At 44.3% G+C, this 1123782-nt stretch overlaps 4 protein-coding genes, 4 long non-coding RNA genes and 1 pseudogene across 29 annotated transcripts; 6 read left to right on the forward strand and 3 right to left on the reverse strand.

Annotated features, from left to right (window-relative positions):
* Positions 1-1757: 1757 nt before the first annotated feature.
* On the forward strand, positions 1758-13870 carry FBXO40 (F-box protein 40). Of its 3 annotated transcripts, none has more exons than XM_079960258.1 (4): positions 1758-1884; positions 8274-8303; positions 9911-11803; positions 13452-13870. In XM_079960258.1, the coding sequence occupies exons 1-4, from the start codon at positions 1876-1878 to the stop codon at positions 13671-13673; spliced, it is 2154 nt and encodes a 717-aa protein (XP_079816384.1). In that variant the 5' UTR covers positions 1758-1875; the 3' UTR covers positions 13674-13870. The 3 variants fall into 3 exon arrangements, with proteins under 3 accessions (XP_079816384.1, XP_079816385.1, XP_079816386.1); XM_079960260.1 differs by lacking the exon at positions 1758-1884 and adding an exon at positions 1908-1929; XM_079960259.1 differs by lacking the exon at positions 8274-8303 and having other exon boundaries at positions 1770-1884.
* Positions 13871-16195: 2325 nt separating this feature from the next.
* On the reverse strand, positions 16196-41571 carry STYK1 (serine/threonine/tyrosine kinase 1). Of its 7 annotated transcripts, none has more exons than XM_079960313.1 (10): positions 41460-41571; positions 29953-30063; positions 28880-29023; positions 27415-27684; positions 25833-26014; positions 24460-24543; positions 23199-23410; positions 22023-22063; positions 21430-21526; positions 16196-16821 (listed from the first exon to the last, which is right to left on the reverse strand). In XM_079960313.1, the coding sequence occupies exons 2-10, from the start codon at positions 30017-30019 to the stop codon at positions 16617-16619; spliced, it is 1302 nt and encodes a 433-aa protein (XP_079816439.1). In that variant the 5' UTR covers positions 30020-30063; positions 41460-41571; the 3' UTR covers positions 16196-16616. The 7 variants fall into 7 exon arrangements, with proteins under 7 accessions (XP_079816439.1, XP_079816438.1, XP_079816442.1 ...); XM_079960312.1 differs by lacking the exon at positions 41460-41571 and adding an exon at positions 39396-39795; XM_079960316.1 differs by lacking the exon at positions 41460-41571 and adding an exon at positions 38408-38559 and having other exon boundaries at positions 28880-28925.
* On the forward strand, positions 36761-46781 carry SYCE3 (synaptonemal complex central element protein 3). 4 transcript variants are annotated; one of them, XM_079960373.1, is made up of 3 exons: positions 36761-36991; positions 44787-44895; positions 46516-46781. In XM_079960373.1, the coding sequence occupies exons 1-3, from the start codon at positions 36800-36802 to the stop codon at positions 46683-46685; spliced, it is 471 nt and encodes a 156-aa protein (XP_079816499.1). In that variant the 5' UTR covers positions 36761-36799; the 3' UTR covers positions 46686-46781. The 4 variants fall into 4 exon arrangements, with proteins under 4 accessions (XP_079816499.1, XP_079816502.1, XP_079816501.1 ...); XM_079960376.1 differs by lacking the exon at positions 36761-36991 and adding an exon at positions 40988-41105; XM_079960375.1 differs by lacking the exon at positions 36761-36991 and adding an exon at positions 40990-41135.
* A 10576-nt stretch (positions 46782-57357) lies between these two features.
* Positions 57358-620943, reverse strand: ADGRL3 (adhesion G protein-coupled receptor L3). 10 transcript variants are annotated; one of them, XM_079960216.1, is made up of 27 exons: positions 620826-620943; positions 482532-482597; positions 413635-413855; positions 392937-393150; positions 318301-318410; positions 285585-285599; positions 281575-282375; positions 257318-257398; positions 225184-225486; positions 224026-224129; positions 216805-216990; positions 207912-207950; positions 205832-206015; positions 204904-205026; positions 195453-195661; positions 194097-194273; positions 187073-187282; positions 185062-185282; positions 178096-178162; positions 176707-176798; positions 157879-157905; positions 150529-150697; positions 139183-139308; positions 130045-130141; positions 109934-110062; positions 94463-94480; positions 85807-89493 (listed from the first exon to the last, which is right to left on the reverse strand). In XM_079960216.1, the coding sequence occupies exons 3-27, from the start codon at positions 413690-413692 to the stop codon at positions 88694-88696; spliced, it is 4560 nt and encodes a 1519-aa protein (XP_079816342.1). In that variant the 5' UTR covers positions 413693-413855; positions 482532-482597; positions 620826-620943; the 3' UTR covers positions 85807-88693. The 10 variants fall into 10 exon arrangements, with proteins under 10 accessions (XP_079816348.1, XP_079816351.1, XP_079816342.1 ...); XM_079960222.1 differs by lacking the exons at positions 85807-89493; positions 94463-94480; positions 109934-110062 and adding exons at positions 57358-57748; positions 66020-66106 and having other exon boundaries at positions 620826-620940; XM_079960223.1 differs by lacking the exon at positions 109934-110062 and having other exon boundaries at positions 89294-89493; positions 94429-94480; positions 620826-620939.
* LOC307206910 lies at positions 89485-94933 on the forward strand. Its single transcript, XR_013834526.1, has 3 exons — positions 89485-89534; positions 92126-92217; positions 94477-94933. It is a non-coding gene; the product is annotated as an uncharacterized lncRNA (long non-coding RNA).
* Positions 454846-733035, forward strand: LOC307206907. Its single transcript, XR_013834523.1, has 3 exons — positions 454846-454893; positions 558775-558897; positions 732874-733035. It is a non-coding gene; the product is annotated as an uncharacterized lncRNA (long non-coding RNA).
* LOC307206922 (NEDD4-binding protein 3 homolog pseudogene) lies at positions 565733-569853 on the forward strand (annotated as a pseudogene). The gene is made up of 2 exons: positions 565733-565778; positions 567989-569853. The product of its transcript is annotated as an NEDD4-binding protein 3 homolog pseudogene (transcript).
* LOC307206082 lies at positions 642533-644977 on the reverse strand. The gene is made up of 3 exons (XR_013834265.1): positions 644814-644977; positions 644074-644232; positions 642533-642880 (listed from the first exon to the last, which is right to left on the reverse strand). It is a non-coding gene; the product is annotated as an uncharacterized lncRNA (long non-coding RNA).
* A 21848-nt stretch (positions 733036-754883) lies between the features above and the next one.
* On the forward strand, positions 754884-921382 carry LOC307206914. The gene is made up of 2 exons (XR_013834532.1): positions 754884-755106; positions 921226-921382. It is a non-coding gene; the product is annotated as an uncharacterized lncRNA (long non-coding RNA).
* Positions 921383-1123782: the final 202400 nt, after the last annotated feature.

A 1123782-nucleotide genomic window follows, 5' to 3' on the forward strand; every position in this document is an offset into this window, starting at 1 on the left:
CTGTAGCTTTGCTTCTTGCAATGAGGGAACTGCCAGAAGGCCCTTGGAGCTGGACCTCAGTGTCCGGGCAGAACGATGGGGGTGGAGACGCTCCTTCAGGTATACTGGGCCTTTGAGGCCATTTAGGGCTTTCAAAGTCAGCACCAAGACTTTGAATTGTGCTCAGAAACCTACTGGGAGCCAATGCTCTCAAGACTGGTGTTATGTGGTCTCGGCAGTCGCTCCCAGTCACCAGTCTAGCTGCCACATTCTGGATTAGTTGTAGTTTCCGAGTCACCTTCAAAGGTAGCCCCACATAGAGCGCATTGCAGTAGTCCAAGCGGGAGATAAGAGCATGTACCACTCTGGGGAGACAGTCCGCAGGCAGGTAGGGTCTCATCCTGCGTACCAGATGGAACTGATAAACAGCTGCCCTGGACACAGAGTTAACCTGCGCCTCCATGGACAGCTGTGAGTCCAAAATGACTCCCAGGCTGTGGCCCTGGAATTTCTTCCTGCTCACGGAAGCACATTAAAATCTTTATGTTACATACTCGGAGGCTGATAATGTTTTGCCATGAGTGTATTGCTCACACTGGCTTAATTCAGACAACTCTAATTAACTAATTACATTATTAGTAACACACATATCAGCTGAAAGTCTTCAAGGTGGCAACAAAACAAAACAACATTACAAAATAATACTTGCTCTCTCCTACAATACTTGTTCAGTGCTAATTATAATTTGCCACCATGACCCTTCAGTCGGCAAATTACTTTTACTCCAAACTAGACTTGGAAACATCCTCCCACAATAGTTCTGAATTCTGGTTAGCGTTTCCCATTTTGGATCCCATAGCAAACTATGGACATGTCAAAGACATGGAGAAAGAAGTTGCAGTTCATTGTCAGGCTATGACTGAAGGTTTATCTTAATTGCACCACTCTTTGCTGCTAACCACACAAGTTGTCTTTTAACGTTGCAGAGATTGTGGAAGTCATCAGTATTTTTTCATTTTCAGTGCAGAAAACTAATATCCCGCATCAGATACAGAGATACTCATTAGCTTTAATTAAAAAAAAGGGGGGGGATAAATAAAGTCAGAGTATTTCATATAGGTGGGACGCGGGTGGCGCTGTGGGTTAAACCACAGAGCCTAGGACTTGCCGATCAGAAGGTCGGCGGTTCAAATCCCCATGACGGGGTGAGCTCCTGTTGCTCGGTCCCTGCTCCTGCCACCTAGCAGTTCGAAAGCACGTCAAAGTGCAAGTAGATAAATAGGTACCGCTCCGGCGGGAAGGCACACGGCGTTTCCGTGTGCTGCTCTGGTTCACCAGAAGCGGCTTAGTCCTGCTGACCACATGACCTGGAAGCTGTATGCCGGCTCCTTCGGCCAATAAAGCGAGATGAGCGTGCAACCCCAGAGTCGGTCACGACTGGACCTAATGGTCAGGGGTCCCTTTACCTTTACCTATTTCATATAGGCAGCATGAGGAGGAAGATGCTGAAGGGATGTAAAACTTATTTCCTCAGTAAGAAAGAAGGCTTCATTGCGAAGCATATGCCATGCAGAGGATGTTATTGTACTGAGATGTGAATCAGCTGTTCTGCTCAAGCTCTGTTAAACAGCGCAGCATCGATGACAGTTAAAATAAATATTGTGGAAGGGCAACATTCTGTAAATTGAACCATGCTGCCGAGTGCACCAGTTTTATTTTTAACAGCTGAGGCCACTTGTGTGCATTTCAGGGGTTTTTTTTTAACCTCCCCTGCCTCCTCAGATTTCCTCCTCCTCCATTCTGCTGCTCCCACCCATCTCTGCTCCACCTCACTTCAACTCAGCTTGAAAAACCCAAGAGACCATTTATTTGGGGTACAGGAAAAAAAGAGACTGCATGCTGAGGGTAAGGCTTTAAAATGAAAACCTGTTTTGGAATCAAAGCTGAAAGGTGAATGCTATATTATCATGCCAGAGTTAGGAATGAAAAACATTAACATGTATAATAAGGGGGGGGGGGCGTGTGTCGCAGCCAGTTATGCAAAGTATTTAAAGTACTGATAAATGTTAGACTCTCATCTTGACATTCTTCCATCAGCTCTGTTAAACTGGGAATGCTAGAGCGGTGCTGAGCTCTGTGAGCTCCAGTTTCCCCATGTTTGCGCAGCCTGTGTGCAGGATTGCAGCTTTAGTCTTTATTGCTTCTTTGCATTCCGAAAGACAGTGGGATTAATCGGAGGCTGTCACCTTCAATGCCAGGGCTCATCCTTGCAAAATATGAACTGATAATGGAGGAGGAGGTTCTGAGCAGGTGCAGAGTTCATTTTCCTTTCTACTTAAATAACCACAGGTTGCTCTCATGCGCATCTACAACTGGAGGACGGGCTTCTAGGTTACAGAGTAGTTTCAGAAAGCTAGCACTAAAGAGCTCGGCTATTAATATCCTAAATTCGTGATCAAGGTCAGTTCCAAAAAACAAGCCTGTATCCCTTTTGAGAGGACTAGTCTCTGAAATCAGTTACAGCAGGACAGATCTGAAACTTCAGAATTAGCTGAGGTTTATAGCCATCTAATCAAGAGAGTGGCTCTAATCAGGAATTTTCAGCAGGTTCTGTGAAGCAGAAGGCAGGGGAAGAGCTCTGAGATGTTAAAAAAAAAAATTAGGAGATGGAAGAACGAACGATAGCACAGAGCTGACAGTATTATCACAAATATTGCAAACAACTGCCACGTGGTTTTGACATGAAAACCCTTATAAAAAGTAATTGATACTCCCCAAAGCAGTAGCTCTCAAGCTCTTTCCCCCCAGGAATAGCCAATATTCTTGTAACCTCTTATTTTCTTCAAAGATCTATTTATCTATAGTTTGTCTATAGCTAACTCTCAGAACAGGAAACAACATTGAAAGCTTTAAAAACATTTTTATGCTTCCCTTCACTTAAAAAATGTCCAGGGCAGTTTACAATAGCTCATTAAACACAACAAAGCACCAATAATCAATATAAATTGTCCACAGCAGTGACTTTTTTTCTGTGATGGCTTTGAACACATCTCAGAGTAATCAATACTATTCCGCTGTGTTCTGCTGAAATGAGCAGGAAGGGTCGGCCTTCCAGCCAAGGGTGATTAGTTGTGTTGTGGCTTTTTATTTTTATTTTGTAAACTGGCGCCCTGCCCTCCCTCCCAGAGCAGCCCAGGGCAGCAAATGTCAAAATGTTAAAACAGTACGATTAAAAAATGACAACAGATTTAACACATTAAAAAAACTAATTAGAACATCTAAAAGCAGACTCATAACCTCATAAGTACTGTATTAATTTCACTGTGGCCATTACCAGTATCTATCAACCATCAGACGCCTGCGTAAACAGGAATGTTTTGAAATTTCTCTTAAAAGTCGATAATGTAGGAGACAGGCACACCTTATCAGGGATCTGGTTTCACAAACAGGAACCCACCACTGAGAAGGCCCTGTCACAGATCAACGCCAACCATAGAATCATAGAATCATAGAGTTGGAAGAGACCACAAGGGCCATTGAGTCCAACCCCCTGCCAAGCAGGAAACACCATCAGAGCACTCCTGACATATGGTTGTCAAGCCTCTGCTTAAAGACCTCCAAAGAAGGAGACTCCACCACACTCCTTGGCAGCAAATTCCACTGTCAAACAGCTCTTACTGTCAGGAAGTTCTTCCTAATGTTTAGGTGGAATCTTCTTTCTTGTAGTTTGGAGCTATTGCTCCGTGTCCGCTTCTCTGGAGCAGCAGAAAACAACCTTTCTCCGTCCTCTATGTGACATCCTTTTATATATTTGAACATGGCTATCATATCACCCCTTAACCTCCTCTTCTCCAGGCTAAACATGCCCAGCTCCCTTAGCCGTTCCTCATAAGGCATCGTTTCCAGGCCTTTGACCATTTTGGTTGCCCTCCTCTGGACACGTTCCAGTTTGTCCGTGTCCTCCTTGAACTGTGGTGCCCAGAACTGGACACAGTACTCCAGGTGAGGTCTGACCAGAGCAGAATACAGTGGCACGATTACTTCCCTTGATAGTGCAGGCAGCTTCCAGACACAACAGTGGTGGCGCAAGATAGTTGATATGGGGGGAGCTGCTGCTTTGGGTACCTGGGTCCCAATCCATTTAGGCTGCCCCACCTACCAACTTAACAGCTACATTCTGCACAAGCTGTAACCTCTGGGTCATCTTCAAGGGCAGCCCCATGTAGAGAACTTTGCAGTAGTCTAAGCAGGAGGCCACCGTAGCAAGGACCTAGAGACCAAGCTATCCCAGTATAGGAAAGGCCAGTAACAGGTTGGAATCCAGTACTCCCAGATGACAAGCCTGCTCTTTCAGGGGAAATGTACAGGCCGTGCAGCCATTTTCCAGACACCCACGAACAGTATAAGCCCCCAGTCGGCCTTTTCCTCCTTCCAGACACTGGTCTAACATCTTCACAGTCTCTCCTGATTCAGATGGTATGAAGAGACAGAGTTATGTGTCTTCAGCATACTGATGGATTATGGTCCAAATTCCTGGATAACAGCTCCGAACAGACTCCCATAGATGTTAAATGGCATAGGAGATAGGAGGCGCTCTTGCCAGACCCCACAGCTCAAAAGCTTCAGGGCCGAGCAACCATCTCCTCCTCCTCCTCTTTCCTGGGGACAACCCTGCAAGTAAGAGTGGAACCACTGTACTACACTGCCTCCAAGTCCTATTCCTTCAGGTCATTATGAAAGGACACCATGGTCAATGGTGTAAAGTCTTTTGGGGCTGATAACTCCTGATCTTCCAATTTACCTGCTGGTTCCAATGTGAAGCTCAACCAGTGGTTTCCAGGTGTGTGTGTGGGGGGGGGTACTGCCCCCTGGGAGTGGTAGGATTACCTAGGGGGCGCACTAAGACACAAGGAGGTAGCAGGAAGGCACTGGAAGTGTAAATGATGATCAGACTTTGAAGAGCTGGTACGCCACTGGATCAAATCCACCAGTTTCACTGAATTAATTAAACTAAATACTTTTAGTTGGATTTTGAATAAATGTGGCAATTAATTGTTACTCTTTTGAATTCTCTTGTGTTATTATCTTCCTTAATGGGTTGCACTAACCATTTTTCTGAATACAGTGGTGCCCCGCAAGACGAATGCCTCGCAAGACGAAAAACTCGCTAGACGAAAGGGTTTTCCGTTTTTCGAGGTGCTTCGCAAGACAAATTTCCCTATGGGCTTGCTTCGCAAGACAAAAACGTCTTGCGGGTTTGCTTCCTTTTTCTTAAAGCCGTTAATACCCGGGGAATCCGCGCTCCGCAAGACGAAAGAATCGCAAGACGAAGCAACTCGCGGAACGAATTAATTTCGTCTTGCGAGGCACCACTGTAATGCTTTTTATAGGGTGGAGTTCACTGGGGATGAGATTACAGGACCAAGCAGACGGTGGCCCACTAAATTAGGGAACTAGTGAGCTAAACCCAGTGCTCCCCGCCCCCCATTATAAGAAAAAACTACTCCCTTTTCCTTATGGGGTATTCCAGAGCCCATATAGAGTCCTTAAGTGGGTTCTCCATCGGTAGGAGAAAACAGAGGCCAACTGTTGAGAAGCAAAGCGGCTAGTAAGCCTGATCTTTATTCAAGGAACTGTTGCAACAGGGTCCCCACTCACCACACGCACGAGGGAGGAGAACCCTGAACAATGGTGCGCAGGCCCTTATATAGACTTTTGAAATGGCCCACTCTGTAGCCCAAGACCACCTCCCAAAACATCATAAATACATCACAGAAGGAGGCGGTCTACAGCAGAAATCCTGTCTGCCAGGATACCTGATAATGGTTGCTGATTGCATTACCTGGGCAGTCTGGCCATTCTTTTGTGATGGCTAATACTTCAGTTCCTTTGTCCAGGTCACAGGCTCACCCTGTTGTTGTTATTTAGTTGTGTCCGACTCTTCGTGACCCCATGGTCCACCCTATTCATACACAAATTCAGCCTTAAGACAGGATTTGCAAGCAAAAAGACCAAGGGAAGGCTTTCCCCATTTGCCTCTCTTATTGCAGAGGAATATTTGAGGTCATTGGGAGAGTCAAAATAGCTTCAGGATTGCTCTCCCGTGGTATTTCAGACACGTGGTTCATATATTTAGATATGTGTGCCTTTATGAATATTTATTCTATATTTGAGACCTTAAAATTCTTATAAGGTAAAGGTAAAGGTACCCCTGCCCGTACGGGCCAGTCTTGACAGACTCTGGGGTTGTGCGCCCATCTCACTTAAGAGGCCGGGGGCCAGCGCTGTCCGGAGACACTTCCGGGTCACGTGGCCAGCGTGACATCGCTGCTCTGGCGAGCCAGAGCCGCACACGGAAACGCCGTTTACCTTCCCGCTGGTAAGCGGTCCCTATTTATCTACTTGCACCCGGGGGTGCTTTCGAACTGCTAGGTTGGCAGGCGCTGGGACCGAGCAGCGGGAGCGCACCCCGCCGCAGGGATTCGAACCGCCGACCTTTCGATCGGCAAGCCCTAGGCGCTGAGGCTTTAACCCACAGCGCCACCTGCGTCCCAAAAAAATTCTTATAACACCCCAGAAAAAAGGTGCTTGAATGCACTTTGCTCAGAAGAACTACCCCGGATCTCTTCAAGCTCCTCAGAGGCTTGTTGAGGCTGCTCAGCTGAGATGCAGAGAGGCTTCTGCACCTCAGCTGAGCAGCTGAATGGTGTGGGGACTTGCTCAGCTGAGGGGCAGCTTTCCCGTGTGTTGGCTGTTAGCCAGGAGGCTGAAGAGCCTCAGCAAAGCCTGGCTGCACTGCCTGCTCACGAGGAGACCTTTTCCAGAACCCGTGGAGGATGTCCCTTCAGGTTCTGCGGAGGGTCTTCTTGTGAGATGGAGGTGCAGCGGGGCTTTTGCTGAGGCCGGTCAAGTCTCTCCCCACACCTCCAGGGCCCACCTCAGAAGTGCTAGAATGCCATTGTGGTGCCTTCTGGCTGGAAGAAGCTCTGGCTAAACCATAGGTTAGCATGAGCCCTAGCAAGCCTCTTGCATTTCCTTTCCATCTCCATCACCTGCCCCCTAAGAAACTGGCTTGTTTCAGTCATGCTAAAGAACTTTAAAAATGGCCCTTCCGTTGAATGATGGATTGCCCCATGTAGGGCATTCAGACTGCGCAATGTTTGCTCCTTATTTGGGTTATCTGCCTTTTGCTCCAACCCTTGTAATGTTCAAGTGCTCCCGATACATGCATAGTTTTTGTGCTATGTAACTGCGCTGACATTCTGCAAGTCATGGCTGCAGCTATTTTTAGAGATTATGTGCATCCAAAATACTCCCAAGAATCAGAGCAACAGAAGTCTGGCTGTGACAGACAAACAGACGAATGCTTTTAATGTTGTACATCGGGAAGGCTGTGGCTGCGTATTTGCACTAAAAGTTCTGCAGAAGGGAGATCTTGCTTTCTGAACAATAGCTGTACAATGCTGAAGAACTGTCAGCTGAGATCAACTCAGTGGTACATCTTTTCCACCACTGCAGTTTACAAGTAACAGATGCTAGCAGAGAGGGTGCGAGGAAGCTCAGTGTGGACAATGGAATATCAAGCAATTTTCTTCACACTTGTTACTTTCTGGGTTGTTGATGACCAGTGGCACTGAAGTAATGGTGCATATTGTTATAAGAAAAATTCCTATAATTCCCTTATGGGGTATCTAGATCCCGTAAAGAGTCCCTCAGGAGATCTTTATCAGTTGGAGAGAAAGCAGAGGCCAACCAGAGTATATTGAAAGCAAAGCGGCTAGTAAGCCTGATCTTTACTAAAGGAAATAAACTGTTTCAACAGGGTCCCCACTCACCACACGCAGGAGGGAGGAGAACCCTGAACAATGGTGCACAAGCCCTTAGTCAGTGATGGCCAAACTTGGCCCTCCAGCTGTTTTGGACTACAATTCCCATCATCCCTAACTACTGGTCCTGTTATCTAGGGATGATGGGAGTTGTAGTCCAAAAACCTGACTTGCGATAAATGTCCTCCAGACCATTTGACAAAACGATACAGGAGAACAAGCAACCTGCGACAGTTTGGGTCAGTCATTTGCAGTTGTGTAATGAAATGGGCACCTGCATCTGCAATGAATTACATGGGAGGTAAAAAAGCAGTCTAGTGACAACATTTCCCCCAATGATGGGACATTCCTACACCATTATCGGTTCGGTATTCTGCTTTGGAATGGAATGGTTGAACTGCAAGGCTGTGCAGTACTTAGATCACAACTATTTGATACTTTCGTGAAGCCTTTTCGTTTTTCTTGCAGGGATACCAAAGGCAGCCAACTGCAGCTATGGTAAGAGAAGAGATTGTTTTGTCGTGCAATGCATTCAATGAACTGGTCTCTCTAGTTCAATTCCATTCTTACAGCTCACCATTAATTGTTCTAGGCCAAGGGTGCTAACTTTTTTTTTTTTGCCCAAGAGACACATTCCTCCTTGGTTGCTGTAGTCCGTTTTTGGGAGGAGAAAAGGCTTAAGAAGTGAAGCCTACGTAAATCCAGAGTGGAGCCCCTAAGGCAGTTGGATGGTGTCTTGTATGCCGCCTTCCAGCAAACCCGTCAGCCAAGCTGGTGCCAAATGTATTGCTTGCTGATGTGGTTTAGAAGCTGGTCTTGTTGTCAAGGTCGCCCAGGATCTCCATCCACACTGCCCCAGCTTGCACCCCAGAGAGGTCACCCCGCTGCTGCTGACGCAGTAGAAACAACACAGGAGGCAGCAATTACAGGTTACTGGTCTCTGCAACCACACCAGGCATTGTGATTCTATTTTAGTTTTAACAATTTGTGTTTGTATGTGAACTGCCCTGAGATCTTTTGATGAAGGGTGGTATATAAATCTTAATAATAATACAGTCATACCTCATGTTACGTTTGCTTCATGATACGTTTTTTCAGGTTGTGTCCCGCGGCGACCCAGAAGTACTGGAAAGGGTTACTTCCAGGTTTCGCCGCTCTTCGCCGCTCGCGCATGCGCAGACGTACAAAATGACGACACGCGCATGTGCAGAAGCGGCAAATCGCAACCCACGTGTGCGCAGACGCGCCGTTGTGGGTTGCGTTCTGCTCATGTTGCGAACGGGCCTCCGGAACGGATCCCGTTCATAACCAGAGGTACCACTGTACAGTCGTACCTTGGTTTTCGAACAGCTTAGTTCTCAAACATTTTGGCTCCCGAATGCTGCAAACTCGGAAGTGAGTGTTCCAATTTGTGAATGTTCTTTGGAACCCGAACATCCAATGTGGCTTCTGCGGCTTCTGATTGGCTGCAGAAGCTTCCTGCAGCCAATCAGAAGCCGCATCTTGGTTTTCCAACATTTTTGGAAGTCGAGCAGACTTCTGGAACAGATTCCATCTGAGAACCAACGTACGACCGTAATAATAAATGCAGAGCTCTTTAAGCCACAAACATGGACCATGTCCCAGCTTTCATCAATGCTTTGGTGAGCTACTTCTTCTTCTTCTTCTTTTTTAAAAGCTTCAATATATTAGGACTAGGTTGCCTAAAGGTAAAGGGACCCCTGACTGGTCCAGTCGTGGCCGACTCTGGGGTTGCGGCGCTCATCTCGCTTTATTGGCTGAGGGAGCTGGCGTACAGCTTCTGAGTCATGTGGCCAGCATGACTAAGCCGCTTCTGGCGAACCAGAGCAGCGCACGGAAACGCCGTTTACCTTCCCGCCGGAGTGGTACCTATTTATCTACTTGCACTTTGACGTGCTTTCGAACTGCTAGGTTGGCAGGAACAGGGACTGAGCAACGGGAGCTCACCTCATTGCAGGGATTCGAACCGCCGACCTTCTGATCCGCAAGCCCTAGGCTCTGTGGTTTAACCCACAGCGCCACCCGCATCCCTTGGTGAGCTACTTCTCTTTGTCTTCTCTTTCTGTCTCCTCTCGTGTCTGCAGGGCAGGAAGCAACGAGCTTCCTCTGGACTCCACAAGCACTGTGAGAAGTGTTTCAACAGGCACTGCCAAGCTCCAGTCGAGCCCACAGTCTCTTGCGTGGTGATCAGCTGCCGGTCTCACTGCGGAGCTGCTTTCCATATGTGTAAAGAGGACGAGCACCAACTCCTGTGTCCGCTAGAGCAAGTCTCGTGCCTCAACTCTGTTTATGGCTGCCCTTTCACCATGGCCCGCTTCAAAGTGGCCAAACACCTCAGAGTCTGCCCCGCCAGTATCGTCTCCTGTTCGATGGATTGGAATCGTTGGCCAAACATGGATTCTGAGGCTGTTCTGCACCAGAACATTATGAAAGAGGAGCCCAGCGAAGCGTGCTTAGATGTGGCCCTCGCCTTGAGAGATCAGAAAGCTCTTTTCAAGACACTCAGAATGGCTGAGTTTTTCCCAGAATGCACGGAGGCCTGTCCCATAGATGACGAAGGAACTGATGGTGCTGAGTCCTACCTAGGAGAAGGAGCTGGCCCGTCCAAAGCAACGATGGCTGAGGCAGCTGGGCTCAGCCAGGAAGAGCGTGAGAACCTTGCAAAGGACAAAGAAGGGGTCGATTTAGTCGGTTACAAAACCTGGGAAAACATCTTCAGTAAAGAATTCAAAGCGTGCACAGTAACAGGCCAACTGGCTGAAAACAAGGAAAGTGGAAGGGACAGTAAGCCTCTGAAAACAGGACCAACTTCTAGTGGCAATGAGAAAGGAAAACTGCCAGAAGAAGGTAGCAGTGTGGGAGACAGTGAGAAAAACCAAGCCCCTCCTGAAGTGAATTTAGCAGCTGAAAAGACAGGTTTGGCTCCTTGGCAAGATGGAGTTTTGGAGAGGTTAAAAAAAGAGGTTCCTATAGGGGATTACAATATGTATCTCGTGCACCATGGAAGGATGCTAATTCATTTTGGTCAGATGGCTGCTTGCACTCCCAGAGAGAAAGACTTTGTATATGGAAACCTGGAGGTTCAGGAAGTGAAGACTGTAACCACCTTCAGAGTGCCAGTCAGCTATTGTGGCAAAAGAGCTCGCCTTGGGGACGTCGTGGCGCACAGGAAGCCAACTAAGAGCGTATCCGTGGATACTTCAGAGTTAGGAGTAAGTCTGGAGGCTCTTCCTAAATCCGATGCAATCAAAACTACACTGCTGTGTGCCTTGGAGAAGGAACTGAAAGGGCACGAGATCTCCGAATCAAAGAGCATCGATGCTCTCTTCATAGATTTTGGGACGCAAACGTACAACTTTGCTACGGAGCCTTTCGCTTCCACGGCCGTTCTAGCAGACACAGTAGATGCCGAAGACCTGCCGAGTCTCCACATGCAGCTCAGCAGCGAGAGTGTAACCCAAAGGCACAACAAAAGCAACTCTGCTTTCACGTTCTCCTGCAGCCACGTTTTCAGGAGAGACGAGTTTCCTTCGCATTTCAAGAATGTCCACGCCGACATCCAGTCCTGCTTGAATGGATGGTTCCAGCGTCGTTGCCCACTCGCCTACCTGGGGTGCACTTTTGTTCAATATCCCTGGCGCCCGGCTGGGCAAAGCTCAAGGGTCATCTATAGCCAGTGCCTCAAGACATTTGCCCTTAAGCCAGAGGTTGACCCCGTGCTCTTGGAAGCAAAGAAATTTAACTTGAGCAGAAATCGCAGGGGGAAAGAAATGGATGTTCTGAGCAGCCTTCCCCTGGAGATCCTGAAGTACATCGCTGAGTTTTTGGATAGCTACAGCTTGTCTCAGTTGGCTCAGGTGTCGGTGCAGATGAGGGACATCTGTGCTACTCTGCTGCATGAGAGAGGAATGGTCCTTCTGTCGTGGGAAAAGAAGAGATATTCTCACGGGGGCACTTCTTGGAGAGTCCGCAAAAAGGCAAGTGATGGGGGCATTTGGAAGGGTATGGTGGCATCATCCAAACATTTACATTGGTCTCTGGATTTTGGGTTGTGAGCATCATGGGTTTCTACTACTATAAAAAACATTTTAGCAATTTTTAGTTAGGCTTTGTTTACACTGGCTAAAGCACTGCGACAAGCAAGGGTTGCAAGATATCAGGGTCTGTCCTAATGTTTTAAAGTTTTAACCTTCACAGAATCACAGAATTGTAGGGACCACAAAGGTCATCTGGTCCAACCCCCTGCCCAACATGGGGCTCAAATCCATGATTCTGAGATTAAGAGATAGCTTTGTATTGGAATGTTCCCTGAATATGGAAAGCAAGCATGTTCTTAGTTCTCCAAGAAAACTAAGCCTTGATTCGAAATAGGAGTCTGCCAAGCACATTGTTTCAGCACGGTAGTGGAAATAGTATGGTCTAACAGAACCTCTGATTTCTGTCGCTTCAGACTCTCTCTCCCCTTCCCACACACAGACAGCAGGGAGAATTGTACCCTTAATCAAAGTGGGATGATAAATACAGTATGAGTTTGAGTTTTAAATGAAGGTGTCAATTTAACAGGGACTCCGCAAACTAGATCTAGGCCTATAGCTATATCCATACCTATATCCAATATATATAGGCCTATACAGTGGTACCTCGGGTTACAGACGCTTCAGGTTACAGACACTTCAGGTTACAGACTCCGCTAACCCAGAAATAGTACCTCGGGTTAAGAACTTTGCTTCAGGATGAGAACAGAAATTGTGTGGCGGCAGTGGGAGGCCCCATTAGCTAAAGTGGTACCTCAGGTTAAACACAGTTTCAGGTTAAGAACTGACCTCCAGAACGAATTAAGTGAAAAAGACCAGTTGCTAATAGGTTAGGAAGTTAATAAATTAAATAGACCAAATAATTTATTCTATATAAATTGAATAAATTGTTAATGCACATTCATTCCTAAAGGATAATACTCCATGCTGAAAGTTTGAAAATGTTTGTTAGGATCCATATCTTAAGAAGAATTCAATTAATTTTCCCTCCTCCTCTCCCCTTTGACTGCATTAGATAGATATTTATAGCAAAGTGCTTGGGGGACAAAATGGACTGGAGAGAAGGGGGGGGGAGGTCTAATAAGCCAGACCCACAGGATCTTGGGGACCCCTGTGCCCTTGACTCTGCTGCTAAAAGCTGCTAGGTGCACATGGAGTATAAGCTGCTAGGCCATGGACAGCACTTTTGCTGCCTGTTTACCATTTCTGCCACACTGCGTTGCTTCACCCCCTTCTCTCTTTCCAGGCCAAGTGGCAGAGATGGAGCAGAGCAGCAGTTTTAAACAGGAGTGCCTGTTTGTTTTAAACAGGGGGGCAGCAGGAAGAGGGCAGAAGGGTTGGAACATCCCACTGGTGCACTTGTGGGCAGGTGGTGGCAGTGAGTGAGTGGGCAAGTGGTGGACTGGCTGGTCTGGAGTTCTACCAGTAGGTTCAATGATGGGCTACAAGCCTGAAACATTTGGGCAAAATCTTGATGCCCTCTTATGCTTGCACCTAGCTTCTTGTAATGGGAAGAGTTGTTTGCAAGATCTTGCACAATTGCGAGACTGATTTTTCAGTGCCTAAATTCCTTGCTTATGCCTCTTGATAGATCTGGAAATTTAGCAGCCTGTTCTCCACAGTTAATAGCTGGCAATTCAGTGACATCCCTTCGATGGCTGCACATTTAAAGACCTGCCCTTTTTATGAGGTGGAGAGAAAGGAGGACCCGGTTTTGCTGCCTAGACTGTTTTCACCTGAAGAACAGAAGCAAGCCACTTTGGTCTCCACAGTCAAACACAGCCTAAAGAAACTTCAGAGAAGACCGAATTGATTTTGAGAGAGAGATTCTTTTGGATCTGGAAGAACTGTATCAGAACTTTAGCTGTTCTCTCTGAAATAGATTTCATATTCTTTATTAGTATGTCAACCGGGGAAAAAAATCTTAGCTGTATGCTTTCAGGATAGAATGAAACAGAGGGTGCAATCCAGAATCTTTCAAATAAATGGGAACTTTACTCCTGACTTCAACAGAGTGGTGATTTTTAAAAGAACTCAAGATATTTTCATTTCAACCAGCTTTTTATTCATTGTTGTGTCTTGCCGAAATCTTACTGCTTGTTTTAAAGGGTAGAAGGTGGATTTTAACCTAATGGTTTTGAATGCTCCCTTACAAGGGCAAATGCCATGAAAGATGTCTTTAAAATGTTTTAATGAATGAATGAAAAATAGAATTGCACCCAAAGTCTTAAGGACTGTGACCAGCAGCATGGACAACAGTGATGAATAATACCTATACATATTTGTTGCACTGCCTCCAACCACATTTCACGGTGGCGCGAAGGAAGAAAAGTCCTGCTATCCTTTGGTTCAAAATGTATTGGGAATGGAACCTTGAATTAAAAACGAAGAGTAAGTAAAATGAAAAGTTTATTTAAGGTTTTCACGTTGTCATTTCTTCAGTCACATTTATGGGTTCTGTTCCCTTACAAAGTTTAGAATCTGAAAAGATTTTTGGCAGGAGCCCTCAAAATCCGTGTTCAAATTAGTTCCATAAAGGTCCACCACAGCAGGGTACATCAGGAATCGTCAGAGCAAGAGCAGCATGGAAGAGACCGGCAGTGGGGAAGGAAAGTAGGTTGCCTATGATTGTATAGAAGACCAGGTGAACACCTGCAGTTACAGCTAAGCCACCTGACTTTCTTCTTCTGGTCCTAGGCAACATGGGAAGTGCCACCTTAGTGCCAGAGGTGTGGCAGGTGGCGTTTAGGCAACCGCTGAGCTCAGGACAGCCTGGGAATGGAGATGCATCCTTAAAAAATAAACCAGTCCTTCACCTTCAGGGACACCACATTCAGACTTAGCAATTCTGAGTCAAGCAAGGAGTCCATGTTAATTTTCCCCAGCCATGATGGGCAAGGGTCAAAGGAGTATGTGTTTTGCACACTCCCTGCAAGTGGTTTAACCACATTCTCAGGCCACGATAACTGAAATGGATTCCATAAATCAGGGGTGGCTGAGCCAGAGGCCGTATCCGGCCTCCTAAGCAATTTCTAGTGGTGCAAGGCGTGCAACTTGATTTCATTTTTTTAAGCAAGAAACTGACCAGCAGGTGGCACTGTTGAGCCATACTATCACGCTGGTGGGAGCCCGTAATTTCCATGTTTTCAGTTGAATGGCATGGCACATCGACAGCATTAAAAAGAAATATTCTCCTCATGTCCCTGTCCTTATTCTCCCCATCCCCACTGACAAGTACTTATTAATTTGCAGAGTACCATGTTCAACCAGATACCCAGATTCAGCCAGATAATTCTGCTCATTATTGCTAGCCCTTCACAAGTAATTTTGGCAGGTGTTTCCTAGCTTAGGCTTATTGTGATGTAAATTCATCTTGTGCTTTCCCCCACCCTCAACTGTCTTATAATGCAGTCTGAGTTATACTGCCACAAGCATGGAGGCTCTCTCTGTGTGATAATTTTGCAGAGAATAGATATTTGGATGTGTCGCCTCTCTGTGCAGCACATTCTCTCTCTTTCACATGCTTCACTTGTAGTTTGAGCTACAGAGCAGTTTACTCTCAGGTTCATTTTGCGCCACAAACTGAATAGGTGCACCTGTAGCTGAAAGCTCTCCCACGACATGCATGCACACACATACAAAATGTTTAGAACGCTTTTTCAAACAACCTCCTTTTAATTCTTTGTTTTTGTCTAATAAAGCATGAACCATTCTAAGTGACTGTGCATATCTTCAGTGCGCGCTGTGGCAAAGCCCTTGGTCTTCTTCACATCACCTGCTGTCGTCTGGCTTGAGAGGAGCATCAGTCCCTCTCCCAGGTGACACACTCTCTCGTGGGAAGGCCTGAATGCCACAACTGCCACAGGATAACAAATGGACTTGCAGCCAGCCTTCCCCTACGTAATGTCCTCCAGAAATTTTGGACTACAACTTCCATTAGTTCCAGCCAGCTCAAAACATTTGTCGGTAGGCAGCGGCGGAGCACGCCAATTGGGTGTCTGGGGCGGCATGCGTGCCCTGCGCCCAGGGGTAGGGCCAGCCGCCCGCAGAGTGGGGCAAGCCGGGGCAGGACGCTCCACGGGGCATCCGAGGATTCTGCCTGCCTCCTTCCACTCAGCTGCCCTACAGCTGAGGGGGAGGTGACAGGAGGACTGTTCTGGGGTAGCGCGGAGCCTGCAGGCACCCAAGCCACTGCGTCACAGCCAGCAGAGATGCACAGCTTGGGCGTGCTGCAGGCCCCGCGGTGAGTGTCGCCCACTATTTTGTCACCCCCCTCAGTGGTGACACTCGGGGTGACTGGCCCCCCCACCCCCTTCCTCCACCCCTGTAGGTAGAGATCAAACCCCTTTAAGCTCATAGGGCCAGCAGATTAACACCAGAAGACAAAGCCACCAATCAGCTATGCCCTTTTGGGCTTTCCTGGTCAGCCACACAGGCTACCTTCACCTGGTGTAGCCGGCCAGTCGAAGCCGTTTCCTGGGGAACTATCAATTCTTCATCTACTACTAAAGTTACAGTTCTATGAACAGTTGTACGGGTCACCCATTGAAGTCAGTTGGACTTGCTTACAATAAAATGCGCACAATATCATGATGCACACCTCTTCCGTTACAGCAAGGCTTCTTAACATCCAGCTTCATTTTCTCCTTCATTTTTCCATGCTGAACTGAAATGATGCCATTTCCTTTCTTGATGAGTCTTCAGAAGCTACCATTTCGCAGAGTCTGCCTTCTGTACATTATGAAAAGGCACCTTTTTAGAACACGGTGTAATCTGTGGCGAGATCTCTCAAGTCAATCCCAGCTACAGCGGCATACAGCTCAGGCACCACCAGCTCCGGAATTTGCAGAACAGCCTGGTCATTGCTGGTCTTGATTCCTGTTTGCAGCCTCCTGATCAGCTCAGTGGGGGAAGGGCGATCTGTTGGAGTCCAGCGCCAGCAGGCCACCATAATGCTATACCTGTCAAAGAAAGCGTAGTGGTTCATCTCACGGATTTGACCTGTGCATCTCTCTTTATGCATCTTGCAGAATGAGGTGGCAGAGTCAGCAGACAGTTTCTGGTCTGTAACATTTTGGATTGTAAGAGGGATTGTGGAGGGCTGCATATTTTATAGCAGTCATAGCTGGTGGCGCTGTAGTCTAAACCACTGAGCCTCTGGGGCTTGCCGATCAGAAAGTCGGTGGTTTGCATCCCCGCGATGGGGTGAGCTCCCGTTGCTCGCTCCCTGCTCCTGCCAACCTAGCAGTTTGAAAGCAGCCCAGTACGAGTAGATAAATACGTACCGCTGTGGCGGGAAAGTAAATGGTGTTCCCATGTGCTCTGGTTAACCATCATGGTGTTCCATTGCGCCAGAAGAGGTTTAGTCATGCTGGCCACATGACCTGGAAAGCTGTCTGTGGACAACGGTATCTCCCTTGGCCTGAAAGCGAGATGAGCGCCACAACCCCATAGTTGCCTTTGACTGGACGTAACCATCCAGGGATCCTTTACCCTTTTTTACCTATTTTATAGCAGTGGGTAAACCTTAGTCTTATAGGGACGCGGGTGGCGCTGTGGGTAAAAGCTTCAGCGCCTAGGACTTGCCGATCGGCGGTTCGAATCCCCATGGCGGGGTGAGCTCCCGTCGTTCGGTCCCAGCGTCTGCCAACCTAGCAGTTCGAAAGCACCCCCGGGTGCAAGTAGATAAATAGGGACCGCTTACTAGCGGGAAGGTAAACAGCGTTCCGTGTGCTGCGCTGACTCGCCAGATGCAGCTTGTCACGCTGGCTACGTGACCCGGAAGTGTCTGCGGACAGCGCTGGCTCCCGGCCTATAGAGTGAAATGAGCGCACAACCCTAGAGTCTGGCAAGACTGGCCCGTACAGGCAGGGGTACCTTTACCTTTTTAAACCTTAGTCTTGGATGGAGGGGAGGTTGTAGTCTCTGCCCGCCCCTCCAAAATTAAGGTATGTCATTTACCCTTTTTTACCTATTTTATTCCAGGGAGGAATTGCTCCTGTCCATATGCCCAGGTGGGCTACAGCATCCCTCAAAGCAGAGATCCCCGCAGGGGTCTCCCTATTGATGTGGGCCATAGGACTCCCCTGCTGCTGGGCTGACCCCGATTCACTTCCGGCAGGCGGGTTGGAAGCCAATGGTTGTGCTCAATGCCTATGACAAACCTCTTACACCTGTAAACAGTTGTGGCCTTATTTGCCCCAATTAAGCTGTGCTGTGTCTATTCTTCCTAGCCAGTCGAGGGGCACTAAAGGTAAAAGTAAAGGGACCCCAGACTGTTAGGTCCAGTCGTGACCGACTCTGGGGTTGCGGCACTCATCTCGCTTTACTGGCCGAGGGAGCCAGCGTACAGCTTCCGGGTCATGTGGCCAGCATGACTAAGCTGCTTCTGGCAAACCAGAGCAGCGCACAGAAACGCTGTTTACCTTCCCACCGGAGCGGTACCTATTTATCTACTTGCACTTTGACGTGCTTTTGAACTGCTAGGTTGGCAGGAGCAGGGACTGAGCAATGGGAGCTCACCCCGTCGCAGGGATTCGAACCCCTGACCTTCTGATCAGCAAGTCCTAGGCTCTGTGGTTTAACAGCGCCACCCGCGTCCCTTGAGGGGTGGTAAGGGCACCTGAATATGCAATGCTATCCCTGTCAAAGAAAGGGCAGTGGTTCATCTCACAGTGCAATGCATATTTAGGCATCATGTATCACAAGGTGGCAGAGTGAAAGGCAGCTTTTGGTCTGTACGGTTTTGGATTGTAGGTGGATACAGTGGTGCCTTGCAAGACGAAAAGAATCCGTTCCGCGATTCTCTTCGTCTTGCGGTTTTTTCGTCTTGCGAAGCAACCCTATTAGCGGCTTAGCGGCTTAGCGCTATTAGTGGCTTAGCGGCTATTAGCGGCTTAGCGGCTATTAGCGGCTTAGAAAAAGGGAGAAAAAAGTGAAAAAAATCGCAAGACTCGCAAGACGTTTTCGTCTTGCGAAGCAAGCCCATAGGGAAATTCATCTTGCGAAGCGCCTCGAAAAACGGAAAACCCTTTCGTCTAGTGAGTTTTTTGTCTTGTGAGGCATTCGTCTTGCGGGGCACCACTGTAGCTACATATTTTCGAAACTCCCAGGGTTATATCACAATCATGTCCCTCCAGTCATAGAAAGTTTTTTATTTTATTTTAGGGGACCCTTTGCAATAACATGAAAACCACCTCTCCTTTCTGGTCTTGGATGCCTCCCCTGGAACAAATAGCCTTTTGTGAGCCAAGGGACACACCTAGAGACAGCCCCCTATGGGAAGAAAACTAGCGTATCTCCCTTATATGCTAGTTTACCACGTGTAGAAAGAAATAACAAAGGATCTTACAGCACCTTAAAGACTAACAAATGTATTATGGGATAAGCTTTTATATTCACTAGAATCCATTTCATGCAGGGAGTTTTCGATGTGAGGAAATATTCAAAATGATCTTGCACGCCATTCTGAAGTGCATAATACGTTCTTCTACTCCATCTCATTCTGTATACTGTGTAGCTTGGCTCCCTTGGGAGCCTTCTGTAACAAACTGTGACATGTTTATAATAAAATATAGCGTAAGGAACATAGGCACTTGCAGGCAGAAAACCATGCATAAAGTGCTCTAGACAATTGCTTTTGCCTCATGTTTACTGTTGTTTTGCCTTGTGAAATTAGTTTTCAGGAAGCCTTTTATTTGAGAGGTATATGACCCAAAGTAACAGGCAGAATGTAGACTTCAGGGCCAAATCACACAGCCCGTTATTCATCCCCCCCCCTAAAAAAAAGGTGTGCTAAAACTAACTACATTTATTTTAAGGGGGGGGGCAGTTGAGAGCCTTGCACCTATTTCCTGCCACCAAAAAACCCTACATTGCTATTTGTATCCAAAGGAGCTATTTTTTTGGTGGGGGGGGTGATGGGACCCTACCTCTGACTAGGGCAAATAGCAGCCACGGAGGAGGAGATCTTCAGCAAATAACTGGGGTGGTCCTCTAATCTGGATTGGGAGCATGTTCTGGATCAGTTGTGGATAACCTTTGGCCTTCTGGATGTTGCTGAACTACAACTCCCATCAGCCACAGCAAGCAGGGTCAGGGATGATGGATGCTGGAGTTCAGCAACATTTGGAAGGCCAAAGTTTCCCCCCATCTCTTCTAGACTGTGGGCGCAAGCCTGCTTCCACTTCAAAATAAGAGCGGCTAGTTTCAGGAACACAATTTTTAAAACGGCAAATGTTTGACCTTACTCTCACAGGGCAAAATACTGTGAGAATTTGTTTTATATCATAAATATGCAGAAATTTCTTTAAATCAAATTTACTGGAACATCTCTGTGTTCACTCACATGCTTCAGCAGATGGGTGATTTAGTAGCACCCAATCACTGCTCTTCTGCATTAAGATGGAAGTTGAGTGGCAACTTGACTTCCAGACTTCAGACAAGGTGAGAAGTCCCTCTTTCCTCAGCCCCAAGTGTGTGAGCGCAGAATATGGACTACTGCATGTGGGGAAAAGGATCAGCATTCTATTTCCCCTCACTACACTTATCCCAACTGCCCCCCTTCTAGAATTTTTTGGGGAGGCGGGTATCAAAGCAAAGATATTTGGCAAGGGAGGGGTTAAACTGAGGAGAGGAAAACACACCTGCTTTTGCTGCCCATCCACACTTCTTCTTGTCCCCATGTCTAGAAAGCACAGCTCTGAGCACTTGTCTGCTTGCCCCACACTTTCTAGGAATGGGTCTGAGCAGTTTTGCCCTTGCTCTGTCGCTGTCCCCTGGAAAACCTGCTCTTTAGTGATAAACCAGAGCAAACGCCAATCTGGAGAAAATCCTATTGACGTTTGCACTGATTCAGCAGTAAAGATTGAGTTTCCTTGGGGGGGAAAGCAGCAGGGCAAATCTGGATGAGCCCTATAGTGATGAAAGTACTGTATTTTTTGCTTTATAAAACTCACTTTTTCCCTCCTAAAAAGTAAGGGGAAATGTGTGCGCGTCTTATGGAGCGAATGCAGGCTGCACAGCTATCCCAGAAGCCAGAACAGCAAGAGGGATTGTTGCTTTCACTGCACAGCGATCCCTCTTGCTGTTCTGGCTTCTGAGATTCAGAATATTTTTTTCCTTGTTTTCCTCCTCCAAAAACTAGGTGCGTCTTGTGTGGTCTGGTGCGTCTTATAGAGCGAAAAATACAGTAAGTCCCACTACATTCATTGGGGCTTATCCTCATGCAACTCAGTAGGATTTACTTCCAGGTGAGCCTTCATAGGCTTGGTCTGTTTCCCGACATATGGAGCTAAGGGATGCAACCCTCCTGATTTAGTCACATGTAAACCACTGCTGTATCCTTTTGTTCATTAAGGAGCCACGAAGTCGCCGACAGGCTTGTCTTGGGATGGGGGCATGAAGGTTCAACATTTTTCAAATGCTGGCTCAGGTGCAAAGGTGCTTCTTGCAGATAGCAGGAAGGAAACAGAATGATCTGTGGTGGGTCGATCCTTTAGGAAACGAGGTAATAATTTAGAATAAAAGGCACAGCCTGCATTATAAGATGGGAAGCGGAGAAATCTTACATGGCTGGCTGACAGCTGGAAGGCCTCTTCATAGTGTGCTGCCTCTGAAGGTGTTGCAAGATATCAGAAGGGGGAACCTCTGGAAACGGTGGCGCTCCTGGGTGGCAAAACAAAATGAAAACCCACGAGAGTTTTTACACTAATTAAATGAAAACATTCATTTAAATCCAGATGAGACATGAGATGGGCTCTCATATGTGTTTTTTGCTTTTGTTGGAAGCAGCTAAGACGAAATGCAAATTGAAGTAAGGTTTCGTGTGGGGTGTTTTAATTTGACCATGCTTGACACAGAATCATACGGTTGGAAGGGGCCACGAGGGCTATCTACTCCAATCCCCTGCAATGCAGGAATCTTTTGACCAAGGTCAACCTCAAGGTCAACCTCAAGGTTAACCTCATGACCCTGAGGTTAAGAGCATCATGCTCTGCCAACCGAGCTATCCACTTCCAAAGCCTGCTTAAACTAAAAACTCAGTTGCAGCTTTGACCAGAGGATCTTCCACTCTTATCTAGCACAATTACTCAAACACATTTTTTAAAGTAAACATGATTAGGATTGCAGCCTCTTCTCAGGATTGCTTTCCTCTACTTACCTAATGTGATCATCTCATATAGTAAGATTCCAAAGGACCATCTGCCATAAAACAAAACGACAAAAGCAAAAGAGAAAAAAGAAAAGGGTTAACAGAAGCGGTCACTTCATACCTTCCACTGAGAGCTGTAGGGAAAGTACCTTAAGGCTAGTCTGGGCCCTAACAAATTCAAGGAGCCAGCAACTTCAGCAAGCACCAGGGGAATCCTGATGGGTGTACATTGGAAAAGTTCAACTCTTTGCAAGCTAGGACGAGCTGTTGCTGAACCACAGCGATAGTCAGTGTGAGACCCTGACATCCTGAGTGATGAGGACCTGATGATATGGGTAACGAAAATATCATACCTAATAAAATCCTAAAGAGAACAACAGCAGCAGCACAGAGGATGTGGCATCACAACATTATTGGATTGTTCTGCTGGAGTGTGTCAAAGTGACTTGTGTCAAGCTGCACCTACGTAAGTGATGGAAAAGGTTTAAAAACTCTATTCCAGTCACTGATCAATGTAAGAGGACATTTGGAATTTAATTTGTTCAATCATTCGTACACTTATTCGTTCACTCAAACACCTTCTCACCTTCAGACGCTCTCACTTTTGGCTGAAGATAACAGCATCCTTAAACTATGGCGCTGGTTGGATAATGGAACTTTATTCCAAAATGCTAAGAAGTTTATAAAGCCATTTTGCAAACTAGGTGAACAGAAACGAGCCAAATGTTCAATTCAATTAGCATAGGAAGTACCGAGGATTCTTATTCTAATTAATCTGATTGATTGCTTTCTCAGTACACTCGTAATATTAAGCTTATGCCATTTTCAATCTGTGTTACATTAGTGTATTGCATTTTCCTTTATGTTACTATGTCTTTCTTCAAAGTTCATGATATTAATTTAATTATGAAGAAAATAGTATTCTCTGAAGGAAGCAATGTGTATCAATAAAACAACTGATTTGTTTCAGCCTTGAATCTCCGAAGGCGGGGGCTGTGTATCAAAAAGAACTGACCAAACTAAGAGCCAACAGTGCAGTTGAGTAACCCAATATTATAGCTTGGGCTGAAGCAGTCAAATTACCAGCTGGAAATACGCCTACATCTGTTGAAAAACAGGCAGGCGTACTCTGGCAGGCCTTTGACCAACCAGCCTAGCTTATGAGATATCTGAATGGACGCGTACATGTCTGACTTGATGTTGGGTGGTTTCTTCTTCATCAGTCGCTCTGGAGCCTGCCACTTGAGTGGAACGGATTGTGCGATGGAGCTCGGACCACAGGAGTGGCCTCTGTATGCCAGTCCCAGTCTGCAGAGCTTCACAGTAAATGCATTGCCAATTAGGACATTCCTGGCTGCCACATCACCATGAAATAGTTTCTTCCCCTGAAGAAAATCCTGGAAAATTTAGAAATGATATGTTGTCAGCTGCTACATTGAGAGCACCTCTCCCTGTTTTAACATGAAGTATGCATCAACACTTACATCTAGATTTGGCAAGTCCTATCAGATATTCAGCACACACAATCAAATTAGGTTCTACAACAGGAAATCAGTTATCTTGAGGTGGGGAGAAGGTTTGGTTAGTATTTTCCTAGTTTCATACAGTATTTATCTCTTGTAAGGCTGTGTTTTCCTAGCTGTAGGCATGAAATTGTTTCATACAGTATTTATACTTTGCAATGCAGCAGCACCCAGAGGTTTTCTTCCAGTTGTGTTAGGAATATAGGAATCTCCTTGGACCAATGGTCCATCTGCTCAGCACTGTCTCCTCCTGTCAGTGCCTCTTCATGAGACAGGAATGCGTCTTTCTCAGCTCTTCCCAGACATGCCAGGTATTGAACCTAGAAACTTTGCACGCAGATCATGTGCTCTGTCACGAATCTTCAAAGACTTTAGTAGACATTTTATTTTATTAAGTTTATAATTTTCATTTATTACAAATAAACATGTCTTCTTTTTTTTGATTATTTAATATTTATTTATACAACAAGAAAAAAACACACAAAAAACACAAATAAACATTTCAACAACAACAAAAATAAACAATTCTCACATATCAAACCCTGACTTCCCTTCCCCTCTTCTAGCAGTTCCGTGAATTTACCCTCTTTTTCTTTTCTCCTGCATATCCCAATTAACTATTTATTTTTTTCCTCATCTATTTCATATATGTTTTAGAAACTGCAAGTCTTTACAATAATACTGCTAATGTCTTAATTTGTTTACAATTTATTTGCAAATATTCAATAAACGAGTTCCATTCCTTAATAAAAAGTTTGTCGTCTTGATTTCTTATTCTTCCGGTAACTTTAGCCAATGCATAGTCCATTTAGTAGACATTTTATGTCTCTTGTGAACCAAACAAATTACCTAGAGTGGGTGTTACTCTCATGCTCTGAAGGAAGCCAGTTGTGGGTGGGGCTGAGCTTAATTAATAAACTTACCAGAGCCGACGCAATTTGTTGTCCAATTTTATAGACCTGTTTCTCTGTAAGATCAAGCGGCAATCCGTCCATGGTCACCACATCCTAGCAAGACGGAAACAGGTGGTTTGATATACACTCGCCACATCCCCAGTGAGATGGGAGGGACAATGCTACCAGATTGTTTCCTTTGGAAAAGGGGCAGTCGTGTCTTTCACGTCAGAAGGCAGGCCTGAGAGAGCAGCAGGGAAGATGGCTGACCCTAAACTGGAGATGGACTAGGAGGGCACCCAGGGAAAAGGGAGCAATGGCCTTGCATAGGCAGACCTGTGTCTCCACTGGTAGCCACACATGAAAACAGGTGGGTGTCTAAAGTTCTAAGTACAACCTACAACAGGGGTCAGAAAGGTTTACCTCACCTGGGCCGGTTCACTCCAGTGGAGATCCCTCTGTGGGCTGGATTGTGCGTGTGCTTGGCGCCATGATTTCTGGCGTCTGCGCAGACGCAATTTCCAGTGTCTGCTCATGCACAGATGCGATTTTCAGCGCCGCAGAAGCAAGTCCCTGCGCTGTGCTGGTTTAGTGCAGTGCGCGGGGACTCGCCGAGTGGGTGGCTTGGTTTGGGGGCAGCTCGTGGGCCAGTTAAACGACCCTCATGGGCCGCTTGTGGCCCAAGGGCCTTAGGTTGCCTACCCCTGACCTACAACTCCAAACTGTTTCTGTACTCCTCCTCCTTAATCAGAAAGTGTCACATCCCCCAAATTGCTATAGTTATTGCACCCCCAGCTATAATGTTCCCAGATCCTCAGCAAAACTGTAGCTTTAAAATATACAATTTTTTTGCACCCATCCACTCCAGGTATTGGTTGCATAGATTTTAGCTCAATTGTTTACTGTACTACTACATATCTATTCCCATGGTCCTTATAGTTAGGACATAGTTCCTTATTATTGTTAGTTGCATCACAGTTTCTGAACGGTGAGAACTTTTAGGGTTCCAGAATGTACCATGGGGTGCTTTCCTTGGACTGAATATAACTGTGATGCCACACTTACTTACACATCTATAGAGGTTAAGCTCAGGATGAAAAGTTCACAGCATTAGATCTCCAGTGGATCCTGTTCTCCCATTAAAGTTCCTAAGTACTCACAGAGAGCAAGTCATATCTCCTGTGTGTTTTATAGATTCACCTGTCTATTGTTCTCTTTTAAACATATACACACACTTTGGTGATATCATTTCCAGCCAGGGAGGGGGAGAAGAAAGACATGCCCATTTCCAGAAGACTCTCTGGTCATGAACTGCTATGGCAACAATTCACCTGTATGTACTATATTACAATATATTGGAGACCAATCAGATCTAGCTAGCCACAGCCTTTCTTAAGACTTACCCTGCGGCAGGTCCAAAGGAAGTTCAAAAGATTTCCGTTGGAAGCATCCTCCAATATCATGTAAAGCGGCATCCGATGCACACAACACCCTATTAACTTAACAATGTTTTCGTGATTGCCAAGAAACTGATAAAACTTAATCCTTTCCATGAAATCTTTAATCTCATGGGAGCTGGCAGACTCTGAAAGGGAAGTTAAAAATGAGTGAGAGAAGCTGGTATGACTTTCTTAATCAGGGGTCAGCAAACCTTTTCAGCAGGGGGGCAGTCCACTGTCCCTCAAACCCTGGGTAGGGGTGGACTATATTTTGGAAAAAAATAAATGAACGAATTCCTATGCCCCACAAATAATCCAGAGATGCATTTTAAATAAAAGGATACATTCTGATCAAAAACATGCTGATTCCCGGACCGTCTGCAGACCGGATTTAGAAGGTGATTGGGCCGGATCCGGCCCCTGGGCCTTAGTTTGCCTACACATGCTCTTAATGATTCTCCTTTGGGAAGCTAAGAAGGAAGAAAGGAAGGCCTACTCTGGTTCAGAGAGGCCCCAGAATGTTCTGATGTTCTGCCAGAATTGAGTTGTTTTAGCAGATGTTAACACTTAAAATCTCTCAGGCATTTTGACCAGAGCAGCGCTATTACCTCAAGCTCCACTGAGAAGCAGAAAACAGATGGATTCTCATTTTCTTCTTGCTTCTAAATTCCACACACACACACACACACACACACACACACACACACACACACCCCTAGCTAGGTCTCATACCCAAAAGAGTAAAAACCATTTTTTGTGCTAGAAGTGAAGAGAAAACTCTTCAGAGGCTCTAGCACTGGTCTCTGAGCCTGGATGGAAAAGGAAACGGCTTGCAAGAGCAAGACACACACACACACACACACACACACACACACACACACACACAGCCTTTGCAGAACAGCATAGCTAAACACCACATCAAGTATATTAAACCCTCTGCAGGGGTAGCCAACTCCCAAGAGACTGCGATCTACTTTCAGAATTAAAATCTGGCAGTGATCTACCCCCGTTTTTTTAGGGGTTCAGCTCAAACTTATTGAGTTTTTTTGGGAGGAGAGCCCTATTTTGGGGGGGTTAAGGTGCAGGCTTCTTGGGGGGGGGGGGAGGAAGGCAAGGGAAGTTGGGGTTAAGTCACAAAAACATAGCTATGGATGAAAACAGCCACACAGAGGGAGCTCCATCTTCCCTTCCTGAGTTCAAACAACAATGGAGGGCGGGATGAGGGAGCAGGGCTACCAATGCAGAGGAAAGGGAGTCAGAGATTGACCGCGATCTACCAAAACATTGCAGGGATCTACCAGTAGATCGCGATCGACCTGTTGGACATCCCTGCAGAGGGTTTTGCAGTGTTCTATGCAGCTGCAGCTGCAGGACTGAACAGAAGGTATGGATTCTACACTATCAAAGCACCAATGTTACTTCTTTGTCTAGAGTAGACAGGTCTTGCCAGTTCAGCGCAAAGCTCCCACAATAAGACAGAGGCACACAAATAAATGAAAAGTTAAAATTTCCAGGCCTGTATGAAGCTGGATGGCATTTGCATTACCTTTCAAGGCCTTCAATAAGACTGGCTGAGTTTTCCCAGGGTTGCTGGTCTTCAGCTCTGCTCTGTAGATTCCCCCAAAGCTGCCATTTCTTATAAGCTCCAGTGACTCCCAGGATATTTTCTCATGTGGAATCTCCAGCTCCTTGAAGGTTAAGGCTGCAGTTTTAAGCAAGGAACTCCTGGTTGTCTCATTTAATTGGATGGTAGTATGTTCTGATATGCTGACCGTTTTCCCTGGGCTTTTCTTCTTTTTTGATACTGGGACATGACCTGTAGGCAAATGTAAAACTTGTGGTGAAACACAGAGTAGGCATTTCCCACTTGCCACCCCTTACATTTTAGTTTTAGCCATGTACTCTCTAACCCTCTGTTCTGGGAAATATCTTAAAACAGGATTTCAAAAAGACAGATGTTCTTGCAACACAAATAGCCAATATAAAACATTGGCTCTTTTTATTTATCAATAGAAAATCATTGTTTAAAGAATCATGGAACTTTGAAGTGTCAGGCATAGCTCTAATGGCTTTAGCCCAAACGTAGAAGAGTTTTCCTGCACAGCGAAGAAGCTAGTTGAGGTGGAAATGACTAGTCAGCTAGACTCAGAATAACTATTTACAGGATTTATTAAAAGGAAAAGAAACCAGCAGAGTTTCTGCATACAAAACAAAGTAAAATAAATCCTTTCTCTCTCTCTCTCTCTCTCTCTCTCTTAACCATACACAGCACTCCTACTCCTAACACACCTAACCCAAACTGTGCTAGCATTCCTAGATAACAGAGTTGAGTGCTGGTCGTTAACCAATTGGAGTAAGTAGTTTCTAGGTCAAGCAGACCTTGGCTTTCTGCCAAGAGTAAATTGACACTGCCTTGAGTTAATTGTGTGAAGCCAGAATCTGTAAGTTTTCATGAGAATCAATTAACAGAAACTGAACAAAGAATGCCCCAAAATAATGCATGGCATGCGGCAATGGAACTACCACCACACCCCCAGCTGGTGATTCAGATGCATTCTAGATCAGGCTTCTTCAACCTCGGCGCTCCAGATGTTTTGAGACTGCAATTCCCATCACCTCTGACCACTGGTCCTGCTAGCTAGGGATCATGGGAGTTGTAGGCCAAAAACATCTGGAGGGCCGAGGTTCAGGAAGCCTGGTCTAGATTAACATCATGGTGGAAGAGAGCTATGGAAGCTATGTTGAGGCAGCACCGCAACATGAACAGGACTCTAAGTATGAAGGTGGCATGTTCTCAGATCTGTAGGGGTGTGTCAGGTCTTAGGGTATGACTTGAAAATTCAAGACCTTAGTCACCTCAAGGTCTTCAGAGAAAGTACTGTATAGTTGTTTCTGAGCAACTGGTAATCAGAGGAGCACAGCACACGATCCTGGAAGTGGCATATAGGCATTATGACTATCCCTCCAAGTTTCTTTTCCTGCCACCGGGCAATTTTGACAGCTATCCTTACCTTCTTCTCTGGACTCTGGAGAATCCTGCTGCTTTGCCTTCATGCTCTGGTAATGGAGCCAAAGGATGACACTTAAGATAATGACAAATACCCCTATCAAGAGGACTGGTACAATGATTACTTCAGTCTGATTCTCTCGTACAACTGTCAATGGAAATAGCAAATGATAATAAAGTTATAATAGCTAGTGTTCATCTGGCTCATCACAAGCAGGTGTGCAGTGCAAGAGTTATTCAAGCTGTTCTCTCGCTCTCTGCAACAAAAGCATCTCTCACAAGGACAGAAATGACAGGCCAAACGATCTATCAAGTTAAGATTATTCTGGCTTCTCAGACTGCAGCATAGTCACGATAACTTGTGAACATCTTGACCTTGAACATGTTAAAAACAAAACGCTTACTTGCTGTAAGAACCTATGCCTAAAGATAATTTTAAGCTCAAAAGCTTGCGATCTTTTAGAAATGGTGGAAGGGCCATTAAATAAAATGACGTTTAATTTATTCCATATTCCATTTTCTGGAAGCCACATGCCCTGACTCCCCAGGGTCCCAATCCACCAGAACTGCTTTTGGGTTTACTGACTTTAGACTTCAGTACATAATTAGTGGGAAACCACAAAATTATAGTACTTCTTTGTTATCCATAGCCATTTATGATTTTTGACCTGTGGAAAGGGCCAGGGAGCGTCTTTCTGCTGCTCTTCTCTGCCTTGAAGGTAGCTATTATTATTGGTTTGCCAAGGGCATTGCTTATGAATATATTGCTTAAAATAAACAAATTACAGTTACACATTCTACTTGGTTGTACGTATTGAGCTTAGCTGAAACAGTTAAGGGAAGACACAATGCAGGCTAGCGCATAAGATGAGAACCCGTAAGAACGTTAAGAAGAGCCCGGCTGGATCACATCAAAGGCCCATCTTGCAAGATCGTTTTGATTAAGGAAGGCTGATAGAATTGTCCAACTAAGCCAGAAAACATTTTCTATAAACTATTGATTTGCTTCAGCTCAGCATGTGCGATCTTCCCAGATGTAGAGTGCACTAAAAGAGAGAAAGTCGTTTTCATTCTTACCACACAGTTCATCATTCTTCTGACAGTCCAGCAGTGTGCGTGAGAGCCTCCTTATTTCTCCTGCCATGTTTGGTCAAATTTGGCCTGCTCTTCATCAGTTGTTGGAGTCCACTACACAGATATAAAGGGTTAAGCAAAAAATGAAAACAAATATATTTTCCTGGTGCAAAGTTTTTGAAATTCCAGCAGTGGACATAGGAAAAATACAGATTTCATTGGCATATACAAAAAAGAGAGAGTACTATGAATTTAGAAATAAAAATTCAAGTTCATTCACATGAGCACTTAAGAAATTGAGTAACAGTACTGTCTAGACTTGAGAGTCCCATGGACTGCAAGAAGATCAAACCTATCCATTTTGAAGGAAATCAGCCCTGAGTGCTCACTGGAAGGACAGATCCTGAAGCTGAGGCTCCAAGACTTTGGCCACCTCATGAGAAGAGAAGACTCCCTGGAAAAGACCCTGATGTTGGGAAAGATGGAGGGCACAAGGAGAAGGGGACGGCAGAGGACGAGATGGTTGGACAGTGTTCTTGAAGCTACCAGCATGAGTTTGACCAAACTGGGGGAGGCAGTGGAAGACAGGAGTGCCTGGCGTGCTCTGGTCCAGGGGGTCATGAAGAGTCGGACATGACTAAACGACTAAACAACAACAACTATCCAGACTAAATAATTTTATAATACAATTATATAGAAACTTATCAAACAATAGCAACTTGCAGTGCCTAATTAGTACAGCCTACAAAAAGCTAGTTGCTCTACTTCAATGACCATTTTGAATAAGGACCTAAATTCAGTTGAAATTTGGTTAGACACAGCAAATGTTCCAGACCAGGGCTAGGGTACATTTGGCCCTCCAGATATTGCTGAAGTACAACTTCCATCACCCCAAGCAAACATGGCCAATGGCCAGGGGTAATGGGAGTTTGAAGGGTTTGAAAACAATTCTGTTACTAGGAATTATCCTTAGCTGTCTTAATGTGCAATGTAAGACCCTTGTGTATGGATCTGTGCTATGCTCTATATGGATCAGCTGTCATTTTGTAATAGTGGTATCTTTCATTTTAGCATGATCGCAAAAATGGAAAGACGGAGGAATTGCAGCTGTTTTACTTTTTCATGTTAGTGGTATTTGCTGCCCCCCTCCTCAAAACCTCAACAAGTCTGAGCTGCCCCCTTTTAAAAAAGCTCTACAGCTTTGAGTTGCCCCTTCCAAATTGGGGGCACTGGGTGAATTTTTGCACCCCAGTGCTGCATATGCTAAAGATGGCCATGCTATGCCCTGAATCATTTATATATTACCTCCCTGATAATAGAGATTTTTTGGTTTTGAAATCTTTTATTATATTTATTTTCAATTACATTTTCATACTCATCGACATGATGAAAATACTAACACTCTGGTATACATGCAATACTCCTACTCTCATTTCAGTAATCATTACCTGGCCTCATTTAACACATTGACACTCATTTAACACTTAAGGCTTTACAATAGTCTGTCTTACACTGGCCTCTGAAACTAACCTGACCATAATAATTTCCCCTTTTGAAAAAATGTTTAATAGAATGTTTAATCTCACAATGGGACTGTTTTTGCTTACAGAACAATGGGTAAGTAGAAAGTAGAAAACCTACATTTTTGGGGAGTGGTTCCTATGTCAGTAAACAGCCAAAGTCAGATAAGGGAAGTCAATAAAGTATCATTCCAAAGCTTTTGAAGTCACCCTGTGAACAAACAAGCTAAATAAATCTGCCACATCACAAAGTCACACCCACCCCACCACATGAGACCACACATGCAGTTGTATGCTTGAACAGCTATGTGTAGGCAGTGCACATGTGTACAAAAATGAGGCATGTAGAAGGGTGAAACATGCGAATAAGGAAATAGATGTTATCTGCATGGCACAAAAGTAATTCTTAAAACATTTACCCTTGCAAGGTGGGGAGTTTTCAGACTGCAAAATGTCTTGTGACAGAAGCAAAACAAACACAAGATGCAAAGACTTAATTGTTGACTATGAAAGCAGTATCTTTCACATTTGTCTGTTCTTGGGGGGCAGAACACAAGAGGAGCATTCTTGGAACAGATCAGAAGTCCACATGCAACAGGGCACAAAAACATCAGCCTCCCTCCCTGCTCATCTCCTTCCATGCCACTGAAAAATGCCACCCCCAAGTAGCCAATGAGAGCCACCTGTCGTAAATGTTCCTAATTACATTTATCACAAGTTATCTAGGCCCAGAGCTGATAGTGAACCCCATGAATTATTTGTGGGAGTAAAAAAAAGTTGGGCTGACCTTGCTGGAAAATCGAAAATTGTAGTTGACTTGACAGTCTCTCCTTGCCTATGAAACCCCCTTCTGCCTTCACCAATGGCTTGGCTAGATGGGCAGCTGTGTGCTTTCAGGAGCCACCAGCCTGAAGGTGCTGTGAGTGCTTTCAGGCCATGGAGTCCAACTCTTCCTGTTCATTTCCAGGCTGGCAAGGAGTGTATACTACTAGTCACTGCTGCCAGCAGCAACCAACACTACGGATCTGGCAGGAGGAAAGGTCAGTGTCTGAATATGTTGCCAGTTTGGTCCTGCACTTGGAAGACACAGCTCCCAAACAGTCCTAAGCCTTCCCCCCAACTTTGGGGCAGGGTGGTGGTGGGGATCGCTGCCCACTGCTGAAGCTTCCAAGTTGGGAGGAAGTCTGGATGTTTGTCAAGCTCATCAAATGAAAACTCTATACAGTTGTCACAAGAGAATTTGTTACTATTAGTGGCAGTAGTTGTAGTAGTGGACGCGGGTGGCGCTGTGGTCTAAACCACTAAGCCTCTTGGGCTTGCCGATTAAAAGGTTGGTGGTTCCAATCCCTGTGACGGGGTGAGCTCCCGTTGCTCTGTCTCAGCTTCTGCCAACCTAGCAGTTTGAAAGCACACCAGAACCAGTAGATAAATAGGTACCACTGTGGTGGGAAGGTAAACAGCATTTCAATGCACTCTGGCACTCGTCATGGTGTCCCGTTGTGCCAGAGGCGGTTTAGTCATGCTCACCACATAACCCTGAAAGCTGTCTGTGGACAAACGCCGACTCCCTTGGCCTGAAAGTGAGATGAGCGCCGCAACCCCATAGTTGCCTTTGACTGGACTTAACCATCCAGAGGTCCTTTACCATATATATATATATATATATATATATATATATATATATATATATATATACAAGGATCACAGTTGTTGTTGTTGTTTAGTCGTGTCCGCCTCTTCGTGACCCCCCTGGACCAGAGCACGCCAGGCACTCCTGTCTTCCACTGCCACCCGCAGTTTGGTCAAACTCATGCTGGTAGCTTCGAGAACAGCGTCCAGCCATCTCGTCCTCTGTCGCCCCCTTCTCCTTGTGCCCTCCATCTTTCCCAACATCAGGGTCTTTTCCAGGGAGTCTTCTCTTCTCATGAGGTGGCCAATGTATTGGAGCCTCAGCTTCACGATCTGTCCTTCCAGTGAGCACTCAGGGCTGATTTCCTTCAGAATGGAGAGGCTTGATCTTCTTGCAGTCCATGGGACTCTCAAGAGTCTCCTCCAGCACCATAATTCAAAAGCATCAATTCCTCGGCGATCAGCCTTCTTTATGGTCCAGCTCTCACTTCCATACATCACTACTGGGAAAACCATGGCTTGAACTATACGGACCTTTATTGGCAAGGTGATGTCTCTGCTTTTTAAGACGCTGACTAGGTTTGCCATCGCCTTTCTCCCAAGGAGCAGACGTCTTTTAATTTCGTGGCTGCTGTCACCATCTGCAGTGATCATGCAGCCCAGGAAAGTAAAATCTCTCACTGCCTCCATTTCTTCCCCTTCTATTTGCCAGGAGGTGATGGGCCCAGTGGCCATGATCTTCAGTTTTTTAATGTTGAGCTTCAGACCATATTTTGCGCTCTCCTCTTTCATCCTCAATAAAAGGTTCTTTAATTCCTCCTCACTTTCTGCCATCAAGGCTGTGTTATCTGCATATCTGAGGACCCAATCATCTTTAGGCTGTTTGAGGTTTCTCCCTTCTTTTGTGTTTGTTTGTTTGTTTGTTTTGAGGTGAGAGTTCTTGGGGGGGGGGGAGACTCATGTGTGCCCAATCCCAGTCGCATCAAATCCTTATTTTTCCTCACTGCTGTCCATGGGCAACTAACTCTTTATTCAGCTCCCAGGGAATTTAAAAATAACTTCTCAGTGTTTACCAGGTTGTGACCTAGATTGTTTTTCTTCCTGCCCTTTTATCTGCAGATCTGCATATCTCTGTTCTCCCCTTCCAACCATTCCATTCTATTTCTCCTTCCACCCAAGTGGTAAGGTCTCTCCCCCCCTACACACACATCTCAGTTCTGTGCCACTGAATTATTATTAGGTCATTGGAGAAATAAACATTCCTAAAGTCCTCCCATTTGTGAATACCGTGAGTAGGGCCATGTAACACTTTTGAGGTGTTATAATCTGACGAACATCTTTGAAACAGGAACTTATCCAGAACCCTGCCTGTTGTTAGCTACTTAGAGCAGGGGTGTTGTTGTTTAGTCGTTTAGTTGTGTCCGCCTCTTCATGCCCCCATGCACCAGAGCACGCCAGGCACTCCTGTCTTCCACTGCCTCCCTCATGCTGGTAGCTTCGAGAACACTGTCCCACCATCTCGCCCTCTGTCATCCCCTTCTCCTTGTGCCCTCCATCTTTCCCAACATCAGGGTCTTTTCCAGGGAGTCTTCTCTTCTCATGAGGTGGCCAAAGTATTGGAGCCTCCGCGTCAGGATCTGTCCTTCCAGTGAGGACTCAGGGCTGATTTCCTTCAGAATGGAGAGGTTTGATCTTCTTGCAGTCCATGGGACTCTCAAGAGTCTCCTCCAGCACCAGAATTCAAAAGCATCAATTCCTCGGCGATCAGCCTTCTTGATGGTCCAGCTCTCACTTCCATACATCACTACTGGGAAAACCAGAGCTTTTACTAAAGGATGACTAAAAACCATTAAAAAACAACTAAACATTAATGAATTACAACTGTTGTTTCGGTTTATCGACTTTAAAAGCTCCTTCACAAGGACTTGGGTGGTCCTGTTTTTTGTTTTTACTTATATTATTGAGTAACTTTGGTTAAGTACTATGTAAACTGAGGGTGCTATATAAACAACAAATGATCTATAAAAAAAATGAACTTCAAAAACATGTAGACTGGACTGAGTTTGTTGTGCCCCTGATACCCTGCAGGCCCTTAGCACATTTCCAGACCCAATTCTAAAGGTCCTACTATTCCCCCCCCCTCCTTATTTAAAGTCAGTGAGATTGCACAATCCACATATTCATCAGAAGAGTCTTTTTGTTTCACACAACAGTACAAAAATAACTTCAGCACTATTTTTACAAGCATTTTTTAAAAAGTCAAATTTTAGCGCATCTTTTCTGAAGAAGCATTCAAAGTGGGTTCGCAACAACAACATCGAGTTCATGACAAAGAGTAATGTAGTTTTTTTTTAAAAAAGGACAGATCCTAGGATGACTGAAGCAAACCATATTGCCTAGAATGGCCCAGCTGTACCAGAATAATCTAAGATAAGCAGACACAAGCCATGCTTCTGCAATGAGGGCAGAAAAAATCAGATAAAAACACATGAAGTAAAAAGAAACATCACTGCAAATGATGTAGATAAAGGCAAATGCTGAACTACAAGCCTGATGTTAAGCTCTTTGTGCATCACAGACAAACACAACAGCCACCTGTGAACTGCATGGTGACAAAAGCAGAGTTCATTGTCTCCATGCTACATTGTTCCTAATATAGGAGTTACCATCTGCTTCTCCACCAAATATTTGTGCATGCAAGCTGTACTGTATACTTTTGACGATTTCATATGTCTAGTTTAAAGATATATAAAATACATTATTCTTTATCAATAATCTAATGCCATTTCAACATAGAAAACATATAATAAGACTAAACATTACTCTGACACTCCAAAATGATGCAAACGAAAACATTTTAAACAGGAAAAATAATGACTTTCGCCATGTTTCCAAGTTATTCGGTATAAAATAAACAAACGGTATTCACAATCTAATCTGTAATCTGTCCATGGTTAACATTTGCATGCACACGTGCGCACACACACACCTTCCCAAATGGTAAAAGAGATGAATTTATTGACAATTAAGAAGAATCTGTGATTGCATAAATGCATTAAAGAGAGCTGTGAACATTAATACCGAAAAACGGAAGAAATTTCTAATCCTTAAAAAGTGGGATGTATAAACCTACCCATAAAGTAATCAAAGTAATGGTTTACAGTTCTATATTCAGAATAGTTTCAACGATTAAAGTAAATATTACCAAAAAAATCTTCTAAAGGGAAGTTTTAGAAAGTTATGCAATAGAATCAGAAGCATTCATCAAAAGACCTGTAGTCAATCCAGTTTACTAGTTTATTATTAATTAAAACTTCCACCATTTGCAAAGTGATCTGTTATATCTCAGGCCAGTTTCTGCTAACCTAATTATCAGCATATGTGATATAATAAAACAGTTATATAAAGGAAAGCAATTTAGTGCTGATTTAGAGGTGATGTTTTCAAAAAAGCCCTTACCAAGGTAGGAGTTGCACTTCGCAATAAGATATCTGAAAAGCTCTTATCTATGCACTGGCCAGGGTGCGTGCAACATTTGCACATCAATATTCTATTGCCCAAGTAGTCACAGCAACACTTCCTCATATTTTTATCTAGATACTATATAAACATTCTCCATTCACCAATGTCCCCTGAGCATGAACAGTGGATAGGACAAGGCTGAGCTGATCTCTTGGCTGAACTGCTATATATGTGCTTGAATGTTTGTTTTAAACGATGAAGGCTTGGATCTAGCCCAGAAGGACACTGACTACACCTTTAGCAAACTTACCTGTGGAGACAAGAACTTTTCCATTCTGAATGCTCTAATGCTTTTGTTTGAACATGCCCATCTATTGTGGATTAGGAGAAAATGTAACGCGGTTTCAAGAGCAGACCTTTACTCACAGCAGGTGAGTGAAAGCCCTTCCTTCTCACCTTTTCATAAACAGTACCAGTTTGAAAAGTTGCCTACTCTAGGCTGCAACTCCAGGGCACAACCACATATGTTTCTGTAGATGATGACAGCAGCAATTACTGTATTCTAAATCAACTGGGAAGAAAGCTAGCAGGTTAAGCACTAGGAATAATTCCCTAGATTATCTAAGCAGTTTGGCAATGGAAGAAGCTGCCCAATGAAGTGTTCCAATTTCCTTCAAGGGTTTCATGTAAAACCTGCTCAACATGCCTCCCTTATTTACTCCCTTTGAGGCTAATTCACTTTGCAACCACCGCTTGAAGCTATTCTTTCTCGGATACCAATACTAACACTTCAAATAATAGTCTGCAAGATTGAGAAAACAGAAACCACACAGCAAAACTTTGAAGGTATTACAAAGCTTGTCAGAATTCATCAACATCTTGAAAACTGGAACAAATTATTGATTATGTGTCATTAACCTGGCAACTACTCCTTTCCCCCGTCCCACCAATGCAGGATTTTCTGATATCTCTAACCTGCTGCCTCATAGCCTGTCCAAGGCTATGATTACTGAGTTATGTTTCAAGTTTTCTGCTGGTGATACATGCCATTCTGACTCATTACTCTTCATTACTCATTCATTTCTTTTGAACTCTGTCCTCGAATGGGATCATGCTATTTTATTTGTATCATAGGTTATGCATTGGTTAAGCCAGTATTTCAGGTTCCTGCCAACACACACAACTAGGAAAAAAGTATATTGCTCCGACAGAGCAGTCTCTCTTATTCTGGGGGAGTCAGAAGTTTCTCAATTACAAAAGATAAGCCTGGCAGAAACATGGGATGATAGCAAAGGCTGCTTGATCTTTTCTAGTCTCCCAGGATACAACTGCACTCTGCAAAGAAAACATGGGCTCCCCAGGTCCATGTTTCCTTTGGAATCTTAATATAGGGGAGGCATTTGCAAAAGAGAATCCGAAGGTAGAGTTACTTAAATCTGCTTATTCTGCCTGAGAATTCTTCCTGTCATATGTCCTGATCATTTTTTATTTTTTATTTAATAAACAGAGATAGCAAAAAATCTGGTTCTGGGTGAAACCAATTGGTGCAGAGTGCAGTGAAATGGAATTTACAAACAAGAATTGGTCCCTCATGCCTACTGCTTCCCTTTCATTTTGTGACATTCTGGTTTAGAATCATGTTCAAATACTTGACATAAATCCACAATCTACCCCCACCAGCCCAAAGAACGTTTTATACCAAATTTATTCTTTCTGATGAGAAAAGGTCTCATTGGAGAGGCTGAGCACAAACGATGGTTAGAGGCAGCCCAGCCTTCCTCCGAAGCAACACTCCATCCCAGAACCTCCTTCACACATCTCTGATAAAGTTTCTCAGTCCTTACCACAAATCCTATTCTTCTTATATTTGGAATCCTAAGGGCTCCCTACACAACGTTGTCAGTCGGCACATCCCTTCTTCATTCATCACCGCAGAGCAAGATCCCAGAACAAAGAGTCTTTCTCGATCCTGACTTAAAGATTCTTGTTCCACCGCAATGCTAGAAGTCATTTCCTCAGCCACATCGATTAGCAAATCATACCCTTATGAACAGGTTATGCAGGTGTGCAGCAACATATTTGTTCAGCTACGTAGTTACGAGGAGGCAGTGGCTGCTTTGCAGCAGGAAATGGTCTCTCTGCTGTATGTAGCACGCAGAGTCTTTCACTGTCAATAACCAAGTGAGAAATTTCCCAGTCAACAATGTGGAAGACAGACTTCACTCACACATTACTTTAAGCCAACAAGCTTACAATGTAAAAGACATGCCACAGAAGGGATGAGGAGGGAAGTCAAAAACCAGGCAGCTCAGGCAGCAGTTATCAAAGCTTCAAATTGTTAGGAATCTGTGGTGTAAGACACCCTGAATTCTGGATTAAGTTAGTGTTAGAACTGAATTAAAGTTGGAAAGTTAGAACCAGGAAATAAGCAGACTCCCGCGTTTTTACAATAGACGCAAGTGGTATGATGGACTCACGGACAAGCCTCTGTTTCCAACTTTTCGGGTGTGAGGAATTCTACTTTTTGAAATACAGCAACCCTACTCCCTCTCTCCCTCAGGGGATAAAAGCCAAGGGTTTAGTCTAGTGGGTTGGAGTTTAGAATGGCAGTTAGGAGTTAAGGAACAGTTACTAAGCAGTGGGCTGGAGAGAAAGTAAAAAAAGCAGAATGTCTGTTTTGAATCCAATGCTGTGGCTATGGGAGAGGCCAGTACCTCTTGGAAAGTAATGCTGGAGAGCCCTCCATTGGATTGCATATATGTGTAAATAAACCACGTTATCATAAAGACACCACGGATTCCACTGTGCCTCATTATTCCAAAAGGAAACAGATACCCTGCTAAGCGTGCTTAGTATCCCTTGATTCTCACACTGCTGCGGAGACTGGGTTGGCGTGTAACAATATTATTAAAGTTGATGAACGTGAGGAACAGAAACAGTTGACGGAGAGGAGGCGCTCGAAGGGCTGGGGTGGCCTTGCTTCCTAGGTTTCTTCCTCTGCTGCAGATTGATGGAATGGTTGTCCCCAGATTACATCTGATGGAGGAGCGTTCCTTCTCATGGAAAGCAATCTAACTCTTTCAGCTACTGTGCAACACAAAGCCACACACCCGTTTCAAAATTAAAAAAAGAGTTGCAAATGACCTGTGAATCTGCTGCCCCCTGAAGTCCCCAGGGTGCTGCCATGAGTGCCTGCTGGGCTAGTTGCTTGCCTCTCCCCCAAATTACTATTTTGTTGTTGTTGTTGTTGTTTAGTCGCTTACTCATGTCCGCCTCTTCTTGACCCCCTGGACCAGAGTATGCCAGTCACTCCTGTCTTCTACTGCCTCCCACAGCTTGGTCAAACTCATGCTGGTAGCTTCGAGAACACTGCCCAACCATCTCGTCCTCTGTCGTCCCCTTCTCCTTGTGCCCTCCATCTTTCCCAACGTCTGGGTCTTTTCCAGGGAGTCTTCTCTTCTCATCAGGTGGCCAAAGTCTTGGAGCCTCAGCTTCAGGATGGTCCTTCCAGTGAGCACTCAGGGCTGATTTCCTTCAGAATGGATCGGTTTGATCTTCTTGCAGTCCATGGGACTCTCAAGAGTCTCCTCAAAAGCATCCATTCTTCGGCGATCAGCCTTCTTTATGGTCCAGCTCTCACTTCCATACATCACTACTGGGAAAACCAGAGCTTTTACTAGACGGACCTTTGTTGGCAAGGTGATGTCTCTGCTTTTTAAGATGCTGTCTAGGTTTGTCATTGCTTTTCTCCCAAGAAGCAGGCGTCTTTTAATTTCATGACTGCTGTCACCATCTGCAGTGATCATGGAGCCCAAGAAAGTAAAATCTCTCACTGCCTCCATTTCTTCCCCTTCTATTTGCCAGGATGTGATGGGACCAGTGGCCATGATCTTCGTTTTTTGGATGTTGAGCTTCAGACCATATTTTGCGCTCTCCTCTTTCACCCTCATTAAGAGGTTCTTTAATTCCTCCTCACTTTCTGCCATCAAGGTTGTGTCATATGCATATCTGAAGTTGTTATATATATATATATATATACACACACACATACAGTGGTGCCCCGCAAGACGAATGCCTCGCAAGACGGAAAACTCGCTAGACGAAAGAGTTTTCCGTTTTGGAGGTGCTTCGCAAAACGAATTTCCTATTGGCTTGCTTTGCAAGACAAAAATGTCTTGCGAGTTCCTGCGGTTTTTTTCCCCTTTCCCCCCCTTTTTCTAAGCCGCTAAGCCGCTAAAAGCCGCTAAAAGCCGCTAAACCGCTAATAGTGCTAATCCGCTAATCCGCTAACGGGCTTGCTTTGCAAGACGAAAAAACCGCTAGACGAAGAAAATCGCGGAACGGATTCTTTTCGTCTTGCGAGGCACCACTGTATATATATATATATATATATTTAAAAGAGCATATTAAAAGGCCTCCGGCTGCCCGCAGCCCCTTGCTAGGCCTTGACCGCCCCCGCCCACCTCCATTCTAAGTGGGCAGCGCTAGGCCTTGGGATTGGCTGGGAGGGAGAAGAAGGGCCAGTGGCGGCTGAGCTGTGCCCAGGTTTGTGTAGCTGCCTGCGGAAGGGGGAAGGTAGGAAAGTGGGGGGATGCGGCCTTTGGGGTCGGATGAAGGGAGAGAGGAAAACGGGGCTGCTTGGGGCCAGGGCTTTGGGGAAAGAGAGAGGGCCGTCGAAAGAAGGATGGGGAGAAAGGAAAGGGCCTTCACCTATTGCGAAGCAGGGGGAAATAGGATGGCTTACGAATTTCCATCTCCCATGATGCTGGGGCTGCGCCAAAGCCCCCTTTCCCCTATTTATTAATTGATCAATTAATTCCATTTTTATACTGCCCTTTTCCTGAAGATCCCAGGCCGGTGGGCAACAGAAAAAGAGAATACAAAATGAACAATAAAAACAAAGCAAATACGCCCCCCCCCTCCACAGCTTGGTCAGTTAGCCCAAGGCCTGGATGAAGAGAAACTGACATAGATGTTTGTGAAGGCCCCAGGCGAGCCTCCCTGGGGAGAGCAGCCCACAAATTGTTCATTTGGTATTCTCTTTTTGTCCTTTTCTGTTGCCCACCGGCCTGGGATCTTCGGGAAAAGGGCGGTATAAAAATGTAATTAATTGATCAATGAATAGGGGCAAGGGGGCTTTGGTGGCGAAGCGCATCCCCAGCATCATGGGAGATGGAAACAGGGGGCCACCACAGAAAAGGCCGGGTCTTGTGTTGCTGCCCTCTGGGGATGGAGGCCTGGCTAAATGTGAGGGGACATAAAATATAAGACGCTTCCGAGGCTTCCCTCTCCACTTCCCTGGTAAACCAGGCGCTGTGAGATTTGGGTGGTATATCAATTTTATTTTTCATTTTAATCATGATAATAAGGTATGCTGAGGAGGGAAAGCGCTAGCACAGGGCCAAGGTCTGGCTGCTCCTGACCAGGCCCAGCTGCGCCCCACAATCTATTTCCTCTACAAGAAGCACTTGGAGGTGTTTTTTGCTTTTTGGAATCAAGTGGTGTATAATTTTTAATGGAAATAAAGTATCAAAGGGGGGTGGGTGGGTTTGGAAACTAAGAGACAATGACAATAGAGACTTTAAAAAAAGATTGGGAACCGTTTATGCTGTATTTACAGAAACGCCGTAAAGAATTGGACTCATTAGTAGGGTTTGAGTAAATACTTGCAACTAAGAAAAGAAAGGTAAAGGTTAAGAAACAACAACTTGGAAATTAAGCAGAAGTAGCAAATATTCAAAGAACCGGAAGGGGAAGTTGAGAGAAGTCATAAGGGGGGGGGGATATTTGGATTCTTTAATTATTTTTCTTTTATATGATAAATGTATGGAATATTAAGTGGAATATTAAATTGTAAAGCTAATATACCTCCATCTCCCCTGGCTAGTCTTTCAATAATAATAATTACCATTATCTGAATTTATATCATCATCATCAAGTATATTTGTATGCCACTTGCCCACAGAATCGTGCTCAAAGTGGAGTACAACATGCCAGATGAACAGCATGAAATATGACAATTCAAAAATAATAGGATGAACACTTAAAAATAATCAGCATCGCTGTACCAATTCAGAAGTGTAATTATGGCATGGGATGAAGGGCAGGAGTGCAGAAAGGGGCTTAGGGAGAGAACGGATGGTAGTTTTGCCAGATGCAATACTGACAGTACAAAACTGAAGACAACGAAAATTGGCTGTTGGGAAGCACTTTTTAGAGTGTTCAAAGGACTCCACAATTTTCCCAGTCCTTAAAAAACACACCCTGTAGGGCAAGTATATTTATCCCTGTATTATAGATGCAGGAGATGAAGTGGAAAGTGACATATCCAAAGTCACCTAGCGAGTTCAGAGCTGAAGTTCAAGCCATGGACTCCTTGAATGATCGCTCAGTTTCTGAAACCTATGCTCTCCAACTGAGATACAAGACACAGCTATATTTATTATTTTATTTCAAATATTCATATCTTGCCCTTTCACAATATTAAACATGTTAAGTTGTGGGTGAACATATCAGACGACACAGCGATTCTTCAAACAGCTCTTGTTTATTCAGAGGCCAGAACAGAACTGAACCAAAGGGTTCAGTCAGCCTGCTTATATAGAGCTCCACTACAACGTAACTGTAACAACTTTCTAAAACTATCCAATCACTGAACGTCACTTTCGATCCCTTATTTGCATAACTATCTACAGTATGGCCCATGGTGAGAACTTCAGTACATAACAAAAAAAAAAATCAATCCTATGGTTTTAAAGATGGGATCATTCAGGTTTTTGGTAGAGTATTGTGAATGCGTTCGGTAATATGGTTCCCTCTCTGGTCATCTACCCTGGAACTGTTTCCAAAAGGAAAGTTTTCTCTAGAACCCGCTGTTCTTGCAAAGATCCCTTATGAAGTCCGTACATTAGAGCTTTTATGAGGAACCTTTTGAATCTACCATGAAACTTTCAGCTTTTCAGCTTTTGTTTTGGATGGCCATAATTCCCTGGCCCTAATCCAACAATGGCTTTCTGCCACCTTTCTCTCTCTGCCTGATGCAGGCACTATTTATGGCAAGATTTCATAGTATAAAACAAAAACAGTTTGATATCTGGAGTTTCTGAAGTGAAGCATTTAAATTATTGTCAGCATCATCTTCTTCAAAATGATTTAGCGTCTCTCTTTTTCAGCCCTGATAGATGAATTTATTGTTTAAACTAGGGTACGTAACTGGTATTGTAGCCAAAAATTCAAGTATGCACTTAAAATTTATTCTCTTTGGCACTTGGGGGCTACTTACTAGGGCTTGTTTGTTTGCTTGTGACTAATATACTTATTTGATTTTATTCTACATTTACTGTGGTAATTGAGGTTTTCTTTTCCCGTGTGCCCACTATTGCACAGCTGTCAAGAGGTATAATTTTGCAATCTGAAGTGTTAGAAGTTAAATTATTTCAATCTTTACTTTGACACATAAGAAGTGCTCTGATTTTCAGAAGTACTGAATTAATCATTTAAGTTCATTTTCTCTAAACATACTTGCAGCTCCCCCCCCGCAAGTATTCAATATTTTATATCCATTTATCCAAAATTCATTGGGGTGTTTTGCAGTCTTGGGGGGGGGGCAGGTGAAAATTACAATTTTCCGATCTTGGTCCAGTTGTATAAAGTGTTTACTCAGTCACAACAACAATGGGAAGGATCCTGCAGGCTTGTTGTACACATTACTGTACTCTGGCTTCTGCAGGGGGGTGGAACTTTTGGGCCCAATCCATAGATCAGCTCTATTTAGTTCCTCCTCACCTTCAACTCTTTTGATGTGCAATGTTCATTATAAGAACTTGTCACTTTTAAGAACAAAAGATGAGCTCATCTGGTCTAGTCTGAGACCCCTGGGTATAGAGTGGTATATAAATAATAATAATAATAATAATAATAATAATAATAATAATGGCATCCTGTTATCAAACACTGAGAACTGGTGCGTGAGTTTGCTTGTTTTCCTACTCCCTGTTGAAGCCTGTGGGCTGGGACTGTCTACTTACTGTTCTTACTGGCCTTAACCTACAGAAAGCTGCTCTGGGACACTTTGCCTGAAGATCAGGGTAGAAATGCTTAAAATAATACAAAACGTGCTCTTCTATACCATGCAGTTATTAAAAGAGTGTAAGAACATTCTGTGTGCTTTAAACTTCGGTTTCACAAAGTTGTACTGCTACTCATCGCTTCCTTCTTCCCTGCTAGATGGCCAAATGTGAACCCTGTGAAAGAAATTACGACAACATGGTAAAAATGCTTGAGGATCTGAACAGGGATTTAGAGAAGCTCCTGGAAGACATGGAAAAACTATCAGGTGTGGTACTATTCCTGCAGAGGATTTACGTGTTGCTAATTATATCCCCCTGAGCCACCAAGGGAGAAATTATTTTGCAGATTACAATGCTCCTCCAGGATCCATTAAATCTGATGTGAGGGTCTGATGCTCATCCACATCTAACTAATCAATACATGCAATTAAGAGCTGAATAAGTTCTGTAGTGTCAGGACAGGAACATGCTAAACTGCTTGGGCATATATCCATAGAAACTGTAGGTTACTTATACAGTTGTTACTGTATAAGTACTATTCATTAGAAAAATTGCTAATTTAAGCACCTTTAAGTATGCTCTCTATTTCTTTCCACAAAGCATTGATTTTTCAGGTCTCACAGAACAGACAATAACAAAACTCCAACGTAACAATTATCCCTTTCAAGGTGCTACCATTCTTTTGAATGTTGAGTTCCTAACTATAAGAATAACCAATGGACAGAATTTCTTGTTTTTATAGTATCCTGTCAAATATGACAAGAAAGATATTCCTGGTAGAATATAATGAATTAGAGCTAAATTACACATTGATTTTTGTGAACATAGATTTGACCTGCAGGGAGAGCAGCAGTGTGAGGGTGGGTTTCAAACATGGAACTGGGTGGAAAGAGGATTTAAATCTTACTCTTCTCTTCTCTCAGGTTACTTTCTAAAGAGGTTTTTCAGTTCAAGGACAGGTTGTCAAACTACTATAGACTTCAAATGGATTCTTTTTTAAAAAAACAACACACCCCTGGAATCTTTGTAGAGAGGATTGCAATGGCACAAAGAAAGTCAAATACTGATCGAGCCTCTTGGATAATTAAACAATGCCTCAGAACTTAATCTAGGTTTTGATGTGAGACAATATTTGCAGGAGTTCTATTACAGATTCATTCAAACATTTCCACTAATTAGTACATACTTAAAAAAAACCAAAAAACCTATTCTCAGCCAGATTGGATAAAAACGGCAAGCTAGCTGTCATAAATAGCATTAGGTTGTTCTGCCACCATGGTCTAGTTAACTTGAAAAATAACATTTAAATTACTGAATGTGCCCTATAACAGCGATTCTCAAACTTGGCTGAGATGGGTTGGGGTGATGAAAAGTGTGTGTTGTGGGGGGTGAAGATCATAATGCAAATAGAGCCATCCTCCTGCCATCTGGGAGGATCTTCATTAATCTATATTTTTTTGTGGGCAGGGGGAAGGACAGCTGCTCCACTTTTGCTATCATTGCAGTCTGATTTGGGAAAACTCGCTGATTTGTTTTAATAATTCCCTGTGCACATTTTGGTGGGTGGGGGGGAGAGATATTCTATTGCTTTTCTAATGCAAGTGTTGGATGAGTGGCCCCACCCCACAGATCTGTACACCCAGAAGCAGGATTTCACTCTTCCCTGAGGGTCAATGATGTTGCGGAAAGCTGTCAATGAGTAAACTAGTTAGTTATTGCAGCGAGTGCAGCACTGGTTTGAAACTTAAAGTGTATTTGAAGAGGTATTTAGTCTCAGAGCTGGCAACTCTTCTGTTTTGTTATCAGTTTCATCTTTTTTTCCTCATCCATCCCACTGCAACAAATCTCATCAAATTAGTGACTCTGCATTTTGCACTCTGTCCCAGTGCAGGCTACATGGATGGCTTATGATATGGTGGTGATGCGTGCTAACCCAGACTTGGCCAACTCTATGAGACGACTGGAAGATGCTTTTCTCACCTGTAAGGAAGAAATGGAGAAGAACTGGCAAGAAATGTTGAAGGAAACTAAGGGTGCTGAACAAAAACAAGAATGAGTGGCTTCTAAACTCCCGGTGGAAATACAAGCCTTGGAAGAGTTGATCTTGACCAATCACTTGGTTCAGTGGTTATTTTAAAATTCATTTTAAAGATATATGTCTGGTGTGTTTCTGTATCAAATTTTCCATATGAGTGAAAACATATTGGTGCTTTCATTTGTCCATTCACATATATTTCCACCACTGTATCAACCACTGAAAGTATGGTCTACTCTCAGTTTGGTTTGTTATATTGTCCTATAAAATTAATGCCCCCGGGAGTGAGGGAGAAGAGAAGCCGCAACAGCTTGGGGGAGGGAGATTGATGGCTTGATCTTATACATATTAACACAAAAGCAAGACCTCTGAGTTCACAGAAATCACTCCCAATCACATGTGCACGTGATTGATGCCATAATTTACAAATGAGGAAGAAAGTGGGAATAGCTTCTACTTAACCACCAGATGGCACTCATGCACAAATAAGATCAGCTCTAGGAAAGCAAGTCCCAGATTTCTGCTAATGAACAGGTTTTATTTCCTGAAAATATTTGTTTTTAGGGGTATAGCCAAACAAACAGGGGAAATAGGTAGGAATTCCCCAAAGGACAATATTCTAGAGCTCTCCAAATGAAATATCTTTCTAATGCAGCATTTGGAGATGAATGGTGATGGCATGTGCCTGTTATTAAACTAATAGAAGCCAGCTCTCTTTTAATAGTATCCAATAATGAAGAGAGCTTAAGAGTTGTATGTAAGCATTAAGGCTGCTGTTGTATACTTCTTATGTGCATCTCTCCCAAGCACATGCCCCACCTGTAACGGTCTTGTAAAAACACTCATTCATATTGCAAAGGCTGCTTCTCTCCCCCTTTTTCTTGCATGAACAAGTATGACATGTTAACATAAACAGCATTAGAGGCTCAAAGGCATTTTATACCTCAGCATGTGAAAGGCCATAAGGGATCTAGTGAACTTGCTAAGTTTGGAATTGAACATAGGTACTCCCATGGTGGCTAAGTTTGGAATTGAACATAGGTACTCCCATGTCCAACCCTAACTACTAAGTAGACAAAATGAGATAATGTTTGCTGCTTTAATCACTCAGGGGTACATATAATAGGCAGTTCTCTCTCTTCGTGAAGCTTTAAGGTTATGTGTTTGGAATACGTTAGACAGCCATGTGAGGTAACAAGTTTGGAAGAGGGAATATTTAATTTATCTGGCTGGGAATGGGAGGGATGTTAAGAGGAAAAACTGAGCAGGGAAAAGTTTAATTTCTTTGGTCAAAACTACCCCATCCCAAAGCTGTTTTATTTTTAAAAGAATGGTATTGACATTCCATTACACACATATGCATGTAATGTATTGCTGCGTCATTGCACATGGATGGCTGAGGTAGGAGAAAAAGCAAATGAGAACTGCTCAGAACATAAAGGGTTAGAATTATTTTCTAAGCTTTAATACATATTCATATCCAATTTTACATACCATTTAACCATCAGTATGTACCATAGTTCCTATAAGAATATATATATATTTAGCTTAATACTAAAAGCCCATTTTCTTTTCTTAGGAAAAAATCTCAAAGCATATGCAGTTGCAATTTCCATACCCACAAACCAAAACGTACGTTGGAAAGCTTGAGGGTTATTGTGATCAATTTTTCAAAACTTCCCAATTTCTTACCCTATCATACGGTATTCTGAATAAGTGGCAAAATACTGTTCATAAATTTATTTTTTAATGAAACCCCTTAATTGCTTTTACCATCTTACAGAAAAATATAAGTGTGATGGAATAGTCCACATTTATTCAAATATAATTAGGCAATCGAAATCAGGTGGCTAATTTGTATTATTTAGAAAACAGATAAGACATGGATTGACATTGAATTGGCAGACACTGAAGTATCATTAAGAGTCCGGCCTTTTCTTAAACTCATTCCCCAAAGCATTACAAATAATATGAAATCTCTTTATACAGTGTGCTTGTTATGACATGTAAATATCAGCAAACACATTTGTTTGCCCTGTATTCCCTATATTCCTCTTTAATACCAACTATATTTCACCCAGCGTTTTCTAATGAGGATTTGCAGAAATAATGGGAGAGTGGGGAGTCCAGATGACTTCATAGGCTATAACATCTATTTCAAAATGACAGACTGATTTCTGATGCCTGGGTGCAGTTTCAGCTTGAAGGGGTTAAAACCAATCAGCTACCATTTCACCTAATAAATCATTTTATCATGGACTGCAACATTATGAAGCAGGTGACTAGAATATGTATGACCGAGAAGAAGTGACATTGGAGTCCGCAGCAGAATCTAAAGGCTTAGCCTGCGAGATAAAAGGAATTTTATTAACACTATCAACAGGTACATTAATGGACAGTTTATGCCTCCCCTTTTCAAACTGAAAACCAATGGTTAGAAATTAGACATAATTTCATCTGGTATACTGCACATCTCTGTGGCAAGTTAAGCTTGACAATTGCATCCCTGTAGAGAGACCGTGTGATATTTTGCCAGAAGGCCTTGGGTACACAGCCTTCTTGACCATTCTGTGTGGCCTTGAGAAAATAATTTTCTCTCAACCAGTGGTGTAGCTAATGGGGTGCACAGGGGGCGGATCGCCCTGGGTGGCACTTTGAGAGCGACACACCGTAGCCCAAGGTGGCGCGCAAGCCCAGGAACCCTGAGACACCAGTGTGCCGCTTGCAAAAGCAGCATGGGGCTGGGTTTGCAGTGCACCTGAGCTGCTGTGTCCCTTCCAGCCCTCCTCCTGCGATTGAGAAGGATGTAAAAGGCCGTCCCCACGAATGGCTTTGGGCTTGCAGGGTGCCTGAGCCTCCATGTCCCTCCAGCTTGTCAACCTTGCGAAGGCAGCCCATCTAGGAGAAGGGAAACTCTGACTCCAAACTGTTGCTGACTTGCGGGATAGCTTCAGGAGAAGAAAAGGCTAAGGAGTAACCCTTCACAAATCCATTGTGGAGCCCCTAGACAGTTGGAGCAATTAGCCTGGAAACCTATGACCCCACTGTGGAAGGACTTGTGGATCCAGAATTGGCCTCTACAGCATAGCTGTCAACTGTCCCTTATTTGGCGGGAAAGTCCCTTATCCCAGCGCCGTGTCCCGCTGCTGTCCCTTATTGATGATGTCCCTTAAATTTCCCGGGTTTCAAAGGAAGCAGCTCCTCTCCCTCCCTCCCTGCCGGCCAGGGAGAAGGGAGGCTCCAGCTGTGTTGCTTGGCTGCGTTGCTCACCCAATAAGGAGTCTAAGAACGACTGGGTGGGTGGAGCTTGCATGCCTTGTGCCGATCAAATCGGCCGTGTTGCCTGGGGACTCGCCTTTGCTCAGCGCTTCCTAGCGGAGAGGTGACGGTGGTTTTCCTTGCTGCATCCCCTTTGCCGGTTGCTGCGCTGTGGGAACCACCGCTTGAGGCTTCGTTTGGCTGCTGGCTGGGCTTTCTGCCTTTGGCTCGGAGGGGTTCAGAAGTTGAACATACCTGTGTTTGGAAAATCCCTTATTTTGGCTGCTGATCCCTTATTTCCGAGGCTGCTGGTCCCTTATTTTCAAATCTGTAAGTTGACAGCTATGCTCCACAGTCACTTACGGACCGTGTTCATAGAAGACAATCTTACTGAGCTATGAGTGATTGCCAAAGGAGGAGGAGGACCAATTATTGCAATTATCCTTCCAGCAATTCTTGCAGCCAGACATATTGCTGTGCTTTCCTTTGGACCACAGAGACCAAGAGGGGGTTCTTGTTGTCTGGGCAGGTCAGGACCTCCACAGGGCACTGCCCAGTTTTGTGCTGCATGGAGGTCACTTCAGTGCTGCCAACACAGTGTGTGGACTTTATCCCAGGAGGCGCACCCCATGGTCTCTTGAGACAAATGGATGCCAGCAACAATAAATCTTCCTCCACCATGTTTCTTCCACTGCACCAAAGAACCCATGTCTCTTCACATCACATTTGCCACACTCTTATGCTCAACCCATAACCTTATGATGCACCCTGAAGTACCATGCTCTCTTATCACTTTCTGAAACTGCTTATCCATGACCCCTTCAGCCCAAGTTCTACTATGTATACCGCACTGTGTCACAGGTCCCCTGAGCATAGGTATGGGCATCACATTTCACTAGGTTGTGTGCCCAGGGAATGCCATGGTGGAGTTAGTGCTCTACTACAGCCGATAAAAGATAATAGTGTGTCCCTGGTCACACCCAGCACACCTATGCATCTGAGTAACCCATACACACATACCTGCAGTGAGCTTTACTTAGGTTTCTGCCCTCTGAGATTTGCATATTGGCATTTAAGAATGAAAACATGCCCTTCATGCTTCATATTGCTGCAGGGATATATAGCCCAGGTGTACTTGCAGCAGATATGGTTGCCTCACAGTGATCTTAAAGACATTCTCTCTCAACCCACCCTACTTCAAAAAGAGGATAAAACGAAAGGAGATAATAGGACAAATACTTGTAATATCACGCTGAGCTTCTTGTTGTCATAAATATGAATACCCTTCACTGGTATGTTTTGATGTCCCTGTGGAGTGTTCTAATGCCGTCTATTCTCCCGTCGTTTATCTATTAATGAGAAAAGTCTGATGACTGAAATTCTAAAGTCTCGGGTAATATTATTTTTTGTGGCCAAGGGGTTTTGAGTGTCCTTTCTTCCACCCCACAAATCACCTCTCCCGTGGTCTGAACTCTGCAGCATTCCTGGGTGTCCATGTTTCCTGAATATCCCATGACACTCTCAACTTGCCTTTACTGTAAGTGGCAGAAGAAGTCAAGCTGTTCATTGTTATTTTGTTTGAAAAGTGGTCTCCTTACTTTTAAAGAAATCAGCACAGAATTTTTTTTGAAGGTGAAATGAAGAACTTCCCTTAAAAACAAAGCCAGCAAGTGCACTAATCCCAGGGATTCTCCCCGAATTCCTGTGCTTCAATTAAAAATCCATAGGAAGATGTCACAGGACAATGTCTCTCATGTCCTGTGTTCCCCCCTCCTCCAGCTCAGGAACATCATCAGCCAGAGAGCCAAAGGCGCTGGAAACATGTTTAATGGACAGAAAACCACACGTGCCACTCACAGCCAAGTAGCTAAGCTCCACCCTAATGAAAAGATAAAGAAATTCTAAAAGCGAGGCAGAAAAATAGAAGCCTCTTTTCTTGGGAAATGCAAGTTCCCAGTTTCAGCAGAGCAGAAACCAACCATCATAGCCAATTAATATGATGTTTCCAAGCACAATTCAAAGTGTTGGTGCTGACCTTTAAAGCCCTAAACGGCCTCGGTCCAGTATACCTGAAGGAGCGTCTCCACCCCCATCATTCTGCCCGGACGCTGAGGTCCAGCGCCGAGGGCCTTCTGGCGGTTCCCTCATTGCAAGAAGCAAAGCTACAGGGAACCAGGCAGAGGGCCTTCTCGGTAGTGGCGCCCACCCTGTGGAACGCCCTTCCAGCAGATGTCAAAGCGATAAACAACTACCTGACATTCAGAAGACATCTTAAGGCAGCCCTGTTCAGGGAAGTTTTTAACGTGTGATTTTACTGTATTTTTGGTTTTTATGGAAGCCGCCCATAGTGGCTGGGAAGGCCCAGCCAGATGGGCGGGATATAAATAATAAATTATTATTATTATTATTATTATTATTATTATTATTATTATAAAGCAGCTGCAAACATTGTTTCATCTCCTAAGATTATTAATATTTTTGAAGTGATCTGCAAGTTGCAGTTAGATTACGCTAAAAAAAAAAAAAATCCTTTGTCAAATGTTTGCACTGAGTCTATGTGTGTGTCATTCTTCTGCAAAGGGAATGTGGCTTCTTCATTTCAAGTGTTATTATTTGATAGCCACAATGTGAAAGTGTTGTTTGTTACAAAAGAAACAAAAACACCGAAACTTTGTAATTGTTACAGTGATAAGCAAACATCATTAATTGAACATTATAGATGAGTCCTTGGTGAAATAAGAACACTTTATCAATTAAGAATTGTTTCCTCAAATAATTATTTCCCATGTTCAAATAGTCAGAGTGATTTCATCTTTAATTGGCTTTTCATTTAAAGGATGAGCATTGCATGGATGGGAAATGATTTCAGGGCTGTCTTATGTAAATTACCTGCACAGAATAACTATCCACGAGGTTACTAGGAGAAAACCATCCCTGCCAGAGTCCTTGTGACACTGGATGAAAATTTCCCGCATCATTAGCATCCAGTGGGAGAGGAGGTTGGATAGGCTAATAGAAAATGTTATTTAATTGCTATTATCTAATTCTGGTCCTGCTGAGGTTAGCGGTAGCACCTCCTTTAATTTCCAAGGAGCATCAATTCCACTCTGATTGGATTCACAATGTATGCGCCTATGCATTTTACTCAAAGGTAAATCTCACAAATTTCAAGGTGGTTTACTGTCAGATAAATGTGCATAGGGTTGCAGTCGCAAACTGCTAACTTGCTTGTGTTTGTGTTGCCATGCACATATACACAAAGTCAAAGGGTAATTTCAGGCCATTTCTGTTTTGGTAATCTACCCTATGACATCCTGCATCTGAAAGACAACGGTGGGGTAGTGATCTGTACAGATATCTTTTCTATGAAAGGCATCCAGGAACAGATCTTGTGAGAAAGCCTATAGGAACATAATAAGCTGTCTTCTACTGAATCAGACCACTGGTCCATTTGCTCACTATTGTCTACTACAGTATTGTTTGCAGATTCTGGGAACTGAACCTGGGACCTTGTCCGCACTCCTACGCTGTGCAATCACCCCACCTTCCTCGAATATGGACATAATGTTCATTTCTATATACACAGCCACAAACAAAGAGGATAGGATGAGCCATCTCAGGAACGGAACACCAAGAAGAACACCTGAAAAAATCTTAAAATGACCTGTGTGAGATAGGAGCACATAATGATGGATGAAAAATACCAGTGCCATAGTCAGCTACACATACTTCTGTTGGCATCCATCTGTCTCAATGGAGTATGTCTCCAGGAGTGACTAGGTGCAAGGCTGGGTAGTGTGTGTGGAGCTCCTGGGCCGCCCACATAACAAGACCACCCTCTCGGCCATGCAGCCAAAACAAGAACAACATCTGTTTGGGCCAGCCAGTGCTAGAGTGCGTCCAGGTGCCTCACTTACTCCTTTCCCCCAGGTAGATTATAGTCACTCATGATCTATGTGGGCATAAATAATGAAGTTTATGGAAAAAATAAATGGCCCAGTTGTTACTCAGTCTAAAAGACATATATGTGGGCATTTTGGGGGAGTTCTTTTGGGGCCTTGTGGATGTTGTTTATTCAAATCGATTGCTTTGTCAGAGCTTACTAGTAGGTCAGACCATTATTAAACCATTAATTGGTTTGGGAATTATATCAGATTGCTTGAAGTTGCTTTAAATCTTATCATACGTCAGTTGCTTGAAGTTACTTTATTTCAAACAGTCCATCTTATGTGCTTTGTTTCCCTCTCTACAAGCTTTCCTAATGCCATCCCATAATATCATTAAGCTTTGTAAAATAACAAGCCGAGGGATTCCTTCCAGTCACAATCTTCAGCCTGTGGCTTTTGCTGGAGAAGCTTTATTTCCTCTTCCGCTGGGTTGCTGTTGAGCAAATTTGAAGCTTGATTGGGGAACCCAACGAGTGCTGGAGCAAGGGCCAAGATTTGGCATGATACACCCTGGCATCCAATGGACCCCAAAATTAACACATTGAGCAGAAAGGATGTAAATAAATACACCTATTTTGGAAACTCCCAATCCCACGGAACTAAACCGAGTCTCTTTATTTAAAGATGGCCTCATTTTTAACCTCTGTGATTTCCCAACATATAGCAGAGCAGCTTTGGTTTGCCCCAAAAGTTATGAAGTCTGATTATACAGTGGTGGAAAGACTAAGTAGCCAGCGTGGAAGTGGAGGCCAGGAATGATCACCCAGTCCAAAGGTGCTTAGAAGCACTGTTCCCAGTGCCACTTCCAAACAACTTTTCCTGTACAAGGCATCACAGCTTCCCTTCCCCCTTTCCCAAAGGAGGTTCCAAAAGGGTTGCCTTCTGCCTATATAATACAGGATTGTCCTGTGTTTCCATGTAAAATGTACTTTGTCCTGTGTTTCTGCACTCCTCTCTCCAGGGGAGACAACTTGAGTAAAATATGGTGGGGGGCAGGTAAGCCCCACCACTCATAATCAATCAAATGATGGGGCATACCCACACCATTTGAATGTCAATGCCCATCAACTTGGGTGGTGGTGGCCGCCCCCTTAATTTTTTATTGGGGGGCCAAAGGGACCATGGCTCCTAGGAGCTGGCTCCTATGTGCCCCCTCTCACTGCCAAATTAGGGATCCTCTCCAAAAGTATGTGTGTGAAAGGTCATATATTTAAGCTCTGGGTGGCAAAGCACAGAAAGGTTTACAAATTTTGTGTGTGTGTGTGAGAGAGAGAGAGAGAGAGAGAGAGAGAGAGAATTTCCAGAGGCTGCAATAGATTGTAATGGATTGCTTTGAAGTCATTTCAACACCAGATTGGGGTGGGCATAGCTGTCAACCATCCCTTATTTGGTGGGAAACTCCCTTATCCCAGCGCCGTGTCCCGCTGATGTCCCTTAAATTTCCCGGGTTTCAAAGGAAGCAGCTCCTCTCCCTCCCTCTCTGCTGGCCAGGGAGGAGGGAGGCTCCAACTGTGTTGCTTGGCTGCGTTGCTCACCCCATAAGGAGTCTGAGAACGACTGGGGGGGGGGTGGAGCTTGCATGCCTTGTGCCGATCAAATCAGCCGCGTTGCCTGGGGACTCACCTTTGCTCAGCGCTTCCCAGCGGAGAGGTGACGGTGGTTTTCCTTGCTGCATCCCCTTTGCCGGGTTGCTGCGCTGTGGGAACCACCGCTTGAGGCTTAATCTGTCTGCTGGCTGGGCTTTCTGCCTTTGGCTCGGAGGGGCTCAGAAGTTGAACATACCTGTGCCCCTTGGAAAATCCCTTATTTTGGCTGCTGATCCCTTATTTTTGAGGCTGCTGGTCCCTTATTTTCAAATCTGTAAGTTGACAGCAATGGGGGGGGGGGTTTCACCCACCCCGCCCTGTCCTGTATTTTGCCAGAACAAATGTGGCAACCCTGCCCTGTAGTTGCTGTTGGATCCTTTCCCAGTCCTTTCTCTCACTTGCTTTTATGAGCAGCCCACGCATCTGCTTTGGCCCTCACCTCTCTCCTTACTTGGTTGCGTTTTGCATTGTTTGGGGTTTGAGAACCCAATGCCTAAACACAGAACGTTTCTCCCATTTCTCCAGCCCTCCCAACTGTTGTGTTCAATGCAAACTAAACACCGGTTTCACAGCACTTCAGATCAGCTCAAACATGGCTCATTTAAGTTAAGCTAATTCATCAACCCCCTTCTGCTTCTGGCATGCTCTTCAAAGCAGTTATGGCATAAATCTTGGTGGAATGTGCACATCTTCCCCTTCAGCACATGGTTTGTGCTCACGGTTTTATATACATGACCTTGCTTCCAATCCTCTTTGCACCTGAAAAAGTTTGTGGGTTGACATGGTGCTTGGCTTGTAGTTGGTGCATAGACCACAATTCCTCCTGAAATCCTGCAACTTTTTATAACCCTACTGTTCAGGGGTGGGTGTGTTGTGCCTCTTGTCTGCTATAGGGCAAAAGAGCCACTCCAGATGGCAAGAATGCAGTCACATTAGATAAGAATGCATCACAGAAAAACGAATAAAGTGGATTGATGTGTGGGCAGTGCAGTATAACTCAATCACATGTTGCAAAACATGCCCACAAAAAGCATGCATCTGGAAGTGAAGCATTTCTTCTGTGGGAACAGCTCTTGTTTGGGGATGAAACATGTGGCACCTGCCAAAAACTGCTGCCCCGTATCCCTCTATAAGGATGAACAACTTTCCCCAAAGCATTCTCCATGTTAACACAGAATGGATCTGAGCTGTTCCATCCCCAAATTGGGGGGAGAGATAATTTTCCTTCTTCTTCCTCTTGCTTCGGACATAGGTAAAGAAACCTTTTAAAGATTATTTTAACCTCCCTTGCAAGCCTGAGCTCGATCTGAGCTTCAGCCGGCCTCGCCTTCACCCTGAGAAGAGTGCTGCATCATGACGTGGCAGCATTCCTTGCAGCTTTGCAAAGGGGAACAAGATTACTGCCTCCACTAATCATGTTCCTGCTGCTATCCACTTGGGAATTAAGGGGAAAGGGGGGTCATTTGGGGGGGGGGATATTGATGGGTGTGGGTGTGTGCAGGTGAGAGCCAGCCACCTCAAACTCAAATTTTATTCCTGGCCAGGGAGAACTTGGGGCATTTGTTATGTCTCCTTCTCTTCAGTAAGACTCCCAATGTCCATTCCCAGATCCAAGCCTGGAGATGTCCACTGGCACCCCTATCCTGGAACCTGCACCACAAGGAGGGCTATTTCCACACTCTGTATCCCATACTCTCTGTATCAGAGAGTGGAAAAATCTGCTGGACCTGGCACCAATGTCCATTTGCATGGGGACATCTCATTCGGCATGTGGCAAAAATCAAAGAATCACTTCCACATCCCGTCTGCCACGCAGAGCAATGTGCAGAAGAGTACAAGGGCTTGAAAAATTCTCGTACATCTCAGTTGCACTGTGAAGCTATAAATGAACCCGAACCTTCGTAACAGAAAATATTCACACTTTAATGTATAAATAAAAGGAAAGAATCCCAAGGTACCTTGCCTATGTTACACTTTTCAAATTGCACATACACACATGTGTTAACTATGTCCTTTCAGAGATGATTTTACACATCTAGTCGGTTTAATGCATGGCCAGTTAGAGGCAGCAGTGTGTGTGTGTGTGTGTGTGTGTGTGTGTACGCACATGGGTGTGTGCGAAACAGAGAGAACGAGAACACATGCACACAATGCACACATGTGCACACACACACACGCATGCGGAGCACAAGATCCACCCAGGGATTTCACAAATCTTTCTGATATCAGATGATGCTGTCTTCCATCAGAATTCTTCGAAAGACTGGTTCGTGTCTTACTGCAGTTCCGTGATCTAATAAAAAAAAACACAAGATGAATTGCATAATCAAGTAAATGTACGTGCATTTTTATGTTATGTAAAAGAGACAAAGCATGAAAACCAAAACAGAAAAATATAGTCCAATAGCTGCATTCAAATTAGGTTCAAAAACTCAAACTGAAAAGAGTTCTCTTGATGGTTGTAAGCTTCTGGAGAATCTCTATTCTTCCTCTTCCCTGAGGGTGACACGAAGTGGCCCCTTGCTTGATATGACAGAGGAGAGAACAAGGCTGACTCACTCTGTGCATGGAATTGTTGGACCACCCTGCAGGTTTCTGAAAAGAGAATTATTTCCCAGCTCTGTACTGTAGATGCTTTCTAACCTAGAGATGTTGTGGGTTTGAATGTGGGAACTCAAGCAAACAAAAGATGCGTTTTACCACCAGACAACTCAATTTAGTGCTACAACCAGTGCTTTCCCCCCTAAAAAATGTTTAGGGGGTACTCTCATTTTGACTCAATAAAATCACCATTTTATAGTTCAAATTGGGGAAAATAAATACAGCAAATGGACAAAAGTACAAAGATTCACAAAATGTTTAGGGGTATGCGTACCCCTGCATCTCCCCAGGAAAAAAGCACTGGCTCTAACCATCTTTCTTTCTACTTTGGCACATCCAGACTAGCAGTCATCACGCTTCATTTTAGTTCCCCCTCCTGCTGGTGCAATGGCACCAATTTGCCATTAAAAAGAACGAAAGGCTCCAGTGATAAGAGACTGAGCAAAACCATGATTGGGAAGTGGAAGAGTGAGAGATTTCTGTCCAGACCACACTCAGAAACACAAGACACAATGCTGAAAGATCACCAGGTTGCAGCATGTATTGTACTTAGGTTAATAGGAATTTGGATTTTCTACTGAAGTTGAGATTTAACGTTTGGGGTTAAAAAGAAGAAGAAATTAGTCTCTGTCAGAGCTGCCCCTAGGTCCCAGCTCACAGAGGACCAACGCCCAATCGTCGTTATGTACAAAAGTCTTTATTGAAGTTCAACTTCCATTCCAAAGCCGCAGCGCGCAGCCCTACGTCTTAAACCCTAGACCGGCGAAGTCCCGTCTGAATCTCCTCCCCTCTGGCACCAGTTTAAGATCCTAGCCCTGCTCCATCTTTTCCGTTGTTCTCTCCTCCTCTGGGTCCTCCTGCCCGCCGGGGCTTTCCCCTTTCTGGACTCTTCCGACGCTGAGTCGGCTGACTCCTCCCCCTGTCTCCGGCGGGCTTTAGGACCCGGTTCCCAATCCTCATTCTCTGCTGTCCCGCGCTCCTGTACATTTGAACTTGCCTCTCGCGCCAACCCAGTGACCTTCCTCCTGACCGTCACACTGCTTCTGTCACTGCTTCCCTCTTCCGGGATACTGCCCGGATCTGACCTCCCCTCCGTTGTCTGGCTCTCCGATGGAGGCGTGGCCAGCCCTGACTTATCTTCACTCCCTGGTGTGGAATCCTCTGCCCTCGATACCTGGGACTCTTCCCCCCCACTATGCTCTGGTGGGGAAGCTGGTCCTGATTTCCAACTGCTACTCTGGGAGTCCCTGCTGGCCCCTTGCTCCTGGAGTGTCCCCCTTGGGAATCCCCTTGCCCTGGCCACTGGCGCCCCCTTCTGTGAATCTTCCGATTCGCTGGAGAGGCTCATGGAATCTCTCGGGCCACTGTCATCTTCTCCTACGCTGCCCTCAGATTCTTCCCCTTCGCTCTCCATCTCCCCTCTTCCCTGTGCTTCTGCTCCTGAACCCCTGACAGTCTCGGATAGTGAAGAATCCATTACAAAACTCTATTCATTTAGCAGTTAGATGCAACACACTTGGAGGCTTGCAACAGGAGCTGCTTTTTTGACAAATGCAAGCTGGGAGCAAGGAGCCACACCAATGTACCAACGGCACAGCGCCTGTAACTGGTGCAGGGGAATAAAGCAAGTGAAACAATTTACTAAGCACCTGACCAGGCAGTCACTTGTAAGCAGGAGTAAAACCTTTGCTCTTTTTTGCTGTCACCGTGGCTGGCTTTGTGACAGCTTTACAAAATGAAGAGAAAAGAGACGTGCCTAACTGTGAAGGTTTTATGTCTGTGTTTCTCTAAGAGCAGCGCAGCCCTGCCACAATTTCAAGAACAGAATGGAATGAAATAATAAACACTGAGAGCTGAAAGGTAAGAGACGCAAAAGGCTCAAGAGTTACATGTTGGCTAAAAGGCACAAGAAGCAGCTGAGGGAATGAAGAGAAAAGACCAGTGATTTTAGCAGGGGGAAACACAGAACCAATTGCTGTCTTCAATTTCAGGAATAGACTCAATTAAAGTAGAACGAAAGCCCTGGAACCAGTACTCAGGCAGTGAATAACAAAGCAACAGATTATATATTTGTTTGGAATAACAGTAATAATACTGAGTATTGGTTGCTGTCATGAATGGAGGATGTGTACACCATCATTAAACACAGCCATATTTCCATTCAGCTCTGAGTCCTTTCAGCTCTACTGCCCCTTGGTGGTCATTTTAGTCGGAGAAACATGTACCGTATTTTTTGCTCTATAAGACTCACTTTTTCCCTCCCAAAAAGTAAGGGGAAATGTGTGTGCGTCTTATGGAGCGAATACAGGCTGTGCAGCTATCCTAGAAGCCAGAACAGCAAGAGGGATCGCTGCGCAGCGATCCCTCTTGCTGTTCTGGCTTCTGAGATTCAGAATATTATTTTTTATTATCTCTTGTTTTCCTCCTCCAAAAACTAGGTGCATCTTACGGTCTGGTGCGTCTTATAGAGCGAAAAATATGGTAGTCCATCATAATATAATAATTTATAATTTAGGGTTAGGGTTAGGGTTAGGGTTAGGGTTAGGGTTAGGGTTAGAGGTCTGAACATACAAATCCCTGATCATAAGATAGGTTTCTCGTAGTTACTTTTAAAATAAACTACTGTGGAGGGAAGCCAACATGGTGCCCTGCAGATGACGTTAGACTTCAGCTTCCATCAGCCTCAATGAGCATGGCCAACAAGATACTCTTAAGGCCAGACGTGCTCTATGTGGGTCTGCCTTTGAGTCTTGTCCAGGAAGCTCCAGCTAGTGCAAAATGCTGCGGCTAGGATGTGAGGGCGATCTGGCTGCGACATCTGTCACCCCATTGATCGCCAGGGTTGATTCGGCTGATCTGGCTGGCTAGGCGGGTGTCCCTTTCCTCCCTCACCGCTCCATGTGTGTCCCTCCCGAAGCTGTGCGCTTGGTGGAAGAGGACGACCATCCCAGATAGAAGGAGTGTACCGTTCTTCGGTCAAGGGTATACGATAGCTGCGCTCCCCTGCTAGAACCTCCAAACAAGCTCAAGGTCCATTTGTAGGAGAACGTAGGGTAGTCAAGCTTCCAAGACTCCAGACACATCCAAGTAAGGCGCTGCATGTGGCAGTTTGCCATTCTTTAAAAAAAATAAAAATGCTGCGGCTAGACTGGTGATGGGAACAAACTACCACAAAAACATGGCACCTGTTAAGTTGTGGGTGAACATATCAGACGACACAGCGATTCTTCAAACAGCTCTTGTTTATTTACAGGCCAGAACAGAACTGAAATGAACTGAACTGAAGGGTTCAGCCAGCCTGCTTATATAGAACTCCACTACAACGCAACAGTAACCACTTTCTGTAACTATCCAATCACTGAACGTCGCTTTCAACCCCTTATTTGCATATGTGGACCTGAGTGAAAACTATCTACCGTATCCCCCTGCTGGCCCAGGTTGAGAACTTCAGGACATAACAGCACCTGTGTTAAGAGGCCTGCACTGGTTTCCTGTCTGCTACAAGGCCAGCTTTGAGGTTCTTGTACTAGTGTAGAAAGCACTGAAGAATTTAGGCCCAGGATACTTTAAGGACTGCCTTACCCCACATGCCCCACGTAATCACTGAGACCATTGGAGGGGAGTACTATTAGTAGTTCCCTTTGGGCCAGAAGCATGGATCATGTCAATGAGGAGTAATGCCTTAGGCGTTGTGGGCCCAACTCTATGGAACTCTCCCCTACCCCACAAGAAGTTTGATAGGCATCGTCCCTACTGAATTTCGGATGCCTTATCAAAACTGTTTTATTTCAGGAGGCCCTTGAATCTTGAATGCTTCTCAGGTACTCTTTAAAAAAAGAAAGGATGTCTAGGTTTAATTGATGCTTGGCCAGAAACCAGGAAGACCAAAACTTGAAGAAGGAATGGGGGAAATTTATAAGTTACCTTGGAGACCATTGTAAACAGTTAAAATCATTAGTGGGATTGGAATAACACTTGTAATGTAACGAGAACTATGGATACAATGGAAATATAAAAATTTGGATTATTATAAAAAGATGCAGAAGAAAAGGTTTAACAATAGGACCCATGGAGGGGGAGCTGGGAAGTCCAAATGTTCGTCGGAATCTTGGTTTCCTTTTGGAATGTGTTGTGGTATGATTGTAAACTTTATTATGTAAAACCAAATAAATAAATTTGTGGAAAAATAATAATTTATGCTTGAAGTTTTGCATATTGTGCATTTTATTGATGTAAGAAACTTTGAGTTCTACATGCTGAAAAGCAGGATATAGATGTTTCAAACAAACAAACAAACCAAAACAAAACAACAAACAAAGGTGATGAATAAGAACTAGACGGTGCCATATTAGTTACCCCGGCACAGGGGTCAATTTTTATTCGGATTACATCATGCTAGGAGGGGAGTATTAACCCTTCCCTCCCCATCCATGATCTTGACAGTGGGAACGAACGGGAGCTTCCACCCCCTAAGTCTCATAACCCAATGTAGGGGGTATTTATCAGGATCATGGCTTTGGGTGGATGGATTAAACATACCCTTCCTGAATGCTGACGTAAAATCTGATCCAGTTTTCACTGTCACTTTTAGCACCATGTTTTGCTTGACTCTTATACTGCCAAACCTTGAAAGTGCTTTGGTCTGTATGGGTCTTTGGCTTGTATTTCCGTCTAGTGTTTCTACCCTTGTAGAAGGCAGTTTTTCTCACTCAGCTGGCAATCGGCTACAGCAAATTGATTTGTACAACCAACGGCTGGGATTTCCCCCTGGCAGCGGGTAACACACATCAGCATTTGCTGCCTACAGTGGCGATGCCATGGGTCCCTGCCCCTCCCTTCCCAATACTCTTTTGCAAAGTGGATGTAAAATATGGTGCACCTCCCACTGGCAGACACTGCTTCCCCACTCCCCACGCTGCACTCAGATCGTCTGTGGGTTAACAATACGGTAGGCAATTCACCAAAGCCGAGTTGTGATGTTGCCACTGCTGCTGCACACCGCAGCAGCAAAATAAAGTGTTAACATCCCCCACCTCACCCACCAAACGAAGATGTTCCTGTGCTATTTCTATTCAGTGTAAGCCAACCCCTCTCTCTCTACAGATGATGACGTTCATTGTGCAGCTCCCTTACTTATGCATCTGTTAAGTTGTGGGTGGACATATCAGACGACACAGCGATTCTTCAAACAGGTCTTGTTTATTCACAGGCCAGAACAGAACTGAACTGAAGGGTTCAGCCAGTCTGCTTATATAGAGCTCCACTAGAATGCAACAGTAACCACTTTCTGTAACTATCCAATCACTGAACATCGCTTTCAACCCCTTATTTGCATATGTGGACCTGAGTGAAAACTATCTACCGTATCCCCCTGCTGGCCCAGGGTGAGAACTTCAGTACATAACAGAATCCAAATTCACTTCCGCCTGTCCTCGCCACCCCACACCCCATTGCTCACTCCAGCCCTGGTATGACTATTTCGGACCACAAAGAAGACACTGTTGGGCAGGCCCACAACATGTGCATCAAAGTGCCATTCATTTTTGGCATAAACCTCGTTTCCTTTTCAAATTGATTCTGGGGACAAGTCCCCAGAATATGAGTTTCTTCTGTATTCATCTCCAACTGAGACAAAGTGTGGATGTTTCAATATGCTGCTTTCTGCTGACCCTGAATCAGTGGGCTCTTCATTTCCTTATTCCAGACGTCCCTTATTGTCCAAAATGTTGGTTAATATTATTCTACTAACATTAGTTTGACCAAACTGTGAGAGGCAGTGGAAAACAGGAGTGCCTGGCGTGCTCTGGTCCAGGGGGTCATGAAGAGTTGGACACTGCACAACAGCAACAAATTATTCTGTGATGGGAATGTTGTTGGGCTGGGCACCCCAAAGTTACTTCAGAGGCTAACAGGAGACTTGGACACTCTACGGTGGGCTGTGTCTAAACCTCTGAGCCTCTTGGGCTTGCCGATCGAAAGGTCGGCGGTTCGAATCCCCATGACAGGGTAAGATCCCATTGCTCTGTCCCAGCTCCTGCCAACCTAGCAGTTCGAAAGCATGCCTGTGCAAATAGATAAATAGGTACCACTGCGGCGGGAAGGTAAACAGCGTTTCGTTGCACCAGAAGCGGTTTAGTCAACCTGGCCACATGACCCAGAAAGCTGTCTATGGACAAACACTGGCTCCCTCGGCCTGACAGTGAGATGAGTGCCGCAACCCCATAGTCTCCTTTGACTGGACTTAACTGTCCAGGGGTCCTTTACCTTTTTACAGTGGGCATAGATTGTTGTTGTTGTTAACATTTCTTAGTTGCTTTCTACAAAAATGTCTCAAAGCTACTTCACAATCTAAAATACATTGCCCGACTGTGAGTCGTGAAGGCCCTTTCCACCTGGCCTGGGGGGCAGGGCCCACGCTCAGCAGCCCCACTGAAGAGGCGCCTGGTGAGACCAGAACGACACCGCTCAGCCTGACAACAAACCCAAACTATTGGATTCTTTTGCCCCATCTTTTTGTGCCTGCCAAACAGCAGTGCCACACTTATGATAATATGTTATTCTCTTGATAATTAGGCTGTTTTAAATGTGCATTTTACATTTGACTTCACTTAGGAATTTATTTATTTTTCTTAAATGTTTAAGAATTTTTTTGGTTAACTTTGTGTTAAATATGTATTCTGTAGTTGACCTCCTTTGTAATGTTTTATTTTGAAATCTTTAAGATAATATTTTAGTTTTCTGTTAATTATGTTGCGTTGACCGTATACTCTACATTTGGCTTCCTTCAGATTGCATTATTGATGTTTTAATATGCTGTAAACCGCTTTGAGATTTAAAAAATATATATAAAGCGGTATAGGTAAAGGTAAAGGTACCCCTCCCTGTACGGGCCAGTCGTGTCCGACTCTAGGGTTGTGCGCCCATCTCACTTAAGAGGCCGGGGGCCAGCGCTGTCCAGAGACACTTCCGGGTCACGTGGCCAGCGTGACGAAGCTGGCGAGCCGGCACCAGCGCAGCACACGGAAACGCCGTTTACCTTCCCACTATAAAGCAATATCTATTTATCTACTTGCACTTAAGGGTGCTTTCGAACTGCTAGGTGGGCAGAAGCTGGGACCGAAAGACGGGAGCTCACCCTGCCACGGGGAATCGAACCGCCGACCATGCAGTCGGCAAGTCCTAGGCACTGAGGTTTTACCCACAGCGCCACCCGCGGTATAGAAATGAAATAAAAAAATAAAAATAAAAATAGATAAAAATTCAGTTAAAAATTAGACCCCCCCTTTATTGCTAGATCTGAGGGCATGTGAAGTGAAAGGCTATGGAGCCTTCAGATCCATTCCTTCCCTGGTCCTGCGCAGCTTATACATTAAATGACACATGCCCTTTTCAACCCTACTGGTAGGGTCTTGGCTGTGGAGGTGCGCTGTGATGGTGAAGAAGGACCACCTGCCATCAGATCTCCCTCTCTGAGGTTGGCGTTTTCTCTTGCTCTCTCCTAACGCCTAGAGAAGGAGCTCCAACATGCCTATGGCCCTGGGATGCCCCACCAGGTACGAAAGGATTGCACAATCAGTGAAGCCTAATGGCCTCTTGGAGGTGGGAAATTCTCCAATTCACATCTCGTGAAGTCTCTCTTCATTACGTACCGGAAGGTGGATTGTTCCTAAGGATGTCACCTCAGGGGCCGCGGTTTTTAAAGCTTTTTTAAGCACATGGTTTCAGTCATCGGGACAGCGCAGGCAAATGACATTCCAAAGAATGGCATTAACTAGAAACTGAATTTCGTTTGTGCTTATAAAAAAAAGGTTCATGGTAATTCATGGTATAATGATAGAGGGGGAATTTCCAAGGACTGGAGTTAAAAGGAGCAGGTTGACTAGACAATATCTGAGAGCCCACTGTATTCAGGGAAAGGCTAAATGAATGTCTATGGGTAAGAGGTGTACGTCATACACAGTACCTTGAGTTCCATGTTGTGGAGTGTACCCAGAAGTATTCTCAAAATTGACCGATGGGGTGAGTGGCATATACACATTGATTTTCAGATCTAGAAAGGTATAGTGCAAGAGGAAGACAGGAACATGTAAAGATAACTGATGAATAAATGGTGATTTAAAAAAACTGATTATCATTAATGCATTTTTTTTAAAAAAAATCTGTACCAAAAGCAATCTTAGATCAGGTTTTGATTTTAAGACAATCTCCACAACTAATGATTTCCTGGCAACTTCACCACCGACTATATCAAGTGTGTTTCAGCGAATCCATCGGGCTCTGTTAGCCCCCTGCTATCCAAACCACCAATCTTAAAACACTATTGAGCCAATTACGTACATGGGTCAATTGCCAATGACGAAAACAGAAAAAATCAAACGATTTTCTCATTTTGCTGCAATGTTCATGACTCCTACCTCTCACAGGTCAAACTGTCTTATCAACATAGAACAAACTAGAGTTGCAATTATAAAAATGCCTTAATTCCTAAATCTGAAGACTGTGTGGCTGATACATCCACATCATCTGAGATATCCATTCAGACTAGACAGTTTTGTTCTGCCCAAGTGAATGTCTAGATGGACCTGTAACTCCCAAATAATTCTGGTTCTCCCCTAAGCAAATAAAGGCTGTTGTTGACGCCCTGGAATCTCATTTATACCCCAGATGCGCAGGGTATAAATAAATAAATAAATAAATAAATAATTGCATAGATGTTATTAAGTACAAATCAAACTTCTAATATAGGAAACTAATGATAAAAACTTGATTAAAAAAATACAACCTATCTTTTTTAAAACAACAACAAAACAACAACTCATATTTAGGCCTATAACCAACCTATTTTAGCTGCTTGATGGTTGCTACTCAAATCTTTCAGAATCATCGAAACCTCACTCGCTAAGGTGTGACAAGAAGGTCTACATGCTTAGATTGTGCAGAAGGAATATTCTGCTGATGTCTCATAGGACATTCAGCAAGGAAGACAGCCCTTTGGGGAAAGGCATATCCGGACTTCAAAGGTTTGGCTTGCATATGGACTTCAAAGAAGATTTGAACTCTAGCAAACCATATACCCAATTTAATGAACGACTTCTGTTGCCTCAAGGCCAGGCCCAATGTTCTGAAAATTATGTGACAAGCCTTTTGTGTGATCTCAATAGGCAGAAAAATAAATAGTTCCAGTATTATTATTTTTTTAATGTTTCTTCTATTCACGACAGTACACACACACAAACACACACACACACACACACACACACACACACACACACACTCTCCACCATTCTCTGTTGACATTCTGAGATCCGTTTGGCCTCCATGCAATTCTTCTTTTCTTTCATTTGCCAAGAAGAGAAGGTGAGAGAGGAGGTGGTGAGAATGTAAATGTTTCAAATACGATCATTCTACACAGTTGCTAACAGAAAAATAAGTGAGAACAGGGGTTGCCGGGGGTGAGATGAGCTCCCATGTGCAGACTGTTAAGGGGTGGCGTGGCGAGGAAAAACAAGGTGAAATGACTGTGAAGGGAGTTTGCCACACTAGCTTCTCATCATGAATATGTTGTCTGAAACAAATGCACTATCACATACTCATAGCTATTGCCTTTAAAAAAATCATATCAGAAAACACATCCCAAAAAGTGCATTTTTTTTCCTTTTTTAGATTTGGAAGATGATTCTACAATATCAAAGTTGCACAGCTTACATATTCAGGTAGGTAGCCGTGTTGGTCTGATGCAGTTGAAATAAATTTAAAAATAAAATTAATTGTCCAGCAGCACATTAGAGACCAACTAAGTTTGTTCTGGAACCCGGGTGGCACTGTGGGCTAAACCACAGAGCGTAGGACTTGCCGATCAGAAGGTCGGCGGTTCGAATCCCCGCAACGGGGTGAGCACCCTTTGTTCGGTCCCTGCTCCTGCCAACCTAGCAGTTCGAAAGCACGTCAAAGTGCAAGTAGATAAATAGGTACCGCTCTGTCGGGAAGGTAAACGGCGTTTCCATGCACTGCTCTGGTTCGCCAGAAGCGGCTTAGTCCTGCTGGCCACATGACCCGGAAGCTGTACGCCGGCTCCCTCAGCCAGTAAAGCAAGATGAGCGCCGCAACCCCAGAGTCGTCCGCAACTGGACCTAATGGTCAGGGGTCCCTTTACCTTTACCTAAGTTTGTTCTGGGTATAATCTTTCATGTGCATGCAAACTTAGTTGGTCTCTAAGGGACGCGAGTGGCACTGTGGGTAAAACCTCAGCACCTAGGACTTGCCGATCAGAAGGTTGGCGGTTCAAATCCCTGCGACGGGGTGAGCTCCTGTCGTTCGGTCCCATCTCCTGCCCACCTAGCAGTTCGAAAGCACCCTTAAGTGCAAGTAGATAAATAGGTACCGCTTTCTAGTGGGAAGGTAAACGGCGTTTCCGTGCGCTGCGCTGGTGCTGGCTTGCCAGAGCAGCTTCGTCACGCTGGCCACGTGACCCGGAAGTGTCTTCAGACAGCGCTGCCCCCCGGCCTCTTAAGTGAGATGAGCGCGCAACCCCAGAGTCAGTCACGACTGGCCCGTACAGGCAGGGGTACCTTTAACTTTAAGGTGCTACTGGACAATTTTTTAAGCTTATATATTGTTTGATCAAACCCTTAAGGAGGTAAGCGCTGATATCTGCTGCATCAGAATGAACCCACTCTGTTCTGATTGTTCATGGTTATGAGATGCAATATCCTTTTCACATGTACTACTTGCAAATCAGGTGTGCACACACACACACACACGCACAAACACACCCATTCGGTCTCTGTACATTTGTGGGTTTGCGGAGTTTTGTTTTTGCTTATATGCGGAACTTTGCATTCAATACCACTTTCTTAGTTTCATCTCAGTTTCCCATTCTGTCAGGGCCTTTCCGAATTTTATTCCTGTCTTCTGAGGTGTCAAGCTGACCTAGTTTTGTGCCATCCACACTTCAATCAGAATTACCTCCACCACTTCACTGAAGCAACTGATGAAAATCTTAGTTAGTATCAGGTGCAGGACAGGATTGAGGAGCCCCCAGAGTACGGTTTCCCAATCAGCTGTGAACCCCCCTATCCCACATATATTCTATCCCACATTCAATTAGTTTGCTAGCCGAAATGTCATATGCTTTCTTGAAGTCAAGATACATTGCACCCAAAGCATTTCCACAATCCACTAAGCTAGAAACCCGATTAAAAAAAAAAAAAAAAAGAGAGATGTAAAATTAATCTTGCTTGTTTTATTCTTCATAAATTCATGCTGGCCTACAAACTGATTCTGTTTTTTTTTTTAAAAAAAATAATCTAGCCTAGTATCTTCCCCACCATCAAAGTTAAACTCAGTCTGTATTTTGCCTAATTTCATCCCTCTCCCCTTTTGAAAACTGGGGCAGTATGTTCCTGCTTCCAGTTTTGTTGGCCGTTTACTTGCTCCCCACAATTAAACATAAGAACAAATAAAGAATTCTGCTGCTTCAGCCAAAAGGCAGATACTACACCAAGGCTGGTGTTCTCCCTATTTCCAAGGATGCCACAACACAGAAGTACCTCCTCTGGTTTAACTGAATTGGGATCTTTGTATTGTAGTCACATGGCTAAGATTAGCTTTGGATCCACAGTGTTCTGGTTCTGGTCTGTTTTGACCTTCTGCCTGCTTTCCCTTTTCTTTTTGTGTTGAATAAACTTTGACCATTTGACCACTGAAGTTGTGTGTGATTGCCAACCTCACGTTGAGAATCTCCAGGTTCTTAGATGCTCGGAACTCATACTACTAAACGTGTGCAACTAGAGTTGCTCTTCTGAGAACTGGGAGACACTCAGGGAGTGTGGGCTGCCTTGACACTCTGAATACCATATTTTTTGCTCTATAAGACTCACTTTTTCCCTCCTAAAAAGTAAGGGGAAATGTGTCTGCGTCTTATGGAGCGAATGCAGGCTGCGCAGCTATCCCAGAAGCCAGAACAGCAAGAGGGATTGCTGCTTTCACTGCGCAGCGATCCCTCTTGTTGTTCTGGCTTCCGAGATTCAGAATATTTTTTTCCTTGTTTTCCTCCTCCAAAAACTAGGTGCGTCTTATGGTCTGGTGCGTCTTATAGAGCGAAAAATACGGCAACTCATAAGCGAACTGTCTGAGAAACACAGGATGCATTGGTCTCAGAGTTCTTGGGTTTTAGGAAGTTTAGGCACAGCTGTAGCTACGGGGGCAGGGGCTAGCCAGGGTTTTTTTTGCCCTGGGTGAAGTCTCCAGAGGAGCACCATTGATGCTCCCAGATTGTGTGTGTGTGTGTGTGCACGCAAATCAATAAAGGGGGTGCCAAACTGGATCTTTGAGCCTGGTGAAATAAGCCTGTTGTGATGGCTGGGAATCTGATTCAGAGACTGAACTGGAGGAATCCCAGCCTGCACAGGAGACCCCGCCTCCAGGGCCAGCTGAGCCGAGGCAGGGGCTTGAACCTGAAGGGCCCTCACCTGTGCCGGATCCCCAAGAGCAGACACCAGCTGAATCCGCTCTGGGTCCGGAGGTGATTGAGGACCCATTGCCTGCAGGTGCTCCTCTCCCAGCCCTGTCAGGGGAAGGTGAGGCTACCTCTGGGTCCAGTAACCCTCCAGCCTCTCCTGAGCTGCAGAGGCTCAGGGCAGAGAGGCGGAGGGAACTAAGTTCTCTCAGGAGGAGTGCTCGCCTTAAGACCAGGAGAGGCGAGTCACCTGTGGGCCGGGATCGCCCCTGGCCTCAGAGAAGATAAAGGCCAGTCAGCCCAGTCCCAGGTTGCGGGAGCAACATCATTGGTGACCTGTTTCTGCCAGCACCCTGACCTGCTCTTCCGGAGTTCCTGACCACTCCGGCTCCTTGCCTTGGACCCCGCTTCACCCTTGACGGACAGCCTCCATACCCTCAACCCAGGACCGGACTCAGACCACACCGCACGGTAACCCCCCCCCCGGGACCAGCACACCTAGTTTCGCTCCTGGTTTAGGGGGGCTCTGCCAGGGAAATGAGCAAGCTGCTTTGATCTTGGACTACGATAAGGCATCTGGAACCTAGCCCTGCTTTCCCCAGCAATTTGTGAGTAGGTTGAAGGGAGGGGTGCTGGGTACACTGACCTTTTTAAAAGCAATTGCACGGGTGGATCCCAGATCCCCTTCCATCTGGGCTGCAAGAGAAAGGGGGAGGGTGGCGGCAGCCAGTACCAGAGATTAAGACCACTGGCGACACTGCAGGGTTGTTGGTTTGCAGTTGGGCAAGGAAAGGGGTGTGGGAAAGCTCTTTGGAGTGTTCCCCATTTCATCACAACACCCATCATTATAATGGCCGTGGCACAGAACGTGACTGTCAGTGGCACCTGTCAGCTTTGGACCCTGAATGTTCTGGCTCCACTGCAGTGTAGCATCTCAAAAATGGGAACACTTATTTTTGAAATACCAGCAAGACTACCGCCCCACACACATACCCACACAGCAATGCCTTGCCTTCTTGTGAACCTTCTGCTTCCCACACCTGAGCAAGCCATGACCTTGAATGGATGATGATGATCATTGATGATGGTGGAAAGTGGTGATCATTGACATCCTAAGCCATTTAATGTTCCTGGTGCCTGGTGAGCACCACGGAAAGGCATGTGGAGTGTTTGTTGCCAAGCAAACTGGGAGTTGGAGGCGGACTGGCGGAGAGCTTTTCAATAAGAGATTTGAAGCCTGAGGTTGATGCAAAAACTGCAGGGAACCAGCAGATATTCTTACAGTCATGTGTCAGAGAGATGAGCTTTTAGAAATGGCGTTTTCAATCTGCTGGAGAAGGGAGATATCTTAAGCTCTGCTGTAATAATTTGAGTGCATTGCTTACCATCCTCTCCCTAGGGTATGGAGCAAAGGATCCTTCCTCTTCTTTTTGACATCCTTTTAAATATTTGAAAATGTTCAACCTGTTTTCTCCTTTCCCCAGGCTGAATGATTCCAGCTTTTCTGCCTGGCTTCTAAGCCCTTTTCAGTCATCCTGAATTCCTTTAGGTGAATGCTGTACAAATAAAGGCTTAATTGGACTGGGGTTTTAATTTCTGAATCGTGCAATTATGATATAACCTTGAACGTGGCCTGGCCTTTTGTGGCGCATAACTGCATTGTTGGTGTCTGTTCAGCTTGTTAACAGCTGCGGGTTTCTATATCTTCTATCACCTAACCAGTTTTATTCCTGACTCTGTTCTGAACCCTATATTCTGCACATCCCAGTCCAGTACTGATCCTTTTATAACCATGCTTTCCAGCTATTGCAGTGTTCACTTCTAGTGTATCTTTCTGAAAATTTAGCACGGTGATGCCATAGGCAGGGCCAGCCCAAGACATTTTGGCCCCTGAGGCAAACACAAAGTGGCACACCGCTCCACAAGGGAAGAGGGGGTGAGTGAAGATGCACATCAGGAGCAAGGGGGGGGGGAATAAAGATCTGTAAATTCTGCTGCCTGAGGCTGTTGCTTCACCTTGCCTCATAGATGGGCCAGCACTGCCTATAGGTGACTAATGCAAACAGAACTTTGGAGTTCAGTTACAGTTGAGGGGAAGGTAAATTAGATTTGTAAAGATTTTGTTTCTCTGGCTAAAATGCAAACTGGCTTGTAAAGGTTGAAAATGAAAAATAAAATTATATATTTAAAAATATACAGTATATTCCACACCACTCTCCTTGTTTACCAAATCAGTTAATTTTCAGAAAGGAAGTTGGTTATGGCATGATTAGTGGCAGTCAGCATGTTTTTCTAAGTCAATTTTCCTCTAGTCTAAGTCCTCATGTATTTGTTGACTATTTGCAGTTTAGTTGCGCTGCAGAAAGCTTGCTGGGGAGACCATGCATTACAAGGAACTCAAAAATAACTTTATCAAGGTTTTAATAACAAAAACTCCTTTTAGACCAAATATACCAACAAGCATGACCCAACCACCAACCCATCCCCCAGAGGACAGAGAGCTAGGTGCTGCTCTTTATATACTATACCCAATTACTGACACAGCTTAATTAACACAACTTAGCAGCACCTGGTATATTGTTTCACAGCTGTAAAACTGGGTCTTGTTATTTGCTCTGGCCCTCAAAGACATACACATCTTGTGGAACAATAATGAACCTTCACATTTAAAGAGAGCATTCAACAGTATTAGCACTTTGTTCTAGTACCTTTTCAACTATAGAAATCAAGTAGCAGGACCACAGCTTTCTGAGTTTTCCTCCTTTCCATTTTGGAACATGTACCTGTGAATCTGAAATAGTATTTTTGTGCAAGGTAATAGATGGTTCTGAATTGATCCTATCTAATTCTTTCAGGATCCTTTGATGAATCCAGTTAGGAAGATTTGAATTCAGATTGTCCAAGAATCAGAGTTGGAAGATGATTCTTGCTTTCATCTGTGACCTTGCCAACCTTGCCAATAAAGAGTCCTTCGATATGCCTGCTTTTGTGTTGAACTGCAAGCTGGTAAGGTTTTTGGGTTTTTTGCTCCCTTTTGATATAATGGTGTCTTAGAAAGATTTTCAAGCTGCGCAAATTCCCTGTCAGACACCACAGACTGAAGGGGAAGTGCGCTTATTGTACAGTTTAAAGGGTTTTTGTATAATTATACCATATATATTCCAGCAAGTTGTGCTTACAGCAAGCAATCTACCAACCAATGAAAATGCAGCCGCAGAGGCAAATTAACTTCTCTCAGCCAGTAACGTGCTTGAGGGCTTGAATACATTTCCTTAGGAATGTGGTGCTATCTGCCTTCCCAGGGATACTAGATTAAATGGGCAAGACTAATTAGTCAAAATGGACTAATTAATCAAAACATACTTTCAAGCAGTATTCCGTCTTCCAATACTGTATATATTACGCTATTGTTTAATTGCATATTTATTTTTTGATTAATATGTTTGGAGCGTTCAATACAGTACTACTTTCATATTTTGGGTCTTGTTTTTTATTTCATTTCACAAGATTTATATACTACTTGATTGTAATGAAACCTCAGAGCAGTTTGTGTGTTTTTGTACGTATATATATACAACCCCCACCCTCTTCCTCCCTCCTCTAACTGCCCTAGGTGAGAATCATGCATCCATACTGGCAAGGAACAGGGTTTTGGGTACCCTTCCCTCCTTCACATACAAAAGTGTCCAAACCTTTTTGCCCTGGCTTTTGATATTTGAGGTGTATATTTTTAGGATCCACCTTGTTTATGCAATTCTAGGTTGTTATAATATGTTGTTGAAATGCTGTGCTTTAATGTTCTAACATGCCCTGTGAGCTTAGGTAATCAATGTATTATTATTATTATTATTATTATTATTATTATTATATGATGTTTTTTTCGGGGGGGCACAGGGGTGCGCATGCCCCTAAACATTTTGTGAATCTAAGTTTGGCCTCATTGAGGGGAAGTAGTTCAATATGAGTAGGAAAAGGACAGGACCCCCAAACTTTTTAAATTAAAAAAGCACTGGATAAATCCATCAGCTCTCCTTTCCTTTTTTAAAAAATCATTTTTATTCGATTTAACAGATATAAATTTATAATAAAACCGAATACGCAGTGCTTTTTTCTGGGGGGGGGGGACACAGGGGGACGCATGCCCCTCAACATTTTATGAATCTAGGTTTGGCCTCATGGAGGGGCGGTATTTCAATATGAGTAGGAAAAGGACAGGACCCCCAAACATTTTTCAAGAAAAAAAAGCACTGGATAAATCCATCAGCTCTCCTTTCCTTTTTTAAAAATCATTTTTATTGAATTTTACAGATAAAAATGTATAACAAAACCAAATATGCAGTGCTTTTTTCTGGGGGGACACAGGGGGACGCATGCCCCTCAACATTTTGTGAATCTAAGTTTGGCCTCATTGAGAGGCAGTATTTCAATATGAGTAGGAAAAGGAGAGTACCTCTAAACATTCTTTTTAAGGAAAAAAGCACTGATTACTACTACTACTACTGCAGATATGAAAACTCTTGTATATCTGTATATATCTATATATACAGTGGTACCTCAGGTTACATACGCTTCAGGTTACAGACTCCGCTAACCCAGAAATATTACCTCGGGTTAAGAACTTTGCTTCAGGATGAGAACAGAAACCTTGCTCCGGTGGCACGGTGGCAGCGGGAGGCCCCATTAGCTAAAGTGGTGCTTCAGGTTAAGAACAGTTTCAGGTTAAGAACGGACCTACGGAACGTATTAAGTACTTAACCTGAGGTACCACTGTATACAAATACACCAAGTATATTTGTATCTTTTACTTGTTTTGCTGAGGCAGGAAGGCTGGCATTCAGCATCCTTTGGGATATACCCTCCTGTTAAGGCAGGTGGCAGGACCAAATAATAATTGACTCCATCCTGGGAGGGATTCCCAGAAGGACTCAGACAGGCCCTGCCTAGCAACCAGGAGGTTGTCTCTCAGCAGAGCATCTGTAGCAGCAAGCTGCAGTGGTGAAAAGGCCTCTGTGTGCCTCTTCACATTTGCTTTTCCGATTATTTCAGTTGGACTTCTCCCTCTTTACCTCGAAAGCCTGCCAGGGAAAGGCATATGGACCTTCTCAACTCACTCCGTGTGGAATGGGGGAGTCCAGGCCATGACTTTTGGTACTCTGTGGGGCCACACCTGGCTTGGAAAGTCAGCTGCCTCAAGATGCACGTTGCTGGGAGAGATGCAAAAGGCGCCTGGAAGGATGGTTTGAATCCTGCTCCACCTCCCCAAAGTGGCCCTTTCCCTCAGGACCAGCTTGCCTCGCCCCACACTGCCTTCCTTGCACTGGTGCCTTCTCCACCATGGAGGAGAGCGAAGACTTGCCAGGCTCTTGCCTTCCCTGCTGTGCCTTTGCCCCCTGGCCTGGGCAGGTGAGGGAGGGCCTTGGACCAACCACATGCGCTCCTCCTTGCCTCAGCTGTGCTTGGGGGAAGAAGAGTGGCAGCAGCAATGGCGCCCACTGAAGAGGACAGCCCCACCATCAACAGACACCGTGAGTCGGAGGTAGAACTTGCATGAGATGGCAGGGAAGTGGGAAAGGCAGGAGTTGCTCACGGCTCCCCTGTCATTTTCTCCCTTCCACTGGAGACAGCAGTGGCGTAGCGTGGGGGGTGCAGGGGGGGCCGGCCGCACCGGGCGCAACATCTGGGGGTTAGGGGGTGCAAATCCATGGGTTAGGGGGCGCAAATCCACAGGTTAGGGGGCGCAAATTACTTGCCTTGCCCCGGGTGCTGACAACCCACGCTACGCCACTGGGAGACACACCTTGGCTTAGGGGCTGGTTGCTAAGTATAGTGATTTAATGTACTGAAATTGGGGAAGCTTAAACCACATTACGGTGTGTTTCGTTCTGCAGTGTTCCCCAGTAACTCTTGTGCGATTGGTTAATATTGGTCACAGGGGAGGTATTTTTGGGTGACATTCTCCATTTTGTTTGGTGTGAGAAACTTGACGGCGATGGCGCTATCTCCATGAACACTGAAGAAGCAGCAGCACTGGATAACACTCTCTCTCTCTCTCTCTCTCTCTCTCTCTCTCTCTCTCGCCAAATGCAATAGAGGAGAGGCATGCTAATGTTTCTGTGTGAATGTATGTGACAGAAAAGATGTACAGAAGTTGATGTTCTCCCAAAGAAGCAGTAAGGAGAAATCAGCTGGAAGGAAAAAGTGGAAACCTCTCAGAGGGACCTGCATGGCTTGGCTGGGTTATGTGCATAAATAATGCTGAGTGCAAGTACAGTGGCACCTCGGGTTACAGACGCTTCAGGTTACAGACTCCACTAACCCAGAAATAGTGCTTCAGGTTAAGAACTTTGCTTCAGGATGAGAACAGAAATTGCTTGGCGGTGGCAGCAGGAGGCCCCATTAGCTAAAGTGGTGCTTCAGGTTAAGAACAGTTTCAGGTTAAGAACGGACCTCCGGAACGAATTAAGTACTTAACCCGAGGTACCACTGTACTAAAAGAGGGAAAGGCACAGTTTGCTTGAATGTTGAGGGAAGAAGCTCTAATCTTCTACCAGGAAAAACTCAGCCCATGCTTGGATGTGAATGTAAATACTTTGCATATATTCTTCTTTAGCTATATGTTCTGCTAGTAAAAGCTTTAGAATACAGTGGTACCTTGGTTTTCGAACACAATCCATTCTGGAAGTCCATTTGACTTCCGAAAAGTTCAAAAACTGAAACATTTACTTCTGGAAGCATTTACTTATGGAAAACTCAATACAGAAGCCGTGTGGCACGTTCGACTTCCAAAAAGTGTTCCAAAACTGAAGCAGTTACTACCAGGTTTCTGTGTTCAAAAACCGAAACATTCGACTTCCGAGACGTTCAAAAACCAAGGCACCACTTTACTTTAATTTTTCGCTCTATAAGACGCACCAGACCACAAGACGCACCTAGTTTTTGGTGGAGGAAAACAAGAAAAAAAATATTCTGAATCTCAGAAGCCAGAACAGCAAGAGGGATCGCTGCGCAGTGAAAGCATCAATCCCTCTTGCTGTTCTGGCTTCTGGGATAGCTGCGCAGCCTGCATTCGCTCCATAAGACGCACACACATTTCCCCTTACTTTTTGGGAGGGAAAAAGTGAGTCTTATAGAGCAAAAAATACGGTATTTGGACATTGTTTTGATTTCAAGAAAGGAGTCAGTACTGCACATGGCTTCGTAGCTGCAATTTAGCTACTCTGCCAACACGGGTGTCTCAAGGGATGTGAAAAGCTATGCCTGCCGGCTCCTGTGGGGAGAGGGGGTGTCACTCAGTTCAATGATCACACCCACTCTCCCCACAGAAGAAGCCCTATGAGGAGTGCCACGCAAGTGACTTGGGCATAGGGACCATGACAGGGGCCCTGGAGAAATAAAAAGCCACAGGCGGCAGCCTCGTTCCTCCAGCAGCAGCAGCAGATCTTCTAATCCTCAAGGAGAGATTGCTCAGTAGCATCCATCTCCTCCACCCAGGCCTTCTCTTCTGCGCCAGGCATGTGGGGGGTGCTTGAGAAGCAGCACAGTTATTCTGCACCTGCCTCTTGGACATTTAAGTCCGAGAGGGCAACCAGGCAGCTGCACAGAACATAGCCCACCCCTCAGTTCCCACCAACCCCAGCTAGCATGGCTAACAGACCCTCCAAGTTCCCCTATTTTCCAGGGACAGTCCCGGATTTACAGAAGCCATCCTGGTTTCTGATTTGATCCTGGATTGTCCCGCTTTTCCTTAGAACGTCCCTATTTTCATCAGGGAAATGTTGGAAGGTATGGAGTTAATCCGACCCCCCAGTCAAGGAGATAATTAACTATACAACCTTTATAAGACATCTGAAGGTAGATCTGTAGAGTGGTACCTTGGGTTACATACGCTTCAGGTTACAGACTCCGCTAACCCAGAAATAGTGCTTCAGGTTAAGAACTTTGCTTCAGGGTGAGAACAGAAATCGTGCAGCGGGAGGCCCCATTAGTGGTGCTTCAGGTTAAGAACAGTTTCAGGTTAAGAATGGACCTCCGGAACGAATGAAGTACTTAACCTGAGGTACCACTGTATAGGGAAGGTTTTTATGTTTAATGTTTTATTGTGTTTTTATAAACCCAGTCAGATGGGTGGGGTAATAATAATAATAATAATAATAATAATAATAGAATATGATGTCCCTATTTTCTTTAGGGAAATGGTGGAGGCTATGGGCTAATGGTTAGGGGTACTGGGAGTTGTAGTCCAACGTGGTTCATACCACTCTCTTCCTCTGGCATCCATGCCAAACACTCTGCATACCTTCCCATGTTGTGCTGTGAGCAACATGGACAAAGACAAGCTAGGCCTGAACAAAACTGCTGGCACATGGGCTCCTTCCCCACAGAGGTAATTTACGCAGCCCCCAATGGCCTTCCTCCCTGGTTGAATCAGATCTGACCAATATGGAGGCAGCCAAACCCTCAAGACAGGATGAAGAACAGGAGGGTGCCTACCTCTGTCAGTGGGGTGTAGGGTTACCAGTGCTGGACGAGGACCTAGGAGACCATTTTCAAATCCGTACTCAGCAACCAAGTTCACTGGTTGGATCAGTCACTATATTTAAGCATAATATACATCACAGGGTTGTTGTGAGGATAAAATGGGGAGGGGGAGAACCCATACACACCACCTTGAGCTCCTTGGAGGAAAAGTGGGGTATTGTTTACTGTGTGGCACCCCCCCCAAAAAAAAAAACTACGGTTGATTCAGTTTGAATCCTGCAACTTTCAGATGATAGGGGGTGGGGTGAGGAACAAGAAACTCTGTCCTCTCTACTGACTGGGACCAAGACAGTGTGTTCCTCCGATTTCTGCTAGGCTTCTTTCATTCCCCTTCCAAAATCCTTCAGTAGGATCTTGAAATGTCTGGCCCCACCTGAAGTAATGCAGCATGTTTGTTTAGCAACTGATAATCCTTGCCAGAGGCCATCATGGATTATCTCAAGACGCCACTGATGGATCAGGCTGTTGCAGATCCTCTGGGGCAAGGAATCCTGTACAGGTGGGATCTTTCCAACAACTGCAAGAAGTCTGAAACATCCTCAGCATCTCCCTGTATTTTAGCAATGGGATCTGTATTTGCATGAACAATGCACCTTTGGATAGAGGAGCTGGCATCCTGGGATTGTCTATTGTGGTGGAGTCTCCTTCTTTGGAGGTCTTTAAGCAGAGGCTTGACAACCATATGTCAGGAGTGCTCTGATGGTGTTTCCTGCTTGGCAGGGGGTTGGACTCGATGGCCCTTGTGGTCTCTTCCAACTCTATGATTCTATGATTCTATCTTCAAGGCCTTTATATGCCTGCAGATAATACAAGCAGATGTTCAGATCTCATTAGCCTTATTCAGCCATTCTGCCACCTCCTCTAATTATCCTTGTGTGTGGGGGGGGGGGGGAAGAGTGGAGGTGAGTCTGGTAATCCCTGCCTCCTCAAGTATGGCTCTGTTACTGCAGCCCCCCTACTCCTCCACCTGTTGGGGGGCTGAACCTTTGCATTAGGGAGACTGTCTCACTTGTGTAGGATCCCTACATAATGGCTTTAAAAGAGGACTGGATCATCATTGGCTACTAACTATGATGATTGATTGATTTATACCCCACCCATCTGGCTGGGTTTCCCCAGCCACTCTGGACAGCTCCCAACAGAATACTAAACTCACGATAAAATAATCAAACATTAAAAATTTCCCTAAACAGGGCTGCCTTCAGATGTCTTCTAAAAGTCAGATACGTAGTTGTTTATTTCCTTGACATCTGGTGGGAGCGCGTTCTACAGGGCGGGCGCCACCACTGAGAAGGCCCTCTGCCTGGTTCCCTGTAACCTCACTTCTGGCAGGGAGGGAACCGCCAGAAGGCCCTCGGCGCTGGACCTCACCCTTTTGGCATGTTCTTCTTTGCCTGGTGTTCTCATCTGCATTATGGGCTTCTCTTTTCTCCCTAGTCTGAACTTGGGAACTGTGGGAGGCCCTCCCTGGGATGAGTCAACCATTAGCAAGCCTGGCCTCCTGCCTTGATGGATGTCCTTCAGGAAACTGGTGTGCCCTCTTCCCTTTCCAGGGAACAAGAATTTACAGTGAGCAAAATTTCTCCATTTTCCCAAACAAAATTTATTCCCGAATGTGCTTCTTTTCCTCTCTACACCAGCAATTTAAGCAGATTTTTAAAATCTCTATGCTGACTGTACGTGATATCCACTCAAACTGCAATAACTTGTCATGCACTGGCTTCTGAAGAACACTGATTGTGAACTGACCGTGTTTCTTTTTAAATATATCTTTACAATATGCAATAATATGTTTTCACAAAGGATTAGATTGGACAGATAACTGTGATTCTGAAAGAGTGTGTTTGTTTAGCGTCTGTGTGAAGTTCCAGGGCGGCTTCCTCAATGAAAACCCTCCCATAGCTGCTCTTTGTCCTGTAGGTATATGCAGTCACATTGCAGGCAAAGCAGAAGGTGGCAACGCATAGCAATTTGATTTAAACAAAGCCAAAATGGTCAGTGCTCTTCTTGCAGGAGAAAATAATATAATAAAAAGGGGGTCAATTGCAGATAAATGCAATAATTTCAACATTTCTGAATTCAGCAAAACTGATTTCTCTAGAGCAACTACTCTTGGGAAAGTGGGTGATTCAGGACAAATGTGTTAAACTGGTAGGCTGCCAGGTCTTACAAGACAAAAAGAATCTATATGAAAACTGGAAATGTAGAGAAAATTGAAATGTCCCTTAAGTGTCCCCCCTGCACCCCCAGATCATGACAGAAAATATTCTGAAACCAGTGACTACTGCCTAAGTCCTCTCTCTCTCTCTCTCTCTCTCTCTCTCTCTCTCTCTCTCTCTCTCACACACACACACACACACACACACACACACACACACACACACACTACTTGTCTTTGAAATGGCCTCCATTCCCACCCCAAAGCTGTGCTTTGGCTCCCAGTACGTTTCTGAGCACAATTCAGAGTGTTGGTGCTGACCTTTGAAGCCCTAAATGACCTCGGTCCTGTATACCTGAAGGAGCGTCTCCACCCCCATCGTTCTGCCCGGACACTGAGGTCCAGCTCCGAGGGCCTTCTGGTGGTTCCCTCCCTGCGAGAAGTGAAGTTACAGGGAACCAGGCACAGGGCCTTCTCGGTAGTGGCGCCTGCCCTGAGTAACGCCCTCCCATCAGATGCCAAGGAAATAAACAAATATCTGACTTTTAGAAGACACCTGAAGGCAGCCCTCTTTAGGGAAGTTTTTAATGTTTGATGTTTTATTGTGCTTTTAATATTCTGTTGGGAGCTGCCCAGAGTGGCTGGGGATACCCAGCCAGATGGACGGTATATCTATATATATCTATATATCTATATATCTATATATCTATATATCTATATCATTCTGCTTCCCGTCCCCTTCCCCTAAGTACCAAGTCCATGACCAGCTGCACAATATTCTCGGTAGCTAGGCCTACAGGCCTCTGGGCAGTCTGGACCTCTTTGGTTATTTAAATGTATTTATTGCCCACTCATCACCAATAGGTCCAAGGGTGGGTTACAAAATGGGGGCAGGGGAAAACCAGTGTCATAAATAAACAGAATCAAAACAAATCCAAGTTTTTAAAAGCACGCATAATATAACATTATTAAAAGAAGGGTAAACAATGAATCGGAATTCCCAGAAGCTTGGTTTAAGAAAATGCACCTTCGCACGCCTTCTAACCATACTGAGTGTTTGTGCAAGGCACATATCTAAAGCCTGGGTGCCGTGACAAAAAAGGCCAAAGAGATAGAGAACTGCTGCTTGGCTGTGCTGGATTTGCACTCACAGCACCATCCTGAGAGCACTGGCTGAACTAAGCAGAGGAGCCAGCATGTTGTAGCACATGTTAGTCAGTGGGGAGGCATGGGGGTCTTGGTCACCACGCGACTCTGTCCTGCCTTTAGGTCTCATCCTGTTTCTTTCCAGAGGCTAATGACTGTGCACTTCTGTTGCTGCTCAGCTCTGCCTTCTCTCCTGGAGGAGGAGGAGGAAGAGGAGGAAGAAGAGGCAGGATGGTCCTTGGCAGTGAATTCAGCCCTTTGCTAATGATTTCAGGGCATTGGCAATGGTAGGAGTCTTGCCTTTCCCAAAGAATAAACCTTGCTTACAGCTTGCACTTTGATGCGGGACAAACCACAACCCTAGAAAGACGCAGTAAGCTAAACCATGGCTAGCTCACAACCATGGCTAGCTCGCAGCAGCAGATGGAAATATGGTGTTCCTTCTGGGAACCCACACACATATTCCCACTAAGCCATGTTTTGGCTGAGAGGTACATGCAAACTTGGTTCTAATGATATAAGGAGCATAGATAGAACCATCTTATTGTCTGGGCATGTAACTTCATGGCTATTTGTAAACTGGCTCTGGGGATGGAGTTTTTTAATTCTTCCATGGTGAGATCACCAACATTCTCAAGCTTAGCATGTCTAAGTCTGGTCAGTGCCCAGCAACTACATGCAATGCCCCTTGTGTTCCATGAAGGAAGGTAAAGGTAAAGGGACCCCTGACCATTAGGTCCAGTTGTGACCGACTCTAGGGTTGCAGCGCTCATCTCGCTTTATTGGCCGAGGGAGCCGGTGTACAGCTTCCGGGTCATGTGGCCAGCATGACTAAGCTGCTTCTGGTGAACCAGAGCAGCGCACGGAAACACCGTTTACCTTCCCGCTGGAGCGGTACCTATTTATCTACTTGCACTGGCGTGCTTTTGAACTGCTAGTTTGGCAGGAGCAGGGACCGAGCAACGGGAGCTCACCCTGTCGCGGGGATTCGAACCGCCGACCTTCTGATCGGCAAGCCCTAGGCTCTGTGGTTTAACCCACAGCACCACCCATGTCCCATGAAGGAAGGTAGGCAGGATATAAATGGAAGAAAATGAATAGTAAAATAAAAATTGCAAGTTGGAAGGGACTGTTGCAGGGAGGCAGTGGCTTCCGACAGCCCTGCAGTGTAGCGCATTTTGTTGCAGAACCAAGAACTTACTATCAGATGGCCAAGTTTCCAGCGAGTTCTGTGTCACGTTAAATTCAATGTCCTTAATTCATGCTTCAAACACCTGGCTAGCAAGTATCATAAAGCAATGTGTGTTGTGGGTGTCTATTTTATGAATCTGCAAAGGATTTCACAGCAGTTTAAAACAACAATTTTAAAACAGAATTTAAAATATCAAGATTTTAGTCCTCAAGCAAAGGCAGTTTGTCTTTAAGGCTTGGGAGATAATAAACAGACATCACTGAAGAATCAAGGGGGCTTGGATTCTGCTTAGAGTCCTAGAGTTTAGCACAGGCTTCCTCAGCCTTGGCCCTCCAGATGTTCTGAGACTACAATTCCCATCATCCCTGACTACTGGTCCTGCTAGCTAGGGATCCTGGGAGTTGTAGGCCAAAACATCTGGAGGGCTGAGGTTGAGGAAGCCTGGTTTAGCATAATATACAGAAGTATCTTGAAGCTCTGAAAGAAGCAGCGTCCTTCTCTGCCACTCTACACTAAGCTACATTTGCAGCTGGCAACTGGAGCTGTCTCAGGGGAGCTTCCTTATCTGAAATAACTATATAGGCAGAACCTTCTTGCTGAACACAGTACCAGTCAGTTCGTAACTACTGCGTCAGTGGATCATAGCCTTTTCATGCAGTCCCACTGAACATGTGGTGTGTGGGTACAGTGCTGGATTAATCGTAAAGCAAAAAAAGCGCCGGGACGCGGGTGGCGCTGTGGGTTAAGACTTGCTGATCGGAAGGTCGGCGGTTCGAATCCCTGCAACGGGGTGAGCTCCCGTTGCTCAGTCCCTGCTCCTGCCCACCTAGCAGTTCAAAAGCACCGCAAAGTGCAAGTACATAAATAGGGACCGCTCTCCGGCATGAAGGCAAACGGCGTTTCCGTGTGCTGCTCTGGTTCGCCAGAAGCGGCTTCGTCATGCTGGCCACATGACCCAGAAGCTGTCTGTGGACAAGCGCCGGCTCCCGGCCTATAGAGCGAGATGAGCGCACAACCCCAGAGTCGGTCACGACTGGACCTAACGGTCAGGGGTACCTTTACCTTTACCTTTTAAAAAAAGCGCATGTGCTTAGGGCATCAAGGGAAGGGGTGGGGGCAGTCTCCATTACCGCATCTTTAACCTTAATGGTCACAAATTGCTCAGCTGAGTGTTCATTTTCTCAGTTGAAGTATATTAAGAATCCTAACAGAACAACTATGCATCAAGTCAGGCTGGATGCCTTATCTCTGCTAAGTATAGAAGCAGATGTGTTATGTAAGATTAGTTTGAATGATCTGATCAAAGGCCTTTCAATTAGAAAATGTGGGAGAATTTTTTTCAAATGTAAATAAAGAGGAAGTATACAAAAATAAACATCATTTCCCCTCTTACCGTAGGTTTTGTTGCATTTTGAAAAATAAAATTTAATTTTACAGTTTTATTATTGTTTATATTTTGAATTGGGTATTACTGAATTAGATTATATTAGTGTTCCCCTAGGCACTAAAATCTTTTAAGTGCTTAGGACCTCTAAAAGGTCTTAATCCGTGTGGGTAGGTGGGGAGGCTCCAGCCCTGACTTACACACATTCTGCTAAATGCTTAAAACAGGACCCAAAATGTGTACAGCAGTTGTGTGTGCATAGGGACTTTCCATGCTAGAGCAAAGGGAACGCATGAAGGGCTCATGTTTGCCAGGAAACCTGGAGAAAGGCTTCTTGGATGTACAACGAGGCAACATGCAGGGACATCTCCCTGTAGTTTGGGCCCCTCCTCTATTGACACACTGAGATAATAAACAGCAGTCAAATAATAGCTCTGTGCAAATGACAACCAAGGGGACAGGGGCTAGAGAGCAGGAGGTGCAGGTGGCTATGCGCCCCAACTCTCCAGGTTCTGGTGGGTTTCTTTGCACCAGGCGAGGTTGGGAGATGAGGCCCACAAGTGCAGCCCCACTCCTATTCATGCCACGGTGGCCATCTGCACAGGGCTAAAGAAATGGATATGGAAAAACATGAGCGTCTTTTCTGTTCTCATGAGCGTTCACTTAATTGTTCACTGAATTCAGAGACGTTCCTAGAAGCATTTGCAGGCATTGTTGTCACAAAAGGTGGCCTTTTATATTAACCAGAAATCATCTCCTAAACCACTCAGCCTTGTTTCAGTTTGTTGATTTATTCTAAACGTTTTCCTACTTAACCCACTGGAACAGCGATTTAATTCCTCTCTCTCAATAAATAAACTTCAAGTACAACTGGGTGGATTTTTTTTATTTATTTTGCAAAATCCTGCAAGCAAGTATCAACAAAAGAGCACTTAGGTTGGGGCGTGGAATGCCAGAGGGGTTCTGTCAACATCTCTCCAGAGGATACAACTCAGCACTGCTATTTCATCTCCTCCTGAAATGTAGAGGGCCTTTTCCCAGCGCTCAAGCAATTGAGACTAGTGCCTCCTTTCCAGATAACACAATTAACAAATGCCAAGCACTAAAACATAAAAACACAAAGGATCTTGGAGAGGCTTCGCAGGGCTTTCCTTTTGTCTTGGACACAATACAGGATCAAGCTAGAAGTGTTCATGAATGCAATCAATGTGCACTTTTTGCTGTACATAGAACAGCCAAGGGGGAGCCTCAGCAACCGTGGGTGGGGAATGGGGAGTTTAACTCTCTTTTTCCTGTCTCACCATCCTGACAGAAATTTCCTCTCTGATGTGTCTGTCTGCCTGCATTTTAACAGGAGCCACTGGGAGCTCCCCTGGAAATGCAAACAGCTGCTTCAGAGAAGAGGATTTTTTGTTGGGCTCCTGGCATAAATAGGGAGGCTGTGATCCCACACTCCCGTTTCGCACTGTAAACTCACTGAGTTTCCGTGGCTGAGCTTTTATCCCATGTTCACAGGACTGTTACGCATGTGTGTCCTGTTCTTTGTTACGAGCTCCTACTGTTTGATGTGCTGTTTCTCAAACCAGCTTCACCCTGAGTGGTCTCTAGCCAAGGTGCCAACACTTTTGCCCAGGATAAAGACATCCCCACTCAGTCCGCATTCCCTGGTGTGAACACCAACAGAAAGGAAATAAAGCCAGGCTCATGTGAACAGCTAAGAAAGAAAGAAAAAGCTGTGGGAAAATAACTTCAAGGTAATGTGAACCCACTCAGTTAATTTCTCCCACAATACACACTCCTGAGGTTGCTTAGAATCGCCCTTGGATGCTGTTTACATACATATAGGTAATTAAATGCATGTTAATTGCATTTATGAAATTAAAGCCACGTCTAGTTTGGCCCACATCGTTATGGATATCATCAAAAGCTACATACAGGATGGACCATGTATAAAAAAGTATGGTGAAAAATATAGTCTGAAGTCCTCTTAATTTGAAATGCTACTGCAAAAGCAAACAATAACAGAAGCCTCCAGTATAAAACAAGATACTTCCCACGCCTGCCTCATTGTTCTAGTATTTTGGCTTAGTTTCCCCCCAGATCCTCTCTGCATAATTCTGTGCTGAATAATCCTTTTATTTGCATAGCTACCTTCAGCTCCAAAAGAGCTGAACTCCTTTTGCTGAAGATGGAAAGAGGGAGATAAATTAGGAGAGACTGATTGTACAGGACATATATACAGTGCCTTCTAAATCGTAATCAGTTGTTTATTGGTTGGCAAACAAATTTCACTATTACAACAAATATTAGTAATGAGGTCATTCAACTTGGCGACCATACAAAATGCATCATAAATAAAAAAAAGTAGAATCTGTGCTGCTAATTTACCCCCTGGGAAGGCCTACGTTACTTTATATCTTGTCAAATAAATACATTTCCTGTTAGGAAGGGTTTTTATTTAAAACCACTTAAAAATAGGGTTTTATGTTTTCTTTTTTTAATATTTGCTATGAATCAGTCTTTTTTTTTTTTTTTTTTTGCTTTTCACCACTGCAGTACCAGTTCCTAATTTGGGGGCTAGACTTTGGCTCCTGCAGAGGCATTGCGGTCGCATGCAGAAGCCCCATTATTTCTCTGATAATATCCAGACTCCTAGGAAGATACCCTCTGAAGGTCTGTTGCCACAAATGCAGCATCTCAATCGATTGTGCACTGTAAACATAAAGTTTTCCAATTTGAAAAAGGTCTTGTTGGCAAATTTATAGACTGAATAATGAAATAAAGTGTTGGAAAATATATATAATATTTATATATATATTCATATATCTCAGACTACTGAAGTGTGGGTGTGACTGAACCGAGAGATAAAAAGATCTTTATAAAGTGAATTACTTTATTTTACCCAGTGAATTCTTTTTAATGGAAAAATGGCCAAAAAAGGATATATGAAAAATCTTGCTCCTACTGGTAGACAAACTTGCAAGACCAGCACAACAGAAAAAAGTTTTGTTTTGTTTTTCCACTACATTAACAGGGACGCAAGTTCTGGCGGAACAAAAAGCAGACTATATGTGCGATGCTTAGTATCTGTACATTACATAGGAATTGTTCCATTTTTTTTTCTGCCATTAGAATTATCATCAGTTAATACAGCAAAACATAAAAATATGCCGTGTAGCATACAATTACAGACTCCCTTTCTATTTCATTAGGTTTTGTTTGCCCCACAGCTAAGTGAGCTGCGGTGAAATCAAGTGGTGAGAGACCAAAAAACTATTATGTGATACAGATTCAGAATAAACAGTTTTGCTATTTTTGCTTCTGTTTTGTGCAGCACTCCAATCTAGATGCATCGTTGCTAGTTGCTTCAAATGGCCTTTTGTAAATCAGGTCCTTGGTGATAAGAGACAGAGAGCACCCAAAGATGCTTAAACAAACACAGTATAATTTGAGAAGGCCACACAGTGGACCATTTCCTGGTGCATCCCTTTAATTAGCATACTGAAGTCTTTCTTGGGTGGGGCAACAGGGGCCGGGCTGGGGGGCTGGGGTGAGAGAATCACAGCAGTTAGCATTCTTCCTGGGTGGGCCTACAAATTCCATTAAAAAGGTATGAGAATTGTTTGTTCTTTAGAAGAGCATGAAGTAGGAGGACACACAATATTACCACCGCTTTGATTTAACTCCAAACAGTAATCCAGGTGTGGGACGGGGGGGGTAGGAGGGGGGGCATTTGTTTTGTTAAAATGTTTGCTTAATGTTCTATAGACTAGTGACCAAGTGAGCCGGTCCTTTGGAGGTTTCTTCTGACGGGGTCCCATCCTTGTTTGGAGGGACTATAAATCCATCACTGCTGCCTCGCCCCAACTGGTAATAAGTGTGTAGCTGCTGGACATGGTTTCTGGAGCCCAGGTTTGGCATGCTTTTGTAGTAAACGTCGTCCGCATCACCACTTTTGGCTGGCGGGGGGTCGGTCTGAGTGCTGGTGGTGACGCTTTCTGCGGCGGGCATGCCGGCCAGAGCAGGCATACTAGTATAAAGAGAGTCCCTTTTGGGGGACTGGAGATCTTCTGTGTGCTCATTGGTTAGCAAAGGGAAAAAACTCTCGCTGTTGTCTTGCGGAATCCGTCGCCGGCTGTAATGGTGAGGCTGGTGGTTCTCTGCAGAGTAAACCCTCGGGGGTAGCAATGGCGCATCGGATTCCTCGTGGATGAGTTCCAAGCCCAGGGCCTCTTCTTGGTTGAAGGAGGTGGCGTCGTCGAGAACGATGGCATCGTCCTCACTCCCGCTGCCTAGGTTGTTGACGAATTTGTTCACCAGATTCCTGTTCTGTTCGTTAGAGCACTCAAGGTTGTTCAGGTAGGAAGGTATATAATTGGAAGTGAGTTCTTTCAGGATCTTCTTCTCTAAGGCAGTCTCATTGTGGTTATAGCTACGGTCAATTATTTGCACACAGTTGCTCAGGTACTCGCTGCTGGCAATGCTGTAGCTATTGCCGTGGTTACCATTCAGTGGTAGAGTATCCATGACACTTGTATCCCTGGCATTGTTCAGAAGCCCCTCTGAAAAATATCACACAAGAAAGGTTGACTTGTACCAAAAGGTATATATGCATGGGGGTCTTTGTTCTAAATGCCTAGCCACCTAAGGAGCAATGCTATACTATTTCGCTACATCATACAATAACCGTGCAAAAAGGAGAGAGAGGGAGAGAAGGAAAGAAAGAGGAAAGGAAAAGGAATACATAAATTGTGGTGTTTGGGGGCAAGGAAAACAGTTTGGATTAAGTCAGGTGTGGCATCTCCTTGCTTGACGCAAAATTACTTTTGAGAAAATTATTGATTTAGTACGGAAATGTAGAGCCTGAGAAAGTGCTTTTTGGAGCGAGGGTGTAAACATAAAATACAAATCACCAGGATAAAATTCAGTTTCTCATGCTCAGCAACCCTACTGGGGTTAACTGAGTTGCCCAGGTGAGGAATGGTCGCTGCTCAGTGCTGGAGTTTCTGCTTTCCTGATGAAGCTCTCAGCTCTCCGCCCCTCTAGATACAGCTGGGACATAGCCCAGTCTGAAATTCTGCAGAGATGCTGTCAGTCAGCGTAGGTAGTATTGTAGACAGACCAATGACCTGCCTTGGTATTACAGCTTCCTAGGTTTCTATCAATTACCAATTTAACTTTGTCTCTAGTTTGTTTGTTTCTGCATATAATAAATTATTTTGAATGGGAACTTTTATACCCTTGAAAAATATCTGCAAGCTGTGGCAGAACTAATGTGTTGCAAGATGACTGCTATCTAATTGCTTGTTGTCGCTGTTCGAGTTAAATCCAAGATTTAAGATATACAATTGCATCACAAGTTTATTGTATTGCTTTAAGAGTGAAGGTTGACAAGTCACCAAGGAACCTGATAAGATCTCTTACTGCTGTTGATTTATTTATTTCCTGAAATTATACCCAACCCTTTCTCCCCAAAGCAGCCACATGCAGATGGGAGGATCAGTCTTGGGGAGTGATTTTAAATCATTTCTTCCACATGCATTTCCTGTGTTAAACCACTCTCAGTTTCCCCTGGAGGGCAATAAATCAAGGGGAGGGGAATGAATTTGAGAACACAGCCCAGAGTAAGGTTTAAAGAAGCCTGCTCCCATGGCCACCTCCCCAGGCTTAAAATACAATACCTGTGAGAGATCTGGTCACAAATCTCTTGGCATTTCAGCTACTTTGGCCCTAAAAAGTAGTACAGTGGTGCCTCGCAAGACGAAAATAATCCGTTTCGCGAGTCTCTTCGTCTTGCGGTTTTTTCGTCTTGCGAAGCATCCCTATTAGCGGATTAGCGCTATTAGCGGCTTAGCGGCTAAGTGGCTATTAGCAGCTTAGCGGCTTAGAAAAAGGGGGGGGGGAACTCGCAAGACTCGCAAGACGTTTTCGTCTTGCGAAGCAAGCCCATAGGGAAATTCGTCTTGCGAAGCGCCTTGAAAAACAGAAAACCCTTTCGTCTAGCGGGTTTTTCGTCTTGCGAGGCGTTCGTCTTGCGGGGCACCACTGTATTGCTATTAATATTTTTTTTAAAATCCTTCCCAGCAGAAACTATTGCCACAAATCAGATACATAACAATCGTAACTAGTCCAAAATAAAAATAATGATGCGTCACACAGTTGCCTGTTTATTCAGAAGAAAGCCCCGCTGTTTTCAATGGGTCATTTTTGCAAGTGTGTCTAGCTAGGACTGTAGCCAGTTAGAAAGTGGGAGCTATTTCCAAGTAAACAGGCCCAGGATCGAGCTGTGGGGTTGCAATCCTTAGTGCAGATAGAAGAAAGCAGGTCCCATCAAACTCAGTGAGATTTCTTTATTTTTCTCTTTAAATAACCATGCCTGGGATTGTGCTGCTTGCAAATGAACAAGTCCCTGGCATCTCAAGATTGCAAAAAGAGGACTCTTGGGCCTCTTGTAATGCAACAAGGCTGCATTAGTAGACCTTGCTATTCCACTCCCTGTTAATTCTAATCTTGATGTTTCTGTTCGATAGATATTAACTGCAACTATCATTTCATTGTAATACTGAAAACAGCTCGTTGAATTTGATATATTTTGTAATAAATTCTTTTTCAGTTTTGTGGTGCTGCATTTTTACGTTTATTATAAGCTGCTCTGGGCATAATCCACCATGGAAAAGTGGCATATAAATAAATTGAATGAAACTGAACATTTGTTATGCAAGGTGCTGGTTTTTTTTTAAAGATTCAGCACGCACTTTACAATATTAATTCTTAAAATGGCCTGGAATTAATGAGCTTGCATAACCAAACTTCATAATCAATTGTGAATGATATATTGAAAGCTGCCTTGAAAGGGTCTGACCCTAAAACACTTCCTATGCATACATATTAAGGCTACAGTCCTATAATTACTTACCTGAGATAAAGTCCCATTGATTCAGCAAGTCTTATGTCGTAATAAACATGGACAGGACCAACCCTGTTAGTCACTTTAAACTGGTTGCGACTGCTATATATAGAATTGTGTTTAATAGCTGCATTTGTGAATGTGTCATTTTATTTTTGCTGCAACTTCTTGAAGCAACACAATAAAACTGTGATGGTTTAATATCTTATTTTGGAAGATTTAATGCTGACTTCTGTTGGGTTTTGCATTTAATGTATTCTTTTTGGTGCTTGTTTCACTACTGGTAGGTCTGTATAATAAAGGTGTTCTAAGGCTTCATCAGAATCTACATGCAATAACTTAGACATACCCACTGCCGAGGAATAAGAAACCTTTGTTGGTAAGGTTAGTTGTACAAATTTCTAATACATATCATGTATTGGTACAATTATACATTTTTCATACTTGGACTGTAATGAAAACTGGGCCTGATTGCCCCCCCGAGTACCAAAATAGTTTGAGGGAAGTTCTTCTACAGGCAACTCAGGGAGCTAATTCTGTGGGGGGAAATCCAAATCTCAAACTGTCCTCTTGATGCAAAGTTGTAGGAGCTCAGGGAATCTGAGCATTTTCCTTTGTCAATCTGCCTTTAAGCTTTGCTATTCAGGTGGGCGTTAAGGTGAAAGAACAACGGGAGGAGAGCAGTGCGAATGAGCCTTCAAAGTATTTTACAAACCGGGCTGGGTTGCAATAACTGCTTTAAGCCTCATGTGCGGAAAATGCTCTTAAGACACATGCCAATGGCAGCTTTTTGCTTACAATTTCATGCTGCAGCACATGGCTGTCGATGTGGCAAGAGGCCCCAGGGGAAAGAAGGAATCTCTTCCACCCAACTTTGGCAATATAAAGGCTGCCATTTCCCCTTCTCTTTTGCCTTACCTATGAGTTCCAATTAGTGCTTGGGAGAGATGGGTATAGTTCATATTTTTTCAAAGGGAGACGGGCTGTTGCTTCGTTGCTCCAGCATGTTCTGCTGCAACCTGGGACTTTTCAACTGAGCACAAAGTAAGGTACCGTATTTTTTGCTCTATAAGACTCACTTTTCCCCTCCTAAAAAGTAAGGGGAAATGTGTGTGCGTCTTATGGAGTGAATGCAGGCTGCGCAGCTATCCCAGAAGCCAGAACAGCAAGAGGGATCGCTGCTTTCACTGCGCAGCGATCCCTCTTGTTGTTCTGGGTTCTGAGATTCAGAATATTTTTTTTTCTTGTTTTCCTCCTCCAAAAACTAGGTGCGTCTTGTGGTCTGGTGCGTCTTATAGAGCGGAAAATACGGTAAATAGCCTACAAAAGCTTCCTCCTTAAGGAGGTAACATCCTGCAATCAGGACTTTACACCACACCCTACGGCTGTGCATATGCAAGATCCTCCATCCCTTCTTTTCCTCTATTAACATTAAGCACGAGGAAGAGTTATTTAAAGCTAAAAAAAAAAACCACCTAGCCCACTGCTTTGTAAACTTCAATTGGTCCTGTTCAAGGCATTGGACTGAGGCAGCCTGCACAACTTAAGAGACAGTCGGGTCGGAAGTGTCGAAAGAGCATTTGCACTGGAGCCATATGGGTGAGATGCTCTAGGGGAGACAATAAGTCAGACATCAGATGCTGGTGATCCACCTGGGCTTCCTTAATTAATATTGTAATCCTTTTGACACAAAACATGAGACAGGATTAATGCTTCCACATTGCTCTTCCTGTTAGTTCAGCTGCTTTTGCCAGAGACGGCAGACAAAGCTGAACCAACATTGCCGGATTAGAAAAGCAATTTGTTGACAATTTATTGGCCATTCATATCAGCAAGAAAAACCTTTTTATACACTGTTAGTGTACCTTCTGAAAATACTGAATTCAGTCTGCATCTGTGAGGCAGAACTGCCAGGATGTGTGCTTAGGATTGCAGTTTGGCATTTCTCTGAATTGAAATTTCTCCAAAAGGTCATTTTTATTTTGATACTTAGGTATTTACCAGATGTACATCAAATCTGTGTTTCAGACAGAGAGAAAAGAACAACTCATGGGTAAAAATAGAACAACCATCACAGATGAAGAATGGAGCCATTTATTTTCACAGTATAAATCTCTATCCATCACCGACAGTATTTGAGGGGCAAAACAAGAGGTGGTTGCAAATTCTCGAGAGTGGTCACAGCTCTGCATTAAGACATTGTTCCTTTCTTCTGCTAAGAAGAAAGAATTATTAGCTGCAATATTGTTTTTTTAAAGGAAAATAAATCAATTTTCAATTGCTTTGCATTGAAAATGTTCAGCTCTCATTAAAGATGCCATAGCAACATGAGAAAACAGAATGACTTTGCAGACAAAAAGTGTTTTTAACACAAAAGAAATTTCATTCTCACACACAATTACACAAAACTTAAACACACTGGATGAAAGATAAAATGAAAAAATAGACACAACAGAAGCATCTAATTTCTATCAATATTTATAGAATATGGCTTATTATTCTTGATTTCTGCATTGTGAGAGATGAACTGTTTTAAATATCTACATCATTGATATATGATGCATTAAAAAGTGAACTAAAAAAAAATTACATTTGATATGCAATGTTTAGCTTTACTCCCATACTTGTCTCTCTGTAGGGCTCTAAACGACAGCATGAAGAAAAGGAAAGAAAAAACAACAAGTAAGCTTACAGCGACAATAGGAGGAATGTGGTTCAAAAGCAAATTGATGATATGCAGGAAAAGTGTTAACAGAAAGCATTTCAACTTTTGAAGCAAATGACGTTACATTGCATGGATTAGATATACCTGCTTGACGTATTAGTCACAACATGTTTTATTTACAGTGATAGATGTTTTGGTTTTATAAACCCCGTCCTCAAGATTTCAAAAGCAGAATCAAATCTGAAAATCACCATGCACTAGTTATGCCAGTAAATATCCAAGGCTATTTCCTGAGTTTTCAAACAAGCGCTTTTACTTACTGTCAATTATGGCACCTATGGCTTGCTGGCATGCTAAACTGCTTGCCTACTTGTCTATGTGAGCACCGCATTACTCTTGTAAACTTTTCCTTTTCATTCACAGCATTCAAAGTACTAACATTTCAAAAGAGTTATCAAGCTTTTTTAGGCCCCAGTACAGAGCCCACTGCAACCAGAACACGTCTTGAGCTGGTGGGGAATTTTCTGTGAAAACTACAGTTAGTATGTGAATATGAATATTTTTGATGAATACAAAATGGACCCTTCAGAAATGTTCAAGCTTCAAGACAATTTTATCGCCAACGTTTTTCCTGGGGGACTCCACACTCTTAGACCTCTGCTCTACTTACCCAACCAAATCCATATTCAGTCCAGAGTGAGCCAGGCTTTGCTTCAGCTCAGCCTAGAACCATTAAGAGTCCCATGGCTTTCTGAATGCTGCACTTCTAAGGGAACAAGGGTGAGGCTAAAGTATGATTCTCCCTTCAGCTGCTTAATTCAGATAGGAAATGCCCGTCCTTCCAGAACAGCAACTTCTAAGGCCCATTTCACAAGTTCAACTTGCAATGCAGTACTTGCCTGGAAGCGGACTGAGCGGTACCAATCCACATGGGAATTTCCTTGTGCAAAGCTGCTGCTTCTCATTCGTGCCAGAATCACCATGTTAACATCTTCATGTATGTGGAAGGCCAAAACATTAGGGAGATTTACTAGCTTTGATGGAGCAGGGAGATTGAAATTTAGGTCCAAGTTTAATTGCGTTAGCATCTGTCAGTGCAGGTTCCAGGTTTGGGAAGGCCCTAGCGTAAGATGGCGGGCCCCTGCGAGTAAGCCCATCTCCTTCTCACCAACAGGAGGGCCATCTTGGCCCCGCGATTGTGGGTGCCCGGGGCCATGAAAGCCATGCAGCATGCCTGGCCCTGCCATCAAAATTTGTGAATGCCTGGCCCCTTGATGGGGAATTTTGTGGGGGCTCGGGCATCCAGGGAACCGGCACCTATGCTCACCAACATCCCTTCTGCCCATTCTGGGTCCAATTTCTACAACTGCTGTGAAGCGCAGTGCAGGATGCGGTGAGAATGCTGCTCTGTCCCCACACTCTGTGCCCCACACTTAGATGGGGCACGCATCCCAAGAAGGAGAGAAATCACCTGGCCCTGGAGGCACTAAGGGTGGACAGCGGACCCCCAGCTTTGGCAGGTGCACAGCAATGTCTGCTTCTGGTACTGCCCTGATCCCTAAATACATATGCCAGAGAGCGCATTTGGAAACTCCCACCATCCTTGAACATTGGTCATGATGGTTGGGGCTGATGGGATTGCGAATTCAACAACAACTTGAAGGCCACAATGCTGTCACAAGCAATTATATCTATACGACATGGCTGGATTATTCCAAAACGGTTTCCCATGTGGAATAGCATTTGCAGGGTTTTATTTTCAAATGACGCAAATGAAAAGGACAACTGAGAGAGAGGGCCTGTTCCACCATGAGGCTTGCTATTGTTCCAGAAAAGGAGTACCTGCCCTCCTTCTGCTTGGGAAAGCTATTCTAAAGGGCAGGTAGGAATGAAGTTACTTATTATTGATATATGTTAAACTGCCCCAGAAAATAAGATCTCTGTACTGCATGTAGTATAGCAGCTGGGTGCCATCTTATGAACACTTCTAGGTCCAGAGATAAACTCTGCAGAGTCTTTCAGGTGGATGTAGTTGGTTTGAAAAACATTAGGAAGACAAGTCTGGATTTCTGGCCACTTAGCATCACTAGTGACATGTGTTTCCAATGTACCTCTTGGCTCAGATCCTAAGTAGCGAAGGTGTAGGAGACTTGTGCAAGGAGACCGTCAACCTCCTGCATCCCCCCACCAGCTGCTTCTTGAGGATGTACTTCTGCCTGATTTGGGAAATCTCCTCTTACTCCAGCTGCTCCTCCCCTCCCCATCTCCCAACCCTCCAGGGAGGCTCTTTTTAAAATAAAGCGGGGGTGGGGGTATCATAACCAGGTATCATAATGAATGGAAAACTCCCCATGCATGAATTTACTTCTGCTCATTAGGATACAAGCCATTAATATAGCCTCAAATCATTGTATTTTAGTTTTTAAGTCTAGTTCTCACATGTAGAAAACACAATGGACAAACACACACATACAGAATCATGTCACTTTTTAATATATTTCAGGTATCAAAAAAAAAGATAGAAGAGGATTGCCTGAGGCAAAAGGAATAGAATTTTTGCAGTGCAATGAAGATGAGGGGATGAAACTGATCTCTACAAATGTTTAAATGCCCAGAGTGCTGGAACTTGCAAGTAATGGGAAGAATCACCAGTAAGTTATTTATTTTTGCAGACATATTTACCTTGCTTTTTCAAACAAGTTCCCAGGGCAGCTGCTTTTATCTGACAGGATAGGGTTGACAAAACAACTAAAGACACTGGCAAGTACTGAATTTGTGTACCTCTTTAGCAGTGATTGTTAAAAGACGTACCCATGGAGACAACTCTCAAAAGAATGTCTCTGCCAGAAACATAAGACAACTGCTCATGCTGGAGGGGTGAAGACTCCCAGCCACTTGTTCAGGCACAAATATCACTTCATCAAAGGCAGGTAATGGGAATAGAAGCTAGTTGAAAGCTTCATTCACATCGTATTTTTGAAGGCCACATTTAATGGAACATATGTTAAATACCAGCTATACTGAATTTCAAATATCTATATGTTTGACGGCTCAGTTCTTCAAATATCAAGTGTACCAAAGTCATATGCATAATGTGTGCATTATGTGTTTGTCATTGAACCGCATTACAACACAAACTGTACACATAAGTATTTACCGTATTTTTTGCTCTATAAGACTCACTTTTCCCCTCCTAAAAAGTAAGGGGAAATGTGTGTGCGTCTTATGGAGCGAATGCAGGCTGCGCAGCTATCCCAGAAGCCAGAACAGCAAGAGGGATTGCTGGTTTCACTGCGCAGCGATCCCTCTTGCTGTTCTGCCTTCTGAGATTCAGAATATTTTTTTTCTTGTTTTCCTCCTCCAAAAACTAGGTGGGTCTTGTGGTTTGGTGCATCTTATGGAGCGAAAAATATGGTAACTGAAGTATGAGAATGCAGCAAACACAATCCAAAGAGTTAAGGACCCCATTGCACGGTGCTGTGGCATTATGTGGCTTGAATGAAATGGAGAGAAAAATTATAAGGAGGTGAAGGTCTCGCGCTCACCATCTTTCAGATTATGGCAGAGAAGGTATTGCCACACTGTGCTGTTGTGAACCAAGTGACTAACCCTGCAGTCCTATGTCTCCTGGGAGCCAAAGTAAACATTGGCTCTCTCTTTGGGAGGGCAGAGAGGGAGACTCAGGGCCAGATTCTCCCTCCCCATTGCTGTGGCAACCTCTGCAGTCCTGGCCCCACAACCATCAGAGATCTGACCTGAGCAGAGCCATGAACATGACCCATCGCCTTTCCAGTCACCCAACAAGCCCTCCAGCCAGGGAATAAAACTATACTAGCCCTGGAAGGGGGGGGGGGATGGAAAAATGAAACATTTTTAAAAGGATGGAGGAGTGCAAAAGCACTCTGCTGCCGTGACTCTATATATTAGTTTTGTTTAGTCGTGTCCGACTCTTCATGACCCCATGTACCAGAGCACGCCTATATATATATATATATATATATATATATATGCGCGCGTGTGTGTGTGTGTATTCTAAAGAGTTCTTAGTAAGGCAAATGGAGATCTCAGCGCCAAGCCAATATATATTTTCCTGCTGAGGAAAGATTGTATAAAAAGCCTGCAAAAATGCACGACTGTTGAACTCAGCAGTAGGAAGTGTTGATTTAACTTGAAAGACAGTTTCTTTGACAACAATGATCTACAGCGAGCACTATCAGAAGGGATGGTGTTATTTTCTGTTGGTTTTCTTTAGAGAGCTGTTCATTTTCTCTCCAAAGCAATTTTATGGAAAAGAAAAAGAAAAAAAACTGAACGTGGCAAAATGAGGAAAGCGATAGTGAGCTTGATGAGGAGCCGCCAACATGTATGGTTTGTCTGAAAGAAAGTAGCTTAAAATAATTGAGTCCTAGCACAATGGAAAGAAATGCACGCCGCTTCATATAATAAGTGCTCTAGCTGGTCCTACATTCTGCAAGGGTAAGGGCTCCTCCAGACTTCCTTTCGTGCCACACTTTAAAGCACTGTGTCCGAGTGCTGTGGGGGGGGGGGGCTGGAGCTTTCCCCACAAAAACCTGCTCTTTACCACTGAATTGGAGCAAATTCTAACCCATGGGAAATCAGAACTGCGCTTTAAAGTGTGGACCTGTGTCTAGAAAGCATGGGGCAAAAGTGTGGATGACCCCTAAGTCATAGATAACCTGCTATAATAGCCCATGATCTTTTTTGTGGCACAGCGATAATCTGTTGCAAAACATCTTAGAAAGAAGAAATTGTAAGATCTCTCTCCCAGGTAGACTCAAGTAGGCCTGATCACCTTTGATGCTTTTGCTGCTGGGCAAGGGACTTTGCCAGGTATTAGTGGTAGATTCTCCACGAAGCCTAAGAAATTTGAAACTATTTTGCCTTGGTCCCAAATCAATCAAGTCTGGGTAACCTTGCCAGAAATCACTTCCATTAACTACTCTACTGTTGTCAGAGAAGAAAATTCCGCTACCGCTTTGTATATTTCCTAGCATCTTGGCTTCAAAAGCATTCTGCTGCTTCCCCAGGAAAACCAGCTGTTTACGGCTGAATTAGACCAAACGTCAATTGGGTTTTATGCAGGCAGAATGGAAAAGGGAAAAGGGATGGCGAGGGAACAGGAGAAGTCAACTTTGGGGATGTGTTCTTAAAGCCACAAAGTTCTTATAAGGACTAGCTGAGATGGAAACACTTCAGGGAGGAGTCAAAAGGCTTTCAGAGGAGGCAGTGGAGTTGCCCAACTCCGTTTTCCAGCAGAGCCAATATACTACCTGACATTTTGCTGCATTTTCTAAAAAATGAGAGAGAGGAACCTGAAAAAATTCTGATCTCATTTCCATTGGTTCCTTGAAGATCTTATGCAAAGACTCTGTTACCTAGACTAAATTATTTAAATGCTACACACACTTTGCTCCGTTTGGGATTTTGGCTACAGTGTTAGACCCGGGCAGTTCCCAGCAGTGAGAATTGTTCCCCACCTTAACACAGGAACTAAATCCCCCCCCCCCCCGCCTCTCATTTATGCTCTTGCAAGGACTTACTACTCACTGAACACAGGGAAACAGATTGCAGAGATGTTCAGAGACTGGTCACGAGGTGCTAAGACTGCACAGATCCATATGCCATGAATTACGATGGCTGAGATGAAAGATATAGTATGGGAATTCACATCGGCTTGGAAAGTGTCTTGGATGAGAGTAACTTATAACCTTTCATAATACAATATGCATAAACAAATTGGATGATAAATTAAATGTGTTCAGGGTTTTGGAAAACCCTTTGGCTTGTTTCACAGAATCATAGAATTGTAAGGAACTCCAACTTTCTGCAATGCAAGAATCCACAGCTGCCCCTGGGTGGGCTCGAACCACCAACCTTCTGGTTAACAGCCAGATGCTTAAAAGCTTAAAGCAGACTCAGAGGCAATAGCTGGACCACCTTACATTGGGTTGCAACTTTTCCCACCCTCATGAGGTTTCTTCAGAATTTCAACTGAAAAATTCTCATGGAAATGGAACAGACTTAAGTCTCCAACTGAGCCAATGCAGCCACCCTTAGGTGACTGTTTTCCTTGCCATCTTTCTAGTTGCGCTGCTAATCTCTTCTTTCAAGGGCTGCCAATCTTTAGGCATTTGGCAACTGTGTCCTGTCCTGTACAGCTATGACCCCTTTTACTACTTACAAGCTAGCAAGGAAGGCCCAGCAGTTATACTATATGCCTGCAGGAATGAATTTCATCCTCTCCACCTTCATTGCTCTGCAAAAGTTCTACTCCTTCTGCCTCAGTCATCTAATAATTAGTTATACCTGAAATAAAAATACACATACTTTAAAATATGACAGAGTTATGAAACGAAACCCTTCTCTTGAAATAAATATCCAGACTTTTGCCTGCCTTGACTAGGAAAGACATGCAGGAAGAACCTAACTTTTCACATTTTTAGTGTGAAAGGCAGAATGGTTTAAAATCCTCACAATCAGGAACCCTGTTGAAAAAAATCTTTTTAAAGCAAGAAGGAATACTGAGAATTTTCAGAAAGAATGGAAGGTATTAATGTTTCTTGATTAAGACAAACAAAAATCTGATGCATTATGTATGATCACCCCATCCACCCCAATGATTACATTGGAATGCAGTTTCAGAACAACCAGAACCGTTATGTACAAGACCTTTCTAATTCTTGCTTTGTTTGTTTTAAGCACATAATGGAGCTTGTCCTTTATTTCAGGCTATTTTGAAAATCCACACAAAGGACATGTTTCATTTCCCCATTGATGTGTATTGAACCAAAGTTCCCTGTTGCTCTATGGGCCCAGGCACAGTGAGCTCAGATTTCAGGGGCGTGAAGGTAGCAATAATGACAGGACAATACTCTGGGATTGAAATGGCCACAACTTTTATTGATTTCAGATGTAAGTAGGCTTTGGAATATAGGCATCAGGCATGTATCCTAATTCAGCCTAGCTTGGTTGCTGGCTGATTGCTCCATTAGCGTTGATCCTGGTTTAAAGGTACAGTTATACCTTGGTTTGAATGCGCTTCAGGTTGAGTGCATTTGAGTTGCGCTCCGTGGCAACCTGGAAGTAATGGAGCGTGTTACTTCCAGGTTTCGCTGCCTGCACATGCGCAGACACCCAAAATGACGTCACGTGCATGCGCAGAAGCAGCGAAAAGCGACGCACGTATGCGCAGACGTGCCATTGCTAGTTACCGGTACATTTGCTTCTGGATGTGAACGGGGCTCCGGAACGAATCCCGTTCATATCCAGAGGTACCACTGTATTCTCTTCTGATGCAGTTCAAATGGGGGCGATCCCACCATAAAAGTTGGAGTTTTATGGTCCGTTAGCCCCCATCTGGGCCTTTGGACAAAACTTTCCTCCTGGATCTTTTTACTGGGATACCCTGAACCTTTGTTTCAATTTTGACTAAAGATCCAACCCAATGTCTTTTCTGCTAAAAGTTGTGACAATTGCTATGAGGTAGGCAAAAGGCCTAATGTTTCTGCAGAAAAATGCCTCCCTGGCCCAGAATATGGTGACCAAATAATTCTACAGCAAGGTCGCGCAAGCACTGTCAACATAACTTCGGAGAATGCGAAGACATACAGGGTGGGTAGCTGGGACAACTGTTGCCAACTGCGCTGCCCACTTGCAGCGCAGCCGTAATATATGACCTGGAGGCGGATCTGCATGGAGACAGGCTCCTCCAGGTCCACCTGTAAATCAATGCCTCCTAGATCGGCCCTGGCTGGCTCCTTTCAGTTCAAAATTTGCGTGGGAAGTCCCTGAAATCTCTGCAACCAGCTGAAGCAGAAGGTGCTGCCAGGGGTTGCGCAGCAGAGAATTCCCTCTGCCGCTGCCAGAGATACAATAAGCAGCCTTTTTGGTCTTAATGTTTTCCTCACAATGGTCAGAACACTTTTCTCCACAGTTTTAGGGCTTCCATTTTGGTTTTACTTATTTCATTATTTAGATTTAGAGTCCATGATGCCCTGAGAGCTTTCCCTGTTTCTTTCTTAATTTCCAAGTGCCTCCTTCTCTATGGATGTGTAAAAAGCTAATGCACTATCCAAGCCTTTCGTGGCAGGAGTGTGACCTGGCCTCCTCTTCTTCCTCTTTGCAGCATCTCTGTACGGGAGAGAGGCTTTCTCCTTCCTGCTAGGAGCACTTCTTCTGGTCAGGGGAATTTCCCTCGGCTGGGTCACTGTTCTAAAACCAAATGCTTCAGGTAGACTCTAAGGTAGGTAAAGGTAAAGGGACCCCTGACCATTAGGTCCAGTTGTGGCCGACTCTGGGGTTGTGGCGCTCATCTCGCTTTATTGGCCGAGGGAGCCGGCGTACAGCTCATGTGGTCATGTGGCCAGCAGGACTAAGCCGCTTCTGGCGAACCAGAGCAGCGCACGGAAACGCTGTTTACCTTCCCGCCAGAGCGTTACCTATTTATCTACTTGCACTTTGACATGCTTTCGAACTGCTAGGTTGGCAGAAGCAGGGACTGAGCAATGGGAGCTCATCCCGTCGCGGGGATTCAAACCGCTGACCTTCTGACTGGCAAGTCCTAGGCTCTGTGGTTTAACCCACAGCGCCACGTCCCAACAAAATATAAAGTATAAATTCTAGGTGTGGAATTTAACATCTCGCTACTGCTAACATTCTTTCTGCGCAAGCTTATCAGCTTGCCAGACAGAACCAACCCCCATCCCTTCTGTGCTGTTCTGGGGCTTCTTCCAAACCACCTGCCACACAAGCCAGGGGCAGGAGAGGGGGGGGGAGGCCCCTCCTGAAAGTGGAAGCCCAAAGTCTGAAACCTGAAGATCAAACTTCAGGATTCGCAAGTCATGTAAATTTGAAACACAGGGTATATCATCCACAAATTTGTAATAAAAAACAAAACACATATTATACAGAGGACTGTAAGACTGAGCCACCTCCCTAGGACAAGACATCCTGCATCAGAAGTACCCCAGAATGTGCAAGCTTGTCTTAAAATATCTCCAAGGAGCTCCCACTATGTCCTCTAGCAGTTTGATCTATTGTCCACCTGCTGTTAACAGTTCAGAAATTTTTCCTGAAGTTCAACTTAAGACTTCCTATCTGGACTTTCAAAGCTTTACTTCCAGATTTGATGAAGTGAACATGCATGAGGGCCGACCAAAGTTGTTGACCTTTTTTAGGGTTTAAGTTGTTGACCTTTTTTAGGATTGATGCTTCTTTTTGGATTCCCCCCCCCCCCAAAGTTGTTGACTTTTTTTAAGGTTTAAGTTGTTGACCTCTTAGAATTTTACCCCAGGCTATAAACTGCCACAGGGGCCGGATTAAACCCCCGGGCTGGACTTTGAACATGCCTGCAGTAGAGAGTGTGAAAGAAGTGTTGCCTCGGCTTTTCTAAGCATTTTTTCATTTTGCTAAGACCAATGTGAAGGAGGAAGGGTCATTCTAACCCCACACCCTGACAGACTCGGGGAGACTGGCAAGGGTAGCCAGCCAGGTTGCATCCCTGACAAGGGGAAGCCCGAGGGCCAAGCTAGACACAGAACTGGAAATCATGTCAAAATGGCTTTTAAAAATGTTACAGCGCTAGTGGTGGGTTCATTAGGACTGCGGTGCATAGGGAGAGGAGGGTAAAAAACACACACTTGGATTTCTATGACAGTTTTGGAAGCTTTTCTTATAAAGGGGAGGGGTAGAATCCCCTAACTGAGCAACCTATTGTAAGGCTTAAACACCCTTCCCTCCCCAGCTGCAGGCATGACAAATATCACCACCACCACATTCCTGCACTGATATTAAGGCAAAGGTCAAGGGACCCCTGACCATTCATCCCACTTGATTTGCTGAGCAGTGTTCTGGGCTTGAGGCCACCACGAAACAAAGTTCATTCATTAATGCTGAACGATCCCGTTTCAGAGACCCGCTGAGGGAAGATGTGATATTCTTGGTCTTAGAGGCTCTAGCAGAGTCACTTCCAAACAATAACTTGGGAGGTAAAAGGTAAAGGGACCCCTGACCATTAGGTCCAGTCGTGGCCGACTCTGGGGTTGCAGCGCTCATTTTGCTTTATTGGCCAAGGGAGCCTGCGTACAGCTTCCGGGTCATGTGGCCAGCATGACTAAGCCGCTTCTGGTGAACCAGAGCAGCGCACGGAAACGCCGTTTACCTTCCCGCCAGAGTTGTACCTATTTATCTACTTGCACTTTGATGTGCTTTTGAACTGCTAGGTGGGCAGGAGCAGGGACCGAGCAACAGGAGCTCATCCCGTCGTGGGGATTCGAACCGCTGACCTTCTGATCAGCAAGTCCTAGGCTCTGTGGTTTAACCCACAGCGCCACCCACGTCCCTATAGCCACATGGAATAAATCAAAGCAAAACAAACAAATCCCGCCCATGAAAAGGGGAAAGAAAGAAACACACCAGCTCAATAACCAATTGGGAGAAGCAGGGAACATTCCTTCCTGGCCTCCCATACAGAGCAATGATGCTTCTCTGCCCCAAAGGGAATGGCAAAGGAAAAGGACAAAGGACACTGCTTTCCTGCCAAGTCCAGCTAGTTGCCAGGGTGGGAAACAGACTATGGAAAGCTTTGTTCCCATTTGCAGGCATCCCCCCACTTGCTCGCGGTCAATACTAAATAATAATAATTTTTTATTTGTATCCCACCCTTCCCGGTTCTGAAAACCGGGCTCAGGGCGGCTAACAACAAAATTAAAGCACTTGATTGTAATACAACATAGAAGCAGCAGAAAATACAATATAAAAACATGAATAACAATAAAATTCAGAGTTCAAAAATCAATTTGGGGGAAATCCATCCAATAAGCGTTAGATAGTCACCAGGGCTAGCTGGCTGAATTGGTCCTCCTTGGGCCAGCGAGGAGACCAGGGGAGAATTAGCTGTGGGGTCTCAGAGCGGGTAATCTTCATATAAGGTTTGGAAGAGAAGGGAAATAAAAGATCAGGCTGAATTCAAATTAAAGGCCAGGCAGAATAGCTCTGTCTTACAGGCCTGACGGAAGGAGGTTAAATCCTGAAGGGCCCTGGTCTCATGGGACAGAGCATTCCACCAGGCCGGAGCCATCAACTTGCATGTGACTGTGTATACGTGTGGTGCCAGGAAATAAACCATTTTTACGCTGCTCAGCCTCCCCGCCTAACAGCTGACACATGGGGTTAGTGCTGCTGCAGCAGATTTCTAGCGCATTCCCCAGCTGGCCCCAGAGCTTCAATTCCAGTTGTGCATATTCTTGGTACAGTATTTTTGATCTGGACTGCAGAAAGGGTGTTTAAATGAGCTTAAAGAAGCCAAAATTCCCCTGCTACTTTTCCTGAACATCTGTGCCTGCTGGATTCCACAGGAGATTTCACTACCAATGCTGTAATTTCCAAGTTTTGGAAATAATGCTCCTACTCGGGCACGGAAAAACGACACTCTTTTGGTACAAAATGTATCCTGTTGACCAGTGTCTCCCATTATATCCTCTCAAATTCTTCTCCCAAGGGTTGTAGTTTAATCGCTTATTTAAATAATGGCAGCAAAACATTTTAATTCTTCTTGCCCACCACGATAAAGCTTTTACATTTCCCAACACTGAGCTTTGTTCTGCTGCTAACTGTCCAGCTCTTCCTCTTGAAAACAATGGAGGCTTTCGCTTATCTCCACACTGTGTACACAGAGTTGCCCAGAGCTTGTAGTACCGGATTACCTTAACATCTCAGAGCACCATTGTATGGAATCTGTCACATTCTTTTTTCTAATCTTATAACATTTAAAGTATGCTTTTTAAAAGTAAATGCATACAGATATCTTGATGGCTTTTTCTAGTCCACAATTCTTTCTTTTTTTCTTATAAGAATAAAATTGTGGCATAAATTCTATTGTTGAAAAAGCACACACACTCTCTCTCTCTGTGTGATGCCTCTGTTTGCTAAACTAGGTAGGTAAAGGGATCCCTGACATTAGGTCCAGTTGTGACCAACTCTGGGGTTGCAGCGCTCATCTCTCTTTACTGGCTGAGGGAGCCGGCGTACAGCTTTTGGGTCACGTGGCCAGCAGGACTAAGCCACACACTAAAGCATGACAGCTGCTTTGTGAGTAATTCACAAAGCCAAAAAGAAAAGATGGCTCGTGGGATAATGGGTGAAGAATTTTAGCTGTGTTTTGTCAGGCTGCAGGTCAGGTTAGTATAGGCCAGGTTTCAGTGATGTCTAATAAGTATAATGGCTCTCTACTCTTACCTCACTATCAGATAACATTTTATACATGATAACAAACGGACAAAATCCTCGACTCTGTTCATGGTAACACAGTAAAGCATACTGAGGCAAGCTATCAAATGCCAATGGTTAGTATAGAATTCCATTACATGAAATGTATTTGCATATGAAATAGGTGGATGTGAAACAACGTGATATAAAATAAGCAATTGCTTCATTCAAAAAGCATACAGTTCTCATCACTGATTAAAATGGAACAAACAGTAACACTGTTCACTTCGTTCCCAGGGGACTGTGTGCTGTTTTTATTTACAATTTGGGTTCCAGTTAAAAACAGAGAGTATGGCCAATGAGATCAATGGAGCATGGTGCAAATCAATGTAGAGGAATCTCTGGCATAGATACTGATATTTGAAATGAAAGATCTTGTCAAAGTGCTGGAGCCAGGCTAAGTTGAATGCAGGTCCCTATGAAGTCAATGGGATGAGATAGTCAAGACTTGAGCTCTGCTGTGAAATCTGTGTAACTAACTTACCGTATTTTTTACTCTATAAGACTCACTTTTTCCCTCCTAAAAAGTAAGGGGGAAATGTGTGTGCGTCTTATGGAGCGAATGCAGGCTGCACAGCTATCCCAGAAGCCAGAACAGCAAGAGGGATTGCTGCTTTCGCAGGGGAAAGAAGGAATCTCTTCCACCCAACTTTGGCAATATAAAGGCTGCCATTTCCCCTTCTCTTTTGCCTTACCTATGAGTTCCAATTAGTCCTTGGGAGAGATGGGTATAGTTCATATTTTTTCAAAGGGAGACGGGCTGTTGCTTTGTTGCTCCAGCATGTTCTGCTGCAACCTGGGACTTTTCAACTGAGCACAAAGTAAGGTACCGTATTTTTTGCTCTATAAGACTCACTTTTCCCCTCCTAAAAAGTAAGGGGAAATGTGTGTGCGTCTTATGGAGTGAATGCAGGCTGCACAGCTATCCCAGAAGCCAGAACAGCAAGAGGGATCGCTGCTTTTGCTGCACAGCGATCCCTCTTGTTGTTCTGGCTTCTGAGATTCAGAATATTTTTTTTTCTTGTTTTCCTCCTCCAAAAACTAGGTGCGTCTTGTGGTCTGGTGCATCTTATAGAGCGGAAAATACGGTAGCTTGGTTCTCACTATAATATAATATAAAGTAATTTTAAAAATTGTATCTTGCTGTCAGGGGTTCAGGAGCAGAGGCACAGGGAGGAGAGGAGATGGAGAGCGAGGGGAGGAATCCGAGGGGAGCATAGGAGAAGAGGACAGTGGACCGAGGGATTCCACGAGCCTCTCCAGCGAATCGGAAGATTCACAGAAGGGGGCGCCAGTGGCCAGGGGTAGGGGGTTCCCAAGGGGAACCCCCCAGGAGCAAGGGGGGGAGCAGAGACTCCCAGAGCAGTAGTTGGAAATCAGGACCAGCTTTCCCACCAGAGCAGAGTGGGGGGGGAAGAGTCCCAAGGATCGGGGCCAGTGCTTTCCCCACCAGGGAGAGAAGATAAGGCAGGGCTGACCACACCTCCATCGGGGAGTCAGACAACGGAGGAGAGGTCAGATCCGGCCAGTATTCCGGAAGAGGGAAGCAGTGACAGAAGCAGTGTAACCGTCAGGAGGAAGGTCACTGGGTTGGCACGAGAGGCAAGTTCAAATGTACAGGAGCGCGGGACAGCAGAGAGTGAGGATTGGGAACCGGGTCCTAAAGCCCGCCGGAGGGAGGGGGAGGAGCTAAGCGACTCAGCGTCGGAAGAGTCCAGAAAGGGCAATGCCCCAGCGGGCAGGAGGACCCAGAGGAGGAGAGAGCAGCGTAAAAGGTGGAGCCGGGCTAGGATCTTAAACTGGTGTCAGAGGGGAGGAGACTCAGACGGTACTTCGCCGGTCTAGGCTTTAAGACGTAGAGCTGCGCGCTACGGCTTGGAAATGGAAACTGAACCTCAATAAAGATTTTGTACATAACTACAGCCTAGCGTTGGTCCTCTGTGAGCTGGGACCTAGAGGCAGCTCTGACACTTGCCATAGCTACCAGAGAACATTTGTGCATCAGAAATGAAATTTTATTTCTTCCAGTTTTATGGGGGATACAGAATTATCAATATTATTATCCAGTATAGAAAGTTACTTTTTGAGACTAAAAGGTAAATTTTGACATGATTAATGCTTCATATTAAGAAAAAAATTCTTTCACTGTTTATAATGGGCAAGTACCAGAGCAGTTTATGTGCTACATTAGCATTTTAATGTAACTAAATGCATTGCTTATATGAATAAAAAGTGCTATATGAAAAAATTGCAAAAGAAGTAGAATATCAAATAACATTTCATCTCTAGGAATGAAATGCTAATAAGACCATTCAGCATTTCATAATAGAAGTCTGTATTATTCAAAGAGGTGCTGTTTACACTTGTATTATCTTTGTGTAAAGAGACTGTCATGGCCAAAATCTCAGATAGCCATGTCAGACAAACTTCTCTGGCTTTACTGGTAAGATCTTTGTATTCTTATGCCAACTTCTTTGATTGCAGAATTCTACTTGACCCATCTGGAATGATACGCTGTGACTTCAGTCCTACTAAAGATGACTGCACTTAAGTCCTATTTAAACCAGCAGAACAATTTTGTTGTGACCACAGTAAGTCTCACTTATTTCAATGCGGATTAAACCAACTAAGTAGTTGGCCTGGGGCTTTTATTACTACTGCTAAATAACTAACTGCTGCTACTGCTGTTGTTTTTAAACAGCAGTTGGGGGTATAATCTTTCCTGGCCCAATCCTGCTCTGAATTTCAAAACTCAACAATAGCTTTGGCGTTTTTTAGCATTAAAAGGCTATTTTGATATCACTTACCTTGGACAGCGCTCCTGTTTCTCAAATGAATGTTTGACAAACAGATATACAAGAGATAAATGGATACAAGTGACCAAACACAACACTGAAAATATTAAAACAAAAGGTCATACACATCTGAATAGATCTGACTGATGGGTGTCTTTCAAAATTAATTTAGATCCGTTCAAGAAAAAAGCCTGGGAAAAATGGAAAAATGTTCTGAAATGGGTAGGGAAATAATTATTTGTGCTCAAAAATAAAGGGGAGGAAAGAAAAAGAAAGAAAGAAAAAATGTGCCTATAAAAGCCACATAAAATGGGACTCTCACTAGAAAAATGAGAGAAACTCCACCACACCTGGTGTGTTGTACATGCTGATAGAAGGGTTGTTATAGACGGCCGATTCCCCGAGCAATGTGTTATAAGGGTTGTTAGTGCCATGAGGACGAAGGAGAGCATTGGTTATAAGATGGTTAGCCATGGCTCCTGGAGCAGCCCAATAGGAAGACAGAGAAAAAAAAGCAAAAAAAGGTCAATCAGGCAAATATGATTAAAAAAAGAAAACATTCAGACTGACAACAATTTCAACAGTCCCGATTAAAAGCAGCCAGCTACTTCAACTGGGAAGCTAAATGCCACCAAAGCACAGATGTCACTGAGAATGCAAACAGAAAAGGATGGGCGGGATGCTAAACCAATCATTCAGGATGTCCCCAACCAACTGCTTAGAGTGTAAATGGAAGAGACACTCAGCATGTTTGCCACATAAAAAAAAGATGATGATCACTCTAAAGGAAAAGCCAAACAAATATAATGAGCGTAACTTAAAATAAAATGGCACATTTAACACCCACTGGAGTGAGTCATGGGTTTCCTCCAGATTTTGGGCTCCGCTGCTACACTCCCAATACAGACTGCTCTTTATTCACTTTTGGAACAGTTTACTGACGACGCAACATATAATGTGTTTATATATAATGTGATATGATTCATATTTACTTCTATGGGGGGGGGGGGTCAGCCCTGGGACAGGCTGTACCCTTAGAAAGCACTTTGTAATGACAGACAATGTAAAATTAAGATGTATACAATACTGGGAGTCAATACTCAGATATTATGGTATCCCCTTCCCATTTATAGTTCCTCGTTTTTTACAAGCACAACCTTCAAACTGGTAAGTGGCCAAATCAATGTTCATTTTCCATACAAGAATGTTAGGTCGGGGTGAGGGGATCTAGACCCTTGACATAAAGTCCACTAGTACGGAAGTTCTTTATAGTGTAATTCATAAAGACCAAGAATAGCAAAATAAATACGATAAGTCTATACAAACTAGTGTTAAAAGAAGATTGATACGAACAAGGGAAGTGCAGAAATAAGGATCCTTCTGAAAGCAGCCACAGGTCCCATAGGGATGGTAAAAAATTCTGGGGAGGATTTCCAGACAGAGATGGAGAGAATATAGTTTCTCAAGTACTTCATTTTTTTCTATGTCTTGGCAGCAAGGAGTGATATAAAAAGACTAGGAAAGAATTGCTGAAAAACTGTGATAATGAAAGAGGACTATTTTTTTTTGTGTTGGTACCCACACAGGGACATTTGCAACAATTACCTAAAGACACAGTCCAACCACCAACTACTGTGATCTGGTAGAGCTTTTATTCATTCTGATGGGGCTTGCATAGGATAATGCCCAGTTAGATTCTGCCCTAAGACAGAAACCCAAAACATTTCAGAGAGAAAAAAGAGAAAGAAAGAAAGAAAGAAAGAAAGAAAGAAAGAAAGAGAGAGAGGAGTGGGCGTACAATCAGATGGGGCTTGCTAAGGGTCAGCGCTCCATGGGGAAAAGGGCCTTGCGACACAACAGGCCCACTGAGCTCAGTGATAGTTTCTAAAGCATGCATATTATTGTACCAGCTAGGAGCTGCAGAAAAGCGATTTCTGCCTGATGACATCCTTATGTTGTTAACACAAATTGGTGCATAACTGATAGGATTAGATACTGTTGATACCAAACTACACAGCTGGCTCCCATGTGAGACTTAATGCAAATTGAAAAGGAAAAGGAAAAAGGAAACCATACATCCATATATGTACTGTATCTTGTTTAATCTCTCCAGCTAATCTACGCTGTTGTGTTAATTTTTCTGCTACAGCTGTTTGCCATACCTTGTGATACGTGAGCCACAATTAATAGCTGTACTATAAAATCTTTTTGAACAACCTGTTCGTTGTTCTCTAAAAATAATAACACCAAGAGAGGCTCTTGCTGAATTGCCTGTTGAACAATGTCGCCAATGGTAGTCAAAATAATATTCCATTTTTTTAAAAAATATACCACATTCCCACCACAGGTGAATCAATGACCTCTGTGCCTATCATTACCTTGAGCGCAACAGAGACATTCCCACTCAACAGGAGTAAGACGCATGTGTGTATCAACTTTAACATGACCTCCCAGGTTGTTGCAGAAATAGTTTTCAGGTGAAGCTGAACTACATAGGAGTTCCACTCAGTCTCTGTTAATTTTGTCTCTAGATCCACTTCCCAAGCTAGCTTTAGTCATCTGCCATTTTCAAGAGAATTTTAGCTGCACCCTTGTTCCTTTAGAGAATCTGCCTTGTTCGCCTTCTTGTAGAGAGTAAGAGAATTGGGGCAGATCCTCTGGTCATACCTCACCTGGAGTACTGTGTCCAGTTCTGGGCACCACAGTTCAAGAAGGACACGGACAAACTGGAACGTGTCCAGAGGAGGGCAACCATAATGGTCAAAGGCCTGGAAACTATGCCTTATGAGGAACGGCTAAGGGAGCTGGGCATGTTTAGCCCGGAGAAGAGGAGGTTAAGGGGTGATATGATAGCCATGTTCAAATATATAAAAGGATGTCACATAGAGGAGGGAGAAAGGTTGTTTTCTGCTGCTCCAGAGAAGCGGACACGGAGCAATGGTTCCAAACTACAAGAAAGAAGATTCCACCTAAACATTAGGAAGTACTTCCTGACAGTAAGAGCTGTTTGACAGTGGAATTTGCTGCCAAGGAGTGTGGTGGAGTCTCCTTCTTTGGAGGTCTTTAAGCAGAGGCTTGACAACCATATGTCAGGAGTGCTCTGATGGTGTTTCCTGCTTGGCAGGGGGTTGGACTCGATGGCCCTTGTGGTCTCTTCCAACTCTATGATTCTATGATTCTATGATTCTATGAGATCCTCCTTTCTCAAAGGAGTCATGACAAAAACCCGGCTTGAGTTCTTTAAAACCAGCTAACTTTTAAGCTAGGGAAGAGCAGCTCCAGTTTTTCCTCAGTAAGATTCTGTACTTTCCAATTTCCTCTACTTTTCTAGTATCTAAATTGTGTATATTTATCACAAGTCTACAAAGTGAGGATGCTCCAAAAATGATAGGAGCGGTTGTGGTTTTGGCTTCATTTTCTCTATACTAACTGGTTGAAAAGTAACAAAAAGCAAATCCGTAACTCTCAAGGAAGAGTTTAGCAAGGAGTGTTGGGCTATAAAATGAAAAATAAAATAAAATAAAAAACATCCTGTCAATCAGTGCTGGGCCTAAGAATTCCCCTAGTGGTTTATATGCTTAGCAGACAAGGTTCAAAGAGCTGTAATGTGGAATATGCCAAGAGAAAGCGCAAGAGCTGCAAGTCAGTCACCCTTCTTACCATCCAAGTTACAACTGCTTATTTATTTTATGTCCCGCTTCATCCCCAACACTCTGAACAACTTTGCACAATACAGTGGTGCCTCGCAAGACGCAAAGAATCCGTTCCGCGAGTCTCTTCATCTAGCGGTTTTTTCGTCTTGCGAAGCAAGCCCATTAGCGGCTTAGCGGATTAACGCTATTAGCGGCTTAGCGGCTATTAGCGGCTTAGAAAAAGGGAGAAAAAAGCAAGCCCATAGGGAAATTCGCCTTGCAAAGCGCCTCAAAAACGGAAAAACCTTTCGTCCAGCGGGTTTTTCGTCTTGCGAGGCATTCGTCTTGCGGGGCACCACTGTACTTTAAAAGTTACACTAAAAAGGGGGGAAATGTAGATTGTTCTGCCTGACTAGCAAAACCGCTCATGCAGGCTGCGATTGAGACGAAACAGATGGCAGTTGAACTTGCTATGTGTGTTCACATTTGGACGTGAACTGGGCCAGTGTCTGGGGCCAGGTCCCCCTTTGCTGTCTCTCTGATCGTGGTGGCAGAGTTATTGCTGGGAAGGAGGGATTAGAATGGGAAGCCATAGCACACAGGTAGGCAATGCGGGGATCTGCAAATGATGTAAGCCTACAATTGTCATTAGCCATGCTGGCAGGAGATGATGGAAGATGGAGTCAAACAAAACATGGAGAGACCATGTTGGCTACCCCTGTGCTATGGCAGTTTTGGGATCCTAGGTTTACAGCCAAAGATTTGTCAGGGTATTACGAATCAACACGCCTTCTCCAACCCCAATGTTTGTGTCTCTTTCACTCTCCTCTTATTACGCAAGACCTACCTGACAAATCCCCTTCTCTCTAGGCTCCTCTCCTCCCTCATACCAGCTTCCATCTTAGTCCAGTCCTTCTCCTTCCATAGACCTTTCTTCCTCCCCTGACCCTATCTAGAAGCAGAATGGTTTAACGACTGAGAGTCATAACTGGCTACCCCATAGTCATGGCCAGAGTCTTCATCATCACTGAAACCCCTGGAATAAAGAGCGAAAGACCAACTTTGAAGTCAAATAGGATGGCCACAATTCTATCAACGATGATTAAGGGTCTGCAGTTGGATGAGGAAACCTGAAGAACTCTAATGCACATTTGCATATCACACAAAAAGATTAGGAGGCACAATGATTTGAGACAGCTACAGAAAATAGGGACTGGCTGTGTGTCATTGACTCATTGGGGACGTCAAACCACCTGACATTGCAACAAGAAAGAAGGAGATCCCACACAGGTAAGTGTTTGAGGTTGACTTTATTGGTTTGCCCATTACCTCACTGGATTGCCTAGTGGTTAATGCAAGTAGCAAACAGGTCAGGGCAAAGAGTCTATATGGCTCCCTGAATGTCACTTCCTCATAGCTCTTTTTCTGTGGGTTCCATTTCGTGCTTTTCTGCCCACTCCTGGTGTTCCCCGCTTTTCCACGGCTTTTGTCTTCTGATGTCCCAGCTTTGATGTAGAAGTGGAGTGAGTGGACAAGCTCTACCAGGCGCTGTGCGGAGCATGAATAACTCCTCTGGGAAAAGCTCTTGAACTGAAGATACATGGACAAGAGTTGAAGTCAGGCTGTGTTTCCGTAGATGCAACTTCCCTAGCTGCGACCACCGCCTCTGTGGGCAACGGGGGAACCCCAGCTGACAAAGCGCCTCAGTCCGAGTGACAAACCGTCAAGGTTCATATGCGAGTTAGGCACGCAAGGCACACGCAAGCACACACATACACACACACAGGCACACAGCTCGCCCTTCCTCAGATGATCTGTGCAGATCACCTAGGAAAAGGTTATCACCTTCTCTCCACTCAGGAGGGGTGAGACTGGCATTCCCATTGTGTTTTCTCTTTTATCATTATGTATAATTTGCTAGTTTGGTCATAGGTGTGGGGTCCCATAACTTAACTCATTTACGTACATTGCTGAAAATTGCTCATATTTGCAAGCAAGATTTTGGTTGTAGTGACCTTTTTAAATGTTTGTGCTTTTGAATGAACAGTGTAATTCAGGAGAAAGCAATGGATCTAGTGGAAGAGACTATTCTGTGATCTTTCCTAATAATATATGAATTATTTTCCAGAGCACTTTTTTTTATTTTACCTATGGGACATTCCCACTATATATCAAAAGTTCCTCCTCTGCTCCTTCAACATTTCCAAGAGAATAATAATTATTAAACTTCTTTATTAATACTAGGGTCTTATACCACCTTGCTGTTACTTCAAAGCCTTTTCCCTCTAATTGCTGATTTATATTCTTTATTTTCCCAGATCTTCCTAGATATATTATCTGCTATACTTTGGATGTAGCTGACAATCAAGTGTTTTACTTGCTTTGGTTCAGACCAGTATTTTAAAAGTGACTTATACATTGAAAATAAAAAGTCATTCTTAATAATTATAAATATTTTTTAAAGCTGATTCTTCTCTTATGGTGCAATCCTATACACATTTACCTGGGAGTAAGCACCACTGAACTCAGTGGGGGTTACTTCTGCATAGACATAACTAGGATTGCACACTTAGTTGCACATTAGAGCTTAGATGTTCAATGAGTAATGCATTTGAACATAGTCAAACCATGGAAGACTCAAACCTCGTAATTTCCTTTTAATCTGGAATAAGAATGTTATGCATCAAAATATCTTTATACTGGAAAAAGTCTTTCTGAACTTTTTAAAAAATAATTTTTATTTTTTATTTTGCAAATACAAACCAAAAGAAGAACAATGCAAGGAAGAAAACAATTGATCAACAACATATTTCTAGGGGTCACTACACAGCGACTCACATTTGGTACAATTCCATATCCTAAGCTTATAAATTAGACTATCACTTATTACTGTACTTTTGAAGGAACCGAGCCATATGGATTAATATGCCTAGATTGAAACATGATTTAAAATAATCTATCACTGATCTAAGCAGTGAGATAGTTCAACCTAGATACAGCTTGTACTGCCCCTATAGTCTTAAACTTGGTATTTTACTTTTGCATCCTTTGTGGATAGTCAGTGGAGGTGGAACCAGTTAATTGGAGTTTACACATCTTCTGCCATCATGTCCATAAGAAATGCCTAAAATCTCTTGACTACAAAGTTAATGTCAGTTTGCCTGAAATGACTGATTTAACAGCACCTCTGAAGCTAAATGTAACTTGACATGTCAAAGGAAGTTTATCAGAAATACCACCAAGGGAAAGGAAATCTCACCTTCCTACAGAGTGGCTTCGTAACGAATTGTATATAGTGGCTGAGAAGGTCAAGTATTCTGGCTGAATGTTTGGCGGTGCTATTGGAACACCAAGGACTCTTCTACTGTCACAGTCCTACATCCACCGAAAAGCTTCAACCTTTGCTTGCTTTACACATCCCATTCCATTCGGTCTCTTGCAAGATGCCCCTCAGAGAAATAAACTCTTACTGATTCTAGCAAACTAAGGCCATACAGAGACAACAGACAAAGTTGTAACTATTCCCTAAAACGCACGTTACGAGGATGACATGCTTACAGCTCCAGTTCCTGCAGCTCTAAAAAGATGGGGCAATACAATGGCACCTCCATTCAGGATTAACTGTATGGAGTAAAAAGGATGCCATAAAGTGCTTCCAAGACATTCTGTTGTGGGCAACCTTCTGGGGGCGGCGTATCATTGGGGGGGTGGGGGGTGGGAGGCATAAAAGGGGCAAAAGCAAAAATGGATGTGATTCTTCCTTTTGTACAGTAGGCTATATTCCAGTCATGCAGAAATCAGAAGTTTCTACATTCCACACACCCCTCCTCCTCCATTCTCCATCTAAGCAACGAACAGGCATTGTTACACTTCAATGGCATTCCAGCTAGGCGTTTAGCAGGACTGGAGAGCGATCTGTGGCCTGGGGGAAATCCCAAGGTTTGGAAAGAGAGGCCTGGTTCCCTGAGCTACATGTTCTTGAGACTTCTATATGGTGGCCAGGCTGCTCTGGAGGATGATATATCTGAAGCCAAAGAAAATAAATGTTCAGTGCTAAATGCTAAGTGTTGCACAGGAACTCCTCTATGGAAGAAACACAGAAGCATTGGGCAAGGCTAACCTCTACGCTCAAGCTGAAACGTAAAAGGATTGGGTGTGCTTATTCCACAAGGCAGGTCACTGTCTTTATGAACTGATGTTGAATGAGGCCAACTTTCATGGCTGATAAAATAAGGCTGGTCTTAAAAGATCCCGGTCCCCACCCCCCGCCCTAAGGAACTCCTTTCCAACACCAAGTCATAATGAAATTGTTGCTGCTGGCATCAAATAGGACAACGGATGTTAAACCTGAGGCAAACACAAGATTGGTGTTACTTGTTACTGAGAGCAAATTCAACACATTTGTGTCTGTGATATAGACACTAATTTTCTTCAGCCCGTGTTGTTTCATCTTTTCTCATATTTGGGGGTAAAAGCTCCTGGATGATGTTGTTGAGAACATCAGAGCAACGGGTTACATGCCTATCAATGAACCTATTGAAAGGTTCAGCAACAGAACTGTAACTCAGCCGCAGATTGATTGGGTGAGACACCACAGCCTACATCTCAAATCACACTAAATGATCATGTTGTGAGGTCTTCAGAAAGAACGGCCACTTATTTGGGGGGAAGGTGAACTTGTGGGCAACCCCCCACCCCATTATCTGAGTGTGCAGAATACACAATGCTAAAGAAACCAACCCCATTCACACAGCACTGCACTGCTCATTTTCCAAAAAAGGAAAACCGGAAGAGTTGCCAAACCCAAGGGTGCAGCTCTTTATTTTCCTTTAAGGCTTGTTCACTATCAAATCACAATATGGAGAAATGCCCATTGTGCTACTCCAGCAGGGCCAGCTTGGGATGCTTTGCCACTTAAGAAAAACAGAAAATGCGCCCCCTGCCTTGTCCTTCTCTGCTGTCTCTCCCATAACCCACTGCTGCCAAAGTGGGGAGATGGGTGATAAGAGTCATGGTTCTAGGGGAGGAAGGAGCCTTGCAGGAAACACAGTTCTGGAATAGGAGGGTAGATTAATTCATAATATTCAGTAGTCAAAGAATTTAACCAATCCACGGCAAACTAAGGAAGGTGCCAATAGTTCACAGCCCAACAGAGTTAAAACTCTTTACACTTAACTCTTTTGTTGGCTTGTGGTCAGTGGAGTGAAGCATATGGAACTGAGCACAGGATCGCAGCACAAATTATCAATGGGTATTATGAATTGAGTCTATACACTGTCTTTCATTGAAAGAAACACAACCAAGGCTTTTCACAAACAAATGAAACAAGTTATAGCCCTACAACCGATAAAACCAAGTTAAAACATCAACATTGTAGGCAGAAACACCTGGAATTGGTATTAATAGTCAGAGAAATGCCTGGGGTAAACAGATACATTTTCAATTGTTGGTGGAAACAACCATATGCAGGGAGATTGTTCCTCATGGTAGGGGCCATCACAGAGAAAGCCCTTCTCTGCACCATGGTAAGATGTCTACAAGTTGTGGCAGGGTTAATAGGGCTTCTTCCACAGATGGAAGCGACCAAGGTGGTCTGTATTGGGAATGCCTGGTTAGGAGCTTTTCGGAACCTTATCAACCAGGAGTAAAACCTTGAACTTGGATCAGTAGCTAAATGGTGCCCAGTGCAACTCATTCAGAAGAGTTGCATTGAGCAACCTGGTTCCTGCATTCTGCAGCAAGCTGCAGTTTCCAAACAAACCTCAAGGGCAGCTCCACATAAAGTCTTTTATAGTAATCCACTATTGAGGTTACCAGTGCATGAATCACAAAGCTATCCCTGTCCAGGAATGAACTGAAGCGGGCAATCCCTGCTGGTGATGTTGCTTGGGCCTGCAGTGACAGTGACAAACCCAGGAGCATCCCTCAGACTATAGACCTCTTCCTTCAGAGGAAGTGTAACCACTACCAGAGTAGATTAACACCCCAAGCTTCAGATCCAAGAACTGATCACTCACAGGGGCTGTTGTCTTTTCAGATTCAACTTCAGTTTATTGGCCTCCATCCATCCTACCAGTACATCCAGTCTCTGTTTTGGACCTGACAGACACTCCAGACACAGAGCAGCAAATTAATGACACCTTGCCCTAAATCTACTGATGACTGCTCCCAAAGGCTTTATATAGATGTCAAAGGAAAAGGACCCCTGGACGATTAGGTCCAGTCAAAGGCGACTATGGGGTTGCAGCGCTCATCTTGTTTTGAGGCCGAGGGAACCGGCGTTTGTTCACAGACAGCTCTCCGGGTCATGTGGCCAGGTTGACTAAACCGCTTCTGGCGCAACGGAACACCATGATGGAAAAAAGAGCGCATGGAAACGCTATTTACCTTCCTGCTGCAGCAGTGCCTATTTATCTACTTGCACTGGCGTGCTTTCAAACTGCTAGGTTGGCAGCAGCTGGGACTGAGCAACGGGAGCTCACCCCGTCATGGGGATTCGAACCGCTGACTTTCTGATTGGCAAGCCCAAGAGGCTCAGCGCCACCCACATTAAATGGCATTTGTCATGGTGCCGAGCACCCTGTGTTTACCCAATGCTACTTTCTGGCACAAACCCGGCAGGTCGATTTACACACCGCTTTTCCTTCTTTTTTTGCGGGAGGAGTGAACATAACGTCTTACAGTCGTGAAATGCCACTGCTTCTGCTACCCTCAGAGGACAACCCCATATTTTTCTTCCACTCCCGAGTGGAGTGAGACAGATAAGGTTTCAGAATATCTGGTATTGTTTACAGAACAAGAAGCCTGGCTTCCTCCACTGGTGACAAGTTGCTTTTAATAAGATTTCTAGAGTGATGCTTTCAACTCACCCAAGTACTGTTTACCTTATTTCTTGGACTGGAGTGCCCTCTAGAGTCTTTAAGAACCTCCTGCAGTCCTCTCTGATTGCTCTTTTCATTGCAATCTTTCCGGGTTCCTGAGACCGTATACCCTTGTCTCCAGAGAGGGGCCCTAGCATATCACTGGGCTTACCCTGCCAGATACTTCTAGCCAGATATTTTGCCCTGTCTTTCTTCCTTTTCTGTTTTCTCTTTCTGCTGCTTTTGCTATTTCTGTGATTTACACAGCAGCTGGGAGATTGTGGAGAAACCAGGTTGCTGGGGATTTGTGCATCCTGTTCGGTGGTGTTTATATCCATTTGGGCTGAGTGTGGCATGGCTCTGATTCCCATCCATGCCCAACTCGCTACAGAAGGAGGAGCTGAGCAGTGACCCATGAGCGAACCCTCTGCGAAGGAGCATGTCAAAACGGGTGTGATAAAAGCCATAAACTTCTCATTGGCAATTTTCATACAGCATGAAAGACAACCAAGGGTTTCTTGAGTAAACTAGAATTGGTGGTGCAGCCTTGAAAGGGCTGCAGAAATTGCTGTCTGGGAATCTTCTATAGGAGGACGGTTTGCTCCCACTATACTCTCTTGGTATATTTCCAAATAAAGAAAACACTACAAAAACAGCACAACAGTCCTGCGCTCTCTTCTGTAAAGGAAACCCTATAATACTGGGAAGCGAGGGGCTTGTAACAATACCATAATTAAAACAAATCCATTTAAAATCTAAAAATCTCAACACAGCTAGCCTAATTAGCATATTTCTTTTATATATTTAAAAGCTATCGTTCTGGAACATGTCCTTCACTTTAATTGGATCACGTCCCAGTAAAATGACATTTATCAGTGTGAATGCCCTCCTAAATAAATATTTTTTCCAGCTTTTGTGGAAGCCCCCAGCAAGCTAATCACTGGAATGTTCAGAGAGACGGCACCACCACAGAGAAAACCCTTTCGGCGTCACCCTGGCTGTATCAAATGTCATGGGATACATCAGCATCGAGATGTAGAGAGAAATTAAAGTCCAACCCCTAATTAAGCCTTACAAAAACAACACTCATTTAAACAGAAAAAGCATGTAAATGAACGGCTCCCCATGTTTTTAGGTAGAAGCAGAGTGACCAAATGTAAATTTTGATACTGAAGTTGGAAAATATGCCTTCATCAGTGGATCATTTTAAAGTCTGCCTAGAAATAACACCCACACCCCTACCTGCCTCCAGGTATCCCTGCTAAGTTAGCTCTGCTGTATATTGTTTCAGCAGCACAAACAACAGCTTGATTATATTTGGAGAGAAGACGAGGTGGTGGGAGACCTCATTCTGAAACCACTCAGGTTTCACTTGGGATGGAAATCATGGTATTAGGTTATGAATTTTAATTTCCTTTCAGACTCAGATTCCCACTGTTTGAATTTGAGATTAATTTGCTCGACTCATTATGAGAGAACGTACATGAAACTGAAATTAAACTGATTATATATAAATACAGTTGCCATAACACTCTATTCCTTTTTCCTGTTTAAGTTTCAGATTATGTCTTTGCAGATCACATAAAATACTTTAAATATTTATACATTCAAGGTTGCTATTGCCAATTTCCAATTGCAGGCGAGCCTGATCAGGATTGGGGCTACAGCGAGACAGTTATAGCTTTTTTAAAAACAACAACAACACACTTTTCTCTCGTGAGAGAATCAGAATTAATTAAAATGCTATTGGTGGAGATATTTCAGTTTAGATACGAAGAAGAGAAGAAGGTTTAGAGTTTGTGCTTCCTTCAGACGAAATGGGTGTTCATATCATCACCACTTAAGTCAGGATAAGCCTGAAGTTGTAATTTTTCTGCAGTGTGCTTCATATCGCTTCCCAGACCCCCAGCTGTTCACATCAACATATCTTAATTAGTATCAGACCAGTTTCTGTTTGTGTGCACACCAACTGGTGTAATCTGTAACCTTGACAGATTAGAGAACTGGTCCCAAACAAACAAAATGAATTTTAACAGGGAGAAATGTAAAGTATTGCACTTGGGCAAAAAAAATGAGAGGCACAAATACAAGATGGGTGACACCTGGCTTGAGAGCAGTACATGTGAAAAGGATCTAGGAGTCTTGGTTGACCACAAACTTGACATGAGCCAACAGTGTGACGCGGCAGCTAAAAAAGCCAATGCAATTCTGGGCGGCATCAATAGGAGTATAGCATCTAGACCAAGGGAAGTAATAGTGCCACTGTATTCTGCTCTGGTCAGACCTCACCTGGAGTACTGTGTCCAGTTCTGGGCACCACAGTTCAAGAAGGACACTGACAAACTGGAACGTGTCCAGAGGAGGGCAACCAAAATGGTCAAAGGCCTGGAAACGATGCCTTATGAGGAACGGCTAAGGGAGCTGGGCATGTTTAGCCCGGAGAAGAGGAGGTTAAGGGGTGATATGATAGCCATGTTCAAATATATAAAAGGATGTCACATAGAGGAGGGAGAAAGGTTGTTTTCTGCTGCTCCAGAGAAGCGGACACGGAGCCATGGCTCCAAACTACAAGAAAGAAGATTCCACCTAAACATTAGGAAGAACTTCCTGACAGTAAGAGCTGTTTGACAGTGGAATTTGCTGCCAAGGAGTGTGGTGGAGTCTCCTTCTTTGGAGGTCTTTAAGCAGAGGCTTGACAACCATATGTCAGGAGTGCTCTGATGGTGTTTCCTGCTTGGCAGGGGGTTGGACTCGATGGCCCTTGTGGTCTCTTCCAACTCTATGATTCTATGATTCTATGATTCTAAGGGGAGTGCATAGGGCAGGAATCTCTTCACCCCATGCAAAGGTGTTCACATCTTGACTGGAGACACCTTGGATCGGCTTAAGGACCGATCAGTGTGAAGCTGAGTTGAGAAACAACTGCATCAAACTGGATGTTTTAGCTGAGTTTCCTGCATCGCAGGGGGTTGGACTAGATGACCCAGGGGGTCCCTTCCAACTCTACAATTCTATGAAACTGTAGTATTTCCAAACCAAGGGTACATGTGCATTTTTGATGAATAAAATCCAAGCACCGGAATCACACAGTAAGAGCACAGTGAAATGTGTGGACACAGTCAAATACCTTTCCTAACCTGTTCGGTTCTGAAGGAAAAATTACCGAAAGCATGGGGGATTTATATATAAAAAATGTCTGTCTCGTTTTTAAAAAGGCCACAGCTCATGTAAAGGGAGATTTAAATATTAATTAAATATTAGGGGTTGAGAGTTTTCAGAAAAGCTTGGGTCCGATCCCATTAGCATTCTCTCTCCTCGCCCCCCTGTACTTTTACTTCACCGTGATTTTCATCTCATACATTCCCCAACCTGTTGCAGCCTCGCTACTTCTTTAAGGTAAAGGTAAAGGGACCCCTGACCATTAGCTCCAGTCGTGGCTGACTCTGGGGTTGCGGCGCTCATCTCGCTTTACTGGCCGAAGGAGCCGGCGTACAGCTTCTGGGTCATGTGGCCAGCATGAAAAAGCCACTTCTGGCGAACCAGTGCAGCGCATGGAAACGCCATTTACCTTCCCGCCGGAGTGGTACCTATTTATCTACTTGCACTTTGACGTGCTTTCGAACTGCTAGGTTGGCAGGAGCTGGAACCGAACGACGGGAGCTCACCCCGCCACGGGGATTCGAACCGCCGACCTTCTGATCGGCAAGTCCTAGGCTCTGTGGTTTAACTCACAGCGTGTTATTGCTCCTGCACTGTCGATTTCCAGATGAACCAGCCACCTACTGTTTTATTGCTGTTTTCCGTGCGAGTGGCTTTGACCTTGCTGGACAGCATTTCTATTGTTTTTTAGGCTACTTCTCAGTGCACACCTTTGTAGGTCCACACCCATGTGCTTCGACTGAAAGCCAGTTCCCCAAACCTTCACTTTCCAGGCAAGGACGGGCATGACTATGATATGCCCAACTTAATGCCCTTCTCTCAGGAGAACAGTTCCCCAGCCCAGCCCAGGCCCTTACTGAGCACAAAAAGGCTGCGCCGCTCACCATGGATCTTCGGGCTCAGAGCATTATTGTGTATTGTTTCTTTCGTGTGATTTCCCCACCACCCCCAGCCAGTGAAGGCTTTCTTTCTCTCTCCCCTTCCATGCAAGTAAAAAGGAGAATAATAATATTTTTTTATTTATACCCCACCCTCCCCAGCCAAGACCGGGCTCAGGGTGGCTAACAACCAATAAAAAAAACAAGTTGATTAAAATACAAATTTTAAAAAGATTAAAATACAACATTAAAACATTAGGATGCAGCCTCTTCACAGGAGGAGAAAGGAAAAAGGAAAGAGGGGGAGGGGATCAAGTTGATTCCAAGCCAAAGGCCAGGTGGAACAACTCTGTCTTACAGGCCCTGCGGAAAGAGATCAGATCCTGCAGGGCCCTGGTCTCATGAGGCAGAGCGTTCCATCAAGTTGGGGCCAGAGTTGAAAAGGCCCTGGCTCTGGTTGAAGCCAATCTAACTTCCTTAGAGCCCAGGACCACTAGGGTGTTGCTATTTATGGACCTTAAGGTCCTCCGTGGGGCATACCAGGAGAGGCGGTCCCATAGGTACGAGGGTCCTAGGCCGAAGAGGCCTGAAAGGTCAGAACCAGCACCTTAAACCTGATCCTGTACTCCACCGGGAGCCAGTGCAACTGGAAAAGCACTGGGTGAATATGCTCCCATGGCAGGGACCCCATGAGGAGCCTCGCTGCAGCATTCTGCACCTGCTGGAGTTTCTGGGACAGCTTCAAGGGCAGCCCCGCGTAGAGCGAATTACAGTAGTCAAGCCTGGAGATGACCGTCGCAAAGAATCACTGTGGCCAGGTTGGAGAATGATCTATTTATTAATTCACATTGGGGGTGGGGAGACTGGCTAAATATCCCAAAAAATGCTAGTGGTGGGAGAAGCCCATCTTTACCAGGGACCGTTGGGGAGAACAGGGTTCCTGCTGGTGGGGGAACAGATTCCACTAAAGAGTATTTCTTTTAGATCCAGCCTCTTAATGGAGGGATTGCACCATTAACTTGTATTAACTTGTCTGCGGAGATGGGAAGGTGTGTATGCATGCGTGTATTTGAATAAAAAAAATGAGAAAGTCTATGCCGTACACATGACTAAAGACCCTCCCACTTTTTATTGCGGTTCACAGTGGCATGTCACATGGAATGCTGTGATAAACAAGGGAGATACAGCAATGTATTCTATACAGTGTGTGCCACGAACAGCAGTTGCTTTTGTGAAAACTACCGGTACAGTTGTACCTTAGAAGTTGAATGGAAAATGTTGCGCAAGTCCGTTTGACTTCCAAAACTTTTGGAAACCAAAGTGTGGCTTCTGATTGGCTGCGGGAAGCTCCTGCAGCCAATCGGAAGCCCCGTGAGATGTTTGGCTTCCAAAAATAGTTTGCAAACCGGAACAGTCACTTCCGGGTTTGCGGCGTCGGGAGCTGATTTGTTCGTCAACTAAGCTGTTCGAAAACCAAGGTACGACTGTACAGGGATACCTCACCAGTGAAAGAGGCGGGGGGATTGCATAAGTTAAAAGTGCCCAGCAGCCAAAGTCCTCGAGATCAATGCTTTGCTATTTGGTTTAATTTTATTTCATATACAAAGTGGCTCAGGAGCAACAGGGACGACAGGGGAATGTGAACGTCTGGATTTAGTACAGCTCAAGTTTGCTTCCCAACTTCTTTTTTTTGGAAATAAAAACTAATTGTAATTGTTTTGATTTGGTAAGAAGCCGAGAATAAAGTTTAAGCTATTGACGGACGCGAAAGAGAGAGGAGGCTTCGCCCTGCCAGACCTGAAATTATATTATGAAGCATCTTGTCTCTGCTGGTTGAAGGAATGGATGAAATTAGAAAATACTGAACTATTAGACCTAGAAGGATTTGATAACAGATTTGGGTGGCACGCTTATTTATGGTATGACAAAAAGCGAGTACATAAAGGTTTTGAAAACCACATCATAAGAAAATCTCTGATAGAGGTTTGGGAAAAGTATAAAAACTTGTTGGAAGCCAAAACTCTGTATTGGTTATCACCATTAGAGGCGTTGAGTGTGAAAAAAATCAATATGAAAGGGGGATGGACAACTTATCAGAACCTAATAACAAAAATTGAAGGCAAATGGAGTTTGAAGCTGTTTGAGGTAGTTAAGGAATATGTTAATGATTGGCTGCATTATTTTCAAATCAATGAAATGTTTAAAAAAGATTTAAGATTAAGAGGCTTTGAGGATAAAGAGTCGAAATTTCAGAAAGAAATAATAAATTGTGATTTTAAAGTTCTGGCTAAAATGTACAAGATATTACTAGAGTGGCACACAAAGGACGAAGAGATAAAATCGGTTATGATTGACTGGGCCAAAGATTTTGGATATAATATACAAATGGTGGATTGGGAAAAATTATGGAAAGAAGGTTTAAGATTCACTGCATGTACAACAATAAAAGAAAATGTGATGAAAATGATGTATCGATGGTATGTAACACCAGTGAAGTTAGCAAGGATGTATAAAGGATGTAACAAATGTTGGAAATGTAAAGAAAAAGAGGGTACATTCTATCATATGTGGTGGGAGTGTAAGAAAGTAAAAAGCTTTTGGGAAATGATATATAATGAATTGAAGAAAATGTTTAAGTACACTTTTGTTAAGAAACCAGAAGCGTTTTTACTTGGTATTACAGGGAATGAGATTAATAAGAAAGAAAAGAAGTTATTTTTATATGCAGTGACTGCAGCAAGAATACTGATGGCTCAGAAATGGAAGCAGGAGGAGTTGCCTACACTAGATGAATGGAGAATGAAGATGACGGACTATGCAGAACTCGATAGACTGACTGGAAGGATCCGAAATCGACGAGATCAGAGATTTATAGAAGATTGGGAAAAGTTTACAGAACATATGCATAAATTAAGTGATAATCAAATAACGTTTGTAAGCTTTAATGAAGCTCTGTAAGAAGAAATGTTAGAATATGAGTAAGATTAAGAAATTATAAAAACAATTGAAGAAAGGCTTTAGAAATGTGTAAGAAATTAAGAAGGGAAGGAGTATCAGGCAAGTTGAGGGAAGTCAAAAAGAGAATGGATATAAAAAAGATGTACGATTTGTATAAATTTTGTATTGGAAAAATTGAATAAAAATAATTTATAAATAAAAAAAGAAATATAGAGAGTGGAAAAAAAAGTAATTGTTTTGATTTGGACCGTGGACTCCTATGCAAATACTAGAGACCACACATCCTTTTCCTCTTGGCATGTTTTATTATTGATTTAATAGATTACATAGCTGCATACTGCATTTCCTTATTAGCAGTTGTGACAACCTATCTTCTGTTTCTTTTTCTGCAGTCTGTCGTTATAAAACTGAATAAAAATACGTGAAAAACAAACACAAATGAAAGTAGACAGCACCTTGGCAAGGGAGGTAGGAGTGTGTTGGGGGGGGGGTACTGCCTCTGTCCTCTCCCCTCCTGAGCACAAAGCTCCTCAGGCTGCCACAAACCGGCCTGATCAGTTTCATTTTGTTCTCGTTTTGTTTATGGTCACTAACTTGTGCTGTGTTATGAAGGAGCGTCTCCACCCCCATCGTTCTGCCCGGACGCTGAGGTCCAGCGCCGAGGGCCTTCTGGCGGTTCCCTCATTGCGAGAAGCAAAGCTACAGGGAACCAGGCAGAGGGCCTTCTCGGTAGTGGCGCCCGACCTGTGGAACGCCCTCCCACCCAATGTCAAAGAGAACAACAACTACCAGACTTTTAGAAGACATCTGAAGGCAGCCCTGTTTAGGGAAGCTTTTAATGTTTGATGTATTGCAGTGTTTTAATTTTTTTTATTTTATTTTTTTGGAAGCCGCCCAGAGTGGCTGGGGAAGCCCAGCCAGATGGGCGGGGTATAAATATATTATTATTATTATTATTATTATTATTATTATTATTATTATTATTTGGTATTTGATATTTTAATTGCTGGGAGCTACCACAAGCATCACCAACCGGAGACTGGTTTCTCTTAGTGTTAAATGTGCTTAAGGTTGGTGGAGGAAGAGTGGTTGCTCTTCAGAAGGTGTGTGTGATCCTCTCACCTGTGGTCATGTTTCATCCACAGTAGCCTTAAATCATATATATTTCTCTTCACCTTAATTTGACAGTGGATATGTTTAGGAACCAGCACATAAGGGTCGCCAAAGCATTGCCTTGAAAGGGACTAACACACATTTTCCAATATGATGCCCAGAAAAAAAACAACACCACATTTTAGGGTTCCCCCTGAAATTATAGAAAGAGAGTGGTTGCCAGATCACAACCTCAAGATTCCACCTAAGCCCTGGTTTCTCTGAGAAGCAGAGAGGGCTCTCCTGTGCCCCCTTTTCCTACTCCTCAAGTGTTGCAGAGCAAAACTTTGAGTTTTGCCTATTTGCTCCATAAGATTGGAAGGGATGAGTGTGAGGGGGCAGAGGAGGAACAATGTAGAGAAGCTGCCTCTTGATATTTTTTGTTGTTGCTCCAGAGCTGTTAACAGACGGGATCTTCGAGCATCAATATGGAGCTAGTAGGCAACTGCCTTTGCTAAACATTTCATGCTTGTGTTGACAAAGGTGATAAAACTATTCCAAAGACGTGCATTTCTTATAACACTATTCAGCTGCTGCCTAATTTCTAAGCTTGGAAATTCAAATTCACTCAGCTCGTAATGCTCATTTCAAAGATGAGGCTGGATTATGGTGCCAAAAACTCCTATCTGGTTCAAATTTTAATCCAACACAAAGAACACTATCAATCCTCTCTCCAAAAACCTTCATCTCTCCAGGTTAAGTGATGACGCCCTCATTTGCACACCCAAAAAGCAGGGAGTGAGAAGGATGGCTAATATGAGAGATTCAACTTCATCATTCCTGAGGGCATCAGGAAAATGGCAGCTGACGGCTGGTGGATGCTGGGAGAAGAGCTGGACAGCAGTGGTGAATTTTGCCCTCACCTGGTTTTGACCCCCCCCCATGACAAGAGCTTTTAGATGGTTGTGCTGATTTGCCACCACTCAAAACCCTTCCCTGTCCCACTTACCATCTTTGTGGCTCCATCAGCAGTTGACCAGGACCGCCGGGAAAGTAGGTTTCCCAGCATCACTGACAGGTGTCAGTAGCACTGGGAAAACATCATTTCCCAGGGCTCCTGGCACCTCGCATGCAGCCGGGGAAGCCTGTGGTATGCCAGAAAAGAGTGAGGGGAGAAAGCCCTCCTATCTTTCCTTTATTCCACCATTGCAGCTGCTACAGCAGCAGGGAAGGAATCAGGAGGACAGATCACTGAGAATGAGTGTTGCCAGATCATCAGGGATGTGGTAGGATGTGTATTGGGCCTGAATAGATCAACTTGTTTCCCTAGATTTCTGAACTCAATTTTGAGCCTGGTTCTCCTCCTCACATTCTAAGCAGAGAATTTCCCACAGTCCTCTGGAGAGCTGAGAGGCATCCATTTTGGACACAGAGGATGATGGTCTGGGCACACATTATGCAGATGGTTTTCACCTTTACAAAGCCTTCCAAATTGCTTTTTACCTGGGATAACAGCACTTAGCAGACTATATCACTCCATAATTGCCCATTTCATTGCTACCAGTGAAGCTTGACAACCTCCATTTCTTGGCACCAGAAGTTGACTATGGAAATATTCTGCCTCACTCCCCGCCTTCCCCCCAAATCCCTGCTGCAACCGCAGCAATATTTGTGAAAACACATGCTAAAAATGAATAAGCATTTTTAAAAAATCATTTTCGCTTAATGAAAAGCAGTGCATAAAGCACTTTTTAAAATTCTCCATGGACATAATTTAATCCAAAGGAACGAGGTGCAGCACATTTCAAGGTCGACAAAGCATTGCCGTTTAGATTCCTTAGTAATTACAAAGGTCATACGTATCTGATAAGTCCATAATTACCTCTGTTAAGTGACGCTGAACTGTTTATATCACCAGTGATGAAGGATGACTCCGACTGCTTTCGGACAGTGTCATTCCACATCCTGCGAATGCGACTCTGGAGAAGGGCAAAAGGAAGGGGCAGAAAGTGAATCTCAAGCAGAGCATCTACAGCAGGCTTTGCCAACCTGCCGCTTCCCAGATGGTTTTGAGTACAACTCCCATTCACCTGTATATACATGCAGGTCCCGCTATCTAGACACTTCTTGTATGAAAATTCACTTATCCAAACATGAGTACCCAAACCTTGCTATACACATCACAGAGTCAGATATCCAAATAGCTGGACATGTGTGCAGTACTGTAAACAAATAAGCAGTCTTAAACAAGCCTTTCTTTCTTTTTTTTGCTGGTTTGCAGCATCTTGTTTCGCCACAAACCATGGTGGGAGGGAGGGAGGGGAGAGATCAGACAAGTAAGAGCATTTCCCCCTTTTTTGTTTGCTTCTTGCAAGATTTCAGAGGGCTTCCCCATCATTTTGTGGTCAAAATTAGGTGCTTGGGAACACATTAGAATTTTCCCCATAGGAAACAATGGAAATGGTTGACTCTTTATGCAAACTCTTGACTAAGAGACGATTTTCTGAGAGTGCGTTGTGTTCAGATAGTGAGAACTGCGTGCAGTAGTCAGTCACCCCTTGCATACAGCAGAACATGAATCTGCTTTGTCCAGAATCCTGATTCCAACTAGAAGCTCACAAAGAGGCCTGAAACAATAGATCTTCTACAGTGGTGCCTCGCAAGACGAAAAGAATCCGTTCCACGAGTCTCTTCGTCTAGCGGTTTTTTCGTCTTGCGAAGCAAGCCCATTGACGGCTTAGCGGCTTAGCGCTATTAGCGCTATTAGCGGCTTTTAGCGGCTTATCGGCTTAGCGGATAAGCAGATAAGCGGCTTAGTGGCTTAGAAAAAGGGGGAAAAAAGAAAAAAAACCCCGCAGGAACTCGCAAGACATTTTCGTCTTGCGAAGCAAGCCCATAGGAAATTCGTTTTGCGAAGCGCCTCCAAAACGGAAAACTCTTTCGTCTAGCGAGTTTTCCGTCTTGCGAGGCATTCACCTTGCGGGGCATCACTGTATTTTAAAAGCCTTTAAATGCAGACTATTTAAAAAGGTAAAGGTACCCCTGCCCGTATGGGCCAGTCTTGACAGACTCTGGGGTTGTGCGCCCATCTCACTTAAGAGGCCAGGGGCCAGCGCTGTCCGGAGACACTTCCGGGTCACGTGGCCAGCGTGACATCGCTGCGCTGGCGAGCCAGAGCCGCACACGGAAACGCCGTTTACCTTCCCGCTGGTAAGCGGTCCCTATTTATCTACTTGCACCCGGAGGTGCTTTCGAACTGCTAGGTTGGCAGGCGCTGGGACCGAGCAGTGGGAGCGCACCCCGCCGCAGGGATTCGAACCGCCGACCTTTCGATCGGCAAGTCCTAGGCGCTGAGGCTTTAACCCACAGCGCCACCTGCGTCCGTGCAGACTATTTACTAAAGCGCAAATCACTGATAATGGGACTGGATCAAAAGCTGAAAGGGATGTGCCCAGAAAGTTCTGTGAGTCCGACTTCCAAAACATTCGGAAACCAAAGTTTGTGAGTTCTGGGCACAACCAAAGCACGGCTTCTGATTGGCTGCAGGAAGCTCCTGCAGCCAATTGGAAGCTGCAGAAGCCCTGTCAGATGTTCGGCTTCCAAAAAGAGTTCACAAACCAGAACAGTCACTTCCGGGTTTCGATAATTTGGGAGCCAAAACATCCAGGAATGAAGCTGTTCAAAAACCAAGGTACAACTGCATTTGCTTCTAAGGGTAGCCAAGATGCCTGAAATGTACCGTTCCCTACATACAGGAGTACAGCCAGTGTTCCTGTCATGCAACTGGAGAACAGTGACTCAACTGTAAGATTCAATACATTGAAACTTCTTGTCTGCCTCAAGCACTCAGAAATACATGCCTCTCAATATGGAGGTGCCGTGTGAAATTTCATGGGAACTCCTCCCTTAAAAAAAAAAGAGTAATGGCTAAAAGAATACTGAGCCAAGTTAAGCAAAGGCATATAAGCCCAGGGTGTTTGGTGGGACTAGAGATGGGAAGGCCTGGAAAACCCCCGGAAAAAATGGGGAAAAAAGAAAAGTTTGATATAGTTTGAATATTCCACACACTTTCCCCCTAAGTTTTACGGGGGTGGGAGAACGGCTTTGGGAAAAAACAGAAAAGAACCCTGGTTTTTCTCTAGGTGGGACACATTATACATTTGAACAGCTATGTGAAGTGGACTCATTCAGAATGGCGCTGCTTTGCAACCTCATGTTTAAGAACTCACGGATGGTGCAAAGCAGATCTCTTGCTATTGGCAGGGAGAAATGCAATCTAAGCACCTCATGAGTACAAATTTGCTTAGAATCTAGGATAAATTTGGAAAGAGAAGTAGTCAAGTTAAATCATTAACAGCAGCTTTAATATTTTGCGGGAATTTTAAACTCGGTGGAGAACTGGGTTCCTTTATAATGTGAACAATATGTGCTATCTTTTTGGGTATATCAAAACCAGGGCCATGAAAATCTGATTATATAACGATAACACCCCTATGATGAATGAGCAGCCATCACCATACGTCAACCCGTCACTAAAGTCGTATTCAGAAATTAACTGATCAGGGTTAACAATTTAGATAAAAATCTTGTTCCTAGAATATATCAGATTTTATGGAGTTTTCATGAAGAAATGAATCAAAGGTAAAGTGTTATGATTGTCTGCAAGGCAGCATTTTATGAAATTACTCATTTTGATATTTGGAAATAGTTTTAGAATTACTGTGAAAAACCTTGTTATGTTGTAGACCATGAGAGAATTGTTTTTTAAGTGCATGACTAGAAGGTAGAGTAATAAACTATACAATGTAGCCATAAAATATATAAGATTACAGGAACATAAAACCTCATTCTGGAAATGTAAAAAGGAATAAGATAATTTTGTGGCATGTGATGCTCTGTATCTAGAAATGCCAGCAGAAGATTAATGTGGTAACTGCAAAGACGACTGAGCACGTTACATCTTTCTTTGGACTTCTTAATATTTTTACTTTCACTAAGCACATACTCCGTTTATTATTAACCGAATGTTTCAGTTTTCGAACGCCAAAAACCCAGAAGTAATTGCTTCCATTTTTGAACGCGCCTCAGAAGTCAAACAGCTTTTCAATTTTCTCAATTGAATTTTCTGACCGCCCATTGCGCCTCGGTTGTTAAATGTTTCGGTCTTTGGGAAAGGATTATATTAGACAACTGAGATTCCACTGTATATGATTCCTTCAGCCTGAAATGCCTGTGCAAAATTTCGGACAGTCATAGATATTCCCACATTTGCTGAGTGGGAAAATAAATCGCATGCCATCTCTTCTAAACTTTTTTTAATAAGAGGATAAAAGAGAGAGGCAATTCTGTAACATACTTGTTCACAATTGAGCTATTTTTATTATTGACAGAATACATCTCACATATCTACAAACATAAGTTTTTTGGAGTAACTTCACAGCTTCTTAAATATGATAATTGTATGATTTGAACAATGTTATTTTATTTAAAATTTTGCATACAAAAGGTGTAAGTTCAGAATGCTACATATGGGCTGGTTCCTTTCTGGCAAGATCCAGGAACTGCTAACAGACTTTGGGTCTAGCTTGGAATCCAAACCCAACAGCAAGATCACACCTTCCTTTCCCCCCTCAACATGCAGCTAAAATTCCTAAGTGTCTGATGCTTCTATATTCATGACCATGGGTAGGCAAACTAAGGCTCGGGGGCCGGATCCGGCCCAATCGCCTTCTAAATCCGGCCTGCGGATGGTCCAGGAATCAGCGTGTTTTTACATGAGTAGAATGTGTCCTTTGATTTAAAATGCATTTCTGGGTTATTTGTGGGGCATAGGAATTGGTTCTTTTCTTTTTCTTTTCTAGTCCGGCCCCCCACAAGGTTTGAGGGACAATGGACCGGCCCCCTGCTGAAAAAGTTTGCTGACCCCTGCTTTAATCAATGGGTCAATGAAAAGACAACACTTGCAACTTATGAACAGATTGCTTGTAGACTTTGTTTGGACGAATCTAGTGAAATCTGGAATGTGTTTATAAAGAATGCAGTACGTTATGAATAACTACATTTGCTTTAGGGGTATAACACCATTTATTTCTATAGAACAATGAAGGGAAAGGTACTGATTTTACCTACTGTATTATTTTTGCACCTTTATTTCTCACACTTCCCCACCCTTTTCTTTTATTACTTATATCCTTATAAATAAAAATTGATCTAATAAAGTATCAATTAAAATTATATTTCACTTTTCTATTTAAAATTTATCTAAGCCAGCTCACAATGCACAATTCCAAGATACCAACAACCTGACTGAAGGACCCCCCCCTTCCCTGCAGAGGCAGATTTCGGGGAGTGTGACCAGTCCAACTGGGCGCGGAGCCTCGAGGGCACTGCAACTATTAGGTAGAATGGAAAGTCAGAGGCCAGGGTGGTGCCAAAGTTTGGCAATGCACGGGGTGCTGCTGAAATTTGAGACCCCAAGATCCACAACTGTATATGCCCCACACGGGACCTGGGTGGCACTGTGGGTTAAACCACAGAGCCTAGGGCTTGCCGATCAGAAGGTCGGCAGTTTGAATCCCCGTGACGGGGTGAGCTCCCGTTGCTCGGTCCCTGCTCCTGCCAACCTAGCAGTTTGAAAGCACATCAAAGTACAAGTAGATAAATAGGTACCGCTCTGGCGGGAAGGTAAACGGTGTTTCCGTGCGCTGCTCTGGTTTGCCAGAAGCGGCTTAGTCCTGCTGGCCACATGACCCGCAAGCTGTATGCCAGCTCCCTCAGCCAATAAAGCGAGATGAGCACCGCAACCCCAGAGTCGGCCACGACTGGACCTAATGGTCAGGGGTCCCTTTACCCTTTACCTTTATATGCCCCATACGCCCTTCGAAAGGGCGATTATTGTGGAACTTCCTTCTGGATCATCTTTGCCATGATGGACCTTCATTACTATCTTTTAAGTGCCTTGAAAAACCTGCTTCTCACAAACATTTGATGCCATTTGAATGTTTTGATGGCTTGTGCGTTTGTTCCCCTGTAGAAGCGACTCACCACAGCTGTTTTGGTTTATCTAAGGCATTTTAGAACTGTCTTTTGGGCCCAGCTTCTTTGAATTTGTTCTGAGGTTTTGAGCTTGGGATAAGTGATTGTGCTGTGACAGCCACTCCAGACACCAGAAGAAACATTTCTCAGCTGACATATTTGGGTATGAATTAAGCATGTTGCCTCCATTACACAGATGCAGATCACAACAGCCTTACTAAGAATTTAATGGTTACTCCCTGTGTGTTTTAGTTCAAAGCTAAATTGGTGAGGTGTCAGATATAATTACATCTATTAGCAGCACAGACTGAATTTGTGTTTCCTTTCTATTGATTAAGTTGTAAGCTGCAGTGTTTTATATGAACTGCCCTTCATAAATCTGTTTCTGTGCATTACTGCATAAAAAGCTAAACCTGGCACTAGGAGCAGATAATGGAGTCTGTTCTCAGTAACTCAGAGTAAACAAGCTAAGGTCAGAGTTTTCAAAGAAGGGTATGTAACCCCCAGAGTGTTGCCAAAACATTAGATGGAGGTGGACAGGTTTCAGTTCAAGCATCAGGCTGACTGATTAAATATAGGTGCAAAAGCCGCCTGAGGGCAAAAATCCACTGCAGCGCCTGAAAATAGGATTTAACTCCACCAATAGGAAGAGGAAAATGGAAGACTCTCCAACATTTCAGAGATCAAAATAGGGGCAGTTCTGTATATTGCTACCATCTCCACATCCCAAAGACTGGCCAGTGCCTTATGACATTGTCTGTTTTTATATTTTACTTACGTTTATTGTGATTTCGTATTTGCTGCACACCACTTATATGCCTTCCATATGTTAGCAATATTTAAGCAGTATTTTTTAAAATAAATTTTATAAATACTTAAAAATAATTTTGTAAGTTAGATTTTATATTACACGGACCAAAGACAAATACATGCTGTCTGAATTCAAATAAAGAACTATACGATCAGGGGTAAAGTAAGAATAACATTGAATGAAATGTACAAATATATGCAAATCTACAAGTTGTTGCAAATTTCTCCACATTCACATTATGGGGTATAAGAGACCAGAAAGGTTGATCATTCATGGGCAACCTAAAATTCCACATTGCACATTGGTTCTGCTTGTCCTCTTAAGGTGCACAAATAATTAATGATTTTCTCAGAAATTGCAATAAAGAAAGGGTTTTTTTTTTGGGTACCAGTTCTCTAAAGTGATTGATGAAGCATCTTTCCAGCCCAATGAAATAACCAGGCATGCTGCTACCAATGAAACTATTAAAAGTTTTCCAAAAACTCAGCACTTGCTCCCTCAAATAGAGATAATAAACCTAACTTAGGAACCCAAAACCACACCGTGCCCTGTGATGGCATTAATCTCTACAACTACCTGTTCCCAGAAGATTTCTTACATTTCCATCAACATAGCATTACCGCTACCCTGAATGTGGACCAGTCAAACTGGTGTACAGTAATACCAATGTCATGCCACATTTGACTCAAGTGATCTGACTCCCATTTTCCCCTCATATATGTTTCTTCCGTCACATCTTGCGTGCCTTCCTCCTTCTCAGACTGCCCTGACTCTTCCTCCTCCTCCTGTCCTGGCTCCTGCCTTGGCAGGGGGTTGGACTCGATGGCCCTTGTGGTCTCTTCCAACTCTATGATTCTATGATTCTAGGTAGCACCAAACCCCATCCATCGCTGATCCACTCTCCTGAGTCACTCCCCTGGTCTCCTGCCTCTACCCCATACTCTTCAGCCTCTACCCCATACTATCCTGCCAATCCCTGACACCTCAGGTCCTAAATCCTTTCCCATTTCATAGACCGAATTGAGGCCAATAATTTTGAGTTCTTATTCCCAAATTCACAACACTTTTGGTTCAAATATCTTCCAGTTTCTAAGGCTTCAAGAGACCCCTGTTTACCTTCAAAGACTCTATGGACCCTATAGGATCTGGAAGATTTATGTCTTCTCTCTAACTTCTTACTGTAATCAGATACGTAGCGGAAGGAAATCTTTCTCAGTTGGATAGATTCACTAGTTGCCAGCCCCTGAAGCACCAACTTCATGGCACTGCAGACTAATGAGCACTTTCAGCCTTAAGATCTAAATATTCTGCCAGTCTACCATGGTGGATTTGCACAGTGCTCTGATGGGTTCATAGGTCTGAATTAAAATACCAAATAGGAGAACTGCACACTGGGCCATGAATCTGAAACGATATCTAGACCAGCACATTGGACAGAGATCTTTCGGAAGCCTATGGTAGCTTGGCAAATTCCATGTAACAAGAGCTTTCAATCAATAGGTAGTCTGCTCTTAAGACAGATCAATTACAAAAAGAACAATATGTGAAACCAAATTCGATAGCATGTAATCCCTGCCACACACCCTTAAATTTGTAGGTGTGTAAAAGGTCTGCAAGTCTTCTTTATCTTTAGTAAACTCCTTCTCGCCCCTCTCACCTATGATCCAGTTCCTCCCAAGTAATCTCTACCAATCAAAAGTTCATCTTCTTTAAATGCTTCTGAAATTTACAATGTGTTTGAGCACTGCCCATCCTTGAATAGGGCTGAGTAGAATAATGCTCTTCAAAGTAGCCATGGTTCAGGGTAAATTTTATAAATAAATAAAAGATCACAGCCTGAATTTCTCTACTATGGTCCAAACATTTCTGAAGGCTCTTTTCTACCCATTGTTTGATGTATTCATAGCCTGACCTACACTCAGTTAAAAGTAAAGTGGGTGTTTAAAGATACTAGAAAAACCTAATGGTCCTCTATGTTCCCAAGCATTAAAAAATGAATGAAGTATGTGATTTGGCATGCTGTACATTAGAGTGAATGTGCATGGATTGACTTAAATATGCGCTAAAAAAAGAGATGCGCCTGCCCTCACTCAATATATTTTACTTTTAAAAAAGAGTGGGGCAGAAAATGCTAACGAAATTTCAGGTTGCATATAACATGTGGACATAGATTTCCCAGGCTCAAGTACCAGAAAATAAGATCTGCTCATGATAAACACAGAGGGTCAGTTAGAGTTAGGATTTGTTGGAGCACTTATAACAGGAGTGGGGGCTGGGCCCCGGGAAAGGAGGATTAATAAACTATGTATTTCATCAAATGCATATATTGCTTCACAACAATGCTCTCAACCCTGGCCTGACCTGAGGACTTTGACAGATATACATGGATAAAGCAGATTCGATTTCCAAAACACATACCCTCCAACTTTTCTCCAATGAAAATAGGGACACCCCATTCCATAATGATAATTTTACTATTTATGCCCCACACATCTTACTGGGTTGCCCCAGTCACTCTGGGCAGCTTCCAACATATATAATAAAACATAACATAATAAAACATAACATAATAAAACATTAAACCTTAAAAAAACCCTTCCCTATATAAGATTGCTTTCAGACGGCTGGGGGAGGGGGATAACTCCATACCCTCCAACATTTATCCAATGAAAATAGGGACATCCTAAGGAAAAGTAGGAAATTCCAGGATCAAATCAGAAATTGGGACAGTTTCTCTAAAATCAGGGATGTCCCTGGAAAATAGGGACACTTGGAGGGTGTGAAAACAGTGCCAAAATGTTTTATAGAAACAGTTCTCTAGATCATCGCATCATCATCAGGTCATATTTTTCAACTCACCTGAAAGTGACAGTCAATTGTGTAGGAAGGTGGTGATGAGAAGATTTGATGTGATGATGACATGGCTTGGGGGAAGTAATTCCACACATTATGGGTGGTAGAGATGCCATCTTCAGTGGAGAATATCACATTCAACTCAAATAATCTCCCTCAAGCAATAAAAGTGCAACCACAACCTGGCGGTGTCATAACCATAAGCAGAGCTAGGTTCTCAGATACTGGATGGAGGTATAATGATTATGCCTCAGCACTAAACTATATTGGCATGACAACAAACTCTCCAGACCCGCCATCAAGCCAAAGGAAACTATTTACCTGTGAGCCTGTGGAATATCGTCCTGGTGTCCGTGACCCAGATGTTTTTCCTGAGCCAATGGAGCTCTCTGTACTTTTCCCGCTACAGCAATGCGTACGCAGGCATTTCCCATATTCTTTACGAACCTAAGCAATCAAATGGCAATATACATGAGAAGGAAACCCCATTTTTCAGCTTCAAAAATTGATTTTGCATGCGCACATGAAGAGAAATGCATTAAAGTAGCCATTGCTTCTGTATACCTATGACATCTGGCAATTTTACATTTTAACACACACTGAGGACCTGAGGGATTTGTTTTTGAGATGTTCACCAACAACGTCAAACTAAAGTACTGAAATGCAAGATAAATGGGTAATTACATTTATGCCTGAAAATCAGTATTACTTAAATTACATGTGAACTGGCACTTAGGTAATTTCTTTTGCTTTCTGGCATGGGTATATAAAAAAGAAAAGTCTATATTACACATACAAAGAGAAAGGAAAACTTTTTTTCAATTTTCTTTTGCCTTCCTGTGAGAATATATGACCTCTGCACCTGTGAGTATTTGCCATGGATGGCATTTCATTTTGGGCCACCACTTCTCCCAAGTTATATTTTCTCACAGAAATGAAGAATTTTAGACAACACAGCTGATTAAGAGCCATTGGTATTGACAGGCTTATCAACAGGCTTATGTTTGAAATTGATAAGCATGGGCCTCAAAAGTGAAAAAGTACGAAGAAAAGCCATGAAATGAATGAATAATACTGAATGACTAAAGGTTTTCCCCGACCAGCATTATTTTGTGCAATCAGCTACAGAGAAGTCTCATGCTTCACCATCACTATTCTTATTCAAATATTCACATCCTGCCTCTCAAGTTACAAATTCTTCCAAACTGGCTAAATAAAAACATCAGCATTTAGTCACCAGAAACCTTCTCATAGCTGGTTGTAGACGGCCCTGTTATACTCTCCCCCTGGCAGGGGCAGACTTATTTCGTGTGAGGGCAAAATAAATATGGCGCCCCCCCCAAATGGAACTTCTCATTTATGGATCATCTCAATTTTGTGAGCTCTGTGCAGGGAAACCACCTTCACCGCCCTGTATCTGGCACTGCCTCTGGCTCCCACGACTGGACTATATGTATTATTGTGTATGTTTTATATGGTGAAGCTGTGGTAATTTACCCACTGACATTGGTTATCATTCAAATTGCTGATTTCTTTTGTCTACATTGTGATCCTACAATGTGGATGCTAGTTGAGCGCTGGAAGGATCCTGCATCTTACTATAATCAAATTAAGTGTCTTTACACCCCAAGAATCCAACTGTAACAATGGCTACAAGCACAAGGAGCTGCTAAGAGGCACACAGCTGTAACAAGAATATATTGATAATGAGAGGAAGTTTGCCATAAAGTGTGCATTTCAGAAAGGCTTGGAAAGAATAACGTAGCACAAAAGTAATAATCACTGCATGGGAGAATGCTCTAAGTCAGGAGTTGTCAACCTGGTCCCTACAGCCCACTAGTGGGTGTTCCAGGATTTTGTGAGGATAACCTGAGCTTACAGGGTTAAAACAGCTCAGAGTGTACGCACTGCCCACTGTTGGGAGGGGGGAGATTCTACGTCATGTCCGAGAGTCTCCAGTCTTTGTTCTTTTTCTCTACTTTCGCTTTTGAGGAGAGAGGACGTGTTTTCACGATGCTGTTCGCTGTGATAGATAATGGATAGTCTGCTGTAAATAAACTGCTTCTAGCTGCTAATATCCTGAGTGGACTTTATTTTAGCACACTGAAGAAAGCTCTGAAGAAGTTTTTGCAGCTTTCTCTTGCTGCTGCGTAAACTCTGCGTTTTTTATGCTCAGAGCCTTTGGAATGTGGCCTTTGAAGTCCAGCAGAGCTGTGCAGCCGAAGTGGGCTGGACACCAGGGCTTATCTGAGCAATAAATCTACTATCTAAGAGGTTATGGACGGTAATTGCAATTAGAGGAAGCTGCTTTGATGTCCGGTGGAGAGCCTGTTTGGAATGCTGTGTGCTTACAAAGGCAGTAAAAAGTGAGACGCTGCTGTTTTTGCTGCCGGAAGAAAAAAGACCTGCTCTGCCTGGGAGAAAGCAGGGAGGCTGGCTGCAAGCTGTGTGCTGCAAAGGGACGCCAGAAGCCTATCCTCGGAGCCGGTTTAGTACGCGTGAGTACTCCACAGCCCCAAGGGGGGACCGGGGGAGGAGATGGCAGAACTCCAGGAGAGTTTCAATGTCCCCTTTGAGAGATTAAATCAGCAAAATTGGGAGGTCTGGTCAAGAAGAGTAAGGGGGTGGTTTTTGGCCACAGGGCTCTGGAGCATAGCCCAGAAGGAGCCGGCCCCACCCATGCCACTTGCTTCTGAAGATGAGGCTGCTTTGCTGGAGGATAGACAGCAGAGAATGCAAAGGGAGCTCTGCATGTTGAAAGCCAGCGTAGATGTTTCGCTGTTGCCCCACTTGGAGGGCGTTGAGTCGGCTCAGGCCGCTTGGCAGTTGCTGAGGAGTCTGTGTGCAAGCTCAGCAAGAGACCAGGGCCTTAAGAAAGCCGAGAACAGGGAGGAAGCGGAGAGCCCAGAGGGGGCTGCTGGCCATGTTCCTGAAGTTACAGCTGGGAGTAGCTGCTTTGTCTCCGAGGGGCCGTGTGATGTTGAGGCCTACAACCAGAGTGCTGGGGAGCATGCAGGCCCAGGCTGTGCACCCAAAGGTGGGGGTGCTGGGAACAAAGGAATGGCTGAAGAGGGAGCTGTGAGAGCTGTTGCTACGCGTCGCCGCTGTTATCGCTGTGGCTCCCCCTCCCATCTGGTGAGAGACTGTCCAGTCGAGGCACAGGAACAGCCGAAGGCCGTCTCCCGTAGCAACCAGATAAAGAGCTCTTCTTCAAAGCGTGGGAAAGGCAAGCCGAAGGCAGCTGGCAGAGACACTGAATGTAAACATTTGGCAGCCTCTATGGCTGCTGTCAAGAGTTGTCAACAGGATGCTGTGCTGACTTTTGTTATAGACAGTGGAGCTTCGCATCACTTAGTGCCATCTGCAGGATTCCTGGAGAACTGCACCTCTGTAACTTCTGGAAAGACTGTGTGTTTAGCAGATGGGACTAAACACCCACTCACGCAGACTGGCTCACTGTTTTGTTCTTTCTTACAGGATTCAATCCAGGCTTTTGTTGTTCCAGGACTGTCTTGCGCGTTGCTGTCTGTCAGCGCCCTTCTTGCTGAAAACTACAAAGTGTGTTTTGAAAACAATAAGTGTTCTATTTCTAAGAATGGACGGCACCTAGTCAGTGTTGAATGTAAAGACAGGTTGTTTGTGATAAATGCTTCTTTTGCAGGTACAGGTGACACGGAGGTGGCTCAAGCACAGTGTGCCAACGTTCCAGTTCATGATGCGTGTGCTCACTTATGGCACCGACGCATGGCTCACGTGTCCTGGGGGTCAGTGAAGAAGATCCCAGAGTGTACGCAAGGGTGCAAAATGAAACCTTGTGCTAAGTTTCTAGATTGCAGAGCGTGCAAGTCTGCAAAGGTAAAAACGTGCACATACCCAAGGTCTGAAAGGGTGACCACTAGGGCTTTTCAGTTAATTCATGCAGATTTGTCAGGTCCCATGTCTGTGACCAGTATGGGCGGAGCCAAATATGCGCTGGTTCTGATTGATGACCATACTCGGAACTCTTGGACCTTCACGATCCAACACAAAAGTGAGGCTGCACCGCTAATCAAAGACTGGATTGCGGCTGTGGAACTGCAGTTTTCCACATGGGTGCAAAGCTTTCAGAGCGATCGCGGTGGGGAGTTCACCGGGTCTGCACTGCAAAGTTTCTTCCGCAAAAAGGGGATTCAACACAGATTGTCCTCTCCGCACTCTCCCCAACAGAATGGGATTGCGGAAAGACGGAACAGGACTCTAGGGGAGATGTCCGCAGCTCTTTTGTTTGATGCTGGGCTCCCACAGCGCTTTTGGGGGGAGGCTTGGCGAACGGCCAACTTTGTTCTGAACAGGTCGTTCAATTCAGTGGTAGGTGACACCCCGTACTTCTTGTTGCACGGAAAGCAACCGAAACTGCATTACTTTCGTGTTTTTGGTTGTGAGGCGTGGGTCCTCATACCAAAGGCCAAACGCAAGAAAGGTGAACCCAGGTCCCAAAAGATGATTTTCTGTGGGTATGAGCCAGGGACCAAGGGGTGGAGGTTTGCTTATCCGTCAGGGGATCAGTCCAGGATTCTGCTCAGCAACAGTGCTGAATTCTGTGAGCAGAGTGGTTGGGCTAGGATACATGGGAACCCTGACATCCTGTCAGAGAGTCTGTTTGACTCTGCCGATGAAGGTGAGGAAGAGGTTGAACCTGCAGCCGAGGCTCAGAGTTCAGACCCAGTGCAGGCAGAAGGGAGAACTCCCAAGGCTGTGAAGATTGAGCAACGCAGTGCTCCATCTTCCCCCACAGGTTCGGCTGAGAAGTCCAGAAGGCGCAGTAAGTCAGAGGGGGAGCTCTCTGATGCCCAGGACGTTCTGGCTGGCCCCAGTGGGTCAGAGGGGGTTCCTGAAGTGGTGCTGCGCCGTTCTGCTCGGACGACCAAGGGGAAGCCTCCCGAAAGGTTTGCTGTCACTAGCGTGTGGGTCGGAATGGCACAGTGTGAACCCGAGAGTTTTGAAGATGTTCAGAAACTGCCTCAGGAAGAAGCCAGGAAATGGCATGAGGCGATGCAGAAGGAGATGAACTCAATGGAGTCTTTAGGTGTGTTCTCCCTCACGAAGTTGCCGATGGGCGAAAAAGCCGTGGGTAGCCGCTGGGTTTACCGTCTTAAGCCTACAGCGACAGGAGAACCGCAGTATAAGGCCAGATTAGTGGCGAGAGGATTCACGCAGCGCAGGGGGTTGCATTACACGGAAACGTATGCTCCCACCTGTAGGAGTGAATCTCTACGTTTGCTTTTGGCCATAGCTGCACAAAGAGGGTTGCTGGTGCATCATTTTGATGTGGACGTTGCTTACTTGAACTCAGACCTCCAGGAGGATTTGTACATGCTTCCTCCTCCAGGGGTTGAGGGAAATGAGCGAGGTACTGTGTGGAAACTTCACAAGTCAATTTACGGCCTGAAACAGTCGGCCAGGAATTGGAACTTGTGCCTGAATGAAGCTTTGAAGAAGCTAGGTTTCAGGAAGAGTCTTGCTGACAGTTGCTTGTTCCTTAGAGGATCAGGAGACTCACAGGAACTGGTGTTATTTTTTGTTGATGACATCATCCATATTGGAAAGACAGACAAACAGGTGCAGAAGTTTGCCAAAGAGCTTGGGAAGCGGTTTCAGCTCAAGAACCTGGGTGCAGTAAAGATCTACCTAGGCGTGCAGATAGCGAGAACTGAGGATGGTAGCTTCTTGCTCAGTCAGAAAGGCAAGATTGAACAGTTGCTTGAGAAGTTCAGAATGTCCAATTGTGCAGGAGTTCGGACACCCATGGAGACGAACTTCGTGAAAGATAGCCAGCAAGCAGAAAGTGCCGAGTTTGAGAATGCTGAGCTCTTTCAGTCAGCTCTAGGTAGTCTGTTGTATCTGTCCCAATGGAGCAGACCAGACATTGCCTTTGCTACCAATCTGCTAAGTAGGGAAGCGTCAAAGCCCAGTGTGAGTGCTTGGCTCGGTATCAAGCGGGTACTGCGCTACCTGCAGCATACCAAAGACTTCTGTCTTAAGCTGCCAGCTGAAGGTGAGGCGAAGCTCACATGCTATGCGGACAGTGACTGGGCGAATTCGCAGGACCGCAAGTCTGTGTCTGGGTTGGTGGTAAAGTTTGGGAAGTCACTAGTTGGGTGGAAGTCCCGGAAGCAAAGTCTCATTGCGCTGTCTTCTACTGAGGCTGAATTCAGTGCATTGTCAGATTTGTGCCGGGAACTAGAGTTCTATAGATGCTTGGTGCAAGAGATCTATGGAGATTGTAGCTTGCCCATCACGGTTTGGGAAGACAATCAACCTTGTTTGAAATTGGCTGAATCTGCGCAATTTAAGGCCAGAACCAAGCATCTGGACATACGTTTCCAAAATGTGTGTCAGAGTGTTCAGTCAGGTTTGATTCGGCTGAAGTATTGTGCCAGTCACAGTAACCTGGCTGATGGATTCACCAAACCTTTAAGCTTCCAGCGTCATGGGGAGTTTTGTGGTGGTTTGGAGTTGGGGGTAAGTTCTGTACTTACTCCCCCCACAGTGGTGCAGCGCGAGAGGGGGTGTGAGGATAACCTGAGCTTACAGGGTTAAAACAGCTCAGAGTGTACGCACTGCCCACTGTTGGGAGGGGGGAGATTCTACGTCATGTCCGAGAGTCTCCAGTCTTTGTTCTTTTTCTCTACTTTCGCTTTTGAGGAGAGAGGACGTGTTTTCACGATGCTGTTCGCTGTGATAGATAATGGATAGTCTGCTGTAAATAAACTGCTTCTAGCTGCTAATATCCTGAGTGGACTTTATTTTAGCACACTGAAGAAAGCTCTGAAGAAGTTTTTGCAGCTTTCTCTTGCTGCTGCGTAAACTCTGCATTTTTTTGCTCAGAGCCTTTGGAATGTGGCCTTTGAAGTCCAGCAGAGCTGCGTGGCCGAAGTGGGCTGGACACCAGGGCTTATCTGAGCAATAAATCTACTATCTAAGATGGGCGGTAAGGAAATTTACCATCAAGAAAGATGCATTAGTGGGTGGTAGGTATAAAAAGGTTGACTACCAACAAAGGTCCATATAGTTAAAGCTCTGGTTTTCCCAGTAGTGATGTATGGAAGTGAGAGCTGGACCATAAAGAAGGCTGATCGTCGAAGAATTGATGCTTTTGAATTCTGGTGCTGGAGGAGACTCTTGAGAGTCCCATGGACTGCAGGAAGATCAAACTTATCCATTCTTAAGGAAATCACCCCTGAGTGCTCACTGGAAGGACAGATCCTGAAGCTGAGGCTCCAAGACTTTGGCCACCTCATGAGAAGAGAAGACTCCCTGGAAAAGACCCTGATTTTGGGAAAGATGGAGGGCACAAGGAGAAGGGGACGACAGAGGATGAGATGGCGGGACAGTGTTCTGGAAGCTACAAACATGAGTTTGATCAAGCTGCGGGAGGCAGTGGAAGACAGGAATGCCTGGCGTGCTCTGGTCCAGGGGGTCACAAAGAGTTGGACACGACTAAACAACATCATCATCCAACCATTGGGCAGGGATGGCCTGTCCTGTTTTGCTGCCTGAGGCTTACCGGGGTTGCATGGCTGCAGGTTCTGGGTTAAGGCAAGGGATCGCAAGAGGTCCGCTTCCCCTTGCTTCTCTGGCAGCAGCAGTAGTAGCAGGCCATGGGAGAAGCCAGGAGAAGTGGCCGGGGTGGCAAGATCTCACCGGAACCCATTGCTGCCCTTTGGGATTCGGCTGCCCAAGATGGCTGCCTCAGTCTGCCATTGGGAGTTGGAAACTTGGGATGATCTCTCGCAAATCATCCAGCAATCTACCAATCTATCTACTGATAAATCCCAATCTAGCTTCTACCCACCCCGGCCTACAAAAACCTCACAGTGTTGCTTTGAGGTAGTGGACCCCCACTGCAGGTTGCGCCAAAGCTGAGAGAGCAGTTTACAAGAACTGCACATTATTATCCGTTGCTTTTATCTCCTCGTTGCAGGTTAGGCTGAGAATAACTGTGAGGTGGTGTTGGTTGAAGGGTTGTTGAGAGAGAGCAAGAGAGAGAGAGAGACTGCAGAAAGGTTTTAGCAGCCCTGCATTGTTATATTTCAGGCTAGCGGTGGCTAAATTGTCCCCCTGGACACCCTTCCAGGTCAAATCAAGCACTCAATTGCACACAGAAGCCTCATGCTCCATTGACTTGAAAACCAACCGGTTGCCCTTTTAAAATGTTCAAAAGCTAAAAAAGGAAGCTTTTCCCCACAGGAAGTAAGACCCAAATTAGAGCAGGGACTCCTGCCTTTGATGCTAACTTTTCTTCAGTCCCCTCAGGTTCAGGTAAGCATCTGCATGTCAGGGATAGATGGCAATATTTTATAGCAGGGCCCTGCTTTCTTGTTTCTTTAATTCAGCAGGTTTGGGGATATTTTTCTTTCAATAAACTTTAAAGCGTGCATCATAACAAATGCCCGTGAAGCATATAATAAATTTAATATGAAATTTACTTCTTTCCAAAAGTAACAGTGCAGAAATATTTTTTAAAAGGGGGTGGAGGACGTCTCTTAAGAACAAAATCAGTGAGGACACTGTTCTCAAGTTTCCAGTCACTATGCTCCTTGATTTGCTGTGCTCCAGTGAAAACCCGTGGAAAAGTACCATGAGGTAACATGGGCTTTTTTCTGTTCAGGAGACACAGGAGAAATGTTTAATGGAAAGGAAAACATGCATGAATGTCAGCCAACCAAGGAAGATTAAGGCCAGCTTAACTCCACATCCACCAATATTCTGAAAAACTCTACAGCAACATGTGCGTGAGGCACGAAAACCAGAACTCTCTTTTGTAGGGGCATAAATGTTCTGAGAAATGGGAGGAAAGGTTTCAGCACAGCACTGTAATAAACCAATTATAACCATCAAGAGGAAAATGGGATGATTATCGCTACTTCTCTGTAATTTTGTTTAGCCCAAAGAGCACGCTTGGTGTTCGCATGGATTACTAGGACGTATTATTATCAGCAGGATTTGTAATGTACTATCCTATGACACATTTTTAAAATGTGGAGAAATATAGAAGAGGAGTTAGCAGAAAGTAGGTGCAGGGCTGGGAAAAGGGATAAGAATGAGTTCATGAGTGTAAGGCATCAAGTGGAGCTCCCAGATTATTCCTATGGTTCAACAATTTCATACGTTACTTGGGAGGAAATTTGCAAAGGGAGTATCATAGAATTGTGCAGCTGGTAGGGACCACGAGGTTCATCTAGGCCAACCCCCTGAAATGTAGGACTATTTTGCCCAACGTGGAATTAGAACCCACAACCCTAAGATTAAGACTCTCATGCTCTACCAACTGAGCTATCCCAGACAAAGAACTAATGGTGAGCATTAAGAAGAGTAAGTGAGACTTGCGAAAACAATGTTGTACCCATGTTCTTTTCCACTCCCCTTCCTTCCAGCTTTATGCGCCCAACAGTCAGCCGGTGTTCTGTATCCACTGTTCATGCTCAGCTCTCATTGAGCTGGGGGGTTGTTTTTGTACTTCTGCAAACCTTGGCCTTCCCTAAGCCTGCTCATTCCTCCTGCCTGCATGAGAATGGTGTCGTTGTGGCGACATTAAGTACCATCACTTGGAGAATTAGTTTGCTGTAAGTATGTAGGCTTAGCTGAGACAGTATAGGTTGCATTTCAAGATGACATTTCAGAAAGTACAATATAGATGTAAATTGATGAACTGAAGTCCTATGCATATTATCAGCCAAATCAAAGAGAACCTGTGCATTTTGCTGCCTGGAAAGGAGTATAAAATATATCTCCTCTCACCCCCCACAATGCTACAGTCAATAATTTAAAAAGTCTTGTTGTAATAGACACCGATTCCTACTTTTTAGAGTTGGCTCCTGGTTTTTCTTAAGAGTTAAGCCAACAAACCAGCAAGTAGGTTCCCTTTGGCCCCATTTCTTTCTCTAATCGTGCTCCTGTTTCCCCCACCGGCTCCACATAGTTTGGCAGCTGGAGAAGGGGGACCTGACAGCTCAAGAGTCAAGAGGAGCACTTGCGGGGCCTAGAGAGTCCGGTGGCAGAACCAAAACAACCACAATGCTCAGCTGCTGTCTGCATTTACAAGTCTCTCACCACTGCTTAATGCCATCTATATATGATACCCTGCAACTATAGACCAATGCAATCCAGAAAATAATGGTATTACATATATATATATATATATATATATATATATATATATATATTTTGGGGGGGAGAGAAATATGTGCAGAACAGATACCTCAGGAAAGTTTGCTAAGCCGCATAAGATATGCATTATATGATCAAAAAACTGAGCACACAGAAGAACTTCTAGAAAATATTTGCCCATTTTAATAATGAGGAACATAAACTCAATTTTCTTATTATCTTAAGAGTCTAAGAGATTATATCATATACATCCTTTCCTCTTTCTTTATTCCACATGTGGAAATGAACCGGGGGATGCTAATACCCTATCCAGCTTGTAAACTTCCCAGGTGCATATTGTTTTTAAATATATATTTTTTATCCTGAGCATTGGTTAAGGAGCTGAGGGGCTGTATATTTTATTCTCCTGGTTCACAACAAACCTGTAAAGAGGCGGCTAAGCTATGCCACACAGTGATCTTCATGACCAAAGAGGGATTTGAAATGAGGTCGCCACTGTCTGACACACTTTACATTCCTGCGCACTGCCTTTCATGTGGCCGACTACTGTTGGAAACAGAATGTTAGAATGGATGGGGAGTAGTTTATAGCCTGTCTTTTTTCCTGCCAAGGAAACAAAGTTGACGTACATGTCGTCTCCCGTCCTGGCACTGACAACACACAGACCTGCTTAGCTTCAGCAAGGTAGTGAACTCATGTGTAGGGTCTGCAACAAATGAATTCATCTAGCACCTTTAGATAACACCCCTTGAAAAATGGTGGATTGCTACCATATCAGTGTCATTGAAAACAGGCCAGGTTAACTGGAGTTCCAAAACCCAGGAAAAAATTCAGAGGGCATACCGTAAATTTGCAGGGTATCCCTAATTTCCATATATACCTTATATCAGGGTTTGCCTGGGGCTGACAGAGCTTGTAGGCCAACATCTGGAGAGCATCACATTGGCTGTCCCTGGCTCATATCAACACTCTGTATCCAGCAGTAAAAGGTAAAGGACCCCTGGATGGCAAAGTCCAGTCAAAGACGACTATGGGGTTGTGGCGCTCATCTCACCTTCAGGCCGAGGGAGCCAGCATTTGTCCACAGACAGCTTTCCAGATCATGTGGCCAGCAGGACTAAACTGCTTCTGGCGTGATGGAAGTCAGAGCGCATGGAAACGCCGTTTACCTTCCTGCCGCAGTGGTACCTATTTATCTACTTGCACTTTGATGTGCTTTCGCACTGCTAGGTTGGCAGGAGCTGGGACAGAGCAACAGGAGCTCACCCCGTCGCGGGGATTCGAACCGCCGACCTTCTGATCAGCAAGCCCAAGAGGCTCAGTGAAACAACAGCGCCTCCCAGCAGTACCCTCTTGCTTTCACTGCTGGTTCAGACACATTTGGCCTCACCTCTAATGTGAACCGGCCCAAACCACGGCAACACAAAATGCAAGGCACGGTCAGCCAACATTTGCTGTGGTTGCTAGGCAATGAAATAGCCCCATCACTTCTCTTCACCGTAGAATAATTGCCCTTACCTTTTTCTGGAGGACACAATGGAAAATGAATATAAACATTCCCTGCAGAGAATTGAAAATGGTGAAGAGGTATGCCATGATGACGGTGCTTTCATTAATATACATAAGTCCAAAGGCCCAGGTCAGTCCTAATAGGCAGAGCAGAGCTATTGCACCTATAACCCACGACCTGTGGAGAGAGAGAGAAAGAAAAGAGAAAGACAGAAAGGAAAAGTGTCTTTGATTCATAGAGAAAACAGCACGATGCACAGAATAAGCATTTCATGCTATTCCTTGCAGAGAAGGAAAACATTGCACACATATTTGCGAATGCACTTTTTTAATTCAATGCACTTTATTATTATAATTTTTTTTGGGGGGTGGAATACACAGATGAAAATGTCATGAGCATGAAAACGCTTCTTTTAACACACATTTTTGGGCAGCAGCAAATGTTTGTAGCAAATGTTCTGGGGCAGCAGCAGCAGCAGCCGTGTAAATGTAATGAAATATGCAGATGCTACATGGTAAGAGGAAAATGCAAAATATTTTGAATTGGCCTCCGTTCCTTCCACGCCTGTTGGCTCAGCTCACAATCTTCCAAAATCTCCTATGAAAGCCCCATTGAGAAGAATGGGAGCAAATCAAGAGCACAATGGCACTCTTGCATGGCTTCCCTTCCACTCAAACTGCCCTCAGGATTATGCTGTAGGCTATTTGTCATGATATTGCACATTATCTGCAGTTTGCTCGATTTCTCAGTCCTTTGTAAGTGATCTTAATGTGGGGTATCCAAGTAAAGTTTACCTAGAGTAGAGCTATTGATATCAATGGCCCTAACTCAGCCATGTTCATTTATTTGAATGGATCTACTTTGAGTATAACTTAGCTGAATACCACCCATTGCCTCTACCTTCCCCCTTCCCAAAAGTTATGGGGAGCATTGGGGCAGCAGCAGTAGAACAAGTGTTTTTCAAGCGCCCACACATTTGAAGGCACCCCAAACCCGTTTCTTGTAGCAGTTTCAAAATCTTACGTTTGCTCCCTGTCAGGGCAAGGAGAAGTTTTAAATTTTGCCTGGCTAAGCTAGAGAAATCTCAGGAATGTTTCTATAGTACTGGAGGATGAAGAATATGCATGATCCCAAAGGGGGGGGGGCGAGAAAATATTACATACAAGTCAGGTGGCTATGCCTAAGAAAAATTTGAAATTAATAAGGAATAAACTAGATGTTAGACACAGATGCATTTAAGATTACCTTAATCCCTTCTTTTGAAATTTTGAAATCAAATCAGCCAATCAATGCCAGAGAAAATGGTGATGATATTGAGAACAATCACCAGAGAAAGCGGTGATTGTTCTGGGATTGTGAGAGGAAAAAATGGCAGGCTGACAAAGGGTTAAGCAGTCTCCTTTCGCTGCCAATTCCTTTCCTTGCCATTTCTCTGCTTGTCCCTCCAGAAGTAAGTAGCTACTTCTAGTTTTAAAATGGACATTGAGTGGGGTGACCTTATATGGATCTGCATGTAATGTCTATTTTGGCCAGTGCGCAGATAAGGACCCCTAAAGCTTCTTGAGTACACATTAGGTAATCCCAATAAGCATGCAAAGTGTTTCTCCCCATAGAAGCAGAAATGGGGCTTCCAGGGGGTGGATTCTAAGACGAGATTAAGATGATCTTAATAGCAGCTAACAACAAATCATGCCAGATCAGTCTAAATATCTGGCTCAGTTGGCGGGGGATTTTGCTGAACTTAATACGTTTTGAAGCAAAGTTTTTGATCTTTTCCCACATGGTAGTCTCCTAAGGAACCTTCAGAACTGCAGACAAGATGTGATTACGATAAATTAAGTACTCACATGTGTAAAAAATTTGCACTAATTGAGGAACAATTAATGGATCAACAACAGATTAGATAGCGGTCTTATGTGGTTTTATATACAACCATCAGAAGACGGTGCTGTTCAGAATCTGCAGTGCAGTTGGAAAAGTTTCAAAGGAAACCAGCTGGACTGACTGCAAAACTATTCAAAGCGTTTTGTAGAGTATAGGACAAAATGAGAGAAAGAGGAAGAATCTGGTACAAGGACCTGCACCAACAGAATGGTAATTAAAAACTAGAGTTAAAATTATTATGTGGGTTGAAAATTATTATTACTCTGAGACATATGATCAAAATAGAAAGAGGTCATTAGAAATGAGACATTCAAGGAATACTTTTCCTGGAATACTAATGGGAAATAAAGGAGCTTAATGGCTGGAAAAAATTGGAAGTATACCTTTGGGTTATTTTAAATATTCTGGTGCCTTCTTTGTTTTCAATGGGTCAAGAGCCCCCACCCCAACCTCTAAACTTGAGGGGTTATTAGGATGGCGATTGTGTGGGACTGACTACAGTAAATCTCCTTATAGGAAGACAAATTCCCTGTTCAGACAGTGTGGCAATGCGTGTGTTTCATGCCTGCTGGCCTGGTCTCAATCTCCTATTAGATGTGATGTCTGCAAAGTGGTCTAAAAGCAGGATCTGTACACCTGATCCATATTCTGGGAGGAAATGGAGCTATGTTTGTAGCCCATTGAGCAGACCACTTGCAGAAAATAGTGTAAGAGAGCCATGAAGGGGCAGAACCAATGGGGACAATTCCAAGCCCTCTCTACTGTCTGGACACCTGGCACAAGGTTTAGTTGCCTCTTGAGCCCCTGCTTCTTGGGCTGTTTTCTTCCTGCTGTAGTAAGCTTGGCTTATTCGCTCAAGTCAACTTTACTATATTGCATAGTAGATCACACTTTTCTGTGGCATACTGGAATGCATATGTTGCGCTAGATACGGATGGTCTACAGATGGTCCTGTTTTTCAGTGTGTGCCTGTGTGCCTGTGCCCATGTGCGTACACACACACACACACACTGGAGAAAGAGCAGTAAGAATTAGATGTGATGACCTTTTGGTCATCGTTGGTTCTACGATTAATCAATGACTGATACAGTTGTCAAGCGGGGGATAAGCTGGCTGCTGGCATTTCAATTGATTCTGATATATTAGAAAGCTGAAATTAATTTTATAGGATAAAGGCAGATGCTACACACAATAAATGAAAAAGAGAAAAAGAAAAAGGAATGAACAAGTATAAGAACAGCCTGCTAGGCATTTTCATTGTAGATAACAATTTAGGAGGGGGGTATGGGTAACAAACAACACAAGTTAACAATATGTTGCTGTGAAACTACAGGCTAATGTCATTGAGGAGTATAACATACTAGTAGGATATTAGGACCACTTTGATCAACACCGACACTGGGAAGAATTGTTGCATCAGCTTGCCAAATGGCCTGACCTGCAAATGTCCTCCCCCCTGTGCAGTTCTGGGGGTTCTCCTGACCCTCCAGACTGGTTTGGTGGAGAATGGTGGTGGTGGTGGAGATCCACTGGACTAGTGGGTTTCTGCTAGTGCACTGAGCGAGTTGAATCCAACCCACTACCTCATTTGGAATACTGCAGAGAGGGCCACAGTGACAGACTGGAAGAAAAATTCGGAACTGATCTATGATTACACTAAAAATCCAGATGATTAATGATACAAAGGACTGGATCACGTTTAACTAAGGAAAAGAAAAAAGGATCCGCTGGTTCATAATATCAATCATAACTGGAACATTCATTTAATTACTCTGCCATAATGCAGACATTGGGCTACAACTAGAAGCTGTAGCGAACTGGTACAAATCATCTCAATTTTTCAATAAATTCAGTAGGTGGTCATATGGAAGTTACTTTCCCTAAGCCTCGACTCTGCATCTAACATACAGGGACAATCCTTTCGTAACGATTGTTAGGATGATGTCTATGAAGCACTTTATACTGTACTACATAATTGCTAAGCTGTCAGGGGTCCCTTTACCTTTACCTTTAATAACGCAATGCCTATTGCTTCTTAAACTACTGGGTTAATATGTCTTAGCAACCCTCGCTTTTACTGAGTTGAAATGTTAAACACTGCAATTGTTTCTTGAAATGATCTGCTTCCTGATTATTTATTTATTTATCTATTTATTTATTTATTCATGAGGTTACATGTATTCTGAAGGGGGGGGGTTGTTTATTTAGGCAGTTTAAAAGGAAATCAATATAATTCATGTAGCAAACCAGGACAGCCATGCTGTATAATTTCTTCACAATATTGCAAATATGTACATTGTTTTGAAGTTTCATGTACACATTAGTAATGCTCAGTTCCCCCCCCCCAAAGATAGCCAACGAATAAAATATTACCACAGAGTGGCATATTTAATTGGTTGTTTTTATTTTGATTTGTTGTTGTTGTTACAGCAGCCGCAATCCAACAAAGCATGCCAGATTGCATCACTACCTGCTTTTCATTCAGTTTCACCTCAGTATTCGCTGACCTTAGAAGAATCACAAAACCATTTTCCTTTCAGCATCCTTTGAATTTTAAGAGGTTTTTTTAGTGTAAAGAAAAGCAGTGAGAGCTGCTGTATGTAGTGAGCACAATGCCCAGTTTCTGGGTGTGGATTTGTAGCATATGAAGTACTCAATCACGGCCCAATTTTTTTTTTTTTATTACACTGTGCTTTCCTATGACTCTTCAGTTTGGAGGAGCTGTAAATGTGTGTATACAGACCTCAGGGCTATGCTAGTTTTTGTAGGGTTGCCACATTTCAAAAAGAGTTTTTGAGCTATTTTTTTTAATGAAAATCGCCAAAATCTATACTACCAACATGGGCTGCCATATTTTCTTAGACATTTCCATGATTTCCACCCTGTTTAAGGGGGCTAAACACTGGCTACGTTCAGAAAATTCCAGACGTATGGCAACCCTATCATTGGTGCAACATTAGTTCTGTATGTAATTGCATGTTCATTAAAGGTAAAGGGGCCCCTGACCATTAGGTCCAGTCGTGGCCGACTCTGGGGTTGCGACACTCATCTCGCTTTATTGGCCGAGGGAGCCGGTGTACAGCTTCCAGGTCTTGTGGCCAGCATGACTAAGCCGCTTCTGGCGAACCAGAGCAGCGCACGGAAACGCCGTTTACCTTCCCGCTGGAGCGGTACCTATTTATCTACTTGCACTTTGATGTGCTTTCGAACTGCTAGGTTGGCAGGAGCAGGGACTGAGCAGTGGGAGCTCACCCCGTCATGGGGATTCGAACCGCCAACCTTCTGATCGGCAAGTCCTAGGCTCTGTGGTTTAACCCACAGCGCCACCTGCATCCCTATGCATGTTTATTACCAGGATATAATTAAGCTGTAACGAAGCTCCTGGCTGGGAGGTTCAGGAAGGTCCACCCTGAGCTGAACACAAATTACGATGACGAAAGCATAGAGGCGACTTCCGAATGCAGTATTCTGGCTACGTCTGAGAAATTCCGGACGTATGGCAATCCTAGTTTTTGCATTAACTGAAATGTTGGTTAGAGCTCGCTGGAGCCATAAAATGTTCAGGTGAAATTGAACCTGCCACTGAAGCAAATTGGAAAGCACTAGAGCATAGACATTGGAGTTTCCTTAAACACATGCGGTACTTGAAACTGTTCACACCAGCACTGGGGTTTTTTTTAACACCAACACCTGAACTACAAAAAGCTAACAATGCGGAAGAAGAAGCTTTATGCAGTGGAAGTAAATGGGGAAATGGCAGCTGTTTGTAGACCAGATGCTACATTATGGTCAAAAAAAGTATTCTATAAATATAGAGTCTCCAGACTAAAGATTGGTTGTTTGCATGGGGTTCTCTTGCATTTACCGTATTTTTCGCTCTATAGGACGCACTTTTTCCCCTCCAAAAATTAAGGGGAAATGTGTGTGCGTCCTATGGAGCGAATGCAGGCTCCTTGGCTTCAGCGATAGCAACGCGAAGCCTCCGAAGCGCAGAGGGAGTGCTCCCTCCACGCTCCAGAGGCTTCGCGCCGATTTCTCTGAAGCTAGGAGAGTCTTGCTCTCCTGGCTTCAGCAAAAGGAACCCGAAGCCTGCGGAGTGCAGTGGGAACTCGCGCTGTGCTCCGAAGGCTTCAGGGATAGCAAGACTCTCCCGGCTTCAGCAGAGAGGGAGAGCTGTGCAGCAACCCTTCAGCCAAGCGGGAGGAGAAATGGAAGGGGCTCCGTTTCTCCTGCTGCTTCGCTGAAGGGGCGCTGAGCAGAGAGGGGGAGATTTTTTCCCCTTGTTCTTCCCCCTAAAACAAGGTGCGTCCTATGGTCGGGTGCGTCCTATATAGCGGAAAATACGGTAACTTTCCCACACAATACAATAGTGAGGGCAGCTCTTCATGCACAATGGCATGGTTGTGGAGTTTGGCTTTACCACAGTCCCCAGGAATGTAGAGATTGGGGTGGAAGTCATCAAGAATCAATCAAAAATAATATTTTACCTTCATTCTATAGAGCCTTTTCATAATCTAGGTATGCCACGCACACACACAAAGCCACGACTTCATGTAGAAATTAAAAGCTTGGGTTTGTATCATGGAACTATACAATGAGTTAATCGCTGCTGGTTTAACTCTGAACAAAAATATTTGGGTTCATGCAGAAATTGTACAAATTGTTTTGGGGTTTTTTTTGCTGTCAAAAAGAGACTTGCAAGAAAGTGAAGCCAGCCGAAAATAAATTGTATTCCCCACTCTTGTAAAAGATCGAAAGAATGACAGAGGTGAGAATGAGACAAAATAAATGAACACAAAGGACTCTTCACCAGAAGAACAAACTGAAAGTCCACTGCAAAACAGAGGGACTTGCATTAGTTGTGCTACTGATTCAGTGTTTTTTCTTGCAGGATATATGGTACAGTATTATCCAAGGCCCATAATTGATGCTTTGTTGTTTCCGTTAACTTTAAACAATTCTGTACAGACTTATGTTATTCAAAGGGCTATTTTTGAAGACAGAAGCAAAATATTCAAACATTGCCATGCAGTCATTGACTGAATGGAACCGAAAACTAAAGAAGAATTTTCTATGTATTGTCCAGAATTGCCAATTCAGGACAGATATTGGGTGAAATAAATAATGTTAGCATTCCTTTGAACATTTACTCCTCAATTGCATTTAACCATTCAAAGGTAAAATGATCACGTCAATGACTTGCAGAGATGTGCATTATGACCCAGCAGGGAGCAGTGTGGGGGTATCCAAAGTCTGTACTACAGCAGATCACAAGAAAGTCCAGGTGACAGCCAATCAAGGAACACGAAGCATAGAAACTGTAGGCCTTACGGTTTTCCTGCACAGTTTGCTCTTCTGCCTCCCTCAAATGTGAATGACAGAAGCTGTAATGACTTTTAAAATACTGATCTGACAGCCAGTTCATGGGACCACACTGATAAATGGAATTTATCAGTCATTCAGGTCATTCTTACTTGATGAAGGGTCTGTTATCCTCAAAGCTGAAGAATGCATAGACATAAAGACAAGAACGTCAACATTAGAATATAATGACAAAAAGATACCATGTAGGTAAGCAATCAGACAAGCTGATCCCCGGCTAACAAGATCTACACTTGGGCCTGGTTTTCAATGAGGTGGTAAACCAATTAGGGGGTGCATGTGGAGGTTCACAATTGAATGGTCAAATATACAAAAATAAACATTAAAAAATCCATCCATGTAGAAAACTAAAACTTAACCTGGCTCTCTCCCTGATGTGCAAAAAGATTTATGTGCATAGAAAACTTTCGCAAGGAAACCTTCCATCTGAGGATGGGTGGAGAGGCCAGACACAGGTTTACCATCTCAGTGAGAAGTAGTCCTGTATGGGACATCTTAGACACCTGAAAGACGAGAGACAGTGATCTTCCTTGTGGGCAGAGCCACCCTTATGTTCTACAGCTGCTTGACCATATTCTCGCTTGGCTTACAAAACTGATATTAAGATCTGCTGCCTTTGAATAACATTACTATTCAAGTTTGAATAAAGACAATACAGCAGGCTTTGCGTATGATGACAAGCTTCCCTGCACCTTAGGCATTATTTACCCAGTATATAAGGATACATTCCTTAATGTTTTATTGTCAGTTTTTGGCAATAACAATTTCCTCCTTACATGAGTCAGACTCCATTATCTTTTATAGGTAATGGCGTTAGAATCTTCTCAAGCCCTCTACTGCTCTCTGCTGACAGTTGGCCTATTTAAATGCCATTTAAAAATATACATATATTTGGTTGCCTACCAAACTGAAGGAGTAGCTAAACATGCAGATGAAAAATAGCCTCCATTGTCTCTCATTAAAAATACATTTCTGCAGTTCTTGGTTACAAGCAATCTAAATCTATCCCCTGGCAGATGTATTTTCTGTTGTGACGAATCGCTGATTTTCATGCAGAGAAATTCACAGTCACTCCAGAAAAGAAGACATAAGAATAGTGAAGCAACTCTCAAATTCTTATTTTAAAGGGTAACATGAATGTTCTACTTATGCCTTGTGGCATCTAGATGCTAGTGGGATAATACTATGACTCAAAACCAGAGTTTTCTTCACCTATCTTTACCTAGGAACCCGCAAACCACATTACAAGTACAGTAACTGCGGACAATTCTAAAGGCTGACTTGCTTGGCCTTTGCATTCTGCTGAACTGGTCAGAAGGATTTATTTATTCATTCAAATATTTATATCCTGTCCTTCTAATGCATTCACATGGCTGAAGAGTGAATCACAGCAAACTTACAACACCACAGTCCATAATAAAACAGCAATATGAAAACCAAACACTATAAAAACAGGAAAAAGTCACTGTGGGTTTTTAAAAAAATCCTCTGAACAGGGATAAACTCATGTAATTTCATTTGGCTAATTTTCCCTAGCAACTAAAAGGCAGTGGAGGTTAGGGGAGTGAGATAGCAAGAGAGAGAAAGTCCATTGTTCAGCAGCACTCTCTTTGAACATTCTCTTAACTTATCACAACTAACTCTGCTAGGAAGACATCTATCACCTAGGATGCTCCTCTGTCAGGAATGACCAACTTGGGCATGTATGCAGGGGCTGATAAAATAAAACCAATTAAAAAAGGCTCTCTCCTCAGCTTTGAAGACACCATCCCTCTAGCCTGGCAAACTAGTCTCTCTCTTATTCCCCTGTGAGGGCCAATGAAAACACAATCTATCTGGGAGAGGCATAAGCCTTCTAGGGCTTATGCAACTGATGAGACCAAGGGTGGTCAAGGTGGCAGACTCAACTGTCGTAGAGTACAACACCCATCAGACATTGTCAGCACAGCCAAAGGTCAGGAATTATGGGAGCTGAAGAGAACCATGTTGGCTATCCCTGAACTAGATTGACATTTTATGGAAAGATACAGATAGCGAGGTGCACCTTACAGTACCTAAGTCAAGGGAGGGGAAGGCTATTCTGTTATAGCAGAGTCGGGGAACCTGCGTCCCCCTCTTTATGTCAGAGGACTAAAAGTCCCATTAATCCTGACCATGGCTATGGTGGCTGAGGATGATGGGAGATGGAGTCCAAATATTGGGGGGGGGGGGGCACGCACAGACTCCTCACCCGTTCTGTAGAATCTGTCTTGCTGAATATTGAAGCTCAAGGGCATTGAAATGACTTGCCCAGACAAGTGTGATGCTACTGGTCTAAGAGGCCCTCAATTCATCTGTTTGCCCCATATCCACAGAATGAGGAGCAATTACAAGAGCATATTCAAATGGGATGTCCCAAAAGGGACCTGCTCCAGAGGGTACAATTAACGCCAAAGGGTGGAAATTGCAGGTTTTGGCTAAAAACTTGGAGAAGCGTCTTATTGGTAAGAGCTGTTTAGTAGTTGTGCAGACTGCCTTGAGTAGGTGGTGCACTCCTTTGGAGGAAGTATTTCAGCAGCCATATGTCAGGAAGGCTGAAGTTGCAGATCCTGCATTCCAGACCCTGAACTGTGCAGGAAGTTGGACTAGGCGACCTCCAAGTAAATTTACATCAATAAAATTAAGATTATTTGTCACTGCATGAGAGATCTGTAGCAGTAATGAGGAATCATTTTTTGTAATGGCATCTCAATCATTTCAACTGCAGATTTCAGTCCTTTTTTTTTTTTGGCCATATTTCTGTTTTCTATTATATTCTAACCTTATATTGGTATGATCCAGATTTCCACCCAGGCAGGACTTCCTGGCAGAATACTAAATACATTATTCCTGAAAGCAATTCCCATGCTTAATGGCTCCGTAGCAAGACCTTGAGTATTTAATACATTTCAGGGCACATCACAAATCAATAACCATTGATCAGGTGTGAGCTTGGCTTTTTATATACACGTGGAACAATTCTGACAAAAGAAAATTAGGGTTTAGCACTGCGATTCAACACGAACATAACCCTCATAAAACAGGAGCTACACAAATCAGAGAATAACCTACAAAAGGCGGAGAATGAAGTCACATAAAACAGAAGCAATCAAACAATCATGCTCAAGTCTACTCAGACAGGAAAAAACAGAATTTGCATATAGGCTTAGCTCCCACACCCACAGTTTGTTGTTTTTAAAAAACAACCTGGAGTTGGGGAACAATATAACCGGAGAAGAACACACACACACACACACACACACACACACACACACACACACAGAGGTTTGGCTTCTACCAGCCAAACGATAAATATGATGGTGTAAGTAGGGATTCCCCGCTGACATCTTTTGCAGTTAAAGTAAGCTAAGTGAGCAGGTGTCTCCCAAAATTCCCTTGATGCGCTGGGCACCAATTTCAAGGTTCTGTTTCACATGACACTTGACACATAAATGAGAGAGCATGGTGCCAAATCTCATGTGTTTAAGGACAAAAAAAGTCAAGGGACAGACAGTTATTGCTGCCAGTTTGGAATTAAACTACAAAGCTATTGATTTCTACCTTTTGTGCGTAACTGCAGAATGCAGATCCAGGTACATGAAAACGGCCCCAAAGAAAAGGTTCGCTTATTTACATCCATTCTACAGTTGTGTATGAATCTTAAAATCAGAGGCAGAATCGGCTCCCCCGCCCCACTGGGGAACTGTATGGCAGGCAGGCAGAGGGCTCTGGCAATGATGGGAAATGGAACTCTGAATGTCTTTTCCCACTGGGTGTAATGGGACATGCAGCTTCCCCAAGATGGGAAAGATGCTGAGAGCATAATTTCTTCTTGGAGGAGATGCCCACTGTGTCTTTCCCATTATTGCTGAGGTCTCCTCACTAGCTACCCACTCTCCCAAGGTGCAAATTTCTTTTTCTGGGGGGAGGGAGAGGTGGTAGTACAGTGGTACCTCTGGTTACGTACTTAATTCATTCCGGAGGAGGTCCATTCTTAACCCGAAGCTGTTCTTAACCTGAAGCACCACTTTAGCTAATGGGGCCTCTTGCTGCTGCCGCACCACGCGACTTCTGCTCTCATCCTGAAGTTCTTAACCCGAGGTACTATTTCTGGGTTGGCGTAGTCTGTAACCCGAGGTCCAACTGTAGACTCAAAGGGGCTAGCATTTCGCCTTTCAGACCTTAAAACGGAATTCTCAAAAGCATTCCTGCAAAGGGCTCTAATGTTCAGCTTCAATGCTTGAGGGCCACAAATGATTTTGGGGGCAAACCCTGGTACCCATTCATTGACTGATTGATTCATAGCCTGCCCTTCCTCCCAAAGGAGGCTATAAAAACACTTTTTAATTCCAATACAGATGCAGACTGGGAAAGAGCTCAACTTTAAAGGTTTGTGCTCTTCCACTGCATGTCTTGCATGCTGTTGTAAAACTATCTTACAGGTGCCCACAGCAAGAGCATCATGTTTTGGAAGCCCAGTGTCCTAAGATGTTATTGCAGAGATCCAGAACAGAGGGTTCCCAGGGCTCTGGAGGATCATACAATGGGACGCAGGATGTAGAACTGAGCAACTGAGGGGTGGTGCCTGGCAGATCAGTTGGTGGAGCCTGGTATGGCAGTGACATAGCCTAGTGATGCTTGGTTAGGAGAAGAGGTTAGGGCTAGTCATTTTACGTGCCTGATAGATACAAGCGAAAACTCTAATCAAGCCAAGCAGAAAATAGCCAGCCCCCTTGACTCTTGTGTTTCACCCTGAGTGTCCCACTGCTTTCTCCTCAGGTAGGAAGAGCCGCTCTTTAGCACTCGATCAAAGCAAACTGCATTTGGGGTTTCCCCCCAGACTGATATTTGCTCTGATCTCTTGCTAAAGAGTGGGCTTTCCCTGGGAAAGGAGCGGGGAAGGGGAAAACCGCTTGGACCCGTGCTTTCTGTGCACGGCATAAGCAGAAGCATGGAGGAGCCTTGAGATGAAGAATACGACAGCAATCCTGTGCACATTTATTTAGGAGAGTGCCCTACTGAACACAAGGCCTTAGGTCTGAACAAACATGCAAAGGGGTGCCTAAATTTATGTCAGACCTCTAAAATACAGAAACTGTATTTTCTGCTTCGGTTTCTTTCCTGAGTGCTCTGTATAGCCAATATTTTAGCTAGAGAAAAGGAAACTGAAGGGGGAGGTATGGGTAGTTGTAGAAAGAGAACAAATGTTTACCATTTCTACTGAGGACAGAATTAGCCACAATTTAACCCTAATACAACCCATGGACTTATATAGGATAAGTGAGATTTACTCCCAAGGAAACCTGCATGGGATTATGAACTTTCTCTGAATTGCTTATGTTCTGGGCTGATTAGGACTTTGCAACGGAGTTTAAATCATTCATTACAAGGCATTTATTTTTTTTGGGGGGGGGGGACTAGACATGGGGGGGGGCTGTGAGAACTGTTCATCAACAAAATGAAGTTTTCTTCAAGGTGATGAAGCGCCTTCCCTGAAGGGGTTAAAGGAAAAGTTGAGGAATCTTCGGGTTAAGGGAATTCATTTTTAGCAGTGAGGGGCCAAGAAGACCCCAGGAACACCTTTGTTGCTCACAATTCTGTGACCCTCATACTGAGGCAAGCGATTCAAGAAAGAAAATGATTACCAAAACAGAGCAAAATATAATTAAGACCTCCACACTGGAAAGAGGCCTTACGAGTGATTAAATCATCTACCTGATATATTAGGCTAAGATTAATGCATCAAAAAGGGACGCAGGTGGCGCTGTGGGTTAAAGCCTCAGCGCCTAGGGCTTGCCGATCGAAAGGTCGGCGGTTTGAATCCCTGCGGCGGGGTGCGCTCCCGCTGCTCGGTCCCAGCGCCTGCCAACCTAGCAGTTCGAAAGCACCTCCGGGTGCAAGTAGATAAATAGGGACCGCTTACCAGCGAGAAGGTAAACGGCGTTTCCGTGTGCGGCTCTGGCTCGCCAGAGCAGCGATGTCACGCTGGCCACGTGACCCGGAAGTGTCTCCGGACAGCGCTGGCCCTGGCCTCTTAAGTGAGATGGGCGCACAACCCCAGAGTCTGTCAAGACTGGCCCGTACGGGCAGGGGTACCTTTACCTTTTTAATGCATCAAAAAACCAGTTCGTATTCAAAGCCTGAGTCCCTCCCAGGATGCCAATGGTTGGAGGTATAAACTGTTGCCAGCAATTCTCACTCTCCTCCTCTGTAGCTGCCCACTGATAGCTCCCTTCTGAAAAGAAGCTAAGATATGAATCAATGTGATGCTAGATAAGTCATTTAAGATGCTCTGGTCGGGCACATGGCCTTTACTGGAACTTGATAGACAGACGGGGAGAATGATTTGCTATGGCCAAGCTGGCCTCTAAGCATATAATCCCGCAAAACTGAAAAACCGAAAGGATATTTTCTACAAAAAGATCTTTTAGATTACATTATAAATGGAAGAAAAGTTTCAGAGAATTTCCTTGAGCTAGACATGGAATGAAATGAACCAATGTCTAAGGGTCTGAATACACGGCGGTTATGCAAGACGGCTTGTGCTTTTTGTCTGTATTCCTTTTAATGACTTATTTACTTGCATATGCGCTTGTTGGTTTAGATTTCCTCTTATAACCGTTTTCTTTCAGTACTCTTTTCTATTTTTCTGCTATGAGAATCTATATAACATAACTGTTCATTCTGCTGTGGGTGGGACGGGTGAGGGGTGTTCAGGAGCGACAGGGTGTTGTTAAAATTCTGAGATAACCCATTAAACAATAACAAAATAAACATTTTCCTTTGGGAGCTGCTCTTGTTGTGGACTTTTAGATTAAAAACATATAATTCCCGAAATGCATACTGGGGACTGTAAAGTGTGAATGCGGCAAATGGATTTTTTAAAAACAGAAATGCATCTTGGATAGTAAATAAATGTATAAATTACACTTGGCAACAATCCAGGGGTAGAATACAATGCTAAGCTAAGGCGATTGTTCTTTCAGTGCAAGCATTTTGGCTTGCTAGATGGAACAATCTCTCCTCTTCTTCTCTTGCCCCGTTCTGTTCTAAGGATTACTCTGACCTCTGCTGAACAAATTTTGGGAGGACAGGAGGGGCATGGGAAGGAAAGAGAGAAAAAGCCATTTGCACAAGCAGAAGTTCTTGTGAAGGCTCCCACTGACTGGACTCCTTGGTTGAATCCTGCCCTAGGTTTGCTCCTGTGTAATGTGTGAAAATGGATCACAGCCAAGAAGTTAATTTGGCTTTTATATGCCTGTTCTTCAGCAAGGCTGTTGACCTCAGCTCCTACTGATCACAGGGGCAAAAGGATATTATGAGAATAACCCCGCACTTTCCCAGAACTTTTCAAGAATAAATGAAAAATAAACCATGTCATAAGGCATTTTCACATGTTTGAAATCGATGTTTATATTTTACCTGAAGGAAAGGAGCTATCAGCAGCTAGGCTCACACGAACCAAATGTAATTAATGCTGAACGTTATGGCTGTAAGTGAAGGCAGATGCAGAGGAGGACTCTTCAACAGATGCCCTTCTCTCTTTCCCCCAGTGACACACTGCATCCCACCAGCTGAACCATAGCCTGCGCATTTTGTTCATTTATTAATGCCCATTCTGCCATAACTGGAAGGATCAGAGTGAGTATTTACACAGCCACACACAAAATTAATAAAGAACAATTCAACTAACAATGCATATGCAATTGCCTCCAACTGAATTTCTCCCCAGATTTTTCGGGCTTCCAAATTCTGGTGTGGCTAAAGATAACATTATATAAGTGATACAGCATTGTAACAAAGCCAACTTGTGGCATAAAACGATGCAGGTGTTCTGTGGGTTGGAAGTTGAACTTGCAGTGAAGAGCATTTCCACTCAGCAGCAGGAGGGAGTGTTACTGCTGGGAAATGTCTCCCTCTTCAAACCCCTCTCCATCGATGAAATGCTGCCCAAGTGTGGGCCTTAAGCAGGATCAAGCCGAGGGGAGATTCTGGCTCAGCATTTTGCCACAGTTTTTAGTTCATATCCGCCTTTGGTCACTAGTGATGCACATCAGCATGTATGCGCAAGGTTTAAATCAAAGCAGGGGGAGGAATCCTAAGGCAATAATACATTCACATTGATTACTTTCAGCACTGATTTAATCAATGCCACACTGATTAATTAATGATCAAATGTGTTGCAAAACTGCAGCAAACTAGGCAGCAAATTCATCATTTTTAGAAATTTTGCAAGTTAAACTGGAAGGCAGGCAGACTGGACCACGGGACAGAGTGAACCTACAGGAGGAACTGCTCATCCTTAAATTCAATGGCTAAAAATGACATTTTAGACTGCAAGTGAAGGCTGATGACTTCTATATCACTCTCACACACAAAAACTAGCATGTCAGGGAGAAATGATGCCATCAGCGTATACATCATACGGTGGTTTTGCTTGTCTTGCTTAGCTGTAACAATGGTTCCCAAAGATGTTTTTGTGTGGGCTTTAGGGAGATCCCAAAAGTGGAAGAGGCTGTCTCTCCCCCCCCCCCCCGCCACTTGCTCTGTAACATCTGGTATTCAGAGGTATTCTAACCATGAAAGGTTCCATCCTGCTCTCCTGGCTAATAACCATTGATAGCCTTTATCCTCCATGAATTTGATTAATCTCATTTGAAAGCCATTGAAGCCAATGACCATCGCATCTCGTGGGAACTGAATTTCTGTCACACGGTTGCTCCTTTGCTGAAGTGTACAGCTTCATCACTCAAATGCCGAGAGCGGAGGTTGAATCAATGTGCAGCACATTTGCAGAAGTGTATTGTATTTTAATAATTGTTAGAGCCTTGAAGGGTCTTTGCCACAAAAGGTGGGATTATAAATACTCTTAATGAATAAATGAAAGAATACAGTATGCACAGTTACTGATTTGCTCAAGTGCACTAGAAGTCTTCTTCTTCCAAGCACCCGGAGTAGATAGATGTACTGTTGGGTGTCCAGAAAAATTACTGCATATAAATGTGTTCGAACCACCAGATAATGTCAGCCAGCATTGTCCTGGGCTTCAGCTGCACTCAGAGCTGGGCAATTCTGCAAGCCAGGACAGGCTCTAGGATTCCCATAGTCTCACACGGATGGTATATATGCCTATGGGAACAGGCATCTCAGGTAAGAGGGCAGCCCTATTCTCAAGCGGGATGCCATGCTGAAGATGGTTCATCATCAGGATGTCAAGTATGTCAGGACACAATATAGATGAAAATCCCCATGGGAAGTGAGGCAGACTTGAAAAGTCATTCTTGTCCAGCACTGCAGCAAATCTGAAAAGTCGCAAAGCGAGGTATGAAGCGCTGAACTCCACAAGGCAGATCTTCCTGTTTCTAACTACATCGCTAGCATCTCTCGTTACATCTTGTATGCCATGATGTTGAATACATGCCAGTGAGTCAGTTGGAGCAAGCCAAGATGAAGAAGTGCCAATCATCTCTGAATCCTCTGCGGTGTACAGTACAGTAAGCACTTATTAATTCCCTAGAGGCCTTGCTATAGTAAGTTTGCCTCAGGTCCTTGGCATGCGGATCCAAGCCTCACAGATGTTCATTCCACTTGATTTGCTGAGCAGTGTTCTGGGCTTCAGGCCACCACGAAGCAAAATTCATTCATTAAAGCTGAACGCTCCCTTTTCAGAGACCCGCTGAGGGAAGTTGTGATATTCTTGGTCTTAGAGGCTCTAGCAGAGTCACTTCCAAACAATAACTTGGGAGGTAAAAGGACCCCTGACCATTAGGTCCAGTCGTGGCCGACTCTGGGGTTGCAGTGCTCATCTCGCTTTACTGGCCGAGGGAGCCGGCGTACAGCTTCCGGTCATGTGGCCAGCCATGACTAAGCCACTTCTGGCGAACCAGAGCAGCGCACGGAAACGCTGTTTACCTTCCCGCCAGAGCGGTACCTATTTATCTACTTGCACTTTGACGTGCTTTCGAACTGCTAGGTGGGCAGGAGCAGGGACCGAGCAATGGGAGCTCACCCCGTCGCAGGGATTCAAACCACCGACCTTCTGATCGGCAAGTCCTAGGCTCTGTGGTTTAACCCACAGCACCACCTGCATCCCTTAACTTGGGAGGTAATTGTCCACAATAATCAGAGCAGCTCAGGACAATTACCTCCCACAGAAGTCATTGAGGGTGGGTACACAGAAGATTCCTATGCCATCATGACTTTGAAGGAAGTGGCTCACCTAACTGCTGGTTCTTATTGGGAGCTGGAGTGTTGATGCTTCAGTGCTATTCAGGAGGACCTTGCTAAGTGTTGACCCCATGTAAGAGATGTGGGACATCAACCTGGTGGTTCGGGGCAATGATCATTTAAAGAGTCAGACATAGATAGCAGTTCTACTTGGTTGACATCTTTGCAGGTCTCACTGATGACATTTCCATGGGTAAATGGCTTGCCCCGGATAGCGGAAAATATCAGAAGAACCAACCACCCTTCCCTGATGTCAAGGCAGAATACCACATTCCCTGTGGTATCTTCACATCTTATGGCAGCAAATTCTACAGTTTGGAAGACACAAGATCTACCCACCCGGGAAGAATGGCAGATGAAGTTGATGGACTACATGGAATTGGCGGAAATGACTGGCAGAATCTGAGACCAGGGAGAAGAGTCGGTGGAAGAAGACTGGGAAAAGTTTAAAGACTATTTGCGGAAATACTGTAAAATTAATGAATGTTAGAAAAATGTTGGAATGAAGTTATATGGCTTTAGCAGAAATGTTATAAGGAATTAAGGACAAATAGATTAATAGAGCATTAAAGGAAAAATAAGGTTAGAATGTGCTAAGATAATTATAGGATAGAAAACAGAGGAAGATGGAAAGGAATTGCTGAAAGAATTAATAGAAGTGGAATACAAAAAGGGAGGTGTGAGGAGGTCGCGGAAATAAGGGAATGAAAGATAAGATATTGAAACTATTTGATGTGTTTTAAATTGTGTTTGTTTTGTTTTGTTAGTTTAATGTTAGTGTTTGTTTTTTGTATTGTATTGTGTTGTATTGTATGGTTTTCATTCTTTGTAGTGTTTAAACTGTTGGAAAAGGTAATAAATATTTAAAAAAACAAAAAACAAATTCTACAGTTTAACTATGTGCTGTGTGGAGAAGTAATTCTTTTTGTCTGCCCTGAATCTCCTGAAAGGCAGTTTCAATGAATGGCCCAAAGTCCTAGTATTATAAAGAGTTTTTGTCCACACCATACTTAATTCTATAAACTTCTGCTACGTCCCCCTGCCCCCTGGACATTTTAGTTTTAGGATATTTGCTCCAGCCCCTTGATAATTTTTGTTAAGTTGTGGGTGAACATATCAGACGACACAGCGATTCTTCAAACAGCTCTTGCTTATTCAGAGGCCAGAACAGAACTGAACTGAAGGGCTCAGCCAGCCTGCTTATATAGAGCTCCAGTACAACGTTACTGTAGCAACTTTCTAAAACTATCCAATCACTGAACATCACTTTCAATCCTTCATTTGCATAAAAACTATCCAATCACTGAACGTCACTTTCGATCCTTCATTTGCATAACTATCTACAGTATCCCCCTGCTGGCCTAGGGTGAGAACTTCAGTACATAACAATTTTGTTTGTCATTTTCTGCCTCTTCTTGCTCCTCTATAAGATATTTTTTGTTATGTGGTGACCACAACTGTAGGATTCCAACTATAGGATTCCAAGCGTAGAATTCTATAGGGGAATTGTGACACAGACGGTTCTGGTTTTGATCTCTTCCCTAATGATCGCTAGCATGGGATTCGCCTTTTCACAGCTGCTACACAGTTAGCCGATAACCAATGAAAACGTTCGCTATGAACCAATATCTCTTTCCACCGCAGGTTGAGATCCCCACAGTGTACAGGTGCCGTTAGTGTTGTTGTTTTTGCCTCAAGATCTATCACTTTACCGTTTACTACATTTGCCTGATTGTTGTCCATTTACCCAGCTTCGAGAGATCCTCTTGGAGCTCTTCACTGTTCCCTTGGGTTTTCATCCTCTTGAATAATTTTATATGATCAGCACACTTGGCCACCTTCCTGCTCACCCCCAACCTCTTGTAAAGAAGTTAAGCACAAGTCAACATACAAATCCTTGGAGGACTTTCCTCCATTGTGAGAGCTGTCCATTTAGTCTTACTCTGCTTCTTTAACTAGTACTATCCCTTAAGAGGACTAGTGAAGCTTCTCCTGCCTCCATAAAGCCATTCGTCCATAGGAACTGCAAGACTGAGCTCCTGCTCTTCATACTTTCTCACAGTTGTTGCTCCCTTGGCACCTGACAATTTGCCTTCTTGGACTATGCTGCTTCATTCTGGCCCCTCTGCTCACTTGCTGCCACTTCTGAAACCTCACATTTACCTGTCTTAATTATGCTGTTGGTTGCTGGTCAACCAGTTGATAGTTTGCACCTATCTCACTTAGGGGCTCCGATACTGTTCCCCCTGGGAACCCTCTATTCCTAGTGAACCTCGATCCACAGTGTGGACTCAGGAGTCTCTGCTACTTCCAGTACTCTATTCACTCCAGCATAGTGTCTCAAATGTACCATCTTTAGAGAACTGAATGGGACTTCCTTCCTTCCTTCCTTCCTTCCTTCCTTCCTTCCTTCTTTATTTCTTTATTTCTTTATTTCTTTATTTCTTTATTTCTTTATTTCCTTCATTTCTGGGCTAAAAGCTCTGGCATGGCTGTAATAATATAAATTATTAGATCATTTACCAACTGTATAATAAACAGTTTTAATAAATAACACTTGAACACACCATTTTATGTTATTAATAGCAGGCTCTGCAATGCGTTTTTTGCCTATTTACATTAAACAGTACAGAATGGAAATTCAAATGCAGAATGGCATTGTTGGTGGCTGATTATTCAATCATGCTGGAGAATGAGCAAATGAATGAATGCCTGGTGGCATGACTAATGCTACTAGATCCTATAATAATGTTGTTTGAGTGGGTAAGGAAAAGCTGGCCTCTGTGTCTTTTGCTCAGCTTAGTCCTTGGTTATGTTTCTCTATTAGTTGCTGGTGAGTAGAAGGTTTTTTAGATTAGTGGGGGGCAACCACCCAAGGTCCGAGAGGGAAGTAGCATTGTTCAGAATAATTGGAGGTACTTTGGAACAATTTTGGCTGAGACCTGTAGGTGACAAGTGATATTCTGTTATGTTCTCTCCTAGGTTTGCCCTGTAGTAGGATATAAATGAGTGACACCTGTTAATCTGTTTCTTTATTTGGTTAGGCGGGTATGCTAGTCTAAAAATGCCTGAAGTAAATCCTGTTTAAGCAGCTATAGCAAACACAGCTGTATCACTGGGCTAGCTATAATCCATGTGTGGTGAGCTCTGGATGATATCTGGATTGAAAGTGAAACTGCTACATTGACATTCCTGTTGAGAAACACACAATACTCATGGCCTGTTGAAGAATTATGCATATTGACCAGGAAATGTGCATAATTCCCTCTTCGTGGACAGATTATGTGCACATTCTCCATGATGTGTGGCGAATGTGCACAATAATTCAGATGAACTGTTCAACTCATATTACCTTAAAATTCACACACATTGGCCCTGTGGGCTCTAGGCCTTTCAAGCTTTTGTCACAATAAATTCTAGTCTTTTGAGTGCAACACGACCTTTTTGGATTTCATTATGTTACCATTATGGTGCAGAATGACACCAAAGTGGTAACAACCACATTGCTAAAAACAGAATCGCACCTATGACTTCTCAGATCACAGTGGAAAGGGTCAGGATGACTCTTCTTTCAATGAATCTTAGAAGATCAGTAATCTAAATCATGCCTGAAAAGCTATGCGTAGTAATTGCTGCCAATCTAGCAGTGATAAAATGTGCTAGAATAAATCATTTCCCCCCAGTTCTTGGCCTAACCTTTAAACATTTTGATATACTGGAAGAACAATTACATTTTGAATGGAAAAGATCTACTTGGTATTACTTGGTGCGCACATGCATTCCATATCGTTTTCTTAACTCCTTGTTGTTAAGACCCAGAGTGTCCTGCTCTGGACCTGCAGAGGAACCCCTGGGACGAGGCAGCAAGGAAGGTCAGTTGTCACAACGTTGTGGAAAGTTCCTAATGAGCAACTTGCTTTGACAAGGATTGAAAGTGAACTGAGGTACTTTGAGTACCTGCCTTTAATCCACCTCTCCTAGGCTCTGCCTGTTTGGGGATAACTAGGGTCTAGGGACACGGGTGGCGCTGTGGGTTAAACCACAGAGCCTAGGACTTGCCGATCAGAAGGTCGGCAGTTCGAATCCCCGCAATGACGGGGTGAGCTCCTGTTGCTTGGTCCCTGCTCCTGCCAACCTAGCAGTTCGAAAGCACGTCAAAGTGCAAGTAGATAAATAGGTACCGCTCCGGAGGGAAGGTAAACGGTGTTTCCATGCGCTGCTCTGGTTCGCCAGAAGCGGCTTAGTCCTGCTGGCCACATGACCCGGAAGCTGTACGCCGGCTCCCTTGGCCAGTAAAGCGAGATGAGCGCCGCAACTCCAGAGTCGGCCATGACTGGACCTAATGGTCAGGGGTCCCTTTACCTTTAGGGTCTCTTTAAATGCCAACCCTCTGCACTTAAAATTGGCTGGTGCTCCCTGACCTGGTGCACTCCCTTCACTGTTGGACTGGCGAGGTACTATGGAAGGCACTCAGTTTCCTGAGCTCAGGGAAGATGCCCAGGAGAGTCCTTGCATTGGGGCACTGACATCTGCTTCAGTGGGCTCCTGCCTGCCAGCCTCGAGCTCCGTGGTCCCCTGATCAACAGCAGCAACCTCATTGCCAGGACTCTGGTTTGGCTCTCTTGCAGGTGAAACTATGGTATAAATGAGTGTCCAGGTCTCTTCTGGATCCTGGGGTCACAACACAGAGACTTCAAAGGCTCATCCACGTCCTGTTCATTTGGCCTGGTTTCAGTTGGAATCACACACCAATGTAGAATATGTGCTTGCTAGCACGGCCACTTGGGAACTAGGGCCATGCTCATCCTGACTTGTCAAAGCCAGTTGAGAGAAGCAGTGCCCATTATTGCCATATCTACAGCTGTTTGGCACCTGCGCAACAATATGGATCCTGAGTGTGGGTTTTTCTGTTAGCTACCCTTTCCTCTACTTTCAGTCCTCGTTTTGAATTCAGAGAAGTTTGTTGAATGATGTATAGTTGGATGGGAGCCATTTCAAAGACCTCTGCTAGTCCTTTTCACTTGGGCTTGGCATCAAGACTGTACTTGTGGCCTTAGTTGATAACCTCCATTTTAGGGATGAATAGAGGCGACTGCACTCACTGACCCTTTTCTGAAGTTGTTGATATGGGAGTTCATCAGGTGGTCCAGGTTCTACTCATTTCTGGAAGGAACAATGGCAAAAAGGTTTCTCTTCATCTTCCCAGAGCCTTCTCTGTGATATTCCACAAGGTCAACCCTGTTCTGCTCTACCTCAGTGGTACAACACATGCTTCACGTGTAAAGAGTTCCAGAATCTTCTGTCACAAAAAAATCAGGCGGCACAGAAAGGAAATAACTTTGCCAAAGACCTTGAAGAACTGCTGCTATTTGATGTTGACCAGAGAGTACCCAATCTGTCCTCTACAAGCTTCCTTCAGGTGGTCCGTGACGTCTCTGTGGATTTGTGGTTGAAGATGGGAGACGGCACATCTATCACATCAGATTTACAGATTCATTTTTCACTGTGTTTTATTGCTTCTTTTCTTTATTTCATTTTCTTATTTTATTGCTTCTTTTATTTCTTATATTATATTACAATCTGAATTCTACGGTGGGGAATTCACTGTCTCACTAAGGCAATTGTTCCTTCAAGGCAAGCATGTGCTGTTCGGGGGGGAGGGAGATTTCTCCTCCCTCAATTCTGGCAAATGAAAGGGGCGCACAGGGAAGTAGGGAGGGGAAGCCCCATTGCACAAAGGGAAATCCTTGTAGGGGGCTTCCATTGATAAAATTCGTTAGCTGAATCCTGCCCTGTTGAATTCAAATTGCAATACAATAATATACAATGTAAGAGGAAAGAAACAAGTAAAATAACATTAAAAAACACACAGCATCTAGACCAGTGCATTGCAATTGATACAACAGGCAGAAAAATCACTAAGCCGAAACCCTAAACAGTTTTTAAGGGGACCGTGTTTGGAAACCACTATGATAGATAGTAGTGGAGGAAAATGTTTGGAAACCACCATGACAGATAGTACTTAGATGGACCAATGAGCACACTCCCTCTAAGGCAGCTTCATTTGTTAGTTCAATCTGTTTATAAGGACACTGGGTGAGATTCCCACGGAGCTATGCTCCCTGCTCACTAGTATGGGGCGGACTTGGAGCAACACGCCTCTATTTCACTCAAACTAGGTTCCGTTTCTGAGTATACCTGTTTTATAGTCATGGAGGGGACTGTGTGACATGAGCCACCTGAAGGTGAATCCTGAGAAGTTGGAAATAATGATGGTTTGGCAGCCCCTCCTGCTCAATGAGGTTTGCAGCCTTGGGATGTTCTTGGAAGTTAAGGTCACAATGGAGGTGATAGTTTTCTTTCCTACACTCCATGAAAGCGGAGGTGGCAGTCTTCTATTAATTGGTGACTAGCTGCCCATCTTTTACTTTGTCTGAAGCTAAACTACCAAGAGGAGGACCCACAACAAAACGTTGCAGTCCGAAGGCAGCACAGTACATTCCATTTCCTCTTCCACCCAGAAGCTGTCTTTAAAAAGGACAAGGAACAAAACATGGAAAAGGAAGAAACTGAGGGGGGAGGACGACATGCTAGCACTCATTTCAAAAACCTTTACAGACAGTCACATAGAAGAGACTTATTATCTGTTGTCCCAGTGGAAGGAATTAGATCTTAAGCTACAAAAACAAAGATTTCTTTAGGAAGAAAAGCTACTGAACTACTACTAAGCTACTGAACTAAGGGGGGGGGGCACACTTGTTGGAGGTTTTCAAATAGAAGATTTTTTGCACTTCAACAAGAGATTGGACTAAACAGTCCACTAGCTTCCACTGAACTCCACTACAGGCCTACTTTGGCCCATTCCCAGTCTTCGGAAAGTAGTGTAAGGGTTTGTTTGTTTGTTTGTTTTTAATGTCAGGTCCATAGTAAGTAAAATATTCTGCTGCTTTGGTTATTTTCTTGAACTTTTACATATGTTGCACTGATTTTTTTTTTAAAGTGTACTAGTAATGGAAGTTTGGGGGACACAAGGTATTCTGGTTAAATACCAAAAGTGGATTTCAAAAGATAGTATTGTTTTTGGTAGAAGGAACTCAAATTGCTAATAGGGCAGGTTAAAGGTTTTCACTAACATTCAATTACACCCAATAAGAGATAAGAATTACATTTTTAAGATCTAGGTTAAATAAAGAAAAAAAGGCAATATTGGTGGGCTTTTCCTTTCTGGTTGTGCGTAGAATACAGAAAAATCAAACAATGATTTTTCCGCAAACAAGGGAAGGGTTTTAAAAGTGAGTTAGATTTAGATGAAGTAGAAGCAGTCATTGTGAACGAGGGAGGAAGACATTCGGCACAAGAAAAAGAGTAATTAATGATCAAAATTTGTACCAAAAAGTTTCCCAATCTTAAGCTGCTAGATGCTAATGGAGGGAATCATTGACATTTAATTATATGATCTCAGCTGATGCTATGGATGTAAAAGGATAAATTTTAGCAGAGTTTTATCAACCCATGCTTTCTGATTTGGAGGGTGAGCACTATCCATATGGTCCACCAAGTCAGATGTGACAGCAAACTATTGCTACTACTAAACAGGAAAGTGGGACAGAAGCTGAGATAAAGATGAATAAAGAAGAGAGAAGAAGAGAAGGTAGAGGGAAGTTCACAGCTCATTCTCTGTCCTCCAAATCATAGTTTGGATAATTGGTCTGAATTGAACCAGACTAATTATCACTATCTGGCTTCCATTCCTCAATGTCTATGGTTTTGAATTTAAGCCACGACAACAGAAACAGCTAACCTATAGAGACAATAACTTCTCCATCTGATTTAAAAGTAGTTAAGTCCTAGAGAAGAGGTCCCATTGGCAGTCAAAATAACATATGGCGTACTTTGCTCTCTGGTTGGACTTTGTTATCAGTAAAAAAACATCAGGAAGTAGTCTACTAGGACATTCAAAGTTCCCTCTGATACAAGTTACAGAACCATTTGCACCCAATAAGTCACTATCCTGGAACACTAAGCACAATGAAATAATTAAACAACCTACAACTGTATCCATTTCCTTCCTATTATTTACTTCTACTTTCAGTGTGAATTACAGGTATACTTTTTATTGCAGAAGAATACATCTTTGTCTTAACGATTGAGGGCTGCTGTTTGTTTTTTAAACAGCTGTCTTTGGGCATTGGGCATTTTAAAAAAGTATCACTGCACCTTGCTAAACATTCCTAGATGCCTTTCAGATGTAGAAGCAGCTGCTTTTGCATTAGACGTTGCGTGGGAGTGCGACATTCATGTCTTTCACACAGAATTACACTGCCAAAACTAGACAACCCTGCACTATAGCTACATAAGTTACCTTCATGGGAAAGGAACTCTCACGTGGTTGCTACTATGCCTTAATGGCATTGTACAATAGTGCAAAAATGTTGGATCACAAGAAAATCAACACTTTGAGTTAGATCCAGGCTATATAAGTTTCACCGAACTCCCACTGAAGACAATGGGACTCAAGTCCAGACTGACTTGTCTCATCGATTTCAGTGTGGGTCTTGATTTCAATCAACTTTTTCCGGATCCAGCCTAGTATTTTCTTGCTGGCATTATCCTAGAATAATTATGTGTTGTTTACATAACACAGTTGAGAACACAACGAGTGAAAATTCACTTACTTGATATTGTCGAGACACCCAGATTCAGGTTTCAATATGGCTGTATGATGAAACATTTTATAAAGAGCAATCCCAAGGAAGATTACATTAAGCTGAAATTAAAAATAAGAAGCAAGTTATGAGAAAAAGAAGGGGATTAACCCAAGGCTCTAGTTTTCTCTACGGCGGTAAAGCTATGATTGGACTGCACTAGTTCACACAGCAAGTGGAGACTCACATTACTGTATATTCCTCCACACAAAAGTAAAAATTCTTACAGATAAAGCACTAGATGTCAAAGAGAAGACTCTAGACTAGCTACCTCTCTGACATCCTAGTTTTCTTCGTGGGATGATTTTTTTTTTTTTATGTAGGACTGTACCAACATGTGTGCGCCCACCTGCAAGCTTAAGTGGTACAGCCCAGACACTGATTTATGACATTACTGAGAGCTGGGCCTTAGTCTTTTATTTGCATTCTTCATAGCAGAAGAAGCGGATTAAGAAATTAGTTTGTAGGGTCAGCCCAAGTAGACAGTTTTCAAAGGTGACTTGTGGAAAAGGGGCACTGGAAGCCCACAGGGCAACACAAAGACACCACGTTAGACAGACTGATCTTAACAAGTTCTTTTACAGGGAAAAAAGCAGATGCTTAAAATCTGACACGTTGCTTTTCCGGATCTCTATAGTGTGTTATTCAGTCCTTGCTCTTCAGTCACAGTGGTGACACTGCTGTGCAGGACTTTTGGAAATGTGCAAACACAAAGGCAGAACAGAATAATAGGATGCACAGGAAGGGAAGCAATTGCTAAAAATCCATGCTGCGATGACTAGACAAAGCAAATCCTGTTATACTCTGTAAAGATACAAAAATCCTCAACCGATGTACCCATAGGACTATTTCTTGAAGGTGCAGGATCAAAGACGCACACAACCAAGATAGCAACCAGAAGACAACAGTTAAACACTGTTTCTGTATATGTCTCTAAGACCCAAGCAAAAAAACCCATCTTGGCTCTGTTGAACCTTTAGCAGAATAAGGAACAGATGTGGGTTCAGTCTCTCATGTATGCCCTTTTATTTGCACAGGTTCACAAGAACACTCCTTAAGTGGGCAAATATTAGGGCTGGACCACCTTGGTTTGGCCCACCTGGGGGCAATCCAGGGATGTCGAAGGGCAAGTAGAAGGGGGGGGGGGGAGCAGCAGGCAGCCTCCGCAAAGAGCACCGCAGGACTGATTGAAAAAGGACTTCGAAACAGCCCCACACTGCACCTTGGTTGCACAAGCTTTTCTCCAATGTGTGTGCAGCCTCACAGACCAGGATTCAACTACCAGGCGACACCAGGCACTGTCTGCTAAGTATGCGATAAAAACATGCGCTGAAAATCATGCTAATCAGGAATTCTTACCATAATTATCAAGGTTGCAGGTCCTATAAAGCTCCAGATGAAATATGTGTCAAGTCGAAGCCAACATCTGTAATGGAAATGCAGGAAAATATGGCATGTAACAGGGCATCTAAGTAGCATATATCAAAAGTGAGTAAGTGACAGAGAGGAATGGGAGCAGTGTAACGTTCCACTAGGAGGCAGGAAATATCACATTGCTTGTTCATTTAAAACTTGAATTATATGCCTGGTTTCTGACAGTGCTATTGATGGAGTAAGATAATTACCTCTGGAGGAAGCAGGAGAAAATAGCACAGATTCTACTTACTAAGACCTTCCGTTTCTGTCATAGAAAATCTTTATAAAAGCCCTAAAACAGCCATTAAATCTAGCTGCAAGCTATTCACTGCTGCTCAGCCAGACTGTCAGCTTCCATAGTAGGTGAAGATCTGAACGATTTAGTGAAAAGGGAAATAAATTTAGGATTAGAAGGTCTGAAGCTTAATTAGATTCAGGAGTTTTCTGTTTTCATGAATATTTCTAGAAATGCAACTGACCTTTAGAATCAAGCTAGGTGATTCATGATCTGAACTAAATTATTAATAGCTTCATTTTATCTGATTTAATATCCCCTAATGGTTAATGATTTGGGGAAATTACATTTCCATTCTGAGTTTTCCCAATGACAAAATGGGCATAAGGTAACAAGACAGTTGAACATAAATCTATCCTTATGATCTTCTGTTTTTGGTAGTTTAATGTATCAAGAGCTGCACGCTCACAAGAGATTGAACACCTGCTATGCAAAGAAATATGAGAATACAGTCATTTTCAAATATGCAGATTTTCTTTGAAATAAAATTCTAGATGGAGGCAGAGGACCTTCTGAACTGATGAGGGTAAACAATCTAAAGTTGAATCCAGACAAGGCAGAAGTACTGTTGCTCAGAGATCCAACAGACCAAGAGACAGCAGTCAATCTCTTTTGGATAGGGTTGCATTTCCCCTTAGGTACCAGGTACACAGTTGGAGAGTGTTTCTGGATTCAGCGCTGATCCAGAAAGCTTAGATAGTGGTGATGACCAAAAGAAGCCAGAACAGGTTCCCAAAATGGCACACCCTGAGTCAACTCTTTTAGATAAGATCAGATAAAGTTTATTCTTGTTCATACCTGATGAAAAAAATATAGTCTCCAATTCTCTCTCTCTCTCTCTCTCTCTCTCTCTCTCTCTCTCTCTCTCTCTCTCTCATTTCTGGGGTTGCCATTACTTTAAACAGAGGCTTTCTACCCTTAACATCATTATGATGGGATATATTTAAGTGGTGAAATTTGATATGAGTTTTTCTTGGGAGTGAAGCTCCAGTGCTTCTGCTACATTTCAGAAATGGTGGGTTGATAATAAAAATCTCCACAGCTGATAATGCTTCGATGTATTGCAAGATGAGTTTCCTTTCCCATTTTTTTCTTTCTGTGCTCAGAATGCAAAATGAAACTATCATGAGTTTATATTCTGAGTTTTGCACTGGTGTGGTCTACATACATCGGCCGAAGAGAAGCTCAAAACTGGCAAAACTGGTGTTGGGAGTCGCTTGCTTTAACCCTTTCATACTTTAAACCTTGCAGACTGCTGCAACTGACTTATAAAACATGAAACACAATTTACCAAAGAGTATCTTGCCCAACGAGCAATCAATCTGACTTTTCAAAAAGTCGGGAATGCCGTAAGGGCATACAGCATGTAAATGTGACCTTTGAAGCAACTCAGGAAACTGATCATTGAGGGTAATATTTCATACTGTTATTTTTTTTAAAAGGCATCTACGGCTCTGGTTCACTTGGAGCTGGGGAGGACTTGGACAAAATTGAAAGAGAGCCATGCCACAATAAGAGGTTCTCCTCTTGGGTGGCAGCTGTCACTCATCTGCCAGACAAACCCACCTAACAAGAGCTGTCTTTTCTGGTCCCCGCATTACAGCTTCCATGAGACTTTGCAAGGACGGACATGCAGGAAAGGAAGAACTGTGGTTGTTTCGTACAATGAACTCTGTCACAGGTTTGCATATTATAATGTTACCATGCAAGCAGAACTATGGCAGCTGCAAACATTGGCCTATTCTTCCTGGGCATTTATACATTGCTGTTTTAGCTACTGATGCAGCTGTTTCAGCATCCTGTTCTATGGTTATTTTTGTTTGTGGAAGAGTAGGAAGCTTAGCATTTTCAATTAACACAACAGTCTGCCAAACACAAAGCTTGCATTAATGTGGTGTCGTATGTATATTTCATGCGCAAGCCATTTTGCGATTAGGCCCCTGTTTAAATGAATAGCAAAGATTTTTGCATTATTTCCTTCCTCTCCTTAGAATTAGTTAGCATTCTTTGCTGCCTGACAGAGTTTCCATGTAACTTGGAAACCTGTATATATTCTTCTTCCAATAAAAGGTATCAACTTACCTATTCTGCATTTCACGCTGAAGATTATACTTCATTATTAAACTTGCATTACAGATTTGCATAGCAAAACACCAGTCCTTTTATTAAGGGTCAAACTAGACAATACGTGGGAGATGTGTGAACAGTGTCCAAATGGATTCACTCATTTATTACTGAAATGCAGCAAACTGTATCAGAGGCTGCAGTCGGGAATGAAGGAGATTTCCCCATTCCTTCCTGCTCAAAACTGCCTCTCCAGCCATCAGAGGAAAAAATATCAGAACCCTAACTATGTCTCCCCCTGCTAGGGGCAATTTCATCAGGGTGATTTTGAGCAGAAAACGGGCAGCAGCTCCCTCCCCCTGCCTTTCCTTCATTAAAACTAGCAGCCTCCAATGGCTGATTTTTCCACTTTAAAAAAGTTGGCAGACCATGAACAAGTATCACCCATGTTGTCAGCTTTGCCCTTGAGGTGTCCCATGTAATTTTTAACTCCCATGGACAGAAAATTAAGAAAAGCACACTTAAAAAGATTTTTTAAAAAACCATTAGCATGGTGGAGGTGGATGTTGGAGGAACCAGACACAGAGAAAGGGGTAATTTATCTCATGGGCACAAATCATCCTATGGATGAGAGAAACACAACAGGTGTCAGGTCCGCCAAGTCAACTCCTATGGTGAGGGTCCATTGCTGACTATACAAGAGATTAAGGCATGTCAGCTCAAAGTCAGTGAAATACTTTCTATCTGCAATGTCAACACGCTGTATGTATATACCAAGCCTGGAACTGTTCTACTAAAGCCTTATCTTCTGCAGCAGTAAACTATTTGGATCTTAAACTGCCTCTGTGTGGTGACTAGAACTGGGGACAATGTCTGCTACTTGAGTATCTCACCCCAGATTTTCAACAGGTTATGGGCCCAGCTCCCCAGCTATCACAGGTAGGAAGGCAGAGGACAGTAAACCTGGATGGACACCAATCAGGCTGGAGTTGAAGCAGTAAATCAGAGGCAGATTATGGGGAGTGTGACTGGTTTAGATGCACTGGGCACAGAGCCTTGGGGATGGCATTGAATTTTGGCATTGCACAGGGTGCTGCTGAAATCTGAGACCCAGGTCAGCCACTGAGTAAATTTTTCTTGACAGATTCCAGGGAAGCAGACAGTGGTGAGTGCATGTGAAGTGTCTGCAGACCTCACGGGACCATTTTCTCCCAGTCTGGGTGGAGCTAAGTACTGTCTTGTAACAGCTGATGGCTCTCTGACTTTTAGAAGACATCTGAAGGCAGCCCTTCAATATCATTGTCTGATATTTTACAATTTTTTATGTATGCTGTAAGCCGTCCAGAGTGGCTGGCAAAACCCAGCCAGACAGGTGAGGTATAAATAACAAAATTATTATTATTATTACTGGTTCTTATTCATATTTCTGCTTTAACACAAAGGTGAAACATTTGAAAAGTTCAAAAAATGAGTTACTTGGGCAAATATGAAATTTGACAAGCCAGTTATGGCACTCAAAAGTAACAGAGGTGTGGAATTCCATTCTTCAGATTTTAAAACATTCTTGGAAAAGAAAGGTTGACTAACCCCTACTCTCCTGAAGAAAATGGGGTGGCAGAAAGAAAATACAGGATTTTTCAGGAGATGTTGCAAACCATGCTAACAGATGCAGTCTATCTGCAACTTTCTGGCAACTGCTCATTATGTGCAAAACTGCTTATACACATCTGACACTCTGGAAACTTCCTTTGAGTTATTTCATGAAACCAAACCTAATGCAAAGCTTCTCAGAATGATTGGAAGTGCAGCCTTGGTAAACACACCAAAGGCAACACACTGCAAAAATAGCCCCAGAGCTCAAAAATGGGATTTGACATTATGTTTGTTCAGGGGTCAGACTATATAACTTTGAAGTTCTTTTGTGATTCTAGAAACCGTGTGTGTGTGTGTGTGTGTGCGCGCGCGCGCTCAGCTCTTCAGGTATGCTAAATCTGGAATATTAATTAATTTTCAGGACATTCATTTCCCCCTCAACATCTAAACAATTTGAGGAAGTATATTCTATTCAGCTGTTACGTCTTAACATATTTACAAATATCTCCATAAACATTTCTAAACAAATTTTAGAATTGGTTTGAATACTACATTTAAAGCACATTAACTTAATTAAATTGGTTTTCCCCCTTATCAAATATTTCACTTCAACTACTTTTGGCAATTAGAGCTATTTATAAGGCAGATAAATTAAGATGCCTTGCTTTACACTTTTGTTTATTAGGTATGTCATGTAATTGTTCAGTATCAAAAGATATAGCAATTACAGATTTCTTACAGAGAAATCCAAACACACTGTTTTTTATTCGGGTGGTGTTGTCTTTCCACCAGCTCCCCAGCCATCCAGTTGTCTACTGCCTTCTGTGGAATGATACCAACATTAGGCAGATGTGGCGCTCCCTCTTCCCCTCATCCAGTATGTGCCCAGGATTCCCACTTGTAGCAGCCAGGAAAAAGCCCCCCAATTTCAGTGAGTAAAAACCAGGACACTCCAAAAACACGATTTTTCAATTGACTTGCTTAAGACCCAGGACAAAGCTCCATCTTTCAAAAATTCCCCCTGGAAGTCAACTCCGCCTTTGAAATCCCGGTAATGTCCGCACTTCCAAATGGTGCTTTCTAGGGAGTGGGAAGAGGACAGGGGTGAAGTAGCCTGTGATCCAGTGGATCCTGATGCCATCACATGACAGCTCTGGGCCTGATCACTGGACCAGATTGAGGCACAGAGATCTCCCTGACATCCCTTTCCTTATTACCTTGAAGTTCTTGTTTTCTAAATAACAAAAGCAGTTTAATTTGTTGCAAATCTGCACCTTTCCTGACGCAGCTTCTACAATCTTCCCCCCGCCCCAAGCATATGCTAATCATGTTCCATGGGACCACGCTCTCTCCTTTGCTTTTTATTTTTGTCACAACCACAATGACAACTGGGGATCCATTCAATCACGCTTGCTCTTTCCAAGTAATAACAGCTATAACAATTTGCTCTATTTCCTGCCTGAAAAGAAACCACACCTTAAGGTATCCCTGGTGTGTATTAAATGCATCCAATAAACAATCATTAGATGCCACTGGACCATAAAATTTGAAGAGCTCCGACTTATCGCGCTGTTTGTGAATGTGCAATAGAGTGCTCAAAATGGCTGTACGGCTTCCCACTCGGGAAGTGGCAAATCTGACTATATATGGAAGTTTAATGTGTATGTTCAAAATGGAGCGTGTGCTCTCTTTTATTAGATTCCAGTAACCGTGTTGCTCATATGAGACTTTCTCCCCCACCAAAAATAAATAGTATATTTGGTCATTATTTCAGACTTAAGTGAGATAAAACAATGAAAGAGGCTGTTTTAAAGACTACACAAAAACCAGGAAATTGAGCGGCATCAGAGAACTCATTTGAGAAAAACAAAAATATCATTATAGGCCTGGTTACCTGTTATACGCAAATGTGTGAAAAACATATCCCTTGTTCTTCCTAGAGAGATGCAGCTTTGAGAGGGGGAGTGGTTAAGTGATGGTGGAAAGGTATTCAACCCTTCCCTTGCTTCCAGCTTTTCTAGATTAAGTCCCTAGTTTTTTCCTCTGCTACAGGGTTATTTTATATTTTCATATCCTTACATTTAAATCTCACCTCTCTTCCATTATGGAAACCCCAGGCCAGACACAGACTTCCTTTATTTCAGCAAGAGTTCTGACCAAACTCTGCAGTCCCATTTCTCTTTTAATTGGCTTTAAATATCGTGGATAATTTAATGGCCATTTCGAAACAATCTTATTTTGGAGGTAGACTTAATAAAAGTGCAGTTGTTGATCGGGCATCTTCCGTATAGGAAGTGCTTCTATTGTTGGAAGTGCTAGCTCCAGAAAGAAGTTTTTTTCTGGTGTGTGCTTGAGAGCCACAACACCCTCAGGTGTCCACCTAACACTCGTTGAAACAGGATGTGCAAATTAAGAATTTCTTTTACAGTGTATATGACTTTCTTATGTGCCCCGTGAAAAGTGAGAATGGCAGCACAACACAGATTAGAACCCTGCAAAATTAATTCAATTCTGCCACCATTAAAAAACCCCAAAACAATAATGCACATTTCTTTTCCTAAAACGTGCTCAGCACAAAAGTCCGTAGTTTGGCAGGCTCTCTCCACTCTGGATGGGATAGTATGCCTGCAAATTTTATCTATTTCTGTCAAAAGGAAAAAAATACATAGAATTTTTTTTCAATTTCCCAATGGTGAATTCTGTGTGCGGGGGGCAGCAGGGAATGAATCAGATCTAGATGTACCCCAAAGGTGAATTGGGGAGCCTATAAAGAACCTTGGAATGAGGCAGACTATTTTTCAAACCCCCAGATCAGGGTCCAGACCAAATATTCTGGCCAGTGCACACACCTACTGTGAACAGGCTTTCTATTGCCTATTTATTTCTTGAACTCTGACAAATCCATGCTCACTAGTATTGGTTTTTCAGACTCCCCCAAACCACAAAATGAAACTCACACTTTTCCTGTGCCGTAACTTCTGTAGTCTACGGCCGCTGAAACAGCCACAATTAGAGCGGGCATGCCATAGCCAACCAAGTAGAAGTATTTTCTCCGTGAATGTTCACTCTCGAAAACCTCCACCAACATGATGTAGAGCTGTACTCCCTCCAGAAACATCCACGTGAAAGCCGAAAGGAAGAAAAAGTGCAAGAGGGCAGCAAACACAGCACAGGCTATCTGGGAGAGTAAAAAGACAAAGCAAAAAAATAAATTACTTGTAATCTGAATCTGACATTGATCCTGCGTGGAATGGCAAAAAAGGCAAATTCTACGTTGCTGGTCAATGCTCAAACCCAAAGAAGGGGGCAGAGGGGCCCTAACATTTTGTGATTGCCCCTATATCTGCTGTTTTTAGAAGTCTACAGGGAAAGGCATGATATGATGGGACTAACCCTAATTACTAGTTACTAGCTTGACTTTACACTTGGTTCAAACAGTACTGAATTAAAATGTTCTCCAAGTAAGCCTTAACAGCTAACATACCACTATCCTTGGATTATGATTCTCAAATGCTGAAAATGGTATATATATGCTTATCCATTCTTGGATCACTATACATTTTTGCATAGTTGATTATATAGCAGTGTTGGTTCATTAGCAAAACCAACAAACCACAGTTAATAGTATTATTTGGACCAACTAAAATGTCACAAAGTTCTAAACAAGCTTCAAGTTCTTCAGAACTCTTCTTCGGACTAGATGTAAAACAACAGGGGTTTGTGGGATGGAGGAGAGAAAAAGCTGAGCTTGATAGATTGGTGCTCAAATGTCTGTTGTTTTTATTAATATGGATTCAAGGAGGTGTTAGCTGCAATTCTATGCACACTTACTTCAGAGAAAGCCCCATTGTATGTGTTGTGACTTGCATCTGTGTAGGCCTGCATAGGATTCCACTGTTAATCAGATTAGACTGCTATGTGAAAATAAAGTGCAACTATTTCTTCCGATGACTTGGAAACTTTTAATGCAGCCTAAAATCGTATTAGCATTTTCCTTTCCTGCAGTTCCAACACACTTGCTGACTCAAGTTCAGATTGCAGTAGACACAATCCAGATATAGTTTTTATGTATAATTACAATCCCAAGATCCTTTTCATGTGTGTTAGCAAAGCTGGAGTTTAATTTTATGAAGGTGGGGGACTAGAAACTAATATGGGAAATGTTTCCTTGTGGTTCAGAAGTTAAGTGTTCTCCCAAAATTAAGTTACAGATAGGTAGCCGTGTTGGTCTGCCATAGTCAAAACAAATAAAAAAATTCCTTCCAGTAGCACCTTAAAGACCAACTAAGTTAGTTCTTGGTATGAGCTTTCGTGTGCATGCATGTATCTGAAGAAGTGTGCATGCACACGAAAGCTCATACCAAGAACTAACTTAGTTGGTCTTTAAGGTGCTACTGGAAGGAATTTTTTTATTTGTTTTCCCAAAATTAAGTTCCATATACAGGCAGCAGAGGATAATCGTCTTCCTGTTTTAAAATCTGTTACCTGGACAACTAAGATTGCTTATACTTTGAGCACCTTTTAATTGGTCTTAATAAAGGTATTATGCTGGTGTCGCTTTTAGACACCCCCCTGACCCTCCACCAAGAGACCAACTATGCTTTTGGAGAACACCAAATTTAGTTGTCCAGGAGAGGAATCTTAAAACTGGAGGAAGATTCTATTTATTTATTTTATCAGCAGTTCTCCCTGTGTTGACATCACAGCAAGCATTTTTTCCCTTCTCTCTCCTTTCCTTGTTTTCCTTAATATTCAGCTTGAATTAAAGCACTAGGAAGCTTGTTCATGACCTAATAAAGTCCTAATAAAGGTGGGTTTTGGATATTCGGAAAACTTGGGACACTCCATTTTATTATCACGATCAGTAGCATTTGATTCAGCTTCACGGTGGATAAATCAGTGGCGCTTTATTGCTTGGCCAAAGGCAAAGAATAGGCTTCGCTACTGCATTTCTAATTGGATAGTTACCGGCTGATCGGCCCTGTTGATCCCAATGAGAAAGAGAAGCTCTGCCACAAACAGACTGAGGCACAGGTTTTTATGGATGGTGTTTCTGTCACTCTGGAGCCCACGGAAGAAGCAGAAAGTAAAGATGCAGATCAGAAGGCAGACGAGGGACAGGAGAATGCCAATCCAAGTAATGACATCCAGGAGGAGGTCGTGGACTGCACCCCCATGCTGCAAGGCATAGCAGAAAGACAATTAGTCACCAACTGGTACCCAAGTCTGAGAAAACTTGGCGCATCTGAAACTGTTTGACCTTATCTCCATTTGCATGCCAAATCTGTCATATGAGGGACTAATTAAGAAAGCAGTACATTAACACATGCACACTCCGTCTCTTCACTGTCTGTCTGTCTTGTTTGCAAAAGCAGCCCCCCCCCAAAGTTCATTAGCAGACTTTTCTGATCTCGCATACCTGAGAACATGACACACTTCAGGTATTACAGATTAGTGGTGTTAGCAACCTGGTGTTGATCTGTATTTGTGAAATATGTAGTGAAAACAATTACTGTATTTCTCAGACCTCTATGATAGCAATCATTTTAGAAAGGAGAGGAACATTGATTCAGCAGAAAAATACCATCAACCTCCACCACTAAAATCAATAAGTACCAGAGAAATTGAAAACTGACATTTTTAGCTCCATCAGGATTGCAAAAACCACTTTAAAAATATTTTCAAAAAGTCCTGGAGACCCAGATTAACTATAGAATTAACACAGGGAAAGACTGGCAACTTTGCCCGCTTTGCATACTTTTAATCTTTAACTTAATTGTCAGACTTTTTTTTTTTAACAATTCATTTCCATCTAACCTCACTGTTCACATTTCTCTCTAGACCCATCTGCATGTGTCCTGCCAACTGAAGATGATCCTTTAATGCATCTGAAAAAATTGGCTGTAGTCCAAGAAAGCTTATGTCATAATAAATCTGTTAGACTTTAAAGCACTGCAAGAACCCTTTGTTGTTTTTTGCTGCAACAAACAGGCATTTTTGTGTAAAAGATTTTCTATCAATTTGGATATTTTTGTTCTTCTATGTAAGCTGCAACAAACACCTCCCTCCAGAACTACAATAATAGGTTGCTCATATAGATATTCTACAGGACATTTATTTTAGACAGACACAGATCCAAAAATGGCATGCCTCAAATTATAAAATGTAGGGTGCAATCTATAGTTCAGATCCATTGGCACTGGGGCTTTAGGAGCTGGCATAAGTCCTGGCAGATGTGGAGATATGGCACTGGCTGAAGAATTTATGAACAGCCTTGTAGGCCAGTCTGTGTGAGGGTAGTTGAAGTCATCAATTACTACAATAGTTCCTCTATCGGATGTTCATTGTATATGCTACATTCCACATCACCTTTTTAGCTAATGTAATGGCTTGATCTCCCAAATTACCAAGTAGGTGATGGTTCTCTCTGAAGACCTTCCAACGTTTGGTGTTTCGAGACGCAGAATGTGGTGCCACACCCAACCAGGGTGTCAAAGAGAAGCTATCCTGCTGCTCAATGATTCATTCAAGCTTTATTAACACCTTTTTGTCAATTCTGACATTCCTGACAGTGGGCAATGCCTTTTGAGGGATCCAATATGGTGGTTCCCTGCCATGGATGGAAGTCAAGAGGCTGCCAATCAAAAGTGCTGCTGCCTGCTCAGCTGAGGATGTCAGGGGATTGTGAATGGTAGCAATGGGAGGGAGGCAGCATGCTTAGCTTACACATGGCTCTGCCACTGGTATACCTAGCTCTACCCTTTGTTGTTTAGTCGTTTAGTCATGTCCGACTCTTCGTGACCCCCTGGACCAGAGCACGCCAGGGACTTCTGTCTTCCCCTGCCTCCCGCAGTTTGGTCAAACTCATGCAGGTAGCTTTGAGAAGACTGTCCCACCATCTTGTCCTCTGTCGTCCCCTTCTCCTTGCGCCCTCCATCTTTCCCAGCATCAGGGTCTTTTCCAGGGAGTCTTCTCTTCTCATGAGGTGGCCAAAGTATTGGAGTCTCAGCTTCAGGATCTGTCCTTCCAGTGAGCACTCAGGGCTGATTTCCTTAAGAATGGAGAGGTTTGATCTTCCTGCAGTCCATGGGACTCTCAAGAGTACCAGAATTCAAAAGCATCAATTCTTCGGCGCTGTGGGTTAAAGCCTCAGCGCCTAGGACTTGCCGATCGAAAGGTCGGTGGTTCGAATCCCTGCGGCGGGGTGCGCTCCCGCTGCTCGGTCCCAGCGCCTGCCAACCTAGCAGTTCGAAAGCACCTCCGGGTGCAAGTAGATAAATAGGGACCGCTTACCAGCGGGAAGGTAAACGGCGTTTCCGTGTGCGGCTCTGGCTCGCCAGAGCAGCGATGTCACGCTGGCCACGTGACCCGGAAGTGTCTCCGGACAGCGCTGGCCCCTGGCCTCTTAAGTGAGATGGGCGCACAACCCCAGAGTCTGTCAAGACTGGCCCGTACGGGCAGGGGTACCTTTACCTTTACCTTTAATGCATGCTGCAGGCTAAGGCAGTTGCAGCTGATTTGAATCCCATATATTTACTCATCAGTAATTAAACTTCAGTCAGGAGAAAATGATTACAAGAGGGATATTTTTTTTTTAAAAAAATGAAAAGAATATAGCTTTGAAAAGCAAAACGTTATTAAAGTACTTCAGCACTGAATCCTACTTTTTTTTTTGTCGCTGACACACACACACATTTGTATGTCAGTCATACAACCATGCACCAATGGGGAATCTGAAGTTTACAACCCTCCCCCTCTTTCTTTTTTCCTTTCTCCTCCTGTGATGAGGCTGCATTTTAATGTTTCAATGTTTTAATGGTGTATTTTAATCTTGTTTTTAAGTTGTATTCATTCAACTTGCTTTTATTATTGCTTGTTAGCCGCCCTGAGCCTGGCCTTGGCTGGGGAGGGCGGGGTATAAATAAAATGTATTATTATTATTATTATTATTATTATTATTATTATTATTTTGTATATTTGTCATGGACCAGCCTATGGAGCTATAACATATGATTCAATAGGGGAGAAGGTAGGTCTTAACTACTTTATCAAGAAATTGCACAGCAGTTTGGTAGTAGCACATGGGTTACAAAACCATATGCCCAAAGGCGGCTTCCTGTTGCAGAAACACAGGGTGGACAGGTCTGAGAAATGCAATTTTTACTCTTTCACAGTAAAAGCGAATCTTTTCAGAAGCAATAGGGACATGAGTCTTCATTTTAAGTGAGCTGCAGTTACCAGAAGTTTGAAAGCCTGTATTAGACTCTTGTCCATTTCCGCTGTATCCCATCCTGGCCTCCTTAACAGCATGTAGCCTCTTTACATATTAGGCTAGGGATGGCATGAACCTGTGGCTCTCCAGATGTTCAACAACTCACACTAATTCCCAGCTAGCAAAGCCATTGGCCAGGTATGATGGGAGAGAGCATTCAACAGCTGGACGGCCTCAAGTTCACCATCTCTGTGTGTGATTTTCCTTTAGCTGCTTCCTCCTTCTCTACTTAACCTTTCATTAAGGCTCCTGTATTTCATTTTCCTGTGTATATTAATTCCCTCCCTTCAATCGCCTTCATAGTTTCCCTGCCACCTACAACCTTTTTCTTGCTGACTTGCCTTACACAAGGTCTGCTCTTCATGGAGGTCTGTCTGATGATTTGATAACCAAACTGACAATGATACCTTCCTTCACAGAAACCGCACTGTGCACTTTCTGTAGCTGATGATTTCGTACCCTGGGAAGGTAGGTGAACTAGAGACTTCAAACCGCCGGAACAAGACACTTTAGTGTATTAGAATACAGATGTTGAAACGCCCTCCAAACAGAATTCTGAACATTTGATTCTGGTTCTTCCTCAGAAAGCAATATTGCACTGTGCAAAATATGAGCAAGCCAGGGCTGAACTGATATTACCCTTGCTGGTACCTTTCCCGGGAAAATCAGAGGCTCACTATGTCAGGTTCCTATTGGAAGACCAGACAAACGCTAGAACATTAGCAGTGGCAAAGTTTTTATCGGTGGTTGCAAGAACCAATGATCCCTATATTCTGAACAAAATGCTTGTTTAACCTGGAGGTAGGCTGTATGAATTGTGTATTGCTTTGTAACGATTTGTTGGGTCTCTGGACCGTAATAAAAGTTTGATTGATATTTCTGTACGGCTGAAGAAGAACCTCCTTCTCTTTCTGTTCACTTCTGTCCTTGATCAGTTACATACTTTTTGGTAGCCATCTCAATAAGTTTTCATCGGCACCAGGGAAACAGAATAATATAACAAAATAAGAAAGATGAAGGATTCTGCAATGTTGCAATATTTCATAAGATGCACATTCTTTTATAAAGGTGGCTTAGCATATGTAGAACACATAGAATACTGCTGGCACTTCATTAGTGGTGGTAGTAGCAGCAGCATATGAGAAAGGAGGCAAGTGCAGAGCAACCCCCGATGATTTTTCTCATAAATTCAAGTGATTCAGTCTTAGTCCTAATTTAATAGCTGACACGTCATTAAAGCCTTTCTTGACTCAGAGAAATTTTCGGAAGAGTAAATCTAAAGAGAATGCCAGAGACTACTAAGAGGAGTGCTTCTTCTGCATTTCACGGCCTTCGGGGGCCATTATTTACACACATTGTGTGTGTATCCTGCCCTTGACAATGGTCTGGAGACTGCAGCTAGCGCAAAATGCTGCAGCCGGAGTGTTAATGGATCTGACAGCATACAATCATATTACACATTGCCCTGGTTGCTGAGTAATCACCAGGTCCAATTCCAGGTTCCAGTCTTGACATATAAAATCCTCAGAACCATTCACTTCACCCTGTATTGCCCAGTCCAACCTCAAGGTAAATTAGGGCTATCTTGTTAATTGAACCATCTTTGAGTGTGGTTCACGGTTCTGTAGCTAACAGGAGGGCCTTCTCAGCAATGTTGCCTCCGGTCTGAAACATCCTGTCCCCAAGATTGAGCTAGCTTCCCCCACTCCACAGAGACATGAGACATCACGTTGCATTTTGGGAGGAGTCAGGGGTGGAGCCGACCATGGTGGCTGGCAGAGCCTTCTCTCTCACCCTTGGCCTCTGTTGGGAAACTGTGTACGCGCAGCTACTCACACAGAGTCAATTAAGGTTTGGCAGACAGCCAGAAGGCAATCTGAAGGAGTAAGACTGCCTGGTGATAACAGAGGCATGAAGACAGCTTCCTGATTGGTCAAGCTCTTTCACGGGAGTGATAATTAATGGCTCACTAACTAGAATGTGTTAGTTCAGGAGTTCAGTGTTCAGAGTTCTGTGTCAGTGTAGGAGTTGTGAGTCGTGTGTGAGAGAGCTAGCTAAAGATCCGTGGTCTGTTCCTGTATATAATCTACTGTATATAATAAACACCTAACTACAAGTTCCTGGTTCCTGCTTCATCTATCCTGTCTGCAGCCAAGTCGCCAATTGCTTCCGTGGATTCTGCGTGTACTCTGCTAGGTCTGGCTAAGGTCCTGCAACAAGTCGGAAAGTTGTGAAACACCAAATAGGTTTTGCCAATAGCCTCTGCCATGGGCTAGTCGGCAGCGGCGTTCTCTCTGCTTCCCAATGGGAAGCCTCCCTCAGGGCTGGCCGGTGCAGGGAGCCCCACTGTTTGGGGTCAAGGAGAGGACGGGAGATGGAGGCAGGTGCCAAGGGGTGGCAGCAACAATGGTCATCGCACCCTCTTCCGAAGCTGCCTTCTCATGGCTCCATCAGTCGCCCGCCTCAGCTGTGAGCAGAGAATGGGGGGGGGCGACACCTGTGACGCGCCAACAGAGAGCAACCACCTCCTTTACCCCAATGGCCAGCCAACTAATAGCTATTCTGCACCTACTTGCATGCAAGGCCCCACCTCAAAATGCAAAAGTGCAAATAGGATTTCAGCCAGACTGTTCATTAAAACATTATTCTAAAAAAGCGCAGTTAAACCGTCTGTGTGTATAAAAGGTTTTAAACAGCACTTGAATTTTAACTCAGAAATAAGCAGGCAACCAGTGGAACTGGCACAGTATTGTTGCAATATGATCAGTATATTTGTTCCCCCACAAGCACCCTGATGGCTGTGGTCTATGCCATTCGAAGTTTCCAATTGGAACTATAATCTAGCCCATATTCAATTAGCTTATTAACTCAGTTTTGCCAAATGTGATGCTGTAATCTAGATAAATTACAACCACAGCATTATTCAAGCCACTAAACTAGTAACCCAGATAAAAAAAAACACACAGCAAAACGGGTTAGGCAGGATTTATTCTTGACAAGAATATGCTGGTTTCTACTAATTCTGCTGCTGCATTGTTATCAATATGTATAGAACCTGATCCCTTTAGTGTATGTTCCAGTATCTTCCCTGGTATCAGTCTATAGTTTTGAAGATTCTCCCTTTCCCTGTTTTTGAAGACTGCCATCTTACCTATTATCTAGGAATTCTCAAAAGGTGATACACAAAGTTTCTGAGAGTATATCTGCACATTTAGCATGCTAGGATGCCGTTCACCTGGCTCTGAAGAACTCACTAGGGATAGTCATGCATTTCCTGACTAACTGCTTATCAATCCTGAACTGCAATCCTGACTCCTCATCAGTAACACAATTTATGCAATGTTAGTCGAGTTTCCTTTGGGAAGAGAACAGAGGCACATTAGAAGTTCAATAGTTTCCGCCTTCTCTTTGTCATTTTGCCATCCTTAGGGAGCTGTGGATCTATTGCTTTCTTCCTTTTCTTTGAACATACCTTAAAATACACTTTTTTTGTTGCTCTTGGCACTCCAGCTTCAGCTCATTCTGAGCTTTATCTTTCCTGACACTGCTTTTTCCCATCGGGCCATTAGCACAATTCCCACTGGACCGTTCTGTGGCAAATGGGAACATCACCAAGTCTCACCAAGACCCCATGTCGCATGGAAGAATGTCACTGCAGCAAAGCATCCTAAATGATTCTGGCAACTGTAGCCACGAGAACTAGATCAAGTATCTTCCTACCTTCACTTCCACATGGGCCATCAGGACAGCAAAGTTGGTCAGGTGGTTACAGCAGCAGGTTGTGTGCGTCTTGTTTGTTGTCAAAAGCCGACATCCTTGAGTTGACCAGTATCCTGTCATTGTGCGTTTCGAATAGCTCCAGAAAGAACAGTTAGGGTTGAAATTTTCCTCTGACTGCTATCGGGAAGAAAGAAATACATGCAATAGAAATGATGACACTTTAAACATAATTCCTTTCTCCCAGCTGCAATCAGCAGAGGTTGGTGAGTTAAAAATTCTACCTGTGCACGTTTTAGAAAGTTTGCTGTCTTTTTCACTTTAGCTAAATGGGGTCTTATTTATTTGTTCCTTATTTATTTTGGTCATAAAACTATAATGAGTACTTCGGAACTAACCTACTATATTTCAACTGAAGAACAAAGGAATTACTCTATGAGAGTTAAAACAGTGATAAGTAAAGGGACCCCTGACCATTAGGTCCAGTTGTGGCTGACTCTGGGGTTGCGGCGCTCATCTCGCTTTATTGGCCAAGGGAACCGGCATACAGCTTCTGGGTCATGTGGCCAGCAGGACTAAGCTGCTTCTGGCGAACCAGAGCAGCACACGGAAACGCCGTTTACCTTCCCGCCAGAGCGATACCTATTTATCTACTTGCACTTCGTGCTTTCAAACTGCTAGGTTGGCAGGAGCAGGGACCGAGCAACGGGAGCTCACCCTGTCGCGGGGATTCGAACCACTAGGCTCTGTGGTTTAACCCACAGCGTGATAGTCTTTGGTAAATGGACAATTGCCAGTCTCCCTCACAGCCAAGATAAAATAATACTAGGATTGTTACTAGCCCCTTGGCAGGAAAGCTACATATCGAATAAATGAGTCTCATTTTTAAATAAGCATTATGAAATAGTTAAATTAACAATCAAACAATGAGGTTTCTAATTAGTAGATAAACATTTTTCTATATGATGAGCATGAGGTCTTTCTTCATTTAAAAATGTAATAGACAATAAATATCTAAAGCTCTACCATCCACGACTATTCTACCACCAACTGCCTTTTGTTATATATCCTGATTAGTTTTTATATGCTGATATTGTTGATTGTGGTCTTTAAAAATGTAACTTACTCTTTTCTTTTTAATAAGCCACCCTGGAAGGTTTCATATCCTGAAATACAGGATATAAATGAAAAGGGAATAAAAGCAAACATCAAAATATAATTTGAGCCACAGTGCTTTGACTAAAAAGAAATGATGTATGTGAGGAAAATCTCAAAATGTTTTCTGGCATGTTTTTAGGAGAAAGGGAAAAACAAGCAGACTCAAATATGTGATCTTCTGGAAGGCAAATAGCTCCTTACCTTGATGTGTCTGACAGTGAACACAACAGGATCAGCCAGATAAACCTTATTGCTGAATTCTTTATTTATTGCTGCTGTAATAATGGGAGAATTCACGATGACAGAGTGATTGGTAGACAAGGCTTCCATCCCCAGTTTCATGCTGGCATTTTCTGTGGACAGGTAGGGGCCCAGGTTGTTGTATAGGACAAAAGCCACTCTGATTTCACCTGGAAGGAGAAAACGGCATAATGGGGAGATTAAGCTAGCTCCCCTCCCACCCATAACCTTTTGCTCTGAGTTTGCTCATCTTGCAGTGAACACATCACAACGAATATGCTGTATTCTATCCACGTTTCTCATAGGAAAAGATTTTTACTGCTGCTCCCAACGTTTTCCAAAAGCAAATATGAATTTTCATGGACACAACAGCCGTGGTAATGGCCTGATCACTTTTAAGTTACTTTTCACAGACGCTGGTGGCTAGGAGAGGTTCTTCAGAAGCTGAGCAGAGGAAGTTACAATAACATCACAGAAAGAGCTATGGCAGAGGTGCTGGGGAAACCTACACATTTTGTGGCAGTGCTTCTTCCACTAAGTGCAAAGTTGCAGGAGGGTTCGGCTTGCCATTAACTAATAACAAACCTAGTCCTGCTAGGACTAGGCATTCGAATTCTTCAACAGGACGAAAAGGAAAAAATAAATACCTGTATCTATTAATGCTATCAAAAAATATGTTTCCTGTACATTCTGATCAAAATGCCTGTTCCAGCATATTACAAACACAATTCAATTAACCAGCTAATTTCTATACATGTTAAGCAGGAACCTTCTCCATTTACAGACCACTTCAATTCTTACTATTATAATTAAGATTAATTATAATTCCCTAGTGTTCTGTCGATACTTTACATGTTTTTAATGAAGCAAACAAAAACGTACTGGAGGCATAAATATTAAACATTCAATTTCTGTTAACTCTTTAAACACCCTTCTAATTTTTTGTACACTCTCCAGACAGGCACACATAATAGAATGCAGTCTCATAATCCCCAGAAAATGTACTTTTTCACCTGAGTAAGTTGTATCTTGTAGTGAAATAGTAGATATAGAATAATTTGATTAGTAAATGTTCTATATGTCTACTAGTATCTCCACATAAGAAATTTATTCCATTTTCTCTTAAACCTATATTTTTGATCCCCCTTCTATCCACATGTTCCTTTAACAGTGCTGTAGACAGAGATCTAGAGTGATCACAGTGTCAGACTAACACCTGGGAGACCAGGGTTCAAATTCCCACTCAGCCGTGAAGTTCACTGGGTGACTTTGGGCCACTCACTGCTTCTCAGCCTAACCTACCTCTCAAGGTTTCTTGTGGGAATCAATTGAGGAGGAGAACCAGGCACCCCACCTTGTGCTCCTTGGGAAAAGGGTGGGATAGGAATGCAATAAACAAACAAATATTGGCCTTTAACGAATATAACCTTGATAACATTGAGGGAATGAATTCCTAATTGCCTTATCTGTGTAAGAAAGGGTATTAATTGAAGATAATAAAGTGGTAAGAGCCTAATACTGTCAACCATAGGTTGACAGATCACACAACAGTCATACCTTGGTTGTTGAACGCCTTGGTACTTGGACGTTTTGGCTCCGGTTTGCGAACATTCTTTGGAAGCCAAACATCCAATGCAGCTTCCAATTGAGTGCAGGAAGTTCCTGCAGCCAATCAGAAGTTGTGCTTTGGTTTTCGAACCGTTTTGGGAGTCAAACGGACTCCCGGAACAGATTAAGTTCAACAACCAAAGTACGACTGTATTGTAAAGGTAAAGGTAAAGGTACCCCTGCCCGTACGGGCCAGTCTTGACAGAGTCTGGGGTTGTGCGCCCATCTCACTTAAGAGGCCAGGGGCCAGCGCTGTCCGGAGACACTTCCGGGTCACGTGGCCAGCGTGACATCGCTGCTCTGGCGAGCCAGAGCCGCACATGGAAACGCCGTTTACCTTCCCGCTGGTAAGCGGTCCCTATTTATCTACTTGCACCCGGAGGTGCTTTCGAACTGCTAGGTTGGCAGGCGCTGGGACCGAGCAGCGGGAGCGCACCCCGCCGCAGGGATTCGAACCGCCGACCTTTCGATCGGCAAGCCCTAGGCGCTGAGGCTTTAACCCACAGCGCCACCTGCGTCCCACGACTGTATTGTATCTCCCCATTAAAAAACAAATCTATTCTTTTTTGTGTGCCAAAATTCTAGACTTGCTGCTGAAGATCATAAATAGTGTAACATTAGTTCTATATGTAATTACATGTTTATTACCAGGATGTAATTAAGTTTAAACCAAGTTCCTGGCTGGGAGGTTCAAGGAGCTTCACCCGGAGCTGCACACCAGTTACGAAGAAGAAAGCATTGAGGCTAAAGTGAAGATCGAGCTTAATGCAAATATATTCTGAAAAGCAAGCTGCTGTAGAAGGAAGAGGAAGAGAGCAATTCTACAAGGAACTCCAGGAATTGCAGCAGAGGGCTCGTCCACACTAGTCCCGTGCTTCGAAGCATGGGTCCAAGAGGTTTTCCATCTGCCCTGTTGCTTTCCCTAGGAATACCAGCTATTTACCACTGAATCAGAGCAAACGTAAAGGTAAAGGTAAAGGGACCCCTGACCATTAGGTCCAGTCGTGACCGACTCTGGGGTTGCGGCGCTCATCTCGCTTTATTGGCCAAGGGAGCCAGCGTTTGTCCTCAGACAGCTTCCGGGTCATGTGGCCAGCATGACTAAGCCACTTCTGGCGAACCAGATTAGCGCACGGAAACGCCGTTTACCTTTCCGCCGGAGCGGTACCTATTTATCTACTTGCACTTTGACGTGCTTTTGAACTGCTAGGTTGGCAGGAGCAGGGACCGAGCAGCGGGAGCTCACCCCATTGTGGGGATTCGAACCGCCGACCTTCTGATCGGCAAGCCCTAGGCTCTGTGGTTTAACCCACAGTGCCACCCGCGTCTGTAAATCTGCAGAAAACCCAACTGACATTTGTTCTGATTCAGTGGCAAACAAGTGATTTTCCTGGTGGGAAACCGAAGGACGAGCCCCAAGAGACGGGAGGACTATGCCACCTTCTGCGACTCCAGAAGAACAAGCGCCAGAGCTCTTTAGTTCTTGCTAAAATGTCCTACGCCCAGGAAAAAGCCAAAGAGGCATGGAAGTGGACTGGCTTCAGAAGGAAGGGCAGGAGCCATCATAACCAGGATATCCCAGAGACAGTGGGAACCTGTGTCGCTGACAGAATTTCTAGGCCCCAAAGTGTATATGAGAAAACAATAAGCCTCCAGTTTCCCAAGTGTGCAGAATTGACACTAGATCCCAAGGCCAAGGAAAGGGCAGCTGTCACTCGTACATAATTGATATGGCTATACATGCCACACTTGTTCTACATACAAACCAGTCAGCCAGAAACGTGAGGAGCTTAAGCAAAGAGAGATAAATGAGTTAAATGGCACCAATCAATTCTTTAACTTTTCAAAAAAGCCTCTGCAGGGAGGAAGGAGAGGTAGCCCATTCTACAGGTGTGCGCCAGTGATGCTTGGGCACTGAGCAGTATACCTAAATATATAGCTCTCTTTTTCCATATAGTATGATGCAAGAAAGAAATTCCAAAACAGATAATCTGTATTTAAACCCAGCAACTCAGGATTTTGCTTCATTAAGCTTATAAACCATAGTCTTTTGTATGTAATATTCAGCCCTTCATTGTCACTGTGAGAACAACACAATCTGTACAAAACTAAAGCCTTTTCTTCAGTCCAAAGTTCAATTTCTTTTACTCTATTATCATCCTTTACATTCGTTGCTATGCTGTCATCAATTAGGCCAAAGAGGTAGGTTTTAGGCAAGTCACTTTTATTCAGCCTCCGTGTGAAATATGTGGATAATAATACCCATAATAATACAGGGTTGCCATAAGGATTAAAGCAAAATGGTGTGTGTTGCAAGTGCTGGACATGTGAAAGGTGAACATAATGCATTGTTCTTCTTGTCATAATTGTTGATTTTTATTATTTATATATTTATTTGAGGTCTCCAAATCCCTCAGGGCCTTTTCAGATGTTCCATCCTGACATTGCACTCCAAAATCTCCAAATAACGCCCAAGAAGGTTGGGGTGATTGGGGTGGTGTGCTAAGATGAACCTGCAATTTCACAGCTGAAAAACTCACACCTGCCCACTGGAACTCCCAAGTTTTCATTAAAAAAGGCACTTAAGGAGAAGTAGCGATAGACTGCCCAGTGAAAAACACTGTAAGATTACTGACCAGGCCTCTGAGATAACTCATTTGCATCTAGAAGAAGCAAGGACACAAAGAAGCTGAGTCCCCCAAAACAGTATGGACAGTTCAGAAATGGAGAAACAAAGGAATAATAAAAAGCAGAATAAAAAAGGAGCCTGAACAAAACTACCAGAGGTACAAATATCAATATCCTAGAGGAATAGGAAGAATATAATATAATCCAAAAAGATATAAAGCATCAGCACCCGAAGAAACAAAACTACTGGTTAGGGATGGATGGATGACTATATTTCTGATCTGTGTCAGTTTCATGAGTTCATTCCTGTTTGCACAGTATAATTTATAATATATTTTCACATCATGAAAGAACATGGTATCCTGGAAAGAGCTCAGGTCACAAACAGGCAGGCTAAGCCTGTTATTTCGGAGGCATAGAAGGTAAACAACTATTACCCATGAATGGGGGGAAAAAATACTATTTCCTGGGCTCATGTTAAGTTTAAAACTGTTAGGCATGATAGGCTAGCCTTCCTTTCTACAGCCACCCCACATTCATCCTGTCTTGAGCACAAAGCACCAACATGAAGTAAGAAATGCTGAGACACAGAAGAATATAGGGATTAGGATTAGGGCAAGCATCATTATGAGCTTCATTTGACAGCCGTGTGAGGAATAAACCTATTCAACGGAACAAACTTGACTTGTTCATTTGAAGTCCATTCAATTTTACCAATGGAAGCAACGGTTTAGAGGCATGGAATAAAGTTTTTTTTTTTTTAAAAAATTGGTATGTGTTTTGACATTTTTAAAAAATATAAGTGAACCCGTACACCACATTGGTAGATTTTTTTTTTTTTTAAATCAAGCAGTTTATACATTTTCTAAATAAACAAATTTCTGAGTGAAACCTACGTAGGTCACAGTTTTTTTTTCTCATGCCAGGGGGTGCCCTTTGGCAAAACATGCCAGCAACGCTGCTGATGGACAGAAGCAAGGCCTGCACCTTCTTCCGGGTGATTTTGCACCTGACATTATTACGAAGTGGGGTGGGAAGAAGCAGAACTGCAGCCACTTCCGCACTAAGAAAAATAGCACCATAAACACTGTTCGCTGCACCTTGGGCCAGTCAATCAAAGCAGGATCTTCAACAAACTGGTCATGGTTGATGGACCATGTAAAGACATGACCTTCTTGCCCACAGCTAGAAAATGAACGTGAAGATTCTTTACATACAAAAGGTCCAGGTTTCCCCTTTAAAAAATGTCAGATCTCATAGCTAAGAAATCCCACTCTGCCTGACACCCTGGAGAGATGCTACCAGGCAGAGTGGATGGGATTCGGCTAGATCAGGGGTCTGCAACCCGCGGCTCCGGAGCCGCATGTGGCTCTTTTACACCTTTGCCGCGGCTTCGGGCGGATACTAGCGAGGGAGGAGGCGCATTGTGTGCCCCGACACTCCCCACTGTGGCGGGCGCTGTACTGGCTGTGACGGCGCATGAGGGCGGTGCGTGCGTTAGTCATGCACCGCCCCGACGTCACCTTCCCGCCCGCATGCTTTAAATGTCACAATGGTTTTGCGGTTCCCAGGTTTTTTTTCTTCGGAAACGGGTCCAAGTGGCTCATTTTGTCTTAAAGGTTGCAGACCCCTGGGCTAGATGGACCAATGGTTTTGACTTTCTAATGCAGCCCAATATATGCAGTTAACTGGTTGGAGCAAAACATTTATTGTTTTATTATTTTACACAACACTTACATGTCAAGATGGCTTCTAAGTGGTTTACAACTACAAAAACCAGTGCATGATTAAAACACACAAGTTCCATCAGCGTACTAAAACATCCTTAATTGAAATATATAATAAAACAAGAAGAATGACAATTAAAACAGCTTAGGAAAAATGCCCAAATCACACCCTAGTTAAAACTATAAAATCAGGACTTCCGGGTTAGCGCGATCTGGTTAATGGCGGATTCCCTCCGAGCTCCGGAGGGAATCGGCTCCGCTGGAGAAGGGTTCTACCGCGACGGCGACGCGGGGACCCTCAGAAACCGCAGGCGCTGAAGCCTGCGGACTTGGTGACTCGGCGGGCACCTTAAGCGCCCCCCCGACCCACGAAGAGCCTTTTTAAAGGCTGCGGAGAGGGTACGGGGAGCGGCGTGGTGCTGTGAGTGGACCGCTACTGCAGTGGAGCGTAGCCGCGAGCCATGGCCGGAGACCGCTGACTTTCTTCCCTGAAATTCGGACTTTAATTCGGACTTTAACCCATGAGTAGAATGGAATTTGGACTTTAAAATTTTTACCTTTGAATTCGGCACAATCGGGGGATGTGCTAAAGGGAAGTCCGCACCCCCCTGCTTACAGAAGATTTAAAGCAAGGATCGGAGAACTAAGGTGGAGAGTTTTTTCTTTTCGGTGTTTTTTAAAAGATAATATTTTCATGAGTTTGACAGAAGAAGATTTGTGCTGGAGAGTAAGAGTGGAATTTTAGAAGCTTTTGCTTAACCCCCCCCCCCTCAGACCCGGGAGTGTCCTGTATGTGAGCTGGAGAAAAAGGAACAGGAGTTTGACAGCTGTCAAAGGAGCTGTCAAACGGGCAGTGAAAGTTAAAAATCTTATTATTTAACACTTCTCTGGACTAAATTTGTTACATTTGAATTAAAGAGGTTGGGAACAAAGTAGTGAAATAACAAAGTAACGGACTGTTGGGAAAGGACTATTAAGTAACCAGAATCCCCCTAGGGGAAACATTGAAACACTACAATGGCTGCAGATGGAAAATTACAGGCAGAGATAGAAAGAATGTTCTTTCTCGTGGGAATTTTGCAGGAGCAGACTACGGCTATGAGTAAACAACTTATAACCTTGAACTCTAAAATAAGTGACTCTGCTGAATGCACAATGGACTTGACCGGAAAAAAATCTGCAGCTGAATTAGAAGAGATAACTTTGGAACAGGAGGAGAGGGAACAAGGAGTGGAGTATGTACAGATGGAGAGTACCAACCAGAAGCCTACATTGCTAGAATATAAAGAAGAAGACTTTTGGATTACAAATCTGCGAAAGATGCGAGAGAGGAGGGAGGAAGCCCCCGGAACACTTGGAATACTTGAATTTAAAAGAAACAAGAAATATGATTGGGGCTTCCTCTTTGAGAATGGAAGATCAGTTGACCTTTCGCAGCAGCTGTTACCAAGTATTTTGGATGGAAGAAAATCTGATGAGACTGAGCTAGAACTCTTTCGAGACCCGATGACCAACAAAGAGGGCTACCAACAAAATCGGCAGAGAGAGACTGACAGAGACTTGAAGGCCTCAGATGTGAGGAATCCAGGCTAAAAACTGTTTTTGTGGACATTCATTTGGGAAGGGACAGAAACCGGGGTGGGGGGGGGGGAGAAAGAATTTTAAAAATGTTTATGACCTTTGTGTTTGATTATTATGACCTATTTTTAAGATATAAGGGAAATTCGTGGAAGGAATTTGGGTCGACCTTAGAAAAGGATTTAATATTTATAAGAAAATTGGATAAGTAAAATTTGGCCAAGTAATATGAATCAAGTATTTTTTTTTTTTAAAAAAATATACTTATATAACAACAATATGTTAAGGATGAGAGATATGAGCTTGCTGAGTTAATTAAATTAAATTAGGATGTATGAAGGAGGGGTGGGGGGAGGTCAAGAACTGGGGTTAGGAAAGTAAGGACATGAAACCTTATATGTGTTGTTTTTGTTTGTGTGTGTCTGTGTTTATAAAATGTGAAAATCCAATAAAAATTTTATATAAAAAAAAACAAAACTATAAAATCAGAAGCCTCAACAGCATTGGGACAGAAGTGTGCTTTGTGGCACCTCGCAAGAGGTAGATATGTTGTCCCCAATCCTATTTTCTGGCAATGGTCATGCAGGTAGTAGCATTGCCACCAGAGAACAGTGCCTCCAACTCCCAAACCACTGAGATGGTCCACAATGATACCACAGCCAGTGGTACCCAAAGCCACTGTAAGATCCATCAGCAGTAGTAGAGTTTCACTCTCCCTGTCTCTCCTTTGAAGGGGGACATCTGTCAGGACAACCAGGGCCCATAGAAGAAGAGAAGAAGAGTTTGGATTTGATATCCCGCTTGATCACTCCCCTTCAGGAGTCTCAAAGCAGCTAACAATCTCCTTTCCCTTCCTCCCCCACAACAAATACCCTGTGAGGTGAGTGGGGCTGATAGACTTCAAAGAAGTGTGACTGGCCCAAGGTCACCCAGCAGCTGTATGTGGAGGAGCAGGGAATCGAACCCGGTTCACCAGATTACGAGTCCACCGCTCTTCACCACTACACCACATAGCATGCCTGAACTCAGATTGGAATGGGTTCAGATAATCCGTTCCAACAGTGTCAGCAGCTGAACCACCCCCCCCCTTTTGAGCACTTTACCCCCCAAGTTACAAGACTGGGCAGTTGCTGTCAAACACCTCAGAGTCCAGGTAGGGCTTTTTCAGAAGTGGGCCTGCCACTACCTCCTTCAAAATAGTTGGGGATTTATCAGATTCAGTAAGTCCCTCACCCTAACAAGGGGGTGCAGCAGGAGCTCAAATTTTACCGAATACTCGTCTGACCATGACAAAGGGATCAATGCAATCCTTCAGTATACACCCCCACCACCACCAAGGGTGCATCCTGCCTGGTGTGTTGGTCCACCAATAACCTGGGACAGCCCTGGGGTTCTTCATCTTAAGAATACCTCCAACAACTCAGCCAAGGAGGCCACTGGGCAACAGGGTGGATGGAAAGCCAACAGCATCTTCACTCTGACCCAACCCTTGAAAACTCACTCCAAGGAAAGGGGTTTTCTGGCAAGCTGAATGGATCATAGCAACTCCTCCGCCCCAGCCTTCTGACCTCGGTTGGTGTTGCACCAGGGTAGCAGAGCTGAGTCAAATCTACTACTCCCTGTTCACATACCCACAGTTATACAGACCAGTTCAGCTCCCTCGTCCATAATCCAATCATAGATGAGGGTGGTCTTATTATACACTGACCAGACATTGAACAACAGCACCACCAGGTTAGCCGTCTCAGTTCCCTGCCAGGTAGGAAGATTCAAGGGGACAGAATGAAGCCACTGTCCCCTTCTAAAGAAGGTGAAACCATGAAGAACAAAATAAGATAGAAAAGCAAACAATTGTGAGGTGCTGAACTTACCATTCCGGCCATTCTGTTTCAGTGTGTTTGCTGAGAGCTGGATGGCACTTCCATAGCCTGTATTCTGTGGAAACGTCAGGTCTTCTAAGTTTCCATCTGTGCTTAGCCTTGCAACTTCCAACTCTGTTGGTATGAAAGAAGTGAAAAATGAAATGCATGCAAAACATTCCAAAGGATATAACTGGTTAGAAATTCAGGCGACAATCAATATATATAATATTGTCCCCACACCCCCAGATAAAAACGTGAGACCCTGTAAATGGATTCTAGTATGGGCCACATCTTCCACACCAAATTCACTGCTATGCAGAGTTGATCCCCTCTACGTTAGCTGATGAGAAGAGAGAGAGATCCTGCTTAGACCAGGTGGGTGAGCGAGCCTTGTTTCTCCCCTCCCTGTCAAGTCATTTACCAACCCCATGCTCAAAGCTTCCTAAAGTGTTGAACGTGGGGCTGACAACATCCCTCCCGATGTGGTTCCCAAGTAGAACCCCCCTCCACTAGGGATTTTGAAAGATAAGCTGTGTCAGTTGCCTACCAGGTGACATCATAATGATGCCACATGACTGACAGATAGGTGGCCCCTGTCCATCTGTCAGATGGGGCCAGGCTGATCCTGATAAAGTTCTTCAGTCCTTGAAATTCCTCTACACATTTAATCCAAGCCACCAGACTGTGCCTAGAAAAATTAATTCTGCCAAAATTTAGAATGCAACACTACTTCCTTGACCTACTATTTTGGCCATGCTTTACTGATGCTCTATAGACTGCAAGTCTCACATAAATTGTTCATGGGCTGTTAAGTGTGAAAACTAAGTAACTCTTGCACAAACTACTTTATTATCACTTGTTCTTAGGAAGCCAGTGCCAATGCAAGTGAGTGGATGAAACCAAAACAAGTTTCACCCCAATTATTTCTGCTACTCACGAATGTTTTCTGTGTTCTCCCTCACAATATCAGTCTTGAGAAGGTTGTCAGCCAGTACAAAGGCACTTTCTTCCACGGTGTCCAATAACATGGTCGCTGCACGAAGCTGATCACTTGCAGGCAGGTCCCTCCATGCATTTAAAGCTTGCGGCTGCAAGAGGTTATTGACTGTTTCAACCATGGCCTGTGAAGAAGAGGAATAAGATTGATTTCCTGCGAGAGCCCCAACCACTCATTATAGAACTCAATACACCCCGTTTCACTGCCCATCCTTCTCAACTTAATCAATGTTTCTGGCTCTGTGTACGAGATGGACAACTCTCATATCTCCCTACCCATTCCCTCCACACATTTTCCAGATTTGGGATCCAGTCTTTGCCCTGAACCCATTTTTGCAAGCCTCCATTTTCTGCAGTGCCTTGCCTTGCTGACGTCTTCACAGCTCTCTAGTCGACTGAGGTGACAGCCTTGTTCCTAATTGTTCTTTATATATAGAAAAAACCTAACCAGAAAATTTCCTTTAAGTGGCAATATTGGTTTTTAACAGGGACCTAAAAAGAAGCATTGAATCAATGACAGTGACAGAAAGCTCTGTGGACCTGAATTAGGTAATTACTGTCTGCAGCTAAGAAACTGCACTTAGCAAAGAGGCAATCACTCTCTTGCTTAGAAGACTCAGGCCTTGTAAATGACTCAGCTTTACTTGTCACACAACAATTCATGCCTACAGAAGTTCCTCAGTTCTTTTCTGCGGGCTTATACAAGTGGCTTGTTCTTTAGGAGATCAACGTGTATCTGCGAGTCTTTGTTGACAGGGGATACACACTTCTTCCCTGTGAGTCCCTTCACAAGCAGATTGTGAAGGAATGGGAAATGAGAAGTAATATATGTTCACCAATACATTCTGCAGCAAAATAAATATATGAACTGCAACCCATGCACAGCTGAGATCTGAAGTGGCACTATCTCTTGACAAAGGGGATCTTGGGAGTTGTGCTTGCTATCTTGCTTTATTGTGGCCATGAAATAAGTAAAAGCTGCTTGACAGCGCAGCGGACCACCTCAGTGGCAGTTTGTACCGACTGGTCATTTCTCACTAGTCTTGGCTGGCAGGGAGGAGTCCATGAGCAATAAAAATGGACACATGCTCTTATGTGAAAATTAAATGCTTAGGAATAAACAATGGTATGTTTCTTTGTCTGTGTGACTGCAGGCCTCGAAATGACATTCCTGCTGACCCAAATGAAAAGCAGATTTTCTTTGCTGTAAATATACATTAAACTCAAAACTGCTGAACTTCAACAATGGGCCACCAATCCACAAAAACCTTTCTGTGAATCCAACTGAGAGGCTGTGACTAAACTAACTTAAAGTCACCCAGTGAGCTTCCTGGCTGAGTGGAGATTTGAACCCAGGTCCTACCGGACACTCTAACCACTACACCACACTGGCTCTCATAGTGGCCTTGGAAAAGGAGACCGTTTTTAGCTTCTTGACGCTGAGGTCCAGCGCCAAGGGCCTTCTGGCGGCTCTCTCAGTGCGAGAAGTGAGGTTACAGGGAACCAGACAGAGGGCCTTCTCGGTGGAAATAGAGAGCTGGGCATGTATCAGAGAGTTGGGATTAGGTGTTGAATCTCCAGGCATGTTGAATCCATGGCAAATTTAATACAAGTCTGAACACATGATACAGTGATATTTTGTCAGCCTGATATGCTGTATTCACTCAAGCTCTCACCCATGGAAAAAACCCTCTGTGTCAAATATTTCTGTGAAGCTGTAAGCTCATAACTCACCAAAAACACAACACCCACAACCTGCTTAAATGATCTGCTGCAGCTGTGATTTCCTGGAGCTCTACAAATGGGATTTTTCTGCACTTGGTATCAGTTCTCTATTTGTCTTACCATTCCTTCCTTCAGTTGTTTCCCCTCATTATTTACTTTTCTTCTTAGGAATAAAAAAATGTCTATTTCCTCCATTACAAATTCTATGTGGTTTTGGTGTCCACTGATGGTGCTGTAATAATAAGGAACACAAAGCCAAACTATGATATACACAGAGGGGAGGAATGTGAAAGTACCTGGACGTAGGCTCTGCAGGACCGCTCCCGTTTCTGAAGCTGTATCCATAAAGATGGTTGTTATAAACACAGAATAAAAAAGTTAGTGACAGGAGAAAGCAAAATTATATAAAACATCTACTGCAAAACTCGTTTGTCTTACAACTTGTTTCCAAAAAAGCACACTAAGCTAGGCAGTAGCAGTATTTCAATATCACTGAGGACAGGTTAGCTGCTTAATTGTTATTTATAAGAAAAGTACTAAGATAAGCAGTAAACAAAGAATCACAGAATTGTAGAGTAGGGGCCATGAGAGATAATATTTTCAATCAAAACTCTTTTTAAAAGAATTCCTTCATCCAATGACCAACTCAAGCTTATTTTGAAGCCTTCCCTGAAATTGCTCCTTGTATCTGGTCGTAGTTTTGAGATGTCCACCTCTGAGCACTACAGATAAAGGCTTCTGGATATGAAAAAATGTTTCCTCTGGGCTGCTTATGAAGTACTACTACCATATGAATTGGGGCCCCAAGAGACCTCATCGCCACACCAAAATAACCATCATTTTGCTGACTCAGATGTCATTTGCAGGATCATGTGAACTGTATTTCATTGAACATTGGTGCCCTGATCTAGAGAATGATATTCATTCATCAGGACTCCCAAATAACCAATTTACTTTCAATGGGACAAAAGTTTGGATGTGCCCATGGATGTGCAATTCTTCCAGATATTTACCGTATTTTTCGCCCCATAGGATGCACCGGCCCATAGGACGCACCAAGTTTTTTTGGGGGGAAATAAAGAAAAAAAATTATTTCCCCCCCAGGCGCTTGTGGGGCTGGCAGCGGGGAGAAGCGCTCTTCTCCCCACCGCCCGCCTGCAGACCACATCGGGAGACAGCGGGATGGCGGCGTTCCGCCTCCCCGCTGTCCCCCGACCTTGTGGGGCTGGCGCTGCGGCTCTCCTGAAGCCTGGAGGGCGAGAGGGGTCGGTGCGCACCGACCCCTCTCACTCTCCAGGCTTCAGCGAAAGCCTGCATTCGCCCCATAGGACGCACACACATTTCCCCTTCATTTTTGGAGGGGGAAAAGTGCGTCCTATAGGGCGAAAAATACGGTATATACCACCTAATGTAAAAACAACCTCTAAGCGATTTACAAAACCACATTCTGCCGGGCATCCAATTTACCCCTGCCACTCCTGATTTCGTTCTCTGGATTTGTGTGAAAAGCCATTACATTCTGGAGAATTATGCAAGGAAAAAGAGCAAGTGAATGACTCAGAATGTAAGCTGACTCAGAATTCAACACTCTTTAGCACAGCCTTCAGTTGTTTTGGATTACAAGCCCTACCCTGAAATCTGATCTAGTGTCTCAATGCCAAAGCCTACCGAATGCAGCAGGGTCCGCTGAATATTGGGAGAGGTTTGGGTGGGAACAGGAAAGTCATCTTCCACCCAACCCTTCAGTGAGAATTTCTCTGAATCCAACTCACATTTTATTCAATTCCCAAATCATATTCAAGAACTAATCTTTACCCCTTCTGCTTTAATCAACAATGTGCTGAACGCCGCAACAGAACCCACAATTTACGCAGATTATATTGTTTTTTTTAAACAAGCTGAGAAAACAAACTTATTTTAGATGATTTAACTTATAAGGCAGGAATCTGAATTAAAGGGTTTAATTATGCAAGCTATCAGAAAGTTAGAAAATCTGCCTAACAGAACACAATCTGGGGAAATATATGACAGATTGAAGGTGAATGAAGAACAGCAAAAGTATTTGGAAACATATAAAATATATAAACAGCTTGACTTCTCAAAATAAATATTTGTTTGACAAGATAGGTAAATCATTGGCCACTATCTATATGATGAGCAAAAGAAAAAAATAATAAAGGAATATAATGAGTTTGTTGTTAAATCATAAGCAATGTTATAAGAATGTGAAAATTAGTTTAAAAAGCTTTCCGCAATTACATTTCTTTAACAAGAGAGAATAAAGTAATTTTAAAAGGTGTTAATAGTTCAAAGCTAATGAGAGGGGACAGGGAATTCACTGATGTGAAAAATAAGGCTACAGGTTGAGGAGGCTTTTCTGCAGTTTTATTCCAACTGTTTAAAAATAAAAATACCATCTCCACAGTGTCTGTTATAAATTAATGTTAATCCCTGATAATCTTCCAACCTGTCTGGAAGAAGCAAGTATGACTGTTATTCCTTGAACCAGACAGCAGCTTGGAACGTACCTGATCAACGGTGCTGAAACAAAACTAGGTCCCCAATTTAGAGCCAGCAAATTTGGTGGCTCATTTCAGCAATGCAGGTGAGGAACATGTGACCCTCCTATCAGCCTCTGCCAGCAAAGCGAATGGACATCAACTCCATGCTGGGAGTTGATGTCCAACAACATCTGGAAGGCCACAGGTTCTCCATCTTTGAAGCAGCAGCATTCTGTGAGCCATGTGGAAAAAAATATGGTGGCCGACTATGTCATGGCGAATCATTCCAACAAAGCAATTTTTAATTTTTTTTGCAGGGGGCCATTTTCTGTGCTGAGTTGAACCACTTGACTTTCACCCCTACACCCCAACAAGTATATAATTTTTCTAAGTACTGTCTATCATCTATCTATATCTATCTATCTATCTATCTATCTATCTATCTATCTATCTATCTATATCTATCATCTATCTATCTATCATCTATATCATCTATCATCATCCATCTTTTTTGAAATGTAGGTGTTTGTTTTTTAAAATCTCATTAAAATAAAACAACAAGATAAATTAAGTAGCATGAATAGCCAATACAATATTTTACTTAAAATGATATACCAAATGGCTGCCACCAAGAGCCAGTAAAGGCCCCACTAAACGGGTACAATTTCAGCATATGCTGAAACTGCCTCACCGTCAATGTAAGCCCCTTTTCTTTGGGGAAAAGATTATTCCAAAGAATGGCTCCACAAGAAAAATAGTCCTCTGCCAGGTCACTGAAAGATGAGTTTCTGCAAAGTGTGGCCACAACCAAGAGGGCCTAAGAAGATTACTTTAGTGACTGAGCAGGTCTGAACAGGAGAAGGTGTTCCCTTCAAATTGTTTTGTGCCAGAGTGTCTTGCCAAACATTTAGCCTACTCAAATAAGCTATTCCTCCACCCTCAAACTGATCTATAATACACTGGCAAGCTTCAAAGTAGTCCACCGCACCATTTTCGAACTATATACAGTAGGACCTACTCTCCCACCTCAAATTCTCGTTATAATGGAGGGATGTGATTCAGCTGACTCACCCTTAACATGGGGCCACTATAGCAGGACTTCTTAGAGTTACCTGGATTTTAAAATTGCTCATAAAAAGCTGTCTAATGAGCTGCTTTACCAGACGGCAGTAAGTACAACTGCCATGTTCTCTTTATGTCTCGCTGTCTTGAGGTGAAACGAGAAGCTGCCAGCACCGTTGCCACCACCAAAGCCTTGCTTACTGAGGTCGGGCAACTGGTTCTTCTGACAAGATTTCATAGAACTTTTGTGAGTTGGTGATCTGTGGGGGAACCACCCTGCAAGATTCTGCCACCTGAGGCAGCTGCTTCAGCTCACCTCATGGGCTGGCCGGCCCTGTATATTTGACTGCAAATACGAGGGAATACTGCTTTGCTTTTGGGTGGTACTAGGGTGCTGTATATTGTCTCCCTGCTTATTTAACTTATATGCAGAATTCATCATGCGAAAAGCTGGGCTGGATGAATCCCAAGATGGAATTAAGATTGCCGGAAGAAATATCAACAACCTCAGATATGCATATGACACAGCCTTGATGGCAGAAAGTGAGGAGGAATTAAAGAACCTCTTAATGAGGGTGAAAGAGGAGAGCGCAAAATATGGTTTGAAGCTCAACATAAAAAAAACAAAGATCATGGCCACTGGGCCCATCACCTCCTGGCAAATAGAAGGGGAAGAAATGGAGGCGCTGAGAGATTTTACTTTCTTGGGCTCCATGATCACTGCAGATGGTGACAGCAGCCACGACATTAAAAGACGCCTGGTCCTCGGGAGAAAGGCGATGACAAACCGAGACAGCGTCTTAAAAAGCAGAGACATTACCTTGCCAACAAAGGTCCGTATAGTTAAAGCTATGGTTTTCCCAGTAGTGATGTATGGAAGTGAGAGCTGGACCATCAAGAAGGCTGATCGCCGAAGAATTGATGCTTTTGAATTCTGGTACTCTTGAGAGTCCCATGGACTGCAGGAAGATCAAACCTCTCCATTCTTAAGGAAATCAGCCCTGAGTGCTCACTGGAAGGACAGATCCTGAAGCTGAGGCTCCAAGACTTTGGCCACCTGATGAGAAGAGAAGACTCCCTGGAAAAGACCCTGGTGTTGGGAAAGATGGAGGGCACAAGGAGAAGGGGACGACAGAGGACGAGGTGGTGGGACAGTGTTCTTAAAGCTACCAGCATGAGTTTGACCAAACTGCAGGAGGCAGTGGAAGACAGGAGTGCCTGGCGTGCTCTGGTCCAGGGGGTCACGAAGAGTCGGACCTGACTAAACGACTGAACATCATCAACAACAACAACAACAACAACAACAACAACAACAACAACAACAGGGTGATGGTGGGACTGTGCTGCTTTTCACTCATCAGTGGCCAGATGAGGTGGTGGAGTCACATTATCCACAAAGGTTTAATCTTTGCCCACTGAACTCTACCAGCTTTGAAGTGTGTTTGTGACGCTGGGCACCAGGAGTAGTCAGTGGTTTCTACAGGCTACATTTCTGCCTAATAAGAATCACTGGCTGAGATGACATTGGAGTTAGTGCTGAAGTCTCTCACAATGATGGCTCTGTGAGATATGCACATCCAGACAGACATTGCTGGGTCTGAGTCAGGCCCAGACATAACTGCAAAATCTTTGCGTTCAGTGTGATGAGGAGACCATGGTTGTAACGATGTCCGAGCTGCAAGCTATGGATTGTTTCCTGCTCACGTATTGACAGGGGAAATGTCTCGAACCACATGCTCATCTCTGCCTTTCCTGGCTAATAAAAATTTGTAAGGAGAGGCTGCTTTCCAGTTATCATGCCGTTCACAATTATTATTAATTTAGGTGCTCTATAACATTTTAAATGATGACAGGGAAGCTGTCTATGCCTCTTAAGGAGGCTGTTATCCATTCGCTCCCCAGGGGATCTTTGAGTGTTGATAACCCAGTAAATCACGGTCCAGTATCTGAGCTCCCGTTTCCAAGCAACATAATTGAGCATAGGGTTGCTTAGCAACTCCAGGCATACCTAGATGATAAAAACATTCTTAATCTTTTTTTAGCTTGGCTTTTGCTTAGGCTCTGAGAACAAAACTGTTTTAGTGGTCTTATTAGACGGTCCCCGTATGCAGATCAACAAGAGAAACTGCACCATCTCCAGAACTTTGGAGGCAATAGGTTATTGGGTACTGTTAAAGCAGTGGCACAAACCAGTGGCCATGCAAGAAGCTGACCCACAATGACTTTGCCAAGGACTGGCAGCCAATTAAATGTCTTAGGACTGAACTACAAAAGCAGCAGAAGGAGGTAACAGAATGGACTGTACCACTTCAGAATACAATGGGTCTGTGCATGTGTCATGTTTTTAAATGTTTCCCTACATGAAATAGCTCACCGCAAACAGAAAAAAGCACCTTAGCAAGAAAACGGCTGGGCTATAACCTTTCTCCCTCGTGTGCCATAAAGAACACAGGGCCATTAAAAATCCTCCACTTGCAGTATGAAGTGATAAAGTCTGTTATTCCACCTTGATATTCAACCTCTGCAGTGACAGGGGTGAGTAACCGTTGTCCCTACATACATTGGATTCCAACAACATTAGCAGAGCCACTGGTTTAGACCTCATCCCAGTCAATTAATCAAATGCATTTCAATTGACAAATGATTATTAATTACAATTAAGCTATCAGAAATTAATTAGATATACAAAACTGGCATATGGATAAGGAAAAAGGTATTTTTTCTTCTGATTTATAATGACCCAATTATAATTCTGCAACAGAACGAAGAGATTTCCTTCCGCATAAAACAGAAGGAGGAATGTCTCTTTTGTTTTTGTTTTTACTTTTCAAAGTGCCTTGGGATTCACTTGAATGGAAAGCAGGATATAAAACAATAAATGAAACAAATCATTCTAAAATGGGACCTGTCACCGTTATTTTTTTCTAACTATTTGTATCAAAGATAAATGGAAAACCTAATGCTCAAGGAATCTTTTTTAATGATAAAATTTTTAAATTGATCCATCTTGTTTATTGGTAGCACAATTCTATACATATCTATGCAGCAGTAAGTCCCACTGAGTTCAAAGATTATTTTTTTTTAAAAAAAAGGCAAATGGGTTAATACTTTAGGTACATAGATTTTTAAATACATTTTATTAAATAAATAAATCCAACTGCTTGTCTGATTATGCAACTGATTTCCATTTGCACAGTGAGACTTTTCCTTCCTCCCAATTCCACTGCAGCCCCACACCTGCACCCCTCCCTCCAAAAAAATATGTAGTCCGGGAAGTCCCGCAACCCTCCAGATCAGATTTGGGGTGTGCATGAAGGGCCTGCAGTGGGGAGGAAGGGAAATCTATTTTCGTGGCACTGGAGATCGCCCACCGTGGCTAAACCTCCACTGCAACCTTGTGGGTCACTCTCAAAGGAAGCCACGCTTGTGAGTCTTTCCCTCCATTGCTATTCCATATTGTGTATGGAAGAGGCGTAACACTATGTCCCCAACTTTCCCACTTATCCAAGAGAACAATAGTCTTGGTTCTAAATTGTTCCAAGTTAGGGTGGCTAAAGAAAATTAAGAAAAGCAAACTAAAGCAATCCAGAAAAGATTATGGTGATCAAAGCAGATCTTGGGTTGCCTGGAAATTAGCTCTTCTTCTTTTTATTACATTTTTTCAACCTGTGGTGGACACAGACAGGGTGCTTTTGATCAATTTCATTGGTGACCTTTCTTTTATCACTTTATCTTTTATTACTCCTTTACGAGCTGGCAACCCATAACTCATTATGATTAATTATTTTTTAAAAAAACTATATTCCACCTAGTTTCCCAAAGGAATAGGAGAAGAAATCAGGGCCCAAAAGAATGCTGTCCGAGGCAGTTGCTTCATTTTCCCTTTTGAGTGAGTTGGCGCTGTTCACCACCAACAGACAGAGAACATCAAGGTCAACAGAACTGCATATACCGTATATTTCGCGCTGTATAGGACGCACCCAACCATAGGACGCACCTTGTTTTAGGGGCTCCATTTCTCCTGCCGCTTCACTGAAGGGGCGCTGCGAAGAGAGGAGAATTTTTCCCCCTTGTTCTCCCCCTCTAAAACAAGGTGTGTTCAGTGCGTTCAACGCACGTTCAGTAGCCTTCAGTGAAGGCAACCTGAAGCCTCCAGAGCGCGTTGGGAGGTCCTGGTGCACTCCGGAGGCTTCGAGTTCCTTTCGACCTGCTCTTTGGGGCTGGCAGGGGGAAGCCCGGCATCCCCCCACCACCAGCCAGCCCCAAAGAGCAGGTTGGGGAGAAGCGGAAAGGCTGTACGCAGCCTTGCCGCTGCCCCCCCGAGCTTGTGGGGCTGGCGGTGGGGGGAAGCGCGGCTTTCCCCCACAGCCAGCCTCAAAGAGCAGGTCGGGGCTGGCAGGGGAAGCCTGGGTCCGCCCCCTCAGCCCCATGGACCACACATTCGCTCCATAAGACGCAGACATTTCCCCTTAGATTTTAAGAGGGGAAAAGTGCGTCTTATGGAACAAAAAATACGGTATGGGGAATACTAAAGTCCTGGCTGTTCCCCCATCTATCTGCTGTTGTTTCCTCTTCTCTCCTTCACCACTGTTAATTTCTCCGCTCTTCCCAGTCCCAAAATTTAGGAAAAATTAGCTGAGATTTCAGTCGCCTTCAACTCCCTCTGCATATTCCTGTCAGAGCCTTCAGAATTCTCAACAGGAAAATTCTTACTAATCTGGAAGAGGGGAAATGGATGGGGAAAGGCCTATTCCCTATATGTTTGATTTTTATCTCCTCCAGCAATGCCTACTGGTGCAGGAGATACTCAGACGGCCACTATAGTTCTGGGAGCCCTGCCAACACGGCTCTCTCAAGTTACTCTAGTATATACATCGCCAGGGAAGTATTATTCTGCTACCCGCTCCTACTATCTGCTGGGACAAAGCTACAAAGAGCTGTCTGCATTCTAATGTTATCTGAAGCCCGAATTGTTCTTGGAATAAACAAATATTTCGCAGGGAGTCAAAAGATGATCTGTTTTGATCGCAGCAAAATGGAAGAGTCATGAAATCCCATCTATACAAGATTGGATCCAAAAGCTGACAGAATATGCCGAATTAGATGGTTTATCAGAAAAAATAAAGAATAAATCAAAACAGGAATTTGTTTCAAAATGGGAGGTTTTCAAAGAATATCTGAAAAAGAAATATAGTAGTTTAAATTCTGTTGCAGCATTCGAGGAACTTCAGTAATAGTTGCAAGGTAGATATAAGAAATTAGATTTATTGAGAATAAGTTTAATTATGATAAAAGTGTGTACTGGCAATAAGTAATATGAATTTGAAATATGGAATAGACGGGAGGTTGGGTCTTTAGTGTTAAGACCAAGAGATGTTTTATTGTTTGCTAAGAAAATTATGTGTCTATGGTTATTTTTGTAATTTTTGAGTAATTTGGTATTTGTGGTTTTTTTTTCTTTATTCTTGTATAAATAAAAAACTTTATTTAAAAAAATAATGATCTGTTAAGTTAGCAGAGTGTGGAGGTTCACAGCTCCCGTGACAGATGCAAGAAGACTTCTCACAGCAAAAAGCAGACGAGAAATACAAAGACGGTGGTGGCTTCACTGGCTGTTATGACTTACCTTATTTAAGCTACGCGCAGCACTGTCTTTTCCGCCTGGCGTCAAGTTTCTCAGCTGCACGTCCAGCAAACCCACCAACTGATCCATGGCGCGAACGGAGTAGGTGATGTCTCCGGCGTTCAGGTGGCTTTTCGTTTGTTCGGCAAGTTCTCTAGCGACGTTGGCAGCTGTCTCTCCCGATTTCAACTACGGTTCAAAGAATGCGAGAAAGCGTTGAGATATTTCACAGCCTCGGCTAAAAACTGAGTTTGGGCTTTTGTATCAGGGAGGTTCGGGATCAGCTTCACAACAGCAACATTTGCCAAGAGCTTTCATGCGTTTGAAGTGCTTCACGTACATTATCGGGTTGTAATCTTGACAACAGCCCTGTAAAGTCAGCCAGTATTATCACCTCCCCATTTAGCACATTCATGCATGTGCGCTTAGAGGTTTAAGGCCACCTACTGAGTTCAGGACAGAAACAAGATTCAAACCAAGGACTTCCTGATTCACAGCTCAGTTGTATTTATGGAAAAAAGCGTCATAACAGGCTTTAGTTGTATATGCAAATGTTCCTCATTAATGCTCTGCATCAGTGCTTTCTAAAACTTGGTCCTCCACTTGCTGTTGTTGTTGTTTTTTGGACTACAACTCCCATCACTCCCAGGTAGCAAAACCAGTAGTCAGGGATGATGGGAGTTGTAGGCCAACAACACCTGGAGAGCCAAGTTTAGAAAGCACTGCTCTATTTCAATGTCTTAAATTATAAAATCAATTCTGAAAAATTCTAAATCTTCTACAACCCGAAGATGTCATCCTCCACTCAGTTAGCTGCTTTTCTTGGGACTATCATGAATTAAACTACAACTAAAACTACAACACAAGCTTACTCAGCCTCCCTTAAAGCAAAATCATATACATACCTATTCAGAAGTAAGTCCCATTTAATTCTGGGAGATTTACTACTAGGTAAGTATATATAGAATTAAAGCCTTATTACCTCTTTATGCATAAAAACCCTCCCTCTTTAGTCATTTTGAGAATGTATTTTTATCTTTTTGGATGATGCTTTTTGTGTTTGTTCTTTTTCGTTGCCAAGGCTGAAGATGATCAACAGGCAGGAACTGCCTTTTAATTTCTCCATTAAAGGAGGATGCCTTTGATTAAAGAAGGACGCCTGTTGAGATTCATAAATCAGCACTAGCAGTGAAACTTCACAGTACTGGATTGACGCACAATATAGTGGCAGTTCTTCTTTATTTTCCTTCTCTCGGTACTAGCCTGATGTGCAATTACAAAACTGAATGGATGGTTTTGAGCATTAGTGCTTAGAACCACCTTATGGGGCGAAATATCTATATCAGAGGATCTCAGACTGAAATCTGCTGAGAGTCTGAGGGTCCTGCTCCTGCGTCTCTCCACCAGGCCTAGGGCAGGGTCTGACAGACTACAAAAAGACTGCTTTAAACTGCTTTTTAATGTGTGTGGGTTTTTTTAATTTTAAAAAATTGTTTTAAACCCGTTTTATGTGGGGTTATTTTTTGGGGGGGGGTAGGGGTAAGTAACCACAGCTCTAAACACCAGATTTTTTTAAGGACATCTGTTTTGTGAAAACAGTGACTCTCTCTGGATACTATTCTTAATTATTTGTGAAAGAAATTTTCGTTTTGAAATAGATGCAGGGGCTGATATCACAGGACTGATCTACACAGCTGCAAATAAAATGTTTTAAATGTGTTGCAAAGTGCAATATATAAATGTGACACTAGGTGTCAACAGTGAGCTAGGCAAAATTCAACGTGTTTTTTGAAACTTTTTTTAAAAAAAACAATTTTCACAGCGTTTTTTATATGTTGTATAGATCCCACCACAGTTATTTCAGAGAAGACCTGCACAGGACTTCAGAACCCCCAGATTAGCAAAAGGCAGAAATCATTTTACATAGCCCATGGGGTATTCTTGATTGTTTTGGATGCTTTACCACAGAAACAAGCTACAAAGATGAGCAGTTTGTATTCACACAATTGTGTAGCTGCCACAATAGAAAAACACATTTGAGTAGATTTTTTTTAAAAGCTTAATGGGAAAATATGTACTTCAAACACCTAGAAGAGTCATTTTCAAACTGGATGACTCAATAAGCCTTTGGCACATATCCCTGACAAACCAGAGCACTAAAGTGACAACACAACCTTTGTGAGTTTCTCTTTTCAGCACTGCCATTTGGGATCACAAGTACACCCAAAACCTTTCAAAGAAAGGACTTATTAAGAGTTCTAAAAGGATTCATTGATGAAACCTTAATACATCACTGGAAGATCAAGACCAGAAGTTGGCCATCAACTTGAATCAAATCCATGAATCCAGTCTCAAGCTAAACAAGGATAAATGCTTTTTTGTTTTGTTTTTTGCCAAGATGAAATAAAGTTTTTTTGGCAGATAATCACACAACATGAGACAAAGCCATGCCCAGAGAAAACAAATTGGTATCTTCTTATGTAAATGCCATCCCAGTGCCAAGAGCACTGATTAAGCCCATTCCCTTCTTCCCTTCAACACTCTCAAACTAGGTTAATATTTCCAAGACATCTCCACAGAGTCAAAACCACTACACCTACTACTGAAATACCATGCTCTAATTTGGGGGTCCAGATTTGAAGTCTGCTTTTAAGAGGATTTATATGATAATCAGCAGACTTCACTAAGAGAACCACCTTATTTACTAGGAATGTGCATTCCACCTCACCCCAAATTTGAGGAAGAAAATAACCAACAGACCCCTGCTACTGTCCCGGGACAAAATAAAACACTCAGATCATGTTCTGTTCAGACTGAACACAGACTTCTTGAAAGAAACCAACAACTCAGATTTGTAAACATAAATACAAGTCAACCCAGTGTATGGCCACCATTTTGGCTCTTGCTCCATTTGGTATATTTTGGAGTTCCAGTAAAAACAAATTAGATCACACAACGCTGAACTTTCCATCCATATTCTAAGCAGTTATTTGTTGATGGCTCATCCCTCCATTCCTAATTTATGAAACCATGTGTTACATCAGCCACCACTAAAATTCATAAGCGAGGGACTGATTGTTTGACGCAGTATCGGGCAGCTTCACAAAAACTACAAAACTCTTGTTTTAATTTGGCAATTCATTAAGAAGGGCTAAAAATGTGTCTTGAGCTATGCCAAAGCCATTTCCCGTCCCCGGGGAGTTGACGTTGCGGGCTGGGAGCATGCCCTCCCCATGCGCATGGGGTGGGATAGCCCCTGCGCCATTGGTTGGTCCTCGGCCACGTCAACCCAAGGCTGTCCAATCCGGACGACCCGGGGGCATGGCACGGGCTATTTAAACTGCCCTCGGCCAAGGACATGTTCCTTTTCTCCCTGCTCAGTCCATTCTCCCGCCCCCCACTCCCTTAGGTTCGGCTCTTTATCTCCTGACCTTGCTATGGACTTCGGTTGGTCGCCTGTTTTTTAACAGGGGCCTGGTAGGAATTTTTTCCACTTGGCAAATTGGCATCGGCCATTTGGTTTTTCGCCTACCTAGTAGCAATTCGTCACAACTTTGTAAGGTTTGGCGGTAAGGCATTAGGTTGAAGGTGAGGGGAGGTAACAGCCATCACCCATCCCTCCTATTTCAAGGGTATTCCATTAAAGGAATCCTAGGGGTGTGGTCCCGTCCAAAGCCCCAGATAGGGGGCTAGGGCCATGGCACGACCCCTAGCGGTGATCCTGAGGGAGTTCCTAGTTGATGTGCACCAGCAGGGCTCTCCCTTCTGGTGGTTAACCCTTCCAAGTCTCCTGCAGACGGGCAGTTGTCAGATATAGTCGTGTGGTTTCCAATGCCTAAGCCAATACCACTCACATTCTGTAACCAATATAGTTGTGGCCTTTTTCGCCCATTAACCTAAAACACTGTTTCATGTGTCTTTATTCCACTTTCTGGGAGGGTTTGGGACCTTGTCACGCAATTCTGAATGCAGGCAGCGGCTCACATGATGAAATGGATTTATAAAACACTTCTGTAACCACACAAAACTAGAAGCATTCCAAGCTAGCCTTCTCCCCAACATTCTAGTTTTCTAAGTGTAGGAAGGTGTGTATTCATGGGTAGTTGAGGCAGGAGTCGTGCACCTGACTTCTTGACACCAAGCATGCCTGCCACTTAGACGGGAAAGCTGTGTGGCAGGGAAGGGTCAGTGCAGTGCGAGGGCAGCAGCAGGAACGTCAGATTGCCTCTGCTGCTGCACCCGGGCTGACGCTGAGCTCGTCACAGATCCCTCATAGCTCCACAACTCAAGGGAAAGAGAGAAAGGAAATGCAAAACAAAACAAAACCCTATTCTGATTGAGACTGAGAGGTGTGGAAACAGGAAATGAAAAAGCACTGGTGCTTTTTTTGAAAGTATGTCAAGATAGTGCTATCGACATACACTCCCCGCAATCTCCATCACATCTAAATTCATGCCAAATAGGAAGACATTTAAAGCAATATTTTTTAAAAAAATCCTAGAAGATAATAACTGCTGCCCCTACCATATACTAAGGGAGGGAGATTAAATATTATTTGAGCCTATCACGAACTGCATACGGAGATAGCCTCCATTTCCAGTGATTTATCATCTTCTCAATTGGGTCATAATGAATGTATGAGTAAGATGGTCGAAATGGAAGTTACTGGATAGGAAGATGGGGCAAAGCTAAAACTTTTTCATTCAAATATTAAAGGGTATCTTTCATGAAAAGCCAACCCAGAGTCCAAAAACTTTAATAATTCAAATAGATCTGGAGTATAATGCATCAGGATTTATAGGAAATTATGTGACCCCCCCTATTAATCTGATACCCTTGAATCAGGTTTCTGAACAAGAGATATGAAGTGCATTTTGCCATTTGGACGGCTGAAAAGGCATCAGTTTTCAGCTTAAAATGCGGCATACTACTTTGGCAGTCTGATGCACTGCGGTAGAAAATTCAAAGAGCCTCTGACCGAATAAATGCTTCTCTCCCAAGTGATCATATAGCTTTGTCAGCTCTCACCCTTTGTGCTGGAGACTCATCGGCAGAAAATGTCCAGAGAACTATTGGTATGCCCTTTCCTGGACTGGGAGGGAGGCCCGATAGGCCTGGAGAAGCCGTTAATTAGGAATACTGTACACAGCGCAGCAACGAACCATAAACTGAATTAAAGACTAAGTGTGTGCAAAGTAAGCACAGTGGCCATTCACAACTGGAGATCACAATCAAGGTGTTGTTTTTTTTAAAGCAGATTTTCAGACTGCACAAATCCCCCATCATACATACCACACTAATTAAAAGAAAAGAAAAATACGAACACAAATCATGCTTTGCTTCTTGCTTACACCCTGTATCAGTGGTCACTAGTTCTTATCGATTATATAGTGACAGTTCAGTTATGAATCTGTCTTAGCTCAGTAACAACCAGGCAGAAAAGAAAAGAGAAAAGAAAAGAAAGGAAGAAGGAATTTTAAAGGATGCAATGAAGCATTATCTATCCAATAAGGAAGGTACAGAACATGCGGTTTTGTCTAAAAAGAAGGCATTTTTAATATGGTTTGAGAAGTTTGTTGTAATGATGGAAACTGAGCATATTCTACTCACAAATTTGTTGTAATGATGGAAACTGAGCATATTCTACTCACATATTATTTGTGTAATACTGTCCCTGACACTGCCTGTCATTTAAGTGTTTAATAAACGGATACACCTAAATGTGTCCCACCTCCCCTTTTTTCAAACTGTACATTATCAGCTTTCCAACTGCACATCCCCCACCCCCTGCAATTTCACATCTTGTGTCCAACAGCACACTAAAAAAGAACTTTTTCACAAACATCCTAGGATTTGCTAGGTAGGTGTTAATTAGCATAGTAAATCTAGGATGATTGTGAACTTTTCGCATTTTGCAGCCACTTGCCTCCACTGCTATACATATGCACCTGTCAGCTGAAGTTAACACTCCACGAATCTGAAGAAGAGAATTCTAGTCCATGAATGCTTATGCCATAATAAATGTGTGCCAAGGCTTTCTCCCACAGCCAGAACTCCGTTCCGGCGTCTCTCAGGTGGGCGCCATTGCCATTAAAAGAGAACAAGGAAGGCGTTCATGGCGAGTTCCAGCAATTCTTTTTCTACAAAAAAAATGTTACGCCATACAACTTTTCTTGTTTTTTTTGTTACTCATTTAGAAAGTGAGAATACTGTGATGACGTATTACAAAGAAAGGGATTCCATACTTGTTTGAAAAGCAGCTAAAATAATTTTAGAAATGGGGAAAAATACCTCATATTCAGGAAGTGATATGACCTTGATACAGATGAGCAAGGTAAGTCATTTTATATGGTACAACCAAGTATTATAAAATATAGCTTAGATCCAGCATCAACAGTTTCTTCTTTTTAAAAAAGAAAGTCCACAATCAATTAAAAGTTTATTTTTGTGTGTTTGTTGCTACTGATTTTATATTAGACTAATTTTTATATTAGTCTGACTCTCTTAATTTTAAACTGCTTTGGAAATTATTTCCTTTCCGTTCAGATAACTTCCAAAGCTGAATAAAAAGCACCTTAAAACTGACATAGAAATTCAAATATCTTACAAACATAAATGCCTCAGATAAAGATGCACAAAGTTAAAAGCATTCATGTAGTAAACAAATGATCGATACTGACGGGGAATATTGATAACACTGTGTGCTGAAATGCCTCCATCTTGGCAGCGGAAATGTTGGAGGGGCAGAGAACCACCCCTTACATTGTCACAGCATTCTGAGCCTGATGTCATGTCAATTCAGGTGATTGACAGTTGGGTGGCCCACAGGGGAAATGGCCACTTCTAGATCCAGCCCCCTGGTTGGATCAATTATCCTACCACTGATGCACACAATAAGGCATCAGTTCTAATAGGGTCTTCTTGAGAAGATGTAAAAATTCTAATATTTTGAAGACTCCCTTCCCCTGCTATTTTGAAACCTACTTTGTGACTAGCTCTCTTTTTTCACTTGGGTCTGACATCGTATGCTCACTGCTCCCCTTTCTATAGCCAAGTCTCCTGATTTCTTGCATTTCTTGTACTTTAGATCCGGGAGATGCTACGCAATGCTATGATTTTTGGTTCAGTCGCAGCAGAACCATATTTTTATATAAACGCAACACAGCAGGAATGGGAGCATAAGATATGAACACAAGGACATGCTAGATAAAAGCAAAACCTTACCTTCTGTGTGATATGGTTGACCCAAAGTGAAGAGCAGTTGCTAAGATCTGGCCCTTGAGGATCCCAGATCCCACCAGGAGCAAGGCACAGGAATGTTGAAACACCTAGAATGACAAAGATATGATGAGACACCATACATTTTACCTGCCCCTTGAAGTACTGATCAGTCAGTTGTTTCAAAAGAATTTTTTTCCAATGTAAAGATTAATTTCTGGGTGGTAAAAGTCTTCTAATGCATGAAGTAGTCTGTGCAGTGAGTTTGCCCAAATCCTGAACTGAAATAGTCCACTTTACAGAGTTTTGGGGCTTATTTGAGCAGAAGTGGGATCTCTGGATCACCCTAAAATGAAGAATGGGCCGCCAAAGCAATCAGGGTGCTTCAGAGATTCAGATATGGAAAAATAAGTGTTTGCAAAAACTGGACAGCTGTGAGTCTAAAATGACTCCCAGGCTGCGCACCTGGTCCTTCAGGGGCACAGTGACCCCATTCAGGACCAGGGAGTCCTCCACACCCGCCCGCCCCCTGTCCCCCAAAAACAGTACTTCTGTCTTGTCAGGATTCAACCTCAATCTGTTAGCTGCCATCCATCCCCCAACCGCCTCCAGACACTCACACAGGACCTTCACTGCCTTCACTGGTTCTGATTTGAAAGAGAGGTAGTGCTGGGTATCATCTGCATACTGATGAACATCCAGCCCAAACCCCCTGATCTCTCCCAGCGGCTTCATATAGATATTAAAAAGCATGGGGGAGAGGACGGAACCCTGAGGCACCCCACAAGTGAGAGCCCAGGGGTCTGAACACTCACCCCCCACCACCACTTTCTGGACACGGCCCAGGAGGAAGGAGCGGAACCACTGTATGACAGTGCCCCCAGCTCCCAGCCCCTCAAGACGGTCCAGAAGGATGTTATGGTCGATGGTGTCAAAGGCCGCTGAGAGATCCAGCAGAAGGACAGGTGGGAAGGCCAGGTGTTTTTCCCCCAGAAGTATACAATGGACCGTTCTGCCCCTGTTGCCATTTATAATACCACATTCTCAACAACAGTTTGCGGAAAGCCAAGGAACACAGGCAAAGGACGAACAGGACACTGATTAAACAAAACTTGGACGGCTGGCTTAGCATGGCAGAGAAGTAACTTTGTTTTATGAGCTCACCTACGGTGCCCCTGGGGCACGGCTGCTTGGCCACTTGTCCTTGCCGGGTCTTGAACCATGTGATCTCACGGGCTTCCACCGTCTCGCAGCTCTCTGCCCCTATTGCAGGCAGCTGGGAAGCCGCAGGCGGCAGGTGTGTCGTCATTTCATTGGGGGCCTCCAAACCCGGGGAAGGTGTCGTTGTGCTCTTGTTCCTCCTGCCCAAAGCTGCCGCAGTGGTGGTCCGTGCAGTGCTGCTGGTAGTCAGTCGGGGAGTGGTGCTTGTGGTAGTCCCACCCAAACCTGTGGCTCCAGCCGTTGATGCTGCCAACGAAAAGCAAAAACAAGTTAAGAGGGAGGGAATGACAGCTTCTTAGGGATCTAACAACCTCTTGTTAAAAGTGCTTCTATATGGAGACTATGTGTAACATGTGAAGTAAGCCCAGGGCCTATGTCTAGTTTGAAGTCCATATTGCGATATCGGTTTCATATTTTTTGACCTGGAAATATATTGCGAATTGTGTGTGTGTGTATGCTATGCAAAAATTTGTTGTTGTTTAGTTGTTTAGTCGTTTAGTTGTGTCCGACTCTTCGTGACCCCCTGGACCAGAGCACACCAGGCACTCCTGTCTTCCACTGCCTCCCGCAGTTTGGTCAAACTCATGCTGGTCATGTTTGGTCATGTTTGGTCAAACTCATGCTAAAGTGATCCCTTCATGGATCACTGACTTGCTGAGGAAAAGGGGCTTGAATAACTCAGAGAAGCTATGAGCTATGCCGTGCAGGGCCACCCAAGATGGACAGGTCATAGTGGAGAGTTTTGACCAAATGTGATCCACCTGGAGCAGGAACTGGCAAGCCACTCCAGTATCCCTGCCGAGAAAACTCCATGGACAAAGACAACATGCAAAAATTACTATGTGGGGAAAACTGTGAAGCCAGACAATGCTTCTCTTGATTCCTGCAGCCCTTGTTAACTTTTCTAGCTCAGCTCTTCCCTACCTCATGCAAGGAGCAGTGAATCACAAGAGCAGGCGCCGGCAAAAATCATGTTGTGGGGAAAAATGAGAAGCCAGCCTTATTTCAGATATTGTGATCTATTGCTATAACGTGATGTTTAGCTAGTGATATATCGCAATGATGTAAACCAGATACTGCCCATTCCTACTTGTCTTGGCAGAGATTCAGTGAATGCTGGCGTACTCACACAGAATACTTCCCCTACACTTGTGAAGGACAGAACCACTCAAGTGACATTTGTGCCCCCTTTCTTGCCTCGTAGCAAATCCTAGGGACCTTCCAGTCAGAACAAATGGCCTGTTCCTTATCATGAGCAACAAGCAGAACTTCCAGGGGGATCTGAAGAGAAGCCGGAGTTATGTTCCTTATTCCATGCATATGAACTTCAGCAGACACCATCTACTGCAGTAGTTCTCAACCTGTGGGTCCCCAGATGTTGTTGGACTACAACTCCCATCATCCCTGAGCTTTGGCCTTGTTAGCTAGGGGTGATGGGAGTTGTGGTCCAACAACATCTGGGGACCCACAGGTTGAGAAAGGCTGATCTACTGGCACGCACCACTTCATTTTGCATTTGGAGACACACGATCCACACTTTAGGGTGGAAAATCCTGCAGCATTTATAGCAGTGGAGAGAATCTGTAGTCCTCCAGATGTTCCCAGACTACAGCTCACATCATCCCTGACAATTTGCCATGTTGACTGAGGCTGATGGAGGGCTGTAGGCTCTCCACCTCTGCCATGATCGGAACCTTTCCCTGCTGTTGAGACTCACTGTCTTGTCAGATGTTGCTCAGGGCAGTGTTGCCATCACCTTCCCTATAGATTTTAAATACGAAGTTGGACAGGCATCTGTTGCCACTTTATATAAGGTATCCTGATTTAGACAAGGGGGGTTGTTGGGTTCAGATCAATGGAATTCAACTACATTGATCAATATGCCAATCTAGGGAGCAACACAGTGGGAACGAGCGAGCCCCTGCTACAACCACCATAAAATGATTACCAGAGCCTTAAGGAATGTACAAAATCTGTGCGGGATAGTAGATTAGTTTCATTAAAGAAAAAAAAATGGCTTGAAGCATAACTCAAAAATCAATTTTATGAAGACCACAAGATACATGATCATACTAACGGCACGTGCTTTAAATTTCACTTACTCATTTATGTGATTTAAAACCAGCTTAATTGGTTAGTTAGAAAAGAACAAGGCATCTGATTCATTTACATATAAATGGTTTTTCACTCTGGCTGCAACTATGATTAAATGCCAACCTGAGCAAACTTATTTGACATTCTATACAGTACAGAATACAAATCTGTCAGCCAGGTCAAAAGCAAACAGTTAAATTCAGGATAGAGCAGCCTGGGCAGTTCCGGATACTACATGGGACATTTCATTATCCTTACAATATTATCACAATTTTACCATGCTTAGCTATATTAATGGTTTGGATCTAAAGTTAAATCATTAACATAACTAAGCATGGCAAATTAGTAAATACGTTTATTAAAACAGATTCAGGGGGACTTTTTAAAACAATTTAAAGACTTAAGTAAAATGTTACTTATATAACTTCTGTTTCAGAAAATTATTTTGTGATTTTGATGGAGCTAAACGGTTTTAATAAAAAGCATTTCTAGGATTTTCAGCAGAACACTCTGATTCAATTTCTTACCATTCCTTCCTACAATGGGATATATATTCAGAGATAAACTCAGCAACCAAAAGCACCAACCTAATCAAATGACCAACATGCTGATTCAATATTTCAAAGTGAAAAAAAGAATATTTGTGCATTGGGGATTGTGCACAGAAAATTGGCTGTCACATAAAATTTAGTTATATTCACCAGTCTCCTAAAAATGTGTCTGTGCCACTCCAAAAGATAGCATGCCCTCTTACGTTGGGCAGTTTGTTTTCCCTTTTCTTCTTTCTTGGTAATTCTAAGAAATGCTTTTGTGTTGCAACAACATTTGCAAAACCTCTCTGCAATTTAAACGATACTGGAAGTGTAGAAAGGATGTGGTCACATAAATCTGCTATGAAGCAGGCCTCTATATTCATTTGTATATCAGACTGTAAGCTTTCATCAGGATTGGTTAAAGCCAGCCATCACCACCCTGGTGCTCTCCAGATGTTCTGGACTGCCACTACCAACAGCACCAGGTGGTTTAGGTCATAATCCACTCTCCTTGTATAGGCACCGAGGAAACAAGGAACTCCTCCATCCACCTTCTGAAGATGCCATTTCATAGAACTGTAGAGTTGGAAGGACCTCAGAGTCCCTAGTCCAACTCCCTGCAGGAATCTCAGCTAAAGCATCCATCACAGATGGAGAACCAACCTCTGCTTAAAAACCTCCAAGGAAGGAGAGCTCACCACCTCCCGAGCTCTTACTGTCAAAAAGTTTTTCCTAATGTTTAGTCGGAATCTTCTTTCTTATAACCTGAAGCCATTGGTTCGAGCCCTTCCCTCAAGAGTAGGAGAAAACAAGCTTGTTCCTTCTCCAATGTGACAGTCCTTGAGATATTTGAAGATGGCTGTCATATCTCCTCTCAGTCTCCAGGCTGAATATACAGTGGTGCCTCGCAAGACGAAATTAATTCGTTCCGCAAGTTGCTTCGTCTTGCGATTTTTTCATCTTGTGGAGTGCGGATTCCCCGGGTATTAACGGTTTTACGAAAAAGGAAGCAAACCCGCAAGACGTTTTCATCTTGCGAAGCAAGCCCATAGGGAAATTCGTCTTGCGAAGCACCTCGAAAAACGGAAAACCCTTTCGTCGAGCGAGTTTTTCGTCTTGCGAGGCGTTCGTCTTGCGGGGCACCACTGTACCCAGCTCCTTCAACCATTCCTCATAAGTCTTGGCTTCCAGACCCTTGATCATCTTGGCTGCCCTCCTCTGCACATATTCTAGCTTGTCAATATCCTTCCTAAATTGTGGTGCCCAGAACTGGACACAATATTCCTGTATTTCCTGGCTTCTACTCTTTCCCACAGCATGATAAACAACCCACGCAAAGTCCAAGCGTATCCTAGGAGCTGCAAGGCCACTCATGTGACTGGCCACAAGAATCACAAAATCTCTGCCAACAGCTGTTTGTTTGTCCTACCTTGCAGACAAAGAGGATTTGGTTAGGAACTGCTTAAAGAGAAAACAATATTCCTTGCAGTATTATGCAGCAATACTTTTCTAAAGCATTAGAGTAATTATACACATAAGATCTGGGATGACAAGGAATAAGCGATCCAAGATATTACTCTTTCTGATACCACTATCAGTACCTGCCCACTCAACCACTTAGATGTGTGGAATTGGAACTTTTGCAAGTACTGCATAATGTTTGCTTTGCACTTTCAAGAAATTGACCTTTCAGTGTGGCAGAACATATGCTCTGGAACTCCCTGTGCATTGACATTAGGCAGGAACCTTCACTGTGTTGTTTTCAGTGCCTTTTTTGTTGCAGCAAGGCATGTAATTTGGACATGCTGTTTTAGTAAGTAAAAATGTTTCCAAATTGCAGTTTTTTATTTTATATATGCACATGTTTTATGCAATTTGATTTTAATGTTTGTTTTTATTAGCATTTTTAATTAATATTGTAAACCACTTAAAGGCATTTTATTCTAGTAAGCAATATAAACATTAAACAACCCAAGTAGTTGAGTGCCAAAACGGAGCACTAAGGAATGAGAGAGAGGTATATGCACTCTTGGGGAAAACCAGATGTTTAATCCCTGACTGTTTAGGTTGGAATTTGCAATGTTAAAAATGAATCATGAACGGCAGGTCTGAACATTTCTACCCCTTTCTTTGATGAACGTTGCAGTTCAGAAGGGCAGTTGTAAACCTTAGAAGATTAAAGCTTACTGTGTGAACAAAGGTCAGTATGGTTAAAGCTATGGTTTTCCCAGTAGTGATGTATGGAAGTGAGAGCTGGACCATAAAGAAGGCTGATCACCGAAGAATTGATGCTTTTGAATTATGGTGCTGGAGGAGACTCTTGAGAGTCCCATGGACTGCAAGAAGATCAAACCTCTCCATTCTTAAGGAAATCAGCCCTGAGTGCTCACTGGAAGGACAGATCCTGAAGCTGAGGCTCCAACACTTTGGCCACCTCATGAGAAGAGAAGACTCCCTGGAAAAGACCCTGATGTTGGGAAAGATGGAGGGCACAAGGAGAAGGGGACGATGGAGGACGAGATGGTGGGACAGTGTTCTCGAAGCTACCAGCATGAGTTTGACCAAACTGCGGGAAGCAGTGGAAGACAAAAGTGCCTGGCATTCTCTGGTCCAGGGGGTCATGAAGAGGCGGACACGACTAAACGACTAAACAACAACAAAAACCACCCTGAGATCTATGGATGAAAGGTGGTATACAAATATAATAAATAATAATAATAATTATTAGAAATACAAATGTTTCTTTACAGCTGAAGGAGCCTTTCTTAAGCAAATGCTCAATGAGTTTTAGAAGAATATAGTGAGGAGTTAGTTTTTAGTTTAATTGGCTTACAATTACTTCGTGAAACCAGATTTTGCCCTTCCTTTTTAACAGACACCTTTACTCAGTTTTTTAAAAACTGAAATGTTTTCTTTCTCTCTCTCTCTATCTTCCTGATGCTAAAGTAAACTAAGGATTTTGGCTGCCAAAAATCTGGTTTCACAATGCAATTGTTAGCCTTTGCTCTTAGTCTAGAGTTTCTGCTAGCTCAGATTAACAAAGATAATTGGTTTCTCACCAGATGGCAACCCTCCTTGAATGACTAGCTGCTTCCTGAATCTCTAAATCTTGGGGATGTTCACATGTTAGATTCAACATGTGTTTAGTCTGTGTACGTGCGTGCATAAGGTTGCTCTCTGTATCATATCATATATGGTTATTTACACATAACTCCTGTTTAGACAATCATCATAGGGCTTAGATAAACATTCAAGGAGAAGAGAGCATGCACAGGGACCATTCCCATCACCCTATGCATAATCAAAGGTGACTGTTTCTGCTCCTGCTGTACTCCTATAGGCTTGAGAATTTTGGATCTTTGATTTCCCCGGGCTCCAAAATGTCCAAAAGGAAAATCATGAGTTACCCACTTTAGTTAATTGCCTTCCACAAGTTGGGAGGCAGTGGAAACAATGTTGGAACAGGGGGATTTAGTGTTCTCTTCCCTCCATCCCATCATGTGCTTACCTTTCCGTATTTGTAACACCTATAGTCTAACGCAGGGTTTCCCAAACCTGTTTTTGGACTACAACTCCCATCATCCCTAGCAAGCAGGACTAGTGGTCAGGGACGATAGGAACTGTAGTCTAAAAACAGCTGGAGACCCAAGCTTGGGAAACCCTGGTCTAACATCACAGGTTGTAAGATGGAAATTTTCATATTTGGCGTAGAATGAGTTAGCAATTACGCACATTTGCCTATAAAAGCAACCCTTTTTTTTGGTCTTTGCAAGTGGCTTACTCGCATGACACAACATTCTGGCAATGAAGGTAGCCTATTTGCTTCAAGGTCCACCTGCAGCTTTACTTCAAACCCCAGGTGAGTTTCCAGATGCTTTTGCTATTTGGATTTAGATATTTGAGAATGATCTGTTTGTTGTAAATGATGAAACGGTCTCTCAAGGAAGAAAAGATGCACGAAACATCCACTAAAGTGGAATGTACGTCTGTTCTGATTGCATGGAGGAGTTTTGTGTATGTACCAAAAGTTCATGTGGTAGCTAAGCATGCACATATTTTGCCCCCGTGAAGAGAAATCAGGGAAGTCAAAACAACAGCCTTTCAGTTTCTGATGGGCCCAACTGTCCTACACAACTCTGGAAATATGGCAGATGAGATTATGAGAACACCATTTACTGAGGAAACAAACATGTATTGCACAAAAGAGCACTTGGTGTTAAAATCTAGTCACACGCTTGGTAAAAGTCTCAATCATTTCAATCCAGCCAAGGTAAGTCTGAGAAGAACCCAAAGCCTGGCTGCAGAAGGCAAAGCTCAAGTTGCAAGTCCTCTGCGGAAATCTCCAACAAAAATACAAAGATTTGCGGCAGGAAAGCGAGCGAAAAACTATAGAGCAAGCAAATTCAAAGCACGGCAAAACCCATGTTTGCATTCTGCCTCTGCACTTGCAACCTACACGAGATGTCCGGCAAAGTTAGTGCAATTACTGCTAAAAGTCTGGCTCCTTTGCCAAGGTTTGAAGCACTAGGAACTCCAGCAGTGCCAAAGTGTCTAATCCTGCCTAAAGCCACCAACCCAGTGGCCACAATCACGTCTTGTGACAGCAAATTCCATATTAATTTTGCATTGGTTGGCAGTATTTTCTGGAGTATGTCTTGAGTCTACTGCCAACCAATTTCACTGAGTGACCCAAATTCTAGTGATATGTGAAAGGCAAAAAGAATGGTAGCAGTCCATTACTGTGTCTATATATCCCAAAGCAAGGGAATTTTAGTCAGGGCTGGGGTGGGCGTGGGGGGTAAACTCCACTTGCTTCCTGCTGCTTTCTCACTCCTGGTTAGTCCCTGAGGCTGCTACTTACCATCGAAAACATATATAAAATTACATTAAATCAATTATTTACCATCAAGTTTAGTCCCGAGACCATTAACGTACTTTTTGCTCTATAAGACTCACTTTTCCCCTCCTAAAAAGTAAGGGGAAATGTGTGTGCGTCTTATGGAGCGAATGCAGGCTGTGCAGCTATCCCAGAAGCCAGAACAGCAAAAGGGATTGCTGCTTTCACTGCTTTTCACCTTTTGATGTTCTGGCTTCTGAGATTCAGAATATTTTTTTTCTTGTTTTCCTCCTCTAAAAACTAGGTGCGTCTTGTGGTCTGGTGCATCTTATAGAGCGAGTGCCTGCCCTGTTTCTGGCTCCAAACCATGGCAGCTTAATCTCCAAGAGCTATGCTCAGAATTTCAATGTGCCAATGGAAAGCAGATGACTATTTCTACATTCTTATGTGACTGGAGAAACAGATGTCCATTCAGGTTGCATTGAAATCTGTTCTGTTAATGGTCGCTCTAAGCTTAAGTTAAATTTAAGCATATACAAGACAGGAGCAGAACTCACAGTTCTGATGTAACACAAGATGATCTGTCGGATGATCAGAGAAAGATGCTTCTTATAGTTAATATGGAATTTCATTACTTTGATGCAACAAATCATTTTTGAGTGCTAGGTTGAGTTTTAGTCTTCAAGCAGACACTCTTGTACACAGAGAAAGTTCTCAACAGAGCAGCAGGCACGACTTCACACAGGAAATCTCAGCAAAAAGGAGGCTTAGGGTAGTTAACTGAGCACACCAGATAATATTAAAGGGGCTAGTGGAGATGGGAATTTTACTTATGTTTTACTTAAAATGAGTTTTACCTAAAAGGTGATTGTAGGTTCAAGTTCCCATTATATCATTACAGAAGAGATCAGGAAAAAATTCTAACTACAGTTTTACCTCGGGTTACATACGCTTCAGGTTACAGACTCCGCTAACCCAGAAATAGTATCTCGGGTTAAGAACTTTGCTTCAGGATGAGAACAGAAATTGTGCAGTGGCGGCGCAGCAGCAGCAGGAGGCCCCATTAGCTAAAGTGGTGCTTCAGGTTAAGAACAGTTTCAGGTTAAGAACGGACCTCCGGAACGAATTAAGTTCTTAACCCAAGGTACCACTGTATTAGAGAAATAAAGGTAAAGGTAAAGGGACCCCTGACTGTTAGGTCCAGTCGTGACCAACTCTGGGGTTGCGGCGCTCATCTCGCTTTCCTGGCCAAGGGAGCCGGCGTACAGCTTCCGGGTCATGTGGCCAGCGTGACTAAGCCGCTTCTGGCAAACCAGAGCAGCGCATGGAAACGCCGTTTACCTTCCAATACTGCAATAGCCTTCCCAGAAGCAAAATGGAAAAACTCTTTACTATTGAAAAGCAACTCGTTGAGTTTCCAAAGGGATGTTATGAGATGATGAAATGTTTTTAAATGGTGCTTCAATCATGGCCTATTGAGAAATGATTTTATTCTCTGCCCCCACGCCCACTCCTTACTCTGAAATAAAAGAAAAGGGAATTGGATATAAACAGGTATCACTTCTGAAAAGAGGATTAAGGACATTTCCTCTAGGGGAGGTCAGGTGGACAGGCTGTGTTCTCTCACCAATTGCTCCTTTACAGGCTTGGAAGGGGTTTTCCTACAGCCTTGTATCTGGAAATGCATAAAGTGCATAAGGATTTTCCTTCACTAGATGAAAAAGAGAGTCATGTAAGCTCAGAAATTTTGTTCCTAACAGGAACCTGCTAGCTGCCTCTGGAAACCTCACAAGCAGTGCATAAAACAATGGTCTCTCCTATCATTTCTCACAAACCATAGTTATTGATCGTGGCTAGTAACTATTGATAGAATTATTTGCCATGAATTTGTCTAATTCTTTCTAAACCCCAACAAGTATATTAACTGCTCTATGGCTTGCTTCTAAGGCCTCTCTAGTAAAAGCTGTATAAAACAATCCCATGGCATCCCAAACTTCTGGGGAACGTCAGTGTCTTTGTTGCCATCGCGCATCCCTTTTCAAAGGAGCAGATGATAGCAGCCTTGCACAGCAGAATGATGTCAGACAAAGTTTTCCCTAGGTGCAAACTGGGAACAACAATGACAAACATAATTAGGGCTCTGCTAAAACGCCTTCCCAGTGATTTGCTGGTGATTGCTCAGAGCTGTTGCTTATGGAGCAGAATGCGACCAATTCTGGTCCTGTTGTAGGACGAGAACCCTGGCTGCCTTGTGGGACATCTTCGGGAGAAGAAAAGGCTAAGGAGTAAACCCTACACAAATCCAGACTGGAGCCCCTAAGGCAGTTGGACGACGCCTTGTATGCCTCCTTCGGGCAACTTCTGCAGCCAAGCTGGTGCCAAAACTATTGATCTGTTTTTCTTTAGACCGCATCAGAGAGGCCCAGAGGGGGGTCTTGTCTTCTGCGCAGCCCAGGATCTCCAGACACACTGCCCACGGGAAGTCACTTTGGTGCTGCTGATGCAGCAAAAGCAATGCAGGAGGCAGTAGTTGCAAGTTGACAGTCTCTGCAGCCACAGCAGGCGCTGTGACTATCCAGTGGTTTGACTTTGCCCCCGGAGGTGCACTCCATTGTCTCTTGAGACAGATGGATGCCAACAACAACATGCGGGAGGAGAGCATAGCTAATGAAATGGCCATGGCTCAGTAGTAGGACACATGCAAAAATGCCCACCCTGGCATCTCCAAGCAGGGCTGGGAAATAGGACTGTCTTAAACCACTGCCAGTCAAAATGGACAACATTGAGCTAAATGGACCACTGGTATAAAGCAGAAGTTTTCAGCCTTTTTGAGTCCACGGCGCTCCCTTGACCAACTACATTCTTTCTGGGGCACCCCTGTGGGCCTCAGGAGCTCAGTTATGTCACCCCTTGCCTGCAGAGCTGGCAGCCTCTCACCCTTTTTCCTTCAGCCTCCTCTCATCTCCCCTCTCCTTGTTAGTCCTCTAAGCAGCCACTGCTGCTGCCCCTGGTGCCTCCTCACACTGCCCTGCAGAGGCCTGGGACTTGTCTGCCCATTCCCAACAGCAAGGGCTGGTGGACTGGCTGGCTGGGCTCGCTTGCTTGCTTACTCCAAGGCTATCTCAGCTCCTTGGTGCTGGAGGAGACTCTTGAGAGTCCCATGGACTGCAAGAAGATCAAACCGATCCATTCTGAAGGAAATCAGCCCTGAGTGCTCACTGGAAGGACCATCCTGAAGCTGAGGCTCCAAGACTTTGGCCACCTCATGAGAAGAGAAGACTCCCTGGAAAAGACCCTGGTGTTGGGAAAGATGGAGGGCACAAGGAGAAGGGGACGACAGAGGACGAGATGGTGGGACAGTGTTCTCGAAGCTACCAGCATGAGGGAGGCAGTGGAAGACAGGAGGGCCTGGTGTGCTCTGGTCCAGGGGCTCCTGGCAATCCAGCACCCCTTGGCCAGCCCCAGAGGCATCATTCGCCTGCAGAGCTTGAAGCCAGGGCTGCTGCAGCAAACAGCTGTGCAAGCCTTTGGGAGGCAGAGACGCAAGAGGGCATCAGAGGAGGGAGGGAAGGAAAGAGGGACAGAGGCCAGTGTTGCCCATGGCACCCTTGGGCATCATTCAAGGCACCCTAGGGTGCCACGGCACACTGGTTGAAAACCACTGGTATAAAATGTCTTCCTGTGTTCCTATCACCTAAATTTATTTCTTATCTGTACAACACAAGATGACAGCAGCTTCTGCTGATGTCTCTGCACACTCTGTTTGGATAGATAATGGCAGCTTAGTTTAGCTGCCCAAAGCGTAAGCCGACGGGACTGATATTTTGAGTATTTTGCAATCATTTGTTTAATTAGCCGAGGCTCCTTGGGGAGAGGTTCATGAAATGGCATACTACCAAAGTCTGATGCAAAACCCTTTTTGCTTATACGACGGAGACTCGGAATAAAGAGTTTTAAGAAGCTCCAGTGAATTGAGCTCCTATTTAATTATCAGTTAATTATTTTAATAATCCGCCGAAGAACAAAAGATAAATCCATTGAAGAAGATGCTGGTGAACAAGGGGCGCTCACCTGAGGTTTGTATCCTATTTGAACTCCTTTTTTGGAGGTTCTGAAAAAGGAGACTCCTTCTAGAGGTCTGCAAGCAGAGCAGAGGAGAGGGGCATACAGCTCCCCCATCACATTAGCAGATGAGCTTGATAACTTGTTCAGGTGTATAACCGAATGTCAGAGAAACTCAGGGCTGGCCTGAGACAGTTGGGCACCAGAGGCGAACCACAAAATGGCATCCCACTGCCAGAGGAGAAGGGAGGGAGTGAGGACTGATGTCAGGAACAAGAGGGAAATAAATATCTACATTAGGACCCTGCTGTCTGATGCAGTCGCCTCACCTTATCACATGGGTGGGCTGGCTCTGGAGAAAGTACCCTTTCATACAATTAAAACAACAAAGTAGGTTGCCTTCTCTAGGGTGGCCAGTTAGGCATCACCGGAAAAAGAGGAGGAACGAGCACACAAATTTGCAAAAAGTAAGAACAAACAAACAAATCCAGTTTCTCACTCATATGTATACATACACATCTGGAAAGACTATGGCAAAAAGACTCCTGTAACTGCATGATTAGCCTGCTATCTAGGTGCTAACCAAACTGGGCCTTCAACTAGAGGACACCTTCAGATGGAGAGCTATCCCTTGTAGAGAAGAGCACAAGGCCATTCTAGTCCTCTTCCTAGATTTGTACAAGGTCAAAAATGGCTGCTATCTTTCACAGAAGTTAGTCCAGATCCACACTATATTAGCCCACAGTCTTCTCTCACCTTCTACAATGCTACAATGCATGGAGAGATCACACAGAATCATAGAATTGTAGACTTTGAATGGACCCCAGAGGTTCATCTAAGCCATACCCCAGCAAAGCAGGAATCTCAACTGCTCCCCCAAATCAAGTCAATAAATAAAAATACTTAACTGACCAACTGCGTTACATATAACTTGGTTCTGCCTCCCCCCCCCCCCCCCATAAAGCCTGGCTACACCAATGGAACATGCAGTCCCCTCATTCAATTTAAAACCATACTGGAACCTGCTTATCTTTGCAAATGTGCTAGCAGTCAGTGGGGGGGACCTTGTGTGATGCCAAAAGTCAATGCCCCCCCCCAGCCTCTCATGCTCCATTCTAAGGCATAGTTGCGGCATCCCCTGTGCCCAGGAACAGCTAATAGCTGCATTCTGGTTCATTTGCATTTACCATATAGATTCAACTAACTACATGCTGGTCTAAACTGAATGACACCATCTTCTTGTCCTGTAATAAATCTCTTTGCTGTGGGTTTTGGTTAAAGTCCCCTATGCACATTTGGGTTTACTTGTGTGATCTACTATACACATGTACATGTGGACACATGGTTGTCCTTGAAACAACAGCCAGTGGATAATTTATGAACAGAAGCCCTGACAGACCAATCCTCTCTCCTGCAAACTAAATGAGGCCAATGAGATGGCATTTGTCTACAAAATATTAGTCTCGGTCTCCAATCCTGTAATCCAACTGTGGGCTCTAAAGGCCCCATGTTTTGAACCAGCTGGTGAAGGTTAAAGCTTACTCTGCTACCAATGAGCTCTCTGCAGGTCAAGTTTCCGTGTCCTATGCTTCAGGAAAGGGGTCAGCAAGCTTTTTCAGAAGGGGGCCAGTCCACTGTCCCTCAGACCTTGTGGGGGGCCGGACTATAATTTTTTTTGGAGGGGAGAATGAACGAATTCCTATGCCCCACAAATAACCCAGAGATGCATTTTAAATAAAAGCACACATTCTACTCATGTAAAAACACGCTGATTCCTGGACCGTCCGTGGGCTGGATTTAGAAGGCGAATGGGCCGGATCCAGCCCTCGGGCCTTAGTTTGCCTACCCATGCTTTAGGAGTTAAAATTCCAAAGAAATTGCAAGCTTTCCACAACACTTTCCTATTTATATGCAAACATGACTAAAAAAAATGCGCACTTCGCATTAGTGTTTACTTTTAACAACAACACAAACGAAACACTGCTATTTGCTTCTGCCATCAGTTTCTGGAATCATTTGCATATTCCTTCCATTTATTTGCACAAGGAGCTGGAAGCTACTCCATGTAAATACACTCACATGTCTTTTAGGGAATGTTGACACTAGACGGAAACGGCACAGAAAGAAAGTGCAAAGCATTTTAGTCACACACTGCTGCCCCGAAGCTAAATATTCTTTAGAAATTAAGTGGAAAGGAGATAATATGAAAAAAGGCAAAGTAGCTGATGTTATAAAGAGATAATCAGTGGAAAGGGGGAACAAATGGGAGTATGCCAATAAAACGGGAGTGTTATCTAGAGACAGATTGTAGGAAGGGTGGGCTTCAGATGTCCGGTTCATTGCTTTGTGCTCCCTAGCTGGCAAAGCTTTTCTCATTTTTCTGGAGTTTTTTTTGTATTCACACTTCATGCTATCTGATTCAGACAATAATGCGGCTGTGGTGAATGCTTCTGAAGTTAAATATCTGAACGTAATAAGAGGCCTGCAAGATCAGACAAAAAGTGAATCCAGTCCAGCATCCTATTCTCACAGTGTTCGCCCAGAGATGCCCCTGCGGTACCCAGAAGCAGAACAATGGGGCACCAGCACTCTCCCCAGGAACTGGCATTCAAAGGTGACTCTAATACTGGAGCATGCTTCTTGGGAGAAAAGCGAAGACAAACCTTGACAGCATCATCTTAAAAAGCAGAGACATCACCTTGCCAACAAAGGTCCGTATAGTTAAAGCCATGGTTTTCCCAGTAGTGATGTGTGGAAGTGAGAGCTGGACCATCAAGAAGGCTGATCGCCAAAGAATTGATGCTTTTGAATTATGGTGCTGGAGGAGACTCTTGAGAGTCCCATGGACTGCAAGAAGATCAAACCTCTCCATTCTGAAGGAAATCGGCCCTGAGTGCTCAGTGGAAGGACAGATCGTGAAGCTGAGGCTCCAAGACTTTGGCCACCTCATGAGAAGAGAAGACTCCCTGGAAAAGACACAAGGAGAAGGGGACGACAGAGGACGAGATGGTTGGACAGTGTTCTCCAAGCTATGAACATGAGTTTGACCAAACTGCAGGAGGCAGTGGAAGACAGGAGTGCCTGGCGTTCTCTGGTCCAGGGGGTCACGAAGAGGCGGACACGACTAAACAACTAAACAACAACAACAAATTCCAAATCATGGAAAGTGCCTCAGGGCCAGCACCTCCTCCAACTAGAGCCAGCTGGTTCTCATCAGGAGCAAGATGGCTGATCAGCAGCAGCTGGAGTCACTTTGCCTTCTGCTTCTTCAGGCTGCTGATCTGCAGGTGAAGCCAATTTCTGGCCCATGACAACCATCTCCAATTGTTCAGGTACCATAAAAATCAAAAACGGGTCTAGAAATGTACTGGAGACCAGGGACCAAGTGCTGGCATAATAGGTGAGCAACGCCCAGTCCATCAGAAATCACACAGTTCTCAACCAGCTGGACTGACAGATTTGACTACCTGTTTGTAACACCCCACTGCGCCTCATTGCACAGGTCCGTATGCAGAATCTGCTTCTGCTTGTGAATATATCACTGTGACTATGACCTCGGTGATTGTGTAGCTTCAGCGACTGATTAATTAACTATTCCTTCTATTCATCTTTTGGATTCTGGGCCTCTAAGGAAATACTGAAGGATTAACTTCAGAGATTTTCTGTACAACCTTGATTAAGCCGAGAGTCTTATGTTTCAGTCAGTGGAGTTCTTAAGAATAGTAAAACTTGTCATAAAGTCACAAGCAACTCTGCATTCCCCTCTTGACTGACAATTAGAAGTCACTGGGGATGAGTATTTACTAATTTATGTCTGGCAGGGACTTCAGAATTGGCTTTCAAATAGCTATAACGGTTATTTTTTATTCTCCTGTCCAATAAATCAATACCACTTTTCATGGATGAGGCATCTACTACTCCTGTCAGTTGCTAATGGCATCACTAATCACTATTTTTTTTGCCACATTTACCAGTAGGTGTCTGATAAGACACAGGGGCTGTGAAATAAAATACTAATTATCAAAATGATCGCAATGACAGCTGATACATTAATAGTAGCTTATGTGTAGTTATTTCAGAAGAACAACGGAGCAGTCCAATGCATATCTACGCAGTAATAGGTCTCGTTGAGTTAAATGGGACATACTCTCATTAGGGCTTGCAACGTTGAAAGAAAATATCATCTCACAGTTTAAGCCAAAGCAATTTCTAAACTCGCAGGACAGCTAAGGTTCTTATTCCTCTTAGTAATATATATCTTTTTAAATCAGAGGTCTACTTGGAAAAGCTTCACTGCACTGTTTTAGGTCACTAATGGATATGGTAGGCCAAGGGTTCCCAAGCTGTGGTCTGTGGATTTGTGGTTGAAGATGGGAGATGGCACAACAAATACCCGTATTGATTTCCAATTGTACTTTTATTTCTTCTTCTATTTTTTATATTGTATTTTGCTGTATTGCAATCTAAATTCTATGGAATTCGAATTGTAATACAATAAAAAATGCAATATATAATAAATAAATGAATATATAAGAAATAAAAGAAGCGATAAAAATACAATGGAAAATCACACCACATTACAATTGATATTTCAGGCAGAAAAATCCTTCGGTGGTTTTCAAGCGGTTCATGGCAAGTTGGGGTTTGGAACCAATGTGAGGCCACGGATAATTATGAAGGTACTGAAAATAGTTTTATTGATTCTGTCTGATTTGTGCTGTTGTTAATTTTCACTTGATTTACATGTCCCCCCCCCCCATTTCTGAGTCGTTGATAAAAATGTTCCAAAAATTCTTTGGTCATTCCAACCAATTAACTCATCCAATGCAGGGATGAGGAACTTGTGGTCTTCCCATTTTTGTTGCTCCATCTCCCATGATTTCTGACTGTTGGCCATGCCTGCTGGGACTGGTGGAGTCCAACAACCTCTGAAGGGACACAGGTTCCTCACCTCTGACCTAGAGATTTGACACATATATAGATTAATATGCCTTTCTGCCATCATGGAAAGAACTGATAGCAAGTTAGCAAAATTGTACCATTCAAACGGAGAAAGTATAAGATCAGAGCATTAATACCCTATCTGTTGTGTGTGTGAAGTTTTCCTCTGGGGTGGGCAGGGGGAGTATAAATTATCTACTTGACATGTTGTTACATATGATTATATCCAACATAATGCAGTTATAATGGCAGGCATTTGCACATTGCCCATCTACCAGGTGCAATCATGACAGGCCACACAAATCATCTGGAGTAAATGTGAAAATGGACCACTCTTCTGATTAAGGACTACCACACGTTTATTAATTTAACAGCTTGTCTTCAGCTTTGTCCATCTGCTCATTCAAATGTTTGTTGGCTCTACATTTACTTTAGGAGAACTGTATCCAAACTGATTTATACAATGCCTGGTTTCGAGCGTGTAGAACCATCACCTGGCTGCCAGACCAGAACGGACCAGGGAGCACATTTTCATGTGGCATTATTTTGTTGCTGCTTTTCCGGAAACTAGCAATTACCTGTACTACATAAGAAAATTAGAAGTTCTACTTGTGATAACCTCAGCTGGAAATAGTAGAATCATAGAATCCTAGAGTTGGAAGAGACCACAAGGGCCATCGAGTCCAACCCCCTGCCAAGCAGGAAACACCATCAGAGCACTCCTGACATATGGTTGTCAAGCCTCTGCTTAAAGACCTCCAAAGAAGGAGACTCCACCACACTCCTTGGCAGCAAATTCCACTGTCAAACAGCTCTTACTGTCAGGAAGTTCTTCCTAATGTTTAGGTGGAATCTTCTTTCTTGTAGTTTGGAGCCATTGCTCCAAAAAGGTGCATTGATTTATTTAAAGTTAAAATATTCCACAACCACTTCAGTCTTCCCAACCAAAGAGAACAAACAGGACTTCCTTCCTTAAACAAGTGAAAGCATATCTTTCAAAGCGGCAGGTGCAAAACACTTCATTGGTGTAACTGTAAAAGCAAAGACTGCCACCATTACTATGACTCAATGTGATGCATGAACTCAGCCAATGTTTCAGAATTAAATGAGCCACCAGAAGCTGCCTATAGATATGTATGAAATACAAGCAAAAGTGAAGTATACAAAGGGTGAATTTATTATTTCAGCAACATAAGGGAAAAAGGAGAGTTAGAGTAGAAAGCATTACAGTTATAAAAGGAATATATATAGAGAGAGGTGACAAAGAAAACCTGTGTAAACTAGGTGCATATATACATGTCTTGGATGATCAATATATACTGATGAAACTGAGGAAGTGCTTTTGTACATTTGTTTGTTTTAAATAATACATTTTTGGAGGGAGGAGTAATAAAGCAGCCTGTTATTACAATATGTCCCATCTACTTACATATAACACTCAAGTTGGCAAATCATTTGAAACAAAGACAATAGACAAGTTATGCCATCTGTCTGGATTGGTAACAGAAACATTACTTCCTTTAATGAGGGCATTTTAAATTAATTTCTTCATTGTTATTTCTTGAATAATACTATACATAAGATGGATCCATTCTGAAGGAAATCAGCCCTGAGTGCTCACTGGAAGGACAGATCATGAAGCTGAGGCTCCAAGACTTTGGCCACCTCATGAGAAGAGAAGACTCCCTGGAAAAGACCCTGATGTTGGGAAAGATGGAGGGCACAAGGAGAAGGGGGCGACAGAGGACGAGATGGTGGGACAGTGTTCTCAAAGCTACCAGCATGAGGGAGACAGTGGAAGACAGAAGTGCCTGGTGTGCTCTGGTCCAGGGGGGTCACAAAGAGGCGGACACGACTAAACGACTAAACAACAACACCAGCATGAATGTGCACGTAGGTTAGGAGGGGGGAAAACCAAGCAAAACCAAAAATCCAGGTACCTCTTATTATGCCACAGGCTTGTTTCTCAAAATCCCAGGGTGGCTCATCTGGCTCTTCAGAGTGACTCTTTTCAGTGCAGAGGGCTCTCCTGTTGAGCAAAGAGCCCTTTCTCCATAGCTGCCCACTATCATCCTTGTGAATACCAAGTATTCAGGACCAGAGGCCAGAGATACAGCCCCATGATTATCTATTACATTTGTATACCGCTCACATTGACTTCTATGGGAGGAGAATTTCTTATACCAGTCTGGGGCCAGTGTCATTACAGGGTTTAGGCACTACCAGCCCTACATCTGCACTACAACCCATTTTCAGAGGACTTGGGCTGGTGGAGCTTTTCCTCACGGGGGGGGGGGGGGGACGGACTTTTGGCAGTGTTCTGGGGAGGGGAGGCAACACCAGCATCGCTCTCATCCTGCCGATTTACTTTCGTCTCCACTGGCTGCATGATACTAACATTACTTTCTAAAGTCGTGGCAGAAGATTAAGCCCTAAAGGTTGCATGCTAATGCTTTGTAGTGTTTCAGTGCCTTGTGAAATCAAAAGCGAAACAGGAACTAATTGTTACCCATAAACTCAAAGGATATATAGATTTGAACAAATCAAGACTCTCCCCTTGCCCTGTTTCAGTCCATAAAGGGAAAACATATTTTCTTCCAACTTCTTTATTAGGACACGAATTGATGGGCTGATTGTTTATTAAACAAGGCAAGATTTTGTTATGCAACTGCTGGAACCTATTTTGGCAAGAATAAAGCTCAGAGAATCCAGTCTGCAAGAAGAGATTAGTAGAACTCAGTACTGCATATCCATTAAGAATTGCCAGGAAAGTTCTCTGGGCTTGAGTTCAGAAATGCTTTCTTTCTTTCTTGCAAGTGATGGTGGGTCCTCCAGTTGCAGTGTGCGGGGAAAGGACAGCAGGGCTCACGGATCCATCTCCTAGTTGCAATAGGTAGCAGTCCATGAAGGAGCAAAGCCTGATAACAGATTGCAAGGGCTATGAAGGCAAGGCATTCCTTTGACAAAGGAAAACAGGCCAGAATTCCATGATCATCAGCATAACAACTTTACAAGTGGTGTTTTTAAGCATCGGCTTACCTAGGTGTTGGCTAGGTTGGTGCCTGCCAGGGCGCAGGCCCAGGGAACACAAAAACCATGCCTCTCCACTGTGGCTTGGAGTGGCTAGGAGCCTGCCTGCTCATTCACACGCTCTGGGCGCATAGCTGTCAACTTACAGATTTGAAAATAAGGGACCAGCAGCCTCGAAAATAAGGGATCAGCAGCCAAAATAAGGGATTTTCCAAGCACAGTATGTTCAACTTCTGAGCCCCTCCGAGCCAAAGGCAGAAAGCCCAGCCAGCAGCCAAGCGAAGCCTCAAGCAGTGGTTCCCATAGCGCAGCAACCCGGCAAAGGGGATGCAGCAAGGAAAACCACCGTCACCTCTCCGCTAGGAAGCGCTGAGCAAAGGCGAGTCCCCAGGCAACGCGGCCGATTTGATCGGCACAAGGCATGCAAGCTCCACCCCCCAGTCATTCTTAGACTCCTTATTGGGTGAGCAACGCAGCCAAGCAACACAGTTGGAGCCTCCCTCCTCCCTGGCCGGCAGGGAGGGAGGGAGGGAGGGAGAGGAGCTGCTTCCTTTGAAACCCGGGAAATATAAGGGAAATCATCAATAAGAGACAGCAGTGGGACACAGCACTGGGATAAGGGACTTTCCCGCCAAATAAGGGACGGTTGACAGCTATGTCTGGGCAGCAAGGTGAGGCGTGCAGGCTCCTCTGGCCTCCTCAGTGAAGGAATCTAGTTGCTGACGCGGGCAGTTGCAGCAGCCCTGCAGGGTCCCCTCCCCAGTCAGCTGGTGATGTGAGGGGAGCGCCCGGCAAGGTATTGAGAGAGCCAGGAGAGTTGCAGGAGGAGGAAAAAGGAAAGGAGGAGGAAGAAGAAGGGAAAGCAACAAGTGCAGGGAGGGAGGCAGATAGACAGACCAACAGAGGAGGTGATGGAGGAGGGGAGGCGGAGCACAGCAGACCCACCCAGATGGCTGCAGAGGAAGTCACTGGTGGAGCAGAAAAGGTGATGAAATGCAAACTTTTTGAGTTTCTGGTCCATGGTCTCTCAGCCAAAATAGCTCCTTGCCAAGGGCAAAGGGAACGGAGATACTCCTCTGTTTTTAAGGCATTAACGGAGACCTAGTATAGCGGGTGGTGCTGTGGGTTAAACCACAGAGCCTAGGACTTGCCGATCAGAAGGTCGTCGGTTCGAATCCCCGCAACGGGGTGAACTCCCGTTGCTCGGTCCCAGCTCCTGCCAACCTAGCAGCTTGAAAACACGTCAAAGTGCAAGTAGATAAATAGGTACCACTCCGACAGGAAGGTAAACGGCATTTGCCAGAAGCGGCATAGTCATGCTGGCCACATGACCTGGAAGCTGTACGCCGGCTCCCTCGGCCAATAAAGCGAGATGAGCGCCGCAACCCCAGAGTTGGTCACGACTGGACCTAATGGTCAGGGGTCCACTTTACCTTTATGCAGCTTCTTAATAGCTTTCAATACTATTAACCATGGTAACGTTGAGGGTGAGACATGGGTGGAACTGTGGTCTAAACCACTGAGCCTAGGACTTGCTGATCAGAAGGTCGGCGGTTCGAATCCCCGCGGCGGGGTGAGCTCCCGTTGCTCAGTCCCTGCTCCTGCCAACCTAGCAGTTCAAAAGCACGTCAAAGTGCAAGTAGATAAATAGGTAGCACTCTGGAGGGAAGGTAAACGGCGTTTCCGTGCGCTGCTCTGGTTCGCCAGAAGCGGCTTAGTCATACTGGCCACATGACCCGGAAGCTGTACACCAGCTCCCTCGGCCAATAAAGCGAGATGAGCACCGCAACCCCAGAGTCGGCCACGACTGGACCTAATGGTCAGGGGTCCCTTTACCTTTACATAGTACAGTGGTACCTCAGGTTAAGTACTTAATTCGTTCTGGAGGTCCGTTCTTAACCTGAAACTGTTCTTAACCTGAAGCACCACTTTAGCTAATGGGGCCTCCTGCTGCCGCTGCACCGCCGGAGCCCAATTTCTGTTCTCATCCTGAAGCAAAGTTCTTAACCTAAAGCACTATTTCTGGGTTAGCAGAGTCTGTAACCTGAAGCGTATGTAACTTGAGGTGTATGTAACCCGAGGTACCACTGTACTCACATTGAGGTATTGAGGTATTCAACTATATCTCCTCCTCCTTATGGTTTTTTTTTTGTTACACAGTAAACAGATAAACAAGGAGCAGTACAACTACTGTCTCCCCATTTAATTCATAGTCTTTTTCACAGTTCTTAATTTACATTTGGTGAGAGACACTTCTGTCACAGATACTTTCTGTTAAACTGAGTGCACTATAACACACACACACACAGACACTTTTATGTGTGCAGTCAGATAAGTAGAATTATGTAAACCAAAACATGGCATTGATTACAAGGCCGGAACGCATGTTACAAAGCAGACATCAAATTTTTCAAAAACAATTATTGAATATTGCTCAGGTGAAGCATATAAGGACAAAGGAGCATCAAAACTATAAAAAGAAAAAGAACTGTGAAGTGGAATGCACCAAAAATGACCAGAGCAAGACAACATCTCAAATTTCATTCCTACTTCAGGATAAACAGCAAACAATTAAACATAACAATTGGGATACCTTAAGTGAGTGACTAAGTTTCGTAACTCAAGAAAAAATAATAATAAGCAAATCTTTGCAATCTAGGTTAATATGTATTCCTAGTCCAAGAGTTGCGATCTTCAACTGTACCTTAATGCTGAAGTAAAATGCAGACAGCAGAGAACAGTTCCCTCAGTCCTTGATCATGAAAAAATACACAGTAGCAAGAATTTAAAAAACCTGTAAGAACGGCATTCTACATAGGCTTAGGGGACCTTTTATCACAACCAGTTTGGTGCTTTTTGGCACACCCTATCTTCTTCTTTTTTTTTATAATAATATTTATTAAATTTTGTATAACCAATAAAAAACATACATAATAACATAATATTTTCCATTATCCACATTTCATTCTCAACTTTGGACTTCCTCACATCTCTTGTTCCTGCTTTCTAAACATAAATTTTACCAGCAAATTATTAACTTGATGTAATTCATATAATATAATTTTTCCAATATTTAATGTCTCAAATTTTGGGGTTTAACATACTCTTATTGAAGCTTAATCATAAAATATTACTTATCCCAAATTTATCTTTTCATCTTCCAATTGAATTTAAATTTATATTCTTTATAACTAGTTTGTTGAAGCCATGTTTTTACTAATCTTACATCTTTCTTAACAGTCATACAATTTACAATGTTTTTGTAAATAGTCCTTGAATTTCTTCCAGTCTTCCTCCACCAGTTCTTCTCCCAGGTCTCGGATTCTGCCCGTCATCTCCGCCAGTTCCATATAGTCTATCAGTTGCATCTGCCATTCTTCCAGTGTGGGTAGTTCTTGAGTTTTCCAGCTTTTAGCGGGCACACCCTATCTTCTAAGGGATGCGGGTGGCGCTGTGGGTTAAACCACAGAGCCTAGGGCTTGCCGATCAGAAGGTCGGCGGTTCAAATCCCAGCGACGGGGTGAGCTCCCGTTGCTTGGTCCCTGCTTCTGCCAACCTAGCAGTTCAAAAGCACGTCAAAGTGCAAGTAGATAAATAGGTACCACTGCGGCGGGAAGGTAAACGGCGTTTCCGTGCGCTGCTCTGGTTCGCCAGAAGCGGCTTAGTCATGCTGGCCACATGACCCGGAAGCTGTACGCTGGCTCCCTTGGCCAGTAAAGTGAGATGAGCGCCGCAACCCCAGAGTCGGCCACGACTGGACCTAATGGTCAGGGGTCCCTTTACCCCCTTTTCCATGTACCTTATCTTCCATAAGTCTACCCCACCCCCCAGAAAAGCATGATGTTCAACAAATGATGTTGGACCCAAACTCCTCAACCAGCCTGACCAATAGTCAGGGATGATCACAGTGGCGTACCATGGGTTGTCAGTACCCAGGGCTGCACAGAGAGGTGGTGGGATGGAGGGAAACGGACAGAGCATGCATGCGCATTCAACTGCCTAGCAGTGTCCACGTCACCCGGAACATCGCGACTGCAGAGATAAGGAAAGAGTCATTCCATTGTCTGCAGAGGTCACTTCCTGGTTTGCATGCAGAAGCCATTTTCAGGGGAGCCCAGTGACAGAATCACACAGCTGTATTGAGGCAGCACTGGGCGTTGAAATTTTGCGTCCCTAAATTTTGCTCCAGGGGCAATTGCTCCTGTGCCCTGCCACGCTCCGCCACTGGACAATGGGAGTTGTAGTCCAACAAGAGCTACATTAAAGATGCCAGAGAAGTAAAACAGAATAAAAAGTTAACAGATGGTTTTTCTGATTCTAAAGCACACTCGTCTGAGGCCTCACATACTCGATCATAACTCTTTTAATCTCCTGGTAACGTTCAGAATTCAAATAGCAAAAGGGTAGAACTTGCGAGAATTGTCATTTTGATTACCCAGTTCAGTAAGGCATCATCTACACTGACGTTTAAGAAACAGCAAGGGATGTTCTTGACAGTTACAATCCCCAAAGATCTTACACATTCCTCCAGACACATAAGCAGCCCTGGGAAATATTATCCTACGTGTTTAAAGAAGAACAAACAAACTTTCCAAGGCCTGAAGAAGGAGATGATTACTTTACAGGTTTGGTCAGGATCCTCAAGGATATGCTGTAGAACATCGGGTAATTTTGCAGGAGTAAATCTCCCTTCTCTCTCTTCCTTCATTCAGCAACCGCACCATCCCCAACTTTGATCCAAAGAGTCTCTCAGGCCCCATAATTAAATGAAGATAGTGCCAGCTCAAAAAAAGCATTTAAACAGCCTTGTAATGGATGACCGTTTTCAGAATTTGTTATTTCACAGCTAGCATTCCTATATAAAACCGTTACATAAACGCAGTTCTTAATTTCGTTTTTCAACCTAACCCAATGGATTTGAGGTAATCTGTCGGTCATTTCTGAAGCTACTGAATAGATGCCATTTCACTCCAGTAGAGCTCCACACCAAGAATAATCTCCCCCACACTCTGTAGAATCGTGAATTTCTCTTCCCTCGTGGGAGAGAGACGTGCATTTGGAGATAGCTCAGATATAGTGCAGGAGACCAATTCTGCTTGATCCACCATTAACCCTTCTATCAATCTCTATGGACACCCAGGATCAAGGCTTTCTCAAAGAGGTCAAATTGTTACTGATAGTGGTGGGTAACATGGAAATCACCCCAAGCTGGAAAACCTCTTTACCCCTTGATTCAATTTTCTGTGAAACAGGAAGTTTTCTCTTCCTATCCTTACTCCCCATTTGTTCTCTCATTAAATGACAGCATGTTCCACCAATATAAAAAAAGAACTGTTCCTGTTGGGGGATTTACACGTAACTGCTGCTTAAAAAAAGGGGGGGGGAAGTTTGTGAAGATTCACTACAACTGATGTTTACCTGCATTATTTATGCCTGCAATGCATCTTCCGTGTCTTTCTGTGCAATGATGCTAGCACGTAAGCTGTGTGTAAACTCCACTAGTTTACTAGCACATTAGTGTCATCATACATTACAAGGTAATTACTTCAAGCCACTGCTCCGTACGGAAACCTAGTGAATCCTGTAAATCACTTAAGAAAGCCGGATGCTGAATCAGCACTCACAATTAATGTTGACTCTATTTCAGTACTTCCCATTAATTAAGAATATTTAAAAAGATTAGTTGCACTTATTAGTTGCGCTATTAAACACCAGTTTAAACCTATTTCTAGTCAAGCAAACATACCATTGACACTATTTTATGGGATTGCTAGTGCTTATTCGTAAACATATTAATTCTACAGGAAGCTGAGACAAGCTTTCTTTGGCATGCGGGAAATGGTTGCCATTGGGAGCCAGAGACAGAAAAGACACAAACGTTTGTTTGTTTTATTCTGCTACAAGGCCACCGTCCAACTTGTTGCTTCTTTTGCTTCTCAGCTTCCCTTGCACAGCCTCAGTTTGGAGGTGCAATGACATACCGTATTTTTCCATGTATAAGACTAGGTTTCCCCCCTAAAAAAAATAATGTCAAAAATTAGGGGGTGTCTTATACACTGGGCCATCTCCACCCATTTTCTTAAATCTGAGTCCCCCAAAATAGGGGGTATCTTATACATGGGGGTGTCTTATAGACGGGAAAATACGGTTCCCACCACTTTGACAACGGCTTGCATTGAGATGGCCAACTCAATGGTTTTGTGAAAATCAATAACCTCCATTGTTTTAGTAAGGGATACAGCGCTGGTTACATCTGAAGGGTGCTCTTTTTTTCTACTTGCCTTCCACAATGAGAGGGTCTGGAAATGATTAAGAGGTCACTGGAAAAATGGCTGGACACCTTGCACCCTCTTATGTACTTTCTAACGGAACTGGCTAATCTTGCCCTGTGTTGAAATTGTGTTTTTTCCCACTGTTCATTTTTACAGGCAGATTAAAAGGGATTGATGCTAAAGCTAAGGGCTTTGTAACGGCACCAGCAGAGGCAAATTAACATACAGGAGTCTTTGAAGTTTTATTTCCCCTAGAGATAATCCTTATGTTTTGAAATCATGACATTATATTGGTGATATTTTCTCATTTGGGATGGTGATACTACTAGGTTAAATTCTTTCTTTCTTTTTAACTGACAGTCTCAGAGACTCCAGTATCAGATTTGAAATACATTTCAGTGAAACAAATTGAAATTATCTGCACATTAAGAGCGTTAGTAAGACAGGAAAATTACAGAACTGTGACAAAGAAAACCTACAGATTATAACACTTTCCTGAATTTTCAAAGTTCACAACTTAGGCTTATAAAGAGAAAAATATTGTAGGTTGATTTTTGAGAATACATAGGAATTGTGCGGAGGGGTCACACACAAAGAAGACAGAAATGGAGACTATTCAAATTATATCACCCTTAAAACACTCCAAAAAGCCCAAATAAACGTCTGCTCCAAATAAAGCACAGGTGGGTGACACAACAGAATGACAGCTCACAAAGATAAGGACTGAGGAAGCCTGACATAGTGGTGAGTAGTGGACGAACCGCAAATATAACTGACGCCCAAGTGGTAGGCGAACAGGTGGACCTGCAGAGGGTTCATGCCCCCAAAGTCCAATACCACGCAGGAAATTGTAATCTTCTGGAGATGGTTAAAGAGTGTTACTAAGTGGAAGACCTGAGAAGCACTTCTGCAACGATCTTCTGCAAAGGGGTACGAAGTGATCGTTCAGCATTAGACCTGTTAGCCTTGGGTATCATCTGTAAACAAGACCTCAAGGTTCTCTCATCACGGGGTATTATTGGAGGCATCTATACACACAAATTAGGGACGCGGGTGGCGCTGTGGGTTAAACCACAGAGCCTAGGACTTGCCGATCAGAAGGTTGGCGGTTCGAATCCCCGTGACTGGGTGAGCTCCCGTTGCTCAGTCCCTGCTCCTGCCAACCTAGCAGTTCGAAAGCACGTCAAAGTGCAAGTAGATAAATAGGTACTGCTCCGGCGGGAAGGTAAACGGCGTTTCCGTGCGCTGCTCTGGTTCGCCAGAAGCAGCTTAGTCATGCTGGCCACATGACCCGGAAGCTGTACGCCGGCTCCCTCGACCAATAAGGTGAGATGAGCGCCGCAACCCCAGAGTCAGTCACGACTGGACCTAATGGTCAGGGGTCCTTTACCTTTTTATACACACAAATTATTCAATAAAACCAAGCCTCCTCTGGCGCTGGAAGGTGAGCATCCAGGAAACTGCCCAGGTAAGTACGGGAACCTACTAGAAAAATCCATACGTCTGCACATATACAGATGCAATTTCTGAGGGGCGTTATTTTTTATTTAAAAAAAATAAAATTCTTTTGTGGGAATATATCAGCTTTTCAGGAGAATCCCATTTTTGCCTACAAAATGAACAACATACCGTATGTCATATTCAGTAATACTAGTTTAAATGGTAGAAGGAAAACAGTAATTTTGCCAAGAGTAGGGCAGCCCCTGAGATACAGAATAGATTATACCATTGTACATCCTTTTTTTAAATACTTAATGCAAGTTGTGACTCCCGTGCAAGGCCATGTTGCTTCTTGCCTCATCATTCCCAGTCTGGCTGAAATTGCAGAGTGCATTTGTTGAGTTCTCAACAAAGTTAAAGTTCTCTGCAAATCAAACTTAGGCCAAATCCAATATATCATTTTGAAGGCCATGACTGAATTTATCATGGCAAGCTGCCAGAAGGTTAATTTAGCTTTACCCTACCCCCAAAAGACAAGCCTTTTGGTGTGTGTGTGTGTGTGTGAGAGAGAGAGAGAGAGAGAGTGAGTTTTTTGGAAGAGGGAGACCCCCCAACAGGGTTCAAGTCCCACATTTGTCAAAAGATTCGTGCATTGCAGGTGGGCCCTTCCAACTCAATTCTATGATTGAAAAACTGTACCAGACAAGAAATCCGTGGGCTGGCTTATGCAAACCAGTTAAGAGCAAAGCCATTCACAGACAAAGCTACTGATTGCTGGTGATTATAGAGCATCAAGGAAGGGTCTCAGGTCTGCAGAAAACAAGGTGCTGCCAAGGTGACAGGGAGGGGTGTCAGGTGATAGGAAAAAGTGTCATCGTGCAGAAGGCTTGGGTTTTTGGAGAGGTGCACTGGGAAGAAGGATGACAAAGGCCAGACCTCCATGAGCTGCTGGACAGGCTAGAACTCTGTGCCCCCCGCAGATGTCAGTCCAGTGGTACCTCTGGTTGCGAACAGGATCCGTTCCGGAGCCCCGTTCGCAACATGAGCAGAACGGAACCCGCGTCTGCGGGTCGCAATCCGCCGCTTCTGTGCATGCATGTGACATCATTTTGAGCATCTGCGCAAGCGCGAGTGGCGAAACCTGGAAGTAACCCTTTCCGGTACTTCCGGGTTGCCACGGGACGCAACCTGAAAAGACTTAACCTGAAGCAAACATAACAAGAGGTATGACTGTACAGTGGCACCTCGGGTTAAGAACTTAATTCGTTCTGGAGGTCCGTTCTTAACCTGAAACTGTTCTTAACCTGAAGCACCACGTTAGCTAATGGGGCCTCCTGCTGCCGCCGCACCACCGGAGCACAATTTCTGTTCTCATCCTGAAGCAAAGCTCTTAACCCGAGGTACTATTTCTTGGTTAGCGGAGTCTGTAACCTGAAGCGTCTGTAACCTGAAGTGTCTTTAACCTGAGGTTCCACCATACTATCTTGGCTCTGGCTGGAGGAGGCTGCACTGCATGACCGGGAGCTGTGACTGACTGCTGCTTTGGAACAAAGCTTGCTGAAGCTATGACGGAGGCAATGAGAGTCTTTCTTGGGGTACAGTGGTATCTCTGGTTATGCACTTAATTCGTTCCGGAGGTCTGTTCTTAACCTGAAACCGTTCTTAACCTGAGACACCACTTTAGCTAATGGGGCTTCCCGCCATCGTGCGATTTCTGTTGCGTGTCGAGGTCCCCAGGTCCACCCCAATAACTCACACATGACACAGAAATTTTTGTTTAAGATTTTTGGCATAATTTTGACCACAACTTTATTAAAATACAAATTTGTGAGTGGTTGCGTAGGCATTGGTTGCGACTATCTGCCCCCACCATGTGGGACAGACTGACATTCCGCACGATGCGAAAGTCAGAATGGGGGAATACACTTGGGGGTTACGCGGAGCAGGGAACCTGCCCTCACCCCAAATGCAACCAGGAGCTCATTGCTATGGCCCGAGCCCCCTTGACAGAGTGGACAAGCAATAGTTAGCTCCCAATTCCTTTAACGGAATCCCTTGCAGCAGCAGCATTAGAGGGGCAGGCACAGCCAATCCATGCCCCTCAACCAACCAAACCATAAACCAATGCCTAACCGCGAACCTTACAAGTTATGACGATTTGCTACGCAGTAGGCAAAAACCAAATGGCCCCAGCCAATCAGCCAGATGGACAAAATTCCTACCAGGCCCCCGCTCCAAAGCAGACGACCCCATGACAGGATAATAGCGCTAATCCGCTAAGCCGTCAATGGGCTTGCTTCGCAAGACGAAAAAACCGCTAGACGAAGAGAATCGCGGAACGGATTCTTTTCATCTTGCGAGGCACCACTGTATATATCCCTGAAGAATTGCTTAAACTCATTCTCCCCCCCCCCCAAACCAGTAGCTGCGTTACAAATAAGTAATTTCCAGAAGCAAATCGTGTGACTGCATCAATGGAACAATTGATCCCTGGTCTGAAACAGGTTGAACTTTAGTAAGTGTTCCAGCTGAGATCTCTGCAAGGCTTTAGGGCCACCTATTGCTTGTTTGTTTACTTGCTATTTATTTTAAATATATATATTTGTATTCTCGCTGTATCATAAAAATATATCACAGTGGTTTACAACAATATAAAAACATAGAACTTTCTTCCCCTGCTCCAAGGAGCCTTGAGCACAGAGGCAGTAGGTGGTGGAAGCTCAAAAGATCCTCTACCAAATCCAAATACCTTCTGAGATCCAAAATAAATCCTCTGCTTGAAGCATATTAGCTACATTGGCACTAATATGGGGTCCTAGTACGTTTCCAAGCACAATTCAGGGTTGGTGCTGACCTTTAAAGCCCTAAACGGCCTCAGCCGAGTATTCCTGAAGGAACATCTCCACCCCCATCGTTCTGCCCGGACACTGAGGTCCAGCTCCGAGGGCCTTCTGGCGGTTCCCTCACTGTGAGAAGTGAAGTTACAGGGAACAAGGCAGAGGGCCTTCTCGGTAGTGGCCCCCACCCTGTGGAACGCCCTCCCAGCAGATGTCAAGGAAATAAACAACTATCTGACTTTTAGAAGACACCTGAAGGCAGCCCTGTTTAGGGAAGTTTTTAATGTTTGATGTTTTGTCATTTTTTTAATATTCTGTTGGGAGCCCCCCAGAGTGGCTAGGGAAACCCACCCAGATGAGCAGGGTAGTAGTAGTAGTAGTAGTAATAATAATAATAATAATAATAATAATAATAATAACCATCATCTCATCCACCTGCTTCCTGCAATATTTAAGACATTCTCACCACCCATTTTCTCCTCTAGTTGCAACACAGTTAGTCCAAAGAGCAACCCAGTAATAGATGTTTGGTGATCCTGGCTGCGAATCCGTTTCAAAACTTGGCATTAAAATGAGGTCAATCTAAAGAGACACAAGGCAATCAAGCAGACTGCTTCACAACTGGATACAAAGATATAGAACTCTCTGGCGTTCCCTGGGGGGCTGACAATTCAAGGCTTACTAATTATGCTTATAAACCAATGGCAAAAGCCTAAAACCATACCTATCAACATGTTGATCCTGTGACTTGCCTGGTGACAAAAGGCAAGATTAATCATTCCACATGAATCCAAGAGTCACAGGGAGACCACCAATTAATCACTGCCAAAAGTAGCATTTAAGTCCCCTGTAAACAACAAATGAAACTGCAGCCTCCAGAAGAATTCCTACCAGCTGCTCAAAACATGCATTTATTTTTGTCATTTATATGCCATCCAATTAACCAGGTCCTCTTGGTGGTTCACACAGTCAAAACCAATAAAATAGGAATGGAATCAAAACGAAAATCAATCAGCACAAAAACTGTACCAGTGCAAATAAAGTCCATATCACCTTATACAGACCAGGAAAAATAAGAACCACCCCTTTGTGGAATACAAACATTTACACATAATAAGGAGCCTTGTACAGTGGAGATTTGAACACCTCATAAGTGAGGTCAATAATGCCAGTGATAACAGATCCCAAACAAGCCCCAAAATAATAACCGGATTCTTGACTGAAGGGGGAGACTGAGGCTAAGATTTAGCAAAGTTCATTTTGCCTGTATTTTTCTCTTCGCCTTCTTCCAAGTATCTCAAATATGAAAAGCTTCCCACGATTTACAACCTCCTTACTCTTTCCTTTGTTTCTCACTACTTTAACGGAGGTGTTTTTTTAAAAAAGGTGTATTGTCATTTAAAAAACAAAAGCAAAACAGACTTGTGGAGGTGGAGAGGCTGTCGCTGCCTTTATTCATCTCGACTTCTTCTGCCACTTCCTGATTTTGAATGAAAGGGAGAGGAACTGCAACCAAGAATCACCGTATTTTTCGCTCCATAAGACGCACACACATTTCCCCTTACTTTTTAGGAGGGGAAAAAGTGAGTCTTATAGAGCAAAAAATACGGTACATTTACCCCCCTTGGAGTACAAGCTGGAACAGGAAGTGGGTGCCATTCATGTTCCCATTGTTGCCACTTCTTTAGCAGTGCCTTGCGATGAATGGGGCACTTCACATCTCTCCTGACTCCAAGCAAACCAACAAAGAATGCGCTATATACCAGATATATTCTGTTTATATTTTTGGAGGTTTTTCTTTCAGAGCTTTCCCCAAGTGGGATATAGATCTGGCGGACTGGTTCCAAATAACGCTGCAACTCAGAGAAGGTGACGGATGCATGCAAGGCAACGAATGAGCCTGGTCTGCTTCAAACCTGTTAAATTGCAACCCACCTGGGACAGAATACCCTTCATGGGGTCAGTAATGTAGCTAAACTGTGCTGAGTCCATGAATGCTTTCACCCAAGAATTATTACACTGCTAACTCACCCTTAAACGATTGCCTCTCGAGATCCGAGTCCAGGTGAATTGGAGGAACCAGGTAGGAAACTTGGCCGTGGTGTACCTGCCCTGTGGAAAAACAAAATGGATGAACGTCTAGTATTTCAATGTGAGCTGTTGGTAGAGCTTAATAAACCAGAGGAAGACTATAGCACACCAGAGGAATAATATAAGGCATCCATCTATTTTAACAGGTCTGGATAAACTGAATATCCCTGAAAAGGGACTTTCAGAAACACACAAAATGTCTTAATCAAGTAATTTAGGTAAACAAATAAAATACAAATGGAATAAGCAGAGCCTGCAACTTGCATTTCAACTAAAAGTAACAACAAAAGGGGAAAATTCCTCAACTAAAGTTGGAAAATGATACAGTTAAAACTTCGGGGAAGAAGTCGGTAGAATCCTTAAAATATTAGTCTATATTACAGAAATCAAATAACCTCAATAAAGGAGTAAAATTGAAGTTTATATCTGAAATAAATATTCCAAAATTAACTGAGGGAGATCAGGAACTATTGAATGTGCCCACCTCTAACAGTGAAATACTATACTGTAAGTCATTAAGGCTTTGAATGAGAATATGGTGCCAGGCTGTGAAAGTTTATCATCAATCTATAAAATCTTTCATGATTTCCTACAGACCTATATCACTGCTGAACAATGACTAGAAGATATTCACTGGCATTTCGGCAAAAAGATTAAATGGTATAAATACATACAACAAGATCAAAGAGGGATTTTATGGAAGGGAAATATTAGGGGCATAACGAAAACACAACATACCGTAGACTAAATTTTTTTCATTTTTTATGTGTTTTGTGATTTAGCATATATTATCTGTAGGTTCATTAGTTTGTCATATTCTTTTGTGATTTTGTGTGTTAAATTGGCTTAACACCAAACCAGTTATTGTGTACGCTACTACTATGTAAATTCCAATTTTCGGTGTTTTACGATTCCTATTTTGGAAATACGATGTTTGTTTTCCTTGTTAAAAAATTAATATAGAATATTAATTTAATAGAAAAAAAAAGACAGGAAGACACAGGTCTGCCCACTATCAGCTATGTTATCAATCTTGGTTTAAGAAACCCTTGCAATTAATATAAGTGTTAAGGAAACAAAAAGGGATACTTTTATTTTTTAAAAATGTCAAACATATTAAACAAGATACAGATAATGTTGTTCTGGCATTAACCAAACCAGTTATCATTAGAATTAAACAAAAGAAAAAACACCAATGAACTATCTGGGAACAAGCGGAACAACAACAACAAAAAAAGGCAGATTTATATGTATGCATCCCCAAGTCTCAGCAGCTGATGACCTTTCACCAAACCGGCCATTTTAGTTAGATAAGCCTTTGACTGATAGGCTGACTTATAAATATGTTGCAACAGGTTTAAAGTGATTGCTTATATTGATTGTGTTGGTGTTTTACCAACATTATTTTTACGCTACACAGCATTATAGAATTGGAAGTGACCTTCCACCAGCACAGACATTTTTATTTAGGCACTGGAAGGGAACTCAAGGCAATCTTGTTCAATTCTCTTGGGATGGGGGGAACTTCTGTGTGCAGAGCATGGAGGCTATTGGCTTGTGAATCTGGTGAGACTTTTCTGCTGCAGTCACACATGCAAAATGCTGCTTGGGGAAACACAACGAAGTGTTTATTATAGGAAGTCTATAACCTGGGTACCGGGACATGGGTGGCGCTGTGGGTTAAACCACAGAGCCTAGGACTTGCCGATCAGAAGGTCGGCGGTTGGAATCCCCGCGACAGAATGAGTTCCCATAGCTCGGTCCCAGCTCCTGCCAACCTAGCAGTTCAAATGCACACCAAAGTGCAAGTAGATCAATAGGTACCACTCCGGCGGGAAGGTAAACGGCGTTTCCGTGCGCTGCTCTGGTTCGCCAGAAGCGGCTTAGTCATGCTGGCCACATGATGCGGAAGCTGTACACTGGCTCCCTCGGCCAGTAAAGCGAGATGAGCGCCGCAACCCCAGAGTCGGCCACGACTGGACCTAATGGTCAGGGGTCCCTTTACCTTTACCTTTTTATGACCTGGGTGGGATAGATACTTTTTAGAGTTCTAAAGTACAGCGAGGTGCACAAAACAAAGGCGGCCATGCTTGCCCGCTTGGAGAGATCAATCCAAGACGATTTCGTAATTCGAGATCCCACAGGGAAGTGTGAGAGGGAGGAGGAATTTAGAGAGGATGCAGCCCGAGAATATCGGTCTCAAGATCAAGGGACAGGTCAGCACAGAGGCTCAGAGGCAGTGTAGGAACCTGGAGGCTCCCTTACTGTGTTTCAACCCCATGCGAACTTTTCTTTGAAAGCTGAGCTGCACCTCGACTTCCAGCAAACCCCTCCCATTGCAGGAAATCCACTCCTGATAGGTGGCCAGCCAACCTCTCCTTTAAAAACTCCTAACAAAGGAATGTCCCAGTTACAGATAGGTAGCCGTGTTGGTCTGCCATAGTCAAAACAAAAAATTCCTTCCAGTAACACCTTAAAGACCAACTAAGTTAGTTCTAGGTATGAGCTTTCGTGTGCATGCACACTTCTTCAGATACACTGAAACAGAAGTCACTAGACCCTTCTATATAGTGAGAAGGTGGAATGTCCACCTTCTATATAGGTGGGTGGAATGTCCACCCTTCTATAGTGAGAAGGAATGTCCATCACTTTAAGACAGGGGTCAGCAAGGCTTAACTTGCCTGGGCCAGCAGACGCAATTTCCGGCATCTGCGCATGCGCAGACACGATTTCCGGAGCCATGGAAGTGAGCCCACACTACGCCGGGACTCACCAACGGGCGGCTCAGTTTGGGAGCAGCTTGTGGTCCGGTAAAACGACCCCCCTGGGCCGCTTGTGACCCCTGGGCCTTAGGTTGCTGAGCCTGGCTTTAGGAGGTTTCTCTGTCCTCAAACAGTGACAGTCAACACTCAAGGCTGTCTGTTGCTTAGATGAGTAAAAGGTAAAGGTAAAGGTACCCCTGCCCGTATGGGCCAGTCTTGACAGACTCTGGGGTTGTGCGCCCATCTCACTTAAGAGGCCAGGGGCCAGCGCTGTCCGGAGACACTTCCGGGTCACGTGGCCAGCGTGACATCGCTGCTCTGGCGAGCCAGAGCCGCACACGGAAACGCCGTTTACCTTCCCGCTGGTAAGCGGTCCCTATTTATCTACTTGCACCAGGAGGTGCTTTCGAACTGCTAGGTTGGCAGGCGCTGGGACCGAGCAGCGGGAGCGCACCCCGCCGCAGGGATTCGAACCGCCGACCTTTCGATCGGCAAGCCCTAGGCGCTGAGGCTTTAACCCACAGCGCCACCTCCGTCCCTTGCGCTTAGATGAGTAGCAGATAGAATAGCTAAACAGTTTTTTATTAGGAGGGGCCCTTCTCCTAGGACCCTTCACCATCTTACAAGTGCACTGAAATATAATTACCAGCAATGCCAATACCACTCTCATCCCTGTTGCGTCAGAAGCAACCGTAATCTCCCACTGTTTAACCTCCTTTACAGGAAGATTCCTCTAGCAATATAGGAAGGCTTGGGTGCTTAATAAGGCATGTGTAGGTGCATACATGTTCGTGTCCGCATGTCTGGTTGCAGTGTATGAGCACGTGGTTGTGGAGCATGCGCATCTCTGCATATGTATAGCTGCAGGGTGCACAGAGGCAGTTGCATGGGAAGGTGGTAGCCGTGATCATTTCCCCCCCGTATGTGATGACATGGACCGGCTGGAGTGTTGGGGGGCTCCAGCTGGGGAACCCCCAAGGGAAAGTGGCTCAGAGCCAGGGGATTGGTGGTGGGACAATGATGAGTGGTCAGGGAGAGAAGAGGGAGCAGGCTGGGAAGATGACGGGTCAGACGCTGACGATATAACATGGCTTAGTCAGCTGGGAGAGTCTGTGGCAGAGATCAGGCCCAAAGTGGAAGCTGGAGTGGAGAGGCAGAGGCAGGATGATGATGATGATACCGCCCTATACCTGGAGGTCTCAGGGTGGTTCACAGAACAAAATCAAAATATAAAACCACAATATACATAATCAAAATAAAAACAACCCAATAACCCCCCCTCCCCAAGAACCACATTTTGCAAGGGCATAGGATGTCAATCAAATCAAGCAAAGACCTGGTTAAAAAGGAACTATTATTCTTCATTATTTCTTGTGAAGAAGCCAGGGGGTCTCCCCCTCCTGCTGCCACCAGCTCTCCTTCCCTCTGGTCTCCCAGAACCAGAAGAGGTATGAAGAGGGAGAAGCAAAGCAGGCATGCATGGCAACTGAGTCTCAGATTGCTTGGGAAGGACCCAGGAGAGGAGGAGACTTAGGGAACTGTGGGGCGGCGGGGACCTTCAGTCCCCATGACTGCCTCATAGGGGCAAGATCTACCAGGACAAGTAGATGTGCTCACTAGACCCAGCCTCTTGAGTTTGCCTTGGATAAAGAGTTAACTTCACTGATGCCGTGTGATTTATTGCTGACCTGCTCCTGACATGTGTCCACAGGCCCAGAAAGGTTAGTGACCCCTCATCTAACCACAGCACCACACTGAAATATTCCACAAGTAAGGGAATAGGCCTTGCACATAGTTTCCACCAGGTGGCTCCCTCTGCAAGCACTGGGATACTGGCAAAATTCTCACTTCAAAATTTAAACTGGGCATGCGACTCCTGAGTCTGAAAAATATGTCTGCTTCCTTGCAGAAGCAATATTGGCATGCTTTTGCCTCTGTTTTATTTTAAAATTAATAATATACATGTATCTACCATGAGACCAATTAATGACAGTACGATAAAAAACATGAGAGTAGTGGATAATTGATAGATGGTAAACCTTGTTGCAATAAGCAGTTATTTTCAAGGCTCAGAACCACGGCAAAGTTTCTTATTTTGTTAAATACATAATTTCAGTTCCCCAGTGTGCTAGAGAAAGAGCTGTAGGCAGAAACTTATTTGCATTAAAAATATGCAGTTATCACTCACCGGTTTTCCATAACAATTTACACTGCTGTTAATCTCTTCTATACAGGTTAAGTTAACGATACGTAGATTGTGGTAACAGTTAGAGTAACCTTCCTATTCCAAATAATATTTGTGCTATAATAAAAACGAGTTACTTCCTCTTGTGAGGCATATTGGAAGTAATTAATATTGTTCCCCACTGAAATGTGTTGTTGTTGCTCTAAGCTGTTTCCCAGTGAGCAGCATCTCGAGTGCGGACCTGCTGTCGTTGTAGCTGCGATTTAAAAAAAAACGACTTTCAGAAATGTCCCACATACACCCGCTTTTGTGGGGTATAATGCATTCATAATGCACTGAAAAATAATGTCTGCAAGAAATCTGCTATAATGTGTTCCTTGGCACTGCGGTTGCTTTTGAAATTAGCAGCACCAGGTAGGGAATGCATTAATTATTTCACTACCTTGACAGAAAAATCAACCAAAAGCTCAGGAATTCAAATTCCAGCTTTGTTTGTACACTTATTTTGGCTCACCCTCTGTCTCAAGAGACAATGGAGTGTGTCTCCGGGGGTGAAGTCAAACCACTGTGTTAGCAAAGTGACCTCCTTGGGGCACAAGGCTGGGCAGTGCATAAGGAGGTCCTGGGTTGCCCAGATGACAAGACCTCCGTCTCGGCCTCACTGATGTGACCCAAAAGTAGAGCAATATTTGGCACCATCTTGGCTGCAGGAGTTGCCGGAAGGAGGTGTATAGGATGCTATCCAACCGCCTTAGGAACTCCACTCCAGATTTGCGTAGGGTTACTCCTTGGCCTATTCTTCTCCTGAAGATATCCCACAAGGCAGCGGAGGTTTAGGATCAGAGTTTTCCTTCTCCTAGATGGGCTACTTTCCCAGGTTGACGAGCCCCATCTGCCCCTACCTTTCCTCTAAGGCACGTGCAGAAACCACCTCCTTGACTATTGCACTCACTATTGGTCTCATCTACTCAGTCCGCTGGGTCCCATCTTTGCATGCAGGGGAAGTCCCTAACTCACCGAGGGTTCAAGACCCATTGCCTACCTTCACCTGGTTTAGCTGGCCGGTCAAAGCTGTTTCCCAGGATGTGGCTGCGGTTGCAGGCTGACAGCTTCTAGGAGCCACAGGCAAGAACTGAGCTCAGGGTGGGGACCAAAGGTGAACAAACTACTCCAGAAGGTGCAAGACATGTCCCTCACCAGAGGTACTACCCCTCCCCTAACACCCCATACTGTGACTCACGTTATCATGATCCTGTAAGCCAGCCTTTCTCAACCTGTGGGTCCCCAGATGTTGTTGAACTACAACTCCCATCACCCCTAGCTAGCAAGGCCAGAGCTCAGGGATGATGGGAGTTGTAGTCCAACAACATCTGGGGACCCACAGGTAGAGAACCGCTGCGTGTAAACTATCAATTTAGAACTTTTGAATAAACCTTGTTGCGTGTCGAGGTCCCCAGGTCCACCCCAATAACTCACACATCACACAGAAATTTTTGTTTAAGATTTTTGGCATAATTTTGGCCACTTTATTAAAATACAAATTTGTGAGTGGTTGCGTAGGCATTGGTTGTGACTATCTGCCCCCACCATGGGGGACAGACTGACATTCTGCACGATGCGAAAGTCAGAATGGGGGAATACACTTGGGGGTTACGCGGAGCAGGGAACCTGCCCTCACCCCAAATGCAACCAGGAGCTCATTGCTATGGCCCGAGCCCCCTTGACAGAGTGGACAAGCAATAGTTAGCTCCCAATTCCTTTAACGGAAAACCCTTGCAGCAGCAGCATTAGAGGGGCAGGCACAGCCAATCCATGCCCCTCAACCAACCAAACCATAAACCAATGCCTAACCGCAAACCTTACAAGTTGTGACGATTTGCTACGCAGTAGGCAAAAACCAAATGGCCCCAGCCAATCAGCCAGATGGACAAAATTCCTACCAGGCCCCCGCTCCAAAGCAGATGACCCCATGACAGGCATAGCAAGGTCAAAGTGAACAACCCTATTCTAGGGAGGGAGGGACGGGCAATCCAATGCACGGGCGAAAAGAGGAAGCCCTAGCCTCGTGCAAGGAGTCTCACTATTTCTGGCTGTCAATCAATAAATGGCAACAATAACTTCTTCCCAACAACAAGGGAAGCCCCAATCGCATCAGTGGCCAACGATCAATTAGCCCGCCCCCCCACTTTGGAGTGTTCTGGCGGCCCCCACCGCAACACGTGCTCTCCATGAAGGAGAACACGCTTTCTCACATGTTCTTTACACACACAAACCACTTTAAATTCTTCTCTCTTCCTGTTTTTTTGCACATCCCAGCAGGCTACAGGCAAATCTAAAGAGGAAACAGGAAGCAGCTGTGTGAAAGATAAGGGGGTGAGAGCCCCGAAAAGCCTATAGCGCATTTGTTAAGAAACCAAGTGTGATTGACACATGAACCATCTGTTTCAAATTTTAGACATAAATATAAGGTTTGAGGGCATTAGGCGTTTAGGGGTCACCCAAAGAGCTGCCGTAGGGAGCTTGCTTCTCCCTCCCAGACATCAAGGATAATTGGTTCTAGTTTCCAACTGATCTGGGCCAAAAGAGCTGAACGGAGGGGCACTCTGATCCCATCTATGGGCCAGAGGACTAAGGGCCAGTGGTAGGTTGCACCCCCTGCCTCCCAGGAAGAGAGTCACAGCAAGGAGAAGATGAGCCTGGCCTCATCATTGTCCAGAGAAGGAGTAGCTGCAGGTCATTTGCTTCCACCCTCGTCTCTGCTAGAAAGAACATTCAGTTGCCCCATGACTGCAGAACTGAAGGGAAGCCTGCCTTGGCCCCATCCACTCAGCTGGGGAACAAAGGATGGTGGAGTTCTCTTCGTTACGGATGGAGTTTTGCATGGTTGGTTTTGTATCATTGCAGCCACATTGATCATCATTTGATCAATAGGCGGGATGTAAAAGAAGAAAGAAAGAAAGAAAGAAAGAAAGAAAGAAAGAAAGAGATGAATGTCACCTGGAACTTCTCGCAAACATTTCCTAAATAATACCACTGAATATTCCATTTCAGGTCTGGATGTATTTCTGAGACCTGAACAAATCTGGTCAAAGCTGGAGAATGTCTATTGTGTTTTTTCTCTCCTAAGAAGATTCTATTATCATCAGTTACTACTATTTTGGTCTATGGCCTAGAGGGTCTAAAAATGGGGTGGCTGTTACCATCTGGGATATCTCTTTTTTAATAGACTACATCCCTAGTCCTCTTCATGGATCACTGCCTTGTCGTGGTGAAGGGGCTTGAATAGCTCCAAGAAGTTATGAGTTTTTCCGTGCAGGGCCATCCAAGATGGACAGGTCATAGCTAAGAGTTTAGACTAAATGTGATCCACCTGGAGAAGGAACTGGCAAACCACTCCAGTATTTTGCCAAGAAAACTCCAAGAAAACTTTTATGGACATAAAAAAGGAGAAACTTGAGAGTTTCCAAGGCATGCTCTGGTTCATGGGGTCACAGAGAGTCGAACACAGCTAAGACGACTAAACAACAACAAAAAACAAGAACATCCCTAGTAAAAATACCCATCACTGGCTATCAGCAAAAAGCAGCTTTCACTGAAAATACACCTGAATTGTGCAAAGAAAAGCCAAAAATATGTAGGACCCAGTTTGGGGCTATACATTTCACACCTTTGCCCAATTTAAATCGAAGAAGGCTCAAGCTGACCAAAGAAGATACATAATCAGGCAGGGGGTTGGACTCGATGGCCCTTGTGGTCTCTTCCAACTCTATGATTCTTTGATTCTATGCTTCTAATCTATTGAGATAATTTCTGAGACCATCACTGAAAAGATGCACAATAGACGCTGCAAAAGCTGTAGAAGGTCTGTAAACTGTGCTCCAACTTTTAAGCAGTTTTGATGTGAGTGGGACTCTCACATGCAAATCATTCACCCAGCCCTGAAATGCTGCCCTTTCTAAACTGGGGTTATATTTCTGATGAAGCTATGGACATATCAAATCAAATCCCTTTATTGGCATCACAATATAAAACATTTCAGGTCACTGGGATAATTAAAAGGACAAGGGTGACGCTGTCGAGGTCATGAGGTCACACTGGGATTGTGTGCACTTAGATATTCTGCTTCGCCCTGTCTGTTTCCCGAAAGGATGGTTTGTTGGGAACCCTTCCGGGTAAAACTGTGGCTAAAAAGGAAGCTATTAAAACAGTGATATCTTTGTCCCGATCTGCTATAGACCTATTTCTTGCCAATGTAAGAATAATGTTTGGCCATCCAGAATAAGAAAAGGGTAAGTTGAGCTAATGTGGGACGCAGGTGGCGCTGTGGGTTAAAGCCTCAGCGCCTAGGGCTTGCCGATCGAAAGGTCGGCGGTTCGAATCCCTGCGGCGGGGTGCGCTCCCGCTGCTCGGTCCCAGCGCCTGCCAACCTAGCAGTTCGAAAGCACCTCCGGGTGCAAGTAGATAAATAGGGACCGCTTACCAGCGGGAAGGTAAACGGCGTTTCCGTGTGCGGCTCTGGCTCTGGCCAGAGCAGCGATGTCACGCTGGCCACGTGACCCGGAAGTGTCTCCGGACAGCGCTGGCCCCTGGCCTCTTAAGTGAGATGGGCGCACAACCCCAGAGTCTGTCAAGACTGGCCCGTACGGGCAGGGGTACCTTTACCTTTACCTTTTAAGTTGAGCTATGTCCTTTTAGTCGCAAACAGAATGAGAAGTCTTTTGTTTCTGGTATTTACTTTAAGAGGCATTTTAGTTCTCTAACAGGCGTTTTAGTTTTGAAACAAGAAGATTAACTAACTCTCAAATCAATGACAGAAAAGCAGAGGACCTGAGAGGTTTTCCTCCAACTCCTCGGCAGGTGAACAGCCGTATGCCTCTAATGCAAAACTTGCCTTTATCTCTTTCACATCCCATTCTGACTTTAATCATGACGCTCTTGCAGGCGGCACTGCAGTGCCATCGAGGAACAAGTGATATAATCCCCAAATGGATATCTCATCTTCTCATTCTGGTTTCCTTTTCTCTCTCTTCATCTCCTTTCTGTAAGTGAGACACCCCCGTGTGAGCACGATGGGGGCTGCACAGTTGACTTACTCAGGAAATAGAGGCTGTAATTGTGTATCAAAGATCACTGATGGGATTCTCCCCCCCAAGCACAAACGGGGGGTGGGAAGAAGGGTGAAGGGGAGATGAGGGGAAACTGAAACAAATACTTCATTTGGGGGTAGGAACGATCCTAAGAAGATCAAGCAACAAGAATAGCATGGGCACAATTATTCCCTCTAATTCTAAGGGTAGTATTGCAAAGATTCTGTCAATTAAAATGTCCTGCTGTTATAGCTTAGTCTGTGGACCCTAAGGGTGTGTGATTCACTCGTGATTTCTGGATAAATTGCTTCAACCCACACCAATATATAGGCACCATAGAAATATAAACAATCTCACTCATTAGCCAGGAAGATGTTGATGACAATTACCCACCCTTCACGCCAAGGTCTCCTAAATATCCTTGCACCAGTGGTTTAGACTATCGTGCCAATGTAGTGTCACTAAAATACCAGCAGTACAGATTAAAGACTGGGTTGAGTTCTGGAACATGTTGGAGCAAAGGTTTACTTGAAATGCTATGCTCATCTATCTCATCCCCAACAACGATGTCACACTGAAGGAACTTTGATGGTGCGGTTCATAAATCTAATAATAAATGTCTACCCCCTGCTTGATACTGGAAATCCAGAGTAAGACACACAGATCTCTGGTGTCATGGAAGCGGAGTAATGGTGGGAAGAACCAGCTGGGGAAACCCCAAGGCAAGAAGGCTCAGAGTCCGGGGAGTGGTGGTGGGACATCAGTGGGTGGTCACAGAGAGAAGGAGAAGACTGGGGAAAGGAGGTGCTGAAAGCTGAAGGGGTAACAAGGCTTAGTGAGCTGGGAGAGTCTGTGGCAGAGAGAAGGCCAGAATCGGATGCAGAAGCTGAAGCAGGAGAGGAGGGAGGCCAAGAAGCAGAGATAAGTCCAGCTGGTGAAGAGTCGAGGGTGTTTCCCACTCTTGCTGCAACAAGCTCCCCTCCCCTGCTGACTCCCAGAACCAGGAGAGGGAAGAAATGGGCAGAGCAAAGACAAGTTGCACACAGGTACAGTCTCTGATTGCTGGCAAGAAGCCCTGGAGAAGAAACGTAGGTGGCTGTAGGGAGGTGGGGCAACTGATTTCATAGGACTTACAGGGCTGCTGTGCTCTGTAAAGTCTGTAAAGATTGTGTTTCGCTAATAAAGAGTTAACTCCAGCTTTGAACTGTGTGATTTACTGACCGGCTTGCTCTGTGACATCTGGCAATTGAGAGTCTCTCCCACTCCTCATTGCTGAAGTGCTATTACTAGTAAGAAATGTCTCCTAATGCTCAACTAGAATCCATGAGCCTTTTAAATCTAATTGTGCCTTCTAGGGCAGCAAAAGCCTTAGCAGTCTTCAAATATCTTAAGGGCTGTCACACAGAGGGCAATTACACCCCTTCAGTTTCCTATACTCCATCATAAAGGTAGCAACTCTTTCCGTCAGAACTTTTTCTCAATAACCTTTACCATCTTCATGGTCACTCTCTGGATCCGTTACAATTTGTCTACATCCTTCTTCAAGTGTGGCGCCCAGAACTAGGCAGTATTCCAGATGAGGTCTGACTAGTAGAGAATTAAATGGAATTACATCCTGTGACTTCAGAATTATGTCTCTATTAATTGAGCTTAAAATCTCATTAGCCTTTTTTGCAGCTGCATCCCACTGCTGACTCATGTTTAGCTTGTGATGGACTATAATTCTGAGATCCTTTGCACTCACTAAGCCAAGTATTCCCTCACCTCTATTTGAATTTTTGTCCTTCTCTCTTTCTTAGCTTCAGCAGGACAGCTGTGCTTTTCAAGAGTTAATTACAAAAAATTAGTGCAGCAGGTACACTGCTCAGCATAGAGACAGTCATCTCTAGATACATGTACCTTACTAAACATATATGCTTTATGTTAAGTTGTGGGTGAACATATCAGACGACACAGCGATTCTTCAAACAGCTCTTGTTTATTCACAGGCCAGAACAGAACTGAACTGAAGGGTTCAGCCAGCCTGCTTATATAGAGCTCCACTACAACGTAACTGTAACAACTTTCTAAAACTATCCAATCACTGAACGTCACTTTCGACCCCTTATTTGCATAACTATCTACAGTATCCCCCTGCTGGCCCAGGGTGAGAATTTCAGTACATAACACTTTAGTTACCAGGTGTCTTCCTCTGTAATGAGTGGCCTATGTTGTTCTCATTTCCCCTTTGCCTTCGAAGTTTACTTAATTTCATTCCCATCACAGAACTCTAATCACTTTGGAATATTTGTGTGTCTCTCTCTTTTCTTGCTAACGTGCAACTAGTTCCAATTCAGCAACGAATCTGATGGTAATTGTTATGCTGTTCGCAGTGTTCCTTCTTTTGAGATCATTAATGGAGAAGTTAAACAGCATTGATTTTTGCAGCTTTGTTTACAGCCTTCCAATTACATTTCAGCCTATATGACTTGCTAATACACAGACCAGCTTGCAAAAGTAGCGTGAGACTGATGATTTTATGGGGGCCATATTCTCACTAACAATTTCATTCAATAATGTTTAGCTCCACACCAAAGTGATTACTCTTTATCCCCCCCCCCCATAAGGAAGTTCTTTGGTGGAGATTAAGTTGAAATCCTTGGCAGAGTTTAAGTAAACACAGTATTAAGCTTCACGGGCTGCTTGAGACAACCTGGCAGCCGAGGTGGCCAATTCCTAGACCTGAGTATTGATCCTGGAGCAAAGGTAGATTACTCTTGTGCAAAATTTCTTTTGTCTGCACCTCTCTCTAAACAAGGGGCATTATCCCAGAGTTGAAGGATTAGCAGACTCTCTTCATGAGCATCTATACTTTTAATTATTATTAAATAAATCCTCTTTAAGACTGAACTTAATGTATGAAGCTCTTTAAATAACAAATCAGACCACTGATCAATCTAGCTCTTCATTACCTATTCTGACTGGCAATGACTCTCATGAAAGCAAAAGCAAGCAAGCAAACAATGCAAATCTTTAAAAGGGAACTGAAATGTACTAAAATGCCCAATATATTTCAGTGAAGATCTTGAGGAGAACAGCAACATATAAACAAACGCAATTCAGATAATATGCATAGACACTAATTATAATTAGCAACCCACATGAAAATCATGCATGTAACATACCTTATTAAAACAAACCCTAAAACCTCAACTAATCATATTACAAATCAACATCAATCACATCTTCATACTTGTTTTTCACTACATGACCGACATGTCTCATTACAAAATGATTAACTCTATCATTAGGGATGGTTGAGTACTGTAATCTGTCTTAAAAATATTTATATATGGAATTTGGGGGTTCTGACCCAAACATATCAGACTGCCTCCTGCATCTAGCATTGTTGATTTTTTTTTTTAAAAAACCCCACTTAGAATTATATATTGTAGAGCTGGAAGTGACCCTAGGGGTCATTTAGTCCAACACCCCCCCCTTCAATGCAGGAATTGCATCTATAAAATCCTTGAAGTCTGTTTGGTCCACCACCTTCTGAGGCCCTACATTTCACTGGTTGATTATGTGCAAAATTATATGCAGGAATATTTATTTTATATGTATAATATACATATAAAAGAGTCAAGCCCCTGGCAGCACTATATTTCTGCAGCATAATTTCATAAGTATTAATACATAACTATGAGCCTAGGGCTTGCCGATCAGAAGGTCGGCGGTTCAAATCCCCGCGACGGGGTGAGCTCCCGTTGCTTGGTCCCGGCTCCTGCCAACCTAGCAGTTCAAAAGCAAAAGTGCAAGTAGATAAATAGGTACCACTCCAGACGGAAGGTGAACAGTGTTTCCGTGTGCTGTTCTGGTTTCACCTGAAGCGGCTTAGTCCTGCTGGCCACATGACCTGGAAGCTGTACGCCGGCTCCCTCTGCCAATAAAGTGAGATGAGCGCCGCAACCCCAGAGTCGGCCACAACTGGACCTAACGGTCAGGGGTCCCTTTACCTTTATATTTAAGCAGTCAGGGTCGTTGTTGTATTACATGCTGGCTACTTTAGGAAACCTGGTGTTTAATATTTTGTGCATTCTAATGTGTGCAACCATATAATATGTGAGACTATCATTCCTGACAGCACATCTAGCAGCAAACTCTGCCACTTTGTGCATACAATTAATTGAGCTTTGGGGCAAATATGCATCTTAAGATAAACAGCACTGCCATAGGTTATTGCATGGCTCCACAGTATGCCAACATCTTCATGGATGACTTAAAAATAGTGCTTTCTCTGCTCTTGTCTCAAAAAGTCCCTGCTCTGCCTGATGTATATTGAACGCACATTTATCATCTAGATTCACAAGATCACACTGGAAAAATACCCTGGGATATAAATGATACTTTCATACTGGAAACAAAGGACTCGTGACTTTCCCCCCGGTGGGATTTGAGTGTTATTTTTTATGGTTATTGCTATGTTTGTTTTATATGAAACCAGTAAGACACATATTATATAAAAGAAATCTACTAACCACTACACATACTGACATGCCTTTGGCTTCCACCCAGAATGTAACGCGAAACCCGTGGCCTGAAGCCAACGCTTAAGACACAAGCGTTATCTGCTCTGACTCTTTGGGCCGACTCACAACATCATCAGGATTTGCGCCAGGCATTTTCCAGACTACAATACGAAGTGGAAAAAGCAAATCTACAAGGCCAGACTGGTACCTAGGAATAATCTGCTACAGGACAGACCCAGAAGAGAAAGCAAATGAATGTCGCTTGTCATCCATCACGGCCAGATAAAACCACTCTTCAAAGCATCTTCCATTATCTGCAGCTCATCTTGGACAACGATGCTTTGCTCAAATACGCCTCGGGCAGAAGGCCTGCACTTGTTTGCAGACAGCACCCTCCCTGCCCAAACAGCTGCTTGCCGTCAAGAGCAAACCACATCACAGCCACAGGGACCAGATCCTGCAGCTAATCCGATGCCAACTTTGTTGGCATATTGTTATGAGTTTGCAGGGTCAGATACCCCGAGTCCCTTCCAGTTCCTAGCTATGCCCTATTTGTTGGGGTCGAATGTGTAAGAGCAAGACTGCCAAACCAAGTCTTAATGATTTTGGCTGGCTAGTTATGCACCAAGATTAACATGAGAAGATGCTCTGTGTCAGATCGGTGGGCCTTTCCTCACTCCCCTTCCTCATTTTTGCACCTAGTCCCACCCACCACTGATACACAGAGAGAGAGAGAGAGCGCGCGCGAAAGAGAGAGAGAGCGCCAGCAGATAGATTTCCCTTCAGAGACTGGGAGCACTGTTTCAGAAAGCTGAAATCAGAAGTCAGAGGGCCAGAGTGCATTCAGTCTCTTGGAACAGAAGCTGAACTCTGAGAGGATGGGCAACAGCTGTACTACTAGGAATTGACTTGAACAGGGAAATAATCAAGATTAGGTTGAGCCAAACATGTTACGGTGCTGTTTTTATTTGCTATTGCGGCTGTTTTTTAAAATTATATTTAATTCATTTTGAAAATCTTTGCAATAATTATTGAAATTGCTGCCCCACGAATACCTTTAGGAAAAGCTAAATTGGTTTAGGAAGAAACATTGGAGGGCTTGGGTGGAATTCAAGTGTAGCACTATGGAAAGTGTTTCATCAGTACAGTGGTACCTCGGGTTAAGGACTTTGTTCTGGAGGTCCGTTCTTAACCTGAAACTGTTCTTAACCTGAAGCACCACTTTAGCTAATGGGGCCTCCTGCTGCCGCTGCACCATCGCTGTGCGATTTCTGTTCTCATCCTGAAGCAAAGTTCTTAACCCAGGGTACTATTTCTGGGTTAGCGGAGTCTGTAACCTGAAGCGTCTTTAACCTGAGGTACCACTGTACAAGCATTTCAGTTTGCCGGGTGGAATGACCCCCCCTCCTGCCTCTCTCACATACCCTGCACACTGCTCTGGGGTTCCTCCTGACTTTTCCAAAGCCCATGGGGGGTGGGGTAAAAAGGGGATGAAGTCCCATTATGCTAGCAGGAGTCTTTGGTTGTATCCGGCCCCTCATGCACACCCTCCAACATTTATCTGATGAAAACAGGGACATCCTATTCCTCCTCCTCCTCCTCCTCCTCCTCCTCATCATCATCATCATCACTATTATTATACCTAACCCATCTGACAGGGTTGCCCCAGCCACTCTGGGTGGCTTCCAATATACCGTATTTTTTGCTCTATAAGACGCACCAGACCACAAGACGCACATAGTTTTTGGAGGAGGAAAACAAGAAAAAAAATATTCTGAATCTCAGAAGCCAGAACAGCAAGAGGGATCGCTGCGCAGTGAAAGCAGCAATCCCTCTTGCTGTTCTGGCTTCTGGGATAGCTGCGCAGCCTGCATTCTCTCCATAAGACGCACACACATTTCCCCTTACTTTTTAGGAGGGGAAAAGTGAGTCTTATTGGGCCCAAAATACGGTATATAAAAACATAATAAAACATTAAACATTTTTTTTTTAATAACCTTCCCTATGCAGGGCTAGACAGCATCTTAAAAAGCAGAGACATCACCTTGCCAACAAAGGTCCGTATAGTTCAAGCTATGGTTTTCCCAGTAGTGATGTATGGAAGTGAGAGCTGGACCATAAAGAAGGCTGATCGCCGAAGAATGGATGCTTTTGAGGAGACTCTTGAGAGTCCCATGGACTGCAAGAAGAGCAAACCTTTCCATTCTGAAGGAAATCAGCCCTGAGTGCTCACTGGAAGGACAGATCCTGAAGCTGAGGCTCCAAGACTTTGGCCACCTCATGAGAAGAGAAGACTGCTTGGAAAAGACCCTGATGCTGGGAAAGATGGAGGGCACAAGGAGAAGGGGATGCCAGAGGATGAGATGGTGGGACAGTGTTCTTGAAGTGACCAGCATGAGGGAGGCAGTGGAAGAAAGGAGGGCCTGGCGTGATCTGGTCCAGGGGGTCACGAAGAGGCGGACATGACTAAACGACTAAACAACAACAACATGCAGGGCTGCCTTCAGATGTCTTCTAAAGCGTGTCTAGTTACTTATCTCCTTGGTTCGGGGGTCGCATAACTCCATACCCTCCAACATTTCTCCCTTGAAAATAGGAACGTCCTAAGGATAAACGGGACAATCCTGGATCAAATCAGAAACTGGAATGGTTTTCGTAAATCCGGGACTGTCCCTGGAAAATAGGGAGACTTTGAGGGTCTGCTCATGCCTAATTGTCTTGCTATACAGAGAGTTGGCTGGACCAATCAATTGAGTCCAGAGATTAAAGAATTCTTCAATGAAAGCTGTCAGGGCATGAAGACAGCCTCTTAGAGACAGCAGTGAGGACCACGGTAGGGTGGGTTCGTGATCTGCTTGTCTTTCATCCTCTTCGCCTTTCATTGTGAAGACCATCACCCATGCTCTCACACCCCTTTTCACACATAACTAAGGCAACAGCCTGTCTCAACCCTGACAAATGAGCCATTTGGGAAATCGTGATAAATGAACTGCTGGACTTGAGAGATGAATGCAGAATGCTTATTTAAAACTTCCTTGTTTGGGGATTTTCAAAGTCTGCTCTGCTTGGGAGTAGATACTATCCCCTTCATGGTATTTTGCCCACATATTAAGGATATATGGGTAACGCGCAACCTATGCGCATTTAACTTGTTCGTTCAGTTTTATGTGCTTGGAAATGCAATAAAAAGGGGGAGGAAAGGGGGCAGAAATCTGGGGTGGGGAACTTTGGCAATCCCAACGGCCACTGAACTCAATGCGCTTGGACTATATGTGATTTTGGTTTTGGGCACTATTCCTGGAATGTGGCCCCAGTGTGAGAGTTGCCTGAACAAATTCAATGTGCTTTTTGCTTTACTGAATTCTAACTTTTTGTTTGTCCCCATGTTTAAATCCAATTTCTGATGGTGCAAAAATGCTAAGCAACAGCTATTTCTTTCTTTTTAATGTCTGTTTCCCCAATTCCACCCTCAAGCTTCCTGATCCCCCACAAAGCACTCTGATGTCCTCAGATACGACAAGAACATTGGTGCTGAATATATTTTCATAGGTTAACTTTCCAATTTAATCCACTTTTAAATCTTCAGTTAATGAATTAAATTACTTTATGACACCGGTGGCGCTGTGGGTTAAAGCCTCAGCGCCTAGGACTTGCCGATCGAAAGGTCGGCGGTTTGAATCCCTGCGGCGGGGTGCGCTCCCGCTGCTCGGTCCCAGCGCCTGCCAACCTAGCAGTTCAAAAGCACCTCCGGGTGCAAGTAGATAAATAGGGACCGCTTACCAGCGGGAAGGTAAACGGCGTTTCCGTGTGCGGCTCTGGCTCTGGCTCTGGCCAGAGCAGCGATGTCACGCTGGCCACGTGACCCGGAAGTGTCTCCGGACAGCGCTGGCCCCCGGCCTCTTAAGTGAGATGGGCGCACAACCCCAGAGTCTGTCAAGACTGGCCCGTACGGGCAGGGGTACCTTTACCTTTACCTTTAATATTGATTCATGCCTTCAGCCTACGTATTTATCTTCATCACCAAGCCCCCAACAATCATTCCCATTAAGCAAAGATAATTTAAGAGATAACATTAAAATGCAAGATATTATTGCAATTTTGCTGTTACCCAGTAAAAATGAAGTAATTTGCTTTAATGCAGCACTTTTTACCATGCTAGTGAAAGGCAGTCAATAAACATAGGCCTATTGTTTCAGGGAGTTGTCTCTGCAAATCATCTTACATCCTTAGCAAAGGATGACAAGAGCACATCTCAAGAGGTGCTGTTGCTCAGTCCTAGAATGCTTTTATCCCAAATATTAAAGATGGAGTGCTCTGACTTCTCTTCATTCCCTTCCTGCCCTTTTATATGGGATTGGGATCTTCCTACCTCATAAAAAAGTGGCGAATGAAATGTTTTTCTGGCCTTTCCCCCTAAGTTGTAGATTTTCTGTGTGTAGTGTATCCAGTGGAAAAGACAGTACTAGCACCCCAAAATGTTGTTGTTATTATTATTTTTAAAAATCTGTTTATTTTCATATAAAGATGTTGAACATAGTGGAAGAGACAAGGACCCAGGCAGATGATGGGATTAGGAGTGCAGGGGGTATCTGCTGGCAAAATTGGGCTGTCCCCCCCCCCTTCCCCAATACAAAATATCACCTACATCTTCATACGATTTGGGCCGGCAAAGAGGGCCATTTTCTCCCACCAACAAACATGAACATGCAAACTACAGTTGTACCTCGGATCTCAAACGCCTTGGCTTCCAGCTCTTGAATGATCAAAACCTGGAAGCGAATGTTCCGGTTTTTGAACGATTTTTGGAAGCCAAACGTCCAACAGGGCTTTCATGGCTTCCGATTAGCTGCAGGAGCTTCCTGCAGCCAATCAGAAGCCGTGCTTTGGTTTTCAAACGTTTTGGAAGTCGAACAGACTTCCGGAACGGATTCTGTTCGACTTCCAAGGTACGACCGTATAGATTTAGAGACACATTAAAGCTTTCAAAAATGTCATTCGACACACAAAATGGACCCAATATTTCTATCTTAATGTAATACTTCAATAATTCCAACTTCCACAAAAGACCTCAAAGCCACACAAAGCCACTCATTTTCCCTCTGTTTCTTCACGTCATATACAAATGCATTGCAAGAGCGTGTGAATCACAGCCAGGTATTTTGGGATCCCTGAAATGACACTCAAGGCGTTTCTTTTAAAAAAAAAACCTATGTTATGAACAAAACAAATGGAATACTTTATAGTGTCCTGACAGATGTCTTTTCTTTTCCTACTGCTGCCAGCAACACGCCTCCTTTATTTGTCAATCCACAATTCCACCTTCTCCGTTAAATTTATTTTCAGTACCCACCTCTTTCAATATCATTTTAGCTCGTGTCAAGTCTCACTTTTCCTATTTCTCTGCTGCCAGCTGATTATCTCTTAACTCTTCCCGAAATGCCTTTACTTTTATCGCTTAAGGCCAGCGCAGGGAATATGTGAGTCTAGTTCAGACCTCTGGCACTGATCCATTCAAGCCTTTATCCTTCTGCTAGCCTTCCCCTTCCACACAGCTGATTGGGAAGGTCAAATCCCATCCCTGCCACAGGGTGCTGAGCAGCAGAATGAAAACATTCCCACCTCCTGTGCTGTGATCAGGAACAAAACAGTCCACCTTCACCTGACCTGGCAAGTTTTATCGTCATCACAGTACACAATGGATGTGTTTCTTCGTTTATTTCCTTTATACTCCAACTTTTCCCCCTCCAAGGTGGCCTACGTGGTCCTCCTCCTTATTTCATCTCCACAACAACCCTGTGATGTAGGTCAGGCTGAGAGAACACAGTGACTAGCCCAAGGTCACCCAGGGAACTTCAGGGCCAAGTGGGGATTTGAACCTTGCTCCCCCAGGTCCCAGTCCAACACTTTTAACCACTATGTCACGCTGCCTCTCTCGTCTCCCTGTGTACAATGATGGGGATGAAAATCAGGCCATCCCTGCTCCTCAGATGATTAGTGTGGATCTGAGAAACAGGGAAAGTTCACCTGTGGATCTTCATTGGGTTCTGCTGGGATACAGTCATCAAAAGATACAGTCATTGCAGATACAGGTACAGTAATCAAAAGAGACACCTGGAAACGTCTGAACTGGGAAGAAAGGATTAAGTCTCCCTTTCCAGGGTGTGAGGATTAGGAAGAAAACTGCCAACGGAAGTCCGTTCTTAAACCAAAGCATTCTTAAACCAAGGTGTGCTTTCCCATAACAGCGGGGGACTCAATTCACAAATGGAACACGCTCAACAGGAAGCGAAACATGTTCTGCTTCCAAGGCAAAGTTCACAAACCAAAGCACCTACTTCTGGGTTTGCAGCGTTCTTAATCCAAGTGGTTCATAAACTAAGCTGTTCTTAAACCAAGGCACCACTGTATATGTCTGAGTGGGTGAGATTGTGTGCCAAGGCTGTGCAATCGTGTGAAAGTGGTGTGAAATGCATGCATATATTTCTGGTTGCCTCTTGACTGCGTGTTAACGCTGCAGTACAATTGCTGATGAGGAAATGAGGCCTTGTCAGCAGAGAATACCTGGACTCCGAAATGTCTGCAGTGGGTGCTGATCTGCTAGTGGGCCGAGTTCAAGATCTTACTATTAGGCTAAAGGTAAAGGTACCCCTGCCCGTACGGGCCAGTCTTGACAGACTCTAGGCTTGTGCGCTCATCTCACTCTATAGGCCGGGAGCCAGCGCTGTCCGCAGACACTTCTGGGTCACGTGGCCAGCGTGACAAGCTGCATCTGGCGAGCCAGCGCAGCACACGGAACGCCGTTTACCTTCCCGCTATAAAGCGGTCCCTATTTATCTACTTGCACCCGGGGGTGCGTTCGAACTGCTAGGTTGGCAGGCGCTGGGACCGAACGACGGGAGCGCACCCCGTGGCGGGGATTCGAACCGCCGACCATGCGATCGGCAAGTCCTAGGCGCTGAGGTTTTACCCACAGCGCCACCCGTGTCCCACTATTAGGCTATACAGCCCTTAACAACTTGGGGCCAGTTTACCTACGAGATTGCTTTAACCCATATGCACACACCCAACTGCTTTGATTGGTGGAATGGGCGCTTCTACAGGGGCCACGTGAAACCCACGACACATCTGTAAGACTCGGGCATTTACTGTGGCAGCACCAATACTTTGGAACTCCCTGCGTATTGATACCAGGCAGGGGTTTTCACTGTATTCTTTTTGGGGCCTGCTGAAGACATTCTTATTTAGACAAACCAACCCAGATGTGGGTTAAAGCACAGAGCCTAGGGCTTGCCGATCAGAAGGTTGGCAGTTCGAATTCCCATTGCTTGGTCCCTGCTGCTGCCAACCTAGCAGTTCGAAAGCACGTCAAAGTGCAAGTAGATAAATAGGTAACGCTCCGGCGGGAAGGTAAACGGCGTTTCCGTGCGCTGCTCTGGTGTGCCAGAAGCGGCTTAGTCATGCTGACGACATGACCCAGAAGTTGTACGCCGGCTCCCTCAGCCAATAAAGCAAGATGAGCACCACAACCCCAGAGTCGGCCACGACTGGACCTAATGGTCAGGGGTCCCTTTGCCTTTTACCCAGATGTTTAGAAAGTTTGCGTTGGTTTTAATTTACTTTTGTGTATTCCATTGTGGTTGTAACTTTCTGTGTGTTTTAAATTATGTTTGTAGTTTTTTTTAGTGATACTTTTATTATTTTATCTTTTTTGTAAAATGCTTTGAGGGTTTTATCAATAATCAAACCAGTATATAAATTTTATGAAATAAATATGTAAATAAAGGTGTTTAATTAATGTGTTTGTGAGTGAGCTGAAAGAGGTGAATTGGGTGTGTTTTTGGGGGTTGAGTGATATGCATCCTCCGCTAGCTGCCCCAAAGGAAGGCGGTTTGGAGCAGGGAGCTTTACTTTAAAAACAGTGAACTGTTCGAAACACCATGTGAAGGTATTTATTTTGAAATCTGTGTCTATACATATAGATAAATAAGCACTTGAACATTTTATCCGTCTTCTTTTTTTAGCAATGCGTTCAGCCCCCCTGTGTTTAACTGCGGCATGAAACCCGTTTAAAAAGCAAAAACGAGAGAAAGGTTCTGCAAGGAAGGAACGAAAATCTGGAGTGCCTTTCTGTAAAAGAAAATATGATTTATTTTTCGTCTGACCTGGTGAAAACAGATCCCTACTGGAATCTTGAGACCCTGTGAGGATTTCACCAAATTACAAACCTGCATCCCTAAAACGTTTCCCAAATCAGAAATCAAACCATGTTACTTTCACTTGCTTCTTTAAAAAAGAGCTTCACTACCATCTCCAGTAGCAAAGATAAGCTTGGGGAAAGGGAGCAGCATGGAAGACTGGTACAGAATGAGCCCCTTTTTGAATTAGGCCCAAATTTCAGAGGGGTCTGAATATGACTTGAAAACTGAATATTGAATCTTTTCGGTTTGTAGATTTGAGGCCATCACTGGTTAGATATGCATGCTTGTGAGGGGTAATGTTATGTACTGAAGTTCTCACCCTGGGCCAGCAGGGGGATACGGTAGATAGTTTTCACTCAGGTCCACATATGCAAATAAGGGATTGAAAGTGGCGTTCAGTGATTGGATAGTTACAGAAAATGGTTACTGTTGCGTTCTAGTGGAGCTCTGTATAAGCAGGCTGGCTGAACCCTTCAGTTCAGTTCTGTTCTGGCCTGTGAATAAACAAGAGCTGTTTGGAGAATCCCTGTGTTGTCTGATATGTTCACCAAGAACTTAACAGGTGCCATGCACCTGCAACCCCATGGGGATGGGGGCAGAACTGCAGCAGAAAATTGGCAATGAGGGAAAGGGATAAAGAACGGCAGTGGCTTTTCTCTTAACAAAAGCAGAGGTGTGTGACGAGGCATTTTCCCCGATTCTCAAAGTCTGTAAGTGCAAGACAATCCAGTACAGACACTAGAGTTATTTGTGCAAGCAAGCAAGCAACAACAAACCAGTGTTTTTTTTTAATTAAAAAAATAGTGTTCTTCTGGCATGGATAAAAATCACATATTCATTTCAGCGCAACCTGCTACAGTACCAAGTGAGATCAGCCGTCTATCATCTAACATAGTACTAACAGCCCCAGTGATGAGAAATCTTCAGGGTCTCAAATTGGAATATTTTCTATGCCTACTGTCTATAAGATCTTTCAAATTATAAATTGTTGTGTTCCATTTGGAACTGATTTTTATGTCCGATAATTGTGATGATTTCATCTGTTTTTATAATTGTATTTTTAATTGCTTTGACCTGCCCTGGGACCTTATGGTTAGGGGCAGCTAAGACATCTTATAAACAAAAGAAAAACAGTACCCCTTTCCACACACACACACACACACACACACACACACGCAAATCAAAACTAGAGAGGTCAGGAATCAAATCCGAACCCGTGCGCAGGTGAAGTATGTTATGGGCAGTTCTAATCACAATGTGAAAATACGCATTTCCCATCTCAGGAATAAGGACCTCAGGGAGGTGGAGGCAATTTAAATTGGGAAAACAGTTTGGTTCCATTCCAAATCGGTCCTTTTGTTAAGGAAAAGGCAGCGCAGCTTAGCCCCAAGCCATAGCCCAACATGGCTGTAAAGTCATAGGAGGCAAAACCCAAAAACTTAACAAAGAAGCCTTACCTGTTCTGCTGTCCATGGGTCCAAAATCCAAAGAGTACTTAACCACATGGTAGTTGTTCCATACGTAAAGAAGGTTGTCCCTTGGATTATAATCCACCGCAGCAATGTACTGGTAGGAGTTCGGGAAAGGAACATCCACAACACTTTCTTTGCTTTGTTCGGTGTTGTAAATATAGTCTATTTTATTACCTGTTGCTTCGTTATCATCATCTTCATACACCGATTTCACCACATACAAAATGCCACAGATCATGAACGCATTGGAAGCCGACCTCTTGTCGTAAGACGTATCCCATGTCCCTTCGATCCTCAAGGTATAAGGGTTCAGCTGACTAATGACTATTTTGCCGTTGTTTTGCTCAGTTGCATAGATCACCCAAAGACCATTCTCATCCACGGCCAAGTCTATGTCGGACTTTCCTCCCCATCTGTAAGGGGACGTGTCGTGGTAGTTGGCGTTCGCAATGATGGCTTCCCCACTTTTAATTCTTGTCCGTAGGTCAAATTTGACAATGTTCCTGGTTCGTTCCTTGTTGAAAAATAAAGCCCCGTCATACACCACAAACCCCGTGCCGTCCACCCTGTGCGGCAACTTGTACGTTGTAGTTGGTCTTCCAGCAATGAAATCATCCTTCGAAGAATACTCCGTTAGTGTGTCAGTTCTGTAAGGGGTCCATGGCATGTAGTAAATTTTGTCCGAAGCCTGCAAAGGATCCTTACACCAGGCTCCTGACTGGTGATCGGATTCAAATAAATGTTCACTCTGATATACTCCTTTTAGTAGTCCAGGACAAAGAAAAACTGAAGGGAGGGAAAAAGTTAAAAACAAAGCAGGTTACTAAATGTGCTGGCCTTCTCTAGCATGCACTTAGAAGTTCACAGCTCAAGAACAAAGGGGAAGCTCAAAAGAAATTCAGACTTTCCTAAACTCTGATATGAATATGAGAGTGGCTTTTCATGCTAAAAAGAGGATACAGGAAGTCCCCAAGAACTATTCTCCATTCCTCTTTTTTAAAAAGTCCCTTGGCAAACGTGCCTCCTTTGAAATTATATACCGTATTTTTTGCTCTATAAGACTCACTTTTTCCCTCCTAAAAAGTAAGGGGAAATGTGTGTGCGTCTTATGGAGAGAATGCAGGCTGCACAGCTATCCCAGAAGCCAGAACAGCAAGAGGGATTGCTGCTTTCACTGCGCAGCGATCCCTCTAGCTGTTCTGGCTTCTGAGATTCAGAATATTTTTTTCCCTGTTTTCCTCCTCCAAAAACTAGGTGCATCTTGTGGTCTGGTGCATCTTATAGAGCGATAAATGTGGTAATTAACAGATATTATTGCACGGCAAAGTAAAAATTCTGTAGCAACTAAAAAAACAAAACTAACCCCCCCCCCAACAACTCTAAAAGCATACAAAAGGGAAACAAGCCTCTTACAGGTCAATGCTTTAAATAATGAAAAAGGTTTGGGAAGCTGCTACCTAAACAGAATGCAGCCACAGAAGTAAAGAAATAGCATTTAATGAATATGCCAAGAGGAAGAGAGAAAGGATAAGGAAAAAGCTCAATGGAGGAAGGCTGGGATCAAGATTTAAATCCATAGGGAAAGTCCTCTGAAATACAGGAGAATTAAAGCCTTAAGTAAATGAAGATCGACCAGCTGAAATAATCCACTCCACAGACTTCAGAATAATTTCACATCCCCGTAACCCCTAACCAAACGTGGTTTGAGACACCAGGCGGCCAGTTCTCAATTGCCATTTCTCAATGATCGCATCTGAAAGAACTCGATCTGAAAGAAGTCTGACACTTTGGAATTCCCATAGATATAAGGCATGTGCCTTCACTGGATTATTTTTGGCACCTGCTGAAGACATTTCTGCCAAGTCGTTTAGAAAGTTGATGCGATTTTTAATTTGTTTCCATCTATTGTGGTTTTAATTTTTTGTACGTTTTAAATGATGGTTGTAAACTTCTCTTAGTGATATGCTTATTGTTTTTATCTTTTTTTGTAAACCACTTTGAGGTTTCTTCCACGATCAAGCAGTATAGAGATTTTATGAAATAAATAAATACATAAATTGCTTTAAACTAATAAAAACAAAAAATCCTGATTATTATAGATTTTTTCCCCCTTTGTTTTCACTTTTTCATACTCAACGTTTTTAATAGGCCTATTCCTGGGTAGGTTCTATTCAGTTTCAGGCTCCTGCACCCATATCCCTAGTTTGATGGGAAATAAGGCAGGAAAACAGCTGTCCTACAGGCAGCTGCTCACACCTGATCAAACTGGCGGTGGAGTTAAATGTATCTTTGCATTTAAAGTGCAAATAGCATTAGCTGAAGGGGCTGATAATTAATGGTGTCCCAATACGCATGGACAGAGAAATGAACCTTTTCTCTCTGCTTCATTTCCAATGGGAAATACAGGATACAACTTGTTAATTGATTCAATACACAGTTTTACATAGCTATACGGACTTATGTCATAGTCTGCAGTTCCCATTACAAATGACTTGAGAATTTCAGCACCAAGGCTAATCCAAAAATTGATGTGTGTTTGTGTGTGAGAGTGTGCTCACCCATGACTGTGATTCATTTCTAGTTATTGATCCAAAATTAAAGGTGTCCTAAGTCCTAATTTCTGTAATGCCACCTTTGCAAAGGAGCTCTTTCTTGCACAGAGTCAACTGGAAGCCCCAAATTATTGGCCATAATTCATTTAGTGGGCTCCTTCCCACAGAAACCAGGATGGGATTTCCCAGCGGGAAGGAGGGTCCCAGCTCATCAGAATAAAACTGCAAGGGCAAACATCAATTTAGCAACACATTTCCACCGACATTGGTGCTGTTAGCCAGAAATCAGATTGGTAAATTGCACAGAGCAATTTTATGCAGGTCCTCTGCAGCCATTCAATCTGACGACTGAATGCATGCCATCTTTGACTGTCATGGGACAACATGCGTACACGCATATGTACATGGGATACATTTACCACCAAGAAATCGAGGGTTTGGGTCACCTGCATACATCTCTGTGCAAAATGGACATGGAATGTACACTCCTTGGCACGATCCTGATCCTTCATATGTACAATGGATTCAACATCTGCCTCATGCACAATGCATATGCAATTTAGCTGTTGACCTTTTGAACAGAAGCCACCTATAAAAACTGCATAGCACTTTATCCTGTTAAACACTTGACAAATATAAAACTGCTGTAACATAACAAAGGGGAATAAACCTTCCGAGGATCTGTAAATTACCCTTGATGCCTTGGTGATATACTGAAAGCAAGTTGCATGCAAGTACGGCAGGAGGGAAAATAGCTGCATCCTTCTAAATTACAGTGGTGTCCCGCAAGACGAATGCCTCGCAAGACGGAAAACCCGCTAGACGAAAGGGTTTTCCGTTTTGGAGGTGCTTCGCAAAACAAATTTCCTATGGGCTTGCTTCGCAAGACGAAAATGTCTTGTGAGTTCCTGCAGTTTTTTTCCCCCTTCCCCCCCTTTTTCTAAGCCGCTAAGCCGCTTATCCGCTAAGCCGATAAGCCGCTAAAAGCCGCTAAAAGTCGCTAAAAGCCGCTAATAGCGCTAATCCGCTAAGCCGTCAATGGGCTTGCTTCGCAAGACGAAAAAACCGCTAGACGAAGAGATTCGTGGAACGGATTCTTTTCGTCTTGTGAGGCACCACTGTATTTTATACTGCTCCGTAAAAGGTGCAGAAGGAAAGGAGAATAGATTTTCATTTATGAAACAATCCTTCAAGGGGTGGGGTGGAAAGAAGCATGGTGCCAGTAAACATTTCCAGGAAAGAGGCGACATGTTAGGTGAAATTGCTTAGCAGCAGAACCCCCCCCCCCCCCCCCAAAAAAAAATTAACCAATAGATTAAAATGGCAAAAATTAATGATGAAAGGATTTCAAGTAAAGCATTAGACTGTTAAATATTTTATCCCGTAATTGCTTAGAATGGGTATGTGTATATATAGAAAAACATGTGAAAGGTATTTAATTACCTTTTTGTTCCACTTCTATTGTAGAGAAAGAAGAAAAGCAGGAAAGGAGAAAAAGAGAACAGATTAATGGTATTGTATTGGCGAGACACTTTTGCTCTTGCACTGAACTATTTAGCCTTCATTTTGCTTACTGCTACATTCTGCATTCATTAGTTTGTAAGGCCTTAAAAAATACAAATCAAACCCTTATAGGTTTATTACAATCTTATTCTTTTTTTTTAAAAAAAGCATGCACCATTGTATCCATAACCCATTAACGTCAGTGCAAGGTTTTCATTGATTCTGTCGGATTAAAGACTAGGATTCCATTGAACACAGGAATGACAGGAAATTCTTGAATATACAGCCTCTTCATAATTGGCTGGTCCCCAGTGTATCAGTACTGCCAAAGAATTATATGTTCCAACTTCTGAAGAAGATGTTGACATAGACTGAAATCATCTTTGTTTTTTAAAAAACAGAACAAATCCGAAATAAATGTACATAACAGCAGTTATTCCCATTAGATCAAATAACATATGTCATCTCCTCACCAAAAAAGAGAAAAAAAACCTTACCTAATGCCACAGGGTAATTGATTAGCCAATGATGTAATTAGATCCACATAAATCAATGTATGATTAAACAATAGTTCCAAAGGAAAAGACATGCTTTGTGTATTGAATAATTACTTCCTTTTTTTACCTGGACTCATTTCCTGCTCTCAAGGATGCAGTTAGGAATTTGTCAAGTATTAGAAATACAGATTTGGATGAACTAAGAACTGATTCTGAAATGACGAAAGAGCGCAGGGCTAATCTAAAATCGCTTGACTGATTTCAACACTTTTAGAACCATGCCTTAACTGATACCAAAAGGCCTTTCGTGAAATGTCCAGAGAAGCAAATTTCCAATCTGTTGCAGTGGGACATTCTGTGCGCGTGTCCTTCCTAACGCCAATGCTTGCTGGCCTAGGGGTTGTTCTGTTCCCACCGGGGCTTCTACACAACACACGGAGTTAGGTACAATCTGATTGAATTCATAACTACTTCTACATTTTGCTTAGCATGGCTTTAAGGAATACATGAATGCGATGTCTGAAGTGGGGCCCACACCTTCCAACAGCTGACAGACGAAAACAGGGACACTCTTGTCAAGGGGTTGGCATCAGCAGTTGACATCGCTGGTAAGGCATTGCACATTGTTATGCAAACACAACGAAGTGAGAATCCACACAGAATGGGCTTGTGCAACTCTCTGCCTACAGTTCTTGCAGCAAGGCAGGCACCTGATATTTATCAAAATGACATTAAGTAGTTCTGGGACCCATTGCAAGGCTAGCTCAGCCTGATTCAAAAACAAAAAAGGAGAGTGGGGGTCACTGCAGAGAGATCCAAACCTCACTCACCCCACACATTTCTCTACAGATGTCTTTGTCTGACAATAATAATAATAATAATAATAATAATAATAATAATAATGATTTTATTATTTATATGCCGCCCATCTGACTGAGTTGCCCCCGCCACTCTGGGCAGCTCCTAAAAATTTTTAAAAACACAAGAAAAGATAAGAAAGAACCTGACTCACTAGGGTCTCCATACGTCTGGAATTTAATTGGCGAAAACAGCTCAACCACATTTGCGTCCTGAATTTTACTTCTAGAAATATGGCAACCCTATGACCCACCTCCTAAAAAAGCAGAGTGAAGTTCAACCTCTGAATCAGTCTCTGTTCCTAGGGGACCATTCTCCCAGGTCTCAGAAGCTGCCCATTTGTAGATGGAAATCAGAGAATTCCTGTAGTCACCCCTCCATCTTTGATTCTGAGTCTGGGATGCTGAAGTCTATCATGTTCAGCTTCTTAAAATCCTTTTCAAATCTCAGCACGCTTTGGAAGTCCAATAACCCCCTTTTCAGTTCATGTATGGCCTTTTCTTGGATTAATGTGCATTAGGAGGGCACCACCCATGAATAAAACAATAATGTGGTGTATTCCTCACAGCTTTACTCCTTTTACCTTCTGGTCTGCATGGATGGCTTGAACTAAAGTCTCAATTATCACCACAAGCAGCAGTGGTGACACTGGGCGGATTGACTTGGGAGTCGTGGCCATTCATGTGCTGTAGACTGGAATATACCTGAGTTTTAGGGAAACCCTCCCCCACCCCAATTCCGTTTAACCCCACCAAATATCTTAAGAGCATGTGGAGATAAAGGTATGGCTGGCTGTTTGCTTTTATTGCTAAGATGGACTGCATTCAGGAACCTGTGAACCAAATCAGCCACTTGATGACTGGGGATAAACCCTGCTTGGTCCATGCTTGGATAAAAATCAATTTCACCTCTTCACCATTACAGCAGAGTGGAGCTGGGTGTTTTAGCAAAGAAACAGGATGACCCCATCCAGCTTGAGCAGAATTATGAGTCTTTTCAGTTATCTCCTCTTTTATATTGGAGCTCTCAACGATTCCAGAGTGCTGAAAGACTTCATCGTCGCCCTTGTACCCTACTCCGAGCCAACGTGCCCAGATGATCTTGACAACCACCTTTTAAATAGCTCTTGTGCTCTTCAGGGTTCCACTTGCAGCCTACCCATGTTTACATCAGAAGAAAGATGTGGCAATGACCAGCTGTAGCTGCCTCTGCCTGTGTATTAGCCTCATGCTGTAATTAAGTTTCTATTATGCCCTTGTTATTTGTTGTTTGCAAGCCGCTTTGGCACTCATTTGAATGGAAACGTTATAGAAATACAATAAATCAAATCAAATCAATCAATCATCTTACACAACTGCCTCCATTAAAAATAACCTGAGTGGAGAAGAGCTTTTGAATTACATTGCGAATGACAGGTTATGCCCTCCATTTTATTTCATTTTGAGTAATTACTATTTATTTGATGGTCACAATAACATGTCCTTTGGTTTCCTTGACCTTGAAAAACATGGACTCCATATTAATTCACTGATGTACTATTTTTCAGGGATTGACAACCTGAACTCATGGGTGGCCCAGAAACTGAGAGGTGGAGGGAGGGAGAGAGCGAGATCAACAAATGGGAACAGCAGAACATAACTGATGGTCCATGATAGTTGGGTAAAATACTCTGTATGTGCTCAGAAGTTAATTGCACTGTGTGTGAGCTGTGAGGGGGTGTTGGGAAACTGTGTGCGTGCAGCTACTCACTCAGAGTCAATTAAAGTTTGGCAGACAGCCAGAAGGCAATCTGAAGGAGTAAGTCTGCCTGGTGATAACAGAGGCATGGAGACGGCTCCCTGACTGGTCAAACTCTCACAAGGGAGTGATAATTAATGGCCTACTAACTGGTAGTCCGTGAGTTCAGTGGTTCAGTGTGTCAGTGTAGGAGTTGTGAGTCGTGTCAGAGAGAGCTAGCATAAGAACTGTGTTCTGTTCCTGTATATGTTGTTGTTTAATCGTGTCTGCCTCTTGGTGACCCCCTGGACCAGAGCACGCCAGGCACTCCTGTCTTCCACTGCCTCCCGCAGTTTGGTCAACGTTCCTGTATATAGTCCACTGTATATAATAAACACCTAACTACAAGTTCCTGGTTCCTGCTTTGTCTATCCTGTCTGCAGCCAAGTTGCCAATTGCTTCTGTGGATTCTGCGTTTACTCTGCTAGGTCTGGCTAAGGTCCTGCAACAAGTCGGAAAGTTGTGAAACACCAAATAGGTTTTGCCAATAAGCCTAAGGTAGATAGGGATGGTTATCTCTCTAATGTTGTGTTATGCCACGCTCCCTCCATGGCAGTCATTTCGTGACTGGTGGCCACGGCACTCTCTCAAAATTTGAAATGTGTCTGCTAGTCCAAAAAGGTTGGCAACCCCTGCTATAATTTATTACATGTAGAATTTTGAAAATAGCATCATATGACCCTTGTTGCAAAGATGACTTCCGGGATTCTCTCTTTGGAAAGTCTACTTTGTGAGGACAGTTTTCTTTCTAAAGATTGTCTCTCAGTAGGCACTTACCATAAAATCATTATTTATAACAACTTACTGGGAATGTCTGGCTGAGTACTTGAGCAAACCAGCCTGACAGGCCTTCCAGAGTTATTGTACAGATTAATAGAACAGAACAGCCCCATGTACGCTGTCCTAAGCTCCTTGAAGGATGGGGAGGATAAAAATGCAATAAATAAGAGAACGTAAGCAGTGGCCCTTCCTAAAGTCTTTACTGGGTCTGGTGTTATTTAGTTCATCCATGAAAGAAAGCCCTGCATTGATTTTTCATACAAGTCTTCAATATAAAATGACTCCTTTCTGCTTTCTTTACTGTATTAATATCATTCAGAAATGACACATCCCAAGACTTAAAATGCATCTTAGGGTCATTTTGGACTTTTCTCCTTGGGGGGAAATTAGAATTCAGCCATATGCTGTAGCTTTGCTTTTCCTGCTGCGCTGTAATTCATCACCCGTCAAGTTCTTCAGTCCACAAGAGGTCAGAAGCAAATCAAAAGCACGACTGTGCTATCTTGTACGGGTGTCCCTAGAGCCCATTTTCCTCCCTATGATTAATACAGTTCATATTTAATCTCCACAAGAAAAACATTTGATCCTTCAGATGACACAGATTGCCTCTGCAGCTGCCAGAACCAAATGAAGGGAAATATCATTCAAATGTATTTATGATCCTCATTACCTCAAATCTATTGGTAGCAGTGCAGGGCCGAAGCCAATCCTACGCTTGTTGGCTCAGAAGAAAATCCCATTGTTCAATGAGGCTTACTCCAAAGCAAATCCCAAATGGACTGCAGTCTTAATGGTTTAAATACAAGCAATGATTGTTAATACCCAATGCTTTTTGTTGAGGCAGTAATTTAAAAGCAGTTATGCCTCACTACAGCAGAAGCATCCGGAATGTGTATATCACACATTGCAACAGCCTCCACACCTTCCAGCTATTCCTGTAAAGTTGATATTTTTCGATACCTGTCTATGGTAAATCATTCTCCTCGTTTTTGCTTTTAGGGAGATTCCCTAGGAAAATTAATCTCTGCATGGGGACAGCTGATTCTTGATTTTAGCACACAGGCAGGCCACTTACATGGGCACAAAACCCGAGTGAACAGCTTCCTTTCCAGACCTCCTCTGCAACTGTGTACCCAAATAGTAAATACTGCTAAATGTTTTTTGAATTGTTGTAATTCTGTATTAATTATAGCCAGATCTGATTAAAGACATTTATGTTTGCTTTTTGCCTGGACGAAACTGCTCTGGCCAGCTTTTTAACATAGCCTTCTTAATGCTGGTTATGGACTATAACACGAAAGTTTTGATTTGACATAGTCTCCTTCAGAGACAAGCGTAGGACACAGGATATTGTAGTAAAAGGGACTACAGAATACAGTAACAGAGGGAAAGGGAAGCCTTCAGCAACGGGGAATGGGGTGTTCAGAGTAAGACAATACAGTCATACCTTGGTTTCCGAACAGCTTAGTTATCGAATGTTTTGGCTCCCGAACACCTCAAACCTGGAAGTGACTGTTCTGGTTTGCGAACTATTTTTGGAAGCTGAACATCTGATGGGGCTTTCATGGCTTCTGATTGGCTGCAGGAACTTCTGGCAGCCAATCAGAAGCTGCGCTATGGTTTCCAAACGTTTTGGAAGTCGAGAGGACTTCTGGAACAGATTCCGTTCAACTTCCAAGGTACGACTGTATCCGTTGGTGGCAGAATAACAGTTCACAGGACAGTGTTTTCTGAATTTCCAATGAAGATTAGCAGCTGAGATAGGGGTGTTTAAACAATCTGCTATATAAAATTATAGAAAGGGAAGACTCCCGGTGTGATCACAATGACTGCACTAGAGATAAGTGAACTTTCCTTTGAATAACTTGGAATTTCCCCCGCCTCGGCTCAGATTAGGAATCAAGGTGGATAAAAGCCAACAGATGAATCTGTCCATCATTTTGGCAAACTGCAGCCGTCCAAGATAGAAATTTTGACAGGTAAATATTCCATTTTCTTCCCGACAGCATAAGGAAAACTGCAAGTGGATTTCTCAAGATAATAATTGCTATACAAGAAATAGTAGCTACTATTGTGCTGTTAAGTCAACAGGCCCAAGAACATTATTTAATTTTAATACATTAAACAAGACTGCAGGGCCTGATGGCTCAACAGTCGAATTCCATTACGTTTACCGTTACAATAATAACACCAGTTTGGAAGGGACTGTTTGTTTATATTATATTTATATTATAAATATTGCTTCTTGGACTGAAACAAAGAAAACCTAGATATTAAAGCCCCAAACCCAGTAAGAAATTGTGTAGTCCTAAAAATCAATTTCACTGTTAATGCCAGCGGTAAGATTCTAGCTACAGTGGTGGCTAACAGGCTGAAGATGATTGAAAAAGATTAAGTAAGGGCAAACAGTTAAAGGATACTATCGAGAAGGCAATTAATATAACAGATAATTATAATAACAGCTTGATTCCTTCTATTTTGTTGATACTGGGTCTCAAAATAAATTTGGAGATGGAAATGTGTCATTGGCTTGGGCATCCTAAATGATATTTAAAACACCTTCTGACAACCCCGTATATTCCAGTATAGGTCAACAGCACCATCTAGTGTGTCTCACACTCTGAATGCCTGCAGAGAACTCCTAAATAGACAAATATCCTGGGTTTTTATTGCCAGTCCGCATATCTGGTTTAAACCCTACTTAGTCTGCACCAGCTAGTTGTTTTAAAGTGGAAGTTCAGAACCATTAAGAAGGTGGAACCTGCCACTAATTAAAGTAGTAAAGGTAAAGGTAAAGGTACCCCTGCCCGTACGGGCCAGTCTTGACAGACTCTGGGGTTGTGCGCCCATCTCACTTAAGAGGCCAAGGGCCAGCGTTGTCTGGAGACACTTCCGGGTCACGTGGCCAGCGTGACATCGCTGCTCTGGCGAGCCAGAGCCACACACGGAAACGCCGTTTACCTTCCCGTTGGTAAGCGGTCCCTATTTATCTACTTGCACCCGGAGGTGCTTTCGAACTGCTAGGTTGGCAGGCGCTGGGACCGAGCAGCGGGAGCGCACCCCGCCGCAGGGATTCGAACCGCCGACCTTTCGATTGGCAAGCCCTAGGCGCTGAGGCTTTAACCCACAGCGCCACCTGCATCCCCAAAATTAAAGTAGTAGTAGTAGTTATTTAGCGCCATCAGAGATGGAGTTTGGTCTCAAATTCTCACAAATCTGTAGGGCATGATTTCAGTTCCATTGCCTCCTTGCGAAATTCCAATTCAGGTGGCCATAGATAGATAGATAGATAGATAGATAGATAGATAGATATCAACCCATACGAAGTATCAAGGAGGTATATAGCAATATATAAAAGTACAATAAAAACATTGCAAAAAATTAATACAATGAATTGTCAAAGATGTTCTGTAAGGAATTATGAATTGTAGTGTATAAAATTAATCAAATGCAACTGGAAATGCTGGGAATTAATAATGACAAACCGTTAAACATAGAAATAAAAATATATTACGCAGGCAAACCAGGAGAATAATAGTATTAATCATTTGGGAATTTTGTCATCACAGAATCTTATGGTTAATACACACAATGCGATGATTGTGGGGGGCGAACTATCACAAGGAAAATTGTAGTGGTTTGATGAAATGGTAACAAGCTGAATATTCACCCTAAAATAATATTTTTTGTTTTGATCTTTGCATTAGCAATTCCATCAGAAAATATTAAGAGTTTGCGACCTAATATTAATGCGCACAAGGGGCAATGGAAGAAATTTGGGAAGGGTGAGGAAATAAAAAAGATTTGTCAGAACACTGTTATAAATTTACATGCTATTAGAGTGAGATCATTAATTACCGAAAGATTTGTAAGAAGGTTCTAGAGTTAATTTAATAAACCCATTAATAAATGATACCTTAAGTTCTTTGTACTGTCAGTTTTTTTAATGTGTGTGTGTATTAAAGAACTGAAAAAGTGCTGGCAACTTTAAAAATGCACCTCTCATTTGAGGTGTGCTTTTATGATACTCTAAAATTCATATACAAAGCTAGCTGGTGAAAAGACCAGTGCTCAGTGTGTCTTGCAATATCTTTCGCTAATAACCAGTCAGCCAGCACTGCAGGAGATTTGACATGAGGAATGTTTTATGCACCACTTCCCACTATATTTCTTTGCCAAGTATATGAGCCTTGGCTCTTCACATGTGTTATAATACCAACAACATTTGCACTAGCCAGAGCCCTGCGTTCGTTTGTCAGCTCTGGTGCAAAATGCATCGCTTGCCTAAGGCCAAAGATGGAGGAGAATTTCATTTGGCCCACATTTTCTAAGCAAACTAACCTAATGTACACGTCCTGGCATTATACGCAGGTCGGAACACAATTATCCTTCAGATTCCACACTTATCCAATTTTTGTGATACAGTTCTCAGCTTGACATGCACGCAAAAATGTACATTTTAGAATAAAGTATTTTAGAAATGAGTACATTGAATATGTATTTGGGAATGTAGCTTGTAATAAAATATTATTGAAACGTGTAATTTGTGATAAAATGCAAACTGAAGTATATACAGTGGTATCTCTGTTTTCGAACGTCTCCATTGACGAATGTTTCGGTTTTTGAATGCCGTAAACCCAGAAATAAATGCTTCAGTTTTGGAACTTGCCTCGGAAGTCGAACATGCCACGCTGCTTCCGTATTGAGGCTTCCATACTGAGTTTTTGGTTTTTGAACGTTTCAGAACTCAGATGGCATTCCAGAACAGATTCTGTTCGAAAACTGAGGTACCACTGTATTTAGTTACAGATTTAAGCAGAAGTGTTTGGGGTGGTGTTATCCTGACACCAGTATCGCTGCCACTTTTCTGGATGGGGTGGGGAGAGAGGCCAAGGTGCTGGTGAGGGTCGGGTCGTGGTTGTCAGGAGGGTAGCACTGCTGGAGGTAAGCATTTTGAGTTCAGTTGAAAGAGAGTTGAGGGTTAGAATCGTGGAGTTGAAAGGGACCCTGAGCGTCATCCAGTCAAACCCTCCACAATGCAGGGATGTCAAGAGGGTCCCCCATCCAATTTGAAACCATGCTGGACCTGCTTAGCTTTGCAGTTTTATTGTTGCACCTCCAGGGTTGGTTAGTTAGTTAGTTTGATTTATTACGGCCATTGGCCCATATCGAAAACAATACATCAAAATTTATCCATAAACAATACAATTTAAACAGTTCCAAGTTAAAACACCCATATAAAACCAATTTTACTTCAATTAAGTGAGAGCTGGACCATAAAGAAGGCTGATCGCCGAAGAATTGATGCTTTTGAATTATGGTGCTGGAGGAGACTCTTGAGAGTCCCATGGACTGCAAGAAGATCAAACCTCTCCATTCTGAAGGAAATCAGCCCTGAGTGCTCACTGGAAGGACAGATTGTGAAGCTGAGGCTCCAGTACTTTGGCCACCTCATGAGAAGAGAAGACTCCCTGGAGAAGACCCTGATGTTGGGAAAGATGGAGGGCACAAGGAGAAGGGGACGACAGAGGACGAGATGGTTGGATAGTGTTTTCGAGGTTACCAGCATGAGTCTGACCAAGCTGCGGGGGGCAGTGGAGGACAGGAGTGCCTGGTGTTCTCTGGTCCATGGGGTCACGAAGAGTCGGACACGACTAAACGACTAAACAACAACAACAAAATACACAATAAGCTCCCTCTATGTAAACCGAAATTCAAATCCCTCAGATTTTGGGAGATATGCGTCTTAGTTCTGGCACTTATTGATGGTTCTTAAGTTTAGCTAAGCTGTCAGAGTCATACAGTGATCCATTTCTCCTCTTTTGAAATAAGACATTAATCAGGTATCTAGCGACTGCAAGGGATCTACTTGTGTCTTCGTCGTTTAATATGTATATTATTTGGGCTTCCTGCGGTCTGTCAGCAATTCTCAATATGGGGCCAGAAACTTGGACCGTGAAGCCGAATGTAATGGACAACAGAAGATTATATGATATAACGATTCTATAGGTCCACTTTTACAGTCACAGAGGAGTGAGATCTGTCCGTTGGAGAGTCTGTTACCCAACACATTTGATGGGAAAACATTGAATCTAGCCTTTATAAAGGCATACCTGTGCATCACCACAGATAAGGTTGTGTTTGGTTGGGAGTGGGTGGTAAAAGGTGTGAGAAATACATAATATAATAATTATTCATCCTGGGTGCGAAGCTGGGGTGGATAGTTTAAAATAGGATCAGTATTATATTAGCCACTGTTACCTTATTTAATAAAAAAAAAGGACCCTGGTCAGTTAAGTCCAGTCAAAGGCGTTGGGATGGGGTTGTGGCACTCATCTCGCTTTCAGGCCAAGAAAGTCCGTATTTGTCCACAGACAGCTTTCCGGGTCATGTGGCCAGCATGACTAAACCGCTTCTGGCGCAACGAAACACAGTGACGGAAACCAGAGTGCACGGAAACGCCGTTTACCTTCCTGCCTCAGCGGTACCTATTTATCTACTTGCACTGGTGTGCTTTCAAATTGCTAGGTTGGCAGGAGCTGGGACAGAACAACAGGAGTTCACCCCGTTGCGGGGATTCGAACCACTGACCTTCTGACTGGCAAGCCCAAGAGTCTCAGAGGTTTAGACTACAGCACCACCCACATAATTACTTTATTTATGTAATAAAGTAACACATTAAGATAAAGAAAAGACTGAACCCATATGCTTATGTACACCAAGTAATCATAAAACGCTTGTTTCTTGTTTCTTGTTTCATAAATTAATTGAATTATACCATATACCTATTCTTTAGCTATGCTAGGGGTGGAGTACTCAGATAAATATTATCTGTGGTGGCAGCGGGGATAAAGGGGGATTACTGAAATACCCAGCAAAAACCCAGCTCAGAACTGTACGTCTTGTGAGGAGGTGCCCTAGGGGAGTGTGCCAGAGCATCTCAGGGCAGGGCATAATGACTGCAGATCTAGATGCTCTGCTTTAATATGATAGATTATCTTTCCTTGTACAGCTATAGGTAGTTATCTGTCATGGATTCTGAGGGGAGGGTACCTGAAAACTATCCATCATCCCTAGCAAACTGAACACAGAGAGTCAAGAACTCTGGAGTCATCAAATGAGCATTTATTGACGGCCACTAGTCAGGGTCCTTTAAAGGCTGAAACATCTTTCTTTCCCCGCACTTCAGCGGAAGGATCTTTCTCTTTCCGTCACGCTTGTGCACCTGACAGCCAGGTAAGCTTTTGACAGCATGTTGCTATGCTTGATCTGTCTGCCAGGTCTGTTATCACAGCAGCAAATATGCTTTCCAAGTAGCCCTGTAAATACGCAGCTATGGTAAACAACTCTGGGCCATCTGAGTCAAGTCAGGGCAAATTTGGCGATCATCAGCCCCTGATATGAGATCTTTGCTTCAAACCTGGATGTCCTGTTCTGATATGATGCTTGATGAGTATATGAGCTAGGATGACTAAGATACTGAAGTGTTATGGGTGCCTTAAGTGAAAAAGTATAGTATAATTAAAGGCTCCAGGAAACTGGACCCCACTGAAGAGTAGGGCAAAGGTGGCTGTCCAATAATAAGCTCTTCCAAACGCCTGCTTTTCATAATGAAGCTTTCAATGAAAGCCAGCTTGAACACAAATGAATAAAATCAAGAGCTGCAAACATGACTACACTGAGGCTTTGGACTGGTAGTTTTTTTGTAACATACGCAGATTCACCTGCTGTGACACAAGACATATAAAGCAAAGATTGGACATGAGTTGAGCAAATATAGAATTACTGTATTTTTCGCTCTATAACATGCATCTGACCATAACACGCACGTAGTTTTTAGAGGAGGAAAACAAGAAAAAAATATTCTGAACGAAACAGTGGGTGCATGATTTTTATGGTTCATGCTGTGGCCACAGACATGTGATCTGATGGTGAGTTTGGGGTAGCCCAATGCAAAAATCCTGAGGATCCATGTGGATCCGTGCTTTGTAACCACGTTTTAAGTGGGGAGGGAAGGAAAAGCACTCAAGGGACAAGGAGCACGCGTGGAGAAGGAGCTTTTCGGCAAGCTGAGCGGGGAGGAGGGAGGGAAAGAGCACTGTTGCTTTAAAGGTATACTTAAGGTACTTGCCCTGTGCCTGGGTTTTTTTCCATTTAACAGTTTGCAGCCTTTTCCTTCCGCTCCTTGTTTTGAGGCAGAATAGATCTGAGCAAGTGAGGAGGACTTGGATTGCAGGGGATTCACCATTAGCTGTGTAAAAGCGCTCCTCCTTGTAGCCTGAGTGATAAGCAGCCACCAGCAGCAATAGAATGGAGCACAAAAAAGTGGTAGGGGCACTAGGACCCAGACAATGCTCGAATCTCTCCTGCCTGAAAACAAGCTGCTCCCTCCCAGCGGATCAGCTGAGACGCAGGGATTTGCGAAGTTTTCCCCTCTCCCTCATCCCCAGCCTTTTTTTTTTTAACTTCCTGGTTTTCACTGCGTGGCTCAGAGCTCGAGGTTGGTTTTATTTTGCTGCTGGTTGCTTAAATTTTATCTTTCCTGCCGTCCCTCTGCAGCCTCATTGCTCTGTTTAGAGAGCGCACGGACCTTTGCTAGCGTCTGTCCCTCCTCCCGTGTAAGCGGCTGCTGCCCGCTTTGCTGCCATGGCTCTCCTTCCCTCCCTCCGCTCCAGGTCGCTTTAAAGCAAGCAAAGCGAGAGCCTCCTAGAGTGTGTAAGCGGCTCCCGCTTTGCTTGACTGATGGCAGCCATGGCTCCGATCCGTGCATTCGCTCCTTAACACGCACAGGCATTTTCCCTTACTTTCTAGGAGCAAAAAAGTGCATGTTTTGGAGCGAAAACTACGGTATATGTATGCAGCTCTCAGGTCCTTTGTGTGGATGAAGTCTCTACTAAATTTTCTGGCCTATATGGGCTACACACTTCCGCTTGCAAGCTCTTTGCCTCTGTAAGTCTATTCCTGCAAAGGCTGATCAGGAAATGGGAAGGCAAGGAACAGCTGGCGTTTCCACTTTTTTATAATGAAGGCAAAATCACCTACAACGGTAGGCTCCAGCAGTAGCGTAGCCAGCCTGGGGGGTGCACGGGGAGGCATGGGGGTCTGTACTGCGTCACGGTGGCTGCTGTGCGTTGGGGGTTGGGATTCTGGGTGGCAGGGGAACTTGAGGGCAGCACAGCAGTTGCTGGGTGTTAAGTTCTTGGTGAACATATCGGATGACACAACGATTCTTCAAACAGCTCTTGTTTATTCACAGGCCAGAACAGAACTGAACTGAAGGGTTCAGCCAGCCTGCTTATATAGAGCTCCACTACTACGCAACAGTAACCATTTTCTGTAACTATCCAATCACTGAACATTACTTTCAATCCCTTATTTGCATATGTGGACCTGAGTGAAAACTATCTACAGTATCCCCCTGCTGGCCCAGGGTGAGAATTTCAGTACATAACACTGGGTGTTTCGGGTGTTGCAGAGGGTGCAGGGACTTCCTGTCCCTGAAATGGGTGGCTGCCCTAAAAAAAAGCTCAGCAACTTTGGTCCGCCCAGGCGCCAGCGGGGGTTGCTGCGCCGCTGGCCCCTCAACCTCTAGGTCTGAACTTCTGAAGGTTTCTTTCCAGGGCTACGTCCTTCTTGACCACAGTTTTCAAACTCATTGCCCCCCGCCAAACAAACAAGGAGAGGGAATGAGATTTAGAGTTTCCCAGCCCCCAATGGTAAAGTCTGCCATTGCAAATATAATTCGTGCTTATATTTCTTAAATTTGGCAGGCTTCATCCTTTCAGAAGCAGTGACCTTACCTACAATTTGCATCTGATTCTGGCAGAAAATAAAAGCCAGAGATCGTTTTTTCCTTTGTTTTAAGAATAAATTTTAAAGTTCTCCTGTATGAAAACACCTGCATGAATCTTCTTGAAATTTGGCAGGCTTCATCAACTTTAAAGTGGCTCCTTTGCTTGCAAATTCCATCCACTTACATTAAAAGGATAAAACGTTATAGCAATTTTAAGAAACTTCATTATTCGGGGGCCAGCAAGAGCTTTGGATTTAGCAGATTAGATTCCGTCCTCCTGAATGATGGGGAGTGGATCCAATACTTTTTATGCTTTGAATACTGCAGGTACACAAGAGCAGAAGACCTCAAAAGTGGGGTCATTCCTTCTTTTCATTGCCACACAAACCCTGGGATTTGGCCCATGCCAAAATACAAGAAGTGATCCAAGGTCATAAAGTCAGCTTTTTGGCTGAGTGAGGATTTGAAGTGGCGCCTCCTCACTCCTGAACAGGGAAATTTGGTCCTCTGCGGCACCATGGCTCTTAATTGAATAAAGCAACATTGACACCGTGAGTCAGTTTAGCATGCTCTAAAATTGATTTTTAATTTAAGCATTTCCCAATAACGGCCCACCTAATTTTTTTAATCCAGCTGAGGGGACTTTGTCCATCATTGCTGGAGACTGTGGTTCTTCGGGTGATTCAACCTAAGCACCCTGGGTTATTCAAAAAAGCAATAAGGCCTCCCCTGTAAATGGTTGTCTTCTGTGCTGCCATCATAAGTAGCAGGAGGTCATGCGGCTCTTAAAAGCCACAGCCTCCTTCAGCAATTACAGCACAATTTTCCTGTTAAAATGTTGTCATCAACAATGACTTCGCAGCCCAATGAAGCATCTCTGATTAGATTTTCAGTGCTGTTACACATCAAGCCATTTCTTACAGTACAGTTTCCATACTAAGTACCAATTTTGCTATTCAGCATTTTTAACAACCGTGTTCTGCGGGGAAGATAGAACAAAGCTGTCAGCGGCGTGTCTGCTTCCAAATCTAGGCTGGAGGTTTTTTTTTACTGAGGGAGGCAGGAAGAGGCTCGCAAGATTGCTAAGCTTCTTGAAGATGGTGCTTAACAACAATTATTTCCAACAAGTACACTGGCTAACAAACTGAGCTAAAATATCGCTTGCAGTCTACATATAGGTTTTGCTATAATACTAGGGGACAAAGATGAAGGTATATCCCATATGTATTATTTGCAAGCCAAGAACAAAACTCTAATTACTGCTTGTGGTTTGTTTGGGGGAAAACAAAGCAGAACTATTGGTTTGCACGTAATGTGAAGCCTGCCTCCGCTTCATTCCCTGTCCCCTACAAGCTGAGGACGAGCTGAAGTAGGGTTTCCCAAACTTGGGTCTCCAGCTGTTTTTGGACTACAACTCCCATCATCCCTAGCTAGCAGGACCAATGGTTAGCGATGATGGGACTTGTAGTCCTAAAACTTGACATCCAAGTTTGGGAAATCCTGGGTTGGAGTGGGGGAAGGAGCGAAGGGCACTGCTCATTCACCATAAACTGTAGTTTGCTCATAGACATCCAATGAAACTGAACGTTAGAAGATTAAAAGGACCCCTGACCACTAGGTCCAGTCGTGACCAACTCTGGGGTTGCGGTGCTCATCTCGCTTTACTGGCCGAGGGAGCCGGCGTACAGCTTCTGGGTCATGTGGCCAGCATGACTAAGCCGCTTCTGGCGAACCAGAGCAGCACACGGAAACACCATTTACCTTCCCGCCGGAGTGGTACCTATTTATCTACTCGCACTTGACGTGCTTTTGAACTGCTAGGTTGGCAGGAGCAGGGACCGAGCAATGGGAGCTCACCCCGTCATTGCGGGGATTCGAACCGCCGACCTTCTGATCGGCAAGTCCTAGGCTCTGTGGTTTAACCCACAGCGCCACCCGCGTCCCTTGTTAGAAGATTAAAGACAAATAAAAGAAAGTACTTTTTCACATAGTGCATCATCAAATTATGGAAGTCACTCCCTAGGAGGCAGTGATGAGACCAATTTGGATGGCTGCCAAAGAGGATAATAATAATAATAATAATAATAATAATAATAATAATAATAATAATAATTTATTATTTGTACCCCGCCCATCTGGCTGGGTTTTCCCAGCCACTCTGGGCAGCTTCCAACAAAGTATTAAAATACAATAGCTTCCCTAAACAGGGCTGCCTTCAGATGTCTTCTAAAAGTCTAGTAGTTGTTCTCTTTGACACCTGGTGGGAGGGCGTTCCACAGGGCGGGCGCCACCACCGAGAAGGCCCTCTGCCTGGTTCCCTGTAGCTTTGCTTCTCGCAGCAAGGGAACCACCAGAAGGCCCTCGGCACAGGACCTCAGTGTCTGGGTAGAACGATGGGGGTGGAGACGCTCCTTCAGGTATACAGGACCGAGACCGTTTAGGGCTTTAAAGGTCAGCACCAACACAAATTCATGGACAAAAGGGATGTCAAAGGCTATGCTCTATGCCTACAGTTTGAAGGAGCAATACTTCCAAATACCAGTTGCTGGGAGCCACAGGAAATGTGCTCTTATGTTCATGTTTAGCCTGCTGCTTTTCTCACAGGTATCTGGTGGGTCCCTCCAAGAACAGGATGCTGGACTCCATGGGCCATTGGCCTGATCCAGCAGGCTACTGTTATGTGCTTATGCTTTAAACTATGATTTAAAGTGATATCCAATCTGGGTCAGCAGCTGGCTGCAGCAAGATCACATTTTCTCTTAATTCACATATGAATTTGATACAAGTTGTTCATTTTGAAGTTATATTTTATTATGACTTTTTGTATTTGATGAGATTATTATAAGGTGTATGTTCTTCACTGAATATTTTGTTGCCGCAAACCACCTTGTGTATAGTAAGAAAGAAAGGCGGTATACGAATTAAAAGTGGAATGGAATGAAATTAATATGCTCTCTGACCAAACAGATTTTTATTCATGATGTCATGAGATAACTTTTTAATGCAATGCACAGCTCCACTTAATGCTGTAACAAACATAGATCATCAGGTAATAAAGGGCACCCCTACCATTTGCTGCAGCTGAAGACGTTTAGAGACCTGTGCTTTTAATTTTACATTCACTGCTAATTTTTCTAAACAGCCACACAAACCATCTGTTAGCCATTCTTAAATGATGAGATTCAGGCTGTGTTTCATTGTGAAAAGTCATTTTACACAAATTTGAATGTGTACTTAACGATGTATTGTAAAGTATTCCTTAGAGAATTTCTTCCTCCGTGATGACAAAATATATCAATTTTTGAGTGCACTGCTTTACGGCATTGTTTTATCAGATTGTTTTATCTCTAAGCAAGCGGTGCTCTAATTGTGTGTGGGCAGCCTCATGCGCTTGTTAGAAGGTGAAATTATAAGGGAAGGGGTTGCGGAGCTCAATGGCAGACCCCATACTTTGCATGCTTCAGTCCAGAGTTCAATACCACCTATCACGAGCAACAGCGCTAGAAAAATCCGACCTCCTGGGACTTACAAGAAATGCCTCCAGAAGCTCAGGGTAATTGGCTTTGATAAGGTCACTCAGACTGAGCCAGTGTGGTGTAGTGGTTAAGAGCGGTGGACTCGTAATCTGGTGAACTGGGTTCGCTTCCCCGCTCCTCCACCTGCAGCAGCTGGGTGACCTTGGGCCAGTCACACTTCTCTGAAGTCTCTCAGCCTCACTCACCTCACAGAGTGTTTGTTGTGGGGGAGGAAGGGAAAGGAGAATGTTAGCCGCTTTGAGACTCCTTCGGGTAGTGATAAAGCGGGATATCAAATCCAAACTCCTCCTCCTCCTCCTCCTCCTCCTCCTCCTCCTCCTCCTCTTCTGCTTCTTCTTCTTTGGACCTATTTGAGACTATGTTATACAGGCGATGACCATTTTGCATGCGTTTGATTGGAACGTGACCAATGCGCACACCATTTTCGGCCCCAGAAGGGCACAGGGGCAGAACGGGTCAGAAGGCAACTGCCGTGCATATGGGGAGTTGCCTACATCTCAATAAGTGAATGTTTGTTTTGTGTGTTCTTTATTTTTAGTGAATATGATAGAGGGATTAAATGCGTCCAGTCAAAGCAGGAAAAACTGGGGTACACAGTACTGGGCCTCAGCAAACAATACTGCCCAATGCAAATACATTTGGGAGATTGCAGGCACACGTACGTCACCACTCTGGGCTCCCAGATGACCAGTTTATTGAGCATTCATCCTGAATCACTTGCACAGAATTCAGGGAGGTGCAGTCTTTGTTAATTCTGATTTGCTTATAAAACAATGAACTTTCATCCCAGTTTGCTTGCATGGTATTTAAAAGGCTTCCTGTTAATTATCCATCCATCCCATACCTTTGTTGTTGTTATTTAGTCGTTTAGTCGTGTCCGCCTCTTCGTGACCCCCTGGACCAGAGCACACCAGGCCCTCCTGTCTTCCACTGCCTCCCACAGCTTGGTCAAACTCATGCTGGTAGCTTCGAGAACACTGTCCCACCATCTCATCCTCTGTCGTCCCCTTCTCCTTGTGCCCTCCATCTTTCCCAACATCAGGGTCTTTTCCAGGGAGTCTTCTCTTCTCATGAGGTGGCCAAAGTATTGGAGCCTCAGCTTCATGATCTGCCCTTCCAGGGAGCACTCAGGGCTGATTTCCTTCAGAATGGAATCCCATACTTTGCAGTGCATTTCTCCATCAGTTCCCTAACCACAAAGAGTCTGGGTTTTTTTAAGATGGATTTGTTGCACCAGGTCAACAGAGCACTTTATTCACTTTAATAGTGCAACCCTAAATTTGTGGTATGCGTTTGAATCTCTCCTGAAAAATAAGGAGAGCCTGGAGGTGACCTTACTCAGTTAGCACTTGGACAGTCTACAATGGCCTTGCCTCTATGACAAATGATTAGTTCAGAAACCCTGGAAAACCCCCGGAAAATCCCCATCCCGAACGGTATAATAGACCTCAGCAAGGACCCCTGAATTCATCAAACGAAGCTTCTCTACGAAAGACAAAGAGACTTTAAACCCCAGAATCCCTTCAAATCCCATAAAAGTGAAGATGTAAAGGTCAGTGGATGAGTACATGAGGCGTGTATCTGGAAAGGTTTATGTACAAGACAAAACTCAAAGGGGCAATGTTTATCAGTCTTGACAATCAAGTTACAGCTCTGAACAATTTATTTCACAGTGACTTGCTGAAGTCAATGGCATTGTTCTGCCTGCAAGTGATGCGATGATCTAGCCTCACCAAATCCATCAACGATCTAGACAGTAATTCTAGAGGACTTCTTCAAAAAGAGGGTTGTTCTCTGACAGCACTACAAAATAGGGGACTGTCCTATATACAGGGTGAGTCCTTTAAAAGAGGACAGAGTACACATGTTCCACGGGCCTCTTTTAAAAGACCCACCCTGTATATGAATGCATGGCCACCCAACTTTACATCAAGAAGACCCAGAGGAAAAGGACTACAGCTTGGTAGTAGAGCATTGCTGTGTATGCAGAAGGTCCGAAATTCAATCCCCAGCCTCTCAAGGTAGCATTGGGAGAGAACCCTGTCTGAAATCATGTATAGTCTCTGCCAGTCAGTGTAGAAAATATGGAGACAAATGAACCAACGGATGGATGTGGTATAAGGCAGGCAGCTTCCTATGTTCTTACTGCCAGTCCTCTGCCTCTGCCTCATTTTGGGGCCTTACGCTGGTGGTTATGGCTGGCAAATATATAAATAGTAAGACGGATGCGGGTGGTGCTGTGGGTTAAACCACAGAGCCTAGGACTTGCCGATCAGAAGGTCGGTGGTTCGAATCCCCGTGACGGGGTGAGCTCCCGTTGCTCGGTCCCTGCTCCTGCCAACCTAGCAGTTTGAAAGCACATCAAAGTGCAAGTAGATAAATAGGTACTGCTCCGGCGGGAAGGTAAACGGCGTTTCCGGGACCATCGGCTGGGTGAGGACTGCAGGGCCTGCTCCCTTCCAGGGCCTTTTCCAGCTGGCCCAGGGGGCGTGGCCCAGGCACTTATTTGGAACAAACTTTTTGGGAAGGGTGGGAAGTGTTCTGCCATTCTTCCCTGTTCCAGGTGGTTAATGTGCTTTAAAATGTCCTCAAGCAGTCGGTGGCAATTTAAATTTAAATTTAAATTCCCCCCCCCCCTTTTTTCCATTGTTGGGGGTGGGTGGGATGGATATTTAGTTGGGGATGAATTTTAGTATAATTGTTCTGTTTCTTTTTGTTGTTGTTGTTTTATTGGTTCTGTATAGTTTGTGTTTTGTTTTTAAGGGGCGGGATCAGGGCTGCCTGGGAGTGGGGCCCCAGCCAACACGATGGCTGGGACAAGTTCCACAGGGGGGGAAGCACTGGGACATCCGATCTCGGTGATCATGGGCAGGAGGCGGAGTTACGCTAAGACCAGACCATGTCATTACCGAGGAGGCAGGTTTAGTCATTGTTTGAAGACTATCCCTGCCTCCGGGTCTGGCCTTGACCAGATGGATACTGGAATCAACAGGGGAAACCTACATGACCTGAAGGTGTTGCTGTGTAATGCCAGGTCAATGATGAATAAAACCACTGCCATCCACGACCTGATTGTGGATGGAGGATTTGACCTGGCATGTGTGACAGAGACCTGGTTGGAGGAAGCAGATGGGACTGTCCTTGCCGCTGCTTGCCCACCAGGTTTCTCTTACGCACAGCAACCCAGGTCATGTGGGCGGGGAGGGGGGGTTGCAGTGATTTTTAGGAAGTCACTAGCTTGCACCAGGCGTCCTACTGGGAAGATCCAGTTTTCTGAGTGCATGTTCTGGAAGTTGGGCAATAGGGGCAGTACAGGATTCCTTTTGGTGTACCGACCTCCCCGCTGCACCAAGGACTCCCTGTCTGAGCTGCTTCAGGTCGTGGCGGATTTTCTCCTGGAGACGCCTAGTTTGGTTGTCCTAGGAGATTTTAACATCCATGCCGACACGACCTTACAAGGGGCTGCTCGGGACTTCGTGGAAAGCATGGCCTCCATGGGGCTGTCCCTGAATAAGTTTGGCCCAACTCATAGTCATGGACATGCCTTAGACCTGATGTTCACCTCTAGTGACGTGGGTGATCTGACACTAAGTAAAAGTGAAACAAAAGAAGTGCCATGGTCAGATCACTTCCTGGTGCAACTGGACTTCTCCGCGACCCTTCCCCTCTGCAGGGAGGTGGGACCAATTCGGATGGTCCGCACCCGCCACTTAATGGATCCAAATGGTTTCCAGAGAGTGGTAGGGGATGCTTTATCCCATGTTGATGGCCTTTCAGCTGATTCCCTGGTGGCCCGCTGGAATGCGGAGTTAACCAGGGCTATCGACTGTCTGGCTCCGAAGCGCCCTCTCCGATTGCATGGAGCCCGGACAGCTCCGTGGTTTTCTTCGGAGCTGAGGGCGATGAAACAATCGCTGAGACGGCTAGAGCGTCGGTGGCAAAAAACTCACTCCGAATCTGACCGGACACAGGTTAGAGCTCAACGTTGAGCCTACCAAGTGGCGATAGCGACGGCGAAGAAGACTTTCTTCACCACCTCTATTGCATCTGCAGAAAATAGTAGCAGGAGACTCTTTCAGGTGGTTCGTAATTTAACGGAACCACCTTTACCACCGGGGCCTTGTAAAGACCCCAAGATCTCCTGCAACGATTTTGCAAAGTTTTTTGCAGATAAAATCACTCATATTCGGAAGGAGCTAGACACCACCGTGGGAGCAGTGCCGGGGCGGGAGAGTGCTAGAGCTCTGTCTGGTCAAGTTGCATGGAATCAATTTCAATCCGTTACCCCCGAGGATGTGGACAGGCTGCTTGGACGCGTGAAACCAACCACCTGTCTCCTGGATCCTTGCCCATCCTGGCTAATAAAAGCAAGCCAGGAAGGGCTGGGCGATGGGCTCTGTGGGGTGGTGAATGCTTCCCTCTGTGAGGGAATATTCCCAGATCCGCTGAAAGAAGCGGTCATTAAACCGCTTCTTAAAAAACCATCTTTAGACCCGGCCAGTATGGCCAACTATCGCCCAGTCTCAAATCTTCCTTTCTTGGGCAAGGTGATTGAGCGTGTGGTTGCTGAACAACTCTAGGCACGCCTGGAGGATGCGGACCATTTGGATCCCTTCCAATCGGGATTCAGGCCTCATCATGGGACTGAAACTGCCTTGGTTGCGCTGGTTGATGATCTCCGGCGAGCTAGGGACAAAGGTGAGAGTTGTTTCCTAGTTCTGCTGGATCTCTCAGCGGCCTTTGATACAATCGACCATAACATCCTTCTGGACCATCTAGAGGGGCTGGGAGCTGGGGGCACTGTTATACAGTGGTTTCGCTCCTTCCTCCTGGGCCGTGTTCAGAAAGAAGTGGTGGGGGATGAGTGTTCAGCCCCTGGGCCCTCACTTGTGGGGTGCCTCAAGGTTCCGTCCTCTCCCCCATGCTTTTTAACATCTATATGAAGCCGCTGGGAGAGATCATCAGGGGGTTTGGACTGGGTGTCCATCAATATGCAGATGATACCCAGCTCTACCTCTCTTTCAAATCAGAACCAGTGAAGGCGGTGAAGGTCCTGTGTGAGTGCCTGGAGGCGGTTGGAGGATGGATGGCGGCTAATGGATTGAGGTTGAATCCTGACAAGACAGAAGTACTGTTTTTGGGGGACAGGGGACGGGCTGGTGTGGAGGACTCCCTGGTCCTGAATGGGGTAAATGTGCCCCTGAAGGACCAGGTGCGCAGCCTGGGAGTCATTTTGGACTCACAGCTGTCCATGGAGGCGCACGTCAATTCTGTATCCAGGGCAGCTGCCTACCAACTCCACCTGGTACGCAGGCTGAGACCCTACCTGCCTGCGGACTGTCTCGCCAGAGTGGTGCATGCTCTAGTTATCTCCCGCTTGGACTACTGCAATGCGCTCTACGTGGGGCTACCTTTGAAGGTGACTCGGAAACTACAACTAATCCAGAATGCGGCAGCTAGACTGGTGACTGGGGGCGGCCGCCGAGACCACATAACACCGGTCTTGAAAGACCTACATTGGCTCCCAGTACGTTTCCAAGCACAATTCAAAGTGCTGGTGTTGACCTTTAAAGCCCTAAACGGCCTCGGCCCAGTATACCTGAAGGAGTGTCTCCACCCCCATCGTTCTGCCCGGACGCTGAGGTCCAGTGCTGAGGGCCTTCTGGCGGTTCCCTCATTGCGAGAAGCAAAGCTACAGGGAACCAGGCAGAGGGCCTTCTCGGTCGTGGCGCCTGCTCTGTGGAACGCCCTCCCATCAGATGTCAAAGCAATAAATAACTACCTGACATTCAGAAGACATCTTAAGGCAGCCCTGTTCAGGGAAGTTTTTAATCTGTGATATTTTAGTGTATTTTTGGTTTTTATGGAAGCTGCCCAGAGTGGCTGGGGAGACCCAGCCAGATGAGCGGGGTACAAATAATAAATAATAATAATAATAATAATAATAATAATAATAATAATAATAATTATTATTATTATTATTATTATTCCGTGAGCTGCTCTGATTTGCCAGAAACGGCTTAGTCATGCTGGCCACATGACCCGGAAGCTGTACACTGGTTCTCTCGGCCAGTAAAGCGAGATGAGTGCCACAGCCCCAGAGTCGACCACGACTGGAACTCATGGTCAGGGGTCCCTTTACCTTTAATGTTTCGCCCAACTACACATCAGCAGAGCCTGGAGGGGAGATAGCTTCACCTGCTACTAACCCCCCCTAGCAGCATGGATCCAGCATAGTCCAGACTGCACTCTGAAACAGCTTTCTCTTTAGAAGAGGCAAATTTATAGTGAAACAAGCACATCTGTGGTCAAATTTTCAAAAACAGAAGAGGTTAGTTCTTAGAAATAGACAAAGCAAAGCCTCAAACTGTTCAACGCATGCACGCGCAAACACAGATTTGAAGATGGCTATCATATCTCCTCTCAGTCTCCTCTTTTCCAAGGACTATCACATGGAAGAGGGAATAAGCTTGTTTCCTCGTGCTCTGGAAGGTAGGACTCGAACCCGTGGCTTCAAGTTACAAGAAAGGAGATTCCAACTAAACATCAGGAAGAACTTTCTGACAGTACGAGCTGTTCAACAGTGAAACAGTCTCCTTCAGGAAGTTGTTGAGTCTCTTTCCTTGGGTATTTTTAAGCAGAGGTTGGATGGCCATCTGTCATGGATGGGGTTGGACTAGATGGCCCCTGGGACCCTTCCAACTCTACAATTCTATGATTCTTAATATTATTAATAATGGGGAATATTATTATTCACCAGAGTGGCTAGGGAAACCCAGCCAGATGGGTGGGGTATAAATAATAAATTATTATTATTATTAATAATAATAATTTATATACCGTCCTATACCTGGAGGTCTCAGGGTGGTTCACAATTCTCCTTGTTGACACTTCTTACAAGCCTCCATGGCAAGAACAGTCCATTTACTCCTACTCTCTGTTTCCTGTTCTTTAGCCAATTGTTGATTTCATAAAAGGGCCTCGCCCCATTTTCCATGACTACAAGGTTTATTTGGGAGTTAAGGAGCAACTCTGTCAAAAGCATTTTTGAAAGTCCAACTACTGTGCTTCAAACATAGTGCATAAAACTGTTGTGATTCCTGTTAACATTGGCAGAGGTTGCACGGCCCCTTCTGATGCACCATAGTTGGGGCTATTGCTGAACTGCGACTCCCATCATCTCTGGGCCTTGGCAATGCCAGCTGGGCATAATGGGAGTTGTGGTTCAGGAACATCTGGAGGGCCAAAGGTAATAATAATAATAATAATAATTTATTATTTGTACCCCGCCCATCTGGCTGGGTTTCCCCAGCCACTCTGTGATAAATTGTAAGGGTCTAGGAAAGGGCTTTGAATGTTTGCAAGGAAGCTATTAGATTGCCAGGGAATATACTTCCCTTGCGCTGCACAGAGAGCCTTGCAGGTTTCCAGTAATTTAGAGGGACCAGTAGACCCACACGCTCACGTGACTGGCAGCAAACAGCAAGGCTGTGTGTGTGTTTTCAGGGACAAAGAATCTTTTCAAAATAACACATTCTTGAGAAAGGATTCTGAGTAATCTGCTCTGGGAGTTCTGCTGGATCATATTCTCTGTCACTGGAGATTTTTTTTTTTAATGAAATACACGCTGCAATTTGCATATCTCAATAAATTATCTTTTGGAGGGTATCAGTTTAGCGTCTTAGCCTCTCATCATTTTCTCCCAGCCGCCTTTGCCATTCTGTGAGCAACCAGCATTGTGTTTCCTCAGGGGGAAGCTGATCCTGGAAGGAGAAATCCCGAGGGACGAAACTGAAGCAAAACCAAAATGATGTTTAATTTAACAGTTTGAAGGGAGGAGGGTGTGAAACTCGTGAATGGACAGCGTTGTGCCATAGCTGGTTGCAAACCTTATTAATGTGTTTCCGCCACAGCGCGAAGGGAGAAGCATTGCAAGAAAGGGAGGCACTTGGAAAAAACAATTTTCCAAAAACAATGTCTGGCACCCAAAATAATTAAGAACTGTATCTCTGGGGGGAATTGTTCTTACTGTTTTTTCAGGTTGGTTTTTTTTTACTCTTTCCATTTCCCTTCAAAAACTTTAATAATAAGAAGAGGTGGCTGCGGTTTGCTTTGCAGTACCCAATTTCTCTTAAAAGCGGTGCTGTTCAATTACCTGTCTGTTTGCTGGCTCGGAAGTCCAGCGAAAGGAAAAGCAAGCTTCCATTTAATGCCTTTAAATGTTCTTCTGCCCACGAGTATGCAGCAATAAAGCTTTATTGAATTCTGATTCCCTGTTACCCTGAACATCATTCACTTTTATTGATATGCAAGCCCATCCACGCTCCTGTCAGCAACAGAAATAATTTCACGTAACAAAACTGCCTTTTCTTTTGGCACTATGGCAGCAAGCAAAAGTAAAACCAGCAATGTTGATATGCAAAAGACTTATGCAGACCAGTTCACTCCTTCCCACACACTGGGGGGAACCCAGCTGTGATACCCCTGGAGGCAAAGAGGATGCAAATAAATTCACCAGCCAGCCTGAGAGGAAATAAACTGCAAAACAAGCAAGATGCCAATACCAGGGTCAGGATCTGGAGTCAGGGGCAGGTAAGCAATAAAACACCTGGTGTCAGCGAAGTTAATTCTTCTGGTGTACTGTACTTACAATTGTTCAAACCCCCGCAGTATCAGAATATGCTACAGCATTCTGTAAGCCGGAAAGCGATATGAGCCCCGCAACCCCATAGTCACCTTTGACTGGACTTCAACATCCAGGGGTCCTTTACCTTACAGCTGTGGGTTAAACCACAGAGCCTAGGGCTTGCCGATCGGAAGGTCGGCGGTTTGAATCCCCGTGACGGGGTGAGCTCCCGTTGCTCGGTCCCTGCTCCTGCCAACCTGGCAGTTCGAAAGCACCTCAAAGTGCAAATAGATGAATAGGTACCGCTCTGGCGGGAAGGTAAACAGCATTTCCTGCACTGCTCTGGTTTCACCAGAAGCGGCTTAGTCCTGCTGGCCACATGGCCTGGAAGCTGCACACCGGCTCCCTCAGCCAGTAAAGCGAGATGAGTGTCGCAACCCCAGAGTCGGCCATGACTGGACCTAATGGTCAGGGGTCCTTTTACATTTATGTACAGCATTCTAGCATTAGAAAAGGTGGCAAATCTCTTCTTTGGTCCTATGAACACTGAATTCAGCATGAGGTCAACTGTGCAAATGCAGGCAATATTCACTGGGAATGTTATCTTCTCACTCTAGAACAGGAGTGTTCAACTTTTTCAGACCTGCGACATTTCCTCCTGAATAAACAAAGGTTCACTTTCAAGAGTTGGTGGAGGGGACTGGCTACAAAGCAGGGATAGGAGAAGTCCCTGCTTCCAATCTGACCACTTATCAGATTCTGGCACACGCTTTTTGCTCTCAGCTTCCGCCCTGCATGCCTCCCAGCTCATGTGCAATACAGGGATAATGATGCCAATTCATGTTTAAGGATTAATCCCATAATGTACATGAAGCACTTTAAGCACCTAAACACACTACTGTTATTATCGTTATCATTATTATTGTTTCCTTTCCGACGAATGTTTCCTGTCACATCATGCCCGTGACTTTTCTCGTCTGGAGGCGATTGTCTGTGTGGATCACTGCCTGATGGGATTATCTGGGATTTATACAGCTGCTTATGAAAGGTTGGATAACCTTGCAGCCCTACCAGTGCTAATTAAAGCTGATTAAGTGTCAACACTATTCTAATCACGACATGGAAGACAGAAGGGACAGGGACTCTGCCTAGAGGGTTTATTGTCGAAGTCTTACAGGAACAAGCTGAAGTGCTGAAGCCATCTTGGGATGATGAACGAGCACAGCGACTATTCATGAGGACACCTTACAAACTTGTGGCAAGATTGATGTTCCCTTCCTCCTGGCTCATTCCCTCTACGCAACGGTACGAGTGAAGCAATGAGTTTTGATTTCACATCGCTCCATGAAATGCCAGAGTCATGCTAGCCTAATGCTCGGGGATGGGGGATAATTTCAGAGCAGAGAAATCCAGGCCTTGAAGAGAAAAGATGAGGGAGCAATGAGAAAAGTGCAAGCCCAGTACAAGAAAGTATGGGAAGGATGCTCTGGGAGTTTTTTTTTATTTTTATTTTTCAAAAATGCTTTCTATGTACAGTAAGCCCCCGACTTCAAACTCTAGCATCTGTAGTTGGAGGGCCTTCAATGGCAAGGCTGAAAAAGAGCTCCCCATCAGATTGCAGGTGGGCCCTGGCATGATAAATGCTCCTCCATAGCATCACAAAGAGAAACAGAAACAACACAACCAACTGCCATGCCTAGGAGAAGATCCAGGGTGATCTTTATGATTACTTGACAGTTATTTTGGCTTAAGAATTTTTTGCAATGCATTCACTGACCAACCCAAATACTGTTATTGCTGTGCCTTAGCTGGAAAATGTAAACACCTTCCTCTGAATGGTAAAAATAGAAATATCATGCCCATACAGTGGTACCTCGGGTTACATACGCTTCAGGTTACATACGCTTCAGGTTACAGACTCTGCTAACCCAGAAATAGTGCTTCAGGTTAATAACTTTGCTTCAGGATGAGAACACAAATCGTGGTCCAGCGGCGCGGCAGCAGGAGGCCCCATTAGTTAAAGTGGTGCTTCAGGTTAAGAACAGTTTCAGGTTAAGTACGGACCTCCGGAATGAATTAAGTACTTAACCCGAGGTACCACCGTATAAAAAGGTAAAGGGACCCCTGACCATTAGGTCCAGTCGTGGCCGACTCTGGGGTTGCAACACTCATCTCGCTTTACTGGCTGAGGGAGCCGGCGTACAGCTTCCAGGTCATGTGGCCAGCATGACTAAGCCGCTTCTGGCGAACCAGAGCAGCGCATGGAAACGCTGTTTACCTTCCCGCCAGAGCAGTACCGATTTATCTACTTGCACTTTGGTGTGCTTTCGAACTGCTAAGTTGGCAGGAGCAGGGACTGAGCAACGGGAGCTCACCCCGTCATTGCGGGGATTCGAACTTCCGACCTTCTGATCGGCAAGCCTTAGGCTCTGTGGTTTAACCCACATAGGACCAATTTCCTCGGAATAAACATGGAGCTTAAACCTGACAGCAACCTATAATGTCTCTCCAGAAGGAGCTGGTTTCACAGGGTGCAAAACCACTCCGGATATTATCTATGCATTAAGGCGCTCCTGATTCCCCTACTCTGCTGCTTCTAAGATAGCCTCCATTCATTCTCCTATGGATTGAAACTGAAGGGGAGAAGTGGTATTTGCTATTGATGCGGCCTATTCTGTTTCCTTCCTAATGCTCATTAGCTTTCTGCCCCCACTCCCAGAAAAGCCATTGCTTTAAATTCAGCACAGAGAACAAGTCAGGTCTCTGTCTTCCTTGCCCCAGCTTAGAGGACACTGTCCCAGGTCTACTGTTCTCTCACTCTCACCAAGGACATCATTTCCAGATAGCAGTTTTTGTCGCAACAAGTCATCTGTACTTTCCAGTCATGCAAAGAGATTCTTAAAATACTTGGCCAGAGCCTTTAACTTTATAACAAGACTGGTTCGACTCCTTCAGCAGTCTCCCCACCAAATCTCATTTTGCATATATAAAATCACAGAGGGAACCCTAAAGATAACCCCCTCACTAATCCTATAACAATATATTTTGAAAACCCCTTAGTGATGGTGCCTGTTTCTGCTCTCTCAGCCGTAGTGGAAGTTTGCAGGCTGTAGGACTGAGGGCGGAAAGGATTTGGGTCAGGGAAGTATATTCTGATTTCCATTTCCTTAATTAATTGATAAAATACCAAGTTGAACAAAACAAAGGTGCCCACTTTCACTTTTTATTTGGTTTTTAAAATGGCTTCTGGAATGAGGGAAGGGGGTTGAAACTAATCTAACATTTTGTGGTAACGACTCTGGGCTTATCCCATATGCTGAAAATCCTAGGCTAAGCACATGCTCAGAGGCAACCTTCTCATGGATATGATCTTTATGATTACTTAACAGTTATTTTGGCTTAAGAATTCTATGCAATGCATTCACTGACCGAACCAAATACTGTTATTGTTGTGCCTTAGCTGTAAAATGTAAACACCATCCTCTGAATGGTAAAAATACAATTATAATGCGTTATCATATGCATTTGACAGGCCTCATTTCGTGCTTATAGCACAGTTGACTATGGATTGCACTTGTCCACTGCTGCCCAGCTGCCCATGTCTTTGGACTGCCAGACGCCACTCCTAGCCCCTACCTACTGAAGTACAAGTGTCCCTATATTCATGTTTGAAATGTTGGAAAGCCCCAGCCTGGTGGAATGCTCTCCCACAAGAGACCAGGGCCCGGAGGGATTTGACATCTTTCCGCAGGGCCTGCAAGACAGAGCTGTTCCACCAGGCCTTTGGGCAGGATGCAGTTTGACGTACTTTCCTTTGTATAAAACAAGCCCAAAGGAGGCCCCCAATTCGCTCACAGGTCCTTGTTATGATCAGTGGAAACAGTTGGTCCTGGCAATTATTAACCAATTCCAACCTGATAATTGCCACATGCCCAGATTTTAACTTGTCTGAATTAATTTTAAGATGTATTTTAATTAATTGATGTCTGTTTTTATGCATATTGTGTTGTTTTTATGACGTTAGCTGCTCTGAGGCTCTGGGGGAGGGCAGGATACAAATACAGTGGTGCCTCGCAAGACGAAATTAATTCGTTCCCCAAGTTTTTTCTTCTTGCAAGTTTTTCGTCTTGCGATGCACGGTTTCCCATAGGAATGCATTGGAAATCAATCAATGCGTTCCTATGGAAACCGCCTTCAGACCAGGTCCGGGGACAGTCTGTCCCCCGACCTCTTCTGAAGGCTGGGGGGGGGACAACAAGGGCTTTTCTTCCCACCGCCAGCCTTCAGAAGGCTGTTCTGAAGGCTGGCAGTGGGAAGAAAAGCCCTTCTCCCCACCTCCCACCCCGCAAGCTCCGGGGACAGGAGGGCTTCGCTGCTGACCGCCAGCATTTTAAAAGCCCCCGGGACAGCGGAGGTCTTCTGAAGGCAGACGGTGGGCAAAAGTCTTTTCTCCCCCCCGCCTGCCTTCAAAAGCCGTCTGGGATAGTGGAGAAACGCACTGCGCTTCTCCACTATCCCGGGAAGGCAGGCGGGGGGGAGCAAAGACTTTTGCCCCCCGCCGGCCTTCAGAAGAGGTCCAGGCCCTCTTCTGAAGGCCGGAGGGGGGGGCGAAAGGCTTTGCTCCCCACCGCCAGCATTTAAAATAGGTCCCCGGAGATTTCCCTATGGGCTTTCTTCTTGCGAAGCAAGCCCATAGGGAAATTTGTCTTGCGGAACGACTCAAAAACGGAAAACTCTTTCGTCTTGCGAGTTTTTCATTTTGCGAGGCGTTCGTCTTGCGAGGCACCACTGTAAAATAATAATAATAATAATAATAATAATAATAATAATGCCAGTTCTCACACACTTCTTTATGGAAATCCCAGATGTGATGGGGCACATGCGCCTCCCTTCATACGTTTAATGTCTGCAATTGATCCCTACACACAAAGGGTGATGGAAGGACTTAAAATACTTAAAACTGAAAAGCAGCACAAAAATGACAAATACACAAATGCATGTAGGGCGACTAGACATTCTGCATCCTGACATACACACAGTTGGAGCTGCTCAGTGTTCAGATATCTCTCTTTTATGCGGTAGGCTCAAAATTCACACAGGTTGTGATTTGAGGCGCCTGTGGTTGTTTTTACAATCAAATAGCATCTATGTTTCAGGAAATAAACAAATGTGGTTCAGCCTCTGGCATCCCTGATCAAAAAGGATCTCGGGTCCAAAAGTCACCTAAGACCCTAATGTGTCACTTCCAGGCAGAGAAGATAACACGTGGTCTGTCACTAATGAACTCATGTGTGTGTACTCTCTCTGCACAGGGGAACCATCCGAAAGGCAGCTCTCCAATTCATCCTTGCAGTGCTAACTGTAGAGAGAAGCCCCTGGTAAAGTAAATTATTACTTGCTACAACACTCTTTCTTTTTTTCCTTTTTTTAGTGTTATTGTTTTTTTTCAGCAGGAGTGTAAAAAGCTTTGCCTACTTTTTTGAAAATCAAACAGTGTGATACTTTTTTTTTAAACAACTTGACATTGTTCTAGTCCAGCGATATTCCAATACACAGATACAGCAATGCCTCCGAAGCTGAATTTTAGCGCTGAAAAGAGCTTGAAGAAATGCCATTGGTGTAGAAAGGTACATTTCAGTAAGAAAACGGACATGGCCTGTTTTCTCATCGACACACTTTCCATTTCTGTTCCAAAAATGCAAGGAGGTGCTCTACTTAAGCATAATTATGAAAAGTCAATAATACAAACCACCACCGTCGGGTAACATGCACCTACAATGTTCATACTGCTTAGCATTTATATAACATTTTGTGGGCGGGGAGGGGGTATTAAAAATACTTTTCATAAGAATTTGAAAAAAGCCATGGTGAATCAGACCAAATACTTATCTAGGACAGCGTCTCATTCCCCACAGTGGGAATGATATGATATGTTTTATGGGAAGAACACAAACGAAAAGCATAAAGGAAGTTTACTGTTTACTTATTATTATTGTCATTGTTTAAGGTAAAGGTAAAGGTACCCCTGCCCGTATGGGCCAGTCTTGACAGACTCTGGGGTTGTGCGCCCATCTCACTTAAGAGGCCAGGGGCCAGCGCTGTCCGGAGACACTTCCGGGTCACGTGGCCAGCGTGACATCGCTGCTCTGGCGAGCCAGAGCCGCACACGGAAACGCCGTTTACCTTCCCGCTGGTAAGCGGTCCCTATTTATCTACTTGCACCCGGAGGTGCTTTCGAACTGCTAGGTTGGCAGGCGCTGGGACCGAGCAGCGGGAGCGCACCCCGCCGCAGGGATTCGAAACGCCGACCTTTCGATCGGCAAGCCCTAGGCGCTGAGGCTTTAACCCACAGCGCCACCTGCGTCCCATTGTTTACTTCCTCCCAAAAACTGCTTTGAACCCTGGAGGTTAAATATAGCCTCTTTAGCAATAGCTTTGGGCAAATGAACCCAACATGGACATGTTTAATGGCGTCTTAAACCTATCTAAGCCATTGCCATTACCACATCTTGCGACATGAGATCTTATCAATGAAAACCACCATAGTATTATTTCAGAAATGGAGGTGTGTAAGGCAGAGTGGGAGCGGTTTTCCTCGGGCCAGCTATTGGCAAAAGCAGGATTCAGACTAGGAAGTTCCTTACCCAGTGGAAATAGGTAAAATAGCACACCGATTCTCCTACAGGACGACAAAGTGATTTTACAATCCCTTGGGGGAAACAACTGTACAGTCAAAAATTCTCATTCTTGCACAGAAAGAAAAATAATGATAAGAACGTAGTATACATACTGTAAGGGACACATTCATATTGCACTTCTAGATATTTGTATGTTCCTGGACAAGGGTCAGGAAACACATCTGGACCTGCCACCACAGCACACTGCGTCCGGTTGCTGCACCTGAAAGAGAAAGGAGCAAAGTAAGAGCAGAAACGCAATGGAAGGAAATATTTATATTGTGGATCCAAATTTAAATAAACATCCAATGTGCTGCAATTATGATTATGATTATTGGTGGAGTGGAGAACCTCAAGTCCAGGAGATGAATGCAGTCTTTCAGGGCTCCCTAGACCACTTCTCTTTCCTAAGCTTCTTTATCCAGACCACACCCCTCACTGGCTCTGCTCCAGTGGCTGGAGGACACCAGACTTGGACAATACCTCTTGCTTGGATGGATGTGTGAGCGGGCGGGTGTGTGTGGGGGACTCCCTGGTCCTGGGTGGGATAACTGTGCCCCTGAAGGACCAGGTGCGCAGCCTGGGAGTCATTTTGGACTCACAGCTGTCCATGGAGGCGCAGGTAAATTCTGTGTCCAGGGCAGCTGCATACCAGCTCCATCTGGGACGCAGGCTGAGACCCTATCTGCCCGCAGACTATATCACCGGAGTGGCGCATGCTCTAGTTATCTCCCGCTTGGACTACTGCAATGCGCTCTACATGGGGCTACCTTTGAAGGTGACCCGGAAACTGCAATTAATCCAGAATGCGGCAGCTAGACTGGTGACTGGGAGTGGCCGCCTGGACCACATAACATCAGTCCTGAGAGATCTGCATTGGCTCCCAGTACGTTTCCGAGCACAATTCAAAGTGTTGGTGCTGACCTTGAAAGCCCTAAACAGCCTTGGTCCAGTATACCTGAAGGAGCGTCTCCACCCCCATCGTTCAGCCGGGACACTGAGGTCCAGCTCCGAGGGCCTTCTGGTGGTTCCCTCATCATGAGAAGTGAGGTTACAGGGAACCAGACAGAGGGCCTTCTGGAAGACTCACACCTGTTTTGCACCACTCACTTTTGACCTCTCATATGACCAGCCACTGGTATGGTGCAGGATGTGACCCTTGGGCTGAAAAAGCCACTAAACTATTGTCACAAAAACCCATGCTTCTGCCTTGAACACCTCCAGTGGCCTTAGGAAAGTCATCACCTCTCACATTCATTACAGGAGTGTTTCCCAAACACTAGACAACATTAGACCAGTGGACTGTTGACCTGCCTCAATAGAGGGCAGCCTCAAGTGGGACTTTGGGAAGGAAAAGGTTAATGTATCCAGTGGTACCTAAGGACACTGCTTTACTAGTTTCCCAGACACACAGTTTGCTAGTAAATTATAGGTAAATGATTAGAAAATAATTGCACACTCCTCTGGAAGGTGAGAGTCGTTTCTGCAAAAGGTCATGCCTCCCAATGCTTAGTTTAGCTCCTTCCCTCATTTTTTAAAATATATATTTTAGGATGATGTAAATCTAAATGTTTTTGAAGAAGACTGCAATCCGGAAAGACTGAGATGGAGGTTGTTTCTGCACTTTGGGACGTGCATGTGTGGCTTGCTGTTTTCCTGGGTGCATTTCTGCACCTCCATCCACACATGAACACTTGTGATTTTATGCCTCCCAAATCGATCTTTCCATCCACACTAGTTGGTGGAATATATTCACAGTGTGTGTTGTCCCCAGTTAGTACTTCCCCTTAGTAACACTTTAAGTTCTGGAAACCTGAGGTTCATTGTGAGCATGTGTGCAGGTATTTTTTTAAAAAAGTTTTTATTTTATTTTTTAATACAGTGGTACCTCAGGTTAAGTACTTAACCTGAAACTGTTCTTAACCTGAAGCACCACTTTAGCTAATGGGGCTTCCTGCTGCCGCCATGCTGCCAAAGCACGATTTCTGTTCTCATCCTGAAGCAAAGTTTTTAACCTGAGGTAATATTTCTGGGTTAGCAGCGTCTGTAACCTGAAGCGTCTGTAACCTGAAGCTTATGTAACCCGAGGTACCACTGTACAAGTTTTGCAATGCACTGGATTTACACAAAGTGAGCCATAAAATAATTTTTAAAGATGTGTGCGACATTCCAAGCCAGGAAAGCTGATGTCCCTTTTGAGCTGGGGTCAGTAAACTTTTTCCCTCAGATCTTGTGGGGGGCTGGACTATATTTTTGGGGGGGGAAATGAACCAATGTCCCACAAATAACCCAGAGATGCATTTTAAATGAAAGGACACATTCTACTCATGTAAAAACATGCTGATTCCCAGACTGTCCGCGGGCCAAATTTAGAAGGCGATTGGGCCGGATCTGGCCCCCGGGCCTTAGTTTGCCTACCCATGCTTTTGAGTGTATCAGCAGCTATTTGTTACCTTCCTGAGTGTGTTTATTTTTTAACTGAAACACAAGTTTTCTGATATACCAGATTTACACAAAAGGGCAGGCAACAGACATATATGTTGCTCCAACCAGGCGAGGATTCTTAATTGCTCCTGTGGAACACTGTTGCACCTTTTATGTTAATAAAACCCAGCCACACCATGCGCTACCACACATCCACAGTCAGGTAGCACACATTTCATATTGGATTTTCTTCCCATATCAGAATATCCCCATGGATCAGGAATATCTGAATTTAGTGGTGGTGGGGGAAGTGTGGCTAACACTTGGATGAGCGGGATGTTGTATGGATGCACACACACACACACACACACACACACACAAAATGGCGACACAAGCAGCTTGAAATCCTCATTAACCTTCAGTGCAGCTGAGCCCTGAGAAAGATAGAAAGTCAAGTTTGATCTCTACAGCTATCTTGGGGTGCTGGTATTGGCCCTGGAGATTATATGGGGTCAATGGCTTATGGCTGGAATGGTTAATGTGTTAAACCTGCAAATGCGCATAAATGTTAAGAAACAGCATAACCACCCACTGCCTCCTTCCAAGCACATGGAAGTGCCATGCCCCTTGCTGCTCAAAATGCAGTAAAAGTAGTAATACGTTCATTTATGTCATGCGTGGAACTTATACCAGGAACATCTGCATAATGCCAAGAGCGTGCAAAAAAACTGGAATGGCATTCTGCATAATATATGCACACTGAAGACTAGAGAATCTGGCTCAAAAAAATCAAAATCCAACAAGACAAGTAGAGCTGTGAAGACTTTTCTCAAGTGGAATGTAAAAATATCAATCTGCTGTCAAAACTGTAGCTGGCTGATTGTTTTAATGAGAGCAGGATTTATAGGCTGGTGAACAGAAATATTCTTCAGCTTCGTCACTGAAAAGCAATCCACCCCAAAAGCTGTAGGAAGCCAGAGATATAATTAAAACCTGTCAATAAACCAACTGCATTCAGCATGTGGCAGGACTTTCCTGTACAAGCATTGCAGAATCCAGATAATTGCTTCACAGCGTAGGCCAGAAAGCCATTAATTTCATATTCAGAAAGATCCATAAATACAATAAATAACAGAGCTTTCCTAATGAAGAAAATAGCAGATTATTTGGATTTCCATCTTTGATTACATCTTTAACCCTCGGGTCCATGAAAAGAAAAATGTAACAGTTCTGTTTAAGGAATTCCTTCTTCTTAAGCATTAACATTGAAGCATATCTACTATTAGACAGCACATCAGTGAAAGCAAACATGGTGAATAAACTGAAATTATTATATTGTAGTTTGTGACGTTCTCTGTTTAGGCCAGGGATCACCAGCTGTTTTGGACCAGTGGGCACATGATGAATTTTGAGAGTGCGCTGTGGGTATCAGTCACAAAATGGCTGCCATGGTGGAGGGGCATGGCAAAACACAAAATGGCTGTCATGGAGGGCATGACATAACACAGCACTAGCAGACCCTCCAAGTGTCCCTATTTTCCAGGGACAGTCCCGGATTTACAGAAGCCGTCCTGGTTTCTGATTTGATCCTGGAATGTCCCGCTTTTGTTCCAATTTTCATTGGAGAAATTTGGCGGATATGGTAGGACATCCTTATTTTCATCAGAGGGTATGGAGTTATGTGACTCCTGAGCCAAGGAGATAAGTTGCTAGACAACCTTTAGAAGGCATCTGAAGGCAACGCTGTATAGGAAAGCTTTTTATTGTTTAACATTGTTTGATGTTTTTATATGTTGGAAGCTGCCTAAAGTGGTGGGGTATAATAATAATAATAATAATAATAATAATAATAATAATAATGGAATGTTGTTGTTTAGTCGTTTAGTCGTGTCCAACTCTTCGTGACCCCCATGGACCAGAGCACATCAGGCGCTCCTGTCTTCCACTGCCTCCCGCAGTTTGGTCAAACTCATGTCCGTAGCTTTGAGAACACTGTCCCACCATCTCGTCGTCCATCGTCCCCTTCTCCTTGTGCCCTCCATCTTTCCCAACATCAAGGTCTTTTCCAAGGAGTCTTCTCTTCTCATGAGGTGGCCAAAGTATTGGAGTCTCGGCTTCAGGATCTTTCCTTCCAGTGATCCCTCAGGGTTGATTTCCTTCAGAATGGAGAGGTTGGATATTCTTGCAGTCCATGGGACTCTCAAGAATCTCCTCCAGCTCCATAACTCAAAAGCAGCAATTCTTTGGTGATCAGCCTTCTTTATGGTCCAGCTCTCACTTCCATACATCACTACTGGGAAAACCATAGCTTGAACTATGCGGACCTTTGTTGGCAAGGTGATGTCTCTGCTTTTTAAGATGCTGTCTAGGTTAATAATGTAATAGGATGTCCTTATTTTCATCAGAGAAATGTTGGAAGGTGTGCATTAGAGAGAGCACAGTCATGGTGATACTTTCCCCATAATTGTATTTCCATGGCAGAGGAGGCTTAACTGGCTGCTGCACAGACTTTCTGCAGTGAATTCTCTTTGAGTGCCTTGTTTTTAAACCCCTGCACAGCAGGAGACATGCCTAACCTTTTTTTACAAAGTTTTTTACACATGTTTTTGGGATGAGGGGAGATTATTTATATCCACTGGCAATTATTGTGTACAGTGGTACCTCGTGTTACATACTTAATCCGTTCCCGAGGTCCGTTCGTAACAGGAAACTGCTCGTAACATGAGGAGTGCTTTTGCTAATGGTGCCTCCCGCTGCAATTTCCGCTTGCATCCCGGGGCAAAGGTCGCAATAAGGGGCATCTACTTCTGGGTTAGCGGAGTGCGTAACCCACAGCATTCGTAAGGGGGGGGGCAGTACGTAACATGAGGTACCACTGCTGTAGTATTTGCAGAAAATAATGTCTAGGGACCTGATCTCAGATGAGACCACTAGCAGCTGCTGAGTGAAAAGGAAGAGCAAATTACAGAGAGTCAAAAAACTAGAAAACAAGGCAGAAGCAGGAAAAGTGTGCTAAAAAGGAAAGGAAAACAGCAGTGCTTTAGGACCCCATGAATGCCAATACCTTGGTGTCCAAACAACTAACTTATCAAGCTGTACAGCTCTGACTCATCAGCTAAAACATAGGCAGGGAGCAGCCAGGCTGCTTTATTTCACAGGAATTTATTAGAAGGGTACCTGCACATTTTGCTTCATAACTTCCTTTCTAGGAAGTCTGGATGAAATGAAAGCTTAGAGTCTGGAGCCCCGATGAAGTCCTTGATGGGTGCATTGGTGACCCCTGGTTTAGGCCACCATGAAGGGGCTGTAAGGTAGACCAGTGGTCATAAATTGGTTACATCAATGTCATTTATGCTGTTAACTCCTCCTCAGCCTACCGTCACTCTAATCCAGCTATGAAGATCCATGTGTACAGGCAGACTTCTGCCTAGAATTTTCTGGTTTAGGGATTTAGGACACAGATCTAATGGCCAATTTATCAGGCACCCAATAACATGAGCTCTCTGGACAATGTACAAAATAAAAACAAATTAAAAATCACAGTTATTAACAGAATAATAGAATAGATTATAACATCACGACAAATCAGTTTAAAATGGAGATTAAGATATTGAAACACTATAGCAATGATGAATTAGAATAGAAAGCAAAAAATAAAATAAAATCAGAGAGCTAAATATTCAGTAGTGCGTGTATTCAAATGTCACGCTTAAATGCACTGTTTAAAGGTTACTAGACATGGATTGGTGACTGTGTACTTTCCCATTTCAGTGATGTGTTGAAGATGATATAAAACCTCTCTGTCTTTTGTGATTTGATATGATCAGTGATGTCATTCATACTTTAAAAACTAGCTACCTTTAGAGAACGTTTCTATTGCCAACAGAAGACAACAGCAATCGTATAAGGAGTTAGGAGCAAGTCAGTGCTGCCTGTTATATGGACTTAATCCAGTCCCCGGAGGCTGTTGCCATTGAACAGGTTCCCCTTTCTCTCCCAGGAGGAAATGCTTTCAGGAAAATTGCCTACTCTCCGGGTGTGCAAGGGAGCTGAGACATCACGTGCCAAAGGTTGCTCATACCAATCCATGTTCCAGCGGCAGGGAAAGGCTCAGATAGATGGGCCCTTGTGAGCGCATCTTGCATTTCCTTACTACTAGAAGCCAGTGATTCTCCAAGGGTGTGGTGCACCACACTAGTGAGTCGGGAGAGGATGGCAAGTGTGTGGGGAAGATTCAAGGACAATCAAACGAATATTTCAACATTTCAGTGTAGTATAGTACAGTGGTGCCTCGCAAGACGAAATTAATCCGTTCCGCGAGTCTCTTCGTCTAGCGGTTTTTCCGTCTTGCGAAGCAAGCCCATTGACGGTTTAGCGGATTAGCGCTATTAGCGGCTTAGCGGCTTTTAGCGGCTTATCGGCTTAGCGGATCAGCTGATAAGCGGCTTAGCGGCTTAGAAAAAGGGGGGGAAAGGGAAAAAAACCCCGCAAGACATTCTCGTCTTGCGAAGCAAGCCCATAGGGAAATTCGTTTTGCGAAACACCTCCAAAACGGAAAACCCTTTCGTCTAGCGGGTTTTCCGTCTTGCAAGGCGTTCGTCTTGCGGGGCACCACTGTATACAGGAGTGACCATTTTAGGGGCATCCAATTGATGTGTGATTGCCAATTCAAGCGTCTTTTTGGACCCAGAAGAGGGAGCAATGGGGGCTGGACTGGGTGGAATGGGGCAGGGCACACTTATCTGCACCCCACTGATGTGCTTGGGGACTGGGAACGAAACCACCACACAAAATAGTGGTTGTCTGTAGTATACCATCAAAATATTATATATATTATAAAACATATACACACACACATGCCTTCCTTGAACAGCACTAGCTATTATTCTACCGTTCTCCACAACATATTTTTGTGAACAGGGATTTTCAACTCTGACAAATAAGAAAGATCAGAAAAGAGAAAGGCTTCTTTGTGCTGATGAGGAGATGAGCGTTTGTCTCAAATTAGACCTAACATAAATGAATTACTCTGGTTGCATAGCGATCCCCCCAATGCTGACTCTTTCCTCCCCCCCCCCACTGCGAGCCTTCTGAGTCTACTATTCTATCTGTGGTTGGAAACTCAGGAGGAAGGGGAGTCAAACTAACCCACTCTTGTTCTATGACTGCATTCCCTCATCTATAGAGTCAGATTTTCCCCAGGCGTCCAACTCAGCCACGCCCCTGACACTGAGCCAGAGCCCGAACCCCTGTGTATGCACCAGTCATGTATAAGACGACCCCAATTGTTAGTAAAAAACATAGTCTTATACACGGAAAAATACGGTACGGGCTGCAGAGCCATGGGATGGCTCCCAACTGCTATGTTCCGCATGGTTATTTGGATCCTTGCATTCGCTTTCCCCATGTTAACAATCTTAAAGCATACAGAGACTTAGCTCAACTGTACTTTGGCTTAATTTTAAATTTTCATGGGTACTTTTGTGCATATCCTTTCCCCTATAATTTTGTTGTTGTTAACTGGTTATTCCACATCATGGTTCAATGTGCTTACAGACCTGCTTACTATTGCACATGGTGGCAGACTATTTTTCATTGTTTCTTACTCTAAGTGCTGGCTGAATGGTGGGGGGCGCAAAGGTCTTGGGGGTGACCAGTCCTAGAGTTATCTCTCCCCTCACTGGGCTTGCTTCAGTGGGCTTCCTGTCTGAATTTTGCATTTGTTCTTGGATTCGAAATGGGTATTTCCACATTTGTTTCGATCTGTCTAGCAGTAGATTAAAAACAACATTATAATCTTTGTAAGTATTAATGTATGCAGCGCTAGCTTCTAAATACAGCGTTTGACTTGGAAAATGAGGAAAAGATGCTTTGCATACAAAAAAGCTCTAAGCTTCTGGGGGGAAAGGAATTTTTGCAATTTAGACAGTAAGGTTTGTACTGTGTATGATTTAAAGGTGAAAGGTTTTGAATACCATTACCAATCCTCTTTTGTTATCTGTCTCTTAATCTCCAGCTGCCTTTCAGCATCTCAGTAAACTAAATGGAGTTTGCTTTGCAATTAATGCCCAGAAATCACAGGATTTTAGCAGATAATCCAGTGATTTACACAGAGCTCAATCACTCAGCAACTGCTGTTGGTGAGATGGTTTGTTTGGTCTGGAAATAAAGGCTCCCTGCTACCTCTTCTGAAACCAGGCAGCAGCATCCCTTGCAATGTTGTTTGCATTGTGCGTCAGCTTCTATACGTAAATGTCCTTAATCTGACTCAAATTAAATGCAAGGAGCTCAGAGCAATCAGGAAGGAAAGTGAAACCAGTGGAAACATTACAAAAAGCATCTTTCCTACCCATAATATTCTAATGGTTCATGTGGTGTGGATGATACAAGGATTGCTTTTGGTAATTATTTTAAAAAACTGTATTTTTACCACCTGAATATGGAACTTTATTCTCTAGGGTACACTTCCCTCCAACCACTAGGTGTTGTTGTTATTTTGGTAAAGCTACCTAATCTGACTTCTCTTACAAAAGTAATATCTGACTTTGCTAATGTAAACATGTAAGAATGGCAAAGTTTCTCATTACTGTCACTCTCTGCTGAATTATATATACAGTGGTACCTCGGAAGTCGAACGGAATCCGTTCCAGAAGTCCGTTCGCCTTCCAAAACGTTTGGAAACCAAGGTGCGGCTTCCGATTGGCTGCAGGAAGCTCCTGCAGCCAATCAAAAGCCATGCTGGACATTCGGGTTCCAAAGAACGTTTGCAAACCAGAACACTCACCTGATTTGTTCGACAACAAAGGTATTCAGTTTCCAAGGTTCCACTGTATTTTAAAAGGGGGCGTCAACCAATATTTGATTTTTCGATCCCATCATCTCTAGGTGGAACCTGAAACCTGCATAGCTCCTAGGAGAGCCTATCTATTAAGTTTGTTAACTCTTTTCACACTCCAATTTAAGACTGAAACCAATGAAGACGTTGGGGCTTTAACACCAACCTATCCTTGCTTGGCTTAACCTCTAGCCTGAAGAGTTCTGCAAAACTCAAAGCTTGCTTAATGTTTTGTAACGATTTCGTTCATATGAGCAAGCACCTGTACATTCAACGTTGGCTCCGTTTACATGAAGGAACACTTTGAGGGCAGAAAAGACGAAAGCTGCTTGCAATACATACAGCATTCCAACAAAACCATCAACTATGGAACAAATTCGGATGAGCTTTGGGCCCATGCATGTCTGCAAAGAAATCAGAAGCTTTTGATTCCAGTTTTGCCTAACTATGGTTCAATGCTATGCAGAAACCCAGACAAACTATGGTTAGCCTTAATTACAGTTTATTGAAACAACCCAACTTCAAATTGTGATTTATGAAGCTGGCTTTGTGCAATAAACCACAGTGGAAGTTAACCAATTCAGGGTTCAGACAAAATGCTAAACTGCCATTAAGCAAAAACTGGAAGCCAAACAGCTGAATTTTCTCAGATGTTGAGATATCAAAGGAACAGCTGCTGATTGTTTCACATTAAAGCTGCTTTGGGGCGAGGACACTTGTTCTCCAATGACCTGTACAGTGGTACCTTGCAAGACGAATGCCTCGTAAGACAAAAAACTCGCAAGACGAAAGAGTTTTTCGTTTTTTGAGTTGCTTCGCAAGACGAATTTCCCTATGGGCTTGCTTTGCAAGACGAAAACGTCTTGCAAGTTTGTTTCCTTTTTCGTAAAACCGTTAATACCCAGGAAATCCGTGCTTTGCAAGACGAAAAATTCACAAGACGAAGAAACTTGCATAACGAATTAATTTCGTCTTGCGAGGCACCACTGTACATATATCCCTTCAGCCACAATAAAGATGTACAACCCCACTCTACAGATATTGCTATGCCACTGGAAAGTTAAGGGTTGTTGCCTATGACAATTTGAATAGTATCATTACTGTCCTCCATTTTAAGGCACAGAGACATGGGCTAATGTTTTTCTTACCTCCCACAATGGTACATCTGCATGCGTGTATATATAATGCTTGCATGTTTATTTGTTGACCAGCTGTTGTTCATCACTCATTCCCAGTGCAAAGAACTGTCAGCATGGCTTGCTATTCCACTGGATCCTAGACTCTTGCTCATCACAGTTCCTTATTCAAAGTACCAGCTGGCTGGTTTCAGGAACAGCAGCCTATTGCCAATTGTATCTGTAAGCAAGGCTTTTCTTCAGCCAGAACCTCCTGGAACTCAGTTCCGGCACCTCTCAGGTGGGCGCCATTGCCATTGTAAGAGAACAAGGAAGGTGTTCATGGTGAGTTTTGGTACCTCTTTTTCCTGGAAAAATAGCACTGTCCATAAATCTCTTAACTCCCAAATCCATGGAACCAACTATCAGGACTATGTTTTATTTGAACAGGACATTCCAATTTCTCTTGAATTTTGTATTCAGGAAATCTACTGAAAAAATTATACCTTTTCCCCACTCAGGAAATTTCAGTAACTGAGCATAATGGAACAGTCACAGTTGAGGACACAGATGAGACTTTTTCTATCCCTGTGCATTCAGGAAATGCAGCCAGGAATCCAACAGAGACATACAGGTACGATAGATTTAAGGTCATTCAAATTTTGTTCTTATTTTTATTATGAATTTTGTATTTTGTATTGTAATTTTATGTTGTCAATCACCCTGAGATCTATAGATGAAGGGTGGTATACAAATTTAATTAATAATAATAATAATAATTAGGAGGGGTAGCATATATTGCTGGGGTACAACTTCCACCTTCCCAATGACCATGCTGGCTGGGAGCTGGAGCACAACACATCTGGAGGGCATCACAATGGTTTCTCCTGGTCAGCAAATTGCATTTTATGTAGGTTGCCTATTCTCTGCAAATAAAACATCAAATTTATTTATTTATTTATTTATACATACCCCACCCATCTGGCTGGGTTTTCCCAGCCACTCTGGGCAGCTCCCAACAGAATATTAAAACAGAATGAAACATCAAACATTAAAAACTTCCCTAAACAAGGCCGCCTTCAGATGTCCTCTAAAAGTCAGATAGTTGTTTATTTCCTTGACGTCTGATGGGAGGTGTTCCACAGGACAACCCTATTTTCATCGGAGAAATGTTGGAGAGTATGGTAGGGCATCCCTCTTTTAATCGGAGGGTATGGAGTTATGTGACCCCAAGCCATGGAGATAAGAAAAAACGCAATCTTTAGAAGACATCTGAAAGCAGCCCTGCATAGGGGATTTTTTTTAATGTTTGATGTTTCATTAAGTTTGAATATATGTTGGAAGGTGCCCAGAGTGCTGGGACAACCCAGACAGATGGGCAGGGTATAAATTGTTGTTGAATAGGATGTCCATATTTCCATCAGAGAAATATTGGAGGGTATGACTTAGCAGTTACTTGTGGTCACAATCCGTCTGTCCTTGGGGTGCTTTTTTCTTGCACACATTGGGTTTCCTCTGGAGCCTACTGCGGAGTTAATCAGAAAGGGGCTTTTTGCGCTGGGCATGCAGAAGGTGGCAGAGGGGCTTGCCAGAGAGGGGAGCAACGTTCACTGCTGGTGAGCAAGGGAGTGAATTTATGGGACTTTGCTCGAGAGGCTTCTCAAGCCACAGCAATTCCTCCTCCTTTGGTTGCATTCATGGCCAAATGTGCCCAGTCTAGAGGTAAGTAGGTCGCCCATTATCGGCAGCACAATGCCATGTGAACTGGACTCCTTGTACTGCGATAATGAATGTGTTGCTCACAGCTGGACAACCCAAGCTTCTGTTGCTGGAGGACCAAAGAATGTAACATTCTGCTAGCTGATCCATCTTATATTGAGCCCTATGACAGCTAAAGCACTTCCTAACGAGCCCAGTCCCTGTCACAAAGGAGCACTCTGCATTTATCTATGTCAGGAGACTGGCCTTGCATACCAATGTGAGCAAGGGCAGGCAGGGGAGGTTGCACAGGGCTAGAATCAATGAAGACTTTAGGCCTAAATTCGGAGGTTTTCAGCCAGAAGTGATAGCTTCAGTGTTAATGCATGGCTAAGCATGCAAAGGGCTCAAGCAGCACGCCTCACTATAAGAAGCGAAAGTGAAAGCTCGGGCTTCACTTCCCCTTCGCTCTTAATTTGAAGAGACAGCTCTTCACTTTGAACATCAGGATATGGAAATATCTTCCAGAAGAAGGAAATAGCGAGTTCTTTCATTAATACACAAATGGTCCATTAAACATTGGCCACAGTTTTTTGAGAAGCTGTGCCACAATTAAAATGACTATGACCTCCCCTCCCTTCTTTTAATAGAAGTGGATAGAAATTGCAGGCATCATAGCCATCCAGAGTGGATGAAGCCTGTCAAATTCTAGGCAAATATATTCAGGGGTTTTTTTGTGTGCTAGACACTTGTAAAAATACTACACCTCCCCAAAATCGAACCATCTAGATTCTAGAATGTTATTAGTTTTGGACAGAGCTAGATGAAATTTGCAGGCAACAGTCTCCCTTTAGAGGCCATGAATCTTCAGTTTCTGCTATTGCCCCTGGCAGCCTCCAATGTCCTTCCCTGTGCCATATGTGAAGCATCACCCATCAATTGCTTTAGATGGCTTGTAAAGAGAAATATTTTTGTCCAGGCTTTCCTGGAACCATCAGACTGGACCCTGTTATTACTAGATTGTGATGATTACCAGGATGATATTCAACCATGATTTATTTAAAGCAAACCCACTAAAATTAATGAACATAGCTAAATTAGGTGCATTAATTTCAAGAGGTCTACTCAAAGTAAACTTTAGTTGAATACTGCCCATAGAATTTATTTTTGTAGACCACTTTGAAATTTTAAATATTAAGCAGTTTAGATATGCTTTTAAACAAACAAACAAACAAACAAACACCTGCCACAATTCAAAAGGATCGTTTCAATGTTCTTCTTACAAGGGCTGCTGTTAAGAGTTTCTTAATCTGCTCCATACACCCACCAGTCACTACTGGATTATTATTATTTTTTAAAAAATGAGTATAATTTTCCCTATCTCTCTGATACAGTGAACATAAATCACAACCATAGTAGCTTTTCCAATGCAAAGAAAACCTGCCAAATTACAGGCAGAGAGGTCTAGGGATATTTGTGCTGAATACCTCTAAAATGTGTTTCCAAAAGGAACTGTCCATAACTAAAAATATATTTAAAAATGGAGAGTTGGGTGATCCACCACAGAACAAAACCCTGCAAAAGTTCAGAATAAAAGCTGCAGTGCTCTTTCTGCAAGGAGTGATAATGCAGTTGTGTGGGGAGAGGATCACTTGATCTCCCTTAGTGTTTTGTGACCAATTGTTCAGAAAACTACAGATATAAAAGACGTGCCCTTGAGTGGGTAACCTTGAAAACTGCAAACAGTAGGGCCGGGGGCTTTTGTGCAAGTTGGTTTTGGGGTGGGAAGAACTGTTTTCTTGGTAAAATAATTCCCTTTGATTACAAGCTTGACCTGTCAATCACAACTCTCCCTCCGTGCTTTTCCCCTCCTCTCACGCCAGCACCCTCTTTAAGCTTAGAGATAGAGGTTTTGCTCTTGGAAAACTGCTGCCTCCTCAAAGTTTTGAAGAATGCTGTCAAAACCATTCTTTTTTGTTAGAAGATAATCCAGCTAGCCACAGTGGAGCTCTCCTTTTGCATCCTTTCAACACTTTGGCGTTTGCCATTCCTTTTCCCCAGCACCCCACCCGGCCATTATGGTAAGCTTAGAGATATTACTTTCGATTTTGAGCAGATGCTTGTTTGAAGCACTTTGTTGATGTCTGAATCACTGAGGTGCCAAAAAGCACTTCGGGGGCCCTTGCTTTGGCTTGTGCCATCTTATGAAGATTCCTGAGGGTTATCAGAGGTCTGACTGACTCTTGGGTTGTTTATCAAAAGATAAAACTGTTCATCCGATTCCAAGCTGTACAACTACTGCACTGACTTATTGTCACCAACAGTGCTTTTTTCCAGGGGATAATCAAGGGATACGCAATACCAGCACCTCTTTTTTGTTCTTGTTAAGAAGTGTGGCACTGTAACAACTTCATGGTGAGTCACAACATCTATTTTTCCAGAAACAAAGCACGGGTCACCAAGATACACATATATACATATCCCAATGTTATTTAACCTCTGTACGAAGTGGCAGATTTGGGTCTCGGGAGTCATCAATACGCTGACGACATCATGGTCTATTTTTTCTGAGATTCTATTATTCTTACCGTCTGAACCAGAGGAAGTACTAAGCCAGTCCCGGGTACAGTAATGGACCAAATAGGGGCCGACAAAATGAAGCTGAATTCTGACAAGACAGAGGTGGTTGGTTGGTGCTTGTTACAATCTTATTTTCAGGAATTGGTTGCATGGCAAATGTGCCTTGAAGAAGTAGGCTAACACTCAGGGGCTGGGGATACTAAGAGATGCAGAACTGTCACTTGAGGCCAAGGTGGCTTCAGCGACAAGGAGTGCCTATTTCTAGCTCTGGCAGGTGCTCCAGCTATTTCCATTCCTGGACTGGGATAGCCTTGCCACAGTCCGGAAACCTTAGCTACTGCAGAAAGCAGCTGTTGGGATATTGACAGGTGCGTCTGCATAATGTCAAACGACACTTATTTTGTGGAGCACGCGCTAGCTGCTTATCTGTTGCCTGGCAGAATTTAACGTGTTGTTATTGATTGAAACCTTTAAGGCTAACCCCACACTTTTTGAGGCGTGCCAACTCTGCATGCCTGTAGCAGGTGTAGCCACAATCTCTCACAAGCATTTTCTTGCATGCACACATAGCACCCCCTCAACTGATGCATGAAGATCAACTGGGGGGGGGGCTATTTTCCAGCACTGTGTCTACTTTACTTTTTCCCCTTTTGCTAATGCTGTCAAAAAGGGACGCGGGTGGTGCTGTGGGTTAAACCACAGAGCCTAGGGCTTGCCAATCGGAAGGTTGGTGGTTCGAATCCCCACGACGAGGTGAGCTCCTGTTGCTCGGTCCCTGCTCCTGCCAACCTAGCAGTTTGAAAGCACGTCCAAGTGCAAGCAGATAAATCGGTACCGCTCTGGCGGGAAGGTAAATGGCGTTTCCGTGCGCTCCTCTGGTTCGCCAGAAGCGGCTTAGTCATGCTGGCCACATGACCCAGAAGCTGTACGCCGGCTCCCTCGGGCAATAAAGCGAGATGAGCACCACAACCCCAGAGTTGGCCACGACTGGACCTAATGGTCAGGGATCCCTTTACCTTTACTTAATGCTTTCAAAATTGGTGCAGGCTTGCCACCCTGATTTAAGGCCTACATTGAAAGCAACATAGGTATATGTGGGAGAAGATCTCTTCATATTATCCATCCTTGGCTCTAAGGTTGACAGAGGAAGCCCTTCTTAATATCCCATCATTGCCCGTTGCCTGTAAGATAGCGATGGAGATGGAGGGACGGAGATTCTCTGCGATGGTGCCCTGGCTGTGGAACTCTCTTTTGGAGGTGTGGAATGCCCCAATTCTCATGAGAGTCCAGTGACAGGTTAAAAACATTTACGTTCTTCTAGGCATATGCTGATAGAAATTAAGGCTACTCAAAGTTTTAGGAGAAGTCAAATCACTGCTGTTGTTTACAGTAGCTTTATAATTGATTGGTTTTTTTATAGTATGTTGTTTTGTAATCTGCTCTGCAATTTGTAATAAAGAGTGGACTAAAGCTTTCATTAATAAATAAAATAAAATAAGCACAGGCAGGGAATTAGGTCAATGCTGATCAACCTACGGACTCTAGCTGAGCTACAAGAAAAAAAAGCAGGAATTCAAACAGCAGAAAGCAAACAGGTGACATTATATATACCTCATTCCCACATCAAACTAAATGACAAGGAAAGATCCAGCTTTCAGCATGCAAAGAGACTTGATATTTTGTACGCCAGCCTGAAACCACTGTAGCTTGCCTTCCAGCAAGAACCAGAGGCAATTGAAGCTGACAACACTGTTGACATCAGTGACTATATGTCTTCTTAAATTGGGGCCATCTACAATTATGATGGAATCTGAACGTTCTTCTTTCTTCTTTGCAGCCATTTATGTTTTGTGATGTGACACTAACAAGGAATATTCTATATGCAATATTCCCAAAGTGTTGAAAAACAAAATAAAAAGGTGCCCTTTATTTCTAACCATGGGGTGTGTGTGTGTGTGTGTGTGTGTGCATTGGTTATAAAATTGTATGCTGTCTCACAAGAAAGAGGCAACATGGTCCTCTTTCCTGATCACCCCAGAAGACATGCATTTGGAGGTTTTGTTGATATTCAAATTTATTTAAATTGAAAAGCCAAGGGATTAATTGGATGGCACCTCAAGGCAGTTGATCTCCTGGTCCTTATCTGTGTGAACAAAAAATATACCTTAAACTAACAAGTGACACCCCTGCACATTTACATTATTCGTTTATTAATCCAGAGTCAACACCTCTGTTATCTACAGAGCTCTGAAGTACCAGGCCTGGATAAATATTGCATCTGGAGAAGCACCTTCCCCCATGTATTCCTCTCTACTTATTACCCATGCTATTTGCATCCCATCCCATCCCACCCCCCTGCCCAAGTCTCTGTGAGCAAAGGAAACCGCAAAGGTCTCTCTTTGCCCAGTATCTTCCACAAGAGGCAGCATCTCCCCAAGAGTTTCAGACAAAGTTTATTTCCCAGCATACCAGCTGAACAATTTCCCCCTTGCTTTTTTTATCTATTCGGAAAATGTTAAACCCAAATAAAAACTATAAATAAATAAAAAGGCAAAGAATGTGCTCTAATACCAAACTTCAGTTCTCAAAGCAGTTTAAGCAAAATGCTGAGGCAATTAAAATGTAATAAAAACATAAAATATTGTGTACAAGAAGGGGGGAAAGTCAACAAAGTGGTTCAGCAGTTCATGTGCAAAAGGAGATAAACGACACGGAAAACCAGAGCTCTTTCAGAAGGCCAACTCACTCCACAGCTATGGGGCCACCACAAACTAAGCCCTGCTTCTAGCTGATGACAGACTAGCACTCATCTTGGATAGAATCCTTTATGTCTCAATTTTCTATCGATATGTTCATGCCAAGTGATATTATAAACATCTGACAAAAGCTTTCCCCGCTCTTATGACTCAGAATGATTGCCTTTGAGTAAATCTGTACATCTCATCTTTTTCCAGATGGCAAAGTTTTTCTGCTAAGGATAAGGGAGGAATTTGCTAGCTTGGTTTCTGAAGCAGATTCACCAGATTTACAACACTCAGACCAAAATGCAGATTGGGGGTTGGTCTACTTTGGAATCTGCAACTTGCTAGATTCCCTGAGGAGATAGCCTGAGGGCCGCCTCTCTCCTTTATCAGTTTTAGCTGATAATACTGACAATGCCAGCCACCTGGAATTGCAGGGCCACACAGAGCTTCTGCCACAACAAGCGTCAAAAGGAACTCCCTGGAACGAATGGGACCTTAAAATCATAGAATTGTAGAGTTGGAAGGGACCATGAAAATAATCTAGTCCAACACCCTGCAATACAGTAATCTTTTTTTACCCAATGTGGGGCTCAAACACATGAACCTGAAACTAAGAGTCTCATGCTCTACTGACTGAGCTATCCTGATGACATTCTACTGGTCTAATGCACCCATGATTTTTGTTTTCTGCATCACTTTCCAGTCTTCTTAGACATTTCCTCCCCTGCGCAGTTAAAACGAAAGAGAAAGCAACCCTTGGACCTCCTTGCAAGTATTGATGGTGGTAGCAGTTGGCCAGGTGAGGTTGGGCAATGGACCAGGAAGTCAGAAGTCTCCACCAATCCAGGCTTTATCCTGCCATTGTGCTGTGCTGCCATCACCACTCACTGACTACTCTCCTCTTCACACAACCCCGGACCAGAGGCGTGTTGAAATAAGAGTAGCCAAAACACAGTCAAGAAGCTTAAATCACCCTTCTTTGGAAATTAAACCAATGCCCAGATGTTAACATCCAAAAACTTTACTTGCAGAAACTTATAGTGACAGATCCCCTTCATGGATCACTGCCTTGCCGTGGCGAAGGGGCTTGAATAACTCAGAGAAGCTATGAACTATGCCGAGCAGGGCACCCAAGATGAACAGGTCATAGTGGAGAGTTTTGACCAAACGTGATCCACCTGGAGGAGGAACCGGTAAGCCACTCCAGTATCCCTGCCAAGAAAACTCCATGGACAAAGACAACAGGTATATAAAAGTTATGACGCTAAAAGATGAGCCCCTCACGTCGGAAGGTGTCCAACATGCTACTGAGGACCCTGATGTTGGGAAAGATGGAGGGCACAAGGAGAAGGGGACGACAGAGGACGAGATGGCTGGACAGTGTTCTTGAAGCTACCAGCATGAGTTTGAACAAACTGCGGGAGGCAGTGGAAGACAGGAGTGCCTGGCGTGCTCTGGTCCAGGGGGTCACAAAGGGTCGGACACGACTAAACGACTAAACAACAACATAGTGACAGATGCTTCTCCAAGCATAGGCTTACAGTCTCTTCTACCTTCCAAACAACCCACTTTTCCTCTCTTTCCTGAGCTCAGCAGTCTGTAGGCCATGCCTTGCAGCTTCTATGAGAGATTTCCACTTTTCCCTTCTCCTCCAGCTTTGTTCTCTTTCTTTCAAGCAGAGAAGAAGCACTGCGACGCTCTATTCAACTTAGCAGTGTTCACAGTGGATTCTGAAACACACTCATCTTGCTTCACATAAAATGGAGTCTCTCCTTCCCCAGATACCTCCCACGTGACCAATGTTAACCAATCACATGAGAACTACTAGGGAACTCTCTAGAATTCAGTTACCAACCAATCAAATTTAAACACATAGTAACACCTACAAGTATTTACCATTTCGGCAAAGTAAATTACTATACTTAACAATGTGCTGGGCAGGAAGGCATATTGTGAGCCACCTCGGAAGCATTCACCAGAGTTGTTGTTGTTGTGTTGTTTTACCAAACTGTGTGTACTTTGAGTGAAATGCATCAAAGCTGCTATAGACATACAGCAATGACGCTTAAACATTTATCAGGTGCCATAAAGAGCAGGAGTGGACGTTTGTTGAGATTGCATCTATGGAATACTCCTACTACCAGAACCGGAGACCTTTATTACTGCAGCATTTTATTACAGAGAAGGTTAAAGAAAACATGTGACTCCAGAAGACAGCAATTAAAAGAGCAGTCAACACCCTGGGCTCACTGAGCTTCAGTGTTGATTAATTAGGATCAAAGTGGCAACATGAACCCAGCAGTCTCTAGGGGAAAAGACCACTTAGCTTTCCAAAAATCAGCGATTGCGTTTTAACACTTGAGTATCAGCTAAGCAGATGTGAAAGCAGGAAATCTATTATTTGGCGCTGTCCTACATTGGCTATACCACTTTATTGCAGATAGGCTGGATTTAATTAGCCTTTATTACTTATAAATATGCTAAAGCAACAAACACTCCTCTTGACTACAGGGAGCTGCATTATTACAACTGTAGGACAAAGTGGGAAATATTTTAATAACTTCAAACTTTGAACAGATCCCATCAGGCTTTGATGCAGGAATGATTAAAATAATGCAACATATCTGTTCATGATATGAAGTGAGTCCCTGAACCTAGGCAACACAATTTTAAATTCAGAGCAGCTCATTTGGTGGGGGGGGGGGGAGAGATGCAATTGTTTACATAATTATTAGAGGTTCAAGATGCTCACCTATAAGCAGTGATGTTGTGGTTGAGGACATGGAACTTTATACAATAAAACCAGAAAGAAAACTGATTCCTCCCCTATGGGTGACCCCAGGCCAGGCTAGGTCTATTCACATACTCTGAGGTCCATGACTATCCTGCATTAGGTCGCAATTTAGAATGTCCCTCAGCCCATTACACAGTGGTGGACAGTTGATGCAATAACAACATTTCACTGTTTCTGAGTCCTGGGAGCACGATGCCCCCAGGCCACACGAGAACTCTCTGTGCAATTTTGTAAATGGATTTTAAAATGCATTTCAATTTCAGAACCTATAGTGAAGAGGAATGAATCCATTCCTGGTAGTGTAAAGGCTGAAAGTGCTTACCTACCAGTGAATCCCAGTTATCTTGCTGTGAAAGTGGGGGGGGGGCACTTTACCTATGGAGTGATGATACAGTGTTGGTGCTGACCTTTAAAGTCCTAAACAGCCTTGGCCCAGTAGACCTGAAGGAGCATCTCCACCCCCATCGTTCAGCTGGACACTGAGGTCCAGCTCTGAGGGCCTTCTGGTGGTTCCCTCACTGTGAGATGAGAAGCTACAGGGAACCAGGCAGAGGACCTTCTCGATGGTGGCTCCCGCCCTGTGGAACGCCCTCCCATAAGATGTCAAGGAAATAAACAACTTTCTGACTTTTAGAAGATATCTGAAGGCAGCCCTGTTTAGGGAAGTTTTTAATGTTTGATTTTGATTGTGGTTTTAATATACTGTTGGGAGCCTCCCAGAGTGACTGGGGAAACCCAGTCAGATGGGTGGGGTATAAATAAATCACCATCATCATTAACATAGGAAGCTGCTTTATGCTGACTCGGAGCTTTGGTCTATCTAGTTCAGTATCACCTACACTGGCTGGCAGCATTTCTCCAGGATTTCAGGCAGGAGTCCCTCCCAGGACGTGGATCTGGGGCCTTCTGCTTGCACATGAAATTAAGTTCTATACACTAACCACGCCCAATTACATATTTCTACCTGCCTTTTAACCAAAGAATTATATTCTCTTTCTGAAATTTCAGAACCCCATCCACTCTTCCTCTGCTTTGCCATGTCAATATCCTCAGTCTAGCTTCTACTTCCACTGATGGAAAGATACTCAGTGGAATATTCTCCTAGTCCATCTCCTGCACATTCTGTACTGTACTTAGCATTCCTGACTAAGAAGGACATTTCATTACTTTTCTGTGCTGAACAGCTCTTGTAGAAGGATGTTTTCTTGATATTTAAGTGAATCTTCCTCCCTGCGGAGTTTTAGGGATGAGTACATTTCCCCCCAGTCTGTTCTTTTGTTGTTTAATAGATTCACACTGCTCTGTCTTTTACTCCTCTGATTTCTAGATTAATTAGGCGAATTTCTACAATTAATTCCAGAATTGGAGCATGTGCAATTGGCTACAGAATTCAGTTCATCTGCATGTGGTTTCCTTCTGTCATCAATGCATACATCTGTGTATGTACATGCACACACAGAAAAAATACCACTGCCAAAAATCAAAGTTTTGTGATCAACCGCATTACTATTATTGTTGCGCCCTGCTTCACTGATGAAGAATACTGACATAACCTTACATAAATCACATCAATACTTCCTGTGATGTTTATCAATGCAGGTAAAGGTAAAGGGACCCCTGACCGTTAGGTCCAGTCGTGACCGACTCTGGGGTTGTGGCGCTCATCTCGCTTTACTGGCTGAGGGAACCGGCGTACAGCTTCCGGGTCATGTGGCCAGCAGGACTAAGCCGCTTCTGGTGAACCAGAGCAGCGCACGGAAACGCCGTTTATCTTCCCGCCGGAGTGGTACCTATTTATCTACTTGCACATGCTTTCGAACTGCTAGGTTGGCAGGAGCAGGGACCAAGCAACGGGAGCTCACTCTGTCGCGGGGATTCGAACCGCCGACGTTCTGATCAGCAAGCCCTAGGCTCTGTGGTTTAACCCACAGCGCCACCCACGTCCCTTCTATACTAAACACCAATACTTCTAAACATCAATACTTCCTGTGATGTTTATCAATGCACATGTGAATTAAAAAGTAGTTCTGCCATAAACATAACATATACAGGTTGCTTTTTTTCTGCAGTGTGTACGTGTGCATTTGTAGTAGGTGTGCAAGGGAACACATGGATGAATTGAATGAACTGACTCTGAAGCAGCTGAGAAATCTCAACAGTTAGTATAAAACCTGGAAGTGGAAAAAAAAGGAACAACAGGGGGGCTCATAATGCATTTCTACTTTGGAAACAATAGTAATCCTGTAAAGAAAACTGGGTGTGAATAATTTCAGAAGCATCTGTGATTTTATACCATGGATTGTGATGCTTTTGAAACTTGGAAGTTCCTCGATTCCTAAGTCAAATATAGTAGGTTCATAATTCTCAAATGTATTATGAGTGCTGCCTTCAATCCAACAAACCTTGACATTTTCGTATTTCAAATGGAGCACTGTTAGCATCACTAAGCAGCTAAATTTCATACGCTTTGTGCATGCTTAGCTGCTTGTTCATGCAAGCCCTTATTTTCTGAAGTCCCATTTGAAATGTACATTTGCAGAATGATTTTACTTTAACTTTTTGTTGTTGTTGTTTAGTCGTTTAGCCGTGTCCGCCTCTTTGTGACGCCCTGGACCAGAGCACACCAGGCCCTCCTATCTTCCGCTGCCTCCTACAGTTTAGTCAAACTCATGTTTGTAGCTTTGAGAACACCGTCCCACCATCTCGTCCTCTGTTGTCCCCTTCTCCTTGTGCCTTCCATCTTTCCCAACATCAGGGTCTTTTCCAGGGAGTCTTCTCTTCTCATGAGGTGGCCAAAGTACTGGAGCCTCAGCTTCAGGATCTGTCCTTCCAGTGAGCACTCAGGGCTGATTTCCTTCAGAATGGAGAGGTTTGATCTTCTTGCAGTCCATGGGACTCTCAAGAGTCTCCTCCAGCACCAGAATTCAAAAGCATCAATTATTCGGCAATCAGCCTTCTTTGTGGTCCAGCTCTCACTTCAACTTTTTAGCTATAGGCATTAACAGAGAAGGGGGTATTTTGTGTTCTCATTATGTATTTTTATGTTGTGAACCACCGCGTGATCTTCAGATGAAGGATGGTATACAAATTTAATAAATAATATTAATAATGATGCATGAGGTAAAGAAGAACACTGCATTAGACATGGCATAGTCCCAAGATGTGCTTTGGTGACACGCATTAAAAATGGGAAAACTTTAAATAAAAGAGAACTTTCCTTGGTTATCAGTAAATCACTGATCATGGCTTCCAGGCAGGTTCTCTGTAGATAATCTATTCTTGCTCTCAGCGTTTGGGGGATCTGAAAACTCACATCTTTTTTAAAAATCATAAACAACATTTTTAAAAAATAAAAAAAACAACCATTATTCAAAAGTTACAATACAGCTTCGCACATCTGAGAGGAGCTGGCGTAGTTACACTGCATGAACCAGTACTTCAACGTGGGGGCCGTAACATGTAGCTATTGCAATTTTATGTGATCACAGCAACTCAAAACAAGTGCTATTATAGGTGCAAAAATCATGCTGCTTCTGCTTATAGCCCACACACGGAGATCTTTATTCATGCAAACAGTGCCTCTGTGCAACTTTCGGCTGAGAAACAGAGGTGCCCCCCCCCCACAGGTTCCTTCATTCAGTGATCACAAGGTGGGGAATCAATGTATGAATCAGTCGTATCTACTCTAGCCCTGAGATATCAATGATTTTATTATTATTATTATTATTATTATTATTATTATTTTACTGTACTACTGGACTGTTCACTATCTTAGCTCTCTATGTAGTTGTTTCTATGTATATTTGCAATCCTGGTCCCCCGAGCGAGTGCCAGCTGTGATGCTCAGGTCTATGGGGCAAGGCAGAGCTGTCTGTTTCCTTCTGAAGTATTCCCAGAAGTCTAATTATAGGGATATGGTTGCGTCAGCTGGAGAGAAAAGTATTCTCCTGACATTCCACCCTGAGCCTCTCTGCAGGAAAGAGCGAAAAGCAGGTCGGAGCCCCCAGTGTGGGAATATTTGGCAAACGTCCCAAGCATGACTTTGTTTTTGTCGATTCTGCACACAGAGCTGCATAAACAACACGAAGCACAAGTATGATGGCGCTCACAAGCGGGGGCTGCAACATAATGTTGCAGCGTGGAGTGCGCCTGTTCAGGGTTGCAGATGCTCCATGCTGCCCATGGTTTCATTCTACCACCTGACCCGACTCTGGCGGCAGAAGTGTTTCCAGCCTGACACAGTTGTCATTTAGGCTGTTTTGAAGGTGTGAGGTTATTTATTTTCTTTTCTAAAAATAAAATTGTACAGGGTTTCGCAAACTCTGCTGATATGTCCTATTGTACATGGAGTCTCTGTTTTGACTTAGAAAACTGAGACGGCTGTTAGTTTAATGTAAAACAAACTCATTTAAAGGAGATATACAAGACACTTTTTGTTTTCTCTCTCTCTCTCTCTCTCCGTTTTCCCTTTTAATTTAAACCAGGCTTCCTCAACCTCAGCCCTCCAGATGTTTTGAGACTACAATTCCCATCATCCCTGACCACTGGTCCTGCTAGCTAGGGATCATGGGAGTTGTAGGCCAAAAACATCTGGAGGGCCGAGGTTGAGAAAGCCTGATTTAAACAAAACAGAACCATTTGACATCACTCATAATGTAACATTATTTTCAGTTCATGTAGACTTCTTAAGATGCTCCATGAAACAACGAACACTCATTATGGTGTTGGAGAGACCTCAGAGGTCATTCTGCCTGACCCCTGCTGGGTTAAGCATTCCTGATAGGTAGCCATCCATCCAGCCTCTGCTAACAAAGGCGAGCCCACCTTTTTCTTGTAGTTTAAACCCACAGGCTTGGGTCGTACATTCTGGAAAGACCAGAAAATGAATTTGGTCTATTATTTATTTAACAGCACTTCAAATATCTGATTATAAGTTGTTGTTGTTTTTAAATACAGTCTATGATTCTATGATTCTATGCTCTGATGGTGTTTCCTGCTTGGCAGGGGGTTGGACTCGATGGCCCTTGTGGTCTCTTCCAACTCTATGATTCTATGATTCAGTCTAAACATCCAACCTACTTCAACTTTTCTTTGTAGGACTTGGGTCTCCAAGACCCCTCAAGCTTCTTCGGTTGCCCTCTTCTGCCCAAAACTTAATCCACAGTGTCCCAAACTGGACACAGAACTTGAGGTAAGGTTTGAGCAAAGCAGAATAGAGTTGGCAACATTATTTCTTGCAATATACCTATACAGGTATGATGCAACGAACCCTATACAGCTGAAGCAGCCTAAGATTGCATTAGCCTTTTGGTTGCTGCCACATCACACTGCTGATTCGTGTTTAGCTTGGCATCAACTAAATCCCCCGTCTAAGTGAGAAAGTTTACATCTGTTTCTGTTTTAATTCATTTTGTTAGTTTTGGCCCAGTTCTCCATCCTGTCAAGATAGTATTGAATCCCACTTCCATTTTTGAAAATATTAGTGACCCCACTCAGTTTATGTTTGATGAGCCTCTGCTTGACTCTTTAAGTCACCTGACCCAAGTCACTTATAAAGATGTTAAAGCAACACAAGAACCAGGACAGAACCGTGTGGATTCCACTTCCCACTTCTCTCCAGGTTGACAAAAAGCTACTGATTTGCCATCTCAATTCACCTTAACAGCAACATCACCAGCCCCACATTTTATTAGCTTGTCAACCATGATAAATAAAGTCTTGTTGAAAGAAGATATATGATGTCTGCAAGCTAGGAGATGTCTGGTAGCTGTCTATCCAGCTAGTAAAATTATCAAAATATTAGATAGGGTAAATGCCGTTTCTGAAGATGTAGATTTGTTGCAGCAGAAGAACCATATATCCAATGACAATAACGAACATATTTTCTTACTGCGACTTTTGCTGTAACCCTTTCAAAGATTGCATACTAAAACCAACAGTTTGAGACTACGTAAAATGGAGATTGATTAGCGATTGCTATCGACAAATGCCCAGGCTTTGATACCCCGGTACAGCGGTTGCTAAATCTTTTGGTCCCATGGGTGCATATGCAAACAGTAGACACTGTTGTGGGCACCACACCTGTCCATATTGCAACCTATTTTATTGGCTGCGACAGAAAGCCTCTTTGAAACCTAATTTCAGCATGAGGAGTTCATTGAAATGTTGAACGGGAAAAGGCATTCCTGCCCGACTCTTTTTCTTGCTGTTATGTTGTTGTGGTTTTTTTTTTTATAGCTGTTTACTTAATCTGACTATTCAGTATTTGTGTCCTGGGTTTTTACTAGTGATATCATCAAAGTTTGTAATTACCTGGTTTGGAATACCGATCTGTCAGGCTCCTAATGCATGGCTGTATTATGAATTATGCACAGTTTTCCCCAGATATCATTTTGGCTTGGAATGATAAATGAGATTCTGTGCATGGCCAGTCAGCAGGCCACGCTCTCAAAGCCAGTTGCTTTGTAAGTGCATACACACGAGTTCTTTTCACCCACGGCAGGAGAAATTTACCCAATCCACCTTTTCTCCACCTGATCAGTTCACTCTGCTCTGACCCCATCATTTTGTTGAATAAGAACAGTAGCACTCACAAGTCTCACACTAGGCCTCTGCCAGTAATTAATCACACAAGGGTGACATCAGTTTTTGCCGCCATGCATGGAGCAGTAACACAAACTACAATTCCGGGGGGGGGGGGGGAGACAATAATGTGAGTGTAGTGTACCAGAATGCATGGGCCAACTTTGGCCTCTACCACCAGCCAGGTGATTGCTTGGGTCACTGGCTTCATGAAGCCCCTGGGGTAAACATTATGGTAAGGGGGAAACCAAATTTTTCATTGTGCCTTCCAGATTGTAAGCTCGCACGCAGGGACTTATCTTTCAACATATGTACAGTGCTTAAGAGAATTTCAGGTGCTGCAAAAAGGCATGAAAAGAGTGGGGGGGAAATGGCTAGCAATCCCAGGAGCCTTTGCGACTGCAATCTCACAAGCCTTTGCACCAACCTTTGAGGCCTGTGGAGAGTTGAGAGTTGAGAAAGGAGGTTTGGAGGGAGTGATTGTGTTGGAGTTTGGTAGATTTTTGGCAGAGTTTGGCAGAGCGCTTTTCTGAACTCTCTGGCACACTCAAACATATGAATGATATCATTGCGCAGTTATGACCCCCTCCATGGAAGACAGCCTGAAGATGGTGTGGTTGCAGACAGTGTACAGCCATACAAGGAGATGGTTGACCAGCTGAAGAGACAACAGGGCCAGCTGCCCATCACCATGTTCCTTGGCAAGATACCATAAGGACCACCATCAGCAGCAAGGGAATCTGACCCACAACCAGGCACTTTGGGGTCCTGGTCTACTGCACTTGTCATTGTTTCCACATCGTCCTCCAGCGATGAGGAAGACATTGAGAGGCTGCCACCACTGCCACCATTCATGCCAGTCTGGTAAGTGCTGTTGGTTTTGAAAAGGAGTTTTCAAGGGTTGCCAGGGGGTTAGAGGGTGTTTACAGGCTTTGTAGATGGTATCCCCCACTATACGTGATTTCATGTACAGTGGTACCTCGGGTGAAGTACTTAATTCATTCCGGAGGTCCGTTCTTAACCTGAAACTGTTCTTAACCTGAAGCACCACTTTAGTTAATGGGGCCTCCTGCTGCTGCCATGCCACCGGAGCACGATTTCTGCTCTCATCCTGAAGCAAAGTTCTTGACCCGAGGTACTATTTCTGGGTTAGCGGAGTCTGTAACCTGAAGCGTCTGTAACCTGAGGTACCACTGTATATGAGCAGTATCCGGGAACGCAACCCACATGTAAGTGGAGAGATGACTGTATTAGATCAACTCATTATTAACGGCATGGTTTCAGTCTTCTACTACAGTTGGCCAAAGCGCAAAATTGTGGGGAACTGAACAATAATGATACCACAAGGGAACTCTCAGCGCCCAATGCAGGATTATTGAGTATCCTAGCGAAACATTTCCCCTACTGCTTTCACTTCTAAGCCACTTTCCCCTACTGAATTCAATGGGTCATATTCAACTATGTTTTACTTAGAGTTGACCTTTGGGAATTGATGAACCCAACCTAGCCATGTTCATTAATTTCAATGCGTCTACTCTGACTAAAACTTAGTTGAATATGCACAGGATTTCACTACAAATCACCTAAATAATACAGATGTCAGAGGCTATAATTAAGAAATAGCTAGTCCTAATCTTTTCAGGGAAACACTGAAATCCAGGGCCCACTACCCCTTAACTCGCATTCACCTTAAGGAAAGCTATGCATAATCTAAACGTGACCTTTTAAAAAGGGGAAATTAGCAATGTAGGTGAAGCAACGTCTCCCGTAAAGAAAAGAAATAAAAGGGGACCACGACCTGCAGCTGACTCTGAAATCCCTAAAAAAACTCATCCAGAAACTCATCCATGAAAGCATCTCCATAGGCACTAAATTATTATAATATTCCTTTTCTTGATATAGTTAATATTCTGCTGAATAAGATTTCTTGAATTTTATTTAACTGACTGCACCATGCTATTTCTTTCAGATGACGTACAAATAGTTTGGTCTACCCATGGGGCTTATCTTTTTTGTAACTCGGATAGGATCCAGGGAACTATTGCTTATAAAGGAGCCCTTTATTTGGCCTCGTTTAGGTCTAAATTCAAACAGTTCCCCCTTGAAAGCGGCGCTGGGATTAGGGGACCATAAGCCACCAGTGTCCTCTCCCTAAAAGCTCATACAAAGCTTAGGTCATCAAATTCAATCTCAGTGTGGTCCCCTTTGCTACCAGAGGGGGGGGGAGTTCTAATAAACTTAATTTCCCTTAGGCCAAATTGTAAATCAATAATCTGTTTAATTATTACTGTCCAAATTTTCTACTTTGTCTTAATTATTCCTCTTTGCAGAGTGGATAGAGAAGGTGAGAGCCTTTCCTAATGTGCTGCTATCATTTTGCACTCCGAAAATTCCATTCACTATAAAATGAAAAACAATTTGTTCTATCGGTATGCAATTTGGCACAGGGAATCTACCTAGGGAAGGTTACACTCTGGCCAGATATCAGGGGCAAGAGAAATCTGCTGAAAAAACATTTGATTTCAGCAGTTCTTAAAGTTTGCTTTAAATGAGTTTGCTTTCACAATGTTTGAAGCCAGGGCTAAAAACCGCACACAGCATTGTCCACCAAGTGCTTAGCCCCCATAGCTCCCACCAAACACACACGGCTGATGCTAGTACCACTTAAATGAATGTTTTTTTCAGGGTCTGAAGCTGATGTCAGGGCTGGTGATATCAGTGGCTGAGATCTCCTTTGCCCCCAAATGCTGTCAATCAACATACTGCTCCTTTGCAATGTTACTTGGAGGACATTTGGAGGAGAGAGTATGAATATCAGTGTAACGTTGTTGTTGTTAAATTTTTTTAGTCATTTTATCTTGCCCAAGGCAACACAAAGTATGGAAGTATGGAAGAGAGAACTGGACCATAAAGAAGGCTGATCGCCGAAGAATTGATGCTTTGGAATTCTGGTGCTGGAGGAGACTTCTGAGAGTCCCATGGACTGCAAGAAGATCAAACCTATCCATTCTGAAGGAAATCAGTCCTGAGTGCTCACTGGAAGGACAGATCCTGAAGCTGAGGCTCCAAGACTTTGGCCACCTCATGAGAAGAGAAGACTCCCTGGAAAAGACCCTGAGGTTGGGAAAGATGGAGGGCACAAGGAGAAGGGGACGACAGAGGACGAGATGGCTGGACAGTGTTCTCGAAGCTACCAACATGAGTTTGACCAAACTGCAGGAGGCAGTGGAAGACAGGAGTGCCTGCTGTGTTCTGGTCCAGGGGGTCATGAAGAGTCGGACACGACTGAATGACTAAATTACAACAACAAGGCAACACAAAGCAGCTTACAACCAAACTATTTTCCCTCTTAGGTTCAGGCCCTCAAGAATTGCACTGGGCCACTGCCTGTCCCTGCCCCCTTCATAGAATCATAGAATTGTGGAGCTGGAAGGGACCCAAAGGATCGTGTAGTCCAACCCACTGCATTGCAGGAATTGCAACTAGATCATCCAGGATATTCAACCTCTGCTTAAAAACCTCCAAGGAAGGAGAGCCCATCACCTTTCAAGGAAGTCTGTTCCACTGTTGAACTTTCTCTCACTGTCAGAAAGTTCTTCCTGATGTTTAGTTGGAAACTTGAATATATTGGTTTGGGTCCTAGCCTCTGGAGCAGGGGAAAGCTTTCTCCATCCAACATGTGACAGCCCTTTAGATATTTGAAGATGGCTAAGATCATGGCCACATGGTCCCAGCACCTCCTGGCAAACAGAGGGGAAGAAATGGAGGCAGTGAGAGATTTTACTTTCTTGGGTTCCATGATCACTGCAGATGGTGACAGCAGTCACGAAATTAAAAGACGCCTGCTTCTTGGGAGAAGGGCAATGACAGGCCTAGACAGCGTCTTAAAAAGCAGAGACATCACCTTGCCAACAAAGGTCTGTGTAGTTCAAGCTATGGGTTTCCCAGTAGTGATGTATGGAAGTGAGAGCTGGACCATAAAGAAGGCTGATCGCCGAAGAATTGATGCTTTTGAATTATGGTGCTGGAGGAGACTCTTGAGAGTCCAATGGACTGCAAGATGAGCAAACCTCTCCATTCTGAAGGAAATCAGCCCTGAGTGCTCACTGGAAGGACAGATCCTGAAGCTGAGGCTCCAAGACTTTGGCCACCTCATGAGAAGAGAAGACTCCCTGGAAAGGACCCTGATGTTGGGAAAGATGGAGGGCACAAGGAGAAGGGGACAACAGAGGACGAGATGGTTGGACAGTGTTCTCGAAGCTACCAGCATGAGTTTGACCAAACTGTAGGAGGCAGTGGAAGACAGGAGGGCCTGGTGTGCTCTGGTCCAGGGGGTCACAGAGTCGGACACGACTAAATGACTAAACAACAACAAAAAATCATATGTTGTCTCAGTTTCTTATTTACCAGGCTAAACATACCCAATACCCTCAACCATTCCTCATAAGGCTTGGTTTCTAGAACTTGCTGTCCACCTTCCCTGAGAGACAGGAGGGGTGGGGGCAGATACATCAAAATAAAGGTCCAAGTGACCCCAATATGGGAGACTCCAGAGGAGGTGTACTACTCATATTGTATGGAAGTGAAAGTGAGTGCTGCAACTTAACAACACCCATGCCTTTTGGTGCATAAATGAATCTGTGATGGTATAAGACTAGGATCTGTTCTTCATCAGCAATAGAAATATAGTTTCCCTTTCAGCTTTTTAATGCTAAGTAGCATAAAGATAAAAACTTTAACTGTAAGCTGTGTTAGAGCCAGAGAGATAAAGTAACAGAGACACCTGAAATTGAAATTCAGTATCAGTGAACAGCAGTCAGTGATGGAAGATCACAACGATCTGAAAAACCATGGAAATGCAAAGCAATGTATTGTAAAAGTTATAATAATACTGCACTAATTGAGGAAGCAAAACGAAGAGAAAATAAGGACATTTTATATTTAAGGAATGTGTAAAAGAGATATACAGCTATAATTAAGAGAATTATCAACCCAGTGTAGAAACTTCTGTTTATTCTAATTCAGTGGCAAGTAAAGCCATAGACCAAATGTTGTTTTTTAATGTTTAAAAATATTTCCCGTTTAAAATGGCAGGGGGAGAGTACACATATAAAACAAATGGCAAAAAACAGATTATATTCCATTCAAAAATATCCATAATGCAAATTGCAATCAATTTATTTGCAAGATTCATTATTTGACAAGAATCATATATTGTATGAATGCTATCAATCAAGTTTTCCATTTCTGCCAAGTGCAAAGATTTTAGTAACTATTCCTGGACTGGCTAATAATGAGCCCCCACCCACCCAACCCCCAGGCAAATCTATAGTATTCCAGCTGTTAATAATAAAAGACTTAAACATTCTCAGTGTATTCAATTTCAGCTTCAAAAGAAGATTATAACCCTGCCTCATTATCTCTTTTGACTTTCCCTTCATATGCGAATGAGATTGTACTGTATTTCCTTCACTCATAAATACAAGAATCCTTTATAGATAACAACCTGAGTTCCATTTTGAATCCCTGCCTTCTAAATTTAGAATTGCCAGGACCATTTCCCAATGATCTTTAATTTTTGACTTTGATTGTCCAAATAAGACACACACACACACACACACACACACACTTTCACCAAGAGTCACAAACACTGTTTCACAGGCTCTCAGTTTCCTAAGCTGTGGAACTTATTCTGCTTAAGAAATTCTCTCATCCAAAGTTTCTGAATCCATCCAACCTCTGGTTTTTCAAAGTATCTTTCCATCCTGGTTACAAGCCTACCTTCAACACCATAATCCCGAGAATGAAATTGATTCAATTCCCAGCTTGTAAAATTTCTGAAGTGGCCATCTTGATTAAAATTACCATTCCTTATTACGGAAACTAAAAAGGTGACAAGCCATGGCTGAGGTTCCTCTTGTATTTATCCTATATCTTTAAAAGCTGCTGTGACATTAGCTCCCAATCAGTTACATTACCTTTACATGGTTTATGAATCCAGAGTAGCACATCAACACAGACTGAAATCTATAATGTCTCAATTTAAGTTTCTCTTTGAAGTATCCGTAAGGACAGTGACCCAACTGAGCTGCTTCAAATTTTGCTATTAGGTCTGGGAAAACCTGACCTCCCATTTCCACTAGATTATACTCCAGTTTGTCTACTCGTGTAAATTGATCAAAGATCTTTTGCAAGCCATTCAGCTCTCAGCAATCTGGTACCAGTGTCAAAGATACAAACAGAAAGAAACATTTGGAAATAGCCAACATTTTCACTGTTGAAATCTAGACAAGTCAGGAGGGATTTAGCTTCCTCCCAATCTATTAATGTCCTCTTGGTGTGTTTTTTATATAAAAAAAAGATAAATTGACCTTAGCAAGTTTATTAGGATCTGTTAAGAATTTAATATCCAAATATCTGATTAGTTTATTAGTAGCCATTAGCCCGCACCTTAGGGCTATATGCAGTATATCTTGAATAGGCATGTAAGTGATTAAAGATTCTGACTGATTTAATTGCCGTAACCAGAAATAGAGCTATAATATTCTACAACCTCAAAAAGTTAGAAAAGAGGAATTTAATGATGCAGACTTGCTTTGCATGCAAAATGTCACAGGTTCAACCCCTGTATCTCCAGGTCAAGGCTGGGAATGTCCCCTGCATGAAACCCGGTAGAGCAAGTACCCAAAAATGGATTGTGGTCACTTTTCAGGAAGGGGTGTGTGGCGTTTGCCCTCCTAGGTGGGTCATAAGGAAAGGGTTAAATGAGTGTGATGTGATTGGCCAGTGTGAACCCAAGGGGAGGAGTTAAGAGTTAGAGTTGGTGTTGTTTGGAAGTCAGTTGAGAGTTGGGAGTTGGAGAAGGAAGAGGGAGGATACGTCTGTGGGTTGGATGAGTTGTGTGGTGAGAAAGTGAGAGGAACTGTTAGGTGGAGTTAGATAGATAGTTGGGATAATCAATTTGAGGTTGTTAGGAACGTAAAGGTCAGTAAAGAAACTAAGATTTAGAAACTACCAAGAAAAATTAACTGAAACCATAAACTTGTTCATGCCTATAAAATAAACTTGATTATTTGTTAATGTCTGGACTCCGTGTGTCCCCAAGAGAAACGGGTTGGTGGCAACGGGAAAGCAATCACAGTGGTGGCACAGGGTCAATAGACTGTCAAACGTCTGGGGACCCTGTGTGATCGCCACAGGGGGGAGAACAGATGAGGCAGCAGGTCAACCAGTGGAGCCAATCCAGAGCTCCTGTTGGTGTACCAATCTGCACCACCCTCACCACTGCCTTGCCCACCCCCTTCTCATTCCCAGCCAGCAGCAGTGGTGCACCTGCCCAGAAGTTAGCATCATCGTTCAGCCCCACCTAAATGAACCAATGGTAGTTCAAAGTAGAGCGGCTAAATGAGTACTAACCCTCCCCAATTAAGTTCATCAGATGATAACCTTCACTGATGTCAGACGACAGCTACTGTCTTCAGTGTTTAACAAAATCTGCTATCATTGCTGCTAATGAATGAGTCCGTTGATGGCTTTTATTCTGTTTTCGTGAATTAGAGAGTTGGAAGGGACCCCGAGAGTCATCTAGTCCAACCCCCTGCAACACATGGTCTCCCATTCAATTTGAAACCATACCGGCCTCTGCTTAGCTTTGCAAATGTGCTAGCAGTTTTATTGCTGCACCGCTAGGAAGTTTTAAATGCTCCTTTTGGTGTGTGTTTTTTTAAAGAAGAGAGAAATACCGTATTTTTCCCTCTATAACACGCAGATTTTTTCTCCTAAAAAGGAAGGGGAAATGTCTGTGCGTCTTATAGAGCGAATGTGTGGTCCCTGGAGCCGAAAAATCAGGCAAAAATCAAATCGCAGCGCTTCACGGAGAAGGGAAATCTGAAAAGAGGAAGCGGCTGCTTTCCTGCATTCTGCCTCAGGGTCTTACTGCCCACCCTCCTCTGTTTCCTTGCTGTGTTTGCTCAAACGGAACAAAGAGCAGGGAAAGCCCCTCCCCTCCAGGCAGGCAGAGGGGAATTCCTCTCTGTGCTCCGGTGGTGCTGGGGGAGAGGGAGAGAGAGGGGGGAAGGGAGAGAGAGGGGGGGAGGGAGAGAGAGAGGGGGGAGGGAGAGAGAGAGGGGAAGGGAGAGAGAGGAGGGGAGGGAGAGAGAGAGGGGGGAGGGAGAGAGAGAGGGGGAGGGAGGGAGGGAGGGAGGGAGGGAGGGAGAGAGAGAGAGAGAGAGAGAGAGAGATATGGCTGGCTTGGGTGGGGGGAAACATTTGCCTTTCTTTCCTCCCTCCCGTTAAATCCCTCTCCTGCATTCTTAGCCAGCTGCTTCTCTGCACACCCCTCTCATGTCCCTTCTTTGTTTTTCCTTCACTCCCCACTTAAAATGTGGCTACAAAGCATAGATCCACATGGATCCTCAGGATCTTTGCATTGGGTCACCCCAAATTCACCATCAGATCACATAGCATGTCCATGGCTACAGCCTGCACCAAAAAAATCACGCACCCACTGTTGCCTGGGGCTGCAATGGTGCAAAAATGTGGTTACAAAGCATGGATCCACAGGGATTCTCAGGATCTTTGCATTGGGTCACCCCAAATTCACCATCAGATCACATAGCATGTCCATGGCTACAGCCTGCACCAAAAAAATCACGCACCCACTATTGCCTGGGGCTGCAATGGTGCAAAAATGTGGTTACAAAGCATGGATCCACAGGGATTCTCAGGATCTTTGCACTGGGTCACCCCAAATTCACCATCAGATCACATAGCATGTCCATGGCTACAGCCTGCACCAAAAAAATCACGCACCCACTGTTGCCTGGGGCTGCAATGGTGCAAAAATGTGGTTACAAAGCATGGATCCACAGGGATTCTCAGGATCTTTGCATTGGGTCACCCCAAATTCACCATCAGATCACATAGCATGTCCATGGCTACAGCCTGCACCAAAAAAATCACACACCCACTGTTGCCTGGGGCTGCAATGGTGCAAAAATGTGGTTACAAAGCATGGATCCACAGGAATTCTCAAGATTTTTGCATTGGGTCACCCCAAATTCACCATCAGATCACATGTCTGTGGCCACAGCATGAAGCCCAAAAATGATACATCCACTGTTTCATTCAGAATGTTTTTTCCCTTGTTTTCCTCCTCTAAAAACGATGTGCGTGTTATGGTCAGGTGCGTGTTATAGAGCGAAAAATACGGTACTTTGCTTATTCATTGCTACCTTGCAAGAGAGGAATATTTTAATTAGTGCTAGCCCAAAAGTTTTTAAAAATAAAACCCTGAACCAGTCTGAACCAGGTAGGGTTCTGGGACGGAAGAGGGTTCAAAATCACCCACCCCTTTTTGAATGTCTCCAGTCTGTGTTTTTGGGGTGTCAGTGGTAGCTGCAAGGATTTACAGCCAACAGCACCCCTCTAAACACACACAAATCAATTACACACCCTCGAACAGCTCTTACTGTCAGGAAGTTCTTCCTAATGTTTAGGTGGAATCTTTTTTCTTGTAGTTTGGAACCATTGCTCCGTGTCCGTTTCTCTGGAGCAGCAGAAAACAACCTTTCTCCCTCCTCTATGTGACATCCTTTTATATATTTCAACATGGCTATCATATCACCCCTTAACCTCTTCTTCTCTGGGCTAAACATGCCCAGCTCCCTTAGCCGTTCCTCATAAGGCATCGTTTCCAGGCCTTTGACCATTTTGGTTGCCCTCCTCTGGACACGTTCCAGTTTGTCAGTGTCCTTCTTGAACTGTGGTGCCCAGAACTGGACACAGTACTCCAGGTGAGGTCTGACCAGAGCAGAATACAGTGGCACTGTTACTTCCCTTGATCTAGATGCTATACTCCTACTGATGCAGCCCAGAAATGCATTGGCTTTTTTAGCTGCCGCGTCACACTGTTGGCTCATGTCAAGTTTGTGGTCAACCAAGACTCCTAGATCCTTTTCACATGTACTGCTCTCAAGCCAGGTGTCACCCATCTTGTATTTGTGCCTCTCATTTTTTTTGCCCAAGTGCAATACTTTACATTTCTCCCTATTAAAATTCATCTTGTTTGTTTTGGCCCAGTTCTCTAATCTGTCAAGGTCGTTTTGAAGTGTGATCCTGTCCTCTGGGGTATTAGCCACCCCTCCCAGTTTGGTGTCATCTGCAAATTTGATCAGGATGCCCTTGAGTCCATCATCCAAGTCGTTGATAAAGACCGGGCCCAAGACAGAACCCTGTGGCACCCCACTAGTCACTCTTCTCCAGGATGAAGAGGAACCATTGATGAGCACCTTTTGGGTTCGGTCAGTCAGCCAGTTACAAATCCACTGAGTGGTAGCATAGTCAAGACCGCATTTTACCAGCTTCTTTACAAGAATATCATGGGGCACCTTGTCAAATGCCTTGCTGAAATCAAGGTAGGCTACATCCACTGCGTTCCCTTCATCTACCAGGCTTGTAATTCTGTCAAAAAAACGAGATCAGGTTCGTCTGACATGACTTATTTTGTATCCATATGCATGGCTCTCCCATGTTAACTCCTTGGTCTTGATGGAGTTCTCGTTGATTGTGCTTGCTTGTGGTAGCAAACCAAAGTTATAATTTCCATGGAACAAAATGATAACTCCATGTTGATGGTGAAATGTGGGGGACTATTTCAGTTCAGCATTCATATTAATCAACGAATAGAAAAGATTACAGCTTCTCATTTTACAGACAAATACTTTCTCTCTTCTACTTCCTATTCATCCCTAAGGCTTCACAACTGTTGTAACAGACAAAGCATGAAGTGCTTCTCGCTGTTTCCTTTTGCACTCTGAGTTGCCACAGTCAAAAGTGTAAAAAAATGCGTAACGCAGGAGCAGCCAGTTTGGGAGGGTGGCAGTATCTAGCTTGGAGAGAGGAAGAAGGATGTGTTTTGATGCTTGACTCCCAAACGCCACCACCTCAGTGCAGCTGGCTTCATAGGTAAAGGTAAAGGGACCCCTGACCATTAGGTCCAGTCATGGCCGACTCTGGGGTTGCGGCGCTCATCTCGCTTTACTGGCCGAGGGAGGCGGCGTACAACTTCCGGGTCATAATAATAATAATAATAATAAATTTTATTTATATCCCGCCCTCCCCAGCCAAAGCCGGGCTCAGGGTGGCTAACAACAATTAAAACAGTGTGACATTATAAAACATTATAAAAATGAATTAAAATCAAAATTGATGGCAACCATAAACTAAAACTTTGTAAAGATTGCCAGAGGAGGGGGTCAGGCTGCGCCCTGACCAAATGCCAGGTGGAACAGCTCTGTCTTGCAGGCCCTGCGGAAAGATGTCAAGTCCTGCAGGGCCCTTGTCTCTTGTTACAGAGCGTTCCACCAGGTTGGAGCCGCAGCCGAAAAAGCCCTGGCTCTAGTTGAGGCCAGCCTAACCTCTCTGAGGCCTGGGACCCTCAAGGTGTTTTTATTTGAAGATCGTAAGTTCCTCTGTGGGGCATACCAGGAGAGGCGGTCCCGTAGGTACGAGGGCCCTAGGCCGTATAGGGCTTTGAAGGTTAAAACCAGCACCTTAAACCTGATCCTGTACTCCACCGGGAGCCAGTGCAGCTGGTATAGCACCGGATGAATGTGATCTCTAAGCGAGGACCCCGTAAGGAGTCTCGCTGCGGCATTCTGCACCCGCTGGAGTTTCTGGGTCAGTCTCAAGGGCAGCCCCACGTAGAGCGAGTTACAATAATCCAGTCTGGAGGTGACCGTCGCGTGGATCACAGTGGCTAGGTCAGGGCGAGAGAGGTAAGGAGCCAACTGCTTAGCTTGGCGGAGATGAAAAAATGCTGCCTTTGTTGTAGCTGCAATCTGCGCCTCCATGGAGAGGGAGGTATCGAAGATTACACCCAAACTCTTAACGGACGGTGCTGGCACTAATTGCACCCCCGCAAGAGATGGGAGTTGCCCCCTCAGTCCCATGTCGTCCCGTCCCAGCCAGAGGACCTCTGTCTTCGAAGGATTTAACTTCAGCCGGCTCCCACGTAACCATCCAGCCACAGCCTCCAAGCATCTGATCAGTGTGTCTGGGGCCGAGTCCGGGTGGCCGTCCATCAACAAATAGAGTTGGGTGTCATCAGCATACTGATGGCAGCCCAGCCCAAAACTCCGGACAAGCTGGGCGAGGGGGCGCATAAAGATGTTAAAAAGCATCGGGGAGAGTATTGCACCCTGAGGCACACCACACACCAAGGAGTGGCGGGATGACAATTCCCCCCCAAGCGCCACCCTCTGTCCCCGACCAGAGAGAAACGAGCGCAGCCATTGAAGGACTGTGCCCTGGATCCCCACGTCGGCAAGGCGGTGGTCCAGGAGTTCGTGATCGACCATGTCGAAGGCTGCTGACAGGTCTAGAAGAATCAGCAGCCCCGACCCGCCTCGATCCAGCTGCCTGCGGAGATCATCTGTTAGGGCGACCAGAGCCGTCTCGGTCCCATGACCAGCGCGGAAGCCGGACTGGAATGGATCCAGAGCTGATGTTTCATCCAGAAACCTACCAAGCTGTTCAGCAACCGCTCTCTCAATCACCTTACCCAGGAATGGAAGATTCGAAACCGGGCGGTAATTGGATAGATCTAAGGGATCTAATGATGTTTTCTTTAAGAGCGGGCGCACCACTGCCTCCTTCAGTTCCCCGGGAATGTCCCAGTGCCAAGGGACAGATTGATGATATCCCCCAGGGGGGCCCGCACCTCTTCTGGACACGCTCTAATCAGCCAGGACGGGCACGGGTCGAGAGGACAGGTGGTGGGCTTTCCAGCTCGGAGGAATCTGTCTACATCAGCTGGGGATATCCAGTCAAAGTGGTCCAATATTGAACCCGAGGACAGTCGAGGGGCCTCCAGTTCCTTTATTGTATCCAAATTGGCAGGGAGGTCATGGCGGAGCAACAAGACCTTCTCCGCAAAAAAGCTCGCAAATGCCTCACAGCTGTGTGTCAAATTGTTATTTAAATTTGGCTGTCCTTCGAGGGACGTTAAAGACCGAATTATACTAAATAATTGTGCCGGGCGAGAGCTAGCGGATGCAATGGAGGCCGAGAAGTAGGACTTTTTAGCGGCCTTCACTGCCATCTCATAGGTTTTCATAAAAACCCTATAAGATGTTCTTGAGGCTCCGTCACGGGCACCCCGCCATACTCGCTCTAGCCGTCTGAGGTCCCGCTTCATTTTCCGGAGCTCCTCGGTAAACCAGGGAGCCCGGTTTCTGCGGGGTCGCAGAGGGCGCTTAGGTGCGATCTCATTGATGGCTGCCAGGAGCTGGGTATTCCAGGCCTCAACAAGCTCAGTCAATGAGTCGCCAGGGGGAGAAAGGTCCCGCAAGGCTTGACGGAATCTATCAGGGTCCATCAGCCTCTGCGGGCGAGCCCAAATTGGCTCGCCACCCAAGCAGGGTGGGGGTGGAACGTCAATCCTGGCTTTCAGAGCATAGTGATCAGACCATGGCACCTTCATCGAAGGAAACATGATCACATCTATACCGACGCCAAAGATCAAATCCAGCGTGTGGCCTGCTTGATGTGTGGGGCCCGAAACAAACTGGGAGAGCCCTAGTGTCGCCATGGAAGACACCAGGTCCAGAGCCTGTGAGGAGGGAGTGGCATCAGCATGGATGTTGAAGTCCCCCAATACCAATAGGTTAGGGAACTCCAAGGCCCAGCCGGCCACCGCCTCCAGCAGGCCTGACAGGGTGGCTGCTGGTGCGCTAGGTGGCCGGTACACCAGCCAGACAGCCAAGCTCACCTCGGAGCCCCACACTAGGCCAACACATTCAATGCCGGGGATCGATGGCGATGGTAGAGCCCTGAAAGAACAATCTTCCCGGATTAATAACGCCACCCCTCCCCCCCGGCCCACAGTCCGCGACTGGTGAAGGACGGAGAAACCCGGGGGCGCCATCTCTCGTAGGGTAACAGTATCCCCTTCGCGCACCCAGGTCTCAGTCACACATGCCAGGTCAACCCCCTGCGAGGTGAAGAAATCTCGCAGGGTGGCGGTTTTGTTGCCTATAGACCTGGCATTGCACAACACCAGTGACGGAGGTGAGTAATCCTTGCTCACCCTACCCTCGTCTCTCGGGATGGGGCGCAGATTGGAAGGGGTACGAGCATATCCGTATCTCGATCCCCTTCACCTATGACATCTGCCCCCACCGCCATACCTCCCTCGCCCCTCCACAGTAGGAATCCCAAGCCTCATACTTGCCTCCATTTACAGAATATAAAAGCAAACAAACAAAAACAATTACAAAAACAAAACCAATCCCCACCCCACTCCCCAACCACCCCACCCCAACCCACAATAAATCAAACAAAATAAAAGTACATGGATAAAAACCACCGCTTATGGTGGTACAACAAAGCAAAAAATAAAAACAGTTTAAAACATATAAAAACACTTCCAACAACCGCTGCAGCAGCACCAGTGTCCCCGAGGCTGCGTCGGTGGTGAGCGTGGGCCCCGCCCCCTGGCCTGGTGGAGAGTGGGCCTGCAGGGGGAAGAGCCCTCCCCACAAACGCATGGCAAAGCGGCAGCAGCGATGTCCCGAGGCCTCCGTGGAGCCTTATATGCTGAGGTGGAGTCTGGGGCCCGCCCCCAGGCCCAAGGTGGAGAATGGGCTTGCAGGGGGAGCGGTCCTCCCCAAGACTCACCGGCAAAGCGGCAGCAGCAGTGTCCCGGGCCTCCTTGGAGTCCTTCACGCTGAGGTGGAGTATGGGCCCGTCCCCAAGCCCAAGATGGAGAATGGGCTAGCAGGGGGAAGAGCCCTCCCCACCAACGCACGGCAAAGCGGCAGCATGACTAAGTCGCTTCTGGAGAACCAGAGCAGTGCACGGAAACACCGTTTACCTTCCTGTCGGAGCAGTACCTACTGATCTACTTGCACTGTGATGTGCTTTCGAACTGCTAGGTTGGCAGGAGCTGGGCTGAGCAACGGGAGCTCACTCCGTCGCGGGGATTCAAACTGCCGACCTTCTGATCGGCAAGTCCTAGGCTCTGTGGTTTAACCCACAGCGCCACCCGCGTCCCTACTTCATACTGGGTGGCAAAGAGTGTGTGAGGGGGGTGCTGAGGAGGAAGTTATCATTTTGTTCCATGGAAATTATAACTTTGGTTTGCTACCACAAGCAAGCACAATCAACGAGAACTCCATCAAGACCCAGGAGTTAACATGGGAGAGCCATGCATATGGATACAAAGCAGTGGCCTTTAGGCTCCTGAACACTGATGCGTGCACAGAATCTTGCTCTCCATAACTGAGCCACAAAATAACTTCCAGGGAAATGGCACCCGATTTGTGCATTTATGAGCCACACAGCTTCCTATACTAAACCAGATAGTTTCTGAACTTTGGTGTCACTAATAAAAGTTGGAGGAAGCAGCGCTTTCTGCAGGCCCGGCTCCTGCGCACGTGTGTCGTTCGGCTTCCTCTACTGAAATGAATGGGCACATCCTGGGCACAGGAATTCTGTGAGCGTATCAAAGTGTGCGCTGAACTTTAGATCAGAGCAAACGTGTACTTCTTTCAACGAATTTATAGCGCGTTCCATTTTCCGTTTGAAAAGAGTTACAGCATGTGTCAAGCACATACTACTGGGGGTGGGAAATTTCAACAGTTCTTCAATAAGGCTTTAAAAAGTCAGAAAGCTTCCTGATGCAAAGGCAGCTGTGACTGATAAGGGGGACAATGGACAAAACCCATTGACTTAATTAACTTAGTGACCTAGAAACTATAATGGGCAGCAATTTCAGGCAACAGAACAGAGAAACACTCATTAGAGATTCCATTCCCCTGAAAAGATTCACAAATCTGACTTCCGCACGCAAAGAGGCTATTCAGAGACTTGGACACTCTATTGAAGTCTTTATGTTCCTGACTGCCAAGAGTCAAACAGAAGTACAAAAGCCCATATAAATAAGGCTCTCACTTTTTCTCCTTTTTTGTTCCTTCCTCTTTTTCGTTTTGCTCTGTTTTAGGAAATTTCGTTCACAATTCCCCACATATAATAAGTTTTTATTTATTAAAATGTTAACTTTCTTGGATGAGTGTTGTTCATAAAAATAATTTGATACAGGAAAGTTTAAATCGCATTAAGGTGTTTATCTACAAACACCTAGAACACTATCTAACCCGAGTTAAACACTAAAAGGCTGTGCTCGGGCTCAGTGCTAAACCATAGTTTAGCATTATATAAATGAGCTCCCCGCTCCCTTCTCTTTCCCCAGTGTGGCTCCAAGACGGAAGTTAGAAGCTTTTGCTTCCATTGTCAGCTAACATTGTCATGATGTGCAAAACCAGACAAAATGTGATAGTCTTAACTATGGTTTAAGAAACAAGTCAAGTGAAAACCACGGTTTCTGACCCTAGTTTGTTTCCCCAAACCTGGGACAGACAACATGGTGCCCTCTAAATATCACTGGACTACAACTCCCACCAGCCCTAGATGGCCAGGGATAATAAGAACTGTAGTCCATCATGTTGGCTACCATTGCCCTAAACCAAAGTTAAGACTAACCACAGTTGCAGATTAGCACCGAACAATAAATAGTGGCAGTTGAAAACCGAAGTGAAAGGTTCTAATCTCTTCCTTTATTTATTATTATTATTATTTACTGAATTTGGTAGTCACTTTATCTTTCCCAGGGCAACCCAAAGTGACTTACAAAAATGCCACATAGACAGTTGTACTGGAGGAAGAGAGAAGGAAGCACATAAGTGTGAGCCTTGAGAATGTAACGCTAAACCATAGTTTAACTTTGCATTCTATCCAAACACAGTCATTGTCTTCTTGCTTTCCACAGAAGAGTTGAGGGTGTGCTTGCAATGCCCTCCTCTTAAATCAACAGGATTTGGAAAGCAGAAATATGCTTCTTTTGAAAATGCTCTCTTAAATTAGTGACGTCTATTTTAATCAGTGCAAGTATACATGACAGGGAATACTGCTGAAGTGTGCAGTCATCTGAAAAAAGAATAGAGTTCAAAATGAAATTGAACTGCATTAAAATAATTACATGCAGATACAACTATATGAATATAGGCATGCTATAAAGTGTTGGTCTCAAAAGTCTGTATTTCTGGGAGATGGGCATTGTAAAAAGCATCTAAATACCAGTTCTAGATTTGAAAAGTGTTGGGTTTTGTGTTTTTTTTTTTTAAAAAAAAATCCTTCCCTTCCTCAAAGGTTCAGGGTGCAAAACAAGATTCCTTGAGCGGAATTCAACATTGCACCCTTTCCATTGTTTTACCTGCTCAAACATGGCAGCTTGCCAGATGGAATTATTCCCCCTTTCCAGTGCTTTTTTTAGAGAGTACAGTGAAGAAGAAGAAGAGTTTGGATTTGATATCCCGCCTTTCACTCCCCTTCAGGAGTCTCAAAGCGGCTCACATTCTCCTTTCCCTTCCTCCCCCACAACAAACACTCTGTGAGGTGAGTGGGGCTGAGAGACTTCAGAGAAGTGTGACTGGCCCAAGGTCACCCAGCAGCTGCAGGTGGAGGAGCGGAGACTCGAACCCGGTTCTCCAGATTACGAGACTACCGCTCTTAACCACTACACCACACTGGCTCCGGTTCCAGGAGTCCGTTCGACTGCCGAAACCATTCGGAAACCAAGATGCGGCTTCCAATTGGCGCCGCGTTGGAAGTTTGACTAAGTTCTTCATTGCAGTGGTACCAGCTTTTTGGAACACACTGTTCTTTGAAGGTAGACAGGCTCCAATACTATCCCCATTTCACCAGTTGTTCAAAGCTCTATTATTTCTTCAAGCTATTGTAGACTGATGAGTTGACCCGAGGACAACAACTGATTTCCCTTTGGAGTACTATCTCTTCTTTTATTTCTTGTGGGTTCCCTCCACTCCATTGAACAGCCCTATGACATTTGTTAATGTTTAGCTGTCCATAGATAATTCTGACCAAATAAAAATTCTTAATATAGTAATAATAAAAGTGACCAGAGCAGCAATGACCGCTAGGGGAAGTGCAGAAAGAAGAAACGCCATTGTACACTTGCATCAGCGCAACCAGACGCCTTCATCTGCCGCAGCTGCAACAAAACATGTCTCTCCTGTATTGGTTTCTACAGCCACAGCAGGCGATGTAACTCTCCAATGGTTTGACTTTACCCATGAAGGTGTACTCTTCCAATGTCTCCTAAGACAGACATATGCCATGAAGGTACTGAGAGGAGAAAGTGGCAAGTCTAGCAGCTACAGCAACCACCATCTTCTCCCAACGAAATGCATTCTGTATGCTGCCATGCCTTACCAACAAAGGTCCGTATAGTTAAAGCCATGGTTTTCCGAGTAGTGATGTATGGAAGTGAGAGCTGGACCATAAAGAAGGCTGATCACCGAAGAATTGATGCTTTTGAATTCTGGTGCTGGAGGAGACTCTTGAGAGTCCCATGGACTGCAAGAAGATCCAACCTCTCCATTCTGAAGGAAATCAGCCCTGAGTGCTCACTGGAAGGACAGATCCTGAAGCTGAGGCTCCAAGACTTTGGCCACCTCATGAGAAGAGAAGACTCCGTGGAAAAGACCCTGATGTTGGGAAAGATGGAGGGCACAAGGAGAAGGGGATGACAGAGGACGGGATGGTTGGACAGTGTTCTCAAAGCTACCAGCATGAGTTTGACCAAACTGCGGGAGGCAGTGGAAGATAGGAGTGCCTGCTGTGCTCTGGTCCAGGGGGTCACGAAGAGTCAGACACGACTAAACGACTAAACAACAAATGCTACCATGATTCTAAGATCCATAGCACATGGGCAAACAAACCATGTACTGTGAAACTGTGCTTAGTTCTTACATGTGGTTATAAGAAGACAACAATAATCTAAAAATGAATTTTCCATGATTTTCATTATTTGCATCATGAAATAATTACCTTGCTTGGGGAGACTGTGCGTCTACAAAAGGAATGTGGATTTAGAAATAGAAAGCTGTACTGGATTATCTCTTAAATATGAGAAAATGTTTATTTATGGAGATTCACAATAGCGTCTTGCCCGTGGGCAGAGTAGAATTAATTAATTAAATGCAAATTGTTGGTGCATCCGTATTGTTCCATGCAACATCTTGCAAGAAAGCAAAATATATTACAGTGTTAAAATCTGTTTTAAAACTTTCATCTGCAAATGGAAAGCAGAGCTTTATTGAACCCATAGATTACATTTATCGCCGCTGAATTTGGCACAATGTTAAAACTACAAAGCCAAGTGCAATTCATTAGTTTCAGGAACCTCTCTGAAAATGTCTCTCGCACATTGGCTGTGTCAATGTGTTGGATGTGGCTTTATTGGGAAGGAAAACAAATGCTTTTGTTTAGAAACTGCTTTTACATTTTTTCAATCAGAAAACAGTAAAAATGGCCCATTGCTTGTTTTAAAAATTTCAGCATCAGTGAAAACAGTCATTTATCTCCACCTTTTAATATTTAAGTCATTGACCATCAAGACAAGAAGCACAGAGCGATACAGGAAACAGATCGTTATGCTGGTAAATCTTTTTCCTCTGGCTGTGTTCACAGAGGACAGCTCAGAAGTGATTGGTTTGCCTCCATATATTTAGCAGTGAATTTTCCAACTAGTTTAGTCATTCCCTTCTCCCACCCCATATTAAATATAGCTATGCTGGTCTCTGTTCTGCCATCCCTTGATAATCTTCTGATTGTGAGCTACAAAAAAATATATATACCACTGGGCTTTCTTAGAAATGTAGCATGGATTTCATATTTTGGAGCATGGATTTCGCATTTTGAAGCTCAGCAACGCTCCAATTTATTTTTATAAATGTTTTTTTTTTTAAATGATATTTATTACTTTTAAAACTTACAAATAGAAGAAAAAGAAGAAAAAGAAAGAAGAGACAAAAGAAACAATACAATATAGGCAATACAAAACACAACCTAAACACCATAAACTATACAAAACAAAACAAAAACAATTTGAAAAAAACACACATCATACCTTTACCATAATCTATCTTTCATTCCCTTGTTTCATTGACCTCCTCTCACCTCCCTCCTTGTATTCCACTTCTATACGTTATCTCAGCAAATCCTTTATCTTAAAATATTTTTAATCTTATGTAATGGGATAAAGGGGCTACTCGTGCGTAAGCGTTTAAGCCCTCAAGGCTTTGCAATCAGTTCTAAACTCTCCCAGTCCGCGGAGCCATGGGTGCATGGCTACCTCAATCGCTGGCAGAATCCGTCAGTGGGCGCTTCCGGAATTTACGCCAATATAAGAGTTCCTTAACGGAAACTCTCCTTCTGGATTCTCTGCGTGACAGTTTCCTGCGCGGAGTAGGCGTCCCCAGTGGAGGTCCTGAGACCTTCCCGCTGTTCTCACTGGAAGTATCTTGGAGCCATTCCTCCGACTGAGTTTCTGCAGGAACTCTCCCTCTCCCCCTGCTGGTTCCTTCCTCAGCATCCGAGGGTCTCCTAGCCTCCCGGAGCCCTTCCACCACCTGACTCTCCGATGGCAGTTCCCTGACATCTTATTCCCCATTAAATCTAATATACCTATTTACACTTAACCTCTTAAAACATTTCCACTAAGGCCAAAAAAAAAAAAAAATCCATTCCAAGATTTTTCTATCCCTCATTAAATTTTACAAAATTTCCCTATATAGACTTTAAATTTTCCAATCTTCTTCACTGTCTCCTCTTCCTGGTCTCGGCCTCTGCCAGTCCTTTCCATCAATTCCATATAGTCCATCAACCTGGAGATCTTAGGTCCGAGGCTCTTAACTCTTCTCCACATCCCTTCTGCCAAGAGAGCAGATCTCGGGGAAGCTCCGACCCAACAGCACTTTTATTCCATCTCAACAGGTCAACCAGATTTTCCATAGTTAAAACTAGGATCCATAAAATATTTCAAATCTTGTTTCAAGGTTCCTCCAAATCCAAAGGCCCCCAAAGCTCCAATCCCCCCCGACCCAAATCCATGTCCCAAATGTCAATTGATCCCTGCATAAGGGGATCTCTCCAACCTTCCCCCTCCAGTCCAGGCCAGGCTCCAATCCTGAAAATCTGACCTCTTCCAATTTCAACCACAAAGGGCCCCGACCTGTAATCCTTGACCTGCCTCTGTGAGGTTAAGGTTCCCCCTTGTATTACTTTAAGTTCAACAACAGCAACTTTCTCCTTCTCCTTTTCAATGCCCTGTTGGAATAGATTCCTGTGCCAGATCCTGAGTTATTTCTGTGTTGGTATTCACTTTTAGTCCCGAAATGTCAATTTTAGTAGCCATAGCATCTATCTTCTTGTGAAGCTGTTTCAGCAAATGATCTATCCTGCAAAATGCAGACACTATTATCTCATCTGCCGACATTTTAGTCCAAGGTCAGTCTCTAGTTCTCACAATTCTTATCGTACAGCTGGATTCCTCAGCTCGACTCTTGTAACAGTTTCAGCTCCACTCTTGTAACAGTTTCAAAAACTCCCTCTAGAGGGGAGCAATCTCCACTTGTATCAATCCTTTCCGACACAATTCCAAAAGTAAAATAGTTTCAGTTTTCAGTTACTTTTTCAATTGCTTTTTCTTCCTTTTAAAACGCAGAAGCGGACAGTGAAAGCAATATATTTCTCTTATTAACTGACTGTTTTTCGCTGTCAATGAACTCTTCCAAACGTCAATCTGCTGGCAGCCCGTTCCCAGGGGTTCAGAGCAGTGATAATTTAGTTTTTATCACTCTCTCCTGCAGGATGCACAGTCCACAATTTCCCCCCTCTTCCCCTGCTTCCAAGGGGGGTTTAATGGTTTCAATCGATGGAAATTTAATCCTTTACATGAGGCTTTCCAAGACCTTAGCTTGCAACCTCTTTGCTTCAGTCTATTTACAAAAAGGGAAGGCGGACTTCCTGTTTTGAACCTTCCCTGCTCGTTGTCAAATTAAGGTATTTAAAAATCCAATTTTCCGTTCTACTCACGGGTTGTTGTTTAAAGTCCAATTGTCCACAGGAAAAAAGTCAGCGCTCTCCAACAATAGCAATGTGGCTTCACTCCGTGAAAGAAGCAGTCGATTCAAAGCACTGCGCCACTCACCCCACGTCGCTCCGGATCCCCAAAACAGGGTTTCCCCGCGAGTAGGGGAGGTGCGAATGGTGCCAGCCGAATCCCAAGTTCACAGGCTTCTTCCGCCTGTGATTTCTATGGGTCTCCGCCTTCGCCGTGGCGGTCAGACCCTACTTTTCAAGGAGTAAGTTCCTCCCGATCGGAGGAGCTCCGCCATTGCCGGAGGCGCCAACCCGGAAGTCCTTTATTTTTATAAATGTCGTAACAGCAATTGTTCCACTTGCAAAAATGCGAAAGGCCATTATACTGCTTATAACACAATGCCTGAGCCTCTCCCCTCCTTTTCGATTTCTTATCTTTTTATTGAAGACATGCTTTCAGCTCTCATCTTGGTGCTCGAAAAGCCATATAACAAAGATGTCTGCTAGAATCTCCACCAATCTTCTAGCTATGGCTGAGCAGAGAACATTCTCATCCAATTTGCTGCCCAGTTCGCAGGCAGAGAATAGGCAGGGGCATTTTAGCAAATTGACAGAGATGGTGAAATGGGGCTGGGATTACTGGTGGTGGCAACAGCAGTGAGTGTGTCATCACATAATGTTGTTATAGATGGCTTCGTATGTGAGTGTGTGTGTGTGTCTGTCTGTCTGTCTGTCTGTCTGTCTGTCTGTCTGTCAATAAGTGTGTTCATTGCAGCTGCTACCTTAAGTCTCTGAAGCTGCAACAACAAGGATCAAACTTCAATGTCATTTTTGGCCCCTTCCCACCCAATAATCTCAAATTGAAAGTTCTCAGATTACAACTTTTACTTCCGCCTTCTCTACAACAGATGGACACATTTCCATTGGAAGGAATGTCCTGACACTTTTATTATGTAGTTACAGAATCTAACGAAACTATTAACTAGGAAAATGTTATTCACGTGTGAGGAGGGAGGGTTGTGCGCAGTGCATTTGTGTGCAGAGGGCAGGGGGTGCTTTTGAAAGTTCCTTCCTTGAATACTCATCCTCTCCCCAACCCAAGACCTTGGCGTTCCAAATTTTATAGCCCTGGCTGAAGAGTAATACTGCTTGTCTGTTTCTAACCTGGACTGTAGCCAACTAGGTTCTAATCAGAGTAGACTCATGGAAATCAATGGATGTTAAGCTATGTACATTCATTTCAATGGGTGTGCTCAGAATGTAACTGCTGTGGGATAACAACCCTTTGCAAGTGTGTACGTGTACTTGCCATTTCACTGGGGGAGTAATAAATTTCTGGAAAGGCGGTCTGCTTTGTTATTGAGAAGATGTCTGACTGATGTTGTAGGCTCTAGGCCTCAATTGCTTTTTTATTAAAATAAACAGTTAAGTTTCATTAGTAAATAGCAGCGTCTGTTCCTGCTGGAAGCCTGAGGACACCTCTGGCTCTTCACCACAGCACTAAACACGGGTGCACATGTGCAGTTTGCTCTTGCCATATCTTCCATTCATTAGCAGCAATATGCTCCTTTCAGATATACAAGTTTGCATGATTAACTCTACACATTAAAACATCATTTCGAAAATCCTATTTTTTGTGTGCATGACTACAGCAATATTCCTTAATTGATCATGCTCCTCCCTTCTGTTCCTTGAGTGGCTTTACACAGGAGGTGAGTTGCAAACATGCACACAGATACTCCCCTCAATTCCTTTTCCCCATGTCCCTTCAAGCCAATTTTCCCACTCCAGATTTCTCTCTCTCTCTCCCTCCAGTGAAGTACCTCCATAAGATGCACCTGACCATAAGACGCACCTAGTTTTTAGAGGGGGAACACAAGAAAAAAAAAATTCTTTAAAGGGAGCGCTGAGCAGAGCCTGTATGCATCCCAGGCTCTGCTCAGGACTTTCATGAGCCGCGCGGAGCGTGTGTGCGGCGCTTGCAGGCTTTTCCCCAAGGAGGGAGAACGGCAGCCCATCACTGACGGGCTGCCCTTCTCCCTCCTCGGGGAAAAGCCCCCAAGAGCCGCACACACGCTCCGCGCGGCTCTTTAAAGAGAGTGTGGCTCTTGGGGGCTTTTCCCCGAGGAGGTGGGGGAAGGGACAGAGGGCAGCCACTCTGTCCCTTCCCTCACCTCCCACAAAAGCCAGGGATAGCCGCAAAGCCTCATCAGGGCAGCGAGATGAAGGCTTTGAGGGGCTAAGCCAGAAGCTAGAACAGCAAGAGGGAACAGAGCACTCCCTCTCGCTGTTCTGGCTTAGCCGTGCAGCCTGCACACACATTTCCCCTTACTTTTTAGGAGGGAAAAACTACGTTTTATAGAGCAAAAAATACGGTAATCTCAACAGCACGCGTTGCAGAGGGAAATGAGGGGCAGATGGGGCTCACCAACCAGGGAAAGTAGGGCAAGGAGAGGACAGGGAGAGCAAGCCCCGTGGTGCAGGCAGAAGTCTTTGCGCTAATGGAACAACCCATATAAGTTCACATTCCACTTTTCTCCATTAAAATTTGCTCAAGGCGATTCACAGTCAGGTATAAGAAGTCGGACTGTGCAAAAGCCTTGACTCTGAAGCCAACAGACCTGCTTTGCAAATATTTGGTCCACTTTGCAAACCAAAGCGAAGTCAAAGGCAATGTAGTGTAGTCCAGAGGTTGTGGGAGTGCCTTGGAGATTCAGAATGGCATTTTTACTTTTTCATCTGGGCAAAAGGTAATATGTTGAATCCCCCACCAGCACCTACAAGCTCTCCATAAAACGAAAACGCAGGAAAGGGGTGGGGGCAGCAGGGGCAGAGGAGCAGGGTGCTTTCTCTAGCTGACACTTCAACAGTCAGGAAATGACCATCAGGGAATTTTTGCATCTTACTTCCAATCACAATGCTTTTATGGGGATACAGAACAGTGATCACCAAAACATTTTCTCTTGAGGGCTTCATCCTCTGAGAGGGGATATTTCATCTGGAAGCAATCAGAGAATGGCTTGCATAAGTCAGTTAGAGCATCTGCACCAGAGAATCCTTAAGCTCACTTTACCCCTTCTTCACAGGGAGAAAGAGAGAGAGGAGGAGTTTGTTTGCCTGGTTTTATAGATGAGGGACACTGAGCTCAGGAAATTCAATACATTTAATCTGGCTTAACTCTAAAACCGATGGTGTTGATATCATTCTATTAAGTTTTATCATTGAAGAACTATAGCCAAGCACCTACGATAAAAGCTTTCATAGAAGAGGGGTAGATTGTGGCAGCATTTCATTTGTGCCAGGAACTTTTCAGGTAAGGTAAAGGACCCCGGACGGTTAAGTCCAGTCAAAGGCGACTATGGGGTTGTGGTGCTCATCTCGCTTTCAGGCCAAGGGAGCCGGCGTTTGTCCACAGACAGCTTTCCGAGTCATGTGACCAACATGACTAAACTGCTTCTGGCACAACAGAACACCATGACTGAAGCCAGAGAGCACGAAAATGCCGTTTCCCTTCCAGCCAGAGTGGTACCTATTTATCTACTTGCACTGGCGTGCTTTTGAACTGCTAGGTTGTCAGGAGCTGGGACCGAGCAACGGGAGCTCAGTCCATCGTGGGGATTCGAACCACCGACCTTCCGATCGGCAAGCCCAAGAGGCTCAGTGGTTTAGAGCACAGCGCCACCCGCATGGCACTTTTCCAGTGCTAGAGGTCAACTCTGGAATGCTTGCAAGAATAACAAAGATTATGTTGCCCCAGCTGCAACAAAACATGTCTCGCTCGTATGGGTCTCCACAGCCACAGCAGGCTCTGTAACTTTCCAGTGGTTTGACTTCACCCTCAAAGGAGCACTCTTCCATTGTCTCCTAAAACAGATGGATGCCAACCAAGTTGCCCACCCCGCAATTTAGGATCATTGTATGAAAACAGCAGCTGAGATGTACAACATCCTACATATGGAGTGAGTCATCCTGTCCCTGGCTGCTAGAGCTACTCTAGGGATGGCACACAAAAAGCCAATGCAATTCTGGGCTGCATCAATAGGAGTATTGCATCTAGATCAAGGGAAGTAATAGTGCCACTGTATTCTGCTCTGGTCAGACCTCACCTGGAGTACTCTGTCCAGTTCTGGGCACCACAGTTCAAGAAGGACACTGACAAACTGGAACGTGTCCAGAGGAGGGCAACCAAAATGGTCAAAGGCCTGGAAACGATGCCTTATGAGGAGCGGCTAGGGGAGCTGGGCATGTTTAGCCTGGAGAAGAGGAGGTTAAGGGGTGATATGATAGCCATGTTCAAATATATAAAAGGATGTCACATAGAGAAGGGAGAAAGGTTGTTTTCTGCTGCTCCAGAGAAGCGGACACGGAGCAATGGCTCCAAACTACAAGAAAGAAGATTCCACCTAAACATTAGGAAGAACTTCCTGACAGTAAGAGCTGTTTGACAGTGGAATTTGCTGCCAAGGAGTGTGGTGGAGTCTCCTTCTTTGGAGGTCTTTAAGCAGAGGCTTGGCAACCATATGTCAGGAGTGCTCTGATGGTGTTTCCTGCTTGGCAGGGGGTTGGACTCGATGGCCCTTGTGGTCTCTTCCAACTCTATGATTCTATGATTCCTCACACACATACTAGAGTGAACACTCAAATGGACACAAGGCCAGTTCTTCACACAAAACACACACACATCCAGCCCACCACTGCATCCAGAACCAGCTCAGGACTTGCACGCCTACACTTGACTCAGGTGTTAACAGAGAAATAGAGCTGAGTGTTATCAGCATACTGAAGGCATCATCCTGATGATCACTCCCAATGGCTTCATGGTGCAGATGCTAAATAGCATAGGGGACAAAACAGTGCCCTGTGACATTCCCCAGCATAACTGCCAGAGGTATGACACAAGATGACCCATTGCGATCATAAAGTCAGCAGCTCGAATCCCGTGATGGAGTGAGCTCCTGTTGTTCTGTCCCAGCTCCTGCCAACCTAGCAGTTCGAGAGCACACCAGTGCGAGTAGATAAATAGGTACCACTACGGCGGCCAAGGTAAATGGTGTTTCCGTGAGCTCTGGTTTCCATCATGGTGTTCAATTGCGCCAGAAACTGTTTAGTCATGCTGGCCACATGACCCAGAAAGCTGTCTGTGGACAAACGCCAGCTCCCTCAGCCTGAAAGTGAGATGAGCACCGCAATCCCAGTAGCCTTTGACTGGACTTAACTGTCCAGGGGTCCTTTACCTTTTACTCCTGCAGGTCAGAGTGGAACCACCGACAAAGAGTGTCTCCAACCCATAGAGCTGATCCAGGAAGGTACTTGCAGATCAAGCAAGTTTAACAGGGTCACACTCTTCCTGTCCCTATCCTGATAAAGGTCATTCATCAATGTAACTAAAGACTGGTTTTTATCCCAAAGCCAGTTCAGAACAGAGAGTGGTAAGATAATTGGTTTTATCCAAGCGTGCCTGCAGGTGAGCTGCCACTATTCTCTCTCACATAAGTTCCTTCCACGGAAAGAGGGTATTTGTGATCAAACAAATTGTCACATGCCACTGGACCCCCCTTTTTTTGCAAGAGTCGAGAAAAAACAAGATATGGAGCTGCCTTCTAAGTGTACATATTGTTGTTGTTTAGTCGTGTCCAACTCTTCGTGACCCCATGGACCAGAGCACGCCAGGCACTCCGGTCTTCCACTGTCTCCCGCAGTTTGATCAAACTCATGCTGGTAGCTTCGAGAACACTGTCCCACCATCTCGTCCTCTGTCGTCCCCTTCTCCTTGTGCCCTCCATCTTTCCCAACATCAGGGTCTTTTCCAGGGAGTCTTCTCTTCTCATGAGGTGGCCAAAGTCTTGGAGCCTCAGCTTCAGGATCTGTCCTTCCAGTGAGCTCTCAGGGCTGATTTCCTTCAGAATGGAGAGGTTTGATCTTCTTGCAGTCCATGGGACCCTCCAGAGTCTCCTCCAGCACCAGAATTCAAAAGCATCCATTCTTTGGCGATCAGCCTTCTTTATGGTCCAGCTCTCACTTCCATACATCACTACTGGGAAAACCAGAGCTTGAACTATATCTAGAATGGCCCTAAGAGAAAGGGGACTCAAGTCACAGAAGAAGCAGGCAGTAGACTAAGAAGCAGGGAATTGGGAAAGAGTGGGTAAAGGAAGAAAAGAGAGAGGTGAGGTTGGAAAGCTGGAGAGGCACAGGCTGGTTGGCAAAGAGGCAAAAAGGTAAGGATGGGCCACTGGAAAATATTGACTCGAAATCCCTAGCTAAATCTTTGGCAGCAAGTCTGCAGTCAATTTACATTACAACTAATTTAGAGCTTATTTAAAGTGCTATTAACTCTTCTTTCCTGCTGTTTGATGGGAAGACCCCCCCCCCCCATCTTTAATGCTCCTGCTACATTTCAGCAGGCCCAGGGTTTTGTTTGGGTTGGAAGGCACTTCGTTGTTAAAAAAAAAATGATATGAAAGCATGTGAAAAGATTATAGGAGAATCAAAGAGAAGTACAGCAAAGATTTTCTGCTTTGTTCTTTCTGAATTTGACCTTTCCTCCTGCATAAAGCAATACAAGTCCATACTCTACCATCCAGATTTTAACAATGTGTATTAAAAAACAACAACATATTGTAGAATATGTATGGAACAGTGACTGTTACACACTCTGTACATACTATTTTTAAAACATCTGTTGAGCTGGGTGGTAAGCACTGATTTTGTCTTTACTAGTGAGGTTTACATAGCATGGTAATATCTGCTGCCATGTTTCAGAACTGAATCTTGCTACCTTACTAATGTGGATCGAATTAGGAAAAGTGTGGCATTGGTGCTGTAACTCTGAAATGCACAATAAAACAAACAGCTTCTAGATGTGAAAATGTGCATTCCGATTTGTAAGGAAACATTTCAAGTCTATGGGTTTCTGCATGTGCCCACACACACACAGGGCATTACAAGAAAAACAATGAGCTCTTTCCATGCCTGAAAGGATACAACAGCATTATTAAACTAACGCATGGCTAGATCACCAATGGAAGGCTGAAGCGGTCTGCAAAAAAAAAAAAATTGTAGGTCATCAGGACGAGAAAGGAAAGCATATTTGGAGTGCAGCGGGAAAGCCCTGAGTGGAAACAAGCACTTCTTACCTTATCTCAAGAGAAAAGGGGGAGGAGGAACTAGTACACAAACAAACAAACAAACAAACAAACAAACAAACAAACAAACAGGCCATTCCTTCCAAATTGTCTATGCTAGTGAGAACAAAAGGGCAACTCTGCATTTATTAAGATTATTTCAGAACACTGCTGTTAATATTTATTTTGCCAAATTAATCTACATGCACCTAATCTGGAATATCTAATTATATTTGAGTTGTACATGTTGGCATCAGTTTGAGTCCTCCTGTATTAATATAGCACTAGCAAGTGCACAACACTTTACAGAGCAGCAAACAAGCAGAAATAAGACTAGGGAGTTGACAATCTCCTTAGCAGTCTCTGCTGTAAAGCCTGAAAAGCAGGAAATTGAAGCGAAAATGACAAGTCACTGGCAATGATATTTTCAGCAGCCATCAAAGCGAACAGTCTCCTTCATGGGCATGATCAAAACAAGACTGATACATGTTGTCAAGCCTGGCATATTTTATGCAAGATTTTCAAAGGTGGAGAAACAGAGCATTCCCTATCAGCATTGTGCTACTTGTCACAAGATTTTTCACCCTGTAACATCAAAGTACAGTTACAATTTCCTCCTGTGATATCCATCCAGTTCTCTTGCAGCGCTAAGTATTTCAGATTCCCCCACCCCTGCTGATCCACAGTAAGCGTTAGTCACCTTGGACAAATGTTGCTTAGCATACAGAAATGCTCAATAGATCCCACGCTAGGGTCAAAAAACCTGGTAACCTCCAATTAAAGGGCATGGATATCTGTCAGCCAGGCACTTGTGTTTTCAGCTGATTCCTTTCATGACAAACTCCCTGGCCTAATCTGGCTTGAATGCTGCTTTTGCTGGTTGACCAGAGAGCCAAGCCTGTCTGCTGTTTGTTCTCAAGCAGAAGATGAGTTTTCTGCCTAGATAAGAGATTTCTCCTCCCCCTCGCTCCCTGAATACAGCCACAAAATCCTTCAGAATGGAAATCTCACCGAGGCACCAGCTGTGCTCCTGCAGTTTCAGAACAGTTGCTGTGGAGACTGCTGCTGCATCCTAATTAGAGGAGAAAATACCTGCTTCATTCTTATCTATGGCATCCCCCCAAAAAGCACTTTTATCCCTTCCTTACTGGGATGTACCTATCCGTTTGCCTACCTACTTTGTTTACAAGGGGCATTACAATGAGGCATACCCACAGATTTGGCATCCATTCTTCCACAAATGATCAGCAAAAGTATTTATATAAACAGAAAGCCTAGTTTTTAAAACTACACTGAATTTGGGTGGTTCAACTGAAAACAGGTTGTGGGAAATGGAAAATAAGGGGGATTGTAAAACAACCCAAAAGGCAATTTATATGAGAAAGGGATAGAGGTGTCGGATGGAGACTTGTTGACAACTGCTTAAAGTGTTCAACTATTTGAGTACATAATAATGAGTGGTAGGTTGTTTTAAACAGTGATATAATGTAAGAACAGACTGAAAGAGTGGCAATTCTTCCAGGTTAGTCTAGAGCCATGCCACACCTAAGAAAAGGTAAAGGGACCCCTGACCATTAGGTCCAGTCGTGGCCAACTCTGGGGTTGCGGCGCTCATCTCGCTTTATTGGCCGAGGGAGCCGGCGTACAGCTTCCGGGTCATGTGGCCAGCAGCACTAAGCCGCTTCTGGCGAACCACAGCAGCACACGGAAACACCATTTACCTTCCCGCCGGAGTGGTACCTATTGATCTACTTGCACTTGACGTGCTTTTGAACTGCTAGGTTGGCAGGAGCAGGGACCGAGCAACAGGAGCTCACCCCGTTGTGGGGATTCGAACCGCTGACCTTCTGATCAACAAGCCCTAGGCTCTGTGGTTTAACCCACAGCGCCACCCATGTCTCTATGCCCCACCCAAGCATCTCTAAAATCCTGGTGTGTCCCCCCCCCGCCCCCGGTGACATATAATTCTTATTATTCAAAAAGTGAACTCCTATTCACATGGAGGAAGCCTAAAAGGCCATTCACTGTTAATAACTCATTCTCAAATTGCCCCCCTTAAAAATCAAATTGCTCCCCCTGTGGGGTGTGTGCCCCACGTTGGGAACCACGGGTCTAGAGCAAAGTATGGATTCCTGAGGCCAATGGATGTCCGACATGGAGTTGTGCAGCCTAACCTATTGCACAGTGTTAGGGAACTGACATCAGAGCGAAAAGCGGAGGCAGGGCTCCAGAGCGATGCCGGAGAGGGAACCAGTCGGGGGAAAGGAATTCAGCGTGGCACCAATAGAGAGGAGATGGAGGAATCGGTGTCAGGGCTCCAAGACCCTTCAACCGAAACCAGCGGAGAGAGCGCTGGCACGCCCTTGCCATCCCCTTACTTGCGCAGACGCGTTCCGCGCAGGGAACATAGGCGGAGACTTGGGGTCAAGCAGCTTTTATGCTGGAAGAGATTCAAGAAACGCCCACTGGCAGATTCTGCAAGTGACTAACAGGTCACGGAGGGCGAGCTCTAACCCTGAACATGTTTGAGCAAACCACCTAATCGAAGTGGAGGCAGTTTACGCACGAGTAACCACACAATACCATTACACACAGGGTGGTGTTTTTTGGATAAAACAGCGGAAGGAATGAGAAACCACTGATGTGAACTTGAGTACTTTGGTGGACAAGTGAGCTATACATGGAAAAATAAATAAATAAGATAGCCTGTAGCTGAGCTGCCACTATTCTCACTTTAAGTCTCTTCCACAAATGAAATCAGCACCATCTCTTTCTGATTATTGGGAGCCCCAAGCGCACCTAATGTTTGGTTTCTATACAGTCTGGAGCCAACCTTGAATCATAGAACTGTAGAGTTGGAAGGGGACGCAAGGATCATCTAGTCCAATCCGCTGCAATGCAAGAATCCTGGCCACAACCAGTGCCGGATTTACGTATAAGCTAAACAAGCTATAGCTTCGGGCCCCACTCTCTTGGGGGGCCCAAAAAATTAAAGGGGAAAAAACTGGATGTACATTTCCAAAATATAAGATAAAAAACAAATAAAATAAAACCTACATACAGCAAAAGTGGCAAACGGCTCTAGATGCCTATTAGGTCCATAAATTACCATATATTCAACACAAAAAACAGCAACAATTTGTTGTTGACAAAGGATAGGTGGGCATATAAAGGGCCCCATTACCTTCAGTAGCTTAGGGCTCATCAAACCTAAATCCAGCCCTGCCCACAACCATCCCTGGGGGGGTTCAAACCACCAACCTTCTGGTTAACGAAAACACTGACTCATTGCACCACGAAGTAGGTGGAAAGTGTTGAACTTCTAGAATGAAGTGACCCAGTTAGGCCATTGTTGTAGCTCTAACAGTGGCAAGCTTCTGTTACTTCACAGGTTCTAAGGCTGAGTTATATCATCAAACATCACCCAGCTCCTAATCATCTTGAATTTCTAAGCCCAGCACTACCACTGCCTAGATTGTCAAGCCTTTTCCCAAAGGAGATGCTATAGTACTAACTTGATTCTTACCCACCAGTTTTAGGATACATGGAGGCTGCTGATAAGGTTGTTAAGACAGCAGACTCATAGGATTCTGCAAAAACTACAAAACACCTTGTAACAACACAGAACCAGACTGGAGTTATCACTGTCAAATGGCAAAGAGGGTGGTGTGGAATGCATTATGCCATAAGGGCCCTTATGTACCAAATGGAATTGGAAATAAGATCCACAAAACTGTAAATATACTTGCAATGTACTTCCAAGAACAAATATATAGAAATAGGACAATGAGAAATAATACTGTGGTGTTTTCTAACTTTGCCACGCATGCTTTCTATATTATTATTATTATTATTATTATTATTATTATTATTATTATTATTATTATTTAGCTCTGGTTATGAAACAGAGCTCCATTTAAGGTGTGGATAGGGTCAGTAATTGCTTCAGCAACCCACCAGGCACAAACAGAAATTCATGGTGCATTTTATACCATCTTGCAATCTGTAGAGGCCTAACGCTACTGGTTGCTGTCTAGAACTGCAAATATTAAAAAGTCAATTAATAACCTGCACTTTCATATTTTTTGATGTTTCAATATTATTATTAAATGTGAATAAACTCTGTTTCTTTCATTGCATTAAGAATCAGTCTCATTGCTTTGTTTCCCAGCGGCAAAGGAACAATTTTACTACAAAGGAACATCAAAGTCTCCTCACAAAAAAGTAATTAATCAAAGTCATTGACGTAATAACCTAATCCCACTTGATCCTAGAAAGAAATGTCCAGCAATTTGCTGTAAGCTGATGTAATTGGTGTCCTTCGGTCCTTTTATGCGAGGAAACCTAATGACAGCATTATTACAAGATCTTACAAGATTCTATAAAAGGGCACAGGGTTCAAACAAAAGACAGTCCAACCAGAAAGTCTTCAGTGTACCTAATAAACTGCACTTGAGTAGGAAATTGAATCTGATCGTCTGCTAAGAGACAGATTAGGTTTATCTGTAGAAAAATGTGACATTCTGAACAATGTAATCAACAAACCAAGGCAAGACGGTTTGAGTATATACAGCAACCCTGGCCTGACTCCATTGGCTGCCAATTCGTTTCCAGGCCCAATTCAAAGAGCTGGTTTTGACCTATAAAACCGTAAACGAAAATGAAAAGAAAGAAAGATGTTAATTGATTAAGTAAATTTTATGAGAAATTTGTTTTGGAAAACTGTTACAATGATATACATTGAAACTCAGCCAGGGGGATTAGAGGAAGTCACTTAACAATGTTATTAAGAGTGGAATAATTGGAGTTAGGATTTATGTTTATTTGTTTATAAATTCTGGGAAATCACTAAAAAAATTTTGGGGAAAAAATAGAAAAATAAAACCTTAAACGGCACAGGACCCCAAAGACCGCCTCTCCTCATATGAACTGACTCGGACCCTGCAATAATTATCTGAGACCCTTCCTCCTTTTACAAGCGCAGCAGGGGACCCAATCCACACACAGTGTACTGGGCCCAGAAAATCCTGTTGACACACCTGCCTCTGATATCACTTAGGCTGAGCAATGTTAACTTGCCCAAGACCACCTAAAACATTTCATTGCCTAGAAGGGATTTGAACCCATCTCTTCCCGCTCTTTCCCCTCCAGCAATTCACTGGCAAGTGTGGTTGATATAAAGACTTCTGGTTACTGCTGGCTGTAGTGACACCATTGCAATATAAAAAAAAATTAATTGATTTTAATTCAATTCTAATCTGTCTTCTTGCTAACAATTACAACTGAAGATGAATGTCGTGTTGCTGATGACAATATCCCTGTATTCTTTCAAATAAGCGTTCATGTCCAGAAACTCGGTAGTCTGTAATGGTCTTTGAAAACGTTTCCCATATCAGAATATAAGTGCAAGAATTTAATTTGACTTCTAATTATTTATTGTAATAAAGCTGTTACATGAATTTCGGTTGTGCTTTGAATAGTTTCTCTCTCTCTCTCTTTCTACCTGTCATGAAATAGGTGACTACAAAAATTAAGAGATGAGCCCAAAGTTTCCCCCTCCCCCGACCCATCTGCCTTTTGCTGAGTGAAGAAAATTATATACAGGGGGGGGCGGGAATATATTTTCTTGAAACTGAATTGAGCAGCTTCTTCCTTTGGGAAACAGCAAATACTTCCAGCATGCTCAGAATTCAAATGAGATCCTGAAAAGGTCCATTTCCTCACTGCATGTTATCAACATACCACACATTTGAGAATCTCACAGTTCTTGCCCAACCTGAGGAAGCCCCCCAGGACCGGATTAAGAGTTAACTGTGGGCCAAACAGCTTATATAATCAGGAGTCCCCGTGCTGACACGAAGGAAATTAAATTAATGGAGATGCTATTCAAACACACACATGGAAAAGTGGAACTGAAATAACTTAATATGATTAAAACTTGAATTAATTTGTGCAAGCATGAGAGTTCTTGCCTTCGCGAAAAACAGTTTGGATCGGCAGACATTTTGTGCAAGATTATGTATTCATTCACGTTTGGCAGCTGCGCTCTGCTTCACGAACTGGTTTTTAGCTAATTGCTCCTTGTTTTGGGGGGCAAACCAATCGATTATTTTTAGTGAACTTTAAAAAATTAGAAATAAATCAAACCTTAAAAATTAATCAATGCTGATAAAAAATAAGAAGGAACTGTGTGAAATCTATATGATAAATAAATCTATAGATATGTTTAGGGGTGCTTCTGTAAATCAGCGGGCCGCAGTCGAGCAGCTCCCGCCTGCCGCTCTAGTGGTTCGGTGCTGGCTAGCGCTATGCAGGGATGCAGAGAGAGAGGTTCGAGGGGGAATAAAAAGAGGGGGGAGGACCCTTTAGGAAGACTAACTGGCTAAGCTGTTAGGAATACTGTTGTTGTTGTTGTTTAGTCGTTTAGTCGTGTCCGCCTCTTCGTGACCCCCTGGACCAGAGCACGCCAGGCACTCCTGTCTTCCACTGCCTCCCGCAGTTTGGTCAAACTCATGCTGGTAGCTTCGAGAACACTGTCCCACCATCTCGTCCTCTGTCGTTCCCTTCTCCTTGTGCCCTCCATCTTTCCCAACATCAGGGTCTTTTCCAGGGAGTCTTCTCTTCTCATGAGGTGGCCAAAGTCTTGGAGCCTCAGCTTCAGGATCTGTCCTTCCAGTGAGCACTCAGGGCTGATTTTCTTAAGAATGGAGAGGTTGGATCTTCTCAACACCTAGTTGTCTACAGAATGACACCAACACTTGCACCTACTATCCTGAATAGAACGGAGAAGTAGTTCCATTAAAATTTCATCTCCCAGCTTCATAGATCTGGACACATTTCTTCCACACATGGTGCCACCACTAAATCACTAAATATAAATTCCTCCTACTAAAACCTCACTGGATTCCTACCTATTCTGAGTCTTGAAGGCCAATTACAGCATCTCACCTGTGATGATCTCCTTTTTCTGAGCCTCAGCCTTTTTACCTTTTGTCCAGAATGAAAGGGTCAGATCCATTGCCCACTGCTGTTAGGCACAACATCACTCAACCCACTTTTTAAAGATTTCCAGCTACATGCTAAACTGTAGTCTGATGAAAGCCTTGGGCAAAATTCAGTAAAACTGAAAATCCAGACTAAAATAAAGTTAAGTCCATTGCAGACAACCTTGACTGAGGCGAAACTTCATCTATATCCATTTCTCACAAATAGGGTAATATGAGAGCTAAACTGCCTATTCTTTTGGTTCTATTTTCATGTCGTAGTCCCCTGATCTAAGCCCCTATCATCTCCACTGATGCCCACTTTGCTTCCGCATCAGGTTTTCTCCCTATTCCGTTCCTCTTCAACAGATCCCATTAAATCAGGGCGCACATACTGGACATTAGGGCACAATGACAACGGGCAGCCAAACAGACCTGTCTAATTGCTGATGTCATGCAAAGAAAATGCAGTTCCCTTCGAGTGAAGGTGAAGCTTAATGTTCTGGTTACATATGAGCACTGAGGGATCACGGAATGAGCACTTTTCACAGCATTCTCATCCCCCCCCCTCAAAAAAAGAAACGGCAAAAGAGGTCTCTCTTTGCATCCTGCATATTTTGGCTCAGCCCCAAGAAATATACAATGTTACTGGCAAGGCCCACCTAGCTCTTGTGCGTCCTTTCCAATTTGCCAGGAGAATGGATTTACAATTCTAAAACCATCTGCTGCTCTCTTGATCATCACACTGCACCACAGCGGAAAGCAGGATGATTACAAAACGCTCACGAGATATTGCTCTTAAATCCGAGCGTGGAATACAAGATTGCGGAGGCAGCTGCATGCAGCAAGCAATTTGCACGAGGCCTCCCACCACGGGGGTCTGGGGCTTTTCATCAAACCAGCACAAACTGTGTGGGGTGGAAGTGGGGGGGGGTGAGGAATGACAGCCATACAGCGAGAATCACTGAGATAATGTGGGGCGTTCATGACACAAACAGCTTGTTACTTTATCCCTCTTCATACATTTGAAAGAATGTGTATGGACATTATTATTATTATTATTATTATTATTATTATTATTATTATACTGCCCTACACCCGGAGGCCTCAGGGCGGTTCACAGAACAAAATCGAATTATAAAACCACAAAATATATAACGAAAATTAAAACCCAATAACGCCCCCCCCAAACCCCCCACATTTTAAAAGGGCATAGAATGTCAATCAAATCAACCAAAGGCCTGGCTAAAATGCAACGTTTTTGCCTGGCGCTTAAAGGTGAATAATGAAGGCACCAGGTGAACTTCCCCGGGGAGAACATTCTACAGACGGGGAGCCACTGCAGTGAAGGCCCTGTTCTCGTGCTGCCACCCTCCAGACCTCTTCAGGAAGAGGCACACAAAGAAGGGCCTCAGAAGATGATCTCAGGGTCTGGGTAGGGGCACATGGAGGTTTGTAGTAGCGGGGAGTGGGCTCGCATGGGCTGGCCCCATACCTGTAATGCACGTACATATATTTTATTCACTTTTATTTGATAATATTTACACACTGCTTGTTAAAAAGAACCAAACAAACTGAAAGTGGTTTCCAAAGACAAGGCATGTAAGCTGCGCCCTGACCTCTGCACACCCTCCAACATTTATCTGATGAAAATACAAATGTCCTATTCAACAACAACAAATTATTATGTGTATTCAACTGTGGCCCCAGCCACTCTGGGTGGCTTCCAACGTACATTAAAATGTAATAAAACATTAACTTGCTATACAGGGCTGCCTTTAAATGGCTCAGGGGTCGGATAACTGAGACCTGCAGCTATAGGGCGGTACAGTGGTACCTCGGGATGCAAACAGGATCCGTTCCAGAGCACCGTTCGCATCCTGAATAGAACGTAAGACGTAACGGTGCATCTGTGCGTGCGCAGGTCGCGTTTTGCCGCTTCCGTGCATGACTTCATTTTGAGCGTCTGTGCGTGCGGCGAAACCCAGAAATAACACGCTCCGTTACTTCCAGGTTGCCGCGGAGCGCAACCTGAAAGCACTCAACCTGAAGCACATTCAACCCGAGGTATGACTATATATACAAATTTAGTAAATAATAGTAGTGATATTAACTCTATACCCTCCAACATTTCTCTGATGAAAATAGGGATGTCCTAACGAAAAGTGAGGGACACGGGTGGTGCTGTGGGTTAAACCACAGAGCCTAGGGCTTGCCGATCAGAAGGTCAGCAGTTCGAATCCCTGCGACGGGGTGAGCTCCTGTTACTCAGTCCCTGCTCCTGCCAACCTAGCAGTTTGAAAGCACTTTAAAGTGCAAGTATATAAATAGGTACCGCTCCGGCGGGAGGGTAAACGGCGTTTCCGTGTGCTGCTCTGGTTCGCCAGAAGTCGCTTAGTCCTGCTGGCCACATGACCCGGAAGCTGTACGCTGGATCCCTCGGCTAATAAAGCGAGATGAGCGCCGCAACCCCAGAGTCGGCCACGACTGGACTTAATGGTCATGGGTCCCTTTACCTTTACCTAAGGAAAAGTGGGAGATTCTGGGATCAAATTCTGTAAATCTGGAACTGCCGCTGGAAGATAGGGACACTTGGAGGGTCTGCCTCTGTGTACTCGCCTTCAGACCTTCTTCCTCAACAAAAGTCACAAAGAAGTGAGGCAGCTTTTGAGTTAATCAGAAATCTTAATAACACTGAATATTAAGGAATGGGAGAGGGGGGTGAAGATGAAAAAGCCAGGTCTGCAGACTGCAATTGTTTTAAAGTAGAATGTGTTGTGCAGTTTACTCAGATTCGAGTTTGCTTGTTGCAAGAAAGGTGTTTAGTCTTCCTTTGAAAATATAAACATGAGCAGCTACTTGGCTCTGCCTCTAGCAGTAAATGAACACTGGGTTCCCCTGTGAGCAGAAATAAAGAAAAGCACAGTCTTTTTTCTGTTAATGCTACAGATTAATTTCAGGTAGTGCAAAAGTCAATTGAAGGCAAATTAGGTAGCTTAATCCAGTGGTTGGAATGCATGTTCATTCCCCTATAGGCAAAGTCCCATAATTACGTGGTAGACTGTAACCTTCCTACAGTTCTATGATCACTTTCTTGCACGGCTGCGTTCGGTACTTTCCAAAACAGACCACCCAAGATTTATTTGCACCAAGCACAGCCTAAACTATTAAGTCTCCCGATCCATTTTAAGACTATTATAATTTGCAGGTTTTGGCTTTTCCATCTTTAGAATCCCCTCACCGCCAATTTTTTTAAAATTTTATTTGCAGAACATTCAGCTTGATGAACCTGAAGGCTTACTTCTAGTTGGCCCTAATAAAAGTATTGCCCAACTATTGCTACGGGATTATCTCTTGGCACTGTCTCAGAGAGCTTCTGTGAATCGGGGAGGGAAAGACTGGGATATGGTTGCTGCATGGTGCCTTGAACAATTTAGAGGCATTGTGAGGTTTTGTTGTTGTTGTTTAGTCGTTTAGTCGTGTCCTCCTCTTTGTGACCCCCGGGCCAGAGCACGCCCGGTACTCCTGTCTTCCACTGCCTCCCGCAGTTTGGTCAAACTCATGCTGGTAGCTTCGAGAACACTGTCCCACCATCTCGTCCTCTGTCATCCCCTTCTCCTTGTGCCCTCCATCTTTCCCAACATCAGGGTCTTTTCCACGGAGTCTTCTCTTCTCATGAGGTGGCCAAAGTCTTGGAGCCTCAGCTTCAGGATCTGTCCTTCCAGTGAGCACTCAGGGCTGATTTCCTTCAGAATGGATAGGTATGATCTTCTTGCAGTCCATGGGACTCTCAAGAGTCTCCTCCAGCACCAGAATTCAAAAGCATATTCTTCGGCGATCAGCCTTCTTTATGATCCAGCTTTCACTTCCATACATCACTACTGGGAAAACCATAGCTTTTACTATACGGACCTTTGTTGGCAAGGTGATGTCTCTACTTTTCAAGATGCTGTCTAGGTGTGAGGTTAAAAAGTATAAAATTAATACATCCCAATTATCCGCGTAAATAAGACTTTAAATTGTAGGCACATTCACAGGTAAGATAAAAATGTTCACCAGCAGAAAGTCATTTACCAACACATCCCGTGACATACTTGTTTGCAGAATCACGGTGCTGCTGGTCTGGCCAGTTATACACCTCTAAGAAATTATTATTCTGTCTGAGCAAAGGGGCTAATTGCAATGCTGACCTGGATGGTAAATGGCTCTCACTTAGCTACTCTCGGTTAGAGCCAAGAAAGTATTCCACCCCTCACCCCACCTTTGCCAGGCTACTTTTCTGAAGAGTCCCCAGCTCTGGTTTTCGGCACATTTTGGCCTTTACCCGGCACTTAAAAGAAACACTTGCTCTGGGCTCTTGTACCCACCCATGTCAGGCTGATTAAAGAAATGCAACACACTTCTCTCAGGCGGCAGAACAAAGTGTCAGTGATAACTCTTTCTCATCTGAAGTGTTCCTCCACAGGTATTAATTAACCGTCACTGTGTTCAACACGCCTCAGATGCACCGCGGAAACAATGACAGGAGCAGCTTTGGCGCTTCTTCCGCACAGAGGGAAGGTGCCGTGAACTCACACAATGATGGGGGTCAGGGGTTTGGGATTTTGTTCCTTAATCTGAGAAACTGCTTAATCAGATACTGCAAAACAGAAGCCAGCTGCAGGGGGAATGTGTGGGGTTTGCAGAATCGCCTCTGAGTAATGGAGAGGGAGGGGAAAAGGTCTTCAGAAAAGCTCCAGATTAGTGGGGGGGGGGCCTTTCTTGCAAACAACACGTTTCAGCATCGTTCTGTGTGAAACTGCTGGGGGGGGGGGGTGGTACACCAAGGACTGAGTTGCAGTGTCATCACAATTCTATCTCTTTTTCTATCTTTTGGTCTCAGGGAGGCAGCTGAAATCCTAAGACAATACGTGGAGTAAGTTCTGGAATAAAAGGTAAAGGTAAAGGGACCCCTAACGATTAGGTCCAGTCATGACCGACTCTGCGGTTGTGGCACTCATCTCGCTTTATTGGCTGAGGGAGCCGGCGTCCAGCTTCCGGGTCATGTGGACAGCAGGACTAAGCTGCTTCTGGCGAACCAGAGCAGCACACGGAAACGCCGCTTACCTTCCCGCTGGAGCGGTACCTATTTATCTACTTGCACTTTGACGTGCTTTTGAACTGCTAGGTTGGCAGGAGCAGGGACCGAGCAACAGGAGCTCACCCCGTCGCGGGGATTCGAACCGCTGACCTTCTCATCGGCAAGTCCTAGGCTCTGTGGTTTAACCCACAGCGCCACCCGCGTCCCTAGGTTCTGGAATAGATGTGGGCAAATAAACAGAGCTTAAATCAAGGTAGAGGTGCTGTAAGGTGCGAAATCCTTGGCTCTGGAAGGAGATTTACCACTGGGTCAATATGGGGTGGCACCCCCCCTTGAAAGACCAAATATTCAGTTTCAGAATTCTCCTGGACTCAGCACTAGGGGGGACGCTGGTGGCGCTGTGGGTAAAAGCCTCAGCGCCTAGGGCTTGCCGATCGAAAGGTCGGCGGTTCGAATCCCCGCGGCAGGGTGCGCTCCCACTGCTCGGTCCCAGCGCCTGCCAACCTAGCAGTTCGAAAGCACCCCCGGGTGCAAGTAGATAAATAGGGACCACTTACTGGTGGGAAGGTAAACGGCGTTTCCGTGTGCTGCGCTGGCTCGCCAGATGCAGCTTTGTCACGCTGGCCACGTGACCCGGAAGTGTCTCCGGACAGCGCTGGCCCCCGGCCTCTTGAGTGAGATGGGCGCACAACCCCAGAGTCTGTCAAGACTGGCCCGTACGGGCAGGGGTACCTTTACCTTTACCTTACAGCACTAGGGAAGCCCTCGTGGCATTGGTAGTCAGGAGTACACTTGATCAGCTTGGGCTGGCAGGGCCAGCCTACCTATGAAGTGACGTGAAACAGTTGCCTCAGGCGGAAGGCTTCCTTTGGGCACACACCACCATGCAGAACAGGCAACAGAGGAGGCAGCCGTTGCGGCAAAGCTGGTGGTATTTTCAGTTTTGCCTGAAGTGGAAAAACATCCTAGGGCAGCCCCGTTGGATGGTATATGTTATGTACTGAGCCTGGGCCAGCAGGGGGATACTGTAGATAGTTTCCACTCAGGTCCACATATGCAAATAAGGGATCAAAAGTGACGTTCAGTGATTGGATAGTTACAGAAAATGGTTACTGTTGCATTGTAGTGGAGCTCTATATAAGCAGGCTGGCTGAACCCTTCAGTTCAGTTCTGTTCTGGCCTGTGAATAAACAAGAGCTGTTTGAAGAATAGCTGTATCGTCTGATATGTTCACCCACAACTTAACAGTATATAGTGGTACCTCAGGTTACAGACTCCGCTAACCCAGAAATAGTGCTTCAGGTTAAGAACTTTGCTTCGGGATGAGAACAGAAACAGTGATACCTCTGGTTACGTACTTAATTCGTTCCAGGGGTCTGTTCTTAATCTGAAACTGTTCTTAACCTGAAGCACCACTTTAGCTAATGGGGCCTCCCGCTGCTGCCGCGCCACCGCCGTGCGATTTCTGTTCTCATCCTGAAGCAAAGTTCTTAACCAGAGGTACTATTTCTGGGTTAGCGGAGTCTGTATCCTGAAGCATCTGTAACCTGAAGCGTATGTAACCTGAGGTACCACTGTAGTCACTGCTGTCTATGTCTTAATGGTTTTTATTTGTGTTTGTGTATGTGTTTGTGAATCCGATGGGTTTAGATTTTATATTATTTTATTTCCCATTTTTGCAATTTTTATTGCTGGAAGCCACCTTGGATGGGCACTGTCCCAAAATATGTGCTAGAAATATTTTAATAAAAGTAAGTGCAATCAAGTTTATGTGTAATCAAACTGGGACAATCATTCAGTCCTTTGATTCCCTTAAACCACATTACAACAAAATGGTGGCAATACACACACACACACACATATGTGCACATGCACAACACACACACATTTTTTAAAATAATCACTAAAACAATCCGACATAATTACTGATTTGAAATTTCATCATACAAATACCACTGAAAAAGCAAGGTTACTTTCAGTATTAGCTAACAAGAATTCAATTTTTGCCAATTTGGCCATTAAAAGATGCCTGAGGAGTTGCTCCAAATATTTCCATCTGACCTCCTTGTAAGCAGAGAAGCAAATAATGATAAACATCTTCAACTATACACTCCCCACTAACGGATTATAAGGAGTATTTGTAAAACTGTCCAACACCGCCAAAGGCGTTTAGTGAAACTATAAGTGGGTCATAACTAATGAAAAACTTGGTAAGATCTGTTGGATAACTTGGGATGCATTCATCCCTGAAAAGGGCAGATCCGGCCAGGGTTGCACGTGTTTTGCGTCCTTCAAATGTGTGCTAGTATAAAGCGAGGAGACTTGAACAAGGGACTTAAGACAACAGAACCTAGGCATAATAGGGTGTTTTTAATGATGTTATTTGTATAATTGAAAAAGACTGAACGATGGGGTGGAGACGCTCCTTCAGGTCTCTCAACTAAAGCACCCATGACAGATAGCCATCCAACCTCTGCTTTAAAATCTCCTAGGAAGGAGAGCCCACCATCTCCTGAGGGAGTCTGTTCCACTGTCCAATAGCTCTTACCATCAGAAAGGTCTTCTTGATGTTTAGTCAGAATCTCTTTTCTTGTAACTTGAAGCCATTGGTACCCTCCAGAGCAGGAGAAAACAAGCTTGCTCTATCCTCCATGTGAAAGCCCTTTCAACATTGGACGATGGCGATCATATCTCCTCCGAGTCTCCTTTTATCTATCCTATCATGAAGTTCAGTCTCAAGCCTGACAGGCGACTCAATAACAGCATCTGGAAACTTCAGTGGGTACAAATTGCCATCAAAAGTTGGAGGGAGCTTGTGACTGCTCCACACATCAAGGCCAATGATTTGTTTCCAAACATTCGAAGAAGTTCAGGGCTAGAATGCTTTTAAGAGCTGCTTTCCCCTAGACCATTTTGCCCATCCCTAGAGTCAACTGCAGAGGCCCTTCTGTGTTTCCCATTAAGCAGACATTGGTGAGGACAAGTGACAGGGCTTTCCGCGTGGCAGCTCCAAGACTGTGGAGCTCCCTGTTCTGGGGTTTCACCACCAGGTAAAGCTTCTCCATTGAGGTATGGATTTGGTTTTCAAGTCTAATATCAATTTATTATGGCTTTGGTCACCACTGATTCCACGCCAAGAAATCAGACTCGATAAAACTCAATCAGTGTTTTGGAGTGATGCCAACATTAAATGTAACATCTTGCAAGGCGTTAACACATGATACTACAATAAAATGAAGCTTATTACTGTATTGTTTCACACACTCTATTTTCTCGTCAACCAATAGTGAGGCCCAATCCTGAAAGCCTAAACCCCAAACCGTGCATAAACCGGGAAGAACTATGGTCGTTCAAAGATTGTTCACGCACATGTGTTCATCGATTAGCACCTGCAGGTGAATCAGATGGCGATTTCCATGCCCCCCACACTATTAGAAACCAGGCACCCATTGACAAAATATGCATATCATTTCAGGGCCAGTTTATCATTGATGCTTGCTCCATGCAAGAAAACATACTGGGACAATTGTCACATGGAGACACCATTTGTATAAATTAATGCGGCCTTTGCCAAGTTGGGGCCCTCCAGATGTTTTGAACTGCAATGCACATCAGCACCCAAGCAGCATGGGTGCCTGGGGGCTGCTGGGAGTTGCAGTCTGGGAGTTGCCGGCGTTTGTCCACAGACAAGCTTTCTGGGTCATGTGGCCAACTTGACTAAACCACTTCTGGAGCAACAGGACACTGTGATGGAAACCAGAGCGCATGGACACGCCGTTTACCTTTCTGCCGTAGCGGTACCTATTTATCTACTTGCACTGGTGTGTTTTTGAACTGCTAGGTTGGCAGGAGCTGGGAAAGAGCAACGCTCACCCCATCACGGGGATTCGAACCACCGACCTTCTGATTGGCAAACCCAAGAGACTTAGTTGTTTAGACTATAGCGCTATAGGCACCCAATCCCAAAGTTCTTGGTTCCCTAGATATACTGGGTTTTCAAAGTACCCTTTGTTGACTTAACCATGGTCACACAGAAGCTCTGCTCAGGCATTAGAAAAATCTAAACACATCACAGGTGCGAAGCTGCACAGGTCCATGTGCGCTTACACAAATCCCCTCCTTCAACCCAGGCTTGTTTTTATTATCATTTGTTTCCCAAAGAACTTGATGTTCCCAGATAAGCCAAAGACATTTTTTTTGAAATGCACAAATCCTGCATTCCAGCTAAGTGATTAACAAATGACAGATAAATAATCCCACAGCTGAAATGTCCACAGAAAGCAACTTTGTATACAGTACAAAAATTTCAGATGTAAACCACAAGGCCAAAGACTCTCTGGTTACAGCATGCCATCATTTCCCATTATAATAAATCTCGCAGAGGCTCAGCTATAAAATGATTATTCTGGGATGAAGGTTAGCCTAGTATTTAAATGGTCCCACCACTGAAATTAATGGGGATTACAAATAAACCGATGAAAAGTGCATCTTGTTTTGGTTTTTACCACAAATGTAAACAACCAGAAATTTAGAAATAAAACAATGTCAGTCTTTTAAAGTTCCACTTCCTTTGCAAACAAAAATTAGTCAAGATTCTGCAAACATTTAACAGACGAATCATATCAATGTCACTTTTGAATAATCAGCCGTATTCAAGAATCACATTTTCATGTTTGCATTCTACCATGCACTATGTGTTTGCTTGTGTGTCTGTATGTACTGAGTTTATATTTTACATACAATTAAGTTTGTTCAAGTTGGGAGGAGCTAGGAATTTTGGAATTGCATAAAGGATACCCAGTGTTAGAAACACAGATATATAAACTAGTCACCAAATGGCACCTTAAGCCTAGGTTGCAGTTGTCACAATGTGGGCACCATTTTTTCCAATGAAATGTATTAATTATTATTAACTTCATTTCTATACTGCTATATATGTATATATATATATATATATATATATATATACACACACACACACACACACACACACACTTAAAAAGTGCCTAGCGTGCTCTGGTCCACGGGGTTATGAAGAGTCGGACACGACTAAATGACAACAACAAATACTTAAAAAATCAAAGGAGTTTACAAGACATTGAAACATCAAATAAAACAATCAAGAATAAAACAAATTTCAAGTTTGAAGGAAAATGTTTCAGACCCTTCATATTGCTTTCCCCATATTTTTTACTACTTAATTTATATACTTGCCCCACAGCAGAAGTTCTCTAAGAAGCCAGTGTGGTCTAGTGGTCAGAGTATCAGGCTAGGACCTGGGAGTTGAGGGTTCAAATCCCCACTCAGTCATGAAGCTCACTGGGTGACCTTGGGCCAGTCATAGCTTCTTGCCCTATCTCACAGTTGTAGGGATTAACTAAGAAGGGGGACGAGCCATGTACGTCTTGGAGAAAAAGGTGGGAGATAAATAAGCTATTCTGCTTACCTGATAAGAAAACTGGAGGGGCCAGCCAGATGGAGATGTCAGTTGTCCACCTGGCATCCAGAGATCTCCATGTGGTTGCAGTTTGACCCACACCAGTTGCAAAATGTGCATGGTGCCTGAGGGATTTCTAACACTGAGGATACAAATCTAAGGAAGGTTTAGCAAGATGTAAGTGCATTGATCTCACGTCCTGATCTAAGATGGGTTGCACCAGCAGAATGATATGGGTATAGGTTTTGGTTCCGGTTTTTTTTAATTATTATTTTAAAAAAAGAGGAAAGGAGAAGGGAAGAGAGGAAGATGAGCCAGGTGTGGTTGTTGAAAATAGTAGGTCCTCTGTTGGTGGGGAGAAATTGTCACAGTGCTAAAGGTAAGTTATGAATCTGGATATTCTTAGTTTGAATTTGGACCCTGGCATGAACTCACTTGGTGACCTTAAGGCTCCAGCCTTTCTCAACCTGTGGGTCCCCAGATGTTGTTGAACTACAACTCCCATCAGAGTTCAGGGATGATGGGAATTGTAGTCCAACAACATCTGGGGACCCACAGGTTGACAACCGCTGCATCCACCTGATCTTAAGAGGACGGTTGTAACAATTGCTGAGAGAATGTGAACACAAAAAGCTGTAGAAATATGAAGGGTTATTTAGGGGTCCCAGTTTGGAGAACACTGAAAGGCTACAGGTGTGGTGGACCAGGTGTCAAGAATCATAGAATCTTAAGAATTGGAAGGGACCCCAAGGATCATGGAGTTTGGATTTGATATCCCGCTTTATCACTACCTGAAGGAGTCTCAAAGTGGCTAACATTCTCCTTTCCCTTCCTCCCCCACAACAAACACTCTGTGAGGTGAGTGGGGCTGAGAGACTTCAGAGAAGTGTGACTAGCCCAAGGTCACCCAGCAGCTGCAGGTGGAGGAGCGGAGACGCGAACCCGGTTCCCCAGATTACGAGTCCACCGCTCTTAACCACTACACCACACTGGTTCCCTAATGCATTCAAGACACACCTGAAGTTAATGAGCAGTAATTCACAATTTCCTGACCAGGCTATTGTCATAGGAAGCCTCAGCCAAAGTTTAGGGGCAAGACTGTGTGCTGGAGGGAGAGGGAAAGCACGGAGGTAAGCAGAGTAAGGGAAATTGATGTGTTCAAGAAACCAGGGCGGAGGGTTTAATATCAAATAGGGGTTCAAAGTAATGGCCGCAGGGTTGCTGTGCAACAAATATTTGGCCTCTGGAAGCAGCCATTTCGCGGAATGATTTGAGTCTCTCCAAGACAGACATTTCAAGAGCCTATACAGCCTCATACAAACACAGAAGTTCATAAATAGCAAGCAAGATTAAGACAAAATCCCATCGCGCAAGAATGTCAAACACCTACCTTTGAGTCATAATCTTATAGGCATCTGGCAGATAACAGCGGATATTCTCCATCTGAGCAGGATCAGAGTCGCAGATTTTATCATCCGTCCTGCCATAGTTGGCACTTTCAATCATGATAACATCTGTTCCTGGACAGCGCAGTTCAATTGGGTAGCTTTCACAGGAGAGTTCCCTTCGGACCACTGCCATCGGAACAGGGGCACGGCTGAAAGCTGTAGACAGGAGAAAAACCTCTATGTTTAGCATGCAGAGTCAGGGATTTTGTTTCATAACATGGACTTATGTAGAGTTTTGTGGGAAAAGTTTTAAACGTGCAGCGTCATTTTTCTAAACTGCTTGCAGAACTGGAAATCTCTCCCCCCCCACCTCCCCAGTGGATTTTAAACACACACAGTGCTAATAGTGTTGACGTGAAACCCCAAAGTTGTTTAAAATGTATGTAATTTTTTAAATATATTTTTTGCAAACCAGACCCACTCTAAACACCACGAGAACTGTGAGGTCAGCTGCCCTGTGGGGTTTGAAATGCCGCCCTTTTCAGATTTTTAAAAATGAAATGCACTTAACTTACTAAGTTACAGTGGTACCTCGGGTTAAGTACTTAATTCGTTCCGGAGGTCCGTTCTTAACCTGAAACTGTTCTTAACCCGAAGCACCACTTTAGCTAATGGGGCCTCCTGCTGCCTCCGTGCCACCGGAGCACGATTTCTGTTCTCATCCTGAAGCAAAGTTCTTAACCTGAAGCACTATTTCTGGGTTAGCAGAGTGTGTAACCTGAAGCGTATGTAACCACTGTATTAAGGATCCAATTTTCTCCCTCTTAAAATGAATGGTTTGTGAAGCTACCAAACTCCTAAGATAAATGGGGTCTGTTCTATCCCAAGTCAGTCCTTAAAACAGGATATGGAAAACATTTAACACTCTGCCGACACCAAGAGCACTGGAGTATACACCCCTTTTTGTTATAGCAGTACCTGCAGTAGTGATAATAATAAACTGTCACATTCCTCTGAAAAAACAAACAAAGCAAAAGCAAAACATTGCAAATGACTGCAGGCATCCCTAGAAAGTTAATGCTGCTCCAAACTGGTTTGGCCTGAAACAGCAGTTACAACTTTTTTCTAGTGCAAACTTACAACACCCTTTTCTTATTTGAAATATTCTTCTGGGTGAGGTATATTGGACCACTCTCCTTCCATTACTTCCTATGAGTCCAGTATTTCACTTCAGCCTTTTTTGTGTTTATTTTCTATTCTTCTACGAGTCCTGTATTTGACCTGTGGATCTCTTCTGTTTGCTCACCTGGGCTTCCCGATAGCATAGATATCAACTTACAGATTTGAAAATAAGGGACCAGCAGCCTTGAAAATAAGGGTTCAGCAGCCAAAATAAGGGATTTTCAGGGCACACGTATGTTCAACTTCTGAGCCCCTCCCAGCCAAAGGCAGAAAGCCCAGCCAGCAGCCAAACGAAGCCTCAAGCGGTGGTTCCCACAGCGCAGCAACCCGGCAAAGGGGATGCAGCAAGGAATACCACCGTCACCTCTCCGCTGGGAAGCGCTGAGCAAAGGCGAGTCCCCAGGCAAGGCGGCCGATTTGATTGGCACAAGGCATGCAAGCTCCACCACCCCCCCAGTCGTTCTTAGACTCCTTATTGGGTGAGCAACGCAGCCAAGCAACACAGTTGGAGCCTCCCTCCTCCCTGGCCGGCAGGGAGGGAGGGAGAGGAGCTGCTTCCTCTGAAACCCGGGAAATTTAAGGGAAATCATCAATAAGGGTCAGCAGTGGACACAGCACTGGAATAAGGGACTTTCCCACCAAACAAGAGAAACTTGGGTCTGGTGCAGATGTAATGTTTGTTTCCTGCCAATCATAGATTGAAAACTGGGACCTTTGGGAATTAATGTTTCTCCCATTCCCACAGGACTGATTTGCTAACCCTCTTCACTTCCCAGAATTAGGATTCCTCACAACCATGATCTACAGATCCTCCCCAAACTAGGACGTCAATGTCTAGTTTACAAAAGAAATATGGTTTGTTGAAGCAACTGTGTACAGTGGTGTGCAAAACTATGGTAAACACCAGGAAGGCAATGGAGGGAGAAAAATATCTCTCACAAACAGAGGTGGCAGATGGCAGAATGATCCTGGATTTTAGCCACAATAGCAACAATTTTGTGTAGTCTTACTGCTGAGCAAGAGGAAAAGAGAACTTTGCAACTGATACTGTAGAGAGGAGAACACATTATCTTCATAATACAAACCTCTGTGTGTTATTTATTGGGGTGGGGACAACCACAGATTGACCTCTTTTGTGTAGCATTGGGAAGAAACCTGATCTTGTTTTACATCTACTTTGAGCCTTTCCAACTTAACATTTTATTTGCGTCCGAATCAGATCTGTTAGAATCTGTTAAGTTTTGCTTGTTCCCCACTGACTATAACAGGGAATCTAAAAACGGCTATAACTTTAATTTTCACAGAAGCGGGTGCTTTCTTTTCGGGCAAAAGGGATCCTCTAAGGTGGCTGAAGCCTGCCAAAATGCAGACATTTTGTGCAGAGGAGTTTATTTTTCAAAAGAAAATGAAAAAAAAAAAAAAACCCTTATAACCATTTTTTCTCTCTGCTAGAATTGGATGCAATTTGCAGCCATGGTTGACCTCTTTGAGGGAATGATTCTGGCCAAATGGAACAGATGCTCTTCCACACCTGACCATTCTGAAGTGTTTAAGATATAAATCACTTAAGATATAAATCACAAAACTTTCCTAGTGTTTTGTGGGCAGTCAGTCTGAAAACTGGTGACATGAAGGAGGTGCCCCCTGGGTAAGTGGGTAATACTAGGCTGGCACTGTGAAACACAGCTGGCAGTTTACTTAAGGGACCAGCAGGCCTAGTTGAGTGGAAAAAAGTTCCAGACCTACAGGAGCAAGGAAAACTTTAAAACATCCTTTCAGCAAAACTTAAAAGAAAGCTACAATCCAGATGGTACTTAATGTAAATGCCATCTCCAACTCCTCAAAAGATTCCCTCAATGGTGTCTCCAAGATTTTTTACATATCACTTGGGAAGACAGGCAAACTAATGCCAGTGTACTGGAAGAAGCAAAGATCACCCGTGTTGAAGCAATGATTCTTCAACAGCAACTTCGTTGGACTGGTCACGTTGTGCGGATGCCTGATGATCGTCTTCCAAAGCAACTATTCTATTCCAAACTTAAAAATGGAAAGTGTAATGCTGATGGTCAGCAAAAGAGGTTTAAAGACTCTCTCAAGGCAAATCTTTAAAAAAATGTAGTATAAACACTGACAATTGGGAAACACCGGCCTGTGAATGCTGCAATTGAAGAACAGCCTTTACCAAAGGTGTCATGGACTTTGAAGATGCTCAAACTCAGGACGAAAGGGTGAAACACGCTAAGAAGAAGGCACGTTTGGCAAACCCTCACCATGATCAACTCCTGTCCACACATCCACTGTGGAAGGATGTGTGGATCCAGAATTGGCCTCCACAGTCACTTAAGAACTCACTGTTAAGACCATGTTCATGGAAGACAATCTTACTTAGCTATGAGCGATCACCAAAAAGAAGAAGAAGAATGCATGCTAAATAAGATGTATATAGACTACACTAAAATAGATGCTGGAAACGTCCCAGTCCAAGGGTTGATGTGCTACATGTGTTCTGGTTATGTGCTCAGGCAGCAGTAGCAGGGCTATTGCTGGCTGCGAGATACGCCTGGAGAACAGCAGCCTATTGGCAGGGCCTGGTTTGGCAAGCTAGCTCCACCTATGAAGAAGATCTTTGCACAGTTGGAGCTGGTTTCCACGGGAGGGAGCACCTATCTATCTGAAGGCAGTGGGCCCACCCTGCTGGGGCAGCCCTAAGGTGTGATGAGGGTGAGTTGCCTCCTTCTGGGCAACTGGTTGTGAATGGGGTTGCGCGTAGGTGAGTTTGAGTGCCAACAGATCAGGGTAGTTGAAATCTCCCATGACTACTGTATGTCATTTCAGAATGTTTGGTAAAATGCTCTAGGCAAGGCTCCATCCAAGTCTTCAGTCTAGCTTGGATGTCTATAGCAGACTCTCACAGTAAAGTCACGCACACCAGACTGGCTGGATGCAGAAGAGTCTTGGGGGGTTCCAGCTGGGGAACCCCCAAGGGAAGAAGGCTCAGAACCAAGGGATTGGCTTTGTGGGGAGTTCAAGATGGAGACTCCTAGGGACCAAGGCTCAAGCTTCAGCAACGGTTTTATAGAACATCCGGCTGGAGAGACGGTGACAATACAGGCTTGTGGAGCAGTGGTGATGTCCAGGACTGGCTCTGAGGGGCATGCATTTTGCCACACCAATGCTTCCTCGAAATGGAAGTCCTTGTGCCCTGAAGATGGAGAGTAGGATCCCAGAGCCATTACACCACAGAAGCAACGAAAAGGCTTTTGCTATTAGCTGAGGTCCCACTGGAGTCTGTGGCTTGCTACGTCCTGATCTATTTCTGGCTCTGCGAAAGGATCAACATTTTTTAAAAAAATCAAAAGTTGCCAACTGTAGTTAACACACTGAATAATGTACACTTTTTCTTTAGACCAAAGACTAATGTGTTCCTGTGTGCATGACCTCACAGAGCCATTCATGTTACATTAATTATTAGATGCTCTTTACACATTCCACTGTAGACGCCTACACTGTAAGAGACGACAGAGGCAAAGCTTACAAAAACATGCTGAAAGTGTTAGAGTATATACTTATGAAGATGAAAGCATGTTGGTCCTGTCCCCTTGCCTTTTATTTCAAAGATCTGCCACATCTGACTACAAGGGCAATAATAACAGGTTAAAATGGGGAGGGGAGTTGTGTGGACCTAAACAAGTGTTGTTTTTTTAAATTGAAACCAGCAAATAAGAAAACAGAATGACCTTCTCTGATGCTTTCCAATGATAATCTAAACAGGTGTGTCATCTGCAAGGGTTGTGAGTATAGATTTCTTTTACGGCCATTGTTATATGCAATTTAAATTATAACAATTAATAAATAATAATACCAGGTTGCGTCATGCAAGATACTTTCCCCAGATTAAATTAAAATTGAAAGGCTGAGAAATGCTAGGCAATATTGAGAGATTTAGGGTCAAGAGAGTCTAAATGAATAAATTAATACATAATCACTGGTGACACACACAAATTAATTCTGATTCTGCTTCAGTCCCACAACTATATCCAGTTGGCATAGTCTACCAGGTTCTGTGACAAGCCGCCAACATCAAAAGCCATGCTATAAAGCTTTGGAGTGGCATTAGAGAACCCTTGGACGCCTTATTGTACATTAGTGCAGCAATGAATAGACTAGCTGAATTGCCAGCAGAGCTCTTTGGTGACCACCTCCACTCCCCCTTCCAAATGGAATACTGTGTCCACTCACCCAGATAACTCTTATGGGTTGCCAGAGACGTGGCAAAATGAACCATTACACTGATATCTGTTGTTTTGGCTGGGTTCTAGAAGCTCTGGTTATATGCCAGCTGTTCTGGCAATCTGGATTATTCTTCAGGGCAGCCAATGGCCATCTGTGTTTTGTGACAACCATCCAAGGATGGCTTGAAATGGTAGCGGGTGTTTATCAGCATGTGCGTATTTGGAGGAGTTAAGAGACACTGTTGTCGTTATCAACTCATTGATCCCTAACATACATTGACTGCCCCGTTCTGGCACTGTTCCTGCACCTACAGATCTCTAGATAGTAACCATGAACACTTGAAGAGCCACATTCCTTCTTTCAAGACCATTTGAGCAGGAAAAGGTGTGTAATTACACAATGCTGTATAATTGCTCTTCTTCTTATGGACTGTGTGCCATGGGCTTTCTGGGACGCCTCATGAATAGAGGAAGGCTGAGTGGATAACCGGGATTTACTGGCACACATAACTTTGTGAACCCATCTTACTAGGATCATGGTGGACTTTTCTGAGCTCCTGGAGAATAATGCCTTTGTGTGACTTGGGCTGGTGTGCACACCCCCAGTTCCATTTTTTAAAAATTTATTTGTAATTTCCCAACAATACAGCTACTCACAGGCTGATAATAAGCAATACGTTAACCATTGACTTCCCTTCCACCCTTCCATGGTTTCACTGACTACCAATTGCTGCTGTGTATTATAATCAATCCATAGCTTCTTTTTCTCATTTTATTCTCAATATCCGTTTACTGCTGAATTTACTTGAAACCTACTAGCGATTTAACCTGTTTACAATAATTCTTCATATAATCTACAAACATTTTCCAATCTTCTTTAAAGGCTGTTTCGTCTTGGTCTCTAATTCTACTGGTTAGACTTGCTAATTCTGCATACTTTCGACTGACACTCCTCTTTCATGGGAACTGCCCCCTCCCACCATTTTTAGCATATAGAATTTGGGCTGCATGAGTACCATACAAAAACAAACTCCTTCGATTCTTTAGTACAGTGGTTTTCAACCAGTGTGCTGTGGCACCCTGGGGTGCCTTGAATGATGGCCAGGGGTGCCACGGGCAACATTGGCCTCTGTCCCCCTTTCCTTCCCTCCCTCCTCTGATGCCCTCTTGCATTTCTGCCTCCCAAAGGCTTGCACAGCTGTTTGTTGCAGCAGCCCTGGCTTCAAGCTCCGCAGGCAAATGGTGCCTTTCTTTGGGGCTCAGAGACCAAGGACAGCAGCAGTCTCTTCAGCGGGGAGAGCCTGTGGCAGACAGCAGCCCAGAATCAGATGAGGATGTTGAAGCTGGAGAGTACTATGAGGGAGGCCAAGAGGCAGAGATGAGTCAAGATGGTGAAGAGTCACGGGTGTCTCCCCCTCCTGCTGTGACAAGCTCCACTCCCAGAACCATAAGAGACAGAAAAATGGAACAGGAAAGGTTGGCTGCTCGGAGGCCCAGTCTCCAACTGCTAGGGAAAAACCCTGTAGAGGAGAGAACTTCAGACAGCTGTGGGAGGTGGGTACTTCCAGTCTTGGCAAATGATCCATGGGGCAAGACCTACCAGGGATGAGCTGCTGTGCTCATTAGGCCTGGCAGCCCACCAAGTCTGCGCAGATCGTGCTCCTGCTAATTAAGAATTAATTCCAACTTGAATGGTGCAATTACTTCTGGATTGCCCCAGACATAGCTTTCCTGATTTCCGCTTTATACATGAATGGGGCAGGCACGACTGAACAAATATGGATGCCGATCTCACAACGAGCAAGAACACACAGGTTTGTGCTTCTCATCCCAAGCCTCACATGGCAGTTCTTTTACTGTTTATACAAAGGGATTGGGGGTTCCTCTTATTTGGTACACAAGGATAAATTCCATACACAAAGAGTAACCTATGAATTGGTCCTAAATCAATGGCTAAAGCAGCTTTAATTTGAAAGTATTCTCAACTGATAAAAAAACCAGTTGAGTTTCACTTCAGGAAGAAGCTGGAGGGTAACAAATGTGCTCTAAAATGAAAATTATATTCCTCTACTGTTTCCTTGGGGAAAGATTTCTCAGCAAGGTTTTATGAGAGCACTTCAAGCACACACAAAGGGCCAAGGATAAGAGAAACCCACGTATGAAGGAAGACCATTATTTCAACTTGTTCAGAACAGCTGGAAAGATGGGACTGGTGCATTTACTTACACACCTTTCACTGCTCCCAAATGCCAACGCAATGTTCCTAAATATTCCACAAATTCATAAATTATACATAAATTCCATATACTAAAACTTATATCGGCTTTTCAAACAACTAGAGCACTGTTAAGTGGTCTTTGAATTTTTCCTTTCCCTGCCTGATACCTGCAATAGAACACATTGGAACATACCTGTAGGTTGAGATTTTTAATTGCATGGAACTAAGTCAAATGCTCTTAAGAGCATTATGGGTTTGGGTTCATTATTCCTAAGCAGTAAAGCAAATTTGTTGAAATATAAAATGTGTTTAAATATAAAACCATTGGCTTGTTTCACACAATCATCTGTTTGCCTCATCCCTCCCTCCCACAGGAAGGGAAAGGGCAGCCAGGGTAATTTCACAATCGCCATATATTTCCAGTGATGACAAAGCTTAGGTATAACCATAAAGAAACAATATACTTCTATTCCTCTGTTTATCCAAATCATCTCAAACTTTTCTAGAACAATCAAAGAAGGTGAAATGCATGCTTTGAGGGTGAATTACAAATATTTGAGCAGGTTGCACATTTTCTCCCTTTCAGTTATTTAAGGATAACGAATAGTTTGAATCATATTATATGAAAGCAAGGCAGGCGAACTCTCTGCCATGATTGCCAAAAAGTGATCTATCACTGGAATTACTACGAGGTGGGTTAAGCAACAAGTAGTATGTTATTTGTGTTCTGTCTTCAAAGTGGTTTACAAAAGGAATAAAACAATAAAATAATCAGTTTTAAAAAAAAACCCAGTTAAAAACATTCAAAACATTCAAAAATAATTCAAATGAACAATAAGCTAAAAAGCAGATTAAAACACATGACACTTCAGTTCAGTTCGATTTATTGTGGCAAGCAGCCATTACACATGTCAACATTCTAATTTTAGGTAAAGATAAAGGGACCCCTGACCGTTAGGTCCAGTCGTGACCGACTCTGTGGTTGCGACGCTCATCTCGCTTTATTGGCCGAGGGAGCAGGCGTACAGCTTCCGGGTCATGTGGCCAGTATGACTAAGCCGCTTCTGGCGAACCAGAGCAGCGCACGGAAACGCCGTTTACCTTCCTGCAGGAGCAGTACCTGTTGATCTACTTGCACTTTGACATGCTTTCGAACTGCTAGGTGGGCAGGAGAAGGGACCGAGCAACGGGAGCTCACCCCATCACGGGGATTCGAACCGCCGACCTTCCGATCGGCAAGCCCTAGGCTCTGTGGTTTAACCCTCAGCGCCACCCGCGTCCCGCTTTCTAATTTTAGTCTTGCCTAAATAAAAACGATTTTAGCAGGCCTGATGTCAATAAGCAGTGAGTTCCAAAATGCTGGTGCTGCCACAGTAAAAGATCAATTTATTACAAATGCAGAACGGGTATTATGTGGCACCTGCAAACTGAAACAGTCAGGTGGACTTATATGGGGCAAGGCAATCTTGCAGGTAAACTGGTGCCAAGCTGCTAAGGGCTTTATATATTAATAGTAACACCATGAACTTTGCCTGGTAGCAAACTCGCAAGCACCACAGGTCTCCGAGTAGAGGTGTTATATGTTGATAGGGTCTCTCTCCTCTTAGCAATCATGCTGCAGCAGTCTGCACCAACTCCACCTTTAGGATCAAAGCACAAGGGAAGACCCACACAGAGCTCATTGCAGTACAGTGGTGCCTCGCAAGACGAAATTAATCTGTTCCGTGAGGCTCTTCGTATAGCGGCTTTTTCGTCTTGCGAAGCAAGCCCATTGACAGCTTAGCGGATTAGCGCTATTAGCGGTTTAGCGGCTTTTAGCGGATCAGCTGATAAGCGGCTTAGGGCTTAGGAAAAGGGGGGGAGGGAAAAACCCCCACAGGAACTCGCAAGACATTTTCCTCTTGCGAAGCAAGCCCACAAGGAAATTCGTTTTGCGAAGCGCCTCCAAAACGGAAAACCCTTTCGTCTAGCGGGTTTTCCGTCTTGCGAGGCATTCGTCTTGTGGGGCACCACTGTAATCTAGTCTTGGAGTAACCTTATTTCTGAGTTGACATGTATAGGATTGTACTGTCCAATGCTTATACAGTGGTACCTCTGGTTGCAAACGGGATCCATTCCAGAGGCCCATTCTGGAACCTGAAAACAACGCAACCTGGAGAGGCACGTCTGCACACGCGTGGGTTGCGATCCGCTGCTTCTGCGCATGTGTGTGACATCATTTTGCACACCTGCGCATGCGGCAAAACCCGGAAGTAGTCCTTTCCGGTACTTCCAGGTCGCCGTGGGACGTAGCCTGAAAGAACGTAACATGAAGCGGACGTAACATGAGGTATGACTGTACTGTACAGTGTTTAAGAATGTTGGATGGTGACCTGAAAGACAAGGGTTCAAATCCTCACTCAGCCATGACAGTAACTGCCTCTCAGCCTAACCTACCTCACAGGATAGTTGATGTTAGGGTTAAATGAGATGAGGGAGAACCACGTGACCACTTTGAGCTCCTTGGAGGAAAATGGTGGATATAAATGCAAATAAGAATAGGAATTATTAATAAATATAATACATAGCAAGTCTTTGTGGAAAGAGGAAGCTCCTATGGAAACACAAGGATCGTTTTTTGCTGGAAGAAAGTGGGGATGGGAAGACTGACGCATGAACACAAGTAAATTTCAAATCAATGAGATTTTTTTATTTAAATGCCCAGAACAGAAGTTAATCAATACTTGCCTATATCAACTAATTTAGGATATGGAGGTAACCCTATCTGGGTAAAAGGGAAGCAGACTGTTTTATATACCACATCTTCCTGTTCTTAAGAAAGAAATAGAACATTTAGATGTCATCTGAGATGTCCCCTTCCATCTCACCAGGAAGCAGAACCAAGGAATTTCAAGGAAAATAACAGCCAACAAGAACAGTAACTTGCCAACATTGCTGGCACACGCAGAGAGAGAAAAGATCAGAAGCAAAAAAATCAGAAGAGGAGCGGAAAAGAAGATTATTCCAAGAAAGCCTATCGGCCTCTTCACAAATGCTTATCACCCAGAAGGACAAACCGCTCCCACAAAACAAAAGAGGTGGGAGAACAGCCTGCATTCCGACTCGGCTCCTCATTAAACTGCTCTGATAGATCCCAAAGGGTACCTGAACGCCCTCCTTCCTCCTTTGGAGAACACAGGATTTATTTCCCTTAATACGTAGAAATTTCAAAAGTATGAACCAAGTTGCTTCCTGATGGAACTCGCAGAGAGAAAAACAAGCCCTAAATGCCACCATGGCAGCTGCCCGATCTCAAGGCATGTGCTGTGACGCCAAGGGGGTCCTTGTATATCAAGCCAATTATCTCCTGCAGCCACCAGGAGAAAGTGTTGATGGCATTTTTTTGACAAAGAACTAAGTGGGAAAGGAATAAACAAAGCCTCCGACTTTCTAGTAAGAAAGATCTAGTTTGTGCTCTTGAGACCTATGAAATGATGGATTTTTGGTTTAATGCACTTTGTCAGAGTGGAAAGCAGATTGGAGAACAGCACTCCCAACCATTTTTGGAAAAATTATGGCCAGTATCTTAACTTTCTGTTTGGGAGCAAGGTTCTTGAACATGTGGTGGCTTCAGTTCCAGGTTCTTCTGGATTAAGGGGGAGGTGGGTTTATTGCTTTGTTCTGTTTTTCTTCTTGCTTTTAGTATGTATTTTGTGGTTTTATCTTGTATTTTTATGCTGTGAACGGCCCTGAGATCTACGGATGAAGGGCAGTATGCAAATTTAATAAGTAAAATGAATCGAATCGAATAGAATAGAATAGAATAGACAAAAACAGATGTATTAATCCGGAATTCTTTCAACCTGCCTTGGAGGATTACTTAAACCAGGAATTGGACATGGGGAACATATCCCTGCTGGTTCAGTGAATTTGACCTCTCATTGTCTTCCAATACTATTCACCACTTTGTCAGGAAGCAACTTGAGAACATAGTATTATGGTGGCTCCAATACTCCCAGAAGGATCAGTTTCAGAAGGCGGTGTCGGGGGACTCCTGTTTGCCATGAACCTATGCTATCCCTCAGAGTTCTCTCTCATCCCCCCCCCTCACCCCAATGCTATTCAACATCTATTTAACTGCTGGGGGAGCTCATCTGGAGTTTTGTAGTTAGTTCAGTGTCCCCCCCAAATGATGACAACCAACTCTGTTTCTTCTTTCAATGCTTTTTTCAGTGGAGCTGTGAAGGTCCTGAACCATTATTTGGAATTGGTAATGAATTAGGTGTGAGCAAACAAATTAATTCAGACAGCACAGAGGTGTTCACAGTCAGTACAGTGGTACCTCGGGTTAAGAACTTAATTCGTTCCGGAGGTTCATTCTTAACCTGAAACTGTTCTTAACCTGAGGTACCACTTTAGCTAATGGGGCCTCCCGCTGCTGCCGTCGTGCGATTTCTGTTCTCATCCTGAAGCAAAGTTCTTAACCAGAGGTACTAATTCTGGGTTAGCAGAGTCTGTAACCTGAAGCGTCTGTAACCTGAAGTGTCTGTAACCCGAGGTACCACTGCTTTGAGCTGAACCAGTATTTTGATGCTGTAGTATCTCCCTTGAAACTATAGAGGTGCCTGGAAAAATTCTGTGCTCCCATTTCATTATCTCCTCCTAAAATTGTAGTAAATGATATTGTAATAGCCTTGTAGAATCCAGAATAGCCAACAATGTCCTGTCCGGTTAGGATCTACTGGTGAATCACTTAAGTCCTGGTGAACCACTCAACTTCTGGGCCTGAACTAACACTGCCTACCTCTGGGCAGAAAAGACTATAAAGGACTTTCTGTTCCAGTTGAGCCTTGCTTGAGCAACAGAGTCTTCCTGAACTTCACTATATTATTGCATGCTTGGTTATTATTTGGTCCTGACTACTAACTTGTTCCTTGACCCTTACAAAAACAAGAGAGGAAAAACAACTGTTTATCCTGTGACCTATAAATAATGTAAGCAAACAAATGTCCTTAAAAGTCCTTGAGAATTGAGGAAGCCCTTTTATTCCAGACAGATGAATACAGTACATGCCTGGAGGCATCTGCCACAAGAGACCATGTAGAGAGAACACTGTATATTTTTAAATCTCCTACTATAGTAGGGGAGGACAGGAGAAGGCAGAGTGCGGGCCTTCAGTTGACCACTGGTCAAAATCTGCTTGATCTTCTAGTGCTGAGCTTCTTGCAATGAATGTTTGACTAAGTGGATTTTGGTCTGATTTTACAAGTCACTTCTTATGTCCTTATGCATAAGTGAATATTCTGGATACATGAACACAGGCTAGTTTATGCCTTGGCTGTTCAGAGATCCTGAATGGACTCCCAAGATGTTGGATGACAAGGGAGATGGGGGACAACAAAAGAAACAAGGAAAGAGGCCTTGTCAGTGAGGCCATCTAATGTGAAGCCCAATGTGAAAGCTAGATGATACAATGGTGGCAGAAGTTCCACCAGCATCATGAGACCATTTTTCTAATAGTAAGAATGTCAGCATTGGACTTGAGGCAGCTGTAAGGTGAAAAGCTCTTTGCAGTCTGGATTGATTTTAGGGCTATGACAATCTGAGCTTAAGTAGGGTTGTGGCAGCCATCACCAGGAGTTACGTCACTCCTATAAGGACCAATGTCATTTACGAAGCCGTATGTGATAAAATACTCCAACATGCAACAACCTCTCTACCCAGGGTAAAAACAGCATTATCTCATTTATATTGCATTGTAGTTAGAGTACTGCATCTGCCCGCCCCGAAGTGATTGCACCATGAAATGTTAGTCTGGTGTGGAAAGGCTTTTCAGGAGTTCATTTCCAAATCTAACATAGCGAGTAGATTCTCTGATATCAAAGAACCCTTTTGGGCTCTTTCACCTCCAGTTGAATGAATAGGGTTTAAAGCCTTTGTTATAAAGCCCTAGGGGACTGTGATTGACTTACACAATTGCTAGCAAGGAATGGAAATCTCAGATACAGACTGTATTTGAATACTAATCTAACAAATAAGTTGGAAGATGGGAAGAAGAAAAACCAAGAATGCATTTGAGATTTTGAAATTTCCATGTGGTCAAGATTATTCCAAATTACGTTTCAGAAACAATATGACCTAGCTGTTTTGATCTATGGAAACTGATTCAATTACGGAATTAGATTGCTTTGTGCAAGTGTTCTGGCATTATGGATTCTGTATACAGAGATGTGTCATGACAAACTGGGTGTTTTGCCAAAAGCACTGCACAGAAAGGCCTAAAAAACCCTAATATAATAAATGATTTCACATACCACTGATGACATTCTTGAATTACAACATTGTAAATCCATCCATGCTACAAAATAATGACATGCCTCTCTATGCAGCAGAGAAAGTATTAAAAAATTAGAACAAATTGGTTGGCCGGGATATCCATGTCAAATTCCAAGGGCGATTTTTGTGACTTCCAATTAGAGAAGGCTGGAACATACAACAGTATATCAAAATGTTGAATTCTACATCTCCATTTTAGCCCAAATTCTTATGTGGTATGAAACTGTAACAAGCTCCATTTCCTTGTACATAGAGTAACAAGTCACAGAATAGCAAGAGAAAAATCAAGCCTTCAGCTTTGCCAGCAATGCGCCAATTACTAGATGACATCTCTGAATGCCCCCCCCCCCCCGGTAATGGTATCTTAGTGCAAATTCCAGTAACTATTTGTAAGCTACTGTTATGAACACATCTCCATATATTTTTTTCTGACAAACAAAACGTTACAGTTCTTAATAATGGAATTTCAGAATAAATCTTTTTCACAGTTATGTGCATTGTCTTTCACTCGGCTCTTAAAACGCTGCATTATTCCACTGTCCACTTATCCGTCCTTTAGCATATTAACAGCTGGAGCCTATGCATATTTATTTACAAGGAAGTGGCATTATGTTCAATTCCAGGCAAGAGAGCGTATCATAGCAATTTAAAAGCGCAGTCCTGAGCATTTAGAAGCAAGTCTGATTGTAATGAACTGGACTCGCTTCCAGGTAAGCATAGTTTGAATCAAACCATAAATCTCCCTTTCAGTGTGAATCCTGTCAATCTGATATAAAATGTTCCTGGACTAACATGCAAATACATGTAAATATAAGCACTAAGATCGAACTGAGTGACAGTATCAGGCTAAATTTACACTGGGTGAAGTGTTTTAGGATTTGGGATCTTAGATACGTCGCCATTGAGAATTCCTATCTGGCAGTGCAGGTATGGAGTGGGAGAAGGTAACGGCAGCGTATTTTAGCTGTCTATTGCAGGCATAGGCAACCTCAGCCCTCCAGATGTTTTGGGACTACAATTCCCATCATCCCTGACCACTGGTCCTGATAGCTAGGGGTCATGGGAGTTGTAGTCCCAAAACATCTGGAGGGCCGAGTTTGCCTTTGCCTGGTCTACTGAGTTCAGAAAGAGTGTTTTTAAATTGCACTACCTCTCATTATCATATCATTATGCTAGCATAGGGAATGGAAGAAGAATTTGGGTGAGTTTAGAATAAGTCTATTTATTACTCCCCTAAAATGTCATCGGTGCTGCCCCCTTTTGCCTCTTCTGCTAGCATGTCTGAGAAATGGTTATGAAAGTTCTCCTATGCACTTCTCCTAACTGCAATCCATGATCTAGTACAGAATCTTCTTTTGTTTGTCCCCGTGCTAATTTCAATTTGTTGGTTAGCTTTTCTAGTAGGGCTGTTTCCCATACAGTGCTACCAGCCATGGCGGAGCTCAGTGGATGGAGAAGCCAGCCAAGTCTCAGGGGGGTACCTGCCTGGAGGCAGAGACCATATACAAAGTCCAGCCCAGTCCCATGGTCAAGAATATCTCAGTTCACGTAGTCAGATGATCCAGGGTCAAGAAAGGCAATGAGAAGCAAGAAGCAGCAAGGTCTGGTCAGGAACAACGAATGGTGTTTCCAGCAGCTGACTTAGGCTGGAAGCCCTGCTTAAGAAAGCTGGAGCCAGATGGTTCTCATCAGCAGCAGGTGGAGTCACTTCACCTTCTGCTCCTTCAGGCTGCTGCTCAGCAGGTGAAACCAACTCCTGGCCCATGACATACAGTTTGGTACCAGTGGTCCATGTTCACTCTTGACCGTGAGTGAGAGAGCTCCCTGGGAGAGCTCTTTCGACAAGGAAGGGCACTTTGCAGGAAACAGTGTAGTCTCAGAACACACGTAGGAAGAATGCACCACAGATACTTGCTTTCTCCAGGCATTCTTGGACTACAACCTCTAATATTATGAAGTGCAGTACAGCCATACCTTGGGTTGGAGTAGCTTTGGGAAGAATATTTTAAGGTTGTGCTCCGCGGTGACCCAGAAGTAATGGAGCACGTAACTTCCGGGTTTCGCCACTCGTGCATGCGCAGACGCTCAAAATGACGTCACGCGCATGTGCGGAAGTGGTGAATCATGACCCATGCATGCACAGATGTGGGTTACGTTCGCTTCAGGATGCGAACGGGGCTCCGGAACGGATCCCGTTTGCATCCAGAGGTACCACTGTATACAAACTTAATAAATAAAATGAAAGTTATGCTTTTATCTATTTATTTGGCACCATCAAAGGGGTGGATCTGCGTTCAGTTCAGATGCATGCTCTCGGGCTTTAGTAGGCAATGAGGACTAAGTGTTTATATTATTGAGCACAGCACCTATTTACATGGGCTAATCATATGCAAGGCTAGGACTTTAGGTGTCCTCCTGAAAGAAGCTCAACGACTTAGGGTTGCCCTTCCAAAAAAGGTGGGGGTTCCTGCACCCCTTTTTCTAGAAAAAAGCACTGGGCACAGCAGATGAATATCACTGAAGAGCATTTACACCAAAGTATGCAGTGTTTTTAGTATGCACTGAATGTTACACATATGAAAAAGTACAAAACATCAGTTCAAAACTGTTCAGTGCAGATATCCAAAACAGTGTTAACTGTTTTGCCTAGGAAATATGATGTTCAGAGCAGGCACGCAGCGAAAACTAGAGCAGAATTAGTCTAACGATATGGGGAAAAAATACAACTTTGTTTACTGCTAAATCACTGTTTCACTAATCAGTTCAAAATGCAAATGCAGGCTATTTCCATCCGTATCTGATAAATCAAAACAGGCTTTTCAGAACCATCACTCCCCCCACCCCAAATACAAATCATTTGTCAAATTAGCAATCTGCAGATGAAAAGCATTTGGAAGGTAAATATGAAAAACTCCTCGATTGAAACAACACCATGATAGGATTTGCACCCACTATTGTGTGTTATTTTCATATTAATTCAGAAGGTAATCTAAGTGCCATATTGATATTCCTCATGAATAAGCAAGTATTGAATTAAAAAAACATTGGCTCAATGTGAAAATGAAACCAGTGTGTTCTCCTCTCTAAAGGACAGCTGTCCCAAGCCGGCTGATATCAAGGTATTTTGGACCACGATGAGCAGTTGTCAGAGATGAGAGACGCTGTGATCCCAAATATGTGGAAGGCACCAGGTTGAGAAAGGCTGCTGTAGGATTTCATTAAGTGGGAATTATCACATGACTTTGTTTGCATCCTGCTAGCTACAATATCTGAAATTCATCTGACGATGGATGGGGGTAAGTGGAAAGAGGATGGAAGCAGTGGAATAAGAGAATGGTGATAACACACCTTCCACAGCCTCTCTTCTGACAAGGTAGTTAGGCATTATATATAGGGACAAGGGTGGCACTGTGGTCTAAGCCACTGTGCGTCTTGGGCTTGCCGATCAGGTTGGCGGTTCGAATCCCCGCAACGGGGTGAGCTCCCGTTGCTCTGTCCCAGCTCCTTCCAACCTAGCAGTTCGAAAGCACGCCAGTGCAAGTAGATAAATAGGTATCACTGCGGCGGAAAGGTAAATGACATTTCTGTGCAATCTGGCTTCCGTCACAGTGTGCCGTTGCACCAGCTCTATTTTTTCCAACCTACCCTCGAAGTTAAATAACATAATTCTTAACAAAACATGGAAGATATTCATTGTGTGTGTGTGTAAAAGTGTGTGTAAAAGTGTAAATTCTGAAGTGTTTCTCTGCAACCAGAAGAGTCCAAGATTTATTTTAGAATAATTTAAATCATGGCTCTCCAGATAGCATGAAGACCATATTAATGATGTAAACAAGCCATTAGGGAGGGGAAGAGGTCATGGGTCAGAGGTAAGAGTCCAAGTTTTAGATGCAGTCAACCCTAGGTTGAATTCCAGGCACTTCCTCTTAGAAGAGGTCAGCTGGTTGGGCTGGGACAGATCTTGGAAAGCTGCAGCTACTCAGAGTAGACAACTCTAGGCTGGATGGACCAATGGCCAGCTTTGTGCATTCACATTCTCCTCATGCTCTTCATTCTCCACTCCATCCCTACATGTTTAAAACTTATTTGAATTCCAGTGTGACAGTTGTCAAAGCACATCAACCGTTTTCCTTAAAAAAGAAAAAGAAAACTTTCTAATGCCTAACATTCAGCGTTCTTTCTATCATTATCATTGTATATCATGTTCATTTATGGGCAACTGCAACAACTAAAGGGTTCTCTTAGGATGGAAATATTCCTTTTCCATCCCATCGATCCACAGTCCTTGTTTCTATGCAGAGAGATCTGCAATTTGTTTCAGTGCAAGTGGAATTCAATTAAATATGAATTCTAAGTACTTCGGCACGAAAGCTCACTGTCTCTGAGACATCCCTTGGTTATGTGAATTAAATATTCCTTTGGCTTCTGAAAAATGAACAATTTGTTTTTGAGCCAAATTAAATAAAACAACTAAACATCATTAATGTCCCTGGTCCCTGGAATCTCTCAATTTTTATAACATATACTAGGATTTCTAATTAATCTTCGATGAAAAATGAAAAATGACAAGATTATATTCTGTTTTATTCAATTGTATCCTGTATTTCCTTTAACAAATATCCAAGGTGGCTCGCAGCACAGTCAAAATATTTAAACCCAATCAATAAGAACTATATAAACTGATCTAAAGGAGAAAAGACAGCTGATAATTTTAAAAACAAACGAGCGAACAAACAAAGAAACGAACAGGGGGAATTAAATCCCACCAGCAACTCAGCAGGAAAAATGTCTGCCAGAAAGGAGATGTTTTCACATGCCAACAGAAGTAAAACAGAGAGGGTGAAACAGGCATGAGAGGAGAGTACTAAACTAAAGGAGAGTACTAAACTAAAGCTTTGGAGTGGCCATGGAGGAGACAATGCTTTATGTCCTCTCTGGGCACAACTCATGCTGGTGGGGGCGTGAAGAGATCTTACTAATTGGGCAGGTTCATGTAGGAGAAGAAAGTCCTTCAAGTATCCTGGTTCCTAAGACAGTTAAGGGCTTTAGAAGCACAGGACAAACAGCATTTGCCCAGATATGTATCCAAAGCCAGTGAAGTTGTCTTAAAAAGGAAGACATGTGATTCCCAGCTAAAGCCAACAGGCCACGTTCTGGACCAATATTTCCAGACACATTTCCAAGCCAGGCTCACACAAAGTTGTGGGGATGATTAGGGAGGAAAGTGCATTGTAATAATCCAGCTCTGGTGTTAAGGATGGCATGTGGAGTCACCAGAGCCAGATTTGACTTCTCCAGGAATGCCCACAACTGCAACATGAGAATCCAGGATACAGCCTGCAAACCAGAGTATTCAAGGGGACTGCTATGCCCTTTCCAAATCAGGCTGAGCTCCCTATTCCCAGATCAACCTTTCTAGCGTCCAGGAGCACATCTGTCTTGTCTAGATAATGCTTTCATTTGTTTTCCCTCACACAGTCCATTACTTGACCTCAAGGACTCATTTAGTATCACAACCAACTAATTGGTGAAATAGAGGTGAGGAGCATTCTTATGTGGATGGAACTATACTCCAAATTCCTGGACAACAGGTCCCAGAGGTTTCATGTAGCTACTGCGTGACTTGAGAAACAAAATATTTGGGAACCCAGCAAGCCAAAGAGAGTTCTCCAGTACCATTGGCTAGAACTCCTCCCCCAGGAAGTGATGGAACCAGCACAAAGCGATGACACCAAGTCTTATCCTGGCTAGGTTATATTGAAGGATGTCAATAGCACAGACAGCTGCTGAGAGGTTTAGCAGAACCAAAAGGGACTCACTTGCCTTAATCACTTTCTAGCAGAGATAACAGTTATTAGCCATGCAGGAAGGGGAACCTCAAACCTCACACCCTCTGATCAAGAGAAAACCAATACTTAATGTTCATCGTGCTTTATGTTGACAGATAAAAGGGCTCTTAGTCCCCAAACCATTCCAGTATTTTCTCCCACTATTTATGGTAAGGGCCCTCTGGAAATTTGACTACTGAAGAGGGAAAGAGGGAAACACTTTCTTTGGCAGCCAAGTTCTTCTTCCCAGTCTTGCTTCTCAACCAAATCATTAGTCTCAGCTAGATGCTGCCAGCTGGGAACATTGCTAGGTAATGACAGAGGTAGTGGCAATTCTAGATCTTTGGTTAAGTATACGTATGCATCCTATCATGCAGATGCGGGCATAGCGCTGAGCCTGGGATGTTGAGGAGCTCTCCAGCCTCTGGGCTTTTGCAGAAAGGTGCCTGCAGCACCGCCACACCTCCACTGCCATTGCTTGCAAAAGGCCACAAAACAAACATCTCCTCTGCTCTCCCCAAGCTCTTTCTGAACTGCCGTTGGAAAAGGAAAGCATTTCATCTGTTTACACTCTTTGTGGGATCTTTGGGCAAGGCATGTGGGGGGCACTCACCAGACAATGGGTGGGAAATTGCCACTGACAAGTGGACTTAATTGAACCCTGCATTTGTCACAGTGTGGAGTGCTGGCTTTCTAAAAAAATAGTCTGCCTGAATCAAACATTCTACATTTCTGAACCGAAGCAGCATAACCAATGCAATATCTATCTATCTATCTATCTATCTATCTATTTATCTATCTTTAAAGAAGCTACAAATCAACAGGTAACACTTCTGAAATTTCATCTGTTCCGCAGCAGAGTTCAACTTCCACAGGCCGGGCGGAGGGGGTTGGGGAGGACTGAATAAGCCCTTCATGAACTTACCGTGGATGACTGTGGATGCCAAGAGCATTGTGAGGAACAGCAGCTGTGGCGGCCACATGACTGTGGACCAAACTTAAGGGTAATTCAGCAGCGAAAGTTTCCAAAAGAATGAATCAATATTTCTCTCTGCTGGTAATCCTCCAGGTGATAGTTCGCTTTAATCCGAACGGGGTGGCTACCCTCTAAACCAACACCCTCACCCAGTGTCCAAAATTCAAGACCTAAAAAGAAAAAGAAAAAGGGGGAAACAGTTAAGAAACTGGGTGTTTCTAAGCACCACAATCGCTGTGCATTTGGCAAACAGTTGCACCAAGTAATACTTTACAACAAGCCTTTGCTCATGTCTCCATTTGATAATTAGAACTAGAAATATGTCAGGATGAAGCAGACATTCTATTGAAAATTTAAGCATAGGATTAATGTGAATCTGTGGGATGCACAGATTCCGTGCAGGCATCAAGAAATTATATCTGGAAAGCAAGACTAAAGAGAAGAAGACACAAATTAGCAGTGTGGAACAATGCTTTGTTATTTCTTCCACAAGTTTATGAGGTCTAATTACAGGCTTATCAGGTCCTTGAACCACAGTCCTGAACAGATGTAAATGCATAATAAACAAAATAGCAGAGTAAACTTTCCCAAGGCATGAGACTTTCCCTGCTTCACTTCCCAATCCAAAAGGGTAATAAGTAAAAAAATAAAATAAAAGTCTTATCATTTACATAGCGCTTTCTGAACGTGCGTAATCATTTGCCTTGCAATCCTCAGAGTAGGTAAATTATTTTTTTAAAAAAATTATTATATTGCAGAAGACAACCTGATGTTGAGAGAGACAGCGGCTGTGGCACAGATTTATTTTATTTATCAGCTTTCATGTGAAGGAGCAAGCACAGACTGAGACAAAAGTTGATTTCCTGAGGGGGCTCTGGAGCCCCTAACAAAGTACTTCTGCTGTCTTCTTTGCTGCCCCCCTCCCCTGTCCAGGGACTCACTCATTTTGCATTATACGGTTGCAATAAGTTTATGATGTGGCTGGAATCAAAAAGGGGGTGGGGGGTAGGGTAGCCTAACAAACCCAAGTGGTTTGCAGTGAGTAAATCCTTAAGGACTCCTGTCCTGGCCTGGCTGTCAGTGGGCTTCAAGAAATGGAATCAAATGGAAAGGATATAACTGCGGCTACGTCTAAAATACTGTTTGTGGCTCTGCATTCAAAGATGCCCTTAAGAAGCTGGAGAGAGTTGTGATATGCCTTCCAAACTTATCGATTTTAGAAAGTTTCGTCTGACAAATTTGCCCAGACTGACTGTAGACGCTAACAACAACAACAAGAGTTACTGACAACTGAGCTGAACTGCTTTTCAACCAACCCACAGGGATATTATGGCCATAAAACCTATTCCCCGTCCCCTCCAGCACCAGTCACTCCTGAAGGCTCATGCACCAGATTGCAGCGAGTGAGTAAGGTAATGTCTATTGGTAAAACCTATTTGGTGTTTCGCAACTTTCTGACTAGTTGCAGGACCTTAGCCAGACCTAGCAGAGTAAATGCAGAATCCACGGAAGCAATTGGCGACTTGGCTGCTGTGATGGCCTGGGAATCCGATTCAGAGGCTGAACCGGAGGAATCCCAGCCTGCACAGGAGTCCCCGCCTCCAGGGCCAGCTGAGCCGGGGCGGGGCAGGGCCTTGATCCTGAAGCGCCTGCACCTGTGCCGGATCCTCAGGAGCAGGAACCAGCTGAATCCGCTCTGGGTCTGGAGGCGATTGAGGACGCATTGCCCACAGGTGCTCCTCTCCCAGCTCTGTCAGGGGAAGGTGAGTCTCACCCTGGGCCCAGTAACTCTCCAGCCTCTCCTGAGCTGCAGAGGCTCAGGGCAGAGAGGCGGAGGGAACTGGTTTCTTCCAGGAGGAGTGCTCGCCTTAAGGCCAGGAGAGGCGGGTCACCTGTGGACCGGGATCGCCCCTGGCCTCAGAGGAGATAAAGGCCAGTCAGCCCGGTCCCAGGTTGCGGGAGCAACGTTGTTGAAGAGCTGTTTCGTCCAGCATCCAACCCTGTTCTCCCAGAGTTCCTGTCCTTGCCCGGCTCCTCGCTGTGGACCCCGCTTCGCCCATGGAGGACTGTCTGCCGACCCTCAACTCAGGTCCTGGACCTCACCCCACGGTAACCTCCCCCCCGGACCAGCACAGCTGCAGACAGGATAGACGAAGCAGGAAGCAGGAACTTGTAGTTAGGTGTTTATTATATACAGTGGACTATATACAGGAACAGAACACTATGTTAGCTCTCTCTGACACGACTCACAACTCCTACACTGATACAGAACTCTGAACCTCTGAACTCTGAACTAACACATTCCTGTCAGTAGAGAGCTTGACCAATCAGGGAGCAATCTCCATGCCTCTGTTATCACCAGGCAGACTTACTCCTTCAGGTCTGCCAAACCTTAATTGACTCTGTGTGAGTAGCTGCACGTACACAGATTCCCAGCAGTGTCCCATCCAAATCTTGCTATACCAACAGCAGACACTCCAAATGTCCTTATTTTCCAGGGGCAGTCTGGGTTTACAGAAGCCGTCCTGGTTTCTGATTTGATCCCAGAACTGTAGTTTGTTAAAGTTGTGGGGATTTGTAGCTCTGTGGTGTAAACTGCAGTTTCCATGATTATTTGGGGAGAGGTGTGCTTTAAATGTATGGTGTGTACACAGCCTAAGTGGGGATGAGGCAGAGGGAGAAGGGCTAAACTCCTTCAGCCCTGATGTTAATGCCCACACTGTGGTTAGAGGTTAGCTGAATAGTTCAAACTCACCCTTGTTGTTGTATCTGCATCCTGTCTTTGTACCAAATGTGCAAATGCGACTTAGTTTTTTTAAAAAGAAAATACAAACTTTGCAGCTTTTACAAATACTCCGTGCTTGCAATAAAGCAGGTTAAAGAAGCAACTTGAAAGAATATCAAGGTGTGTCAGTAATTGATTGTATATATATAAAAAAATGTTCATATGTAAAAAATATCCCCCCCCCCATGATAATAGGCTAACTGATAAATAAATAAATATCCTGCTGGGAAGCAATTTCAGCAGGAATGTTCTCCACATGAAAAGCAAGTTTAATTGTCTTTCAGAACTGTAAGTCGTAATAAATTTCTGTTAATGTTTAGGAGCAAATTTGGTTTAATGATCATTGCTATTTTTGGCTGCAGGGTGACATGAAGTTTAAGTGTAAAACAGATTAATGTTTTACACTAGGGTGGTTTTCTTGCAGACTCTCCTTCAGTTAACCTTTTCACACCTCAGAAACCATTTAATATAATTTTACTTCTAATAGGCCAGAGGCAAACAGAAGCATATTTGCCACTGCTGAATGAGAATTTCTTTTCAGGTACAAAAATGTTTTATATGTGCCCATAGGCTTCAAAAAAACCCCCACAACCTAGGAGGTGGTCAATGAATTAATAAAGGATTTTTCGGTAGATGTGGAGACCAAGAGATCCCTCTGCATACAGACACACCCGTGAACTGGGAGAAGGATCGTGGCCAGCAAGCAAACAAGCTTTGTTGAGCCGAGTCTGAGCCACTTCAAAAGTACACAAGGAACAACACTCTTTAAACCTCCCCCAATTAAAATGTTCTGGCAACATCTGGGGAAAGCTGGAATCTCTTATCTAAATGGAACACTGAATCCTTAGGAAATGTATTTTTGTTAAAATTCGGGTGTGGGGGGGGGAATGTATACTTGGAACAAGAGTTTTATAATGAAGAATAAAGTTTCTCCTGAAAATTGGTTCTGTGTTACTTCAAAACCCACTATGAAGTGTCAAGCTGTGCACCATCCCCTCCAGGCTGGAGGTTGATCTAAAAAGAAGCAGGAACAGAGACTTTCTGTGGTGGAGGTAGGGAACTAACAGAAAGGCTCCTTCACCCACTGCTGATGAATAATGCAGGCTCAGAAAGCAGCTGTAATAGCTCCACAGAATTAAATGTCATAATATAAATAAAACAAGTAAAAGACGGTTTAGCATATTAAATGCTCGGCTCCTCAAAATAAAGCCCGGTGTGGAATGCACATGCACACGCAAAAAGCCGTTCCCCCGATTTAAACTTGCTAATGATCCAAGGCATGCTACAATTAAAGCTAAGTGCATTTCCTTTAAATTTGGCAACAACCATGCATTATTATTTCCCCCCAGAAAGGTAAGTTTATCCTAAATAATTCTACGGTTTCAGCCACTGAATTACATGGTGGCTAAAACGCATGCTGTGAAGAGACACGCCAGCTCCCTTCAAGAGTTCAGGGCTTGCCTGGTACAGAGGGATCACAGGGGCAGACTATAACCTTTGGCCCTCCAGATGTTTTGGCCTACAACTCCCATGATCCCTAGCTAACAGGACCAGTGGTCAGGGATGATGGGAATTGTAGTCCAAAACATCTGGAGGGCCAAAGGTTGGGGATGCCCACTCTACCAAGTGCATTCACATTCCTCAGCACACAGGAACATTGTAGACCCATGAAGGAACGCATGTAGGGCAGGATGACACCAGCTTCCATGCTGAATTCCTAGATACATCCACTGGGTGGGTGAGAACGCTAATGATATCTGAAGGGGGTTAGTACGCCAAGACAGCTGGGAGTCTTAGCAGAGAAAGGGCACTCATCTGCTTTGCATAAAAGAAAAGCCCTGTTTGGGGGCCTAAAACTACCCTTCAACTGAGGATCACAGAGCGCTTTGCAATGTAAAAAACACGAAAGTGCATACCATAGTCAGCATCTATTGATACCAGTTAGTATCTGTTGAATTTTCCACAGGTTGGGACTTTCATGGTGGATACTAATGACAGTACTGCTTTTTTGTGTTTTTATGCTGTAAAGCACTCTGTGATCCTCAGTTGAAGGGTGGTTATATAAATTTAATAAATAATAATTCAAGAAATAATATTACAAACCTTATTATGGTCAGACCAGCATGAGATACAAGCATGAGATCAAATACAAACCCACGAATAAAATAAAGCATATAAGACTTAAAGAAGAGAGGGATAAAAGCAAATAGTTAAAAGTGGTTATAACTCACCTAAACTTAAAGCAGGTAGAGACAAAAGACAAGGGGTTAAAAGGGAGCGACTATAAGGGAGGGAAGGGACGCGAGTGGCGCTGTGGGTTAAACCACTGAGCCTAGGACTTGCCGATCAGAAGGTCATCAGTTCGAATCCCCACGACGGGGTGAGCTCCTGTTGCTCGGTCCATGCTCCTGTCAACCTAGCAGCTCGAAAGCACGTCAAAGTGCAAGTAGATAAATAGGTACCGCTCCGGCGGGAAGGTAAACGGCGTTTCCGTGCGCTGCTCTGATTCACCAGAAGCGACTTAGTCATGCTGGCCACATGACCCGGAAGCTGTACGCCGGCTCCCTCGGCCAATAAAGCAAGATGAGCGCCGCAACCCCAGAGTCGGCCACGACTGGACCTAATGGCCAGGGGTCCCTTGACCTTTATAAGGGAGGGAATGTGAAGCAGCAGAGGTCTTGCATTGTGGGCCTTCAGTTTAGGCCTGGTTTATGCCCATCATATGGGACGCAGGTGGCGCTGTGGGTTAAAGCCTCAGCGCCTAGGGCTTGCCGATCGAAAGGTCGGCGGTTCGAATCCCTGCGGCGGGGTGCGCTCCCGCTGCTCGGTCCCAGCGCCTGCCAACCTAGCAGTTTGAAAGCACCTCCGGGTGCAAGTAGGGACCGCAAGTAGGGACCGGGTGCAAGTAGGGACCGCTTACCAGCGGGAAGGTAAACGGCGTTTCCGTGTGTGGCTCTGGCTCGCCAGAGCAGCGATGTCACGCTGGCCACGTGACCCGGAAGTGTCTCCGGACAGCGCTGGCCCCTGGCCTCTTAAGTGAGATGGGCGCACAACCCCAGAGTCTGTCAAGACTGGCCCGTACGGGCAGGGGTACCTTTACCTTTACCTTTATGCCCATCATGGAAGCGCAAAACCTAGCAACTAAGTAAAATGATAATAGAGCTGGGATAGCTCAGTTAGTAGAGCACCTCTTAATCTCAGGGTTGTGGGTTTGAGCCCCACGCTGGGCAAAAGATTCCTGCAATGCAGGGGTTGGACTGGATGACCTTTGTGGTCCCTTCCAACTCTACAATTCTGATTCTAATGCCTCTCACCCACATGGCTCTTCTTTGCTGGGATCGCTCTGCTCTACATTTAAAGTACTTGATACAATAAATTCATGGAAAGCAAATGGGGAATAGTGTATAAACAATAAAAAAGAGGGAGAAATCCACAAGCAGCTAAGCACATAAAATATTCACTTTTAAACAGACAGGGAAATAACCTGAAGGTAGTCAGTAAAAAAACAGGCACACAACTCAAGTTATAATAGTCAAATAAAGAGAAGAAAACAGAATGACATAAAGGAGTATAGGGAAAAAAATCTTTGAAACCATGTTGTCAAAAAATGTAGCATGCTTCCATGGCTTCTTGTGGAGATAATAAGATTCTTTGTAAAAAGCTGGATCAAGGAAGTTGAGGAAAATAAAGGTAGCTTATCAACAGCAATGAAAAGGATAACTTTCAAAGAGGGGAGGGAAAATGTCAGAGCAAACGCAAAGAAGAATCTTGTAAATTGTGGCACTTTAAAGACTAACACATTTATTACGGCATAAACTTTTGCAGAGTACAGTACACTTCATCAGCCGCACAAAGTGTTATTATGCTGAGTTGCAGATGTGTGTGTGTATTTTTATTTTTATTTTTTATATAAATATATATAATTCAGCTTCCAGCACTCAGCTCCCTTCTCTTGAGGGTTTTCAAGCAAAGTGCCTGGTTGAAGTTCAAGGCAGCTATTCGGGACAAGCGGCAAAGTGCTTACCCATCTCTATTAAGAATGCATGTGGAATACCACAAATATTGGCACTTTAAAAAGAAACGCTGAAGTCCCACCATTTATACTAGGATGGATTATTATACGGTGGAAAACTCAAATTAAGATGAAGTGAAACAAATTATCAGAAATAAGGCTGGCAGGGAGTTGCAAGAAACACCGTTGCTCAGGGATCTGCCCTGGCTGCTGATTTATTAAAGGGCCAAACTCTAGTTGTTACTATTAGTATATAAAGCCTGTAACAACTTGGGACGAGTTGACCTGTGAGATCAACGTAAATTGGCAGAGTCAGCCACTACTGTAGATGTCACACAAAATCACAGAATTGGAGAGCTGGAAGGGACCCGAGGATCATCTAGTCCTGTATGGGGATCGAATCTGCAGGGCCAGATTTAGGTCTGATGAGGCCCTAAGCGACTGAAGGTAATGGGGCCCTTTGTATGTCCAGCTGTCCTTTGTCAACAACAAATTGTAGCTGTTTTTTGTGTTGAATATATTGCTAAGGGACGCGGGTGGCGCTGTGGGTTAAACCACAGAGCTTAGGACTTGCCGATCGGAAGGTCGGCAGTTCGAATCCCCACAACGGGGTGAGCTCCCGTTGCTCGGTCCCTGCTCCTGCCAACCTAGCAGTGCGAAAGCACATCAAAGTGCAAGTAGATAAATAGGTACCGCTCTGGCGGGAAGGTAAATGGCGTTTCTGTGCGCTGCTCTGGTTCGCCAGAAGCGGCTTAGTCATGCTGGCCACATGACCTGGAAGATGTATGCCGGCTCCCTCGGCCAGTAAAGCGAGATGAGCGCCACAACCCCAGAGTCGGTCACAACTGGACCTAATGGTCAGGGGTCCCTTTACCTTTTATATTTGCATAGTGTTCTCGAAGCTACCAGTATGAGTTTGACCAAACTGCGAGAGGCAGTGGAAGACGGGAGTGCCTGGCGTGCTCTGGTCCAGGGGGTCACCAAGAGTTGGACACGACTAAACGACTAAACAACAACAACAACAACAATTTATGGACCTAATAGGTATCTAAAGCCATTTGCGCATGTTGCCCTGCAACAAGTCCATGCAGAATGCAGGCACCCTGTATATAGAAATGAGCAAACCAGTGATATTTTAGGGAGCAGGCTAGCAGGCGGGGCCCATTACTTACATCATAGGAGCCAAAACAACACAAAACACGGTTGCTGTATATAGGTTTTATTTGTTTTTAATTTTATATTTTGGAAATGTACATCCAGTTTTTTTCCCTTTAAATTTTTAGGAGGCCCCCAAGAGAGTGGGGCCCTAAGCTATAGCTTGTTTAGCTTATACGTAGATCTGGCACTGCCTGCAACATTGGCATTATCAGCTCTAAGCAACTGAACTATCCAGGCAGCAGCATAATGCCCAACCCACATTTGTAAGAGCTTGATCGTTTAGTGTAGGAGCACCCACACTTTGGAACTCGCTGCACATTGATATCAAGCAGGAACCTTCTCGGTGGTGGCGCCTGCCCTGTGGAACGCCCTCCCAGCAGATGTCAAGGAACTGAACACAGTGTTTTGTGTTGTGAAGGCTCCTATGATGTGAGTAATGGGCCCCACCTGCTAGCCTGCTCCCTAAAAGATCACTGGTTTGCTCCTTTCTATATATAGGGTGCCTGCATTCTGCATGGACTGGTTGAATAGCAACAAGTGCAAATGGCTTGAGATACCCATGAGGTCCATAAATTGCCATATAGCATATATTCAACACAAAAACCAGCGACAATTTGTTGTTGACAAAGGACAGCTGGACATAGAAAGGGCCCCATTGCCTTCAGTAGCTTAGGGCCTCATCAAATCTAAATCTAACTTTTAGAAGACATCTGAAGGCAGCCCTGTTTTGGGAAGTTTTTAATGTTTGATGTTTTATCGTGTTTTTAATATTCTGTTGGGAGGCGCCCAGAGTGGCTGGGGAAACCCAGCCAGGTGGGCGGAGTATAAATAAATTACTACTACTACTACTTGTATTCTTTTCAATGTCTGCTAAAAGCATATTTGCTTAGGCAAACCTGCCCAGATGTTTAGAAAGTTGATGTGGGTTTTAACCTGTTTTCAGTCTATATATTATTATTCATTTTATTAAATGTGTGCATACTGCCCTCCATGCGAAGATCTCGGGGCAGTTCACAGCATTAACTTTTCAAATGTCTTAAAATTATTATTGCTATTTTTTTTCCTAAGTGATTTTATTGTTCTGCCTTTTTTTGTAAACGGCTTTGAGGTTATGGTTTTTTTCTTCTTCAATCAAGCAGCGTATAAATTTAGCGTAATAAATATTGGTTTGTTGGTTTGTTTGTAGTTTGCTCTCGTTGGAACTGGTCCAATGGAGGGCTTTGGATCCCGCGGGTCCACATCTTCTCCCAAGACAAACCCACCCACAGCTGGAATGTCTCCTTTCTGCCCATTCCAGCTGTGGAGGGGAACTGGGTGTCCATCTTTCTTTCTTTCTTTCTTTCTTTCTTTCTTTCTTTCTAATATTGTTCTTTATTGATTAAAAAAACTGCAAATCTATACAAACGTTGTATACTATCTCTTAACTGATAACAAACGGAAAATATATAAAATAGAAAATTTATAAAGAAAGAAAAAAGAAGAAATAGAAAAGTAACAAGCATAGATAAGAAGCAAATAAATCAAAAAAAGAAAAGAGAAAAATTATTTACATAATAAAAGGACTCATCGCCACAAGCCTTCCCATCCTCCTCATTATACTGTTTGATATAACATTCTTTTTTTACACAGGTTTACATTGTATATCATTTCTTTCTGCTTTGTGTACATTCCTTTGATCTTTTTCTTTGCAAATGCACTCGATTTCTGCTAATGTGGAGTTATTTGTACAATAAAGTTTTACATAATTCTTAAATAGTATCCATTCTCTAGTTGTTTTTTGTTTCGATATTCCTCTGACTGATCCCGTCAGTTTTGCTAATTGTAGATATTCTAACATGAGTATCTGCCAATCTCTGGGAGCGTTTCATTCTTCCAGTTCCGTGCTATAAGGGTTCTAGCTGCTGTTATACCATAAATAAACAATGATCCGGTATCTTATTTAATTTCTGTGTCCATCTTTCTACAGCATCATAGACCCTGGCTCCTTCCCTCTGTGAAGGAAGACATCTTTCAGAAAGGGGGGAAAGCAATAACCCCTGGAATACCTTCATGGCGACTACTGGATGGCAGCCGAAAGTATGTAACAATAACACAAATCCTAAGGAGAAAAAAAATGGGTGGGATGCGGGTGGCGCTGTGAGTTAAACCACAGAGCCTAGGACTTGCCAATCAGAAGGTTGGCGGTTCGAATCCCCGTGGCGGGGTGAGCTCCCGTTGCTCGGTCCCTGCTCCTGCCAACCTAGCAGTTCGAAAGCACGTCAAAGTGCAAGTAGATAAATAGGTACCGCTCCGGCGGGAAGGTAAATGGCGTTTCCGTGCGCTGCTCTGGTTCGCCAGAAGCGGCTTAGTCCTGCTGGCCACATGACCCGGAAGCTGTACGCCGGCTTCCTCAGCCAATAAAGCGAGATGAGCGCCGCAACCCCAGAGTCGGTCACGACTGGACCTAATGGTCAGGGGCCCCTTTATCTTTACCTTTAAGAAAAATTATTCTTGGTATTTCCTGTTGAGAAAAGTGTTCCTACCCCTTGAAGGGACTCCTATTACTATGCCGGCGTAGTTCTTCAAGAATAGTATAAGAAGCATCATAAAATGTCTAGAGGGGTGAAAGGCAAACATTAATTAACTTTTTTTTCCCTTTAGTGCTTTCTGGGAGGAATTAATTGGTAGGGCAATCAGGACAGACGTACTTTTAAACCAAAAGCTTTTTGGGTCACTGCAGTACCTTTTTCACAGCAAGTTCATTCATGCCTCGGAAGTCAGATGCCTTGCGAGATGAATGTTTTGGCTCCCGAAAGCCGCAAACCCGGAAGTGAGCGTTCCGGTTTGCGAATGTTCTTTGGAACTCGAATGTCCGTCGCAGTTTCCGATTGACTGCAGGAGTTTCCCACAGCCAATCGGAAGTCACGTCTTGGTTCCCGAAGGTTTTGGAAATTGAACAGACTTCCGGAACGGATTCCGTTTGACTTCCAAGGTACAACTGTACGTCTTGTGGAAGGGTTAACTTCCTCACTCCTGATCCACACTTTAGGGGGCACAATGCACTTTGTTTTATTTGCTTTAGTTTTAGGAGGACTGGGAAGGGATCTCTCATGTGAGGATACAATCCGTTTCCACGATCTTTCTCTAACTGCTAATTCCCACATTATATTTGAGCTTTTGCACGATGTAAAAGCCGCTTCCGGAACCAGAGTGGATTATAGCGCATGTTTTGCACACATTTCCATATTGTTTGCAAATAGATTTATTCCGGAAGCTCATAACATGGAAATGGGTACTAAACTTGCACTCTGTTCCACTGTGGTTCCAGAAATGGCTCTTACATCCCATGAAAAGCTCAAGGACAAGGCAGAACCTAAGAGCTGGGGGGAAGTCATGAACATGGAATAAACTGCAACGTGAATGCACCATTAGTTCTGATAAGCTAGCAGGCTTGAATGTTTTTTGGCCTTCGCTGGGTGCTTTCATTTTTGGATGAGTTTTAATTTTGAAGCAGTTGGTTGATTTTGGCTATTTAGCCCTTTTCTAACAATTTAATTTTTATTTTATTTTTGCAGCAGTGGGGTAGGAGAACTGCAAACTACAAGCCCTTTTTATTTTTCAGGTAATATGCAAATAATGGGGTCCGGAAATGCATGGGACACAATTATTTCCACATCCCTGTGCCCTGTGAGGATAATTCAGAGTGCAAAATCTATGCAAATATCTTCTGTTGTTGTTCTTTAGACGTTTAGTTGTGTCCGACTCTTCGTGACCCCATGGACCAGAGCACGCCAGGCCCTCCTGTCTTCTAGAGGCACGTAACTACTTGTCCAGTACAAACAAAAGGAAATATTATGTATTCACATTAAAATTAGGAATAATACAATACAATCAATGATAATATAATTGTTAAATATTAATAATTATGAGTAACAAATAACTAATAAACTTGATCACGGCTACTTAAAGGACAAGCAGAAGGTAGAAAACACGGCAGTCAATTTCTGACGCAGCTGGCATCTCCCAATACAACAATGTCTTCTTTGAAAATCTGGTAATCTGTTCTAGGAAGACATTTTCCAAGTCCTCTGCCTGGTTTGGCGGTCTGTAACAAATTCCCACAGTGACATCCCTATTACTTCCCTCTCCTTTTATTTTTTGCCCAAATGCTCGCAGCAGACCTTCCTTCCATGCTCAGATTCATGGATTTCCTCACATCCTTTGTATTGATAGCAGTCGGTGGGACATCACAATGGTGATTACCTGGCAGAACACTGCCAAAAGGAAGAGGGGCAAGGCAGTAGATAGCTCAACATAGTGGGGGCACAGCAGCAGGACCTGCCCCACGCAAAACTCTCTGCTGCCCCACACCTCTCAGTTGTTGTTGTTTAGTTGTTTAGTTGTGTCCGACTCTTCGTGACCCCCTGGACCAGAGCACGCCAGGCACTCCTGTCTTCCACTGCCTCCCGCAGTTCGGTCAAACTCATGCTGGTAGCTTCGAGAACACTGTCTAACCATCTCGTCCTCTGTCGTCCCCTTCTCCTTGTGCCCTCCATCTTTCCCAACATCAGGGTCTTTTCCAGGGAGTCTTCTCTTCTCATCAGGTGGCCAAAGTCTTGGAGCCTCAGCTTCAGGATCCGTCCTTCCAGTGAGCACTCAGGGCTCATTTCCTTCAGAATGGAGAGATTGGATCTTCTTGCAGTCCATGGGACTCTCAAGAGTCTCCTCCAGCACCAGAATTCAAAAGCATCCATTCTTCGGCGATCGGCCTTCTTTATGGTCCAGCTCTCACTTCCATACATCACTACTGGGAAAACCATAGCTTGAACTATATGGACCTTTGTTGGCAAGGTGATGTCTCTGCTTTTTAAGATGCTGTCTAGGTTTGTCATTGCTTTCCTCCCAAGAAGCAGGCGTCTTATAATTTCGTGGCTGCTGTCACCATCTGCAGTGATCATGGAGCCCAAGAAGGTAAAATCTCTACACCTCCCAGTAACCAGCAGCAAAACATGCCACTAATCTATCTGATGTGATGTATTGGATTAGGATATTTTGCTTTTCATTTATTAACCAAGGACAAGTGTTCGAAACTCCCATTGTTCTAGACACATTTTGCAACAGGGAATTTCATTAATACAAGCAGTTTTTGAGCTCTGGGCGCAGTACTGCGCTTAAGATTTTAGATTAAAACTGCAGAGTGGAAGGAAAGGAGGACCTTTTTCTGCCTCCCCACTTCCAGCCACTCTCTGAAGACTGGAGATGAGACCCTCTTAAGAATATTAGGGGGGTGGGCAGGGGAAGAACTAGACTATGTGAAAAATGAACAAAATATTTTAGCTGCAGTTCATTCATTTTCAGCTTCGTATTCTTGTTATAAAAAAGTGCGCCTAGACATTCCGTTGTGGTGCCTATAACCTTGGTTTAAGGTGCTATTTAGCTCCTAGATTTCAATTCTCAGTTTTTAACACTGCCAATGACAAGTTCTCAGTGAATGTTAAAGTTGTGCATAACCGAATGTTCCTCCACCTTGCATTTAAAAAAACCTAAACTGCTTTGAGGTTGTTGTCTTTTTGTTTATGGTGAAGCGGGATATAAACATCAGGAAATGAAAGGAAGTTAATAAACTACACATGAAGGAGAAGAATCCTAACCTCCTTCCTGCCATGCCAGTTTTTGGCTTCCGAAATGTTCGACAACCGAGGTGCAGCTTCCCATTGGTTGCAAGAGCTTCCTGCACTCAGCAGAAGTTACGTCGGACGTTTGGCTTCTGAAAAATGTTCCGAAAACCGGAGCATTTACTTCCAGGTTTTTGGCGTTCGGGAGCCAAAACGTTCCAAAAAGGAGCCGTTCGGGAACCAAGGTTTGACTGTACATAGATTTTTCGCACATAGGAGAATTTGCTCATGTGAGCCAGGGAAGCCAAGCTGCCTGGTCAGCCACTATAGCTTTATATATACAGTGGTACCTCAGGTTTGGTACTTCATTCGTTCCAGAGGTCCGTTCTTAACCTGAAACTGTTCTTAACCTGAAGCACCACTTTAGCTAATGGGGCCTCCTGCTGCCACCACGCCACCAGAGCACAATTTCTGTTCTCACCCTAAGGAAAGTTCTTAACCTGAAGCACTATTTCTGGGTTAGTGGAGTCTGTAACCTGAAGCATATGTAACCTGAAGCGTATGTAACCCGAGGTACCACTGTACAGCCGTACCTCTACTTACGTATCCCTCTGGATACAGAATCTTTGGGTTACGGCCACAGCAAACCCCAAAGTGTATACATCTGGATTTCGCTGCGCACACATGTGCAGAAGCGCCCTGGACCCCAGGAACAATTTAAGTCTGTATCCGGAGGGTCCACTGTAATGCTATTCCCTTCCCTTCTTGTTTGGTCTGCTCCTTTCAAAAATTTTCACCCTTCAATCTCTGCATTTCAATTATAAGTCCCATTCAATCACATTTGCCTTCCTGGAAAAATATTTTGAGTGGACCCAGTTTATTTCCCATACTCCATGCATTGGTATAGAGCACCCTGACCCAACCTGCTGCCTGCTACCCAGCGGTATCTTTAGACCAACTAGAAATGCAAATGATATGTTAGATAATTTGCAAAATGTATACCCCCCCCCCAGCTCTGACACTATTGGTAGCTGGCTTCACAAGCCTGTGAAAAGCTCTATTCCTTGCAGATGCTGATTTAAAATGTCTTCTCTCTGAAGCTGAAGATGTTAAGGAATAAAACAGACGAGTTGATAATTAGCTGCTCTCAAGCATTTCATTTCTGTAGGTAATAAATATCTACGTTTTAATGCTCTGTCAGCAGATAATGATGAAATGTTCGCCCTAACTGACCAACAGTAAAAAGTGAATTTTTCTTTAAGCCTGGAATTACTTTTTCTTTTTTTACAGTACTCTTAATGGAGCCCAATAAAACATCAACATGTTTCATCGTTATCTAGATTCAATAAACCCTCTACCCATTTAATTAAGATAACATTACAAGCTATATGTTTCAGGTTGAAATACAGGGCAAGGTTAACATCTATCTGCCCTAATTATTTTCGGAAAGATACTGAACTTCATAAAACATTAAAAAAAACCGTGTTTTGGAAATGGTAAGAAGCCTATGAACTTCAGTATAATTAAGTTCAGTTGTAGTTCTTTTGAACATTTGCCAGTGACTAACCTCCATGTGTCAGTATCAACTAACATGGTGCACATCTGCATGTAGAATGAACAAAGTCTTGTGGCATTTTCAAAACTGATGAATTCATTACGGCAAAGGTTTCATGGACTACACTTCAGTCTGTAAGTTACTATTTAACCGTCTTAACGGAGCCAAAAACAGGGCTCAAGCCACCAGCCACACCACAACCAGTGTTCGAAACTCCCATTGTTCTAAGCGCGTTTTGCGACAAGGAATTTCTTTAGTGCAAGCAGTTTCTGAGCTCTGCAGGCAGTATTGCACCTAAGATTTCAGATTAAAACTGCAGAGTGGAAGCTACTCTCTGGAAGAATATTAAGGGGATGGGACCAAGGGAAGGACTAGACCATGTGAAAAATGAAAATATTTTAGCTGCAGTTCATTCCTTTTCAGCTTTGTATCCTTGTTATTGAAAAAGCGTGCCTAGACATTCTGTCGTTATGCCCATAACCTGGGTTTAAGATGCCATTGAGCTCCTAGCTTTCATATATCAGTTTCTAACACTGCTCACAAAATATCCACCCCAACTTACACCTGACCCTCTGAAATAGGACTATTAAAAAAGTTAATAATCAATTGCATGTTCTCCACAGTGATAGCTATCAGAAAGAGATACACAGAACAGATAAAACTAATTATTTACATGTGTAAGGCACTCCATCTCAAGGGTTTTATATTAAAGATATTGAAAATAATATTTAATATTAAAGAGACTTCAGTTTTATAGTAGTATAAGGAACTTGCATGGACTAGAACAGGCACCCCCAAACTTGGCCCTCCAGATGTTTTGGGATTACAATTCCCATCATCAATGACCACTGGTCCTGTTAGCTAGGGATGGTGGGAGTTGTAGACCCAAAACATCTGAAGGGCCGAGTTTGGGGGTGCCTGGACTAGAAACACCATGTCAGCTCCCCTTCGGGTTTTGAGCCACTCCATTCAACCACCACCCAGCAAAGGTTAGCGTTCTGTCCCAACTGAGCCCAACCTTACTGGACTGTTTTTCTAGAGAGTTCCCTGACTTTGCACTACTGCAAACCTGCAAACCTTAGGATGCTCCCAGGCCTGCTGCCGCTTCCCTCTTGACTGCATAAGGACCAGCTTTGCTATTTGCACTTTTAAGGCCTTTTCTTTGCTGTCTGTGAGGGATGCGGGTGGCACTGTGGGTTAAACCACAGAGCCTAGGACTTGCTGGTCGGCGGTTCGAATCCCCGTGACGGGGTGAGCTCCCGTTGCTCGGTCCCTGCTCCTGCCAACCTAGCAGTTCGAAAACATGTCAAAGTGCAAGTAGATAAATAGGTACCGCTCCAGCGGGAAGGTAAATGGTGTTTCCGTGCGCTGCTCTGGTTCGCCAGAAGCGGCTGAGTCATGCTGGCCACATGACCCGGAAGCTGTACGCCGGCTCCCTCGGCCATTAATGCGAGATGAGCACCGCAACCCCAGAGTCAGTCACGACTGGACCTAATGGTCAGGGGTCTCTTTACCTTTACTTTACCTTTGCTGTCTGAGCAGTCCAGGAGCTCCATACATACTGCCCAGGCTTGTGCCCTGGAGAGATCACTTCGGTACCGCTAATACAACAAAAACAACATGGGATGCAGCAGTTATGAGTTAGCAGTCTCTGCTGCCACAGCAGGTGCTGTGATTCTCCAGGGGTTTGACTTCACCCCCAGAGGCACATTCCACCCCCCAAACCCCCCCCCCCCCCCAGATGACTGACAAGCGAAAACTTTTAGATATGCACAACCTCTGCCCGGCCAACTGAGCGCTCCCAAAGCCCTTGCATCGATTCCACTTCTCAGCCATCATCAAGTAAAATTCCTTCGGGCACGACAGATTCCAAGCATTTTATGACAGGAAAATGAATGACTCCTCAAAGCACTGGGCAGTCAAATGAATAAGAAGGGCTACAATGAATGGGGGGAAAAGAATATAGCTGTGGCCTCAATCTACTTTTGCTGCAGTGCTCTGAAGTATATTTGGAGACATTTCAGATGAGATAAGGGAAAGAGAGCTAGATACATTGTGGGGGGGGGGACGCAACATTTCCGCCAGTGCCCATTACTGGAGATTGATTTTATAAGCCTCACGGTGCAGGGTGGTTTAACCCCCCCCCGAACCTCTCAGCTATTTCTTCAATGAATGATTTCTACCACAAGGATTTAGTTCATTAAAGCCCCCCAAGAAGTACTTTAAAACATGCAGCAGAACCATCTGGATTGCTCGGGGCTCAGCTCCTGTTGCACTGATTAAATTTTGTCGGCACCTGCTATCTACTTAAAGTAATAATAATTCAAAATTAAGATGAAAATATCAAGAGTTGCCAGCATAAGGATAGACTCAAACACCTGACAGAAAGTCTTGGCTGAAACCACCTAAAGGACAAGTCCTTTTCCTAAATAGGACATTCCTACTTTCCCTTCTTGTTTTGTGAGGGAAACTTAAAAGAAATGCCCTAAAAATTGGCAGTGCTGTTTTTCTAGAAAAAGAGGTGCCAAAACGCACAAGGAACATCTCCCTTGTTCTCTTCCGTGAGTTTCATGGCTTAGAGGAGATTTGTACCTAGACTGCGATCCTATACCCACTTTCATGTAAGTAAGCCCACTCAAAATCATATATATATATATATATATATATATATATATATATATATATGATTTTAACATATAAATTATAAAATGTACCACAAAACTTATTCAATCTTTTTAGACTTCCATCAGCACCTTTGATGATCCACCCTTTTAACGACTTCTTATGCATTTCTTAACTTTATATTGCCTTTATATCTCTTAACAAATCATCCTTCCCCTTCTCCATTTTTGCAATACTTCCAATAATACTCCTCACAAAACTTCTTGCAAACCTACAAACGTTGTCTGATCTAGTAAGCCCACTCAAAATCAATGGGACATACGTCTGAAAAGAAATGTACAGGGTTGTGCCGAAGAACTCTCACCAACTACCCTTGTAGACCACAATGACTTTAATGCCCTCAGCCAGGTCATGAGGTGGGAAAATGAGAAAGGGGGCACTTTGCTTCAGTCTCAAATTGTACAGCATCCTGGCAAACGGAAACCTGCAGCCAGCTAATGCTGTAATTTATGATTTGTTCACATTAACTATTCAGTGTTACAAATCAAACTCTCCATGTTCTAATATCCTGTAGTAATGAATCACAGCTTTCAAACAATAACATTCTATTTGCAGTCATCTGCAATGTTTTTTAACTGACTAAATCTCTTGGATGTAAATGAATGAATATATATATATATATATATATATATATATATATATATATATATATATATTCAACCTACACATTATGTCTGAACAATCTTCTAAAGGGAGCCTTTAGCTAAATAAAATCAACATAAATGCAACACCTAAAAATGATCTGAAACAGACCAAGCAGCAGTTGCGGAAATAAAATTCTACCTCTGCTAGTTATCTCTCTGCAGTTTTCCTACATAGAGTTCAGAGTAGCCTTTTAAGAGAATTTTGCCCAAGGCCACCCAATGAGCTACATGAATTAGCAGCGATTTGAAGCCAAGACTCCCACTTCCAGGTTCACAGTCCTGGGCATCTTATACAATCTGAGGAGCAGATTTTTGTCTTTCATGTCATGTCAGATATAGGGCCACTTCCAGACTCTTGCCATTTTTGGGGCTCTCCGATTAAAGTTAATTAGACTCTCATGCGCAACAAACCTTGGAGTTTTGAAATACGGAAAGTATAACACTTGCTGGAGGCAGCATTGTATAATCTCTGCACAAACAAATCAGGAGGAAGGCTAAGTAGCCAACATCACTTAACCTCCCCACAAACTTTTTGGGGACATATCAGGATGAATACTCCATAAACAGGAAGTGAACACAGAAATTTCCAAAATTGGGGGGCGGACCACCATCTGTGAGATCAAAGAGCAACCTCGTATGAAAAGCTGGAAGCAGGAGACATTGAGGATGTGAAGGTGTGCTCTGTTTCTGTACTCACCACCATCCATCTCTACAACCAAACCTGAGTTAATACCCATTGCTGCCAGATTCTAATTGGAAGCACTAAAGTTCCAACCACTTTTTGAAGCTCAGTGATGCAGTAGGAATCCATGTTGCAATTGTCACACAATTATTTCTGTACAAACTACAATCCAGTCCTGGACAAAAGTAAATGGATCACCATATGCATAGAGATTCCAGACCAAACCTTCATCCATAAATATTACCAGCCCCCATTCATTACCTACACAAAGAGTTACCATTTGATGATGGCTGGGGAGGAAAGCCATACGACCAGACAACCACGTGCCTAGAATAGGTCTACCCTCTGCATAGCTGTCAAGTGTCCCTTATTTGAAGGGACAGTCCCTTATTCCAGCACCATGTCCCACTGCTCTCCCTTATTGATGGATGTCCCTTAAATGATGTCCCTTAAATTTCAAAGGAAGCAGCTCCTCTCCCTCCCTCCCTGCTGGCCAGGGAGGAGGGAGGCTCCAACTGTGTTGCTTGGCTGTGTTGCTCACCCAATAAGAAGTCTAAGAACGACTGGGGGGTGGAGCTTGCATGCCTTGTGTGTGGCTAGTTAATGCAAGCTGAGGAGGTTTTTGAATGCTGGACGCCATTTTGTTGCACGTGCTGCTGCAAACTTTGCAGTGCAAAGCCAGGCCGGGGAGCCATCTTAAGTTGAGGCTGCATAGGCCTTGTGGTGCATGTGATTCAGATTCTATTCAGTTGAACCTCTGGTTACAAAGTTGGTTGGACAGTGTTCTCGAAGCTACCAGCATGAGTTTGACCAGACTGCAGGAGGACAGGAAGACTGGAGTGCCTGGAACAGGTGAGGCTGCAGGTCCCTTATTTTGGCTGCTGGTCCCTTATTTTCAAGGCTGCTGGTCCCTTATTTTCAAGGCTGCTGGTCCCTTATTTTCAAATCTGTAAGCTGGCAGCTATGACCCTCTGGTGTCTGCTGAATGACCGCAGCCCTCCAACGAAAGCCCCTACACATGAGCAGCAGCTCATCCACACAGGTTCTGCTTCAGACATCCATCTTCTAATGTGTGGACATCAGGGTTGGGCTAGATCAGGCATGTGGTACCAGGAGCAGAGCCAATGGTGCCGCCCCAGTCACTACATGAATAGTGTTACTGGTGTATCAAAATCAGCCTTTCTCCATGTTATTGGACTACAACTCCCATCATCCCTAGCTAGCAGGACCAGTGGTCAGGGATTATGGGAGTTGTATCCCAACACAGTAGGTGGCACTATGGGTTAAACCACAGAGCCTAGGACTTGCCGATCAGAAGGTTGGCAGTTCGATTCCCCGCGACAGTGAGCTCCCGCTGCTCAGTCCCTGCTCCTGCCAACCTAGCAGTTCGAAAGCACGTCAAAGTGCAAGTAGATAAATAGGTACCACTCCGGCAGGAAGGTAAATGGCACTTCCATGAGCTGCTCTGGTTCGCCAGAAGCGGCTTAGTCCTGCTGGCCACATGACCCGGAAGCTGTACGCTGGCTCCCTTGGCCAGTAAAGCGAGATGAGCGCCGCAACCCCAGAGTCGGTCACAACTGGACCTAATGGTAGGGGTCCCTTTACCTTTTTTATCCCAACATCTGGGGACGCAAGGTTGAAAAAGGCTGATCTAGATCTTAGCACATTATCTATTCTGCAGTGCCACAAATATACAGAACAGTTTATAAATTAACAAACAAAACAGAGCATCTACATCCCCAAGGAGACTATAATATATTCCAACAATGCTAGAACAAGAGAGAGAGAAGTGCTAACAAAGGATGAAAATAAGCAAGTGATGCTACTTATATTTAGGCATCCTTATACTCTTAAATTCATACACTAGGGAGTAAGTCCTACTGAACCCCCTGAACTCAGAAGTAAACATGCTTAGAACTGCACTATTATGCTAGAAAGGTGAAGTTAACAAACTTAACTTTATTTAAAAAAACACAGGATAAAGGTTTAAGCCAAAGACGAGACTGAAGTGATGGGTTTTGTGGTGGGCTCTGGTGAATGTGAGGAAGGTGGCCCCATGCTGGTATGTTATAAAAGAGCTTGCAGGTGTAAGGGAGAGCAAGAGAGAATGGTGGAAATAGGTTATGAGAGCAAGACATATTCAGCTGACACGAGAGAACAGAGATGAAGAAACAAAGGCCATGGATGGGAAAGGTAATGGAAATAAGGGCAGAAAGGCCAAAGGAGCTTTCAAGGGAAGGATGAGGTTTGTGCTGGGTTTGTAATGGATTACAATATTTGGGAATACTGAAAGATGGTCGTTTTAAATTCTTTTTGGAAGGGTTTTAGCAATGGTTGTGGGACTTTGGTCAAGGCATGAAAGCCCTAGGCTTGCAGCTAGGGCATTGTGTCTCAATTAGTGGTATATTCATCCTTATTGGGGTGGTTTAGGGATGAACTTGAGTTTAAACATTGTTTAAAATGACATTTTGGTTCGGGTCAGCTAACACTCTGACACCTGAAGCTGATATAAAAAGCCCAAGAGAGGGAGCTTAAGGGGTTGTAAAGTAATGAACTTTGATAACCAGGAATCTTACTTGCGAAATCAAAAAGGGAGCCCTAGAAGGTCACATCTAGAATTTTCGGCACTGTAAGGGGATTGATGTGTGCTTTCTCCCTGAGAACATCTGCTGTTTAGTCAATAAAACCTGGAGTCAGAGAATAACAGGTACCCATTCCTCTTAAGGGCATCTTCTCAAATCTTTCCGTCACATAAATAAGAGTGACTGCCAAGTCTACTGGCCACAAATCTAATAAGTAAATTCTTTTTTAAAACTTTGTCTTCTTTATTGGTTTTGTAAAGGATATCAAATACACTTCTTAATGGCACACTGAATGATTTCTTTGTTCACCTAAGTAATTTAAGTTCCTGAGCACCTTCCAAAACATTTCTCCCTGACCTATAAATCAGAAACATACAAATTTTATATCATATTCTTCAGCTCTCAGATAAACATTGCAAAAATCCTCCCTTCACTACAGAGTGAGAATAAGTAACACATCCCTGAGCCTAAAGAAAATGGGGGAACCAACCGAGGCACATTCAAAATCTTATGGGATCTTTTAAAAAGGGAACTGCACAGTAGGAATAATTAGAGAGGTAAATTATTTTAGCAACATTGTCCTGGAAAGAAATGAGTAGACCATTGTGTGACAATTGAAGTCCAGAGGGAAGAAGACTGCAGTAATCAAGGTTTGTTGTTGTTGAGTCATTTAGTCGTGTCCACCTCTTCGTGACCCCCTGGACCAGAGCACGACAGGCACTCCTGTCTTCCACTGCCCCCCAAACTCATGCTGGTAGCTTCAAGAACACTGTCCAACCATCTTGTCCTCTGTCGTCTCCTTCTCCTTGTGCCCTCCATCTTTCCCAACATCAGGGTCTTTTCCAGGGAGTCTTCTCTTCTCATGAGGTGGCCAAAGTCTTGGAGCCTCAGCTTCAGGATCTGTCCTTCCAGTGAGCACTCAGGGCTGATTTCCTTCAGAATGGATAGGTTTGATCTTCTTGCAGTCCATGGGACTCTCAAGAGTCTCCTCCAGCACCAGAATTCAAAAGCATCAATTCAAGGTAGGAGAAGATAAACGATGGACCAGATTTTAGCCAGTTGGAAGAAAACAGCATAAAGAGGCAACAGGTCAGAAATCAGGAGCAATATTCCACCGAGTACTTGGGAAAACTTCAGAAATGTGTGATGAATGTTAAGCCTGAGACTATGCTGTTTTATTTTGATGTAAGCCACTTTGTGTTCAACTGGGCTTATCCATAAATAAGTGTATATAAGCCTTCCTGACCCACCATACTACATTCACAGCATAAGAGCAGCAAAGTTCCTTCCCACATCACGAACCAAACACCATGTGGGAGGAAAGCTTGAGCGTATATTAGCATCACGTATCTCTCCATTAACATTGCTAAGTCAGTTGCAACTAATTTAGAAAAGGAAGCCGACCAGGACATATTAATATCTGGTTGGAACGTTAGTATCGTTAGTGGGGTAGGAGAAGCAATGTGCCCCTTTGTTTTCAGAAAGCACATGGGTAGATAAGTCTTAAAAGTCCAAGGACCCAAATTTTCATGGCCCTCTAGTGCATGGGTTGGCAAACTATGCCTCAGGGGCTGAATCTGGCCCAATCACCTTCTCAATCCGGCCAGCGGATGGTCCTGGAATCAGCGTGTTTTTACATGAGTAGAATGTGTGCTTTTATTTAAAATGCTTCTCTGGGTTATTTGTGGAGCATAGGAATTTGTTCATTTTTTTTCCCTTTCCAAAATATAGTCCAGCCCCCCACAAGGTCTGAGGGACAGTGGACCGGCCCCCTGCTGAAAAAGTTTGCTGACCCCTGCTCTAGTGGCTATGGTGACTCGTTTACCAGAAAATAATGTATTTAGTGTTAACTCTGTGCAGAATCAAGTAGTTAATGCTAAATACATTACTAGTGGTAAATGAGCCACAATAATCGTTAGAGGCCATGAATAGTACCCGTGTACAGTGGTACCTCAGGTTAGACACTTCAGGTTACAGACGCTTCAGGTTACAGACTCCGCTAACCCAGAAATAGTACCTCGGGTTAAGAACTCTGCTTCAGGATAAGAACAGAAATCGCACGACGGTGGTGCAGCAGGGGGAGGCCCCATTAGCTAAAGTGGTACCTCAGGTTAAGAACGGACCTCTGGAACGGATTAAGTTCTTAACCAGATGTACCACTGTACTGGTTGCCAGGTGTGAAATATATTGGCATTATTTTCAGCTCTCCTGCCCCACTGCAGAGAGCATTTGACTTCTTTTTAAGGATGTTGCAAAGTGGAATCCCCTCCCCATCCCCCAAAATCAAAAAATCACAAGAATCTAAAACACACGCAGATTGCTAACCAGTTGTGAAACTGTACTAATGCTCCCTTATACCCAGAAGGGCCTTTAATTTAAAGCATATAAAACACTGAGTGAGGCACAGGTAAAGGGACCCCTGACCATTAGGTCTAGTCGTGGCCGACTCTGGGGTTGCAGCGCTCATCTCGCTTTATTGGCCGAGGGAGCCGGTGTCCAGCTTCCAGGTCATGTGGCCAGCAGGACTAAGCCGCTTCTGGTGAACCAGAGCAGTGCACGGAAATGCCGTTTACCTTCCCGCCGGAGTGGTACCTATCTATCTACTTGCACTTTGACATGCTTTCGAACTGCTAGGTTGGCAGGAGCAGGGACCGAGCAACGGGAGCTCACCCCGTCGGGGGGATTCAAACCGCCGACCTTCTGATCAGCAAGTCCTAGGCTCTGGGGTTTAACTCACAGCGCCACCCGTGTCCCTAAGGCACATGTACTTGAGAGCAACATTAAGAATTGGGGGGAAATGTTTAAATCAACAACCCAGGAAGTGGGGTGATGGAATATCGTATCCCTAGAGCAGTGTTTCCCAACCTTGTGCCTCCAGCTGTTTTTGAACTACAACTCCCATCATCCCTGACTAGCAAGACCAGTGGCAAGGGATGATGGGAATTGTAGTCCAAAAACAGCTGGAGGCACAAGGTTGGGAAACACTGCCCTAGAGGGATTCTATGGATGCTGCTGCTGCAAAGGATGAAGGTGAGGATGACGGCAGTGGCAATGATTTTAGTCCATAAAGCTTCCAAAAAATGTAAGCATGGTCTTCCATATGCTATTGTTGATGCCATAAAAACGGCAAGGTTAGGAGAGACAAAAAAATCCCATTTTGGAATGTCTATGTCATCTACACTATACACAAAATCTTCTAACAGCAAATCACTCTAGTGTAGGTGGTTTGACAGCAGCAGACTGGCAAGAAAAATACCCGAGACAAAGTGCTTATCAGGGCAAATAGCAGCACAATCTTTACTATGAAGCCACTATTGATTGCAGCCTGCATATCGCATTATATAAGCATCTCTTACTTTGCATTCCACAGTACACTTGCAAGCTGCTCACTCTAGTCTGCAAAATGAGAACCAATTTAGAACTGTACACCAGCGCCTTCAAGAGCAGAATGTCAAGACTATATATTTTTAATTGAGGCAGCTTCTGAGGAATCTTGTGAGTGCAGGGTTCCTTGCCTGAGCTGAACAAAAATAAGGACAACAGCAGCAACATTAGCCTGGGGAAAGACTAGGGATGTCGTGAGAGGAACCAGAAAGGGGCACTGGAGAACGCAAACGCCACTAGCTGTGAAGAAGAGGGCCAGACTGCTAATTCTGACTTGCAAGCACCCACAACTGCTGCCGTCCTTCCTCTGCACATCACAGAGACAGAAAATCTACCCAAGACAGTATAGAAGGAGAGGTGGCAGTGATGGAGGTGGCAAAGGATGCTTTGCCCACCCATTCCCACATGGGAGGAGGCTGTGACAACACATCCCAGCTAGGGATACCTGATAAATCGCCATATCTTTGAAGACCAGTACAGTGGTCTTCAGGGACGCGGGTGGCGCTGTGGGTTAAACCACAGAGCCTAGGACTTGCCGGAGGTTCGAATCCCCGCGATGGGTTGAGCTCCCGTTGCTCAGTCCCTGCTCCTGCCAACCTAGCAGTTTGAAAACACGTCAAAGTGCAAGTAGATAAATAGGTACCACTCCGGCGGGAAGGTAAATGGTGTTTCCGTGCGCTGCTCTGGTTCGCCAGAAGCGGCTTAGTCATGCTGGCCACGTGACCCGGAAGCTGTCTGCAGACAAACGCTGGCTCCCTCGGCCAATGAAGCGAGATGAGCACCACAACCCCAGAGTCGGCCACGACAGGACCTAATGGTCAGGAGTCCCTTGACCTATTACTTCCCTTGACTGGGGACACTGGACTGCAGCCTAGCTGATGCAGCCTAGAATAGCACCAGCTTTTTTTGCTGGTGAATCCATTCTTGACCCATGTTAAGCTTGTGATCTACTAAGATCCCTATATCCTTTTCACAGGTACTGCTAGTGAGCCAGGCGTCCCCCATCCTATATTTGTGCATCTGGTTCTTCCTGCCTAAATGCAGAACCTGACATTTGTCCCTATTGAAATTCATTTTGTTAGCTTGTGCCCAGTTCTCCGCGCTGGAGACCTAATGGTCAGGGGTCCCTTTACCTTTTACAGTGGTACCTCGGGTAACAGACACTTCAGGTGACAGACTCTGCTAACCCGGAAGTATTACCACGGGTTAAGAACTTTACCTTGGGATGAGAACAGAAATCGCACAACGGCAGCAAGAGGCAACATTAGCTAAAGTGGTGTCTCAGGTTAAGAACGGTGTCAGGTTAAGAACGGACCTCCAGAACTAAGTTCGTAACCAGCGGTAGCATGGTATTGAAATAAGTTCCTGTAAAGTGTTTCAACAAGGCAATATACAGGTGAACAAAAGGTGCAGACTTGACTGCTTCCCAGGAGGCAGCTGAGCTGGACCAGCTACTTTACAGATAATTTGCAGATAATTTGCAAGCGCATGTCTCCTGCTTTGTTTGCTCTCTGCCTCCTTCCTCCTAACCACAATCCAGACAATCAAAGATGCAGCAGCAAAGTAAACAAAGAAGGAAAAGGAAGAACCGGAAAGCATTTATTTCTTTCCTCACACTCACCCCCACCAGTGGAAAAAAAGGGGGAAGAGTTATTATTTTTATTCTCTGGTGGTGTTTATGTTGTTGGTTTCCCCTAAATAGCTCTCCTCCATATTAAAAAGGAAAGGTTTTTTAAAATTTCATTTAAAGGAGACTATATTTTTGCTTCCTTGCCCTCCCTCCCTCCGATAAAAAGAGAGAGATTGGTGGGATGAGGGCTTTGTATGGGGGGTGAGGCTTCTGTGGGGGGCGGGAATGGAGGGGAGAAGATTTAGCTGGCTGCCTTATGCTGAAATGAGAGGTTGGGTACAATGTGAGAACAATGGGGGGGGGGTTGTGGGTAAGCAATGCAAGCAAATGCTTATCTACTCACAAGCAAGCCTTACTGAATTCAATGAAGCTTACTCCCAGGAAAGGAGAAGTAAGTTTAATTTAACTCAAGGGGGCTTATGCATGCACAGTTTCCACTTAGACCTCTGAGTGGGGTAAATCACTTAAACTACTCTTAAATTAGCTGAAAATATATTCAATGTATTATATAGAAGTTTGGGGACGCAGGTGGCGCTGTGGGTTAAAGCCTCAGCGCCTAGGACTTGCCGATCGAAAGGTCGGCGGTTCGAATCCCTGCGGCGGGGTGCGCTCCCGCTGCTCGGTCCCAGCACCTGCCAACCTAGCAGTTCGAAAGCACCTCCGGGTGCAAGTAGATAAATAGGGACCGCTTACCAGCGGGAAGGTAAACGGCGTTTCCGTGTGCGGCTCTGGCTCTGGCTCTGGCCAGAGCAGCGATGTCACGCTGGCCACGTGACCCGGAAGTGTCTCCGGACAGCGCTGGCCCCCGGCCTCTTAAGTGAGATGGGCGCACAACCCCAGAGTCTGTCAAGACTGGCCCGTACGGGCAGGGGTACCTTTACCTTTACCTATTATATAGACGTTTATTTAGTATTTTTCATCTACTACTAAATCTACTACTTCCTTACATTTTAAGGCCCTCCACCATCACGGGGAGCCTTGTCAAGGCCCTCGGCTGCTGTGGGGAAGTGGCGCACTCTCTGCTGCCACGGGGAGGCACGGCAAAGCCCTCTGCTGCTGCGGGGAAGCAAGCATGGCGCACTCTCCACCACCATGGGGAACCACAGTGGGACCTCTGCTGCCATGGGGAGGCCCAGCAAGGTCCTCCACCAATGCATCTATAGCTATATCTAAATCTATATACCAAGATATTGTGATGTGTAAAATCCGTCTAGTAAAAGCTCTGGTTTTCCCAGTAGTGATGTATGGAAGTGAGAGCTGGACCATAAAGAAGGCTGATCGCCAAAGAATTGATGCTTTTGAATCATGATGCTGGAAGAGAATCCCATGGACTGCAGGAAGATCAAACCTCTCCATTCTGAAGGACATCAGCCCAGAGTGCTCACTGGAAGGACAGATCGTGAAGCTGAGGCTCCAAGACTTTGGCCACCTCATGAGAAGAGAAGACTCCCCGGAAAAGACCCTGATGTTGGGAAAGATGGAGGGCCCAAGGAGAAGGGGACGACAGAGGACAAGGTGGTGGTTCAGTGTTCTCGAAGCTACCAGCATGAGTTTGACCAAACTGTGGGAGGCAGTGGGAGACAGGAATGCCTGGCGTGCTCTGGTCCAGGGGGTCACAAAGAGGCGGACACGACTGAACGACTAAACAACAACAACATTCTGATGTGTAGCTGTTGTTATAACGTGAAGTTGAAAACCAGATGTCACCCAGCCCTAATCCCAGCATGCTCATAAGGGCAATGATACTATTAGTTAGCACATTTTTAAGGTAGCTGGTGGGTCTCAAACCTTAGTGAGTTAGAGATTTCCCTTTAATGCAAATACATGCTCTGAAGGATTGAGCGGATGAGACCAGGAGTGGGTCCAACGATGATGAAGGCAGTTTCTGCACATGCTGCAGATGGGGCAGGTGGGGATTGTCAGTCTGGGAAAGTAGCCCATCTAGGAGAAGGAAAATTCTAATTCATGGGTAAGCAAACTAAGTCCCAGGGGCCAGATCTGGCCCAATCACCTTCTAAATCCGGCCCGCGAATGGTCCGGGAATCATTCTACATAAGTAGAATGTGTCCTTTTATTTAAAATGCTTCTCTGGGTTATTTGTGGGGCATAGGAATTTGTTCATTTCCCCCCCTTCAAAATATAGTCCGGCCCCCCACAAGGTCTGAGGGACAGTGGACCGGCCCCCTGCTGAAAAAGTCTGCTGACCCCTGCTCTAATCCTAAACCTCTGCTGCCTTGTGGGATATCTTCGGGAGAAGTAGAGGCTAAGGAGGCTAAGAACCCTACACAAATCCAGAGTGGAGTCCCTAAAATGCTTGTAGATGGTGCCTTGTATGTCTCCTTCCAGTGACTCCTACGGCCACATTGGTACCAAACATATTGCTGTGCTTTCTTTTGGACCACTCAGCAAGGTCAAGAGGGGGGGGGGATCTTGTCGTCTGGGCAGCCCAAGACCCCCATACACACTGCCCAGGCTTGCGCCCTGGGGAGCTTACTTCAGCGCTACTAACGCAGCGGTTTGACTTCACCCCCAAAGGCATACTCCATTGTCTCTTGAGACAGACAGACGCCGACAACATTTAAGGATCATACCAAGTTAACCTTGCCTTGCTCAATTTCTGCAATCATTATTATGGAATCATTTAAAAACAGTAATGATGAATTGAGCTGAGCAACACATTTCATTCTCCAAGTATGCCTTGCAAAGGATTTGTACAGGCAGAGGAAAGGCTGAAGGGAAGCAATGCGGCGTGAGCCAATTACCTGGTCTCCATGACAACTGAGGGATGATATCAGAGGACCGCCAGTTCTTGTCAGGGGTCAGAAACATTTCCTCCTAGTCACATGAGTTATGGAAGTCAGAAGGGGTCAGAGAGGGAAGCAGAAAGTGGGCACTGGTTCACAGGACAACATTTAAGGGCTGGAGGATTGAAGGAGAAGAAGAAAAGGAAAAAACCTAGCGCTCTTTTATCTCCTTCTTACTCTCCGGCCCATAGGCCCATAGCAATCCCTCTGAGGATGCAATTTACTTTACTTTGATCATTTGGATCCAGCTTTATCTTATCAAAGATAACTCACAGGGACAGAACAATAAATAAAACATTAAAACAAGCACAATATAAAACACAATAAAAAAAACCCCAAGATTAACGCAGAAGTAGGAAAACAAAAACAGGATAAAAAATAATGAAATCCCTTCCTGACAGGAGATAAATTATAATTCAGTGTCCACAACTAGTATAGCAGCAATTAACAGATCTGGCAACCAGAATAACAAGAGATAGGTCCAAATAGAGCTAAATCCACAGAGCTCAAGGGAGTTCTGAAAGGGTACAGTTTGGGCCCAGTGGACATCTATGGGGGAAACATTCCACTCAATTCAATGGGGCTGCTGCCCACATAACTAGGTGCCAGGACAGCAGCCTAGAAGTAATGCTAATCACTTATGGATGTCAAATATTAAAAAAGCAGTTAGTTCTCAATTTATTTTTTTAAAAATACACACATGAGAAACAACTTATTTTCCCCAAATCCAAACATTCTGCTTCTCATCTGCAACACTTGAGCGGTCTGATTCAAAGAAATAAATTGAAGTGTGGGTAGATTAAAAGCCCCGAAGTCAGATCTCTTTGATGTCAATGGAAATGCCTGATGTTCACCAATAGCAGCTTCAAATTTATTCATAGCTTACAAGAGGGGAGAAACAATCCAGAGACTGAGCCGTAATTAGAATGCAGTAGCTAATAGACTTTGGCAGGGAAAAATGTAACTTGCCAATCTTTCTGCAGAACACCGGAAGAACACCGAATAAATAAACCTGTGAACTGAATATTATGCTTATTTTTGAGGCAAACCATTCCCGCTAGAAAAGAAAGCTCGAAATCCCTCTATCCAAAACTGAATGCATATGTCAAGCCGAAAGATAAGCAATTCATCTTCTATACATTGATCCTATTTAAGATCTGCATATATCATCTTTGCCAATAATTGCGTACGGAGCATGCAACAAACACACTGTTGTGCTACCTAGGACTTTGCTTCCCTCTCTTCTGGCACCCTTTTTGTTGTCCCCCCACTCTACAAATACAGCACAGCCTCACATACCTCGCTTAGCCTCAGAGAGCAGCAGAGTGTGGGGACTGCACCCTCCATAACACACTTCCTATTCCATGGGTGGGAACATCAGTGGGGAACAGTGTTAGAAACTCAGATATATAGGCTAGGCAGATAACGGCTCCTTAAATCAGGGTTACAGTTGACAAAACATAATGCCCAGTTGCCATTTGGGGACCAAACTGCTGGAAAGTCGTATTTTTCAATACGACTTTTCAGTTCCGGGAATTCATTTTGATTGTGTGGATAAAATATAATGGATAGAATTCTACAGGATACGTTGCTTGTTGTTGTTGTTTAGTCGTTTAGTCGTGTCTGCCTCTTCGTGACCCCCTGGACCAGAGCACGCCAGGCCCTCCTGTCTTCCACTGCCTCCTGCAGTTTGGTCAAATTCATATTTGTAGCTTCGAGAACACTGTCCAACCATCTCGTCCTCTGTCGTCCCCTTCACCTTGTGCCCTCCATCTTTCCCAACACCAGGGTCTTTTCCAGTGAGTCTTCTCTTCTCATGAGGTGGCCAAAGTCTTGGAGCCTCAGCTTCAGGATGGTCCTTCCAGTGAGCACTCAGGGCTGATTTCCTTCAGAATGGATAGGTTTGATCTTCTTGCAGTCCATGGGACTCTCAAGAGTCTCCTCCAGCACCAGAATTCAAAAGCATCCATTCTTCAGCGAGCAGCCTTCTTTGTGGTCCAGCTCTCACTTCCATACATCACTACTGGGAAAACCATAGCTTGAACTATACGGACCTTTGTTGGCAAGGTGATGTCTCTGCTTTTTAAGGTGCTGTCTAGGTTTGTCATTGCTGATACGTTGCTAGTGTGTGAAAATAGGCAAGATCCAACGATCCCCAGGCATTCACCTCCAGATGGTGGAAATGTTAGGTACCATCCTGGCATCTTCACTTGGTGGCAAGCGGCTGATTGGCAGGTGCAAAATGCACCCGGCACCTGGCGAATTTCAGACACTGGTGGGACTCTCATGGCTGGCCTCAAAGGGTGGTCAAGGCATAGCAATTGACAATGGGGACTTCCACAGTAGGGAACTAGGTGTGGAGTTGCCCTATTCATCTACTCTCTTTTTAAGAATCATCTGCACAATGCCATCATCCCATCACTTTCATCTTGTAGTTTCTCCTGTATTTTGTCAGAAAATGGTAGGGTTTTGTTTTGTTTCTGGAAGAGTGGCAACCACCACAAAGGCTATAAAGACAGCCTAACCTACCTCACAGGATTGTTGTGGGACTTATACAAGATAGGCGAGAACCATACACACCACCTTGAGTTCCTTGGTGAACAGGTGGGATAATAAATGTGATAATAAATAAGTGTGTTGAACTTCAAATGGCTGCACAGGTGAACTGCACCTTCTTCATCCACAGCAGCCATGTCACACTGACTGGTATGGGCCGAACATAGAAGGATATCAATATAGGGGTTGGACTAGATGGCCCTCAGGGTCCCTTTCAACTCTACAAGTCTGTGATTCAATGAAAATTGCAATACTCCCAACAGTGTGGAATGTCCATTGCAATCCCACTTGCAGTTTACAATGGAAGAGCAATGACTAGGTTGCACTAGGAGTCACCCATCTGGAGGAAGCCATTCACTTGCGATGGGCAGACCAGATTTGAAACAGTCTCCACACCAGGGTCAGCACTAGATAAATTCTACCTGTATAGCTACAATTTAAGTATAGCGTCCAGCCCTGATAATTGCTGCAAAGCAGAAAGTTCAGCTTTCGTCTTCTGCTTTTTAAATTACAGCTATATGGAAAGTCATGATTTATTCATTGCCAGATGCACTCAAACATGTGTTGTACTTACGGCTGCACTTAGTTTCACACAGCATACTTTTAATTTTAACATTTTATAAGCATCTCTCTCTCTCTTTGCACAGAAGAAAAGTGAACAGGAAGTATAAATGCAGGGGAATAAAAAGTAGACTCCGATCTCTGATAGCAAATGTGTTGAAACAAACTTTTAACATATGGCTTACTTGCACAACAAATGGCACTTAGCTTCTTTATACAATTAATATAAAATCGTTTCTCATTTGTTGCATGGTATCCGTGGGACGCGGGTGGTGCTGTGGATGAACCACAGAGCCTAGGACTTGCCAATCAGAAGGTCGGCAGTTCGAATCCCCGCGGCGGGGTGAGCTCCCGTTGCTTGGTCCCTGCTCCTGCCAACCTAGCAGTTCGAAAGCACGTCAAAGTGCAAGTAGATCAATAGGTACCACTCCGGCGGGAAGGTAAACGGCGTTTCCATGTGCTGCTCTGGTTCGCCAGAAGCGGCTTAGTCTTGCTCGCCACATGACCAGGAAGCTGTATGCCAGCTCCCTCGGCCAATAAAGCGATATGAGCGCTGCAACCCCAGAGTCAGTCACGACTGGACCTAATGGTCAGGGGTCCCTTTACCTTTACCTTTATCCAGAGTAAAAAAGAAAAGAAAAGAGAAAATTGCTGTCCTAATTTTTATAGGACAGTTTTCTCACCCATGAAAATATGGAAGGAATTTTTGATTTCAAGGTTGGGCAAAGTTTCTAAAAAATAAATAAATAGGGAGGAGAAGGCTGTCTTCTTACCTTAATTTAATGTTTCAAGATCAGTGAGAGTCCCTTATTCTCTTCCTCAGGCACTGATGCTCTCTGAAGCTTCCAGAGCTCCCCCAACCCATATCCCATCCAGTTGTGCTTAAAAAAGACCTTTATGACTCTCCATAGACTCCTAGCTACACAGGTTCCTGGAGCGCTCAGGAAAACCACAACACACAGCATTATTTCTGTGGACACTCCAGGAAATATTGCAAGGCTTAGAAGCTATGGAGAGCTGTAAGGCTCTCTTTTTAAGTACCCCAAAAACAAAAATTGAGGGGAAAGGGAGAAAAACGGTAGGGTCGGTATTCCAAGCGGAATGTCTGCTGCTGCTGCCAGGTGACATTTGAGTTACTCAGTCACTGCCCTAAACTCAACTGCTAGAAAAAGTTCACTTAGAGGGAACTTGAAAAGCACCACTATCGCTTGCTCACAAAGACCCAGTGTGCATCCAGGTCTGGAAGCTACCGTATTTGTCTCTCTGGAAGACGCACCAGACCACAAGATGAACCCTTCAGTTCAGTTCAGTTCTGTTCTGGCCTGTGAATAAACAAGAGCTGTTTGAAGAATCGCTGTGTCGTCTGATATGTTCACCCACAACTTAACAGATAATATTGTCATTTATCTGTTTTAGACCCCTAAGTAGTAGCAGTTGTGAGGACATTGTCTTGTTCGCTTCTGCGTAGTTCCTTCCTTATTTCAGATATCGTGATATAGCACTATATCACGATGTTTAGCTGGTGATATATCGTGATATTGAAAACCAGTTATCGCCCAGTCCTAATGCCTATATGCTGACTATTCATGATGAGGAACTTCCAGAGCATGAAAGAAACCATCACTCATCCATTGCTTAGGAGCAGAAGCTCAGAGACTCTTTCGTATTTTGCCTGTGGTGGATGATAAATATGAGACAGCTTTAAATGCTTTAAGGAATTTTTCTGTGCCTAGAGTTAATATTGTGGAAGAACATTATAAATTTCACCGGCAGGGACAGACGGAAGGGGAAGCTGCAGACCAATATATTGCTGCTTTAAGGGAAATTGCTGTTACTTGTAATTTGGGGGGCATGGCAGCAGAAATGATTCAGGATTGGTTGATGCCCTCGCAGAATGCTTCTTGAGAGAACCTGATATTACCTTACAGAAAGCTATAATGATTGCCAGTCAGATAGAAATTTCAGTGGCAGAGGCAAAGCTAATGGGTCAAGAGCTGGCAAAAGGCTATGTTCTCTTTGCAATTGCAGATAGCAACAAGGTATTTGGAAGAATTTTATGATTGTGCGAACAAAAGCCAGCAGGCTCCAAAGACAGGCACTGGCAACATGCTAAGAGTGTGGCTCAGCTCACTGAATTGTGGTCTCCTTTGGGAGGAAGGCCGAGATATAATTTTACTACAACTTAACCCCCTTGCTAGGGACGCAGGTGGCGCTGTGGGTTAAACCACAGAGCCTAGGACTTGCTGATCAGAAGGTCGGCGGTTCGAATCCCAGCGACAGAATGAGCTCCTGTTGCTCGGTCCCTGCTCCTGCCAACCTAGCAGTTTGAAAGCATGTCAAAGTGCGTGAGCTTAGTCCTGCTGGCCACATGACCCAGAAGCTGTATGCCGGCTCCCTCGGCCAATAAAGCGAGATGAGCGCCGCAACCCCAAAGTCGGCCACGACTGGACCTAATGGTCAGGGGTCCCTTTACCTTTACCTAACCCCCTTGCTGGGGTATTTTTAAGTAGCAAATGTGAGCAAGACCAAAAGGATAAATACCATCAGCACAAAATCATACAAGTTTAACAGGGCATAAACATCCTAGTTTTAGCTGTTAAAATTGCCACTCTGATGTTTCAGGACAATCACAGAAGCAAGGGGCGATGGGCAGGTGTTAGCAGATGGCACGGCTTCCCTGTGTTATTCCACAATCCTCCTGTTCTATGAGCACTGCTGTCATTAAAGGCAGGCTACTGGGTTACATTGCCAACAGTCCAAATTAAGCTTTATTTTTTAAAAAAATTAAGCTGTTTTTATCTTTCTTTCTGATTGCAAATTCAGTACCCTCACCCATGCCAACGTAAACTCAGACAATAGATGGCTACTAATGAACAAGAAGTGTTAGCATGCTTAGGAGAATACAGTGGTACCTCGGGTTACATACGCTTCAGGTTACAGACTCCGCTAACCCAGAAATAGTGCTTCAGGTTAAGAACTTTGCTTCAGGATGAGAACAGAAATCGTGCAGCGGCGGCGCAGCGGCAGCAGGAGGCCCCATTAGCTAAAGTGGTCTTCAGGTTAAGAACAATTTCAGGTTAAGAACGGACCTCTGGAACAAATTAAGTTCTTAACCTGAGGTACCACTGTACTGAGATTGGTGGAACTACTATATACCATAAAAGTGCATAACCACTTGAAAATAACCTAATAAGACAGGCATCCCCAAACTCAGCCCTCCAGTTGTTTTGGGACTACAACTCCCATCATCCCTAGCTAAGAGGACCAGTGGTGAGGGATGATAGGAATTGTAGTCCCAAAACATCTGGAGGGCCAAGTTTGGAGATGCCAGGGTTAAGCATACTGAATGGGCACCATAAGCCATGAAATATGACTGTTAATTAGTGGTGGTGGGCAGGGCCGGATTGAGGTTTGATGAGGCCCTAAGCGACTGAAGGTAATGGGGCCCTTTGTATGTACAGCTGTCCTTTGTCAACAACAAATTGTCGCTTTTTTGCGTTGAATATATGCTATATGGTAATTTATGATACACAACACAAAACACTGTTGCTGTATGTAGGTTTTATTTCGTTTTTTATCTTATATTTTGGAAATATAAGGTTTTTTTTCCTTTAATTTTTTTGGGGGCCCCCAAGAGAGTGGGGCCCTAAGCTATGGCTTGTTTAGCTTATACATAAATCCAGGGCTGGTGTTGGGAAACCCACAAGGTAAAACCAAAGGGAGAGGGAAAGTTATCAGCTTATAATATTCTACAGAAGGAAAGATTGTCTGGCACCTTAATTTTCTGTTTTCAGTTTCAAAGCTAAAGACCATTCAACCGTCTTGCACATCTTTCTTTCAGGCAATTTACCAACCCTGCATTATTTGTTTATGATGTCGCATCTGAACTCTTTTTTTTTTTTCCATTAAAAAAAAGGTCATGGAAATTTTCCAGTAGACTGGGCTGCAGATAATTTGTATAAGAAACATGCAAATAAAAATTTAAACTGCTTTTGCATGGTCCATTTTGTTAACATTAGTCTTTTGTTCTACAGTTCATCTCTTCACTGAATACTATGCAGGATTCTTTTAAACTGGATTGAATAATTATTTTAATCTAGTCTCCGCAAAATACCTGAAAAGATTAAGTTAGGTGCCATTGATCAACGCATTTTCAAAATTTAGAAGTGTGCACACAATAAAGTATATAGTATAATGTGTCATTATGTCCTCTTGATTCACTTGATATGGAAACTGAAATGCAAGCGTAATTCAATAAAAGCCAGGGATACAGAGAAACAACAAAACCTGCATGGGCAAGAAGACTGAAATTATCTGCTCAGTATGTATCCATTTACCCCCTTGCTTTGAATTACAAATACAATTGTCTGCCTGTTTCATCACTGGGGCTTCCAGCAAGTGAAGAGGGCCTTAATGTTCTCTTGAAAGATAATTTAATGCTAGTGGAGTGGGAAACACTGTAAAACAAAACTACTGGGTTGAGAAAAACAGTATTATAAAACAAAACTACTGAGTTGAAATTGATTCCAAGAAACAGCCTTCCTTGCCCTTTTATTTATCCTTGCCTTTGTGGCAGTGGTTCGAACCACACCAGCTTTTCCGGCTCACCAAAACACAACAGGGGTTAATATCCAGTAAATGGCAGACATCTTGCTCGATTCAGCATTTGTTGTTGTTTAGTTGTGTCCGCCTCTTCGTGACCCCCTGGACCAGAGCACACCAGGCACTCCTGTCTTCCACTGCCTCCCGCAGTTTGGTCAAGCTTCGAGAACACTGTCCCACCATCTCGTCCTCTGTCTTCCCCTTCTCCTTGTGCCCTCCATCTTTCCCAACATCAGGGTCTTTTCCAGGGAGTCTTCTCTTCTCATGAGGTGGCCAAAGTCTTGGAGCCTCAGCTTCAGGATCTGTCCTTCCAGTGAGCACTCAGGGCTGATTTCCTTAAGAATGGAGAGATTGGATCTTCTTGCAGTCCATGGGACTCGCAAGAGTCTCCTCCAGCACCAGAATTCAAAAGCATAAATTCTTCGGCGATTCGGCATATAGCAGCCTAATAGAAACCTCCTCAAATTACCTTCTAACCACCCAATCAAGAAAACTCTTAACAAGATAGCATGACAGGAAGATGAGCTTTGATGTGGGAGTCATGGGGGATTTTCTATTTTCAACTTCTATTTCCTATTTTCATCCTGCATACCTGCATCTGCCACATCAGACCTGGCCTTTCAGGTTGATCCCAGTGAGAAACTTGCCGGCTTTAATGCGAGGCGGAGAGAAGCCCATGTCACTTCAGATGAAATGATAGCAAATTACTCTGGAATCGTTTGGGCCAGGGGTCATGGTGCGCTCCTGCACCTCCGATGAAGCCCATAAGAGATCTCATTAAATAATCCCTCAGAAATCCACAGTGCTTGAGAGACTGTTTGTTCTTCTGTTTGGTTCCTGTGATGGTGATTGTTTGGGTGGAAGCAGGGAATGGAAAACTGTGGAACTGGGCAATGTAGAGGCTGGAACCCTGAACAGAAGAATCCCACACTGCAACATTTTGTCGAAGGATCCTACTTATTTGCACTGATTTTGAAATACAGTGTTTTTAGTAAAATGGTTTTCTTTGTGTTGGTGTGGAGGAGGAGGAAGAAGAAGAGAATGGCCATTTTCTCTGTACTGAAAAATCATAAAATGGGTATCTTCAACATTTTTTTTTTTTGCTTGTGTGTTTTGCGATGAGAGATTAGGGAATGGTGCATATGTCGTGAACCAAGTTTTGTTGTGAATAGTGAAATTTAAATATATATACAGTGGTACCTTAGAACTCGAACGTAATCTGTTCTGGAAGACCGTTCGACTTCCGAAACGTTCAAGTTCCGAGGCGCAGCTTCCGATTGGCCGACAGCTAGGTTTTTGCACAGTGAAAGCTGTGTTGGACGTTCGTGTTCAGAGGAACGTTCAAAAACTGGAGCACTTAGTTCTGGGTTTTCGGCGTTCACGACTGAAATGTTCGAGAACGGAGCCGTTCGAATTCCGAGGTACCACTGTATATATAAATGGGCTTTATGGTTTATGTGTACTACATTTGCAATGCAAAATTTTAAAAAATTAACAATTCACTGCACACATTTTAAGCAAGATTAGCAGCATATATACTACATACCTTCCCAACCCTCAACATAGGGACAATTAGAACTTCAAAAATGGGAGTACAGTCGTACCTTGGTTTTCAAATTTAATCTGTTCCAGGAGTCCGTTCGACTCCTGAAACGGTTCAAGAAGCAAAGCGCAGGATATTCCTGCAGCCAACTAGAAGCCGTGCCGGACGTTTGGCTTCCAAAAAATGTTTGAAAACTGGAACAATCACTTCTGGTTTCCGATCGTTCGAGAGCCAAACATTCAAGTTTAAAGGCATTTGGCTTCTGAGGTACGATTGTACAGTTTCTCAGTGACAGAAAAGAAACACCCTCAAAAGCTGCAAAACAGGAACAGAATGCAATTTTAAAATATGCATTATTTGCACATAGCACAAGCCAACAATACCAAAAAAAGTTAAGAGGAATAAATTCATCTAAATGCTAAAAATATAATCTAAAATGCTTGGGGAAACAACAAGGATTTAACTGGGCATCGAAGTAGTTCCTGTGGGAGGGCATTCTACACCAGGGTGCCACCACAGGGAAGACCCTCTCTCTTGTTCATAGACGATGCACTTCTCGTAAAGACGGAACATCAAGAAGGGGCTTCTCTGATGATCCTAGTACACTGGCAAGCTATTATTTATTTCATAAATTTATATGCCATTTGACTGTAGAAGAACCTCAAAGTTGGGTATATCGTAACATGTTTCCTGAAATTGCTAATCAAATCACCTCTAGAATAACTACAGGCAGCTGATGTCTATTCCTAGCCCTGAATACAGAAGGGAAGGGATAAGGTTCCCAGAATATATGCCTTCAAACTTTTATTTTTTTAAAATACAAAGGTAGTTCTGCAGCATCAGGTGCACTGGAATCCCATGGGGACTTGGGTATTTGCCCAAGATACTGTGTGCTGGTGCAATCTCAGTTTCTGTTGTCTACTCTTCAAAGCATCAGTGCAGGCACTAAGACTGCCATAAAGCACATATGAGTATTATTATTAATTGCCTCGTGTGCGCAAACCATCCCTTTCCAATTAAAAGCCCTCCCATAAATATAGATTTCATTGCTACCTCTGTATGGTAAATAAATTCTATTGGTCAGTAAAACTCCAAAAGAAATTGCCTTTAAAAATTACTTTTAATTTCCAGCTATTTCTTTCTAATTAAAACAGATGTTTTTCTATACAAAGCTACAGCTTGTAACATAATTTAAGAGTGTCTGAATGCACAGATGTCAAACCAATAGTTAAGCTAACCTCCTGCCATAATTCTCTTAAGTACTCTCTGGAAGCAGTAGCCCTATTAATATTAAAGAAAATTTATAAAAGCTAAAAGCTATACATGGTTATTTTATTTCTTTGCACTTTATAAATTCTAATGATGAGCTTGGTAGCTGTCATCAGATCGGAGGGACTGCATCACAGAAAAATGGCACAACTTGGCAAATCTTAACCCAAATCTTAAGAGGGAGTCGTAAAAAGTGCATAATAATGCAAGACACGTCCTACTGGATCAGAACAAAAGTCTGCATCTAGCCCTGCATCCTGTTGCCCACAGTAGCCCATAATATGCCTCTGGGAAACCTATAAGCAGGGCATGACCACAAGTGGTCCTCGGCCAGTGTTGACCCTCAACTGTGCAGTACAGTCGTATCTTGGATCCCAAATGCCCTGCGACTTGAACATTTTGGTTCCCAAACGCCGCAAACCCTGAAGTGAGTATTCTGGTTTGCGAATGTTCTTTGGAACCTTATTATTATTATTATTATTATTATTATTATTATTATTATTATTAATTTATACCCTGTCCATCTGGCTGGGTTTCCCCAGCCACTCTGGGTGGCTTCCAGCAAAATATTAAAATTCATCAGATATCCACCCAAATATCCACGGCTTCCACAGCTTCCGATTGAGTGCAGGAAGCTCCTGCAGCCAATAGGAAGCTGCGCTTTGGTCTTCAAACATTTTTGGAAGTTGAATGGACTTCCGGAACGGAAAACTAAGGTACGACTGTATTTGGAGGCATTGACATTGAATGAATCTTTAATTGTGTCAGCCATCAGCCTTACCAATAAAAGAACAATACGATATACAAAGAATAGAAATAAAAAGTCAATTATATAAAATACATTTTAGGGTTTTGAATCAATAGCCAAATAATGGATCTTATTCTGATTGCCCCAGCTAAAAACCTTGCAACTTTTGCTGTCACCTGCTCATCTCGGTCTGCCAAGAGAAAGGACAATGTGGCAGTGGTTGGGCAACCCAGAATGGACAATAAAAGAGGGGCCATAATCTCATTCCTCAAGTCTTTATAAAGAGGGCAAATACAGTGGTGCCCCGCAAGATGAATGCCTCGCAAGACAAAAAGTTCGCTAGACGAAAGAGTTTTCCGTCTTTTGAGGTGCTTCGCAAGACGAATTTCCCTATGGGCTTGCTTCGCAAGACGAAACGTCTTGCGAGTTCTTGCGAGTTTTTTTCCTTCCCCCCCTTTTTCTAAGCTGCTAAGCCGCTAATAGCCGCTAAGCCGCTAATAGCGCTAATCCGCTAATAGCCGTGCTTCGCAAGACGAAAAAACCGCAAGACGAAGAGACTCGCGGAACGAATTAATTTCGTCTTGCGAGGCACCACTGTATGATAGTATTTGGAGGCCTGACACATCTAATCTAGGAGTGTAAACCCACAACTATCATGGCTAGCAGCTAGAGCTGGGCGGTGTATTGATAAATTGTCTGAAACCAGCATGGCGATGCCAGTTTCAGACAATTTGAGCTGGCAATACATCATGCCAGCTCAAATTGCCTGAAGACGGCAAAAGGGCAGTCAGGCAGGAGCCTGAGAAGGTTACAAGTCTAATAATAATAGTTACACATATTAGTAATGATGATCACATATGAGTGACTCCCTCTGGCTTCCTAAGCACAATATTTCTGGCTATGGGTGTGGGCATGAAGGAGAATCATGTACATTATTATTATTATTAAAATTTGTTTACTGCCCAATACACGCAAGTTTACACTGAGAGTCATCGCACTCAAACACCTAGTGGGCTAGAATCTGAGAGTAGGGATGCCTAGTTGAGCACAGTTATAGGAGTCGGCAAGGAAAAGGCGGGGAGGGAGGGTTAGAATCATAGAATCATAGAGTTGGAAGAGACCACAAGGGCCATCGAGTCCAACCCCCTGCCAAGCAGGAAACACCATCAGAGCACTCCTGACATATGGTTGTCAAGCCTCTGCTTAAAGACCTCCAAAGAAGGAGACTCCACCACACTCCTTGGCAGCAAATTCCACTGTCAAACAGCTCTTACTGTCAGGAAGTTCTTCCTAATGTTTAGGTGGAATCTTCTTTCTTGTAGTTTGGAGCCATTGCTCCGTGTCTGCTTCTCTGGAGCAGCAGAAAACAACCTTTCTCCCTCCTCTATGTGACATCCTTTTATATATTTGAACATGGCTATCATATCACCCCTTAACCTCCTCTTCTCCAGGCTAAACATGCCCAGCTCCCTTAGCCGTTCCTCATAAGGCATCGTTTCCAGGCCTTTGACCATTTTGGTTGCCCTCCTCTGGACACGTTCCAGTTTGTCCGTGTCCTTCTTGAACTGTGGTGCCCAGAACAGGACACAGTACTCCAGGTGAGGTCTGACCAGAGCAGAATACAGTGGCACTATTACTTCCCTTGATCTAGATGCAATACTCCTATTGATGCAGCCCAGAATTGCATTGGCTTTTTTAGCTGCCGTGTCACACTGATGAAAGGACTCTCTTTGCTTGTCTTTCATGGAGCAGGAAATGAGGCCAGGCTGCCTTTCCAAGGCACATTTGAAGAAGCTGCTTTGTAACAGGCCCTTTGTGTATCCTGCACTTCAATGAATATAAGTGTCGACAGCAGGGGGAGGAACCTCAAGGAACTGAGAAACGGAGAGAAAACGTAAAAGTGAGGGGAAATGGGCTTCCAAATGTCAGCGGCAAATGTTAGCTATAAGCATGTGAAGTATTCCGTTTAATGCTACCATTTTAAAAATGAGGAAATGTGTCTGCATCTAACCCCATGAACTACATGAAATGCCCTCAGCTATATTTTCCCAAGAGCTCACAATGCACAAACTGGGCGGAAAGTAGCTGTTTTCAGGTTGCTTCTTGCTTCCTTATTTTGGACGACGCAAGAGCAGAGAGATGGATGTTCCAAGTTACTTTCCCCCCTGACATACTCCTACCTTGGCATCTGTACAAATGTAAGGATGAGGCCTTGGAAAGCATTCATGGAAAGGCCCCTCACTGCCGACGTTTGCACAGTATGCGTGAACATCAAGTGGGTGCAACGTCAGTGGTAGGGCTACTCAGTTCAACCTGAGAGTGATGAATACCTAAATGTTGTTATTTAGTCGTTTAGTCGTGTCCTACTCTTCTTGACCCCCTGGACCAGAGCACGCCAGGCCCTCCTGTCTTCCACTGCCTCCTGCAGTTTGGTCAAACTCATATTTGTAGCTTCGAGAACACTGTCCCACCATCTTGTCCTCTATCGTCTCCTTCTCCTTGTGCCCTCCATCTTTCCCAACATCAGGGTCTTTTCCAGGGAGTCTTCTCTTCTCATGAGGTGGCCAAAGTCTTGGAGCCTCAGCTTCAGGATCTGTCCTTCCAGTGAGCACTCAGGGCTGATTTCCTTAAGAATGGAGAGGTTGGATCTTCTTGCAGTCCATGGGACCCTCCAGAGTCTCCTCCAGCACCACAATTCAAAAGCATCCATTCTTTGGCGATCAGCCTTCTTTATGGTCCAGCTCTCACTTCCATACATCACTACTGGGAAAACCATACCTAAATACCTAAATAGGTCTAGTAATATTTGACAATGTTGGGCCCTGACTCTGCGAAAATCTTCAGTTGATTTTGCACTTCTTGGTAACGTCTCAAAATGTTGCCAGCTGCAATGAACAGCTGGTTATTTTTCCTCTTAAAATGTAACTCCAAAATCTGTAAAGTGGTACCTCAGGTTACGAACCTACCGTCTTTTTCCATCTATAAGAGGCCCCCATGTATAAGACGACCCCTATTTTGGGGGGCCACAATTTAAGAAAACGGGGGGAGATGGCTCCTGTGTGTAAGACACCCCCAAATTTTGGGCATTATTTTTCAGGAAAAAACCCTAGTCTTATACACGGAAAAATATGGTAATTTGTTCTGGAGGTCCATTCTTAAGCTGAAACTTCTTATCCTGAGGTGTGCTTTCGCTAATGGGGCCTGGTACGTGGTTTCCGTTCGCATCCTGGGGCAAAGTTTGCAACCAGGAACAGCTACTTTTGGGTTAGCGGAGCTCGTAACCTGAAGCGTTCATAACCAAAGGTACCACTGTATCTTAAAACATTCTTTAGGGTCACTTCATAATTTGAGCACACGTCCATTTGAAACGTTTATAATGAGTCTTAAATATGCCCAGTTATTAATCCTTCAGTATAAACACCTTGAAAAATAATTACACGCTCTGTCAGAACTCTGTAATATATTTTCAGATCTAGCTATAAAATAGCCACCTGAACTGTTTCCTCTTAACCTCCACCTCCTCTCAAAATTACCTTGAAAGGTTTATTAAAGGACATTAGTGCCTGCAAAATCCATCAACTGGTGCCTTGCTCAGTCAAGTGATGTCTGTTTAATTCAAATCAGCAGCTGCAAGCCACAGCATCTTACACAGCAGCCAAATTTGGGATTTTATCCCCCCCCCCATTTGCCACCAACAGTTTCTGCCCCACTTTTTATAGCATTAATATTCAAAGTGAAATACAAATAATATAACATGAAAGCATCCGTCTATAAGGAACTGACGGCAGATTTAACGCAGGGGAAATCACACATGGTATAGTAATAGAAACAGAACCGTAGAAATGAAACGAACAATTCGGGGAAATAGAAGCCCACTAAATACGTGGGTGGCGCTGTGGGTTGAACCACAGAGCCTAGGACTTGCCGATCAGAAGGTCGGCGGTTCGAATCCCCACGACGGGGTGAGCTCCTGTTGCTCAGTCCCTGCTCCTGCCAACCTAGCAGTTCGAAAGCACGTCAATGTGCAAGTAGATAAATAGGTACCACTCCGGCGGGAAGGTAAACGGCGTTTCCGTGCACTGCTCTGGCTCGCCAGAAGCAGCTTAGTCATGCTGGCCACATGACCCAGAAGCTGTACGCCGGCTCCCTCGGCCAATAAAGCGAGATGAGCGCCGCAACCCCAGAGTCGGCCACGACTGGACCTAAAGGTCAGGGCTCCCTTTACCTAAATATTAAAACCATATTTATATAGATTAACAAAGCTCATCTAAAACATGGAAAGTGAGGACATTCCTCAAGTTTGGAAGTACCATCAGGAGAGCACTGAGCCTCAGGCATGTGCATCATATCTCTGACAGTGACACGATTCAAAGCAGCAGGTAAATATTACGGGATGGCCAGATTCACAGAAGAGGATTCAGTTCCTGAAGTGCCTGGTCATAGGTCATTAAGGGCTGAAGTAATAAAATTCAGGAACTCCCGAGATGCCTCTGCCTTAGAACATTCTGGGTAACGGAAATGGCAAATTTTATCTGATGTTTAGCTGGCTGGGGAGGCCTAGTGCAGCCCTCAAGGGTGAAAGAAGGTCTATAGGTATGGCTGCTTAGGCTTACAGCATTAGAAGATCTCGTTGATATCACGAGGCTATAAAGTACTTTGATTTTGAAACTGCTTTCATAAATAATACATATTACGTTTTAATGGATTTTCACCAAATATATGCACTGATCCCTTTGAATATAAATGTGCAATAACAGTTTTGATTTCCCAATAATCAGGGGTAGTTCCCTATGGGGGAAAAAAATCCCTAATGTGTGGGAAATAGTTCATTTTTGCAGCTGACCTAACTAAAATTCCAAGGTTAAAAAAATGAAGGCAATAGACCTCTAAATTAGCACTCTAAATCTGATTAGCAGACAGTATTTCAGAAGTACAATTTAACTGCCAAATTACCTTTGAGTTACTCCCAATCCAATTATCCCTAAATGGCATTATTTCTAGGGCTCAACCACTGCATCCCTCCGACTTCATAGCCCTGTGCATGGGTTGCAAAATAAAACCTTTCTCGGTTATTCTTTGGGGAGGCCTGGCAAATAGAAGAATTCACAGTCTGGGGCACCTTCAAGACTATGAGACAGCCAAAGTTCACCACACCAATGTCATTTGTCCTTAAAACGGAATGCACTATCTGCCACAACTGATGTGTCTCTTTCCATGTGTATTGCCTAGACAATTGTCTCCCTTGCGCCTCAGCAAGCCCGCCATTCTCTCCACCTTCCTTCATAGCCATGCTTTCTGCTCTTATTCATATAGTCGTGTATCCAAATCTGATTGAACTGGCTTAATGACAACGCCCCATAGGACCAGAAGCACTGCCCTCATTCTGAACTGGCTTAGTGATTTCATCACACAGCTTAATCTGGTACTGTCATGAAGTCAATCTGAATTTAGGGCAGAAAACATTTCCCTCACTCTGGATGGAGAAAACGCAGTCACTATATGATCTTTGGTTGGGAGTCCACTCCCAGCTCATCGGGGAAAAGCAACAAATGCTTGGGTTTCTTTTGTTTTTTGTTTAAAGAAGTGAATAACTGTTTTGCCTTTCATTAAAATAGCATATTAAAGAACATTTGGAACGAACTTAATTTCTGCTGACTTGTGATATATACCCGGAACCCTGTTCTTTCAATGCAATGCCGTATTCCAGCTTAAGGTTTTCCAGTGCAAGAAAAGCATCAGACACTCAACCCTGGAAGAATAGCACTTTTACCACCTTTCAGTGGTTATTCTAACAGGCCAAACCGTTACACAGAGATGCTGTGTGTATTTATTTATTTAAAACATATTTATACCACTCATCATCATAGCAGATTTCAGGGCAGTGTGTGGCATAAAATAAATGTAACTCCCTGCCCCCCAAAAAGAACCCCACAACAAAGCAGCAGATAGAACCATAAAACAGATTAAAAGTTGCTCAGTGGGATTTTTTAAAAAAGCCCTCGTGAGCATGTCTGGTTAATAACAGTCCCCCCCCCCCCCGGCATCACACAGAGCATAAATTATAGCAGAGTTGGCACCAAGCAGACTTATTTAGGGAAGGCATTGCAACTGGGGCGTAGAGACGGAGGAGGATTTAAAGCAACTTGACCTCGTTCATATCTCGTGGACACATATCAGAATGTAATTATGCTTTGTGTTCGTCTCTCCTTTGTATAGTGGTACCTCTGGTTATGAACTTAATTCGTTCTGGAGGTCCGTTCTTAAGCTGAAACCGTTCTTAACCTGAAGTACCACTTTAGCTAATGGGGCCTCCTGCTGCCGTGCGATTTCTGTTCTCATCCTGAAGCAAAGTTCTTAACCCGAGGTACTACTTCCGGGTTAGCGGAATCTGTCACCTGAAGTGTTTGTAACCTGAGGTGCCACCGTATTTTGAAACCAAGAAGTAGCAAAATGCGCAAAAGAAAGGTGCGCTTTAGGATGAAATAAATTTAGAAAAGTGTACATTGAGGAACACCCCCCGTTACTTAAATATGTATTTTGTGGCTATCTCTATCTCTGATAAAGATATATGATAAAGGACCCCTGGACGGTTAAGTCCAGTCAAAGGCAACTATGGGGTTGCGGCGCTCATCTGGCTTTCAGGCTGAGGGAGCCGGCATTTGTCCGCAGATAGCTTTCCGGGTCAAATGGCCAGCAAGACTAAACCGCTTCTGGTGCAACAGGACACAGTGATGGAAACCAGAGTGCACGGAAATTTTACCTTCCTGCCAAAGTGGTACTTATTTATCTACTTGCACTGGCATGCTTTCAAACTGCTAGGTTGGCAGGAGCAGGGACCGAGCAACGGGAGCTCACCCCATTGTGGGGATTGCCAACCTTCCGATCGGCAAGCCCAAGAGGCTCAGTGGTTTAGACCACAGCACAGCCTGCATATGTATTTAAGTATGTATTCACATACACATTTTTGTACTACTAGCAGTAATAATCTGCAGATGGTGACAGCAGTCACAAAATTAAAAGACGCCTGCTCCTTGGGAGAAAGGCGATGGCAAACCTAGACAGCATCTTAAAAGGCAGAGACATCACCTTACCAACAAAGGTCCGTATAGTTAAAGCCATGGTTTTCCCGGTAGTGTGTATGGAAGTGAGAGCTGGACCATAAAGAAGGCTGATCGCTGAAGAATTGATGCTTTTGAATTCTGGTGCTGGAGGAGACTCTTGAGAGTCCCATGGACTGCAAGAAGATCCAACCTCTCCATTCTGAAGGAAATCAGCCCTGAGTGCTCACTGGAAGGACAGATCCTGAAGCTGAGGCTCCAAGACTTTGGCCTCCTCATGAGAAGAGAAGACTCCCTGGAAAAGACCCTGATGTTGGGAAAGATGGAGGGCACAAGGAGAAGGAGACGATAGAGGACGAGATGGTTGGACAGTGTTCTCGAAGCTACAAATATGAGTTTGACCAAACTGCGGGAGGCAGTGGAATACAGGAGTGCCTGGCATGCTCTGGTCCAGGGGGTCACGAAGAGTCGGACACGACTAAACGACTAAACAACAACAAGCAGTAATAATATGAGATGGGAGAAACCTGTGAAAGTAACAGCGATCAGAAATAAACAGACTCAGCTATCACTACCAAGCAAGTCTTCTCCTTTGTAAGATAGCTTTTGTACCTCTGATGGAAGAGATGCATGTCAATATACTTCAAAGCAGGAGACCCTTAAAAGCAGCTTCACTCCACTGGCTTCTCAACTAAGCCTTAGTGCAGAGAGCTGTGCTAGTTTTACCCTGCTGAAGATACGGTGCTGCAGCACTTTCAAGGAACAGCATCTTTCTTTTCTGCTGACCTCCATCGTCAGCTTTAACAACTCTCAAAGAATAAAAGAAACTTGTGTCTCGATTTAGCAGCACCTGGTAATGCCATGCACACATTCCTGTTTGTATTTAATTGGCAAGCAATGCTAATGAACCAGCAGCAAGTTCGCCAGCATCTGGTTGAAGAACTTTAAATCCACGTTTAAAAAGAAGTGTGATTTTTGTAAAGGCTTGAACATTTTTGGAGGGCTAGGAAAAAAGGAATTCTGATGCATACTGATAAAAACTCTAAGCAAATGTGAGTTTCGTTTGTTTGATTTTGTAACCCACTGCATGTGAAGCCTTGGCAATTAAGCCAACATAAAGAATAATAAATTTAAGTGGAGGACTCATAACAGACTGAGGGCTGCTTAAGCCCTTCTGTTCTACCTTTCTCTTCAAAAACTGCTTCTGTCCCTCAGGGGTGGGGGAGACTGGGTAGGGGGAAAGTTAAGTAGGAAATTTCCAGGAAGGAAAAGTATTAAGCAGCCCCTCCCTCCTCCTTGCCACACACCCTTCTAGTCCATGGACTAGACACCTGCAAACAAAACATTTTAAATGTGACACTAGATGGCGAGAGTGAGCTATGCCAAATTCAATGTATTTTTCAAAATGTTTTCAGAAAAAGCATTTTCACAGCGTTTTCAATATGTGTGTAGATTCCACCCATATCATATCTTCCAATGGTCCTCAATTAACACACACACACCAAACAACAGCAATTTAACCCAAATGTCAGGCAACTGTTCTCATGTCGTTTAATTTTCATATTAATTGGACTTTAGATTAGACTTGCCATATTTAAAAAAGTGAAAATTCGGACACAAAAGTTATTGAGCTCCTTCCTTCGTACCTGGGGGGGGGGGCGGGCTAAGTTGTTGATCTTTATCTGTTAAATCTCTAAATAAATGAATGTTTGTAAGCAATTTTTTAGGAAAATTCCCCAAAAGAAATACTACATTTCCAATATGGCAGGGCCATTTTCAATGGGCGAATCCCGGCTATGTCTGGGAAATTGTGGGCGTATGGCAGCCCTGCTTTAGAGGGAATTCACAGACATGGAATAGTCGGGCAGTTGTTGCTGTGGCATTCCTATCTTTGTTTACTTTATTTTATCCCTATTTTGCATTTCCTAGCTACATGATATCCCTAGGTTACATTCTCTCTAAGCCTCAAGTTATATACTACATGAAGTACTTTGTGGAGTATTTTTACAAATCTGCCATGCAGATGGCTCAACACTGGGAGGAAAACTGAATTCATGTGACCCATATGCATGGGGTAAATAGCAATATAATTGGCTGGGTGATTGGATTCAGACACAGGGCTAAACTCACTCTCCAGTTTAAACTCACAAAAGTCAAGCAGCAGTATGGTGTTAGGAATATAGGTTGTTAGACCCTTTTATGCCATTTAGTCCACTTGCAGATAGTACTACCGTATTTTTCCATGTATAAGACGAACTGTGATGGCCTGAGACTCAGACTCGGAGGCTGAACCTGAGGAATCCCAGCCTGCACAGGAGTCCCCGCCTCCAGAACCAGCTGAGCCGGGGCTGGGGCTTGAGTCTGAAGGGTCCTCACCTGTGCTGGATCCTCAGGTGCAGGCACCAGCTGAGTCTGCTCTGGCTCCTGAGGTGATGGAGGACCCATTGCCTGCAGGTGCTCCACTCTCAGCCCCATCAGAGGAAGAGGAGGTTGCCTCTGGGTCCGGGAACCCTCCAGCCTCTCCTGAGCTGCAGAGGCTCAGAGCAGAGAGGCGGAGGGAACTATGTTCCCGCAGGAGGAGTGCCCGACTCCAGGCCAGGAGAGGCGAGTCACCAGAGGATCGGGGCCACCCTATGCCTCTGGGCAGATAAAAGCCAGCCAGTCTCAGTCCCAAGTTGCGGGAGCAACGTTGTTGGTAGCCTGTTCCTGCCTGCACCCTGTCCTGCTCTTCTGCCAGAGTTCCTGACCTCACCCGACTCCTTGTCTTGGACCCCGCTTCAGCCTTGACGGACAGCCTCTATACCACACCCTCGACCTTGGACTGGCCTCGGACCATGCCGCACGGTTAACCCTCGGGACCAGCAAACAAACTTTTTTCTGAATTTTTTTGTGATAAATTGAGGGTCGTCTTATACATGGGTTTATATGCTAAGTAAGCGAGGGCTGGTGCTGTGGTGGTAGCAGGGAAATGTCAGAGAGGAGGCTGCTTACCTGCTTTTCCCGGCTTAGGAAGAGCATTAGATGAGTGCCAGGATGCGGTGTATTACAGCACCAGTTCCATCAGCCAGAGCGGGGGATCGTCGAAAAGCTGCTCAACAGCTCAGTGAACTTACAAAAGCAGCTCGAGAACTATAGAGGGCTCCCAAAAATAGGGATCGTCTTATACAGGTGAAACTCAAAAAATTAGAATACCGTGGAAAAGTTCATTTATTTCAGTAATTCAACTTAAAAGGTGAAACTAATATATGAGATAGACTCATGACATACAAAGTGAGATATGTCAAGCCTTTATTTGTTATAATTGTGACGATTATGGGGTACAGCTGATAAAAACCCCAAATTAACAATCCTATAAAATTAGAATATTGTGAAAAGGTGCAGTAGCTATTCAATCCATAACACCCTCAATGGGTTCCTGAGCCTTTAAATGGTCTCTCTGGTTCAGTAAGAAGCACAATCCTGGGGAAGGCTGCTGACCTGACAGTTGTGCCGAAAGCCATCATTGAGACCCTCCATAAGGAGAGAAAGCTTCAAAAGGTAATTGCAGAAGAAGTTGGATGTTCCCAAAGTGCTGTATCGAAGCACATTAATGGAAAGTTATGCGGAAGGGGAAAGTGTGGAAGAAAAAGGTGCACAAGCAGCAGGGATGACCACAGCCTGGAGAGGATTGTCAGGAAAAGGCCTTTCAAACATGTTGGGGACTTTCACAAGGAGTGGACTGAGGCTGGAGTTAGTGCATCAAGAGCTACCACACACAGACAGATCCTGGAGATGGCCTTCAAATGTCGTATTCCTCTTGTCAAGCCGCTCCTGAACAAGAAAGGACATCAGAAGCATCTTGCCTGGGCTAAAGGGAAAAAAAGAACTGGGCTGTTGCTCAGTGGTTCCAAGTCCTCTTTTCTGATGAGAGCAACTTTTGCATCTCATTTGGAAACCAAGGACCCAGAGTCTGAGGAAGAATGGGGAGGCACACAATGCCAGATGCTTGAAGTCCAGTGTGAAGTGTTGATTTGGGGAGCCATGTCATCAGCTGGTGTTGGTCCACTGTGCTTCATTAAGTCCAGGGTCAACGCAGCCATCTACCAAGAGATTTTGGAGCACTTCATGCTTCCTTCCGCAGACGAGCTTTATGGGGATGCTGATTTCATTTTCCAGAAGGACTTTGTCACCTGCCCACAGTGCCAAAAGTACCAAAACCTGGTTCAATGCCCATGGGATTACTGTGCTTGATTGGCCAGGAAACTTGCCTGACCTGAACCCCATAGAGAATCTATGGGGCATTGCCAAGAGAAAGATGAGAGACATGAGACCGAGCAATGCAGAAGAGCTGAAGGCTGCTATTGAAGCATCCTGGTCTTCCATAACACCTCAGCAGTGCCACAAGCTGATAGCATCCATGCCGTGCCAAATTGAAGCAGTAATTGATGCAAAAGGGGCCCAAACCAAGTACTGAGTACATGTGCATGCTTCTACTTCTCAGAGGTCCAATATTGCTCTATTTGTAATAATAATAATAATAATAATAATAATAATTTATTATTTATATCCCGCCCATCTGGCTGGGCCTTCCCAGCCACTCTGGGCGGCTTCCATAAAAACCAAAAATACAGTAAAATCACATGTTAAAAACTTCCCTGAACAGGGCTGCCTTAAGATGTCTTCTGAACGTCAGGTAGTTGTTTATCGCTTTGACATCTGCTGGAAGGGCGTTCCACAGGGTGGGTGCCACTACCGAGAAGGCCCTCTGCCTGGTTCCCTGTAGCTTTGCTTCTTGCAATGAGGGAACCGCCAGAAGGCCCTCGGCGCTGGACCTCAGCGTCCGGGCAGAATGATGGGGGTGGAGACGCTCCTTCAGGTATACTGGACCGAGGCCATTTAGGGCTTTAAAGGTCAGCACCAACACTTTGAATTGTGCTCGGAAACATACTGGGAGCCAATGTAGGTCTTTCAAGACCGGTGTTATATGGTCTTGGCGGCCGCCCCCAGTCACCAGTCTAGCTGCCGCATTCTGGATTAGTTGTAGTTTCCGAGTCACCTTCAAAGGTAGCCCCACGTAGAGTGCATTGCAGTAGTCCAAGCGGGAGATAACCAGAGCATGCACCACTCTGGTGAGACAGTCCACAGGCAGATAGGGTCTCAGCCTACGTACCAGATGGAGCTGGTAAACAGCTGCCCTGGACACAGATTTGACCTGTGCCTCCATGGACAGCTGTGAGTCCAAAATGACTCCCAGGCTGCGCACCTGGTCCTTCAGGGGCACAGTTACCCCATTCAGGACCAGGGAATCCTCCACACCTGCCCGCCTCCTGTCCCCCAGAAACAGTACTTCTGTCTTGTCAGGATTCAACCTCAATCTGTTAGCCGCCATCCATCCTCCAACCGCCTCCAGACACTCACACAGGACCTTCACTGCCCTCACTGGTTCTGATTTAAAAGAGAGGTAGAGCTGGGTATCATCTGCATACTGATGAACACCCAGCCCAAACCTCCTGATGATCTCTCCCAGCGGCTGCATGTAGATGTTGAAAAGCATGGGGGAGAGGACAGAACCCTGAGGCACCCCACAAATGAGAGCCCAGGGGTCTGAACACTCATCCCCCACACCACTTTCTGAACACGGCCCAGGAGGAAGGAGCGGAACCACTGTAGGACAGTGCCCCCAGCTCCCAGCCCCTCAAGACGGTCCAGAAGGATGTTATGGTCGATGGTATCAAACGCCGCTGAGAGATCCAGCAGAACTAGGAAACAGCTCTCACCTTTGTCCCTAGCCCGCCGGAGATCATCAACCAGTGCGACCAAGGCAGTTTCAGTCCCATGATGAGGCCTGAATCCCGACTGAAAGTGATCCAAATGGTCCGCTTCTTCCAGGCGTGCCTGGAGTTGTTCGGCAACCGCTCGCTCTATCACCTTGCCCAAGAATGGAAGATTTGAGACTGGGCGATAGTTGGCCATTGTGGCCGCATCTAAAGATGGTTTTTTAAGAAGCAGTTTAATAACTGCCTCTTTCAGCGGGTCTGGGAAGGCTCCCTCACGGAGGGAAGCATTCACCACCCTACAAAGCCCATCGCCCAGTCCTTCCCGGCTAGCTTTTATAAGCCAGGATGGGCAAGGATCCAGGAGACAGGTGGTTGGTTTCACTCGTCCAAGCAGCCTGTCCACATCCTCGGAGGTAACAGATTGGAATTGATCCCACTCAACTTGACTAGACAGAACTCTAGCACTCTCCCACCCTGGCCCTGCTCCCACGGTGGAGTCTACTTCTTCCCGAATCTGAGCGATTTTATCTGCAAAAAGCTTTGCAAAATCATTGCAGGAGAACATGTGGCCCGTACTGGGCCCCGATGTTACAGGTGGTTCCGCTAAATTGTGAACCACCTGAAAAAGTCTCCTGCTGCTGTTTTCTGCAGATGCAATAGAGGCGGTGAAGAAATTATTCTTCGTCGTCGCTATCGCCACTTGGTAGGCTCGACGTTGAGCTCTAACCTGTGTCCGATCAGATTCGGAATGAGTTATCCGCCACCGGCGCTCTAGCCGTCTCAAAGATTGTTTCATTGCCCTCAGATCCATGGAAAACCACGGGGCTCTCCGGGCTCCATGCAATCGGAGAGGGCGCTTCGGAGCCAAACAGTCAATAGCCCTGGTTAACTCCGCATTCCAGCGGGCCACCAGGGAATCAGCTGAAAGGCCATCAACATGGGATAAAGCATCCCCTACCACTCTCTGGAAACCATTTGGATCCATTAAGTGGCGGGGGCGGACCATCCGAATTGGTCCCACCTCCCTGCAGAGGGGATGGGTCGCAGAGAAGTCCAGTTGCACCAGGAAGTGATCTGACCATGGCACTTCTTTTGTTTCACTTTTACTTAGTGTCAGATCACCAACATCCATAGAGGTAAACACCAGGTCCAAGGCATGTCCGCAGCTATGGGTTGGGCCAGACTTATTCAGGGACAGCCCCATGGAGGCCATGCTTTCCACGAAGTCCCGAGCTGCCCCTTGTAAGGTCGTGTCGGCATGGATGTTAAAATCCCCTAGGACGACCAAGCTAGGTGTCTCCAGGAGAACATCCGCCACGACCTGAAGCAGCTCAGGCAGGGAATCCTTGGTGCAGCGGGGAGGTCGGTACACCAAAAGGAATCCTGTACTGCCCCTATTGCCCAACTTCCAGAACATGCACTCAGAAAACTGGGTCTTCCCAATAGGACGCCTGGTGCAAACTAATGACTTTCTAAAAATCACTGCAACCCCCCCCTCCCCGCCCACATGACCTGGGTTGCTGTGCGTAAGAGAAACCTGGTGGACAAGCAGCGGCAAGGACAGGCCCATCTGCTTCATCCAACCAAGTCTCTGTTACACATGCCAGGTCAAGTCCTCCATCCATGATCAAGTCATGGATGGCAGTGGTCTTATGAATCATTGACCTGGCATTGCACAGCAGCACCTTCAGGTCATGTGGGTATCCCTTGCTGATTCTAGTATCCATCCGGTCAGGACCAGACCCGGAGGCAGGAATAGTCCTCAGACAACGACTAAACCTGCCTCCTCTGTAATGACATGGTCTGGTCTTAGCGTAACTCCTCCTCCTACCCGTGATCACTGAGATCGGTATTGTAGTCCTTGTTTTGCTGATTTGATTTAATATTCTAATTTTCTGAGATTGTTAATTTGGGGTTTTCATCAGCTGTGTGCCATAATATCATAATTATAACAAATAAAGGCTTGACATATCTTGCTTTGCATGTCATAAGTCTATCTCATATATTAGTTTCATCTTTTAAGTTGAATTACTGAAATAAATGAACTTTTCCATGATATTCTAATTTTCTGAGTTTCACCTGTACATGTGGTCGTGTTATACATGGAAAAATTCGTACTTTCTTTCTAGCCCTCTTGCAATGAACAGACTACACACTGTTAAGTAAGTTTAAAATGCTTTACTTACAAAACACTCCAAAGGTCAGATTCATGTATATACCCACACAGCAACATGGAGAACACAGGCAGAATACTTTTGGGTAAAAAATACTGAAAGATAGTTTCAAACACATGCTGTAAGCTTGGAGCAAAGCTTAGATACATCTTCCTTGGTCAGTTACATGGCACAGAAAGAGACAGAAACAATAAGAGAAGCAGTTTCACTTCCTCCCTAACAAGAGGTGAGGGTGTGTGACCTAGCTAAGTCTATGAATCTAACTCTGTGCTCTTAACCCCTTCACACACTAACTAGCACTCATGCATAGTTTTGTTTAACTGCAATCTCTCTCCTCCCCCCCCCCACCAAACATGAAATGTGCACTCCATCTGGTACTCATTTGCCGGGTCCCTGGACTCATACAATCTCTGTATCACAATTTTTAAAGGGGAAAAAAAGAATCTTGCTCATTTCTAAGCTGAAACCACAGATCAGATATATGAGCAAGCCTTTTGCCCACAGATACAACCCTTTTACTCCTCCTTATCCACTGCAAGCAATCAAAGCGGGAAGTGTCCAATTAAATTCCCTGTTTCATCCAAACTGGGGAAGTGTGGTTATAAGCTTCAGAACAAGCCAACCATGATGCAAAATGGGTTTGATATTCTGGCTTGTCCAAAAGCTAATAACCTCCATTTCCTAGGTCAGATGAAACAGAAAACAGTGGTTAATTAGAGGCTTCCTTATAGCACTGAGGAAGGAGCAAAGGAGCTGTGTGCACAGGCAGAAGGTTTGCACATATTTTGGCATATTAAGCCATGATATAGTCTTCCACGCATGCATTTTAACAAATGTATAACACTTAATTTTTTTCCTTTTTACAATTCATGAAACATTATGTAGACAAATTCCAATTATGATCTTAACTTTAAAAACAATGCTTTTAAGTGGAACAGAAAAGTAATTAGTTACAGATAGGTAGCCGTGTTGGTCTGCCATAGTCAAAACAAAATAAAAAAATTCCTTCTAGTAGCAAAAAAAATCCTTGGCAGCTATCTGCCAATCACCCAATCCCACCACCCTTCTGAGTAATACCCCTCCCCACCTTCTCACTATATAGAAGGGTCTGGTGACTTCTGTTTCAGTGTATCTGAAGAAGTGTGCATGCACACGAAAGCTCATACCAAGAACTAACTTAGTTGGTCTTTAAGGTGCTACTGGAAGGAATTTTTTTAGAAAAGTAATTAATAGTCAAATGCCCAGTCATAGGTTCTGAAGGTAAGCTTGCTAATTAAACACATTTTGCAAAGCATTACTAATGAATGCCTGGATTATTGTATTTTTTCTTATTATTCAGTTTCCGCAATGCCACACATTGGTGACCTGGCAACCATGTCTGAAATATACAGAAGATGAGCCAGGGCCACACCAAGCCCATCACTGATGTCTACTTTGGAGTAAATATTTCACAGCACTTGAAGCAGTGCAGGATGGCTGGTCTACCCACCATTTCGTTTCCTGTATTGCCTGTGTTGTAATACCACTCTGGAGCATTGTGGGAAATAAAATGGTGGCAAGATCCAGCCATTCATTGCTGCTTCGGTAGCTGCTTCTGCTATCTGCCATCACTCCCAGGTAAGCTCATCACAGCCCATCAACACATTGCCCTCTCAGAACACAGAGCCAGCTCAGAGATAAAGAACTGATGGTACACTGCCCAATATTCTTGAAAAGGCAGTCCAGAGTGTGGAAGCAACTGAAAAAGAAATGAAAATCTAAGTGCGAAAGTAAGTTACCTTTAGGGCACCGTGATAATAGCAAATCTAGAGCTGAGCCAAGTAATTTGTGTAGGCCATCATCATCATCATCATCATCATTATCATCATTATTGGTGTTAGGGGAGGGGTACCTCTGGTGGTACCTACCTCTGGTGGTCCTTCTGGAGGTACTTTGTCCACCTTTGGTCCCCACCCTACACTCAGCTCTCACCTGTGGCTCCTAAAAGCTGTCAGCATGCAACAGCGGCCACATCCCAGAAGCAGCTTCGACTGGCCAGCTAAACCAGGTGAGGGTAGCCGATGAGTCTTAAGCCCTCTGAGAGGTAGGGACTTCCCCTGAATGTGAAGGCAGGATCTGGCCGATTGAGCAGATGAGACCGATAGTGGGTCCAACGGTCAAGAAGGCAGTTTCTGCATGTGCTGTGGAGAGAAATGAGGGGCAGATAGGGCTTGTCAACCTGGGAAGGCAGGCCATCTAGGAGAAGGAAAACACTGGTCCTAAACCTCCACTGTGTTGCAGGATATCTTTGGGAGAAGAAAAGACTGAGGAGTAAACCCTCTTCAAATCCAGAGGAGAGTGCCTAAGGCAGATGGATGGCCCTGTGTACACCAGCAACTCCTGCAACCAAGCTGGAGCCAAATATTGCTCTGCTTTCCTTTGGACCATAGCAGAGAGGCTGAGAGTGAGGGTCTTGTTGTCCTCCATACACAGTGCCCAGGCTTGCACCCTGGGGAGGTCACCTTGGTGGTTTGACTTCACCCTCACAGGTGCACTCCATTGTCTCTTGAGACAGACGGGTAGTTATTATTCTTAACTCCAAGTATCTTAACTCAGCATTGGGTTTGTACTTCATATGGGAAGCAAACCACCAGGTGTGGTCTTTCATTCGCATACAAGGCTTCTAAAATTGCCCCCTTCCAAAGTCCCATCATGCCTCCAAAATGCTTTCCCAAGGTTGCAGACCCCTCTGAAAGTGAACCCTAATGGAGACAAGGCACTGCTGACCGAAGAAAACATTGGCTCGCTCCTGCAAGTATGCTTGACAAACATGCAAGGGTAGGGGACGGATCCCAGACTTTATGAACAAGGGCGTCTTAAAGTTATTTTTATAATTGGGATGCCATCTCTTGCACCACCAATGACCTGATCTTTGGATTGTTATTACAGTGCGCATTGAGACAATTAATCTTCTTGTCAAATGAATGAGAAAACTGTAGCGATGCTAAGGGATTCCGACTGCATCCCTGAATGTCCCAAATTCCTCCCCTGTGAAAAATCCAATCGCAATGCCGGAGCCTTACAAGAAAAGTAATCTCGCTGACCTCAGAAGGATTACTAACAAGTTTTTTTCGTGTGGATTGCAGACGTGGTTGATGCTATTTATAGTAACAATTGGAAACCCAACTCCAGCTAAGGAGGAAATTAAGTCATGCCGCCATGCCTCAATTAGGAGCGGGCTTGGCAAGGTATCCCAATACACTTGGTGAATATTTTATGCATCAGGAAAACGGAATAGAATTTATCATCGAAACTCAACATTTCTCAGAGTAACCCTAGAAGATGCTGTACCACCAAGCAGGATTCTGCACAGCTCCTGCGGAGAGTGATTCACATTCTGGAAACACAAACGTGGACTCGTTTTACCCGGCTGAGAAACAATCGCTTTAATGGATTATTTTGTCGGAAATTTCTCTCAATATCTTTGCTTAGGAATGTTTATGTACAGTTTCGGGGGATATATTTACATTTCTACCATATGTCTATTGATATCCTGCAGCTGCCTCTGTAATTTACATTTAAACGCTAAACTTTGCCACACATAATCATTTCACTATTCCAGTAATTGCATGGTTCTAAATCCCTCAAGTATCTTAAATAAATGTTAAAATTAGATTTGGGGGGGGGGGTTCACCCTCCCAAGTTATACGAGCAGCAAAGGACTTGTAAATGTTCATCATTGTATACATATATAAATAATTATTGATTTGGTATTGACCCGAGTTATCATCTGCTATAATGCTGGGTATGGATTGAGCAGGATTCGTTTCGCTTAAGCCATATGTATGAGTTGCTTGCGCTGGCTCAAAGGGGAGGGGTGGATGTGGGGAGAGGAGCCCCCGCCATCTTTGTTATGTTGTGGGCTCTCATTTTGCTTCCCCAAACCCTTCAGGATACAAGAGCCCCACAAACGAACATCGCATGCTTGCCATATTTTATGGCTCCAGATAAAGGCTACCCAAAATCACTTGTGTACAAATCAAAGCCAAGATGTGACGGAGACATCCGTGCACAAACTACAGGGATTCCATTTCAGCTCTTCCATTCGTGCTAATTTCCTCTTTATTAAAATTCAAGCCTTTTGGAGCCTAGAAGCAAAATTGTCATATGTAGGCCGGGATAATGCTTTTGCTGTCAAAGAAGTCTGCATGAAACTCAAGCACGTGCAGTTCCAGAAGATTTGCACGGCTCGAGAGCCACCGACGAGCTGAGAGCAACCTGCAAAAAGGCAACCTGCCTGCTGTGGTATTCAAAAGCAAAACCAAACCAAAACCCCAACACTAGCTTACTTGCAAAGGAGACAGAAGCCTTTGCTTACTAGCTCCATAAAGCCAGAGGAGTTTTTTTCAAGCATCTCACCAGCTAGGTTCCTTTGTCAGGCATAAACCTGTTTTAATGTATTTTTAATCTCTTGTTGGAAGCTGCCCAGAGCGGCTGGGGAAACCCAGCCAGATGGGTGGGGTATAAGTAATAAATTATTATTATTATTATTATTATTATTATTATTATTATTATTATTATTTACTCTGATCTACTCTTAGACCATAAATTGAGGCCTCCATCCAGCGTTTCCTTTGCTTGTGTTTGGAGCAGAGGTCCCTGAAGAAGTTTCAGGAAGCTGAAACAGAGCCAAACCACTGTTTGAGGTACCAACACTGCACCCCATCTTATTTAATGAAAAATGTAAAACTTGTAAATAATTTATTTGTGTGCTGCTATTGGCCTGGACTTGATTGGACACAAGCATCACACCTACTGTGTTCTTCTGAAATTCTGCTCCACATTTTGATATCATCAAACCTCCAGTCAGCTGGAATTTGGGAGGGGGCTTTTCACTCATGCAAACCCACCAGACTGTGGAGCCCCATGACTGGCTCTCTCTTTGTTGACTTTTTAGCATTTTGTTCCTTTTCATCAAGTCTTTGCGCTGATTTGGGTTATTTTCCCAGCTTTCTAGGAGTCATGCTTTAGCTGACTTCGTTGTTTTTTAAGAAAACTGTTTCATTTTCTATTTATTTGACGCAGCTTTCCGTTCAGCACAAACAAGCAAACAAAGAAACAAAGGTTCTGAGGGTGATTTATAAATATCAGTAATAAGACAAGACACAACACAAAAGGAAAAGGGACTGGGAGGGATGTGGGGGGAAGCAAACTCAGGCACTAATTTTTAGTTTGAGGAGAGGAGGAACCAAAAGTTGCAGTCCTCTCAGCTCAGCTGATATCAAAGCCTGCAGTTCCATCTCTTCCATGTTTTCACTTGCAATTCCGGGCTACTTTGGGGCCAAAAGGCAAGGTGGAAATGATTTCATGAATGAATGAATGAATGAATCAGGGCAGATGGGAGATGTTGCAAACTCCAGTTTTGTTTAAATCTTCCAAAAGAGTAGTTTTCATTTACGTTTTTCACAATGACTCTTTCTGGAATCAAAGTACGAAATCAAATATTTTTGATGACAGTTTTTTAACATAGTCCTTTTATATGGTGGAGTTTTTATATATTGTTTTGATTTGTTTCATTGTAATTTAAAATTGCTCTAAGCCACCCTGAGAACATGCTGAAGGACAAGATATGAACCAATCCAACAAAATAGCCAAATGTGGCTCTACTTTTCATTTAACGCCAGTACCAGCCATCTTGGTTTTTGAAACTGAAATCACTAACGAAATCAAGCACACAATTTGTGAAGCTCTCGGAATACACAAGCCGCATATGCAACATGTGCAAAACATGGTTTCTCCCTCCCTCCAGCTTTGCGTTTACAAAAGAGCTATAAATAATAATTGACTTTAAAAATTAATTTTCCCAGTCACATCAGTGGAAGAATCACTTCTCACCGGGGATTCCATAAGCAAGCAACTTATAAGGTCCTCCACTAATAGAGTTAGTTGTAATGTAAACACTTATGGCATTAGACAAGCCTTTCTGATTTGCATTTCATGCTGATCCTACCATGCCCCAGTCAAAGCGCCACAAGATTCATGTTCATTAAAATAAACAAAATTCCGTAAACAAATGCTTTGGCTAAATGGTGCCTTCAGTACACTGAGAACAAGAATGCAATTAGCTGGAGTGTTTACGAAATTTTAATCCAGGGGACTGGGCTCTCAAATTGCTGTTTACATTTGTTTAGCTGCTTCCATTGCCAAGAATAAGTAATTTTGTAAAGCTTGGAGGCGTCACATACAGCAGAGCCGCTAAGCGTTCTGCAGAACATCTGAATAAGCCCAAACAGCTCACTTTCCTCTCAGATGTCACAGGTTGGCACCGTTCTCTCTACCGCATGCTTTCCGCATTATACGCATTCAAATCCATCCACAATGGACTCAAAATATAATAGGGCATGATCCTGAAAACATGATTTTTCAACTTTGTTTTACTCAGCCAGAGGCCCCTCCTATTTGCACAGGAACAGCACACATTTAATAGAAAATGTGGAACGTTTCTAAACAGTGTTTTGAAAAGGAGCAAAATAGAAACAGAAGTTTGAAATACAATTTGAAGGGAATTCTTCAAATATACAGTGGTACCTTGAGTTACAAACGCTTTGGGTTACAGGCTCCGCTAACCAGGAAGTAGTACCTCGGGTTAAGAACTTTACCCTCAGGGTGGGAACAGAAATTGCGCACTGGCGGCGTGGCGGCAGTGGGAGGCCCCATTAGCTAAAGTGGTGCTTCAGGTTAAGAAGTTTCAGGTTAAGAACGGACCCCCAGAACGAATTAAGTTTGTAACCAGAGGTACCACTGTTCTTCTATTTTGCCCTTATCCAGTTTATCCTCTCTGTGATACACTGCCGTCCAGTTTATCATGCTCACGATTATGCAGTCAAGCATGAAAACAAAGTGTTTCTTTAGCACCACACTTTCATCACAACCCTCCTTTATTCCATGCTAGGGAAGCTACGATTCACAATCTCTGCACGTTGAATCAACCCAGAAACCCAGGAACCTCCTTGGTTGGAAGGAGGCCCCTGTGCTCCCTTCCCTGCCAAAATTCCAGAGCCGATCACAGCATCTGGGGCGGCCTCTGCAATGCATTCTTGGCATGCTCAAACAGACCAAGCATGGCTGATCTCTCTGCGCATGCCAGAAACCCTGTGAGACAGCAAGGGAGCATTGTTTTTACGGATCTCATGCAGTATTGCTGGGCTTTGTGCTTAGGAGAGACAGTGTGGTGTAGTGGTTAAGAGCGGTGGACTCGTAATCTGGTGAACCGGGTTCGATTCCCCACTCCTCCACATGCAGCTGCTGGGTGACCTTGGGCCAGTCACACTTCTTTGAAGTCTCTCAGCCCCACTCACCTGACAGAGTGTTTGTTGTGGGGGGGGGGGGAAGGGAAAGGAGAATGTGAGCCGCTTTGAGACTCCTTCGGGTAGTGATAAAGTGGGATATCAAATCCAAACTCTTCTCTTCAAACTCCCTAGGATGCTTGTCCCAGTGATGTCCCTGGTGTGTCTTAGAACCCTGCATCCCATTCCTCCAACCTTCAGTGTCTAAACAAGTCAGATTTTTACCACCTCTTTTTATGCTTGAGACCACAAACAAGCAGGGTGGTAATCTAGTGTGGTCCAAGGATGTTCCTAGGCTTTGATAGGCTCCCTTTCTACATGGGATTATATTTGCCTGTAGTAGAATTATTCATCTGCAGCTTATTAGTTCTGCAGTGTTCATAGACACACAACAGACATCTCTGTTTTCACCAGATGGTTGTCATCAAGCTTCCTAGAGGCCAAATGTCAAGAATCCAACTGCACTGCTTCCTCTAAAAAGAAAAAAATGAGCTACCGCATATCATTATATTCAAAGTAATGATTATGAAAAGCAATTCAATTCTTAGATTTTTCAATGTAAACTATTATCAAAAGTCTAAAACAAACCCTCCGTTAATGAGCGAGATTTCCTAGAAGATGCAGGAATTCTGTAACTATTTCAATTATTTAACTGTCTGCATCAAAATCTATATGGCGCGGAAGACCGTGTGTGACAGCAGCACTTAGAGAATATAAAAACCCTACAAGTTTTCAGAAATATTAACTATCATGTCAAGCTTAATATAGCTTAGAGTGAGATTTAAACCCTTTAGAAGTATCAACAGCTCCTACCTCTAGATTATTAAATATGAGAGCAAGAGAAGGGAATTGGATTATAATAACATGAAGCTATTTGAGATGATAGCTTTGGGAATGTGTTATTTTCACTGCAGGCCAAATGAAAGACGCAATGCTAAAGATGAATGAAATATGAATTATTCCAACTGGAAGTGGAATTTAACTTGCAAAATATTCTTGAAGGACAATTGAGACAAGTGCTGCAACTAAGACACACAATTCAACAGGGCATACTTTGAGGGAACATGAGGGTTAATTAACGAGTTAAACGAAATAAAGTAATTTGTGCTATTGAAACGCAAAGGATGGCTGGAACCTCTCTATACCTGCAACGGTGGAAATAAACAACTGGCAGAATATAAAGCATGAATGTGATGGATTATCTTCCTCCCCAACCCCGCCCTCAAGGAGCAGAAGCTCAGGTACTGGAGAGGGAGAGGTAAGTGGAATGCTCACTCATGCTTGAAAGAGATTTTCTAAACCCAAAATGGGTGTCTGGTGCTCTTCTAAGCACAGTATTGGCCACAACTTCCAGAGCTTCAAACTGAGATCTAATACCAAAGGATTTCATTTGTTTATTCATGGCATTTATAGACCACTTAAATCATAATTAGCAGTTCTAAGCTGTGTGCATAAAAATAAACCATGCAGAGAAAAATAAAATAAAATTCTATCATAAACCTGAACACAAAATCCCCCAAAACCTACCAGAACAAGAAAGTATTTTCCATATGCCTGAAGTTCAGCAAGGAGTTTGTATGTTTAATCTCCGTTGGCAGGGAATGCTACAGGCTTGGGCCCATGCTACGAAATGCATGGCTTCTTGTAGATATGAGACATCCGTCTGAGCCGGGGGGACCACCAACAGAGACCCCCCCTCCCCCCGGGATCTCAGTGTCGCTAAGAGCCTTGTAAGTTGATGCAAGAACCTAGAACCTGGTCTCGTAGCATATGGGCAGCCAGGACAAGCTTTTGAGCACCAGAGGGGTGTGCTGGCAATTATAATCTGTCTCTATTAACACTCTAGCTGCGGCATTCTGCACCAACTGGAAGTGCCAGACCAAGCACCCTGTCAGCGGGATCCAGTACAGCTCCAAATATGTGTGGTTCTTTCATTCCCATTTTAAAGCTACACTTCAGATACGCAGTAGTCAAAGGTGACCCAGATCACTCTACCAGCTCAACTCTTCATGGCCTTCCAAGTTCATATAGGATGCCCCATAGGGACAATGCTGCCATGCTCCACTCACAGTATGTCTTGATTTATGGAACAGGAAGGTGGAGGACATATAGAGAGATTTGGCCTCAGTAAGAATGTGCTGTGTCTGATGCTGAGTTACCTGCAAGCAGGTATGGAAGGGCGCTGGATTTGCAACAAAGAATCTACCCCACTTCTGTCCTAGGTTGGGACCATAGGTAATGGTCTGCCTCCATTGCTCTTTTTATTAGGATGTTGTTGTTGTTGTTGAGGGGGAGAAGGGGGAGATGCAGTAGTACTAGCAGAAGTAACATCACCACCACCCATCCTTCATCTAAAGAGGTCAGGATGTGTCCTTATTCCTCCTGCTCTCTTTATCCTTACAACTCTAAGCTAGCTGGAACCACAAAGCTGCTGTTCAGTGAGCTTCAGGGTTTTCATGGTGCTTTTCATGGCTTCAGTTTTATACGGCTCTTAAACCATCTCCTGGATTCCAAAGGATGGAGAGGAAGTTCATAAACATGTCAACCTGAGCAAATGGAATTCATAGTCACAAGCTGTGGTGGCCACTACATTGCACAGTTTTAAAAGAGGATTAGACAGATTCATGAAGGGCAGAGGTGTCAATCACGGGATATTAGGCATGCTGCTGAAATGGCACCGTGGTTAGAGTATTGGACTAGGACCTGAGAAACCAGGGTTTGAATTCCCACTTGGTCATGAAGCTCGCTGGGTGACTTTGGGCCAGCCATGGCCTCTCAGACTAAAAACACCTCATAGGGTTGTTGTGGGGATTGAATGACGAGGGGGAGAACCCTTTATGCCACCTTGAGCTCCTTGGATGATACAGGGGGGTATCAATGTAATAATAATACAATAAAATAAATGGTATGGGGCGCTGCACTTCTGAATACGGATTGCCAGGGGTCAAACAACAGGAGGCGGCTGTTGACTTTATGGCTTGAGGCCTTGCCAGAGGCATCTGGATGGTCCAGCACAGCTCCTCTTAAAAGGTAAAGGGACCCCTGACCATTAGGTCCAGTCGTGGCCGACTCTGGGGTTGTGGAGCTCATCTCACTTCTGTCCAGAAGTTAGGCCCAGGAGCATGTTGCATAACCACAGGGATAAGGTTCCATCCCTGGCTCCTCTGGGTCAGGCTGGGAAAAACTACCAATCTGTAGATGGACAATGGCTGGACACCGAGGAATGTGAGGCCAACCTTATCTGCTTTTTTGATAGATCTACTAGTCAGGTTGATCACGGGAATGCCATGAACATAGTATAACTTTGTTCTTCGAAGAAGCATCTGGCAAGATGGTGCTGGGGGACTTCTCCTTTCATCCCTTTTGCCTCTGGGATGCCCTAGGGTCTTGTTCTGTTTAACATCTACCTGAAACTGCTGAGTGACATAATCCAGAGGTTTGCCCTGAAATGTCTTCAGTATGCAGAAGACACTCATTTCCTGTCCCACAGAGGCTGCTAAAATTCTGAACAGGTGCCTGGAACTGGAATTGTGTTGATTGAAAGTCAACAAGCTTAATCCAGTTTGGAGAGAAATGCTGTAAGTGGATGAGAGAACTGGGGAGGACCAGGTGTCCAGAGGTGCTTTATACCACCTTAGGTTGCTGCACAATCTGTGACCTTGTCTGGAGATGTACTACAGTGGTACCTTGGGTTAAGAACTTAATTTGTTCTGGAGGTCCTTTCTTATCCTGAAACTGTTTTTAACCTGAGGTACCACTTTAGCTAATGGGGCCTCCCGCCGCTGCGCGATTTCTGTTCTCATCCTGAAGCAAAGTTCTTAAACCGAGGTACTATTTCTGGGTTAGCGGAGTCTGTACCCTGAAGCATCTGTAACCCGAGGTACCACTGTAGTGACATCCAGGCTAGGCAAATATAACACACTCTAAAGTGGTACAAAAAGTGACTCTCTCTCTCTCTCTCTCTCTCTCTCTCACCTGCATCTGGTGACAAGTGCATGTCTGGGCCCAACTCAAAGTCCTGGTGATTACCTTTGAGACCCAGCACAGATCGGTGCAAGGTTCCCTGAAGAACCACCTGCATCCATATCAACCTTAAAATCTGATTCTGAAATCCTGCTGAGTTGCCCACATCCTAAGATGTGGTTTGGCAGCAGTGAGTGTGTAAATAATAATACTAATAATAAGAAAATTTTATTTGTACCCCGCCCTCCCAGTCCGGAGCCAGGCTGAGGGCAGCTAACATCATAAAACTAACACAGTATACAAAGAACATAAGAACAGGCAGTCAATTAATTAAAATACATCTTAAAATTAGTTCAGAGCACATTAAAATCTGGACAGATGGCAGTCCACGGGTAAAATTGAGGTGTCTTCATTGATACTAAGCTGAATACAAACCAGCAGTGTGATGAGGCTGCTCAGAAGAAAGCTAGCCCTGTGTGTGCCCTGACTGCTTGTCCTTCCCAATTCTCCCTGAGATTCCTATTCCAGGACTTTGGCACCTCCCTCTCTCCTCATCTCCTTCCGACTCATTGTCTTCCCCTGCCTCTCCTGGAATAGTCACCTCTGCATCCAGAAACCAGCCACAGCACTTACCTCTCTGCTCTCATTTCCTGAATCATACAGATGGCTCAGCCAGTACAAGCGTGAGACCCCTAGATCTCAGGGTGGTGGGTTCAAGCCCCACGTTGGACGAAAGATTCCTGCCTTGCAGGGGGATGGACTAGGTGACTTCCAACTCTGCAGTTCTATGATTCTATGGCCAGCTCTATCACTTGCAGTTGTATCTGTCCATGGAGTTTTCTTGGACTGAAAGAAGATCAAACGTATCCATTCTTAAGGAAACCAGCCCTGAGTGCTCACTGGAAGGGCAGATCATGAAGCTGAGGCTCCAAGACTTTGGCCACCTCATGAGAAGAGAAGACTCCCTGGAAAAGACCCTGATGTTGGGAAAGATGGAGGGCACAAGAAGAAGGGGACGACAGAGGACGAGATGGTGGGACAGTGTTCTCGAAGAGACCAGCATGAAGGAGGCAGTGGAAGACAGGAGGGCCTGGCGTGCTCTGGTCCAGGGGGTCACCAAGAGGCGGACATGACTAAATGACTAAACAACAACAGGCTCATCACAGCTATCTGCCAATCACCCAATCCCACCACCCTTCTGAGTAATACCCCTCCCCACCTTCTCACTATAAAGAAGGGTCTGGTGACTTCTGTTTCAGTGTATCTGAAGAAGTGTGCATGCACACGAAAGCTCACACCAAGAACTAACTTAGTTGGTCTTTAAGGTGCTACTGAAAGGAATTTTTTAATTTTGTTTTAACAACAACAAAATCACTTGCAGTCACCCAAAGGTCTCCTGCTCTCTGAAAAAGCGCCACCTATTTCCCTTTGGCTGACCATGATGCCTGGAACTGCCTCCAGGAGTGCCTCTGTGCAACCACGTCTCTTATGACCTTGAAGACCCTCCCCAAAACTCACCTTTTCTGGGAAGCCTTTGAGTCATCGCCCCCTAAGTCCCTCTTGTAACTTTGCCAAAGTGCTGTTTGTATATAGTACAAAAATGCAGACTTTTCCAGGTATCTCCCAATGTGTAAGCAAAAAGCATTGAAAAGAATTATGGTTGGATCTACAAGATGAAAACTATAAAATCAGTATAGGTAGCGCGATACGATTAAGTTCACGGCTTTCCAAAACTATTTCGCAGCCGTTAAATCCAGATAGAATAAATGCTGTAATTACCTGAATTTGTTCTTCAGCTGCTAAAAATCCATATATCTTTTCTGCAGATTACCGAATTCAGCATTTCTGAGGAGGAAAGAGAGAAGAAATAATTATGCTTACACGCGCTAGTCTCCAAGAAATTATCACAAAGTATAGAGCAGTCTTTTCATGCTTGTCTGCAAAACAGCTGGGCCAACTGTATCATGTGCAATCATACTATATGCAAAGGTTTAATACGAACAATTGAGGCATGACAATGGGAGTTTTGTGAGCATTCGCTTTCTTACTGGGTTCGAGCGGGATGGAAAATGCATTCTTGGGTGCTGCTCTCTGTTGTGAACAGTCCCTTTGCGAGGGTGGAAGTGTTCATTGATGGGTCAAAGCAGCCCAGTACAGACCAAGAGCAGTGGCGGACCTTGGGATCTTAAATTCTAGCAGTGTCCTGCACAATGCCAAAATCTGGCTCACACACAAACCTCTCACCTTCTATTCTTCATCACAGTTGTGTCACTGGTCTACTGACCTTAGTATCACAAGATTGTCATGAGAGCACTTGGACTAAAATTGTCAACCCAAAGCTTTACTTTATCACCACAACAGTTACTAACACTGAGCTTCAGTAAAGCAAATAATTTAATTAGACAGCGCCCATATGATATCGAGCGACAGAATAACTTGGCCACAATAAGGAAATTTTGTCCATGGTATGATTATTTTCCACCTAGTCATTTTGATGCTTTGGCACCCTATTTGCAAAATTTAACCATTCCAAAATACAGATGTGCTTTCACTCTGGCAAGATTGAATATACTGCCTTCGGCAGTACTTGAGGGTCGATTTCAAAAAATTCCACTGGGAAAACGGTTATGTCCCTGTGGAGATGGCAGTATTGAGTCAGTGGCTCATGTGCTTCTGGTCTGCACTCTTTCTGAAGATTTGAGGAGTGATGTGCTTATCCCTCTATTATTGTCCATTCTGGGTCGCTCAACCATTGCTACTGTGCCCTTTCTTTGAGCAGATCAAGATGATCAGGTGACAACAAAAACTGCAAGGTTTCAGCAAGGGCAATTGGAATAATATACTGTATTTTTTGCTCTATAAGACTCACTTTTTCCTTCCTAAAAAGTAAGGGGAAATGTGTGTGTGTCTTATGGAGCGAATGCAGGCTGCGCAGCTATCCCAGAAGCCAGAACAGCAAGAGGGATTGCTGCTTTCACTGCGCAGCGATCCCTCTTGCTGTTCTGGCTTCTGAGATTCAGAATATTTTTTTTCTTGTTTTCCTCCTCCAAAAACTAGGTGTGTCTTGTGGTCTGGTGCGTCTTATAGAGCGAAAAATACTTTATGTTATTTGATCACTGATGAAAACCACCCCCCTATGTATTTTCTATAGTTGTTTTTACCCCTGTCTTCAGTACATTCTGTTGTGTATTGAGTCAAAGGATTTTATATCTGTATTATTATTGTCTGTATTTGCATTAGGGTAAAGTAACTGCCTTTTGGTTCCAGAGGGTACAGCTACTATTGGTTCATTTAAGCTGCTGTATTTGGATCCTCTGTCTTATTGGTTTCCTCCAAAAGGCAGGACTGTGATTGCCTGATATTGTTCCCTCCAAAATGTATCCTTTCTAGCTAGTTCCCTGTCCCTATAAATGTAGCTCTCCCCTCCTCAGGCCCCGGTCTTGTTGCTTTAATAAAGAAGTGTTACTAGAGAACTGTCTCCAGCATATTATGTCAGGAGAGCTGAAATCACAAACCCCACGTCACAACAACTGGCGACGAGGGTGGGATCCGGAATGCTGAGGAGCGGTTAAACGCAGCCCTGCCTCAGAGTCCGGATTGTAGCTAAGAACAAGACTCACTGGCCAGCTGAGAAGACGACCCTGCCCACAGGACAATGGAGAGTCCAAGGGTATTGGAGCCCTTCCAGCCATCAGAGCCCCACACGTGGGAAGACTATTTTATTTTATTGCTATGGCTAGTGGCTGATGCAAATAAAGATTCTTTCAACCTCAACCAACCTAGTTGTGGGACCCTCTCCAGCTCCCCCAGGGCTCCACCCCCAGTGCGCTCCCCTTAACCCGCCTCTGCTAAAAGGCTTGCACACATATATGAACCAGGCCAGAGCGCCATATTTGTGGTATTTTCAATTTTTTAGTCCCAGTGGACTAAATCTTGACTCACTAGCTCCCCATTTTCATTCAGAATTTTACAAGATTCTGTTCCATATCCAGAGCGCATTTCAGAAAGGCAGGAGGAAGAACTGCACGGAGGTGCATAACGAAAGCTTTTAGCCTTTGTGAAAATTTTCAGATCATAAAATATTAAAAGCACCAGCAACTTAACCTCCAGCAAGAGTTACAAACAACTGCCTGCATCTCAGGATATGGATTATATCAACTGACCATTATAAAAACATTAGCGTCTACCATTATGGTCATGTATCACAGTAGCGTACATGATGCCACATAACTGTCTAAAATGGTATATTGCGGCAGCACAATAAAAAGGCTTGACATTTAGCAGCACAGAGGCAGAGGATTTTTGCAGAGCTCCGTGCAACTACTTGCGGGGTGGCGGGGAAGGAGGCAGAGGGAGAGAGACCGGTTGATTGGGTATGTGCGTCTGAAGAAAGCAGCTATGCTCCCAATCTAGGCTTTGCATGGTGTTAAAAGGTAAAGGTACCCCTGCCCGTACGGGCCAGTCTTGACAGACTCTGGGGTTGTGCGCCCATCTCACTTAAGAGGCCAGGGGCCAGCGCTGTCCAGAGACACTTCCGGGTCACGTGGCCAGCGTGACATCGCTGCTCTGGCCAGAGCCAGAGCCAGAGCCGCACACGGAAACGCCGTTTACCTTCCCGCTGGTAAGCGGTCCCTATTTATCTACTTGCACCCGGAGGTGCTTTCGAACTGCTAGGTTGGCAGGCGCTGGGACCGAGCAGCGGGAGCGCACCCCGCCGCAGGGATTCGAACCGCCGACCTTTCGATCGGCAAGCCCTAGGCGCTGAGGCTTTAACCCACAGCGCCACCTGCGTCCCTTGCATGGTGTTAGCTGATAATGAATCAGGGGTAGATGCATTGCCTGTCCTCCTTTCAACACTTCTGTGTTACAAGAAAACAACAGCTCATTTCCCTAACCCTAGAATTACTTGGAACTCTTCCAATGCCACTTTGCCCTCAGCGATTCGTGCTCTACTTCCATCTCTTCCTTCCTAAAAGGCTTAACTGCTTTCAGATTTGCTTTGTGGATGTACAAAGAGCTTAAAAGCTTGTTCTGACAGCAAGCCCTTTGGGTTCATCTCAAAACAAATTTACTTCTGTCAGAGGCAATGTAAAATATATTTTGCTGTAATTTAAAATAAATTTGTTAAGGAAATTTTTTTTGGAGCAAATTTCTCCTCGGGTCCACAGAGCAAATTGCATTTTATTGAAAAGAATCCGAACTGCAATTTTGCAAAACAGAGACATTTGCGCTGGGAGATTTATTTTTTAAAAGAACTCTGCTGTATATGCCACAGCCTTGCAGTAAGCACAAATCTACTTGTGTAAGACAACTTGGTCTCTGATTCCTGTTGAATGGCATTCCTTGTAATTGTCCACGGAGCTTCTCTTGGCTCTGTTTCTTTTGTTTTGCACTATCCTGGAAATCCAGGAGTATCTCAAAATTCGAGCAGGGATAATTCACTTCCATTGCCAAGGAGCACAGGTGCTGAAAGCCAAATTGGCCAATGGGGGCAGCAATCTTTTCACACCCCAAGAGAGTCCCTTGGGGTGACATTACCTTATGATGAAGCATAGATCCCATGGGGCATTCTGTCCCAAATTGAAAGAAAACATCACTGGGAAACTGAGGATAGCCAAGACGCTGCTTTTAGTTGCATGGGGGGGGTTGGTCTTAAAAGGGGGCATGGATAGCCTTGTCTTCATGGTAAGCTCATCCTAAATAAAAATGCCTTTGATTGTGCCTGCCCTCTGAAGGACACAATATTCTTGCCCATGTTCATAATTGCAAAAATTGCTCCCTATAATTTTTGGAGCAGTGTTGTGAGGCTAGCAGAGAGAGAAACTAAAAGAAAAACTAAATGCAAAATTCATTTTAAAAGGGGGGAGCGGAAGGATGGGGAGATTGGATTTGATATCCCGCTTTATCACCCCCCTTAAGGAATCTCCAAGCAGCTAACATTCTCCTTTCCCTTCCTCCCCCACAACAAACACTCTGTGAGGTGAGTGGGGCTGAGAGACTTCAGAGAAGTGTGACTGGCCCAAGGTCACCCAGCAGCTGCATGTGGAGGAGCGGGGAAGCGAACCTGGGTCCCCAGATTACGAATCTACCGCTCATAACCACTACACCACACTGGCTATGAGGTCGAAAATATTCCCTAAAACCCTTTTTGTGCCTTTGTGCTGCGTGGGATTGGGATTGTAGCAAATTGAGGTTCATTTGGCAGCTGGCATGATGATGTGTTTTTTTCCTGATGGTGCACCCCACTGCCCACTTTTTCCTGGAGCAATGTGATATCAAGATGGGGGGGGGGGAGAATCTACCTCTCCCTGGAACTTCCCAAACTGGTGAGTGAGGGTGGGGAAGGAAGGAAGGAAGGAAGGAAGGAAGGAAGGAAGGAAGGAAGGAAGGGATTGGCTCAGTGCCATGCTGCCCATCACCCAGGTGGAGGTGGGTGCAGGAGCTTCCTTCAGCCCATATAGAGATGTGGGTTTTTTTAAAAAAAAAGAATTACGGCAAGAAAAAATGATGGACTATGCAGAACTGGCAAAACTGACATACAAGCTACAGAACAAGGATAACTGTGACTTTAAAGATGAATAGGAACCCTTTACAAAGTATTTGAAGACGCAACAAAGTGAACTGGACTCCTTGGCTGGCTTTGAATAAACATTCACAAACTTTTTATTGATAATAATCAGCTAAATAGTTTGAGGATCTCTACAACTGTGTAACATGCAGAAAACAGCATTTTCAGAGAAATCAAAGACTGGAACTGAGGGAAGTGTGGGGGGGTGAGTTTTGTGTGGGAGGGGGGAGGGATGAAAAATTGGGGGGGGGAATAAGGATGATATGTTTCTGGATAATATGTTTTGTTTTAATTTTGAATAAAAAAAGTTTTTTAAAAAATAAATACATAAATAAAAGAAAAGAAAAGAAAAGAAAGAAAAGATTGGGGATCTCCCACCACAAAGTTATATTGCCACCTGCTAGCCTTGTGGCACTTCCTTTGCCCCCAATATGGGATAATAATTTTATTTTATTTTTTAAAGGTGTGAGAGAAAGAAGGACGGCCGCCAGACTTCACTGTCATCCAGCCATGTGCTGCGGTGGGCAACTTCCTTGCTTTTTCCAGTAACAGGGCTTTCCTTCCTGTCAACCCAGGAGGAAGGGACATGGGCCAGCCTTGCAATTTCATTGCCGGGGGGGGGGGGTGTTGCTTTGTCTGTTGCCTGCCAAGTGCTGGTGGCAGAGACTTGCTTGCTTGTCCCTAAAGGGACTTCCCTGGATTTGGGGTGAGGGTGCCGCCCAGCGTGGTGTGTTTGTTAACACCACGTTTACACGAGAGGCAGCGCTTGCTTGCTGCCCATTCCAAAGATCTAATTTGTCAGAGAGATGGCTGGATAAATCTGCTATGTAAGCACATGAAGGTGGGGAGGGCAGAGTGTGTTTGTGTGTGTGTGTGTGTGTGTGTGTGTAAGAGAGAAAGGAGGGGAGAGGAAATCAGGTATGCATCATTTCCCCCTTCCTACTAGATAACAACAATGATGCTTGTGGTATCAGTTGACTTCTAAAAGCAAGCATGAGGTTGGATCTGGCCAGGGTTATGGTATGGAGAGGCACTGCACTGTCAGACATAGAATTTAAGAGACGACATAATTCTGGGCATGTTGGAAAGATAAAGGAGGTAAGTTTAATCCAGTCTGATAGTCTTCGAAGCTTCACGTCTTAACCTTTCTTCTTTGTCGCAACACAGACATTTCTAACCTCGGTAGAATTTATTCTTGTGGTTATCTTCAGATGTGTGCATTTTCTATTTATCACTGAGTTATACGTTTCTCGGGTTATAAATATATAGACTCACAGGGCCTGAACTGGCAGTGGCTAACCGGGAAGGAAACCTCGGGGTCATAGCAGATAGCTCAAGGAAGATGTCAAGCCAGTGTGCAGCAGCTGTGAAAAAGGCGAATTCCACACTAGGAATCGTTAGGGAAGGAACTGAGAAGGAACAAAGCGGCTAATATCAGAATGCCATTATATGAATCTATGAGCCTCACGTCAAAATGGGACACCATGGAGCCGAAAAGGGCAGTGAGAATGATCAAGGGGGTGGAGCAACTCCCCGGTGTGGAAAGGTTAAGACATTTGCAGCCTTTTAGTTTAGATTAAAGGTGAGTAACAGGAGACGTAACAGAGGTGTATAAAATTAAAATTCTGCATGGTGTGGAACAAGCGGAATAGATAAAACCTTCTCTCCCTCTCTCATAACAGTAGAATTTAGGGACACCCGACGAAATGGAACATCAGAAGAAGGGAAGAAGAAGAGTTTGGATTTGATATCCTGCTTTATCACTACCCGAAGGAGTCTCAAAGCAGCTAACATTCTCCTTTCCCTTCCTCCCCCACAACAAACACTCTGTAGGGTGAGTGGGGCTGAGAGACTTCAGAGAAGTGTGACTGGCCCAAGGTCACCCAGCAGCTGCATGTGGAGGAGCGGGGAAGCAAACCCGGTTCACCAGATTACGAGTCCACCGCTCTTAACCACTACACCACACTGGCTCTCAGAAGATTCAGATAAAAGAAAAGTACTCCTTCACAGAGCACAGGTTAAATTATGGAACTTGCTCCCAAGGGAAGTAGAGACGGCCACCAACTTGGGAGGGTTTTAAAAGAAGATTAAATTAATGGAGGACAAGGCTACCAACACCACTAGCAATGGTGGTTATGTTCTATCTCCACTACCAGAGGAAATACGTTTCTGAATTCCAGTTGCTGGAACAGAAGAAGAGAAGAGATCAGGTCCTGTCTTGGGGCCAATAATAATAATAATAATAATAATAATAATAATAATAACAACAACAACAATAAATTTATACCTCGCCCATCTGGCTGGGTTTCTCCAGCCACTCTGGGTGGCTCCCAATAAAATATTAAAAACACAATAAAACATCAAACATCTAAAGCTGGGAACTGCCAGAAGGCCCTCAGAGCTGGACCTCAGGCTGAACAATGGGGGTGGAGAAATCTGGCTGGCCACTATGAGAACAGAATGCTGGCCTGGATGGACCACTGCCCTAATTCAGCAAGTTCTTCTTATGTTCTAGTATCAGCTAAATAAAATGGTTGTTTGTTTGTTTGTTTGTTTGTTTGTTTGTTTTATATTGATCTTTCTATCTTGAAGATGAAGCAAGCGTGGTGGTAAAAGGACTAATGGATGAGTTGGGGTGGGTGTAGTAGGCTAGTCTACTTATAACAGCCCTCTCTACACTACACCACACTACACCACACACTACACACACCACACTCTACACTACATCCCACACTACACCAGTGTGGTGTAGTGGTTAAGAGTGATAGACTCGTAATCTGGGGAACCAGGTTCACGTCTCCGCTCCTCCACCTGCAGCTGCTGGGTGACCTTGGGCCAGTCACACTTCTCTGAAGTCTCTCAGCCCCACTCACCTCACAGAGTGTTTGTTGTGGGGGAGGAAGGGAAAGGAGATTTTTAGCCGCTTTGAGACTCCTCAGGGTAGTGATAAAGCGGGATATCAAATCCAAACTCTTCCTCTTCTTCTTCTTCTTCTTCTCTCAGTATGTGGGATCAGAAGCAAGTTCTTCCTGGGAGCAGACAAGATAACCTCGGCAGTCCAAGGGTATTTTAGAGGTAGAGGAGGTAGCATAGTGGAAAGGAGCTGATGGGGTGGCCTAAGAGGTGGGAATTGGTGAACTAAACCAGAGTCATAGCTAGAGGGGGGCTAGCCAGGCTTTTTGCCCCAGGAGAAGCCTCCAGAGGGGCCACATTAAGGCTTCCAACCTGTGTTTGTGTGTATGCATGGTTTTGGTTGTTGTTGTGTTGTTGTTGTTGTTTTCCAAACTGGGTCTTTCATCCGGGTGAAATAAAGCCTAGTTTTGCCCCTGACTTAATTCCCTCCTCTCTTACAGACCTCAACTGGAGTACTGTGTCTAGTTCTGCGCACTCCAGTTTAAGAAGCATATAAACAAACTGGAGTACGTCTGGAGACCCAAGTCCTATGAGGAAAGGCTGAAGGAGCTGTGTGCGTGTAACATAGAGAAGAGATGCCCATGGGACAATACGTTGCTCATCTTCAAATATCTAAAGTGCTGTTACATAGATGGTGGAGCAAATCTGTTTTCTATTGTTCCAGGTAGTAGGTCCTGAACTAACAGCTTCAAATTATATGGGGGGCGGGGAAGAGTTTGGATTAATCATGAGAAAGAACTTCATACCTGAAGGTATGAAGAGTTTGTATACCAATCGGGGGGCCATATTCAACCAAGTGGTCCTGATGTGGGAAACCTATATGATTTTATGTTGTGTACTGCCCTGAGATCTACAGTTATAGGGTGCTATACAAATAAATAGGGACGCGGGTGGCGCTGTGGGTTAAACCAGAGCCTAGGGCTTGCCGATCAGAAGGTCGGCGGTTCGAATCCCCGCAACAGGGTGAGCTCCCATTGTTCAGTCCCTGCTCCTGCCAACCTAGCAGTTCGAAAGCACATCAAAGTGCAAGTAGATAAATAGGTACCACTCTGGTGGGAAGGTAAACGGCGTTTCCATGCACTGCTCTGGTTTGCCAGAAGCGGCTTAGTCATGCTGGCCACATGACCCGGAAGCTGTACGCCGGCTCCCTCGGCCAGTAAAGTGAGATGAGCGCCGCAACCCCAGAGTCGGCCACAACTGGACCTAACGGTCAGGGGTACCTATAGGTACCGCTCCGGTGGGAAGGTAAACGGTGTTTTCATGCGCTGCTCTGATTCACCAGAAGCGGCTTAGTCATGCTGGCCACATGACCTTGAAGCTGTACGCCGGCTCCCTCGGCCAGTAAAGCGAGATGAGCGCCGCAACCTCAGAGTCGGCCACGACTGGACCCAATGGTCAGGGGTCCCTTTACCTTTTTATACAATACAATACATAAAATAAGCTACACAAGGACTTTTGCTAGCTCCAAAGGGCTTCCTTGCACTCTCCCTTTTCCGTGCCCCCGCCAACTGGATTGGTGTGGGTGGGCTAGGGGAACCCCCAGAGTAGGACATATGGGGAGGAGAGGGCAGATCATTCCATCAGGCAAACAGAAATGCTTGCACTACACTGAATTCCTCCTGGGATCCTATGGAGGAGTTTGACATCGGCAGGGAGTTAAGACTCCATGACCTTCAACGAGATCCTTTCTAACTCCATGATCCTATTGTCTCCCAGTTACCACTTGTGTATCTTCTGCAGCTCAGAAAATATCCCTTTCTGTGCTGCTGTTGTTGAGAGGATCACGATTCCTCCTCTGATGGTTCTTTTCTAGTTTTGTATATTAGCACATCAGTGAAGGCAGACCATGTGGAATAAACCTTTGCCTACATATTTCTCTGTGAGGCTAGGAATTCTGACGCCGCTTCTAGCCATTCAAATAATAAGTAACTTAAACAGAAGCAACCCAAGTAATGAAGATGATTGGGATGTGGTCCAGATGCAGCTACCTTATTTGCTTAGACACCATTTATTACTGTTACATTTTATTACGGAGTAGTAAAAATTTATAAGGCAACATCCTCTGTTGTTTCCCCACTGGGATAAATGATACAAATGTACTATTAAATCTCAATGCCTTCTGCCAGCATGCCAAGCTCCATTCCATTTCTGTTTTCATAACGTGTCAACAACTTGCTATTTTTGCTCAGCGGAGCCTTTTCTGTATTTAAGATATTTAAATCTTCTGCAAAAACAGGAAGCTCCAAAGGCTTACAACCCTTATATCTCCTTCCTCTGACGTTTAACGGCATGGTGGTTTATACAAAGAAATTTGAGGTTGCATTTTCTTGCTTTTCCTGTAATGAATTACAGGTGAAGGGGCCTTGATTCTCACTGGGACCATTGCATAGCCAAAACTTCCCTCCCCAGCTGCAATCTGGATAAAATGTGTTCCTCCAAAGAGCTATGAAATTGCACCACCTGAGCAAGGAATGACACAGGGAGCACAATAATCATAGAATCATAGAATCATAGAGTTGGAAGAGACCACAAGGGCCATCGAGTCCAACCCCCTGCCAAGCAGGAAACACCATCAGAGCACTCCTGACATCTGGTTGTCAAGCCTCTGCTTAAAGACCTCCAAAGAAGGAGACTCCACCACACTCCTTGGCAGCAAATTCCACTGTCGAACAGCTCTTACTGTCAGGAAGTTCTTCCTAATGTTGAGGTGGAATCTTCTTTCTTGTAGTTTGGATCCATTGCTCCGTGTCCGCTTCTCTGGAGCAGCAGAAAACAACCTTTCTCCCTCCTCTATGTGACATCCTTTTATATATTTGAACATGGCTATCATATCACCCCTTAACCTCCTCTTCTCCAGGCTAAACATGCCCAGCTCCCTTAGCCGTTCCTCATAAGGCATCGTTTCCAGGCCTTTGACCATTTTGGTTGCCCTCCTCTGGACACGTTCCAGTTTGTCAGTGTCCTTCTTGAACTGTGGTGCCCAGAACTGGACAGAGTACTCCAGGTGAGGTCTGACCAGAGCAGAATACAGTGGCACTATTACTTCCCTTGATCTAGATGCAATACTCCTATTGATGCAGCCCAGAATTGCATTGGCTTTTTTAGCTGCCGCGTCACACTGTTGGCTCATGTCAAGTTTGTGGTCAACCAAGACTCCTAGATCCTTTTCACATGTACTGCTCTCAAGCCAGTTGTCCCCCATCTTGTATTTGTGCCTCTCATTTTTTTTGCCCAAGTGCAATACTTTACATTTATCCCTGTTAAAATTCATCTTGTTTGTTTTGGCCCTGCGCCAAATAAATAGGCAGCATCTGGAACATATAGATCCTGAACCTGCAAGGACAACAAGAGTAGCCGGCAAGGTGAGTCATGGGTTTGGGGTCACCCTACTGGCAGTGGTATTGCTGCTGCTGCTGCTTACCAGACTGGTCCAAGGGCAAGGCAGGGTTTAGGGCTATGTGGGTGCACTGGCAGAGCCAATCCAGTGCTTCTGACAGTGTGCTCATGCAACTCTGGCCTTGCCAGCACCCTGCCCAATCCTCTTCCAAAAGCAGCTGTCAGGAAGGCAGCTCCAAAACCTTGGCTCCACTATTCTGGCTGTTCATGGTGCAGAATACAAAAACAAAATAAATAAAAAACCCACAACAAACCAGAGGACAGTCTTCTATTCAATGGGCTGTCAGAGGGCAACCCTCATTTTTAAGTAAGGTAAAGGGACCCCTGACCATTAGGTCCAGTCGTGGCCGACTCTGGGGTTTCGGCGCTCATCTCGCTTTATTGACCAAGGGAGCCGGCGTACAGCTTCTGGGCCAGCATGACTAAGCCGCTTCTGGCAAACCAGAGCAGCGTACGGAAACGTCGTTTACCTTCCCGACGGAGTGGTACCTATTTATCTACTTGCACTGGTGTGCTTTCAAACTGCTAGGTTGGCAGGAGCAGGGACCAAGCAACGGGAGCTCACCCCGGAGCGGGGATTTGAACCGTCGACCTTCTGATCGGCAAGTCCTAGGCTCTGTGGTTTAACCCACAGCACCACCCGCGTCCCTCATTTTTAAGTAGTACTTCTCTATTTGAAGGGCGGTCTGGTCCAAAGCCTGTTTACAGAGAGAATTTAGAGAGTTGCCCATCAATAATTAGGACCTCATCAGCAGGCTGAGCAGGACTAAAGGCTACCTTGTCAACGTTTTCTCCACCTTGATGAGATGTATTATTTCTGCTCTATGATAGCTATTGTTTCCAATTGTGTATCAATACATATAAATTAGCACATGCAAACCTTGTACAAATCTGAGTCCTCTTTTTCCTTCTTTTCAGCGACGCGTAAGTAGCCATGCTGAATCCCAGTTCTCTTTCATGGCCAGACATGGGCTTTCTAAGGAAGCTTTCTAAGGAGCATGGGCTTTCATGCTCTTACATCTAACTCAGAATCATAGAATCATGAAATTGTCGAGTTGGAAGGGACCCTGAGGATCATCTAGTCCAACCCCCTGCAGTGCAAGCATCCTGACCACAGCCGTCCCAGGGTTGGGCTGGAACCAGCAACCTTCTGGATGCACTGACCCATTGTGCTGCTACAAGACTTCCTTTCACCAATTAATATCGGTAGAGTTCAAAAAACCCAAACTACAACTTCCTTACCCTGTACGTCTAAGCTTTTGCGTCACATACTTTTCTGGGCAACCTAAGTATTTTGGAGTTAAGCTGCTAGGGACATGCTTAAAATGACAGCAAGCAAGGCTGAAGTCCTACGTAACACGATGGCCGGTATCCCCTTCCACTGAAAGGGGCGTGAGAGAGTAGGGGCAGCATGGTTTTCTAGATTCATTTCAGTCAGGCTTCAGGAGTGGATTTAGAACATGAAACTGCCTTGAGTTGAACTTTGCTGAGACAGAGAGAACCGGGAAGAGTGACCTTGTTGGTCCTCTTTGTGCGAAGGAGCTTTTGCTCAGTGGTAGGGAATCTGGTTTGAATGCAAATGGTACTCTGTTCAATGGCTGGCATCTCCAGACAGGGCTAGAAGTGTCCCCCATCTGGCTCCCTAGAGAGTTGCAGCGGTCTATGCAGCTTCTTTAACGTGGGTGGCACTGTGGGTTAATCCACAGAACCTAGGACTTGCCGATCAGAAGGTTGGTGGTTCGAATCCCTGCGACGGGGTGAGCTCCCGTTGCTCGGTCCCTGCTCCTGCCAACCTAGCAGTTCAAAAGCACGTCAAAGTGCAAGTAGATAAATAGGTACCACTCCGGTGGGAAGGTAAACGGCGTTTCCGTGCGCTGCTCTGGTTCGCCAGAAGCGGCTTAGTCATGCTGGCCACATGACTCGGAAGCTATACGCCGGCTCTCTTGGCCAATAAAGTGAGATGAGCGCCGCAACCCCAGAGTCGTCTGCAACTGGACCTAATGGTCAAGGGTCCCTTTACCCTTTTTAAAAAAACCTTCTGGGTTGGTTCCCCAAGCTGGGCAAGGGGTGCACTGCTTGGCAGTTCTTCTTGGAGGGCGGATTCCTGAAGGTGGCACTGGGTGTCCACTCTTGTGCTTTGAGATTACACTGGGTACAAGAGATCAATGGGATGACATGAGACCATATAGGTACATGAAATCACATGCGTATTATTACGCCCAGCTTTGTCTCCCTCTTTCCACTATGTGTAGGTGGGGCTCTGAGTATCATGAATCAATGTGTGGGCATGGTAACGGACTGGGTGAGAGAGAGCACACTGAGGCTCGGTCCAGATTTATGGGGTGAACAACATGAAAGATATGCAGAACCAATTATACAAGAAGCATAAGACCACAGCATACTTATGGGCCCAAATAGACTAATATAAGTAATGGGGAAAGGGTTTTCCTTTGCTTGCTAAATTGGGAGCAGTGAAAAAGGGCTGGCACCATAGGCCGCAGACAGATTAAAAACAATGCAGGTGTATAATTAGGCATTACCTTACCACACTTTTTACTAAAGGGCTTTAAATTTTAAAAGAATTAAGCTGAATCAAACAAAGGCACCTCAATGAATCGAACCAATAAACAAGAGAGATGCACATTCTTCTGGTTAGCTAAGCTAGCCAGCTGGCTTTAGCTTTTTCTTTCTTGCAAAGGCATTCAGGCTTGCAAATGGAATATCTCGGAGTGATGTGAACTGATTTCACTTTACAGGTGAAGCCAGGAAGTGAAATTGCCCCTACAGGGACACAGAAAGGAGAGGAGAAGGGGAGAGACTTGTGCTGTAAAGGTGTGGAATTGCAGGCTGAATTTTTTTTTTTAAAAAAAAAGATTACTGTTTTATCAGAGGGTTTAAATGCTTTGGGTGGAGCTGCTCAGTCACTGGTAAACCATATACATATATTGCTGTACTGAAAGGTCTCACAGCTGAAATAATTCCTATATCCCCAAATCAACCAAATCTTGATCTATACGCCTCAAAGCTAATTGGAATTTGGAAAGAACTGTCACCTGTTAAATATTTTATTTATTTATTTATTTATTCAATTAGATATATTATTATATATTCAATTAGATATATTATAGATTTATTCAAAAAGATAGATATAGGAGAAATGTGCAAGCCATTCCACTTTTAAAGGGCACAAAACATTTCCATCATTTTCTCTCCTTCAGAATGTCACCTGGGAGATCTGTTACACAACTGCAGCAGACTAGCACTCTAGGCACACCTGAGCTCCTTTTCCTCTCCAAACTGCATATGCAAGGCAGCGACTGCACCAGTATTTCAATCTTCTCTGGCTGGAGATTCAGTTTGTTCATTCACATCCAGTCCATCACTGCCCCTAGCTGTCAGAATTTCCATAACCTCCCAAGGGTTAAATGCAAAAGAGCAGCAGATGTAGATGTCGCCTGCATAATAACAATCCGCCCCAAATCTCCAGGCGGCCTCACCCAGTGGTTTAGCGAGACCAGGTGCTGAGATCCTCACTTCTACAAAGTTGTAAAGGTGCAGGAGGCCTGAACTTCTGTGCGTCTGGCTACCCTGCAGGCAGAGCCGCTCCATTTCAGGCAGCTGAAGCGCAAGAGGAAGTGCCCCCACCCCACCCCACTGTTCCACCGCAGCCACAACACCCCTCTCACCAAGGAGGAGTGCTCTGGCATGCCACATGGCTGCTTGTCCTGCAGAACACTACTCCACGCATGAGCTCAGCAAGAGGAGGGTTGTTCCAACGTGAAGAAGACAAGTCGCAATGCCTTTGGGCACACCTCCTCTTACACAGAGTTTGGGAAGAAGGTGTGTGCGTTCTGACAAGTGGCAGAAATCAGGGGGTGGGCGTGGTGGCACCAGGGGGCGGCACATTCCTGTTTTGACCCCGACTACAGGGCACCCTGTTATGTACTGAAGTTCTCACCCTGGGCCAGCAGGGGGATACTGTAGATAGTTTTCATTCAGGTCCACATATGCAAATAAGGGATTGAAAGTGAGGTTCAGTGATTGGATAGTGTCAGGGGTTCAGGAGCAGAAGCACAGGGAAGAGGGGAGATGGAGAGCGAAGGGGAAGAATCTGAGGGCAGCGTAGGAGAAGATGACAGTGGCCCGACAGATTCCATGAGCCTCTCCAGTGAATCGGAAGATTCACAGAAGGGGGCGCCGGTGGCCAGGGCAAGGGGGGTCCCAAGGGGGACACCCCAGAAGCAAGGGGCCAGCGGGGACTCCCAGAGCAGCAGTTGGAAATCAGGACCAGCTTCCCCACCAGAGCATAGTGGGGGGGAAGAGTCACAGGTATCGGGAGTGGCGTCTCCCCCAGCAGGGAGAGGAGAGGAATCAGGGCTGACCACGCCTCCATCGGAGAGTCAGGCAACGGAGGGGAGGTCAGATCCGGCCAGTATCCCGGAAGAGGGAAGCAGTGACAGAAGTAGTGTAACGGTCAGGAGGAAGGTCACTGGGTTGGCGCGAGAGGCAAGTTCAAATGTACAGGAGCGCGGGACAGCAGAGAATGAGGATTGGGAACCAGGTCCTAAAGCCCGCCGGAGGCAGGGGGAGGAGTTAAGTGACTCAGCGTCAGAAGAGTCCAGAAAGGGCAATGCCCCAGCGGGCAGGAGGACCCAGAGGAGGAGAGAGCAGCGGAAAAGGTGGAGCAGGGCTAGGATCTTAAACTGGTGTCAGAGGGGAGGAGATTCAGACGGGACTTCGCCGGTCTAGGGTTTAAGACGTAGAGCTACGCGCTGCGGCTTTGAAATGGAAGGTAAAAAGGTAAAGGTACCCCTGCCCGTACGGGCCAGTCTTGACAGACTCTGGGGTTGTGCGCCCATCTCACTTAAGAGGCCAGGGGCCAGCGCTGTCCGGAGACACTTCCGGGTCACGTGGCCAGCGTGACATCGCTGCTCTGGCGAGCCAGAGCCGCACACGGAAACGCCGTTTACCTTCCCGCTGGTAAGCGGTCCCTATTTATCTACTTGCACCTGGAGGTGCTTTCGAACTGCTAGGTTGGCAGGCGCTGGGACCGAGCAGCGGGAGCGCACCCCGCCGCAGGGATTCGAACCGCCGACCTTTCGATCGGCAAGTCCTAGGCGCTGAGGCTTTAACCCACAGCGCCACCTGCGTCCCATTTTTGAAATGGAAACTGAACCTCAATAAAGACTTTTGTACATAACGACAGCCTGGCGTTGGTCCTCTGTGAGCTGGGACCTAGGGGCAGCTCTGACAGATAGTTACAGAAAATGGTTACTGTTGCGTTGTACTGGAGCTCTATATAAGCAGGCTGGCTGAACCCTTCAGTTCAGTTCTGTTCTGGCCTGTGAATAAACAAGAGCTGTTTGAAGAATCGCTGTGTCGTCTGATATGTCCACCCACAACTTAACACACCCAAAAGAGAATTTCCTTCTAGCCTAATTGCAGCGTGGACATTGCATCTCTAGTTGTGAGACACACACACACTCAAAAACACCCTCTGGGCTGCAATCCGGGTTGAAAGACTGCAGCAGAGGGAAGGAGGGGACCCTGCAGGTCAGATGGGGAGGCCCCCTGGGGTCAAATGTGGCCATGGTCCAGTGGTTCCCCACCCATGCCACAAGCCAGCAGCCACAGGGCAACGCAACAGCCTTCCAGAGTCGCCTTCTGGGATATATTCCAAGACAAACTGACCCCAATTCATCCTTTTCCTGATCAAGCCAGCAGGAGGGGAATAGCGGCTAGTCCTTTCCCCCTCTTTCCCCATAAACCTCCAAGCTGTTCACTTGTCCCTCACATCCACAAGCTTCCTGCCTGCCTCCCATTCGCAAGTGTCTCTTCTTCTTCTTCTTCTTCTTCTTCTTCTTCTTCCTCTTCCTCTTCCTCTTCCTCTTCCTCTTCCTCTTCCTCTTCTTCTTGCCCTCCATCAGCACTTTGTCACCTGACGTGCAGGAACATTTGTGGAACGTGCTCTTTCCCACAAGGTTGCTGCGGATGGGATCAGTCCTACATTTTACAATCTACCTGTGCCTGCAGTGAAGGGTTGACCAGAACCCCAGGTACTGGGACGTGGGGAGAGAGTGACTCCCCATGGCTACCACAGTCACCAAAGCAAAACATCCAAGTAGGTGGGTGTTAAGTTGTGGGTGAACATATCAGACGACACAGCGATTCTTCAAACAGCTCTTGTTTATTCACAGGCCAGAACAGAACTGAACTGAAGGGTTCAGCCAGCCTGCTTATATAGAGCTCCACTACAACGTAACTGTAACAATTTTCTAAAACTATCCAATTACTGGATGTCACTTTCGATCCCTTATTTGCATATGTGGACCTGAACTATCTACAGTATCCCCCTGCTGGCCCAGGGTGAGAACTTCAGTACTGTCAGGGAACTGCCATCAGAGCTAGAGGCGGAGGGAAGGCTCCAGAGCGATGCCGGAGAGGGTCCCAGCAGGGGGAGAGGCAGCCCAGCTGCTGGGGAAGGAAATCAACGTAACACCAGGAGAGAAGGGGGGCAGATGGGGGAATCGGAGAAAAGGCTCCAGGACTCTTCAACGGAGACTAGTGGGGAGAGCACGGGTACTCCGCTGTCCACACCCTCCCTGCGCAGAAGACTTCCGCGCAGGGAGAGGAGGAGGAGACTTGGCGTCAAAGAACTTTTTTGCTGGAAGAAGTTTAAGAAACGCCCACTGACGGATTCTGCCAGCGACTGAGACAGCCACGAAGTGAAGGGCTGTCCAGACAGAAAGGGTTCAACCAGGCAACCAAGCCAAGAGTGGCGGCAACTTACGCATGAGCAACTCCCTAGAACCATTACAAGTACATAACAGTGGGGGAGAAGGGAGCTTGGAGGGAAGGTGAGGAGTTCAATATGGAAGGTTTTAAAATCTGAAACAGAGAAGAACTGTAGGTTCTAATAGTCTTCTCATACCCGAGGTGAGCCGTAAAATATCACAAGGATTACGTTTTTGAAAAAGGAAAAGCACCTTTGGGTGACGTCACTCATCTTAACCAATTTGAAGCTTCAGGGGAAAGATATAAAAAGCCCCCACTGTCAGATTGTTCAAGTAACATAACCAAGGACCACACATGCAACAAACTCTAGCTTGTTTGGCGAGGCCTTTTAGGACTTTATGCTACTTACTGGATTGATTGATTGCCTGCTCCGCTTTTAAATTACCGAATTGATTTGTCATTGTTTTTATTGATCTTGTTTTACTGTAAGCCACTCCGGGGGAGCTTGCTGGTTGAAGAACAGCGTACGAATACTTAAAATGTTGACACCCCGGTGAACTTCCACACTCAGGCGCAGTATACCACAGTGCAAGATGTTAGTGAGCAACAACCATCTCCACGCTGCTGCCGTGAGCTCACAGCGACATCTGGTTCGTTGTTGCTGGGAAAGGGAATGCTGGATTAGAGAGAGCCCTTTGGTTTCATCCAGCAAGGCAATTCCTATGTGTTCGCACCTTTTCTAATACCTTCAGAGGTTAAAGGTGGCATTTGATGAGAGCAGCCATGCAGTGTGACTCAGGTACAACAAGTACATTAGGTCTGCTCCGTAATCCAATTTGCAGGGAGTGTGGGCCAATTATCGCTCCCCTCAAACCAAGTCTAGCAGCCTGTAGTCAACAGCCTCAAATTCTAAGGTTCCATTTTTTCTCTCTCTCTTTGCTCTCGACTAGTGGAGACAGCTGCTGCCCGGGTCCTGGCTTGCCGCTAAGCTTCTTGAAGCAAATCCCTCTCCCTTTCTGACTCTTCTCATTCATTTCCTTTTGGAGCTAGATGCTTGCCGGGGGCGCCATTAAAAAAGTTCCCCTGGCCTAAAACCTCTAACATGAGCTTATTTTGCTTCCTTCAGAGATACCCTCCGCAAGTGACAGTTGTTGCTGCGCTTTGCCCAGATTTCGCCATTTGCAGCAGTGAGCCTGACAGCTCTTAGTGTTCAGTGACAGCAGCCACTGAATAATTAAGGCACCTCTCAGAATCAACAGAAATGTTTTCCAAACAATTCCAGAGCAACCTAAAGCCTAAAAATAAAGCAGAACAAGGCTAGGAACTGTACTGAACAGATGATAAAACAAAAACCTTTATTTTTCGTAAGAAAGTTGTGGTGGGGGAATGTAATAAATAACAGCAATAACAATGATTATAATATCATTTGTTTGTTTAAACGATTTAAATATTGCTCTTTCCATGGGATTTACAACAGCAACAGCATATATTTGTATCCAGTGGCGTAGCGTGGGTTGTCAGCATCCGGGGCAAGGCAAGTAATTTGCGCCCCCTAACCCGAGTGAGCCAGGTAGGGGCAGAGAGCTGCGAGTGCGAGCGCCCCCCCCCCAGATGTTGCGCCCGGTGCGGCCAACCCCCCCCCTGCACCCCACGCTTTGCCACTGTTTGTATCCTACCCTTCTGGCGGCAACAACAACAACAGCAACAACAACCACCTATATCTGTATCTCACCCAGCTGGCTGGGTTGCCCCAGCCACTCTGAGTGGCTTCCAACATATATAAAAACATAACAAAACATAAAATATTAAAAAGCTCCCCCATACAGTACAGGGCTGCCTTCAGATGTCTCCAAAAAGCTATATAGTTACTCATTTATTGATAAATTCAGTAAGTAATAATACTAATAGCAGCATTTATAGAGCACATTTTCATGATGAGCAGGTTGTCCTCACCTGCTCACTGATTTCCCCCAGAAACTGCCCACTTCAGTCTTACAAGGGAACCCTGGATTTTCCTTGAAAAATGTAGTTACACCCTTAAGTGTCTGCGCTTCCTTTATTCAAACCAGCAGCTGTAGTTTGCAGGCAATACCGGTAAGCCAACTTAAGAGAAGCCTCTCTTGCTTTTGGTCTCAGAAGACCAGGCAAAGGTCTTTTAGTAGCTCTCAGTGGTTTACATTCTGGGTCAGAAAAGGATGCTCCACATATTACCTGTTACCACTGGGCTGGAGACATTCCTACTCAGATCACAAAAGTTCACAGAATTCTCATTGTTTCAGTAGCAGCATTTGAGCCTCTGCTGGGCATTTCTGGTGATGGGTCTGCTCCAGAAATGGCCATTTGTGTAAAATGTGGCTGCCAGTATATTGACAAGGAAAGCTCTCGGGGACCACGTAACACCAATCCTGAAAAAGCAACGTAAGTTGATGGTTTCATATTGACCTAAAGTAAAGGTACACAGGTGGCGCTGTGGGTTAAAGCCTCAGCGCCTAGGACTTGCCGATTGAAAGGTCGGCGGTTCGAATCCCTGCGGCGGGGTGCGCTCCCGCTGCTCGGTCCCAGCGCCTGCCAACCTAGCAGTTCGAAAGCACCTCCGGGTGCAAGTAGATAAATAGGGACCGCTTACCAGCGGGAAGGTAAACGGCGTTTCCGTGTGTGGCTCTGGCTCGCCAGATGCAGCTTTGTCACGCTGGCCACGTGACCCGGAAGTGTCTCCGGACAGCGCTGGCCCCTGGCCTCTTGAGTGAGATGGGCGCACAACCCCAGAGTCTGTCAAGACTGGCCCGTACGGGCAGGGGTACCTTTACCTTTACCTTTTTAAAGGGACCCCTGACCATTAGGTCCAGTTGTGGCTGACTCTGGGGTTGCAGCACTCATCTCACTTTACTGGCCGGTGTACAGCTTCCAGGTCATGTGGCCAGCATGACTAAGCCACTTCTGGCAAACCAGAGCAGCGCACAGAAACACGTTTACCTTCCCACCGGAGTGGTACCTATTTATCTACTTGCACTTTGACGTGCTTTCGAACTGCTAGCTTGGCAGGAGCAGGGACCAAGCAATGGGAGCTCACCCCATCACGGGGATTCGAACCGCCGACCTTTTTATCAGCAAGCCCTAGGCTCTGTGGTTTAACCCACAGCGCCACCCACGTCCCATATTGACCTACAAAGCCCTAAATGCTTTGGGGCTCAGGTATTTCATAGAATCATAGAGTTGTAGAGTTGAAAGGTACCAGGAGGATCATCTCATCCAACCCCCTGCAATGCAGAAATCTTTTGCCCAACCTGGGGCTCAAACCCATGACCCTGAGATTAAGAGTCTCATGCTCTACCAACTGAGCTATCCTAGGAAGAACTGCCTCACTCTTTATCAGTATTCATTTGACCTTTGAGCTGGGGGCCAGACCCATCTCAAAAGCAGAAGGACACCAGGAGACAACATGAGATTGGACCTTCTCCGTGGCGGCATCCATATTTTGGATTGCCCTCCTCAAAGAGACGAGCATTCTGGTCCCAGAAGAGACTCACTCAGGCATTTATGAGTGGTTAGTTGCCTATGCAGTGAGGATGTAATGATAACAGAAGAACAAGTCTTGTTGAATTGGATCCAGCATGGCTTCAGCAACAGGTAAGTCTTGCTAACCTATTAAGAGTTATTTGCAAGGTGCCTTGAATTTTATATAATCATAGAAAGTGCCCACGTAAATAAAAACAAATCAACAATAATATTCTGACACTGTAGAATTTCCTCTCATTTCCCTTTTCTGAAATTATTTTCTCCCTCAAACATGCATTCTCCTCCCAGATCCCATGGAATTAGTTTCACCTCTACTGACCCTCCCTCAGTTCTTCCCAGAAACTATTTACTCCTGATTTTCCCCAGCCTTCTTTAAGTCACACCAGCCTGACCTGATACAATGAAATGCCTCAGTTCTCCTGGATGTTTTCTATTCAGCAGCCACTAACTATGATAGGCTAGCTTGCATATTACCCTCCTTCTCCACAGGTCATCATCAGTTCCAATATTACCTGTAAGGCCAACTCGGTTTAAACTTTAAATTCAGTTAATGTATGTGCCATAGTAAGCTGTGTCCAAAGTAACTCACAATATCATCTTTTTATTATTATCAAATGACATACAGATATTTTTTTTCCAGGAGGGCTCACCTGGAATTTTTTTCTCCAGGAGGGCTCACCTGGCAAACTTGTTACATATCTTTAGGCACCAGGCAAAAACATTCCTCTTCTCCTTTTGGCCTTATAAACGGTGTGTGTGTGGGTTTGTTGTTTTTGCTTGTTACTATGTGTGATGGGGGGACGCGGGTGGCGCTGTGGGTTAAAGCCTCAGCGCCTAGGGCTTGCCGATCGGAAGGTCGGCGGTTTGAATCCCTGCGGCAGGGTGCGCTCCCGCTGCTCGGTCCCAGCGCCTGCCAACCTAGCAGTTCGAAAGCACTCCCGGGTGCAAGTAGATAAATAGGGACCGCTTACTGGCGGGAAGGTAAACGGCGTTTCCGTGTGCTGCGCTGGCTCGCCAGATGCAGCTTTGTCACGCTGGCCACGTGACCCGGAAGTGTCTCCGGACAGCGCTGGCCCCCGGCCTCTTGAGTGAGATGGGCGCACCAACCCCAGAGTCTGTCAAGACTGGCCCGTACGGGCAGGGGTACCTTTACCTTTACCTATGTGTGATGGGATGATGAGCTGCTTGTGCGTAAAAGCTTAGTCCCTCAGGGTTTGCTCAGCTTAGCAAAACTCTGTCTTTAGCGGAGCCCTTAAGCATGGCTCCCTCAGTCACTGGCAGAATCCGACAGTGGGCGTTTGCGGAATCTCTTCCAACATAAAAGCTCCTTAACGGAAACGCGTCTTCTGGACTCTCAGCGTGACAGTTTCCGGCGAGGTGTGGGTGTCCCTATAGGAGGTCCTGAAACCTCCTCACTGTTTTCGCTGGAAGTGTCCCAGAGCCCTTCTTCCGACTCCCTTTCCCTCGGAGCTCCTTCTCTCCCCCTGCTGGTTCCTTCCTCTGCTGTTAAGTCTCTCCTAACCTCCCTGAGCCCTTCCACCACCTGCTCTGATGGCAGTTCCCTGACACTATGCTATGTATGTTTGTGTTTTTGTGTTGTATACCACCCTGTAACACTTGGATGAAGGGTGTTGCAGCAAAATGCTGAGAGTAACTTCTGAGTTTTGAATGTTAAGTCTCCAGGCACATAGCAGAAACTGGGTGATTTAACACACTGTTCTGGTATTCTAGAGACATGAGGACAACCAACCATTCGGACGAGGAAATATTTTCATCACTTGATTCAACAGTATAACACACTAGGTACTAGAACACTGAATGAAACCTAATGGATAACTATTCGCACAACATGTGAATACTTTAGCATGTGTACGCATCTCACAACATCAGTACAAAGATGCATGGAGATGTCACAGCTAGTTGCAAACACATACTGGAAACAGTGACTTATGGAGCAATACAACAATGGGTAATAGAGATATTCAGTTCTTTTTAAAATAAAAATCTTCTGTTCTTGTATTCTTTAGAGGCATATAAAACCACACTGTAACACCTTAAAAAAAAAGAAAAAAAACATGTCAAAATTTCCGCTTCCTTAATTTTCTCCAAAAAAAGCAACCACTCAAAGAAATACAAAATGCTGTTTCCTGGCAGCGCACTGCCAGTCAGGAGACGTCTTATTTGCCTTGCTAGGGCTAATTTAACCCAATACAGGTGTGTGCTTGTCTTCGCAGTTGGAAAATAGTGCAGGTGCATAATTAGGCACCAGCAGAAACCCAGAGTTATTGAGACTCTCAATCCCAAGTATACAAACAATCACCTGTTGTGGGGTGCGAGTCAACTTAAGCCAAGGTATGTGCTCTTTGTTCTATTTGCAAAGAGTCCTATACTCATTGCGCAGTCACTTGCTGAGTAAAGCAAAAGAAGTCAAGTAGTTCTGGGGCCTGTACAGAGTGCCAACTGAACAGACCACACTGGTAATAAGCCACAGCTGGTGGGGATAGGCTGAATGGCCTAAGTTTTGTTTGTGTCTATTTTTCACATGATCATCGCAAAGAGCTTCCTATCCCGTCTATGTGTGGAGGGGTGGTTTGTTTGTTTTGGTTTTTTACAGATGTGGGGGAAGGAGGAATCAACATTAAGTCCTCTAAAAAGAAAATAAAGGAGAATGAGAACTTACGCAATATTAATTCTATTGAAATTTTTAGAACTCAGAAGACTCCAGCCCTTTTGTGTAAAAGAAAAGCAGCCTTAAATCAATAAAAACCAGCACTTTGCCTCTTCTCAATTTAGCTCTGTCTGGGTGAACAGATAATCCCAAACAGCAAATATCTGAGGTGTCTGAATTTCAGACAGAGCTCTGGGCCCATTTCGTTCAGGTACAAACCTCAAGCCCCCCCCCCCACTTCTGCCATAGAGCATCTCTCACTATGGAGCAAGTTGAATCATCACACAGTATTGACTGGCGATCTATTTTCAGCCTGCAGTGCTATGCAGGACATATCAGGCACAGCAAAACCAAGATGCAGCAAGAATGTAATAAGGTGCCCAATTATAGCAAACAAAGAAGCACAGATGAAGGCAGAGCGTGCACACACACTGCCCCCTCACACACAGTTGCTTAAGGGAAACGCATGCATGGGTCGTGGTATCGCAGTGCTCCAACTAACCCACCCAACTTCGCCTGTGCAGAAGCCACCATCAGTTACCATTAAGAAAGCCGGCTCACAGCTTGGACAAGTTTGCGTTAACTCTTACAAACACACTTCTTTTCTGTACTGAAGAATGAGGGAAATCAGCAAAGAGAATAAAATCTGGATTAAGTCTTTGAATTACTACAGAAAATGTTGGGAGGTCGACCCATATCTTACAAAATATTCCTAGTATTACTTTTGAAAACTTAGGCCAAACACAGGCAGCAAAAGACAACGTTTTAGAGTAAAATGGCAAATTACAAAAGTAACAAGTTCTTGTGACAGGGCTGCCTTGTTGATGCAAATGTGAAATGGTTGCTGCTTTAATAATAATAATAATAATAATAATTTATTATTTGTACCCCGCCCATCTGGCTGGGTTTCCCCAGCCACTCTGGGCGGCTTCCATAAAAACCAAAAATACACTAAAATATCACAGATTAAAAACTTCCCTGAACAGGGCTGCTTTAACTAAAAGGAGTAACTATGATAACATCAGTTCCCTTACTGGAAGGTGCTTCCAAAGGAATGCAGAAAATTATGAACATATACCAGCAAAGAGCTTTATTAAGACTACTGTGAAATGTCTACAGCAGGGGTTGTCAACCTTTTTATACCTACCGTCCACTAATGCAACTTTCTTGATGGTAAAATTTCCTTACTGCCCACCAGTGCCCCATGGAAGGAGGATTCAGCTTGTGCCGTAGAACCCCCTAACGCCCACCTGGAATCCTGAAACGCCCAGTGGTGGGCTATAGGGAAAAGGGGGACAATCCCTGGTCTAGAATATGATGTCTTCCTGAGGAATAATCAATGTGGCTTCTACAAATGGAAATCTTATCTCACCAAGCTTTTAGAATTCTTTCAGGCGTCAATATATGGGGGCATGATTACTGATTAGAGGTTCAGCGTTTTTAATAAGGCCTTTGCCAAAATTACAGAAGATTAGCCAATCACATTGCAACAAGAGCAATACCTATGGCTCCTTGTTAATTGCAGCATGATTTACACAGGTGAGTAGCCTTCCTAAACAAAGCCTCCAGGCAACGCTTCAGCACAGCAATTTTGAAAGGGGCTTTTATGTGAGTCGGTGCTTCTTCAATACAAGCCTGCCAAAGTTTCTGTGATTTTGGTGGCTCCACAGAGCCATCTTTTAAGATGGCTACAAAAACACACACCAATTCAGCAGTGACCCATCGACCTAATTAGGTCCACTTTGCTTTCAGAGGACATCAGGAGCTCTGAATAATTTTTTCCCTGTGTTCAAACAAAACATCTAGCAGCCAGACCCAAGCCCTGGTGGCACAGGTTGTCTCTTGGTTGCCTCACCCAGAATACATCACTCCAAAGAAGGTCACACTCTTTTTTTTTGACCCTGTACAGAATGTAGAAGGGGAGAGTTGGCTGCCACTCTGAGGTGGTGCAGAGTCTTGTTCTAACCTAGGTAGCAAATGTTTCCATCCCTTGTTCTGACCTCAAATAAATTAGACAGCAAATGACTTCGGTGGAAATGTTTCAATACTCCATAGTACTACTCTGATAAGTGATCGTGCCCCGTTCCCCGCTGCAGGAAACAGTTAATCCTCTACAAATTAAACAATTTCCTCTTAATTTGTATGTGTTTTGCCTTTTCCTAATTGTGCACATTTTAAATACTGTTTTACCTGCTGGTATTTCAAGTGCCACTTAAGGTAATGTTAACATACTTTACAGCAAGCAAGAAGTAATGGAATGTACTTCTTAACAGAAATATTGCTGAATATTGCATTTCCTGGCTGGGAAATACAAACTTCAGTGGCTTGTAACAATTGCGTCACTGCAAGGTGAGTATTGCAACTCCAACCGTCTTCTAGATTGAACCGTCTTCATCTGAGCTGAAGAACAATTTAAGGACTCCTCCCTCCCACTTGATTCCCCCTTCCCTCACCGTATATTTGAGTTCACAACACATACAGTAATTAACACTGCACATAATTAACATGCATTTTTATCGACATTCTACAAAATACTTTGTGACTCTCAGACTGGAAACCTTGACTCCTTGAAGAGCCTTTGGGAATATGATTTTGGCATGGAGAATGATTAAGCAGATTGGTGCAATATTTGGGCTAAAAAGCCACTTGACCCCGCCCAAGTCAGAAAAAACACATTTTAAAATGGTACATAGGTGCTAATTGGATCATGTATCATTGATGGGGCTTTGGGTATACTGAGATGGTGGACCATATGTGGTGGACCTGCACAACTGTTAATACATTTCAGACTGCAGTATTTCAGGAAATAAATATGTTCACAAAACAGTCAATTCAATGCATGCGATAATTGGCGTTATTAACAATTTTAAAGGATGAACAGAAGGATCTTCTGTACAAAGAACTGATCGTGTTTCTACTGGTTAAGATCATAGAATTGTAATGTTGGAAGGGACCACGAGAGTCATCTAGTTTAACCCCCTGAAATGCAGGAACCTTTTTGCCTAACGTGGGGCTTGAACCCACAACTCTGAGAATTAAAGAGTCTTGCGCTCTACCGACTGAGCTATCTGGTCGTAGCTCGTCTACTGATTGCACACACTTGGAATGTTTTGGATAATTTGCAGTTGCCTGCTTGGAGACAAAAGGTCTCATGGAAATGGCTGTCATGGAAACACTGACTAAACAGCTGGAAACACTGAATGGAGAACAACTAGAAAACAACTTTGTAGAATTATGCCACGCTTTTATAGCATACATATAAAAAACCAATTCCAACACTCCAGCAAAGCATGTCCAATTGTGGTGAGTTATATTTGACTGACCTCTGTACCTTAAGGTTACCAGATTTTTTTTCAATGAATCCGGGGACACTTTTCAACTTCCTACTAAACAGATGGATTTTGTCAGGAGACTAATTTATAAATCCAGGGACTGTCCCTGGGAAACGGGGATGTCTGGCAACCTTACTGTACCTCGTTCTTATGAGGGGAGAGGGATTATGTTTTTGGGATGGAGAATTAAAAACATTTATTTTAAAAATTCATATATTTAGTTTTGTTAAAGTCAAATAAACATGTTGATGATATAATCCTACATATGTCTACTCAACAGGATTTATTCCCAGGTAAGTATGTATAGGAGTGCAGCCTCCATTATGTTGTTGTTGTTGTTTAGTCGTTTAGTTGTGTCCGCTTCTTCGTGACCCCATGGACCAGAGCACGCCAGGCACTCCTGTCTTCCACTGCCTCCCGCAGTTTGGTCAGACTCATGCTGGTAGCTTTGAGAACACTATTCAACCATCTCGTCCTCATGGATCACTGTCTTGCCGTGGCGAAGGGGCTTGAATAACTCAGAGAAGCTATGAGCTATGCCATGCAGGGCCACCCAAGATGGACAGGTCAAAGTGGAGAGTTTTGACCAAACGTGATCCACCTGGAGCAGGAACTGGCAAGCCACTCCAGTATCCCTGCCAAGAAAACTCCATGGACAAAGACAACAGGCATATAAAAGCCTCCATAATACCTCCATCAATTTAAGGCAGTGGAAAATGTTCCAATTCATTTTCTTCCAGAAAGCCCCCATCACTGAGACTAGGTGGTAATTGTAATTGCAATCCTCCTGGTCCAAGGAGGACTACTTCAAGAGTAATCACACAATCACCCCCTTCAAGGCAGACTGCCCTGCATCATAAAACAGGCAAAAACTGCCTCTTGGGTCCAGCTAGCCAACTTGTTCCTGTTAGATGGCGTTGGCTAAGAAGGGCCTTAATTCAGTAGGCGTTTCCATGCTCAATCTCGAACTTAGACTAGCGCAATAAAAAGTGTTGCTCTGTACTGAAATAGTGGTTCCCCCTTCCGTGCTCACCAGAAACTATTCTGATAGCTGCCCTTGTTGAAGATGTGCAGCTGTATGGCAATTTGAGGGCTTTCGAAATGAATAAACAAGGAATCAACCTTGCAGTAGGCATAGTCTTGTCAATTCTCATTTATTCACTTGGTACTTGGCATACTTTTTTTCTGCCGTAAGAAGCTGTAAAGATGTATGCAGCTTGGGGTGACAGTCAACTAAGTTTTACTCACAGTACAGAAATTAAAATTAATGAATATAACAATAATAATAATAATAGTTTTTATTTATACTCCGCCCTCCCCAGCCAAGGCTGGGCTCAGGGCGGCTAACAAGCAATAATAAAAACAAGTTGAATGAATACAACTTGAAAACAAGATTAAAATACAACATTAAAATATTGACACATTAAAATATTAAAATGCAGCCTCATCACAGGAGGAGAAAGGAAAAAGAAAGAGGGGGAGGGAATCAAATTGGCTCCAAGCTAAAGGCCAGGCGGAACAACTCTGTCTTACAGGCCCTGCAGAAAGAAATCAGATCTTGCAGGGCCCTGGTCTCATGAGGCAGAGTGTTCCACCAAGTCGGGGCCAGTGTTGAAAAGGCCCTGGCTCTGGTTGAAGCCAATCTAACTTCCTTAGGCCCCGGGACCTCCAGGGTGTTGCTATTTATGGACCTTGAGGCTCTCCGTGGGGCAGACCAGTAGAGGCGGTCCCGTAGGTACAAGGGTCCAAGGCCATGAAGGGCTTTAAAGGTCAAAAGCAGCACCTTAAATCTGACCCTGTACTCCACCGGGAGCCAGTGCAGCTGGAAAAACATGACTTAAGTTGGGTATGTTCATTTCAACAGGTCTACTCTGAGTGCAGCTTAGTTGAATAGGTTGGCATCCATCTGTTTTGGGAGACAATGGAAAGGTGTGCCTTTGGGGGTGAAGTCAAACTGCTGGAAGGTTACAGCGCCTGCTGTGGCTGTAAAGACCAATATGGGGGAGACATGTTTTGTTGCAGCCGAGGCAGATGAAGGTGTCCAGTTGTGCTGCTGCAGATGCACCATGGTGTTTCTGCTCTCTGTGCTCCTCCCAGTGGTCAATTCCTCCTCTGGTCATTGCTGTGGATACACAACCTGGCTGCCTGTCTTCAAGCACTGAGGTCACCTGCAATAAATCCCCACAGGGCTGGGTTGATGTTGCCAGTCTTTATGTCACATCTTTGTGGTACAGAGTTGATCTGCTAACATGCCTGGTCCCCATAGAGCACGTCCTTAAGGATCCTGACATCTTTCATTCAGCGGACATGACCAAACCAGCATAGGCATCGCTGCAACAGAAATGTGAACATGCAAGGAAGGTGGACTTAGAAGAGCACATCTTTGACGCTCTGTCCTGCACAGACCTCAGTTTCTTTCTTACTGGACTTGTGAGCATGGAAGTACAGAACTCATGACATATATATGAAAAAAAAACACCATGCATAAATGTAATGGCATATGGGGTGCCCTTCTGGTGTGTTTTGACAATAACAGATGCTGGGAACCCAGCAATCCAGCTCCTTGCCCAGCAGACAGACAAGACCCTCACATCCCCTCCTCCTCACCTCTCATTCTACCTTGTTCCTTCCTATTTATCTGGCTGCAAACTAAGGACGAGATTTTAAACCAATCTGCATGGGCCCCATAATGTAACAAAAACACACAAAAATGATTCGAGGCTTATTTTCTTACCAACTCAAAGGCATAATCTTCCTCTCTTTCAAAACGCTGGCTGTTGTTCTAATTTCAGTTATCCTTTCTGTTCTTATTAATTGTTATAGATATTGGATGGGGGTGAGGGAGATTGATCATTGAAGGGGGATGAATGGCAAGGGTTGGGCAAATGAAGACCAACTTGCATCCCACCCATCACATTATCAATATCCTCGGGCCACAATAAATGAAATTCATGCACCAAAACATCACTAGATGGTGTTATAAACTCATCCATAAACTGAACTGCAGAACTAGCCACATGCAGCACCATCGCAAAAAGATATTTAAGAGACTCAGGAGCAAGGAAGGAGTTATAAGACCTTCCTACAATGGGGTTGTGCCAGAGGGCAAAGAGGCCAAGGTAGGAAGAGAGCTTTCCTCCCTCTGTTTTCCCATCTCATTCTGTTTTTTCCACTATGGGGTAGGAGAAGGAGAATAACTCCTCCTGCATCAATACTACTATGCCAGGAGAAAATACTGTTATCTTCTCCTCCCCCAGAAACTGCTATGGGGAGGGGAAATGCTGTGTGTGTCTGTGTGTGTCTGTGCCTGCATGCCTGCCTCTCCGTGTATGCATACACACATGATTGTGTGTTGGCTTGCTTTGGCCGTGCCCACCTCTGATATGTGGAGATAATGGAGAGGCCAACCATCAGAGGCCCTTGGGCTACGCCTGCAGTGGAGAATGGTCACTAAAATCTTAAACCTCATCAGGAAGGCAAAGGAAGACAGAGGATCCAGCCCAGAACACCAAGCTAAGAATGTGACTCACATTTCACGATTGTCATGGTGCCCATGTAGGACAGAGTTGAGCCTCAGCATGAATGTTGAGGACCCCCAAAACAACAAGCCTGGGGGATTCACAACAACAAACTGAGATAACCTCTGGCAAGGAGACTTGGACAGAAGGGCAGAATCCTTAATCTGTCCAGTAAGTGTTACACAAACATGAGTTTGACCAAACTGCGGGAGGCAGTGGAAAACAGAAGTGCCTGGCGTGCTCTGGTCCATGGGGTCACAAAGAGTCGGATACGACTAATCGACTAAACAACAACAACAAAGTGTTACACAAATGCTTACAAGTGGAGCGCACCAGGCCATGAGCCTTGGAGGCAGCCCAGTATAGCAGGGGTGAGCAACCTCATGCTTGAGGGGCCAAATGCAGTCATCTGGATCTTTGTATTTGGCCCTCAGAGTTCTTCTGTCAGGAGTGGTGCCTAAGTCAATTCTTTATTCAAAAAAACAAGACTGCTCAGGAGGGACAGGCCTAGAGAGCCTATCAATTCTTGCCAGTAGAACTTGCCCAGATGAGGCAGAGTTGCAAGGACTGGAGGTCCGCGCCTTCCCACAGTTCCTAACTCTCCTTCTCCCCCAGTTTCCTTCTCAAGCAATCCGAGGCTGTTGCCTTGCCTTGCCTTTGCTCCACCCTCTTCATTCCTCTTTGTGTTCTGGGAGCCCAGGGGAGGGGAGCTGGTCACAGCAGGAGGGGGAACAGCTTGGCTTCCTCACCAACCTGACTCATCACTGCCTCTTTCCCCCTCTCCTTTCCATTCTCCACTTCTGCCTCTGATTCTGGACTGCTCTCTGTCACAGTCTTTTCTTGCTCACTAAGCCCTGTTATCTCTTCCACTTCTGAAACCTCCTCCTCCCAGTCTGCTCCCTCTTCTCCCTCTGACCACTCATCGCCATCCCACCTCCAATCCCCTGTCTCTGAGCCTTTTTCCGGTGGGGGTTCCCACTCCTCTGCATCCAGACAATCCATGATATCTCCCCAGGCCACTCCCCAATCATCTCAGGCTACATACACCCTGGGTGCTTTTTTCTAACTAAAGTGTGCCCATGTACTCCAATAATGCTTGCCCGGATGAAGGATAAAGAGGGGTTTGCGTGTGAGAGAGTAGAAACTAGCCTTCTGGAAGGACAGATCGTGAAGCTGAGACTCCAAGACTTTGGCCACCTCATGAGAACAGAAGACTCCCTGGAAAAGATCCTGATGTTGGGAAAGATGGAGGGCACAAGGAGAAGGGGACGAAAGAGGACGAGATGGTTGGACAGTGTTCTCGAAGTGACCAGCATGAGTTTGACTGAACTGTGGGAGGCAGTGGAAGACAGGAGTGCCTGGCGTGCTCTGGTCCAGGGGGTCACAAAGTGTCGGACACGACTAAACGACTGAACAACAACAACAACAACAAAGGTAACATTTGCATTGGTTACTCTGCCCACTTTTGCCTCTGTCCCTGCCCACCCTGGTATGTGGCCCTCAAAATGTTTCTCAGAAGGAAATGTGACCCTCGGGCTGGATAATGTCCCCCCCCCACACACCCTGTAGACTGGAGCATGTCCTCCTTTTCAAAAGTCTATGCTGGTGCCGCCCTTAAGAATCCAGATGGCCACAGCTGAGAAAGAGCCACTCCTCTTAGCTCATCTCAATAATGCTGGCCAGGTATTTAGCGGTCCAGTACAACCACCACAGAACCAGAAGAAGACAGTCAAGAATCTGTCATTGAGATGTTTTACAACAACAATGCCACTAGATCTAAAAAGTATATCATGGCCCATTGACCATGAGGAAATACCACCAATTTGACCACAACTGATACTATACCTGGTGCATAAGCTACAATTAAGTCTGGACGTTTACTCATTTTAGGACTAGCCTTGTTTTACTTCTGGCTCTCTGCCCTAAAAGGGACCCATGAGCTCTGACTAGACAGCTCTGAATAACTGCTGACTTTGGTATTTGCAAAGGTAGAAAAGCATTGCTGCTTCCTCCCACTATGCTTAAGATGCAATCAGGTCTTTTTGTATCAGACAGACTAACCTCATTACGTTTCTGAATGCTTCATCCAAGCTATCATAAGGAACTTACAAGCTGCAGGCTGGGGTGCCCAGTCTTCTCAGCAACATCTTCCTTCCATCCCTGCTTCCCCCATTTTACTGAACTTCCCATCTTTTGCTTATCTAGTCCAACCTGTTGAACTGAAAACCCTACACATTTATGATTTAACGAAAGCAATGTTTTACTACCCCTTTGTGGGGGTTTTAATGAACCGATGTGCCTTTTCGTCTATGGCGAATAGGTGCTTTCGAAATTGCAGATTTTCGGAATTCCGTGCTCGTTTACAGATTCCGTTCTTGGTATGAAATTCTTGTTCGGAGACTTAAAAGCTTGGCCCTGTTTATTCGGGCTCTTTCCCTCCCGTTTTCAGAGACAACGGCAGTTGTCAAAACGCGCAAGCAAGATGCAGTGAGACTTTGCTTCGGTGCCTGCGGTGGCCAGATGTCACCAAGCCCCAGCTACTGTGCGTCATCCAGACAGTCCACACACAATTAGGCTGCCCTGTGATCTTCTCAGTCCTTGGCTTTGCCCATGCTGCTAAAGCATATTGTCCTAGCTGCATCCTCTCTTTGTGAATACTAAAACCAAGGTAGCATCTGGTAGTTCAGCCTTTTGTTCTCACAGCCAGTATCTCCCTGTCTGCATTTAGCAATAGATTCCAGGGATCCCTAACCTTCCTCTGGCTTCTAGCAGACTTGTAGATTCCTGCACCCCGCTATTTCACATCTATCACATATGTTTCAGTTCAGTCTGTGCCTTTGCAGTTATTAATATATTCAGATAAGAAGCATACATCAAATGAAGTAAGATGTGACAACTCTGGACTAGAAGCAGGAATGATTTCAGTTTTTCAGAAGCCCTAGGCATGCAAATAACGGGACTCCTGATTCAGCATAGGAAGTACTAAAGAGGAAATCGTGGCTGTAAGATTTCAATGCAATGGAGTATAAGAGGCAATTTTTATATTCCATTGACAGGTGCTACCAGAAGTACTACTTCAATACACTTTAAATATACAAATTCCAATACTTCCCCCTCCACACACATATATGCACACACACAACTGAAACAGTATTATCTTTCTTTTGCTTTCCCCTTCTGTGATAATCATCATCTGCACTAGATAATCCGCTTACATAGATACTATCTATGAGCCAAGATTTCTAGGCATGACAAGTGGGTGCTCCAGGCTTTCTGTGCCATGCAGTGGAAAACAAAACAAAAAAACACAATTTGGAAGATGTAATCCTTGTAAGACCGAAAACTCAATGCCCCAAACTCCATCTATTACCTTCCATGTCACAGTAACAAATTCTGCAAAAATTGAAAGCTGAATTCTGTGGCTGGTATAAATTGCAGAAAACGAGCAAATGAACACTCACGGTTTGCATAAATTGTTCTGCTTCTGCTTGCCATAGGAAAGGGAAATATAAATAAGGCACTGAAGGCCTGTCACCAACCACCAGTAATATATCAAGACAACAACAACAAGCAAGCAAGCAAGAAAGAAACTAATTTCTGGCTCTTCAAAAACGAACCATTTTATGATCACATCAGTCTTGGCATGTATGTGGGAACTGCACAGAAATGTAGCAAATTTACTGGACCTTCTTGCATTTTGTAGGATTGGCCTCGCTGTTAATTCTCTCTCCCGTTGCATTTACATGTAGGCCAACCAAGCATTCCTTAGGCATCTGAGAAAGCAGTATTTAGACCACAAAGTTTGCCATAAAAGAGATTTGAGATAACCACAAGATTCCTATGGTTTAGGCATTGCCCACGTGCTCGCAGGTATATCTATACAATCATACAAGCAAAAAGTCCCCCTCCCCTTCTTCCAAAGAAAGCTATGGGACAGCATCCAAATAACTGGTTGAGATTGAATTCCGACAAGACAGATGTACTGTTTTGGGGGGACAGGAGGCGGGCAGGTGTGGAGGATTCCCTGGTCCTGAATGGGATAAATGTGCCCCTGGAGGACCAGGTGTGTAGCCTGGGAGTCATTCTGGACTCACAGCTCTCCATGGAGGCGCAGGTCAGTTCTATATCCAGGGCAGTTGTCTACCAGCTCCATCTGGTACGCAGGATGAGACCCTCCCTGCCCGCAGACTGTCTCGCCAGAGTGGTGCATGCTCTGGTTATCTCCTGCTTAGACTACTACAATGCACTCTACATGGGGCTACCTTTGAAGGTGACCCGGAAACTACAACTAATCTAGAACGCGGCAGCTAGACTGGTGACTGGGAGCGGCCACCAAGACCATATAACACCGGTCTTGAAAGACCTACATTGGCTCCCAGTACAATTCTGAGCACAATTCAAAGTGTTGGTGCTGACCTTTAAAGCCCTAAACGGCCTCAGTCCTGCATACCTGAAGGAGCGTCTCCACCCCCATCGTTCTACCCGGACACTGAGGTCCAGCACCGAGGGCCTTCTGGCGGTTCCCTCGCTGCAAGAAGCCAAGTTACAGGGAACTAGGCAGAGGGCCTTCTCGGTAGTGGCGCCCTCCCTGTGGAATGCCCTCCCACCAGATGTCAAAGAGAACAACAACTACCAGACTTTTAGAAGACATCTGAAGGCAGCCCTGTTTAGGGAAGCTTTTAATGTTTGATGTATTACAGTATTTTAATATATTTTTTGGAAGCCGCCCAGAGTGGCTGGGGAAGCCCAGCCAGATGGGCGGGGTATAAATAATAAATTATTATTATTATTATTATTATTATTATTATTATTATTATTATTATTCCTGAACATTGGAGGCAAGGCCAGCATGTCAAATGAGAACAACAGGTTCTCGTCTCCATACAATAGGCTAGATGCTGTGGGTGGAGGCAGTTTCACCCCTGATTTGGCCTGCGATTTCTCCTGCACTGTGAAACACTTCACCCAGCAAAGGCATGCTCTGGCTGCTTTGCAATACAGTTGTACTTTGGTTAACAAACGACCTGTGAGTCGAACGTTTTGGCTCCCGGACACCGCAAACCCGGAAGTGAGTGTTTTGTGGTTTGCAAAGGTTCTTTTGGAACCCAAACATCCGGCACCAATCTTCCGGCAGCCAATCGGAAGCTGCACCTTGGCTTCCGAATGTTTTGGAAGTCGAACGGACCGCTGGAACAGATTCCATTCTGCTTCCAAGGTATCACTGTATAGCAAAAAAAAAATATGGGGTGGGGGAAAAGAGTTTCACAATCACAGGCATTTCATCTACTAGTATATATTTTGTAAAGTTGTCTGTCCATCTGTCTGTCCATCTGTTCTTTATGCAGTCAGAGACCTCTTTGAGAGATCATCACCAAATCTGGCATGACAGCTCCAGAGATGAATGAGCAGGTTTTGATCTACGCTCGGATACAGTTAGATGTCATTTTGAATCAAGATGCTGGATGAAACAGTATATAGAGGTAGCTCTAATTAAATCTGGGTTTCCTTTGGATTCTACAAAATGAATTAAAATACTTTATGACTCACTCGCATCTAGAGTTAAAGTGAATGGTATTAGGTTTGTTACTTTCCCACTGTCTAGAGGAACTAGACAGAGCAGAGATGCCCACTATCACTTTTGCTTTTTAAAATTTGCCTAGAACATCTCGTTTGTGGTATTAGACAACCTAACAAGATCTCTGGAGCAGTTCACAATTCAGCTGAATCTAAATTGGTTTTATTTGCAGATGACATTATTTTGTTTATTTCTAAACCTCAGACTATGTGGATGCATTTGGTAAAATATCAAGATATTCTATTAATTGATGGAAATAGGTGAAAAATTCATCACCCATCCATTTAAGGTATATCAATTCCGTATTTGTTCCAAATCTATTGAATATTTAGGTATTTTAATACCAAGAGATATAACTGAGCTAGTAACAGTTGGTATAAATACAACAATAAAATAGTTTGGTTTTTTTTACATAGATGGGAATCATTAAACCTTACCCTTTGGGGAAGGGGGAATGCTCTCAAAATGAGCATTATTCCCAGATTTATATTATGAGAGGACTTCCAGATTTTATATCCTGAACATATTTCCAAAAGATAAAATTCTTTGTTTAGGAAATGTCTTTGGGGTTCAGTGACTTCAAGAATACCCTTGCAAAAAATGGAGTTACAAATTAGTGAAGGTGGATTTGGTATCCCAAATTTTGAATTATATCATCATGCATATTTATTGTTAAGCATAAAAATTTGGAAACCTACCTCCAGTGTTAACTTTCTGACTTGGGCAACTTTAGAATGTACACATATAACACCTTTGGACAATATTAGGATCAAGATACTTGAAAACTCAGGAGAGATCTTGAAACAATTAAGTCAGTTAGAAAGATATGGAATATAATGTTTAATAAAAATAAATGTGATCCATTCTCACATGCCAAACTGATTTTGTGGGGAAATCAAATTCTTAAAATTGGGGGAAATGTGGCAATATGGAAATATTGGATGGAAGAAGACCTATTTGACTCTGGGCCAACTGATAGATGAGGAAGACGAATTCTATATGTATACTCTTCTAAGAGATAAATATCATCAATCAGATGCAGCCCAGTGGCTATATTTACAGCTACAACATTTTTCTAACATCCTTATTTGGAGTGGCACTTTTTCAGCTTCTAAAACACCAAACTATTGGAACAACTGGATAAATATTTTGAATCTAAAACCCAATAATCACCTTCTATAGATATTTTTTACTACAAATTTTGATATGCAAACTTTAATAAATGACTAGAATGAAGAACTGGATCTAAGACCTAAGACTGTGAAAAAATGCTTTAGCTTCTGTAGCAATGTTACATTATTATATTATATTATATTATATTATATTATATTATATTATATTATATTATATTATATTATTATACAACAGAAAATAATATTTAGAATTTATTGGATTCCATTACATTTGGATAAAAAGGGACAGTCTAATCTAGCTTTTTGTTGGAGATGTAATAAGGGTACTGTCTCTTTGAATCATATGTTCTTACACTGTCCTATACTCACTAAGTTTTGGAAGAAAGTATTGAACCATTTAAATATGACTGTGCAGAAGAAGTTAGTTTTCGGAGGAAAGTATTATTTTGAATTACGGTCATACCTCGGGTTAAAGTCACTTCAGGTTGAGTGTTTTCAGCTTGCGTTCCACGGCGACTCGGAAGTAACGGAACGGGTTACTTCCGGGTTTCGCCGCTTGCGCAGACGCTCAAAATGATTTCACACGCATGCGCAGAAGCGACGAATCGTGACCCGCGCAGGCGCAGGTTGCGTTCTGTTCAAGATGTGAACGGGGCTCCAGAACGGATCCCGTTCGCATCCAGAGGTACCACTGTATATACCTATTGTATGGAAACTGACAACTGGACAACAGAAATGGATTCTACGTGCCCTAACAGTGGCCAAGAGACTGGTATTGATGAACTGGAAGAATAAAGATAAGGTCCCCTTTAATCAATAGATCGACAACATGACAATGCTTGCAACATATGAGCAGACTGCTTTAGATGCAGACATTTCTGGATAAATATATTGACATTTTGAACGAGTTTATATAGAATATAGTAGGTTAATAATCATATATGTATTAGGACAATAATATTACTCAAATATCTATACAATAATGTATTGAAGTATAACTGATTACACTTAGTGTATTGTATTATATTATATATTTCTTATTGTAATTTTTTTTTAAAAAAAGATGCTGGACCGAAGCTTTCCAAACTGCATGGATTTGGACACCCCTGAAGATAACCCAATTTGTCATTTATTTTACTGAGATGCAGGAGCTGGGTTCAGCCTATTCCTTCTCTAAATTCTACCTGAATTGCCATAACTAGTTTCTGCAACCAAGTTTAGCACAACCACAGATACAGCAGAACTTTGCTGATGGCTGGGTAATCCGCAATATCAAAAGCAACACGATGGCCAGAAACAATTACAGTGTGAAAAACTTTATGGAATAATTTGAAACATCAAAACTAACAAACTGAAGTACACTGTTCCAGAGTATTCTTCATTCTCATGTATATTATATCTATTTGAAAAAAGAATGGTTAATGAAGAAATTACCTATCTTTCTACTTACAAGTGTTGAACTAATTGGCTGATGAAGAATTCAACGAAACAGTAGTTGCTATCCGGAAACACTGTTCAGCAGAGTTCAGAGTTGGACATCAGAATTGGACATTTGCTGATTATACAAAGCTTCACAGCTTGCTGTCCGCCGGGTAAAGTCTGGCACCGTGATTCATTTAAGGACTTTCAGAGACTTTCAGAAGCTTCAGTTTGTTAGTTTTGATGTTTTGAATTATTCCATAAAGTTTCCCACATTGTAATTGTTTCTGGCCATCGTGTTGCTTTTGATATTTCTGACTCATATTTTGCAACACGATGGCTGGGTAATGACAGGCCAGGTGGACACATCCATAGATTGAACTTCAGGGGCACTGTTCTATTACCACTTTCAGGTAGGGCTCGTAGTCAGGAAATGGCAGTGGGAATTCAGAACAACCCTAGTTAGAACAACTTCCTTTTCTTCCCAGGCTTTTCTTTCCAGACCAAATAATAATAATAAAGCAGAGACATCACCTTGCCAACAAAGGTCCGCATAGTTCAAGCTATGGTTTTCCCAGTAGCAATGTATGGAAGTGAGAGCTAGACCATAAAGAAGGCTGATCGCTAAAGAATCGATGCTTTTGAATTCTGGTGCTGGAGGAGACTCTTGAGAGTCCCATGGACTGGAAGAAGATCAAACCTCTCCATTCTGAAGGAAATCAGCCCTGAGTGCTCACTGGAAGGACAGATCCTGAAGCTGAGGCTCCAAGACTTTGGCCACCTCAGGAAAAGAGAAGACTGTATGGAAAAGACCCTGATGTTGGGAAAGATGGAGGGCACAAGGAGAAGGGGACGGCAGAGGATGAGATGGTGGTTCAGTGTTCTCGAAGCTACCAGCATGAGTTTGACCAAACTGTGGGAGGCAGTGGAAGACAGGAGTGCCTGGTGTGCTCTGGTCCTTGGGGTCACAACGAGTCGGACACAACTAAATGACTAAACAACAACAACAATGCTTTTGGAGAAGGGTGGGGAATCCATCGCCTATACACCGTTATAGATCTTCTAAAACACCTTTAGTTCCCAACCAAGGCAAAAAACAACAACAGGATTTGTATATCTAAAATTCAACTACCAAGTCCTTTTGCCAATATGAAATACGCTGCAGTAACTTTGGGCATTTCTGCAGGAAATGTTTCCCACATGTTTCCCATTGATCAAAGTCGGTGTCAAGCCTTTTAGGAATTGCATCTCTCTCTCCCCCCCCCCCTTCTTGTAAGACAAGGACTGATTGCATGGAAGTCAGTTCTGATGAGGGAACATGCGCCTCCTCCCTCCCTTATTTGCATTCTGACACACTGTAATGGCAGACTTGAGTGGATAAGGAGTCAAAGCACAGTTGTGCGTCCCACTGGGAGCTCTTTAGAAGATGATGACTGCACAAAGCTATAAACATTTCCACGTCACTCATTCTGAACATGTTCACTTTTCTCAAGCCCATGGGGATAAAGACTACAGAACAGCTAATACTGCAGAAATCGGGGGCGGGGGGATTGGGGCCATATGACATCAGAAATATATACCCCTAAAATAGTTATGATTTAAAATAACACTACATATATGAATCTGCTTTTTAAAAAACCCATTATTGTAGAATTGTAAGGGACTATAATGCTTACCTAGTCTAATGCCCTGCAATGCAGTAATCTTTTTGCAAAACTTTATTTGTCTTTTGGTACCTGGTACGCAAGCTGAGACCCTACTTGCCCGCAGACTGTCTTGCCAGAGTGGTGCATGCTCTAGTTATCTTCCGCTTGGACTACTGCAATGCGCTCTACATGGGGTTACCTTTGAAGGTGACTCGGAAACTGCGATTAGACGGGTGACTGGGAGTGGCCGCCAAGACCACATAACACCTGTTCTGAAAGACCTACATTGGCTCCCAGTACGTTTCCGAGCACAATTCAAAGTGTTGGTGCTGACCTTTAAAGCCCTAAACGGCCTCGGTCCTGTATACCTGAAGGAGCGTCTCCATCCCCATTATCCAGCTCGGACACTGAGGTCCAGCTCTGAGGGCCTTCTGGCGGTTCCCTCGCTGCGAGAAGTGAGGTTACAGGGAACCAGGCAGAGGGCCTTCTCGGTAGTGGTGCCTGCCCTGTGGAACACCCTCCCAGCAGATGTCAAGGCAATAAAAAACTATTTTACTTTTGAAAGACAACTGAAGGCAGCCCTATTTAGGGAAGTTTTTAATGTCTGATGCTGCATTGTTTTTAATATTCAGTTGGAAGCCGCCCAGAGTGGCTGGGGAAACCCAGTCAGATGGGCGGGGTATAAATAATAAATAATAAATAATAAATTATTATTATTATTATTATTATTATTATGCACATGCAAGGCAGATAGGAATTATATTGTGGAATAAATATAGAACCTGTCTGTTTCTAGCATCTCTGTATCAAGCATATGTATGGGAGAAGGTTCATCAATACTGACATCTTGAATAACCCAGAGAAATTCTAAGATGTCACCCCAATGGTGCTATTAACAAAGCAGAGCTCTCAGCACCCTCAGACTCTGAAATGAGCAAGAGATCCCGTTTAAGAATATGGAAAAATCTTACTCTCCAAATATCCCTAATTACCTGGGATTGTCATAGTTATCAGTCAACTATCTTGGGAAATGAACTCAGGCAGATCGCTGTTAATAAATAACCTTCCTCACCATTGATGCCAACACCCTGGAGGAGTTTGTCTAACTTTTGAAATGCATATTTGGACAACAGGTGAATCAGGAAGGTCCCCACTTGCTGAAAATCACTTACTCCTGGCTGCTGTTCACTACTCTTTTGTGTTTATTGCAGCAGTGTGAGGAAATGGCAGCATGAAAACCGGTTTGGGGCTCCAATCTAGTTTGGGACTACATTCTGGATCAGGGCCCCAGAGCTGCTACTCTCCTAAACAGGTGCGGCCAAGAGTAACATCAGATGCAGTTTGGTAGCAAGAGGCATTCAGAAGTTCCACTGAAGCAGCCACAAAGCAAGAATGCACTGAGAAGAGGCCTCCTTTGCCCTTGGAATCTGCCTGCTAAGAATGAAAAGGGGGTGGCATGTAAATTAAGGGTGTTTAAGCCTATCATTTAGGGACGCGGGTGGCGCTGTGGGTTAAACCACAGAGCCTAGGGCTTGCCGATCAGAAGGTTGGCGGTTCGAATACCCACAATGGGATGAGCTCCCGTTGCTCAGTCCCTGCTCCTGCCAACCTAGCAGTTCGAAAGCATGTCAAAGTGCAAGTAGATAAATAGGTACCACTCCGGCAGGAAGGTAAATGGCATTTCCGTGTGCTACTCTGGTTCGCCAGAAGCGGCTTAGTCATGCTGGCCACATGACCCGGAAGCTGTACGCCGGCTCCCTCGGCCAATAAAGTGAGATGAGTTCCGCAACCTCAGAGTCGTCCACGACTGGACCTAACGGTCAGGGGTCCCTTTACCTTTACCTTTACCTTTAAGCCTATCATCTGCTTAAGACAAAATACCCCTCTCTTCTGCCTGAGTATTACTGCATTCCAGCAAGCACAAAAGTAGTTTTGTGCCACCATGCAAGTTTACTTGGTGGAATTCCTTTCCCTTCTCTTCTCCCACTGCCAAAATGAGTTGTCATCAATACAGGGGCAAGCATTTTCTCAATTCCTTCCCCACCCCATGCTACTGTTGGAGGCATCACTTCATAACATTCCCTCCAGCAACAGATTTTAAGAACAGCAGCAACAACAACACCCCACTTCTATTCCTCGACGATGTTTGCATGTGTGTGTTTGCAAGACTAAAGACCTGTAACATGAAACAGGTCTATTTTTCTTTGGGGGGAAAAGCACACACAAAAACACACACTAAAGACTGAAAATAATTTGGCTTCTCTCGCTCTCTTTCTCTCTGGCTTGGGAAGCACGTGCAATAAAACTGCCACCTGCTGCATAGAATTTGTTGCCTTAACGGTGGTTTTCAAAGAATATTTGTTCCAGCTCATACCGATATCAGACGTCCTTGGAAAATGAAATCAGTAACAGGAACCCATCATCCCAGGTGATGGTGTACTGCATACCATGCAAAAATGACCAAAAGTGAACAATTATAATGGAACTTTAAAACCATTCTTCTATCCATATTCCAAGGATATGGAAGCTTTCCCTAATTTTCCTATTTAGAGCTTCACCTCTCCTGCTCCTGGCATTCACGTAATTTTTAAATATTCAGAGACCCTTTTCCAAGCAGGGATGTTTATCTGTGTTTCAGGCATGATCATGTTTAAGTTAGGGTTGCCATATTTCAAACAGTGAAAATCCAGACAGAAAAGTTGTTAAGCCATTTCTTCTTTGTAAAGAGTTTTTTAATTTTAGTTTTTGGTTTTGTCCAAAGTTGTTGAGTGTTTTTAGCACATTTGTTTGGGCACATTCGCCAGGACACTGCTTCCAACAACAGTATTCTGTCCAGGAAATTCCAGAGGTACGGCAACCCTAGTTTAGTAAACAGGTGCTCTCTCCCCAGAAGAGAGTTAGGGAGCATGAGGGGAAGTCCCATTGTGAGAGGAGAAGTCCTCATGCACAAATGGGAGGCTTATTTAGTTGGACCAAGGGATGCGGGTGGCGTTATGGTCTAAACCACTGAGCCTCTTGGTCTTGCGAATCAGAAGGTCGGCGGTTCGAATCCCCGCAATGACGGGGTGAGCTCCCGTTGCTCTGTCCCAGCTCCTGCCAACCTAGTAGTTTGAAAGCACGTCAAAGTGCAAGTAGATAAATAGGTACCACTCCAGTGGGAAGGTAAACAGCGATTCCGTGCGCTGCTCTGGTTCGCCAGAAGCGGCTTAGTCCTGCTGGCCACATGACCCGGAAGCTGTACGCCGGCTCCCTCGGCCAATAAAGCGAGATGAGCGCCGCAACCCCAGAGTCGTCTGCGACTGGACTTAACGGTCAGGGGTACCTTTACCTTTGCACCTATTTAGCTGGACGCAATCCTTAAAGTGTGTGTGGGTGTGTGATTTTGTAACACTTAAAGGAAGCTTTAGGGCAGGTTATCTTCAATCTTTCAAATCCAGGGCCCCCTTCTAACTCAAACATGCATTTGGGAACCCATTTATTAACTTTTTTACCACACATTTACATGGCAGTAGTGCTCCTGCTGTGAACCACATTGGACCAGGCTGCAACCCACCAGTGCAGGGGTTTGAACCTTTTTATCAGGGCCACACTTTCAGAAAAAAAATTTGCTTCTGCAACAATAATATTTCTTTTTTTACGGATAAGAAAAACATTGGAAAACTAAAAGAAACATCTCCCAGCAGTGCTTGATTTATCACATACAGCACAAATACTATATAATATGATCAGTGCTTTTTTCCTGGGGGTACTCAAGGGTTTGCAATACTAGCACATTTTTTTTCTAGAGGAAAAGCACTGAATATGATCATGGGAAACCCAGAAAGTGTAAAGCAATGCAGCTACATAAGACCACGAATCATTCACAAAAGATAACTACAAACAAGCCTCTTACATATAGAAGAATATATAGAAACTCCGTGAGTGGCGTGAGCTTGCTTTTGCCAGGTAATTCTCATTAACGTTAGATCTAATTTGAAATGTAAAAACGCTCATCTCTTCATCAGCACAAATCTTTCGTAATTGTCAAGAGTTTAAAATCCCTGCTCAAAGCAATATCTCGCGGAGAACTGTAGAAGAATAGCCAATGCTCTTTGTTCTCATTTTGGAAAGATATCTAGCCATACTCTGAAAATTAATAATAATAATAATAATAATAGTAGTAATAGTAATAGTAAGAATTCAATACTAGGCTATACCATAGCACATTGAAATGTTTCTTTGATTGTCTTTGGGTATTACCACAACACTTGCCATTCTCTCCTGCCATGCCAGTGTGGTCTGCAAGACATTTTGGGAACCAGTTAACCTTCCAGTTGAAGACCAGCGCTTTAGGGAACTGGAGTGGAAACAACCCACCTTCCCCATCAGAACTCCTGCTGTTTTAACATGTTTTTCACTGGCCTGAACCTGATATCATAGCAGGAACACCTGAGAAATGGGAGGGGGGGTCTGAATTCCAAGGAGAGCTTATTTGATTTGCACCTTCCAGACCAGGGGCAGGCAACCTAAGGCCCGGGGGCCTGATGTGGCCCAATCACCTTCTAAATTTGGCCCGCGGACGGTCCCGGAATCAGCATGTTTTTACATGAGCAGAATGTGTCCTTTTATTTAAAATGCATCTCTGGGTTATTTGTGGGGCATAGGAATTCGTTCATTCCCCGCCCCAAAATATAATCCGGCCCCCCACAAGGTCTGAGGAACAGTGGACCGGCTCCCTGCTGAAAAAGTTTGCTGACCCCTGCTCATGGCAATATTTAACCTGGGATGGACTGGTGTAACTCCTAGCATTTATTTTATATATATATATATATATATATATATATATATATATATATATATATCACACTTATTTATGGATAATAAATATCTATAAAAAGTGATCATTAGCTTTTTAGTTTCAAATACAACTGCTCCAGTATTTCGGGTGTCTCAGAAGCTGAGAAGGCTCTGGCCAAGAGATGCTGATATTGATGAACTGGAAGAAGGAAAATAAGATTCCCTTTAATCCATGGGTAGGAAAACTAAGTCCCAGGGACTGGATCCGGCCCAACTGCCTTCTAAATCCGGCCCACGGACAGTCTGGGAATCAGCATGTTTTTGTTGTTGTTTAGTCATTTAGTCGTGTCCGCCTCTTCGTGACCCCCTGGACCCGAGCACGCCAGGCACTCCTGTCTTCCACTGCCTCCCGCAGTTCGGTCAAACTCATGCTGGTAGCTTCGAGAACACTGTCCCACCATCTCGTCCTCTGTCGTCCCCTTCTCCTTGGGCCCTCCATCTTTCCTAACATCAGGGTCTTTTCCAGGGAGTCTTCTCTTCTCATGTGGTGGCCAAAGTATTGGAGCCTCAGCTTCAGGATCTGTCCTTCCAGTGAGCACTCAGGGCTGATTTCCTTCAGAATGGAGAGGTTTGATCTCCTTGCAGTCCATGGGACTCTCAAGAGTCTCCTCCAGCACCAGAATTCAAAAGCATCAATTCTTCGGCAATCAGCCTTCTTTATGGTCCAGCTCTCACTTCCATACATCAGTGTCAAAACAAAATAAAAAAATTCCTTCCAGTAGCACCTTAAAGACCAACTAAGTTAGTTCTAGGTATGAGCTTTCGTGTGCATGCACACTTCTTCAGATGCACACGAAAGCTCATACCTAGAACTAACTTAGTTAGTCTTTAAGGTGCTACTGGAAGGAATTTTTTTATTTTGTTTTGACTATGGCAGACCAACACGGCTACCTATCTGTAACTGATACATCAGTGTGTTTTTACATGAGTAGAATGTGTCCTTTTATTTAAAATGAATCTGTGTATTATTTATGGGGCACAGGAATTCGTTCATTTATTTATTTATTTTCAAAATATAGTCCGCCCCCCCCCCACATGGTATGAGGGGCGGTGGACCAGCCTACAGCTGAAAAAGGTTTCTGGCCCCATTCCAGACTAAGGTGTAGATCAGGCTTTGCTGTCCTACAGGATTTTGTTATTCTGTTATTCCTCTCCCCCTTACTAGCCACCTGGAGTGGTTAGAAAGCCTGGCTCCTGCTGCGTGCCTGATAATGGGGCCAGGAGTGTTCATTATAACGGCCCCCCGAGAGTGATTGGATGTGATGACAAGCTGTCACCCTCAGGGAGATTGTATGGTGGGGAGGGGGACACATGGCAGCCCCCACTTTCCCCAAGAGTGATGGCACATCATCACATCGCTCTCTGGGGGATTTGCAGTCCCATTATTTCATGTGTGGGAGGAGTTGCGATTTCCAACTGCTGTAGGCTAGAAAAAATGAAAATGAGGTGCCGGCCCTAGGAACGTTTCGTAAACACATCTTCATTTTATTTCATTATTAGTAAATTCGTAACATTTGAGGGGGGGCGGTTCCTGCATGTCCACAGCCTTATTTTTTATTATTATTTTTGATTTGATTTGATTTGATATTATTTAATTTAATTTGATAGTGTTTATTGTATAAATTGATGCTTTTGAATTCTGGTGGTGGAGGAGAACCTTGAGAGTCCCATGGACTGCAAGAAGATCCAACCTCTCCATTCTGAAGGAAATCAGCCCTGAGTGTTCACTGGAAGGACAGATCCTGAAGCTGAGGCTCCAAGACTTTGGCCACCTCATGAGAAGAGAAGACTTCCTGGAAAAGAACCTGATGTTGGGAAAGATGGAGGGCACAAGGAGAAGGGGACGACAGAGGACGAGATGGTGGGACAGTGTTCTCGAAGCTACCAGCATGCGGGAGGCAGTGGAAGACAGGAGTGCCTGGCGTGCTCTGGTCCAGGGGGTCACGAAGAGTCAGACACAACTAAATGACTAAACATTGTATAAACCATTAGAAGTAAATTTACACAGCTATTAATTGCAGATAGCAACATCAAGTCTTGGCACTGCCATACTGTGTCACACAGTTTAAGTTAGTATAGCAAGGCATGTTTCCATTTAAAGTCATGCAGGGATGGGGTTTGTTGCATTCCACATTTTTCCTTCAATTCTTCTACTTTTTAAATATATGCAATTTCATTGCATCTTCTTCTGACATTCCTTTCAAGGAACTGCAGGCTTCGGGGACTTTGAAATGGATGAAAAGCGATGAAAGGGATATGAGGACCAGATTGAGACCACTCTGCTCATCTGCATACCCAAAGCCAGCCTTGGGGGGGGGGGAGTTCTTAAAGCATCATCACATAGCGAAGTAAGATGGAGCGAGAGGTGAGTTTTGCTCCTGTGGACCTCAGATTCCTTTTAGTGTTGAAGAATAACTTTGCAGCAAAACTACCTGGTAGTGCTGAATAAATGCATACAGAATTGTGGCGGTGGCCCAAAGGGCCACAATAAATGTGATAATGTGAACCCCTATAAGAAACTGGCGATTTTGCAAGATGACAGAAGGACAGCTAGTTAAAACATAAGTTGATACACGGTACAAATGGCTACACGTAACACAGTTTCCCAACATGCATACTAACACAATGTAACCGAAAACAGAAAGCGCTGGGAATCAGAGCTGAATCGACAAAATTGCTAACGCTTATTGTGCCTGTGTATTAAACATGAAATGAGGTGTTGATGTACATGATTGGTGAAAATTAAAATCCTTTCTTGGAAATGTTATAAATGCCACTGCCCTGACCCTTGGGCAGGGTTGCAGTTTTGCGAAAAGATTTGACTGTAACCTATTGCTTTGCAATAAACAACAATGGACTCCTAACTCCTCTTTGTCTCTGAGTTTTATTGGTGTAAACTCAGAAGATAAGCCATTTTTGGCTTACAACAGAATCACAGAAGCATAGATAGCTGGAGGAGACCCCAAGGATTGTCTAGTCCAAACCCCTGCAATGCAATAATAATAACAATAAATAATTTATTATTTATACCCCGCCCATTTGGCTGGGTTTCCCCAGCCATTTTGGGCGACTTCCTTCCAACAAAATACTGAAAACACAATAAAACATCAAACATTAAAAACTTGCCAAAACAGGGCTGCCTTCAGATGTCTTCTAAAAGTCAGATAGTTGTTTATTTCCTTGACATCTGGTGGGAGGGCGTTCCACAGGGCGGGCGCCACTACCGAGAAGGCCCTCTGTCTGGTTCCCTGTAACTTTGCTTCTTGCAGTGAAGGAACCGCCCGAAGGCCCTCAGAGCTGGACTTCAGTGTTGGGGCTGAACGATGGGGATATGCTGGAGATGAAGCCCTTACAGAGTTTGCCCTTCCAATGCAGGAGTGGCAGCAGTAGTGGGCCATTTCGCCTCAGCTTTTGAAACGCCTTGGGCCGCCCCTGGTGCCCGATGAAGGTTTGGGGGCAGAAATTAAAAAAAAGAGAAGTTTCATAGGACAGCTACAAATTGCCTTCTTTTATTGGGGAAGGGGCGTGCTTAAGGAGACTAAAGGTAAAGGGACCCCTGACCATTAGGTCCAGTGGTGGCTGACTCTGGGGTTGCGGCACTCATCTCGCTCTATAGGCCGAGGGAGCAAGCGTACAACTTCCGGGTCATGTGGCCAGCATGACTAAGCCGCTTCTGGCGAACCAGAGCAGCGCACGGAAACGCCGTTTACCTTCCCGCCAGAGTGGTACCTATTTATCTACTTGCACTTTGACGTGCTTTTGAAATGCTAGGTTGTCAGGAACAGGGACCGAGCAACGGGAGCTCACCCCGTTGCGGGGATTCGAACCGCCGACCTTCCGATCGGCAAGTCCTAAGCTCTGTGGTTTAATCCACAGCGCCACGAGCATTCCTTTTAAGGAGAGTATTGGGACACAAAAATGTGGGATTCCCTTCTGCTTCTAGAGTCCTTCTCTTCATCATTACAGCCCCCACTCCCCGGCCTCCCTAGGAAATCAGACAGTCAAGTGTTGTTAGCTCATTTTGTACCCCCGAGTCATGAGAGGAGTGGAATGCAAGCCAAGAGCTCTCCTTTCCTTTCAAAAGCAAGGGTGGGGAAAGAAGGGGGGGGAGGCAAAGTGACAGCAAACAGGCTTCAGAAGAATATCAGGAGTGGATTTGTGGCAGAGTAAGAAAGGGATGCAGAGGTATATGGTAAAGGGACCCCAGACCGTTAGGTCCAGTCGTTGCCGACTCTGGTGTTGCTTATTGGCCAAGGGAGCCGCCATACAGCTTCTGGGTCATGTGGCCAGCATGACTAAGCCGCTTCTGGTGAGCCAGAGCAGCGCACGGAAACGCCGTTTACCTTCCTGCCGGAGCGGTACCTATTTATCTACTTGCACTTTGACGTGCTTTCGAACTGCTAGGTTGGCAGGAGCAGGGACCGAGCAACGGGAGCTCACCCTGTCGCAGGGATTCGAACCACCAACCTTCTGATCGGCAAGTCCTAGGTTCTGTGGATTAACCCACAGCGCCACCCGTGTCCACAGAGGTATAAGGAGAGAAGGAAACAAGTGCTTTCTGTGTGGGAGAGTGCGAGAGCACAAATGTGTGAGAAAGAAAATGAGCGGATGATATTTTTATGTAAATGAGGTGTGTGCGTTGCATTCGCCCGGGCAACATCTGGCATGTGAGCCTCGGAAGGATCCCCACAAAGGAAATCAGGCAAAAAAGGGATCTCTACTCCTGGTTTAGTCTAAGGACAAACCCACATTTAAAGCACATGGCTCCTCCCAGAATCCAGGGAGCTGCAGTTTGTTGAGGGTGCTGGGAATTGTAGTTTCGTGAGGCGGCAAACTGCTGTTACCAGGAATCTTTGGGGGAAGCCATGTGCCTTTAAATGTGTACTAAATATGTCCAGTGTGAGTGTGACCTGAATTCTCTTCCTTGTCATTTGAACCCACAAATGGTAAGAGGCTGAATTTGGGAGCACAGAAAAATTGACCTGGGTGAGTGCCTTAATCCACTCTTTTTTTCTCCTCTCTGAACTGAGCCTCCTGCTTCCCACACATAGGACAGAGGTACAGGGAAGCCCCACAGGTAAGCAAAAGAAAGGCCACCTGGGTACAACACCTGCCCTTTGAAATGCACCCTCGGTAAATATCAGGCAGGTGTCTACAATACTGGCATTTGAGGGCTGCTGTTCACCCAGATGTTCCCTGAGGGGGGATTCAGTTAAGATGAATAATAATTTAATTTATTGATTTGCTGTTTCTAATTTGTATTTATGTTTAAGCTGTAGTGTTTTTTGTTTTGTTTTTTTTTAAAAAAATGTTTGGCACTATAAAAACATTTGCAAATAACAAATGCAAAAATAAAAATGTGGCAGAAGGGGAAAGAATTAAGTATTCCCTTCTACCTGCCATTTCTCCACTGTAAATTGTAGCCTTAGAGGATGCTATCAATTTTTTAAAAAATTAAAAAATGGGGAAAATATACATACAGTAGACCCTCGGGCTACGTTACTGTTGAGTAACGTAAAGTTCGGGTTGGGAAAGTGGCAAACCCGGAAGTATTTTTCCAGCTTTGGTCGCTTGTGCATGCGCAGCACTTCTCTGTGCACCGCGCGCATGCACAGAAGCACTCTATCGCACAGCGTGCATGCACACAAGCAGCATTTCTGGATACAGATTTTTCAGGGTGTGCACTGACTCCTGGAACAAATTAAATTTGTATCCAGAGGGTCCACTGTACAGATGACTGCCATATAGTTTGGCCTAGAACAGGGGTCAGCAACCTTTTTCAGCGGTGGGCCGGTCCACCGTCCCTCAGGTGGGCCGGACTATATTTTGGGTGGTGGTGGTGGTGAACGAATTCCTATGCCCCACAAATAACCCAGAGATGCATTTTAAATAAAAGCACAAATTCTACTAATGTAAAAACACCAAGCAGGACCCACAAAAACAGGCTGATTCCCGGACTGTCCGTGGGCCGGATTGAGAAGGTGATTGAGCTGCATCCGGCCCCCGGGTCTTAGGCTGCCTATCCCTGGCCTAGAATAAGAACAGTATTGCAACCTAGCACAATCCTAGCCCAATGTTACACATTTCCTCCCGTTTCCCTTCTAATTTCTTCCACCGTAAACTAATCATTCTTTTTCTTTCAGCTTTGAAATCAAGCAACTTAATCTAAGGTTTAATTACACTTCAAATAATTTATGCTGCCACATGAGGTAAAAACACTTGCTATGCAACATATTATATGCAGATATCCTTTTTTAAAAATGAGAACACAAATTCCCTAATCTGCTCCTTGAGAATGACTGCATCTGCACTTGATCCTATATAAGCAATTTAAATGGGCAGGTGTGTCCCCCCCCCCATCACTAAACAAAGTTGCATGTCCATTGTAGCTTTTGCACAACTACATTACACCTGCCAGAGACTGCCTAATGCAGCAAATCACAAATCATTCTCCCAGTACACTGTGGTTTATTAAGATCTTGTAAACGGAGGCACATTGTTATTTTGAAATGGGGAAATTGTTAGGGTATCTCTCCATCATTAGCATTCTGAAATTTGTTATGCACCCTGTCTGGACTAAGTCTGGGAAGAGTGAGGTTAACCGCCTCCCCCCCCCCTTACCCTTGAATCTTATTGTGTCACATGGAGCAAACCACTCTCTCAGCCTAACCTACAGTACGTCACTGAATCATATTATGGTTAAAATGCTATCCTGTATTCCTTAGAGCAGTGGTTTTCAACCAGGGTGCCATGGCACCCTGGGGTGCCTTGAATGATGGCCAGGGGTGCCACGGGCAACACTGGCCTCTGTCCCCCTTTCCTTCCCTCCTTCCTCAGATGCCCTCTTGCGTCTCTGCCTCCTCAAGGCTTGCACAGCTGTTTATTGCAGCAGCCCTGGCTCTGGGGCTGGCCAGGGGGTGCTGGGTTGCCAGGAGCTGAGGTAGCCTCAGAGTAAGCAAGCAAGCAAGCGGGCGAGGGAGCCCAGCCAGCCAGTCCGCCAGCCCTTGCTGTTGGGAATGGGCAGAAAAGTTCCAGGCCCCTGTGGGCCCCTGTGGGCAGTGTGAGAGGGCACCTCTCTTTGGGGCAGAGGGGGCAGCTCAGAGACCAGGGGCAGCAGCAGTAGCTGCGCAGAGGACTCCCAAGGAGAGGGGAGATGAGAGGAGGCTGAAGGAACACATCACAAGGGTGTTCAGAAAAGGGTGAGAGGCTGCTAGCAGAAAGAATGTAGTTGGCCAAGGGAGCCGTGGACTCAAAAAGTGTGTGTGTGTGTGTGTGTGTGTGTGTGTGTAGGTGGTAGACTCTCCTGCACTGGATGTTAGGTGGTCATCTGTCTTGGCTGCTTTAGTAGAGATTCCTGCATATCAAGGGGTTGGACTAGATGACTCTCATTCCAACTCTGCAATTCTATGATTCCATGAAATAATAAGCATACTATGCAAATTAGGGCATCTGGATTAGGAGAATTGGAATATGGCAACTTCATGTGCCGCTCTTTTACCTGTTCTCCAGGGCTAACAGAATAGAAATAGGCAAGAGAAACTATACAACTTTAGATGTACTAGTTACTGGATACAGAACATGGGTTGCGATTGTACAGCCTTGATCGTAACTCTGACCTTGTTAAGATATTGCTCTTTATTGGACTCGGAGAGCAGATTATAACAAGCAGAAGCAGGTTGTGTTTACAACAGATGAAACCGCATGCTTGATTCCATAAAAAGGAACCATATGTATTCTATGCTTCCACTTTAATGAGTCCTGGCTGTGGCCTGAGGCTTCAGTTTTTCAAGTAGACCACAAGGAGCAGATGGGAGGACCTCAAGCATACATCTGCTTTGCTCACCTTTTTAAATAGCTTCATCTATTAAGTTTAAGAAACTCCCTGATTCACTTTTGTCTGCTGGATAAATACTTGGCCTGCTTTTGTGGAAGCTAATGCCCTTATGGCTTCGCTTAAATCTATTACTATATTAACAGGAGCAGATCTCCTTAGAAGAGGGAATTTAGCAGGTTAAAATGTGTAGGTGAACATGATGCTCAGCAGAAAGACAACTCATTCCAGATAACAGTAACCGTTCTCGATTCCTGCGTGAGCCACAATTAAAAATCCACGCAATACAATCACTTCCTCAAAAATTAATTAGCCCTGGAAAGGATTTAAGTTTGGTAATAACGGGGGGGGGGGGGGGGAATACCCACAACAGACATTCCAAAAGCCAGGAATGTTCAAAATGCATTGCACACCATGCAGACCAGCTCACACAGTTAATGTTAATTAATCTGGAGATTGCTTTCTGCAGCAACACCTGATTACTCCAGTCTTGTAATTTGCAATTCAGCTGGGCATCAGTGGAGACTGAGAAGTCTTATCAGCAGTCGGATGGAATGCAAAGAGTATTTTGATGAATTGCATAGCCATTACTTTCAGCATAATTTTAATATCAGCAAATACAGCTTTTTTGGTACTCTTCTGTATGCCTACTGCGATCAAAATCAATTTATTGCAGAAGAATGCTCCATTCTCATGCTGCTGCGAGTTTTTTTATTAGAGGCGAAGGCTCAGCACATCAGCAAAAGGTCTGGTAAAAACAGGATCAAGGCAAATCCTCAGTTTTCCCAAAAAGGCTTGCCCTTTCAGTGAGGTGGAACCGTTTGTCAAAAAAACAGGCAACCTACAGGGAGAATCTAAAACACTTCTGAGGCCATTCCAAGGGAGGTGGCAGATTACCAGCCTCTGAGCCAGCAAGTCCTTAGACAGGCCCTCTGGGGGTTTTGCTGCCTCTTCTAAAATAAGCCTTTAGGCTTTGTTATGAAGGCTTAGAAGACACAAGAGTCAGGAAGAAAGATGGGAACTTTGTTGTCTCTCTTAAACAAGAACAGAGCAAAGGAAATGCCTGACTCCACCCAGATTAAGTGCCACCTTTTGGGGTTCATATGGGACGTGGGTGGTGCTGTGGTCTGAACCACAGAGCCTAGGACTTGCCGATCAGAAGGTCAGCGGTTCGAATCCCTGCGACGGGGTGAGTTCCCGTTGCTCGGTCCCTGCTCCTGCCAACCTAGCAGTTCGAAAGCACATCAAAGTGCAAGTAGATAAATAGGTACCGCGCCGGCGGGAAGGTAAATGGCGTTTCCGTGCGCTGCTCTAGTTCGCCAGAAGCGGCTTAGTCCTGCTGGCCACATGACCCGGAAGCTGTACGCCGGCTCCCTCGGCCAATAAAGCGAGATGAGTGCCACAACCCCAGAGTCAGTCACGACTGGACCTAATGGACCTTTACCTTTGGACTGGACCTTTACCTTTGGGGTCCATAAGCACCTTTGCAAACTAGAGAAAGTGTTGTGGGCATCACACACACACACACAAGCTCCTGACCCAACCAATTTTATTGGCAACAACAGAGTGCTTCTTTCAAGTCTAATCTCAGCAGAAGGCAAGAAGGCAGGTAACCCTGTGTGTGCCAGCAAAAGGGCCCTGTGGGGACATGTTTGCCTGAAAGTGTCATGTTGGTGCCTAGACCATATACAGTGGTACCTTGGGTTACATACGCTTCAGGTTACAGACTCTGCTAACCCAGCAATAGTACCTCGGGTTAAGAACTTTGCTTCAGGATGAGAACAGAAATCGCATGGCAGCAGCAGGAGGCCCCATTATCTAAAGTGGTGCGTCAGGTTAAGAACAGTTTCAGGTTAAGAACGGACCTCTGGAACGAATTAAGTACTTAACCCGAGGTACCACTGTAATGACAATAACCGCACAGGATGCATGTGGAAACTAACTCTGCAATTCTTTCAGACAGGGCTGTGGGGCATTTTACTGCAATTCTCCTTATTCCTATTTCTCCCTGCATTATCGAGTCTGAATTAACTAGTTTCCCAAGTGGAACAAATGCATTAGAAATTCTACATTTTCCTTCTTATTTTTAAATCCACAGAATTTTTTATACAGCCTTGTGTTTGTGCAGTTTAGCATGGCTTTCAGTCTGTCCGTCCCCTTCCAATGTGTCTATTCAGCCATCCACATTACAGATATGCTCCAACGCACTGGAAAAATGAGGCAAGGGAGTCATCTTGATTTGACTGTATGTAAGGTTGCCTCCAGATTGCTATAATTTGTAGTTTTTATCAGTGCTTCCAACTGATAACTGGAAGCACATGTGCACATCAGGAGAACTATGCACAAAATTTAATATTGATACATTTGCATGCCCATTCGCATACAATTTTCAAGTGGTGAAACATGTGGGTGGAGCTTATAGGAAAAGCACTCTATATTTCTTCTCTTAATTCTAACCCAGAGTTTTCCAAACTTTTCATGTTGATGACATGCTTTTTAAACATGCATCATTTTGCAACACAGAAATTCAGTTTTACTAGCAAACCAACACCTACACACTGCAGCCGACACACTAACGTGTCACAACACACAGTTTGGAAAGTTCTGCTCTAACCCATTCCCCTGGGATTTTGCCACTTTCTCAGATATCCTCAGAAGGTTAAAACCTGGCAATACACGTGTGTTCATGGATCTGCCCCCGCCCCAAACGAAGGTGATGTTCACCCTATGAAAAAAATAAATTTGCAAATGAATGGTTTTGGCTCAGGCTGCTATGATGCATTTCTGCTCAGTTTCTAGCCAGAGGCAGGAAAGGATGTATGTAAGTTACAAACTGTATAGCCTTACTATGTCTAGCTAAATTGCATTTTTAATCCTTACTTAGAATAACGAGATGAACACTGGGACAGGCACTGAAGGCCACTGGATAATCCATGTTTGCCTGGATTAGTCAAGTACCCTGCAGATCACACCAGTGATAACTTGGACTGGTGCCACTCTAAACAAGATCAGGTGATTTAGAACCCATAAATCCAGGATAGGGAGAATTTCGCTGCAATCTCCTATTGTTATCTTTCAGGCAGCACATCTAAAACCAGAACGTACTCGGACCCAAGGCGATTGACCAGAAAATAAATGTTCCAAGGCCAAGACTTCTGTGACTTATTGTTTGGCTGAATGGAAAGAGTATGAATGATGCAATAGAGCAGACTATGTATAATGGTTCGTGTTGTGTGAGAGGGAGCATGTTCACCTGTAGGCCCTCAGCACCTGTAACTACTCCTGTGAACCGCCCTGAGACCCCCAGGTATAGGGTGATATATAAATTCAATGAATAATAAATAATGCTCCACACCCTGGCTTGAAGGGGAAAAGGTAGGCTTCACTGCACCTCTGACTCAACTCTGTCTCAGAAGCAGACTCCACTGAAACAGAGAGAAGTGGACCCCATAATTCCCTTTAAACAGCCAAGAAGAAATAGAATTGAAACAGGATCTAAAAGTGCAACAATGACTAATGTTAACAAACACATTTACGTGTTTCCCCCTTAAACTGCCATTCATTTAATTTTTTAATCCCCACTAAAATCCAAATCGAAAAGGGATACAATTAGAATATGGTAAGATTAAAAACAACAACCCCTGAAGATGATTAAAACAGGAGAGGAATCCTACAGCCCAACTCCTGCAAACTATTATCATTCACAGTGGCAGCCTAGTTAGCAAAAGCCTTTCTAAAAGTTTGTGTTTGTGTCAAATCATTTTGGGGACTGCAGTCAAGACACTGGAGGCATTTTACACTGCAAATGATTACTCCTCAAAGAAGAACTTCTCTCATATGGCCCAGTCTGCTTCTGAATAGCTCTCTAAATGCATTATATCGTGGTGTTGCATGATGAATGGAAAGCAAGGTGAACTGCTGGCCGCCCATAGAATTGCATGTCTCCTCGGCCATCTGTGGGGGCCTTCGGTGTGGGCCTCTGAGGAGGGGAAGCCTTCCTGCATCTTCTTATGACCGTGCTCAATCCACAGACATGGGGTGGAGAAGCATGTGCCCCTGCTTTCCATGCAACACATGAATAGAACTAATGGTTCACTTCTGACATCAGCTCAAACTGTGGTTCAGCATGCTGCCTGAATTGGCATAATCATTGCATCAACCTGCTTCCAGAGGGTGCCGTATCCTGGAGACAGGAGTAAGCGGAGATTGCAGCTTTTCTGCTGCACATTTGGAGAAGCAAGAAGTGGGAAGCAAACCCAGTCAGGCACAGAAACCCAAAATATTGGGTTGGATTGTTGCATTATTCTCAGCTAAACTGGGCCCACGCTGCAACCCACACATGTTATCAGAAATGTGACGGTGTGCAGCCCCTCTCTGAACACCCTGTTGAGTCCTACAACCACACACCCACACCCACACCCCTGCTAACTTCCCTCCCTCTCTATCTATCTGGCTTGCTGTTCCAGTAGCAGCAGCGGCAGAATTCCCAAAGGGAAGGAAGGTTCCCTCCCTCTTCTCAAAAATGTCACGCTGCTATGACTGCAAGCCAAGCCCCTGGAGCACTGCACCTTTATAAACTGAAGGGAATAAGTACACTAGTCCTTGTTGTTTAGTCGTGTCCGACTCTTTGTGACCCCCTGGACCAGAGCACGCCGGGCACTCCTGTCTTCCACTGCCTCCTGCAGTTTGGTCAAACTCATGTTCGTAGCTTCGAGAACACGGTCCAACCATCTCGTCCTCTGTCGTCCCCTTCTCCTTGTGCCCTCCATCTACACTAGTCCTTAGGGTGGGAGCAAAGATAGCGAGGTGCCAGAAGTGGAAGAGACAGCTCAAGCGGAAGAGACAGGGAAGGAATTGCAGTATTCCACAACAGAAAGAGTAGTGAGGAAGGAAAGTGGGTGCAAGGGGGTTGAGGGAGGAATTTGAAATCTCCTCTGGGTCAGATTTTATTTATCTCAAAGAGTAAACACCCTGTCTTCTGATCAAGACAGTTAACAACATAATATAAAAATACGTCTTTTGGTGATGGGGCAACCAAGAGAGTTGCCGGGGGGGGGGGGCATTATGTTCAGGCTGCTGCTGTCCTTACATGGCATACAACAACCCAGAAAAATTATGCACACCCCACCCGGAAGTGTATTTCCAGGCAGCTCTGAGGTAGACATAATTGTCCCTAGAGGATGAGGCTTCTCCTCCTACTCAGGACTCTCTGCATGGTTTGTTTCTATGGATCATGGCATCTGTGATGTCTGCATGAGTTTAATATAAAATATACCCCTCACAAACTGTCTGTGACCCTGGTACAAGCTCCTATCTCAGACATGGCCTGGAAAGAACAATTAACACCCTGACTCCTAATAGCTGCAGAAAAGATCAGCATACTAATCTTTGTATTTGCCAGCAGACTTAATTATCACCCTCCCATAAGCAGGAACACAGGCAATGAATGTATGATTCAGGAACCGTAGAGACAAGTCTTCCCAAAATTAAGGTTGCGTCCTCTTCACTTCGAACTTCTCTTAGAAAGCACAAACGACTTTTGTTATTCACTCACCGAGGAAGGCCTCTCTCCCCTCTCCGTAGAAGTTAATTAAAATAAAAGAACACTTAAACCCCAGATTTCCAATGGTTGGCAAGCAACTGGAGACCCATTTTGCTCCTCAAGGATCTCAGGGATCAACCCTACAATTCACTGGACCACAGAGTGAGTGTTGTTGCCCTGCTGACATAGGATATTGAAGGTAAAGGTACCCCTGACCATTAGGTCCAGTCGTGGCAGACTCTGGGGTTGCGGCGCTCATCTCGCTTTACTGGCTGAAGGAGCCGGTGTACAGCTTCTGGGTCATGTGGCCAGCATGACTAAGCAGCTTCTGGGAAACCAGAGCAGCGCACGGAAACGCCGTTTACCTTCCCGCCAAAGCGGTACCTATTTATCTACTTGCACTCTGATGTGCTTTCGAACTGCTAGGTTGGCAGGAGCAGGGACCGAGCAACGGGATTCGAACCGCCGACCTTCTGATCGGCAAGCCCTAGGCTCTGTGGTTTAACCCACAGCACCACCCGCGTCCCAGGATATTGAAAGAGAGAGCTTAATTCTCACAGAAGGCACAGACGTCCAATCCCTGACTTTGTGCTTTGCTTGCTCCAATATCAGGTATGGCCCACGCACCCTTCTTTTAGTGTGGGTACTGTAGCACATCTCTATCTTCACTTTTTTTAGTCTTTGGCTAATTAGGGACTCTTTTACTTTTTAGAATCAAGGTGTGTGGATGCACTTAATGATTACAGACCCTCCAACATTTATCTGATGAAAATAGGAACGTCCTAAGGAAAAGAGGGGCATTCTGGGATCAAATCAGAAACTGGGACAGCTTCTTTAAATCCGGAACTGTCCCAGGAAAATAGAGACACTTGTTTATTTGCTGCCCAGATATCTGCAACCTCGCTGTCTAAAGGTGTAATAAACCCACCTTTTTCTACTTCCTGGTGTAACAAGTTCTTTACACAAGGGTTAAAGGGATACATACATTTTTAATGACCACGTTTGGCTCCACCAGAAGGTTCAGTTCCTCTCAGGCCTGTAGGTTGTGTCGATGCCAATACAACAGATTGCAATGTGATCCCTACTGCATAGGCTGGGTGGTTATGGGGGTAGTGCCCAAGAGAATTTCTCCAGTTTGCAAGCGTGACCATGGCACCAAAGAGGTTGATGACCCATGTGCCGGGTGGAAAGCCACGCAAAAGCCTCTCCCAAGCTATCTGGTGTTTTTGCTGCTGCTGCTGCTGCTGATCTAACATTCAGAAAAACCTGTAATACTGCAACTCGTGCCTCATACTTGCCAAAAATTTGTATTTCTGAGTCAGGAAATAAAGAAATCAGTGACATCACTAGTGGAAACCATAGCTTAGCATGGTGTCTGAATTTAGCCAATGTAACAGCTGCCTCTCTGGATGAGCAGATGATAATGAGCTGAAACAAAACTTGGAAATGTTGGCCATCTTTGTGAATATAGGTTATTTTTTCAACAATCCATCTCTGTGTACTTCCCTTTCCTCATCTATTTCAGCAGGTCTGTCCTCACCTCCCATATATTTTTATGGTCAGGATTTGAATGCAATTTAGCCTAGCTTGATGACAACATCTGGAGCGTTGGCAACCGTACAGGAGAAGGGTCTCTTTGACAAGTATTTTAGTCATGTCTGATGCCAGGTTTTGTATTTATGGTCCAAATACATTTCAAGCTCTGGTCTCAAATACACACATCATCTCATATTCACTGATGTGCTCAGTTTGGCCGTACAATAGCAGAACTATGGATAACAAATCCTACATGTCATTGACAAAAGAGATGGTATGGTTTGTACACAGGAATCATTTTCTTTTTATCAAAAATATGCAGCAAAGCAGCAACTTGATTATATATCTCCTCACATGATCTAAGGAACATTGTTGTGATTTTCAAAATCTTACTGAGCACAAGTAAGATTTTGCCTTCAGGTTTGGTTTTTTTTAACAAACAAACAAACAAACAAATAAACAAACAGTGTCCTTGCATCAACCTAAAAGAGTTGTCAAATTCAAAAGGAGCTCTTCATTCTTGTGTACAATGAAAATTTCTGCTCTGAATACAGCCTGAAGTACAACGTGAATGCCATTCTTCATGCCAGTAACTTGCGCTCAACGTAAACCACATTAGCATCCTGTGATCCCTCGGAAGCAACTACATTTTCGCCACTGGCTCCCACTGCTTCCCCCCTTACTTGTGTGCCAATAGGTGATGGAGTCAAGTAATGCACCCCTGCGCCATGGGTCCTGGAATATGAATTGCAGCATTTTACATAGGCCTAGTCTGGCCATCATGTCAAGAAGGGGGTGCTGAGCTCAGAGCTACCGTTAAATATCAGAATGTAGTACAATGGTACCTCGGGATGCGAATGGGATCCGTTCCGGAACCCCATTAACATCCCGAATGAAATGCAAGACGCGATGGCACGTCTGTGCGTGCGCGGGTTGCGTTTCACCACTTCTGCGCATGCGCCAAAGTCATTTTGAGCATCTGCGCATGCGCGAGCAGCGAAACCCGGAAGTAACGCGCTCCGTTACTTCCAGGTTGCCGTGGAGCACAACTCGAACGCACTCAAACCGAAGCGCATTCAACTCAAGGTATGACTGTATCTCTGAAGCCCATGCTCACTACTGTTGTGTTATAGACTAATAAGAAAATAGATCTTTTTCTTTGGAAAGGGGGAAACCACCCACCTGAAGCTAGAAAGCTCTGTATAAAATCTAGCGTTCCTGTCTGAAAACACGGAACTTCAAAACAGCAGACTGAATGACTCCAGCAACGTTCTTCCCTCCTACCAGCCTCAGAAGATTTAGAGCGGCTGACATGGAGACTTATTCCTGCTCCCAAGCAGGATCCAATTACTTAAAGTAGCTTTGCAGAAAATGCCTGCACCTTAATGGAAACGATTTCTGGATAGCATGTGTTTGCTGGAATAATACAGACTTAGCAGCAGAGGTGATTTAAGTCTTGCTAAGAAAAACATTCCTCATTCAGATTAAAGCCAGGCTAGAAAGGTAAAGATTTCATGGCGAAGCGGTATCTATCTAAGCCATCTCATAACATAGACTAGATGATGTTTCAAGCAGCCATCTTCATGTTCCTATTCGGTTCACGCACAACACACGCTTCTGTCAACAATCAGATACCAACAGTTAGCTGGTTGCCAGCTATTAAGGCCCAGGGAACTGCTGCCTGGCATCTGCCCAGTGCCAGCAAGGGAAGCTCTGCTCCCATCGTGAGCTGAGGGAGATCCAGCTGCTCAGCCCCACTGGGGATTCTGATGCGACACCAAGGAAGGTCAAGAAGAAAGGCAGGAAATGTTGCCTGCATTAAACCTGGTTCCATGTGGACACCATGTGATTTCTGTTCCTGGACTTGATTTGTGTGTGCTCTGAGTCTGTCTGACAGTTCTAAAACTGGATGGAAGTACTCTAAATTAAAGCAGTTCGAGTAGAGGTGTTCAGAGCAGCCTCTGGCCTTGGATCTTCAGCACAATATGGCCTAAGGAGGTGGGCAGGCTTATTTCAGAGGTCTGGCTGGCCTACCATGCGTTCTCTTGATTCCAATAAAAACTAGTGAGGTGGATATCTCAGGAGTGGGACTGAGGGGTCTCCATATGGCCCTTGGAAGTCTCCTCAGGAGTGTTAGAAACTCATATATATAAGCTAGGTGCCAAATGGCTCCTTAAACCAAGGTTAGTTGCCAAAATGGAATGTCTAGTTGCCATTTTGAGACAAGTCAGCTCCAAAGTTTTATTTTCCAAATGGTGGACTGGCTGTGATTATCAGTTAAACATCTGGCTAGTTCAGATGACAAACTTGAGCTAGGTTAAGAACTTCTGAGAACTGAAAGGTCTTGATCCGAGGACAGTCCACATATATATTGCCCAGTCAGTTTAAGATGCACCTGGATGAAACAGATTATCCCTAATTTAGCACCTGTTTTTCCGCGTCACACTAAGCTGTATCTTTTCCTTCAGGCCTATGGAGATAGCCGACTTAAAGGGCTGATAGCTTCTGCTCTGGAATTGCTGTTTTATCGTATTTATTGCTGTATCTTCGCTGTGCTGTATTTTAATCAGCTGTTTGTGCACTGCCCTGGAAACATTCGGGTTGAAGGGCAGGTTATTAATACAATGAAGAGTAAGAACTAATATCACTATCAGCATCATGGGGAAGGCCAGCCAACTGTATTTAAGAATGCAGGGAAAGCATTCAAATTTATTTATTTAGAAGGCAAGGGCAATAATCTCTACTGGCTTCAAACGGCTCTGCATGTAGGAATGGAATTCAGACCTACTTTGCTCACCCTCTTAAAAAGAAGAGTGTCTGAAGACTTTTGTGGTCAATATATGCTTAAGGGACCTGTCCCCCCAATACCTTTAGCCCTATTATTCTGCCCTGTAGATAACCTTTCATTGCACCTGCACCAAGCCTTAACTAGAACCTTCATGGTGTGGTCCAATGCACTGCCTACCTCCTAGTTACAACTTTTAAGCTACAACGGCTGCTTCCTTTTGTGTCTAAAATGTATGACAGTATCATGATACCATGGATTATTCTGAAACTCTGAGCCACTGCTGGAGTCACGAATTTCAATGGGCTCTTTTAACACCTCTACAAATATTGCCCCATGTTGTACTTAAAGCACAGGGGGAAATTGCAGTTGGGTAGCCAGGTTAGCCTGTCGCAGTGAAAAACAACACCGAGTGTCTTGTGGCACATTAAAATTGAACAAATTCATCTGACAAAGTGGGATTTGGCCCATGAAAGCACTATATATTCAGCACCACCAAGGAACCTCCAGCATGTTGATTCAGATTTGGAGTAATCCCAGCATCTGAATGTAAACTGAAACAGGCGAACTGACTATACTTCAAAAGATTCTAACATTTCCAGTGTGGATTATAGCAAGAATACATTCATTAATCTAATATACAGTACAAACTAGCAATCAGAGCAATGACTCCATGGCACTTATCTTTCAACAACTTTGTCAACAATGCTGCAGCATTTTAAGAGTGATTGAATTCTGATACCTCCCCCTGAAAGGTTCAGGCTGCAATTTTTAAGCCAGACATTATTTAATCTTCGCTTCCCATGACAATAGCTCCTTTAAAAGCAGCATTATCTTAGATTAATAACAGAAGTGCTGTTCCCAATGGGCAAAGCATCATCTCTTCTGCATATGCTGGTCTCCATTTCATCGGTTACAGATGAAACGCTCTTCGGGGTTTCTGCAAACTCTAAAGAATGGCAATATTTCCACTAACCCAGAATGCTCCCAGCAGGAATATTATACTAAATTGCTTACTTCTTCAAAAGCTCTTCTGTTTTTCTTTTGTGGCAATGATTTTTACGACACTGGTCCTGAGTCAAGTTAGCGTTAACAGGCTGGTATATTGCATTTAAATGGAAATATCAATATGGTGAAGCGGATTGTGCCACATTTAAGATCATTATGTGGGTTCATAGTCTTCATAGTCCCTCTAGGAGGCAACAACCACCTAGATACAACACAAGAGCAACTTTATTTGCTGTTAAAAAATACCCCACTCCCTAACCAGCTGACCAGGAATGATATAGCATAATTATGCAGGCATTAAAACAGCCAAGCAGCAAAGACCATAAACAGAAATAATAACAGCAATAATATACACGGTGTTCCTTCTAAGGATCTTCAGTTCCTCGTTTCTTACATATACAGTAGTTGTACCTTGGTTCTTGAACAGAACAGTGTCCTGCATCCAATCGGAAGCCGCGCCACATGGTCAGCTTCCGAAAACCGTTCGAAAACCAGAACACTCACTTCTGAGTTCTGATCGGGAGCCAATTTGTTCGGAAGCCAATGCATTTGAGATCCAAGGTACGACTGTGTAATATATAGGTGTCCTTCTCAAGCTTGGATTTTAATCCAAGCCAAAACAATGAATTCGTTCCTCTCTCTGGTCAACTTGGCGGCTGCTTCAGTATCAGCAGAGCAGCAGGGGGAGGTCTCTCTCCTGCTTGCCAGACACATGAAATGCTTCTAGAACAGCACACCTGTCAGAGTCCCCCAAAATACTAGAGGTAGAAGGACAGGTCCTGAAGCTGAGGCTCCAAGACTTTGGCCTCCTCATGAGAAGAGAAGACTCCCTGGAAAAGACCCTGATGTTGGGAAAGATGGAGGGCACAAGGAGAAGGGGATGACAGAGGGCGAGATGGCTGGAAAGTGTTCTCAAAGCTACCAGCATGAGTTTGACCAAACTGCGGGAGGCAGTGGAAGACAGGAGTGCCCGGCGTGCTCTGGTCCAGGGGGTCATGAAGAGGCAGACACGACTAAACGACTAAACAACAACAACAACAAAAGGGGGGGAGCAAGAGTGTGGCTTAAATGTTTACTGCTGTAAACTGCTGTGGATACTACTGGAACCACCAGAAAAGTGGGGGGGGGGACTAGTAGTTAGGCTGGCAATTACAAGTAAATGTAGAAATCTTGGCAAGGGGGTTGATTCTCCTGAGAATTCTCTACCATTCCTCATAATTGCTATATTCAACTCAAATTGTGCCTGGCAGGCTTCCCACATTTCAAGAGACAGTTTACAGAATCGTAGAGTCAGAAATGACCTCATCTAGTCCAATCCCTTACAATGCAGGAATCTAGATTTTGCCCCAGCCTGACAACTGATTCAAAAGCGAAGAGGCTGGGGTTACTTCCCCCCACCCCACAAGGGAAGTAATAGTGCCACTGTATTCTGCTCTGGTCAGACCTCACCTGGAGTACTGTGTCCAGTTCTGGGCACCACAGTTCAAGAAGGACACTGACAAACTGGAACGTGTCCAGAGGAGGGCAACCAAAATGGTCAAAGGCCTGGAAACGATGCCTTATGAGGAACGGCTAAGGGAGCTGGGCATGTTTAGCCTGGAGAAGAGGAGGTTAAGGGGTGATATGATAGCCATGTTCAAATATATAAAAGGATGTCACATAGAGGAGGGAGAAAGGTTGTTTTCTGCTGCTCCAGAGAAGCGGACACGGAGCAATGGCTCCAAACTACAAGAAAGAAGATTCCACCTAAACATTAGGAAGAACTTCCTGACAGTAAGAGCTGTTCGACAGTGGAATTTGCTGCCAAGCAGGTAGAGAAACGTTTTTCTTCCTCTTGCAAAATACTAGAACTTGTGGACATCATTGGAAGATTCAGAACAGATAAAATAAATGACTTCTTCACGCAGCACATAGGAAAAGCTATGGAACTCACTTCCCAAGGCCCATAATTAATCTAAAGAAAAGTGGGACTTTTTAACCACACTGATAAAATGTGACATAGACGATGTCAGGGACTCAGCGGGAGCGCAGGGAGGAGAGGAGATGGAAAGCGAGGGGGAGCAATCCGAGGGCAGCGTAGGAGAATATGACAGCAGCCCGATAGATTCCATGAGCCTCTCCAGCGAATCGGAAGATTCACAGAAGGGGGCGCCGATGGGCAGGGCAAGGGGCGACCCAAGGGGGACACCCCAGAAGCAAGGGGCCAGCGGGGAATCCCAGAGCAGCAGTTGCAAATCAGGACCAGCTTCCCCACCAGAGCGTAGTGGGGGGGAGGAGTCCCAGGTGTCAGAACCCACATATGCACCACCAGCGAGAGAAGATGAGTCAGGGTGGACCACGCCTCCATCGGAGAGCGAGTTAACGGTTAAGAGGAAAGTTGCAGGCTGGGCGCGCGCGCCAAGTTCAAAGGTACAGGCGAGCGGCACAGAAGGTAGCCCGGATAGGGAACCAGGTCCTAAAGCCCGCCGGAAGGAGGGGCAAGAATCGTCAGGGTCAGCGTCAGAGGAGTCCAGGAAGGATGAGACCCTAGCGGGCAGGAGGGCCCAGAGGAGAAAGGAATTTAGGAAGAGGTGGAGCAAAGCGAGAGTCTTAAACTGGTGTGGAGGGGGAGGAGACTCAGACAGGACTTCGCCGGTCTAAGGTCGGGACGTAGAGCTGCACGCTGCGGCTTTAAAATGGAGACTGAATCTCAATAAAGACTTTTGTACATAACTACAGCCTAGCGTTGGTCCTCTGTGAGCTGGGACCTGGAGGCAGCTCTGACAGTAAGTCCTGTCTCATATTTCAAAGAACCTCGCAACGTGAGAGGACGCAGCGAGGGGCGAAGATTGGTGCTTCGCGAGCTCACAAAAGCAGCACAAGATGACTACAGAAGAACGACTGGCAGCTTTGCAAGAAGCAGTGGTACAACTTAACGCAGAAATACGAGCGGCAAGGAGGAGAGAAGAGGAATCAGATGCTGTCTGCAAGGATCTGCAAAACAGGTTGGAAGTGTTGACTAAACAGGGGCCACCGGCAGCCAAATCAGAAGGGATCGGGCTCGGGAAGAGAGGGGGGAGCCTGGTGTCGCATTTCGATGGGAGTCTGCAGCAATATCCTAACTTCAGAGCTGTCGTAGTTTTTGCGCTAAAGTTGCTGGAGAAGGACTTTAGAGATGAGCAGGAGAAAGTAGGCTTCATACTAACGCATCTCCATGGAGAAGCTAAAGCGTGGTTGCACAATCTGTGGAGAGATAATGATCCAGCCCTCCAAAACGCAAAAGCCTTCATTAAGGCGATGGACGATTGTTTTTTATCGGAGATAGATGTCGATGTCGCTAGAAAAGAGATTCACGGTCTGAAACAAGGCAGAGCCACTGTAAGGCAATATCATTCCCGCTTTTTTGCATTGGTCAACGCGCTGGGATGGGAAAAGGACTCAGCGTCCGTCAGGGACCTGTTCTGGGAGGGGCTCAACGGGGCTGTGAAAGACGAAATCGCAAGGGGGGAGAGGCCACGGAGCACTCAAGAAGTGGTCCAGAAGGCGCTGACGATTGGTGTGCGGCTGGAAGAACGTCCCTGGAGCAAAGATGAAGGGCGTTGGGGACGCACGCCAGCAAGGGCACCTCCTTTCTTTCCCAGAGACTCAGCGCGCGCTCAATCCACGCCTCCACTGGGAGGGGGAGAGGAGCCGATGGAGATAGGTGGTGCCAAGGCTCAGTCAGCGACCAGAGCCCTCACACCAGGAGCAGCCAAGGTGAAGCCTCCTAGAGGGAACAGGAAGTGTTACATCTGCGAAAGTGCTCAGCATATGGCAAAAGAGTGCCCCCAGAGGCTCCACAAGCACAATGCAGCCTCAGCAAAAGTAACAGAAGCAGCTCAGCAGAGGGAGCCGCAGCAGGGAAACGACGAAGTCTGGCTGGAAGCAGAGCCGCTGGGGCCCAGCCAGACGAGTCAGTGAAGCAGTCCCCAGGAATCTTACAGCCCACAGACCCCCTCCCGCCCAAACCAGTGGTGCAGCTCACCGCAACACTCCAGCTTCCCAATGGGCTCACCATGGAAGTGCCTATTACCATTGACTCTGGTAGCAATGCAGACTTTATGGGGGTGGATTTCATCAAGCAACATAGCATAGCGCTCCTGCCTGCCACGATGCCCCTGAAAGTAGTGACAGTCGATGGAAGAGAATTGCTGGGGGGAGAGGTGGTACAGCAAACGCCGCCAATGGTGATGCGCATTGGAAATCACCGCGAAGTCATCAGCTTCAACGTCACCCAACTGTCAGACACGCCCATAGTGTTGGGCATGAGCTGGTTGGACAGGCACAGCCCGGCATTGGCATGGTACCAGCGTAAATTGACCTTCTGCTCCTCCTACTGCGCAGAACATTGCATCATGACTAACCAGGAGGACGAGGGGCAAGAGGATGACCCACAGCTACAACTGGGCATGCTGCAAGCGGTACCCGACAAGTACAAGGCGTTTTTGGAGGTCTTCTGCGAGAAGGAAGCGGACAAGCTGCCTCCCCACAGACCCTACGACTGCAAGATTGACCTCCTGCCGGGGGCAACGCTGCCGACCGGAAAACTGTACTCCATGTCTGAAGACGAACTGCAAGAGCTCAGGGAGTTCATAGATCACAATTTGAAGCGGGGATTCATCCGAGAATCCAAAGCAGTGGGGGGCAGTCCTGTGTTCTTTGTGAAGAAAAAAGACACGCCCCAGAAGAGGCTTGTAGTTGATTTCAGAATTTTAAATTCGAAAACCAAGCCCACGGCTTTCCCGATGCCCAAGATCGACGACTTGCTCGCGACGGTGAGGAAGGGACGCATCTTCACCAAGCTGGATCTACGAGGGGCGTACAATCTTATACGCATGCGGGAGGGCGACGAGTGGAAGACGGCCATGTTCACGCCCTTGGGCACCTATGAGTATAGGGTTATGCCCTTCGGTTTACAAAATGGCTCCCACTGCTTCCAAGCCTTCATGCATCATGTGTTAGCGGGGCTCCTCTACAAGAAGTGCGTCTGCTTCCTGGACGACATTCTGATCTTCTCGGAATCGCAGGAGGCTCACGAGAGAGATGTCAAGGAAGTCCTGCAAAGACTACGGGAGCACAGGCTTTACGCCAAGCTGGAGAAATGCCAGTTCGACATGACGGAGGTGGATTTCCTGGGCTACAAGCTGTCCGACAAGGGAATCGCCATGGACAGCGCCAAGGTACGATCAGTACTGGACTGGAAGAGCCCGCGCAATCGGAAGGAGGTCCAGAGGTTTGTCGGCTTTGCTAACTTTTATCGCAAGTTCATCAAGGGTTTCGCTATGCAGACGGCGGCCATCACGGACACCCTCAGCTCCAAGAAGAAGAAGTTCATCTGGACGGAGCAGGCGGAGCAGTCCTTTCAGAAACTCAAGCGTCTTTTCGCTTCCGAGGAACAACTGCTGCATGTGAACCCCAGCAAGCCCATGAGGGTGGAGACGGATGCCTCCGACAGAGCCGTGGGAGCAGTCCTGTTGCAGCGAGACCCGCAAGGGGATTGGAGGCCGTGTGCTTTCTACTCCAGGAAACTCAGCAAGTCGGAGCAGAACTACACCATCTGGGACAGAGAGTTGCTGGCCATTCATGCAGCATTCAAGGCGTGGCGGCACTTCCTCATCGGAGCCAAACACACGGTGCAAGTTCGCACGGACCATAAGAACCTGGAGTACTGGCGCACAGCGCGGTTCCTGAACCAGAGACACATCCGCTGGGCGGAGTTCTTTGCGGATTTCGACTTCAGGATAGAATATATCCCCGGAGACAACAACGTCATGGCTGATGCGCTATCCAGGAAGCCGCAGTATCTGGAGGAAGCAGCACCGGTAGCGGCCAAACACATTTTCGCACCCAAGGCGTGGGCATGCGCTTCTGCCACAGTAGACCTGGAAGCGATACGGCGCGAGCTGCGAACAGATTCCTTCGCGCGCTCCAAGATGGAGGAGGTGCGCAGCGGCACGGCAAAGGACGACGAGTTCCAGATACGCGACGGACTGCTCCTCCGCAAGGGGGCCATCTACGTACCGGGAGATGAACTCCGCGCGACAGTACTGCAACAGCTACACGACACACCCAGCGCCGGACATTTCGGCAAGGAAAAGACGGTGGAATTAGTAGCCAGAGACTTTTGGTGGCCCAAGATGCGGGGAGAAGTCGCGGAATACGTCACGAGGTGCGACACCTGCCAAAGGGCCAAGCCAGTACACAGACCGCCGGCGGGACTGTTAGAACCGCTACAGACCCCGTCCGAACCGTGGGAGAGGGTAGCCTTGGACTTTGTCACTGACCTGCCCAGCTCGAGGGGCAAAACAGCAGTACTCGTGGTAGTCGACATGTTCACCAAGATGGCGCACTTCATTCCTTGCGCGAAGGTGGCCACAGCGGAACAGACAGCCAAGCTGTTCATAGACCACGTGTTCAAGGTACACGGCCTGCCACGGTCTATCCTGTCCGACAGGGGGCGCCAGTTCATCTCGAGTTTCTGGCGGAAGCTGATGGGGATCCTGAACGTCAAGGTCAACCTAGCGTCGGCAAGACACCCACAGACCAACGGACAAGCGGAGAGGGTCAACGCCGTCATGCAGCAGTACCTGAGATGTTACGCCAACCAGCAGCCCTCGACCTGGGTGGACTATCTGCCCCTGGCCGAGTTTGCCTACAACAACACACAACACGTGTCCACGGGGGTGACACCGTTTTTTGCCAACCACGGGCGACATCCCAGGACCTTCCCGGGCTTAGAAAAAGAGGGGGAGGGGGAGCCACAGGGAGCAGAGGCATTGGCAGAGGAGTTACAGGAGGTCCATGAACAGCTCCGTAGACAGTTAGACCTAGCAAAACACGTATACAAGATGCAAGCAGACAAACACAGAAGAGTGGGGGAGGACATACGGGTAGGGGACTGGGTCTGGTTAGCGGCCCAGGCAGTGCCGGCCAGATCCTTAGCTAAGAAGAAGCTAGGACACAAGCAGTTGGGCCCTTACCTAGTCGAGGCACAGATCAACCCAGTGGCTTTCCGTTTGACACTACCGGAGGGTTCCAGAATGCACCCGGTCTTTCATAGATCGGTGCTAACGCCCTACAAGGCACCTCACAGGTTTCAGGAGCCAGGAACAGCTCCCAGTCCGCTTAGAGAGGCACCCATGACAGGGGGGTTGCCGAGGGCGGGGCCACTCAACGAGGTGACGGAGATTTTGGACTCGAGATGGGGGGAAGAGGGAGTCGAATATCTCATCGCAAGGGAAGGTGCCCCGGCCAGCGCCAACAGCTGGGTGCCGTACTATGCGGTGGAGGAGCACTACCTCAAAGACGAGTTCCACGCACTCTTCCCACACAGGCCCATGCCGGAGGATTATTTTGACGAATATCTTTTCACCCCCACACTCTCAGCCAGTACGTTTCAGGGGTTCTCCTCGACTGAGGAGACGGTTCCAGAGACTACCTCGCCGGAGGGGTCGGTCTCAGACTTGGGTGCGGAGCGCTCTTATTGGTGGGACACTCAACCCGAGGAGGAGTGGCGCAGGAGACTGCTCAGAGGGCCCTGGCACGCAGACTACCCAGAGGAAATGGGGGAACAAGGGGGCATGGACGGGTTGGGGGAGGATCCTGGTTTCGAGCACGCCGGCAACGAGATGGAAGCGGAGGAGAGCGACGTCGATGTACCCGTCACGGACTGGCAGCATGCCAGGGGGGAAGACCGGTATCCGGCATGCACCCCCATAGCATTGGAGCACCCGGAACCCACGCCAGAAGAGGGGGAGGGGGGAAGGGGGGGCTTCGAGGGGGGGATGGATGTCAGGGACTCAGCGGGAGCGCAGGGAGGAGAGGAGATGGAAAGCGAGGGGGAGCAATCCGAGGGCAGCGTAGGAGAATATGACAGCAGCCCGATAGATTCCATGAGCCTCTCCAGCGAATCGGAAGATTCACAGAAGGGGGCGCCGATGGGCAGGGCAAGGGGCGACCCAAGGGGGACACCCCAGAAGCAAGGGGCCAGCGGGGAATCCCAGAGCAGCAGTTGCAAATCAGGACCAGCTTCCCCACCAGAGCGTAGTGGGGGGGAGGAGTCCCAGGTGTCAGAACCCACATATGCACCACCAGCGAGAGAAGATGAGTCAGGGTGGACCACGCCTCCATCGGAGAGCGAGTTAACGGTTAAGAGGAAAGTTGCAGGCTGGGCGCGCGCGCCAAGTTCAAAGGTACAGGCGAGCGGCACAGAAGGTAGCCCGGATAGGGAACCAGGTCCTAAAGCCTGCCGGAAGGAGGGGCAAGAATCGTCAGGGTCAGCGTCAGAGGAGTCCAGGAAGGATGAGACCCTAGCGGGCAGGAGGGCCCAGAGGAGAAAGGAATTTAGGAAGAGGTGGAGCAAAGCGAGAGTCTTAAACTGGTGTGGAGGGGGAGGAGACTCAGACAGGACTTCGCCGGTCTAAGGTCGGGACGTAGAGCTGCACGCTGCGGCTTTAAAATGGAGACTGAATCTCAATAAAGACTTTTGTACATAACTACAGCCTAGCGTTGGTCCTCTGTGAGCTGGGACCTGGAGGCAGCTCTGACAGACGAGATCACTGGTTGTATTTCTGTCAAAGCCTAGACAGCATGCAATCAATTAAGGCTTCTTTTCTTTCATGAAAACAAGTTACACAAAACAGATGCAGAAGGGGGGGGAATGCAGCATCTGATATTTTAAAGTGGAAAAACTTGGGGAACTTGACGCAATCGCTACTATTGGCCCACTTTGCAGAACAGGAGATACAAGTGAATTTGCATGGCCTCTTTCTGCGCTTCTAGAGCAATGTTAATATTATTATTATTATTATTATTATTATTATTATTATTATTATTATTATTATTTTATTATTTATACCCCGCCCATCTGACTGGTCTTCCCCAGCCACTCTGGGCGGCTTCCAGAAAAAATATTAAGATACTGTAATACATCAAACATTAAAAGCTTCCCTAAACAGGGCTGCCTTCGGATGTCTTTTAAAGATAAGATAGCTGCTTATTTCCTTGACATCTGACAGGAGGGCGTTCCACAGGGTGGGCGCCACTACCGAGAAGGCCCTCTGCCTGGTTCCCTGTAACTTGGTTCCCCACGCAGAGCGCACTGCAGTAGTCCAAGTGAGAGATAACCAGAGCATGCACCACTCTCCCACCAGATGTCAAAGAGAAAAATAACTACCAAACTTTTAGAAGACATCTAAAGGCAGCCCTGTTTAGGGAAGCTTTTAATGTTTAATAGGTTATTGTATTTTAGTGTTTTGTTGGAAGCCGCCCAGAGTGGCTGGGGAAGCCCAGCCAGATGGGCGGGGTATAAATAAATTATTATTACTATTATTACTATTATTATTATTATTATTATTATTACACTGTGCTGAAAGTGCACTGCGCCACAAATGGACAACAGAAGAAGAAGAAGAAGAAGAAGAAGAAGAAGAAGAAGAAGAAGAAGAAGAAGAAGAAGAAGAAATTACTGTGTGACGTGCAAGAAGAAGAAGAAATTACTGTATGACGTGCAAGGCTAGCCTGAAAAAGTTGGATGAACTTTAAGATGAGAACTAAAATGTGAATGGAGCTGAAAATCTATACACTCTCTGGTCTCACACTTGAAACTGTGCAGCACAAGATTCAAATAATTCTATTAAGGTAATCAAGAAAAAGGCTGAACTGTAAGATAGCATTCCAACCTTCAGCAAAGTGAAGTGCAGACAACACAGTGCTGACAAAGCATTATATTAGCAGAGCGACAGATATCTCACCTACCAGCATTTTATAGATAATTGTTTTTATTGTTTCATATTCCCTTTTTTATTAAAGGCTAAGCCACAAGCAGGACAGGTAAGCAATTGCCCAATACTTACTGTATTTTTCCATGTATAAGACTGTATTTCCCCCCAATTTTTTTAAGTTTAAAATTGGGGGTTGTCTGATACACGGAATGTTGCAATTAAATATATAAATAAATTTATTTCTTAATATTGGGCTCAAAAAATTGGGGTCATCTTATACATGGGGGCGTCTTATACGCTGAAAAATACGGCATTTGTTTACCTGTGTAGGTGGAGATTCCATTTAGCTGCCGTAGCTAATTGCCGCTGACAGACCTATTCTCCGTGATATTGTCTAATCTACTTTTAAAGCCATCTAACTCATTGGCTATTACCGCATCTTGCGGCAGCAAATTCTGGAAGTTAATTAAATGCCCTGTGAAGTAGTACTTTCTCTGCCTCTTGTGAATCAGTTTCAGCACCTATCTCTATTATTACACAGAAGCCAATAATGAAACCATTGTGTTGAGCCGGAGTATCACGACAACTGGCACCCTTATGGTGTACATACCACATGCTTTGTCCATGGAATTTTGTTGGCAGGGATACTGGAGTGGCTTGCCGGTTCCTCCTCCAGAAGGTCCGTATAGTTAAAGCTATGGTTTTCCCAGTAGTGATGTATGGAAGTGAGAGCTGGACCATCAAGAAGGCTGATCGCCAAAGAATTGATGCTTTATGGTGCTGGAGGAGACTCTTGAGAGTCCCATGGACTGCAAGAAGATCAAACCTCTCCATTCTGAAGAAAATCAGCCCTGAGTGCTCACTGGAAGGACAGATCCTGAAGCTAAGGCTCCAATACTTTGGCCACCTCATGAGAAGAGAAGACTCCATGGGAAAGACCCGGATGTTGGGAAAGATGGGGGGCACAAGGAGAAGGGGGCGACAGAGGACGAGATGGTGGGACAGTGTTCTCGAAGCTACCAGCATGAGTTTGACCAAACTGCGGGAAGCAGTGGAAGACAGGAGTACCGGGCGTGCTCTGGTCCAGGGGGTCATGAAAAGGCGGACACGACTAAATGACTAAACAACAACAACAATAAACCACATGCTGATCTCTCTGAGTACAAACAGTGGACTTGAATCTTGACAAGGTGATCCTGAGCAGCACAGTGCAAATGAGATGCTGGCCAGGGATGGCTGAACCAAGCCAAAGGTAACAGTGCCTATATTGTTTTCCTGCAAGGACTAAATGTCACACCTAGAAAAGGGGAAACTGATGCTGGAATAAAGTAATCGCATAAAATATGATGTTTTAAATGTGCATTTTATATTCGACTTCACTTAGAAATGGTTTTGGTTTTTTTGAAATGTTTAATATTTTTTGTTAACTTTGTGTTAAATATGTATTCTGTAGTTGGCCTCCTTTGTAATGTTTTATTTTTGAAATCTTTAAGATAACGTTTTAGTTTTCTGTTAATTATGTTGCTTTGACTGTATACTCTATAGCTGACTTTCTTCAGAAATGTTTCATTCTGGATTGTTTTGTTGATGTTTTAATATGCTGTAAACCACTTTCAGATTTTCCTTAAAAATATAAAGCGGTATAGAAATAAAATAAATAATAATAATAACCCACAAAAGATTTCAGTAGGAAAAGTCTGGGGGAAATCTCCTCTTGGATGACATAGAAAACATGGTGTGGAATATAAAACATTGGGAGGACTTCATGTGAAACTTGGGACGAGTCAGTGGAAGCCATGTGGGTAGTATTTGTATGGTTATATCATGGCCTTTGGCTGGTACAATAAAGCTTACTTACTAAGGAGAATATTCTTTGAATTTATTTCAGTGGAAGCCATGGCCACCAGCCACCAGCCACCCTCTCCAACTCCCCTCTCATGAGCCATTACATCCATAGAATCAACTACAGTGGTGCCCCGCAAGACGAACGCCTCGGAAGACGAAAAACTCGCTAGACAAAGGAGTTTTTCGTTTTCTTAGCCGCTTCGCAAGACGCATCTCCCTATGGGCTTGCTTCGCAAAACGAAGCTTGCCCCACAAGCTCCGGGGATAGCAGGGAAGCGCAGCGCGTCTTCCCCGCTGTCCCTGGACCTCTTTTGAAGGAAGGGGCGGCGGGGAGAAGATCGCTTCTCCCCGTTGCCTGCCCCGCAATCTCCGGGGACAGAGGGGAAGCCATCTTCTCCCCGCCGCCCCTTGCTTTAAACAGGTCCGGGGACAGAGGGGAAGGCGCGCGCCTTCCCCTCTGTCCCTGGACAGTCTCGATAGGATCGCATTGATTGATTTTCAATGCATTCCTATGGGAAACCGTGCTTCGCAAGACGAAAAACTCGCAAGAAGAAAAAACTTGCGGAACGAATTAATTTCGTCTTGCGAGGCACCACTGTATAGGTTTTTCAATGTACCAAAGCCAATGGAAATGCCCCAAAAGCTGTATAAATGAACTTTTGAAATTATACAGCAAGGTCAATTACTTCTTGTTTCAGGGATTTTCATGGTATTTCGCTTGTTTTGTGTAAGCCATCTTTATGACGAGCATCAAAACGCATTTGGAAGAAAAGAAAATGGCAGCCACAGCTTGCTGGCCCTCTGTGGTTGGCAGGGATTGGGGAGGCAGTGCTGAATGGAGATGTGACCCATGCACACACAAACAAAATGCCCCGGCCCCACCAACTTCCACTTGCAATGGCAGAGGCAGGGCTGCCATCATTAAGTCAACACTACTGGCTAGCCCAAGGCCACCCAGCAACCGCAGGTGGAGGAGCAGAGACACGAACCCGGTTCACCGGATTACGAGTCCACCGCGCTAACCACTACACCACACTGGCTCACCAGTGAGTGGAGCTCCAGACTGTGCCACCAGCTCCCCAGTGTCACAGCAGCTAAAATATGTCACCTGTGATGTCGACACATGGAAGAATTGGGATCCTGATTAATACTGTGGAAATAAGAAGTTTGGCATGCTACCCCACTCATCTCACAGCTCCAATCAGCAGCGCCTAGATTGCATAGGAAAGCAAACAGCCCACTGGCTGCAGAAGCGGGAGTGGTGACAACTTCTATTAAGCACTGCTGCCCCCATCCTGGGCAAGCGCGGTGCCTTCTGGGGAGACCACCAGAGTCTATTTATTCAACGGCTCTCGAAACCTGGAGCTGGACTTGTTTCTCAGTTGCAGACAAACACTAATAATCAGGACTGTCAACCAATTAAAGGATTTACAAATTGATTAACCATCTGTCTTAACTGACCGAGTCTAAACACATTTGCGTGTTGCCCAAATCTAAGTGCAGGTGCCTTTCTGAGGAACTGAAGGAAGTGTAACATAACGTGCGGTTGATTGCTTTCCATAAATTCCAGTGCTTTGCTGTTGCTTATTACCCGTTATAGTTAACAATTCACCCAAATAAGAGAAGTCCAACTGATAAAACTTTGTCTTCACTGAATAAAGGTTTTTTTAATCTACCAACGGAACCAAATAAAGCTCAATCATAAGTCCTACTTGGCATTTCTCTAGTGGTTTGAAAGTGTTCTTGGTGCGTCAGATATTCCATCTCATTCTTTAATACAGCTTTGTAAGGTAGGCCACTGAGCCCAGAGTGGAGTGGGCTGTACAGCATGTGGTATATCTACTAAATTCAAAACAGGAACAAAATATGGACCAATGTCTTCCCAGCTCACAATCTCAACCTGGTTCTTCATTTATTTTAGATACATTTACCCCACTTTTCCAGCCAAAACCTTATTATGGGCAAAGTATAAAAAAATCAATACTCAACCACAACAGATAAAAAACAACAACAAAAGCCCATTTTTAAAATTTCTTAAATCCTGCAGAGTAAAGGCTTCGAACAATAGGTCTGCTAGCATCAAAAGAGCCATCGTTTTCACTTTGAAAGGTAACAAAAAAGAGCATTTTATTCAGGGATATTATTTTCAATCCAGATGTGTATTGTAAGGTTTTCCTTCTCCAAGACGGCCCATGGTTTTGAAGATCTTTGCCTCTTGATGACAATTATCCTGCACACACTTATTTCCACTCAAGTCCAAATGAAATTAATGGGACTCACCAATAAATGTCTTCAGGACTAGGAAATAAATGTTTATTCGGCTTAGAATACTGAGTAGGAAAGGTCAATGAAACTCACAGAACTTCATTCAACGAGTGATAAAATACCACCAAGGAAATGTTTTGGGTTACCCACAGTTGTATAAAATATATATATTTTTTCATCATAAGAAAGGATGTGTTACTAGTTTCATATGTGAAGTACTTATTACACCCACACATGGTATAATGAAACTATAATGTAATCAGCATGAACTCCCCGATGAACAATTAGGATAGGAAAATTTGCTGTACATTTGTCGAGCTAAAGGAAAAGAGGAAGCAATTACCTTCAAATATCTGACTAAAGAACTGTGGGTACATTTGCTGCTTTCTAAGACAAGATCACCCCCTCCATGTTAAGTAAAACAGAACAATGACAGGTGAAACACTTCAAAAACGGAACTTCTTGGTAACAGAAAAATATATGCAACTGTGAAAATTCTACCCTCATGAGTCTCCCCCTCCTCTCCTATCCCAGCACCCAACTCTGCTTCCCAATTTTAGTTGCCTGCAGACCAGTTTAACCGTCAAGAATGATGAAAAAGAGAAAAGCCAATACGGACAAGAAAGATTTATTATCAAGGTACTTTCCAGAATTCCCATCAGGAAAACATACTGGCGATAAATCTTTCTTGTAACCACTGCTTTAGAGTTTTCATCATTCTGTGGTCTACTTCTAGTTAGGCCTATTAGGACTAATTCGTACAGGCATCTACTATCCACTATCATAACTTTATTTGGTAGACCAGCGTGCTGGGTGCCGTGAAGCACACCAACATGGCATCATCTCAACCAAGAGGGGCTTAACAAATTCACAAGACGAGACACCGCTTAAGAGAGTTTTGTGGTTAAGCAGTCCCTAAATGAAATGAAATGAAATGAAGTACATCACCTCCTGGCAAATAGAAGGGGAAGAAATGGAGGCAGTGAGAGATTTCACTTTCTTGGGCTCCATGATCACTGCAGATGGTGACAGCAGTCACGAAATTAAAAGACGCCTGCTCCTTGGGAGAAAGGCAATGACAAACCTAGACAGCATCTTAAAAAGCAGAGACATCACCTTGCCAACAAAGGTCCGTATAGTTCAAGCTCTGGTTTTCCCAGTAGTGATGTATGGAAGTGAGAGCTGGACCATAAAGAAGGCCGATCGCCGAGGAATGGATGCTTTTGAATTCTTGTGCTGGAAGAGACTCTTGAGAGTCCCATGGACTGCAAGAAGATCAAACCTCTCCATTCTGAAGGAAATCAGCCCTGAGTGCTCACTGGAAGGACAGATCCTGAAGCTGAGGCTCCAAGACTTTGGCCACCTCATGAGAAGAGAAGACTCTCTGGAAAAGACCCTGATGTTGGGAAAGATGGAGGGCACAAGGAGAAGGGGACGACAGAGGACGAGATGGTTGGATAGTGTTCTCGAAGCTACAAACATGAATTTGACCAAACTGCGGGAGGCAGTGGAAGACAGGAGTGCTTGGTGTGCTCAGGTCCAGGGGGTCATGAAAAGTCATACACGACTAAACAACTAAACAACAACAACAACAACAACAACAACAGCCTAGCAGCCATACTCCTAATTCCCTTTCTTCTCTTAGTCAAGGGGCAACACTGTGCAGTTCTGCCTTAAGGGCCCTGCTGGGAGGCTGTTCATCATAGCATTTTAGAGTTGGAAGGGACCATGAAAGTAAACGATGCAGGATATTTTTGCCCAACATGGGGGCGGAATGTACAGCCGTGAGATTAAGAATCTCATGTTTTTACCGACTGAGCTATCCCGAACTTTCATAAAAAGACAACAACAACAACAACAACAACAACAACAACAACAAGAACAATACTTAGTAGTAGTAGTAGTAGTAGTAGTAGATGTAGTATTGTCCTTCACCAGTGGGTCCCAGGGTGAGTAACAACAATTTAAAGTTCAGAATTTAAAAAGTTAAACAAATAAGAGTCACATGAACAGGGAGGATCCTGAAAACACACATCTTAGGTGTCAAAAGCCAGGCTGAAATTCATATGGTACATAGCAAATTTGTCAGATGCACCTCTGGGAAAAAGGATTTCCACAATTTAACGGTTGCCACAGAGTTTGCCCTTTTTAGGCCCACCACCATCCTGAGCTTCTGAGGATGGTAAAGCTACCAAGAGGGCCCTTTCTGCTGATCTTAACACCTGAGAAAGGGTCTGTACAAAAGGAGGTGGTATCTCAGATTTGGGGCCTAACTGATTTACGGTTTTAAACACCAATGCTATCACCTTGAATTAGGCTCAGAAACCTTCTGGAAATCCATGCTGTTTCAGAACAAGGAATATATGCATTCTAAAGGCAGCCCCGGCCAGTAATTTGGCTACTGCATAAGTGCTGTGGCCAAGTCAACGCCGTCCAAAAAGAGGGTATCACTGGCACACCAGCTGAAGCTAGATATAGGCAATCCCACACACCAAGGTTACTTGGGCCTCCAGAAATAATCCAGTATTACTCCTAAGCTACACACTTGCTGCTTCCAGGGGAGTGCAACCCCATACACAACGGCCTGCCTTTCCACCTCCTAGACTTGAGGACTTAAACCACCTAAGACCTAAGTTTCAATTTGTTGAGCGACATCCGGGCCACCACTACCTCTAAACATCTATCTAGCATCTCAGCTGCCTCCTCTGATTCAGACAGAACACAAGAAATATAGCTGGGTAGCATCTGTAGTTGCCAGCGTTGAAGCTAAAATCGGTAATCAAACATATGATCCCTCTTCATATGACCCAACGTTAAGTACAATCAACATACTCCTGCCCGGCTCCTGCTGTACATGCATTCGTTTGCATGTTTTCAACAGACCTGTACTTATACAAGAGAAGTTGTTTGCAGATGACACAGCCTTGAGAGCACACTCGTGAGGAAGCTCTGCAGAGACTCATCAACTGTTTTGCCCTGCATGGAATTCAGTTTCAACATCAACCGGACGAACACCAATATCCTGGGTCAAGCTGTCACCAGCACTCCACACATCAGCATTGGCGACCACACACTTGAGGTGGTAGACAATTCTGTCGACCTGGGCTCCACCACAGAAGTATTGGCAAGACAGCTGCAGTAGTGGCTCGCATCTCCAAAAGAGTATGGGAGAATGTGATGCTAACAACCAATATCAAGATGGTCTACCAGGCTTGTGTGTTGAGCATGCTACTTTAGGGAAGTGAGTTGTGGGCAGTTTACAGGAGCTCCTCAATGCCTTCCATATGTGCTGCGTCCGGAAGATTTTGGGCATCACATGGCAGGACAGAGTCTCAGGCAAATATGTGCTCTCCCAAGCCCACACACATGGCATGTCCACACTCCTGTCTCAACAACGTCTATGCTGGCTTGGTCATGACCAGAGAATGGAAGATGGCAGGATCCTACGAGGAGTGGGCTTCAGGCACCGGGCCTGTTGGCAGACCAAATATATGCATTACAAAGATGTCTGCAAACGTGAAGAAGAAGAAGAAGAAGAAGAGGAGGAGGAGGAGGAGGAGGAGGAGGAGGAGGAGTTGTTGTTGTTGTTTGAGGAGGAGTTTGGATTTGATATCCCGCTTTATCACTACCCTAAGGAGTCTCAAAGCGGCTAACAATCTCCTTTCCCGTCCTCCTCCACAACAAACACTCTGTGAGGTGAGTGAGGCTGAGACTTCAGAGAAGTGTGACTGGCCCCAAGTCACCCAGCAGCTGCATGTGGAGGAGCGGGGAAGCGAACCCGGTTCACCAGATTACGAGTCCACCGCTCTTAACCACTACACCACACTGGCTCTCAAAGACACAAAGGCTGGCAACATTAACCCCGCAGTGTGGGAATCCCTTGCAGATGACTGCAGTGCCTGGAGACAGGCAGTCAGGTCGTTTATCCACATCAGTAACCAGAGAAGGGAGAACCACTAGGAGGACTGCAGACAGAAGAAACGACACGGTGCACCACCACCGGCAGCAAAACAGGACACCTTCATCTGCCCCACCTGCAATAAAAGATGTCTCTCCTGCATCGGTCTCTACAGCCACAGCAGGTGCTGTAACTCTCCCAAAGGTTAGACTTTTGCCCTGAAGGAGAACTCTTCCATTGCGTCCAGAGGCAGACAGATGCCAGCAACCAGGTGCCTATACAAACCACATGCAGTTTATGGGGGAGTGTCCTTTGCAGGATATCCTACTGCAGGTAAGGTAAAGGGACCCCTGACCATCAGGTCCAGTCGTGGCCGACTCTGGAGTTGCGGCGCTCATCTCACTTTACTGGCCGAGGGAGCCGGCGTACAGCTTCCGGGTCATGTGGCCAGCATGACTAAGCCGCTTCTGGCAAACCAGTGCAGCACACGGAAACGCTGTTTACCTTCCCGCTGGAGTGGTACCTATTTATCTACTTGCACTTTGACGTGCTTTTGAACTGCTAAGTGGGCAGGAGCAGGGACCGAGCAACGGGAGCTCACCCCGTCATTGCGGGGATTCGAACCACCGACCTTCTGATCGTCAAGCCCTAGGCTCTGTGGTTTAACCCACAGCGCCAGCCGCATCCCTATCCGCAGGTAGAAGACTGTTAAAAGCATATACTAGAAATGTGCCAGATAACCAGGAAAATTGGGGGAATTTAAGTTGCACCACAAAGCATCCCAAGCTGAATCGGGGTCCCCCCAGAAGCCTTGCGTTGCTCCCGTCACTCTGCCTACTTTTCCATCTACTGGATTTCTACATGTTTGCAAGAAGTTGGTTTCCTCCAAGTGCTTTGTCCAGAATGCTGCCTGCAGAGCACTGAAGAGCCCTGGGTTTTATTTTATTTTAATTGAAGCAGAGGAGCAGAGAATAGTCTTTCAAGTTAAAAGCTTCATTTATCTTTTTCACAAAATCACCTGCTGCTCTGCTTCGATATCTGCAGAGCGTGAGTGCCCAGCAGAAAGATTACTGGAGACATAAAAGACCTAGGTAGATTATTTAATCAGTTGAGGCATACTGCAGCCTTCATATGGAGAATGAGAACAAGATCTTACCAAAAACAATGGAACCATGGATAACTGCACTGTAGTTGTTTACAACGGGTAGTGCCTTAGCAAACAGGGATGAAATGTTTAAGGATAAGGTTCTTATGGGATATAGCTCATGCAGTAACATGGGATATGGCGACGTCCCAATTATGGAACTCCCTCTTCCTGGAGGTAGGAACTGCATCAATGCTGTTGGCATTTCAGTGTTAGATAAAGACCTAGCATTTTGCCAAGGCTGTTGTGGATTTTAGTCTGTGTTGTTTAGTCATTTAGTCATGTCCGACTCTTCGTGACCCCCTGGACCAGAGCAGGCCAGGCACTTCTGTCTTCCACTGCCTCCTGCAGTTTAGTCTACTTCTGCAATAAACCATGGGACATTCCATAGGTTTTTTTTTACCTGGTTGAAATGTGGTGAGACGGGTTCACCTCCTTTCACTTTTATTGGAATTGTGTTGTAACCTGCCTTGGAACTGTACGATCAAAGGGTGGCCAAAAGCAACTTAATTTATAAATAAACTCAAAGGCAATGCAAGGGAAACTACAAGTGACGGTATAGTCCAAAACCTTTAGCATGTGTGCCAAGTACCAAAGACAGCTAACGGTGTAGAATCCACCTTGCATGTATGGTAAGTACTAGTATTGAATCAGCAAGATATGATGGCAAGCAGTGTCTACCTACTCATAGTTGATTACTAGAATCACTACTCCAAGGTGAAGCAACTACAACGTGCACTTATGAGCCCTGTAGGAAATCACGCCAAGGCTAATGTCAGGGAACTGCCATCGGAGCCAGAGGCGGAGGGAAGGCTCCAGAGCGATGCCGGAGAGGGTCCCAGCAGGGAGAGAGGCAGCCCAGCTGCTGGGGAAGGAAATCAGCGTAACACCAGTGGTGAATGGGGGCAGATGGGGGAATCGGAGAGAAGGCTCCAGGACTCTTCACCGGAGACCAGTGGGGAGAGCACGGGTACTCCGCTGCTCACACCCTCCCTGCGCAGAAGACTTCCGCGCAGGGAGCGTAGGAGGAGACTTGGCATCAAAGAACTTCTTTGCTGGAAGAAGTTTAAGAAATGCCCACTGACGGATTCTGCCAGCGACTGAGACAGCCACGCGTGCAAGGCTGTCCAGAGAGAAAGGGTTCAACCAGGCAACCTAGCCAGGAGTGGCGGCAACTTACGCACGAGCAACCCCCTTAGAACCATTACAGCTAATTTGCCAGACACAGCATTTTTTTGTGAATTAATCAGACAATGGGCCTCAGCCAGCCGTTTACAGACACCATAACACACAGTCGTTATAGTTGACTTGGTGGCCAAATAATTCATTTCTGGTCAACAACCAGAAGAAACTACACTTGCCCTTTATTCTAGCCTTTTCTTTTCAACTACCAGCATTTTGTGCCCATGAATCTTAATGCTGCCTTGCCTCCATCTTCATCTGACTAATTAATAGCCCCGTCAGTTGCCAGACTGGGCTCTTCTGGAGGAAGGTGTAGCGTATAAATAAATGTATTAATAGTTGTGGTAGTAGAAGCAGTCGTAGCAGTAGTAGTAGTCGGCATTGTCATCGTCATCATCATCAAAGACTTCAGTAGAAAAAGTCTGGTGAAAATCTCCTCTTGGATGACATAGAAAACATGGTGTGGAATTTAAAATATTGGGAGGACTTCCTGTGAAAATTGGGACAAGTCAGTGAAAGACATGTGGATAGTGTTTGAATGGTTCTGTCATGGCCTTTGGGTAGTACAATAAAGCTGACTGCAGTGGAAGCCATGGCCACCAGCCACCCTCTCCAACTCCCCTCTCAGGAGCCATTACATCCATAGAATCAATGTCCAACTATAGGTTTTGCAATGGTAATGCCCCAAAAGCGGTATAAATGAACTTCTGAAATTATACAGCAAGGTAACAATATAATTATATATAATCCCAAGTTGGAAAAACTGCAAATGGGTTATTTTTAATTAACACACACAAAACAATGTGTTGAAAGAATATCATATTTTTCAGTGTATAAAATGCCCCCCAAATTAAGAAATCAGGCCAGAGCCCAAACCGAACCCAAGCCCAGGTCAGAGCTTGGGCGCCCACACCAGAGCCAGAGCCGGAACTCCTGAGCATTCACCAACCATGTATAAGACGCCCCACAATATTTCACTAAAAAAATTTATATATGGAAAAATACGGTATGTTGTTAGCAGCTAAACAAGAGTGCTAAGAATGAATATATAAATGGATGGAAAGACAGGGACTATGGAGCCGACCAAGGGGCTGCAGGAGGAGGAGGAGGAGGTCGCAGAATGGAGTCCAGCCCAGTCTAGCTGGGGATCAGGCTGCAGGCAGCCATCATGTGCTGAGATTCCGCTTGTGTTTAAAACTCCATAGCAACAGAACAGGCCTCTCATGTGACTGGTAACCCCTGCCATTGTCTTTTGATCCTTTCACTCTGGATTCTGAGCCGGACAACGACGGCAGCATGGGCAACGTGGGCAGCCGAGTAGAGAAACGGGATTTCTTGCCGACTTCTCCAGGAGGTCTGCATGGCATGCGTCAGCCACAGGGCTGCTCCGGAAAGGAACGTCACAGTGTGGAGTTTTTGGCTACTTCCATTGGGGCAAGTGGGACACCCGGGTCGAGAAGAAGCACCAGTCATCTGGAGGTGGCTTTAAAAGGGACTATGAGAGTGACCAGGAGAACCAGTCCCCCGAGCGGTATTTCCAGGACCATCAACAGGCAGCTGATTTCTCCAAGAGCTCATTGCCTGAACGTGGACGCTTCGACAAGTGTCGGAACAGATCCTCTGCCTTCAAGGTGGTATCATGGAAAAGCCTGTTGTGCATGCCAAGGCGGTCATCAGTCAAAGGCCAGAAGCTGTCCAAGAGCAACAGGAGCCTGGCCCAGAACAGCACCAGCAGCTCCTCACAACGCAGCCCTCTCCGCAGTCACCTGCTGCACACCACCAGCCTGGACGAGAGCACAAACTCTATCCAAAGCTTCCCCACCGACACTCCCATGTTTCAAACCTGCTCCAACCCAGCTCAACGCTTCCGCAGGCCACAACAACCACACTGGCGACTCCTTAGACAGGGCTTCTCAGGGGCCATGGGACCCCTTGGCTGTAGACAAAACACCTCTGTCTTGCAAGAGCCGGAGCCCTCTGCAGAGCTCTGGGAAACCACACCCTCTGAATGAACCCACAGACTCCTTGAAAGATGTGGTGAAGCAGCTCGAGGACCGGCTGGCTGAGAAGGGCCTGGAGAGAAATCTGAGTGAGAATGATGATCCCTTCACTCAGATATTTGAGGACAAATGGAGTTTGTGGATGGATGAGCTGAAGCAGGAGGTTCAGCTGCAGCTCTACAAAGCTTAGCAGCTAGAGAAACGGCTGCTAGAAGAGCTGGACCTTCAGCAGAGGCAGTGCGAGGAGCTGAGGCTGCAGCACCAACAGGCAGAGCGCCTGAGTCCCATTTTGGAGGAGACCCAGTGGGACGTCTGTCAGAAGACTGCAGGGATTTCAGTGCTCAAGCAGCAGTTCCCAGATGCCCAGAAACAGGGTGAAATCTTCAGCTTGAAAACACAGCTGTGGGAAGTCCAAACAGAGATGCAAGCCGAGGACTCGCAAGTGGCACAGTTGGGGGACTCTTCCCAAACATTGCCAGAGCGTGGCTCCCCTGTTCCTCCACGGGACTCTCCCATGCAAGCATGCCAGGGCGTTTTGGCTTGTGAAACAGATGGCTCTAAAAGTAGGGGGATGCAGGGGGGGGGGGAGTGCAGAGGGCACTGAATGGCTAAGGGGAGAATTGCTGCGCGAAAGACGCCAGGCCCAGCGGCAAGAGGCAAGCTTTGAGCAGGAGCGGAAAACCTGGGAAGAGGAGAAGAAAATAGTCCTGCGCTATCAGCGGGAGATGCAGGCCAGGTATGTGGAGATGTACTCCCGCAACCAGGCACTGGAGAGGCAGCTAAGTCAGTTCCAGCAGTTCCAAGGTGAGCCCAGATGTATCAGCTCAGAGCAACCTTCGATTGAAAGAGTTGATTCCTCAAAGATCTGAACAGTATGCAAGGGGCTATGTCCTGGAATTCCAAAGAGGAGAGGTACCACACAGCAGCATGGACCTGAGGGTTTTGCTAGAAGAAGTGGTTAAACTAAAGGTCTGGTTAACCTCGTCCATAGAGGATTTTGAAGACTGCTGCCGTCCATGGAATGCAATCCCAGCATTGCACCTCGCATTTTCCGTCTATCCATAGTTGCCCTTTCTTTTTTGGCTTGTTGCTACTTTTCATAATTTTGTTTATTCCACCACTGTATTAGTGTGTAAATTTCCATTCTTTTAACTTTGTTTGCCACCCATTCATAAAACAACACTGTTCTTTTTATATAATTATCTGATATATTATTCTTTCCTATGTACAAATATTTGAAATTTATTAATAAAATATTGGGACACAATCTGCCTGATTGAAGATAATTGTAGTAGAAAAGGTTCTAACACACAAACTCATTAACTGAATTTAGATCAACGTACCAGCTGCTGTGCTGTTGCTGTTATATTGCATCTTCAAAGAATGCAACATTTCAGTTATAGGGTCAAAAGTCTACTGTAGGTCCATTTATTCAGCCAGAAGACAAGACTTGCTGGCTTTTCATTTGACGAGTTGGATGCGATCACTTTTAATATAGAATAACTTGTCAGGACTTCTGCTGATGTGACTATAGTATATTCTTCCAGGAATATTCATTCAATCTGAAAGGAAATTTGGCCTTTCAGGTCTCCTCTCCCCCCAAACATGTTTTCATTAAATCTTATTACAGATAAGTGACATGCATTCTTACTACAAGTAATTGTCTTCTGCAAAGTGCAATTTACATATCAATTCTTAAATACTTACCCATTCTTATTAGACTAAGCAATTAGAAGTTCATAAATATGCTCACCAAGGTGAGCATCTGGGAAGCCTGACAAGTCCCATGCCCCACGTTTCAGCTCTAAGATATGATGGGCTGGGGATCATACCTGACTTCACAGTGCGCTTTGGAGATATTCCAAGGACCTCTGCTAAGAAATACTGGAATTGGCCCTTTCCCACAGCGGAAGCCAGCCAAAGACTACCAAAGCCACCCCCACGTTGCAGAAATCAACCAGTGGATAACACAACGTTAGCCTGCCTATGGAACGGCATTCATGCATGAAGAAATATATAGAGGTGGTAAACAGCCACACCATCCCAATATTACAGTACAAAATATTTTGAGCAAAGAATTTAAGAATTTCATCAAAATATCTTCTGAAAAACTGCACGAGAATGGCCTGGAGTAGTGATAAATGCTTTTTGTTGCGCTACTACTGACTAGTATGCAATCATTATGCAAATCAGGTATATTTCCATATATTTTCTTACTTTCCTAATTTATTCTGCTGCTGCTAGTCACAGGGAGGAGTAACGTGCCAAATCACATCACTGAACTGAAGTTCTCGCCATTGAAAACGCTGCTCCATCCCCACTTCTGGCTTCTGATATTTTACCAGGAATTGTAAACACTTTCAAGCTTATGCTGATAGCTAAAAGGGCTAGAAACTTCTCCAGGAGGTCTGCATGGCATGCGTCAGCCACAGGGCTGCTCCGGAAAGGAACGTCACAGTGTGGAGTTTTTGGCTACTTCCATTGGGGCAAGTGGGACACCCGGGTCGAGAAGAAGCACCAGTCATCTGGAGGTGGCTTTAAAAGGGACTATGAGAGTGACCAGGAGAACCAGTCCCCCGAGCGGTATTTTCAGGACCATCAACAGGCAGCTGATTTCTCCAAGAGCTCATTGCCTGAACGTGGACGCTTCGACAAGTGTCGGAACAGATCCTCTGCCTTCAAGGTGGTATCATGGAAAAGCCTGTTGTGCATGCCAAGGCGGTCATCAGTCAAAGGCCAGAAGCTGTCCAAGAGCAACAGGAGCCTGGCCCAGAACAGCACCAGCAGCTCCTCACAACGCAGCCCTCTCCGCAGTCACCTGCTGCACACCACCAGCCTGGACGAGAGCACAAACTCTATCCAAAGCTTCCCCACCGACACTCCCATGTTTCAAACCTGCTCCAACCCAGCTCAACGCTTCCGCAGGCCACAACAACCACACTGGCGACTCCTTAGACAGGGCTTCTCAGGGGCCATGGGACCCCTTGGCTGTAGACAAAACACCTCTGTCTTGCAAGAGCCGGAGCCCTCTGCAGAGCTCTGGGAAACCACACCCTCTGAATGAACCCACAGACTCCTTGAAAGATGTGGTGAAGCAGCTCGAGGACCAGCGGGTCAGTGTAACAACTGTTAAGAAAGAATGCCTGAATCTCCTTAACTCCCCTTTTTCCCTTATGCACCATGTCCTTTAGATGCAAGCCTGAAGGAAGGGAATCTACGAGTTTTTGTAAGCTGCTCTGGAAGCCTTGACTAAAAGAGTGGGTTTAAAATGCTTAAAATAAATAGATTACAGTAGACGTGGCAAATGCTATAACACTACTTATACCATATTAATAATGCTACACAGTGTTTTCAGATCTATAATTATCCTAAAAGTTGATCTCCTGGTTACCATGGTACACTACTTATAGAAAAGACAAGCACAAAACAGGGGAAGCATCAACGGCAGACAACTCCTGCTGCAAGTGTCCCAGGCATTTGGTGAGAATCTCCGCTAAAAATGTAGTTCTGCAGAAATGTTTCTTCCAAAACACATTTGGCCTGGAATAAATTTTATTCCAAGCACCTTTTCTTTCTTTCTTAAGCCAGCATTTTACTTCTACACTCTTAAGTATTTTGATTTTGTTTTTCTAACATATGTCATTTCAAGATGTGTACATCCCACCAGAAGTGTCAAATCGAGAACAGCCTTCACCAAAGGTGTCCTGGGCTCTGAAGACACTCAAACTCAGGATGCAAGGGAGAAACATGCGAAGAGGAAGGCATGCTTGGTAAATCCACACTGTGATCAACTCCCGCCCGGAAACCAATGTCCCCACTGTGGAAGGACGTGTGGATCCAGAACTGGCCTCCACAGTCACAGACTCATTGTTAAAACCGTGTTTATGGAAGACAATCTTACTTGGCTACGAGTGATCGCCAAAGAAGAAGACCTATTAAAGTATTAAATTTTCTATGCATTCATAAGTCAAAATGTTCAGTTCATCACCAATTAATGCTTGCATTTATTCAATGTGAGTATGTGTCGCACTACTGAGCAGCAATCACCTGTCCACACACTCTTACAGTAAAAGGGTAGGTGGTTTTTTTTGGACAAATGGCATGTCTTATATGCAGAACTGAATAATACCACAACCACCCTCTCTCTGACACAGCCCATACCTCCCCCATCCTAGCATCATGTATGTTTCGAACACAGTTCCTATTCTGCCTTACTATCAAAGGAGTAATACCATTGGATACAACTCAGGATTTTTTTCTTTTAATACAGTGGACCCTCCAGATACAAACTTAATTCGTTCCAGGGGTCTGTCCACAACCCGAAAAGTCCGTAAGTAGAGGCACCGCTTCTGCGCATGTGTGAGCTGCGAAAACCCAGAAGTATACTTCCAGGTTTGCCACGTTTGTATCCCAAAAATACGCAGGTGCACGTAACAAGAGATTTTCTTAAATAAACAAGACTAACGGTGCAATCCTACACATGTCTACTCAGAGGTGCAGCTAAGTGGTTACAGGTTTGCTGCCTAAGTTATTTAACAGGTCAACATGTTATAATTGTTCAGATTTAAACTGTTATGAAATTATATGCCTGAACACAGAATGCATATGAGTGCAGTAATGAATGTCACTTCCAATTGATGATGATGGTTTGCACCCTGTTCTCTTTTTTAAAAAAATAATATTTATTAAAAAAAAATTGGTTACAAAAAGAAAAAGTAAAAACACCATATCAAACAAGAACAAAACAACGCATCACAGTAAGAAAAAAAAAGAAGAGGAAGAAGGAAAAAAAAAAACCACAGCTAATCTTCCCATAACTTGTCTTTCATTTGCTTGTTTCCTTGACCTCCTCACACCTCCCTTTTTTGTATTCTAGTTCAGTTAACTATTTCAGCAAATCCTTTCCATCTTTTCCACTTTTTGTTCTGTAATTTATCTTAATATAATGTAACTTTACTTTCCCTCCTTTCACCAATTAAAAATCTATTTTTTCCTAAACCCTTATAACATTTCTGCTAAAACCACATAACTTCATTCCAACATCCTTCTAACATTCATTAATTTTACAATGTTTCTGTAGATAGTATTTAAATTTCTTCCAATCTTCCTCCACCGACTCTTCTCCCTGGTCTTGGATTCTGCCAGTCATTTCCGCCAGTTCCATGTGTTTGCTGTTCTCTTCCCTGACAAGATATCCTTTACTGGTAAGTTGCAACAGCCACTGTGACATATTCTGAGGTGGACAGCGCATTCATAGCCAAGCATTTATGCATGTTTGTCAAGTCCTTTGCTTTCGAGTGCCACTGCTGATAACCCTGTCCACAAGTCAATGACTGCAGCGTTGCTATTTCTCTCAGAACTCGTCTGACAGGAGCTACTTCTACAAACTGCTAATGCATTTTCAAGAAAGAAATGGAAAGTTGTTCCAACTGAAAAGGTGCTTCGGCTTTCCCCCTTTGGTGCCTAGTTGATAGCACTGTCCATCTTCAACTGACATGATCAATACCACAATACCTCTTGTACTAGTTCTGCTCCAATCAACATCTGATATATGAAGTCTTACTGTATCACCAACATTACCTGGAGAATCTGGCCGTTTATGAAGAGGTGCCATTCATGAAGAGATTCCACCTTGCTCAGTTTTCTTCTTTTTAATCCACCTGTTACATGCAACACCGCATCCTTCTCCTCCTCCTTTATCGGGTTCATCACAAATCGTATTCACTAACTGGTTGCTCTCCGTAAACACCTGCAGATATTCTGACATTCCTTTGGACAAGCGTAGCATTTTGTTTGGGTTGTAACTACAACTTCCTTGTCGTTTTCCAAGTTATTCTTACATTCTCAACTTCACCCTATGTCCAACCACTGTTTTTATTGTATCTCCTTCTGTTTCAGTTTCATCCAAAACTTCACAAGGTATCTGGTGTCCAAGCGAATTTTCACCCCTGTTCCAAACATATAGGCATGTTTGATCTTTTTAAAATTAAGCAAAGTTAATGAACTGCACAAGTTCTATTAGGATGATACTAAGCATCACACAGTATCTTAAAAAGCAGAGACATCACATTGCCAACAAAGGTCCGTATAGTAAAAGCTATGGTTTTCCCAGTAGTGATGTATGGAAGTGAGAGCTGGACCATAAAGAAGGCTGATCGCCGAAGAATGGATGCTTTTGAATTCTGGTGCTGGAGGAGACTCTTGAGAGTCCCATGGACTGCAAGAAGATCAAACCTCTCCATTCTGAAGGAAATCAGCCCTGAGTGCTCACCGGAAGGACAGATCCTGAAGCTGAGGCTCCAAAACTTTGGCCACCTCATGAGAAGAGAAGACTCTCTGGAAAAGACCCTGATGTTGAGAAAGATGGAGGGCCCAAGGAGAAGGGGACGACAGAGGATGAGATGGTGGGACAGTGTTCTTGAAGTGACCAGCATGAGGGAGGCAGTGGAAGACAGGAGTGCCTGGCGTGCTCTGGTCCAGGGGGTCACGAAGAGCCGGACACGACTAAATGACTAAACAACAACAACAAAGCATCACGCACTACAGTTAGATATAACACAAACCACTGGGCATCATGTCACTGGATGCCCACACAGCTTTTGACCACTTAGATTGAACCTTGGCAACTGCTTTTTAAAATTGTATTGTATTGTATTGTATTGTTATTACAGTTTGTAGTCAAGACCATTATACATCAAACTCCCAGTATCTGTTTTACATAGCTTATTCAAGCACTCTCTCGCCCTCTCCCCATATAACCCAACTACAATGAAGGTTTGAGGTAAATGGATATGACTACTGTGGCTTTGAGACTTATAGGATGCCCCCTGTCCCCCTCACTTTTGGTTGCTTCTCTAGAATCTTTGGCATACATCATCCATAAAAATAGACACCAGGCATAATGGTAAACAAGCAGGAACATAAAGATTTTTTTACCTGCAGTTGACATAGCAATACTGACAACAGATGCTCTGAAGACCATTCCTGCCCTAGTCAATGAGATAGAAGGCTCTGGAAAGACTGTAGTTTAAAAATTACAGCAACTGTGGTATTTTACGTGTAAATATCCCACCAGGGCAACAGAGACAATAACAGAGTAAATATGTCTTTCCACTGTACAACAAAACAGTTTGTTAACTGGGGGTAACGATTCCCAAAAATCTAAAGGAACTATTGCAGCTGAATCTTTGCATCACATGTATACTTTGTAAAAAGGAACTAAATAGATGGAAATCGCAAACTTTGGATAAGGTTGAATAAATTTTTCTACAATTATCCTTCTCCCCAAAATCATTCCCCCCCCCCTTTTAAATCCTACCAACTAAAATACTTTAAATTGGCAAAAATGTTTTCTAAATATATACATTTTCACGTGAGGCCTGGTTTCAGGCCCATGGCCCATTGGCAGACCAACTCTGTGTTACAAAGATATCTGCAAACGTGGCACGAAGACTGCAATCCCTTGCAGATGACTACAGAGCCCGGAGACAGTCAGGTGGTATATCCACAGCAGGGAGCAGAGGAAGAAGGACTGCTGGGAGGAGCGCAGAGAGAAGAAATGCCATGAGGCATCTATAGCAGCACAACCAGATGCCTTCTTCTGCCCCAGCTGCAACAAAACATGTCTCTCCCATATTGGTCTCTACAGCCACAGCAGGTGCTGTAACTCTCCAACAATCTGACTTCACCCCTGAAGGAACACTCCTCCATTGTCTCCCAAGGCAGGCAGATGCCAACCAACCAAGTGTGAGGGCTCAACTCCCAGGCATGATACACTACAAACATGCCAAGCAGCCAGGTTGGTGAGAACAACAACAACAAAAACAACTTCTTATTTATACCCCACCCATCTGGCTGGGCTTCCCCAGCCACTCTGGGCGGCTTCCAAAAAAATATTAAAATACTGTAATACATCAAACATTAAAAGCTTCCCTAAACAGGGCTGCCTTCAGATGTCTTCTAAAAGTCTTTTGACATACTATGAAGTTTTCCAGCTACATAATATAATATCCTGTGTACCTGATGATATTAATAGCCCATAGCTAAACATGGAAATTGCTAAAATAGACAAGTCAAAACGTGAAATTCTTGTGTTAGGCCAGCAATAATTCCGTATGATAATCATTAAGCAAAGGCTACTCTTCCGGTCTGAAAGAAATGGAGATAGAAACTCATGAAAGATATGTCTCCATTGCTTCCACTGGGATTAAACTTCTACTGTTGGAACAAGCTGGTTCAGTTTAACGACTGGTCTAGCAGAGGGTTTCACAGTTCATGAGACTTTTTTGAATACTGGCAACCCCTATCTATAGAGAAATGAGTCAATAAATTGCAAGGCCTGCACATCAATTGGCTCAAACTTCACTAAGCACATAATTTCATTACGGAAACATCAATAAATAAATCTGTGCAAAGGGACTTAACTGGTTTTGAGCACTTAATTTTGGAATATGAACACAGTACAAAAGTATTAGTTTCAAAGATATGCTCTTTATTGAACGATAAAACAACAAACTCGTTCTCCTCATTAGAGGGAGTTTGGGAACAAGACATAGATCAAGTCATTTCAGATGAGGCACAGTCAAGTATCTGGAACTAGTCATACCCACTTCTGAAATGGCCAGGGAGTGTTCTTTAAAATGGATTTATCTGCTTTTAGTTTAGTTTATTTGCCCTTGCATTTAGTGCACACATCTGGCTCTAAAGCATACAACTGTTGGAGGGGATTTGAGGTACAGCAGTCTTACGCAAACATGTGTTGGAACCGTCCTGTAGTGTTTTCTTACTGGTCTGTGATTTTCAAAGAAACAGCAAGCGTCACAAAACAGAACATACATCTATCTCTGCGTTCAACACTTCTCGCTAAAATGAAGATACAACATACAAGTCTTTAATTATTATTTTTTTGCCGTTGGCAGTTAGATTGGAGAGTGTCAAAAACTGCTAACTGGCAGATTCTACTTTAGCCTTTGGTACATGGTGACATAGACTATAGAACATCGTTATGGCACGAAAATTGAATTTCACCATAAAACCTGGCAAAGGAGAAGAGAAACTCAACTAAAGGAGTTCTTTGCAGTCTGGCATCCATTAAGTGAAAGCAAATAAACAGAGCTAAGTATGTCGCAATCCTTTTTTCAGCTCTGGGATAAACCATGATTTTCTATGGAAGACAATCCAACAATTTGAGCTTTCTTCTGTGTAGTCATAAGCATGTCATACATGTTTTTTTCGTTTCAGGCTATATTCACCAAGTGGTCATTGGGAGGGGGTGGGACAGGGGGAGGGTTGTTCCATATTTGGGGCTTATTTTTTTTTTGATCCAGTGGGTGTGCAAATGTTTTAAAAATAAAAATAAAATTCACCACCAAAGACAGGAGTTCCTACTCTTATGTGGGTCTAACTTCCTATTCTGTGTTTAAAGTTTTTGAACATTTAGAAGTACAAATGTTTGACATGCAAGTCAACAGAAGTCGAATTTAACAGAGGGAGGAGGGAAGAAGGGAACCCAGGAGCCTCTGGGACACACCATTGTGGCCATAAAGGTAAGGTAAAGGGACCCCTGACCATTAGGTCCAGTCATGGCTGACTCTGGGGTTGCGGCGCTCATCTCACTTTACTGGCCGAGGGAGCCAGCGTACAGCTTCCGGGTCATGTGGCCAGCATGGCTAAGCCGCTTCTGGTGAACCAGAGCAGCGCATGGAAGCGCCGTTTACCTTCCCGCCAGAGCGGTACCTATTTATCTACTTGCACTTTGACGTGCTTTCATACTGCTAGGTTGACAGGAGCAGGGAGTTAGCAACGGGAGCTCACCCCGTCGCAGGGATTCGAACCGCCGACCTTCTGATCAGCAAATCCTAGGCTCTGTGGTTTAACCCACAGCACCACCTGCGTCCCTCATTGTGGCCATATGTGCGCCCACCGGGCACGATGTTGGCAATCCAATGCACAGATAGAAACACATATACATAGTCCTTCATTTATATTTATTTAACTAGCTGACATCCCAGCATGCTCCTTAAAATTGCTTGCAGAATGCTAACTTCATCCTGCTTAATAAGACCCAAAACCAGTCATTTTTAAGTGAGGGAGAAAGAAAGCTCCAACAATATAACCATTATAATTTTGTAATGCATAAGTAATACTACCTACGCCAGAGACTGAGCAGCTCAATGGGGGGGGGGGTGAATGCAGAATGCTACCAAATGTAAGAGAATCTTAAATCATTAATGAAACTAAGCTTTTAATATATGCAAATTAAATTATATATGCATCTTTCCTCAGACTAAATTTAATGTGCGTGCTTCATTCACAATTCAGTCTAAGGAAGAAACTGACAACTTGCATTTTTTATTACTCTAGACCACAAAATGATAATTTATGTTCTCTTTTAATAATATAAAACCTGGTAGCTAAGCCAGAACACTGGATACTGCTTTCTGGCACATGGCTTCAAAGAAAGGAAGGCCCTGCCAGATCACGTTACTGAAGCTGCAGTCCCAACTAGGCAAAAATATGTTTTTGTTTTGTTTTTAATGTCATGCCAAATTTGACTATTTGCCTGTTTCAATGCAGTGGCATGATCCAGCCAAACTCAAGCACTTTCAAAACCTAGCCAGTTTAAGGAGGGTGAAATCCAAGAGATTTTAATGGGAGAGTTGCGCACTAAACTCAGTGAGGTTGAGGTTGAATCCTGACAAGACAGAAGTACTGTTTTGGGGGGACAGGAGGCGGGCAGGTGTGGAGGATTCCCTGGTCCTGAATGGGGTAACTGTGCCCCTGAAGGACCAGGTGCGCAGCCTGGGAATCATTCTGGACTCACAGCTGTCCATGGAGGCGCAGGTCAATTCTGCGTCCAGGGCAGCTGTCTACCAGCTCCATCTGCTACGCAGGATGAGATCCTATCTGCCGGCAGACTGTCTCGCCAGAGTGGTGCATGCTCTGGTTATCTCCCGCTTGGACTACTGCAATGTGCTCTACGTGGGGCTGCCTTTGAAGGTGACCTGGAAACTACAACTAATCCAGAATGCGGCAGCTAGACTGGTGACTGGGAGCGGCCGCCGAGACCACATAACACCGGTCCTGAGAGATCTGCATTGGCTCCTAGTACGTTCCCGAGCACAATTCAATGTGTTGGTGCTGACCTTTAGAGCCTTAAACGGCTTTGGGCCTGCATACCTGAAGGAGCATCTCCACCCCCATCATTCTACCCGGACACTGAGGTCCAGCTCCGAGGGCCTTCTGGCGGTTCCCTCACTGCAAGAAGCGAGGCAGAGGGCCTTCTCCCGCCCTGTGGAACACCCTCCCACCAGATGTCAAGGAAATAAACAACTATCTGACTTTTAGAAGACATCTGAAGGCAGCCCTACATCAGGATATTTTTTTTTTTATGTCTAACGTTTTACAATTTTTTATGTACTGGAAGCCGCCCAAAGTGGCTGGAGAAACCCAGCCAGAGAGGTGGTGTATAAATAATAATAATATTATTATTAATTACTGTGTCACTGGAGGCAAGGAAGAATTGCCCCTGGGCAAGCAAGTTACCCCCCATTCTCCCTTTTACTCTTGGAAAACTTTCAGGCTCTTTAAGGTCAGGTGAGAGAAGACATGCAGGATTCAGAATATTCTGACGTTCCTCAAGCATGCTCATCCCTTGGTGAAAGCTTCTTTTTAATTTGGTGCCTGTGCGGAAGGGTGTTGCGCGTCGAGCTCCCCCAGGTCACCCCAATAACTCACACTTCACACATCAATTTCTGTTTAAGGTTTTTGGCATGAATTTGGCCGCAACTTTATTTAAATATACACATATGAGTGGTTGCTTAGGCATTGGTTACGACTATCTGTCCTTGCCCCAGGGACAGAACTGACCTCCGGATTCCAGTGGAAGCCCGTCAGGGAGAACCATAACGGGGGGAAATGAAGCTGGGCATCAGTCCCCCATCTCTCACCCTCATGCCCCCTGGGGCTTGCACAGCCCAAGTCCGATGCCAGGGACAAGGACAAAAAGAATGGCAAGCCCCTGGATTCCTTTAACGGAATTCCCTTTCCGCACCACCACTTAGCCCTCCACCAACCAATTTGAACCAATGCCCAACCGCCAACCTTACAAGTTGTGACTATTTGCTACGCAGTAGGCAAAAAGCAAATGGCACCAGGCAATCAGCCAAATGGACCAAATTCCTACCAGGCCCCTGCCCCAAAGGCAGATGACCCCAGGGCAGGCATAGCAAGGTCAGAGGACAACGAACCCCCCCCTTTTCAGGGAGGGTGGGCGGGTAATCCGGTGCACGCAGCCCAAGAGAAGGCCCCAGGCTGCGAGCCCTGTATTGAAGACCTCTGACACCCCCCCCCACACACACTTTAGCAACATAAAGCAACATAACATCCTCCCCAGGAACACTCCTTGCCGAATCACAGCATGTGGCCAATTTGCCCAACAGTGGGGTGGCTTTTTTGGCCGCCACCGCAACACATGCTCTCTATTATGGAGAACACGCTTTACAGTGGTGCCTCGCAAGACGAAATTAATCCGTTCCGCGATTCTCTTCATCTAGCGGTTTTTTCGTCTTGCGAAGCAAGCCCATTGACGGCTTAGCAGATTAGCGCTATTAGCGGTCTAGTGGCTTTTAGCGATCAGCTGAGAGGCGGCTTATCAGCGGAACAGCTGATAAGCGGCTTAGCGGCTTAGGAAAGGGGGGGAGCGGAAAAAACCCGCGGGAACTCGCAAGATTTTTTCGTCTTGCGAAGCAACCCCATAGAGAAATTCGTTTAACGAAGCGCCTCCAAAACGGAAAACCCTTTCGTCTAGCGGGTTTTCCATCTTGCGAGGCGTTCGTCTTGCGGGGCACCACTGTATAGGCAAGGATAGGAGCTTGGACTTGATACCTGAGCAATACTAAGACTCCAACTGGATCCCACTTGAGTTATGGAGGCAGCCACACCCAGAGAAGGGAGGAGTCTCCATTAGAGATCAGGCGTGTCTCTGGAGAAGAAAGGCCACACACACACACATGCTACAGGTGTGAAGTGTCTCTCCCTGATCACAAACCAAACATCCGAGAAACACCACCTAGGTATCTGCAAGTGCTTCCAAAGTCAATGAGGGGAGAGACTCCATCAAGCAAGGCCTCCTTCCACCTGCCTTGACCCACCCTCTAGTCTCTGCTTCTCAATTTGTATTGCATTGTTTTATGTACTGTGGCTTGCCGTTGTTTTATTGATCATAGTTTGTAAATTATTGATTGTAACTGTTGAGTGGATATCTGTTTAACTTCTATATGTTGTTATTATTATTTAATACTATTCTAAAGATTGTTGAATGTTACTTTTTTGATGTAGGTTGCCTATTTTAAAGTTATGTTTTATTATCACATTTTTGTATTGCATTAGATTGTTATAAGATGTACAGTGGTACCTCTGGTTAAGAATTTAATTTGTTCTGGAGGTCTGTTCTTAACCTGAAACTGTTCTTAACCTGAGGTACCACTTTAGCTAATGGGACCTCCTGCTGCCGCTGTGCGATTTCTGTTCTCATCCTGAAGCAAAGTTTTGAACCCGAGGTACTATTTCTGGGTTAGCGGAGTCTGTAACCTGAAACGTCTGTAACCCGAGGTACCACTGTACATTTTTTGTTTCTTCAGCTTGTAAACCGCCTTGAGTATTGTAAGATAGAAAGACGGTATACAAATTTAAAAACTGCTTTTAAAAATGAGAGAAAGACACTTTCCCCCCAGAATTCAGGAGAAGGGTTGAGGCTCTTCCTGAAATCACACTAAACCTTGGAGACACACAAAAAACTTTCCATCATTCAAGCTAGCACGACACACAGTGCTGCCGGGCTCCATGTGCAAATGCGATCTGCAGCTGGCAGCCGTCTCAGGCCTTGCACAGCTGGTACTCACCTAGGCTGGCTATTAGACTTTCTGGATAGGAAGGGATATAAAGTCTCAGCTTTTCTTAGTCCAGCTGAGCATTGCTTAAGGAAGATGATCTCTGGCATATTCCTGTATCCTTCATTACCCTTAAGCCCTGACTTCCAGCTTGTTCTTTGATCTTGCTTCCCAATGTCTCCTTTGGGGGTCCTGCCTTCTACTATTGAAACTGGTTATTTGAATCTGTTTTGTTTTATTATTTATTACATTTCTTTAGCCACCAATCAATAAATATCCCTTATATGGCTTACAAGCAAAACACATAGTGTGTGTGTGTGTGTGTGTGAGAGAGAGAGAGAGAGAGAGAGAGAGAATTGTGCTCGCCGCCTAAAAAGAGTCCATCTTTTTAAACACAATTACAAGGTAAATAAGAACGTACCTTGAAGGTCAAGTGGAGCCATAAGTAATCTGACTTGGAGAGAGCCCAAATATAGGGAACAAGGCAGGGGGAGGAATAAGTAATTAACTGTTTTGGCTGTAGGGCATAACAAACACTGTCATATACAGGTTTTAAAAAGCTATGTCAACAAGTTACATAATAGTCTGTGCAGTGTCATTTTTTTTTAATGGCATTGCAAAAGAAAAACACAAATATTTATACTTCTGGAAACCTGCAACATGATGACTATCCACCCAGAGAATGCAAAACCACCCAAAGCAGCAAAACAGGGGTACCACTCTCTTAACATCCTATTACTTACATCCTTTGCCCTAGGTCCCTCTAGTCCTTATTCGCCACACAAACAAAGCCTAAGGACCAAATTACACGGTACATTAGATATGTGGTTTAGTTCTCTGTGTGTGTGCGTTTCTTTTTCCCATGCCCCCACTTTTTAAATTACTGTTTTAAAAAACTCTCAACACAATTAAAAACCAGAGCATTAAAAGCCACCCTGAAATATTAAATTGCATTAAATATCTTAGCTGGCCACCTATATAAAGCAGAGGTGGTGTCAACCTGACCTCTCCAGGTTGTATGGGTAGGCTGTCTTATAATGAAGTGTTGCCACCTATTCTCTGTCCCACCAACTGCTCCTCTCTGGTGGCATAACATAGCACAGGGCCTCTAAAGACCATCACAAGTGACAGCAGGAGGATGATGTTCTTCAAATACCCTGGCCCCAGGTCATCTAAGGCTATGAGAACTAGCATCTTGATTGGGCTGGGAACAAATTTGAAGCCAGTGCAATGTAAATATGACTGGTATAATACGGACAGAAAAGCATAAGCTATTCTGGTTGCAGCACTTTGTACCAGCTGTGGTTTCAAGGGCAGATCCACAACTTTTAGAAGACATCTGAAGGCAGCCCTGTATCGGGAAGTTTTTAATACTTGATGTTTTATTATGATTTTTTATATGCTGGAAGCCGCCCAGATTGGCTGGGGAAACCTGGCCAGATGGGCAGGGTTTAAATAATAAAAGTGTTGTTGTTGTTGTTGCATTGATCTAACCATACTTTGACTGAGAGTGCAATCCTCTAATACTTACATGGGGGTAATGCAATGCTGTATACTTCTATAAAACCAATTAAGTGGATCTTCAACAACTTCAGCGTCACACATATCTGGGCATAAAAAGGAAACACTCCAGAACTACAAAGGTATTTGTTTCAACTAAAGGAAAAGTTCTTAGCTCCAGCTATGAATATTATAATCACATCTATGATTCACTATCATCTGGAACGAAAAAAATATGCATTTTAAAATTAGCTTAAGAAGTCAGTTAAGGTTGGATAAACAGAATTCTCAATCTATTTTTTAAGTTCATGTTTAACAATTGTGACATAGGAACTAGGAGAGTAGAGTTAGAAGGAACTATTTAATTGGAACTACACATTTCTGGAATGGTATAGCTCTTTTTAAAAAGTTAGAATATGTTTGCTCTTGAAAATTCATTTTTGGAAACCTTCAATCATCCATGAGTATTAATTTAAAGTAATAGTTATGAAGGTATAGTTACTAATCTAAACTACGTAGCAATATGACAGTTTCAAAGCAACAATATTGCTAAATCCCCTGATTCACCCAAAACCTCAGTCTAAAAGGTTTGTTTTGAATAATTACCAGTTCATCCTCCATAATGTCTCCATTCACAGGTTTTACTTCTAATTTTGTTGCTGGGATTTCTAATATGTCATTCTTAAATTTAAATGTTGGTGTTTTTGTATAACTGCCTTGGAAGTTCCTGCGGGAAGTTGGGAGATAAATTTAAAAAGAGTATTTCACCTCTTATGTAAAATTTGGAGGTATATTCTTCCAAAATCTTCAGATACGGAAAGCTTGAAATCTGAGCTGAAAGGGACCTCAAAGGCCATACAGTGATACCTTGGTTCTCAAATGCCTTGTTACTCAAACAACTTGGAACCCGGACATTGCAAACCCGGAAGTAAGTGTTCCACTTTGCGAACTTTTTTCAGAAGCCGAACGTGCTCCGTTTTGAGTGTTACTCTTCCAATTTGAGTGCCTCACTTCCGTTTTAGGTGTTATGCTGAGGTCTGTTTTTGCTATTTATTTTGCGTTCTTGCAGCTTTTTTGTTTTGCTTTTCTGACTGTGTGGAACCCAGTTCAGGTACTGATTGATTGTGTGACTGCAGTACATTGTTTATCGCTTTCACTGCATGGATCAATGGTCTCCTTTTGGAACGGACTTTTTCAGAATGGATTAATTTTGAGAACCAAGGTACCACTGTATAGTCAAAGTCCCTGGCAATCCACAAAATCCACTACTACAGCATTTCTGATAAGTGGCCAACCACCTTTGCTCAATAACCTCTAACAAAGGAGTGTGAACAACCTTTCGAGACAGTCTGTTCTACTATCAAGCATTTTGAACGATCACGAAAATCGTTACTTAGTCTAAATTGTACTGTATTCTGCTCTGGTCAGACCTCACCTGGAGAACTGTGTCCAGTTCTGGGCACCACAGTTCAAGAAGGACACTGACAAACTGGAACGTGTCCAGAGGAGGGCAACCAAAATGGTCAAAGGCCTGGAAACGATGCCTTATGAAGAACGGCTAAGGGAGCTGGGCATGTTTAGCCTGGAGAAGAGGAGGTTAAGGGGTGATACGATAGCCATGTTCAAATATATAAAAGGGTGTCACATAGAGGAGGGAGAAAGGTTGTTTTCTGCTGCTCCAGAGAAGCGGACACGGAGCAATGGTTCCAAACTACAAGAAAGAAGATTCCACCTAAACATTAGGAAGAACTTCCTGACAGTAAGAGCTGTTCGACAGTGGAATTTGCTGCCAAGGTGTGTGGTGGAGTCTCCTTCTTTGGAGGTCTTTAAGCAGAGGCTTGACAACCATATGTCAGGAGTGCTCTGATGGTGTTTCCTGCTTGGCAGGGGGTTGGACTCGATGGCCCTTGTGGTCTCTTCCAACTCTATGATTCTATGAAATCTTATTGTTTTCTTAGGATCTGAACCAATTGGCTTTGATCCATCTATGTGAAAGCCCTTCAAATATTTGAAGACAGTGATCACATTGCCACTTCCTTCAATACTTCTTCATAGAACTTGGTCTCCAATAAGCCACTGTTAAAACCGCGGTTTGCCTACCTGTTTAGGGATTTGAAATATGGTCTGGGTTCTAAACATCAGCATTTTCACTTTTATTCATTGCTATTGTCCCAGCAACATACATATTTCTTTATAAAAAAACCAACCCAAAAACAAATTAAAAGCATAAGCAACAAAACTATAATTACTTCATCTATGAGCAGAAACTACGAGAGCCTAACAGAAGGATGTATTTGATCATTTCTATCTTTATATCCCAAACTATAAACAAATCAAGACCATGGATTAACAGATTTCACTAATATTTCTCAAGATAAATAAGCATATTTATTTCTATTTTCCATAATACTTCTTCATAAATATTAGTGTATTGCAAAACCATAATTATTATTTGGCTGTAAAACAGGTCTTTAATCAGTAAATTTATGCCATTTTACTTTGTCTTCCTTCTCAATTTGTCAGCTTGGCCAAAACTGCAAGATCCTGAATTTTATCAATCCATTATCTGATTTTCAGTAATGTTTGTAATCTCCAGAATTTGGCAAAAAGCATTCTGGCTGCAGCAACCATGTAAGAACCAGTTCTTTATCTTCTGGCCTAATAAAATTGTTTCACACAGTTTAGTTAAACCTAAAAATTTTGTGGCCATTGCTACAGCAAACTGTGGTGAGTAGGCATAATGATGTCTGAAAATATATTAAAGATCACTGCAAAATTCAATTAATTGTTATTGTTATAATTTGGCTATTATTGGGGGTATATTGGAAAACTATTTTTTTTAAAATAAATATGTCTGAAAATTCAACCACCGTTTGAATTTGAGGCATCAGTTAAACAGCCAGTTAAACAGTTATTTGCAGATGCACTGGGGGCGGATAGTAGGAAAACTAAGTGGTCAGATGAAAAAGAAGGCAGGATTCCTGGCATTTTAATAGTTGTGCAGAAGAGGCAATTTAATTCCCACATATATTGTTGCCCGAACAGAGATCGACAACACAGAGCAGCAATGCCCAGCAGCATAAAGGAAAATTATATTGATCTCTCCGACTCTCCCATTTGCTCCAATCATAGAAAGGCTTGCTGGAAACAGCAGACAAAATCCAAAGAAAAGGGTTCATTCATAGATGGAGAGATCCATGGAAGACATCTAGCAGGCTTCCTACATAATGAAAGCCACTTTATTTCTCTCAAGGCCTCTGCTAAGCACTTGTTAAAATTTAAATGGGAGTACTGTACAAACTGGAGGAATGATAGCCGCTAACATTGGGCCTACAGTCTTTTAATCTTTGTAACAGATATAAAAAGATGTTACTTAATCTTTTGCACCCATCTATGCTGATGATTCAAAGTTTTGAGACAAAATCACTGACTGCTAATTTATCCAATGCATAAATATCTCAACGCAGCAGCAAGATGAATTTGCAGGTTCCGGCACTGCTATGAAATGATAAAGCAGTTATTCGGGCTCTGAAAACTGCATACTACAACCACAGATCTACATTCAAATGTTGATTATTGATTTATATGGCCCTATATATGTGTGTGGCATTTGTACGGAGCCCCCGGTCGTCTCACGGACTATTGACCCGTACACCACTAATCCGCTGTCACCAACCAGGTCCTCCCCGGTAAAATCACTTCAGCCTCAGTCAGGTTCTCAATTAATAAAGAAGATTGGAATTGGTGCTTTTGAATTCTGGTGCTGGAGGAGACTCTTGAGGGTCCCATGGACTGCAAGAAGATCAAACCTCTCCATTCTGAAGGAAATCAGCCCTGAGTGCTCACTGGAAGGACAGATCCTGAAGCTGAGGCTCCAAGACTCTGGCCACCTCATGAGAAGAGAAGACTCCCTGGAAAAGACCCTGATGTTGGGAAAGATGGAGGGCACAAGGAGAAGGGGACGACAGAAGACGAGATGGTGGGACAGTGTTCTCGAAGCTACCAGCATGAGTTTGACCCGACTGCGGGAGGCAGTGGAAGACAGGAGTGCCTGGCATGTTCTGGTCCAGGGGATCACAAAAAGTCGGACACGACTAAACGACTAAACAACAACATTTTATTTCAGACACAAACAAACTTTTACGGCATTCCAAATATTGTTGCTCTTTACTTTCTTAGCCTTATTTTCCTCTCTCTATCTCTTCTACCTCCCCTCACTCAAGAACCCACTGCCCTAACTGTCTCTCTGTTTCCAACTGCCTGCCAACTGCTTCTCCAACTGCCTTTCCCAACCAGCCAACCCACTAAAACCAACCAACTACCCACCAGCAACTCTAACAAACCTCGGGCTAAGCCCTTTTATACACATGTAGGCCCCGCCTCCAGCTTTCCTATTGGTCTACATTTTTAACCCTTTCTTTTCCCCCTGTACAGACAGGCTCTAAACGAATGGGCAAACGCCACAATATGAAATACATTTTTTTTCTTTCATTGAAATAACTTATTTCATATTACTTCAGAGTAGAGATGGGGGGGAGGGTTCTACATTAAAATGTGAGCCGAACTGAACCTCCACAACGTGCTCTTCCTGGAGAAATATGTGACCCAAAATGCAACTATCTGATGTAATTTGCACCTCTCTGGATTTTGCAATGCAGTTCTCCAACAAAAAATGTGCAGAAAGATGTGTATATCAGAGGGAAGCAAAAATAAAAATGCAAAAATTAGTGACATTAATTTTAATACAAGCTTTCGCTGAATTTATACCTAAAAGGCAGCTTCAGGCAAGCAGTGCTCCAAGCAGTGCTCCCTGACAAGTGTACCTGCATCATAAACATGTTTGTCATATTCCTCTTTTACATCTGTTCATGCGTACACCTAAATGCCCTTGGTGATCAGCACCATTTATCAATCTGTCAGAAGATCATGTGTTCCACAATACAGGCATTCATGCTTTCCACAAAAAAAGGGAACGAGGACAGCATCTCAATGGCTAGTTTGGAAGACAACTGCTGCACCCATTCATACACAAACAAATAGCTCAGTCGGTTAGAGCATGGCGCTGGTAACGCCAAGCATTATTCCTGCGTTGCAGGGGGTTGGACTAGATGATCCTCAGGGTCCCTTTCAACTCTACAATGTTATGAGTCTATGAAGTTGTGGCCTTTAGGTCCATGCCTTCCTCCTCCAAGGAGTTCAGAGCATTTCTCTTCATTTTCTTCCCTGGTTGAGTGTCAATCTCTGACAGTGGACCTTTTCAGAATTTCTATGTCACCTGAACATACACATGAATGCATGTCACACTTTTGTGCAAGTTGCTTTTGCCGGCCTTTTTGAAGCCGGGGAGTAATTTATTAATTTATTTTATAACAAATCAATTTTCACCACGGCTTTCCTGACATCCCTCTTGGCAGAGGCACCTTTATGCGCCCAGTGTATAAAGCAACATCAATGCGCAGTGTACTCCGCTCTTACAAAGAACAAAAAATTAAGTGCAGCAGCTTAGACCTGTAGCCTGAGGCATAAGCAAAGTAATTCTTTTTTCCTTTCTACTGCAATACACGGGTGGCTAATTCTCTTTCACATGAGTCTCTCTTGCACAGCCATGCCCTCATGTTATATCTTTATCAAGACTCCTTTTACGCATGGAAAAGCTGAAGAGAAATCTCCCTGTAATCTAGTGTTCCAGAAATGTCTTTGCCGAGTTATTCCTGAAAGGTATTTGTTCAGATTTACGCTAGCCCAGATTATTCCCCTCACTTTTCTGGGAGTGCTCAAGCCATCCCTGAAGCAGGGAGGGGAAAATATCAGTGACTTTTGGGCCAGGGTGGGGAAATTTTCAGAACCCTTTTTGAGGGGGTATCTTTAAAGAAGAGGTGGCTCTTGCAACAATCGGGTCGGAGAGCCTACAACAATTTAGAATTGTGATAAAATATATTATTAACAATAAATAATACACAAAATGCATAGCAAATAAAATGCACAACATTATTATTTTTATTTAAAAGCAACAACTGCAGTGATCAGGCAGGTAAAAATGACTTTAGCAGGAAAAAAGACTTCTGAAATAAAAATGCCTTTCCCAGCTGGTGGTAGAGAACCAGAGAGAGGAGAGGGGCCTTCTATACTTCATCTATGTCTTGCCAATAACAGGTCGAACAGAGATGAACTCACTCACTCGCAAGCCTCCTGTCCGAAACAGTAAATGTAGTTCCACACTACAGATACCTAAAATTTGGGACAGAGCTAGCTCAGTCAGTAACCTTGAGATGCTTAATCACAGGGTTGTGGGTTTGAGCCCCATGTTAGGCAAAAGATCCCTGCTCTGCAGAGAGTTGGATTAGATGACTCTCGTGGTCCCTTCCTACAATTCTATGACTCTAAGCAGAGACATCACCTTGCCAACAAAGGTCCATATAGTTCAAGCTATGGTTTTCCCAGTAGTGATGTATGGAAGTGAGAGCTGGACCATCAAGAAGGCTGATCGGCGAAGGATTGATGCTTTTGGATTCTGGTGCTGGAGGAGACACTTGAGAGTCCCATAGACTGCAAGAAGATCAAACCTCTCCATTCTGAAGGAAATCACTGGAAGGACAGATCCTTAAGCTGAGGCTCCAGTACTTTGGCCACCTCATGAGACGAGATGACTCCCTGGAAAAGACCCTGATGCTGGGAAAGATGGAGGGCACAAGGAGAAGGGGATGACAGAAGACGAGATGGTTGGACAGTGTTCTCGAAGCTACCAGCATGAGTTTGAACAAACTGCGGCAGGCAGTGGAAGACAGGAGGGCCTGGCGTGCTCTGGTCCAGGGGGTCACAAAGAGTCGGACACGACTAAACGACTAAACGACTAAACAACAACAACAAGGCAAACTCTGAAAATGAAACAATTGTGTATGTCTTTTTCAATATTGAGGGATGCGGGTGGTGCTGTGGGTTAAACCACAAAGCCTAGGGCTTGCCGATCAGAAGGTCGGCAGTTCGAATCCCCGCGACGGGGTGAGCTCCCGTTGCTCGGTCCCTGCTCCTACCAACCTAGCAGTTCGAAAGCACGTCAAAGTGCAAGTAGATAAATAGGTACCACTCCGTCGGGAAGGTAAACGGCGTTTCCGTGCGCTACTCTGGTTCGCCAGAAGCGGCTTAGTCATGCTGGCCACATGACCCGGTACGCCGGCTCCCTCGGCCTGTAAAGCGAGATGAGCGCCGCAATCCCAGAGTCGGTCACAACTGGACCTAATGGTCAGGGATCCCTTTACCTTTACCTTTTCAATATTGAGACGTTGATGCCCCCCCAAAAACAGTGTGTTGTAGTAGTCAGAGTGTCAGACTAGGACCTGGGAGATTTGAATCTCCACTTGGTTATGAAACTCACAGGTCACCTTGGTCTGGTCACTGCCTCTCAGCCTCAACTATCTCACAGGGTTGCTGTGGGGATTAATTGAGGAGGGGGGAGAAACATGTGTACCACCTTGGACTCATTGGAGAAAAAGGTGGGATAGCAATGCAAAGCAATGCAATGCAATAAATAAAATAAAATACTGTTGAACTAACACAAAACCTTTCAAAGTATCCTATACATGACACACTTGCTGTTAGAAAGCTTAAAATGACTTCCTTTAAAAGTTAAGAGCTGTGCTGGTTTTATGAGAGTACTCCATTAATATAATTGTCCTATATAAGAGTAGAAAAATAGGACTTTATATATGAAAGATCACTGCAAGATATAACTGCCAATCCAACTTGAGATGCTGTCTTCTACATTCCATCTAAGGCTGTGACTAAATACAGGCTTCAGATTTCGAGCCAGCTGTTTTCAGCTTTTACTCCTCCCTGCTATTGCTTAACATCCAACCTAATGAGGCATTCTGGAGAACTTGAAAGCTTGCTCATGATTCTGGCAACCCTTTGATAGTCCTAATAAAGCCATTGCTCAACCATGGAGTTTGCGATTTGTCTCGTGATTTCTTTTAAATGACTGTTGTTTTCATTTATTATGAAAACAAAAATAGAACGGGGGACATTTGGACACCCGCTCTATTGATTCAGGACAACAGAGTCTGTATCCCCAAAATGAGAACAATGTTCCTGGGAGCTATTGCTCAGATATGCTAGCTATAAAGTTGAAAGTCAGTATACATGCATTCCAAGGCATTCCAAAGCTGTTAGCATACTTCCATACCAAGTAGTGCTTGGTGTTTTGTAAAGCTGATGGGGTAGGGTGGATTGAGCTAAAGCTTGCAGAATGGGGAGGGTGGGGGGCACTTGCAAATTCAATTCATTCATGGCAACTACCTCTTTCCAAGGCGTCTGCAGCGGCACAACCGGACGCCTTCATCTGCTCCAGCCGCAACAAATTATCTGTAACAACAGCAGTGTCGAAATCACTGCAGAGCTGAGCAACTTGATCCTCTCCAAGTGTCTGGTCATTAAGTTACAGCTAGTTACCATATTGGGGACGTGGGTGGCGCTGTGGGTTAAACCACAGAGCCTAGGGCGTGTCGATCAGAAGGTCGGCGGTTCGAATCCCCGCAACAAGGTGAGCTCCCGTTACTTAGTCCCTGCTCCTGCCAACCTTGCAGTTCGAAAGCATGTGCAAGTAGATAAATAGGTACTGCTCCAGCGGGAAGGTAAACAGCATTTCCGTGCGCTGCTCTGGTTCACCAGAAGCGGCTTAGTCATGCTGGCCACATGACCCGGAAGCTGTACGCCGGCTCTCTCGGCCAATGAAGCGAGATGAGCGCCACAACCCCAGAGTCATCCGCGACTGGACCTAATGGTCAGGGGCCCCTTTACCTTTACCTTTAGCTACCATATGCTCCAGAGGTCTGCGCTCCTGGTCAGGAGTAACCAACCTCTTGACCAGGTGGAACAGCTCCAATAGATGTCTCCCAGAGGATGCAGTGGAGGCAGCAAAATAAGATTTCTTCACTGCTCCCCTGATTATGAGCCCGAGCATGTATCCAGGCAGCTTCCACCTACACGCCAACCCTTCCATTCCATCCCATCCCATCAGATACCATCAGTCTCCGGGAGAACACTATCCTAACTGGTTCGCCATGCTTGCAGGGGAGGATAGTCACTGCCAGTCCAAACCTCACCAGGAAATGATCTACAGAAAGAGTTCCATAGCATGCTTCAAATGTAGTTCCAGTAACAAGTTAATAATAATAATAATAATAAACAATATTTTTTTATTTATACCCCGCCCTTCCCGGTTCAAAAAACCAGGCTCAGGGCAGCTAACAACAAATTTAAAACACTTAATTGTAAAAGCAGCATAAAATACAGTTTTAAAACATAAATAACAATGAAATTCAAAGTTCAGAAATCGATTTAGGGGAAATCTATCTAATAAGCATTAGATAATCACCAGGGCTAGCTGGCTGAATTAGTCCTACTTGGGCCAGCGAGGAGGCCAGGGGAGAATTAGCTGTGGGGTCTCAGAGCGGGTGATCTTCATAAAAGGGGAGGGGAGGGAAATAAAAGATCAGGCTGAATTCAAATTAAAGGCCAGGCAGAATAGCTCTGTCTTACAGGCCTGACTGAAGGAGGTTAAATCCTGAAGGGCCCTAGTCTAATGGGACAGAGCATTCCACCAGGTTGGAGCCATCACTGAGAAGGCCCTGGCCCTGGTGGAGGATAGCCTGATTTCCTTAGGGCCCGGGACCTCTAAACTATGGTTATTCATGGACCTTCAGGTCCTCTGCGGGGCATACCAGGAGAGGCGGTCCCGTAAATACGAGGGCCCTAAGCCACAAAGGGCTTTAAAGGCCAAACCAGCATCTTGAACCTGACCCTATACTCCACTGGGAGCCAGCGCAACTGGAAAAGCACTGGGTGAATATGCTCCCATGGCAGGAACCCCTTGAGGAGCCTCGCTGCAGCATTCTGCACCCGCTGGAGTTTCTGGGACAGCTTCAAGATGCTTGTTGCATAGTTGTTGCATTGTTTTAAGTATTTAATTTGATGCAACTGGAACTAATTTCACACCAATACTGCCCTCCTGGTGATGACTGAGGACAATATCGAGCAAATCTCTAATCCTCTCTCAGCAGCATGAAGAACAGATGGTCCAAAATAGACGGGTGTTAAGGATAAAACTGGTGGAGCCAGCACATCTGCAGAAGACTTGCCATTGTAAAGGGAAATTTTATTATCATTGCTGGAAGAAGAGGTATGGCTTTGTATTGATTCTTCAGTGGTTTCACAGACTTGGTGTCTTTGTTTTGCAATATATGAGGAAGCAGTCTCTGCAGATAAGAATCACAGTTATGCCAATGCTTCCCTTTCTTAGTATTTCTAAACAATGGGCTCAACCCAGTATAAATTACAGTCAGTATTCTAATAAGACCCTCCCCGACTACCTAGCAAGCAGTAGGTTCTTTTAATTTAGCAAGTAAGAATCTCCTGGGACAAGACAGTGCTATATGGGAAGCTTATGACCTGATCTCATGCAAAGTTAGGCACGTTTAAGCCCATTGTTTCAATTCATTGCTTCTCTTCCAAACCCTAGTTGTAACACCCAAATGATGCCTCACTTCCTACTGACTTATCCTCCCCAGTGCCTCATAGCTGGGAGAAGGATGGCAACGGTCTCCCTCTTCTCTTGACCAAGCAGCTCCTGTTCCCATTATTAGGTGCAAGGTTTAGTAATTTATTATTTATTATTTATTATTTATACCCCGCCCATCTGGCTGGGTTTCCCCGGCCACTCTGGGCGCCTTCCAACAGAATATTAAAATACAGTAATGCATCAAACAGGGACGCAGGTGGCGCTGTGGGTTAAAGCCTCAGCGCCTAGGACTTGCCGATCGAAAGGTCGGCGGTTCGAATCCCTGCGGCGGGGTGCGCTCCCGCTGCTCGGTCCCAGCGCCTGCCAACCTAGCAGTTCGAAAGCACCTCCGGGTGCAAGTAGATAAATAGGGACCGCTTACCAGCGGGAAGGTAAACGGCGTTTCCGTGTGCGGCTCTGGCTCGCCAGAGCAGCGATGTCACGCTGGCCACGTGACCCGGAAGTGTCTCTGGACAGCGCTGGCCCCTGGCCTCTTGAGTGAGATGGGCGCACAACCCCAGAGTCTGTCAAGACTGGCCCGTACGGGCAGGGGTACCTTTACCTTTACCTTTAATGCATCAAACATTAAAAGCTTCCCTAAAGAGGGCTGCCTTCAGATGTCTTCTAAAAGTCTGTTAGTTGTTGTTCTCTTTGACATCTGGTGGGAGGGCATGCCACCACCGAGAAGGCCCTCTGCCTGGTTCTCTGTAACTTGGCTTCTCGCAGGGAGGGAACTGCTACAAGGCCTTGGAGCTGGACCTGTGTCTGGGCTGAAGGATGGGGGTGGAGACGCTCCTTCAAGTATACAGGACCGAGGCCATTTAGGGCTTTCAAGGTCAGCACCAACACTTTGTTTTTTGTTTTTTTAAAATAATTTTTATTCATTTTTCAAACATTTTTGTACAGTCTACTCATACTTTATCACACAGTCATCAATTTTTGACTTCCCTCAATTTCTCTGCCAATCTTTCGTTAAAGTTTCTATTGTTAACGCATTTCTAAAGTTACTATTGCCTTTAGCCATTCCTCTACCTTTCACTTACTTGTTTTTTACAATATTTCTTAATTTTTCACAGAGACTCTTCAAAACCAACAAGCATTGTCTGTACATCACATATGCCTTTCAGATACTCTGTAAATCTCCCCCAGTCCTCAATAAACTTTTGGTCTTTCTGATAACGAATCTTCCCAGTCAGTTTATCCAATTCTGCATATTCAGTCAGTTTCATTCTCCATTCTTCCACTGTTGGAATTTCTTCCTGCTTCCATCTTTGCGCCAGAAGTATTCTTGCTGCTGTTACTGCGTATTGGAAAAGTTTGCAGTCTTTTCTATTAATTTCATTACCTACCAATCCTAACAGGAATTAACAAATGTATATCTCAACATCTTTTTCAATTCATTATATATCATTTCCCAGAAGCCTTTCACCTTTTTACATTCCCACCACATATGATAGAAAGTTCCTTCTTTTTCTTTACATTTCCAACACTTGTTACATGTTTTATACATTTTAGCCAATTTTACTGGCGTTATGTACCATCTATAGACCACAGCACCAACACTGGAGCTCAGGCAAAATGGAGGTGGTATCAAGGCCCAGTCGCCACCTTCTCCTGGGCAAGATGGTCACCCTCTCACTTCTGACGGACACAAAGGAGACACCAGGACTACCGGCCAAGAACCGAGGCGCTTGTTGAAAACAGAGCTGAAACACTGAGATCATGAATTAAACAATCCATGTGTCAGGGTGTGCCACCAAGATCAAGAGTTTACCCTGCCCCTTGGCCAATTTACCTCAGAAAAATGGTAGCGAGGGGGGAAGGTCCCTCAGCATCAAAGCCCAAATCCAAATCAGGCCACCGTCATAAATGCTTTCTAAAGAAATATAAATATAAGGAGTTGAGAGATCCACTCACACACGCACACTTCCAATATCCCATCTGCCATTCCTAAACCAACCTGCTGCCTCCTCCTATCCTCAGTGCTGCATGCGTTTTGTTGGTTAAGTTTGGAGACATCTTAATACTTTGGCTCTGGAATTTTTTTAATTCATTGCTTTTTTGTATTTTAAAGTTTGATTACTGTTGCATTTTTACACGTGTATTTTGTTCCCTGGCCTTAGATGGTCTTTTCTCAGAAAGGAAACACGGGGCTATTTTAATAAATAATACTGAGCAGCTGCGAAGTCAACATGGCCTCCTCATGTTGTTATTGCAGAGTCTTCTTTTGCACTTTCTCCCTCGTTTTACCTGGCACGCACGCTCAGATGCCTTGAGAAAGTAACACTCATTGTGAAAACACCTGGCCCAGAGATCGATTGGATTATCTCAGAGGTGGGGCTTGACATCCCCCAAGACTCTGAAGCAAAATGAAAAATCTGGTAACTCTACACCCACAGGATTTTGAGATCGATTCTTTGAGGGAGGTTTTTGTGTACAGCCTTCCAACAAGCTTGAGCAGTACATTCCCCTGAGGGTGAATCCCTCATAAATCCGTTGAGAAACAGAGCACATAGCAGAACCCCAAACTTGAGGGGAAATATATAGTTTGACAAAGAAAGGAACGTGTGAAATCTTCAGGTGTCCAGGGGCCATTTAAGGCTAATTCACCTCAGACATGTCTTCAGAGAATGGCGTGTTCTTTCAGCCCCTGAAGTTCCCAAAAGAGGTGCTTAATCGGATGTTGGGTAGTACCTTTGGTACTAACGTCTTACTATATAAAAGCTTAGGCCCCAAGACAACACATTTCCCATCTTTTTAGCAATTCTCCTTTAAAAACAAAAGGCAATGAATTTCTGAGTTAATGGTAAGATTCCCCAAACATTTCACAGGACCATGTCCTAACTGCATCCTTAAAGCTCCAGACCGCCAGTGTAATTTGTTGGACAGTGTGTTTCTTTTCTTTTTTTACTGGGGATATCAGAGTACAGATTCCTACACTACTCAGGAGGTTCTCAGTATGTTCTTAAGAAAACCATTATCTCACAACCTAGCAAAGCTTTAGGGTTGCAAAGATACAAAAATACTCAGCAACATAATCCTCAAAATGAGATGACTTTTTGAGCACTGCAGAGGCTGCTCTTGCTGTGGACATGGCTGTCCCCCATGGGGAAGAAGCTCTCAGCAAAACTGTAAAACTGGATTAGTTCCTTTAAGGACCTTTCTGCCTGGGTTATGCTTTGCAAATATGAAGCCGCGGTAGAAAGGACGGGCGGGTGGTGGTGGGGAGTTTCACATATCCATACACGACTCACCTATCAGCAAATTCACCCTAATCATTTGGGTGAGAAAAGCAACAACACAAATATTCAGTCGGACTCCAGAGTTAGAATGAGAACCTTTCCAGCATCAAAGTACCGTATTTTTCGCCCTATAGGACGCACTTTTCCCCCTCAAAAAATGAAGGGGAAATGTGTGTGCGTCCTATGGGGCGAATGCAGGCTTTCGCTGAAGCCTGGAGAGCGAGAGGGGTCGGTGCGCACAGACCCCTCTCGCGCTCCGGGCTTTGCGGACCTCTCCGCAAGCGGCGGGAGCGCTCCCACTCCTTGCGGAGAGGTGCCTGCATGCCAAAGCCTGCGCGCACTGAGCTCAGCGCGTCCAGGCTTCGCGGACCTCTCCGCAAGCAGCGGGAGCCAGCCCTGGGCTCCCACGGCTTGCAGAGAGCTGCCTGTTTGGGGACTGGGGTCAGCGGAAGCTCGGGCCTCCCCTGCCCCAGCCCCACGCCTGGGGGGGGGGGAATAATTTTCCCCCCTTTATTTCCCCCCAAAAAAACTAGGTGCGCCTTATGGGACGGTGCGTCCTATAGGGCGAAAAATACGGTAACTCCAGACCATATCAGATAGCCAAGTTCTGAAAGCAGCTCCAGGCGTATATCTCACAGCTGCTACGTTATCTAAATGCACTGAAACTTCCAAGTGTGATGTTTCAGTCCCAACACCTGCAGATTATCAACTGGAGTTTAGGGCAAGGCACCCCAGACTCTGGTTAGTTAATAGGTCCATAAAGAACAGCAGCATTTAACCCATTTAAATCTGAAGTGACTTTATTAGTGCATGAGTAATGAATGACTGAAGAGTTTTCCCCACTGGAGTGGCAACAGAAGTACCAGGGTTTGGATTTCTGTAGCACCTCTAGATCCTTCAAAAGTGTGTCTCTACAAATGTTTCCAACACAGAAGGCTTCCAGCACACTTTTGTCCTCCCCGAGGGTGCTGATACTGTATATGAAGGGTTTTGCAGAATTTATAGCATGCCTCTGCCGACAAAAGGCATGTATTTTCCCTACCCAGATAATATCCTCCCGAGTCTTTATAGAAGGAGAGGGAGATTCAGATATGTCTTGCTTGCCACAGGCTAGACTTTTATCCTAGCTAAGAACTCTCTTCCTGCCATGCAGAAACTGGAGATGTTCAAATCATGACTAAATTGTATTGCTGCTGACGACATCCAAGATTAGGACATGACAAAGATTTTGTAGCTTATGGTGTCATATCAGCCATTATGGCGCCATATCAATCCGTGAAGAAACGTCAGCGTTGGCTGCCATGCCAAAAAGGGAATGTTTAAATCACACAGCACAAATTACTTAGGGCTTTCTAGGTCAGAAACCAGATCCTGAATGGCATCCTAAGTCTGTCAGTAGCCAGGGCAACCCTGAGTCAACCTGATGAGCCACTCTCCAAAAGGCAAACCACAACAGTCTGTTCTACATTCTTTTTTTAAAAAAAATAATATTTATTAAAGTTTTGAAAGTTACAGAAAAAAAAGAAAAAGAATTAAACATAACAATACCATACAATACAATACAAAGACAAAAAATACTACATATACATAACAAAAATAAAACAAAAACAATTAAAAAAACAAAACACATCCAATACTTTCAATGTTATTAACTTTCTTTTACTTGTTTCAGCGACCTCCTCACACCTCCCTTTTTTTGTATTCCACTTCGATTAATTGTTTCAGCAAATCCTTTCCATCTTCCTCAATTTTCTGTCCTATCATTTAACTTGACAAATTCTAACATTATTTTCCCTTTAATCCATTTACAATCTATTGTACTTAATTCTTTATAACATTTCTGCTAAAGCCATGTAACTTCATTCCAACATCTTTCTAACATTCCTTAATTTTGCAATATTTCTGTAGATAATCTTTAAATTTCTTCCAATCTTCTTCCACCATCTCTTCTCCCTGGTCTTGGATTCTGCCAGTCATTTCCGCCAATTCCATGTAGTCCATCAACTTCAACTGCCACTCTTCCCGGGTGGGTAAATCTTGAGTCTTCCAATACATTCTGTTCTACATTCTGTTCTGAACACTCTGTTCTGAAGGAGCGTCTCCACCCCCATCGTTCTGCCCAGACGCTGAGGTCCAGCGCCGAGGGCCTTCTGGCGGTTCCCTCATTGCGAGAAGCAAAGCTACAGGGAACCAGGCAGAGGGCCTTCTCGGTAGTGGCACCCACCGTGTGGAACGCCCTTCCAGCAGATGTCAAAGCGATAAACAACTACCTGACATTCAGAAGACATCTTAAGGCAGCCCTGTTCAGGGAAGTTTTCAATGTGTGACATTTTAGTGTATTTTTGGTCTCTGTGGAAGCCGCCCAGAGTGGCTGGGGAAACCCAGCCAGATGGGTGGGGTACAAAAAATAATTTGTACAAATTAATAATAATTAATACAAATTATTATTATTATTATTATTATTACCTGTATCCTGTTGAATTGTTCACAGGAAGCTCACCACCACCACACGAATTACAAAATGTCAAAAAACAGAGTCATTGTCAGTTTCTTTCTGATCCGTTCTATGGACAGCAAAAGCTACCCAAGGGGGAAATGATCCTTTCTAGCTTGAAGGGCTAGAAGGACACTGAAGAAACGAACTTCTGGCTACCACCCTTTAAATTCTTCTCTAAAGGTAGGTGGGTTTAGATCTGACCAGCAAATGGAGGTTCACTTCCTGCAAAACCTAATGTATTCGGAGACCTTGGAAGAAGGAGAATGTATATGTTTGTGTGTGTGTTATATACACACACTTCCAACAACCGTCAGATCCCATGAGAAGCCTTTCTTTACAATAGTAATGAGTGAACACGTCTCTGTTTGTGCATTTAGATATTCTTATGAATAATAATTACCATCCCCATATCCTTGCCATATCTTTACACAGGCTCTGATCTTCAGAGCACTCTTAGCCTTTGGCCTTCGTACAATGTCAGAAACGCATCTGACACTTTATAAATTGATAATACTTCTACCAGCCCTGAGATTCTGCACTACGCCGAGTTGAATAATGTAATACATTATTAATCCAGAAGCCTACTCGGCAAATATGGCTTGCAGCAAGCACCCAGGTAGCGCATACTCAGAGCTTTGGATACACTTCTGTGCATCTTGAGCACATGAAATTAACCAACATGATCTCACCACAAAAGTGCTTTCATAATTAGAGAAATTTTGCTGGCACAGGCATAAAGAGAATGTTTCCCCGGTACGTGGTATGGCTTAGCCTCAATCCATTTACTAGACTGAGGTGGCAATCCTAATCACAATTACTGGAAAGTAAGTCCAATTGAACTTAATGGAATTCACTACAAAGTAAGGAGGCAGTGAGAGATTTCACTTTCTTGGGCTCCATGATCACTGCAGATGGTGATAGCAGTCACGAAATTAAAAGACGCCTGCTTCTTGGGAGAAAAGCAATGACAAACCTAGACAGCATCTTAAAAAGCAGAGACATCACCTTGCCAACAAAGGTCCATATAGTTAAAGCTATGGTTTTCCCAGTAGTGATGTATGGAAGTGAGAGCTGGACCATCAAGAAGGCTGATCGCCGAAGAATGGATGCTTTTGAATTATGGTGCTGGGGGAGACTCTTGAGAGTCCCATGGACTGCAAGAAGATCAAACCTCTCCATTCTGAAGGAAATCAACCCTGAGTGCTCACTGGAAGGACAGATCCTGAAGCTGAGGCTCCAAGACTTTGGCCACCTCATGAGAAGAGAAGATTCCCTGGAAAAGACCCTGATGTTGGGAAAGATGGAGGGTGCAAGGAGAAGGGGACGACAGAGGACGAGATGGTGGGACAGTGTTCTCAAAGCTACCAGCATGAGTTTGACCAAACTGCGGGAGGCAGTGGAAGACAGGAGTGCCTGGCGTGATCTGGTCCAGGGGGTCACGAAGAGGCGGACACGACTAAACGACTAAACAACAGCAAAACATGCCAGGGCTAGACTGTGAGGGCCAAACTACATGTGATCTTAGCCACTTGTTTAAAGAAGCATGAAGCAGCTCTTTTTAATAAAGGGGCGGGGAAGAAACAATGCGGGCATTAATGCTGAATGTACTCCCAACTTGGATTAAAGCTCTGCAGAAAAATCACCTCCTACATGGCTTTTGCTTGCTTCCCAAAGGGCTTTGTCCTGTAAACAATATTTCCGGGGGTTTTTTAATTTTTAAAAAGCAGACAGGAGGAAGCATCCCTCCTTTAGTCTTAGTCCTGCGTGGGAGAGAAGTGTCATTGTGCAGGATGGGCACAATGTGATAAATAGGAGTGGTTTTGACTGTGGTTGTCTGCCATTTGCCTGAATGTGTTTAGACACAGTCCCAGAACCTAAAACACTTGCCCATCATCAACAACTAGCCATATAACAGAGACAGGAGCCCAGGGATAAGACACTCCAGCAAAGTCAGGTGTAAATTTGGACCCCGTGTCTATTCTGGGAGGAATCAATTTTACATGGCAGGACCTATTACAAGTCCTGATGTCATCCACTAACTACACCGGGGGCTCATTCACCTGCTTATAGTCCAATGTGATATATATATGCCATCATCTGCTAGCAATCCACTTTTGCATGCAAAATAATAAAAGGATGCGCGATATCCAGCTTCCCAGGACACACTGCAATGAACCCTATAGTGTGCGTATGTGTTTTTAATCACACTATGTAAGTTCATTGGTTTACCAGTGCCAAAGATGTTTGCATTATCAACAGTTGTTTTGTGTTAACCATAAACGATTTCTGTATTTATTTTGTTTCAGACTTCAATGCTTACAACCAACCACCACAACAATTCTATGTATATATTCCTGTACCTCAGGTTAACCCTACAAGAACCTGATGAACTGGACCCTAGTCCATGAAAGCTTATGCAATAAAACTTTGAAAAAGTATGGCAACACAGCCGTTCATATGAGTCAGGATGGAACCCAAATATGGCACAAGGTTACAAGGAAGAATGTTGGAAATTCTCCAAATATTCATTTATGGATGAACTGGGGTGTTCTGGGATCCCAAAGAACGTCCCAGAATAAAAAAACATTCCCCATCTCATACGCTCTGTGATTTTGGTGGTGAATTAAGTTTTGGCTCCAACAAAAAAGGGTTTTTTATTTATAATATAATGACATAGTGTGCATTATGCTGGTGGTTACTGCTTCCACATGACTTCTGTGACCATTAGCTACTATGACAACAAATCAGCTATACTTGACAACAAATCAGTTATGAAAATACTCATTCTTTTAAAAAAGTGGGGCAGGGGAATGCGCCAGGCTAGCTACTTAACAAAACAAATTGGTTTGACCATTTCTTTCAATTCTCCTCTTCTGCTTACGCAAACCTTACTGCTATAAAATCACAGGACTGGGTGAGGCTAATAAATGCATGTTTTAAAAGGGGGAGGGTCACAAGTCACAACAACTTCACTGGGGCACCTCACTCATAATAATGCTGTCTCTACAATCATCCGAATATGTGTGGCCACATTTTAAGGGGTGGTGGTATTATTATTATTATTATTATTATTTATTATTATTATTATTAACACCGGTCTTGAAAGACCTACATTGGCTCCCAGTACATTTCCGAGCACAATTCAAAGTGTTGGTGCTGACCTTTAAAGCCCTAAACGGCCTCGGTCCAGTATACCTGAAAGAGCATCTCCACCTTCATCGTTCTGCCCGGACACTGAGGTCCAACACCGAGGGCCTTCTGGTGGTTCCCTCATTGCGAGAAGCAAAGCTACAGGGAACCAGGCAGAGGGCCTTCTCGGTAGTGGCGCCCGCCCTGTGGAACGCCCTCCCACCCAATGTCAAAGAGAACAACAACTACCAGACTTTTAGAAGACATCTGAAGGCAGCCCTGTTTAGGGAAGCTTTTAATGTTTGATGTATTGCAGTGTTTTAATTTTTATTTATTTATTTATTTATTTATTTTTTGGAAGCCGCCCAGAGTGGCTGGGGAAGCCCAGCCAGATGGGCGGGGTATAAATATATCATTATTATTATTATTATTATTATTATTATTATTATTTCTATGCAGCCCTTCATCCAAGGATCATTGGGCAGTTTACAATATAAAAACAAAAAAACACATAACATAGTAACAAAGAAAAACAATACCACACAGTTTAAAAGGCCATAGATTGCTTAGTTAGCCAAACACCTGGGAGAAGAGGAAGGTTTTTGCTTGCTGCCTAAAGATATGGGGGCACCAGGCGAGCCTCCTTGGGAAGAATATTCCACCAGTGAGGAGTCACCACAGGAAAGGCCCGCTCTCGTGTTGCCCCCCTCTCATGGAGGGGGCACACGAAGAAGGGCTCAGGTGATTATCAGTTTCTGGGTCAGTTCATATGGAGAGAGGCGTTCCTTGAAGTATTGTGGTCCTGAGCCCTTTAAGGCTTTACAGGTCAAAACCAGCACTTTGAATTGGGCCTGGAAACTAACTGAAGTTAGGCCAGGATTAAGCAGATTTATTCTCAAGCTGTTTTACCCCAGTGAGCGACGTGACCACTGAATTTATGAGCCTGAACAGAATCAAGCTCCTTATATATTATGCACTCATTTCTCCTTCCGAATGACATCTATTAGCCGGCTGGCATCTCCCTGTGTCAGGAGACAATGGAGAAGTGAGCCTTTGGGGGCGATGTCAAACTGTTGGGCAGTTACAGTGCCTGCTGTGGCTGTAAAGACTGATATGGGGGAGACATATTTTGTTGCAGCTGGGGCAGATGAAGGCGTCTGCTAGTGCTACTGCACCATGACTTTTCTTCTCTCTGCGCTCCTCCCGGGGGTCATTACTCCTCTATTAAGTTACTACAGCAGAAAATCACCTATACTTGACCAACTCTTTATACAAAGGGCCTTTTGCTCAACAGTAGGAAATGTGTCAGGCTATCTACTAACAAAAGAAACTGGTTATCTTTTAACTCTTTGTTCAGGATCTTGCATTCAGCAGAAGCCACATGGCAGGTTCGACTTCCGAGGCATGTTTCAAAACTGAAGCATAATAATAATAATAATAATAATAATAATAGTAATAATATTTATACCCCGCCCATCTGGTTGGGTTTCCCCAGCCACTCTGGGTGGCTTCCAACAAAACGCTAAAATACAATAACCTATTAAACATTAAAAGCTTCCCTAAACTTTAGATGTCTTCTAAAAGTTTGGTAGTTATTTTTCTCTTTGACATCTAGTGGGAGGGTGTTCCATAGGGTAGGTGCCACTACCGAGAAGGCCCTCTGCCTGGTTCCCTGTAACTTGGCTTCTTGCAGCGAGGGAACCGCCAGAAGGCCCTTGGCGCTGGACCTCAGCGTCCGGGCAGAATGATAGGGGTGGAGACACTCCTTCAAGTACACTGGACCAAGGCCGTTTAGGGCTTTAAAGGCCAGCACCAACACTTTGAATTGTGCTCAGAAATGTGCTGGGAGCCAGTGTAGGTCTTTCAAGACCAGTGTTATATGGTCTCGGCGGCTGCTCCCAGTCACCAGCCTAGCTGCCGCATTCTGGATTAGTTCAAGTTCAACTAATCAGGGTTTTCCTTCAGGGGTTAATGGCATTAGAAAACCAAAATGTTCATCAGCGGAGATGTTAGAAAACTGAGGTACCACTGTATTACCATCTAAATTTCAGCATGTGGGAGACATTTTCTTAGCCCACCTTTAAAGGTATCTTCCGTTACAAAACAGCTCACATCATAAGTAGTACGTTCAGTCAATTTCCACATATTTGTCCTTAGCTTCAGTAGGATACTCTCCCCCAATCCAATGCCCTCTAGATGTTTTGAACTACAATTCCCATCAGCCCCCAGCCTGGATGGGGCTGTCGGGAAGAATAATCTGAAACATATTCAGAGAAACCAGGCTTCAGAATATCGCAGGAAGGGATGGTGCTGATGAAATGGGTTGTGCCAAATCTGTCACAGAAATGGTGGTTTTCGAAAGCCAGAGAGAAGAGGGATCCCGTACTACTTATTTACGTAAAGGTAAAGGGACCCCTGACCATTAGGTCCAGTATTGGCCGACTCTGGGGTTGCGGTGCTCATCTCGCTTTATTGGCCAAGGGAGCCAGTGTACAGCTTCTGGGTCATGTGGCCAGCATGACTAAGCCGCTTCTGGCAAACCAGAGCAGCACACGGAAACACCGTTTAACTTCCCGCTGGAGCGGTACCTATTTATCTACTTGCACTTTGACCTGCTTTCGAACTGCTAGATTGGCAGGAGCAGGGACAGAGCAACGGGAGCTCACCCCGTCACGGGGATTCGAACCGCGACCTTCTGATCGGCAAGTCCTAGGCTCTGTGGTTTAACCCACAGCGCCACCCGCATCCCCACCTATTTGCATACTTGGCCTCAACGGCACTTTTAAAAGGGAGTAGTCCTCATCAGCCATCTTCACAGGGGGAAGAATGCTACACAGCAGAGGCAAATATATATAAGAGCATGACCATAGCAGGGTTAATTAGTTAAGAAGGCTATTGAAGAGTGCAGAAGTTCAAGTTATTTGGTGTGTATTTCAGTACAAAAGGGTTTTGGAATTAATGTCTCATTTGCGGGGTGGGTGGGGAAGAGGTCTCTGATGGAACCCAGAAAAATTCTGAATCGCTTTGGGACCGACAAAGCACCAGTGACACAAATGCTGGTGAGACACTGATAAAGAAAAGAAGTTAACATGGTCTTTGAAAACCCCTTCAGTTCTCCAGAGCAGGGAAATCTATTCAGAAAGATAGGGGGAGGGGGGGCTTTAGAATAGCTTTTGAGAGCTCGAAGGGGCGGGGGGAACAGGGAGCCATTGAAAAAGCTCCTCGCAGGGCAAGTTATCAATGGAATGCGTTTTAGCATTCAGGCTACCCACCCATGCAGAACATCAAAACTGGGCACTGATCCCTGCTCCATTCTTAAAGCTCAGGCTAACGTTCTGTTTCTGAAACACTATGGCACAGTAGCACACAACTGCCTCTGCAATGAGACAGCAATGCAAACCAGTCCATAAAAATTGAGGTGCGAGTGCGATTTCATGGCAATGTTTTCCCTTTTTTCTGCGGCACACTGTAACGATTTTGGAACCCTTTAACGATATCAGCTGTTGTGCTAAAATGGGAGCTTTCAACTTTTGCTTCATTTGTCAAGGAAAGGAGAGGTCCGTGAGGGAAAGTAAAGAAAGTTGCTACTGCTTTATAGCAATTTCCCCAACCCTCATCTTCGAAAGCACGGCTTCTGGACTCCTGCCATTCTCGCCTAAAGCAAAATATTCTGGAACATCTTTGTCTTTCAAGATCACAGCTTGTTTTACAACAGCCAGAACTTCACAGTGCAACTATTACCCAGTTTAAGAACACCTGAAATAATGTTCCCATTCACAGAGAGACTGCATCAAAACATTATTTCTGCAAACCATAATTTAGGAGGCAACACATGGTTTGAGCTTTCAGAACATACAGGCCATGGTTTAAAAGCTGCTTTTGTGTGTGTGTGTGTGTGTGTGTGTGGTGTGTGTGTGTGTTGTAATCTTGGCACTGCTTCGTAAGCTCACACTTGTCTCCTTGGTATTGATCAGTCTCTAAAGGCCAAGAGAAAGGTTTGCCCATACAGATATCATGCCAAGCCATAAACAGCACAAACCACGATTTACCAAACCACTTCAAACCATAGTTTCTGATTCTGGTCAAACAATAAGTGACAAACCATAGTTTGTCCGTCAGTTAAGCTTCCTTTATCATGTTCTGGTGTGATGTCTGAACAGAGATACTGTCTTGTTTTCCATGCTCTCACTCTTACATTTTATTTATATGTGTATTTATTTAAAATATGACTAGCCCGCTTTTACTAACAGCTTACATTAATTAAAATAACTTCTCTAATATGTACAACAAAACAACCCAAACATTAGCAAAACCAGAGCGCATGCCACCTCAAAAAGGGCCTTTCAAAACAAATGAGTCCTATGAAAGCACCTAATAGCAAAAATGGAAGAACATGGAGAAAGGAGGTCATTCCATGAAAGCCAGACAACCACCGAGAAAACCCATCTCCCCATACCTTCTGAATTAGCTAGCATCCTGCAAAAGAAGATGATTGGAGCAGGGCTCTTCAGGCTGACCATAAAATGGAAGCAGACTCTGAGAGAGAGAGGTGTTCCACCAGCTTTTAAATTCCAAGATACAACCTGCATGGTGGAACATCCTCTCCCCTTTGCAATGCACTGCAGGCTAGTCAGAGCTTTAATGCCAGTTGTAGCCGTGGCGCTGTGGGTTAAACCACAGAGCCTAGGACTTGCCGATCAGAAGGTCGGCGGTTCGAATCCCTGTGACGGGGTGAGCTCCCATTGCTCGGTCCCTGCTCCTGCCAACCTAGCAGCTCGAAAGCACGTCAAAGTGCAAGTAGATAAATAGGTACCGCTCTGGTGGGAAGGTAAACGGCATTTCCGTGCGCTGCTCTGGTTCGCCAGAAGCAGCTTAGTCATGCTGGCCACATGACCCGGAAGTTGTACGCCGGCTCCCTCGGCCAATAAAGTGAGTTGAGCGCTGCAACCCCAGAGTCGGTCACGACTGGACCTAATGGTCAGCAAAGAAAGAAGCATAGTATATGGGCATAGTATATTCCATTTTTCCTGATCATCAGCAAAGAAAGAAGATCTTTAAAAATCAATTAAATAAATGGCAGCACCACAGGTGTGCTCCACCTCAGATTCGGTCGTTACTAACTTGGGTGCTGGTCACAACCAACTTTTCTCCATATCCTCTCACCACGAACAACCTACCCAGGTTTTCAGATCTTTATAAGAGGTCCTTCTCTCTATCTTGCCAATGCCCAAAGATCATTCATCTGAGACTGGAAAATGACTTTTTTTCAGCAACTGCACATTAACCCTTCTTTACTAACTTCTGTTGGCAAACCAAAACCTTGCATTCAAGGTCTCATCTGGACATATGCTTCCAATATGACTAGCCCAATAGGACAGCCTGGGTAGCAAAGGAGAGAGGTGGGATAGGAGGAGATCTCTACCAATGATATAGACAGTCTAGCATTGCATAAAAATAGGAGGGATAGAATCAACCTTTGGTGCCTTTTCCAAGTTCTACCTCCACTCAAATCACTTAGGAGGTGGTGGGGGGCTTCCTCCCCTGCAATCACTTCATCTATGAAGAAGGGGAATTGGGTTCAGACATAGCTTTTTGAGCCCAATATCCCCAGCATGGAGAAGGGAAGAGGAGAGGGGGCAAATAGTTTTTAGCTCAGTTGGTAGAGCATGAGACTCTTAATTTCAGGGTTGTGGATTCGAGTCCCACATTGGGCAAAGAATTCCCACATTGCAGGGGGTTGGCCTAGCTGACCCTTGTGGTCCCTTCCAACTCTATGATTCCTTCCATAATTGCTTGGGAACTTCCACCCTACTTCATTAATGGGAGGGATTGGGTTTTTTGCTTTGTTTTATTTAAGCCAAATTTTATTCTCAAATGCCAGTGATTTAACTGGCACCCAGAGTAGAGACTACTGTAGCGTGCACTACAGGGAGCCATTTTGAAAATAGCTTGGAAACTTCAACTAGTGCAGCATGCAACAGCTCCAAGGGTTAGTGGGGCATTATGAACTCCAGTGGTCAACAGCACAGGAAGAAGACTGTGTCAAATAGTTACACACACCTCCCCTGACATCCATCTATACAGCACAAAGATCTGTAGGGAGGAGGTCTTCATAGCTGCATACTATGAGGCAGGCATTCCTAACCTTCGGCCCTCCAGATGTTTTGGACTACAATTCCCATCATCCCAGACCACTGGTCCTGTTAGCTAGGGATCATGGGAGTTGTAGGCCAAAACATCTGGAGGGCCACAGGTTGGGGATGCCTTTCCAGAATCAAAAGCCTTCACTCCCTAGAGACAGTCATGCAGAATACACAGACATGGCATGGGGACCACACACCATTGAAGTGAGACTATTTTGTGCAGCCTCAGTTGTTGAACAGGAGCACATCATCATGCCCAAATGAGGCTTATATTGTGCAAATTTCATTGGCTACCAATTTGTTTCTCGATCCAATTTAAAATGCCAGTATCAACATTTAAGCCACAAATCGCTTGGAATCAGGTTATTTGAAGGATTGTCCGCACTCATAAAAATCTGAATATTAGCTTCATGGGCTCGCTATCAAGATCTATTAGACAGGCTGGCACAAGAAACGGAGCCTTTTCAGCATGGGCCCAAACCTCTGCAATCCCTTCCCCAAGGGCTATAAACCTATCTTTCAACAGCAAACTTTTGTGTTCTGATCCACCATGTTTTTGGACTGTTGCCAAGTTTAGTTTGCTAATGTTCTGGGCTGGATTTTATTTTTAGTTGATGTTACTTGGTTTTCAAAAATAACCGTTGGATTGGTTTTGCAAAATGGTTGTTTAAAGACGAATACAAATATAATTTAAAACAGTAACTGTTACGTTATTGTAAACCACTTTGTGAAGGCTTACCCTAAAAAGAAGGGTATAAATGGGAGAAATAAAGAAATAAGCATAACAGCATGGCCAAATTTCCAGTAGCAGCTCAAAACCTGGGAAGCGTTTGTGTAGTAAGAAAATGTTGTTTGTGAGGGGGGGGGGCTGTTAGTTATAATTATTTTATTGCCAAGATAACTGCTCTTCACATATTTAACCTTTGATATATGCAGCTTATCCTACCAGTTGTAAACAATCCTGTCATTAAACAATAAATGCTATCTCTTCTCATTTCTGTCTTTGCAAAGGAAGTCCTGCTATGACTTGCCTAATTCTGCCCAGTGTCAAAAGCAAGATTTAAATGCAAACTATTCAGCCGCTGTTCAGATGATTCTCCAAAATATGGTTTCGAGCATCATAAAGGAGTCAAGAGCTCATATGCTCGGTCTTCCAATCCCATAGGCAGCTTCACTTCAGTTTGCAATTGAGCCCTGACATACTCTGCAGTGATGCCAAGATCACCAAACAGTGGTTAGCATTTTGCCCTCTAAAGCAATATCTGAAGCTATGGCTGGAAATAGATGGATGGCTCTGTTTAGAATGGCCATGGCTATTTTGTAGATTCCAGTGTCACAAACTATAAAGGTAAAGGGGACCCCTGACCATTAGGTCCAGTCGTGATCGACTCTGGGGTTGCGACGCTCATCTCGCTTTACTGGCCGAGGGAGCCGGCGTACAGCTTCCGGGTCATGTGGCCAGCATGACTAAGCCGCTTCTGGCGAACCAGAGCAGTGCACGGAAACGCTGTTTACCTTCCCGCCGGAGCGGTACTTATTGATCTACTTGAACTTTTTAGGGTGCTTTCGAACTGCTAGGTGGGCAGGAGCAGGGACCGAGCAATGGGCGCTCACCCCGTCAGGGGATTTGAACTGCCGACCTTCTGATCGGCAAGCCCTAGGCTCTGTGGTTTAACCCACAGCGCCACCAGCGTTCCGTCACAAACTATGGTTGGCGCTAAATTCTAAACCAGGCTTCCTCAACCTCGGCCCTCCAGATGTTTTGAGGCTGCAATTCCCATCATGCCTGACCACTGGTCTTGCTAGCTAGGGATCATGGGAGTTGTAGGCCAAAAACATATGGAGGGCCAAGGTTGATGAAGCCTGTTCTAAACCGATATGCATGTAGGAGGGATTCTAACAGATTGCTTATGATCTTCCAAAACCATTATTTTGTAGGATCATCTGAACTGAAGCTTAGCCATAACTCATTACTACTCTTGTGGAAAGTAAGGAAATGCCACCTAATTAAAGGAAGTAGATTAATCTATTAAATCTCATATAATTTAATCCATCAGTTCGGGATTCAACATTCTGACTGCTGATTACAAGGCATGTGGGGCTAAGCAAGGTTGAAAATAATGGTTGGGAATATGAAACCCAGTGCAACACTTGCACTAGCAGAACCTTGTTGTTCAACAGGAAGTGTCAGGGCTACAGCGGTGTGTTGCGCTACCAGCCACAAGCACCATGCTGGCTTTCTGCACTTTCTCTTACGCAAGCCATCCCGCTAGCGCAGCTTGGACACTGCTGTGAGAATTAGTGCTGCAGTGAATTCCCCCCAATAATTCCGAAGCATGTGTTCTTTGTTTCTGAAGCTGTACATCGAAATAAGCAGCATATGTAGAATGTGTCAGAGAATGTGTCTCCGCCAAGCTAAGCAGTTGGCTCCTTACCTCTCTCGCCCTGACCTAGCCACTGTGATCCACGCGACGGTCACCTCCAGGCTTGATTATTGTAACCCGCTCTACACGGGGCTGCCCTTGAGACTGACCCAGAAACTTCAGCGGGTGCAGAATGCTGCAGCGAGACTCCTTACGGGGTCTTCGCTGCGAGATCACATTCACCCGGTGCTATACCAGCTGCACTGGCTCCCGGTAGAGTACAGGATCAGGTTTAAGGTGCTGGTTTTAACCTTCAAAGCCCTATACGGCCTAGGACCCTCGTACCTACGGGACCGCCTCTCCTGGTATGCCCCACAGAGGAACTTACGGTCTTCAAATAAAAACATCCTGAAGGTCCCAGGCCACAGAGAGGTTAGGCTGGCCTCAACTAGAGCCAGGGCTTTTTCGGCTGTGGCTCCGATCTGGTGGAACACTCTGTCACAAGAGACTAGGGCCCTGCAAGACTTGACATCTTTCCGCAGGGCCTGCAAGACAGAGCTGTTCCACCTGGCATTTGGCCAGGGCGCAGCCTGACTCCCTCCTTTGGCAATCTTTACAAAACTTTAGTTTATGGTTGCCATCAATTTTGATTTTAATTAATTTTTATAATGTTTTTATAATGTTGCACTGTTTTAGTGTTGTTAGCCGCCCTGAGCCCGGCTTCGGCTGGGGAGGGCGGGATATAAATAAATTATTATTATTATTATTATTATTATTATTATTATTATTATTATTATTATTATTTTGGCACAGGCATTATCTCATGGGTGGGAACAAGGGTTACACTTGCACGGCTAGAAGTTGTCAGGGTCACACTCCAATAGGGGGTAGGACTAGACTCCACCGTGGGCAGGCCCAGGCGCCAGAGGCATAGCTAGGCTCCCTTGCAACCTTGGTATGTATTGATGTATCGGTGCCCCCCATCTCTTGCAGAGCAGCGGCCTGAGGATTGCACAGATGGGCCTGTGGGCTCCGAGCCAGAGTAGAGAGGTTTTTGTGTCCTAGGTGAACGCCTGCCAGGGACACAACTGCCACACACTAATCCAGGCAGATCACCTGGGAGGGGAGTTTATCCATTCCCATGACCATGGGATGCATTAGGCCAGGGGCTGGCAAAGTTTCCCTCTCCTGGGCCGGTTCCCTCCAGCGGAGACCCTTCCATGGGCTGGATCCTGAGTGCATATGAGCACACCAGCCTGCAATTTCCGGCCTCTGCACAGATGCGATTTCCAGAGGAAGCAAGTCCCCACGCTGCACTGCGCTGGCAGGGACTTGCCGAGTGGGCAGCTCGTTTCGGGGGTGGCACGTGGGCCGGTTAAAGACCCCCGTGGGCTGCTTGCGGCCCATGGGCCTTAGGTTGCCAACCCCTCCCCACTCATCAGCCGAGTGGCGCAGATCAGCTATGGGGAGATAGCTGCCATGGGGATGAAAAGAAGTCACCCACCTTCAGCTGAATTTCCTTTCCAGTAATCATCTGACACAAGGTGGGTGGGCAGATATCTTCAACCCCATTCTGGCATGTTGGGTGAGGAGGTTTAAGACTCCCCACCCAGCATACCAAAGTGAAGGTGTAAATCAGGCCTCTCCCACTCCACTGTGGATTGTACAAACCAGCCAAGGAGCAGGGAGGACATATTTTCACCCCTATCCTGGTTTGTGGCAGACCTGGTAAGGAAGTCTGGGGAGGGCGCTTTGCTTGAGAGATTGAATTGGTTGGATTCGGCTCATGGACTAGAACTTCCCCAAGGGATATACCTCTTAAGCATTAATTTTTTGAATTGTTTTCACAAATATTTGTATTGAAAATAGCATTAAAAAAACAACTGCTGTGCTTTTAATTGGGGGAGGGATCATTTTTTTGGTGAATTAACGGATTTTCTTTTAATCTGTCAGGTGTAGTTCTAATGGAAATTCTAATGGAAATGCATATCTATGTCCTTGTAATGCCAACACATCTGCACATTGTATGCTCACTAATCCACTATTAATTTTAAGATCCTGATCCACCAATCAGTTAAAGCACAAGTTTAAGAGCATCTTGTCCTGTTGATGTTAACGGTTTGGAATTAAGTCAATACATTGGGTCTTTATAATTGCTTTCAAACACATCAGGATTAGCATTTGTCAGCTTCCCTGGCTGAGTCCATTTCAACTGCAGACAAATACATGGATATCATACAGATTAAGACGCTCATCTGTATTCAAATGTTTAATTGCGCTCACAGTGTAATTTAGCCCCACAAATAATAACTCAAGTAGACAAGAAAACTGTTTTAAGTATCTTGTTTTTCAGTATAGAAATTAATTAGTCTTTTGGAGGTATATATAAATGATTTATACAAAAAACAAAGATACTACAATGAAGAATCTTTCCTTAGTTCTACTACCCTTTAGATCTTTGTGTTGCTCACAAAAAAAGTTTTAGCTTTTTACATTTAAAAAGCAATTTTTTCAACCATCCTAGACAGTCAAGTGCCCCCTCTTACATAAGAGAAATTTAACATTCTTATTTCCTGAAGTGAAGCATTTACCCTGTTACTCAATTACTTCAGCACATTTATTAAGCACACCTTAAAGCATAATTTCAAATTGTCTTAATACTTTCTTCATAAAGCCTATTAAGCTGGATGAAGACTACTCTGAGTCGCTCACTAAGTGATATTAAAAAAACTGCACTCCACCTATAAGTACCCTGCAAATTCCAAAATCCTAGCTCTTGCCATTGTCTTGAGTCCATAGTAGAACTGCCTGCTTGCCAAGTCACATTCCTCCCTCACATGTGCAAAATACAATTGCTTTTAAAAGAAAATCAATCTTTCCCATTCATTCCTTAAACCATCAGCCAACATACATGGGGATGGCCATTAGATACATGCTCAGAGGAACATCACAGAAGAGCTTGAATTAGCAGCTCCTATAAGAGACTCTCCAATGGCAACCTCTTTTATCAGGTATTCAAAGGCCAAGATGACAGATGGAATTCCTTGGGAATTCCATTTGATTATGTGGAAAAGTCCTGTTCTAGTCTTAAATGGGCGTCCTCTTTGGTTCAATATCTCATGGAGTAACAACTTATTCCATGCTTCTACATTTTAGATGAGACATTGGGATTCTCTTGCCTTGCCCTTACTGGAATGAAGTCACGGTGACAATTTGTGGCATAGTGGCCTCTTAAAACCATCTGACCACATGTGATGAGATTTTTATTACCAGGCAGCCAGAATTTAGTTTCAGAAACATGGTAGTAGTTACTTAAATTGAGTAACTGGAAGCTACAGGTGATCACATAGGCAAGGCTCCAGGTCACAAGTTATTTACTGAAAACATCCTTCAGCAGATACAAGAAAACAAAGATTCTAAAATGGAGTTTGTACTAGAATGGCCTTGGTCTTTGACACTAACTTGAGCACGACTTATGTCATTCAGGCAGGAATCTTGAGGACAGTCACTAAGCTGGAACATGAAGCGCAGTGGGCAGAAAGCACTGTTCTGTTGACCAGTCATGGGTAGAAGGGCAGACCTCTAGCATGTATATAGCAGGCCTAGCCATCCCAAAGGCCTTGTACCACCTGTCAGTCACCCTTCTTCACTCTGTGCTTGAAGACGCATCTGAGGGAAGTCTGAACGCAAGAGTCCAGATAACTCACTACCCATCCCAAAGTCCTCAACGCCACCTTAAAATGTTCATAATTTTCTGTGGTTAGAAAGGCAACACAAAAGGCCTTGAACATTCCAAATTTTAGGTACCAGCATAAAAATCTCTCCAAGGCTGGGTGACCAAATGCTTGGGATTTTCCAAGTCATGTAATGTTGAATGTGTATGAATAAATATTTTATTATACAGACACTCTTCTTACCAGCTCTGATAGGTTACAACTGGCTTTTATAAAGCCCAAATGATCGAAATGTTAATGAAATACAGGAGATTTATCAAAACTAAAATTTGGCATGGAATATCTGCATGTTAATGACATACTGGCTAAATATCATACAAATTGAGAAATGGCCAATATATCACCATTTGATTTATTAAAACAAGTCTCTTATTCGGCAAATATATGCTGTTTACTCATATGTTAGGGTTTTTGCACCTCTATTTGAAAAACTGGTGGGGGTTTTTAGCCTCTTTAAAAGTCCCCCCCCCCAAAAAAAAGTAAAACACAGGAGTCTCCCTCTTACTCTTTATGAACAACTGTGGTGTCTTTATGAAGTTATCACCTTTAAGATTTCCCCTTCAATGAAGCAGTGCCTGATTTCACTTTCCTGGGTTCCTGAGAAGGAAGCTGCTAGCTAGCAAGTAGACAACAAAGATTTACCACATAATCCTAGTATGTCTTCTCAAAAGTAAGTCCCACTGAAATCTGTGGCACTTACTTCCTAGAAAGCATGCATAGGATTGCAACCTTAGCAGCTAGGTTAAGACACATAGTGGGCTTCCAACTTCAATAGACATTTCTATTATTATTATTATTATTATTATTATTATTATTATTATGCCACCCACCTGACTGGGTTCCCCCAGCCACTCTGGGTGGCTTCCAACAAATTAAAACACAATACGACATCAAACATTAAAAACTTCAGGTCAATTTCAGGTCAAAAGTGAGAGGTGCCCATAGCAATCAATGAACAAAACCAATACATTACCATATCTGATCAGGCACCGGCATGTCCAGCCACCAGACAAAATAGAACAGCAAATAAATACAGTGCTTCATTCCCTTTCTAACTCAGGTCTCAATTCAAGCGGAAAACATAACTTTAAATAAGTTTTAGAACGTTTGAAAGTACAGTGTTTCTGCATGAAAGCAACAGGGACACTGCATTTTGACAGACTGCATCAGGGATGGCAAACTTCTTAGCCAAGCACGCCACAAGTTCCTGAGCATTCAGACAGTGCCACTCCAGTGTGTCCAACCCTCTGTGTTCAGATGCAACTTTGCCTCTGGTCTACTGAGCTGTCAAACAAGCAGTCAATAGCACAGGAGAAACAGGTTGAGGTGCAGACCTAAACCTGCTCCTGCCTAAAAGTGCCCCAAAAAACTGCTGCTGCCATAATGCAGTGCCATTTATGGTACCTGTGCTATAAAGATGGCCACCTATGAACTACACACTGGGCCTGTTATATAACACTTATTTTCCCCCTCACAGATGTTACCTACTATTAAGTGATTGCAGAAACTGCAACAAGGATACATGATATCACTAAAGGACTGATTCCAACATTATCACGTTGAGAAAGGAAGTTAAACCAGAAGTCTGAGGAGTTCAAAGGAGCACAAGGAAATATTCTGAAAACAAGATACAGACACCTCTTCTCCAGTCCTACTGACAACAATTGAAGCAACCAATGGCTTCAGCAAGAGCTACCCAACAGCAGCAACAACAGACTTGCCTCTATAAAACGACTGGTTCCCATACAATATGTTGTGCGAAATTAATTGTGTGCACATGTATTCTGTAATTATGTGACAACTCCCTCCCCAAACAATGAGAACCTCTGTCACTTCTATCTGCCTCAGTAAATTAGCAGATCTACGAAAATTCAAGAGCTTTGTAAGTAGAGCTATTGTATTTCCAAAGAAAATCACTTATTCCCAGGTACAGGTAGATTTACAGAGCACAAAACCTTTGTCAGAAACTGCAATTACCCTGCAGAGATTCACCTGCTACAAAGTACTGAAGAACAAAGATAAAGAGATCAAAATTTGCTACACTGTCCCCTTTTCTGCTGTCTTAGCCCCCCAGACAACCTCTGTGGGAGTTCCCTTGAACAAAAATAGGGGTGGAGTGAGGTAATATAGGAGTGCAGCTCCAGGACCTTCCCCCCAAGCCGAGCAAGAGTTGTGGTAACATCTGCTAGAGTACCAGGGTAAATGACAGGTGCTCCTTACAGTAGGAAGTGCATAAGCTGATAATGAGGCTTTCATGTTTATTTGTGACAGATTAGCATAAGATAAGTCAGAAAATGAGGGAAACAATCAAGCAGAGGCTGTAGACATCTGTCCTTTTCTTTCAAGGGGTTCCTACTTCACACTAACCGTTGAAATGGTAGCATTTCTCTGCAAGAAAGTCTGCATTTCAGCTGGCCGAAGATCTCTCTGTGTTGTACAAGTTAAACCTATACATTCAAAGGGAAGAACCACTGAGTTCTGTGGAATTTATGCCCAGGTAATTATGCCTAGGATTGTATTATTAGGTTAGGTGGTATAATTATTATTATTATTATTATTATTATTATTAATTGTTTAATACAAAAATAGTCTCTAAGCAACTTGGAAAAATAATAAAAAATACAGAGTTAAAAATAGCAATCAATACATTAACAGCTTCAAGAATCTCATCAGCAACAGTAAAACATCAGCAGTTTATCAGCTTTGATATCCCATTACAATGCACCAAGTGCCTGAGGAAAGTGGACTTGTTGCCAAAAAGTTGTTAAAACCGGTGCCAAGCAGGCCTCACTTGGGTATGCTATGCCATCTACTCCTCCTATTTGATGTGCATGCATAATATGATGGATCAACACAACTAGCAGCAATTGTTGACTCTCCTGGGGGAATGGCAAGCGAGGAGGGGGAGTTGTCACAATGAGCTCATGCACTTCCAAATTTACCATGACACCACTGAACAGGAAATCAATTCCACTGTAATACCTGGCTTGCCGTTCAGAATCTAAAGAGAACCAGAGCCACAACTATCAGTATTTACACCTAAGCACATCTCAACTTCAAGGAGGGGTTTGTTTGTGGCTGTTAGTGCAAGCGGTTCCACTTCACCAATATCCATTATGTGACTGAGGTCTGGGCCGCATCCTGCTAGCTGGCCCCACTACAGACACCAACTCCATAGGCTACACACACATAACAGGGATAGAAAGTCTGTACATTATAATTCTTTGCCGCTATACAGTGCAACACCTGATAGGCATCATCTTGATGACATCATGGCCTGTGGAACATGCAAGCACTATGAGATACAGCCTGCTAAGAAACAAAGGATGTGGGTCAAATCTCATTTTTTCCAGACACCCTGAATGTACTTCCAGGGTGAATTTCCTACTACTCAGTAGAGAAATGCCACTCTGTGACCCCGCAGAGTTAGAAACATCAGAATGTAACCTCACAAAAAAACCAACTTCTGCTTCACATCATCATTATCTCAGAAGGCTTTGTAGGCAAAACCCATTTGAGCGGTGCTAAATTGCCCACATTTTCAGATGAAATGTCACACATCTTTATAAACTGAAGTATCAGAGCTCTTTCAGTTTTTTAAAACACAATTAATTTTAATTAGCAGGAATTAGTAGGCCAGGGTTTTCTCTCTTTTTTTAATTAAAAAACCACCAAAAACCACACAATGGCACTTCGATGTTCATAAATGATCTGCATTTGTGCAGTCACCTCTTCCTCCTCTTAAGAGGATGCAACACAATAGAGTCCCTTTGAGTATGCTAAGCTAAATAAAGGAATAACGTTCATAACAAACAACAAAACAGCAGCAGCTGAAGCCACAGGAGAGGGATTGCATCACCTCAGCGATAGTAACACAGTGGATACAGAAATGTGAGAACAGTTCGCTTGCCTTAAGAAAACATAACGGGTTTGAAACACAGTGCCTACAACTCTCTTTTCTAATCAGTCTTTGGCCCTGAAAAATGGCCTTTCTTGCTTGGCTTCCATCTGAAGAAGCAATCTGTGGTAAAGGGCAGTGAGACACATACATGCACACCTGATGGAGCACTTTGCGAAAGGCTTCTCTAACAAGAACTACAATATTTCCGCCCTTTACACACCCAAACATCTGTAAGTGTCACTCGGCCGGCCTCCGGCCATCCTTTCAAAGCAGCTAATTGCAGGAAAGGGCACAAAGTATGGAGGGCAAGGATGCCAGCCGGTCTCCGCGGCTCAGTATCAACGCCAGCAGATCTTTTCTGGATGCCCTAACGGTTACAGCCAGAGGCTTGGCTCGCCTTCCACCAATCCACATTTGTCCCCGGTTAACAAACCCCGCAGAGAGGAATTGCGTGAAGCACCCCAACCCCGAGACAGGGTCTTTGCAACTGGAGATTGTGGGGGTTGGGAATCTAAACATCTGGGCCAAAGCATCCTTATGGCGGAGAGAGAGAGAAGAAGAAGCCGTTGCTATTGGCGACATTGAACTCCCGCCTGCTAATGAGAACAAAACGCCAGGTAGGGCCAAGACTTAGGGCGCTGCAAGGCGGGCTCCATTAGCAGCCTTTGAAGGAGCTGGGGGGGGCGGGAGAGGGGGGGCTGCCTCTTGAAAGCAGGGACCCTTGTGGCCCAAATGGCCCAGCAAACCAAGCCGAGGGAAGGCTGCATACCCAAGGCAAGATACCCATCCATCCATCCATCCATCCGTTGAGGACACCTCCCCTTTGCATCCATGGAGCGCTTTTTCCTTGTCCTCCCCCCTTGCGCCCCCCCATACTAACCGGAGAAAGGGGAGGGGAGGAAGCCTAATTTCCATCCTCCTCCCCGCTTCAAAAGATGGAACCGCTCAACGTACCTGCTACCCAAAGATGGGGGGAGATGCCATCCTCTTTCCGTGGCATGGCCGCCCTCCCCCCCACCCCGCCCGTAGCACACAACGGTGCCCCCCTCCCCCGCGATCCTTAAGCCCAGCAAGCCGGAGCCTCGGCGTTACCTGCCGCCAGCGAGGACCAGGCTGCTGCTGCTGCTGCTGCTGCTGCTTCTTCTTCTGCCGCCGCTGCTGCTGCTGGTGCTGCTGCAGCGGAAGGGGGGCGCCCCTCGCTCAGCCCGCGCATCCCTCGCCCGCCGCCGGCTCCCCCTCCTCGCCTCGCTCAGCGCCGCCGCCGCCGAGGATGCCGAGGATGCCGTCCAGACCCCCCAGCGCCCAGGGCCATTTCCCGGGGAGGCTCCTCTGGCACATGCCCCGCGCAGGAGGAGCAGGAGGCGGAGGAGGCGGCTCCGGGATGCAACACCCAACACCCAACACCCCGCGGGAGAGAGAGAGAGAGAGAAGGGCTCCGGCTCACCTTGCAGAAGCGAGTCCCCAGGAGGAGGAGGAGGAGGAGCCGCCGCCGTGCGCCCCCAGCCCCGGGAGAGAGGCCGCCCGGCGGGCCGTGCTTCCTTCCTCCGCCGGGCTCCCCGCCGCCGCCGCCGCCGCCACCGCCAGCCTTGCGCCCGAGCGCGCGCGCGCCCCCCGCCGCTGCGGCTGCGCTCCACTCACTGCTCGCCGGAGGAGCAGCCGCCGCTGCTGCAGCAGCGCCGACGCCGCCACCGACGCCCGGCCCGGCCCGGCCAGCCTCCGCACCCCGAAGACGCCGCCATCCCCTCGGCCCAGCCCCCGGCGCGGAAGGAACGGGGGCAGAGCTCCGAGGGGCCGAGACGACCACCCCCACCCTCCGAGAAGCGGGGTCTCCCGGCGGAAGGGGGCAAGGCGCGGGGACCGAGCGCGGCTGGAAGCCCCCCTACCCGGCCCGGAGGAGGAGGAGGAGGAGGAGGCGAAGCGCTGGCCGAGCCCGGATCGGGAGCGCCTCGGAGCGCGGGCTCCACCTACAGCCCGAGGAGAGGAGGAGGAGGAGGGGGCGGGGAGGCGCCCGAGGGGAGGGGGGGGGCCGCGGGGATCCGCAGAGAGGGGGGGGCTCCTGCTGAGCCTTTGGGGGGTGCAGGGGGGGCCGGCTGCACCGGGCGCAACATCTGGGGGTTAGGGTTAGGGGGCGCAAATCCACAGGTTAGGGGGTGCAAATTACTTGCCTTGCCCGGGGTGCTGACAACCCACGCTACGCCACTTTTTTTGGGGGGGGGGTCTCGCTCGGGAGCCCCCAGCCGTATTTCAGCAGCTTGGACCCCTCGGCCCCAGACCTTTTCTCTCCCATCCCCTCCAGGCCTCCTTTCCCATTCCTTCGCCCCACTTCTCTGGGTGCCTCTATTCTGTTCCTGTGGGACCTCACTGCTCTTAGGGGGAGCCGGTGCACCCAGTGGCGTAGCGTGGGTTGTCAGCACCCGGGACAAGGCAAGTAATTTGCGCCCCCTAACCCATGGATTTGCGCCCCCTAACCCGTGGATTTGCGCCCCCTAACCCTAGAATCATAGAATCATGGAGTTGGAAGAGACCACAAGGGCCATCGAGTCCAACCCTCTGCCAAGCAGGAAACACCATCAGAGCACTCCTGACATATGGTTGTCAAGCCTCTGCTTAAAGACCTCCAAAGAAGGAGACTCCACCACACTCCTTGGCAGCAAATTCCACTGTCAAACAGCTCTTACTGTCAGGAAGTTCTTCCTAATGTTTAGGTGGAATCTTCTTTCTTGTAGTTTGGAACCATTGCTCCATGTCCGCTTCTCTGGAGCAGCAGAAAACAACCTTTCTCCCTCCTCTATGTGACATCCTTTTATATATTTGAACATGGCTATCATATCACCCCTTAACCTCCTCTTCTCCAGGCTAAACATGCCCAGCTCCCTTAGCCGTTCCTCATAAGGCATCGTTTCCAGGCCTTTGACCCCCAGATGTTGCGCCCGGTGCGTCTGGACCCCCTGCACCCCCCACGCTACGCCACTGGGTGCACCCCCTTCTCCCCACTGGCTTTTTCCATTTCCATGAGCCCTACAGTTGCCAGGGCAATCTAGAGCAGAAGATCTCAAACTCCAATACATCCACTCTGCCAGTTTATCCATCATTTCTTTGTATTTATATTCCACTTTTTCTCCAAGGAGCTCAAGGGGGTGTGCATCGTTTCCCCCCCCCCCCATTTAATCTCCGTAACAACCCTGTGAGGTAGGATAGACAGGCAGCGACTGACCCCCAAGGCTGAGTGGGAGTTTGAACTCTCCTCTCCCATATCCTAGTCCAGGGGTCAGCAAACTTTTCCAGCAGGGGGCCGGTCCACTGTCCCGCAGACCTTGTGGGGAGCCAGACTATATTTTGGAAAAATAAATAAATGCACGAATTCCTATGCCCCACAAAAAACCCAGAGATGCATTTTAAATAAAAGGACACATTCTACTCATGTAAAAACACACTGATTCCCGGACCATCCATGGGCCGGATTGAGAAGGCAATGGGGCCGGATTCGGCCCCCAGGCCATAGTTTGCCTACCCATGTCCTAGTCTGACACTCTAACCATTACTCCACATGTGCTCCTGTCATACACAGGTCTGCTGAAAGTCAATAATATGTTTATGTGGCCCTGTCTTTGATTAATTCCCACATCCAACAATGGAGATGCAGGCCAAGTTGACCAGGGCTGGATTTATCAACCAAGCTAATGAGAGATCCTGCTCGAAGGACTCGGATTTTCACAATATGGCACAGGTGCCACGTCAACTTATTTTTGTCTAAAAGTGATTACTTGGAGAATCTTAATTATATTTGATCCTTTAGAGACCCACATGTGTGGGTTAGCACAAAAGCAAAACTGCTTGTGCCTGTTTAAAAAACAAAACAAAACTCGGAGCTCAAACATGAAGAGCCCCAGTAGCCGAGTTAAAATCTCATCTTTAGGCACATTTAGTGGAGCATAGGAATAGGTTTTTTTTAAAACATTTTCCAGCTCCTTAAGAAAGCTGGCCCCCTTTCCCCCTATTTCAATAAAAGAGCCCACAGGCTGTGAGGTAAGTTTAAAATGATTTACTCACAGCAGCTAGTCTCAGACTTGCATTTTCCTTAGGAGGAACAATAAAATGCTGGTAAATGTTCTTAGTTGAAAGATATACAGCAAGGCAGCCTCAGATACATATCTGAGGCAGAAAGCTAATTTAAGGCATATATGCCTCCATCCTGTGCGCCTCCATCCTGTGCATCCTGGAGAAGAGGGCATCTGACATCACAGAGCATGCTATAGTAATTTAAAACTGTGGCCAACTCATTTACATACTAACTAGCATTGTTAGGTTTGCTGCCAATATCCCACAAAAAGTTTACTTGCTAAAGAGGTCTTTTCAGTGGCCTAAGATCCATTTTTTCATGATGTGGTAGTGGTTTTGATGAGGCCAATGCTGAAGGGAATAAGAGTTTATTGAGTGACGAAGTGTCCAAGACTTCCATGACTTTTCAAGTGGATCATGAAAAAGATTTGAGATGTGCCAGTCTACATCACTTGATATTTTGGTCTTTTCAGACCTACTTCTCATCTTTGACAAGTCTTCCCCAGAGACTCCTGTACCATGTTGACAAATTTTCCCCTCCTCATTCTGTTTTTTTCTCCTCCTTCACACTTAACTCCTTTCTCCTTCTGTTACCTACGCTTTCCCACTTCTAAAAATAGGCAAACAACTTAAAAGAAAATGGAAGCAGCATCAGAGCTGTGACTCGCAGTATGTCGGGGTACATCTTAGTTGTGGGCATGAGTTACGTTGGTTGACCAACTTTCATGGATCATTTCTATAGTGCATAACTAGAGAACTATTCTCGAAAGTGACTGACTGCTAGCTAACCAATGGAATTCACTTCCACAAGATGTCCTGAATGTGGTGGCCACCAACTTGGAGGGCTTCAAAAGGGGACTGGACAAATTTATGGAGGGTATGTCCATCTGTGGCTTTCTAGTTGCAATGGTTATGTTACAGATAGTATAAGAGGCAGAAGAAGCCAGTGAAAACATAATGCTGGACTCAATAGCCCTCTTGGTCTGATTTTTTGTTTTTAAGGTCAAGCTAGAGTTCTTGCCATACAATCAGCTCTGGAGAACCATGTACTCTCGTTGTTGTTGTTTAGTCGTTTAGTCATGTCCGACTCCTCGTGACCCCATGGACCAGAGCACACCAGGCACTCCTGTCTTCCACTGCCTCCCGCAGTTTGGTCAAGTTAGTAGCTTCGAGAACACTGTCCAACCATCTCGTCCTCTGTCGTCCCCTTCTCCTTGTGCCCTCCATCTTTCCCAACATCAGGGTCTTTTCCAGGGAGTCTTCTCTTCTCATGAGGTAGCCAAAGTCTTGGAGCCTCAGCTTCAGGATCTGTCCTTCCAGTGAGCACTCAGGGCTGATTTCCTTAAGAATGGAGAGGTTTGATCTTCCTGCAGTCCATGGGACTCTCAAGAGTACCAGAATTCAAAAGCATCAATTCTTCGGCGATCAGCCTTCTTTATGGTCCAGCTCTCACTTCCATACATCACTACTGGGAAAACCATGACTTTAACTATACGGACCTTTGTTGGCAAGGTGATGTCTCTGCTTTTTAAGATGCTGTCTGAAGCAGCAATTACAGTAGCAAAATGAAGGCAGGTTTACAACTAGTATCTAAGTTACAAAAGTACAAAATATATATGTACTCTCATTGCATCCCTCCAAATGCACAACTCCCTCACTGTTTACTGTGGTATCTTTCTTTCCTCTCCCTCTGACTGTGCCCTTCCTGCACAAAGTTCATACGTATTCGTGACTAAGCTACATATAGGGAGCTGTTGAAATATGGGTCTTTGGGCCATATCCAAGCTCTGTCATGAGCACACACTCAGCTGCAAATAGGGATATATCTTGGAACTTCGCAGATCAGAGGGATAAATCTGGAAATTCATGATCAGAGGCAATATGTTTGTGAGCACCAGTTTCTGGAAACCGCAGGAGGAGAGTGTGCTCAGCTGCTGCTTGCAGTTTTCCCAAAGGCAGCTGGACGGCCACTGTGAGGACAGGACGCTGCACTTTAGATGGGCCATTGGTTCACAGTAGGCTCTCCTTGCATGATAGTCACAGCACCGTCTCTCACAGCCATGTTCCTTTCTGGAGAGGCGGAAGGGAATGGAGAAAGAGAGAGAAGTGCTGCTTGCCCAAGGCTGCCTAGTGAACTTGCTGCAGAGGTGAAATTCGACCCATGAACAACTTGATTTGTAGCTGTGGCTTGTAGCTACTCTGTCACATAGTGCTGTGCTGAAACCTTTTCCTTCAGTTTATTTGGGGGGGGGGGGAGAGAGATTTCTTCCTCTGTGAAAGAGGCTTCTATTTGTCTGCTTCTATTTACAGGGCACTTGAGCATTTCTGCGCATGCCGAGTTGATCATGGGCGGTGTGTCTTTATTTCCATTTTCTCCTGCCCCACTGCCTACACTTGTGTTAAACTGCAGGAAGTCCAGAGGGACTGTCCACCAAGCACCTGAAATAGAGGTGCTCACTTAATTTGTTTTTAAGGGAAGTTCGTCTTTTACCTTTAGAAATGTCTTCCTGTACTGATTTCTTTAAAAAATAAAATATTTCCGCTTAAATAAAGTAACAGCGAACAGGAACCCGGTAGGCAGTCTTCCCACCTTTTTAGATTTACAGGAAAGTTTAAGGATGCCATGAAGTTTTCAGGAAGCATTAGGCACCCAGAAAGGCGACAGAGTGCAGATCACCCTCTGTTTCAACTTCTAAGTGCCTGCTGGATGCTTTCCCAGGCAACAAAGAATTCTTCTTTCCATAATAGTTTCATTTTTTATATATAGTATGGTTTTATATATAATTGCCATGAACTGCTCTGATTTTTTTTTTATGAATAGGGGTATATAAATATTTTTTTTATAAATAAATAAGATACATGCAACAGAAACCTCACACAACACTGATGAGGATTTGACTGAAATCTCTGCTCGCCTACGATAATTTCAATTTCTTTTCTGTTTATGGAGAGAAATATTCATCCCTGCACAACTGATAAGGCAACACCATTTATCAAATGATAGCGTTGCCTGCGCAAGCTCGCTAAAGGCCTCTGAAGGCACCAAAAATGGGGGCTCTGTTTCTGTCATGTTGGCCCCATAGGCTACACCCGAGTCAACCATTTTGATGTGAAAAGCAATCCCACAAAAATTCAATGCAGCTGTCATGGACTGGCTGAATGCCAAGGAATGGCCGGAGGCACCAGCTAGAGAACCCTCAAGGGGACTCCCAGGGGCAGAAGGCTCAGAGCCAGGGGCTTGGTGGTGGCACAACAATGAGTAGTTAAGAGGGAGAAGAAGGGATAGACTGGGACGAGGAGGCTGAAGAGGTAACAGGGTTTAGTGAGCAGCAGTAGGCTGTGGTGGAGAGCAGTCCAGCGGCAGAGGCAGAGTGGAGGTGGGCTGCTGAAGAAGCCAGGGAATCTTCCCCTCCTGCTGTGACCAGCTCCCCTGGTCTCCCAGAACACACAGAAAAGTGAAGAAGGCGGAACAATGAGAGGCAAGACAAGGAAGCTTTAGGCTGCTGAGGAAGGAGCCTTAGAGAACGATGGGCCTTCAGTCCTCGCAACTGTCTCATTGGAGCAAGACCCACTGGAAAGAGGTGATGTGATCACTAGGCCTGTGCTGTTTTGGTTTCTTTGAATAAAGTGTTAATTTCACTGGCACTGGATGTTTTATTGCTGACCTGTGCCTGAGTCCGGTTCCTGACAGCAGCCTTACAAGGAACGGCTACCCCCTGTGCTCCAACATAGCTGTGCTGTCAGCTCTTTAACTCTTGGTGACTGAAGGTCAAACTAGTTGTGATGTTGATTGCATAATTGGTCCTTCCGTGCTTGTTTGTCCCCTACTGAAGAGCAGCCACCAGGGAGAGTGGTCTTGTTTGGATTGGGACCAGCGGTTGGCGGCTTTAAGCTTTGTCCCACCACCACCGTGGTCTTGATCCAAATAGCCCCTCATAACTGCTAATTTCAGCTTCCCTCATGGGGCAAATAGCAGTCACAAGAGGCAATCTGGATTGGAACCACATTTGGGAGCAAATGGCTTTTAAAAAAACCCTCCCCCCCGCCTCATTATTCCGTTGTGATAGTATCATTCCATACATTAAAAACAACACCTTTCTATACGATAGGATAACAGATCTATAAAAACAGCACCACCATTAAGTGGTACAAAGTGCAGAGGGGCAGTAGAAACAAAATATCAAAACAAAAACTCAGACAAAGGTAATGTAATTGGCAAATTATTTGCAATTGCAAATACATCTGCAATACGCATTAAAAAAAATCTAAAGTGTGTTGGCACTGATGAACAATGTAACCGTGCTCACTAAAACAACTGGCCTGTTTTAACAGGAAAAAGGCTCACTGGGTTAGCCTGTAATCCTGCGCACTGCCAGGCTACCTGAATGGCAGTTGTCAGGGAACTGCCATCGGCTCAGGGGGGAGAGGGGAAAAGCCGGATGGATTACAGAGAGCCCCCAAAGATTGTGGGAAGCAGGCACCTCCTCAGCGGAGGAGAGTAAGCACGCCTCCAGTGGAGAGGAGCTTCAGGGCTCAGAGGAGGCGAGGCGGTGCCAGGACACCTTGCCTGGGCAAAGGGGGGAGGAGAGAGGTCCTCCGTTACCCACGCCTTCCTTGCGCAGTAGGCTTCCACGCAGAGAGGGGAGGCGCAGACTGGGCGTCAAGAAACTACTCTGCTGGGGAAGGTTTAAGGACCGCCCACTCTCAGATTCTGCCAGTGAATGAGCAAGACACAGAATAGAGGCGCTCTGCATGGTGAAGGGTTTTTGGCACCAATAATGAGGCTTTACAGCTGACCAGGGAGGCGTTTGCCTGATTGCTCTCGAGTAACCCCCTGATATCCTTACAACAGTCATGGTCATTTTTGTGCATTCACAATCCATACCATATTTCAAGGAAGGTGGAACTGAGAAACCTCTGTGGTCTTTCTGGAGCTATTTTTTGGGCAGCATCTTTTCACGCTTGTGACACACAACTGCCTAGGATGAACAGACTGACCCTTCCTTGAGAAGTAGGCTCGGACTAGAGAAGACAATTGTTCCTTGACTACTCTGTAGTATGATTTCTGTAGTTATCCCCAAACATGTCCAAGTACCTTTTCTTTTCTTTTTTGTAAAGCTATTTTTATTGAAGCTTGAAAAATGATGGGGGGGGGAATAATATACAGAAATCAATATCAAATATCAAGCATTTTTAACATGAAAACAAAAAGAAAGGAAAATACTTCTAATTCTATCAGCATTAAAAAACTTATGCAAAACTCTTACACCCTAATACACTCACCTCTTCTGCTTTGCATAAATCAAGCTTTTTTTCAGTCTTCAAACCCAAATATCACAAGCTCATTTTCCTTTTTGTGCAAAAAGTCCATCAGGGGTTTGTAATCATTAAGGGGTTCCCCATAATTTCTTCATACTATGTCATATCCTGGGCATGAAATATATTTAAAGCCAGGCTTTGCTTTTTTCCCTTCCGTATACAATAATTCATTTTTATTAGCCCATGCTTTTTAAAAACAAAAAACAAAACCTATACAAAATTTAGTATACTGTTCAACAGTTTTACTAAAGCATACAGCCTTTAAGGTGTTTAGGATAATCGAAACACATTTTCTTATTCCGGGCTTTGTTGGATTGCACAGTCCAATACCGTCAGGGCAGTAGCAGTACAGGAGGCACTGGCTAGCTCTTGACTGCCAAACAAGACCTCAGTGCAACCCTCTGGAACCTGAACCACACTCCACACAAATTACTGAACCGCTTTTAGAGCAGAGATAATTGTTCCCTTGGGACGCAGGTGGCGCTAAAGGTTAAAGCCTCAGCGCCTAGGACTTGCTGATCGAAAGGTCGGCGGTTCGAATCCCTGCGGCGGGGTGCGCTCCCGCTGCTCGGTCCCAGCGCCTGCCAACCTAGCAGTTCGAAAGCACCTCCGGGTGCAAGTAGATAAATAGGGACCGCTTACCGGCGGGAAGGTAAACGGCGTTTCCGTGTGCGGCTCTGGCTCGCCAGAGCAGCGATGTCACGCTGGCCACGTGACCCGGAAGTGTCTCTGGACAGCGCTGGCCCCTGGCCTCTTAAGTGAGATGGGCGCACAACCCCAGAGTCTGTCAAGACTGGCCCGTACGGGCAGGGGTACCTTTACCTTTACCTTTACCTAATTGTTCCCTTAGTTGGACAAGGGCACCGAACTACCATGGATCAGCCCCTTACTCCCTGCATTTGAATGAGGCACTTACTGGTAAGTACCAAGGACTGTGGAGAGTAGCAAAGGGTGCCAGGAGACATGCCTTTGGAAGTATTTCAGTGGGTCTTCTCATCCTTCCTCATCTCTGTACACCCAAGACCAGTAAGCTGCTCTGCACACTTAAAGGCACAAGCAGAGCAGATCTAACGTGCTAATTGCTGAGAAATGTCTTGTTAAAAAGCATGCAATGGAAGGTGAATCTTAAGTCTACAAAAGGAAATACCCAAATGTTCTTTCATAACCCTGAAGAATGCTAAGAGACTGGCTGCACCATCGCAGTCACTGCTTGAGACCAGCCCCTTTCTGCGAGACCTCAGAAGCAGCAGTGGTGAACCTCTGGTCAACAGGCCTCAATAGACCCGGACAGGCTCCTAATTTTGCTCGTGATGCCATTTTCCTTAAACCTCGTCCACCTACCCCGTATCTGAGTTCAGACATGATGTCGTGCACAGGGATAAGTAAACACATGGCTCCAAAGGAACAATTAGGAGCTTTAAAAAGTGCCTTCCCCGTTGCTCACTGGCAAGTAACTCCCTTTGAAGTTCATTTGCAGGTACAGTTTGGATTCAAATGGACAAAGTGAGGCTGACTCACAGCGAGCCCCTTTGAGGTCATCTCTGACATCGTAATGCCGTCAGATGATTGACAAGAGTGCGGCAAAAATGGGAGTTGGAAACAATCACACACAAAGTAAACTGAAAATAACAAATACCAGGCCTTTGGATGATAATTATCTTAACCCCCTTTTAAATGTGTTTGTGGGAGCGGGTGAGGGGGAGTTACTGGTTTGTGGGAGTTTTTTTGTTCTTGTTTTAATCATTTATTAAAAACAATATAACTCAGGTGGTTAGGAAGGCCCAACAGAGACTATTTCCTCAGGGTCTTGCGAAAGAACAATGTTAAGCAACAATTGATGACCTCCTTCTACCGGTCCACAATAGAAAGTGTCCTCTCACATTGTATCAAAGTGTGGTAAGTCGGCTTGACAGCCACGGACAGAAAGTCTCTACAGAGGGTGGCGAATACAGCTCATGATATCATGGGCTGTCTCTTGAGTCTGCTAGATGACATCGCAAGGGATCGTTGCCTTAGGAGAGTAAGAAAAATTCTCAGGGACGATTCACACCCTGGCCAGCACCTTTTTAATCTTCTACCCTTGGGCAGGAGATATAGAAGTATAATCAGTCGTACCAACAGGCTAAAAACAGTTTCTATCCGTGAGCTGTTAGGCTGCTTAATGGAAAATAATATAGTGCAACTGACTTTTGGGGTTGGTGTGTTGTGCGACAAGCACACAGAGTGCAATGAGATTGAGTGTTTGGGGGGGGAGGCTCGGTTAATTTCATTGTACACAGGTTGTACATGGACAATAAAGGTATTGTTTGTTTGCTTGTTTGTTTGTTTTGTGCTTTTATCTTGTATTTTTATGTTGTGAACTGCCCTGAGATCTGTGGGTGAAGGGTGGCACACCAACTAACTAACTAACTAACTAACTAACTAACTAACTAACTAACTAACTAACTAAATGTGACTTAGTCAGTTGTTTATCTCTCTTCCAGAGCAGCGAATTTCCCCTGCTCCACCCGCTTCCAATGTCAGTGTGGGGCAGGCAGTGGCGTAGCGTGGGTTGTCAGCACCCAGGGCAAGGCAAGTAATTTGCGCCCCCTAACCCATGGATTTGCGCCCCCTAACCCGTGGATTTGCCCTAACCCCAGATGTTGCGCCCGGCCCCCCCTGCACCCCCCACGCTACACCACTGGGGGCAGAGGAAACAGAAGCTAAGCTTACAGGTAACATAAGAATAGGTAAGTAGGCATGATCTCCATGGATTGTCTCATTTGAGCCTCACAAGCACCCGCACTAAGCAGAGAGAAAGTGACTTCCCCAAGGCTGCTCAGTGAGTGGAGTTTTGAACCCTGGCCCAAGTCCAAAACATTTGTCTGCTACACCAAAATCAGGGCCAAATCTAAGGTGATAAGTGCAGTTCCTTCCTTCTATCTTTAAATACACTTAAGGTAAAGGTAAAGGGACCCCTGACCATTAGGTCCAGTCGTGGCCGACTCTGGGGTTGCGGCGCTCATCTCGCTTTATTGGCCGAGGGAGCCGGCGTACAGCTTCCGGGTCATGTGGCCAGCATGACTAAGCCACTTCTGGCGAACCAGAGCAGCACACGGAAACGCCGTTTACCTTCCCGCCAGAGCGGTACCTATTTATCTATTTGCACTTTGATGTGCTTTCGAACTGCTAGGTTAGCAGGAGCAGGGACCGAGCAACAGGAGCTCACCCCGTCGCGGGGATTCGAACTACCGACCTTCTGATCGGCAAGTCCTAGGCTCTGTGGTTTAACCCACAGCGCCACCCACGTCCCACTAAATACACTTAATAGTAAGTGTTTATTGAGACTGCAGAGCATAGCAAGGGGCTTAACCCTTTCGCTCATCACTATTATACTGATGACAATGGATTTCACCAATCGCTACCACTGGATGTTTCCATTCCTAGGCCAATAGCAGTTACCAGAGATTTCTGTGGGGACTGCAGTGGAGGGCAAAGGATTAAACCCACCCAAAACCCTTGTGGTATTAAGTGAAAAAGAAAGAGAAACAGAGCTGCACTTGTGGCTAAATATATTTTTTAAGAAACTCAGGGCGAAGGTTCATGAGCATGTAAATGTGCAGTAAGTATACACATGCAAACTTTTATGTTAGGATACAAAGTTAGGCCAACTTTCCGAGAGAGAAAGCACAAGCTCAGTCTCTAGCGGCCTACACTTAATTTGAATTTGGGCAAAGCTTCACTGGTACTGCACTCTGCAGGGCTCCCAGCTGCCTTGTAAGCAAAATTTAAAAAAGGGGGGGGGGGCAGGAGCCCAGCCTAAAAGACCCAAGTGTTGATTCCCTACCATAGCCCTGGTATCACATCCTGTTTGGTCCTAAAATCCCTGAAAAGTCATTAAGTAAAAAAACAACAACGCCCAGTCCTTGGATGTCTCAGAATACCACAGATGATGTTTCCAGTGTGACATTTGCCTTACTATCACAAACATTGCTCACTAGTCTGTAGGGAAATTTACATTTTTATATTAGGTTTTCTAAAATTACTATGGAGCAACGCAACCACTAACCACCATGTTCTAGCTCTGAGGAGCTGCTTTGTTTATATACACATATAGTAAAATTTATTTTCATCTAGAATATTGGAACTATTTATTTTCAGCAAGGGTGGGATTAGGATGGGTGGTCTGGAAAAACTGAGAATTTAGTGCTGGGGGGACATTCATTTTGGTCAGATTAGCCTTAGGAAGGATATGTTAGGAGGCTGGATGGGAAAAACTTTGGATGAGCATGGTGCTTATTGGAGAAGGGAGAAGAGAGACTGAGAGGCCGTATGATAGCCATCTTCAAATATGACCAATATTGGTGGTTGTGAGCTTTCTTCCCAGTATGCACAAATACAACACTCTGCTGCCCAAGTTTCCTACTCCAAAAAGTCCATTGGGAGGAGCTCTCATTTTGTTTTCCCTCTGGACTTTAATTGAAGTTAGATTTTTTAAAAAAAATTTAAAATATATTTTTATTTGTTGTAAAGTGCAAAGTGATTTTATTACACCCAAACAGAATATAAAATACTGTGAACCAAAATAAACAAAGCAAGTGGGGGAATCTGAAGAGTGCAGACCACTGGAGAGATTATTTGTAGAACGAAATAAAAGATACAATCACCACTCAGCCACCTTGAAAATAAGGTAAGTGCATGAAAAGCCCATGAGAATTTCACTGAATTTTTCTCTCCCCTTTGATTATTTTTCCACTGGAATTTCTTTTTCTCATTAAGTGATAGAAAATGGTAAAAACAAAAGTGCAGGAGGTGATTTCTTTTTGACTCAGCACTAATCTGCAACCCTTTCCCTATTTGTATCGGTCTCTTCGAGCCCTAACTCTGTGTTACATCAGATTTCTGGTTCTCAAATTCAGGATTGTCCCATTTCATTCCTGGTGACATAATAGTTCAACTGTCAATACCAAGATAGTCATCTCATTAGAAACATAAGGCCTGGTTAAACATCTTGCAAAGGTTGTGACATCAGCAAGACTGTCAGTCTTATGCTCAGCTGGTGGGACAATTAAAGGGGGGCAGCCTCTATGCACCCCTCCATTGGGGGCTCAAGACTATCCAAATAAGGAAGAGTTACGAAACTGGTACTGGTTTGTAGTGTTCATTCTCCTGCATTGTAAAATTTCCAGTCTATGTTACACAAGCAATTCCCAAATGAGACTGCATTATGTGGTTAGTACCACAGCAGCCGACTATGGCAGTTTATAGCAGAACTGTGTAATGGATTGTTGCTGGCATCCAAAGCAGAGCTCAAGTTGTATTTTGTACTCCTATTACCAAGTGATTGAAGGGGATTTGTGCCTCTTGCTTCTGGAGAGAACATAGATGTACGTAGGGATGAGGGAATAGCAGTTCCCATCCTCGTATTAGGTCATACGTCCGTATAGTTAAAGCCATGGTTTTCCCAGTAGTGATGTATGGAAGTGAGAGCTGGACCATCAAGAAGGCTGACTGCTGAAGAATTGATGCTTTTGAATTATGGTGCTGGAGGAGACTCTTGAGAGTCCCATGGACTTCAAGAAGATCAAGATTTCCATTCTGAAGGAAATCAGCCCTGAGTGCTCACTGGAAGGACAGATCCTGAAGCTAAGGCTCCAATACTCTGGCCACCTCATGAGAAGAGAAGACTCCCTGGAAAAGACCCTGATGCTGGGAAAGATGGAGGGCACAAGGAGAAGGGGACGGCAGAGGACGAGATGGTTGGACAGTGTTCTCAACGCTACCAGCATGAGTTTGACCAAACTGCGGGAGGCAGTAGAAGACAGGAGTGCCCGGCGTGCTCTGGTCCAGGGGGTCATGAAGAGGCGGACACGACTAAATGACTAAACAACAACAACAACAACAAATTGTGGCAAGGAAAACAGAGTGAGGTGCCTAGGGAATGAGGAAACGGGGGAAAGGTTGGGATAAATTCTTAGCACGAATGTTTACAAACCAAAAGATGGTTCTCCCCTGAGCATGATCAAAGCAGTAGATGGAACACAGAAATATGCCTTATGCAGTCGTAGAATCACAGAATTGGAAGGGACCACAAGGTTTATCTAATCCAACCCCCTGCAGTGCAGGAATCTTTTGCCCAACGCAGGGCTTGAACCCACAGCCCTGAGATTAAGAGTCTCAACCTCTACCAACTGAGCTATTCAGTTGGCCAGACCATCTAGTTCTGTATCGTCTCCAAGGACAGGCAGAAGTGCTGCAGTTTCAGGCAGGATTCTCTCCCGGCCTAACCTGGACATGTTAGGAATCCAGTCTGGGACTTTCTGTGTGCAAAGCAGATGTTCTGCCATGGATCTGCAGGAACTATGCAATTATGTCATTCAGCAGAGCTGCAGTAAGAAGAAACAGTGTTTGTGGGTTATGACTAGAAGTGAGCTACCTAAAGATCCTGATGATGGACAGAAGAGCTCCCAAGGACTGAGGAACCAAGTGAGGACCCTGACTCAACTGGCCTGCTTTCCTATCTTCTCCCCTTTCAGCTAAGTGTACAAATGTCCCGGCAGTGTGGATTCCTGGAATCCCCACATGAACACACAATAAAATAATGTATCCTATTTGTTTTGGCCAGAGGCTAGTACCAAGCTCGTTGACATGAACTTAAAAGAGCAATTGACTAAAATATTTCTATCAGCATTACTCTCAGATGATAAATTAATGTAATCTACGCCAAAAGAAATACACAAAAGGCCACAAAAATTATCCAAGCCATAAACAGAACCCTTCATAGTTGGGCAACCTTGCCATATTTTTCATCGCTGCATTTCTGAAAAAAATGAGTGTTGGGTGCTTTTCTCCTCAGAGGAAATCCCGGTCCCAGTTCAGGAGGGAAAGGGGTTCGAAAAGGCAGGTGGACTGAAATGGAACATACAGTGGTACCTTGGGTTGCATATGCTTCAGGTTACAGACTCTGCTAACCCAGAAACAGTGCTTCAGGTTAAGAACTTTGCTTCAGGATGAGAACAGAAATCATGCTCCAGCGGCACAGCGGCAGCAGGAGGCCCCATTAGCTAAAGTGGTGCTTCAGGTTAAGAACAGTTTCAGGTTAAGAATGGACCTCCGGAACGAATTAAGTACTTAACCCAAGGTACCACTGTATAGGAAATATATACATGAAAATGGTGACTAATCTGTTGCATATTGCCAACATTGCAACACAAACCTCAAGTTTAACATCTGTTTGGAATTGCTGGAAGAAGTAAACAGCTTCGGGGTGGGTGGGGCAAATGGAACTTTAATGCACCCCACCAGCTAAAGGTAAAGTATGTAAGATGAATTCCCCCCCCCCCACCATCTGAGACAGAATCTCTAGGACAGACCAGAACCACCATGACACCATACCTCCTAAAACCAACTTGAACAGCTGGTGCAACAGCATACCGTAGCCTAGTAAATGGTATCAAAATCTGCTGGGAGGTCCAGGAGCACTAATAGGTTTACACTCCTACCTTCTATTCCATTGCGAAGTCATCTAACAGGGCAACCTGTGCTGATCCCGGGGGGAAGGTTACCATTGGCGTAGTCAAAGTCCGGTCCTGGGTCACTAGCCTGCAATCAGTCCACAAGGAGCGGGGCGAGGTCTGAAGCAGGAAGCCGGGCGGGGACAGGAGCACTGGAGAGTCAGGTCTGGGTCCGGGCAGGAACAGGTACTCAACAACGACGTTGCTCGCACAACCTGGGACCGGGCCGACTGTCCTTTATCTGTTCTGAGGCCGGGGGCAGTCCTGGCCCCTATGAGACCCGCCTCTCTTGGCCTTAAGGTGAGCACTCCTCGTGGGAGAAACCAGTTCCCTCCGCCTCTCTGCCCTGAGCCTCTGCAGTTCAGGAGAGGCTGAAGGGTTACTGGGAGACTCACCTGCAGGCACTGAGTCCTCAACCACCTCTGGAGCCAGAGTGGAATCACCTGGTGCCTGCTCCTGAGGATCCGGCACAGGTGCAGGCGCTTCAGAATCAAGGCCCTGCCCCAGTTCAGCCGGGGACTCCTGTGCAGGCTGGGATTCCTCTGGTTCAGCCTCTGAATCGGAATCCCAGGCCATCACACAACCAATCCGGTCCAATATCCACCTTCATCCAATACCACCACTTTGTGCAAGAATGGAATACTGGACACTGAGGTATCTTACTCCAAAGGGTCCCTAGACCATCTTGGCTGTGAGTCCTGGAAGACCTGCTCCCTGCCTTGCAGAACTTTTCTCACCTGGCCTAGGAGGATTGGGACCTGACTAACTCTGGCTACAAAAGCTGAGGCTGCTGAAGAGCTCAGAGACCGTCTTGTCTGCAAGTCCTGGAAGATCTGCTATCTGCCTTGCAGTTCTATTCCTACCTGGTCCCTGAGGACAAGGCTCTGAATGACTCCAGCCACAAAAGGGAAGGCCTCTGAAGGAAAAGGAAAAGGAAAAGGAAAAGGAAATGGAAAAGGACCCCGGGCGGTTAAGGGTCCTGAACAGAATATTGGGCTGAGATATTGCTGAGGGGTTTTTGTTGTTTTCATTGTTGCTAATGTTACTAATACTACATTTTAAAACCTTTAATTTAACTCTTATCATGATTTATGTGGAAATTGTTCAGTTTGGCTGCGGACTTTTTGATATGTTTTCTTTATTGCTTATGGCTACTTTTGTTATGTCTGCAATTATGTATTTTTTCATGTTGTAAGCCGCCTTGAGCATGGTTTGAACAAATAAAATGATATATATTTATGTATACAGTGGTACCTCGGGTTACAGACGCTTCAGGTTACAGTGGTACCTCAGGTTAAGTACTTAATTCGTTCCGGAGGTCTGTACTTAACCTGAAATTGTTCTTAACCTGAAGCACCACTTTAGCTAATGGGGCCTCCCGCTGCTGCCACGCCTCCAAAGCACAATTTATGTTCTTATCCTGAAGCAAAGTTCTTAACCTGAAGCACTATTTAACAACAACAATAATAATAATAATAATAATAATAATAATAATAATAATAATAATTAATAATAATATCTTTATTGTCATTGCCCCCTCTCAGGGACAACGAAAATTACTTGGCTGCTCCATCCACCCAGGTAGGGCACTCCACACAAAATCAGAACATCTATAAAAACACTAATTAAAACAATACAGTATAATACAGCAAGGAAGATTAGATGACTTTCAAAGTCCAGGTTTCCCATCCAGGGCCGAGATCGCTCTGGAGAAGAAGCTGTTCTTGAGATGGCTCGTTCTTGTCTTCATCGTCCTGTATCTCCATCCCGATGGCAGGAGCTCGAAGAGACAGTGACCAGGATGCGATGGATCTTTTACTATGTCCAGTGCCTTCCTATGGCACCTTGTGGCATAGATCTGCTCTAAGGTGGAGAGTGGGCAGCCAACAATGCTCTCTGCTGCCTTCACAACTCTGCACAACCCCATCCTGTCCTGGGTGGTACAGCTTCCGTACCACACACATAAGCCATAAGTGAGCACGCTCTCAATGGCACAGTGATAGAAGGCAAGCAGCAGTTTCTGCGGAAGATGGTTTTTCCTTAGGATTCTCAAAAAGGTACCACTGTACAGACACTTCAGGTTACAGACTCTGCTAACCCAGAAATAGTACCTTGGGTTAAGAACTTTTCTTCAGGATGAGAACAGAAATTGCACGGCGGCGGTGTGGCAGCAGCGGGAGACTCCATTAGCTAAAGTGGTGCTTCAGGTTAAGAACGGACCTCTGGAACGAATTAAGTTCTTAACCCGAGGTACCACTGCATATGTAGATGTAGCTTCTTTAAAAGAGGTTTCATCCTTGCCTCATTTGGGACAGTAGGAACTACCCCATCCCTCAAGAAGGCATTCACAACCCATGAGGCCCACAAGTCCAAACCCATTCTGGCATATTTCAGAAGACTCCTCTGAACCGTTTGTCTAGATCCTCGGGTTGTACAAACTGAAAGGTCTCCAAAACAATATGACCAGGGTACTACTTCGAACCATCTCTGACTCTGTATCAAATATGTCATCCATGTCAAGTGACTTTATCTGAAAAAATTTATTGCTAATTCCTCTCATTGGAAGAATTCCACACAGTGGAAAAAAAGATTTTACGATGCATGTAGGATACCTAATTTATGGATGTGGGCATACCAATGACTAATATAAGGGAATGGATTTTTATGAATACGAGCAGTTTGGGAGGTTTCTGTCTTTAAGGAATATTGTATGGAATTACAATAAAAATATCTTAAAGTAGTATGTGAAAATCCATATCGGTGCTATTTATACGGTATGGGTCAACTAGTCTCGATCTTTCTCCATATAACTCCTGCTGTTATAATAAATTAATCAGAGAGTGATATTACATAGTATGTCAAATTGGGACACTTGTGGTATATGCACATAAATATAATTTTATAAGAGCGATACTGCTGTAACTTTGAAGAAGGTATAAACAAAATGAATCAATATGCTTCTAAAATACATCAATATTTTCAAGGTGGCTGTAACTGGAAAATATGATGCAGTGTAGAAGCCATTAGAAGTTGCAGAGGTCAGTTAAAAATGGCCAGTTAGTATGATATATGGAATCCTTAAGGAACCATACTCTGAAGACACACAACCATACCAGAAGAGATGGGAGCAAGATCTGCGCATCACAATTCGGGCATTGGTGGGACAAGAAAGTTGGGAGAAATTAAATTGCAATACATTTGAAGGAGAATTTTTATAAAATGTGACACCACTGGCACTTAACCTCATATAACTTAAAGCTTATTTTAATAACCTGTTTTATGATAATTGCTGGTGCTGTGGATAAGCACATGCAAATTATATTCATATATTCTGGGACTGTGATGAAATTAAAAAATATTGGCAATTGATATATTATTATACAATATTGTATTATATTTCAAGAACATTACAGGCTATGACAGCTCTGGAATCCCTTAACAAGTTATATCCACTTACCTGGGATAAAGCCCCATTGAATTCAACTAAGAAGACATGTATAGGATCACATACTTAGGGAGCACTTCTAAGTGCCTGGTCAAGTGGGGCTGAACTCACTGGGTCTGTGGGTGAGGAAGAAGGTCATAGAATCATAGAATCATAGAGTTGGAAGAGACCACAAGGGCCATCGAGTCCAACCCCCTGCCAAGCAGGAAACACCATCAGAGCACTCCTGACATATGGTTGTCAAGCCTCTGCTTAAAGACCTCCAAAGAAGGAGACTCCACCACACTCCTTGGCAGCAAATTCCACTGTCAAACAGCTCTTACTGTCAGGAAGTTCTTCCTAATGTTTAGGTGGAATCTTCTTTCTTGTAGTTTGGAGCCATTGCTCCGTGTCCGCTTCTCTGGAGCAGCAGAAAACAACCTTTCTCCCTCCTCTATGTGACATCCTTTTATATATTTGAACATGGCTATCATATCACCCCTTAACCTCCTCTTCTCCAAGCTAAACAGGCCCAGCTCCCTTAGCCGTTCCTCATAAGGCATCGTTTCCAGGCCTTTGACCATTTTGGTTGCCCTCCTCTGGACACGTTCCAGTTTGTCAGTGTCCTTCTTGAACTGTGGTGCCCAGAACTGGACACAGTACTCCAGGTGAGGTCTGACCAGAGCAGAATACAGTGGCACTATTACTTCCCTTGATCTAGATGCTGTACTCCTATTGATGCAGCCCAGAATTGCACTGGCTTTTTTAGCTGCCGCGTCACACTGTTGGCTCATGTCAAGTTTGCGGTCAACCAAGACTCCTAGATCCTTTTCACATGTACTGCTCTCAAGCCTGGTGTCACCCATCTTGTATTTGTGCCTCTCATTTTTTTTGCCCATGTGCAATACTTTACATTTCTCCCTGTTAAAATTCATCTTGTTTGTTTTGGCCCAGTTCTCTAATCAGAGGAGGCCTCCTTGTGGCAGTTGTGCAAATCTCTGGTGTCACTGTTGGTGCTCTGACAATGGTAGAGAATGTAAAGAGGTACATCAAAGGTTAACTTGGGGAGGGCCAGCTTCTGCTGAATCCAAAGTCCTCCTGGATCATACTTGTGATTTCAGTGGTACTTCCAAGAAAAGGTGACTAGATTTGCAGTTTTAGTCAAATATGCTGTTAACAGAAAACCCCAAGGGGAGATGCTGACCTTTTCCTGAGCAACTGCCCACCTGGTCCTCACTGTGAGCCTCGCTCTTCTGCCTGGTCTTCCTAGCCTCTTGGCTTCTCTGACTCCAGCCTTGCTCTGCTCCAAGCCTCCCTTAATACTCATCTAAGTTGGTCACTGTCAGCCTTGACCCAGATTCTTTTTCCAGGTTGCTAAAATAAGATTGGCTCTTGAGCTCAACTTCAATGCCCCTTCATGCATATCTTTCCTCCTCAGAATGGAAGGGCTCCTTTGTATTTGAATGAAAGATTCCCACTAGAGGAGAGGCTCCCGCTTTCTCTCTTGGGGTTCCAGGGGGTCCTCAACCCTCTGGAGCAGCTTTTCACACATCACAAGGCAGGGCCACCTTTAGCATATGCAGCACCGGGGTGCAAAAAGTCACCCAGCACCCCCAATTTTTTTGGGGGGGGGCAGTTCAAAGTTGTTGAGCTATTTTTAGGGGAATAGCTCAAAGTTGTAGAGCTTTTTTAAAGAGGGGCAGCTCAGAGTTATTGAGCTTTTAAGGAGGGGGGGACAGCAAAAACCGCTGACATGAAAAAGTAAAAAGTGGCTGTGATACCTCTGTCTTTCCATTTTTGCGATCATGCTAAAATGAAAGACACCACTAGGGAGCGGCGCCAGTGACATTGATTCTGCAGCTATTCCGCAATAGAGAACTGAAATGACCCATCAAACACAATCACCTGGGGGTTGTGGTTAACAGCATAGGCGGCTTCAGCGGCGGGTGCCCCACAGAATTCAGCGCCCGGGTGCAACACACCCCTAGAACCCCCAGGTAAAGACGGCCCTGTCACACGGTCAGGGGCTACATGGGGAAGGAGGAATAATAGAAAATAATCTTCCCACTTCCTCCATTGGTGTTTGGCTTGAGGGCAACACTATTCATTGCAAGTCTTCTGGACCCATCCCAGTGCCTGCTCACACACTTCCCAACCCTGACAACCATTGTCTAAACTGAAAGTGAATCCACACCAGAGCATTCTCCTCCTCCTCCTCCTCCTCCTCCTCCTCCTCCTCCTCCTCCTCCTTCTTCCTATACTGCCCTTCATTCGAAGATCACAGTATGGTTTACAATATAAGAACACAAAAATGCATACCAGAATAGCACTAACCTCCCCAGCTTAAAAGCCCATAGATTATTTAATGAGTCAAAGGCCTGGGAGATGAGGAATGTTTTTGCCTGGCACCTAGAGACATGTAATGAAGGCAGATTGGAACCTGCCCGTTATGTTTGCTCACTATATGTGTTTCTTGAAGACAAATTACGTATAAATTTTGTTTGAGAATTATATGTCCAATTTTATTTGTCAGGGAGTCTTAGAAACAAATGAGCATGATTAGTTAGAAAGAATATTTATTGCAAAAAACCCAACAGAGTTCATGGAGCGATGAACACTGCCGTCCGTCCATCAGTGAAGATGTTCCTACTGACGAGGCTTCTTCCAGCAAAACCAAAAGCAGCCCAGCCTCCTCTTGTGACGTGATCTGTCCTGAAGGCCGCCTATTCGACGAGAGTGGAGGCTAAGGGGGTCAGCCCCCTCCCCTTCCTCATTCCCAGACACGGAGCTTCCATGTTCGTTCCAGCTCTCTCCTGGTTGTCTGCCATCAGGGTTGTTTCCAGTCAACATTCCTGAGGGTTGGGGAGAGGACTCCTGATTGTACTCATCTAGTTCAACCCGCTCTCTTCCTGTCTGCCTTCTCCCTCTGCCTGTACTTCTCCACTGGGAGCCGGTGTATTCATGATATTATTCCTTTTTACTTTACTGTTTAGACCATTTACATTCCAACTCAGTACCTTTAAGACTGCCATTATGTTTACTTGTGTTTTTTCCCCTAAAGTCTTGTCTAAAGTTTTTGTTGTCTTGGTTATCTAAATTATCTACCTCCCCCACTGTTGCTCCTTCCCCTGCCCCTCTTGCTGCTCTCAACGGGTCCTGTGGAGTGTATGGGTTGTCAAAATCTCTGCCATGTCTTAGCCAGAATTCCTGTGCCTGCTCCTCATTTACCAATCTATATCTTTTTTTCTTGCATGTAAAGGAAATTCCTTCTGGGAATTCCCATCTAAATTTAATATTGACTCTAATCAAGACATTTGTCAGGAACCAGTACCTCTGGTGCTTTTGAAGCAAATGGGGAGGTATCTCTCTAAACATTGCCACAGGGTTTCCGTCAACCTGGAATCTGTTTTCATACCATCCTTCAATTTCTTAGAGTTAAAAGTTACCAAACAGTCTCCAGGCTGTTTCTTAGCCTTAGCTGATTTAGACCAGACCCTGTAGCAACTGTCAATCGATCCTTCAACATACTCCTGTTCCTCTCCCAATCAATCTGCAATTGTCTTGGCTTGAATGTTTTAAGAACTTGTTCCCCCTCTGCCTCTGGAAGGCCTCTTATTCGCATCACATTAGATTTTTGTCTCATCTCTAAGACTGCGACACAATTTGATCCTGTCTGCCAGCTAAACCTCTCATACCCCCCCTTATTATCTCTTGTTCCCCTCTAATTTACACATTCTCTTTTTCAATTTTTTAAGGATTTGTCCTCCAAGTTTTTCACAGAAATGTCCAAAACTTCTAATTTGCTAGACAATTCTGTGACCATTTTTGTCTTCTTCCCCAATTTCGCTACAACTTTTTCATTCTGCTTTTGCATTTCTGTCAGCATCTCATTTTAAAAATCTGACAGAATATACTCTATAGTTGACTTTCTTCAACTTGTTTTATTGATGTTTCAATATTCTGTAAACCGCTTTGAGATTTTTCTTAAAAATATAAAGCGGTATAGAAATTACATTCCTCCATACATACATACATACATACATACCTGGGATGCTAGGATAGGAAGCACCCACATGATCCAGCCTATCAAGACAGACGCCAGTGATGCATCATGGGAGCATCCTTAGAGCAGCAGGCACAGTGCAAAGGTTGCTTGAATTGGTCCTTAGATGCCATAGCGGAGTTCAAAACCAAGCTTATTGTGCTGGTCCCGGGGGAAAGGTTACCGTTGGTGTAGTCAAAGTCCGGTCCTGGGTCAATAGCCTGGAAACAGTTCCGAAGGAGCGGGGCGAGGTCCGAAGCAGGAAGCCGGGCGGGGACAGGAGCACTGGAGAGTCAGGTCTGGGTCCGGGCAGGAACAGGTACTCAACAACGACGTTGCTCCCACAACCTGGGACCGGGCCGACTGGCCTTTATCTGTTCTGAGGCCAGGGGCGGTCCCGGCCCCCAGGAGACCCGCCTCTCCTGGCCTTAAGGCGAGCACTCCTCCTGGGAGCAACCAGTTCCCTTCACCTCTCTGCCCTGAGTCTCTGCAGTTCAGGAGAGGCTAAAGGGTTACTGGGCCCAGGGGGAGACTCACCTGTAGGCACTGAGTCCTCAACCACCTCTGGAGCCGGAGTGGATTCACCTGGTTCCTGCTCCTGAGGATCCGTCACAGGTGCAGGCGCTTCAGAATCAAGGCCCTGCCCCAGTTCAGCCGGCCCTGGAGGCGGGGACTCCTGTGCAGGCTGGGATTCCTCTGGTTCAGCCTCTGAATTGGAATCCCAGGCCATCACACTTATTCACTGAAATCATGACCAAAAAACCTTCCCGTCCTAATGCTTTGGGAAGTGAGGGATACAGGGAAAAATAGAGGGGCATGATGGTTGCATTGGAAGTTAGCGAGGACACCGTAGGGATTTAAACCACATCCTGGGAACCAGGAGCGCTGACTACCAGTGTCTTTTGCTTTTTTTGTTTTTTTGAGCAATGCAAAAAGGGGAATATTCTCTCAGGAAAAAAAACAAACCTTAAGATGTTGAGAAGAGCTCTTTGGAGAGACCTGTGAAGAGAACACCAGAAAGGAAAATGGGGGAAATTAGAGACCAATACAAAACAAAATTGCCTTTTAAAAAGACCACTGAGTGGTGGAATGTGAACTTACCTAAAGCAGCACAGTCCAAATGCAGGTGACTCTGACTTCAGGTACAGTGAACTCTGGGAAACCTGAAGGAAAGTGGAGCTGGAACAAAAGAAGAAGTGCTCTCCTACCTGCAGGTGAGCCTCATTGTGGTGACGCAGAATAGGGCCTCTTCTGACAGCTCAGTCACCGCAACCTGAAAGAGTCTTATCACAAAGAGTTGCAGAAGGAACACAAGATAAATTTTCTTGCCATGTCCCTGAGCAGTCACTCTCCAGTTGCCCTCAGCAGATTCATCCTCCAAATGCTTTATTCGCCTTTTTAGCAAGTTTTCAACTTACCAATCTTTCTCTCCTTCCAAGGCAACCTGAACCAACATGAAATGAGAAGGAACGGTTTTGTCCTCTCCTTGTCTTCTTTCTCTCCCCCCCCACAAGCACGTTTCTATCTTCAGCAACAAAAACCCCAACTTTATCTTCATGAAATGACTTCTCTAGTTGCCTTTTAAAAGAAATGCCTTCTATTTTCCCTACTCATTTTCTCTCTGCTTTAAGCAGATTTCATATCCATGTGCTCCTTCTTTTCATCCAAAGACTAGTTTGAAAGGTAAATAAAACTTGATTCCCCCCCTTCACATTCCTTCATCTAGCTTCATTTTCTCTTGACTTTTCCAGTTAAGTATTTTTCATTTTCTTGATTTTCTTTAACATCATTTTGGTATTTTTCTGAGTTTTCAGTTTAAATTTTGCTTGGCTAAACTCTTTTTTGGGGGGTCCACCCTCGGTCTACAATTTACTGTTCCTGTCTTACTAGGATTATATCTTCTTTGATCTTCTATTTTCCTTCGGTTTCCTTTTAATTTAAAATTTAATGCCTCTGCTAACACTTTTCAGGGACAAATACTTGATTAAGATATATGTGTGCGGTATTTGAAATCAACCACAGCAGAGATCACAGGTGAAAATTACCTGTGTCCCTTTTTAAAGGTGTAAATGATGAATTTCAGCAGAGTGAAATCCCTTCATTTCCTCTAAAATACATAAATAAATAAATCCCCCTAGCTTTGAAAAGCAATCTAACCTAAGCTGGTTTCAGTTTCCTCTTCCCCCGCCTCCCTCTCCTCATCCTCCTGCCCCTTAGCTCCTTCATCTCTGCCCAGTGAGGGGGCTACACCAGCCCTATAGCCAGGGACAGGCTCACTCACCGGAATGCGGCTCGCTCCTTCCACCACCTGTGGGTCATAAGAGCACAGAAAAAAGTCCCTTGCAGCATTAATACACCGGGTGCAAATGTCATTCTTTTCTTTTTTTTTCTTTTAATATTTTTTATTAAGTTTTGTAATTTTATGTTCATCACAATAACATTGTCTCAGACAGAAAAAGAAAAACAGTTATCTCTCCCCCCCCCCCCACGACTTCCCTCGACTTCCTCTTCAGGTTTGTTACGCAATAACATCTCCTGCTTATTTTCATGCCTTACATTCTTCCAATTGAAAATTTTATATTCTTAGTTTTTTTTTCTTTTCCCCCGTACTTATTTTTAGATTACTTCTATTTTTTTTACTATTTCCCGGTTATTACATCTTACTCTCTTTCTTTATTTTGTTGATTGGAAGTGTTTACTCAAACCCTGCTAGTGAGCCAACTTCTTTGCAATGCATCTGTAGATACAACATAAATGGTTCCCAATCTTTATTTAAGTCTCTATTGTCCTTATCTCTCAGTTTTCCAGTTAGCTTCGCCATTTCAGCATACTCCATCAGTTTTCCTTGCCATTCTTCTTCAGCTGGTATCTTATTGTCTTTTCATTTTGGGGCTAGTAATATCTTAGTCGCTGTTGTGGTATGCATGAATAATTTCTTCTGATCTTCTGGCAAGTCTTGACCTGTAATGGCTAGCAGAAAAGCTTCTGGTCTCTTAACAAAAGTTATCTTAAACATTCTTTTCATTTCATTATAAATTGTTTCCCATAAATTTTTGATTATTTTACAATTCCACCACATATGAAAAAACGTGCCTTCTTTTTCTTTACATTTCTAACACTTGTTGGAGCTTGTTTTATACATTTTTGCCATCTTTGCCAGTGTGAAATACCATCTATACATCATTTTCATATAATTCTCTTTGAACAATATACAATCGGCAAATGAGACTTTAAATATATTGGATATGTTGCTGTGCTTTTGTCCTGGTGGCAGACTAAGGCAAAACATTTACAGGATGGAACTCCTCCTTGCCTGTCCCCCGATTCTGCCATTCTATTCTCTTTTGTTTTCCGGCATGATACTGTCAGAAATAAAGGAGATGTAGTAAAATAAAGAGTGTGAAATAGGATGTTAGGGAAGGATAGGTTGGGAAGTCCATACAGTGGTACCTCGGGTTGAGTACTTAATTCGTTCCGGAGGTCCATTCTTAACCTGAACCTGTTCTTAACCTGAAGCACCACTTTAGCTAATGGGGCCTCCTGCTGCTGCCGCACCGCCGGAGCACAATTTCTGTTCTCATCCTGAAGCAAAGTTCTTAACCTGAAGCACTATTTCTGGGTTAGCAGAGTCTGTAACCTGAAGCATATGTAATCTGAGGTACCACTGTATAAGATTATGACAAAATGATGAATGTATGTAAAATATAATCTGAAAAATGCACACACACATACACAGGAATGATACTGTCAGCTTCCAGTAAAAACAAAACAAAGCCTTCTTTTGCTAAAATTAGTAGGTCTTATCACTCTTATTCCATATGTTACTTTTTTAAAAAAAGAAGAAAATATAATTTGTGCACAAAAGTCATTTAGAAAAGAGAGTGTGTCCTTATATTGAATACTGGGCATGTTATGATAGATCATGAGCACCTCTGTATTTCATGCAGGTTTTATTAGTTCCACAGAGGTCTTCAGATATATTTTTTTAGTGCTCTGACCATGTACACAGAAAGGCATCGTTGCTGCTGTACCCTTCTAATTTCATTCTGGACAAAGGCAATGGCTGTCCGTATGGACATGAAGGAATGGATTTGGTTTTCAGGTTCAACTGCACCTGTGTGGACTAATGAGATCACGTCTGAGAGGAGAAAATGTGCCTTCCAAGTTAGATCCAGCTCAAATGTGGACAAGCCTTGGGCCAACCAAGCAAAGGAGAGGGTGGGGAACTGAGCCATCACTTCCGTAAACACAGCTGGGACTTTACCACCCTGAAAGGAGGCTTGAATAATTTACTCCCCATGCTTGTCTAGTCGCCCTCTGGCTGCTATAATTAGTCAAGATGGCTGAAGATGGAGAGTGCATGAACTTGGCCAGAGGCAAAGCATTGTTCTTTGACACAGACAAGCCATTGTTAATTCAGCATCAGCTTCTCATCTCCAATATGGGGACAATATTGGACTGATTTACTTTGTAAATGTTGGGATTACTGAGATAAGACATCCAGAACCTTTCTAAAGGGTTGTCCACCAAGCATATGATTCATTTTGGACTCTGGTTCAGTATTTTGGAAAGCAGTCTACTTTGTAGCCTGCTTGATTTAATCTTGGGATCTTCATTAATCTTCATTCACTCTCCCCCATTCCCAATTCACTATTGGAATGACAACAGCAACCCACAGCTATAACTTTCCCCCTTTCAACAGAGTGGATAAAACCTGTGAAACTACAGACAAATAGGTCCAGGAGCTTTGGGACACATTTAAATTCTGATACATGCTTTATTTATAAAGGAAACATCTGCAACCTTTTATTTTGGGAAAGAATTGTATGACATTTGCAGGCAGCCACCCGTTCTGAGAGCATAAAGGTAAAGGTAAAGGTACCCCTGCCCGTACGGGCCAGTCATGACAGACTCTGGGGTTGTGCGCCCATCTCACTTAAGAGGCCAGGGGCCAGCGCTGTCCGGAGACACTTCCGGGTCACGTGGCCAGTGTGACAAAGCTGCATCTGGCGAGCCAGAGCCGCACACGGAAACGCCGTTTACCTTCCCGCTGGTAAGCGGTCCCTATTTATCTACTTGCACCGGGAGGTGCTTTCGAACTGCTAGGTTGGCAGGCGCTGGGACCGAGCAGCGGGAGCGCACCCCGCCGCAGGGATTCGAACCGCCGACCTTTCGATCGGCAAGTCCTAGGCGCTGAGGCTTTAACCCACTGCGTCTGAGAGCATAAATCCTGCTAAATCTCAGAAGGACAGTTGCAATGGTTTTCGTGCAAGGAAAGCCACCACAGTTTTAGTCTGAGCAAAAAGGGAATCACTTAACACCGCTCTCTCTGTCTATTGTAGGCAATTAGCCTGAAAATTGCAGCCACGGTAGAAGTGCAGACAAACAGATCCAGTACTAGGCCCCTCTAAAGTTTATTCGGGGGCAGGGGGGAGAACTAAAAATGGTTTGCTTTCCATGTAAATTCATTTTCTAGACTCTTGTGTTTACTGTCCCTTGATCCTTCTCCACACTATGCTGCTGTAGTAAGCTTACAGCCAATACTTTCACTTTTAGTAAATGCTTGTCTGTAACTTTTTTTTGAACTCTGAATCGCTGAGGCACAAAAGAATGCTTCAGGAGTCCCCGCTTCAGCTTGTACTCTCTTGTACAGATTACACTGTGCCTCTGACAAGCCAAAAATATCATTCAAAGAACCATGCTGTTTTGAGATTCAGGATTCATCTGCATTTTGTAAGGATTTAAATATACTGAGTGTTGTTATTATTTGTGCCCAGAACTGTACCCATAAAGGATGATCTGAATTCCAGAATATGGATAGGAACTTGATAAATCTGACCAACCCTCCACTTCTCACCACAATATTTTCTTTGCCCTTTTGGCCGCATGTCGGGGAAATTATGATGCCATGGCCTGTGCCTCATAGTTGCATCTTGTAAACTATCTTACACTGTTGCCTCACAGTTTTCCATCAACTGCGCAAGAAAATGTTGCATTGTGCTAGCACTGGGCTTTGATCTCAGGTCTATCCCACTAACTGCAGTGCAGCGGGAGATACCTTTGTGATTCTAAGGACTAGATAACCTTTCTTGTGCTAAGTAAAAGCTCAGCCCATTGAAAGCGGATTCAGTCATTCCCGATGGCGTGACATTGCTGTGCAGTATAATTTAATAGCCTTTTAGTATGACTGAATCTGGTTCCAAGTCAATGAAGTTCCAGGAATTCATAAAGATTCAGAATTCACATCCTCTTTGCTCCAACAGATTTATTCAAGTCAATGAGAGCCAGTGTGGTTAGGGTGCTGGACTAAGGTTTGGGAGACCTGGTTTCAAATCCCCATTCAGGTATGAAGCTAACTTGGTGGCTTTGGGCCAGCCACTGCTTCTCTCTCTCTCTCTTTTTTTTAATAATTTTTATTAACTGGCCAATCACATCAAATTAAATCACATCATATAAATTCCGAATTACAAAGCCAAATTTTTAAATTTTGTTGGGGGAACCCATACTTCAAGATCCAAAGGGGAATTCAGATCATCTTCTTATTACTGCGTTAATGTCCAAATCAGTCCCAATCAGTCCAAACAAAGTTCATAATTCTATCCAGTCTTATCTTGGTGTTGCCACATCATATCTTGTTCGTATAATTTCTCTTTTTCCTTTACGATCTCTTCTGTTAGTCTCCTTAAGCCGATAGCAAGTGTAATAATCCTGTGTGGATTTCCCGTTCCTCCACTAAGTCCAGATGGTTTCCATATATCTCCTTCGTAGATAACATCACTTTTTCCATCGTAAATTTTGGCATTTGTCGCTCTTAAGTCCCACCGAGGAGTTGATTCACGATATGTAAACAACTCTATTTTTCTCTTTCTCCTCCCAGACCCAAGAGCTCCCACAATGCCTCACAAAATGGTGAACGGCATTTTTTCCTGACTGCGTCACTCCAAAACTCTTAGCTTTCCAGCTTCATCTTGAAACATTGCTTTGGATCGAAAGTTTATCTCCACACAGCCTTAAATCCACAGCTTAAGTCCTTAATTTCTGACTCATTAGGGGAGGGGGATTCTTGTTAAATCACATAAAAAGGTAGAGGCAGGTTTTTCCCCCCCTCCCCCCTCAGTCATTACCGTATCTTGACGTTCTTCTCGTATTTTATTGTTGTCTTGTTATCAGAGATCTCTTCTGTCAGCAGTATTTACTCCCCTTTGGGCCAGCCACTGCTTCTCAACCTAACTCACCTTACAGGGTTGTTGTGAGGACAGAACAGGGAGAAGCCATGTGTGCCACCTTGAACTCCTTGGAGGAAAGGCGGGATATAAATGTAAGGAAAAATAAAATAATAAAATAAAAATGATTCTTTGGAGTAAATGAGTAGTTGATCATTATGCAGATGTACAAAGTAGAATAATCAGCATGGCAGGCTGATTTTTATTGCAAACAATGACAAATGACTATAGTGCACATGTTTGGGCAGGTGTGACTGTAGCAGTGGTGTCAACTTGAATTAAAATACAGTCGTACCTTGGTTTTTGAACAGAATGCATTCCGGAAGTCTGTTTGACTTCCGAAACATTCAGAAACCAAAGTGCGGCTTCTGGTTGGCTTCTGATTGTGCAGGCTCACCGGAAACAATAGCGGAAGCTGCATTGGACGTTCAGCTTCTGAAAAAAGTTTGAAAACTGGAACACTCACGTCTGGATTTTGATCGGGAGCTGAAACGTACCAGTACCAAGGTGTTCAACAACCAAGGTATAACTGTATTGCATAATTGATCACATGACAGCACCCACCCACATGCCCATCATTTGGGGGGGGGGGGCTCAAATATTTTATTGGAGAGGCAAAGGTACCTCAGCCCCTAGGAGTGAGTGGGCTCCTAGGGACCATAGCCATGGCTGTTGCGAGCTGTGGGTGTTTAAGAGGCCATCCAGAAACCATAATTTTCTTCGTGGTTTTTTGTTTCATTTTGTATGGGCCTCTCTTGCTCGCAGGGTTGGGCAGGGAGCCTCATCCTTGCAGCCCCAGTTGCCACAGTTGGGTGGAGGCTCTTGGTGGGTGTCGGTGCACCTGGAATATTAAATCTGTGAAGTAACAAGCGAGGAGCCGCAGCTGCCCCGACTTCCTGACTCACCAGTGTGAGGAGCACCTGACGCAACAAGAGCAGAAATGGCACGTTCCCATCCGCCGTTCCCATCTGCCATGGCGCGTTTATGGGCGCCAATGGTGGCCAATTAGCCACTGGCTGCCCTCCCTGGCTTCCCTGGCGTGTGAGGAAGCTTCCACACATGTTCCCATGGATGGACGAAGTTTGGGGGAGCCCAGACTCTTCAACCCATGCATGCAGGTGCTTCTCTTGATGTAACTTGTGAGCCTGCAGGAACTGAGCTGTGCTTGGATGTATGTGGGAAGTTGCTTCTCCACCTAACCACGATTTTATTTGCCCAGGTGGGGGAAATAGGAGCAGTGGCGTAGCCTGGGTTGTCAGCACCCGGGGCAAGGCAAGTAATTTGCGCCCCCTAACCCATGGATTTGCGCCCCCTAACCCTAACCCCCAGATGTTGTGCCCGGTGTGGCCGGCCCCCCCTGCACCCCCATGCTACGCCACTGAATAGGAGGGCTCTTTTCTGGGTCGGGCACCCTTGAGGAAGGACAAGGCTGTGAAGAGGCAACAATGGTCACACAATCCAGGCTTCCCTCAGTGGTGTAGCGTGGGTTGTCAGCACCCGGGGCAAGGCAAGTAATTTGCGCCCCCTAACCCGTGGATTTGCGCCCCCTAACCCTAACCCCCAGATGTTGCACCCGGTGTGGCCGACCCCCCCTGCACCCCCCACGCTACGCCACTGGCTTCCCTCATAGCGCACCTCTCCAGCTGTGATGCTGTTGCTGAGGAACTGGCTCCGTGTATCAAATGGGAGATTTTGTGTGCTGCTCCATTGCCAGTGTTGGGTGGGGCCCAATTATTATTTGTGTCTCATTTCTCTGCACTAACTTGGAGCGCAGGGAAAGTCTTGAGTGACTGCTTCCCAAACTCTACATTTGCACCTTGTCCCCAGGACGAGGGGAGGCCCTATTATTCCTACTATTTCATCAGTTGTGCCAGGATCGAGTTTGGGCACCGAAAAACATTCTGGGGCTTCTGGGATCCTGGGGGAATTCTGCCTCAGACTCTGCCATGAACACTTTTACATGTGCTCCCAGCTTTCTGTTGGAGAAAGTTGGTAGTAAAACCAAATGCTATTATATCAGTGCTGTGTGTTTTGAACTGAGCTCCAACTAACTTGTTGGATTCCTGACCTCAGTGTTTCCCACCTGTAAAAGGAATTGCCTGAGGGAGGGAATGAGAAATATGGGGAGGGATATGGATGAAGGGCGTCGGTGCCAAAGGTTTCTGATTTGGACAGAAAATGGAGGAGCTGAGACAGTCCATAAAGGAAAAAACCAAAAACAAATCTGTGACTAGGTACATTTTTGAAAATGTACCATCCAGCTGTTACTCATAACAGTCCACCCTTAGGCCAAACACACAGGTTCCTTGTTAGTTGGAAAACAAACATGAAGAGAAGCTAGGGAGGAGATAGTTTCTAGTTTAGGCGGTATGAAAGTTTCAAGTTGAATATAAGGCTGCTAGTGTCAGGTGTGTGTGCAGGAGCCAGGCCCTGGGACCAATAGGACTCTGCAGGACTGGGGCCTTCCTAAGGTTTGTTCTGAAGAGGCAAGGTGCGGCCACACAGGTGAGGCCGATTGGTAACTCACTGCACCTGGTGGCAAGAGCCGGGAAGGGATATAAGGTCAGCATTTCCCTTCAGCTCTTTGCAACAGCAACACGTTCCCTGCCTTGCTGTGTTTGACTCCCTGACTCCTTGTTTCTTGATCCTTGGACCCTTGACTTCGTGACTCCTTGCTTCTTGATCCTCGGACCCTTGACTTCATGACTCTTAGCTTCCTGACCCTCAGACTCTTGGCTTTCTGACTCCTGGCTTCTGGACTCCCGTTCCTGCTCCCACCCCACCATCTTGCCCCCAGTCCCGATGTCTCCAGCCAGGACTTCAATCGCCTGTGAACTGGACTGTGACAGCTTGTATGTCCTTTTTGTATGGGAAAACTGTGCCCTCCATATGCTTTTGGACTCCAACTCCCATTATCCTTGACCACTGGTTATGCTGGCTGAGGCTGATAGAAGTTGGAGTCAATCACCGGTGAACCACAGGGTTTCCATCTTCTCTATATAGGACTGTAACCTTGGTCTGCTACATTCTCCCATGCTGCAACTTAAGACCCTAAATGCAGCCTACATGACTTCAATTTCGAGGCAGCGTCCTCCCAGCCTCTGCTTTGCTAGCTTGATGAAGAGTTCCATTTTGAGGCTCCATTTTCCTTTGTTCTTTTCTCATTTTGATTGGTGTGATCGCACATTGACATTGTGCTGTTACCATGAGCCTGGGTGTTCAGCGTGGACTGGGAAGACTTGTGTCCAGGTCTCTGCTCAGGCATGAAGCTCACTGAGTGACCCACTTCACAGGGGGATAAAAAGGGGCTATAAATGAAATATGCCATCTTGTGCTCCTTGGAAGAAAGGCAGCCTATGGAGGTGGATACATAATGAATGATAAGTTGCTTAATTTCAGAGGAAGATTGAAGGAGTTCCAGTTTATTCAGCGTCCTCTGCACCATTTCAGTTTTGTAAGCATCTCTTGTGCCAGTGAAGTGCTAGATAAACAGAGAGGGTGTCATCACTCAATACACTGTTGTAATACAGAATAACCTTGGGCACCACACCTCACATCAGAGAATGTAGCTCACTTAGAAGAAAGTTGGTGATGCGGAATTCTGCTCATCCTTCTCTTAGCGACCAGCGCCATTAGTTTATATGGGAAGATAGCTGTGATTTGAACTACAAACCCATAAAGGAGTTAGGGGCACATTTCCTGCCCTTTTTAATACTGGGGTGGTGGTGCTTTGGAGCTCTGCCTTCTGGGCAGAGAGTGGTGTCTGGAGTCTTTGGCATATTGCTGGACCTGCCGAGAGCTGCCCAGGGTCCTGATCTCATCTTTGTTGCTCTGCTCACAGCACAAGAGGTTCCTGCTATTGCTTCCACTTCCCCTGAGACCCCCTGCCTGAGCCAAATAGGATGACAAGTAAGTGTTGATTTCATTTCACTTTGGTGAACTGAAATTATGCACTTTGTTTGCAGGAATTTAAGTAACCTACCTAGTTGCTGAGATTCATCATGCTGCTTGTCAGACATGAATATGAGACAAATGCTGATACATTTCTCTGGAGAAACTAAACTGCCTTCTGCTTGGAAATGGCTTATATATGCAGCAGAATTAGAAGCTAGAATCTTGAGGTGTTAAAAAGTGTATTGTGCAGCTATAGGCAGTAGTGGGTGTGATGTTTTTGAACACTCAACCATGTTAAAAGGGCTTCAGAGCAACAAACAAAGCCCATTAGGGCTTGCAGCGACCTTGATTTATACAAAGGGGCTTTTTAAAAAAAGCGATTCTCCACTTGTCACCTGAAATGATATAGTCCATTCTGTCACCTCAGAATCCTGTCAACTCCTTCCCATCTTCAATTGCATGAGTAGTTTTAAGTATAACCATCCAAGGGTCCTTTACCTTTAGAACTCCAGAGCAGCTTCTTCTGAAAAAAACATGTGAATTAACATAAGGGAAGGCTGAAGATCTTTCACTTAAAATTCTCCCACCATGGTTTTAGGACTGAGCGATCAAAGTTTTAATTCTGGTCCTTCTGAGGTTCCAGTTCCCTCTTCTTCACTCTCCTGCATCAACTGGAAGAAGAGCAACTCACATCTCTCGCTTAGCGTCTGGTTCAATTTCCGTGTCATTCGATCTTTGGGTTTTGTAATGTAAATGCCAGGTACAGTGTCAATTACTGCTAATTGGGTGGATGTTTCATGTAATTTAGACACCTCTCCTCTAGGAACTGGGCTGGCTCCAAGTCATTAGGATTAGGCAAGCAGGGTTAATGGCTTTTGGTTACCTTTCAAAGGATAATAAAAATAAAAGGCAAATCATTCCAAAAGCAATCTTGAGTATAAGCCTGTGGAGCTGTGCGGTAGCTTGATGCACAAGGTTGTGAAGGGCAATGGGACAAGGAGCGTTTGGCTTTCAGAAAACTTACTTCACTGCAATTGTTATGTTTGGTCTCATTTGTTAAACATTGCAGACTCGGGAACAGAGCCTGCGTTAATACAACAGAGGGTAATGATCTTCCCAAAGTCAAATATAATCCTCAAAAGCTCAGTCCTGTTTTCAGAAGGTTTCAAATAGATGTCGTGTAATTTAGAATCTAAATTGTGTAAAAATGGTTGAGGCAAACACATTCTGGGGCATTTTCTTCGAGGGCAGACAATGCAGGTTCAAGCATTTCCTCATTCAGAGCGCAGTCCCATGCTCTGGTGTGCCAAGGCTCCCAGTTATGCTCAAAGCATGAGCAGATGTTGAAGACATACCCGTGTTTGTTGCTGCGCATTGTCAGCACATCAGGTTTCTTGCAGCACTACTTAACGTAACTGCGTCAAGGGAACAAATCTTAGCAAGACGGTGGTAGTAAGTGCACAGTTTTAAAGGCACTTCAGGAGAGGAGTGCGTTGACATGCTGAGCTGCCTCAAACCTTGGTCTTGTTCCTGGCAATGGCATAACATTAGGCTGGCAAAGAATGAAGAGTCAAAATCCACTCTTACAGGGTTTTACCCACAACTTAGATGGAAGTTCATGAGGCTATATCCCCTTGACATCTTGTTCCTATGAAATGTACGCTCAGTGGTAACAATGCCCCTCAAATTCCACAACAACTGTTGACTTCCTGCACCACACAGGTCCTTTCTTTGGTGGATTTAAAGTGGTAGAGGAAAGGAGTCATCTTGTTACTATTTTTAAACAGTTGGGAGTCAGGAATACTTCCTGATTCATTGGTGGACACTGATCTAACATTTGCCCATGCCTGCCATGTATAATATGGGAAAACCACCAGAAGACCATGAACATACCACTAATTCAGTGGAAGGAAGGAAAATGGAGGTGGAAATGGCACCTGCTGGAGAAAAATTTAATCCAGTCCTGATACATTTTGGTGTTATTTATTTATTTATGCAACCCCCCCCCCCTTTTCTCCAAGGAGCTCAAAATGGTGTACATGGTTCTCCCCCTCCTCATTTAAACCCCATAACTATCCTGTGAGGTGGGTTATAGGCTGCGAGGCAGTGACTGTCCCAAGGTCACCCAGTGAGCTTCATGGCTGAGTGGGAATTTGAACCTTCGTCTCCCAGGTCCTAGTCTGACACTCTAACCACTATCCCATGCCGATTACATGCTGTAAAAAAAAATCTGCTTTGGGGTGGATAATCTTTTTTTTTGATGGGAGTACTATAAATGTTTTTCTAAAAAGCACACAGATAAATTATCGTCTCCCCCTATTTTTAATACAAAAGGTACTTTACAATTCTTAAGTTATATTCAAAGGGTGATATCCAGCTAAATCGTTTTCACCGAAGGCTCCTAGAAATCAATCAACTAATGTTGGATATTGCCTGCAAAACTTGTTGTGCGTGGGTGAACTGCAGCTTTTTGGAGAGATACCTGAGAGCTAGACTGGCATACACCTTGGAAATGGAGGGACATCTTCCTGATGTGAGGCAATGGATGCAAGCAGGGCTCAGCTGCGTGACTCCACCTGTGCTCTCCTTGTCTGTCTGAAAAGAAAACAAATCTTGCAAAAAATGCCACCGGTGATCTTTCTTCCACAGAGAAGACAGCGTTGCCTCCGAGACTCCAAGCAGTGTTGGATTCAAGCACCACACACATGATGCTTGCTGCCTCTCAACCATATATAATATTGATACTACCGCTCCATGGTCTGAGGCTGTAACAATGCCATTTTTTTAGATTACCTGGGCTCATTGTCAGGAAAACAAATATGTGGTGTTCATGCAAATGTCTTATAGCAGTGAGAGGAATATGTGTAATCCTTTTCCAGCTGGGTGGCATGCTTCTGTGTATACGTTTGGCTATTTCCATCCCTCTATCTGTGGTAGTTCTGAATCTCCTATTCTCAGATTATTCTTCATCTGTCTTCTCTTGTCCTTATGGAAATATCTGACTGGAAGTCACCCCTTCTCTACCTTTAATTTTTTCCTAATTTTTGAAATTCTGTTAGATACCAAAAGTATCTAAGTATCTAAAGGGGCATAGCTTGAATGACTGTGTGTGTGTGTGTATGTATGCCATCATATTATTTATTATACAAATACTGAGACACATAGTCTCTCAGTGCCACTGGTATATGCAGATATCTGGCTCATTTAGGACAATATAGAAGCTTTAATTTCAATAATGATAGAACTCGCAGGTGGAGAATACTTTTATTTTTATATTCTTTTATTATTTGTAAAGGGAACCTTTGTATGAGTTACTACTTTATTATGCCATTGGAACTGCACTGTATCTTTGTCCTTTTATCCTTCCAGGCTGTGGTGCTTTATGGTTTAACATGTAAAAAAAGAGAAGACATTCTATTGTTAAGGAATTGTCATATGGTGAAGAAACTATTCTGAATGTGAACCATATATTAAACCTATTGTGAATATTTGCCCTCTTACATAACCTTTTGCATTAATATACTATCCCCTGGAGTCTCTTTGTATACTTTAAGGCAAAATAAAAGAATCTTACCACTCCACTCTTGAACTAGAAGTTTCTGGCGCCAATAGAGATTATCCTATCCAGCGCTAGTTCAATAGCCTAACTTATTTTCTTTTGTGATGTTTTTCCTGCAGTAGCACAATATCAGGTGTTCCCCATTTAACCATTAGCATCCTTTTAATGGCCTACCAAGCCATATTCACTAGTTTATGGTTATTTTGATTGGCCTAATAAATATGGATTTTAAAATTGTTCTTATGCGTCAACAGATTTAGCTTTTAACTTTGTGTTATATATCTTTATCTTTGATTGCATCCAATCACCTTTTGTTTTCCTTTAGTAAATACTGTAGAGGGTTGTTGGTTTTTTTGTTAACAGTTATAATGAGTACTCATATATTGATAAACGTGCTGTGGGTGACAGCACAAAAATGGCCGTAAGGGGCAGCAAAAATTAAAAAGGGTGCTGGTACTCCATGCTGGTGAGTACTGTTACAAAAAAAAGCACTGAATAAAAATAACCAAGAACAGACATAACCAAGAACTGAGGCATCTGATCATAGCCTGCATTTTTATCAAGGCTTATATTTTGATCAGATTCCTGTATTCTAAAAATGAGCTTAAATTCACAAATGTTTCAAGGCAGGAAACCAGCAGGCAGCTGGCAAGCTCTTGGGCAGGGGCCCCTCTGGTTTATTGCGGTCATAAAAAGGCTGGAAGCAAAAGGTCAAACTGACCATACAAATCACACAATTAAATAGTAAGTGCCTCCTAAGGTTAGAGGGCAAGCGCTGGCTTGAAAGAAGGGGGGGGGGTGTAAACTGAAGAAGTTTATTTTGAGGCTGTAAACTGTTCCTTCCTTTTTACTTTGAGAAGGTTTATTCTTCTAAAAAGCTATCTATGTTAATGTATGAAATATTGGCTTAAATGTAATTATGCAAAGGATTTAGAAAGTAAGAAATGTTAGATCCTTATGTTAGATTCTTATTTCATAGAATCATAGTTGGAAGAGACCACAGGGGCCATTAAGCCCAGCCCCCTGCCAGGCAGGAAACACCATTAGAGCACTCCTGACATATGGTTGTCAGGCCTTTGTTTAAAGACCTCCAAAAAAAGGAGATCTTTCATTGATGATGCGTGAGAATGTGAACCCAAGATCTCTGACATCTGTTTAAAATAAAATTAGCCACAATCTGTTTTAGCCATCTGCTCTATTTTAGAATTAAGGGGGCAAAGGTGATCTGGTAATTAAGGTGCCTTGTAGAGGTTAATGGCTACTTGTTTGCCAATTATAAATAGAAGAATATATAGCTTTTTGTTTCCCATAAAAGGCAATAGGAAATGGGTGTATCTTTTATGATTGGTTCTAGCAAACAGCCAATAGGAATTTCAACCAGGCTGATTGGACAGAGGCAGCCAAAGGAGGAGCAAGGGGGCTGGGTTAAGGAAATATAAGTGCTGGCCATAATGGCAGGAGGCCAGGCCAGAGCTTGGTAACCATATACCACTGTGCCTCTCATTTATTTGTCCGACAAATAAATTATTATTTTAATTTCTCTATTGCTGCGTTGAATATTTCATTCCAGCTAAGCGTTAACCACAAGCAGGGTGCTACAGAACAACCACCTGTCAGCTGGGTTCATAATGTCAGGAGTGCGTGCAGGAGCCAGGCCCTGTGACCAGTAGGGCTTCGCAGGACTGGGGCCTTCCTAAGTTTGTTCTGGAGAGGCAAGGCTCACAGGTGAGGCCGCTTAGTAACTCACTGCACCTGGTGGCAAGAGCCGGGAAGGGATATAAGGTCAGCATTTCCCTTCAGCTCTTTGCAACAGCAACACGTTTCCTGCCTTGCTGCGTTTGGCTTCTTGTCTTGTTGATTCTTGATCCTCGGACCCTTGACTTTGTGACTCCTTGCTTCCTGACCCTCAGACCCCTGACTTCTGGACTCTTGTTCCTGCTCCCACCCACCATCTTGTCCCTGGTCCCGACATCCTCAGCCGGGACTTCGATCGCCCGTAGACCGGACCGTGACACTTAAGACCACTTGCTCCATCAGGATGCAATTTGGGAATATAACTCTATCCTGCTTCCACTCTGCATCTTTCCAGAGACTTGGAATGCTTACTGTCAACATAATTTGGTTTCGTTTAGCAACATAATGTGCCTGCTATGGGTTTAGCCAAAAGATTACATATCATAAAAATCTCTGTACCATTGCATTGCGTTTTCAGCACTTGCCAGCCAGTCTTTGTTTTCCTGCTTCTCCTGTGTCTCTCACTCCGCCCCCCCCCAAAAAAAAACCCTTTCAGGAGTTCTGTGGGAATCTCTGTATATTATGTTTTCTAGACCTTTTATTTCATGGAGGCCTCTCTTTATTTTTTTTCCAGGACCACCCATAAAACTTGTGAGCTGATCATCTCCTCACTCACATCTGTCTACATCCATACTTGATGTTTCTTTACTGGGATTGCGATTAAGATGTGCCAGGATCTTCCATGCTTCTCGGTGAGCAGGAATTGCACAAGTAGTGTTGTCCTGTATAATAATACTATTTGAAAGGGAAGCTTCAAAGATGTTGAATGCTTGCTTCTGTTGTTTCATGAAGTTATCTGAAGGAATACCTTCTTTGTAATATCTCTGAGTTAAGTTCTTGTAAACGCAGGAGCTGCTCCCCCTTTTATTCAGTATTTCCAAAGTATCTTAGTTACTCAGCTTCTTTTATTGGCCATTAGGTGATTCTTATGACAATGTCCCTAGTTCGTGCTGCTTCTGGAACTCTGTATGTTCGTTCAGTGTATATTCAGGTCTCGAAAGTTGTTTGCAAGTCAGCTTACTAGGAACGCTATCCGATCTTGGCTTTCCAGATTCCTGAAACCTGTTTGCCTGACTGTTGGGGCGTCTGCTCTGATTTTCATGGTCCCCCGGACGTAAGCAGAGACTTTGAGAACCCGTAGTTCAAGCAGTTCATTGGCTATGTCAGCCAGCCATTTCACTTTGCCTAATGCTTTGCTTTCTACTGGTTTAAGCTCTTGCCTTACCTGCTTTATTTAGTTTGTAACCTGCACCTTTGATTCTTAGTCCTCTTTTGCAGACATTGGGATTTTGCATTGTAAGCTGTCCTGTGATCTTTGGATGAAGGGCAGTACATTGGTACCTCAGGTTACATACGCTTCAGGTTACAGACTCCGCTAACCCAGAAATAGTGCTTCAGGTTACAGACTCCGCTAACCCAGAAATAGTGCTTCGGGTTAAGAACTTTGCTTCAGGATGAGAACAGAAATCGTGCAGCGGTGGCGCAGCGGCAGCAGGAGGCCCCATTAGCTAAAGTGGTGCTTCAGGTTAAGAACAGTTTCAGGTCAAGAACGGACCTCTGGAACGAATTAAGTACTTAACCTGAGGTACCACTGTATAGAAATTTAATAAACAAATAATAATGATGTACTGTAGAGCCTTATTTGTTCCCCAGCTGCCTGGTGCTTCTTTGATTGCCTTTCCCCAAAAAACATTGTTAAATACTGTTCTCGTAATCTTATTCTTTCATTCGTTTTAACCTCATTCTTTTTAGTTTGGGTTCATGCTTTTCTTAGTTAACCAACAGTTCGATCCTGCACATGTATACTCAGAAGTAAGCTCCACTGAGCTCCACAGGACTTACTACCGCATAACCATGCATAGAACTATAGCCTTACTCACATTGGTTTCGGGAGCTGCAAACTAACATGCTGTGCTAGACCAATGATGTCATCAAGAGATTGCTGCTAGGAAGAAGAAGCCTTTAAAAAAATGACACTGAAACAGCAACTGAATACTGTACAAACATATTTTTTAAAAAAACAACAACAAGAAGATACCTGGGCTAAAGGTGGATTGTGTGGAAAGCCACTCAAAATGATGTTGATCGGACATTTATTTTCATCTCATTTTGTGCAGCAACCCTCAAAACATGCAAAATGGAGCGAGCTTCCTGTACATTGCTCCCTCCCCCTGGTGAAACATGCCCCATTGGGTGAAGATGAAAATTCAGTGCCTATAGTTCTAGTTGGTGCAGGGAACCACTTTGGATGTGATTCACCAGTGAACATGAGCTTAGGCTTATCTTTAAATGCCAGGATGAGTTCCGTTAAAGTTAATTGACCAAGCATGTAATGAGATGCTTCTGAATGTGAATAAGAATCTGTTCTCATTTTGTAGGGTAATTTGAAAAGTTTCATGTTGTCATACCGATGATGTTTAAGCTTCTAATTGCGTTCCCCCCGCCCCGTAACGCTTTAAAAACATTGCATTTACTTAAATGATTCAATTTTAAACACCTAGAGAATGTGGTATAGGAAGCAAACTCCTGATGTCTCCCTAGCAATTAGTTTCGTGGTGCATTTTTTTTTTGTAGTTATGCTCCAATGTGACTTTTAAATTATTTATTTTTATCATTTAATTTTAATAGGCTCCAGATAAAAGGATAATAAAATATGAATAAAGGCAGACACAAATCAAAATCAAAAGCAGATGCATAAATAGTATGCATATTACTGTCTTGATGTTTTTTCCTCTTGCTTTATTAACAGTACATTCCTGTCTCTGATGTACACTGGCTGGATGACAATGGGATACTGATGAAATCACTTGTATTAGCGGATCCTAAATACATATAGGCATAGGCAGGGCTTTTATCCAGGGGAAACTCACAGGAACTCTGTTCTGGCACCTCTCAGGTAGGCGCCATTGCCATTCTAAGAGAATGCAGGAGGTGTTCAGGGTAAGTTCCAGCACCTCTTTTTCTAGAAAAACAGCCCTGGATAGGGATCTACACTAATGTAACATCAAGGTTATGCCAGTGCAAACATGCTGCTGAACAACCTTGTCTGGCATAACATTCATAAATGGATGATGCCAGGGGGTGTGAGTATGGGGGGAAGTTTGCAACTTGGCATCCTCAGCTCCTTGTGGCACTGCACCCGTGATGCCTCCCTACGATAAGTGCCCCATACATTCCCTAGAAGTGGCATCAGAGGCCCTTCTGCTGTTAGAGACACAGTGAATGATGGTCCTTAGCTTTTGAAATGTGCTTCCTGGGAAGGTCTGTTAGACCCTCTTCTTTTCTGTAATCAGACACATGCTTTGAAATCACTTATTTTTGAGCAGGTTTTCAACACTTTCAGTTGTTCATAAGTGTGTGCATCTAATTCTGATGAAGCAGGAATTCTGACCCAAAACGATCTGTTTGGGAGATACTTGAATTGCTTCTAAATTGAAGCGACTCTTGTCCAAAGCAGTATGAACTGAAGTGGGCAGGTTCTTAAGCTTCAGAATTGCGCTGGTGTCTCGGGGGGGGGGGTGTTTTTACATTTTTGCCCAATTTGATAAGTTTTGACTCTTCCCAAAGTCTCCATAAAAGGAAAATCCCAGGCACAGGGAGAGGGAGAGAACGTGGTTGTGTTGTTTGTTCTGATAGAGATTAACTAGGACTGACTTTACTAGGATATCCCTTTCTTTCCAATCACAATGCTTTTGTGAAGGAAGTGACAGAAGCGATTTTGTTCTTTTCACTGCATTTTGTGACCAGCAGCTGGGGACGCAGCAGTGCTCAAGGCGTCCAGGAATGACTAGGGGATCGCCACTGGGTGGGAGATGCCTGCTGGCTGTTCAAAAGTCATAAAAAGAATTAAATATAAGGAACAAAACAGTCAAAGATGCAAGGCAGCAGTGGAGAACCATGAGAAAACTATCTGATCTGAATAAAGGTAAAGGTAAAGGGACCCATTACCATTAGGTCCAGTCGTGGACGACTCTGGGGTTGCGGCGCTCATCTCGCTTTATTGGCCAAGGGAGCCGGCGTACAGCTTCCGGGTCATGTGGCCAGCAGGACTAAGCCGCTTCTGGTGAATCAGAGCAGCGCACGGAAACGCCGTTTACCTTCCCGCCGGAGCGGTACCTATTTATCTACTTGCACTTGACGTGCTTTCGAACTGCTAGGTTGGCAGCAGCAGGGACCGAGCAACGGGAGCTCACCCCGTCGCGGGGATTCGAATAGGTTGAATTCAAATTCGATCTGAAGAGGCTCCCTCGTTAAATTTAGGTATCAAGGTGAACAAGTTTTTCTAGATTGTGGGTAAGTTTCCAATCAAAATGAAAGGGAGTTTTAATTCTTGTTTGTATCTATGAAAGGGCATAGCTGGATTGTTAAACTGTAGCACATGGGTAGGCAAACTATGGACCGGGGGCCGGATCTGGCCCAATCGCCTTCTCAATCCGGCCCACAGACGGTCCGGGAATCAGCATGTTTTTACATGAGTAGAATGTGTGCTTTTATTTAAAATGCATCTCTGGGTTATTTGTGGGGCCTGCCTGGTGTTTTTACATGAGTAGAATGTGTGCTTTTATTTAAAATGCATCTCTGGGTTATTTGTGGGGCATAGGAATTCGTTCATCCCTCCCCCTAATATAGTCTGGCCCCCCCACAAGGTCTGAGGGACAGTGGACCGCCCCCCTGCTGGAAAAGTTTGCTGACCCCTGCTGTAGCATATCTTGGGATAGGAAAATGGGCTCCTGTTGAAAAGGTAGATATGTTGAAGGAAAATAGCAGCAATTCCTGACGTAATAACCAATGAACACGTTTCCCGGTTTACATAGTATGGATATGCTTAGGGCAGGATTTTAGGAGCAGATTTGAATCTCAAAGCGTACATATGTCATAGCCAAAGGATTGAATCCTTTTCTCTTTGAGCTGCTAAAAACTGAATGACATGTTTGTGGATGCTTGCTGTCAGGTGTGCGTGCAGGAGCCAGACCCTGTGACGAATAGGACTTTGCAGGACTGGGGCCTTCCTAAGTTTGTTCTGGAGAGGCAAGGCGCAGCCACACAGGTGAGGCCAATTGGTAACTCACTGCACCTGGTGGCAAGAGCCGGGAAGGGATATAAGGTCAGCATTTCCCTTCAGCTCTTTGCAACAGCAACACGTTCCCTGCCTTGCTGTGTTTGACTCCCTGACTCCTTGTTTCTTGATCCTCGGACCCCTGACTTCATGACTCCTTGCTTCCTGATCCTCGGACCCTTGGCTTCTTGACTCCCGGCTCTCTGACCCGTGGACCCTTGGCTTCCTGACTCCTGGCTTCTAGACCTCCATTCCTGCTCCCACCCCGCCATCTTGCCCCTGGGCCCGACATCCCCAGCCGGGACTTCAGTCGCCCGTGAACCAGACCGTGACAGTCTTACACAGTATCTGAGTTCCCCTCTTCTCTTCACTGGGAGATTCCAGAGGAACAGCCACCATCAACAGAACTGAAGCTTGTTTTTGTCTGTGCTACTTTGCCTGATGGTGCCTACTCCAGTTTTATTGGTGTAAACTCCTTTTAGCTTTCATTACTCTCAATATTAACCTTCTTTAGGCAGACTCAGCTTCTTCATTGTAACCAGCGTTGAAATGAATGGAGTGTGATACTGATTACTCTCCTCCAGCAGAGTGGCTTGATTAATTAAATGAGACCTCCCCTGAGCCTGACGACACTATTATTCAACCTGAATTTATGAATTGCCTGTTGATCTTTAAGTAACTGATTTTTAAATTACTTACAAAACCCTAGCGTAGAGAGTACAAGAAGTGTATCCATGGTTTCAGGCAAAATTCTACTCATTGGCTTTGATGAAGAAAGTCAAGAATAACTAGAAATACTATAGAATTCCAGAATTAATCTGATTCCACGACAGATAATGTGGACCTGAAAACACCCAACATTTTCTTGAGCCACTGGAGTATTTGTCAGAGTCTGAAAACCGTGTTGCTCTTCATAGTATTGTGGCAACACCAACAAAATCACATGAGTTTCTGCATCCAATCTCATCAAATGGCATCAGAAGCACAAGGAGAAAGGAAATAAAACTCTTATTTGTTTAGGGAAAACATATGCTCTCTTCTGTTTCCCTAAAGGCCTGGATAACTTTTAGAAACTCGGTGCCTCAAATATATGCAATAAAATATACAGTAAAATGTATGTGTCTTGAAATCGTATCTTGTGTACCAGGCATTGATATTTGATTTAGAAACATCTTTGAAATTTCGGTGAGCATAGTTAAATAATAAAAGTAAGTTAATAAATAATACCGTTTTCATTCTCTTCCTCACACCCCAGCCTCCAAGAGCAGCCTGGCGTGTCTGCTTTTGCCTTTGTTCTTACATTACTCTGATAATCATAGTGTTCAGCTTTGACAGATATAGTCTTTTACATGCAGTTTATACAATGTTGGACGCATCCACAGTCCAAACAGATAGCGAAATTGCTGTATACATAAAAGATCTAAAAATATAAGAGACGAGGAAGATTAAAAGTGCATAAAAGTCAAGCAGCAATCCAGGCAACCTGGAAAATGTGCTAACTGTACTTTGTGTTGCTCATAGGTTTGTGGGGGTATTTATTTATTTAAGGAATTCTTCATCATCAATATCCATACAAGGAGGGGTATACATAATACATAAAAAAAATAAAGTGACAGAACCTCACCTTAACAAAAACAGTGAAAGATTAATTCCTTGATGAAGTGCTAATCCAAGACCAGTCTTTCCAAATCTAAAAAAAAAAAAAAACCCCAGAGTGCTCTACCATCAAATGCATTGTGGGAAGAATTCCCGGGGGAGATGAAGAAGGGAGGCGAAGACTAGATCAGCACCTGCCATAGCTGGATTACCATCAACCGTCATGTGGGAAAGACCCTATGGTTTTTAATAGGCTACTGTTCTTATTGTACTTTAAAGATACGTAACCGGATGTTTCAAATAGTGGGATATAAACTGCTGCAGTAAATAAATAGTATTGTGGCACCTTAAAGACTTAACTAGTTTATTGAGGCATAAACATTTATAGGCTGGAGCCCGCGTCATCAGTTGCATAAAACGTTTTCCTCCCTTCTAGAAGGGTGTCACACACACACACACACACACACACACACACACACACCAGAGGTGGATGGGAGCTGTGGATAATTGGACTGAAGGGCCATTATTACTACTACAACCACTGATACAACTATCATCTGAAGATCACAGGGCAATTCACAACATAAAAATGCAAAATGAGAACACAAAACGCATAATAAAAGAAAGACAAAAACAAACCAATAACCCCCATCCTCCCATAAACACATTTTAAAGGCCACAGAATGTTTAATCAGCCAAAGGCCTGGTTAAAGTGAAAAGTTTTTGCCTGGCACCTGTCGATATGTAACAAAATGGGGAGCCACCCGAGAAAAGGCCTGATCTCATGTTGGCACCCTCTGGGCCTCTTGTGAAGGGGGCACAAGATGGAGGGCTTCAGATGATGATCGCAGGGTTCCCAGGTTGTGGGTGTGTGGCACACACAGACCTGGAAATCAACAAATTATATTATCCATTTTATTCCCCCCCCCTTTCAGTTCCTTAGAACTACCTGACAAGTTGTGGCAGGTACTGTTAGCTAGTTTAATGATTAAAGAATTTTAGAATTATGCCAATAAATGCTGAATGAATGAATGAATTATAAAATTGTAGAGTTGGAAGGGACCCTGAGGGACATCTAGTCCAAACCCCTGCAATGCGGGAATCTCAGCTAGATCACACATGTCAGGTGGCCATCCAACTTCTGCTTAGAAACCTCCAAGGAAGGGAGAGTCCACCACCTTCCGAGGGAGTCCATTTCCCTGTCGAACAGCTCAGGACACAAACGTCTTCAAGGCTTTGACCCCCAAACTCTTACATCCTGCTTTGTCTAAACTGGTTAAAGTCAATAACACTGGCACAGGACTGGGTTCATTCTTTCAGTATAATTTTGCTTCAGTTCTGCATGGGCTGTTTCCAAGTTTGATTTGGGGATAGTCCGTAACTTGAGATCACCCCATGCAGAAATGAAACAAAATGGTACTGAAAGAATGAGCTTAGCGTTGTGCTAAGAGAAGAGCTTGCAGGGTGAGATCTGAAGTGCTCTAGCTAGAAAGACTTCTGTCAGCTCTTTGAACGTGAGCGACGTTGCACAGGAAGCTGGTTCCAGGCTTCAAATGCAATGCACATTCAGGTCATGATGTTAATTTTAATCTTCCCACAATAACGCACATCAGTGTTTTTATGTCCGTGATACTCAACTCTGACGCTAGAAGGTTGAGTAATATTGAATATTTTATTTTAGTTCTTTTTTTTTTATTGTTGCTCATCCAGGGTTAAGAAATTGTAAATATATATCTTTTCCCAGTCAGCCATCTGTTGCAGGAGGCATCTCCCTGCCTTCCACTATCAGCACAGCTCAAACAGCTGCCGTTTCCCCTGACTAGCCTGGAAGACACAGAAGGTCCAAGGAGGTCTTTATCTGTTCTCCTAATGGCTTGGGCAAGGTTTTAAATGGTGATTTGGTCAAGAGGCAGATGGCACAGAAGGCCTAAGAAGCCCTCATTTTGGAGTTCTATATGGTTCATTTGAAGGTTCTCTGACAGGATAGTGTCAGTGGAGGAGCAGCAGTAGGGTGCATTGTGGGTAGATGAAACGGCAGAAAGGGCACATAATGAGCTGTGCAGGTGTCTTCTGATGATGCTCTCATGGCATCAGATGAGGAAGAAGGAGCAGTAACATCTGGGGGCATCGCCTTCCTTCTGTTGCCACGTATCCACCTTGTGGACAAGAAGGACAGGGCCTTGTGTCTTTTGGCCCATGGCAGGCTTCTGAGAGTGTGAGAGTGGGGTGGGAAACACAAGGCAACCTAAATTCTTCAGCCCTAATTAGCTGTTGTCCCTTCTTAGCCAGAACAAGGTTCCTCCTTGTACAGCTTGTGTGATCAGGTGTGGAGGGGCTACCACCCCATCAGCATCTTATGTCCATATGGTCAGCTGTGGTCTCTGTTTGCTTATTTGAGATGTTTAGACCATAGATAGGCAAACTAAGGCCCAGGGGCCAGATCTGGCCCAGCCACCTTCTCAATCCGGCCCGCGGACGGTCTGGGAATCAGCGTGTTTTTACATGAGTAGAATGTGTCCTTTTATTTAAACTGCATCTCTGGGTTATTTGTGGGGTATAGGAATTCATTCATCCCCCCCCCAAAAAAAATACAGTCCAGCCCCCCACAAGATCTGAGGGACAGTGGACTGGCCCCCTGCTGAAAAAGTTTGCTGACCCCTGCTTTAGACCCTCGATTTCTTCCTGGCAATAGGCTTCCATGGCACCATACAGTTAAAGAAAATAATCTCACCGTTAAGCATAAGATTTACAAAATAAATGAAAAAACCCAGGAAGGTGTGATGGTGGGAAAAGGTACTGTGAGAATATAGCCACACAGATTATTTCATTCTTGAGGCTGCTGGGTACTCTGTGTCTGTCTTCCTCACAGCAGTGGCGATTGCTAGGGTGCTTACTGCCCATCAGCAGGTGTTCAGAGTTATCAGTGTGGGGAGGTGATCACCTAAAGCAAGGGTAGTCAATGTGTACCCTCCAGAAGGTTTGGACTCATCCTCTTATCCCTGACCATGTTGGCTGGGGCGGATGCAAGTTGGAGTCCAACAGCATTTGGAAGGCAGCACCTCAGCGACCCCTGACCCACTTGTCAATCACTAAATGAAACATCTGTCAAGGGAAATACACTAACATCTTCTGCTTCTGTTCAGGGAGAGGTCCAGGGGTGAATCACAAGAATTCTTAATTAATTTGTTAAGTAGTCAGAGGGAAAAAAAAAATAGGTTTTGCCAATGCTAGAGGACCTTCTACCAAAAGTGACAGGAGCCAAAGTGTCTTCTAAATTGGATGTTTCAAGTGCTTCCTGGCAAATACCTCTGACATACCAGAGTGCTAAATTGACTGCATTTATCACACTCTTTGGGAGATTCTGTTTTCAACACTTGCTACTTGGGATCACAAGTGCTGCCAAGGTTCCAAAGGAAGATGACAAAACTTCTTAGAGGCATTTAAAGGGGCTATTGTCTTCACGGATGACATCTTAATACATGTCACATAAGTGGAAGACACTGACAAAACACGGGCCATTGTCTTGAATCAGATCCATGAATCTGGGCTGGAGCTGAACAAGGCACAGGGCACTTTCTGCCAAGGTGAAATAGAATTTTGGGGGACAAGTAATTAGGACTGTGTGTTTGCCTTGAATCCAAATGAAAGCCAACCACTCTGTATATTCTGACTGCTTCAAAGCCATTTCGGTCTGAATAAGTGTGAATGGAAGGATGTTTCTGTTCAGAATTTTTACTATCCCTCCCCATTTGCAAATTTCATATACTCCCGAAACCTTCTCCAAGCTGTCCATAAATGGAAAAGGCCAGGTAGAGTAGGAAACAGCAAGTTTTTAGTGCTGAGGTGTAGTTCTGTGACTGACAGCTCTAGCTTTCCATCAGGGGGTGACTTTACTAAGGATCTCTTTATAATTCCAATCACAGCAAAGGAAGGAACTTGGTTGTTTATGTGTTTTCTTTACTCCTTTTTGTCCCTGTGTCTGGCAACAGCATCGGGGGCTTTCAAGGCAGCCAGGGGACTGCCACTAATGCATTTGGTGTCTGACACCAGGCTCCCTGGATCAGGTCTTTGGGGCTCCACTGAGTCCCCACAGCCTGACTGAAGTTTCCCCAAAACTTCCTCCCTGGGAACCCAGTATGGTAGGACACCACCGTCTTACTAATTAAGGTGTGCAATGCATGCTGGCCGTGTACTACGCAGCTGCGTAGTACTCATATCCCAACATGGACATCATATTTGCTGAACACACAAAGCTTCACAGCTTTGTGAAGGAGCATCTCCACCCCCATCGTTCTGCCCGGACGCTGAGGTCCAGCGCCGAGGGCCTTCTGGCGGTTCCCTCATTGCGAGAAGCAAAGCTACAGGGAACCAGGCAGAGGGCCTTCTCGGTAGTGGCGCCTGCCCTGTGGAATGCCCTCCCATCAGATGTCAAAGCGATAAATAACTACCTGACATTCAGAAGACATCTTAAGGCAGCCCTGTTCAGGGAAGTTTTTAATCTGTGATATTTTAGTGTATTTTTGGTTTTTATGGAAGCCGCCCAGAGTGGCTGGGGAAACCCAGCCAGATGGGCGGGGTACAAATAAATTATTGTTGTTGTTGTTGTTGTTGTTGTTGTTGTCTTTCATCGTACAAAGTCTGGTACCTCGCTTCATTTAAAGATTTTCAGAGACTTTGAGACTTCAGTTTGTACTAGTTATGGTTTGAAGGAATTCTATAAAGATTGTATGTTGCGTATGTACATGGTCATTGTGTTGCCTAGACATTGCTGGCGTTCTCTTTGCAACACAGGGGTTTGTTTGGTAACTTATAGCATGGGGCAGGGGGCATGGATTTCATATAGCAGCCAGGAAGTAAAACTTAGAGGAGGTAGAATGGATTTTAGAGCCTCTGCCTGCAAATGACACATTTGCCTATGCATCTTAGGAATTTATTGGGCTTTGCTTTCAGCCTGGGCCAGATTGGGTGCATCTTGGGTTCCAGAGAAGAATTCTAAGTCATCCTTATTTGAATTGTCAACTTTTAAGTAGCCGGTCCCAACTCTCTTTCAAGGTGGCACTATTGTAAGGACTAGTGGCTTGTTTGGAGCTCTGCCTCAGCCCCCTTTGCCGTTCCATTCAGCAATGACCTTCTGCTTTGCCCTCTGCAATGAGCTATGCAAGCTAACAGGTGCTGACACAATGCAGAGAGCCAGACCTTGAGCTGGAATGCTTTCGCTTATTTCTCATATTGGATTCTCCTTTATACCCTTCATAGCACAGATTAAAGTTGAAAGCCTAATTCAATAGCCGTTTATGATGTTTCAGAACAAAGATAACCAGATAGTGAATATCCTCTCCCATCTTTTGATAGTGTATTGTTTGTAACAAACACAGGATTTAAAGAAATTAAGGCTCTTAAAAGCCACATTTTGAAGCGACACTATTGGTAGTGTATGTAATATAAATGGCTTTTATATATAAATGGCTGTAGCGTTGATTGTTCCAATCCATTAGCAGTACCTTGAAAATAACCTTTGATCTTTGTGAACAGAACACGAGTGGGACGACTGCTTCCTGTTTTGAGGATGATGGTGTAGGTGTGAGAGAGGTGGGCCTGGGTGTGAAGAATTGAAAGAGTGATGAGTGTAGCCTAGATACTGCCCCCTGGCAGCACAGTCCCTCATTGGCATAAAATTAAGATATCGGAAGAGCTGTCATAAGCAAATACAGACAATTCAGTGGATATTGGCTAGTGGATATTGACTAATTCTGGAGTCATTTATAGAACGCCAGTAGAGGCATAGGACCCCCTGAGAGGAAACCTGTTATGTCCAAGGATGGGGCATAGGGCTACAACCATCTGGCATCAAGTTTAGAAATGCTGGAGGACAGAAGGGGGATTTATTTGTTTGATATAATTTTTGTAAGCAACTGAAGACGAGAGAGAGAGAGAGAGAAATCAGAACATGTTAATAATAAGAATACAGTAACAATCAGTGCACTAATATTAATTTAAACATATAAAATAAGTATAAGCCATCTAAATGTCCAAAAAGATATCTTCTAAGGACTGCCCTGGGACTCCAGACACAAGTACGCTAGAGGAACCTGCAATTCTTCTGTAGCTCTTCACATGGGATGGATATAGTCTCATTTATTTCAGTAGCTCCTTCAACAGATCTATCTCTAAATGCATAGCTGTCAACTTAGATTTGAAAATAAGGGACCAGCAGCCTCGAAAATAAGGGATCAGCAGCCAAAATAAGGGATCAACAATTACTTTGATAAAATACATATTTTGTTGCATGCAAATGGCTTTAGATACCTATTAGGTCCATAAATTACCATATAGCATATATTCAACACAAAAAAACAGCAACAATTTGTTCTTGACAAAGGACAGCTGGACATAGAAAGGGCCCCATTACCTTCAGTAGCTTATTTAAGGGACATCATCAATAAGGGACAGCAGCGGGACATGGTGCTGGGATAAGGGACTGTCCTGCCAAATAAGGGACGCTTGACAGCTATGCTAAATGGGAACATTAGGTATTCCATCAATGGAAAGGGGAGAGTGATTGAAAGGAGCTGGAAGAGCTCTTCAGCTATAGAATCCTCACTCAGTCAGTTGCTCACTACCCCACTATAAATGTCTAGGTTCTGACTATTACTCACCATCGCCTACCTGTTTTCAAGACAACTTTGCAAGTAGTCGTGCCATCCCTTCTTGCTCAATTGTGCCTTCCATGTATGAGCTACAAGTCACTGTTTGGAGCGGCATTGTGACTGGTGGATGGACATGGTATTGCCAGGGTTGTTGTGATGTGGTTGGATCTTTGCTGTGTTGGGGGCAGGGGGAGCTGCTACTAATACTATTGTGTGCTCAACATTGTTGCTGGGATGGCATAGTATATGGCTAATTATGGTGATTGAAGTTCAGCCATAGCAGTGGAAATAACAGGCTGGACTACAGTGAAAGCAGCAGTGTCCCATTTTTCACACTGAAGCTATTATCGCCTTAATCCCATTCTCTTGTGGGATTTATGATTTAATTCATTTAATAAAACCATTCCTATAACACCCTGCAATTTGAAAATATTCAGGGCGGTTTACAAAAACTGGAAAACGAGGATAGCATCGCACAGTTGTAGCGCCAGGCATTCCACACTTGCTGTCAGGCAGATTTTAAAGTAAGACTGCACAATAGAATGGAAATGATGTACTGCTGGCAGATTTTTTTAATCATCTGTGCACCAAGAGATGTTTGCAGAAAGTGACAATGTCTGAATACTTATCTTTCACTGCAGGTACTGCCTGGAAAATACTTGATTTTCTGTCAGCTTGGATTAGGTATGACCAGTTTCTTTCCTCTGTGAAGAACTATGTGGAGATATTTCTCTTAAAATTGCTCTGATGCATTGTCCACCAAAAAGAATTAGTAGATCTCAGTGTCCTTTCCCATATTATTTTTTTTTTCATGCTTTTCCAGTCTCTTGCATTCTGCTAAATATTGAGAAAGCAGATATTTTACCTGGTAATTAGCTGGCTTTTTAATTCTGTAGTGTCTAGTCTAGCACTAATGGATGGAAATCCTAAAGAACAGTTTATGGTAAGCTTTATGATGAGGCAAGGAGACCCCTTTCCTCTACTGATACTGAACTGATGTTCTTTACATTCTGGGTAGCACAAAGGCATGGGAATGTGGTACTGTGAACTGAGGAGAGTAGGTTAAAAAGTGAGTGGCTTTATAAACCGATAAAAGGACTATTGCTTCCCTGAACCAAAGCAGGTAGATTAATCTTACAATACTACCACCAGAGGAATCTTGCCATAGTCATACTTGTTTTGTTCATGTCCCTGTTAGACCTGCTGCAATGCAGCAATCTCTAAAATGTTTAGAAAATGGCAGCCAAATTGCTAGGTGTCAATGTCAGCAATAGAGGAGACATTTTTTCCTACATGTGGTGGAAATATGACGCTACAAAAAGCTACTGTGAAATGATTTTTAAAAACCAAGTGGTTGAAATTACTGGTTGTGATGCTCCATTTCATCCTGGTTTGTTTTTTTTTAAATCTTGAATTATTTAAAACATTTTGTAAATTCAGAACGCAGATAACTTGTTGCTTGCTTTCTTGTTGTGGTGAGGATTTTTGTGCTGACTATTGGAGACGACATACAATTCCAACTATCAAATAATGGAGAGACAAAGCATGGGATTATGCAGTCATGCCTAAAATGATGGCTCGTTTTAGATACCAGGCAAAACGACAGAAGCAGGATAATTTTTTGATATTGTGGCAAAAATGCATTGATTATTGTTAAAAGCATTATTTGTTACAAAGCATGAGCCTTGGATTCTTAACGTATTGTATTGCGTTGTGTGGATATCCTCTTCCTTTAACTTAAGTTTCTTAGAATTTATTAAGGATATAGCTTCTTTCTGCTTAATAATAATAATAATAATAAAATAATAATAATAATAATAATAATAATAATAATAATAATAATAATATTTTCATTATTTGTATCCCACCCACCTGACTGGGTTGCCCCAGCCACTCTGGGCAGCTCCCAGCTGATATCAAAAGAGGAATCAAAACATAATAAAACATCATTAACCATTTTGCTTTGAGAAGCTATTAAATCAATAAACACATTGCTAGCGGTCGTCCAATGTGGTGATTCTATGTCGTATGTGATGGAACATCTTCATTTTCTTCTAGTTTATTTTCTTCATGTTTATTTCCATGCTCTTATTCTGACCTATAAAGCTTGAATAACCTTGGACCCAAAGTTGGGCTTCTGAAGAGCTGGTCCCACACCCAAGAAACTGCCCATGAGTTAAAACAATCCCTTGAGGCTCAACTCCCACCTTATGTAGATGGAACAAGGGTTCCTTATGTAAGGAACAAGGGTTTCTCTTTGGTTTCTTTGTTTCAAGTTTGCTCCTTTTCTCAGAGACGTTATCTGAGAAAATTATTTTCATAAAAGGTGATGGGAAGGTTTTATTTAGCAGGACTACCTGATTAAAATTTGAGCATATGGCTGTATTTGAAAGAAGCTGGTTTCTGGTCATAGACCTTGGGGCATGCAGCCCGTTTTCCCACTTCCAGCTTCTGAGTTGATATTTTAGTTTTCCTTCCTTAGTTCTTTGCCTTGCAATAACAAGTCCCTATTTCTCTTTCTGGCCTACTTCCACCTTGGTTGTGTTGGCGAGAGGGATTTGGAAGAGATTCTGTCTCCTCGCAGATTAAGCACAATGGCAATTCATCCAATTATAGAATTGTAGAGTTGGAAGGGACCCTGAGGATCATCCGGCCCAACCCATGGCAATGCAGGACTTTGCAACTGTCCCATCCGGGGATTGAACCTGCAACCTTTGTATTATCAGCACTACGCTCTAAACAACTGAGCTATCCTCCCGAGCACATGAAATTTTCACTAGATTTACACCTGCCCACATTCACTTTAAACAAACATTCCCGATGAAAATACTTAGATGTTGTAGTGGAAATGCGGAAGACAATTGTATTTCGAGGAGTTAGGTGGCCTGTCCCTTTCCCTTTAACATCCCCAGTTTGAGGTCTCCTGGATTCTTGTTGGGAGTTTCTTGGGTTCTTCCGTGTTGCAAATGCTGGCTGGGTGCCTGGCTACAGGTAGTGAGAGACTCTCAGCCACTCTGTATTAATTTCAGGTCAGGGTCCTAGGTTGTTGTTGTTGTTTAGTCGTTTAGTAATGCCCGACTCTTCGTGACCCCCTGGACCACAGTTGCCATCGCTTTTCTCCCAAGAAGCAGGCGTCTTTTAATTTTGTGACTGCTGTCACCATCTGCAGTGAGGGTCCTAGATTAATGATGAGTAATGCCAAGTGAATTATGGTGCTGGAGGAGACTCTTGAGAGTCCCATGGACTGCAAGAAGATCAAACCTCTCCATTCTGAAGGAAATCAGCCCTGAGTGCTCACTGGAAGGACAGATTGTGAAGCTGAGGCTCCAGTACTTTGGCCACCTCATGAGAAGAGAAGACTCCCTGGAGAAGACCCTGATGTTGGGAAAGATGGAGGGCACAAGGAGAAGGGGGCGACAGAGGACGAGATGGTTGGATAGTGTTTTCGAGGTTACCAGCATGAGTCTGACCAAGCTGCGGGGGGCAGTGGAGGACAGGAGTGCCTGGCGTGCTCTGGTTCATGGGGTCACGAAGAGTCGGACACGACTAAACGACTAAACAACAACAACAATGCCAAGTGCACTTGATTGCATCAAGGCGGGCTATAAAAGCCATAGGTGGGAGGGAGCTTCTACCCAGATCAAAGGACCTGATGCTGGGAGACCAGTGGTCGGGGTCTTTCTCCTGCTGCTCTACCTGGGGTTCCGGGCAGCTGAAGGGAAGACTGGGTAGCCCCTGTCGGGTATCTTTTATGTTATGCTTTGCATGCCTGCTGTTTATTTGTTAATAAAACTGTTTTGGTTCCCCTTCCACCTCCTCATTCCTTTTTGTCCTGATATTCCTGGAAAGAACTGCTGTATTTGGCAGCACAGATGTCATGGGCTGGTTGGAAACAGAGGGGTGGTGGGAGGAACCAAGGGAAAAAGCCTTAGAGCCTGGGGAGTGGTGGTGGGACAACAATGTGTGGTCAGAGGGAGAAGGGGGGAAGAGGAGGTGTCAAGAGCTGAAGGGGCAACAGGGCTCAGTGAGTGGAAGAGTCAGGAAGAGAGAAGTCAAGGATCAGTGCATATTTATTGATATGATATTTTGGTCTTTGTTGGCAAGGTGATGTCTCTGCTTTTTAAGATGCTGACAAACCTAGACAGCATCTTAAAAAGCAGAGACATCACCTTGCCAACAAAGGTCCGTATAGTAAAAGCTCTGGTTTTCCCAGTAGTGGTGTATGGAAGTGAGAGCTGGACCATCAAGAAGGCTGATCACCAAAGAATGGATGCTTTTGAATTCTGGTGGTGGAGGAGACTCTGGAGAGTCCCATGGACTGCAAGAAGATCAAACCTCTCCATTCTGAAGGAAATCAGCCCTGAGTGCTCACTGGAAGGACAGATCCTGAAGCTGAGGCTCCAATACTTTGGCCACCTCATGAGAAGAGAAGACTCCCTGGAAAAGACCCTGATGTTGGGAAAGATGGAGGGCACAAGGAGAAGGGGATGACAGAGGATGAGATGGTTGGACAGTGTTCTCGAAGCTACCAGCATGAGTTTGACCAAACTGCGGGAGGCAGTGGAAGACAGGAGTGCCTGGCGTGCTCTGGTCCAGGGGGTCACGAAGAGTCGGACACGACTAAACGACTAAACAACAATTTTGGTCTGTTAATTTATGCATGACTATTTAAATTTTGTTTCGTTTTGCCATTATTTTGCAATTGCCTGGAAACTTTGCTGCGTTTTATTGTGTAAATTTTTCTAAAGCTGTGAGGCACTTCATGTGTGGTTAACTGTAAGGGAAGAGGCCAGCAGATAAGGAGATTGTTATGTTGTTGACGGTGCTGAAGAAGAACAAGAGAATTGGGCCATTCCTTTTTATGCTTGCTGGTGCCTCTGGCAGCAACTGTGGACTTGTTTCTTTTCTGGAGAACTAAAGTCAGTCATGGGATGGCTGGCATTGCTCAGCAGTGGGAGGAGGGCAGTAAAAGCTTTTCTAACACTGCTCAGGGTATTTCTTGCCCAAGTCATTCTTTGAAGGTTTCTGACGAATCTTCCTCCTCTGCTTTAAGAAAAGACTCTGAAATGGTGAACTTCTTATTCACTAAGAAAGCTTGGAAGCCTATGGGATTTAATTATCTGTAGGCTCCTTGAGTGGGATGGAGGTTTCAACTTGCTTTTTATTTGGCAAGTTGCCCCCCTCCTGACTCCTGTTCCTTTTGTTTGCTGTGGTTGTATTTTATCTGTTTTAATATTTCCTGTTATGAATTAATTAGTTAATTCTGAGAAAACCTGCTGGAGTTTATTTCTCTCTCCCCCCCCCCTTTTCTCCCTTTTCTGGCCACCTGCTCATAAAGTTGCCATCTCGTCTGGCTGCAGCCATAACTCCTACCCAACACTTTGTTGTTTTTAATAGAAAAATGGTGCCAGTACCATTTTTATTTTATTTTTTTGTTAGCCGCTTTGAGCCCAGCTTCGGCTGGGGAGGGTGGGATATAAATAAAATTATTATTATTATTATTACGGTAAGCGCAACACTTAACATGGGGGGGGGGGTGTCCCGGTACTGTGTACCCTTGAGTACCCCCAGAAAAAAGCACTGCTCCTACCTCAGTTTTAAATGGGCACAGTTATTTTTGTGTGTGTTTTCGTTTGGCATCATTTCTAACCAATGGACAGTTGGAGTTTCCCTGCATTGAAATAGTAATGTCCTTGCCTGGTTTCCTTCTTCCTGGAAGGTACCCAAACTCAGTGTTTGTTTGCTTATTAAAAATAGATTGCACCCTTCCTCTCAGAGGAGCCTAGAATTGGGCATCTTAAGGATGATGCTGAGGTTCTTAAATTGACTAGTTCCACAATAATAAATTTCTCGGCTTAGTCAGTTGCCCATTCATCTAAGGGGTGTTTTATATGTGCTCTTGTTTTTCTTCATGTGTATGCTGGCAATTATTGTCTAATGTGGAATTCTTCCTGCCACGAATGGAGCTTCCATGTCTCACCCTATTACTGCATCAGTGCCGTCCCTTCTTTATTTTCCCAAATTGGAGAAACAGTATTGGCATTCGTTGTTGGTGGGCCTGGTCATTTCATTTTTTTCCAGCTAAGACTTTATTTAATCATAACCATAATCATAATATATAATATACCTCATAGTAAAAAACTTTCATATTTTCTTAAAAAAATGATTTTCATTTCAGATGTCTTTCTGCACCTGGCCTGGAAGACGTTAGAAAGCCTGACCAATAGTAGTACCTATAATTTCTAGTGCTCTCAGTCTAGCTACTGTATAAGAATTTGCAAGTCCATTGCATGGCTTGATGAAGGTTGCCTGGCTTCCATGACTGTCTTTTTCTGAGGTTCAGAGGTGGGTTCTGCTTCGTACATAGCCATAGCACCACTACACACACACACACATGATGATGGCACCAAGGTTTGCAGAGACTCAAGAATTTTGGGGGGTAGGCGAACCCTCGGCTTAATGAGAACTGAACGTGCTCAATGGTCATGGAATGCTAACACTGGTGTGATGTGCTGGAAACTCAGATGAGAGAGAAATGGAATCACAGAGAAGGGTAAGGCATATTAACTGAATCACTCAGCAGGAATGTTATGCACCGCAACATTTTGTTGAAGGCCCAACTTGTTATTTATAATGAAAAATTATCTTTATATCTTGACTGGGTACCTTTAGGAATTCAAAGCACCCTTTTTATACAAATTGTAGCACCGGTGTTTCTATTCTTCATAGAAAAACAGCAGCTTGAATAAAGATTAAGTGATCCCAGTTTTACTCAGAAGTAATTGCCACTGGTGCATATCTTTAAGTAAGTGCACATGATTCTTCAATGTTTTGGTGAGCAGGTAAAACTTGCACCTTGCTTGACTCTGGTGTTAAGAGTTGCTCCACTTTAAAACTAGTAAAGAAAGCATCTCCCATATTGTGAACCATTCCCAGAGTTAGTAAAGCAGTAAAATTACTCAAGCGCAAATGCTTATCACAGATCCAATAAGGTTTTATGTGCCTTGTAAGAGCAATATTACATGTTTTATGTTCTTTCTGTCTTTGGTTTGAAGTACATTCAGTTTTTCTCAACACAGATAATTTCACAATCACTGAAGATGTATAAACAACCCTCCGTTACAATAACCTTATGAATATGGGTGCCGTTATTGCATTTGTGGTTTGAACGAAACATTATTCTTCCAGAACACACATGGTCCTCATCTGGGGATGTCTGTTAAGCCGAGAATAATTATCCTTATTTTATTGTAACTTTAGACGTGTATGCTTTTCAGTCCATTAGAGGTTAGTTCCTATTAGACAAGTGAACATATTTAATTTTTAAAGCACCTTAGTATTTTCTCTATGGTTTATAAATGGAAACTAGAAAGAACATGGGTAATTCTTGCTGATTGGGGGGCAGAGCAATGGAATTAAGACAGGGGTCAGCAAGGTTTACCTCGCCTGGGCCAGTTCACTCCAGCGGAGATCCATCTGTGGGCTGGATTGCGCACATGTGCACAGATGTTATTTCTGGCGTTGCTGGTTTAGTGCAGCATGCGGGGACTTGCCTAGTGTTTCGGGGCTGGCCCGTGGACTAGTTAAACGACCCCCTGTGGGCTGCTTGTGGCCCATGGGCCTTAGGTTGCCTACCCTTGAATTAAGATTTCCATGAAACACAGGAGTATGTGGGAGGGAGGAAGCCCCATTGCTCCAGCAGAAGTCCTTTCATTGACAGGGCACTTTATGTGAATCCTGCCCCAAGCCTGTAAGCAGAGATTGAGGTCTAGTGGCACTGTGGGTTAAACCACAGAGCCTAGGACTTGCCGATCAGAAGGTTGGCGGTTCGAATCCCTGTGATGGGGTGAGCTCCCATTGCTCGGTCCCTGCTCCTGCCAACCTAGCAGTTTGAAAGCACGTCAAAGTGCAAGTAGATAAATAGGTACCACTCCGGCGGGAAGGTAAATGGCATTTCTGTGCACTGCTCTGGTTTGCCAGAAGTGGCTTAGTCCTGCTGGCCACATGACCCGGAAGCTGTACGCCGGCTCCCTCGGCCAATAAAGCGAGATGAGCTCCGCAACCCCAGAGTCGGTCACGACTGGACCTAATGATCAGGGGTCCCTTTACCTAACAACCAGTTTGAGCTGCTCCTGTGCTGCTGCTTCTGTCTATCAGGGTACACCAATCTTTTTCAGGAAGAGCCTCTATACAATTCTTACTTTTCTCGTTTCTGGAGCTGTCTTTGTCCCAACTAGGGGTGGCGAAGTGGGGGGAACACTACTCATTATACAGGGCACTTAGCCTCCCTTTATTTGGACATACGTGTGTGCCATCAAGGCATTTTGGAGAAGTTGGAGATACCCACAATGTTTTGTGTGAAAACAAAAGTATAGCCCCTTATGGCTCTGCTTGTCAAATAAAGCATAGCAGGGGGTTGGACTAGATGACCCCGGGGTCCCTTCCCACTCTGCAATTCTATGAATGCTGCCTTCAGAGGCTTTAAAGCTGATCAACTTCACCTATGAAAGCCGACCAATGGTGAGCACTGCCAAAATGATAGAAAAGACAATTCAGGATGGGCCTGGGGAAGACTTGAACTGAGGAAACAACTTCCACTAAATACAGGGAGAAGAGCAGACACTGTTTCTCAGCACACACTGTCAAGACAAGCAGTTGCTGCAGCTTGTAGAGATAAGATGAATAGAAATGACATTAAGTCTCTTAAGTAGCACATGATTCATTTTTATCCTCTGATGGTGGTTTCAATGAGCTCGTCATCCTTTATATTTCTAATAATACTCTTTGGGAGTATGATAACTCTTGATCTTTGCTTCTGCTTTTTGCAAACCACAAATAAATATGTGAAATGAAAAGTTACTACATCAGCTAGACTAGAATGGCATGATAGAAATATAAGATGCTTACAAATTGTGCCGATATTCCCCTTGCTGCTAGAACCATCCCAACAAAGGGACAGCTCTATTTTCCTTCTAACAAGCTCCCTGAAACCTCTGGGAGAATGTTGCTGTAACATCAGATGCTGCAAGCTCAGATAACTGGGTCTAAATGAATAAATAGCAGTATTGAATGCACACAATGTTGGATTCTGAGTCTTTGCAGGGGTGGCGGGGGGAGAGAGAGAGAGAGAGAGAGAGAGAGAGAGAGACTGCTTCTGATAATGAATCACAACAAATAATGTTGTGAAATACTTTTTGTTCCAGACCAAGGATTACTGTTGTTCAATGAAATGCCCAACCAGGTGAGATAATGGCTTGGATAGAATATAGGGAATAACATTGCACAACTCAGGGCACAATCCTAAATTGGAGATCTGCCTGTTGAGTGGCATTAGGAGGAGTTAGAACTATGTCAAGTCTGGTGTTACATCAGCAGAATGAGACATCCACAGCAGGGCCAGTCCCATGACTTTTTGCCGCTTGAGGCAAAACAGCAAAAGGGGCCACTGCCCCCACTCTACCATCTTCCCTCACTGCCGCCTGAGGTGACTGGAGGTGGCATGGGGAAGCCCCGATGCACTGAAGGTGGCAGTGGAAAATAGAGGAGGCTGAAGAGGAGCAAGTGGCCAAGGTGTGTGTGGAGGAGGCAGTGAGCCTGCCACCTGAGGCAACTGTCTCACCAAGTCTCATGGGTGGGCTGGCCCTGATCCAGAGGAAGAGCTCCTGTTGGTCATTGATGGGAATCCTCTTCTGGCCAAGTGTTGGTGGTGGAGCATCCAGATCCAGAATTTGCCATGGTTGTGGCGTGGGCAGGATGTGATTAGGACACAGCTATACCAGATCCTCCAAGCGTCCCTATTTTCTTTTCTTTTTTTTCAAATAATTTTTATTAACAGGCCAATCAAATCACATTAATTCCAAATCACATTAGTTCCAAATTATACAGACAGATTTTTAAAATTTTATTGGGGGTACCCATACTTCGAGCTCCGAAAGGGATCCAAACATCACTCTTGTTGCTGCTTTAATTACACAGTTCTGTCCAGTTCTGTCCAGATAGTCTCTTTGTTATTTTCCTCATCTTCTTGTTGTTATCATATATTCCCTTCTTTGTGATCTATGATAATCTTCACAAGCGGGTCGAAAACAAAAATATCCTGTGTGGATTTTACACTCTCCAAGAGCCATATCACATAAAGGACAGACGCCATTTCCACACCTCCGTTAAGAACATTTCCACAGCCTGTCCATTGATTTTCACAGGCCTGCGAAACTGTATCTCAGGGGGCCCTGCCAGGTCAAATCCACATTCCGATAACCATATATTCACATTCCGATGACCATGGTCCTCCTCCCCCTCCCCCTCCTGTGAGCAGGCCTGTCTTAACAAATCTCCATTTGAAACTGCGTCACAAAGCTTTCTTTCCATCAGACGTTGCCACCAGTCCTCTCTTTGATCAGTAATTTATTTCCACACAGTTCTTATTCCTCTTGCTTGTGATTAGTAATTTGCAACAATTCTTTCTCTCTGGGAGGGAGGATTATTGGGTACTCACATAAGACAAAAAAGGAAAAGTTTTTACTCCCCCCCCTTTCTGTTTCGCTCCGACATACCGATCTTTTAATGATGAGTCTTCACTTGATTTATTGTCCAGCCCGTCGCTCCGCATCACAGAGATCCCGTTAATCAGCAGTCTTTACTCCCGATCTTCACTTGAAGTATGTGCATTTGCTTCTGTTTCCAATTATATATTTTGAGCTGATGCAAACCAGTGCACGATCAGAGACAGCGTCCGGGAGAGGCAGACCCAACCGAGGGCTTTGTGCCTAGTGCCCTCACCCCATTCTTATGAATCTGGGGGTGAATTATGGGCACAGCAGGCAAGGCAGTCCCCCCCATTCCCTTGGGGGGGACCAAGGGAGGCTGCATACTCCCATAACAGCCTCTTAATTACCTCGTGTGGGTCGGAGAGATGTTATTGTCGGCCATCTTCCAATGCGTCCCCTGGTGGCCCCCTTCAAGCGTCCCTATTTTCCAGGGACAGCCCCGGATTTACAGAAGCTGTCTCAGTTTCTGATTTGATCCCAGAATGTCCTGCTTTTCCTTAGGACACCCCTATTTTCATTGGAGAAATGTTGGAGGGTATGGAGTTATGCAACCCCCAAGCCAAGGAGATAAATAGCTATACAACTTTTAGAAGACATTTGAAGGCAGCCCTATATAAGGAAAGTTGTTTTATGTTTTATTATATTTTTATATCTGTTGGAAGCTGCACAGAGTGGCTGGGGCAACCCAGCCAGATGGGTGGGGTATAAATAATAAAATTATGATGGTGAAATAGGATGTCCCTATTTTCATCGGAGAAATGTTGGAGGGTATGCTAGACCTGTCACTGCACTAGGCACTGTTTTGAATTTTATTATGTTTATTATGTTTCCTAGGGGTTTATTTTCATATGGTAAGGTAGGGGAACTGGGGGTGACTTTATGGATTTGAGGGGGCAGCAGCCCAAGAGAGTCTGAGAGCCACTGCTCTAAAGGGTGGGTCAAAGTTAGGGCGGGGGGGCAAGCACAAGGCAAGCCAGGAAACATTGTCCTTGCAGTATTTAGGATACTGTTCCTGTCATTCACTTCCAACCACCCCGTGTTTTATGACACAATACAGACAGGACTCCACTCTGAAAGTCTCCCTGCGCCTGCTCTTTAATTAAAAATTCAGTAATACAAATGTAGCAATTCACAGTTGCAAAATGTCTGCGACTCAGATTTTGACCTTTTAAACTCCATTAAACTATGTAAATACTGTATAAGGGAGATGTGCATTGTTCGCAGTGGCCTAATGTCAACTGGAGGAGCCCTGGCGGACGTGCTCCCTTCCCCCAGAGCATATGTTGGTACCAGAGGAGCAAGTATTTACACAGCTTGTTTACAGATTTGCATATGACAGGTGTGCTCTGGATTCCTGTCACATCGCCTTTGACTTTTGGAAATTTATTTTTATTGCTGCTAATAATGTCAGTGAATTTAAGGTAGAGAGATTCACTGCCTCATGCTAGGCGTTCCTCTCTCAGGCTGTGTGAGGGTTTTTTAAATGTCATGATAGAGCATAACGCAATGTTGGGAACTGGTTTTTATCCTCTTAAATTCACCACTAAGAGCGATAGGTCCAGCTAAGTATTTTATCCTAGTGTGCAGAAACAAGGTTTCAAAAGATGAAAAATGTAGAAGGAAAAAAAGGATGAGAATACATGGTGGCAGCAATTAAACAAAACTGCCTTTATCCTTCCGGCAAGTACAGTATGTGCCTCAGGTGATGTTGGAGGGAAAAGATGCTGATAACTCTTCACATAAAGTAAATATTTGCTGCTGTTCACAATCCTAGGCAGGATTTTCGGGACATTTTATGTACACTTTGCAAAACTAGCAACAGCATTCTGAGGTGAGCTGGTGTGATGTAGCTGTTAAGAGCATGAGCAATAAGCTCAATGTTCAGATCTTAGTTCCACTACGAACTCACTGGGCTGTCTTTGTTGTTGTTGTTTAGTCGTTTAGTTGTGTCCGCCTCTTCATGACCCCCTGGACCAGAGCATGCCAGGCACTTCTGTCTTCTATTACCTCCTGCAGTTTGGTCAAACTCAAGCTTCGAGAACACTGTCCCACCATCTTGTCCTCTGTTGTCCCCTTCTCCTTGTGCCCTCCATCTTTCCCAAAATCAGGGTCTTTTCCAGGGAGTCTTCTCTTCTCATGAGGTGGCCAAAGTATTGGAGCCTCAGCTTCAGGATCTGTCCTTCCAGTGAGCACTCAGGGCTGATTTCCTTCAGAATGGAGAGGTTTGATCTTCTTGCAGTCCATGGGACTCTCCAGAGTCTCCTCCAGCACCATAATTCAAAAGCATCAATTCTTCGGCGATCAGCCTTCTTTATGGTCCAGCTCTCACTTCCATACATCACTACTGGGAAAACCATAGCTTTAACTATACGGACCTTTGTCGGCAAGGTGATGTCTGTCTTTAGCAAGGCACAACTCCCCGGTGCTGGTGGATTACAGTAGTGAAGGCTACTTCACTCACACATTACGTGGCAAAAACCCAGCATTTATCACCCACTGTGCTCTTAACACAGAACTGCAGCTTCTTCACTCAAGAAGACCAACACCAAATGAGACAAGTTGTCCAGTTCATTCCCAGTCATGTCACTGACACAATGTCGTGAACAGCCATCGTCTAGGCTAGCATGATAAAACCAGAAATGATGGTCGAAACCTAGAAGGAGTCCTGGCCCAAACCAGGCTACAGGGCTTCTGCTTCCATAGTGACAGATATAATCTAGTTTTGACTTTGCAAAGTGCAGCAGACAAATAGGGATTGCTAGACTCCCTCCAGAAGACAGCTTTTGTGGAAGTGTCACCATCCAATTCGATACGTGATCTCTGCTTAGCTCTGATCAGGAAGAAGAAAGAATCACCAACCTAAAGGAAAGGTAAAGGTAAAGGGACCCCTGACCATTAGGTCCAGTCGTGACCGACTCTGGGGTTGCGGCGCTCATCTCGCTTTCCTGGCCGAGGGAGCCGGCGTACAGCTTCCGGGTCATGTGGCCAGCATGACTAAGCCGCTTCTGGCGAACCAGAGCAGCGCATGGAAGCGCCGTTTACCTTCCCGCCGGAGCGGTACCTATTTATCTACTTGCGCTTTGATGTGCTTTCGAACTGCTAGGTTGGCAGGAGCAGGGACCGAGCAACGGGAGCTTACCCCTTCGCGGGGATTCGAACTGCCAACTTTCTGATCAGCAAGTCCTAGGCTCTGTGGTTTAACCCACAGCGCCACCTGCGTCCCAACTGAAAACATGGTCCTAAAGCAAGAGGAGGCAGGAGAAACAGTGGCACCAAACTGGATCAAATGAATCTTCAAAGAGCATTTTGGGGAAATGTTTCTAATTCAACCAAAATTACTTTAAAACAACAGCACTGGAGACTACATTTCTTATAGGGTATGTTTTATATATAAGAATATGGATATGGGTTTTACTGGTACATGGATTTCATAAAGGCTATAATGTTGGAAGTAGCCTTCGGGTAACTACTGGAAAAGTGTCCAAGTGGCTCAGCCGCTCGCCCAGCAGAACAAATTTGTGGCAGGACCCTTCGGCTCAAAGGCTTTAAGCGCAAATTGCTCTGCGCTTTCTAGAACAGACTTTGTCTGACAAATGTTTCAGTGGAAGTGGAACAGTTCAAATCTGAGTCGTTCAACTCCAATGTAGTCAGATCTCTTTTGATTAATAGCAGGTGACTGAGTCTGCCTCAGAACACCTTCCAAAGTTCTGTAAGCAAGACTCACTTAAAAGTAATTTTATAGCAATAGGTCCTTTGGTTGGGAAATAAGTGATGTAAAGATTACTGACAAGCTGAATCCCCAGACCTGGTTTATGCCCCAGTCTGAAGCTGGTGTACAAGCAGTATAAACCTTTCCCTCATGATTTCCATGGGGACCCAATAAGTCAGCAATTCTTCTTTCTTTTTTCTTGATGAGATTTTCCTGTCATGGTTCTTATTCTGCCCGGGTCTCCTCTCTTCTCATCCCTTTAGAAACAATCTGAGTCCAATTCTGTTCATTTAATACCTTGAGAATTTCAGGCAGTAGCACTGATATATAGGCAGTAAATGAGAAAAGAAATGGAAGTGATCCCACTACAATACTGTGGCCAAAACTTGCATCTTAAGTTTAGGAGGAGTATCTCCCATGGAAAGCACTGGCAACTCTGAGGAAGAAAATAACCTTGAAACTTTTCACTTTCTTCTAAATGTGCTGGGCAAAAGCCCAGTCCTACAACATTATGCTATTTTGGACCCAACTGCCTTGCTGAGGACTGGACTGCTGGGAAATAACTAGGGAATATCAGTTAATCCTGAAGTCCCATATGTGTGGGAAAATATAAATGGAAAACTGCCTGAATTCAAAAATGCAGGCCTTGACTCACTTTTTAGCCAAAATAGCTCCCAGCAGAGTATAAAGCAGAAATATGTGCAGTGCTTGCAAAATGTGGGAAATGCAGGTTGTCAGACCTTTAAATGTCCCAGTATTAAGTCCTTAAAGTTGTTCTCCTCTGCCTCTACCCCCTTGGAGTGAATAGACCACAACCTTAAGTAAGTTAAAATGGCTGATTTACAGTAATCAGAAGTCTCACTCATGTATAATTCAGTGCTTCTGCAGAAACAACACAGGCAGGGTATTCTTGGTTACAAAATACAGAATTTAGTCTCAAACGTGTGGTCTGAGGTTGGAGTGGTCAGGGCAGCGGCAGTAGTGGTAGGGCAGCACTTCCTGTTTCGCCTAAACAAGATGTACCATCCCTGCAACCAAGCAATAAGCATGATAAAAGACTTATTGGTTCAGGACCTGTTGCTTCTTCACTGTATTTACTTTGGGGTTGCAGGTTTACAGCTTGGAGTTCACAATCAGGGAGAGGGGGCTGTGCTAGTGCAGAACTTTTGTGTCCTATAGCAAAATTTGTAGATCCAAGACTGTCAAGTGCTTAAGCAAGCGTGCTTTAAATAATAATAAAAAAGGAACTGTGAGGCCTCAGTCTGGAACATTATCCCAATCAGGATTGCAGGGCAGTGTGTGTGTGTGTGTGTGTGTGTGTGTGTGTCCGTCCTATGCTGATTTTTGTCTAAAAATTGCTCACTCCTTGGGAAATGATCTATAATGAAATGAAAAAGGTATTTAAATATACTTTTCTGAAGAAACCAGAGGCCTTTCTCCTGGGCATGGTTGGCCACTTGGTGCCAAAGAAGGATAGAACTTTCTTTATGTATGCTACAACAGCAGCAAGAATACTTATTGCAAAGTACTGGAAGACACAAGATCTACCCACCCGGGAAGAATGGCAGATGAAGGTGATGGACTACATGGAACTGGCGGAAATGACTGGCAGAATCCGAGACCAGGGAGAAGAGTCAGTGGAAGAAGATTGGAAGAAATTTAAAGTTTATTTACAGAAACATTGTAAAATTAAGGAATGTTAGAAGGAGGCTGGAATGAAGTTATGTGGCTTTAGCAGAAATAGTATGAAGGACTAAGTAAAAATAGACTGTTAATGGATGAAAGGAGGAAAGGTAAAGTTACATTATACAGTGGTGCCCGCAAGACGAACGCCTTGCAAGACGGAAAACCCGCTAGACGAAAGGGTTTTCCGTTTTGGAGGCGCTTCGCAAAACGAATTTCCCTATGGGCTTGCTTTGCAAGACGAAATGTCTTGCGAGTTCCTGCGGGTTTTTTTCCCTTCCCCCCCTTTCCCTAAGCCGTTAAACCGCTTATCAGCTGATCCGCGGATAAGCCGCTTATCAGCTGATCCGCTAAAAGCCGCTAAACCGCTAATAGTGCTAATCCGCTAAGCTGTCAATGGGCTTGCTTCGCAAAACGAAAACACCGCTATACGAAGAGCCTCACGGAACGGATTAATCAGCCAAGAGCATAAGGTCAAACAGATTCCTCACTGGCCTTGCAGACAACTTCGTTGTCCAGAAAGTGGGAGAAGCGACAAGAGGAACAGCCATTTTAGATCTGGTCCTAACCAATGTTGATGACCTGGTTAGTGGGGTAGAAGTGGAAGGATCATTAGGCGCGAGTGATCATGCTCTTCTGAAGTTTACTATACAGCGGAAAGGAGCAGCCAAGCATACTAGGACTCAATTTCTTGACTTTAAGAAAGCCGACTTCATAAAACTTAGGGAAGTGCTGGGTGAGATCCCATGGACAGTAATACTAAAAGGAAAGGGAGTTCATGATGGCTGGGAGTTTGTTAAGAGGGAGATAGTAAAAGCACAACTTCAGGCAATACCAATGAGACGGAAACATGGAAGGTGCCTAAAGAAGCCAGGGTGGCTATCTAAAGAACTTTTAACTGAGTTAAGATTAAAAAAGGATGTGTACAAGAAATGGAAAAGGGGGGAAACCACCAAAGAGGAATTCAAACAAATAGCCAGCACGTGTAGACACAAAGTCAGAAAAGCTAAAGCACAGAATGAACTCAGGCTTGCTAGAGAGGTTAAAAGCAACAAAAAAGGCTTTTATGGGTATGTTCGTAGCAAAAGGAAGAACAAAGAAACAGTGGGGTCACTCAGAGGAGAAGATGGTAAAATGCAAACAGGGGACACAGAAAGGGCTGAACTCCTCAATGCCTTCTTTGCCTCAGTCTTCTCCGATAAAGAAAACAATGCCCGACCTGAAGAATTTGGAGCAAATGATTCAGCAGAGGAAACACAGCCCAGAATAACTAAGGAGATAGTACAAGAATACTTGGCTAGTTTAGATGTATTCAAGTCTCCAGGGCCAGATGAACTGCATCCAAGAGTATTAAAAGAACTGGCAGATGTGATCTCAGAACCACTGGCAGTCATCTTTGAGAATTCCTGGAGAACAGGCGAAGTCCCGGCAGACTGGAGGAGGGCAAATGTTGTCCCTATTTTCAAAAAGGGGGAAAGAGAGGACCCAAATAATTACCGCCCAGTCAGTCTGACATCAATACCAGGGAAGATTCTGGAGCAGATCATTAAACAAACAGTCTGTGAGCACCTAGAAAGGAATGCTGTGATCACCAATAGTCAGCATGGATTTCTGAAAAATAAGTCGTGTCAGACTAACCTGATCTCGTTTTTTTGACAGAATTACAAGCCTGGTAGATGAAGGGAACGCAGTGGATGTAGCCTACCTTGATTTCAGCAAGGCATTTGACAAGGTGCCCCATGATATTCTTGTAAAGAAGCTGGTAAAATGCGGTCTTGACTATGCTACCACTCAGTGGATTTGTAACTGGCTGACTGACCGAACCCAAAAGGTGCTCATCAATGGTTCCTCTTCATCCTGGAGAAGAGTGACTAGTGGGGTGCCACAGGGTTCTGTCTTGGGCCCGGTCTTATTCAACATCTTTATCAACGACTTGGATGATGGACTCAAGGGCATCCTGATCAAATTTGCAGATGACACCAAACTGGGAGGGGTGGCTAACACCCCAGAGGACAGGATCACACTTCAAAACGACCTTGACAGATTAGAGAACTGGGCCAAAACAAACAAGATGAATTTTAATAGGGAGAAATGTAAAGTATTGCACTTGGGCAAAAAAAATGAGAGGCACAAATACAAGATGGGTGACACCTGGCTTGAGAGCAGTACATGTGAAAAGGATCTAGGAGTCTTGGTTGACCACAAACTTGACATGAGCCAACAGTGTGATGCGGCAGCTAAAAAAGCCAATGCAATTCTGGGCTGCATCAATAGGAGTATTGCATCTAGATCAAGAGAAGTAATAGTGCCACTGTATTCTGCTCTGGTCAGACCTCACCTGGAGTACTGTGTCCAGTTCTGGGCACCACAGTTCAAGAAGGACACTGACAAACTGGAACGTGTCCAGAGGAGGGCAACCAAAATGGTCAAGGGCCTGGAAACGATGCCTTATGAAGAACGGCTAAGGGAGCTGGGCATGTTTAGCCTGGAGAAGAGGAGGTTAAGGGGTGATATGATAGCCATGTTCAAATATATAAAAGGATGTCACATAGAGGAGGGAGAAAGGTTGTTTTCTGCTGCTCCAGAGAAGCGGACACGGAGCAATGGTTCCAAACTACAAGAAAGAAGATTCCACCTAAACATTAGGAAGAACTTCCTGACAGTAAGAGCTGTTCGACAGTGGAATTTGCTGCCAAGGAGTGTGGTGGAGTCTCCTTCTTTGGAGGTCTTTAAGCAGAGGCTTGACAACCATATGTCAGGAGTGCTCTGATGGTGTTTCCTGCTTGGCAGGGGGTTGGACTCCATGGCCCTTGTGGTCTCTTCCAACTCTATGATTCTATGATTCTATTCTATGATTCTAATTTCGTCTTGCGAGGCACCACTGTATTAAGATAAAGTATGGGATAAAAATTGGGAAGGATGGAAAGGATTTGCTGAAATAGCTAACTGAACTAGAATACAAAAAAGGGAGGTGCAAGGAGGTCAAGGAAACAGGCAGATGAAAGATGGGCTATGGGAAGGTTCGTTGTGTTTTTTTTCCTTTTTTCTTTTTAATTGTCTCTATTTTTCTATTTCTCTGTTTTTTACAAGTTTGTGTTTAACCTGGTGTGTTTTCTTTTTCTTTTTGTAACCTATAATAAATATTATTTAAAAAATAAAAAATAAAAATTGCTCACTCTTGGCAGAGGCAGATTGACGGCGGTGTTAGCGGTGCAGTTGCACCGGGCATGCAATTACCTTCTTAACGCCAAGTAACTGCTTGCAAGTAAATGCCTGCCTGGCTTTGAGAAGGAGGTGTGAAGGCTCTGACAGGGTCCTAGAGTCCTCTGTCCCAAAGCCAGGGCTGTGGGAAGGAGGTAGGAGGCCTGTAGGACCCTGCCTAAGCCTTGCGCCTCCTCCCAAAAGCCTGACATAAGCCAGTGCCACGAGGGCATCACATCACCGTGCACAGGGCAGCACATATTACCAAGATCTGCCCTGCTCCTGGCTGCTTTTTGCCCCTGAATGTGCTCAGCACCGGAGGTCCCCAGTCCTGCCACTCAACACCTGGCCCAGGGCCTATAAGAACTGTTTCTGGTGCTGCCGCTGGGCAGAGAGGGCTCTGTTTTGTTTTGTTTTTGTTTAAATTGCTGTTATTTTTTACCTATGTCATTTTAAACTGTTACATTAATGCTGTTTTCTTAGTATTAGATTTTGATTGATGTGGAAATTGTTTCTCATTTGGTTGTGCATTTTTTTTTTGATGTGGTTTATTTATTGTTTATGACTTTTGTAATTATTTAAATCTTGTTATGTTGTAAGCCGCCTTGAGCACTGTTTTTTTTTAAAAAAATAATATTTATTAAAGTTTTAAATGTTACAAAAAGAAAAAGAGATAGCTCCAAGTTAAACAAAAACTTGACAACACATCACAATAAGGAAAGAAGAGAATAGAAAGAAAAAAAATAATTATAAAAAACAGAAAAATAGAAACAATTAAAAAACACAACGAACCTTCCCATAACTTAGCTTTCATTTGCCTGTTTCCTTGACCTCCTTGCACCTCCCTTTTTTGTATTCTAGTTCAGTTAGCTATTTCAGCAAATCCTTTCCATCTTTCCCAATTTTTATCCCATAATTTATCTTAATATAATGTAACTTTACCTTTCCTCCTTTCATCCATTTACTTAATCCTTTATAATATTTCTGCTAAAGCCGCATAACTTCATTCCAGCCTCCTTCTAACATTCCTTGAGCACTGTTTTTTAACTGTGGAAAGGTGGCATACAAATAAATGATGATGATGATGATGATGATGATGATGATGAGGTGCAAACAGCACTTCAAGAGCAGACAGGTGGAGCACACTACAGATTTGGGGCCCCAAAGCAACCTTTTCTACAAAATATAAGAGCCCAAAGTAAGCACACTTGTTGAAACATTTAACTAAGATGACGGGGACTTTAGCTCTGAGTCTACTTGGCTGGATAGGAGACCTGATCTGCTCTTTAGCACAGGTCCCAAGGAACAGAAGCTGACAGGTTGAATGTGTTGCTTCTTGGGTCAGCTGACCAGACCACTGAGGCATGTTCTAGCTTCACAAGCATTATCAGAAAGGAGCTAAATGCTGAGATGCGACATCGAGGGATGCTGTGACCTCGGCACAAAGGAAATAGGCTCTGGGACACAATGGTCAGGAGCTCCCTCTGGTGACCCAGTGTGAAGAAGACAAATGCTGGCACACGTGATCCACTGTGAGCCAGGAGGACACAGAGACTTAGAGTAAATGTTCTGCAGAATACAACCCATTAAGTAAGGGCATCAAGCTTTCCTTTAAAAGAGTTACCAAGGAGGGAAGCAGAATCAGCCAGTCAGACGGGACTCATTGTGTAAATAATGTATATAAAAGCCTGAGGTTTTTTTTTTTGGGGGGGGGGCAATTCAATCACTGTTTTACAAGCTGCAATAAAGAGCATGAAATCACTACAGGACTCCGAGTATATTTCATTACCCAATGATCCCTAGCAGAAATCATGTAACAGTAGCTGTCAGGGCTGCCCGAGGTCCCAGCTCACAAAGGACCAACGCCAGTCCGTTGTTATATACAAGAGTCTTTATTGAAACGCAGTTTCGATTTCAAAGCCGCGGCGTGCAGCCCTACGTCTTAAACCCTAGACCGCTGAAGCTCCGTCTGAATCTCCACCCCCCAGACACCAGTTTAAGACTCTAGCCTTGCTCCACCTCTTCCTTTGCTCTTTCCTCCTCTGGGTCCGCCTGTCCGCTGGGGTGTTGCCCTTTCTGGACTCTTCTGATGCTGAGTCCCCGGATTCTTCCCCCTCCCTCCGGCGGGCTTTAGGACCTGGCTCCCAATCCGTGCTTCCTGCTGTCCCGCGCGCCTGTACATTTGAACTTGGCGCGCGCGCCCAGCCAGCAACCTTCCTCCTGACCGTTACACTGCTTCTGTCACTGCTTCCCCCATCGGGGGGGTTGGCTGGGTCTGACTTCCCCTCCGTTCCCTCACTCTGCGATGGGGGCGTAGGCCAGCTCTGACTCATCTTCTCTCCCTACTGGAGGAGACGCTGGCCCTGATTCATGAGACTCTTCCCCCCCACTCCGCTCTGGTGGGGGAACTGGTCCTGATCTCCCGCTGCTGCCTTGGGAGTCCCCGCTGGCCCCTTGCTTCTGGTGTGTCCCCCCTGGGACCCCCCTTGCCCTGGCCATCGGCGCCCCCCTCTGGGAATCTTCTGAATCGCTGGAGAAGCTCATGGAATCTCTCGTGTCACTGTCATACTCCCCTACGCTGCCCTCAGATTCTTCCCCTTCGCTCTCCGTTTCCTCTCTCCCCTGGGTCTCTGCTCCTGAACCCCTGACAGTAGCTCATGTTAAAAGTTAGTAAAATGATGGCACGATCTTTCTCTTGGTGGTTTATTTTCCTGCAAATTCCTTTTCCAGGTCATTTTATTTTATTTATTAAATTTGTTTCCCGCCCTTCCCCCAAAAGAGCCCAGTGTGGAAAACACTTCAGTAACAACAATGTAATAAAAAAATAATAAATAAATAGCATGTAAAAACTGTTAAAAACATCTAAAAACAATAAAACACAAGACATCTGAATCAAAGTTGGTTTATAATATGCTTCATCGCAGCAAGTGGCAAAAAGGATTAATTTAATAGCCAATTGAGAAAAACAGTGCCTTAAGCTTCTTCTTTCTTCCAAATGTAGAAATATGGTAGACATTTGCCTTTGATCTTTATTTGCCTTCAACTTTTTGAATTTCAGGTGCTCTCTTGGAAGCCTGTGGGTGGAGCCTTTATTACACAAGGTTTTGTCATTATAAATTATTGCAGGGAGCAGTCCATAGCCCCCTTCTTAAAAAAAAGTGTGTTTGTGTGTGTGTGTTCCCATGGGGTGGAAGAAAATAATTGAAGGCAACCTTTTCGCACAGTTTAACAAAGCAAAAGTTTTATTTGTTTTTGTGGGGTTTTTTCCAATCTAAAAGAGTATTGCAGAAGGCAGGAACTCAAAATTACCATTCTCAACAGGCAAATCCCCTAGGGATTAACAAGCCATGTTGTAATATAATTAGTCAATTCATTATACACATAACAAATACCATGATTCAAAATTCATCTCTTACAAATCTGTCTTACACTGCAATTACTATTCTTTTCTATTGTCTCAATTTTAGCATGCAAATGTATTTGGTTTATTAAACTATGTTTTTAGCATATAGATAAATTCCTGACTGCGGTTGCTTAAGCAGTATATTTGTTACTGGAATGATTCCTGTTTAGATGCTTCTGTAATATTTGTTTAACCCATATTTAAACACTGATCAGTAATAAATCTATAAATGAAAGTAAAGACTTGGGCACAGGGAATGATAAGATCCCACGCTCACCTCTAGATAACAAGCTGCCCTTCTCCTGTATGTGAGAATAATTAGGGCATGAGAGTGAGAAAGAGAAATTACTTGTCTACACTCATGTTTGCCAGGCCTCTGTCACAATTATACACAACATACCCTACAATGAACTACTAAAAGTGAGTAGGATAGCTGCTCTCTTTCCAGTTATTCCAGTTAGTCTCTTACTTCACATTACTCAGTCCCATTGAGTACAATGGAGGGGGGTATTTTTGACTGCAGTGTTAAAGTTGAGATTTTTTACAGTCTAATAATACAGTCATACCTTGGATCCCGAACACCTTGCGGGTCGAACGTTTTGCCTCCCGAACGCCGCAAACCCGGAAGTGAGTGTTCCGGTTTGCAAACGTTCTTTGGAACCCGAACAGATTCCGTTCGACTTCCAAGGTACAACTGTAGTAACAACAACAACAACAATAATAAATTATTTATACCCCACCCATCTGGCAGGGTTTCTGCAGCCACTCTAGGTGGCTTCCAACAGAATATTAACAACAACAACAACAAAGCAATAAAACATCAAACATTAAAAACTCCCTAAACAGGACTGCCTTCAGATGTCTTCTAAAAGTCAAATAGTTGTTTATTTCTTGGACATCTGATCGTAGCTGTCAACCTTCCCCTTTTTTGCGGGAAATTCCCTTATTCCAGCGCTGTTTCCCACTGCTATCCCGGATTGTTAGATATCCCCTAGACTGTCCCCAGGACAGGTGAGGCTGCTGATCCCTTATTTTTGAGGCTGCTAATCCCTTATTTTCAAATCTGAAAGTTGACAGCTATGCATCTGATAGGAGGGTGTTCCACAGGGCGGGTGCCACTACTGAGGAGGCCATCTGCCTGGTTCCCTGCAACTTCGCTTCTCACAGGGAGGGAACCACCAGAAGGCCCTCGGCGCTGGACCTCAGTGTCCAGGCTGGATGATGGGGGTGGAGACGCTCCTTCAGGTATACTGAGCCAAGGCCGTTTAGGGCTTTAAAGGTCAGCACCAACACTCCGAATTGTGCTCAGAAATGTACTGGGAGCCAATCTAGGTCTTTCAGGACCAGTGTTATATGGTCTCGGCAGCCGCTCCCAGTCACCAGACTAGCTGCTGCACCTGTCTAGACTGCCAGAAGTTTGCGACCTCCCTCCCTCCTTCCCCCCCTCCCTCCCTGTGTAGTTATGTGCATTGAGGAGTGGGGGGGGGGCATGGAGCAAAGAAATTGGGCCGTATCCAGATGTGCATCAGGAATGCACAGTATTTGCTTGTGACCACATTACTGCTTCCCCCATCCATGGTGTCTTCCTGCCTTGTCCAGACCCTTCCTCTGCCTCCTGAGTGCTATCTGCATGTGATGGCACAAGGTGGCATGCTGTGGGCATAGCATATGCCTCAGTCCTGCATACCTGAAGGAGCGTCTCCACCCCCATTGTTCTGCCTGGACACTGAGGTCCAGCGCTGAGGGCCTTCTGGCGGTTCCCTCGCTGTGAGAAGTGAGGTTACAGGGAACCAGGCAGAGGGCCTTCTCGGTAGTGGCGCCTGCCCTGTGGAACGCCCTCCCAGCAGATGTCAAGGCAATAAACAACTATTTTACTTTTAAAAGACAACTGAAGGCAGCCCTGTTTAGGGAAGTTTTTTCTGATAGCCTTAACTTCCAGAGATGCAGCCCCAGGCATGTTGTCTCCTGTTGTGCCTGTTTTACTAGTACTTTTCTGGGCTTTTGTCCTCCCCTCTGAGGCCAGGGAAGATGTTCTGGATCTTTCAGAACATCCATCGTCAAAGCACGGGGCAGATCTCCTCCCTCCCTCCCTCCCTCCCTCCCCCTCCACAACCACAGGTTGTGGCCTTAGGATTGCTTGGCTACTCTGGTTTTTATAAGCCTACTAATACAGCGCTTAGTTGTTATGGAAACCATTAACCTTGAGAATAAAAACATGGTAACTGAATTTGTCCGAAGCACACTTATTGTATTTAATTCTTTTCAAAAATCACAGCGACAACTTCATATCATTAAGGCAAAGAAATATCCTTATATTATTCCCCACCCCCCAACCTACATTACAAGACAGAGATATATAGGATGCCTTTTGAAAGTGCAGATCTGATCAGATCCATTCTTTCAAAGCACTCTTCTCTCCCAGTTTGAGTAGTGATGGGGCTGTTCCTTCCCCATTAGGGCAAATAAGTAGTGATGTATGGAAGTGAGAGCTGGACCATAAAGAAGGCTGATTGCCGAAGAATTGATGCTTTTGAATTCTGGTGCTGGAGGAGACTCTTGAGAGTCCCATGGACTGCAAGAAGATCAAACCTCTCCATTCTGAAGGAAATCAGCCCTGAGTGCTCACTGGAAGGACAGATCCTGAAGCTGAGGCTCCAAGACTTTGGCCACCTTATGAGAAGAGAAGACTCCCTGGAAAAGACCCTGATGTTGGGAAAGATGGAGGGCACAAGGAGAAGGGGACAACGGAGGACGAGATGGTTGGACAGTGTTCTCGAAGCTACCAGCATGAGTTTGACTGAACTGCGGGAGGCAGTGGAAGACAGGAGGGCCTGGCGTGCTCTGGTCCAGGGGGTCATGAAGAATTGGACACGACTAAACGACTAAACAACAACAACAACAAAAGGCTTTTGAGAGGCTCTTCTCTTGGTCTGGGAGAGGGTGGGGTGGGGCTCACTCCCCAGATAGAGAAGCCTTTTGGAGAACTTTTGGGAGATCCAGAGGGTGGCAATGGAACATGGCCTTTTCTGCAGTGCCTTGCCATTTGTGGAATGATCTCCCCAAGAAGGCCTGCCAGGCACCTTCGTTACATATTTTTAGGCACCAGGCAAAAATGTTCCTCTTCAGCCACCCCTTCAGGATAATAATAATAATAATAATTTATTATTTGTACCCCGCCCATCTGGCTGGGTTTCCCCAGCCACTCTGGGCGGCTTTCAACAGAGATGAAAAATACACTAAACAATCTATGGCCTTTTAAAAGTGCTGGGGGAGATACAGGTTGGTTTTTTTTTTTTTTTTTTTTTGCTATTATGTTCTGCATTTTGTATTTTCACTTTGTATTTTTATGTTCCAAACCGTCCTGTGATCTTCGGATGAAGGGTGCTATATAAATTTATTTAATTAATTAATAATTGCAACACAGAAAGAGAACCAAGTGCCTCATCAAAATTTCTCTTTGGCATTATAATTAATGTACACATGATGCGCTTCCACATATTGCTCCCCCATGGCTGTTATTTGCATAACAAAACACGACCACATTAATTGCAGTCTAGTTTGGCTCTGATATAGAAGAGAGAAGATGTTGGCAGAGTACTGAAAACTCCAAGGTGAGTGAGTGAGTAAGGTGAACAGGGAGTTGGGGATTGAGGTAGCTTTCCCCTGTCATTCTGCTCTTTGATGAAAACAGATTATCCACCATCTCACGCCATGAGATTTAGTGTGATGAGCCCTAGATTCTGAACTGAGCACCTGTGCTAGAATGTCTGTAATTAGACCACTTCTCTGGAAGCCTACGACAGGCTGAAATCCTCTCCTCTATTCACAAGAAACATGAGATTAGTTTGTTGTTGTTGTTGTTATGCCCCAGGTAGTCAAAACTAGCCAGTTCGTATGTAATGTAATTCAACAGTAACTAAGGAGTGTCTCTGTACATTTCTGATTGGCCCCAGACACCATTGACATCAGGGATGGAGCGTACAATCTTACTACTGGACCAAGCCATAGTCTGTCTCCATCAAGGGTGTCACTTCTAACCAGGTGGTTAAGTCTCCATCTCCTCAGAGACTCCATCTCCTCAGAGTATTGTGAAAGAACGATATCAATCAACATTTGATGATCTCCTTCTACCGGTCCACAATAGAAAGTGTCCTTTCATACTGCATCACAGTGTGGTACGCTGGTTTGACATCAACTGATAGGAAGTGCCTACAGAGGGTGGTGAATACAGCACAAGATATTATGGGCTGTCCCGTGAACGTTGCCTCAGGAGAGAGGAAAATTCTCAGGGACGATTCACACCCTGGCCGGCACTTTCTTGATCTCATGCCCTCGGGCAGAAGATATAGGAAGATATAGCCAAACGTCCGGCTTCCGATTGAGTGCAAGAAGCTCCTGCAGCCAATCAGAAGTTGTGCCTGGGTTTTCGAACCGTTTTGGGAGTTGAACGGACTCCTGGAACGAATTAAATTCGAGAACCAAGGTACCACTGTAGTAGAAACTCATTGGCTACAATAGCAGGTGGTCTTGCCAAAGTCCTTTCTCCTGGACTCCCAACCCCTTTTAATTTTTGTTTTATTTTTATTTTTGCCAAGTGCATAAAGCTAAATCCACACAAGTTCAATGCACGGAGGTTGTTTGCTTACTGTATTATAAAACCTGTTTATTGTGGCTGTTCACCATTTTTCCCTGCGAGCTCTAAAAAAAGTGAAAGTCTAGCCCTGCGTCACATAGGCTGGAGAAGAGAATGAAGGCAGGAGATTGGGTGAAGGAACAGAACAGGAGATGGCTGTTTCCCTTCTTAGTTTTGACATTTGAAATTATGCTAAACTTAACTGTGTGTCTGCAGTTTCAGTCAGGAATATAGATTAATTTTACCTGGGTCATCAATCATGATGAAAATGGAAGAAGATGTTTTTCTGACCTGCTAATTACTCCATAGATTATTTTTTACAATTACATTTTCATTTAAAAAGCACTACATTAGAGGAATAGTGTATATTGGAACTGACAAGCAGTTTCTTGGATCCTCTTGACAAATTCAGCTATGCTGCTCTTATTCTGTGCCATTAATTCCATTCTCAAATGTAATGAAATTCATTTTGTTAACCTTGAAATAAAATTAGATTAATTATTCCACTTAGTATTCAAATTAACACTCTGTTGCGACTGATGAGGAGACCCACCTAGCATTATAAATTAAGTATTACCTCCTATATCTGGAGAATAAATAACAAACAAGGTGCTAAACCCTGGCAAACAGATAATCAAGACAAACAGGAAAAAGACTAAATCTTTCAAGTAAGCAAATTTGTTTACCAAGGTTTACATGTGGTACATGTGAACAATAGTAGATTAGTTTTTATCAGAGCAATCCTATGTTATGGGTGACCAAGATGCTATAGTGGAACTATTGCTACTGCCCAAGCCCCACAGCGAGGGTGGGAGGGGTGTATGTCCAGGTTGGGTAGAGTTGGGGGCTTTTTCACTTTTTCCTTGTTTTTTAAAAAATTGACTCCAATGGGAGGAAATTCCTATGCTAGCTCTAACGCTGCCTTGGTTTTGGACTAATTTTGGAGGCAAAAGCAATAGGCCTTAGGATCCTACTGATATACCCCCAACACAAACCTGACTCCCCCCAGGATTCTGTCCCCAAATATATACCCAGGGGCCTCCAGAGTTGTAAGGAATCTTAGTTCTCCAGGTAGCTAAGAGTGTATTATTCTTATCGTCGCCTCTTCCATTTCCTTAATCTCACTATGTTTCTACTGTAGCATCGTCCATTTGCCTTTGAGCATTCCCCTGGTGCATCACAGTTTCCATTGCAGCCCTGCCAGATCCCTAGTGCCTCTTCCAAGCTTGCTTCCAAATAATTGTGTATAGGATTTAACCACTACGCTCCACCAACTCTGAGATCCAGTAACTGGAAACAAGAGAGGCTGCTAATACCAGCAGGCCAGAAATTTCCCAATGTCTGAATGTGCTGTCTTTTATACACACACACACACACACACACTTTAAAGGTGGTTAGCACAAAAACACCTGGACTTATCTGTCCACACTTTGATGTGCTTAGATATGGTTAGTCTTCTCTGAAGGGCTATCACATATGTACATAACATACACTTATGGTTGGAAAATCAACCAAGATAGTTACGGCCATTTTACCTTTAGGATTTTTTTGTAAGGCAGCCTTTAAGGTGCTTAACACTTTGAGGTGCCAAACCCTGCCCTGGATCTACCCGTCTGAAATTTGATGGGATAAATCCCATCTTGAGGGGCTAGCTAGCATCTCTCAAAATGTCATGCACCTATGTGGCTGTTTTGGTTTCCCAATAAGAGTCAACAGGAGGACCAAATATTCATGTTTCCAAATTTTGATTTGGATTCCAGTTCTGAATTGGGTGTGATTTGGTTGCATTTGTGGCCTGATCTGAATTGCTGAATAGTGCCCCAAACTGAATTGGGGGGCCTTGCAAAGTTCTAGCAGGAACTATAGAGGTGAACAGGGGTGTACGAAGGGGGCGGACAGCCCTGGGGGTGTGTGACAAGATGGCCCACCGCCTCCCCCCAGCTGTAGAGTGGCGGAGGGCGCACATGCAATCAGTGTGGGTGCCGCTTGCACCGCATCCACACAGCGGGCTGACGCTTGTGCACAGCATCCGTGCACACCTACAGTGTGGTGTAGTGGTTAAGAGCGGTAGTCTCGTAATCTGGGGAACCGGGTTCGCGTCTCCGCTCCTCCACATGCAGCTGCTGGGTGACCTTGGACCCATCATGCTTCTCTGAAGTCTCTCAGCCCCACTCACCTCACAGAGGGTCTGTTGTGGGGGAGGAAGGGAAAGGCGAATGTTAGCCGCTTTGAGACTCCTTAAAGGGAGTGTAAGGCGGGATATCAAATCCAAACTACTCCTCCTCCTCCTCCTCTTCTTCTTCTTCTTCTTCTTCTTCTTCACTTGTGCGTGGCGTCCGGGCGGGCTGCCACGCATGCACAGTCCATACAGACGTTGCGCATGCGTCACCGGGCTGTTTGCCCCACCCCGGGTGATGGAGAAGGTTCTTTTGCCACTGGAGGTGAAGTCAAATGTTTTACACTTATTTTTTTAAAAAGTCTTGCAGAAAGCAGTTGGGCCATGATGGAAGAGACATGATGGCTGTGAGTTGCTAGATGTGATTCAGTTGCTGTCCAAAACCAATTTGCCCCTCTCTCGGACTTCTGAAAGGTCATGATGGAATTTTTACTGCTGCATTCCATAAGAAGCTTTTAAAATACGACATGGTGTTGAGAGATCATTTGCAGTGTGGCAAGGAGACAGCGAACTTGTATGATCTGCTTGTTCAGTAACTAATGGAAAAAGACTTCCCTTTCAAGCATAGCATTGGTCCCTTGCATGCGATGGTGCTTAGAAATAGCTGCAGCAAGGAAACAAGGCATGGGGCTAAGTGCGAATTACCTGCAACACCCATTTGAACCTGAATGGGCCCCAGGGATGGGGGAGCCTAGGTGGCTGAATAGGATGGCAGCCAATTAGGCAGGCAGAATAGATAAGGGGTGGGACATGAGGAACAGTTTCAGGTTAAGTACGGACCTCCGGAATGAATTAAGTACTTAACCCGAGGTACCACTGTATATCCATTCAGACCACAGCTCTTAATCTGTTCATAGAAATGTAAGAGCGATGTTGTACCTTGACTTCAATGTGCATTGATAAACTGGTTGAAGTTTCCACAGGAAGGCTTTGTGAAAACAACAGTGGCAAGCAAGCAAGCAAGCAAACAGCCTTTTAAAAACAAAAAATAATAAAATTATGAGAGAGCTTTGTCTGGTTTAAATAAAATTATGCTAAATCAGCCCGGAATTGTGAAAACTGGGCTTTGGGGCATGTTTGTGTTTGAAAGATCGTCTTCAGATTGGTTAGATCAGTTTAGCTGCTAAGTTGCTGTTAGTCAAGGGAAATCCTGTTGACATACAGCCAGGATTATAGCAGGTGAACCTATATCCATTAACATGCAGAGGCTGGATGGCCATCTCTCATGTATGATCTACTTGAGATTCCTGCATTACAGAGTGTTGGACTCAATGGCACACTGGATCCCTTCCAGATCTACAGTTCTGTTATTCTGAGTTCATTCTCCATCTTTCAGATGTGATGATAGTGATTCTCCCACACTCTCTCACCACCTTTATTTACTGGGGAAAGTTCTTGTTTGTAGTTACCTGCTTCTGGCAAATCACTGTAACTGTTTTGTTATTAGGTTTGTCTTTTGAGGGAGTCTTGCTAAAATTTTGTTAGCGTGAGTTTGCTAGACTTGTCACTCTTCTGGGTTCATTGCCCTCCCCAGGGCCTCTGGATTAGCTTTCTGAGTGAGGTAGGGTGGATACATTTACAGGTAGTTGCTAGCACATGAGGAACAACAATTAAAGTGTAATCCTAGATAGATCTACTTGGAATAAAGTCCCATTGGGCTGGAAGGGACATACCGCTCCTAGGCAACTGTTTGTAAGAGGATTGCAGTCTAAGAAACCATGCTACACAAAGTCTGACATTTCAGTATTGCTACAGAATTGTGTAGCATACAATCATTGTTATTCTCAACATCCCACATGTCCTGGTGTCATTCACAAACCGGGCTGCATCATTGCCAGCCATCAACCATAGATCATTTGCGAACATTAGTGTCCCAAGAATCGTTTGTTAACAATAACTGATCCTTGAGGCACTCCACTGCTTCCATTAAGATAACTCTTCATTTGCCCTCTGCCAGCTGGCTGACGGGCACATGAGAACCCTGAGCAGCTTCAAAGTCGTATCACTAATTGCAAAGGGCTTTAGGAAAGACCTCATACTCCCGTTTGAATCTCTGGAGGCTTGAACAGGAATGTCGGGGCCATCCGAAAGCCCTTTGTGATGTTTAAAGGCGGAAGGGTGGTCAGCTTTCAAGAGGGCTTTTGCAAAATGCTTTGAGACAGCCCTTGTGGCTCCTGTTTTAGCCTCAGAGTCTCAAATGGGAATGGGGAGGGGAGTTGCCTGACAGCTCATTGCAAAGACACTCTTTGAAGCAGCCACCCCCTCCTCCTTTAAATATTGCTCAATCTCCTACCCATCAACTAATGGCAAATTGGACCCCCTGGTGGATTGCAATGGGTCCATGGACTAGAAACTGTTAGAATTCCTGCTCCATGATTGCAGTCATGGGATTTTTGTCAATCACATGGCGGTGTATGTTTTGACTCCACAAAGTGGGAAGTGACGGAGACAGGATGTTTGTGTTACTGTGTTCCGTGAAGTGGGACTATTGTCCTTTGTTCTCTCTCTTTGCTGTCAGATACTAGAGAGAGGGAGCCATGTTGCAGTGCTCTGTGTGTGTTTATATGTAAATAAAAGGAGATTAGCCAAAATGCTGAGTTACTGAGGTCTGTCATGCAAACTGCGAAGACTGCGGATCCCTAAGTGTGCCGATGTCTCTTGGCATCGGTTGCTGTGATGTTTGGGCTGAAGAAAGCTTTTGAAGCTCCTGAACGATCGACCAGGAGGGAGGGAACATGCCAGTCTCTGCCAGGGTCCTACTCGAGTGTAGGACGAGCTCCTGACAGAAACTCCCATACCTGCTAGAGGCTATACCTTGCAGAAGAACTCTCTGAGCCTACCACACAAGTCTTGCAGATCTTCAGTCACTGTTCCTTTATGAAATTTGTTGTTTTTATTTTGATTAAGTATTTTGTGGTTTTATGTTTTGATTTTATTCTGTGAACCACCCTGAGACCTCCAGGTATAGGGTGGTATATAAATTCACAACAATGATATTTATTCAGAACTGGTTGGCTCTGCTCGGGACACACTTGCAGTTCTTTCCAAAATAAATATATTGGATCAGGCTCATTTACTTTGATGGTTGTGGGTAGCTATAACAGTGGAGAAAAATGGACACAAATAAGAAATTGAATTCACCTGGATTAAGGGCAGCGCGACCGATTCCACAGCACTGGGCACCAAGCATGGGGGATGCCACACGGTGTTTCAGCTATGTCACAGTGAATTGAGCAGAACTGAAGGCGAGAGGTGTAGGGAGTGCCAAATTACTGCTTAAAGCAGGGCACTGTTGAAAGTTGAAAGACAAAGAGACAGAAGACTATCATTGACAACTAGTTATAGTGGTTGTGTACCACCCTTGGTTTAGGGGACGCAGGTGGCGCTGTGGGTTAAACCACGGAGCCTAGGACTTGCTGATCAGAAGGTCAGCAGTTCAAATCCCTGCGACGGGGTGAGCTCCCATAGCTCGGTCCCTGCTCCTGCCAACCTAGCAGTTCAAAAGCACATCAGAGTGCAAGTAGATAAATAGGTACCGCTCTGGCGGGAAGGTAAACAGCGTTTCCGTGCGCTGCTCTGGTTCACCAGAAGCGGCTTAGTCCTGCTGGCCACATGACCCGGAAGCTGTACGCCAGGTCCCTCGGCCAATAAAGCGAGATGAGTGCCGCAACCCCAGAGTTGGCCGCTACTAGACCTAATGGTCAGGGGTCCCTTTACCTTTACCTTACCACCCTTGTGTATCAGGTGCAGCATACCCCAAATACCAGTGGTTGGAGAACAGAAGTAAGGAGAGTACTGTTGCATTCCTGTCCTCCTTGTTGACTTCCCACAGCCAACTGGTTGGCCAAGGTGAAAACAGGAAATTGGTTCAGGCAGGCCTTTGGTCTACTCCATCTGGGTTTCCTTATGACCTTATGTCTCTAATGCTGAATTCTGCAGTCCAGGATCCTCATAGTAGATTTCCAGGCAGTTTAGGAATTCAGACCCCTCTTCTGCTATATGTAGATTCTCTTTCCTCAGATTAATTCATTTTCTCTTAGAGAAATGTGCAAGCGAATATGATAAAATTAATTCCAACTGATTTTAAACCCCTGTGGCATTTATCTTTAATAGTCACTGCCTTCTACTTAAATATGATTAAGCTGTTCTGTTGTGATATCACTGAAACTGAAATATCAAGCTGTATGTGGAGTTTTAGGTATAATGGAAGCTCCTGCATCTTAGGTATTCAGCACCTGAAAGGAAGCATTTAGCATACCGGACACAGCAAATTATTTTTGTGTCACATTCTGTTACACACACTGTCATCTCGGTTCCTAAGATAGACTGTGATTAGGAGGGGCAGAAGGGAGGTGAGGCATCGCTAGGAAATGCCAGCTGCAAAAAATATTCTGAGTTTGAGAGTAGTGATACTAAAGATGGGCAAGCCCTCCAAAGCTTCCCTCAAATTAATTTGGGAAACACTTTAATTCTTCCCCCCCCCAAAAAAAAAAGAGAGGAGAAAAATATTGTTTATTTAGGACATTCATACACTGTCCCATAACAGAAAGTTCTCTGGACTGCTAAAATACTTCAGTAGTTTTTCAAGTCAGTCCGAAGGTTTGGAAGAATTGCCCCTTCCTCCTGGCCCCGGGCTGCTGGGGGGAGGGGGAACAATAGCTGAAAATTCCCTTCCCTGTTCCATTGATGGAAGCCTTACCATCAGCTGAGTGTCGCCATGGGAGACAACCTGTGGCTGTACTTTAGGCAGGCAAATTTTTAAAAGGGAGCGCATAGGAGTGCGTCCATGCGTGTTTAGAGCCAGGTGACTTTAATGGTGTAACAAATTAAAAACACAAGCAAGTAAGGCAGCCTAGTTTTAAATTATGTGGAGGTAAGTAAATCTACTGCACTATATATAGATAAATCCAAAACGATAATTTGCCAAAAGTGTAGTGTATAACGGTGTCTAATTATTTCTTTGGCCACAAGTCAAAACAGCTCAAAAATAATAATCAAGGACTGTTGTGGCACAGTAATGAGCTTGTAATAGGTTATGCGCTTATCTCTGCATATTTGGTGTTTTTTTAAAATTTTCTTTTCCCTTTTCCCTTGTTCAGAATGGTTTTAAAACTGTCTTCGCATCATAGGCTAAACAATTTAGATAGGTTCAACACCATATCGTAAGACTGTAAAATATGTATTGCCTTTTAAAAAAAGAAATAAAGACACTGACACCTGGATCAGACCTTTAGCGTGAGATGAGAACAAAAGGGTCAACAGTTCTAACTATCCCTCTTTAATGTACTTTAATAAATTAGATCTGGGACGTGGTAGGAAAAATTTCCTTACTGGTGAGCCCTGCTTTTGCAAACGTTCCCCACAACAGAATCCCAATAGGCCTTCACTAGTCGGACTGACCCTCCCCACCAAAACTCTAGGCCAGCCTCTCTCAGCCTTGTGTACCTGGATATTGTTGGACTGCAACTCCTATCATCCCTGCCCACTGGTCCTGCTAGCTAGCGGTGATGGGAGTTGTAGTCCAACATCATCTGGGGAACCAAGGTTGAGAAAGTCTGCTCTAGGCTGCCTGACTACAGGGGCAATTGCTAAACCCTACTGACAATTAATTACCCTTCCTTGCCTCCCCTTAGGAACATTAACCTAAAATGAGTTTTGGATGTACTTTCTCAGGGGACATAGAACTTAACAAAACATTGTGAAATATCATTAGAACAGAAGCTTAACAACTGTGCCTCTAGCGCACCGGAAAGATTTTAGTGAGAAATTCATTTTGAACCAATGAAGCCAAATGGTGATGTATTTAAGGAAAGCTTATTTAAGAAAAAGATGAGGGGAGAAGGAAAAGGGAAGGCAACAAAATCACACCCACAGAGACTTGCAAATGAAATCAAAAAGTCAATCTACATTAGCTGGCTATGTTTTACCTGCTTGCATAGACTATTGGCATTTCGAAGCGTGTACATGAGCAGGAAAGAGGTTCTGGGAGAGAGCATGTTTGATCACTTCGTTGGAGGGTTTCAATGAGATGAAGGCACTGATATAGATAGGTAGCCGTGTTGGTCTGCCATAGTCAAAACAAAATAAAAAAATTCCTTCCAGTAGCACCTTAAAGACCAACTAAGTTAGTTCTAGGTATGAGCTTTCGTGTGCATGCACACTTCTTCAGAAGTGTGAGCTGAGTGAGCTTCATAAATGTGGGGTGAAACCTTACATTTTTATGGGAAGCCGATTCCACTTAATGGGGATGATTGTAATGACCCAAGGCTCTGACTTCCCATCCTCAGGAGAAGAGTCTGTGGGTACAAACAACTTGGGTCATCAGAACCATCATTTTGCATCCATACCTCCTTGAAAGGTCTAACACCAGAGGAGTCCATAATGCCAGAGCTTCTCTATCCTGAAGAGATCACCTTGTCTTCTTCAGTCTTCCAGAACTCTAGCTTGAGCACTAGAATTGAATAAATGATAGTAGAAACCCAGCCTTCCCATACCACCAGAGTTAGTATTCTAAGTTTGAGGATTGGAACCGGATTGTTAACTTTAAAACAACGGCCTTACCGTGTGTGCCAGGCTGATCAAGCCTGAGATGTTTAGCCTGGGGTCTTGCAAGAGAATAGACAAATAACGAAGACCAAAAATGGAAGTTTAAAAGCTTTATTTCCTAACCATCCTCTCCTAACAGCTAGGGCATCCTCTCCCTGATGCAAAACTATCCTTGGGAAAAGGGAAATAGAAGTTGGGACAGTAGAGGTGTCTTTACTTAAGTAGACTTAGTCCTATACATACAGCCTAAGGATGGGTGATACTCTCTCACACAAAGGATCCTTGCAAGTAAAAATAGAAAAACAAGGTGAGGCATGAGAGAAGGAGGTGTTGCAGACATGTGTTACCACTTCTGGGGTTTGCTGTGTAGCCGCCTCCAAACTAGGAGAGAGTGAACGGCTTTTACAGAAGAATGGGGTGCAGAACAAAGTCCTATCCCACAGGATCCAGAATGCCACAAGGTTGCAAAGCAGCATTCTCCGTTGCCAAAATACAAGTATAGCTATCGAAAATGTTTCTGTATTGTCCTCTTCTTCACATGCATGGGAACATACTCTGTTACATATGCCCAAAGTAAGTAGCGAAGTCCAGATTGCTTGCAAAATGCTCTCTCTCTCTCTCTCTCTCTCTCACACACACACACATCATTTCTGCTGTGCAGTTGCTAGGACATTTTCCTGGCTCAGCTTGAACTGTTATCTTCAAGGTTGGAACCAACTGCTTAAAGCTTTGTTAATATATAAACAGCTTAGTTTTTAAAAAAGACAATTTTTAAAAATGAAAGGGTAGAACAGGCAGAATAAGAGGTTTAGTACAATGATATATGCATTTTAACAGCATTACTTGCAATAAAGAATGAATACACCATAAGCATCCATGTCACCAACAAGCATTGACTTACCAGGTTGCCTAATACACAAGTTGGCCTTAGTGCTTCTGCTTCAGTAGGGTTAATTGTGATACTGGGTGCTTTAAGAGTAGAGGCGTTGCTCATCAGGTGTGCTCAAAGAAAGCTGTAGTTCAGGCTTCCTCAACCTCGGCCTTCTAGATATTTTTGGCCTACAACTCCCATGATCCCTAACTAGCAGGACCAGTGGTCCGGGATGATGGGAATTGTAGTTTCAGAACATCTGAAGGGCTGAGGTTGAGGAAGCCTGCTGTAGTTCTTGCTAAGGATGGGCAGGGATATAGAGAAGTTGGGTTCCAAATAGGACTTACCTGATTTGATCCAAGTGAATCATGGCCTTGATGGGATCCTTCTTTATTAGGCATGGGTGGGGCAGCAGTGGGTTGCCATTGCCTGGGGCCACACAGAGGGAGGGAGGGAAACAGGTGTCTGCATCACTCAGAAGATTGCAGCCACAGAGATCAGAAAAGAAGAGTCATTTTGTTGTTTGGAGAGGTCACTTCCTGGTTTGCATGGAGAAACCATTTTCAAAGAAGCCCAGTAACTGAAACGGGCAGCTGCTTTAAGGCAGCATTGGGTATTGAAATTTTGCCCCCTAAGAATTTTGCGCCCGGGGCAACCACGCCTCTGCCCCCCCCCCCCGCAAACTATGCCACTGCAAACAACACACACTGACTTTTTGTTGGCATTTATTCACTGAAATATACTGGGAGTCGAGTGTGAATTTCATGCTCTACATTCAGCTCAGTAGCAATGAATGAAACTTTCCCCAAAACGTCTGCTATATATACATTATTTGCCCTGGGCCCCGTGTGATTGGCTAATTCCGGGCTGCTCCAGTAGGCCAATCAGGTTGCTGATTCATTTCATCCAGGAGTCTGATTGGCTGCTCCTGCCGGCCAATCAGGTCTTTGATTCATTTCCACCTGGAGCCTGATTGGGTGGCTCCTGCGGACCAATCAGACTGCTGCATTCTGGATCCTATTGTTCTAGCATTCAGCTCAGTACATAACATTCACCTTTCATATTAGCAACTGTGGCAAGGAAAAATGCTGAATTTGCACTTGACTTTTTGTTATAGAATCTTTAGAGTGCTGAACCCCCAACAGCATGGTGGCTTTTTAGTTTCCATTAAAAGAATATCCCATTTCACTTGCTGTGCAAACATGGGCTTTAAAATAACCAACACACACACACACACACACACACACACACACACACACACACGTATGTAAAACAAGTACACCCTGCTAGCTTACCATAATAAATATCCTAATTCATGAGAGAGCAAGAGGAATTAAACAGGGTGGTTTTTTTTAAAAAAAGTTCTGTTTTCTTCTTTTGCATACAAAGTGAATGTGTGTGTTTTGCAAGCACTGCCTTGTCCGGCAAACGGCTTGTGGACTGAAAATCTTATCACACGAACATCTGGTGCAGCACTAGATTAAAGAGAATGAAAGAGGGGGGCTTTTATTCTGTTTTTTGTTTTTACCAAAGGAGTATTTTCTTGGTCAGCCACCAGTGGTGGAAAGGGGGATGGTCGGCTGCTGGAACAAAGCAAATGACTCTCACCTTCTCACAGTAGACTGCCCTCAGTGGCAGGTTTGCACAACATAGTCCCTGTCAATCTACAACACAGGACTTCTCAAAGGACTGAGGAGGAAGAGGGATCAAATTAGAGCTGGAAGCCTTCTGAGGTGCCAGTGTTTTGAAGCAAATGACTTATTGGTCACTGTTTAAGTCCCACTGAACCTCTAAGGCACAGGTAAGTCTGGATGATTTAAGAAGCACATTTGTCTTAGAACCGAAAGGTTATGACAGCGGAAAGTTCGCAGCCTGTTTGAAAACACTACTGCTTTTAAGCGTAATTGGTATCAGCTGAAAATAAGGAAGCCAAGAAACTTCTAATTATTGCCCCTGTTCACAACTGGCTACCACTCTTGTCACCGTGTTAAGGATACAAAATATTTAAAGATTTAGAAGAAGAAGCTCTTTTTCACTCTAATTGGCCTGATCCTGCCAAGCTCTTCCTACAGTCTTGCAGTGTGGTAAAGCTGACAGGCATTCCAATAGGGGTCTCTCTCTCTCTCTCTCTCTCTCTCTCTCTCTCTCTCTCTCACACACACACACACACACACACACGCATGCACAAACTACTGATTCTGTCTATACTTGCTCTTAACTTCTGACTTTTACTGATAATGTTAGTGTACATGTTATGTTCCATATCAGTTGCTTAGAGATTTCAAGAATCAAGCGGTATACAAATTTTAAAAATAAATAAATTCAGTCTTACGAGTGAAGCCCCCCACACTGCTATATTTCTGAAGCATAATTTTATAAGTTGTTGTTTAGTCGTTTAGTCATGTCCGCCTCTTCGTGACCCCCTGGACCAGAGCATGCCAGGCACTCCTGTCTTCCACTGCCTCCCGCAGTTTGGTCAAACTCATGCTGGTAGCTTTGAGAACACTGTCCCACCATCTCGCCTCTGTCATCCCCTTCTCCTTGTGCCCTCCATCTTTCCCAACATCAGGGTTTTTTTCCAGGGAGTCTTCTCTTCTCATGAGGTGGCCAAAGTCTTCTCTATTTAGAAAACCACATATAACCATTCTCCCCTGGAAATCTTCCATGGAAATCAGCTTCACGATCTGTCCTTCCCGTGAGCACTCAGGGCTTATTTCCTTCAGAATGGAGAGGTCTGATCTTCTTGCAGTCCATGGGACTCTCAAGAGTCTCCTCCAGCGCCATAATTAAAAAGCATCCATTCTTCGGCCTTCTTTATGGTCCAGCTCTCACTTCCATGCATCACTACTTGGAAAACCAGAGCTTTAACTATTCGGACCTTTGTTGGCAAGGTGACGTCTCTGCTTTTTAAGACGCTGTCTAGGTTTGTCATTGCTTTTCTCCCAAGAAGCAGGCGTCTTTTAATTTCGTGATACATAAACATTCTTATACAGTTGCATTAATTGCTATATGTATCTGTTGATCAGCTAGTTATCTTAGGAAACCTGGAGTGTATATGCACAGAATATGTAATGTATACCGGTAATAATGTGAATAATCATGCACATAATATGCAAGAATTGTGTGTGTGTGTGGGGGGGGTAAGCGGTACTGGTAAAAAAAATCTACTTGTTTCTTTTTGAGATCAAAGAGTGAGATAAGAAAAACCTGTGCAAAGAAGCCTGGCATTGGCATTGTCAAGAAATTCCTTCCTTTGACCTTCTGGGACCTAACTAGATTTTGTCAGCTTCTAATAATCCCTAGCACAGAATTTGCTCTTTTCACAGCTGCTGTACACAGTACTTCCTGTTCTTTAACCACTTGCTGATACATAAGCGGACCCCTCCTTTTATTTCATGACTATACATTTGGAACATCAAAGCTCTGAATATATTAAGCAGTGCCGGATTTACGTATAAGCTAAAAAGCTATAGCTTAGGGCCCCACTCTCTTGGGGGGGGGCAAAAAAAATTAAAGGAAAAAACAACCCTGGATGTACATTTCCAAAATATAAGATAAAAAACAAATAAAATAAAACATGCATACAGCAACAGTGTTTTGTGTTATGTAGGCTCCTATGATGTAAGTAATGGGCCCCGCCTGCTATATAAAGGGCCCCATTACCTTCAGTAGCTTAGGGCCTCATCTAACCTAAATCTGGCCCTGATATTAAGTATATAAGATCAAGGATGTAGCTTTCTAGACTATGTACCTACTTTTAGAACTAGGGAAGCGAATGCATTTTCAATTTCTCACCCCTGTTTTTCTCAGGATGCAAAAGAAGGGCCCTGTGTAGTTTGTTGAGTTTCCCAGGGAGTCCGAAGGATGGGGAAGCCCCCCCAGCAAAGAGCTTCACTCTTTTCCTTCAGCAATTTGTAAAAAGTTTTCATTTCAAAGGTTTCATTTAATGCTTCTTTATCCTTATGTGATGTTCTCACAAGCAGGCAACTTCTGCATTCAAGCACATAACTTTTAAGTTATCCAGCATTTTGTTTAGTCGTTTAGTTGTGTCCGCCTCTTCGTGACCCCCTGGACCAGAGCACACCAGGCACTCCTGTCTTCCACTGCCTCCCGCAGTTTGGTCAGACTCATGCTGGTATCAGTCTTTGCTGATCGCTTCGTTACTCGGATACTTGGGAAAGCTACATTTCCTAGGTGATCTGGAGCCTGATATGTTGGGACAGCATTCTGTCACATAACTGAGGTCCTCCTTGTTACAAGCCCCCCCCCCCCGCCCCCGCATTTTTCTGCCGGTTTAGTTTGGGGAAAAGTATAGAGCAAGCAGAACGAAGGTTCAGTTGGAGTTGGGATTGTCATAAAGGATGGCTGGGAGAAGTTTTGGGGGCATGGTTGCACTCCAGATTACACTACCTACCGCATAATTAAGACTGAAATTTGGAGCGGGCTTAGAAACAGTACAAATTATTTCCCATGGGGAGGGGGAGGGAAGGTTTCAATTTAGTCAAGCCTATTTTGAATGGAGAAGAGGTTTGCCCATTACTAATACCCTGTTCTTTGAGCAGCCAGTTTCCTAGCTGGCAAATCTCTGAGAGTTCCGTTCTCGTGAAAGGTCTGGATAAGTAAGTGCATTAAACACAACTCAAGTGAAATTTTCTCATTTGGATGATTGGCTCTTGTACTGCATTCTAAGCTATGAATGCTTATCTCTGCTTGCAGAGGCCATTTCCTGCAGCAGAAGCAAAGAATGTCATTAGTATACCCAACCCTCTTATAACCCACAGCACATCCTTAAATAATCTAATGACTGTATGGCCCATTGACCTCCATCATTCATTCATTGGTTAACAATGTTTGTTATTTACAGGCTCAGGGGAAATTGCCACTCTGTTATCATTCCTCCTCTCGCCCAACTTCCAGCTCCACTTTTATGCAAAACACAAAAGGTTGTAAATTGCTTCTAATGATATGATCTGATGTACAAACAAATTAGTTTCTCCCCACCTTCCCTGGTTGCTTCTGGAACAATCTCCTCATCAAAATAATATATTCCATGGACCAGCTTCTTGCTCTTAGGTTCAACCCCACATCCTGTTTTTTTTTTTTTCTTCCTTTATAAAATTCAAAAGTAAGCTATCAGGTGATTGAGCTTGCATCTATTTTAATTGCAGCTGGGTTGATATAAATGTCATTTAGGATAAATGTTAATACTTTTCCAGCATATGTATTACCCTCTTAAGTGAAATCTTCCAACCATCTCATATTTTGGAGAATGGGTATTGTTAGCTATGACAAAGGAAATCTGTGGACTCGATTGTCCTCTTCAGGTGTTTCTTGACACAACTAACATCCCACAGATGAGAAAGTGGGGGTGAGTGTGGAGAGGGGACCCCACTCAGCTTCTAGGAGGTTCCATGCACATTGTAGAACTTTGAAGAACCAGATTTGTACAACATGGGGAGCATTGTGCTTTAGATGATCTTTTTATTTTTTGTCGTGCTGCTGTAGATCTTGTTTAACATGTCAAGAGCTTTGAAAGGTGGCAGCTTTGAAAGGTGGCCTATATAAATACTGAAAGTAATAACAAAAATTGACAGCAAGACTGCGCTCCTGAAATCACCAGGAAGATTTCCAGGGGAGAATGGTTATATGTGGTTTTCTAAATAGAGAATACTTTGGCCACCTCATGAGAAGAGAAGACTCCCTGGAAAAGACCCTGATGCTGGGAAAGATGGAGGGCACAAGGAGAAGGGGACGACAGAGGACGAGATGGTGGGACAGTGTTCCTGAAGCTACCAGCATGAGTTTGACCAAACTGCGGGAGGCAGTGGAAGACAGGAGTGCCTGGCGTGCTCTGGTCCAGGGGGTCACGAAGAGTCGGACACGACTAAACGACTAAACAACAACAATTAGAGAGTGGCTTGACACTTGGTGGATGTGTTTTGGTACTAAATGGAAGGTCACACAAGAACCTGGGCTCTTACTAAATTAATTGATAAGTGGTGCAGTATTGTTTTAATGGATTAGGAAGTGGAAGAAATCTGTCTTTGCTGATTCCAAGATGTTTCAGACCAATTTTTGAATAGGCTGGTGCACTCTCAGTAGAGGCTGCTGCTGTGACTTGCAACTGCATGTGTCCTAATTTGTTAACTCTTGCCAGCTAACTTCAGTCTCTCTCTAAACTCTGGCTTTATCTGTAGAGGGTGGGAGGGACCCCACCCATTTGTCCTCCCAAGTCCCTTGATCCTTTGTTTTCTTAATGGTTCATTAATGGTTAAGGAAGTTAGCCTTGCTTGATTAGTTATTAAGACTTGCTGATTCCAGGGGATTAGCGTTGTCTAGCACACATCTTCCCCTTCATGGATCACTGCCTTGCTGTGGCGAAGGGGCTTGAAGAACTCAGAGAAGCTATGAACTATGCCGAGCAGGGCACCCAAGATGAACAGGTCATAGTGGAGAGTTTTGACCAAACGTGATCCACCTGGAGGAGGAACCGGCAAGCCACTCCAGTATCCCTGCCAAGAAAACTCCATGGACAAAGACAACAGGCATATAAAAGTTATGACGCTGGAAGATGAGCCCCTCAGGTCGGAAGGCGTCCAACATGCTACTGGGGAAGAGCGGAGGGCAAGTACAAGTAGATCCAGAGCTGATGAAGCGGCTGGGCCAAAGCCGAAAGGACGCTCAGTTGCGGATATGCCTGGAAGCGAAAGGAAAGTCCAATGCTGTAAAGAAAAATATTGCATAGGAACCTGGAATGTAAGAACCATGAACATGGGTAAGTTGGAGGTGGTCAAAAATGAGATGGCAAGAATAAATATTGACATCCTGGGCATCAGTGAACTAAAATGGACGGGAATGGGTGAATTCAGTTCGGATGACCATCATATCTACTACTGTGGGCAAGAAACCCGTAAAAGAAATGGAGTGGCCCTCATAGTCAACAAAAGAGTGGCAAAAGCTGTACTGGGATGCAATCTCAAAAATGATAGAATGATCTCGATACGAATCCAAGGCAGACCTTTTAACATCACAGTAATCCAAGTTTATGCACCAACTACTGGTGCTGAAGAAACTGAAATTGACCAATTCTATGAAGACTTACAACACCTTATAGAAGTGACACCAAAGAAGGATGTTCTTCTCATTATAGGGGATTGGAATGCTAAAGTAGGGAGTCAAGAGATAAAAGGAACAACTGGCAAGTTTGGCCTTGGAGATCAAAACGAAGCAGGGCAAAGGCTAATAGAGTTCTGTCAAGAGAACAAGCTGGTCATCACAAACACGCTTTTCCAACAACACAAGAGACGACTCTACACATGGACATCACCAGATGGGCAGCATCGAAATCAGATTGATTATATTCTCTGCAGCCAAAGATGGAGAAGCTCTATACAGTCAGCAAAAACAAGACCTGGAGCTGACTGTGGCTCAGATCATCAGCTTCTTATAGCAAAATTCAAGCTTAAACTGAAGAAAGTAGGAAAAACCACTGGGCCGGTAAGATACAATCTAAGTCAAATCCCTTATGAATACACAGTGGAAGTGAGGAACAGGTTTAAGGATTTAGATTTGGTGGACAGAGTGCCTGAAGAACTATGGATGGAGGCTCGTAACATTATACAGGAGGCAGCAACGAAAACCATCCCAATGAAAAGGAAATGCAAGAAAGCAAAGTGGCTGTCCAATGAGGCCTTACAAATAGCGGGGGAGAGAAGGCAAGCAAAATGCAAGGGAGATCGTGAAACATACAGGAAATTGAATGCAGATTTCCAAAGAATAGCAAGGAGAGACAAGAAGACCTTCTTAAACAAGCAATGCAAAGAAATAGAGGAAAGCAATAGAATGGGAAGAACCAGAGATCTGTTCAAGAAAATTGGAGATATGAAAGGAACATTTCGTACAAAGATTTCCATAATAAAGGACAAAAGTGGAAAGGACCTAACAGAAGCAGAAGACATCAAGAAGAGGTGGCAAGAATACACAGAGGAATTATACCAGAAAGAAACAGATGTCTCATATACCCCAGGTAGTGTGGTTGCTGACCTTGAGCCAGACATCCTGGAGAGTGAAGTCAAATGGGCCTTAGAAAGCACTGCAAATAACAAGGCCAGTGGAAGTGATGGTATTCCAGCTGAACTATTTAAAATTTTAAAAATGATGCTGTTAAGGTGCTACACTCAATATGCCAGCAAGTTTGGAAAACTCAGCAGTGGCCAGAAGATTGGAGAAGATCAGTCTACATCCCAATCCCAAAGAAGGGCAGTGCCAAAGAATGCTCCAACTATCGCACAATTGCACTAATTTCTCACGCTAGCAAGGTTATGCTTAAAATTCTACAAGGAAGGCTCATGCAGTATGTGGACCGAGAACTCCCAGAAGTGCAAGCTGGATTTAGAAGAGGCAGAGGAACCAGAGACCAAATTGCAAACATGCGCTGGATTATGGAGAAAGCTAGAGAGTTCCAGAAAGACATTTACTTCTGCTTCATTGACTATGCAAAAGCCTTTGACTGTGTCGACCATGGCAAACTATGGCAAGTTCTTAAAGAAATGGGAGTGCCTGATCACCTCATCTGTCTCCTGAGAAATCTCTATGTGGGACAAGAAGCTACAGTTAGAACTGGATATGGAACAACTGACTGGTTCAAAATTGGGAAAGGAGTACGACAAGGCTGCATTTTGTCTCCCTGCTTATTTAACTTATATGCAGAATTCATCATGCGAAAGGCTGGGCTGGATGAATCCCTAGCCGGAATTAAGATTGCCGGAAGAAATCTCAACAACCTCAGATATGCAGATGACACAACCTTGATGGCAGAAAGTGAGGAGGAATTAAAGAACCTTTTATTGAGGGTGAAAGAGGAGAGTGCAAAATATGGTCTGAAGCTCAACATCAAAAAAACGAAGATCATGGCTACTGGTCCCATCACCTCCTGGCAAATAGAAGGGGAAGAAATGGAGGCAGTGAGAGATTTTACTTTCTTGGGCTCCATGATCACTGCAGATGGTGACAGCAGCCACGAAATTAAAAGACGCCTGCTTCTTGGGAGAAGGGCAATGACAGGCCTAGACAGCATCTTGAGAAGTAGAGACATGACCTTGCCAACAAAGGTCCGTATAGTTAAAGCTATGGTTTTCCCAGTAGTGATGTATGGAAGTGAGAGCTGGACCATAAAGAAGGCTGATCGCCGAAGAATGGATGCTTTTGAATTATGGTGCTGGAGGAGACTCTTGAGAGTCCCATGGACTGCAAGAAGATCAAACCTCTCCATTCTGAAGGAAATCAGCCCTGAGTGCTCACTGGAAGGACAGATTGTGAAGCTGAGGCTCCAGTACTTTGGCCACCTCATGAGAAGAGAAGACTCCCTGGAGAAGACCCTGATGTTGGGAAAGATGGAGGGCACAAGGAGAAGGGGGCGACAGAGGACGAGATGGTTGGATAGTGTTTTCGAGGTTACCAGCATGAGTCTGACCAAGCTGCGGGGGGCAGTGGAGGACAGGAGTGCCTGGTGTTCTCTGGTCCATGGGGTCACGAAGAGTCGGACACGACTAAACGACTAAACAACAGCACACATCTTAATACACGTAAGTCTGCCTTAATCCACATGAGTCTAGCACCGAGTTTTAACACTTCAAACATTGATTAATTTCTAACACCTACTAGACTCAGGAATTTAGGGTGTTTGGCACCCACAAACTCATAGCAATATTGTCCACCAGTTTCAGTGCTTGACACCCATGTTTTCAGTTCTGCTCATTCAGTAAATCTGGTACATTCTCATCTAAAAAAAATACTCTCTCTGGTAAGGATGGATTGATTTGTCAATTTTGGTTCTCACAGTTTCTTATTTTTCCAATCTTAAATTCAATTTCCCACATTTTTCAGCAATTTGCCATTAAAAAGAAATCCTCATAAAAATTCACCAGCATTTTATTGTAAATTTCTCGCAATAAAGAAAAATTCTTACTTGCAGTTATGACTAATGTACAAATTTTCCAAGAGGCTTTCCCCAACATAATGCACTTTTGTCCCTCATTTGCACCAAAGTGTTCATTTTTATGCACGCACCCCCCTAAACATACACATTTTTGTATAAACATGGTTTTGGGGGCAAACTACATAGCAAAATTTGGATAAGTGCAGATTTCAAAGGATAGCTGTGGTCCAGTCTGCAAAAATGTTTTGGAAAGTGTGGATTTGAAAGATTGAGCTTCAAATGAGACCTGACTCATTTTTTCCCCTCCCACTGCCTGGCTAATCTCCTATTGCTGTCACCACTGCTGTGTGACTCAGACTCCCATCTTCGTGGGGAGCTGTCTAGTATGTCAGTGACTAAGATGTTCAAGATAGTAGGGGAGGTGTCTGGTGAAGGAACCACCAGAAACCAAGCAGGATAAAGTTGTCCACCAGAACAACAACAATGAATTGTCATTCTAGCCATTTCTTTCCCATCTAATAAAAATAAAAATAATCTAAACATTTGACATGGGGAAGATGGTAAAAGGAGGGAGGAAAGGCAATGAAGGTGTAGATAATTGGGGAAGAATGTGGGTTCAATTCAATGTTGTGTTCTTAGGCTTAGTTATAGTAGGGAATATTGTCTAAGAAAGGGTATAAGACAGGTTTCCTCAACCTCGGCCCTCCAGGTGTTTTTGGCCCACAACTCCCATGATCCCTAGCTAGCAGGACCAGTGGTCAGGGATGCTGGGAATTGTAGTCTCAAAACATCTGGAGGGCTGAAGTTGAGGAAGTCTAGTATATGGGGTATTAGGGGAAGGTAGTACCTCAGCTGGGGTTACTTCTTCAGGGGTAGCTTGCCCAACTTTGGACCCCACCCTGAACTCAGCTCTCATCTGTGGCTCCTAGAAGCTGTCAACATGTGGCAGTGGTCACACTCTTTTGCACAAGATAAACAAACGGGAGAAGTTTGAGTTCAATGATAAGAGGTCAGAATCTAAGAATGTGAGTAAGAATATGTCAATGTTGGTTTCTCTCACTTTCTCATTTTTTCCTAATCTTAAACATAGTTCTCCACATGCCCTCATCAGTCTGCATTTTAAAAGAAGTCCCCATGAAAGTTTACCAGCATCTTAGTTCAAAGTTCTCTTAATAAAACATGCCTGTACAGGCAGTGGGGTGCATGGGATGTTAGAGGAGGGGTAGTACCTCTGGTGGAGGGGACATTGTGCTCCTTCTGGAGTAGTTTGTCCACCTTTGGTCCTCACCCTGCACTCAATTATCACCTGTGGGTCCTAGAAGCTATCAGCATGTGACAGCAGCCACACTCTAGGAAACAGTTTTCAGTGACCGGCTAAACCAGGTGAGGGTAGCTGATGAGTCTCCAGCCCTTGGTGAGTTAGGGACTTTCCCTGCAGGTGAAGACAGGCTCCAGCAGATTGAGCAGACAAGACTAGTAGTGAGTCCAACAGTTAGGAAGGCAGTTTCTGCATATATTGTAGAGGGAAGTGAGGTGAAGATGAGGCATGTCAACCTGGGAAGGTAGCCCATATAAGAGGAAGGAAACTCCTTGTGGGATATCTTTGGGAGAAGAAAAGGCTAAGGAGGAAACCTTACACACAAATCTGGAGTGGAGTCCCTAAGACGCTTGGGTGGCGTCTTATATGTCTCCTTCTGGCAACTCCTGCTACCAAGCTGGTGCCAAACGTATTGCTCTGCTTTCCTTTGGACCACATCAGTGAGGCTGAGAGGTGAGGTCTTGCCACCTGAGCAGCCCAGGACCTCGGTTCACGCATCCCAGGCTTGCACTCCAACGAGCTAACTTTGGTGCTTCTAACACATCTGTTTGACTTCATCCCCAGAGAACGTGTCCAGAGGAGGGCAACCAAAATGGTCAAAGGCCTGGAAACGATGCCTTATGAGGAACGGCTAAGGGAGCTGGGCATGTTTAGCCTGGAGAAGAGGAGGTTAAGGGGTGATATGATAGCCATGTTCAAATATATAAAAGGATGTCACATAGAGGAGGGAGAAAGGTTGTTTTCTGCTGCTCCAGAGAAGCGGACACGGAGCAATGGATCCAAACTACAAGAAAGAAGATTCCACCTAAACATTAGGAAGAACTTCCTGACAGTAAGAGCTGCTCGACAGTGGAATTTGCTGCCAAGGAGTGTGGTGGAGTCTCCTTCTTTGGAGGTCTTTAAGCAGAGGCTTGACAACCATATGTCAGGAGTGCTCTGATGGTGCTTCCTGCTTGGCAGGGGGTTGGACTCGATGGCCCTTGTGGTCTCTTCCAACTCTATGATTCTAGGTGGATGGCTCTCGAGGCAAACAGCTGCCAACAACAGCAACAAGTCTACGAAACTGTGTCAAGGTTTCAATTGGAAAAAGTGATGTTGCAAGCATTATCCCACTGAGGACCTTTGATACTGTAGCTACCACCCCTTTAGCCAGCTGAATGAAGAGCTGCGTTTCAGCTACAAAATAATAATAATAATAATAATAATAATAATAATAATAATAAAATAAATAATAAAATTATTTATATCCTGCCCTCCCCAGCTGAAGCCGGGCTCAGGGCGGCTAACGACAATAAAATAGTGCAACATTCTAAAAACATTTCATTATAAAAATTAATTAAAATCAAATTGATGGCAACCATTGAGCTAAAGTTCTGTGAAGATTGCCATAGGAGGGAGTCAGACTGTGTCTTGGCCAAAGGCCTGGTGGAACAGCTCTGTCTTGCAGGCCCTGCGGAAAGATGTCAAGTCCCGCAGGGCCCTAGTCTCTTGTGACAGAGCGTTCCACCAGATCGGAGCCGCAGCCGAAAAAGCCCTGGCTCTAGTTGAGGCCAGCCTAACCTCTCTGTGGCCTGGGACCTTCAGAATGTTTTTATTTGAAGACCGTAAGAACCCATGTCGCACTTTTCAGGCAGTATTTCCACAACAGATCTGTAAGCTTAAGACATGCGGAGAAGTGGGAACCCAACCAAACATTCATGGCACATCACGAAATTCTGCTAGGCAGGAAAGTATAGGTTTGTCATTGAAACAACAGCTGCCAGCAACCTATCCGCAGACACGATAATATTACTGATCAATCTTATGCCCGTAGTACTGACAGTCCCCCCCCCCCTTTTGGCATGCAAATATCAACAGGTTCCAGCTGTTACAAACGGGAGGAGAGCAGCCACTGCTTTGACTGAAAAGCAATCTCCTGCAGAACAGGAAACACAGCCTCCTTAAGTGGTGTGCTGGCTGCCAACGCCTCCTTTGTGGCATATTCTTCTGAGTATTAAATTATCAACAGGTGTTAACTTATGCAAGAGGTTACCTGGCGGCAGGGTTTCAGTTCTGATTCATGCCAATCCAACTGTGGGGAGACCAACTCAGAATTAAGTAAATGAGCCAAAGCCAACTTTGAAGCAGTTTATGAATGCTGCCTTTTCTGTGAAATACTCCAGAGCAGCATTGGACTAGAGAGGAAGAAGGCAAGAGGCAGAAGTTGCCTGGGAGGAAGAAGTGAATGTAAAAGAATCAGAGGGATGGAAGAAATAGGCAGTTCGGGAGTGGAAACAGGATGCAAGAATGTGAAAGGAGAAAGGGAGGAAAAGTGACAGGAGACGAGTAAAACTGCTGTGGGAGGTATTTGAGGAGGGAAAATATAAAATAAAGAGCCATATCCATTTAGAGCTCTCTGGACCAATAATTCTAAAATAGGGCTGAATAACTATACCTCCAAAATCAATGTCTGTAGTTAGGTTGAAGAAAGCTGAATTATGGAGATCACAATGTAAAATAAAATAAAATTCTATCAGTACCCAAAGCAAGCAGTACAAAATGGTGTCAGTAATTGCCAGCTGAATATGCCAACCTTTGCCTCCATTTTGTTACTGGTTCTGCCCTTGTACTGGTAGGCCTCCATCATTTTTACCTTTCTCAAGTGCTAACTGAAGATGCAAAGTTTGACAACTCCTGTGTTAGTGCCACTAATATATTCAGTACATGTTATGTACATGTACCATTGCTTATTTTATGTATTTAGTTACAGAAATAGTATAGTTGATTAAAAAACAAGCAAACCCATAAGCAGTTCATAAACTAAAATACTCATTTAAAAAACCAATAAAAAAGCAATGATTATAAACAAGTTAAGATATTTTTTTAAAAAATATAAATCAATTTAAAAACCGTTCTTCAGCCCTACTTGTATGTAAGCCATTCTTGTTTGAGCCCTGCTCCAAATGTTGTGTCATCTTTTTATAATATATCTAGAAAAGTCAAAGGGCATGCTCCTCCTTGCATCTGGGTGTTCTGCATGATTGGGGCATATGGTTATGCTGATCTACTCACTGTGTAGAACCCTACATGTGAGGAGATGCTCCTGAACCAGCCTTTCTATGCAGCCAGCTAACATGCATTTGCTTTTAAAAAGAGCGGTGTCAGGAGTGCGGCTGGGATAGCTCAGTCGGTAGATCATGAGATTCTTAATCTCAGGGTTGTGGGTTTGAGCCCCACATTAGGCAAAACATTTCTGCATTGCAGGGTGTTGCAGAGACTAGATGACTCTCACGGCCCCTTTCAACTCTACAATTCTGTGATTCTATGCACTGACCTTTCTATTCAGCCAATTAATATGCATTAGTTTTTAAAAGGAAGACCTGATGTCAGCGGGCTGAAAACATGGCCCTACGCTAGTTTGAAGTGGGACGCAGGTGGCGCTGTGGGTTAAACCACAGAGCCTAGGACTTGCCAGTCAGAAGGTCGGCGGTTCGAATCCCCGTGACGGGGTGAGCTCCCATTGCTTGGTCCCTGCTCCTGCCAACCTAGCAGTTTGAAAGCACATCAAAGTGCAAGTAGATGAATAGGTACCGCTCCGGCGGGAAGGTAAGCTGTGTTTCCGTGTGCTGCTCTGGTTCGCCAGAAGCGGCTTAGTCATGCTGGCCGCATGACTCGGAAGCTGTACGCCGGCTCCCTCGGCCAGTAAAGCGAGATGAGCGCCGCAACCCCAGAGTCGGTCACAACTGGACCTAATGGCCAGGGGTCCCTTTACCTTTACCTTACACCCTACAAGTAAGTAGCATGCACACAGGACTCGTGTCATTCACATCCAGGAATAGTGACCAGCACTGCAACATCCAAAGGCAAATAGGTAGACATGTGAAAAGCAGAGCCCCACTGTGTCAATGCAGAGCAGCCCCTGTTTCGCATTTTCCCATTTCAAAATAAATGAAATAAAGGGTGAAGAAGGAGGATGGAATATATATTCAACATTGTGGTGGGTATGGCAGGCAGGGGGTTCCTCTGTGAATATGCATTCAAACAACTTCCACTGTGCTTAAAATGCCTCCTTGTCTTCACTCCTGAATTTGAAATACCTGAACGAGGCTATCAGAAGAGTGCAAATGATTCACGCTAAAAAATAAGCAAGCAGGCAAGCAAAATCTATTGCTCCTCCTGGACTAGGAAAGTTTGTGCAGCTGGAGGATGAAAAACATGGAGAATCTTATGTCCTTCAGATCAGTTTGAAGTTTGGGTACTTTGCGTGGACAGGCAGAGTCCCCAGATCCCGAGTGGTCCCCCCCGTCATGTGGAATAACGACTCTAGACAACGTGCTATGGGATTAAATTGGCCACAACTTTATTAAATTTCAAATGTGGGTAGACCCTGGCTCAGGCATTCAGCGTTCTCCCTCCCCAGTCCCCAGCCGGGGACCTAGGGAGCATCAGGGTTATCCAGTGTTTGTGTAGGGGATGGGCCAGCTCTGGAGAACATATGTTCAAGCAGAGATAGCCGCCCCTGTTACGCCGCCGCCGCAGGGGAGAGCAATGACGACCTTCCAGCGTACGGTCAAAGCCTCCCTTCAGAAACCCCTTTAACGGGGAACCCTGGTATCACTGCTGCAAAGAGGAAGATGGACAAAAGGATTCTGCCCAAGGCCTGATACCGCCAAAGTTGTGACGTTTTGCTACGGGAAAGGCGAAACCTGCCAATGCAGGGAAATTCCTTTCCAGCCCTTTGACAGCGACCTTAACGTAGCAGCGCCCGCATACCTGTGAAGAAAAGTTAACTTGCAAAACCTATGAAGAAAACTTGTTGTTGTTTAGTCGTTTAGTCGTGTCCGACTCTTCGTGACCCCCTGGACCAGAGCACACCAGGCACTTCTGTCTTCCACTGCCTCCTGCAGTTTGTTCAGACTCATGTTTGTAACTTCGAGAACACTGTCCAGCCATCTCGTCCTCTGTCGTCCCCTTCTCCTTGTGCCCTCCATCTTTCCCAACATCAGGGTCTTTTCCAGGGAGTCTTCTCTTCTCATGAGGTGGCCAAAGTACTGGAGCCTCAGCTTCAGGATCTGTCCTTCCAGTGAGCACTCAGGGCTAATTTCCTTCAGAATGGATGCGTTTGATCTTCTTGCAGTCCATGGGACTCTCAACAGTCTCCTCCAGCACCATAATTCAAAAGCATCCATTCTTTGGCGATCAGCCTTCTTGATGGTCCAGCTCTCACTTCCATACATCACTACTGGGAAAACCATGGCTTTAACTATACGGACCTTTGTTGGCAAGGTGTGAAGAAAAGTTAACCTGCAAAATAATGCATTAACTGAGGGTGGGTAGGGTGGGAGAAGCTCTGGAGCCAAGTGAGGATTCCCAGGTAAGATCCTCCCTCTATTGTGTGGGCAGGTAATCCCTCCCCTACCTGGCCTGATCTCCTTGGCAACGCTTCCCCCAGGTGGGATTGGACAACTGACTGGGGTAGGCGAAGACCTCCAGGTATCCCACCTGAGGGAAGGCAAAGCCAAGCCTATGCTGATGAAGCCGCTCCAGATCCAGGGGCTGCGTGCATCCACGCAAAGGTCGCCCCCCGTTTTATGCAGGGAGCGGTCATTGTAGAAACAGCCCCTGGCTGCCAGAACTTATGTTTGCAGTGTTCTGTGGAGTACTATAGGCACACATTCTGCTGAGGTTATGTTTATTAATATTTTATTTATGGTAAATGGATGGGCTTGCATACTTTACTTATGTGTTAAGAAGCATTTGGTAAATATTTAATTGCAGCAGTCACCCCCATATAAATTGAGGGCACTATACATTTTCAGTCTCCTTTTATATATATATATATTTAAATCTTTTGTTAGAACTCACTAGCAATTATCTGCGTCTGGATACACAAATGTGCACACATACACAAAGCATTGCTGGAGCGGGTTTAAAAACCCAAGTCCACAATAGTAGTTCACTCACTTTCACCCTTCCATAAATACTACCCTCACCTTTAAGCCAGGAGCAGTCTCACTGACCATTAGGCCTGGGGGATATCTGGTTTTCAACTTCGGGATATATCACCAGCTGAACATCACGGTATACCAATATAGAACAATGTCTAAAATACGGATGGAGCTATGTAGAGGCATTGGCTGGCTTCACAGTTTTTCCTGCATTGTGATTTTTGCCAGCGCCTGCTCTTGTGATTCGCTGCCACCTGCATGAGCAGGGGAGAGCTGAGACAGCAGATTTAACAGGGGCTGCAGGAATCGAGAGAAGCTTTGGCTGGCTTCATGGTTTTTCCCACCGGTAGGAGAAATTAACAGAGGCCAACCAGAGATTATTGAGAAGCAAAGCAGCTAGTAAGCCTGATCTTTATTAAACTGTTGCAACAGGGTCCTCATTCACCACATGCAGGGAGGGAGGAGAACCCAGAACAGTGGTGCGCAAGCCCTTATATAGCCATTTTGAAATCCCCTGCCCTGGAGCTCAAGACCACCCCTCCATACATCATACCTACATCACAGAAAAGGCGGTCTGCAACAGAAATTTGAATGTTGTTGTTTTTCCTGTCTGCCAGGTTATCTGAGAATGCCTGAAGTGAAATTTAACGTAACTATTAAAAACAACATTGAAAGTGTCAGTGGAACCAAGTGCAATCTAATCAAACAGCAAAGTAGAGATCATAGGCTGGTATTCTTGGGGATCAAGCTTGCACCTGCTGTTAAGACCCCTCAGGGTTTTTATGAGCCCCACCATTTATTGTATAACATATTAATATGAATATACAGGCAGCTCTGTATAGGGAAGCTTTTAAAGGTTTAATGTTTTATTATGTTTTCATATATGTTGGAAAATGCCCAGAGTAGCTGGGGCAACCCAGCCAGATGGGCGGGGTATAATTATGTTGTTGTTGTTGTTGTTGTTGTTGTTGTTGTTGTTATATTTATTTTATTAGCCATATAAAGAAGAAACACGTGCGAAACATTGGAAAACGTTCAAAAGTGAGAAGCCTGCAATACATTGACATTCTTGTCTTTGGTTGCTGAGACAAACCTCTTTTGCTTCAAACTCTGCTAGCATACTAACTCCTCGTTTTAGAGTTGCCAGTTTACAAAGCTCTGACCTTATCAAATAATTATTTTTGTTTAATCTTATCACTTCTCAGATCTTCATTAGTGATTGGCTCCAAAACCAGGCTGCCTTCTTTCTCTCCTGTGGTAATGTTTCACCTTTGCTGAATTCTTTTTGAGGCAGTCAGTTTGTTCTTCTTTTCTTTTCTTTTTTATCTCTACTTGTTGAGTGCAGGGTTCCCCTCCCACCGTTAAGGTTTCTAGTGCTGGTTCTAAGCTTTTAATGTTTTGTTTTCCTCACAGAATGCAACTGACTGGAAAGGGACAAGGAAGCGGGCCCCCTTGGCTCGGGCAGATGTGTTCTTCTCCTCCTCCTCCCCACTTTCTCTCTCATAAATCATACCTGCCAGTTCACCAAAACCCAGTCTTCCTTGCCTGCCCCCTTCCCCTGCTTTGTAATGTAGAGGGGGCGGGAAAATGCAAATGAACAGGAGCAAACTCAGTGGTGCACCTAGGGCTGGACCACTGGACCAGAAGTCCAGGGGTCTGCAACCCCAGGAAATGACCACCAAGAGAGTGGCAGAAGAGTGGAACAGGGCCCCGTGCCAGCATCTGGACTGTGTAATAAACAAAAATCTACCCTTATTCCCTTATGGGGGACACAAGAGCCCTTATAGAGTCCTTTGTAGGTTCCCCATTGGTCGGAGAAAATAACAGAGGCCAACCAGAGAATATTGAGAAGCAAAGCAGCTAGTAAGCCTGATCTTTATCGATCTGTTGCAACAGGGTGCTCCCCTCACATGCAGGAAAAGAGGAGGACCCAAAACCAAGGTGTGCCTGCCCTTATATAGCCATTTTGAAATTCCCTGCCCTGGAGCTCAAGGCCACCTCTCCATACATCATACATACATCACAGAAGGAGTATAACCCAAGGCCACCCCCCACAAATGTCATACCTACATCACAGAAAAGGTGGCCTGCAGCAGAAATTTGAATGTTGTTGTTTTTCCTGTCTGCCAGGTTATCTGATAATGCCTTATCCGATTGCCTTTCCTGGTAGTCTGGCCACTTCTTTGAGATGGTGATTTCTTGATTCCTGAGACAATGGGAAGGTTCCCTCACCCCCTTCCTCCTTGCAGAGCAAACATTTGGTCAGTTTGGGAGTCAAAATGGTTTCAGGGCGGTCTTCCTGCGCTGCTCCAGACATGTGGTCCCCATATCTATCTACGTGTTTGCTTGAAGGTATATTTATGAACATTTATTATATATCTAAGACCTTAATTTTTTCATTTCAACTGGCATGCGATGTCAGGGACTGGTTGGACATAGGGCTGCCATATATCTGGGTTCCCCCAGACATTAACCAGGATTTCAAAGGCAGAATTGACGTCCGGAGGGGGGTTTCCGAAAGGCGGTGCTTTGTCCTGGACCTTGTCCTGGACCACAACATTTTAAGGGTCTTCCTAAAAAAACCCAACTCAACAGCTTTTGGGGTGTCCTGGTTTTTACTTTTTGAAATATGAGATCCCTAGTTGGACACAGAGGAATGCTGGGAAGAACCAGCTGGGGAAGCCTCAAGGGAAGACAGCTCACAGCCTGTGGGTTGGTGGTGGGATGACGACAAGTAGTGGTCAGAGGGAGCAGACTGGGAGGAGGAGGTGTCAGAAGTGGAAGAGGTAACAGGGCTTAGTGAGCAGAGAGAGTCTGTGGCGGAGAGAAGTTCAGAATCAGAGGTAGAAGTTGCAGCAGGAGAGGAGTGAGGTCAAGAGGCAGAGATGAGTCCAGCTGTCCTAGAAGCATGGGTGTCTCCCCCTCTTGCTGTGAATAACTGCCCTCGCCACTGGTCTCCCAGAGCTAGGAGAGGCATGAAGAGAGCAGAGGAGAAGTTAGCCTCACACAGGCACAGTCTCAGATTGCTTGGGGGAAACCTTGGAGAAGAGGGGACTTAGGTAGCTGTGGAAGGCAGGGACCTTCTGTCTTTGCAACTTTCTCATAGAGGCAAGACCTACTGAAGAAGAGTTGCTGTGCTTATTAGGCTTTGCACCCCTGTGCAGATCCTGTTTTCCTACGAAAGAGTTAATTTCACTTACTCTGTGTGATCTACTGCTGGTTTGCTCCAGACATAGGATGCCAGGAGAAACCGGGGCTGCTCACCCCAGCATAATTTCTCCTCCTTCTGCTCTTCCTTCAAAAAGAAAAGAAAATTTAAAAATTATTTTTAGTCTGTGGCAGGCAAACTGTGTATGCGCAGGGTTTCAGATGTTCAATTTATTGCTGTTACTTTAAATACCATTCAAGGCAATGCTGTCTGCGGCCCAAGTTTCCTGTAGCAACATTATATCAAAATGAACATAAATATTGGTAAAATGATTTATTGCTGCTCTTATTATGCTAGCCAGCAATATTCCAGGAGATTATCCTTAAAGAGGGATAAATTTCCCAGGGCAGTAGACATCACTCTGCAAGATTTATCAGGTTAGCTGTTCCTCCCTTAGTCTTCAAAATGCTCCTGGTCCCAGTTACTCAGAAGGAATTAGAACTGGCCTGGAATCAAAAACGTGCATGTTGTGGGGAGAACCTTATTCATGTGGGTCTAGGAGTCTATAATCAACCCAATTCATCTCAAGGTATGGCTCACAGAAAGAGGTATGCTAATGCGCAGGTCCTTTTGAACCTGGAAGAGGGAGGAGTGGGGCGGAACGGGGGGTGGAGCGGGCTTATGCGTGCTCTGCCAATGCATGTGCAAAATGGTCGTTGCCTGTACTGCATAGTTTCAGCATTACTTTGGACCATAAATTCCCCATGTTGGTCAGGAGAAAGTATGCCTAGTCTATTTTCTTCACTGAGACAATGCACTTCTTCCTCTGCTACTGACAGAATAGAGAACTTGGTTTCAAGCTGATGTAGTCTGTCAAGTGAATTAAATACATTATCCTTTTCTAGAACAAAACTGTACTTCTTTTCATGAAGTGTTTAGCATCAGGACAGAAGAAAACTCCATTTTATTTTTTAATTTATGACTGTGCTCTCATTTAAGTGTGTGAAGCTGTTCATGGTCAGAATGTGTGTGTGCGCGTGCGTCCATACGTGCACAAGTGTTGAGCAGTTAATGTGCATAACAACCAGCTGTTGTGCACATTCACCAGGCCTCATGGAGAATGTGCACATAATCTTTCTACGAAGAGCTTTACCAGTGCAAAATTTGGAGTGCCCTTTCAGGCTTCCAGTTGTGCACTGGTAACTGTGGGGCAGGTGACCATGGTTTGGGAAGATAGCTTCATGTACCAGATTAGGCCTGTGAGCCAGCTGCCCTCCCCCAAAAACCCCTTATTGTAATTAAGCCAAATTTTGTTGTTGTTGTTGTTTAGTCGTTTAGTCGTGTCTGACTCTTCGTGACCCCCTGGACCAGAGCACGCCCGGCACTCCTGTCTTCCACTGCCGCCCTCATGCTGGTAGCTTCGAGATCACTATCCAACCATCTTGTCCTCTGTCGTCCCCTTCTCCTTGTGCCCTCCATCTTTCCCAACATCAGGGTCTTTTCGGCAAGGTGATGTCTCTGCTTTTGAAGATGCTGTCTAGGTTTGTCATTGCTTTTCTCCCAAGGAGCAGGCGTCTTTTAATTTCATGACTGCTGTCACCATCTGCAGTGATCATGGAGCCCAGGAAAGTAAAATCTCTCACTGCCTCCATTTCTTCCCCTTCTATTTGCCAGGAGATGATGGGACCAGTAGCCATGATCTTCGTTTTTTTGATGTTGAGCTTCAGACCATATTTTGCACTCTCCTCTTTCACCCTCAATAAAAGGTTCTTTAATTCCTCCTCACTTTCTGCCATCAAGGTTGTGTCATCTGCATATCTGAGGTTGTTGATATTTCTTCCGGCAATCTTAATTCCGGCTAGGGATTCATCCAGCCCAGCCTTTCGCATGATGAATTCTGCATATACGTTAAATAAGCAGGGAGACAACATACAGCCTTGCCGTACTCCTTTCCCAATTTTGAACCAATCAGTTGTTCCATATCCAGTTCTAACTGTAGCTTCTTGTCCCACATAGAGATTTCTCAGGAGACAGATGAGGTGATCAGGCACTCCCATTTCTTTAAGAACTTGCCATAGTTTGCTGTGGTCGACACAGTCAAAGGCTTTTGCATAGGTTATTTATGATTAAAATAATCACTTATTCTCTCCTTACCTCCATTTCCTCTATCCTCTGTTGTTTCCTTATCACATATTTTGTTTGCAGAGCACCACATACACCGGTGGTGCTACATAAATAAATAACCCTCAGTGTTATGGGACAGTGTCCACAATGTGCATACCCAACTCTGGATTCTTTCTTCTTTTAGCCTTCCAGCCACTAAAGTGTAGGCAACAAGCCTTGCATAAACCCTTTGAGCAAGCCCCACATCCCTAGGCGTCACCTCCCACACGTGCTTTGCTGGTGCAGTGACAGTCACCCAGTCCTCTCACTCCCTGGACTCTGCGTCTAATATAGGGTTACCAGGTGTCCTGTTTTCTGGGGACAGCCCCCGGAGTTGCAAATAAGTTCCTGGACAAATTCCATCCCTGGAATGTCCCCGGATTTCATCCAATTTCCCCGGGAAACACAGCAGTCTCAGCAGCCTGGAGCAGTTGGCTCTGGCTGGCTTCAGGAGATGCTCGGAAGTCCCCATAAGATGGTGGTGAAGGGACTCTAAGATGCAGCTTCCGGGCTGCCTCCACCTTCCCTGACCTCAGCAACTCAGCTGTGAAGGGAGGCTTCATGCTGCCTATCGGAGCAGCCGCCCAACTCCTACTTGCGTGCAGGCAAGAGCGGGGCAGGGATCTCTCAGTTAGGCAACGGGAAGCCTCCCTTCTCAACTGAGGGATCCCTGTCCCCTCCAGCTTGCACGCAAGTAGGAATGGGATTGGGGCTGCTCCGATGGGAAGGGAGGCATTGCACTGCCTGAGCCTCGCTGCCACCACCGCTCTCGGCCCCCCTTCTCTGCCTTTCATGCCTGACCCACCGCGCACGGCTTCCCCACCACCATCACCACCGAAGAACCCACAACTCAGGGGCTGCCCAGGCTCATGGAGAAAGGAGATAGAAGCCTCAGAGGAAGGGGAAACGTGGCGGTTGAGGTCAAGGCAGCGGCTGCCCCTCTGCCACCGCCATCACTGCAGCATCAACATCCCGAACGTGTAGTAATATTAATTATTTAAAGTGTTCCCGGATTCATTGAAAAAAATCTGGTAACCTTAGTCTCATAGAATGATTGTGACCAAAGTGAACAGGATTGCAGAGGGTGGGATTCAACTAATGAATCTCATCAAGCAGAAACCTTGTATAAGGCCTGTGTGTGTCCCCCCCCCAATTGGTTCAGGGAAGGGGGTTTGAAAAAACTCCTGGAGCACTGCATGGGGGGGGCGGGGTGGAATAGGGAGGATCGTTCTGTCTGGCTGTCATGTGACGCTGAATTCTCCTTCTCCTGGTATGTATGTATTTGAAAGCAGAGAAAGCAGAGACATCACCTTGCCAACAAAGGTCCGTATAGTAAAAGCTCTGGTTTTCCCAGTAGTGATGTATGGAAGTGAGAGCTGGACCATGAAGAAGGCTGATCGCCGAAGAATTGATGCTTTTGAATTCTGGTGCTGGAGGAGACTCTTGAGAGTCCCATGGACTGCAAGAAGATCAAACCTATCCATTCTGAAGGAAATCAGCCCTGAGTGCTCACTGGAAGGACAGATCCTGAAGCTGAGGCTTCAATACTTTGGCCACCTCATGAGAAGAGAAGACTCCCTGGAAAAGACCCTGGTGCTGGGAAAGATGGAGGGCACAAGGAGAAGGGGACGACAGAGGACGAGATGGTTGGACAGTGTTCTTGAAGCTACCAGCATGAGTTTGACCAAACAGCAGGAGGCAGTGGAAGACAGGAGGGCCTGGCTTTATCACTACCCAAAGGAGTCTCAAAGCGGCTAACAATCTCCTTTCCCTTCCTCCCTTCCTGCTCTGGTCCAGGGGGTCACAAAGAGTCGGACACAGCTAAACGACCAAACAACAACAACAATGCATTTGAAAAGAGGAAAACAAACATGGCAGAGAAATTTATGCTGCTTTCCTACTATTAGAAAGCCCTTTTAAGAAACAAAATTGACTTGATATAAAATAAAAAGCAAACAACATACCTTTCCACTCCATAGGAACCTGGTGCTGTTTTCCCAAATTGTTTCCATCTCCTAATGAGTTTTTTTTTTTTTTTGGCAACATCAAATTGTGATTGTATCTTTCAGACTCAAGGACAAATCAAAGTCTAACAGTGCTTCATCCTCAGGGGAGTTACAGCCTAAACTATCTGATCTAATTTGGAGTTTAAAGGAACGACTGTTGACACGTAGATCGTCACTGCCAGCCCCCTTCAAAGATTTCTGGGTTTTATGTTCCTTTTATTTACCCAAATCCACACAGAAGTGATGACAAAAAAGAAGTTTTTATATTAAACTTGAAACTTCCGTTCCAGTTGTGCAACCTTTGTATCTAAAATCTGGAATTTAAATTATTTAAAGTAATGGAACTGGAGCCTTTGCAAGTCAAACCTGGGTCCCTGCTTACTGTCCTTCCTTCTTCGCATCCCTTGAATGGGTTGGGTCTGTTTGGAAACAACCTGCATCCACTTGCACCTCCATTTTTGTGCTCAACTGGGCTTTGTGCTGGGATCCAGCCTTGGGAACCCCTTAGTGGAGCATGGATATTTCAGTATCTGGCGTGCATTGTATTCGCCAGATAGTAAATCTTTGCAGATGAGATTAATTGTGAAACCCAGGTCAGCGTGGTGGAACTCAAGAGTGCCGTTCCCTCGGTAAGGAACACCACACTCTCATTTTATTAGCGCACTTTGACAGGAATGAGTGGAGAGATGCTTTGGGTGGCATTTACTGGTCAGAAATGAAGTCGACACTGGTGATAACTTGGAGGATTGCTGCTGCTCGCGATGCTTTCTTCTAGTCCTAAGCAGCTCAGCACAAACCTAATTATCAAGTAAAATGCCACTGCTTGCGGGCCTGTAGTGGAGCTGTGTGTTCCTTTTTATCTTCCCCCGGTGTTGTCTTTTGCAAGTAATATAAGAACAGTTATCTTAAATAGCTGGCATTTCCATAAGCTGCTGAACAGTTGAAACATTCTACCACAGGTTAGTTCATCTTCTTCAAAAGCCATTGTGCTCCTTGGACAGCGTTGAGAGAAGGATTTCAACACCAGTAATTATATATATATATATAGATGTGTGTGTGTGTGTGTGTGTTTCACAAGACTAAACATACCAATTCTCAAAGAGCAGCTGGATTGGCAAATTCCTCATGTCCATCTCCTGTAGTTTCTGTATCTGCTAACTGCATCAAGCTGTCACTTTCTTAAACTGTCTTCTGGAAATATATTTGGATTAACATAGGAAAGGGATTGAAAATAGAAACGGCCAAAATCCAAATGCCATTACATAAATCTATGGGGCAATCACATTTTTAAATACTCTGTATAGTTGTGGTCACCTCAGGTCAAAAAATATATAGTGTACAGCTGGAAAGGGTTCAGAAAAGGGCAGCTGCAATGATCAAGGGGCTGGATGGACTCCCGTGTGAGGAAAGGTCACAACATTGGAGGCTTTTAAGTTTAGAAAAAAAGGGACGCAGGTGGCGCTGTGGGTTAAAACCTCAGCGCCTAGGGCTTTCCGATCGAAAGGTCGGCGGTTCGAATCCCTGCGGCGGGGTGCGCTCCCGCTGCTCGGTCCCAGCGCCTGCCAACCTAGCAGTTCGAAAGCACCTCCGGGTGCATGTAGATAAATAGGGACCGCTTACCAGCGGGAAGGTAAACGGCGTTTCCGTGTGCGGCTCTGGCTCGCCAGAGCAGCGATGTCACGCTGGCCACGTGACCCGGAAGTGTCTCCGGACAGCGCTGGCCCCTGGCCTCTTAAGTGAGATGGGCGCACAACCCCAGAGTCTGTCAAGACTGGCCCGTACGGGCAGGGGTACCTTTACCTTTACCTTTAAGTTTAGAAAAAAGTGAGTCAAAGGCAACATTATGCATGGAATGGAGAAAGTGGATAGGAATAAAAATCCCCCCCCCCAAAAAAAAACCCTGGCCGCAATACTGGAATTTGTGGACGTTCAGTGAAGCCGAATGTCGGAAGATTCAGCTAACTTGGTTGGCTTTAAAAAAGGATTAGACAAATTCATGGGGGATAAGGCTATCAGTGGCTGCTAAATCTGACAGCTATGCTCTGGCTCCACAGTTTGAGGCAGCAATGCTTTTGAATACGAGTTGCTGGAAACCTCAGGAGAGGGGCAGCCCAGCCAGGTGGGCAGGCTATAAATAATAAAATTATTTAAATTGATATTGTGCTAATGTCCTGCTTGTGAGCCTCTCACAGGCATCTGGTTGGCCACTGTTGAGAACAGGATGCTAGACTAGATTAGCCCCTGGCCTAATCCAGCAGGCTTTTCTTATATATTTTTATGCCTTATGTCACTACAGTGGTACCTCAGGTTACAGTCGTGGCCAACTCTGGGGTTGCGGTGCTCATCTCGCTTTATTGGCCGAGGGAGCCGGCGTACAGCTTCCAGGTCATGTGGCCAGCATGACTAAGCCACTTCTGGCGAACCAGAGCAGCACACGGAAACGCCGTTTACCTTCCTGCCAGAGTGGTACCTATTTATCTACTTGCACTTTGACATGCTTTCAAACTGCTAGGTTGGCAGGAGCAGGGACCGAACAACAGGAGCTCACCCCGTCATTGCGGGGATTCGAACCACCGACCTTCTGATCAGCAAGCCCTAGGCTCTGTGGTTTAACCCACAGCGCCACCCGCGTCCCTTATCTCAAAAAGCAGAAACAGGGCAAGTTCAGTCTTAATAGCCAAGTCTAATAGTTGAGTCATGTCTAGTGGTAAAGTCAAATGCAGTAGTCTAGTCAGATACTGTACTGCTCGGACCTTGGAGAGTGCTGCATGGCCAGTGTTAGCTAGATCTCTCTCAAAGAGAATTGCTGCCTCAGCAGCGTGCGGAAGCGACCTGAGGCCTTGTGAAAGCTGGCTGACTAGATAGCTCTTTGGTTGTTGTTAGTGTAATAGAAAGCGTCTGTTCATTTAAAGATCCACTGCCCTGTTCTGCAATCTCTGGCTTCTATGGCATGGAGGTGGGAAGGAACTGTTGGAGGAGTATCCTCTGTGCCGGATGAGACCAGCAAAGCCATATCCTCTGGCCTGGATTTTTGAGGAGTGATATCTATCCAGGCCATGACTCTTCTTTCTCCACATCTGCCTCTGAGTCTGGCAGAGGATTGTGGCCAGAGAATATGTCTTCTCTCCACATGAAATCCGCCAGTTCCCCTTTCGTATGAAGTTGTTTCTTCTCATTTTCACCAAGGACCTATTTTCTCTATCTAACCGCTTCTTGATCTATAACCAACTAAATCATTGGCTGCTTTTCCAGGTCGGCAGCATTCTGTCACCAGTCCATCACATCTATAATAACTTCTTGGCTTGGAGGCTGTGTACAACATTTAATGTTATTAGTTTCCCACTTTATGACATTGCTTTCAAGAGAGCAATGCTAGCCAGTAAACGCTGGGACCTTTCCATGTGGTTTAATAAATGTGCTAGCTGGAGTGAAATTATTTTTGAACAATGAAAATTGACATGCTGCTGAACCAATTCTAGAGTCATCTGATGATAGAAATGCAGAAGAAGAACAGTTAGGATTAAGAATACCCTGTGTATGCCATGTCATAAGCTTGATTTCAAATTCAAATTGAAGTGGTTAATATTTTATTTCAATGTGTTCCATGATCAAGTGCATATTAATATTATTAATAACATCAAGGGAATAAAAATTCACATTTGAAGCATCTATTCTTATGTTTCCAAAAATTGGTCTGTAATGCCAGTGTTTATATTTAAATGCTTCAACCAGACAGAGGGCTTTCTCGGTAGTGGCGCCTGCCCTGTGGAACGCCCTCCCATCAGATGTCAAGGAAATAAGCAACTATCTTACTTTTAGAAGGCAGCCCTGTTTAGGGAAGTTTTTAATGTTTAATGCTGTATCATGTTTTTAATATTCAGTTGGGAGCTGCCTAGAGTGGCTGGGGAAACCCAGCCAGATAGGTGGGGTATAAATAATAAATTATTATTATTATTATTATTATTATTATTATTATTGAATTTAAATCAAAAGACTTCACCAAAATACAAGGAAGTGTGTATGCTTTTACAGTATATGTATTTAGGCTAGAACCCCTGTACACTTACCTGGGGGTAAGGCCCATTGAACATAATGGGACTTCTAAATATGCATAGGATCATGGCTGCCACAATACATTTTGGCACCTGAGGTGAACCACAAAATGATGGCCTCCACTGGCCAGGGAAGAAGGGGTGAGTGAAGATCCACATCAGGAATAAGGGTGTGTGTGACAAATCAATCTTGCCCTTTGGTTGAAGTGGGAATCAGAGACCATCACAGGGGGAAATGGGTCTGCTTTGAATCATGCTGGCCAGGTGCAGGGTCCAGGAGACCCCAGTGCGCGGCCCCCGCCATTTATTCTCTAGGCGTAGGAGGAGAATTGGCTCATAAGTACTGAGGTAGACATTTATTCATCTCATTAACCATGACTACCATTTTTAAAGATGGTGGCCCAAACCTCAAGATTAGAAAAATGGCCCTTTGGCTAAATTTCACCCTAATTTAATAATTTTTTTTTTGTCTTTGGTCATAAAAAGGTCCTCTAATATAAGCCTGTGCAGGCCTTAAGTATTTGATTTGATAAACAATAGGTGAGATTGTAAAACGCTTTCACACAGTGTGCATGTTAGGGCATGCCTTCCTTTTTTTTAAATGAAAACTGGAGTCTGGGTGTCTGCTTGCCGTGGTCCCAGTAGATCAATACCCCCTATACCTTCCTCTCGGCAGTCCTGGTTCCCTGCCATTGTTTCTGTACACACACATTATTTTTTTTATAACTGCAGGATTTGTTTTCTCTTGCTAATTAATTAGTCAAAATGCACATCTGTTTCCTATACTGCACCATCAGCTCTAATCAATCACTCTTAGGGATAAATATACATACTGCTCTCTGTGCAACATGAATTTATTAAATAGATAAACTAGTGACCAGATAATCATTCATTACAGTAGAGTCACTGGTTTGTACCTTTTAGGCTGGCATGATTCCTGTTCCTCAACTGCTTCCAGGAAATTAAAGTATGAAATGGGAATCTGGAAACATACCAAGCATTTCTAGAATTCATTTGTTGAAAGACAGGTGTCACAATTAATTAAGCTTGCACCCTAACACATCTTAATCAATACTGAAAATAGCCTGTGCCACCACTACATGCAGCTACTGAATTATTCTTATTATTGTAATTGCTGCTGCAATTTTCACATTGCTTTGCCCTCTAAGTACTTGAATTTAGCTGGGACAGTCGCATTTGTCAGAGTCCTGGCCTGAAACAAACTACACATTCCACATGTCATAATTTTATGAAAACAGCTATGGCGTTGTTGCTTGTACTAACAATATCTATGGCAGCAAAAGCTGAAGCTCAGGTTAGTGAGCACAAAAGGTTGCCCACCAAACTTCTACTGTACTTTGTTTTATTGATATTTGTTATGTTATGCAAACAATTATTATTAATTTTAATTCTAAAGTGCCGTATTCCATCATGGTAGTAAAGATATACATTGAAAACAAACCACCAATAACTGTATAACCTTCAATTTGTGAGTTGGGCTGCTGGAATGAGAGGAAGTGGGAAAAGAGAAGAAGCTCAGAGGTGTTTTTCTTCTCATTTTTTGAGACCTCAGCCCTGCTTTTAACAACAGACTCCTGTGCGGATCACTGGTGAGGTCTCAGCACAATTGAAGTTCTCCGCATCTAACTTAGCTGCAAACATCAGTACTAGGTGACTTGGGGGAAACCATTGATGCATTCTTCACTGTGAAACTTTCTTGACCATTGTGATATATTAGTTGCCTGAGCCTGACTGGAATTGCCATTGAGCCCAGAGATGTTCCATGTGCTGTGCAACATGGTGAAGGTGCTATGCATTTCTTCTGCTTGGACCTGCTGCCTAATCTGGATTTGCTTCTTGAGGTCCCTGCCCTCCCTTCCCCCAGGAGAAGAGCAACACCAAGGAAAGGGTAGTAGATGCAGTAGCTGGAATCAGTCATCTCCATTGCTGCCTCTGTTATCATTTCCACTGAAAACTACACCAACACATGTAGATTTGAGCAGTTGGGGACCACCAAATTCTCCACCTGCACCTGTTGTTGTTTAGTCATGTCTGACTCTTCGTGACCCCCTGGACCAGAGCACGCCAGGCACTCCTGTCTTCCATTGCCTCCAGCAGTTTGGTCAAACTCATGCTGGTAGCTTTGAGAACACTGTCCAACCATCTCGTCCTCTGTCATCCCCTTCTCCTTGTGCCCTCCATCTTTCCCAACATCAGGGTCTTTTCTAGGGAGTCTTCTCTTCTCATGAGGTGCCCAAAGTCTTGGAGCCTCAGCTTCAGGATCTGCCCTTCCAGTGAGCACTCAGGGCTGATTTCCTTAAGAATGGATAGGTTTGATCTTCTTGCAGTCCATGGGGCTCTCAAGAGTCTCCTCCAGCACCAGAATTCAAAAAGCATCCATTCTTTGGCAATCAGCCTTCTTTATGGTCTAGCTCTCACTTCCATACATCACTACTGGGAAAACCATAGCTTTAACTATACGGCATAGTTCATAGCTTCTCTGAGTTATTCAAGCCCCTTCGCCATGGCAAGGCAGTGATCCATGAAGGGGCCACCTGCACCTACCCAGTGCCAATAAACAAACTATTTGCTATAATGCCAAGAATGTGCACAGTTCTCATTATGGTGTCAACCTTGCTACCTTCTGGCTCCATCATCCACTGTATGGTCATCAACAATAACTCCTAGCATGTTGCCAATGTGACATGAACAGGCCCCAGGTAACAGTAGCTGTGCAGGCCCTTCTGCGCACCTGATTTATGTGGAAGGAACCAATCCAACACTTCAGGAACCCTTGACTCTGACAACATCACCTTTCTTTACACAAATCCTGTTGGTGTGCATTTGTGTGTGTCTTGGGAAGATGCTCCTTTTTAACCCGACATGATGAAGTTGCCACAAGCAAGAAGTGGGAACTGAGAGTGCATAGAAGAAGTTGCAAAATGCACATATACGCTGTATTTCTTGCAAGTTCAGTTGCAGAATTCTTGAGCAGAAACAGCAGTGAATTGATACCTGAGCATCTGCAGAATGTTTTCCAGATAATACTGAATATTTGGAGCCTCCTCCATATGTGTGTGTAGATATATATGTACATATATATGTGTGTGTGTGTGTGTGTGTAATACACACACATATATAATGTATATTATATATATATGCAGGTCTTTAAGAGTGGTGGCATGTCTCTCTTTTTAGGAGTGAAGCAATGGCCCCCACCACAGATATATGGTATTTCTTGAGCCACTATTTGCTTTCCTTGGCTATTAAAATGATGCAATTCAATGATTTTGCAATGATTTCAGCAACCCAAAAACAAAATAGTTGTAGCAAATGGCAGCCTTAAAATTCTCCTGCATTGACACAGGTTCACTGGCTTGATAGGTCAAAATGGCGAAACAAACTACAGTGGTACCTCGGGTTAAGTACTTAATTCGTTCCGGAGGTCCATTCTTAACCTGAAACTGTTCTTAACCTGAAGCACCACTTTAGCTAATGGGGCCTCCTGCTGCTGCTGCGCTGCCGGAGCACGATTTCTGTTCTCATCCTGAAGCAAAGTTCTTAACCTGAAGCACTATTGCCAGGTTAGTGGAGTCTGTAACCTGAAGAGTCCGTAACCCAAGGTACCACTGTATCTTCATCTGAAAGACGACAAGAAAGTTGGCAGACATATTTCAAATAGCATGGTCTCTCTTTATTAATTTCATAAGTTTTAAGTATGATTTGGACACTCATTTATGTAGGGGTTTATGGTGGGGTATAAGAAATATATTATTGTTGTTGTTTATGCAATAGTTTAATGTACCATACTTTGTTATATATGTAATTGTTGCTGTATCTGTATTTATCATTGGTTTATAATGCGTTGTTTAAAGGGGGGGGGGGGTAGATTAACAGAAATATAAATATATGCCACCAGAACCTCTGCATTCTTGTATGTGAAATATAAGCCATGAAGTTATTCAATTCTTAAAGCCATATTTTATGGCTGAAAACTGGGATTCATCATGCACAACTGCAAATTTGATTATGGCCATTGATGCTGAGGTACAGTATTCATGAAAAGAACTGTGAATGATTCTCTCTGCCACCCCCGCCCCATTTTTGTATTGCACTGATATCCTTATCTCTCCGTCCATGAATGATTTCCCAGTAGCAAAAGAAGACATCCCATGCTGGGATTTAGTGTTCAGTGTAAAACAATGAGAAATGTAATTGTATACGGTAATGACACAGATTTCTGCCAGTAGTATTATAAAATACAATTGACAGAAAAATGAGACAATTTTTTTTGTGTTTTTTTTTTATTCGGCAAGCATAGAACTAATAGCACTTATGTGACCTTGAGAAAACGCTAAATCCATTTAGCAGCTCTGTGGAGAAATTCAAATAATCCCCATTCTAGCCGCAATGGCTTTGTCTTTAATCTCCATGACAGTGAACCTTACCCGCTATCATTTGTTCCTGCCTTTTTGCAGGGTTATTACAGAGGTGGTACCCAGATGCTTTGGTGGGCTCCTTTGATACTTCTTGACGTAATGAAAATTTGAACACTGCCATACGATCATGCCCTGTGAATCATATAAAAGCCTCCCAGAGCAGAGCTTCATGAGGTGCAGCTACAATCTGCAGGCCCAGAGAAAGATGTCCTTGGCTTGGCACTGTTAAATGTACATTCCTGCCTTTGCTGAGCTACCTAATTGGTGGTTAGCATCACCCTTTGGGCGGGCCGAAGGGGCTTGTGTCAGTCCTCTTCCTGGCAAAGAAGGAGGTATTTAGTGCAGAGGCTGGGGTGGAGAAGTGAGAGAAGTCAATATACTTTTGAAGTAAGGTAACGGTAAAGGGACCCCTGACCATTAGGTTCAGTCGTGACTGACTCTGGGGTTGCGCGCTCATCTCGCTCTATAGGCCAAGGGAGCCAGTGTTTGTCCGCAGACAGCTTCCGGGTCATGTGGCCAGCATGACTAAGCCGCTTCTGGCAAACCAGAGCAGCGCACGGAGACGCCGTTTACCTTCCTGCTGGAGCGGTACCTATTTATCTACTTGCACTTTGACGTGCTTTCGAACTGCTAAGTTGGCAGGAGCAGGGACTGAGCAATGGGAGCTCACCCCGTCGCAGGGATTCGAACCGCCGACCTTCTGATCGGCAAGTCCTAGGCTCTGTGGTTTAACCCATAGTGCCACCCGCGTCCCCTTTTGAAGTAGTGCTTCAAAATACAATTTTTACAGCTGCTGTGGAAGTTCTGGATCCACGAGTCAGACAGTAATGCATACCCTCCAACCGTCTCTATTTTAACGGGACATTCCCAGAATTACAGAAGCCATCCCAGCTTCTGAATTGATCCCGGAATGTCCCAGGGATGAGCCAGCGCTCGCAGCCAGCACTGGTGCTTGCACAGGTGTCCGTCTCTTGCATCCCAATTTTCATCAGGGGAATTTCAATAATACTGTTAACCTGGTCCCAAAATCAACATATTGCTTCATTTGGTATCCTGAGAAAAGCTCCATGAGGATCTGAGCTCATATTATGTGGCTCATATATGTAAGCCAGATACAGTGGTATCTTGGTTTACAACCACAATCCATTCTGGAGGTCTGTTTGTAAACCAAAACAGGTTGTAACCCAAGGCGCACTTTCTCCAATGGGGCCTTCAAAAAAATGTTCATAATCCAAAAAGAAAGGGTTGTAAACCAAAAAAAGTTCACAAACCGGGACACGCACTTCCGGGTTTGACATGTTTGTAATCCAAAATGTAAGCAAACCAGACTGTTCGCAAACCAAGGTGCCGCTGTATTTAAGACTTAGATGTAAGATGCCAGTCTCAGTTTGTTTCAATAATAATAAAATTGAGTTTTTCCTCTTCTGCTTGTTGTGAGTCTTATAACTCAGAATCTTTAATTAAATATTTCTGTCAGTAATGAAGTTTCCATACCTTTTCTGATCTAAGCAAATTCTGACCTGCAATCTCTGTTTTTCAAAACTTGCTAAGTTAGAACAACAGCCCTACAGGAGGTGTAAGGGAGGCTCCCTCTTCTGGCCTGAGGAAGAGAGAGAGGCATAAGTAACTAGTTACAATAATAGATCTATTTAGTAAGACATCTTTTCAAACTGACAGGACAAAGGACACTAGTGAGGTGCAAAACTTCTGAAGAACATTTGTCCTTCATCAAAGTGACCAGGAAGAAACTTGCATCTGTCATGAATTCCACTCTGATCTTGTTTGTGAGGCATTGATATAAGACCTCTTCTGGGGGGGAGAGGGAGTTTTATGTTAGAATGAGGAAGTACAAACTACTAATAATTTCTGATTTACCCATTTTTATCAAAGTGCTACAGTAGGCAGTTGCTTTGCAGTTCCAGACATTCATTTCATCCTTGCAAAATGCTTAAAACCCAACTTTTTATTTCTTCAGATGCAGCTAAGGTGGTTCTTCTCATTTTTATAATTTCTTGCATTGGGCCACCTTATTTTGCTTAGTTTTTGTGATTCTACATTCAAATGTCTTCTCATCATCAGAAATTCACCAGCACACATTTTCTATTATGCACATTATTACAACCTGTTTAGTCACTTATCACAGTGTCTGCCCTGGGGAGACTTCTTCAGCTGAGAGAATCTTTTGGCCAAAAAGTAAACCACCCTGTGATCTTTGGATGAAGGTGTGGTGTACAAAATTGAATAAATAACTAAAAAGTAAATACCATAGGCAAGTACAGATAGAAAATGGTAAGGGCTGAAAAAATGCAAGTGGAGGGCAGTGTGGCAGAACAAGAGAACCAGGGTCATTGGCTAGGCTTAGAGGTTTTGTGTGTCAGTGGTGGAAGGGATGTAGAAAGCCACACCAGAAGCAGTTCAGCATTAACTCACACAGCATCAGTGAAGTTGACTCTTTATTCTAAGCTCAGGAGGTGAGGCCTAGTGAGCACAGCAACTCTTCTCGGTAGATCTTGCCCCAGTGAAGCAGTTGTGGAGACCAAAACTCCCCTCCTTCCCACAGTTGTCCCAAGTCTCCTCCACCCCCGGGTCCTTCCCAAGCAATCTGAGACTTTATTGCCTTGCCTGTCTTGCTCCACCCTTTTCATGGTTCTCATGGTTCACCACCACTCTTCTGGTTCTGGGAGACCAGCAGAGAGGGGAGCTGGGTGCAGCAGGAGGAGAAGACCTCCTGGCTTCTTCAGTAGCCTGCCCCATCTCTACCTCTTTTCATACCTCTTCTGGTTCTGGGAGACCAGCAGAGAGGGGAGCTGGGTGCAGCAGGAGGAGAAGACCTCCTGGCTTCTTCAGTAGCCTGCCCCATCTCTACCTCTAACCCCCCTATCCTCTCCAGCCTCTGCTTCCAGACTGCTCTCTGCCACAGACACTTCCTGTTCACTAAACCCTGTTACCTCTTCAGCTTCTGATACCTCCTCATACCAGTCTGCTCCTTCTTCTTCTTCTGACTACTCACTGTCATCCCATCTCCAACCCCCTGGCTCTGAACCTTCTTTTGAGGGTTCCCTTGGGGGTTTCCCGGCTGCTGCCTCCCACCACTCCTCTGCATCCAGGCAGTCCATGATATGGATATAGTTGCCAATAGGGGCCAATGGGGAAGGAACTTCAAAGAGACTTACGAGATGTTGGGGTGTGTGAACTTCACCTTTTGATTTCAGATTGTAGCCTTTTCCATCTAGATGGATGCGTGTTGCTCCCGGGAGGGAGGGAGGAGTCAAACAGACACCGGGGGTTGATTCAGAGAAAGAGTTTATTTCTGCTTTCCAGAGCAGCAGAAAGGCACTGCATGATCAGTTCACAGCAAGCACACCAAAGAGCAGTTTACATACAGCTTATATTCCCTTTCAGGTCCCCTTTCCCCCTCCCCAGGAATCCAACCTCGTGAGTTTGTACATGTAAGTTTACATCCTTGAGTATGAACAGACCTTCCTGTAGCCTGTACTCTTATCTTGGGGTACAAAGCTCACCCAACTATAGGAGCCATCTTCGGGTGCAAGGGCTGACAGGCCTGTCTTGCAAGGTCTGTGCATCAGCGTGGTCAGGATATTTACAACCGGTAAGAAAAAACCCAGATCCGCCATCGGGTCTCGGAACTGACAAGGCCATCCATTGTAGCCTTCATGGACTGATAAAGGAGAAGGCTTTGTTTATACAGCTGCGTCTGTCTCCTACAGCTCAAGCTAATGAATTTAAGCTAATACATCCTTGAAGAAAGAATTTGGGAGTTTTGGGGCTCGGTTCGGGGTGCAGTCAGGTTGCACAGTCAGGTTTTAGTAGCCTGTTCCTTCAAGATAACTCAGGAAACTATGGTAACATGGCTGGGCAAAACCAAACATTTTGCTACTCCATTTGCAGGGGATTCTGTTAAAGAAATATCAAGAGTTTTGGGGGGTGGCCAGGAATACATACAGCAAGCTTACCGCAAATGCTCCCAGATGTTCCCGTGGCTGGTTGTTGCCACTTCCCTCCACTCCTCCAGGAGTCATTGCAGTTAAAGATATAGGATTTGTTCTCACATTATAATGAACACAGATATAAGCTGTCTCTACACATGCACAAGTATTTGCATGAAAGAGTGTGCCCTTGTTGATTTGTTTCCGGTCAACTATTGTGTATGCAAGTACACAGATTGTAGAGTTGTTGAATGTAACGTGTGAACGCCCATACAGTTATGAAGCTATGGGAATAACAATGCATTTATATACCGTATTTTTTGCTCTATAAGACTCACTTTTTCCCTCCTAAAAAGTAAGGGGAAATGTGTGTGTATCTTAATGAGCGAATGCAGACTGCGCGGCTATCCCAGAAGCCAGAACAGCAAGAGGGATTGCTGCTTTCACTGCGCAGCGATCCCTCTTGCTGTTCTGGCTTCTGAGATTCAGAATATTTTTTTCCTTGTTTTCCTCCTCCAAAAACTAGGTGTGTCTTGTGGTCTGGTGCGTCTTATAGAGCGAAAAATACGGTAATTCATATCTGCACAACAAAGCCTGATCCTATCTGCTTGAATTTGGTGGGACTTTTTCATGGGACCAGGTCCCTCCAAACCTTTAAAGCAATCACTGTTTCTAAACAGCACTCCATAAGAAATGGTTAAGGATTCCAAAGAGCTGCGCTATGCTTTGCCCACCCCCCAAAAGCAAAGATGTGCCCATCAGGTTTCTGGAGCAGGAACGCTATTATCATAAGAAACCTCATTTGTGTTCTATCGGTGACAATTGGTAGCTATTTTCAAAGTTTTTCAACAAACAAAGAAGAAGACTTGCATGTAAATCTTTTATATTCGCAAGCTATGATTTATTGTTTGCACCGTTCTCCCCTCTTATTGCATTCATGTGTTCTATGCGCCAAACAACATCAAACGACAATGAAGCGGAGAAAAAAAATCTTTCATTTATGAAAGGACTTAATTACAGCATTTCATAAAAGTATTTGTTGGTTTGCACTTCCTTTCTTTTCATAGCATAATATGCTGTTTTTATCAAATAATAATCCTTTCTCATTTAAAATTTCATGTATTCTTGCAAATATATAAAACCCTCGGAGGATGTCCCTGTGTCTGAATTGTTCATATGCAGCTAAACTTCTGCTGAAAGAGGACGAAGCAAAAATCTTCCCTTGCTTACAAACTCACTCTGATAAGAAAAACCCTCCTGGATCAGATCAGAGGGCCATTCTAGTCCACCATTCTGAAAATCCCTGCAAGCAGAACATGAGAGCAAGAGTCCTCTCCTGCTGTTGTTCCCTAGTGAGTGATGCATATTCAGAAGCAGCCTGCTATGACCTGTTAGGAAGAGAGAGTCACCCTAATTTTTAAGCAGAAATACACTGTGAATACATGCAGTTCATGCACCACAGCAGGCTTAGGTGGGTATATGCAAAGACAAATTTTCTTGTATTCATCTTCACATATGTGTGTTTTTTTTTACTCATGTCTCTTACACATTTTAATGCAAGTTTGCCCAATATGCATTTTTTTTGCAAACATTTTTCCTGTAATATAATGCATTTTAAAATTCTTTTTGCTAATATATACATTTTTTTGTGGGAACTGATAGCTGTGGCTGGAGGGGAAGGGAATTCATGCTTTCAACAGGAACTCCAAATTGAAGTGTTCTGCCCAATCCAGGTGTATGAAGTTGGTGCCTTGCCAGAGGCGCAAACCAAAGAGCTCTTGTCCTGTGGCTCTTTGCCTGTGGCACAGAGACCATGACAAATCGCCTTGGAAAACTGAGATATCAGGAGCTGCTATTTTGCAGGTGAGGAGACGTTTCGTTTGTGCCCATCTGATCAGTATTGTTATCCTGCTGTTTGCTGTAGCTACTGTGGCTTCACTATCCTTCCTGGAAAAAATTGTGCAGAAGAGCAAGGAAAGGGCACTACTGGAATACTTTGGGATGGCTGTGCATGTGTTTTGTTTGTGCTGCTGCTGTTACTTGGCCCATATCTGAGGTTACATCAGATGGGGTTTTAGGAAGGGTTAGCAGTTTCAATGGGAGCAGGGGGATTAGGGAGTGCTCTCTGTGCTGCTGGGAGCCAGTGTGGTGTAGTGGTTAGAGCGGTGGACTCGTAATCTGGTGAACCGGGTTCGCTTCCCCGCTCTTCCACATGCAGCTGCTGGGTGACTTTGGGCCAGTCACACTTCTCTAAAGTCTCTCAGCCCCACTCACCTCACAGAGTGTTTGTTGTGGGGAGGAAGGGAAAGGAGACTGTTAGTCGCTTTGAGACTCCTTAGGGTAGTGATAAAGCAGGATAACAAATCCAAACTCTCCTCCTCCTCCTCCTCCTCCTCTTCTTCTTCTTCTTCTTCTTCTTCTTCGATGGTTGGATTCCATCTGCTGGTAAGGCTGCCTTTTTCTGCACTTTGCTGCTCCTTTATTTGGAGCAGTGCATATACACTGCCTCCAAATGGAAAAAAACTTGATTTGGGGCTTCAATATTTTATACAAAACACATGCCAATTTCCTCTGTTGGAGATAGAACAGGCCTAATCGATTGGAGCAACTACCAGAGCGGAAGGACACAAAAGTTAGCTGCTGTCAGATGTGCAATAAGCACCTGTGGAAGAGCAACAGGGCTCCTTCAATAGATTTCTGGTTCCATAGCATCAAAAAATTGCCACTGCAGAGAAGCTTATGCATCAAATCTATGTTATCAGGGGACAAGTAGAACAGGACACTTTTTTTTTTTTTTGCAGAATGGATTCGTTTTATTTTTCATGCTAATAGGACTGACAGCACAAAGACACTTCCAGCCCAATACGCCACAGTTTTTTTTGGGGGGGGGAGAAGGGGGAATTAATGATGATCATCTGTTGATGTTGTTTATGATGCTTTGTCCCTCTGTCTCATGAATATGATAATAGTGAGTGTCTTCCTCTATATTAGATCCATAACAAGAGAGAAGATTGCTTCATCTGCCGTGCCATTATAGTTGCCTGGCCTTTTCTTTGGTCCAGAGTTTCATTTGTTTACTGTTGTGTGTGTGTGTGTGTGTGTGTGTTTATAATGTCACGTTACAAGATGTGCAAGAAACAAACTAAAATAAAAACAAAAAATACAAACATATGTAAATTAAGTATATGGTATGAAAAGGCAGCAAGGGACGCGGGTGGCGCTGTGGTCTAAACCACTGAGCCTAGGGCTTGCCAATCAGAAGGTCGGTGGTTCGAATCCCCGCAATGACGGGGTGAGCTCCCGTTGCTTGGTCCCTGCTCCTGCCAACCTAGCAGTTCGAAAGCACATCAAGGTGCAAGTAGATAAATAGGTACCGCTCCGGCGGGAAGGTAAACGGCGTTTCCGTGCGCTGCTCTGGTTCGCCAGAAGCGGCTTAGTCATGCTGGCCACATGACCCGGAAGCTGTACGCCGGCTTCCTCGGCCAATAAAGCGAGATGAGCCGCAACCCCAGAGTCGTCCGTGACTGGACCCAATGGTCAGGGGTCCCTTTACCTTTACCTTTGAAAATATCACAAAATGAGCCTTCTCTTTGATGAAAAATTGCCTAGTGCTGGTGTTGGACTAGGACTTAGGAGACCAGAGTTCAAATCCCTCCCTCAGCCCTGAAGTTCCCTGGGTGAGCTTGGGCCAGTCCCTGCCTCTCAGCCTAACCTCTACCTCACAGGGTTATTGTGAGGAGAGCCTTTTACACCACCTTGAGCTCCTTGGAGAAAACGGGAGATATGTGTAAATAAGTCTAACAGTCTTGTGCGCAATCATTGGTTAAAAAAAGGAATAAAAATAAAATATTATAAATTGAGTGAAAGAAATACTAAAAATGCTGGGAATACTAAGTATGTTAAATACTAAGTATATCAAATACTAAGAATCGGAGGGGAATGTAGAGGGGAAAATGCATATAAGATTTTATGTTATCCTGTATTACGCTCTTCTAGTACTGTATAAAGCTCATTTTCCAGTAAATTTATCATCCTGTGTATTTTGCTTGGCTCTGAAATAATATGTTAATTTTAGGTGTTCGGTTCCCCATATTTTTTTGAAGCCATTCTGTGCTTGAAAATTTCCTGTGTTGCCTCAAAGTCTTGCAGTAATTAAGAGGCTTAAGCATGAGATGTAAACCAACAATACCTATTTCTGTCTGATACTTCAGTACAGCACTATGGTTCTGGTTTTTTTGGAGGGGAAATTTGTTACTGTAGTATCCTTCATCATCTGTCCTCCGCTAGAAAACCCTAACTATACTTCGCGGATGCTGTCTTTTCTTTTTTTCAGTCTTAATACTTTTAGGTGAAATTTTCTATTTCTGAGTCTTGACTCTAACAGCACTTTAAAAAGCAATAAACAGAACAATTCTGTGCCGCAACCTCAATCAACCATATTTACCTGGGAGTAAGTTCCATTTAATTCAATGTCACTTCTGAGTAAATAAATAGATACTAAAGTTATTTTGCTGTTCATTACTAAAGCTTATGCAAAGTTCCCCTTAGGCCTTCTAGAACATTACCTGCTATACTTTCTTGTTCAATGAGCTGGAGGTTAAGCGAAGCATAGGTGAAAATTTAAGTGGGACTCTACTGCTGCAACAGCAACATTAGCATATACAGCCATTATTCTGATAATGCACAAGTGAATCTTATGTAAACTAAACTATCAGAGATGTGAAAAGAAAAGGAGGCAGGCAGATGAGGAGGAAACAGAGAAGGTGAAATGGGTGCAACCCACAGCCCTTTTTATTTTCTTCTGCCAACTACCAATTTCCTTGCTGACTTCCTGCATCCCCAACTGGCCGCTCAGGCACTACAGACCTTCTATTGTTGTTGTTGCTTTTATTGGGTTTTATAAACAAGAATAATGTTATACAAACAAGTACAGTGGATGCTCGGGTTGCAAACATGATCCGTGCGGGAGGCACGTTCGCAACCCGCAGGGGTCTGCAACCCGCAACGCCGCGTCTGCGCATGCACGGTTTGCGATCCAGCGATTCTGCGCATGCGCAAAGCACGATTTAGCGCTTCTGCGCATGTGCAAGTGCTGAAACCCAGAAGTAACCAGTTCCGGTAACCCAAAAACGCGCAACTTGAAGCGTTTGTAACCCAAGGTATAACTGAATATCAAGTCTTCTCATGTCAAAAATGGCATAATAAATGTGGGAAAATATCTACAACGTATGTTTCATTATTAGTGTTCAATGTATAAGTTCTTAGTTCATGAATTGGTTTAAACAATTAGGAAGAAAAAGGGGGGAAGAGGGGGAATCATAGAATCCTGGAGTTGGAAGAGACCACAAGGGCCATCGAGTCCAACCCCCTGCCAAGCAGGAAACACCATCAGAGCACTCCTGACATATGGTTGTCAAGCCTCTGCTTAAAGACCTCCAAAGAAGGAGACTCCACCACACTCCTTGGCAGCAAATTCCACTGTCAAACAGCTCTTACTGTCAGGAAGTTCTTCCTAATGTTTAGGTGGAATCTTCTTTCTTGTAGTTTGGAGCCATTGCTCCGTGTCTGCTTCTCTGGACACGCTTCTCTTCTCTGGGACGGGGAATGGTGAGTGGGGTGGGGTGGTTATGCTTCTATTCTTCTACTTAGTGTGTGTGTGTGTGTGGAGGGAGTTGTGTCAGCGTTACTTGTATGGATTCTCTTACTATTCGCTTGTTGTATTTCCTTGGTGGTGAGAGAGGTTGTGGGTGGCTTAGGGTGTGGTTGGTTGTCTGTAGTGAGAATTGTTTTGGTGTGTGAACGGGGTGTGAGTGTGTATCTTTGAATCAGGTTAGCCAGATTGATTCGTATGCTGTCAGCAGATGCTTGTTGTCTTTTTGGACTGTGTATGTGATAAAGGGGAACCATACCATGGGTGAAGGTTCCTCCTTTGCTTCAATACAGACCCAAGTGGAATTTTATTTCAGGATGGGAAAAGCTTGCTTTCTCCCAGATTCGTTCTGATCCATTAACTCCCCCCCCCCTTTCCATTTTACTTTATGCAGTTTAAGATATGTTGATAACTGCCCTCTTAAAAGTAGTAAACAGCTGCGGGAAATGTCTTGGGCTGCCTTTAACGATTCCACAGGGAAATACAGCCTTGCCAACTTTGAATAATAATAGCCGAAGAAATAGTCGTTTCCCTCCTTGGTTTTGCAGGAGGGCAAGGTTGCCAACAGAATCTTGCTAGCGTGCCTGGTGTGTGTCACACTCCAGCAGACTGCTAATGAAAATTCTGTCTTGTAAACCCTGTAGTGTGTTCACAATTATAATTAGTGCTATTCTTAAAAAGGGTAGGGGGAGGCCAGCTTTGTGGGGGGGGGGGAAGGTAACCAGAATCTAAAGCAAGCACATTAGCCATTTTAAAAAAATTATTCACAGGTTTGCAGGTTCCAAATTACCTGACCTTGTTTCTAGAGTAGCTCTAATGCATTAGTGATCCACTCCACTTTTTACAATTTTATTTCCAGGATTAATTTAGGCAGCTGTGTACCCACTGTTTACTGCAGTTTTTAAGTGACTTCTGTTTTTCTTAAAAGCTACAGTTCCCGTCCCCCCCCCCCAATATCTGTGAGCATAAAATGAATCATGATGGAGCCATGTGATCGGACCAGTATTCCTTTTCACAGTGTGATTACATCAATGTGTCTACTAAGAAGGTGTGAAGAGCCCTGCTGGACCAAACCTAAAGTTCACTTAAATCCGTTGTCCTGTTTGCACAGTGTCCAAACAGAAGCCTGTGGGAAGCCTAAGGGTTGCAATACTGCAATTGCACTCTTCCTGCTTGTGATTCCCACCTACTGAGAATCAGTAAGTTTGTGGAGGCTACATGTCAGTGGTGCATGTGGCCGTGGAAGAAAAAATGAGCAGAGTCACATAGAAGTCAGCCCCCTAGATTGCTCTGTACAGTGGTACCTTGGTTTCCGAACAGCTTAGTTGCCGAACAAATTGGCTCCCGAATGATGCAAACCCGGAAGTAAATGATCCGGTTTGTGAATGTTTCTTGAAAGCAGAACATCTGACACGGCTTCCACCTGAGTGCAGGAAGCTCCTGCAGCCAATCGGAAGCTGTGCCTTGGTTTTCGAATGGTTTCAGGAGTTGAACGGACTCCGGGAATGGATTAAGTTCGAGAACCAAGGTACCACTGTATCCAATCCAGTCAAGCAAGATGATGATGAAGAAGAAGAGTTTGGATTTGATATCCCGCTTTTCGAAAGCACCCCTAAGTGCAAGTAGAGAAATAGGTACCGCTTTATAGCAGGAAGGTAAATGGCATTTCCGTGTGCTGTGCTGGTGCTGGCTCGCCAGAGCAGCTTCGTCACGCTGGCCACGTGACCCAGAAGTGTCTGCGGACAGCGCTGGCTCCCGGCCTCTTAAGTGAGATGAGCGCACAACCCTAGAGTCGGACACGACTGGCCCGTACGGGCAGGGGTACCTTTACCTTTATCACTCCCCTTAAGGAGTCTCAAAGCAGCTAACATTCTCCTTTCCCTTCCTCCCCCACAACAAACACACTGTGAGGTGAGTGGGGCTGAGAGACTTCAGAGAAGTGTGACTGGCCCAAGATCACCCAGCAGCTGCATGTGGAGGAGCGGGGAAGCGAACCCGGTTCACCAGAATACGAGACTACCGCTCTTAACCACTACACCATGCTGGTGTACATTGTAACAGTTCAAGGGCACATTTCCAGTCAGCAAAAGTGCTTGTGGGAGGTCCAGTGAGAGGAGTGGCCTGGAGAGTGGACATGGGACTCAGTTATACAGCGGCAAATAAAATACTTTAAGTGTGTTTTAAGGGCAATATAAAATGTGACACTAAATGGCTATGGTGAGACTTATGGAAAATTCAATGTTTGTTTTTTTAAAAAACGCTTTTAAAAAAAGCATTTTGAAAACTGTTTTTATATGTGTGTATATTCCACCAGTGTGTCAAGAGAGGCATGGAAAGCCGCACCCATCCTCCAGCTCAGAGGTTTCCCAGCCTTGATATATTTATTTGTAATTTTGATGAAGCCTTGTGAAGGAAAGCACACCTTCATTGATGTGGAGAAGATCTGAGTATTAGTTCAAAAGCTATTAAGGCTTTCCTGACATGGGTGTAGCCAAGGGGGGACGGGCGGGGGCAGCTGGCCCTCCAAATCAATCAAAATCAGTACAAATCTGAGGTTCTGCCCCCCTCCCGTAACAAAAGCCTGCCCACCCTAACAAAAATCCTGGCTACGCCCATGTTTCCTGACCCATTAAAGTCCATGGCAGCAGCTACTGGCAAAGTTATATAGTGCATGCTCTTGTTGTTGTTGAGTCATTTAGTCGTGTCCGACTCTTCGTGACCCCCTGGACCAGAGCACGCCAGGCACTCCTGTCTTCCACTGCAGTTTGGTCAAACTCATGCTGGTAGCTTCGAGAACACTGTCCCACCATCTTGTCCTCTGTCGTCCCCTTCTCCTTGTGCCCTCCATCTTTCCCAACATCAGGGTCTTTTCCAGAGAGTCTTCTCTTCTCATGAGGTGGCCAAAGTCTTGGAGCCTCAGCTTCAGGATCTGTCCTTCCAGTGAGCACTCCATTCCTTCAGAATGGAGAGGTTTGATCTTCTTGCAGTCCATAGGACTCTCAAGAGTCTCCTCCAGCACCATAATTCAAAAGCATCCATTTTTCGGTGATCAGCTTTCTTTATGGTCCAGCTCTCACTTCCATACATCACTACTGGGAAAACTATAGCTTTAACTATACGGACCTGAGTGCATGCTCAGTTTCATTCTAAAGCTAGAATGCTGCCAGTACTCCAGTCTTTGCAGGGGGCGCCACCTACTGGCGTCTGTATGGAATCCTTCAATGATGGAATGTTACTTTTCAGGGAATTGGGAGAGAGGGATAAATTGCATGGGGGCAGAGACATCAATGCCTCAGGCTGACATTCTGTCTTCAGAAAGGGGGGTGCGGGTGGGGGAGGGGAAAGCTCACAAGGTGTGTTTCTGGGAAGGAGCAGCTCAGTCCACCACTGGGGAGTAGGGACCGAAGAGGGGGAAGAAGGAGAGCGAGCACAACGCAGACCGTGGATTGGGGAGTGGGAGAGACAGGGGGAAGCTGGAGGAGTGTTCTGTACAGTTAACGGCTTCAAAATCAGCTGGAAAAGGACAAATGATCCACCTTAAGAGAAAGCCAGTGTGATGTAATGGGCAGAGTGCTGAGATCAGATTTGAATCCCTGCTCAGGGATGAAGCTCATTGGGTGACCTTGAACGTGTCCCTTTCAGCCTTCTGGCTGAACCACAGGTTGTGAAAATAAACAGGAAAGGCAGCAAACTACACCTAATGACTTGCTAGCATGCATATATATATATATATATATATATATATGCACACACACACAGTGGTACCTTGGTTCTCGAACTTAATCTGTTCCAGGAGTCCGTTTGATTCCTGAAACCATTCAAAAACCAAGGCACAACTTCCGATTGGCTGCAGGAGCATTGGACATTTGGTTTCTGAAAAATGTTTGTGAACAGGAACACTTACTTCCAGGTTTGCGGTGTTTAGGAGCCAATTTGTTTGACAACTAAGTCATTTGGGAACCAAGTTACCACTACACACACACACACACACACACACACAGAGAGAGAGAGAGAGAGAGAGAGAGAGAGAGAGAGAGAGAGACTGCAGTCTTGGTGGCAGTTCATGCTATAGTACAGTGGTACCTCGGGTTAAGAACTTAATTCATTCTGGAGGTCCATTCTTAACCTGAGGTACCACTTTAGCTAATGGGGCCTCCCGCCGCTACTGCTGCACGATTTCTGTTCTCATCCTGAAGCAAAGTTCTTTAACCCGAGGTACTATTTCTGGGTTAGCGGAGTCTGTAACCTGAAGTGTCTGTAACCTGAAGCATCTGTAACCCGAGGTACCACTGTACTGTGAATTGTGCTTCAGTCTGCTGTATATAACCTTTCCAACAGGTTGTACTACAGTGCAAAGTTTGGAGCTGTGAAAGGAAGTGGACATATAATGGACATATAACTGATAACCACTTGTATTCAAAAGCTAATAGTTATAAAACAAACTACTTTCATGTTTGACGGAACTTAATACTTTAATATTAATTTTCCTCATTTGCACTTTCTTAATAGTTCCAGTTTCTTTCAAGTAGCAAAGGTGGTTGGGATATTTGCTTACCGGCACATTAAACAACCTCGTGAGTTTGGGCTCATGCGCATTTATTTATAAGAATATTCATAAACTGCTAATTCATTTTAAAAAATACGACAGAGTACAATAGAATCATTAAAATACTGCAAGAGTCCTAAAATGCAGAGCAGATGACCAACTAAGTAATTCTCAGATTAATTCTCTAAAAAGCAAAGCAAAAAAAACACAACATTTTCAGCAGGCAATGACATACGAAAATTGTCGGTGCCCAGTCCGATTTCAGCAAGGACAATGCACGTTGGTTTCAGTTCATGCAATGTTCCTGGAAGTAGTTTCCTAATCCTCGCAATGGCAGAGGGAGGTGCTTGCTCAGATGGCAGAACATTCGTTTGGCAGAAGGAGCAGCAGTCCTGAGAAAGATCGTGGAGAGGGATGGATAGCACTTAGGCAAGCAAACAACTGGATCGATAACTGGAACGGCTGGATCCCAGGCAGAGATTAATATGAATGAGATGTCCAGCTTCACTGACTATGTTTACCTAATTCCTTCCAACATCAATAATTTTTATGGTGCGGTTACCTAACTTGGTTTCCAACTTGCTGCTTAATCTATAAAGCTATTATTACCTGCTTCTTGATTGGAGAGGCAGTGGGGAGCAGGACTGATTATGATTATGCCCTTATTATTGCAGGGCTACCGAATCAAGGGAGAGAGGAGGCTGGCAGGGTTTTTGGCTTTCCAAATGCTCTCAGCAGGCTCCAAATTAGCAGCGAGTGCTGCTGCATCTGTTTCCAAAGCAAACCCAATGAGTTTTATTGTTTCCCCAGACCTTCTGAGTTGTGCCCTGTCCACGGCCCGTTCCCTGTCACCCGTTTTGGTTACCTCGTAATTAAACACTGCCAAGAGAAAGGCTAGGCTCAATGAACCATCTGGATCTTCTTGCTCTAATTTACTGAAATGCATCAGAGGCTTCTGTTCTGTTTCTCTGGATTTCTCAGATAAAGGCTATATTAATGCAGCCGGAAAACTTTGAAGTTAGCAGAGATAAAACAATCAGCAGGTACTTAAGTTGAAGGATATGAGGTGGAGAGAAAAGCCCAGCACTGCTTTCCTTTTGGGTAGTCACCCAAAGATAAATCTTTGGTAATGAGATGCCTTGCTGACTTATTAGAGTCCTGATCATTTAAAATGTAAATCCCGAAGAATGAGTGAAAAGCAGCAATCTATCAGAGAAGCTTTCTGGTTTGTGTGTGCGTGTTTTTTTCAAATAAATAAAACGAAACAAGCATGCCAGCTGCCTCTTTTATCTTTTACAAACGACACACTGCCATCTTGCAATTAGCAGTACTGACAACTCTCCATGTTACCAAATAGAAAAAAGAAGAAGGTAGAATCCTTTGCAGTGTAAGAGATTCTGACTAAGTCCTAGTTTTTCTCACTGAGGTGGCAAATCTGTTTCTTCAGATCGTAGGTGGGGGGTTGCGTGACAGAATGCTTCCACACGGGGGGGAGACCCCACCAACAAAAAAAATTCTAGATCAGCCTAATTTGTATTTTATTTCTATTATGAACATGTCATTATTAGGGCTGCAAGCTGGTTAATCAGTGAAAAAAAAAAGGACGGAAGATTGAGCCACAGAATTAAAGAAAAGAATCTCAGTTAATTAGGCAAGTGAACCTGTCACCTTGTGGAATGGATTCCGTTTCTGCTTCCCAAAGTATCTGTGCTTTTGAAAGCAGAATCTGAAGCACAAATCAAGGAAAGGAAGCAGCTGGAAATAGATGCTGGATGCTGAGAGGGTAGCCACTTACGCATCGCAGAAAAAGAGGGCACAGATTTGCATAAAAATTGCATGTGCTCATTTATATGTGTAGATGCAACTTTAGAAATAATTACTACGATTTAAAATGAAACACAATATGATCACCATCATGTTGGAAGATGCAGCCAGGTGACCTGTGAGCCTGCTTCGTCTGCTGTCCAGGTGTTCTTTGTTGACGGACACCTTAAAGACCCTTGCTCTCCCTTCCTACGGTTCTTTATCTTTTTTTTTCAAAAAAATTTTTTATTGGTTTTCACAATATTATAAAGAAACAAACACATAAGACAAACAAACATAAATCATAACCTTATTGAAAATTACACTTATTAACTTTGTTAAGTGACTTCCCCGCTTCCCCTTGGTTGAATTTCATTGCATATTCTTTTAACGGTTTCCCAAGTCACAATTCTTATAAAATTTAACTTAAACATTAACATCCTTAAATCTTCACTTTATGAAATAAAACATATTAATTCATCACTTAACATAAATAAAATCCTATGCCAATTAAGTATATGCAAGCTGTTTTCAGTTAGTTTAACTTAACATATTTAACTAAATAGATTAAATTTAATCCACTCTTCCTGATACTCCTCCTCCTTCTGGTCGTGGACTCTTCTGGTTAGGTCAGCTAGCTCCGAAAGAAACCCATCATCACGGTTCTTTATCTTTAAACTAGACTTGGACGGGACAACCCTGCAAAATAAAGTATGGCTTCAAACAGAGGATGGTTCTCTGTGAATCAGGACTCATGGCCATGCTTTGCTGAGCATGACTGATGTTGTAGTTGGCACCTGTCTGGCTCCAGAGACAATGGAGTGCAGGATGAAGCCAAACCACTGGAGAATCTCAGCGCCGGCTGTGGCTGCAGAAACCAGTAACTCGTAACTGCTGTCTCCCGCATTGTTTTTGCTGCTTTGGCAGCGCTGAAGTGACCTCCCCAGGGCACAAGCCCAGACAGTGTATATGGAGGTCCTGAGCTGCCCAGACGAGAAGACCCCCCTCTCGGCCTCACTGATGGGGTCCAAGGTTAAGCCGAGCAATACGTTTGGCACCAGCTTGGCTGCAGGAGTTGCTGGGAGGAGGCACACAAGGCCCCATCCAACAGTCTTCAGGACTCCACTCTGGATCTGAGTAGGGTTTACTCCTTAGCTTTTTCTTCTCCTGAAGAGATCTTGCAAAGCAGCAGAGTTTTAGGATCAGAGTTTTCCTTCCCCTAGATGTGGTGCATTCCCAGGTTGATGAGCCCCATCTGCCCCTTGAGCACAGTGAACAAATTATGCCCATTTCTTGAGCCTGATAAGTTCAACAAGCTGACAAGTTTACAGTTATGGCTGGGGTTGGGGGTTGAGGAGCAGCTAACCAGATGAGACAATGGAAGTATTTGACTGGACTGCTAATTTCTTAACAACTAAGCAAATAGGGACGTGGGTGGCGCTGTGGGTTAAACCACAGAGCCTAGGACTTGCTGATCAGAAGGTCAGCGGTTTGAATCCCCGCAACTGGGTGAGCTCCCATTGCTTGGTCCCTGCTCCTGCCAACCTAGCAGTTCGAAAGCACATCAAAGTGCAAGTAGATAAAGAGGTACCACTCCAGCAGGAAGGTAAACAGCGTTTCCGTGCGCTGCTCTGGTTCGCTAGAAGTGGCTTAGTTCTGCTGGCCACATGACCCTGAAGCTGTACACCGGCTCCCTCCGCCAATAAAGTGAGATGAGCGCCGCAACCCCAGAGTCGGTCATGACTGGACCTAATGGTCAGAGGTCCCTTTACCTTTTAAGCAGATAACTAGGGGCTGGACAATTCGGATTGGGACTGCAGCACTGGGGAAGGGAGCATATTCCTTTCTCCAGTGCTGTTTCCCAGATGGCATTCCGCCCCTCACCTGCAACATGCCCTGTTCACATATTACATCATGTTTAAACTCTTAGAAGTTCAGAATGTTGCCAGTTTTACAAGTTCGCTGAAAATAATACAAGCCTTCCTTCTCTGATCAGTGGGTGTGTGTCATAGTGTCTTATATGCAGTCACCTTTGCACAGCACCTTGCAAAGTGAATGTATAGGGAAGAACAGAAATATGTAAATGTATGCAGGTTTAATCAATCAATTGATTAATTGGCTAAAAGCCAGAGAGTTAATCAACTAAAAGCTCTTTAATCAGTTGATAGTCTTAGCAAAGACTATAAAGAGCCTGATGAAAGCAATTTCGAAGTTTGCCTACTCCCATCCACAAGAACCATTGTTAATGGAAAGAAGACAATTCCTACTAATTAAAGCGCTAACACTTCACAACAATCAATTGCCTGTGTATGTTTTCGAGGCTGCGTGTGGAGCAGGTTGGATTCCGCCCCCACTTTTCTTTTTAAGAAAGAGCACGACGTGTGGCTGATGCACAATATTGGGATGATCTGTTGATAATTGAATAAGGGAGACAGGGACAATGACAAGCGCAATATGAAAACAGATGGATTAATAAGCTCTAAAGGCCAGCATGAGGGATGTGAGGGGAAAGCTATGGGTTTTGATTAGGGGATGCTCAATGACCACAAGATTTCTTTCAGACCCCAATTTCGCTTGGACTGGTTTGGAGATCAGCCCACTTTGCCTCAGCGCTGAATCGGAACCTTGATTTGGAAAATCTGAAGCTTCTCTTTTCTGTCCTGCTCAACTAGTGTTGAGCAGGACATCACAAAGTGCAAAGCAGATTAGGCATTGGAATGTTGCAGAAACAGATAGAATTGAATGTGCAGCCTTTTGCAAGCCAGCAGAACCACATTTATCCCCAAGGCTTGTTGTTGTTTAGTCATTCAGTCATGTCTGATTCTTCGTGACCCCATGGACCAGAGCACGCCAGGCACTTCTGTCTTCCACTGCCTCCTTCATGCTGGTAGCTTCGAGAACACTGTCCAACCATCTCATCCTCTGTCGTCCCCTTCTCCTTGTGCCCTCCATCTTTCCGAACATCAGGGTCTTTTCCAGGGAGTCTTCTCTTCTCATGAGGTGGCCAAAGTCTTGGAGCCTCAGCTTCAGGATCTGTCCTTCCAGTGAGCACTCAGGGCTGATTTCCTTCAGAATGGAGAGGTTGGATCTTCTTGCAGTCCATGGGACTCTCAAGAGTCTCCTCCAGCACCATAATTCAAAAGCATCCATTCTTCGGTGATCAGCCTTCTTTATGGTCCAGCTCTCACTTCCATACATCACTAATGGGAAAACCATAGCTTTTACTATATGACTCCCCAAGGCTACACCTTTCCAGTCCTGTCACGAAACTTGCTGGTATAGGCACCTGATCAGAGAAGCACATTCCCTAGCTTGGTGAGAGCAGCCGGGGCGCCACTGTGCTGGTGCAATGCAATATGCCTGATGTTAAGAGCTCAGGTTCTGTACAGAACAGAAGGCAAGCAAAATATCCAGCAGAGGCTTGTGCAGGCAAAGCACCTACTCTCACTGAAACAGACTTTCCAGGCAGATTGGACTACTGCAATGCGCTCTACGAGGGGCTACCTTTGAAGGTGAGCTGGAAACTACAACTAATCCAGAATGCGGCAGCTAGACTGGTGACTGGGAGCGGCTGCCGAGACCACATAACACCGGTCTTGAAAGACGTACATTGGCTCCCAGTACGTTTCCGAGCACAATTCAGAGTGTTGGTGCTGACCTTTAAAGCCCTAAACGGTCTTGGCCATGTATACCTGAAGGAGCGTCTCCACCCCCATCGTTTTACCTGGACACTGAGGTCCACCACTGAGGGCCTTCTGGCGTTTCCCTCACTGCAAGAAGCAAAGCTACAGGGAACCAGGCAGAGGGCCTTCTCGGTAGTGGCGCCTGCCCTGTGGAACGCGAAATGAGCGCCGCAACCCCAGAGTCGGCCACGACTGGACCTAATGGTCAGGGGGTCCCTTTCCCTTTACTGCACAGGGAAGCAATTGAAATATTTGGAGGGGGCTGGCCTGGGCAAAGCCCCTATTCTAAACAAACAAACAAACAAACAAACAAACACATTTGCCAGGCATCTCAGGCCCATGGTGCCTATACCGCAGTGTGGGGTATCGTGCTGGAGCAGTGAAGTATATTTCCAGAGGTCCAGAAACTTAAATTGGGGTGGAACGGCATTGAAAGAGGAGCACAAGCAGGCAGGAAGGCATAGCAGCGTGGCAAGCTCCCTTAATAAAGATTGGTTGTCCCTGCAGGTTTGTATAGGGGGATACAAACTTTCAGACAGCCTGGGCCCAGACAATAAAGGCCTTTATAGATCACAACCAGCACTTTGAATTTTGCCCAGAAACAGAACAGTAGCCAGTGAAGCTGTTTTAACAAGGGAGTAACATGTCCCCTAACCAGCCCCAGTCAGAAGTCTGGCCATAGCATTCTGGAACAGCAGAAGCTTGCAAACACTTTTCAAAGGCAACCCCATGTCGAGTGCATTACAGTAGTCCATCCTGGGTGTAACTAAGGCATGCATCAGCATGGCCACATCTGACTTCCAGCTTCTAAGCTATTAACTGCTATGAAATCAACCAATTTTACTTTTTAAAAACAAAGAGTAACATGAATGCTTGGCAAGTCTCAGGCTGAAGGCATACTTTCATCTGACACCCATAATGTGCTATTGCTTGTGGCAGTTGGACCTTGGGTCACCCCCCTGGAGACCCTGCAGCCAATCGGGGCTGGGGGGAGAACATATCAGGAAGGAGTAGAGAGTTAAAAATGATAGAACCTGAGATTTGAACTGTCAGGTTGGAGTAAGATAGAGCCTGTTGTGATGGCCTGGGAATCGGATTCAGAGGCTGAACCTGAGAAATCCCAGCCTGCACAGGAGTCCCCGCCTCCAGGGCCGGCTGAGCTGGGGCAGGGGCTTGAACCTGAAGGGTCCTCACCTGTGCCGGATCCTCAGGAGCAGACACCAGCTGAGTCTGCTCTGGCTCCTGAGGTGATGGAGGACCCATTGCCTGCAGGTGCTCCTCTCCCAGCCCTGTCAGGGGAAGGTGAGTTTGCCTCTGGGTCCGGGAACCCTCCAGCCTCTCCTGAGCTGCAGAGGCTCAGGGCAGGGAAGCGGAGGGAACTAAGTTCTCACAGGAGGAGTGCTCGCCTCCAGGCCAGGAGAGGCGAGTCACCTGTGGGCCGGGACTGCCCTATGCCTTGGGGCAGATAAAAGCCAGCCAGCCTCAGTCCCAGGTTGCGGGAGCAACATTGTTGGTAGCCTGTTCCTGCTGGCACCCTGTCCTGCTCTTCTGCCAGAGTTCCTGACCACACCTGACTCCTTGTCTTGGACCCCGCTTCAGCCTTGACGGACAGCCTCTATACCACACCCTCGACCTCAGACTGGACTCGGACCACGCCGCACAGTAACCCCCTGGGACCAGCACGCCTGTATAGAGCCTAGAGAGGGCTTGGCTAGAGCCTGATAGGGCTGGCATAGGGTTTAGCTAGGAATTAGCAAGGTGGTATGGGTTGGCTAGGCAGGGCAACAGAGATTATTTCCCTGAGGGGAAGGAAAAGATCCTAGAAGGGGGTAGAAGTGTTTTACTGGCTTAGTAAAACAAATAGCCATTCTAGGAGAAATTAGTTTAATTAGAAAAGGGTTTAAAGTGAAAGTTCTAAGTAAGTCTTAATTTTCTGTAAAGTGCTTTTGATTGAAACTAAGTGCTGTGCCTTATAAGAGTTACCATTAAGCCTTAACCCTCATCAAGGGTGTTTAAATAAAATTCCAGTTTAGTTTCCAACTTGCCTCATCCTTACTTTGATCCTCTGGCTGAAGAAAAAGTGGCCTCAGGTTTTCCTTTCACATTAATAAGAGTCCTTGCTGTTGTATATTAGTAAGCAATACCACGTAGAGAGAACCGAACCGCAGGCCTCTCAAGTGTTACTGACAGGTTAAGTTATAAAGCACCCCAAACCCAGACACATTACCTCATTCCTATCTTTATTAAAAGGGACGCAGGTGGCGCTGTGGGTTAAACCACAGAGCCTAGGGCTTGCCGATCAGAAGGTTGGCGGTTCGAATCCCCGCGACGGGGTGAGGTCCCGCTGCTCGGTCCCTGCTCCTGCCAACCTAGCAGTTTGAAAGCACGTCAAAGTGCAAGTAGATAAATAGGTACCGCTCCGGCGGGAAGGTAAACAGCGTTTCCGTGCGCTGCTCTGGTTCGCCAGAAGCGGCTTAGTCATGCTGGCCACATGACCCAGAAGCTGTACGCCAGCTCCCTCGGCCAATAAAGCGAGTTGAGCGCCACAACCCCAGAGTCGGCCACGACTGGACCTAGTGGTCAGGGGTCCCTTTACCTTTACCTTTATACAAACCTGCTAAGATCCTCAGGTGACAGGAGCAAGCCAGCAGTAAATCACACCAAACATGATAGAGTTAACTTGGGGGAAAAGCAACATATAAATATATTAAATAAGTAAAATAATGGACCAGGATTCCCTGGACTAGGAGAGTTAATTTGCAAATATGATGAGACCTAATGCACCAGCCAACAACGGCACAGATTTGCAAATAAAATTCATATGCTAATTTATATGTATGGATGCAAATTTAGAAATAGTTACTGTAATTTTAATAGAATTACAGTACATTTCATCATAACGGGGAAGACAGGGACAGGGTGATCTATGTGCTGCTCAGTCTGTTGTCAAGTGCTAACCACTGATGGGAAACTACAAGTCTCTCCCTTTTTATGGTTCTTTGAATGGACCTTCTTCAGATAGAGAGGTCTGTTCTCTGAGAGGTCTTCAGATAGAGGCTGACCTCTATCCCTAGAGGCAAAACCGAAAATGCTGCCCCCCTGCGGGCAAGCAGGTGGTGGGTACATGCATGTGTGTCAGGGGCTGGACGAGGAGGAATGGTGGGGGCAGCCCCCCACCTTCTCTTGAACCTTCCCAAGAACAGGAGGACAGTATAGATTTAGAACAGTGGTTTGCAGAAGGGCATAATTCAGAGGCTGCAGAGGGCAGAAGCTGGGAAATACTGGAAGAGGAAGAGCAGGAAGGAGGAGAAGCACTGGGGGAGAGGCAGCAGACAGATTCAGTGTCCTTGGAAAGCATTCCTGACCCCCCCCCTTCAAGACCAGGCAGGCATTGCAGTTATTAGAACAGATTGCTCAGAGGCAGAAAGCTCAGATTAACCAGCGCAGGAGTGACGTCAAATAAGGGAGACGTAGGGTGGCTGGACCATAAAGAAGGCTGATTGACGAAGAATGACTGATCCTCTGTCCTCTTGATTCAGTCATACATAGTTTTCAGCTGGGTCAGAATATGGATAGGGGTGTGTGTCCCATGGACTGCAAGAAGATCAAACCTCTCCATTCTGAAGGAAATCAGCCCTGAGTGTTCACTGGAAGGACAGATCCTGAAGCTGAGGCTCCAAGACTTTGGCCACCTCATGAGAAGAGAAGACTCCCTGGAAAAGACCCTGATGTTGGGAAAGATGGAGGGCACAAGGAGAAGGGGAGGACAGAGGACGAGATGGTGGGACAGTGCTCTCAAAGCTACCAGCATGAGTCTGACCAAACTGCGGGAGGCAGTGGAAGGCAGGAGTGCCTGGCGTGCTCTGGTCCAGGGGGTCACGAAGAGTCGGACACGACTAAACGACTAAACAACTGGGTGGGTGGGACTTTACTTGGAGCAATGCCATTATTAGGGAAGGCTGCATTCCTTCATCGTTCTCTGTGAATTATTGAATAAATTGCTTGGGAAGAACTCTTAATCGTTTCTATAATTCTGGGTTGCTCCCCTGGGAGGGAGTTGATTCCCCAGAGCCTGACAGAGTGGGATGAGCATGCAGAAGAGAAGGCAGTGGTGACTGGAAAAAACGCAGGAGGCAGATCTGCCACCTTTCCCAGCTATTCGAAGCCTGCCGCCCTGAGGCAACTGCCTCACCTGATGAGCAGGCCGGCCCCTAATGTTCACCCTGTTTGCATGCTCTGCCGCTTCAGCAGCAGAAAACCTTGGGGGGAAGAACGTATGGTATCCAAAATGATGTAAGCATGACTGAGACCATGCATGTCTCTGTGGGGGAAAACCAGGAGAATGATGTGCTAATATAATTAAGAATGAGAAAAGAAGACTCTGGTGGTGGGGCAGGGTTAATAAAAGCTATGTATCAACAACATTTGGAAACATGTACAGGTCCACTGAAGTTGTAAGAGATTTTACAAAAGATTAAAGGAGCCCAACAGCCAGCCATGGCCTGTCCGGGGGATTTCTCAGTTTCTTTCATGAAGGATTATCCAGCCTTGGCTGTTTGCTTGCTGTGCTGCAGCAAAACCTGTTGTGGTTCAAAAGAAACCAATAATTAGGTCAATGGGGAACTCTCGGTTACATTCTTAGCTTACAGGCAGTGGCAAAAGAGCCATTCCAGAGTTTATAAGGGAACACTTTCTATTCTCCACTAGAGCTGGGGATCTGAACAGTTATCCTTGTAAACAGAAGGGCTTGTGAGAGAGCAAGAGCCATTCGGAAGAACCGGAGAGCCAAATTGAAAAGATAACTAAGGTTTTCTATTCCCCTTTCAAGAACATAAGCCCCGAGGGTTGCAAATCACGCTGTGTAGGGGAGGCAAGAGTCCCATCTCTCATTTTTACACCAGAACAGGTGAGAGAATAAGGGTTGGTCACACTACTTTCCCAGTTCTTCGACATAGAGGAAGCTGGGGCTACTGTCCTTTAAGCAGATGTGCTGTTGCCATTAATATTGGTGCTGTTTTGTGTTTCTGTAAAGGTAAAGGTAAAGGGACCCCTGACCATTAGGTCCAGTCATGGCTGACTCTGGGGCTGTGGCGCTCATCTCGCTTTACTGGCTGAGGGAACCAGTGTACAGCTTCCGGGTCATATGGCCAGCAGGAATAAGCCGCTTCTGGCGAACCAGAGCAGCGCACGGAAATGCCGTTTACCTTCCCACCGGAGCGGTACCTATTTATCTACTTGCACTTTGACGTGCTTTCGAACTGCTAGGTGGGCAGGAGCTGGGACTGAGCAACGGGAGCTCACCCCGTCGCAGGGATTTGAACCGCCAACCTTCTGATCGGCAAGCCCTAGGCTCCGTGGTTTAACCCACAGCGCCACCCGCGTCCCTATTTGTGTTTCTGTAAGTTGCCTTGAATCTAGGCATTAGAAGCACTCCCATGTTATCCCCCCCTCTATTCTGCTGCCCTCTGTTCTCCCACCACCCACACTAGTGCACTCTCAAGACCCTCATACTGATGTTGCAATACCCAGCCAGCACATGCCAACTGCTCTGTTCACTCATGTCTTAGGGGCTTCATTCAGCTGGCTACTCTACTCTCTACCCCCAGAATTGTTATTACTACCGTATTGGCCCGAATATAAGCTGCACCCGAATATAAGCCGCACCTTTAAAATTCAAAGGGCGGGGGGAGAGGAAAAAAAAGACAATACCCAAATAAATACCTGAATAAATGCGTCCCTAAGTTGATCCTGGGGGGGGGGGGATGTAGTTTCTCCCAAGGGGTGTTTCAATAGTTTCCCCCAATTAAGAGTGTCAGCAGCAACAGCAGCCAGGCATGTGGGGCAGGAAAATGGAGTTTGGAGGGTGGGTGAGCAGGGAGGAAGGGAGGAAGGGGGTATTTGGAGGAGCCGGGGGCAGGCAAGGAGGCTTATGGGGAGATAAGGGAGGGAAGCTTGGGGTTTAGGACTGCTGCTGCTGCTGCTGCTGGCCTCCAGTTCAAATTCAGATTGGCTTAAATACAAGCCTAGTTATTTTTCTCTTTTGCAGACGGGATGGGGAATAGCAAGGCTTATTTCTGATCCAGCCCTGTTTGAGGAGGTGGGGGGGCGTCACCCACCACTGCTTTTCAACCTATGGTCAGGCCATAACCTTAGGGCTACATTCACATTGAACAAACACATTGAGCTTGCAGGGCAGCAGGTGAAGAAGGAGCAAAAAGGGTTTTCTTGTGTGTGTGTTTCTTGTGGCTGATTAGCTGCTCTCCCTGTGCAAAGGTCAGAGGGGGCAGGGTTTCTGTTGAGGGAGGTGATTAGCTGTGGGAGGAGCTTATCAGAGCTTGTAGGGCAGCGGCTGAAGAAGGAGCAAAAAGGGTTTTCTCCTGTGTGTGTTTCTTGTGGCTGATTAGCTGTTCTCCCTGTGCAAAGGTCAGAGGGGGCAGGGTTTCTGTTCAGGTAGGTGATTAGCTGTGGGAGGAGCTTATCAGAGCTTGTAGGGCAGTGGCGCGCGCCTGGTGGCGCGTGCAATTTGATCTATCTTTAGATTTAGGGGAGCTAGTCTCAAATGTTTGTTGGGGGAGACCTAGGGTTTTTTTGGGGGGGAGTTACTTGTCCTGTCTGCACGCTTCTTATGATGGAGGACCACTGTAGCCAGCCCCAACGACACGTTCTCAAGATGGAGAGTGAGGGAACAGCTGCAGTCGCCTGCGGTTCCTGCACAATGTTTGTCATCTTGCCAAAGGTTGCAGGCAGTTTTACCTGCAGCAATTGCATGTTGATTGCCCTCTTAAAAGACAAAGTCCAGCAACTGGAGGAATGTGTGGCTACGCTCCAAAGAATTAGAGAGCTGGAGCTCTTCTTGGAAGCAACAGAGCACACTGTCTCCACCAAGGAGGAGACAGGGGACTCCCCTGAGAAGGAGGCTAGTTCACCAACACAGGAGCCAGATATATGGAGAAACGTGACTCAAAGAAGTAGGAGGCCCAGGGTTCGCTCTGATTGTTTAGAAATACACAATCGCTTTGAGGTCCTCTCCCCTAGCATGGAAGACGAAGAGCAGACTCCATTTGAGGATCTCTCCCTCGTTACAGTCGATCAGGTATACGAAGACGAGCAGCAAAGTCAGTCCTCAGGGAATGTGCAGGCGACCTTGGAACGGACAGATCACGGAAGAACCCCGACCAAACCTAAGAGGAGGCGTGTAGTGGTGATAGGGGATTCCCTACTGAGGGGAACAGAAGCAGTGATCTGTGGGCCTGACAAGATGTCTCGGGAAGTGTGCTGTCTCCCCGGGGCTAAGATCCAAGATGTAACTGAACGACTACAAGGAATCATAAAACCCACTGACAAATACCCCTTCCTCTTGGTTCATGTGGGAACCAACGACACTGCAAGCAATAGCCTCCAGAAGATCAAAAGAGACTATGAGGCTCTGGGCAGGAAACTGAAGCAATTAAATGCACAAATTGTCATCTCATCTGTCCTCCCAGTTGAACGACGTGGCCCAGGGAGAGAGCGAAAAATAGTGGAAGTGAACAGCTGGCTTCGCAAATGGTGTAAACAGGAACGGTTTGGATTCTTAGATCACGGACTGCAGTTTCTTGAAGATGGACTTCTGGCAAGAGATGGGCTGCACCTCACAACGGTTGGGAGGAATGTTTTTGCCAAAAATCTCAGAAGCCTCATCAGGAGGGCTTTAAACTGACTAATGTGGGGGAGGAAGACAGTGCTCCTGAAGGTAGGAGTCTATCAATTGATGAAGATGATCATCCAAATGTCATAGACCAAATGGAGCAAACAGTACGCAGACCTAGTGGTGGGAGGAAAAAATCCTTAAATAAGAGACACGGGGGAATGATTAATGGACTTCAATGTCTGTACACTAATGCGCAAAGCATGGGTAATAAACAAGATGAGCTTGAGCTCTTGGTACAGCAAACTAAATATGACATAATAGGCATCACTGAAACATGGTGGGATAAGTCCCACGACTGGAATGTAATAATGGAGGGTTACAATCTATTTCAGAGAAACAGACCAGACAAGAAAGGAGGAGGAGTGGCGTTATATGTCAGGGATGTGTATACCTGTGAAGAGATCCAAGATTTAGAACCTCAAAGCCAAAGTGAGAGCATTTGGGTCAAAATTAAGGGAGAGATGAATAACAGGGACCTCATTGTGGGAGTTTACTATAGATCCCCAAGCCAAACGGAGGACATAGATGATGCCTTCCTGGAACAGATGGCCAAGCATGCAAAAGGAAGGGAGATAGTAGTAATGGGGGACTTCAATTACCCAGATATTTGCTGGATGTCAAACTCAGCCAAGAGCATAAGGTCAAACAGATTCCTCACTGGCCTTGCAGACAACTTTGTTGTCCAGAAAGTGGGAGAAGCAACAAGAGGAACAGCCATTTTAGATCTGGTCCTAACCAATGTTGATGACCTGGTTAGTGGGGTAGAAGTGGAAGGATCATTAGGCGCGAGTGATCATGCTCTTCTGAAGTTTACTATACAGCGGAAAGGAGCAGCCAAGCATACTAGGACTCAATTTCTTGACTTTAAGAAAGCCGACTTCATAAAACTTAGGGAAGTGCTGGGTGAGATCCCATGGACAGTAATATTAAAAGGAAAGGGAGTTCATGATGGCTGGGAGTTTGTTAAGAGGGAGATAGTAAAAGCACAACTTCAGGCAATACCAATGAGACGGAAACATGGAAGGTGCCTAAAGAAGCCAGGGTGGCTATCTAAAGAACTTTTAACTGAGTTAAGATTAAAAAAGGATGTGTACAAAAAATGGAAAAGGGGGGAAACCACCAAAGAGGAATTCAAACAAATAGCCAGCACGTGTAGACACAAAGTCAGAAAAGCTAAAGCACAGAATGAACTCAGGCTTGCTAGAGATGTTAAAAGCAACAAAAAAGGCTTTTATGGGTATGTTCGTAGCAAAAGGAAGAACAAAGAAACAGTGGGGTCACTCAGAGGAGAAGATGGTGAAATGCAAACAGGGGACACAGAAAGGGCTGAACTCCTCAATGCCTTCTTTGCCTCAGTCTTCTCCGATAAAGAAAACAATGCCCAACCTGAAGAACTTGGAGCAAATGATTCAGCAGAGGAAACACAGCCCAGAATAACTAAGGAGATAGTACAAGAATACTTGGCTAGTTTAGATGTATTCAAGTCTCCAGGGCCAGATGAACTGCATCCAAGAGTATTAAAAGAACTGGCAGATGTGATCTCAGAACCACTGGCAGTCATCTTTGAGAATTCATCTTTGAGAATTCCCGGCAGACTGGAGGAGGGCAAATGTTGTCCCTATTTTCAAAAAGGGGAAAAGAGAGGAGCCAAATAATTACCGCCCAGTCAGTCTGACATCAATACCAGGGAAGATTCTGGAGCAGATCATTAAACAGTCTGTGAGCACCTAGAAAGGAATGCTGTGATCACCAATAGTCAGCATGGATTTCTGAAAAATAAGTCATGTCAGACTAACTTGATCTCGTTTTTTGACAGAATTACAAGCCTGGTAGATGAAGGGAACGCAGTGGATGTAGCCTACCTTGATTTCAGCAAGGCATTTGACAAGGTGCCCCATGATATTCTTGTAAAGAAGCTGGTAAAATGCGGTCTTGACTATGCTACCACTCAGTGGATTTGTAACTGGCTGACTGACCGAACACAAAGGGTGCTCATCAATGGTTCCTCTTCATCCTGGAGTGACTAGTGGGGTGCCACAGGGTTCTGTCTTGGGCCCGGTCTTATTCAACATCTTTATCAACGACTTGGATGATGGACTCAAGGGCATCCTGATCAAATTTGCAGAGGACACCAAACTGGGAGACGTGGCTAACACCCCAGAGGACAGGATCACACTTCAAAATGACCTTGACAGATTAGAGAACTGGGCCAAAACAACAAGATGAATTTTAATAGGGAGAAATGTAAAGTATTGCACTTGGGCAAAAAAAATGAGAGGCACAAATACAAGATGGGTGACACCTGGCTTGAGAGCAGTACATGTGAAAAGGATCTAGGAGTCTTGGTTGACCACAAACTTGACATGAGCCAACAGTGTGACGCGGCAGCTAAAAAAGCCAATGCAATTCTGGGCTGCATCAATAGGAGTATTGCATCTAGATCAAGGGAAGTAATAGTGCCACTGTATTCTGCTCTGGTCAGACCTCACCTGGAGTACTGTGTCCAGTTCTGGGCACCACAGTTCAAGAAGGACACTGACAAACTGGAACGTGTCCAGAGGAGGGCAACCAAAATGGTCAAAGGCCTGGAAACGATGCCTTATGAGGAACGGCTAAGGGAGCTGGGCATGTTTAGCCTGGAGAAGAGGAGGTTAAGGGGTGATATGATAGCCATGTTCAAATATATAAAAGGATGTCACATAGAGGAGGGAGAAAGGTTGTTTTCTGCTGCTCCAGAGAAGCGGACACGGAGCAATGGATCCAAACTACAAGAAAGAAGATTCCACCTAAACATTAGGAAGAACTTCCTGACAGTAAGAGCTGTTTGACAGTGGAATTTGCTGCCAAGGAGTGTGGTGGAGTCTCCTTCTTTGGAGGTCTTTAAGCAGAGGCTTGACAACCATATGTCAGGAGTGCTCTGATGGTGTTTCCTGCTTGGCAGGGGGTTGGACTCGATGGCCCTTGTGGTCTCTTCCAACTCTATGATTCTATGATTCTATGATCTGTGCCTTTGAAACATGGAAAAATGTTGTGCTTAAAATACTCGTGTTGGCTTCAGGGCAAGTCCCATCGTCTGCAACTGACCTGTGCTTGGGGGAAGGCTTGGGAGCGGCGGATGGGCTGCGTGTCGTGGGTAGCGCTCCCGGGCTGCTGGGGGGGGGGGGAGAAAGGGAGCTGCACTGCCTTGCAAGCGGTGTAAGGTCCCGAATATAAGCCACACTTTAACTTTTCACTGTCAGAATTTGGGGGGAAAGTGTGGCTTATATTCGGGCCAATACGGTATGTACTGAATATATATATATATACAGTGGTACCTTGGGTTAAGAACTTAATTTGTTCTGGAGGTCCGTTCTTAACCTGAAGCACCACTTTAGCTAATGGGGCCTCCCGCTGCCACCGCACAATTTCTGTTCTCATCCTGAAGCAAAGTTCTTAACCTGAGGTACTATTTCTGGGTTAGCGGAGTCAGTAACCTGAAGTGTCTGTACCCTGAAAAGTATGTAACCCAAGGTACCACTGTACTGCCCATCATCCAAAGATCACAGGACGGTTTACAGTTTAAAAACTATTGTATTTTTAATGATTCCCCCTTTTCTTATGTTTTTAGCTCCTCTTTTTTATTTTTTATACAGTAAGCTGCCTTGAGTCCCTGTCAGGGAGAAAAGGCAGGATATAAAACAACATTAAACAACAACAAAAGATATACAATATAATAATAAACCCGAACACTAAAGCCCTGCTACCACGCCCCACGCTCCCAGTTTCAAAGGCCATTGATTGTTTAACTTGAGTCAGCAGTGTGATGCAGCAGCAAAAAGGGCTAATGCTATTCTAGGCTGCATCAGCTGAAGTCTAGTGTCCTGATCGAGGTAACTAATACAGTCATACCTCGGGTTAAAGACCCTTCAGGTTAAATCTTTTCAGGTTGCGTCCCGCGGCGACCTGGAAGTAATGGAACGGGTTACTTCCGGGTTTCGTTGCTCTCGCATGCACAGACGCTCAGAATGATGTCACGCGCATGCGCAGCTGTGGCGAATTGCGACTTGTGCACACACAGACACAGGTTGCATTCTGCTCACGATGTGAACAGGGCTCTGGAACAGATCCCGTTCGCATCCAGAGGTACCACTGTAGTAGCACTCTATTCTGCTTGGGTCAGGCCACACCTGGAGTACTATGTCCATTTCTAGGCACATAATTTAGGAAGGATATTGACAAGCAGGAATGTGTCATCCAGGGGAAAAACAATGCTGTCCAGGGTTGTAAAGACTGCGGAGAGAATAATTGGGTGCCCTCTTCTCACCTTGGATCAAATCTATGCTGTCAGGTGCCATAAGAAAGCGGCAGAGATAGCGCAGGATAGTGCGCACCCCGGAAATGATCTCTTTCAGCTTCTGCCTTCTGGAAGAAGGTATAGGGTTATAAAGGCCAGGACTAGCCGCCTGAGAAACAGTTTCTACGCAAATGCAATTCTGGTTCTAAACGCAGCATAAGGGGTCTCTATAGTATAGTGTATTTTAAAATGGGGATTTAGAGGTTTTAGGGGTTTTTGAATGCTTTATGTAGTTTTTATGTAGTTTTATGTAGTTTTTATGTAGTTTTTATGTAGTTTTATGTAGTTTTTATGTAGTTTTATGTAGTTTTTATGTAGTTTTTGTCAGCATCGCCCTTGAGCCAGTGCACCAACTGGACTCATGCACTTCAGCCCCGACTGGGCTAGGCGAGCTGGGTAGCACTTCCAGAGACCACCTTCTGCACAGGAAACAGGTCAAAGTGCTGTGGACTCACAGCTTAGAGCTGTGAGCACCAGATTCACTTCCACAATACAGTCGTCCACAGCAGAGTATAGCAGAGTCTTGCAGTGTATAAACCACTCGGAGAGCAGCTCTGTAAAATATCTTCTTTTATTCCATAACTACAACTATAATACAAAACTATATACAGAGCTAAATAGGTCTAAGCATAAATGAATGCTGCACTGAGTGTCTGCAGCTGCTCTTAGCAGCAACCTTATCTCTACACACGATCTCTAACACTCAGTCTCTCTCTCTCCGACACACTGACTGACTGACTGACTCACTGACTGACTGATGTGGTGCTGGAGCTGAATAAATAGAAAGCAGAACACTGCTCCTCCTCTCTGGAGAATCAGCAGACTCATCAGGAGATTCTTGGATATGGGAGGGGTGAAATCTCCTCAGTTTTATGTAGTTTTTCAATTTCATTGTTCTGCAAGGGACAATGACAATAAAGATATTGTATCGTATCGTATTGTATCGTATCGTGGGGAGGATGATGATCAGGGGTCTGGAAACCAAGCCTTATGAAGAATGGTTGAGGGAATTGGTATGTTTTGCAGTGGGAAAGAGCGGACTGAGAGGCAATAAGACAGCCATCTTCAAATATCTAAAGGGCTGTCACATGGAAGAGGAAGCATCCTTGTTTTCTCCTGCTCCGAAGGCTAGGACCTGAACCCATGGCTTCAAGTCACAAGAAAGGAGATCCCAACTAAGCATTAGGCGCTGAGGTAAAGTTGTCCTGATCTGATCCACCTTGGGCAGGTGGAGCACTATTTTCACAATATCTATTGCTGCTGTTTTAATGGATTCTTAATGTTTTTGAGCATGTATACTGGAGGAAATGTAAATGGAGGAAATGTATTATAAGGGCTAGAATTCCCTTATCTTCACTCCGCCGCCCGAGAAAGCCATAGAAGTATTCTATGAAATCTACAGAGATGTTATCACTCGGGGGGGGGGTTCCTTGTAATTTCTAATGGGTATCTGTGTAGTTTGGTTCTGGTACATTTTTTATGGAAGGTAATTGAACATTTATTGTTACCAAGAACTGTAGCCATTGATGGCTGTTTATGTTTGGAGTAGCTTTTGGCGTTCCTCCAACCCATCTCCAATTTCTATAAAAGCAGCGAAAATTACTACCATTACAATTGGCTGATTGAAGTCCATTATAATGGAATTAACATAAAACATCTTGAGAATCCTTTCTGAAGTGGTGCGCTCTTCATACAGTGATCTGATTCAAAGCTATTGCTAACTGTGGAAAAGCAGCATTAACATTAACATGACACCAACATTAATGCAGAGATAAACACCACATGCCTGGAATTAGAATGGGTAAGTAAATGTTTTTGTCTCAGTATATTCCGTAATATCTTGGAGACACTAATCAAGTGGGAGAAACCAAAAGGAATGCAATGAAGCACACTATCCATTGATTTAGCTGACTGAAAGTAAATCAATCACCACAGATCAGGGGGGTAAAGGCATTTGTTCTCAATCTTTTTCTGAAAACTATTGAGCGCCCAGCAAGCAGATAACTGGTGTCAGTCAGGTGCCCAGTTTTTGCAGATTCACACACCTCAAATTCCCAGAGGTGGTTTAAAGGAACGAACCCTGTAAAATCAGCCTCATGTGCCTACCAAGTGACACAAAGGCTTTCAGAGATCCCAAGTACCGGACTTTGCTTCTTTGAATGTGTTCATGCAAGAGGCTATGTGAAGTGGTAGGCGGACCATCTGCAACCTAGTTAAGTGAAAGGACTTGGCATTTAGCAAACTTAATCATGCAACCCTTTTCATTGGCAATGTTCACCATGGCTTAGCTACTGAAGGTAATGGGGCCCTTTATATGTCCAGCTGTCCTTTATCAACAACAAATTGTCACTGTTTTTTGTGTTGAATATATGCTATATGGTAATTTATGGACCTAAGAGGTATCTAAAGCCATTTGCACTGTTAGGTTGTGGGTGAACATATCAGACAACACAGCGATTCTTCAAACAGCTCTTGTTTATTCACAGGCCAGAACAGAACTGAGCTGAAGGGTTCAGCCAGCCTGCTTATATAGAGCTCCACTAGAACGCAACAGTAACCATTTTCTGTAACTATCCAATCACTGAACGTCACTTTCGATCCCTTATTTGCATACGTGGACCTGAGTGAAAACTATCTACAGTATCCCCCTGCTGGCCCAAGGGTGAGAACTTCAGTACATAACATGCACATATCAAATAAGAACTTACACAACACAAAACAGAACACTGTTGCTGTATGTAGGCTTTTTTTTTCTTAATCTTACATTTTGGAAATGTACATCCAGTTTTTTTCCTTTAATTTTTTTGGGAGGCCCTAACTTATAGCTTGTTTAGCTTATACATAAATCTGGCACTGAGCAAGATTCAGATTCGCCTGCTCCCCACTCCCTTTCCCCACGCAGCCAAGAGAAGAACTTTGCCAGGGTCTCGTTTCACTTTCCCTGAACACCAGCTTCTTATGTTCTCTGGACAAGCAATAAGGGTTTGAAATCAAACTCTGGTTATTTTAACAAGCCAGCTTCAGAAACCATGGTTTAAAGATGGCTTGTTTGGAAAGTGACCAGTGTTTGTTTTAAACCACGATCTTTGGTCCGGATGACATACAAACCTGACATCCAGGAAGAATGGAACTGAACTCTGGAAAAGTCTTCTCCTGGCTATGCAGGAGGAGGGTTGGAAGTGTTTGAACCAGAAGCTGTCCGTGACTTTCCTCCAGCTCATTCACATAGGACTAAGCCATGATTTAGTGAAGGGTGGGGAAACTTTTCTGGCCAGAGAGCCAGATCCTTATCTCTCCACACCTGCAGGGCCAAATTTACAGGTGGGTGGGGCTGCTTACCTATTGTGTTATTATGTTATACGTTTTTGTACTTTTATGTTGTAAACCGCCCTGTGATCCTCAAATGAAGGGTTTGTTATTTTTAAAGTCTCTTTAAAAAGTTTTTTAAAGGTTATGATTTAGTCAAGCCAGTAGGAACTCACAAAGTGACTGACCCTCTAATATGCAAAAGTGGCTTGAGAGGGAGTGGGTAAAACATTCAGTCAAAATGAACATTTTGCCTAATTTACTGTTTTTTATACTACTACTACTACTAATTTTATTTATACCCCGCCCATCTGGCTGGGTTGCCCCAGCTACTCTAGGCAGCTTCCAACACAGATAAAAGCACAACAATGTTTTGAATTACATAGAGAAACCTCAATTTTATTCAAAGTGATATTCATCAGTTCTATAAAATAAAAACCCCTTTGAATTAATACCATGTGGTAAAAACAGAAAAGAGAAGGAATGGGTGTTCCATATTTCACTTACTGTTACCATGCATTGACCTCATGGTGGTTTGGTCAACTCATGTATGAACATTCAACCAAGCTGTTTCTCCATACCAGTAAGGGGATATATTATGATGAATAGGACAGCTAGATTGAAGGTCAATATTCAGGGCCTAATTTGATAATTAAGGCTGTAATTCTAACCCCTCAATAGGTAGACATGTCTAGAGTTGCAATGTTAATAAGAAAGGGTATAGCACAGAACCCATTTGGGATAAGTATTTAAAAGATTTAACCCCAGTACAATCGCCTACAGCTTCACTTATATTCATTTACATATCACCATGTTAACATGGTGCAGACAGTTACTAATTTTGATGGATAGGTAAGACTGAATTTAGCCACGTTGTGTATGACTTGCATTTAAGAAACCACTTTATGACTTCTAATGAGATGCATAATAAAATTCAATCTCATCCTTTGACAGTTTCAGTGGCTGCAAGTCTGGAATCTGGTGGTAGAGTCAGCACAGGATTATAAAATTGTAGAGTTGGAAGGGACCCTGGGGCTTATCTGGTCCATCCCCCTGCAATCCAGGAATTTGCAGCTCTCCCATATGGGGACCAAAGCCGCAACCTGAGCTATCTGTTTGAGAGGATCTGCAAAGATATCCTCTATTATTTTATGACAGGGAAGTCATTTACTTTATAAATAAAACCATTTATTTACTGTTTACATCTATATTCATCCCTTTCTCCAAAGAGCTTGGGGCAATGTGCACAGTTCTTCTCATTTTATTTCACAGCTAGTATGTGAGGGAGGCAGTGCCAGATTTACGTATAAGCTAAACAAGCTATAGCTAAACAAGCTCTCCCCCCCCCAATATACTTCTTCTTAATAGTATTTCACTATTAATATACTTCTTCTTAATTGTATTTCAGTTCAACAATTACTTTGATAAAATACACATTTTGTTATGTGCAAATGGCTTGAGATACCTATTAGGTCCATAAATTACCATATAGCATATATTCAACACAAAAAACAGCGACAATTTGTTGTTGACAAAGGACAGCTAGACATATAAAGGGCCCCATTCCCTTCAGTAGCTTAAGGCCTCATCAAACCTAAATCCGGCCCTGGGGGTAAGTTGGGCTGAGAAATAGTGACTAGGCCAAAGTCACCAGGTGATGCTGAAGGTTGAGTGGGGATTTGAGTCCTGGTTTCCAAAGTCCTAGTTTCTTGACCACTAGACTCTCAAAAATAGTCAAGAGTCTTGTTTCCCTAGCAACTTCAAATGTTCTACAAGCAGCCCTCTGACAGGTAATAAAACTGGTTAAGCACTAGCTAGATTTATAGGATACTTACTCACCAGGGGTTTATTTAAAAAAAAAAAAAGTTTGAAAGCTAATTAGTAAAAGTCTTGTGCAATATGAGTCATTGTTAATCATCTGACCATGAGCATTAACTGCTTCTTCATAATGCATCTTTAAAAGAAATTGAACCAGAGGACAGAGGTAAACTAAAGATAGGCGGGAGGGAAAGACTCAGAATAGAACCCATAAATCCAGAACATGTAGTTGCTCACAATGGAAAGTGAGATGTTGTAGGCAGCACATGGCAGAGTGTGTGGCCTAGGCACTTAGTGGAGTTCACTCATGGTCAAGAGCATACTTTGTGCACAATGTGAGCTGTATATTTCTGTCTTGCTATCACGGTTTTGGTAGACTCCTCTCTCGCCAGGCAACTATTCTGGTTGCTACTGCAGCCTCTGAAGTGGTCAGCACTTCTTCTCAAGGATTAAGTGCCCCAAACCTGCAGAAAACGCATGGCTAGCCAAAGGCATTTTGTTGGCCAAGGCAAAGGATAAGATGGCGCCCTTCCTCCTATTCCATTTGCCAAAGCTGACCAGACTAGCAGTTGAATATGACTTCAGTACTGTCAGTGGAACAGTGTTCTCCCTCATGTCTGATGGCCATAGGAGCCAACTCCTAGGGACCGAGGGGTCTTCACCCACCAATAAAATATTCGAGGTGGCTGCTCCCCCCCCCCCAGTTAATGAGCATTGCCATTCAAATGGTGTGCATGTACCGTGTCATGTGATCGATTGCGCAGGATGGGGCTTACTTGCTCCCCCCAAATATTTTATTCAAGTTGGCATCCCTGCTGATGGCACACTAGCTTAGCTAGCATAGGGCAAGCGCTGTGGCTTCCAAAGCCATGCCACTATTCCCCAGCCTGAGGCAGCAGCGTTATTCTGTTGTTGTTTAGTCATTTAGTCGTGTCCGACTCTTCGTGACCCCATGGACCAGAGAACGCCAGGCACTCCTGTCCTCCACTGCCCCCCACAGCTTGGTCAGACTCATGCTGGTAACCTCGAAAACACTGTCCAACCATCTCGTCCTCTGTCGCCCCCTTCTCCTTGTGCCCTCCATCTTTCCCAGCATCAGGGTCTTTTCCAGGGAGTCTTCTCTTCTCATGAGGTGGCCAAGTACTGGAGCATCAGCTTCACAATCTGTCCTTCCAGTGAGCACTCAGGGCTGATTTCCTTCAGAATGGAGAGGTTTGATCTTCTTGCAGTCCATGGGACTCTCAAGAGTCTCCTCCAGCACCATAATTCAAAAGCATCAATTCTTCGGCGATCAGCCTTCTTTATGGTCCAGCTCTCACTTCCATACATCACTACTGGGAAAACCATAGCTTTAACTATACGGACCTTTGTTGGCAAGGTGATGTCTCTACTTCTCAAGATGCTGTCTAGGCCTGTCATTGCCCTTCTCCCAAGAAGCAGGCGTCTTTTAATTTTGTGGCTGCTGTCACCATCTGCAGTGATCATGGAGCCCAAGAAAGTAAAATCTCTCACTGCCTCCATTTCTTCCCCTTCTATTTGCCAGGAGGTGATGGGACCAGTACCTAGCAGTAAAGCTTTTAGAGGTAAAGGTAAAGGACTCCTGGATGGTTAAGTCCAGTCAATGATGACTATGGGGTGCGGCGTTCATCTCGCTTTTCAGGCCAAGGGAGCTGGCGTTTGTTCACAGCTTTCCGGGACGTGTGGCAAACATGGCTAAACTGCTACTGATGCACGGAGGACCATGACAGAAATCAGAATGCACAGAAACCTTCCCGCTACAGCAGTACCTATTTATCTACTCATGCTGGTATGTTTTCAAACTGCTGGGTTGGTAGGAGCTGGGGCAGGGATTCGAACTGCCAACCTTCCAATCAGCAAGCCCAAGAGGCTCAGTGGTTTAGACCACAGTGCCACCCGCTCCCTTAGTAAAGCTATTACTATTCCTTTCAACTCTATAATTCTATGATTCTGAGTTCCCAGAGGGTAGAATGTGATGGACTTTTATCCCACAGAGGTTTTTAAGCAGAGTCTGGATGGTTTTCTGTCATGAATGCTTTAGTTGAAATTTTTGCATTGCAGGGTGTTGGGTATAAGACCCTCAAAGTCTCTTCCAACTCTACAATTAAATGATTCTATGCCCCTTGGGTCTGACACCTGCAACATTTATTCTCCTATAATTTGTTTAATTTTTCAGATGTGCAAGGATGAGGTACCAACTAAATTTCATGTCATGAAAGCTTTAAGTTTAGCAAATGTAATGTTTATTTGTTACATTCCGATACTTCCAATATTCTGTAGAGATTATTTCATTCAAATCGGTTTCCATTTGCATTCAGAATTAAATCATCTGTAAAATCATTTTGAAGCACTTATTCAATATACTTTTAGTCTTGGCAGTCATTTAAAACATACTCAGCACCACTTGGTTCTCAAAAAGATTCACATTCGTATACAGGCTTTATTAAATTATTTCTGCCTTGAAGTGACTGAGATAAGATATATCTCCCATTTTATGGATCATCCCTGCATAAATACAGAAATGGTCAATACACCATAGATTTTTAACCTGGTCCAGTTTGTACAAATACTACAAAGTAACATTATCCAAAATATGCCCAAGAGGGGTTATAATCAAATATAGTGAGAGTGTCATATGGAGATACTTAGGGGAAAAGATCAAACATTTAATGGTGAGCAGGGTATGGGATTCCTTTAGATAAGAGGTTGGAAAGCTTCAGACTATCAGGATCTGCTGGTGCAAAAGAGATAGCGCTGAATATGTTTTCAGTACCAGAACTAGGGCTACCTCTAGGAGATGTGGGACCTGGAGCAGATTGCGCCATGTGGGCCCCAGTGTTGTCTTCATCTCCCCCCTGCCTCTGGCACTGCTTCTCATTGTCAGGTGTGCGTGCAGGAGCCAGGCCCTGTGACCTATAGGACTCTGCAGGACTGGGGCCTTCCTAAGTTTGTTCTGAAGAGGCAAGGTGCGGCCACACAGGTGAGGCCGATGGGTAACTCCCAGCACCTGGTGGCAAGAGCTGGGAAGGGATATAAGGTCAGCATGTTCCCTTCGGCTCTTTGCCACAGCAACACATTCCCTGCCTTGCTGCATTTGACTCCTTGCTTCTTGATCCTCAGACCCCTGACTTCTTGACTCCTTGCTTCTTGATCCTTGGACCCTTGACTTCGTGACTCCTTGCTTCTTGATCCTCAGACCCCTGACTTCTTGACTTCTTGCTTCCTGACCCTCAGGCCCTTGGCTTCTTGACTCCTGGCTCTCTGACCCTTGGACTCTTGGCTTTCTGACCCTTGGCTTCTGGACCTCCGTTCCTGCTCCCATCCTGGCATCTTGCCCCCAGTCCCGACGTCCCCAGCCGGGACTTTGATCGCCTGTGAACTGGACCGTGACACTCATCTTCACAGTAGTGGTGGCAGCAGCTGCTCCTCTTTCCTCTGAATTGCTTTTTGTGGTGGTTGTTTTGCCACTGCTTTAAGTGTGACAACACCATGTCGCCATGGCTTAGATTTCTCTCTCTCTCCCTTTTGCCACATTTTTAACGGCAACCCTTCCTCCTGCTGTAGGAAGGGAGAAGGCTGAAAAGCCTCATTAGGTGGGAATTGACAGGTCCAGCCAGCCAGCAGTGGTCCTCAAAGCATCATTTAGCCTATTTGCCAAATGGCTCTGAACAGAACTGAGCCGAGTTCACAGTCCTTCCCCAGAAGTCTGCTCCCGGTTAACCCAATCTTCAGCAGTATACCTTAGGATGGAGGGGTCCTTTGATTGCTGCGCTCGTTAAACAGTTGGAAGACAGAAATCATTACTAATCTAGGGCAGAGAAAGATTTTCCAGTAGATCCAGACCTAGTTTTTTTTTCCTGCCCCCCTGCTCTAGGTTCAGTTTTCTTTCTGTTAAAACATACGGAAGGCACTGTAAGAAAGGAGCACGAGAATTGGACCTAATATATCCACTCTGGGCGGCTTTCCCCAGCCACTCTGGGCGGCTTCCAACAAGGATGAAAAATACACTAAAATGTCACATATTAAAAACTTCCCTGAACAGGGCTGCCTTCAGAAAATAAAGCATAGCAATGTAGCTCATATTTCTCGTCTCTTCTGCTGCTGTGATGGCCTGGGAATGCAGGCTGGGATTCCTCCATAGGAGTCCCCGCCTCCAGGGCCGGCTGAGCCGGGGCTGGGGCTTGAACCCGAAGGGCCCTCACCTGTGCTGGATCCTCAGGAGCAGACACCAGATGTATCCACTCTGGCTCCAGAGGTGATTGAGGACCCATTGCCTGCAGGTGCTCCTCTCCCAGGCCTGTCAGGGGAAGGTGAAGCTGTCCCTGGGTCCAGTAACCCTTCAGCCTCTCCTGAGCTGCAGAGGCTCAGGGCAGAGAGGCGGAGGGAACTAAGTTCTCACATGAGGAGTGCTCGCCTTAAGGCCAGAAGAGGCGAGTCACCTGTGGGCCGGGACCGCCCTAGGCCCCAGAGGAGATAAAGGCCAGTCAGCCCAGTCCCAGGTTGCGGGAGCAACGTCGTTGGAAACCTGTTTCTGCCAGCACCCAGACCTGTTTTTCCGGAGTTCCCGACCACGACCGGCTTCTTGCTTTGGACCCCGCTTCACCCTTGGTGGACAGTCTCCAGACCCTCGACCCAGGACCGGACTCTGACCACGCCTCACAGTAACCCCCCCCCCGGACTAGCACAGGTGTTTTGATACTCTGCGTAATAGGGAACGTGCCTGGAGCCTTATCAAAAGCTCAGGTCATTAATCATCGCCGGAGGAGATTCCGAAGGCTCGACCAGAGGAGTAGCTCGGTCGTAGCGGAGATTCCAATAATGTTGCTCTGTTCCCTCCCTCTCAGCAGCCACCACAGAATTGTAGAGATGGAGGGGACCATGAGGATCATCTAGTCCAACCCCTTGCAAGGCAGGCACATTTTGCCCAACGTGGGGCTTGAACCCACAACCCCGAGATTAAGAGCCTCATGCTCTACCAACTGAGCTATCCATGGAGCTCTACTTCCAGCCTGTCCATGTTTACACCCGGTTGGGTCAAGCACAGGATGCTACAGAGACTGGTGGCAACAGCCATCTACTTCTCCCAACACAAAAGTTCTTCTTTTTTTAATCCTTAATAATTGTTCTAGGACCAATCAGACTGCTGCCTTTTGGATCCTATTGTTCTAGGACCAATCAGACTGCTGCAGTTTGGATCCTATTTGACTCAGTACATAACAAGAACGCAGGACACAATAAAGGAAATCTGGAGTAAAACCCCAGTGGTAGACCGGGGGAAGGATGTCTCCCCCCCCCTCTGTGTGTGTGTGTGTGTGTGTGTGTGTGCGCGCGCGCGCACTACGCTAAAAGCCAGTAATGAGAAGTCCCTGATTTCTGGGATAAGTAGGTTCCCCTCCCTACTACAGAAGCCCTACCTTCAGCCTGAGAGCTTTCTATGGGGCTGAAGCATGACATTTTAGCAGTGCCACATTACCAGATAGGCATCAGCCTATGGGCCCCATGCCTTTTAGGGACCCTGTGACGACAGATCAAAACAATATTGATTTGAAAGAAAATTGCAATCAAGCTCTCTCAGTTCAGTGTTATCCCACTAGAGCAAAGGAGGCCCCAAGATTTTGACGGCCCAGGGGCCTCCACAGGGGTTTAATCCGGCCGTGCATTTTAGGGGGCAGAAGACACCTCCTCGAGAGTGAGCAAACAAAACTTCTCATTATAGAAAACCAATATGTATGGTGATAAATCCACGGCTCAATTTAATGTGTCCAGTGATAAGACCCAATTTTTTAAAAGCCAGATAATACTATCTTAAGGCATTTTTATTCATCCTGCTCTGAACCTGTGATATTATCCAACAAAAATTAACCCTCTATCATCATTAGCAATATAGATTCACAATAATATAAATTAGTGTCTGGTAACCCTACTCCCTCATCTAATTGATATCTAAACAATGCTGGATTCTCCCCCTCCATTCCAGATAATTGTGTGATAACTTTCTGCTTTAAAATAGCTAAGTTATCTTTTAATGCTGCATTCTGAAAAATATATAATATTTTAGATTCATCTTCAATCAAAGCTGTTCTGCCTTGCCAAGCTAAGCAAATACAGTCCAATGGCTCTGTTCCATTTAATAATTTCCGGTGGTTCTCCTGTACTATTTTAATGTTTCATTGTTTGAAAGAAAAAATTTCCATCTTCCTTGCCTTTGTGTGATCAAATTGCTGTACCAAACTCCTTGGGTGGAATTCAACATTGTGCTATTACAAATGTACAGTCTGCATATGCACCTCAGCTTTCCAGGCAGAACTATCCCCCAACCTAGAGCCGTCTTTCCCATAGGGCTTAGTGGTGCGTCGCGCCAGGGGGCCAGCCTCTCAGGGGCGCCCCAGCAAGTGGGGGAACTGTGTGGCTTTGCCAGCGGCCTCCTCTTTCCCTGCACACCTGCCAGCTGTGCCCTGCCAACCATAAGGCTGGGGGGGCGTGCAGCTTCCCTCCCAAGCCTCCTCGGGAGGAGAGCGATACCCACAGAGGCTCAGGAAGGAAGCTGCGCCCCGCCACCCATATACCTGCGGGGAGATGGTGGAGACAGCATATGTAGCTAGATTTAATTCTCCTCATATCAGCTGATGAGCAGGATGGTAAATCTGGCAGAATCCTCTGCAAAGGTCTGAAACCTCTGTAGAAACAGATGAGAACACCTACATTATAACCGGGGTTTCAGTGCAAACCTCTCCTGATCATGAATGGATTTGCATTGAAATCCATGCTAAAATGAATATTTTTTCCCTTTTTGTTTAAACAGCACCTGCAAAGTGTTTTGAAGTCCTGAGAGTGAATGAGCGTGTATTGGTTCTATGAGTGTCTTGGTGTGCAAAACTTAGTTCTGCTTGCCCTTAGCGTTTTTATTTTCTAGTTTTCATTGTTGTCCTCAGCATGTTTAGGGATTCTTTTTAGTCACAGAGCCCATGTGCCTGTCTAACCCATCTTTTTCTACCTTAAACATTCTGAGATTTATTTTTGTTACTAGGAACACTTCGGCCCGTTCACACCTAGGAGCAATGTGTCTATCTTTGCCATCCAAGATACTCACAAATGAAACACATTTTCTCTAAACGTATAGCTGTAATAGTTCTAAGAGACATTGCCATCCATCTGCTTCAGGGTCCAATTTGAGGTCTGCATTTCAAATTGAATGTCAGATGCCTAGAAACACACACACACACAGCCTTACTTTGCTTTTAATTATTCTTGGAATAATCTGAGCACAAAGTTATAAATTTCACTCTTCATTAGAGGGGCAAGGCTCCTGCTTAACACTATTCGTACTTTATAGGCATCACACATACAGATCTCTCAAAGACCGCAAGAAAAACACATGCTTACCAAAATCTGAGTGTTAAATGAATCTATTTGCAGAGTATGGACATTGCAGGTATGGATTTAGACACTAGGAGATTAACAAGGTTGATTTAACCTCTGAGAAACAATAATCCAGGATGCTTTAAGGCAGACTGGATTTCCTCCTTTTCTGCCCCTTAAAAACAACAATCACACAAACATTGTTTTGTGAAAAAATAAAAGTTGTATTTACTTACATTATCGAGACCTTGAAGCATCAATCATAGTAGCAAAATGAAGGCAGGTTTACAACTAGTATCTAAGTTACAAAAGTACAAAATATAAGTTCAATTATGGAGTCTGAGCTACAGATCTCAGACATGTGCATATGGTTAGTTTGGAAGCACGATGAAGAGGATTCTGTCCAGGCAGGAGGGAAGTATGTAGTGTTACAGCTTCCTGCCAAGGTACACAAAGGAAGTGATTATCTGAAGTGTGATCAAAACGACCTTGACAGATTAGAGAACTGGGCCAAAACAAACAAGATGAATTTTAACAGGGAGAAATGTAAAGTATTGCACTTGGGCAAAAAAAATGAGAGGCACAAATACAAGATGGGTGACACCTGGCTTGAGAGCAGTACATGTAAAAAGGATCTAGGAGTCTTGGTTGACCACAAACTTGACATGAGCCAACAGTGTGACGCGGCAGCTAAAAAAGCCAATGCAATTCTGGGCTGCATCAATAGGAGTATAGCATCTAGATCAAGGGAAGTAATAGTGCCACTGTATTCTGCTCTGGTCAGACCTCACCTGGAGTACTGTGTCCAGTTCTGGGCACCACAGTTCAAGAAGGACACTGACAAACTGGAACGTGTCCAGAGGAGGGCAACCAAAATGGTCAAAGGCCTGGAAACGATGCCTTATGAGGAACGGCTAAGGGAGCTGGGCATGTTTAGCCTGGAGAAGAGGAGGTTAAGGGGTGATATGATAGCCATGTTCAAATAGATAAAAGGATGTCACATAGAGGAGGGAGAAAGGTTGTTTTCTGCTGCTCCAGAGAAGCGGACACGGAGCAATGGTTCCAAACTACAAGAAAGAAGATTCCACCTAAACATTAGGAAGAACTTCCTCACAGTAAGAGTTGTTTGACAGTGGAATTTGCTGCCCAGGAGTGTGGTGGAGTCTCCTTCTTTGGAGGTCTTTAAGCAGAGGCTTGACAACCATGTGTCAGGAGTGCTCTGATGGTGTTTCCTGCTTGGCAGGGGGTTGGACTCGATGGCCCTTGTGGTCTCTTCCAACTCTATGATTCTTTGATTCTATGTGCATATGGTTAGTTTGGAAGCACGATGAAGAGGATGCTGTCCAGGCAGGAGGGAAGTGTGTAGTGTTGCAGCTTCCTGCCAAGGTACACAAAGGAAGAGATCCTCTCTAGCAAATTTTACAGGAAAGCTCCATGAGCCTCAGCCCCCTTCATGTGCCCCTCTGACAAAGCATGCATTGTTGGTTTGACTGCAATAATATCCCACCAACAGGACAGCTGTAAAGGTAGAGCTGAAGGTGTGCCAAGAGTTGTAGGAAAACCCCTCCCAGAGCTACAGTTCCCAGAGTTGCCAGAGAAGAGGGATTGATTGTTAAACCACTCTCAATTCTAGTTCTGTGAGGGGAATAATAATATTTTTATTAATTTTAACATATAAATTATAAAATGTACCACAAAACATATCACTTATACAGTCTTTTTGGACTTCCATCAGCACCTCTGATGATCCACCATTTTAACCACTTCTTATGCATTTCTTAACTTTATATTGCCTTTAGATCTCTTAACAAATCATCCTCCCCCTTATCCATTTTTACAATACTTCTAATAATACTCCTCACAAAACTTCTTGCAACCCTACAAACGTCGTCTGTTCTTCACAATTACTTTTCAAATAGTCTGTAAATTTACTCCAGTCTTCCGTGAATTTCTGGTCTCGCCGGTTTCGAATCCTTCCTGTTAGTTTATCTAATTCTGCATAGTCCATTAACTTCATCCTCCATTCTTCAATCGACGGTAACTCTTCTTGCTTCCATTTTTGGGCCAATAATATTTTTGTTGCTGTTACTGAAAGCAAACTACACTTCTCAGATTGTTTTCAGGGACTGTTATAATGCAACTTTAAAATATATAATGCCGATAGAACCTAAATCTTCTCCCAATTGATTGCTCCTTCTGGTCTGGAAATGCAAATGCTGGACCAGATTTCCTTCCACTTGCACAGCTCAGCTGTCAAATTCTTCATCCCTTTCAAAACTGCTTCCAAAGAAGTCCAAATATTGCCACTGACTCTCTGCAGGAAACCTTAAACAAATTCCTATGACCCAATATGGATCTACTACCTGGAAATCCCAAGTTTGACAGAAGAAGGCATTCTGATTTTTTTAAAATAAAAAATTTCAAATACTTTCATTGTTCTTCCAGTTAAATCAAATTGGGTTTTAGATCATTTTGTTTTCTAACATATCCTTGCTATTTGCTCCCTCTTGCGTGCTGAGTGACATTCTGGTGATGAATTTGAACATTGTCATCCTTGACAGCCAGAAACAGATGGCACCTACTCTTGTTAGGAAATAAATTGTAACTACCAAGCTATTTTCCAGTCATATGCAAATCAAAGGTCTAGTTATGTTCATGAGATTGCTGTAAAAGAGATATTTATTTCACTATTGCATGATTTATTTGAAATTATCTGCACTGGGGTACACTACTTGATCTGGTTCGTGATTAATGCCGTCAATAGCCTTAAAGTGAATATTCATAAAATACGTATATTGAATAGCAATATTTTCCTAGTTTCACTTACTGAAAACCTGAGGCAGACATGTTTAATTTGCAATCTTTCTTATTTAGAACTTTAGTAATTTCCCTTAAGCTTTTTTTTTTTTACTTCCCGTTGTCATTTTAATAACTTTTCTGCATTTATGTGATATCCTATTTGCAGCTTTAAAAAACTGCACATTCAAGCTAAGCGCTGCAGTGTTGAGTATGTTGACGCTATCAGTTACATGATACAGCGCCACAGTCAGGGAGATGGGCAATTATCATCATGTACTGAATAATTAACTATGACAGTGACACATTCTTCCTTTGTAGCAGCCCCTGACTTAGAGATGAAAGTCTCATTGTGACACAAGAGAAATGATCAAGTGAGAGGAGCTACAGCTGTGAAGTCACAAGAACGCACAAAGGAAGAATGGCTTCCTCCTTTAAATGGTATGTTAATATTTAATATTGCAGTGGTATCAATAATACAGTTTAAAGTTAATTTGAAATCTATCACGGAAGAAAGTTGCGTAGGAGGTGCCATAATGAAGTCCCCCGAAGCCAAACGTGTTTAGCCAAATTATAACCCCTTGTAATTTATTCACCTAGAGACCATGTACTTTATGTATCATGAAAACCCCGGATTCAGGCTTGACTCTTCTTCTATGAACTCACTAGCCGGCCGTAAGCAAATCATTCTCCTTTTGTTCAGCTTCCCCTCCTCCTTCCTGAAATACAGGGGCAATAAAACTGATCCACCTCCCAGGTTTTGTGCATTTCATTGGCATATTGTAGGCAAAATACTTTGTACCCCCAAAGGCTGTAATACTAAACATCCTTACTTGGGACTAAGGTTTCAATCCTATATGCTCTTACCTAAGGGCATCATGCGAAAGGCTGGGCTGGATGAATCCCAAGCCGGAATTAAGATTGCTGAAAGAAATATCAACAACCTCAGATATGCAGACGACACAACCTTGATGGCAGAAAGTGAGGAGGAATTTAAGAACCTTTTAATGAGGGTGAAAGAGGAGAGCACAAAATATGGTCTGAAGCTCAACATCCAAAAAATGAAGATCATGGCCACATGTGTGAATATATATATATAACAGCAGTTTAAAAACTATCAAAACAAGCATCTTCCAGAAGCATGAATCAGTCTTCAGTTTGTTGGCCATTACATCTGTCAAACAGGTTGCTCAAGCCTCTGGAGATAAAATTATTTTGGTCCTGATCTGTACCCGCTCTTGGTTGATGGCCCAGACTAATAATAATAATAATAATAATTTATTATTTATACCCCGCCCATCTGGCTGGGCCTCCCCAGCCACTCTGGGCGGCTTCCATAGAAACCAAAAATACAGTAAAATATCACACGTTAAAAACTTCCCTGAACAGGGCTGCCTTAAGATGTCTTCTGAATGTCAGGTAGTTGTTTATCGCTTTGACATCTGCTGGAAGGGCGTTCCACAGGGCGGGCACCACTACCGAGAAGGCCCTCTGCCTGGTTCCCTGTAGCTTTGCTTCTCGCAATGAGGGAACCGCCAAAAGGCCCTTGGCGCTGGACCTCAGCATCCGGGCAGAATGATGGGGGTGGAGACGCTCCTTCAGGTATACTGGACCGAGGCCGTTTAGGGCTTTAAAGGTCAGCACCAACACTTTGAATTGTGCTCGGAAACGTACTGGGAGCCATGTCATTTGATTCATCTGATAATACAATGTGGTCCAAGACTATCTTTTTAAATATGGTCCTACATTTCTTTTCAAATTTTGGAACTTTCTCCTGTAAAGTTGTCAGGGACTTGAGCAATGATTGCAGCTGGAAACTAAGGAGTTGTATTTTTTTTTTTACATAGCTGCACAAAGGAAGCTCTAGACAAAATAAGATGTTCAAAATTCTGTGCATGATTAAGGTGGCTTAAAACACCCTTTGAGATTAAGCATTATCTGCAGAGTTCATCATAGCCCCACAGGTGGTCCCTGGAAAGCTGTGCTTCATGGTAATGAATATAAACAAGCTCAGAGGTAAATGGAAAGAAATGGGAATGTCATTGTGACTCTGCCTTTCGTCAGAGAAGAGTCAATGAAGAATTTGCTGCATAATCCCCTCAAATGTGAATGTGAGCAACAAGTCCAAAGCCTGGATTGATATACAGTGGTACCTCGGGTTACATACGCTTCAGGTTACATACGCTTCAGGTTACAGACTGCGCTAACCCAGAAATAGTGCTTCAGGTTAAGAACTTTGCTTCAGGATGAGAACAGAAATCGTGCTCCGGCGGCGCAGCGGCAGCAGCAGGAGGCCCCATTAGCTAAAGTGGTGCTTCAGGTTAAGAACCATTTCAGGTTAAGAACGGACCTCCAGAACGAATTAAGTACTTAACCCGAGGTATCACTGTATACAGCAAATATATATCACAGTGCAAAACCTGTCTGTTCGACTAGTCAACAGACAAGCTGTATACAATACTGTCAGTCCATATATGCTCCATTGGACTTCAGACTGAAAGTTCTTACACGATTTGGAGACAGAATGTAGCCATCATGGCTTGCAGCCATTGATAACCTTCTCCTTCATGAATTAATCTAATCCCCTTTTAAAGCCATCCAAATTGGTAGCCATCGTTGTCTCTCGATAGTTTATTTCACGAAGTGCATTTCATGAAGAAGTACCGCATTTTTTGCTCTATAAGACTCACTTTCCCCCTCCTAAAAAGTAAGGGGAAATGTGTGTGCGTCTTATGGAGCGAATGCAGGCTGCGCAGCTATCCCAGAAGCCAGAACAGCAAGAGGGATTGCTGCTTTCACTGCGCAGCGATCCCTCTTGCTGTTCTGGCTTCTGAGATTCAGAATATTTTTTTTCTTGTTTTCCTCCTCCAAAAACTAGGTGCGTCTTATGGTCTGGTGCATCTTATAGAGCAAAAAATACGGTATGTCATCTCTCCCGAATCTTCCAGCATTAAGCTTCACTGGATGACCATGAATTTTAGCGTTATGAGAAAGGGAGAAAAACTCTATATACTGTCTCCCACGCCATGCATAATTTTAGAGACTTCTAACATGCCAATAATGATAATTTAATAATTTATTATTTATACCCCGCCCAACTGGCTGAGTCTCCACAGCCACTCTGGGTGGCTCCCAATCAAATGTTAAAAACAGTACAGCATTAAATATTAAAAACTTCCCTGAACAGGGCTGCCTTCAGATGTCTTTTAAAGATAGGATAACTGCTTATTTCCTTCACATCTGAAGGGAGGGTGTTCCAGAGGGTGGGTGCCACTACTGAGAAGGCCCTCTGCCTGGTTCCCTGTAACCTCACTTCTTGCTGGGAGGGAACCGCCAGAAGGCCCTCAGCGCTGGATCTCAGTGACTGGGCTGAATGATGGGGGTGGAGATGCTCCTTCAGGTATACTGGACCGAAGCCATTTAGGGCTTTAACGGTCAGCACCAACAGTTTGAATTGTGCTCAGAAACGTACTGGGAGCCAAAGCAGATCTCTCAGGACCAGTGTTATATGGTCCCGGCGGCCACTCCCAGTCACCAGTCTAGCTGCCGTATTCTGGATTAATTGCGGTTTCCGGGTCACCTTCAAAGGTAGCCCCATGTAGAGCGCATTGCAGTAGTCCAAGCGGGAGATAACTAGACCATGCACCACTCTGGCGAGACAGTCTGCAGGCAAGTAGGGTCTCATCCTACGTATCAGATGGAGCTGGTAGGCAGCCGCCCTGGACACAGAATTGACCTGCGCCTCCATGGACAGCTGTGAGTCCAGAATGACTCCCAGGCTGCACACCTGGTCCTTCAGGGGCACAGTTACCCCATTCAGGACCAGGGAGTCCCCCACACCCCCCCGCCCCATCCCCCGAAAACAGTACTTCTGTCTTGTCAGGATTCAACCTCAATCTGTTAGCCGCCATCCGTCTTGCTCACCTTTTCTCTAAACTGAAAGGTCCCAAATGCTGCAACCATTCCTCATAGGGAAGTTGCTCCACCCCTTGATCATTTTGGTTGCCCTGTACACAGTTTTCCAAATGGGGTCACACTATATATTTGCTTAATGGCATTGTGATCTTGACAGTTTTACTTTCCATTCCTTTCCTAACGATCCCTAGCATGGAATTTGCCATTTTCACAGATTCTGTGCAGTGACTTGACGTCTTCATGGAGCTATCTGCTATGACCCTCAAGTCTTATTCCTGCTCAGTCACCACTAGTTCAGACCATATATGTGAATTTAATAATTAAGTACTTTGGAGTGGATGCCATCCCAACCCGGCAATCTGTCGGTTTTTATTTTGTCTGTTAGGCCTTGAACCTAATCTCTTGACACACGATCTGCCTCAGTCCCTCAGATTCCCTTTCTGCAAAAACTTAGTTCAAGGATCTGCCTTATATCTTCCATTGTGAAGACAGATGCAAATAATTCATTATGCTTCTCTGCCATTTTCTTATCTTCCTTTAGCTCTCATTTCACTCCTTTGTCATACAAGAGCCCAACCACCTCCTTAGGTGGTTAAATAACTTGTTGGTTTAAGTGTTTTTTTAGCAATGTGCTCTTCAGATTCCATTTCAGCATCTCTTACTGTCTGCCTTTAACACCTTTTTGGGAGAGAGTCGAAGTTTGTGTTCCTTTCTGTACTCTTTGTTTGCACAATACAGTGGTACCTCGGGTTACATACGCTTCAGGTTACATACACTTCAGGTTACGGACTCCCCTAACCCAGAAATAGTACCTCGGGTTAAGAACTTTGCTTCAGGATGAAAACAGAAGTCATGCAGCAGCAGCAGGAGTTCCCATTAGCTAAAGTGGTGCTTCAGGTTAAGAACAGTTTCAGGATAAGAACGGACCTCCAGAACGAATTAAGTACTTAACCTCGAGGTACCACTGTACTGCTGTTCTTTTTTTTTTAAGGAAGACTTCTTAAAAAGACTTCTTAAGGAAGAGGAGGGAGAAAGGTTGTTTTCTGCTGCTCCAGAGAAGCGGACACGGAGCAATGGTTCCAAACCACAAGAAAGAAGATTCCACCTAAACATTAGGAAGAACTTCCTGACAATAAGAGCTGTTTGACAGTGGAATTTGCTGCCCAGGAGTGTGGTGGAGTCTCCTTCTTTGGAGGTCTTTAAGCAGAGGCTTGACAACCATATGTCAGGAGTGCTCTGATGGTGTTTCCTGCTTGGCAGGGGGTTGGACTCGATGGCCCTTGTGGTCTCTTCCAACTCTAGGATTCTATGATTCTATGATTCTTGTCTCTAATAACTTCTCTGACTCTGCTTGTTAGCCATGTTGGCATCCTCATGACTCCCACGGTACCTTTCCAGACCTGCCTTATATACTCCTGTTCATCTTCTATGTAATATGGCATTTTTTACCAGCTCCAAAGCATTGGGGAGTGATTTGACTCTCTTTGCCTTTCAGCTTCCTTTTGTTACCAACTGAATGGCAATGGCAATGTACCAAGGGATTCAGCGAGAACCCCTGTAGATTAAATTGTGGCTAGAAAAATATGTGGTTGCCTCCATAGTCTGAGCTGTTTTAATTAAATAATTAAATAAATGGGCGTGACTCACCCTTTCCTCACATGCCTGCTTAGCTCATCTTCGATGCTTTGTCAACAGGGGCTAAGATTCTTCATCAACTAGGGCTCCCTGTAGCTCGTGGAGTGGGATTATACTCTTACAGCAGCCTGTCTGTGAATCTGGAACTCATGAAATTTGAGTTTTCATTCAATCTTCGCTGCCTTCTGTAATGACCATGTTCTTTATAAATACATCATGGCAATTTTCCACAGTGAGATGAATAGCTCTGACAGTCGGCTCTTTTTATACTATTGGTTTCTTGCTTGCATAATTATGGCTTACTATTATCTACTAGTGTGATACACATTCTACACTTTTTTTCTTTATACGTGGTTGTTGTTACACTCTTACCACAAAAGCAATTATATATACCGGTGTTTTTAATAAATGAGGTTACAAATTCTAACAAGTAGAGTTGTTCGCACACTTGATCAAGAATCCAGTATCCTATTATTAAACCGCAGAGCCTAGGACTTGCCGATCATAAGGTTGGCGGTTCGAATCCCCACGACAGGGTGAGCTCCCGTTGCTCGGTCCCTGCTCCTGCCAACCTAGCAGTTCGAAAGCACGTCAAAGTGCAAGTAGATAAATAGGGACCACTCCAGCAGGAAGGTAAACAGTGTTGCCGTGTGCTGCTCTGGTTCACCAGAAGCGACTTAGTCATGCTGGCCACATGACCTGGAAGCTGTATGCCGGCTCCCTTGGCCAGTAAAGCGAGATGAGTGCCGCAACCCCAGAGTCGGCCACGACTGGACCTAATGGTCAGTGGTCCCTTTACCTTTACCTTTATTTATAAATTGCTAACATCAATACCTCTGCTTTCTACTGTTGTTGTTGTTTAGTCATTTAGTCGTGTCCGCCTCTTAGTGACCCCATGGACCAGAGCTCGCCAGGCACTCCTGTCTTCCACTGCCTCCCGCAGTTTGGTCAAACTCATGCTGGTAGCTTCGAGAACACTGTCTCACCATCTCCTCCTCTGTCATCCCCTTCTCCTTGTGCCCTCCATCTTTCCCAACATCAGGGTCTTTTCCAGGGAGTCTTCTCTTCTCATGAGGCAGCCAAAGTATTGGAGCCTCAGCTTCAGGATCTGTCCTTCCAGGGAGCACTCAGGGCTGATTTCCTTCCGAATGGAGAGGTTTGATCTTCTTAGAGATCTGCTTTCTACTATATTCTCCTCAATGTCCAATTAAATATTTAAATCTAGATGAGACAAAAGATTGCCCCCTCATTAGAAGCAGATATGAGGAAATGCAAATTGAATCAGGGAATTGAAGTTCTTTGTGGGGTGTTTAATTCAACCCTCCATAACATAGAATCATAGAGTTGCCAGGAACCATGACGGTTCAACCCCCAGCAATGCAGGAATCTTTTTGCCCAAGGTGGGGCTTGAACGCACAACCCTGAGATTAAGAGTTTTTATGCTCCACCAGCTCCTCTAATCTTAACATCATATCATTTGTGTAAAATGTCGTTTTCATTTCATTACCATTGGGTAAATCCCCTCCCCATCTTCTTGAATGTGACAAACTAGTGCCAAACTTACAAGAATAATTGCTAACAGTGGGTGTAGTCTGCTTTAAAATGAGATAACCTAGAGCAGGGGTCAGCAAACTTTTTCAGCAGGGGGCCGGTCCACTGTCCCTCAGACCTTGTGGGGGGCCGAACCATATTTTGAAAAGAAAAAAAAATGAACGAATTCCTATGCCCCACAAATAACTCAGAGGTGCATTTTAAATAAAAGGACACATTCTACTCATGTAAAAACACACTGATTCACGGACCGTCTGTGGCCCGGATTTAGAAGGCGATTGGGCCGGATCCGGCCCCCGGTCCTCAGTTTGCCTTCCCATGACCTAGATCTTATTTTTGTACAAGAGACGTGTAAAAAAATTAAAGCATAATAGTTGCATAAAACCTGGATCTCTCCAAAGCTCAGTTTCCAACTCAATGAACATTAAAGGACTCAAATGGGAGAATTATTTTTCTTAAAGGCATGTTAGACAGGAGTTCTCTATGTACCAAATACTAACCAAGAACAATTTCTGGATGAAACATTTTAACTTTTGCATTCGTTTAAATAAGGTAAAGTGGTGAGAGGTAGAGAGGTAGAGAGATGGATATGTTTAGCCTGAATAGACTGATCTTTCCTGCAGTCCCCTGCTCCAAACAGTCTAAGCCTTTGGAGCAGATATTGAGGGTACACAGAGGACTTTGGGGAAGAAGAGAGGAAGGGGAAGTCCTGCTACCTGACCAGAAGTCTGTTCCATTCATAGACAGGCATCACTGAAAACAATCTGTTCTTCAGTAGGATTGATGGACCCCCCCACACAAAGGGTATTATTCTGCTGAGCATACTTATTGTTGTTGTTTAGTCATTTACTCGTGTCCGCCTCTTCGTGACTCCCTGGACCAGAGCACGCCAGGCACTCCTGTCTTCCACTGCCTCCCACAGTTTGGTCAAACTCATGCTGGTAGCTTCGAGAACACTGTCCCACCATCTCGTCCTCTGTCATCCCCTTCTCCTTGTGCCCTCCATCTTTCCCAACATCAGGGTCTTTTCCAGGGAGTCTTCTCTTCTCATGAGGTGGCCAAAGTATTGGAGCCCCAGCTTCAGGATGGTCCTTCCAGTGAGCACTCAGGGCTGATTTCCTTCCGAATGGAGAGGTTGGATCTTCTTGCAGTCCATGGGACTCTCAAGAGTCTCCTCCAGCACCAGAATTCAAAAGCATCAATTCTTTGGCGATCAGCCTTCTTTATGGTCCAGCTTTCACTTCCATACATCACTACTGGGAAAACCATGGCTTTTACTATATGGACCTTTTTTGGCAAGGTGATGTCTCTACTTTTTAAGATGCTATTTAGGGCATACTTAAAGTAGTAGAGCATACTTAAAGTAGTAGAAATACTTCAGCAGTAATTCAAATATATCATTCAAAACTTGCTACCCTGGGCTTCTTCCTTCCTTCCTTCCTTCCTTCCTTCCTTCCTTCCTTCCTTCCTTCCTTCTTGGCATATTGACTATTCTAATTCCAACCATTTTTCAAACCATTTGAAGCACAGAGCACCAATAACCTATTTCCCCCCTACCCTGTTTGACCCTTAATAAACACTACTGTTCCTTATTTATCAATGGAACACTTACCTAGTCATTACCGCAGCCTTTCAGAACAGGTATTCCTTTAGATATAGCACTTGAAGAAGATAAATGTTTCCAACGTTTCATATTTTCTAAGTATTTATAATGTTTTGAATGAAATGCCTTGTAATAAAAGCAAATATACCCCCCATATATACATTCTGCCTTTTTATCCTGCCCTTCAATCCTTTAACATTCCAAGTAGCACATTTTATCTCCTTTATGCCTCAATTCAATACTCTTCAATACACAATTTATTTTATGCCTTTGGTTCCTTCTTATCCAAGACATTTTCTTCCTCTGCATTGAATTCCTTCATATACTTTCTTGCCTCACTGTCCAGATTCCGCTGTTATACAAGGGCTATCCCACTATTTAATTTCACCAATACTGTATTTTCCTCATTCCTTCCACGAAATATCTTAAACTAACTCATAATGTCATATTTGGGAGACCTTCTCATACCATGTTCTTTTTGCCAGTTGCTTTTACAATTTCCCTTACTCTGATACTTAATCATCACATTTTGAAAATAGATTAAAACATTTCTGGGAGGAAGGTTTAAAAAAACGCATATTTGAATGGAATCCTGTAAACTGAAGCCAATTCAGTGGTACTTCCAATGGAACCTTCTTGTTATTTGTCCACATCTAATGACATTTGCTCTCTTCCTTTGAGAGCCAGTGTGGTATAGTGGTTAAGAGCGGTAGACTCGTAATCTGGTGAACCGGGTTCGCTTCCCTGCTCCTCCACATGCAGATGTTGGGTGACCTTGGGCTAGTCACACTTCTCTGAAGTCTCTCAGCCCCACTCACCTCACAGAGTATTTGTTGTGGGGGAGGAAGGGAAAGGAGATGTGAGCCGCTTTGAGACTCCTTAAGGGGAGTGATAAAGCGGGATATCAAATCCAAACTCCTCCTCCTCCTCCTCCTCTTCCTTTTTTGGGTGTTACATAATCTCATTAGCAGATGTTGTGGAGGAGCAAAGGTGCTTACCTGACCTCCAGGCAGGTGAGTCACTGCTGCTTACTGGGAGGGGCAAGGTAGCGGTGAGGCTGGCACAGTGCAAATGCATTGGTTGAGCCAACCTAGTGCTCCTCCTGTGTCACCCTCTCTGCCACATCATTCCCACCCCCACCCCACTCTGCCTCCCAGTAAGCAGCAGCAACCCACCTGTTGGGAGGTCCAGTAAGCACCTCCATCACACCATATCATTGGCTAGGACCCTCGTACCTATGGGACCGCCTTTCCTGGTATGCCCCACGGAGGACCTTAAGGTCCCACAAATGACAACCCCTTGGAGGTCCCAAGTCGCAAGGTGGTTAGATTGGTCTCAACTAGGGCCAGAGCCTGGGCCTTTTCAGTACTGGCCCCGACTTGGTGGAACGCTCTGTCCCAAGAGACTAGGGCCCTACGGGACTTGACATCTTTCCACAGGGCATGCAAGACAGAGCTGTTCTGCCTGGCCTTTGGTTTGGACTCTGTCTGATCCTTATGTTTTCCCTTCCCCTATGGTTTTGATCTATGGGCTACTATTAAAATGAGGCTGCATTTTAAATTATATTTTAACCTGCATTTTAAATTGGGTTTATTATTATTATTATTGTAATTTTACTGGTGTTAGCCACCCTGAGCTCAGCTCTGGCCAGGGAGGGCGGGGTATAAATAAATTATTATTATTATTATTATTATTATTATTATTATTATTACTTCATAATCTTTCCTAATGTCAGCCTTGTAATTTTCAATTTTTAGCACTCTGTTTTCACTCATCTCAAATCTCATGTATTTTCTTCTCACAGTGATCAAACTTTTCACTAAACACTTGCTTGAGATTATTTAAATTCTGTTAAAAGCATTTATTTAACTTTGTTCATAGGTATCCGCTCTCCTGCTCACTATATCTTTATGTCTTGCTCTTATCACTATATTTATATTCATAGTACATTGGTACCTCAGAAGTCCATTCTTAAACCAAAGCCATTCTTAAACTGAGGCACACTTTTCCTAATGAAGCTTCCCGACGCCTGTGCCCTTCCACTGTTCGGCTTCTGTTCGTAGACCGAGGTAAAGTTTACCAACCAAAACACTTTTTCTGGTTTTGCGAAGTTCTTATAATGAATAGTTCATAAACAGGACTGTTCTTAAACTGAGGTACCACTATAGTAAATTTACTTTGGTTGTTCATATTCTAATCTATCCCCTAATTTTCCAAAGAACACTCCATTATGGGTCGAACAATAATTTATCCAGCAATCTCTTACCAAAACATCACAGATAATCAATTATGCTGATACGTAAAAGTCTAATTACTAATACATTCTACGTCCAATACATTTAGCGATAAATAACAATATAAAGTTCAGCTTTCTGAGCAATTCAGTATATAAAATGCTGTCAGACACATATCTGGTACAACTATGTCACAATCTGGTGCGTAAAGTGAAACTGCAGACTAATAATATGCAAATTGCATCTACAAAGCACCCAAATGCAAAATGAAAATACAATTCAAGTATCTTCAATTCAAAAGCATCCCTATTTTCATGCATGAGATTGGTTAAAAGAAATACAAACTGAATACAAGAATAATAGACAGATCTATTCCCTAATATGTAAATATTTAGGCAGTATGAAACCAACCAGATAACATCAGTGATGAGAGCATAGGAGAAAAGATTAACTGAGTCACATCTTGTAAGTGAAGGGAAGTCAATTGCCCTCCTGTGCCACACCTGCCAACTTCCACAGCCACAGTTCTTCCTAGGTTTATTCAGTTTTTCTGTCAGTTCTGCACCCTCTCCGTCTCTCCCCCCTTCTTAGTTGTCTCTTATTCCTTTGTGCAGTCCTCCTGCCACCATTCAGGTCCCTCTGTGCATCTCCACATATGACATGAAACCTCTGGCAGAAGCAAAGAGAGTAGCTCATAGCTTGATTGGCATATTCAGGCTGTGTACACTTTGCTGGCTTAAAATGCAGTCGGGTCATTCTTTCTCTCAATTCAGATGAAAGCTGGTTTGGGGGAGAAATGCATCAGGACGCAGCAGGGGCGCCATCTGTGAGGGGCAGGGGGCGAGGGCCCCCACATTTTCAAGAGGGGGGACGACCCCCTCAAAATACTGTGTCCCTTCTTCACCAGGGATGGAGTAGGGATGCAGTGTCCTTTTGACGACTGCTAGGGCACCTTCCTAAGGGACGCAGGTGGCGCTGTGGGTTAAACCACAGATCCTAGGACTTGCCAATCAGAAGGCTGGCGGTTCGAATCCCCGTGACGGGGTGAGCTCCCGTTGCTCGGTCCCTGCTCCTGCCAACCTAGCAGTTCGAAAGCATGTCAAAGTGCAAGTAGATCAATAGGTACCGCTCCAGCGGGAAGGTAAACGGCGTTTCCATGCGCTGCTCTGGTTCACCAAAAGCGGCTTAGTCCTGCTGGCCACATGACCTGGAAGCTGTACGCCGGCTCCCTCGGCCAGTAAAGAGAGATGAGCGCCGCAACCCCAGAGTCGGCCACGACTGGACCTAATGGTCAGGGGTCCCTTTACCTTTAGGCGCCTTCCCTGGCAATCTCAAAGAAACATGCCAAAGTGCCTTTGTGGCCTCAGCCTCGCAGGATCGGCATATGAAGGTAAGGTAAGGTGGTAGTCAGTGGGTGGGGGATGGCAGGCTGAGTCGGCCTGGCTGGGGTGGGGGTGGGGGCAGCCTGTGTGTGATGTGCCACCTACCCACCTCACTCTGGCCAGGCCAACAGGCCTCCCCAATGTTGGGCGCAACTCAACACCTATGGAACACAGTATTTCATAAGGACAGCTACAGGATAGATCAGGTTTGTGTCTAATATTGTGCATACACCACTTCCCAAGCCAGTGGTGGGAGTGCCCTGATGCAGGGCAGATAGGTGTGTGTACACAGCCTCAAAACAGAACTAGAGAGCCAGTGTGGTGTAGTGGTTAAGAGCGGTAGACTCGTAATCTGGTGAGCCGGGTTCGCTTCCCCGCTCCTCCACCTGCAGCTGCTGGGTGACCTTGGGCCAGTCACACTTCTCTGAAGTCTCTCAGCCTCACTCACCTCACAGAGTGTTTGTTGTGGAGGAGGAAGGGAAAAGGAGATTGTTAGCCACTTTGTTTTTTAAAAAAATAATATTTATTAAATTTTCAATAAGAAAAAGGTTACAAAAATGATAAAAGGAAAAAACAAAAAATACAAATTACAGAAAAAATAAAAACAGTTAAAAATAAGTCCCTCTTTCTATATCTTACAATTCATTTACTTATTTTCATGACTTCCTCACACCTCCCTTTTTTGTATTCCAGTTCAGATAGTTAATACAGCAAATCCTTACCCTCTTTGTTTTATCTTAGTTCTTTATCTTCACATATTATAACTTTATATTTTCATCTAATATCAATCCATTTTTACATATTCCTGTTTAACCTTATTACTAAAACCGCTTCGTTTCATTCCAACATCATTTTAACATTCAATAATTTTACAATGTTTCTGTAAATAATCTTTAAATTTCTTCCAATCTTCTTCCACCAACTCTTCTCCCTGGTCTAGGATTCTGCCAGTCATTTCTGCCAATTCCATATAGTCCATTACTTTCATCTGCCATTCTTCCAGGGTGAGTAGATCTTGTGTCTTCCAATATTTTGCAATAAGTATTCTTGCTGCTGTTGTAGCGTACATAAAGAAAGTTCTGATTGTTAGCCGCTTTGAGGCTCCTTTGGGTAGTGATAAAGCGGGATATCAAATCCAAACTCCTTCTCTTCTTCTTCTTCTTCTAGATCCCATGCGAAGTGGTGCCATCAACAGCTGAAAAGCTTTTTCCTTGCAATTTAGTAACAAATCTGATTTCATTAAAAACAAAGACACAGCAACAACACCCATATCTGCTAGATAGCACAGGAACACGGTCACAAGGTGCCGAAAAATGTTGGCAGCTAGTAGCAGTTCCTCACAAAGGCAGAAGGCGTCCCAGCCTATTACAAGCCCGTTTCCCCAATAGCCAGAGCCTCATGAAGCCCTAAGTACTTATTCCCTCTCCCATCTCTCCCAGTGGGCCAGTCCACACTGATCACATACACCTGCCTGGTTTTCCTTCAGCGTAATCCCATCTGCTTTCCAGTAGAAGCTAGAAAATGGCAGTGTTGGAAATACAACTTCCCTCACTCTGTCTGTCAGCACGGGGTGTGTGTGTGTGTGTGTGTGTGTGTGTGTGTGTGTGTGTGTGTAATGGCTCCAGTGTCCAGGGTGGGGGCAAGTGTTGGGGGTGAGCCTTGCTAAGGAGACAGCTGCAATGAAGCTTTTTGCTGGTGACTGGGATGACTCCAACTAACCATGTGGCTTTATTCAGCTTTCTGCTTTCTGTGCTGCTAAGGAAGAGAGCATTGCAAGGCAGGCAGTGCCTGGTCAGCTTTGGGGTGTGTGAGTTTATGTGCAGGAGCCCCCTAATCCTGGCTCTCTGTGTGTGCATGTTTTAATTACTTAAAATGGTTGCTTAAAACGAGCTTACGACTGGAAGTGACCGTACGACATTTGGCAGTGACCTTATCTGTCCTCTTAAAAGGCAGGTATAAGGGGAAATGTCAATCCAATAACCTTCATGCAAAACAAATTATTAAAATAAGGTCAAACCACACTAAAACAATAAAATGAAAATAAAGCCAGAAATACTAAGGCCTCAATAAACACAAAACAGAGCAGCCGCAGCTGCTGCAAGAAAGAGCTAATCACTCAATTATCTAAACGGTTCTGTGAAATAATGTTGTCAGTACCCGAGACTCATGTTATTTTATTTTATTTTACGTCTCAGGTTACAGAACATACATAAAAGGCATCCAGTCCTACAAGAAAACCCATTTTTGCAACAAAGAGAACATATTGATGTGTATTTTCCTAAAAATTAATCATTCCAGAGTCAAAGGGAGAAATGCCAGCTTCTCCACAAACTTGTTATCTAATGGGTGTCCTTCCCAAAACTAATTGTTTGTCAGTTTTGTCATTTCAGTTATTTGCCTGATCCTTTCAAATCATGTGTAAGGTGAAGAACATTAGCCTTCTTCCGGTTTGCTGCCAAATCAATCCTAGCAGCACTGAAAACTTTCTAACAAATCCAAAGTCACATATTTCAACTTTTCCCTTCAGATTGCAAAAAAGTACTGTATGTGGGTGAGTGATCCATTGATTGCATGGGAATGGCTTGGAAACAGGGAGCGCCACTCTCCTAAAATTGGGAAATGGTTCAACTCAGTTTCAAAAATAATGCAAAAATGAGATCTTTGTTCTCCAAAGCGCCAACTGCTAACTCATTGCAACTCAGCAAATGGGAGTCTTTCTTCAAGAGCAATCTATAACTGATTAAGAATCAGTCAATTATTTCAGCTTTTTGTTGGTTTCTAGAATTTGAAAGTTTTAGGTACTTATTAAGTTTAGGTACTTATTAACCTTTGTTTTGAAATGTTACTCTCCACAATGGTTTGTTATTTGATTTAAAAATCAACTTGTTTGCTTTTTATATTTAACAAAATAATTTTAAAAGACCTGTCAAAGAAAAGCAGAGAGATGTCTGCCATTTTTGTGCCATCCCAACCCTTGGGTTTACATAATGGTTTTCAATAATGATAATTTTATTCCTTCCGTTAAATAGTTTCTCCTCCAAGGGGTTTCAGTATTTTAATTGTATTTCATATAGTTTTCTCCATATTCCATTTTTTCCATCTTTTGTTAATCCAATCAGTAATTGATTGATCCTGAAGAAGGAACCCCGTGTTCTGAAGTGTGCTGAGCAACAGGTACTTTTGACAACAATCTCCCCCTTTTTGAATTCATTCAGTTCATTTCCAAACCAACTTCAAGTGTTGTCCCCACCTAGCCTGGCCCACCTATGAGATGCGATAAAGCAGTTGCCTTGGGCAGCAGAAGCCCCTGAGGCAGAACCTCCCGCAGGTGCCCTGACTGCCCTGTCACCTCTGCCAGTGGTGGAAAACTGGCACATTCAGTGGTGTCCATTTCTGGCAAGATATTGAAAGATCTCACTGGAAATTGGTGCCAATTTCCAACTGCTTCTCCACTGGTGTGGCGAGTGGCGTGGTGATGGCAGGGTGCAACGGCACTTCTCATTTCACCTCAAGTAAAAGGTAAAGGGACCCTGGACCATTAGGTCCAGTCATGGCCAACTCTGGGGTTGCGGCGATCATATCGCTTAATTAGCCAAGGGAGCCGGCGTACAGCTTCTGGGTCATGTGGCCACATGACTAAGCCGCTTCTGGCGAACCAGAGCAGCGCACAGAAACACCGTTTACCTTCCCGCCAGAGCGGCACCTATTTATCTACTTGCACTTTGACGTGCTTTTGAACTGCTAGGTTGGCAGGAGCAGGGACCGAGCAATGGGAGCTCACCCCGTTGCGGGGATTCGAACCGCCGACCTTCTGATCGGCAAGTCCTAGGCTCTGTGGTTTAACCCACAGCGCCATCTGCGTCCCAAGTAGTGAAGCATAATACACCACCCCTGCCCCTCCACAAAGCGTGTTCTCACTAGCAGAGAGCACGTGTTGCGGTTGGGGAGCAGGCCACCATTATGACTAGGCAAATTTGGTGGGAACCCAAGCCTGTAAAGGGTTAAAGGGGTTGCTGGGGATTTTTGAGTGTTGCCAATTCGGAGGAGTGGTCAGAGTCTATAAGTAGGGGAGACAGACGAGAGGACGTCCTCTTGGCCGTTTTGCATCGGATCACCCGCCCCCCCTCCCTTTTATAGGGTGGTTCTTGGGTTCAATTGACCTTGCTATGCCTGTCATGGGGTCGTTCGCCTTTGAGCGGGGGCCTGGTAGGAATTTTGCCATTTGGCTGATTGGCTGTTGCCATTTGGTTTTTGCCTACTGCGTAGCAAATCGTCACAACTTGTAAGGTTGGCGGTTAGGCATTGGTTAAATTGGTGCTTGGAGGGGTAAGGTGCCTATCCCTCCAAATGATGCGAAAGGGAATTCCGTTAAAGGAATCCAGGGGCTTGCCATTCTTTCGTCCTTGTCCGTGGTGCCGGGCTTGGGCCGTGCAAGCCCCACCGGAACATGAGGGTGAGCGGTGTTGGACTGATTCCCAGCCTCATTTCTCCCCAATATTTGTTTCCCATGCTGGCTTCCGGTGGTGTCCGGAAGGGACCAGCTCTGTCCTTGGGGGAAGGACAGATAGTCATAACCAATGCCTAAGCAACCACTCACATTTGCTGTATTTGAATAAAGTTGTGGCCAAAATTATGCCAAAAACCTTAAACAAAAATTAACGTGTGATGTGTGAATTTTTGGGGGGTGGCACTGTGGAACTCAACACGCAACTGCATTATACAGCTAAGTGTTGGGGACGCTCATCATTCTCCGTGATCCCTGACTTTAAAATGCTTTGATTTTCCAAAAGACCACCACCTCTCCTGAGTGTGCAAGGGAGCCTGGGAGCCTGGTGGCTTGCATGATCCCTGGCTGTCAAAAGCTAGCATCACATGGCGAAAAGAGTTGCCTCCTGACCATATGTGAAGATAGCCTTTGACAGCCAGGGACTAGGGGGACTTGTAGGCATCCATCATCCCTAGTTGTCAGTGTCAAATCCTTGGCATGGCCATGGATTTGACCATGCAAAGCATTTCATACTGACAGCCAAGAGTTGAGGGCTGGCCAGCCTTCTCCTCCTTATCTGTCTAGGGCTGTGCACACACTATTGTGGCTCCAGCAAATTCCCTCCACTGGCGTTTGAAGCTGAGTACACATGACACATGACACAAGCCATAGGTATCTTATAGCTTCTTGAACAATCCTCCCATTGTTCAAGAATGCATTGTTTTTGATGCACAGAAGACTCCCTGGAAACGACCCTGATGTTGGGAAAGATGGAGGGCACAAGGAGAAGGAGATGACAGAGGACGAGATGGTTGGACAGTGTACTCAAAGCTACCAGCATGAGTTTGACCAAACTGCTGGAGGCAGTGGAGGACAGGAGGGCCTGGCGTGCTCTGGTCCATGGGGTCACGAAGAGTTGGACACAACTAAACGACTAAACAACAACAACAACCCTCAAACCAGCTTCCATCTGATTATAGAGAACAGAAGCTTCAGTCCAGTTGAGGTGTGTACATTTTAACCACCCACTGCACATGTGCAGCTGACAGCTTCAGGGAATTAGAAGTTGGCTTTAGGAAACAAATCAAGTAATGGGCACCGCATCCACCTCTGGTTTGATCAGTGACATAAAAAATCAGTTTTAAACACAGCAGACCAGGCAAGCAGACGAAGCAGATAATGTGTACATAGGCTAAACCTAGGCTAGATTTACATGCCCAGGAGAACTCTGTTGGCGGAACCAACCAAAATGACAGACCCAGGAACACTTTGCACGTTAAGGCTGAGCAAAAGAAGCTGCACACTCCACAACTGGCTATCCTAGATAGAGATGGGGATGAACTTTAAACTGGTGGGAGGCACAGTCCAGAATACAAACTCCACTTTTCAAAAAGCATCATTTCTCACTCAAGCTGCTTGCTATCCCCCCGTATTACAGACCCTTGACTGGCCTCCCCAAGGAGTCAGGCGTTTAGTGGTTCCATACTGTGGAAAACTCTTCCAGCAAAGATTCAGCAGCATGCGCACACCCCATTGGACTTCCATGCATCTCTTGAATACTTTCCTATGCTAACAGGCCTTTATAGGCAGTTCTTTAAACTGATTAGCCTGTCACTTGAATGATTATTTGCATTGATTCCAACCGTGTTTTGTATTTCATAGTTGTACACTGCACCAATATTTTCTGATGTGTCAGTATAGAGGTTCTTTTATTGGTGAATAAAACAAATTCCAGTTCTCAGATCTGGGTCCAGCTTGACCTGAAGTTTGCTAGCCGCCTTCAGTCACTTCGCCAAGCTGGGAGGTTGAGAGGGGTGGGTAGTGCAGCCGTGGTATGGAAGGGCTTGCTGAACAACAGAGGAGCCTTGCAAGGTTGTGCTTAGCTGGAATTAACAGGGGGATGAAAGCTAATAATCTCTTGCACCACAGATATTGTTTCATGCCAGGGGTTTACTCTATGTCCTAATTCAAGGCAGAGGTGCTGTAACTAGAAAGATGATCACGGGTTTCAAACAAAACTTCAGGCCATGGTCAGGGGGATCATTTGCAGCAAAGACATACCCTCCACCATTTCTCCAATGAAAATAGGGACGTCCTATTCAATAATAATAATAATAATAATAATAATAATAATAATAATAATGGCATGCCCATCTGACTGGGTTGCCCCCAGCCACTTTGGGCGGCTTCCAACATATATAAAAACATAACAAAACATTAAACATTTTAAAAATAAACTTCCCTGTACAGGGCTGCCTTCAGATGTCTTCCAATTCCACTTCCACTTCCACTTATAAATGCCATCTCCAACTCCTCAAAAGATTCCATCAACTGTGTCTCCGAAAAATTCTACACATCACTTGGGAAGACTAATATCAGTGTACTGGAAGAAGCAAAGATCACCAGTGTTGAAGCAATGATTCTTCAACATCAACTTAGTTGGACTGGTCATGTTGTGCGGATGCCTGATGATCGTCTTCCAAAGTAACTACTCTATTCTGAACTTAAAAATGGAAAGCGTAATGCTGGTGGTCAACAAAAGAGGTTTAAAGACTGTCTCAAGGCAAATCTTTAAAAATGTAGTATAAACACTGACAACTGGGAAACACTGACCTGCAAGCGCTCCAGTTGGAGAACAGCCTTTACCAAAGGTGTCATGGGCTTTGAAGACACTCAAACTCAGAATGCAAGGGAGAAACGTGCTAAGAGGAAGGCACGTTTGGCAAATCCATACCGTGATCAACTCCCGCCCAGGAACCAATGTCCTCACTGTGAAGGACGTGTGGATTCAGAACTGGCCTCCACAGTCACTTACGGACTCATTGTTAAAACTGTGTTTATTGTAGACAATCTTACTCGGCTACGAGTGATCGCCAAAGAAGAAAGAAAGGTTGTTTAGTTACTTATCTCCTTGGTTTGGATAACTCCATACCCTTCAACATTTCTCTGATGACAATAGGGAGGTCCTAAGGAAAAGTGGGACAATCTGGGATCAAATCAGAAACTGGGATGGCTTCTGTAAATCCAGGACTGTCCCTGGGAAATAGGGACACATGGAGGGTCTACAAAGAGCAGCTCCTGCAACGTGAGGCCTTTGCCTAGTGACCCCTATTTGATTCAGGCTACTCCCTCTTCTCCACAAAGACAAAGGTGTTGTTGCTTGAGAGAGGGACAGTGGGAGGCCTTTGATCTAGTCCTTTGCAGGGTGGTGATGGTGGTCCTCCTGCTATATATCATAGCTGTCAAGTGTCCCTTATTTGAAGGGACAGTCCCTTATTCCAGTGCCATGTCCCGCTGCTGTCCCTTATTGATGGATGTCCCTTAAATGATGTCCCTTAAATTTCAAAGGAAGCAGCTCCTCTCCCTCCCTCCCTGCCGGCCAGGGAGGAGGGAGGCTCCAACTGTGTTGCTTGGCTGTGTTGCTCACCCAATAAGAAGTCTAAGAACGACTGGGGGGTGGAGCTTGCATGCCTTGTGTGTGGCTAGTTAATGCAAGCCGAGGGGGTTTTTGAATGCTGGATTCCATTTTGTTGCACGTGCTGCTGCAAACTTTGCAGTGCAAAGCCAGGCCGGGGAGCCATCTTAAGTTGAGGCTGCATAGGCCTTGTGGTGCATGTGATTCAGATTCTATTCAGTTGAACCTCTGGTTACAAAGTTGGTTGGACAGTGTTCTCGAAGCTACCAGCATGAGTTTGACCAGACTGCAGGAGGACAGGAAGACTGGAGTGCCTGGAACAGGTGAGGCTGCAGGTCCCTTATTTTCAAGGCTGCTGGTCCCTTATTTTCAAGGCTGTTGGTCCCTTATTTTCAAATCTGTAAGTTGACAGCTATGCTATATATATATATATATATATATATATATATATATATATATATTTGAAACCCTTAAGATTCTTCAAGCATTCAGTAGGAACACACAGAATCCCAAACGGTTTTCAAGGCAAGTTAGAAAACAGGGCTCTGATTAATAATTGTAGAGCACCCAGCATCTGTGTGCTTAAAAGCTGCTTGCAGAGTGCTCTGAGCCTCCATTTCCATCTCAGAGCATTGAACTCCAAAGGCCACTGGAAGGAGCTCAAATTAACTGATTATGAGAGTTCCTGAGACACTCAGGCACAAGGTGCTCAGTAAGTACAAATTATCTTTCCCAGCTGCTGTCATAGAAAGATTTACTATCCCAGTTTGGCATCCGTTTGCATAAGCATCTAACCCAGCCTTTGCAGGTGGGAACCTTGAATTCAGGCTAGCATCTTTCAGAATAACCACTTTTCTACTGGCAGTCCTTTATCAGGGAAATCTATGCTTTTCTTCCAGCAACGAGGGGGGGGAGAACTGATTTAGCTCAGGCATACAATTTGTCACCCCCATCATTTTAATTTATGCTTTTTACCACCTTATTCAATCCCATTTTCACTGCAGTTCTTACAGCTGGCAGTAAACTACAGTGCAAATGTTGACTTTTCCACAATGCTGACACCACGTTAAATACCTGTCTACTTCTGGCAGGTTTTTCTTCCCCCGATGGGAACATTTTAGCCAGTGACAGAATCCAAGGCAAGCTGCCAGGAACCCTTAATGTGTGTGTACAAACCTGATTGGTATGCCGCATGTTGCTTAGGAATCAGCAGATCAGAAAGCCTGTAGAAAAGGGGGAATGATGCTAACCTTCCCCAAATAGTATGTACGAGTCTGAGTTTGTGTATATAGGTACACACAAACACATAATTATCCTATAGCGGTTGCACTTTATTATTGGAGGTTGGGGAAAGTGATCAAGAGCTGATCACCCACGTTTGAGACTTACCTCGGAATATTAATTTCCCGGCTATCGTGGCGAGAGGCCTAGGCTATGAGATAAGGGAAGGTCTTCTAATCCATTTCTTGCAGTGCAGTGAAAATGTGTGGGCTGCAATACTCAGAAGACTGAGTTGAATGTGACCTATTTGCCCTCATGCTGGAGTCAATGCTTTAATAATAGGGGGATCGGACTTTGTTCAAAAGGAGCGTAAATATATGTAAGAAAAAGAGGGATGGTTCCTGTGGGCAATCATGGGTTGAAATGAAGACTCTTCAAGGGTCCCTATTTTCCCCGGATTTACAGAAGCCGTCCCAGTTTCTGATTTGATTCGGGAATGTCCCGCTTTTCCTTAGGATGTCCGAATTTTAATTGGAGAAATGTGGGAGGGTATGTAGTTATGCAGCCCCCGAGGCAAGGACATCAGTAACTATACAACCTTTGGAAGACCTTTGAAGGCAGCCCTGGATAGGGAAGTTTTTAAATGTATAATTATGTTTTTATATATGTTCGAAGCCGCCCAGAGTGGCCTTGGGCAACCCAGTCAGATGGGCAGGGTATAATAATAAAATCATTATTATTATAGAATAGGCCGTCCCTATTTTCATCAGAAAGGGACACAGGTGGCGCTATGGGTTAAACCACCGAGCCTTGGGCTTGCTGATCAGAAGGTCGGTGGTTCGAATCCCCGCGCTGGGGTGAGCTCCCGTTACTCGGTCCCTGCTCCTGCCCACCTACCAGTTCGAAAGCACATCAAAGTGCAAGTAAATAAATAGGTACCCCTCTGGCAGGAAGGTAAACGGTGTTTCCGTGCGCTGCTCTGGTTCGCCAGAAGCAGCTTAGTCATGCTGGCCACATGACCCAGAAGCTGTACTCCGCCTCCCTCAGCCAGTAAAGCGAGATGAGCGCCGCAACCCCAGAGTCGGCCACGACTGGACCTAATGGTCAGGGGTTCCTTTACCTTTGCCTACACTAGAACTATAGGGATGTGGGTGACACTGTGGGTGCCACAGAGCCTAGGACTTGTTGATCAGAAGGTCAGCGGTTCGAATCCCTATGACGGGGTGAGCTCCCGTTGCTCCATCCTAGCTCCTGCCAACCTAGAAGTTCGAAAGCACGTCAAAGTGTAAGTAGATAAATAGGTACTGCTCCGGCGGGAAGGTCAACAGCGTTTCTGTGTGCCCCTCTGGTTTGTCAGATGCGGCTTAGTCATGCTGGCCACATGACCCGGAAGCTGTATGCCAGCTTCCTCGGCCGATAGTGAGATGAATGCCGCAACCCTAGAGTCGGCCACAACTGGACCTAATGGTCAGGGGTCCCTTTACCTTTATTTTCATCAGAGATATGTTGCAGGGTATGTCATCCTCTTTTAAACTACCTCTTCTACCTCTTTGATTCCCCTCTGGATGCCTGGGAAAACCACCCCACCTCTCCTTTACCACCAAACCCTCCCAGCTACCCAGGGCCAGCCCAAGACATTTGAGGCAAACCACAAAATGGTGTGTGCACACCCCCAGGGAAGAAGTAGTGAGGAAAAAAGATTAATGAATCCAGAATGCGGCAGCTAGACTGGTGACTGGGAGTGGCAGCCGAGACCATATAACACCAGTCCTGAAAGATCTTCATTGGCTCCCAGTACAGCCTCAGTCTGGTATATCTGAAGGAGCGTCTCCACCCCATCGTTCAGCCAGGAAACTGAGGTCCAGCGCTGAGGGCCTTCTGGCAGTTCCCCCACTGAGAAAAGTGAGGTTATAGGGAACCAGGCAGAGGGCCTTCTTGGTAGTGGCACCCGCCCTGTGGAACACCCTCCCAGCAGATGTCAAGGCAATAAACAACTATTTTACTTTTAAAAGAAAACTGAAAGCGGCCCTGTTTCGGGAAGTTTTTAATGTCTGGCACTGTATTGTTTTTAATATTCAGTTGGAAGCCACCCAGAGTGGCTGGGGAGATCCCGTCAGATGGGCGGGGTATAAATATTATTATTATTATTATTATTATTATTATTATTATTATTATTATCTACATTGGGAACAAGGAGGGAATAAAGATCTACCTCTATCGATTCTGCCATTTGAGGCGGTCACCTCACCTTGCCTCATGGATGGGCCAGCCTGCAGCTACTGTATAATGGCAGGAGACAATGCCTACGGGGACTGTTATTTTATGCCTTGTTGTGAAGTAATTAGGTCAGGGGCCAGATATAGCTACTGTCTGGCAACCTGAGAAGGGAGAGTGGACCAATGCCCAGAAGGATCCTTCAGATGTGTTGTGATGATCCCACAAGCTGTGCAGCTCAAAAGTATTTCAAGGCCAGACTGGAGATATGGGGATAGCCACATTTGTTCTTCATGTGTCTACTGTCTACGTCTAAACCCTGTGTGTAATATTTCCAGCAAAAGGGAAATGAACCGTCTTCCCTCCCTATACTCTCTTGTATGCTGGCTCCCAAACCAGAAATGAGCCAGGGTTGTTTTTTTTTGGGGGGGGGGGGAGCTTCAGGTAATGGTGCACAGCAAGTAAGACCATGCGTGGTGCAGGGAGGTTCATCTCGCTCCTTTCACCTGCACACACACCGTATTTTAAAGATGAGACCTACTTACCCCTTCTTTGGATGTGAAGAAGAAAAATATCCCTGCCGTACCATAACTGGACTTCAATCAAAGCACGGATTTGTTTGTTTTGTTTCTCAGCATATAAAATATGCTCAAAGCACGGTTTTAGCACGATCAGCTATGTAGTCTGGATATTTTAGTGATGTTTCTTGTCACTTCTCAAAAGCTTCAAGGAGTCAGAAACCACAAGATGCTAACAAGGCCAAATCTCAAGCTGGTTGCAAGGACCAGGTTTTTTGTCGTTTTGAAGGAAATGAGTAAAACTAATTACATGCAACTTCAGAATGTGAAGTATAGTGAACTTACAAGTGTTAGCTCATTAGCTTCCACTCAGTTGAGTTTCACAAGCCTTTTTGACATACCTGGAATGTTCTCGAATATTCCACCTCCTCCGTTTGCATACAGTGGTACCTCGGGTTACAGACGCTTCAGGTTACGGACTCCGCTAACCCAGAAATAGTGCTTCAGGTTAAGAACTTTGCTTCAGGATGAGAACAGAAATTGTGCTCCGGCGGCGCGGCAGCAGCGGGAGGCCCCATTAGCTAAAGTGGTGCTTCAGGTTAAGAACAGTTTCAGGTTAAGTATGGACCTCCGGAATGAATTAAGTACTTAACCCGAGGTACCACTGTATATAGTAAATGTACTGATACCTGGCTTTCTGCAGTGGTACTGCCTGCACAGTTCTGCCGTCAGTAAAACAGTGGGCTGTAGGTGGGGAACTGCCCTGAGGAGCAGTGGTCAGGGCTGTTGGCTACAACCAGGACTCCCACTGCCAATACGATGGGCAAATAGGTCATGCTTCCCTGAAGAAACCCACTTCCCTGAAGAATAACTGAAAGAGACCTGTGAACAGGATGGCAAAGTCTGGGAGTGGTGTGTATTTTTACAACATGCTAAAACAAATTGGCTGAAATAAGTTGGCAAGGAGGAACGAGGAGGATTTGACAGGAGAGTTTTGGAACTTTATGAACAGAACATGTACAAATTCAGGAATACGGAATACTGTACCCTTTTGAGATATTGGGGCCTTTTAATTTTTATTCCCTTGATGGCTATTGGACCAATGGAATTGTTACTGTGAAGAAGTTTATAATAATACAGTGGTACCTCGGGTTAAGTACTTAATTCGTTCCGGGGGTCCGTTCTTAACCTGAAACTGTTCTTAACCTGAAGCACCACTTTAGCTAATGGGGCCTTCCGCTGCCGCCGGAGCACGATTTCTGTTCTCATCCTGAAGCAAAGTTCTTAACCCGAGGTACTGTTTCTGGGTCAGCGGAGTCTGTAACCTGAAGCGTATGTAACCCGAGGTACCACTGTACTGAGATGCAAAGATCTGCCTGCCCCCTTCATTGGTAGTTCCCCAAGTTTCAGGTAATTTCCTAGCACAATTGGCTTCATGAGAATGCTGCATCATTCCAATATTGGCTTTGCCCTCTTTTTGCGTTTCCAAAACCCCTGAAATTATCCCCTACCACACCCTCCAAATAGGCTCTAAATTGCGAGAGGATAATTTTTGGCTCAGCCTTATGGGCACAGTTAATATGTTACTGGAACTGCTGCTGCTGCTTTCATGATGTGACATGCCATCTAATCGAAGCTCGCTTTTGTTTTAGCCAGCTGAAGGCCAGCCAGTTATGTGACATGTGCAGGCAAAATGTCACATGCAATAGAAGCAAAATTGAATCAAACTGATAAAACTGAAACCAACGGTTGCTTGATCTTCAGTGCAGCAGTCTTTATTTGTTCAGGATAGTAGCGAAGGTGAAATAAAAGTATTGTAGCTAACTCCTATTGCTGCTTCTAGATATGACCTTGGATCTACGGAAGCTGTCCAATCAAAGTTCTTAAGGCTAATTTTCTCTGTACCACCCTGTGTCCCAAACACATCATTGCACCTAGAAGCTAATCTTCCCTTGGTACGACTATGGATCTGGTGTAGGACACTTAACTATTGGCTTCGCCTAAACTCAAATCCCCCCAGTCTAATATCCCTAGTGCTGCAAGATTGTCATCAGAGCGCCTGGACTAAAATTGTCTATCAAAAACTTCACTCTTGTGGTTTATCACCACAACAGCTACTCACTTTGGGTTTTAGTAAAGCAAACAGTCTAATTTGTCAGTGCCTAAATGTTATTGAGTGCCAGAACAACTTGGCCACAATAAGAAAATTTTGCCCATGATATGACTATTTTCCACCTTCCCATTTTGACTCTCTGGCACCCTATCTGCATAACCTAGCAATTCTAAAACATAGACACGCTTTTACTCTCACAATATTGAATGTATTGCCCTCAGCTGTGCTTGAATCCAACAGATTCCACATGAAAAATGCTTATGTCGCTGTGCAGATGGAAGTACCGAATTGGTGGCGCATGCCCTTCTGGCTTGCCCTCTTGATAAAGACTTGAGGAATGAGATTATCACCCCTCTTTTATTGTCCATTCCGGATCTCCCAACCACTGCCACAGTGTCCTTTCTCTTGGCGGATCAAGATGAGCAGGTGACAGCAAAGGTTGCAAGGTTTTTAGCTAGGGCAATCAGAATAAGATCCACTATTTGACTATTGATTCAAAACCCTAAAATGTATTTTATAGAATTGACTTTTTATTTCTATTCTTTGTATATCTTATTGTTGTTTTATTGCTATGGCCGATGGCTGACGCAAATAAAGATCCATTCATTCAGGCAATGTGACAACCTTGCACGTTGGGAATTCCATGCAAATCAAATCCACTAATGAAGAGCCAGCATCAAAAAATACTCTAAGTTCTTCAAGCCATTCCTGTATAGCCTTCACCACAAGCTTAGGTGCAGGTATCGTGTCTTTTCACAGCAGCAAAACAGCAGCAGCCCTTTCCCTTACAGAAAGGCTTCCTGCGCCGCAATGTTTGGTTTCTACTGCAAGCCTGGCAAGCTGAGCCAGGATGCCATCTACACAGCAGTACCATCCTGCCTGAGCAGCCTGTCAGCTGACCCTCAAAGGGCCCATTTCCTCAAGCAGATCCTGTAAATGCTGGCTGCTGCAGAGCTCAGGTGACCTCGGTGACACGGAGTGTCTTCCATCAGTTTCTGCTGGTGATTCTACTGCACCCCACATAGACATAGATAGCAAAACTTCTGTCATCTACTTGTCAGGAGTTCAGCCTACACTTGAGTAGACCCTGGCAGAGACACATGCCAGACTGGCATGTTCCCTCCCTCCTGGTTGATCATTCGGGAGCTTCAAAAGCTTTCTTCAGCCCGAACATCACAGCAACAGATGCCAACAGACACCGGCACACTTAGAGATCTGCAGAGTCTCTGCAGCTTTTCGTGACAGACCTCAGCAACTCAGCATTTTGGCTAATCTACTTTATTTACATATAAACACACACAGAGCACTGCAACATGGCTCCCTCTCTCTCTAGCATCAGAAAGCAAAGAGAAAAAGAACAAAGGATAATAGTCCCACTTCGCAGAACACAGTAACACAAACATCCTGTCTCCGTCACTTCCCACTCTGTGGAGTCAAAACATACACCGTCATGTGAAAGACAAGAATCCCAGAAACCAGAGGCCTTTCTCCTAGGCATGGTTGGCCAATTGGTGCCAAAGAAGGACAGAACTTTTTTTATGTATGCGACAACAGCAGCAAGAATACTTATCGCAAAATACTGGAAGACACAAGATTTACCCACTCTGGAAGAATGGCAGATGAAGATGATCGATTATATGGGATTGGCAGAAATGACCAGCAGAATCCGAGACCAGGGAAAAGAGTCGTCGGAAGAGGACTGGAGGAAATTTAAAGACTACTTACAGAAATATTGTAAAATTAATGAATGTTAGAATGATGTTGGACAGAAATTAAGTGGTTACCAGCTGTAATGCAAAGGTTGAGCAATAAGTTAAAATAAGTTATATTAAGTTACAATAAGGATTTGCTGAGTTAAGAATTTGAACTGGAATACAAAAGGGGGAGGTGAGAGGAGGTCCGGGAAACAAGGTAATGGAAATAAGTAATGGGAATTATATTTGTTTTGTTATTTCTTTTAATTGTGTATTTTTGTATTTTTGGTGCATTTTTTTTTGTTTTTTTGTTGGCTTTTTGTATCAAATTGGAAATTTTAATAAATATCTTTTCAGAAAAAAAGAAAGAAAGACAAAAATCCCATGACTGCAATCATGGAGCAGGAATTCTAACACTGTTCTCTGGTAACCTCTCGGTTAAGGTAAAGGTAAAGGTACCCCTGCCCGTACGGGCCAGTCTTGACAGACTCTGGGGTTGTGCGCCCATCTCACTTAAGAGGCCAGGGGCCAGCGCTGTCCGGAGACACTTCCGGGTCACGTGGCCAGCGTGACATCGCTGCTCTGGCCAGAGCCAGAGCCAGAGCCAGAGCCGCACATGGAAACGCCGTTTACCTTCCCGCTGGTAAGCGGTCCCTATTTATCTACTTGCACCCGGAGGTGCTTTCGAACTGCTAGGTTGGCAGGCGCTGGGACCGAGCAGCGGGAGCGCACCCCGCCGCAGGGATTCGAACCGCCGACCTTTCGATCGGCAAGCCCTAGGCGCTGAGGCTTTAACCCACAGCGCCACCTGCGTCCCCCAACCTCTCGGTTAGATTGCTGCAATGCTTTACACATGGGGCTGCTTCTGAAGATGGTTTGGAAACTTCAGCTGGTGCAGAATTTGGCGGTCAGGTCGCTCCCTGGGGCAAGACGGCTTGAGCATATGACACCGATGCTGGCCCAAGTGCACTGGCTGCCAATTAGTTTCCAGTTGCAATTCAAAGGGCTGGTTTTGACCTATAAAGCCTGAAATGGCTCAAGACTGCAGTACCTCAAGGGCCGCCTCAGGGCAGGATGCGGCAATGTCTCCTTCATGGCACCCCGGCACCCTGATTCCTTGATATGCTTTCATTTGGGCTAATTGTGACAAGCTGTCTGTGGAAGAGGTTGACAGACGAAAGATGCTGTGTGGGGAGGAGAGAGATACGTGTCTCTTTTCATCATGCACTGCCACACAAGTGGGGAAAAGAAAGAATGAGGTGACTCCTGCGTTTATGATTAAATATGCACAGGACTGACCTTTGCGACAGACTGACGCTTTTTAAAATGAATTAGTTAAACTGTGGGACTGCAAATCTGATGTTCTGATCATGCTTGAATACTTTCTTTGCCGTTTTTCTTTCTTAGTTAAACATGCCCACGAATGCACAACACAGCTTAAGATTTCTTATGTAAGCAGTTTGACTGCTGGTAGTATGAGTTTAGACTATGGAAACATGTTGTTGTTGTTATTTAGTCGTTTAGTTGTGTCTGCCTCTCTGTGACCCCCTGGACCAGAGCACGTCAGGCCCTCCTGTCTTCCACTGCCTCCCACAGTTTGGTCAAACTGATGCTGGTCTCTTCGAGAACACTGTCCCGCCATCTCGTCCTCTGTCGTCCCCTTCTCCTTGTGCCCTCCATCTTTCCCAACATCAGGGTCTTTCCCAGGGAGTCTTCTCTTCTCATGAGGTGGCCAAAGTACTGGAGCCTCAGCTTCAGGATCTGTCCTTCCAGTGAGCACTCAGGGCTGATTTCCTTCAGAATGGATAGGTTTGATCTTCTTGCAGTCCATGGGACTCTCAAGTCTCCTCCAGCACCATAATTCAAAAGCATATATATATATGGAAGCATATATATTACTTTAAAGGTGTGTCATAACTCTCAAAAAAGTTCTTCTTCAACCTTCACCATGACCATGAAACAGTCTTTGATTAACATCAGAGCAGCTGAAGAAGGCAGAAGCTGAAAGCTTTGCCTTAAGAAGTTTAATTTCTTTCTCTCTGGCGTAGTGGTTGGATGTTTGGAGTCCATGGGGGGTCTATCCAGTTTTAGTCCTACTTAAAGCAAACCTACTGAAATGAGTGGACATGGACTAAATTAGGTCTGTTAATTCCAGTGAATAGGACTTAGTTGGAGACAACCCTATGCTCATTGGACACTATGCCTACCACCATCTCAAATTTGTGGGGTTTGCTGTGGAAAGATGGGGTCAGTAGTTGACCTTATTAGAGCTCCCTGCCCCACACCCTGGGCATTCATCTCTACAGAGCTCGTCATCACAGGACTCCAGCCTTTCAGAAGGCCCCACACATTCTAGAAAGAAATGCAGCAACCCTGAAAACCCAAGTAAGCAAGCACAAATCATTGTAAAATTGTTTCATTTATTTAATCAACAAACATTATTAAATTTTAATAAGTAAAAATGATGCAGTAAAACCAATAAAGTTGTTTTGCCAGAGTGTTATAAAGAGCAGCAGTTTCTCTCTCTTCTTGGCAAAAGGAAACATATGCATTTTGTATAGTTTGCTTTATCACACAATAAAAACAGGTTTACCGCTTTTCCTGGTAGTACTTCTGCAAATTTATAGCAAGGACAACAAAGAATAATGATTTAAAAATTAATCACTGTTAATGTGAGCTCTTAAGGCTGTGTTTGAATTCGCCCAGGTGTGCAGTCACTTTGAGTTCAATGAGGCTATGAATGAGAATCAAGTTAAGCTTGTGTTCTAGTGTTTGCTTTGCAAATCCAAGGTATATTGTTTTAGCAGGCCCACTGAATCTCACACGATTGTTTTCTAGCATGAGAGTCCTTTCAGTAGCATCACAGGTTTTCTTTAAATGTCACCCTAGCACTAAGGGAAACAATAGTAATAATAATAATAATAATAATAATAATAATAATAATAATACCTTTATTACCTACCCTTCACCCTAGGTTCTAGGGTGAATTATAGCATTTTCTGTGCGTTCATGCCATGGCAGCCCGCAGAGGCACCATCTTCTCAAGTTGATACAGGGGGCCCAATGTGACGTCATGATGTCGCATGTGCAACGTCACATGATGTCCTGGAGTCGCACACATGAAAGGAGCCCTCTGAACATTGAGAGGCCCCGGCCCCCTCAAAAAAATACATGGGGGGTGAAACTGCCTTGAACCTAGGAGCTGGTGCCTGTGGCAGACAGTATGCTCTTAAAAGGCCTGCAATTATGTGGGTGAATTTATCATGTGGGTGCTTCCTTTGAGATGGCACACTCCTGGTTCCATGGGGAAAGCACACACAACCAGTCTCACTCATATGGCTGATGGCCATTAATCTAGGACAGAGGTAGGCAAATGATAAAGGCCAACATTCAGGTCCCCAGCTACAGTATTTTTAAATAATGGGGGTATTGCAAGCAGTGCTTTCATTGTTTAAAGTACCAGTAAACTCATATATTGATAAAAGTGTCAAGTGTGCTTGGACAAAATGGCTGCCGTAGACAGCAAAAACAAAAAAGGGGGGGCACCAATAATCTGCACCAATGTCACAAAAAAAGTGATATTTGTTTACAGAGTAGCTGAAATATTACTGAAAGCATGAAAAAACCAGAAAACCACTCGGACCCATGCTTTCTAGGCACAGGGCAAGCAAAAATGTGTCTCACAAAAATATGTGTTGATACAAATTGGATGGTCATTATTTCCTCACCATTCAAGCATGCAGTTGCACCAGTTTTGCAGGCAGTCCTATAAATGTTTGACCAAATACGAAGTGTAGTACCTTCTGTCTCTGGTCTTCAGCTGGAATTAGCTGGCTATATATCCTGAAATGCATGCTACATCTTCTGCCATCTTTAACTGTTGCCTCTTACAATGGCTCCTTTGCAGCATGTAACAGACAACCCCCTCGCTTATTATGCCACCTGGTAAAAGTCTCTCACTGCCTCCATTTCTTCCCCTTCTATTTGCCAGGAGGTGATGGGACCAGCAATGACAGGCCTAGACAGCATCTTGAGAAGTAGAGACATCACCTTGCCAACAAAGGTCCGTATAGTTAAAGCTATGGTTTTCCCAGTAGTGATGTATGGAAGTGAGAGCTGGACCATAAAGAAGGCTGATCGCCGAAGAATTGATGCTTTTGAATTATGGTGCTGGAGGAGACTCTTGAGAGTCCCATGGACTGCAAGAAGATCAAACCTCTCCATTCTGAAGGAAATCAGCCCTGAGTGCTCACTGGAAGGACAGATTGTGAAGCTGAGGCTCCAGTACTTTGGCCACCTCATGAGAAGAGAAGACTCCCTGGAGAAGACCCTGATGTTGGGAAAGATGGAGGGCACAAGGAGAAGGGGGCGACAGAGGACGAGATGGTTGGATAGTGTTTTCGAGGTTACCAGCATGAGTCTGACCAAGCTGCGGGGGGCAGTGGAGGACAGGAGTGCCTGGCGTTCTCTGGTCCATGGGGTCACGAAGAGTCGGACACGACTAAATGACTAAACAACAACAACAAAAAGTCTCAGGAGCATTTATTTGTCTGTTTCATTGACTGCAATTCTGTGTTCTTTTTGTTTTATTAATAAACCACAGTTTTTGAATTATTAACCTGGTGTGCTTTGATCCAAGGACATTCTGAATAATCCATTTTATCTCATCCCAACATTACTATTTTGGTCTCTCAGCCAAGCTGCACAAAAGTGACTGCTAACCCTTTAGGGGGTCTTGGGTAGGAGCTGGTTGGTTTACAAATTTCCACACTTATGAGCTACTACAAAATATTTTTGAAATATATTTGCTGGGAATTTATTATGCAGGATTTTATTTTATTTTTAAAAGAGTAATCTCAACTTTCATTCTAAATTGGTAATGGCCATCTACCACCTCAGAAACCTTCCACCTCATTGTGCTGCATTTGTAGATCAGGTCTAACTCACATTTGTACTACAATTCTATGCCTTTCTGCCAACAACTGCCACTCTAATGTTGCTACAGTTCTAGAATGAAATCTTTAGCTTTCTCGTCATTCCATTCCATCCACCTGAATATTTTTTTTGCCATCTCACCCATTCATGTTATGAAGCTGTCCTAAATCAGAGGATTTTGATCCAATACCAAAAAGTATATTGACTTGAACACGGAGCATTTCAGAAATGGGCTACTGTTTAAGGCCTTTGGTGAACAATAGGATATAAAATTTTTCAGTGCTTGAGGTGAACCTAACTTGTTTTTCTTTCTTGGATAACTGGAAGGAAATCAATGGCACTAGTTACATAATTCAAGCAATCGCAATTGGTTATGCTGTGTTGATTTTCCCAGGCTTTGCCTCTTAAATGAAAAGCTTTGTTTATTCTTCTGAGTAACATATAAATGACAAAATGATGTTCATTTTAAGGTGGGCAAAAATCTTCTCAAGTAAATGCAATTTGCACCAGGGCTAAATTGGAGCAAGAGCTTTACAGATGAAAGTGATTAACACAAGCGTAATAGAAAACAAGTTGTGAATATCTCCTTAACAGACAGCAGGTTAGCAATGGCTGATATTGCAGGGTTTTGGAGTTCCTGAGAGGGTCTACAATTCACTTGTCCCGTGCCTAGAAAGTATAGTTCCAATAGGTTTTCTGCTGGCCCCACTGCTGGCCCTGGGAAAATCTGCTCTTTTTTGCTGAATCAGAGCAAATGTCAATCCACGGAAGATATGATTGATATTTGCTCCAATTTACTGTTGCACCCTGCTTGTGGTTAACGCTTAGCTGGAATGAAATATTCAACGCAGCAATAGAGAAATTAAAATAGTAATTTATTTGTCAGACAAATAAATATGAGGCACAGTGTATATGGTTACCAAGCTCTGGCCTGGCCTCTTGCCATTCTGGCCAGCACTTATATTTCCTTAATCCAGCCCCCTTGCTCCTCCTGTGGCTGCCTCTGTCCAATCAGCCTGGTTAAAATTCCTATTGGCTGTTTGCTAGAACCAATCACAAAAGATACACCCATTTCCTCTTGCCCTATTATGGAAATCAAAAAGCTATATATTCTTCTATCTATAAATGACAAATAAGTAGTAATATATCTTACATGTGTCTCAACAAGGAATCTTAATTACCAGCTCACCTCTTGCCCTCCTTGCCCTATTGCCTTCCAAAACAGATAGTTAATCTTGAATTTTTATCTTATGCATATGTCAAGGATTTTGAGTTCACATCAACATTGAGATCTCCTTCATTTGAAGGTTTCTAAACAAAAGGCCTGACAACCATATATTAGGAGCGCTCGATTGGCGTCTTCTGTCTGGCAAGGGGGGGCTGGTGCCTGACTTAATTTCAGGATAGTTACAACTCTTACAACTATATGAAATAAGAATCTAGCATTTCTTAAATCCTTTGCATAATTATATTTAAGCTAATATATTTAATACATAAATAACCTTTTAAAAGGAAAAGAAATCTTAAAAGGATCTTAGTTTAAGAAAGAAACAGCTTTAGAAAAGATTTCCCAAAATGTTCTCTTTCTTTCTGCCAGCTAGATGCTTTTTCACTGCTCTTGACCTTCTTAACCTTAGGAAGAAGATATGGCTCATTTTACTATTTATCCACCCTTAATTTGTAGGGTCAGTGTAACCTTGGCTGTCAGCCTGTAATTCCCTTTTTACGACTTTGAGAATTGTTTTCTGCTGTAAATCAGGGGGGCCCCTTGTCTAGGAGTAAAAACATTTTGCCAAGATTCTTAGGCAGCTGGTCTTTTGCCTGGCATAAAACATTTGTGAATTTGAACTCATTTTTAAGATACAACCTTGATCAAAAAATATAAGCTTGATAAAAATGCAGGCTTATGATTTGATGCCTCATTACGAGTGGGTTTCCTGGGGGGAAAGCAGTAGGGCAAGTGGAAGTGTTGATGAGCCCCTAATTTGCATGTCTGCTTACTTAGGGATGAATCCAACTAAGCAGAACAACTTTCACTTGCACAATGGAACTCCCGCCTCCCCCCCCCTGCATCACCCAAAATAGGACAAAAAGGGGCAAAAATGTACATAAAATTTGCATGTTCTAATTTAGACATATAGGTGCAATTTTAGAAACATTATGGGTCCTGTTAATGGGCAACTACCAAGTCCCAGCTCTCCTTTCTTAGGGCTGTTTACCTTTAAACTGGATTTGGCCTGGTCAGCTCCTGAAATGGAGGATGCCTTCAAAACGAGGACTTCTCTGTAAAGTAGCCGCCAGTATTCACACATTTGAAATCTAGCAATGCTGTTGTATGCATGGTGGAAAAGGAGGGTTGTGCCCTCCACTCCCATCCCATAAACATGATGTCAAATATGATACGGGGATGAAAATATTCACTTCTATGAAGAATGTGCTCGATCTCAGCAATCTTTAAACAGATGCATGGGTTACGATTTAAACAAACTGCTCAGCTGCACTGAGCAGAATAGACCAGGCATAGGAAAGTAAGGAGCTAGGGGGAATCTTGGTGAAGAACATCAAAGGTCCATCTACTAAAGCATGCCCAGCTCCCCATGGTGGCCAGCCAGGTGTCTTTGGGAAAATGCACAACCTAAGTACAAAGGCAGCAGCCCCTTGTTGTTTGTCACTCCCAGAACCGGATTGCTTTTGACCTAGGGATATGCCACATTTTGATGGGAACTGGCAAATATCCTTTCCTCCCCATTGTATTTTGACACATTGCTGTTTGATCTTCAAATAAATTTGAATTTACTGACATGCTCTGTATTTTTTATTTTTGAATTTACTGGCATGTTCTGCATTTTTTATGTTTGAATTTACTGGCATGTTCTGTATTGGGCAGGCCGCAGGAGAGCGTCAGATGCCTTGTCATGGCGGTGAACTGGGGCCCTACCAAAAAAAATAATAATTCAAGTTGCGCCCCACTGCTTCAAATTGTGCCCCACTGGCTAGCCCTGAGTCTCATAGCTGCTGGGCCTGCCCTTGCATGAAGTCTTGGGTTTGCAATTTTGGGGGACGGGAGACTGCGGCACTGGGGAGAGGGCAGACTGGTGAGGCCCGCTAGACTTAGAGGCCCAAGTTACCCTGCCCTTGCATTAAGTCTTGGGTTTGCAATTTTGGGAGCGGGGACACTGCCCACTGGGGAGTGGGCGGGGTGGTGAGGCCCCCTAGATTTAGAGGCTCTAGGCTTCACCCTGCTTAGCCTATACATAAATCCAGCACTGGGTCAAGGTGGCAGCCACCCCTCTGCTACCGCCATCGCTGCAGCATCAATGTCCCAAATGTGTACTGTTGTTGTTGTTGTTTAGTCGTTTAGTCGTGTCCGACTCTTCGTGACCCCATGGACCAGAGCACGCCAGGCCCTCCTGTCTTCCACTGCCTCCCGCAGTTTGGTCAGACTCATGTTTGTAGCTTCGAAGACACTATCCAACCATCTCGTCCTCTGTTGTCCCCTTCTCCTTGTGCCCTCCATCTTTCCCAACATCAGGGTCTTTTCCAGGGAGTCTTCTCTTCTCATGAGGTGGCCAAAGTCTTGGAGCCTCAGCTTCAGGATCTGTCCTTCCAGTGAGCACTCAGGGCTGATTTCCTTCAGAATGGATCGGTTTGTTCTTCTTGCAGTCCATGGGACTCTCAAGAGTCTCCTCCAGCACCATAATTCAAAGGAATCAATTCTTCGGCGATCTGCCTTCTTTATGGTCCAGCTCTCGCTTCCATACATCACTACTGGGAAAACCATAGCTTTTACTATACGGACCTTTGTTGGCAAGGTGATGTCTCTACTTTATAAATACTGTAGTATTTATTTATTCAGTCACGCCCCCCCCCAGCTGACCAGATTGGTCAACCCAAGGAGTGATGCAGCTGGGGACTTCCTAATGGCGTGGGGGCTAGCCATGCCCCCCGTGCAGAGGGGAGAGCTCATGACGAGCCTGCAAAAAGGAAATGGCTTTGGTGGGCAGGCGCTCGGGGGCTGCAAGAGATTGCTTTTTTAAAATTGCCTGGGGGGCCGCTTGAAACCAGCCTGGGGGCCGCAAGTGGTTCCTGGGCCGGACTTTGGACATGCCTGATCTAGGTGCAAGGACTTTCTCAATTTTCTCCTGCAGCCTCTTTGAAATGCAAAACTGAAACCCACTATAAAGGTATTTGTTAAGGTGTGTTTTTGTTTTAAATTCACAACACCCATTTAATTTGGGAGAAGTTTGGAGCTGAAAAGAGGAAATGAAAAAAGTTCACCTAAGGTAGGATTACAAACTTAGACCTGGAAATCCACCATGCAGCATCCTCAATCTCTGCTCTATAGCATTTGAGTTAAAGGCACTTGCTTTTAATTGTCTCTTTCAGGGGCTCGTGTAATAATTGGAAAAGAAGCAGCAGAAACTTATGCCTCCCTGCTAGGTTGCCAGATCTCACTATTTGGCCTAAACTTCCAGGGCTTTTCAGGGTTTCAAGGAACATGCATTAGATCTCAGCATGAGCAGCCAGACGCAATGGGACAGGCTTATATTTTTGCGCAGGGCCAATCCTGAAGTTCTGAAGTTTAACAGATGTATTCTCCATCCTTTCTGACTCTGTTCCTAGGGGTGATGAGCAAGCACCGACAGGTGCAATAAATACATTTTTAAAAATGAATGTGAAATACAATTATCCTGCAATGCAGATCAGCACTCGGGGCTTGTGCTAAGGTTACCAGATTTTTTTTTCAAAGAATCCAGGGACACTTTTTTTAAAAAAGAGGGAACAAATTTATTTTTTAAAAAAGGTTTTTTAAAAAAGAAGAAGTAATATTTTCTCTTCTGTGGTCTCCTCTGTCGTGCAACCTTCCTCTGGGCCCCAGACTGCTCTCTTGACCCCGGCGAGGCAAAATGGCGGGTGCCATGGCAGTGAGCAGCTCCTGAAGCCAGCCAGAGCCAACTGCGCTACCAGGCTGGCTCCAGGCTGCTGAGGCTGCTGCTGCCGTCACCACTGCCAAGGGGGAACCGGGGGCGCCTGGCGTGTCAACTGGGGGAACTGCTGACCCCCCTATGACCCAAATTGAGCCCAGAGCCAGAGTGCCCGGCCACCCAGCCAGCTGTGCAGCGGTGCTCCGGGGCCAGCAAAACCCCGGAGCCAACGCAGGGAGAAGGAGGAGAGGAGAAGAAGGAAGAGAGAGAAAGAAAAAGGAAGGAGAAAAAAGAGGGGAGCCCCGACCTTGCCGTGCCACTGCTGCTGCCGCCGCCACCACCGTTAAGGAGGAGAGCACCAGGAGGGCATGGACACGTTGCTGAGCCCAGGCCCAACCTGAGCCTACTCCACGGGGGCTAGCGCTCCAAGAGAGCAGGCTATATATACATTATTTACCCAATGGGCCCCGCATCATTGGCTCATTCCGGGCTGCTCCTGTAGGCCAATCAGGTTGCGGATTCACTTCCTCCAGAAGCCTGATTGGCTGCTCCTGCAGGCCAATCAGGATGCTGATTCACTTCATCCAGGAGCTGGATTGGGTAGCTCCAGCGGACCAATCAGACTGCTGCATTCTGGATCATATTGTTCTAGCTCAGTACATAACACCAGTGTAGTGGGGAAGGGAGAGAGGCACAGTTGTACTTGATACTGAGAAGTGCAAGATGTCTCCTTTGTAATGTTGGCCCTGGTCTTAATAAAAAATATGTAGATGCATCCTCTAAAACACTTTGCAACAAAGGATAAAAGGGGCAGATGTCAGGCGAAGAGGGAACACATTTCATTCTTGAGGGAATCAAGCTGATCTTCTGTCCTCTTGATTCAGTCATGCATAGTTTTCAGCTGGGTCAGAATATGGATAGGGGTGTGTGTCCCATGGACTGCAAGAAGATGAAACCTATCCATTCTGAAGGAAATCAGCCCTGAGTGCTCACTGGAAGGACAGATCCTGAAGATGAGGCTCCAAGACTTTGGCAACCTCATGAGAAGAGAAGACTCCCTGGAAAAGACCCTGATGTTGGGAAAGATGGAGGGCACAAGGAGAAGGGGACGGCAGAGGACGAGATGGTGGGACAGTGTTCTCGAAGCTGCGAACATGAGTCTGACCAACCTGCAGGAGGCAGTGGAAGACAGGAGGGCCTGGCGTGCTCTGGTCCAGGGGGTCACGAAGAGTCGGACACGACTAAACGACTCAACAACAACAAAGTGTGCATATGAGAGCACAACACCATCGCAATTCTTCCCCAGCTAGTCAAACTAAACTTGGAGCAGGGGAAAAGTCTTTGTTACAGTGAAGCAATGAAACCACCAGCTAAGCTTAGCATGACATGGAATTTGTCAGAGTAATAATGATGCTGGCTTGATAACCATCTTGTTGAGTCTGATTAGCTGGGAACCGTGCAGTGAAGAAGCCCTTTCAAGTTTATACAAACTGATGGCAGCACACCAGCTTGCTCCTGAAGCACACTGGGGAAACAAGGACTGGAAACATTGGTGGGCAGGAAGAATGACCAGTGCATAGAAGGAAGACTTTCTGTGGATGCTTTCAAAACTCTCCATTTACCCATTAAATTACAAATTTTGCACAAGATATCAAATCTACTGAAAAAATGGTGCAGTATTAGTTACCCCTTAGCTGGGCATTAGGGACGCAGGTGGCGCTGTGGGTTAAACCACTGAGCCTAGGGCTTGCCGGTCAGAAGGTCAGTGGTTCGAATCCCCGCGACGGGGTGAGCTCCCGTTGCTCGGTCCCTGCTCCTGCCAACCTAGCAGTTCGAAAGCACATCAAAGTAGATAAATAGGTACCGCTCCGGCAGGAAGTAGATAAATAGGTACCGCTCCGGCAGGAAGGTAAACTGGTTCACCAGAAGCGGCTTAGTCGTGCTGGCCACATGACCCAGAAGCTATACGCCGGCTCCCTCGGCCAATAAAGCAAAATGAGCGCTGCAACCCCAGAGTCGTCCACGACTGGACCTAATGGTCAGGGGTCCCTTTACCTTTATAGCTGGGCATTAATGCAAAAAGGTCCTATGAAATACAAATGTTTGTCTGTGCTGCCTTTCTGCCCCCTGACCCCCAGTTCCCAGCTCTTGCAGTTAATGAAGAGCAGAAGGGTTGAAAATAGAGGGGGCAGGTGGTAGGGTTTTTCAAATTCTTACAGAATTCACATTCTTGTGAATTAAAAGAGGTTTTGTTTCATGTTGATCCTGTATGGGGACCATTTTAATAGTAGATTCATATATTTCCTTTTAAAAACTCTCAAAATACATTTTCTTCCGCATTAAATATTAATGGTGTATGCCTTGTTATTCCTCACTAAAAATTGATTGCATCAATTAGTTACTTGAAATCCCCCTCCAGCTCTGCACAATCTCCCTGTGGCACCATACAAATCTTCCAGCAGCCTTTAGCTGAAGCTTGACAGCCCTGCTGTAAACTGATTATTAGACTGTTAAGGGAAGGGAGGGGGGAATGGCTGGAATTCTCCCCACATGTGTGCACAGCAGTCATTTTAGGCTGAATTCATGCCACTTCCCATAAAGTTCCCCACCCACTCCCCTATGTGCTACTACCACATACAGAAGCTTCATGTATGGACTGTCAAGGCAGTGGCTTCAGAAGCTACAGCTTAGAGAGGTCAGTTCCCTGATTTCTCAGATCCGATTGTGAGGTTGAATCGTATCATTTATTCATTCATGTATTATCCACCGGTCAATCTGAGGTCCCAGGGCAGGTTACAGTGATTAAAAGACAACATTAAAAACAGTTTAAAACTACTTGTGAAGCTTCCTGAGATATACGAGTATAGGGCGCTATACAAATGTAATCAATAATAATAATAAATAATTCTTAAATTGGAAAGATAAGGTGGGTCCTAAAAATGTACACTTCAGGTGTTAAAAGCCACAGTAAATAGGCATGTCTTCAGCATTTGCCGAAAGCTGTGTAGTGAAGGTGCTGGGTGCACGTCTAGGGGCCACCTCTAAGAATGCCCTGTTCCAGGCCACCACCATGCCCAAACTTCTGAGGGTGGTGGAACAACCAAGATTGCCCCCTCTTCCAATCTTAACACCCAGGTGGGTCTGTAGGGAAGGTATATTTCAGGTATTGGGGACCTTCTATTCTGACTGCTTAACATTCCTGCGGCTTCTTCAGGAAGGCAGAAAACTCCCCATGCTTGTTTACTGAAGTGCAGATACAGTACACTTCTCCATATGTTGCTGGATTCAAATACAGTGATGATAATCAGATCCCAGCATGGGCTAGGCAGATCTTGTGATAAGTAATGACTCCAGCACTGTATTTCCCCCCAGGTACTGAGCATGGCTCAACACAGCCCATGTGGGAAGCTGATTTTACCTCTGTTGTGTAGGTGGAAATTTTCCCTAAGTGGCAGCTACATCGCAGTAGCACAGAGCCAAGATCTGATGGGGTTTGATTTATGTTGCAAAGTCTGAGGTGTGTGGAAATGTTTATGACCCCCTCCGCTACCTTTTCCCACTTTTGTTTAGCTTTTCATGTCTGGCCCCAGTTCTCGTTTCCCTGATATACTGGATCTCTCCCTGTTACTAAGGCAGCTGGGCCAATGCTCACTCACTTGAGCAGAAGCTGAATGCAGAAGCTGTTTGGCTGCATTGTCACTGAGCTGCCCGTTTGGACGCACATCCCAATGCACACATACGCACACCTTGCAACAAACCTCCCCCCTGATTTGGCTTAGTGTGGCACCACAGAGAACACAGGAAGAGAATATTCCAGGTGTGTGGCTGGTGAAGAACAGAGCAACAAGGCTGGTCTGTCCATGAGTCAGCAATATCAAAAGCTACATATGTGACTACATAATCACATAAGCACTGTTCCAGAGTATTTTTCATTATATCTATTCGAAAAAAGATTGGTTAATGAAAAAATTACATATCTTTCTACTTTTTGTTGTTGTTTAGTCATTTAGTCGTGTCCGCCTCTTCGTGACCCCCTGGACCAGAGCACGCCAGGCACTTCTGACTTCCACTGCCTCCTTCATGCTGGTAGCTTCGAGAACACTGTCCCACCATCTCATCCTCTGTCACCCCCTTCTCCTTGTGCCCTCCATCTTTCCCAACATCAGGATCTTTTCCAGGAAGTCTTCTCTTCTCATGAGGTGGCCAAAGTATTGGAGCCTCAGCTTCAGGATCTGTCCTTCCAGTGAACACTCAGGGCTGATTTCCTTCAGAATGGATTGGTTTGATCTTCTTGCAGTCCATGGGACTCTTCAGAGTCTCCTCCAGCACCAGAATTCAAAAGCATCCATTCTTTATGGTCCAGCTCTCACTTCCATACATCTTTCTACTTACAAGTGTTGAACTAATTGGCTGATGAAGAATTCAACGAAACAGTAGTTGTTATCCAGAAAGACTGTTCAGCAGAGTTCAGAGTTGGACATCAGAACTGGACATTTGCTGATTATACAAAGCTTCACAGCTTGCTCTCCACCGGGTAAAGTCTGGCACCGTGATTCATTTAAGAACTTTCAGAGACTTTCAGAGGCTTCAGTCTGTTAGTTCTGATGTTTTGAATTATTCCATAAAGTTGTTATTGTTTCTGGCCATCATGTTGCTTTTGATATTGCTGACTCATATTTTGCAACACAGGGGTTGGTTGGTTTACTCATTGTTGTACCATGGTCTGTCCATGAGGCAGACTGAGGCAGCTGCCTCAGGTGGCAAAATCCAAGATGTACCCACCAGAGAAGTGGCTGTGGTGGCTTCTGGGTTTCAGTGATGGGACTCTCATGACATCTGGCCAGAACCTGGAAGCCGCTGCTTCGTGACCCCGGTCATTGAGACAGCAGGTGGTGCACACACACAGGGTGACACCTTTCCAATTTTCCTCAGGTGGCAAAATGAGATGAGCTGCTCCTGTGAGAGTAGCACATACACCTTAAAATGGGACCACCCTCTGCAACCGCAAGTGCGTTTGAGCTCGCACAATAATTCTATCTGAAATGTCACTGTTTCTTTGGGCATAATTTATACTGCCACTTGGGATGTGTCAATGTGTAAGACTTTCCTCTGGTTTCTTTTGTTGACTAACACGCTGAATGCAGAATTCTGTTAGGATATCATTTGCTGTCTTAGGCTACTGCAGACCAGACTCTCTTTTAACATCCCATAAAAACTCGTAATGATCTCACGCGGGGAAATTCCTATTTGTAGCAATATAAGAAACATGTAATTGGATTCACGGAGGACGTGGATGGGTATTGTAATTAACTGGGAGTTTGAGAACATAAGGGTCTTCTGGTTTCCCAGAATTAATATGGTCAGTGGTTGAAGTGAGTGCTTTTTATATTTTATTATAATTGCTTTTCAAGATATAGAGGAAGTAAGTGATTCAGTACAAAATCGTCTACGCATTTTCCAGCATAAGAGTCTCACTGCATTCAGTGAAAGTTACTCTTGAGTAAAAACAAGCCCAGGATCTCACCCTCATATTTCTAGCAATATCATTGTTTCTTCTTGGCCAGATTCTGATGTCAGAACCTTGATACCAGACTATGATCTCTCTCTTTCTTAGATTTGCCATCCCTCTCTCCCTCTTTTTAAAGCATATTTAATAAACACTGAAAGGTAATACAAGGATAATAGATCAAAGCCCTAGAGGAGGAAGTCAAAAGGGGCATTAAACATTTGGAGTAATGAATAGATGTTTCCATGCCATTCTTTTGGTATGGGAAACAGTGAATAGCTGATAATATTAATCTGATGCTACCTTCTTTCTTCTTTTAGACCACTGAAGAGCGAAGCACACTGTTAAGAACAAGATGTGCTAAGCTACACCAAGTAAGCCATTTGTAACAAAAAACTGTCACTGAAATGATCCCACATTATCTTTTTAAACATTACTCTCCTAAATGAGCCCTTTCACTACTGACAAATACTTTCACATTCTGTTTTCTCCGCTGATTAATCAATCAGTCTATTGTACTCTGGTGTCTTACTTCAGCATAAGTTTTCTCAAACTTTGACATTCTGCCTTAAAACCCTTCCGGACCCCCCTCATTAGTTTCCCTTCCCTCACTGTGGGAATAACTTGTAATGAGTCCCATGCCTGTGTAGCAGCCCTGTTTAGCAGTTCTCACAACAGCAAACAAATGCTGAGCATAGGAAGTAATGATCTGAAGACTCAGTCATGTGTCCTACAATATGGGTGATCTATACTCCAGACCATGCTGATTGGTGGTTACAGTAAACCCTTCTGAAGTTGTCACCTGACATCATAATAATGGCAGGTGATTGGCAGATGGGCAGTCCTGCCCACCTACCGAAGTTGGTCTGCAGGAGTGGGGCACCCCTGTCTTAGAGCATTAAGGTACATAAGCATTGGTAGTGCTGTGAAGTTGCCCAATATGGGACCTAGCCTCCATAATGTCCCCAATCAACTGGAGGTTCATCTATGTCTCTCGTAGTAAAGGTAAAGGGACCCCTGACCATTAGGTCCAGTCATGACCTACTCTGGGGTTGCGAGGAAGCCAGCGTACAGCTTCCGGGTCATGTGGCCAGCATAACTAAGCCGCTTCTGGTGAAACCAGAGCAGCACACGGAAACGCCGTTTACCTTCCCACCGGAGCGGTGCCTATTTATCTACATGCACTTTGATGAGCTTTTGAACTGCTAGGTTGGCAGGAGCAGGGACCGAGCAACGGGAGCTCACCCCGCCATGGGGATTTGAACCGCCGACCTTCTGATCGGCAAGTCCTAGGCTCTGTGGTTTAACCCACAGCGTCACCCGCGTCCCCGTCTCTCGTAGTAGGATCCAGCAATACTTGTCCCCTCTCAGGGCCAGCAAAAGAAGATTTGCAGAATGACTGCCAACAACTGACTAACTGGAGACAGCTGAGATGATAATATGGTACAACGGAAAGGGAGTTATTTCCAAGTTTGCAAGTACTTTCTTTGTCCTCTCACTCCTAAGAACGTAAAAGGAGCCTTGTGGAATCATTCCAACATTCTGTTTACAACTGTGGCCAAGCCAGATGCCTCTGGGAAGCTTACAATGAGGGCAAGGAATGGTGATGGCTTCCCCTGTTGTTTGTCCAAAGAGACGGAAACAAAGAGAAGGAAAAGTAGAAAGTGAAAGTGAGGGTGGCAAAGGCATTATAATCATGGTGTGCAAATTTATCCTTAGCTTCTGTCTCTATAAATGGCAATATATGAAAGACTTACAGTTTTGAATAGCAAACAAATCACCTTAACTGAACACAATTTTCATTTGAAAACAAGCTGTGGAGTTTACAGCTGAAATCTTCCCGGGAAAATGGCCCTATGATTTATCAGTACTGTAGGAATGAGAAGCAATTTGCAAGGTTCCCCATGAATAATGTAGGATGACAATGGCACTCAATGAAATCACTGGGAAAATGAAGTCCCCTAAAACCTCTTCATGAGTATATATAATGTGTGTATGTGGATATATGAATGTGCTTTAATTTAAATAATTTACTAGAAGCAGGGAAATTGCGAAAGGAGCCACTGATCAATGATTATTGTTGCCATTAACTCCATAAGAAATCTCCTTAATGAATAAAACACATTAAAGGCCATGAATATGGAAGAAGTTTCTGAAGAGTGTCTGCGAAGGCCAAAATTATGCTGGAATGGCTCTCCTGAAATGTGTCATACTCTGGTAGAGTTTACAGGTTGGCTCCGTTGAGGTGGAGTCCAAGATTTTGAGTGTCAGCGGACCTGCAGAACCCATGCTATGTGCACACACTTTAAATTGCTAGTTGTAATGACTACGCAAATTCTTGTCCACTCTACAGAAGCATTACACTGTGTAGCACAGCTGAAAGTCGCCAGATTTGATTGTCGCCTCAGTGATTTCTAAGACTGAAACCCACACTGTGAAAGCATTTAACTCTGCCTTATCATGATGGTTCATGTGGTACACAGCCACTGTTGCAATGTCCTAATATACTATGATCCGTCACTCAAGGAAAAATGAAACAGAAAGAGGAGAAGCCACTGTAACAGCAGGAGGTAGGGAGGGGGGAGAGTGTTCACAAATGCTGGCCACCCACCTCTCTTCATTTCTATTTGAGACAACACAGCTGATCAGATATTGCATACCATATGTTATATACAGGGCTATGTAGGGATCCTTCTAAAAACACAACAGCTTCCCACCCCCCACCCCCCAAAACCCCAAGCAATGCCCAGAAAATCGCCGAGCGCAAGTCCCATTGTTACACTGACAAAGCTTCTGGTTTTCACAAACCTGCCCACCTCATTTTGCTCCGCACTGTGTTCAAAGTCCTCGGATGTTTTGTTCCCTTCAGATAAATATTATTCTAAGCATATTCAAATTATTTAGTACATTTACATCCCATCATCCCTCAAAGGAATTCAGCATGGCGTACATGTGACAGTCCATTTTATCCTCACAACATGATTTTATTTATATCTTGGGTTCCTTTCCAGTGCGTTGGATTATTATTGATTCAAAAGGACAATTTGTTGCTGCCTTATTGTGTTTTGTATGGCAGTTATTCTGAAATGCTTCTCACTGCGAATGACTTGGTCTTGTGGCGTGAACCCAATGCGTTAGGAACCCTCCAATGCCCTCCTTTTTTATTTCCAGATTTTGTACAGAGCTCCATGCATGCACAGTTAGCCGGAGTTTTCTGTTCCTGCCATTCTTTTATTTGTGATCAGATGCATGATTACTTCAAATATATACAAATAAAAGAATGGCAGGAACATCAGATGCATGATTACTTCAATATTTTTCTTTTCTTTTTTTTTGCTGCAGTTTACAGATGCACATGTGTATTTGATAGATTTTGGCAAAATAAGCAATTTGATTCAAGAGTACAGTACCTATGGCTGTATCAAGATTCTTTTTGCATAGTATTGTACCTGTGTACAAAGGTACATGTGCATATCAGCTGACACCACACAAAATAAAATATTTGTGAACTGTTTTTTAATCAGCTTCACTATGTGCCTTGGGAATATGAGTCAGCGGGTGTGTTGAATTTTTCAACTTTCAAAAATGAGGGGTGCTAAAAGTTGTAGTGTGACTTGGGAAGTCAACAGATATTTTGGTTAAATTAATATAATATAGACTTGCTCAGTAAGTAAGTAAAATGTGCGTGAAATTGCATAGAACTCATTAAAAATGATTGCCAAACACTTGCTGCTGCTGCTGCTATTATTATTGTTTTTAAGCATTATCTGATATTTTCAGAAGGTAAAATTAAAATTATTTGTTTTTCCGAAAGCAGTTTATGTGTTTCTTCATCAAATGTAGACTTACCAAGCTAAATGTTGTTCAATCACAAAAATAACAATAGGTTTGAATTCTTCACACCGCAAAGCACATTTTTAAGGCCTCCTTGTTGAATAAATTTGCAAAAAATAATTTTTACTCTCTAAAGCAATACGCCCTAACGAGTAGTGGTTCTCCTTTGGTTATCCTTTCCTTTTATTTATTCATTAAATTTATACCCAACCTTCCTCTTAAAGGAGCAAAGGGCTGAATTTTAGCCATGCAAATCCTCTCTTTTTTTGGCAGTACAAAACTGGTTATCCTAACAGGTAAAGGTAAAGGTAAAGGTACCCCTGCCCGTACGGGCCAGTCTTGACAGACTCTGGGGTTGTGCGCCCATCTCACTTAAGAGGCCAGGGGCCAGCGCTGTCCGGAGACACTTCCGGGTCACGTGGCCAGCGTGACATCGCTGCTCTGGCGAGCCAGAGCCGCACACGGAAACGCCGTTTACCTTCCCGCTGGTAAGCGGTCCCTATTTATCTACTTGCACCCGGAGGTGCTTTCGAACTGCTAGGTTGGCAGGCGCTGGGACTGAGCAGCGGGAGCGCACCCCGCTGCAGGGATTCGAACCGCCGACCTTTCGATCGGCAAGTCCTAGGTGCTGAGGCTTTAACCCACAGCGCCACCTGCGTCCCATCCTAACAGGTATTCAGCAGCAAATCTCAAGGTTTACGTTGCCGTCTCACGAAGGCCTCAGCTTATACAATGCATTCCTTGTGATTTAAGCAAACAAGGTAAATTCATAGTTTAAGTAGCCTTTCCTGGAATGCCAACTAAATTGGGCTCATAAATTTGTCTGTTCCCTTTCTGTAAGATACAGGGCTACTGTGCTGCTGAGCTGCAGGTATAAACTATGCAGAAGCCTCAGCTCCAGAATGCATTAGATATGCATAGTTACCTCTGCCTCAAGGTAAGGTAGAAATCTGGGTGGTGGAGGGGAGGGGAGCCAGGATGGCACGGCTATATATTTTGCAGAGAAACACCGAAGGTCGGAACATCACTGAATGGAGGAGACTAGTTGGGAAGACAGAAAATAAGGCAATTATTGAAGCAAAAAATAAAATAAAATAAAAAATCAGGTCAGGAGCCAACAGGAGACTATGAGAGAAGGAGGCCCTGAATGTGAATGAACTGGTGAATAAACAGAGAACTGTAGGCATCATGAGGAAAAAATGTTTCATAAATTTCAACTTTAAAGGAACTTAGCTGTCAGGAAGACTCATCAGATGATGAAAATGGTAATACTTCTTCAGGTTTTCAAATGGGCTTTAAAAACCGATCCATTCCAGTCTTCTTTCTTTTTTTGATGGTTTTTTTTTAAATGCTGCAGTCGAAATGTTTTTTTTTGATCTTTTACCTGAGTGATAAACGTGCAGTTTTGTCTGCTGTCAATTTGGGGGTTGTTGGTGTGTGTGTGTGTGTGTGTGTGTGTGTGTGTATAATAGGTATTTTGATTTGTATCTATTTTTGTTATTCATTCATTCTGCCTTGAAACCGCCTTTCATTGGAAGTAGATCCCAGGATGGTTATACAGAACACAATATAACACACAACAACATGCATCATAAAATTATTTAAACCGACGATAAAAAAGAAACATTTATATAAATACACCACCAGTTTATTGTGCCGATAATGAGCTTTAAAGGTTAGCACCAACACTTTGAATTGTGCTTGGAAATGTACTGGGAGCCAGTGTAGATCCTTTAGTACCAGTGTTATAAATTTAAAAAGGTTAAAACATAAAGAACCCCTGGATGGTTAATACCAGTCAAAGGCAACTATGGGGTTGCAGCGCTCATCTCGCTTTCAGGCCGAGGGAGCCGGCGTTTCTCCACAGACAGCTTTCCTGGTCATGTGGCCAGCAGGACTAAAACTGCTTCTGGTGCAACAGAACACCATGACGGAAACCAGAGTGCACAAAAACGCCGTTTACCTTCCCGCCGCAGTGGTGCCTAATTATCTACTTGCACTGGCGTGCTTTCGAACTGCTAGGTTGGCAGGAGCAGGGACAGAGCAACGGAGCTCACCCTGTCACAGGGATTCGAAGTGCCAACTTTCCGATCTGCAAGCCCAAGAGGCTCAGTGGTATAGACTGTTGTGTGGATTCGGGACCATATAACCAGTGGTCCTGGCGGCTGCTCCCAGTCACCTGTCTAGCTGCCACATTCTGGATCAGTTGTAGAAAGAGATCTCACCTTTCTGTTCTAGGAATCATATGTACATAGGGATTATCATGTACAATGTACAATACAATGCAACAGTGTAACAACATGCAATGCAACACAATGCGACATAGTAAGGAAGATTGCAACTCAGGGGTCAGCAAACTTTTAAGCAGGGGGCCGGTCCACTGTCCCTCAGACCTTGTGGGGGGCCAGACTATATTTTTTTTTGGGGGGGGAATGAACGAATTCCTATGCCCCACAAATTACCCAGAGATGCATTTTAAATAAAAGGACACATTCCACTCATGTAAAAATACGCTGATTCCCGGACCATCTGTGGGCCGGATTTAGAAGGTGATTGGGCCGGATCCGGCCCCTGGGCCTTAGTTTGCCTACCCATGAACTAGATGGTGTGTGTGCTTGCTCAGTCTGCTGTCCAGTTGCGGTTGATGAACAGCTTCGAGGTCTCCATTCTTCATAGGGTTTTCTTTTCAAATGAGGCTTGGACCAGATAGCCTTTCAAATAGAGGACTGTCCTCTGAAGTATGACACTTGTCCACCCTATCCTGTAATAATTTGGAGTGTCCAAGCTGTCTCCGAATTTGAATTTGGCTGTCTCCGAATGAATTTGGCTGTTTCCGACTGGCCTCGAGAGACACTCGTTAGAGACTTCCACTTGTTTTTCCTTTTCCATGGAGGCATTCATTAGAAGCATTAGAGAGCACTCACATCCAGCCGTAAGGAGGTGAAATGCGTGCACACCATTGCATAACCACACATATGATGGATAAAAATAGCACCTCTCATGTGACTGAGGGTGGTTAATGCTGAAAGGAGGCCGGAGCAGAGCGGATGGACAGGGGATCTCGGTAACCGATTAGCAGAGCTGCATCCATTGTCAAAGCCATGTGCATATTTCATAGCCGGAGCTGCTGGAAAAGAGAGGAGGTCAGGTGCAGCTAGTCAGGGAGTGTGGAGAATGTCTTAAGCTGAAGGCAATCAAAGAGGAAAGAGGGGAGTGTGTGCAGAATATTTCTACGGCGGTTTAAGATTCAGGCAAAGGATTTTCGTCTTCATAAATATTTATTTTATATGTGGCCAGATTTAGTTTGATACAAAAGACAATCAATGAATGTGTGTGATTTATAAATCTCATCCACCTTATTCTCAGAAGCATGCATCTCGCACAGATTACAAAAAATGACTTTTAAACAGAATCTGTGGAGCAGGAGGTGGTGGAAACGCATAAGCTGTGAGAATGCCATACATTCCTCATTGTTCTGCATGTTGAATCTAGTAGGCTGAACAAACAGAATGAAAGTCAACATCCCTAAGATCGTTTTAATAATTCCCAACACATAATAGCTCTCCTCATGAGTGACAGCAGCAATATAACTTGAATAATAATTAGCTCTTTATGGAACGCTGTAAGGCCTGACCGTGACCTGGATAGTGGCAGGCCTTATTCACCAGGTGCAAGAAGCCTCCATCACAACACCTAAGGGAAGAGCGCAGGGTCACCTCATCTTCTTTTGCCATGTTTCTCATATGGAAAAGGAGGTCTGGAGGCATGAAATGCCAGCACAGAGGGTACGGCCCAAATAATTTTGTATGCCTTGCTAATAACCTCAACATCCCCCTAAATGTTTTGGGTTTTGACTCCCAATTAAATCTCTGGAAAAGGAGGTGTGAGGACAGACGAGATGGGAGTGGGCAGGCGAGCTACGAATGCATAAGCGATGTGTAAGCCGAGGTTATGTACCAAAAAAATAACTGTGTAGTTAGTCTCCTTTTAAAGAAGAACGAATAGTATAATGACGAGAGCTCCCTTCAAGGAGCCTGCATCATAGGCCAACCGGGTGTCAGGAGCCGGAGTCAGGAGTAGGTCAGCAATAAAAAAAACACCGGTGTCTGTGAAGTTAACTCTTTATTCAAGGAAACCAAAATAGTGCAGGCCTAGCGATCGCAGCAACTCTTCCCAGTAGGTCTTGCTCCAATGAAGCACTTTCAATGTCTGAAGGTCCTCACTTTCCCACCGCTCTCTAAGGCTCCTTCCCCAGAAGTTTAAGGCTCTGTCGTCTTGTCTCTCATTGCTCTGCCCTCTTCATCTCACTGTGTTTCCTGGGATACCAGCGGGGAGGGGGAATACTTGCGGCAGGAGGGGGAGACTCCCTGGATTCTTCTGCTGCTTGCGTCATCACGGTTTCCTGGCTCCCCTCCTCCCCTTCACCTGAGCCTGGGCTGCTCTCTGCCACAGACTCTTCCTGCTCACTAAACCCTGTTGTCTCTTCAGCTTCTGACACCTCCTCCTCCTCCTCCCAGTCTTCTCCCTCAGACTATGCATCTTCATCCCACCACAAATCCCCTGGATCTGAGCCTTCTTCCCATGGGGGTTCCCCAGCTGGTGTCTCCTACCACTTCTCGGCATCCAGACAGTCCGTGACACTGAGTGACCAATAAGGGTTGAGTCAGATAGTGAAGTGGATAGACTCTGCCTAGATTACAGCAGAAGGTACGACACAATTTTATTTAGAAGCAAGCAAGTGTGGTGTTTTGCTACACTGGATATGGTGACCGTGTACTTAGCCAGTGTGGTGTAGTGGTTGAGAGCGGTAGTCTTGTAATCTGGGGAACTGGGTTCCCGTCTCCGCTCCTCCACATGCCGCTGCTGGGTGACCTTGGGCCAGTCACACGTCTTTGAAGTCTCTCAGCCCCACTCACCTCACAGAGTGTTTGTTGTGGGGGAGGAAGGGAAAGGAGAATGTTAGCCGCTTTGAGACTCCTTAAAGGGAGTGAAAGGCGGGATATCAAATCCAAACTCTTCTTCTTCTTCTTCTTAGCCGGATGGCCTGAGAAGCTAAAAGAGCACATTCCGATATATCAACCATCTCTGACCCTACGATAGTCAGGCAAGGCCTTGTTGGTGCTACTGCTGCCACCACGAGCTCCCCACTTGGTACTGACCCATGACAGAGCCTTTTCGGTGGCAATTTGACATTTGTGAGACGCCCTCCCTGGTGAGATGCGCCTGTCTCCCTCTTTATCAACTTCCAGGAAAAATGTAATAACATTCCTGTTTACCCAGGCATTTGATGGTTTAAAGACACCCTTCCTCGCAACCCTGAGATAATTGTTTTAAAAAGGTAAAGGGACCCCTGACCATTAGGTCCAGTCGTGGTCGACTCTGGGGTTGCGCGCTCATATCGCTCTATAGGCCAAGGGAGCCGGCGTACAGCTTCTGGGTCATGTGGCCAGCATGACTAAGCCGCTTCAGGCAAACCAGAGCAGCGCACGGAAACGTTTTTAGATACATATATATATTAGATACATATATATATATATTAATATATATATATAATATTATTGATGTGTTTGCCGCCCTGGGCTTTTTCGAGAGGAAGGAGGGGATGAAATAAATTGAATGAAATGAATAAATAAATAAATAGTTTTGTGGCTGCCTTGCTGCAAGTTTTGCTCACATGTATCCCACATTCCATTTCAGCATGATAAAGGGATTATTACACACACATATATATTATTACATGATAAAGGGACTATTACATAGCAGAATATAATGAGATCTGATTGAGTGGGTCTAGTGAAACCTACATTCATGATCCTCAGTCACATAGGGGGAAACCTCAGCCAGAATCAATTTTTATTCTTGAGGACAATAAAAATGTAGACAGAGAAGATTCAAGCAGTGAGATTTTTCTTTTCCTTGTCAGAAAGGGCCCAGGGGACTGAAACATTGTGGACAGTATCCCTCCCTCCCTCCCTTCCTTCCTTCCTTCCTTCCTTCCTTCTCTGTCTCCCCGCTGCTGCTCCAGCAGTCCTAGACTCATTTACCTTGGAGTAATCCTTACTGAAACCAGTTGTCCTTCTGTGTACACATGCATAGAATTGCATTGTTAATTACTTTTGCTCTCATTACTCCCTGTGATTTATTTGTATTGCTTTCCTGATCAGCCAACTATTAAAAAGAAATAACCTTTAAAGACGAAAAACAAGCTGTGAATGGGCAGATGACCAGCAACAAAGGCTTTTTTATCCACCACACCATCACTTAAAAAAACCCCTTTGGTACCTCAAATATCTATTGTATCGTCTCCTATCACTCCTTTGAGGACCTGGGTAGAAGTACTTAATTATATTAAAAGCCTAGTTCTGCTCCTTAGAGATTTCTGTCTCTGGGCCGCAAAATGAATTATAATCTACTGGCAGCAAAAGGTTTTAATTGTAGCAATATTTATTTTATTTTATTTTATTTCTTACCTGCCCTTTACTACACGGTTCCTGGGCAGGAGTAAAATATATGCAGGGATAAACTATACCATTATAAAACAGACAGCTACAACCATAAAATATGTTTAAAAAAACAAAACAAAACACCAGTTCTATATATAAAAGCAATACATACATTTAAAAATAATTCCACCTATGAAAACAATTTAAAATAGCCCCAATACAGATGCACTGTTCGGATTGTTGGGAGAACTTCTAATAGGTGCCCAAAAGACAACAGAAATGGTTTCTGCCTTCCTTGGAGGTTTTTAAACAGTGATTGGATGCCCATCTGTCATGTTGGGACTACAACTCCCACCATCCCTGACCACTGGTCTTGTTAGCTAGGAATGATGGGAGTTGTAGTCCCAAAACATTTGGAGGGCCAAGTTTGCCTATGCCTGTACTAGACAACCCTCAGGGACCTCTTCCAACTCTACAGTTCTATGATTCTTGTATTCAATGGGAGGAGATTACTCCAGAGGGTAGGCAGCTGTCTACCAGCTCCATCTGGTATGCAGGATGAGACCCTACCTGCCCACGGACTGTCTCGCCAAAGTGGTGCATGCTCTGGTTGTCTCCCACTTGGACTACTGCAATTGCTCTACATGGGGTTACCTTTGAAGGTGAACCGGAAACTACAACTAATCCAGAATGCGGCAGCCAGACTGGTGACTGGGAGTGGCCGCTGAGACCACATAACACCGGTCCTGAAAGACCTACATTGGCTCCCAGTACGTTTCCGAGCACAATTCAAAGTCTTGGTGCTGACCTTTGAAGCCCTAAACGGCCTCGGTCCAGTATATCTGAAGGAGCGTCTCCACCCCCATCGTTCAGCCTGGACACTGAGGTCCAGCTCCAAGGCCTTCTAGCGGTTCCCTCCCTGCAAAAAGTACGATTACAGGGAACCAGGCAGAGGGCCTTCTCGGTAGTGGTTCCCACCCTGTGGAATGCCCCCCCATCACATGTCAAGGAGATAAACAACTATTTGACTTTTAGAAGGCATCTGAAAGCAGCCCTGTTTAAGAAGTTTTTAATGTTTGATCTTTTATCATGTTTTTAGTATTCTGTTGGAAGCCGCCCAGAGTGACTGGGGAAACCCAGCCAGACGGGTGGGGTATAAATAAATTATTATTATTATTATTATTATTATTATTATTATTATTATTATTATTAAAGTACAGGAAAGGCCCAATTCCTATATCATATCGAAGAGACCTCTTGTAAAGATGGTATCTGTGGGAGGCTGTCTCCTGAAGCGTATGGTGATTCATTGGGCATATAAAGGTTGAGACGATATTTTAGGTATCCTTTATGTAATGTTTCTAATTACTGCTTTATTATTAGCTAATGATACCAAAGGAAACTACAGAAGCAAAAGAAGCATAGCTGTTTAAAGGGCAAATATCTTCATAGTATATACGCTGTGTGTCGCTTGGTAGTTAATTGGAAGTCCATGCCAATCCAGCCAAGATCTATTTAATATGTGTCATGCATCCTTCCTGAAAACGTTGACAGCGGTTCTTACTTGAGAGTATGGAAGAGATCATTATTCAGACTAATAAAGATATAGGCTCAGCAGCAAGCATGGGTCCAAAAGCCAGGATTCCAGGGTACACAAACAAGGTGAGAGATACAGAACTGAATGGATGCAATGAAGATGTCCCAACAGTTGTCAGACCCCCTCCGGCCAAGCTTCTAAAAACAAGGTGGAGTGAGCTCACTCACCCTGTTGTGTGAGTGATGGTTGTGTGTTGAAACACGCTCTCTGCCTTTGTGGGTGCATTTTTCCAACCTATGGAAGCTGTAAACTGGTTCTCTTTGGCATAACTGTGTCCTGCTCCTCTGACTCCAGCACCTCCTGCTGCTGTTCAATTCTTCTCACTGGCTGGTCGCAGTCCTCCCCACTCCCAATGAAACTTTTCGCTCTGCAGGGGACCCGATGGATGAAGCCAGCAGATCTGCTTCCTCCTCTCCAACATCTGGAGTCAGAAGGAGATGACCTCAACCCATGGGTGCCAGCTTTCAATACCTCCCCCCCCCACTTCTTCTCCTTCTTCTGTCTCTTCCATCAAGGATTCCCAACCAAACCATGCCAGAACCTGATGGAATCAATGATTAAAGGCTGCATTTTGGATGATAAAGTATGGGAATGGAAGCACTACTAAAAGATGCAAAATGGCACAGAACGCCCCCTTGGTGATAATCTCTGGCATAACAGATGCCTTCTGGTGGTTCCCTTGTTGCGAGAAGCCAAGTTACAGGGAACCAGGCAGAGGGCCTTCTCAGTAGTGGCACCCGCCCTGTGGAACACCCGCCCACCAGATGTCAAATAGAAAAACAACTACCATATTTTTAGAAGACATCTGAAGGCAGCCCTATTTAGGGAAGCTTTTAATGTTTAATAGATTATTGTATTTTAATATTCTGTTGGAAGCCACCCAGAGTGGCTGGGGAAACCCAGCCAGATGGGCGGGGTATAAATAATAAATTATTATTATTATTATTATTATTATTAAGATTGCTCTAGAAGCGCAGAAAGAGGCCATGCAAATTCACTTGTATCTCCTGTTCTGCAAAGTTGCTTTAATAGGAAATTGTATACACAGAAACATTCTCTTAAGCCTAAACTGGATATTAAAGGAGACATGAAGTTTCTGCCATCTGATGTCTCACACCCTCCTATCCTTATAATGTGTGCTACAGCACAATGTGTGGCACATTGTTATGCTGCCCTTTCATCTCTGAAGCACCAGTGATATCGGGCGTGGAGGCACAATATAATGACATCATGTCTCAAGTCGCATTGTTGTAACGGACTTTACAGGAAAGGGAAGACAAAGAGATGTGGGTTGCTGGGAGCTCTGTCTTTTGTAGAATTCTAGTTCTGCCGTAACCATGACTGATAACTGTAAAGTGGTTCGTGTAAATGCAATTAAACTTATCACACTGGGCCATATAGCCATAAAGGAAAAGTGAACAAAATCTAAATTTAGTCCAACATCACAGAGTTCTTACTGGAGGATGTTACTTTGTAATTTTCCCCCTTAACATTCTAATTGTTTGCTAATTCCTCCTGGGAAATCTTTGTCCTAGTTTCCTCAGGACTTCATAATTATATAAAATTCTGCATATTTCATGGTTAAGGAAGCAAATATTACAAAAACTGTGAATCTGCAAACAGCAAACAAGCACAAGCTAATGGCAGATGGCGGGGTGGGGGGAGTGTTTTATATTTGGAACATTACTAACAGTGATCAAAAAAGAGAGAAACAATAAAAAAAACTATTCAAAGTTGTTGGAATTCAAGAGAGGCTTTAAATGGGATGGCAGATTACCACATTCGTATGAAACTGTTATTAACTTTCTCCTTAAGTGTACTTTTATAATTCTAAATAAAGAAACAGGCAGCGGGTTCTGCCTCCTTGATTCTTGGTCTTGTACACAAAAGTTTGTATACCTCTCCCCTAAAACAGAAACTCTCCATCTGCGAACTGCTCCCTGACTGCCAGCACAGAGAGTTCAATGGCACTTGCTTCCAGCTAAGTCATACTAAGACCCACTGAAATCAATATACTTCAGATCCTGAAGTCCATTGAATTCAATGGTCCTACTCTGATTTAGCAAGCAGGTGTTAGCTGGATGCAACCCAACAGGTAGCTTTATATGACTGCAGTCAAAGGTGAGTCTCATAGGTGCGTATGGTGAAGATGAAAATCTGAAAGACAAATCAGAAAGAAGCTGAAAAGAAAAACTGACATTTCTGGGAAATGTGAGGAATTGGTGCCAATAAATATTTTTGTGTGCATTCTCTGTGCTAGAGTCTGGGTTTTTCTCCTGCTGGAGAAAACAGTTGTTTCTATCACTGATGGAACTTCACCCTTCCATAACTAAGTGCCATTCAATTAACTTTTATTTACTATTGCTGCCTTAAGATGGCTGTCCTTGCAATCGTCCAAATAATCAATTGAAAACCGCTCTCATGGCTCAAAACGTTCCTGGCCATTTGCATTCCTGGCATTAGCGGAATTCTTAAGAATTATCAGTAAAATGCCAAGTTGGGATTAAATTAGCATAGAGTATCTAGGAAGCTTGCATTATCGCCAATTACTGTTGATGTGGATGGTCACTGTGGATACAGATAAATCTGCTAATTGAGGATAATCAGACATCTGACAACATGGACGGGCGCATGAAAGCTCATTAATGAATAATGGAGTACGAAGTGCCTTGGAGATCATGTGCTCCAACCCCCCTGCTCAGTGTGGAATCAGCAATGAAGGACCTGCAGTTACAGTGCCCTTTGTCCAGTCACTGCTTAAATACTTCTAATGGACGAGAGCCAAGCACCACCCAAAACACTCTGATTTAATGTCAAAACAGCTCTTTTACCATTAGGAACTTTCTTCTTATGTCATTGTCCAACAGTAAGTTTGTGACACAGGTTGGTTTCCCCTCCCCAGGTGTTACACATGTGCTTCCGTATGCTTATAAGCAGAACTTTTTTTCAGCCGCAACTCCCAGGAACTCAGTTCCAGCACCTCTCAGGTGGGCGCCATTGCCATTATAAGAGACTAAAGGAGGCGTTCATGGTGAGTTCTGGCACCTCTTTTTCTAGAAAAATAGCATGTTGTTGTTGTTGAGTCATTGAGTCGTGTCCGACTCTTCGTGACCCCCTGGACCAGAGCACGCCAGGCACATCTGTCTTCCACTGCCTCCCGCAGTTTAGTCAAACTCATGCTGGTAGCTTTGAGAACACTGTCCCACCATCTCGTCCTCTGTCGTCCCCTTCTCCTTGTGCCCTCCATCTTTCCCAACATCAGGGTCTTTTCCAGGGAGTCTTCTCTTCTCAGGAGGAAGCCAAAGTACTGGAGCCTCAGCTTCACGATCTGTCCTTCCAGTGAGCACTCAGGGCTGATTTCCTTCAGAAAGGAGAGGTTTGATCTTCTTGCAGTCCATGGGACTCTCAAGCGTCTCCTCCAACACCAGAATTCAAAAGCATCTATTCTTCGGCGATCAGCCTTCTTTATGGTCCAGCTTTCACTTCCATACATCACTACTGGGAAAACCATAGCTTTTACTATACGGACCTTTACTGGCAAGGTGATGTCTCTACTTTTTAAGATGCTCTCTCTCTCTCTCTCTTTTCTTTTTTTCTTTCTGTAAAAAAAAAAATAGCATAGCTTATAATGAATATAGGAACAGAATTTGTCTATCTACCTATGGTTTTTGAGCAGTAGGCATATTAGGTGGTACCTATTCTTGAAATGCTCTATAAGACACTGTTTGTAATACATTTTCGTAACTAGCTGAAATATGGGTATACTTCAGGGATGTCCAACAGGTCGATCTTGATCTACTGGTAGATCCCCAGGAGATTTTGGTAGATCGCAGTCGATCGCTGGGTCCCTTTCCTTAGCATAGCTAAAATAGAATCTGTCACTCCGCCCTCCAATGTTGCACGATCTGCTGAACGGAAGATGGAGTTTACTCAGTGAGGCTGCTTGTTTCCCCAGCGATTTGTTGGTGAGCGGCTGTTCCCCTTTCTCCCTTGAGGTTAGGCTTGAATTCTCAGGAATTGGGGCTTTCCTCCTCCCTAAAAGAAACCTCAACAACTTTCACCTGAACCCAAAAAAGGGAGTAGATCACTGCCAGTTTTTAATTCTGTGAGTAGATTGCAGTCTCTTGGGAGTTGGCCACCCCTGGTTATATTGATGTTGTGAAACATATACATATGCTAAAAAATTCAGATGGTGCATGATTAGTTATCCATTAGGTTTCGTTGAGTGCTCTAGTACCTAGCAAGCATGTTCTGTTGCTATATCTCGTGAGCCAGTGTGGTGTAGTGGTTAAGAGCGGTAGTCTCGTAATCTGGGGAACCGGGTTTGCGTCTCCGCTCCTCCACCTGCAGCTGCTGGGTGACCTTGAGCCAGTCACGCTTCTCTGAAGTCTCTTAGCCCCACTCACCTCACAGAGTGTTTGTTGTGGGGGAGGAAGGAAAAGGAGAATGTTAGCCGCTTTGAGACTGCTTAGGGTAGTGATAAAGCCGGATATCAAATCCAAACTCTTCTTCTTCTTCTTCTAATTGAAATATCTCCTTTTGCAGTATGGTTTCTCTACCTAGTACTTTGATTGCCCATTACAGTGTGTAATGCCTTTCTAGAAACAGTTTCAGCTATGTGTTTGAAGAATTAACATTTAAATCTGAGAAATGAAGTTTCGCCTTGCTTGTGAAGAAGGCATGCAAACTTTACTTTGGTATCAAGAGAAACCATGGCCCCCCCACTTTTTATTTATTTATTGTAAAACATACGTAACACTGTCGACAGCTTGGCTGAAAGATGGATCTTGCAGAAAGTGGCTTGCTGTGCTGATGGTTTGAAGAGAGCCAAGAGACCATGTCACAGATTGTTGTTTCTTTTTGACAAATACACCAGGCATTGGGCCAAAATCTAAACATACTGCACAATGTCCAAATTTGCCATGTGCTATAAGATCCATTGTACCAAGTCAAAGCAGTGTTGTCAATGAGCCACTAGTTGATCCTTAAAAAAAGTATCCCTGCTACCAAATTAGGTTTGATGGGGGGGAAATGTCAAAGCCATGGATAAACACGGAATAAAAGTTTCCAGGGATCTGTGAGGCCAAACTCAAGGAAGGGATATTTGTAGGTTCACAAATAATAAAAGGCAATGTATTTGATGATATGGTAAATGAAGTTGAAGACAGAACATGGAAAGCATTTGAATCAGTTGTTACAAATTTTCCTGGAAATTTTAAGACCATAAGCTACAAACAATTGACAGTGAATTTCTAAGATGCTTATAAAACTATGGGAAGTAATATGTCTCTGACAATTCATTTCTTGGATTCATATCTTGACTTTCCCCCACCCAACGTGGGTGCTGTGAGTGATTAACATGGGGAGTTGTTTCAACAATGTATTTCTGCCATGGAAAAGAGGTCCAAGGCAGGTGAGTCCCAGCAGGCTTATGGATTTCTGCTGGTCATCAGTAAGGAATGTTCCAAAAGCAAAATACAGTTGTACTTCGGAAGTCAAAAGGAATCCATTCCGGAAGTCTGTTCCGGAGGTCTGTTCAGAAATCAAGGTGTGGCTTTCGATTGGCTGCAGGAAGCTCCTGCAGCCAATCAGAAGCCATGGAAGCCACGTCGGACGTTCAAGTTCCAAAGAATGTTCACAATCCCGGAACACTCACTTCCGGGTTTGCAGTGTTTGGGAGCCAAAATGTCTGAGTCGCAAGGCGTTCGTCAACCAAGGTACAACTGTATAGATGTAAAACAGCATCAGATAATTTTTTTTTTTATGTATTCATAATATTACAAAGACTTCTATTTGCATATAGTTTTTGCCTTGTTCACTTCAGAAATAAATTCTCCAGTACAATAGTGGTGGGTGGTAGAGAAAATTCAAAGTGATTTCCAAACCAAAATAGTCTATTTTGTGTAAGACACACTATATCTTTTTCAGGTCACAACATTTTTGTGGGGTTTTTTTGTTTGGTCATGCAATGTGTTCATCTCCCAATTGCTTCCATGTGATTTCCACTCACTGGTTGTATTCCTACCCTCTGGAGCAACTGGTCTTTTCCACCTTCTGCAGGAAAGTCCTCCAGACATTTGAAAACCATGTCGTCTGTCAGGGAACTGCCATCGGCACAGGGGTGAGAGGGGAAAAGCCGGATGGATTACAGAGAGCCCCCAAAGATCGTGGGAAGCAGGCACCTCCTCAGCGGAGGAGAGTAAGCACGCCTCCAGTGGAGAGGAGCTTCAGGGCTCGGAGGAGGCGAGGCGGTGCCAGGACACCTTGCCTGGACAAAGTGGGGAGGAGAGAGGTCCTCCGTTACCCACGCCTTCCTTGCACAGTAGGCTTCCGCGCCGAGAGGGGAGGCACAGACTGGGCGCCAAGAAACTACTCTGCTGGGGAAGGTTTAAGGACCGCCCACTCTCAGATTCTGCCAGTGAATGAGCAAGACACGGAATTGAGGCGCTCTGAATTGTAAAGGTTTTTTTCACCAATAAGAAACCTTTTAAAACAGAATATTGAAGCTTATTGCCTGATTGCTCTCGAGCAACCAACCGATACTTCTAACATCGCCCCTGAATCTTTCCTTTGCCAGACTAAACAGATCCAGCTCTTTCAATAATTCCTCCTTTGACTTAGTCTCCAAATCCCTCATCAACCTGACTGCCATGCATTTTTTAAAATATGATGTGCAGAACTGGACACAGTACTCTAGGTGTAGTATGATTAGCACAAAACATACTGGAACAATTACTTACTGCAGTCTGGCCAACATGCATCTGTTAATGCAACCTAAGACTTAATAGCTTTTTTCTTTTGCAACTGCATTACACTGCTGGCTCATGTTCAACTTGTGATCCTCTAAGAAGCAGAGATCCTTTTTCCATGTGCTGCTGCCAAGCCATTTGATTTTATGCTTTCACTTTTTTTTGTACCGAAACGCAAGACTATTTTCTCTGTTGAGCTTCGTAATAATTGTCATAATAAATCTGTCTGTCTTTAAATTGAGAAGATTATTTGTTGTTTCACATTAAAAATCAATGTAAAGTGCTGACTAAAACCTATTTTTATAGATTAAGGAAGGAAGGAAGGAAACATCTTAAACTGTAGGACATGGGTGTATTTGTCAGAATTGTTTGCATTTTGCCATTATTAAGCTTTTCTTGTACTCAGGGTTGCCAGTCAATGTGTACAGAAGAGCCAGGATTGCATACCAAGAGCAGCTATTTCAGCACTGATAATTTAGTCTTTTCCTGCCATACACCAATGAGTGTGTGTGTGTGTGTGTGTGTGTGTGTGTGTGTGTGTATATATATATATATATATATATATATATATATATATATATTCCTTTTTTAATAGGAGCTTCAGAGTGTTGGTGCTGACCTTTGAAGCCCTAAACGGCCTTGGCCCAGTATACCTGAGGGAGCATCTCCACCCCCATCATTCAACCCAGACACTGAGGTCCAGCTTTGAATTGTGCTCGGAAATGTACTGGGAGCCAATGTAGGTCTTTCAGGACCAGTGTTATAAGGTCTCAATGGCTGCACCCAGTCACCAGTCTTTCTTCTAGATGGGCTACATTTTCAGGATGGTGGGCTCCATCTGCCCTGTCATTTAATTGCAGTGTTGTTGTTGTTTTAACAGACCGGGGGCCCCAACCCTGCCTTAGGTCTACTTGCATTATTTACAGGCTTGCAGGTGAGCAGCTCTTTGGTATTTCATACATTTGCTCAGCTCACTTTTGTCCTGTATATAATCATTGCTTTGTGAACATTCTATTCTTTTGCCTCAGTCATTTTCTCTTCATTCATGACACCTGAAATCAAAGAAAAGGTATTAAAATTTGACTTATAGTTATGAAACTTCATTCCTTGTTCTGCAATAAGTATCCAAGAAGTCTGGTATATGTCAGTAGGTTTAATGTGACACTGTATTTATGTAAAACAATTAAAGATATGGGTGCTTATATATATGCACTGCACTGGTAAAGTTTATGACACCCATGATGTCATTATTGGCTAAATATTCATGATGGCAGACATCTACCCAAGATTATTTGCAGGCTTATTTAAGGAGCCTACACTCCCCACCCCACGGGACATGGAAGTGCAACCATTCCATCACCTAATTCTACTCTACTTTCTATGTGTTGTGAGCTGGAAGGGGTAGGAACAGGATGATACCATCCCGGCCCCCTGCCTATTCAGAACACAAGCTTGTGGGAATCACTGGGACATTTTCTCAGGCATGCTTTGGTAAGGAGTTAGCATGTCATGAATCACACTTGGCTAATGTGAATTATCCTCACATTATTATTGCACCGGGAGATCGATATTATGCTGGCGCTGTAATGTTTTTATTTCTTTTATTGCTTTGTACAACAAAATCTTGCTGCTGACCGTTTTCGTGAAGCTCTTTGCTCCCTGTGAAAGAGGTGCTGCTTTCTCTGCCTCTTTCACAGGAAGAGAAAGAACTTTGAAGAATTTATCCTTAAGGATAATGGGGAAGTGGGGGGTTGTGTACATACCTTAACTGTATACATCTTTTTTCGCAAAGAAAAGCATCTGCAACATGCCCCCTGCACCTTCACCACGGCAGGGTTTTCTTTACAAACGGGCTTCCTCACCTGTGGTAATTTCTGGAACGGCACAAGTGACCACGTGAAATATATGTTTTGCTTCATTGAAAGCTTTAAGATTTTTTACAAAGGGTCTAGATCATCCATAATTAAACACCACCTTCTTCTCCTTCTTCATCTCTTCCTCAGTGGCGGCTCAATCCAACTTAATTTTACAAGGTAAATATTATACTTGGAGCCAAGTTTATATTCTAAACAGGCACCATTCAAATAGCATCTTTGAAAAATAGTTTTGGGATATGCAGCTAGAGAGATTGTAAGCCACCAGATGGGGATTCGTTTTTACAACAGCAACAGCAACAAAGTTATTGAACAGCACATAATAATTTAAGAAGCAAAGAGAAGAGTTGAGTTAAGGGACAAGCTGTTCTGTTATTGTTTCTCTGCTTTGGCTTGGCTGGAGCATTAATGATGGATGTTAATTAATGGAGAAGCATTGGAGCAGATCATCTGCATCATCTGAGGGTTAGCCGGCTCCTATACTCTCAGGAGCCACTAGTTTCTCTGCAAAGTGATAGAGGTATTGGAAGTGCATTTTCCTGCACAGACCAACCCCTTCACTTTTAGTTATATGCCATAATGCAGCCGATGCCATCTAGAAAGAACAGCATTGCAATTATTTATTTATAACACATTTCTGCACTGCTCTTTAGCTGTTGAAAAGAGCCCCAAGACAGCTGACGCAACAATAAAATAAAATTAAATGCAAGATAAACTGATAAAGAAAACCATAACTAGATCAAATTAAGACACATTAAAAGCCAGGAAAAACAAAACAATGCCTTAACAACTCACTTAAAGCAGTGTTTCCTAACCCAGTGGCGTGGCGTGGCGTGGCGTGGCGTGGCGTGGCATGGGGGGCCACAGGGGTGATTGCCCCAGGCGCAAAATTGTTAGGGGCGTAAAATTTCAACACCCAGTGCTGCCTTAATACAGCTGCACACTTCCATCGATGGGCTCCGTTGAAAATGGCATCTCCATGCGAACCAGGAAGTGACCTCTCCAGGCAACCAAACAACTCTTCTTATCTCTGTGGCTGCAATCTCCTGGGTGACGCAGATGCCATGCTCCATCCATTTCCCTCTCTCCCACCCCGGGCCCTGGCAACCTACGCTATGCTACTGTCCTAACCTGTGGGTTGCAACCCAAGATTGCCTCGAAGCCTGTGCAAGTGGGTCAAGTAAAACCAAAATCATTATTACTTGTAATTGTTGATTGCTACCATGAGAACCCCTTATATGTTTCTGCTTTGTATCATAATGCTGTGTTGACATTTATAGCTGAATGTCAGTCAAGCTCAAGCCTTACATTTTAACACTTGGGAACTGCCCGTTGGAGGTAGATCCTGTGATAGCTTGACACAAAGTGCCCATACATGGAGCTGTTTTAAGGAGCCTATGTATCAGAGGAGAGCAGTGCTACTTACTCAAAAGTCTCTGTGCAAGCAGCTTGTGGTGGTGGAGCCTATGGCAGAGGCCGCCCTGGAAGAGGTAGAGGAAGCAAGGTGGCAGAAGCCGGACACAGGGCCATCTTACCCATAGGCACTAGGTGCGATGGCTTGGGATTCGGACTCGGAGGCTGAACCTGAGGGATCCCAGCCTGCACAGGATTCCCCACCTCCAGAACCAGCTGAGCCGGGGCTGGGGCTTGAGCCTGAAGGGTCCTCACCTGTGCTGGATCCTCAGGTGCAGGCACCAGCTGAGTCTGCTCTGGCTCCTGAGGTGATGGAGGACCCATTGCCTGCAGGCGCTCCACTCTCAGCCCCGTCAGAGGAAGAGGAGGTTGCCTCTGGGTCCAGTAACCCTCCAGCCTCTCCTGAGCTGCAGAGGCTCAGGGCAGAGAGGCGGAGGGAACTAAGTTCTCACAGGAGGAGTGCTCGCCTCCAGGCCAGGAGAGGCAAGGCAGCTGTGGACCGGGGCTGCCCTATGCCTCCGATGAGATAAAAGCCAGCCCGCCCAGTCCCAGGTTGCGGGAGCAACGTTGTTGGTAGCCAGTTCCTGCCTGCACCCTGTCCTGCTCTTCTGCCAGAGTTCCTGACCTCACCCGACTCCCTGCCTTGGACCCAGCTACAGCTTTGACGGACTGCCTCCATACTGCACCCTTGACCTCGGACTGGACTCAGACCTCACCTCATGGTTAACCCATGGGACCAGCACACTAGGGGTGTGGGGCACCCAGGCACTGGGCTCTCAGGGGCGCCAGGCTGAGAGTCTGGGGCCCAGGAGCTGAGTCCGGGGAAGAGCCCGCCCATCGTTCGGAGCACCGCAGTGGGCTCTTCTGCTGCGGGCGGCTCTGTGCCGTGAGTTTGGGGGCAACCAAGCCAGTAAGACACTGAGGCAGCTGGCCGGCTCCACCCTCCTACACGCCTGGTTGTTGGCAACCTGGGAGGGGGGCTGCCGGGTGGATCTTTGCACCCCGGCACTGCATATGCTTAAGACAGTCCTGGCCGGACATCACAGACGTCAAACAGATTATGTGATTATGATGTCCCGCTTAATTTGGGGCAGTTGAGTGGTGTGCTGGGCTGCTGAGGAGGCAGCAGATCCGGCCTCCAAGGAGCATGCCGCAGAGGCAGCAGTGAACAATGGAGTCTGGAACTGCTGCTCCTGCGGATCCTGCCACCTGAGGCGGTCGCCTCACCTTGTCTCATGGGTGGGCCAGCCCTGCCACTGAATAACCTGAGCTAGCTGGCAAAGCAATAGATGTGCCGCCTCCGTATCTTTTCAAGACAAGTGTTTCAGCAGTGACTGGTATCAGAATGAAATACAGCAGCAGGCTATGTATCAGTAACGATCTGAGGCTTTTCCCGACAACCATCAAACCCCACATTTACGTACTTGTTGGCAAAACGCAAAGCCCTCCTTCCCACTGCTACTTGCCAAAATAGACTTTATCGTGAATTAAACTATGAAAAACATTGATGGTTCATTATATTTAACGCTGCTTGTATAACTGTATATTTTTAGAATAAATATTTATAGCTTATGAAGCAATGCTCTGCAATTAGATTGTTGGTGTTCTTACATTCCCATAAACAAAACTGTAAATAACTTTGTAAGTACTATGAATATTTTACCAAATTTTACATTAATGGGGGCATTAAGTAATTTTTTTGCTTGGATGCCTCAAGTAATGGTTATAAAATACACAAACTTACAGTTAAGATGCATAAATGTGACGGCTGCGGAAGATTTAAGGTCCATAACTTATGTGACAATCCAGTATGTTTGGTTTTGTCGGTCGCCATACTAACATGGCTGGGAGCCACTGACCGAAAGGATAACAGTGAAGAGACCAATCATGTCATCCTTGGGAGGGACTTTCACAGTTGTAACACTCCCTCCCATAGGTGTCACACACACACACACACACACACACACACACACACACACACATTCTACATGCAGATATGGGCCTTGGAATATGACTGCAACTGAAGGGCAAGTACAGGAGCGAAGAGGCAGTCTTTCGGATAACCTGGTCCATGCAATTTTGGGCTTTATGGATAATGACCATAGCTGTCAACTGTCCCTTATTTGGCGGGAAAGTCCCTTATCCCAGCGCCATGTCCTGCTGCTGTCCCTTATTGATGATGTCCCTTAAATTTCCCAGGTTTCAAAGGAAGCAGCTCCTCTCCCTCCCTCCCTCTCTCCCTGCCGGCCAGGGAGGAGGGAGGCTCCAACTGTGTTGCTTGGCTGGATTGCTCACCCAATAAGAAGTCTAAGAACGACTGGGGGGTGGAGCTTGCATGCCTTGTGCCCATCAAATCGGCCACATGGCCTGGGGACTCGCCTTTGCTCAGTGCTTCCCAGCGGAGAGGCGACGGTGGTTTTCCTTGCTGCATCCCCTTTGCCTGGTTGCGCTGTGGGAACCACCGCTTGAGGCTTCGTTTGGCTGCTGGATGGGCTTTCTGCCTTTGGCTCAGAGGGGCTCAGAAGTTGAACATACCTGTGCCCAGAAAATCCCTTATTTTCAAGGCTGCTGGTCCCTTAATTTCAAGTTTGTAAGTTGACAGCTATGATAATGACAAGCAAGTTGAATTGGAAACTAGTGAAATTTAATATAAGGTTACCAGATGTCCCTGTTTCCCAGGGACAGTCCCTGGATTTACAAATCAGTCCCCTGACAAAATCCTATCATTCCTACTGAAGTTGAAAAGTATCCCTGGATTCATTGGGGGGGGGGGAATCTGGTCACCTTAATTTAATAAGAAGTGTGTGCCTCTGCTTGCCCCCCCCTCCCCAGTCCAAAAACTTCTCCCACAAGGCTGCCTTTTAACGATCTGCCTAAAACAATTCCCCAGGTCTCCCTGCAGCCTGCCTAGGTAACATAGTTTATGACTTCTAGGCATGGAGTGATTAGAATAATTAGGGACCACAACAGTTTTATGAACAAAATAAAAAGCTTAGTAAAAGATTTAGAAGGTTCCTCGATGATAAGCAAAGCAGAGATAGTTTGCTAGCACACAAGCAGCTTCCTCGTGGAGCAAAGGAACAAAATAAAACAGGACAATACACAATCCTTTCCCCATATCTGTACAAAATCCCCAAGGATATGAATTTACATGAGGATTCACCTCTTTGTAAACTCTCCAGCTTGGCTGTGTTGTGTTTGTCTTCCCGAGACGTCACCTTTATCGTACCTTGAAAACAAAAACAAACTGACCAATTCTAGTGTTTGCCTGTGTGTGTGTTGCAAATCACAGGATTCAGGAAGTTTTGTGAATTGTAATTCCCAGTTTCAGAAGGGCTAGCTTCCAATTTTCACATCCTCAGTTACCGTTCCCCCTTCCCCAGATCAGGTCAGGTATAGTGAGTTAACCACATGAGCTCTATGTAGAGGCTGCAGTGTGTTCAAAATGCTGAAGCGCAATCGCTGGCAGCACTGAGACCCTGTCGGCACGCAACCCCTCTTCTCAGAGATCAGCAGTGGCTGTCAAGTTTAAGGTGTTATTATTATATGCCTTGAACAAATTGGGACCAGTTTCCTTGCGAAATCACCTTTACCTCTGTTATGTACTGAGTTGAATAGGATCCAAAATGCAGCAGTCTGATTGGTCCTAGAACAATAGGATTTAGAGTGCAGCAGTCTGATTGGTCCTAGAACAATGCAGCAGTATGATTGGTCTGCAGGAGCCACTGAATCCAGCTCCAGGTGGAAATGAATCCACAACCTGATTGGCCTACAGGAGAATTCTGGAATTAGCCAATCACATGGGGCCCATTGTGTAAATAATGTATATAAAGCAGACATCCTGGGGGAACTTCCATTCCTCCTCACCACTATGAGCTGAATAAAGAGCATGAAATCCACTCTCGACTCCGAGTATATTTCAACCTCATATATGCCCATGTTATAAGAAAAAAACTGCTCCTTTTCCCTCATAGGGTATCCAAGAGCCCGTATAAAGTCCTTAAGTGGGTCCCCTATCAGTAGGAGAAAACAACAGAGGCCAAACAGAGAATATTGAGAAGCAAAGTGGCTAGCAAGGAACAGTTGCAATAGGGTCCCCACTCACCACATGCAGGACGGAGGAGAACCCCGAACAATGCGCAAGCCCTTATATAGACACTTGAAATTGCCCACCCTGTAGCTCAAGACCACCCCCCAAAACATCATACATACATCACAGATGGAGGCGGTCTACAGCAGAAATTCTGCTTGCCAGGATACCTGATAATGGTCACTGTTTGCATTACCTGGGCAGTCTGGCCATTCTTTTGTGATGGTTAATACTTTAGTTCCTGAATCCAGGTCACAGGCTCACCCTATTCATACACAAATACTCCCTTAAGACAGGATTTGTAAGCAAAAGACAATGGGGAGGCTTTCCCATTTCCTTTCTCCTTGCAGCGAAATATTTGAGGTCAATTTGGGAGAGTCAAAATGGCTTCAGGACTGTTCTCCTGTGCTATTTCAGACATGTGGTTTATATACTTATGCATGCATTTGCCTTGCACATTTATGCAGTGGCGTAGCATGGGTTATCAGCACCCGGGGCAAGGCAAGTAATTTGCGCCCCCTAACCCGTGGATTTGTGCCCCCTAACCCGTGGATTTCCCTAACCCCCAGATGTTGCGCCCGGTGCGCCCGGCCCCCCCTGCACCCCCCACGCTACGCCACTGCATTTATGAACATTAAATTTATATTTGAGACCTTAGAATTCTTATAACACCCACTTAACAGCTTCAATCTGTAGTACTTGCACTGTGACAGGTGCTACATAATACCCGCTTCTGTTTTTGTCAGAAATTATTCTTTTATTGTGGCAGCACCTGAACTTTGGGACTTTAGGTGCCTTCAGTTTTCTCTTTTTGGTGCCTGCCAAAAGCATGTTTGTTAAGACAAGCTACCCAGATATGTGGGTTGATTTGTATTTTAATCTGTTTTTAGTTTGTTGCTGATTTTATTTTATTTTTAATGTTTTTAATAGTTGTTTTAAGTGATCATTTTGTTTTTTATTCTTTTTGCAAACCCCTTTGAAAATTTCTTTCTTTCTTTCTTTCTTTCTTTCTTTCTTTCTTTCTTTCTTTCTTTCCTTCTTTCTTTCTTTCTAGCAGTGTATAGAATTTATGAAACAAATAAAATAGCCCTATAGCCCCCAAAGAGACCATCAAGAGTTTAAATGCTCATATAATACAAACCAATCCAATTACAGTTCAAATCCATAAATAATAGACTAGAGTGGGACAAAACAGAATAAAATAAGACCCGCAGAGCTGGAATGTCTGTTGCAAATCCACCCCGGAAATCTGTGAACAAACAGCTCCTGAATAAAACAGCCAAAAATCTATTCCAGCTTTAATAACGCTCCTCTGAAATTCCTAGTCTTCAGCAAATGACAGCTAAATGGCAGCCTCCATGTTTCTGAGGGCTCCCAGAAAAACAAATGTTGATGAACATGTGCAAAATAGCTTTGCAGTTGTTTGATTCAGTGGCACTGATACTGCAGATACCACAGAGTCAATGCCACTTAGTTCTGGCGAGTAAATGATAATTGGTGTCTTTATTCCAGCCATTGAAATTGCTGTACGAGCTTCGGAGGGGAAAGGTTATCAGAAAGGGACACAAGCAGATTGTGTATCAAGTATTTTATTATGGCATGCGGCTGACATTTCATTTTAGCATTCTGTCGTGTTGGGCTGCGTTAAACATTTTAACTAAATGATGCGGTGGAATAATAAAGCACCAAGGCTAACAAGATATATATGTATAGGACTATTTTCAGCTGTGAAAGCAGAGCACAGGCTCGTGTCAAGGTAAATAATCAGGAGACACTCCAGAGAAACTGCTCAATACAATTGCAAACTCTGAACAGTACTCAATACTGTGTGGCAGCGGCATAGCGTGGGTTGTCAGCACCGGGGCAAGGCAAGTAATTTGCGCCCCCTAACCTGGGGCAAGGCAAGTAATTTGTGCCCCCTAACCCGTGGATTTGCGCCCCCTAACCATAACCCCCAGATGTTGCGCCCAGTGCTGCCGGCCCCCCCTGCACCCCCCACGCTATGCCACTGCTGTGTGGTGCTAAAAAAAAAATGGGGGGCACCTCTCATGCTCTGCTCTACAGCTAAAAGAATAGTAACCTGTAAACTAGAGGAGATGGACCTGCAGCAGAAAATGGTCTTGGGCAATGGTACCTGCTCACCTCTAAATCTTGGTTTATTACCCCTCTTAAGGCTCCCAAACTATTTGAATTCTTTAACTTCCTCAGCTCATAGATATGCCTTTGTAAAGGCAAGATTCAACACCTTCCCATCGAACGTGCTGAGAAATAGATTCTCCAATGGACAGATATCGCTCTTATGTGATTGTAATTGTGGGGCACCGGAATCGTTGCATCACATAATTTTTGACTGTCCTTTTCACTTACCGGCCAGGAGCAAGTTTCTTGCTCAATATCTTAAGGGAATTGCCAATGATACGATTGAAGCCAAACTGAGATATCTACTAATGGATGATGACCCCCTAAGATCACTCATGGTTGCCAGATTCTTGATCAGCGTCCTATCCCTAAAGAAGAGAAACGGACTCCTGTGTGGCTCGGATAATCCCTTTAAACCATGATCTATGTTTTAGGTGATATCACCATTGTTTTAAACCATGATCTATGTTTTAGGTGATATCACCATTGATATCCTTGATTAATTTATGAGCAGAGGGCGATGTATAGGTTACAAATTTATTGTAATGTATGATGGTGGTCTTTGTTTTTATTTTGCTTTGGTTCCTGTTTGTCTTTTGTAAGTTTTGGCGATTTTAAATTTGGAGGTTTAAGTATATTATGTTGGTATGGGAAACTGTCGTGTAACGGGCCAATGGCCGTAATAAAGATCAATCCAATCCAATGCTCTGCTCTACAGCATTTTGCAGTGTGGTGCTCAGTGTGGCCACACTGGCCCAACAGAGACTCCATTTCCTCAGGGTCTTGCTAAAGAATAACGTTACACAACAATTGATGAACTCATTTTACTGGTTCACAATAGAATGTGTCCTTTCATATTGTATTACAGTGTGGTATGCTGGCTTGACTCTTGAGAGTCCCATGGACTGCAAGAAGATCAAACCTCTCCATTCTGAAGGAAATCAGCCCTGAGTGCTCACTGGAAGGACAGATCCTGAAGCTGAGGCTCCAGTACCTTGGCAACCTCATGAGAAGAGAAGACTCCCTGGAAAAGACCCTGATGTTGGGAAAGATGGAGGGCACAAGGAGAAGGGGACGACAGAGGACGAGATGGTGGGACAGTGTTCTCGAAGCTACGAACATGAGTTTGACCAAACTGTGGGAGGCAGTGGAAGACAGGAGTGCCTGGCGTGCTCTGGTCAGAGGGTCACGAAGAGTCGGACACGACTAAACAACTAAACAACAACAACATGCTGGCTTGACAGCCATGGACAGAAAGTCTCTACAGAGGGTGGTGAATACAGCCCATGATATCATGGGCTGCCCCTTGAGTCTGCTAGATGACATCGCAAGGGATCGTTGCCTTAGAAGAGCGAGAAAAATTCTCAGGGATGACTCACACCCTGGCCATCACATCTTTAATCTTCTACCCTCGGACAGGAGATATAGAAGTATAATCAGTCGTACTGTACCAACAGGCTAAAAAATAGCTTCTATCCGTGGTCTGTTAGGCTGTTGAAAGGAAAATAACATAGTGAAATTGACTTGTGAGGTGGTGTGTTGTTTGATAAGCACACAGAGTGCAACAAGACTGGGTGTTGGGGGGTGCTCGTTTAATTTCATTGTACACTGATTGTACAATGACAATAAAGGTATTATTCATATATTATTATTAGTAGTAGTAGCAGTAGTATCCTAAAACTGCCTCTCACTTCTAGATCTTTGTTGCCACCACCACATTGCTGTGGTGTCCAGATGGGTGCAGTGGGGAAGAGGCCTGATTTCTGCTGTCTAAAATCAGAATTATGATCAGAAAAAAACCCACCTTGAATTATTATCCTGCCCTTTCAAGAATATCTTGGTTTCTGGAGCCTAATCCCTGAGCACAGATGGGGATTGGAAAGAATCCATCAATAAGTGGCTTAAAAAACCAAACAAACCTACCCTAAATGTTGTGTCCTTGTAAACCCACATTCTCTTCTAAGGAAAAATGTATTATTTTGCCTGATGTTGCACCTCCATGGGCAAGGTCACCTCAAAAGATCCTGGATAGCCAGAGCTATCTTCCCCAAAGGAACCTGAAGCAGGATTTTGCTGAGCCGGTATAGCTTTTGTTAGTTATTGGGTGCTAAAACCACATCACAGCTGAGTACAACTGAACAGGCTTTAATGGGGCAATCAAGAAAAGCACATATTGATTGCATCATTTTCCAAAGCACCGGTGATACTTCTCCCTGGGAAAATTACTACAATACTGTCAAGGTAAATCGGTTCTTTTTCCTTCTTCATTGTACGCCAGGTTTCTCAAGGACAGAAGCTCTTACTCTGGGATGTCTATCTCTGCCTTAGGACCACCCCAGGAGGTTACTGACTGATTCATGACCCAGACCCTCTTCTCAGGGGCTTCTAAATAACCCAGGTAAGTAGCCCTAAGCTGTTACATGTGTCACGTGATAGTTATTCCATGATACTTGGTACTCCTTGCCTATTGACATTACACAGGAACCTCAACTGTATTCTTTTCAGGGCTGGCTTGAAATCACCACCACCATCTTTTCGTACCTTTAAAGCCCTAAACGGCCTCGGTTCAGTATACCTGAAGGAGCGTCTCCACCCCCATCGTTCAGCCCGGACACTGAGGTCCAGCGCCGAGGGCCTTCTGGCGGTTCCCTCATTGCGAGAAGTGAGGCTACAGGGAACCAGACAGAGGGCCTTCTCGGTAGTGGCACCCACCGTGTGGAACGCCCTCCCTTCAGATGTGAAGGAAATAAGCAGCTATCTTATCTTTAAAAGACATCTGAAGGCAGCCCTGTTCAGGGAAGTTTTTAATATGTAAAGCTGTACTGTTTTTAACACTTGATTGGGAGCTGCCCAGAGTGGCTGGGGAAACTCAGCCAGATGGGCGGGGTATAAATAATAAATAATAAATTATTATTATTATTATTATTATTATTATTATTATTATTATTATACCAGCTATGTAGACATTTCATGTGTTTTATCTCTTTTTAGCTACTGCCGATTAAAACCATTTGTAAATGTTTTTAAACACCTGTTTTTATTGGGGACTTCAAGGCTGTGTTTTATATTTTTGTAAGCCACTTCTTAAAATCAAGCAGCATATACATTTTGTTAAAATAAACAAAAGCCCCCCTTGCGTATTGAGACTGCAGGACTGCTCTGTCAAATTCTTTAATTCCAAATCTAATTAAGGTGTCGCGTCTTCTGCAGCGCACAGTGGATTTCACAACCCAGTGGAATAATGTAAATATCGTAATTGGTCCGGTGCTTGTTCGTCCTTTTCTGTTCTCTCAGCTTCACAAGAGATTTCCTTGCTAAGAGCTACCTTTAATTCAAACATTTTGCTCCTCAAGTACCTGTGACTTGGGACATTTAATCACAAAGAGAATGTTCAACTGAAAAAAAACACCCTTTGGTATAGATTTATGGTGTTCTGAGAGAGCTTTAGCACTAGTGGAATCATTTATCCTGTCTCTTTGACCACTGCCTTTCTTGGGCTGTGAAGAATCGGGACATTTTAATAGGATAATTTCTCACAAGTAGATAGAAACCAGGATAGACAGGAGTCCTCTTTCATACCAGACAGCCTGTTATGTCAAGGGCTGTCCAGGAGAGAGTCCTCTTTTTCCGTATGTCTGGTATGAGATGCAGAAGATGGGATGAGGTGGCAAGTGGGTGGTCAGTCTTTTTTCCACTCAATAGGTCAAAGGCAAGCTGGCAGCTCAGCTGCTCCCATTGGCTCAGTAACCACACCGTGAATTGAAACCTCAAATGCCCCCCAGTCGGAAATGACCCGGGCAGAAAACCACAAAGGAGCAGCCATTTCGTTTTCCAGCCAATGTCCCTGGAAAGGAAACAGAAGCAACATCATTTGCCCGGGGTCTTTGAGGTTTCAATTTGTGCAGTAACAGTGTAAGTAGCTCAGCGCTGACTTGCCTTGGCTTGCTTCCTGCGAAATTTAAATGGTGGTTATTGTTTTCAAATGCACATCTGCACAACAGTGTTCTTGAAGCTACCAGCATGAGTTTGACCAAACTGCGGGAGGTAGTGGAAGACAGGAGTGCCTGGTGTGCTCTGGTCCAGGGGGTCACGAAGAGGCGGACACGACTAAATGACTAAACAACAACAACAACAACAAAGGCAGGACATACAAAACCTAATTTCACTATTGCGAATCGTTTTGCATCATCTAGAAAAATGTGTTTCAGATAAAACAAACCAGGAAGGGGGTGACATTCGATGCTACCTTCTATAAAACAAGGTATTTTCAGGGAGCAGGACTTCATGCTTCTTCTCCGAGCGAAAACATGAACCCAACTACCGGTATTTGGAATTTGAAGTCTTACAAGCTTTGCAATCTGTGGCAGTTTGATTTCCGTGGGGCAGGTACCAAACCAGAAAAAAACGGATTGTAACTGATTTCCAAATGGCGAACTAAAACTGGTACCTGACAATCTTTATGAAGGTTTTGCATGCTATTCGTCAGTTCAGCATTGTTATAGACTGCAGTTGACATTTGTCTGCAAAACATCCATTAATGTGCTAATATCAGAGAACCTGTGCAGGTACGGAAAAAGGATCAGAAAAGGGGGAGCTGATCATTCTGTGCTTAGGCATTCTGACTTTATGTGTGAACTATATTGTTTGAAAACAACAGCTTCTGAGTTTGTTCATCCATTGTGACCTTGACCCAGAGACTCCCGTGCACAACTGCTCCCTAATGCGTATGTACAGCATGTTGTGGATAATTTGTAATACAATGATGAAGGAAACCGCTGGAATAAATAAAAAAGGTATAGGTCCTTCTATTATTGCAGCTCCACTTACTGTGCTCTCCTTGTTTATGTGCTGCTTTGAGCAGCACTGCTCACTCAATCCTGTGACATCATTCATATCTCTGACTGCTCCTGTAGAGCTTGCACAGTTGCTATAGTAATAAATGTAAATCGAGTCAACAGCCTCACAGATAATTTGAGACTAATTCTTCACTCCAAAGTACTAGATGGGCTTTTTCTAAATTGTTTAAAATACATTTGCTCGTGAAGGTGTTACATTTAATAATTTCTTATGCAGGTTTTTTGGGGGGAAATTGTTATCCTCTAATAATTTGCAAGCAGCTAATAATTACTGCTTGGTCGATGCAAAATAAAAGCATATCCCTGTTCCTAATTTTTTGGATTTGTGGTTGCAGTCACCCGAAACCGTGAAATGTTTGTACTTTGAACACAATTATGCCTTTGTTTCAGTTCCTCATAGCTGCCAGTCAGGGTAATAATACTAATGTGGCGATTTGTGGTGCCGTTTTAATAATGCAGACATTCCGTCTCAAGATTTGCTCCGTTCTTTGGTCTAATCATTTCCAGCATTTCACCCATCAAACTATCATCCACTTCAGAGGAATGAAAAATGGGAATTACCCACTTGAATTGAAAGACAAGCACTAACATAAAAATGTATGAAGGGTTTTCCATAAGGTTCTGTGAGGTCACTGGAGTGTTGCTATGGAGACTTGATGAATGGTGTTGAAAATACTTCAGTCCTTGCAGAATTACAGTATCACTATTTCATTGAAAACTGAGCCCTGAACTTTTCATTAGTACCTCAAGAAACATTTTTCTAATTCATTATTCTTAAATAAGTATAATCTAATTCTCAATACATAAGATATACTTCCCATGGACAAGCTGTGAACGGTTACTCACTCCTACTTACCTTTCTAATGTTGTGTGACAGAGATGGAGGGCAGAGAAATGTCTCTTCCACACCTTCGCAGTTACTATGCCACAACTCAGTCAAATAAGCCAATTCATCACCACCTCCCACACTTTTTAGACTCCTTTTCGTTAGGGAGAATCTGAAATTTATACTACCATTAAGCTGCTGCCTTAACAGCAGTTTTCCCCTTGTGTGCATCTTCTGTTCTGATGTATTGAAATCTTTTTCGGACACCTCAAGATGGGTTTTAAGCTATGAAACACATTTCCTTTTATGATCAAAGGGTGATCATTCATTGGGAGAATTCTAAAGCAGATCACAGGGTTGAGGAACAGGGAGGGCTGGTCCACCCATGAGGCCAGGTGAGGCGACTGCCTCAGTCAGCAGGATCCACAGGAGCAGCCGATCCTGATTAGGGCCGGGCGATATCAGCTTTTCAACATGTAATGGTTCTAGGGGTTGCTCGTGTGTAAGTTGTCGCCACAGCTGGCTGAGTCACCTGGGTGAACCCTTTCTGTCCGGACAGCCACTCATCCGTGGCTGTCTCAATCGCTGGCAGAATCCGTCAGTGGGCGTTTCTTGAACTTCTTCCAGCAAAAAAGTTCTTTGACGCCAAGTCTCCACCTACTCTCCCTGTGCGGACGTCATCTGCGCAGGGAGGGTGTGGGCAGTGGAGGACCCGTGCTCTCCCCGCTGGTCTCCGGCGAAGAGTCCTGGAGCCTCCTCACCGATTCCCCCATCTGCCCCCCTTCTCCACTGGTGCTACGCTGATTGCCTTCCCCTGCAGATGGGCTGCCTCTCTCCCTCCTGGGACGCTCTCCGGCATCCCTCTGGAGCCTTCCCTCCTCCCCTGGCTCCGATGGCAGTTCCCTGACACAACATTGCGATGTATCACCAGCCAAACACCACCAGTGATACATTGCGATGTTGAAGAGTGGAGGGAGGAACGAGCTGCATCGGACCCAGGTTCGCGAGGCACCAGGGTGAAATAGCCTCAGCTCCCTCAGCGGGGGCAGCGACAATTTCACCCTGGCACCTTGTAGGGCCAGGCCCAGTGCAACTCGTTCTTCCCTCACCATGTTGGGGGCTGGCAGCAGAGGGAGGCTGCTCAGGCCTAATCCAGATATAGATCTTCATTCCCCATCCCTTGTTCCTGATGTCGATCTTCCCTCACTCCTTCTTCCTTGGTGGGGAGGGAGATGCCGTTCTGTTATGTGCCTCAGGTGCCAGAATGTATTAGTTGTTGGAAAAAATGCTCTTGGGGAGACGGCGACCCCCCAGGACCTCTGAGCGTCTCCCGGTAGGCACATCTCTGGAAAGGCATGTCCCTTCACCTCCAGAGTGCCTCTCTGTGGCACTTTTCATATGAAAAGTGTACACAAGTCTTCTAGCATCATACAGCAAGTAGAAAGAAACATCTGTAGGTCTAAACATTAAAGGTAAAGGTAAAGGGACCTCTGACTATTAGGTCCAGTCGTGACCGACTCTGGGGTTGTGGTGCTCATCTCTCTTTATTGGCCGAGAGAGCCGGCATACAGCTTCTGGGTCATGTGGCCAGCATGACTAAGCCACTTCTGGCAAACCAGAGCAGCGCACGGCAACACCGTTTACCTTCCTGCCGGAGCGGTACCTATTTATCTACTTGCACTTTGAGGTGCTTTCGAACTGCTAGGTTGGCAGGAGCAGGGACCGAGCAATGGGAGCTCACCCCGTCACAGGGATCCGAACTGTCGACCTTCTGATCAGCAAGTCCTAGGCTCTGTGGTTTAACCCACAGTGCCACCCGCGTCCCTTAGATCTAAACATTATTTACATTCTATACAGACAATCCATAATCACGTCTGTGTTCTCCAAGCTCTGGCAGAACAACCTGTTGCATACTGTAAAAGTGAAAGTACAGTACAAAAACACACTCAGACGGAAGAGATAAGACAGTCTTCCGTTCCCACACTCTTCTCGGACATCTCATGTGATTTATACTAATCACACTAGCAGCATCGGCTGCATAAAATTCCCAGCATTAGGCTGGTCCTGGGCTCAGGTCACTGCCTGCAGCAGAATATGTGTAGCTATTTTCTCTTTGGGTGGTTTGGTTCCTCCGGGAGGACATGTTACCTGAGTACTAATTTGAATTAATTTTATAATGAATGATTTTAGAGTGTTGTTTGTGTTGTACTTTTGTACTGTTTTATTGTTGTTAGCTGCCCTGAGCCTGGCTTCGGCTGGGGAGGGCAGGATATAAATAAAATTTATTATTATTACTAGTCTGTCATGTTAACCAACATGCAAAAATGTTACCTATGGGGTTTACATTGTAAAACTGGCCAAACAATGAAACACCTTAAAACAAGTTATAAAGTTTTCCCTAATGGTTCATGTGCACTCTTCTCTGAACCTCATAGGCCTCATTGCGCAGATGGTGTAAGCAGCTTTTAAGAGAGCAATGACATCCGATAAATGCTGGGAGTCTTCCATGTGGCTTGATCCATCCTTGAATTGTGCCAAATGGAGCAAAATTGTTACTAAGCAATGACATTCTGATGAACTAATTATAGCTCCTGTTCTACAGTCATCAGAAAGGGATAGTAATACAGAAATCCAGCTAAGATTAGGAATATCCAGTACACGCCATGGCTCGACTTCAAATTTGACTTCAATGTAAATAAATGTGTTACATAATCATCTGCAACTTGGTTATTCATGCCATTAAATGTGGCCTCCCAGAAATAAATGGTATGAGCCATGGTTGCCATGGTGGCCATAAAGTCCTGAGCTGGACCTGGAAAGGCAGCCTTGACACAGAGATTTAAATCTCCCACAGTCCCTTCCCCCACTGTTCTGGCACATATTATCTCAGACAGACCAATGGCCAAGGTTCTCCAGACCAATGGAAAAAATTCTTGCAGTGGGGACGGGACTTATTAATGTAAACTTGAATGTAAACTGCAAACAGTTATATACATTGCAAGTTCAGATTTCCCCTGGCTAGTTTATCCTTGCTGGGAAAAGATCCTTTGATATTTACCCTGTTTCACAGCTGGACATGCTAATTTTCATTATCTTTGTATATGTATGTGTGCATACACATACATTTTCATTACTGCTCCCAAATAAGGAAAATACAATTTTCCCATGAAAAGAATTATGCAGTTGTCGTGATTCTTAAAAAAATTATTCTGAAATGCCCAGGCATTGACTCTACAATTAGTTTACCTGCAGTGAAAATGGAGCAAAAAAGCAGCAGTAGGTTAGAATGAATGTTGGCCACTGGTAGAAAAGGGGGGGGGGTAGTGTTTGATATTTCACCCCAGTAATTATACCCCAATAATGCATTGTCGGATTGTTGCATAGTTTTTGATAGCAGGCCAAGAGTGCAATATTATGCATGTCTACTCAACAGTAAGGGACGCGGGTGGCGCTGTGGGTTAAACCACAGAGCCTAGGACTTGCCGATCAGAAGGTTGGCGGTTTGAATCCCTGCAATGGGGTGAGCTCCCGTTGCTCAGTCCCTGCTCCTGCCAACCTAGCAGTTCGAAAGCACGTCAAAGTGCAAGTAGATAAATAGGTACCGCTCCGGCGGGAAGGTAAAGGACGTTTCTGTGCGCTGCTGTGGTTCGCCAGAAAGCGGCTTAGTCATGCTGGCCACATGACCCAGAAGCTGTACACCGGCTCCCTCGGCCAATAAAGTGAGATGAGCACCGCAACCCCAGAGTTGGCCACGACTGGACCTAACAGTTAGGGGTCCCTTTACCTTTACCTTTACTCAACAGTAAACTTTATTGGGTTTAATGGGACCTACTCCCAGGCAAGTATGCACAGGATTGCAGCCCCCTAAATGGGGAGCAGGGTACAAAATGCTGTTGAAGGACCAGACTTCAGGACTTTGGGACCTATTTTTTTCCTCCAGCAAAATCTGAAAAATAAAATTTCTTCTATGCGTGCTATACAAATTTTGCACTCTCTAATCTGTATCATTTTCCATGATGCTCCCACACATTATTTCAATGCAGATCTCATTTTTAACTTCCTGGAGCTGAAACTGGGGAAAAAGTATGAAAGTTAAAACCCTAGAGGCATCAATAACATTTTTTAAAAATTTTTTCTACCTGTTACACCAGTTTTAAATTCAGTTCTCCACATCAGTTTCCTTTTTTTAAAAAAAAAAGTCCTCATGAAAATTCATCAGCATTTTTTGCAAAGTTCTCCTAATATAGACATTTTTGTATGCAATTTTCGCCTAACATACAAATCTCTGCAAAGACATGTCGCCTCATATAATGCGTTTTGTATGCTATTTTCACTCATCTATGCATTTCTGTACTCATTTGGCTTGCGTGAATTGCATGGCAAAATCCAGTAAATGCAGATTGCAAAGGATGGCTGTTGTCAGAGCTGCCTCTAGGTCCCAGCTCACAGAGGACCAACGCTAGGCTGTCATTATGTACAAAAGTCTACTACTACTTACTACTTATCAAACCTTTATTAGGCATTATGTTGGTAAAACCATAAAAGGAAAATAACATATAAAAGCCTTGAGATATATATAAAAAAGGCAGGAGTTGGCTACATACAAATATAAATATATACATATAGAATCAGTGGTTTTCCTTGTTAACCTGCTCCTTGGAGGACTGCTGCCAAAAACTCGGCTACCCCCGCCGTTACCCTTTGGTCAGCGTCGGATAGGTAGAGTCCCACACATTCAGCTTGCTGGGGTTCCAGACCACCCGAAAGGGGGGACAGCACGCGTTGACGGAGCGTACTGTACAATGGGCAATGAAAGAGGATATGCTCTACAGTGTCCGGGACATTCATAGAACATCTGCAGAATCTCTTGCTTCTGGGAATGTTTTGATATCTTCCCCAGACAAATGCTGAGGGAAAAACATTCAAACGGGCCAGCATAAAAGCCCTACGTTGGGCTGGGATTATTAATTTAGAGACGTAATTGGCTCTGCAATCTAAGATATTTAAATCGTAGAATCTGGGGGAGCAAATTTTGTTTACAGCTGCCATAATATTTTGTCTCTCGACATCCTTTAGTCTAGTTAGGATATTATGGAGAATATATTGCTCATTAGAATTGTACAGGAGCTCCAGCTCGATGCCTAAAGATTCAATTTTTTTTTCAAGGTGCTGATACCATCTTGATTTATAAGGGTCTTTGAGCAAATCGGCGAGCAGACTTGATGGAGGGCAGCGAAAATGGCAGCGTAACCAATACTTTATTGAGGTGGACCATGCCCAGTATTCCATTGTGTGTATGCCTATTTCTGCACACATTGTTTCATATTTGATCATAGGAGGGAGTCCAAGAATGCGTCTCAAAAAGCTGGAGTGAATCTTTTTTATATCACTGTTATATGCTTGGACCCATAGCGGGATACCATAGAATATCTGGGATTGCACTTTTGCTTGAAATATCTGATTGGCCGCAGGAATAAATTGATTACCTTTCTGATAATAAAAACGGGCAACTGCTGATGAGATGCACTTTGCCTGTTTTATGGCATTTGTGCGATGGGTTGCCCACCCTAAGTTGCTCTGGAATAAGATTCCCAGATATCTATGGATTTTCACTTGTTGGATTTCTTGCCCTCTTATTTTCCATTTCTCTAATTTCCAACCATTCGAGAAGACCAAAATTTTTGTCTTCTCATAATTTATAGAGAGTTTGTTACATTCGCAGTAAAGGATCAGTGAAGATATAAGACGTTTCAGACCCAAGCTCGTTAGTGATAGTAAGACAGCATCGTCTGCGTATAATAAGAGAGGAACTGGTTTCTGATTGAGTTTAGGGGCATGTGATTCTATTTTTTGAAGGTAATCTGGCAAGTCTGATAAAAATAAATTAAATAGAAAGGGGGCAAGAATACACCCTTGTTTTACCCCTTTCGAGTTTGGGATGTCTGAGGAGAGGTGACCTTTGGTGTTAAGTTTGACTTGACAGGTATTGGAAGAATGTAGATTTTGCATTAGAATCAATAAGCGCTGATCAATTTTTAATTCTGTGAGTTTCCTCCACAACTTTGGGCGGTCAATTGAGTCGAATGCACCACGAAAATCTACAAAAGCAGCGTATATCTTAGATTGCCTTTGGGATCTGTATTTTTCAACCAGATGCATAAGTGTAAGACAGTGGTCTAGAGTAGAGCAACCTTTGGAGAAAAATCTAAATCTACAAAAGTCTTTATTGAGGTTCAGTTTCCATTTCAAAGCCGTAGCGCGCAGCTCTACGTCTTAAAGCCTAGACCGGCGAAGTACCGTCTGAGTCTCCTCCCCTATGACACCAGTTTAAGATCCTAGCCCTGCTCCACCTTTTACGCTGCTCTCTCCTCTTCTGGGTCCTCCTGCCCGCTGGGGCATTGCCCTTTCTGGACTCTTCCGACGCTGAGTCGCTTAGCTCCTCCCCCTCCCTCCGGCGGGCTTTAGGACCCGGTTCCCAATCCTCACTCTCTGCTGTCCCGCGCTCCTGTACATTTGAACTTGCCTCTCGCGCCAACCCAGTGACCTTCCTCCTGACCGTTACACTACTTCTGTCACTGCTTCCCTCTTCCGGGATACTGGCCGGATCTGACCTCCCCTCCGTTGTCTGACTCTCCGATGGAGGTGTGGTCAGCCCTGCCTTATCTTCTCTCCCTGGTGGGGAATGCACTGGCCCCGATCCTTGGGACTCTTCCCCCCCACTCTGCTCTGGTGGGGAAGCTGGTCCTGATTTCCAACTACTGCTCTGGGAGTCCCTGCTGCCCAATTGCTCCTGGGGCGTTCCCCTTGGGAACCCCCTACCCCTGGCCACTGGCGCCCCCTTCTGTGAATCTTCCGATTCGCTGGAGAGGCTCATGGAATCCCTCGGTCCACTGTCCTCTTCTCCTACGCTCCCCTCGGATTCCTCCCCCTCGCTCTCCATCTCCTCTCCTCCCTGTGCCTCTGCTCCTGAACCCCTGACAGCTGTGTTTTCATTCATGCATTGTTTCCGAAAGAGCAAATTAGGTAGGCTCGCATTTAAATGCAAACTGAATCAAATTTATCTCCCACCCCTACTCTTGGCTAGATGGAGCTTGGTTTGCGGGCAAGGGGGCAAAAGCTGGGGTCCAACCATGACCCACCTTCTTCCTCCAACTTTTCAATGGCCCTCATGGGCAAACGAAATTTCAGAAGGGGGGAGCAGGTGGGGCAAAGGAAGAGCAGAGACTTCCTCCCATCTTTCCAAAAGCCTTTATGGCAAACACCTCCTAGAAAAGAATGGCTAGGACATCAGGAGAGTGGAGAATTATTCTCTGTAGCCTCCCACCACCCAAAAACCTCACTGCAATAGTTGGGTGCAGACAAGCCACCATGAGCCAGCACCACCAAGCACGTGACTGGTGGGTGGAAGAATGGGAAAAACTCAGTGTCGTCAGCTACTCACCAATTAGTCAAACAGTACCAGTGGGCTCCATCAACCAGAGGCGTAGCTATTTGCTCTGACACCCGGAGTGGGTGGTGCCACCTGCGGTGAGTAGCCCAGGAGAGCGCCACGGCGATGTCACCCCCCTCAGGGATGGCACCTGGGGCAGACCACACCCATCGTACCCCCTTCCTCCGCCAGTGCCATCAACCTCTTCCCTCAAGAACAAAGCACCTACCACACTCGAGAGGAGCTCTGTCTGAACATGAGACGGTGTGTATCTCCAGTCCTGCCATCTAATTGTGTTTAAGAGGAGGAGGGTTGTTCAGCCTAGGAAGGCTACTCAAACAGAAGCCAGCATTAGCAGGACCAGAGCAAGCAAAAAACCAATGAAAGCTATTGTGGATTGAGGGTTTTGGGTTTTCCTGAAACTGGGGACACCTCCTTGCAGGCGAAAGGGTACCCACAAGCCCCTATCCCTGAATTTATTGGAAAGATGTGCTTCTTCTGTATAGGTATCGTTCAAGAATTCCAACTTAGCAATATCATAGTACTTGGTACTATATGTACATAGTACATAAATAGCTACAAAGACCATAGCCCAAAATGAGGAGATTGATGGACTGATTAGCTTTTTAACCTGCCCCTCAAGGTTCCTGTCTTCTTACAGCAATGATAAATAGTTCACACACCATAAACATATAACAATATTCCAACACTCCAAATTATTAAATAGCATTTCAGCAATGTTGAAGCAACATTAAAGGGGGGCAGCAAAACATTTACTGAAGCGTGGCATCAGAAAGACACTTGCCATGCCCATTTTTTTCTTGCTCAAATAATTAAAAAACTTGCTGTGTTTGTGGATACAAATTTGAATAAGAACCACAATATTCAACAATATTCACATTTCTATGAAACACAACTTCCAAGTGGTAGCAGCAGGTAGAGTTGCTCCATATACTGAATGAATTTTGTGGAATTAAGTTGAACACGTCTCAAAAGGTTGAGTGCCATCTTCTTGCCTTTTCATTCCCGACGTCTCAGATGACCTCTGAGTAATCAATAACCTGAGCAAATTCTTGTTCAGTTAATATCAGTGTCAAGCTGTTCAACCCCTCTTCGCTCAAGGCTGACTGAACATAATTCTCTCTCTATGGGACAGTTTGCTGAATGCCCTTTCCTGTTCTGCAACACTTAGGAAAAGGGAAGAGTAGATCCGTGGTGTGCACTTCAGGGAATGCACTTTCAAGCTGCAGCCTGCTCATGGCATTCAATAATTCAAACACTCCTTCCCATTTTCCAAATGTAGCATCGTACACTGCTTGCATGTATAACTTTTAGGGGTTTGGTTTACTTCACAACCATAGAATTGCAGCCTTTTAAATTCTGAGTGGTTTGAAAAACTTCCAGATTCCCCCCCCCATGTCCCAAAAATGGTACCCAAGTAATAATAATAATAATTTATTATTTGTACCCTGCCCATCTGGCTGGGTTTCCCCAGCCACTGTGGGCAGCTTCCACAGAGACCAAAAATACACTAAAATGTCACACATTAAAAGCTTCCCTGTACAGGGCTGCCTTAAGATGTATTCTGAATGTCAGGTAGTTGTTTTAATGTCTGGATAAGATATAAGGACTTGCTTGAAAATAAAACTATAAGGTGGTTGTCACCAATGGAAGCAAAGGCTTAGAAAAAGCTCAGTATGGAGGCCATCTGGACGAAATATTGGGAAATATTGGAACAAGAAGGAGACAGATTAAAGCTGCAGAGTTTTGAAAAATTAAAAAACAGACTTCCGGAGGCGGCGCGAACGGCAATGGCGGTCCTCTTCCTTCTGTGAAAAGGAAGCTCCGTGGGAAACGGGTCGTCCGCTATGGCGAAGCGGAGACCCACGTTGGAAACCCACAGGCAGCAAAAGCCTGTGGTCTCGGGACCCGGCGGGCGCCAGAAGCAACCCCTGAAACATTGAAGGAACCCCGTAAGGGGCTCCGGAGCGGGGAGGGGGTAGCGGCGCTGTGGGTCGTTTCGCAAGCTACGGAGTGAAGCCGCGCTGCTGCTGCTGGTGAGTGCTGACCTCTTTTCCTGAAACTTCTGATTTGGAAAAGCAACATCCGTGAGTAAAGAGGACTTTACAAAATTTGAGACTAAAAATTATTGAATTTGGCTGAAAGCGGAGCGACGTAAAACAGGAAGTCCGTCTTCCGCTGTCACTGAACTTCAAAGCAAAGAGCTGGAGGAGTGGAGGCAAAGAAAGAATTTTTAACTTAATCGATCTGAGCAACCGCTGAACTTTTTTGTAAGCAAAATAAGGACTTTAAGCACTTGATTTTATGTTCTTTACTTGCATCGTGATACCTTTCTTCTATCGGAAATATAATTTGAGTAAGAAACCCAGGTTCTGGAGCTGCCTGAGTAACTGAGCTGTCAGTCTGCAGATTTGGTTACTTTGAATTAAAAATTGCAACAATCTGAGGGAGTTTGGACTTGCTACTTTGAAGCATCATTTGAAATACCAGTTTGCACTGTTTGAAACAATGTGGCTGTTAATACTAACTCTGCTTAAAACCTGCTATTGAAGGTTCCGGGACTTTAAACTTGATTTTAGCAATTTTACCAGAATTGATCTCTTCCCTAAAGACATTTTATGCTCCCCCTAGAGGATTCGGGATTTACAGCAGTGACATTATTTTACTTTCCTTTCCTGGCCTCCTGTTTGACTGTTACCATCTGGGCTGAGGAGCAACTCAATTATCTTCAGGTGGGAATTTCCCCAAGGAGTATCTTTCACTTTTAGAGGAAAGAAGGTTAAAATCAGAACATTGGAAGACAGAGATAAATTTTTGACCGCATACGGAGAGGACCTTCAAAAGGGAATTGAATTACCCTCTGGGCCTGGAGCACCAGCGGTACCTGCACCCTCGGAACCTGAAGATCCAGTGAACAAGACACTACCCCCAGGAAAATAATCAGACTAATTCAGGATGTCTCTGCAACTCTTGAGTTGGAATATAAATGGCTGTAACATCCCGGAAAAAAGGAGGAAAATTTTTTACATATTAAAAAAGGAACAATTGGATATCATTTGCCTACAAGAAACATGTGACTAGGCTCCACAGAAAAGTGTTAATAAACAAAAGACTTGGCCAGGAATTTATATCTTCGGACAGAGTAAAGAGAGGCGTGGTGATATATGCAAAAGAGAGCCTGTCACCCAAATTCTTATTTAAAGATGAACATGGAAGAATTTTAGCAATTGAGATACAACATCAAGGAGAGAAGATTTTGTTATTAGGAATCTATGCACCAAATGAAGGGAAATCGGAATTTTACAAGAAGTTGCATGAGACAATGCTGGATTATCTGGACTATGATAACATCATTATGATGGGAGATATGAACGGGGTCGTATCAACTAACATGGATAAGTCACAAAGCCAAAATGTTACAAAGGACAGCAGACTACCAAAGACTTTTTTTGAAATGACAGACAATATGGACTTAATTGACATTTGGAGAACGAAGAACCCCTTGGGAAGAGAGGGAACATTTTTCTCTGAAGCCCAGCTGACTTGGACAAGAATCGACCAAATATGGATAACTAGAGGTCTGGCACCCAAGGTCAGAAAGGTGGAAATCTGCCCAAAGACCTGCTCCGACCATAATGCAATGAAGATGGATATGACACTACTACCAACTGGCTCCTTTAGATGGAAGATGAATGACAATTTGTTTAGAGATCAGGAGATTGTTGAGAAGGCCCAAAAAGCCTTGAAGGACTATTTTGAGATAAACATGAACACTACGGTGGAAAAAAGAACTATCTGGGACGCAAGTAAGGCTGTAATGAGGGGGTTCTTGATACAACAGAATGCTGTAAAGAAAAGGATACAAAATGAGAGGAAAGACAAGATATTGGAGAAAATCAAAGATTTGGAGAAGAAGTTAAGATTAAATCCGAAGTCACAGCCGACCCTGAGAGAAATCAAACTTCATCAAGCACAATATTCTAAATTGATAAACCAGGAAATAGAGTGGAAGATTAAATTAATGAAACAAAAAACTTTTGAATCGGCGAATAAATGTGGGAAACTGCTAGCTTGGCAGTTGAAGAGGAGACAAAAACTAAATACAGTCACAAATTTAGAAATTGAAGGAAGAAATATTCAGAACCCTGTGGAGATCAGAAAGTGCTTCCAGAGATATTTCAAAAGATTATATACTCAAGGGCCGCAAGATGAGGTTGAGATTAAACAATTTTTGGAAAAAAAATGGACTAACAAAATTGTCACAAGAAAATAGATCAATCCTGAATTGCAAAATAACACGACAAGAGATTGAACAAGCCATTCAGAACATGCAATTGGGCAAATCCCCAGGGCCAGATGGGCTGACCTCCAAGTACTACAAGACATTAAAAGACTATCTGATACAACCACTGATGGAGGTCAGCAATGAAATTATGGAGGGGAAGAAGGTGCCGGAATCGTGGAAAGAAGCTTTTATCACATTGATACCAAAATCGGAAGCTGAAAAGACACAACTTAAGAACTATCGTCCCATCTCCCTTTTAAATGTGGATTATAAAATATTTGCAGACGTTTTGGCAAGTAGACTCAAAAAAGTATTAAATGAAGTAATTCATAAAGACCAGGCAGGCTTTCTCCCAGGTAGACACCTGTTTGCTAACACAAGGAATATCATTGACATTTTGGAACTTTTGCAAACAGACATAAATACAAAAGCAGTGTTAATTTTTATAGATGCGGAGAAGGCCTTTGACAATATCTCTTGGAAATTTATGAAGGGAAATTTAAAAGAAATGGGAGTGGGACGGGGTTTTGAGAATGGGATTGATGCAATATATTCAGAACAAAAAGCTAAATTGATAGTTAACAATGTGGTTACGGAAGAGTTTAAAATTGAAAAAGGAACACGACAAGGCTGCCCCATTTCCCCTCTGCTATTTATTTCGGTTCTGGAGGTGCTCTTGAATATGATCAGAGGGGACCGGTTGGTGGAAGGAATCCAGGTCGGAGCGAAACAATACAAACTTAAAGCTTTTGCAGATGACCTAGTCTTGACCCTGCAGGAGCCAGAATCTAGTACGAAAAGAGTGTTACAATTGATTCAAGACTTTGGTTGGGTGGCGGGATTTAAATTAAACAAACAGAAAACTAAGGTGCTGGGAAAAAATTTGACAGATACAGAGTCAGAACGGTTTCAGAGAGAGACAGAACTAACTGTGGTTAAAAAAGTAAAGTACCTAGGGGTAAACATAACAGCAAAAAATCTGAGTCTTTTTAAGGATAACTATGAAAAATGTTGGTCTGAAATTAAAAGAGACTTAGACAGTTGGACAAAATTGAAACTTTCCTTGTTAGGCCGAATTGCTGCTATTAAGATGAATGTATTGCCAAAAATGTTGTTTTTGTTTCAAACACTACAGATTGTGGACAAGACGGAGTGCTTCCGGAAGTGGCAGAGAGACATCTCTAAGTTTGTCTGGCAGGGCAAAAAGCCCAGAATTAAGTTTAAGATATTAACTGATGCGAAAGAAAGAGGGGGCTTTGCCCTGCCAGACCTAAAGTTGTACTATGAGGCCGCAGCTTTCTGTTGGCTAAAAGACTGGCTACTTCTCGAAGACACTGATGTACTGGACTTGGAAGGTTTTAACAACGCTTTTGGTTGGCATGCATACTTATGGTATGATAAGGTTAAGATCAATAAGGTCTTCAAGAACCATATTGTCAGGAAAGCAGTATTTAATGTCTGGACAAAATACAAAGACTTATTGGAAAACAAAACTCCGAGGTGGCTTTCACCTCTGGAAGCTAAGGCCCGAAAAAGACCCAATATGGAGGCCAAATGGCCAAAATATTGGGAAATACTAGAAAAAGATGGAGACAATTGGAAATTGCAGAGTTTGGAGAAAATGAAGGATAAAGTGCGAGACTGGTTACACTACGCTCAGATTAAAGAAGTTTTTAAAAATGACAAAAAGTTAGGGTTCCAGGTGGAGAAATCGAAGTTGGAAACAGAACTGTTAGAGCCTAAGACTAAGGTACTCTCAAGAATGTATAACTTGCTGTTAAAATGGAACACACAAGACGAAATGGTTAAATCGGCTATGATAAAGTGGGCACAGGACATTGGGCATAACATTATGTTTGAGGACTGGGAAAGGTTGTGGACCATTGGGTTGAACTTCACTGCATGTAATGCTTTGAAGGAAAATGTAATGAAAATGATATATAGATGGTACATGACCCCAGTTAAACTTGCCAAAATATACCATTTGTCTGATAATAAATGTTGGAAATGTAAAGAAAATGAAGGAACATTCTTTCACCTCTGGTGGACTTGCCCTAGAGTGAAGGCTTTCTGGGAAATGATATATAATGAGCTGAAAAAGGTATTTAAGTATACCTTCACTAAGAAACCAGAGGCCTTCCTTTTGGGTATTGTCGGCCAGAAGGTGTTAAGGAAGGACCGAACATTTTTTATGTATGCAACAACAGCAGCAAGGATACTTATCGCTAAGCACTGGAAAACCCAAGATCTACCCACACTGGAAGAGTGGCAGATGCAGTTGATAGACTATATGGAATTAGCTGAGATGACCGGCAGAATCCGAGACCTGGGAGAAGAGAAAGTTGAAGAAGACTGGAAGAAATTTAAGATTTATTTTAAAAAGCATTGTAATTTGGTTGAATGTTAAGAAGGATGCTAGATCATAAATAATTGAGCACCACTAAACTAGATGGAATTAGGATGACAAGTGAGATTGAGGAAAAAACATAAACCTTTGGGAGAAATATTAGATTATATTTTAAATGAATGGGATACAAGAATGTAAACAAGATGATAAATTGCGGGTAAGAATTGACAATGATGCAAGTGGGAGCGGGAGACGTGAGGGAGTCCAATGAAGCTAAGAAAATATGTTATGATATATGTTTCATTGTTTTTTATTTCTGCATTTATGTTTAAAAATTTATATATATATATATATATATATATATATATATATATATATATATATATATATGAAAAATTACAAAACAAAGTACAGGATTGGCTTCATTATTATCAAATAATGGAGGCTTTTAATTTGGATAAGAAAATTGGTTTTCAGGTGGAGAAATCAAAACTGGAAACAGAACTGTTAGATCCTAAAACTAAGAATTTGTCAAGAATGTATAACTTGCTGTTGAAATGGAATACCCAGAATGAAATGGTGAAATCTGTTATGATAAAATGGGCACAAGATGTTGGACATAACATTATGATGGCTGACTGGGAACAGTTATGGACCACAGGTATCAAGTTCACGGCATGTAATGCCTTAAGAGAGAATTTAATGAAAATGATATATAGGTGGTACATGACACCAGTCAAGCTTGCAAAAATTTATCATTTGCCCGATAACAAATGTTGGAAATGTAAAGAGATTGAAGGTACATTCTTTCACCTTTGGTGGACGTGCCCAAGGATTAAGACTTTCTGGGAGATGATCTATAATGAAATGAAAAAGGTACTTAAATATACCTTTCAGAAGAAACCAGAGGCCTTTCTCCTGGGCATGGTCAGCCAATTGGTGCCAAAGAAGGACAGAACTTTCTTTATGTATGCAACAACAGCAGCAAGAATACTCATCGCGAAGTATTGGAAGACACAAGACTTACCCACCCGGGAAGAATGGCAGATGAAAGTGATGGACTATATGGAACTGGCGGAAATGACTGGCAGAATCCGAGACCAAGGTGAAGAGTCGGTGGAAGAAGATTGGAAAAAATTTAAAGTTTATCTACAGAAACATTGCAAAATTAAGGAATGTTAGAAGGATGTTGGAATGAAGTAATGTGGTTTTAGCAGAAATTATATAAAGGATTAGGTAAAAATGGATTTGTTAATTGGTGAAAGACGAGAATGTAAAATTACAGTATATTAAGATAAATTAATAGGATAAAAACAAAGCTGGAAAGGATTTGCTGAATATCTAATTGAACTAGAATACAAAAAAGGGAGGTGTGAGGAGGTCAAGGAAATAAGCAAAGGAAAGAAAGTTATGTAAAGGTTTGATCTGTGTTGTTGTTTTTTAATTGCTTGTATTTTTTTATCTTTTTTATTTTTGTCTTTTTTGTTTTTTTGTTTTTTCTCTTTGTAATCTTTAAAAGTTGAATAAATATTATTTTTTAAAAAAAAGAATGTCAGGTAGTTGTTTATCGCTTTGACATCTGGTGGGAGGGCGTTCCACAGGGCGGGCGCCACTACCGAGAAGGCCCTCTGCCTTGTTCCCTGTAACCTCACTTCTCGCAGAGAGGGAACTGCCAAAAGGCCCTCGGCGCTGGACCTGAGCGTCCGGGCAGAACGATGGGGGTGGAGACGCTCCTTCAGGGAATATGAAGGAATATGTGCTCCATTACAACAGTGGTGTGTGGTGGTTACGATGTTGTACTAGAACTCGGAAGGCCAGGATTCAAATCCTCACTCGGCCATGAAGTTCACCATCTCTCAGTCTAACCTACCTCACAGGGTTGTTGTAAGGATAAAATGGAGAAGGATAAAAACATGCGTACAACTCTTCGGAGGAAAGGCGGGATATAAAAGCAAAAATAAATAAATGCACACAGAATTACTGGTGAATTTTTGTGATTTTTTTTTTAAATCACAAAACGATGCAGAAAGGTGGCAAAACAAACATAAAACTGGAAAAATGAAAAACTAAGAGAAACTGAAATTGACAGATTCATCTATCATTACTCTGAGTGTTGTTCATGCTCTGGTTTCTTTACTGATACCGAATATATTTCTCTCGGAGCATCAATTTCACTGGCCACTAGCAAATGGTGTGTAATCTTACAGTCAATCACATATAAGGATGTTGGAGAAATTTGTTGAGAACAGGCAATCAAACAGATTTCCGCCCATTTGACCATTACGTGGCATGAATTGTTGCTGCGAAAACTATCCACCTTAGTTCTTGACAATGAACTTAAAAAAACAACCATGCACATATTATACTTTAATAGATACATAACTTGTTTCACACTATATGCTATTTACAATTTTATTTATGTATATAGGTTTCTCTTCTTTCTGTCTGTTGCCAAAGGCAGCTAATATGCACTATGACTAATCCTAAACTTGTCTGTTTAGAGGTAAACCCCACTGAATTCAGGTGCTGGTTTAAGATTTCAGCCATAAACAGCTTCCTATTGTAAATTTTAGAAACCAATGACATGTATAACTCATTGTTATTTTCACATAGAAGTTATTTCTTTTGTTACCTGTGGATTGTATCTCTGTTCCTCAGTTAAAAGTCCCACTTGTCAAAGTGGGAAAGAACACATGCATTTGACTGCCCATTTTTGACCACTCATACTCCTAGTTTTAAAAGCAACATTAAATTAAATTAAAATTTCTGTTCCTCCACCCCAGCCCCCTCAAAATTTATTGACTTATAATGAAACTGTCCCTTTCTGATGCTTGTAGGAAAATAATATGACAAGTGGGAATGACAAGTTTATACTGAACTGTGAAATCAAGGTGGCAAGAGTAACTACAACCCTAACCTCATGTACCTGGGAGTAAACCCCACCAAATTCAATGGGACTTACTTCTGAGTAGACATGATTAGGTTTTCAGCCACAGATGGCTTTGTGATGAGCCATTAGCCACTTCATTAACTCCAAAAGAAAACATGCAGGGAAAGAAATTGATTTGCAAATATCAATTGATGGCCGAGATACAGTATGCTTGCTTATTGTGTGCTACTTTAAAAACACATATATTTCCACATCAGTGAAACAAAACATAGACTTGTGGAAAATAAGCAAATGGCAGGGGAACAGAAAATAACAGGTGAAAGTGCAAATTAATATTGGAATGGATTGAGGCAGGTTCATACATCTCTATTCACATATCTCTCAAATGATGCAGTAAACATCGCGTATTTTGGTTAACACATTCCATCTTTTCGGGCTTCTGGAAAAGAGAACATATACAACAATAGGTCATATCTTCAGGAGAGCGTGCCACAGCATGTACATCAATAAGGTTGAATGAATGCACCCCACAAGGTGAAAAGATAGAAGCTGGGTTGTACTCTTGAACACAGACCTGATTATCTCTTCCGCACCCTATTTGTGGCATTGTCAAATCACTGCTCTCTGCAGCCAGTTGGATCCCATCATGATGTTGTAGTCACAACAAGGCTGTTAATGTACTTTTGTTGCCTACCTTTTGCTAAAGTTAAAAAAGATTCTCACACACTCTACCCACATTTCCGTGGTCATAATGGAAAACAAGAACATTTTGCTCCGTGTGTGAAATATCAGAAGTATCATCACGTATTAGGGGGAAAGTATATTGCTTCTGCTCTTTCAGAAAGTAGAGACTTCAACACATGCTTTCCACTCAATTTGAGAAACTCGTTCTGAATTTCCCAAGATAAGTGATCCTCTTGTAGAGGTTTCCTCCTTTTTCTTTTCTTTTTCCTGATTCTATCGGTAACATAACAATAGGTCATGTTCTCCAAAAGCTTCCAGAACGTTGTGGATTTCTTATTTCCTGAGGCCGACCTCTGAAGAAAGGATTCCAGGAATGCAATAACCATCTGCTTTTCTTTCATCATGGGTTGCTGCCTCTGTCTATCAGCTCTTCCTTCACCAGCAACAGTTCTCCGCAGGAAGTATAAATGTCTGTGAAGGTTCTTTCCCCCCCCCCCCTTGTGCTTGGGAGGCCCTTTCTGCAGTGAGCTGTGGCCCTGAACTCCTGCACAACTTGGATAAAATATTCAGTTTGAGGGTGGCTCCTTTAAATGTCCCCCCAAAAGAGCAGAAAATATTGTGGAGAACTTTTAACCCAAGATCTCTCTGTGTCTGTTATTACCTATAGAAGAATTGCAGTGGTTATGTAGTTCTGTATGTGTTGCCATAAAATCCATTTTCTAACCACTTCCTCCCACCTCACAGCTTGTGGGGCTAACTGGTTAAATACGTTGCTCAACAGATGATCTAAATGCGGATCAATAGCTGAACAGAACCCTATTCGTCCCTCAGGTCATATTTTCTGGCTGAGCACCAGGACCCAACCTGATTCCTTCCTATTCTCTATAAAACACGATTTGGTGTATTTGGTGTGCTAAATTTAAACTGCAGCATGGGTGGTTTGGAAGAGGGAGCTGAATCCTTATTTACCTGTTAAGGTAAAGGGGCCCCTGACCATTAGGTCCAGTTGGGACCGACTCTGGGGTTGCGGCACTTATCTCGCTTTACTGGCCGAGGGAGCCGGCGTACAGCTTCCGGGTCATGTGGCCAGCATGACTAAGCCGCTTCTGGCGAAACCACAGCAGCGCACGGAAACGCCGTTTACCTTCCCGCTGGTAAGGTAAAGGTAAAGGTACCCCTGCCCGTACGGGCCAGTCTTGACAGACTCTGGGGTTGTGCGCCCATCTCACTTAAGAGGCCAGGGGCCAGCGCTGTCCGGAGACACTTCCGGGTCACGTGGCCAGCGTGACATCGCTGCTCTGGCCAGAGCCAGAGCCGCACACGGAAACGCCGTTTACCTTCCCGCTGGTAAGCGGTCCCTATTTATCTACTTGCACCCGGAGGTGCTTTCGAACTGCTAGGTTGGCAGGCGCTGGGACCGAGCAGCGGGAGCGCACCCCGCCGCTGGGATTCAAACCGCCGACCTTTCGATCGGCAAGTCCTAGGCGCTGAGGCTTTAACCCACAGCGCCACCTGCGTCCCTACCTTCCCGCTGGAGCGGTACCTATTTATCTACTTGCACTTTGACATGCTTTCGAACTGCTAGGTTGGCAGGAGCAGGGACTGAGGAACGGGAGCTCATCCCGTCGCGGGGATTTGAACCGCCGACCTTCTGATCGGCAAGCCCTGGGCTCTGTGGTTTAACCCACAGCGCCACCCGCGTCCCTTATTTACCTGTCCTGGCCCACTTATTTTAAGCCCCTTCCCTCACTAGGGGTCATAATGCCTTATCTGGAGAAAAACAGCTAAAAAGTAATTTTGGAAATGAAGGCTAAGCAAAGGGGAGGATCCAACTGTTCACTTTCCCATGCTGCTCTCGAAATTGTCCTGTCCTGTCTGGCCACTTTATAGCCATTCAGTGGAAGACCTGGCACTGTACATAGGTTTTCACTGTTATATTCAGTTATGCCCTTAGCTTCACTAGACCGGAAGGCAGTTTGATAGCATTTTGCACGCCTCCTTCCAGAAACTGAGTCATGAAGGCCGCTCCCTGCAAGGCCCTTTCCACCTGGCCTAGTGGGCAGGGTCCACACTCACCAGCCCCACTAAAGAGGTTCCTGATGAGACCAGAGGGACATCGCAATGCCTGACAACAAACCCAAACTATTGGATTCTTTTGCCCCATCTTTTTGTGCCTGCCAAACACCAGTGTCATCCCAATGATAATATGTTATTCTCTTGATTCAGGGAGGTAGCCGTGTTGGTCTGACGTAGTAGAAATATATAAAAAAAATTAAAAAATTGTCCAGTAGCCCCTTAGAGACCAAGTAAGTTTGCTCTTGGTATGAGCTTTCGTGTGCAGCTTTCGTGTTCAAGCTCAAACCAAGAACAAACTTAGTTCGTCTTTAAGGTGCTGCTGGACATATATATATATATATATATATATATATATATATATATATATATATAATTCTCTTGTTAATTATGCTGTTTTAAATGTGCATTTTATATTTGACTTGGCTTAGCAATGTTTTTTTAAATTATTTTTTGAAATGTTTATGATTTTTTTGTTAACTCTCTTTGTGTTAAATATGTATTCTGTAGTTGACCTCCTTTGTAATGTTTTCTTTTGAAATCTCTAAGATAATATTTTAGTTTTCTCTGAATTATGTTGCTTTGACTGCATACTCTATATTTGACTTTCTTCAGATTGTTTTAATGATGTTTTAATACAGTGGTACCTTGGGTTAAGTACTTAATTCGTTCCAGAAGTCCGTTCTTAACCTGAAACTGTTCTTAACCTGAAGCACCACTTTAGCTAATGGGGGCTCCTGCTGCCACCGCACCGCCGGAGCCCGATTTCTGTTCTCATCCTGAAGCAAAGTTCTTAACCTGAAGCACTATTTCTGGGTTAGCGGAGTCTGTAACCTGAAGCTTATGTAACCTGAAGCGTATGTAACTCGAGGTACCACTGTATTCTGTAAACCGCTTTGAGATTTTTCTTAAAAATATAAATGCGGTATAGAATGAAATGAATAATAAATAATAATAATAACTCCTGAAGCCATGTTGATGCCAGATGTATTGCTCTGATTTCCTTTGGACCACATCAGCAAGGCCAAGAAGGGGGTCTTGTTGCCTGGGCAACCCAGGAGCTCCATACACACTGCTTAGGATTCCATCTTGAGGAGATCACTTCAGTGCTGGTAACACAGTGGTTCAACTTCATCCCCAGAGGTGAAGTCTATTGTGTATCGAGACAGATGGATGTCAACATTCAACAGACCTTCATTGGAAAAGCTTCACTGGTTTCAGCTAAGTTTCCAGGCACATTTCAAAGTGCTGATGTTGACAATTAAAGTAAAATGCCAAATGCCCTGGGCTGAGGATATTTTATGCAGCACCTTCCTCCGAAATTAATGATATGTGATGCAATCACTGATGTGAGGGATTGCTCCAGTTTCTAATACCATAATTCATAAAAGCCTTTTTCCTATCTTTGACCACAGCCATGTTTCTTAGTATCGTGTTTTTACAAGCACGTGTGACATAAACTTAGTTCAGTAATGTTTGTCCCGTGTTGATATATGACAAAAACTAAGGGTCCAAAAGAATCTCTACACCCATCGACACACTCTATAAATTGCTTTCCAGAGGAACGTCTGGGCATCTTCAGGAGAAGAAAAATTGTAATACTGATTATACAGCAGTGGCGTAGCTCTGCACTCAGCAGAATTATTTAAATTAGTCATGTCAAGGCATTTGTAGCCATTGGCATGGCTTAATTAATTGTCTTGTAACAGTTCCTGCAAGGTGCCACCCTTCCCTATAAACAAAATGGCTTAAATTGCTGGTGTCAAAGTAATGCACTACTAGACAAATTAGTTGCTGAACTCGAGCTGCTAATAAATGAGTTCTCCTCATGATACACATTTAATTTGCAAATATTATATATCACTGGCAATGCAGCTTTAGAAATATTTTATTACTATTAAAGATATTGGATGGAACACCCTGTACACTGGCTTACTTTCTGAAATTATACATCTTTGTCATATATAGAAATGTAGCACCCCCATCTTGCTGCTTGAAGGTTGGGGAGAACCTGCCCCACTCTTGTCAAGAAAAAAGGTGAGTCAGAGAGCCAGGGATGCTGGCTAGCCAGCCACTGAGGAGGCTTGATTTTAAAAGTAAGGTAAAGGTAAAGGTAAAGGGACCCCTGACCATTAGGTCCAGACGTGGCCAACTCTGGGGTTGCGGCGCTCATCTCACTTTATTGGCCGAGGGAGCTGGTGTACAGCTTCCAGGTCATGTGGCCAGCAGGACTAAGCCGCTTCTGGCAAACCAGAGCAGCACACGGAAATGCCATTTACCTTCCCGCTGGAGCGGTACCTATTTATCTACTTGCACTTTGATGTGCTTTCAAACTGCTAGGTTGGCAGGAGCAGGGACCGAGCAACGGGAGCTCACCCTGTCACGGGGATTCAAACTGCCGACCTTCTGATCGGCAAGTCCTAGGCTATGTGGTTTAACCCACAGCGCCACCCTCGTAGCCCCCCCCAATGGTTTGCATGGGCAACTGTCCTGACCAGACACCAGCTAGAGCTGGTGGGTGTGTGCATGTGTATTTTTTCAACTGTCCAAGGGCCGCCGAGACCATATAACACCGGTCCTGAAAGAGCTACAATTGCTCCCAGTATGTTTCCGAGCACAATTCAGTGTTGGTGCTGACCTTTAAAGCCCTAAACGGCCTCGGTCCAGTATACCTGAAGGAACATCTCCACCCCCATCGTTCAGGTCCTTCTGGTGGTTCCCTCCCTGCAAGAAGTGAATCTACATGGAACCAGGCAAAGGGCCTTCTTGGTAGTGGTGCCCACCCTGTGGAACGCCCTCCCATCAGATGTCAAGGAAACAAACAACTACAGTTTTACCTCGGGTTACAGACGCTTCAGGTTACAGACTCCACTAACCCAGAAATAGTACTTCGGGTTAAGAACTTTGCTTCAGGATGAGAACAGAAATTGCGCAGCAGCGGCGAGGCGGCAGTAGGAGGCCCCATTAGCTAAAGTGGTGCTTCAGGTTAAGAACAGTTTCAGGTTAAGAACGGACCTCCGGAACAAATTAAGTTCTTAACCCAAGGTACCACTGTATCTGACTTTTAGAAGACATCTGAAGGCAGCCCTGTTTAGGGAAGTTTTTAATGTTTGCTGTTTTACCATGTTTTAATATTCCATTGGGAGATGCCCAGAGTGGCTGGGGAAACCCAGCCAGATGGGTAGGGTATAAATAATGAATTATTATTATTATTATTATTATTGCAATCTTTCACACCCACTCTGAACTGCAAAAATCCCTGGGTACTCTCCATTTGCTCTGATTTGACATACAGCAGCAGGTGATGCATTTCTTGGAGGCTGTATCTGCTGCCCCGTGAATCCTGCTGCCTGAGGCGGTGTCTTCCCTTTGTCCCATGGGTGGGCTGGCCGTGGGTCATTCAGACATGTAAGGTGTCACTTGACATTGCAGTCATTTCCTGATGAGCGTGCATGTGTGACTCAGCCCCTAAATGAGAGCTCAGATACATAACCTCCTCAGTATCCAGATGGATGGCCTCACTGCTCATCTGGCTGGTAATTAGCAAATGCAGGAACAAATTATGCTCTTTTGTGGCAGGGAATGAATGCATTCAAAATTGGTTAACAATTCTCTTTTCCTTCTTTGAGAAATAAAACACAGTTTCTCCCTGAAAATGCCATGCCGTTTGAGAGGTCTATATCATTTGGATGCCTTCTAGAAATTATTCAAGTACTGGGAATATCTGACAGGCTCACAAATATCACCTAGAGGATCTGTCATGATTAATGATCTTATAATCAATACCAAATGAGGGAAGTTGCCTCTTGCTACAAGTATTGAAAGATTAACTCTTCATATTACGACTACATAAATAATATCGCTGTCTTTACCGGCTCTAAAAATTAGGCAGTCATAGGACAGTATGCCCCCAAAGGAAAATCTGGCATTCCGCATTGATACACAAAAGTAAATGTTAATTTGCCTTTTCAGTGTTTCTGTAGCTTGGCATTTGTTACCTGACCTCCAGTCACTTACTGAGCACTTGTGATGAGCACAAATAAAGAGGCAAAACACATGTAATTGAATTAAACTGGCTTTATCGACTATTTACAGTGGAGATATGCAATACAATAAACACAGCAGGGGTAACACTCTGTGGGCTGGAGACACAGTTGTTGAAATCAACCACCCACCTCTTTGCCCTAACTGCTAGCCAGGTTGACATTAGCTCAAAGTTTGTGTGCGGTGTCTAGGGGCTTATTCACAATTACTTTTCCTCTGTGCATACCCGGCACGGTCCACACTTTAAAGCTCTGTGCCCAAGCACACACACACACACACACACACACACACACACACACACACACCCTTTTGCTGCAGAGCTTTCCCTATGAAAACCCACTACAGTGGTACCTCTGGTTATGAACTTTATTTGTTCTGGAGGTCCATTCTTAATCTGAAACCATTCTTAACCAGAGATACCACTTTAGCTAATGGGGCCTCCCGCTGCCGTCGTCGTGCGATTTCTGTTCTCATCCTGAGGTAAAGTTCTTAACCCGAGGTACTACTTCTGGGTTAGTGGAGTCTGTAACCCGAAGTGTTTGTAACCCGAGGTGTTTGTAGCCCGAGGTACCACTGTATTTAAAGCTGCATCAGAGCAAATGCCAATCTGTGGAAGACCTGAATTGTTGTTTGTTTCACTTCAGCTTTAAAGAATGGGTTTTTGCAGGGGGAGGAAGAAGAAGATGAAGATGAAGAAGAAGAAGAAGAAGAAGAAGAAGAAGAAGAAGGCTTTCACACAGAGCTTTAAAGTGTGGTCCTGTGCCTAGAAAGAGCAGGGCAAAAAGTAATTGTGGAAAAGCCCTTAGCTGCTACGGTATCCTCAGGGCTAACGAAGGCCTTTCCAGGTCTCAGGTCCCTGAACCGTCTTGGAGTGCCTGCTACACAGGTTCCCCCTTCAACTGATTGGTGCCTCAGATCGCTCTCTTGCTCTCAGAGTTCCTTCCCTTCCCTCTTCATACATTGTTCTACCTCTTGTGGCCAGCCGGCCCTTACATTGGGGATGGAAAACGCATGGCCCTCCTAGACTTCCCAACATTATTCCTATTGGTCATGCCAGCTGGCAGAATCAATTCAGAGGTGGTGGTGGTACAAAGGATTTAGATGAAGGGGTGGAAGGCATTCTTATCAATGTGAATGACAGAAATAATAGTCTAAACTGTCTTTACAAATGCAAAACAGGACCAAAACTGACCGAAAATAAGGAAGAAATGCAACAGAATTAAAAGCAAAATAAAAATATTTGAATGCACAGATACCTACCCTGGCAGTAGTACCTGCGAAAATGATTCCAGGATTGTAGCTGGTATGTTTATTCTGAAGGAGAGGAGACGAGGTCTGTCCCATGCAAGAAGGCAAAAACTTGTTCTGCACCAAGGGCCAACCACCCCCTTTGCCTCCATGTTCTCTGTAGTCGCTCAGCATATTTTCATTCATTTTTGTACTGTATCCATAAGCCCTGCTTATGTATCTCTATTTTGTTTATTCCCAGACCTAGTAATTCACTCTTCTGTCCTAAATTTGTTTTCCAGGTTGACTTTGGAGTGGTGTCTTTTGATTAAAAAGGTCGTCCATATGTGAAATTGTGGTATTTCCATTCTCTTATAGCTGTCCAGATCGTGTATTGCTGAGTATTTCAAAGTTACAGCTTCTATAAGGATGGTGGATGGTTCTAGTACCCATTGCTCCGTCTGGAAAAATTATGGCTACAAAATCATGGAATTATTTAGAATCTCTCCACTCCCCATTATCTCAAAAACTGGATCTCAGAAAAAGAGTTATGAGTTTGAAGTCCATCACATGACACAGCAGCATGCAACCCAGATGTGGTTTTGGCTGCTGCCTGATGAAACACTGGACCTTCATTAATCCATTCCAAAGCTTCCCTTGATTGAGACAGTTCTGTTTATTAAACCAACTCACAGTACGAATGAGCTTTGAAGCCTTTTCATTTAAAGGTGTTTTTTCCCCTTCAGCTAACTTTGTGTACTTCATGTCACCTGGCTAAAAGAAATCTAAGTCAGTGACAGTGTTAACAGAATTAACCGTTTCACTATTTGATCATATCTGCATAAATCTGCATATGAATAACAAGATCATTGTGAAGAAAAATGGTTTGTTTTTTAGTTGGCTGCACAGTGTGTCACAACAACAGAGCGATCTTAGTAGAGCCATTCCTTCCTGAGCAAAAGAATGAGAAATGAATGTCTCTTCTACAACAGCATCTGCCGCCTGCCATTTCTGCAAGTACATTTATTAAAAATTAGCCATTTGTTTTTTGCTCAAGTAACTTTCAGAACCTTCTTAATATATCAAAAGCTCCAAAAAGATTACTCTAAATAATTAATTTAATAATGATCAGAGGCCTATTTATAGTCAATCATCCTAACCCTTTTTTGCAGAGGGTGTGTGTGTTAACAGTGGCTTGTTCTTTAGCACAGCTGGACTTACAAGCATGTAACCAGTGGAGCATAAAGGTAAAGGGACCCCTGACCATTAGGTCCAGTCGTGACCGACTCTGGGGTTGTGGCACTCATCTCGCTTTATTGCCGAGGGAGCCGGCATACAGCTTCCGGGTCATGTGGCCAGCATGACTAAGCCGCTTCTGGCAAACCAGAGCAGCGCATGGAAACGCCGTTTACCTTCCCGCTGGAGTGGTACCTATTTATCTACTTGCACTTTGAGGTGCTTTCGAACTGCTAGGTTGGCAGGAGCCGGGACCGAGCAACGGGAGCTCACCCCGTCGCAGGGATTCGAACCGCCAACCTTCTGATTGGCAAGTCCTAGGCTCTGTGATTTAACCCACAGCGTCACCCGTGTCCCAACCAGTGGAGCATAGGTGGGGCAAAATGTTTGTTTGTTTGTTTGTTTATGATAAACATTTAAACACGGCTCTTCAATCAAATTCCCAAGACAAGTTGCAGAATTTCAAAATGTAATAAATCAAATCAAAACGTACAAAAAGCTACACCAAGGATTCAGTCCTTTTGCCTCTAGAAATACATCCAGCAGTTTCAGGAGAAAAGGAAGACAGGGATGATGTCCAGCTGAATGAAGAAATGGCTAGTTACGAGATAGTGGAGGAGGGGAAACAGACAGCAGAGACCTCCCTGGAAAGTATGGGAGACCTTCTTAGTCCAAGGGATCGGTGGTCCCTCCGCATTCAAGAACAGAGAATGTGGAGGAATGTGTTTCCTGTAACTTCCTATAGGTTTCCAGGATGCTGTGGAAGATGGAAGAGGAAGGACTCAGAGTAGCCAACATCTCCTATGCATGAAAACATGGATCTTTTGTCTTGCAGCCAGACGACTAAATCAAAGCCATAAAATACAAACTGTTCTTTTTGCCTCTGAGGCTACCAGGGGAGGAGAGGATGTTCCACTCCTGACAGGACCTGACCAACCAATGTTTGAGGGAGGACCAAAAAGGTTGTGTGTCTGGATAGGCTGGGTGTGATGGCCTGGGAATCTGATTCAGAAGCTGAACCTGAGGAGTCCCAGCCTGCACAGGAGTCCCCGCCTCCAGGGCCGGCTGAGCCGGGGCAAGGGCTTGAACCTGAAGGGGCCTCACCAGTGCCGGATCCTCAGGAGCCCTTTCCATTTCTCCTCCCGCTTCGCTGAAGGGGCGCTGCGCAGCTCTCCCTCTCTGCTGAAGCCAGGAGTGTCTTGTTCTCCTGGCTTCAGTGAAAGGAACCTGAAGCCTACAGAGCGCAGCGGGAACTTGTGCTGCGCTCCCAAGGCTTCAGGCGGCTATCCCTGAAGCCTGGAGAGCGAGAGGGGTCAGTGTGCACCAACCCCTCTCGTTCTCCAGGCTTCAGCGAAAGCAACGCGAAGCCTACGGAGTGCAGAGGGAGTGCTCCCTCTGCACTTCGGAAGCTTCGCATTGCTATCGCTGAAGCCAAGGAGCCTGCATTCGCTCCATAGGACCACACACATTTCCCCTTAATTTTTGGAGGGGAAAAAGTGCGTCCTATAGAGCGAAAAATACGGTAGTTGAAAAGGCCTGAGAAAATAAAATGGTCGCCAGAATAATATCAATGTGGCTGCTGGGTGAGGCTCCTTGGAGGAAACCATTCCCCAAATGCATCTCCACCCTTGAGGCACCCCTCTGGCCTATTTCTGATGGACAGGCCCATGTGGAGACAGCCAGGCCTTCTGAATCCATGCTCTCACATTTCATGAAGGGATTTACGGGTCAAACAAACACTTTGAACTTAGCCCAGAAATGAACCAGAAGCTAGTCCATTTGGCGAAGCACCAGTGTAATAAGATCATAACGCACAGGCCCAGCTAGCAATCTAGCAGCTGTACTCTGAACAAACTGCAGTTTCTGAACAGTCTTCAAAGTAGTACTGAGACAATATTTTCAGACAATTGGTTTTCAGCTATTTGCCAAGGGGGCTGCCTAGTCCTTATTTAATATAAGACAGGGCAACTCACTTTGTAGATCCAGGAGAATAGGCCATTTATCGATGAACATGTTAAACATACAAGTGGATAGGAAAATGAAAATAACCACAAGGGCAGGGCTAAAGGGTGGAGCATTATCTCCAAACCATAACAATTGGGGACAATGTTTTATTCTATCATTACCCATTACTGCAGGGGCAGTGGGAAAAACCTGCCCAGAAAAATGGGTGAGAGGAAGGAGAATTTTGGGAGATGGGAGTGGGCATGTAACTGTCAGGGACTGGGCAGAGGAGGAATGGTGGAGACTGCCTTCCCAGTCTTACCCTTCCAGAGAAGAAAGAGACAGTTCAGAATTACAACAGGGGTTTGAGGGAGGTCACAGCTCAGAGGCAGATGAGGGGGAAAACTGGGAAATAATGGAGGAGGAGGAGGAGGAGGAGGAGGAGGAGGAGGAGGAGGAGGAGGAAGAAGAAGAAGAAGAAGAAGAAGAAGAAGAAGAAGAAGAAGAAGAAGAAGACAACCAAGGGAGCAATTGCTGATGGACTCAGTGTCTTTAGAGATCATTCAAAACCCACCCTCTCCCAGAACACGGCAGGCCTTGAAGGTAGGAGAGCAAAGAGCTCAAAGGCAGAAGGCACGCACCAGCACCCGTAGTTATGGCTGATGAGGAAATGTGAGGGGATGGAGATTCACTGGAGCAACGCCATTATTCCCAGAGGCCACATTCCCAAGCCTCTCTCTGTGAATATTGAATAAAAGCAGATGGGGAGGACTTTCCCTTGTCTTGTCCATTCCTGGCAATCTGCCATGGGGGTTGGTTCCTCTGCTGCCTGACAGTTACTATATGAGGCAGCCAAGAGGACTCCCATAGCCTTCTGACCTGCCACAGAAGTTCCCCTTATGGACATAGCTGTCAACTTTTCCCTTTTCTTGTGAGGAATCCTATTCGGAATAAGAGAATTTCCCTTTAAAAAAGGGAAACGTTGACAGCTATGCTTATGGATCAACAGAGCTGCCTTGTTATTATTATTTTTTGTAACTTTACAAGGATTGTTGCAAATACTCTCCCATTATAGCCATCCCCAGATACCTCCTCTCCTCACATTAGACATTATTTTCAGATTTTACTTTGTATTTAAACTTCCAGAGGAAATTTCCTTGCTGAGCATCTCCTCACATTAGACATTAGACATTATTTTCAGGTTTAACTTTGTATTTAAACTTCCAGAGGAAATTTCCTTGAGAACCGCTGAGCATCTCAGGTAACCAATGCAGGCCTTTATTAAACTTTTATGTGGAACCATTAATCACACAGAGTAGTACCTGAATTTCTCAGAAATATTGATAGCCATGACTGATAAAGTATGAAGTGCTTCATTAAGTCCAGTCTGTACATCAAGTTTAGTAAGAAACTGGGAAGTAGAAGGGGCAGCGCCTGTGTACTATAATCAACCAGACTCGTTGCTCTTGTACATAGAACCATGTCACTGCGATTATCCTTTGCATAGAATTCCCAATCAGTCCAATTTGGGAATTTGCTGAGATGCATCACTGGAAACATAAATCAACACTAAAGTAGGTCATCCTGTAGCCACATAATAACCTTGATTACATACAAATTAGAAATGGCAAATTCACCAGACAGCAGATTTATCTTTGTTATGTACAAAGGATGCGTGCACAACAGGAACTGAGAGTACCAAACAGCTCATGGATTTTCCTCACAGGGATGATGCTTAGTTCTTCCTTTTACGTTTTATCTGGAAAGAGTGGGAAAGAAAGAGCAATTTACTCCCGTGTATCCTAAAAGGAAACTTTCTGGAGTCAAAGTCTTCTCCTGACGTTTTGCGAAATAGAATCTATGAGATTGGTGTACGTCTTTCGGGGAGGAGGCAAGACCAAGTTGTTTTTAAAAAGCCCAAAGGAGGCAGAATTTTGCTGAATATCCTCATCTGACTTGTTCAGTCTCATTAACCACAATGATTTGCTAACCCTTCATAATCAGCACGTTATGCATTTTACACATTGCTAATAAAATGCTAACGATTTCAGAGCCTATGAGCCATAAATTTCAGACAATCATATAAAATGTTAACACTTTCTGTAAACAAAAACACTTTAAAAATGTTTTCAGGAGGTGAACCATTAAATATGAAACTAGTTGGTCTTTTCATCTATTTATTAAAATTAACTATGGCATTCATAAATAATCGATGTATATTATTCAGTCCCATAGGTATGGAATTAAGTACTATATAAAGGGAAAGCAATATATTAAAAATGCAGTAATACGTAAGTGTTGCCATCTTGGAAAGGCAGCTATGTTGCAGATATACAAAACTCAAGGTACTAGGAATGTGCACAGAGCACATTCAGCACTTCTGGAAATAGTCTGTCCCAGTAAAAAGTGCTTCATAGGTTGAGTCAGCTCAGCATCTATCCAAGCCCACTTTGCCCACCGCACCCCCAGCAATTCACTGTTGAATAAATTAAAAAGCAACTATAACCCATCCACCCTTTTACACAAGTGTGTGGAATTTGCTAGCATTGTAATTCCTCCAGAACTAATGACGACTACCAAACTACAAGCACATAGTTCCAGAGATCTGAAGGCTGGGAATCTTTAACATTATTGTTTTTTTAAAAAAAATGAAACAACTGTAACTTTTTATTACAGTTAATTCTGTAGCAGAAGTGCATGAAATGTGCAGGCAAGGTCACTCTTTCAGAGGGCATGAATTCTGCCAAATTTCAGAACAGGCACCTGCAGTGAATTTCCTGCAAGGGCAGCCTGTAGAGTTTGGGGTGTGGGTTTTTCCTGAGCAATTGATTGAAAATTGCAGGCATGAGAGATGAGCCCCCAGATAAGAAAGCTGCAAAATTGTAGATAGGTCAACAGGCTTTTGCGCTAGGCCTCTTTAAACTTTTATTCCCCACCCCCACCCCGCCCAAAAGAACAGTCTAAAAAACAAACAAACTTCGGGGTATACAGTGGTACCTCCGGTTGCGGAGCTCTGGTTGGATCCTGAGGTTTCTTCAACCGGAGGGACCGCTTCTGCGCAAGCGCACGGGGTGGTAGAGCGCTTTTGCGCATGCGGCAAAAATCCAGAAATACACTTCTGGGTTTGCCACTTATGTATCCCGAAGTTTACATAAGTGGAGGGATATGTAAATGGAAGTGCGACTGTAATGGCATTTGCAGGCAAAGTGACTCCGGAGGGCATGATTCCTAGAGCATTTTTGAAATGTAGCTTCAATGGTTTTCCTGCAAGAGCATCCCTTGCACTTTTTGGGGTGGGTGAGAAAAGGAATGGCTTAACCTCCACTACTCATTTGTGGGAATTGCTCTGAAAAATTGCAGAGATGAGAGTGATTACCATGGTGGGAAATGTGCCACATTGCAGACAAATATGTTAATGGGCTTTTGGGCCAGGCACTTTTAAAGTTGATTTAGAGGGGAAAGAGAACTATTCATTTTCTTTCTTTTTTTTTTTTTAAAAAATAGATTTTATTGGAATTCAGAAAAAGGTATACAGAATTTTTTTTCATATATCTTTTTTGCCAAAAGATAAAAGCACAATTCCAACACCAGGGTGGGTGCAAATGTTCCAGTGTTGGGATCCAACTCAACTTGCTGGTGGACTCTTCAAGCTCCCTTGACTGCCCTTCTTGATCTACCCTGAGCTGACCTTCCCTTGGTTGCTAAACTGATACTCCTACGACTCCTTCCTCCTTCCCCATCCTCAGCATGGAAGAGGAGAATCTTTTGCCTCCCTCCTGCTGAGATGCAGGAACAAGCCTGACTCAACGTATTGCCACCTAGTTGGATACAACCAACTAGGGTTCTTTCCTATCAAGGACAGTGGTACCTTGGGTTAAGAACTTAATTCATTCTGGAGGTCCGTTCTTAACCTGAAACAGTTCTTAACGTGAGGTACCACTTTAGCTAACGGGGCCTCCCACCGCCGCGACACGATTTCTGTTCTCATCCTGAAGCAAAGTTCTTAACCCGAGGTACTATTTCTGGGTTAGCGGAGTCTGTAACCTGAAGCGTCTGTAACCCGAGGTACCACTGTATGCACTTTTTGCAATAAGCGTAGCTTTATTGTCTTCCTAAACTCAGAGTCTCTGTGTGACCATATCCAGGGACAAGTGTGCTCCTCCAGCAAGGAAACAGGGTCAAGTTTAGCTTCTGCGTTGCAAGTGGTTGGACTAGATAACCCTTGTTGCTGTTGTTTAGTCGTTTAGTCGTGTCCGCCTCTTCGTGACCCCATGGACCAGAGCACGCCAGGCACTCCTGTCTTCTGCTGCCTCCCGCAGTTTAGTCAATCTCATGCTGGTAGCTTCGAGAACACTATCCAACCATCTCGTCCTCTGTCGTCCCCTTCTCCTTGTGCCCTCCATCTTTCCCAACATCAGGGTCTTTTCTAGGGAGTCTTCTCTTGAGGTGGCCAAAGTATTGGAGCCTCAGCTTCAGGATCTGTCCCTCCAGGGAGCACTCAGGGCTGATTTCCTTCAGAATGGAGAGGTTTGATCTTCTTGCAGTCCATGGGACTCTCAAGAGTCTCCTCCAGCACCAGAATTCAAAAGCATCAATTATTTGGCGATCAGCCTTCTTTATGGTCCAGCTCTCACTTCCATACATCACAACTGGGAAAACCATAGCTTTTCTATATGGACCTTTGTTGGCAAGATGATGTCTCTGCTTTTTAAGATGCCGTCTCGGTAGATAACCCTTCCAACATGACAATTCTATGACTCTGTCATTCCGCTGAACATTTTAACACCTAACATCAACTAGGGAAGGGTGGGCCAGGGGATGAGAGGGTCACCAGGACCACAGGTATGAAATTTACGGCATGTAATGCCTTAAGAGAGAATATAATGAAAATTATCTATAGGTGGTACATGACTCCAGTCAAGCTGGCAAAAATTTATCATCTGCCCGATAATAAATGTTGGAAATGTAAAGAAACTGAAGGTAAATTCTTTCACCTTTGGTGGACGTGCCCAAGGATTAAGGCTTTCTGGGAGATGATCTATAATGGAATGGAAAAGGTATTTAAATATACCTTCCTGAAGAAACCAGAGGCCTTTCTCCTGGGCATGGTCGGCCAATTGGTGCTAAAGAAGGATAGAACCTTTTTTATGTATGCTACAGCAGCAGCAAGAATACTCATCGCAAAGCACTGGAAGACACAAGACTTACCCACCTTGGAAGAATGGCAGATGCAAGTAATGGACTACATGGAAATGGCGGAAATGACTGGCAGAATCCGAGATCAGGGAGAAGAGTTGGTGGAAGTAGATTGGAGGAAATTTAAGATTTATTTACAGAAACATTGTAAAATTTTTGAATGTTGATGACATTGAAATGAAATGAAGGGGTTCTAGTAATAAGGTAAAATAAGAATATGCAAGAATAGATTGATATTAGATGAAAATTTGAAGCTATAATATGTGAGGATAAATAATTAAGGATAAATTAAGAGGTATGAATTTGCTGAACCATTTTTTAATTGGAATACAAAAAAGGGAGGTGCGAGGAAGTCAGGAAAATAAGTTAATGAATGGTGAGAAATTATAAAGAGGGACTTTTTATTTTTATTTTTTTATTTTTCTTTTTATTTTTATGTTAAATTTAATTTTTTGTATTTTTGTATCTTCGTGTTTTTGTATTTCCCTTGTGTTTTTTGCTTATTGTTTTGTAACTTTCTTTTTGTTAAAACTTAATAAAATATCATTTAAAAAATAAAAAAAGAGAGGGTCACCAGGCCACTGACTAACCCATTCAAGGAATTGCAGAGTTGGACAGGGACCCGGGGGGTCATCTAGTCCAACCTGATGGTCATCTAGTCCAACATGGCCCCCTGCCTGCCCTGAGCAGCTGTATTTTACCAGGCCTGCCTTGCCTGGCGTTGGACTGGATGGCTCGGTTCATAGATCTGGGGACCTAAGTTTGAGAAACGCTGCTCAAGACATTCTCCTCTGACATCCACCTTCCCATATGCCTGAGTTGTTGTTTTTTCTACAGAGGAGTTGTCTGAAGAGATATAGATCAGAACCAGGCTGGCCACCTCATGAGAGCAGACCTGCAAAGAACTCTGCTTGCCTGCTGAGTTAATTCATACCACAGCCATTACCAGGCATCTAAATGGCTGAGTCTGTTCTTAGCAGAAGGCAAATATTTGCTGGATTCTGTCAAGCCAGGCCTCCACACATTTCTAATGTACCTTAGACCCCTGTAGTGTGCACGCGAATTCTATAAATATTTGGTCTGTATTTTTTCTGCACTTGCCACAACGAAAATCAGTGTAAACCTGGAATGGCAATGTTTTCCTTCCAAAATTGTTGGATGATGTTAGGAGTATCGGTTGGTTGCTCGAGAGCAATCAGGCAATAAGCTTCAATAGTCTGTTTTAAAAGGTTTCTTATTGGTGATAAAAACCGTTAGAATGCAGAGTGCCTCTATTCCGTGTCTTGCTCATTCACTGGCAGAATCTGAGAGTGGGTGGTCCTTAAACCTTCGCCAGCAGAGTAGTTTCTTGACGCCCAGTCTGCGCCTTCCCTCTCGGCGCGGAAGCCTACTGTGCAAGGAAGGCGTGGGTAACGGAGGACCTCTCTCCTCCCCGCTTTGCCCAGGCAAGGTGTCCTGGCCCCGCCTTGCATCCTCCGAGCCCTGAAGCTCCTCTCCACTGGAGGCGTGGTTATTCTCCTCTGCTGAGGAAGTGCTGCTTCCCACGATCTTTGGGGGCTCTCTGTAATCCATCTGGCTTTTCCCCTCTCCCCCCTGAGCTGATGGCAGTTCCCTGACAGATGATGATGATGATGATGATGATGATGATGATGATGATGATGATTTTAGTGGCGGAGATGGTAGTATCAGCAGTTGAGGGGTGTGTGTGTGTTGTGGGAGGACACAGTATGTGTTGGGAATGCTTGAGGATATCATTTGTTCCACAACTGTAAGTGAGCCAACTTGATAGCTCAATTGGTAGATCATGAGACGAATGAGCCCAGGGTCGTGGGTTTGAACCCCATGTTAGGTAAAAGATTCCTGCTTTGCAGAGGGTTATGTTCCCTTCCAACTCTACAATTCTAGGAGCTATGTGTTGATCAGAACAGGTAATTTTTGGTTTTCACACTTTTCTGAATTTTGTGGCATTTTTAAAAAGTGTTATAAGTAAAAATGCACACAAAAACATGTATTTTAAAATGAAATGAGCACAAAACACATATTCTAGGGCAAAATGTATACCCCAGAATGCAAATGTTCATGCATTTACAAAATAAAAATAAAAATCACAGAATGGGATGGAATAGACTTACGAATGAACTGACATGGGCCAGAAATCCATCCATTTATCATCTAGGCTGGTTGGAAAACTACTCTGCAGCCCCTGACAGATTAGGTCATGCCAGCGTAAGTGGTCACTTCTACATTGTTGGACTTTGAGGCTGCTTGCATATATTTCATTTAATCCACTTGTTGGTTGACCAAGGAAGTCTCTCAGACTGTTGGTATACAGTATACTATTAATTGCATAATGATTAATTTCAGTCTTCATGTAATGCAAACAAAGTGACATCATATTTTGAGCTCTGCACTGGCTCCCATTCTGGGCTGTAGCTGCAGCTGCAGTGGATCTTTAGTAGTCAGTATGAAAAACTGATCTGGCCTCGGCTATTCAGTAGTGCTTGATACCAATTAATACACACATTGTACCGCCAGCTTGAATGTTAATTAAAACCTATTAGCTAGATCAAGACAGAATTTCTGAACTAATTATGTTTCCAGGGGGAAATAACCCTTTCCTGTTTAATTATGCAAGAAGATAATACAATGGTTAAAATATAGTTTGTTTTCTGTCAGAAAGCAGAAGGGACAGAGTAGTTATGCTAAAAGAACATTTGTACACCATTCAGCTTGTTTCAAGTACTGTGTGCTCAGAACCAAAGGGGAGGAGTTCTCATGGGGAGCAGCAAAACCCCAAACCCCAATTGTATAAAAATGAAAATGTAATCTCTGTACTCTTAGAGCAGGTGTGGAGAAGCTTTGGCCCTCTTGCTGTTGCTGAACTACAATCCCATCAGGCTCAGCCAGCACAGCCAATCGTTGAAGATGATGGGAGTTGTAGTTAAGCAACAGCTGGAGAGTCAAAGGTTCCTGCACACCTGTCTTAGAGCATGCATAGTTGTGTGTTCACCCCAAAACTCTGAGCACTGAGCAGTACCAGGGGCTCTGTTATGTACTGAGTTGAATAGGATCCAAAATGCAGCAGTCTGATTGGTCCACAGGAGCCACCCAATCCAGCACCAGGTGGAAGTGAATCCGCAACCTGATTGGCCTACAGGAGAATCCCAGAATTAGCCTATCGTGTAAATAATGTATATAAAGCAGATACTGTGGGGGAACTTCCATTCCTCCTCACCACTATGAGCTGAATAAAGAGCATGAAATCCACTCTCGACTCCAAGTATATTTCAGGCTCAGTGCTCAACTAGTTTAATTTCCTTTCAAATGGGTTCACTGGAGACTTGTGGCATTTTTTTAAATATTTGGATTTATTAAGAATATTGCTGGCATCTGTCTGTCTCGAGAGAGAATGGAGGGCGCCTCTGGGGTTGAAGTCAATAGCAGCACCAAAGTGCTGTTCTCCCATCCCTATCACCTCTCCCCAAGGTGTAAGCCTGAGAAGTGTGTATGGAAGTTCTGGGCTGCCCAGACAACAAGAACCCCCTCTTGCCCTCACTGTTGTGTGTTCAGACCTTTAAACCTCCCCCTTAAATAAATTCAGACAAAACTCAAATTTTGGTTCGGTTTTTGGCAGAATTTAGGCCACAACTTTATTGATTACAGCAAGTAAGGGGTTGCATAGGCTCTGGTTCGACTAGCTCTCTGTACCCTTGCAAGTAGTGCTGACCCAGGGCACCAGCATAGGTCAGCCAAGGGTGAACATCTGGATAAGCAGAAAGCCAGGAACAGGCTCACTTCGCCACCCAAATGCCCCCTGGACTGAGGCACGGGCACAACCCCCTCTCAGGGGTTGACCAAACCATCAAGTCCCTGGATTCCTTTAACGGAATACCCATCACATAGGGATGGCGAGAGCGTTCTCCCATCCTTATCACCTGAACCAGAGCCTATCCTCAACCTTAGAAGTTGTGACGATTTGCTACATGGCAGGCGAAACCCAAATGGCACCAGCCAATCAGCCAAGTGGGGGAAATTCCTGCCCACGACACATGACGGCATAGCAAGGTAAAGCACACAAGCCCTAAAAGTAGGGAGAGGCGGGCGGGTGTTCCGATGCACACACTGAAAGAGGAAGCTCTGGGTCACGTGCATGCATATATATAGGTCCCTTGATCCATATAGCCTGCGTCCCATTGGGCTGATTAAACCCTGAATCAAGGGACCTACCAATTGGGTATTGTGGCTAACCAATCTTACCCACCGACAACCCAGGGTTTGGTTGCCAGGTCTCACCGCAACACGTGCCCTCTTTAAGGGATGACCTGATTTGTGGTCCAAAGGAAAGCAGAGCAATATGCTTGGCTGCAGGAGTTGCTGGAATGTCGGGATCTCCGCTCGGCCAAGCTGATAAAGCTCATTTTCTTCCCCCGAGTCCTTCGGAATCACCTCCCGACGTGTTTAACGACCTGAGCCTTTGATAAGGCTCCAAGGCACGTTCCATTCAGCAGAGTTTCCAGCACAGGAAAGAGACGAGAGGTTTGGGCTACATTGCAAAGAGTTTTATTATCCTAACTACGCAGACAAAAAACACATCCTCTCTCTATGAAAGCAGAGAGCAACCGGAACAAAGGAAACAGGAAACCACTAACGTCACATCCGTCTCCTCTCCCGTGAGACTTCCAACGGTCTGGACTGTCTCTGGAATGTAAACAGAGCCTTGTGACTCTAAGCAGCTGCTCAGGGGCAAGACAGAAACTAACAGGCATACCAAGGCGCCATCTAACCATCTTAGAGACTCCACTCTAGATTTGTGTCCAAGATATCCTGCAAGGCAGCACAGGTTTAGAATGAGGGTTTTCCTTCTCCTAGGCAGACTATCTTCCTAGGTTTCTGAGCCCCACCTGCCCCCGACTTCCCTCTACAGCACATGCAAAAGCCACCTTCTTGACCATCAAACCAAAAGCGGAGGAAGGGGGGTGCGCTCTGGGTGTCACCACTGAGGGGGGTGACAAAAAGCTGGGCGGCACTCACTGTGGGGCCTGCAGCGCACCCAAGCCACACATCTCTCCTAGGAGAGACGCTGTGGCTTTGGCGTGTGCAGGTTCCACACAGCCCAAACGGTCTGCCTGCTGCCTCCCCCCAGCTGTAGGGCGGCTGAATGGGAGGTGGACTGCCGACTTCAGGGACCCCACAGTGCACCCCACCCCTATAGGTGGCTTGCCCCGCCCCAGGCACCCAAGCGGCTTCCTCCGCCGCTGCATCAGACTTACTATTGGTCTCAGTGATGTATGGAAGTGAGAGCTGGACCATAAAGAAGGTTGATTGCCAAAGAATAGATGCTTTTGAATTCTGGTGCTGGAGGAGACTCTTGAGAGTCCCATGGACTGCAAGAAGATCAAGCCTCTCCATTCTGAAGGAAATCAGCCCTGAGTGCTCACTGGAAGGACAGATCCTGAAGCTGAGGCTCCAATACATTGGCCACCTCATGAGAAGAGAAGACTCCCTGGAAAAGACCCCGATGTCGGGAAAGATGGAGGGCACAAGGAAAAGGGGATGACAGAGGACGAGATGGTGGGACAGTGTTCTCGAAGCTACTAGCATGAGTTTGACCAAACTGCGGGAAGCAGTGGAAGACAGGAGTGCCTGGCGTGCTCTGGTCCATGGGGTCACGAAGAGGCGAACACGACTAAATGACTATACAACAACATCAACTCAATCCACTGGAGCCCTCTTTGCACGCAGAGAAAGTCCCTAACTCCAAGGTGGACAAACTACCCTAGAAGGAGCACAATGGGTGCCCCATCAAAGATGCTACCTCTCTCCTAGCACTCCATACATTCCTACTTAGAATAGACAACTTGAGCAGATGTGGAGGGAGACTTTAAACATGCCAACAAGTAGCCAAAGTCCACCTCACCCATCCATCCACATCAGATCTCCAGAGAAAGGGAGACAACTCCCCAGAAGGCCATTAGTCTACGGAGCCCAAAGTTCGGCTTTGTTTCTCTCGCTTAGATTATCCCAGTTCCACTGGTTTTACTGTCTCCTTTCACAGGGAGCCTGCTAGCTGACAACATCAAGCTGGGGCAGGGAGAAAGGGAGGCCTGTTTCTACCCTGTTCAGAAGACTTAAGGAAGGCTTAAAGAATAATCAGTTCCCATGGAAACATATCACCTGTTGTTTGCCTAAGAAAAAATACGTGCACTTTCATTTTATGGATTTCTTGTTTAACCCATAAGCCCCATGCAATTCTGCCTAATACTGCCAAGTTCCACAATTTGCCATGCCATTCATTTATTACAAGGATTTTACTTCAGCTCCCATATTTAGTACGCACTAAGTGTTTTGCTGCAATCGTGTAAAAACATATTCTTTGTTCTTGTGCACTGCCGCTTTCAAACAAATTAATAAATAGATTTTAGAGACTAAAGAAATATTGGATCACAAAATCTTATTATCGTTGAAGCCATTCCTTGCCGGTAATGTAATAGACATTATAATGTAAGGCTGTCTAAAAACACTGCCTGAGGAATCCTGAACAGCTCTGGGCTTTCTTTTTGTTTGTTAAAGCAGAGCAATATAGTGTGATTTTTTAAAAACAACAACAACAACTGAAGTTTCTAACTTTTTAAAAAAGAACGTCTTTTTTTTTTAAAAAAAAAAGAGCTCTTCAGTAGGGATGGGGGTGGTGGTTGGATAATTTGATTAAGTTCTCATTTAAAGGTGAATCTACCAATTTACACTTCCCGCAACACAGCTATAATTCAAAATAGACACCTAACTGAAATTTATGGTGCTCCTCTCCAACCAACCAGTTGTTTACAAAAACGCTTGTTTTAGGGTAAAGTATCCATAAAAATAAATATATTCAGTGAAGATAACACACCCAAATGCATTGTTTTAGGGAAAATTTCTTACAAAAATGTGTCCCACTAGTCAAAACTGCATACAAAAATGTGCTTATGAGTAAAAAATACACACTAAAAGCAGATTACTTTTCTTGAATATTTATTTAAAATGTGAACAACTGAACTGAAGATTCCAGTCTAATCCAAAAAACCACAACCCCTTTATTGTACTAGCCATTGGCCATGACAAATCCAAATCAAAAATAAATATAAGCAAAAGGGGTGTCACACCACAAATAATGGCCTCTATTTTACAATTGAAGATTGTAAAAACGAGAAAGCAAGTGAACCAAAATGGACAGATCTTTCCATCCATAGTCTTCAGTTCTCCTCAGGCAACAGTTTGAAAACCTCACTTCCTGCAATGCCCATAGACCTAGAGAAACATAGCAAAATCCAAGAAAAATATAGGGCAGTGTATGGCACAGAGAAGCACAGAAACAAAATAATGCTTTGTGGAGCACCTAATAGCGATGGAGGGGACGCAGGTGGCGCTGTGGGTTAAACCACAGGGCCTAGGACTTGCCGATCAGAAGGTCGGCGGTTCAAATCCCCACAACGGGGTGAGCTCCCGTTGCTCGGTCCCTGTTCCTGCCAACCTAGCAGTTTGAAAGCACATCAAAGTGCAAGTAGATAAATAGGTACCGCTCTGGCGGGAAGGTAAATGGCGTGTCCGTGCACTGCTCTGGTTTGCCAGAAGCGGCTTATTCCTGCTGGCCACATGACCCAGAAGCTGTACACCGGCTCCCTCAGCCATTAAAGCGAGATGAGCGCTGCTACCCCAGAGTCGGCCACGACTGGACCTAATGGTCAGGGGTCCCTTTACCTTTACCTAATAACGATGGAGGGGGCAGTTATTGACATCACACTTTGATTTGGCAGTAGCAATGTCGGAAAGCATAATTTTTTATTCTGACCTGTGTTTTTCTCATGCAGCCCTGATTCTTTTCTGCTGAAGTCAGCTTCCAACGAAAACCACATAATTCTCACTGTCCGCTGTAGTAGAGTTTTACATGATTAAATACAATATCGTGACGTTATTCCGCGCTACTCATTTCAACACAAAGGCTGTTCATTTTGATACAGAGGAAACACAGTGCAAATGATGGGGCATGTCATTAATTAAACTTCATTTGCAGACTGAAAACAGCAGCAGCAAGTACTGATAGTATTCTCTGGGATAATTTCCGATCCAGACATGTGACGAGTAAGTGAACCTCTGTAATTTCTGCTCCTATTTCCCTGAGAATTTGCCAACATCCCTTGCTCAGGAGGGAATCACACTAATTCCTCTCATTATCCAGCTCACACACAGAGCCAACGCACACTTGCTACGTTTTGGATAACCTGAGAGGGGTCATATACTATTTATTGTGTTGAAAATTTGATTGAGTTTTCCATTAAGAAGACAGAAGTTGCATATTTATATTTCTGCAATTCTTCTGCAAGCCCCTTCCTCAGCATCTTTTCCCATTTGTGGATATCTATATTCAGGTCTTTCATTCTCAACGGTATGTAAAACTATATTGATGAGAATAAAGCAATATAGGGACGCGGGTGGCGCTGTGGGTTAAACCACAGAGCCTAGGACTTGCCGATCAGAAGGTTGGCGGTTCGAATCCCCACAATGGGGTGAGCTCCCGTTGCTCGGTCCCTGCTCCTGCCAACCTAGCAGTTCTAAAGCACGTCAAAGTGCAAGTAGATAAATAGGTACCGCTCTGGCGGGAATGTAAACGGCATTTCTGTGCGCTGCTCTGGTTCGCCAGAAGTGGCTTAGTCCTGCTGGCCACATGACCCAGAAGCTGTACGCCGGCTCCCTCGGCCAGTAAAGCGAGATGAGCGCCGCAACCCCAGAGTCGGTCATGACTGGACCTAATGGTCAGGAGTCCCTTTACCCTTTACCTTTACTATATTCAGGTCTTTCATTCTCAATGGTATGTAAAACTATATTGATGAGGAGAAAAGAATGTATCCATATTCATTTTCTATCCTTCAGGTCTTCCAAACCCTACAGCCAACCTCAAAAATTAGTGATCCTTTCATTTGCTTTGTCATTAAGCATATTCCCAAAATAGTATGTCCCTTAGTGCCATAGGAGATTGTTTTAAATATTTATTGGGAAAAAAGTATGGTGACAGGTGTCCTTCTCTGACACCTGTGGATTGAGTAAACAGCGAAGTTTCAGTCTATTAATTAGCATTATTATACAAAGGAAAATTATTTAATCCCTTTTCCAAAATTTACAAGCAGCCCATAAAAATTCTAATATTTGAAATAAATGAATAAAAAGGTCATTCTACACTATTGGAAAGCCTTTTCCACATGAATGAGCATAACTGATGCTTTAATTTTCTTTCCTACTTTATGTAATCGATTGTATTAATCTCTTCTAAATATTATATCCTATTTTCCTTCTCTTAATGCAATCAGGTTCACCTAAACAGATTATTTGTTATTTTTATTTTTTTATGAGCTGCATTTCCTACCCACCTAGTGTCCCGGAGGGTGGAGAGAGTTACAGTAATGCAATAAAAAAATGAAACAGCTACTAAAACATCTATTTAAAAAATAAACAAAATGTCAACAAAGTAACAATGCCAAAAAACCCAATATCCATTAACTGATCTAATTAAAACAGTTGGGTTTTTAAAGTAAATGTAATTCAACAATGAAATGTGTTTGCATGGTATTTGCACTGATACAGATTTCCCTTTCTTTTCTAATCACTAACAAATAGCAACTTTGCAGATATCTGGCATTCTCTTTTTTTCCTAAAATGCCATTCATAGCTCTTACTGAAGGGTCTGTAATATCTAAGAATTTTATAAAATTCCAATATTTAATCATATCACCAAAGAACTGAAGCCAACACGAATAAAGATAAGAAAAAGCAGATTTTTACAAAATAAAAAAGAAACTACTACTGTTACTAAAAATTGGCACTGCACTGTTTTTCCGCTCCATTTTTTTGCTAATTTGATCAACTACTGCATTTTAGTAGAAGTAATGAAAAATGCTGTAGTTAATCAAATTAGCCAAAAAAGCGCCAATTTTCCAAAAGTCACAACATGTTATGTTTGTGGTGTAAGGATTTCCCGAACTATACTTGATAAATGTACAGCACAAAACAACGTTTTTTCTTAATGCCAGTGATAGTGTTAGTTCATTAGTTCACCAGTCATCTAATTCATCACTTATATATCATCAATTAATCACAATCAAGATCAAAGGGAAAAGTTCTGTTCTGCCCAGTAACAACAGAGGCTCATAGTCATAGCTTTAGATCCAGAAGTAATTAGTTCATTCATCTCATCATTTACTCAGACATTAGTTCTTGTTAGTTCATTAGTTCATTAACTTCATTATTCACTTCTTGGAGTCAAGAAGAAATCAAGAAGGTTCAAAAAAACACATTTAAACAAAAAAATATATTCAGCAGACCTGTTGAGAGAGGAAAATAGCATCACTCCCATTCTCAATCAGTATGATTAGTGTGGCCAACCTTCCAAAACAGCCCCCCCCCCAAAGGAGTGAGGAAAAATCACATTGCATCAATAAGATCTTGCTTGATACAGCCATCCATAAAATTACTTCTGTGTTCCTCTTTCTGGGGAAATCACTTGTTCTCCAAAAGTGTGATACAAAGTGTGCAATTAGCCTCACATCTCCTCATGGTGCAACACCAGCAGTGACACACATTTTCAGAGAGGCAACCCAGAAGTCACCCTCACAGCACAGTGTCTCTCCTGTCTTCTTCGCTCGATGGACTAAGAAGTCCAGTCCTTTGGGTCGTTCTTCTGTGTGAGGATCCAACCCACCACAACCACATGGCCTCCATGCCCTTCAGCTCAACAGTGACTCACTCTTACAGGGAGGAGGTGACCTGGAAGTAGTCCTACCAGCTCGGTTGAGTAAGGGTTCCAATCCTGTGGCTGATTCTGCTTCAGGTGGGCACTGAACAGAGGAAACTCTTTCATTGCATTGTCTCCCCACTCCACACACATTCATGTACAGTGGTACCTCGGTTCTCAAAAGAAATCCGTTCTCGAAGCCCATTCGGCTTCTGAAACATTCAATAACCGAGCCGCGGTTTCCCCTTGGTTGCAAGAGCTTCTTGCACTCAGTGGAAACTGTGCTGCACATTCAGGTTCTGAAAAACGTTCAAAAACAGAAGCATTTACTTCCGGGTCTTCGACAATGGAGGCATTTGGGAACCGAGGTTCCACTGTAGTTGGAACTGTTTCATATTATTAACAGCACAGACATTGTACAATAACGCCTCATCTCATGTACAGATTCAGTCCCAAGGGTTATATGGATAAGTGAAAATTGGGGGGTGGGGGTGAAGCCTAGGCTAGTGGAGGGGGATCACCCCCAGCACTCTTAGAACTAATGTACTGAGCACACCTTGCAAGTCAAGACCTTAAAAGCTCTTTTCACACCGGATTTGCTTGGGACCCAAGTCCTTAAAAAAGCAACTTCTCCAATATCAACCATCTCGAAACCTAGGAATAACAGGTCGTGCCATGTTGGTGGTGCTGCTGCCACCACAAGCTCCCCGGTTGGCATTGATCTGTGACAGGGCCTTTTCAGTGGCAGTTCCCCGTTTGTGGAATGTGCTGCCTGGTGAGGTGTTGCTGTCTCCCTCTTTATTATCTTCCAGGGGAATTTTTAAAATTTTCCTGTTTTAACCAAGCATTTGATTGCTGAAATGCAATATTCTTGGTGTCCCTGAGATCACTAGTTGAGAGTGCTTTTAAAAGATTTTTTTATTTTAAAAAGTTTCATTATTATTATTAGTAGTAGTAGTAGTAGTAGTAATAGTAGTACTCTGCCCATCTGGCTGTGTCTGCCTCTTTTTAGTGGAAGGGATGGGATCATCACCCCTCTCCCTCCCTGTCCAGTGGAGTACCAGGAAATGGACAGATCATTTTTTCCAGACCTCTGACCAGATCACTTCCAGGAAGGGAGCTCCTTTCTATCCTCCTCCATCTGTCTCCATTGCTTTGGTAAAAGGTAAATGCAGTTGGCGCTGTGATCTAAACCACTGAGCCACTTGGGCTTGCCAATCGTAAGGTCCGCAGTTCGAATCCCTGTGACGGAGTGAGCTCCCGTTGCTCTGTCCCAGCTCTTGCCAACCTAGCAGTTCGAAAGCATACCAGCGTGAGTAGATAAATAGGTACCACTGCGGTGGGAAGGTAAACGGCATTTCCTTGTGCTCTGGCATTTGTCACAGTGTTCCATTCACCAGAAGCGGTTTCGTCATGCTGGCCAAATGACCCATGTTATGTACTGAGTTAAATAGGATCCAAAACGCAGCAGTCTGTTTGGTCCTAGAACAATAGGATCCAAAATGCAGCAGTCTGTGTATATTTCAACCCAGAAAGCTGTCTGTGGACAAACACTGGCTCCCTTGGCCTGAAAGCGGAAATGAGTGCCATACCCCATAGTCAAATTCAACTGGACTTAAATGTCCAGGGGTCCTTTACCTTTTAGCCATTGCTTTAGGCTTTTTACCCTAAGTCTGCACCACTACTTCCGTCTTTACTTCTGGACGCCCCCACTCCACGCACATGAAATTAGGTAAGGGGTTGCAGTTGCTCTGCCCTGCAACTTCATTTCCTGTCTCTTCAGTTTGACTCAGGTTTTCAGCCTCCCAATATGAAAAGTTCAAGTCCGGGATGGGTATTTGGCCTACACTATCCACTATGAAAAGGGATGTGGGTGGCACTGTGGTCTAAACCACAGAGCCTAGGGCTTGCCGATCAGAAGGTCAGCGGTTCGAATCCCCACGACAGGGTGAGCTCCCGTTGCTCGGTCCCTGCTCCTACCAACCTAGCAGTTCGAAAGCACGTCAAAGTGCAAGTAGATAAATCGGTACCGCTCCGGCAGGAAGGTAAACGGCGTTTCCGTGTGCTAATCTGGTTCGCCAGAAGCGGCTTTGTCATGCTGGCCACATGACCCGGAAGCTGTACGCCAGCTCCCTTGGCCAATAAAGCGAGATGAGCACCGCAACCCCAAAGTCGTCCGTGACTGGACCTAATTGTCAGGGGTCCCTTTAACTTTACCCACTATGAAGAGAGATGCAAAACATCTTCCAGCTTCTCTGTAACATCCTTATCTTTCTTTAGCACACCTTTCACTCAGTTGTCTAGCTGCCTCTTTGCATGTGATTAAAATGCTTCACACACCTTACCATTGATGACAACGAGGAGTTCACCCCCTAAGCGTTTTAGCTGTGTGAGGTAGGTAATTTTTTCTGATCATGCTAGGGTTGGTCCTAAACAGCCTCGGTCCAGTATACCTGAAGGAGCATCTCCACCCCCATCGTTCTGCCCGGACACTGAGGTCCAGCACCGAGGGCCTTCTGGCGGTTCCCTCAGTGCAAGAAGCCAAGTTACAGGGAACCAGGCAGAGGGCCTTCGTGGTGGTGGCGCCCGCCCTGTGAAACGCCCTCCCACCAGATGTCAAAGAGAAAAATACAGTGGTGCCTCGCAAGACGAAAATAATCCGTTCCGCGAGTCTCTGCGTCTAGCAGTTTTTTCGTCTTGCGAAGCATCCCTATTAGCGGCTTAGCAGATTAGCGGCTTAGAAAAAGGGGGGGAGGGGAAAAACTCGCAAGACTCGCAAGACGTTTTCGTCTTGCGAAGCAAGCCCATAGGGAAATTCGTCTTGCGAAGCGCCTCGAAAAACGGAAAACCCTTTCGTCTAGAGGGTTTTTCGTCTTGCGAGGCATTCATCTTGCGGGGCACCACTGTAACTAGAGGACATCTAAAGGCAGCCCTATTTAGGGAAGCTTTTAATGTTTAATAGGTTATTGTACTTTAGTGTTTTGTTGGACGCCGCCCAGATGGGCGGGGTATAAATTATTATTATTATTATTATTATTATTATTATTATTATTATTATTATTATGTGGGATTCATTCCCATGTACTTCATTCCTCAAAGAAATTGTCCCCCTTGCACACCTGAATAATAGAAAAAGAAAGGAAGCAATGAAGAAACCTAAAGGACTGGATTTGATTAACTGGTCCTGTAGAAGGCCGCCTAGCATAATGGGGCCAGAGGCAGATGAAGGGGTGTGTGGTGAGGGCGGACCGCCCCGGGTGTCTTTGCTGAGGATGGTGACATCTGGCACGCCGCCTACGCATGACTCCCAAGACTACCCTGAGCCCCTTCGTTTTGACAGCTGGGGGAGGCTTGGGAGTTGCGGGCCGGCGGCTCACCGAATGTCCACCATCGGTGGCTTGCTCCTCCCCCGGCTGCAGGGCGCAGGTGCCGCTCCGTGCACCCAAGTGGCTATCCCGCACCTGGGAGGGCACCTCCATGCCCCACCCCCCTTGGGAGTGCAGGCATATGCTCCGCCACTGAATGGGGCTCCCCACCATCACGTGCTCCCATGCCCACCCCAAATTATTCTGGGGGGCAACAGAACCCCCGGAGCAGCACACAGGGGAAGTAGAAGGTAGATCATTCCATCAGACAAGCAGAAATGCTTGTGTTGATGGAATGATCTTCTTAGCACTACATTGAATTTCTTCTCGTGGCTTGTATTCAACTAGGTTTTACTCAGAGTAGACCCACTTAAATTAACGAACATGAGTCACATGCATTAGTTCCGGTAGCTCTACACTCAATGAAACCTAGTTGGCTTCTGCCCAATGTGCAGTTTGTTCCCATGTTGGCACCCTCTTTGACTTGGTGCTACATATTCCTACGTTCCTTCTAAGCTTCTATGACTGTGGTTCTAAATCATGTCCAAGCATTTGGAATCTACTTGACTTCACGTTTCCCTTTCAGTTTCCCTTTAACCAGTCCGCTCGTTTTTGAACAGTTTCCTCTCTTAAAGTCAAGGGTGACTGTGTTGGACTTCCACCTCCATGTATGTTGAATTCAATAGCAGTTGTGGTCACTGTTCTCAATTGGTTCAACCACACACAGATCATAGTACCAGGCCCTGGATCAATCAACTCCCCAACCGATAGTATTGGCAAAACACAGCTCTGGATCTTGCTAATTAGCTGATCAATCCATCGTGCAGCCCAATTATAGTATATCTACTCAGAAGTAAATCCAACTGGATTCAATGAGGCCAAAGTGAGTGTGCAAAGGATTGCAACAATATATCACAACTGCTCTTTCAGGGAGATCTTTCTCAAGGATTTATGGTGGGTGGAAGCTGTATAATTTAAATAACTGCAAATATAAATCAAAATGATTATAGTGTTCATGCTTCTGAGATCAAGCTGTGAATTTTAAAGCAGCACAAAATTATAGGAAAAAACCCCCTGAGTAGGATTTACATAAACAGATCAAGTATTAATAGGAACTGCTTTTAGGTTAAAAGAGAATGTGTGTAGAATTGTATTGCTTGGTTACTGATAACCAGAGTTGAATAACAAATAACAGGGGTTACAGATAGGTAGCCGTGTTGGTCTGCCATAGTCAAAACAAAATAAAAAAATTCCTTCCAGTAGCACCTTAAAGACCAACTAAGTTAGTTCTTGGTATGAGCTTTCGTGTGCATGCACACTTCTTCAGATACACACTGAAGAACAGGGGTGTCCATCAGCTCTCTGCGTACCCCAAATTATGAGATGAACTGGAGTGATTTGGGGAAAGTTATCCTATTTCCATGTCAATACCACACAGTTAACTGGGGATTTTCTCAAGTTGTACCAGATACTCATTAAATTTCATATCCATCCTGTAGTCTCAGCTTACTGGGGAAATGCCCAGAGCTTGAGAGGGGAAGGAATACTTTCCCCATGGCACTCAATCTCAATGATTTGGGAAGGGTATTGAAACCTGTTTCACATGGATCTATGCCTTCCCCTATGAAGGATTCTTATTTATAATCCCTCAGTTTCTTTGTCTGTGGAGGAAAGTCAACTACTCCCCAACCATAAAGGTATGTCATATTGATATATATGTACAGTAAAAGGATTTTTTTAAAAAAATAGTTTTGTTTTTTAACATGAACACATTATACTTCAATTGATGTGTAAATTGCTTTGCAATAGATGCTGTTTACATATTCATTGAAGTGTGGTGGCCACTTTGCCTCGTTGCTTTTCTTTTTTCCCGAAGTGTTTTGTTGATTTTGTGTGAGTTGTTTGTTGAGGGATGAAGTTTTTATGTGTCTACTCGAAAGCAAGTCTCACTAAATTCAATCTGGCTTACTCCCAGGGAAGTGGGGATAGAGTTGGAGCCATAATCAATTTCCTACTGTGAACAGAATCCATTGTTCATTATGTTTGTTCACATGGAAAAAAATGATTTCTTCCAGGACCTGGAAACTTTATCTGTGCTCCTCTGTCCTTTCTCTGAACCCCTTCTGTCAACGTGGGGACAGCGATTTGGACTTGACTGCTCATTTTTGACCACCCAACCCCTAAATCTTTGTTCCAAAAGCCATTTAAAACATAAGTCATATTGAGTGTTACATTCCCCCACACATTTAACTATTTTCAGTATTAAAAGTAAAGGTAAAGGGTCCAGTCCATTAGGTCCAGTCGTGGCCGACTCTGGGGTTGCTGCGCTCATCTCGCTTTATTGGCTGAGGAAGCCAGCGTACAGCTTCCGGGTCATGTGGCCAGCATGACGAAGCCGCTTCTGGCGAACCAGAGCAGCACACGGAAACGCCGTTTACCTTCCCGCCGGAGCGGTACCTATTTATCTACTTGCACTGGCGTGTTTTCTAACTGCTAGGTTGTCAGGAGCAGGGACCGAGCAACGGGAGCTCACCCCGTCGCGGGGATTCGAACTGCTGACCTTCTGATTGGCAAGTCCTAGGCTCTGTGGTTTAACCCACAGCGCCACCCGCGCCCCATTTTCAGTATTATATATGCATTTATTAAATGAAATGTCATAATGAGAAAGGCATATGTGATTAAGTTGCATTACACTGACTCATGTGATTCAGGACACTGAGGGCAGAACATCAGCAGGGTGCTAGCCTGTCCCTTCCAGATACCCGAGTGAGGAAAATGAGACACCATGACAAATTTATACGTCACCATGAAAGATAGTAGGATGGACTGCAATCCTAACCCCATTTACCTTGGCATAATCCTCATTGAATTCTGAGTAGACATGGTTAGAACAGCAGCCATAGATGCCCTTGTGATGGGTCATTAGACACCTCATTAACTTTGTCTTTAAGGTGCCACACACAGGACTCTGAACTGTATTTGCTGCAACAGACTAACAGGGCTATCCTTCTAGAAATTCATTAACCTTGGAAGTGAACACACAGGTAAGGTAATTGATTTGTAAATAACTGTTCATGGCTGAGATATGTATGTCTGTTGTGGCACTGTGATATACTTTTTTTTTTTTTTTAAGCACCCATATATTTGCTGAAAGGAAAAAGAGACTTGTGAAAAATAAACCAGAGGAATGGAAAATACTAGATGAAAGTGTGAACAAATATCAGGATGGATTGAGGCACTGTTGTGCATTCCTGCTATGAGTGGAGGGGCCAAATACTTAATCATAAACAACTTAGTGAATTCGGTTTGGGGGGAGAGAGTGGATCCATAAATTTGAAGCAATAAGGAAACGAGGTTGTCATGGAAGCTTAGAGAACACACTAGTCAGGATGCTAGACAAATATGTTATTGTCTCTCTTAAACAAGAACAGAACAGAAACAAAAACCACCTGGTTACAACCTGATACAACCAAGTCTGGCTCCATTTAGTTACTGCAGGTGGAATCCAATGTGGCACTACATTTTTTGTTGTCAGTGCAAGGAACAGCAGAATATTATTCCCCGCTCCTCCTTCTGCATGCCCCCTAAATCTCTTCTAGGGCAGCACATTTGGGTAGGGTGCAGGGCATGCCCAGGACGAGGACGTTGATAAAAGGTCATATTGTGCACATGGAAATCATTTCATTGGTATTAGTGGAGGACTGCCTTATAGCTAGATCAGGCATAGGCAAACTCCGGCCCTCCAGATGTTTGGGACTACAATTCCCATCATCCCTGACCACTGGTCCTCTTAGCTAGGATGATGGGAATTGTAGTCCCAAACATCTGGAGGGCCAGAGTTTGCCTATGCCTCGGCTAGATAATGAACCTATCTGCACATTCCTCCCCTTTGCTTAAAGAAATAACAATTAAATCAGCACTATTGAGACATTTGTTTGTCTCAAAGGGTTCCAAATAATGTCTACTGATCACTAGAAATCCCAGGTGAAGCTGCCTCTTGAGATATGGTTCAATAATATTTGAGGTATAACTAGTTCAGAACGACCAACTGGGCTTAGAAGAGTTGCAAAAAGGGTTATAAAGGAATATACCTTTGATTAAACCTGGTCTCCCTTCTTTTCATATGTAAGGGGGAAAGAAAGTAGAGCTCTCCCACCAGCCTCACAAGTCATGAGCGTAGCCAGGATTTTGGGCGGAGGGGGCAGAACCAAGCTATCTGTGACTCAGTTGGTCATTTGGTTAAGTTTCTTTCTTTCTTTCTTTCTTTCTTTCTTTCTTTCTTTCTTTCTTTCTTTCTTTGATTTGGCTCCAATACTTTGGCCACCTCATGAGAAGAGAAGACTCCCTGGAAAAGACCCTGATGTTGGGAAAGATGGAGGGCACAAGGAGAAGGGGGCGACAGAGGACGAGATGGTTGGATAGTGTCTTCGAAGCTACAAACATGAATCTGACCAAACTGCGGGAGGCAGTGGAAGACAGAAGGGCCTGGCGTGCTCTGCTCCAGGGGGTCACGAAGAGTCGGACACGACTAAACGACTAAACAACAACAACAACTGCCCCCTGTCCCCTTGGCTATGCCCATGTCACAAATCTGTCTGTAGAGAACATACATGGACTGCCAATGTTTTAAGAACATGTAAAATGGCGCCATAAGCTTAATGCTATGTTCTTTTCTTTGTGAAGACTGTATTATATAATTTTCTTAATTAGAAATTGAAAAAAACGGGTTCCAAATAACTGGGTGAGATGAGTAATGATCTGAAATGGTATCCGTCTTACAAGATGGCTCAGGAAGAGTTTCAAAACATGAACTTTGGCATGTTAGACACCACTTGTACCTTTTCAGGAATGAGAAGAGGGGGTTGGTCAGTTTCTATTAAGACTTCCATGTTCAGGCTAAGCAGATGATCTAGGTGATTATTATTTGTTCGTTATACAATAGTGGAAGGCTGCCTTTTCTCTAATGAGTTTGTTAGAAACTTTCTCTTCCAGCTCTGAATTTTCCCACACTTCTTACAGAAATGTCCACAACTCTTTTCACATGGAAATCTGATGAGGCAACTTTTTCTATGTTAGCCTGCTTTGAAAGGAGCTTTCTCCTAAAGAGAAGTAGAATGGGCATCCTGGCTTGTCTCCCAGTTAGAAATTCTGGTTTCTCCAGTCCACACAAGTCCTGTGAGTTGCAGGAAAACCTTCAAGAGGAAGGTAATATTATTACCTCTGCAATTGCCCAGCTTTTCCCCACTATCATATCTGCCTTCTGGGCTAAAATCAATGCACTTGTCGAATTTGGTTTTAAGGGAAGTTCAGCAGTCACGAAATTAAAAGACGCCTGCTCCTTGGGAGAAAGGCGATGGCAAACCTAGACAGCATCTTAAAAAGCAGAGACATCACCTTGCCAACAAAGGTCCATATAATAAAAGCTATGGTTTTCTCGGTAGTGATGTACGGAAGTGAGAGCTGGACCATAAAGAAGGGTGATCGCCGAAGAATTGATGCTTTTGAATTATGGTGCTGGAGGAGACTCTTGAGAGTCCCATGGACTGCAAGAAGATCAAACGCATCCATTCTTAAGGAAATTAGCCCTGAGTGCTCACTGGAAGGACAGATCCTGAAGCTGAGGTTCCAAGACTTTGGCCACCTCATGAGAAGAGAAGACTCCCTGGAGAAGACCCTAATGTTGGGAAAGATGGAGGGCACAAGGAGAAGGGGACGACAGAGGATGAGATGGTTGGACAGTGTTCTCGAAGCGACCAGCATGAGTTTGACCAAACTGCGGGAGGCAGTGGAAGACAGGAGGGCCTGGCGTGCTCTGGTCCATGGGGTCACAAAGAGTCAGACATGACTAAACAACTAAACAACAACAAACAACAACAACATCCTTCTTCCTTTAAAATAAATTGGTGTGGAATTTTTTTTCTAAGGTGAAGGGTTTTGCTTTAAAAGCCACCAACACTGAACAGCTGTTGGGAGCCCAGTTGACAGCTTCCCTGTTTTTCTGTGCCTATAGAAATGCCCAAAGCTGGGTTTTCAGTAAGTGTCACTACCAGAGAAGACACCAGATTGCAGGGCCACAAAAGAAAGGATATTTAGAATGAAAATGACAACATCACCCCTCAAAAAAAATCCCATCCACCTAAAATAAAAGCAAGATAAAAGCATAAAAAGCCTTGAAGACTATTCATGAGAATTTCACCAAAAATTTTCTCTCTCCTTTGATAATTGTTGTGTTTTCCTCATTAAACAATAGGGAATTGGGGGCAAATGTAGAAGAAATGTTCGGATCAGCTCTGAAAAACAAGAAGAGGACCAGAGGTGTCATTCTCATAAGGAGGCTATGGGCCTCAAGGCACAACTAATTGACAGAGGGAAACAAATACCCTTTCATTGCAGCAGCCGATAACTCAAGGCTCATGAGATTATGATATAAAATGTACGAAGACAAAGTGATTGCCACAACAATGGAGAGATGTACCCTGTGGATGGAATGCATCCAAGATGCTCATAAATCTGTAATGAGAAGAAGAAAAAGCTTGAGAAATGACCCCATGTGGAAAAGGAGGAAATGGAGCACTAGAGAAAAGGAGAGGGGGGCGATGTAAGCTGCAAGAAACTACAGTGGCATATTCAATACACGGGTACGGGGGAGGCAGAAAGAAGGGGAGAAACAGGTGGGGGATAAAAAGGGGGAAATCTGGAGGGAAAGATAGCAGGGCACAGCATGGCATTCTGAAGGTATGTGAGACCTATGAAAAAAGACCTTGCTCTTGCATGTGAGGGCAGGAGAGGGAAGAACGTGTTCTTGAAGCACAGAAAGAAAAACCTCATTAAGAACTACAGTGGTACTTCGGGTTACAGACGCTTCAGGTTACAGACGCTTCAGGTTACAGACTCCGCTAAGCCAGAAATAGCACCTCAGGTTAAGAACTTTGCTTCAGGGTGAGAACAAAAATTGTGCGGTGGCAGCGGGAAACCCCATTAGCTAAAGTGGTACCTCAGGTTAAGAGCTATTTCAGGTTAAGAACGGACCTCCAGAACAAATTGAGTTCTTAACCCGAGGTACCACTGTACATATCTCAAGGCCAGTGCATTTCCCTCTGACATAACTTTTTCTTAATTGTGCAGGAAGGAAAGGCACAGATGGGACTCTTAATCTCAGGGCTGTGGGTTTGAGTCCCACGTTGGGCAAAAGATTTCTGCATTCCAGGGGGTTGGACTAGATGACCCCCGTGGGCCCTTCCAACTCTAGAATTCTATGATTCTATACGGTTGTGCTCCAAAATGACCTACAAGGAGAGCATATGCTTAGATCAGGCATAGGCAAACTTGGCCCTCCAGATGTTTTGAGACTACAATTCCCACAATCTCTGACCACTGGTTCAGTTAGCTAGGCATGATGGGAGTTGTAGTCCCAAAACATCTGGAGGGCTGAGTTTGCCTATGCCTGGCTTAGATCGTAAATAGCATTGGTGTCCCCCTCACCCCAAATCCTTGGAAAGCTCTGGTTTAGCTTCCCCCAATAGTAGTTATTGTTTTACCTATTATTTATTACATTTATATCCTGCTTTTCCTTCACAGAGCACACATAGCTCTCCATGTCTCCGGTTTTTTTTTTATAATCACAACCCTGTGACGTAGGTTAGGCTGAGAGGAAGTGGCTTCATGGTTGGCCAGAGATTTGAACTCTGGTCTCCCAGAGTCATGTTGTTGTTGTTGTTGTTGTTTAGTCGTGTCCGCCTCTTCGTGACCCCCTGGACCTGAGCACGCCAGGCACTCCTGTCTTCCCCTGCCTCCCACAGTTTGGTCAAACTCATGCTGGTAGCTTCGAGAACACTGTCCCACCATCTCGTCCTCTGTCGTCCCCTTCTCCTTGTGCCCTCCATCTTTCCCAACATCAGGGTCTTTTCCAGGGAGTCTTCTCTTCTCATGAGCTGGCCAAAGTATTGGAGCCTCAGCTTCACGATCTGTCCTTCCAGTGAGCACTCAGGGCTGATTTCCTTCAGAATGGAGAGGTTTGATCTTCTTGCAGTCCATGGGACTCTCCAGAGTCTCCTCCAACACTGTAATTCAAAAGCATCAATTCTTCAGTGGCCAGCCTTCTTTATGGTCCAGCCCTCACTTCCATACATCACTACTGGGAAAACCAGAGCTTTAACTATACAGACTTCGTTGGCAAGGTGATGTCTCTGCTTTTTAAGATGCTGTCTAGGTTTGCCATTGCTTTTTCCCCAAGAAGCAGGCATCTTTTAATTCCGTGACTGCTGTCATCATCTGCAGTGATCATGGAGCCCAAGAAAGTAAAATCTCTCACTGCCTCCATTTCTTCTCCTTCTGTTTGCCAGGAGGTGATGGGACCAGTGGCCATGATCTTTATTTTTTTGATGTTGAGCTTCATAGCTGTCAACTTTTCCCTTTTCTTGTGAGGAATCCTATTCAGAATAAGGGAATTTCCCTTTAAAAAAGGGAAACGTTGACAGCTATGCCCAGAGTCCCAATCCAATACTCTAACCACTACACCAGAAGGGAGCGGGGCGCAAATGGTTTCTGTTTGCATTCCCTGAGGTAAATGGTATTAAAAAAAAGGCGTATGTGTTGGCTGTGTTGCGTTGTGTACAGTGACTCACAATGATGATGCATCTGGTGGCGGGTTGGGCGTCCCTGTCATTACACATTCCTTGTAACAAACAGATTTAATAGCAGTTGGTGTAGTTGAGCATCTACTTAATTAGTTTTAATAGTCTTCATCAACTAGTATATTCCACCTTGTCCAAGAGAGAAGGCAATTAATTCCTCAACACTTTGCATGGCTGTTACTGACTGCAATCATAATCAACACACCCTGAACATTTTAATAGCCTCTCTGAAGCAGTGCTTTTGGATGTGAGCGGCTGCAAATGGCACAGATTCAAAGGCAGGAATGGTGCACTTGGATTCAAGCCCATCTCTAATCAGAAGCAGAAAGTGTGAGCACTGAAGCCCTTTTGCATTCCTATTCACTGCGAGAACAGCCCTTCTTGTAACAGAACCGGAACTGTATCCCTGGCAACTCTGGAAAATAGATTTTTATTTTTTTAAAAAGGAAGGAATCAATACAGGATAATACAAAATCCAATCAATGGACAGAAGCTACAGAAATACAAATAGACCTATACCTAACAACCACAAGAATTCACATTTATTAGAGTCCTTGGGAAATAAACGTTGTGCACCTATTCAGCATTAAGGAGGACAGTTGCTGTTTTAAAAAACAGAACTTTTAAAATATTCAGATCCTTTGAAATCGCAAGACAGAACTCCCATCGGACACCAGTATTTGATGTGAAAGATTAAATCTTGTCAAAATAATGGTGTGATATTTTTGTGTTAACAGAAGCAAATTATTGAGTGCAAGAACAGCCTCTTTATTATCCATTTGTACAATACCTTCCATGGTGTTTCAGTTTCAGAAAAAATACCCTTGCCGTGATAATAAGATATTAGATTAAGGCTGTAACCAGATTGAAGGTCTAATTGATTTGATTAAGACTTCATGTGCATAAAATAACAGTTCAGGAGAGAAAGAAGATATTCTTTCTTTGCTACAGCAAATACTAACTTAGACTGAAATCCTGTACAGATTTGCATGAAAGTAAGTCCAACTAAGGTCAATGATGTTTGCTTCCGAGTAGACAGCACACAAGGTTATAGTTTAATTGTATGCATGTAATTAAAAGGTTTGTTATCTGTCCAGGGGTGCCAACTTGAATAAAATATTGCAGGGGGGGCGGTAAACTCTGACCCACATAATCAGTCTCATGATGCAGTGCACACACACCATTTGAATGGCAATACACATCACCTTTTGGGGGGGGGACCCAGCCTCCTCAAATAATTTCATTGCGGGGGCCCAGGATCCCTTGCCCCCTAGGAACTGGCTCCTATCATTCTGTCCTTCATGGTGCTTCCAGAGCAATTTACAAAAACAAGATGAACCACATTAATAAGATATAGCAAATATAATAGTGGGATAGGATAGCTGAAAATAATGTCCATATATTTCACATCTGGCAACCAATGTGTTCCTTTGGTTTCAGAGAGTACATGGGTAAAGGTAAAGGTAAAGGGACTCCTGACCATTAGGTCCAGTTGCGGACAACTCAGGGGTTGCGACGTTCATCTCGCTTTATCAGCCGAGGGAGCCGGCGTACAGCTTCCGGGTCATGTGGCCAGCAGGACTAAGCCACTTCTGGCGAACCAGAGCAGCGCACGGAAACACCGTTTACCTTCCCGCCAGAGTGGTACCTATTTATCTACTTGCACTTTGACGTGCTTTCGAACTGCTAGCTTGGCAGGAGCAGGGACCGAGCAACGGGAGCTCACCCCGTCGTGGGGATTCGAACCGCTGACCTTCTGATCGGCAAGCCCTAGGCTCTGTGGTTTAGACCACAGTGCCACCCACATCCCTTTTCATAGTGGATAGTGAAGGCCAAATACCCATCCCGGACTTGAACTTTTCATATTGGGAGGCTGAAAACCTGAGTCAAACTGAAGAGACAGGAAATGAAGTTGCAGGGCAGAGCAACTGCAACCCCTTACCTAATTTATGGTACCTATTTATCTACTTGCACTTTGACGTGCTTTCGAACTGCTAGCTTGGCAGGAGCAGGGACCGAGCAACGGGAGCTCACCATGTCGCGGGGATTCGAACCACCGACCTTCTGATCAGCAAGCCTGATCGGTTTAACCCACAGCGCCACCCACATCCCTAGTACATGGGTAGACAAGACTAAAAATCTCAGGACACAATTTTCACGGCCCTCTAGCAACTATGGTGGCTCGTTTACCAGAAGTAATGTTTTTAGCGTTAACTCTGGAAGTGTATATTTGATTCTGACCAAACTAAGTCTCCTAGAGCAAAATATGCATCGCGAGGCTTAGTTTGGTCAGAATCAAGTATACACTTCTAGGGTTAATGCTAAATACATTACTAAATACTATCTGAAACCAAAGGGGTGCAATTCGTTTCCAGATATGATTCTTTTTTCAGCTCTCCTACTCCACTATAATAGGGTTGCTGTATTTCAAAAAAAGCTCAAAAATTGTTGAGCTTTTTTTGAAATGAAATTTTTTTGAAATGAAATTTCTGCCCAAACACTGCTTCCGACTGCAGTATTCCGGCTATGTCCAGGAAATTCCAGACATATGGCAACCCAACACAATAACAGCCATACTTTCAAACAAAAGTTTAAAATGGTACTTAAAAGTGTTTCAAGTATGGCTGAATCATATATTAGCTGAAGACAGCAGGTTTATTCTTCCCCTTTGTAGGAATGTTCCATGCATGCTAAGAAAAAAACAGCTAGGGGAAGGATAGACAGCCTTAGAAGGTCATGCATCGCTTGTTCTTCCACACATTTTAAGAAGACTGTTGCCAAAGAAGACAAGGGAAATCACTGTGTATTAAAATATAGCTTGATAGGTTACTGCTTATCAAAGGTCAATGTCAAAAATGCAAAGTTGCAGAGTAAGTGGAATGTGAGCTGAAAATTAACCTAAGGGCATAATTCAAAGAAACTAAAGTGTTTTTGTTTTTTGTTTTTTTTAAAAAGAACTCTAACCATTCAAACAGCAGAAAATGTATAATGGCAGGAATAAATATCCACAATTCCTAATAACTCTGTGCAACTGGATGTTGCTGTTGAGAGTCAGAGATGCCCATTAAGAACTGCTTACTTATTAATGGAACTTCATTTCTTATTTTAATACAGAACATAACTGAGGCCTAAAAACTCTGATAACAGTAAAACATCTTATCAATTATGGAAACAAGAACCGGGTTTTCTTTAAAAAGGAGACAATTTTGATTTGGTATGCATTTAAAGCCGAATCACTTTCCAAAACATTATAAGAACTGAAACACAACTATTCTTCTAAATTCACAGGTATCTGAATTTTGTAATGCCATGCGCCAACCGACAAAAAACTTTACAAAAATGCATGTTTTAGAGTAAAGTATGCATAAACATGAAGGTGTTAGTGAAAACAATGTACAAAAATGTGTTACATTAGGGGAAACTGCTGGCAAAATTTTGACATAAGTCAAAATTGCATATGTTGTTGTTGTTTAGTCGTTTATGTTGTTTAGTTTCTTTATGGTCCAGCTCTCACTTCCATACATCACTACTGGGAAAACCATGGCTTTAACTATACGGACCTTTGTTGGCAAGGTGATGTCTCTAAATTGCATATAGAGAGTATATTTATTAGGAGAAATTCTCGCTAAAATGGTGAGGAATTTTCATGAGGAATTTTCAACACACACACACACACAGAGCTACATTTGCATATGGGGAGAATTGAGTTGCCAAGGACTTGGAGCTCTTTTTAGAGCTCGAAAGCAAGAGTCCCATTGCTGCTCCCAAGCCACACAAGGTTTTCTCTGCTTCTTCCTGCTACCTGCACTTACTCCAATAGTTTCCAAGTGTTATGATGCAAAATGATGCCACAATATTCCCAAGCCACTCCAGGAAGTTTGTCTGGGAAATGGACAGCCATGCTTCCAGAAGGGAGGAACATAATGATGTCATGTCACTCTCAAGCCACTCTAGGAAGTGTGGAAAGGTGCATTCAAACCACACTTCCTGGGGGGACTTGGGAGACATGTGATGTCATGGCTGAAAACTATGGTCAGAAAAGCCACCTCAGTTGGACTGCCATCATCCCTCTTATATCATCTGGGTTACGGCACTGCCCTTGAATCCCTGAGGCAAAGGCTTTGGGGCATCTCACATAGCAACCTGCAACCTGAGTCTTATGTACCGTATTTTTCGCTCTATAAGACGCACCAGACCATAAGACGCACCTAGTTTTTGGAGGAGGAAAACAAGAAAAAATAATATTCTGAATCTCAGAAGCCAGAACAGCAAGAGGGATCTGGCTTCTAGGCTAGCTGCGCAGCCTGTATTCGCTCCATAAGATGCTCACGCATTTCCCCTTACTTTTTGGGAGGGAAAAGTGAGTCTTATAGAGCAAAAAATACAGTAATTTGTAGCCCAGTCACAGCTGGAATCCAATATGGGCACGACTTTCAGATACCCTCGTAACTTAGGAATTTGTCTGTACCTACCTATTGACATTTATTTACCAAAGCCAGACTAAATGTATTTCCCTCAGAAGCTCTAAATGGCAGACTGAGAGGCACCCCCTATCAGAATAGGCTTTGTTTATGTTCCCAGGACATTGATTGTAGGAAGCATATCCTACTGCATTGTGGGCAATATGAGCAAGCAAGGGATCAACTGGTCAAACCCTTACTGGCAAAATTGCCAGGAAAATCTGAAGCCTCCCATATTAAATATCTTTTGGAAGACAGGTCAAATGATATTACACTGGCCGTGGCAAAGTTTCTTTCAGAGGTTATAGGGAACAAAGATCATTTTGCCCTAGATAAAACAAAATGACTGCCTTGGTTTCTTCCATCTGTCTGTCGGGTCTGGTCATTTTAACAGTATCTTGTTTTGAAATTGTTTTGTGGGTCTTTGGACCTCAATAAAGACATAAGACATAATGCATTACAGTGGTACCTCAGGTTACATACGCTTCAGGTTACATACTCTTCAGGTTACAGACGCCGCTAACCCAGAAATAGTGCTTCAGGATAAGAACTTTGCTTCAGGATGAGATCAGAAATCGTGCTCTGGCGGCGCAGCAGCAGGAGGAGGCCCCATTAGCTAAAGTGGTGCTTCAGGTTAAGAACAGTTTCAGGTTAAGAACGGACCTCCGGAACGAATTAAGTACTTAACCCAAGGTACCACTGTATTCAAAAGTCTAACAAGTACGACTGGTGGGAAGAGGCAGAGAGGGTTTCTTGATGGTGTGAGCAGTTTGGGATCTAGTTTTACCGTTTTTTGTTTTAAGCTAACCACTTCCGCCCCTTGACCACTTTATACAGTGATACTGCTGCCCCTCCCCAGGTGAAGTTGTTTTTTTTAATTACCCATTAAAAAATCAAGAGAAAATCACATCTGTTTTTCATGCGGATATGGTATCTTCAGGGACGCAGGTGGCGCTGTGGGTTAAAGCCTCAGCGCCTAGGACTTGCCGATCGAAAGGTCGGCGGTTCGAATCCCTGCGGCGGGGTGCGCTCCCGCTGCTCGGTCCCAGTGCCTGCCAACCTAGCAGTTCGAAAGCACCTCCGGGTGCAAGTAGATAAATAGGGACCGCTTACCAGCGGGAAGGTAAACGGCGTTTCCGTGTGCGGCTCTGGCTCTGGCCAGAGCAGTGATGTCACGCTGGCCACGTGACCCGGAAGTGTCTCCGGACAGCGCTGGCCCCTGGCCTCTTAAGTGAGATGGGCGCACAACCCCAGAGTCTGTCAAGACTGGCCCGTACGGGCAGGGGTACCTTTACCTTTACCTTTACTATGGTATCTTCAGGAAAATTAAATGAAGTTTCAGCTCAGCACGACTTTCTTCACTCCTTTGACACCACACAATTTAATATCTCAGCACACACAATCCCAAAAGAATGAGTGCCTGTGCACAGAATTATTTTTATATTATGTTTTTTATAACATTGGGTGTATTGTAGATATTATTTGTAACAGCCTTTTTTGCATATGTAATCAAAGTTCCCTGCTAGATCTTAATGCTATCCTAATTATACATTTTGTATTTTGATGTTCAGAGAAAATAGTTTCATTCGAAACTTGGGATCCAGGTCTTCAATTTATGGCCAAGCAAAACAACACATAGTCGTCATGTGCCTCTGATACAGGTTCAGCAGATAGAAATTAGGTGATGGCTAATAATGGCTTAGGAACTCAATTTTAGCAGCTCATAATGCAAAGTGCAAAGTGAGTATTATAGCCCCAGAAGTTATTCTCTGGCTAGCTTTTTATTCTGAGCCAGAGAATAATATGAGTTATCCCTCCTTCCTGCTTGGCATCCTTTAATACCACCTGAAATCATTGTGTTAGGAGTCGTATTTTTTCAACAATGGATACTTTGACAATTGTTTCTAAGAGGAAAATGACAATTTGAAATACCCCAGTAATAGATATATTTTGGTTAGATCTGGTTCCGTCTCATGATAAAATTAATTCCCATCCAACGGTAGCTAAACTTATGGTAGTACGCCAAGCCTTCTCAAATCTTTTAAAGAATTGTTTTAGCTTAATAAGTAAAGTTCAATCAAGTAATTAATCTCTTGATTATTTTAAGTGGAATTTGCACAACGTATTCTATATAGCGAGCTACAGTAAGCAATAAATTATTTATGCAGTCAAGATTACATGCAACCTAGTAGCTTGATGAATGGCATAGTCAAAATGACTGAATAATATATCCCCTTTTAGTAAGGAAAGTACCAAGTTCAAAGGAAACCTCATAAATGTACTAAACAGGGACTCTGCATACAGGGAACTTATGCAAATTAAATTAAAATGTAAGTAATACACGTGGCTAAGCAGAAGAACAAGGTCTTCAAGGTTGATAACAATTTTCGTATTTTTCTTTTAAGACTATAACATGCTCCGTCTGCTTGACTACATTTTTTTTAACATAGGAAGAACATGCCGTGGACTTTCTGTAATGTCAGGGAACTGCCATCGGAGCCAGAGGGAGAGGGAGGGCTCCAGAGGGATTCCGGAGAGCGTCCCGGGATGGGGAGAAGCAGCCCATCTTCTGGGGAAGGAATTCAGCGTAGCACCAGTGGAGAAGGGGGGCAGATGGGGGAATCGGCGAGGCGGTCCCATGACTCCTCACCGGGGACCAGCGGGGAGAGCACGGGTCCTCCACTGCCCACACCCTCCTTGCGCAGAAGGCTTCCGCGCAGGGAGAGTAGACGGAGACTAGGCGTCAAAGAGCTTCTTTGCTGGAAGAAGTTCAAGAAACGCCCACTGACGGATTCTGCCAGCGATTGAGACAGCCACGGGCGAGTGGCTGTCCGGACGGAAAAGGTTCACTCAGGCAACCCAGCCAGGTGTGGCGCCAGTTTACGCACGAGCAACCCCTAGAACCATTACATGTAACTTGTGCATAATATGGCAAAGTGATAATTTATTGCAAATTTCATTGAATGGACCGGAAACTGATAAGTTCTTTAACAAACAAAAGCAGCCTAAAGAGAAAGGCTGAAATAGTATGTGTCCTTTTGCTCCCATGAAATAATTGCACAGGAGAAAGATTGATCAAAGGAAGGTAAACCCATAACTGATCATAGTCATGGACACAGAAAGTAGACTCTATACCAAACCCAGATGCCAACTCTGCCCCAGCAGCACCATGGGGTGGGACGGAGGGGCAGCTACCTCCTCCAAGCAATGGTGGTGCTACATTTGCCAGGACAGGGATGGGACAAGGTGAGGTGGCAGCAAGTTTGGTGAAGCTCTGAGTCATATAAAAAAATTGTATTTATTCTGGATGTTTCCTGGCACAATTTAAGAGAATCCTGAACCTCCAAAGATGGTGGCTGCCCTGTTGTTGTTGTTTAGTCGTTTAGTCGTGTCCACCTCTTGGTGACCCCCTGGACCAGAGCACGCCAGGCACTCCTGTCTTCCACTGCCTCCCTCATTGTTAGTAGCTTCGAGAACACTGTCCCACCATCTCGTCCTCTGTCGTCCCCTTCTCCTTGTGCCCTCCATCTTTCCCAGCATCAGGGTCTTTTCCAGGGAGCCTTCTCTTCTCATGAGGTGGCCAAAGTCTTGGAGCCTCAGCTTCACGATCTGTCCCTCCAGGGAGCACTCAGGGCTGATTTCCTTCAGAATGGAGAGGTTGGATCTTCTTGCAGTCCATGGGACTCTCAAGAGTCTCCTCCAGCACCAGAATCCAAAAGCATCAATTCTTTGGCAATCAGTCTTCTTTATGGTCCAGCTCTCACTTCCATACATCACTACTGGGAAAACCAGAGCTTTTACTATACGGACCTTTGTTGGCATGGTGATGTCTCTGCTTTTTAAGATGCTGTCTAGGTTTGTCATTGCTTTTCTCCCAGGAAGCAGGCATCTTTTAATTTCGTGACTGCTATCACCATCTGCAGTGATCATGGAGCCCAAGAAAGTCAAATCTCTCACTGCCTCCATTTCTTCGCCTTCTATTTGCCAGGAGGCGATGGGACCAGTGGCCATGATCTTCTTCTTTTTTTTGATGTTGAGCTTCAGACCATATTTTGCGCTCTCCTCTTTCACCCTCAATAAAAGGTTCTTTAATTCCTCCTCACTTTCTGCCATCAAGGTTGTGTCATCTGCATATCTGAGGTTGTTGATGTTTCTTCCGGCAGTCTTAATTCCAGCTTGGGATTCATCCAGCCCAGCCTTTCGCATGATGAATTCTGCATATAAGTTAAATAAGTAGGGAGACAATATACAGCCTTGTCATACTCCTTTCCCAATTTCGAACCAATCAGTTGTTCCATATCCAGTTCTAACTGTAGCTTCTTGTCCCACATAGAGATTTCTCAGGAGACAGAACCACGTGCTCAGCTCAAAAAGGCTAGCTTCCGAACATAACAATGATCCTGCTACTGTAATATAGTCAGAGCCCATTTCCCTCTGGTCTCTGAATGCTAGACTCCATATTCTTCTGGTGGGTAGAGGAACAATTAGCCCATAAGAAGGAACATGGAAGCTTTACTGGCTGTAGCCCTTTTCCTTCCCTTCTCCAGTTTCTGAGCTGTGCCCTCTAACCACCCAACTCCATCAAGCTGACCATAATGACTGAATATTCTGTTTTGGCTTAATGTTGATATTCAGATTTCCAGTTCAGGGCCCCAGTGTGGGCTTGGGAACTCTGATTCAGATAATACACTAATTGCCTCATTTGAGGGGGGGGGGGCGTTCAGCACCCCCTTCTACTGTGGTCCAGCCTGAAGGCATGGTTCTTCCCTCATCCTCAGAGGCCAACTGCGATTCCATAAACATGTGAGATGGCAGTATAGGCTACAATTACCTATTGCAAATAACTCTCCCAGGAGAGCATAGCCACGGAGAGGTCAAGCCCTGCCGCAGTCATTTTGAGGCTTCACATAACTAAGCCTTTGGTGAGACATCATTTCCCCAAATTCTGCCAGCTCAGTGTTTGTATGTGTGTCATGAGGCTTGCTCTGAGGTAACCACTAGAAATTACGCAAATTTCCCCCTCCAAATTTTCTCGGTAGTCATCCCTACACTTTGCCATCCCTTTAGGTACAAATCCAGAAATGGCACTGTCTCTTCTTCTTCTTCTTCTATGGCGATCATACTTCATGTTACATATAGTTCTGACATTCCTCTGAATTTTTAAAAAAACAGATAGACCCAATAATCACTGCTCCCTTGGCAACAGTGCTTCCTTCTCTTCTTCATGAACTCTTGAAGCATTTCTGTCTTATAATATTCATCCATGGAAGGAGGAAGTGGCAACCTAAATGGGAACTAAGGCACCTGGAACAGAATTCTAGGCCTTAGTCCTCATGCTTTCGTTTTAGCTTAAGTGGAGAAAACAAAACTTCTAAGAAAACCATCCTCTCCAAAATGGGTAAATAATGTTGGAATTGAAGGTGGGGTGGTCTGCCGCAATCTCCTTTAGACCTGGCCCATTTATCCTGAAAATTGAGAAGCTGCTTTAGAGATCTTCCCAAAGGCATTTCCTACAAATGGATTTGCAGGATGGAGATCTTGAAGCAAATGGAAGAAGATGAGACAGAAATCTAGGTAGCGCTCCATCTTGTTTTCTTTCCCACTAGAAATCTGGTGAATTTCCTGCCCAGGGACAGCATGTGGCAGAATTTGTTACATACATATCTCACATACAAAGCAAGCTATGAACCACCAAGTCAAGAAGAGGGAATAATGGAATCAGTAGGCTGTTTGTGAGAGGTCATGTGCTATCTCAGATAGTTAATCTATAAACCTCCATCAAAATCAATCCCATCCTTTATAAAGGTTGAGCATATGTAGGCACACATATACTCTTCACACAAACACAGTACCCCAATACATATAAAATTATGTTATATTGAACTCTCAAACATAATAATCCAGCATATGTCATTGTTACAGAGAGGCATGTAGAATTAGCCTGAAAAATATAATTCATGTTGTCAGAGCTGCCCGAGGTCCCAGCTCACAAAGGACCAACGCCAGTTCGTTGTTATATACAAAAGTCTTTATTGAAGTTCAGTTTCGATTTCAAAGCCGCGGCGCGCAGCTCTACGTCTCAAACTCTAGACCGCTGAAGCTCCGTCTGAATCTCCTCCCCCCAGACACCAGTTTAAGACTCTAGCCTTGCTCCACCTCTTCCTTTGCTCTTTCCTCCTCTGGGTCCGCCTGTCTGCTGGGGTCTTGCCCTTTCTAGACTCTTCTGACGCTGAGTCCCCTGAGTCTTCCCCCTCCCTCCGGCGGGCTTTAGGACCTGGTTCCCAATCCGGGTTTTCTGCTGTCCCGCGCGCCTGTACATTCGAACTTGGCGCGCACGCCCAGCCGGCAACCTTCCTCCTGACCGTTACACTGCTCCTGTCACTGCTTCCCCCTTCGGGGAGGCTAGTTGGACCTGACTTCCCCTCCGTTCCCTCACTCTGCGATGGAGGCGTGGTCAGTCCTGATTCATCTTCTCTCCCTACTGGAGGAGAAGCTGGTCCTGATACATGGGACTCTTCCCCCCCACTACGCTCTGGTGGAGGAGCTGGTCCTGATCTCCCGCTGCTGCTTTGGGAGTCCCCGCTGGCCCCTTGCTTCTGGTGTGTCCCCCCTGGGACCCCCCTTGCCCTGGCCATCGGCGCCCCCCTCTGGGAATCTTCTGATTCACTGGAGGGGCTCATGGAATCTCTCGGGCCACTGTCATACTCCCCTACGCTGCCCTCAGATTCTTCCCCTTCGCTCTCCATTTCCTCTCTCCCCTGTGCCTCTGCTCCTGAGCCCCTGACACATGTAGTTATAACAAAAGATGAAATAGTCCTGAATTATCATTTGATGTGATAATGAAGGCATTTACAGCTTTGAGATTCGAAACCGTGCCTGCAGCATATTTAGATGGGAAATATGCCAGAATGCCTGTAAATGGCCATTTGCGGCCAGAGACAGGTGGAAAATATTGTTCATTATGTACAATATTGCTCCCTGTATAATTCTCCTATGGACTGATTTCTCAGAGGAATTCTTGAGAGAGTTTTCTTATTGAATAGTACGGGGAAAATCAGTTATTTGCTGATGAAGGCTATGCCTAACGGCTGGAGAATGTACACAATTCCGTCGATATTTTGCACATTCCCCTGTTAGCATATATTGTCTGGGAAATGTGCACAATTCCCTCTTCATAGACAGATTATGTGCACATTCTCCATGAGGCCTCAATGGATGGTTGTTATCACATTACCCACTCAACTTACATTTTCTCTAAAAGAGACAGAGAGACAGAAGACTTGGCAGCTGACATAATTTCAGTTTAACTTGAAGTTGTGATCATACTGTCCACAGGCAATGTTGTGAAAAGCTGGTGTTGTGAAGGAAAAATTGTTCAGATAGGCCGGTCATTATAGACGTCTGCTAGGCCTTGGATGGTAAATGCTAATCTTTTTCTGTCTGATTATTGTTATTAGATTGTTGATATTAAGCAAAAATAATACCTTTTACAGGAAGAATCTTTTGGAACTTGAAATAGCACGCTTTTACAGGAAGTACCTTTTGGAGGTTGAGATTTCAGCAGGAGAAACTACATTTAATAACCAGAACTGTGGGAGGACTTCAGCTTGGCAGCAACAGCTGAAATTAGAATCCAACAAAAATGAGCTTTTCACAAGGAATTAGAAAGTAACAACACATGAACTTGAAAAATGTGTTCTATTTAAACTGTTGATTACTGAGACTTCATTGTTCAGGTCTATTTCATGCCCTGTTGTAATAGCTGCATGAGTTATAATTTTCAGGATAATTCTGCATGCCTGACTGCAATAATTGTATATGCTGAATTGTTATGTTAGGGAGCACATTATCACACCTTTTTATATGCATTGGGTTCTTACCAGGGCTTTTTTCAGCTGGAACTTGCTGGAACTCAGTGCCGGCACCTCTCAGGTGTGCGCCATTGCCATTACAGTGGAACCTCAGTTTTTGAACATAATCAGTTCCAGAAGACCGTTCGACAACCAAAAACTCAATAAGGAAGCCTCAGTACAATAGGGAAACTCAAAACGGAAGCCGAGTGGCACGTTCAGCTTCCAAAAATCGTTCGAAAACCAGAGCAGTTACTTCCAGGTTTTCGGCATTTGAAAGTCGAAACGTTTGACTTCCGAGAGGATTGAAAACCGAGGTTCCACTGTGTAAGAAAACAAGGGAGGTGTTTGTGGTGAGTTCCAGCACCTCTTTTTCTAGAAAAATAGCACTGGTTGCATTCGTTTTTATGTGTGCCTGAAAATGAACCCATTCTGAAAGAGATGGGATGGTTTTTGATGAAAGTTTGTGGAAGAAGGGACCCTTATTTGTGCATAAACTTCTACATGGATATGATTGCCAGTTCAGCACCAAAGCATGAAAATGGCCACTAAATTCCCTTGCTTGGGAGGTTCCCAGAGGGGGAAACATCCAACAGGAACTGGGGCGTCATTCTGGTTCATTCTACTTCCGCTCTGTTAGCTGGCAAGTGGCAATATGCCCCATGTTGCATTTTGTGGTGTTCTCTCTGCCTCTTTTCCCATTCGCCCCATACATAAAATGAGAAGGAAGACCACAGACTACTTGAGGTTTCTTCTTGTAAGCTAGGCCCATACCTTTGTTTCACAAGTCTTGAGACAAGACACTACTGGAACTAGATATAAACCAATTCAGGGAAATGCCCTTGAAGAGAAATCTGGGAAGAAGAAGAAGAAGAAGAGTTTGGATTTGATATCCCGCTTTATCACTACCTGAAGGAGTCTCAAAGCAGCTAACATTCTCCTTTCCCTTCCTCCCCCACAACAAACACTCTGTGAGGTGAGTGGGGCTGAGAGACTTCAGAGAAGTGTGACTAGCCCAAGGTCACCCAGCAGCTGCAGGTGGAGGAGCGGAGACACAAACCTGGTTCACCAGATTACGAGACTATCACTCTTAACCACTACACCACACTGACTCACACAGGGAGTCCTTGCAAGCTCCTCCATCAATGGCAGTTATCAATCAAAGGAAAAGAATGTCCCGAGGTTATTATGCCAGAAAGGCCTGCGACGTAATGAGCAAGGAAGACTGAGCTGCCGGTGTCTCCTCATCAGGGCTCTGCATCAAAAAAAGCTGAAGATGTGTGGTACCATAAAGCAGAATGCAGCCTGGAGCTGCTGTCTTGTGTTTGTTTAGTTGTTTAGCTGTGTCCGACTCTTCATGACCCCATGGGCCAGAGCACGCCAGGCACTCCTGTCTTCTGCCTTAGTAGGCTGCTGCCTTAGTAGGCTCCAACTGCAGTATAAACTTAAAGTAGTATCATACAACTTTAAACTTCAGTGGTTTCCCCCAAAGAATACTGGGCTGTGCAGTTTGTGAGGGTCCTGAGAGTTCTGAAGGGTCCCAGAGTTCTGAAGTATTGATTGTTAAACTACTCTACTGCTCATGTATATATTGTTGGGATACTGCCAGGGAGACAAAGGCCATGGTGCCTCCATGTCGTCTCCCGGTCTCCCATGGAAACAGTATCAGTCAATTAGCGACACGAGCCTCAGAAATAGCAGTCCACATTCCAGGACTCATGCACGCCCTTTTCGCAGAGTTCGCACAATGAAAGATTCACCCAGGAGAGCAGCATATTTACAGCTTTATTCAGCGTTGGTCAGAACAAAGAAAAAACATGACTGCCTGCCTGCATGTCAAGGCGACAGAGAGAGAACAAAAGCTATATACAAAACAGAAACTTCCTGTGAGCAGGACTCACAACAGCCTGTCCCCTTTTTAAGGTGGAACGGAAATATCCTAACGTGTGTGTGTGTGTGTGTGTGTGTGTGTGTGGCCTAGTCTATCTCACAAGGCTGTCACAGAGATAAAAGGATGCGGGGAATCAGAGGGCTCACTGTGAACTTCCTGTTTCTGGATTTGCCCAAAGTATACCCCACCCCATAATCAGGCAAATTCCAAAATGAGAAGAAAGGAAATCAGACCTCTTGGAATTGGGACAAGACATTATGACAACAGGTTAGGATGATGAGTCAAATCAGCCCAACAAATGTGCATATTACTTAAAGAATGTGCAAAATTCAGCTGAGATAGGCACTTTCTCGAAGACCTGATGGAGATTGTGTGCAATTCCCTTCTCATGGTCAAATTATGTGCATGTTCTCCATGAGGCCTGGTAAAGGTGCACAATGGCCAGTTGTTGTGCAGATAAACCTCTTAACTTACAGGTCCCCTAACCATAGCTTTAAAAAAGGGAAACGTTGACAGCTATGCCCCTAACGTATCCATTGCTGTGTGCTACTACATCTGTAGTTTTGCATAACTGTGAAATTAAACTGAACCAGTCTTCTCCCTCTGACGATTCATCATCATCTCACCACCACTCCTCAGGCTCTGAGCCTTCTTCCCTAGGTGGTTCCCCAGCTGGTTCCTCCCACCATTCCTCTGCGTCCAACCAGTCCATGACACCATGAAGGGGGAAAGATAGGTACAGCATCTTTGCCTTCTTCCCCCTGCAGAACTAATGCCATATTTGAGAGAGTGGATTTAGAGTTGGAAAAAATACAGGGAGAAAGGTCAAAGCATGCTCTCCAAAAGCACAATTTCCCCTGATCTTCAAAGTTGCCTCAAACCTGCTAGGAGTAATGAATTAGATCAAAACTGCAGGATATTCTACTAATGAATTGCTCATGTCCCCTTTTGAAAGGATTGTAAAACTTTGCTTCTGGGGATGCTTATTTGGAGTGGGGTGGGGTGGGGGTTGGTTCTGTGATTCACTGATGTTTCATGTCAGAATATGAGTGCATATTCTGACATTTACCCACCAAAACCCATTAGCACTTGGAAACAGGAAATACACAATACTGAAACTATTCAGAGAAAATCAATGAAGGTCTCTAATGATGTTATCCTATGTGCACATCCATTCCAATTCTTAATTTGCTAACGGCTATCAGCAACCCGTTAAGTATCATTGGGAAGTGATAAAACGCCTTATGTTTCATTATATTGTTCCAAGCACACATCTCTTCCCTGGCAATTGAAACTCAGAGAGTACAGCAAGCCCACGTCATTATGGCAAATTAAGCATTTAGTGGAATAGCCTTAGTCAACAGACTAATTTCTACAGCTAGTAGTTAACTGAGGTTGGGTTCCACAAAATTCCCAGGAACTAAGCTTGAAATTTTTGTGTGCTTTTTTGTGCATTTTAGTAAAGCTCTGTACTCTCACAAGATCAAGGGACAGAGATGGGAAAGAGTTTTTAACTAAGCAGCCTTACAGCCTGCCTCTCCAGCAATTACAGTAACTTCATTTCATTTCTAAAATCAACAACTTTCCCCTTTACGCCACCTTTACCCTCAATGGAGAACTCTATATTCACAGCAAATATTGACTCCCAGCAGAATATGTGATCTCCCTTCTGAAATGTGAACCAATTCTGTATCTGAATTTACTTACTAATTGTGCTGTTTCAAAAATAATGGTGTGCTTTTGTGGGGGAAGAAAACTTTCAGGAACTGATGTACGTGTTTTGGCACAGTGCTTCTTATTAACTAAACCGTCGTTTTTAATCTACAATAAAAATCCTTGTCATATCGCGGCTGATTCTAAATTGGTAGTATAGAAATATGGTGCTGGAAGAATTAAGCACGTTACAGATTAATTTAACATATTATAATAGGTTATTTTAATTTTTGTTCCGCTAATTTTCGTCCATAGTTTAAATTGTGTTCATAATTATTTTTAAAATGGAAATGAATAAAACCATAGTTATAGGAAATATGAACCATCTGAAGAAGGTCTGACGTATGTGCTCTACATCCTTTCACATGGCTCCAAATAATGTGTTCAGGCTGGCTAGCAATGACTGAAACAATTTAAAACATCCACGAAAACGGAGCAAATTAAAAAATACGGCATTCCTAACTGTAACATAACCATAAAAATCAGGAAGGAGTGGATTCCCCACATCAACTCATTAAAAACAATTAGAAAAATAAGTGCAATGTAAAGGAAACAGAAATGATTTTTAAATCATTTGCTTAGACATAATATAAACCAGGCATGAAAGAGTCTCTAGCCGTGCTCCCAATTTGGCTTGTGAGGCCATTTCCCACAAATCACACTCACCTCCCCCATGCCCAATGTGTACCCTCCCAACATTTCTCCAGTGAAAATAGGGGTGGCCTATTCCATAATAAAAGGGTGGCGCTGTGGTCTAAACCACTGAACCTAGGACTTGCTGATCAGAAGGTCGGCGGTTTGAATCCCCGCGACGGGGTGAGTTCCTGTTGCTCTGTCACATTGGCCCTAGCTATTCATTTAGTGCCTGTGCTTTTTGTAATCTGCATTATTTAACCTACACTCTCTGAAATATACTCGGAGTCGAGAGTGGATTTCATGCTCTTTATTCAGCTCATAGTGGTGAGGAGGAATGAAAGTCCCCTCAAAGTATCTGCTTTATATACATTATTTACACAATGGGCTGCACGTGATTGGCTAATTCTGGAATTCTCCTGTAGGCCAATCAGGTTGTGAATTCACTTCCATCTGGAGCTGGATTGGGTGGCTCCTGCAGACCAATCATACTGCTGCATTGTTCTAGGACCAATCAGACTGCTGCATTTTGGATCCTATTCAACTCAGTACATAGCACTCTCTTTCTGTTCTGCCATTCTGTTATTCTGTGGTCCCCTCCTGGTGTCTTCCATCAAAAATAAGAGTTTCAGAAAGGTTAATAGTGGCATTTGTACATTGTTACCGATCTGCTCTGCCCCACTCTCTTTCTATTGGGCTCCTGCAGCATCTTGACTCCTAATGCCTTGCTCTGCATGTGATTGTTTCCAGCAATGGCTAGTGCGGCATGACAAAGGAAGAGAACAGTGCTCTACAAGTCTACACAAGATACCCTCATATACAAGACATAGGCTTATCAGCTTGGCACGTGACAACCCAAGGGCATCCTGATCAAATTTGCAGATGACACCAAACTGGGAGGGGTGGCTAACACCCCAGAGGACAGGATCACACTTCAAAACGACCTTGACAGATTAGAGAACTGGGCCAAAACAAACAAGATGAATTTTAACAGGGAGAAATGTAAAGTATTGCACTTGGGCAAAAAAAATGAGAGGCACAAATACAAGATGGGTGACACCTAGCTTGAGAGCAGTACATGTAAAAAGGATCTAGGAGTCTTGGTTGACCACAAATTTGACATGAGCCAACAGTGTGACGCGGCAGCTAAAAAAGCCAATGCAATTCTGGGCTGCATCAATAGGAGTATAGCATCTAGATCAAGGGAAGTAATAGTGCCACTGTATTCTGCTCTGGTCAGACCTCACCTGGAGTACTGTGTCCAGTTCTGGGCACCACAGTTCAAGAAGGACACTGACAAACTGGAACGTGTCCAGAGGAGGGCAACCAAAATGGTCAAAGGCCTGGAAACGATGCCTTATGAGGAACGGCTAAGGGAGCTGGGCATGTTTATCCTGGAGAAGAGGAGGTTAAGGGGTGATATGATAGCCATGTTCAAATATATAAAAGGATGTCACATAGAGGAGGGAGAAAGGTTGTTTTCTGCTGCTCCAGAGAAGCGGACACGGAGCAATGGTTCCAAACTACAAGAAAGAAGATTCCACCTAAACATTAGGAAGAACTTCCTGACAGTAAGAGCTGTTCGACAGTGGAATCTGCTGCCAAGGAGTGTGGTGGAGTCTCCTTCTTTGGAGGTCTTTAAGCAGAGGCTTGACAACCATATGTCAGGAGTGCTCTGATGGTGTTTCCTGCTTGGCAGGGGGTTGGACTCCATGGCCCTTGTGGTCTCTTCCAACTCTATGATTCTATGAACTCAAAATGTGTATATGCTATAATGCCTTGCTCTGTACCTGACTCTGTTAGCACACAGCCAAGACAAGCATCATTCTCTGGCCAGTCAATAGCCTTGCTAAGAATAAAGCACGATGCCAAAAGGAACTATCTCTCTCCCCATAAGGGAATCAACAGCAGCATCAGCATCTGTTGTTGTCGTTTCTGTGCGACCGTTCTTCAAACTGGAGCCCAGGGCTTTTGCAGTTCATCAAAACTATCCAGCAATATCAAGTTATAGGAAAACTGGTGCTATTAACAGTAATCCTTCTAGTTGGTTAATTGGTTCGGCAACTTCCATGCACATGTCGCGTGATGCTAATTATTTCCCCCAAGAGTTAAATGATGACTAATCGGAGGCAGCTACAGTATCTGTGAAAGGAAGAGGAGCAGGTTTGCTCAAGTGTATTGCAGGTAGAAATACTGTTTGTAATGAAGTGAGAGCAGTAGTTTACTTGCTCGAATTAGCAAATAAGAAAGTTTTGAGAATTTAAATTCTGGATTAAAATTGATTACTTCATTGAGAGGGGGATTGTAACAAAAACACTGGGGCCTGATTTGAATAGTAGAGTGCCTGGTATCTGGTGGGCAATCTCATCTTTTATTTCCACACTGTGGCTGCAGACCAAATCACTTGTCAGGAGAGTTATGAGATTCAGGTGCAGGTCAGGTGCCTTGTCAATCCCAGCAGATATATAAGAGGACGACTGCCCTGGCCACACTTTCGACCCGGCCGGGGTTTTTTAAAGAATAACATTACAACTTCATTTTCCTAACAAATAATGCTTATTCCACAAAAGGTTTACAAAGTTCAGTTATTGCAAAAAAAAAAAAAAAAATCAGTGTTAATTTTAATTTTTAATTTTATGCATTTTTAAAAATCACCATGGTATTTAACAATAATATCTTATGTCCTTTAGAGGAGAAATTGTGAATTGCAGAATTTTAAATACCCGTCATCATCCTTGGCTTCACTCAATTTGGTTTATAACACTCATCCTTTTCCTTCTAGTCGTGAGGGTGGGGGATGGGGATGGGCCTCAGAAGTGGAGTAGCCGAGGGCCTCTCTTCATCTAAATCTGGCCCTGGCTGCGGAAGCCCCGTCGGACATTCAAAAACCGGAACAGTCACTTCCAGGTTTCGATCGTTTGGGAGCCGATTTGTTCGGGAGCCAAGGCATTCGAGATCCAAGGTATGACTGTAAAGTGCTACCTCAGGTTACAGATGCTTCAGGTTACAGACTCCGCTAACCTGGAAATAGTATCTTGGGTTAAGAACTTGCTTCAGGATGAGAACAGAAATTGTACGGCAGTGGCAGTGGGAGGCCCCATTAGCTAAAGTGGTACCTCAGGTTAAGAACAGTTTCAGGTTAAGAATGGACCTCCAGAACGAATTAAGTTCTTAACCCGAGGTATCACTGTACTATTCTTTGGTTCAAGGTAACCCCCTCCTCTTAAGAAACAGAACCTTTAAAATTCCTCTCCTCTAGTCAGCAAGGTTGCAAATCACTCCCGTGTCTCAAAAACAAATAGCAACTGAAACAACTACCTCTACATATGGATGGAGTAGAAATTTGACCCAGTTCACATTTAAATGTTAATCTACCCATTTTGCTTTTTCCAAAGCAAGACACAAACTGAAACAAACATCTCTGAATTTTGCAACGCCAAGTAACGTGTACAAAAATTGCACAGTCCTTGGTAATGTGTGAATAAAAATGCATATATCATTAAAAATGGCATACAAATCAATTCCACTTTATACTGTCAAAAGCAGAAGAGAGTGAGTTAGTTATCTCTCTGCTGCTACGAACAAGTGATACATTAGAAATTCATTACATGATCATCTCACAATTAATTAAGCTTCTAATGTGATGAATTGCAAATAACAGTTGCCCTTATACATTAAAATCATTTGAATAGAAGAAGCACACTTTGCCATGAAATACTCCCATATTTTCAACCTCCTAACTCCTAGCCCTTTGCTAAGAGTAAATAAACATGTAGCTTGCTCATAAAGAACTTAAGAGAGAAATAGAAGCTGTATTTCTGTTAGCACTGCAGCTAAACAATTATTGGTCCAATTAATGTGACCGTAAATCATATATATAGTCATACATCTAGGGTACTAGAGTCTGTTAGTGAATGGTAGAAATTAATAAACAGGAGTATTTAGATATTATTTGGGATGTGAAGGGAAATGCAGGCTGCAGAATTGTGCCAGACAGGAAATTCCTGGGTTAGTATATAAAAACCAACCTGGCCAGACTAGCTAAGTGCAGAGCCATTGAGAAACAAAGGGGAGCCAGGTGCTGGGCCATTTAGTGTTTCCCAAAGTGGGACATGTTGCCTCCTGGGAAGTACTGGAATGATCCAGGGAGGTGGTAGTAGCCTTGGGCGCAATTGGGGGGCACTGAATAAAAATGGCACTGTGGGTTAAACCACAGAGCCTAGGACTTGCCGATCACAAGGTTGACAGTTCGAATCCCCGCGACGGGGTGAGCTCCCGTTGCTCGGTCCCTGCTCCTGCCAACCTAGCAGTTCGAAAGCACGTCCAAGTGCAAGTAGATAAATAGGTACCGCTCCGGCAGGAAGGTAAACGGCGTTTCCGTATGCTGCTCTGGTTCGCCAGAAGCGGCTTAGTCCCGCTGGCCACATGACCCGGAAACTGTATGCCGGCTCCCTCGGCCAATAAAGCAAGATGAGCGCCACAACCCCAGAGTTGGCCACGACTGGACCTAATGGTCAGGGGTCCCTTTACCTTTACAAGCATAAAGAAAGAAGTGGTGTAGTGGTTAAGACCAGTGGACTCGTAATCTGGTGAACCGGGTTCGCTTCCCCGCTCCTCCACATGCAGCTGCTGGGTGACCTTGGGCCAGTCACACTTCTCTGAAGTCTCTCAGCCCCACTCACCTCACAGAGTGTTTGTTGTGGAGAGGAAGGGAAAGGAGATTTTAGCCGCTTTGAGACTCCTTCGGGTAGTGATAAAGTGGGATATCAAATCCAAACTACTACTACTACTCTTCTTCTTCTTCTTCTTCTTCTTCTTCTTCTTCTTCTTCTTCTTCTTCTTCTTCTTCTTCTTCTTCCTCTTCTTCTTCCTCTTCTTCTTCATCTGTTGTTTAATTATGCTTATTGACAGTGCTTTTTTCTCCTAAAGAAATGTTTAGGGGTACTTGCATTTTGACTCAAGAAAACCACTATTTTACAGTTCAAATCGGGGGAAATAAATACAGTGAATGGACAAAAGTATGAAGATTTACAAAATGTTTAGGGGTATGTATCACCCTAGAAAAAAGCACTGCTTACCAATGAAAAATAGAGTACCGATGTAACATAGGGATGTGGGTGGCGCTGTGATCTAAACTACTGAGCCTCTTGGGCCTGCCAATCAGAAGATCAGTGGTTTGAATCCCCATGACAGGGTGAGCTCCGGTTATGTCCCAGCTCCTGCCAACCTAGCAGTATGAAAGCATGCCAGTGTGAGTAGATAAATAGGTACCACTGCAGCATGAAGGTAAACGGTGTTTCTGTCATGGTTAAGCAGTGGAGTCATGCTGGCCACATGACCCAGAATGTTTTCTGTGGACAAATGCCGGCTCCCTTGGCACCACAACCCCATAGTGCCTTTGACTGGACTTAACCGTCCAGGGGTCCTTTACCTTTTTTACCTAGAGTTAAAGTCATAGTGATTATTTTCCAAGTAAACACGCAAAATGCAAGTTATAACCAACTACAGTGGTAGCTCGGGTTTAGTACTTAATTCGTTCTGGAGGTCCGTTCTTAACCTGAAACTGTTCTTAACCTGAAGCACCACTTTAGCTAATGGGACCTCCTGCTGCTGCCACGCCGCCGGAGCACGATTTCTGTTCTCATCCTGAAGCAAAGTTCTTAACCCGAGGTACTATTTCTGGGTTAGCGGAGTCTGTAACCTGAAGCGTATGTAACCTGAAGCATATGTAGTGGTCAATTCAGCACACACAAATTTGTCACTGCATTTTTTTGTTTATTCACTTAAAGAAGGCAGTTTTCCAGGGGGAGGGGGGCACTGAGTAATTCTTCTTCTGAAAGGCACAAATCTTCTGGACAATACTCTCCTGGAATGATGTATGATTTCAGGTGGCTCAAGGCTTTGTTTGGAGTGCACATTCACAGTTCACTAATATATAATAAGGTTGTTACAATGGGCCATTACACTTGACAGCACACAAAATATTGGGCCACATGCAATGCTAGGCCATCTCATAGATGACATTCTCGTGAAGTTGTAGGTGCATGATTTGGGGGGCACATAAAGCATACTGTGGGGTGTATACACAGGGCCGGATTCAGGTTTGATGAGCCCTAAGCTACTGAAGGTAATGGGGCCCTTTGTATGTCCAGCTGTCCTTTGTCAACAACAAATTTTGCTGTTTTTTGTGTTGAATATATGCTCTATGGTAATTTATGGACCTAATAGGTATCTAAAGCCATTTGCACATGTTGGCATGCAACCAGTCAATGCAGAATGTAGGCACCCTATATATAGAAAGGAGCAAACCAATGACTTTTTAGGGAGCAGGCGAGCAGGCGGGGCCCAGTACTTACATCATAGGAGCTTACACAACACAAAACACTGTTGCTGTATGTAGGTTTTATTTTATTTGTTTATCTTATGTTTTGGAAATGTACATCCAGTTGTTTTTTTCCTTTTTTGGGGGGCCCCCAAGAGAGTGGGGCCCTAAGCTATAGCTTGTTTAGCTTATATGTAAATTTGGCGCTGTACATCCCTAGTTCATTATTCACTTTAGTAAAGATTTTTTTGGGGGGGTGAGTTTTTGGCATGCATTGTCATGATTGGCAGTGTGCTGCACTGTCAGTCACCTCATCTTAGGTTGGAGAAGGGCCCCTCCCATTCTGAGAGCTTGGGAGGAGGCCTGAGCAGCCACACGACAGCTTAAAATGAAGTGATTGAAATGAATCAGTAGGTTTATGGACAACGCAATACTTCATTCAGAGAGCAGTACTATTTTCATATAGAAAATATTACGAACTTTGAAGAATGAAATGGCAACATAAAGTAGAATGCGCTACAGCAATATAATACAGATGGAGGGTGGGATAAGAATAGCATGGTAAAGGAATGACAAAGGAATGAATCAAAGTAATTTTAATAAGAATCCTAGCCTTGCAATTTCCCTCCCTAACTGGAGAACTAGCCTCTTTCAAAATGGATTTCTAAGTTTCCTAGCATTTTGGAACAAAAGCACATAGCCAGAGCCATGTGCTAGGATTCTGCTATCTCCAGCTGTGTGAGAAGGAGCCTGAGGCAATGTGTGCATGTATGTGTCTGTATATGTGTGAGATGTTGAACATCGTCTTATTTTGGTCAGGAATTGGACCAGAGTCCGCCCGCCCCATATTTTCTATGAATTTGATCACCTACATAGATAGGTAACCATATTATAGGTTATGGGTGTTGTTGTTTAGTCGTGTCCGACTCTTTGTGACCCCCTGGACCAGAGCCATGCCAGGCACTCCTGTCTTCCACTGCCTCCTGCAGTTTGGTCAGACTCATGTTTGTAGCTTCGAGAACACTGTCCCACCATCTCGTCCTCTGTCATCCCCTTCTCTTTGTGCCCTCCATCTTTCCCAACATCAGGGTCTTTTCCAGGGAGTCTTCTCTTCTCATGAGGTGGCCAAAGTCTTGGAGCCTCAGCTTCAGGATCTGTCCTTCCAGTGAGCACTCAGGGCTGATTTCCTTAAGAATAGAGAGGTTTGATCTTCTTGCAGCCCATGGGACTCTCAAGAGTCTCCTCCAGCACCAGAATTCAAAAAGGTTATGGGTACCTGCAATCTAAGCAGGAGAAAGTGAAGCTGTAAACTTTGCTTTTTAGCAGGACTTTACTCAGGTTGCTTTAGCATATTCAGGTATAGTCTTTAAAAATTCCAGTACAGTCGTACCTCGGAAGTCAAACGCCTTGAGAGATGGAACGTTTTGGCTCCCGAACACCACAAACCCAGATTTGATTCTTCTGGTTTGCAAACGTTCTTTGGAACCCAAGCATCTGTCGCATTTCCCAGTTGGCTACAGGATCTTCCTGCAGCCAATCGGAAGCCGCACCTTGGTTACTGAATGTTTTGGAAGTCGAACGGAATTCCGGAACTGATTCTGTTCGACTTCCGAGGTATGACTGTAATGTTATTATTTCACTGTGGTGTTCTGTTCCTCCCAGCACAGTGTTGTGATGGAAATAGAAATCACTGTCTCTGTTCTTCAGACACCAGTCTCTAATAGGGAGCAAAGACAGTTATTGTCCTTCCAATTGCAGCACTGGAACAGGAACCAGCCATGTACCCCGTGCAGCGAGCTAATGTAGAGTGCAGTCTCCTTCCATCTCTTCAGTGGATCTTGAACCCTTTCCCCAAGGAAACTCGGGTATTTTCCATGCATATCTCCAGCCAAGAAGCTAGTCAGATGCTGTGCTGCAAATGTTCTATGCATTTACAAGGGATATTCTTTTATGTGTACGGACGGATTCCACAAGACTCCCCATTGCTAAGTTCTTCTCACAATGGCTCACATAGTGGTAGGGTTGCCAGACCTCCAGGTTTGCTTGCCCTGCTCTGGGTGGTATGTGGAGGGCTTGAATCTTCATTGGGTGAGAATGCCTTTAATTAAAATGGGGATATTAAGAAGGCTGTGTGTACAGCTTGCAAGCTTCAGCCTGGCAGAAGCTGGCTGTAAATTATAGCATAAACACTTGCCCTACTTTGCTCCCTTCTCCCAATAAATGTCCATCTCCAGGGCCTGTCACATGACTTCACCTGGGGCTTCATTGCCCTCATAGTGGGCCACCCCTAGGTCTCAGCTTTGGGCTCTGAAATCTCAGGGTCTGGGGTGCCCCTGATCTAGCTATCCTACATAGTGGTGTTTTTCTGCCTGGCAGATCCTGAGATAGAGAGACACTGGGGGCAGGGGGGGGGGCTCTCCTGATTGCCATGAGTGAACTAGCTCCTTCCATGCCTACCTATGGTGCGGTCATCTTCCGCACACCGCCCTACAATTTGCTGGGAGTTGGTGTTGAGGATGTGGCTGTTATGATTTAGATGTCTTTTAATATGTAAACTTTTCACTATATATGAAGACCTGCCTATATCGAGTATCACAACATTTTTAGTTCTCCTATTATGTGTTATATTAGGCCTCCAGATGCATGCTATTAAGCCTTTTATAAGATTTCTATTTGCACATCTAAGTGATGCGAGTGAGGAGGGATGGATGCTCAGAGCACACCGGTGCCTCAAAACAGAGAACGTTATCTTCATTCAGCTTGGTATCTCACAACCGTCGGTGTTTCTGATGCCGCAACGGCTGTGAATGTTGCAAAAACAAGAATGGCCGCCTAATCTCCCCAGAACTACATCAAACAGTGCCCAGCCAAGCCTCTGTCACAGTCACCCAAAATTGGCCCATGATCAAACACTGTGAGCATGCTATTACAACAAAGGGATTGTGAAGAGGGATGCTTGAGCGATTGATTCCCTGAGAGTTGGGAGAAAGAGTTTAAGAGCTGAGGCAGAATACAGCACCTTTGGACAAGAGCTCAGCATCTACCTGGAGCAGCCCGGCTCCTGCTTCTTCCTCCCCACACTCCTCCTCATGGTTAGCCAGAAGAACAATCCTCAGTAACCTTAATCATAGAATTGTAGAGTTGGAAGGGACCACAGCAGTCATCTAATCCAGACCCTCCAAGTCTCCCTATTTTCCAGGGACGTCCGTGATTTAGAGAAGCCGCCCCTGTTTCTGATTTGATCCCGGAATGTCCCGCTTTTTCATTAGGGCATCCCTACTTTCATTGTAGAAATATTGGAGGTTATAGTAAAGGTAAAGGTAAAGGGACCCCTGACAGTTAAGTCCAGTCACAAACGACGCTGGGGTTGTGGCGCTCATCTCGCTTTACAGGCCGAGGGAGCCGGTGTTTGTCCGCTTCTGCAGACAGTTTTTCCAGGTCATGTGGCCAGCATGACTAAGCCGCTTCTGGTGAACCAGAGCAGTGCACAGAAACGCCGTTTATCTTCCCGCCTTAGTGGTGCCTATTTATCTACTTGTACTGCATGCTTTTGAACTGCTAGGTTGGCAGGAGCAGGGACCGAGCAACAGGAGCTCACCCCGTCGCAGGGAATCGAACCGCCAACCTTCGAATTGGCAAGTCCAAGTGGCACAGTGGTTTAAACCACAGCACCCCCTGCGTCCCCGGAGGTTATGTTAGGATGTCCCTATTTTCACTGGAGGGTATGGAGTTATCCGACCCCCAGGCCATCTGAAGACAATCCTGTGTAGGGAAGGTGTTGTTGTTTTTAATGTTTGATGTTTTATTATGTTTTTGTGTGTGTTGGAAGCTGCTCAGAGAGCCTGGGGAAACCTAGTAAGCTGTGTGGGGTACAAATAGTAAAATTATCAATATGGAACGGGACGTCCCTAATTTCATCGGAGAACTGTTGGAAGGTAGGCTAGTCCATCACTCTGCAATGCAGGAATATGCAGCTGTCCCATACGGGGATCAAACCTGCAACCTTGGGCTTAGCAGCACCATGCTCTAACCGATTGAGCTATCCAGGCTAGTCAGAATCATAGACTCACAGTATTGTAATGCTGACCTGACTCCCTCCAGTTGTTTAGGACCACAACATCCCTGGTCATTGGCAATGCTGAGTAGGGCTGATGGGGGTTATACTATAGGGCACCACACTGGGAAACCCTGTTCTATAGCATCAGAAAAAGTTGCTTGTTTGCCATGTGCAGAGCCAAAGGCCTAGTGAGATTCCACATCATTTTCTGCAGCCTTCTTTTGCATTCCCCATAATTCCATCAAGAAAACATTTAACAAGTTAATGTTCAAAAGCCACACTTAATATCGCTGTCCTTTAACACATACAGGGTCACTAGGCAGTGTAAAGGTATATTAGAAAGTTATGGAACTTGATTTGAAAACAGATGAGGAGTGGAGGAAGTTAATGTAAGTAAAATCATAAAATGAATTTCATGTATCATTAATTCTGATAACTGATTTTATTGCTTTGGAAAATTATGATGGCATTCTGCTACAAATACTTAACCTAATTTAAATTTCAGAATACTCTATTTCTAGCAAATCACTGTAAGCAATATTTTTAATCAGTAGAGTGGAGCTAATTTATGTTTCAGATGGTTAAGGAGAGAGACTTCCAAAGCAAGGTTGTTGGGGGAATTTTACTACTGCATTTAAAAAAAAATTGTTGGTGGTGGAGAAACTAATGAATGCCCATAATTTCATTATAATTTCCATATAAAACATAAACAACAACCAGCGTTATCGTTGACGTTGCTGGTAGTCGCCAAGACACTAATTCAGGGCTGGCTAACCTCTGACCTTCCAGATGTTTTTCAAGAATTCCACTCACCCCTGAACATTGGCCATGCTGGCTGAATCTGCCAGGAGTTCGAATTTGACAGCACATGGAGATCTACAGACTAGCCACCCCTGTGCTAACTGATGTTGTTGTCAGTCCCCAAGACTTCAACCCTGCCCATTTTCACTGGCATGTTAAGCCCACCTTGCATGGAACGTTAATAGGCATCAGCCGCAAAAAGAGACGACTTCACAATAAAAAAGTTTGGCAGCAGCTCATTCTCTCTGACCTGCCTTTTGTTACAGCCACCTCTTTTGTACTAAATGCATTTGGAAAGGATAATGCAAAAGCCTTTCTTTTATAGGCACCAGAGATTAACTCACTCATTCGGTTTACTTCTAGGCGGAGCGGTAAGAGACATTGAGAAATGCTTGGCATGTGAACCGAAGTAGTCAAAACACGTGGCGAATGCCAGTAAGGAAGACCAAAATGCTCAGGTAGGGCAGAGCACAATTACACCTCACTGCAACAAACTGCCAACTTTTGCAGTACGCAGCCTCGCTCCGTATCAATCATCATGACACCCATGCTGTTTACAAGGTTATAAGATTTCATACCAGCTCCGGGTGGAACGTAATAATCGGGTGGCGCTGTCTCTGCATGCTGTGGTTAAAATTATTTTGCCAGTGTGGCATAGTGAGACGTGTGCAGTTGAAGGGCAGAGACGAAGAGCCACATAATGCTGTCTTTGGCCACTTTGAGAAAGCACAGGTACAAAAGGAACAAGTAGCTCACTGACAAGGACAATGTGGGCAGCGCAAGAAATCAGGCTGGCCTTTAGACAGTCACAATTCACATGCTCCATGTTCAGAACACTGTCATATCCCACACTCTGCTTTTTATACCTGTCCTACCACCAGAAGTAAATAATAGTCCCTGAAAGTTTGGAACTGTGTCTGTCAGTTGTCTGGATTTCCCGACACGCTGTGAGGAAAAATCGCTTCCTGCCTCCTGTACTGTGAGCTGCTGCTGTACAGTGGTACCTCAGGTTACATACGCTTCAGGTTACATACTCTGCTAACCCAGAAATAATGCTTCAGGTTAAGAACTTTGCTTCAGGATGAGAACAGAAATCGTGCTCCGGCGGTGCAGCGGCCACAGGAGGCCTCATTTGCTAAAGTGGTGCTTCAGGTTAAGAACAGTTTCAGGTTAAGTATGGACCTCCGGAACAAATTAAGTACTTAACCCAAGGTACCACTGTATGTTGTTTTTTGGGGGGAAAGGAGAAGAGGGGAGCAATAATCTCCCACGTGCTTTGTCCCCATCTCACTGAGGCTCAGGAGTAGTGACTCAGTACCCAGGGAGGGGTTAACCCTTTGAAATTATCTTAAAAATTAGAACTGATCCACCAGAGGAGCAATTTTTATTATAACCTGTACTGTACTATAAAATATCCATTTTAATATGGCCAGTCAGTTTTAGTTCTTTTGCGGTGAGTTCTTTTAGTTCTTTTGCAGGGGTCCCTTTACCCTTACATTTCAGCCATACAAACGTCAGTGGTCCCTACACATGCAAAACCTTCTTCATCCTCCTGCCAGGAAAGCAAGAAGCATTATTGAAGTTCAAGGACGTATTCCAGCCTGATACAGCACTCAAGGGAGGTGCAGAGCCACGCCTCTAATGGGTGTGGCTTAAGGAGAGTAGGTGTGGCCTAGAGAGTGTTCCAAAGACTCAGTAAGGAAGCCTGGGTTGCTTCTGGGCTTGAGGCCCCCTACATCTGCTACAAATAGTGCGTATACTGTATGTACATCTTTACATATCTGACTCGGCATCTGGGACTTAGCTACATTCATAAAGAACAAAGTGTTTTATATGCGTTATAACACTGGGACACCAGGTGGCGCTGTGGAGGCCCGTCATTTGCCAACGTGATTTCCCACTTTGAGGTTTACAACGTGTTTTCCTGAAGCACTTTTTTGATGTGTCTAGATCCAGCCTTGGTGTGTAACTTGTCTCAATACTTCACTACCTGGCTCTATCTGCTTGAATGTTTTCTAACTGCAGCACATTTATGCCTTGGTTGTATTGAGGCATCTAATCATAAGCCTGCATTTTTATCAAGCTTATATTTTGATCAGGGCCTGTATCTTAAAATGAGCTTAAAGATTTTCAAATGTTCATGCCAGGCAGAAGAGCAGCTGCCTAAGAACCTTGGCAAAATGTTTTTCCTCCTAGACAAGGGGGCCCCCTGATTTATAGCAGAAAACAATTCTCAAAGTCAAAGGGAATTACAGGCTGACAGCCAAGGTTACACTGACCCTACATATTACAGAAGATAAAAAAAGAGATAAACATAATTAAGAGTGGGTAAATAGTAAAATAAAACCATGTGCCTCCCATTAAACTTGAGCCATATTTTCCTAAGGTTCAAAGGTCAAGAGCAATGGAAAAGCATCTAGCTGGCAGAAAGGAAGAGAATATTTTGGGAAGTCTTTTTCTAAAGTTGTTTCTTTCTTAAACTGAGATCCTTTTAAGATTTCTTTTCCTTTTAAAAGGTTATTTATGTTATGTATTAAATATATTGGCTTAAATGTAATTATGCAAAGGAATTAGAAACTAAGAAATGTTAAATCCTTATGCTAGATTCTTATTTCATATAGTTGGAAGAGATCACAGGGGCCATCAGCCACCAGCCTAGCCCCCCTTGCCAAGCAGGAAACATCATTAGAGCACATATGGTTGTCAGGCCTTTGTTTTAAAGACCTTCAAGAGAAGGAGATCTTTCAATGATGATCCTTGACATCTGTTTAAGATAAAAATTTAAGATTAAACCATCTGTTTTGGAGGGCAATAGGGCGAGGTGAGCTGGTAATTAAGGTTCCTTGTTGAGACACATGTAAGATATATTACTACTTATTTGTCATTTATAGATAGAAGAATATATAGCTTTTTGTTTCCCATAAAAGGACAAGAGGAAATGGGTGTATCTTTTGTGATTGGTTCTAGCAAACAGCCAATAGGAATTTCAACCAGGCTGATTGGACAGAGGCAGCCACAGGAGGAGCAAGGGGGCTGGATTAATGAAATATAAGTGCTGGCCAGAATGGCAGGAGGCCAGGCCAGAGCTTGGTAACCATATACCACTGTGCCTCATATTTATTTGTCTGACAAATAAATTATTATTTTAATTTCTCTATTGCTGCGTTGAATATTTCATTCCAGCTAAGCGTTAACCACAAGCAGGGTGCTACAGTACCACCCACTGACTAAACACCAGGGAAAAAAATATTTCTGACAGTAAGAGCAGTGGAACGGTCTCCCTCGAGAGGTTGTGGACTCTCCTTCCCTGGATGGTCATCTGTCATGGATGCTTTAGTTGAGATTCCTGGATTAATCATAGAATCATAGAATCATAGAATCATAGAATCATAGAGTTGGAAGAGACCACAAGGGCCATCGAGTCCAACCCCCTGCCAAGCAGGAAACACCATCAGAGCACTCCTGACATATGGTTGTCAAGCCTCTGCTTAAAGACCTCCAAAGAAGGAGACTCCACCACACTCCTTGGCAGCAAATTCCACTGTCAAACAGCTCTTACTGTCAGGAAGTTCTTCCTAATGTTTAGGTGGAATCTTCTTTCTTGTAGTTTGGATCCATCACTCCGTGTCCGCTTCTGTGGAGCAGCAGAAAACAACCTTTCTCCCTCCTCTATGTGACATCCTTTTATATATTTGAACATGGCTATCATATCACCCCTTAACCTCCTCTTCTCCAGGCTAAACATGCCCAGCTCCCTTAGCCGTTCCTCATAAGGCATCGTTTCCAGGCCTTTGACCATTTTGGTTGCCCTCCTCTGGACACGTTCCAGTTTGTCCGTGTCCTTATTAAACTGTGGTGCCCAGAACTGGACACAGTACTCCAGGTGAGGTCTGACCAGAGCAGAATACAGTGGCACTATTACTTCCCTTGATCTAGATGCTATACTCCTATTGATGCAGCCCAGAATTGCATTGGCTTTTTTAGCTGCCGCGTCACACTGTTGGCTCATGTCAAGTTTGTGGTCAACCAAGACTCCTAGATCCTTTTCACATGTACTGCTCTCAAGCCCGGTGTCACCCATCTTGTATTTGTGCCTCTCATTTTTTTTGCCCAAGTGCAATACTTTACATTTCTCCCTGTTAAAATTCATCTTGTTTGTTTTGGCCCAGTTCTCTAATCTGTCAAGGTCGTTTTGAAGTGTGATCCTGTCCTCTGGGGTGTTAGCCACCCCTCCCAGTTTGGTGTCATCTGCAAATTTGATCAGGATGCCCTTGAGTCCATCATCCAAGTCATTGATAAAGATGTTGAATAAGACCGGGCCCAAGACAGAACCCTGTGGCACCCCACTAGTCACTCTTCTCCAGGATGAAGAGGAACCATTGATGAGCACCCTTTGGGTTTGGTCAGTCAGCCAGTTACAAATCCACTGAGTGGTAGCATAGTCAAGACCGCATTTTACCAGCTTCTTTACAAGAATATCATGGGGCACCTTGTCAAATGCCTTGCTGAAATCAAGGTAGGCTACATCCCATGGGGTTGGACTAGATGATTTTGGGGGGCCCCTTCCAACTCTACAATTCCATGATTCTACATTCTCCTTCAGGCCATGGTGCTAGACTGCTAGGCTACATCCTAGCTCCACCCATTCATACAAAAAAGCACCCCTACTTTCATCTGGGTGTGCTCAAGCTTGTGAGGGATGGATGTGCTCAATGAGTGTAGGAATAATGGAGACAACAGGAGGTTGGATGCAGGTGAGCTGTGCAGAAGCACACTAGTAAGCATACGCCAAGCAAGCTGCCGGCTAGCTCTGCCGAAGCTCCTTTTATTAGCAGAAGTCAGCAATTGGAAACAGTAGTGAAACCACCCTGAACTTAACATATTTTTGCTCTATAAGACTCACTTTTTCCCTCCTAAAAAGTAAAGAGAAATGTGTCTGCATCTTATGGAGTGAATGCAGGCTGCGCAGCTATCACAGAAGCCAGAACAGCAAGAGGGATTGCTGCCTTCACTGCGTACCCTTTTATGGTTAAGAGTACCAGAGCAGGAACATATGTGATGTCAACCTGCGTGTATAAGCTGACGTGGTTGGATTCCTGGGGAAGGGGGGAGAGGGTGCCTGTAGTATATATATATACTGCATGAAATTTCTCATTTCTTTGGACTTGCTGTGAGCTGACTACACAAGTGCCTTCTGCTATCCAGAGAGCAGAATAAACTCTTTCTCTGACACGTGTCTCACACGTGTCAGCAGGTGTTTCCCTAAAATGTTCCCCCCGATACTTGATTTCGTCTGCGTCCCTGGTCATGCTCCAGCCAAGCATTATGTCTATCAAACAAATCGTGAGAGGACAAAAGGTCAGGGGGGAAACCCTGTTTTCTAGCCAAGAAGGTCAGGCAAAGCAGACGTAACACTCCTGGACATACTGTTGCACGTCTGGTGCGAGGCTGGCCTTCGCAAAGCGGAGCATTACCTCCATAAGTGAGAAATGGCAACTGGAATGGGAATGGGAGCAGATAACTAGAGGCTTTACCTTTCTTGAATTATTTCGCATTGGAGGGGTTGTCAAGCTGTGGCTGTTGATATCTAGCCACATGTTTGGCTTTGGGGGAGCAATAACTATGCTGCAGTGCCCATTATCAATTTCCTTTTTATTAAGGGTTACCTCTGAGGGTTACAAGGCAAGTTTAGGAATCTCTAGCATAGTGCCTGTATTTTAATGTGTGTGTTTTTTTGCAGCGCTGTGGAATCTTGTACTGGGCATGAAGCTCATCAGGTCATAAAAGAATCCTGCTGGTACCATAATAGCATTTCCCCCCTTACTTTTGACACCTTCTATTTTGGGTTGTTTGTGAACTTTTTATTTGGACACTCAGTCTAACCATTATGTTTCCCTCCCCTTATGGTTTTGACTTTTAAAATGAGGCTGCATTTTAAATTGCATTTTAACCTGTATTTTAAATTGTTTTTTTCTTTTTCTTTTTTCTTATTGTGTTTTTACTGAAATTTTATTGGTGTTAGCCGCCCTGAGCCCAGCTCTGGCTGGGGAGGGTGGGGTATAAATTATTATTATTATTATTATTATTATTATTATTATTATTATTATTATTATTTTGGGAGCTTAGGGAACACTTGCAATAGGAAAATATTTCAGCCCATGTCATGTTTGATAAGGGAGAAAACCGGCTGATTTCTGATTCTGTTAGATTAAATTGACTTTTGAGTTATGGTCTGATGGCAAATAAGTCCACCATCTTCTTTTGGCGTGTTTGCATGTGGTCAGTCTCTGGGTGGCTGTCTGCAAACTATATGTACAACAGATTGAGTTTGATGATGGGTACAAGCTGGGCTATGCATGTGAGAAAATTAAAAATAAACGCAGTTAGTTTTCAGGCACAGTCAGACTTGAATTAATTAGGGCCAAATCGCTGATTTGGGTATATTTGGTTTAACACTGCAGAGTGTAGGATTTAGAGAGACACAAAGGATTCCAAATATGTCAACACAGCCTAAAAGATCAGGGATTTGGAGCAAGTCTTAACATTGAGTAGAAATATTTAATCCTCTGACACTGAGTGCCATATCTATACAGAGCGGATCACAAGTACCTGCCTGATTAGGAGTCTAACTTTTAATGAGGGATCTGCAGCAAAACCTAGAATCATAGAATCATAGAGTTGGAGGAGACCACAAGGGCCATCGAGTCCAACCCCCTGCCAAGCAGGAAACACCATCAGAGCACTCCTGACATATGGTTGTCAAGCCTCTGCTTAAAGACCTCCAAAGAAGGAGACTCCACCACACTCCTTGGCAGCAAATTCCACTGTTGAACAGCTCTTACTGTCAGGAAGTTCTTCCTAATCTTTAGGTGCTAGATTTCAGGGACTGCAGGACTCTGAGGATGGGGTGGGCAAGGTAGTGGGGACAGAGGGGATGGGGTGGGTAGCAATTTATGAAGTTTTGTGCCTACAGTGAGGCGGAATCCAGAGCTGGAGGATGGAGAGGGGTCTGAACAGTTGGAGACAGGGTAGGAGATGCAGGAAGTGGGGCTGGAGCTGGAGCCGAAGGAGCTAAGGAAGAGATAGAGCCTGAAGGGAGAGGACTGGTGGAATCCCCTTCTTCCCCTCCCTCACTGTCTCCCAGGACCAGGGTGGTCTTGAAGAGGCAAGTACAGTGACAACTTCCATGCAGCTTACTTGCACTCGCGCTGCAGTCAAGGGTGCTTAAGTTTGCCTGTTGGTGAGGTGCGGAACTACCAGAAGAAAATACAAGACTGTTTATGTGTGCAACGACAGCAGCAAGGATGCTTCTTGCCCAGAGATGGGAAGAAGAAGAAGTACTGACCAGAGAAGAGTGGCAGACCAAGCTGATGGAATACAGTCATATCTTGGGTTGAATGTGCTTCAGGTTGAGCACATTCGGGTTGCGCTCTGCGGCAACCCGGAAGTAACGGAGCGCGTTACTTCCGGGTTTCGCTGCTCGCACTTGTGCAGACGCAGATGCTCAAAATGACATCACGCGCATACACGGAAGCAGCAAAATGTGATCCGCGCACACGCAGACGCGCTGTTGTGTCTTGCGTTCCATTTGGGGCTCTGGAATGGATCCCATTCGCATCCCGAGGTACCACTGTATGCAGAAATGGCTAGACTGACGGGAAAGATCAGAAATCAGAAAAGACTGGAATAATTTTCTAACATATTTGAGGGACCACTGTAAACAGTTAAAATCACTGGCAGGAATACAATGACACTTGTAAAGTAACATGGGTTTGGGATACTATCATTATATGATACTGTGGTACCTCGTGTTACATACGCTTCAGGTTACAGACTCCGCTAACCCAGAAATAGTACCTCGGGTTAAGAACTTTGCTTCAGGATTAGAACAGAAATCACACAGCGGCAGCGCAGCGGCAGCAGGAGGCCCCATTAGCTAAAGTGGTGCTTCAGGTTAAGAACAGTTTCAGGTTAAGAACGGACCTCTGGAACAAATTAAGTACTTAACCCGAGTACTTAATCTGTAGAATCTGTAGAAAGATTACAGTAAAATATGCGGGGAGGGGGGTTAGAATTGGAACCCATGGAGGGAAGGAAGGAGGTCTCAAGGTTCGAAAGAACCACATTTTTAAGGTTTGAAAATGTTGTTTATGGTGTACAACTTTTATGTAAAACTAATATTTTTAGTTTTGGACTGGCACTCACCATGGATCAACGGAAGCTGTCCAATCAAAGTTCTTAAGGCAAAATTTTTCTGTATCACCCTGTGTCCCAAACGCATCATTGCACGTAGAGGCCAATCTCCCCTCAGTAGAAATATTCGACTTCTGGCTCTGCCAAAACTCTGATCCCCCTGGTCTAATATCCCTAGTGCAACAAGACTGTCACAAGAGTGCCTGGTCTAAAATTGTCAATCAAAAACTTCACTCTTGTGATTTATCCCCACAACAGCTACTCGCTGCGGGTTATAGCAAAGCAAACAGTCTAATTTGCCAATGCCTAAATGATATCGAGCGTCAGAACAACATGGCCACAATAAGGAAATTTTGCCCATGGTATGACCATTTTCCATTCTTCCACTTTGACTCTCTGGCACCCTATCTGTATAATCTAGCAATTCCAAAATATAGGCGTGCCTTCACCCTCCCAAGACTGAATGTACTGCCCTCGGCTGTACTTGAGAGACGATTCCAATAGATTCCGCACGAAAAACGCTTATGTCCCTGTGGAGATGGCAGCACTGAATCAGTGGCACATGCCCTCCTCGCACACACTCTTTACAAAGACCTGAAGAACGAGATTATCACACCTCTTTTATTGACCATCCCAGGTCGCCCAACCACTGCCACAGTCTTGTTTCTCCCGGCAGATCAAGAGAAGCAGATGCCTGCAAAGGTTGCAAGGTTTCTAGCTGGGGCAATCAGAATAAGGTCCACTATCAATCAATCACACCTTTATTGCATTAGCATAAAGCCATAGCAGGATAAAACAAACTAAAAATGGTGTAGACAAGCAACCAAACAAGATTACTGGGGTTGTGAGATTTAAATTACCCTAAGACAATAATGTAAAGATTTAGTTGCCGGGGCCGGGAATCTAGAGTGCGGATGAATATAAAGCATATAATGGCCCCAAAATAGGCTCGGCACATTAGGTTAAAAAGGTAATGAAAGAATTAAAACCGGTCCAGGTCTAGAACACACTACCCAGTCAGAGTAGCCCTGAGTTTCAAGGCCTGCACTATAAAGATTGCCACCCCACGTGAAACTTGGGGATTTGCGTCCACAAGAAGCGATTTCAAACAGTCTTCCTTAGATGTAATGGTGGACGGGATCAAGCAAAGGAGCTTAGATCTTATTGGCTCATAAATAGGGCAGTAGAAAAAGAAGTGTATGAAGTCCTCTACTTCATTCATTGTGCATGAACATAGACGCTGAGTAATAGGGGTCTTAGAATAAATCCCCTGCAGGAAGGCCGTGGGTATAGAATGGAAACGGGCCATGGTAAACGCTCTTCTCAAATTAGGCTCCGTCAGGTCTATCAAGTAATTGGCAAGTGATCTTACCACTTTCACTTTAGGGAGCCATATGGAGAGGCGAGCTGAGGTGGACTGTGCCCGGTCCATGGCCTCGTCTCTTGTAAGAATCCAGGCCCGGATTTTATGTTGATCCCAAGCTGACAGCGTGTCAAGATCTGGGAGGGAGTAGCGTGCAGTAATAGTCTCCATGGCCTTGTGGTCCACTATTTGACTGCTGATTCAGGACCCTAAATATCACAATGGGTTTTTTTTGCTGCTATCAGAGAGATACGCCAGCTGCCAAGCCACCAGAAGCATGTGTCTGCGTGTTTAGCGCTCCTTGGAAGCTTCTGTAAATTTGTGCTTTGTCAACAAAGAATTAAACTACCAGCCATTTGTCCTCCTTAGGCTGGGTGTGCTGAGGACAGTAGATTTTGTCCAGGGTACATGGGTATTAAGGGGGTTGCTTTGTACTCAATATCTGTAGACAAGTGCAAAATGTGGTGTGAGAAGAATCTGCTCTGGATTTCACCCCTAGAGGGTTATTGTCAGGATAAATGAGCTAAGAATTGCCAAGCGCTTGGCAAATTGACAGAGTTACACTGATAATGCTAATGCTTTTGACTTATGTATTATTACTCATTCTTCACATCCCTGAGTGGTGAGAACTTCAGGGACAGCTCTACTGGGGGTTTTTTTCTCTTGGATGAGAGAGAACTCTGGATTTCTGCGGTGCATTTGAAATACGTGTTTATTTACAAGTATACCAGCGGAGCACATTTGAATTATGCAAATAGACGACTCCAAAAGCGAACAACAAAATCCCTAATATATTCCATCAAATCCCCAAAGAGAAACTGTTGCATCTCTGTTTCATCCAATTCCGGCAAAAACTATTATCTCCCTGTCTTGCACTTCTCCTGTGTATGCCTAAATTCACAGCACAAGCTGCTTCTTTATGTCTGTGTATCTCTTTCCCAAATGCTAATGGAGGTGACGTCCCAAAGGATGGAGTGATATTCCAGAACATTAAGGACTAAACATATTTTCTTAAGATGCTTTTTACCCATTATTTTTTAGGTAGGCAAAACCTGATTCAGAGTTTCATAACAAGCAGAAGAGCAAAATTCACAACAATGTTTATTGCTATTAATGATAATAAAAGCTTTGGACCATATGTTTAAGGAACTGCCTTGTGTTTGCCAAGCCAAAGGTTATACTGGGCATTGTCACACCATTTTCCAGCCTCTTTGGCACAGGGGTTTTTTTGCAGCTGCGATGCTTGTCTGAGCAATTCATGGCATCTTGTTAGGTCAAAGTCAAGAGGTGTGAAGCATGCATTGTCTTCTTCAACTAACAAGGTTCTACTGTCCCTCCGTTACGACTAGCGAGCCGTGATTCAGCTCACCTACAACTTGCTTAATGGTTGTGTCCACAAAGTTCTGCAAATGTCTGTGGGGTCATAGTAAAAGTAGTTTGTGCATCATTGTCGCTATGTGGAAGAGCCAGTTAAAGCTGTGCATAATTTTTAAAAAGCTCTCCAATCTCTTTCATCCACATGAAGGATGTTGAAAAGCATTTGAGGTTACAGCACCTTTCATACTTTCCTAGGACACTGTGCAGTTGAACCTGAATATTAATAGAAAAGAGGTTAAACAAAATTTTGTTGCATTCCACCCCAATCTCAGAGTGGCAGGAGATTCCAGGAGTTCCAGGCGTTTACCCTCGAGTTTTGCTTACCTTTGAATGAGGGACAGCAGAGCCTGTGGTGTCTTTATGATATATGGTTTATTTACACATATGTACAACCTGAGACTTTTGGGAAAGGAGTACGACAAGGCTGTATATTGTCTCCCTGCTTATTTAACTTATATGCAGAATTCATCATGCAAAAGGCTGGGCTGGATGAATCCCTAGCCGGAATTAAGATTGCTGGAAGAAATATCAACAACCTCAGATATGCAGATGACACAACCTTGATGGCAGAAAGTGAGGAGAAATTAAAGAACCTTTTAATGAGGGTGAAAGAGGAGAGCACAAAATATGGTCTGAAGCTCAACATCAAAAAAACAAAGATCCTGGCCACTGGTCCCATCACCTCCTGGCAAACAGAAGGAGAAGAAATGGAGGCAGTGAGATATTTTACTTTCTTGGGCTCCATGATCACTGCAAATGGTGACAGCAGCCACGAAATTAAAAGGCGCCTGCTTCTTGGGAGAAAAGCAATGACAAACCTAGACAGCATCTTAAAAAGCAGAGACATCACCTTGCCAACAAAGGTCTGTATACTTAAAGCTCTGGTTTTCCCAGTAGTGATGTATGGAAGTGAGAGCTGGACCATCAAGAAGGCTGACCGCGGAAGAATTGATGCTTTTGAATTCTGGTGCTGGAGGAGACTCTTGAGAGTCCCATGGACTGCAAGGAGATCAAACCTCTCCATTCTGAAGGAAATCAGCCCTGAGTGCTCACTTGAAGGACAGATCCTGAAGCTGAGGCTCCAAGACTTTGGCCACCTCATGAGAAGAGAAGACTCCCTGGAAAAGACCCTGATGTTGGGAAAGATGGAGGGCATAAGGAGAAGGGGACGATGGAGGACGAGATGGTTGGATAGTGTTCTCGAAGCTACCAGCATGAGATTGACTAAACTGCGGGAGGCAGTGGAAGACAGGAGTGCCTGGCGTGCTCTGGTCCATGGGGTCACGAAGAGTCGGACACAACTAAATGACTAAACAACAACCACAACCTGAGCCTACGATGGATGGGCTCACAGCATTAACACCTCAATGGGGCCTTGTTATCCCCATAGCCACAGCCTTAGATTACAAGAGAAATTGGGCATAGCTCTGCTCCCAGCCTACAGCCTGCAAGCTTCTAGCTCAAATAACTTGATTATCAACTCTAGTCTTTGTCTTAATAAGGGAGGGGGCCCACCCATTTGCCGTGTGGCACAGAGCTACTTCCTGTGGTACCTTAATAGCCCATACTTAGGAAGCTATTACCTCACCAAGAAACAAGCCTTGCTAGTGCAGGAATGGTATTCATGCAGGATCCAGGTATTAGAAGGGAGATCAAGCATGCAGCCTAACCCCCGACTAAACTCGTAACAATATTTAATTCTGTATTTTTGGGTCAGATGCTTTATAAAAATAATTTTTTCCTTCCTTTTTAATAATTGCTCTTTTCTTGCTTTGAAGAGTTATGGTGACCTGTCACGTAAGGGGCATATGCAGTCATCCCTATTCTTTGCAGTGAGTAGAGATAATGAGCCAAAGGTCCACTAAACGGTCATCACAGGAAATAAAACTTGATTTCAGAGTAAGAGGGATCTTCCTGACTGTTAAAAACCACTGTTGCATTACTTCCGTTTTATTCCTGGAGCATTACATGAATGCATGGATTAACACATCATAGCCAAAATGCTTCCATGATATGGAAGGATGCTATGAGGCAACTATTGGCAGTAACAGCACATGTAATCAATTTTCCTATTGAGATTGATTACAGTTTAAAGAGCAATGCCCTATGAACCCCCATCACTCCAAGAAAATCTATACAAACCATTACTATTGTAACAAAATATTCTGAAGCTAACCAGTATTAGGCACATGGCTGGAGAGAGGCTTGGTGTCAAAAGAATATAAGTCTGCCTTTGCAGTTCATGGACAGTTCTGCTGCTGCTGGAAAAAATAAGCTGCAAAGTAGAAAGAGAAGCAACCAGGTTGAACACAAAGGCTGGATAATGGGCAGAAGAGTAGAAAGAAAAACAGTGGCTGCCCTCATCAGTCACATCTAATTTGCCCTGGAGAACGAGACCACACTCAGCCTAATGTATGCCCTCCAACATTTCCCTGATGAAAATGTTGTTGTTTAGTCATTTAGTCATCTCTGACTCTTCATGACCCCCTGGACCAGAGCACGCCAGGCACTCCAGTCTTCCACTGCCTCCCGCAGTTGGGTCAAACTCATGCTGGTAGCTTCGAGAACACTGTCCCACCATCTCGTCCTCTGTCGTCCCCTTCTCCTTGTGCCCTCCATCTTTCCCAGCATCAGGGTCTTTTCCAGGGAGTCTTCTCTTCTCATGAGGTGGCCAAAGTATTGGAGCCTCAGCTTCACGATCTGTCCTTCCAGTGAGCACTCAGGGCGGATTTCCTTCAGAATGGAGAGGTTTGATCTTCTTGCAGTCCATGGGACTCTCAAGAGTATCCTCCAGCACCAGAATTCAAAAGCATCAATTCTTTGGCGATCAGCCTTCTTGATGGTCCAGCTCTCACTTCCATACATCACTACTGGGGAAACCATAGCTTTAACTATACAGACCTTTGTTGGCAAGGTGATGTCTCTGCTTTTTAAGATGCTGTCTAGGTTTGTCATTGCTTTTCTCCCAAGAAGCAGGCGTCTTTTAATTTCGTGGCTGCTGTCACCATCTGCAGTGATCATGGAGCCCAAGAAAGTAAAATCTCTCACTGCCTCCATTTCTTCGCCTTCTATTTGCCAGGAGGTGATGGGACCCGTGGCCATGATCTTTGTTTTTGTTTTTTTTATGTTGAGCTTCAGACCATATTTTGCGTTCTCCTCTTTCACCCTCATTAAAAGGTTCTCTGATGAAAATAGGGGTGTCCTATTTAATCATCATCATCATCATACCCAGCCCATCTGACTGGGTTGCCCCAGCCACTCTGGGTGGCTTCCAACATATGTAAAATGTAACAAAACATTCAATATTTAAAAAACCTTCCCTATATAGGGCTGCCTTCAGATGTCTTCTAAAGGTTCTATAGTTACTTATCTCCTTGGTTCGGGGTGTCACATAACTCCATATCCTCCGATGAAATAGGGATGTCCTAAGGAACAGCAGGACATTCTGGGATCAAATCAGAAACCAGGATGGCTTCTGTACATCTGGGACTGTTATTGGAAAATAAGGACACTTGGAAGGTCTGCTAATGCTTGCTGAAGCAGACATTATCTTCACTATTAATTAGGGTTGCTATACATCCACAATTTCCCCAACGCAGCCGGTATTCAGCATCTGGGTGTCCAGACACTACCAGTCCATGTCAGTAGTGTAGATTCTGGTGAATTTCATTAAAAATAGCTCAAAAACTCAATTTTATTTTTATTTATTTAAGATTTTGCCAGCGGCGTAGCGTGGGTTGTCAGCACCCGGGGCAAGGCAAGTAATTTGTGCCCCCTAACCCGGGGCAAGACAAGTAATTTCTGCCCCCTAACCCGGGGCAAGGCAAGTAATTTGCACCCCTAACCCCTAACCTGCCACTGCTGCCAGCTTCTTCTTGCTGCTGCCTGGGCTGGTCGGGTGTGGTTCTCTCCCGCGCTCAGCGCTGCGCTGGGCAGCCGCTGCACTGTCCCTCCCCCAGATAGTCCCTCCCTCACTCTCTCTCCACTCCACACCGCACCCCACGCCTGGCACCCTCCCCCTCCACAGTGGGCGGCGACCCGGCAGCTCGGATCGGATTCGCACAGCCAGCACTGCAGTGAGAGAGAGTGAGCCAGGTAGGGGCAGAGAGCTGCGAGTGTGAGCGCGCCTCCCCCAATGTTGCGCCCGGTGCGGCTGGCCCCCCCTGCACCCCCACGCTACGCCACTGGATTTTGCAAAAAGAGCTAAAAAAAAACACTTTTGAAATATGGCAACCCTACTATTAATGAACTAAATTGATATGTAAATAACATGGGGATGTGTCCTGAAAGGTTTGTTTGTGTGTGAGGAGGAAACAGACCTAGAAGTAATGACTGAGCGAAAGGCCACTGTGACAGGTAGATGACATATGGAATAAGGAAGGAAAAGAATGGGAGCATAACTCAAGAGAGTGTTGCCTTGCTAGTGCCCTTGTTGGCTTTCTTTCCTTACAGCGGCTCATCTAGTTAGGGACTGTGGTTTTATTGCTTTGAGAATAGCTCTGAGTAGGTGCAGACATTCTTACACTGCTTCTGTTTTTCTCCCCAGCCAGCAAGCTCTTGGCTTTGTTCTGTCCTGCACCTGCTTTTGATTTATACACCTCTGTGCTATTTAATTCCAGGATTGTTGACTTTTGTTTTCAGTTCATTCTATTACCATCCTCCCCTCCGGGCACTTTCAACCTCCACCATTTTATGGGTCAATATATCATGAATGTCCAAAGCGTTAATATTCTAAAGTAAGAAATGATCCGCATCTGACTGACCCAGTGGAAGGAACGGAAAATGAGTTAGAATCTAATAATTTGAGGCGACTGAAATTGAACGTAGTCCATGAAAATGTGCAAAGGGTTATGTTTGAAACCTATGTCTATTTCAATCATCTCAGGCCCTCCAACTGGCAGGGGAGGTCTGGTTGGCATTGACCTGAGACAGGGCCTTCTCAGTGGTAGTTCCCTGTTTGTGGAACTCCCTGTTGAGGTGTGTCTGTCTCCCTCACTATTGACTCCCAGGAGATTTCATTTAAAAACAGTCCTGTTTACCCAGACATTTGAGGGCTGAAAGGCACTAGCCATGGCACCTGTGTAATTAATAAGTGGTGTGTGTATGTGTGTGTGTGTGTGCAATTGCTATTAAATGTTTTTAGATGCTCTAAGTGTTTTTAATGCTTTAGATGGCTTTAAAATGTTTTCAAATGTTTTGTTGTTGTTGTTGTTGTTGTTGTTTTAATTGTACTGTTCTAACATTTTTAGGCTTCTTGCCCTGGGCTCCTTTGGGCAGAAGGATAGGATAGAACTCTAACAATCATCATCATCATTACCGTATTTTTCGTCCTATAGGGCGCACCGGCCCATAGGACGCACCTCGGGGTTTTTTTTTTGGGGGGGGGAATGAATTTTAAAAAATTATTTCCCCCCCCCCAGCCGCGGCTGCCGCCCCAAGCCTTGCGCACACCTGCCCGAAGCACGGGGCACCCTCCGGAGGGCTCCCCGTGCTTCGGGCGACAGGCTGCCACCCCAAGCCTCGCGCGCTCGGCGGGACCTCCCACCGGGCGTGCAAGGCTTGCGGACACTCGCCGGGGCTGCAGGCTGCTGCCCGCAAGCCTTGTGAGCCCGCGGGAACTCCCGCCGGGCTTGCAAGGCTTGTGGATAGCTTCCTGAAGCCTGGAGAGCGAGAGGGGTCGGTGCGCACTGATGCCTCTCGCTCTCCAGGCTTCAGCGAAAGCCTGCATTCGCCCCATAGGACGCACACACATTTCCCCTTCATTTTTGGAGGGGAAAAAGTGCGTCCTATGGGGTGAAAAATACGGTACTTAAATTCAGTGAGAGATGCATCTGAGTATGCAGAGGGAATGGGTGCAGGAACCTGACATTTTCTCTTGCTGTGCATTGCCAGTGGTGGGCAAAAGAAACGTCTTCCAAATACAGTGGTACCTCAGGTTACAAATGCTTCGGGTTACGAACGCTTCGGGTTACGAACTCCGCTAACCCGGGAGCAGTTGCTCCGACTTGTGAACTTTGCCCCAGGATGGGAACGGAAATCGCACACCGGCGGCACGGCGGCAGCGGGAGGCCCCATTAACGAAAGCGCTCCTCAGTTTATGAACGGTTTCATGTTAAGAACGGACCTCTGGAACGAATTAAGTTCGTAACCCGAGGTACCATTGTATGATTTGTTGATGAAGGAGAAGTGTCTCAAGAAGAAGAAGAGGAGGAGTTTGGATTTGATATCCCACTTTATCACTCCCCTTCAGGAGTCTCAAAGTGGCTAACATTCTCCTTTCCCTTCCTCCCCCACAACAAACACTCTGTGAGGTGAGTGGGGCTGAGAGACTTCAGAGAAGTGTGACTGGCCCAAGGTCACCCAGCAGCTGCATGTGGAGGAGCGGGGAAGCGAACCCGGTTCACCAGATTACGAGTCCACCGCTCTTAACCACTACACCACACTGGCTCTCAAGATGTAGTATTCCTATTCAATGAAAGGAATACAAATATAGGCTGCTAGGAAATCTGTACTCATGTCACCCAAAAATCCAAAACACTGTCTTGCAAGGGCCTAGCTCCACACCTCCCTTTCGTTACCATTTCAGACACCTTACAACAGGGCCGGCCCAAGACATTTTGTCACCAGAGGCAAACCACAAAATTCTCCCTCCCCACCAGATAAGAAGGGGAGAGTGAAGACCGACATCAGGAACAAGGGAGGAATAAGGATCTACATTGGGAACAAGGGTGGGAGGAGACCACCAGCGCCTCCTTTTCGCCCCAAGGTGACATGGACCAAAGGTGGCATTGGGAGGGGAGCTGCTGAGGAGGTAGCAGATCTCCAAGGAGTGCACCACAGCTGTTGCTGCTATTGTAGAAGCAGAAGCAGCACTAGTGGGAAATGCATTCTTTGCAGGCTGGATCTGCTGCCCCTATGGATCCTGCCATCCAAGACAATTGCCTCACCTTGCCTCATATCACCTGTGCGATATGAAGTCTGTGAAGTGGGGAGCCTTCCCTGAGCATTTTGAGTTTTTGAGCGTTCCACAGCATACTGGGAGCCTCCGCAGATTCTCAAAGCTCCCCACTTTACACCATCTCCTTCCATGATTTGGAAGGCGATTGAAATAGCAGGACTAGCACACTTGTCTCTGATTTCCCCCCTTGTGTATTCACTTGTTCACATTCATAATGCCTGACAACCGCTCCTGAGTCAATAACATCTTAGAGTTCCAATCATTGCTTTGTCAGCAGAGAAATATCCACCAGCTGCATCTGATTATGCTTAGACCATCTTTAGAAACTATATTAATTGCTGTAGCAGCCACTAACTGCATTTGAATGGGTTAATTGCTGCTCTCCGTCACCTGCTTTTTATAGTAGGACCATTTCTTCCTTCTCTGTTCCCGTCAGTTTGCATTTCCTGAGTTCCAGCCCACTCTCAGCCATTCCCTTATCAAGAGGCATTCCAAGGGGCAGGGCAGTTGGCACTAGCTGATGCTCATCCTATATGGCAGTTAACCCTCTCTGTTCCTGGCTGCTTTCTTCAATTGTCTGCAAACCTACACTGGGAGCTGGCTGTAAACCTTCCCTGAGGGCTGGCTGCAAACCTTCACTGGGAGCTGGCTCATTCATGACACCACTTGTCCTGTGCCTCTTTTCCAGGCAAAGAGGACACTGAGAGGAGATATGATAGCTGCCTTCAAATATCTACAGGGCATTCATGGAAGATGGAGCAAGTTTCTTTTCTCCTGGCTCCAGAGGGCAGGACCCAAACCAAGGGCTTCAAGTTACAAGAAAGAAGATTCCAACTAAACACCAAGAACTTTCTGATGGAAAGAACCGTTCAACAGTGGAATGGACTTCCTTGAAAGGTGGTGGACTCTCCTTCCTTGGAGGTGTTTAAGCAGAGGTAAGGTGGCCATCTGTCATGGATGCTTTAGTTGCGATTCCTGCATTGCGGGAGGGTTAGACTCTACAAATCTATGAATCTGTGGTTCTAAATGTAAGGAACGGGGCTTTCTCCACCAGGCAACCTTCTCAGCAAAGGCAAATGAAATTAGCTTGGCCTCTTTTGTTGAACTTGGCTACTGCCATCTTTTTATAATTGCTTTTAATTTCAAAAGGACTTGGCCGGCAGTTGCTGAGAAATATATTGTTGAATATAATGTTTTATTTGTTTTATTGCCATTGCTTTCAGTGGTGTTGTTGTTCATTGAAATTGTGATGTGCACAAGCTAGCCGTCTTATTTCCGTGGTGCTTTCTGCTTTCCACCCAACGGTCTCTGATTTCTATGGAAACTCCACAGGGCATCTCTGATATCCTTGCTTTTAGAAACCGCAAGCATAAATTGGAAGTGCATACAAATGTAGATGCTGTCCATTGCTTTCAATGAGACATGCATCTAATGTGCATTCAGTTGCAGATGCAGTCCTTTGCTCCCAATAGGATATTTATTTTTAGCTCCCCAGACTAGTTTGTGCAGGAGTTGCTTCATCCAGCCACTGGTAATATTTTTCCCTTGGTTGGAAGCAAAGCAGATAGAATGTGATAGAAAGCAGCTCTGGAATAACTGTTTGCACCTGTGGAATTGCAATGTCCCCATTGTGCATCAAGCTGCAGGGTTGCTCAGGCACCCTTGGATGAATTATTGGTTTTATTGTTGTATATCATATTTGGTGCCTTTTACAGCTTATGAATACTATAAATAATACATAAACAATTCCATGTTGGAACTGAATGCGCACTTGCACAAATGCTTATGGGGCTTATTTTATTTTATTTATTGTTTCTCGTAGAGGGTTCGCCTAGTGAGCCATTTGTGTGAATTTAGCTACTAAGAGGTGTGAACATATTCTACACAATTTGGTTTGCACACACTGGTGATCTGTGCTCATGACTCACATGGCAGGTTCACTACGTGCACATAAAAGCTATGTAGATTAAATAAAAATAAAAATCTTCTAAAGGATTTAAAAGAATCCTTAAAAGGATTGATGTAGTTACGTAGTATGCAGAGGGTGGCACAAAAATAAAAGTGTTTGTGTTTCTTTTAAAGAACTCATTCCCAGCCTTCCTCTGAGTCCCACTTCAAATAAAACAATCAGATGTACCAGGAAATCAAGTGATAGCTGAAACTCTTCAGACTTGCCTCTTCCCTCCCCACTTGGTTCCATCACTGACACTGCTTCCTCAAAGGCACCCCAATACCAGGTGCCCAAATTGTCTGCAGTGGGTGGCAAATGAAAAGGGGGCTGCAGCAACAGTGGGAGGAAGAAGAGATATCAGGTAGAGGCACTGCAGGAGTCAGCTTGAGCAAGAAGGGGCGAGTGCTTGCCATCTGGTTCTAGCCTGGCAAGAGGAGTAGGAGCAGCACCGTTGCCTCCAATGTGGCTGCCCCAGACTCCCCTCCCCGGGCACCGGCAGGGAGAATGACGGAGCTCCAGTCCACGCTGCTACTGCAGAGAAATAATAATAATAATTTATTATTTATACCCCGCCCATCTGGCTGGGCTTCCCCAGTCACTCTGGGCAGCTTCAAAAAAAAAATAATATTAAAATACTGTAATACATCAAACATTAAAAGCTTCCCCAAACAGGGCTGCCTTCAGATGTCTTCTAAAAGTCTGGTAGTTGTTGTTCTCTTTGACATCTGGTGGGAGGGCGTTCCACAGGGAGGGCGCCACTACCGAGAAGGCCCTCTGCCTGGTTCCCTGTAACTTGGCTTCTCGCAGTGAGGGAACCGCCAGGAGGCCCTCGGTGCTGGACCTCAGTGTCCGGGTAGAACGATGGGGGTGGAGATGCTCCTTCAGGTATACAGGACCGAGGCTGTTTAGGGCTTTAAAGGTCAGCACCAACACTTTGAATTGTGCTCGGAAACGTACTGGGAGCCAATGCAGGTCTTTCAAGACCAGTGTTATATGGTCTTGGCGGCCGCTCCCAGCAGTGGCGTAGCGTGGGTTGTCAGCACCCGGGGCAAGGCAAGTAATTTGTGCCCCCTAACCCGTGGATTTTAGTAGGGACAGAGAGCTGCAAGTGTGAGCGCACCCCCCAGTAGTTTCTGGGTCACCTTCAAAGGTAGCCCCACATAGAGCGCATTGCAGTAGTCCAATTGGGAGATAACTAGAACATGCACCACTCTGGTCAGACAGTCTGCGGGCAGGGAGGGTGTCAGCCTGCGTACCAGATGGAGCTGATAAGCAGCGGCCCGGGACACAGAATTGACCTGCGCCTCCATGGACAGCTGTGAGTCCAGAATGACTCCCAGGCTGCGCACCTGGTCCTTCAGGGGCACAGTTACCCCATTCAGGACCAGGGAATCCTCCACACCTGCCCGCCTCCTGTCCCCCCAAAACAGTACTTCTGTCTTGTCAGGATTCAACCTCAATCTGTTAGCCGCCATCCATCCTCCAACCGCCTGGCATGTCGGTCTGTCAGACACAGCAACACAAAATGTTTAGGGGTACGCGTCCCCCTGTGTGTCCCCCAGGAAAAAAGCACTGGGTAGAGGATAGGAACGTTGAGGGTTTCAGCCAGCATTTGGTTTGCTGAACGTCTGACAGTTCACCTTGACATAAGTATCAGAGAGTATCTGAAGAAATGCTCTGAGCTTTAAATTTACATCTATCTTCAGCTTCAGGGTATTGAAAGCAACAGCCTCACTCTCCCGTGAGCCGAACTGCAAAATGTTACAGCCTTGGCGTATAGTTATATCTTCCTTTCAGACTGAGTTTCGGAGACACTCAACCCTGTCAAAGCCAATTTTGACTGAAAGCCAATTCTCCTTGTCTTGATCCAGACAAAAACTTCTGAGAATTCCTTCTCTCCCAATTTATAATGTCAGCGCAGCTGTATGGTACCATATGCATATACCATTATTGTAGTATCCTTGGGATTTGCTTCAGCAATGGCTGAGAGCCATTTGGAAATTCACCCCCCACCTCCACCCCCAGACTGAAACAAACAGGAGACAAAAAACTGGAGTTTCAGGAGGGGCAGAATTGCAGTGGAGGATGATGTCAGCTAAAGGAAAGCTAGTTGCTAGTAGTTTTGAATCCAACATTGCAGCCATGGGACACACAGAACCTGCTTCGAGCGTAATGCTTTGAAAACTTCCACAGTAGGCCCAGGTTGCATATATATGCATAAATGAACCGTATATAATAAAGACACCACAGTCTCTGCTGTGCCTCATTGTCCAAATGAAAACACAAACCCTGGTAAGTGTGCCTGGCACCCCTGGAATCTCACACTGCTTAGAGTTTGGGGGGCATGTAACAGTATTGTTATGAGTTTGTGGAGGGCGTCAGACTACCCTAAATCCGAATTTAAGCAAACCCCACCTTAAACTCTTGGATCTAGCAAGGGTTGGAATAACACAGGGCAGCTTCCTCATGAGGCAATCACTTGATAATGTCTGAGTTGTTAACCTGACGAACAGTAGGCAGATGGGCCACAGGGAGATTCAGTGCCAGACAGCCAAATGGGCCCTGGTTTGAGTTGGCAAAACTAAAGGCCAGTGATAGTTTTTAGGATTACAGTTGGCAGTGATGTACTAGCAAGACTGTGACAGTCTGTAGAAAGGAGACAGAAAGCATGGCTGATTTCTGTTTTGTATCCAAGGCTACTGCACCTATGAGAAAAGCAAGAGATCCTCTTGTAGTGTAACGCTGGGAAATGCTCTCCATCGTAGGCGCAGGTTGTACTGTATATAGGTGTAAATAAACCATATATCATAAAGACACCACAGCCTCTGTTGTGCCTCATTTCCAAAGGAAACATAAACCCTGAATAACCCCTGTAATCTCACACCACTCAGAGATTTGGGGGGGGGTAACAGTATTTTAAAGCAGGGTCTTTCTTTCTCTCTCCCTCTCTCTCTCTGTCTCTCTCTCTCACACACACAAACACATACACACACACACACAATGTTAATAAAAAACAATTGTTAGGAATTACTCAAATAGTGAGAAGATATACCACAAACAAAAGCCTGTCCGGTCACACAGTTCACAGCAAACAATGAGGGGCTAACATTAAAAAACATTTTCTTCACGTGCTTACAAAGCTTTGTCACACGTAGTTCCATGCAATCGATGATGCTCCATAAGAGTTTCAACAAAAATAAGAAGCTAACGCGACTTTTGCACTTACAACCTGCAAAGCAGCGTGACACATTTGAACAATCTCATTTTGCTTGCAAAGCTGCGTAAGAACTCCCCGGGGAAATGGCGCTCAGTTCATAGTACAACCTTGAACGTTATGAGCTGGACAGTCTCATATTCTGGACTAGGTAATTATGAACTCCAGCAGTTATTAATTCCTTGACCAGTTCTTGGCTTGAGATTGCATGCTGTCAACACAAGAGCCATTTCTACAGCTCAAAGAATGCAGCACTGCCAGTTATTCAGCTGGTATGAATAAATGTGCCATTTGCAGAAAAAAGGTCTAGATTATGCCTTTTATCCTTATGCCTTTCATTCCCGTGAAGTATAGTCCCGTGCTGACAAGACTATAAATTGTTCCACAGATATACATACTTTTGTTCTAATAACATCCATCGTGTATAATATTTCAATAGTATATGAAGCGCTTCCTTGTTACTTATTTTTATGAGCGTCTGTACTGCACATGGCATATATTAACATTTACTGTTCCTTATAATGGGATCATTTGGGATACAGCTCCCCATTGTTATTATCTTCACTCTGTTTTGAAAGTATAATAGGCATACATATATTTCAGTGTGCATCGCTCGTAAGAGTGGGTGCTTTTAAGAAAGATAGACAGATAGACCTATGGCACAAGCACGGTTGCGTTTACCACTGACAATTGTGCAGTGTATATGAAGGAACAGTGAGCAAACTTAGTTAAAAGCGGAGGTAAGTGTCAGCTGCAGAAAACCCCTCAAGTAGCTGCAAAGCCAACTCATGCTGGCTTTGGTCCATGTTGTTGAGATTCATGCAACCACTTAGAACAGAGGTAGGCAACCTAAGGCCCGTGGGCTGGATGCGGCCCATTCGCCTTCTCAATCCGGCCGGTGGACGGTTCAGGAATCAGCGTGTTTTTACATGAGTAGAATGTGTCCTTTTATTTAAAATGCACCTCTGGGTTATTTGTGGGGCATAGGAATTCGTTCATAGGGAACTAGGCAGAGGGCCTTCTCAGTAGTGGCGCCCGCCCTGTGGAACGCCCTCCCATCAGATGTCAAAGCGATAAACAACTACCTGACATTCAGAAGCATCTTAAGGCAGCCCTGTTCAGGGAAGTTTTTTATGTGTGACATTTTAGTGTATTTTTTGTTTCTATGGAAACCGCCCAGAGTGGCTGGGGGAACCCAGCCAGATGGGCGGGGTACAAATAATAAATTATTATTATTATTATTATTATTATTATTATTATTATTATTATATTTTTTCAAAATATAGTCCAGCCCACCACATGGTCTGAGGAACGGTGGACCGGCTCTTAGTTGAAAAAGGTTGCTGATCACTGACTTGGAATGTAAAAAGGTAAAAAGGCAAAGGACCCCTAGAAGGTTAAGTCCAGTCAAAGGTGACTATGGGGTTGCGGCACTCATCTCGCTTTCAGGCCGAGGGAGCCAACGTTTGTCCAAAGAGAGCTTTCCGGGTCATGTGGCCAGCATGACTAAACCGCTTCTGGTGCAACAGGACACCATGACAGAAGGCAAAGCGCACAGAAATGTCGTTTACCTTCCCACTGCAGTGGTACCTATTTATCTACTTGCACTGGCATGATTTTGAGTTGCTAGGTTGGCAGGAGCTGGGACAGAGCAACGGGAGCTCACCCTGTCGCGGGGATTTGAACCGCCGACCTTCTGACAGCACAGTAGGATATTCCCACAGTCACCACTCGCGATGGCACTGACCTTCAGGGGAGGCTGATCAAAGGTAACGATAATAAGCCTCACACAAATGTGAGACTATTAAAACTGTTGGATATTCTCTCTCTTGAGAGAGAGAATCATTTGTTCCAGAAACAGAGAAGAACAGAGAAGAAGGTTCAAGAAGCAGCAGAAGACTGAGATTGTTTTGTCTATACAAGGACATTTTCTGCGGGAACTGTTCTTTGGACATGTGCAGTGTGACAGGAAGTACTGATAACAACGGTTCTGTGTGACTTTTTGTAACTTGTTGTGAGTCTCTTGCTTGCGCCTTGCGGTGAGAGAAGCAGAGAGAGATTCTTGGACTCTTGTTGGAGTCTAAGGATGCCTTCACCACGGCAGTGGCGAATGTCTGTATATATTTGCTACATCTTTTCCCTCATGAGGCCATAGCAACTTCAGGGGACAATTTGGATTGGGGAAACAGTACAGGACGAAGGCTTGATAACTTTGCCTTACTCTTGATACAATTCAGACTTTTCTGCAGTTGTTTTTAACATTTTAAAAATATTCCAGACTTTCCTGTCTGGAATATTTCTCTTAGTATAATGCAGACAGTTTCCCTAATCCAAACACAAGTTTCTCAACTCACCTCTTCCAAAACTGAACTACTCAAAGACCCCAGGTGATCTCTCTCTCTCTCGCTTCCAATTTTTTCTAGAGTTTCACCATTCTATATAATAAAGACACTGAGGCAGTCCAAATGGCACAGCTGAGAGACACGTATTTTAGTTTCCTAGCATTGCTAAAATTCAAGATTCTTCCAGGAATTTCACAGCATGTAGCTGACAACACAATAAATCTCTTCTTACAAACACAGCATCAGAGTTGATTATGCTTAATTATGAATGCCCTATTCTCTCATGAACTATCTAAAAGAGTCATCAGTAGTAATGAAAAATTGATTATTCAGTCAACTGTGTGCCACTGATTAAAATGCTGCATTCAAGAAAGCAACAGAGATGATGAAATATACCAGCCTGGGCTTCTTGCACAAGGCAGTGTGGTCTCAGGAAGAGCAGAATGAAAATATTCAGTGAAATTGGACCTGCCACCTGAACACTATTTTATTCATTACAACATTTCATGAAGGTGAAGGTGGGCAAACCTTTGCTCAGTAGTAGCGAAGAACTGGGGTGGGTGGTTTTCTTATGAGGTATCCCAGACAGTCAAAGCTACAGGCCTTTTCTTCTCCCTTCCTCCATTTTTAACCATTTTTAACAGCATACCCTCCAGGTGTCCCTATTTTCCAGGGACAGTCCTGGAAATACAGAAGCTGTTCTAGTTTCGGATTTGATCCTGGAATGTCCCGGTTTTCCTTTTTCCTCCCCTCCATGTCTCAGGAAAAAGTTGTGTGTGTTAAGTTGTGGGTTGACATAGCAGACAACACAGTGATTTCTCCAAAGCAGCTCTTTATTTTGTAAGCTGGAACAGAACTGAACTGAGGAGCTCAGTCAGCCTGCTTATATAGAGCTACAGAACAATTGTAACTGTTGCAACATTCTAAAACTTTCCAATCACTGAATGTCACTTTTCGATCCTTCATTTGCATACAAAACTATCCAATCACTGAACGTCACTTTCAATCCTTCATTTGCATAACTATCTACAGTATCCCCCTGCTGGCCCAGGGTGAGAACTTCAGTACATAACAGTGTGTGTAGGTCCTGTTTATCCTGAAAGTATAAACACCAAATGAAGGAAATGGTGATTCTGGCATATGAAGCCCTTTCTATAACTTTGAAGGAAAAGGTCACCAATCCACTTTAAATTCTTTAATTGCAATGCTTCAGCAGTCAGCCATTATTTTAGGAAACACATGGAGTGTTGATTCTTTTATAGTAAATGGAGCCTTACACTGTCTACTTAAAAGTAAGTCCCATGGTATTCAATGGATCCGACTCCCAGGTAACTGGGCAAAGACTGTGCAGCCTTACACTGCAATCCTAAGCATTATTACTCAGAAGTAAGTCCCACTGAGTTCAATAGGATTTGCTCTATGGTATGTTCCTAAGCATTCTCTCAGTTTCTATTATTATTATTAGTAGTAGTACAAAGGTCCCTATAGTTAAAGCCATGGTTTTCCCAGTAGTGATGTATGGAAGTGAGAGCTGGACCATAAAGAAGGCTGATGGCCAAAGAATTGATGCTTTTGAATTCTGGTGCTGGAGGAGACTCTTGAGAGTCCCATGGACTGCAAGAAGATCAAACCTATCCATTCTGGAGGAAATCAGCCCTGAGTGCTCACTGGAAGGACAGATCCTGAAGCTGAGGTTCCAATACTTTGGCCACCTCATGAGAAGAGAAGACTCCCTGGAAATGACCCTGATGTTGGGAAAGATTGAGGGCACAAGGAGAAGGGGACGACAGAGGACAAGATGGTTGGACAGTGTTCTCGAAGCTACAAACATGAGTCTGACCAAACTACGGGAGGCAGTGGAAGACAGGAATGCCTGGCGTGCTCTGGTCCAGGGGGTCACGAAGAGGCAGACACGACTGAACGACTAAACAACAACACTAGTAGTAGCAGTAGTACTAGTAGTACCACCTCCATATCCCACCTTTTTCCCTGACAAGGACTCAAGGCAGCTTACCACTAACATTTTATTTCGTTCCATTTATCAGTTGAAGGTGTTGTACATTATCCCTAGCCTTGTACATGTTTTCTTTACTACAATCCTGTGAGGTAGATTTGGCAGAGAGGTTGTAATTGGCTCAAGGTGACCGCTGTAGATGCGTACGTGACGTCTATGTGTTCAGCGAGATCAAGCATGGAAGAAGCTTCCTGATGTGGAATAGGATGTCCCTGTTTTCGTCGGAGAAATGTCGGAGGGCATGTTAACAACGGAGGGTGGAATTCAACAGAGAGGACTAGGTGCACAGGGGATGAGGTCTACTCACACAGTGGGCCTTCCCCCTCTCTCCCGCAGAGGGGGAGGACTGGGAGGAAAGTCCTGTTGCACGAGAAGCGAGAAGACCTCATTCCATGTATGCAGCAACAGTTGCCAGAGTTTGGTGTGTGTGTGTGTGTGTGTGTGTGTGTGTGTGCGTGCACAGTATATCACAATGGAAGCTGAGCAGGTGTAGGTCTGCTGGATGTTTGCCGCTATAATTCCGTGTCCTCAAAGCTGCATGGGACCCCCAAGCGGAGAGACATTTGCTCCGTATGAAAGCAGGAATATTTTAACATATTACTAAGAGCACATTTCCAATATGAAAAACGAGCCTTTTAAAATAAGCATTTGACAGTTTGTTGTGAAAGATCATAATTATGCTTTATAGCTCAAACGGAGCATTGGCTGCAGGGGGTAGAGTCATTATCTGTATTGATGCAGTGATGATAAGTCACTAAGAATAAGCCAGGCCTAATAGTTTAATTTAGCTGAGCCCATCTGTAGCTTAGAGCTTCCAGAGGATAGAGTAGTTTGATGAAGTAAAGGCAGTCGACTATGTCACATTTGTCTCATAAAATTACTGGCTCTCATTAGCAGATATATAATCATTCAGTTGCTTCAGTGGGTTCTTAATCTTATGGCCAAACGAGATGTGACAAGGGAGGACTGTAAGCAGGGTCTCCAGTAGTTTTCCAAATAGGAGATGTGGTACACTGGGGGGAATGCTTTCATGTTGTTTTATTAAAGGTAAAGGTAAAGGACCCCTGACAGGCAAGTCCAGTCGCAGACGACTCTGGGGTTGCGACCAAAGGGTGCTCATCAATGGTTCCTCTTCATCCTGGAGAAGAGTGACTAGTGGGGTGCCACAGGGTTCTGTCTTGGGCCCGGTCTTATTCAACATCTTTATCAACGACTTGGATGATGGACTCAAGGGCATCCTGATCAAATTTGCAGATGACACCAAACTGGGAGGGGTGGCTAACACTCCAGAGGACAGGATCACACTTCAAAACGACCTTGACAGATTAGAGAACTGGGCCACAACAAACAAGATGAATTTTAATAGGGAGAAATGTAAAGTATTGCACTTGGGCAAAAAAAATGAGATGCACAAATACAAGATGGGTGACACCTGGCTTGAGAGCAGTACATGTGAAAAGGATCTAGGAGTCTTGGTTGACCACAAACTTGACATGAGCCAACAGTGTGACGCGGCAGCCAAAAAAGCCAATGCAATTCTGGGCTGCATCAATAGGAGTATAGCATCTAGATCAAGGGAAGTAATAGTGCCACTGTATTCTGCTCTGGTCAGACCTCACCTGGAGTACTGTGTCCAGTTCTGGGCACCACAGTTCAAGAAGGACACTGACAAACTGGAACGTGTCCAGAGGAGGGCAACCAAAATGGTCAAAGGCCTGGAAACGATGCCTTATGAAGAACGGCTAAGGGAGCTGGGCATGTTTAGCCTGGAGAAGAGGAGGTTAAGGGGTGATATGATAGCCATGTTCAAATATATAAAAGGATGTCACATAGAGGAGGGAGAAAGGTTGTTTTCTGCTGCTCCAGAGAAGCAGACACAGAGCAATGGTTCCAAACTACAAGAAAGAAGATTCCACCTAAACATTAGGAAGAACTTCCTGACAGTAAGAGCTGTTTGACAGTGGAATTTGCTGCCAAGGAGTGTGGTGGAGTCTCCTTCTTTGGAGGTCTTTAAGCAGAGGCTTGACAACCATATGTCAGGAGTGCTCTGATGGTGTTTCCTGCTTGGCAGGGGGTTGGACTCGATGGCCCTTGTGGTCTCTTCCAACTCTATGATTCTATGATTCTATGATCTCTATTCCTCAACCAGGATGGCAATGGTGGTTTCGATTGAGAAACAGCCAAGAGTTACCACCCTCTCCTTGAGTTATGTAACTCAGGCTTCATGTAGGTCGATTTAAAACAGCAGAAACTGCAAAAAGCTTTTAACCTGAGATTCATTCCATGGATTCAAATTTTGTTTTTTGCAACGTTGCCACTTGTCATTATACAAATGTGGCCATCTATTACAGAAACAATGCTACACGTTAATAAGAGTTTATAAAATATTACAAAGGTAAAATAATAAAAATATCAAATCATGTTGCTGGGGGGGGCAGGGGGAGCCAGGATCAGTATCGTAATCCACAGACATTTTCATTTATTTTAGTATGCCCTAGAATTGTGCATTCTAAATGTAACACACTTAGTGCCTTTTAGAAGGGACAGCAATTTATTTCAGGAGGGTAATCCCATTTTAGAAGGCAGCAATAGATAGATATATTTAATACAAATATCTTCATATACCTCACATGAAGTCAGTAAGATCGTCAATGGTCTGTGGATTACAAGCGCAGGCTCACATTTGTCTAGGGATGCCATTAATTTGGCTGTTCCATTCCACAAGGGATAAAATTTTCAGTTGGGGCTTAGAAAAAGCTTTTACATCAATTAGATGCCTTACATAACTGGGTGCCGCAGAGGTGGGGGGAAGACAGAATGATTTAGATTTACATCCACTTATCTCTGCGACTCTTTTCTGTTTCTCAGTGTCATTGCAAGGTGGAAAATCTGGCTTCGTGGTAGCCAGAAAATAACAACAACGAAAACCATGTTGACAGACCCACATTTAAAACGATCGACTGCATTTTTATGTCTTCATGGGCCATAACCCATCTCTTCAAAGGAGGATATTGTATATGAAGAGTCCAGACTGAAAATAATCTTTACTCCAAACTAGAGGGTTTGTCTAATTGCCTCATTTTTTTACAACCATAGCATTGAAGTCAGTATAAATGGTTGCTAGTTTGATTGAGGTTGGTACCTATAATACCCACGTAGCAATTGGTTTTTCACTTTTTCTGAAGGCTCTGGGTGTAATACTGCTGATAATGAGGCACCATACAATATCTGAGAAGTAATTCTTGATTCATATAGTTATTGGGCTAGATGTATATGAATCTTATCCTTCGTTTCATGAAAAACCAAGGAGGCCATTAAATGTTCTTTCTGCTAATAGAGCCGTCCTTCAGATTTGAGTACAGCAGTTACATGACTGATGGAGTACAATTCCTAAATACCGAAATGAAGAAACTTGGATTCCCATTACACACTTCCTCATGTTTACTGAAGAACTTTTAGTTTTATCATAATTAATTTGCAGTTACTCAATGTGGCAACACAAACTAAACCATCTTTACAACCTACGCCTTCCAACTTGCAAATTAAAATAGCATCATCAGAATATGAAAGGCGAGATACTTTACTGTGGCCTACTTTCACTGGGAAATGTTGACTGCTTTATAAGAAGGCCACTCTGTCATTAAAAAAATGAATTAAAAAGTTAAGAGAGCAAGAAGACAGCCCTGCTATACAGCCCTGGTAAGGAACACTCTTTGGAATGTGGCCATGTAATCCAGTTCTGGCACGTATCATTTTTCCAGAAAACATCTGTAGTAAGGAGCTTAATGGTTATGAATTAATACCCACTGATTGTAGCTTTCTCCACATGTTCATGAAGGATACGAGTCCAAAGCTGCTTTCAAATCAGCCACAAAAATATGCTTAGCTAGTCCTGCAAGATATTTATCTAAAGTTGAATGGTTGCAACAGAAATCCACCTCTTCTGGGACAAGAATGGCTTTTTCCTCCAACCAATTTTCCAGTTTCCCCAACAGGCATTTAGCACAGATTTTACTAGTTATGTCGAACAAACTAATGGGACTATAATTAACGGAGTTATTTCTAAGACTCCTACTATAGATAATAATGGCAATAGCAGCAACCCAATTTGAAGGGAAAGTACCAGTTCTAACTATGTAGATAAATAAGGTTGCAGGAATTGGTGCCAACAATCTTGAAAAGAAGAAAATAGAAGGGGGGAAAGTCCATTTTCATGTTTGAACACCCTATTTCCTTCAATTGAGTCCATTGAGTTGCATTATATGTATTATTATGGGACGCGGGTGGTGCTGTGGGTAAAACCACAGAGCCTAGGACTTGCCGATCGCATGGTCGGTGGTTCGAATCCCCGCGGCGGGGTGCGCTCCTGTCGTTCGGTCCCAGCGCCTGCCAACCTAGCAGTTCGAAAGCACCTCTGGGTGCAAGTAGATAAATAGGGACTGCTTACCAGCGGGAAGGTAAACGGCGTTCCGTGTGCTGCGCTGGCCCACCAGATGCAGCTTGTCACGCTGGCCACGTGACCCGGAAGTGTCTGCGGACAGCGCTGGCTCCCGGCCTATAGAGTGAGATGAGCGCACAACCCTAGAGTCTGGCAAGACTGGCCCGAATGGGCAGGGGTACCTTTACCTTTTATATGTATTATTGCCCCCCCCCAAAGACTTTATAGGTACTTTGCAATTCATAAAAGTAAGGTTTAGCAAAGACACAATTACTACATCATCTAAGAATTGGTTAAGTTACATGTATGATTGTTTAGATATTGCAATATTACCTTTCCTCACAGGTTCGCAAATAACATCAGAAATTGATTTCTGTGTCAAATCACACTCAAGTTTTCGGTTTCATTTCATACATTTGTACTTTGAGTAGACAGAGGGGGGGAGTTGTACTTTATAAAACGGAACCAATAGAGCACAAAAGAGAGGGCTGGTTATCCCTAACTGCGATAGGGACCACCTTGGATAACAGCCACCTGTGAAACAGAAGTATTTTAAGTATGGCTATGCAAGCAAAATTGGGCAAGGAGTATGACAAGGCTGTATATTGTCTCCCTGCTTATTTAACTTATATGCAGAATTCATCATGCGAAAGGCTGGGCTGGATGAATCCCTAGCCGGAATTAAGATCGCTGGAAGAAATATCAACCACCTCAGATATGCAGATGACACAACCTTGATGGCAGAAAGTGAGGAGGAATTAAAGAACCATTTAATGAGGGTGAAAGAGGAGAGCGCAAAATATGGTCTGAAGCTCAACATCAAAAAAACGAAGATCGTGGCCACTGGTCCCTCACCTCCTGACAAATAGAAGGGGAAGAAATGGAGGCAGTGAGAGATTTTACTTTCTTGGGTTCCATGATCACTGCAGATGGTGACAGAGTAGAGTAGAGTACAGTACAGTACAGTAGAGTAGAGAAGACTCCCTGGAAAAGACCCTGATGTTGGGGAAGATGGAGGGCACAAGGAGAAGGGGACGACAGAGGACGAGATGGTGGGACAGTGTTCTCGAATCTACCAGCATGAGTCTGACCAAACTGCTGGAGGCAGTGGAGGACAGGAGGGCCTGGCGTGCTCTGGTCCAGGGGGTCACCAAGAGTCGGACACGACTAAACAACAGCAAATGCAAGCAACAGTACAGTGCTACACTTGCAAACCCCAAATATGCAAATTCTCCTTCTGGACTATGCAAGCCAGGACTCTTAAGAACGACAATGTTTAATTCAATAAGCAATACATGTAATGCCTTGTTAGATGTACTTAATGCATATCCATAGTCTCCAGATTGTTTCTAATTTCCTAGTTATTGTTATACAATCCCTGATGTATAATTGTTTTGTTTTGCTGCCTGCTTGTTTTCCACCCTGGACTTCTTTGGGAGGAGAGTAGGATAGAAATTTAATTGATAAATAATATGAATAAATACCAAGACCTGATCACCTGGTCTAAGTGAGTGTGAAGTAGGTGGAAATTTGGTCTATGGGTGTAAAAAGTAGTTTTATAATTTGTTCCGAAGTTTATCCCAATAATATAGGGAGGATCAAGGGTTATAAAGGAAGTTAAGCCCTGGAAGAGTGGCAGATAAAGGTGATGGACTATATGGAATTAGCGGAAATGACTGGCAGAATCCGAGACCTGGGAGAAGAGCTGGTGGAAGAAGACTGGAAGAAATTTAAAGACTACCTGCAGAAACACTGTAAAATTAATGAATGTTAAAATGATGTTGGATTGAAAATAAGTGGCATTAGCAACAAAGTCAAAAAGTGTACGCAAAAATGAATTGATAATGGGTGAAAACATAGAGTTATAATATGTTAAGATATAGAGCTAAGATAAATGAAAGAGGGTAAGGATTTGCTGATTTGATTATATTAATGGGAATACAAAAAGGGGAGGTGTGAGGAGGTCAAAGAAACAAGCTTAAAGTTTAAAGTTATAAGAAATGGATTTGTTTTAACTTCTTTTTTTTTCTCTATGTTTCTCGTTTTCTGTATTTTGTATCTCTGTATGAGAGTTTTTTCTTTTTTTGTTTTACTATGTATTTTTGTATTTATGACTTTGTAAAACCTTAATAAATATTCTTAATATATATATATATAAAGGAAGTTAAGAAAGACAGGGATAACCCAGGGGCCCAAACCTGATTGATTTATTGTGAGTCCTGAGCTTACTTGTACAGTCGTACCTTGGATCCTGAACGCCTTGCAAGTTGAACGTTTTGGCTCCCAAACCCCCTAAACCTGGAAGTGACTGTTCTGGTTTGCGAATTATTTTTGGAAGCTGAATGTCCGACGGGGCTTCCACTGCTTCTGATTGGCTGCAGGAGCTGCCTGCAGCCAATCAAAAGTCACACTTTGGTTTCTGAACGTTTTGGAAGTCAAATGGACTTCTGGAACAGATTCCGTTTGACTTCCAAGGTAAAGGTAAAGGTAAAGGGACCCCTGGCTATTAGGTCCAGTCGTGGCTGATTCTGGGGTTGCGACGTTCATCTCGCTTTATTGGCCGAGGGAGCCGGCACACAGCTTCCGGGTCATGTGGCCAGCATGACTAAGCCGCTTCTGGCCAACCAGAGCAGCGCACGGAAACGCCATTTACCTTCCCGCCGGAGTGGGACCTATTTATCTACTTGCACTTTGACGTGCTTTCGAACTGCTAGCTTGGCAGGAGCAGGGACTAAGCAACGGGAGCTCACCCCATCGTGGGGATTCGAACCGTCGACCTTCTGCTCGGCAAGCCCTAGGCTCTGTGGTTTAACCCACAGCGCCACCTGCTCATATATGTACCTTTTGTTCTTCCCCTGCTGATAGTAGATGGCTTTGCAAAGATGGGCTTCCCAAAGTGAAGGGGGCCATTAGAATATTGTTCTCTATATGATCCCAACATAAAAAAAAAACCTGTTTAAGGCGAGGTTTTTCCAAAGGTTTTTCACCAGCCAGAAGAACAAGGCCTTTTCTTCCTTAAATGTTACATTGCAAATGGGTCTCTCTTTGGAATGTCTAGGCTTAGGCGGTGAAAGATAAGAGCAAGGTTGAATATGTGTTATTCTGGCCCCAGACGGGGGAAAGACTGAAGACAAGGAGGGTAATGCAGGAGATAAAGCCCCATTTTATTGCTATCATTATAAATCACATGTTTTACATTTGAACACGTGTCGAGGTTCATGGCGTGGAGAGGCTGGTGCAGGAAGAAGGGGGCAAGCAAGCCCATATTAGGTCAAGCCCATATAAGGACATAGGAAGTTGCTAAATTACGATTTCCCAGAAATCAGGTGGTATTATTCTGAAAATGTATAAAAGGGCTGGCAAGCCCAGAGACCGCGGGCAGGCAATGAACTTTATCTTGTCTGTACCTTTTTTTGTCATGGCAAAAATAAATACAGTGGTGCCCCGCAAGACGGCAAACTCGCTAGACGAAAGAGTTTTCCGTTTTGGAGGTGCTTTGCAAAACGAATTTCCTATGGGCTTGCTTCGCAAGACGAAAATGTCTTGCGAGTTCCTGCGGGGTTTTTTTCCTCCCCCCCCCTTTTTCTAAGCCGCTAAGCCGCTTATCCGCTAAGCTGATAAGCCGCTAAAAGCCGCTAAACCGCTAATAGCGCTAATCCGCTAAGCCGTCAATGGGCTTGCTTCGCAAGACGAAAAAACCGCTAAACGAAGAGACTCGCGGAACGGATTCTTTTCATCTTGCGAGGCACCACTGTAATTTTACTGCTGTCTGATTGACTCTTTGAAGCGATTTCTGATGCTCCAAGATAAAGGAACAAAGAAAAGGTCTAACAAAAGGCATCCAATGAATGCCATATCCCCATTGCTATACCCAATGGACAGGCAGCAGGGAAAAATTAACATCAATTGTTTTCTCTCAGTACTACTGCAGGCTGTAACTGATCACTCGGGGAAATTTGTGGATATTGAAATTGGGAGTGGGAAGTGCCATTATGCTTTTGTATTTCAAAATGTGGCAATATCCCAGGCCATGGACCATGGTGTCTTTGTCCCAGGCAACTGAACCATTACACTAGCTTGGTGTTAAACGTACCACTATTAATTCTTGCTGATGCAGTATATCTCCTGCACCGCTGATTGATGAAGCCATATGGTGGTCATCTATATGAAATAAAAACTTTCTGCAATATGACTGTCAACCCACTCTTTTTTTCTGAGGTATAAGAAACGTGTCTTGTTTTCATTTATTTTACAGCAAAAACCTGAGAGTGTTGGCTTCCATTTTAATTTATATTTGACCCTTGCCACCCTGTGTGGGTGTACAAGTGACTAGGGGTCCATTTTAAATAATATTATGTGCTCTGAATTTTATGAACATTGGAAGATCTTTCATTCTACCAATTGCATTCTGTGCCTCAAGTTCTGCAGAAATAGCAATTACAACATTGTCTTTGCATTTAGGTTTCCCACAGTTTCCAAAGAATCACTGCCAATCACTGGGGTGGGGGGGATGTAAAAAACAAAATTAAAAATAATCTAAAGATTTGCTTTGTTGTGTTTGTTAAGAGGCAGCCAACGGCACACCAAAAATACAGCTGAAACTGACTTCTGGGCTGTGAAACTTCCTTAATGGCAGGAGCTAGGACTGAATAAAGTTAAAAATCCATTAGTAGGTGACCTGAATTAAGAAACTGAGATCTATTGGTGCAGAAGCCTGAACATTCACACTGACATGCACATATCATAGAATCATAGCAGCAGACCCTCCAAGTGTCCCTATTTTCCAGGGACGTCCCTGTCTTAGAGAAGCCGTCCCAGTTTCTGATTTGATCCCAGAATGTCCTGCTTTTCCTTAGGATGTCCGTATTTTAATAGGAGAAATGTTGGAGGGTATGGAGTTATCCAACCCTCAAGCCGTTTGAAGGCCACCCTGTATAGGGAAGGATTTTTTTTTAAATGTTGAATGTTTTATTATGTTTTTTATATATGTTGGAAGCCGTCCAGGGAGGCTGGGGCAACCCAGTAAGATGTGTGGGGTATAAATAGTAAAAATATCGTTATGGAATAGAACATCCCTGTTTTCATCAGAGAAATGTTGGAGGGTATGTAGTGTAAGAAGAAGAGTTTGGATTTGATATCCCGCCTTTCACTCCCTTTAAGGAGTCTCAAAGCGGCTAACAATCTCCTTTTCCCTTCCTCCCCCACAACAAACACTCTGTGAGGTGAGTGAGGCTGAGAGACTTCAGAGAAGTGTGACTGGCCCAAGGTCACCCAGCAGCTGCATGTGGAGGAGTGGGGAAGCGAACCCAGTTCACCAGATTATGAGTCTACCGCTCTTAACCACTACACCACACTGGCTCTAAGAGGTGAAAAGAATCTCAAAAGTCATCTAATCCAGCCCACTGGGAATAAGCCCCTTTCAGTTCAATGGGACTTACTTCTGAGCAGACATGGACCATTCAACAGTGCATTCTGCATCTAACTGTGTATAGAACCGCAGCCTAAGACATGGGGCGTACATTCTGACCAGAACTCAATGGCGATTACTGATGTCCTTCAAACTTGCACATACTTAATGCCTTGTTAATGAACTGGGACTTGAAACACACATTCAATATTGCCAGGAGAATCTTTTCACAGGATGCTATGGGTATCTGAAACAGAAGGAAAGGACAGTCTGCCATGTGTACCTGGGCGCACTGCCATTAACCTATTCTCTTTTCGTTCAGAGATTATTCGTTACAAACAGCTGGTGCCCACCTATACGGCTTAAGTTTTTATTGGAGAGTGGGAGAATTGCTGGCCTCCGGATTTCACTGAGTAATGGTGCCAGTGTCATACCAGCTAAAGCTAGGAGGCAAGTATGTACATAAGAAATAATTTCCTTAAATCACTAATCCCCTTCAGCAAGTATCAGTTTTTACTCTTAGTTCCAGGGCAACACATTCCCCCCAATGCCTGTAACTGGAGACATTTTCTGTCCGGATTACAGGAAAGCAGGGAGAGGGGGGAGGTAGAGATCGCACCCACTGCCAGAAATACATGCCAGTCCAAATAGTGGAGGTGTAAGAAGAAACCACCTGCTGTTCACCCATCTTCTGTGCCAGAGGATAAACTTTTATCACAGCAAAGGTTCAGCGTTGATGCCATTTTCAAACTAGCACACGCTTTCAGTGTTAGCCAAACCAACAACAGCTACAGGGGGTGGAGTAGGGGGTTATATATCGGCTTGGCATAAATAGGTTCTGAGGACTATTCTGAGCTGCCCCCCCCCAAAAAAAAAGAGAGAGGGAGGGAAAAGTTGGCAGTGAGAAAAATGGGTGCAAAAGTGGTTGGCTGCACCAAGTTGCGCAAGACTTGAAGCAACTCAAAATTATACACCTTATATGGCGGTGTTCTGAAAGTTGTGAGTACAGAGAGGCAAAGTTGACAGCGCCTGGCATAATTCCCAAGCACTTCATCACAGACAAGAGCACTTGGAAAAAAGAGGAGAGGCGTCTGTCGCACACTGCACCCCAAGAAAACAGGGAGCTGCCTTGAGTCAAACTATTTGTTTACACTCTGGCAATAGGTCCCTAGGGTCTCAGAAGCGACTCCCCATGAACGTTGCCCTTCTTTTCTTATAATGGCAATGGCGCCCACCTGAGAGGTGCCGGAACTGAGTTCCGGCAAGTTCTAGCTGAAAAAAGCCCTGTATTTAAAGCAGTATCATAGCACTTTGAACAGCTATGGCTTCCCCCAAAGAATCATGGGAACTGTAGTTTATTAAGGGCGCTGAGAGTTCTCAGAGCTATAATTCATATAATTGCCTGAGAAACTGTAGCTCTATGGGGGGAAGTGGGGTCTCTTTACAACTCTTAGCACCCTGAAACAAGATACAGTTACCCAGATTCTTTAGAGGGAAGCCATGCCCATGACGGTTTAATGTGGTAAGATAATACTGCTTTAAATGTATGGTGTGTTTGTGTGGTCATAGTGTAAAATGTGGTGAAAAGCCACACTCAAGTTATCTGTGGGTTGCAGTCCTCATTTATTTAAAACAAAGAGCAGCAATAATTTATTTCAACACTGCAAACACCTACAAGTATCTGTACACACCAAAAATTTGTACACACAAAGCTTTGGCATCTGAAACAGGGCAAACAGTTGTAGCACTGAACAATTAGACTACGTTCAGAACAAAATGGAGGGTGAGAAACAAAATCCTTCCCCACTCATGAATTTTCCAATCCCTCATTAATATATTGTTATTATATTATATAATCCAACAAGTGCTAAAAGATAAGCCAGACTAGCTTCTTGATGAGGTAATTGCCTGGGTGATGGGCCATTAAGAGAACAAAAGTAAGTAGACTGTGCCAGATGACAAATGGGTCGTGCCCCTCCCTCAACTAAACTCACAGATTGTGAGAAGAACAAATGCCAGATTTCAGAATTGAAAGTGGGTGTGAAGTAAAGTGGAAGTAAAGCAGCAAGCTGGAGAGAGAGCTCAAGAGTAATTTTTGATGTTTGAATCCAAGGCTGCGGATTAGTGTTCTAAACTGCCATTGTTCTAGACGCATTTTGTGACAAGGAATTTCTTTGGCGCAAGCAGTTTTTGAGTTCTGGGCGCAGTACTGCGCCTAAGATCTCCGATTAAAACTGCAGAGCAGAAGTAAAGGAGGACCTTTTTCTGCCTCCCCACTTCTAGCTACTCTCTGAAGACTGGAGAAGAAGCCCTCTTACGAATGGGCAGGGGAAGGAGTAGACCATGTGAAAAATGAACATAATATTTTAGTCACAGTTCATTCATTTTCAGCTCTATATTCTCATTATAAAAAAGCGCTCCTAGACATTCCATTGTTGTGCCCATAACCTAGGTTTTGTTAGGATATTTCTGTTCCACCTTAAAAGGGAGCAGGCTTTGTGAGTCACAGAGTCTGCGTATTTCCTGTTCATGGGAAGTTTATGTTTTCTATTGCTTTCGTTTCTCTCTCTGTGCCTGAACATGCAAGCAGGCAGTCATTTTTTTTCCTTTGTTCTGACCAACGCTGAATAAACTTCTAAATAATGCTCTCCTGCGTGCATCTTTCGCTGTGCGAATTCTGCTGATAGAGCGTGCATCAGCTCTGGAATGTGGCAAGCTATTTCTGGAGCTTGTGTTGGTAATTGCTGATACTGTATCTACGGGAGATCGATGGACGTCCGGAGGCGACGTGGAGTCATGATGGGCTTTATCTCCCTGGCAGTATCCCAACAGGTTTATGGTGCCATTTAGCTCCTAGCTTTCATATCTCTGTTTCTAACACTGCTGTGGCTATGGGAGAAACAAGACCATCTAGGGGTGTTAATGCTGTGAACCCCTCCACTGTAAGCTCAGGTTGTATATATGTGTAAATAAACCATATATCATAAAGACACCACGGTCTGCACTTTGTCTCATTTCCAAAAGAAAAATGGCTCCTGGATCCTCTGTATTCTCTCAGGGCTCGGAGTTTGGAGTGGCGCACAACAATACCATGTGCATACAGTGGTACCTCGGGTTACAGACGCTTCAGGTCACAGACGCTTCAGGTTACAGACTCCACTAACCCAGAAATAGTACCTCGGGTTAAGAACTTTGCTTCAGGATGAGAACAGAAATCGTCCGGTGGTGGCGCAGCGGTAGCAAGAGGCCCCATTAGCTAAAGCAGTACCTCAGGTTAAGAACAGTTTCAGGTTAAGAATGGACCTCCGGAACAAATTAAGTTCTTAACCCGAGGTACCACTGTACTTTCAAGTAGAAGTTGTGTTTGCAGGTAGTCATAGCGTAGTACGCCCTTAGATGTGCTAAAAATATACAGCATGCATCACAGTTCAAATATGGCTGCAGGCTGTACGTATGAAGCTTCCTTTTTGCCCTAATCATCCTTTGATAAGACTGGGTCAAAGTCAACAGCTGACACACAGAATGCAGTTCCTGACAGACGGAAGAACCCCCGGAGTGAATTAGGGTTGAGTGTGCTTGCAAAATGTTAAGCAATGAGGGACTCCTCCTCCGAGTCTTCAGCAATCATAGATTTGTCTGCTGGATGAAGACTTTGCAAGTTTGGAAGCAGCTACTGACAATGTATTACTGCAGCAGGATCAGGTTTTGCACTCTGTGCTGGGCTGCCTGGAGTCATAGCACTGTGCTCTCATTTCCTAGCACCTGAGTCTTTAACAGCAAATTTATGCTCTAAAGGAGAACAATTTCTTCCAGGAACGACTGTGACCTTTGCATTGGGGGCCAGCTTTGCACAAACCCCAGGTGGATTCCTAGAACCAACCTTCCCAATACCTGCAGCCTCCTTTACTGCTAATGTTGCCCAAACAGAACTTTGTTGCTGTTTGGCAGAACATCAGGAGTTGTAATGGTGACAGAAGCATGATTGGGTTTCCCCCTGAGATTGAATGATGACCGAGAGAGATTAACTCCAACCGGCTCCTTTAGATGGAGGATGAATGACAACTTGTTTAGAGATCAGGACATTATTAAAAAGGCCCAAAAAGCTTTGAAGGACTATTTTGAGATAAACCTGAACACTACGGTGGAAAAAAGAATTGTATGGGACGCAAGTAAGGCGGTCATGAGGGGGTTTCTGATACAACAGAATACTATCAAGAAAAAAGTACAGAATGATAAGAAAGATAAGATCTTGGAGAAAATTAAAGAAGGCGAGAAGAAGTTAAGATCGAGACCGAAATCAAAGGAGATATTAAGAGAAATCAAACATTATCAAGCACAATATTCAAAACTGATAAACCAGGAAGTGGAATGGAAAGTTAAGTTAATGAAACAAAGATCCTTTGAATCAGCAAATAAATGTGGAAAGCTGCTAGCATGGCAGCTGAAAAAGAGACAAAAGCTGAACACAGTAACAAATTTAGAAATTGAGGGAAGAAATATTCAGAACCCAGTAGAAATCAGAAAGTCCTTCCAGAGATATTTCAAACAACTATATACTCAAGGGCCGCAAAATGAATCAGAGATAGAACAGTTTCTAAAGAAGAATGGTTTACCAAATTTGACTCTCTGGAATAGAACAATCCTGAATTATAAAATAACACAATTAGAGATCGAGGAGGCCATTCAGAACATGCAATTGGGCAAGTCTCCAGGGCCAGATGGGCTTACCTCCAAATATTATAAGACATTGAAAGACTATCTGATACATCCATTAATGGAGGTTTGCAATGAAATTATGGAGGGGAAGAAGGCACCGGAGTCGTGGAAAGAAGCTTTCATCACATTGATACCTAAACTAGAAACTGAAAAGACACAACTTAAGAATTACCGCCCCGTCTCCCTCCTAAATGTGGATTACAAAATATTTGCAGACATTTTAGCAAGTAGATTTAAAAAAGTCTTAAATGAAGTAATTCACAAGGACCAGGCAGGCTTTCTCCCAGGTAGACATTTGTTTGCAAACACAAGGAACATTATTGATATTTTGGAACTCTTGCAAACAAACATTAATACAAAAGCAGTTTTGATATTTATAGACGCGGAGAAGGCCTTTGATTATATCTCCTGGAAGTTTATGAAGAAAAATTTGGAAGGAATGGGAGTGGGGCGGGGGTTTTATAATGGGATAGAGGCAATTTATTCAGAGCAAAAGGCAAAACTGATAGTCAACAATGTGGTGACAGAAGAGTTTAGAATTGAAAAAGGAACACGACAAGGTTGCCCTATATCCCCTTTGTTATTTATATCGGTCCTAGAAGTGCTCTTGAATATGATCAGAGGAGACCGGTGGGTGGAAGGTATCCAGGTCGGAGCGAAACAATACAAACTGAAAGCATTTGCAGATGACCTAGTTTTGACCCTACAGGAGCCAGAGCCTAGTACTAAAAGGGTATTACAACTGATTTATGAGTTTGGTCGAGTGGCGGGATTTAAACTTAATAAGCAAAAAACTAAAGTCTTGGAAAAAAATTTGACTTCTTCAGAATCAGAAAGGTTTCAGAAAGAGACAGAATTAAATGTGGTTAAAAAAGTGAGATAAAAGGTAAAGGTAAAGGTACCCCTGCCCGTACGGGCCAGTCTTGACAGACTCTGGGGTTGTGCGCCCATCTCACTTAAGAGGCCAGGGGCCAGCGCTGTCCGGAGACACTTCCGGGTCATGTGGCCAGCGTGACATCGCTGCTCTGGCGAGCCAGAGCCGCACACGGAAACGCTGTTTACCTTCCCGCTGGTAAGCGGTCCCTATTTATCTACTTGCACCTGAGGGTGCTTTCGAACTGCTAGGTTGGCAGGCGCTGGGACCGAGCGGGAGCGCACCCCGCCGCAGGGATTCGGACTGCCGACCTTTCGATCGGCAAGTCCTAGGCGCTGAGGCTTTAACCCACAGCGCCACCTGCGTCCCTTAAAAAAGAAAAAGTGAGATACCTAGGGGTAAATATAACAGCGAAGAACAGGAACTTATTTAAAGACAATTATGAAAAATGTTGGTCTGAAATTAAAAGGGATTTAGATGCTTGGTCAAGACTGAAACTTTCTTTGACAGGACGTATTGCTGCAATTAAGATGAATGTATTGCCAAAAATGTTATTTTTGTTTCAAACTTTGCAGATTGTGGACAAAATGGAGTGTTTTGGGAGGTGGCAGAGAGATATTTCAAGATTTGTCTGGCAGGGCAAAAAGCCCAGAATTAAGTTTAAGATATTAACTGACGCTAAAGAAAGGGGGATTTGCCCTGCCAGACCTAAAGTTGTATTATGAATCAGCAGCTTTCTGCTGGTTGAAAGACTGGCTACTTCTTGAGAACACTGATGTTTTAGATTTGGAAGGATTCAACAATGTGTTTGGGTGGCATGCATATCTGTGGTATGACAAGGCTAAAATACATAAGAATTTCAAGAACCATGTTGTCAGAAAAGCAGTATTTAATGTCTGGTTGAAATATAAAGACTTATTGGAGAACAAGACCCCAAGGTGGTTATCACCAATGGAGGCTAAGGCCTTGAAAAAACTCAATATGGAGGCCAAATGGCCGAAATATTGGGAAATAATAGAAAAAGATGGAGATAACTGGAGGTTGCAGAGTATGGAGAAAATAAAAGATAAAGTGCGAGATTGGCTACATTATGCTCAGATTAAAGAAGTTTTTAAGTTGGACAAAAAGGTAGGATTCCAGGTGGAAAAATCAAAGTTAGAAACAGAACTGTTAGAACCCAGCTCTAAGATACTTTCAAGAATGTATAATTTGCTGTTAAAATGGAATACACAGAATGAAACGGTCAAATCAGCCATGATAAAATGGGCACAGGACATAGGGTACAACATCATGTTTGCTGACTGGGAAAAGTTATGGACCACAGGTTTGAGATTTACGGCATGTAATGCCTTGAAAGAAAATATTATGAAAATGATTTACAGGTGGTACATGACCCCAGTCAAGCTTGCAAAGATATACCATGTGTCTGATAATAAATGTTGGAAGTGTAAAGAAGCTGAAGGAACATTCTTTCACCTCTGGTGGACTTGCCCTAGAGTGAAGGTTTTCTGGGAAATGATTTATAATGAACTGAAAAAGGTATTTAAGTATACCTTCCTTAAGAAACCAGAGGCCTTTCTCTTGGGCATTGTTGGTCAGAGTGTGCAAAAGAAGGATCGAACCTTTTTTATGTACGCTACAACAGCAGCAAGGATACTCATCGCTAAAAGCTGGAAAACTCAAGAACTACCCACACTGGAAGAATGGCAGATGCAACTGATAGACTATATGGAACTGGCGGAGATGACGGGCAGAATCCGAGACCTGGGAGAAGAACTGGTGGAGGAAGACTGGAAGAAATTCAAGGACTATCTACAAAAATATTGTAAATTGTATGATTGTTAAGAAAGATGTAAGATTAGCAAAAACATGGCTTCAACAAACTAGTTATAAAGAATATAAATTTAAATCTAATTGGAAGATGAAAAGATAAATTTTGGACAAGTAACATTTTATAATTAAGTTTCGATAAGAGTATGTTAAATCTTAAAATTTGAGATATTAATATTGAGAAATTATATTATATGAATTAAATTAAGTTAATAATTTGCTGGTAAAATTTATGAGTTTAGAAAGCAGGAACAAGGGTTGTGAGGAAGTCCAAAGATGAATATGAAATGTGGAATTTGGGAAAAGATTGTGTTATTATCTATGTATTTTATTGTTAAACTAAAATTTAATAAATATTATTAAAAAAAAAAAATGAATGATGACCGAGAGACCCTGCATTATAGTCACTGTTGTGCCCAGCAGTGCTACTGTGTCACCAAAGGAGTTCATTAATTTTTGGTTCCTCTCCTTAGGACGAAGCTGCATCATTTTCTATTACTGTTACCATGTTCTCCAAAACATGCTCTCCCTGTTCAGTAAAAAAGAAGTGATTTTCTCAGTGTTACCCTCTTCACATTCTGTGCTTTGCTGTTGTGTCCTCAGTTCTCCCCTCTTTTCCTCAAGGAGCCTGTGCAGTAAAGCCTTTGGCTGCTGATGTTGTGCCCTCTTTGACCTTATCTGTGCTAGTCCAGTGGCAGATGAAAGGGTAGCATTTGGACTGGCGATTGCTGGGTGTATTTTGGTGGTAGGGATAGAATCCATAAGGCTCCCAGACACTTTGCTCAACAAGTCACATACTACAAAATGAACTAAGAGGCCCACCAGCTGTGCTGGCAGCACGATAAGATTTGAAAAATCCATAGAGGAGTGCTTTCCACCTCCCTCCACATCCATTTTGCCTTTTGTACTGTGCCTTTTCAAGCACAGGGTAAGGCTTCAGGCTGAAACCTAATGTAACCGAGCCAGCGACGATGGCTACCAGCTGAGTGCAGCGGGACCAGCAGTTTCCCTTCTGCTTAAAATCAAAACAAAACTGAGAACTGCAAATTTAACAGGTACAAGGAGTGGAGCACCTAAAACTTCATGGTTCCAAATATTCCTCCTCTCCAAATATATAGGCAATGAACCATGGCCGTAGCCAGGATTTATAAGGCGGGCAGAATACCTACCTGTCCTGTTCTGGAACCAAGCTTCCTGCGACGTGATCGGTCAGTTCATGGAAGCCACCAAGTACCTTTCCGGCAGATGACATCATCACTCCTGCACAAAAAATAGTGCTGCCCGTGCCCTTCACCCAGGTCCAGATTAAGGGCATGAGGGACATAAGACTTAACAGGGAACTCCTATACAGGTTCAGATTAATCATGAGGCTAATATAGTAAATTAATAATATCTCAGAGGGCCTTGTTATGTTTCATTTCTGGTCTCGGTTCCCCAGCTGAGCCACAAAGTTCACTGAGTGAACTTGGACTGGCAGCTTTTCCATATCTTCTGCTCAGGCCCATATTAAAGGCATGAGGGGATTAAGATCATTTTCACAAATTATACTTTAAAATGCCTTATTGAGCCAGTTTCCGTGTGTGTGTGTGTGTGTGTGTGTGTGTGTGTGTGTGTGTGTGTGTTTATTACATTTCACCAAGGGGTTCACCATTGCAAATTGGAGATCTTAGCTTAATCAGTGTCTGCACCCTTTCATTGTTACTAATTTGTTGAAACTCTGGGATGGATGCAGAAATAGGCTAAGCCTGGCTAAATCCCCCTTTGCAGCCATAATTTGTGCTAGTGACTTCAGTCCTGATAGTCTGCCAGCCATTTGCTGTAAGTGTGATTAATCATGGTTTTGTGTGAAATTTTCTGTTCCTCTTTGGCAGATAAGTTATCTTCATTGTGTAGACTCCCCCCCCCCCCAAAAAAAAAAAAAAATCCCCACAAAGCATACAGCTCTATTTTTGAGCCCAAGAAACATGGGCACATAAAAGAGTGAATATGGTGCTGAATCCTATCTTTTGAGGTCAAGGAAACTAATGGGCTGTCAAATAAAATATCAAACTAATCAACACAGTGATGGGATTTTGGACTTTAGTTTCACCTTCCATGCGTAAGGGCTGTGTACTTACTACCAGTTACTCTAGCTCCAGTGTGCTGCCACCACTGGTGTTTGAAGCCGCTCACACATAACCTTAGCCACAATCCATGTATATCCTGTATCTTCTTAAGAAAGATTCCTGTTTGGTGTGCTTTCCTTCAAACCAGCTCCCATCCGATTTGAAAATTCAAGCCGCGTTCACTGTGCCATTGTCAAGGGGCTGACAGGAAGCTCAGGTCGTTCACAGGTCAGAGAGGAAGATGCGAGGCTAACCTGCAGTTAGTTTCTTTATTAAGGAAAGGGAAAAATACAAGGAGGTTCATAACGGCAAACTCCCCTAATGAAGAAGTTGCTCAAACTGGAGTGCGGTCCCTCCATCACTCTCTAGCCTTCTGAGTTGGGGCTCCTCCCCTGTAATCTTCTGCTATGGGGAGACCCAGGAGCCGTGTCCTGTGTCTGCCTGGTCCCTTGTTCAGCAACATGTAACATCCTTCGTGTTCTAGGAGTAAGTGGAGCCAGAGAGACATCAGCAGAGATGCTGTCATGATGGGGCTGCAGGGGAGATGAAGAGTCTGGATCCCCTCTGTCGCCTCTGTTGGAGTCTGCATTCAAATTGGAAACCTCATCACCCTGCCCTGCTTCTGCCTCTTTGTGATCCCTCAAGCTTCCTGCTTCTAGCTTGTCCCCTTCTCTGAGGTATGGCCAGATGTCCACCACCAGGATCCAGGACCTAAGTCCTTTTCTTCTCTGCCTTCCCTGGGGGGGCTCATGGGTGGGCAGCTCCCAGCATTCTTGCTCATCCAGCCAGTTCCAGACATCAGTAAAGCGGAAGTGCAGACCTTTGAGACAGCCATTGCACAGGTGCAGATGACAGCTTCATGAATTCAGGGCAGTTGCAAATGTAAGGAAACCAAACCGGTGATGTACATGGGGTGAAGATCATGCATTCACAATGACTACAACCTTCCTGCATTTTTAAGCCACTAATGTGTACATAGTGAAGTTGTTTAAACTGATTTTTATCCTTATTGCATCGAGTTACTTGTTTGTCACGGTTGTATGTTGTTTAGTCGTTTAGTCATGTCCGACTCTTCTGGACCAGAGCACGCCAGGCCCTCCTGACTTCCACTGCCTCCTGCAGTTTGGTCAAACTCATGCTGGTAGCTTCAACCATCTCGTCCTCTGTCGTCCCCTTCCCCCTGTGCCCTCCATCTTTCCCAACATCAGGGTCTTTTCCAGGGAGTCTTCTCTTCTGATGAGGCAGCCAAAGTCTTGGAGCCTCAGCTTCAGGATCTGTCCTTCCAGTGAGCACTCGGGGCGGATTTCCTTCAGAATGGATACGTTTGATCTTCTTGCGGTCCATGGGGCTCTCAAGAGTCTCCTCCAGCACCAGAATTCAAAAGCATCAATTCTTCGGCGATCAGCCTTCTTTATAGAGAGTTTATGGTTTATGGTCATAGTGGAGAGTTTTGACCAAACGTGATCCACCTGGAGCAGGAACTGGCAAGCCACTCCAGTATCCCTGCCAAGAAAACTCCATGGACATGGTTGTATAGAAAGTGTCAAAATAAAAAATAAAGTGTAGATTGCAGATCCAGATATATGGAAAAGGCACAGAACTTTAACAACAATGTACATCAATTAATTAAGGATCAATCCACTACCTTTCTCCATTTTAGACATGCATGCAGGTGTTTCTGTACTGTGCAAGTACATCTGTTTTAAAAAATCTGATGAACTATTCAAGTGTATAAGAGTGCAAGAGCAAATTTCACCAACCACATCCAGCCAGCTACCATGTTTCACAATGGGCAAAATGGAGACCTGTGATTTGTGGGAGGGCAGTATCCATTTATTTTGGGGTTTTTCATATTATTATTAATAATAATAATGTCTTACACAAGAGTGGAAGACTGATAAAGAGATGTTGGGCAAGACCTCTGTATTTTTAATTTTTTTAAAAAAAAGAAGTCCCATGTATTTTCGCCATTTAATCCCCCACATTTACCTCAAGAGATCTTAAGAGAATAGTTAATCCCAACCACGCATATGCCAATCATTGGCAATCGGTTTCTTCCCTCTGGTATTGGGGGCTGCTGCAAGCAAATGGACTAGCTTGTGCTTAGGCAAAGAACAAATGGAATAAAACGTGTGGTGATAAAGACCACTCACCAAAATGTCATCGCGCACAACAAACCATTCGCACACCCCAAAATGTACTTAACAAGCTTCTACACCAGCTGTGACACCAGCTGTATAACAGGTAATTTTCACTTGCTAGATTTTCTCTGGTAAGGGAAATATTGAAAAAAGTGTGGGCTCGCATCTTGATGCTGTGACATCATGTAGATGCTGCAAAAATAAACAGAATGTGTGCACAAGCAGCACCAATTTCAGAATTGACCCCTGTCTGAAAGCACCCACAATCCCAACACTGCCTTTTATATGTGTCAGTGATGGGACCTGTTGCTTTCACTGAAGGAGATGGGAACATCTCCTTCAGTAAAGGTAAAGGTAAAGGGACCCCTGACCATTAGGTCCAGTCGTGACCGACTCTGGGGTTGCGGTTCTCATCTCGCTTTACTGGCCGAGGGAGCCGGCTTACAGCTTCCGGGTCATGTGGCCAGCAGGACTAAGCCGCTTCTGGCGAACCAGAGCAGCGCACGGAAATGCCGTTTACCTTCCTGCCGGAGCGGTACCTATTTATCTACTTACACTTTGACATGTTTTCGAACTGCTAGGTTGGCAGGAGCAGGGACCGAGCAACGGGAGCTCACCCCATCACGGGGATTCGAACCTCCAACCTTCTGATTGGCAAGTCCTAGGCTCTGTGGTTTAAACCACAGTGCCACCCACATCCCTTGTCTCCTTCAGTAATGCTTCACAAATAAAAATACAGTCATACCTCGGGTTACAGACACTTCAGGTTCCGCGTTTTTGGGTTACGGACGCGCCGAAACCCGGAAGTACCAGAATGGGTTACTTCCGGGTTTCAGCGCTCATACATGCACAGAAGTGGTAAATCGTGCTTTGCGCATGCGCAGAAGTGCTGAATCACAACCCGTGCATGCGCAGACGCGGCGCTGCAGGTTGCAGATGCTGCAGGTTGCAAACGTGCCTCCCACATGGATCACATTTGCAACCCGAGCATCCACTGGACTTATTGAAAAGGAAGGAAAAGGAAGGAAAATGTCAGGAAAGAAAATACAATTGGCTAAGGAGGAAAAGCAAAGTAATGACCAAACAAGAGAAGGTTTCGGAATGAAAGGTTTACTCTGAAACAGATAGAACATTATAAGATAGAAAGCTGTTGTGGAGCCAAGAGCTTAAGCTATGAAGCATGAAGTCCTTCCTTTGAATATTGTTTCCACCATGAACTCACGTTGGTGGCCTTGAACAAGGGCAAAGCATTCCCTTCTTAGCCTCAGTATTCACTCCACTCCATCTGCAATATGGGCATGATGATAATAAGATGAACCTACTTCACAGGATTGTTGCATATGAAGCACATCAAATAAATGAAAGCGCAGTACCGGTGGTAAATATTATTAATGAAATGTTTCTGCTTTTGAAAGGTATAATATAAAAAAAATTATGCTTCTTGTGGAGCACATTCTACTTGATGGGTTGAGTCTGGTATAGGGGGACCCATCGCCATAGCCACATGTCAGGCTGAAATGGATGAATTCTGTGATACACGGATTATTTTAAGCTACTATGATATGCAACATGGCACATGAAAACAGCAAAATTACTTTTCAGAAGCAAAAAACTCTGCTGTGGGAAAGCAAAGCAACTCATTTCCACAAATGTATGTTTTGCTTTAGTTCCAGTTCTGTGCTGCGTTCACAGAAATCTCCATGACATTTCTTATCCGTATAAATAATGCAGTACCACGATCAAAGGAAATGGATATATTTTTGTAGTTCAGCTTCGTGCATTCAGCTGTGTATCCTCCAGTAAACAGGGAAGTTTGCATACAATAAGATATTAATATTATTCAATCCTCATATAATGAATTTTTCCTTAAATATATGAGGAGTGACTACAACTTTTGTATGGATAAAAGACTGCCAAATTTGATTGAGGGAAGGGTGGAGAGTGCTTTCCGCAAAGCCAGTTTCTACCAACATTTACCAAACATTTATTTCTCCAGCCCATGTCTGACCATCACTGCTATCACTACTTCTGATATACCAAGAAATGATGTCAGTTTTCAAATCTGTCCTATGTTTCCCCCTAGGAAACAAAGATAAGGAATACTTCTTCCTAAACTCAAAATCCTCTGTTACTTCCTTTCCTCAGGGTGGGAAAAGGGCACATTGTCCTTACTCCCTCAACCGTAGAGCTCTTTCCAGTAGATACAATGGATGTGATGGGGATCCGTTGATGAAATCTACTCTTCCCAAATGGGCAAGCTCGCCCTCAACAAAGAAAACAAAAACTGTAACACAAAATGGGTTAAAATTGCAATTCCTTCCCTTTCCTTCCAGTTGTAGACAGCAAGTGTGGTCCCAAGCTGAGAGGTAAAAGGATGGGGTTGGTGCTGCAACAATTGATGGAGGGTTAGAGGAGCAAAGCTAAGTCAATTTTCCATCATGTAGACTGACCCCCTTTCTGATGATACAGTGGTGCCTCGGGTTAAGTACTTAATTCATTCTGGAGGTCCGTACTTAACCTGAAACTGTTCTTAACCTGAAGCACCACTTTAGCTAATGGGACCTCCTGCTGCCGCCGCGCTGCCAGAGCACGATTTCTATTCTCATCCTGAAGCAAAGTTCTTAACCTGAAGCACTATTTCTGGGTTAGTGGAGTCTGTAACCTGAAGCGTATTTAACCTGAAGCGTATGTAACCCGAGGTACCACTGTATGTCTAATGTGACTCCCAGACTGGCCTCTCCATGTATCAGGATGCTGTCAGTGGTTCCCGGCTGGTTGCCCTGGAAAGTATAAAGAGAAGGCCAAGTTTCTTACCGTCCTTTTTTATTTCAAACTTTACAGAGAGAGGATATAGAACCCAGCCTCTTGGATAATGGCGTTGTCCCGAGTGAATCTCCACGCCCCGTCTCTCCCACTTCCTCACCATCAATTCTACAGGTGCTGCTACGTGGTCTTCAAGCTCTTTGCTCTCCTACTTTTAAGGCTCGCCGGGTTCTGGGAGACGGAGGGTCTGGGACGCTTTCTGATGACACCGTGTCAGCCAGCTGCTGCTCCAGTTCTGCCTCCTCCTCGCCCATTATTTCCCAACTTTCCCCCTCATCTGCCTCCCGCAAACCACTGTTTTAAATCTATACTGTATTCCTCCACTATGGAAGGGTCAGGATGGAGAGGCAGCCTCCGCCATTCCTCCTCTGTCCAGTCCCTGACTAGAATTCTTTTGGAATGCTCACCTGTTTTCACTGCCACTGTACTGGGCTTTACTGCCAAACATTTTGATGCCAGCAGCGGCCAACCAGGTGTCGCAGAGGCAGGTCATGAGGACAGTAAAGGTAAAGGTAATAATAATAATAATAATAATAATAATAATAATAATAATAATAATAATAATTTATTTGTACCCCGCCCATCTGGCTGGGTTTCCCCAGCCACTCTGGGTGGCTTCCAACAGAGATGAAAAATACACTAAAATGTCACATATTAAAAACTTCCCTGAACAGGGCTGCCTTCAGATGTTTTCTGAATGTCAGGTAGTTGTCCATCGCCTTGACATCCGATGGGAGGGCATTCCACAGGGCGGGCGCCACCACCGAGAAGGCCCTCTGCCTGGTTCCCTGCAACTTGGCCTCTCGCAGTGAGGGAACCGCCAGAAGGCCCTCGGAGCTGGACCTCAGTGTCCGGGCAGACCGATGGGGGAGGAGACGCTCCTTCAGATATACTGGACCGAGGCCATTTAGGGCTTTAAAGGTCAGCACCAAAGGTAAAGGTAAAGGTAAAGGTAAAGGTAAAGGTAAAGGTAAAGGTAAAGGTAAAGGTAAAGGGACCCCTGACCATTAGGTCCAGTCGTGGCTGACTCTGGGGTTGTGGCGCTCATCTCACTTTATTGGCCGAGGCAACCGGCGTACAGCTTCAAGGTCATGTGGCCAGCATGACTAAGCCGCTTCTGGCGAACCAGAGCAGCGCACAAAAACGCCGTTTACCTTCCCACCGGAGTGGTACCTATTTATCTACTTGCACTTTGACGTGCTTTCAAACTGCTAGGTTGGCAGGAGCTGGGACTGAACAACGGGAGCTCATCCCATCGCGGGGATTCGAATCGCCGACCTTCTGATCGGCAAGTCCTAGGCTCTGTGGTTTAACCCACAGTGCCACCTGCCAGGACAGTAGCTCTCCATTATTGGTCGCCTCTGGACTTGGAGGCTCAATTTAATTATTGTGACTATTAGCCACAGGTTGCCTTATCCTCTGTGAATTTCTCTAATCCCTTTTCAAAGTCATCTAAGCCGACGACTGCAACCACCACATATTGTAGAAACAAACTCCAACGTTTAATTATGAGTTAACCTGACTGACTGGGCTGTTTTGTCAGTACTGAATGTTCACTGGGAGACCTTGAACTTCCAGCAATAGGAGAGAGAGAAATCTATCCACTTTCTTTACACCATTTACAATTTTACAAGCCTCTACGGTAATCTCCGTACTATTTTAAACTTAAGCATATTGCCCATATAGCAACTCCCAATTAAATCTGACTTAGAGGGATCAGAGTTTTTCGAGTTGTTCTAGTAAATGATGACATTTACCAGTAAGTTATGGAAATAAGGATGAAATGTGTTCAGTCACTGAAAGCAGTCAAATGCCTTTAAACTTTCCCATAGGCCTCCTAAAAATCTTTGGTATTACTGATGTTTGTCGATAATCACTTGAAACCAGCTTGGATTTGTGACTCCCCTACAAGGCCCTGCCCTGTGGAGGTTGCTGGATCAGTCACTCAGCTGGTTCATTAAGTCCAAACAACCTACCCAAAGCGCCTAATAATTTGCATAGATTAGGAGAGTCTTCTGGAGAGCAGGATTATTTGTTTACTTATTGGACTTTATATTCAATGCCACCATGTGGTGTGAAATCTTCTAACCTAGAATCCCCTAGACCAGTTCAGACAATAAAAATCAGTATATGTAATCTTACACACACACACGTATATGGAATAAATGATCAGAAAAAGCACTTAGTAAAGGTGACACGCCACTTACATGTGGTTGACTTGTGCGGAACCGCATATATGCGTGGCACCAGGAAATAATTCAGTAATTTAATTTGCACCAGGAAGTGGAGGGAGACAGCTAGAGAGTCCTTGTGGCTCATGAGGAGACCCTCCCCAGAGCCCGAAGAGGACTTCAGTGAGGGCAGAGAAGAGACTGGCTGTGCAGCAGGGGCTTTGTTTAGACTGCTTTTCTGCACAGCCTCCAGCTTCCTTCAGGCCTCAGAGCTTCGATGCCAGCTGTGGATATTTTGGTGGAGTCGGTGGCACAGTGGTCTTAACCACTGAGCCTCTTGGGCTTGCTGATCAGAAGGTCAGCAGTTCGAATCTGTGCTACAGGGTGAGCTCCCGTTGCTCTGTCCCAGCTCCTACCAACCTTGCAGTTCGAAAGCACACCAGTGCAAGTAGATAAATAGGTACTGCTGTGGCGGGAAGGTAAACGGCGTTTCTGTGTGCTCTGGCTTCTGTCATGGTGTCCCGTTGTGCCAGAAGCAGTTTAGTCCTTCTGGCCACATGACCCAGAAAACTGTCTGTGGACAAACACTAGCTCCCTTGGCCTGAAGTGAGATGAGTGCTGCAACCCCACAATTGCCGTTGCGTCGACTTAACTGACCAGGGGTCCTTTACATTTTTACCTATTTTTGGTACAGTATTTTTGGTCTGGATTAGTGAGAGAGTGGCAGAGAGGGCATTTAAAGGGTGCTTGGAGGGTGCTCCCCACTTACGTGATTATCACATATGCGTGCTCCGGAACGTAACTGGAACATAACCCCCTCATAAGTAGGGGGTCTCCTGTAAATAGTTCTACGCAACCTAAGTAGCATTACCGTACTCTCCTAATTAATAGCGTACCTAACTCCCACTGTTTCAACTCTTACCAGTTGTCCCTGTTTTTCTCAGTTGACGTTCTTCACAGGTTACTCACTCTGATTCGACCCACAATTTCATCACACTCCCTTGCTGCCAATCATTTGTCTGCTGTCATTCATTCACCCATTCATTCTTCTATTACAGATTTGCAGAGATTCATGTGCCAAGAAAAAGAAAGAAATGGATGGGAAGAACTTAAACAATACCCCCAAGGATAGTCCAGTAGCTATATATGTGGTTTGTAATATACCATAGAAAAAGGAATCAATATACAGTACCTTGACAATATTAAGGCCTTGTACTTAAAATCAAGGAGAACATGGAAATGTGAAAATAATTGAGCTAAAACCCATGCGATCAATATTTTGCATAAACTAGATCATATAGTTTGAAATCACATGAGACTGGAAATGGTTGCTTCTTCTTGCAATTCCTTATTGCAGTATGTATGAAGATACAATGCTGCCTCATATTGAATCAGGCAAGCTGGTCCTTCTAGGCTAGTCTTGGCTATTACAGTGGTACCTCGGGTTACATACGCTTCAGGTTGCATATGCTTCAGGTTACAGACTCCGCTAACCCAGAAATAGTACCTCAGGTTAAGAACTTTGCTTCAGGATGAAAACAGAAATCGTGCTGCGGCGGCACAATGGCAGCGGGAGGCCCCATTAGCTAAAGTGGTGCTTCAGGTTAAGAACAGTTTCAGGTTGAGAACGGACCTCCGGAACCAATTAAGTACGTAACCAGAGGTACCACTGTACAACAACAACAACAACAAACTTTTAAATTGCCCTTCATCCTGTTAGGATCTCACGGTGGTATTCAAACAACAAAGTTAAAGTACATGATATTATTTATTTATTTATTTATACATACATACATACATACATACATACATACATACCCCGTCCATCTGGCTGGGTTTCCCCAGCCACTCTGGGCAGCTAATTACACAGGAAGTAATTAAAACCAGAATCACAGGATAAAATCCAAAACAAATAAGATAAGTAGTAGGCACTAATAGAAGACCCATATTCTAGGTCTACCCTTCTCCTGAAAAAGTCTGCATGAAGAGATATGTCTTAAGCCGACGGCGAAAGATTGTCAATGAAGGAAACAGAAAAAACTCCAAGGAAAAGGTAGTTGGAGGTGGGGAGACAACGCAGAGAAGTCCCTTTCCCTGGTCATTGCATAAAAAGGCCAGGCCCGTTGATGGGAGAACAAAATGGAGGGCCTCCCATACAGACTGGCAGATATGGAGAGGAAAGTTGAGTCCTGCTTTAGCATGTTGAATAAAGGCATGCACTTCAGGAGCTTATGAATCTTTGAAACCGCCTGTGCCTAAGCATATCTTATCGCATTCCACAAGAGCAGCTGAGGCCACAGCAGCTTTTTCACCTAACACACCTCTTCATAGAGTCTGTAGGGTGAACCCAGCAATTTTCATGAAACATTTTGAAACAGATAAATATGCTTCTGAGGCAACAGCTTTTGCCTGACGGATCATCCAGCAGGTTCTTTAGGAAGCAGATGTGGCACTGCTGTATCTTTCCATCTATAAGATGCCCCCATGTATAAGATGCCCCCTATTTTGGGGGACTCACCAATCCACGCTTGGCACTATCTGTGTATAAGACCCCCTATTTTTTGACAATGTTTTTTTTGGGGGGGGGGCTAGTCTTGTACACGGGAAAATACGGTAGTTGTCCCCACAGTTGTTTGTTAACTTTCACACATCCCTTAAAAGGCCTGTTCTCATGAGACTACATTTTGCACTTCCATTGGGTGGGGCACATAAAGAAATGACTCTGATGAAGATTGCAGGATCCAAGCAGTCTTTGAGGTATTTTAGTCCTGAACTATATAGGCTTCTTCTTCTTCTTCTTCTTTTTGCCTACAAAGGTCAGTATAGTTAAAGCTATGGTTTTCCCAGTAGTGATGTATGGACATGAGAGCTGGACCATAAAGAAGGCTAATCGCCAAAGAATTGATGCTTTTGAATTCTGGTGCTGGAGGAGACTCTTGAGAGTCCCATGGACTGCAAGAAGATCAAACCTCTCCATTCTGAAGGAAATCAGCCCTGAGTCCTCACTGGAAGGACAGATCCTGAAGCTGAGGCTCCAAGACTTTGGCCACCTCGTGAGAAGAGAAGACTCCTTGGAAAAGACCCTGATGTTGGGAAAGATGGAGGGCACAAGGAGAAGGGGACGACAGAGGATGAGATGGTTGGACAGTGTTCTCGAAGCTGCCAGCATGAGTCTGACCAAACTGCGGGAGGCAGTGGAAGACAGGAGTGCCTGGCGTGCTCTGGTCCAGGGGGTCATGAAGAGTCGGACACGACTAAACAACAACAACAACAACAACAACAACAACAACAACATATAGGCTTTAATGGTCAAAACTAGCACTTTGAATTGTGCCTGGAAACTAATCTACAGTGGTACCTTGGGTTACAGACACTTCAGGTTACAGACTCCGCTAACCCAGAAATAGTACCTCAGGTTAAGAACTTTGCTTCAGGATGAGAACAGAAATCGTGAGGCAGCAGCGGGAGGCCCCAGTAGCTAAAGTGGTAACTCAGGTTAAGAACAGTTTCAGGTTAAGAATGGACCTCCAGAATGAATTAAGTTCTTAACCTGAGGTACCACTGTATAGTCAATGTAGTCTGCCCCTCCTTTAGGCCAGAATATAAAAGACCTTTACTACCTGGGAAAATTTGACTGGATGGCATAGCAAGGATGCAACAGAAGCAGCAAAGTGCTTATTCATTCGCTGGCTTCATAGGTTCAGCAGTAAACACTCACTTGTGTTCAGTATATACAGACTGTTTTGTACAAAGACAAGGCATAAAGACAGTAGATATTTGCTTAAGTCTAGAGACCCCAAGAAAGCTTTTCCTAAAACAGTAATTTAAAATAACCATAGATTTGTGTTAAAGACAGTGTCCAAGTCTGTATCAATGAAAGAAATGCCCACAGTGTTCCAGAAAACAAATGGATTTCTCTCAAAACTAGTCGGGGTGACCTGACCCAGAATTTGCCAGCTTTTTCTTTTCTTTTGAAAGCTATTTTTTTATTAAAGTGGGGTGGAGTGGAGAGACAAAGAAAAAAACAATACAGAAAAGTTAATATCAAATACCAAGCATTTTTTTAAAACGTAAAAACTAAAAGAAAGAAAAGAAAGAAAAAGGAAGAAAAGAAAAAGAATTTTGTTTCCTTATACCCAAAGAGCACCAAACTTGTTTTCTCATAACCAAAGAGCCCCAGTGACCGCTGCTTATCATAGAATCATAGAACTGTAGTCGGAAGGGACTCTAAGGGCCATCTAGTCCAACTCCCTGCAGTTCAGGAATCTCAGCTAAAGCATCCATGACAGATACCCAACCTTTGCTTTAAAATCTCCAAGGAAGGAGAGTCCACAACCTCCCAAGGGAGACAGTTCCACTGTCAAACAGCTCTTGCTGTCAGAAAGTTTCCCCGCATGTTTACAGTAATACCTCATGTTACGTCCGCTTCATGTTACGTTCTTTCAGGTTACAGTGGTGCCTCGCAAGATGAAATTAATCCGTTCCCTGAGGCTCTTCGTATAGCGGTTTCTTCGTCTTGCGAAGCAAGCTCATTGACAGCTTAGCGGATTAGCGCTATTAGCGGTTTAGCGGCTTTTAGCAGTCAGCTGTTAAGCGGCTTATCAGCAGATCAGCTGATAAGCAGCTTAGCGGCTTAGGAAAGGGGGGGGAAAGGGGGGAAAAACCCACAGGAACTCGCAAGACATTTCCGTCTTGCGAAGCAAGCCCATAGGGAAATTCGTTTTGTGAAGCGCCTCCAAAACGGAAAACCCTTTCGTCTAGCGGGTTTTCCGTCTTGCGAGGCGTTCGTCTTGCGGGGCACCACTGTATGTCCCAGAAGTACCGGAAAGCGTTACTTCCGGGTTTCACCTCTCGCACATGTGCAGACACACAAAACGTCATCACGCACATGCGCAGAAGCGGCGAATTGCAACCCACGCGTGGGCAGACGCGCTGCTGCAGGTTGCAATCTTTTCATGTTGTGAATGGGCCTCTAGAAAGGATCCCACTCTCAACCAGAGGTACCACTGCAATCGGAATCTTCTTTCCTGTAACTTGAAGCCATTGGTTTGAGCCCCTGCTTGACTGCTGCTTATGACCTTGGCTTATAAGGGATGTGTGAGGCAAAAGAATGAGGCAAGCTGTGCTTAGCTGCCGATACAGCAAATGTCACAACAGCATGCACAAGCTCATTCTTTGTGCAACTTTGGTAACACCACCCCAAAAATGGACACTTACCCCTTTCGTCCGGGTGGGTGACTGTTGCAGATCTCCATGCTCTGTCACCATCTCCAGGCAGTGAGAACAGAATGCACATGGCCGGGCAGCCATCGGGGGAATTCCCCCTGGCTCTCTGGGTAAGGTAAAGGCCGACTCTGGGGTTGCGGCACTCATCTCGCTTTATTGGCCGAGGGAGCCGGCATACAGCTTCCGGGTCCTGTGGCCAGCATGACTAAGCCGCTTTTGGCGAACCAGAGCAGCGCATGGAAATTCCGTTTACCTTCCCGCCACAGTGGTACCTATTTATCTACTTGCACTTTGATGTGCTTTCGAACTGCTAGGTTGGCAGGAGCAGGGACCGAGTAACGGGAGCTCACCCCAGCGCGGGGATTCGAACCACCGACCTTCTGATCGGCAAACCCTAGGCTCTGTGGTTTAACCCACAGCACCACCCACGTCCCGGCTGTCTGGGTAGCTGGGCTCAAATTCTCACCAGCTTCTGCATTATGAATTGGCCGATGAGTGGCCTCTCCTGGGGGGTGTGCCTTGCTGGCTGAAAGGTCACTGGTTGCACTCAGGCCCAGGTAACCAGGGAGGCATAAAAGCCAGCAGTGCCATCCTACCTCAGTGCAGGCCCAGTAAAGGAACAGCGCGCAAAGGACACTTCACTGTTCTCCTTCATCACCCCCCAAACAATGGTAGGTGCTCAAACAGACCTTTCTGCAACTGTGGTTTCCAGCACAACGGCAATCTTATCCACAATAGATTGGATGTTCCAGATTATTTTTCTAAACCAGCCAGACAACCTGCTGTTGCGTCACCAAATCTCCAAATGGAGGCAGCAGCATCGCGTAGCCAATATGCCGACATCAGCTTTGTAGGGTTGGCTCTCCTGATTAAAGATGTGCTCCCTGTTTCTGCTGCTGACAGCTCAGCACTTTGGAGCAAAGAACTGAACATGGGCAGAGCTACCAGAATTGTAAATAGCTCTCTCTCTGTGTGTGTGTGTACTTTGAAAGAAAGGAAAGGCAAAACTGACATACTTTCTGAGGAACTAAAGGGGAAGGCTTGCCAAGTTTCACCAAGACAATGGCAGAGAAGCTGATCCTAGGAGTGGGAGAAGAAAAGGGGGGAAGAGATTTTGTACTTGGAGGGTTTCCAAGCAAAGCACTCTTGGAGCGCACAGCGAATCTCCCTCACACTTCAGGCTGAAAGCTGGTTTTAATGAGGTCCACGACTACTTAGTTTCAAAGTGGGAAGTGCACTTTTCCAAACACAACGCTGAACACCCATCTGTAATATGAGCTTTTATTCCCAACTTCCTATTCATTTCTGGATGAAGAGCCACTTAGGTTTCTCTTTCAGCTGTCTAATGAGGGCAAGGTTGACACTGTGCTCAAAGCCGTAGTTGTGAAATGGTTTGTTTTAGCATCTCCCATTACTTTGGGGGTGACGAAGGAGAACAACAGTGTTGGAACAATCATAAGAGGGCAATGTTGAGTTCGTCCCAATGTAATACGCAGAAATGTTTTCAGGTAATAATTACGGAGACAAAAAAAACCAAAACCCTTTCTTTTCCACCCCAAAGCAACCCAGAAAGCAGCCTATTTAAAGCAAATAATCTTTCAGAAAATAAAATGTGGGAGATGCAAATACCAATTTTTTTAAAAAAATCAGACTAAGCCTGGCACTAATGCTTCCTAAAACTGCCTATTTTCCTCTTCTTTATAATAATAAATACGAGACTCCACCAACCAAGCCCAAACTAAGGAAGGCTAAAGCACTTAGCCAAGAGGAACAGTATTTCACTGCTTGCTCACATTGGGATCTTTGTGGCCTAGTGACTGTATGTTTTAGTAAACACCCAGGACATGAAGAAACCCTCCTCCTCCTCCATAGGTGTGTAGGAAAGGGGGGGCGAAGGGCAGTCCGCCCCAGGTGCCATCATGGAGGGGGTGACAAATTATCAAGGAACAAATACTGCCCTACTAGGGTGGTTCATAAAATACTTTTTTTAAAAAAATGCCTGCTCCGAAGGTCTTATCTTACTATACTAGGGATTATATAGCTATATATGAAATTTCATGCATATCCGTTAATATCTTGACCCTCCTCCACGAAAATAGCTGTTTATTTGGCTGTTTTCCTATGTTGTGAAGACTGAAATTTCAATTCAGTGGAGCAGGGTCAAGATATTAACTGATGTGCATGAAATTTCAGATATAGCTATATAATCCCTAGTTTAGTAAGATAAGACCTTTGGAGCAGGCATTTAAAAAAAAAAAAAGTATTTTATGAACCACCCTACTGCCCCCCCCCTCCACTGGGCTTCCCGGGTCCTGGAAAGTCAGCCCATGTGAAGAAAATGAGACTGGGCTGAGTAGATTAGGCCTTGCCTTGCCTTCGCCCCGCCCCCCTGCATGGAATTTTTCTTGATTTTACTGCTGTGGTGTGCTTTTTGTTTTTTGTTTTGTTAAACCACTTTGCAGGGTTTTTAAAAAATTAATTTTATTAAATAAATAAGCAATAAATATACATAAAATAATGCAACCCAAAACACAATCCATCCTGTAGATTTAAGTACAGTGGTGCCCCGCAAGACGAATGCCTCGCAAGATGAAAAACCCGCTAGACGAAAGGGTTTTCCGTTTTTCGATGTGCTTCGCAAGACAAATTTCCCTATGGGCTTGCTTCGCAAGATGAAAACGTCTTGCGAGTCTTGCGAGTTTTTTCCCTTTTTTCCCCCTTTTCTAAGTCGCTAAGCCGCTAATGGCGCTAATCCGCTAAGCCGCTAATAGGGGTGCTTCGCAAGACGAAAAAACCGCAAGACGAAGAGACTCGCGGAACGAATTATTTTCGTCTTGCGAGGCACCACTGTATCTGTCCATAGTCACATACTTGTTATCAGAGGCCCAGAATCCACATTCCTTTGTAAGAAAATATGAAATAACATTTTTGCAGGCAAAAAAAAAACCCCACAAAAACAAAACAAAACAACGGGGGGTGGCAAGAAATTTTCTGCACCAGGTACCACCTGACCTTCCTACCCCTCTGCTCCTCCAATGAAGCACAGCAAGCTGGTATCCCAATCAGTAGGATGGCTAACCTGAGATAGGATGTGATGCTCCGCTGCAAGGCCTGATGGATTTCAGAAAGTGCTGACGGCTAGCCACACCTCTCCCACTCATCATGCTGTAGAAATAAATTATGCCGTAGACTGTATGCTAGGAACCCAGATAGTTCCTGTGATTTATGGTCTGGGTCTGTGTGCAGATGTCAAGTCTCTCTATGCATTACTCCTGGCTATTCAATCTGCGGAGATACTTTAAAGGCCGCTGGTCCATCTGTCCTTTTAATTCAGCCGCACTGAAGTGCTTCTCAATTCATGCTATAGGGTGGAATTATGCTAATAAGTAAGAGGAGCGGAATGGGATGGATGTGTTGACTACTGAAGCCTGAAAAGTTCTTTTTCGGGCTAATTTGAAGTGGCTTTTCCCTATGAATTCATAGAGGAAATGGACATTTGCGGCAGGGCTTGGGGGAAAGGTAGATTGGGAGCTACCAGATCTCTGGATGATTTGAGAAAGGTTGGCAATGAGTGTCTTGGCAAGAACACAGCAGCTTCCCCACCTTCTAAATCAAGTTGTTAGAATCCCTAATTGAGGAACCTTTTTCAGCCTAAAGGAAGCATTCCTTCTAAGTGAGCTTTTGGGAGCCACATGCCAATGGAGGGGGTGGCCAGAAGCCAAAGTGGATGGAACAAGAGACAAAAATGCTATCATTCTACACTTGGCTCGTTTCTACACAACCAGTCTTCCAACCAGGCAAACAAAAGACAGCATCAGAATTCAAGGGCGCCTTCCAGACAGGTAAAGAAAATCTCAAGGAAGGCCTGAAGCAGAGCCAATGAGACCAGAGAGCCAATCAGTGAAGCTTGGAGGGCTGCATTTGGCCCCCAAGCCAGAGATTTCCCACTCGTGCCCTAATCTGTAATAACTCAAATGTATATTTGCACTGGGTGTGAGGGTCTTAGAGAGAGGCTAGTACCTTTGGTGGGGGATACGTTATGCTATTTCTGGGGTAGTTTGTGCACCTTTGGTTGGTCCACACCCTGTGCTCAGCTCTCACCTGTGGCTCCTGGAAGTTTTCAGCATGTGACAGCAGACACGCCCTGGGAACAGCTTCAACTGGGCAGCTAAACCTGGTGAGGGTAGGTGATGGGTCTCAAACCCTCGTTGAGTTAAGGACTTCTCCTGCGAAGACAGGATCCAGGAGATTGAGCAGAAGAGACCAATAGCGGGTCCAATGGTCGAGAAGGCGGTTTCTGCATGTGGTGCAGTGGAAATTGAGGGGCACATGGGACTCGTCAACCTGGAAAGGTGGCCCATCTAGGAGAAGGAAGAACCTCATCCTAAACCTGTGCTGCCTTGTGAGACATATTCGGGAGAAGACACTTGGGTGGCATCTTGTATGGTGACTGGGAGCAGCCGCCGAGACCACATAACACCTGTCTTGAAAGACCTACACTGGCTCCCAGTATGTTTCCAAGCACAATTCAAAGTGTTGGTGCTGACCTTGAAACGGCCTCAGCCCAGTATACCTGAAGGAGCGTCTTCATCCCCATCATTCTGCCCGGACACTGAGGTCCAGTGCCGAGGGCCTTCTGGTGGTTCCCTCGCTGCAAGAAGCCAAGTTACAGGGAACCAGGCAGAGGGCCTTCTTGGTAGTGGCACCCGCCCTGTGGAACGCCTTCCCAGCAGATGTCAAAGAGAAAAACAACTACCAGACTTTTAGAAGACATCTGAAGGCAGCCCTGTTTAGGGAAGCTTTTAATGTTTAATAGACTATTGTATTTTAATATTCTGTTGGAAGTCACCCAGAGTGGTTGGGGAATCCCAGCCAGATGGGCAGGGTATAAATAATAAATTATTATTATTATTATTACTCCTTCCAGCAACTCCTGCAGCCAGGCTTGTGTCAAACATATTGCTCTGCTTCCCTTTGGTCTTGTCATCTGGGCAGTCCAGGATCGCCCCGGGGAGGTCACTTTGGTGCTGCTAACACGGCGGCTTGACTTCACCCCCAGAGGTGCACTCCGTTGTCTCTTGGGACAGACAGATGCCAACAAGAGATTTGCACTTGCATATGCAGGTCATCCCAGTGTATGGCTCATTGGGTGTCTGTCCACCTGGGCACTGTCCCCTGGGCAAACGGCCGCAAGTTAATCTGGCCCTGCCAAAGTATAACTGATGGTTTATTGCCACTGTTGTCTGTAGGCAGACCCAAACTGTGAGTCAGCGAAGCCTTTTTCAAATTATAGCTGGCATTACAGTCTGACTAGGAAGAGTATTATAAGCATGATTTGACTGCAGTCAAGGATTTACTATAGGAAACAGCTGGGACGTGAAAGCAAAATGTAATCTTGGTGATATAAACTGTGTCACAACCTCTATTAGAATTATGCAGTGAAGCAGACTGCAGATGAAGATTTTGCTAACATCTCAATTCTGACCTTTCTTTGTTATTTTGGGCCCAAAAGAAAAAGCCTTCCATGACTCACAGTTTGGGACTGCACAAAGACAACAGGGCAATAAAATATTGATTATGCTTTGGCAGGGCTAGATTAATGGTTCCAGAGCCACATTCTTTCTTGCCAGCGTTCAGATAAAATGTAGGCTCCTTTTCTTTCCTGCAAGATGGTAGATGCAAAACCAGCCACACTATGCATCCAGACATCACAAGTAGCTCTGACCCATAACTGAGGCTCAAGATAGTGTTACACAGAGTTTTTAGTTTTCTTTATTCTATGGTTTCTGTTTTTGACCAGCATCTGCCAGACCAGGTTGCAAAGTCAGAGTAATTAATTGTTTCCCCTTCGGCCATTTTCCAGCTCCATCACCCTCCACAGTGTGCTTTTTCACCCATGGGAGAAAAGTCAGTGAATTCCCATATCCTCAGTATATATCCCCCCAAATAATAGCTGAAAACACAGCATGAGAAATGTGATTTTGAGTTGAAAGTGACAGAAGGGGGTAGGATTAATTAACTCCTTCCTGTTTGTCCTTCCTTCCTCAGATTTGCAGCCTGATCAGGCTAGTGTCGGGGAATTTTTTCCCTTGAACGCGGGCAGAATCTACTAGCAGCCTGATCCTATGCATGCTCACTCAGAAATAAGCTGCAGTAAATTCGGTGGGATTCATTACAAAATGTGGACTATTACTTTATCAGCAAAATGGCTGCGGATTTGCTGGTCTGTACTAGGAGTTGCATAGCTGCATTTTGTACCAACTGAAGTTTCTGAACCGTCTTCAAAGGCAGTCCCACATAAGGAACATTACAGTAGTCAAGTATGGATGTAACTAGTATGTGGGACGCGGGTGGCACTCTGGGTTAAACCACTGAGCCTAGGACTTGCCGATCAGAAGGTCGGCAGTTCGAATCCCCACGACGGGGTGAACTCCCATTGCTTGGTCCCTGCTCCTGCCAACCTAGCAGTTTGAAAGCACATCAAAGTGCAAGTAGATAAATAGGTACCGCTCCGGCGGGAAGGTAAACGGCGTTTCTGTGCGCTGCTCTGGTTCGCCAGAAGCGGCTTAGTCCTGCTGGCCACATGACCCGGAAGCTGTACGCCGGCTCCCTCGGCCAATAAAGTGAGATGATCACCACAACCCGAGAGTCGGCCACGACTGGACCTAATGGTCAGGGGTCCCTTTACCTTTACCTTTAGTATGTGGGTAACCCTAGCCTGATCTAGCCAGTCTAAGTAGTGTTGCAGTTGGCATACCATCTTAAGCTTGGAGCCCTCCAAGCTGCAAATTCGGTCCTTTTTAGGGAGAGCACAATCCCCTTCAGGACCAACAATACACCTCAATTTTAAGAGACTATATGATGTTGTACAGTTTCACATTCAACCCAATAGGTAGAAATAAACATAGTTTGGTCTGCTTAGACAATTCCTGTGTTTTACAGCAGTAAAACTGAACTAGGTACTTCCTCAAAGATATGCTGGACCTAGGCTGTTGAGGTTGTCATGGAGCTCAAACCCACAACCCTGAGATTAAATCTCATGCTCTACCAACCAAGCTATTCAGAGAGAGAAGCATTTCAGCAATCTGGCTGAAGGACGGCTGAGGCTACAGTGTGGGAAAATCAAGGACAGTGGTACCTCAGGTTAAGAACTTAATTCATTCTGGAGGTCCGTTCTTAACCTGAAACTGTTCTTAACCTGAGGTACCACTTTAGCTAATGGGGCCTCCCACTGCCACTGCACCACCGCCACCCAATTTGTGTTCTCATTCTGAAGCAAAGTTCTTAACCCGAGGTACTATTTCTGGGTTAGCGGAGTCTGTAACCTGAAGCGTCTGTAACCCGAGGCACCACTGTATTATTCTTTCAGAGAACTTAACATGTTGGACACAACTTGGCCACCTAGAAATATACTTTGCCCAAGCTACACATGTTTGGTTTTTTTCCTGGTGCCCCCACTGTCCAGCACTATTCTAGGCCACAAGTTCCCCATTCCTGATGAAGTCTCTGCAGCCAATCTGCTATAATCTGAATCAAGGGCAGGTTCCAAACAGCTCCGCAAAGAGAGCATTGCAGTAGAGTGTGTTTATTTTTAGTCCCTCATTTCAAAGTTCTGTTTTGCAATCTGTTCTTCTTGACTCCGAAAACCCCAATCTCTCCTCATGGAGAGAGTTTTCTAATTGTAAGTTTTTAAGAGTGTTGTATTTTATGAGAGCTGCTTTGGGGGCTCTGGTGGGGAAAGCTGAATAGCAAAAGAGAGATACCAATCTAATCGTAGACAACTAGTTAGCTAGCTACATAGCATATATCTAGCCATGCCCAGTAGTGTTCCCAAAACCCAAACTGATCCTTTCTGCAATGGGTGGGGGTTTTTGTTGTTGTTGTTGTTGTCGTGTCCAACTCTTCGTGACCCCCTGGACCAGAGCACGTCAGGCACTCCTGTCTTCCGCTGCCTCCCGCAGTTTAGTCAAACTCATGCTGGTAGCTTCGAGAACACTGTCCAACCATCTCGTCCTCTGCCGTCCCCTTCTCCTTGTGCCCTTCATCTTTCCCAACATCAGGGTCTTTTCCAGGGAGTCTTCTCTTCTCATGAGGTGGCCAAAGTACTGGAGCCTCAGCTTCACGATCTGTCCTTCTAGTGAGCACTCAGGGCTGATTTCCTCCAGAATGGAGAGGTTTGATCTTCTTGCAGTCCATGGGACTCTCAAGAGTCTCCTCCAGCACCAGAATTCAAAAGCATCAATTCTTCAGCGATCAGCCTTCTTTATGGTCCAGCTCTCACTTCCATACATCACTACTGGGAAAACTATAGCTTTAACTATGCAGACCTTTGTTGGCAAGGTGAGGTCTCTGCTTTTCCCCTTACATTACAGGCGTATTTTCCATCTCCGGATTCAGTTGGTGACCCATCATCAGCAACCTACCCTTACCTGAATTTCATCTCAGTTTCAATTAAACCAATTATACTTAACATGCTCTGACTACTTTTGCGCCTGGCCCCCCACACCCCAAGCATGTGGCCCTCAAAGGTTGCTGAGGAGAGTGTAGCCTCAGGTTGAAAATGATCCCCTGCCCTGGCTGCAGCAGCGGTCTTATGCAGCATCCTGACACGACACAAAGGATTAATCTCGAAAGAAGAAACATTAACCAGAAGCCTTATCAGACAGATATAGCAAATGGGATTTGTTTTGATTAAAAACAAAAACCAACTCACAGGAAATCATTCCTTTTCCAACCCCCCAGCCCAAAGTATTAGTTTTGATCTAACAATGGAAACAAGAGAATATTCTGTGCAAGAGATAAGCAGAGAGAGGGATATAACCAGCTTGCCCAGCCATCTGAAATAGAAGCCAAAGGCACTTACTGGGTCACACAGGAGAGAGTGTTGCAGAGATTCGGGCTGGTAATTCAAGGTTTTCACTTTGTTCTGCAGCATCTCACTGATGTGTTCTGCAGTACCTTTCTAATGTGTTCACCCGGATATAAAAAATGAAATCAAATGATGTATCTTACTAGATTTGCTGTAAGCACTTCGGGCGTTGCTGAATCTTTGACCTTTCTATTTTCTGCGTTGCAACTGAAGATGTGCATTAACCAATGTGACATTTGAGATCCACAGCAGAATATTGCAATTCAGTCATTATGGGTGTTCACGGGCACAATGTTTGACATTCTCTCTGGGTTGTGTGTATTTTTAATAAATGATAGGCAAGAAGATGCCGGAGACCGGTTTTTAATTGGTTTATTTTGATGCACTTAATTTCACCGAGCTTCTCATTTTGTCGGTCAGGATGTGAAAGCGCCCCGGTCTCACCTACTTGAGTTACGTAGATGAGATTATTTCGCTCTTGCTCTTGAGTCCTCAAAGAGTTACCCCTCTGTTATTTATAGTTGTTTACAGTTTGATATAAATAATGTTAGTTATACTGATGATTCTGTAAAAAGATGTTCTTTACTCTATGGATTAATTAGCTAATGCAGGTCTGAAGGTTGTCCAGCAGACATAAGAATAGAGGCAATAATTTAAAGGGCTTTGGATATGCACACTCCAATTTGTTTTCCATAACTAATCAGCTTGTCACACAATTTTAGATGTAAAGTTGTCATTTTTAAAATTAAAAAAAGCTGTGGTCAATATCAAGCCAGTAATTATTTTAACTCATATTAAATGATAAATTGGTTGTCTTCCCCGTTATTAACCGAATTGTATTTTTGCTCCCCTTACAATTAATTTATTTGTCTTCATATTATTCAGGCTTTCACTTATGAATAGATTGATTTCCTTCTTGCCCAGTGTCAGATTTCTTGGCTGCAACATGATGAGACCCTCTTCTACAAAAAAAAAATAAGAAATGACCTTGAATACAAAAAGGTGTCCCAATGTGTTGAAAAACATTCAAGCGATTCCACACACGCACTGAGACCTCTAGCTTTCCCCCTTTGAACAACAGCTTATCAAGCTACGTTAACAAACTGATGTGGAAACTTTCTTGAGTTCCAAAAGAATTTGGTTGTGTGTTTTAACTGAGTATGGTTAATGAAAGGGAAAAGCCTATGGATTGTGTGGAGATAGTAAGAAGAAGCAAGCTGCGGACACTTCGCATATATTTTCCTGTTGCAATCCTTACAACAATCTTAATAAGATACCTAGGTGCAATTTTCTCTGGGTGTCCCTATTTAGGGATAATTGTACCTAGGTTTATTCTACATACATTATTTTATTTGTATGTCGCCTTTCTGCAGTTCAAACCAGGAACATGGGGGGGGGGTTGGAAATAACTACAACACACAAAAGTACAGTTGTCAACCTGTACAATTATTCAGCCCCATAAGCATGTCCTGACCTACTGGTTCTTTTTCAGAGGTGAGGTGAACAAGAATTCAGAAGTTCAGATGTTCAGAAGTTGTCGAAGAGACATTCCATGAGCTTTTCATGAGTACCTGATAGGGAAACAGAAAACACCACAGAATGAAAGATATTCCCTGTTAACTGGCACATGTGTTAGGACCTCTGATTTGCTCTTCTCACAGCCAGAGGAAGCAAAAGGGGATTCCTGCGGTTACTGTGAATTTATTTAAAATAAGAAGAGGAGGAGGAGGAGGAGGAAAAAACCAAAATGCAAACAGGAAGAAAAAGACCTGAACCAGTTTTTTCTCAGATTGTGTCTTCCTTTATTGGGAAGTCTGGTGTTGGAGCTGTTGTTGCTCAGAGCCACCATGGAGAAAGGCCTGAGGAGAATGAGAGAAGTCTAGCTGCTCATGGGCAGCCTTCATGTGGCCAAATCCACCACCTCATTTGGCTTTGTTTTGCAGGTGAGATCTCCCTTTCATACCTCCATCCTTCAGCTCTCTGCTGGCATCTGCAACAAGGGGGAACCTTTTGAAAATGATGGACTGGGGTGTCTTTCCATCAGCACTATCCACGTCACTGAGCTTTGGGGCACTGCCAGCCACCTCACAGTGTTTATGGGTCAAGTTGGTGGCAAAGTGGTCCTGGGAGAGATCGTCTACCCCAAGACATTTGAGCACTTGATGCTAACCACAAAACGACACCTCTCTCACCACCAGGGAAGAAGGATTGAGTGGAGATGTACACCAGGAACAAGGGAGATAAAGATCTACCTCAGGATCTTCTGCCGCTGTGGATTCTGCCACCTGAGGTGGTTGCCTCATCTTGCCTCATGGATGGGCCAGTCCTGATTTACCACCATCTTAGTAGGCCATGGAGCAGAGCCGTCTTAGTGGTGCGTCGCGCCAGGGTGCTGGCCTCTCAGGGGTGCTCCAGCAAGTGGGGGAGCTGCGTGGCTTCTCCAGTGGCATCCCCTTTCACTGCATGCCTGCCAGCTGTTCCCTGCCAACCATAAGGCTGGGGGACGTGCAGCTTCCCTCCCAAGCCTCCTTGGGAGGAGGGCAATCCCCGCAGAGGCTTAGGATGGAAACTTTGTCCCGACAGCCATATGTCTGGCAGACGGGCAGCCCTCCAAAGTCTCTGTGGGGATCGCTCTCCCTCAGCGGCATGGGGGAGAGTTGTCCCCCTCCCCGGTGGCTGGCAGTGCGCAGCTACGGCCACCCCAACACTATCTGTGGTGATTTGAGGGTGCTAGGTGCATATTTGCACCCCAGCGCCGCATCTGCTAAAGACAGCCCTGCCATAGAGTATCCTGGTTCTCTCACCCTTTGTTGGGACTTTGGTACAAGGTACGATGAAAAATTATGGTTAAACCACAGAGCCTAGGGCTTGCCGATCGGACGGTCGGTGGTTCGAATCCCTGTGATGGTATGCGACAGTTGCCAACCTTTTCAGTTATTAATTCCGTTTTTGCAGAGCTCCCTGTGCCTCATGGTTTGCAAAGTCTTCAGTGTTTCTTAGGGCCTGGGCTGGATTTTGATCAAATTCCACCCACATGTGTCATATTAATATTATTATTGACTGGTTACTCTAGGAAACAAACAGCTTTGAGATGCCTTTATCTTTTTGCAGTTCCCTAGATATGTTTTCATATTACTTGGTGGTAAGAGAGAGAGAGGGACGCAGGTGGCACTGTGGTCTAAACCACAGAGCCTAGGGCTTGCCGATCAGAAGGTCGGCGGTTCAAATCCCCCCGACGGGGTGAGCTCCCGTTGTGCGGTCCCTACTCCTGCCAACCTAGCAGTTCAAAAGCACATCAAAGTGCAAGTAGATAAATAGGTACCGCTCCGGCAGGAAGGTAAACGGCGTTTCCGTGCACAGCTCTGGTTCGCCAGAAGCGGCTTAGTCATGCTGGCCACATGACCCGGAAGCTGTACGCCGGCTCCCTTGGCCAGTAAAGCGAGATGAGCGCCGCAACCCCAGAGTCGGTCACGACTGGACCTCATGGTCAGGGGTCCTTTTACCTTTTAAGATGAAAAATTAGTTGGCTACAATCTCTAGTGCTATTGTGACAACTGAAAGGGTTTCCTTCGGGTCAGCTGGGTGATTATCTGGGTAGGAAGTGGTGGCAAACTCAAGCCTCTCACCACTGTGCGTTAATGCCTCAACAATAATATCATATACAGTGGTGCCTCGCAAGACAAAAAGAATCCGTTCTGCGAGTCTCTTCGTCTAGCGGTTTTTTCGTCTTGCGAAGCAAGCCCATTGACGGCTAAGCGGATTAGCGCTATTACCGGTTTAGCGGCTTTTAGCGGCTTTTAGCGGCTTAGCGGATAAGCGGATAAGTGGCTTAGAAATAGGGGGGGAAGGGGGGAAAAACCCGCAGGAACTCGCAAGACATTTTCGTCTTGCGAAGCAAGCCCATAGGAAATTCATTTTGTGAAGCACCTCCAAAATGGAAAACTCTTTCGTCTAGCGGGTTTTCCGCCTTGCGAGGCATTCGTCTTGCAGGGCACCACTGTAAGTGCAGTTGGGGGAGGAGTGTCAATCAACATGCCAAGTAAAAATTAACAGACTATGTAATGTTATTTACCCTAAGTGCATGGTATTCATATTTTTCCAAATTCCTAACCACAAGACTACATCAGTCTTATGTTGTTCAAAAACACACACAAACTACGCTAATCTTCAAAACAGCCAAGACCTAAATAAATATCTAATTCACATCTCACCTTTTTTCAATATTATACTTGTAAATTTGTAGTTATCGGCATCATCAGCGCCACCACAGAGCTGCACAGAGTACAATGGCTTAGGTCCCTGCCCCAAGAGGTTTGAAATCTAAAATTCAATGCACATTTTTGGGAGGAAGAAGGGTAGGATACAAATACTGCAGAAAAATTAATTTGCTCTCTTTCCTCCTCCAAGACTAGAATGCTTAACTAAAAGATGATGCATAATAAAATGTTTTTCTGACTATTTTTACCCTTGCCTGCTCAAACGCCACATTAAATTAATTATGTACCTTATCTGAATACCTTATTTCCATCTAATTCCTCCATTGTGTTCCTATGGCTTGAACACTCCGGCTAACCCAGTTCAGGTCATGCTTTCATCAAAGCCAAACCTGAGACCCAAGGGAATTGGTTCAGTGTGCGACACACACGCACACACCCCAGACACGGATATCCTTTTGCAAAAGCCCGATGCAAACATCAGAACCACACATTCCCTGGAATCAAATAAGTTTGATTAAAGAGGAACGAACTTCTGCCAATCAGTGCACTAGCATTAAGCTTATTTTCCGAGAAAGTGATTTTCGCTACCCATTTCCTGAAAACCTTGCCAGCACTTTTGGTTTCCATTCTTGGCCACTGCCCCCATCTCTTCCCTGCCCCCATCACAAAGCAGGGACCAATACCCTCCAGCTCCTCACCCAGTCACAAACAGAAACCACAACTCCTTTGTTTATATTATTTCTAGGGTTTCCAACTCTTGTAACACTTGCAGAAGCTGCATCATTAGATCAGAACAAGAAACAGCCAACTGAGCTGCCTGCTCACCTGCTCATCCAGAAAGCGCAGAAATCTTGGGATACAAAATATAATGAAACAGCTCTATGTGGTGAACAAGCTCCGGCATGTCCTATCTCTGTGAGTTCACATGGTGAAAGAGAACAAAGGAGGAAACTTAACTTCCTTCCAGGTGAGGGGCATGACCTAGATGAGTCTAGGAATAAAGTTCTATGTTCTTAAGCCCTTTGTGCATTAACTAGCCCTAACCTTGCTAGTTATAAGGTAAAGGGACCCCTGACCATTAGGTGCAGTCGTGGCCGACTCTGGGGTTGCAGCGCTCATCTCGCTTTATTGGCCGAGGGAGCCGGCGTACAGCTTCTGGGTCATGTGGCCAGCATGACTAAGCTGCTTCTGGCGAACCAGAGCAGTGCACGGAAACGCCGTTTACCTTCCCACCAGAGCGGTACCCATTTATCTACTTGCACTGGCATGCTTTCGAACTGCTAGGTTGGCAGGAGCAGGGACGGAGCAACGGGAGCTCACCCCGTCGCGGGGATTCGAACCGCCGACCTTCTGATCGGCAAGTCCTAGGCTCAGTGGTTTAACCCACAGTGCCACCCATGTCCCATGTCCCTCGCTAGTTATATTTGACTGCAAATTCCCACACCACTTACAGAAGCCAGGGCAGAAGGTGGGGAGACGAACCAATATCACTTTACCAGCCTGAAGCTGGTGCAGCAATCATGCCTGGATTGTACCCCATACAAAATTTTGTTGGCAGCAGCCAGCAAGAGGAATCTCTATTCTCCACTCATTCCAACAGTAGCACACACACACCAGTTCAGCTTAAGAGCAGAGGGTTGGATTATTGACCTACCATTGCTTCTGAGACAGTTATTTATAGCTCACCTTATTTGAATATATTCATACTACAAAATCCTTTCCTGGTTGAAACTATATTTGATTTCTAAATGCCCCATCATGTTTTATCAAACCTTTGTATCTAAGCATCTTATATCCCTTCCAAGTTTTAAATCTTCTTTTCCCAATGTCAGTGTCTTTCCATATTGATCTCACAGGTGACAAATTTGCTCTTAACATTTTATACTGGTCTCATATTCTCTGCCCGCTAGATATCAAATCATTATTTTTCACTTTGTTAACTCTCGTCTCTTTTTTCCTGCCCATAATATTTGATGTGATGGGGTATTCATCAAATCGCTCTCAAAGAGATACAGTATCTCATAGTCTGACTCTATCATCCATTTTGTAAGCCAAGTAATATAATTAGCAACATCTCCACCCCCATCGTTCTGCCCGGACACTGAGATCCAGCGCTGAGGACCTTCTGGCGGTTCCCTCACTGCAAGAAGCCAAGTTACAGGGAACCATGCAGAGGGCCTTCTCGGTAGTGGCACCCACCCTGTGGAACGTCCTCCCACCAGATGTCAAAGAGAAAAACAACTACCAGACTTTTAGAAGACATCTGAAGGCAGCCCTGTTTAGGGAAGCTTTTAATGCTTAATAGACTGTTGTATTTTAATATTCTGTTGGAAGCCGCCCAGAGTGGTTGGGGAATCCCAGCCAGATGGGCAGGGTATAAATAATATATTATTATAACATTATTATAACATAATAAACATTTATGTTTCGGACCCACAAGCTTCCTCTTGTACAAGAGCTATAAGATAAGCTTCTTTGGTCAATATTGATACCCCTTGTTTTGCTGCAAATGTGAGTGGCGGCAGCATTTTGTTGCACCATATCTTCCCCTTAATGTATCATTGGAACAACACTCTTTATTATAGTTATTGACTGATCATCTGCCTAATAGCAAAAGTTCATCAAGGTGTCAATGGTAGAGTGCTGGATTAGGGCTTGGGAGAGCAGCATTCAAATCCTTACCCAGCCATGAAGCTCCCTGGGTGAGCTTGAGTCAGTCACTCACTCTCAGCCTAACCTATCTCACAGGGTTGTTGTGAGGATAAAATAGGGAGGATCAGAAATATGTATGCCACCTTGACATCCTTAGAGGAAAGGTGGGATATTTGTTGTTGTTGTTGTTGTTGTTGTTGTTGTTGTTGTTGTTGTTGTTGTTCCCAAACTTGGGTCTCCGGCTTTTTTGGACTATAATTCCCATCATCCCTGACCATTGGTCTTGCTAGCTAGGGATGATGGGAGTTGTAGTCCAAAAACAGCTGGAGACCCAGAAAGTAAGACCCCGAGATGGTTATCACCAATGGAGGCTAAGGCCCGGAAGAGACTCAATATGGAGGCCGGCTGGCCGAAATATTGGGAATTAATAGAAAAAATTGGAGACAAATGGAGGTTGCAGAGCTTGGAGAAATTAAAGAATAAGGTGCAAGACTGGTTACATTACGCCCAAATCCAAGAGGTTTTTAAATTGGACAAAAAGATAGGATTCCAGGTGGAGAAGTCGAAATTAGAGACAGAATTGTTGGAACCAAAGACGAAGGTATTGTCGAGAATGTATAACTTGCTGCTTAAATGGAATACACAGGATGAGACTGTTAAATCAGCCATGATAAAATGGGCTCAGGATATAGGGTATAATATTATGTTTGAGGACTGGGAAAGGTTATGGACCACCGGAATAAAATTCACGGCATGTAATGCTTTGAAGGAGAATATTATGAAAATGATATATAGGTGGTACATGACCCCAGTCAAGCTTGCAAAAATATATCACCTGTCTGATAATAAATGTTGGAAATGTAGAGAGGCTGAGGGGACATTCTTTCACCTCTGGTGGACATGCCCTAAAGTGAAAGCCTTCTGGGAAATGATCTATAATGAACTAAAAAAGGTATTTAAATATACCTTTGTTAAGAAACCGGAGGCCTTCCTCTTGGGCATTGTCGGCCAGAAAGTGTTAAAGAAGGACAGAAGCTTCTTTATGTATGCAACAACAGCAGCAAGAATACTCATCGCAAAGTACTGGAAGACACAAGACTTGCCCACACTGGAAGAGTGGCAGACGCAATTGATAGACTATATGGAATTGGCTGAAATGACTGGCTGAATCCGAGACTTGGGAGAAGAAACAATGGAAGAGGACTGGAAGAAGTTTAAAGATTATCCTCAAAAATATTATAAGTTGTATGAATGTTAAGTATTTGCACGATTTAGAAAACACCAGCTCCAGCAAATAGGCTTTGTAAAATAGAAAATTAAGTTATAAGTAAGAAAAGGTTAAAATTTAAGGCAATATTTTGTTTAATTTTAAGGTATGAGTAATTGATAAAAATTACTTTAAATTTAGAAGTATAATATTTGGAAAGTATAAAATAAGGTATGAAATAAGGTAATAATTTGCTGATATTCTGATTATAAATAATGCAGGGTAAGGAGATGCGAGGAAGTCCAGTTAGTTATATAAGAAAAGCTTTATTGAATGGTTGGTTATATTTTTCTCTTTTTTCTTTTCTATTATGTATTTTGAAAATTTAATAAAATATTTATTAAAAAAAAAAACAACAACAGCTGGAGACCCAAGTTTGGGAAACCCTGATTTAGAGTGTGTCTCCATTCACAGTAGGCAATGATAAAATCCAGCAATGCTCCACAGGAGGTGAGTGTGCCTCCTTGATAGACTTCTGCAATGTACATCAGAGTTCCTTGGTAGACAGGAACTCCACAGAAAATCAGAATTGCCGTTTGTTCCAATTCAGCATTAAAGAGCAGGTTTGACTGGGGAAAGAACCAGGCATGGGGGAGTTTTCAGACATGGACCAGGAAAGTGCAGAACTTTGCCTAGAAAGCATGAGGCTAAAGATAAGTGTGGCTGCACCTTGAGAGGACACCCATGGCTTCTGCCAAGTGGCAAATCATCATATATGTAACAGGCAGTGCAAAAACAAGAAAAACAAAAAACAACATCATATATGCAGACCCTCCCAGTGTCCCTATTTTCCAGGGACAGTCCTGGAAATACAGAAGCCGTCCCAGTTTTTTATTTGATCCCAGAATGTCTCACTTTTTTTTTTTAGGACGTCCCTATCTTCATCAGAAATATGTTGATGGGTATGGTAAGATGTTCCTATTTTCATTAGAGAAATATTGGAGGGTATGGAGCTATGCAACCCAGTCAGTGTAACAATATTCCGTTCCACTTTAAGAGGGACAGGCTTGACTGTTGTGTGTCACATGCCTGTTTACACTCCAGCACAGCTTGCTGGGAACTTCCGTTTTGGGTATCGCTATTGCTTAGGCTGCTTGCTTGGACACGAAGGAGAAGACATGTTTTTCCTTTCGTCCTGATGTACGCTGAATAAACTGCTTGTAAATATGCTCAACACAGCCGCCTCCTGCCACTTTGTTGCTCAGTGTTCTTTACTCTGCTGAGTGTTGCATGCTCCAGCTTCTGAAGGCTTCTGAAGTTGTGGGTCACAGTTTCATGCTGATCCAAGGACTGGTCATCACCCGTCTTACCGGCCGGTGAGCTGGGGCCAACTGGGGCTGGCAAATTGCCCCTGTTTCCTTGGCTGCATCCCAACAGTCAGATGGGTGGGGTACAAATAATAAATTTATTATTATTATTATTATTATTATTATTATTATTATTAATTATGTGACACACACAGACACACCCCAAGCCAAGGAGATAAGTAACTATAAGTAACCTGTAGAAGATATCTGAAAGCAGCCCTGTATGGGGAAGGTATTTTTTTAAAATGTTTAATGTTTTATTATGTTTATATATCTGTTGGACGCCTCCTAGAGTGGCTGGGGCAACCCAGTCAGATGGACGGGGTATAAATAATGAAATTATTATTATTGTTATTATTATTATTATTATTATTCGACGTCCCTATTTTCATCAGAGAAATGTTAGAGGGTATGTATATGTGACAGGCACTGCTGGGTTTCTACCCACATGACTGTTTTTGTAGCTTATTATTTTATTAGAAGCTTAGGTTTTGCTTATGTCTTTTTTTTCCATTTTCATATATGTAATTTTTTATTAGTTTTTTTAACATATCATTTTCAACAGTAACTAAACATACTTTTACATCTTCTTCAATTTTTTTGACTTCCATCAGTCCTGCCTGAAAATTTTCCAATCTAATCTAATCTCTTAGTATGAATTTCTTATTTTCACTATTACATTTCAAACTCATAACCAATTTCTCTATCTTTTTATACTCTGTAACACTTCGTATATTTCTCCTTACAAAACTTCTTGTTGTCCTTACTAGTGTAATTTGTTGATTACAGTTGCTCTTCAAATAATTCATATACTTCTTCCAATCTTCTGTAAATCTCTGGTCCCGCAGGTTTCGAATCCTTCCTGTCATTCTGTCCAATTCTGCGTAGTCCATTAATTTCATCTGCCATTTTTCTTTCGTCGGAATTTCTTCTCAGGTTTTGCTTACGTCAAGGAGGGCTCCTCGCTCTGCTGCCCAAGCTGCTTGGCTGTTAAACTCAGCTTCATGTTTTGTCAGCCAGGGCTCCCTGTAGCTCATGGAGAATGCTCCCCTTAGCTTGCTTAAAATTTATATCCCTGGCTACATCCCCAGTCATAGGAGCCAACTTCTAAGGGCTGAGGTCCCTTCAGACCCCAATAAAATATTTGAAGGGGCCGGGGGTCCCTAAAGTTCATGGGCATTGGCATTCAAATAGGGTTTGTGTGTGTGCAGTGTTTTGTGATCGATTACATGGGGTAGGGCTTACCTGCCACCCCATGGGGTGCATGTCTGTGTGTGTCTGTTCTTGATGTTGTGCAGTTGTATCAGAATCAGAAATAAGCATGCCGTTTTAAAGTAGCAAGGCTGAGAAAAACAAGAAAGTGCCAAATGATAGAGAGGAAGGAATACATTCAGAAATGCATGAGGAAAGTAACAACTCTTTACAAGTCAGCTGTTGTGTAATTTATTAGACTAACAACTCACTCCTATACAGAAGTTAGACCCACTTCTGTATTCCCGGGAAAGAACTGCAGTCTTTGACTTCTTACCATACCAAAAAAAGCCTGTCCTGGTATTTATTCATCTTTTGGGCGTTCAAATAAGCATTTCATGCAAAGGAATATTTCAAAACCCAACTGTTTCATTCCGATAAACTAACTTTGAAAAGGGGTGGTTTTGAGATGAATTCGTGCAACCCTTTCCCAGATCACCACACAATTTTCATGGCTTAGTTGGTTGATTATCAGTTTCTGATAATGCCAAGATTGCAGGTTCGATCCTTGTATGGGGCAGCTGCATCGTCCTGCATTGCAGGAGTTTGAACTAGAATCAGGCACGTCCAACTTCCAAGAGATTGCGATCTACTCCCACTATAAATAAACTGGCAGTGATCTACCCATTGGATTGACCAGAGTTGTTGAGTTGTTGAGCTTTGCAGGGGGGCAACAATCAGGATCCCATGATCAACCATGATTGACCACAGACACCCCGCGATTGACCAGTAGATCATGATCGACCTGAACTAAATGATCCTCAGGGTCCCTTCCAACTCTACAGTTTTGTGATTCCACAAATTAGCAAATAATTCACATAATTTGTAGATTAGGCCACCCAGCTTTGTACAAGTGGAATATGGCAACCCTACTGTGTTGCAACCACCAGAAAAGGTTTTCCTTAGAATACCTAGGGTTGAGCCAGGGACTTTCTGATTGACAGCACATCCTCTTAGTTAACATATTACTGTTGAAATTTCCATTGCGTGGACAGGCGGAGTCCCCAGATCCTGCGCGGTCCCCCCCCCCCCGTCATGTGGAATAACGACTCAAGGCAACGTGCTATGGGATTAAATTGGCCACAACTTTATTAAATTTCAAATGTGGGTAGACCTTGGCTCAGGCATTGGGTGTTCTCCCTCCCCAGTCCCCAGCCGGGGACCTAGGGAGCATCAGGGTTATCCAGTGTGTGGGGGGGGGGATGGGCCGGCTCTGGAGAACATATGTTCAAGCAGAGATAGCCGCCCCCGTTACGCCGCCGCCGCAGGGGAGAGCAATGATGACCTTTCGGCGTACGGTCAAAGCCTCCCTTCAGAAACCCCTTTAACGGGGAACCCTGCTATCGCCGCCGCAAAGAGGAAGATGGACTAAAGGATTCCGCCCAAGGCCTGATACCGCCAAAGTTGTGATGTTTTGCTACGGGAAAGGCGAAACCTGCCAATGCAGGGAAATTCCTTTCCGGCCCTTTGACAGTGACCTTAACGTAGCAGCGCCCGCATACCTGTGAATAAAAGTTAACCTGCAAAATAAGACATTAACTGAGGGTGGGTAGGGTGGGAGAAGCTCTGGAGCCAAGTGAGGATTCCCAGGTAAGATCCTCCCTCTATTGTGTGGGCAGGTAATCGCTCCCCTAGCTGGCCTGCTCTCCTTGGCAACGCTTCCCCCAGGTAGGATTGGACAGCTGACTGGGGTAGGCGAAGACCTCCAGGTATCCCACCTGAGGGAAGGCAAAGCCAAACCTATGCTGTTGGAGCCGCTCCAGATCTAGGGGCTGCGCGCGTCCACGCAAAGGGCGCCCCCCGTTTTAGGCGGGGAGCGGTCATTCCCCCTTAAGAAACAGACATGGGATTGTTACGTGTCACATGTCTGTTTACATTCCAGCACAGTATTCTGGGAACTTCCGTTATGTATTGCTTTTGCTTTTAGGTGTTCTCTCTGAGACGACGTGAGAGAGAGAGAGACTACATGTTTCTTTGCCCTGATTTATGATTAATAAATCTGTAGTTGTAGTATGCTTCCACAAGCCTCACGCCTATTCTGTGTGTGCAGTTTGATCTGCTGATAGTGTGCCCTGGCTGAGAAAACCCAGGTCGCTGATGGCTGGAAGGAGACAGCCCAGCCAGGGCTAGCCAGCTGACCTCCCGGCCCTCTGCATGCTGACAATTACACCATTTGTGAAAATCACTCTAAAGCCAATGTATATGTGTATAAATTTCTCGTAACCCACTAGATCCACAGACTACCTGTCGCAATTGTAGAAAATACCTCATGCTACCACAGAGTCCAAATGTACACTTAGATTTAAGTAGCCACATTCTCTGTGGAGTTAAAAATGGTTTTTAAAGTTGTCCCAAGTATGTGATTTCCGTTACTCATATCTGTAAAACATGAATGCATTTCATTTAGAACTTCATGCTGGAGCAGGGGAGGGAAACTGCTCTCAAACCTAAGTGCTAAGCAATTTAAAATACCTGCCTTGACATGTTTCGCTTGTGACAATCTGAAGGTATAAAATTTAATCAGAGAAGGAGCGTGTGAGTAATAGCAATTCCCATGCCCCCCAAAAAGCACTGGAATGTAGCATTAAATTTTACAAAACTGGGGGAAAGTACCACTTCTATGAGCTTTTAAAAAATATTAGCTATCGGTATTTCCAAACGACACTAATACGGCCATTTACATGAGCGGCACAGGTTATCCATTATTAGAGAGTGCGTGTGAAGGAATGAGCAGTTGCGTTTTCTTCGGAAATAAATCCACTTTTGGCAAGTGGCAAGTCTTGGGCTGAGACTGTAAACAGATGGTGATTGCCATCTCATCTGAGAAGGATTTAAGGTATGCTTTGCAAGGATAAACACTTTGCCTTAGCTGAAACAGCACTGAGTGTGGCGAAGAATCTACCTATACCAACAAGAAGATTTTCCAAATCACATCTCTTTGCTACATGCCCATCCCATTAACGCAGCCACCTTGTTGTTCGTACCCCTGTAATGATCATTTCTGTGCATTTACATCCTGTATTTGGCCGGCCGCTTGCTGCTTGCTCAGTGGCAAGATTATTGATTGCAAGCACTTATTAAGAAAGTATGAAGCAATAAGCCATGAGAGCTGTTGATAATACAGACAGCAAAGCTGGCAATTACATAGGGATCAGGGAGATTATTACACACAGAGCCTTCATAAATATGACTGATTGTTATTGCAGTGGCGTGATGACTTAGAATTAAAATGTATTATTATCGATTTTTTTTATTTTTATTGCATTTTAAATCTACATCTTTTTAATGCACTGGTCCCCTAACCTTCAGCCAGAATTGGTTACTATTATCCATTGATTTATGAATGCATCCAGGAGTAACAGTATCTCCACCCTTCAGTATACATATTTTTCATTTGCTGTACAGAGAATGTGGCACAACTGGTTTGATTGATGGAAGAATCCTGCCTTTCCCTTTGTTGACATTATTGCATTGCCTTTAAGGACGCTTTAAGGCAAGACTTTTTTAACCCAGCATTTACAAAACCTTTGCTGTTTACTTTACTTTCTGCATTTACCTTATCTTTCTGGTGGGAAAGTGTGTTTTCAGGAAAGAAAATAATAATTTCAATTTCACCATTACAATTACTATGGGCATCGTAATAACATTGGCCTACGAGAGAATTGTAGGGGGTGCAACTCAAATATCAGATTGGAATACATCACCAAGCCCAAGTGTAATTGCAAACTATAAAATAGAAAAATCCAAAAGCGGCAAAGCTACGATTGCTTGCAGAATTTAGTAAGATAGAGCCAGATGAACCCAGCAATCATATGCAGAAGAGAAAAATTAAAATCACTCTGTGACCAGAAAGACTAATGTTTTAGAAACACAGGCCAACCACTGCAGTTTTCATATTTGCATTATAGATTATAAAAAAGTAATGTAAAGACACCTGGAACCAGCAATTAGATAAAGCGCGCCTGACATCTATTACATGATTTTATTTATAAATCAAATATTTAAAATATTAAATTTTGGTGATGAGTCAACTCCCTTCGTTTCAGTTTGGAATCCAGCCAGCAATTACAAGTATATTTGGAATACTTTTTAAATAAAGAAAAATCACTTTCCCCACAGATTTCAGATTTTCAGTCCTCTCTTTATGACTCAAGAAAATCACCATATTATAGTTCAAATCGGGGAAAATAAATACAGCAAATGGACAAAAGTACAAAGATTCACAAAATGTTTAGAGGTATGCGTACCCCTGCATCTCCCCAGGAAAAAAAGCACTACCTAGAAGAGATGTCCCTGGGAAAGTTGCCTCCCCCTGAATATTAACCCAGTCTTGGGGGAACGTTTTCATATGCACCCATCCCCTAAAATTTGTGACAATCACCCGGCCAAATACATCAGCCCAGCACTATTTTTCATACGTTGTATCTTCCCTGAGTTCACTTTTCTTCGATGTTCTTCAGATGCTGAAAATTGCAACTTGGATTTGACCATCAGTATGATGGGGCAGGAAATTTGCTGCCTTCTCTTTGCGCTATCCACTTATGTGCTATCTATGTCAAGAAAGTCAATATTGCCCAAAAAAACAAAAACATAAAATGGAAAACCTGCCATGAGTCTCTAGCCATTCATTTCCCATCCCTGGAATTTACAGCACTAGGAATAATGCATATTCTGCAATGTTCATGATTCAGAAAAAAGAGGTGTAAAGCACCAGGGTGCTTGGTGGCTGAATATTAAACATAAAGAGGACACTCTAGAAGACTGAATTGAGAAGCAACAGCTTGTACGGCACAGGTGGCCTCAGCATGTGGTTTCACTGCTGAAAAATGAATGGCTTTCCCTTAAACCTGCATTTCGTGTGAGATTATTTGGAGGTGGGGAACCAGGAGGAGGGAATGGAGACAGCTGACTCTCTTCATGGGGGGTTGTTGCTGTTGTTTGCTTTTCTCTAACATCTGAAAGTGACCCCCCTCCCCCAAAAAAGCAACACATTATGTACTGTTAGATAACTAGCAAAATTGTTCTATTACACTATTAAATTGTTAAACAATGGAGCACAAAATCAATAACCGTTTAGCGCCTGCTGTTTTGATTACAAAATTCAAGTGGCGCTGCAATTCTTTATCTTGGAAATATTCAATTTAGCTGGGACAGAAGGAGACCGTGATTAATTTGCCTTTTTAGTATGATGTCATTAAAAATATATTTTAAAAGGGAACGTTAACGTTCGATTTTAATTTTATGGAATTAATCAGAGCTTTTGAGTGATTTGTAAAGTCGTAGTGCACCCGTATATTTTATCTGGGATGGAGCTGTTGAAGTGTAGAGTGTTTTCCGATGCACTTTTTGATTTGTATTAGCAATGTCACCGAGGGGGTTTGCTGTTCCCCTTTCAGTGGATCAGCAAGACTCGTGGATCAAAGACTCCTCTGCCATTCAACGAATGAGCAGAAGCTTCCATGCTGTGATGAAGGATGCAGTTGGCCTCTGTACAAGTAGGAAATACATATATTGTTGGAGAAACCATTTCAAATTGTAGGTCATTCTGCACAAATGCAAATACACCCTGCTGAGGAGGTCCAGGTCCATCCAGGAACCTTCCAGGAGATTCTGGGATGTGTGTACCTCTGCCCCATGTGGTAAAACACTGAAAGAAGGCCATTGGTCACTATTTGCTTCATAGGTGATGAAGTCCTAAATGGGTTGGGACACAGATACCTGGGAAAGCACCTCTTCCCAAACCAGCATTTCTGTGTCTTAATAAGTTCTGTAGATGCCCTTCTCCATGCATCTTATTCACCAAAGGCATGTTATATAGTCATAAGGGAGAGGACCTTTCCCCAACTTTGGAACACACTCCTCAAGAAAGGCATCTAGTGCTGACAAGGCGATCTTTTTGCTGCCAGGACAAATCCTGCCTTTTTGCCCAGAAATTTAAGCAGGGATTTTGGTCAGATCTGTTTTTTCTTTTCTTAGTTTTCAGGGATTGGCTTGCTTGGTTTTGGTGTGTGTTTGTGTGTGTGTGTGTGTGTGTGTGTGTGTGTGTTAAAAATGTATTTATATGCTGGCTGAATTGCTTTCACACTTTTTTACAACACCCTGTAATCTTCTGATGAAGGTTTTAAAAGAAATGTTTTGAGGATTATTTTTTTAAAAATCACACCCAAAGTTGCTGGTTATCCCATACACTCCTTTGCAGGAGGAAAAAGGTGCATTAAAATGTGTGTTACACCAGCCATCAGCCTACAAAGGATGGAGAGTCAACCCTTGTAATATAAAAGCACCAAGAGCAGATGGTCTCAAATACTTGCAACACTCCATTCCAATGATTGTTGATATTACCCACTGGGCCAACTGCCACCAGCTATTTCTCCAAATGTGGAAACCAATTATGATGTAGGACTTGAACCCACAAACAAAAGGTGAAAATGTGTAAAAGGTCTATGTATAATGCTGAGAGCAAAAATGGAAAGGGACAGAGAGTTGTTGTTGTTTTTCCTGCTCTTCTGTTTATTAGTCTTAATTCTTTTTGTTTGTATTCCATGTTGTCTACCCTAGAACGCAACAGATACCTAATAGTTCATTTTGGCTTTTCAGCCACGGTAGTCTTCTTTCCAAGAACAGCTGGTGTTCTATATAAGAGCACAAACAAAAATGCAAGGTGTGTTTTGGTAAACTTTAAAGCATATGTGCCAGGGCATACCTTCCATCAACCCTGCAGGAACAGATGGAGTGGAGGATACAGTACATCAGTTATTTATGAGCGACTGTGGCTGCTCTTCACTTAAATAAAACAACACACAGTATGAAAGGGACAGGCTGATACATTGCTCTAAGGCCTTCTGCAGCTGAATCCCATCAGTGCGTATGAGAAGCTACCACACATAGAGGGAAGGAGCTGATTGATTGCCTCTAGAACACGATTGTACAAAAACCCACACAAATTGATCTCTTTAATCAGGATCCTGCAGGACAAAAAGCAGGAAGGAAGCTTATGCTGCATGAAAATTAAGTTCTGAAGAAGTAGGACTTTTTTGACAAGTGGAAGAGAAATTTGGCCCTATTCCGTAGTCGTAGTAGTAGTAGAAGTACTAGTAGTAGTTGTTGCCCTGTACTTAGAACTTCTACATACCCTCCAACATTTCTCCAATGAAAATAGGGATGTCCTATTCTATTATTATTATTATTATTATTATTACCCACCTATTTGACTAGGTTGCCCCAGCCACTCTGGGAAGTTTCCAATATATATAATATAATAAAACATTAAGCATAATAAATTTCCTTATACAGGGCTGCCTTCAGATGTATTCTAAAGGTTGTATAGTTACTTATCTCTTTGGCTTTGGGGTTGCACAACTCTATACCCGCCAACATTACCCTGATGAAAATAGGGACGTCCTACCATACCCGTCAACATTTCTCCATTGAAAATAGGGATGCCCTAAGGCAGGCATGTTCAACAGGTAGATCGTGATCTACCGGTAAATCACTGGACGTCTGTGGTAGATCACCAGTAGATCAGTGGCTCCCCCCAAAGAAGCTAAAAAACTTTGGCTCCCCTAAAAAAATTTCAACATCTTTGTCCTGCACCCCTAAAATGACCTGAACCACCAAAAACAGGGCTTGCAGGACCGCAAGAAGATCAAACCTCTCCATTCTGAAGGAAATCAGCCCTGACTTCTCACTTTAAGGACAGATCCTGAAGCTGAGGCTCCAAGACTTTGGCCACCTCATGAGAAGAGAAGACTCCCTGGAAAAGAACCTGATGCTGGGAAAGATGGAGGGCACAAAGAGAAGGGGACGGCAGAGGACGAGATGGTGGGACAGTGTTCTCGAAGCTACCAACATGAGTCTGACCAAACTGTGGGAGGCAGTGGAAGACAGGAGGGCCTGGCGTGCTCTGGTCCATGGGGTCACGAAGAGTCAGACACGACTAAACAACTAAACAACAAGAAGAAGTACCTAATAAGATGTCAAAGATGAGAATCACAGCAGGTGTATAGTTATAACTTTTGTGGATTGTTTTGAAGAAAATGCTGAAATGTTTCAGTGGCCTGAGCAAAGACAGAAGGCCCAGCTGCACTTTCCTTTAGTTAGATTATGGACACTTAGGATGTACATCTTACATAGATACACCTATGCAAGTGTCAGGTCTCCAACATTCCTCCTCTGCCCAGTCCCTGACAGTAAATGATAAAGCCGATGGCAAAAATGGAAAATCCAGTTTCTGACTGATAAAAAAGGATGTTCAGAGTCTCACTCACTCATGCATATACTTACTTTGTCACTCAGTCACCTTCACATACCTTTTGTCACCTTCTCCCACTCTTTCAGCTGGAGACAACAGAGTCCTTTGACCCATGCCTTTGGCTGGGTAAGTTAAAAACTTATAGCCGTGTTTTCCATGCCCTACAAAACCTGATCAGTTCATGAGTCTGCTCCTCTATAGGATGATCATGGAAAAGAAAATCTCACCTCTAGGGAACTGCACTACCAAACCTGCAATGTCTTGGGAAAAGTGGGGGGAATCTGCCAATTAATTTTGTTCAGAAATTGTGCTGCTTATAGCTTCCCACATTATAGAATGAACAATAGACAAACATTGGTGATGATGCTCAGGGTAATCAGAAAGCACCACTGAACTGTCACAATTTGACAGGAGCCTGCAAAACGGAGGGAAAGATACCACTGATAATCTTCTGCAGTTATTACCTACAAAAAAATCAATTACCTGCTCTAAAGTTACAACAGTCAATAGACTCCTGGGAAGATGAGAGAGAAAAGCAGCGAGAGAGAATTAATGGAGCAGTTAGCCCAGTATTGATTAGACCTGAGGCTTGCAGGGGTGTGTCTGAATCTCACTAAAAGGGAGCAAAAAGTCAAGCTTAGCCAAACAACCACATAGATATATTTCTGTGTCAATAGAAGCCACTGCATGCAAAGAGCCTTCTGATGTGCTGTGGGAACCACAAAGAATGCCTGTGACATTCATCATCTCTCCTCCATAATCTTTGCCAAACTTAGGTGAAATTGTATTTTATGAAACCCACCCTGTTGAACTGGAATACAAAAGGGGGAGGTGAGAGGAGGTCCGGGATATAAGGTAATGGAAATAAGAATTGGGAATTATATTTGTTTTGTTTTGTCTTTAAATGTGTATTTTTGCTTTTTGTTTTGTTAATTGTTTTTCTTTGTGTATAAAATTGGAAAATCTTAATAAATATTTTTTTTAAAAAAAAAAAAAAGAAACCCACCCTGGTTGTAGGTGAGGAATATAACTACACAGAAGACAGACAGACAGCTGACATTCAAGAGAATCATATCCCATACCCTTTTAAAATGTGGCTCTTTTGCGGGGGTGGGGGGTATTATTGGGTTATTGCTTTTATTTTTATTTTATATACTGGGATCTTTTTATGTGAATCGCCCCGAGACCTCCAGGTATAGGGTGGTATATAAATTCAAAAAATAAAATAAAATAAAATAAAATAAAATAAAATAAAATAAAATAAAATAATAATACTGTAAATTTTAGATTTAGAGCCAAGTGGTTAAAAACAGGGCTTTTTTTTCTTCTTCCAGAACTTGCCAGAACTCAATTCCAGCACCTCTCAGGTGGGCACCATTGCCATTGTAAGAGAACAAGGGAGGTGTTTGTGGTGAGTTGTGACAGTGTAAATATAACACTTTTAGTGCTAAAAGGCAGAGGGAGTCGGCGTTTGTCCGCAAACAGTTTTTCCAGGTCATGTGACCAGTATGACTATGCTGCTTCTGGCGCAACGGAACACCAACAACAGAGCAGTGCACAAAAACGCTGTTTACCTTCCTGCCGGAGTGGTACCTATTTATCTACTTGCACTGTGTGCTTTCGAAATGCTAGGTTGGCAGGAGCTGGGACCGAGCAACAGGAACTCACCCTGTAGCGAGGATTCGAACTACTGACCTTCTGATCGGCAAGACCAAGAGGCTCCGTGGTTTAGACCACAGCGCCACCCATGCCCCTTCTCTTTCCTAAGATACCTACATTTAAATATCCTCAAACACAGTGGAATCCATTGAACGTTGTGCTCTATCCCTCACTAAACAATGATCTGCAAAAAATCCAGCTCTCTCAACAACAAGAAAATGGGGTGTCCCCGTATGTGCAGTAGTTACTGGGCTCAGTGGATATCCCATGGAACAGTGTGTTTTCCTAGACAAAGCAAATTCCATACCAGAGTTCACTGAGAAAGGGGTTGAAAATAAAATAGATTGGTGGGTTGAGCGACAAGGGTTGAATCCTGATGTGAGTATAACTTTGGCAAGAGGTGAGCACAGGTAAATGTTAACTACTGTAGATTTTCAGTTGATTGCTTTATCATTCCCAGTTCTGTAAGTCACCTGAACATCATTCGTCATGTGGAGACAAATGTCCAAATACAACATAAATATATCCAGGTTCCACACTAGAATTCGTAAAAGACAAAATGATAAAACTTGGAAATTTACCCTTTAAGCCTCTGAGCAAATTATTCCATCCCTGAGAAAAAAAGTCATGTAAACAATTCTACACATGGGAAGAGCTTTCCTGTGCTTGCTTTACTACATCGTATTTTCTTTTCCTAAAATGAGAATTACATTGGGCCTGTAGGTCAACAAGATATGATTTACTTTGAACACCAGTCCATTCCAACCTGCTTGGTATTCATTACGTGAGTGGCCTGTTACACCAGAAATCTCACTTTCCATGTGATCTTTATTTTACAGAGAACAATTTATAGTAATTAGCATACAACGTGTGCAAAACTCTCCTCTGATTCGAAATGACTTGTGTGCTTTCGACATTCAGCAGACTCTCCCTCAGCACTCATTGCCCTAGGACAGGTAGTTTTAAATGCTTCCTCAATATATTATATCGAACCCAAAAAGGACTGGAAAGTGCATTTCCCAGACATCTCCATGGCAATGGACGCTCCAGGGAATTGCAACCATCCTCAGCTGGATATCAGCTACGGCAGAATTAAACACATTAGGTTAATACATTAGATTAAAATGGAAAGAATGGGAGTAAGTCATTGTTAACATCAGAGGTTACTGGACTGCATGTTTACTGACTCTCCTGGAATCCTATAACATCAGCTACCATGGCCAGAAGCATGAGGAAGGGAGAGGACTTATCTTTATTATTGTTATCTGTATCCAGGGCAGCTGTTTACCAGCTCCATCTGGTACGTAGGCTGAGACCCTATCTGCCTGCAGACTGTCTCGCCAGAGTGGTACATGCTCTGGTTATCTCCCGCTTGGACTACTGCAATGCGCTCTCCGTGGGGCTGCCCTTGAAGGTGACCCGTAAACTACAATTAATCCAGAATGCGGCAGCCAGACTGGGGACTGGGAGCGGCCGCCGAGACCATATAACACCGGTCTTGAAAGACCTACATTGGCTCCCAGTACGTTTCCGAGCACAATTCAAAGTGTTGGTGCTGACCTTTAAAGCCCTAAATGGCCTTGGTCCAGTATATCTGAAGGAGCGTCTCCTCCCCCATCGGTCTGCCCGGACACTGAGGTCCAGCTCCGAGGGCCTTCTGGCGGTTCCCTCACTGTGAGAGGCCAAGTTGCAGGGAACCAGGCAGAGGGCCTTCTCGGTGGTGGCGCCCGCCCTGTGGAATGCCCTCCCATCGGATGTCAAGGCGATGGACAACTACCTGACATTCAGGAAACATCTGAAGGCAGCCCTGTTCAGGGAAGTTTTTAATATGTGACATTTTAGTGTATTTTTCATCTCTGTTGGAAGCCGCCCAGAGTGGCTGGGGAAACCCAGCCAGATGGGCGGGGTACAAATAATAAATTATTATTATTATTATTATTATTATTATTATTATTATTATTTAGGACCATTAATCCAGAGAGCTGGACTATAAAGAAGGCTGATCGCCGAAGAATTGATGCTTTTGAATTCTGGTGCTGGAGGAGACTCTTGAGAGTCCCATGGACTGCAAGAAGATCAAACCTCTCCATTCTGAAGGAAAAACAAAATAAAGGGGGGGGGGAAATCCTTCCAGTAGCACCTTAAAGACCAACTAAGTTAGTTCTAGGTATGAGCTTTCGTGTGCATGCACACATTCTGAAGGATATCAGCCCTGAGTTCTCACTGGAAGGACAGATCATGAAGCTGAGGCTCCAATACTTTGGCCACCTCATGAGAAGAGAAGACTCCCTGGAAAAGACCCTGATGTTGGGAAAGATGGAGGACACAAGGAGAAGGGGACGACAGAGGACGAGATGGTGGGACAGTGTTCTCAAAGCTACCAACATAAGTTTGACCAAACTGCGGGAGGCAGTGGAAGACAGGAGTGCCTGGCGTGCTCTGGTCCAGGGGGTCACAAAGAGTCGGACACGACTAAACGACTAAACAACAACAACAAGGACCATTAGGTTCATCCTTGATATTGGCCCTGTCACTCTGAGAGTACCAGAGTAGACTGCAGTTAAGGGCTTCTTAATGTCAGGATGCTGTCAGCGGCTCCCGGCTCTTTGCCCAGGAAAGTATAAAAACAAGGAAAAGTTTCTTACAGTCTTTTTTTTATTTCAAACTTTACAGACAGAACATGGCCTGGCATTGTCCCGAGTCAATCTCCACCCCTCTGTCTCTCCCACTTCTTCATTCATCATCATCATCATCACCTCCTCTACGGGTGCTGCAGCATGCCCTCTGTCTTCGAGTTCTTTGCTCTCCTGCTTTTAAGGCTCACCAGATTCTGGGAGATGGAGGGTGTGGAATGCTTTCAAATGACAAAGGGTCAGCCGTGTGCTGTTCTGGCCTCTCCCATGATTTCCCAACTTTCCCCCTCATCTGCCTCTGAGCTGTGACTTCCCGCAAACCCCTGTTGTAAATCTATACAGTCATACCTCATGTTACATTTGCTTCAGGTTGCGTGTTTTCTGGTTGCATCCCGTGGTGACCCGGAAGTACCGGAAAGGGTTACTTCCAGGTTTCACCACTCGCGCATGTGCAGACGCGCAAAATGATGTCACATGTATGCACAGAAGTGGCGAATCGCGACCCGCAGACACGGGTTGCATTCTTTTCAGGTTGTGAACAGGTCCCCGGAACAGATCCAGTTCGCAAGCAGAGGTACCACTGTACTGTCTTCCTCTTCCTCTTCCTCCTCCCTGGAAGGGTCAGGGTGGGGAGGTGGTCTCCACCATTCCTCCTTTGCCCAGTCCTTGGGACTTAACAGGACCAGTATATGGTGGGGGGGGGGGAGAGACCACTTGGTGCTGTGGTGGCCTGAGCCATCTGGAGACAAGAAGAATTGTAGTTTTATCTGCATCACCCATCCAGCCTCCCTGTGCAGTGATGGCAAATCCAGCCCAGCTAAATATCATCAGCATCCCCACCCAAAGCAACCATGTCAGCCCTAGAACCTTGGCGTGGGCCACTGGGTATTTCCAGTCAGAGGTTTCTTATCTGAGCCCAGTACAGGGGTTGGTCTCAGTTGAGGGGATAATTGCCAAAAGAAGTCATCCCTTCAGTGGGGTACCAAGAGTACCAGCCCAAGCATGTGGGGATGGAGAGAAGGTACCGCGCATGTTTTGTCTGTGTTCCAAGGTACCAAGGCCTGAAGCAGTTTCAGTACCGATCTTACACAAAGATCTAGAGACCAGGACCTGAGGCAACTGAGGACATAGATCTCTGGTGGGTTTTTCTCATGCCTAATGTTTGAGTTTCTTCTAAAGTGTTTTGGTCACCAAGGGTATAGCTTACAATAGCAAAGAAAGACTTAGGAATTCACGCTGAGCGATGCATGGATTTCTGGACATTGACTGAGGCCTACCTCACAGACAAAAGCCTCTACATCCCTGCTGATAAGAAAAGTAGTGTGAGAGAGTTTTGGCTTCCTTTTCCTGCTTTGTATAAGACTGATAATAGAAAACTAGACCTGCTATGGCTGCTCTCTCTGCCATCTCCTTTTTTTTTTTCTTCTCATGATTCCCATATAACCATACAGCTCCGCTGGGATAAATCGATTCAGAGACTTAAGGTTTTGTTCTCTGCTGAGGAAATAGTCTGCAAAGTGTGCTCTCTTCCTTCACTGTGCTGGAGAACAAGTGTATGACATCTCTACCACCCTCCCAGAGGCAGGAGGTGATGATTATATGAAAGCAAAGGAGGCACTGACAAAGTACTTTTCTCCAAAGAAAAACATTGATTTTTGAAGTTCCATCAGGCCAGGCAGAAGCAGGGAGAGTGCATGGATTAGTTTCATGCACCTTTGAGACACTTAGCTGCTTCCCGTGAATTCAGCGATATAAACAGGGAGGTGCAAACTCAGCAGTTCCAAGAATGCTTTTTGCCCATGCCTCAGGAGGGTAATGTTGGCGGTTCATATTTGCTTCACCCTCAACACCTGGGCACCGCTTGCACTTACAAGATGGCAGGTGTGCATGCTCAACAAATAGATGCCTTCACTGCTGCTAGCAGAGACATGGCAGCAATGATGATTAAGCCTGTGATAGGGGGTGTCCAGCTTCAAACCTCTTGTCCTGCCACAGGGAGTATCTGTCATAAATGTGGCAAGTCGGACCATTTTGCTGCAGTCTGCACATCGCAAAGATCACCATCTCAAAAATTTATCACACCACCTCATTGCAGGAATCCAAAGGCACAGAAGGCTGTTAATGTTCCTGATTCTCACTCTGCAGATAACGCTGGATCACTTTCAGCGGGCGCCACCAGTGCCAGGTAAAGGGAGTGCCAGGGGCTCCAACCCCCTCAATAGTTTAATCTTTAATTTGAGATTGTTCTGGGCGTGTCGTCGTTGTCTGCCACATGTCACGAGGAGGAGGCAGAGCACGGAACCCAGCTCTGTGCTCTGCCGCCTCCTCCCCATGGTATGTCCCACGGGGCTTCATGTGATGCGTCCCCCAATGTGGGGGGCAAGTTGGCACCCCTGGAGGTTGCTGATCTGTCAACCACTGGTCACCTCAGTGGCCTGTTTGCTTTCCCCGTATTGCCAGTATACAAGGCACAAACTGGGCATGGCCCAAACACAGGGTCTTCGTCTTCAGTTTGCCAAAGCTTTGTTGTTGTTTAGTCATTTAGTCATGTCCAACTCTTCGTGACCCCATGGACCAGAGCATGCCAGGCACTCCTGTCTTCCACTGCCTCCCGCAGTTTGGTCAAACTCATGCTGGTAGCTTTGAGAGCACTATCCAACCATCTCATCCTCTATCGTTCCCTTCTCCTTGTGCCCTCCATCTTTCCCAACATCAGGGTCACAGCGAACCATGTTCTAAAGGACTGCCACTACGTAACGGAGATCAACGGGAGGGTCGTGCAGTTTCCAGCGCAAGGCAAGGCACACGTCAAGGTGAAGATTGAGGGTCAGCTGTGTGACATGGAGGTGGACTCCGGATCTGGATTCACTATCGTGTCGGACCAGACCGCGAGGACATTCTTCCCCAGGGGTAAGTTGCCCCCTCTGGAGCCCTTCCCGGCAACTTTGCAGTCATACTCAGCGGGCCGCATCCATGTCATGGGAATGTGTGCCGTGAGAGTACAGTTCCGGGACAAACAGGCGGTACTCAAACTGGTGATTGCGAAGGGCAGTCGCCCCAGTCTCCTGGGCACTGACTGGTTTCCCGCCCTGGGACTGAGTATATCAGGGCTTAATTCAATCCAAACCTGCCCTGAGATGAGCGAGGCATTATGCAAAGAATTTGCTGGTCTCTTTAATGGAAAACTGGGTTGTTATAAAGGGCCCCCAGTTGACTTCGAATTGGACCCTGGGGTGGCCCCAATCCGACTCAAACCAAGGCGAGTGCCATTTGCACTGCAACCCAAGATCGAAGCAGAGCTGGATAAATTAGTCAAGCAGGGAGTTCTCTCACCCGTGGACTCCGCTAAGTGGGAGACTCCAATCGTCACGCCCCTTAAAGCAAATGGGGAAGTCAGGATCTGTGCTGATTACAAATGTACTATCAATAAGGCACTCAGGGGAAACTCATACCCCATTCCAGTCGTATCACATCTGTTGGCTAAACTGGCTGGGGGCAAGGTGTTCGCCAAACTTGACCTGGCACAAGCTTACCAACAGCTGCCAGTAACCCCACAATCAGCGGAAGCACAGACTATTGTCACACATAAAGGGGCATTCAGAGTTAACAGATTAGAATTTGGAGTTTGTGTGGCCCCAGGGATTTTTCAAGGGCTCATGGAACGCCTGTTAAGAGGTCTGCCGGGGGTCTTGCCATTTTTTGATGACGTTTTGATTGCTGGAAAAGACCCACAGGAACTGGTTGCGCGTGACCGTGCAGTGTTGCTCAAGTTCAAGGAGGTGGGGTTGCAACTAAAAAAGGAAAAATGCAGTTTTGGGGTGCCAACTGTGGAATTCTTGGGGTTTAAAATTGATGCATCAGGCATCCACCCCACAGATGCTAAGGTTAAGGCCATCATCGAGGCACCACAACCACAGAACAAGACGGAGTTGCAGTCATTCCTGGGACTTATTAACTTTTATCATTCGTTCTTACCCCAGAAAGCTTCGGTAGCTGAACCATTACATAGACTATTGCAGAAAAAGAATGTGTGGCGATGGGGGCAGGAGCAGCAGAAGGCTTTTGACTCTTTGCAAGGAATGCTGAGTAGCAAGAGCGTCCTTGCTCATTATGATGAATCGAAGCCGCTGGTCCTGGCATGTGATGCCTCTCAATACGGCCTGGGGGCAGTGCTGAGTCATAGGGAACCGGATGGGTCGGAAAAGCCCATCTCTTTCTATTCCCGTACGTTGTCGCCCACGGAGCGCAACTATGCTCAAATTGACAAAGAGGCGCTTGCAATTGTGGCAGGAATCAAAAAGTTCCATGATTATGTGTACGGTCGTCATTTCTCCATTGAAACGGACCACAAACCACTGTTGGGGTTGTTCAACCCGAACAAACAAACGCCACAAATTCTCTCCCCCAGAATGTTGCGTTGGTCTATATTCCTGAACGGGTTCCAGTACACCTTGACCCATGTGCCGGGGAAGCGGTTGTGCCACGCTGATGCGCTGAGTCGATTGCCCCTTCCTGGCGGGAGCAATGAGGATCCTGCTCCAGCGGAGCACATAATGATGCTGGAAACACTTCCGGGGGCTCCTGTAACGGCTACTGATATTGCTGAGAAAACGAGGAAAGATGCTGTTCTCTCCCGTGTGCTCACTTGGGTGGGGAGGGGGTTGCCAGGTGGTCCGCATGAAGACAAATTCAGGCCTTATGCGACAAGGCAGCACGAGTTATCAATGCATAAGGGTTGTCTCCTGTGGGGAGATAGGGTGATCATCCCAGCACCACTGAGAAACAGGGTTCTTGAGACACTTCACATTGGACACCCGGGAATGGTCAGGATGAAGTCGCTAGCCCGATGTTATGTGTGGTGGCCTGGAATGGACCAGAACATAGAACAATGGGTACGAACATGCAAGGCATGCCAAGAGGTGCGGCCAGAAGTGGCCAGAGCACCAGTTCACTGGTGGGAGCAGTCCAGATCTCCCTGGAGCCGGCTGCACTTAGATTTTGCTGGGCCATTCCAGGGGAAGGTCTTTTTGGTTATCGTCGATGCATATTCCAAATGGTTAGAAGTGGTGATGGTCCCTAGCATGGCATCAGCTGCCGTAATCAAGGTGTTGAGGCAGCTGTTTGCAACCCACGGGTTACCTGAGACCATTGTATCAGATAATGGGGCAGCTTTTGTATCCCAAGAATTCAGGGCATTCTTGGCTGATAACTTCATAAGAGGGGTCACATCCGCGCCCTTTCACCCATCCTCCAATGGGCAGGCGGAGCGCATGGTAAGAACAGCCAAAGAATCCATTGCGCGCTTAATGGAGGGTAACTGGTCAGCTCGCATCGCGCGAATGTTATTTTTGCAGCATGCGACGCCGTGTACTGCGACGGGCAAGTCGCCAGCTGAGCTGCTCTTGGGTAGAAGATTGGTAACGGTGTTGGATTATGTCCACCCGGATAAAATGCCAAACCGTAATTCAAGAGCAAACCCCCAGGCTGAGACTGACACAACAAGGTATTTCGCCCCTGAAGATCTGGTCTGGGTGAGGAACTATTCACGAGGTTCGCGGTGGGTGGCTGGTGTGGTCACCCGGGCTAGTGGACCTGTGTCCTATTATGTGACCTTGGAAAATGGGCAAGTTTGGAAGAGACATATAGATCAGCTGAGGCGCCGGGCGCTCAGCAGGGAGGAGTCTGATAATTCATCCCTGGCTAACGACGCAGAGCTGCAAGACCAGAGTGAGAATGGCCCAGAGGTGCAATCACCAGGGGCTTCAGCAAATGAACCAGGGTCTGCTAGTCCTCAGGATGACGAGGTACAGGTAGGGGACCCTGAGATGTCTGGGACTCCATCTGTTCCTGACGAAACCCCTATAGCAGCCCCCCTACCACAGGTGACACCCAATCCAGAACTGGCAACACCTGTTGTCAGGAGATCAAGTAGAAGTTGTAGGACCCCACAGTACCTGAGAGATTACGTCTGCTGTGCTCACTGGGGGGGGGGGAGGGGTGTTGTGTATTGAGTCAAAGGATTTTATATCTGCATTATTATTGTCTGTATTTGCATTAGGGTAAAGTAACTGCCTTTTGGTTCCAGAGGGTACAGCTACTGTTGGTTCATTTAAGCTGCTGTATTTGGATCCTCTGTCTTATTGGTTTCCTCCAAAAGGCAGGACTGTGATTGCCTGATATTTTTCCCTCCAAAATGTATCCTTTCTAGCTAGTTCCCTGTCCCTATAAATGTAGCTCTCCCCTCCTCAGGTCTCAGTCTTGTTGCTTTAATAAAGAAGTGTTACTAGAGAACTGTCTCCAGCATATTATGTCAAGAGAGCTGAAATCACAAACCCCACGTCACAACAGTATTGGAGCCTCAGCTTCAGGATCTGTCCTTCCAGTGAGCACTCAGGGCTGATTTCCTTAAGAATGGAGAGATTGGATCTTCTTGCAGTCCATGGGACTCTCCAGAGTCTCCTCCAGCACCAGAATTTAAAAGCATCCATTCTTTGGCGATCAGCCTTCTTTATGGTCCAGCTCTCACTTCCATACATCACTACTGGGAAAACCAGAGCTTGAACTATGTGGACCTTTGTTGGCAAGGTGATGTCTCTGCTTTTTAAGATGCTGTCTAGGTTTGTCATTGCTTTTCTCCCAAGAAGCAGGCGTCTTTTAATTTCGTGACTTGCCAAAACTAGGCCCCTGTTTTGCTCCTTGATGCAAAGGACCTTTGAATGGCAGCTTTGCCAACTGCTCTTAACCCTATAGGGCACATAATGCGGCATTCATTATGTGCTTCTAATTTATTTCACGACGAGTTCCTTTATGGCTTCTAATCTTTGGGAAGCATCTAATGAGCTGGCCTGCCATCAGGAAGGAAAATTGGAGCTAATGAATAATGTAATCATTACGTTTAAAAGCAATAGATTTGAAATGCTCTCCAAAGCAGTTCCAAGGTGAGAAATTGGAACTCATTTACATACAGATCGTTTCCAAAAAGAGCGTGGATGGAAATGGAGCAGGGGGTCACTCTGTGGCCTAAAGGAGTCAGAATAACCATATTGCTGTGCTCAGGGGCATAGTCAATAGCCTGGCAACCCATCTAATCTTCATTCAGTAGGCTGGTTCACACTGGGGAAGATATGCCAATGGATGTGTGGGAGAAGTTATGGTTATCTGGCCATAAATTTTCTTTGAATGCAGGGATGAGGCAAAACTGATAAAATAGTGAGCAGATGGTGTGCCAGTTATATGGTAGTAATATAAATATAAATATATATTATACACACACACACACACACACACACACACACACACACACACACATATATATATATGTGATTAAAAATTACTACCACCACCATGCTGGAAGTGTCATAAAGAAAAGGGGGATTTTTTCCATATGTGGTAGAAATGTAAAATAGCAAATAAATATTGGGGGGAAATAATGACTCATCTAAGGGGGGGAAATTCAGATGAGAAATCCCATTACATCCGGTCATGTTTTTTTGCTGAATTATTTAGAATATAATAAATCAATAAGTTTGAATTAATTAGAATCATTGTTCTGATCTCAGTTCACATTTTTATGAGGCTGGTTTCAGAAAACTGCTTAATTTGGTGAAGTCTCCATGGGTTATGTTCTTTGGGGAGGCTTTGGGATGCTGAAAGTGTGAGGAACTGGTCTCCTAAGTAGGCCAGAAATGTGTAACTGTGAATCAATTAGAAGAAATATTAATATTCCATATGGGGTTTGGTATCTATTAGGCAAAAACACAAACATTAAAGCAGGAACTTTATATAATTTACATTAACATGTTTTGAAGGTATTTTAATTATATATAGCAAAAGCTGTAGAACAGCATGCTGAGAATTAAAGCAGGTCTTCTCTTAAGAGTGCAATATCCTGTGAGTTGTGAGGCAAAAAAGTGGGAAGTCATAGATTAAATATTTGAAATTAGCCCAGACTGTTTGGAAAAAAATATTTCACCAGGGATGGATGGGGCAGATTCAAAGGGCCCGGAAACAATTATTGGTCTTAAGCTTTCTTAAGGACTACTTTATGCTTAATTTCTAAGCGAAAGTTGAGGGTTTATTTTCTTTTCATTTCCTTTATAATGATTAATGTTGCTCTGAAAACGTACAGCAGCTTCATGTGATATATGTTCACACATTCTGGAAAAGTACCTTCCAGTTGCCACAGACTTTTCAGTTATTAATTCAGTTTTTGCAGAGCTCCCTGTGCCTCATGGTTTGCAAAGTCTTCAGGGTTTCTTAGGCCTGGGCTGGATTTTGATCAAATTCCACCCACATGTGTCATATTAATATTATTATTGACTGGTTACTCTAGGAAACAAACAGCTTTGAGATGCCTTTATCTTTTTACAGTTCACTAGATATATTTTCATATTACTTGGTGGTAAGAGAGAGAGAGGGACGCGGGTGGCGCCGTGGGTTAAACCACAGAGCCTAGGACTTGCCGATCAGAAGGTTGGCGGTTCAAATCCCAGCGAAGGGGTGAGCTCCCGTTGCTCAGTCCCTGCTCCTGCCAACCTAGCAGTTCAAAAGCACAAAGTGCAAGTAGACAAATAGGTACCACTCTGGTGGGAGGTAAACGGCGTTTCCGTGCGCTGCTCTGGTTCGCCAGAAGCGGCTTAGTCATTAGTGACCTAGAAGCTGTACTCCGGCTCCCTCAGCCAATAAAGCGAGATGAGCACTGCAACCCCAGAGTCGGTCACGACTGGAGCTAATGGTCAAGGGTCCCTTTACCTTTAAGAGACAGAGAGAGAGAGAGAGACTGGCTTTCCATGCTAATTTTACAGTCTCAGACTCCTACACCTTCCAATATGGCTGCAACTTAGTATTTCCACAGCACCTTCAACCAAAGCAGATGTCCTTGAGATCCCATTCTTCTGCCTCGGCACACTTTCCTCTACTGAAGTCCTTTCTTTAAGCTGCCTATCTAAAACAGATATATTGAATACTACAAGACACAATTCAGATGAAGTTAAATCCTTTTCAATGGGTTTTCAGGGGGAGAGTAAAACATGTGCTTAATATTCTCTTCGGTAGCAATGCGACTTGCATGTGCTTGACCCAGTGGATAGTGCTCTAAGTATTTTGAGCATTGTTAAGTGCAACTACAACAAAAGAGGCAGACATAGGATTATATTAGCACCATGGATTGTGATCTTACCACGGTACCAGGATATCTGTGCACAGCTGTTTTTTCTTCTTCTGAATGGCCACTGTTAATACTTATTTCCATCTGTACTTTCCAGTATTTAATCACCTTCTGATCTTGTGGTTTGCAATTCTACCCCATCCCAAAATACTAGATAGATAGATAGATAGATAGATAGATAGATAGATAGATGATAGATAGATAGATAGATAGATAGATAGATAGATAGATGATAGATAGATAGATGATAGATAGATAGATAGATAGATAGATGATAGATAGATAGATGATAGATAGATAGATGATAGATAGATAGATAGATAGATAGATAGATAGATAGATAGATAGATGATAGATGATAGATGATAGATAGATAGATGATAGATGATAGATAGATAGATAGATAGATAGATAGATAGATAGATAGATGATAGATAGATAGATAGATAGATAGATAGATAGATATGTTGAATGGTTTCTTTAAATGTAAAGGTTCATCATTGTTCCACCCGATGTGTATGTCTTTAAGGGGCCAGAGCAAGGGCCAGAGCAAAATAACGATATCCAGCTTTACAGCTGTGAAACATAGCAGGTGCTGCTGAGTTGTATTGATTAATCTGTGTCAGCAATTGGGTGTAGTATATAAGGAGCAGCACCTAGCTCACCCATTACCCTGGGGGTGGCTTGGTGGTTGGGTCATGTTTGTTTGTTGATGTATTTAGTGTAAAAGGAGTTTTTGCTTTTGTTATTAAAACCTTGTTTAAGTTATTTTTGAGTCCCTTTTTAATGCATGGTCTCTCCAGCAAGCTCTCTGCAGCGCTACCATACTGCAAATAGCCAACAAGATAGATAGATAGATGATAGATAGATGATAGATAGATAATAGATAGATAGATAGATGATAGATAGACAGATAGATGATAGATGATAGATAGACAGATAGATGATAGATAGATAGATGATAGATAGATAGATGATAGATAGATAGATAGATAGATAGATAGATAGATAGATAGATAGATAGATGATAGACAGAACGTTCAAGCTTTTGATGAAGTGGACTATACTGCAGTCCCTGAAAGCTTATGCCATAATAAATTTGTTAATGTTTAAGATCTCACAGACACTTCATTGCATCCTCTTCTGAAAATCTTCCCCTCATCTTGGGCTCCTTTTTCCACATGAAACTATCTAGCCATGGAATCCTACTTATCATTTGAACTTAAAATATCTGTGTTCCTGAAAACCAATGTACATATTTCACTGTGCTCCCCTTTGGCTTTACATGACGGTAAATTCCAGCATTACATGGTAATTTCTCCCCAATTTCCTGCTACTTTCAGCTCATTGGCCAATTCTTCCCTATTAGAATCAAGCTGGAAATAGCCAGCCCCCTTATTCATTCTATCACCATCTGAAAGAGAAAGCAGCAAGGCATACCAGAAATTTACTGGGGAATTACTGACTAACTCTTGGTTCCCTGAGGCATCTGCAATTTGATTCAGAAAAACACATTCCACATTGTCTCTTTGGCTTAGCAGTCTGAAGCAGACTGACCGCAATGATGATATTTTATTTCTCCATTTATTTTTGCCCAGAAGCCTTTTTTACACTCCTGAATTTCTGTGGTGTTGTTGTTTAGTTGTTTAGTCGTGTCCAACTCTTCGTGACCCCCTGGACCAGAGCACGCCAGGCACTCCTGTCTTCCCCTGCCTCCCGCAGTTGGGTCAAACTCATGCTGGTAGCTTTGAGAACACTGTCCCACCATCTCGTCCTCTGTCGTCCCCTTCTCCTTGTGCCCTCCATCTTTCCCAACATCAGGGACTTTCCCAGGGAGTCTTCTCTTCTCATGAGGTGGCCAAAGTACTGGAGCCTCAGCTTCACGATCTGTCCTTCCAGTGAGCACTCAGGGCTGATTTCCTTCAGAATGGAGAGGTTTGATCTTCTTGCAGTCCATGGGACTCTCAAGAGTCTCCTTCAGCACCAGAATTCAAAAGCATCAATTCTTCGGCGATCAGCCTTCTTTATGGTCCAGCTCTCACTTCCATACATCACTAATGGGAAAATTATAGCTTTTACTATACGGACCTTTGTTGGCAAGGTGATGTCTCTGCTTTTTAAGTTGCTGTCTAGGTTTGTCATTGCTTTTCACCCAAGAAGCAGGCGTCTTTTAATTTCGTAGCTGCTGTCACCATCTGCAGTGATCATGGAGCCCAAGAAAGTAAAATCTCTCACTGCCTCCATTTCTTCCCTTTCTATTTGCCAGGAGGTGATGGGACCAGTGGCCATGATCTTCATTTTTTTGATGTTGAGCTTGACCATATTTTGTGCTCTCCTCTTTCACCCTCATTAAAAGGTTCTTTAATTCCTCCTCACTTTCTGCCATCAAGGTTGTCATCTGCCTATCTGAGGTTGTTGATATTTCTTCCCTTTCTGTTGCATCTATTCTTTTTGAACAACTTCCACCTTTCTATTACTCAGTGGTAGATCTAGAAACTTGGTGTTATGTTAGTGGGTCTGGGAAATATATTTTTTTTAAGAAAATGAAAGGATTTTACTCTCCTGAAATATTAATTACAGTTTACAACTTTAAAAAGTGATACAAGTAATTTTCACCTGTGATCTCTGCTGCTGTTGATTTCAAATGTTTCGTGTATATAGAAAACTCTTAATTAGGTGTCCCCCCCCCCCAAGATGAGTTAGTAGAAACTATAAGTTTTAAATGAAAAGGAACCTGAAAGAAAACAGAAAACCAAAGAAGAATTAGTCCTAATAAAACAAGGACGACAAGTTGTGGGCAGATGAAAGTCCCCAATAGAGAGCCTAGCATCAAGCAAAATTTAAATTGAAAAATATAAAGGTGGAGATTTTAAAGAGAATCAAGAAAAATAAAAATGCTTGCCCATTTGAAAAGCCAGGAGAAAATGAAGATAAATGAAGTAATATGAGGGAAAGAGAAAATCAAGTTTTGTTGACATTTCAAACTAACTAGCTTTTGGATGTAAAAAGGAGTACATGAAAGGATAGGTGGATATCAAGTCTGCTTCCAGCAGAGTGAAAAATAAGTAGAGAAAATGGAATGATTCTGTTTAAAATGACAGTCAGGGAAGCCATTTCATAAATGAAAAAGTGTGTGTAACAATCCCTAATTTATAGTTGGGCAGGGGGAGTTGCTTCCTTTGCTGTGTACCAAAATCTTCTTGTGTTTCTCCCCTTCAGGTGTGTGTAAATCCAGAAGATTCCAAACATTCTAAAACTTTAAAAGGTAAAGGGACCCCTGACCATTAGGCCCAGTCGTGACCGACTCTGGGGTTGCGGTTCTCATCTCGCTTTACTGGCCGAGGGAGCCGGCGTACAGCTTCCGGGTCATGTGGCCAGCAGGACTAAGCCGCTTCTGGCGAACCAGAGCAGCGCACGGAAACACCGTTTACCTTCCCGCTGGAGCAGTACCTATTTATCTACTTGCACTTTGATGTGCTTTCGAACTGCAAGGTTGGCAGGAGCAGGAACTAAGCAACGGGAGTTCACCCTGTTGCGGGGATTCGAACCGCCGACCTTCTGATCGGCAAGTCCTAGGCTCTGTGGTTTAACAGCGCCACCCGTGTCCCTTCTAAAACTTTAGGAAGAGGAAAAAAGATCACAAGCAAACTGAAGATGACTTGCTGATTGCAATGTGAAAAAAGTAAAGAAGACATTTTGCGGCTGAACCCTGAAGGTGGCAATGATAAGAAAGAGGTAGCCCATGCCTGCCAGCTATTGCAGGTCCAGGGTACTGCATGAAATTGTATGCTTTCTCTTAGCAAAGTTTCTGAGAGCCAATGGAATGTAGTGGGTAGAGTGTTGGACCAGGACTTCGGAGACCAAGGGTTCAAATCCACAATCTGCCATGAAGCTCACTAGGTGACTTTGGGCCAGCCACTATCTCGCAGCCTAAACGACCTCATAGGCTTGTTGTGAGGATGAAATGAGGAGAGGGACCACTACACCACCTTGAGCTCATTGGAGGAAAGGTAGGATATCAATATAATAATACTGAAAATATAAAACCTACGATTCCCAAGGAGGTTGTTTTGAGCCATTTTGGTCATTCAATTGCCTTTTCAAGAAGAAGAAGAAGAAGAGTTTGGATTTGATATCCCGCCTTTCACTCCCTTTAAGGAGTCTCAAAGCGGCTAACATTCTCCTTTCCCTTCCTCCCCCACAACAAACACTCTGTGAGGTGAGTGGGGCTGAGAGACTTCAGAGAAGTGTGACTGGCCCAAGGTCACCCAGCAGCTGCAGGTGGAGGAGCGGAGACACGAACCCGGTTCCCCAGATTATGAGACTACCGCTCTTAACCACTACACCACACTGGCTCTTCTTTTCAGAAGAACTTAGAACTTGAAAGCCTAATGTGGTCCCCATCTGTGCTTCCAGGGACTTCTATAGTCGGGACACCACTAAAGAGGAGTTCCTTTCCTGCGTCACTGAACAAATTAAACCTGCTGGCAAGACAACCCTCCTCCTCTTCCTCCTCCTCCTCAGCATGTCTCTAGTTGTAAAAACACTCCCCCGATGCATCACTGTATAGTGGTACCTCGGTTTAAGAACAGCCCTGTTTACAAACTATTTGGTTTACGAACACCACAAAACCAGAAGTAGTGTCCCGGTTTGCGAACTTTACCTCGGTCTACGAATGAAACCCGAACAGTGGAAGGGCACCGGCGGCGGGAGACCTCATTAGGGAAAGCACACCTTGGTTTAAGAACAGTTTCGGTTTCAGAACGGACTTCCGGAAAGGATTAAGTTCGTAAACCGAGAGCGGGGGACCCCTAAAATCACAGGCGCGGAGCCTGTGAACAAAGGAGATTCGGTGGGCACCCTTTGCGCCCCCCGGTACTGTGAGGGAGCCTTTTTAAAGGCTTCTGAGCGGCATCGGGGTAAGCGCGGTGCTGAGAGTCGTCACCCAGCTAGCGGAGTGAAGCCGCGTCGCCATGAGCGGAGAGCGCCGATTCCTTCCTGCAATTGGAATTTGACCACAACACCCGTGAGTAAGATTGGAAAAGCAACGGGACTTTTAAAAAATAAATTTGGCTGAAAACGGGAAAGGCAAAAATTAAGGAAGTCTGCCTCCCCGGAACTGCAGAAGGAATAAAGCAACGAAAATCAAGCTGCACTTAAAGGGAACCTTTCTAATTTTTTTAAGCTGTCAAACTGACATCGGACTTAAAATCTCCCCCCAGACTGGCAGGAGAAGGGGGGAAGGGACTGGAATGTTGTTAATCTGCTGGAAAATTAATGGAAATTAAGACCTTCCATTGCCAAATCCCCTGGGGTCGGGCTGCCCAAACAAGACACCTGGGACGTGGACTGTCAAATTTTGAGAAGCGGGGACTTGTTTGCAAAAAAGTTATCGGACCTTAGATGTACTTTGCTGCATTTTGGCCACATAGAAAAATAGAGACTTTATAATTTGGACATTGGAAACTTTTGGCTACTGTTATACTCCCTTGCTTCTTTGTTTTTTTCCATCTTTGCCATTTGGATACAATTGAATGCTCCCTCTAGAGGGCTCTATCTGAAACTGTTGCACTTGAAAAAGTAACAGTGGGATTTTCCACTTGGGAATCAACTCTGTGAAAACGACCTTGAGGATATGAGTGCCCCTACAGAAGAGATAGTAACAAGGCAGAAGGCAAAACAATCTCACAAGAAAAGGGCCTCTATATCAGGAATTGCAGCTGTGCAGGAAAAAACACCAGCTTCTATGGATCCTATGACTCAGGCTCTACTTAAAATAAATCAATCCCTGGAAGCATTGACAAAACTTTCGACAGAGAATTCTAAAAAATTAACAGAGTTGACAACAAGGTTGGATGTGAATACGGCTAGTGTCGCATCGAACACAGATTCTATAAATAGATTAATTCAGGAAAATTCAGAAACACGAAAGATTGCAGAAAGTGCAAAAATAATAGCTGAAGAGACAAGGGAAAAATTTGGGCCTATTATTAAAAAAGTGAATGAGCATGATGCAGCCCTCTCCTTACTGGAACTTCAACGTAAAGAGAAGAATTTAAAATTTAGATTGGTGCCTGAAGTGGAAGGGGACAACCTTGTGAAATTTCTCACAGAGAACATCATAACTTTTTGGCGGGAGGAATGGGAGGAAGATGAGGAACTTGAGATAATATCAGCCTTTCGACTGGGTAGAAGGCAGGACAAAAAACCAAGGGACTGCCTAATTACATTGAGATCAAAAGAAGAAAGAGATAGAATATTGAATTTGCATTACCAAAAGGCACTGGTGATCCAAAATTGTCAGATACAGATTTTTAAGGACATTCCTAAATACATTTTAGAGGTGAGAACATATTACAAGAGTTTAGTAGACCTGCTGAAGAAAAATACTATACCATTCAGATGGGAATTTCCACAAGGATTGTCCTTTAACTTCAATGGAAGGAAGATTAAAATAAAAACAATTCAGGACAAAGAACTATTTCTAGAGAAGTATCTGGAGGATTTGCAGAAAGGAACCGTGGAGGAGAGGGAACCACCCGATATAGCAAATTTGTCATTTGGACTTTCATTACCATCATCGGAGGAAGAGCAGAAGCTTGGAGCAGTTGGAGGAACAGCTACCTAAATACAAAATGTCTCTGCAACTCCTTAGTTGGAACTGTAATGGTTTGAACCTTCCTCGGAAAAGAAGACAGGTTTTTCACATTTTGAAGAAAGAACAATTAGACATAATATGTTTGCAAGAAACCCATATTGCCAGGATACACAGGAAATTATTAATAAATAAGAGACTCGGTCAAGAATTCATCTCATCAGATAAAGTAAAGAAAAGAGGCGTGGTGATCTATGCAAAGGAAAAGTTGGCTCCAAAACTGATATTTAAAGATGAACAAGGAAGATACCTGGCAATTGAAATACAAATTCAAGGAGAAAAGATATTAATTGTGGGAGTTTATGCCCCAAATGAAGGGAAGGCTGAATTCTTTAGGAAGTTGCATGAGACATTAGTTGACTTTTTAGATTATAAAATCCTAATGATGGGAGATATGAATGGAGTTGTCTCAACAAACATGGATAAAGCACAGAGACAAGTGATCTCGAAAGAAGGGAGACTACCAAGGATCTTTTTTGAAATGACTGAAACAATGGACTTGATTGACATTTGGAGAACAAAGAATCCTTTAGAGAGAGAGGGAACTTTCTTCTCAGAAGCAAAAATGACATGGACAAGAATAGACCAAATTTGGATTTCTAGCAGTCTGGCGTCAAGAACAAAAAAAGTAGAAATCTGCCCAAAAACGTGCTCCGACCACAACGCGGTTAAGATGGAGATGAAACTAACAACTACTGGTTCCTTTAGATGGAGAATGAATGACACCCTATTTAAGGACGAAGAGATCCACAAGAAGGCCCTTAAAACATTAAAAGATTATTTTGAGATCAACAGGAAAACAGATGTGGAAAAAAGAATAATTTGGGACGCAAGCAAAGCCGTGATGCGAGGTTTCCTAATTCAACAAAATTCTATTAAGAGGAAGCAACAAAATGAAAAGAAGGAAAAAATTTTAGAAAAAATAAAAGAAGGAGAGAAGAAGTTGAGGTCCAAACCAAAGTCTCATGAGATTTTGAGAGAAATAAAGTTTCATCAGATGCAATATATGGAACTCATGAACCAACAAATAGAATGGAAGATAAAGCAAATGAGACAAAAAACTTTTGAATCAGCGGATAAATGTGGGAAACTTCTGTCATGGCAATTGAAAAAAAGGCAGAAAATGAATACGGTAACAAGTTTAGAAATGGATGGAAAGATTATCCACAAACCCAACGAGATCAACAATTGTTTTCAAAGCTTTTTTAAGAAATTGTATGCACAAGGGCCAACCAACGAGCAAGAAATAGAAGAATTCATCAGAAAATACGGTTTACCAAAAATCTCAGAACAAAGTAAAAGGATCTTAAACGAGGAAATAACAGAACAAGAAATAGAGGGTACCATTCAAAATATGAAACTGGGAAAATCACCAGGACCAGATGGCCTGACGGCCAAATATTACAAAATGCTGAAAGAATGGCTGATACAACCATTGAAGGAAGTTTGCAATGAAATTTTGAAGGGGAAAAAGGCACCTGAATCGTGGAAAGAGGCTTTCATCTCACTTATACCGAAAACAGAGACTGAGAAGAACCAAGTTAAAAACTACCGCCCTATATCTTTACTCAATGTGGATTACAAAATTTTTGCAGACATTTTGGCAAAAAGATTGAAAAGAGTGTTGGTAGAAGAGATTCATAAGGACCAAACAGGCTTTCTCCCAGGTAGACATATGTCAGACAATGTGAGGAACATTATAGACATTTTGGAGCTGCTGGACGTTGACATTAATAGGAAAGCAGTTTTGATTTTTGTGGATGCGGAGAAAGCCTTTGACAACATTTGTTGGACTTTTATGAAAAAGAATCTCCAAGGGATGGGGGTAGGTCAAGGTTTTGAAAACGGTATAGGTGCAATATATTCTCAACAAAAAGCCAAATTAATTGTAAATAACGTGGTAACAGAAGAAATACCTATAGAAAAAGGTACACGACAAGGTTGCCCAATATCCCCTTTACTTTTTATATCAGTCCTGGAGGTTTTGTTAAACATGATCAGAAAGGACCAGTTGGTTAAAGGAGTTCAGGTCGGAGTTAGACATTATAAATTAAGAGCATTTGCAGATGATCTAGTATTGACCTTGCAACAGCCAGACACTAGTACTAAAAGAGTTTTAGAACTAATTGAAATATTTGGTCGAGTAGCAGGTTTTAAATTGAACAGACAAAAAACGAAAGTGTTGGAAAAAAATTTAACAATGGAAGAAAGAGAGAGTTTTCAGAATGAAACAGGCTTGGAAATAACAAAAAGGGTAAAATACCTAGGGGTAAACTTAACATCTAAGAATGTGAATTTATTTAAGGATAATTATGAAAAATGTTGGTCAGAAGTTAAAAAGGATCTGGAAATTTGGTCAAGGCTGAAACTTTCCTTGTTAGGCCGAATCGCTACTATTAAGATGAATGTATTGCCTAGAATGCTGTTTTTATTCCAGACGCTGCAGATTGTGGACAAGATGGATTGTTTCAAGAAGTGGCAGAAAGATATATCAAAATTTGTCTGGCAGGGCAAAAAGCCCAGAATTAAATTTAAGATTTTAACTGATGCAAAGGATAGAGGGGGGTTTGCCCTGCCGGACTTAAGACTCTACTATGAATCAGCAGCTTTCTGCTGGTTGAAACACTGGCTACTTCTTGAGAATACTGACATTTTGGATCTGGAAGGGTATGACAATAGCTTTGGTTGGCATGCATATTTATGGTACGACAAGGTAAAGGTGTACAAAAGTTTTAAAAACCATATTGTAAGGAAAGCATTGTATAATGTTTGGATTAGATACAAAGATCTGTTGGAAAGCAAAACCCCTAGGTGGGTGTCACCAATGGAAGCTAGGGAAGTAAAAAAGCTTAATATGGATTCTAAATGGCCAAAATATCATGAGATTATAGAATACGATGGTGAAAGGGTGAAACTTCAGAGTTATGAGAAACTAAAACCTAAGGTTCGAGATTGGTTGCATTACTACCAGATAAATGAGACGTTTAAACAGGACAGGAAAATAGGATTTCAGAAAGAGAAGTCAAAATTAGAAACAGAATTGTTGGAACCCAATACTAAGAATTTATCAAGAATGTATAACTTGCTGTTAAAATGGAACACACAGGATGAAACGGTGAAATCAGCTATGATTAAATGGGCACAAGACATAGGTCATGATATTATGTTTGCTGACTGGGAACAGTTATGGACCACCGGTATCAAATTTACTGCATGTAATGCTTTAAAAGAAAATATTATGAAAATGATCTACCGGTGGTACATGACCCCAGTCAAGCTTGCAAAAATTTATCATTTGCCTAATAATAAGTGTTGGAAATGTAATGAGACTGAAGGCACTTTCTACCACCTTTGGTGGACCTGCCCAAAGGTTAAAGCTTTCTGGGAAATGATCTATAATGAAATTAAGAAGGTCCTTAAGTGGACTTTTCCTAAGAAACCAGAGGCTTTCCTCTTGGGTATGGTGGGCCAAGTGGTGTTAAGGAAGGATAGGACATTCTTTATGTATGCCACTACAGCAGCAAGAATTCTACTGGCAAAGTATTGGAAGACGCAAGAACTACCTACTCTGGAAGAATGGCAAACAAAGGTGATTGACTTTATGGGACTGGCTGAGATGACGGGCAGAATCCGGGACCAGGGGAAAGAGACAGTGGAAGAGGACTGGAAGAATTTCAAGATATATCTTAAAAATAACTGTAAAATTGAGGAATGTTAAGATGTCAGGGGGTAAGAAGTAAAGAATTGCAGCAGTAAACAAAAAAAACTTAAGAAATATTTATGAAAAAGAATTAAGACAATGGACTTAAGGGTTGCTAAAGAATTTTAAACAAGGATGCAGGGATAGGGAGGTATGGGGAAGTCAGAGAAAAAAGGTTATGAACCGATGATTATGAAGTTATACTGTGTTACATTGTTCTTTATTTTATGTGTGGAAAATTAATAAAAATCATTATAAAAAAAAAAAAAATAAGTTCGTAAACCGAGGTACCACTGTATTTGTCTAGGTAGGCAAGATCACCTGGGTCAGGATGGTCCAACGTGCAGCCTAAGGCCTCAAGGCCTTTTTTGGTGGCCCTCAGCCACATTTGACACCCCCTCCAGCCCTTCCACTGCCTTCCCAAAGCCAGGTAAGTGAGACACTGGGCTTTGGGAAGGAGGTGAGAGGCCTCTAGCAATGAACATGGTACCAGTTTAAACAAATGGATCCTGTTTAATTTAGTCTCAATGAAAGAGGAAGTGGCACCATGTTCACTCATTAGCTGAACGAGTAGAGCAAAGGTCAGGTGGTTGTGCATCCTACTTTATTAAGGAAGTCTAGACTGTGGTCCCAGAAGCCAAAACTCTCTCACTGATATTATCTGCATGACAGGTGATTCAGCTCAAATGTTCTCCTTTCTCTTTGTCATCCTCTACCTTGTACAAAATAATTGATGAGAGCGTCAGCTGAGCCCAAGGCCCATCAGCTTCCTTCCCGCAGCTTTGTAGCCATATGTGATATGATCATAGCTCTGCCTGGCAGAGTGATTCATTTTCCTGTGAATTAGTAAGAAGGGATAATGATCAGTGGGCTTGATCCATCTGGTGCCTCGCACAAAAGCCCCTGATCTTCCAGCTTCACACCAACTGGCCACAAAACACAAGGGGAGTCCCATTCTAAAACTGCATTGGCTGCCCTAAAACTATAGTGGCTGGTGAACAGCAGCTAGCCTTCTGAAATTTGGCAGGATTCGTGCTCTCAGAAGGGGGCGACCACTCATGTGCAATAAAGCTCTGTCCCTGGTGCCTGCCAGTCCAATATTTTCTAATTATGAAGCAGAGAACAGGGCCTGTGATGCCTATTTATGGTCCTTAAGATAACAAATGTCCTCCTGGGCCTTCAAAGGTTAATGCCACGGAGGCAGATAGCCAGCCAAATTGCTATCAGTGTTGGATTAATGTAATCTGCTCTGATCATCTCACTCCTCCAGCATTTTGGTGGCTGCATTTTTTCCTTATTACAGTTTCCTAACCACCTTTCAAGGCGGCTCCAGATAGAAAACATGGCAAAAGACATGAATGCAGCTAGTGTATGAGTGATTGAGATCAGATTCACCTTCTCTGGTTGGTGAACTACTACCCAAAACTGGTAAATGTATTCCTAATCACCAATGTCACCTGGACATTCAAGGACAATGTTGGGTACAGCGGGTGCCCTGCCTCCAAACTGCACTCTTCCTGAAAAAAACAAGAACATAGTCTCATTCAAAAGAGGTTGCATGCTGCCACTCAGACAAGCATAACTCCCGGTCAACAACCCTTGCACTTTGTCTGGCTCCGGATCAAGTTCTGCCTCGTTCCCCCCTCACCTAGACTACGTCCCTAGGCTTGCATGATGATGGAAATTATAGGTAGAGCTATGTGTCATCTGCATATCGATGATAGGTCAGCTCAAACCTTTGGCTAACCTATCACAGCAATTTCATGTAACATTCATGGCATGGGGAACACCATAAGGCAAAGTCCTTGGAGTGGATTAGTTAGTTCCCCAGCAACACTAATATTGTTTTTCTGTCCCACCTTACCAAGACGACTGTTAGGGAACTGCCATCGGCTCAGGGGGGAGAGGGGAAAAGCCGGATGGATTACAGAGAGCCCCCAAAGACTGTGGGAAGCAGGCACCTCCTCAGCGGAGGAGAGTAAGCACGCCTCTAGTGGAGAGGAGCTTCAGGGCTCGGAAGAGGCGAGGCGGTGCCAGGACACCTTGCCTGGGCAAAGTGGGGAGGAGAGAGGTCCCCCGTTACCCAAGCCTTCCTTGCGCAGTAGGCTTCCGCGCAGAGAGGGGAGGCGCAGACTGGGCGCCAAGAAACTACTCTGCTGGGGAAGGTTTAAGGACCGCCCACTCACAGATTCTGCCAGTGAATGAGGAAGACATGGAACAGAGGCGCTCTGCATTCTAAAGGTTTTTATCACCAATAAGAAAGCTTTAAAACAGACTATTGAAGCAAATTGCCTGATTGCTCTCGAGTAACCAACCAATACCTCTAACAACAACCAAGAAAAATGCCATTATCAATGGTATCGAAAGCTGTTGAGTTTTCCAGGAGACTTAGCAAAACCATGCTTCTCCTACACAATCTTGGGCAGTTTTGAGGATGCCCAGAGAAATGGCAGGAGGTGGTGTTGGTCAAGAACCCCTACCCAACACTTGGCCTACCACATTTCACCATCTCGCCCACTGCCACCAATTTGTGGAGTATAACTTACTGATTCCACCTTCTCAGTATATAAAGTGATACCTCGGTTTCCGAAAAGCTTAATTCCCGAACAACTTGGAACTCGAACGCTGCAAAGTCAGTGTTCCAGTTTGCAAACTTTGCTTCAAAAGCCAAACGTGCTCCGTTTCGAGACCTGAGCTTCTGTTTTTACTGTTGCACTGCTAATTTGTATCCTCCCCCCATTATAATTCAAGTCTTCCGTTTCCGATTGCAGTGTTCTGAGGTGATATTTGGAGCTTATATTTGGTGTTTCTGTTTTTGCTCTTTATTTTTTGTTTTTTTTTTGTTTTTGAGGCTTTTTCGGTTACAGTGGTACCTCGGGTTAAGAACTTAATTCGTTCTGGAGGTCTGTTCTTAACCTGAAACTGTTCTTAACCTGAAGCACCACTTTAGCTAATGGGGCCTCCTGCTGCTGCCGCGCTGCCGCTGCACAATTTCCTGAAGCAAAGTTCTTAACCCGCGGTACTATTTCTGGGTTAGCGGAGTGTGTAACCTGAAGCATGTGTAACCCGAGGTACCACTGTAATTTGTTTTTGTGACCATGTGGAATCCAGTTCAGCTACTGACTGACTGACTGATTGTGTGACTGCGGAAATGGATAAAAGCCCCCCGTCCAAACAATGACTATTATCAGTGCAGAAAAAAAGTGTAAGAAAAAAAATAATTTTAATTTTTGTCTTCTACAATACAGTCTTACTTATTTTATAGTACAGCACATTGATTATTGCTTTCATTTTATGAATCAATGGTCTTGCTAGATAATAAAATTCATGTTAAATTGCTGTTTGGAATGGATTAATCCGTTTTGCATTACTTTCTTTGGGAAAGAGCGCCTTGCTGTTGGAACACTTTGGTTTTGGAACGGACTTCCGGAACAGATTAAGTTTGAGAACCAAGGTCCTCTGTATTCCTACACTGTACCCCTGTAGGATCCATGTTTCATACAGTTCAAATAAAATGTACCAGCTTTATCTAACCCTCTTAACTTACATTTAGTGCCATTTAAATCCAGCTTGTTCCTTTAACTACACACAAGAAGCAGATTTAACAGCTTGTTTCTTTAACTATGCACAATGAGCAGATTCAGAGATCTGTATCAAACTAATATGATACCGTTTAATATAGTTTTATAATATAACATAATAGGATATAATATTATATCAACTTGCAGCAATGTTATTAAGCAACACTTGGTTTGATAATTGCTTAATTGGGTCACTGTAACTTGAAGAGATCTTATTTTTGCTTGAAAACCAAGGCTGTTGCTTCAAAAGAGGCGGCTATATATGCTTGACCTCGTTCTCACCCTCACGGAAAGTTAAAGGAAAATTTCCCTTTATCTTCCTACATAGTTTTTCTGGTCTCTCTGATAAGGGTCTGCAAGGTAGAAGACAGTTTCTTAGCCATCACTCACATTAGACTACTCTGCTTCTTCAGGATGCAGCTGACCCTCAGACAGGAGGAAAAGGAGATTGCAGAGAAGCTGGATGAATTCTTTGCATCTGTCTTCACAGATCTCAGCACCTGAGCTAACTTTTGCAGGGCGGGAGTCTGAGGAACTGAGGCAGAGAGTGGTGTCAAGAGACGAAGAAGGCCTAACAGACAAAATCAAAACCGACAAATTGTCTGGGTGATATCAACGCGAGAGTTCTCAAATAAGTCACATTTGAAATTGCTGATCTTCTAACAATACGTAACTTGTCCCTCAGATCAGCTTCCAAACCTGAGGACTGGAAAGTAATCAATGTAACACCGATTTATTTATTTTTTTAAAGGGTCTGGGGGATCCTGGAAATTAAAGGCTGGTTAGCTTAACATCTGTCCCAGGGAAACTGGTGGAAAGTATTGTTAAGAGATAAAATAACCAAGCATATAGAAGAACAAGTCTTACTGAAGAACAGCCAGCATGGTTGCTGCCAGAGCAAGCCCAGCCTCATGGACCTATTAGAGTTCTTTGGGAGTGTCAACTAGCAGATAGATATAGGTGATCCGGTTGAGATAGTGTTCTTGGACTTTCAAAAAGCGTTCAACAAATTAGCTCAAGAAAGACTCCTGTGTAAGCTTAGCGGTCAAGGAATATGAAGAGAGGTCCTCTTATGGATCCAGAATTGGTTAAGTTGGAGGAAGCAAATTGTAGGAATAAATGGCTAGATCTTCAATGGAGAGGTGCACAAACTGAAGTCCCCTAAAGATCAATATTGAGACCTGAGCTTTTTAACTCGTTCACAAATGATCTAGAATTAGGAGTAAGCAGTGGCATGGCCACGTTCCCTGATGATACTAAATTGTTCAGGGCTATTAGAACAAAAAGATTTTGTAAAGAGCTCCAAAAGGACCTCTCCAAATTGAATGAATGGGTGGTGAAAGGGAGGTGAAAGGGAGCCAGGCAGAGGGCCGTTTCAGTAGTGGCATCCACCCTGTGGAATGCCCTCCCATCAGATGTCAAGGAAATAAACAACTATCTGACATTTAGAAGACATCTGAAGGCAGCCCTTAGGGAAGTTTTTAATGTTTGGTAATAATAATATAATAATAATGTTTTATTATTTCTACCCCGCCCATCTGGCTGGGTTTCCCAAGCCATTCTGGGCGGCTTTCAACAAAAGTTTAAAAATACATTAAAGGCTGGGTATCTGAAGAAGTGTGCATGCACATGAAAGCTTATACCAAGAACAAACTTAGTTGGTCTCTAAGGTGCTACTGGATATATATATATATATATATATATATATATATATATACACACACACATACATCGGTCATTAAAAACTTCCCTAAACAGGGCTGCCTTCAGATGTCTTCTAAATGTCATAGAGATGTTTTATTGTGCTTTTAATTCTGTTGGGAGCCACCCAGAGTGGCTGGGGAAACCCACCCAGATGTGCAGGGTATAAATAATATATTATTATTATTATTATTATTATTATTATTATTATTATTATTTCTACTAATAATAATACTATGGTCTGAAGCTCAACATAAAAAAAAAAAAATTAAAATCATGGCCACTGGGCCCATCACCTCCTGGCAAATAGAAGGGAAAGAAATGGAGGCAGTGAGAGATTTTACTTTCTTGGGCTCCATGATCACTGCAGATGGTGACAGCAGCCACAAAATTAAAAGACGCCTGCTGCTTGGGAGAAAAGCAATGACAAACCTAGACAGCATCTTAAAAAGCAGAGACATCACCTTGCCAACAAAGGTCCATATAGTTAAAACCATGGTTTTCCCATTAGTGATGTATGGAAGTGAGAGCTGGACCATAAAGAAGGCTTGGAGGAGACTCTTGAGAGTCCCATGGACTGCAAGAAGATCAAACCTCTCCATTCTGAAGGAAATCAGCCCTGAGTGCTCACTGGAAGGACAGATCCTGAAGCTGAGGCTCCAATACTTTGGCCACCTCATGAGAAGAGAAGACTCCCAGGAAAAGACCCTGATGTTGGGAAAGATGGAGGGCACAAGGAGAAGGGGACGACAGAGGACAAGATGGTTGGACAGTGTTCTCAAAGCTACCAGCATGAGTTTGACCAAACTGCGGGAGGCAGTGGAAGACAGGAGTGCCTGGCGTGCTCTGGTCCAGGGGGTCATGAAGAATTGGACGACTAAATGACTAAACAACAATAATACTAAAATGGCAAATGCAATGTATGTGCAGCAGCAGGAATTCCCCATCCCCCATGTGTCTAGAGCCATTCCATGATTGCTGTAGCCACTAGCATTGTTGTTTTATGCCTAGTGGTCTTTCAGCAATGAAGCCGTTGAGTCCTTCAACATTGAAGACACTGAGCCAGAGGTCTGTTCATCTGATGAAAATGCTTGCACGCTATAGCTTGCACAGGCCATGCTTGCAGTTGATGAACGCAATTGCATTAATGCTTGTCCTTACAATTGATAAATGGAATTCTCAGACAGAGACAGCAGATAAACGATGGTTCGGACTCCCTCTTTGGCTCTGCAGCTGCTCACCTTTGTAACTGCCAGAGGACCATTGATTAAGAGGGATCAGATTCTTCGCTAGCTTACTAATATCAAAGCAGAAAGATTAATCAAACACTACAGCCTAGCGAAACTTGCCAAGGAAACTACTGCTTCTCTTGATGTATTAAGAATAGACTTTAAGCAATTAACAGAAAGAAGCTCAGGAGCAAAGTCTGGATCCTGATGAGCGCAGAGGGTTTGCTGAAGTCCACTGAGACTTCTGTTCCTAAGAACCATCTTGAAAAACGTTGGTGTTAAGAACAAAAACATTCATTTAATCCAAAGCATAGCTCTCTCACTCTTTTCATTGGGGGGGTGAGGGGAATGGAGATGTACACCGCATATTACTCACAAAACTTGTAATCTTATGTTGATCTGATGGTGACTTAATGAAAGTGAAAATAAAAACAGAGAAACCGTAAAAGGAAGTACCTCAATATATCCTTTGAGGCCTTGTACGTGTCGAATTAAAAGAGCACAAGAAGGTGGGAGGGAACCCTACCATGACCCATTAAAAATACATAGATTTGATACTTTGACTCCAAATTAGTTAATTAGAAAAAATTATCATAATTCTGCAACTCAATTAATTAATAAAGCAATTGACTTACACCGGAAGGATACACTTGAATTAGGGAAGAGGGGGCACAAATGAAGCACTTTTCAAGTACAGTGGTGCCTCGCAAGACGAAAAGAATCCGTTCCGCAAGTCTCTTCGTCTAGCAGTGTTTTCGTCTTGCGAAGCAAGCCCATTGACGGCTTAGCGGATTAGCGCTATTAGTGGTTTAGCGGCCTTTAGCGGCTTAGCGGATAAGCGGATAAGCGGCTTAGCGGCTTAGAAAAAGGGGGGGAAAGGAGGGAAAAACCCGCAGGAACTCGCAAGACATTTTCGTCTTGCGAAGCAAGCCCATAGGAAATTCGTTTTGCGAAGCACCTCCAAAACGGAAAACCCTTTCGTCTAGCGAGTTTTCCATCTTGCGAGGCATTCGTCTTGCGGGGCACCACTGTAACTGGTGATTCCAGAGACCTTACACACAAGGCTTGGTGACCCATGGGCAAGGTAGGAATCACTTTTGAGGTCAACCTGCGTCACTCACTTTGAATTAAGTGGCTTGGAGGAAACATGCCCACATTAAGGGCATGGCAGGGTGCGGGAAAGAGTTGATATTAAGGTACAGTAGTACCTCAGGTTAAGAACTTAATTCGTTCCGGAGGTCCATTCTCAACCTGAAACCGTTCTTAACCTGAGGTACCACTTTAGCTAATAGGGCCTCCCGCTGCTGCTGCGCCACCAGCGCACAATTTCTGTTCTCATCCTGAGGTAAAGTTCTGAACCCGAGGTACTACTTCTGGGTTAGCGGAGTCTGTAACCCGAAGTGTTTGTAACCCACTGTATATCTTAATTGGTGGGGTCAGTGTCAGCAAATTAGTTAGAAGACAGAAACAGAAATCTCTTGCAATTTTGTACTGATGCCTTTAAAGTTTCCTCACAACATGAGTGTCATTGAGATTTGTTGTTGTTGTTTAGTCGTTTAGTCGTGTCCGACTCTTCGTGACCCCCTGGACCAGAGCACGCCAGGCACCTCTGTCCTCCACTGCCTCCCGCAGTTTGGTCAAACTCATGCTGGTAACCTCGAAAACACTATCCAACCATCTCGTCCTCTGTCGCCCCCTTCTCCTTGTGCCCTCCATCTTTCCCAACATCCCTTCATGGATCACTGCCCCTTCATGGATCACTGCCTTGCCGTGGCGAAGGGGCTTGAAGAACTCAGAGAAGCTATGAACTATGCCGAGCAGGGCACCCAAGATGAACAGGTCATAGTGGAGAGTTTTGACCAAACGTGATCCACCTGGAGGAGGAATCGGCAAGCCACTCCAGTATCTCTGCCAAGAAAACTCAATGGACAAAGACAACAGGCATATAATATAAAAGTCATTGAGATACAACAGCTTATATCTTGAAAAGGGGGGGGGATCTCACAAGTGTTTGGTTTACTGTACAAACTATTTTCATCAGTTGAGTTAGATCAGGGCCCTGGTCCTTGGTCTTGCTGCAGCCCATGACCCCTCTGGGTGGTTATGAAGTGGAGAAACAGAAACTGTTTTTCCCACAGATGCAGAGGCAAGACTCTCTTGCCGCAGCTTCATGTGGGAAATGTTAACTAAGCTGTCGAGAGCAAAAGGGGTAGTAATCCCCACCACCACCAGCTGCCACATTCTCCAAACACCACAACTATGTTTCATTTTGAAGTAACTGTTCAAACAAATCAAGTCCCTGCTGGATTTCCTTCCCCACCCCACCCCATTATAGACTGTGGAAAATACGTTGCCAAATCTAACAATGCATATTCTTGCTAGTTAGCATGTGAAGGGGTTAAGACCACAGAGCTGTATTACTGAGAGGCCGACTCAAACCATAGAAACGTAATTGGTAGAGAAGGCTTTGTGTGATGTCATTTCCTCTCCTCTCCTGGGACAGAAGGAGCAACTAAGCATTTCCTGTTCCTTCTCTCTCTCCAAGCAGTCATGGGAGCAGATGTCTGTCTGCATGTTCCAGCATCAGGCATATGCCTGAGGCTGTTTTTGCTGTACGCACAAGTATTTTACCTGCATTTATTTTTACTGCTGTTGCTATTAAGGATGAATGTTTGACTGTGAGCAAGCTATAGGTTTTAAACTTACTTTTCAGTCTGTAGCCTGTTTCTTTGGTAAATGGGCAAACAAGAGCGGGTGATCAGCCTAACGGCTAATTCCTATGCTTTCAATTAAGCATAGGAATTTCAATTAAGCACTGCTTAAGACGGGATTTAAACTCTGCTGAGAGGGCTTTCTCTTGTGGAAGACACGGCAAAAGCCCTATACTTTGACAAAGGTCTTTTCACCAGTTGATCCTTTTATTTAAATGGTCCCTCAATTCCAATGCTCTTTCAATGAGGTGGGCCTACTAGCTGGTTTTGTGTGATTCCTAGATCAGAATGGGTTACGGAACACCTTTGGAGACATGTGTAGCTGCCATGGTTGCTTTGCTTACGGTTTGAATGCACTTTAGAATCACTCTAACTAGGATGGTTGGCACGGGAAATGAAAGTCATGTTTTACTTCCCTGACACATGCAATTCCTTCACCAATAAATGTTCTATTTTAAATTCCTCCACAGACTGGTGAAGAATCTAGGGCCCTCTCCAGAGTACAGAGCCAGTGTGGTGTAGTGGTTAAGAGCGGTAGTCTCGTAATCCTGGGGAACCAGGTTCGCGTCTCCGCTCCTCCACCTGCAGCTGCTGGGTGACCTTGGGCCAGTCACGCTTCTCTGAAGTCTCTCAGCCCCACTCACCTCACAGAGTGTTTGTTGTGGGGGAGGAAGGGAAAGGAGAATGTTAGCCGCTTTGAGACTCCTTAAAGGGAGTGAAAGGCGGGATATCAAATCCAAAGTCGTCTTCTTCTTCTACATCCATCAGCCTCCCGTGTTGCATCCAGAACAGACAAGAGCAGGTGTACTTCAGGAAGCACCATAGATCATGGGTCTTCGACTGATAGGTAAGGACCCATTAGGTGGGTTGCAACAGAAGCACTATCATCACACAAACTATATGGTAAAAGATTAAGAAATGGATCCCCAAATGCGTGTTTGAGTTAAAATTGAATCCTGGGTCTGGAAAGGTTGAGGGTATCTGCTGTAGATGATCCATGCAATGAACCAATTCGCAAACCAGTATAATATATTTTGTTATTTGTTTTAACAAATTTTATATAGCGCTGGATGTTGGTAAAATATCTGAGTGGTTCCAAGGGGCTTTGCAACTGTCACAACTTCCTGTATCAGGTAGTTTTTAATGTTTTACTTTTGTGTGTGTGTGTTTTTATATGTGCTGGAAGCTGCCCAATGTGGCTGGGGAAACCCAGCCAGATAGATGGGGTATACCGTAAATAATAAAATTATTTGGAGTATAGTTAAAGGTCTGTATAGTTAAAGGTCTGTATAGTTAAAGCTATGGTTTTCCTAGTAGTGATGTATGGAAGTGAGAGCTAGACCATAAAGAAGGCTGATCGCTGAAGAATTGATGCTTTTGAATTATGGTGTTGGAGGAGACTCTTGAGAGTCCCATGGGCTGCAAGAAGATCAAACCTCTCCATTCTGAAGGAAACCAGCCCTGAGTGCTCACTGGAAGGACAGATCCTGAAGCTGAGGCTCCAATACTTTGGCCACCTCATGAGAAGAGAAGACTCCCTGGAAAAGACCCTGATGTTGGGAAAGATGGATGGAGGGCACAAGGAGAAGGAGACGGCAGAGGACGAGATGGTTGGACAGTGTTCTCGAAGCAACCAGCATGAATTTGACGAAATTCCATGAGGCAGTGGAAGACAGGAGTGCCTGACGTGCTCTGGTCCAGGGGGTCACGAAGAGTTGGACATGACTAAACGACTAAACAACAACAAAAAATTATTATTACTACTACAAATGGCTATGCAAATTGCAATATTCCTGCCATATAATTCTTCATGTTTCTCCTTTTCTTCCTCTTTCCCTCTCTTTTAGCGGTTCTGGCTTCTTGTTGCCTCTTATTTCATTGCTTCATGTAGCATCACCCTGGGACGGCTGCATTAAGTGCTGAGTCTGTTTTTCCCCTTTTAACTACAAATACATTTGGAGCCTGCAAATACAGCTTGTTCTTTGATTTATAAAGGTCAGTGGGTGACTGCATAGATCAAAATTTGACTTGTTTTCAATAAAGGTTTAGCTCTGACAATCAATAAGCTCAAGACTTTCAGACTGGAGCCTCCAAGCTCCTTGTTAAAACTCTCTGTCTACAGTCACCTTTGACATCCTGGCTTCACTCCTGCACCATGGGAGCAACAAAAAGAGCATCTTCTGCGACAAACAGCATCTCTTAGGAATATGCTTATAGTTCCAATGTCAAGAGGATTATATACTGTCTCTCAATTAGAAGACGCTGGGCTGCATCCACAGAATGGTGAGCGGAAGGAAAATATCCACAGCTGCTTGCTCTTTACACCACGTTATGTGTAGGCCTCCACGGTGCAAAAGAGTGTATGCAAGCAGAATGCATTTGGATTTAGATTCACTTTTCTCCCATCCTGCTCCACCATGAGGAGTAAAGCAACTCTACCATGGGCAGAAGGCATCTTCCACATAAACAAGGGAATCTGTAGTTTCCACGTGTTATGTATTCAGTGGTCTGTGTTTGCGTGAGCTTGAGTCTGGACTAAGGATTCTGAGCTCCTGATGTAGCCTTATTGGAGTTCACCGACTGGGTCTGCGTTGCTCCCGGACAGGAGGAAGGAAGTCAAATGACATCGAGGGTTGGTTCAGAGAAAGAGTTCTTTATTTCTGCTCTCCAGAAGAGCAGAAAGGCACTTGCGTGGTCAGTCCACAGCAAGTCCAAAGAAATGAGAGATTACATGCAGTATATATATCCTCCAGGCAACCTCTCCCCTCTCCCCAGGAATCCAGCCACGTCAGCTTGTACACGCAGGTTGACATCACAGATGTTCCTGCTCCGGCACTCTTAACCATAAAAGGGTATTCCTTCCTATACTTCTGACCATAAAAGGATCTTCCTGTTCCTAATCTTATCTTGGAGCAAGAGGTCACCATCTCCAAGAATACCCTCTGGCGCTGTTCCCAGACTAGGTCTGTGCATCTTTTGTGGTCAGGATATACGATAAGGCACAGACGTGTCTTCCCTGTTGTACTGGTACAGTGAAGGCCATCCTTGCTGTCACAAACTGATAAAGGAGAGGGCTCTGAGCACTTGTTTATACAGCTGGGTTTCAGCTCAAGAGCTCAAGTTAAAGCATTTTAGCTAAGGAAAAATAGGGATTTTGGTGCAGTTTCAAACTGCCTGCACAGTCAGTTTTGGGTTTGGGAAACCCATTCCTTCATTGATTCATAGAATCATAGAATAGAATCATAGAATCAGAGTTGGAAGAGACCACAAGGGCCATCGAGTCCAACCTCCTGCCAAGCAGGAAACACCATCAGAGCACTCCTGACATATGGTTGTCAAGCCTCTGCTTAAAGACCTCCAAAGAAGGAGACTCCACCACACTCCTTGGCAGCAAATTCCACTGTCAAACAGCTCTTACTGTCAGGAAGGTCTTCCTAATGTTTAGGTGGAATCTTTTTTCTTGTAGTTTGGAGCCATTGCTCCGTGTCCGCTTCTCTGGAGCAGCAGAAAACAACCTTTCTCCCTCCTCTATGTGACATCCTTTTATATATTTGAACATGGCTATCATATCACCCCTTAAACTCCTCTTCTCCAGGCTAAACATGCCCAGCTCCCTTAGCCGTTCCTCGTAAGGCATCGTTTCCAGGCCTTTGACCATTTTGGTTGCCCTCCTCTGGACACGTTCCAGTTTGTCAGTGTCCTTCTTGAACTGTGGTGCCCAGAACTGGACACAGTACTCCAGGTGAGGTCTGACCAGAGCAGAATACAGTGGCACTATTACTTCCCTTGATCTAGATGCAATACTCCTATTGATGCAGCCCAGAATTGCATTGATTCGATACTTGATGTCCAATCACGGAACATTTCAGGATTTGGGCCTCTGCCATTGGCCCTTGAGCTCTTAGTCATGATTCGCAGCCTGGAAGTTTAGACAGCCAATCACGTTTTGAGTGGGAGTGGCCCAGGCTTTCGGGAATGTATATAAGCAGTTGCTTTGCCCCTGTTTCCCAGTTATGTAGTTCAATAAAGGTTCTTGCTGTCAACACTGTGTCTTGCCTTGTGGAAACCCACCTACACTTCACTGGCGACGAAGGTGGGATGCTAGGCTAGGTATTCACCATGAAACATTTTTGTTTACTATTGGCTACATTGCAGCCAAAAGCCTATTTTCAGCCACTATTCAATCCACACACACAGAGTTATTTTTAAAACTGCCTCTTAGAGCTAAATAACACATTACATAAAATGTGTGATTACATTAACATTAAAAAACAACCTTTTGGAAGTGTCTGCCATTTCACCCACACACCCCAGCTGCTGCAGCAAATATTACCTTTGGGGGCAATTTTCATTGGGAACATGGTGCAAAGACAAAGTCCCATTCCTGATGCTCCACTCCTATGGCTGCTATGAAATAAACATGCATAGAACAGCATAATGTGCACTTTTGCCCTTAGTGTTCATATTGTTCTCTGTCTATCTGTGTTTCTCAGATATGACCTTAACTTCTGATAATCTGGACTACTCTCTGTCACAGGCTCTCCCAGCTCACTAAGTCCTGTTACATCTCCAGCTTCTGACACCTCCTCCTCCCATTCTTATCCCTCTGACCACACATTGTCACCCCACTGCCAATCCCCTGGCTCTGAGCCTTCTTCCCTTGGGTGTTCCCTAGCTGGTTCCTCCCGCCATTCCTTTACATCCAGCCAGTCCATGACACCTACAGTCCCTGCGAGGGTGTCCCAGGAGTCATAGGCCAGAGAAGGAGGTCCACTCTCAGTAATAATAATAATAATAATTTATTATTTGTACACCGCCCATCTGGCTGGGTTTCCCCAGCCACTCTGGGCAGCTTCCACAAAGACCAAAAATACACTAAGATGTCATACATTAAAAACTTCCCTGAACAGGGCTGCCTTAAGATGTCTTCTGAATGTCAGGTAGTTGTTTATCTCTTTGACATCTGATGAGAGGGCGTTCCAAAGGGCGGGCGCCACTACCGAGAAGGCCCTCTGCCTGGTTCCCTGTAGCTTTGCTTCTCGCAATGAGGGAACTGCCAGAAGGCCCTCGGCACTGGACCTCAGCGTCCTGGCAGAACAATGGGGGTGGAGACGCTCCTTCAGGTATACTGGGCCGAGGAATGGAAAGAAGCATCAGTGTGATATCAGTTGATGGACTATATGGAACTGGCAGAAATGACTGGCAGAATCCGAGACCAAGGAGAAGAGTCGGTGGAAGAAGATTGGAAAAAATGTAAAGATTATTTACAGAAATACTGTAAAGTTAAGGAGCTTTAGAAAAAAGGTGGAATGAAGCTAGATGGCTTTGGCAGAATGTTAGACAGAATATGTTAAAATTAATTAGAAGACAGAAAATAGATGAATGATGGAAAGGACTTGCTGAAATAATTAATTGAAGTGGAATACAAAAAGGGAGGCGTGAGGAAGTCAATGAAACAAGTGCATGAAAGTTAAGATTAGAAATATTGGAAGTGTTTTTAATTCTTTTTGTTTTACTTTGTTGATTCAATGTTTTATGTAGTGTTTTTGTATTTTGTTATATTGTTATGTCTAATCTTTCTTTTTTCTTTTTGTAACTTCTAAAATTTCAATAAATATTATTTTTTTTAAAGAAAAGGAAAGAAGCATCAGTGTGGAAAGAAGTATCAGTGGTGCATACCAGCCATTGGAACTCTGATAGTGGAGAAGGCAAAATGTTTGTGTGCCCAGGGAATGAGCTAGGGGAGACTTAGGATTCACTTCTCTGACATGTCACTGGAATAAGAGGGGGGAAAACACTCTCTAGCCCTGGAGAGAAATAATGTTGCATAGATTCCAAAGAGTGCCACAATGATTCAAACGCTACTTGTTGTTGTTGTTTAGTCGTTTAGTCATGTCCAGCTCTTCGTGACCCCCTGGACCAGAGCACGCCAGGCACTCCTGTCTTCCACTGCCTCCTGCAGTTTGGTCAGACTCATGTTTGTAGCTTCGAGAACACTGTCCAGCCATCTCATCCTCTGTCATCCCCTTCTCCTTGTGCCCTCCATCTTTCCCAACATCAGGGTCTTTTCCAGGGAGTCTTCTCTTTTCATGAGGTAGCCAAAGTACTGGAGCCTCAGCTTCATGATCTGTCCTTCCAGTGAGCACTCAGGGCTGATTTCCTTCAGAATGGAGAGGTATAGTTATAGCTAAGAAGCTGAACTGGGTCTTTGATTGATACAAAGGCTAATGAGAGGCAGAAGCTGAAGCAGGAGAGGAGGGAGGCCAAGAGGCAGAGATCATTCCATCTAGTGAAGAGGCACAGGTGTCTCCCCATCCTGCCATGACAAGCTCCCCTCCCTCCTTGTCTCCCAGAACCAGGAGAGGCATGAAGAATGCTGATAAGTCAGCTTCACGCAGGCGCAATCTCAGATTGACTGGGGGAAACTTGGAGAGGAGGGAATTTAGATGGCTGTGGGCAGGCGGGGACCTCTGGTCTTGGCAACTACCTACTGTGGATGAGCTGCTGTGCTCATTAGGCCTGACAGTCCGCCAAGTCTGTGCAGATTGTATTCTTGCTAATAAAGAGTTAAGTCCAACTTGTTCAGTGTGATTTACTGCTTGCTCTCTCCTGAAAGTAGGATTTTTTCCTTAGAGGTCATTTTCATAACATTTGTTTTACAAAAAAAATACCAAGACATTGCATGTAATACTAGAAAGTGAAAAAATGTTTTGCATTGTTTTGAAATTCAGCATCACTTCAGAATCACACCATACTGAATTCAGGAGGACTTGCTCCCACCTAAGTGTGTTCAGGTTTGCAGCTGCAAACTGGCTTTGACAGACCAATGGATTTTTTTTTAAAAAAAAATAAATATTAACTACCTAAGTACTGTTGATTTATTTTTAAGGCAAGAAAATTCAGTGTCATCTTCTCAGATTGTGGATTGTGCCAGTTCAATCCTTGCTCTTTTGGAAATATTAAAATTATTTGCTGACCAGATCCCTAAATAGCCTAGTCCCAACATACACCCAGGGATTCATTATAAACTTTCCTGTTCACTGATTCAGAAGACCTAGGCCTGACCCAGGAGCATTTGGTGCCCAGGAGGAAACCTCCTGACCCCAGGTGGAATAATGACTCATGACATGTGTTATGGGATTAAAATTGGCCACAACTTTATTAAACGTTCAGATGTAGGAAGACCTTGGCTTAGGCATTGGGCATTTATCCCTCCCAGTCCCCAGCCCCAGTCTGGGGCACATCAGGGTTAATCAATCTGTCTGGGGATTGGGCTGGCTCTGGAAGACGTATGTTTAAGCAGAGAGCCCGCCCCCCATTTTGCCGCAACACAGGGGAGAGCACTGACATCCTTTCAGCGTATGGCCAGTGACTCCCCTCAACACAACCCCTTTAACAGGGAACCCTGGGATCGCCGTCACAGCAGCAGAGGGAGTGTCACCACTTCATGCCCCACCGCATTTAGGGAAGACAGACTAAAGGATTTCGCCAAAGTTGTGATGTTTTGCTACAGGGAAGGCGAAACCTGCCAACGCAGGGAAATTCCTTCCTGGTCCTTCAACAGCAACCATCAAAGACCGTAGCAGCGCCCGCATTCCTGTCAAGAAGATATTAACCTGCAATAAAAGGCATAACCAATTTCTCATTCTGGGACCTAAGACCATCTTGCCTCTTCTTCCTCTACTCTCCACATGGTTTTTCTCCCAGCAGACACATCAGAGCACAGACCAGCAAGCTCTTGTTTGGGGTTAGGCTGCTTATTCCTGTCCCATATGGTTCCAGAACATATCCCACCTAATGTATCTCCCCATCTTCCATCCAGCTTTGGTACACAGTTGCTTGGAATCTGGTCCACATCCACCAGCTTTAAAATCCTGACGGCTATAAAATGGCAGAGCACCATTATTAAAACTAATCATTGGGTGGTATCCAATGATGTCTGCCCAGCAGCACAACAGAAATTCTCCTGCAACTTCAGATTTGTGCCTGTTACCACACGCACCTCCTCTGGGGCAGATTTTGAAGTGGTGGGGAGTGCAGGGAGGAGTAGAGGGAACAAAAGCTGTGTTGCATGACCAGATGCTCACTCACCCTGCACTGGATCTCACCCATTGTTTTTTGAAGTAGTAGAATGAACTAGTTACCACTGATGTACTGGCAGAGATCTTGACAACTACTGTTAAAAGCACGTAAACAGTGCCAAACTGAGCCTGAGCTGGAGCAGCAGATTGCTCAGTGCTAGGTTTAGACTCTCAGCTAATATCTCTGAGCTGCTGGCTGCGGCGACTGTTCCTGCCATCTGTTATTTTCTCTAAATCTGCAAACTGACAAATGTAGCCTGATACAGAGGGATGCCGTACATTTCCATAAACAGACAAGGCTTAAAAAACAAACTAACAAAGCAGCTAATAGTACAATCACTCCACTCTCCTGCCACCATCTTACTTCCATTTCATCTGCCATGTTCACATATTTACATTTCACAGTGCAGACGTATCTTGGAAGCTGAACAGAATCCGTTCCAGAAGTCCGCTCAACTTCCAAAACATTCAGAAACCAAAGTGTGGCTTCTGATCGGCTGCAGGAAACCTCTGCAGCCAATCGGAAGCTGCAGAACCCCCGCCAGATGTCGTTTGGGATCCAATATATGACTATATGTAGAAGTGTCCTTTCTCTCTCTCTCTCTCTCTCTCTCTCTCTCTCTCTCTCTCTCTCTCTCTTTTTCTCTCTCTCTCTCTCTCACACACACACACTTGACCAGGGATCGATAGACTTAGAATCATAGAATCATAGAGTTGGAAGAGACCACAAGGGCCATCGAGTCCAACCCCCTGCCAAGCAGGGAACACCATCAGAGCACTCCTGACATATGGTTGTCAAGCCTCTGCTTAAAGACCTCCAAAGAAGGAGACTCCACCACACTCCTTGGCAGCAAATTCCACTGTCAAACAGCTCTTACTGTCAGGAAGTTCTTCCTAATGTTTAGGTGGAATCTTCTTTCTTGTAGTTTGGATCCATTGCTCCATGTCCGCTTCTCTGGAGCAGCAGAAAACAACCTTTCTCCCTCCTCTATGTGACATCCTTTTATATATTTGAACATGGCTATCATATCACCCCTTAGCCTCCTCTTCTCCAGGCTAAACATGCCCAGCTCCCTTAGCCGTTCCTCATAAGGCATAATTTATTTATTATTATTATTATTATTATTATTATTATTATTATACTTTATATACCGTCTTGCTCCGGTGAACAACCCGGCCGTTGAATTCTGCACTAGCTGAAGTTTCCGAACCATCTTCAAAGGCAGCCCCAAATATAACGCATTGCAGTAATCTAACCTTGAGCTTACCAGAGCATAGACAACAATAGGTAGGCTATCGATGTCCAGATAACCGGGCCACCAGCCGAAACTGATGGAAGGCATTCCAGGCCACTGAGGCCACCTGAGCCGTAAGTGACAGGAAACCATCCAGAGGACCCACAAACTGCAAACCTGCTCCTTCAGAGGAAGTGTAACCTCAGCTTCAGGATCTGTCCTTCCAGTGAGCACTCAGGGCTGATTTCCTTAAGAATGGAGAGGTTTGATCTTCTTGCAGTCCATGGGACTCTCCAGAGTCTCCTCCAGCACCAGAATTCAAAAGCATCCATTCTTTGGCGATCAGCCTTCTTTATGGTCCAGCTCTCACTTCCATACATCACTACTGGGAAAACCATAGCTTGAACTATATGGACCTTTGTTGGCAGGGTGATGTCTCTGCTTTTTAAGATGCCATTGCTTTTCTCCCAAGGAGCAGGCGTCTTTTAATTTCGTGGCTGCTGTCACCATCTGCAGTGATCATGGAGCCCAAGAAAGTAAGAAGCCAGAAGAGGCTGGCAACCAAGCATCTGAAGTTGATACGCTTGCTTAATTTGTTTGTAAGGGAAGTCCTCATTTTATCTTTAGAATGTCTTCCTGTGCTGACTTCTTTTTTTAAAAAAATGTTTTCAGTTAAATAAGATAATGATGAACAGCTAACAGGCACGCATTAGGCAGCCTTTCCCGCCTTCCTCCGTTTACAGAAAAGTTCAATATTTGGGGAAGCACGAGGCGCCCACAAAGGCTGCAGAGCACCAGAGAGATTATTTGCAGCATGAAGAAAAAGATACAAATGCACCACAACTCTTAAATGCCGGCTGAAAACTTTTCTACTCTGCAGGCAAGTCATAAGATGTATTTCCATAACAATTTAGCCGATTTCTGATTTTATCTTTTTTAATGCTTTTTATTGCATGGTTTTATATAGTTGTTGTAAACCACTCTGATTTTCCTTTTTTTAATGGATACCATAGAGGTATATAAACGTTTTCCTTTAAAAAAATAAATAAGTGCAACAGAAACCTCACACAACACTGATGAGAATTTCTCTGAAATCTCCCCCCCCCCCCCCATGGTAATTTTCCATCACAGTTTCTTTTCTAGGTTGATGGGGAATGGTAAAAAAAATAAAATTTAAGCAAGAGAAATGTTTGGCTCTGTGCTATTGATAAGGTCGCACCATTTATCAAATGATAGTGTTGCCTGCAGACACTTGCTAGATGCCTCTGAGGCACAGAGAAACGGGTCTCTGTTTCTTTCTGTTGCCCCTCCCACCTTGAAGTCACCCCATCCTTTGTGGCAGAGATGCTGTGCACAGGTAGCTTCCCTCTCCATGTTAGAAGGTGGCTGTCAAACGTCCCCCCCCCCCGTAAATTGCATTCAACAACCCAGAGAGGATTAGTGTCCTTCATTTTGAAGGTCACATTACTCCACGCTCTGCAGCGCACATGCCCTGTTTCAGTTGCCTGGCAACTGTTGTATTTTCTTGGTCACACTGACAAGAGGTATTTGATATAATAAATAATGTCTAGCATAGCATCACCTTCTTTTTCTGGTTCTTGTCTCTTCCCCTCCTGTCATAATTTGTAATCCCAAAGTGGCTTTTGTGACTGCAAAGGACGGGGCTGAAAACTGAGCCCAGAGAATGCAGGTGTCCCACACTTCCTGCTTTCTTAATAAACCATTTCTCTTTCCATGGCTTGTCAGCACTCTAAATACAGAGCCCTTCTCTCTCTCTCTCTCTCTCTCTCTCTCTCTCTCTCTCTCTCCAGCCTAGTTGCCATCTGGGATTGAATTCCTGTAACACCCCCCCAGAAGAAAGGAGCCATGAATAAGTGTGAGTCATCTCTGTTGTCAAAAAACACAGCTTTGAAAATTCCTGCTATAAATTCCGAGGGCTTTCCCTCTCTTCCGAATTAGCAATCTGCCAAATTATTTACCGTGAGATAGAGTCAGCAAACAGCATCGAATTCCACAGTGAGATGAATAACAATCGTGAAGCCGCGGCTGTCGACAATGACTTGCTGTTTCTTGTCACTTCTCCCCACCCCCTTTTAATATAAGAGTCAGGAGAAAAGAGGACAAACTTACATGGTGCAGGTAAACTGTGATTTCTGCCTCTGGAACGGCCATAAAATACAGGGGCATAATTTTCACAACAGCAGCACAAGCAAAAGTTTGTTGCAACTCTTGTGTGACACATTTGCATTTTTCTTCTTCTTACATTTACGCCTCACCTTTCTTCCAACATGGAGCCCAAAGCTACATACCTGGAGTTCCCAGGTGGGTCACCCATCCAGGCAGTGACAAGATCCCACCTGCTTCGCCTTAGCAAAGTGATGGCCCCATATGTCTTCAAACCCAGACCCAGAGACACTCTGCCATATTTTGAACATACAGGCAACTCCCAGCAATGAATCTTGCAGTAGCAGAGACAGGGATGCTAAATTGAATAAAATATTGGGGGGAAAGGTAAGCCCCACACCCCATAATCGATCACATGACAACATCATCATTTTATTATTCATACCACACCCATCTGTGGTTGATGGCAATGCCCATCAATTTTTGGGGGGCGGCCCCCTAAAATATTTTATGGGGGGCAAAGGGACCTCGGCCCATAGGAGTTGGCTCCTATGAGTGGACATGTTTGACTGGGCCAGAGTAATTCATCTCAGTGGGGATAAAATAATTTTAAAACAAAATCAAAGTGGAATACAAAGAGAGAGGGGAAATCCTTCCCTCCTTCCTGCCCTGATGACATGAGCCCAGCAAGTTTTTTGGGAAAGGTGGTTTGTATTCCTCTCTCCCCAGACATCTGGACTGCTCCACCCATTCCAGATTATTTTATGCAAGAGCACAGAACGCAGACATGGGGGAGAAAAGGAAAGGCAAAAATCAAAAAGTGATGTTGTTGTTTAGTCTTTTAGTTGTGTCCGTCTCTTCATGACCCCATGGACCAGAGCACGCCTGGCACTCCTGTCTTCCACTGCCTCCCACAGTTGGGTCAAACTCATGCTGGTAGCTTCGAGAACACTGTCCAGCCATCTCGTCCTCCGTCGTCCCCTTCTCCTTGTGCCCTCAATCTTTCCCAACATCAGGGTCTGTTCCAGGGAGTCTTCTCTTCTCATGAGGTGGCCAAAGTCTTGGAGCCTCAGCTTCAGGATCTGTCCTTCCAGTGAGCACTCAGGGCTGATTTCCTTCAGAATGGAGAGGTTTGATCTTCTTGCAGTCCATGGGACTCTCAAGTCTCCTCCAGCACCATAATTCAAAAGCATCAATTCTTTGGAGATCAGCCTTTTTTATGGTCCAGCTCTCACTTCCATACATCACTACTGGGAAAACCATAGCTTTAACTATACGGACCTTTGTTGGCAAGGTGATGTCTCTGCTTTTTAAGTTGCTGTCTTTAAGGTGCAAAAAGTGATAGTGCATATTTATTAATCAGATGAAACAAAGGAAATATGCCCAAGTCTTGCCAGATCCAAAGCCTGCCTTGGTAGAGATGGGGGAGAAATGCAGCTCTCATTTGCACTTCCAGAAAGTGAATGCAAACTGGAAGGCAGCTACCCTTTGAAATCCACACTACTCTGATATTTACAAAGCAGTTCTCTAACAAAAGGATGTGCACAAAAACAAGTATATTCAGGGAATGTGTGCTTGAAAATGAAAGCAACATACAGAAAAACATTAATTAGGGGGAAACAGCTTCAAAAAATTGTACATTAGGAGAAACGAGCACTAAACACCTTATGAATGTTAATGAGGAAATTAAAATAAAAAATAAAAATAGAATTACAAACTGAATCAGAAATAAGGTGAACAGAAATTTGGAAGAACAGTGGGAAAGTAAAAGCAGCAGGTTCATCCATCCCTACCTGCTTGTTCCTCAAAGATTTATTTATGTAAAACATGTTGTTGTTTTTTTGTAAAACATTTATTAGCCTCTCTTCAGCCACAGCTTCCAGAGCTACGAAATAATACAGTAAACTCCGAGAGATTTGGCGGGCCGTTAAAAAGTTCGGCACAAAGCAAGCACATCCTAAAAAGCTGTGTGTCTATTAAGGATAAACATAGTAATCTCAGGCCTTTGATTCTCTAATACTACAGGAACTAACCACTCATCAGCTGTAGCAGAAAATGGGCATGGGCGAAAAGGGGCAAAGTATCCTGGACTTGGTTTTGAGCTGAGCAGCACATTGTTTGGGAATATCAAGTTAGCTGTTGATTCAGTGGACCTGACATTTGCAAGACCCGTCATCTAAACTTACCCATATTACCTTGTCCCCCAATTTTTCCATTTTGAAAAAAAATTGTAGTTCCTTATACATACAAAATAACAGGGTGCCTCATATAAGTCACTGAGAATACAAAGTGGGGTTTGATTTTTACAGTTGTAGCTTGTAAAGAGCTTGCTGAACTAATGCTGCTGGAGACTAAGACAAGGGCTGCAACAGCTTGTCAATCAAATTATAAACTAGATCCACGGGGGAAAGCCGTTTTCCTCCATGGCTGAGGCAGCCTCGGCACTGCCCCCTAATATTTGGTATAGGTAAGGTAAAAAGGCAAAGGACCCGGGGACGGTTAGGTCCAGTCAAAGGCGACTATGGAGTTGCGGCGCTCATTTTACTTTCAGGCCGAGGGAGCCGGCATTTGGCCACAGACAGCTTTCCGGGTCATGTGGCCAGCAGGACTAAACTGCTTCTGGCGCAACGGGACAGCGTGACAGAAGCCAGAGCACACAGAAATGCTGTTTGCCTTCCCGCCACAGCGGTACCTATTTATCTACTTGTACTGGCGTGCTTTCAAACTGCTAAGTAGGCAGGTACTGGGACAGAGCAACAGGAACTCACCCTGTCATGGGGATTCAAACTGCCGACCTTCCGATCTGCAAGCCCGAGAGGCTCAGTGGTATAGACCACAGCACCACCCACATCCTCAGCACTGCCCTCTAATATTTGGTATAGGAGTGTTTTGGTTACTGTATCTATTTGGCTAGTAAATCCCCCCAAAAGTGAAAGATTTTCTGCAATAGCATCTTGCTGCGTTTAAAAGCTACGCTGCACTTCCCCCAAAAAAGTGTGCATTTGACTTCGTGGCGAAGGAGGCATTGCTTCCATGTAATAGTGGTCACATTTCAACCCAGTCTCCAAAAGTCTCACGTTATTTATTTCATTTCGCATGGCAGCCTTGCAACTGCTCACAGCTGATTCCTCGTTCAAAAGACTGAAGCTGTCAGCTGCCACTACTGCTCTCCCTCTCATCCAAAAAGTGATGGATGGTTTTTGAATCAGGTTGGGGGATCATTCCTACAATTCCCAAGGGGACTGATAGTTTGAAATGTGATAACACTTCACCAGTTGCTTTTTATTCTAGTGAAACCTGCAAATGGGATACATTTTTTTAAAAAATAAAATAAAATAAAATAAAATCCAAATTATGTTGCCTCAGGGCAGATACATTTTAAACCTTGCCATTTGCCTTTGATAGTTTTTCATTAGTATTTATTTCGGAAGAGAGCTGCCATTTCATTACCATAGCAACTCAAAGCAGAAACTATAAATGATGCAAATGGCACACACACTAATGAGTCATTCCATAAAGGTGCTGCATTTTAAAGACCACTGAAACTGAGGATCTTTTAGTTAATTTAGTCCAGAAACCCATGTCACACTATGTAAATCAGAAAAATAAAAGATATGGTGAATAAAATGTCTTACAGGAGTTGTAGCTTCTTCAGAAACCTCACTCTAAACCATGGGTCAGCAAACTAAGGGCCGCGGGCTGGATCAGGCCCAAGTGCCTTCTGGATCCAGCCTGCAGATGGTCTGGGAATTGCTGCGTGGATCACCAGCATGTGCGTTCTTTCCCTCTCCTTCACACGGCGGTGGCGGCAGCGCCTCCTCCCTCCCTCCTCCTGGCTTCTCCCTGCCCTGCCTAAAGGAGGAAGGGGACTGGACTTTGTTGGTGCCAGCGGCAGCCTCCATTTTAAGCAGCCCCTCTCTGGAGCCCTTTTGCGCACCACTCATTGTGCCGCCGCCAGCCCCTGCCGCTCACAAGACACAGGTAAGCAGCCACCGGGGCTCATGGTGCTCTTCCATCATTTCCCGCCCCCCCAAAAAAAATAGTCCGGCCCCCCACAGGGACTGAAGGACAATGGACTGGCCCCCTGCTGAAAAAGTTTGCTGTCCCCTGTTCTAAACTATTGAGAGGTTTAGGGAATGGCACCAGTGGCGTAGCGTGGGTTGTCAGCACCCGGGGCAAGCCAAGTGATTTGTGCCCCCTAACCTGCACGCCTGGCACCCCCCCCCCTCCACAGTGGGCAGCGACCCAGCGGCTCGGATCGGATTCGCACAGCAGTGAGAGAGAGTGAGTGAGCCAGGTAGGGGCAGAGAGCTGCGAGTGCGAGTGCGAGCGCGAGCGCGCGCCCCCCCAGATGTTGCGCCCGGTGCGGACGGCCCCCCCTGCACCCCCCACGCTACGCCACTGAATGGCACACCCAGTACATCTTCTCTGTGAGCCCATATTTACCTCGTAAGGACCAATTTTGAAACAACTGTTATGTGCTGATGAAAAGTTTGTGCAATTCTCAACTGTCCAGCCTGGCTATGTTCAGCCTTAACCTCTTCCTAAACCCTCTGATTAGGGATAACGGGAACCAGTATTTACATTGTAAGAAAGATGGCTGAACTGATGCCATTTTGTAGAGATCACTTTTCTATATCATAAAATAGTCAATCTGGCCATTTTATGCAGAGCTAACTCCAAATGGTGTACATCCCTCCACTTAACTTCCACGCTGAGCTGTCCTTTGCCTCGAATGGGGAAAGTGCAACATTTTTTGAAGTCAATTTAAATCTGCTTTCTGTGGAGGTTTTTGTTTGGGTTTTTTAAGTTATGGATTATTATCATAATAAATTATACAGAACTCTTTTTTAAAAAGCTAAAGAAAAGCAACAGAGTCTGTGACACCTAAAAGAAAAACAAATTTATTGTGGCATACGCTTTTATAAGCCCATGTCCGCAAAAGCTTATGCCTCAATAAATTTTAGTCTTTTTAATCTTAAAGGTGCCACAACAAGACTCTTTGTTGCAAAAAGACTCACGCAGAGCTACCTTTCTGGATTATTATTATTATTTTTACTGAAAGAATCCATTCGTCTTTGTTTTTGTTTAATTGGGTCCCAACTTCCAAACCACTTTTTTTTTTCAAACACTGTTTACATGAAGAAATGAGAGTTTTGTGACATAACATGTAATTCCTTTGTAAGTGAATACATCAGCTAGAAATAAACAAGACTGTTGTCCTCACAGAGTGCCTAATATCATATAGTATTTGACAGAAGAAAAGTATTGCAAACAATTTTATTCACATGGATAATATTTCATCACTACAAATCTTTGCCCAGGTTTCATTGCTTCACTGGAAGTAACTACGCTCAGACCCTGTCAGTATGAATATCTCTTTTCAATATGAGTATCTCTCTCTCCTTTTTAAGAGGTAACCTGTTTTAAAATGATAGAAGGAACAGCACCAGTAGGACTTAGAAGGAGCCATGCTGATTCACACACCCTGTTCCCCAATCCCCAAGAAACCTTTCTTAAATGTCTGTGGGTAACCTGGATCTCCATTTAAAAACAGCCAGTGGGAGCCCTTTTTAAAAGAAATCCATTTAACATCCTTAAAATAAGCAAAACAGCAGCACCACCACAAGGTTTCGAATGCTATTTTCCCTTCACCTTTTAACAGTCTGAGGTGCTATTTCTTTCAATATTGCCTTTCTGAAGTACCCAGTGTGTTATGTTCTGATGTGCAAGGCAGATGAATAAATATAAACCTCAAAGAGTGCTCAGCAAATTCAGAAACGTTTAGAAAAATAACATTCCAGCATATAACTTTGGGTAGGCTGGTCTATCTGTTGGAGAAAGAGGTCTGGAAGACAGATCTCTTACTTTCTCATAGCAGAGTTAAGCACAGTGGTGATTCCTCAAAGCACATTAAAACTTTGTTAGTTTTACATCTGCCCTCATCTACCTTTAAACAAATGTTCCCCACAAAAATACTTAGGCTAGAATAAATCACAGACACAGCTTTGCCAAAAAAAAAAAGTGAATATTTTACTCACAGAAGTTACAGCAAACAAGTCTCCATCTGCTGGCAGTAAAGTTAAGATAAAAAGGTTCAAGTTAAACAGAAAAGAACTTCGTTTCCTTACAAAAGGATTATACAATATTTTGAGAAGCAAAAGTGCAGGCTATAAAACCTCCTAATTTGGAGAGATTCAGTTCACTTGCAGCATTTGCCAGGTTGAGAACCCAAGCCACATGGCTCCTTTCTTGTTCCAGGAAGCAGGAAAAGAAGCAGACAGAGAAGGCAGGGAAGCAGGGGCAGCTGAGAGCCTTCCAAGCCACATCCACTCTGGCAACTTGAGTTCAGGGCTCAGGTTAACCCTTTCATGCACACAAGTGTGAGCTAGTAGCTGTATTTTACAACACTATCAGTTTGACAGATGACCTCCTACCTGTTTGGGCACTAGGGAAGCCCATGTATTAGGTGAGGTGAAGCCATTTACTTCAGGTGGTGAATCCACCCCCTGTTCCCCGCCCACCATGCAGCTGCCAGCCCCATTGCCCTCACCATTGCTGTTGCATCGTGGTTACAGTTGCAATGATGGGGTGGGAAGGGGCATCATGGCATTCTCCCTACAGCAGCAAGACATCTAGGGCTGGCGCTGTTGGGCACTCTCAGTAAAGTGTCTCGGATCCTCAAATAATTGTTTCTGTTCAGGGACGAGACTTAAAGAGACTTTTAAGTGGAACCAAAAGCTTGTGAAACATAAGAACTTCAGACGAACCGGCTCAGTCAGGCCAATGGCCCATCTACTTCATTAAGCAGGACCCGAGTGCAAGAGTGCTTGCCGCTCCTGCAGCTTCTATACAGAAGCATACTGCCCATAACTGTGGCGGCAGAGCAGAGCCATCATGGCTAGTAACCATTGATAGCCTTATTCCCCAATGATCAGGCACCCACACCCCTGGGCAACATCATTTAAAAAAGGTATGTGTCAGCAGCATCACCTCTGACAGGAGTGAGCCAGCAGTAAATCACACCAAGCAAGTGAAGTTAACTCTTTGTTAGCAAAAACAGGATCTGCACAGGAGTGTCAGGCCGAATGAGCGCAGCAGCTAATCTCTGGTAGGTCTTGCCCTCATGAAACAGTTACTGAGACTGAAGGTCCACACTTCTCCACAGCTGCCTAATTCTCCTCTCCAGGAGTTTTCCCAAGCAATGTGAAACTGTGCCTATGCAAAACTGACTTCTCCTTCACATTTTTCATGCCTCTCCTGGTTCTGGGAGACAAGGAGGGAGGGGACTTTGTCGCAGCAGGATGGGGACACACCTGTGCCTCTTCACCAGCTGGACTCATCTCTGCCTCTTGGCGTCCCTCTTCTCTTGCTTCAGCTTCTGCCTCTGATTTTGGACTGCTCTCTGCCACAGGCTCTCCCAGCTCACTAAGCCCTGTTACATCACCAGCTTCTGACTCCTCCCATTCTTCTCCCTCTTCTCCTCTGACCACTCATTGTGGCTCTGAGCCTTCTTCCCCTGCGGGTTCCCCAGCTGGTTCCTCCCACCATTTCTCTGCATCCAACCAGTCCAGGACACCACAACCACACAGTGACTCGAACACGTCACCAATACCCACTGCACTCACACACCAACCATGCCAAAACCAACACATCAATGCAAAACAAAAACAAAAAACCTACCCTTTATTGCAAGTAGGGATGGGAAAGAAATTTGATCTAGGTCTCATTTGAAACCAGAACTATCCAGTTGGCACTTTCGGAAATAATATGAGAACTGGAACACACTCATCCCTCCAAATTTGCACTTATGTGAGTTTTGTGATGCGGTTCGCCAAACAAGCTATGTTTACAAAAATGCATGTATTGGGGGGAAATGTGCATAAAAATGAATATACTGGTGAAATTAATAAACAAAGCTGCATTGTTTTAAGGAAAGCTGCTGGCACAAATGGGTACATTAGTCAAAACTGCATACTATATAAAAATGTCTGTTGTCTGCTAACTCTAGCTACTCTCCGGGAATGCTTTTTGTGCTGTAAGTCTCAAAAGCTTTTTTTAAAAGGATATGAATACTGCTCAGCATTTGGGAAGATCTTCTTTGTAAACCTGAACATTAATAATAATTCTAAGCACAAACAGCATTTGATCGACTGCATCTACTGATAACAGTTATTAGCACTATTAACATTAGCTTTTCAGAGAGCTTCTCGCTTGCAAAATATTAATGTCGTAAGAAGAGAAGAAAAGCTCTGTTGGATCAGCCCATCTAGTCTAGCATCCTTTTCTAGCAGTGGCTGACCAGAAGCCCATGAGAAACCTGCAAACAGAATCTGAGTACAACAGCACCCTCCCCTTTGGGTCCTTTGTTGTTGCTGTTTGGTCGTTTAGTCGTGTCCGACTCTTCGTGACCCCCTGGACCAGAGCATGCCAGGCACTTCTGTCTTCCACTGCCTCCCACAGTTTAGTCAAACTCATGCTGGTAGCTTCGAGAACACTGTCCCACCATCTCGTCCTCTGTCGTCCCCTTCTCCTTGTGCCCTCCGTCTTTCCCAACATCAGGGTCTTTTCCAGGGAGTCTTCTCTTCTCATGAGGTGGCCAAAGTATTGGAGCCTCAGCTTCAGGATCTGTCCTTCCAGTGAGCACTCAGGGCTGATTTCCTTCAGAATGGAGAGGTTGGATCTTCTTGCAGTCCATGGGACTCTCAAGAGTCTCCTCCAGCACCAGAATTCAAAAGCATCAATTCTTCAGTGATCAGCCTTCTTTATGGTCCAGCTCTCACTTCCATACATCACTACTGGGAAAACCAGTATGGACCTTTGTTGGCAAGGTGATGTCTCTGCTTTTTAAGATGCTGTCTAGGTTTGCCATCGCCTTTCTCCCAAGGAGCAGGCGTCTTTTAATTTCGTGGTTGCTGTCACCATCTGCAGTGATCATGGAGCCCAAGAAAGCAAAATCTCTCACTGCCTCCACTCTCACTCCTCTCTCACTTTGGGTCATAGCAACCAATATTCAGATACCTACTTCATCCCACAGTGGAAGCAGAGCCGTCATGGCTAGTAGCCACTGATAGCTTTATTCTTCATTAAACATCATTTTAAAGATGAAGAGAATGGATGCTGATGCTGCTATATATGACTGAGAAGACCTTAGGCCTTAACAGAGCTTTATACCCTAGAAGAAGCTGTATTAATATTATTGTTTGCTTTGGCAAACGCTCTCAGCTTTTTAGTATTTATAACTGACGCTGCAGTTACCTGGGCCTTACTGATTTCAACAGGACTGACTTCTGTGAGTCTGTTAAAAGTCAGACTTGGAGAATGTTTTATTTATAAATACTAACATCACTTTAGAGACTGAGGGAAGATATGTCAACACAGCTATTATTTCTGGGAAGATTTCCCATCTATATGTACTAACAAGTGTTTTATTGACTGCTAATGAACTTGTGTTCTATGTTAATATCTGCTGCCGAGAAAATGTTTAGTTCAGACGTTTACGAGGGTGATAACGGTCATAAATGCCGCTAGTTATTTTGAGGAGAGAATGCTATCTCAAGGCACCAAGAGAACTTTGAAAGGGATGGCGATGATAAAGCTTGATACTGTTATAAATATATGGGGAGAATACCTTAAATGTGAGTAATAATAATATTTTTTAATATACACTGCTACTGTCTTTTGTAGCATCAACATCTTGGGAATTTAGACTCCTGAGCAATGTCAGTATTTATTTATTTTAAATGTTTATGGGCTGCCCTTCATCCGAGGATCTCAGGGCAGAGAACACGAAGGCTGAAATGAAAATTCACAGCCCATAGCAAATAAGAATATAATTCACATGACAGATTTATATTCTAATGACTCAGGACAGATCTGATGGAGCACAAGCTAAAGTTCTTGGTAGAAGAATGCTGTAGAAGTAACTGGGACAAAGGAAACTTACTTGTCTACCACCATTGTAACCTCATGGAGATGTGCAGCAGAGCTGAAGGAACTAAGTGATCTACTAAATCAGGGGTTCCCAAACTGTGATCCATGGATCACCAGTGGTTCATGAGCTTCATTCATCTTGGCTGTCAGTCCCGGGGGACATGATCCCTACCTTGCTAGCCTCTTTCCACCTGGCCTGGGAGAACAGGGACGTGACTGACTCCAGCTACAAAAGCTGAGGCTGCTGAAGAAGCCAGATACCATCTTGGTTGTAAGACCTCCTCCTTGCCTTGCTGGCCATTTTTTCTGCCTGGGATAGGAGGGCAGGGCCCTGACTGACTCCAGCTATGAAAACTGAGGTTGCCTAACAGACTTTGGGATTGGGGTTTTGTTTAGGGCGGTGGTTCTCAACCTGTGGGTCCCCAGATGTTGTTGGACTACAACTCCCATCATTCCTAGCCAACATGACCAGTGGTCAGGGATGATGGGAGCTGTAGTCCAACAACATCTGGGGACCCACAGGTTGAGAACCACTGGTTTAGGGGTCTTTGCTGCTGTTATTGATTTCAATGTTTTATATCTTTCTTTTTAGATATTATTATTTATGTGGAAATTGTTCAGTTTGGTTGTGTACTTTTTGATATGGTTTATTTATAGTTTATGAACACTTTTGTTTGTAAATCTTTTCGTGTTGTAAGCTGCCCTGAGCATGGTTTTAACTCTGGAATGGCGGCATGCAGATTAAACAATGGTGATGATTCAGGCGGTTTGTAACAGGTCTATAAAAGTACAGTTAAAATCATGCATCATCTAGTACAGTGCAAGGCAGTTGCTAATCTAAGTATAAAAATCATCAAGTTATCCACAAAGTCCCTCAGCCATTATCATCCATAAGGTGAGGTTGGGGACCACTGTACAATACTACATTTTACTTTGGGACAGGAAGAAAGGTCGTTGAGTTGCCTGCTGTGACCAGTTTCCTAGGCACTGTGGATAAAATTCTTCAGATCTGTTCTCTTTGATGCTACAGTTAGAATAGAATCAGTTATGTAAGTTGGGTGATTGCCCACTATGTTGTTTTGGGCATCTTTCAGTTGGTACATTCCAAGGATTCTTCACCAAGTGAAGCAAATCAGGAGTGTTTAGCACTTGCCATTCTTGAGTGCTTGAAACAGCCAGAAAAGGTCTATGATGGTGGTTAAGGAAAGAACCTCCTTAGATACCACAGTGAGCCTTAAGGAAGCTGTTTAATACCTTTATTGAAAAAAGCCACCTCTGATTCCTACCATATTAGACAATGTCCAAGCCCTCTCCAACATTCCATTCTTGATCAAGGTCTCAAGGACACAGCTTTGTGACTCACCTCCAGAGAGTCCTTCTGTACAAGGTATCTGGATCCACTTCCAACTTCAAGCCTGATTATGGTACAGAATCAGCCTTGGAGGGTGACCAACACCAGAAACTAGAGTCGGGTAGAGTGTCCCTGGATCTCTCTGCAGCTGTTCATGCCACCAACCATGGTATTCTTTGGGAAAACCTGGGTAGGATGAGGGGCACCATTTTACACTGGTTCTGGTCATTCCTGCAAGGTGACTCCAAGAAAGCGGTGCTGGGAGTCTACTGTTCTACACCTAGGCCATTGACCTGTGATGTCCCACTGGGGTCTATCTTGTTCCCCATGCTGTTTAATATCTTCATGACACCACTAGAGGAGCTCATCTTGAGGTACGGAGTGCAGTGCCACCAATATGTGGATAGCTTCCAACTCTCTTTCCCATCCATTTCCAAGAAGACTAGAAGAGTACTAAATCAGTGCATGGCAGTGGTAATGGACTGGATGACAGCAGATAAATTAATCAAGGCAAGACAGAGGTCAGTGGAACTGCTGATTGTGGGCTATGAAAGGAGCTACAGGGACTCGGGGTTGCTGGGAGAGATTAGATCTTGACAGTGGAGCTGTAGCTTTTCTCTCCTTACAGCATTCTTACTTAGCAATTTGAAGAGAGGAAGAGGGGCCAAAAAGAGGTATTGTATTTGGGCAGAGATGAATTTCTCATATTGATTTGAACTAACCAGCCAATTATTTGCCTGTATTGCTAGCAACACGAGATACATTGGCCATTATTACATTGCATGAGCTACACTTTCTCTTATTTAAACCGTCTTTCACCTCTAGTATCTGACAGCCTGGCATGCCATCCATACTGAGGACTAAACTCCTCCTGCTGATGAATTGAGATAAATCTGTTTTATTTTTCAATCTATTGTAGTAATCCTTTTTTACATCAGCATCTCTGCCAAAATATGTAATTTATATGCAAGGGCACACTTAGGAGATATATTAGATGAGGATGAACGTTTCAACCACAGGTAACAAAGACAAGCAAGAGCTAGATTTCTTTACCTCTTAAGGAAATTTTTAAGCTTATATTGAATAAAAACAACAAGGGGAATGAACAAAAAAATGAACATTCCATAACTAGCAGGACTCAAGTTCAAAAGCAGCAGAATGAATTGTGCATGTTAATGAACATTACAAGGTTCTGCTTTAGTTGTGATGCCTCCCCATTCTCTGAAAAGGATCCATGTCGAAAGTGAGAAGAATGGTGTGGTGAGAGAGACTGTGAATGGGGGAAGGATAGAGCAAGAATGGAAAGATGCCATGCAATAGTCAACATGAGCTTGACATTGTGGTTTTATACAGCATCATCCATGCATCTAGTTCAGGCTTCCTCAACCTCGGCCCTCCAGATGTTTTTGGCCTACAACTCCCATGATCCCTAGCTAGCAGGACCAGTGGAAAGGGATGTTAGGAAATGTGGTCTCAAAACATCTGGAGGGCCGAGGTTGAGAAAGCCTGATCTTGTACTTGTTGTTGTTGTTGTTGTTGTTGTTTAGTCGTTTAGTCATGTCCGCCTCTTCGTGACCCCCTGGACCAGAGCACGCCAGGCACTCCTGTCTTCCACTGCCTCCCGCAGTTTGGTCAAACTCATGCTGGCAGCTTCAAGAACACTGTCCAACCATCTCGTCCTCTGTCGTCCCCTTCTCCTTGTGCCCTCAATCCTTCCCAACATCAGGATCTTTTCCAGGGAGTCTTCTCTTCTCATGAAGTGGCCAAAGTCTTGGAGCCCCAGCTTAATGATCTGTCCTTCCAGTGAGCACTCAGGGCTGATTTCCTTCAGAATGGAGAGGTTGGATCTTCTTGCAGTCCGTGGGACTCTCAAGAGTCTCCTCCAGCACCAGAATTTAAAAGCATCCATTCTTCGGCGATCAGCTTTCTTTATGGTCCAGCTTTCACTTCCATACATCACTACTGGGAAAACCATAGCTTTTACTATACGGACCTTTGTTTGATCTAGTACTTACTAATTCATAAGAAAAACACAGACAGCCTTTTGCCCTGCAGACCTTAAATTCTACATTTCAACACTTGTTTGTATGCTGCCTTTCCATAGTTCAAACCATGCTCAAGGCAGCTTACAACATGAAAAAACCCACATAACAGAAGTAGTCATAAACAATAAACATAAGTCAAAAAGTACGCAATGAAATGGCACCATATCCACATAAATCACAAGATCTAAAATAAAGATACAAAAAATTAATATCAATAACAGCAACAAATTCCACCACCACCACCACACCCTCCCCCAACAAAACCCCAGTCTAAGTGTCTGTACAGCAGCCTCATCCTCTGTAGCTGCAGTCAGTCAGGGCCCCACCCTCCCAGGCCAGGTGGAAAAGGCCTGTAAGGCAGGTTGCAGGCTGCAGGACTATTTGAACCAGAAAGGTTCCCATATTGGCACAACATAGCATCTACTGGTGTACTGAGACTATAGGAAGAGCTTGCTCCTATTTGTCCTTGGAACTGCCTTAGTTGCTGTTGTTCTTGGCATCTATCTGTCTCGAGAGACAATGGAGTGTGCCTCCAGGGGTGAAGTCAAATCACTGTGTTAGCAGCACCAAAGTGATCTCTCCAGGATGCAAGTCTGGGCAGTGTGTATGGAGGTTCTGGGCTGCCCAGACAACAAGACCCCACTCTTGGTCTTGTGGATGAGGTCCAAAGGAAAGCAGAACAATTGGAAGGAGGCATACAAGGGGCCACCCAACCATCTTAGGGACTCCACTCTGGATTTGTGTAGGGTTTACTCCTTAACCTTTTCTTCTCCTGAAGTTACCCCACAAGGCAGTGGAGGTTTAGCATCAGAGTTTTCCTTCTCCTAGATGGGCTACCTTCCCAGGTTGATGAGCCCCATCTGCCGCTCACTTCCCTCTGCAACACAGGCAGTTGCCCTCTTGACCACTGGACCCACTATTGGTCTTGTCCACACAATCCTCTGGAGCCTGTCTTTGCATGCAGGGGAAGTCCCTAACTCACTGAGGGTTTGAGACCCATTGCCTCCCTTCACCTGGTTTAGCTGTTTCGCAGGGGGTGGCCGCTGTTGCATGCTGACAGCTTCTGGGAGAGAGCTGAGTTCAGGGTGGGGACCAAGGGTGGACAGACCCTAGAAGGAGCATGATGTGTCCCCCACCAGAGCCACTACCCCTCCCCTAACGCCCCATACACCCTTAGTAACATAGAGCTAATCAGCAATGAACAATGGTGCTCTGATTTTATATTCGGAAAGAGTGATGATTTGCATTGTTCTCAAAACTGGCGGTGAAACGCATCAAGCGAGGAACCAATTTCAGGAGATTAAAACAACCAGCACTGTGACTGGGCTTTTATACGTCTTCTTTATCTGGTATTTCTGAGCCCTCCGCCGATTCACACTGGTGACAGAGACAAGCAGCTTTAATTAACTCATTAAACTTAAGCTTGGTCTAATTATTGGCTTCCAATAGTTGAATCTGTTATTTTGGACTCAGATGCGCTCTGTTTGATTATTCCTTTGATAACTTTTGACAAATACATCCCCGTTGAAGTGGAAGGGCTGCTTCCCTGTAGAAGCGGCAGGAGAGCAACATAGCTCTCTAATGTCAAGTGACATAAAGGAAGGCTACAACATCTGCTCCCATGCCTATGGAACTGAGAGTAGACATTGTTGATGCTGGGGAGCCATTGTGAGCAGGGACATAGAAAGCGGAAGTGCACTTGCAGCAGTAATAGCCATTCAGCTCCGGAAGGACAATAGAGCCCCGTGAAAAAGCCACAGCTTGCTTTCATTCTTAGCCTTCCCACAGATGTTTTGTCAGGTCTCTGGACATGAATACACCAGGGACCATCAGACTTCAGGGTTAGAGTACCGTTCAATAGCCTCCACTGCATTTTCCTTTTGATTAACCACTGGTTATTTTTCCAAATATGCAGAATTAAACAAAGTGCTTGACAGGCTAGCAAGAAGTTCGTGTTTATTTTGTGTCGTAACGATCTCATTCACTGCTGGAAGTGCAGTAGTTAAGAGGGGACATCAATATATAAAAAGATACTGTAACAAAAGGAGACAAGGGGTTTCCTAATGTTCTGTCGCATTATTAGGCAATGAAATTGATAGCATTCGCTGAATTGTTTCTCTCCTAAGTTGGTGGACACAGAAGGAAATAGTTCCATACAGGGATTCAAAAGCTTACCAGAAGGAAAACTGACTCTCAAGACAGACGTATGCCAACAATGATCCCAGAATAGTGTTACATTATGTAAAGGACTTGACTAATGAAATTGATCTTGAAATTGTTGTGAGCCTACTTCTGACTGCTAAAATACCGTACTTTTCTGTGTATAACACCCCCCCATGTATTGCCAAAATTCACTCACCCGCCTGGCCAACGCTCACACACTCCTAACGTATGTTCCCACGCCAGCAAAACAGCCTATTGACCGCCCAATTGCCGCAGCAACACCAAATCAACACCACCTGACCGCATACACCAATAACACACTGCAGACCATCTCTGGCTCTCAGTATCAAGCAATCCCATGTCATCCCTAGGCCCTACCCATGTATAAGACGACCCACAATTTTAAACTTAATTTTCCAGTAAAAAACATAGTCTTATACACGAAAAAATACGGTACGTATAGCAGCAAACTGTATGTGAAGAGCTTCCCTCTTAGTATCTGAATGGTACAGTAGAATATGGAACACTGCCATTTTATCCAGATTAACTTGCTATAAAATAATGCTTGGTAGACAGCAGACAAACACGTTTATTGAAATATTCGTTTTATTCACAATATTTTGGAATGGTAAATACCGGGACATTTTCTTTATTACACAAGATTCATTGCTTACTGCTCTACTTTTTGTGAAAGCCCGTATCATGTAGATGTTGCTGACTTTGAAAATATGTATAATTGGATTTTGAGTATTATGAAAGCAATTGTCCCCAAATGGAATCCACAGAACGCAGAATATCTGCCCTAGTGACTCCTAAAGCAAGGGAGCTGGCCTGAAGCTACTCTCTGGTGACCGACAACATGCAGAGACTCTTCCCTCTCAAAGATTCTTGTTCTTTACTGTTCATATTTATCATGGAATTCTACTCAATATTGATCCAGAGCAGTTTCCAATGTATAGTTAGCAGAGTAAAAACTTAAACACATTGCAGGATCCCCAATAAATAGACCAGAGGCAATTATATTTAATCCAGCAGAGCTCTACTGCTACTGAAGGCAAATGAGCATTATGGTCACAAATCCAATACATTCAGGATTACAACCATCCATAAGAAATCTAGTTGCAGCAGACTTAACTTAAACTTACAATTGTTTAGTCGTTTAGTCGTCTCCGACTCTTCGTGACCCCATGGACCAGAGCATGCCAGGCACTTCTGTCTTCCACTGCCTCCTGCTGGTAGCTTCGAGAACACTGTCCCACCATCTTGTCCTCTGTCGTCCCCTTCTCCTTGTGCCCTCCATCTTTCCCAACATCAGGGTCTTTTCCAGGGAGTCTTCTCTTCTCATGAGGTGGCCAAAGTCTTGGAGCCTCAGCTTCACGATCTGTCCTTCCAGTGAGCACTCAGGGCTGATTTCCTTCAGAATGGATGTGTTTGATCTTCTTGCAGTCCATGGGACTCTCCAGAGTCTCCTCCAGCACCATAATTCAAAAGCATCAATTCTTCGGCAATCAGCCTTCTTTAGGGTCCAGCTCTCACAATACTTACAATAACTTATAGTAAGTCTAAAACCTTAACACTAAGCATACTATATGCATAAAACCACACCAGAAGGAGGAGAGATAGAAAGAGAAAATGAACCCCAGGCTCTTTCTGGCCTTACAGTCAGCATGACCTTGACTGAAGAGATAGCAGAACCAGTTTTAAGTCAGCTGTACTCAGCTTCTCTGAAGGAATAACCCAAACATCATGAACCTTCTGCTTGCTTCTTTCACACAGAGAAGCTTCCAGAACCCTCTGGAATTAAGTACAATAGGAAAGATCTCTAGACGTCAGATCAATACTTTCTGCACTAAGAAATGCAGACTGACAATATTATGTACCAGAGGTGGGGAATCTCAGGTCTAAGTGCCAAAAGGAGCTCTCCATGCCTCTCCAACTGGCCTTCAAGACTTTCCTGCCTTGCCTCCCTGGTTTGCCCCACGAACCCTTGAATATCTTTTCCTGGCTGGAATATGTTCTTGAACTCTTAAGAGTGCACCTTGTTTCCCTGCATGGAGGACAGAGAAGGGTGGGTGTGCATTCAAAACGTAGACCACTGTGCAATGTCAAAATGTGCATTCATTGCACTGCCCACTTTCTCCCCTGGCCCTGGCCCCATTCTGGCATATGGCCCCCAGAATGTTGTTCAGAAGGAATGTGGCCCTCGGACCAAAATAAATCTCACCACCCATTATATATTGCGTGATGCATATCTTTTCCTGTAAGCAGTTGCTGCCATAATCTGTGCAACATGCCTGTTGAACTATAAAAGTCACCCTTAGCTTTTGATAAGAAATAAACTTTGTATTTGTTTAGTGCTTTTAGCCACTCCAGCTGCTTTGCCTATATTGTTTTATAATAATCTGTATGGTAGGTCAGTTATTCTGCCCACATTGTAGATAGGGCATGTGCAAGATCACCTAGTGATCTTGTGGCAGCAGTGAAATATAATTTCTTGATTTGTAGCTCACAGAACAATCCTTTACACACACAGAAATACTAAGAAGAGATTATTGAAGCATTTTCATGATGCAGTAAGATAAAAGAAACTAATCTAAATAAAATAAAGAAAAAGGAAATGCAGAGTTATTTCTCAAAGGTATTTCTTAACCCTTGTCTCACACAGAAAGTAGAAGGTCCTCCCAGCTCTCACTTGGGAGCTTTCCTTTCTTCTCTCATGCTGGAAGATCTTCCTTTTTAGGTTCCTTTCATCAACCATCCACTACCTTCGTGTGTGTAATCCTTGGACTCCAAAAGCAGCCCAGAGCAGAAGAAAAAGAGAGAAGAGAGAGAAGAGAGAGAAGAGAGAGAAGAGAAGAGAGAGAAGAGAGAAGAGAGAAGAGAGAAGGAAGGAAGGAAGGAAGGAAGGAAGGAAGGAAGGAAGGAAGGAAGGAAGGAAAGAAAGAAAGAAAGAAAGAAAGAAAGAAAGAAAGAAAGCTTCTGATTTTCCATCTGTCAGCTACATAAAATATTTTGTTTTTAATATTCACTCTAGAATGATATCCAACTGATCTACTTTCTGTTAGGCACTTTTCCCAATCTTCAAACCCAAATGTCTTGAATTAATTCCTTTTCGCACAGAAAGTCCAGGGGGTATTCTGTAATTATTATTGTTATTAATAAATGTCAGTGATGTTGCTGTTTTTCTAATGAGACATATCTGTTAGAATTCCTGCTCTGTGATTGCAGTCATGGGATTGTTGTCTTTCACATGACGGTATGTGTTTTGACTCCACCGAGTGGGAAGTGACGGAGACAGGATGTTTGTGTTACTGTGTTCCGTGAAGTGGGACTATTGTCCTTTGCTCTTTTTCTCTTTGCTGTCTGATGCTAGAGAGAGAGGGAGCCATGTTGCAGTGCTCCGTGTGTGTTTATATGTAAATAAAAGGAGATTAGCCAAAATGCTGAGTTGTTGAGGTCTGTTACGCAAGCTGAGAAGACTTTGCGGATCCCTAAGGGTGCCAGTGTCTGTTGGCATCAGTCGCTGTGATGTTCGGGCTGAAGAAAGCTTTTGAAGCTCCTGAACGATCGACCAGGAGGGAGCGAACATGCCAGTCTGGCATGTGTCTCTGCCAGGGTCCTACTCGAGTGTAGGGTGAGCTCCTGACAATATCAACTTTGTCTTCAATAATATAAGCAACTCTGATTTATCTTCAGATCGTATAAATCTCTCCCCCCCCCCTTCCTCATGGCACAATCCTATGCTGTCTACTCAGAAGTCCCACTGGCTTCAACACAACTTCCTCCCTCGTATGGGTGTGTGAGATTGCAACTTCGGGCCCATTGCACCACACTGCCGTTTCTCCTAACAGCAACAATGAGCCCCTTCCATTTTCCCACAGTTCTCAATAGAGTGCAATTTTCAGTTAAGTAAATACAAAGTATCTATGATAATTATTTTGGTTGTGTGAGAACTGCAGGTCAACTATTTCAATGGCTTTCGCCCTGTCTCCTCATTCTTCATAGTGGTTACTGCAAATGTGTATCACTCACAAACGCAGAAGATGATGACTTCTTAATTTCGGTTGCATTTGCTGAGGGCTTGAGGGAGAAATGACCTACGACCTTATTACAGTGAGGTCTGGTGAGGAGGGAAACTGTAATTGTAGCGTAATAAAGCACATCCGGACCCTGTTTAAATGGCAGAATTTGCATTCAAATGGGAGATACAAAATGAAAACATGTAAATACTTGATAGGTGCAATTTGTGATTTACAGCTTGTCTAGCCAAGGTGAAACTGTTTCCGGTCCAGAGCAACTCGTGAAAAAAAAAAAACTAACTATCCATTTTGAACCATCAAACTCTGAAGAGCTTTTCTTTTTCAGATGTTATGACACTCAATTCAATTGGTACATTATTTGGAGTGCTACAAAAAAAACAACCCCAAACCCATTTCTGATACAAAAATAAATAATGGATATGGGTTATGTTGTCTCTGACTATTAATCAGATTCTCTCTCTGGGAGTTGAACTATGGCTTAATTTTAAAGCACAGCCACTGCGATGCTATAGGATGTATTTTAGGCAGAAACAGACCATTTCAATTGACCTTTGGACTTTTCAAAACAGCGGTAAGTCTTTTAAATCTCTTTTTTTAAAAACCTATTTTTTATTAAAGATTTCTTGGTTTACAAAAGTATGTGCAACGTCTCTTTTTCAAGTTACATTTTCTACAGATCAGTTTCGTTTGTTGAGACGTTGCATTAGGAAGAAAGGGGGGAAAGAGGTGGAGGGGGGAATGGTGAGTGGGGCTGGGGGGCAATGTTTCTATTTTACTTAATGTATGCGTGGGGTTTTGTGTCAGCATCGCTTGTGCAGGTTCTCTTTACCATTCGCTTGCATTCCTTTGGTGGTGAGAGAGGTTAGGGTTGGCCTAGGGTGTGGTTATTTGTTTGTAATTGGCTGTGGTGAGCTTTGTTTTCATGTGTGAGTGAGGTGTGTGTGTTTTTGAGTCAGGCTGGCCATATTGATTCATATACTGTTGATGGATTCTTGTCTTTGTCTTGTTGGGCTGTGTATGTGATAAAGGGGAGCCATACCAGGGTGAAGGCGTCTTCTTCTATTTGTCCCCATGTCAGTTTCAGTTGTTTCTTAGTTTTTCTAATAACACTGTTTCCCATACTATGTGATACCATTGGTCCATGCTTACTCCTGACAGGTCTCTCCAGTGTCTGGCTATGATGTTCCTGGCTGCTGAGAGTAGGTGGGTTATGAGCTCTTTATGATGTGAGTGGGCATTATTATCTTGGAAGGTGTTTAGTAGGGCCAGTTCTGGGGTGACTTCTAATACTTCCTATTTATTTTGCATATTTCTTGTACGACTGATGTCCAGAAGAATTGGATTTCGGGACATTCCCACCACATGTGGAGGTATGTGCCTGTGGAGGTGCATCCTCTCCAGCATTTTGGTGAGGTTCCTGGGCGTATTAGTGCTAGTTTCCTTGGTGTTAGGTACCATCTGTAAATGAGTTTAAGAGTGAGTTCTTTCCTTTTCATTGATATGGATTTAAAGGGAGGTTTAGACAACATTCTGTGTTTTTTTTTTCTAATAGTATTTATTCAAATTTTAAAGATTACAAAAAGAAAAAGAGAAAAAAGAAAAATAAAAAAGACAGAAAAAATAGAAACAATTAAAAAAGAACAGATCAAACCTTTACATAGCTTTCTTTCCTTTGCTTATTTCTTTGACCTCCTCACACCTCCCATTTTTGTATTCTAATTCAATTTGTTATTTCAGCAAATCCTTCCAACCTTGTTTTTATCTTAATAATTTGTCTTAATATACTATAATTTTACATTCTCTCTTTCACCAATTCATTTTTACTTAATCCTTTATGTCATTTCTGCTAAAACCACATAATTTTCTTTTCCCAACATCTTTCTAGCAATCCTTAATTTTGCAATATTTTTGAAGATAAACTTTAAATTTTTTCCAGTCTTCTTCCACCGACTCTTCTCCTTGGTCCCGGATTCTGCCAGTCATCTCAGCCAAGGTTTAGACCACATTCTGGTCCACTGAGTGGGGTTGATTTCATAGCTTATGTCGCCCTCCCATTGTTTTTTGATTACATCTAGGGGGGTTGTGGAATTTTGTAGTAGTATTTTGTATACTGTATACCCTTTGCCGTGCCCCTTTGTTGTTAGGAGGAGGTTTTCAAAGGTTATCAGGGGTCTAGTTGCTGCTGATTTTACTGCTGGATTGTTAAAGGAGGCATGTAGTTGGTGGTGTGTTAGCCATTAAATCTTTCTTTGGAAATATCAAAGGCATATATTCTCGTCATCTTCCTTACTTACAGCTCCTATTTTCTGGTACCTGCCCCATAGTAAAACATTTCCTACATGTTGCTTTACACATTTATGTCATTGTTTGCCAGCATAGCCCTTGTGGTTCGAGGACCCGACCCCCGCGAAGTAAAATGAAGACACAGGGACACGTGATATAAGGTTAATGGGCTAGAAAAGGCCACAACTTTATTGATTACAGCAATGAAAAGGTATTGGCTTAGGCATTGGATCGCGAAACAAGTGGGTTTATTCACCAGGGGTTCATCACCTGTTGATGCTAATCCAACTATAGGCTCACCCCTGATGTCACCGAGGGTCGTGCCATGGCCTCCCGCCAAGCAGGCTTCGGACGGAATACACGACCGCCAGATTCCATTAACGGAATACCCCTAGAAATTGAAGGCATAGGCGATGGCCACACCTAGCACTTCGACACACCACAACACATTATTCCAATGCCTAACCTACCCACCAATACCACCAAAAAGTTGTGACGATTGCTAGGAGGTAGGCGAAAAAACCAAAAAGCCTAATGCCAAATGGAAAAACTCCTACCAGGCCCCCCGGGCAACCGGGGCGACCAACCTAAGGTCCATAGCAAGGCCAATGACCTAAGCCCTAACTCAAAGGGAGTGGAGGGTGGGTGACTCGCCCAGGACGACAAAGAGAAATGAGGCCGGGGGGGAGGCTGGCACTGCAGCATAAAGGCTGCTGGACACGCCCCCATGGCACCTGGTTGGACAGCCACCGGGGGGGGGGCGTGAGTGCCAGCCAGGTGAGCTGGAGGCAGGGGGCAACGCCCCCTGCTAGGAGCGGTGCTCGGGCTCCCATCCACAACCACTCCCCTCTCTTTCAGGGAGGAGAGTCTTTACAGAAAACCAATGCACCATGAAAGGTCTATTCTGGTGCTTAAGCAATAGCCCTACCTGAACACCCCATGAAAAAACTGCCCATGCTGGCAGCAGATCCACACCATCGTTTAAAAGCGTATTTAAAGCACATGGTTTCCCCCAAAGAATTCTGGGATTTCCCAGTACCCTTAGCAAACTACCATTCCCATGATTCTTTGGGAGGAGGATCAAGTGCTGTAAATGGATGGTTTGGATCATGTCAGGGTATGTACTTGTCCTTGCATTGGCTGGGGCTCTCTTACTCTGAACACACACTCTGAACATACACTCTCCAACATGTTGTTGAGGTGCATTATGGGATGTAAACACTTGGGAACAGGAGCCTCTAGAGTGAGCAAGTGAATGCTGCCAATTGCATGGAAATGATTGGGCATGGAAGCAGCCATAGCGACAATGAACCAGACGTATAACTATTCAGTTCATCGGGGAGTTAGTAGGGAATTAAGAAACGACAATTATCACATTAAATTGCAACATTTATCCTTAACCCTAATGTTCTGATATCAGGGTGTTTCCATCTCAGCAGCGTTCGGTTTTTCATTATCAAACTGTCAAGGAGTAGGAAACTGTCTTGTAGGCTGTTACATTTTACGGAAAACTAATGCAAGCTTTTGCAGTAAAAGAGTATTTTCCTCTCTGTTACCTCTTTTTTGATAAGACATCTGAATAGATATTTCCTCAGCTTTTCTTCTCTGCTAGAAAATTATGGTGGTGATTAATTTTGTTGGTGAAATTATATCTGTTCCCACAGCAACCAGCTGGGATGTCACAAACTATAATTATAACTATATGGAAAAAACCAGTGGTGAGATCCTTGTGCAAAATTTCCTATTAATGGAAGAGAAAAGAAAGTCCATTTCTCATTAAATATCTGTTCTAAGCTGAATGCCTTATTAATTATTACCTTTAGTGGCTGAAGACTTCAGATCTGGTTGTCATACCTTTCATAGAGCATGTTAAAACATGGACAAAAACTGTATCTTAGACATTTCTTCAACTATGGGATAATCCCTGAACCCATCCTAGAATAAAGGACCTCATGCTTTTGCTTGGGGTGGAGAATGTTACCTGTTTGTGCTTGATCCTTCCTTGAAAGTGTTAGTAGTGCCTCTTATTTGCTATTTCGATGCATCACAATTCTTTATTTTTTATTCTTCTATAGTGTTAGGTGTGTGCCGGCATGGTTATCGAGAGTGAACAGGCAAGACCCCCACTGGTCTTTTCAAGGCTTTATTATCAGTGCAAAAATATTCACAGTGCAGAATGGCTCAATTCCATGTCTGCTCAGTCACTAGCAGAATCTGGGAGTGGGCGGTCCTTAAACTTTCCCCAGCAGGGCAGTTTTTTGACCCCCATCCTACGCCTCCCCTCTCTGCGCATAAACCGATGCCTAAGCCAATTCTGCTCAATTCCTGCAATCAATAAAGTTGTGGCCTTTTACGCCCATTAACCTTAAATACTGTGTCCTGTGTCTTTATTTCCCAAGGGGGGAAACCACGCAAACCGACTGCACAGAGAGGGCGTGGGCAAAGGGGGAACCTGCCTCCCCCTGCTTTGCTCAGGCTCGGTGTTATGGCTCTCCCTTGCATCCTCCGAGCCCTGCATCCCTTTCCCACTGGAGGTGTAGCTTCCCTCCTCCGCGGAGGAAGTGCTGCTTCTCACAATCTTCGGAGGCTCCCTGTAACCCAACTGCCCTTCCACCTCTTGCCTCTGAGCTGATGGCAGTTCCCTGACATATAGGCTCAAAGTTTTCACAACGGAAATATACAGGAGAGAAGGGGTGGAGAACCAACAGAGTCACAGTCCCCCTATCTTCCCACAGAGGGACCAAGGCATGTCAGTGGTGTTTTGTTTTTGTTCTTCTTTTTATTATGTGTTTTGTGTTTTTATCTTGTATATTTAGGCTGCGAACCGCCCTGAGATCTTCAGGTGAAGGGCAGTATACAAATTTAATAAAAAATAAATAAACCTCGTTAAAGAGTGGTTGGGTCATTTTTTTCTAACACGTTCCCCTCTTTTCAGTACAAAAATATTGCCTCCAACAAGCAATATCAGTATTACCTTTTGGGGGGAAGATCAATGGTTGGCTGGGACTGCTGTAAACCAATCTGTGATCTTCGGGTGAAGGTAAGTATGTAAATTTAAAAAACAACAACGGTTGTAGGGATATCGCGGAGTGGGGAGTGGGGTCCGGAGGGAGCACACTTCCCAACCAGCAGGCAGCCACGTCTGCCTGCACGCGTGACCCTGGGGTGCAGGGCACAACCCCCCCCCCGACAAGCCACAAGCTGTCTAGAACATCGTCCCCTAGGTCTGACCTTTTGCGGTCTCAAGAGTCAGCAGTGTCCTGTCTGTAAGTTTTTCCCTGAGACCTTTTGTCTCCTACGTCATACACTGTGCAAGGGGAAAATGACGCTGTGGAACAGGTGCCAAAATAACTTTGTACCACCCCACGATTTCGGGACGGAAGATGTGTAAAGGTCACAGCCCAAAAAAGTATTTGCCTAGCTTGCATGTTTGTCTCAATAAAAGGAGGCTCCACAGGAATGGTGGGAGCTCGCTCACTCGCTCGCTTCAGACCACCTGTGCGCAGCTCACATCATAATCAACACCTGTCTTGGGCCTTCACTTCAAACGGTGGGTGTTAGCAAATCCCAGAAGCAGAAATCAAATTCGCATCCTGGCTCCATTTTGCAGTAAGCTGCTGTCTTAGGCAAGAGTATTGCTTACCTCAGTGCTCTTTCCTTTAATATCTTCCAAAATTTCTCTGATGAAAATGTGTTTGTTGTTTAGTCGTTTAGTCGTGTCCGACTCTTCGTGACCCCCTGGACCAGAGCACGCCAGGCCCTCCTGTCTTCCACTGCCTCCCTCATGCTGGTCACTTCAAGAACACTGTCCCACCATCTTGTCCTCTGTCGCCCCCTTCTCCTTGTGCCCTCCATCTTTCCCAACATCAGGGTCTTTTCCAGGGAGTCTTCTCTTCTCATGAGGTGGCCAAAGTATTGGAGCCTCAGCTTCAGGATCTGTCCTTCAATCACCATCATCATCCTCAGCCACTCTGGACAGCTTCCAACATATTTAAAAACCTAATAAAACATTAAACATTAAAAAAAAACCTTCCCTATACAGAGCTGCCTTCAGATGTCTTCTGAAGGTTGCCTAGTTACTCATCTCCTTGGGTCGGGGGTCACATAACTCCATACCCTCCAACATTTCTATAATGAAAATAGGGACATCCTAAACAAAAGCTGAGGGACGCAGGTGGCGCTGTGGGTTAAACCACAGAGCCTAGGGCTTGCTGATCAGAAGGTGGGCAGTTCGAATCCCTGCGACAGGGTGAGCTCCCGTTGCTCGGTCCCTGCTCCTGCCAACCTAGCAGTTCGAAAGCACGTCAAAGTGCAAGTAGATAAATAGGTACCGCTCCGGCGGGAAGGTAAACGGCGTTTCCGTGCGCTGCTCTGGATTGTCAGAAGCAGCTTAGACATGCTGGCCACATGACCCGGAAGCTGTACTCCGGCTCCCTCGGCCAATAAAGCGAGATGAGCGCCGCAACTCCAGAGTCGGCCACAACTGGACCTAATGGCCAGGGGTCCCTTTACCTTAAAGAAAAGTGGGACTTTCTGGGATCAAATCAGGAACCGGGGCGGCTTCTGTAAATCCAGGACTGTCCTTGGAAAATAGGGACACTTGGACGGTCTGCCATTTTACATATATCCGCCTGAACACTGCACTGTACAATATTCATTTCCATCACAGAGATGACCACTGCTTGTTGTGCTTGCTAAGAGGGCGTTGATGCTGAAGCAGGAAGCCCCTCTTTGCAAGCCAGGAGAAACGCTTGCATTCTTCCTTTGAGGAGACATGCGATACTTCTGCCTGGAAAGCTTCCACGGCTATCAGGGGATGTAGAGACGAAAGCCCAGGTGAAAGGAGACAACCCTCGCGTACATCCATTATGGTGCTCCTTGCTGATTTGTGCTTTCCAGGCATTGTTGCTAAGGAGAATAGTCTGCCAAGGTACTGAGACTTGGTGCTGTGGTCTTTTTTGGATCAGAGCAAAGGCCCATTAGTTGCTAACAAGGTCCAGTCAAATCCTCCCAAGCAGGGCATAAAAAAGTGATGGCTTTCTCGTGTTATTTGTTCAGGTAATGAGCTGTTGCAACAGCTTTTCACAGAGCCAAACTCTGTGAGCAGAAAGGAGAACGGCCTGGTGGTGAAAGTAGGGCTTTTTCAGGCCCAGCCAAGATGTCTGTCCTCCTGGCAAAAGATGAGAGGACATAGAGGCTCGGAGGCTGTCTGGTTGTCTGGCTGAGAAGCATGTTGCTCATTATCAAGGCCTTGCTTCTATGAGGTTCCCAAACTCCCTCTCTGCCCAAGGACCACTTGGAAATTGCTGAGGGTCTTTGCAGACCACTTCATTGCTTATCTGCTTCTTGGTGGGCAATTGTAATGTGCTGCGCTTGCTAGACACTGAAGTATTTTGAAGAAATTATATGGGATTCAAATTTTGATGCAGTACAAAAACACCACAAAAGCAGCAGTTTAAAATATCATTCAAAAAATAGTATGAATATTGCAATGTGATGGGTGTGCCTGTTGTGTTGAACAAGTTCTTCGATGTTTGGTGCAGTATCTGTCAGCTCAAGTCTTAGGTCCAATTTGGCACTCATGCACTCTGGGTCACTCTCTTTCTCTGCTTGAGCTTTCTTCCCCCTTTTCTCGCTGCTTCCTTTGTTCCCATATATTGACTTTCCACTAAAGTGCCCTGTACTATTTCTAAATTGGCATTTATACGCATATTTCATGTAAATTTTATGTAATTTTATGCAAATTTTATGTAAATGTTTGTCTGTTTTGGCCTCTTTTGGGAACGAATAATTTTATGCAAAATTTATGTTAATTTTATGTAAATGTTTGTCTGTTTTTGCCTCTTTTTGGGGACGAATAACTGGCCGCCCTACACACTGTCCCAGAAAAGGAGTAATTAACCCACCCAGCCAGATAAGCATCCATTTCCTTTAACTCCCTCCCACCCTCTCGACCACAACACCACACCCTCATTTTTGCAGCATAGGCAAAAAACAACTTCCAAAATATAATTCTATTTAGGCATTATTACAGCCAATAACATCAAAAGGATGTGTTAAGATGCCCTCTTATTGCTCATCCGTGTTTCTTTTCCAGCCTCTGTGCAAATACTTTACCTTAGCACCTATATTTTGCTAGCTACATTTCTTTTGTACAGTGATAGCGAAGTATTCTGCTTTCCAAAATACATGGTCCCATTAATACTTAAAATGGTGTTTACATTTGTAAGAATGCTGAATAATTAAAAATGCACATCTAGCCAACCTAGCAGCAATAACTTCAAATGTAACTTTTATGAGGTACGCTTCCATTATTTATTTCAAGCGCAGCAATAATTATCAACAATAAAATTTAGTAACAAATGTCAAGAAGCTGCTAGAAATCATCTTGTGGCTAGGCAAATACTATACTGCGACTTCTGGTATATTCCATACGGGCGAAAGCTACACAAGAACCAATTGCAGCTGGAAACCAAAAACACTGGGACTCACCTAAGTATAGTTTGTCATTTTTATTTGCATTCATCTGATTGTTGTTTTTTTCATGCAAGCCTGTCTGTTTCCAATCCTATGGTCCTTGAGATGGGGAATAGGCGTCTGTGAATTTCCTTTTCCGTGGATGGAAAGGGTGATCCATGATGGAGCCAGAAGCAGCGACAGAGTGTGTCCTCCTGGCCTGCTGGGTGGGCAGAGCATGCCAGCCCAGCCCTCACTGCCAATGCGACGCCAGTCCTGATCCGCTTTGAGCCTTAGATATAAGGGTGCATGGCTGTTGCATTCTCTTCACACCACCCTGCCAGCACCCCCCAGAAAATTGTGCCCACTGCCATCACCCCGGCAGCCCCCACTCCAACAAGCTACACCCCTGGCCAGAAGTCTACCCACAGAGGGATCCTTGTTGCAACCACAGAAATATCCACACCAGACCCTCCTGTGCAGTTGGTGCTCTGAAGGTGGAAAATGCAAAAAGGAGGCATTGCGGGGGAACTGGATCCAAAACGTTTTTGCTCATCTGGGCAAACACACCAGGCCGGGGGCTGAGGAGAGCGGCACACCAGCCCTGGATCTGGAATACTGATTTCTCTTCACATTGGGAAAACAACTGTCGGAAAAAAGCAGAGACTCTGCTGTGCCCCTTCCACCCTTTAGCTGCGGGGATTTTTCTCTTGCCTTCAGTTCTCTTACGCCAGGTATGTCCAAAGTCCGTTTCAGGGGCCTAATCCAGCCCTCAGGTCGATTTAATCCAGTCCCCGTGGCAGTATATAAAGGTAAAGGGACCCCTGACCATTAGGTCCAGTCGTGACCGACTCTGGGGTTGTGGCGCTCATCTTGCTTTACTGGCCGAGGGAGCCGGTGTACAGCTTCCGGGCCATGTGGCCAGCATGACTAAGCCGCTTCTGGCGAACCAGAGCAATGCACGGAAATGCCGTTTACTTTCCCGCCAGAGTGGTACCTATTTATCTACTTGCACTTTGAAGTGCTTTTGAACTGCTAGGTTGGCAGGAGCAGGGACCAAGCAACGGGAGTTCACCCCATCGCAGGGATTCAAACTGCCAACCTTCTGATTGGCAAGTCCTAGGCTCTGTGGTTTAACCCACAGCGCCACCCGCATCCCTTTAGCAGTATATGTCCTGGGGTAAAATCCTAAGAGAAGCTCAACAACTTCAAATCTAAAAAAAATCTCAACAACTTTGGTCGGCCCTCACACATGTTCACTTCATCAAATCCAGCCCTCTTTGGAAAAAGTTTGGGCACCCCTGTCACCCACTGTGTGTGTGATGTTAGCATCCAAAATACATGTGTAAAAGGCTAATTGCAAGAGCTGTAGAATTCTCTTATAAACTCTACTGCAGTTATGAGTTAGTAGTACAGTCTTAACGGTTAGAGCAGCAGGTATGTTGTGTTGTGTTGCTGCCTGCCTCAGAGTCAGTTAGTCTGTAACAGTTAAATCATGTTAAGATGTTTTGCATCCACCTGCATTGTATAATCCAGAATGTGGCAGCTAGACTGGTGACTTGGAGTGGCCACCGAAACCATGTAACACTGGTCCTGAAAGACCAGAAAGGCCTACTCAAAGTGTTGGTGCTGACTTTTGAAGCCCTAAACGGCCTCGGCCCAGTATACCTGAAGGAGCGTCTCCACCCTCATGGCCAGTGCAGGGGTCCCTTCCCTCCCTCCTCAAACCCCAAAGAGCGACAATGCAGGGTTACCTGTGAACACATGCAAGACCTAGCCCACTATAGGTCTAGTGTAAAGGTAAAGGTAAAAGTAAAGGGACCCCTGACCATTAGGTCCAGTCGTGGCCGACTCTGGGGTTGCGGCGCTCATCTCGCTTTACTGGCCGAGGGAGCCGGCGTACAGCTTCCGGGTCATGTGGCCAGCATGACTAAGCCGCTTCTGGCGAACCAGAGCAGCGCATGGAAATGCCGTTTACCTTCCCGCCAGAGTGGTACCTATTTATCTACTTGCACTTTGACGTGCTTTTGAACTGCTAGGTTGGCAGGAGCAGGGACTGAGCAACGGGAGCTCACCCCATCGCTGGGATTCGAACTGCCGACCTGATCGGCAAGCCCTAGGCTCTGTGGTTTAACCCACAGCGCCACCCGCGTCCCTCCAGGTCTAGTGTACAACCCTTCAAATAGCATTTGTGAAGTGATGTCTGCCATTAAAGGCAGCATCAGCATGCAGTGTGTCTGTGCCAGCATCCTAGGGAGGAAGCAATGTGCAGAATTATTCATTTAACCGCTGGTGGAAAATTAATTTTCTTGAATGATTCAGTTAGGCAGATCTTTCTCTGAGTAGCCCTGCCGAGTAAGGGGAGTTGAGAGGGGAAGGGCTTTTTCTTTTAGAGGTTTCTATGGAATGCTGTCCTCCGAGCTCTCCTGTGACATCCCTTTGGAAGCCTTTTAAATTTCGCAGGCCTTTTAATCTGTTCCAGCTTTAAACAGTGTGATTGTTGCCGCTTCTTTGTAATGATGCCTGGGATGTTGTGTGGGCAATCTGTCTTACTGCATGCATTGTATTTTCTTTATTCCTATTGCGAGCCACTGAGAGGAGCTGGTGAGAAGATTGCATCAACAACCCAAGATGCACACAGTGTGGGAAACTTGTTCTCATTTAGCAGAATTTTGCAGGTCAGCTTGACCCTCCTATAAAAACTATGCAAGTCATACTCGTTTAAAGTTTAAAGAACAAATAACTTTGTGTACTTGCAGTTGCAGATTAATAATAATTATTATTATTAATTTATACCCCGCCCATCTGGCTGGGTTTCTTCAGCCACTCTGGGTGGCTCCCAACAGAATATTAAAAACATGTTAAAACATCAAACATTAAAAACAGGGCTGCCTTCAGATGTCTTCTAAAAGTCAGATAGTTGTTTATTTCCTTAACGTCTGACGGGAGGGCGTTCCACAGGGCGGGTGCCACCACCAAGAAGGCCCTCTGCCTGGTTCCCTGTAGCTTTACTTTTCACAGTGAGGGAACTGCCAGAAGGCCCTCGACGCTGGACCTGTGTCCAGGCTGAAAGATGGGGGTAGAGATGCTCCTTCAGGTATAAATTAAAAAAAAATGTCCAGTAGCACCTTAGAGACCAACTAAGTTTGTTCTGGGTATAAGCTTTCGTGTGCATGCACACTTCTGAAGAAGTGGTATCTGAAGAAGTGTGCATGCATACGAAAGCTTATACCAAGAACAAACTTAGTTGGTCTCTAAGGTGCTACTGGACAATTTTTTAACTTTTTAATTTATTTTGACTGTGTCGGACCAACAGGGTTACCTACCTGAATCCTTCAGGTATACTGAGCCCAGTGGCGTAGCGTGGGTTGTCAGCATCCGGGGCAAGGCAAGTAATTTGCGCCCCCTAACCCATGGATTTGCGCCCCCTAACCCGTGGATTTGCGCCCCCTAACCCTAACCCCCAGATGTTGCGCCTGGTGCGGACGGCCCCCCCTGCACCCCCCACGCTACGCCACTGACTGAGCCGAGGCCATTTAGGGCTTTAAAGGTCAGCACCAACACTTTGAATTGTGCTCGGAAATGTACTAGGAGCCAATGTAGGTTATATGATCACTCCCTCACTTCCTTGGAGCAAATTACTCACTTACTTAGTTTCTTGACCTGTTCTTATAATTTTTATTTTTTAAATGTCTATACCACCCTTCATCTGAGGATCACAGGGCGGTTTACAATATAAATACACAAACATACATAATTTTCACCTGACCACAAAACCCCACAGGGAAGAATAATACAAGCTCGCGACTCCTTCTCTGCACTGACAAGAGAGAGACAAGTGATTGAATAGAACGGGAGCTCCTATTGTTAAGTGCAGATGGAAGAAGTCAAAAACCCATCAGCTAATTGTAGGCAAGATGAAGTCAAGCAGGCAATATTCTGGGGAGATTTCAGACATATACTATATTTATATTTCTTAATTCTTCTGAGCGCTCCTCTATCGATTCTTAAAACAATGTGCTCCAACTCTTAATGCCCTTGTCAGCATGTTTGCAATCCTAGATGAAACTGACATAACGATGATCAAGCTAAGATATGTTTGGCACCATTTCAGAGACCGGGCTTTTTATCAAAAAAAAAATAAAGGAACTGTCCATTTGCAGATGATGTTAACAATTCTGATCTTTAAAAGAGAGAAGAACTGGGCTCCTTTTTACCAAGATGTGTTGATCTACTTCAAAATTATTTGGAGGGAGAAACTTCAGAAAGGTATGCACAATTAACATAGCTATTTTAAAAGCCTGTTAACTGGCAGCCAATGCAAAGATTTCAGAGCTGGAGAAAGTGTGTTAAATCACCTTTGATTTTACAAAGAACCTGGCACCTGCTCCTTGGGTCTCTTGCACAGGGCCTTATCAGGCGAGGCAGCTGAGGGAATTGGACTAATCTAATCTTGAAGCAAAAGCAGCATGGAAAAGCACTTTGAAGGCCTGACAGGGGCTCAAAAATGGCCACAACCAAGCGGCAACATGTACCTTGCAAAAGGGAAACGTTAGTCACAGAACCTAGATGTTTCTTAAAAGATAAGGACAGAATTAAATTCATTTCCATAGCAGAGCAGAAGCTGTTTAATTGACATCCAGGAGATCAGAGGGCAAAAGGAGTCCAAATTGCATCAAGGTCTTTCGGGGGAGTGCAGGGAGGTGAGCAAGACTATTTTTAAAAATTTATATTTGTTTTGTTTATTAAATGTATATTTCACCTTTCCTCCCCAAAGCAGCCCAGGGCATCAAACAGCAAGTGATGAAGCAATAAATCAAATCATTTCCAATATAGAGACACCTTGGAAAAATCTAAACATACTTACAAGGTTTGTTGGAAGAGGAAAGTCTTCAGTAGGTGCTGAAGAGACAACAGAGATGGCCGTGGTCCAATATTCAGTGGAAATAGCCTGACGTACCTTACTGTTCCACAATACAACAAGGACTTCTACTGGCATCTACTGGCACCCCCACTCCTTACCATACGGCATTTAGGAATCTATTTGATTCCCTTAGTCTCCAGGAACAGACCGTCTTAATCCGTCTGCTATCCCTGCAGGAAAGGATTGGATGTGCAAATCCAAACCTCACCAGGAAGTGACCTGACTAGGACAGTGAGGTGACATCCACCATCCCCCTGTGGACCCCAAAAAGGTGGTAACCTCTGATTTAGGCTGATCCATCCTTCATTAAAATGGGGAAATTCAGTAGATGGTGTATCAGCACCAAAGCTTCCCATGGAACATGCCAATATCTCAACAGAAAGCCTACCAAGGCTAGGCAGTTGAAATTGATGGACTATATGGAATTGGCGGAAATGACTGGCAGAATCCGAGACCAAGGTGAAGAGTCGGTGGAAGAAGATTGGGAAAAAATTAAAGTTTATTTACAGAAACATTGTAAAATTAAGGAATGTTAGAAGGTTGTTGGAATGAAGTAATGTGGTCTTAGCAGAAATGATATAAGGATTAGGTTAAAATTGACTTTTTAATTTGTGAAAGACGTGAATAACAGTATATCAAGATAAATTATTAGGATAAAAACAAAGTTGGAAGGATTTGCTGAAACATCTAATTGAACTAGAATACAAAAAAGGGAGGTGTGAGGAGGTCAAGGAAATAAGCAGATGAAAAATAAGTTGCCGTTTAGTCGTTTAGTCGTGTCCGCCTCTTTGTGACCCCCTGGACCAGAGAACGCCAGGCACTCCTGTCTTCCACTGCCTCCCTCATGCTGGTAGCTTCGAGAACACTGTCCAACCATCTCGTCCTCCGTCGTCCCCTTCTCCTTGTGCCCTCCATCTTTCCCAGCATCAGGGTCTTTTCCAGATGGTCTTCTCTTCTCATGAGGTGGCCAAAGTCTTGGAGCCTCAGCTTGAGGATCTGTCCTTCCAGTGAGCACTCAGGGCTGATTTCCTTCAGAATGGAGAGGTTTGATCTTCTTGCAGTCCATGGGACTCTCAAGAGTCTCCTCCAGCACCATAATTCAAAAGCATCCATTCTTCGGCGATCAGCCTTCTTGATGGTCCAGCTCTCACTTCCATACATCACGACTGGGAAAACCAGAGCTTTTACTATATGGACCTTTGTTAGCAAGGTGATGTCTCTACTTTTTAAGATGCTGTCTTTGCAGCATACTATAGCCCATATATTACTGACATGTAGGAAGACAGCAGGGAGGTGGCCAAAAAAAGTGTGTTGTGGCAATAATGGGCAATTTCAGCTACCCTCCCACCAACTGGGCAAGCTTCTGTCCGGACCAAGTTTGTTGATACAATAAATGACTGTGCCTTGGTCCAACACAGAGCTTAATCCTGAGTGGTGCCCAGAACCTGGTGCAAGGTGTAAGCGTTGTTGCACTGACCGGAAAGAGCAGCCACAGTCCTATGAGTCTCAAGTGGAACGTTGCCCAGGAAGTCCAGCACTCTCACATTTGATTTCAAGAGGGAACTTCTAAAGGACAAAGAGGATTTGTTAAAAGAGAGCGTCGAGGTTAAATCTTTCCAGTGTGCTCAGGCAGTTTCTAAAGCCTCAATAATATAAGCCCAGACAGAATGCATTCCACGGATTAGAAAGGGAACCATGACATCCAAGAGGATGTCGGTGTGGTTCAGGTTCACATGCAGAGTCAAAGAAGCTATAAAAGGCAAGAAAGCTTCCTTGAACTTAAAAAGTCTTCTTGCCCAAATGAGAACAAAAGGAGAGCACAAATCCTGGCAAAACAATGCAAGCTGAAGATAAGGGATGCAAATCAAGAATTTTGCTGAAGGGGTGGGACAAGTCAAAAAACACAACCCTCCTTAAATACACCTGAAACAGGAAATCAGTCGCAAGGATTGTTTCTAGACTGTTACAGAACAAAGGTGAGGAAGGGTTGTTAAGAGGTAAGGTAAAAGGAAAAAGACCCCTGGACAGTTAAGTCCATCAAAAGCAACTATGGGGTTGCGGCGCTCATCTCGCTTTCAGGGAGCTGGCGTTTGTCCACAGACAGCTTTCCGGGTCATGTGGCCAGCATGACTAAACTGATTCTGGTGCAATGGAGGACCGTGATGGAAACCAGAGTGCATGAAAATGCCATTTGCCTTCCCACCACAGCAGTACCTATTTATCTACTTGCACTGGCATGCTTTCGAACTGCTAGGTTGGCAGGAGCTGGGACAGAGCAACGGGTGCTCACTCCGTCGCGGGGATTCGAACCACCAACCTTCTGATCGGCAAGCCCAAGAGGCACAGCATCACCCACGTTGTTAAGAGAGGACAGGTAAAACTACAAAAGAACTAGGTGAATTTTCTGCCGCTGGTCTTCACAGAGGAACGTTTGGACAAGTAGCAAACCACGACAGAAGAGCCTACTTTTTACTGAAGAACCTCCTACAGGTAGGAGATCTGAGACATATGGATATAACAAGAGAGTAAGCTGTAGGGTCAACTGACAAACTAAAAATTAACAAGTCAGAAGATCTGGATTACATCCATGTAGGCGCTCCTAAACAGTTTAAATGTGAAATTGCTGCTCTTCCAACATGCAATTTGTCACTATTGGAAAATTGGAAGGGAGCCAACAGGACACCGGAGGGGAAGCTGGTGAAGAGAGGCCTGTTAGCTGATCCCCAGTAAATAGGTGTAAGTAGAGAAAATTAGTGGAATCAGTTTATCTTCACACATCAATCCTACTGGAAAAAGGAGGGGATGAGTTTCTGGAATTGCCAGCTGGAAAGTCAGAGACAGGAGTGAATGGATGGGGTTATGCATCTGCACACACAATGTGCTAAAGCCCTAGAAATGTTGTGGTTGATTTCCCTGTGCAACCATCTGCCCAACTACACACATGTACTGCCACTTTCTCAGCCAAGTCCCCTCCTCAGGTGGGGATCCATGCAGATCAGCTGGGGAATAGGAGGTTATTTTCCAACACACTGTGCTAATATCAGGATAAAAATCAGGTCCCTCAATCAGTGCAGTTCAGCTGAAAACTGGAGAAGGGCCTGATTTTCATCCCCACTGTGGTTCAATGGGCAGGGAGATTTAAACCCATATGCTGCAATTGGGAACAAAATCACCACCACTTCTCAGCTGATCTCAGGGAGCCAACCAGCAAGAAATCACACGGAGTATGTGAAATTAACTCTTTATTGGCAGAAACCAGGGGAGCCAGGCCTAATGAGCACAGCAGCTCTTCCCAGTAGGTCTTGCCCCTATGGGGCAATTGTAGAGGCTGAAGATCCCTGTTTTCCCACAGCTGCCTAATTTCCTCCTTCTCTAGATTCTTCCCAAGCAATCTGAGCCTCCGCTAACCCACCTATCACTGCTCCTCCCTCTTCATACATGCTTTTCTGGGCCTGGGAGACCAGAGGAGTGGAGCTTGTCGCAGCAGGAGGAGCAGACACTCGTACGTCTTCCCCAGCCAGACTCATCTCTTCCAATGCAATTCTGGGCTGCATCAATAGGAGTATAGCATCTAGATCAAGGGAAGTAATAGTGCCACTGTATTCTGCTCTGGTCAGACCTCACCTGGAGTACTGTGTCCAGTTCTGGGCACCACAGTTCAAGAAGGACACTGACAAACTGGAACGTGTCCAGAGGAGGGCAACCAAAATGGTCCAAGGCCTGGAAACGATGCCTTATGAGGAACGGCTAAGGGAGCTGGGCATGTTTAGCCTGGAGAAGAGGAGTTTAAGGGGTGATATGATAGCCATGTTCAAATATATAAAAGGATGTCACATAGAGGAGGGAGAAAGGTTGTTTTCTGCTGCTCCAGAGAAGCGGACACGGAGCAATGGTTCCAAACTACAAGAAAGAAGATTCCACTTAAACATTAGGAAGAACTTCCTGACAGTAAGAGCTGTTTGACAGTGGAATTTGCTGCCAAGGTGTGTGGTGGAGTCTCCTTCTTTGGAGGTCTTTAAGCAGAGGCTTGACAACCATATGTCAGGAGTGCTCTGATGGTGTTTCCTGCTTGGCAGGGGGTTGGACTCGATGGCCCTTGTGGTCTCTTCCAACTATGATTCTACGATTCTATGATTCTTGTCCCCACCTCTGCTTCTGCCTCTGATTTTGGACTTCTCTAAGCCACAGACTCTTCCTACTCACTAAGTCCTGTTACCTCTTCAGCTTCCGACACTTCCTCTTCCCAAGTCTTCTCCTTCTGATCACTCATCATCATCATCTAACCACCACTCCATGACAGCTGATCCATTCTAATCAGTAAATATACCAAGAAAAAAGCACACCAAGAACTCAGGCCAATGTGAGTTTCAATAGTGGGAGTAGTCCCTACGCACAAATACCGTATTTTCCGCTCTATAAGACGCACCAGACCACAAGACGCACCTAACGTATTTTTCGCTCTATAAGACGCACCAGACCACAAGACGCACCTAGTTTTGGGAGGAGGAAAACAAGAGAAAAAATATTCTGAATCTCAGAAGCCAGAACAGCAAAGGGATCGCTGCGCAGTGAAAGCAGCAATCCCTCTTGCTGTTCTGGCTTCTGGGATAGCTGCGCAGCCTGCATTCGCTCCATAAGACACACACACATTTCCCCTTACTTTTCAGGAGGGAAAAAGTGAGTCTTATAGAGCAAAAAATACGGTAATCAATTTTAACAAAAACTGATCCATTCAAAAGTATGTATTCTGACAAGGATTACAAACTCAAATAGAGATTACAAACTCTAACTGATAAACATATGTATAACACAATAATTCGTTACAGACAAGTTCATGTTAGTCCATAATCAGATTCAATGTGATCATCTATGATCATTTAGAATTTAAATGTATTTTCATGTAATATTTGATACTTCCAGCTGATGAAGGTGAATACATCGAAACAGGGCCCTGTCCTGGTTTCTGATGCATAATTGACTTCTGCTCAATGATTGAAACTCAGATCTTCACGTTGAATCTGACTATGGACTAACATGAACTTGTCTCTACTCATAAACTTTTATTTCTAATTCTGTAATGAATTATTGTGTTATACATATCTTTATGAGTTTGAGTTTGTAATCTCTATTTGAGTATATAATCCTTGTCAAAATACATACTTTTGAATGGATCAGTTTTTTATAAAATTGATTATTTATTTGTGAGTAGGGACTACTCCTACTATTGAAACTTACGTTGGCCTGAGTTCTTGGTGTGCTTTTTTCTTGGTATATTTAATGACAAGAACTCCACTCTAATCAGTGGCATGTTGGATGGGGAGCTCAGTTCCCAGTGACGGAAAAGACACAATCCCACAATTCCCTAAGGGAGGGAATGGCCTGGGGAATCACCTAAGCCTATGGGCCAGAGGTCTGTGTAGGCACAATTGTGGTTTTGTTGTTGTTTAGTTGTTTAGTCGTGTCTGACACTTTGTGACCCCATGGACCAGAGCACGCCAGGCACCCCTGTCTTCCACTGCCTCCCGCAGTTGGGTCAAACTCATGCTGGCAGCTTCGAGAACACTGTCCCACCATCTCGTCCTCTGTCATCCCCTTCTCCTTGTGCCCTCCATCTTTCCCAACATCAGGGTCTTTTCCAGGGAGTCTTCTCTTCTCATGAGGTGGCCAAAGTCTTGGAGCCTCAGCTTCAGGATCTGTCCTTCCAGTGAGCACTCAGGGCTGATTTCCTTCAGAATGGAGAGGTTTGATCTTCTTGCAGTCCATGGGACTCTCAAGAGTCTCCTCCAGCACCAGAATTCAAAAGCATCAATTCTTCGGCGATCAGCCTTCTTTATGGTCCAGCTCTCACTTCTATACATCACTACTGGGAAAACCATAGCTTTAACTATACGGACCTTTGTAGGCACAATTACTATTCTTTTAATAAAAGACCCACTGTTTTTGTCTTTTACTGTCTAAAGCAATTTTTCAGTTTTTCGAAACAGTTATTGTGGTCATGGCACAGCAGATGCATGCATGCTCCAGCAGCAGGAAAGGTGCATGAAGGAGTAAGTGTACAGGCATGGTGCCAGGTTTAACCTCTGAAAACGTCACACAGGTGTCAATGTGCAGAAGGCAGAACAACGCTTGCATGAGCAATGCCTCCATGTATTCCACTGCAGCCTTATTCGTTTTTAGCGAGTAAATTGCAACAAATGAACTTCCAACGTAGAACAGGAAAAAGAATGGGGAAAACACAGAAGGACAACATGGTTGGCAGCAACATTTCCTGCAATTTCGAAAAAAAGAGGAAACTACAAAGGATTGTAATTGCAGACTAAACAGCTATACTTTTCTGATTCAGCCTGTCTATTCTACTGACCATGAATTAATCGTCCTAGGTTAAGAAATTTGTCCAGTAATTTATAATGAATGGGTGGGAAAACCACAAAGTGAACATAATAGGCAGCTATGTTTTGTGCAGCTCTATTTGACGAAAGTAAACAGTAGCATTTACTAAGAAACATTATCAACCCAACCAAAAAGTGCAGTAATACGAACCACCTCTAGATGTCACTTTCTATTCAACAATGCATAGATCCATTTCAACAGAGCTCAAAACAATAAATTAGCATTTGAAACGTAAAGCTAATTGTTGCTGACAACTGATTCAGCTTTCTATTATTATTTGACTTCATTTAAGCCAACATGCTTTTAAACGGTTGTTTCCATCAACTCGTAAAAACAAATTAAACGAAACCTTGAAAAAGCTGCAGTCGAGAAATCTTGAAGCTAGCTGGTTTTCAAAAATCTCTCAAGAAAGATGATTACTTGGAGTAAATCCCACTGAACATGGTGAGACTTTACTTCTGAATAAACAGTATTATTAATTAAACTTATATCCCATCCTTTCTCCCAAAGGAGCCCAGAGCTGCAATCGGCAGTGTAGGACATGCACTGGGTTGAGATAAGAGCAGCATAAATGAAGAAGCTCCTTTCAAGAATGAGCCAGCAAACTCACATCAAGAAAGCATACAGCAAATGCAATAAAATGTGTATTTATATAGGACACAGTAATTTCCTGGTGAGAGAATAAAAGAATTTCCAGATGTCTAGCACAATTACAGGGCACTTTATTGTGAATACTGAATGTTATTTGATTACTAATCAGTGAATGTTTTATTGGACCAGCAATTTGTCGCTACTCTAACAATGTAAGAAATTCTAGTTCTCTGTGCGTTGTCTGAAGAATATAGCAGTCAGAAACTCCACCAGTGCAAACCGTGGATTTATTCTTGCACTATTATACACATCACTGTGCAAGAGGACACGCATGGGGAACAGTACCTTGAAAAAGCCCAAGAGGCTATCGTCATTTCATAGCTGTGGTCAAAGTTCAAGAGCTGGAAGCCATTTAGCTCTCCTGAGCAACACAGGTGTGTCGTAACCACAGCGCAAGCCATGGGGCCTGAACTTTTCCTTCAGTGTACTTCTCAAGAACAGTGAAAGCAAAAACCGATTGTAGCAGAGTTTGGTTTTGACGGCGCAGCTTCTTACACCAGGTGAGGTGTGCTTCAGCATTTTGCAAAGTTCTACTATGC

Source organism: Podarcis cretensis (genome assembly GCF_951804945.1).
Source record: "Podarcis cretensis genome assembly, chromosome: 17".
Lineage (NCBI taxonomy): Eukaryota > Metazoa > Chordata > Lepidosauria > Squamata > Lacertidae > Podarcis > Podarcis cretensis.

What these genes read in the sequence shown, in the direction of transcription:
- ADGRL3 (XM_079960216.1), bottom strand. Translation starts at nt 413,692, where the DNA reads ATGTGGCCGCCACAGCTGCTGTTCCTCACAATGCTCTTGGCATCCACA. An exon ending in GGAGAACACAGAAAACATTC is followed by an intron (nt 205,027 to 205,831) that starts GTGAGTAGCAGA and finishes TCATACCAACAG; the next exon opens with AGTTGGAAGTTGCAAGGCTA. An exon ending in GATATTCCACAGGCTCACAG is followed by an intron (nt 130,142 to 139,182) that starts GTAAATAGTTTC and finishes GCCCTTCTCCAG; the next exon opens with AGTCGCATTCGCAGGATGTG.
- SYCE3 (XM_079960373.1), top strand. Translation starts at nt 36,800, where the DNA reads ATGTTTGTTTTAAACGATGAAGGCTTGGATCTAGCCCAGAAGGACACT. An exon ending in CAGACCTTTACTCACAGCAG is followed by an intron (nt 36,992 to 44,786) that starts GTGAGTGAAAGC and finishes CTTCCCTGCTAG; the next exon opens with ATGGCCAAATGTGAACCCTG. An exon ending in AGACATGGAAAAACTATCAG is followed by an intron (nt 44,896 to 46,515) that starts GTGTGGTACTAT and finishes ACTCTGTCCCAG; the next exon opens with TGCAGGCTACATGGATGGCT.
- FBXO40 (XM_079960258.1), top strand. An exon ending in GGCAGCCAACTGCAGCTATG is followed by an intron (nt 8,304 to 9,910) that starts GTAAGAGAAGAG and finishes TCGTGTCTGCAG; the next exon opens with GGCAGGAAGCAACGAGCTTC. An exon ending in CTTGGAGAGTCCGCAAAAAG is followed by an intron (nt 11,804 to 13,451) that starts GCAAGTGATGGG and finishes GCCTCTTGATAG; the next exon opens with ATCTGGAAATTTAGCAGCCT.
- STYK1 (XM_079960313.1), bottom strand. Translation starts at nt 30,019, where the DNA reads ATGGCAGGAGAAATAAGGAGGCTCTCACGCACACTGCTGGACTGTCAG. An exon ending in GAAGAATGATGAACTGTGTG is followed by an intron (nt 29,024 to 29,952) that starts GTAAGAATGAAA and finishes TTCCATTGACAG; the next exon opens with TTGTACGAGAGAATCAGACT. An exon ending in ATATGAGATGATCACATTAG is followed by an intron (nt 21,527 to 22,022) that starts GTAAGTAGAGGA and finishes TTTGCCACCCAG; the next exon opens with GAGCGCCACCGTTTCCAGAG.